Here is a 1,153,433-nt window from a genome sequence, read left to right as displayed (position 1 = left end):
CATCCTTTAGTCTGCCGTTTTATGAAAGGGGCACGCAGGCTGATTCCTGTTTCCAGGTCGCTGGCCCCCCCATGGGACTTGGCAGTGGTCTTGAATGGGCTCTCCGGGGCTCCATTTGAACCACCGGAGGAGGCTCGCCTGAAGCACCTGTCTCTGAAGACAGGGCTGCTGCTGGCCTCTGCCAAGCATGTGAGTGACATTCATGCACTCTCAGTGCACTCCTCGTGCACTCAGTTTGCTCCTGGGCATGCCAGGGTGTCACTGAAGCCCCACCTTGCTTTTGTGCCCAAGGTGGTTGACTCATGCACTCCCATTGTTCTTACAGTATTTTCTACACCGCCATTTTCTTCTCCTGAAGAACAGCGGTTGCACATGCTGTGTCCAGTCCGTGCCTTGCGGATTTATATGGACAGGACAAAGGGTTTTCGGAGGAGTGACCAGCTCTTTGTGTCCTGGGCTAGCCCCTACAGGGGCAGACCCATCACAAAGCAGCGGCTCTCCCACTGGATTGTGGGAGCAATTGCCCTGGCCTACACATCTCAGGGCCTGCAGGCTCCTGTGGGCCTGCGGGCTCATTCTACACGTGGCCTGGCTGCATCCTGGGCCCTTTATAAAGGGGTCTCAATTCAGGAGATTTGTGCAGCAGCAAGCTGGTCTTCACCTCTCACTTTTGTCCACTTTTATAAGCTGGACATCTCTGCTCTGAGCTTGGCTCATGCAGTACTGAGTACTGGACCCGCTTAGAGCAGAGGGCCGTTCCCAGAGTGCTGGTGGTTGACTTGAGATAAGCATGTCTGGCAATACGGGAGTTTCCATATCCCATAGTGAGACATCGAAATGAATGCTAGGAATGAGAACTATAGGTTACTTGCGTAACCCCGGTTCTCAGAGTAGCATGAGTGAGATGTCTCACCAGACAGCCCTTCTTGCTGGGAGAAGCGAGAAGAGGTGCTTATTTTGAGTGATGCTGTGTGGTAGCGCAGACTACTTAAGGGTAGGTGGCTCCACCTGACGCAGGCGTCGCGATCACCAGCCAATCAGGATTGGCGTAATGAGATAAGTGCTTCTGAGGCATACACAGGGGGCGTATCCCATAGTGAGACATCTCACTCATGCTACTCTGAGAACCAGGGTTACGCAAGTAACCTATAGTTCACTGTACTCTTAAAAAGATAAATAAAATAAAAATAATAATATTACTGTCATTCTTATATATTCTATAGATTTTTTTCTACATTACATTTTATAAGCTTATATCTGATTTCACCTTACTTAGTTTCAATTTAATTCCATTTATCCTTCCCTTTATACCCTATTATTCTGCGTTATCTTATTGTTTACCTCTTTATTGAATATAAATGCTGAAATAACAACTTAATTTTCCTCTGGGGATTGATAAAATCATCTGAATCCAAGTCAAAGTCTAGTTTACTAATTGTGGTTACACACCAAAAAGGTCTCAAAATATCCTTGCATATTCTGTCTCTAAAGGCCCTAAAATAGATGAGGCAGATGTTAAAGATAAAAGTAAACCAAATCTGTGTGTAATTGTTGAAACACTTTCCTCCCTTTACTTTTGAGTTTTCTGGGAGTTTGTAATAGATGTATTAGGGAAATACTGACATCAACCTTAAAATTACATCTAAAAATCAATATGAAAGAAATTAACCAAAAGACAAAGTGAGGAAAAAGAAGTCCCATCCAAGACACATAAAAATACATGAACTGCAGGATTATTGCAGAAAATTACATGTGTTTTTGTCACCTTCATCACGTCTGATTTCAGTCTTACCGTTATTGGTTCTGATCATTGATTTGTCCAGTTTGGTGATGACGTTGTCTTTGACACCACACATCTGAAACACACAGTCGTACTTCTTCCAGTCTTTAGGAGCGATTGATGAAATCTTCAGGTCAACACTCATTTGGAAGGTTCCATCATGGTTGGGGAGGATCTCTCCTCTGTCCACGTCCTCATAAAGCTCCTCTCCATCTTTCCTCCAGAACAAGTCGGCTCTGTCGGGGTAGAAACCCGTAGCGTGGCAGGTGACCAGAGAGGAGGAAGTCTTCTGGAGGAGAGATACTGAGGGAAGATCTGGAGAGAGAAGAGAAAGACAACTTGTAGTTTCTGTATTAACTGAATACTAATGTTAACATTTAAATTTAATGTAGTTTAAATGGCACATGTAAGGAAGGAAAAGGAAGAGATGGTACTGAGGAGAAAGACAGATGAAGAGTCATGAAACAGAGGTGAGAGAAGATTAGAAAAGCTGTGAAAAGACAGTAAAAGAGACAGACAGACAAGGAGGCAGACAAAGGAAGACATGAAAGTGATGATAAATATTTAGGAGTGACAAAGATAACAGAAGGAGACAAGGGACACAATGACAGAAATGCTGGAAACTGAGACAATGAGTTGTTTCTTATAATGTGAAACTACATAAGACATTGAGGCAAATGGGCTTGTTTTTAAAGACATTAAATCAGGTCATGTGATTTTACCTTTTCTCATCAGAGAGCTCCTCCCATAGTTCACATACTTCTTCAGCCACTTAGGACAAATCCGGGTGTGGTAGTTCTTCAAGTATACTGTTCGAGCTTTGTTATTGTCCCACTTCTGCTTGGTGATGAAAGCCTGTTGCTTTGGAGCAATCCATGTCTCTGTCTTCAGGTCCAATGATATGAAGTCTTCCCCATCATAAGCATACTGTCTGTAACTATAAACGTCATCCGTGTCATCTTCCCATTCACAGCCGTACATCACCTGGTAAATATGGACACCTGAGAGGCACAAAGATTGCAGCACACTCTTCTGTTAACAGTTTACATCACATATTTACCACAAAGACACAGTGATCAACACATTTCTAACCACTATCTACATCTGCTGTTATGGGCCTCTTACAGATAATCATCATCCAAACTAGGTGAACATCTCAGACTGAGACAGAGAGCAGACTACTGAAGAACAGTCTCCACCACAGACACCACTGCCTCCACTAACGCAGAGTTTATATCCGCTATTAGAATTAAAGTTCCATCTTGAACAGATATTAAGTAAACGCCAGTACACTGATACACTGACATCTCTTACAAAATTAATGCAGGACTTTGTTTTTGACAGTGTTGTTACTGTGATAACAATATTTTATTCAAGAAAATAGTTGACATACTTCTTCTGCCATCAACACCAACACTCAGACAGAGCAAGGTTGAACATAAAGACGGAGTTTGTCTGCCGTCATAAAACCACCAAACCCTGCTGCTCTGTCTTTTGAAAGTGAAGCTGGAGTTCCGGTGACTATGTGGCGAGGACCAGACGCATGCTGAGGAGCTCGAGCCATGCACCAGCCATTCTTTCATTATATTATCGTTGAACAATCCATATTGACTTCATAAAGTGGGTACAGATAGACAGAGCTCATGAATCCCAAAAACACGAGAGCAAAGAAACATCAAGGTCTGAAAATAAACCAGTTATTGTCTCCGTAACTGAGAGCTAACGGAGCTAATAGCATTCAAGCTAGCGGGGCAAACAACGATCAAGCCAGCGGGGCTAATATTATTCAAGCTCGCGGCCAAACTTCCGATATAGCCGACTCCGCCACTTTGGTGAGCAAGATGAGTGACAACGCTGATATTCTGAAAGAAATTAGAAACATCCACCATGACTTGCAGGAGAAAATACAGAAGGTGGGAAACGATGTGACGACAATTAAAGACAATTTGGACTCTCTTTGTTCGGACGTGGTTGGCCTGGGTTCAAGAATCACCGAAGCAGAGGAAAGAGTCTCCCAGCTGGAAGATGAGAGCAGCCGCCTAGCTAACACCATGCAGAAGATGAACAGCAAAGTGGAACAACTCGAGGCTCGCATTGAATATCATGAAAACTACAGCAGGTGAAACAATCTGAGGCTTAAAGGAGTACCAGAGGACATGGAATATGGAGATAGGGTGATGGACTGTGTTAATGATTTATTCCGGTGTTTGTTCACAAACAGCATATTTTCGGACTGTGGGAGGAAGCCGGAGTGCCCGGAGAAAACCCACGCATGCACAGGGAGAACATGCAAACTCCATGCAGAAAGATCCCAGGCCAGGATTTGAACAAGGGATCTTCTTGCTGCAAGGCAAAAGTGCTAACCACCACACCACTGTGCAGCCTGTATGCAGGTCCTTAAATTTTATTTATTTCATTCATTATAATAAGCCGATGGTACATTAAGTGAAACTTAGTTAGATCCAAGTAGTTGATGGACCTGAGGGCTTCTTTCTTTTGATGAATCTTAATTTTTTCGTTTACTTCCTTAGTTCTCATAATAGAGTATAATAGGCCTCTAAAATTAACACTCTTCTTTCCTTTTGGCATTCCTATTAACAGGTTACAATGACGTGGTATTCTCTGGTACCCGACTTTCTACTTTAAGAATGGGGATCAAGATCTGTGTATATTATGGCTGTTGCAGCAAAAAGCAGTTGAAGGCTTCGGTACACGCCATGCGGACGAAGTATTTGGTTTGGGGGGTGGGAAGAGGAATAGACAGTTGGTTCTTTTGTTGGGGAATTGTTCTTGTTCTTTTTTGTAAAGCGATTGATAGCCAGTCGTTCTGTGTTTTGTTGGAGGCACTGGATAGGACTAAAAGAGTCTGAGCCTAAATCGATCAGAAAATACACAACAAATTCCTTGTTGCAGATTAAATATGACAGACACAAGTGTTATTAAGATTTCTTCATGGAATGTCAATGGTCTGAGCTCTTATGTCAAGAGGTGCAAGGTATTGGGTTATCTGAAACATAAGAGCACAGATGTAGTGATGCTTCAGGAAACACACCTCCTAGGGAAGGATACAAACAGAATACATGATAGATGGATTGATAAAGCTTATCACAACACATTCAGCCAAAAAAGGCGTGGAGTGTCTATTCTCCAAAAAGCTAACTGTAGAGGTCCAAAAGGAATATAAAGACAATGAGGGACGTGTTCTCATACTTTTGGTTAACATTTCAGGACTGAAATTAATTTTAGGCAATATATATGCTCCAAACTCGGAGGATCCAGACTTCTTTTTTCATCTTAAAAGGATAATTTTGGACCTAGGTGATTTTCCTGTCATTCTGGGCAGGGACTTCAATGAAGTGTTGGATGGGCTATGAGACAGATCAGGGAATCGCATGTCAAGACCATCCAAGACGCAAGCTTCCATTAAAGTTCTGTGTGAAGATCTCGGATTACAGGATGCCTGGAGACTTTTAAACCCTACTTCTTGTGATTACACCTTCTTTTCAAGTAGACATACAGTATACTCCCGTATAGATTATTTCTTAATTTCACACTCACTTATTGAAAAAATAGGAGCATGTAATATTGGAACAATAGCCTTGACAGATCATGCACCTGTGGACCTTGTTATCTCTGCAGTAACATCTGCAGAAAAAATAAAAGGTTGGTGGATGAATACTAGTTTGTTACGGTACGAAGCCTTTTGTATAAAATTAAAGAATCAAATCATTCAGTATTTTGAAATTAATAACAAGACTGCTAAACAAGGCTTTGTATGGGATGGATTTAAGGGTTATTTAAGGGGAATATGTATACAACAAGCTTCAATGGTTAAAGAACAAGACCAAAATAAGATACACACCTATGAAGCAGAAATAAAACAGTTGGAGAAAGAGTACTGGGAAAATCCAAATGCAGCTTGTTTGGCCAAGCTGGTTAAGATTAACCCTTTAAGCTGCAGTCAATTCCAGCCATTTTCAGTACAAAAAATCGCTAATATTCTATTTGTAAATAAAAATATGACGAGAAATACAGGGAATATTGGACACGCATCGCGAGGTGCATTCCCTTAAAAACGACCTATTCGTGGAGTATATACCGACTTCAAGACATGTTTTGGACAAAATATTTTACTGGCTTGTTTCGTCTGGATGTCCAAGGTTGGATTATGGCCGTTTTTTGTGGAATATTTTCATCTGTGTGTAATAATGAACTCGGAAATGTGAGTCACGCTGTGTACATTGAAGCCGTGTATAGAGAACGGATGGATGGATATTCGTTGTTTGTCGGACAAATGTGTTTATATTACCCGCTGTGGTAATCACATCTGAAAGTGGTTTATACCGGCGGATTCATGAGAATCTAAGCTTTCCATCGGCGTATAGTGTTTGTATAATCGCGTTTGCAGTTTCAGACATTTAGCAAATTGCTTATGCAGATCTCAAAGTGTACCACGGGCGAGACACTGAAGCGCAACTTAAGCGCAACGGGTTAAATATGAGCTCAATACCATTTTCTCTAAAAAAGCAGAATATTCCTTGTACAGATTAAAACAAAAATGGTATGAATCAGGGGACAAGGCTAGTAAACGTCTTGTCATTCAATTAAAAGCACATGAAGCATCTCGTCAGATAAGTGGCATAAGAGACAGAAAAGGTAGGATATTAACTTGCCACAGGAAAATTAACCATGCTTTCAGAGAATTACAGTGAGAGTAAAAAGTATTTGATCCCTTGCTGATTTTGTTGGTTTGCCCACTAATAAAGACATGATCATTCTATACTTTTAATGGTAGATGTATTCTAACATGGAGAGACAGAATATCAAAACGAAAATCCAGAAAATAACTTTAAAGAATTTATTTTAATTCATTTGTTGTTCATTGAGGGAAATAAGTATTTGATCCCCTGATATGCATTCGGAGTTCTGGCCTTCACAGACCAGTTAGACACTCCCAATCAACTTGTTACCTGAATTGAAGACACCTGTTCTAACTAATCACCTGTATGAAAGACACCTGTTCACAGAATCAGACAATCAGACAGATTGCAAACTCTCCAACATGGGTAAGACCAAAGAACTCTCTCAGGACCTCAGACACAGGATTGTTGACCTGCACAAATCTGGAATGGGCTACAAAAACATTAGCAAGATGCTGGGTATTAAAGTAACAACCATTGGTGCAATTGTGAGAAAATTTAAGAAGTATAACATGACCATCAATAGACCTTGGTCTGGTGCTCCACAAAAGATTTCACCTCGTGGGGTGGCAATGATCATGAGGACAGTGAGAAATTGGCCTGCAACCACACAGCGGGAGTTAGTGAATGACCTCAAGGCAGCTGGGACCACAGTCACCAGGAAAACAATTGGCAACACTTTGCACCGCAATGGAATAAAATCCTGCAGTGCCCGAAAGGTACCCCTGCTTAAGAAGGCACATGTGGAGGCTCACCTAAAGTATGCCAATGATCACCTCAAAGATACACAAAGCGATTGGGAGAAGGTTCTGTAGTCAGACGAGACCAAAATTGAACTATTTGGCCTAAACTCTACTCGTCGTGTGGAGGAAGAAAAATGCTGCCTATGATCCCAGGAACACCGTGCCCACTGTCAAGCATGGAAGTGGAAACATTATGTTTTGGGGGTGTTTCTCTGCCAAGGGCACAGGGCTACTTCACCGCATCAGTGGGAAGATGAATGGAGCCATGTACCGTGCAGTCCTGAGGGACAACCTCCTCCCCTCTGCTAGGAAGCTGAAAATGGGCCGTGGCTGGGTCTTCAAACATGACAACGACCCGAAGTATACAGCAAATGCAACAAAGGAGTGGCTCAAAAAGAACCATATTAAGGTCATGGAGTGGCCCAGCCAGTCTCCGGACCTCAATCCAATCGAACATCTATGGAGAGAGCTGAAGGTCCGAGTTGCCAAGCGACACCCCACCAACCTTAATGATTTAGAGAGGATCTGCAAAGAAGAGTGGGCCAAAATTCCCCCGATATGTGCAACACGGTCTCACGGGGATTCGTGAAACTGTTACGTAAATTTTTTGTTTCTTTTTCGTGCGCACCAACACGATTTCGTCATGTTTTTCGTGCCGCTCACCACGAAATGTTTTTCGTGTTGCTCACAACGAAACCCGCTGTGGTAATCACAGCTGAAAGTGGTTTATACCGGCGGATTCATGACGATCTAAGCTGTCCATCGGCGTATACTGCTTGTGTGATCGCGTTTGCGGCCGCCGGCCGCCGGACATTCTTTAAATTCCTATGCAAATTGGTAAGTGTACCACCGGGTTATGGTTAGGTTATGGTTAGGTTATGGTTAGGGTTATGGTTAGGGTTATGGTTAGGGACGATGTCATGCAAAATATAGCGTTGGATTCGCCATGGTTTTACATTAAAAATATAATACACACATTCGTTTGAAATACGTTCTGGGTGGCACGAAAAGTCCGCCGTTTAAAATACATTGGTGCGCATTTCGTGGTGAGCGGCACGAAAAACATGACGAAATCGTGTTGGTGCGCACGAAACCGAAACAAAAATTTACGTAACAGTTTCACGAATCCTCGTGAGATCGGGCTGATATGTGTGCTAACCTTGTGGTGAACTACAACAAATGTCTGACCGCTGTGCTTGCAAACAAAGGCTTTGCCACCAAGTATTAAGTGCTTTTGGATAGAGGGATCAAATACTTATTTCCCTCAATGAACAACAAATGAATTAAAATAAATTCTTTAAAGTTATTTTCTGGATTTTCATTTTGATATTCTGTCTCTCCATGTTGGAATACATCTACCATTAAAAGTATAGAATGATCATGTCTTTATTAGTGGGCAAACCAACAAAATCAGCAAGGGATCAAATACTTTTTACTCTCACTGTATATGAGGATCTTTACAGTCAGGAGGTTCAAATGGATCTAAATAAAATAAATGTCTTTTTCAAACAGCTTAAGCTTCCTAAATTGTCAGCAGATAGGGCCAAGGATTTAGAGGGACCAATTATGCTAGAGGAGTTAAATTAAAAAAACTATAAAATCTCACCTAATGGGAAGACTCCAGGTATTGATGGAATACCCAATGAATTCTTTAAGAAATTTATGGTTAAGCTCGGTCCAGAAATGGTTAAGACTTTTAATGAGTCGGTTGTTGCTAGACAGCTTCCACCATCAATGTCAGAATCTTTAATTACCCTCATATTAAAGAAGGGGAAGGACCTACTGGAATGCAGCAGCTATTGTCCAATCAGCCTTTTATGCTGTGATGTGAAATTGTTTACAAAAATTTTTGCAACGAGAGTAATTTCAAGTATTATCCACTCTGATCAGGTTGGTTTTGTTAAAGGCAGGTGCTCCTCAGATAGTCTTAGGCGCCTTCTGCATCTGATCTGGAAAACCAAGGACTGTAATATTCCTGTTGCTGCTCTCTCCTTAGATGCAGACAAGGCGTTTGATCGCATTAGCTGGGATTACTTAACTTTCTCTCTTAAAGAATTTAGGTTTGGAACCTTATTTCAAGATATTATCCAAATTATCTATAAAAATCTGAAATCTATTTTAACAACCAATGGGTTAAGATCAGATGCCTTCCCCATAGGACGTGGAACAAAACAAGGTGACCCTCTTTCACCACTTCTTTTCAACATTACTCTGGAACCTCTTGCAGAGGCTATAAGACTAAACAATGCAATAAAGGGTATTGAAATGGGAGGGGGGGGGGGCATAAATTATCGATTTTCGCCGATGACATGTTAGTCCTGATGTCAGACCCACACAGATCTGTCCCGCCTCTGCTAGACTTAGTGGATTTATTCTCAGACATATCGGGATATAAAATAAACTGGACCAAATGCGAGGTGATGCCTTTATCTAAGTCTAGTTTTAGGTCCCTTTTTCAAAAGTGGAACTTTAGGTGGGTTTCTTAAAGCCTTTAGTATTTGGGTATACTTTTAATTCCAGGACTGGAGAATATTATCGCAGATAATTTTCACCCTGCCTTGAATAAAATACAACTCCTATTGAAGGGATGGAACAAATTACAAATTTCATTATGGGGGTGAGTTCAGGTAATTAAGATGGTAATAGCACCAAAGTTAAATTATCTTTTTAGTATGTTACCTATCCGTGTCCCAGACACTACCTTTAAAACTTTAGATACAATGATTAGCCAATTTCTCTGGTCAGGAAAAAAGGCTAGGATGAGTCTCAAAAGCAGAGGTGGGTAGTAACGAGTTACACTTACTCCGTTACATTTACTTGAGTAGTTTTTTTGATAAATTGTATTTTTATGAGTAAATTTAAAGCACAATACTTTTTAGTTTTACTTGAGTATGTTTGTGGATATGAAACACAACTCTTACTCCGCTACATTGCACTTCACAGCTCGTTACTTTTCTTGTTATCCAAGTGATAACACATATACTTTTTTTATTTTGCTTGATACACACTTCCGCAAAAAGTTCTACCACATGACTGTATTTCACCAATCAGAGGTCGTCATTCAGTCACATAACTGCACAACTGCGTAGCTGCCGGACTCGTGCCGGGCTCGCATCTGTGGCGCGCACAGACCTAGCTGATGGACAGAGGCGCACACGAAAAATGGCAGAGGCAACAACGGTGTGCGCTGCGGAGGAGGAGGAGGGGGAACACCCGTGGCCTCACATACGGAGCAGCTACACTATGCGGTGTCTTCTGTCTCTCGCTCTGTGTCTGTCTGTCAGCTCTGTCTGTCTCTCTGTCTGTCTTTCTGTCTCTCTCTGTCTGTCTGCTTTCTCTCTGTCTGTGTGTCTGTTTTGTCTGTCTCTCTCTCTCTGTGTCTGTCAGCTCTGTCTCTCAGTCAGTCTGTCTACTCTCTCTCTCATTTGGACACAGACACCTTTTGTATGTAAAGACTGCCTTGTTCTAAATATAATCTACCTGGTTAGCCCTGATGTGCCATTTGGAGTGCAGGTTAAAGGTTAATGTATCTTTTCACTGCAAGTTTGCAGGTTTGTTACCTTTGTTTTGGTTTTATGTTGTGGAAAAACTGCTATTGAAGAAGGTTTAGAAATTGGTAAACCTTAAGTTACATGTTTGGTTACAGTCATTCGGTATGTCTAATATTTTGATGTTAAACCTCAGGGACAGTCTTAAAGAATATTTTAAAAAGAAAATGCATGAAACCTGCAACGCTGGCAAGAGCATGTTTCTTGGAATATATTTTTTTTTCATATTTTTTCATATAAAGATTTAATTTATTATCATTTTAGTTAAAGAGGTTTACCTGAATGTTCACTTTATTGAATTTACATTTATATTGTATGTCTGATTGAATTCATGCACAGAAGACAAATAAATTAGATGTTTCTGTTACTCACTACTTGAGTAGTTTTTTCACCAAGTACTTTTTTACTCTTACTCAAGTAATTTTTTAGATGACTACTTTTTACTTCTACTTGAGTCATATTTTTCTAAAGTAACATTACTCTTACTTGAGTAAAAATTTTGGCTACTCTACCCACCTCTGCTCAAAAGATTACAGGCAGAAGAAGAAAGTGGAGGATTGAGATGACCTAATCTAAGACTTTATCAAGAGGCTTTCATAGGAACCCATATAACCTCTCTTTTCTCCAGCAGGGGGAGCAATCCAGTACATATGGAGGATGACTTAATGAATCCTTTTAAGGCTATTGATTATTTAACTCAGTGTCCTAAAATGGTATTTCAAAATCCAATAATTACATGTACTAAGGATATTTGGCAATCTATACACAAGAGAGAGGGCATATGTCTCTATCTTATAGAATCAGCCTCAGTGTGGAACAATCCAAAATTAAAGATAAGAGGGAAATTTTTTTTTGAAAAGAATGGTATTCAAAAGGAATTGAAAATATAGGAATCCTGTATTTTAATAATAGCTTTAGAACATTTGAAAATCTCCAAGACACATATAACCTAAGTAAAAAAGACTTGAAGGTATTTACAACTGAGGGACTGTCTTGCTAAAGCAACTTCACGTGAGACTATCTCACCTATCCACTCTTCAGCTTATTTAAGATTCAAGGTTCTCAGTGAATTACCTCACAAGGCAGGCCTTATTTATAAATATTTATTAGAAGGTCATAAAGACTCTAACAAAAGCCTAAAGCTGTGTGGAAAAGAGATCTGCAGAGAACTTTTGAAATAGATAAATGGACATCTCTTGTGAGCGATATGTTAAAACCCATGAGAGATGCCAGATCGAAACTTATTCAGTTTAAAATACTCAATAGACTTTATTGGACTCCTTTTTAATTGCACAGAGCTGGTATTAATTCTTCCAAACTTTGTTGGCGATGTAATTTAGAGCAAGGTGACATCATTCATATGTTTTTAAGGTGTCCAAGGTTAACCATCTATTGGCAAAGAGTTATGGAAAAGATTGGGGATTGCCTAGGAAGAGAAGTTTTACTAACACCTGCTTTATGTCTGTTAAACTGTCTTGAAGGTAATGACAGAATTGGCAGGCTCCGAGCCCAGTGGCTGAAGGTAGCCATCACTACAACCAAAAGGGTCATTTTGAGACACCGGTTGGTCAGACTATCCCAGCATATTCTGAGTGGTTTATAGCTTTGTCAGAAACAGCCTCCTATGAAAGGCTGATCTGTAAAATAAATGGAAAATTAGAGGTTTACCTGGAGGTGTGGAGCCCCTTTTTGACACAGGCTGGGTAGGCTCAGAGGAAAGAGATTTAAGTGGATTTAGTTCATAATAGTGCCTAGGGTTCAACTGGCTTAAGGGAAGGGGAAGGGGAGGGAGAAAATTTTTAAAAAATGATTTCCTTCAAGACTTTCACTGTACTCTGCGCTCTACACACTATGGTTCTGCTTTACTGTATTCCCTTTTTTTTAATGTGCACACATATTTATATCCTTTTGATTTTATATCTATGTATGGGTATGTATATATGTACACACGTGGACAAAATTGTTGGTACCCCTCAGTTAAAGAAGGAAAAACCCACAATTCTCACTGAAATCACTTGAAACTCACAAAAGTAACAATAAATAAAAATTTATTGAAAATTAAATAATCAAAATCAGCCATCACTTTTGAATTGTTGATTAACATAATTATTTAAAAAAACAAACTAATGAAACAGGGCTGGACAAAAATGATGGTACCCATAACTTAATATTTTGTTGCACAACCTTTTGAGGCAATCACTGCAATTAAACGATTTCTGTATTTGTCAATGAGCGTTCTGCAGCTGTCAACAGGTATTTTGGCCCACTCCTCATGAGCAAACAGCTCCAGTTGTCTCAGGTTTGATGGGTGTCTTCTCCAAATGGCATGTTTCAGCTCCTTCCACATATGTTCAATGGGATTCAGATCTGGGCTCATAGAAGGCCACTTTAGAATAGTCCAACGCTTTTCTCTCAGCCATTCTTGGGTGCTTTTGGCTGTGTGTTTTGGATCGTTGTCCTGTTGGAAGACCCATGACCTGCGACTGAGACCAAGCTTTCTGACACTAGGCAGCACATTTCTCTCCAGAATGCCTTGATAGTCTTCAGATTTCATCGTACCTTGCACACTTTCAAGACACCCTGTGCCAGATGCAGCAAAGCAGCCCCAAAACATTACTGAGCCTCCTCCATGTTTCACCGTAGGGACAGTGTTCTTTTCTTCGTATGCTTGGTTTTTGAGTCTATGAACATAGAGTTGATGTGCCTTACCAAAAAGCTCCAGTTTGGTCTCATCTGTCCAAAGGACATTCTCCCAGAAGCTTTGTGGCTTGTCAACATGCATTTTTGCAAATTCCAGTCTGGCTTTTTTATGAGTTTTTTTCAGCAGTGGTGTCCTCCTTGGTCGTCTCCCATGAAGTCCACTTTGGCTCAAACAACGACGAATGGTGCGATCTGACACTGATGTACCTTGGCCTTGGAGTTCACCTTTAATTTCTTTGGAGGTTGCTCTGGGCTCTTTGGATACAATTCCAACGATCCGTCTCTTCAATTTGTCATCAATTTTCCTCTTGCGGCCACGTCCAGGGAGGTTGGCTACTGTCCCGTGGGTCTTGAACTTCTGAATAATATGAGCCACTGTTGTCACAGGAACTTCAAGCTGTTTAGAGATGGTCTTATAGCCTTTACCTTTAAGATGTTTGTCTATCATTTTTTTTTCGGATGTCCTGGGACAATTCTCTCCTTCGCTTTCTGTTGTCCATGTTCAGTGTGGTACACACCTTTTCACCAAACAGCAGGGTGACTACTTGTCTCCCTTTAAATAGGCAGACTGACTGATTATGAGTTTGGAAACACCTGTGATGTCAATTAAATGACACACCTGAGTTAATCATGTCACTCTGGTCAAATAGTTTTCAATCTTTTATAGAGGTACCATCATTTTTGTCCAGGCCTGTTTCATTAGTTTGTTTTTTTAAATAATTATGTTAATCAACAATTCAAAAGTAATGGCTGTTTTTGATGATTTAATTTTCAATAAATTTTTATTTACTGTTACTTTTGTGAGTTTCAAGTGATTTCAGTGAGAATTGTGGGTTTTTCCTTCTTTAACTGAGGGGTACCAACAATTTTGTCCACGTGTGTATGTATGCATATTTTATGACGCACTTGTTCTTTGGTCATAGTTTCATTGCTAGCACCTCTATTGCTGTTATGCAACTTTTTTTTGAGCAGGATGTGGGGTCAGGTGTGGGATATACAATACAGAGCTCGCATATACTATCGGTTATTCTGTATTCTGTATTTTGTATTCTGTGTCATCTAGCGTTTTAGCTCTTCAGACCAAACGAGGGGCTTATTGTTCCTAACAGTTTGAAAATGTTTGCTCTGTTGAAGGAACCAATAAAGTGTAAATTGAAAAAAAAGAAAGTGAAGCTGAAATTTTAATCAACTGTACAGATGGTGCTCATAATTTCATACTGAATTTACAAACACAGTCAGTTAAACAAACAGCTTGACAATATTTACTTTTAACCATTAACCCATGTTTGTATCATTTAGTTAACTCAGTGATGTGTATGCTAGCAGATATAACATGTGGATAGTAAGGGATGAACTACGAGCTCAGCAGTCAAACTGAGTGTTTCTCTGCTGATGAGATGAATTTTTGCTGAATGTTTGGACAGATCAACTGTTAAGTTTAATCATACTTTGAACGTTTGAACATTTACTAGTCACCTGTGTGTGCTGTAGGTTAGTGACAGAGCTGCTCCACCACTCACATACAAGGTGTATTTATAGCTAAAGCTCATTGTTGAGTGAGTGAATTGAATTAAATTTCCCTTCGGGGATTAATAAAGGTTTGTATTGTATTGTGTACACTGTTCATGGATTAATCAATTAATTTAAAACAGGGAAATTATCATAAATTTTCTTTAAAAACAGTTTGTATAAAAAACAACAACAACAAGAACCAGCAAATATTTGGAGTTTTGCTTTTGAAGACCTGCATAATCATTTGGTTATCAAAACTGATGTTAATTTTCCATGAATTAACAAATTGATGACCAATTATTACCTCCGCCAGGAGGTTATGTAATCACCGGAGTTTGTTTGTTACCTCCGCCAGGAGGTTATGTAATCACCGGAGTTTGTTTGTCTGTCTGTCCGTCTGTGTGTGTGTGTGTGTGTGTGTGTGTGTGTGCGTGTGCGTGTGCGTGTGTGTGTGTGTGTGTGTGTGTGTGTCTGTTTGTCTGTTAACAGCGTAACTCAAAAAGTCATGGACGGATTTTCACCAAATTTTTACAGGATGTCCGGAAGAGCAAGAGTAAGAATCGATTAGATTTTGGAGGTGATCCGAATCATCGTCTGGATCCAGGAATTTTTTGAAGGTCGAAGGCTAATTGAGAGATGGCCGCCGGACATCTCAGACGGACAGACGGACAAACGGCATGGTGGAGGTATGCGCTCTCCGAGTGCTTTTCTAGTTTCCTAATTATTTCAACATATTTATGAATTCACTGACAGACTGTGGTCAAATGAATTTGATCTAATCCAAATTTTAGGTTGACAGTAGGGCTGGCCCGAATAGTGGTTTCTGGTCTCCGGATATTCAGGCCCTATTAAAGGCGAATATCCGAATATTTGCACACTGCCTTCCTTCGTTTTGTCTTCAGTTAAACTGAAGAATTCCCAAACAGCAGAGATCTTTGGCATCTTGTCTTGTGTTTATGCAACGAAGTGAAGCGTGACGTCAGAGTCGGCAGCAACCTGGCCGGGTTGGGTGAATATTCGGATACCAAAATTAATATCCGGATACCGCCGCGGCGAACGAATATTCAGATATTCGGGATATTCGGGTCCAGCCCTAGTTGACAGTGTGTTTTATTGGGAGTGTGTTAAAATGTTTAAATCTGTCTATCTCCATTTACTTGCACAAAATAAATACATTTGAATGTTTGCAAAACACAACAAAAACATTCACAACATGTACCAGCAAAACATGAAACATGAACAAACCTCCAGTTTGGTTGAAGCGTTGCTTTAGTACGTCAATGTTGTTTTTGGAGTCCTGCTGTTGACCCGTAAAGATCCTGGTGCTCCTCTTGAAGTACTCTGGATCATCATCAATGACTTTCTTCATCCAGTCCTGCTTGGGCACTGCTGTCCTGGTGTTGCTGTCATAGTGAATGATCTGAACATCATCAACCATTCCAACAACCACAAACTCTGGGAAGTTTGAGACTTGAGAGGATGCAGCGTAGAAATACTTCAGAGAGTGAGTTACTGTAAGAAAAAGTTCATGTTGTTTTGAGAATTCCAGTTTTAAAATCAGTATATCTGATAGGTTTATTTGGAAGAAAAAATATACATAATCAAACACAACATTTCATAAATTAATTATTTAAGTTATGGCTGTCATTGTCAGGGCCCCTGTCTGGCCCCCTTTTCCTGCCATTTGCTCCTCTGTGTGTCTTTGCCTCTTGCCTCTTGCTGGTAATCAGTACGGATGGAGAGCAGCTGCTGAACCATAGACTGTATATAAAGATGGACGTAGCGCCTGGTTCCAAAAATGAAGACAAGAAGTGTCAAAAACTTGCAGTATCACACCGTTCACCAGGGGTTGGCTCCAAAAAGCTCTGGCTCCATAGACCCCAATTCGTCACGGGAAAAACTAAAATTCGAAAGACTGCTTTTCTATGACTCAGGATTGTTTTTTCGTTAGTTTTCATGGTCAAAACGAGAGATCAGGTGGCCAATCTCAAAATAAATCAATATTGAATTTTTTTTACAGAAAATGAAAGGTCAGAGGGCAGGGCTACTTGATTGACAGCCTGGTCTGGAATGATTGACCAGTCGTCTGGAAGAGGCAGCCTAGACTCTGCTCTCCTGGTTCGGATTAATTCTCATGTAATGACTGTTGGTTTATTGATGGACTTATTCTACCCGTTGGCTTGTTTTAACCAGTTTTCTTCCTTCGGCTGATTCTACCAGCAGACACTGAAAGGACTTTGATAGTTCGGTAAGTGTTTATTTTCTTATCGGTGCCACTTCTAATGAACTTAATATGCAAAACTTTAGTGTCAGATATAATGTGTGCCATACACTCCAGATGTTGATGGAGTTTATTTCTGTGTGTGTTGACCAGAGAAGTAACCTGGCAATAGCCAGATTAATAATTGTGTAGTACTTGATAGTACTCCACAATATCAATCTGGGACCGCTCCATGTAAATCCGTTCGGAGGAAAGAGGCACGGATTGAATAATGCAACAGTATGTCCCGCCTCTGACAGGTTTGTTTTTAGCCAATCGCGGGATCTTCACAACGAGCGGAGCCAATTGGTAGATTAAACTCTTACCAAAACCCGTAGGTAAAAAAGCACAAACATCTTTACCATCCAGAAATGCGCAAAGCGCCTCTCGTTGTTCTTCCTTCAAAGAAGCGATAGGAGATTCAGCTAAAACTGACTTAATAGCAGCATCTACATGATCGTTGTCCTCCGTTGCCATGTTTGTTTTGATCTACTGGGGCTTGGTGTCGTCTTCACACCCGGATATCCCCACACACGAATACTGCTGCGTGATTGGCCAGTGCCAACTTGGCTCTGTACGAACAGTGAAAGCGGGAGCGGAGCAAGATGCTTTCTTGAGAGATTTGTGAACTCACAAATATCGCGAGAAATCAACTTGGCAAGGTTACCAGAGAAGAGAGTTAGCATCCAATAAATATTAGCTTTAATGTGAATTAGCAATGCTAACCGAGCTAGCTAATCAGTTGTAATCTGATTAAAGCTAAAAAAAAAAAAGCAAAAATACATTTCTGTTTTTCTTGTGTTATCTCAGAGGAAAATCAAACTCCGATTTATATGAAAATTCGAAATTCACTAGAATTTCTTCAAATTCAGTTTTTGGTCACAATATGGGCTCAGTATGTTAAAATTAGAATAAAAACATATAAAGAGGAAAAAATATATCACACTTATGCAATACTTTTGCCATATAACATAAAAATATGCTAAATTTGGTGAAAAACGCTTGCCGAAATGCTTCGAGTTCCGAAAAGCAACGGAATATTTTGCTAAAAATTGTACAAACCAGGGCATGCACAGCATCAACTAACCACTTAAAATCTTTCTAAAGGGGTAGTAGTTCAGAATATATCAGAATTTGTCACAGTAATAGTTTATGTGGGCATATAGTTCGGCAGCATGAAACCATACTCCCAGTTGTGATTTTGTCGAAAACAGATGTTTTCCTCTGTTCCTCTGTCTAACTCATATAATTATATTATATTTGTATCTCTATCATATTTATGTATCATAATATCAGTCACACCAAAAGCATGAGGAATGCACCTGCATATACATGCATATCTATCTCTCCAATTTATATATTTATATCTCCAAGTGCCTATGTACCATATCATAATACAATCACACTAGACAATAAACACACCTAACATCATTCAGTGAAACTACATGTATTATTCGTGTTTACATTGAAATAATCAAAACACACTATTTAATATGTTGGATCTTAAATCATTAGTTCAGAGATCGTATTCTTCATTACTTTCAGATAAATAGTCATCTTCCACTTCCTCGTCCGACTCGACACACTGATTGTCATAGGTGCGGAGTTTGCACATGTCTGTACATTTAAGCCCACTGGTGATGCACACACACAATTTGGCAGTTTGCAGCTCCTGGAACAGTTACAGGCCAATAGATCAAGAAGAGCTTGTGAAGCTGGTTGACCGTCCATCCAGTCTATTGTCAGATTTTCTTCCTCCATTTTCCATCCTTTGCCAATGGGGCTTGGGGTTTCTGGGTCCTGTTTAAGACTTCACCTCCAAATTGCCGCTTGGTAGTTGGCCCGCTGTGTATGTTTCCTGAAACAGTCATTGCATGGGGGCAACTGGTGACTCTCGATCTCTCCTTTTTTCACGCAAAATAGTGTGTATCTGAGAGTATTAAGTTCGCTCGTTCCTGACTTGGGTGCATACAGCAGGCATGTGAAACATTCCAGCTTACACATCAGTTCCTCTGACACATCCCATTCATGCCCAAGCTTGGTGAAGACATCTCGTGCATCTTTGTTGGACTTCAGAAGTTTCAGTGCTCCAAGCTTTCCTTTGCCAGCAAACGTACTGACACTATTGCAACCTGTGAAGGCATGCATCCCAATAAGTCCATGACAAGTGTCTGTGCCAACTGTAGCCGCAACTTTCGTGATGTCAGTGATTCTCTTGTGTTCTTTTGTACCACATTTCTGATACAATTTTGCTACAATTTGATCTGGGAAAGCCTAGCTCAAAATGAACACATCTGTGTCTTCGTAGCTGATTATCACTGACGTGTATCCACTCTGTGCAGCATGAGCAGCGTGAAGCAACAGTCGACCATCCGCTCCTTAATATGTACTCTGTAGCTCTGGAACCTCAGTGTGGCCTTCTGTTGTGAGCTTGTAACATTTCTCTCCAGATGTGACAAACAGCACCTTTCCACTCAGTTGACTTGTACAGTTTGGTTTTTTTCCATTCATTCACGAGGAAAGTGATGAGACTAATTTGGTCTAATTTCAACAGTTTCTACATCCAAACCATCAACATGTCTTTTAGATCCTATCCCAACTAGACTCTTCAAGGAGATTTTACCTTTACCTTTAATTAATTCTTCAATGTTAGATCTGATTAATCTCTCTCTAGTAACAGGCTATGTACCACAGGCTTTTAAGGTTGCTGTCATCAAACCTTTGCTTAAAAAGCCCACTTTAGATCCAGATGTGTTAGCTAACTATAGACCAATATCCAACCTACCATTTCGCTCTAAAATTCTGGAAAGAACAGTTGCAAATCAATTATGTGAACACTTACAAAGGAATAATTTGTTTGAAATGTTTCAGTCAGGCTTCAGAGTGCATCATAGCACAGAAACAGCTCTGGTGAAAGTTACTAATGACCTTCTCATAGCATCAGATAATGGACTAGTCTCTATACTTGTTTTGTTAAATCTTAGTGCAGCGTTTGAGACAGTCGACCACAAAATTTTATTACAGCGTCTAGAACATTCAATTGGCATTAGAGGGACAGCACTGGACTGGTTTAAATCCTACTTATCAGATAGGTTCCAGTTTGTGCATGTCAACAATAACTCTTCTGAGCATATTAAAGTTAATCATGGAGTTCCTCAGGGTTCTGTCTTAGGACCGATACTTTTCATATTATACATGCTTCCTTTAGGCAATATTATTAGGAAGCATTGTATTAACGTCCATTGTTATGCAGATGACACACAATTGTATTTATCTATGAAGCCAGATGAAACTGATCAGTTAGCTAGACTGCAAGATTGTCTTAAGGACATTAAAACCTGGATGACTTTTAACTTCCTACTGCTAAATTCAGACAAAACTGAAGTCATTGTATTTGGCCCCAAGCATCTTAGAAACTCGCTTTCAAAGCAAATAGTTACTCTGGATGGCATCACGTTGGCCTCCAGTACTACTGTGAGGAATCTTGGAGTTATTTTTGACCAGGACATGTCCTTTAACTCACACATAAAGCAAGTCTGTAGGACTTCCTTTTGTCACCTGCGTAATATTGTAAAAATCAGGAACATTCTGTCTCAGAGTGATGCAGAAAAATTAGTTCATGCTTTTGTTACTTCCAGGCTTGACTATTGCAATTCCTTATTATCGGGTTGTCCAAATAGCTCTCTTAAACATCTACAGTTGATCCAAAACGCTGCTGCGAGAGTACTGACAGGAGTTAGCAAAAGAGATCATATTTCTGCTATACTTGCTTCTGTTCACTGGCTTCCTGTTAAATCCAGAATAGAATTTAAAATCCTTCTTCTGACATATAAAGCTCTTAATAACCAATCTCCATCATATCTTAAAGATCTGATAGTACCATATTATCCTAGTAGAACTCTTCGCTCTCAAACTGCAGGCTTACTTGTTGTCCCTAGAATTTCTAAAAGTAGAATGGGAGGCAGAGCCTTCAGTTATCAGGCGCCTCTCCTGTGGAACCTGCTCCCAGTTTGGGTTCGGGAGGCAGACACCCTCTCTATTTTTAAGACCAGGCTTAAAACGTTCCTTTTTGACAAATCTTATAGTTGGGGCTGACTGGGTGACCCACAGGGGTTCGGCTTGTGTCTTCATTGCACAGCTGACTCCCTCTTGGACGTCCCTTCGTTCTGCCCCTAGTCATGCTGCTATAGGCCTGGGCTGCTGGGGGACTTCTCTTGACGCACTGAGCCCTTCTATATCCCAGAGCTGGATGCTTCAGATCTGCGGTCGATGTTCCACCAGCTGGTCCAGTCTCCATCATGTCCACTGTGGGATGCTGCTGCTGACCTTCCTCCAGCCCTCTGCTTCCAACTCCCCTTTTCCACCAGTCAACTCTGCATCGCCCTCACTATACTTGTTATGCTAACTTACATACTGTTTGAATTTTACTGCTAGCTATATATGGAGTATGTTTAATGTCAGAGCCGTACATCATCAGAGTAAACTATGAGTCAGTTTTCAATGTTAACTTATACTTTGTTTGTATCACATATCCTGTCATGCATGTATCCAAATGTGTGTTGTGTTTTCCTTGCTCTCCCACCCTTCCCTCTTCTCCCATCCCTCCTCCTTGCCCTCCTCTGTCCCTCTCAACCCGCCCGGCCAGCAGGCAGATGGGTCCCCCCTATATAGAGCCGGGTTCTGCTCGAGGTTTCTTCCCTGTTAAAAGGGTGTTTTCCTTGCCACTACGATTTGACTGTAATTGACGCTATATAAATAAAATTGAATTGAATTGAATTGAGACTTGTCTTGTTGCCTACATTGGCCAGAAAGATTCTCCATTGTCTTATCACTTGAGATGCTGTGATATCCTGGAACTTTGCCTCAAGGTCTTCTCCCCTGGCAACCTTTCACAGTTCTTAATTGAAGTCTCGTGGTATGTGTCGAAGACAATGTAAATCCTGTAACTTGCACTACCATCCTTTAGTGCCATTGAAAGAACAAACGTGGATATTTCACCAAAGTCTTTATATGTTTTTATTCTAATTTTAACACACTGAGCCCATATTGTGACCAAAAACCGAATTTGAAGAAATTCTAGTGAATTTCGAATTTTCATACAAATCAGAGCGCCCCGCGTATACATTTAGGGTGATAACACAGTGATGGCCGAGAGTTATACAAGACTATCACAATTTTTTCATCTCTAGGGATATATATCTTGCTAAAAATCACAGTGAGGCTTACTCCATCTGAATAGTACCGATAGGTGAAATTTGGGGTTCTGGCTCATAGCCTATATTGAATATTTTTTGTTGCCGACAAACTTCTGCTCCACACTTCAGCCCAGTACACAGTCATGCGCAAATGACCTGGTTCAACCGACATTAACTCCAAAAGAAGAAGAAAGGAGACGAACACCAAAGAAGAAGAAGGCGGGCCAATGTGTGTGAGAGCAAGGGGCGAATGACGGTGAAGCTCCTGATGTTTTACAAAGCCTTTATTTACATTCAGCTTTATTTTGAACACAAATTCACCTTCCTGTCCTTCACTCCTTTCTTGTCCCCATTCCAGCTGCTTTTAAGTTTAGACACATCCTTTGCTAGACAGCAACAGCATGAAACCGTTTTCTTTCGTCTTTATGTGGAATTTCAGACTTTTCTGCAGCATCTTTGCCATGTCAAGAAACCTCTTCTTAGAGTAATTTACACGTGATTCGGTATAAATACATAACGTGCACATGCATAACATATGCCTGTACTCAGCACAAGGTCATTTTTATTAAAGATTTCATCCGTCGGAAATTATACGTCAACTGAGCAGCCTTGGTGGAGTACTGCACTCTGAGTGCTTTTCTTGATATGTTGTGTCAACTGCTGCACAATAAATTGCGAACTGAAAACATAGTTTCTGCATTTATTGTGCAAGTATTTATCAGTAATACAGTGAAAACAAGAGGAAATGTGAATATTTACTTTGCAAGTCGATTTTGGTGTGCGCCCCTAAATTTTCTGCTTGCGCTCCTAAAATTTTAAGTTAGGGGCCACTGTGGCCCAGGAAAAAAAGTTAGTCTGGAGCCCTGGGAGGTCAATGAAATCAGAGTTTCTGACTTTCAGAATGAGACTGATCAACTTCATTTTAGTCAAATTCTCATTGAGACTTGCCTTAAATTGATGATTTCCTCAGGCAAGCTGAGGATGGTGCACCTAAATTAACGAGTGCATTTTGAAACATAGTTTCTACCATTTCTACACATTCTGCTATGACTGCAGCTTGAGTCAAATGATGATGATCCTGCTGTTGACGAAAAGGCATTAAATTATAGCAAAATAGCTCCATTGTATAATGAACAACTGCACATCTTAAAGCAGAATTCAAGAGGACTGGAAAGGCAATGGTGCTCTACAAATTCAGCATTATTTTCCCTAGCCTGAAAAACTGTTTTCTCACATAAAAATAACTATTCACAAGACAAGAAGTGCCTATTATTCATCTTAAATTGAGGATAACAAGAACAACCCCAGGTTTCTTTTCTGGAGCCAGGCTGACAAAGAGTCACAGCTGTGTGGAGCCTTCTGTTCCTTTAACCCTCAGAAGTGATGACTTCATGACCTTCTTTACTAATCAACTTATGAATATTAGACAAAAAAAATCCTGAATTTGTCTTTTGGTGTCATGGTTCTGGAAGCTTCCGTAGAACCAGATTGATACTTGGACTGCTTCTCTGCTGTAAATCTCTCAGAGTTCACATCGACAGTAAATTCTTCCAAACCAGCATTCCCACGACATTGTTCAAAGAAATATTTCCATTAATTAATACTGTCGTATTAAATGTCATCAACTTCTCTTTACTAACAGGCTAGTTGTTGAAAGCTGATTTTGTGATTATCTGCATTGAAATGGTTTGCCCAAAGAGTTTTAGTCAGGATTTAGAATAAATGACAGTACAGAGACAGCACTGGTGAAGATCACCCATGATCTTCTACAGTAGTAGCTTCAGACAGTGGACTTGTGTCTGTACTTGTTCTACTGGATCTCAGTGCTGCATCTGATACAGTTGATGACAGCATGTTATGACAGAGACAGAAACAAGTTATTGGGATTAAAGGAACTGCATTAAATTGTTATAAGTCATATTTATCAGACATATTCCAGTTTGTTCATGTTAAAGCTCGTGTCCGGAGTTTCCGTTTGTTTTGAATTTATGTATCATTGTTTAACAAATCTTAAATGTGTTAGTCTAGTTCGATACTATAATCTTATGTTAGTATGACGCGATATGAAAATTTATTCATGAGCTCCGCTTTCCTCTCATAGACCCCCATGTTATTCCAAAAAGCGCCGGTCGCTGCCGACCAATCAAGTTCGAGCTTCAGCTTTGTCATGCTGTCAATCAACAGTTACGCGCACAGCAAGCAAGCCCATGCAGAGGTGGGCGAGCTACGCACTACGCAACCGCGCGCACATTTGTTTTGCTTGTAGAGGAGAGAGCATTAGGGATCAGCAACTTCCAGAAAAGTTACCAATCCCACGGCTTGTCAGGCCAAGAGACTGCAGGACGTTTTTGGCTCGGGGTGCTCGCGTCGCTCCCCGACCACGGCCTCCATAGCCCGCCTGACGGGTTCTTTTAGATGCCCGACCTCTGGAGGAAGATGTTGGGGTGTCTGAGACATACTCTTCGTCAGAGGAGTCATGCAATTCTGAACTCGAGATAGAAATTAAAGCTGCAAGCAGCGATGGACGGGTCCCATAAAATATCAAATTTTTGGCCAGTCCTGATGTGCACGCCAAATTTCACATGTTTTGGGATATGATAAGGCCACCAAAAAGGCAATTTATTTGCCGGGAGAAAATATTTACAGCAAATCCAAGATGGCCGACTTCCTGTTGGGTTTAGGGCGTCGCTGTAATTGACTTTTTGGTGTGTCCTGATGTTGTGCATATGCCCACCAAATATTGTAGCTGTACATGAAACATTGTGGCAGTTGGCCTAATGACTACTTTTTCAAGTTTATAGGTGGCGCTATAGAGCCATTTTGCCACACACATGTGCAACTCCCATAAAATATCAAATTTTTCGCCAGTCCTGATGTGCACGCCAAATTTCACGCGTTTTGGTTTATGATAAGGCCCCCAAAAAGGCAATTCATTCGCCGGGAGAAATTAATTTTGACAAATTTACAGCAAATTCAAGATGGCCGACTTCCTGTTGGGTTTAGGGCGTGGCTGTGATTGACTGTTTGGTGTGTCCTGATGTTCTGCATATGCCCACCAAATATTGTAGCTGTACATGAAACATTGTGGCAGTTGGCCTAATGACTACTTTTTCAACTTTGCAGGTGGCGCTATAGAGCCATTTTGCCACGCACATGCGCAACTCCCATAAAATATCAAATTTTTCGCCAGTCCTGATGTGTATGCCAAATTTCACGCGTTTTGGAGTATGATAAGGCCGCCAAAAAGCCAATTTACTTTACGGGAGAAAAAAAAAAAAAAAAAAATTAAAGCTGCAAGCAGCGATGGACGGGTCCTCGCATCCACGCTGGTCGGTGAATCCACGCACGTCCACCAGGTGGCGCTGTGACTGAGAGTGTATGTCGGCCTCTGAATCGCATCTGGACCAGAGTCCAATCATACATGTAAAATTTCAGCCAGACTGTAGCATGTTCAGAGCAGTTATCGAGCATTTCCTGTCTATCCACCAGGTGGCGCTGTAACTCAGAGTGTATTTCACACAGTGGATGTGATGAGGGTTGGACTCTGATCACTCATGAAAAGTTTCAGGCTGATTTGATCATGTAGAGGCCAGTTATACAGCATTTACTGTCCCTCCAACAGGTGGCGCTGCGACTGAGAGTGTCTGTTGGCCTGTAGATGTGATCAGGATTGGATTGTGATCACACATGGAAAGTTTGAGGCAGATTGGAGCATGCAGAGGAGAGTTATACAGCAGCTGATGTTTCATGGCGAAGCATCAAAACGCTGATGGTCGCCATGGCCACGCCATTTGGCTTCTGGTTAAACTTTTGATAACTTTTCATCACCAAGTCCTGCTGTGTGGACTGACAAAATTTCAGGTCTCCTGGAATTATCCCCTCGGAGGTATTAACTCTCAAAAATGAGAAAAATCATCAAAAATCTCACAATTAATCCAAGATGGCCGACTTCCTGTTGGGTTTAGGACATGGCTCCAAGAGGCTTTTTTGTGCGTCCTGATGTGCTCTATAAGCCTCCCAAATTTCATGGATGTAGGTGAAACGTGCTGGGGGGGCTGTTTGTTAAAAATACTGTAGGGGGCGCTATAGCATGTGCAGTGCCGAGATGCATACGGTGTTGTTCCTTGGGTCAATGGTGATGTGTGTGGTAATTTTTGTGAGCATTGGAGTATTCCTAACCTGTCAGAAAGGGCTTTGTTTTTCATGGCGATATTTGGTTGCTACGGCAACAGCGTTGCATGAAATGTCACACCCTTCACAGTGTGTGATTGTCAAGAGGTGAAGACTCGACTGACCAATTTCCAGCATGATATCACCACGTTTGGGGCCATTGTACCTGAAAATATAAGGCCTTAAACTTACTATTACCAACAGGTGGCGCTATGACTTTTTCAAAATTTATGAGTGTGGATGTGTTCAGACTGGACCTGGTATCCAGCATGTGAAGTCTGAGGCAGATAGGATGTTGTTCAGCTGAGATATGAATCGTAAAATTTTCATGGCGAAACATCGAAATTGGTTTGGCCGCCACAGACACGCCCTTTGATGACAAGTCACCATTTTCACTGGGATGCATCATCAATGTGTTTAGGCTGTTGTCACCGCATTTGAAGTGAATATGATCAACCGGGTAACAATAGGGCATGAAAGTGTAAAAGATGTCTATTTCCTGAAACCACAAGGTGGCGCTATGACTGTCAATGAATATCCCTATGTGGATGACATCAGGACAGGACTGTCATCATACATGTAAAGTTTCAGGCAGATTGGAGCATGTTGAGAAGAATTAGACACCAATTCCTGTTTCATGGCGAAGGATCAGTTGTTTGAGGCTCCGCCATGGCCACACCTTTTGGCTTCTGGTTGAGTTTTTGATAACTTTTCATCAGAAAGGTCTGGTGCATGTACTGGCCAAATTTCAGTTCTCTCAGACTTATCCACTAGGAGCTATAAATTTTGACAGATGAACAGCAAATTCAAGATGGCCGACTTCCTGTTGGGTTTAGGGTGTGGCTGTGATTGACTTTTTGGTGTGTCCTGATGTGGTGCATATGCCCACCAAATATTGTAGCTGTAAATAAAACATTGTGGAAGTTGGCCTAATGACCACTTTTTCAATTTTGCAGGTGGCGCTATAGAGCCATTTTTCCACACATATGCGCAACTCCCATAAAATATCAAATTTTTCGCCAGTCCTGATGTGCACGCCAAATTTCACGCGTTTTGGTTCATGATAAGGCCGCCAAAAAGGCAATTCATTTCCAGAGGAGCGATTAAGTTTGAAAAATTTACAGCAAATTCAAGATGGCCGACTTCCTGTCGGGTTTAGGGCGTGGCTGTAATTGACTTTTTGGTGTGTCCGGATGTTCTGCATATGCCCACCAAATATTGTAGCTGTACATGAAACATTGTGGCAGTTGGCCTAATGACTACTTTTTCAAGTTTGCAGGTGGCGCTATAGAGCCATTTTGCCACGCACATGCGCAACTCCCATAAAATATCAAATTTTTCGCCAGTCCTGATGTGCATGCCAAATTTCACGCGTTTTGGAGTATGATAAGGCCGCCAAAAAGCCAATTTACTTTACGGGAGAAAAAAAAAAATAATAATAATAATAAACCCTAGGGTTTCAATAGGGTCCTTGGCACCGCTGGTGCCTTGGACAGTCGGTGCCCTGGCACCGCCTGTCCTTCGCACCCTCGGTGCTCGGACCCTAATAATAATAAACCCTAGGGTTTCAATAGGGTCCTTGGCACCGCTGGTGCCTTGGACAGTCGGTGCCCTGGCACCGCCTGTCCTTCGCACCCTCGGTGCTCGGACCCTAATAATAATAATAAACCCTAGGGTTTCAATAGGGTCCTTGGCACCGCTGGTGCCTTGGACAGTCGGTGCCCTGGCACCGCCTGTCCTTCGCACCCTCGGTGCTCGGACCCTAATAATAAACCCTAGGGTTTCAATAGGGTCCTTGGCACCGCTGGTGCCTTGGACAGTCGGTGCCCTGGCACCGCCTGTCCTTCGCACCCTCGGTGCTCGGGCCCTAATAAACCCTAGGGTTTCAATAGGGTCCTTGGCACCGCTGGTGCCTTGGACAGTCGGTGCCCTGGCACCGCCTGTCCTTCGCACCCTCGGTGCTCGGACCCTAATAATAATAAACCCTAGGGTTTCAATAGGGTCCTTGGCACCGCTGGTGCCTTGGACAGTCGGTGCCCTGGCACCGCCTGTCCTTCGCACCCTCGGTGCTCGGACCCTAATAATAATAATAAACCCTAGGGTTTCAATAGGGTCCTTGGCACCGCTGGTGCCTTGGACAGTCGGTGCCCTGGCACCGCCTGTCCTTCGCACCCTCGGTGCTCGGACCCTAATAATAAACCCTAGGGTTTCAATAGGGTCCTTGGCACCGCTGGTGCCTTGGACAGTCGGTGCCCTGGCACCGCCTGTCCTTCGCACCCTCGGTGCTCGGACCCTAATAATAATAAACCCTAGGGTTTCAATAGGGTCCTTGGCACCGCTGGTGCCTTGGACAGTCGGTGCCCTTGCACCGCCTGTCCTCGGCACCCTCGGTGCTCGGACCCTAATAAACCCTAGGGTTTCAATAGGGTCCTTGGCACCGCTGGTGCCTTGGACAGTCGGTGCCCTTGCACCGCCTGTCCTTCGCACCCTCGGTGCTCGGCCCCTAATAATAATAATAATAAACCCTAGGGTTTCAATAGGGTCCTTGGCACCGCTGGTGCCTTGGACAGTCGGTGCCCTGGCACCGCCTGTCCTTCGCACCCTCGGTGCTCGGACCCTAATAATAAACCCTAGGGTTTCAATAGGGTCCTTGGCACCGCTGGTGCCTTGGACAGTCGGTGCCCTGGCACCGCCTGTCCTTCGCACCCTCGGTGCTCGGGCCCTAATAAACCCTAGGGTTTCAATAGGGTCCTTGGCACCGCTGGTGCCTTGGACAGTCGGTGCCCTGGCACCGCCTGTCCTTCGCACCCTCGGTGCTCGGACCCTAATAATAATAAACCCTAGGGTTTCAATAGGGTCCTTGGCACCGCTGGTGCCTTGGACAGTCGGTGCCCTGGCACCGCCTGTCCTTCGCACCCTCGGTGCTCGGACCCTAATAATAATAATAAACCCTAGGGTTTCAATAGGGTCCTTGGCACCGCTGGTGCCTTGGACAGTCGGTGCCCTGGCACCGCCTGTCCTTCGCACCCTCGGTGCTCGGACCCTAATAATAAACCCTAGGGTTTCAATAGGGTCCTTGGCACCGCTGGTGCCTTGGACAGTCGGTGCCCTGGCACCGCCTGTCCTTCGCACCCTCGGTGCTCGGACCCTAATAATAATAAACCCTAGGGTTTCAATAGGGTCCTTGGCACCGCTGGTGCCTTGGACAGTCGGTGCCCTTGCACCGCCTGTCCTCGGCACCCTCGGTGCTCGGACCCTAATAAACCCTAGGGTTTCAATAGGGTCCTTGGCACCGCTGGTGCCTTGGACAGTCGGTGCCCTTGCACCGCCTGTCCTTCGCACCCTCGGTGCTCGGACCCTAATCAACCCTCGGGTTTCAATAGGGTCCTTGGCACCGCTGGTGCCTTGTACAGTCGGTGCCCTTGCACCGCCTGTCCTTCGCACCCTCGGTGCTCGGACCCTAATAAATAAACAATGTAACACATATACACGCGTAAATGCACTAAGTTTGATAAACAACGTCATTGAGAGGGATACACGAGTGTAATCACATATTGAAACTTTACTCGTTCGTCTTAGCAGATTCATGTTATTTTTGTATTAGGACAAGTTAGACTCAATACAGAATTCTAACGTAATTCCTTTATTATTTACTAAATGTACTAAATGTAGAAGAGTGGAAAACAGCAAAAGAGGTAAGATGCTGCAGCACTCCGGGCACTCCTGTCAGGTACTGCGCGCGTGCACAAATAAAGGGGCGAAATCAGAGGGAGGGAGGGTGGGACCAACAGTGTTTTGGGAGACGCTGCGTTTCAAACTCCGGACACGAGCTTTAATGATGACTCTTCTACTCATACCAGAGTTAGTTATGGAGTTCCACAGGGTTCTGTGTTACATTACTTACTTTGTACATGCTCCCCTTAGGCAATATTATTGGGAAGCAATGCATTAATTTCTATTGTTAGGCAGATGACACCCAATTTCATTTGTTTATGAAACATGTCTGAAGGACATAAAAACCCGGATGAGCTATAATTTTCTTCATTTAAAGTCAGACAAACTCAGGTTATCGTATTTGGCCTGAATCACCTCTGAAACATACTATCTAACCAGATAGTTACTCTTAATGGCATTCCCTCAGTCTCCAGTTCTACTGTAAATAACCTGGAAGTTATTTTTGATCATGATATGTCGTTCAACATAAAACAAGTTTGTCGGACAGATTTCTTTCATCTGTGAAAAGTTGTAAAAAAAATCAGGAACATCTTGTCTGATGATGACTGATGATGAAAAACTTTTCCATGCATTTATAACTTCTAGGCTGGACTATTATCAGGATGTCTCAATAATTCTCTTAAAAAATTCCAGCTGATACAAAATGCTGCAGCCAGAGTTCTGACAGGAACCAGTAACAGAGATCATGTTCATCTCGTATCAGCTTCCCTATCTGTAAAATCCAGGATATAATTTAAAATCCTGCTTTTGACATATGAAACTCCAAATGACCAAGCTCCATCGTATCTTAAAAACCTTAATGTACCATATCATCCAAACAGAGACCTTCACTCTCAGGCTGCTAGTTTACTTCAGCTTCAGAGCTTTCAGTTATCAGCTCCTCTGTTGTGAAATTAGCTCCCAGTCTGGGTTCAGGAGACAGACACCGTCTCTACTTTTAACAACAGAATTAAAACTTTCCTATCTGATAAAGTTTATAGTTCGTATCACCTGAGATGTCCCTTAGTTAAGCTGCTATAGGTTGTCAGTTTTGTCACAATGAAATTTTTGTTATTTTGGTCCTGAGTCTATATAAAAATATGAGACTGCACAAAAAAGTTAGAATGCATCAAAATCAGTGTTGGTGCTAAATGAAATGACACATCATAGACTGAGATAATAAAGAAAAAATATTTATTATATTATTATATTGTTTTTTTATCATATTATTTATTATATTACATTTATTATATGAAAAATAAATTACTTGTTTTATTTTTGTTTTCTTTCTCATCAAAAACAGCCTGATGTAAAGAGAAACTGACATTTCAGGGGTACTAATCTCTGGAAGTCGTGACGAGGACTGACATGTTTTAAAAGAGTAAGTGAAAGTGATTATCTTTTTTCTTCAAATCTTTATGGCAGAATGACTTGAACAATTCAGTCTAGACATTAGTTTATCTGCTCCCACGGACAGTAGTGAGTATCTGGCAGACGATCACCAATAAAAAGTGGCTAACACACGGATCACAGTGCAGAAAATCACTTCAGAATCCAACGAGCTCTTGAAATCTGCTAAACTGCTAAACAGCATTGTGACTCCACTCAGTAACTCTGAGAACCTTGTCAGTATAACAACAGAATAAGTGTTTTCTGAAGTTTGATACAGTTTTAGGATTTTTTTTTTGTTGTAAAAGTGAAAGTAAAACTAGGACTAACAGTTTTCTGTTAGTGCCATTAGAGACAGTTTTAAAGACAGAAATTAGATCTTACCTGAAGATGCTACGGGGTAAAACAGAGTAAAAACAATTATAACGAACTGAATCATCTTGTTTTAATTTTAGTCTACAGCTGACTGCTGAGCTCCTTGTGTGTTCTTAGTTCACTGATCTTGCGTAGTGCACTTTAGGGGGAAATTCCCTCTGAACCCGCAGTGATCTGGGCTTAAAGTTTAAAGTTTAAGCATATTTTCTGATGGTACGATTCTCCAAACTGCTTGTTTTTATAATATGGAACAAGATATTCCTTCTTCATGTGAAAATTTTTCCCCAGAAGTAAACGCTTGATGATCCACACCCCCCTCTGGCCAGGAAATATGGTTCATTCCATCACATGTAGGAGACTCCAAATATCAGTGAACATTTTCATGTCCCAGTATTACATTTATGTGTGTTTCCATGCATACATCAATCCATCCATCCATCCATCCATCCTCTATACACCGTTTTATCCTCATTATCAAACTCAATCAAACTTTATTTATAGAGCACTTTTCATACAAAGAATGTAATGCAAAATGCTGTACAACATTTAAAAAAATTAAAAACAAAAGACCCATCCCACCCTCCCTCCATATAGGCACACAACTACAGAAGCACACACACACACACACAGACACACACACACACACACACACGCACACCCACTCTCACCACTGACTGTAGGGAGACATGGCATGACACTGACGATTGTGGAAAACGCCTCCATTGGGCCGTCCACACTGGGAGGACCTCCAGGCCATGCCCGCCGGAGGTGCTGGTACCCAGACCCCCCCGACCCCGACAGACACGGGGACCCCACACCGAGGTGGGGAGCCCCCCAACCAGCCAAGCCAAGGGGACTCGTGGACAACACCCCCAGCAGCAGAGAAGACACAGCCCCCAGTGTGGAGGACCCCCCTGAGGAAACACTGGAGTTAAAACAGATACAATAAAATAAAATAAACAAATAAATAAATAAGTAAAACATGGAAAGTTAAAACAGTAAAATACATAAGATAATAAATAAGTAATGATAAGAACATAGGAAGGCTTAAAAGGTCAGTTAAAAGCCTGATTAAAAAGATGAGTCTTCAACCTTCCTTTAAAAACATCGACAGTCTCTGCAGTCCTGAGGTTCTCCGGCAGGCTGTTCCACAGGCGGGGGCCACAGTGGCTAAATGCCGCCTCACTGTGGGTTTTAGTTCTGGCTTGTGGTATAATAAAAAGGCCGCTGCCAGAGGACCTCAGAGTCCGCGAGGGTCGGTATGTTAAAAGGAGATCGGACAAATAAGCAGGCGCAAGGCCGTTTAGGCATTTAAAAACTAATAAAAGAACGTTAAAATCGATCCTAAAGTGGACAGGGAGCCAATGCAGCGACTTTAAAACTGGTGTAATGTGTTCCTGCCCTCTGGTCCTTGTCAGCACGCATGCGGCTGAGTTTTGCAGTAACTGTAGATTTAAAATACTCTTTTTGGGAAGACCAGAGAGCAGGGTATTACAATAATATAAACGAGAAGAGATAAAAGCTGTCAGAGCTCCCTTCTCACCCCCTGTCTTTCCCATCTGGCATCCCAAATACCTTTTTCCCCATCTCTCTCCCTCTTTTTCCTCTCTCCCTCACTCCTGCTCCTGTGTTTCTTCTTTCTCCTCTCTTTCCTTTTCTCCCTCCATCCAGCAGTAAGCCGAGCCCAGCCAAGCTGTACCTACTCAGGTAATCAGCTGATTCGCGGGAGCCTGGACAGCTGAAGCACACGCCATTAATCATCTGCCTCAGTACAAAAGACCAGCTCACATCTCCACTCTTTGCCAGATCGGCGCACTTGACTACCAGTCAGTACTTTCTAGGTCAAACAAAGGTACGTTGCAAATCTGGAGGTTTTTAACGTTTTTTTGTTTCTCTTCTGCCCAGACTCCTGCTGTCCGGGCTCTCACCAGCTCTGTCACCTCTGAACACCCCCGGAACCCATTCAACTCACTCCTTTCTCTCCTGGACTCCCGGCTCCACTTCCCTTGCATCTGTCTCCCCATCAGCTTCCCTCCTTCATCTGCCGTCAGTTGTCTGGAACTCTCCCAGGGCCGGCCGCTGGCATAAACACTCTATGCCGTTGTTTATAGCCACATCCACTAGAGGGGGCCACACCGCAATAAGTGTGTGATTCGCATTTTGTCCCTGTCTAGGATACATTTTTTTAAAAATAAATATTTGCTGTTAATCATGTGCATGTGTGTTTTAACCCAATTACAAGCTGTGCACGTGATTTGGTAGTTGCCCTGTGCATGTTTTGGGGCCACAAAAAAAATCTTGCTTAGGGCCACTAAAGTCCTAGGGCCGGCCCTGAACTCTCCCTTATCCACAAATCATTCTCCGTACAATAAAAACTGTTTCATTTACCCAGCTCTGGTTGTGTGGCTCTCTGCTCGGGTCCAGACCCCTGAGAGCGTGACAAAAGCATGCATTAGCACCTCCATGCTGGCCTGAGAGAGAAATAGGCGGACTCTGGCTATATTCTTAAGATGATGATGTTATGTTTTTAATATGTGGGATAAAATTCAGCTCAGTCAAAAATGACACCCAGGTTTTTTTTACAGATTGTGCTGGTTTACAATCTTGTAATTTCGATAAAAGTTTCTCTCTCTGGCCTTCAGGACCTATAACTAAAACCTCAGTTTGTCCTGGTTGAGCTGTAGGAAGTTTGCTGCCATCCATGACTTGATGTCTAAAATACACTTTAAAAGGGTATCTATTGGCCCTGTGTCATCAGGAGGGAATGTACAGCTGTGTGTCATCAGCGTAGCTATAGAAACTGATGTCGTGTCTCCTGATGACGTCCTCAAGAGGAAGCATGTAAAGATTAAAAAGAATGGGACCTAAAGTTGACCCTTGGGGAACCCCACACCTAATTTCATGGGTTCCTGAGGAACACGTATCCATACTTGCATAAAAACATCAAAAGCAGTGCTTAGATCCAGTAAAACCAACACTTAGTTTTTTATTATTTAAATTCCACCTGATATCATTTAAAATCTTTAAAAGTGCTGTCTCTGTACTGTGGTTCATCCTGAAACCAGACTGTTTTTCTAAAATGTTAATTCTGTTTAAAATCTTGTTGACTTGGTTAAAAACCATCCATTCTCTAAACACCACTTTATCCTCACTAGGGTCGCAGGGGATGCTGGAGCCTATCCCAGCTGACTCGGGCGAAGGCAGGGGACACCCTGGACAGGTCGCCATTTCTAAAATTTTACTTAAAAATGGAAAGTTGGATATAGGGCGGTAGTTATTAAAAACACTGGGATCGAAATTGCTCTTCACCACCGCCATTTTAAAGGCAGTGGGGAAGACACCTGTCTGAAGAGAGCAGTTCGTTATGTTTAAAAACTGTTTGTCAAAGAATCCATAAAATGATTTTAAGAGTGGTGTGGGAACAGGATCTAAAAGGCAGGTTGTTGGGTTTACTTGGGAAAAAACTCGACCAAGTGTCTTTGCATCAACCAGGGCAAAACTCTCCAGGGTTTCCTCAGGCAAGGACAGCAGATCAGGTGTGTTAACAGATAAAACTTGGTGGGATAAAAGGCTGGATCTGATGTCCTTGATCTTGGTTCTGAAGTGGTCTGCAAAGTTCTCACAAAGAGTGTGGAACCTTAAAATCGATCCTGAAGCACACGGGGAGCCAATGCAGTGATTTTAAAATCGGTGTAATGTGAGCCCGCCCTGTTGTCTTCGTCAGCATACGTGCGGCTGAGTTCTGTAATAACTGCAGATTAGAGATGGTCTTTTTGGGGAGACCAGAGAGCAGGGCATTACAGTAGTCTAAACGACAGGTGATAAAAGCATGCATCAGCACCTCCGTGTTAGCTTGAGAGAGAAATGGGCGGACTCTGGCTATATTCTTAAGATGATAAAAACCTATTTTTGTTACTTTTTTAATATGTGGAATAAAATTCAGCTCAGAGTCAAAAATGACGCCCAGGTTCTTTACACATTGTGTTGGTTTAAAATCTTGTCGTTTTGGTAAAAGTTTCTCTTTCTTGCCTTCAGGACCAATGACTAAGACCTCTGTTTTGTCCTGGTTGAGCTGTAGGAAATTCTCTGCCATCCATGAATTTATATCTAAAATACAGTTAAAAAGAGCATCAATTGGCCCTGTGTCTTCAGGAGACACGGCAATGTACAGCTGTGTACAGACTGTAAGTTTTTGTGAATCTGTGTTATACCTAATGTCATTTAAAATTCTTTAAAAGGGCTGTCTCTGTACTGTGGTTCATCCTAAAACCAGATTGGTATTTCTCTAAAATATTGATACTATTTAAAAAATCATTTACTTGATTAAAAACCAGCTTTTCTAATATTTCACTTAAAAATGGTAAGTTGGACACAGGTCTGTAGTTATTAAAAATGTTGGGGTCTAAGTTACTCTTCTTCAGAAGGGGCTTCACCACTGATGTTTTAAAGGCGGCGGGGAAGACACCTGTCTGAAGAGAGTAATTTACAATATTTAAAATCTATTCCTCAAAGAAGCCATAAAATGTTTTTAAAAGTGATGTGGGAATTGGGTCTAAAAGGCAGGTTGTTGGGTGTACTTGGGAGAAAACTCGACCAAGTGTCCTAGCGTCCACCAGGGCAAAACTCTCCAGTGTTTCCTCAGGTAAAAGTAGTGGTACAGGTATGTTAAAAAATGAATTCTGTTGGGATAGAAGACTGGATCTGATATTATCGATTTTACTTCTGAAGTGGTCTGCAAAGTCCTCACAGAGGGCATCTGATGGGGCTTTGTACGATTTTTTAAAATTACTATTTGTTAAAAGATCGATGGTGGAGAACAGGAATTTGGTGTCATTTTTATGGTCTGTGATGAGTCTTGAGAAATGAGAGATTCCTGCCAATTTGACTGTGTTATCGTAGATTTTCAGTTGTTCACGTAATATTTCATAGTGAATTGTCAGTTTGTTTTTTCTCCACCTCCTCTCTGCACTCCTTCAATTTCTTTTGAGTTTTTTGATTTCGTAATTATTTTTCCACGGTGGTGTAGGTTTTGTTTTTATGGTTTTGGTTAAAAGTGGAGCAACTGAGTCCAGTGTTGTTTTCAGTTTGCTGTTAAAATTGTCAACAATAAAATCACAAGATGCAGGTACAATTTCGGCAGGAGTGCTCTTTAAAGTCTCCATAAAATTTGCAGCCACTTCAGAAGTAATGTAGCGTTTCCTCACCATTCCCACCGGGGCCACCTGGTGGTTAAAACTGGTGATGTTAAAATACACACAGTAGTGGTCAGACACAGCCAGGTCAACGACAGAGGACACACCAGTGGACAGGCCATAGGTTATGACCAGGTCCAGGGTGTGTCCTCCATTGTGAGTCGGCTGTGTGACGTGCTGTTTAAAATCCATGCAACTTAAAAGATTTAAGAATTCATTGGACACTGAGTCAGAGCTATTATCAACATGTAGATTAAAATCACCAGATATTAGAATTCTGTTACAGTTGGTGTGTATGATTGACAATAGTTCAGAAAATTCACTGACAAAAGAGGTGAAATGATGGTGGGGTGGTCTGTAAACTGTGATGCAAAGAATAGGAGGACTGCTAAAAACAAAGGCATGATGCTCAAACAATATGTAACTGTTAAAGGAGACTTCATTTGAGTTCAGTGTGTTTCTTGTGATAGAGGCAGTTCCACCCCCTCTTTTACCACCCCTGGTCGAAAATAAAAAATTTAAATTTGGTGGGCAAGCCTCGGTGAGAGCAACTGGTGCGTCAGTGCCAAGCCATGTCTCTGTTAAGAAGATGCTGTCTAACTTGTTATCTAAAATCAGGTCGTTTATGATAAAAGTTTTATTTAAAAGGGAGCTCACGTTCAGCACGGCCAGCTGGATGTTCGTGGTGAACATGCGCTCTTCATCACAGTGTGAGGAGGTCGAAGCAGGTGTGACAGGAACTAAGTTATTTCGCTTGTTACTGGTCCATGATGAAACTAGTCTGTAAATTCTGTTAGTGATTCTGACTGTGATTCTTGCTTTATGAGATGTACTGTAGGGAGAGGTAGTGGTGCTATGAAGGCTAGTGGAGGGTTTACCTGAGTCACGTGAGCTCGGTAGTCAATCACGTGATGAGGTGGATGGTGATGACAACAATGATGAAGATGATCCAAGTTGGTCAGCGGCATGCCGATTGTCCATGTGGTTTAGGATGGTGAAGTTTATTTTGGAGGAGAGCAGCCGCAATCTCCAAAAATTCAGATGAAGACCATCTGATTTAAAAGAGTCCCTGCGTTCCCATAAAAGATTAAAATTGTCAATAAAAGCACCACCGTGTTCACGGCAAGACGTGAAAAGCCAGGTGTGGAGGCTCAGTAGCCGGGAGAAACACCCCATCCCGCGGCCGAGGGTCGGTACTGGTCCGGAGATGAAAGCTCTCACTCCGGATTGCTTCAGGATGTTAAAAAGTCGAATAAAGTCCTCTTTTAAGATATCCGACTGTTGCCTTTTAATGTCATTAGTTCCCACATGAACCACCACCGTTGGCACTAAGGGGTGTGCCTCCAGTACACCGCGGATTTCAGCAGCCACATCGCTGACAGTGGCGCCGGGGAAACACAGAGTGATGGAGGACTCTGTTTTCACATGCCGGATGATGGAGTCCCCAATGATGATCGTAGTGGGATGAGGCCGATTACCAGGACCAGGACCATGGTCGGGCAGAGGCAGCCGGGCGGCCCGCAAGTCCCCGGTGGTGGCAGCCGCAGAACCAGACCGGGTGGAGGGCTCGCCAGATGGATGTCTTCCACTGGTGGTGGAGGCTGAGGGACCCGACCGAGCAGATGGCCTGCTGGATGGAGGAGACACCCGGGAGCTGGATGAGCCGGCTGGTGGAAGATTTGTCCGTGGTGTAAATGAGAGAGCCACAGCCATACGGAGAGCAGAGGGGGCAGCAGCCGGTGTGGGTCCCACTGTGACGGCGCTGGTGGTTGAGGGCGCGGGCCGCCTGTGTCCGGTGGTGGAGACTGCAGACCACCGGTGTCTGGTGGTGAAGGGTGCAGACCGCCGGTGTCCGGGGTTCCACTGTGTGGATCCTGTAAGTGGAGGGAACTTCTGCTCGTCCAGTACGATGAACTTGTTGGAGAGACAGAGATCCTGGGCGGGAGGTGGGGATGGTGTTTTCCGCAGTTTACCGGCATATTTTTTGTCGTGCTGAACCACAGTCCATGGTGCCGGCTGTCCCGGGGTGGAACACAGGAGAGTCTTGGGTCTGGCTCCCGTTCTGGCCCATTGGTCTTCAGTCAGGGACTGAGCAGGATTGATCCACGGCACTGTAGCGTCCAGGTCTCTGCTAACGGCATCGCCAGTTCTCGCTGCAGTGCTCAGACACTGCGCTAGCATAGTGTCGATTAGCCGCTCGTCCGCTCCGATTTGGTGTAGGAGAGAGACTCTTCCCTCCAGTTCAGCGACCTTCTGGTTGAGCCGAAGGCAGCCCTCACAAGACACAGATGGGGAGGTAAGTGGTGCCATTCCTTTGTTTTGGAATGTGACGAACAGGGCCGTCCATCACGTATGTTTGCACCTTACACACGACACTTTATATATTCACTTAGCGTTTTAATGCACCCAGCACTTTGAGAAAGCTAATTGGTACATAAATAATTTGCACACGATTGTCGGTTTTAAATATTTTATTAAACAAACATTTTTTATTGAGGTTGCCCGCAGGTCCGGTCCGGTGGCGTCACCTCCGGTGATGGCGGCGGCCAGGTCTGCGGAGGCAACATGACAATTGGGATTGGAACTTACAATATTGTGTGATAGTTTTAAATTGGTTGTTCTCTTAGTGTGGTGTGCATGCGGTGAATATGTTGAGTGTCGTGGAGGGAGTGGGTGTGTGTGAGTGGTTTGTGCAGTTTAACCTACCGTTTCCTCTTGTGTCCAGGTGCGTCTGGCCAAAGGAGTCCCTGGGGAGCCAGACGCCCCAAAAGACTGTTCCAGGCTGGACCAAGGGGAGGGATACGGAAGGGGTGGCTGCAATAGTTTTAACTTTATATTTTGTTGTTGGATTAAGTTTGGTGGTTTTAGTTGGGTTAGTTTGTGTTAGTTATTTTTTGTTTACTTTATTTTGGGGTATGGTTTATGTTGGAGGGTTTTTTACTTAGTTTTAACAGCTAAGGTTAAGACGATCCGCCTGCGGAGCTTTATTGGTTGATTCCTGTTGAGCAGACCAGTCATAGAGGTGGCTTTTTCCCTCATTCGGGGTTCTGCTGCTGGAGAAGCCACTGCTCCCGACCTCCAAGGCACCTTAAGGCATTTGCACTTTTGCACTAGCACTTTTGCACTAGCACTTTGATTACTTTGTATTTTTGCACATTTGGCAAATAAAGGAAAAAATAGAAAAGAAGTGGACCACTCAAATGCTGCCTCCGCCTGCTTTTGTACCACTGTTTCTCCACCGCCTGAGCCGCTTGATCACATGGAAGTTTTACTTAAGTGTCTCTTAAGCTCCAACGCTCTGCAACGCTCTGCTGCCATAAACAAGTACTGCCGTAAACCTCAGTATTAGGCAACATAATAGTCCTGATAGCCTAAGGCTTTAGTGTCAAAAGTGCAATGCAATAAAACTGATAAACTGAGGCCATAAACCACAGAAAGAGCGAAGACAGCCCTAGAACAAAAAGAGCCGACACAGCCGTGGGGGAAACAAAGAGAGCCAAAACAGCAGCCAGTCCAGGGAAGCGGTGGCGTCCAACAAACCACATGCTTAGCTGCAACCTAGTAAAGGTAAACAATTAAGCATAATTATCATTAAATAACATCACCTGCGCTTCTTTGATCACTTCCTCTTAGAGCAATACATACCCGATTAGCTGTGGCGCAGCGCAGCAGCAAGCAGGCGAAAGAGATCCCACGCAGCGACCACACAACAAAAATCAGGGACCTGTTAATACACCAGATAACACAAGGCGGACAACGTTGGCTTACCCCGCCGACACAGACGCACCCACGGCACGCTGAGCAGAGCGACCCATCTCCCAGCGTCACTACACAGAGCAAAACAAGCCATCACTAAGTGCACCGCACATTGCAGAAAGATAAATGGAAACGCCATTACTTGTACCAGCGGTATTATGTGCGCCCCGATCTGCCACGCCAGATCCAGCACGGCCGGCTGCAGTCACCGCTACGAGGAGAGCTCAGAGCAGAAAGCATGAGGCTGAGGTAAAGCCACCCATAGATATTGTTGCGTTTTCTTGTAATGAATGCCAACAGACGAGACTTTCAGATAACTTCCTTTACTTTCATGCAGGGTTCAATACATCTACCTTACATGCTTGGTTCCATGTCAAGTTAAGTTCACCTTGCAACTTCCTGTTCTAACCTCCAATGTCCTACAAAATAAAAGCACATATAACCAGGACTCTACCACATCTCCCTTTCTAAAAAAAAATCATGAAAGCACTTGGACCGAGGCAAATTATTTCTGTATCTAACTTCAATAAACTTTTATAAACTCTTATGCCTTCAAGGGATGAACACAAGGAATTTTCAGGAACAAAACTTTTCCCCGCATCACCCACATGTCCAACATCACCCCTTTTTACAAGTTCAGTTTCAGAGGTTTTACCACCACTCTGCCAAACCTAGTTCTGGTAGGAACAGGTGTTAATGTCTTTTGAGTCTGATCGGGAGGCTCTGGGAGACTCAGTGTGTTCGTGACACACTCAGCTGGTGTTAGTGTGCAGGGTGTCTCACTCTGAGAAACAGTCTCTGGCATGGGAATAAGATGATGTCTGTTGCGCCTAGTGGTACCTGTAGGACTGTTCACTACATATGAACGGGGTGTGGAGTGGGTTGAAACTACTGTGACTTGTGTCTTAGAATCAGTGATCCACACTGGCTGTCCAGGAGTGAGCTGTTGTAGGTTTCTCACACGGTGTCTCTTGTTGAATGCTCTTGCATCCTTCCTCTTCTTCTCCCTGTCTTTTTCTGCAAGTGTTGTCTTATCAGGGAGCTCTGGGCTGAGTAGAGAGGGATGCTGGGGTACTGGAGTACGAAGTCTATGGCCCATAAGCAGTTGAGCCGAACTGTAGCCATTAGACAGAGGAGTTGCTCTATATGCTAACAGAGCTAGGTATGGGTCTCGTGCTTTCTTTAGCAGTCTTTTCACAGTCTGTACATGTTGCTCTGCTTCGCCATTGCTTTGAGCAAATTCGGGACAGCTTGTAACATGCCTGAATCCATAGGCTGATGAAAACTCAATGAACTGTTTCCTGGAGAACTGTGGGCCATTGTCAGTGAAAAACAGTTCTGGGATGCCGTGTCTGGAAAAAATAGACTTCAGGTGTACAACCACGTCCTCTGACCGTGTTGGTGTTAGTTTAGCAATCTCCACAAATCTAGAGTAATAATCAACTACTAGCAGGTAATTGCAGTTGTTCAGGATGAATAAGTCTGCTCCCACCTTCTGCCATTTGCCTATCAGGGAGTTCACTTGGCAGCAGCGGCTCCACAGGATTTGCTCGTTCTTTGATGCATATGGTGCAGTTCATCACCAGTTCATTCAGTTGGCTGCTCAGGCCTGGCCACCACACCAAGTCCTTGGCTCGCTCTCTGCTTCTTGTCATCCCTTGGTGTCCCTCATGGAGGGCCTTTAAGACAGAGCTGCGAATAGCTGTGGGAATGACAAGTCTAGAGCCTTTAAGTAACAGTCCATCATGTACAGTAAGTACTGCTCTTTCTAGCCAGTAGGTTTTCAAAGGACCTGTGAGTCTACTGTATACTGGCCAACCTTTCTGACAGAATGACATGACTACTGAGCAAACACTGTCTTCTTTCAATTGCTCTCTCAGCTGTGCCATGTATGTGGTGCTGGCTGGCATGTTGTGGATTAGCTCATCAACATAGATGTTTGTGTCTTCCATCAGTTCATTGTCTGTCAATTTTGAACTTGAGCTAGTGGTAACAGGTGCACGTGAGAGCGTGTCTGCTGTGTGTAGCTCTTTGCCAGGTGTGTGTGTGATAGAGTAACTGTACCTCATTAGCCAAAGTCTAAATCGCTGAATTCTGGGAGGAAGCTCTGTGAGTGTTTGATGACCTAACAGGCTGACAAGTGGCTTATGGTCAGTCTCTAACAGAAAATGTCTTCCAATAAGAAAGTCTCTGAATCTTTCACATCCCCAAGTCAAGCCTAGGGCCTCTTTTTCCACCTGGGCATATCTCTGTTCAGTCTCTGTCATTGAGCGTGATGCGTAGGCCACCAGCCTCCACTGTTCCTCATCTTTCTGCAGAAGGACAGCACCGAGTCCATACGAAGATGCGTCAGCAGACAGTTTTAGCTCTTTGTTGGGGTCATAGAGTGTCAGTACTGGAGGTAAAGTGAGATCACTTCTCAGCTGATTGAATGCATTTTGTTGCACACAACTCCAGATCCAGTAATTTTTCTTCGAGAGAAGGTCTCTCAGTGGCTTGTCTTTCTCTGCCAGTCCTGGGATAAATTTCCCCAGCTGGTTAACCATGGCTAGGAAGCTGCGGTCTTCACCTGTGTTGGTAAGCTCCTTCATGTCTCTAATAGCTTTTGTCTTGTCTGGATCTGGCTGCACACCCTCAGCAGACAGGATGTGGCCAAGGAACTTGACTTCATCTCTGCTCAGCTCACACTTCTCCATGTTTAGTGTGATACCGGTTTCTTGGAGCTTGTGCAGAACTGCATGAAGCCTGGTGTCATGCTCCTCTTGGTCTTTTCCCCACACAAGAACATCATCGATGTGGCAGACTACGCCCTGCAGCCCATCGAGGATCATAGACATCCTCCGCTGGAAAAGTTCTGGGACTGAAGGGCAATCTGTTGAAGTAAAAACGTCCAAAAGGAGTTATGAAGGTTGTGTAACGTGCAGATTCTGGGGACAGTGGAATTTGCCAAAACCCTCTATTGGCATCTAATTTGCTGAAGATTCAAGCTCCTGCAAGAGATCCCTGCTCCACTGAGGGCAGGATATATTTCTCTCTGCAGACTGCTTAATTTAAGCAGGTGAGATCTATGCAGATGCGCACGGAGCCATTTCTCGATGGCACTGGAACCATCCCTGAGCACCATTCTGTTGGTTATTCCACTCTCGAGATGACTCCCAGATTCTTCATTCTCTCCAGCTCCTCTTTTATTTTAACCATTAAAGGAATAGGCATTGTGAGAGAAAAGGGAATGGCATCTGACTTAAGTTTAATTGTGTATGGCTGCTGTAACTTTCCTAAGCCTTGACAAAGTAGTGGATAAGACTCTGCCATCACTTTCTCATCCATGCTAGCTAGCCTGGAGACAAGGTTGAGTTTAACACTCGCTGGCCTGCTTAACAAAGCTATATTCAGGTCATTTATGACATACACATCTTCCTGAACCACCTGCTCACCCTTACATAGTGACTCTGTGTATTTGCCTATGACAGAGAGTGGTGTGCCACTTGGACCAAAAAGTGGTCTGTTAGTTCTCATTAAGTAGGAATCATTATCAGCAATGGCGTCGTATGTGTGGGCTGGCATGGCTGAAACATCAGCTCCTGTGTCTCGCTTAAACCTCACTTTGTGGCTTCTAATAGTCAAATCTGTGTACCAGGGGTCTGTGCCTACATCTACTGTGCCTAGAAACAAAGGTGCAGCACTACAAGCTGTACTAGTCTCCACTACATGTACTGCTTTAGCTGACTTACATACTTTACTGTAGTGTCCCTTTTTCCCACATGTGTGGCACGTAACATCTTTGGCTGGGCACTGCCATTTTCCATGTGCAAGGGCTTTCCCACATCTGTAACATTGCTGACGATCAGTTGGTGCTTCAGATTTTGTTGCTAGGTTTATATGTTGAAAAGGTGTCTTTGGTTCTTCTGCTTTGCCACCACTGCATCAATTTCACCTTTAGCTTGTCCTCTGAGGTCTGTTTGCTGTCTCTTGATCACTTCCGACTGCCGTGCCATGGTTAGCGTGTTTTCCAATGTCAAGTCTCTGTCCAGCTGCATTCTTTCTGCTAGACTTGTATCACTGAGTCCCTCTACAAGGCGGTCTCTTATCATCTTATCGTGAAGTGCACCATAGCTACAGTTTTCAGCTAAGGTATACAAAGCAATGATAAAGGAGTCTTGCTCTTTCATAAATTACATTCTTCTTAGGCACAAAGTATGCTTGAAAGGCATTTTGTACTGCTCTGTACTGTAGTCTCTGTGCGTCAGGCAAAGCTAGGCCTCACATGATATCATCCGCTTCGTCCCCCATGCAGTAGATCAAGGTGTTTACCTGGTTAGCCTGAGAGCTAAGATGCAGGTTGCTAGCCAGTCTGAATCTTTCAAACCTTCGGATCCAGCGTTCCCAGTCTTCAGGTTTTGAAAAGTCGAAAACTTCTGGAGGTTGAATTGTGAACATTGCACTTGGACGTGGGTTAGCAGACAGGTAGCGGACAGGTATCTGCTCCTTTGTGCAAGGAGGAACAGGATGAGTACTGCAATAGCTCTACAAAATGACCTCCAGCAGACCACTGGTGTGAATGTCTCTGATCAAACAATCAGAAAGAGATGTAATGAGAGTGGTCTGAGGGCCCAGCGTCCTCTAGTGCCCGCTGTGCTCACTGACTGGCACCATGGAGCTCGGCTGGCATTTGCCATAGAACACAGGAATTGGCAGGTCCACCACTGGTGCCCTGTGCTTTTCACAAATGAGAGCAGGTTCATCATGAGCGCATGTGACAGGCATGAAAGGGTCAGGAGAAGCCGTGGAGAACGTTATGCTGCCTGTAACATTGTTCAGCATGACTGGTTTGGTGGTGGGTCAGTGATGGTGTGGGGAGGCATATCCATGGAGGGACGCACAGACCTCTACAGGCTGGACAATGGCATTCTGACTGCCATTAGGTATCAGGATGAAATCCTTTGACCCATTGTCAGACCCTACATTGGAGCAGTGGTCCTGGATTCCTTCTGGTGCACGACAATGCCCAGTCTTATGTGGTAAGAGAACTCATGCTGTTCCTGGAAGATGAAGGAACTGATACCATTAGCTGGCCCCCATGCTCACCTGACCTGAATCCAATGGAACACCTTTGGAACATTATGCTTTGTTCCATCTGACACCATCAGGTTGCTCCTCAGACTGTCCAGGAGCTCAGCGATGCCCTGGTCCAGTTCTGGGAGGAGATACCCCAGGACACCATCTGTTGTCTCATTCAGAGCTTCTGCCGGCATCGTCAGTCATGCATACAAGCACATGTAGGCCATACAAACTACTGAATACTATTTTGAGTTGCTGCCAAGGAATTTCAGCAAGATGGACTAGCCTGCCACATCAGTTTTTCACTTTGATTTTGGGGTGTCTTGAATTTAGCCCTCCTGGGGGGTTGATAATTCTCATTCCCATCAAACAATGTGGCACTTTTCATTCCTAATACATTATCCAGTCCATATCAATGCTAATATCCAGTTTGTTTTTCCCCGTATTGAAATATGATGTATTTTCAAAGTGTTCCTTTAATTTTTTTGAGCAGTGTATATACCTACTGTGTGTGTGTGTGTGTGTGTGTATAATATTAATAAATAAATAAATTACACTTGCAATTCAATCTTTTGATCTCACAACATTTTCTACATATCTAAGTATTTACATTTATATATGTAATGGCTGAATTGAAAAGATTCCCTGGCCTCCAGACCTAAATAATAAGATAACTAAAATTGCAGGCTACATTTGTAGGAAGCTTTTTCAGGGTTTTATTTTTTCAGATCAAATATATTCTCTCAATAGCACATGTTTTGATGTTGGCAATAAAGTAGACCACATGAAAATCGGCTGAGAAATGAGCAAATCATGATTTATTTTCAATGTACATGCATTGCTTTGAATGGGAACTTTGCCCCCTCCAAGATGGCCGCCACGTAGGCACGTCGATTAGCCGGCTACTACAGCGTGCTGGCGTATCTACTCTTCATATCTATGAAGCCACCCACCTCTATGTATATAGTGGCGCCGGACGCTGTCCTGCTGTCACAGCGGCGATTGTACTGGCACAGTGCCGCACACAGCGGCCAGGAGAGAGAAACCATCCGGCCACACCTGCAAGACTTGTTAAATCTAAGCATCACTAAATAGAACCTGTCTGGTATTGTGAAGTGCCTTACTTACTTACTTAGGCCTTGATCCCCTAGAGGGGCATAGGCCATTCACAACAGTCTGCCAGCGTCCATGGTCCTGGGCAATTCGCTCCAACTCTCCCCAGGTGCAGCCGGTCTGCTTGGCGTCTGCCTCCAGGTCTTTTCTCCAGGTGTTCTTTGGTTGGCCTCTCTTTCTCTTCCCCTGAGGATTCCAGGTCAAGGCCTGGCGTGTGATGTTTGTTGATGGTTTCCTCAGGGTATGCCCTATCCATCGCCATCTTCTTCTCCTGATTTCTTCTTCTGCTGGCACTTGGTTGGTTCTTTCCCAGAGATCGGCATTACTGATGGCATTTGGCCAGTGGATCTTTAGAATTCTTCGCAGGCACGAATTGATGAAGGTCTGAACTCTCTTGATGGTGGTCTTTGTTGTTCTCCACGTCTCTGCTCCATACAGAAGGACTGATTTGACGGAGTTGAACAGGCGGATTTTGGTGCAAGATGTTATAAGATTGGATCGCCAGATGTTCTTTAAGATTATGAATGCTGCTCTTGCCTTCCCGATGCAGGTCTTAACGTCTGCATCTGTTCCTCCCTGCTGGTTGATAACGCTCCCAAGGTAGGTGAAAGTCTTGACCTCTTCCAGGTTGTTGTCTCCCAACTTCACCGCTTCTCTACTGGAGGCGTTTATTATCAGGATCTTGGTCTTGTTGGGGTGGATCCGTAGGCCGACTTGGGAGGCATGGGAGGCTAGTCTTGTGGTCTTATTCTGCATCTGTTTTTGATTGTGGGAGAGCAGAGCGAGATCATCAGCAAAGTCAAGGTCGTCCAGCTGAGTCTAGAGGGTCCACTGGATGCTGTCCCTCTGTCCATCCGTCGTCTGCCTCATCACCCAGTCAATGGAGAGGAGAAACAGGAACGGTGACAGAAGCCACCCCTGACGAACACCGGTCATCACTTCGAAACGACGCGTCAACTGGCCTCCATGAACAACCTGACACGCCATTCCCTTGTAAGACTCCTTGATGATGCGTGTCAATTTGGCTGGGATCCGATAGTGTCGGAGGAGTTGCCACAGGGTGTCACGATGAAGACTGTCAAGGCCTTGAGGAAATCCACAAAGTTTACGTACAACGAGGAATTCCACTCCAGGGACTGCTCGACTATGATACGTAACGTGGCGATCTGGTCGGTACATGATCTGTCCCGCCTGAAGCCCAACTGATGATCCCGGAGCCTGACATCCACTGCGTCCCTCATCCTCTCCAACAGAATCCGATTGAACACCTTCCCCGGCACTGACATGAGTGTGATGCCTCTGTAGTTCTCACAACTGCTGAGGTCACCTTTCTTGGGCAACTTGATAATGTGTCCATCTTTCAAATCTGTTGGTGTTTCTTCCTGTTCCCAGACCTTCACAAAGAGCGGTAGTAGCATGTCGGCTGTTGTCTCTACATCTGCCTTAAGGGCTTCTGCTGGAATTCCATCTGGGCTGGCTGCCTTGCTGTTCTTCATCTTCTTGATGGCGCGAATTATTTCTTGTGTAGTTGGTGGATCGCAGTCTATGTCGATGTCAATCTCTGCTTCTGCTATGTCTGGAGGGTTCTCAGGAGCTGGTCTGTTGAGAAGTTCCTCAAAATGTTCCGCCCATCTCTCTAATAGTTGTTCAGAGTCTGTGATGTTTTGTCCCTGTTTATCTTTGACTAGTCGCTCTGGTCTGCTGTACTTGCCTGCTAGCTTCTTGGTTGTCATGTACAGGTCTTTCATATTTCCATGATAGGCTGCTTCTTCTGCTTCTTGCGCCAGGCTGTCTATATAGTCTCGCTTATCTTTCTTCACGCTCTTCACTTCTTTGTGGGCTTCTGTATACTCTGCTTGGGCTGCTGCTTTGCTGGCTCTTGTACACCTCACATTGACTGCTTCTTTCTTCAGCCTTCTTGCTTGGATCTTCTGGAGGGTGTCTACTGAGATCCAGTCCTTGTGTTGGTTCTTCTTTGGCCCGAGCACTTCCTGGCATGTTTCTGTGAGTGCTTCTTTTGTTCCTTTCCAAAGGTCGTGGGCATCGGTATCGTTGGTGATAAGCTCCTGCAGTACCTGGAATCTGTTCCTCAGGGTCACGGTGAAAGCTCCCTGTATTGTCTGATTTTTCAGTAGGTTGATGTTGTACTTTGTCCTGCCTGCTCCCTGCCTGTCCATTCTCTTCAATCTCAGCTTGAGTCTCGCAGTCAGAAGATGGTGGTCTGATGCTGCGTCTGCTCCCCTTCTCACTCGTACATCTATGGGAGAACGCCTGAACTTCTTGGTAATACAGAAGTGATATATTTGGTTTTCCGTAATATGGTCAGGCGATACCCAGGTGGCCTTGTGTATTCTCTAGTGTTGTGACGTTCACGAACGAACTGGTTCTTTTGAACGGCTCGTTAACATGAACGATGGGAACCGAGTTGCAGCTGGGAACCGTTCTTTTTTCCCCCCCAGTTACATGGGGAGGAGCGCAGCCCAGCTGCGCGGTGCTTATTACATATGCACATAGCGTCACGCCACGTTGTGCATGCTGCCTTCACGTGAGTGCGCCAGTAAAAAAATAAAACAACAACAACAACACAGAAACAGTGAACGCCCCCTGCCTTGGAGAGCAGCAGCAGCAGCAGCAGCGAGCGGTCTAAATGAGGAGGAGGAGAGTCCATGGGCGTAACGTACGCGGGGTACGCATGGGACATGTCCCCCGCACTTTCCACATCTGTCCCCTCTGTTCCCCGCACTTTTTTCAGCCGTTACAACAGCTAAACCCATTATTAGCATCCAGTAACGTGTTTTCCCGAGCCGTCTTTGAATGCACCATGAGTGCATGCTAACGCAGGTGTTCCAGAGGAGACGTGCTGCTGTGCTGAGCAGTGCTGAACGTGCGTCTGGAGTAATGTTTAGCAAACCAGCCAGAGCCAGCAAAAAGCAAAAAACTTTACAGTTTTTTTCCAAACAAACCGTGTAAGTTGTGTGACCTTGTTGGATGTAAACAATGTTAGACTTGTTAGCTAAATGATGACAAGGTAAAACTTGGCAATATTATCAATATGTTAAGCGAGTTAACAATAATTCAAATGTGGTTGCCTCTGTTACATTACTGCTAATTAGTTTATTCTTGGAATAAACCCAGTCCTCTTTCATTTCTGGGCAGAAGATGTGCTCACAATTGCTGTCCATGTATTTAAGTCTTTTGGTCCCAAAAGAGGAGAGTCGGGGAGGAGAAAAAAGAATAGGCTATCTATAGCATAAATTTACAACTATTTTTTACTCCTTCTCTTTCTAATTCTATCTCAGAATTATGATTTTCAGACTTTTTAATGATTATTTCCATAACAAAGAGCAGAGTCAGGCAGGAGATGGACCAGAGGCGGCGGCCAGCAGTAATGTTGACCATGCAGGGTCTGCAGAGGTGAAAAAAAAAATATGTGGCTGAGAAAAAAAATATGTATCTATGGGTTAAAGTGATTTTGAGGTGAAATTCTACTGCAATTTTTACTCTTCCAAATGCTATTTCAGAATTTTTCTTACTACATTTTTTTATGTTTATTGCCATAACAGAAAGAGCAGAGTCAGGGAAGAGATGGATCAGAGGCCAGCAGCAGGGACAAGGATGTAGGGTCTTTACAGGTAAGGAGAGATTATGACTTCCTGAAAATAAGATATCTATTGCAGGGAGAAACCAGGCAGTACTGATCATTTCATGTTCAGTGTTTGGCACCTTTGGCTACTCGTCCAGTAGATGTTCAAGGGACATTGTTGTCAACTCAACTAGAGTTTGGCCACTAAAACTTTAGAATTTATAGTTTAAAGTTTTATACTTTATAGTTTAAAGAACTAGCCTAGTTGGTCCCCTGGTATTGTACTGTGGCTGTTAGGGATTATGTGGTTCTTTAGCCACTAAGGACGGTGCAATTAAATGTAAAAGAATGATAAATCGCTCTGAAAAATTTGTCCCCCTCACTTCTGAGATGGTGGTTACGCCCATGGGAGAGTCAGTCCGTCGTCGTTGACAAAATGAGCCAGTTAAGGAAACGAAGCAGCATTTGGATGCACTTTTCTCTCGTGGCAGACAGTAAGGGTAAATGCAGTATTTGTCAAAAAAAATATTTCTAAGTCTGGCTCCACAAATAATTTGCACAGACACCTGAAAACTCAACATTCAACAGTAAAAGTGGCAGACTTTAAAATCTAATCCACACGTGTCAAATAAGGTTATAATCAATATTTCAGAATAATTCAAACTCATATTGGTGGGATATCTAAATTCATTCCTCCCAGTGATTATTTCCAAGATTAAATGAGTTAAGGCCAGACTGGCTTTTTAAAATTTAATAAATATAAAAATGAGCCAAATGAGCCAGTTTTTTGAACGGCTCTTTGAAAGGAACGGCTCACCAAGATCCAGCTCCCCTCAAAGAGCCATAAATCCCATCTCTAGTATTCTCTTGTGGGTGAAGAGGCTGCCTCCAATGACAAGGTCGTTCAGTCCACAGAGGTCAGCAAATCTCTCTCCATTCTCTTTCATTTCTCCGAGGGCATGTTGTCCCATCACTTCCTCGTAGCCTCTATTGTCTGATCCAACCTTCGCATTAAAATCCCCCATCAGCATGTTGATGTCCTTGTCCTTCAGCTTGTCCAGAATTGCCTGTAGTCGATTGTAAAACTGATCTTTGTCTTTATCATCATGGTCGTTGGTGGGCGCATAGCATTGAATCAAGTTCATCTTGATGTTCTTCTTCTTGGTCGTGAAGGATGCTGTTATTATCCTTGAACCGTGCTCTTCCCACCCTATCAGAGCTTTCTGTGCTGTTCTTGAAAGCATGATTGCTACGCCTTCCGTGTGCGCTGCGTTCTCTTCTTCGTGTCCTGAGTACAACAAGAGTTTGCCGCTAGCCAGTCTTTTTTGTCCAGCCTGCAGCCACCTCGTTTCACTCAGTCCTAGCAGGGCGATGTTATATTGGCGCATCTCTGCTGACACTTGTGCTGCCTTCCCTGCTTCATACATGGTCCTGACATTCCATGTAGCGATGGTAGTGGTCTTACTGGGGGATAGAAGGGTTGTCGGCACTGAAGCGTCCTTTCGGCTTTGGCCCCTGCGCGTCATACATCCTGCAGGAGCAGGACCTTCCTCTCCTCGAACCGGAGTTCTTTTTTCTTGGGCTGTTGTGAATGCTTCTGTAGCAAAAAGGTTTTTCCGGGGTGAGGGTGCTGACCCCACGCCCAACCTTCCCGGAACGACCGGGTTTCTTATTCGAAGTTGTCCCTCTCCTAGATGAATTGCCTGCCTGAGCTAACGAGTTCCATCTACCCGGGCATCCAGTGCCAGAACCCCTGGTGGGTGACGGGTGAAGTGCTCTTAGTCTAGTCTCTACCCGTCGACCAGTCCGGCATGGGTGGCCCTACCAGGAGACGAATCTCCCGCCGGCATAGCTCTTGGGGTCACTGAGGCACGCAAGCTTCCCAACCACGACAAGGTTGCACTTCCTCTGGTAAGTTGTGAAGTGCCTAATGGGTCTCAAAAAGCAGCACATGGAGCTACAGTGCCTTGTGAAAGTATTCAGCCCCCTTGAACTTTTCAATCTTTCGCCACATTTCAGGCTTCAAACATAAAGATATAAAATTCTAATTTTTTGTCAAGAATCAACAACAGTTGGGACACAGTCGTGAAGTGGAATGAAATTTATTGGATATTTTATACTTTTATAGCAAATAAAAAACTGAAAAGTGGGGCGTGCAATATTATTCGGCTCCTTTACTTTCAGTGCAGCAAACTCACTCCAGAAGTTCAGTGAGGATCTCTGAATGATCCAATGTTGTCCTAAATGACTGATGATGATAAATAGAATCCACCTGTGTGTAATCAAGTCTCCGTATAAATGCACCTGCTCTGTGATAGCCTCAGGGTTCTGTTTAAAGTGCAGAGAGCATCATGAAGACCAAGGAACACACCAGGCAGGTCCAAGATACTGTTGTGGAGAAGTTTAAAGCCGGATTTGGATACAAAAAGATTTCCCAAGCTTTAAACATCTCAAGGAGCACTGTGCAAGCAATCATATAGAAATGGAAGGAGTATCGGACCACTGCAAATCTACCAAGACCCGGCCGTCCCTCTAAACTTTCACCTCGAACAAGGAGAGACTGATCAGAGATGCAGCCAAGAGGCCCATGATCACTCTGGATGAACTGCAGAGATCTACAGCTGAGGTGGGAGAGTCTGTCCATAGAACAACAATCAGTCGTACACTGCACAAATCTGGCCTTTATGGAAGAGTGGCAAGAAGAAAGCCATTTCTCAAAGATATCCATAAAAAGTCTCGTTTAAAGTTTGCCACAAGCCACCTGGGAGACACACCAAACATGTGGAAGAAGGTGCTCTGGTCAGATGAAACCAAAATCCAACTTTTTGGCCACAATGCAAAACGATATGTTTGGCGTAAAAGCAACACAGCTCATCACCCTGAACACACCATCCCCACTGTCAAACATGGTGGTGGCAGCCTCATGGTTTGGGCCTGCTTTTCTTCAGCAGGGACAGGGAAGATGGTTAAAATTGATGGGAAGATGAATGGAGCCAAATACAGGACCATTCTGGAAGAAAACCTGTTGGAGTCTGCAAAAGACCTGAGACCTGGACGGAGATTTATCTTCCAACAGGACAATGATCCAAAACATAAAGCCAAATCTACAATGGAATGGTTCACAAATAAACGTATCCAGGTGTTAGAATGGCCAAGTCAAAGTCCAGAACTGAATCCAATCGAGAATCTGTGGGCAGAGCTGAAGACTGCTGTTCACAAATGCTCTCCATCCAACCTCACTGAGCTCGAGCTGTTTTGCATGGAAGAATGGGCAAGAATTTCAGTCTCTCGATGTGTAAAACTGATAGAGACATACCCCAAGCGACTTGCAGCTGTAATTGCAGCAAAAGGTGGCACTACAAAGTATTAATGCAAGGGGGCCGAATAATATTGCACGTCCCACTTTTCAGATTTTTATTTGTTAAAAAAGTTTAAAATATCCAATAAATTTCGTTCCACTTCACGATTGTGTCCCACTTGTTGTTGATTCTTGACAAAAAATTAAAACTTTATATCTTTATGTTTGAAGCCTGAAATGTGGCGAAAGGTTGAAAAGTTCAAGGGGGCCGAATACTTTCACAAGGCACTGTATGTTCTAAAGCGACTGAAAAACAGATGAGAAATGATGTCACTGACATTTATCATTCTGGAAAAAGTTACAAAGCCATTGCTGAGGCTCTGGGACTCCAGAGAACCACTGTGAGAGTATTTATCAGTCCCTCCAGGAATTCGCAATGTTGCGATCGTGCAAATTCATGCGAAATCATCCAATCTCCGCGAAATTTGTGTGGCTTTGCAATTTTGTCCAATCACCGCAACTTTCCCACAATTTTGGCCCGCCTCCCGTGAGTTCCACCAATCATAGCAGCTCCCAGCGCAAACGTAATGCACGTACGTTACCAAATTCACTTCTCTGTTTATGGTTTGAAGATGCAGACGTGTGCGGTACTAATGTCTCTCATTTACCAACAAAAATTACTGCTGAAGACCGTGATAAACAATTAATTCACCGATGTTCTTCACCAAAGTGGAGCTAAACTGTTTTACAACCGTGCAATATTGTGGTGGAATACAAAAAAAAGAAAAAAAATCATCGATTGATACGCACTTTTTTTAAAAACACGAAACAATGCAAATTTCCCCTCAGCAGGATCAATCAAGGGTTATCATTTTGCATTGTTATCACAATATGCTTTACATTTAATACTATCAAGTAGGAAATGCCTACAGTGTGTCTGTTACACTTCAGAGATACACACTGCATTTTAGTGAGAAACTGTCAGTTAATTAACCCTTTAAGCTTCAGTCAATTCCAGCCATTTTCAGTACAAAAAAATCGCTAATATTCTACTTTTTAATAAAAAAAATGACGAAAAATACAGGGAATATTGTCGTGCATCGCGAGGTGCATTTCCTTGAAAACGACCGATTCGTGGATTTTATACCGACTTCAGGACATGTTTTGGACAAAATAGTTTACTGGCTTGTGTTGTCTGGATGTAAAAGGTTGGATTATGGCCGTTTTTTGTGCAATCTTTTTTTCTGTGTGTAATAATGAACCCGGTGTGGTAATCGCATCTGAAAGTGGTTTATACCGGCGGATTCATGAGAATCTAAGCTTTCCATCGGCGTATAGTGTTTGTATAATCACGTTTGCAGCCGTCGGACATTCTTGAAATTCCTATGCAAATTAGTAGGTGTACCGCCGGCGGTACACTTAAGCGCACTGAAGTGCAAAGGGTTAAATCAATTTAAGAAATTTTTACATCCCCAAGAACTAGGGAACGAAGGGAGTAAGAAAAATAAAGAAAAGTGGGTAAAGAGGCAGGAAAACTGATTGTGAAACCAGCCCGATCTCACGAGGATTCGTGAAACTGTCACGTAAGTTTTAGTTTCGGTTTCGTGCGCACCAACACGATTTCGTCATGTTTTTCGTGCCGCTCACCACGAAATGCGCACCAATGTATTTTAAACGGCGGACTTTTCGTGCCACCCAGAACGTATTTCAAACGAATGTGTGTATTATATTTTTAATGTAAAACCATGGCGAATCCAACGCTATATTTTGCATGACATCGTCCCTAACCATAACCCTAACCATAACCATAACCCGGTGGTACACTTACCTTTTTTTTTTTTTTTTTTTTTTTTTTTTTTTTTTTTCCCAATTTGCATAGGAATTTCAAGAATGTCCGGCGGCCGGCGGCCGCAAACGCGATCACACAAGCAGTATACGCCGATGGACAGCTTAGATCGTCATGAATCCGCTGGTATAAACCACTTTCAGCTGTGATTACCACAGCGGGTTTCGTTGTGAGCAACACGAAAAACATTTCGTGGTGAGCGGCACGAAAAACATGACGAAATCGTGTTGGTGCGCACGAAAAAGAAACAAAAAATTTACGTAACAGTTTCACGAATCACCGTGAGACCGTGTTGGTGAAACAGACAAATCATTCATTTTACAAAAAAAAATATACAAAACCAAAATTCAGTAAAAGGTGGGCTTCTTAACACAAAGCTGCTCCAAAAACAAAACACCACATTTTTGATTCTGTCAGAACGCAAGACACCAACACAGCTCAGTCGCCGCTGATCTGACCCACTGGCAACGATGATTAGCTTGGCTTGGCTTTTAACCATTTCTACTGATTTGAGCTCACTGTAGGTGTACCTGGCCACGCCCACCAGGCATAACCTGAGAAAAAAGGGGAGAGAACAGCAACAAAAACAAAACCTACCCTACCTATACACAAACACATCAAGGAATGTAACAGAGGTATGGGACTATTGCAACCCGCTTGTCATCGGGATCCCTAACAACAGCTTGCAAAAGCTCCAGTATAATCAAAACAGTGCTGCTAGGATCCTGATGAGAGAGCGAAAACAACACCATATCACACTCTGTTCACTCTACTGGCTCCCCATATCCTCTAGAATTAATTACAAAATCGCTCCTCTCACCTATAACTTAATTCATGGCAATGCTCCAGAATAATTTAAAGAACACATCTGTCACCAATCATCAAAAAGAAAACTCCGCACTAATAACTGTCAGCTCCTCCAACTAACCAGAACCTAACTCCTGACCATGGGAGACAGAGCCTTCCATTCAGCCACTCCTCTCATATGGAACTCCCTCCCTGAGCACCTGAGAGCTCCACAGACAGTGAAGGTTTAAAAAAAAAAGCCTAAAGACCTTTATTTTTAACAAAGCTTTTAACTGAACGTGCTCCTGAAGCTTTTATTTTTCAATTGTTATTTTGTGTTATTGTTTTGTTTTTATTCCATGAATGTTTTGTTTTTATACGTTTTATATCTTCAGTGTAGGATTTTGAGGTTTTGCCTAATTGAAAAGTGCATTACAAATAAAATGCATTGTTATTGTTATTATTATTATTATTATTATTATTATTAGGTATTTGCAGTTTAGAATTGCTCGTTGGTTGCTTAACAAACAGGTTATTCTGCAATATTAGTGGAGTGAGTGCATAATTACATTTATGCGCCCTGTAATAGTAACACCTAAAAATATGCAATTTACAAAAATGCAGCCTATAAAGAGACAAATAGTCTGGTACCTTGAACAGGAAAGACCCACTAATAACCAAACAGACAAACAAAGTGACTCCTTAAAACTTAAGAATTTAAGAGCTCTAAGATAAGATGGGGAGACTCAACAGGTCAACTGAAGTTATGAATGCACTAAATAATCCTGTGGAAAGGAGCAGCCCAGCACAATGCTATGGAAGCCCATGGGTGCCCATATGAGGCATTAGACAGGAAGTTCATGTCCTCTCTATGTCAGCGCTCGCGAGTTGAAACTCCAGGCATGCTGAGCTAAGCAGAAAAACATGTCAACCTAGCAGAAGTAAAGGAGAGGATGGGGTTCAAACCCTGGGTATGATTACTTCATGGGCACCTTGATTGGGTCTTGAGACGATGGGTTGTGACTTTCCAGGGCGGAAGAGCTGTGTTTAGAAGGAATTTGCATATGGCGGCTGTGGATCAGGTGGTAGAGCGGGTCGTCCAATGATCGAAGGGTTGGCGGTTCGATTCCTGCTCTTGCCTAGTCATGTGCTGTTGTGTCCTTGGGCAAGACACTTCACCCGCCTTGCCTCCAGTGCTGCTCTCACACTGGTGTGTGAATGTTGGTGGTGGTTGGAGGGGCCGTAGGCACGGACTGGCAGCCACGCTTCCGTCAGTCTGCCCCAGGGCAGCTGTGGCTACAAATATAGTTTACCACCACCAGAGTGAGAATGTGTGAGTGAATGAATAATGGATCCATTGTGAAGTGCTTTGGGTGCCTTGAAAAGCGCTATTTAAATCTAATCCATTATTATTATTATTGTATGTATAAAAGTTGATGCAATGCTTTGTTTCAGCAGTTAAAATCTCGAGATTTTGCTCATGTTAGCCTCTGTATTGAATGAACATTATTCACATCAGACTCTGAAAACTGCTTGAAAACTCTTTCTTGAAAACTTATTTGAAGACTCCAAGTTTTAGAATTGATTTTTGACTATATGTATGTGACAAAGCTGCCTGATCACTGGCCCTTAGCAGGAAGACTGAGTCAGTACAATGTACGACCAATGCATTCATCATTGTTACGATCCAACCTTTAGGGTTGACTGGATGCAACATAATTACCCAGAATATCATCGGTACGGGTAAAGGGACCGAACCATTAACATCTGGTGATTTTGTTGTATCCAGCCAACCCTAGAGGTTACATCGTAACAATTATAAATTACATTTTTTGGAAAATTATTAGCCCTACTGCTTTACCACAGACACACTGATTACTGACACAGAGGATGCTGACAAACTGCAGTTGTTATTGGTCCAATGAAAGCAACTCGCAGACAATCATCATCCTCAAATTGTGAATGGATCAAAGTGAGACGGAAGCATAGAATGATGGGAAACTGAGAGTGAATTCCTAACAATAAATATTGTCACTTTACCACTGAGACCTATTGCAGCATGCAGGGATGTAATCAGGAGGCTGCAACCAACTGCACAGAATATGGGATGGATGACTCTAGACCAGTGGTTCCCAACCCCCAGGCTGTGGACCGGTACCGGTCTGTGGGTCAATTAGTACTGGGCCAAACAGAAAGAATGCATAACTTACATTATTTCCGTATTATTTATTATCTGATTCTGAACGATGTTTTATTTTTTAAAATTAAAATGAATTCTCTCTGCCATGTCTGTCTGTAACTCACTGATGACGCATGTCAGGATGCTTGCCTGGAGTTGTGGGGACAGCGTGTGAACAGAGGTACATTTGACATGTTTCACACATTAGCAGGGATTTTGGAAGGGACTGAGCCGAAGCCTTCCTTCTCCCAGCTGGTGCACAATCACCTGTCTTTGCTTTTAAAAGAGTTCGAACGCTACTTCCCAACCACAAAAGACCCATGAAATAAGCAACACACATAAGCAACACACTTCGGGTGTCATTGTCTTCCATTACCCCTCGATGGGACCATCTCCTTGCAGAGAAACAAGCTCAGGGCTCCCACTGATTAAAACGTTTTAGTGAGCTGTATTTGTCATGCACTTTATATTTGTTCTTGTGGTGCATCTTATGTTGTCTAGAGTCTAGACCAGGGGTCGGCAACCCGCGGCTCTGGAGTCGCATGCGGCTCTTTCATCCCTCTGTTGCGGCTCCCTGTAGCTTTGGAAAATAAATAATCAGCAGGCTATTTAATTAAAATTTCATTTATTTTAGTTTGCGAGTTTTTAAAATGTAATTCTAAATTTGAAGATTATGGTGATCTTGTAACATCAAAATAAAACGTCTTAATTTTTGTCTGTCAAAATAGCCGTCAATCTCCGACACTCGCCGGCCTGCGTGTATTCATTTGGAGTCCTGTTGATCTTCAGATCTCAGTGTTTGCTCTACATTCATTCAGCAGTGGCGGGCCACCATTCCTAAATCCTAGCCGTCGATCCTTCAAAATCACCGCCGCACATCTCCGCCTTTACAGCAGAGTCCTGCATAAGTATTTCATTTATATTTATCTGTCTACTACATTTACAGATTACTGCAAACTCAAAGTTCATTTATCGTGATTATATTCAATATTTTAAAGCTTTTTGTAAACTCAAGCACCTTTAGCTTGAAGTGCTGCGGTGATCAGAAAACTATTTGTTGCACAATTTCCAAATAACCACGTATTTATCCAAGCTGCCATCAGGAAGATTTCAAAAGAAACTTTCTGCCCAACACACTCAGAGTGTTCTCGTCTTCAATTACTGTTCACCAAACTTTGTTGTGCGCTGACAGTGCATCCTGTGAATCTTCTTCATGGCTGGAAAACAGAATTTAAGTTCATTAGCGCTACCTACCTGGCTGGAGTGTTCATCAGTGTTATCGGTGTGCCAGAAATTTGGGAACTGAGAAAGGTGTGGTTAAATACATTATTTTTTTAAATTCATTATTTTTTATTAATTAATTAGTCAAAATTAACAAGGGCATTGAGGTGAAAAAGCGATATATGCAGTGTTGTCTTCATTTTAAATGCCAAAAGGATTTTGCGGTTCCCTGTGTTTTCTTTTCTGTGGGAAACAGGTCAAAATGGCTCTTTGAGTGTTGAAGGTTGCCGACCCCTGCTCTAGACAGGCAGAGCTGCACAATGACTGGGTTGATCACACTGGGAAGGAGCCCATAAAATTAGAGCACCAACATACTTTTAGTCGTGAGTAAACAAAGCAAACCAAAGCAGAGATGCTTGAATTTAAATTCAACTGTCTCACAGCTGCCATGAAAGAGGAAAGCCTGGATTGAAAGCAGACCTCCTCAAATTTGGGATCAGAAGGTTTTGTGAGCTGATAGCAGATGAAAAGGGGCACAAACCTGCAGCCAAACTAAGACACTCCAGGAATTATCAAGAGAATGAAATTAATGTAATCCATAATTTAGCACAGTCTAAATTGTCTTGTATGTGAGGTTGGCAGGATTAGAAAATGTGCAGACAAGACTTACAGGTAATGTTACCTTCAGAGACAAGCAGGTAAATGACAATAAAACAAGATCTGAGAGAACAACTGATGTGGAACAGAAAGAGGCATCAGACTGAAGTACAAAGAGAAGCTTTAAACTGAGAACACATCTGATGTGCAGCTCACAATCTTACAAGAATTTGTCTAAATTAAAAGCAACAGAGAGAAGCCATTACTGGGCTTCAGGCACTTCCATTAACCTGTTGTACTGTCCATGAAACTCTCATATGAAGTGTCAGTAAATACAGACATTGTGAGAAACTGTCAGTCCAGGATTTAATGCTTGCAGGACAATTTTATGGGGAATATCCAAATTGTGTATACAAGGAGAGCAAATGGAGAGCTTGTGAGAGCAAATGCAACAAGAACAATGCTGGCAACCATTAAATCAGTAAAAACTAAATTCCTAGGACATGAGGAGGAATAGTACAGAGAATCTTGCAATAACAGGCAAAATAGAAGGGAAGAAAGTAAAAGGATGCCAGAGAATGACACATATTGACAACATCAAAGACTGGACAAATACACTGAATACCAACACTGTACTACATGTAACGTATGACAGAGAAAAGTGGAAAGGCATAGTCATCATTGCGATTAAGCAAGACACCTAAGAAGAAGTCTACAAGGAAAATTCTAGTAGAAAATTTAATTTATCAGTAAATAATCTCATAAAGCCACCAGCACCAGAGCATCTGCCTGCAGATGTTCTGACTTGGGCAGATGTTAGCTTCACAAACTTAGTACCTGTGACTCCAAATCATTATGCCTTGGTTGGATTATGTTCATTTTGTCGTTTCTTACAAGGAGGCCTCATCCTGTGAGGTCCCCCATGGGCCTACAGGCCGGGATGTGAAGTGGGGATCTTCTTGCTGCAAGGCGAAGGTGCAGCCCTGTGACATATTGAATATAATAAAGAAAAGCAAGTATCCTCAGCCTTTGTGATGGCCTGTGGCAGATGTTCAGCTCACCAAACCACCAGATAATTCATCCAAATGTAAAATGGAGCGCTTCATTTGTGCTCACTACCATCATGCACAGGTACTTCAGCAAGTACTCGGCCTCACTCGGAAACAAGAGGCATAACTCTCATTTTAGGGAGAATTTGTTTACTAGAAAGTCTTATATCACTGTCCACAAAAACTCTGATGCTTTAAGCAATCACAGAAGAACAGAGAGGAAAGCTTCATGCTGGCTGCTGTTGCTTCAGGAAAATGACCCCATCTACACAGGACAGATGGTACAAACAGCCAAATGTGATTTTAAACCGTTAAAAACTCCCCAACCTGCACTGTTTGACTTCTGCTTCCTAAACAGAAATCTTGCATGGTTGACTTTTTCAGAGTGAAAATGACGTCATGCACGCTTCTGAATATCTGGAGGCCCAAGATGTGACCTTCCTCTGCAAAGGGATAGTTCTGCTTTAATATCAGTGAGCCAAGTACATTTAAGGTAAAGGAGACTATGTTGTTACATAATGCAAGAACAATCTTTCTTTTGTGACAGTTTCTGGTGAGGGAGAGAACTTTTTGAAGCACCGTCATTGCAGACTTTGACCTTTCAGCTCTGCGTGTCGCCAAACTGTAATGTACACATGACACACCTGATTTACACGATTCACACTCCCTCTTCTTTATTAAATATTGCACACCTAATGCATATAAAATATATTACATACACATATTATACAAGTTAGAAAAACTACATACTGCTTTGTACTATACTCATACTATATTTAGGCCAAATTCATTTGCTCTGTTATATTATTATTTCTTTGAAATCTATTCTGTCTTATTATTCTCTGTCTTATATTTTACGATATTGGTATGTTTCACTTTCCATTTTCCATTTCATGCAATCCACTATATTGCTTGACTGAACTAAATACAGTTTCTATTTTAAAATATCAAAACGTCTGGTGCCCGTATAGCTCAATGGGTTAAGCGGGTGAACCACGTAGGAGCTGGTCTCCCATGCAGCGACCCGGGTTTGATTCCTGCTCGCAGCCCTTTGCTGCATGTCTCCCCCCCCACTTTTCCCCCGTTTCCTGTCACTCTCTCACTTAGCCTGTCAAATAAAGCCAAAAAAAATTAAGACGTTTGAGCAATATTGTAACAGTACATCTGAGTATTTTACTTCTCTATTTGTGTGTGCTTATTTCTGTCCTTGTGCTGCTGCAACACATGAATTTTTCATCTCGTGATCAGTTGGCTTATTTTGTTTTATTTAACTTTATTTATATGAAAGGAATCAGGCTTACAGAGAAAGTCTTTCACAGACCCTTATCTCCACCTCCACCTCACTGACTGCATCCTTTCCATTACTCTCAGTCATGACAGCTGCAGCAAATGCATGACGTCTTACATCAATTTCACAGCGATATAAAAATAACATCAAAAGTAATCATAAATCAGTCCTGAACAGATACATTTCAGGCTGGATCTGTGCTAATAATATACTTGTAAGCAGTGGCGGCACCAGAGTATTTTTTCTGGTTCAGCTATGGTGGGGATAACCCATATTGTGGTGGGGCTCAAATAAATGCCAGGATTTCAATGTGAATGTCTATTTAATAAAACACTCTCCAACCACAGCTAGGCAGGCACAGTTACAGCACTAGTTACCTTAACAGTACAACAGGTTGTTCAACGGCATAGATAGGAGGCGATGAGACTAATATAAGATCAGAGTGGTCAAAAGGCAAACTTCAACACACAGATCAGCCCATAAACAGAACGCATTTTCTAGTTGACCTAAAACCATTTACAGTATTCCGGAGCAGCCAAGAGTTTTATCACAGCTTCAACAAATTAAGTAGGCTATGCAGCCAAGGAGGGAAACAACGCTTCACAAAGTAAACAAAACAATAACTCACCAGCTGATGTTCATAATCCTTCGGTTTGTGTGACTGGAAGCAAAGTTGTCAAAGATGCGTTGGACATCCAAAGTCTTTGTCCTCTGTTTATTGATTGACAACAGGGCCAAGTTGCTGTTTCAGGTATCACCACTCCTGTCCCGTAGATAGTTCTTAATCCAAAGGAGGCAGGAGAAACTCCGTTCACAGGAAGCAGAGGTCACGGGCAGGGTTAGTGAAATACAGATGAGTTTGTATAAATCCACAAAAGCATCCCGGTAAGGCCATAATAAAGCAAGAAATCCCACAGTGTCATTCACTACATGTCCCTGCGCTCTCTTTCTTTCCAGCAGGCGCTGAACTTGGTGTAGCTCTGCTGTCAGGTTTTGATCAGCCACTCCGTAGAACTGCGTCATAGGCTGCAGATATTTCTTGTCCAGGAAAGACACATGTTTGGGGCTGAGTGCCAAGACTCCAGATAAAACACCTCCAGCCTCGCTGAGAAACGTCTTCTCATTTCACCCACAAGTCTGTCAATTGCTGCGTAATAATGTGTGGGCAGCGCATCTGGAGTTGGAGCAGGTGTGGGCTCAACTGGGGCCTCGACAACAAACTCCTGAAGAATTCGAGGAGGCTGTGTCTGTCTTTTTTTCGCGTGTCCCGTCCTGGCTCACATCTGCTTTGATGCACAGGTCCGCTGCTTTGTCGCGAATGTCAACCCACGACTCTTCTGTACATTTGTCTGATAATGTCGCTATGACTGACTCTGATAAGTCTATTGTGGATGAAAGCTCAAGACCGGGAGACTGGAGCTGGTCAGACATGAATTTTGTGACCCGGAAAAGCTCCTCAAAAACCGTGAGAAGCACGACAAACTGTTGATCAATAAGTCCATTAACAGCCCTGGCCTCAGTTTTCCTCTGCGCATAGGCTGAGACATTGTTAGAGAATTTCTGCGATCTCAGGTGAGGAAACCGGGAGGCGAACTCACAAACACCCAGAAACACTTAGGAGACACAGATGACTGATGTAGAGAAAAATGCTTGACTGAATTCAGGAGAAATGATACAGCAAGGGCCGCATATGCCGACAGAACCAGTATCAAATCTGAGGAGTCTCTCTGTCCTTGGAGGGTTTATACTGTCTGAAAGAGAAAAGAGGCAGGATCTAACCTTGTTATTGTTGCTATATCAGCAAATAGTTGTCTGTCTGAGCAGTTGGTGTGCTTCTGTGTGTCTTCAATTGGGGTCAAAGGGTGACCTTCTGTATGTTGGTACAATTTTTCCTTAACAGACATGATGTCCAGAAGTGTCGCTTGTATTGCAGGCAGGGATTTTTTATTGCCACTAATGCCGCATATTGACATGCCCAGCGTGTGTCGGATAGGCTCTTAAGTTCAACGGGCTGTGTCACTGATCCAATCTCTCTCTGTTTTTTGAAGAACAGATCATGGGCAACAGAGTTGGAGAAAAAATTGTACAACATTTGTACGGTTTCAAAAAACTCTGCCGCTGCTTCAACGTTGCGAACCACGTCGACCAAAACAAGGTTTAATCTGTAGGCATGACAGTGAATGTACAGTGCTTGTGGCACATCCTTCTTGAATTTCTGCTGAACGCCACTTTTGGAGCCCGACATTACTGCAGCACCATCATAACACTGTCCAACACACATGTTTTTGTCAACATTGCATTGTGACAGTGTCTGTTGTATGCTTCTCAGGAGAGAGTCGGCGTCCAGTCCCTCTGCATGCGTGAAGTGCAGGAATTCCTCAAGCACCTTGTCTCCTTTTAAATACCACACAACGGTGGAAATCTGTTCACTTTTACTGACATCTTTGCTTTCGTCAACCATTAGAGCGAAATGTTCTGCTTCTCGAATTTCTGCACTTATTTCATTTCTGACCATGTCAGCCATAATATCAATAATCTCGTTTTGAATGTCTTTATGTGTGTATTTAGCATTTCTGGGATTATCCTTAAGTTTCTTTGCTACTGTCTCATTAAATTCACCAATTACGTTTAGCAGCTCCACAAAGTTGCCCTTATTTTCTGACTGCTCATCCTCTTGATGACCTCTTTGTGTGATGCCTTGGCATGCAGTATAACGTAGGGACAAAATCACAGCCCTCATGTAGTCTCTGTTTTCCTGTATGATTTTTGATCGACCGGCATCCATCATGTTTCCTAACCTCGAGCCATCTGTCGTTGCCAGTTTAAATTCAGCCCATGCCTCCATAGGGAACTTGTGTGCCGCACTTGCATTATGTTTTTTAAAGGCTGCTGTTGCGTGTTTCCAATTTTTATATCCATCATAAAAGGCCAGCTCGGAATGGAACCGGTGCCCCCCACCACCCAAAAAATGTCGGCAGGCAAAGCAGAAACTTGCATCCATCTCAACCGAATATTCAAGCCAGCTGTATGTGTCAAACCAGGCAGCATTAAAATGTCTCTGCTGGTTACCTATTAGCCTTGAAGGGTAACTTTTCCTGATGGGGCGCCGCGGTCCATCCCCAGGGCGTTGGCTAATATCAGTGGTAGCACTAGTCTCATGGCCAGTACTACTGCCTGCAGTGGTTGGCTGTGACTGGTCATGCCAGCCGCTTTCCTCTTCCTCCTGCTCCATCTCCTCTTCGTCTTGCTCATCTTCATCCTCCTGACCATTGAACATGGGAGACCCGGGACCAGAGTGGTCATCTTCCCTTGCAGGTGTCTCCGTAGTTTTATCCAACTCACCCGCCACCGCTGTCTGTTGTTCCGTCTGGCGACATTTAAAAAAATTTATCCATATTTGACCAGCTTTCTAACGTTAACTTTGTCACAAGTGACAATAAGCCGCCAACACAAATTAGAGCCAGGTTAAGTTTAAGCGCACTCACTTGATGGACGTACTACGTAACAGGACCCCATTCATCTCATGAGCCCGATGAGTGACGGCTCAGCTGTCATCGCAGGTGCCTGCCTGAATGTCATTCCTGCAGTGGCGCTTTTATTATTATTTTTTTGCATTTTTATTTCTTTCTTGGTTGGTTTATGGTAGGGCTAATGCAATTCTTGGTGGGGCTTTAAAAAGTGAAGATACACTAAAAGAATTGTGTGTTTTGCAGGCAATAAGAACTGAACCAACAAACAACAGCACCAGGAAGAAGTAACAGTTAACAGTTATGGTACGTGTCCACGAGATCCAGAGAAAAGTATTTCTGAAAGCATTTGAGGCAAGAAATAATCTGTGCAGTAGCTGCATCTGTGCTTGTTTTTGTTGAATGACAGCTTGTTTAGGTGTTTGACCAATGTTTTGTGATGCCTCAGACCTCCACACCCCGCATTGACACGTAAATGCAGATATGAGAGTAGCATAAGACCAGTGATACGCATCTGCACATATGTTGGGATCCATCATGGTCCCTGTAGCCTCTGTCAACATCTGTACGACTTCGTGTTGTGGATGCTGTGGATGTGGACACAATATTCATCAAATTGCTATTGACAATATAGAACTCCTTGAAAAGGTACTGCTGGGATTTGAAACCAGGATCTCCTGTTTACAAGACAGGTGCTTTGACCAACTAAGCCACAGCACCTTCTGTACTGGACCACTATCACCACCCATTAAGCACTAGATTATGCTGGAAAATTGGATGAATCAGCACATTCATTGACTCCCCTACTGCCCATGTGCATACTGGCAAAAGACTATATACTTTCTGCATCCATGAGTAATCACTGTCAGCTACCTCTGCCCAAGAGATCACATGGACCCCTCTATGGATGTCGATTTGCAGCCCAAAATTAGTGCCGGTCAGTGACTACACTGTAGTTGTGGGACTGCTCATACTGAGAATATGTAGATACTAGAGTCTGTGTGACATCATCATCTCTCTATATCCTCCTCAAAAGCTTCTGTAGACATCTGTGTGCTACCTAAAGTTTGTGTCAACATTACTAGGCCACTATGAACTGAACATGTAAATGCTCTTCAGCTGTGCCTTTTCTTCACACTGCTATTGACAATAGCAGTGTGAAGAAGATCACACTGCTGGATCGATATCGAGTTCGATCCAGGCCAAAATGACTGGATTGAGCATCAGAGTTTTTTTATTAGAACTCGTTTGATCCGATCCATAAGCCCAATCTGTCTGATATATACTCAAGTTCAATTTGCGCGACATGCCATAACACAGACAAGCTGTTGCCATGGTTGCCATGTGCTTGTGTTTTCGTCACGTGAGCAGAGGGTGAACAGAAGCCTACAGAGCTGTGGTCATGTCTGCCGTGTGGAATTACTATATGCGAACGGAGGAGAAAAGTAAAATAGCTGAGTGCAACATTTGCAAAATGAGTGTCTCAAGGGGTGGCAACAAAACCGGACATTTTAACACAACGAACTTAATAAAGCATCTGCAGAAGCATCATGGAAAGCGGTACGGGGACTTTTTACAGGCGAGTGCAAATAAAAAAAAGCGAACTGCGGCAACCATCATTGCAGGAAGCACTACAGAAGAGTACAAAACTCGCTCCAACGCCAAAATATAACAGAGAAAATTGTCGAGTTCATTTTGCTGGATGACTAACCACCTTGTGTGGTGGAAAATGTGGGTTGTTGTAGTATTTTTCGATCCCCTGGAAAAATCAGACTCCCTCTTCGCGTGAACGCGTGCGCCTTATGTTTCACTCTGTGGCCACTTGACGGCTTTTCTGTTGTATGTTTACTGTTTTTTGTTGTTGTTTTCTACTGTTTTTCGGGTTAAATGTGATTAAGTAGCGAACTGTGGACATGTTTTCGTGGTAAATATGATTAGGTGACAGGCATCAGGGGAGATCCTACGCTGCTCTCAGCTTCACTTTCATGAGAACGTCAGGACAAGGTTTAATCACCATCAGTGTTGTACACGTGTCAATAACATAATTGTTCACTGAGAAAACTTTATATCTCCCTACTTGAAATTGGACTCCCCCAAGAATGCAAGACGTGGTACCAATATGTGTCTAGTGCTTTATACATAAGTACTATACTTAATTATACTAAACACTTTGTACATAAAGCATTTATTATTGTTATTTTACTGGACCAATTAACAATAGAAAAGAACAGAAATTATTTATCCCACACCTGGGAGACTGCCCTCCTTGGCAGTCACAGCTGCTAAATTACTTTGTGCACCTTCCGCAAGTGTGGAGAGCGAGAGGCTCTTTAGTACAGCCTCCAACATTATTGATGACAAGAGGAGCAGACTGACTGCTGAGAAGACTGAAATGTTAATTTTTCTAAAGAAAAATCTGCCCCTCATGATGCAAGACAAGGCAGCTTAAGTATTTTCAGTTCAAGGTCAGGCAGCTAACATGTTTCATTTTCTGTAAATATTTTATTTAATGTTAGTACTGAAATAATGTTCATTCTACACTAGATTGCACTGTCTATGTTTACCCTTGTTTTTCTGTTTTTGTAATGTGACTTTTCTATTTATACACTTGGATTGTTTAATTTCATTTCAATATTTGCACAAAGTTAAACCTTTATTTTATTTCAAACATTTGAATGGTGCAGCTGGGTCTGCTGAGTTTACAGTGTTGTTGAAAGCAATGTGAGCTTTAAGTTTTAATAAAGCCACAGCAGTTATACATAACTTCAGTTGTTGTCACATATTTTCCTTCTTTCTTTAGGGGACCAGAAAAGTTGTTGTACAGCAAACATGGTGTTTTAAGATGTCAGTATCAAGCAAATTACATCCATGTATTATTAACAACTTTTAGAATGACAAAAAGAATCATATCCGTATCGGCTGATCTTCAAGGCTGCAGTATCGATTTCGGTATCGGATGTGAAAAAGTGGTATCGAGCCATCCCTAATTAAAATTACCTGTTACGCAGGTTTTTAATTACAACGAAGTGAAGACAGAAACTGAGACAGAAGAGAAAGTCTAATGACTAAGAATGTAAAGAAGCTCATTAAATATGTTTGCCTGCAGCTGAAGCACATACAAACAAACAAATAATAGTGAATGTGGAACAGTGAATTTTGTGCTCTATTCTAAACCTACTTTCTCGTGTCTGATTTATCAAAGTCTGTTTTGGACTTTAACAAGTAAAGGCAAGTCAGCAGTTAAAGGCAACACTCTGAAAGTGAAAATGTTCATTTCTGTACATGACAAGGCTTTGACAAATGGGAGTAACTATTGATCTAGATTTAATAGTTTTGAATTCAGGGTTACCCTTTAAAGGAGTCGTTAAGTGATGGACACTGTAGTCAGTGAAGCAGGAAAACACATTGGACCAAAGAATTATAAACATCCGTCACAGATTACAGACTTTTTACTAGACTGACAGCTTGAAGACCAAATGGAAATCAGGCCTTCTCATGTGATTTCAACAGTTGACAGATAAACACTGTTACCTGTAATGTGTCAATGACAAATTTGACATTTTACCAGCCCAAAAAATTTCACTTATTGTTATCACACAATTTCAGCAAATGTAATACAAAATATTTTCCACTCTAAATAAGTAACTAGAAAATGTACGGAGGATGTCAGATGACTTTCTTATATTCAATTTCCAATCTATAAGAAAGAAGGGAAAGCAAACTGTGATTTAAATTGTGTTTATTGTTTGCTAATGTGGAACCTTGAAAAAACTGAGGAATGAGGATACAAATAGGAAGGCAAAGAAGAATCACAGAAATGTCTGGTTGTTAGTTGTGGCTCATAAACAAACTTGTGAACGTTTAGAAAATCAGGCACTTTTTAAAACATTCACTTTAACTGTCAGCAGTTTATGACAGACTCTGCCTGATAGCATTTTGCTAAAATAATAGCACTTTAGGGTAGGTTTAACGTAGCCAGAATTAATTAACCATCACTGTCTTTGTTTTTACTATATTGTTTCTATACGTCCGTAACCCTTTATGTTTTTCTTTCATGTTTGGGACAGCAAATGGAAATTAGCACTAGTGCTAAATCTGGCTTATTTACTGCAACCTTGTGTAAATTTATGAGATTATATGTTCATTAATATGCACTGTCCTGTCCAAATAAATAATGAAATGAAAAGAAAAAAGTTTAGCTAGCTATTCAGCTATTCTGTACAATAAATAAGAATCAGTAATGTACAGTCATGAAAACAATAATAACATCGGTTGGAAACTTCAATTTTTATCACATGTAAGCATTTGATCCTGTTTGAAATAGTGTCTATTGATGAAGATGACAATGACACATGCTGTTTCATACTAATAACTTAACCAAATGTGAAACATTCCAGTCACAGAAAAATAAGTGTGTCTATTACAGTTTCAAATCAACCATCAGGTTCCAGATCAGGTGTCACTGACTCTTTCACAGGTGAACACGCCTCACTCCTTCATTCACATGAAACTTCCTCACCTTATTAAATCAGTAAGTGTGTCTGGATTGAGGAGAAAGTTTCTATCAGCTGCCTCTTGTTTTCACTCCAGTTCTTTTTAAAGATGCATTTATTTATTTCTTCTCTTCTGTCATTTTTCATGTCCAGGTAAGACAGCATTTTGATTTTTTTCTTGTTTGTTATGACCTACAAGATCTTATGCAGCTTTATGTTATGGGGGCTCTGGAGAACCCAACCAATTGAAGGGTTTTAATTAAACAAGAATCCAAATTGCTACGTGTGTGCCAGAAAGCAAATCTCGTTCCGAAATCGCGATTTCGCGATCTCTCGCGCGATTTCGGAACGAGATTTACTTTTCCTGAGATTTGGATACAGACCACAACAAAGAGCGATCGCCAGGTAATGTGGAGGTTTTCGTTCACTTCTCATCTCTAGTATGTTGTGGGACACTCATTGAGACTATCTGAGCCGGTCAGTGTGGGGCAAAAGCACGTTAGGGCGGACTTTGATGCGGGAGGGCCAGCTGCCCCATACTTTTCACTAGCCGAGCTGCTAGCTGAGCTGCTAAGCTGCCTGCCTGGCTAAATACTGGAGCTATGTCGAAAATTCATTTCTCTATCACTCACATGTATGAAATGACATTTGAAAACAGACCCCAGGTTGAAAAAAACCGAAGTTCCCCTTTAAACTGGCTAAGATAAGCAGATTTTACTTTCACTTCCGTTCATAACCTCAGTTGGTGAGTTTCACCTGGATTTAAGTGACGCTGACACCCAGAATAAATTCTCATTGGTTCAGATTGAGAATGACCTTGAAACCGTCCATCATAGTTGCAAATCCGCTTATTATAATTATAAGCGAGTTTGGGCTTGTTTTTCAGTAAAATCGTTTCCAAATGTCATCAGTCGCAAGTTGTATGTTTTGTGGCTTGTTTTCTAAAGTGTAGTCGTTTATTTGGGCTTGCTTTGCTGCCTGTATGAACCCCTCCCGATTGTCTCCCAGTTCTCCACAATAAAGCGAAACACGTCAGTGTGTCCTGTTCCAGGACCTGGACACTCCTCCGTTTTTAGTCGCTGCCCCCACCCATTACTCACTAAAATGCTCAAAAACTATAAACTGTATAATTATTTGCTTTATTTTCCATCCTATGATCAGGACACGGGAGTTTTTTTTTATGGGAACAGAGTCTCGGTTAACCAAAGTGTCAGAAACATAAAAGCAAAAAATGAAAATCCTTATTCTTGTGTTTCTCGTGGGAATATGCCGAGTGACGACAGGTGAGTTATACTAAAGCTTCGAGTCTTTATATAAAAATGAATGTTTTCTTCAATAGCATCTGTTCCGACAGGTGTTCAAGATTAACTGATGCTCCGATCCACTGGTGTTATTCAGTGAGCCAGACAGCTGTTAGGCTGTTACAACAGCAATACATATCATAGGTGACTGTACCGATGTCTGTTCAAAACACACAGACGTCAATAAACTGTTTCGAAATGTTCTTGTCAGCTTTAACATTGTCGTTATTGCTCTGTTCAGTCTACCAATAAAAAACTCGGTTTAATGAGGATTTCCACCTAACGGAGTGGAAATATCGCTTCACTGCGGCAGTGTGACGATCTCCATCAGATTAACTAGTGACAGTCTGTGGCCTCAGTCCGACAAAAACACTAAGAGAAGTTCTAATACCATTTTCAAAGCTTACTGCGATAAACCAGTTGGACCTGAGTTGTTCTACTTTTAAACAGATTTTAAGTAAAACAATGACATCACATAAACCATCTGACCACATTCTAACCAGAGATTTCACATTCCAGCCTTCAGAACGTCGATATGCTTCATCTAATTTTTCCCCGTTATTCAGGATCTATTTATTTTACTGGGGCATTGCAAGTTAATCAACATTGTATTCTATAGAATCAATGCATTGTAAATTAAATGCACTGACTTTACAGAACACAAAATTAAAGTTTTTTTGTTTCTAAAGACGCAGAACAATAAGAGACGATTATATTTATTCTACAAAACCTTAACGAGTCCACCCTTGAACTATATAGCTAGCTGCTGTTTCAAACAAGATCTCACAACTCAAGACACAATAAAATAAGAATGAATAAAACAGACCAAATAAGATCATTTTGCTGAATTGTTCCACGCTAAGTTCCATCTGCAGATTCCCTCTCAGACTAAAAACTGCCTCTTCACTGAACACCTTTACAGTTATATATACTTATGACTACCAATAGCTGTGAATAAATGTTATTTTTTTCCTTTTTATTAGCTCTATTTGACAGGTAAGTAGAGAGACAGACAGAAAAGTAGGGAGAAAACCTTCAGCAGAAAGCCGTGAGCTGGAGTTGAACCGTGGCCGCTGCGTTGGGTTTATCTTCCTGTTTATAGATCTCCTGTTCAGTCAGTGCCCAGTATATGTGATATGCTGAAAGGAATTGGTGTCTTCTCAGTGACATGTCAGTTTAGAGTAGTATGACACAACACAGTTCTGCTGCTGGTTTGAACATGAATATCCTGTGAATTTTGCCAAATTGCTGCATTTCAAATCCAATAAGTTAAATACTGCTGGGCTGTTTCGGTCAAATTTTGACGTTTGTGTTATTTAAATAAGACAGTGTAGCTACAATGTGATCTAAACCTGCCAATACTGCATCAATATATTAACGTTATACTGCAACACTTCGGCATTCTGTTATCGCCCGGCTTGGTGAACGTCTTGTTAAATGACGTGTACACCGTGTGCTGGTCTCCTGTCTGCTGCTTTGACAGGAGTAAACAGTAAACTGCAGTAAACACTGATCGCAGCTCCACTCGTCCAAACCGCGTTTACGTAGTTTTTCTTTCATGTAGCCTGACAGCGCATGACTTTTGAAATGAGAACGCCTTTATTTTCAGTTATTTTGTCAAGACCGAAATGTATAGAACAGCAGAAATCTCGTTTTATAGACGAAGTTGTCCCATTGTTTATTTCCTGGTCAGTAGGTAAGGGGTCCTGAAAAGCCACGCCTACAGAACATCTGTCTCAGAAACCCTGCTATCACAAGTTGATCGGAACAACAGTTAATCTTGAACACCGGGACTCAGGACTGAAAGGACTTGCTTCTTGACAGTTTAGCCCTCAGAGAGAAACTTTACGTTTATATCGAAAAGCCGCTATTCAGAAGTCCAATTTAAAAAAACAAAAAACAAAAAAAACTTGTTTTCAAGTGGATAGGAGTTGGGTGAATTTGGAAAGATATTCACAGATTCGGACTTCCGACATCAATAACTCATGAGATATACGTTGTCAAAACATAAACGATGCCTATTTCAAATCGTTGTAAGCTAGACAAAGTGCTACAAGGCCAGTTATATCAAAAGTCGCTGTCTTTCAAGCTGCAGAAATAACATTGATGTCTATGCGCAGCTGGCGGTGCGACGAGTGAACAGGGACCGTCTGCAAATAGCAAAACCGCTGCAACAGCGAAAAGAGACACTACACAAATATTCAATAACTTCACTCTTATACACTGTAGAGCCACCAAAATCACTGTCGCCATCAATGGGCTCCTGCTGGTCATACTAAAACTTTTTGTTTGCTGCTAAATTGAAAATGTGAATTTTAAGGAATTTTTATTTTTATTTTATGAGTAGTAAAATTCAATAACTTCACACTTACACACTGTACAGTCACCAAAATCACTGGAGCCCTCAATTGTCTCCTGCTGGTAATACTATAACTAGCATAAAAGAGGGATAACACAACAACCAGGATTTCTATGTGTCATACGGCGTCCTGAATAAGACTGAATATCAATATGTTCTGAGGAGGACATGAGTCGGTGTGTAAAGGTCCTGAGAAACTTTATGATGATGAAAAAAGAATTTTGGCTGAGAAAAGAGCAGGTCATATCTCTGTGCTCACCAGCGGTGCAGTATTTTGGCTGACCATATGCTCTAACCCAGTTTCCTAATAAGCTGCAAAAAGACAATTTTCGACAAAGTATCTCTACAAAAAAATATTTAAAAATTTATTTTATTTTTATTAAAACTGCTTCTGAACCTCTATTTTAAATAAACAACCAAGATTCAGGAAGTAAAATCAGTGTAAAGTCATTATTATAGTAATAATAGTGGTAAACCTATTGCAGAAACATTCATTAATTGGAATTAACACATTTAAAAACCTCATCACTACACCTCATTGAAATGTTTAAATGTGACAAAGTATCTTTCAATTTATCTTCAGTGGAGCTACATGTTTGTAATGGTGTTGTTTTTATGTTATTATTACATGCCAAAACTGCCTCCTGCTTTGTTGGGACATGATCTCTTATCATTGCTGATGTGTGTGAATATTTTATCATTTAGGAGCACACACGGAGAATTATAAGCTGCTGGACTTGAATATTAAGTTGTTTGTATACAATATATTTCATAAAACTGAAAAATATGTAAGCCATTTTAAGCTGTTCCTCTGAGACTTCTACAGTTTTTATTCTTTGTTCTATTTACATTATAATTAAAGTTACAGCATTAACTGTAAGTATAATAAAATGCTTTTAGTAAAATCAGATGGAAAAATGATCACCAGTATACTGTATATGCTGATATTAGTTCTGCTTCGATATATTAGTATAAATATGTATGATGACTGATCAGTAATAAGAAATTACAGAACAGAAATATTAAAATAGGTTTGAGTTATTTAAAAAAAACAGCATCCTCATTAGTTTGTCCACTAGAGACAACTCACGAGATGATTGTTAAACTTCTTGCTTAGTTTGTGTTTTAAGTCACAATAAAAGCAAACAAACAAACTATGGAATCTTTACAGAAATATGATCTACCTGCATTTAAACTGTACAGTCTGAAATGGACAATAATTTTAAGAATTTGTTATTAATCGGTTTTCATGAAAAACAGGAAATAAAGATCAGCTCATGGTGGAGGGAATGTTACAATTTAAATTCATAAAATATCTGCCAGTATTTTATCATATGAATCGAAATTTAGACATTACTACATAAAGTTTTCTAAAAAAAAAATGCGGTACACTCGCTGGCCACTTTATTAGGTACACCTGACAAGTAAAAGGTTGGATCCACTTTGCCGTCAGATCTGCTTTAATTCTTCATGTCATACTTTCAATAAGGTGCTGGAAACATTCCTCACAGATTTTGGTTCATATTGACATGATAGCTGCTGCAGATTTGTCAGCTGCACCTGCATGATGCCAATCTCCTGTTCCGCTACATCCCAAAGGTTCTATTGGATTAAGATCTGGTGACTGTAGAGGCCGTTGGAGTACAGTGAACTCATTGTCATGTTCAAGAAATCAGTTTGAGATTATTTGAGCTTTGTAATATGGAGCATTATCCTGCTGAAAGTATCCATCAGAAGATGGTCCACTGTGGTCATGAAGGTATGGAGATGGTTAGCAACAATACTCAGGTAGGCTGTGGAGTTTAAACCGTGCTCAATTAGTACTAAGGGACCCAAAGTGTGCCAAGAAAACATCCCCCACACCACTATACCACCAGCAGCCTGAATCATTGATAAAAGGCGGGGATGGATCCATGTTTTCATGTCATTTACGACAAATTCTGACCGTCTGAATGTTGTAGCTGAAATGGAGACTCATCAGACCAGGCAATGTTTTTCCAATCTTCTATTTTTCTATTGCCGGTGAGTCTGTGTGAATTGTAGCCTCAGTTTTATGTTCTTAGCTGACAGGAGTGGCACCTGGTGTGATCTTCTGCTGCTGCAGACCATCTTCTTAAAGGTTGGACACATTGTGGTTCAGAGATGGTATTCTGCATTCCACGGTTGTAACGAGTGGTTATTTGAGTGAGTGTCACTTTTCTATCATCTCCAACCAGTCTGCCCATTCTCCTCTGACCTCTCACATCAACAAGACATTTTGGTCCACACAACCGCCACTCACTGAACATTTTCTCTTTTTTAGACCATTCTTTGTCACCCCTAGAGATGGTTGAGTGTGAAAATTCCAGTAGATCAGTTTGTGAAATACTCAGATCAGCTCATCTGGCATTAACAACCGTGCTATGTTTAATGCCACTTAAATCCCCTTTCTGATGTTCAGGTTGAACTTAAGCTAGTTGTTTTGACCATGTCTACATGCCTGAATGCATTGAGTTGCTGCCATGTGATTGACTGATCAGCTACTTGTGTTAACATGCAATTATTAAAAATTAATAATTTGGCCATTGAGTGTATTTTTCATGCATAAGAGGTGAAAATTTAAGCTTTTTTTGGTTTACACTACAAGACAGAGAGAACACTTGCCATAATATAAACAGCAATGAGGCAAAAAAAGGTTTGCAGAATTTGTTGAGTATTGAAAGTAAAATGAAAACTCAGAGTCTAACAAATAGTGTCATGAGAACTGTACGCGACAAGTAATGAACAATATAAGTCTCCTTTAACTGAAAACTATACTGGAGTTTGACTTTTCTCTGAGATAACACAAGAAAAAAGAAATGTATTTTGCTTTTTGTTTTTTTTAGCTTTAATCAGGCTACAGCTGATTGACTAGCTCGGTTAGCATCGCTAATTTACATTCAAGCTAATATTTACTGGATGCTAACTCTTTTCTCTGGTCAACACACACAGAAATAAACTCCATCAACATCTGGAGTGCATGGCACACATTATATCTGACACTAAAGTTGCATATAAAGTGCATTAAAAGCGGCAGAGATAAGAAAATAAGCATTTACTTACCGAACTATCAGAGTAAACTGGTTAAAACAAGCCAACAGGCAGAAAAACTGCCTGTGAAAAAGATTCTGCTGCTCCACCGATAAATTAACAGTCATTATATCAGAATTAATCTGAACGAGGAGAGCAGAGTCGAGGCTGCCTCTTCCAGACAACCTGTCAATCATTCCAGACCAGACTGTCAGTCAAGTAACCCCGACCCTGACCTCGCAAAACTTTCACACTCTGTATAAAATTCAATGTTGATTTATTTTCAGATTGGCCACCTGCTCTCTTGTTTTGACCACAAAAACTAACGAAAAAAAATCCTGAGCCATAGAAAAGCAGCCTATTAAATTCTAGTTTTTCCTGTGATGAATTGAGGTCTATGAAGCCAGAGCTTTTTGGAGCCAGCCCATCGCGGATGGTGTGATATTGCAAGTTTGTGACACTTCTGTATTGGTTTCATTTTTGGAGCCAGGTGCTACGTCCATCTTTATATACAGTCTGTGGTCCAGCAGCTGCTCTCCATCCGTGCTGATTACCAGCAAGAGGCGAGAGGCAAAAACACACAGAGGAACAAATGGCAGGAAGAGGGGGCAGACAGGGGCCCTGACAATGACAGCCATAACTTAAATATTTAATTGATGAAATGTTGTGTTTGATTATGTGTATTTTTTCTTCCAAACAAACCTATCAGATATACTGATTGTTCAGTGATTTTAAAACTGTCATTCTCAAAACAACATTAACTTTTTCTTACAGTGACTCACTCTCTGAAGTATTTCTACGTTGCATCCTCTCAAGTCCCAAACTTTCCAGAGGTTGTGGTTGTTGGAATGGTTGATGATGTTCAGATCATTCACTATGACAGCAACACCAGGACAGCAGTGCCCAAGCAGGACTGGATGAAGAAAGTCATTGATGATGATCCAGAGTACTTCAAGAGGAGCAGTAACATATTTATGGGTCAAGAGCAGACCTTCAAAGACAACATTGAAAGACTAAAGCAACGCTTCAACAAATGTGGAGGTTTATGATAATTTCCCTATTTTTAATTGAATTTATTAATCCATGAACAGTGTACACAATACAATACCATGCCTTTATTAATCCCATAGGGAAATTTAATTCAATTCACTCACTCATCAATGAGCTTTAGCGATAAATACACCTTGTATGTGAGTGGTGGAGCAGCTCTGTCACTAACCTGCAGCACACACAGGTGACTAGTAAATGTTCAAACGTATTAATAAACTTAACAACAGTTGATCTGTCCAAACATTCAGCAAAGAATCATCTCATCAGCAGAGAAACACTCAGTTTGACTGCTGAGCTTATAGTTCATCCCTTACTATCCACATGTTACGTCTGCTAGCATACACATCACTGAGTTAACTAAATGATACAAACATGGGTTAATGGTTAAAAGTAGATATTATCAAGCTGTTTGTTTAACTGACTGCGTTCATAATTTAGTACGAAATTATGAGCACCGTCTGTACAGTTGATCAAAATTTCAGCTTCACTTTCAAAGCACAGAGCAGCAGGATTTGGTGGTTTTATGACTGCAGACAAACTCTGTCTTTATGTTCAACCTTGCTCTGTCTGAATGTTGGTGTTGAGGGCAGAAGAAGTATGTCAACTCTTTTCTTGAATAAGATATTGTCACAGTAACAACACTGTCAAAAACAAAGTCCTGCATTAATTTTGTAAGAGATGTCAGTGTATCAGTGTACTGACATTTACTTAATATCTGTTCAAGGTGGAACTTTAATTCTGATAGTGGATATAAACTCTGTGTTCGTGGAGACAGTGGTGTCTGTGGTGGAGACTGTTCTTCAGTAGTCTGCTCTCTGTCTCAGTCTGAGATGTTCACCCAGTTTGGATGATGATTATCTGTAAGAGGCCAATAGCAGCAGATGTAGATTAAGTGGTTAGAAATGTGTTAATCAGTGTGTCTTTGTGGTAAATATGTGATGTAAACTGTTAACAGAAGAGTGTGCTGCGATCTTTGTGCCTCTCAGGTGTCCATATTTACCAGGTGATGTACGGCTGTGAATGGGATGATGAGATGAATGAGGTTAAGGGTTACAGACAGTATGGTTATGATGGAGAAGATTTCATATCATTGGACCTGAATACAGAGACATGGATCGCTCCAAAGCAACAGGCTTTCATCACCAAGCAGAAGTGGGACAATAACAAAGCTCGAACAGCATACTTGAAGGACTACCACACCCGGATTTGTCCTAAGTGGCTGAAGAAGTATGTGAACTATGGGAGGAGGTCTCTGATGAGAAAAGGTAAAATCACATGACCTGATTTAATGTCTTTGAAAAAAAGCCCATTTGCCTCAATGTCTTATGTAGTTTCACATTATAAGAAACAATTCATTGTCTCAGTTTACAGCATTTCTGTCATTGTGTCCCTTTTCTCCCTCTGTTATCTTTGTCACTCCTAAATATTTATCACCACTTTAATGTCTTCTTTTGTCTGCCTCCTTGTCTGTCTGTCTTTTTTACTGTCTTTTCACAGCTTTTCTAATCTTCTGTCACCTCCTCCTCAGGTTTCTTCATCTGTCTTTCTCCTCTTCTGTACCATCTCTTCCTTTTCCTTATTTAAATGTGCCATTTAAACTACATTAAATTTAAATGTTGACATTAGTATTCAGTTAATACAGAAACTATAAGTTTTTTTTTTCTTCTCTCTCCAGATCTTCCCTCAGTGTCTCTCCTCCAGAAGACTCCCTCCTCTCCGGTCACCTGCCACGCTACAGGTTTCTACCCCGACAGAGTCGACTTGTTCTGGAGGAAAGATGGAGAGGAGCTTCATGAGGACGTGGACAAAGGAGAGATCCTCCCCAACCATGATGAAACCTTTCAGATGAGTGTTGACCTTAAGATTTTATCAATCCCTGCTGAAGACTGGAAGAAGTACGACTGTGTGTTTCAGCTGTCTGGTGTCAAAGACGACATCATCACCAAACTGAACAAATCACTGATCAGAACCAATGAAGGTAAAACTGAAATCAGACGTGATGAAGGTGACAAAAACACATTTAGTTTCCTGTAATAATTCTGCACTTCATGTCTTTTTATGTGTCTTGGATGGAACTTCTTTTTCCTCACTTTGTCTTTTGGTTCATTTCTTTCATATTGATTTTTATTTGTAATTTTAAGGTTGATGTCAGTATTTCACTAATACATCTATTACAAACTCCCAGAAACCTCAAAAGTAAAGGGAGGAAAATGTTTCAACAATTACACACAGATTTGGTTTACTTTTATCTTTAACATCTGCCTCATTTATTTTCGGGTTTTTAGAGACACATTGTGCGAGGATCTTTCAGGTCTTTTTCGTGTGTAACCACAGTTAATAAATTAGAATTAGATGATTTTATTCATCCCCAGAGGAAAATTAAGTTGTTTTTTCTGCATTTATATTCAATAAAGAGGTAAACAATAAGATAACACAGAATAATAGGGTATAAAGGGAAATTTAAATTAAATTAAATTGAAACTAAATAAGATGAAATCAGATACAAGAATATAAAATTTAATATAGAAAAAATCAACAGGATATATAAGAGTGATAGTAATATTATTATTTTTATTTTGTTTATCTTTTTAAGAGTATACCGAAATGTGCAAATGAGTGTGAATTTACAGCCACAATATTTATAAAACTATTGGACAGTTGTAGAAGAGAGGTTTATTGAAGGAATTAGACAGTGTATGTTTTCTATCTTAGGCTCTCTTGATGTGTATTTACAGGGCTAATAACATACACACTACCAAAAGTTTGGACACACCTTCTCATTCAATGCTTTTTATTCATTTGCATTATTTTCTACATTTTAAATTAACACTGAAGATTAACATTTTTTTGTTTAAAACATAGTTCCATGTGTATTCTTGTATATTTCAGATGTCTTCAGTATTAGTCTACAATGTGTGAAATAATCAAAACCATAGAATGAGAAGGTGTGTCTAGACTTTTGACTGGTAGTGTATGTGGGACAGAAACAAGCACAGAGACATGCAGCTCAACAAAGACAACAAAGCTGAAAGAAGAAATGAGTACAGAGTCTCTAATTATGTTTGTGTTAGTTGGACACAAAATAGAAATTATCAACAGGAACACAAACATAGAGTATCTGTAAAGTAAACCTTGATTTCACGGGACTGTCAGCTGTCAAATTAGTTTTTCTGTTCTCACCTGTTTCATATGTTTAGGTTGTGATTTGTTTATTGTTGTTTGCTCGACAGTAAATCGTCTCTCCAGGACCATCCGCATCTTTGTTGCTGCTCAGGTTGTTGTTCTTGCTGTCATCACTGTGGTTGGATTCATTGTTTACGAGAAGATAAGGAGTGAGAGAACAAACATGCTTTCTTTCAATGTTTTGACTTTATCTGCTTTGCAAAAATGAAATCAACCTTCAGTCCCAGCACAGTAAAATGCAAAAAATTATCGCTGCAAAGCTCACAGCTACAGCTTTATGAAAATACAATTACTGTATAGTTTCAACACGGTCTCACGGGGATTCGTGAAACTGTCACGTCAGTTTTTGTTTCGGTTTCGTGCGCACCGTGACAGTTTCACGAATCCCCGTGAGACCGGGCTGATAGTTTTAATGTAAGGGAGAAGTGATTGGAAAAGAATCATGTAGAACAACTTTCAACTGCAACAACTGAAATTGTTTTTATTTTGCTGTAATTTCAGTCAGGCGTCCTCCATCTCGTAAGTAAAACCTGTTTGGATTCTGTTTTCTCTGATTCATTCTAGATTTAAATGGATTTCTGTGTTTTGTGCAAAAAAAAATCAGTTTTATTTGTTTGTAAAACACAGTGTTGATTCAGATCACAGAGGGAGTTAATGTGTTTCTCTCTTTACAGCTGTAGAGAACAGAGAGGTCCAGGAGGAAATGCTTCCAAAAGCCTGAATGACAAACAAAACCCTGCACTCAGTGAGTTGGTTCATAAGTTGAACAAAGCTGATTTAAAACATGTTATGTAAAAGTCTAACATTAAAACTTCTGTGACACATTGTAGTTGTAAAAAAACAATACATTTAAGTTCAGTTACTCCTTCAAAGAAAATGTGAAGCTGTTATACATGAAGTTAGATTAGATTATTAAGAGAAATAGATAAGTACAAGTAAAATAATAGAAAATATATAAAAGAAATGTTAACCTTTAGAAAAATTGACAGCATTTTATTAAAATTGTTGAACTGAGTTAGAACAAATGTTTGTAGTGTTTACATATAAAAGGTGTTGTCGGTGAATACTTGACAAAATGTCTGAATCATAAATATTGAAGGTCCAAATGATTCTGTCATTATGTGGTTTAACTATCATTTATTTTTCTTTCTTTAGGTTTATAAACACATTTTGCAGTGAAACAAGGAGCAGTGTCACCACATTCTCCTCCATAAACTGGAAATTCATTGGATGTTCATCATTATTATAAACTGGTAGAAGAAGTGTTGGGGAGTGAGTTAGAAATATTTTCTGATTTAAATTCAAGGAAAAATTAAAGAGTCATCAAACATAGTGATACTCAGTAGTTTTATGCATTTAGTTTTGAATTAAAAAGTGGAATTTCTTCTGATAAAACATGATGACAAATGTCTGCAGAGAATTAAAACATTGAAATGATATAAAATCACTGAAAGCATCTCAGTGTTCTTCATACAAACACAATGAATCAGAGAATTAACACATTTATCATATTTACTGTTAGATATTTCTGGTTTGGGGATTTTTCCCTGTAGATCAATGAATCTAACAATAATCAATATTGATAATACAGATGTAGATATACATTTATAGACACACAGACACATTACATGCATTCTCCTTTTCATAGACGTAAACTCTGAGGGTCTGGTGATATAATGACATAAACATTAAGACAAAATGCTGCAAATCAATCAGCAGCTTCCAGAAACATGTAAACTGCAGAGTTTCAACATCCTGCAGTTGTCAGTGTAACTGGTCTTTGTGTGTTCCTGCTGGAGATAAAGTGAAGCTCGTCTCTGCTGGGACTGACTCCAGTCCTCTCAGTGGACAAACAGGACAGAAAAGTGATGGAGGCAGTTTTTCATCACTGTGGTTATGATCCTGATTTGTCAGTAATCTGTTAGAAACACATTTCCATCTGAAAATCAATGAATGTACAAGAAATATATTTGAAGTAAGAATATAAAATGATGGAGTGTATCTCTGCACACAGACACAGAATACAAACATCAATGCAAATCTTTGTCCTCTTGTTTAAATATTCTATAAAGATCTTGTTTTGATTCCAAGCAGATCTAAGAAAGTTACATTTTATGTTTAAAATTGTTCTTAATTAAGAAACGATGTTATTGTTCTACAAAATCATTTCATGTGTGGCTTAATAGTGGACTGTACAGTTCTTTTGGTATATTTCATTTATCAATACACTGTTAAATGTTCTTGAACATATTTCCTGATGGTAATTCAGGACAATGATCTTTTTATGTTTCAAAACATTTTAAAATTAAATAGTGAAGTTACATTCACTTCTTAGTGGATCATTGTCACTTATGCTGCATATCAGTATTATTCCTTTTGTACTTTTGTTTTGCTTTTCAATAAACTCTCCAATAATCCAGATTTGTGTCTTTATGTGATTCCATCTGCAGTTTCCATCCAGCTACAGTTTCATGAATGCTGCCTGAGTGTCCTCTGTTGTTTTAGTGTTTCTCTGTAGATGTTGAACTGTGATTCTTTACAGATAAGTGAAGGAGAAACTTGACTTTTCATATGACGAGAGAATAACAGGGATGATTTAGTTACAGGCCTTGTCAATCTTGTCAACTTCACAGGTTATGACAGTCAACAGAAGGTTCAAATGTTCATTTTAAACCTCATATTATTGTGTTTTTATCTGTCATTTATTTAGTCTGGTTGAGTTTCTGTATTACTTCTTCCAGCCACCAGAGGTCCTCAGTGTCTCTGTTTAGAACCACTCAGACATTTACCTCATCACTCCTTCAGTGTATGAACCTGCTGATTCTCACCACTAATTTACTAGATCATCTGTGTACTTAGTTCCATTGTTTTCTGCTATCCTCAGCTACTTTTTTCCTCTCTCTTCCAAGTTTGGATTCTCAGTAGTAAGTAAAGCTTGCTTTTAGTTTCCTCTTTGGTTCCTCCCTCTGAACTGAACTGTAACAGATTGTCTTTAAGCTGCAATGCATTCAGCTATTGGACGTTGAGATTGTAATAAATGAACTGCTTTCAACAAATTTCTACCTTTAATCTCTTAAGCAAAAGGAAAAGCAAACTAAAAATAGAAGTTACCTGTTACGCAGGTTTTTAATTACAGCGAAGTGAAGACAGAAACTGAGACAGAAGAGAAAGTCTCATGACTAAGAATGTAAAGAAGCTCATTAAATATGTTTGGCTGCAGCTGAGGCACAGAAAAATAAACAAAAATAATAATAGCGAATGTGTAACTGTGAATTTTGTGCTCCACTCTAAACCTACTTTCTCATGTCTGATTGATCAAAGTCTATTTAAAATGTGTTTTGGACTTTAGCAGGCAAACAAGTAAAGGCAAGTCAGGAGTTAAAGACAACACTCTGAAAGTGAAAATGTTCATCTCAGTACATGACAAGGCTTTGACAAATGGGTTTAACCATTAATCTAGATTTAATAGTTTAAAATTCAGGCTTACATCCTTTAAAGGAGTCATTAAGTGAAGAACACTGTAGATAGTGAAGCAGGAAAACATATTGGACCAGAGAATTACAAACATCCATCACAGACTACAGACTTTTTACTTGACTGACAGCTTGAAGACCAAATGGAAATCAGACCTCCTCAGGGGATTTCAACAGTTGACAAATAAACACTGTTACCTAAAATGCCCAAAGAGTTTCATAACCGGAATATTAGCAATAACCCGGTTGCGTACGGCCATGTAAACACCCGCAAAAACCCGAATATGCTCATATTCGGGTTTTTAAAAATCCGAATAAGACCCCTGGGTTATTCCTTTTCTAACCCGAATATCTCGTAATATAAACGCGCAACGGAATATTCCCATAGAAAGAAACATTAATTTGCGTTCTGCGCATGTTTCATCCGAAAGGAATCTTGGTCTTTTGAGTACGGCAACTGCTTGTATGCCGCGTCTGGCGCGCGACCCACTGGAAATACACATGGAGAGGTAAACAGACATGGCGAAACCCACATGGGTCAGCACAGCGCCACACTTTTGGAGCGAGGAGGAAACGGACTACTTTATTAGCATTGTGAAAGACATGAATATAATGTCTTTCACAATTTGCGTCATGACGTTGTCTGTGCGTCCCGGTTTGGATGGGAATATCCCAATTGATTAGGTTGATCATGTAAACAGGAGTAACTCTGTCTGTTTAGGCATGTAAATGGGTTATTCCAAATGTTTCAGAAACCCGAATATTGACCTTAACCCAAATATTAATGGCATGTAAACGTAGTCATTAAGTGATGAACACTGTAGATAGTGAAGCAGAAAAACATATTGGGCCAAAGAATTACAAACATCCATCACAGATTACAGACTTTTTACTTGACTGAGACTGACAGCTTGAAGACCAAATGAAAATCAGAGCTCCTCAGGGGATTTCAACAGTTGACAAATAAACACTGTTACCTAAGATTCCCAAAAAGTTTCACTGTTGTTATCACACAATTTCAGCAAATGTAATACACAGTATTTGCCACTCTAAATATGTAACTAGGAAATGTACAGAGGATGTCAGATAACTTTCTTATATTTGGTGGAAAGAAGGAAAAGTAAACTGTGAAAACGTATTTGTCAGATTGTTTGCTCATGTGGAATTTTGAAAAAACTGAGCAATGAGGATACAAATAGGAAGAATAAACAGAAACTTGTGGTTGTTAGTTTGATTTTACAACATGTGAAACATGAAAAAAATAAGAACATTGGTTAGAAACTGTTCAGTTTTTATCACATATAAGCATTTGATCCTGTTTGAAACTGTTTATTAATGAAGGTGATACTCACAAACAAATTACATATGCTGTAACTTTCACATTTTATAATAATTAATATTTTTGTACTAATAATTGAACCAGATATGAAACATATCAGTCACAAAGGAAAGCAAGTGTGTTTATTACAGTTTCAAATCAACCGTCAGGTTGCAGATCAGGTGTCAGTGACTCCTTCACATGTGAACACGCCTCATTTCTTCATTCACATGAAACTTCCTCAACTTATTAAACCAGTAAGTGTCTCTGGACTGAAGGGAGAGTTTCTATCAGCTGCCTCTTGTTTTCACTCCAGCTCTTTTTCTATTTTTTTGCTCATTTTTTAATTTAAAGATGCGTTTATTTCTGTTTCTTCTCGTTTGTCATTTTGCATCTCCAGGTAAGACAACATTTTGTTTTTCTTGTTTGTTATAACCTAGAAGCTCGCTCCAGCTTTTTGCTTCAATAACAGATCCTTGTACTTATTTAGTCTCTCAGTGAAATTGTGTGTAGATATTTTGGTTATGATCCCTGCTCCAGGCCCTGTTCCTTTCTCTCTCTTTTCCCCTCTTTTCCTTCTTTCTTCCCCCTTGTCATTGTGCATGTATTTTGACCTGTCTGGCTACCTGTTTCTGTCTATCATCTCTCTCTCCCTGTCTCTCTCTTGTCCTTGTGTCTCTCTCTCTCTTTGCTCCCTGCATCTCCTGCCTGCCTGCGCTCTGACTGACACAATGTGATTAAACTGCGGCAACCAGCCCTTTCAATTCACCTGTTTTCAAGCACGCCTTCAGCTATGTACACACGTGGACAAAATTGTTGGTACCCCTCAGTTAAAGAAGGAAAAACCCACAATTCTCACTGAAATCACTTGAAACTCACAAAAGTAACAATAAATAAAAATTTATTGAAAATTAAATAATCAAAATCAGCCATCACTTTTGAATTGTTGATTAACATAATTATTTAAAAAACAAACTAATGAAACAGGCCTGGACAAAAATGATGGTACCTCTATAAAAGATTGAAAACTATTTGACCAGAGTGACATGATTAACTCAGGTGTGTCATTTAATTGACATCACAGGTGTTTCCAAACTCATAATCAGTCAGTCTGCCTATTTAAAGGGAGACAAGTAGTCACCCTGCTGTTTGGTGAAAAGGTGTGTACCACACTGAACATGGACAACAGAAAGCGAAGGAGAGAATTGTCCCAGGACATCCGAAAAAAAATTATAGACAAACATCTTAAAGGTAAAGGCTATAAGACCATCTCTAAACAGCTTGAAGTTCCTGTGACAACAGTGGCTCATATTATTCAGAAGTTCAAGACCCACGGGACAGTAGCCAACCTCCCTGGACGTGGCCGCAAGAGGAAAATTGATGACAAATTGAAGAGACGGATCGTTGGAATTGTATCCAAAGAGCCCAGAGCAACCTCCAAAGAAATTAAAGGTGAACTCCAAGGCCAAGGTACATCAGTGTCAGATCGCACCATTCGTCGTTGTTTGAGCCAAAGTGGACTTCATGGGAGACGACCAAGGAGGACACCACTGCTGAAAAAAACTCATAAAAAAGCCAGACTGGAATTTGCAAAAATGCATGTTGACAAGCCACAAAGCTTCTGGGAGAATGTCCTTTGGACAGATGAGACCAAACTGGAGCTTTTTGGTAAGGCACATCAACTCTATGTTCATAGACTCAAAAACCAAGCATACGAAGAAAAGAACACTGTCCCTACGGTGAAACATGGAGGAGGCTCAGTAATGTTTTGGGGCTGCTTTGCTGCATCTGGCACAGGGTGTCTTGAAAGTGTGCAAGGTACGATGAAATCTGAAGACTATCAAGGCATTCTGGAGAGAAATGTGCTGCCTAGTGTCAGAAAGCTTGGTCTCAGTCGCAGGTCATGGGTCTTCCAACAGGACAACGATCCAAAACACACAGCCAAAAACACCCAAGAATGGCTGAGAGAAAAGCGTTGGACTATTCTAAAGTGGCCTTCTATGAACCCAGATCTGAATCCCATTGAACATATGTGGAAGGAGCTGAAACATGCCATTTGGAGAAGACACCCATCAAACCTGAGACAACTGGAGCTGTTTGCTCATGAGGAGTGGGCCAAAATACCTGTTGACAGCTGCAGAACGCTCACTGACAAATACAGAAATCGTTTAATTGCAGTGATTGCCTCAAAAGGTTGTGCAACAAAATATTAAGTTATGGGTACCATCATTTTTGTCCAGCCCTATTTCATTAGTTTTTTTTTTTTAAAAATAATTATGCTAATCAACAATTCAAAAGTGATGGCTGATTTTGATTATTTAATTTTCAATAAATTTTATTTATTGTTACTTTTGTGAGTTTCAAGTGATTTCAGTGAGAATTGTGGGTTTTCCTTCTTTAACTGAGAGGTACCAACAATTTTGTCCACGTGTGTAAACCTTGTTCCTTCACTCACTCCCCGCTGGATCATAGATTGCCACCTCCCTGCTTTTCTTCAGAATCTGAACTCCACATGGACTCTGTTTTACTACTGATCATAGCTTGCCTCCAGCCTACCATAACCACACTCCTTGTCACCCCCCATCCCTGGATACTCCCTGGTCCCCTCTGTCTTCCACTTGCTGTCGACCTGTCTTGTTCTCCCAGATTTCTCGAGTCCGCCTGGTTTGCCCGTGTAGTGTAGTTTCCCTGGTTTTCTCAGCACTCTGATTCATTGAATGCTTCATTTCATCCCTGTTTGTTTTTTGGTAGTTTAGCTGTGAGTTTGCGTAGGTTTTGTAGTGACTTTTTTTAGTATAGATTGGGTTTAGTTTCTTCTCGTTCAGTTTCCCTTTTCTATACTGGTTTAGTTTCTCTTTTGTTTAATAAAACCCTTGTTCTTTTACTTTCTGTTTTCTTTGCCTGTGCCTGGGTTCTCCAGCTCCCCTGTAACAATTTCAAAGTATAGAAAACATTTTTTTATGTATGTGAGAAAGTATTAAACTAAAAAAAAATCTTCTTTTTTCAACAGTGAAACACTCTTTTTCTGGTATCTTCACTGCCTCTACCGGAAGTTCAGACTTTCCAGAGGTGGTTGCTGTTGCACTGGTTAATAACATTCAAGCAAGTTACTGTGACAGTAAAACTGAGAAAGCTATACCCAAACAGGACTGGATGGAAAATCTAAGAGATGGAGAGCCAGAGTACTGGAAGGAGTACGCACAGGACTGCGCAGTTAATCGCCTGTTCTTTGAAGAACAATTCTACATATTGAAGCACCGCTTAAATCAAACTTCAAGTATGTTCCCATTTCTACCACCAGATTTTATGCTTACTACTTTCTTGCTTAAGATGGAAGCTTTTCTTTATTCTGGACACTACATGCTGCTATGCTGCACTAATACAGTGTTAGATGAGTTGATGTAGACTGACTTTGAAAACATTTTAGTACACAAACACCAGTCTTTGAGTTATAATAGTTCTGTTTCCTGTTTTATTTTTCACATTCCCTGTCCTAGTGTGTCTCATTTTTACTTCCACTCTTTTCCTCAGTTTTTAAATTCTTTGAATAGTTTTACCTCATGTTCGCCTGTCAGTTGTAGTTGTTTTTTTGTTTCTGTGTTTTTGGAATTCAGTTTTCTGGATTCCCATTTATTTATACATTGGTCCCTGGACTACCAGCCACTTCTTACTCATTCACCTTTATGACTTCTGTGAATTTCTTCATCAAACTGTGCCTGTTTTATGTACAACCTCCCTGCTAAGTGTGTGTGTTTGTGTGTGTGTTTGCATTAAGGTTCCTTTCTGAGCATTATTGACAACACAACCTACAGAACTGCAGTTAGTAAACTAAACATGTTTTTGGCTATTGTAAATGTCTCATTCAGATAACTGGTTTACCAGTCATAGTCAAATACATATTCACACATTACTGTATGCTACATGTAGCAATATAAACGATTCAAATTGAACAGTAGTTGGGTGGTGGAATCAGAAATCCCTTAAGCTTCAATTACTGATGTTTCCTCACAACATTAATATTCTTCAGGAAAATACTTAGAAAGTAAATAATAAGTATTTTGGATTTGTGGTTGTATATTAAAAATCTATCCAATTTTGCTAAACTTTAAAAGCCTCACTCTGTCTGTGCCAGGTGTTCATATTTTACAGAAGGTGATTGGCTGTGAATGGGATGACGAGACTGAACAGTCTCATGGATATCAACATTATGGTTACGATGGAGAGGACTTTTTAGTATTTGACCTGAAGACACTGACATGGATCGCTGCAAAACCACAGGCTGTCATCACCAAACACTACTGGGACAGACAAAAAACTACAAATGATTTATGGAAATACTACCTCACTCAGATTTGTGCTGACTGGTTGAAGAAACATCTGAAGTATGGGAGGAGCTCTCTGATGAGAACAGGTAGAATCACATGACCTGTTCTTGTTCATGTAATAAGAACAAACTGCAATCTTCAGTTGCTAAAATGCACTCACATTACAATAATCTTTGTTGTATCAGTTTATACACAACTGTTTTTGCTCTTTCTAATTTTAACTGTATTAATCTCCCCAGATCTTCCCTCAGTGTCTCTCCTCCAGAAGACTTCCTCCTCTCCGGTCACCTGCCACGCTACAGGTTTCTACCCCGACAGAGCCGACTTGTTCTGGAGGAAAGATGGAGAGGAGCTTTATGAGGATGTGGACAAAGGAGAGATCCTCCCCAACCATGATGGAACCTTCCAGATGAGTGTTGACCTGAAGATTTCATCAATCGCTGCTGAAGACTGGAAGAAGTACGACTGTGTGTTTCAGATGTCTGGTGTCAAAGACGATATCATCACCAAACTGGACAAATCAGTGATCAGAACTAACCAGGGTAAGACTGAAATAGATATATAATGGTATAATGTTGTGTATGATGTGAGAAAGACACACATTTTATTATAGTTATTTGGGAATTTATGCTCCATTTTTTATTTCCTTATTGATGCTGAATGGGACTGTTTGTGTCCTGTGCTGCTGCTTGCACACGATCAAAAGGAAAATACCATCGACTAGCTGCAAAAAAGTCCTTCTCACAGAGCAGTATACAACTAATAGCTTTTGCCCTTTTCAATTCCTCCACTCTGTTCCTTTACAGACCAGTTTGTACACTCAACAAAAATATAAACGGAACACTTTTGTTTTTGCTCCCATTTTTTATGAGATGAACTCAAAGATGTAAAACTTTTTCCACATACACAATATCACCATTTCTCTCAAATATTGTTCACAAATCTGTCTAAATCTGTGACAGTGAGCACTTCTCCTTTGCTGAGATAATCCATCCCACCTCACAGGTGTGTCATATCAAGATGCTGATTAGACACCATGCTTAGTGCACAGGTGTGCCTTAGACTGCCCACAATAAAAGGACACTCTGGAAGGTGCAGTTTCATCACACAGCACAATGCCACAGATGTGGCAAGATTTGAGGGAACGTGCAATTGGCATGCTGACAGCAGGAATGTCAACCAGAGCCTTAACTGGTGTATTGAATGTTCATTTCTCTACCATAAGCCGTCTCCATAGTTGGTCAGCAGATGAACATACATGTGTCAAAGCTGCACACCAAAGTTGAACTCTGTGCAAAATGTGGTTTTGTGTTGTTTGTTTTGTCTTTCACTGTAGTTTGAAATCCTGTTTAAAATTATTTTCAGGCACAGTTTCTTTATGTTTTTCAAAGTCATGCATACTACCTTAAGCAGGACAAAAACACCAGATGAATGTGTGAACAGTAGTTTATATAGTAAAGAGATGGATGGATGTATTTTTGATCTAATCTGCATTATCTTTAAGTTATTGTTCTTGTTTCTGTTTTCAACAGGAAAGCCCTCGGACATGACCATTCCCATCATTTCTGCAACGGCCCTCATCCTCATAGCACTTGGTGGTTTCATTTTTCACAGAAGACAAGGTAAGAAGTGAAGTGGAAAAGTTATCTGCTTTTCAAATGAAAATTTGCAAAAGGAAAAAAGGTTTGGAAATTGTCTGTAAAGATCTTTTTTTTTTTCAATTTGATGCTTACAAAATTATAAAAACCTTTACTTTCAACTATGAAACAACCAACAACAAGCCAGTACCATGACTGTACCTGAGAAATGTACTATACAAAGAGTTCAAGGATAACAGTCATTTCTTTAACATGGGGAGCAGAACAAGTGGAGATCAGATTAAGGTGGAAAAATGCAACAACTAAAATAATATTTTGTCTTCTTTTTTCAGCCAAATGCCCTCCATGCTGTGAGTAGAACCTTTATTTTCTTTACCTGACCTTCTTTACACTAGTATCAGCATGTGTTACTGGAAAATAGAGTCAAGTACAGACATGGAGACTGATAGTAGAAAGATCAGTTTCATCGTCCTGCAGTGACTTGTAAAAAGTAAATGAACATTCAAATGATCTGATGTGTTTAAAGGTTTTTTCACTCGGGAAAGAAAAACTGACAAGACCAGGAATTAGATGGGAGTAAAAAACTGTTGTTTTATAAAAGCAGTTCAGGGCAGATTTAGTGAACTAACAGTTTGTTTCTCCTCACAGCTCTTGACATCACATCGACCAACTTTGAGCAGATAAACTCTGATTAGCCTCTTTCATACGGCTGTTGAAAGTGAAGATTCCATCCATCCGTATTGAAATGCATGATAGCGATTTATGGACGTGAAGCAAAACTGTGGAAATGAGACCTAAATGCAGCCCTGGAGTTTTGAAACTAAGGTCTTGTCCACACTGGTACAGATATTTTGCCAAAGGATATGTTTCTCTTTTCCTCTAATCGACATTCTAAGTCTCCCAAGCCAAGATCTCCTCAAGTGCCTTTTTTTTTTAAGTTATTTTTTGGCCTTTTTGATCCAATTCTGTCTGAATTCACAGATGGAGGTTGCAGCACCATTTTCAATTTGGCTTTGGAAGATAGTGGTGGGAGATCACGATAAAAAAAAAAAAAAACTTTATGTGCAAAATTACAGGCTTGTACTGCCAGTAGTTTTTGAGTTATGGCATTTTCAAATTCAAGTTGGGACTTTGCATGGCTATAGTAAGAGAACAGATGAGTTTCTGTGCAAATTTGCAGATCTCTACCACCTGTGCTACATTGACTTCAGGATCCTTGAAAATTAGGCACTTTTCATGGGGGGCAATGTTCAGCAGTCCATATCTCTCTAAATAATATGCCTAGAGGGCTCGCCCTGTATAAGTTATAAGCCAGTCTGGTCTAGAGCAATACTAAATGGTGCTAAGACATTAATCTGTAAGATTTCTAGTATTTCTAACACCCTTAACCCTACTCGTGAGTGGTTTTTACAAATATTTATACATTTTGGGCTAGCCCCCCTGCTCTGTAGAGACTTCTCCTGAGTGTGTGTGTTGTTTCTAGGACATCACCAACATGTGGGGAGCTTGGAGAAAAACTTTCAAGTCTCTGTGATACCCAGAAGCAGAGATATAAGCATTTTAAAACCTAAAAATTCCAGGCGAGGATTGGGGGAGGGGATTTTGGCCTGAATTATTAAAATTTGAAAATGCCATAACTTAAAAATTATTGGGAGTATAAGCCTGTAATTTTGCACACAAAGCTTTTTTATCACGATCTTCCACCACCAGCACCCACAGTAAAATTGAAGATGGTGCTGCATACCTTCCTGAATATTTGGTGTTTTGGGATGGAATAAGCCATAGGCAAAGTGAAAGATGGACAGGAAACAGTTTAATTTAGTTTAGTTTATTAGTTTATTTGTCAGGGACCATGTACAAATGCATTATTCTTGAAAAGAAGAGATGCTTTGTACCAGATTTAGCTATTGCTATTTTCCATCTGCAGTCTCTGGGCAGGTCACACAAGTAAAATACACATTACAATTAACAGTAGCACTAAATACAATATTATTAATAATACTAATCAAATTACAGTATGTACATTTAAAAAAGCTATGCTACAATTTACATAAAATAAGGCAATGAACAATTTAAGTGGACTGATGCTGACACAGTTGCCTATCAAGGAAGTATTTCTTTATGTTCCTAGAAAAAATGTTCAAATCCACAGACACCTTCAGACTGTCTGGGAGCTGATTCCACTGTTTAATGGTTTTAAATGAAAAGGCTGTCTGTGCAAAGGCAGAGTATCTTTTTGGGATGGCACAGTTTTGGTGAGCAGTGGAGCGAGATGTTCGAGTTGTTTGTTCGGAATAAAAATGTATGAATTTTTTTAATGGAGTGGAGCAGTGTTATTTACAATTTTGAAGAAGAGGGGAGAAGAGTGAGGGAAGACAACAGCGAAGGGCCACGAGCAGGAATTGAATCCACGCTGCTGCAACAGGAACCAGCCCCTGTACATGGTTTGCCCCTGCTTAACCCATTAAGCTATGCGGGCACCCGATGTCTGTGTAGGTTCATTCAATCGCCTTTTAAGGTTTCTAAAAACTCTTCATTTTTGCACAATGGACTAACCATGTTCTTCTCTGGTGCTAGATTATTGTTGTATTGGGGTTTTGTGAATACAGAGATAGTTTAAATGTGAACATGGTATCAGTAAGGTTTCCAAAAGTTTTATATTGTTAAAACTGTAGCGTAGTGTGAGTGTGAAGTAGAACATTGAAAACACGTGTGGATGAAGCCTCAGGAAAGTCAGCATTTCAACATTTTACTCAGATGTATGCGTAGGATTTTAAACTGTAATCCTGAAACTTTGTGAACACTTGTGTGATGTTGTCTAGACACAGTTCACAGTCATTTTGTAAACTTTGCAACAATCCACGTGTCTATAGAGGAAAGGAAGCAACACAGAGGAAAACTGAAATGTAGTCGGTCATTACAGGAGCAGCAGCAAAACCATAGTAACCACATAGACCAGTCAGGCATAACAGTATGACCACCTGTCTAATATTGTGCTGGTTTCCTTTATGCTATTAAAACTCCTCTGATCCCAGGGGACACTGACACAGGATCTCTGGAGATGTGTTGTGGCACCGGGATGGTGGCAGTGAATTCTGTGTGTCCTGTGGGTTGCAGGATGGAACCTACCTAGATCAGGTTTATCCTGGCACATCCCATAGTTGCTCAATAAAATATGGATTTTGGAAGTGTGGAACCTGGGTGAACAGCTTAGCTCTGCTGTGTTCCCCGGGACATTCCTGAGAAGTTTTTGCGGTGTGTCTGGGTGCATTGTCTTGCTAAGGGTGGGAACTGGCATCAAGGACTGCTGTTATCATGGGGGTTGGAGGGATTGCTTGACCTGCAATGTTTAGGTGGGTGGTACATGACAAACATCCACATGAATGTCAAGGTTCCCAGCAGAACGTTGCATTATAACAGGATGATCAATGTAATTCACTTCAGCTGTCAGTGGTCATAATGTTGTGGCTGATCGGTGTAGGTTAGAAGGAAAGAGAAGTCAAAGAAAGAAACATATCAAGAGTCCAAACTAAAAACCTGCCTATAAACACTGAAGGTAATTTACAAGTTATACTGGTTCAACATAACTTGCTTTGTCAGCACAACTGGGTGTTCTTCCAGATCCAAAATCGGATGTCAGATGGATCTCAGCTGCTGAACCAATCACAGACTTCTAGAATCAGAAAGCATCAGGTGACGTTCAAGAAACAGTTTGAGGCCTTGATGTCTTTTCTAAATGACAGTACACGGAAGAGGCAGAAGCTACAGTAAAGAGGTGCTTTGTTCTGTGAAAAGATGAGACACATTGTATTTTTATTTTTTGCTTTCTTCTTTTAAGTTACAACTGTTGGATTAGTAAACATATAGCAGCAGATGAGAGTGAAAATCCTATCAGGTCTTGTGGATTTGTAGTCCACCATTAAAGTTGTTTTACTCTTTGAAAAAATACAGCTGTGATTAAAAAAAATCTGTTTTCGTTTATGCTTTGTTTTTAAAGATTTTCTGATAAATGCTGTGGAGAAAAGATTAGGAGAGATCAGATAAGATGTACAAAGAACATTTATTTACATAACAGAAATCAATGCAAGAAAATAATAAGGAATGTATGCACAAATGCCAAAGATGCCTTATAACTTAATGGTGTAATAAGTTGAGCAGGTTAGATAGATTTAGCACAGCAAAATTGTGTGTAGTTTTCATTTTAAAAAATCATGTTGCTTAATTGAAGATACAGAACATATAAGAAGCTTTTATTAACAAGAAAAAATCCTCTTGGTTTAACATAGGGTAATTGCATGTACTTCTGTTCAATAAAATATTTTAATTTGATGACAGCTCACCTCGGGCCTTCCAGTTGAGGTCATTGATTTTCCTGAACACAAAAAAAAAAAACATGTAAAAACTTCCACCTAAACCGTGGAATCTTGCAAAATCCCACAGCTCTTCTCCAAATACTTTTTAAGTCCTGAATTTTTGATTGAAAGTCAAAAGTAAAAATAACTTTAGCAATTAATTTAAAGCATCTTTAAAGTTTCACCAATTGCTTATTTTTCACAGGATTTGGCTTTTTTTAAGTGAATATCCCACAAACCTCAAGAAAAAGCTGGAAATCGTAATCATGTCAAAAGCTTATTTTGATTTTTTTAAATAATAAAAAACTGTAATTTATCATCAGAATTTCCAATATTCATATCTCCACTAATATTCCCTCAGTACCAACCAAATGTTTTGCTCTAGAAATCTTAGTTTAGTCACAGCAAAATGTTGTCATCATCAAAAAGTGACTGCCACAGATCTTCCTTAAATTTGATTTGGAGCTGAAAAATCCACTTTTTAGGACATTTTAACAGTATTATCGCAGGAAGGATTGTTTTGATCTATTTGAAACTTTCTGAAGGGAAAGTCTCCATATCCATTGAAAACATATTTCAAAATTAAAGATGTTATATTATTATTTTAAAGATGTATGAATGTGACACATTTGTCATAGTTTTCAGTTGCTTTAGAATCACATTTGGTGGCTTTAATTATTAAGTGAATATGTGATTATGTTGATTTCAAGGTTTTATGTGTGTTTATGGTGCCTGTTCAGCTATTTTGTCATTAGTTCAGAAAATAAACAATTCTAGTTCCAGCTTGTAGTGGTTTGTGTAATCAGTGATTCATCTTGCTCCATGTGTCTGAACAAGGCAATATTTTGTAAATTCATCAACTTATAGCATTAATGTAATTATCAAAAAAACACATACTATGAGGTATACAAGAGAGTGCAGCGTTGCCTTTTGTTTAGCTTTTATGACATATGAATTAAAGATATACCAATTATTATTGCAAAAATAGCACAGCTTCATCTTAAACAATATGTGGATGATATTGAACTCAAATTTTAGGTTCGTGATTTTGCTTTTTGCTACATGTGTTCATTTCCATTGATTTTTATCTCCACATTAAATTTTGAAAAGATGCAAGCAGAGGAAACTTTTTTAGGACCTGTCAAAAAAACAAGTGTTTTCTAAAAACACATCAGATAACAATCTTTTTCACACATGGAACAGCGCAGATTCTCTTCCCAAGTTAGTGTTTGACTTTGAATTGTTAACTTGCGTTTATAAAATCAAGTATTTTTGCGTTACAGTTTGCAGTGCAAGTCGTAGACATGTAAGTGTTTAATAACTTACATCAGAAAGGGTTTTGAGTAGGTTTTGTGATGCTGTTGCGCTTTATATGGTGGTTCTTTTTAGTTTAATTTCTTGGATGGATTTGTTCTTTGTCAAATTGCAGCTCAAATCAGATTTTGTTCAAATAATGTTCATATATAATTAATGAATAACAATTTCATACAAAGACACAGACATGTCTAAAGAGTCATTATTACAGTTTCTCATTTTCACCAATGAAGCCTGCTGCTCCTGAAAATACAATAAGATTCAAACTAATCTGTAACTGAAATTATTTTTTGATTTTTAGGCTTTTTATTGTGAAAACTGCAACAAAACTGACAAAACACAGATTTGAGTTTCAGTGACTCTTGTGGCTGAGAGTGTCCTTTTCTCTGTTACCACTAGAGGGCAACCAATCTCTGAAATTTCTAAACCATGAGACAAGTTACCACAGAGCAGTTTCATATCCAGCATTTCAAAGTTGTTGTTTTTTTAAATTTTCTTTTATTGCTTAAGCAAAGTTTTTCTACAAGCTTGTTTTCTGTGGCTGATCTGATCAATCTTTAAATAGTTTGGATTTTTCATCTGTAAGAGGAACAGTTTCATGGAATCACTTCCTCTTGAAGTGCTCAGACACATGATGCGCTGGTCATTTTGAGAACTACAGCAAGTGCATAATCAATATTTAATTCTAGATCGGAAATGATTCTTAAAACCAAATATGTTATCCAAGAACAGGTTAAAGCATATTTACAGATACAAACGTCTCTCAGTCTTAGTCATTGTCATAAAATTTTACAAACAATGAAAACAATGAAAAAGACTGGAAAAAGAGAGTTGTGTGTAACTGCAGTCATGCTGGTAAAACCTTTAATTAGCCTCAAACTAGATAGATAGATAGATAGATAGATAGATAGATAGATAGATAGATAGATAGATAGATAGATAGATAGATAGATAGATAGATGTGTCTGCAATTATACTCTTCAGATTCACACATTGTCTTTCCATGCAGTCTTTATGTAACAGATGTACAGAAGCACTGTACATTTACATGTTTCCAGTGTTTTTTTCCCGCATTATTCCATATCTTAATAATATCATACAAGTAATTTACATCTTCAAATGAAAGTTTCAAGCTAAACAATTCTCTGCTTGTCAAGAGTTTTCTTTTTGACTTCTGCTAATAAATGTGATCACAAAGAGGCTGTATCTTTGGGGATTCTCAGTTTTAGAATGATTCTCTTAACATGAGCTGGTTTCCCTCTGATCAGAAGCCTGTTAGAGTTACATCTGTCTGCTAGAAGTCCTGGTTCACTTTCCTGACGTGGAGCAACTGATTCATGTAGAAGAGAAGTTGAGGTTGCACTGCAAAACGAGACAGACTCCTACCCTGTTTGTCATCATAAGCAATCATTTCTTGGCCATTATTGGGGTTTTTTTCTGCATTAGTATAATTTAGTGACGCTGCATATGTAGCTTTCATGGTTTGGTCTTAAGAAGGATTGCTCCAGGTACTGCTGATGGGAAATGTGTTGGATTTGAAACAAAAAACATTAACCATTAAACCTATGTTGGGTTTGAGCTTCATAGTAGTTTACTGGTGAACTATTCAGCATTTGGTGTATTAATAAAACAGCAACATGGCAGCATTCAGTTTGGATGATGTGACTATCTCCGACTAACTTTTAGTGGTATTCCAGTCTAAAGCAGAGTGCTGGCCAAACACTGAAACACAATAAATGTTTATTCTATTTCATACTTTGAGGAACAACGTCTTCACAGGAAGGACAGATGTCGGACGCACTCCCAGACAGACAGACATTTGAATCAATCAATATCCTTGTCACTGGGTAAAGTCTACTTCAAGTTCACACGTTCTCAGGGGCGTCTGCAGCCGGCTGCTCATTTTGTCCAGGGGAACTCCGCTGACCCCTGAGCCACTGCTTGGGATTGTCCTGATGCAAATCAGGAGGGGGAACCAATTCATCGTCGCACAATTCGATTAGACATCTGCATATTGAGCATCTGCACCCCACGAAAATCTGCCAATACTTTCCCTCCATCCCCCCACTGGCCCCCCCACAGGGGTAGCGCCCCACGACCCCAGGGGCAGCTCATGTCCCTGCTCCTCACTCGCCTCCCCTGGTCTCCCCCTCCTGTCCCCTCCTGACCCTGTCAGGCCCGGCTACAATACCTGACCCGCCCCAGAGACGGGACGATTGGAGTTCAAGGTAAATGTCCCTTTCTGTGTGTCCGTCTGCAGGCTGCCCCTCATGGCCCCTGTCCGATAATCACATGCACCGCTCTTTTTTTTCACACTTTCTCACACAGACAGACACACAGACTCTGGTTTCTCACTACAGACATGACTTGATGGCATGGCCAGAAAGTGAAGGCTTTCCTTTCTCTGGAGCGTTTCCATTATAATTAATTCTGACCGCTGGCTCTTATTCAGACATCTTTACCACTCAGACGATTTCCCTCCTTTTTTTTATTGCTCTTATTGATTCATCAGGCTCTTTTTCAGAGCTGGGAAGAGAGACGGAGCATGTCAAGAAGTTTAAAGCAGCATGTGTTGAGCTTTAGCCCACACAAAGCAAAGTTGAGATGCGTTGCTCACACCATACAATCTACTAGACCTGAAGTCTTAAGCTTAAGTTTTTAACCCACAAAAATCCTCTTATTACATTTAAGTAATAGAGTCAATGGAAAACAAATTATTCTCATAAATAATTGTAGTTTTGACTGCATTTGAATTTATCATTAGTATTTATTTATTTTTGTCATATACAAAAGGTTTGAAAATGTGCAGTAGATTTACGGTATACAAATTCAAAGTCCTTTTATTGTGGGCAGTCTAAGGCACACCTGTGCACTAATCATGGTGTCTAATCAGCATCTTGATATGGAACACCTGTGAGGTGGGATGAATTATCTCAGCAAAGGAGAAGTGCTCACTATCACAGATTTAGACAGATTTGTGAAGAATATTTGAGAGAAATGGTGATATTGTGTATGTGGAAAAAGTTTTAGATCTTTGAGTTCATCTCATAAAAAATGGGAGCAAAAACACAAGTGTTGCGTTTATATTTTTGTTGAGTGTAATTCCAGCCAACAAGCAGCACATAACTGAACAAGTCAAATTTAATTCACTTTCATCAGATCTAACAGTCACATTTTGAAGTCTTTTGTATTTTTGCAACCACTTAGATAAAAAAATTGCAGAATGCCTTCTTGAAAAACTCCTTTAAGTGTTTTATTCATTTGATTTGAACCAATGAATGATTTTCTCCAACAGTAAGTAAATACTGGTGATATCAGTGCTGGTCACATTAAGTAGATAATCTGCCCTCACCTCTGGGTTTTGTAATAACTTTGAATTTGAAACACTGAGGTCAGTGCTGGTCTGGATGTGAAGATTACATTTTAAGACTGAAGATGTGATGTGACAGAGAGAAAATCTTATGAAACCCACCTGAGACAGTCAAAGTTTTGCAGGTGCATCTCGAATCTCCCAGCAACCGCAGCAGTCTGTGTTGGTCTATAAGAGAACTTCTTCTGTGGTTCAATGAAACAACCAGACAACAGAAAGAGACACATAAGAGGGATTATAATGAAGCAAGAGCAGTGATTTAAGATACAAATGCACTGAAGTATGCATCGTATATCTCTAATATATACAGTAAAGCAGAGTTATTTTGGAAGTATGTCTCTTTGCGTTTTCCCAAAATTAGTTTTTATGTGTTCTTGTCATGTCTGAGTTTATTACAGAAATAGATCTTAGTCTTGTTCAATCTTCAGCACACAGAAACCGCCTCCATGCTTCACATTTGCTTAATAAACAGATCAGCAATCTAACATGTATCTAACTAAGCAAAGAGTTTGTTTCAGTGGTATCCACTGTCTTTTATTATGATTTTAATGAGAACAAATGCACGTCTTCACCAGTGAGGATCTCCACAGTTAAAAGGTAATGAATCAATCAGTGCCAGTGGTGATTCATGGTTTTCTTTGTGCGTGTACTTAGCACCTCTAGTCGCACAATTGATTTTATCCATCGCACAGCTTTCAGTAGAAGTGAATGGGAAACAGAACAAACATTTTTATGATAAATTGTAATGGAACCATTTTTTCTGTCCTTATCACAACATTGTTTGATGCTACAGTTTACTTTACTGCCCCAACCTCCTTATATATACACACTAGACTTCATTGTATTGTTGTTTTAACTAAGATATAAGGGTTTTTAAGACATAATTAGTTTTGCTGCTCAACTTCTCTGAAAGCTTACTCAAGGAGCAGAACTTCTTCCACCAACTCTGACTACCATATAAATGGTTAATTCCCCAACATGTGTGCCTCTATTTCAATTGTGGAGCATTTGTAGAAACTGACATGTAAAAAACACACTGAAAGACAAAAATGTGATTGTAAAAGTAGTATTAAAGCTCTTTTTAGCCACAGTTTAAAGCAGAATCTCAGTAAAACACACAACCTCATGAGGTCAGCCAGGTTTGGTGCACTGATTTAACTGAACACTGTTTCTGCTGCAGTGCTAGAAGTTTCCTCTTGTTGATAGCCTTTGTGCTACACAACACAAAAACACATCACAAAAGTATATCTGCACCAGCACAGACACTGAACTATCTCCTCATCTTGCACAAATGTTGCTGTGTCTATTTGTTGGTAAAGTGAGTATTTTGACGTTATCGTCATTTTCATGCACATATTTTTAATTACAAGCTAAATAAACTTGAATGCTAATTAATTTTAAGCATTATCAAGCGATGTGTATTTTTGTAATGAGGGAAGGTGTGGCCTAAAGTGATCAACACCCTATAGTAATGTGTGCATAATTATTAGGCACCTTCTTTACCTAATACAAAATGGACCCAAAAAGAAATTTAACAGACACTGAAAAGTCAAAGATTGTAACATGCCTTTCAGAGGGATGCAGCACTCTTGACGTAGCTAAGCGATTGAGGTGTGATCACGGAACAATCCAATGTTTTGTTGCAAATAGTCAACGAGGTCACAAGAAACATGGAAAAAAGATGCAAATTAACTGCTAAAGACTTCAGAGGAATTAAACATGAAGCTCCCAGGAACCCATTAACCTCCAGCACTGCCATATTCCAGAAATAAAACCTACCTGGAGTGTCCACAAGTAAAACTGAAATGTCAACACTGGGCCAAGTGATTTCTGAAGACAGACTTTTTTGGGGGGTTTATGTACGGATGAACAGCCCGATCTCACGAGGATTCGTGAAACTGTCACGTAAGTTTTAGTTTCGGTTTCGTGCGCACCAACACGATTTCGTCATGTTTTTCGTGCCGCTCACCACGAAATGCACACCAATGTATTTTAAACGGCGGACTTTTCGTGCCACTCAGAACGTATTTCAAAAGAATGTGTATATTATATTTTTAATGTAAAACCGTGGCGAATCCAACGCTATATTTTGCATGACATCGTTCCTAAACATAACCCTAACCATAACCTAACCATAACCTAACCATAAGCCGGTGGTACACTTACCAATTTGCATAGGAATTTCAAGAATGTCCGGCGGCCGGCGGCCGCAAACGCAATCACACAAGCAGTATACGCCGATGGACAGCTTAGATCGTCATGAATCCGCCGGTATAAACCACTTTCAGATGTGATTACCACAGCGAAAAACATTTCGTGGTGAGCGGCACGAAAAACATGACGAAATCGTGTTGGTGCGCACGAAACCGAAACTAAAACTTACGTGACAGTTTCACGAATCCCCGTGAGACCGGGTTGGGATGAAATGAGAGTGACTCTTGATGGACCAGATGAATGGATGGATCACTAATGGGAACAGAGCTCCACAGGTGGAGGTGGGGTTCTGCTATGACCTGCTATTATTAAGGATGAGCTGGTTGGACCTTTTGGGGTTGAAGATAGACTTAAAATCAACTCCCAAACCTATTGCCATTTTTTTTTAACAGATACTTTCTTCAAGCAGTGATACAGAAAAAAGTCATCATTCAAGAAGGCCATGATGTTTAAGCAGGACAATGCTCCATCACATGCATCCAAGTCCTCCACTGTGTGGCTAGCCAGCAAAGACCTTAAAAGTGACAGAATAATGACATCCTCATCAATATAAACCCTACAGAGAACTTTGGGCCCTTCTCAAATGTGAGATTTACAGTGAAGGAAGACAATACACCTCTTTGAACAGCATTTGGGAGGCTGCAGGAAAAGCTGATCATCAACAGATCAAGAAACTATCAGACTCCATGGATGAAGGCTCATTACAATTATTGAAAGGAAGGATGGCTACACTGGTCACTGAATATTTGTTGAAATGTCAGAAGAGATTATTTGTAAATTTGAAATGTATTTGTTCCTCTTACTCTAAAACAAAAATGAAAAAATAATAAATGAAAAAAAAGTGAGATGGGAATTTTTTTGTTTTTCATTTAGTTCCGGCTTCCTCCCATAGTCCAAAAATATGCTGAGGTTAATTGGTTACTCTAAATTGCCCGTGGGTGTGAATGTGAGTGTGATTGTTTGTCTGTATATGTAGCCCTGCGACAGACTGGTGACCAGTCCAGGGTCTTCCCCAACCTGCTTTTCTTCTTTGTTCTCCAGGAAACAGACAGGAATCTGCTATGTCTAAATGTTGACTGTACAACAGTGAAACATCCATTGTAGGAATTATTTAAGATCAGGGACACAAAACTTCATCAGTTCAGGTTGAATCTTGAAGTCTGACGGTGTGACCGAATGCAAAGCTGAACCTTCAAACACATGCAGGTTTTTGCTCCTCATCGCTGGTCCGTTGGTATGTGTGCCTCTGATGACTTTGAACCTCGTCTTTCTTATTCTTGGCAGGAAGTGAGCGTCAGCAGCTCTTGGTCGTAAAACTGCTTTTGGTCGCTCTCCCGGAGTGCTCTGGTTGGGGAGAGGACAGAGAATCTCTGTGTCACCTCGCGATGGCACGGGATGTGAGGAGATCGCCGGGAATGTCAATAATCGCTCAAACCGAGGACGAGCTGCTGCCTGCTCTCAGTGCAACAGGACCAGTAGAATATCAATTTAGGAGAACTTAAAATACAGCTTATGTCTTCTAAAAGTAAAATGCTAACAGCTATAAAGGGGACGAATGCCTTTTTATCTATTTAATGGAAGAAATGACTAGCTTCACTCCAAAATTGTATTCTTAAGTAACTTTACGTGACTGAAAAATGGTTTGAAGAAACATTTTACACCCAAATGTGAAATCTTTGCAAACTGAAAACAATGTGAGAATATTACACTAATCACAACTGACTGTGAGTATCAGAGCAATTACAAATTTTATGATTAAACCAAATGTAAACATCTCTCAACATGCTTTGCAGGCTTTTAAACTACACACAAGAGAAAAGTTGAACATAGAGGCAGATTTGTAGTTCAGATTTGGGTTTTATGGCATCGTTGCGACACTGGATGAATAAATTGTACAGGATCAGACTGCATTGTAGTTTACACTCCATCCATCCATTATCTATACACTGCTTAATCCTTATTAGGGTCACAGAGGGGCTGGAGCCTATCCCAGCTGACTTATGGCGAAGGCAGGGGACACCCTGGACAGGTCACCAGTCTATTGCAGGGCTACACATACAGACAAACAATCACACTCACACTCACACCTACGGACAATTTAGAGTTATCAATCAACCTCAGCATATTTTTGGACTGTGGGAGGAAGCCGGAGTACCCGGAGAAAACCCACGCATGCACAGGGAGAACATGCAAACCTCTTGCAGGTTCACCAGGACGCGTACCACAGATCTTTTAGCTGCAAGGTGAAAATGCTAACCACCAAGCAAATGTGCTCCCTAGTTTATACTCTTCAAATCTTATTTATTGTGTGATACAAAAAGGATTGACAGTGATGCACATATATAAGTTGAAGTTATATTCAGTTAACTGCTATTCCTATAACTTTTTTTGTTTCATTTATTGTGACTTTAAGCTTTGATCACACTCAGGTCGGCACTGGAGACAACTTAAAGAGATGCTTAAACATTCTCCAGCTTCCTGTTGTTTTCACTCTTAACAGTTTCTACAACTTGTATGAGAAAATTCAGGAGGCCAAATCTGACCAGTCACAGTTCTTTTCATCTCTCTGTGGTGTTTCTGTCTTTACTCGACCCCCCACATGCAGACTTAGAGGAGGCTGTGATCCTTCAGCACACAACTATAGATCCAGCATTTTTTGAACATTCAAAGCCATTGTGCATTCAGCAGGTGTTTTTCATTCACATTTGCATTTTGTGTGGTTTATGAAGAAAAACTATGATCATGTTTAGTTTTGCAGGTGGAATTGCACAGTTGCGCCACAACTTACATCCAGTTATCAAATGTAACCGTCATCTGGTTTATGGTGGGTCTTTGCTCTTCCACACAGGACGTGGTGCTTATTAGATTTTTGGCTTGTTTGGAATAAAAAATAGCAAGAAGAGCAAGAGACATTAGACAAGTTAAAGAGATGGAGAAAGGAATGCAAACAGCTGAAAAAGTAAACTATACTCTGTTGTGATCGGATTGTAAAATACCAAATGAAATAGCTTAGTTTTCATGCAATTCCCACAGTGAATGAATCAAGTGGAAAGCTTAAAAGTGCTACTTTATGTTTAATATTCTGAGGAACATCCATAAAATAAAGCTTTGTGGGGATTTTTTTTAATGAAAAGATCAGCTGGATTCTTATTTAGTCCAACTCAAAGGTTTTCTTACTCAAAGTAAAGAGCGCCAAAACTTTTTCAACACTTTTCTTTCAACAAATTTAAAAATAAACACCCTATCAGAGCTCAGCCTTCACTGGTAAAGCCATTTGATTGGTTCACTGGCAGAATAATTGGTTTTCTCTAACACTTGATCCATCTTAAAAATTGATTGAGTTGTCAAAATTGCTGTCTGTTCATTTTATCTGCTGTGGAACTCCAGGCTCAGCGTTCTCCCATCGGGATATATTTGTAGCTACAACACAATGTTCAAAAGCCTTTGTCCCTCATCCTATTGCTGTGATCTGCGTCTCGGGGCTCGTGGACAAAAGGTGTCAAACGGAGCGTTGGACTTGGCCTGCCATGTCCTCCCGAGGCTGCTCCTAATCCTATTAATGTGAGCTCTGGAGGAGTATGGATCCTGCACTGCCTTCATCCCAGCAGCTATTAAAGTGTGAGGGGGCCCTGTGTGTTTACTCTGTGTATGTGTGCGTGCCTGTGTGTGTGTTCTTGTGTGTGTAATTGCATTGTAAGCGTCTTCTTATCCACGTTGTCATAATGTGTTATCCACTGATGCGGCTCGAGGTTTGCCGTCTTTCTGGGTTTGCTACGGAGCAGGTGGACATTTCAATCTTCACTGCTGCCACAGTTGAACACAACTTTAGCTGCTTTGACCAAACTGTGGTGAAGTTTAGCCTCAGATCTTACATTTTGAAAAATATCTGACAGTAATGAGGTAAAAAGCTTTTGATGATCATTTGGAATGTCTCACTGGAAGAGATGTATTCATTTAGTTTTTTAGATTGCTGACGTTTGATCATTCTGCTGGCAGTTTGCTTAGAATTTGCATTTTAAAGTATGATATCACACAAAGTTAATGTCACAGTACACTTTGAACACTAAATAGAAAGTCCAAAATGGCCATTTTTTTAAAAACACCTGCATGAAACCTGTACTATTTTATGTGAACACTTCACTGCTGACACCACTGATCCCCTTTATTGTTTTAAACAAATGCTTTATTATGTTCACCTTTTAATCATGTAGTCAAACTGTATGTGTCTTATTTTGTCATGTACATAAAAGCCAGGTAGTGAAACTCTTAGTGAGGATTTTGAAAGATAAATGGTGAATCAAACTGAAAATGGGAATACATCCCACATTCTCATGCATATATTTGTTGCTTGTTACTATGCATTAAATAGTCAGTTGTTAAACCTCTCTTTATATAAAGATTCTCCATCAAGATAATTAGTTCTATCACTGCACGCAAACCAAATGTTGTGGAGAAAATTCTAACTTTTGTTCATCATTTCTGAAATTGTTGGAGTTAAATGTAAAAGGGAGACCAAACTAACACCTGTGAATTTGGTCTGTAGTTTCCTACAAATCTGAAAAATACTCTCGACTACATCCATTTTACATATTTAATCAGGATTTTTCCATTTTCACGAGTTCAAGTTTCAACACTGGAAATAGAGGTACTGTATAATGATTAAACCCACTACACAACAGATGTATTAGTGGATGATGTATAAAGTCACTGAACGGACACATAAAAGCCATGTTTGCACTCTCTAACATGTTGAAAAGAAATGGCATTTACTGCATTTAAAGCAAAAACTGTGCTTTTAAATCAGTCTCTTTTTTGTGACCTTCCTCATGGATTCACTCATAATAATATTTTGCTAACAGTCTCTTATTTTTTCCCACAAACTGTGCAAATTAAACGTGATTTCTACAGATGTGCATGTAGGTAATGTGGTATCGATCAATTCCATTATTCTACTTTTCAAACTTTTAAAATTGCTTTTTGTGACTTTCCAGGTTTATAGCTACAGTGCCTGGACAGCACATGATGAAATAAGATGTGGAATATATATCTATATGTGATGGAGAGGTTTCAGCTAAAAATATAAGGCAGGAAAAGATTTTGAAAATGTTCTTCCCATGCTGAGCAAAATTGTGATTCATTACCCCCCTTCAGTTTGTCTTATTGTCTGCGAGCATTTTTGAGCTCAAAATGAGCGGAATGAAAAGTCGTGGAAAGGCCTTTTGTTTTCTCTGGGTATCACTGATCTGGGTAAAGTGCACACTGTGGCCACACAGACAGACACACATGCACACGCAGCCGTCCGCATCCTCTCAATGGTTGCATTTGCGTGTACATTGACCAGAGTCAATTGCCTGTCAAATGCTATGCACGATTAGACACCAGTAGGTATCAGGCCTATAGCAGGGGAGCCTCCCAAAGCCTGGACGTTGTGGGGGCCCCAGTCTGTGAACCCCACAGCCCTTCTAACTCCCCCTCTGCAACCCCCTCCTCCCTTTTCCATCTCACCACCCCAGTTCAATGTTAATGTCCAGTGGTGTCCACTCTTCGGACATCTCCCTCCAGAGCAGAAAACCCAGAGAAGAAAGGGTGAAGCAGAGAAAGAAAATCAAGCCTTCCCTCCTTCTTTTCTCACCCTGGCCTCCTCTTGTGTGCTGTCCAGCTGGCTGTGACCCCTGACCCCCTGACCCTCACTCCTGACCCCTGGACCCATTCCCACGCCACGCCTTTTTGTGTCCACCTCGCCATGGCAACACCTTGGTCACCACTGCTGCCACGGTAACAGATGGACAGGGGCCTAGAAATAACTTCATTCAGCTCTACTCAGAGGGGTGAGCACCATGGACAATCTGCCCTAACCCCCTCCTTCCCTTCCCGTCTCAAGCACATACACATACTTGGAAACACAAGCACCCCCAACCCGACTCTGACACCTCCTGGGCCACATTCTAGCACCCCAATCCCCTCAGATCCATTCCCTCAGCAGGGGCCTCCGGGTATCAAGGCCTGATAGAGTCATTACCGCAGAGATCCCAGATTCACCCTGGCATTTAGACAGGACATACATGGGAACAAGAATAAGCTGACACCACTTGCACAGAAAAGCACATAAAAAGACGCCCCAAAGTCACCCACATATCCCATTTTACACACCAGGTATTTATGGTTCGGGCGTAGGAGCGCTAACTTCTTTGCCGCGCTGTAATCATCTCTCTGCTTCTTTTATTAGCCCTATTGTTTTCTCACATCCTCTGATGAGAAAAGGGGCTGGGGAAGAGTTGTAAAGACACAGAGCTGAGCAGCAGGGGACCTGTTTGCCAACTCAGAGACAAACGACAAACTGAATAGAATTGGTGAGGAGCTCAATAAGGTGCAGCAGGAAAATGAACTGCAACAGTTTTGTGCTAATCAGTAACTAACCTCTAAACAAGGTTGTGTGTGTTTTGTCTCCTTTCTTGGGGGGGAACATCTCTCGCACAGAAACAGTGAATAGATTAAAGGGGAATAGTGTAATTACTTGTGCTGAATGGGGTCTGTACGGTGCAAAGTAAGAGAGGGTTTATACTGTCGAAACACACTTGTCTTTGTAAAGAGAGCTCCGATCCTCTGGGTCTCATCTTACACTCCTGCAGAGAGCAAACAAACAAGTAAACAAACAAAATGGCGACTACTGACTCTGAGGTTTCCCATCCATCCATCATTATCTATGATCTAAGATAATTCTGGAAGAAAAAAGTCAAAGTCAAAAAGGAAGTAATTAAATGATAAAAATAATTCAGGTGAAACTTTGATTTCCCTCCAATGAAAAGATCTCTTTATCTTATTGAGGTTTCATTAAAATCTTTACTAGAACTTTCTCAAATGAGTGTCGTTTTTCCAAATTTCTGTGAGGGAAACTGGGCTGACTGGTGAGCAGGTGGGGGGGCACCCCAGGCAACCAGCAAAAGGCTGACCATTGAGGCGAAATCACACAAGCGAAGCCACTTATTCAATTTTTGGGATTTCGTATCCCCCTTCCATCCCTGCATGCATCTGCATCCCACTATCTTTCCCTCTACTTTCACCCCCCCCACTCCGCTCCCTCCCCTCCTGTGTCCAACACCCCCTCATTTTACCCCGTCCACCCTCCCACTCCCAGTTCTCTCCCCCCTCCCCTCTGCCTCTCGCCCAGTTCATTGTACCAAAGGAGATTTTCTCCATTGAGGCCCAGTCTCTTAGGTAACCCCAGCGCTGCATAAAATGAGGAGAGGGAGCGAGCGAGCGAGAGACACTGAACGAGAGAAGAGGAGAGAGAGAGAGAGAGAGAGAGAGAGAGAGAGAGGGCGGGGAAACTAAGAGAGAGAGGGTGAAGGAAATGTAAAGGCAGAGGGAGGGCCGGACAGAAAAGGTTGAAGAAGGAGAGGAAGAAGGATGCAGGATCAGAGGAGCCAGAAGCAGAGAGAGTGGAAGATGGAGAAGTAGGACAAGTGCGGTCAGACGTCGACAGCGATGCAGCTAAAACTCGACCCAGAACTGAGGGAGGAAGATAGAGATGCGAGGATGTCTGTTGCAGATGTAAGGATGAATGCTCTGTGGAGCAGAGGGACTTTACCACAGGCTTTTTACAGTTATTCTCGATCCAGATTTTAGGCCCTAAAGGGTCCAAATATTGGGTACTACTACACTGTTTCATTCTTGTCTTTTATATGTTTTTTTTTTTTGCTTTAAGCAGATAATAAGTGTTGTTTATTTTTGGTTTTACTTCCTTTCTTCACTTTTAAACAGAACAGGTCTTTCTCAGCAGCCTGTGTGGTACTAAAGCCTGAAGAGAAGTGCAAACCTGAAAAGTTTAGGCCTTCAGGCCTCTTTTATAGCAGCATGATCACAGCCTGTCATAGAAATGAGAAGAGATCATCTATTGAGTCTTTGTCAAGGAACTAGAGTTTACTGTTTATGTTTTAAACAGACCATATAAAATACAGATATTTTTATACAGGTCAGTGATAGCAAACTTTATTTCAAAGTAATTGTTACTAAAAAGTTTCAACCATTTAGTCTTTTAGGCCTTCATAACTAAAAGTATTTACTTCTATGTTTTTTACAGTATATTAAGAGGATCAGTGTCAAATGTTTTGTAGTTTACTCACTATTACAATATAAACACATCTGTGTCCTTTAGATGTTCAGATGAAATTCTTTTCGCTTTTTCAACTATGTGATGGATTTTCTGGCTCTATGATTTAACTGTAAACTTTGTTCTGAACAGAGACTGTAAGGAGAGGACTCTGAAATGCTGCCATCCTTTGTGGCCATGCTACTCTGCACCTCAATGGTGGGCACACAGCACATGGGGTTCCCATGAATAGGCCAGGCCTCACCAAAGACCACATCATTTGGATAAAGACGGGGTCCCACAGAAAGAGAAAATGCCTCACGGAGCGAATCAGATAAAGAGAAAATGTTGCGTACGGCAAATCAGATTAAGGCGAGTCAGAGCTTTACTTTTTCGTTTTCAGCCCCCCCCCCACGCCTCAACCCTCCTGCCTCCAACTCGGTGAAATTTACTACCACTGCTGCTCATGTGTCTGATAATAATGCGCTCCACTGCTGTGCTGAGTTATCATCTCAGGCTTTTGTCTTCTTTGATCTGTGTGACCGTTGGGGGACCCACTTCTTCTTTTGTACAAGGTCACATCGGTGGCTCCTTGTGGACGGGCCTGCCCCCGGGTGGTGACCCCTTCGTTCATCATGGTGTCACCGGTACAGAGGACAAGCATGAGTTAGAGCTCTCCCTCGCTCCTTTCTCCTTGCCTTCCCGCCCGTTCTTCGGTTCTCGCCTGACCATTCTTTCGCTTTCGTCCATCCACATGTGCTGACCTGAAGCTCGCGATCAAACACCATTATGGAACTGAGCTTCAGCAAGTGGACGAAGTGATTTTTAGGAAATCATCAGGTCATGAGCCTGATGGTTGAAGTGTGTGAACCTACCAGAGACCAAGAGAACGATGGAGGTCCGGAGCTGATTGTCCAAACGCAATTCTTGCGTCTGCCTTTGTGAAACCAGGAGTTGTGGATGGACATCACGCCCCTGACCTCCAAGAAGCAGCGAGGGACGGACCACCATGGATGGGATAAGACTCGGAGGCTTTGTGGGTGGATGAGCTGGTGACACTGAAAGACAAACAGAGAGAGGCAGAGGGATATTGAAAAGGGGAGAGTGTGTGTTTATGTAAATGTAAAGCCTGGAAGAATCTCTCTTGACATTTTTGGAGGTCAGCTCAACTTTTTTTTTCACCCCCAAAACAAGAGCAGAAGGTTTTAGAATAGCAGACAGATTTGATTAAAACAAAAGAAGCTAAATATGTAGGTCAGTTCAGGTGTTTAGGGAAAGGCTTTGTCTTTTACAGGCCACAGTTTACACGACAAGCTGGTGAAGAATTAATATCATCACTAGTTTTGAAAGCAATGGCACCAAACAGAGACAGCAGGTGGAAAGCAGCTGAATGGGAAGCAAAGACAATTCATTTGTTTGGAGATTTACCCAGCACAAATTAGTCAATGTAGAAAAACAGAACCCAACACACATTTCAAAACAAACCTATTTTTTCCTAAAATGCTTAAGATGTAATCCTTTCTCTGTTATACTGTTGTGAAAATTTAAGTTCTCAGAGGGTTGAAATGAACTTAATGTTTAAATGTGTGTTCATTTCTTTTTTTTTTCTTTTTTTGTGTGTGTATTTTTTCCCATACAGGTGCAAAGTCTAAACGCCCGGCTCTGGAGATCAGGAGTGTCCCATTTTGGAAAAGGAGGTTAGAGTCTGTCTGTGGAGCAGAAAAGGCTGAATGGCTCTCACCGTGTTAAGTACAGTTGAATGTGTCCGGTTCGCACTTCAGCAGCGGAGTCTAGAGAGGGTCTGGCTAAATTTGCACTGGATGGGGTGAGAGTGACAGAAAAGGAGAATGAATGAGGTGGATGGATGGTGTGTGTGTGTGTGTGTGTGTGTGTGTGTGTGTGTGTGTGTGTGTGTGTGTGTGTGTGTGTGTGTGTGTGTGTGTGTGCTCACCCTCTGTGTTTGCCCCTGTGAATTTGCGTCCGTGTGTGTTTTCCTGTGACAAAGTTCAGGGGGCCAGACTTGGAGAAAGAAAAGGGGAAAATGAGAGAAAGTAAAGGATTTGAATGAGGTGCAGGGGGAGAGAGAGGGAGAGGGTGAGCAGAGATCTGACGGAGAGAGCCGGAGGAGGACAAGAGGACATTTTTTTGGAGGGAAAAGAAGACCAGGCACCTTGAAATTTGTGTGGCGAGATCGTCCGCTGCTTCACAGCACGAGTGGCGTAAATTGGTGAGATTTATAGATTGAAGCTGCAGGAAGCAACAACTCAGTCTGGGAAATATGTACAGAGAAAGAGAAAGAGTGAGGGAGAGGCAGAGTGGGAGAGAGAGAGGGTGGGGGGGAGATCAAGAGCGAGGCTGCATTAATATGCTAATGGCCTGAGTGAATGCACAACAGGCCCACTGACCAGGCTAATCACTGGTGGACACACACTGAGGCTAATCCCTCATGCGGCACTCACACACATGCAGTCACACACATGCACACACAGCGCAGGTTAAAATATTTGGACAGTGACATATTTTGCATTGATTAGTCTTTGTGTTCCAGCAGAGGTTTGAAATGCAACACCGAGCATGAGGTTAAAGTTCTGCCTTTCAGAAATAAACTTTTTTTCTTCACTGATTATATGACCTAAGTGACCACAGTGAAACTCAACAGTGGTTTTTCTTGTTGCAGACCAGACTGAAAGGAAGAAATCAGCACGAAAACCAGGCAAGAACTGAAGAGGACTGGAGATAACGTGGCCGTAATGGTAAGTATGATCATCAAAATGTAATTTAATTTCATGCTGTAGCTTTTCATGCTGTAGCTGATACAGGTAAAGTGTTCTATCTACTCTTAAATGTACATCGTTTGGATAAAAGTGTCTGTGAAATAAAACTGTAAATTGTAAGTTTAGTATGAATTCAAACGCCTCTGAATGTATTTCTAGTCCAGAGTTCAGAGCCAGCATAATCAAAAGAAATGTGTCAGTGTCCAAATACTGACACACAAGAAAAGATGAAAAAGATAAATTTAAATGTTAAAGTATTCTCAGCCACCGAATTTACTCCAATGTAGAACTTTATCATTTTCAAGCTGTTGCTTTTAAGTGTCATTTAATCTGATGGTGTTATGTAATGCAGTTAATCTTTATTACTGTTGTAATGCTGGTAAAATGTGTGCAGAATACAAATAATAAAACCAAATTTCCAAAACCAGTTTTGATGTTTTGCTGTGTTTTTTCTGCTGGGGTTGAAAAATGCAAAAAGTTGAATTTTGCTTTATTTCCAGATAACAGTTCATCCACAACTTCTTGACTGAGATAGCAAAAAAGTCACATTTCCACCTGAAGAGTTTTGAGAACAAAAATGTCTTGTGGGTAAAATAGCTAAGTTTAAAAATTAAGGTCATTTTAACCTAGAACATTAAACTTTTACAAACTTTTACATCTTAATCAATTACCTAACCTGTGTGTCAAAATCATAATGTAAAAAAGGAGAAACTGACCAAACTTTGGGAGACATATTAGTAAGAACACTTCATCTAAATCTTAATCAGTCAACTTTCAAAATAACGTAAGTTTGACAAAATAATCATTAAATGTGCAACAATTGCTGTCTGAAACCACTAAAAGTGTTTACAGACATTTAATCTGTAAAACAGTTATCAGGTGTAATGCTGAATGTCGTTAATAAAATAACTGCATGATTATTTAGGTAAAATGAAGGATTTCCACACACACACTAAAAGAAAAAATCTAGAAAGGTGAGGGTCTATACGTTGTTTTGTAATGCCATTTTAATCCCCTTGAGGGTGATAAAGCATCAAAAAATCTCCTGGAAAAAACAAAACTACCAGCCAAATCATGAAAAATGTTATTGCAAAAAGATTTTTTTTGCATTTCTTTTCTTCCTAGTGACCATTGTTGAAACAAGGCTGTGAACTTTGAGTGTATAAATTGACTTTGATAAAACATTGATTTTTTTTTCTTTTATTTAAAGAGAAAGAAGGAAACACAGGATGTAAAATGGAATTCATTGAGAAAACCAAATGTGAAAAACTGTCATCTTGTACTCCACAAAAGCTGTATTTTTTCTGATAATGTATGATTAATAACGTCAAGTCATTCGCAAAATTAACTGATATTTGTTTTGAAATGTCTGATAAGCCACTGAAAACTTGGCAGGAAAATTAAGCCCTGAAAAATACTTCAGTTTGCTTCTTTACCTGTATCAACCAAAAGGACACTCAGACACAAAGTCTATTCCTCCAGACTCTCCTATTAAAGCAAATGATGATAAAGACTTTACTAACAGGAGGGCTAAGTTATTAGTGTGTATATCTGCTTCTGCAATACAAATTTAGGACATTTATATTTGTTGGACTGCGAATATAATCTTCATTTCTGATGTGAAAATTAAATTTGTAACTCTCATATTTCTGTCAAATGGTGAGAGAAACAACAAAATCTTGCTTATAGAGAGTGGTAATAATTATAAAAAATAATTTTGATAGACAACACTGTTCAAAATAACAATCAGAGGGCAATTGATAGAAATCAGGGCAAAATATTTAGTTGATTCTAAAATATACAGTACATCTCAGCTAACTATGCTCATTTGTATATTTGTTTTTGTAAAATGCTTCACAGGCTGTCCATAAATACAGATATCCCTGTCTGAGATTAATACAGAAAATTTCCAAACAGACTTCTGTACACTGTCTGAACACATCCATTTGCAAACATTTGGTGCAAGGTCGTTATTAAGAAACTAGTTTGTTACAAAAAGAAGTCATCTCAAATATAGAGTAGCTGTAAGTTAGCAACCAACCACATTCCTCACATACTACAGGAGGCAAGAATTCCAAAACATCATTCTATATAATGACTATTTTCAATAAAATACAGAAAGTTAGAAAACATTCTGTGGAGTTCCAATCATAAATGTTACCCAGGAATGTCTGCATAAAATGGGTAAAATGCTATGACGTGATCCATAGTATTATGATTGTGGGATACATTTATGCTTCTATAATTGTCAGTCAGTACAATGGTGCTTTGGAATGAATGCTTCCTGTAGAATGTAATTTGTTGTGGAGGTACATCCACTCCAAGAAGTCAACTTGGTAAAGGTCTTGCACTGAAACATTGCAAATAAATGTATTTTTGCGACTTAGTGTGCAGGAGTCTTTTGAATATGTTCATCCTTCTGTGCACCTGTCTCATGAAACAGATGTGCAAAGATTTCCCATGTCTTAATACTGATCAGATTGAGTTAATATATGTCACCACAGCAGCTGTTGACGACATAAATTACTATTAAAGTTTAAATAACGTTCAGAGCACCTCCAGCCATAGACTCAGACCACTGATGTGCACCACAGAATGCCACATGAAGTCGTTTTTAACATCAAACCAGGCAAAACTTTACACATTTAACACTCAACATCAATATCATTTAATTTCTCAATAGTAAATCATGTATCCATTTCAGTATTGTGTGCAGTATTTCACCTTCAGGTGCAATATTTCAATTTTGTGTGCAACATTTCATTATTCTATGCAATATTTAATTATCATATGCAATATTTCATTATCATGTGCAATATGACTTTATTACGTCAGTATCATTGGCAGTATTACTCCTTATTTTTATATTCTACATTTAATTTTAGCTTACTCATTTTTATTGTTTCTAATGTTTTGCACTTGTTGCCACTCCATTTTCATGGTACTTTCTCTTTTATTTTATTTTTTCTGAGCAATGTCTGGCACAAGAATTTCTTGATACAAAGCTACTATATCATAAATTTTAAAAACATGACACGCTGATTTAAGCTGGATATGAGACTAAGCACTGTGCAGCTATGTTTACAGTGAATTGAAGGTAAATATGAGCAAACATGACACTTAAATTGCAGATCCATCGTATTTTTCTATATGTGGCCTTTGCTTGATGTTACCACCAAGAAAAAATTAGGCTCTTACCTTTGCATTTATGAGGGATTCCTTACATCAAGGGTGTCAAACATATGGCCCGTGGGACAAATCTAGCCCATCTGGGACCAATCCAGCCTGCAGGATGAGTTTGCAAAGTGTAAAAAAGATGGCAAATTTCAGGAGCAAATTAAACAGTGTGTAAACCTACTTAATGTAAAATGCTGCTTCAGATACTTTTTCATCCTGAAGAATAAAATCCTGTGAAAATGAATATTTACTGTAGGAATATTTAAAGACATTGATCATTCTGCAATTTAATGTCAGCAAATACAATGCATACAAAGGAGTTTTCTTAGGTGGAACACTATTGTTCATGCACTGCCACAACTTTTTATGTATTTTTTATATATAATCTTAATACATTTACAAGGCAGGGGAGGACAACTAACCTTCCTCCGTAATAGTTCCCACTTTAGTTTGCATGATGTGTCAGTTCAGGTGGTCAGGATTACTACCCATATGTAGAAATGAATGTAAATTTAAAATAATTTCTAGATCTTGACAAGTTTTGATCATAAAGTAAAATACTATATTGTTCAGTTCCAGATACCTGTGACTGAATGTGTTGTGCCTTTGTAGATACTCTGTGAGCTCTAAGTTGTAATGCACAAATGATAAACTGAGGCATAATATTGTTTAAATTGCACATATTTTTCTTAAGACTTTTCAGGTTGTTCATGTTTTGTAAATACGTTTCATCAAATGTGAACATTTTCAGAATGTACTGTTTTGCACTAAAGTAACAGGTAAATTAGTCATTTTTTATAGGTTATTATGGTATGATTTCCACCACTCTGGCCCGCTTGAGGTCAAATTGGGCTGAATGTGGCCCCTGAACTAAAACGAATTTGACACTCCTGCGTTGCATGCTTCCTCCAGACATCCATCTGTACTGTAGCTACATATCTGCCAATCCTGCAGTAACAATAAATATGTGCATGGTCTGAAGCAGCAGGATGCAAATGACGAGCAGATTGATCGCACAGACTTGCTCTCCAGTGCTGCAGCTCCACCAGTGTCCGCCAATAACCTTTAAAGCAACTGACACACTGAGCTGAACTTGTCTTGACCTCCTGACCTCTTGCACTGGAGTCTCCCTCTCCCAGTGGCATGTGAGGCACAACATGACCACACAGCCCGTCTCCTGCCTCCGGGAGACACGCTGCAGCGCTTCTGCGGTGATGCGGGGCCAATGTTCGACTGTAAGAGAGCGCTAAGCCAAATCCTCCACCATCATCATGTTTTCATCCTTGCAGGGGGAGGGAGGGTTGACTACGAGGCAAAGTGGGGGGAGAGACAGACACACACGGGGCCTAGTCGCCACATCTTTTCATGCGAAGAAGCTGTGCCGCTAAACCGTCAGTAATTCACATTTACTTGCACGAAATGTCACTTTGCATGGCGTAGCTCGTCCGCGTACAGTAGCCGGAGATAGAAGCGGAACAGGCAGTGATAGACTGGTTTGTTCTTGTTCTCCAGCTCTCCTCTGATGCAGTCGGGCTAACTAGCTTGCTAGCTTAGTTAGGTGGCTAAGCGTAGTTAGCCGTAGCGCTTAGCTTGTTTTGCCAGCTTAACCCAGATGTAGCATGATTTCCACGAAAGGTGACATTACAGAATTGCTAGCTTTAAATGTTGTGTTGAGATATGTAATTATAGTTTGATTTAAACGCTGAGTACAATCCACCTGGCTTCACGGTAGACAGACATTTTAAGTTAGCTAGGTTAGTTTACGAGCTATGTGATGGCTAACGTTAGCTAGCCTCAGGAACGGTCGTTTGCTGCCATCTGTCTGGGCTCTTTCCACCTAATAATGGCGTAGGACATTTTATTCATTACGCTAAACTAAAATAACGCAGTCAGTGTGTGGTACTAGTATGCTGTTTGTAAAGTAACAACGTGTCTTCCTCCTGCACTGTACCAGGACAAGACAATTCTGGCATCAGCTGAGCAGCTGGCTGCTTTGCAACGTCCTGCTGTAACGCTACATAAAATGTCAAAAAAAATGCATCAAATGCACAAATATTTCGACTGACAAGCAAACCGGTAACTTACAACATTGCAAAGGACTGACAGCTGTTCGTGTTTTACATTTTCATGACTAAACGGGCTCTCTGTGCCTCACCGTTATCTTACACGGTGCTCTTTCTTGTGCTGGAATTTCAGACCCGTTTTTGGTTTCCCTAAACAACTCCGGCCCGGGCCTCAGTCCGCGGTCTAGAGTTTGAGAGCGGGCTGTTAGAGACCGAAGCACGTCGGCTTATAGGTGTCAGCCAGCCCCTGTGCCCCAGCCACCATCATGGGAGACAGCAGAGGTGAGTAAAAAACAAAATCGGCACAGATTTATCAATCAGCAATGCCACGATATGATTGCCTAGAAAACACTGCATCTGGAAGCTAATGTGAGAATAGTAAAAGCTACAGATTTGTTGAAATGGCAGGGTTGAATGAGATATGAGTTATGCTGGAACACAAACCCGTCCAAGACTTGCTGAACAACAGACTGAAGCTGTTTTAAACACATGTAACAGCTGCCACAGTTGTTATTATTCCTCCAGATCGTATACTCATTGAAATAAATCGGTCGAGGTCAGTTGTCCACATTTTCCTCCCACCATTCCTCCAAACCAAAGTGGGTTTTAATATAATTTTTATTATTTGCATGTGTGTTTCCCATTTGCCTCAACAGTGTCTTTTTTTAGCAAGAAAGTAATGCACCATAAAAAACCCAAATTCTACATGTTCTAAAAATACATATATATATATACACAAAGAGGAGCAAAATCTCCATTTTAAATTGAATGCAGTATCGTTATAATAGTGTCTCTGTCTTAATTATGGTTGCTACTAAGCTGCTACTGTGGTCTAAAAAAGGCATATAGTTGACTCTTTGTTCCTGGTGTTTATTAACCTTTATCCAAAACCTCTTAGTATCAGCACTTTGAACCTCTGTTCCTGCATCATGCACATAATGACAAACCATGCCAGTGTTGGTGCTTTACTTAACTTTACTGATGTCAGACACTGACGCACACTGCTAAGGAAGACGCACTTGTCTTGTGAGCAGTGTTCCTCATGACCTGCAATAGATGATTTGTGACAGCACATGACTGGCTGATTTGTTTCGGAGAAAAATAGATCAGATGACAATCAAATGCACAGTGTAGAGAACTGAGAATGCAGCACAACCAGCTGCAGAAAAAATGTCAAATTTTAGGAAAGGTGAGGAAGTATAATACAATTTTTATCTATTGGCATTAAATTAAAGCTTGTTGTTATAGGTTTCAATAAGTTTGACCCAAAAAGGACCAAAAATACCACATGCAGATTACAGAACCAAAAAATGGCTTCTAGAAAAATGTAATAAAATTCCCTCTTTTAAGTGCATGCCAGTCAAATAGAACAAATGCACTTCCAACGTAAGGAAATTGTCACCTCAGCTGCTTGATGAAAACCAATGATAAATACCAAGGAAATAACTGCTGAGCGGGAATTAAATTTAGTTTCCAGTATAGTTTAGTTTATCAACAAATTCAGTGCTAAAGCAAATTTTAATGGCAGCAAGAAATCCCTTTGTGCACTGAGAATGTTTAGCAAGTTTTTGTCCTTTACCTCAGTACAGGTTAGAATAAGAACAGTTTTGCATTGTTAAGTTGTTAGTATTTATCTACTAGGTTGACATTTGTCTTGTTTTTCTCTACAATGCATTAAATTAGTGCAAATCTGAAACATGTGATTGACCCCACTGGAAATAGATCCCATGGTCCTGGATGTGCCTGATAAGTAGATTCTCGTGATGGAATACAGTTATTTTTACAGCCAGTATTCGATTTGTCAATTAACTAGTGTGTTTGTGTTTGAGTATGCCACCTATTGCAACAGAAAAAATAAAATGCTTTCATTCAAACATCACTAGTATCATCTCTGCTGACGGTGTACAAGGGATGTTTTTAAACCATCAAGGATTGGAGCTCAACAGAGAGGTAGAATAGAAGTTGCCACAGTGTCATGATAGCTGAGATAAGAACCGTTTCCGCATTTTGAAATTAAGCTGCTTTGAGGCGTTTTTAACATATGACACGGCAGCTCATAGCAACGAAAATGCTAAATGAGACTATGCACAAAAGTAGCTCCACAGCTAGTTACAAATTGTGTGTCAACAGACAGCACAGGTTAGAAGTATGTAGGTGTGTGTATATATATATATATATATATATATATATATATACACATATACATATATCAGCTTCCTATACTCCTTTATTGCTGCACAATTTAAGACTTACTCATTCTGGTTATTATGATAATATTAGCATAGATGAAAACCTTTCTCCTTCATCAGAATTTACTTCACAATTTTGTACAACAGATTGTTACATTTATGCAAAAACTGAGCCTTCCTCTCATCAGTTGTTGCCAGGTCCTATACTGACACTGTAATGTGTTTTCAATAGACAATCTGACAACTTTTAGCAGTATTAAATAAAGGGATTTAAACACAAATACCGTGAGCTGCTCTTCAACAGGGGTTTATTCCCGTTGTTTCAGTGTAAAACCACCCACAGCCTTCATAAAACCCAGGCTTTTACCAGTTTGCTGTACTTTTACACTCTAAGCTAACTGGGGGTGTAATTCTTGAGATAAGACACATTTTCCACACATTAGTTTAGTGATTTATTCAGTTTTAGGAACAAAACAACTCCACACGTTGCTCTTCTTATAAGCTCTTAATTATTCCAGTTAGTTTTCTTCTGTCACTTATGTCATCACTCTGAAAATCCATCTGTTAGTGAGCTTACCTTTTTACACCATATTATTATTACATCATGCTATTCTGATGCTATTCCTCTGGGTGTCTCTGTCAGATTCTCGCAGTCCAGACAGTTCGTCTGTGTCGTCCCCTCCATCGGGCCAACGCTCGCCTCCGCTGGTTCCCTCAGCTGCAGCTTCCATGACCTCCCTGCCTCCCATCACCACCACTGGAGTCAACAGCCCCATCAGTAGCATCGGCTCTCCCTTTTCCGTTATCAGCTCTTCACTTGGCTCACCCTGCCTACCAGGCACACCGTCAGTGGGTTACGGCCCAATTAGCAGCCCCCAGGTAGTTCAACACAGGTCGCATTTTGCTGTATTTTCCATGTTTTTGTACAGTTTGGAGCCCCAGTCACTGTGCCAAATTTAGCCGAATATTTTTTCATTTTTTATGAAATATATTTTAATGTTGAAGAATATATCCAGCTCCTGGACATCTAGAAATGTCCATTAACATTCTTACATGGAGATATTAAAAGAAATAAACATTTTTTAGATGCTCTGGATAGGAGAAATTAGGCTTAATGATCAGCCAAAAGATGTTAGAGAAGCAATTTCTAAAGATACAAACACATTCCATTTTAAAGTTTTGCTACTGCTTACTACAACCAAAGTGACAGCTAATCTAACTTCTTCAAAATCCTGTTTCTATGCTGAACATTAAAGCATAGTAAGATCAAACAAAAACTTTCTCCGATGTGTTTGTCCTGATATTTACATCTCAGTTCACTCGAAGCATCAGTTGTTTAAAATTTTGTCTACTCTGTTTTTGGTTTGGTTTGTTTGAACTGGATATAAGAGGATAGGACGAGTTTAGAGACATTGAAGAACCGGAAAAACTCTAAAAGCAAAGGAGTCAATGACCGATCCTCACAGCGAGCTTATGTTTATTGTATGTTCTTGGTGTTGAAGTTAACCAAGAGCGTTTGTGTTCAATTTCTCTTCTGTCCTTTTTTCAGATCAACTCGACAGTTTCCATGTCAGGACTCCATGCAGTGAGCAGCTCCGACGACGTGAAACCTCCACTGGGCTTGAAGCAGTTGTCATCTCACAGCCCAGGGCCGATGCTTTCCCAGAAACGGCTTTGTTCCATCTGTGGTGATAGATCCTCTGGTGAGTAGACACCTTTACTGGAGCTATTTCTTGTGTGTTGTCTTTGAATTTGTAAACAATTTAAAAAGTTGGTCCCGTAGATGCTGTAATTCTGAATTCTTTGGCTCTTTGCTTTCCCACACCTACAGGTAAGCACTATGGTGTATACAGCTGTGAGGGCTGCAAAGGTTTCTTCAAGCGAACAGTGCGCAAAGACTTAACCTACACCTGTCGGGACAATAAAGACTGTATGGTGGACAAGAGACAGAGGAATCGCTGCCAGTACTGCCGCTACCAGAAGTGCCTGGCGATGGGCATGAAGAGAGAAGGTGAGCAAGCAGAAAACGGTCCCTGTAGACAGCCTGTCCTCAACCCTTTCTGTTCTCCTATAATAATTAAGCCTCCTGTGACTCCTTTTCATGCAAGCGATTTTAGGATTAAATGCAAGAAGTGGTACATTTTCACACACATAATACTTTACATTTGGTTTGGAAGTGTCACCTAATTTGTAAGCTACTTTCAAAAACGTCACCTCCCTTTACACCTACAAATACACTGATTGTTTACCAGCTCAGAAGCTGCTTCGTTCAGAGTCAGCATTTCAAAGTTTCAGTTCAGGTCATCAAGTGTCTCCTTTTTCAAAGACTCTTTCACACCCTTTTGAAAATCCAGTGCACACCATCTATTTTTAGTACCTAAAAGGTACTCACTGCCCTTAAGCAGTGTTTGCTGTTGATCTATACCAGACTTCTTTATTGTATCCACTGTAATTACACTATTAAAGACATCTCTGTCGTGTTTAAAGTGAAAGGTCAAACTCCAGGTATTGCTTTAGGTAAACACTTGAGAATCCTGTAGTATATCATAAGTGACGGTGCCAATGATCTCATATAGCTGGTTTTATTCATGTCATGCTTTGAGCGCTTTATATTAATAATGAAGTCTGATCTGTATCCTGCACTGTACAAGTGTCTTAGCGCAGAAAATCATGTTAGATCCATTTTAAGCCAGTCCATCTGAGATAATCTGCTGCTAAGTCTCTTAGAGTTGAGCACTCCAAGTAAGAGCTAACTGTATTGTGCACTGTGCTTTCTTATGCCATGTTATTAGGCTGAGACTGAATTCAGTTGTATGTTACAGTGTAAAGTTTACCATAGGTTAGTCATAACTAAATTTTAACTAAGTAGAAAAGATGTGCGGGCAGCATTATTATAATGATCTCAGCAGTCATGGAGTATTAGGTTAAAGATGGACGGTACTTTCAAGACAACTGCAAGTAGCTTAGCCGTAATCTGCAAAGGTTCAACCTGTAAATCCTCAGCCAAACTATTCAATTCCATCTATTTATTTAAAAGATTTATTCTACCTTATGTATAGATAGTATTAAATGCCTCAGCATGCAAGTACAGTAGTAATTTGGGATATTTTTCTTGTGCATTTTAACCAAGAAAGCTTAAGCAAAGCCCCTTTCAGACATGCAACCCTTTCCCTTAATCTGGCAGTAATTTAACATGTCGAGCTCGTGTCAGAATAAGCACCCAGTAAAAGTCAGTACTTCAGTAAAAGTCATGACGACAATCTTACTAGATCTGATTTAATGAGTTTCTGTTTACTTTTCACTCTGCACAAGTCTAAAAGAATGCAGTTGGATAGGCATGCAGAAAAATTACGACCCACTCACAGAGTATGTTTTTACACAAAGTTTGAAACACCAATCACAGCTGCCTGGGAAGTAGTTTTTAAGAAGCCCAGATGTCATTTAGAAGCCACAGGTTTCGCTGCAGAGAGGAACGGTTTTGAATTTTGTGTAAAAATGGCTGGAAATTGGTTTGACACTGAGATCAGACTCGCTGTCACTTTTCGCCAATTATTCCACAGCCTGCCAGCAAAACAGGAGCGCAAAGGTCCTTTACATGAACAAATATGATACCCCCTGTAAAGTCTTGCGTGTTAAATTCCACATATTACATGTGTATGTCCTGGAATGTCTTCATAGAGCCCTTAAGTCATCCCTGTCTGAATGGTACAAAGCAGCAGTGTTACATGTCTGAGAATATTTGTACAGTAGAGGAGAGAAAGAACGAGTAAAGAGTGATGGAGAGGGAGATGGGGGTGGGTAAGCCTTGTAAACACTAACCCCTTTCCCCCTCTCTTCCTCTTTTTGTTTCCTCTCGTTCTCTCTCTCCCCCTCCCTCCTTCTGTAGTGGCCAAGATGAACGACAGATGTAAGGAGAAGAGGGAGGGAGGGGTGTGTCTGTGTCTGTATGAGTGCACAAGAAGCAGAGAGATATGGCATTGGCTATCAATTAGAGGGAGCTAGTTTCAAATGTGTTTCCATAACGTCTTGCCAGTGCTCAGAGGTGGACCAGTGCCAGCATTGAATTACTTCCCCATGTGTATTTAACCTTTATGGATGCAGGGAAAGTTTACTGAGTATGCACACTCCTTTTAATCATCACCCTACTTCATTTAAAAGTTACTTATTGTTTATTCCCATCTGGGTGCTGCCACAGTTACTACAGTCAACCACAGAGCGGCTCCACGTCTGTTCAGAAGCAGAAATGTCCATTTTCAGGAATTCTTTGATGCTTTAGTGCAGAAAGAATATCTGGTAATTGAATTTCTGACTGCCAATTTCTTTTCAAGCCAATCTTGACATCCAAAGTGTCAGCTTTTCTTTTACAAAACCACGTTGCAAAGTTAGTGGCGACTGACACACTTTTTCCTCATGCAGTCAGTTACAGGCAGTGACCAATGTTGGGCACTGGTGATATGAAGCAGAATAGAAACGACTTTCTTTCAAAACTCACGCAGCTTGATATTAAGTATGATAACTTCATGCACCTTCAGTTATCATAAAAAAAATTGACAGAGGCTTCATATCGACAATTTCTACGTGCTGGTTGTCAAGGCCCAAACCAAAAAAAGTTTGACATTTGAATTATATTTACATTAACTAATTATATCACTCACATAGCTGTGCCTCCTCTGATTCTGTTTGTTGTCATTCAGGTAAAGACCAGAATTTCTTTAAAGGAGTAAATCTGATCAGACTGTTGACATTTACATAAAGCAGCCCAGTTTGAGAGACCCAGCAGTGGGATGTTCACGCCTCTCACAGAACCTCATGCTGCGTCTGCTGATGTCTGTTGGTAGTGATACAGACTGTTGGAACTTTGGATTGCACATAATTTGCCACAAAATATTATTTTCATTACTTTTTTGTTTAATTTGTCCACTTTTGGTTTGTCATAAAGGGTTACTGTGTAATAGAATTCCTACACAGCGTATATAGAGTGCATGCAATGCTCTCTTTAGATTTGGTCACATGACAGCTTCTTATTAACCTCAAGAAAAGTTACAATGCAGCATGATTGCATGGAGTTGTATTCGTTGCCTTTACTTAATTGCCTTCTGCAGTCACTTAAGTTCTTGGAAATCATGAGACCCCTTGTTAAGGCAAACTACTCTTGTTTTCTTGACAAAATGAAATTGAAATCTTTTTCTTGAAAATTTTTCTTGAAAAAATCCACTTTAACAAAAGCAGCATTACATTTGATTGAAATTTCTTTTTGAATATACTTTTAAAAATGTTAGTTATGAATGATGATAATTGATGCTTTGTATTTCTGTCTGAAAGAAGTATGAAAGGCAACACTAGCCACTTTTTTTATCATGCACTGCACACGTGTCTCTTTTCTGTCCCACATATTTTATTTATCATTTTTTCCATTATTTTTAATCCCAGTCTTGCCTTTTTCTTTTTGTATCCACCGCTTTCTGCACCAATCTTTCATTCTCGTCTTCACTGTCCACATATTCACTGTTAATTTTCTTTCATTTTGTCTAATCTATTGTTTGTTAGCACATCTTTCCTATTCATCCTGCTGTTCTCCACCTTTACCTGTCCACCTTTTGTTTCCTTATACATTCCTTTGCTTTTGCACTTTATCTGATTCTCTGTACTTTTACATTGGCATCCATTCACCCATTCTAATACCCATGTTATTTTTTGCTCTCTGCTTTTCTTTGTCTTTTTCCCCTTCCTCCTCTTTCTTGTCCTTTGTTGTTTTCCCCCGTGTTCAACTCTTCACTCTCTAATCCCTCGTCCTGCAGCTGTCCAAGAGGAGCGGCAGAGGAACAAGGATCGAGAAGGTGAGGTGGAGTCGACGAGTGCAGTGAACGAGGAGATGCCAGTAGAGAAGATTTTGGAAGCGGAGATGGCTGTAGAGCAAAAGACAGAGCTTCATGCAGATGGAAGTTCAGGAGGCAGCTCTGTGAGTAGTCTGTGTGGTAGAAAGCTAACCTCAAGCTGTGTTCTTTAGAGGTGCTATACTTAAAGTATTACCCAGTGAATTTGCAGATGATTTTAATTTGAATACACAATGCCATACATTATGGCAACAAATACATAATTGTACTTGTTGAGGCAGCAGGTATGAGTAATATGATGAAGTAGTGACGAATTAACAACCCCCAATCTGCTCATTTCAGCCCAACGATCCTGTCACCAACATCTGTCAGGCAGCAGACAAGCAGCTATTCACCCTGGTGGAGTGGGCCAAGAGGATCCCTCACTTCTCTGAGCTGCCACTGGACGACCAGGTCATCCTGCTGCGTGCAGGTGAGTCGGTCTGACGTGAGAAGGTTCAATGAATCACTTGTGATTCTGCCGATAGGTTTTTACTTCCAATTCTTAATGATGGTTACATACTGTACTCTGTTTCATGTTTTGATCTTGCACCCTCTTTGTGCCATGTAAATGTTGTCAGCTAATGCAAGAATACAATCCTAGCCGTTATTTAATGCAGACAAAAATAGTTTTAATGCAAACATTGTGTAATGTTGTGTGTTCCTTCTTGACAGTGACCTCACAGTATAAACTTGCACAGCATTAAAATAAAGGGTCGTACCTTGGGAATATGGTCTGTCAATGCCAAATTAGAATGTTCAGTCCTGACACAGTCTAAACTTTTAATGTTTTCTACATTTGTGTCATATTTGCCTCTCATTGCATCATACAATTTGGAAAACAACATTTGGTCTCTGTAATGTATGTGAAGAAGCGTGGACAGAGGAGACACTGTGAGACATTAAACAGTTAATATAATAAAACCATTTACACCACCAAAACTGTAGCTTTAAATACATTTCTGTCTAACATATTCGTAAAGTTAAACTGATTATTAACATAATTTTTTGCAAGGCCATTTAACTGTCCAGTTTTATCTTGTACAGGGGTAACCCACTGTATGTTGTTACCTTCCATTTTTCATCTGGAACTCGAGTGTAAATCGCTCATCTTTCAGATAGAACTAAATATTATGATCTACAATTTTAAACATCTATATTTTTCTTGACTGTTTCTTTTTAAAAGTCTTGTGTTGTGATATTTGAAATGTTAAAGAATGTTTGATCGATAAATGTAGTTCATGTTTTTATGTTTTTCACTTTAGCCATAGGTGATACATCTTAATAATACATCCCAATAGTGGTAAAATGTTATCAAATGTAGACAGTAGGTGTTTACTGAAAGATCTTTAATTAGTTACAATAGACCAATAACATCAGTAAACCTGAAATAAACACAGCATATGTGTATAATATGTTGACATTTTGATTCGTTAAAGGTGCTGAGGTTCTTACTTTTCAACAGGCTGGAATGAGCTCCTGATTGCATCGTTCTCCCATCGCTCCATCTCGGTGAAGGACGGGATTTTACTGGCCACGGGTCTGCATGTCCACAGGAATAGTGCCCACAGTGCAGGTGTTGGAGCGATCTTTGACAGGTAATACTCAGATAGATGCCCACACAAACAGTACAACACTGACAGGCATTCGACACGTGATTTTCCACCCTTCAAGAGTTTGAGTGGGTGATCCAGTTGGAGAGGATGTGCAGCGATAAAACATTGTGTTCACTCGAGGGTTTAGCATCCTGTTCTTGAAGGGCTTTTTTTAGTGACGTTTTGCTTCGTTTTGAAATACAAACTGTATAGGATCCACATTTACACAGTATGGGGATCACAAGCTGTGAAATAAACTGACCCTGAAAAGCCAAATAAAATCAACGATCCCCTTCTGAATTTTCCTGGTAAATTCACGTCAGTCCTGAACGCTCAATGAAGAACGTGAGAACACTTGTTGCTTTCATTCATCCACATGAATTTTATTCTCTTTCATGGTTTCACACTCGCGGTGTTTTTATTACCTGAATTCAGTATACAGTGTCTTCGCCTTCGGTTGACTGCAGCTGCTGTGTTCTGCATTGGCTGTGATTGGCTAAGAGACTTTGCTTTCTTAGTGCTGCCTGTAGGATGACGGTGCATGCCAGGGAGGCTGGTGGCTAATGCTTACCCATAGAGATGCATGCGCACCCATAGGAGCAATTGATAATGTGGTAATGGCTGACAAATGTACAATACAAGCATGTGGGTATCTAATAAGAATGTCCATTTAAAATACTTGAATTAGAAATAAATGTAATGAATTAAATTAAATGTGTTTATCTATAAATTTACATCCCATTATTGTGCAGAATGTTGTAGAGGCCATGGTATGTTTTTCATTCTTGTTTCGTTATCTCGTCTTGACCTAAGAACCTTCATTTTTGTATTGAAAAATAATTGCAGTTTCATTAATTGTTACATCTAGGCATGCCAATTGTGGGCAGTCATCTGCAGTTGTTATATTGAGCCAATAACTCCCAGTTTTTTATATCTGTCAAAGGCACAATGAATAATTGTAGAGAAATGTTATTATAGACCACTATATGATTGGTGACCACAGGTACACTGTCAGTGCAGAATTATATTAGCCTAGCCGCGCTAGACAACCCACGGCAACGAATTTAATTCTCTGCCAGGGTGGGTCTAGTTACCCTCGGTAAGCCTCGAGGTTGGATGCTTCTAAAACTGGCCGACGAATCACCATGAAGTGTAGAGTCAGAAGGCGGGCGTAACTAAGTGACGACAGAGGCGCGGCGATTCTGACAGAAACAACCGGAAACAACTAGCCTAGCCGTGCTAGACAACCCATGGCAACGAATTTAATTCTCTGCCAGCAAAAACGACAACAGTCGTTGAGCTCCATTAGCACCGACTCTGAATAATCTTTCTGTTAACATGTCTGTAATATACTTGAGCTTCACCCATTGACTGTATAAATAAGGCTTCACCGAACTCCTGCATCCTCTGATTTCCGGCGCTCTAGGAACTCCGTCAGCCTATTCGTTGCGCTGATTGGTTGTATACCTACCCAATTGGTGCAGAGCAATTTGAAAGACAACCTTTTAGCCCGCCTCCTTCCCTGTCGAGAGTTCCTAGACCCTTGTGTCTTCAGACCTGGGTCTAGCACGGCTTGGCTAGAATCATATATAACTATTTGTAAAACAGCCTTAAAATATCTATTAAATAATCAGTTTTCATATAACATAAAAGCATACAGTCATGGCCTCTCTAGCCTTCAGCAGTAATGCATCAACCATCAGTTATTACCTCAGACTACACTTTTTCATATGTTGCTAGAGACCAATAAAGAGTTTTGTTTGGTTGCTTTTTGTTACAAGTTAAGTTTTTTCCTCCTTATTTTGATATTCTATTTAAATGTGATACTTGGATTGTAATAAATGTTGGTTTATGTCATAATGGGATGTTATTTCTTTGTTCAGGGACAAACTCCACCGGCAGGTTTTGAAATATTTCAACTGCTTTGGGTGTTTTACATTTCAGCATCACTTGCCTTGATCAAAAAACATACTACAGTTATCAGTGAGTTTTATATAAAACGCCTACATCATCACAACGTGTTAATTCACTGTTAATTACACAGTAATTGCATTGTTATAAAGGGCTAATTTTGCCTACCAATCAAGTCAGGGTTAAAACAAGCTAACTGGGCTCATGGCAAATGGTTCAATGATCTTCCTCTGATAATCTTCTCGTAGCATCGCTCTCTTCTAGCAGCAGGCTTCTGTTTCAGCTTGGCCTCAGCATCTGTTTGAAGCTACTGAACCTTATTTTATATGGAGGATAATGAATGTAATGTAAGGATATTAAAGTATCAGACTGCCATTTATTTGACTTCTTACTGTAGGCCATGAAGTGCAAAACGCAACAAGCTTTAACAAAGCAACTGAACAAAGCAAAACAATACAACTATTTCTGGCAAACATAAACTGACAAAAATAAGAATGCATATTGTCAGGAAATACTTCACAAACTGGAGAAGGTTGCTGACTTTTACATATCCAAAGGAGGTATAACAACTTGTAACGGGCATACAGAGGAAAAATAGACACACCATGTGTTTTGTTTGTTGTTAATTTCTTGTCTTAAATGTTGTACTTTGCACTTCAAACCTCTGTTTCTCACACAATAGCCACAGTTCAGTGAAATTTACTGAAATTACTTTTCATGATGTATAAATATTTATCTAGGAACATCTATTAAAGTTTAGGGTTTTTGTTTTTTCCTCTTAAACATTTTCTTGTGCACTAATGGTTTCCTGCTGTCATGCATTTGGCTTGTAAGATTTATCATAACCTCCTTTCTGTTCATTTTAATACATGTAAATATAGTGCTGCCTTATGAAAGATTACAGTTTATGATGTTATAAATCTAATTAAATGTTTATCAGAGGTCCATCTAGCCGTATGTAAAAGTGTAGTAACAATGATAGTGTTTGGGTGAAGATGCACGATAAAGCAAACCTAAAGTCCCGACATGAAAAATTCCCGGATTCTTTTTTTTGCAAGAGCTTTAAATGGAGCATAAATTAGATTATAAAACTAGATATTTTAAACATGTTGAAGCCTATGTAAGCATGGATGATCTGTACAGCTGAAAGGCTCAGACATAATACTGTCATAGCAATGTAACTGTGTAATGACATTGTAATAACACATTGTGATTGAATACACAGGGCGCACAATGCCGAGGTTGGGGCCATATTTGACAGGTAATTACGCCACTACACAAACACTTTTCTTAAACCCCTCCTCTTTGAGTCAACCTGGAAAAAACGCAAGGGCGACAACTAAAAGGTTGATGCTTTTAGGCTTTTTCTGCAGCTTTGCAACAGCCATCGAGGTTCCCGCTACAACATATAAGACGGAGCAACGTTCACAGAGAATTGTTTGGCCTGGTCAGTCTGTGGACTTTGTGGGTGTGGTTTGAAACCATATTTTGTTCGTGGCTTTGACTGCATCCAATCGCCTGCAGAATCTCGTGAATTTTCTGACCAAATGAAATGCTTGTTGGGACTTATGTGTGGACAGGCTTTGTGAAGCTAGCTTTCCAGGCCACCAATGATAAGATGCCACTGTATGACAAAGATCCCTAATTTAACATTGAGCCTTTTGGTGGTGGTGTTGGCCCTCGGCAATAATACTCCCTCTGTGATGGGAAATACCCATTTTATAACAGTAACGACATGCTCTGTGGGTGTGTACCAAAATCACTCCTACTTTCCTCCACTTTCTCAACTAAATATGAATAAAACATTTGTCCACTATGCTAGTGTTTATAAACCAAACCTTGATTTGGCAGTGCGCTTTCCTTTGGACTTGGGCGGTGTCTGTTAAAATCCCCATAATTAAGAACAGATGTTGATTTCTGATCATGGATGATGGAGTAGCAAATAAGCAGTCCCTGGTGGTCATCACTTCTTTCACCCCCCTCTCCCTGGCTTGTATTCATCTCTACTTTCGCTCAAGTCTTATTGCAGACACACTAAATGGCTCACACCAAACTGCTTTATGTGTTATTGTGCAACGCGTCTAATAAAGCTTTGAATAAAATGCATCGAAATGATCGTGAGTTGGTAAGACACATCTTTGGTATTTAGTCTGTTATTGCATTGTTTGGTTTCTGTTTTTGTTGGTTGCTTACGTTGTTTTTAAGTGAACACCCGTTGCAGTAGTTTCAGATGATGTGACGGATAAGTGGAGGTTGCTTAAAGTACAAAGAAGAGCATCCAGTTATACAAATACACCCTTATTGTGGCCCTCTTGTCATTCTTGCATCAACATTTTACATTTTAAGCAAACCAACTTGTTGGAAATTTGTGTGAACACAGTGGCATTTTTTTTAAAAGGATCATTTTGATGAAACTAGTTACCAACATTGAAATGAGCCATTTCTGAGTCCTTGAATTATATTAAATATGACAATAAACTTAAAAAAGAATTTGTGTCATTATTGTTTTCTGTGGGTGACAAATATAATAGCATAATTGTGTTAGTGCTGGTAAAATTAAAATATGTATTTACCACCTGAACCCTGACCGATGCTCATACTTCATCGGAATCATCTGCTGAGAACAAAGTTAAAGCCTAAAACAAGAAACGACTCACTTTTTTCTTCTCCAGACAGACCTCTACATTTGGCAGCCATTTTCATGTCTTTTACACATTTAATGACATGACTAATTGTAAATCAAACAAAGACAAGCAAATATTGAATTATTTAGTGTTGAGAAAAAAAAAGAAAAGCAGAATCAGCCACAGCAGGAACCAACAGTTTGCTACTCTGGCCAGTTTTCACATTTTTTTTGTTTGTTTTTTTCCCAGCAGAATGAGCAGTTCAGCCACGTCATAATTATTTGGGGCATAAAATCATATTCAGCAGTAACCATAAAAAGAAATGTGCGATTATGGAGTCTGGTCTCTGTTGTTCTTATTCTTCTTCCTTCCCCTCTTTCTCATTTTTATTGTTTTCCCGCTCTATTCCCGCCTCTATTTTCTTCCCGTGCTTCTTCTGTCTTCCATAATCTGGCATTATTGCGTTTTCAAAATGGAACTTTTCTCTGCGTATCTCCTCTCCTTTATTTAGGGTTTTGACAGAGCTCGTAAGCAAGATGAGAGACATGCAGATGGACAAGACGGAGCTGGGCTGCCTTCGAGCAATCATTCTATTCAACCCAGGTAGGCAGGCAGGCAGAATGTTGAATATCTTTAAATATCAGGAGCACCGAAATAAAAGGGACGAATGAGTATTTGGAAAAATGATTTGAAATTTGAAACGGGAATAATGTTGAAATCTATTTCATTCTTACGTGGCGATACTGTAAATGTTCTGTTTTCTCCTGAAGATGCCAAGGGTTTGTCCAACCCCAGTGAGGTGGAGCTCCTGAGAGAGCGGGTGTACGCATCTCTTGAGTCTTACTGCAAACAGAAATACCCCGACCAGCAGGGCAGGTAGGCCTTTAACACACAGACACGAGGGGAGGAGTCGGTTGTGACAGGTGGCACTGCTGCTGAAACATGTCCACACAGTTTCATAAAAGTCAGCTCAGCAGTTTTAACAGTTACTGCAGCACAGAACAGCTGATGCAGTAGATTCTGCCAAGAGCCTTGATCTGCCTTTGTGAACTGTAATTTAATGGTCACTCAACACACTGGACAATATTCTCTTAATACAGTGTACTTGTTTTTGAGATACTGTTGTAGGTCATAACTGCTGCTGCTGCACACTTGTAGAATTTTCTAACTACAGAAAGTATAAATGGTTGCTGTGCTAGTGCTTGTATTTTATGAAACAAAGCTGGTGACTTACACATTAAAACTATGTGTATCATGGTAAGAAAAAATGCAGACTAAAATGGGAGATACACACGTGGACAAAATTGTTGGTACCCCTCAGTTAAAGAAGGAAAAACCCACAATTCTCACTGAAATCACTTGAAACTCACAAAAGTAACAATAAATAAAAATTTATTGAAAATTAAATAATCAAAATCAGCCATCACTTGAATTGTTGATTAACATAATTATTTAAAAAAACAAACTAATGAAATAGGGCTGGACAAAAATGATGGTACCCATAACTTAATATTTTGTTGCACAACCTTTTGAGGCAATCACTGCAATTAAACGATTTCTGTATTTGTCAATGAGTGTTCTGCAGCTGTCAACAGGTATTTTGGCCCACTCCTCATGAGCAAACAGCTCCAGTTGTCTCAGGTTTGATGGGTGTCTTCTCCAAATGGCATGTTTCAGCTCCTTCCACATATGTTCAATGGGATTCAGATCTGGGCTCATAGAAGGCCACTTTAGAATAGTCCAACGCTTTTCTCTCAGCCATTCTTGGGTGTTTTTGGCTGTGTGTTTTGGATGGTTGTCCTGTTGGAAGACCCATGACCTGCGACTGAGACCAAGCTTTCTGACACTAGGCAGCACATTTCTCTCCAGAATGCCTTGATAGTCTTCAGATTTCATCGTACCTTGCACACTTTCAAGACACCCTGTGCCAGATGCAGCAAAGCAGCCCCAAAACATTACTGAGCCTCCTCCATGTTTCACCGTAGGGACAGTGTTCTTTTCTTCGTATGCTGGTTTTTGAGTCTATGAACATAGAGTTGATGTGCCTTACCAAAAAGCTCCAGTTTGGTCTCATCTGTCCAAAGGACATTCTCCCAGAAGCTTTGTGGCTTGTCAACATGCATTTTTGCAAATTCCAGTCTGGCTTTTTTATGAGTTTTTTTCAGCAGTGGTGTCCTCCTTGGTCGTCTCCCATGAAGTCCACTTTGGCTCAAACAACGACGAATGGTGCGATCTGACACTGATGTACCTTGGCCTTGGAGTTCACCTTTAATTTCTTTGGAGGTTGCTCTGGCCTCTTTGGATACAATTCCAACGATCCGTCTCTTCAATTTGTCATCAATTTTCCTCTTGCGGCCACGTCCAGGGAGGTTGGCTACTGTCCCGTGGGTCTTGAACTTCTGAATAATATGAGCCACTGTTGTCACAGGAACTTCAAGCTGTTTAGAGATGGTCTTATAGCCTTTACCTTTAAGATGTTTGTCTATAATTTTTTTCGGATGTCCTGGGACAATTCTCTCCTTCGCTTTCTGTTGTCCATGTTCAGTGTGGTACACACCTTTTCACCAAACAGCAGGGTGACTACTTGTCTCCCTTTAAATAGGCAGACTGACTGATTATGAGTTTGGAAACACCTGTGATGTCAATTAAATGACACACCTGAGTTAATCATGTCACTCTGGTCAAATAGTTTTCAATCTTTTATAGAGGTACCATCATTTTTGTCCAGGCCTGTTTCATTAGTTTGTTTTTTTAAATAATTATGTTAATCAACAATTCAAAAGTAATGGCTGTTTTTGATTATTTAATGTTCAATAAATTTTTATTTATTGTTACTTTTGTGAGTTTCAAGTGATTTCAGTGAGAATTGTGGGTTTTTCCTTCTTTAACTGAGGGGTACCAACAATTTTGTCCACGTGTGTAACTTCTGTGAGTTGTCTACTGTCATGTGGTATGCTTAGGAATGCATTTTGTAATGTGTCCCAACCCACGTGATTGTCTACTGCGATTACTTTTACATTTCCACAATACTCTCTGCCAGTAATGTGAATAAATATGAATTTCATATGAATTTTCTGTATTTCATTTCACATGATTGTTTGAGCAGAAAGTTTTGGGTCATTTCTCACACTGTTCTCCTTCTTATGCTTCCCTCCGTCATCCAGGTTTGCAAAGCTCCTCCTCAGGCTCCCAGCACTGCGCTCCATTGGCCTGAAGTGCCTGGAGCACCTGTTCTTCTTTAAACTGATTGGTGACACGCCCATTGACACCTTTCTGATGGAGATGCTAGAGGCGCCACACCAGCTCACCTAGAGGAGCCAGGTTCGATCCAGTCAGGATCCGGTGCTCACCAGGATTACCAACACCACCCCCAGTGTTGGTCACTGGCTCTTGTTGGGCCTCAGTTAACTGCAGCACCTGCTGGTTTTATATACCAGCTATCTCACTTAGACACACACACAAAAACATATTTCCCAGCATTGTGGTTAGTCATCTTCACACACACATGCAGATTCTTTAAATTGCATACATGGATTGACAGACAACGCAACTAATACACATATATTATGACTTGGCATGAACAATATGCTAGCGCACACACACACACACACACAAAAATGTACATCTTCATCATCTTTTCCCATACTTGGTTTTTCACCACAGGGGTTATGACTCGAAGAATATATCCCCTTTTATCACACATATACAGTAAATGTCTTAATTTTAAGTTAGCCTTCAGTTTTCACATCTTCATCTCGCAGTGGGTTTTTGCTTCTGCGTAACTGCTATATTTCCCCTGTTTGTACTTGGGTTACTTACAGTTACTGCTAGCTGCACCTCTGTATCTTATATCCATCACTAGCCGGTTAGTTATTCATGTATGATTTTAGCTTGAAATCAGGTGCATAGCATTTCAATCAACTGTCCACCATCAAAGAAATTCACTTTTTATTGTCAGGAGGTGTCCTATAACGGACAGGCAAACACCCTCCCAATGAGTTCATTCAATGTCATAAACATGAAATGTTTTATGCTTTTTGAATATTCATGCTGAAACTTGTTTGAGTTTCTATTTTGAAGTACTGTACTCATGAAATGAGAGCTTTTTCCAAGGCATTGAAATCCAGGAAAAGGGGGCTGGGAGCACTTTGTTGAACAGACAAGCTTAGTCCCTCCCACCCTGATGCGCACAGCGGGCTTTGTAAGACAAGAAGAATGACTTGAATTTTTTTTTTTTTTTTAAGTTTTGATTTTGTCCTTTTCTCTACTTTGGCAGATGGTTGGCATTTTAAACAGCTTGAGGCTCACAGGAAGTAAAGCTTCATGCAAAAAAAAAAAGTATTTGTTTCACTCTTATCTCCTATTTCCCCAAATCCTCCCTTTTCTGGTGGTCATTTATGCACTTTTGTGAGTTGTAACTGTGTAAATGTTCCTGTTTCCTAGAAATGACCATCTGTTCTCAGACACCTAAGATGAACTTGAAGGTACTATGTGTAGGGTTTTCTCATTATTGCATCATTGTCCAATCAGATGTGATGATTTGTGATAGAACATGCTAAAATAATTGGTCACTTCCTGTACAGATGATAACCAGCTTAGCTGGCAATAATTTTATTAGTTTGGCCAAACATCCAGCACAGCTGAAAGTCTCTTATTGTTGATGGTTGCTGTTTAGTCCAGAAATCTTCTTTTTATTAACTTTCTATTGGCCATGAAAGAGCAAAATAATTTTTTGTGCTCTCCAAACAATCCTGCATACAATTGGACAGCCTGTATCTGCGTTGTGCAGCCTATTGTTCAGGGAGACTTAAGTACATAAGTGACGTCTGACTCCTCTACCCAGTAGCTATTGAAGTGTCCTTGCACAGTATACTGGAGAAGTTGAAGAGCCATTGCTCTGCTGTACTCAGTCTGAATGCGAAATTTATGTGCAACACGAATAAAAGCAACAGAAGTGAGACCACATGAAACAGTCTGCTAGTGGCAAAACCTGCAGCATTTCACATGGTAGTCAGCCAGCTTCAAATTTGGCCTATTTGCAGTATTTTTACCGCTCATTGACGGATTGTTGATTGTGGAGTAGATTGTTGAGCAGTTCACCCATGTTCCAAGCAACTGTGTGTCAAGTTGCTGGAATGCAATAATGCAATGAATTAGTGCCACATAATGGAAATCCTACACCTACTACCTGCAGCTTTGGAAACTTTATTCAGTCTGTATTGACTCAGTGCTTGCGACTTTTGTACAGTAGATGTAAATAATACAAAAAAACACAGGAGTCATGCAGAAACAAAGGCCTGTTCACACTTGAGAAAGCGAAATATGTGGCTCCAACAAACAAATATTAAACCTTTATTTTTTGCTGTTGAACCAACATTGGACTTGCCTCCCGTGTAATGACATCACCATGAAACTGTTTTTGAGCCCAGGGCCAAACCACACCTCATTGCTGCTTTTGCACCAACTTCTGCCAATGTTTCCTGTTGTTCTTGGTAATTGATTGGCTGGATTTTGTTGACAATGGCACTTGACATTTACTGTGATTGAAATTTCTGAGTAACTGAATCTTAAGCATTGCAGTGAAAAGTCAAATGCAGCTACCACATGATCAGGAGACACAAAGCAAACTATGAATTTTACCGTCTACACGTGCTCAAAGTTGAACAATACTGGGGTACACCTAAAGTTTTACTACCATTTTTGTTAGTGAAGTATTTAAAAGAGTGTTGACATTCTGAGGTATACTTAGCCTTCTTGTTAGACACCACATTTAATAGAAATCAGAAACATATTTTGCAGTATCATTCTACAGGGAGGAGGTACAGCTGTCCTCTACCAGGTGCTAAATAACTAATATGGTCTTTTAGTTTAAGATTTGCACATTTACATCAATGCAAACACAGTATGCAAGTACACAGACAAATCAGACAGCCTTTCTCCCCTCATTATTTTGTGACCTCTGCCTTTACTGCAGACTCCCAGCTATGGAAAATCAATACCAGTTAAGTGCTTGTATGTTTTGGCTGTGGCACTCTACCAGACACAGCCAGTCTTTAGTAATTTAGAAAGCAGTTAAGCTGGTGGAAGCAATGAAAGTAGCTGTTGGATTTTGGAGTCTGTCAGCTCCTTTGACCAGAATAAGCAATGAGCTTCCTGCCCTACAGATAGTCCAAATATCTCTTCTCAAAGAGGATCCTTGGCCTCCCTCATGTGATGTGGTCATAGAGGCAGGCGGTTGACCTGTAAGACAGGTGCTTTGTTTAACTTGTAAGTAAGTTGGTCTAACCTCAGAGCTTGGTGTTTGAATTTTTCTCCGCCTTCGCATTCGTACGGTCAGCTCAACAAAAGTAGTCTCCAGATGTCCATTAATCTCCTTGTTAGAGAGAAAAGCCAGCCTCTTGTGCACCATTGCTGACTCATTTTGTTGGAAACGGTTGATGGTTGCAAGCTTATGGTTTAGATGAGAAGCACCGACATCTGCCAGAATTCTTGCACTGTATTTGCAGTAGTGCAGTCTCAGTGCTTGAATGGCTTGCTTTTGCTGCACATAAGAAAATAGAGTCTTGGAGCTTGAGTGAGAGTGGTTCTGCAGCCTCTGGGCTTCCTGGTCTATGATCTGGATTACAATCCAGATGTCCGAAAACAGTTGGGCTGTGAAAGTAGGTTCGCGAGTGCAACCCAAAATGAGCTTTTTGTCCGTTAGTCCCTCGGGAAAAAGCCGATTTTAGGATGTGTGCTTGTGTGAATAATCTCTGGTTGGTTGATAACTTGAGAAACTTTCTCTGCAGGATTTAAATTTTTGTAGCTTCCTCTGTTGAATGTTTAAGCCTGCTGCTACTGCACCATTTTTATAACTGGGGATGGGAATAATTACACAGTCAGTCATGTGCTGGAGGGATCACTAGTTGACATTAAATACTAGTCGCACAACTGACTGAGCAGATACCATTCATATTGTGGTAATATGGTTCAACGGTTGTCATGCAATATATGCATTGTGTTTCTGGCATTTGTAAATTTAGCCCAGACTATTACATAAGTTCATATTAATTGGCAGTGAAATCATTTAGCATTCCCATCTCTACATATAACGGCAGTGTATTTAAGTTCATGCCATTTCTGTATTTCTCTGCGTTTTGCTATGAGCTTAGCATTTAGATGATGATGAACGGATACAGTGAAAAAGCGATACATCAGCGCAGGTTTTCTGTGCTACGCCACTTCAGGCTTTGCTCATAAGACTGACTGTTTAGCAAAAGCTGGTTGGTTATTTCAGTTTTTAGCACTTGTTGTTGGGTATATGTGTCTGTTTTTGTGCACATGTATATGGAATCAGTCTGCAGCTGCACCGTTTGACTGGCAGATACTGAAGCTTTGGCTGTGACTTGCTGAGCGCTGTTAAATACATGGGTTGAGCAAAAGAATGAAAGGGTGCAAGAGAAGGAGCCAGGCTAGAGGGGCGATTAACTGGCTTGTTGAGCTGATGCTTTATTAGTAATACAACCCAGCCTCCTTCTTCCCGTTACTTTGCCCCGTTTCCACTGCTTTACTTTAAACCTAACATAGCGTATTCACTCAGCCAAGTGGGCTGAAAATGACTGGGCTTTGCATTGGAATGGACTTGTAAAATGAACCTATGATTCTTGGACTGTTTGAAAAGGATGTGAAGCTTACTATGAGGCAAGTGTTGAAGAGCTGTAGAGAAGGGATTCAGTGCCGTGTGTCCCTCTTTGCTTACTTTACTTGACGGCAGAGCTGCGACGATGTGTGGTCACCATGGGAGACCGCGGAATCGCACCGCCCACAAACTTTTGTCGTTGCAATCGTGTGCACTCAAGGCAGACGCATGCTGTGACCTTTTGACTGTGTAGCAGTATTGTTGGCGCCCTCTTTGTTACATTTTGAAATTACTGGCTTTTTTGAAAATAAAGACATTGATTGAATATGCTTTTTGGATCGCAGGCCATGACTGAAGAATTGATCATCATGTATAGATTAGACATCAGGGCGGCGTTTTAACAGGCCTCCTGGAGCCAAGGCCCATCCTGTTGTGATCAATGAGGCGCAGTGTGTGCTATGCAGCCTTGAAAACACCACCCTCACTGGTTTATTTATCACTGCCAAGCTGTTTGCGGCCGTTTTAAATGCAGGGCCACTCAGTCCCCAGTGCTCGTCTGTCATGTATGTTGTGATTATTGTGCAGCACACTTAAGAGTGTGCACTAACCTTGGCCTGTGTAATGCATACTAAAGAGGGGCCCTAATAGGAATGGAATGACAGCTCGCGTGGAGAGGGCAGGACTGGTCACGGGAGAGAGAAGCAGACCAGTGTGTGGACCCCTCTGGGTGCTCAAGCTGTGCATTGGTGCTTTTTATAGGGTCCCACAGCCTGATGACATCTGCTTTGGTTTCTAAGGTGCAGGTGAATGAGTGACATGATAATAAGGAATGATTTGACAGGGCTTGCCTGGCCTAGTCCTGAACCTGCTCTTCTTCAGTTGGATTTGGTTGGGTACTTTTTGTGACCGGGTGTGAACTGTGTTAGAGTCCTAATGTGGCTGGAGTGGCGCAGTGCAAAGGCCACTAGAAACCACAGGTTAGGAGACAGCTCCCACTAAGACCTGGTTACACTGAATGGACTCGAATGGAGGCGTCAACTGAACATGTTTGCTCTTCTTAAGGAGAAGGTGGTTCTGGTGTTGAAGGTTGGAGAATTTGTGAAGGGTTGGTCAGAGAGATAACTGGAGGAGAAAAGAAGGGCAGGGACTTGAAGAACTCGGATCAGGTGTTCAGTTATTGACCGAGAAGAAAAACAGAAAAACCTATTTTCCAGTAGATCTAGAATCTTCCTTAATTGTTTACTCTTCACTTTAAAAACTTTCACACAGTTTCTTTGTCTTGTTTCTTGTCTCCCTCTTCTCCAACTATGCTATTCATCTTTTGTTTATTACAAAGTATTAAACAAATACAAGAACTGTAAAATCAGAATGGACTCTGTCACTCGTACTTTTAATTTTTCTCTCTTTCTCTTGTGTCTGTTCTTTGTCCTGTTTGTATCCTACTCCATCGTACATGTGGAGCCGATTGAGTATTGTGTGCTTTGGGGATTGAAAGAAGAAAAAAATGAATAATTTTTTCAGTCATTAATTCTGAATCTTGTTTCTGTTTGTTGTATCATGTCCGAGTAAAGGTTTTAATACTGTACATGAAGTGTTTTTCATTTATTATTAAAAAAAACTTGCAAGACGTATATTGAAAAAATATAAATTATACTTATTGCACATTTTAAAACACTGTGTAGATTGAAAATGACCAGGCTACACTTATTTCTTGAGGCTCCGTGTAAACTACCTGCAGACTGTGGATGTTATGGAACAAACCACCTGGGCTCCCACTGTGTCCTGGAGAAGTGCTTTGCTCCTCAGTCCAGCAGGACCCCAGGGCCCTGGCTGACCACTGGCACTGCACTCCTTTCTTTCAACCTCTAGAGGGAGCACTGACCTTTTGTCCTGTCCAATTTTCAACAACCATCATGTGTTGCTCCACCTTCTCTCTCCTCTCTCGGTTAGAGACGCCAGGTGGTGAAATTTCTCTGTATCGCCTCCCTGCCTACTTTATGCACCCCGGCCAATAAGAAAGCAGCAGACCTAAAATTTGAGCCTTTTTTTTTTGCATGTAATTCCTTCTGCCACTCATTTAAATGTTAAGAAAGATAGGAATGTGGATATCTTTTTGGCCATCTAGTTAGAGGACTTTCTTTCACTAACTCTTTTTCCTCCATCTCTCCTCCCACCTCTTTTTCTGTCTCCACCCTTGTATCTGACAGTTTATCCAGCGTAGCTCCTCTTCCTACTAACTTAGATGCTAAAGCTGTCGCACACTTAAGCTCATTATTTAAGGCGTGAAGTGATGCACTAAAGTGAATTTCCCAAAGTATATAACTCTTGGCATTATCTAAGTTCTGTACAATTGAATGTATTTTTAGACTATATTTAAACCTATTTAATATTTCACAGTTTCTTCTAACCAGAAACTGAAACTAAAAACTACCATATTTCACTCTTTGCGGTGCTCCTGCATGTTTTTCCTCCTATGTTGACACTGGCCTTCTTACAGATCCCCCAGAGTCACTCGGCTTCATTTATTCTCGTCTTACTGCAAATCAAGTTTAATTTTAAATTGTTCAAGTGCTGAGATACTCCAGTGAGGTGTAATGTTAAATAAGTTGTAAATCATGAGGTGACCCTGACATAGATAAGTAGACTGAGACAAACTAGAGAGAGGCTAAGTGTCTCTTTCCATGTTTCAGATGTCTGAGCCAAGTGTGCCACTGTGGAAGCTGCCCCTGTAGTACCAGCAGCTGCCAGCAGGAGGATCAGACACAATGAGCTCTCTGTTCAGGACCACGAAGCACATTACAGCCAAGTCAGCAGCATCAATTTAGAGAAGAACCTATAACCCCCTCAGCTTGGAGTGGCAGACAGTAAGTTGCCAATCTTGATTCAGGAAAACAGCTGTTGGTATCAGAGTTAGAATTTATTGCACTCAAATAAGATTTTCTCCAGGAGGCAGAATTATTCGGTTCTATAGCATCACATTCAGCGATTTAAGATAAAAGCAGTTAATTATAGGTGACCTGTTTTATACAACTTGTAGTCTGTTGCTGCTGTTATTTTTTGACTTTGTAACCTTTCTCAGGCCTGATTTTTTTAATCCCCGTTTCTTTCTGCAAAAGCTCATAATTACAATTTTGATTTTGAATTCTTCACCTTTGCGTTCTCATTCTGCCTCCCTACATCATGTCTGCTCTCCCCAATCTCCTCCTGGCTCTGAAGTCTTCATCCCCGTTCCTCCCTTCCTCCTAACTCTCACCCCTCTCCCTCCCTTCCACTATCTGAGCGCTGTAGAAAGACACCTTTATACCAGGGGTCGAATTCCTCTTAATTTCTTCTTCACAAATGCCAGTTTTCACCAGGTGAATGTTGTCGCTGTGGACCAAATGAACGGGTCGTGTTTGAAGCCACTTGCCAGCAATGATTTTGTGGATCCTGTGTGGTAGAAATGCCCCACACATTGCATGCACACACACACACACACAAACACCTGAGGAAGACAGAGCGTTATTGAGCGTCCAGACAGGAAAACAGCAGGACGACATGGCAGGTGTGTTTGCTGTTATTTTCTGTCCTTCCAGGTACACCTACACAGCAAAATAAACACTGTAATCCCTTTCTGAACTTTAGGGTTGGCGTTTTTCACATTATCTGCTGTCTGTATAAAAAGTTCCTTTCCTCCTTGTTTCCTTTTATGCTGCATATGAATTTTTCGCCCATTAATAATAGATCTGTTGGGCTTCATAGAGTTAAATGCATCATAATGAGTTCTGGGACTAATGGATGATGTCAGAATTTGTGGCAAAAACTAAACTGGAAAATGAACTACAATAGCAGGTTCCTTATAAAATGTCAAAACAAAACATCTTCTGCAATGATTTAAGGACTGCATATTGGTGCTTTCTTATGCCAGGTCGCAGCGTCATGCCTGTAAGTTGACACTAATTGGTAGAAAACTGTTATTGGTGTGTAATCTTGCAAAATTCTTGTCATTTTCTTCTACAGCTGCACCTCAAATTGTTTTTCTGTCTTTTTTATGGTGAGAAAAGCAAACCGTGTGCTACATTTTACAGCTTGTTGAATCCGTATGGTTCAGACTGGATGGGAAGAAACCTTGGAATGACTAGTGACAACATTTAGCAAAGCTAAATTACCGGTCAGCCACTGTCCCCATGTTCTTTCAGCTGTAATGATATACTAGGGTTTGGATATGCACAGACCAAATCTGAGCCAGGGTACACTTAGATGACTGAGAACACCTCCTGAACAGAGCTAAATCTGGGTGAAACTGAGAATGGGTCCCACACAAAGTATATAATTCTACATCTGAGAATGGCTGGTCTTACTTTCTAATCAAGGGAACACGGCAGATAAAAATATGTCAGACAGAGAAACGCTGAAAGAAGTGCTTCAGGAAGACATCTTTTGGCGTTGCTTGCAGCTGGGGACGTAATCAGGAATGTTTTCCAAACTTAATATGGAACCTTTAAACAACTTTGCTTGCAATTTGTGGTGGGTTCTGCATCTTACAGTAAATGTAAAGTCCTGACTGTGAGCCAGATTCAAGTATGGTGCTCTGAACACATCTATTTGCCTTGGCTGTTTCAGTGCATGTACTTGCTCATTGTATGTTCATATGAAAATATTTTAGGAATAGTACACCATGGCGATTTGAATGTACATGGTAATGCAAACAAATACCAAAGAAGAATAGACCCAGTGATAAAACCTGTGAATTGTTGCGAACACTTAGCCTAGCCGCGCTAGACAACCCACGGCAACTAATTTAATTCTCTGCCAGGGTGGGTCTAGTTACCTTCCATAAGGCTCGAGGTTGGATTCTCCTAAAACTGGCCGGACGAATCACCATGAAGTGTAGAGTCAGAAAGCGGGCGTAACTAAGTGACGACAGAGGCGCGACGATTCTGACAGAAACAACCGGAAACAACTAGCCTAGTTTGTGCTAGACAACCCACAGCTACGAATTTAATTCTCTGCCAGGGTCGACAACAAAAACGACAACAGTCGTTGAGCTCCATTAGCACCGACTCTGAATAATCTTTCTGTTAACATGTCTGTACTTGAGCTTCACCCATTGACTTTATAAATAAGGCCTCACCGAACTCCCGCATCCTCTGATTTCCGGCGCTCTAGGAGCCTATTCGTTGCGCTGATTGGTTGTATACCTACCCAATTTCTGCAGAGTGATTTGAAAGACAACCTTTTAGCCCGCCTCCCTCCCTGTCCAGCGTGCCTAGACCCTTGTGTCTTCAGAGCATGGGTCTAGTGCGGCTAGGCTAGCGAACATGGGAAATATGAAAGCTTTTAAGAAGCTCTTAGTATGAGCAAACTATTTTTTTCATTGGTCGTCCTACTAGAATTCAGTCATGATGCTGATTGTCAAATGTGCTTCAGCTGTTAGATATAGCATCTTTAAAATGTTATGTTTCAATAAGCTAGAAGTCTGTGGAGCATCAAGGACTGAATTTATTTATGCAACTCATAGAACAACTTCGTGAGTAGAATTTTTTATACTTGAGCAGTGTACATACAAAGCATAAGAACCTTGAAAAGACTGTAAATGTCCTTTTCCTGATTTCTCTGTCATGATTAGAGTCTGTGTGTGGGAGGATTAAAGAGCTCTTGTCTATTTGCCAGCAGTGAACGTGAGAGGGACGAAATGTGTCAGCGAGGGGAAACCAGTAGATGGAGAGGAAGAAGGGAGTGTAGATGGGAAGACAGAAAGAGGAAGAGGGAGGGTAGTATTTTCATTCTGCAGCATCAGTTATTTGTGCCACCGCCTTGCCTCGTGCGTGTTTTGTTCGTACAGTAATGGCCCGGATGGGACTGAACTGCAAGCAGAGATGAAAAGCCCTTTGATGGCTTTGCAGAGGACAGACAGGCTGGAATGAGCTCACGACCATAACAGCTCAGATTGTTTTTATTGCTGGTTTTCCCTGACCTCATTAACTGGCTGCTGTGGCTGTGTACAAATACTCCACGTCTGTATGCTCAGCATCTTGTTTTGAAAATTAATCATTTGTTTTTCTTTTTTTGATCTTGTGCCTCTGTTCCAACTGGGACACTCAAGTCTCACCATCACAAGCAGCATCCTGATTATATTCACATCCTCTTCACTTCTTCAGCTTTCATCTGCTCCTTTGGAATGTATTTAGTATAGTTCTCACTTTTGTAGATCTTTGTTATTAATCTCTATTTTTTCTTTAAATTGCTTTACATTGAATGCACTGTTCACACACAGTTTGACACATTCACAAGCGCTGGGCAGATTTGATTGCCAAAAAACGCCTACACTTGTAGCAGTTGAGATGTACATAAATGCCTTGCTGGAGTTTGTAACGGCATATTCTGCCCTGCTTGTCTGGATATTAACCTGACAACTTCCCTGTAGCAAAACAGACTTCAGTGGGACTCCCTAGTCTTAGATTCACTAACACTGATGTAGCATTGTCACCTTAGTCTTAAAACTATGACGTCATTTATCAGTCCAGGATTTTACGAACATTTTTCTGAGAGTTTTTCCCCTCAGATGTTCAATACCCATCTCCTAATTATTTCATAAAAACTCTACTATACTTTCTGAATTGATTCAAATTTAATACCTAAAACTAAATTGCTTCAAATGACTGAGTTTGTCCAGCAAACACACCGAAGTTCAACCTGAAACTTCACCAACATCATTAATAAATTTAGGCACTAAATGCTCAAGCCTGGTGATTGGATGTTTTTGTTTGTTTGTTTTTTAATTACAGTGCTATACAGACAACTACAAGAATATATAGGGAATGCTTTAATGCCCAATCATGTACAGTGCTAATGGGAGAAATAAATGCCATGTTTGCTTGTGTGCACTATAAACCTTCCCAAGCCATATCTGTGCACATCATCCATCTTGTTCCATCCATGAGCTCTCTCTCTTCTCCCTCCAGGTGTGTTCTCTTACTAATTCTTGCCTTTCTCTCACTGAGCTCTCTTCCTCAGTCGTCTTCGTTCCCTCGGTCACATCTTCCTCCCTCGCCATCTTCCTCACATCCCAGGTTTCTCTCTGCTCCACTACTGTACCCAGGGAGAGGGCCCTGGTCTCAGCAGCTTCCTGTCTCACAAAAGACCCCTCTGTTTCCCCCCTCCATGCTTCCTCCGCTGCCTCCCCACCCCCTTCCTCAACACCCCTGTGGTACATTCCCTCCCTCTCCCCTGGTGCATTCCTTATTGACCTCTGCCGGCTGAGGAGTCCCTCTGTCAGTGGGCTCTGTGAGTGTGGAACTGAGCCTTCACTGATCTGTGGAGGCAGTTTTTAGGCTTTCTGTTCAGGTTAACTCAGACTCGAAAGTGCACCTTAGAATATGATTTCAGTTAATGTAGTTACTTTTACAGCGCAAGTTGTGATTTGTGAGTTCATATTGCAACTAGACAGACAAGAAAACAATCACACAGTATGCTAACAATGAAAGTAAATATTAAATTGCATAATCTACTGTATTTTTCAAGTTCATGGCCAAAAATGTCACAATGAGCATCTTTTATCTTGTCATATCATCAGGCGACATGTACAGTTGTGCTCATAAGTTTACATACCTTGGCAGAATTTGTAAAATACACTAAACAAAAATATAAATGCAACACTTTTGATTTTGCTCCCATTTTTTATGTGATGAACTCAAAAATCTAAAACTTTTTCCACATACAAAATATCACCATTTCTCTCAAATATTGTTCACAAATCTGTCTAAATCTGTGACAGTGAGCACTTCTCCTTTGCTGAGATAATCCATCCCACCTCACAGGTGTGCCATATCAAGATGCTGATTAGACACCATGATTAGTGCACAGGTGTGCCTTAGACTGCCCACAATAAAAGGTCACTCTGAAAGGTGCAGTTTTATCACAGCACAATGCCACAGACGTGGCAAGATTTGAGGGAGCGTGCACTTGGCATGCTGACAGCAGGAATGTCAACCAGAGCTGTTGCTCGTGTATTGAATGTTCATTTCTCTACCTTAAGCCGTCTCCAAAGGCATTTCAGAGAATTTGGCAGTGCATCTAACCACTTTTTGGGAGCAAAAACAAAAGTGTTGCATTTATATTTTTGTTGAGTGTATGTGCCATTCTTTAATGAAAACATGAATAATCAGATTAAATACAGTTGCATGATAATAAACAATTTTGTTTGACCACTAAACCTATATGAAAGGAAAGTTTTTTCCTTTTTCAAACATATTTTCTGAAAAAATTGCCAATTTTTCACAAATTTTCCCAGCATATATAAACTTATGAGCACAACTGTATATCTATAAACCTGTGTCCTGCAGCAGTCAAAGTTTATTTCCAGAAACTAGGGATGACGAAAGTTTTGGTTTTGCACAGCTGTTTAGAAAAGAAAAAATGTCTTGTGTTGTGTGTAAGTTATAGTGGGTAAATCAAAAATGAGAAAGTAATGAGCCGAATCATTTATTTATTTATTGAAGGGGATCCCCATTAGCGCAGCAGCCGAATCATCCTGCATAATAAGTCTAAACCTGATCAAATCCAAACTGGGCATGCTGTTTTAAACCACACATTGCTGCTGTGCTCACAGTAGCAGCATCTCAGTGGCTTTTCAAATAAAGCAATAAGTACTATATGGAGCAAATTGTAGCATAAGTCACTGGACTGATGGTCTTGCATTAGACTGAATGTCAATTGATTAATAACATCTTATAATACAAATGTGCAGCAGAACCATTGTAATCTAATAGTTCTTAGATTTACTCTGTTGTAACCGTTATGCAACACTCTGCTGCACCTGTCACCGGCACAGCCTCCTCCTCATCCTCATCATCCACTATGCTGCAGATATTATTTAACTCTTAACGTAGGTTTTTGTTTTCCCCTGAATAGCTTTGAGGTTGTTAAAATGATCTTATTCCTCACTGACTGATGGCATCAGCTTGTTCCAATGCTTTATTTAACAGTCAGTCTATTGTTATGACTATTTCTCAAAAATAAACTCAATTAAGGAACTACTGCACCAAAAAAGTCCAGTGTCCAAACAAATTTTTTGTGTTTTTTGTTGGTTTATTTATCCAATACAAGCATGCAAACAAATTAGCAAAGAATCACAGCTTCTATTGCTTCTCTTGCTTTGGTTTAGAAAAGCGTAAGTCTTCTGTGGTGCTTTATACAAAATATTTAAAGCAAACAATAATCAGAATAGGTGAAACAAGCAAAGAAATCCAGCTAAATGACAATCGAATAAATGGATCATAGTCAAATAAACAAGTGTCAAAGCCCACCAAACAAACTAATTCTAATGATTAAACAACAAAATAATAAATGGCTACTACGTATATGATTATTACATAGAGAGAAACTCAACAAACTTCGACATATGTTAATAACAGACCCACCATTGCTGCTTATTATGAGGTTGATCATGCTGAGATCTAATGTTTCTGTACTGTTGTGCTAGAAAATAGTTTTTCTTGTAAAAGCAAAACCTGATGGTCACTTCCTTAAAATGTCTCAAGTTTAATTTCTCATGTAGTCTTCCTCATTTCTATTCAACTTAACACTTCCAGTAATGGTGTCATTTGATATTTTGAGATAAAAACAAAGCCCTTTTCCTTCTCTGTAATGTTATAATGTTATTATATGGTGAGTTTTGAACAAATGTCAGACAAATTCAGCACTGAGCCTGCAGATCATCTCAGCCTGAAGGAGTCCAGTTCAGCAGCTGGTGTGAAAAAGCCCTTCAGACTGCTCAGCTCCTCCCCAGTTCTTTGTGATGGTCAGCTGGTCCAGGTACAGCAAGATGTCACTCTGATGCCAAACTGACCCACCTGACCTTCACCACGACCTCTCGGTGTCCAGCTGACCAGTCTGGGTTACAGCCGGACTTCACTGCCCTCTGTCCCTTCATCGTTCAACCAACCAAATACTTTCAATGCTTCACATTCTTGATGCTTCTCCTCGTTCATCCTTTATGATGAAGAAAACCCACAACACGAGCTTGTTTTTTCGTTCCTAATCTTCCCTTTAGAAAAATATTCTCCTGTCCTAGTTGAGTCAATGAGGAACTCTTTCTCAACCTCAACAAGATATTTTTACAGGGAACCTACAGCTTGTAGTCGAGGACGTACTAAACCTCGTCACGTTGTGTTTCTAGTCAAGTCCCACCAGAGTCATACAGTTTCTTCTTACATTGTGGTGCAGCTGGAGATTTGCAAGCTCATGAGATGATGAAAGAATTCATCTTAGCAGACTTTAAGCTAATCACTTGTGGCTGAGCTACAGTTTGCACGATCAATTAGCATCCTATGAGAAGCGCTGGTGGCTATGGGTGTGTTTCAGATGCGAGTTAGTTGTAATAGACTGTGATGGACAGACGGCTCATTCAGGCGTCTAAGACAAAGGAACTCTTCACAACTTATTGATTAGACAGGTGTATAGCAGGGAGACGAGCAAACGTATCAAAAGATTTTAAACTGACTCCTGTGCATTTTAACTTGCAAAAAAAAATATTTTTGCAACTAAGACAGCACACGGGAATCTGAAACTCTTTGATTTGTTTATCCAGTCATCGGTTAAGTATGTTTTTAAAGTGCCTGTCAGTTTCCAGTTTTTAAAGTCATCTTCTGAGATGGTTCCATAAAAAACATGGTGTTTTGGTTGTGTTTCTTTAGATTTACAAGATGGAGTTGTACAATTAAACTGGATCTAGAATTATCCAGGATTAGAGGAGTCTGCTAAGTGTTCTTTGCTTTGTATGACATTTTTTGGGTTTGGCTTGGTTTTCTTTAGAAACTTTGATTTTTCCAGTTTATCTGTTTGGATTGAATGGTTTCTTATTGATGTTCCTCATCCTTCGGCCTAGTGTATGCTGATTAAAGACCTAGTGACTGTGAGTAGAGTATAGATAATTTTTTTTAAAAAAATTCAAAGTTTTAGCTTGACGGTGTTGACTGCTCATATCTTACTGCTCAATCTCTAGTTGGAAGATATATATTCTGAAAAAGTCACATTATCATGCCTGTAATTTTTACTTGAAGGTCCCATAAAATGATGTTTAGGTGGAAATGTTCTTCCTGAGTTTGTTGTTTAAATCTTTTAATAAGGAACATGTTAACAGGATAAAGATATTATCCAGAGCTCTTGAAGATTCTCCATCACCAGTGTCACCATCATTTAATAGTGCACGTGTAGAGGTGAAAGAAAGAATGTCAGGATTATTTTGAACAACCCAACACGTATGATCAAATTCTGGGTTTTAACATTTTTCTATGAAAGTTTCAGATGTCTCATCTAAATTTTTGGTTTTATAAAGGAACAGAAAACTTCCTAAAAATGCACTTTTGGGCAGGTAGTGGCCTCATGGTTAAGGTGGATGCCACCTCACGTCAAATGTCCACAAGTCCTGCCTGGGCGAACCTCTCTGCTGCTTGTTTCTTGTTTACGGCATAGTGAGACACTGTCAGGAAAAAAATGCTCTATTAAAAAATGCAATTGTGTTTATACTGGAGGAGCTTCACCAGGGATGAAAGCTGACGACATGGAAGGTGTTTTTATTTAATGGGACATTCTACTTTTGAACTGAGGTAACCTTCAGTCATTCCAAGGGAAACTCTGCTCTGAACTCTACTGTAGGCTTTGGTCTGACAGCTGTTGAGGTGACTTCATTTGTGGAAAAACCAGCGACTTTGAGGACACAAATATGTTGCTGTGTCAAAGTCACCGAGGTCCCACCCTGCGTTTTAGTCAGTAGGTCAGTTAGGGATGCATCCATCTGTCCATCCATCTACCTTTTCCCTCCACACCTCCGTTTTATTCTGGAATCTCCATGTGTAAATACCTTTTGATCCCTCCTCCCTCCCTCCCCTTACCCTTGTCCGTTCTCCCCTTCTTTATCAATGGCCCTCATTCATTCCCCTTCACCCTCTGCATGCCTGTGTGCCCCCCACCACCAGCTCTCTGCCCACCCGTCCTCTCCCTCTCCTCTCCCGTCTCTCTATTCATTCCTGTGATTTTTCCTGCCTGTACCTTTCCACGGCCCGAACGTCTCCTCCCAGGCAGCAGTTCCCTCAAACCTTCATGTGAGCCCTATCGCTCTCCTCCATCTCTGGCTCTGTTTCATTTCAGGGCTTTTGGTATTTAGATGCAGATCTAAATGTGGGTATTCGAGGCTTAGGCAATATTCACTGAATTTATGAGAAAAAATTGATTGCTATAACTTGTGCACACATTTTTCCAGGTATTTTAGTTGTGGTTAGATATGGATCTTTCATATTTAATGAGACAAATCTTTATACTGTAAATGAAACCTGCTCTTCATACAGGTATATGCACAGATCATTTACCGTGTGACTCAGTCTGGCATTTTTTCCTGTCTCTGGTTCATGTTGTATCACCGGTCCTTCTTATTGCCTTTTATTATTACAGCCATTATGCACCATCTGGGCAAATTACCTTCTAACACAGAGTAATTGTGCTAAATTGAGCAAATCTTGGAGTTCACCTCGCGCTATATTTAACGTCAAAGCCTACCGAGGCTGCCTTTAAACTCCCAAAAAAGAATTACTAAGTGTTGAAAGCCAGTAATAAGGAAGAGAAAGGCTGAGAATGAGAGAGAAGGGAACACACACATTGCACTTTTTACTTAGTTCAGTTTATCAAACATCATCAAAAGCCTTGTATACTTCACCAAATATACAGTGTGCTCATATGTACTCTCTCTCACACACACACACTCTGTTATACATCAGTTGGCACGCAAACTTCAGAGCTCGTGAACACTCACTCCACTCAGAAAACACACCCACTTGTGTGCAGCCTCGTCGTTCCTCCGCCTCCCTCTCTCTGCCCCGTCGTCACCCCTCGTCCTCCCTCCTCCTCCCCTCCTGCCTATTTCGGGGTATGTGGTTAGCTGGGTGTGTTTGGTGTCCCGATTCAACATCACTGACCCATTCTCTGTCTAAATTCCCTTTTCTACCTGGCTCAGCACACCTCCTGCAGCTTCACCAGGCCGAGTGGAGTGTGCGTTCGTCACACGTGGGCACGCACACACTCTGTGACCCCACTGTTAGCGCCGAGCAGCGTATCACTCCACTCCCTTTCTCCGTTTCCTCCCAGGCAAGCCCCTGCTCTGATCTATTTCGGTGTGTTGTGGCTAGCAGGGTGTGTGTGCGTTTGCGGCCCTGCCCAGTAAAATACAGACTTTTCAAGGAAGTCAGCAATATAATATGGCCGCTTTATTGTAATTACAAGGTTCTCCTTTTGGAAATACTGCACAGAGAGAGCTGCCCACAGGCACTTGCTGAGTCCATCTCCAAGAGTCAAAGCCATCTCTTCTGCTCTACTTGTGCAGATGCTCTTGTCTTGGGCTCGTCCATCCTTGAAGTCTCCTTTGCTTTCTTTGACCCAGATTTTGCCACACTAAGCAGCTCCATCGTGTCACCCAATAACATTACAGCCAGCTATGATTCCACAGCAGTCTGAATGGAGGAGCTGTCAGGAATCAGTCCAGTGGGTGGCCACATCTGATAGAGCTTCACTCGGGGTAACTGTGCGGTCTCTGGGTTCTTATAAGCCTCAGGTTGCAGCCCAGCAAATTATAAGCTTTTATTAATTCAAATTCAGCTGACACTGAAGCCTCATTGTGTAATTAAAGGTTCACATCGACCTTCTGCACAGATTTGCTTCTGGACCAGACAAGTGGAAGCACCTGCCTTTTGAAGTCGGGGCATTTTAGCAGCCTCACCTCTCGGTGATGTGGTCGCTGGGATTTGCAAAGTCTGTTTCAAGATGATGAAGTCATGCTGCTGGTGGCGGCATACATGCAATTCTTGTTCTTTGGAATTTGTGGTACTTTAATAACGTGGATGCTCAGCAGATCATGTGGATTATGCTGCTGCCAAACCAGGGTTGCTTTATGTTGCATTTGGTAAAGGGTGTGGGCTCTCTGGATGAAACACGCTGTACACTAAAACTGTACTAGACCAGATTCTAAAGGCGAATTTTTCCACTGAACGTGCTGCTACAGCAGAATAATAATGAGATTTCAGAGACACGTTATTAAACCAAACGATGTAATTTGTGGGAACTTTATTGCAGTGTTTATTTTTGATTACATCAAGTGACAAATCAAACGTCTACTTGTGAATAAATGTATTTTTATACTGTCCACCATCGAGGGATGTCTCGCCCAGTTACACACAGCTACTTTTATTTTACCCTCCAAGTACACTTTTGCAGGTACACAAGATGTGAAACAACAACCTCTTTTATCCAGAAAAGGTAAATAGTAAGACTAAACAACATGTGACGCCACCCAAGTGCCACTTGAAGACTGAATGTCTGGACTTCCACATCTTATTGTAGCTGACGTTACTACTTGGAAGCTCTGTGTTGGTGATAACCTCTGTTTGAAATGTCAGACACTTTCTCTTCCACTGAATTTCTAGGTTCTCACTGTACTGCTGCTCTTAAAATACCGAAACATCTTTAATATGAAATACAAAGGTTTGTTAGAAAGACCACGACTGTTTGTCTTTTTGTTCTCTGCTGTGTTTTTGTTTCTTCCAGTTTGCTCTTCAAATCCAAATATCGAGCACCTGACTGAGTCCACATCAAACTACGTCACCTTCAGGTATGAACAACACATCAAAGGAAACAGAAACGAAGCTGGAACATGTTGTGAATCCGCTCTTAGTTCCATCTACATGCAACTTCTGGTTTTAATTGCAGAAAATAGTAAGAATAAAGTAAAATAAACACTGCACATTCATGAATAGCATGTTTTTGTCATACTTTTTAGCATACATTAGTGTATTAATAGCATACAACAATATATTTTTCAGAGTGTAACAGTTAGCCATTTTCAAATATTCTTTGTTCATTCATTTTTCATTCATCCTTGGTTGAAGCTGTGGAGTCATGATCTCGCATCAGTATCCTATATGAGGTGATTAAGGCGAAAATTTGTGACTTTTAAACTCATATGAAGCTCACTTTAGAGCTGTGTTTACTTACCGGCATTAATTACCCCTCAGATATATAGGTTTCTACTGAGAAAAGATGTCAATACAAATATCAGAAAATTTAAATTTGTATTACAATGACTCAACACAACTGAGGAGAAACTGTGGCTTCACAGCCACTTTAAAAAATGTTGCTTTTAAAAAACACACCATTGAATGCTTGATAAGTTTGAAAAATACCCAAACTTCAACACACTAATACAGATCAACAAGACTTTCTCTGCTGAAAAAGGAAGGATTATGATTCTTAAATGTTGGTTTTTGACTATAAAAAAAAAAACAGACAACACTTTATTTTTTTTTGTAATGTCCTTGATAAAACTGTGGATGCTACAAAAGTCCCTGGCGTGAATGCTCCTTGTGAAGTGACTAAAACTTGAACATACATTTACAAGCAGAAGTCTAGCACAAACACATACCACAGATGTCTCTTGGGGTGTCTCTTTTTACGGCCTGTGGCATCTACTTTCAGAGCACAAGGAGGCCAGAACCAAACAGCCTGTCCCAAAAAACACTCGATCCACTGTGTCCAGGAAGCCAAAATACAAACCCAGAGCCGCCACACTGAGGGAGCGCTTCCTGGACTCTCTGATTTAGTACAAATATCCTTGCAGAGAAAATAGCTTCACTAAAGTGCTACTGTGTAGAATTAGGGAAAAAAATCACACACATTTGGCTTAATGACAAATTCTGGGTGTATGTTGTTTACAGTTTTTTTTTGCATTATATGCACTAATGTTTGGTTTGCAGCTTTTTGCCTTCTGGTCTTTCCAGCTGTTCGGCTCACCCCCTCTGGCCTCCTTTTGGGTTTTTATCATTCCAACAAAGAAAACGTTTCTGGTTTTTCTTCTCTATCCAAAAATGTGAAATTCTATATATTCTTTTTGGCTTTCCTATAGTAATATATAGGTTTAAACTGCCCTAGCCCGTTTCCTTATGATTCCTGATGGATAATTGATGGATAGAGCAGCCTAGTTGATGGTTTCACAGAATGATCACACAGCGACCGCTCCTTCTCATTCTATATACATCAAAGCTCACCCCTGTAGTTTCTTATGAGAGGGCAGTACAGTTTGGTCTTTTGGCAATCTTCTATGCAAACTCAGACGGTACATTACTGCTGAAGAGAGGCTAAGGCAAGGCCAGTTGTACTTTGAGCGTGTCCCTTTTCTCCTCATGTGAAATTTAGAATCTCGTAGACAATCTGGAGAAAAGATGGTAGAATCCATCTTGATAGGAGCTCATGGGTCCAACAATAATCACAACGTATTAAAAGAAAAGTAGTGCTAGCAGAACCAGGGCAGCATAAATGCTGAAGGTTATGATATGTGTTGTGCTGGTGTTCAGGCAATATAATAGGGCTTGCTCTGAGGGTTCAGGCATGTGGGTTCTGTAAAGCGTCTTGAGACAATTTGACCTCTAATTGGCGCTATATAAATATAATTGAATTAAATTGAATACTATGCTGATATACTTCCATTTGCTGTGTTTGCATCCCAAATTTTCAATGTTTATCTCAAAAAGTTCCTTCTAGTCTGGTTAAAAATGTGTAGACACTAAAACTTTCCACTGAGGGTCAGACTAATGAAACTCTTGCACAGTTAGCAGCTTTATAAAGAAAGTCAGGGAATCCTTGGAATATATTACACTTTCAAAGGATGACCTAATTCACCAAAAATACAAATAAAGAATTTCACGAGAATAATTAAAGCAAAATCTTTTTTTTGGCAGATTGTAGATGAAGCATAACCAGCATCCATGTCGGTCTGCATCTTCTTCAGACTGATATAAGGTACTGAATTTAAACCATTTCTTTAATCACTATGTATTTTTATTGTTTGTATTTGACACTTTATGATGCATATTTCAATTTAGTTAGTTTTTTAGTAATAGTATATTTTACATCTTATTGCATATTAAGTTTTTTTCTATTATATTTTTTATTCCTATTTTATATTTCTACTGTGGTGGTTCTCACTTTGTTTTTTGTACTTGCTACTGTACCAGCAGGATTTTTCCTTAGGGATCAACAACCTATTTCTATTCTATTCTATTCATTCTTACCTCTCTACATGTTCTTATCAACCTGTTTTCACTGTGGCAAATTCTCATCACTTTATTTTACGATAATGTGTTTTAGTCTTAAACCTACAAATACATCCTTGCATATGTCTGTCTGATCATATACTCACACTCAGTGTTACGCTCTGAACGCTGCAGCAGTGTCTCTACACTGACATAATTGTTTAGATTTAATGTAAACCTCTAACATGTTGATGTTTAGTCTGCTGTCATCATCTAGCTCTTGACTAGACTGAAAGTGAAGCTCTTTCCTCATTTACCTCTCAGTGTTTTCAATAAAAACAAATAACAGCAAATCATCACTGCGGTGATCAGTTTTGGTCAATGATGCTGCAAATTAAAATGTATTAATATGTAATGTGCTACAGAGAAGAAATTGTAAAATATGTGTTTCTGGAGGCAGTGTGGCACCGTGTAATTGGAGAACCCAACCCAGAACAGAAAATTTTTATTCATATATGAATGCTATTGAGTGCAAAAGTCAATAAAACTGCAAGTCATTACAAATAAGATTACATATCTAATACTTAATGTTACACATTTCTTTTAAATAACTTTATAACCAATCTGACATGTTTAAATGACCATGACGCAAGATTTTACATAATTCTGTCACAAGTCATTTGAACTATGGATGCAACTCTACATCTTCAAAACAGGGATACACGAAAAGGTTTATTACTTCAGTATAACAGAGTGTATTTGTCATATTAAGGTTAATATTACTACTGAAGACAGTTGAAACATTACAGCATTGGAACAGTGTTCACATTTTGTTGTTGCCTTCGCAAAAATATCCCCTAGATAATAAAACATCTAGTTAATGTTTAATGTAAGGTTAACAAAACCAGCTGTGTTATTTTCATTTTTTAATCTTCAGACTTTTCTATTGCTACTACGCTCTTAGAAAGAATAAGAGGAGTTATCTTGGAAATGCCACAGAATGCAAACACGCCCCTCCTATCCCCCCAGAGAATCACACACAAATGAGGAGAAGAAATGAAAGGTAGTGAGAACTGTGAGTGGAGCATCAAGGGATAATTACGGTTGATTACTCCTTTCTGGATGTGAAGTCTGCATTCAAAGAAAGTGACTAACCACGGGCTGTGTGAGCGCTGAAACATTTACAAGGCAGACGGCTGGGCACATGGGATAGCTTTGAAATATACATAGAAGATGCTGTTTACGACAGGTATGGATATGAAAGCCACTTTGAAATTATGAAAGGAATGTCTCTTTAAAATTACTGCTTGAGTTGGTTTAAAGTTTATGTCCCCTGGGTTTGATATCTGCTCCTTAACTGCAGCAGTCAGCGACTTAGAAACTGCCACTGCAAAAAATAAAAAAAAATAAAAAATCTGGTGTCTATCACTTTTTTATTTTTAATATCCAGATAAGACAAGTGCTCTTACAGTTCATACAGTAGGAGAGTTGAATATCACTAATACCTGTTAAATACTGTTCACTGTGATCCAAAACTACAGTTTTGCACTCCTTCTTTATGAACCTATAATGCTGAGTTATAGTTGACTCAACTCTGGTATTTTTAGCGATTGGTGGCCGAGTTCATTATCCTGTCAGGCAGCATTTCTAAGCCATAATGCATGCAGGGTTATTTTCTACTTTTTATGTTTTGTCATTAAGTCCTATAAAAAGACCAAAACTAACAGTTTGTCTGACTCAGTATTGCCTGTGTTGTCAAAACCTCATTTTCTATCATCTTCCTCTATAAAAATACAGATTCACTGTTGTACAGAACTAATAAAAACACACTGATGAGGTGATATATCAATGTATTATTGACAAACTCCACTACAGTTAATTTTTTGCCAGTTCTTAAATTACTCTCCTGCTGCTTACAAATAGGATGATTGCTAATCTGTGGCTGGAAAAGGTTTACTCCTTTGAGCCATGCTGGCAAAAAAAAAAAAAAAAAAAAAAGTCTTCAGTAGTCAGCCATTTTTAGAAATAATTTTTCCTTTTTAAAATTCAAACTGTATACACTGTGTTGCTCATTTTTAAGTATTTTTGTCTTTAGTAAGAGTTAAGCGACTTGATCACACTGGTGGGTGTTGGTCTTCCCTTGTCATTTGTTGACAATGAAAATAACATGAAATACTACCAGCATTATCCTTTATTGCAGGCCGAAAACATTGTGTGATCTAATATATTGCCAAAAATTAAATTATTCTGAAATATATCATAATTTCTAGCAACCTCACCAGGACCAGGAAAAGCAGGTTCTTCTCCTGGAGTCAGATCTTTGAGGAGATCTTGCAAAAGAGTCTGAGGTTCCTGAGCCTGAAGAAGAAACACTGGGCCTCATCATCTGCATGGTGTACAGGACTGCAGGTAAAGGTAATGTCTGGACATGAGGAGGAAAGGCCAGTCTGATAAAAACCTGAGTGATGCTCATTTGACTTTTGTGCCAATAATCAAATGTAAAATTTTTAATGTCCCTTACTTAGGTTGTCTGAAATTATGAAGCATCATTCTTCCACTATATATTGTTTGGTTTTGGCCACAGATTTTGGGACCTAAGTTGTTTTTCAAGTTCAGAAAAGTTGTTGAAACAGAACAATAACATAATATTTTAGCCCATGTGATATTTGTTTTGTCTAGTCGAATAAACTAAACTAATAGTTGAGTTGAAGCGTGTCTCAGTGGGAGCTTTTTCTTTTAATTTTAACATCATGGATCCTTCAGCATATTGTTCTAATGCAATTTATTCCCAAATGTTGAATTCGATGGCCACAATGTGATTCACAAACCATATTCATGTTTCTTTTCTCTCCCTACACCTGAGCTGATGCAGCAAAACAAGGCCACGTGGGACTGACCAATCAGAGCTCCGCTGACTGGGTGAAAGGGGCGTGGCAAGTGGCACGGACAGAAATCTGATTGGCTGGTTCAATCTCACTCAACTCTGTTGCACAGCGTAGTGCGCGGTCCTCATCTGGTGTGTACCTGAGCATTTCTTCTTGAGTTATCAAACCAGCCTTTGCACGTCACAGATAGATACACAGAGAGGACGAAGTAGAAAAGGTAAAGATAAATCCTGAGGCAGCCGCTCAGTAAAAGGCTGCTGAGAGACAGAAAAAGATTCCACTGAGTGATTTGTGTTCACCGACCAACTTTAAACCTCAAGCTCACGGTTGAAAAGAAAGACACCATTGTTGTGAGTGTGAGCAGAAATATTTGTATAGGCCTGTCATTAAAAGCGTTCAGTTCGCACGCTCAGACGCTCCTCCGTACACGTATATCTATGTGCGCCATGCGCGCAATTACGCACGCCCTCTCCCTCCCTCTATCCCTTTACCATTCACTCTCTCTCTCCCTCCACACGCACACAACACACACGCTCTCACTCTTTGTGAGAGAAAGTAAAGAAGGGGAGAGGGAAAGAGAGAGAAGGGAGAGAGAGCGTGATTCCAGGTCTCTCTCTGCTGCTCTCTCCACTTTGGGTACTCGTACCCAGTCTGACTCAATGGGGCTCTAGCACTAAGGGGTTAAACGTTAAAATAAAAGATATTTATTCACCCCAAACCCCTTATAGTGTTTAGGTTTGGTGTATTGACAGGGACATAGGTACCTCATCAAGGAAAGTCTCCGGGAGAGAGGTAGAGACGTCTCCAGAGGCGTGCCTTTTTGTCTGTTGCCTCACAGAAAGTTCAGTCGGATTCCTCTCGTCGGCTGGCTTTCTGTGAGAGGATAACTTCCACCATATCCTACATTTACAGCTCCACCAGGCCGGCAAACTACTGCAACACTATGGATATTGGAGATTGTCCCTTCAGGAAGAAACGGAGACCATGGCGCATGGACTTCTCATCCTTCGCCTTGGTAACGGTGGCGCTCGCCTTGTGCCAAAGCACCGTGGTTCGGGCAGGTAAGACCGTTTCTCTTTCTAATATTGACGTTTATTGTGCTTTTGACACATGTTGTTTAGCTGTGTCTGATGTTTTCTGTCTAAAAATCTTCCTCCTGCTGTTTTTTCTGTGTGAAATAAATGTGCGCCTCATCCATTGTTGGACACTTGCGCACCTGACATCCTTCTTTACATTTTCCCAGAAAATGTGGCCCATGAACAGTAGGCACTATACTGTATCAACGACCGTAAATTTAATTTGCTGTTCCATGAAGACCTGCCTGTTTAGATGTGTGTGGTTTGTGCACTTTAGTCAAATTCTGAAAGTGTCTCTGGTTGTCTTTTCCTGTTGGTCCATGAAGGCCTCATAGACTGTGCCACAAACGATTTGGTGATTTTCACAGAAATGACTTCGAAAATTTGAGAGTGCTGCGGGAAAACCTGAGGGAAACAGTAGATTTTAGTCTCTGCGTCTGTAAAGATCCTTTTTCTGGTTTCATCTTGCATTTATTTCTATCGAAAGTTTATTTTCTTAACGGGAAACTGAAATCTGGCTAGTTTTAACATACTCTGTCCGATAATGGATGTTACGCATAGTACCTATTTACAAAAGGTCACGGAGAATAGACGTTAAAGAGGCCTCGTATTTTACTGATGGAAAACATAAATGACTACCTTTACATTTAAAGATTTAGTGTCTATGGACATTATTTCCTTCGTTGTCTGTCTTTCTGAGCTTGCATGCAGCCCGCTGACAGGTGTCATCCCACCAGATGTTGCGGTTAGCTTGAATTCTTCTGGCACTGAGTTGATTTTTTTCGTCATTTTCAATAGTTTCTCTGCACCTGACTCATGCATTTCACCTTCCAATTAATTCACTTCATTAATAATTACTCTTCCGATCAGTTTTGAGGGGATGGTGCTCATTTTACGCACGTCTGCGCCCCTCCTCATCCGGAGGGGGCCATGGGGTAGGACGGTGCAAAGACTTGCTCAATCCCCTTTGAGGAAGTTTGTTGCATAAACTTTCGGTTTGTAGGATTTGTAGTAGTTTTTTTTATGTGTATTGCAGTTGAATGTATGCCTGTGTGTGTACTTGGCCGTGGACACAAACTGCCAGCTGGGACCGTGTGAGGTTGGCTGCGTGTTTACCAGTTCAGCCTGTGCACCAGTTCATCCATCACTGCCTCTGGTTGTCCGAGGAGGAGGAGGAGGGATTTCAATAAACCGATGCAAAGTTGATTTTGCGTTTTTCCCAGTGTACAACAACAGGCCATGTTTGTTCTAATGGCAACCTAACAGGGACTGTTTAGAAGTAATATTACAGTTTTTTATAGCCAAGAAGATTTTTGGATAATCTTTCAGATCAACCAATGTCAGAACTGTTTAACTTCTAGATGATGCGCTGCGCTTTTGTAAAATTTGTACCCCTCCTCTCTCCTCCTGCCCCACACATATAGATTAGTTGGCCTCAAAGGAATGATCTGTATGTGCTGCAGTTCCTCAATGGGCCGCTAGTTGGCTGGAGTTATTTTTAACACAGAGAATCCATTGATTCACCTGAATCCAGATCAGCTTAGATCTAACTGGACGGTTTTGGTGCGGAATGACACGATATGGAAAGAAGCGAAAGAGAAAGTACAGATTAAAAAAACATCACTTACAGCCGTGGTGCCAGTCTCTGAAATGCTGCGAGGTTTAAATTAACTTTTTTTTTGCTGCACTAGAGTAGATCTTATCTTTCTGGCCATTCATAGTCTTACGAAGATACATTCTGCACATTTTAAGCAGAGTCACCAAAGCAGATAGTTTACATAAAGTTTTTATTTTATTCATATTTGCTTTAGAAGTTTCAATGACAGATGGATCAAAGGCTTTTAATTCTTCGTTTGGATCGCTGCTGGGACAGTCGCTGCTGCTTACCCACCAAGAGGGCTTTTGTAACATAAATTGCCCTCCTCCAGTGTATTCTTTGGCCCCGTTTCCAATTTCAGATTGCGAGAGGCGATTGCACCTTCCCGTCGTCTCCCGTGTGTATTTTGGAGGCGGAAGCCTGAGACATTTTTGCTTTTTATGAATAGGTTGTTATGCGGCGGAGCAGCTCGGTCGCAGGGGTTTGGCAGTGAAAGCGTTTAGTGTCTCCGTGTCTATGTGCGCTTTGTACAGTCGTGTTTGTGTATATGTGTCTATCGGCTATGGATGTGTTTCTTCGCAGGGTGTGGAAATGTGTCCGCTTCTGTTTGAATGTGCTTCTGTGTGCGACACCCGGAAAGTTGCGTTTCTCATCTTAAAGGATACATGTAGTGCTGCTGTTTGCTTGCAGAGAGAAGTTCTTTAATCGCTGATCCTGTGATAATGTCCAAACACTCCTGTTACCTATCAGCGCGTGCCCGGTCTGTAGCGTCACTGTGCGCGCACTCGGGATCAGATGCGCATGTTTGCTCAGAGCGCAGGACCGCTGCGTCCGCGGTGCGTCTGAAGGCGCGCAGTGTGGTGCGACAGCAGATGTGAGTGTAAATTATAACAGCGCCCCACCCAGGCAGTCAAAGACCGATTTAGAGTAAAGAGTGGTCAGAATCTCTCATATTTATTCTTTCGTCGCTGAGAGAATGAAGACTAGAAAAAAGAGGAGGAGGGATGATGAGGCACAGTCACCCAGAGAGCAGCGGCCCTGAAAGGCATGAAAGCAGAGTTCTGTTCAAAGGGGGAGAAAATCAGAGGGCAATATTTTCTTGACATGGATGTTCCTCAACCTCATTTCAAAGCAGTGCGCTCCTCAAAGGCCAGTCTGTCTCCGTTTGGCTAAACAAAACATAACCCTGCTCTCACTCTCCCTGCTGCTGAATAGAGCCACTATATGTGGAGGCAGAGCAGCGTTTTGACAGCTCATTCCTGTGATTGTATGGAGTGTGTGGTATTCCAGGCCTCCGCTGCTCACATGTGACTCAGTTTGGCAGTTTTGTCCTTGTCCCCGTGATTTTCCTCTGCTTTGTCATCACTTTCCCATGAGACACTGTGGTTCTAGTGATCTGTGCCCACCCACTCTCCAGCTTTCCTTTAAATCATTGTACATATTGTATGTACCCATCCCTTGTTGTCCAGGGAAATGACTCCAATTTTATACTTGTGGCCAACTGGACACCTTTCCTCTTCCAATGTCTGCATTGCAGCATTAAATACATTTCATCAAGAACAATATAATAGATGTGATTACTAAGAATAAACTTTGTACATCGTCAGTCAGCTGTGTTCTTTTCAGATTTGTATTCATTTTATATGGAAAGACCTTGTTTAGCGCTAAACTTCCTGCTGGATGTGGAGCTGAGGATTAGCAAACCTCCACCACAGCTCAAATCGAAATGAGTATGAGTGTTCCTTTGTGTCTTCTTTGTACTCTGTGTGTGTGTGTGTGTGTGGGGGGGGGGGGTTGTTGTGGAACGGGTAGAAGGTGAGGCATTGTTTTTAGTCGTTTTTAATCTGTAAAGCACTTTGTATTGCAATTTCTTGTATAAAAAGTGCTATATAAATAAAGTTTGATTTGATTTAACACATCCTCAGAGAACAGAATGCCTGGACTTGTAAGTTCAGGACACTAATGTCAAAAATCTAAACAAAGTAGAACGTGAACAACTAATACTGTGTTTGAGAGAACTGTTATAAATGAATGTGGGGATTCCTTTTCATATTTTACATCTGTCTTTGTAACTTTGTCTTTTCTAGTTAGTTTGACGTCTGTAAAAGTGAAAGCTTTCTTTTCGGAGTCAGTTCTCAGCAAAGTTGACAGTCTTAGTTATCTATTTGGGGAAAAACCTGTGACTATATGCAAGACTCCCTCAGCTTCACTCTCCATTGTTCAGTATCTTCAACAAAGATGTGAGATCACATCATTTGCATGGACAGATAAGGCCCAGACGGTGGTTGTGAGATTAAAGCACTCAGATGTCAAAGCAGAGAAGCATTTAAACACTTCCCAGGCCTCAGTTCTAACCCGTTACATCGCCTCAGACTGTGAACTTGAAAAGGCCTTTCTCAGACAAAACCACATCAGCATTGTTGACTCGAGGGAACAGTGAGTGGAAGATAGTTGTTCCTTTTTCTTTGGTTTTATAGGTGATGATTTAGTGGTTTGTGTGCGCGGAGAGTCATTCCTCGGAGACGTTCTGTTTTAGCAGAAGATGTACAGCGACGGCAGGAGAGTGTGCCAACTTTATAATGACAGACTGTCTGTATAGGATGCTATTCCTAGTCACTGTTATTTTGCTGCTTCTAGGAAGTCGCTGTAGGAGGGTGTGGAGACCAGCTGTGTGCCTTTACATGTAATGTTAATGCACAGTGCATCTCTTTTCCAGACATTAATACGGTCTGTCTATTTGAAAATAGTTTTAAATGTTGGCTTTAACTAGTTGTGTTTTTAGGGCTTCAGTGGAAAATGTGTCTCTGCAAAACGAATGATCGCAGAAAAGCTCATGAAAGTTTGTTTTTTTTAACTTTAAGTATCCCAATGCAGTAACTCTAATTATATGAGGAGGATACAATATTCCTTTATTACTTCTCCAAACCTGCTTGTTTTGATCGAAATCACATTTGTTCTGGAATTTTTCCCAGCATGCATTGGGAAGAAGACAGGAAATCATCCTGCGGTCACAGCACACATAGATACATGGGTTGAAATATCTAAAAATGTAGCTGAATGTGCAAAGGAACCATCCCAAAGTAATGTCAAGCTGGTTGAGCACAGCGACCTCATTAACCTGCAGATATGTCAATTTAACTACCAGACACTTTAAAAATTAAGGTTTGTTTTTGTACAAGAACAGAAAGTGATAGCGAGAGCAACAGGAGTTCTAGTATTTAATACCTGCATTTTTCAAATGAACACACTGTTGTCTTCAGATATTTCATGACATCTCTAACTGTCTGGAAGTGTTTAGGGTATAAACTCTAATTACGTCAATGCCCGAAATGGTTTTCACTCCCTATAGTAAGAGCCACAACACAACACGTCAGAACCAGTCACAGTCCTCCTGCACAGATCCTCACCCACCACCTCTGCACACTTACTTTTGCAGCTAAATTACACCCATAAAGAACCTCAGATTGAATGTAGGCTGTACTTCTGGTGTGGGGATTTCCAAACTGAAAAGGTGTCGCTGTAATCACTGATGATGATGATTATAATAAAACACTGGCCGAATGGTCTTGCGCTTCTTTTTATTTGAAGTCTTATTTGTCACCTCTTTGGTGAGACTCTGTCACTGTTACTGAAGAATATGAGTTTGTTTGTCTCTTAGGATAAGAACAATAAACTGGTGAAACACTGAGAGTATTATTCTGGTCCTCATCTAAAGAATTTATAAACCTGCTTTAAACCTGTTTTGTTTTTCTGTGACATTGCTCTGTAAAACAAGTGCTTTTTATTTAAAAGAGCTCCATGGAGACTGAGACTGTGAACTGAGAGGGTTTGTAAACTCGGTGCAGTCAGAGCTGAGCCATGATTACTTGTCATTCAGCGCAGACACATGACCGGCCTTAAGACTGCTTTCTAATTTGTGCCCTCGCTAACTGTCTGTTCCATGTGATAGCACGTTACAGGGAACCACTGACTGTCTCCTGGTCAGGCCCCTGTGGCCCCGTGTAGGCCCTGTGGTGTCAGCATCCACCCTCAGATCCAAACTGAGACTGTGGCCTCCAGCCCTGAAACCACACGAGACTCTGGCCTGGTACACGTTGGCATCATCAGTGGAGCACACACAGATTGGCACCGACCACATAATGGTACACAGGCAACTGTAGTACAGTAAATGTTGGCACCGCCCTGCTGTGACTTTTAAACCACGCTGACACGAGGACTTATTAGTAGAGCTACTGTATAAAGGCAGGTATTAAAAGCTGAAAACACAGGATAGAGGGCTTAAGTAAAGACATTAATCGTAGCAGGATATTGACATGTTTCCTAATAATTAACCCTACACAACATTCACTGACCTTCTAAAACTCATTAAACATAAAGGACCTTCAAAGCCTAATGGACAAACAGAACTTTCATAACTACTTTAAAGGATGGTACGTACAATGCAGGGACAGACGTGTATCTACATTTAATTTACAAATGGAATTTTAAAACGTCTTTCCCCTTCAGAGTATAACAAAATTATCATTAAAAGTCCAGAACACGCAAATCTTGGTCCTGCTGTCTGCATATTTTACTTTACTCTGATTATTCCATGATCAATTCTTTTGTTTATTAGGAGGTCATTTACAGCACAGTTTGTTTCATTTGCATTATTGAAATATTTGACTGAAATAACAAGCAGCTATAATAAAAATTCACATTGTACTGTCTCTAATGTCACTGATCTGCTGCTGTTTAGTTATCTAGTCATATAGAATTTCCTTTTTTTTCTGACTTTTCATTACTTTTTTCATAACTTCTGACTATTTTTCATAACTTCTTGCTGTTTGCTTGTCTTAACGTTTACGGATTTTATATAAATCCCATTTATATTCAGTGAGTATTTACTAACATCCATGTAGCACACGCTATAGTTCTGCATTAGTCTGTTCTGTCCTTCAGAGCCAGACATCACCACATGGTTCAACGTCTACGTGATATTTAGCAAACCCTCTGTTTGTACCACGTAAATAATGTAAATTCTAATAACCCCCTTTGTACAGCATGGGTATTCATAATGGATTTTCTGTCTGTGTACACAAGGTATTATAAATAAATCGTAACTATAGAGCTCCATGTTGTAAATTATAACCTGCAGCCTCAGTTGTGCTCGTGCTTCTTGCCATCGTGGTCAGCTGGGTGGATGTGACAGCTGGTGAAGGAAGAACAAGTGGAGCTCAACTTACAGTTTTCAACTCTGAAATAATTTGTAGACTTTGTTTTTTAGAGATTTGAAGTTATTGTCCTTTTTCCAGTCAACCTGCAGTCTCGGCTTATTCTGAGAGACTGATGGAGTTATAGTGCAAAGATGAATTTGTGCGTCTATGCTTATGTATGTTGTTTGTATGTTAATCTGTGGTCTATATAGCACCTCCCTCTTGCCCTGACAATGTGGTCGTTGTGTGAAGGTGAGAGGTGAGGGGTCAACGTGTCAGCTGGAGTGTGTGTCTGGTATTCGGCACAGCTGTGCTAGAAAAGAAACAGGCAAACACATACACATATACACACACATGCACGCACAGATACATGCATGTATATGTGCACAAAGATTTTTGCACAGAGCATCTAAGGCAGAAAGATGAAGGGAGGAAATAAACAAGTTTCCTCTGAAGTGATAGCATGACCAGGGCTCTGTGTGCTGACTAGCTGACTGTACATGTGTGCATGCAGTATACACAAGTTTCAACTCAGAAACATGTTTGGAATTTACCTGAATTTATAACCAAAACTTTTCTTTTTGTTTCAGTGTATTTAGATTTACTAGAGCTGTCCAAGTTGTGCATGCTGAGATAAGCTGCAGCCTTGAGAATAAACAGATATGCAAATTTACCTGTGAGGTGGGGCTGCACAGTGGGCTAGTGGTTAGCACTTTTGCCTTGCAGCAAGAAGATCCCCAGTTCAAATCCCGAGGTGGGCCTGGGATCTTTCTGCATGGAGTTTGCATGTTCTCTCTGTGCATGCGTGGGTTTTCTCCGGGTACTCCGGCTTCCTCCCACAGTCCAAAAATATGCTGAGGTTAATTGATTACTCTAAATTGCCCGTGGGTGTGAACGCGAGTGCTATTGTTCGTCTGTATATGTAGCCCTGCAACAGACTGGCGACCTGTCCAGGGTGTCCCCTGCCTTCACCCGAGTCTGCTGGGATAGGCTCCAGCACCCCCCGCGACCCTAGTGAGGATAAAGCGGTGTATAGAGGATGGATGGATGGATGGACCTGTGATGTGGAGTATACTAACATGCAATGCAGCATGGAGTCTTGTTACTATTATTTAATCATTTTAGGGTTGTTTAAGTTCTCATGTTGGCTTTATGAGAATCACAACAAGCAGAATGATTGTCTCTTTGCTGTTATGTGCATAAAAGCTCTAATCTGCATGTGTCCAGACTGACTATACTTACCTGTTAGCTGACAGAACGTACAGACTCTGCCTAATAGTAACTCATTCAATAAGCACTGTTTATCTCTCACACCTGCAAACATGTCTATTTGCATAGTGTGTGTACATGTAAACACGTCTGTGTGTGTGTATAGCATCATGCGGTTGCAGCCCTTTTACAGGCTTTAACTGTGCTCAGTAACAGTGCTGTGTGTCAGTCAATTGAGTCGCTTTCAGCTCCATCTAGTGGTGGCTGTGTTAAACTACAGTAACCCAAACGCTTCTGCAGCATATCGCAAGTTCAGCGGCGCACCTCCTTCTACAGTGTGCTGCCACCATGGGTGTCACACGTGTTTTCTATCAGGTGGGAATAAGCCGGTGGTCTACGTGTTTGGTCAGTTGTGGCTCTTTGGAATGGAGTGGTTTCGATACAACAGCGACATAATTGTTTCTGTCCCGGGCACCTGCTAAAAAAATACATCCAGCCCATAGTACAGTGCTCCATTATACACCAGCAGCAGGCCGTTATTTCAGATCATCTTTAAGCCTGTTTTACTGGTTTGGTTTGTACATAGTTCAATTAAAGGATTTAACACTTGGATGACTTCAGAAATTGCTTGGGGTTCAAATTAAATCTGGATTTTTAACACATAAATTGTGAAATTAGTCAGATTTACTGATTACGGCTTTGGAGCGCTGCAGTGACTTCTGTTTATTATGCGAGATTAATGTAAAATCACCATGTTCACTAGAAACAAAACCTTAATTCGCTGTATATGCATCGCTTAAAATAATATGTAGAGGGTGAAGAAGTACAAGAACAGAGGAATTCCACAAGATTCTCCTCAAAACAATTTAAGGTCCTTTTCAGAGGTATAAAAATCAGCATAAGGTTGACAATTTTTAGACGCTGTATAAATTTGCCGTTGTCTTATATACTAAAGATAATGGTCTTTTTACTGGACTTCGGCCAACGCAGCTGTCAGTAGCTATAGCTGTACAGGCTACTGTAATCTTTACCTACAGCACTGGCTGTAACTGCCCTCTTGTGCCTGGGAGCCCTGTTTCCTGCCTTAATGACAGCAGTATAATTGGCCCACATCAAAAGGCTGCAGCCATCTGTGAGCGCTTATAGTCAGAGAGACGGAGGGAGCTGGAAGAGGAAGAAGAAACAAGGTAAAGAAAGAAAGTTTGTGCCCCTCGGCTGCCTGTTTTCCTGCCTTGTCTAGTTTCATATCTGCCACCTCTTGTCTCGTGAGGTGCATAGGTGCACTTTTCCCTGCCTGGGCTGAGTGTTATTTTTGTGGGTGTGTTTTTGTCCTGATTGTGGTCCTCCAGGCAGGAAGGGCCCCGGCTGCAGATGTGAGCTGGGCAGGGAGCAGGGAACAGAGCAGCACATTGTACTGGGCGTACTGGGGGAGTTCAGGGTGCAATCTGATCCAGTATCCTGCCATCACAGAACCACGCTGTCTACTGTCACTGCCTGACCCCCCCAAAAACACACACAGCACTCCACCTTTGCCTGAACCTCTCTGCCTGCTTCTACGTCTTTCTCTGGCTCAGCAGCATTCCTGTGCAGATCTGCAGAAGTGTTGAAAATAATGAAAAAATCAATGTTGTCTCATGCTGTCCCATCAAAGTCTGACAACTTTGGAGATTCCATGTAAAGTCTGGAAAAGCATCTGTTTATGAGTTTTTCCTCAGTTGATTTACAGCTTAAGCTACCTATGAAAACGTAGTCCAGTTAAGACTTTGATGGCTGAAAAAATGTGTCAAATTTTGTGAAGAGAACTACTTGTTTTCTATCTGCTTTCTTTTTATCCTGCTCTCATGTTTTCATTTCTGTTTTCATCTGTCCCATGTGTCTACTTTCACCAGCTAATCTCCCTTCTGCTCATTTCCATCTTCAAGCGACTGTTTTTAGGGAGCTTTCTGTCTGGGATGTGTAATGTGGCATCGCTCTGTTCACTCTCTCACTTTCTCTCTTCCTTCAATATTATTCCTGCATCCTTATTTTTCTTCTTTCCTTCCTCTCCATCTTTATCACCTCCTCTTCCTCCTGTGGTCTAGACACCCTCAGGCAACATCAACGCACCATTTGCTGTCTGAATAAATATTACCATCTGTGGCTCTATCTGACTAACTGTTAACTCTGACACACTGGGTGTCACCTAAACATGTGCACCTCTGATGGGATCAGTGTGACTTTTGGATAAAAACAAGGGAACTTCACACTAGATGCCAATACAAACATCATAAATGGCTGATAAACACATCAAAATAGCTTCAGAATGCAATGTGTCAGCATTCATAGTACAAGCATACATGACAGTCATAGCATCAGAATTACCACTGTTACTGCTTGAATGTTAAACTAAGAGTGTTTCTCCTTTAGCTCTGGTCTTATATGAGTTCATTCCTCTCTGTACTGCTTTAGATTTTGGGTTCTGTCCAGGCAGAGATGTATCAAGTTCAATAACAAGTTTGCATCCCAATTTTTGTCATAGAATTTGTAGTTGCATCATTTGGTGGCTTCACACTTTATACCACCTTCAAGTCCCACTAAGTCACATATGTTGGCACCACCGGCAATAAAATCCCTCAGTCCTGTTACATGCTTGGCTGTGCTTTTTAAACATGCTCAGTGTGTATAATTACACATTTTCTTCATAAATGTCAGTTAATGAAGGTGGCTTTAGAGTGCAAAAGGAAACGTGCACCATCATAGGCTGCATCACCGCCCCTGCATGTTTATTATGAGAAGTACCACAGTAGCTGTAAATGAATTTAATTGACCGTTAACAGTAAAGTTAGCTCTCTGGTGCACCTCAAACACAGAGGTCTAGCCAAGACTGAAGGCGGATAACTCGGTACAGGAAACTGTGATGTTCTAACTTCATAGCTGCCTCACTTCAAAACCCAGTTTAAGGCAGACTTCATAATTACATTTCATTTGGGTTCTCAGACTGCAAAATATTCTTGAAGTGCCTGAAAGCCTTCTGTTTTTAAGCTTTGGCAGGATTTGTGTCATGCATGTTTGTCATTCCATCTTGAATTGGACAGAAGGGCACACAGCATCCCTGGATCTTTGGACAAGAATAGCATTTCACTAGAAACAGACTGAACAAACTTGTTTTTTTGTGTTGTTTTTTGCTTTTTGCATAAACAGTTATTTCAGTAAGCATAATTTGGATAGGCATCAAATAATATACAACCGGCAGACCACTGCATTTACCGGAATACTCTTCTGTGGCAACACAGTAAAATGAAATCATGTGCATAATTAGAGATCGAACTTTTTTAAGATCCAACACCAACTATGGTGAAAGAAGTGCCAACATGAATGTCGAATTAATGAAACTGAATTATTTTAATAATTGGTGATTGAAGATGTTTGTTTCCAAAACAGTCAAATTTTAGAAAACAGAGAGAAAATATTGATCATTTTTGGGATATACGTAGAATAACAAGAACTAAGATTTTCCTTCTCCCTCTGCAGTATTTCTGAGTTCGAACTGCTGTTCTTACTCTAGGAGTAGTATTGTGGCAGTATTGCATTTATTGTCATGTGGGTGATCACAAAGGGAATCATACCCATAATTCCAGGGGTGATGAGCTAAGATTTTCAGCAGCTAAAGCACACAGACTGACACAGTGCCTTTGAGCAAGGTGAGAAAACCGCTGAGGTGATCCACAGCGCAGACTGAAGGTGGAGAAACTACCTGGTTGACCTGAGCGTGTGAAAGCTGAGCCAGGATGTGAGCTCAGTGTCTGCATCTCAGAGTGTGTATTTGTGTGTGTTTATGTGGAATGTGTATCTGGAGCGAGTGTGTCTGCGTTCCTGCATTCTTGTGTGTTTGTACATGTCAGGTAAAACTGTGAAATGATTGTGGGACATCAAACAAATATCCATTTGGCTCAGCACCATCACACCAACAGCCGCTTGTTTCAGCTGCTTGATAACTGTGAGCAGAACAGAAGTCGCTGCCTCCAATCTGATTTCAACTGAGCCTTACTGTACCTGCCCTGCACTGCTTCATATATGCGGCTTGGACTGTTGCCCATTTGCTTCCTTCCACAGAGCTTCCTTTCTTACATTGTACCTAATGTACAGTGGTAGCCATTGTGGGCATCTCCTGTACCTGATCCTATGTGGCATTCGTGCTGCCAGAACATTTAAGATCACTTTCAAGATTAACTTTTTTTGATCCTCTCAACCAAATCGTTCAGTGCAGCTGCAAAGAAAAATAAAACTGTCATCTATTTTAAATTTAGTGACGCTGCAGACATGAGAAAGCATAAAAAAAATGCAGTAAATTCTACACAGCCTGTAAGCTGGCAGGCTTTGTGAAGATCTGTTGGAGATAACAGCTGAATATACAGTATTCAGGCCTGCTGTGGTGTAAGCACAGTTGTATTTTATGCTCAAAGTCACAAATTAAAGTATGAGATTGAATTGCAATTTGCAGAGACAGCAGAACTCAAAGTTGGATGTTGTGTCTTTGGTTTTCATTTGTTTGAAAGAATCACAGAACAGTTGGGTTTTTATAATGCACAGTAGCATTACAGGATTGCTGGGGATTGATGTTTTAGCTTTGAGATTTTCCCTGTTTTCTTACTGACTAAGCTGCTGTGTCACACACACACAGGGCAGCTATTTTAATGAGTTGTTTGTTAAGAAATGTAGTGACAGCTCCCTTCTTTTGCTTCTTTTCCCCTCTTTCATTAGACCCAGTGGATGTGTTACGGGCTCTGCAGGTTCCCTCTCTCCCTGAGGGTGTGAAGAAAGTCCCAGGCTTCTGCACATCCCGTCGCTCCGGCAGCCCCGATCACGCTTACCGCATCGCCAAGAAGGCCCAGATCTCTGCCCCCACCAAGCAGCTCTTCTCAGGTAGGCTTCAACCGGACTGGACATCAAGTTGTTTGAGTGTTTGTAGCCACTGTTCTGTAAATAGCCATACGATTGCTGATCACTGAGGCTACGCGACCCACATTTAGATGTAAGTTTTGTGTTATTTTTGCTACTCCTGGGGTTTTTTATGCACTTTCAAAATAGTAAATGACCTGTAAGATTTAAAGAAGAAAGTCAAGATATCAACAGATTTTTTTTCCTCAGATTCCAGCACTGCAGAAGAAAACAGTCCACAAATGTAGCAGTTCACCACATAATATGTCATTATAGGAAACGCTCTAATAAATGTGACTTACTCAGTTGTTTTACTGTAAATCCAACTGATTGAATGGCTTTAGATTTTGCTGTATTTGGGTAACATACCAACACAGCAGTCAGTATAAGGTCTACAATATAACAAAGACAGGATTTTTAAAGTATAGAATCTGGAATAGTATCATTAAAGCCAAATAAGCCACTAAAATCAAATCACTGGTTTCACACATTTGAGGATTTCTGTTAAATGTTATTTAAAGTACTTGGTTTTTACCATAAAAGTTCCAACATGTTGATAAAAAAAATGCCAAATGAGAAAGTCAACATCCGTGTGGCGTACATTATCTTAAACCAGTGCAGCATAAAATGGGCTTTGTATTTAATATTTATGATGAATTCCAGTGTGAAACCTATAACTATAATTTGCAAGTTGCCACTTATGTTTGGATGTATTTTAAACGGAGCTCTCGTGGAGGTAAATGAGGCTGTTGTGCCCTCTGCTAGATTGCTCACAGATATAAAGTATAATTATGTGTTGCCGTGCAGAAGCTGTGTGGAAGAAGCCGCAGCAAATTAACTTCAGAATGCCGTCTGACAACCAGGAGTGAGGAAAGAAAAGAGAAAGTGCCACTTATGTGGTTTGTGAAGAAATTCTCATAAGTCGGAGTTGATTTTCAGCTCAATCTCTGAGGTTTAGCGTTCCCTCTCTAGCTGTGCCCACCTGTTATTATGTGTTCACATCATTTATGTCAGCTTCACGAGGATCTAGATTCAGATATTCCATAATCCTGGCAGGTTTCTCAGCTTAAGCGCTCTAAGATCATCTTTAATGGTTTTTTTTTACATTTTGTGTCATCCCTCATTGTGCACTCCTTCTGCACTCTTCCATCCTCCTTCCTCTGCCTCCACTTGTTCATCTGTCACATTTGAAATCTGTTTATTTTGTCTTCTATTGCATCACTTTCACTTCTCTCCTCTTTGCTCTGGAGGAATCTCAGTCTATCCACACACCTTCCTAGGCAAACTTATAATTAAATCCTTGTATTTAAGGTTTGTACTTCTTTCTCCATTACTGACCCTTTCTCTTCAATTTGTATTTTTCTAAAATACCCACAAGCCAGTTCAGATATTCAGATATGGCACATTTTTGCACTTGTCCTGTCTTTCATCGTCTCTCTCCTCCCATCCCTCCTGTCTTTCATCCACAGGTCGTTTCCCGGAGAACTTCTCCATCATGGCTCTGGTTAAGGCCCAGGCCGGGCTCCAGGCCTTCCTCCTCTCCATCTACAGTGAGCAGGGCATCCAGCAGCTGGGCATCGAGCTGGGACGTTCACCCGTTTTCCTGTACGAAGACCAGAACGGCAAGCCAGCCCCCGAGGACTACCCACTTTTCAAAGGCGTCAATCTGGCTGATGGCAAGTCAGTAACCAGCAACGACCAGTTTGTGACTGATTGAGATGACATGATTGGGGTCATGTGGGTGTGAGTGGTTGGGAATAGTATGTTTGAGAGCGTTGGTGGGGAATTATATATGATTTGGTGGTTGGATTGAAATATTTTAGAGCTGTAGTCACATTAAACATTTATTTGCCTGCGGTTCCTCCTCCTTGTCTCTAGGTGGCATCGCATCGCTTTCTCTGTTTCCAAGAAAAACGTGACACTGCTGCTGGACTGCAAAAAGAGCATGACCCGCGCTCTGCCCCGTGGCCACAACGCAGAGGTCGACACCAACGGCATCACAGTGTTTGGAGCTCGTCTGCTCGATGAAGAAGTTTTCCAAGTGAGAAACGTGATGAGCACCATCAGAAAGTGACTGAGTGGAACTTCAAAGTCTGAGCAGACAAATCATGTGTTTGCTGATGCTTCAGTGTGGCTTTTCATGCAGCTACAGTTTTTGGTCAGTGACCAAAATACCAAGCTGTTGCTATATCTGTTTTTTCACCACAGGGAGACATCCAGCAACTGCTGATCGCCTCCAACCCCCAGGCTGCCTATGACTTCTGTGAACACTACAGCCCTGACTGTGACTCCCCTCTGCCCAAGACCCAGGCTCAGGACCCCAACACATACGTGAGTGACACCACAGCACAAGTTCGTGCACAGATGTATGAAATCAACACATGCTCTTTTACACAAATGAAACTCAAATCAAGCAATCGGCTTTCATAGTGAATAATTACCTGGAAACCTTTCTGCAGAGTAGAGTTACTTGAATTCAAAGTACTCTATCACCAGGTATAAAGTTTACTGCAAGAGTTGTTCACAGAAAGTAAACTCACAGCCTTAGTAATTCTAAGATTGCTAAATATCATCAGTTATAGAGTGAATAGCCTCAAACTGTCACTGCCCCTGTATTATCACAACTCATTCATTAAATTAAGGACTCATCTGTAGCTCCAGTAAAATGGACCCAAACAGAATCTGTGGACTTTGTTTTCCTTTCTGGGGCATTTTTAAAAAGATGAAATTAGTTGGAGACAGAAATCAGGTCAACTATTCACTGAATCAGAATAGTATGACAATTTTTGGTTACTGAATTTCTCCCTATCGTTTTTTTTTTTTAACTATATGGGCAATACGGACAAATCATCAGGGAAAGATAAAAGGGAAAATATTATTAATATGAATTTATGTTAAGGCCACAATAATGTCAGAAAGTAAAAGTATCATGGCTGTCACTTACTAGAGGCTTCTGGTTAACTCTGCTTTTCATCTTGTGAACTGGCCCAGTAGTTAGCACTAAATAAAGGTCCTTCAAACTTCTTCTGCATGTTTATATTCTCCTCAAGATTACTTCAAAGTCCTCCCTATGTACCCGGTTTCCTCTCACAAGGAGGCATTAAAATTAACTGATTAGATTTTAAATTTAGTTTGAAAAAGTGTGTTTTTTTTGTTTAGAAAACTAGAATCTTTAAAAATATGGTTTAATAGTAAGAACAACTGTGAAAGTGAAGTCCACAGTTTCAGTTTGGGTCATCTGATAATGTCATCAAAGTGCTGCTCCTCCTTTCTGTCTTCCTCACGCATCCTCGTCATCAGCAACAGTTTGTATCCATCCACTTTCCTCCTCACCTCACCAGTCTGTGTGTCCCTCAGGTAACTAAGGAAGGCATTTTCATATCATACACTTTTGAAACTTATGAAAACTGACACTTTTAAAATCATTTTTTACACTTGAATTGTAACAGCAGTGAATTAGTTGTCACTGTTTTGTCCTCTACTGCAGTGGAACACAGAAAGGTAGGAGAAAGAGGATGATACAAGCAAACGTCAGCGTCTTTCCCCTTTTTTTTTTTCTAATGGATTAGAAGAAAGAGGACTTGTTCAGTACATAAAACATGCAAATGAAGTTCAATTCGGATTGGTTTTCTGGTTAAATTGATGAGAATTGGGTTTGAAGATGGCTTAAGGTGGAGCCTTACTGAGACTGGTTGTGCACATGACATGCATTATAGGCTTTGCTAGCTCTCCCTCATTCTTTTTCTCGAAAGAAACGTACTGATATTTGGGAGCTGGCAGTTCCCTGACACCAGCTGTACCACAGAACTAAAGTAGTAAAAGACTTTCATCTGCATTCATCCATCTAAAGTACATGAGCTTTGTTTTAGAAGCGTGCATGCCTGATTTTAAACAAGTGCAAATTCTAAGTCGCTGGACAAAGCCCCGACACCGTGTGTCCCAAACCCTGTCATGTTGAAGCTGCTGAGATGACTGCTTTTTAAATGAATATAAATCAGTCTGTGGTTTTATTCATTGGTTTCATCATTGCTTTATTTTATTTATTTTTTGCTGTTTTCTTATTCATCACGGTTGTCTGTGCAGGGAAATTTTTAATATCAAGACTTTTAATAAGATGCACAGACTCTGATGAATGGAAAAATGAAAGCTTTGCATTTTGTCATCATCCCCTTTGCTCTCTCCTGCTGCTTACCATTATGCCTTTGTGTCCCCTCTCGCTGCCACATTCACCTCTCATCCTCTTTGCCCTCATGTATCCCTCTCTGGCCTCTGTAACCCCTCTTCATCCATCATCTTTTCATCCATTCTTCCTGCTTTCATGCACCTTCCACCCTGCCTTTAATTTTTCCATCTTTCAATCCATCCATCCCTCCGTCTCTCTCAGTACTTTGATGAGGAGCAGGATGACCATGAATACCCCTATTATTATGAGGAAACAACAGGCATTCCCTCCTCCTCTGCGCCCCCCTCTCCCCAACCTGAGGCCCCCAACCAACAGGTAAAGAGGGAGCAAGAGAGAGGGAAAACACGAGCGGGGTTTGTGGAAGGGAAGGAGGATGAGAGAGAGAGGTATTTAACAAAAACAGTTAAATAATCCATGATTGTTAGCTTGCTGAATATTTGAATGTCCTCTAAATTTACATTCAATGTTTCCTTAAACAGTTGTTTGAAACGTTTCACTTTTAGCACTCCAGATGCCTCTCTCACCCCTCATCACTCCATACCTCCCTCGTTTTATTTACATCTCACCTGACTTCTCACACATCCACCTAATCACCACCTTCTCCATCACACAGGATTAACTTTGCTCCTTGTGTTGTTTTTTTGTCCTCATGTCATTTATGTGTTGTCATGTATATATGTGTGTTCATATGTGGCCAAATTGGGGCACTGGGGCGCTGAAGGTGCAGCTGTGTTGTCGTACACACGTGCAATTTCCTCTCAAATCCTCATCCACTCAGTATTCCAGTATGCACTCCTACTTCATGTTTATGTCCGGTCCTCTTCTACCTTAAACTTAACCAAAATACCTTTTTTCAAAGATCGCGAAAGCCTTTTGAGAATTCAAGGAGGAAAAATTTCGCAAAACTGTCTCATAATAGAAGAAAAAAGCTATAAAATTATCTCAACCGTGTCATAAGAAATAGTAAATACCCTGTCATTTGATAATCACATAAATTGGATGTGAGACAATTTACTTAAAATCATTTGAGGCTTAAATTTGTGGGTCTGTTGACATCACATATCAACACAATGGATTACATGATGACTGGTTGTTTTGTCTTTGATGACAAAGTGACCACATGCAAATACAAGTTAGAGAAAAGAGCAGCCAAGTTTTAATCTGACCTAAATAGTCTTGTAAGACTATAGGTGGGGTTTGTCACACCATGTGTGCTAAGTTGATAATCATAGAGCAGCATAATTATTTGGTTTTTAAATGCTTTCCTGTGGTTGTTTGAAATTTCTCACCCCTATTGCATGTTGTGTTTTTTTTATAACAAACCCCACCCATTTAGTGCCACAGTTGATCACAAAAAACAAAACACTTATTTTCTATTTGACCAGGCTACTTTACCGGGTGTCTTTAGATCCTGTTACTTGCATGATTTCTTAATTGTTTTGAAGGAAGTCACCGCATGCATCTACTGAACTTCTGCATCCCAATTTTTCAGTCAACATGGGAATATCCATGCACATGTTTTTATGTTGGTAAATGCATTCATGGTTGCACATCTGACCTTTGTATGGCATACATGACATACATGTATGCCACAGTCTGTCTCCTTTAAATCTGTTTGTGTATTGCATATCTGAGAAGTGTATATCCCTTTAATAGCCTGTTTTAACTTCACACTATATTAATTGGGTGGTTTTTTTATGTTTATGCAATTTTAATTTGCATGTATTTGTATTTCAGCAGCATGTTTGGTAAGAATTAATAATGTGCAGTACTTTATATTTTGTGGTTCTATGTGACTAACGTGCATTTGCATGCCAGCCTGGAATCTGTGCTTCTTCTTTTGCATGGCTAAGCAGCAGCAATCTTCTCTGTCTTACAGTTGGACTGCTTAGTGTGTTATAGCACAGCAGGTCAGTGCATCAGTGATGTGTTTGTTTTGTGCATGTATGTCTGTAAAATCTGTGTGCGTGTGTTCAGCAGCCAGCTTTACCTGATCAGTCACACCCTCAGTGCCTCTGCCAAACCACGGCCTCCAGTTCTTTTTGCACAATGATGCTGCTTTGTCATTTAATATTGGGAATGGCATTACTGGAGAGATCAGCAAAAGCATTTTTAAAAAAAACTTGAATCAAATACATAGAATTTTTCAAATGCCTGTGCTATGTGAATTCAATGGATTTTTTTTAGTATTGGTTCTTTATTAGATGTGTTTTTAAAACTTGTACTCCATTAATCCTCTGCTGTATCCAGTAATGCCTGTACAGTCTCAGTAAATCATCCGAGCCTTAGCCATCTTTATGTCATTGTTTCTCAAAACAACCACTCTTGTCTTTCTCTCTCCTTCTGTCCATCCCTTGTTTGTGCTTTTCACCCCCCTCCCAACCCCTCCATATATCTTTATCTTCCACTCTCTCTCCCTGTCTTTGTCAATACGCACTTTTACATACCAAACAATATCTAACCAAAACAAAAATCATGGCTATTAGAAGAAGGAACCCAATGGAAAAGCAGTCCCCACTAAATCCACTCCTGTGAAAGCCAAACCCACTCCTGCTAAAGCAGCCAAGACTGGACCATACAAACTTGTAGTCAAGCCGCCTATGCCCACCAAAGCTTCGAAGTCTTCCACAGCTAAGGCACCGAAAGCAAAACCCACTGCTGTAGAGATCCTCTTGTCTAAAATCAAACCAACTGCAGCTGCTAAATCTAAGCCTACAGCTGCCCCGGCTAAGAATGGCAATGGTAAACCAGCTGCTGAAAAGAAAGCAAATGGTGCAACTAAAGCCAATGGAAATGGAAATGGCAATGGAAATGCATCAGCAGCAAAATCTAATGGCAATGGCAAAGCTACAGCTGATGCCAAGCCAACATCTGCGGCCAAAGTGAATGGAAACGGCAAGGTTGTAGCTGAAAAGAAAGTTAATGGTAATGGAAATGCAAAATCCTCTGCAGAAAAGAAAGCCAATGGAAATGGAAAAGCCACTGTTGTGTCGAAAGCAAATGGAAATGGCAAAGCTACAGCAGAGAAGAAAGTCAACGGAAATGGCAAAACTACCATTGAGGTTAAAGAAGTTAAAGTCAAAGTCAATGGCAAAGCTGAGAATAAAGTCAATGGTGAGGCTAAGGCTAATGGCAACACCAAAGTTACTACTGTGGTAGAAAAGAAAGCTGTTGGTAATGGAGCGGCAAATCAGGCAAAAATTGAAACCACTACAAAAACAAAGACTGAGAAAGTTGTTAAAGTAGACAAGACTGTGGTCAGTGCAGCTAACACAGCTGTCAAAGTAGAAGCTACTAAGGCACCTAAACCCACAAAAACTTCAAAACCAGAACCTACAAAAGCAGTAAAGGTTGTGGCTACTAAAGCTCCAGCAGCAAAAACCCAAGGGAAGGCAGAGGTCAAAGAGGTTACCAAAGTTAAAACTGTGGTCACCAAAGTCCCTCTGGTCAAAACAACGGTGAGCAAAACTGCCAAGAGTGTTGTCAACAAGGTTTCCATCCCAAGGAAAGTAGCTCCAACAGCTGCCCCTGTCCGGCCCACACCACCCAGACCCACGAAATCCAAGGTTCTAGTGGATGCTAATGTCAAATCCCACCACAAACCTTTCCCACCGTTTGGCAAGACTGTGCTGAGTGGAACCGCAGTCCCAGCGAAGAGAGTTACCAACGGTTATCAACAGGTACAACAGGAGGGCTCATGTTTGAGTCAGAATGTCCAGAGTTGTATGTTCCATTCTTCTGTTCTCTTCACCAACTCTTTACATCATCCAAGATCTGCAACAAAATTTTTGTGAAATTTGATATTTTTAATGTTGACAGTTTTGGTCGGCCTCTTTTATGAACCTTTTGTTCCAGTAAGTGGCTGGAATTATAAATTTTGATGCAAATCCTTCATGGTGCAACAATCTGGTCTTCAGAATGGAAGCTGGTTCATACCAAGCTGGTCACTTTCTCCTCTGTTCATATATCATATGATCTTCATGATCACCCCAACTTCTCCATATGATATGGTACAGCGGTGCACATTGAAGCATGGCTAACTGTACAGTTTCACTGTTCTTTACTTCACTTGATACTCCTACCTTCAAGCTGCTCAAAACTGGATCTCAGAACCTGAATACGCTCCAGCACTCCGTCTCTGTCTTTCCAGGGAAATTATTAATTACCAGTCAAATGAATGAGCATGGATTTCTATGGGATCTTCAACTGAGAAAACACAAATACTATCACATTTTACACATCTGCAACACAACAAAACTCCCCTGTCACATTCTCTCTCTTTGTTTTTTAAGTACCTGTGTTTTCTCTCTGACATCTGTCTTCCTGTCTCATCATATTTTGTATCAAATATGAATAAAGCAGCTTCACAGAAACTAAAAGCAAGCTTTAAGCATGCTTTTATTAGATGTTCAGTTTCATGATGTAGTCTAAAGTGAAGCCAACATGCTTCAAGGTAAAGGGACATGAGGTTAATAGTCATCTGTGGGTTCTGAAAAATGTATAGCATGGGATAACTGTTACTCTAAAACAACTGAAGCATGTTCTGTGAGGTTGCTGATTGGGGTTGTCTCTCTGTTTTCTAGTCTTGGGTGAAACTAGACATCCCAAAGCATCAAGCTCTGATGTTTTCGTATGAAGGGATGGCTAGAGGGTCCCATTTCTACTTCCAACAAGAGCAGACTTCATCCTCTCATGAATCTTGGCTTATGAGCTTTAAAAAGCTAAAATGGTTCCACAGTAAAATGAAAAGAAATCTCAGCAAAGCAGTCTCAGTGACTCCCTAAATCTTGCATCTGGCAAAATTTATAGTCATGGAGACATTGAAACTGTCTGAAATTTCTTTTCTTAAATGAATCCTTGCAACTTTAAAAATGTGAGTTGCCACAAAAGTTCTATACCTCTGGCAACCACAGTTTTATGATGTGTTCCATTTTCTTCTTTTAACTCGTCGTCACTCGGAAGCAGACTTTGAACTAACCACGCTCTCCCATTCAAATCTGCTTACTTCCTCCCTGCTCCCCACTTCATGTCAACTTGACCAATCAGGATGTAGACACTGAATATTCTGAGGCTGGCCACACCCCTACAGAGACTGATTATCACTATGAGGAGACGGTCCCACTGCCAGACGGTGAGGTGATTGGACAAGACGAGAACTCTGTACAGGTAAAAAGAAAATGACACACTGATCAGTGACGCATATCAAGACATGAAACAGTCAAAGAAGACCAACAGAAAACTTTTTAAATAACATGTAAATTAAATACCACCTACAGATAGAATAATTTGCACATTAAAATATAACAGAAGATAATAATCAACTCTGACAAAAACACAAATAGTCACCTTCATTCAAGAGACTTCCATCACCAAAGGGAGGACATGATGTTATACCTGTGTGGTGGTGAGCCCAGTCTTTGTAGTTTAACCACATAGTTAGAGCTCTGTGTCTTCCTTACACTTTTCTAACCACACATCACTGTTTTGTTGGCACCGATGCCACATGACAAGACATAACAGAAAGCCTTTTTCAAAAGAGAATGCACCACATTCATCTGCTTGTATCATCAAACATTTTTGTGTGGTTCCCCTTTTCCCTAACAGCAAGATTCCTGTTTTGTTCTCATCTCAAGATCCTTTGTTGATCAGGTTGTCATCTTGACATAAGAACAAAAATCTTGTGAAAAAGGGATCCACACAAGAATATTTGATGTGCATTTTTAACTGCAGCAACAAAGGGGGATGAATATAATGCATTCTTGTTTGACAGAATAATCTGACTGAACTCGAGAATACACTAGTTGCTGAGGCTTTCTTCACAGCCCTAAATTGACAGAATTTGAGAATTACTTTCTCACAGTTCTGATCTGTTTCTCACAGTTCATTTGTTTTGACAATAATCCATATTGTCTTCTTCACCATTACATCTACATTTGCTAACTTTGATAACTGTGTTTTGTTTTCCAATTATGATCATCAGAATGTTTATGCTACTGTTCTGGAAAGAAATTTTCAGTTTGGTAAGATGTATTTTAGGAAAAATGTAAACGGTATCGATAATTTGTTATGATGCTGCTTAAGAGGTATTATTCATTATTATATGAGATAACGGTACAGCATATACCACTGGATTCATTTGTTTTTAAAGCATCCATGGTAAGTAAAAAAAGAAAATAACATAGTATTTGCTTTGCACAGCACTGAACATAGCAGCACGATGTTTTCACACAGTGTTTTATATCTGTTCTGTGTGTTCATGGATAGTACAAGCATGACCTTGACATTAAGCGTGTCCCTCTTTTCACCCAAATGTACCTGAACAAATCTGGAGAAATCAGTTGACCATCACACACAAGCTGATAATGATGCTTTGGTGAAAACATACAATTATAATCTAAATCATAGGCGATTAACGTCAGATTTAGGGTTGCAGGATAAACCTGATAATGCATAATTTACCTTAAAAAATCACAAAAGCAGCAGCTTGAAGGACTGACAGAGTCCCCACAGTCTGCCAGATGTCTTTTTGTTGTCTGTCCATGTATCACTGTTTATTTACGAAAGGTAAGACTCATTTCTTTCCATATGCTTCCCTCTTTTACTCCCCAACTGATTCATTCTATGTTTCTCTTTCACTAACCTTTTCCCATCCTGCACATCTCTCCGTTCTTCTCTGACTGTTCTTTCCTCCTCTTGCATCTTTATTTTCCTTTGCTTGAATCATTCTCTCGTGCCCCTCTGTCTGTCCCGTTGCGGCTCTGATAAACCCAAACGCAGCCTCAGGTGGACCCAGCATTGGTGGGAGAGGAGGTAGATGCCACCAAGGCAGGCGGCGTGGGCGAGGAGGTCTTCACTGAGGAGTATGTGACTGGGGACCTGGGCCTTAAGGAATACGACTATTCCTACAGGGACTACAGTGACCCATTACCAGAGACTGGAGAGGTTGATGCCAACATGGGCCCCGCCCTGTCCGCTGTGACAGACGAGGGAGGCGTAAGTAGTTTTGCTTCAGAGGCAAAAAAAAAAAAATCAAAGCCAGGAATACAAAATCACTTTCAACCAACACTGAATTCTAGTCTTTGTTGAACTGTATTCAAAGTCCTCTCGAATGACTTAATTGAGTTTGCCTTGTATCTGATGCCATTGTGCCTGTCTGTGTGAGCGTTTTTGTATTTTTTTTTAATATTTAGACAAGTCGATCTTACCCATGATGAACTATTTTAACACATAGTAGAAAACTGTAACTTAAACTGGCATACAGATAGAATGTACCCATAACTGCCTTTCCTTTAGCACTCAAGTGTGAACTTAGATAAAAGTTATTAATTAATTTAAAAAGCTCAGGAGGACCAGCTATAACTATGACAGTACTTAGTTATTTAGACTTGGCTTCATAAATGAACCTTCAGCCCACCCCTACTCATTTTATCTGTATGATGCCCACCATAGCATCCATAAATTTTATTTTGTATTAGGCAAACTCAATCAGTCACAGAGAATCATATATTTGAATGCATTTCGAGGCCTAGTCTCTGCATCAGTGGTTGAAATGGGTTTTGTTTTATACAGTGTATAAAGGACCCCAGGCAGTAGAGCTATCATTGTGGTAGAAGCTACTGGGGATGCTAATAAGCCCAAGCAGGAACTGAGATCCCACGTACTCTGCATAAATGGAATTTGGAAGTGCAACAGTAATAAACTGCTGCATCTTTTCTCTTAAATGCCATTTATCTCAGTATATGGCTTCATTTAGTGGTGCTAAGCCCAGATGATTAAAAAACAGTCTTCAAGTAGTGGACCAGCACTTTGGAGAACCCCTGAATCAATGGTACTTGGATGAAAATGTCTAAAAGGTTTTCATTTTATCATTCTGCTTTCAACTCGGGTATAATAATGTTTTTGTGTAATGTGGTAAACTAATGTGATTGTATGCAGTCAAAAAAATTGACCTATACTGTTGGTGTGTTTCTGTATTCAGTTTGTGTGTGAGTGCCTCTGTACTGACTGTGCTGTGTTGTTGGCTACATGTGTGTTTTCCTCAGGCCGCCGTTAGAGGACAGAAAGGAGAGAAAGGAGAGCCTGCCGTCTTGGAGCCTGTGAGTTACTAATTGTCTTCAAGCAGCCTTTCCTGAACAGGTGTATTGAGACTGGATGAGTCTATGATGGAAAGAAAAAAAATCGCAGTCATTTCTTTCCAGAAGCTACAGGCATCAGTGACCTTCCAGTTTTGCCTTTTTTTTTTTTTAACTCCAAGGCTGTTGCTTATCATTCATGTGCTATATTCACAGTAATCCAAGATAAGATTGTGATGTAAGTGTAACACATAATTACCTTTTGAAATGCTACTATGGCAGAAGAATTATACCTGTTTTGTAATAAAATTCAAGTGGACAGGAAAGAAGGAAGGTGGAGATACACAATAAATGCACCGAATAACAAAACAATGTTTCCAGGAGATAGGGACAAAACTTTTTATCCATGTCTTTCTCTACTCTGCTCCATGTCACTGACTGTTTGCATGAAAATGTGGCTGAAAGAACTGCATTTATAAGTAGCATTTATATGCAGCATTTATATATGGTTGACTCTGTAAGCAACAGGTGTAACACAACAGCAAATTATCTGTAAGTGCAGCAAGATCCACCTATAAACAGACATTATCAATAATAGTTCACTTTGAGGTTGACACCAAATAGACTCTTCCATCAGTACCTGTTCAGCAGGAGAGAATAAATTATCTGAACCATCAATTAGTCCAAGAGTGTGCACAGTAACCTCAGTGCTTTTTGTAGCTTGTATATGTTTGTGAATAAAGAGAGTTTTAGCGTTATTATTCAACATATTGAAAAGTAAGTAAATGTCTGTTTTATTGTAGGGTTGATGGAGACTCTCTGAGCTTAAATGCTTTACTTGAACAGTAAACTCAAAACATATGTGGTTTTTTTCCTCTTCACCTTTCTTCATTTGTAAGATTAACATTCCATGTTATTGTATCATCATTGGCCACACTGCCATAGTCTACCTTGACATTAATGTTGGTGAATCTCTACTAGAGGATGGTGGTAAATCAGAGTTTCTTTGTAAACCAGCTACGAAACTGAGTATGTTTCTATCTTTTATCAAACAGATTTTTTATTAGGTGCATATTTCACTCTGAAAATGTTGTCTTTGTTACCCCATGTGCAGACCTTGAAAGGGATGAATCTTCCTGAAGGATTCAAACATGTTTTTTGATTAAAAGAAGTCACACTGGTTAAACTTTATCACAAACAAACAAGCAAATGTTATCACTCAAAATCACATGAGTCTGATTAATATACTAATGATTACTGTAATTTACAGGCTTGCATGTCTCTTTTTTCATGTTTTTGGCTTCACAAACAACATTTTTGACTTATTTTGACTTTTGCAGGGTATGCTGATTGAAGGCCCTCCAGGACCTGAGGGACCCGCTGTAAGTTATTGAAGATTATTCTGGATTTCCGGTTTAACGCCGAAATCTACCTGCACTTTACACTGAAAAAACTTTAACTCTCCCTTTTCTCCTCTGTCAGGGGCCTACTGGACCTCCTGGCTCTTCTGGACCTCCTGGCTCTGTTGGTGACCCTGGAGAGAGGGTGAGTGTTTTCTCTTTATCTGAAGAAGTGCAGGTTTGTAGAGACACTGAATTCATGCATTTCTATTTCTGAGACATGGCTGATCATTGCAGAGGCAGAAAAGTACATTTCATTGAAAAAAAATGTTTTGAGAGCTCACATCTCCCTCTCTCCATCCTGCAGGGCCCTCCTGGTAGGCCTGGTCTGCCTGGAGCTGATGGAGTCCCTGGACCTCCTGGAACCTCAGTCATGCTGCCTGTAAGTCACCTTTAACTTTTATTCCTTCATCAGAAATGGGTGCTCTCCAAGTGCTCTCCAACATGAACAAATGGTTTGTGGATACCTTTAAGAAATAACATTTGCCCTTGTTCCATATTAGGATTAATGCCATGTTTTCTGTACATAGGCCTGCTGCAGTTACTTGATAAGTGCTTTTAAATATCTATGTATCCTTAGAGTTCTGACACTTAGTCTAAATGCTGTTTCCTTTTCCTTTTGCAGTTCCGTTTTGGGCAGAGTGGAGGAGATAAGGGTCCTGTTGTTTCTGCACAGGAAGCTCAGGCAGCGGCCATCTTGTCTCAGGCCAGGGTCAGTTATCACTTCTCACAGTTCCACTTGGCAGATATTTTTTCTAAATTATCATATCAGTGGATTCTTGACACTTTGTAGTTGTCCAGTATTGTTACTGTCTTTGAAGGATTTGTGCCCCTAGATGTAGAATTAAATACATGTACATATGATTTGGTGGATCATGATATTAATAGATACACTTATTTACTGTGAATATTACGTGAATATCATTTAAAACAGCTGTTTCAAAATTGTCAAATACACCCAGGTAGCTTACCTACACAACTAATATTATGGTGCAAAATACATAGAATAAAATATGTATACAGCCTGTTAAAATGTTAGTTAAATATTAGTATTAATGCCAGCAATTACCTTCAGTGCATAATAACTGCATTAAAAGTACTAATAAGCAGTATGAACAGATTTATCAATTCATTACTGAACACAAAAAGCACAGTGACTGTTAATAACACCAAATCAGCAGAGAAAACCTCGGGGCTTTGAATCCATAACTTCATAGCAACATCAACAGTTATCTGAGGTTCTCATCCAGGAATATTTACAAGCATGAAAGGAGATTTTCCTTTCTCCCTACATTACCATTCTGAGCAGCTGTATGTCTCTATGATTGCTGATTTTGAGGTGTTGTTGTCTCCAGATGGCTCTGAAAGGACCTCCTGGACCGATGGGATTCACTGGGCGCCCTGGACCCCTGGTATGTTCGTATCATTTGAACCTTTACCAGTTTAGGTCATGATTTTTTATTTAATATGTATTTGTAAAAACAGCTTTTATTTTCTTTCACTTTACATGACATCGCCTTTTAGAGAAATGAAATGTTTGACAGTTTTTGTGATGTTTGTGTCTGCTTCAGGGAAATCCAGGAAGTTCAGGTTTGAAAGGAGAAGGTGGAGACCCCGGTCCTCAGGTAAAACACTGACTGTAACCACGCTTCCTAACCAGAATTTAAGCAATTTGCATGTAAAATATTGCAATATGCTGACTTTTACTGTACTGTATTATTTTTTAATTAGATTATCTTAGATTAGATGTATGAGATCACATTAATCACAGGAATCTAATCTATTTGTCAGGGACCCAGGGGTTCCCCAGGTTTGATGGGACCTCCAGGCAAAGCAGGACGAAGAGTGAGTATGAACAGCTGACGTTTTTTTCGTTAAGCTGTTGTTTGACTATTGATTGCAAGCCCAAAAATTTGGGGGTGGCAAACAATCAGAAGGTCTTGGCACCTCCCAAAGTCCTCCTCTTATAGTCTTATTTAAGTGATCTGTATCAAAGAATGCTCAGTCAAAACTGAAGATGTATGTTTAAGTGGTAAACTTACATGTTCTTCCTAACAGGGTCGTGCTGGAGCTGATGGTGCCAGGGGAATGCCAGGAGAGCCTGGAATTAAGGTACCCTCTCTAGACTGTCACTATGTAATGGACATCATCAAAAGCAATGCTCTCCACTCATAGCTTGTAGTCCTCCTTGTAGTCCTGAAGAATGAAATATTGATGTTGTGTCCTTACCAAGCACAAAGCATTAAATATGTTGCCTTAAATTTAAACATATCATCTCCTCCCAAAATCTAGAATTTAATCAGACACTTTTTATAAGATCCTGAAACCACTGCTGTGTACAAATCAAAAGTCCAAACTCACCATAAAGATGTCAGTTCCTTTTGTGATACCTTCTAAAATACTTGTGGTAACATATTTTGTGTGTGTGTCTCTGTCAGGGCGACCGTGGTTTTGATGGTCTTCCTGGTTTGCCTGGTGACAAAGGGCACAGGGTGAGTCAAATAGCTGTGATATTAAGGAAATAGATTGTTCTTAATTATTTGTGACACATGACTTCTAATACTTGAGTGTCTGCTGTTGTGCTTTCTCACTCCTTCACTCTTTCATCTTATCAGGGTGACACAGGATCAATGGGATCACCTGGACCTCAAGGAGAGGACGGAGAGCGGGTACATGGATAAGAGAAAAGAATCTAAAATTCTGTGTCTTTGCATCACTCCATATCTGTTAATTTGCATCTTTTCATCCTTAACAAGTTGTTTCTGTGTGTTTATAGGGAGATGACGGAGATGTTGGACCCAGGGGTCTCCCAGGTGAACCAGTGAGTGTTTCCATGACAACCCAACGGATTTTGTATCTTTTTGTTTTCTATTTATATGCCATTTGTATGTCCACTGTGTTATAAATAGCTTCCTAAAATACACCTTTGGCCATCCATCTCATACCTTATATTATTGTCTTTGCACCTGTTGCTTCATAGCCATCGTACCTGTGATAGTTCAGAGGATCTTCACTGTAATTATGGGAAGCACAGTGAAAGAAATTTGGAAAGTGCAGTCAAGTGCTGTCAGGATCAAAGGATGTACTATTTTTAAAACAGCAATTACAATACATAAGACGATTAAGTTGTAATTGGATGCAAGAAACTTAAGAATGTCACTTCACCTGTTGGTAGCGTTTTTAAGAGTTGGTGCTGCAACTGTTTATTTTTGCACATCGCTTACCAGTGTGTTCTCATTTTTTTATACACTAATGTTAAAAAGTTTGAGGTCACCCAGACAATTTCCAGACCCAGAATTTCAAGTTTTCCATGAAAACTTACACTTTTATTCATGTGCTAACATAACTGCACAAGGGTTTTCTAACCATCAATGAGCCTTTCAGCACCATTAGCTAACACAATGTAGCATTAGAACACAGGAGTGATGGTTGCTGGAAATGTTCCTCTGTACCCCTATGGAGATATTCCATTAAAGATCAGCCGTTTACAGATAGAAGAGTCATTTAGCACATTAACAATGTCTAGCCTGTGTTCCTGATTAATTTAATATTATCATCATTGAAAAAAATGATTTTCCTTCAAAAATAAGGACATTTTTAAGTGACCCCAATGGTAGTGTATGTATAGCACAGTGATAAAAATTTGGAAAGTGCAGTCAAGTGCTGTCAGGATCAAAGGATGTATTTTTTTAAAACAACAATTACTAGTACTGTACGTAAGACTATGAAATAGTAATTGAATGCAAGAAAGGCAGTTCACCTGTTTGTACTGTTTTTAAGAGTTGGTGCTGCAACTATTTATTTTTTGCATATCATACCAGTGAATTTTCTTTTTTTTATACATTTTTTACATACAGCTCTATTTCCATTAGGACATTTCCACTATAATGCACATTTTTTACTGCCTGATCTTGGCTTCCGTGTGTTTCTGTCGGTCTCTTATGTGTCCTTGTGTGTGTGTTTCTAGGGACCTCGTGGTTTGCTCGGACCCAAAGGTCCTCCTGGAATCTCTGGACCTCCTGTGAGTAAAAAACAATGTCAAACCACACTGTATTTCTATGATTTTAGCAGTATTGTTTTATTTCTCTCTGACCACCAAACACCCACAGCACCTCTTAAAAGAACACCCTGTAGTCACATATAAAAACGGGGATATCCAATCATCTAAAAATGAACATTTAGCGTGACCACAATCTCCTTACCAGGACACTCAGCAGAAACCAGGCTTCAGGTAGCCAAGTCCCAGCTATCCATTTGACACCAACATTATACTTACATGTGCTCTAAGTGGTAGAGCTTGGCTTGTAAAACTCTCCGCTGATTTAGCATTGCATTTTTATATCAATATCAAATTCACAATAGGCAGAAATGATGCAGCAGAACCAAGAATGTTCTCTTTATGCCAAGCATTCTTTTATTTTTGCTTGTGAAAACCTGGCGCCTGCTGACTGTTCACATTTTGTTTGGGGATTGTGTGTTGTGTTGTTGTCAGTCTGTGTAGCTTTGAGCTGCTAACCTCACACAGACGTCTGATAATGTCACTTTTTTTCTCTCCACTCCCCCACATTTATTAATTTTCAAACATGTTGGCTTTGAAACCAACTAATGCTTTCCTTAAGTGATGTTGCTCATTTACAAGACGTTTTGTGCGATTCTTATAAGGACACTAATGACATCATCAGCATCTACAATTTGCTGTCAGTGACACTGAGCAGGACACTAGCAGGGACAATTGTAGTTCCCACTGACAAAGGTATTATGGATAGATGCTGACACTTAAGTGTGCTGTTATTAATATATGAAACTGTGTTTGAGGTGTTTTTATTAAATTTTGTCTGTTCTTTTCTTCTCAGGGTGTACGAGGAAATGATGGACCCCATGGTCCCAAAGGAAACTTGGTCAGTAACAGCTGAAGTCTAAATACTTTTACTTTTGAATCTACAGATAATTGAGAACAATTTAAATCAGAACTCAAAGCTTTTCTTATGGGTCATTCTAGATAGATTCTCTCTTCTTCACTTTGCCATGTTATTTTCTTTGAATGAGTCATCACTTTGTCTTGTTGTGTTTCTGTCTTTCAGGGTCCTCAAGGTGAGCCAGGACCTCCAGGTCAGCAGGGAACCCCAGGAACTCAGGTGAGACTGAGAACAGCCAGTGTCACATGCCTGTCAAAGTAACCTCTTTCATTAAGTCATTTGTGCAAAAGACCATGAACATGCACACAGAGATGATAGGAAACTATAATGTTGAAACTGTATTTATGCCACACATTAAGCAAATTTCACGTGTTGTTTTGTTTTCATTTTCAGGGAATGCCAGGACCTCAGGGAGCCATTGGACCTCCTGGAGAGAAAGTAAGGGACCAGAAATTTACAGTAATATAAAAACAATTAGAAATGTAAGTTACTCTATATTAGGGGAATAGTAAGATACCAAAAAAATAAATTCTCTAGCGACATCTGTTTTACAAGCAGCACTTATGCTGGCCTTTTTTTAATGGGTTTTTTTCTATTTACAAAAATATTGTTTGTTATTGACATAATGTGATGAATGATTTTACAAAAGTGATAGTGATGTGTGTGATTTTTTCTTTATATACTCTTTTTCAAATAAGGCATATATTTCATTGTTTAAACTCTCAAAATAAATGTTCCAGGAATGTTGGATGTTCCAGGAAGAAAAGCTTAAGCAGTCTTAAATGAGTTTTTGAAAATACTTTTTTCAGTTTACATTGATAAATACATGTAAATAAACGTTTACATATTATCAAATAACTCGCAAAGATGGAACATATTGTGATATTTTTATTCAAAGGGTCTGAACGTTATGAGCAGATGCACCTTCATCAAAAATTTTAGTTATTAGATGTAACATAGCATGCTGTGTATAGCATATCTATAATTTTTAATTTAATATATAAATGCTGCTTGCCGATTTTTATTGGTGTCCATCCCTCCTGCAGACCTTAAAACATCTGAAGATGAATGTCACTCCCATACCTGTCAGTTCAATATGAAGCTACAGCTGGATTTGCTTCACACTCTAAAACAAACTTCTCCCAGCACCTGTTGCATTCAACAATCCTAAAAAAGTGCCTGTGGTTTCAGCAGTCATTGCCATTATAGAATGTATATGTGTTTTATGTATCTGGTCTCTGGTCAGTAGGTTTCAGTCATGGCTCAGTTGTGCACGTCATCCATGTGTTACAATCATCAGCTAGAAAGTTCACAAATACAATGTCACCACGTGGACTAAAAATGACAGAGGCCTTCATCCAGCTCAGGAAAAGCAAAACAGTACAGTCAGACTTGTTTTCTGCTTAACTGATGTGACCTCATTTCTAGATCTAGATTTCATGCAGATATGAGATGCTTGATATGAGGAGTGTTTAACTGAAGAGAACCCTTTTTTTCTTCTCCAGGGTCCCACCGGAAAACCAGGTCTGCCAGGAATGCCTGGAGCTGATGGCCCTCCTGTACGTTTGTCTTTGTCTTTTTTATAATAATAAAACTGAACTAAGTTGGATCCACCAACACTGGATATCTTTCCTAAGACTTGAGCTGTCTGTCCTTCCTTGTCAGGGTCACCCAGGAAAAGAGGGACCTACTGGCACCAAAGGAAACCAGGTGGGTGTTAATCATACCAAACATAGTGGTTATCACTCAAAGCAGAGTAAATGTGCTACATCTGAAACAGTTTTAGTCAAATGTTCACTTACATACATTTTTAATGCAGTTATTTTAAGTGTGTCTTTGTGGCTGCAGCTGTTCATTTAAAAGTAACACATATTTTCTTCAAGGTACATATTGTGCTCTAAACTCATCTGTTCTTTGACCTTATCTAGGGTCCCAATGGTCCTCAGGGAGCTATTGGCTATCCTGGCCCTCGTGGCATCAAGGTGAAAACATTTAATTTCTTATTTAGTTAACAGAAATATGTTTCCAATATTTTGTACAGCTTGAACCAGCATTCATTTCTGGGGAGTGGGTTTAGTTTTGCACGTGCAGATAAATTGAACCCACTTCATATTCCTGAGCCTTTCATTGTATTAATTATGTGATAAAATGATTGCAGGGAGCTCAAGGAATCCGTGGATTGAAGGGCCACAAAGGAGAGAAGGTCAGTGATTCATTCCAGTTCAGTGCTTTAACATATACTGACAGCTGTATAATGATGGCATATCAGTATGCATATTTTAAATCAATGCACATTAGAAACATGTTAAATGAAGAGAACACATTCGGGTGCTTGTGTAAAAGAATTTGAGTTTAAATTTTGTTTTTTGTTTTTGTTTGTTTTTGTGTTTAGGGAGAAGATGGTTTCCCTGGAATTAAAGGAGATTTTGGTACCAAGGGAGAGCGGGTAAGACGGAATAATTGGATGGCTGGATGGATGGATGGATGGATGGATGGATGGATGGATGGATGGATGGATGGATGGATGGATGGATGGATGGATGGATGGATGGCTGGCTGGTTGGTTGGTTGGTTGGTTGATTGGTTGGTTGGCTGGTTGGTTGGATGACTGGTTGGTTGGTTGGTTGGTTGGTTGGTTGGTTGGATGGATCGATGACTGGTTGGTTGGTTGGTTGGTTGGTTGGTTGGTTGGTTGGTTGGTTGGTTGGTTGGTTGGTTGGTTGAATGACTGGTTGGTTGGATGACTGGTTGGTTGGTTGGTTAGTTGGTTGGTTGAATGACTGGTTGGTTGGATGACTGGTTGGTTGGTTGGTTAGTTGGTTGGTTGGATGGATGGATGACTGGTTGGTTGGTTGGTTGGTTGGTTGGTTGGTTGAATGGATTCATGACAGATTGGATTGATTAATGCATTTATCTTATTCAACAAACAAATTGATAAGTTTTCTGTATTTCCTGAGTTGTTAGTCAACATATATTTTGCATAGATTTATTCTGAAGAGTTTTATTTTTGCTTCTTGCTGGCAGGGTGAGGTTGGAGTACCAGGACCCAGAGGAGAGGATGGTCCAGAGGGGCCAAAGGGTCGCATTGGACCCCCTGGTGAGATTGGACCACTTGGACTTAGTGGAGAGAAGGTATGACTTGTTCAATCAGAACAAAATTACACTGTTAGCTCCATAATCTTCAGGATATCATTTCCTACTTTATCATTCATTTAAAGTGAAACTCTGACTTTCAAGTTTTTGCTCCACAAAAACTGATAATTTCCTTAAGAAATTTTCCATTTTCTCCAAATTGATAAATAAATGTCATTGTGCTGCCCTCTTGTGGTTATATCTGTACTTCAGTGAAACAGATGTGACAGGACTTACATTATTCACTGTAAAATAAATCCGGTCACATCTGAAATGTAGCTATTTAACTTTCTCATAAGATGTTTTTGGTATGTCAGTTTCTGCCATTTACTTAAAATTTGTGTTTCTACAAGACATTTTGTCGTACATTTTACTGCTAGGTAGTGTTGCTACAACACACCTGAGCATAATATCAAGAGTATGATTCCTGGATTTAAGCAAATTGTGATACAGTTTGTTATGGTTCATGATGTCAAAATGTGTTTCCAGGGTAAACTTGGTGTACATGGACTTCCTGGATATCCTGGAAGACAAGGACCCAAAGTAAGAAACGCCCCTGTACAGGATTTATCATCCACACCGACTCGTTTTTTGATTCAGACTAAGTTCTTTTTCACACTAGTGGTCACCAGGTTTCCACAGGGTGATAGACAGTATTAATGTTGGTTTGTTTTTTAGGGATCTCTTGGTTTCCCCGGATTCCCAGGTTCCAACGGCGAGAAGGGAACAAGGGTAAGATGAGGGTTCTGTGAGAGAGATCACTTCACAAGTCGGCCTGTCACACCCAACAAGCAGTGATCAAAGCAGTGATAACATCGTGACTGACTGAGCAACTAATGTACACTTTACTTCAGCGTAATTGTGTCGCTAACTGTTTTTCTTTTATTCTTCAGGGCCTTACTGGAAAAGCAGGACCAAGAGGACAGAGAGGACCAACGGTATAATTTCACATTTATTCAGTCATTCACTGCTCATCTCAGTCTTTACGTCAGCTCATGGTGATAAAAAGTAACTCGACACCATTCCAGAAAGTCTAAATTTTTAGCCTGTATCACGTCTAACCACATTCAGTATCACTAAAGCTGCTAGTATTATATTTGTATCATCTTGATTATGATTTGTAAGACTTTCTCCTTGTGACCTCCAGGGCCCCAGGGGGCAGAGAGGACCGAGGGGCGCAACTGGGAAACCAGGAGCAAAGGTTTGTCACCACAGTGATATTTTTTTTCCAAATTCTACAAAGAAACTTTGTCCATATGTATGCTTTTCTATTGTTGATGTTCATGCTTTCTTATTGCTGATATCGCTGTCTTCATCATTATTATTCTGTATTTATAGTAAACCAAAATCTCAAAGCTGGATATACTGATTGATGTTTTATTTACTATAATTTTACTACAATGTGACACCAACACTTCAAATAAGGATACAGCCCATTTTTTATATATTAGCTCATTTTTATCCACAGGGAGCTAATATTTTCCATCCCTACCAAAAACACTGGATGACATAACTGTCTTTGATCCATCTGTATATTTCTCTAGATAACTGCCTGACAATAACCTGGCTAATATATATATAGAAAGGCACAATAGTTTGTGGTTTTAAATATATATATTTATTTATTTATTGTGGTACTTTTTTTATTGTTGCTTATTAGGGAACATCTGGAAGTGATGGGCCTTCTGGTCCTCCTGGAGAGAGGGTGAGCACCTTACTTTCATTACAAGAAATCATGTCCTGCTGGTCAGCACTTTGTTAAAGCTTACATTCAAATTTGTGCCCATAAAGATTTTTGTACGACATTGAACTGTTCCTAGCATATCCTTACATGTTCTTATTGTACCACATCTCATGTTACCAGGGATTGCCCGGACCTCAGGGAGCCAATGGATTCCCCGGACCAAAGGGACCTCCTGTAAGAAAATGATTTAATACCACTGTCTTTATATATTAGTTGTAGAGAATGTATACATTGAAAGTGGTGTCACTTGGTTGTTTATTGTAGTTCTTAGTTCCATCATTGTCCTCATATTTAGTGTGATGTTTACTTGTGGTTGTTTGGGAGAAAACTGATAGATTAAATTAACTGTGATTAAAAATTCCTCACAGGGACCACCAGGAAAGGATGGACTGCCTGGACATCCTGGTCAGAGAGGAGAAGTTGTACGTTTGATTGTTTTTTTACTACTCTTAAAAATGGTTCCACTTGTTTAAGTGACAGTTGATAAAAGTTGAACAAACCAAAACACTGTAAATCGATATAGCAGCAGCAAGTGAGAAAGTTCAGGTTATTTTTATCATTTCTATTCATAAATTTCCTTCAAGACTTATAGCAGTAATTTTATACTGTGGAAAACATACTGTTCATGTAGAGACATCATGGTTACACCCTTTGGTGGTGGGTTAGATTCTCCAAGATATCAGTCTTAGTTGGTTATTCTCAATTAAACTCAATTATATATCTGTACAAGCTGTGTTTCAAGATCAAATCAGCCACCTGCATAGCTACACAGTTACAATGAGCCAAAGAAATACTGACCAGTTGCTGAAAATGGGATATGTCAACATAAAGGAGCCACAGCAGTCACTTCTACTTCAAAGATTTGTCATTTTTATGACCAAGTAAATCCAGTAGCAGTGAAGTCATTTATAAAATCATTGATTAAGGCTATGCACATTCTCCCAGTGTGTGTCAGCATGTTTGAATCTGTATTTGAAGAGTTCATTTGCAAAAACAGGTAACTCTGTTTTCAGAAAACTCATTTTTTATTGTTTAATTGAGATAATAATAATTATAACACTAATAATTTATTTTTTCTCTACTTTTCATGTATTTTTCTACCGAGTCAAATCTACTCAACTTCAGTTTAACTGATATTATCTCAAGTCAACAATTAAAAAAAAGTTTTCTGAAAATGTATCAAAACGGAGTTATCTGTTTTTGCAAATGAACTCTTCATTTATACTGTTTTTGGAATAGTTGGCTTCCTGGAGAAGAGCTATAATAATAAAATACCTGTTCAAATTTTGCAGCATATTTTTGTGTTCTGCTATGTTTTGAGAGGACAAATCACTGGTGGGGAAAAACATTCTTTCCTTTACAACCGTTACTAGATTCCTGCTGCACTTCCACTTCCTCCGTTCAGTTAGTGAGACTGTGATTAAGGTTAGGAGAAGAGTTGGTTTAGATATTTTTTAATTGAAGATATGGATCATATGCATTATGTTGTATATTAACAGTAAGGAGGAGGGTCTGTATTAATTAGATTTTCTGTTAACTGAGTGTTTCTCCTTCAGGGTTTCCAAGGTAAAATGGGTCCACCTGGGCCTCCTGGAGTTGTTGGACCTCAGGTAAGTTGCCATGATGCAGAATTTTCCCACCTCTGATACAGTAAGTTCCATCATCTTTCATAACAACACAACTTTTCTTTTTCTCCTTCTGTCACTTTTTGTCCATCTTCATCTCTCACTTCTTTGCCCATCCACTTCATTTCTTCCGACATCTTCTCTCATGTTCTCATGACATGTTCTCTCCGTCTCCATCCTCCCAGGGTCCATCAGGAGAGACCGGTCCAATGGGTGAGCGTGGCCATCCCGGACCCCCAGGTCCACCTGGAGAGCAGGGACTTTCTGGTCCCTCAGGAAAGGAGGGCACCAAGGGAGACCCTGGACCCCCAGGAGGCCCCGGTAAAGACGGACCTCCAGGACTGAGAGGTTTCCCTGGAGAGAGAGGACTGCCTGGAACCCCTGTGAGTATCACCAAGATCAGAGTTACATCACACATGATAAGAAATATTGCACATTAAATTGAGATATTATACATAAAATTTCAATATACTAAGAGAATATTACATTGATCACCAGGTACTTTAATCAAACAATTAGCATCCAGTTACTTTAAGGAACATTTTTTAAACCTTAAAATAAAAAATTTATAAAATTCCTGTGGATAAAATTTTCAGCTGAAGTCAGATGAGAAATTGTTGATTATTCTGGTCTTTTCTTCAGGGCGGTGGTGGACTGAAAGGAAGTGAAGGACCTGCTGGACCTCCTGGACCTGCTGTATGTTCTAAGCCCTATAATTCTGTTCTTTTTCATTCAATTTCCAGCTTGCAAAAATATACCATAATGTACAGAATATTATGCAATATATTATACAGTTATAGTAGCAAATGGTTCAGCCTGCTTTGTGTTTGGTTAGTGCCATCATTACTATTTGTTTGTCACTATAAATCATTTTGTCTTAATTTTTTAAATATTTAAATGCGCAATTTAGGGATATGCACACTGTACCTTATCCAACTTAAGAATGGAGTATTTACCTAATAAAAACCTACTGTAATTGGTACTATCTTCATGTACTTTTCTAGGGGTCTCCTGGTGAAAGGGGGGCCGCTGGTACTGCTGGGCCTGTTGGACCTCCTGGCAGACCAGGACCTCAGGGGCCACCTGGACCTGCTGGAGAGAAGGGAGTTGGTGTGAGTGTTCAGGAGCTTTTCTAACAATGTGCAGCAGCTCGAATTTGACTTGATATCAAGAACAAAATTCCAAAGACACTGTCTGGCCAGCTAAAGAGAAAATATTAACCATTGATTCCTCCTTTTTTCTTTATCTCTTAAGGGTGAGAAAGGCCCCATTGGCCCAGCAGGTCGGGATGGAGTGCAGGGTCCAGTGGGTCTGCCTGGCCCAGCCGGACCACCTGGAGTCCCTGGAGAGGATGGAGACAAGGTCAGTATCTCAAAGTGACCTTTTTAATCTGTTCTGATGCTTAGTAAGTTATGGGCAGAATATTTAGTTTCATAAGGTAATGCATAAATCCCACATGTCATGTTAGAATATCCTTCTCTGTTATCCTCATGTTTGAGAAATGAAAACAAAGAAATAACTTGACACAGAATCATCAGACACAGGCCTGATAAGACTGTTGCCATTAATATTTGTCCATTCACGATATGAATGTTGTTTCAGGGTGAAGTTGGAGAACATGGTCAGAAGGGTGCCAAGGGAGCCAAAGGAGAGCATGTGAGTGACTTCAATTATGCTCTATTATTTATTTCTGATGGTAATGATCCCAGTGTAATGTTCAAAGAAAACAGTATAATGCTGCTCTTTCTTTGTTTATCACATCATGGTTGTTTTGCTGTTTGGTTCATGCTTGTTTGTTGTTTGTCGGTAGGGTCCTCCTGGTCCACCCGGGCCAATGGGTCCCGTCGGTCAGCCTGGTCCTGCTGTAAGTAGAAACTCATAAAAAATGAAAAATCAGTCTGCAATGGGAAGTTTGCTATATGATGCTATTATTCACATTATTACCAAAGCTACCAATATGATACATTTCCTGATCATTACTGAACTATCAGGAGTAGAAGATATTTATATTTTCAGCTAACATTTGCTTATCTCCAGGTTCTTATCTGTGGTTTTCTTCCTCTGTGGTGCAGGGTGCAGATGGAGAGCTTGGACCGAGGGGCCAGCAGGGGCCTTTTGGAGCTAAAGGTGATGAAGGAACTCGAGGATTCCCAGGAGCCCCAGGACCAATCGGCCTACAGGTAAAAACAAAAAGTCACAATATGTAATTCAGAGGCAGGAAAATCTTTGCTAAATCTTTATTTTACACTTTGATGTAAATATTTAGTTTTAAGCTAAGTTGCTAAGCTAAGATGCTAAGCTAAGATGCTAAGCTAGCTTTCACCTTCGTCCTGCAGGGATTGCCAGGACCGTCTGGTGAGAAGGGAGAGACGGGAGATGTTGGGCCTCTGGTGAGTTTCAGAAATACATGATGACTGTAATGACTGCTTTCGTTACTTCTTTTATCACAATAAAATAATAAATTCCGATAAAAGCACAAGCCTCTTTATGTTTCCAGGGTCCTCCAGGCCCTCCAGGACCCCGCGGCCCTGCTGGACCCAACGGAGCTGACGTGAGTGTTTACAAAATCTAATTTATGTGCAAACATCAAGACAGGATAAAACTAGTAAAATTAAACCTTAAAACAAAATAAAATACTAAAACAGGATAGCAACTTGTAAAATAAATTTCGAAAAAATAAACGTCAAGTATTAAGAGCATTAGAAGCAGCCAAAAGCTATTGAAAACATGCATATATTGATCGTTTTTTTTAAATGTCAGTGGTGGAGGAACAATTAATAGAAAGGGGAAGATTGTTCCAAGTCGTTAGAGCTCTTCTATGGGCTACTGTATGGAGAGCCATTAAATAGCTTTTAGTGTACTTTTGCAAAATTGGCAGCATGCTGAATAAATGAAACTGTTCCAAAAACAGAAGTAGTGTTCAGTTTTGTTTTTAAAATGATCGAACTGTCATAGAGTGTTTATGATGAAACAAACTTTTTCATAGTACTACTTTTATTAGTGTAATTTGTGATGTAATAAGTTATTGTCAGGTAGGTAAATAAAAAGAAAATTAGCTGTCATTTTTTGCTCGTAAACTTTTGATGTAAATTATTCTATATGTTTATTTTTTTTGTCTGACATGTTTGTGTGTTTTTTAGGGTCCTCAAGGTGGTCCTGGTGGTATAGGTAATCCTGGACCTCTTGGAGAGAAGGTGCAGCTTTAAAGGAATATTTCTGCATGAGTTTGATGCTCTACTAAGGAAAAAAATATTCTATTTGTCCAAAGAACTAACATGTATACTGTTTGCTGTACAGGGAGAGCCTGGTGAGGCCGGACCACCTGGAATTGTAGGAGAGCCTGGAAAGAAGGTGAGTATCTGAGTGTCTGAACCAACACTCTGTGAGTTGAAATATCAAGAGGCTGTGCATTCACTGATCGGTTAACAGTATCTCAGAGTTAACAGAGTTTTGTGCTTCTGTTGGCAGGGTCCTCGTGGAGAGCGTGGAGAGAAGGGAGAGGCTGGACAACCTGGAACTGCTGGACCTGCTGGAGGACGAGGACGACCTGGAGACGATGGACCCAAAGGAAACCCTGTAAGACGCCCACAGTGAAACACACTCAAACTAACACGTGCATAATTACATTGCTACATAGATCATTGACTTTAGGCATCTTAATCTCTGCCATTTAATCTCAGAGTTTTGTTTTTGTCTCTACCATCAGGGCCCTGTTGGTTTCCCTGGTGATCCTGGTCCCCCTGGTGAGGTTGGACCCAGAGTAAGTACTGTTTTTAAGATTACATAACTGCACCCTAGTTATTTGTCAGATTTCAAAGTTTGATTGTTTCTACAGCTGTAAAGAGTTCAGTTCAGCTTCTTCGGAATACATTTTGTCTTGAGCTTTAGCTAAACTTAACAGCTCGGTTTTACCTGCAGGGTCAAGATGGCGCCAAGGGAGAGAGAGGAGAGGACGGGGAACAAGGAGAGTCTGTAAGTCAGAAGATGCATCAGTGCAGATTTGGGAATCATGCATTATAAAAATGTCTTTTGTCTCTTCAATCTTCTGCTTCTCATTGCAGGGTTCTCCAGGACCTCCTGGTGAGAACGGACCTCCCGGCCCCCCAGGAAAGAGAGTAAGCTACCCCCATTATTTAGCGGCCAACTGCAAGGACTTAGTGTCGTCATTAATACGTTTCTCCATCATGCATTTATTCTGCCACTTTCCTGTAATGGTGCTTGCTTACTTGTTAGAAAAATGGACTGTATTTCATGTGTAGTTCAAAGATATAATTTAGAGATAAAATTTGTGTTTGTGAGTTCATTACATGTTTTCTTTGACAGGGTCCTGCTGGAACAAGAGGACCAGAGGGACGTCAGGGAGAGAAGGGAACCAAGGTCAGTCCAGAACCTTTAAGAACGATTTTTTTTAGCTCCATGATGCTCTGCATAGATTATTATAGCCAATACACATGGCAAACAGTACAAAAAATGTCACAAAGATACCAGATAGACCTCTGATCACTCACTTTATAAAGATAATCATGTCCACAGTGGAGGTCCCTGTATAAACGTCTAACTCTGCTTTTATTCTGCAGAACATTTGAAATCTCAGAATGTGTTTCTCTGTCTTTCAGGTTTTTCTTTATTGGGCAAATATGAAATCTAATTATTGCCCTGTTAGGTCATGTACAGACTGACTTTGCATAATATTTACTCATGTTTCGTACCATTATTTACAGGGAGATTCAGGTGCAGTTGGCCCCCCAGGAAAGACCGGCCCTGTTGGCCCCCAGGGTCCACCAGGAAAACCAGGAACAGAAGGTCTTAGAGGACTCCCAGGATCAGTGGTCAGTGAAGTTTTATTAGCTATTCCCGTGTTTGATAAAACAGCAGCTAAATAATACAATATTCAGCTTCACTGGTGAACTAAATAATCTATTTCAAATCCAAATCACAATTTGGAAAAATGAAATTATCAAACCAAAAAGACTGTAATGTGAATACAGGCTGTGACCCAAGGGTTAAAATAACATGTCACAGTGCTAATGGTATCTCATGGTGATGTCCCAACACACGTTTTAAATCTACACAGTGAATACTGATGTGAAGATTGATATTAAAAATCTAAAATACAAACCAAATCACAGTATTTTTCAGAAAAATTGCATTTTTTCCTTCTAGATCTACCTGACTTGTTCAGTATGTGGATACAGCATGTGTTGTTTAGTGTGTTGAAGGCCTCCTGCTAAATGAGTTTATAACTGTGTTTCAGGGTGAACAAGGATCTCCAGGACCTGCTGGACAGAAAGGACCACCTGGACCTATTGTAAGACCAAAAACCCTACCAGCTTCATTTATACACTTACTCTTAGTTTGGATTAAAACGATCTTACTTCTCTTCTTCTCACCTCTCTTCTTCTAATCCTGCAGGGACCTCCTGGTTTGCTTGGTCTGCGTGGAGACTCCGGAGCCAAGGGAGAGAAGGGACACCCGGGTCTTATCGGACTCATCGGACCCCCAGGAGAGCAGGGAGAGAAGGGAGACCGAGGTCTGCCTGGGCCTCAGGGATCCACTGGACCCAAAGGAGAGAACGTAAGTGTGACCTTTATCAGATGTGTTAGATTGGGGCAGCTCAAACACAGTTATTCTCACTCATTTTGACAATAACGTATGCAAACTATTCTTCCATTTAGACTCGTCCTGTGTTTTGTTACAGGGAATGCCTGGAGGCACCGGACCTCTCGGCCCTGCTGGTCCTCCTGGTCTGCCTGTGAGGGCCTCTACTCTCTTCTCCAACAAATAAACCAGCCTGTTTTCTTCCCCTCTTTGGTTGAATTTCTAAAAAATGTTTTGACTGTCATCACAATCACTATTATAATAGTAAATCTTTTGTCTTTTCCAGGGTCCTCAAGGTATCAAAGGAGCTAAGGGTGCTAGTGTGAGTAATGGTGCTTTTAAAATGATTGTACAACTAAACAGAGTGCGATTGTTCACAAAATATGTGTGAAATTATAAACTGAGATCTAAAACCTCTTAAATCTTTCCTCTTCCTGCTGGATGTAGGGAGGAGCTGGTCCCAAAGGAGAAAAGGGTGTACAAGGACCTCCTGGACCTCCTGTAAGTACCTCACCCCTCTGTGTATAAAGTTCACAAGGAGAAGGACTTATTTAAATAAATTCTGCTCACAGACTGCAGTTAATTTCCATAAACGTAAACTTGTTTCTCAGGGCCCACCAGGCGAGGTCATTCAGCCTCTGCCCATCCAGAGGAGTCCCAAGTCCAAACGCTCCATCGATGCCAGCCAGCTTCTCCCAGAGTTTGACTCTGACATGCCTGCTTCCGACGCCACTGGCACTAAGCTCCTGACGGGCAGTGAAGGCATGGAGGAGATCTTTGGCTCTCTCAACTCACTTCGACAGGAGATCGAGACCATGCGTTTCCCTCTGGGCACCCAGGACAGCCCCGCCCGCACCTGCCAGGACCTGCACCTCAGCCAGCCAGGACTCACAGACGGTACGGGAAGACACATTAAAATTTACCTGCCGTCAAATGCTCGTTAAATAATTAACCTATGAAATCTTAAGACATACTGTTTCCCCATACAGCCAGTAAGAATGAATGAGCGCTACATTCAGAATAACGATTTTTAAACAGAAAAATCACATTTCACTGTCATGTTTTTGAATTGTTCCACCTCTCATTTACTCTGTGTCGCCCTCTGCAGGAGAATACTGGATCGACCCCAACCAGGGCTGCTCCAGAGACTCCTTCAAGGTCTTCTGTAATTTCACAAATGGAGAGACGTGCCTGTACCCCAGCAAGAGCATCAACACGGTCAGTCCACCAAATCTGCAGCGCTCGAAAATCCTCTGCAGATTAAATCCACAAACACTGAAAGTTTATTAAACAGAGAAGTGGCTCTGTTGGTTTCCCCAGTGAAACTCATTTAAGTAAACATGTTAGGGATAAGAATGATACTGCAAATTAGTGTTTCAGTGTTTTTTATTATCTAGAAACAGCTGAATCTGTACAATTTTAGTCGAACATTTGTAATAACACTCAGAAGATGCCAGTGAAGTATTGCCTCAGAACGACGTGAATCAAGTTGCTGTAAAACTTGTCTCACACATTTTTTTTAATTTATTCTTGCACAAACAGAATTATCAAGCTGAACTTGTCTGATTATTATATATGATGTGGACGTTTGTGGTCACAGGTGAAGATGAACTCCTGGGACAAAGAGACTCCAGGATCGTGGTACAGTCAGTTTGCCACTGGTAGTAAGGTTAGTAACCGTCTGGGACATGAAGACTGGCTGTGGAACCTATTAGACCAATAATTTAGTTCTTAACTTTGCTTGAACTCTTTATTTAGTTCTTACCATCCCTTTTCTCTTCCCAACTCTGCTCATCTTCCCCTCTCGATGTGCATTCATTTCTTTTGCTCTTCCACCTTTTCCTCCTCATCCTCTCGTCCCTCCTCTAAATTCCTTCCTCTTACCTGCTCCTCCCAGTTCTCCTACGTCGACTCTAACGGTGAGCCCGTGGGTGTGGTCCAGCTGGGCTTCCTGCGTCTCCTGAGCATCCAGGCCCGCCAGAACCTCACCTACCACTGCCACCGCTCAGTGGCCTGGGCTGACCGAAGTGCCAAGAACAACTACAACAGAGCGCTGCACCTCCAGGGTGCCAACGACGAAGAGCTGAGCTACGAGACCAACCCTTACATCAAAGCTTTGGTCGATGGCTGCTCTGTGAGTTTACACACTCCTTTTTGAAGGCTCCATGTTACTGAGTCATTCTGAAAAACTTCTACATGTTTTGAAGAGTGTGTACCCCTTTTCCTGAACGATCAAATTAAACTGCCTCTCTCAGTTTAAGTGATATCCCATCAGACTGCACTGTACATCCCACTTTAACATCTAGTTTCAGTCACATTATAAACATAAAGACGAGCAATTCATTTCATGGGACCTTTAACATTATAAAATTCAAAGGGCTGTCCACTTTCCTCTATACTCTCTGTGCTACTGATGCTTCGTTTTTTTCACATTTGAAAAAAATTGATAAATGCTGATACATCACCTCTGCGGATCACAGGAAAAATTGTCCGTTAACATGTATAGAATGTAAGGAAACATTTAACTTTGCTGTTTTGACTCACGGTGGTTTGGTTAAATATTGTTTTGAAAAGCTGCCACACAGAAAGACGTTTTTTTTTTGAGTGGGAACAGTGAATGAAAATCTGCATCAGGGAGCACAAGATAACCTGATGTGAAGCTGAATTTCAACCTTCTTTCCAGTCATAAATGGAAATTTACAACCACTCACATTTTTTCCACAATCATGCAAATATGAATATTTTGTACCTTTATCAAGGTTTTTTTTCTACTTGTACAACAATCTGTGCAATATCAGTATTTTTTAATAACTGTATTTTCTATTAATGGAAGAATCTGTGTAATATCAACAGAATCTCTGTAATATCAGTCATTTTATATTAATATTTCCTTTGCATGGAAGAATCTGTGCATTATCAAAGTTTTTCTACAGATGGAACAACCCTTATTTTCTACATTCAGAGACATTGTGCAGTGTTTGAATTTCTACATATGGAAGAATCAGTACACTACTAACAGTATTTATCTGTATTTCCTGTTTATTTTTCTACTGATGTTCCTACATTTTTGCCCTATCTCTTTTGCTGCTGTAACACTGCACTGTGGTGTTAATAAAGGCTGATCTTATGTTACACCTTGGTCTAGATCCATGATAATAACTGACACGTGTCTCTGTCTCTCTGCAGTATCGTAAGGGCTTTGACAGGACAGTCCTGGAGATCAACACGCCTCAGGTGGAGCATCTTCCTCTGTTGGATATCAAGGTGTCAGACTTTGGGGAGAGCAACCAGCAGTTTGGCTTTGAAGTGGGACCTGTCTGTTTCCAAGGCTAAAAACACACACACACACACACACCATGCAGAGAACAACACATGCAAATACTCACACACATGCACTTAGAGACACACTTATATATGATAAACATACATGCCCATTAATTTGTAAATTAACTTGTAAATGATATAAAAAAAATACACACAACACACACAAAACCCACAAACACACACACACACTTTACAAATGCTGTTGTGAGACGAACACGCTCTCACACTCAAGAGGGAAGGCGACATCCTCCCAACAATTAAAGGACGACATAAAAGCAAAGAGGAGAGAAGTGCAAAAACAAACTCGCGGAGAGGAGACCATCGACTGGGTGCACGACCGCGAGGAAGGAAGGCGAAACCAGGAGAGATGTTCTACGGAATAAAACAGTGTTTTCTGTACCAGCAGCGTCAGCGGTCGGCCTGAGAGAGAACGAGCCGACAGCCTGACGCCTGAAGCCCCCGTCTCTGATCCCCCTCTCACTCCTCTCTCCTCCCCGCTGTCTCTCTTCTTTTCCACTCATATCACCTGCTCTACCTCCCCCTTCCTCTTCCCAAAGAAAAAAAGGGTCACACTCAGACAGCGCTCTTTAATCCCACGTTCACGCTGCAAGTAACATGACTGAGTCGCTGTTTTATGATTCATCAGAGCTGCAGGAGGCTCCTGAGTAGCTGTCTTCATCTGAACAGTTAAATCGTGTTTTTGGTTCACAGCTTTGGCTTTTGTTGGGTGTGTATTCCTTCAGCCATAAAAAGTTCTGAATCTACTTTTTTAGATGTTTTGCACTTGCCAGGCAGAGCTTCTACTCATGAACCAGTCAGATCAAAACAGCAGATGGCAAACTCCAGTAAATGACAGCGAGTCCTCACAAATGTTCAGCTGTTACTGATGCAAACCTTTTGGGCATCTTTAGAAGGACTAACTGAGGCAGTCGTCTTGTTGTGTAGGATGTGAACATAAAGTGTCTTGTCGATCATGTTGCTTACAGAGTAGCTCTTATCTGATTACATCAAAAAGAACCAAAGAATTGATGCCACCAGTTTCCACCAGAATACAAACAGGGAACTGACCACATGTTACCGGCACGTTCCTGCTTATTTGATTTATCTGTTTTTTCTTGTTTAAGCTACAACCAAGTGAATTTTTTACTCTTTGTAACGTTCTCTTCACTGCCACCTTCTAGTTTTTATTCAAACTGTCTAAAAATGTGATTCACAGCTTAAACCGTTGATTAAAAATGAGTTCTCGTGTTATTCAGCGAGGTTGATTGAGTCCGGTGTGACGCGGGATTTGTTCGTGTTCGAGCTGGACGAGCAGCAAAAACTCTTTGAATTCTTAATTTAACATTAGACGGTCTGTTTGTGCATGCAGTGAGGCAGGAGAGGAGGTGTGTTCATATCTAGGTCAGTGAAATTAAAGCCATTATTTTTGTAAACTGTGCTAAATGTGATGCTCTTTATTTGCATATTACCTTTGAAAAGAGCTGATTCTCCTTTAAATCACGGATCAGACTACCAGGGTCGCTACCACACTCCACTTCAGTATTTGCTGAGTCACTTTCTGGGTGCTTTGATTATTGTTTTCCATCCAGAACACATTTTTTCTGATTTAGCATCCGAGCACAGGACATCGTCAGGGTTTAAATATGTATACGAGACTCAAAGTTCCCTCCTGTTTTCTGCAGCAGTGAATAAAAACGCCTGCTTTACTGAAAGAAACTGTGTGGCAAGGTGCTAATTACACGAAAGCGTCAAAAAGTTTCAGCATCCACTCTGAGTCTTCCACTCTCTTTAGCCTGTTTTTACAGTTTCCTGAAGCGTTTTACTGGGGAAGATGTGCATTACATTCCATTTGTACAGAAATAGTGATATTCTATTGTATTTATTTAAAACAAACAGGGTGCTTTGAGATTTTAAAAAGAAAAAAAGCAAGAACCAACAAATATTTCAGCCAAATGTGGTGTATTTCATTTGTATTTATTACCTGCAGCTGACACTTGAAGTAAAGCGAGTGACTCATGTTCAGCTCACTGTCAGTCTGACTCATGGTGCTTCTGTTTACGCCCTGTCCAAGCTCCTTTTGTACAACCAAAGAATCTGTGGCCACATTTTATTGTAACATCCCTTTTTAGTGTTTTCATCGCCTGTACTGTGCTGTTAAATTTTGCTTCCACTGTAATGATTAAATGGTGACTCTCCAGTTCTGTCACACCTCCTTGTCGTTGCTGCTGTCTTGGTTTTCAGGCTCGGTTTGAAACGCATCACAGAGATACAGTTTATTATCGGCTCCTGCATTTATCTGAGGTGCTAAAATACTGAATTCAAGGATCTTTTAAATCTCCACCTGAGCTCACAGCGGGGGAGAGAAAGGCTATGAGAGGGAGGAGACGGAAAGAAAACAAGATGATGGGGTGATTTCATTCTAGGGTTTTATTTGTTTGTTTCTTATGTGATTGTCTTTTTATATATATATATATATATATATAGCAGGAAGCTGGGGAGGGATGGCCAAAACCTAAAACCAAAAACATCTGTCTTTCTCCAGAGAGAATGACCTCAACTATTTGTTTGTTTTGATTGTGTTGAAGGCATTTCAACATAAAAAAATATGGTGCTGAAAAGAGAAAAAAGTATGATTTTATAATGTCTGTAAGTAATTTTTTAAAAGTTTTGTTTCTGTAATATATAATCTTTTTAAAAAGAGCTGCTTGACTTTTGTTTTTCTTCCAAACCGTGCTCATCAGTGTGGCCACAAGGTGTCAGTGTTTCCCATTTGATCAGGGGATTTAAACGCACAGATAAGTTCTGTAGTCAGTTTTGTTGGTTTATGCTTCGGTTTTTGTGCTTTATGTTAAGAATAGACAGACAATACACACATCTTTAGTTTTTGTGGTATATGTTGTTTGTGTTTAATCATTTAATTATCCATGTAAATGTAGAACACATGGTTTGCTTTGTGAATCTGCAAGTTTAATTTTTATTACTGTGAAAAGGAACGTGGCGGACTTATGTGATGATCGTTTGTCGGTCTGTTAGACTGTCAGCAACATTACTCCAAAACAGAAAAACAGATTTGGACGAAATTTTCAGGGAAGGTCAGAAACAACACAAGGACCAAGTGATTAGATTTTAGCAGTGATGTGGCTTATAATCTGGATCCACAGATTTGTTAAAGATTTCTGTATCATTGCAAGATAGCAGCACAGTATCACTGTAACTATAACAACAAGTAAACACTACATCAGCTGCCTGCTGGATTACATGATTGTGATCCTACTACAAATTCACCGCTGCAGACTTATTGGGACAAATAATGCAGCTTATACTAAGCTTGACGGTAAGTTTAGATCTTATCATGTATTTCTGGTAGATGTTTTGATCATTTCTGTGGATTGTTTAGCAGTTAGTCCTCGTGCTGTTGTTGTTGTTGGACTAAGAACTGAAGTGAAGGCTGTTGTCACCTTCAGTTCATCTTAATCTCCTCAGGCCTTTGATCAAAGATGGTGCAAAAAGTGGTGTTTTCTCAGATGATAATGAGTCCTGGCCTTTGGTTTTCTCAGGCTCTAAATTTCAACTGCAGTCAGTAAAGAAGACACCAATTCATCATCCTTCGCTGCAGAATGATTGAATCTTTCTCTCACTGCTGTTGTAATTTGTAGAGAGTTACTAGCTCAGGAGGAGCATAAAGTTCTGCTGCATAATCTCTGAAATTATGGGTCTGATTTCCAAACCCTGACTTGCATGTTCAGCACTGTGAGAACCAGCGTCTGCTAACCGTTAACTCACTGTGAAACATTTCTGTGGCTTCTGACTCTGACAACTTACTTTTTTTTTTTCCTTTTTAAAAACATGGGCAGCAGATAAAATAAACTGAGAGGAGTCGACTCTGTGGCTCAGTGAGGTGAGCACCTGCCTGTAACACCTGAATATGCAGATCATTGGTTCAAATTCCATTTAGTTGTTTAATTAATCACTGTTATGGAGCAAACATCCAAATAAACTGCATAACAGCTCTTAGAGAACAAGTGAAGAGGCTCTGGTGGTCACCCTCTGAAATTATCTGGAGTGGTTGGTTCAAATCCTAAAAGTCTGTTAAGGCTTGGTGGACACTTGAGGGGTAAATAACATTTTGAATTTTGAATTTTAGAGATTTAGATTCAATATCTGGGACACAAACACTATATTTAGCTGTTTATTTTGTACAAAATGTGGCTTTACACTGTACAGTACATGTTCACAGCCAGATTGACAAAACACACAGCACACACAGCTATCCTGATTAAAGAGCTGCTACAAGATACAGTCATTTCAGAATTAATTACAAAGAAATTAGCCTCCTGATGACGGCTGGGTTAGCCAATGAAAAGTCCACCTGTCAAAGAAAGACACACAAGTTTTAACCTGATAAAAGTTTAGCTGAGTGGGAAAAAATATGTGTTATGAAGTGTTTGTAGAGGAGCTGGCAGAGAGCTGGATCTTATCGTACCTGTCACCTCGATGCTGGCTCCTGTGACGTATCGAGAATCATCTGAAGCTAGAAAGGCACAAACATCAGCGACCTCTGGAGGACAGAAAGAGAAAGATCAATTCACTGCAGATGACACAAACTGACGAAATGTTTTCAAGTGTGGTTGGTGTATCAGGTGCAGAAAGAAATCTGATACTTGGAGCGTTTATATTCTGAATAACAGACATGCAGTGAAAACAAGCAGTTTAGTTTCATTAATATTCATATTAACTGACCTGCAGGCTCACCCAATCTTCCCAGAGGCACCAAGGACTGCAACTGAAAGACACAAAACACAGCAAGAAATAGATTTTAAGAGGACATAACTGTAATAAAGACAATAATACACGTATTAAAACAAAATGCTAAACGTAGCAAGCACAGATCATCACATAAACAGACCATGGTTAAAGAAAAGTGCTAAATGGAATCAAAATCCTTGAACAGAATCAGGTAAAACCAGGAAAAGCAGTGCGGAAAAGGTAAATGTAAGCTTAGATTTAAAGGAAGACACTGTTACAGGGTTAAAGATCTGCGAGACTGTGAGCAGTCAGCCCCTGGAGCGTCCATGAGTAATTAAAAGGATCTTAAAGATGATTGTAAAACGTAGTGGAAGCAGGTGCAAAAAAGGCTGAAACCAGAGTGAAGAGTTCAAACGTTTTTACTGGTTAAGATTCAGCAGCTGAGTTCTGTACCGTCAGTGTTCAGTCTGCAGTTTTATTATTCTGTCATTAAAAAAAATAAAAGTTCTGCAGGAGAAAGACTGTCTTCAGTTTTCTGGAGATTTTATTAAAGGATCAGTTTAACCAAATCCAAGCAGCCGAACCTTAAAACAGTTTTCTAGTCATCAGCCTTCAGGTACTGAGCCCTGCAGACAGTTCTGGTTTTATTTGTTACTGTGATGTTAAAGAACTCCAACACGTCTGCTGCCAAAATGTCTTGTTTTTTGATAGTTTAGGTAAAACTACCCTTTAATGACGGCTGCTACAAATAGTCCATGAGCCAAGTGGGTAAAATTGGGGTCATCGGTACCACTTTGGGGGGCAAATTCTCAGATGCATTTTTGCTAAGTACAATATACCTAGTAACTATTCCTGTATGATAGACATGCACAAGTGGCAGCTTTATGTGAGATATCCATGGGTTTTTAATAGGTACGTCAATACAAGTTTCTAGCCTCTGATATGGTAAATGCAAGCATATACACTCAACAAAAATCTAAACGCAACACTTTTGTTTTTGCTCCCATTTTTTATGAGATGAACTCAAAGATGTAAAACTTTTTCCACATACACAATATCACCATTTCTCTCAAATATTGTTCACAAATCTGTCTAAATCTGTGACAGTGAGAACTTCTCCTTTGCTGAGATAATTCATCCCACCTCACAGGTGTGCCATATCAAGATGCTGATTAGACACCATGATTAGTGCACAGGTGTGCCTTAGACTGCCCACAATAAAAGGACACTTTGAAAGGTGCAGTTTCATCACACAGCACAATGCCACAGATGTGGCAAGATTTAAGGGAGCGTGCAATTGGCATGCTGACAGCAGGAATGTCAACCAGAGCTGTTGCTCGTGTATTGAATGTTCATTTCTCTACCATAAGCCGTCTCCAAAGGCGTTTCAGAGAATTTGGCAGTACATCCAACCAGCCTCACAACCACAGACCACGTGTAACCACACCAGCCCAGGACCTCCACATCCAGCATGTTCACTAACAGCCACTCGAACAGCTGCTGAAACAATCGGTTTGCATAACCAAAGAATTTCTGCACAAACTGTCAGAAACCGTCTCAGGGAAGCTCATCTCCATGCTCATCGTCCTCATCAGGGTCTCGACCTGACTCCAGTTCATTGTCATAACCGACTTGAGTGGGCAAATGCTCACATTCGATGGCGTCTGGCACGTTGGAGAGGTGTTCTCTTCAGGTTTTAGATCTTTGAGTTCATCTCATAAAAAATGGGAGCAAAAACAAAAGTGTTGCGTTTATGTTTTTGTTGAGTGTACATTGATTTAAATACTGACTACACTCATAATAGACATTCAAAATCATTGAAAACTATAATCAGTTTCTTATTTATATGCTGTGATACAAAGAACTTAAAGGAATGTTTTTATCTATACATTTTAACTGAGAAATTTAAATTAAAGCAGAATGTTTAACACTAATTTTTGTCATTATCCTTCTAGTAGATTGTGACACATTCATCTTTTATGTAATACATCTTTAGTGTGACACAGAGCAGGGGAAAATGTGTCCTTACAACTTTTAACATCCTTTCCACCTCTGTGGTTGGGCTTTGACCTTTACATGGAAATATTAAGGGTCACCATAAGGGTAATCCATGTAAGACAGCCAATAAGATGGCAACTTTCCATTGTGGTTCTGCAGGTGATCAAGATACTCTCTAAAATGGTCAACTAAATGTGGATATGATGGATGGTTCAATGTTTCTTGGAGTGTTTGTTGTCTCACATTCTCACACTGCTCTTCCATAGAAAATGAAATGTTGTCTAGATGGACTTTCTTGTTGCTTCCAGTGTCCTGATTCCAAGAAAGAAAGCCTTTCCATACAAGGCAGAACAAAGCTTCATACAGCAGTTTGTGTAGTTGGATGGCCCTGTTGGAGTTTGTCCTTCCATAAAACCTGCATCTTTTTTGGAATCTTTTGCCAATTACTCCTAACAGCGTACATATGCTGTGAAAGGTTCCCATCCTTGGAATGACATCTGGAAACCTTTCTTTGTGTTTCCACAAAATGTCAGTGGCTTTTGCGTAGAAGGCTTGGTCAAAAACTACCACTATATGCGGCAGTTGCAGCATGTTCCTGATCTTCAGACTTTGTGTCACAATCTTCTGAACTGTTGATAAGTCAGTGGCAAAAAGAAGAAGTGACAAATAAAAGAAAATGTAGCTGTTTTATTGTAGCTGGGTAACTGTACTGAAGCTTGTAAAAAAGGAAATGTAATTTTACATTTTATTTAAATAGTTTTTTTGTAATTTGTGGCTGAAATTCTTTAATTTTTAAATCACCAGCACATTCATTCTGATCCTTTTATGTGTGTGTGTGTGTGTGTGTGTGTGTGTGTGTGTGTGTGTGTGTGTGTGTGTGTGTGTGTGTGTGTGTTCTTGTACTTGCTACATTGTGAGAACCATTTTCTGCATTTAACTATCAAAGTGAGGACATTTTTACAAAGTGAGGACATTTTGGCCGGTCCTCACTTTGAAACAACCATGTTTGAGGGTGAAGACTTGTTTTTAGAGAACAGGTATGAATTGAGGTTTGGTTAGGGTTAGGGTTAGGGTAAGGATTAGGGTTAGGCGATCAGTTGTGATGGTTAAGGTTAGGGTAAGGCTCTAGGAAATGCATTACGCCTATGGATGTCCTCACTAAGATAGAAGTACAAACATGTGTGTGTGTGTGTGTGTGTGTGTGTGTGTGTGTGTGTGTGTGTGTGTGTGTGTGTGTGTGTGTGTGTGTGTGTGTGTGTGTGTGTGTGTGTGTTTTGTACCTTGCTAATAACCTTCTCTGGTACTTTATCCGTCATTGGAGTCGTTATGAAACCCGGCAGCACACAGTTACAGCGAATCCCAAACCTGTAGGGAGAGAAAACGAATAAATACTAAATAAATAGTTTGGATTCAATCAGCTGTGTGTCTCAGTGTTTTCAGGATGCATCATCTTCTTCTCACCTGCTGAGCTCTTTGGCAGCCGTCCTGGTTAAACCCTGCACTCCGGCTTTAGAGGCGGCGTAATTTGCCTGTCCGAGGTTTCCCACCTGCAAACATCACCGACACAGACACAAGGAGGAATCAGATGTTGAATCACTGCAGGTTTTAACCTCACACAGGACTAAAAAGCTTCTTTAACAAGTAGTTTTGTGTTCAATCACAAAAAGACACCCTTGATGAATCTTATACTTTCACTAAAGTTGATCAAAAAACTTTAGTGACATCTGTAACTTCTTCAACTGCTTCTCTCTTTTGTAGAAAAATGATGCAAACAAACTGAACCACACTGACGATGTGGATTTAAATCTGCAAGAGAGAAAAGCCCCAGAAGTGTCTGGTTTTAGTGACAGAAACACTCTAAAGCTTAACAAAGAGTGTTTCAGTAAAAAGAACTGCTTGATGCCGTCTTTAAATGTCAAAATAAAAGCATAAAATTCAATGAAAATATTCCAAAATACTCTTAAGCTGCACACTAAACAATATTCTCAATCAGTAAAATCATTTTCCTTATAATATCCAGTGTACCATTCAGACTAAACCTTTGATGCTTGATGTTTGATGAGTAAAACACTGACTTCCTGCAGCAAAAACCCTGAACTGGTTGAAGCTGATGATGCACCACCTTCTTCCTCTGCTCCAAAGTGAATCATTTATTGTTGTTAATCAGCTACAACTGCATCATCGTGGTTTGGAGGAAACTGACAGAAAAGAGGAGTATTCCTAATAAAAGGAGGACAGAACTCCAGAAGCATCTTGATGGAGATTTAAAACATGAAAGGAAAATAAATTTTTATGTCAGACTTCCTCATGTTTTCACACATCTGTCTGCGGCACGTCTCAGTCAAGCTGAAATGCTTCCACTGTCTTAAAAAGTCATATAAAATAGAATTATTCTAACAAACTGAAGGTGATAACACATGAATAAGTTGCTCACAGGAAAAACTAATAAAAGAAGTCTGGCCACACCTCAGTGAGATTAAAACAAAACCACAAGTCCTGTTTCCAGTCCTGGTTTACTGTGGGTAAAATTATCTTCCACACAATTAAAATATGTTCATATGATTGATTTCTCTAATTTGGTGTCATGCACACAAGCATGCCCAATCCTCATGAGTTTACAGGACATCACTAAACTAGCACTGCAGCATCACATCCACAGCACACATTATTCTGCTGCTCAGTCCCCAAACTAAATGTTTCCTTCTATCTCAGGCCTGGCAAAGAAATCCTGCCACGAAAAAGGTTTCCCTTCTGAAAAATAACTCAAACTTTTCATTGTCATCCAACCAAAAGAGATCAGCATAAACTGAGGATATCGTCCTGAAAAGCATCTCCCTTATATCTACATTTACAGGACAGGAAAACATAAAATGAACCTCATTCTCAAATTCACCTAAATCACACAGAAAACTAAGTCTGTTCTTCTTTGGAGCAGCATCAAACCTCCCAGCCTCTGAGGCTGATGGGAACGTTCCTGAGTGTAACTGTGCACACAAGGATCTCTGTCTTCTGCTGAAATTCTACTTCACACGAGGCTCCACACTTTATGTATTCTTTATAAGACGGTAAGTTTTGGTTTATACCAAATATCAACAAACCATTTCTCTCTAAACCTAAACATATTACTGCTCATCTCCTGAATATCACAGAGGAACCAGTTATGAAAAATAAATGAGTTGTTCAAGTTAAATAAAGATTTCAACCCATTGGAGAAATAAATGCCATGTTTCTAAGCATGATGTCTTATTGATTCAAGAATCATCACGTGTTCATGTTACTGATGGGATGTGGCATGTAGAGGTGAGACAGACAACTGGAAGAAATGTACTGCCGTTCAGAAGTGTGGGGTCTCTTAGAAATGTCCTTATTTTCAAAAGAAAGGCAGTTTTTTTAATGAAGGTAACATTAAATTAATCAGAAATCCAGTCTAGAAGTTGTTAATGTGGTAAATAACTATTGTATCTGTAAACAGATGATTTCTAATGGAATATCTCCATAGGGGTACAGAGGAACATTTCCACCAATCATCACTCCTGTGTTCTAATGCTACATTGTGTTAGCTAATGGTGTTGAAAGGTAGCCTAGCTGCACTAGACAACCCACGGCAACGAATTTAATTCTCTGCCAGGGTCGGTCTAGTTACCCTCCATAAGGCTCGAGGTTGGATGCTCCTAAAACTGGCCGGACCAATCACCATGAAGTGTAGAGTCAGAAGGCGGGCGTAACTAAGTGACGACAGAGGCACGACGATTCTGACAGAAACAACCGGAAACAACTAGCCTAGCCGCGCTAGACAACCCACGGCAACGAATTTAATTCTCTGCCAGGGTCGACAACAAAAACGACAACAGTCGTTGAGCTCCATTAGCACCGACTCTGAATAATCTTTCTGTTAACATGTCTGTAATATACTTGAGCTTCACCCATTGACTGTATAAATAAGGCTTCACCGAACTACCGCATCCTCTGATTTCCGGCGCTCTAGGAACTACGTCAGCCTATTCGTTGTGCTGATTGGTTGTATACCTACCCAATTGCTGCAGCGTGATTTGATAGACAACCTTTTAGCCCGCCTCCCTCCCTGTCGAGCGTGCCTAGACCCTTATGTCTTCAGAGCATGGGTCTAGCGCGGCTAGGCTATTTGAAAGGCTCATTGATGATTAGAAAACCCCTGTGCAGTTATGTTAGCACATGAATAAAAGTGTGAGTTTTCATGGAAAACATGAAATTATCTGGGTGACCCCAAACTTTTGAACAGTAATGTATGCGTCCAAACACAGTTTAAATTTTAAAAACTATTCTCTTGTTTTTCTATCTGCTTTTATCTGCCCTCCTTCTAATTGGTCCATTTGAACTCCAATGCAAAGAAACTCCAAACAGGTTGAGGTTGAAAACTTCAACATTTCTGCACAAATCCTCATAATCTCCAGCTTCATGTTGAAACTGTGGCTCAGACAGAGTGCTATTGAATGTCCTGCTGACTCCTCACCTTCCCCACGATGCTGCCCACGGTGATGATGGATCCTTTGGAGGCTCCACAGGCCACCAGAGCCTGAGAAACAGCCTGAGTGACCAAGAACGAACCCTGAGACAGACACAAGACGGAAGGTGACCAAATAAATCCCTCCACTCTGTTCTGTCACTCAACATTCAGCACTAAATATTTAACAGAAATGGAAGTGAGTGTTAGAATGCAGCAGATAGATTTGATCTCTGAGTGGTTGACTTTTAGTTTGTTGAAGGTTTAAAGGTGTAAAACTGTCTGGATTCAGGATTCAGCTCCAGTTTGGTTTCATTATTAAAGAAAGCAGTTCAGCTGACAGAAAAGGAGGATTTAAAATACAAGCTTCTACTTTACTGTAAAGTGACACATTTAGAACATTTCTTTAAGTTTGTTCCAGAAACCTGTAAAAACATAAAGTGAAGTTTCTCACATCAGCTTTAAAGAAGAACTTCCTTCTTCATGGAGCCTCTCAGCTCATGATGATGTCAAACATTGTGGACACTGACAGCTGTGTTCCAGCAGCTTATCGTTCATTCACTCCTACTTTTTGCTGATTTTTGGTTGACTCTTGACCAACCAATTGTCTCCCAGCAGCAGGTGATAGTTTGTGTTTTCTTCCTGATTGTTACAGCGGCACAACTGTATCAAGAACATTACACTTACAAACATTTACCCAGATGCTGCTTTTAAAAGACTCCAAGTGGCTTTCTGACTTGTTCAAACCAATGATTTCTATTTTGAGATCTTTGCTGAGCTTCTTAGGGTTTACCACTGCAGTGTCTGTGGCTGATCAAACGGGCTCAGAGGAGTCAGCAGCTGTAAATGTAAATCACTCCTGACAAGTTAGGAGGCAATAAAACTAAAAAATATATGAGTAGAACAGCTTTCTACATCAGCAAAACTAATAATTGAAGTTGCTGTAACAAATTTTGTAACAGTGTCAGAAGACCTAAAATAAAACTGTGAAAGAACCAAAATGAAAGAGTGTTTCTTTGTGGCACACTTTCATGTGTTTCAATGAATTGATCTACATAGAAAATAAACAGATGTAAGAGTCATTTTAAACTCTAAACTGCCACGATAAACATGCTCTATACAGGTGTAGAGAAACTTTTGCTCACAGCTGTATGTTTAACCTCTAAGTGATGTGACTTTTAGTTTGTTGCAGATTTAAAGGTGAAAGTTGGTTAAGATTGGACTCCAGTTCGGTTTTATTTTGCTGTTAACATCATTCAGAAACAGTGACGGAGCTGACAGCCGCCTACCTTAAGGTTGACCTGGATGACTCTGTCAAAGTGTTCCTCCTCCATGCTGAGCAGGAACTCGTCCTGAGTGATGCCTGCTGCGTTCACACACACTGAGGGAGGCTGGAAGTAATGAGTCTGGAGATGGAGACGAGAGTTAAAGGAAAACAGGAAAACATGCAGCACTTAAAGCAGGATTCCCTTCTGTGTTTCATACCTGTATACTTGTTACCAGCTTCTTTATGCTCTCCTTTGACGACACGTCCACCACAGCCGCCATGTGAACCTGACCTCTCAGGTCACCTGACAGGCTTCCCATCGTCTCATTGGCCGACTCCTCACTGATGTCAGCGACCACCACAGAGGCGCCCTCAGAGGCAAAACGCTGGCAGACCGCCCGTCCAATCCCACTGCCTCCTCCTGGGTGGAAGAAAGGAGTAAGAAGTCACAGAGGTCGGATGTCAAAGAAAATACAAGAGGCTGATACGTGAATTTATGAGAAATAACATCCTCAGATGACTAACTTAAACTAAAGATATTCTGATTCAGGCCTCCATGTGCAGCTAAAATCCATTTACATTTAAAACACAACCAGCACTCAAACACCACAGCGTTTATCATTTTAACTGCATTAATTCATTTGTGTGACTCAGATCCAAATTTAACTTTGAACCGAAACTCAGCTCAGTGTGTTTGCATCTTGAAAGGCCAAAAAAACAAAAAATGACACCGTTTTATTTTTAGATTACAGCTGAAATGTTTCATCAAAAATAAAATGATGATTAATGATCAAGTGTTTTGATAATCTATTAATTGTTTTAATCATTCACTGAACAAAACTGTATTCACTGGTTGAGGTCTCCACATAATGAGGATTCACTGAATTGGAGTATTTGTTGATTCACTTTTTCACTGCAGAGTTTATTTAAATAGATCACAGTCTGAGGACAGGAGTTTAAGGTTAAATAAGGTTTTTGTAAAGATGAGGGTTGTTCACAGAAAGGAAAGAGGGTAAACAAAAAATAGATTCGAACATAAAATCTGTCTGTTTCCCAGAAAATGTTGTGGATTTTGACAAAGTGTGTTTTTTTTTACACCTGCAGCTTCTTCGTGTTGTTTTCTTTGTTTGTTTGTTTGTTTTGTCAACATGTCCACCACAGCTGCTTTTCATGAGAATTTATGAAGCATTAATGACCTCAAAGTGAAGACAGAGTTGACCCAGGAGCTTTGGATACATTTGATAAGAGGAAGATCATTAAATGAGGACAGACTGACAAACTGGACAGAAGACAATCTTCAACTAGAGATGTTTTCATCACTCCTCTGGTTCAGGCTTTCATTTAAAATGCTTTAAAAGTAAAAGATAAGATTTCCTCAAACACACCTCTTTGTATCAGCCTTGCATTACCACTGAGTTTAAGACATTTATACCTTTACTGATGTATTCTGTGTATTTGTACTGTATCTGTTGTTATTTTGCATTATGAAACTCCAGCAAATGAATAATTAACCATTAAACTGTCATAAACAGTCAAAGATAATGATTGATCGGTATGCATTTTGACAATTATTTACGTATTTATGTGATTCATCCATAGACTGTATGGATTCATCAAGCAAAAAAAAAAGCTGAATATTCACTGCCTGAGGCTTCTACTACATGATGATTTACTGTGACTTACATGACTGTAAAGTGAATATCGTTGGTTTGGACTGCTGGTGAAAGATTAGACTCTAAGAGACACGTTTCACTATTTTCATTATTTCATAGACAAAACAATCACTTCAGAGAATGGCATGGACAAACTGATCGATACAAGTATTTGTGTGGTACAAATCTAATTAGTAGTAGCCTACTAAGAGAAACTTTGAACCTTTGCTAAACTTTCACTCAGAGTTCACATCTGCAGCACTGAGGCAGCAGTTCGCTCGTTTAGCTGCGATAATAAGGAACCACGTTAAAAACAACAATAACGAGAATAAAATAAACAACATCTAGATTGGTTTTCTGTCTACCTATGTAAACATAGTGAAGGATTCGTGGTAAAGCAGAAACTAACCAGTGACCAGCGTCAACCTTGATATGAGCCTTGTGGCCGCCGCCATGATGGATTTCTGTTGTTGTAGTTTCCAGTTTTGTCCGCCAGGAGACGACGATATCAGTTTTTCAGCAGAGGAAGAACGGAAGCTAGAAAAAGAATATTTTACGATTCTGTTTAAACGATGAAGACATTGACTCTGTATAGTTTATATTTTTAATCGTTAGTCATCACTTCTGGGCTTAAGTAGCGCAAATTTAGCTCGTGTTCTCGTTACATTACATCTCATACAGTGAATATTTATATGTATACAGTACATTTCTATACCTTTATTCCACCTGTCAGCAGAATCCCTTTGAAATCCAGTGTAAATTCAAGAGAATTAATTGCAGAAATTGTGTTTAAGTATTTCTGACTTCACAATTTCTAACCTTTAAGTTACAAAACATACTAAAAATCAATATTAAATGGCCAAACAGATTTTAGAGGAGCAGTTGTGTTACTTATTCTGATCTTGTTTATTGTAATTTTGGATCTGCATTTTCCTTACTCTAATCAATGCCCAATGTGTCTCTCATAAATCCAACAACAAATGGAAAGCAGCTTGAGTTGTTTTTTGTATTAATTACAGACAGAATCAGGTAGCTATAAACTCAGGTCCAGATCAGCAGGGAAATAAATGGAGAATTTTGGCAATTTGTTCTTTCCCTGAGATTTTAAATTGTTTGAATAAACAAGATAAAAAGCCGAAACAATCATCATTTAGTCTCTCAGACAAAAAATGAAATGTAAGGTTCAGATAAAAGATAAAAACAAAAACAAATAAGATGAAAAAGTTCATGTTTCATAACAACTGATTTGAGGAAATTAAAAGAATATTTTGCACATTTTTTCATTGTCACGGTAGATAATGCTAAATTTTTGCCATATGAATGATATTGCTGATAATTATTAAATATTTAAAACAACAGAAATTATCACCTCACTGAAAACAGCTTTTATATTTATCTATTAAACTTTTTTTTTAAAGGCTGGAGACTCACTGTCATTTATTTGTGTCTTAAGTTTTTATTTTATTATTTCCAGAATAAGACAGTTGGAATCAAAAAGATACACACGTGGACAAAATTGTTGGTACCCCTCAGTTAAAGAAGGAAAAACCCACAATTCTCACTGAAATCACTTGAAACTCACAAAAGTAACAATAAATAAAAATTTATTGAAAATTAAATTATCAAAATCAGCCATCACTTTTGAATTGTTGATTAACATAATTATTTAAAAAAACAAACTAATGAAATAGGGCTGGACAAAAATGATGGTACCCATAACTTAATATTTTGTTGCACAACCTTTTGAGGCAATCACTGCAATTAAACGATTTCTGTATTTGTCAATGAGCGTTCTGCAGCTGTCAACAGGTATTTTGGCCCACTCCTCATGAGCAAACAGCTCCAGTTGTCTCAGGTTTGATGGGTGTCTTCTCCAAATGGCATGTTTCAGCTCCTTCCACATATGTTCAATGGGATTCAGATCTGGGCTCATAGAAGGCCACTTTAGAATAGTCCAACGCTTTTCTCTCAGCCATTCTTGGGTGTTTTTGGCTGTGTGTTTTGGATCGTTGTCCTGTTGGAAGACCCATGACCTGCGACTGAGACCAAGCTTTCTGACACGAGGCAGCACATTTCTCTCCAGAATGCCTTGATAGTCTTCAGATTTCATCGTACCTTGCACACTTTCAAGACACCCTGTGCCAGATGCAGCAAAGCAGCCCCAAAACATTACTGAGCCTCCTCCATGTTTCACCGTAGGGACAGTGTTCTTTTCTTCGTATGCTTGGTTTTTGAGTCTATGAACATAGAGTTGATGTGCCTTACCAAAAAGCTCCAGTTTGGTCTCATCTGTCCAAAGGACATTCTCCCAGAAGCTTTGTGGCTTGTCAACATGCATTTTTGCAAATTCCAGTCTCGCTTTTTTATGAGTTTTTTTCAGCAGTGGTGTCCTCCTTGGTCGTCTCCCATGAAGTCCACTTTGGCTCAAACAACGACGAATGGTGCGATCTGACACTGATGTACCTTGGCCTTGGAGTTCACCTTTAATTTCTTTGGAGGTTGCTCTGGGCTCTTTGGATACAATTCCAACGATCCGTCTCTTCAATTTGTCATCAATTTTCCTCTTGCGGCCACGTCCAGGGAGGTTGGCTACTGTCCCGTGGGTCTTGAACTTCTGAATAATATGAGCCACTGTTGTCACAGGAACTTCAAGCTGTTTAGAGATGGTCTTATAGCCTTTACCTTTAAGATGTTTGTCTATAATTTTTTTTCGGATGTCCTGGGACAGTTCTCTCCTTCGCTTTCTGTTGTCCATGTTCAGTGTGGTACACACCTTTTCACCAAACAGCAGGGTGACTACTTGTCTCCCTTTAAATAGGCAGACTGACTGATTATGAGTTTGGAAACACCTGTGATGTCAATTAAATGACACACCTGAGTTAATCATGTCACTCTGGTCAAATAGTTTTCAATCTTTTATAGAGGTACCATCATTTTTGTCCAGGCCTGTTTCATTAGTTTGTTTTTTAAATAATTATGTTAATCAACAATTCAAAAGTAATGGCTGTTTTTGATGATTTAATTTTCAATAAATTTTTATTTATTGTTACTTTTGTGAGTTTCAAGTGATTTCAGTGAGAATTGTGGGTTTTTCCTTCTTTAACTGAGGGGTACCAACAATTTTGTCCACGTGTGTACCTGGGTTGCATCTCCCAATATTTCCCTGTAGGATGAGTTAAACCACGGGTGTCAAACATGTGGCCCGCGGGCCAAAACCGGCCCTCCAGAGGGTCCAATCCGGCCCTTAGGATGACTTGAATGTAAAATGTAAAAATCACAGAGAAGACATTAACTGCAGTTTGTAAATTCGTAAAAGTATAAATTTAAAACAATTCCAAGACCATAACAAGTTGTTTTGACCATAAAGTAAAATATTATATTGCTCTTTTGTCATTTGGTGTGTCATTTTCCTAATATTTTGTCTTGTTTTTGTTGTTTCTTGTCTTTTAGGTCTGACTTTTAGCATTTGTCTCATGTTTTTTTCATTGTGTGTTTCCTTTTTGTCTAGCTTGTATTTTTGTTTCATTTTTGGTCATTTTGTGTTTTCCTTTATTCATTGTTTTGGGTATTGTCATTTTGTTTCTCGCTTTTGTCATTTTTTGTCTCGTTTGCGTCCTTTTTTTGTCGTTTTCTAACTTTTTTGTCTGATTTTTTTGTCTCTTATTGTTTCGTGTCATTTGCCCCTTTTTTGTCATTTTGTTTCTCGCTTTTGTCACTGTGTCTCATTTTTGTAATATTTTGTGTTGTTATTGTTTTTTTTTAAAGTAAAACACTGTATTGTTCAGTTCCAGATAGCTGTGACTAAATGCTTTGTACCTTTGTAGACACTCTGTGATCTGGAAGTTGTGATGTGTAAATGATAAACTGAGGCATAATGTTGTTGAAATTGAATTTATTTTTCTTAACAAATTTTAGTTTGTTCATAATGTTTTGTAAAAAATAATTCCTTAAATGTGAACATTTAGGAATGTTGTTTTTTTTTGCACTAAAACAAAGGAAGAAATTTGGAGTTGTTGTTATTTATAGGTTATTATGTTGTGATTTAACTGGTCCAGCCCACTTGAGATCAAATTGGGCTGAATCCCCTGAACTAAAATGAGTTTGACTCCTCTGGGTTAAACTGTATATTTTAGTTCATTTTTGAAACAGTAGATGTCTCTGTTTTCAAACAGTCCTCCTCTCACGTCATGTAATTCATGCTGCACGTTCCTAAAATAACCTGTAAATGAAATACTCCCACAGTCAGTGAAAAGATGAACATGTCTGTTTATTTATGTACAGATGTTCAGATGAAATGACGGAGTACAGAGGCATTTAGATTCCTGACAAACTTCAGAAGAGTAAAACCGACAACTGGAGGATTTTGTCTTAGAAAAATCTTTGCAGGACAAAAAAAATCTAAGTTACCGAAGAAAAAACAAAAACATGCTCAAAGATCGAGACTGTAAAATATGTACACTTCTACAATCCTGACAGTTAGTCTGTGCATATCCCATAAACTTCCACTTAAAACCTTTCAGGATTTCGAGGAAAGCGTCTCCTTTCAGATTCCTCCTGAATAAATAATCAGTTGCAGACATACAATAGTCCACTCTCAAGTCACAGGCGATTTTAAAAAACCAAAAGAAACACACCTTACCTAGAAATCACAAGATTGTTTAGTAGTACCACCAAAACAAACAGTGCATCATTAATACTCACAACATTAAACCATCTTCTGTTCACTGGATCCCAAAGCTCAGTAAGTCACTTCCATGTTTCCACCGATTTTCTTTAAAAACAAACTGTTGAGAGAAAATCTCACCAACAGCATCTGGTAAGAACCTCCCACCCTGGTGTTACTAACATCTCTAATCACACAAATAAGTAAACTTAACAAAACCCAGCTAAAACACAAAATCAAACTTTGAGCTGCCACAGATCTCAAAGGCCAAATAGTTTTAAAGACAAAGCAGTTTTGCTTTGTGACACCAGAAGTGGAGAATTTAACCCAAAATGTTTCCTACGCGAGTCAAATATTGAACATAAACAGCAAAACCTTTCCTTTGTAACTTGGAGTTGAATGTTTTGAGACTGAAGTCAAACAGTAAAAGAAATCCAAAGAACCAGGATGTTATTTGGGCACGGGTGAGTGGACGAGACGCGTCCTCACAATTTATTAGCAGATTGGTCACAAGAAGAAAAAAAAGCAACATGTTTACAGAGAAATGGATGAAAAAGACAGCCGACAACAGAAATATTTACGTACAAACTGCAACTACGTCACATTTCTGTACAGTGGCCGACCCTTTGTGACGGTACATGAGGACACAGGGATGCAGGGAGGTCGTACATGAGTATGCAGATGTCTGTCAGCTCCTCTGTATTGCATGCATTCTGTATTCTACTGAACCAAGGTGCTTCTGTGTGCAGACAGATTTTCAACGCCTGCGTCAAAACAATGAGGAACTTCACAAGGCTGCACTTGTGGTGCCGGATCTCACACTCACACACGTGCATGCAAACACATACGTCACACACACACACACACACACACACACACACACACACACACACACACACACACACACACACACACACACACACACACACACACACACACACACACACACACACACACACACACACACTTCCCCTCTTTATCACTCCAGAAAAAAACTAAACATAAACTAAAACACATCTCTGCCCACACCAGTTCGATGGTTCCCAGAATGAGGGAATAAATTAGCTCCATAAAATGCTTCTTTATAAAAGAAAAATAGATATTTATATAACTGTACACCTTATCTATACAGCATAAAGACAGGGAGCACGCTAAGAAGGGAAATTATCTCCAGAAGTGAGACAGATTCTGGCTCTAGCACCCTTATCCCTCCAACGTATGATCTTCTCCTGCATCTAAAGGAGATGGAGCGTCCCTCGCTCCACCCATCCAGGCCGGTTCTCCAGAGCAGCAGGACTTCACACTGAGTCTCCTCCGTTCACATCCATCCTCAGGTTTTCTGTGTGCAGGTCTGGATGATGAGCTGAGCACAGGGAAAGCCCCATCTCTCTCTTTCTTGGTTTGACAAGTTGAGTCGGCCAGTTTGTGCTGGTCTCGTCTGATCCGCCCTGCAGCCCCGTCGTCAGCAGCTCTACTACAGTTCAGTCCATTCAGTGGGAAGAGAAACTCCCAGGGTTCCTCACATGACCCTTTAGTAAGGAAACAGTCCAACGCTCAGCCAGAGTCTGAGTCGCTTGTGTCTGAGGATGAGGATGATGAGGAGGATGAGGAGGAGTCTGAGGAGGAGCTACTGGCGCTGAGGCGTGACGGCTGGGTGTGGGCTTCAGTCGCAGGTTTCTCTGCTGGAAAAACAAAAAAAACATCAACATGTGCTGCACATCCAGCCTTAGCTTCAAATAATGTACATGAGATAAAAACTATTTACACACTAAATATTGCTTTGAACAGTTCACTACATGATAATAAAGGACATTTGGATCTGTTTGTCCAAATGTTACAGTTTTATATGTGAACAAATCACATCTTTATCTTCCATTGTATTCTTCAACATCCACATATTTTTAAATAGTATTTCTGTTAAATAACACTAAGGCAGAATGGAGGACTCACGTTTGGTCTTGGGAGGCTTCTTTCCAGAGTTGAGTTGCCCGCTGACGTCCATCAGCCTTCTCTCCAGCTCCATCTGTTTCTCCAGAGCGAGTTCTTCCCGGGACTTGCCAGCACTGTTCTTTTTATTTGCTGCAGAAACAAACAAATCATATTATCACTCAGTGGGGTACAGTGTGATATGATCAAAGGCTGCTGAGCTCAGGTGCTCTGTGTAGTTAAAGGCCTCATGAAGATTCAGCATAAAGTCTGTTTCTGATTAAAGACTCGTGAGACATGAGCAACAACATGAACATTTAAATAATAAAGTCAAGCACAAGACTGCCTGATTGTAGAGCTAAAAACAAACATTTCATGGCCGTACTAACCATATGGCTTTCGAGGTTTCTTCCTCAGACACGTCATGACGTATCTCTCCAGCTCCCTCAGCGTCGACGGCTTCAGCGTCTCAAAGTCTATCTCGATCTCCTCGGGGTTGGTGTCTCGTAGCGACGGTTCGCGGGACTGGATGATGTAAACGACGCGGCCCAGCTTCTCACCGGGCAGCTTGTTGATGTCCAGGCTGAGCTGACGCTTCTCATCATAGGACATTGGTGCCGTCTCCTCCTCTTCATCAGAGTCAAAATGACTCACTATGGGCTCGTGGACCGGCTGAGGCACGTTAAACGTCATGCCGCCCTTTTTGGATCTGGTGAAACACAGGAGAAACTGTTAGCAGATGACTGAGAGAAGGTCTGCTCACAAAACAGGATCACGGTCTTTAAAATCTGTAACGTAATCACACAGATACTTATTTTAAATTACAGTAACATCTAAACTTTTCAACATTTTCCTGCATTACTCCTGGTGCATCTTCCAGCTCATGCATCCTAAACCACATACTTTCAGTTCTTATACCATCCAGTAGGTGTCACTACTCACTTGCTCTTGTTGTTCTTCTTGCTCGGAGCTTTCTTTATCGGCATTACCGGACAGCTCACTCCCCGGTTGCTCTTAGGTTTTGGAGTCTTGGTGATTTTGGGGGTCTTGGGCGGCTTAACAGGCAGTAGTTCCTCCTCCACCTTCCGATGCTTCTCTTTTCTACCTTTTTCTTCTTTTTCTTGTCCTTCTTCTCTTTCTTTTTCTTAGGTTTGACAATGGGGCCTTGGGAGAGTGCCGTGAGCTGCTCGTGTACGGCTTTTAGCTGAAGGGAGATAGAAAAAGAGAAAAACCACAGCAAGATTAGCACTTTAGATTAGTGTCAACATCAGATTGGAAGTGAACGTCTTGATTCCTGCTCTGATGTGCGTTAATACAAACCTGTTCCTGCAGCTCTGCCAGACGGTTTGCCCTCTCCTCCTCTGAGTCGGAGCTGGGGCTGCTCTCGCTCTCCTCACTTTCACTGCTCAGCTCGCTCTCAGATGAGGATGAAGAGGAGGAGGAGGAAGATGAGGAGCTGGGTGGTGCTGGAGGCTCATCTGGCATCTTAGCAAAGCAGAACTCAAACACGTCCTAGAAGGAGAAAACAGCATGTGAGTCAAGCAGTTCAAACACTGTAATGATTTAAGGATTAGGGTTTAGGGTGACAAGAGGAATTGGGAATTATAGAATGTAAATGTGATTATTCATACATTACAGTAATTAGGAATCAGATCACTTAAATAAATACCTGGAGTTTTCTGGCCATGGCCACCACATCATGGTCTGGAGGGTTGTACTTATAGCAGTTGGAGAACATCAGTCTAACATCAGCGGAGAACTGCTGGGAGTCACGATACTCTCTGCTGTCCATCTTCCGCTAAAGAAAACAGAACAGATTTTAAACAAATACCAAACCTAAAAAATAAAAAAGGCACCAGCTGCACTGTGAGATGTAACTACAGGTTTTAAGGAAATGGCGCACTCAAATCTGGCCACATCTAAGGATGAAACACTGTTTTCAATCACAGAAATGAATCCAAAAGAAATTAAACAAAGGCTGCATAAGATGTATGAGGTTACTACAAAAACTTCTCTGCCTCCCAGAAAATGTCACAGGAGAAAGACTGTTTATGCATTACTTTGTAACATAGAGAGGTCATGTTAAAAAATAATGCAAAGCACTCCAACAATGTTTGAGCTTTGCTACCCCTTCATGGAGGAAGGGCACAACTTCAGCTTCCAGATACTCAGCAGCATAAATGAATTCATCAACATGACTCTAAAAATGGCCATCACACAAGTGGGATTTTAGTTTAGGAAACAAAGAGAAGTCAGACGGTGCAGGTCGGTGAGTAAGGTTCATGAGGCAACAGTTCTAAATCTCGTTTAGCTGTTTCTGAAACCTGTGAACAGGCTCCTTGTCCTGGAGCACATTGTTTCAAAGTTTTCCAATCCTTTTTTTTCTTTTGTTTGATTGCTTTAAACATTGAGTGCTAGTGGACAGTGATACACAGACTTATAATAAACAGCTTTCCCTAAAAATTGTGGTTACACCTCTTGTTTCTGGAAGAAAGAGAAAACCTTTTGACCGTAACTGATCAACTACAAACATTTTCTATCCAATTTTCACCTTTTAAATAGTTAAACCAAATAAAAAGTGCAGCCTACAGTTTAAAAAGGTAATGCAGACATGAGGTAAAGTAATGAGAAGCCACAGAGTTACACTGCAACTGCAATTCAGTGCAGCAGACTACAAAACTGTCAACATCCTGCTTGTTTTTGCTGAAGAAATTTTAAACATGTCTTAACAAACGCAGACACGTATGTGCATGTATCCATAAGACAAGTACCTTGATAGTACTGAGGTCCATGGGCTGCTTAATGATGTCGTGGTAGTCATGGAGGCCGAGCGTTGTGGCATCCACAGGCTTGTAAAAGGGCCAAGCGTACGCTGCATGCTTCTTTGACAGCAGCTCCTTCAGGACTCCGTTGCAGTAGCGCAGCTGAGGACTCAGTTTGCTGCGGCGCACCGGCGGTGGCAGAATGGAATCTGGTAAATCCTTCTTAGGAGGCTTGATGGGTCGTCCACTCACTCCTCTTCTGCTCGCCGCTGTTGCTTTGGTACCCACAATCATTGCTCCACGGCCCATCCCCATGCTCATACCCATCCCCATCCCCATCCCCATCCCCAAGCCCATACCCTGGCCCAGGGTGAGGCCTGGGTTCATCCCCATACTGGAGCTGTGGTCCACCCCGAGAGACGTGAGGGTGAGCGGGGAGTCGTGCCCACCTCCCATCCCCAGGCTGATGCCACTGACACCCATAGTGCTCATAATGGGCATGGCTACAGTGGTTGGGGTGGTTGTGTCTGCTTTCCGCTTCACACCTTTTTTCTGTAATTGAAGAGAAGAAAAGGGAGGGCAGGTCAGAAAAACGTGCTTCTTCTGAGACAGTTTTTGTCAATATTACGACTCAATGACACAATGATAAATATAGACCAGTACCTTAGCAGTGGGCTGGGTGGGAGGCAGACCCGTAATAGTGGGGATGCTCTGTTCAGGTGTAAGTGTAAGGGGCAGGCTCTTGGTCAAAAGAGTCTGTGGAGGGGTAGAGAGGATGGAGTCTGGTGTCTCTGGGGTAGGAGGAGAGTACACTGACTGGGACACAGCTGGGACTTGATGAGCTGTTGTGATTCCTCCAGAGACTGAGAGAGAAACAACAAACATTTAACAAATGGATGTGCTCATAACAGTATATAAACTTGATTTTAATAAAAATATTCTGCATAAACTGCAGCTATGATGACTGCAGACTTAACGTGTGTTTGCAGGCAGTGCTCACCTGTATTACTTCTGCCTTTTCTGCCAGATTTGACTGTTTTGCTCCGTGGAGGGGGAGGGGGCAGTTCTAACTCATCCTGAGGCATCTGAGCCACTTTCTGCAGGAACGCCTTCTCCAGCGACTGAGCCATCAATACGATGTCATCTGTGGGCTGCAAAGTAGGAAATATGGACAAAAAGGTTACAACAGCTGACAACTGAAGTTAGAACCAGTTGACATAATGAATACACTTCATACAAGCAACAATACAGTAAGTAAGAAGTGCAACTTTAATCTGTACTTCATTTCATTTTACAAAATGATGGATGCAATTTCATAATATTTTTGCATTTGAAATTTTCATGAAAACAACAAGGATTAGCTTCAAGCTGGCATGGGATGTCATCATGTTACGGTAATATTGGACTCACAAAATCCTAAACAAGCACATGCTAAGGCTTACCTTGTTATAAATGTAGCAGTTGGTAAACATGGTGTTGAAGTCCTGCATGCACTCACTGGCACTGCGGTAGTAGTTATTTTCTAATCTCTTTTTGATAGTGCCCATGTCCATGGGGTTTTTGATGATCTTATGGTAGTCCTGTGGAAAAAGGAACACTATCAGGACAAGAAACAATGGCTCACTACATCCCATAAGTACTATTTTTTTTAGCTGGAAAAGACATTCAGAGTCAAACTGAAATCTGTGATCTAAAATAGCTTTTGTTTTACCCTCTAACCATGAGCAGTGACACACAGTGATAAAACCAAGTTAGCCAACATTAGGCTTTGTGGAAGAAAAAAATTCTAGAAAAAAACAATCATTTCTCTCCTCAAATAAAAGATAAGGTCTAATCTCTTGACATTCACACTTACAGGCAGGCTGAGCTTGGCAGCATCTACGGGTTCATGGAAGGGCCAGGCGAAGTGGTGCCTCCACAACGACTTGAGCAGGACTTTCTGCAGGAACTGAAGTTGGTTGGTCATCCTCCCCTGCCGGCTGGGGTCTTTCACTGGGGGCTGTGGGGGTCCCGAAGGAACCAACTGAGTCAGAGGTGGCAACCCAGGACTCTCAAAGCCCTCATACAGCAGTGACGGTTTACGGATGCGTTTTCCAGCCGCGCCAGAGCCGTGGTCCATTGTGACTCCCAACATACCAATGTCAACCCCGACATGGGAGCTGTAGAAAAGACAGGGGAAACCATTTTTAAAAATCAATGCACTAATTTGACACGAGTATCTACTATGATGCAAAGACCAACATTTAAAAAAAAATAACATTTACTCTTCTCCCATTCTGTACATAGTTTGTTCCTTACATCAGCAAAAATAATAAAATTGCTGACTAAACTACCGTTACATCAATTCTTGAAAGTTTAAGACTTGCAACAGCAGAAGCTCAAGAGATCCAAAAATTTCTCTGTTACCAAAGGATGTCATTGTGAAGCAAAGACAAATCTCACTTTATGATTTAAATAGGGTAGATCTGCCCCCTGTATTGCATGTTCCAACTAACTGGACCTTAAATAAAAAGTAGTATTTATCTGCCAGTGTTAACAGAAACAGTTATAATTATTATTCTGACCCATAAATCTTTAAAAGTGAATTCACTGAATACTAATTATGTTGACATAACATTCCCTTGTTGACATACACGTTACTTCATCAAACTCAATTAATCCTGCTCATCATGAGACACATTAATAAGCATACAGTATAGAGTAAATCCCTTCATAAGGCATTTACAGTCAGTCACACAATCTATACATTACTCAGCAAGCATATAGTGTGACTTCAAATATACTCCTGACAAATGAGCCCTCCCACTCGCAGGAAAACAAGCATGACTCCCTCTTCCTCCTCTGTACATCTTACCAATTACACATTCGCTCCACCCCATTGTCATGTGAAAAAAATAAAAACTCTCCCAAAGGATTGTGGGTGGAGTTTCAGCTGCCATGTTACAGTAATGACTGGAATATTCTATTGTTTTATTTTTAACATAAACGTCTGTAACATGCCCAGATATGTACAATATTGTCTGAAACTGCTTTACTGCCAGTCATTCATTAGCTAAGCCGCTGACCTCAGAATTTTTAACATCCAGTGCTTATGGTGTTGTACACACACTAGTTATTAGTAACACTAGAGCGCTGTTAGTTACCACAACTTGTAGTTAGTTTTCAGAGATCAAGACACTTTCTCCTCAGAATGAGATGGGCTTGCTTTGTATACAGAAATGTGGTTTCACTAGTTGAGTCAGCAGACAGACAACCTCTCAGTTACAACTACATTTTAATGCCACAGATTTTTAAAAAAAAACTTTATGGTACCTGGTCTTTCATGAAAGGAGTCCGTTAGAATAAGTAAACACTTCTCTTCACACCTAGGATGATCTGTCTTTAAACAGTGTTGACCTGACTTACCATTGTGCCTCCGTGTATCTTTAATCATGTCCACAGGTGCAAACTGCAAACAATACCCTTACCCCTGTCCAACACAAGAGCTGCATTCTGCCATGTGTGACAGTCACAGTTAATCACATAAATAAAGGTACTAACACTGGAGTTAAGATGCAGCCTGTACAATTTAAACTAGCAAGAGTCCTGTCACTTACCATACCTAACCCCAATTTAAAAAAAAATGTCATGAAACGCACCCCTTAATCCTGGACTGTGAGGTATTCTATGTATTCCTAGATTAGAATCGCTGGAACGCCATAAATGTTGTGATCTCCTACATTGTGCGGCTGCTTTGGGGATAACCAGGTACCTGTTTCTGTAGGCATAAAATCTGTGTCAATGTAAACTAGTGCATTCATCAACTGAAAAAGAATTGCAGCACCATAACCGATTTAATGAGCAATTCGCAGTTTCACTGTACCGGCTGTGTGTACGTAGACTTGCATGGCTTAATCTTTGAGACAAGAATACTCTGATTTGAGTGAATCCAAGTGCCCTCTCTTTCCATCAGCAATTGCATTAATGCACCGTAACCAATCTCCACCTGCTCACATTTTAGGTGCAAAAAAAAAAAACATGTCCTATTGTACAGTTAGGATCGGCATCCACCAATGCTGTACCTCCTTTTCTTTTAATGCAAAACATCAAATAGGTTTGTCTCACATTAAGCATGTATCTCGTCTGTGTGACCTTGAAGCAACTGATGCAAATAGTACTACTTTGTTTGCATCATTACATAGGTGTACAATATATCCTTGAAATATTTTAGCAATGACCCACTCTACATAGACATATAAAACAAAAAAATTTGTTGTGTATTATCAGAGTACCAAAAAGAGATTTTTGTTAATTTAGTCTGACCCGCCAACAAGCTAGTAATGTTGAAAAATACAATGTTTTGTTCATGGTAAAGCAAGCTTTCTTGAATGATACAACTTTTGGAAACACATTTGACAGTTAGTGTACTTTATTATTAAAAAAGGAAAATAATCATGTACATAATATTAACAACACTAAACAAAAATAATGTTAGCTGTAAAATTGGAAGAGAAAATGTGGTATAAGGGACCCAATAAAAGAATAAAAAAATGTAAAAAGATTCTGATTAAGTACAGTGGCAAAAAATAAATACAGCCCCGTGCGTAACTTTTACCGTAATAAAAGCAGCTACCTTGTCTGGGTTGAGTGACACTGCATGTTGTAACCAGGCAACCGACCGCCAACACACAGATAGTCGAACCTTTAACAGGAGTTATGACAATGCCTACTCTGCTCTTAAACTTTAACAGACAACCCAGAGTGTGTCTGGTATACCTGATTTTGTCTTTGATAAAGAACACATTGATGGTACAACTAGCAAAGAAGCGGAGCTAGCCGTTGTGCTACAACGCAAAGTCGTTGTACCGGTGATGATAACAACCCCTGACCGTCACATGGCTACAAAAACAAACCGGCGAAACAAGCACAAACACCGAAGTGGCAGGGGTCCTCTGCCATGTTTACGTATTAACAACAACACCGATCTTACTCAGCTTGTGTTATTCTATGGTGGTGTCACCCTCCCGATACAAGTGAGCCGGTAAGACTAAAAGCTAATAGTGCGGTTCGAGCGTACCTTTTATCATATCAAACCAAAAGACACGCTGATGCATATACGAGGTAAGCCGTTTTCCGTACGAAACAGTGAACGACCGACTACCACGCATGTCTTGAGCAAGGCTCTGGTCTGTGAAGCTAATGCTAGCATTGCTAACACCAACTGCCAGGCAGCGGGAGAGAGCGGCCAACGGCAAAAGCGCTCCGAAGATGGCGCCGGCGTAGCGCGATCAACAGTCGCAGCTTGTTATAAACCACCAAAATATTATTGTTCCACTCAATAAAAGTCGATTCTAATCCCTGTTACGACACGATAGGCTTCTTCCTCTGGCATATTCAGCGTCCATTTCTCTCTTCCAATGGTACTACAGCAAAACACAAGCTACCAGCATTGATATTTAGAAAAAATAAAGACAATTGTTTAAAATATCCCCTCGGATGGATAGCGGAGTCAATTTTACCAATAGATACCTGTCAAGGGGCGGGTTAACAGCCATATCCATCAGGATGGATCCGGATTCTGTTTTTAGCTAGACTCAAACCAGGATCCGTCTCTGTTGGGTCAGATGTCTCCGCTCCCCACCACAGCAAACTCCTTCCACTCTGCTTCGTTGAAATGGCGACGATGCGACTACACCCGGCTTTTTATAGACCAGTCTCTCACCTTATTGGATGGGCGACCTCGGAAAGTCCCCGCCTTTCTAGTTTCTATTGGCTGTTCATGATGTCTGTCAATCTTGCTACACCCCTAGACACAGAAATTCCACCGCCCGTCTTTCGGACCAACCTATTCGCATATTCTTTCTGTCCGTCAAGGAAACTGCAGAATATTATTGGTCCTGCCGCTCCTGTATTATAGATATGCTGCCTGTAACTGGTGCCGCCATATAATTCCCCACAAAAAGCGAGGGCAACGAAGCCACCCAGCTCCTTATCATATTACATTACGTCAACGTGTGCAAGGCGACGACGTCTATTGGTCTAAACCGCTTCAACGCGGGCTTCCAGTGTAAATACCAGGAAGCCGATTGGTTCTTCCACTCAGTCACGCGGACCCCAGAAGAGACAAGAGCCTCTCCCCACGCGCTCTCAGCTTACCAGAATATCCGCATTTCTGCCTTTCACAAGAGGCGTACGATCGCCATCTTTAAGCGACGACAGATAGTCCATTATAACCGAATAATTAACAACAAACAAGCCAAAACATCGAGCACAACATTCACAACGCCTCATATTTCGCTGACAAACCCACAGTGAAATGATTATCCATAAACTGCTGCAGGAAGAGACCACCATTTTGAAAACAAAGGCAGACAAACGAGGCCCTCGTGGCCCACTGCCTGTAAAGTTGTCAAAGGGCACACAAAGCTTCCATTTAACTAAACATAAAACGGTGATGCTGTAGGTCACATTTAGTTTAACGTACAATAACACCCAGCAATAGCCACTTAAAAAGACCACACCTAGAAGAGCCACAGGAGCTGCCAACTATCCACTGAATGACACAGCAGTTTTCTTCAGTAACTTCAGACTACATTTGATCAAAAGCAAAGGTCCAATCTAAATAACTACAAAATTACATTAACAAATATAGCAAAATATAGTAAAATAAAATATTACAATTTAAAATACAAGTACCAACCTGACCTTTGTATGGCTACAAAACAGATTCAATCCAAAATATATCTTTAAAACACAAGCTAGCAACATCACCAACCGAATCAACCTTAACAAAACCTCTTTTAAAACCGAGACCGAAACTCAGCAAGCACACAAAATGATTACCTAACCAATGGCACCCATCCCCCACACCAAGGTTACAAATTCCCTACAATGTCACTCAAATAAACCATGTTTAGTAAAGCTACATCTTCACAACATTAAATATTACTAAAATTTTGAAAGTCTAACCTTGTGAAAAAATGAAAATTAGACAAAAATGTATTATTTTAAGAAAGGGCAATTAAAGTACCCAAAACAAAAATAAATATTTTCAAAGTATGACATCAAAGTCTCGAGCTTAAATGACCACAAATGTCGAATGGTAAATCCAATCAAAGTAATGCGAAACCTTTCTTCAAATAATCTTCTTGTCTTCCACCTCGATACTTTTTAACCAACACATTTCCCTCAAACATGTCCGCCTTCTTCCCCCATGCCCTGCGCTGGGTGGGGGAGGGGAGTCATGTGATGAAATAAGCCTGTTCATCAAACTTGAACACGTGGCATTCCACAAAAAACGCAATAAAATATATCCAAAGCGCGTCCATTCTCATGAAAACACCACCTCCATATCCATATCCTGTGATATATACACAGAAATAGGCTCACATTTGAAGATAAAGTTGATCAAATATCCGAACAAAGGACATACTTTCCGCTGGATTTGGATCGCTCCGATTGGTCAGGCTTGACCACGTGACAAAAAAGCTCGATCGCAGTATTATTTACTGGGCTGTTTCCCGAACTTCCTTAACTGTGATCCGTGTGTGACCGCAATAATCCACAGCTCATATGTCTCAGTTTGTGTCGGATGTGACAGAAATGTCTGTTTTCTCCAGATGACGAATGCAGTCGATCTGTGTCTGTGTTGCGACATGAAGCACGGCGCATGCGCACATCTCCTGAAGACCCACTGCCAACAAGACACTGATCGAAGAGCAGTTTTTCTTTTTTTCTGTCTTTTTTTAAGATAAATGCTGAGTGTTCCCTGGAAAAGGAGGTGGGATTCGGCTGCAGAGGAACCCATGAGTGCAGTTTCCACATTTAAGCAGGAAGAAGTGGATAAACAGAAGCATCAGGATTTTTTTCCTTAGGCTTTTAATTCAAACCAGCTTATCAGACCTGAATTATTTTATTTCAACTTTGACCATTTACAGAAAAAAACAACTTTGATTTATTTTCGTGGATGAAACTATGCCATTCAGATGAACTTATCTTGCCATTTCCTAAAGACATTGCTCTCAGAAAGTTTTTCTGTAAATAATTAAGAATAATGTATCAAGGAGGCAATCAAAAAGTACAAAAATCTGACCATTAAATCACAGCATAAATGTCAAATTAACCAATTTTACACTAAAGAAAATTTTAAATAAAGACCATAAAAACTAAATTTCACTGAATAAATCAGAGTTCAGCGACTCCAAATTCCAAGCTTTTGAATGAAGCTTTATAGTTCCATTAAATATTAGTCTTTATTTGCCTTATCAAACATATGATGTAGAGTACTTAAGTGAATTCACTTAAACAACAAGCTTATTTCTATTCTTAAATGTAAATCTTGTTCACCTTGAAAATTATAAACAGGTTTCATTGATAAACCTGTTCCTGATGAGCTCTGAGTCAGCATTGTCTGTATAATGTTACATTGAAGTTGTCACATGACAGCTTGTTGTTATTTTTTTAAGGCATGTGGAGATGCGTATCAGAATCAGTTATAAAATAATATTCAGTGCTTGGGGATACATTTAAATTGGAGTTCTTCAAAGCCATAAGGTCATGGTACAGTATGGTATTTCACCTGTCTGCTCACTGACACAGAACAGCCTGGAGATCTGCACAGCTGCTACTGAAATATGTAGACTGTGACACAAACTGCACAAATTGTTGAAGTGTTAAATTTGCCATCATGAACATCAGTAATTTTCATTACACTGCTGACAGGGTGGTTAATTTTGCAGGGCTGTCAGTCATATGACCCAGGTCTGTTAGAGAATATTTGTGCATATTAATGTTTGTGTTGTTGGCTTTAGTATTTATGGTAAGGGATCCACAAATACAAAACACAGATTGGACTGTATGCGTGAATATATATCACAGACATATTTATATCTTGATAGATGACACTGATTTATTAATATGTATATTTTTTATATTCAGTGTTCTTTTATTAACAATAAATAAATAAAACAAGCAGTCATATTTCTTATCATTGTTTGAGCAATTTCTGTGTTCTCTTTAAACAGATGATTAAAAATGATATGGGTGAGACAAACATTGGCAGTCATTCACTGATCTGTAAATAGAATAACTTACAGAGGAAAAACTAGTGTCAATAATCTAATTCTTTAGACCACATTTATGCTAAAACTGCTCCCTATTTACTTGTCTGCACACAGCTGGGATATATTTCTCTGCAGTTGCATTCTTGCTAGTTATAATTCTTATTGCAGATATCCAAAATAAATTTTTATCCAGTCACAATAATAATGTATGATATCCCAAATTGCATTTTTACCAGAATGTTCTTGACAAATTATATAATGCATATCTAAAATACACTTTAATTCCGGATATCTGAAAATAAAATTAGGACTAATTACAATGGAATTGTAGACATACGAAACTGGGTAGTTCATTCTGGCTATCAAAATTAAAACAGTGAAAATACAATACACACATATGACAGAAGTGACATCATTTGTCACAATGACACTGTGTACATCTAAAATGATGATGAAATCACCATTGTTGATTTGAGAAATGTTCGGTTTGACTAGACAGAATTCTTTTATTTATAACAGACATCCATTCAAGCTGTTAAATTAGGCACTTATACTTTTAAAATATTTTTAAATATCATTTAATTCTGATTAGTGCAATGGCTGTGGTATTGCAATGCCTACAAATAATGTTAATGTGTATATTGTAAATTGTCATATTGATAAGCAATAATACAAATTTTGAGGAGATATGGCCTAAAATGTAATTACAGATAAAAGCGTGGTTTAGTTACACAAAACAAGTTTCCAACAACATTCCTGTTTTCCTGGGAAGCTGGGATCTGATTTGAACATCCAGAAGTAGCCATGCAGGCAGCAAGCTGGAGGAAGGGAGGGGGAGGCTGGAGGATTACGTCAGAATCAGCCTTCTCTGACTCATCAGCAGTGCTCTCTCTCTCGCTGGTTTTTTTTTCTCTCTCTCTCTCTCTCTCTCTCTCTCTCTCTCTCTCTCTCTCTCACACACACACACACACACACACACACACACACACACACACACACACACACACACACACTCTCTCTGTCTCCCTCCGTCTGTTTTTCTGGCTGCATCATCTTGTCACATGATGACAATCAGTCCAGAAATGGTTGCCAAGGAAGCGCTCCCCTTCACTACGGCCCTGAGTCATAGGGTTTTACCTACAGTAAACTGATTCAGTGACGGTCAAACTCTGGCATCAGAGATTGCTTTTGTGCTGTGTGTGTAAACCTCTAGTCATAAATAGACTGCAACAAATTAAACGTTTTCTTGGTGTTGCGTATTTTGTACAGTTGAAGTGTTTGCACAACTCTGTATATCTAGGACTGTGGATCGGTTTGTTCACTTTCTCTCATTGTGGCCGACAAGTCTTCCTTAGCAACAGCAGTTCCTTTGACGACTGATGTGAACAGCAGTGTTTGGCTATATTAGGACACTGTGCTTTTAAGGTTCCTGTTCAGTAATGCTGATATCGCTTCAACATCACATTCTCTCAGAAAATTTGTCAGTGGCAAACAGACATTCATGTTCCCCACACCCTTACTATGTCAACACTGTGACTCACATTTTCTGTTTTCATAAAATTAAATTGGACATGCTCACAGTATTTTGCTCAAGCATGCTGAGTTTTCTATCCCCAGCTTTTTAATTTGCAGTCTAATGTGTTGTTTTCTTTGAAAAGCCTGTACTGAAAACAAAACAAAAAAAAGGCTTAGAATATTTTTCCTTGTGTCTTGTTATGACTGTATGTCCAGATTTTCTTTTCTACTTTTCAAACAGTATGATTGAGTAATTTCTTTCAGGGGAAAAAAATATTTTACCCAATGTTTTTCTTCCATCTTGTTAATATTTGTAACACATGTTTTAGATCATCGCGTTAATTTTGATATAAGACAAAGATAACCCAAGAGAACACGAAATGCAGTTTTAAAATGAGGATTTGATTTACTAAAAGAAAATGCTGTGCAGCCCTGTCTTGCCCTAAGTGAAAAAGTAATTGCTCCTTTAGCTACCGAGCTACCAAACGACCCATTCATTTGGTAATTGGGTTCAGTTTCACCAGCCACACCTACGTATTCCTGCCAGCCTTGTTGAATCTAATCATCACTTAAATAGAACCCGTCTGGCATTGTGAAGTACCTGACGGGTCTCAAAAAGCAGTACTGATGTCGCGTTCTAAAGAGATTCAGGAACAGATGTGAAATAAAGTCACTGAAATTTATCAGTTTGAAAATACTAGCAAAGCAGTTGCTTAGGCTCTTGGACTCCAGAGAACCACAGTGAGAGACATTATCCACAAATGGAGAAACATGGAACAATGGTAGACCATCCCAGGCCAGCCGACCGACATTTCTCCATGTTGATATTTAATCTAGGAAGTCACTAAAGAACCCAGACAAACATCAAAACAACTGTATCTCGGTACACGGACCTTAACTGAGACCTCACTGGCCTCATTTAAGGTCCATGTACATGATTCCACAGTAAGTAAGACATTTTGCACAAATGACATCCATGGAAGAGTTGCAAAGCGTAAACCACTACTAACCAAAAATAACATAAATGCTCATCCTGCATTTGCAAAAAAAAAAAGAAGAAAAAAAATGTGATGTGCCCCAAGACTTTTGGGATAACATTGATGAGTCAAAGGTGGAACTTTTTTGAAGACATAGGTCCTGGTATAAAGCCAGTACTGCATTCCACAAGAAGAACATGATACCAACAGTGAAACATGGTGGTGGAAGTGTGAAGGTTTGGAGCTGCTTTGCTTCCACAGGACTGGACTTGTCACAACTGATGAAGCCATGAATTCTGCTCTCTATCAGAAAACCCTCCTGGAGAGCATCCACCCATCAGTTCTTGATCTAAAATGCAAGCGCAAATGTATTATGCAGCAAGACAAAGACAGAAAGCACACAAACAAGTCGACCTCTGAGTGGCTCAAAAAGAAGGAAATAAAGGTTTGATGTGACCGAGTCAAAGTCCAGACTTAAATCCAATCAGTTGAGATGCTGTTGTAAGGCCTTATGAGGGCAAAAACCATCTACTGTGGCCAAGATAAGACTATCTTGCAGAGAAGAGTGGGTCAAAATTCCTCCATTTAAAAGACTGATCACACACATTTAACTGCAGTTGTTGCTGCCAAGGAAGGCCCAACCACTTATTAAGTTTAGGGGGGCAATTACTTTTTCCCAGGGGTGATAGATGTTTTAAATAAAATCATCATTTAAAAACTGCATTTTATGTTTTGTGGGTTATCTCTGTTTAGTTTTAAATACATGTAAACATTAGTTTGTTGATCTGGAACATTTCAGTGTGAGAGTTTTTTCATAGCACTATAAATAAAGACCAGGGACACATTTGAGAACAAAGCACATTGGCAGCATAGTTCCAAGTAGGTGACTGTCTCAGTTCAGGAAAACAACAGCTGCTTCATTATGCAGTCATGCAAAATGAATGGAAAATGTGTGAATGTGAGTAGGATCATTTCATTATACTCTCAAAAAAGGGAGCAAAGACTAGGAGGTGAGTGATTTCCATGTCAATGGAGGTGTAGTTTCTCTCCTAGAAGGTTGCTTTAGTGGAGAGAAAGAGAAGCAAAACCGTAAAAAGAAAAGTATCACCAGTGCTGTGAGCAGTGTTTTGTGGATGTAAAATGCATTTTTGAAGCATTACATGATATGCTATAGATAACAAATGTGCACCTCTCAAACAAGCAGGATGGGAAATGCTGAATGCTGGTAAAGACAAAATCAACAAAGATGATCACGAACAAAAAATGAGATTAAGATTATCATGGTTCCTAATCCTATATGAGTAATCTCTTTTATAGCATATGTCACTGAGCCTTTGAAATTTTGTTAGAAGGCTGTATAGTGTGGCTGTTTGCTATTTAATCTCAAATAGAAACACCTATATCACAACAGAAACAGAATAGAGACACAAGACAGTTGAATAGAGTAACAGCAGGGACCGAGTGAACTTCCAGACAAACAGCTTGGTTCAGGTGTGAATCTCTGGCTGACCATCCCATTGTGCATCCTCTGTCATCTACTTTAACTCCAATGCCATGCAAAACAAAGTAGGCAGAAAGTTTTAATAAACTTGCCATTACTGAAAGTTTCTCATCATATAGTTGATAAGACATGATGATTAAATTTATAACGCTTTAATTATTTTTTGTTGGACAAATAGTTCAGCAACTATTACTTCATGGCCAATTACTAAATTCTGTACAATTTTATACCCTGTTTGGGGAAACAATCTAATTACTAGATACAAATCTTTACTTCAGTCTATTCAAAATTCTCTTCTCTTGTATTTTGTGCACAGAACTTCTTAGATAATTTGTCACCTTTATGTCTTTTGAAGTATGAAAAGCCACACATTTGTCAATGAGATATACCTACACTATATTGCCAAAAGTATCCACTCACCCATCCAAATAATCAGAATCAGGTGTTCCAATCACTTCCATGGCCACAGGTGTATAAAATCAAGCACCTGGGCATGCAGACTGCTTTTACAAACATTTGTGAAAGAATGGGTCGCTCTCAGTGAATTCCAGCGTGGAACTGTGATAGGATGCCACATGTACAACAAATCCAGTCATGACATTTCCTCGCTCCTAAATATTCCACAGTCAACTGTCAGCTGTATTATGAAAAAGGGGAAGTGTGTGGGAACGACAGCAACTCAGCCACCAAGTGGTCGGCCACATAAACTGACGGAGCGGGGCCAGTGGTCATAGTGCCAAGAGGCGGCCAACTTTCTGCAGAGTCACTCGCTACAGACCTTCAAACTTCATGTGGCCTTCAGATTAGCTCATGAATAGTGCTTCAGCAGTGAGCTTCATGGAATGGGTTTCCATGGCCGAGCAGCTGCATCCAAGCCATACATCACCAAGTGCAAAGCAAAGTATCTGATGCAGTAGTGTAAAGCACACTGCCACTGGACTCTAGAGCAGTGGAGACATGTTCTCTGGAGTGACCAATTGCGCTTCTCCATCTGGCAATCTGTTGGACCAGTCTGGGTTTGGCGGTTGCCACAAGAATGATACTTGTCGGACTGCACGCTGTCAAGTGTAAAATTTGGTGGAGGATGGATTATGGTGTGGGCTTGTTTTTCAGGAGCTGGGCTTGGCCCCTTAGTTCCAGTGAAAGGAACTCGGAATGCTTCAGCACACCAGGACATTGTGGACATGCTCCCAACTTTGTGGGAACAGTTTGGAGCTGGCCCCTTCCTCTTCCAACGTGACTGTGCACCAGAGCACAAAGCAAGGTCCATAAAGACATGGATGACAGAGTCTGGTGGGGATGAACTTGACTGGTCTGCACACAGTCCTGACCTCAACCCAATAGAACACCTTTGGGATGAATTAGAACAGAGACTGAGAGCAAGGCCATTTGGTTCAAGATCAGTGTGTGACCTCACAAATGCGCTTCTGGAAGAATGGTCAAAAATTCCCATAAAGAGACTCGTAAACCTTGTGGACAGCCTTCCCAGAAGAGTTGAAGCTGTAATAGCTGCAAAGGGTGGACCAACATCATATTGAACCCTATGGATTAGGAATGGGATGTCACTTATGTTCATATGCGAGTCAAGGCAGGTGAGCGAATACTTTTGGCAATATAGTCTATGTGAAACCAATTTCTGGCAAAACATAAAGTGGGATAGTAAACAATGCAATATGTAATTATTTAAAAATAACTTGTACATCTGCCCACTTTCAGGAACAAATTTCAGATTTGAGATCTTGGTATTTTAAGGTCGTCAGGCATCGCCACACAAATGTGCAAACTTTAATTAAAATGTAAGCTTTTCTAGAGCAAAAGGAAACATCAGCTTCCATATTCATGTGGTTTCAAGGCAAGCTTTAAAAAAATTTGAGATAGTGTTTCTGTACTGCCATCATGAAACAGAGGAATTAAATCACTGGCCTTTTTGGTGTAATGACCGGGTTTAAAATGTGTACTAACAAAACATGATGTCATAGCTGTTGATTGGATCAGCATTTAACAGACAGTGTTGAATACTGCTTCCAAGAAAAAAGATTATCTGAAACCTTGTCCTGGAATTAGGATTAGTTTTGATTAAGGATGATCTTGTGATTGAGGATCGGTCCTTTTTCTTAACATGAAAAAAGAACAACTGCTCAGCTGGAAGTGTTCAAGAACACCAACAAAAAGCAAAACTTGAAATTTCTGTGTAAGATCTAGAATTCCGCACTAAATTACCAAACTCTGCTACCATGTTTAAGTGCCATCTGTTGACCCTTTAGGTCACTACAGTTCAAGTTGGGGAAATAGATTGTGTTATGTCGCCATCTGGTGCCCACTGAAACAAAATTTTATAAGAAACATTTTAATCGTTTAGAGCAAATTATGTGTGTACTTTGTTGTATGTTTTTATTTCACATGATGTAAAAAGTAATTTAATTTTTTATTAGTAGATAGGCATAGTTCTTTAGTTGTAGTGTTAGTGTTCTTTGCTGCTTTTGTCCATTTTCACAACATATCATATTCTACTGGTTCCTACTCCATTTCATCTAACTCCCATTTTTCACATATCTGGCCCTCTTTGCACATGGTGTATTTTTTAAATATTGTTTGTATATATGTATATATTTAATTTAATTATTCAATGTGATATTTTATTACTTGCTGCCTGTTGCACCGTCCAGTGGAAGTGGAAGTATTTTCGTCATGCCATGTATGATGACAATAAACCTATTCTATTCTATTCTATTCTATTCTATTCTATTCTATTCTATTCTATTCTGTTCTATTCTATTCATAAAGTACACTGTGAGCACTATAGAATACTGTGATCCAAGGCAAATGAATGAACGGTAGCATATAGTATGATGATAACTTAATTTTTAGACATAGAGATTTTATATTGGCCAACTTATAGTAATGGAAAATGTGGTGCAGTTTTTAACTGATGCTTCATTAGTTCAAGAGGTTCCTCTATCTGAAATTTACATAATTATTTTTGAACACTGGGTTTTTACAAAACTAATGAAAACATGTTTAAGGATGCTGAGTTTCCCACTGCCAGGCAGGAGGCCTAGAGGAAGACCAAACAGGAGGTTTATGGATGTGGTTTAAGAGGACATGAAGGTAGTTGGTGTGGGAGAGGAAGATGCAGAGAACAGGGTTAGATGGAGGCAATTGATTTGCTGTGGCGACCCCTGAAGGGAAAAGCCGAAAGGAAAAGAGGAAGAAAGAAGAATGAAAATATGTTTAAAATTATATAAACTGCCTCACAAAACATAGACATTCAAATAAAAACATTTAGTATCATCTTGACATCTTGTATCAATACACAACATTATCTTTTATTACTAGAAATGTCTCCTTGACTTTCTCAGGGACCTAGGTTGAGCTAGGGATGCACTTTGCAAATAGGGGTACTAGAGATGGATTCTGCCTTTGAAGCTGGACTATATTGCTAAGTACAACCATTAGCTCAACACTTTCTAGTTCTGTAAATGACACAACAATTATTGTCCCCCTCACTTTAGCCTGTCTTCTCTGTGCTCTGCTCTTTGCACAAAATTGTCTGGACCCCTCAATGTGAGGAACTTCACTGTTTGCAAATGGTAACTCATTTAAATCTAGAACTGGCTCTGATTGGTGCTCACTGTGTCTGGACCTGGAAACTGCCACCATAGCCTCACATGGAACACAGGAATCCTTTTATATTAGATGAGATCCTGAAGGACAGATCCTGGGCTTATGTCACTTGGTAAGGACGTTTACTCATTACTCCCATTGACGGTAAATGCTGACCTGTTAACAGGTTTGAAAGCTCAGTTAGGTCATGTGACTCAGCAGATTGCTCACCAGCTCCCCCTGGTGGTTGTACATTCTCTGAAGCCTGCTCCTTTGCCTTGTCCATTGTCAACTGCTGCTTCTTTAGTCTCACTGATTAGGGGCTCGGGCATGAAATGCCAGAGGCCCTATTGCTCTCCCGCCGGGCTTCTTATTATTTTTTTTTTGTTTTGTTTTATTATTCTTCTTCCGCCTAAAACTTTGGCTCGCTACTCCTCCCAGGGCTTTGACAAATCACACACAAATTATATATCAGCTTGTGTGGTTTTATCGGGAATCGATGGCTATCTATTTTCTAAGACATTCATTCATATTTGCCAGAGTTATGAGCAAAAAACTGCATTAATTTTCCACATACACATGAATGGGATTACTGAATCACTCAGAGTGAAGACTCACCTGTTTTCACAACGCCACTGCTTCGCCATACTTTCACCTAGAAACGTCATTTAACCATCAAAACGTAGTGATTTCTCTTGTCTACGCAGGGATGTATTTTATGTCATGCTGACATTTACAGGTTTTGCTCAGTGAGTCCTCAAAAAAGTGAAAATTCTCAAAATCTGCTCTCTCTAGAGTGTGTCACGTGACTTGGGAGAGTGGAGCAGAGATGCAAAATCCGCCTAAAACTTTCACGATTGAATCGCTCTCACGACCAAACCATAAATGCTAGGGAAATGAAATTCGCCCAGATTGTAGACAATTTTCCTGGGATTCAAATGAATCCAAGTTTGAAGACCTTGCTCTTTTTGAAGTGAAATGACAGGCAGCAGTTTACAGCAAAGTCGCACCGTTCTCTCCATAGGCGCCCATGCAAACTGAATCATCTGGCTGATGGAGGGAGAGTGTTTTTCAAATCGCCGCCGCTCGGTCATTTCTCACAATATCTGGAAAATAATTACATTTCTGGTTAGCCACAGGCTTCCTCTCGCTCACGGTCATCTCACTTTTCAGCTGGGATTAACGGTTATTCCGTAATTACCGACAGAACGCGACATCGCGCCGTGCTGAGAACCAGGAAGTAAAACTAACACTTCAAATGGGGCAAGATACGCTTGCCAGTATCAGTCACTGATAGGTGAATGGAGTGGACGCTCGGCTTTGGTGCGAGCGCCCGGGGTTTCAAATCCCGGTTGTGATTTTTTTCCTGCCGATCTTCCATTTTTTCTCTAAGTCATGTTTTATGACGTGCTTCGTCAGAATTTCACCTACACACTTCATTTTAGTCTTAAAAACACCCAAATCTCGTCTTTTCAGGCATGTATATATTGTGATGCTGGGATTTATGCTTTTCCATACATAATTTCACCTACACACTTCATTTAGTCTTAAAAAAAACAAGCTCTTCTTTTCAGCCATGGATATATTGTGATGGTGAGATTTATGGTTTCTCATACAGAAGCATCCAAAAAAACCCTGTCTTCAGCAACAAACAAACAAAAAAAACCCTTTCAGGAGATGTGCTACAGTGCCACAGAGGCGTCACTAGGTTTAAAGGAGAGGGGGGCTTAGCACCCAGGTGATGCATAGGATGTGAACACACATTTCATTTCACAGCTAACAAAAACCTCTCTGGGTGGGATTTATGGTTTCTCATACAGAAGCCTCCAAAAAACCCCTGTCTTCAGCAACAAACAAACAAAAAAAACCCTCTCACGCCATGTGGTAGAGTGTAACAGAGGCGTCACTCGGTTTAAAGGAGAGGGGGGCTTAGCCCCCAGGTGATGCATAGGATGTGAACACACATTTCAGATGGCCCGACGGGTGGACGGCCCGACGGGTGGACGGCCCGAGCCCCTCCCACGATTTCCGTATGCGGGAATTGTCTAGTTTCTGCATTGCTGTCTCCTACTTGCCTGGAGCTGCCACTGCCACTTGTAGAGTAGTTTGCCAAAGAGTCAAGGACAGTGGTGGGCAGGCAGACTCAGCAGGTTTCCTGTGTGTAAAAGAGGTGGAGACTTTATTTTACAGTGCTTCTTCATTCATGTGACACTTAAAATTACAAAACAATACAAAAAATGATTTCAAAATGAATGCATAGCTACTCAAAAAAACAAAAAAAACCCCAAACAAACCATATTTGACACCACAGCCTTAATTCACTCTCAAATTAGTACATTCTCTGCCTTTAATATATCGTGCTCAATTCAAACCTTCATCACCTCAGCCCTTCCATCCAACAGCATGGTAACTTACTCTATTACCTTGATACAAACAAAGCTGCAGACAACTTTATTGTACACAATACAAATTATTTGCATTAAATGTCTCCCTTAGAGCTGAACTTTTGAAGTCACTACTGAATGATGCCTTTTAATACAAAAGAAAAAAATATCAAAAAAGCAGAAACCCTCCACTTGGTTTGGTTCAGTGATGTCACCATAAATTCAGGAAGTGCTAGGTGGTCCCCTACCAAATTTTAGACCTGCATGGAGAGACAAAATAAAGGAACAAAGAAAGGTAAGGATGAACAATGGAACACACAATTAAACCACATTTGACCTGTAACTTAAAAAAAATGATAACTGAAGCTTATTAATGGCTGTATGTTTTGCTTCAATCCCACAGATGATGGATGTAAACTGTAACAAAATATTAACACAAACCCAGAATTTGCATTGTTATACTTGCACGGTTAAATTTAAGCAAAAATACATGTAAGGAAAAACAGTACAGTGTGATGTGTAGGAGGAAAGTATCAAGGGACTAATAATGAAGAAAAAATGAGCTCTCACAAAATGTGCATAGATATAATGATAATGCAGGAATAATCACTTGCCTAATAATTGTGCATACACAGTATACTTGACCAAAATACCTTAAACCAAATTTAATCAGAATATTTTAGGATTTATTGTAAGTTCATGACTTTTAAGCTCATTTTAAATCATTATTCAGCATCCCTTAGGAACACTGATACAGGTTTTGTTTTGCAGCAAACATTTTGTTGTTCATATTGGTTATTAAAAATGAGCTTTCAGTTATCACTATCAAAAGCTGATTTGATGTCTTAGCAGTTAGACTAACAATTAAGTTACGGTTATTTAGTCTTTTTGTGTTTGCCTTCAAATACTTTTTCATAGAAAATCTTTATTGTCCCAATTTGAGCAATTTGATTTACAACAGCAGCTAACAATTAAGTTTATACCACAAAAAAACAAACAAAAAATACAATATATAGAAACATAGATACAAATACTATAATTATGAATGTCATCAGGTAAGTTATAACCATATATGTAGCCTACAGTGCAAGGACACAAGCCTAAAAGTTATTTTAAAACCCTACTGCTGAGGGAACAAATGATCAGAGGTATCTGTTTGATTTGGTCCTTTTAGGGAAGGTATACCGCTTCCCAGATGGCAAAAGTCGAAACTCGGCATACAGAGGGTGATGTGGGTCAGTTAAAATGACCCTTGCCTTGTGAATGGCTCTTGCTTGATAAACATTGTCAAGCTGCTGCAGGCTAGTGCCAGTGATTTTTTTTTTGGCAAAGTCTGACAATGCTTCCCATCCGATTTTTATTAGTGATGCTAAGGTTCCCATACCAGCAAATCACTGCAAAATTAGAACTGACTCAATAAAAGATGAATAAAACATTTTTAAAAGTGAACTGTCAACATTAAAATCTCTCAGCTTCCTTAAAAAGAACAGTCTCTGGTTGGCTTTTTTGGAGATATGGTCCGTGTTGGCCTCAAAAGTCAGTTTGTCATCCAAGATGGTGCCCAAATACTTGTACTGGTTTACAATCTCCACAGCTGTACCATTAATAAAAGTGGACTTTGGGACAGGCGGATTTTTCTGAAAATCGATCAGCATTTCTTTAGTTTTACTGACATTAAGTTGCAAGCATGAATTATTGCACCAATCAATGAATTTGTCCATCACAGGGCCATGTCCTTCCCCCTGGTCCTGCAAGAGGCTGACAATTACCGAATCATCTGCAAATTTAACAATGAACCTTGAACATTTTGTGCTCTGACAGTTGATTGTGTACAGCACAAAAAATAAAGGGGACAAGACACAGCCTTGGGGTGAGCCTGTAGAGCATGTCATGGCATCAGACAGGGTGCCATTGACACGAGTTCTTTGTGACCTCATTGTCAGGAAGTCGACCAGCCAACATATAGTTCCAAAGTCAAAGCCAGGTATTTCAGAGAGCCTATTGGCTAAAATTTGAGGCTGTAGACATTTAAAAGCTGACGAGAAATCAACAAAAAATTAACAAGCATGAGTCCCCGTTCCTTCTAAGTGACCAACCACCAGATTTAGCAAAGTAGCTGTGGCATCCTCCACGCTTTTACGATGCTGATAAGCGAATTGGAGGGGGTCAGTAACACTCTGTGTCATCAACAAAATGTGCTGCTTCATGATACATTCAAATCCTTTCATTACTAAGGAAGTAAGTGCCACTGGTCGATAATCATTCAGTGTTTTTGGCACTGGGACCTTGGCCACGGGGAGAACAATGGATTCTTTCCATAATGTGGGAACTTTTTGTAATGATAAAGACAGTTAGAAAATGAATGTGAATATGTTACTCAAAAATTTTTTTTAAGCAGCCGACCACTAATCCCGTCAGGCATGCAACTTTTCTGCATGTTAGTTTTTCAAACATTTTCATAACCTCAAATTCATCAATAAGGATCTGGCTGCCCTCTGAAGCAACCCTGAATTCAGCCAATTTATCAGAGTGATTATGTGTGTCAAATCTCACATAGAACTGATTCAACTCGTCTGCTCGGACACAGTCAGGCTTATTGGGATTAAAAAGTCCCCCTTTTTTTATCCAGCATTCCCACCATAGATTTAATGCCTCTCCAGGCATTCTGGGAGTTGCCACCCCTGAGTTCATCCTCTACTTTCCCTTTAAATTTAATTTTGGCCAGCTTTATTTGCTTCTTCACCAATCTTTGAACCTCTCTTTGTTGGTGAATGTCTCCTTGGTGGAAAGCTAGCTTTTTCTGATTTAAAATATTCTTAAGGGATTTAGTGACCCAAGGTTTATTGTTGGGGTATATTATCATTGTCTTCCTGGGGATGATCATTTGTTCACAGAAGGAAATGTATCCAGATACAGTGTTTGTCAGCTCATCTAAATCAGTGCAAGTATCTGTGAAAACATCCCAGTTAGTGCTGTTCAAACATCCCTTCAGCTGATGAACTGCGTCCTCTGTCCAAACAGCAACCTCTTTGCATTTGACTTTTCCTCTCTTGAGAGCCGGTTGATAGACCGGTGCTAGAAAGACAGAGTCAGAAGAGCCAAGTGGTGCAAGACCGTATGATTTACACGCCCTGTCAAAAGTTGAAGGACACTTTCTCATTCAAATAAAGTAGAACCTGTCCTACAACTTTTGACAGGGGGTGTATTTCATCATATGGATGTGATCAGGGCAGGACTCTGATCATACATGTAAAGTTTCAGGCAGATTGGAGCATGTTCAGGGCATTTACACAGCATTTGAAATTTCATGGCGAGGGTTCAAAATTCCAGAGGCCACCACGGACACGCCCTTTGACTTTGGAAAAAGATTTTAATAACTTTGGATCATTAAGGCCTCCTGTATGTACCGGCCGAATTTGAGGTGAATTGGAGTTTCCCTCTAGGAGGAGTTCACTCTAGAAAAAAATGAAAAATGGGCAAAATCTGACATTCACCGCAAAATAGCTCACTTCCTGTTGGGTTTGGAATGTGGCTGTCACTGACATTTTTGTTCAGCCTGATGTGCTGCATATGTGTACCAAATTTGGTAGATACACCCGCTGTCAAAAGTTGTAGGACAGGTTCTACTTTACTTGAAAGAGAAAGTGTCCTAAAACTTTTGACAGGGAGTGTATATGCTCCTTTTGTAGTGCCATAGCAGCACAAGTCCAGTACTTTACCATGTCTTGTTGGACAGGTTGCATACTGATAAAGGTGATGAAGGGGCTTTTTGAGACTGCAAGTATTAAAATCACCTTCTGGGCTGCATTGGAGAAAAAGTACCAATAAGAAGGAATGTAGTTGTAAAATGAAAAGCAACTTTAAAAGATCAGATTCAGTGAATATCTTTTCAAGGTCCAAAGGCTGTGTTCAAACAAAAAATCCTGCACTCAAACACAGACCTGGCTCTTTGATTTGGATCAGTTCATACACACTATTCCAGTGTGTCCCAAACATGTATCAACATTCTTTTTCTGGATCACAGACTCCACATTAAGGTGTGATGCTTATTAGGAAGTTCCATTACCTCAGTTAAAACATGCCTAAAGAGAGATTTAATTGACACTGTAAAGTCAAAAATTGTAAAATGATGAATGCACCACTCTTGAAATAGCTGGAATATCGGGGAGTGACCACTGGACACTTTTTATTTTGTTTGGAATAGTCAAAAAAATGCATGGAGGAGAAAAGGAACAAATAAACTGTAAAACAAGCTACCAGAAAGCTTTATCATCCAGAATGTGTCGAGTGTTCAGAGACATGATCAAGGTAAAAGAGGCTGGAACACAATAAGAATAAAACTTTAAATTCCTTTTCAAGCAGTGGTGCAGGGAGAAGTCAACAACATCCAAGAAGGTCATGGTCTTTAAGCGAGTGAAATTCTCTGTCACGTTTCTAAATACTTCACTGTTTGCTTTGTCAGCAAAGGCTTCAAAGATGACGGAATAATGACCTGGCCCCTTCTTCACCTGATTTAATTCTACTGAGAGCTTGTGGAACCTTATCAAACATGACATTAACAGTGAGGGGAAGACAGTATGTCTCTTTACACAGCATGAGAGAGGCTGTACTTGCTGCTTCAGTGACAGTTATTTATTCTTGGCATTTATTTGAAGAGACTGGTGGCTGTATTAGTCACTTAATATTTTTGAAATACCAAAAAATGTTATTTATTTGCAAGGTTGACACAAATTCTAAAAACTGAGAATAAAAAAGGGAGTTTGGAAAATTTCTGTTAGTCATTTAGTTGCCCAAAAACGGTGCACACTTATTTTTCCCCTCAGAAAGACAAAACATGCAAAGTGTGAGTTACAGTTAAAGCTCACCTACTTTTATAAATAATAAACAACCTGAGTGACCCACTTAGTACTGGATTCTTCACAAAAAAGATAAAAATTGTACAAAAAAGCTTTTTTTTTTCTTCATATTTTCAGGTTCAATAGGGTACATTTTAAAGGAGAATCGATGCTCCAAATTCATGAATCTAGTCATTATTTTTTCACACAGTTCAAACTATCACCTACTTGTTTTTCAACTGCTAGCATGTTTTTGAGCATTGTAGTTCCCATGAGCAAAACACCGAACACACACTTGCAGCTTGTGGCCTGTGCCCTTTGACCCCTCTGCTACAAAGCCAAATGCCTACTTTACTGCTAAATGACAGTGAAATACTAACTACAAGGAATTCAGTGCATAAATACAAGCAAACATGTACACAATGCAAAGTGAAATGCATACAGAAGTCACATAAAAATCTATCGAATGACAGTTTGAATAGAAACTTCCTTCATAAAAATGGGTTTACAATGCAGTCTGTTGGTTGGAAGAGGCTGTTATACTGATTATTCCCATATGATTTTGTTCTCTTCTGTTATGTGTGAGAGCCATTATAATGCATTTAATCTGCTGTATTCATTTATTAGTTTACCCCACTTGGGGGCACTCAAGCTCTATCACTAAAGAGTTTTGCCAGAACGTCTTGCAGCCAGCTTGCAGGAAATCATGTGGTTTCCTGGTTTTGATGGTGAAAATTCTGGAAAGTACCAGAGTAGTACTGAGGGCGCTCTTGGTCTTTTTATGATCTTCATCACAACTCTTTTGTTTCTGTTCTTCTCTTTTTTAAGAGAATGACGTCACCTCCCACCCTACCGTTCAACTCCCGCCATGTCCTCATGTGACCTCAAACCTCTGATTCACTGTTGGTCTATTTATAAGACAGTGTGGTAAGATTGTTATGAGAGCAACTGACCTGTCACTGAAATGTAATTGTTTCGGTACCATCAGTCTGCCAGTTTTCCATTAATATGTAAGAGCTTACAAACAACATAAAGAAGTTTCTATATTTTAAATCTTCTGCTATAAATATGCAGATCGTCTGTAGTCTGTCTTTTGACTCGTGGATGAAAACTAAATCAACATGTTGTGTTTTTTTTTACCAGAAGAATTGAGCATTCTGTCAGCTGCTGAAGGTTTCGGTAGGCACTCATGTGGTTTTGTGGGTTCACATGCTGCTGATCTTACATGATCTTGGTTTCTTATGGATCTCCACATGTTACAAGAACTCCCACAACACAAAACCTAAAGCTTCCTGTATGGCGCAGCTTATAACCACTTGTTTTGTTTTTAATGTGTCACCACAGTTTTGTTTTTTTTGGTTCCTCTGTAGCTCTGTTTTACTGCTCTCACTAGATGTCAGGCAAGAGCAATGATTCCAGGCTGTGCTGGTTTGCCTGGGAACCCCCTCACCAATCTGCCAGGCTCACAGCTTCCAAGAAATCACATGACTGCCGGTAAAAGTGCCAAACACACTGACCGTGGCGCTGTTCCTCTGCTTTGAAGGCTGCATGACAAAGCACAATTAAATAGTTATTTAGCTGACCGAAGATCAGTTTCTGTCTATCCTGTCTTGGCTCTCCGACCTCAAAAACAGACATCACATCAGCGTTCTACGTTCTAGTACTACCATTTCCAAAAGGCGGGGGTTCCCTCAGCTCCATGTGACATGTTTGATTGGGAGTTTTTTCATTACCATGAGTTCAGAAACCACAATTCAACTGTAGTTTTATGAACTTGTGCTGCAGTAAATGTTACAACTGTCATCTTCCCCAGGGGAAGTTAGGGGATTTACAAAGAGATAGTGGGTTTTTACCTGTCAATAAAACAATACAAAATGCTGCACAGTGAAGGGAGAAGGTAATTATTACCTCAGATGAGTATTATGTGACTTACCAGAATCACTTTGTTCGATAAGATCAACAATAGCACTAATTTAGAAGATTTTATGCACCATTATGTTGTGCCTGTCTATTCCATTCTATTGAAACTCATGCATCATCATCTTTCCAACAAAATCAGGTGCGGTGTGAAAATCGCACTACATTTGTGTCATCTCTGTTGTGCTTTGTGCTGTATCAGTTCCTTTATTACTTTTGATTCAGAGAGAAGCGAGTATAATGTTACACTGAAGCTAATTTGTCATCCAAATCTGATTCAGCAGGGTCTAGCTATCACTGTGTCACTGCTTGTACCAGGTAACTCTGCTGTTTCAGAGACAGAAAACATAATATAAAATAGATACCAAGCCCAGTTTTAATTAAGTTGCACTCCTGGCCTAATTATGGGAGGCCTTGTTTCATGACTCATTGACTAAAGCTGCTGTGGGAGAAATGACCTGAATAAAAATATTTGCTGGCTTTTGGCTGTGATAAAACCTGAAAGGGCACAACCTTCATTACTGCACAAGCCAGCATCTCTTTTCATTTTAAAGTGTCTCATTGAGGACACAAAATCAAAATTACTGCTGGTCCAGATGAGATGTCAGTCATATGCCTGAAATGTTAATGTAGACATTACAGAGAATCATTCATACAGTCAAAAATTTGTTATATGACAGGTTGTGTGTAGATCATTGTGATAATAACTGAAAAAATCAGCACAAACCGCACACCTAAAGCCTAAAAAAAGAGTCAAAGCCATCATGCTTTCGATCACAAGACACTGGGTGTGTCTGCGGTTGGCTGGGTTAGGCTGCCTGTAAATAAAATACACAGAGAGAAAGTGAAAGGATGAAGTAGGGGACTTTCCAGCTCAGCAGTGAGGTGCAACGGTATGGTGCCGAACTGGTTTGGCAAAAACATCAACACGCATATCCAAAGATCCAAAGACATACACACTTAGACAGCAGATACAAAGACACACACCAAGATCTGATTGTGCACATGCCTCACTGTTATTACACCACCTCAAGAAAGGGCCCCTAGGTCGTTAAATAATTATTTAATACATCATTCCCTAACCCTGTTTGCATGGTGTCGGCCATTTTGTGTATTGGTTTTCACGATATCTACGTAAGATGGCGGTTACCGTGAATTTGTTCCCTCCTATCTTGGCAACACGATTGCTTGTGGGAAGAAGCCAAGTTTAATGATTACTCACTCTGTCTGGCAGAAATATTAAATCTTTACACTGTTGCGTTTTTAACCCGGAGGAATTGCTTAGTTTTGGGTGGACAGCTGCACAGTTTAGTAGGTTTTTTTTTCAGGGAATTTTAATAAGCATCAACTGTAAATAGAAGACCACCCCCAGATGAATAAGTCATCCTTCAAATAATCTGGAATAGAAAAATAACTGAGAGACTGACGATTAATTTACTGATTGGCAATATGATAACATTTTAAGTCATGCAAGAAAACTTACATATAGAACTCTTGAGTTTAACATGTTTGACATTTATTGAAATAAACACCTACTGCTGTTTCTGTGTTACTTCCAAATGTCAAAATGTAGATGACGGTCTTTCATGGTTTGGCTCTTCATATCAGGCTTCTATATCTTTACAGACCACTCTCAGATGTTTGGGTTTGTGTGCTTTCAAAGCAGCTGCACCTGAGAATTTATGTCGCCAGCAGGAGTATAGTTGTGGACTGCTACTCAAATTTGAGAAGGAGAATATATTTGCGTATAAAACTTTGTCATGCCTAAAGTGAGACACGTGACTTCAGGCACCATTTTGTGGATGCACAGAAGTCTTGACAAAATGGCGACAGGTGTTGCCTAAACGGAGCCTGATCTTTGTCAATAGAGGGGGTTGGTGTTTAGACATAATTTATGGCACATACCGTCACACAACTTTTCAAAATACCTCACTGCCAAAACAAAACCAAAGTGTTGATTGTCAGGGACTTTCCAGGTAAGCTCAAACAATAAAACCCAACCCCTATGTGTGGCGTTTTGATGCAGCATAAAAAATGTAGTCAGGTCATGCCCAGAGTCTTGATGAACGTCCTCAGCAGCACGTTGATATTCAGACACCGTTCTTCCCATCAGGGTGGTGTCTTTACTCAATCTAGATGTGATAGCATGTTCAAAAAATATTTTAAAGTTATCTTTTTTCATCATGACCCTTTTTCTTAAAGCCTTGTCTTGGATTTCTATGCCTGTTTTAATGCACTGTTTAGTCATGACATAACTTGAGCTGTCCTTCATGTGCATAACTGGATACCATATTATGAGAGACATACTTGTTGTTATGGTCTCAAAGAATGCAATTTCCTGTTTGGTCAAAGCACCAAACAGCATAACTTTCCAGTTCAGCAGTGAGGTGCAGCGGTATGGTACTGAACTGGTTTGGCAAAAACATCAACACACACATACAGTTGTGGACTGCTACACAAGTCTGACAATCAGAATATATTTGCGTATAAAACTTTGTCATGCCTAAGGTGAGACACGTGACTTCAGGCACCATTTTGTGGATGCACAGAAGTCTTGACAAAATGGTGCCGGGTGTTGCCTAAACGGAGCCTGATCTTCGTCGATAGAGGGGGTTGGTGTTTAGACATAATTTATGACACATACTGTCACACAACTTTTGAAAATATCTCATCGCCAAAACAAAACCAAAAGTGTTGATTGTCAGGGACTTTCCAGGTAAGCTCAAACAATAAAACCAAACCCCTCCGTGTGGCATTTTGATGCAGCAAAAAAATGTAGTCGGGTCGGTTAAAACTAGGATGCAGTAAACACAGAGGTGATTACAGACGCTGTACGATCACAAATAACAAACTTGAAAATAAATGCTCATTGTTACCAAGTTCAGTTGTACTTGAATAATTTCTTTTCTGCCACATTTTTATTTAAGCGATCTATTTATCCTCTTTCCTGTCCACAATCACTCATTGAACTGAAGCTTCACTTTAAAAATATTTTGCATATCTGATCACGATATCTTTCAGTAAACTGGTCCTTATATAGATACATTATAAACCTGTGGAGCCAGTGTCAGTTAATCTTTTGACTTTTGCCTGGTAAAAGATGTTCTGTATGAGGCCAGTGATGGGTGTCTCCAACAGTACAAGGACTGTGAGCTTCCATGAAAGATTCATCGTCAGAGAGATCATGCCCAGAGTCTTGATGAATGTCCTCAGCAGCACGTTGACATTCAGACACCGTTCTTCCCATCAGGGTGGTGTCTTTAGCCAATCTAGATGTGATTTCACGTTCAAAAAATATTTTAAAGTTATCTTTTTTCATCATGACCCTTTTTCTTAAAGCCTTGTCTTGTATTTATATGCCTTCTTTAATGCATTGTTTAGTCATGACATAACTTGAGCTGTCCTTCATGTGCATAACTGGATACCATATTATGAGAGACATACTTGTTGTTATGGTCTCAAAGAATGCAATTTCCTGTTTGGTCAAAGCACCAAACAGCATAACTTTCCAGTTCAGCAGTGAGGTGCAGCGGTATGGTACTGAACTGGTTTGGCAAAAACATCAACACACACATACAGTTGTGGACTGCTACACAAGTCTGACAATCAGAATATATTTGCGTATAAAACTTTGTCATGCCTAAGGTGAGACACGTGACTTCAGGCACCATTTTGTGGATGCACAGAAGTCTTGACAAAATGGTGCCGGGTGTTGCCTAAACGGAGCCTGATCTTCGTCGATAGAGGGGGTTGGTGTTTAGACATAATTTATGACACATACTGTCACACAACTTTTCAAAGTAGCTCACTACCGAAACAAAACCAAAAGTGTTGATTGTCAGGGACTTTCCAGGTCAGCTCAAACAATAAAACCAAACCCCTATGTGTGGCGTTTTGATGCAGCATAAAAAATGTAGTCGAGTCGGTTAAAACTAGGATACAGTAAACACAGAGGTGATTACAGGCGCTGTACGATCACAAATAACAAACTTGAAAATAAATACTCATTATTACCAAGTTCAGTTGTACTTGAATAATGTCATTGCTGACACATTTTTATCTAAGTGACGTATTTATCCTCTTTCCATTCCACAATACAGTGCCTACAGCAATTAATAATTTACTATGGAACAAATCTGCTCATAACTTTGGTAAAGCAGTTGTTCTACATTTTTTTGAGTTTAACTAAGTAATGTGAAGGTGAGGTAAATGCACCTGCTAAAAGGAGTTGATAAATACGGCACACAAGGCAAGAATGATACAATTGAAACTGATACATTCACATAAATGTCTGATGCTGCTGATTCTTCTTTTATTTGAGACATTGAGTCCATAAAGCAACCTTTGACTTGTCTGATCATTAGTCAAGCTTTATAGTGGCAACCATGGCATGTTGTGTCAAACATTTATTCAGCATAATTAAATACCAGGGAACAAACAGAAAAAATTACAACAGTATATCAATATATATCGCTAAGGAAAACATCATTTAAATTTTACTTGTGTGTGAAATAAACAAGAACAACTATTTCTGATAAAAATGATATGCTGTTTAATTTTTATTATTCATACAAAACAAATATTAATTGAATATTTACATAAACTGCAGCTTGTTCTCATATTTTTTACAAGGTTAGCTGCTGCTGGTTCCTGCTACCAAACACATGTAACACAGTCATACAGAACGGTTCTCTCTCAGTACGTCAAGCTGCAGCATCAGCACAGTACAGAGACAGCAGTGTGTCACTGTGGTGAATTTTCCTCAGTGAAATACTCCATTCTCAACTTGTAGTAGCTCCCCTTCATGTCCATCAGTTCCTGGTGAGTGCCTTGCTCCCCAACTTTGCCACCACTGACCACAACGATCTGATCTGCTCTCTCAATGGTCTTCAGCCTGTGAGCGATCACCAGGAGGGTCTGGTTGGGACACTTAGCCAGGGCCTGCTGAACCTGAAGAGAATAATGGACAGAAATAGTTTTAATATTATTATTATTAGGTGTCACATTTGCACTTCCACAGCACCACACACGTTAACACTGTAGCACTGATTAGGGACAGTTTAACAGTGGAAATATGCCGTCACTGAAAATGATTCTTTTTTTCAATGCAAACACATAGCATGCATGAAAAACCAGCTACCAACAATCGCTAGAGAAATAAGAAAAAAATGTTATCAAGCTGCATTTTTCTTATTTCTCTCTTTTTCATTTTTAATCTTATTATTACTTGCTCTACATTTCTACATACACACGTGGACAAAATTGTTGGTACCCCTCAGTTAAAGAAGGAAAAACCCACAATTCTCACTGAAATCACTTGAAACTCACAAAAGTAACAATTAATAAAAATTTATTGAAAATTAAATAATCAAAAACAGCCATCACTTTTGAATTGTTGATTAACATAATTATTTAAAAAAACAAACTAATGAAATAGGCCTGGACAAAAATGATGGTACCTCTATAAAAGATTGAAAACTATTTGACCAGAGTGACATGATTAACTCAGGTGTGTCATTTAATTGACATCACAGGTGTTTCCAAACTCATAATCAGTCAGTCTGCCTATTTAAAGGGAGACAAGTAGTCACCCTGCTGTTTGGTGAAAAGGTGTGTACCACACTGAACATGGACAACAGAAAGCGAAGGAGAGAATTGTCCCAGGACATCCGAAAAAAAATGATAGACAAACATCTTAAAGGTAAAGGCTATAAGACCATCTCTAAACAGCTTGAAGTTCCTGTGACAACAGTGGCTCATATTATTCAGAAGTTCAAGACCCACGGGACAGTAGCCAACCTCCCTGGACGTGGCCGCAAGAGGAAAATTGATGACAAATTGAAGAGACGGATCGTTGGAATTGTATCCAAAGAGCCCAGAGCAACCTCCAAAGAAATTAAAGGTGAACTCCAAGGCCAAGGTACATCAGTGTCAGATCGCACCATTCGTCGTTGTTTGAGCCAAAGTGGACTTCATGGGAGACGACCAAGGAGGACACCACTGCTGAAAAAAACTCATAAAAAAGCCAGACTGGAATTTGCAAAAATGCATGTTGACAAGCCACAAAGCTTCTGGGAGAATGTCCTTTGGACAGATGAGACCAAACTGGAGCTTTTTGGTAAGGCACATCAACTCTATGTTCATAGACTCAAAAACCAAGCATACGAAGAAAAGAACACTGTCCCTACGGTGAAACATGGAGGAGGCTCAGTAATGTTTTGGGGCTGCTTTGCTGCATCTGGCACAGGGTGTCTTGAAAGTGTGCAAGGTACGATGAAATCTGAAGACTATCAAGGCATTCTGAAGAGAAATGTGCTGCCTAGTGTCAGAAAACTTGGTCTCAGTCGCAGGTCATGGGTCTTCCAACAGGACAACGATCCAAAACACACAGCCAAAAACACCCAAGAATGGCTGAGAGAAAAGCGTTGGACTATTCTAAAGTGGCCTTCTATGAGCCCAGATCTGAATCCCATTGAACATATGTGGAAGGAGCTGAAACATGCCATTTGGAGAAGACACCCATCAAACCTGAGACAACTGGAGCTGTTTGCTCATGAGGAGTGGGCCAAAATACCTGTTGACAGCTGCAGAACGCTCATTGACAAATACAGAAATCGTTTAATTGCAGTGATTGCCTCAAAAGGTTGTGCAACAAAATATTAAGTTATGGGTACCATCATTTTTGTCCAGCCCTATTTCATTAGTTTGTTTTTTTAAATAATTATGTTAATCAACAATTCAAAAGTGATGGCTGATTTTGATTATTTAATTTTCAATAAACTTTTATTTATTGTTACTTTTGTGAGTTTCAAGTGATTTCAGTGAGAATTGTGGGTTTTTCCTTCTTTAACTGAGGGGTACCAACAATTTTGTCCACGTGTGTATGTTTATCTCCTATTTCTTATTATGTCATTGTTGCACTGACTGCTCTACGTGCCTTTTCGATTGGCCCCTGGGGACAAATAAAATTTTCTGAATCTGAATCTACTTTTTCTGATTGTAAAAATACATTTTAATAAGTTTTAGTTTCAGTCAGCGGTGAAAGATACACACGTGGACAAAATTGTTGGTACCCCTCAGTTAAAGAAGGAAAAACCCACAATTCTCACTGAAATCACTTGAAACTCACAAAAGTAACAATAAATAAAAATTTATTGAAAATTAAATAATCAAAATCAGCCATCACTTTTGAATTGTTGATTAACATAATTATTTAAAAAAACAAACTAATGAAATAGGGCTGGACAAAAATGATGGTACCCATAACTTAATATTTTGTTGCACAACCTTTTGAGGCAATCACTGCAATTAAACGATTTCTGTATTTGTCAATGAGCGTTCTGCAGCTGTCAACAGGTATTTTGGCCCACTCCTCATGAGCAAACAGCTCCAGTTGTCTCAGGTTTGATGGGTGTCTTCTCCAAATGGCATGTTTCAGCTCCTTCCACATATGTTCAATGGGATTCAGATCTGGGCTCATAGAAGGCCACTTTAGAATAGTCCAACGCTTTTCTCTCAGCCATTCTTGGGTGTTTTTGGCTGTGTGTTTTGGATGGTTGTCCTGTTGGAAGACCCATGACCTGCGACTGAGACCAAGCTTTCTGACACTAGGCAGCACATTTCTCTCCAGAATGCCTTGATAGTCTTCAGATTTCATCGTACCTTGCACACTTTCAAGACACCCTGTGCCAGATGCAGCAAAGCAGCCCCAAAACATTACTGAGCCTCCTCCATGTTTCACCGTAGGGACAGTGTTCTTTTCTTCGTATGCTTGGTTTTTGAGTCTATGAACATAGAGTTGATGTGCCTTACCAAAAAGCTCCAGTTTGGTCTCATCTGTCCAAAGGACATTCTCCCAGAAGCTTTGTGGCTTGTCAACATGCATTTTTGCAAATTCCAGTCTCGCTTTTTTATGAGTTTTTTTCAGCAGTGGTGTCCTTCTTGGTCGTCTCCCATGAAGTCCACTTTGGCTCAAACAACGACGAATGGTGCGATCTGACACTGATGTACCTTGGCCTTGGAGTTCACCTTTAATTTCTTTGGAGGTTGCTCTGGGCTCTTTGGATACAATTCCAACGATCCGTCTCTTCAATTTGTCATCAATTTTCCTCTTGCGGCCACGTCCAGGGAGGTTGGCTACTGTCCCGTGGGTCTTGAACTTCTGAATAATATGAGCCACTGTTGTCACAGGAACTTCAAGCTGTTTAGAGATGGTCTTATAGCCTTTACCTTTAAGATGTTTGTCTATAATTTTTTTCGGATGTCCTGGGACAATTCTCTCCTTCGCTTTCTGTTGTCCATGTTCAGTGTGGTACACACCTTTTCACCAAACAGCAGGGTGACTACTTGTCTCCCTTTAAATAGGCAGACTGACTGATTATGAGTTTGGAAACACCTGTGATGTCAATTAAATGACACACCTGAGTTAATCATGTCACTCTGGTCAAATAGTTTTCAATCTTTTATAGAGGTACCATCATTTTTGTCCAGGCCTGTTTCATTAGTTTGTTTTTTTAAATAATTATGTTAATCAACAATTCAAAAGTAATGGCTGTTTTTGATTATTTAATTTTCAATAAATTTTTATTTATTGTTACTTTTGTGAGTTTCAAGTGATTTCAGTGAGAATTGTGGGTTTTTCCTTCTTTAACTGAGGGGTACCAACAATTTTGTCCACGTGTGTATTTGACCTTATCTGTCACATAAAGACTAATTCCTAACAATCCCACAAGGAGGAATATATTGCTAAATCTTGCATCAACATGTAAATGGCTTAGAAATAGGAAAAGAGACCAAACAGATTTAAGAGAAACACTGCACATGAACTTTCCCAAATATTTTTATGGTCAGTTCCACTTTAGCTTTGTTTGTTTTCAAGCTGAGTACTAGAATAACTGAAGATTTGATATCAATCTATAATATCTTGATTATTCAGTTAGAAATCATACAATGGATATGCTCTTTACATTTATTTGATTTATTTGGGCAATTCTTATCGACTAAGTGACACCTCTGCAACACCTCCTTTACATCAATGGTAAATACTGACTTTATTTTTTCAGTCAGAATTAGTCTTGCTTAACTAGTCCATTCCAACAGCATGGTCTGGCTGCATGTTGTTATCATTTTACAATGGAGGGAAAAAATGCCGGGGCTTGTTTGTATTTCTTCACACAAATCAGTGTACAAAACAGTCGTATTGGGTGGGCCTTTGGTGTTTTCTCAAAATAAGGACTGGTGAATTGTTCAGGTGGAACATTTGCACGCTTAAGACACTATTTAACTGATGATATGTGACCTGTTTCAAATCTAGGGTTGACTCCAGGTGATACAGCAGTCTTAACAGTCGACATGTACCTTATTTTCACTCTCCGTGTCCAGAGAGCTGGTGATTTCATCCAGAATGAGGACCCGTGGCTGTCTGACCAGAGCTCGAGCGATGGCGATCTGCTGCCTCTCACTCTTGGATAACTGGCTGCCACTCTCACCCACCTCTGAAAAATAGACATCATGAAGTTTTTTTTCTGCTTTTTTTGACAGGATAATACAGAACGGGAGACAGGAAAGAGGGCAGAAGAATGGGGGAAGGACCTGCAGCAAAGGGGACTATAGCCCCTTTTTATGGGTCAGTCGTTCAACCTGCTGGAGAACGTCAGGACTGCAGAGACTGTCGATATTTTTAACAGAAGGTTAAAGACGCACCTTTTTAATCAGGCTTTTAACTGACCTTTTAAATTCCTCTTTTGTTCTTATCATTATTTATTTATTTATTTATTTATTATTATCTTATGTATTTTTACTCTTTTAAGTTTTCACCTTTTTATCTTACATCAAACCTTTTTTTCTATCTTGTACTTTAAAGTTTTCAGTTTTTAACTCCAGTGTTTCCTCAGGGGGGTCCTCCTCACTAGGGGCTGTCTGTATCCGGTCTGCTGCTGGGGGTGCTGTCTGCGGGTCCCTTGGGCACAGCTAGTTGGGATAGTTGCACCCCTGGCAGTCATGACCTGTGACTCCTCCCAGTGTGGACGGCCCCAAAAGTGGCATTTCCCACAATTGCCAGTGCAATGCCATGTCTCCCTACGTGTGTGTGTGCATGTGTTGATGTGCATGTGCGTGTGCGTGCATGTGTATTTGTGTCTGTATATATGTATATATATATATATATATATATATGGAGGGAGGGATGGGGTTTCTTGTTTTTCATGGTATTAAATGTTGTAAAGCACTTAATGTTGCATTTTAATTGTATGAAAAGTGCTATATAAATAACATTTGATTGTTTGATCGATTGAGCCTGTTGAGCTACCAGAGCGACCACCAGAATGAAGTTTAAGTTAGAAAATTCAAGAGCCAACCAGAAGCAGAAGGACATGTATGTCACTAACCCTCCAAAATACTGCAAGTGTATATTTATCTCTTCTTATCCACAAACTGAATCTACATGCAGTCCTGCTCTCCAACTGATATTTTATTCACCCACAAACATGCAGGAGGTTTTTCTGTCTGCATGCAGCTGAGTAAACCAGCCTGAGGGGGAGTGAACAGTTTACCTGTATCGTAGCCTTTATCCAGCTGCCTGATGAAATCATGGGCGTTTGCTTTGCGTGCTGCTTCCTGGATCTCATCCAATGAGCAGTCAGGAAGCCCATAGGCAATGTTGTCTTTGATGGAGCCAGAGAAAAGCACAGGTTCCTGGCTCACCACAGCAATCTGTTAAAAACACCATCATCAGTTTGAGGTATACATATACAAGTACACATTAGATCTTCTGACACAATTCAATGTAAATTCAATACAGTAATTTAATTTCGGAACTTTGATTTTTCTCAAAATTCTCAGGTTGATTTTGTTTGCTAGTCAAATCTGAACGTTATATCTGAGCTGGTTCTTGATACCAAACAATAACAAGTTGCAAGGAAATAAGCCCATTTTTTACTTTTTTGATTACTTCTATGGTGCTTTCTGCTGCTTTCACAATAGTTTTATAGGCATAAAACTATAAGACTGTTAAGACAGAAGGCTAAGAATACTTAGCACTAATGATTAATTACCTTCTTGTGCAGGAAACTGTGGTCGTAGGACTCCAGTGGTATGCCGTCCAGGAGGATTTCTCCATCCTGCGGTTCGTAGAATCGCTCCAGCAGACTCACACAGGTGCTTTTTCCTTCTCCAGACGAACCCACCAGTGCTATCATCTGACCTGGCTTCAGCTCCAAGGTGAAGTCCTGAAGCAAATGACAGATAATAGATGATGATGGCTTGAATGACACGGTGTAAGTTCTGTACTTGATACATATAGTAAGAGTGAACAGAAATATTCATCCCTAAGTTAAATTCGTACTTCCTTTTCACTGTCCAAACTAACTCCAAATACTACAAGTATTCTCACCTGTAGCACTGTTTTGTTTGAGTTTGTAGGATAAGCAAAGTTGACGCTGCGGAAGCTGACGTGTCCCGTCATCTGATCTGGTTTGTGTTCGCCGTCTGTGCTGACCTGAGGCTTTCGGTCCAGGTACTCGAACACTTTTCCAGCAGCCCCCACTGAGTTCAGCATATCACCAAAGATGTAGGTGAGAGTCTGGAAGATGACAGTCAGAACACAGGGTTGGTAATCTGGTCATTTCGTGACAACAGTCAGAGCTGCCATATGTCTTATTATTTTTCTTAGGTCACCTGTCACTGGTTTTGTATCTGAGCTGAAGATTAAACTGCAGTGAGGCTGCTTTTCGGCTTTATGTTCCTACAATGAAAGGTCTGCACTAATAATATTAACTAGCCTAATTGCGAATCTTTTAGCTAACTTGGATGCTTTTACTCACAAGTCCTGACTGAAAACAATACACAGAGCATTATGGGATACCCTAATGTTGTCTCCGAGATCTGATTGGTAGAGGATGAAGGACACCAGGTTGCCCGTGGTCATCTGCCCCCTCTGGATGAAAAGTCTTCCATAGTATAACACGATGACCTGCATGCCCAATCCTGTCAACTGTAGACACATACACACCGATTCTGTTACACAAGAAAGTAAATGAGGTGGTAGCTCTACACCACCTAATCTCCAAGAAACGCAGATACAAAACTAACTTCTTACCCTCCGCACAAGCAGGTAAATAGCCCTCACAGTGTCCCGGCGGGTTTTAAGTTTGTGTATGTCCATCAAGCGGTTGTCATAGCGACGGGCCTCATGGGTTTTGGTGTTAAAGCTCTGTACGACACGAATACCGGACACAACCTCATTTGCAGTTTCATTTGCCAGAGCCATTGAGTCCTGCATTGCCAAGTACAGCCTCTGAGGAAGACAAAACAGGAAAGAAACACAGATTTACTGCAAAATTTAGTGCTTCAGCCATGTTTCCATTTGATAATAATTAGCCTCAGATAAACAGTGCAGTTAATAGATTTCAAAATGAAAATATAATTTGAAACATTGCAACTAATGAACGATGCCACTTATGATGCACATTATTCAGCACATCTGATGCTGGGTTTAATCTGCCGTGTAAGTGATTTTACAAATTCATGCTGTCTTTCTTGTGTGGCATTTACACTTGTGTAAGTGATGATGCTCTGTCACATGTTTTAAATCTATTACACAGTGAATACTGAACTGAAACTTCACTTCAACCCATTGACACCCGAATTTATTTACAATGAAATAAAAACTATTTTATTTGGTTTTTGCTTTCCAGCTCATGATAAAATCAGTGGAGATTGTTAATTTATCTATGACATGTAGAACATAGATATATAATGATTAGGTCCTACGAAAAACCAGTGCTTCCAAAAGGTTCCGAGGTATGTATTGAATATGCACAAACCGGCAATGAGGGAATGGATACGCTATCTCAGCTGCAGTGTGAATGAAAGTGGTATGTTGCAAATTTGCGACAATGGGCGTCAGGGAGATAAAATGATTTTGCATATCTGATCACAATATCTTTCAATAATTTGGTCCTTATATAGATACAGTATGTGCCTGTGGATCCAGTGTCAGTTAATCTTTTAACTGACTTTTACCTGGTAGTGTGTGTCATAGATGTTCTGTATGAGGCCAGTGATGGGTGTCTCCATCAGTACAAGGAATGTGAGCTTCCATGAAAGATTCATCATCAGAGAGATCATGCCCAGAGTCTTAATGAACGTCCTCAGCAGCACGTTGACATTCAGACACACCGTTCGTCCCATCAGGGTGGTGTCTTTAGCCAATCTAGATGTGATTTCACCTGCAAAAACAATTTAAAGATATCTTTTTTCATTATGATCTTTTTCTTAAAGCCTTGTCTTGTATTTTTATGCCTATCTTAATGCAATATTTGGTCATGATTTAACTCGATCTGTCCTTCGTGTGCATGGATGCTATATTATGAGAGACATACCTGTCTTTATGGTCTCAAAGAATGCAATTTCTTGTTTGGTCAAAGCCCCAAACAGCATAACTTTCACTCTGCAGGTGTAGACACTGATGGCACAAAGTAAGAGACCCCCTCTGCAGCCGGCACTCACAGAACTAGACAATCAATCAAAGAGCAGGTCGATTACATATCACACAGACACATAACTGGGATGAATGTGGAGGGGAAACATTATCCCATACCTTCCCACAGAGTACAGGCCCATGAAGAGGAGGGCAGATAGGAATTCACTGTTCTGGTAATGACTGCCAAGGATGTCGATGACTCTGCCTGTGTAGAACGGGATGAACATCTCACCTGAGAAGAGACACACACATGTAGACATAATTAACTCACAAACCAGCCAAAGTAGCATCAGATGACAGACTGACAGCTCTTCTAATTCCACACAGTTTCATTATTAAATACATATGTTGATAATTCAATTTAAAGACAGGATCAAAAATCAAGACAAGATAAAACTTGTGATGCAAAACAGGACCTCAAATAGTACGATCAAGTTCTAAATATTAAGACCATTAAGAGCAGCCAAAAATCACTAGCAAAACATCGACATCTTGAGGCATCTTCTAGAAAATATCAGTTTATTTCGCATCACTGTCTTCTCTGCTGCAGACTGAAGATGTCACCAGCTGCTGTGTACTTACAGATGACTGCCAGCGACAGAAACACGAGTCCTCCGAGCAGCAGCAGATAGTGGGGCTTGAACATGTACAGGACCCTCATAAACAGCACTCTGGCCTTCTGTTTCTTCTCTTTCCCGGTGGCTGCTTCGTCGCTATCCGGGGCTGTGATCTCCCAAAACAGCGCAGCAGCCAGAGACGCTCCTGCAGCCATCATCCAGCAGCGCGCATCCGTCACTTGGCCACATTGGCTCTCCTCGGTGTAAAGCGCCTTGGACCCGGTCTCAAACACCGCCGGTAGCAGACTGTGCGCAGTTATAAAACGATTCAGCAACGGTTTGAGCTCCCCGAGTGTGAGCAGCGTTACAGCAGACAGTGCTAACCACCGGAGAGCCGCGGACACCCATAAACGCGCAAGATTCCCAAAGACGCTGTGAGTTACCGCAAATCCTGACGCGTAAAAGAGAGAAAGATCCACACACAGCCCTAAAATAAAAGCAGCCACTTTGTGCATTGTTGTTGTCTTAACTGCCATTTTTCAGCCGACAGCCGTCCTCGTACGACCTGCTCAGCCGTGGGACTAGTATTTTACTTTTCATCCACTTTCAGTTTCGTTTTCTGTGAGAATCAGGGGTTTCCCTGAAACACAGACTGGAAGGCACAACACTGCACTGATGCAGAATAATACAGGACTTTTAACTTTTACTTTTTTCATGACTGTTTTTACAGGTATCATCAGTTTGAATCATCAAACCCTCATCTTTACACTGGGTTGAAACTGCAGTGTCTAGCATCCAGTGTATGAGACTATTTCACATACATCAAACATGACAAAAAAAACTGTAAAGGGATGGTTCACTGAAATAAAGACAATCAAGAAGCAAATCTTTGAACAGAGGGTTTTTATTTCATTATAAATCACACACTGTTGACATAAAGCATGTGTACAGCTCATTGTTAGTGTATCCACTGTGAGAGGTCATGTTCAAATTATTTTAAAACTTCAGGTTTTTAACAATGTCCAGTGTAAACCGTCTAACCATCTTAGTCTTGTGTTAATATCTGGATTTAAAAATACTGTTGGGTGCAGAGAAATGTTGGTGAAATAATCCTGTGTTGGTTCTTTGTGATGATGTTTCTCAGACTGAATAGCTCACACAGACAGATGCTCTAATGCTACAGAAAATACACAAGTGTTTCTGTGTGACTGTACTTATAAAGAGGTTTAAGGCTTTGTCACAAGTAGCTGTATTCACTTCAGTTTACTCTGACACCACAAAACACAGAATGAATGAGTCTTCTAGAAAGTTTACACAAAGAAGTGACCTTGGATGACCTAGACAAACAGTTTATCAGATCGTCACAGCAACAAAATGTTCACCATCATTCCTCTGACATTAAGAACTAATGTCAGCAAATTTTCTTTGACAAGCAAATCAAAGATCACTTATGGTAAGCTTGTTTTTAGTTATATTTCAAACTCATTTAATGGTAATCCACTGCAATTAAACTCACTCAGAGGCTGTCAAATAACACATTAAAAAAACTTTGAGAATTAGTGAGAAATGCAAGAATAAATGGGATACTAATGTACTCTTGTTTTTTTTCCACAAGCTGGATTAGTTGACGGCTCTGCGAAAGAAAAAATAAAACTGAGCCATGGCTGTTGTGAGGGAAACAAACATGTCACTGATCAAAGAAGGTGGGCAGGTCATTTCCTAGAATGACTTTCTCCTCTGTGCTGTGTTCATCGATGGTGACCATGTAGGCCACGCCACCACTGGAGCCGTCACGGTTCATTGCCAAAGCGAGAGCTACAAGAAAAAGAGATGAGTAATGAAGTAATTATGTAGTTCACAGATGCAATATTTACTATATTGTGAAATCATACAAAATAGCTCATTTCAGCTGTTGGTACACGAAGCAGTAAATGTCTGTTTTTTCTTTTGATATCAAATAATTTGACTACCAAAAGCAATACGGGGAAAAAAAAACTTACTGTTGACAACAAACTGCTGGCACTCCTCCTTAGTCATGCCTTTGCGATACTCAGCATCAACAAAGCCATAAACATAAGAGCTGCCAGAGCCTCCAATTGCAAAAGGTTGTCTGGTCAGGAGCCCATTCAGGGTGGCAAACACCTGGAGGTCAGAAGGAAAAAGAGCAGAACAGAGTTATTCTTCATGGACAACTGTAACATCAAGTGTGTGAGCGAGCAAGAAGACATTAACAGATGCTTTGCCTCTTCATCACATCAGCATAAATTGCAGAAACATTCAATTCGATATTATTAAGTGTGACAATACATAAGCATCGGAGAAAACTTAGTGTTGTTGCTCAGGCTTATTCTTATTATAGAGTCTTCTGGCCCGATATTCACCACCTAACTTGTCCTGCAGCTGTAAGAAAACCTATACAAATTGTATCACAAAATGTCGTAGCTCAATTTTAAGAAATCTGCAAAAACTGTTTTACAAATCCCCACTGAAATGAATGGGAAGTCGGCCGGACAACTTCCAAAACCCAGCCATCTTTGGAACCCTGTAGCTCCGGCCTATTTTACAGTAGAAGGAACACTTTGTATACTTCAGCTTTAATGGGTAACAAGGCTTTGAATATTAGTTATCTAAATTTGTGCTTTCATGTCTTTGACTTTTTTCCACAGTAGCAATTAAAGATTTATGAAATTTAGTAAAATTCAGAATTTTCTTTCAGTTAGTGTACTGTTGCCTCCTCTAAATCTTGGATCAGAATTTTTTTTTGAATGAAGTACAGTTAATTTTGTCTCCTTAGCATATTTTTTTTACTGTACATGAACAATTTATGCATAAAATTGTAGGTATTTTTATGGCCTTTCACCCAGTGCCAGTCTCATTGCCATAGGACCTATGATTTTTCATAAATTACCTCAGAGCACCAGAGTGCTCTGACCAAAACTCCAATTCCCTCCCAATATTATTGGAGCTCCAAAATTTCACTCAAAAATCTGAAATGGAGATTCTCTCTAACCTGCCACTAAATCTGTAAAATATACAGTATGTACAATAAAATACATCAAGGTGTTCAAACGAGATTATGCTTCACATGGTGAAAGAATTTTTTCAAAATCATCTGTATGCTTGAGTTCACTTTCAAAATAAGAGTCCACAACCAGTAACAGAGCTTAGTAAGGATCTCTGTTGTAGCCTGGATTTTAAAGTTTTTGATTTTTGTTTGCTTCATAACCCACAAAAACACTGATATTTACAAGAAGTCAGTAGGATTCTGTAAAGTGTGCTACACTTTCAAAGTAAAAGCTCGTGGTTTGTGAAATATGCTGTTTTTTCCAAAATAAAATTTACTTACATAAATTATACCTTATGCATACTAATAGGAGGACATATCAGCTGGCAGAAGCTGCATTGGCACACTTAACATTATTTTTCTTAGTAAGTTTTTAAAGGTTTGATTTCTTCCTTCAATCTGAAGCCAACCATGTGTTTACTGACCTGTCCTCCATCTCTCCTGTCCCAACCGGCTACAATGAGATGTGCTGACAGCTCCTCCTTGTACTTGTATGAGATGTTCTTCACCAGAGTGGCGGCTGAGCGAACCTGAGGGTCCTCACCGATCTCAATACTGATAGAAGAGAACAATATTAGAAACTGTAAGAAACTGTATCACAGCTGGTAATCTTTTGTTCCTGGAAACCCTTTAGGTTGAATGTAAGAAATCCCATCAGGAACAATATACATGAGGCTAAATGAAAATTGAAGCTAACAAGGGTAACAAAAAAATTCACTTGTTTTTGCCTGCAGGTTTCTAAACATAGCATTTTATACTATAAACAGAAGTACTGAATCCATAGTACTATCTTTGGATACTGTATAAATGAATCATGCAGACTAGTTGTAGGATAGAAAACTGCACAGAAAGATTAGAATAATGTAGGTTTTTGTTATTGATATGATTTTATTTTTAAGTTTGTGTACTGAGTTTGAGGATCTTTTTCTGCAAAATATTAATTAGTTACATTTTCCTGGTTAAGATTTAGAGTTGTACATCTAGTTTACATTGGGTGAAACATTACACAAACATATAATAACACCAGTGATGCAATGTGAGGTGTACAGTGTATATGTAATTGTTTTTCAGTCAGTGTTGTATATACCCACTTCTAAATCGTAGCATCATTAAGTTGTGTGCAGTGGCACGGTACTACAGTTAGCACTGCTGCCTCACAGCTACAAGGTTCTGGGTTTGATTCCTGGCCTGTAGTCATTCTGTGTGGAGTTTGCATATTTTTACTGGGTGCTCTGGCTTCCTTCCACAGTCCAAAAACATGCTGAGGTTAAATGGTGATTCTAAATTGTCTGTACTGTAGGTGTGAATATGAGTGTGATTAGTGGCCTGTCTGTCTGTGTAGCCCTGTGGCAGACTGACAACCTGTCCAGAGTGTCCCCTGCCTTCACCCTCAGTCAGCTGAGACAAACTCCAGCTCCCTGCAACTATACAGAGGATTAAGCGGTGTATATGGATGTGTTAAGTGGTGTGCGGCCTGTTAAAGGTTTGTCTCTACAACTGATTGGTTAATACACCTTGCCTCCCCTGGTTGGGTTGGCTAGACAGAGAACTATTCCTAAGTTGAACTGTGCTTTCAGTAATCTGTCAACAGCACCTAGGCAATCTTTGCTGCTTTGTCAAATTCAAGATAGAAATATTATATTCTGTAAATTGGCTGTGATTCTGAAAGTTTGGTAAATTAAACTAATTTCTAACTGAAATACAATTCAAATATATTTACACTTTAGGCCAGGATCAGCAATATTTGCAAACTGTCCCTTGACAAATAATGTTAATGTTTTAAGGATGGCACACTCTGGCCAGCTCTGCTGCAAATCAGTTGTTCAAAGACAGCTGATCTATAAACTTGTATGGTGAGAGAAAAGTTGCTCAGCTATCATGTGTGACTGACTACTGGATGAGAAAGTGAATAGTGATGTATTCTCTCAGCCCGTAGTCTGTGGGTCAGTGTTAATTATAACATTTGCTCCTCTTCCGTAGCTAATGTTAACTAATGATCCTTAGTCCCTGACATGAGCTGTATAGTGAAAATGTCGGCTACTACTGAGTATTTATTAGGTGAAGGAAATTTGCAAGAGTGGTCTTGCAGATTTATATCAAAAATTGAGGGGCCCCAAATTAAGAGTACACCCACTAATTCAGCTACACTACTGAATTAAACTCATTCAGGTGAAAGCAGGTGTGCCAGCTTAGATATAGTTACAGATAATGAAAGGCATCCAAAAGTTTCGGAATTATGTTAATTCCATAATGCTTCATGGGTATTTGGCTGTAGTTTGTCAGAATGTTTTCTGTAAGAGATGAATTCCCAGTCTAGCCATTATATTATTATTATTAATCAAAGGACAACAATGTCTGTCCTTTAACCTCCCTTCTCTGTACATTCACCTGTGGACATCCAGCTGGTAGTTGACTATCTCAGCGATGGTCTGAGCATCTGCTGCAGATCCAGACAGAGCACAGTAGATCCTGTCATGGAGGGGAGACAGCTTGTTCATCACCCTGTTCACCACTGACGCCCTGGATGGAGGCAAGAAGAGACAGAGTGTGATGGTAGAAAAGGAAGTTACAACAGAGAGAAGATAAAGTAAAACACTATAAAGAAACATAGACAGGAAGGATTTCAGATGATTGTTTTAGAACCTATGCAATCCCTGGTGTCATAACAAAGACAGTTTTGTGTAGATAGAATTGGACACATGCACACAAAAGCACAACCTTACCCGGCAGACACTCTGGAATCAGACCCCAGCACGACCCCTCCGGCAAACTCTATGGCAATAATGGTTGTCTACAAACAGAAATAGAAGTAATATTCACAATGAATCCCGTGTCCTCTTAAGTGTAATTTCCGCATGTGGGCCAGCAGCAGCACTGGAGCGCAGTGCATTAACCGACCAGGAGTCTCCAAAACACGTTAAAAATGTCATACTTACTCCTGTTTTCACCTCCTCGGTCGTCCATTCTGGTCCCGTTTCTCCCAACATGGTGATGCACTGCAGAGTCTCCGGTAAAAACACCGACAGAGTGATCCGGTAAAACGTTCAGTCGAGCAGCTCTGGTTTTACTGTGTTTTCTTGTTGTTGAAAACGTAATTTTTTGTTCTAAATTAGTTTTCCACGCGTTTAGTTTAGCAAATATATTCTACAATCAAACATCAGACGGACTCCATGTTTTTTTCTGAAAGAAATCGAAATTGAAAGTTAAATTCTTCCTCCAGTGCACCGAGGTGCAAACTGGTCACAGCTCCAGAACGCAGTCTCTGGTTCTCTTAAAGTGTGCGTTACTCATTTCATATCTGAATTATTTACAAGGGACCAAACCACAGCACTATATATCATAACCCTAACCCCATATCAGTGATTTCTATTCAGTGTTTGAAAATCTCGAATAAACAGTATTTAACTTAAACTCATTCCCCTGATGCAATTATGCCTATTAAATTATATATGTATATATATATATATATATATATATATATATATATATATATATATATATATATATATATATATGCATGTATGTATGTTTAGACAGGTTTTTTTCTACTCAGAATCTGTGCTTCAGATGTAGTTATATCTAGATATAGATATACTAAAGACAAGTGTGTGACCATAAAGCTTAAAGACAGAAAAGAAGAATAATGATCAAGAATAATGAGGCTTTGGAAAATGATAATGTTTTATTAGTTTCTCATACAATCTTACAATTAAAAAACAAAAAATGTGATTTGGACACATAAATGAGTGGAGAACACTAAAACTATTCTGCTTATCATTACATAATAAGACTCAGGTTTTTTTTACTGCACTGTTTCCACATGTTTCTTAAACAGAAAACTAATTTGCTTTTTGTGTGTCTGAATTCGCTTGAGTTTGTCTGATCCCAGTTGTACACAAATTAACAATAAATGTGAGTCTTAGGGATGGTGGTTTGAGGACAGGAGGTGGGACGGCGGTCACTCATCGTGGAACCTGGGTAGTTTGTCACCAGGTACAACCACATGCTCCACCCCCGTTTCCGTGATCACCACCAGGTTGGCCACACCTCCACTGACGTTATCTCTGCCCATCGCCAGAGCAAGAGCTGTGGGAGGACAGACAGAGGGATGGAGCAAAGGGAGGACGGAGGAGGAAAAATATTTAATATACAGGGAAATATAGGTTAAGCTGAGCAGGCAGATACAATTCTGTATGAATTTGCCCTGTCTGTAGTCTGTAAACTAAAAATTCCACTGCAAATTACTGCAACTGTACGCTGCCAAACAAGAGGTCATGTGATAGTATTTGTCCTGCAAATTAGCATTTTCTACTTCTTTCCTACTTAGAATTATGGAGGCTGCATTGGTGATTAGAAATTAAAAGTTTGGAGCATTTTGGGTGCAAATTCAGGAGCCTTGTGTTGCTGCACGGCATACAGATCATGCACAGAAAAAGCAAATCCATCAGAAGAGGGAAATCTCAAAGGTTAATTTGACAGATGACATGTATTACAGGAATGCTTTGCTGTCCTTCAGTAGTCTCAAGGTATTTCACAAGCCTAATAATACTGGGCTTTGCAAAAGTTCTGTTACACGGTTTCATGATCTTTAGAGACGTTTACATGTCGGAGTGAATAATTCCATTAAACAAACTGAAAGTTCTACCTTATAGGCAGGTGTCATTAACACAAATTTGTTCTCCAGTGAAGTTGTATCAAGATGGAAGTCAAAAGAGTTGAGATATCTGCTCTCCTTCATGCTGGCCACAGCAAGTCTGACAGAGCCAAGCAGCTGAACATCAGCCGGATGACCGTCCACAGAGTCGCGGAGAGGCTCAAGAATGGTGAAGATCTGAAAGATCTCTTTTGACTTCCATCTTGATACAACTTCACCGGAGAACAAATTTGTAATAATGACACCCGCCTATAAGGTAGAACTTTCAGTTTGTTTAATGGAATTTTTCACTCCGACATGTAAACGTCTCTAAAGATCATGAAACCGAGTGTAACAGAACTTTTGCAAAGCCCGGTAATGTCAGGAAGTTCAAGTAAAACACAGACCTTTCTAATTCTATAATTCTGTGCATAGATGTGGGTCTAAAACAAACGACGTCTTCATACTAATCCTGTCCAAATGGAGCTGAACACAGCAAATATACTGAGCATGAATCCTTATTTTCCTCAATATAATTTGTCATATTCATTCATTTTCATGGAATCAAAATCAAGTTTAACTTTCTCTTATTGTGACATGAAAATCCTGACAAAGGAAGGACAAGTTATTTGAATTTTTAAGTATACATAAAAAGCATATGAACATAATATATTGTTTTATGTAAATATACATGCTCAGAAAACTTTATGTATATGTACAGTGTTTAACAAATTTTAAAATTTCCTTCAGTTGTCTCCTTATGGTCATTCTGGAGACTTTCTCAGATTCTGATCTAGAAGCATTAATCTCTGTTTGAAGATCAGCAGTGGTCTTCCTTCTGTCTCTAGTACTTAAAATCTTGAGATGCCTGACATCTGTTTCAGTTATCTTTCGTTTTCCACCTCTTCCTTGATGCATTTTGTAAGTGCCAGTCTCTGCAACTGAGTTCAGCGCATACTTGACCAAACTGTGAGAACACTTTATGTCTTGCCCTGTTTGTCTCAAAGACCATTCAGCATCATGAAGTGCTTTAATTCAGACTCTGTCTTTTTCAGTGAGTTCCCTACGCTTCATCATTTTGAACAGGAGTGAGGAATTTCAAACCAAATTCACCTTTATATACTCAAATTTGAGCCAACACACTGGAATGAGAAGTCCGAAATTAATCAAAAGTAAACTACAACAACTAAAACTATTTTTTCTCTCTTCAGGAATGCAAGCAAATAACTGTAATTTCCATCTTAATAAAAATAAGTGCTTTACTAATTTTTTCTCCTTTTTTGTGTAACAGTAAATCTGAAAATTCATGGACAACAACAATAATTCTATTTTAGCAATAAAGATATCATTTTGATTCAGGAGCTTGCACATACTGGTGGATTAACCATTACAGGAACTTAAAAAAATATTTTGGTAATCAGCAATACTGTTAAATTAAGGTCATGGTAGCAAACACCTTTACACTGGGTGGTGGTCTAATAAATTTGCTAAGCACTGTACATATACATAAAACTGCATGTATACATATGTATGAAATATGGAAAAGTAAAGTAACGATTACCATTAGTGGCAAACTGTAGGCATTCCTCTTTGGTCATGTTGGGTTTGTATTTAGCGTCAACGTAGCCGTAGATGAAAGTGCTGCCAGAGCCACCAATGGTAACAGGCTGTCTGACTAACATCCCACCTAAAGCCACCACGTACACCTGGAGAGGAATGGAGAGTATCATTGGTGCTGTTACATGAAGCAGAGTGGACTTAGTGTTAACATCAGTGACTCTGAGGTGTTTGAATGCGACCTACCTGTGGTCCGTTCTTTGTGTCCCAGCCTGCTGTGATGAAACCGGCCTGCAGTTCCTCTTTGTTTTTGTAACACAGTTCCTTCAGCACCGATGCTGCTGCTATCACCAGAGGAGGGCTCTCCATCTGCACACTGTCAGAAATCAAGAAAGACCAGAGACACCTAAGCTTTATTTTGTTATTTTGTACAGCTCAGGGCAGTATGGTGCTGTGATGGTTAGCACTGTTGAGTCACAGCTAGAAGGTCTTAGGTTTGAATCTCGGTCTTTCTATGTGGAGTTCAGTGTTTCCCCTCCTATATGACCGACGAGGCGGGCCGCCTCGCTGGTATAGGCCACCGCCTCATTACAATTTTGCCGACATTGCCGCCTCACTGGTCCGCACCAAAAAAAAAAAAAAAAAAAAAAGTAATGCTAAATATTAGAAAGCATTGACACATAAGTCCGGCATATTCGCCGCTGAAATCAACAAGTCAGAATGGTAGCCTTTTCTCACCGTGGGTGAAGATAGCAAGGCACATCCCCGTTGGTCGGTAACACTCAGTTCTCGTATGACATCCTGCGAGTTTATGTTTCAAATGTCAGTCGTTCCGATTGGCGAACAACGAGCTTGGCGGACAAGAAGTAGCAGCGCTCCATGGTTTCGTTTTTCGGGGCTAAAAGCAGGTGTGTATCACAGACATATGTCAAATTAAGTATCAAAACTATCGCATGTCATCAAAAATAAAGTGAGCAACGCAGTGTAGGCATCGATCTCGCTTCCTTTACTGAGTTTGCTTACTGTTTTGTTGTCCGCGGCGATACGAATTGACAGTGACTACAAAAATGGCTCCAGTTAAAACATTTAGGCACGACAAAACCCGTTCTCACGAACGAGACAAATGATTTCAATGGAATATAAAGTTCCTAATTTCTTTTAATAAAATGATTTATAGAGTGCCCAAAATTATATCATTCAATGGCAAAACAAATTCTGTGTTCAAATTCTAGTTTTGTGTTCAAAAAAGTAACAGTTTTGAAAACAGAACTAACTTCTTCAGAAAACCAGTTGCTAACCCAGAGTTGAAGTTTTCTTTCACATTTTTAAGTAAAATGAAGGTCATGACATAACCTTTTTATTATAAATAAAAATGAAGTGGGAATTTGGTACCTAACATGTAGTTGTTTTTAGAAAAAAAGTAAAAGTCGCCACTTGATTCCAGATTCAAGTCCTTTGTCATCTTTTTCAAATTTGTAATAAGAACTGATGTGGCATTTTGGAATGGCTTGTGGAAATCTGACCAGAATATAATAGACTGGACTAGTTGACATGTTTTGATCGCAAGGACAAGTGGGTTTATATTTGTCATATTTTCTCCCTGTCACTAATTTTTAGAAAAGAAACATGAAAATTTTATTTAATTTAGTTTTTGGAAATGGCTACAAATACAACAAAATGTGCTCCAAATTGTGCCAGAATGCCCCATTTTGCATCTTGATTTTCAAAATTTTTCGGGGGAGGCATGCCCCCGGACCCCCCTACTTCCTTCGCGCCTCCGGCGCAACCCACCACCTCACAGCCATTTCAACCCAGGGGAAACACTGTGAGTTTACTCTCTCTCCCTGTGTGGGTTCTCACTGGGTGCTCCAGCTTCCTCCCATAGTCCAAAAAGCATGCTGAGGTTAATTGATGATTCTAAATTGTCAATAGGTGTGAATGTGAGTGACCTTGTTTGTCTGTCTCTCTCTGTAGCCCTGTTATAGACTGGCAACCTGTCCAGGTGAACCCTGCCTTTGGCCTAAGTCAGCAGGGATAGACTCCAGCTCCTCAGTAATCCTAGAGAGGATTGTGTAGATAATGGACGGACGTATAACTCAAGAGTCAGCAGTACATGTGTGTTTTCTGTATGTCTCTGGAAATATATACTAGAAATATGACTTTACTGTGAAATGTGAGAGAACATGATGTACATGATTAGTCTGTGTGCATGTACATGTCGTGTGTGTACCTGTGGAAGGACAGGTGGAACTTTGCAGCTTTGGTGACGGCCTGAGCGTCTGCGAGAGAACCAGCCATGCAGCAGAAGATCCGGTCGTGAACCTGAATCACCTTGTTGATGGTCTTAGATGAAACATATTCCCTGAACAAAACCACAATACAAACACACCTCTCAGTTATACTTCACATATTAGCAGCAAAGAGATGTTTAATCTTTGGCTAGAAGTGTAACATTGGAACTCATTTTATTATAATGTTACAGTGGTTTTTCTAACAGAAATCACTTTAAAGTTTTGTACTGGTTTGGTTTGTCTGCCCTTTTTAGGATCACAGTTCACTGTTTTCTACCAAAAGTTCAGTGTCGTCCTGCAGGTTTTTCATCCTGACTAACATGTCAAGTTACCACACCCCTATTCCACTTTTAGATAAACAATAGACTTTCATTCAGGTTCAAACTGTTGCATGTGCATGGTGACAATAACAAAAAAAATATGCAGAGTATCCAAGTATTTACTTTCATGATGTCAACAGTGAAAATGAATGCTGGCTTAATCAGTGGTGGAAGATACATTCAGATGTTTCACACATAGATTCCAGTAAAAATAATTGCAGTTGAAATGTTAAATGAATAAAAAGCATGTAACATTAGCAAAGTAAATGTAGTTTAAAATGCTGAAGTATTCACTAAAAAAGTGGCCTTGTGGAAGTGACTATACATGACTGGATATTATTAACAAGGTTGATGCTACAGGGTCCGTATCTGTAGACACTACCTATTAACAATGCATCAATGTTTAATAGCCTTTTTCTGTTGTACATCAAGCAGGAGCTAATTTTAATAGTTTTATATCCCAAGATGTATAACAATGCATTATATTATAAGCTCATACACTATATATGCTGTTTAGAAAATCTTTGCAGTAAAAGTATACAGTAGGAAATCTAAATTGTGTTTAAATAAATTACTTGAGTTGTTAAATTAGATCATAGCGCTAAACACCACAACATACTGAAAGGATTCTAAGTTTATGTAAAATGTAATTTTTCCTGGAGAGGGGAACATGCAAGAAGGTACTGGAGCTGGAGCTTTGAGAACACATTAAAAACACATTAAAACACATTATTATTATTATTATTATTATTGTTTATTCCATGGTGATGACTACTAAAACTATAAATATTTCTTAAACTGCATGTTGTGTTCTGGGTTATTCTGGACAATTTTGTTGCTTCTTTTCCACTTTCAGAGTTTTGTTCTACATACACACGTGGACAAAATTGTTGGTACCCCTCAGTTAAAGAAGGAAAAACCCACAATTCTCACTGAAATCACTTGAAACTCACAAAAGTAACAATAAATAAAAATTTATTGAAAATTAAATAATCAAAATCAGCCATCACTTTTGAATTGTTGATTAACATAATTATTTAAAAAAACAAACTAATGAAATAGGGCTGGACAAAAATGATGGTACCCATAACTTAATATTTTGTTGCACAACCTTTTGAGGCAATCACTGCAATTAAACGATTTCTGTATTTGTCAATGAGCGTTCTGCAGCTGTCAACAGGTATTTTGGCCCACTCCTCATGAGCAAACAGCTCCAGTTGTCTCAGGTTTGATGGGTGTCTTCTCCAAATGGCATGTTTCAGCTCCTTCCACATATGTTCAATGGGATTCAGATCTGGGCTCATAGAAGGCCACTTTAGAATAGTCCAACGCTTTTCTCTCAGCCATTCTTGGGTGTTTTTGGCTGTGTGTTTTGGATGGTTGTCCTGTTGGAAGACCCATGACCTGCGACTGAGACCAAGCTTTCTGACACTAGGCAGCACATTTCTCTCCAGAATGCCTTGATAGTCTTCAGATTTCATCGTACCTTGCACACTTTCAAGACACCCTGTGCCAGATGCAGCAAAGCAGCCCCAAAACATTACTGAGCCTCCTCCATGTTTCACCGTAGGGACAGTGTTCTTTTCTTCGTATGCTTGCTTTTTGAGTCTATGAACATAGAGTTGATGTGCCTTACCAAAAAGCTCCAGTTTGGTCTCATCTGTCCAAAGGACATTCTCCCAGAAGCTTTGTGGCTTGTCAACATGCATTTTTGCAAATTCCAGTCTGGCTTTTTTATGAGTTTTTTTCAGCAGTGGTGTCCTCCTTGGTCGTCTCCCATGAAGTCCACTTTGACTCAAACAACGACGAATGGTGCGATCTGACACTGATGTACCTTGGCCTTGGAGTTCACCTTTAATTTCTTTGGAGGTTGCTCTGGGCTCTTTGGATACAATTCCAACGATCCGTCTCTTCAATTTGTCATCAATTTTCCTCTTGCGGCCACGTCCAGAGAGGTTGGCTACTGTCCCGTGGGTCTTGAACTTCTGAATAATATGAGCCACTGTTGTCACAGGAACTTCAAGCTGTTTAGAGATGGTCTTATAGCCTTTACCTTTAAGATGTTTGTCTATCATTTTTTTTTCGGATGTCCTGGGACAATTCTCTCCTTCGCTTTCTGTTGTCCATGTTCAGTGTGGTACACACCTTTTCACCAAACAGCAGGGTGACTACTTGTCTCCCTTTAAATAGGCAGACTGACTGATTATGAGTTTGGAAACACCTGTGATGTCAATTAAATGACACACCTGAGTTAATCATGTCACTATGGTCAAATAGTTTTCAATCTTTTATAGAGGTACCATCATTTTTGTCCAGGCCTGTTTCATTAGTTTGTTTTTTTAAATAATTATGTTAATCAACAATTCAAAAGTAATGGCTGTTTTTGATTATTTAATTTTCAATAAATTTTTATTTATTGTTACTTTTGTGAGTTTCAAGTGATTTCAGTGAGAATTGTGGGTTTTTCCTTCTTTAACTGAGGGGTACCAACAATTTTGTCCACGTGTGTATTATTTGTGAATTTCATCTTCATCGTAAATGTTATCAAAGAGTCCCTCTGCTGTATGAATGTGTTTAGTAATAAAAGCAGCTTCAGTGTCTCATCACAGCATCCTCACCCTCCAATTGAAGCCCTGGAGTCTGACCCAATCACGACCCCTCCATCAAAAATGGCAGCCAGGATGGTGGTCTGAGGAAGGAGAGAAGGATTACTGCTCTGTTTTATTACTGTGAAGAAACAGTTATATGACCATAAGTTAAGCTGTATCACAGGTAGGCGTGTCTATCACGGCTTCATTCAGGAAGACTACGCCAGGCAGTGAATTCTGGGATTTGGAGTTCTTTGACAGAATGGTTCGTGTGAGATTTTAAACTGAAAATAAAAGTGCAGCCAGTCGTTTTCCTTGTAGAAATATGAAAACTAAATTCATTTACAGTTCACATGCAAACATTCACTCGTAATAAAATGCGCTGAGTATCCAGTCGAAGTGATTTCACACTGTTTAGTTCTCTGTTCAGGTACAGCATCTCTACCTGTTCATTCACAAAATCATCGATCATTTTACGAACAATAATCTTTGTGCTGCATCAGGAGGTATAAATTCTAGTAAGCCGGTCCGGATTTACTCACCCCTGTGCTGACTCCTTTGACTTGTGAGTCTATGCAGTGTTTCTCCATTTTCACTCCAAAATCGAAAGAGAAGGAAGCAGAGCTGACGCTCAGAACAGCGACCTCAGGCGCACCGAGACGCGCAGAGACGCGCAGTTACATCCAGAATGGCGCTATCAAATGTCCTCCAAACTCCGGCAGCTGGGTTTAATTTCGACAACGCGGCGAGGTATGAACTTCTTTTTGTGTCTTCTGAGCAGCACTGTTTATCAGTAATGACTGAAGTAAAATAAAACTGTTGGCTGCATAGAATTTCCACCGGGTCAAAAACGAAAGTAACTTTGTCCTGCTTGTTTATCGGTTTAATCTATGGAAAAATACAGTGATGGTGCGTTCCCATGTATGTTAGTTATGGTATGTTTTATGAATTGTCATTTTCTGCCTCCTGTACGCTGTCTGTAGGAATACTGCATTGGAGGGACTGTTTGACGGAGGAGAAACTCCAAAACCTCTGAAAACAGGCACCACCATAGCAGGAGTGGTGTTCAAGGTGAGTATAAGTGTGGTTTAACGTGCACTGACACAATTTTAATTAATGATCAAACACAGGGAGTTTTCTTGGTGAAGTTCTTGAACTCCACTACTGATACCTTGCACTGACTAGAAAGTTTGCCAAACTTACCTGTAAACTCTAGGCAGCCTTGGTCTTTCTTATTCATTCTTGTATATTATAATTTGTAGACATACTGAAACATAAAACCTCATGAGATGCATTTAATCCTCACAAATTAAAGTTTCTCATCTTGCATGGTGCTGCAGTTGTGTCCTCAGGTTCAATGTGGCACTGTCCAACCTGTAAATCATCCTACAAAAGTGATGCTGTCAGAAAATGAAATTCAGAGGACAAACAAGTCAAAGTCAGCTTTACATAGGACATAGACCGGATTGAAATACCATTTATCTCAGACCCCAGTGCAAACATGCAAGGCACAGTAGAAAACACAAAAAAGACAAAGAAACAAGGACATTAAGAAACAAGCAATGCAATTCAATGGATAGTGCAATAATGTGAGTATATTTACAGATGTACAAAGCAGTGCAATACAGTGTAACTGATGACAAATAAAAAGCAGTAATAAAAAAGTCCAGTCTGATTATTTTCCTCTACAGGATAAGTTGCAGAGCCAGCAGATGTGTTGGCTGTAAAAAGGGAAAATGTCTTGTGCTGTGATTTTAAAACCATACAATATAATAAATAATAACCCAACATGAACTTTATAAAAAAAAATCCTGCGAATGATGTCGTTTCTTGTTTTGAAAATGTGACCATCACTAAACGTAACAACAGCTAAAAGTTGTTGTGGTCAACCTGCATTATCATAGTGCATACCTGTCCATTACTTCTACAAAACCACTCACTAAGTGTAATTAATGTGAAGTCTGAGAGGTTATTTATAATAATCTCATTTAAAATCTAGTTAGCTTCCATGTAGACACTAAAGGCTCCCTGGAGGGTGACATGTATTTTCAGTCACTTATAGATCTTGTGTTCTTTGGAAAATAGAGATAATGTAGAATGACAAGTTAATCAACTATAGTTCCCTATAAAACATTCACACATCATTCATTCATATTTTCACACACATGCTGCATGTAATTCACTGTCATGTAACTGAGAAGCTCCAAGTGAGATTTTGGCACCTTGCACAGGATAACCGCATAAAGCCTTTAATCTATGGAGCTGTAATTGTCATGGTTACTAGACACATAAATATAATCTGTGATAACCTCAGCTACTAGAATCCTGATTTGTCTGTGTTGATACAGGATGGGGTGGTTCTAGGAGCAGACACAAGAGCTACCTCCAGTGAAGTGGTGGCCGACAAGATGTGTGCCAAGATCCATTACATCTCTCCAAATATATAGTAAGTTCTGTCAGTGTTAGAAAGAAACAACAAGAAAATAGAAATATCTTTACATACAGGGTGACCCAAAAGTTTGGAAACAAATGAAAAGTCTATAATCCAAATAATATGTGTTATTTCAATAAACCAGTACCACAGATATATTCAGAAGAGTATCAGATTAGTGTAAAATAAACATATTTCGACATGTTCACGTTTGTTTCTTATGCAAAGTTGTGAACGTTTCCACCACCTGGTTACACTGGTATCTTCTGGAATGTATCTTCATTTATGCTTATGAAGGTTCCTCAAACTGGCCAGTAAATGTTGCCTCATAGTACTTTTTGATGTTTAAAAAAATTAAAACTGTCAGATACTTTACCATCAAGAGTTTTAAAATCTGACACTGATGGCCTGCATTTTGAAGTTATGCTCCAGCATACCTGGACCTTATGGTTCTATTCATTTTCTTCCGAGTTATTGCACTCAGCAAATACTATGCTTTTAAGTTATTTTATTATGCTATAACAAAAATGGGTAAAATAAGAGTGAATTCATGCACCCCCAACTGAAATAGACACTGCAGTTAAACTTTGTTTCCAAACTTTTGGGTCACCCTGTACAGTTATCATTCTGCAAGGTTTAGCGTGGTTCTGCTTGGTTTTCAGTCAGTTATCATTAGTTTAAATTCACTTGAACAGCACATTTTATGATTATGTGCCTCCTTTACTTCCATTTGAGCGATTTCCTACAAACCCTAGAGTGCCCTGTGGTGACGTTGCATTAAGGGTTTAGGTTTAACACATAAGAACAGTAACCGGAGGAAAGAAAAATGACAGACAGTGTATTCTTGTTTAAAGAAAAAATAATTACCATGCTACTGATGAGATAATGCATACATTCTGGGTTATTATAATTACCAAGGGAAAAAAGTCCATCTCTGTGTGATGGATTTCTGAGTGTTGATGCAAAATAGTCATGAAAGAAATCATTGCTCTACTTTTTCTTCTTTCTGCTCTTTTCACCTTTCCTTGTCTGACTTAACAATTACAGTTTCTTATTTTCTGTGCCCCCCATTCTCTCCTAATCTCTTCTTTCTCCCTCTGTCTGCAGTTGTTGTGGAGCAGGTACAGCAGCAGACACAGAGAAAACCACCGAGCTTCTCTCCTCCAACCTCACCATCTTCTCTCTGAACAGCGGGAGGAATCCTCGCGTCGTCATGGCCGTCAACATACTGCAGGACATGCTGTACAGGTGTGTGCTCCTAATGCACATGAACTTGTGTCAAGAGTTGTGGGAATGAGTCAACCATTAGTTAAGATTTTAAAGGTATTTACTTAAAGTTTATGATGTGAATCAGGAAACATGTTCTCTGGCCCTCAGGTATCACGGCCAAATTGGTGCCAATCTTATACTGGGAGGAGTAGATTGTACTGGGAACCACCTGTACACAGTGGGGCCATATGGGAGTGTGAATAAGGTGCCTTACCTTTCAATGGGTACGTGACACACTTCTGTTTTATACCACTGTTAGTGTGTCATGTCGTGTTCTTGGATTCTATACTAATAGAGTTTCTGTGATGTTTATTCTCTGGCTGTTTATACAAACAAATCAAAACATGTTTGACTTTATAGAAAATGGCTCAGATTATGACTTTTTATCTGTTTAATTTGACATTTTATATTTTGATTTGCTGCAGGTATGTATTTGATTCCCTCTCTGACTAGATCTAGTCTGTGTTTCAGAATGACTTTACTTTGTGTTCCTGCAGGATCGGGAGATCTGGCAGCTCTTGCAATTTTGGAGGACGGGTTTAAACCCAACCTAGAGGTACAACACTGGAAAACACTTCTGTTCATAATTTGAAATTTTTGATAATTTAATCTTGATCACAAATTTATTCACTCAGCTTTGTGTTTTTAAATGAACAATTAAAGTGGGACATGACTGCATCTAAAATATTTCTCTAGTTTACACAGGGAGTAGAAGAAATGTTATTAAGCTGTGTCTGTTGAGTTGTAAATTAGATGAATGCCTCTGTCATCTTCATGTTCTGCCTGTTTGCTTCTCTCTGTATCTGATTTGTCTTCACTGTCTCAGCTGGAGACGGCGAAGGAGCTGGTGAGAGCTTCCATCCATGCAGGCATCATGAGCGACCTCGGCTCAGGCAACAACATCGACATCTGTGTCATCACCAGAGAAGGAGTGGATTACATCCGACCCTACCAGGAGTCAGAGTTCAAAGACAACAGGTAGGCCTCAATAAATACAACTGTGGTCAAAATTTTCTCTCTGGACAGAATCTTTCAAGATGTCTGCAAATTAGATTTCCCTCTCAGTGAGTCTGTGCCTCACAGTGTGATCATGCAACTTTTTATGTGCTTATTTGTGACTTAACCGCTAAGGTTTTTCATTGCTGAACTACTTATTCGAAAAACAAAACAAAGATTTTGAATGATGTTGGTAAATTATGACAGTTTGCTCAGCTCTGCTACATATGTTATATTAGTGAAAAGTAGGTGATGCAAAACAAACACATTAACATGATGAGTCAGTTCTTTATCAACTCTGAAGAACATTTAATAATATAAATATGTTTTGTCGTATTTTTCTTACACAGTGTGCGAGTTTTGTTCGTGAAGGAAACAAATGAAAGTCTGATTTTGGCGTCACGTGTTATGTGGATTTTTTTTGTATATTAAGAAACTAAATCAAATAATTTATCCTGTAAAACACCTTAATAGTTTTTAATTAAAAAACAATTTTAATGATGCGTCAAATGTATTACATTATATATTATATATAAATCTATGTGTCTGTCTGTCTATCTATGTTCTAGGAAAATGAAATACAAATATCGTCCGGGCTCGACACCAGTTCTGACAGAGAAAGTAGTTCCCTTAAAGCTGGAGGTTGTTCTGGAGACTGTGCAGCAGATGGACACAGCCTGAACTACAGCACACAACCAACACAAACACCACAGCATTTAGCAGTTTATCTGACTTCCTCTAAGTTCATTCAGTTATAATGAAAGTTTTGAAATGTGAGTAGTTACACATCTCTGACATTTTACAACACTGTCATCCTCATTTCTGCTGCTGTGCTTCAATGTGATGTGAAATAATTCATAAAACTGTAACACTGCAGTGAGTATGGAGGCTGAAACAAAGCCACACTGAGAAGATCTAACATGTTCTTTGTCATATGGAATAATGATAAATAAAATCCTGTTTACAAACTCTTATGTCTCCTGTTTCCTTGTTTATTAGTGGTGTAATCCCCAAACTGCCTCCGTGTGCTTTTAATATCAGACTTTATACAAAACACGTTGATGTCAGACTATATTATTTACATATCACTATCCTGTCTGCAGGATTGAGTGTGTTTTTATGAGTTCCCAAAACCTGGTTTCTGTATTTCCGCTTAGAGACTGATGATGAAATAAACACAGCGTTCTTCTATTGGTTAAGAAGCTTTCGGACCATTTTTCTTATTTAGGCTCAACGTCAGTTTGCTTTAATTTGAACAATTAAAATTGTGAATTTAAAACCCGGTCGCGATTCAGAACAACTATTTGTTCATGCATAGGCTTTTGTTTTATATTTGTGAGTATTTTTACATGCTATTTTAAAGAAAGACATCAGTGAAGCAGTTTTTAAAATCCTTTCACTTTCGAATTCTTTGTCACGTACAAGGAAACAATCCTTGGCGTTGCTGTCATTTCGGAAAACTTCGACACCAACACTAAAGAATAGAGTTTACCAGTTTTCCGCATCATGGCACTTGTAGAAGTAAGTGGTTTTAAGCCTTATTCTGAGCTCCGCGGGCAGATTTTTCCAACAAAACAGACGCATCCCGTCGACCGAACCAGCCACTACGCTTTCGGGACCAAAACTCAAGAATTTGCTGTACCTCTGGGTGTGGAGGTAAGTAATATTTCACCATAGTTTTATAAAAAGTGACTGAATCTTATCCGGTAAACCTGCTTCCAGCATGAAGCGTCAGACGCGGTTTGGTTCACGTTACTTTACGCGTCTCTTGTTTTCAGTGTATGGTGCGTCTTGGCTTCTAATGAAACAATACATTGATCTCAATTATCACGAGTTACAAAGTGTTTTAGGTTACGAAAAATATCACATTATGTAATTTCCCTTTACACAGACATTGCCTTTACCAATCATGCGTCCCACGGTAAGTTTAATTTTGGTTTCATTGCAGCCTTCAGGGTTCCTGAAGTCCTGCAGCAGTGATGGAGGGGTGAATATTGAAATGAACCACGGTACCACCACCCTGGCCTTTAAGTTCAGACATGGAGTCATCGTGGCTGTGGACTCCAGAGCATCAGCTGGACGTTACTTAGGTAAAATATGCAGCTGTGGATAAGTGTCAAAAATATGTTTTCTGTTCCAGACGTACAAAAGGTTGGTAAAGTTGTAGTAAAAGATTAAGCACCCTGTCATTTGGCAAATTTTGACAGCCTATTAGCTTCTGCAACGAAAATGAGTGACAAGGCCTAATAAACATGTTGTCCAACCACTTTAAAGTATTGTACTTCTGAACAAAATCTGGTCATCAGCTCAAGCAACACAGGCTCCAAAAAAGATGTGGAGCTTTCTATGTAGGGACCTACATACTAAAGAGGTAACCAACTACATTTAATTTGCAGTCAACACACAAAAATGTTACTGTAACAGGTTCAATGTTTATAATTTCCCCTATGTCTCATTTGACAAGTCCTGGATTACAGAGATTCTGTTGTCCATCAGGTGTGAAATCCCTCAAGGTGATCTGATTGCAGATGTATTCAAAAAATGTATCCAAAAATGCACCCTTGAAGGTTTAGCTATATTTCAGAGCGTAACATTTAATCAACACATACAGCTAAGGTAGAGTAAGGAATACTAAAATCAAGTCAAGGTATCTTTTCTGAGGGGAGCTACTCTAGATTTTCCCATCACTAACACAACATGAACTCTCCCCAAACTGCTGACAAATCTGAGAGAGCGCAGTGCCATAACTTTGGCATAACTCACTGTAATCACAAACATTATGCAACTGTGTTGTTTTTACCTGGCTACAGTCCTTATTGACACATTAATGAGGTCTTTTAGTCAGTCAACTCGGTCAGCCATTTCTATTTGGTGAGTTTTCTCAGGATTAAAAAATTTCATATTTTTGGCCTGGTTAAGATCTTCAGCTGTGTCTGAAATCATCCACTCATTCCCTACTCCCTGTGTAGAGAATGCTATTATAGTAAACAATGTAGGCAAAAGTAACACTTTGGACGCTACTCGAGTCTTGGTTATTAATTACATCACTGCTGTCGCTCAATCAAAATGTATCGGATTGCCAGCTATGATAGAGAACTAACTGAGATTTTGTGATCAACTCATGTTATACTAATGACAACTACTTTTTAAAAATTGATATATCAGTCCTTCCAGGATTTCGCGGGTGTTTTTCATGATTGTTGCGGCCGAAAATGCCTGAATTTGCGGCAGCTTTTCTAAAAAATTGCGATAAAAGTTGCAATGTTTTAAGCTTATTTGTTGTGATGAAATTGCGGGAGACAGTGACGGTTGCTAAAAAGCTGCATTTTTTCCACCTTGTAGAACACGTTTCAACATTAATTGACAATATTTATTCCGAAATTAATTATTTTGCGTTCCAACCCATTTCCACAAAAGCTGGCACACCACGGTGGGACATTAGCAGCAGCCAGATACTGGTTTAACATGACGTGGTTGGTAGATTTGCGGCACAAAATGCTAATTTACTATTGAATAAATCATATTCAGACATATCTGTCAGTGGCTTAAAATGTTAATTTCACATCCTGGCACACACGTGTTCACACACACACGCTCACGGCTTGTCACGTCAACTAACAAGAACAGCACTGAGAGAGAGCAGTCCTCCACCAAGACAGGTGTGTGTTCTGCATGTGTACATACTGAATCGTGTGACCTAAATATGTAGCCGGCGACGGGAATTGATGGGACTCAGAGACACCCCCACAATTTAATCAGTTGTTCCTTGTATCATTTCCGATACGTCCACAGTGGTAGATTTGTAGTAGAATCACAATGATGTGATCGTCAGCGGGCCGCTGAGGTAGCATTCACTTGTTGCCATGGTTACTGTGCCGCTACCTCAATGGGAAATCCTTAACAAATCCGTGGATCCAAACTTTAAGCCACATCACTGCCGAAGTCTAATCATTTGGTCCTTGTGTCATTTCTGACCGACCCTGAAAGCTTCATTTAAATCCCTGAGTCTGTTTTTGAGTGATGTTGGTAACAGAGGAAGGATTCACACACGCTGATCGTCACATAACCCGTGTTCTTAGGGGGAATAATTAATCTAATTTACCTTCATTCTTTCAGTGCTCTAACGGATCTGGATGCAACAGTTTCCATCATGGTGATTTATGTGTTCTGTTGTCTGATCATTTCAGCCATTCTAATATGTTTCGTGTTTTTTTTAAGTGTATCAATTAATGATTTTTTTTCTTTTTTTGTGTTCCACCACAATATTGCACGGGTGTAAAACAGTTTAGCTCCGCTTTGGTGAAGAACATCAGTGAATTAATTGTTTATCACGGTCTTCAGCAGTAATTTTTGTTGGTAAATGAGAGACATTAGTATTGCACATGTTTGCATCTTCAAACCTTTTTTTTTTCTATTTTTTTATTAACAATACACAATAACATTGTACAATTTAACAAACATGGCTTTGGAAAGAAAAATATGAAAAGCTCTTAAAATGGGAAGTCTGCATCTTCAAACCATAAACAAGGAAGTGAATTCGGTGACTTACGTGCATTAGGTTTGCACTGGGGACTGCTCTGATTGGTGGAACTCACAGGAGGCGGGCCAAAATTGCAAGGCCACGCAAAATTCGCGGAGATTGGTTGATTTTGCATGAATTCGCGCGATCGCAACATCGTGAATTCCTGGAGGGACTGATGAATGAAAATAACATTTTCTTGTGTGCTATATGTCGCTGTGCCTTCATTAGACATATTAATACAAGTTCCTATTTTTAATTCTACTATTTTAGCACTAAATTTGTCTCATACCTGCTTTAATTTCAACCATCTACATGTATAGAAAAAATACATTCTCTAGAAAATATGTCTTAGCACTGTTAATATAGAAATCTGTGGAAACATCATTCTCCTTCGAAACAATGCGTAATTGTACACATTGGTTGCTTAGTGACTATCAGCTGTAAATTACTTTTCATGGTACATTGTGGGATAATTTGAATGCACTATATAGCATGTAACAATTGTAAGCTAACATTGGGACAGTACAACAAAATGGCAAACACACTATATAGTGCACTATGTAGTGGGAAGTGATTGATTTTGACCAGAGCCTTTAAGAATTTATGCTCAAGGTGCTACATAAGGTTTGCATGCTTCGTCATTTAGTCTTTAATCAGTAAATGTCTTTTCCCAAATGTGTCATGTTTGTGCAGCATCCAACGACGTCAACAAGGTCATAGAGATCAACCCGTACCTGCTGGGCACCATGTCAGGCAGCGCTGCAGACTGTCAGTACTGGGAGAGACTCCTGGCAAAAGAATGCAGGTCTGTCCTACAGTGTTATGAATCTTCATTCCACATATTGTCTGTACCATTATATGATTTCTTTTTCTGTCAATTTATGCTCCTCACATACGCTTTGAAAGGGTCATCTCTCATTTTTACTGCCCTCTGGCAATGTGATGTCAAGATGAATATTGTATCCTCATTATTTGTCCAGAAAACTCAGCTCACTAAAACAAAAAGCAGGTAATGTCAGAGGAGATTGTGCCTCTCACAGCTGAGGGGTATTGTGCAGGTTTATTTTACTTGGGTGTTAATTTCAGACTTCTTACTTGTGTTTGGTGGTGAATTGTAGCCTGCTTGTATGCTGAGTAACATGCTGAAACATTTTATCTTGTTCCTGTTTTGACGCCTTTAGAAAAAGACACGAGGAAAAGAAAGAAGTTTTTAAATCGCTATTAAAGAAAGTGTCCCAATTTAGTTTGTCCTGTTTGAGTGGAACAAAGAGCTTGAGTGTTTAGTACCTTCACTGCGCTGCAAGCAATTCCTGAACTCTCACCCCTGTGTGATAAGTTTTGGTATTGTGTGGTACTATCACTCATACTTGTATGAAACATACTTAAGGTGTTCACACCTAAATCCACCAAAAAATAAAACTAATTATACCTGGACTGCTTTTATAGCTGATTATTTTGCCAGCTGATTTTGCTAATGCACTGACTGGTTTACTCTATTTATTACTATTTGTTCCAGGCTGTACAGGCTGAGGAACAACCACCGGATCTCTGTGGCTGCTGCCTCAAAGCTGCTGTCTAACATGATGCTGGGATACAGAGGAATGGGCCTTTCTATGGGGAGCATGATCTGTGGATGGGACAAAGAAGTAAATACTGCTCAGAACTATTATTGTGCTGCTGTGTCACCTAAACTGAAATGGAGTCTAATATTCTGCACTACTTGGCTTTGAACCAGTTCATTCATTGTGGTATTAATAGAATACAGTGTGGTTTGCTATAGAAACTAGAGGGATTTAGTTTTGGGCCAAGACACATTTTCACATGAGATGTTTTCTATTGCAGTTACGGCATACGTTAAAAAAGTTTGTATTCCACTAATTTATATTCAGGAGTTACCTGTTCAGGTTAACATGCCCTTCATGATTGTGAAATATGTAAAAAAAAAAGCTAAATATCATAAAAAACTGCAAACAATGACACAGAAAATGGTGTTATTGTAGATCTGTGTTGGAACATACCGCTGTGTTCTAAGTTTCAAGAATCTAGTGTGTGGAGACTTCTCATGCACTGTGGCTGCTGTATAAAATAGTAAAGTTCTTACAGACCTTATACAATAACTGCGTGTTCTACAGGGCCCTGGTCTGTACTATGTGGATGATAACGGCACACGTCTGTCTGGACGTATGTTTTCCACCGGCTGTGGGAACGGCTACGCCTACGGTGTGGTGGACAGCGGTTACAAGGAGGACATGACAGTGGAGGAGGCGTATGAACTCGGCCGGAGGGGCATCGCTCACGCTACACACAGGGACGCCTACTCTGGTGGAGTGGTGAACAGTGAGTTTTACGTTTATGCTGTGTTTTTATTTATGGTTTTATTTGTAGCCTTTCTGGCAGCACACAGCTCAGGAAACAACAGTGTCAGTCCATCAGTGGGTTGTTCAATGTGCCATAGTCCAGACTGAATCCTCAGATATTGGATAGAAGGCTGTAAAACTTCAGCACAGACATTCGTTTTCTTCAGAGGATAATGCTTTCGGGTTGCAAAGTGGCATAGTAGCTAGCACTTTTGCTTTGCAGCGAGAAGATCCCTGGTTCCATCCCGGCTTTCCCAGGATCTTTCTGCATGGAGTTTGCATGTTCTCCCTGTGCATGCTAGAGTTTTCTCTGGGTACTCCGGCTTCCTCCCACAGTCCAAAAATATGCTGAGGTTAACTGATCACTCTAAATTGTCCATAGGTGTGAATGTGAGTGTGATTGTGTGTCTGTATATGTAGCCCTGTGACAGACTGGTGACCTGTCAAGGGTGTCCCCTGCCTTCGCCCGAGACAGCTGGGATAGACTCCACCACCCCCCGCGACCCTAGTGAGGATAAAGCGGTGTATAGAGAATGGATGGACGGCTAATATTCTCTGGTGGCCTTTGCTGTAATGCTGAGACAATGATCAGTATTTCATTTTATTTATGCAACAAATACAAACAACTAAAATAAAACAGCAAAAAAAAGCATACATGGCTGCTTGAGTTTAAAACAAAAGTTCAAATAATTAGAACTTTTCTTGTTTTGAAATTTTTGACAACTATTAAATGAAGTGTCATCAGGGATTGACTGATTATCATCCTGGTTGATAGTCAGATCCAATATTCAGTATTTTTTCAAGTGTCTATATCATTAATTTATAAACAGATTCTCGGTAAGATAAATTAGTTTCAAAATGCGTTATTCTGGCTCTGATGTTGCCATCTCGTTGTTTGGCATCACCTCTCTGTGATCAATGCAGTGTCCCACCTGTAGTTCATGTCAGATCACATCACTGTCAGTCAACACCAAAGGATGAATGGTGAAAGGATTTTTGAAATAAATAAGTGTACAATATAAATAAACAGGCCAAGGTTATCTATGGAGATATTTCAGGTGCAAAATGTTTGAGCACCTGTAACATTGAATTTATAGTTGTGTACACTGAATTTGTATGTGTATCAGCAAATCTGAATTCCCACACTCTATGACAGTGGTTGGCAACTGGCGGCCCGCGGGCCAAAACTTGCCCATCAGGAATAATATCTGGCCCGCCAGATGATTTTGAAAATTTGATTTGGCACAGAGCCAAGCCAGTCCGTCACCGCAACACGAAACTCGCGTGGTCGGCTGCTGCCGGGCATTTCCGTGTTTGCGCTACTGGTCGGACACGGTTGTAGCCAGATTTCACTGAGAAACAGTGTGTGCAAAACATGTGTGTGTCTCGGGAGTCATTTTTAATACATCTGTGATCAGAACTGAGACGTGTGTCCCAAGCAGCGGCGATCAGCTGTAGAAGCTCCGCTGCTCGCGGTACCTCACCCTCCCCCCGCTCGCGGAATCGGCGCGCAACCCCACCGCAGGTTGGCCCGCTGTTTGATTGTTTACAAACATTTTGGCCCGAAGCCACATCTACTTGCCGACCCCTGGTATAGGCTTTGGTTTCAATATACTAAGAGGAATGGATAAGTTATTTGAGTCATTGGGAAATGCGCATTATAGAGATTAGAGCAGACCAGCCGTGCAAAACAAGAACTCCCTACACTCTCTCCATCGTGAAATTCCACACCCGGAAGTCGGTAAAGCGACCTCGGACGGAATAAAAACCTCTGATTGGCTGGGCGGGCAAAGCGTCTCTCTGACTGGCCGAAAAGCCTGTCAATCTCAGAGCATAGAATTTATACACAGATCGGATTGTTTTGTAGTTTTGCACCAAATATCTCAGCGGGACCGGAAGTACGATTTCTGATTTGCACCTGTAGATTTCTGATTTGCACCTGTAGAAAACAGAGAATGTGTGACTCGTGGGGAGGATTCGAGTGGTTGTAAGTAGCAATTTGTGTTCGTGTGTTAGAGGACACAGCTATTTTCGTGGTAAATTATTTCACATACTTATTGCACAAGTTCACATTCAGATTTGCACATATTCAAATACTCACTTCAACTTCACTTCTTACAATACAGGTGCACAAGTATGTTTTGCACTTAGTGTGCTGCAACAATAGGTGCAAAATGTGAGCGTGTCGGTGTTGAAATATGTGACTTGTAGAGAAGGATTTGTGAACCTGTAAATATGATTTGTGCACCTGTAAATGTGATTTGTGCACCTGTAAATGTGATTTGTGCACCTATAAATGTGATTTGTGCACCTGTAAATGTGAATTGTGCACCTGTAATTACGAGTTTGTGAATGTGTATTTTTGTGTTGTATTTGTGGGAAGAAAAAAAATCGACACACACAAGAAATAATTTTACAAGTACACAACTCATAGAGTGTGGGAATTCAGATTTGCTGATACACATACAAATTCAATGTACACAACTACAAATTCGATGTTACAGGTGCTCAAACATTTTGCACCTGAAATACCTCCATAGTTATCAGTCTCCCTGACTACATAAATTCAGATTCTTCCCTGAAAACTTGCCACAGTCATTTATGTCCCCAGGATGAATTGTAACCAGTAGTTTCCATTCATCTTAGAGGTCCATTTTGTGTAGTATTAATTAGCATATATTATTAAGTAAAGATGAACAATTAATCTGTCTCAACTTGAAATCACAATTTGAAAGAATGCAATTAGGGAATTGCAAAAACATCAATTTAGGATATACGACATGTAGTGCTTCTGACCCAGGACATAAACTTTCATGTTGCTGGTTTTACAAATTCATACGTTTTTAGTACACCTTCTGTGGTATCTCATGTGGTAAAGCTCATCACATTTTATATCTGTTACATAGTACATATTTAATGGCAAGTTAACTTTAAAAACTCTATTGCAAGTTAAATCAAAATATTTTTTCAGAAATATTGCAAAAAGAGATTTTTGTTTTATTATTAAGTTATCATGTAAAATAATGAACATGGTAAGCATTACGACTTTAGAATATCATTGATAGCATTTCGCTCAAAGAATCCATCTCTTCATTCGCTACAGTATATACCGCTTTATCCTCATTAGGGTCGCGGGGGGTGCTGGAGCCTATTCCAGCTGACTCAGCCGAAGGCACGGGACACCCTGGACAGGTCACCAGTCTGTCACTGGCGGCATGGGTCAGTGGGTAGAGTGGCCGTCTTGCAACTGGAAGGTCGTCGTCTCGTGTTGAGGTGTCCCTGAGCAAGACACCGAACCCCTAATTGCTCCTGATGGGTCATGGTTAGCGCCTTGCATGGCAGCTTCCGCCATCAGTGTGTGAATGGGTGAATGTGATGTATCTTGTAAAGTGCTTTGGGTACCTTGCAGGTAGAGTAAAGCGCTATATAAATACAGGGCTACATTTACAGACAATCAATCACATTCACACCTACGGGCAATTTAGAGTAATCAATTAACCTCAGCATATTTTTGGACTGTGGGAGGAGTGCCCGGAGAAAATCCACGCATGCACAGGGAGAACATGCAAACTCCATGCAGAAAGATCCCAGGCCGGGAATCTTCTTGCTGCAAGGCGAAAGTGCTAACCGCTACGCCACTCTGCAGGACTGCTCAAAGAATTACTTTGCTTAGTACAGCCTCATACACTCACCAGTGTTTCTGTAGATTCTAGTCTTGTATGTGTTTGCTCTTTTCACCTCTCTTTTCTTATTTAATGCAAAAGTATGTGTATAATAATGTGAGAATATAAATATGTACACATAACTCGAAATTACTGCCATCCAGGAAAATCTTAAGAACAGTGCCATTAAGGCCAAGGAGCCTACCATTAACTGCATGTTGGATTTCTTTTTCAAATATGTTTTCATTCGTGTTGCTACATTTACATGTGTGGGAATAAGTGAGTGCATATGTGTGTTTTTCATGTGTGTGTTTGTCTAGTGTACCACATGCAGGAGGACGGCTGGATTAAGGTGTGTAAGGAGGACGTGTCAGAGTTGATCCACCGCTACAGGAAGGGAATGTTCTAAGTCTGACCCCAAATCCACTTCAACACTCTGAATATGTTCCTGGTGTCAAAAATGATTATCGTTATTTTTCTTTGTATTACATAATAGAACATGTTGATACTGTACGTGTCTGAGGTGGTTCAGTGACCAGACAAGCTACTGAAATAACCTCACCAATACAACACAGATGAAAATAAAGACTGTTGTTCAACTGACTGCTTTGTTCTGTAATACTTATCCTAAACTGACACATTATGGTGCTTCATGATATGAAGTGCCAAAGTTTAAATGTCGCTACAATAAGATGGTATATCGCTGGCAATGAAAACAATTTTTTTAAAACAAATAATTTTCTGCCACTAGTAAACATGTAAACATGTTAAGAGAGAAATGATCCCTTCATTAGTTACACTTGCTTATCCTGTATTGCATCATGTTTGGCTAGAGCCTATCGCAGCTGATACAGGGTTTGCACGTGTTCATAACAGGGCTGATGGATGATGTGTAAATTATGAATAACACCTCATGTAATGTACCAAGACTTTTTTTAAATGATCTGATTATCACATTTATGGTAAAAGAAATAGACTATGCAATTTGTTGACTGTGGAAAAGATTTTGGATGCATCACCTGATAGTTTCTTTAATCAGCATTTGGTAAAAAAAATAAATAAAAAAATTGAAACATATGAAGTGCCAAAAGTGCCAAACCTTCTTTAGTGTGCTTGAATCTGAAAAAAAAATCGGATATCACAAAATCAATTATATTCCAAGATCAAACTATTTCAGTGATAAAGCTATACCAATTTTTAACAGTAGGCTACACAACTAAATGTAAATGGTAAGTTTGTGTTTAAACAAGGTTTATTATAGAAATTATTGGTCAAGTTTTCGTAGACTGGCAGTAGAACACCATTTTCATTACACAAAAGATAAACTATAAATTCAGTGCCAAACAGCTGTGATGTCATCAGTTTCCATGCAGAACTCGGCTTCATAGGTTTTACCGATTAAGGTACTGACGATTGAGCAAGAACTAACTTGATCCTTACATATCTGTAAAGATCCATACTATTGTTAGCAACTTTGATATGACTCGCATATATAAGCTAAAGGATATATTTTGATCACAGCCTAAAAAATACACAAAACTTTGCAGCAGTGCTATTAAAACTATATGATATATATATACAGTAATAAGTATATCACTTTGATTTACTTTTTGTTGTGGGTATAATGTAAAGCACATAAAATATTTTGGGGAAAAAAATTAAAACCAGTTTTGTAGAAGGAGCCACAAAAACAGAATTTAGTGATCTCTAACGTTATCAGTTGCCAGGCAGATCTAAGTATCACAGGTTTTCTCAGAAGAGAACAAAGGCACCACACTGAGCCTGGATGTACCTAATGTAAAGAAGACCTGAGTGGATCTGCTTACATATGCATTGAAGAGTAAAGAAAAACAAAAAGTCCAAGTCCAAGTTCAGTGGCTTTGAATATGCGTTATTATTCCCTCATTTTTGATAAACCTTCAGTAACCTCCCAACATAAATAAATTAAACAGCTGAGAAAATCCCAAATCAACATCTAGGACAGAGTCCCTTTAATTTACTGTTGTGAACAGATATTCACACACACTTGTAATGATAATACGTATCATGGCAGTCCTGAGTCAAAATTATACAGACATCAATGCTAATATTTGGTTAAATGTCCCTTGGCTATTTCACGTCACTTGGCCTTTTTAGTAGCCATCCACAAGATTCTGGCAGGTTTTGGGTACATCTTTGTACAGTTCAACTAAAGGTGTTGGGTTTTCTGACACAGATTTGTTTCTTCAACACAGTCTACAGATTCTTAGGTTTAGTCTAGGGTCAGTCTAAAATCTCAAGTCCAGCTTGATTTAGCCATACAAAGAAAAAAAATCACTTTTGAAGTGTGTTTGGGTTCATTGTCTTGTTACATCACCCAGCTGCATCCAAGACCAACCTCCTGGCTGATGATTGAAAGTTTTCTGGTAATTGTGGCCAAACAGCAAAATTTTTATTTCATCTGACTATATAACAGAACTTTCCTCCAGAAGGCCTGTTCATGTTATCATAGTTCCTTCTAGAGGAAAGGTTTCCTTCTTACAAGGCAGTCTCTCGGCCCACATCATTGTAAAACATGTTTGACTGTTGACACTGACGCCTGTGTTCCAGAAGCTTCTAATTATTGCACATCCAGTCAATGCTTTTGCGTTACACATTATTGCTGAGCTCCTCAGACATTGAATTGGCTCAGAGGAGTCACTAGCTGTACTTAATAGCAATAACTCCCAAAAGTTGTCATTAAGAAAAAATCATTCTACATCACCAGAGCTGGTAACTGAAGTTTCTGTATGGACATTTTTGACTCATCATATTGTCATATTTCCAGAAGACCTATTAAATCCATAAAAGAACCAAAATACATGCTTACTATTTTTTCAAAGACATGTTTCAGCAACTTCCTTCACAAAAAAAATAAGTTATCTGCATCATTGGATAGTCAAGATTGTCATGATATACATGGCTTTTACAACTGTACAGACAATTTTCTTCCCATCTTTAGTTTGAGACAACAGAGAATACATAAGAATTCATGAAACTGTAGTTGTAGCACAAACTGAATGTGGAATCACAAAATGAGACATTTTGGATTATTTAGGACTTTATTGAAAAGCGAAGGAATGAAACAGCAATGCAACTTAATTATCCAATAAACCCAACACAAGAACTGATTTAAGCATCGCTGTATATTTCTAAATGTTTACAGAAATTACCTTGTCCCTAAGTACTAGCAAGAAATATTTCAAGAATATTTACCAACATGTTTAAACAGAATTTATCACAGTACACTTAAGAATCTTAACTCAAATTAAAATCTAATCTCAAGCATAAGATCAAACAATAGATATAGTCAAAGAAACAAAAACACTCAAGAATAACTTTAAAGACATTAAAACATCTTAAGCCTGCTTGGAATCAAATAAAAATCTTTGCACACGATATATACACAACTGGAAATTAAAATCTGAACTGATGCATGCATTTGTGTGTGTGTGTGTGTCTGTGTGTAGAGGGATGGGAAACACTGGTACTACTCCCTCAAATACGTCAATTTTATTTTACTTATTTATATTATTCTGAAATTGCATGAACACATTTTAATGATGTAGCAGAAACCAGATGGAAATGTGTTTCTCACAGATTACTGACAAATCAGGATGATCACCACAGTGATGAAAAACTGCCTCCATCAGTTTTCTGTCCTGTTTGTCCACTGAGAGGACTGGAGTCAGTCCCAGCAGAGACGAGCTTCACTTTATCTCCAGCAGGAACACAGAAAGACCAGTTACACTGACAACTGCAGGATGTTGAAACTCTGCAGTTTACATGTTTCTGGAAGCTGCTGATTGATTTGCAGCATTTTGTCTTCATGTTTATGTCATTATATCACCAGACCCTCAGAGTTTACGTCTATGAAAAGGAGAATGCATGTAATGTGTCTGTGTGTTTATAAATGTATATCTGCATCTGTATTATCAATATTGATTATTGTTTGATTTATTAACAGAAAACCCCAAAACCAGAAATATTTAACTGCAAATATGATAAATGTGTTTGAGATGAGGAGGCAATTCTCTGATTCATTGTGTTTGTATGAAGAACACTGAGATGCTTTCAGTGATTTTAATATAATCTGAATAGGTTTTATTTCTCTGGAAATATTCATGTCTAATTAGAGGAAATTCCACTTTGTAAAACTAAATGCTCATAACAACTTAATACAATTTTGTTTGATGACTCCTCTTTGTAAATTTTATTTACTTTGAATCAGAAAATATTTCTGACTCAACCCCCAACACTTCTTCTACCAGTTTATAATAATGATGAACATCCAATGAATTTCCAGTTTATGGAGGAGAATGTGGTGACACTGATCCTTGTTTCAGTGCAAAATGTGTCTATAAACCTAAAGAAAGAAAAATAAATGATAGTTAAACCACATAATGACAGAATCATTTGGACCTTCAATATTTATGATTCAGACATTTTGTCAAGTATTTACCTACAATACCCTTTATAGGTAAACAATACAAACATTTGTTCTAACTCAGTTCAACCATTTTAATAAACTGCTGTCGCTGTTTTCTAAAGGTTAATATTACTTTTATATATTTACTATTACTTTACTTTGACTTCTCTTTTTCTCATAATAATGTAATTGAACTTCATGTATAACAGCTTAACATTTTTGAAGAAGGATTAACTGAACTTTGTTTTTTACAGTTACAATGTCTCAGAAGTTTTTACATTAGACTTTACATGTTTTAAATCAGTTTTGTTCAAAATATGAACCAACTCACTGAGTGCAGGGTTTTGTTTGTCATTCAGGCTTGTGGAAGCATTTCCTCCTGGACCTCTCTGTTCTCTACAGCTGTAAAGTGAGAAACACATTAACTCCCATTGTGATCTGAATCAACACTGAGTTTTACAAACAAATATAACAAATAGATTTTTTTTTCACAAAACACAAAAACCATTTAAATCTAGAGTGAATCAGAGAAAACAGAATCCAAACAGGTTTTACTTACGAGATGGAGGACGCTTGTCTGAAATTACAAGAAAATAAAAATGATTTCAGTTGTTGCAGTTGAAAGTTGTTCTACATTATTCTTTTCCAATCACTTCTCCCTTACATTAAAACTACAATGATATTTTCATAAAGCTGTAGCTCTGAGCCTTGCAGCGATTAGTTATGGATTTTACTGTGCTGGGACTGAAGGTTTGTCTAACTTTTACAATCTGGATATAATCTAAAAGTCCAAATGCTGAAAAAAAAGTATTTTGTTCTCTCACCCTTCTTCTTCTTGTAAACAATGAATCCAACCACAGCGATGACAGAAAGAACAACCACAGCAACAACGATGGGGATGATCATGGCGAGAGGATTTACTGTCGAGCAAATAAAAACAAACAAATCACAACCTGAACAAATGAAGCAGGTGAGAACAGAAAAACAAATTTGACAGCTGACAATCCTGTAAATTCAAGATTTAGTTTACAGATACTTTACGTTTGTCTTGTTGTTGTTAATTTCCACTTTCTTACAACTAACACAAACATAATCAGAGAGTCTGTACTCATCTATTCTTTCAGCTTTGTTGTTTGTTGAGCTGCATGTCTCTGAGCTGGTTTCTGTCCCACATATATGTTTGTAGTACCGTAAATACACATAAAGAGAGCTTCTAACAACCATATTTAAATTCTATGTTTCTTTTAATTGGAAGCAACATATCTGGCAAATAAATTTTATTCTGACTGCCTTATTAAGAGACAAAACATACATTCTCGCACTTATTTAATAAACTTCTTTTCTACAACTGTCCAGCAGTTATATAAATATTGTGGCTGTAAATTCTCAATTGCACATTTCAGTAAACTCTAAAACAATAAAAATAATAATATTGTCACTCTTGTACATTTTGTTGACTTTTTTCCATATTCTACTTATATATTTGTATCTTTTTTTTACTTTATTTAGTTCTAATTTAATTAAATTAAATTTGATCTTATTTTATTTACCTTCCCTTTATACCCGAATTGTTGTCTTATTGTTTACTCCTTTACTGAACATTCATGCTGCTGTAACAACTTAATTTCTCTCCAGGGAATAATAAAGTCATCTAAGTCCAAGTCTAATTTATTAACTGTGGTTTCACACTAAAAAGGCCTGAAAAGGTGACAGCAATTTCTGTCTCTAAAAACCCTAAAATAAACGAGACAGACTTGAAATTGCTGACATTGTTAAATTTCAATCAATGTGAAGTAAACTGTGGTGGACATCAAAAACTACTTTAAAACACTTTCCTCCCTTTACTTTTGAGTTTTTTGGGAGTTTGTAATTGATGTATTATTGAAATACTGACATCAACTTTAAAATTACATCTAAAAATCAATATGAAAGAAATGAACCAAAAGACAAAGTGAGGAAAAAGAAGTTCCATCCAAGACTCAAACAAATCTGAGGACTTCAGGATTATTACAGAAAACTAAATGTGTTTTTGTCACCTTCATCACATCTGATTTCAGTTTTACCTTCATTGGATCTGATCACTGATTTGTCCAGTTTGGTGTTGATGTCTTTGACACCAGACAGCTGAAACACACAGTCGTACTTCTTCCAGTCTTCATCAGCGATTGATGAAATCTTCAGGTCAACACTCATCTGGAAGGTTCCATCATGGTTGGGGAGGATCTCTCCTTTATCCACGTCCTCATGAAGCTCCTCTCCATCTTTCCTCCAGAACAAGTCGGCTCTGTCGGGGTAGAAACCTGTAGCGTGGCAGGTGACCGGAGAGGAGGAAGTCTTCTGGAGGAGAGACACTGAGGGAAGATCTGGAGAGAGAAGAGAAAGACAGCTCATAGTTTCTGTATTAGCTGAATACTAATAACATTTAAATTTAATGTACTTTAAATAACAAGTGTAGTTAAGAAAAGAGGGAGATGGTACAGAAGAAGAAAGACAGATGAAGAGACATGAGGTGGGAGAAGGTTAGAAAAGCTGTGAAAAGGCAGTAGAAGAGACAAAGAGAGAAAAAACAGAATTGGAGTGATGATAAATACATAAGAGAGTAACAGAGATAAAAAGAGGGGAAAAGGAGACAGCAGAATACAGTGGGTTGTTCATTATAATGTCTAAGTAAGAAATTGAGGTAAATGAACATTTTATCACAGACATTACATCAGGTCTAGAGATTTTACCTTTTCTCATCAGAGAGCTCCTCCCATAGTTCACATACTTCTTCACCCAATCAGGACACTCCTGGGTGAGGTAGTTCTTAACCTGTGCAATCCAACCTTTGTTATTGTCCCACTTGTGTTTGGTGATGACAGCCTGTTGTGTTGGAGCGGTCCATGTCTCTGTCTTCCGGTCAAATGATACAAAGTCTTCTCCATCATAACCATCTTGATAGTATCCATTAACCTCATCTGTCTCATCATCCCATTCACAGCCGTACATGTTCTGGTAAAGGTGAACACCTGAGAGACACAAAGATCACTGTGAATAAAAGTGAGATCAAACCATCGGTTTTTGTTAACAGTTTATACCACATATTAAACACTGATCAACACATTTCTAAACAGTTAATTCACATCTGCTGTTACTGTCCTCTTCCAGATAATCATCATGTGAACAGTGTGAACATCTCAGACTGAGACAGAATCTGCTGGGAAACATTAAGATCCAAACACTCCATTTCCTGTCTCCACCACAGACACACACTGCCTCCACTAACACACAGTTCATGTCCACTGTTGAAGGAGCTGGAGCTTCATGTGAGCTGCAGGAACAGACTCTCACACTGAGGTGGAGTCCTGAGCAGCAGACACAGATTAAAGCTGATCCTGGATTTAACATCACAGCCTCTGAAACTCTGCAGCCACTCCATCAGTCCAACAACATCCTCATCCTGAGAGAAACTACAGACCAGACTGTCCTCAGGGTTTTCTACAAGCTTCCACTGAAGGACAGTTTCAGTGGCATTAGTCACTAGACTCCACCTGCTCAGCCAGAACAGAGAGTCCAGTTCAACAGAGTTACTGCAACGGGTCACAATGAACCAGAGACCAGCAGGACCAGTATGGAGACTGGAAGACCGTCTGAGAGTCCTGATCTAAGATTTCATCCTACTATATATTTAGGGTTGAAAGTAATTATTCTTTTAATTATCAACCGTGTATTTCTTCTTGATAATTAAATCAATAAATAACAGTTAAATATAAACAAAAAGCAGGAAATTATTGTATTTAACAAAAGGAACCAGAAAATATTTGAGATTTGGTTTGATTAAAAAAAAACTTAAAAGATGATTATTTATTGTCAGAGTTGTGAATTACATTTCTATTGATCAACTGATGAACTGACTTCTCACTTCTACATGGTTTGTGTTCATGATGGCATCAACACACTGTGGTCGAGTAAATCTGCTACATATACACACAATAAACTCACTGTGAATCACAACAGAACAGGTAATCTAATTTAATCTGTATTTTACTACATATTCAGGGCTGCAGCTAATGATTTGTGTCATCCTTGATTATATAATGACAATTGTTTAATGAATCAATTCATTGTTTTCACTGTAAAATGTCAAGAAATCCTCAAAAATGCCCTTTAAGCTCACAGAGTCTGGGGGGAAATCTTTTATTTACTGCTACTGTCTGGGTCTGGCCTGAATAGCAGTTTCTGGGCTCTGGATATTCAGCCCCAATTAATGACAAATATCCAAATATTCGTTCTGCTTCGTAACGTCCGACGGGGAGGAGGTGGGGAGGAGATACAGGATCCAGCAAATGTTTGACATTTCGTTTGATTAAAGATTTAAATGATGATCTGAGTGAAAATGTTTGTCAGTGAATTCTCTCTTGATCAGCAAATTTATTCATGAATCATTTCAGCACTAATCATGTTTATTATGGCACAGACACAGTGTGGTGAAATCAAGTTAATCTCATCCTATCTGTGCTTCAACTTCATTTTTATAACTGATGAACAAACTGTGATCAGCTCAGTTCATGTAATCTGGACTGTAGTTTATAGAGTTAAATTTGTCAGCTGATAAAAATATTTTTAAAATGATTGATCACAAAACATCCAACATGAACTGCAACACAATTTTACTATCATTTAAATAATACGACAAAGAGCTAAAATGTAAAATGCAGAGAAATGTGATTTCCATCTCAGATCACAGCTTGTATTGTCTGTCTGTTATTTTGTGTTTCTGATTTTTGCTTTGTGAGTCTCAGTTTGTCTTTGTGCTGTTAGCATTCAGCCAGCAGCCTCCGGAAAAGTCAGAATTCAAGTGATTTCCACTGTCAGTTTGTCTCTGATGTATTTATGAAACCTCACTGCTGATGACAGATCACTTTCTGTAAAGGTGAAGATTTTCCAACACATTGAAACACATCATTAGAAGAAAAAAGATTTAGCCTCTTCAGTTCAGAATACAAAAAAAAACTTTCTCTAAAATTAAAGTTCAGACATCTACAATTCTCTGGCATTTATCTAGCTAGCTTGTTAGTTCGTTTGTTAGCTACATCCACGCTGAGCCGCTAAATCTAAAAATGCTCTTTAACAGTGTGTGTTTTCATGCTGTACTGGTGCAGATTTTCCAACACACCAAAACACGTAATTAGAAGAAAAAATGTAAAATAATTTTGTTCCTGTTCAGTTCAGAAAACAACCAAACAGTCTGATGTGGTTAAACCTCCCATCAGTCCTCTCCTGCTCTCCATCATCACACAGAACGTTGCTGAATTTTAACAAACACAGTTGAGCTGCTGTCACTCCATTATTTTTCTCTCTCTGTTATCAAACCAATGAGCTTAAACAGTGATTAGATTGTGGCTCATAAAGGTGACCTGCTAACCACACAGACTCTAACTCCTGCGCTGTGGAGCTGAGACGTTTGTTAAATCACTGTTTTATCACCATCAAGTCGCCGCACAAACTCAACACAAACACAGCTTGATGACAACAGCTGCATTGTGGATCACAGAGAGGGTTAGAGGAGGCAGAAAGCTGCTGCACAGACACTGTTACAGGATTTACTGCATGTTTTAATACAATGTGGACGACGTGCAGGAAAAACTCTGCTCTCAGGAGGAGAAAACGCTGCTTTACTGTGGATGTAGTGTTTGTTTGAAGTGCTCAGTTTAACTGTCAGCAGACTCTAATGTAGTTTTACTTTTTGGCAGCGACTGGATCATGTAACTGACATGTTTTCTGCTTTTTACTGTGTTTAGTAACTAGGACTTACTTATGTCACCTGCTGGAGATCCTCCAACTATAACTGATCAATAAACACTAAAATATAAACTAATAATAATCATTGTCCTGTTATATTTGTGTGTCAATAAACAGGTTGATAAGAAACAATGTGGTTTTAATGAATGTACAGAATAACAGCAGTGTCTCAGCACAACAGAACAGGAGGTTTGATTTTCCTGCTTTACTCAGCATTTATGAGCCACAAATCACTGTTTCTGTTCAATCACTTGTCTGACAGCAGAAGCAGAAAAATAATGAAATGAGATCAGTTACACAGTGAATGTGAACATTAAAACATAGAATAGGTGATGATGGAGAGCAGGAGAGGACTGAATGGAGCTTTAACCAGATCAAACTGATCAACACATGCTGGCTGTCATCTAAACTTTAACACATTTATGAACTGAAAAGGAACAAGAAAATATTTTAACATTTATTCCACTGATTAGGTGTTTTAGTTTGGTTTCAGGTCTTTACCAAAACAGCATAAAAACACATAAAGTTAAACAGTGTTCTCAGATTTAGCTGGTTAAATGTGCATGAAAGACTAGTGTTTGCTCACAATTCTGGACACACAGTGACATATTTTCCAGAAGGTTCTCTAATGTCAGCAGTAAAGTTTCATTTAATCAGTGATGAAAACAGATTGTGGAAATAAGTGGAGTTTCTAGCTTTTAGTGGCTGCTGCAGGATGAATGCTAACAGGTCAGAGGTCTATGGAAACTTCAGTTTATCTGACAGTTTATCAGACCAATAGAAGAGCAGCAGAGAGAAACCCCGCCCCTCAAATATCTATTTACTGTTAATAAGCAAACTTAGATAACTGAAAAGTGTAAAAGAAAAACTATAACTCATAATCTAAAGAAAGACAATACAAGGTGCAACTGAAGATACATATAATATCTCTTGCTGTTTCACACAGGAGGTCTTTGCCATATTTCTGAAAGTTCAGTAAATCTGTACAGTTGAGTTACAATTTATGTTTGATGCATACTTTCTTTGTTAGTATTAACATAGAACTTTAACTTCATAGCAGTCTTTCTGTGTGTGTGTGTGTGTGTGTGTGTGTGTGTGTGTGTGTGTGTGTGTGTGTGTGTGTGTGTGTGTGTGTGTGTGTGTGTTTGGATGTCAGAGACGATTACCTGCAGTTTGGTTAAACCGCTGCATTACTATTCCAACACTCGCCGCAAAGGTTTGTTGAGTTCCTCTCCTAATATCTGTGATTCTGTTCTCATCTCGAACTCCCTCCATCCACGTCTGCTTCAGGACATTCTTCTCAGAGACACTGTCATAGTAATCAATTTGGTTCCCATCCACAATACCCACTGCAACAAATGCTGGAAACTGCCCCTCCAGGCCAGTGGATCCAGTGTAGAAATACTGCAGACTGTGAAGTGCTGCAAGAAAAAATAAATTCTCATTAATCCCTTTTCATTACAGCATAGACCTCAAATGAGCTTTGCTGCACATTGCCTTTTGCTAATTTTCTTAGATGGTAATTAATAATTATTCACACTTTTATAGCAGACCTGCCAACCTTGGCGAAATATTTTGCGTATCACTTAATCTCACACACGCACGCGCAAACGCGCACACACGCACACACACAGCTCACGCTCATGTCGATAGGAAAAAAAACTCGGTGCTTATTTCCCTGATATGACATCGTATTTTCAACGTGAAAGTAACATTATTAACAGTACATATTTGCCAAAAGACACACGTACACTCGCGCGCGCGCACACACACACACACACCATTTTAACCGCCAGCTGCTGTGGGTGGGGGCACGGGGAACGGGGAGAGAGGCGGAGGGAGGCAGAGGACAGGAGAGAGCGGGCCAACAAGGGTTCAGCAGACTCATTATTCTCCGCTACTCTATGATGATTGGTTGAAATTGCACCACTACACTGCTGCATCATGTTGTCAGTTGTCACGTTCACATTTCTAACAGCACTCACAGATGTCTGCAGCTTTTGGAGTAGTTTAATGAGGCGGAACATACCAGCGTATTTTGATGTCAAATTGCGTACCTGCTACGCAAAATGCGTACAGGTTGGCAGGTCTGTTATAGCAATGAATTCCAAAATATTTTACTAAAATGTTAGAAATTGGATTTCATGTGTTAATGAACTATTTAAGACTAGTCTATACAGGATTACTACCAAAGATGAGATTCATTCTCTGCTAAATTATTTAAGTTTTGACTATCTGCTCATTTTCGTCTTCTCTTTTTAATATACCTATTGTAAATTTATTTAAATTGTACAAAAATGTTCAGTAGAAGAGGATTTCTGCAGGAGAGATTAAATTTCTTCAATCTTAAAATTCCTGCTTTTTATATTCTGATAAGAAGCCTGTGTAACCAGGCAGAACTGCTCTCAAAGGAGTAAATGAACTCCACCGCTGTCAGCTCAGCAGCTGTTTTAAATGTAGTATCTCAATAACAGTTACTTGACAACAAGGTTAAACTCTCATCGAACCAGGGACTGAACCGCCAACCCTGTGATTAGCAGGAAGCTGTTCATCTCCAGAAGTCCTGTACCTCTTTAAAAAAATAGCGCCATCAAATGACATGACTGAGGCTCTACACAGGAAAAAAAAACACTAAACCAAACTAAATGGTAGACTTTCGACATCTACAAGTTACACATATTAATCAAGTGTAATGACAAGTTATGATACTGTAAAAACATGCTGCCTTCACCTGATGAAAATGAAAAACCTGACTTTTTATTTATTCATTTACACCACCAGTCAACAGTTTGGCCACACCTTCTCGTTCAATGCTTTGTATTTATTTCTATTATTTTCTATGGGAGACGCCAGCGTGTCGTCATTTGCTATGGTCACGTGGTACAAGACTGCTACTGGTTGGCAAGAACCGGCAGTAACATAACGGCTTGCTACGAGAACGGTATCGGGTTTGAAACAAATACGTAAAGTTATCGCTTTTCATGAATGAAATTGCACATGTATTTACCACAATGGTAATAGCGTGTGTAGTTGTTGGTTGTACGAAGCATTTTGAGAAGGGATCAGGCTTGAAATTTCACCAAATACCGATGTCAGGAGAGAGAAGATGGCGGTGGCTTCAGCCATCAACAGGAAAAATTGTACCCCAGTAAGCAGCAGAGATCGTGTTTGTGGCTCCCACTTTTCTTCTGGTAAACTATTCAACAGTTTAGCATGTTTAGTATGTCTAACTTTGAGCGTATTTACCAAAAGATATTGATTTAGTGTCGCATCCTTCGCATGAAGCGATCTCTACACTTTCGGTTTGGTTCAGTGTTGTCATGTGTTACCGATCGCTTTTTAGGCGATGAAAGTATACTGAAGTCGAATGAAGCATATTCAATAACATCTCCTTAAGCCAGCAGCCTCCTATTTGTAACCACATTTGTTTCTGTATGCGTCTAGCGATCGTTTTTTAGAATTGTCCTATTTTCGATCACCAATGCTGTGGGTCTGTTACTGTTACATAGAAGCCATACTGGAGACAAAAAATACAGCAACTTCTTGACGTTTCTTTGACATCTTGTTGAAGATTAACAGAAGATGTGTTATTTTTAATTCATAATTATATATTTTTGGGTGGGTGAACTGCCCCGCGGTGTCAATCAATTAAAAATAAATGTCGGTGAAGGAAATGTCCGGCCACAATGAAGGATCGTCAACCCACCCAGTCTTCAAATTGTAGGGATCTGGCAAGGTTTCACTGTTTCCCTGATATCTCAGCTTACTCACGTATATTTGTCGGGCCTCAGGTGATAAGGACTGAGCATAATCGGACAATTTCACGAAAGGATAGTTCGCATTGCTATCATCAGCCATTGTTCCTCTGGTTCCTCTTGCCAACCAGCGCCGTAATCACGTGACTTCGTGACGTCACTATTTGTAAACACTGGCGTCTCCCATATTGTAGATTAATACTGAAGATGAACACCTTTTGTTTACAATATTCTTTCATAGTTTTGATATCTTAGTATTACTCTACAATGTACAAAATAATTTAATAAAAAAAAATTGAATGAGAAGGTGTGTCCAAACTTTTGACTGGTGGTGTATTTTAATCACAAAATTATCGCCTACGCACTAAACATTTAAGTGACATTTTAAATTTGACGGATGCGTCGTTAAAAAATAACGGAAAGACAGATCGAAAAGGCGAACTGTATAATATGTAGTTTTAGACAAGAAACGTTCTGTTTCAATCATTTTTTGTCATTTTGTTTTTTGTTACTATGTTTTCTTTATTCATGTTGTAGCTACATGTATTTCTGCGTTGCGCATTTATGCTGCCATTTTGGACGGACCTCGCTTAGTCAGCACCAACCTTAATGATTCAGAGAGAATCAATTTTTTTTACCTATTAATGAAAAGAAAAGACAAGTACACTCAAAATAGTCTTAAAATGACGTCAGAGAGCTTATCTCACACACTAACCAAATTGATTAGAGATAAAAGGACAGCATTTACTAACTTTGAACTTAATGGAAATTTGATCCATTCTTTGAAAATTTCCATAATCTGCAAAGATCTATTGGAACTAAACATTCAACTTTAATGAAACAAACCGTGGGATCCTCTGGGGAAAAACGACCCACATACATTTCATATAAGCATAAATAAAGACAAAAAAGTAAAATTGCTAACTCACTTGCTGCCGTGCCGTGTATTCCCACGAGAACCAGAAACATAAAGAGCTCCATTGTGACCGTCAGCTTCGAAACGTTTCACCGTTTCCACCGATCTGCTCCCTAGTCTGGACAAACAGATTATGCACTAAGGATCACAGATGTAGTAGGAGAAATAGAGGGAGGAGGGGAGTGGTTTTAAACGTCACCCTCCATCTGAGCCAATGGGAATTTAATTTTGGCGTCAACGTCAGTAAAAAACGGGTGAAACTCCCCAACTGAGGTTATGAACGAAAGTGAAAGTAGAATTTGTTTATTTTAGCTAGTTGAAAATAATGGAAGAGTGGGGTCTTCATTTGGAGTTTCTTCACTTTGTACTTTATGACAGGAGTGTTTAATCTTCTGCTGCTCAGACTGTTCATCGTGATTTTTATTCTAATGTGACATAATGTGCAGAAATGTATTAATTTTCTGGGAGGTCAGAGTCACTAAACTACATTAATACAGATTCACACTGGGGCTTGAGTGATGACCTGAAATTTTATTCTTTTTGTCCAATTATTTGTGACTTCCTTGAGATTTAAAACATTTCTGATGATAAATATCAAAGTGTGGTTTCACTGCTGTTCAGTGAGTTTCTGTGGTGAGCTGCTCCCTCCAGTGGTTCAAACCTCCAGATCCTCAGAGAGCACTGTGGCGGACAGAAATAGAATAGAATAGAATAGAATAGAATGCCTTTTATTGTCACTATACACAAGTACAATGAGATATAGAGCATCTCCATCAGTGCAAGATACATGTAATAAAGATCACAAAAAAGGATAAGTTAAAACAGTATAAAAGAATAAAAAAAGTGCATGGTCAGTGTGATATTGAACATTAGAATAGTCCGTATTGCACAGTAGACGGTTTCGAGGTAGTCTTGGGGGGGGGTTGGAATGTCAGTGCCATAGACTGTATAGTGGACGTAGCATCTGGCTCCAGAATTGAAGCCAACCCGGAAGTGTCAAAAACTTGCAATATCACTGAGTCCGCTAGGGTTGGCTCCAAAAAGCTTTTTCTCCATAGACCCCAATTTATTTTTGGAAAAAATTAAATTTGATAGACTGATTTTCTACAGCTCAGGATTTTTTTCCCGTTAGTTTTCATGGTCAAAATTAGAGATCAGGTGGCTGATCTTAAAATAAATCAATACTGAATTTTAAATAAATCGTTAAAGTTGGCGGAGCCAGGGGGCGTGGCTATACTTGATAGACAGCAACAGAAGCCTCTGCGGTAAAACGTGGGCGGGATAAAAGAGTCCTCAGCCAATCCTGCCCCTAGTTGCTCTCCGGTCCAGTCTGTTTGATGACGCTTTTTACGTCACTGGCTCCAAAAAATCCAAAACGGCGACCAGGAAGTAGCAAAATGCGGGCTTCATTTTCTCGCCGTTGAAACCAACGGGTGACGTCATGGTTAGTTTACGCCTGGTCAGTGCATGTTTGAATTCAGGGTGGTGATGGCTTTTGGAAAGAAACTGTTTTTGAGTCTGTTTGTTTTGGTTCTGATGCACCTGTAGCGCCTTCCTGAGGGCAACAGGACAAACAGGTCGGAACCAGGGTGGAAGTTGTCCTTGATGATGTTTCCTGCCCTTTTAAGGCAGCGGGAGGTGTATATGTCCATCAGGGAGGGGAGGGGGCAGCCGATGATTTTCTGTGCTGTCTTAACAATCCTCTGAAGCCCCTTCCTATCTGCCATGGTGCAGCTGCCGTACCACACTGTGATGCAGTAAGTCAGCAGGCTCTCAATGGACGAGCGATAGAAGGTCGTCAGCAGGGTGGGGTCCAAGTTGTGTTTTTTGAGAACCCTCAGGAGGTGTAGCCGCTGCTGCGCCTTCTTAATGATCGCCGTGGTGTTGTTCGTCCAGGAGATGTCGGAGGAGATATGGACGCCCAGGAACCGGAAGGTGTGGACCCTCTCCACACACTCACCGTTGATGTAGAGGGGAGCTAGGTCGGTGCCGAGCTTCCTAAAGTTGACAATGATCTCCTTTGTTTTCTTGGTGTTCAGAGCCAGGTTGTTTTCTGAACACCAAGCTGCCAACTTCAGGACCTCTCCTCTGTAGGCTGTCTCGTCTTCTCCTGAGATGAGTCCGACAACTGTTGTATCGTCAGCAAACTTCACGATGAGGTTGCTGTTGTGGGCCGGACGACAGTCATGGGTGTAGAGGCAGTACAGGAGGGGGCTCAGCACACAGCCTTGTGGGGAGCCGGTGCTCAGTGTCCGTGTGGAGGACAGGTGGGGGCCGAGTCTCACAGCCTGGGGCCGGTTGGTGAGGAAGTGTAAAAAAGGCATTTATTTTAAAACATATATGAGTATATAACATTGTAATTAAATGAGATTGTGGGTATCATCTTATATTCTCATATTTGTATCTTGTGTTGATGTTTTAGAATACATTGTTTTCTACCATGTTTATTTAGATTTTGTACTGTTTATATTTCTAAGACTTGAATGGGAGCAACTATAACGTAGGCAATTTTCCCTCAGGGATCAATAAAACATTTCTGATTCATATAAATGTATTTAATTGAGTTCATTACAGCCTTAACATTGCTCCTGGTATGTGTTAGATCTACTAGCAGGACTCACAATATGATCATAAAACATAAGAGTGTCGTCATGCAAAGCAGAAAGAGGCGGAGCTTCTTAAACAGCAGCATCAGATCAGTTCTGTCAGAATAAATGCTGCTGATCTGACTGAATGCTGAAAACTGTCTGACTGAAGAGAAACTCAACACCACAGTTTGTTTGGACACCTGATGCTGTTTTTCATTTTGCTCCTGCTTTGGTTTTTTTCCATCATTTCAATTCTCACTGTTTGAAGCAATTTAGAATTATTTATTTAGAATTTAGGTTTCACTTCTTCAGCTGGAGCAGAATTATTCACAAAGGTTCATCTTTTATTTAGAGAAAGTCATGTCAGCAGTGAGACAGCGCCCCCTACAGACAGCTCGTGCATGTACCTTTGAACTATGAAAAAGACAAAACTTGATTACGTCAAAAACATCCTAATAAAAATGTCACGGGTGGCCAATATTTAGTGCTGACATTTACAATCTTTATATTGCAGATATTCAGAGATTGTCAGGATCTCAGAAAATCATCTGAAACACCTAAATTCTCTGTTTTAACCCGAATTACAAGACTAGCAGTTCTCTCATTTATCTTTTGAATTTATCAGCGTGTACAGCAGATGTGCGATGAAGACACATAGTAAAGTGTTTTTAAGGTCTGTCTTCTTCTACTTTTGTTTTTAATGAAACTGAAGGCAGATGAACCAATAAGTGTGAATCCTCACTAAAGCCAGTTTTATCTGTTATGAAGCACAAACTCTCTACTGGCCACATGCAGACCCTTTAGTGCAGAGAGGTGGGCATGAACAACACACCATCCTGTTTTTCTGTTCATTAAGTTTTACAGCTGCAGCGAATACACAGAAAATTGTTCTTTTTAAAGTCATGTTTTCGTGTCTGATTAAAACAAGCAGCCTGTTAAAAAGACATGAAGTTTACAGAAGTCATCACCTGTCAGTTACTTCCTGACAGAGACCATCTTGTCCTGGAGATTACAGAGGAGTCATTCTTCCAGAGCAGCTGTTTTATAGGTTCACTGAGTGGGTGGGATCTAACGTCTAAGCTCCCTTCCCCATTTATATGAATGTACCCTGAAAGAAACTAGAGAATAATTTGTTTCGAAAGCAGAACAATGCAGCTCTGCTGACTGCTGGATGCAGTTTATGAATGTTTTTTTTTTCTGTTGCTATTTTTTTCTTCCTTTTATTCCACATGCCTCACAGGGCTACTACACCCCTCCTTACAACATTCTGTTTCATCTGCGATCTTTTTCAGCAGCTTCTTATGTATTTATTTTACAACTTGTATCATTTTCTCCCATCTGTGCAGTTTGAGGAGGTTTGTACTCGCAAGCAGTTTAAGTGTTTCTCACATCAGAATAAGGAGTTAATCAGAAAACTTCCAAAGCGCAGGCTGAGTAAGAATCAGGGTTCAGTGGAGTGTAGCTCAGTTAGTCAGTCTGTCCTGCACATTTGTTTTGTTTGTAGATGATTCTTCAACTCCAGCAATGCTCACAAGATGATTGGAAATTTAAATGGAAATAACCTGCTATTTAATTATCTTCTCTGAACATATTAAACTTTTGTACACATCAAGTATCAGTGTCGGTATTGGCACTTGGTGTTACTTTGTAAAGGAAATAAATATTAATATCACACAGCATCAATCACTAGTGTTTCTGTGGACTCTGGTCTTTAATGTGTTTGCTCTTTTCTATATTCCTTCTTTATTGTTAATGGAAAAGTACGTCATACTAAATATTTGCCAGCATCTAATAAAGTCACTTGTCTTTTTTTTCTTTATGTGTACATGTACAGTCCCTGACAAAAGTCTTGTCACTTATCCATTTTGTAGAAACAAAAGCTTATAACCTGACTTCTAATTAATCCATTGGTTTTAGAAATGGCTCATATGAAAGCTAAAACCCTCCCAAATTATGTTTAAAATACTAGAATAAATTTGCTTCACTGAAGAAAGATTCATCATTTAATGAACACAGAAATGTCAGATTTTGGCAAGACAAAAGTTTTGTCGCCTACAGAGAATAATGTGAAAATTGAACATAATTTACTTCAGATACAAAAATATGTTGCATAACATCAGTGAATTAAGTAGTGGTGCTGTGAGATCCATATTTAATATTTTGTATGACTTCCATGAGCTTGAAGGACTGCATCCATGCGGTTCGGCAATGATTCATACAATGTGTTAATGAAGTCATCAGGAATAGCAAAGAAAGCAGTCTTACATGGGTCATTCCAGGTGAAATGACCAGATATTCCTTGGGGGTGTTGCTGCACCATCTTCAAATTAGTCCTAAATTTGTATGCCATTAGATAGTCACAAAAGTACTTTTTATGCAAAATTGTAGGCCTGTAGCTCAAATAGTTTCTGAGTTGTGGGGGTCTGAAATTTTCAGAATTTGGGCTATAAAAAGCCTCGCCAGCGTTTTTTGCATCTTTAAATGGTTATTTCTCAGCCTCTAGACATACCAGAGAGCTGTGAGTTGGTAAACAAGGCCTCTGCATGTAGCTAGTGCCACACAAACATCCCCAGGTGTTTCCCTACACTCTGCAGGCCATGGGGGCTTGCTAAAAATGCTAAAAATTAAGAGATACCTACTCACAAGTGGGGTTTGGGACCTTAAAAGTAGTAGAAATACTGCACAGAAGTGTTCTAACACCCCTGGGTTCCATTCTACACAAACTTGTGTGATAACTTAGCAAACTGGAGCTTTCTGGGTACCTCAGTTTGGAAAATATGAGCTCCCAAAGTTGGACGAGATTTTTAATTGGCTATTTTTGGCAATAATATGTGTCTGCAGCCGGATGCTGTACGAATACGACCCGCACGAATAATCCCCGCATGAATACGGCCCTAGACATACACTTCTCATCAAAACTGAGACTTTCCAAGATGTTTCCTACAGTAAACCAGGACTGTGACTGATGTGGACAGACACCAGCTTCATTAGCACACATGTAGCACACATAACCTGGACAAACAGACTCAGAGACAGTTTTTTCTCTGGAGCCATCAGCGCTCTGAACACAATCACTCATCACTCACTGATTTAAAACAGGGTGACCCAAAAGTTTGGAAACAAAGTTTAACTGCAGTGTCTATTTCAGTTGGGGGTGCATGAATTCACTCTTATTTTATCCATTTTTGTTATAGCATAATAAAATAACTTAAAAGCATAGTATTTGCCGAGTGCAATAACTCGGAAGAAAATGAATAGAACCATAAGGTCCAGGTATGCTGGAGCATAACTTCAAAATGCAGGCCATCAGTGTCAGATTTCAAAACTCTTGATGGTAAAGTATCTGACAGTTTTAATTTTTTAAACATCACAAAGTACTATGAGGCAACATTTACTGGCCAGTTTGAGAAACCTTCATAAGCATAAATGAAGATACATTCCAGAAGATACCAGTGCAACCAGTTGGTGGAAACATTCACAACTTTGTATAAGAAACAAACATGAACATGTTGAAATATGTTTGTTTTACACTAATCTGTTACTCTTCTGAATATATCTGTGGTACTGATTATTGAAATAACATTATATTATTTGGATTATAGACTTTTCATTTGTTTCCAAACTTTTGGGTCACCCTGTATGTGACCTGTTGGGTTTTCAGTTTAGCAAAATCAGTCTTTGTGCAGACAATGTGACAAAACATGTGACATTGTAATGACTATTTTACACATCTGTCATGACAAATTTGACACTGAACGCAACCACAACTGTGTCTGGTTTGATCTGCTTCTGTAAGCAGAACCAGACACAGTTCACTAACAAGGCCTGTAACTCAATCATCACTATTATTCTCTCATCATGTGAAAAGTAAAGTTTCTCCTTCACTTATCTGTAAAGAATCACAGTTCAACATCTACAGAGAAACACTAAGACAACAGAGAACACTCAGGCAGCATCCGTGAAACTGTAGCTCGATGGAAACTGCAGGTGGAATCACAAGAACACACTAAAATCTGGATTATTGGGGAGTTTATTGAAAAGCAACAAAGTACAAAATTACACAGATATGCAGCATAAGTGACAATCATCCACTAATAAGTGAATGTAACGTCACTATTTAATTTTAAAATGTTTTGAAACATAAAAAGGACACTGTCCTGAATTACCAGCAAGAAATATGTTCAAGAACATTTCACAGTGTATTGATAAATGAAATATACCAAAAGAACTGTACAATCTAGTATTGAGCCACACATGAGAAATGATTTTGTAGAACAATAACATCATTTAATAATTAAGAACAACTTTAAGACTAAAATTATAATTTTAAAATTTTAAAAATATAATATTAAAATTTCTAGATCTGCTTGGAATCAAAACAAGATCTTTACAGAATTTACAACAGGACAAATATTTGCATATTTATGTTTTGTGTCTGTGTGCAGAGATACACTCCATCATTTTACATTCTTACTTCAAATATATTTCTTGTACATTAATTGATTTTCAGATGGAAATGTGTTTCTAACAGATCACTGACAAATCAGGATCATCACCACAGTGATGAAAAACTGCCTCCATCACTTTTCTGTCCTGTTTGTCCACTGAGAGGACTGGAGTCAGTCCCAGCAGCAGAGACGAGCTTCACTTTATCTCCAGCAGGAACACAGAAAGACCAGTTACACTGACAACTGCAGGATGTTTAAACTCTGCAGTTTACATGTTTCTGGAAGCTGATGATTGATTTGCAGCATTTTGTCTTAATGTTTATGTCATTATATCACCAGACCTTCAGAGTTTACGTCTATAAAAAGGAGAATGCATGTAATGTGTGTCTGTGTGTCTATAAATGTATATCTACATCTGTATTATCAATATTGATTATTGTTTGATTTATTGATCTACAGGAAAAAGCCCAAAACCAGAAATATGTAACAGTAAATATGATAAATGTGCTAATTCTCTGATTGATTGTGTTTGTATGAAGAACACTGAGATGCTTTCAGTGATTTTATATCGTTTCAATGTTTTAATTCTCTGCAGACATTTGTCATCATGTTTTATCAGAAGAAATTCCACTTTTAAATTCAAAACTAAATGCATAAAACTACTGAGTATCACTTTGTTTGATGACTCTTTAATTTTTCCTTGAATTTGAATCAGAAAATATTTCTAACTCAATCCCCAACACTTCTTCTACCAGTTTATAATAATGATGAACATCCAATGAATTTCCAGTTTATGGAGGAGAATGTGGTGACACTGATCCTTGTTTCAGTGCAAAATGTTTCCATAAACCTAAAGAAAGAAAAATAAATGATAGTTAAACCACATAATGACAGAATCATTTGGACCTTCAATATTTATGATTCAGACATTTTGTCAAGTATTTACCTACAACAACCTTTATAGGTAAACAATACAAACATTTGTTATAACTCAGTTCAACCATTTTAATAAACTGCTGCCACTGTTTTCCAAAAGGTTAATATTACTTCAACTTTATATATTTTCTATTACTTTACTTTGACTTCTCTGTTTCTCTTAATAATGTAATTTAACTTCATGTAAAACAGCTTCACCTTTTTGAAGAAGGATTAACTGAACTTTATTGTTTTTACAGCAACAATGTGCCCCAAAATTTTGCATTAGACTTTACATAACATGTTTTAAATCAGTTTTGTTCAACTTATGAACCAACTCACTGAGTGCAGGGTTTTGATTGTCATTCAGGCTTTTGGAAGCATTTCCTCCTGGACCTCTCTGTTCTCTACAGCTGTAAAGTGAAAAACACATTAACTCCCACTGTGATCTGAATCAACACTGTGTTTTACAAACAAATAACACTGATTTTTTTTTTTTGCACAAAACACAGAAACACATTTCAATCTAGAGTGAATCAGAGAAAACAGAATCCAAACAGGTTTAACTTACGAGATGGAGGACGTTTGTCTGAAATTACAAGAAAATAAAAATGATTTCAGTTGCACATGAAAGTTGTTCTACATTATTTTTTTCCAATCACTTCTCCCTTACATTAATATTATACAGTAGTCGTATTTTCATAAAGCTGTAGCTCTCAGCCTTGCAGCAATTACTTATGGATTTTGGATAACGTTTATTTCATTTTTGCAAAGTAGATAAAGTCAAAACATTGAAAGAAAACATCTGTTTTGTTCTCGCACCATTCTTCTTCTTGTAAACAATGAATCCAACCACAGTGATGACAGAAAGAACAGCCACAGCAACAACGATGGGGATGATCATGGGGAGAGAATTTCCTGTTGAGCAAATAAAAACAAACAAATCACAACTTGAACAAATAAAGCAGGTGAGAACAGAAAAACATAAATTTGACAGTCGATAGTCCTGTGAAAATCAAGGTTTACTTTACAGATACTCTATGTTTGTGTTCCTGTTGGTAATTTATAGTTTGTTTCCAGCTAACACAGACATAATTAGAGAGTTTGTACTCATTTATTCTTTCAGCTTTGTTATCTTTGTTGAGCTGCATGTCTCTGTGCTGGTTTCTGTCCCACATACTCTACCAGTCAAAAGTCTGGACACACCTTCTCATTCAGTGGTTTTTATTAATTATTTCACACATTGTGGATTAGTACTGAAGACATCAAAAATCTAAAAGAATACACATGGAACTATGTTTTAAACAAAAAAGTGTTTTATTTTCAGTTTTAATCTACAATGTGGAAAATAATACAAAGTATAGAATGAAAAGGTGTCCAAACCTTTGACTGGTAGTGTATGTTATTAGCACTGTAAATACATATAAAGAGAGTTTCTAACAATCATATTTAAATTCCATGTGTCTTTTAACTGCAAGCAACATATTTAGCAAATAAATTTTATTTTGACTGTTTTATTAAGATACAAAACAAAAAACCTCTTCTATGACTGTCCAGTATTTTATAAATACTGTGGCTGTAAATTCACATTTTCATTTGCACATTTCTGTGTACTCTTTAAAATAAATAAATAATAACAATACTGTCACCCTTGTATATTTTGTTGATTTTTTTCTATTTTGTATTTTCTATATTTGCATCTTATTTCACTTTGTTTTAATTTAGTTTAATTGAATGTAATTTTATCTCATCTTATTTTACCTTCACTTTATTCCTTAATATTTTGTGTTGTCTTATTGTTTATTGAATATCCAGCTGCTGTAACAACTTAATTTCCCTCCAGGGATTAATGAAGTCATCTAAGTCTAAGTTTAAGTCGAATTCATGAGCTGTGGTTACACACTAAAAAGGCATCAAAGGTCCTTGCAGATTCTGTCTCTAAAAGCCCTAAAATAAATGAGGGACACTTAAATATAAAACTAAACCAAATCTATGTGTAATTGTTGACATTATTCAGTTTTAATCAAAGTGAAGTTAACTGTGATGAACATTAATAATTTCTTTAAAACACTTTCATCCCTTTACTTCAATTTTGAGTTTTTTGGGAGTTTTAATAAATGTTTTAGTGAAACACTGACATGAATCTTAAAATCACATTTAAAAATCAATATGAAAGAACCCAACCAAAAGACAAAGTGAGGAAAAAGAAGTTCCACCCAAAGCACACAGAAATACATGAGCTGCAGAATTATTACAGTAAACTAGATGTGTTTCTGCCACCTTCATCATCTCTCATTTCAGTCTTACCTTCATTGGTCCTGATCACTGATTTGTCCAGTTTGATGATGTCGTCTTTGACATCAGACATCTGAAACACACAGTCATACTTCTTCCAGTCTTCAGCAGCGATTGATGAAATCTTCAGGTCAACACTCATCTGGAAGGTTCCATCATGGTTGGGGAGGATCTCTCCTTTGTCCACGTCCTCATGAAGCTCCTCTCCATCTTTCCTCCAGAACAAGTCGGCTCTGTCGGGGTAGAAACCTGTAGCGTGGCAGGTGACCAGAGAGGAGGGAGTCTTCTGGAGGAGAGACACTGAGGGAAGATCTGGAGAGAGAAGAGAAAGACAGATCATAGTTTCTGGATTACAGTTCATCTCAATTGATAAGACACTGTTCCTGAAAAATAGCACACATTTCCTAAAACAATTCACATTGCACAGTCAGTTGGTGGCTGTGTGCAGTGAATAGAATTGAGTGTCTTATCAATTGAGAAAAACTGTAATTGCACTTAGCATTCAAACTAGATATTGATATTAGTATTCTCTAACATTCTTTTCTCAACTGATAAGACACTAAACTCCATTCACTGCACACAGCCACCAACTGACTGCACACATTTCTCAAAAACAGGACTCTGCTGTCCAAATTTTGGACACTATTTATGGTTTGCACACAGTTTCCAAAACTCTTGCACTCTTTTTGCACAAGACTGAACATGATTGTTGCTCAGTTGAACACACTTTTTCACTCATAGCACACATTTTTCAAAAAGTGAACACTTGGAAGCAGAACTGGGACACTGTTCCAACACCGCTGTCACAATTAAAACACAACAGGTCAAAATTGAAAATACTTTTGCCAATGAACTGCACACTATAAAACCTGCTGGGAAACAGAATTAGCTGTTCAGAATGCAATCTGTTGTTGAGGTCAGCAGATGGATGGATGGTGCATAAAGTAAATAGTTTCAGGTTTATTGTGGCTTACTTTACATGGTATGTAAATGTTGTTTGTCACTTCAGTGACATGTCTATACTGGAACAATACAAGCAGTCAGAAATGTTCTGAGAATACTGTAAAATCTAATGCATAAATCTGGTTCACAAGTGCTAGTAAAATTACAGAAAGTGTACATGACTGACCTTTCCCTCTGTTTTGTGTGTGTTTGTTCCAGAGAGTTCTTCAGTTGGATTCTGATGATACTCATGAATACATCTGGGACAATGTTAGATTTCATAGAGGACTATTGATTTGGGAGTGGTTCAATATGAACCCCCAAATTGTTGTGGTTTTTCTGCTTCCATATTCTCCCTTTCTGAATCTTCTAGAAGAATTCTTCTCTACATGGAGGGTACATGAGCAGCAGCCATACTTTGCTAAAATCTCTTCAATCAGTGGTCTTGGCATGTGATGATGTTTCTGTTGATGCAGGTCAGGGCTGGATCAGACACACTAGGTCTTTCTTTCCAGAGAAAACACAGCTAGTGATGTTGATGAGGTCCTGTGGCCTGACCAGGCTGAAAGAATTGATGCAGATCTGCATACTGTACTGTGTACAATACAGTGCTGTATTTTTGTCTAACATTATTTTTATTTTATAATCTACAGTCAGGCACTGCAATGGCCCCTCTGATTTATTTGTAGGATGCGTTTGTGTTTAAGTTGTCATTTTTGAGGACTTTATAATTTTTTTATATTTCATAACACAGTGAGAGAGAAGTGTTTTGAATTTAGCAGTGGAGTGTCCTGGTTTTGCTTCGTGTGCCTTAATTTTGAAAACAGAGTTCAGATTTTGACAATAAAGTGTGCTTTTGACAGAAGTGTGCAGTGCTTTGTGAATTCCGTTAAAAAAAAATAGTGTGCAGTGTGTTGGGAAATGTGTGCTATTTTTCCAGGAACAGTGTCTTATCAATTGAGAAAAACTGTAAGAAAAAGGGGAGGTGGTACAGAAGAGAAGAAAACAAAAACAGATGAAATGTGAGGAGGTGGTGAGAGAAAGGCTAGAAAAGCTGTGAAAAGACAGTAAGAGACAGAAAGAAACCGAGGCAGAAAATGAAGACAAATAGAATAAAAGTGGTGATAAATATGTAAGAGTGACAGAGATAAAATGGAGAGAAAGGGGAATGTAAACTGAGACAGATCATTATAATGTCAAAATACATCAGAAATCAAGGCAAATGAGCATTTTATCGAAGACATTAAATCAGGTCATGTGATTTTACCTTTTCTCATCAGAGAGCTCCTCCCATAGTTCACATACTTCTTCAGCCACTCAGGACAATACTGGGTGTAGTAGTACTTATTCTGTGCAATATAAGCTTTGTTACTCTCCCAAATGTGTTTCATGATGACAGCCTGTGATTTTGCAGCGATCCATGTCTCTGTCTTCAGGTCCAATGATATGAAGTCTTCTCCATCATAACCATCCTGATCATATCCGTTAACTTCATCTGTCTCATCATCCCATTCACAGCCGTACATGCTGTGGTAAAGGTGAACACCTGACAGACAAAAAGACTTCAGTGAAAAAAAGTGATATCAAACCAGTCTTCTGTTAACCATTTCTATCCCATGCTTACCGCAGACAAACACTGATCAACACATTTCTAACCAGTTAATCTACATCTGCTGTTATTGGTTTCTTCCAGATAATCATCATGTGAACAGTGTGAACATCTCAGACTGAGACAGAATCTGCTGGGAAACAGTAAGATCCAAACACTCCATTTCTTGTCTCCACCACAGACACACACTGCCTCCACTAACACACAGTTCATGTCCATGTTATTTTGTGTTTCTGATTTTTGGTTTGTCTCAGTTTGTCTTTGTGCTGTTAGCATTCAGCCAGGAGCCTCCATAAAAGTAAGAATTCAAGTGATTTCCACTGTCAGTTTGTCTTTGATGTATTTATGAAACCTCATTGCTGATGACAGATCACTTTCTGTAAAGTTAATGTTCAGACGTCTACAGTTCTCTGACATTTATCGTGAGCCAACACTAGCTAGCTTGTAGCTAATTTATTAGTTTGTTAGCTACATCCACACTGAGCCACTAAACTAAAAAAAATGCTCTTTAACACTATGTGTTTTTATTCTGTATGAGTGATGTTTTCCACCTCACTGAAACACATGATTAGAGAGAAAAACATTAACACCAATATTTGCTCCTCTTTCGTTCAGAAAGCAGCAAAACTGTCTGATGTGGTTAAACCTCCCATCAGTCCTCTCCTGCTCTCCATCATCACATAGAATGTTACTGAATTTTAACAAACACAGTTGAGCTGCTGTCACTCCATTATTTTTCTCTCTCTGTTATCAAACCAATGAGCTTAAACAGTGATTAGATTGTGGCTCATAAAGGTGACCTGCTAACCACACAGACTCTAACTCCTGCGCTGTGGAGCTGAGACGTTTGTTAAATCACTGTTTTATCACCATCAAGTCGCTGCACAAACTCAACACAAACACAGCTTGATGACAACAGCTGCATTGTGGATCACAGAGAGGGTTAGAGGAGGCAGAAAGCTGCTGCACAGACACTGTTACTGGATTTACTGCATGTTTTAATACAATGTGGACAACGTGCAGGAAAAACTCTGCTCTCAGGAGGAGAAAACGCTGCTTTACTGTGGATGTAGTGTTTGTTTGAAGTGCTCAGTTAACTAATAATAATCATTGCCCTGTTATATTTGTGTGTCAATAAACAGACTGATAAGAAACAATGTGGTTTTAATGAATGTACAGAATAACAGCAGTGTCTCAGCACAACAGAACAGGAGGTTTGATTTTCCTGCTTTACTCAGCATTTATGAGCCACAAATCACTGTTTCTGTTCAATCACTTGTCTGACGGCACAAAAAGAAAAATAATGAAATGAGATCAGTTACACAGTGAATGTGAACATTAAAACACAGAATAGGTGATGATGGAGAGCAGGAGAGGACTGAACGGAGCTTTAACCAGATCAAACATGTCTTCTAAACTTTTTCACATTTCTGAACTGAAAAGACACAAGAAAATAATTATTCCAGTGATAAGGTGTTTCAGTTTTGTTTCAGGTCTTTACCAAACCAGCACGAAAACACAAAATTAAACAGTGTTCTCAGATTTAACTGGTTAAATGTGCATGAAAGATGAGTGTTTGCCCATAATGAATAGCAGACAGAAACCCTCCACCAGTCCATTTATGGAAAACACACAAAAACTTCACGAAAAACCAAAGAATTATAAAATGTTATTTTGTATAAAAATCGGCTATCTTTTCATTTCACATTGTAGCTCTTTTTCATATTTCAGAATATTAGTTTTTTTCAATTGATAAGACACTGTTCCTGAAAAATAGCACACATTTCCCAACACACTGCACACTATTTTTTTATTTTACACAATTCACAAAGCACTGCACACTTCTGTCAAAAGCGCACTTCATTGTCAAAATCTGAACTCTGTTTTCAAAATTGAGACACACGAAGCAAAACTAGGACACTAAATACAAAACACTCCTCTCTCACTGTGTTATGAAATATAAAAAAATTATACAGTCCTCAAAAATGACAACTTAAACACAAACGCATCCTACAAATAAATCAGAGGGGCCATTGCAGTGCCTGACTGTAGATTATAAAATAAAAATAATGTTAGACAAAAATACAGCACTGTATTGTACACAGTACAGTATGCAGATCTGCATCAATTCTTTCAGCCTGGTCAGGCCACAGGACCTCATCAACATCACTAGCTGTGTTTTCTCTGGAAAGACCTCGTGTGTCTGATCCAGCCCTGATCTGCATCATCAGAAAAATCACCACATGCCAAGACCACTGATTGAAAAGATTTTAGCAAAATATGGTTGTGTCTTAATTGTGACAGCCGTGTTGGAACAGTGTCGCAGTTCTGCTTCCAAGTGTTCACTTTTTGAAAATGTGTGCTATGAGTGAAAAAGTGTGTTCAAATGAGCAACAATCATGTTCAGTCTTTTGCAAAGGAGTGAAAGAGGTTTGGAAACTGTGTGCAAACCATGAATAGTGTCCAAAATTTGGACAGCAGAGTCCTGTTTTTGAGAAATGTGTGCAGTCAGTTGGTGGCTGTGTGCAGTGAATGGAATTTAGTTTCTTATCAATTGAGAAAAATTGTATACTTGATCTGCTGTTTAATTTGAATGATTTGCAAATATCATATTCATTCCTACATCATACAACACAACTGTTTAACTTTACAGTAACCGTACAACATATTTATGGCTCACACAAATTATTCTTCATATTGTGGATCATTTTAAAAGTCATTATTAATCAACTAATTCACTATTTATCATTTAAAATGAAAATGTTCATTGCATTCCCAGAGCTTAGGATGAAATGTTGAAAAGGCTTATTTTGTCCAAACAACTGTCAACAGTATTTAATTTACAATGATATGACACTGAGAAAACCAGCAAATTCTTTAATTTGAAAATTAAGAAAAAAAACTAGAAAAAAATGTCCATTTTGGTCATCTTAATGTAGGTCAACTCATCACATATTTGACAAAGGACTTCTGATCTGATCTGTAATGCTTCTTTTTATTACTGAGTCACATTGTGGTTAATCCAGAGTCATGCTGTTAAAATGTTTAAACTCGTCATCCAAATGACACATTTGTCATGTCATCCTGCGTATAGAGTTTATTAAAACATTTTGCCATTTCTTTCATGAGGGTACAGCAGAACTAACTTGTGTCCCCTTTACAACCCAGGACTGTCTAATTGGTTTAAGAACCCAAGCAGCAAGATTGCTTCACTATTTTTCTGTTGTATTACTATTGTGATAAACCGATTTTCACAATAGTCGTTTGGACCCATGTGCCCACAGTGATTTGGTTTAAACATCTACTCATTCAAAAGTCTGCTATTTCAGTCCCGGTTATTAAATTCAATTTGTTCATTAAAACATTTTTCATGGTGGAGTCATCAACTCACCATGTGTTTTTTATATACTCATATTCAACAAATCAGTGTGAAAATGTTTCATCCTGGTTGGGAAAGTAAAAAGTGAAACAAACAAACCTCCAGTTTGGTTGAAGCGCTGCTTTACCATTTCAATGTTGGCTTTGAAGGTCTGCTGGTCACCCAAATAGACCTGAGTGTTCCTGTCCATGTACTGAGGATCATCTGCTATGACTTTGGTCATCCAGTCCTGCTTGATTTGTGCTCTCCCAGTGTTGCTGTCATAGTGATCAATTGGAAAATTGTCAACCATCCCAACACTTGCAAACTCTGGGAAGTTTGGGATTCCAGAGGAGGCAGTGTAGAAATACTTCAAGGAATGAGACACTGAAAGAAAAGTTCATATCATGATTTCAGAAAAATAAAGCACAGAATAATGTTGTCAAAAAGAACTGCAGTTTGTTCAAAATTCCCTGATAATCTCTGCTGTGCTATCAATAAATACTCATTTACACTGGGATATAATTTTCAACTTCTTTTCAATAAATTGATATTTATTTGGTCAAAGTTTTGAAATCACACAACTAACCAAAAATGTTATTTTCTACATCAAAAAAGAAAATACCTTGGTATTTGACTGTGTTATTTCCTTTAGTGGTTCTACCCCACACATTCCAGGGTTCTCACCAGGATTTTTTTTACAGCGTAACGGCCCGACACTATGCGCACGCGCAATAGCCTTCATGAAATCCGGGCGGCCGGCCCAGATGTCAGCCAATGAGCGTCACGCAGATGCTCCAAATGCTCGTGATTTAGGTCACTATTCACCATACATGGCATCACGGAAACAACCAAGACATGCTAATTGTAACCCCGAGATTGGAAGCGACTCTTAATTTTAGACGGGAACGGGTCAATCGACAGGAAAGTACGGCTGAGGTGGGGAGACATAAATTAACCTAGATAGGCACCCAGTCCATAAAAACAAACGCACATGGCGTTATCTGTCAAAAATAACTCTTTCACAGCGCCAACTGCCCCAATAAAGAAGTTTTCTCACATAAATATGGAAATATTATGCAAGCAAATGTGCTCAAAACACAATACCACAACTTGAAACGCAGCCTAGCGGCCCTAATCACAGCATAATCTTTTAAACTGACAGCGTAACGGGCCGTTACGCTGAAATGCGCTGGCGAAAACCCTGCATTCTGAATTACAAATTTAAGCCCACTTGGAGAAACAGAGTTTTTAACGCAGGATGTGTTGCTGTTTTGCTGTTTACGAAAACACTTAAGCGAAAAGTATTTCTGAAAGCATTTGAGGCGAGAAATAATCTGTGCAGTAGCTGAATCTGTCCTCGTTTTATTTCACCGATGGCTAGTTTAGAAGTTTGAGGACAGTTTCACAATGCGTGAATGAAGTATATCATAAAGTAGACTGGACTTATAGCCTACTTTATGCAAATTCAATGAGGGGGGTGGAGATTCCACGCATCCTGAAACTGTCCTCAAACATTAATAAAACGAGGACAGATTCAGCTGCTGCACAGCTTATTTCTCGCCTCAAATGCTTTCAGAAATACTTTTCACTTAAGCGTTTTTGAAATAAAAGAGAAAGTTTGCGGCTGAGCAGCTGTGTTTATCCAACATGCCTGCCAGACCCTCAAGCTGAAAGCTCAGTCACATCAACGGTTCTCAACCCTGTTCCTCAGGACCCCATGTCCTGCATGTTTTAGATGCTTCCCTGCTCCAACACACCTGACTCAAATGATCAGCTCGTCATCAGGCGCTTGATGACGAGCTGATCATTTGAATCAGGTGTGTTGGAGCAGGGAAGCATCTAAAACATGCAGGACATGGGGTCCTGAGGAACAGGGTTGAGAACCACTGGGTCACGTGACCACGTAGTGGTTGCTGCAGAGCCCTAGAGATAGTAAGAGTTGCGACACTCCCATAGGGTGCTGTTGTACGCTTTCTTTCGGTCTACTTCCGGGTTGTGGAGGCTTGTTTAGTTCCAAGCACCGCTTCGACAGTGACAGACACCGTTCATTTGCACTGCAGGTCGTTGAGTATATGTGGAGGTAAGTTGATGAAATGCCTACCTCTTTTGAATTGTCAACTGCTTATATTTTATCAGAGGCTCTTTATGATGCATATGCTGAGCTTTATTTGTATTTGCGCAGCGTAAATATATATATTTTTTATCTTGGTAGACGACCGAATTTCTGCTACTTTTTTTTAGCTCGACTCTGCTGTTAGCTGTGAAGTTATCTCCAGGGATATATTGACGGATTAATTGTTGATGAGTCGCTACCTCTTTTTAATTTTAACGTCTTTATATTATATCAGAAGCCCTTTGTGGTGCATACATTTATCTGTATTTGTGAATATTGGCAGATGACCGACTTTCAGGCATTGCCATGTGCTTGTTAGCTCTTCTTTGAAAGCTACCTAGCTACATCGCTACCTCTTTTTAATTGTCAAGACTACGTCCTTTATATGAGACCCTTTATAATGCATAAACTTATACTTGTAAGTATTTAACAAATATATTTATTAATATCTATCGTATCTATCTATCCGCCAGTATCCCGAGAGCCCTCACTGAAGACACGAAGACCCTCATTGTTTCTCCCATTGTCAATAAAACATACTATTTCATTCATCAAAGCATAATGAGTTGTTATTCTTGAATATATATATATTTTGTGTATGTCTTAAAATGGTTATAATGAGTCAACTCCTGCCTCATCAGAAGTGGCTGGACACTATCTGCTGAATGGACTGTTGTTACTCTGCTTTTCAATAACCCAGACGACGGGTAAGTGAATCAGAGAAATATAGACATTGTCTGGAAATACAATAATCCAACTGGGCAAAAATTAACATCTTCAATCATCTTACGTTTCTGTGTAAAAGTCGATTTTCCATGCTAACACGAATGTGAAACATTCCCTCCCAAACCCCAAAAGTGTCTTGAATATGTCACCTTACGGCTCAAAATGTAAAACTGACATTTACATACATACTCCAATGAATTAATAATCAAACAAGTACTTGGAGGTGTGATTTTATTCCTTTTTTACCGTGAAATCGCCGCTCTCAGTCCCATAGAAGGAAATGACAGCGCTGCCTGTTTGGAACTATTCAGGCTTACATGAACCACGTGACCGCCCCGCTGCGAGAGCATGAGTGTCGCAACTCTTACTATCTCTAGAGCTCTGGGTTGCTGGAGCGCGATCACGTGACAATGTTGTGGCCCGCTCGCCATCCGTGCGATTTTCAGATGTGGTGCGTTTAATAAAAATTAACTCACTAGCCACAGTATCGGTTATTCCGAGGAAAACCACACACAGAGCAAGAAAAGCCTTCATGGTTTGTTGTTTGATTACAAACTTAACGGAGAATAAAATTTGCTGTGAGGAGACAGACTGGACTTCTTCCGCTGATCTCCAGTGTCCGACTGAAGAGAAACGTCACTATCAGCCAATAGAAATTCAGATCTTTTGTATCTGGGTTGAATTTGTCTACTAAGGTTATGAACGAAAGTTTAAGTTTTCTGATGGGAAATCCGGCTCTTTTTAGCGAGCCGGCTCTTTTGGCTCGGCTCAGTAAAAAGAGCCGGCTCTTTCGGCTCCCAAACGGCTCTTCGGGTTGTTTTGTTGCTTTAATTAATTTATTATCAACAACAATATAAAATTATGCACAAAATGAATTACTAATGTAAAAGATTGTGTTTTTATTAATTTATATATGTTTATTACATATATATATATATATATATATATATATATATATATATATATATATATATATATGCTTTTTTATTCACTCCACAAAAATCCATCCATTCTCTATACACCGCTTTATCCTCACTAGGGTTGCGGGGGGTGCTGGAACCTATCCCAGCTGACTTGGGCTGGGGACATCCTGGACAGGTCGCCAGTCTGTCACAGGGCTACATATACAGACACACAATCACACTCACATTCACACCTACGGACAATGTAGAGTAACCAATTAACCTCAGCATATTTTTGAACTGTGGGAGGAAGCCGGAGTACCCAGAGAAAACCCACGCATGCACAGGGAGAACATGCAAACTCCATGCAGAAAGATCCCAGGCCCACCCCAGGATTCCAACTGGGATCTTCTTGCTGCAAGGCGAAAGTGCTAACCACTACACTACTGTGCAGCCGACTCCACAAAAATGTAAAACAAATAAATTATAAAATAGAAAGAACAACTATTTACAACTCAATTTTCAACTATTTAAATATTCATCTTTTTCCTTTTAAACAAATTTAAAGTGAAACAACACAAAACACAGCAAACCACTTTGTTTTCCCCATCCCACTCTTTTGCCACTTTGAGCAGCTCTTCTGCTAAGTTCTCAGCAGTGTGTCTGTCGCTGAACTCAAAAACAATCCAGAAGACTGGACACCATTTTAAATTTTTCAATAAAGTGACACGTAACTGACAAGAAGGATGTATTGGTTTAGGATGTCCAGCTGTCAGTTATTAGACAGACTGCTGTGGCTTTTTTAACCCTCTCTTGCAGTAATGTATGTTCTGTGTCATACAGGCCTGGGATGATTTTTTGGGAAAGTGTTTTCCTGCTTGGATACATTGGATTTAGTGCACGAACAAACTTCCTGAATCCTTTATCATCCACAACTGAAAATGGTTGAAAATCAAGGGTAATCATTTTTACCAGTTCTTCATCAATTGAGTTCTGTCTTGCTGTGGTCACAGACTTCTGCAAAAACTGTGTCATAGAGCTCTGGATCGGAGGTTTAGGTGGTTGTGGTGGCATAGTACATGATGCTGTAGATACTGCAGCAGCAACAGTAGACACACTGGCACGTTCATTAATACCACATTCAACCCATTGCACTGATGGGTGGACAGTTCTCAGATGCCTGTGGAGGTTGTTTGTGGAGCCGGCTCTGTAGCATATTCTTTTCTTGCAGACTCTACACTCTGCCTTTGTATTATCAACTTGATATCAAATTGAAATGGTTCCAGATTTTACTCCTTTTCCTGGTGTCACTCATTTTCTTTACCTTTCTATCGATGTCTGGTTTTGTTGCCCCTGGCTCTCTTTCTCTCTGTCCCTCCTGCTCTGTTCCTGATCTACCGCTGCTGCGTCTGTGAGTATAACTGCCGCCCCTCCCCCGCTCTGCTCAGCGCAAACACGTATTGACCAATCACGTCTGGCTTGAAGAGAAAAAAAGTGAGAGAGCGTGGGTAAGAGAGAGAGGGTGCGAGAGAGAAAAAAAAACCAACACGGCTCCCAGCACGGCTCCCAATAAGGAGCCGGCTCCCGTCGGTCACTTGAAAGATCCGGCTCTAAGAGCCGTTTCGTTCGCGAACGACACATCACTATAGGATGGGAAGAAAACCACAGTGGAGGAGATATAAAGCCAAACCTAATAAAATGTTTGGTCTGTGATGATTTTCTGATCAGCAGTGGAAGGTGGACGGATTCAGGATTCACAACATTATTATAATATAATATAATATAATATAATATAATATAATATAATATAATATAATATAATATAATATAATGTAGACCTGTCCAGGGTGTCCCCTGCCTTCGCCCGAGTCAGCTGGGATAGACTCCAGCACCCCCGCGACCCTAGTGAGGATAAAGTGGTGTGGAGAATGGATCGATAATATAATATAATATAATATAATGTAAAAGTTGAGATAAATATCAGGATGTGAGTCTGTGTGCCACTACAGTGACTAAATGTGGTCTAGAGCTCCATCTAGCGGTTAAAACCTGCAGTACAGCGAAGTTTAAAAGGCTTTTACTTTGTTTTTGTTTTAATAATAATGTGTGAAAATCTATCTTCTGCATATCAGATGAGGTTTAGGAAAACAGCTCGTTAAGTCCATAAGCAAAAAGGACTTTGTTTTTTAGATTAGATCTCAAAGTATCTGAACTATCAGGAGAAACAATATAACATGTAATTTAGAATAATGAACTTTTTGTTTGGCTTTGAAGTGTAGGCAAAGCTGAGGGAGAGTCAGATAACCAAGTGAAAACTTGTTGAACCAGAATCCTGTTGATGTTTAGACACCTGAGGCTGTTTTTCACTTTGCTGCTGCTGCTGCTGTGGAATAATTACACTGAGATGTGCTGAGGTGGATGAGTGGGGATTTCAACATTGCTTTGGATGGCCTTCAAGATAGGTGGCCTCCACGAGCCAATTATTTTATGGCCTCTAATTTAACACAGTTTATGTACAAATTTAGTATAACTGATATATGGAGACAAAACAATCCTGATGTGAAGTCATATACTTGGAGCAGTAAAGCACACACTAGTTTATCACACATAGACTTTTGGCTGGTTTCCACTTGTTTTGATAGAAGCCTCATCAGTGTCAATATCCGCACTCAGACCACAAAGCAATTTCAATACAAATTTCTCTAAATCCTAATATTCACCAGAGGTTGAAATTGAACAGCTCTATTCTTAAACACGAAGCTGTTTCCAAAACTGTCCTTTTGCTAATTGAGCATTTTTGGAAAATATCTTTATTAGAAAAAAATTCTGTAGTCATTGGGAACTGTTAAAATTCGAACTATCAAAATGCTTTAGAGCATACGGAAGTTCAATCTCTAGAGCGAAAAAAGCTGAAGAAGAAAATCTAATCTCAGAAATAACATCAATAACACAAAAAATACCTGGAAATTTAATTGAAAGTGAACATCAACATTTAATGAGTCTACAAAACAAATTGGCCCACATTTATAGATTGAAGGCCGAAGGAGCCTTTGTGAGAAGCCGGAGAAGATGGCTGGAGGAAGGGGAACAGAACACTGCTTACTTCTTTCGACTTGAAAGAATTCAAGCTAAAAACAACACAATACAAAAACTAAATATTGATGGAGACATGATAGATGACCCTCGAAAAATAGCTAATTATTGTTCAGATTTCTATACCAAATTATATGAATCAAAATATTGTGAAGAATCCACCTCTCATTTTTTGGGGTCTCTTACAGAAACTAAGTTAATCGGCACTGATTTGAAGGAATTCTGTGACAGACCACTAAGACTACAGGAAGTTCTATCTGCTATCGAACACCTCAAGCCTAATAAGTCTCCAGGCACAGATGGGATTACCTCTGAATTCTATAAAACGTTCTCCAAACAGCTTGCACCCTTCCTCCTCAGTCTTTTCTTAGAAGGTATCGGCAATCAAGCCCTTCCTCCTACCTGAACCCAAGGCCTCATAACTAATACCAAAACCAAAGAAAGATCTGCTCCTTATTGATAACTGGCGTCCAATTTGCTTATTTAATAATGATTATAAAATATTTGCATTGATATTTGCTAAAAGAATAAAATCAGTTTTAGATCAAATAATTGATGAGACTCAATCCGGCTTCATGAAAAACAGACATATTTCCAACAATATTAGACTAGTACTTGACTTAATTGATTATTCTGATTTATGCTCTGATGAAAGTCTGATCCATTTTTTAGATTTTTAAAAGGCTTTCAACACAACTGAACATAAATTCATATTCCATGCCTTAGATAAGTTTGGCTTTGGTTCTTATTTCAGCAGTGCTATCAAAACAATGTATATAAATGGAAACTGCTCAATCAGATTGCATGCTGGTACTTCTTGTTTCTTAAACGTGGGGTCAGACAGGGATGCCCCATATCTCCTTATCTCTTTTTGCTTTGCACTGAGCTACTCACTGACTTTATAAAGCTCAGTCCATTAAAAGGTATCTCAATAGCTGGTAACGAAGTTATCAGCCAACTGGCCGATGATACAACATTAGTTTTAAAAGATCTCTCTCAGATACCTTTATCTATTGACTTGATAAATACTTTCTCTGCTGCTTCTGGACTTTGCTTGAACATAAAGAAATGTGAATTGCTTACTCTGAAATATTGTGACATCCCTTCCATTTGTAATACAAAAGACACTATTACTTACCTGGGAATCGTCATTACTAAAGATAAAGAAACCAGGTGCAATCTGAACTTTGACCTAATTATTAACAAAACTCAGAAAAAATTGAACCAGTGGTTACAAAGAGATTTGTCACTGAAAGGCAGAATTTTGCTGACCAAAGCTGAGGGAATATCCCGTCTTACATATGCTGCTTTATCTTTTGATATTAACAAAAGGGTCTTAAAAGATATTGACAGGTTGCTGTAGAACTTTATATGGAGGAACAAAATCCACTATATTATAAAATCAGTAATAATGAACTCATATGATAAGGGTGGACTTAACTTTTAAGACTTCTACACTTTAAACAATACTTTCAAAATAAATTGGCTTAAACAATTCATTAAAAACCCACCCTCAATTTGGAACTTCATACCAAATTTTATTTTCTCTAAATTAGGAGGCCTAAATTTCCATTTATTTTGTAATTACAGTGTTGAAAAATCCCCTCAAAACTATCCAGCTTCCATAAACAGTTGCTTCTCTCTTGGTCATTAATCTATAAACATAATTTCTCCCCACACAGATACTACATATGGAACAATAAAAACATCTTATACAGAAACAAATCCTTGTTTTACCCTTTCTGGTATACTCACAAAATACTCTTGGTTCATCAGTTGTTTAACCCAGATGGGTCACTCATGACATATCAAGAATTTACTGTAAAATATAGTATCATAATCCCTCTTAATGAATTTAATATTGTTATAAATGCAATCCCCAAAGGAGTAATCATGTTATTTGGAAGTACAGCAGGACAGACTCCAACATTATTACCCACTGATCCAACCAAACTTGAAATTGGTCAGATTTGTTTCTCCTCAACAAGCAATAGTAATCGTCGTATACGCTCATTATTTCAGAAAGATGTCGTATCAGTCCCATATGTGGGATCTTATTGGAACACTTTTATTAATAACCTTCACTCGAGACAGACCTGGAACCTGCCAGCTATATATATATATATATATATATATATATATATATATATATATATATATATATATATATATAGAGAGAGAGAGAGAGAGAGAGAGAGAGAGAGAGATATAAAGTAAAAGAAGTACCTTTTAAAATAATTCACAGATTTTACCCATCAAAAGTTTTTTTGCAACAATTTAAAAAAAAGACATAGACATAAATTGCTCTTTCTGTGAAGGACACCCTGAAGATGCATTTCATTTATTTTGGTCTTGCCCCTTCTCCACCAAATTATGGGAAGATATTTGCAAATTGATTTCTACTTGTATTGATTCAGATTTTTCCTTATGCTTTGAACATATTTTTGTTTGGCTTCACTGAGGATCCATCTGCCAAAAGAAAACAATTTTAGATTATTACTCTTATTATATATTTAGCCAAATGGCATATCAACAAATGTCTATACAGTAATCAGAAACCAATTCTTTCCATTTATGATAATGAGGTCAAACAATACATTAAAACTATTAGACATTCCACTAATATGAAGGCCATTAAGACTGTTGATCTGTGTGCTCTTTTTAATATATTTGTATAATGTAATGTTCTGAGGTGCTACACCTGAGTGTTTGTAAGCCCCTGGCGACTTATTTTTTACAGTGTATTGTGGCGCACTGTACTACATTGTTTCTTTAACTAAAGATTTCTATATAAAAAACCTGAGTTGATCAGTTTATAGTAGGCAGAGTGACAGCGCCCCCTCTGGACACATCCTGTATCTTCCTCTGAGGTCATGATGGGAAACCACCTCAGAACCACATAAATTTTTATAGACAAGCCAACTTTATTTAAATGGCTGTGGAATTCTCGAAATTGACAAATTAAAGTACACTCCTCTTAAATGGTTTATTCCTACCTGAAGATGTCAAATTCATTTCTGCTGGTCTCAATCTGTCAGTTTCTCCTCATAAATGACTCACAGCAGACGTATTCAATGAATTAGAAGTTATGGAAAAAAAATCTACAAAAATGTTTTTAGCATCAATGAAGAGTCATGAGCAGTAAAAAAAAAAAAAGAAAGCCGTAATTTCAAGAATTTCTCAATTTAGGATAAATATACATATATACATTTATCCACCTAATCAGCTAAATAAATAAAAAAATCCTTTTACATTTACATTTGGAACAAAAAACACAAAACACACTTAGTTTGTTTTTATTTAAGCATTAAATTCTAATCTGTATCACACTGGGCACAACAATGGCCTCAATAATCCAGACACCACACACCGACCCCAAAGAAAAATGACAAATAAATATAAGCCAATAAACAAAGCTTTGAGAAAAATTTCACATGAAGAAAAAAATCTGAAGGAAAAATTTCTAATTGAGAAAACCTGCTAAACTCTAAAATAAAATTTTGCATGTAGACATATAAATGTTGATCAAACAGCAAAACTTTAATTTCCAAACCCACTAAAACAGCTGCACAGATTAGAGACCATTTACAGACCATCAGAGATCTGAATCTGATCAACATGTCAGATGGCTGAGACTGAAATCCTGCATCAACTGTGTTAAACCAAAATCTGCTCCATTTTGATCATTTGATGAACTCGACTGACAAAAGGATAATCAGTGTTCATCAGTCATTAATTCAAACACAAAGCTCTGTTCAGCTATGTTAACATGAAGAGCAGCTGTTTGTTCTCTCTTCCTGTCTTTGACCTCAGAAAGCTGCTGCAGTGATTCTTCTCCACAAAACATCTGCCGACACATCTGGACAGCAGCATCACCTCTGACGTGTCATTCATTCACTCAGAGGAAGATTCACCTCGACAGTCAAACTTCTGACAGAACATTTACCAAGAAAAGAATAAACACGCTCCGCTTAAAACATCCCCCGTCTTATATAGAGTACCTCTAAGTGCAAGAAATAATAATATATACTGGACGATACACCTACAAAATGATACATCTTCACTACAATAAAAAAAAACAGTCAGGTCAAGGTCATACACCCCAAAAACCACATCTACATTCCCAACAGGCTTAGTGTGCGCAATATGACTGACATCCCTCAACTAGTTTCTGAGCTATGATCCGGAAACAAAAAAATATTTGAAGTGCCTCACTATGACCTTGAAAATCAGGTCAAGGTCATACACCCCAAAAGGCACATCTATACTATATAGAGATGGCCTGGGTGCAATATGAATGAAATCCCTCAAGTAGTTTCAGAGATATGCTCCGGAAACGAAATGCGGACGTACGTATGTACGGACAGACGTGCCCACGCCAATATCCCCCTTCGTGCCTATGGCCGGCAGGGGATAAAAACACAAACTGCATTTAATGGCAGCATGTAGACAGAAATGAACCCTGGATGCTGGTAAACTAGAAAAAAATGATGACTCGAGGCAGAACAATCAGCAAAATGTTTCACAGAGGAAATTCAGACACATTTGAACAATTTGATTTCAACTCAGAAGACTTTGTACTTCGCCTGGTTTTGTAGATTAAAAACCACAGACTGAGATTTGTTGATTCCACATTCATTCATTAGTTTTTTAGCATCTTCTTCTGTTCACCGCTGATGTTCTGTTGAGACAGTTGAACAAAAAGATAAATAATGAAGCTGTTCTTTTTCTTTTTCATAAATCGCATTCTGTCACCTTTCACTCTATACTTTACATCTAGATCTTATTCTGTAGTTACAATGAATCACACAGTGAGAAATCAGTCAGACAAATATTTTAAATATAAAACATCACAGGACAACAGCATGTCTAAATGTTTCTGAATGTCTGGTGAAACCACAGTAATAAATACATGTGTGTTTAGTTCGGTGAGCTGCATTTACGTGATAATGGACTCACCTTCTTAGGGTCTAGATCTTCGGCAGAGGAAGTCGAAGTTTCAGAAGTGCCTAAAAAAACAAAACAATTCATTGTGAAAAAGAGAATTATGTTGTGAGACAAAACTTGATTTTAGTGGTTTAGTGATCAAGTTGCTCCAATGGATGTTTAAAAAAATCTTCATAGAAGGAGTTCAAAAGTAGAAAATAAACTTGAAACATGTAAAATACTTACTGCTGCTACGACTGAAGCCTGAAATACAGAAAACAGCATTACAGAGGTGTTATTTATTCAGAATGTATGAAAGGACAGCAATAAAAGCTCTAGTATAAAACATTTCAACTAACTGTCAAATATCTGATATTTAGACTTTGCAGACATGAAAAATATAAAGAAAAAAAACAAAAAAACTACAAATGTTGATGTACATTGAAACTAACACGGCCTAAAAGATGATTAAAAACATGTACTGTTCCTCACTTTTATATTTTCTTCCCTTGATGACAACATAGATGACAACTGCAGTGATACAGGCTATCAGGACCAACAGTCCTACAACACCTCCAACAACAGCAGCAACAGCAGCAACAGGGAACCCTGAAGAACCTGGAACAAAAACCAGACATTCACCCTGTTTATCTCACTGTTGAACCTCTGGATGGTCAGATTATGTTCATCAATGTAACTTCTGTCATTCGAGCATTTAACGAAGACCACAAACTAGAGAGATTACAAGTGTATTTTAGTGAATATTCAGACCACAAACGTAGTAGTGAAGCTTGTAACTGTTTGATTTTTTTTAAAAATATTGGCCTGCTGAAAAGTGGTTTACAATATTGTACATAATTTTAAAAGGCTGCTGCAAATTGTGATTGTATCTGAATGATGGAAAATCACGAATAAAGAATAAACTGTCACTGAGGTCTGAATGCTTTAACAAATAAATACTCTCCATGTTACAAACACCATGCAAAGGTAAAAATATCAGCATCAAATCTAAGTTGTTCACCGATCCGAATCACTTGTCAGCGGCAGTAATTTCAGCAAGCAAACATGAAAGCACTGATCAAAAACACCCACATTTACATTATGAAGATAAATTCATCCCATCAAAGACAACAGAAAGAATAACATCAGTTTTACAGCAGCTGTGAAGAAGCATTTCATCAGATTTCAGTGATACCTTCATTGGTCCTGATCACTGATTTATCCAATGTGGTGATGATGTCGTCTTTGACCCCAGACATCTGAAACACACAGTCGTACTTCTTCCAGTCTTCAGGAGCGATTGATGAAATCTTCAGGTCAACACTCATCTGGAAGGTTCCATCATGGTTGGGGAGGATCTCTCCTTTGTCCACGTCCTCATGAAGCTCCTCTCCATCTTTCCTCCAGAACAAGTCGGCTCTGTCAGGGTAGAAACCTGTAGCGTGGCAGGTGACCGGAGAGGAGGAAGTCTTCTGGAGGAGAGACACTGAGGGAAGATCTGGAGAGACAAGAGAAAGACACCTCATAGTTTCTACATTAACTGAATACTAATATCTACATTTATGTGTAATGGAGTTCAAATGTCAAGCGTAGTTCAGAGAAGAGGGTGATGGTACAGAAGAGAAGAACGAGATGAAGAGATGGGAACATGAGAGAAAGTTAAAAAAAGCAGAGGAAAGATACGAAAAGAGACAGAAACGAAAAGACAAAAGGGGGAGGAAAGGATGAGGGAGGCAGAGGAGAGAAAAAAGAAAGTGTAAACTTAGACACAGTGGGTTGGTTATTACAATGTCAACGTACATCAGAAATTGAGGCAAATTAACATTTTATCAAAAACATCAAATCAGGTCATGTGATTTTACCTTTTCTCATCAGGGAGCTCCTCCCATAGTTCACATACTTCTTTATCCAATCAGGACATTCCTTGGTGAAGTAGTTCTTCCAGTATGATATTGGAGCTTTGTCTTTCTCCCATTTGAGTTTGGTGATGACAGCCTGTTGTTTTGGAGCGACCCATGTCTCAGTCTTCAGGTCAAATGATAGCCAGTCTTCTCCATCATAACCATACTGATGATATCCATTAACCTCATTTGTCTCATCATCCCATTCACAGCCGTACATGTTCTGAACAAGGTGAACACCTGAGAGACAAACAGACATCAAGACTGCAGTAAATAAATGTGAGATTGCAGCAGTCTTTTGTTCATCATTTAAATCACATATTTTCCCACAAAGACTCACTGATCAACACATTTCTAACCAGTTCATCTACATCTGCTGTTATCTACCTCTAACAGACAATCATCATGTGAACAGTGTGAACATCTCAGACTGAGACAGAATCTGCTGGGAAACATTAAGATCCAAACACTCCATTTCCTGTCTCCACCACAGACACACACTGCCTCCACTAACACACTGAAATTAAAGAAGGAAGAGAAGCAGACATGGTATACTGTTGTGTGTGTGTGTGTGTGTGTGTGTGTGTGTGTGTGTGTGTGTGTGTGTGTGTGTGTGTGTGTGTGTGTGTGTGTGTGTGTGTGTGTGTGTGTGTGTGTGTGTGTGTCACAGAGAGGGAGAGAGCGAGATAAAAAGCGACTGTGTGTGTACATGTTTCTGAACAACTGTTCATTACTCACCTCCAGTCCGATTGAAGCGCTGCTTTGCAACTTCAATGTTAGCTTTGAAGGTCTGCTCATCACCAATGGACTTCTGAGTGTTTCTCTCCCAGTACTCAGGTCCTTCATTCTTGGCCATCCAGTCCTGCTTGGGAATCACTTCCTTGATGTTACTGTCATAATAGTCCAGCTGTACACCATCCAACATTCCCAGATTGACAAACTCTGGGAAGCCGGGTATTCCTGATGATGCCGTGTAGAAGTACTGCAGCGAATGTGTAACTATGGCACAAGAAAACACAGTGTCACTGTTTTAAATAGCATTGAGGGAAGCAGAAAACTCCAAATACAAACATGCAGTACAGCAATCTGGGTAAGGCTGTGGAAAATAAGAGACCAAGATATAATAAAATCAGTAGTTACTAATAAAAATCTATGAAGGGCTTAATATTTAAACACACACACAGAGTTGTATTTAGGTTAAAGAAAAATAATACATTGACTTTATTTTTTCAGTTAATAATATACATGCAGTTTCGACACTATGATATTTCAACAATTTTGTCCTGCCTTATGGCTCTTTTTTCATCTTCTTTTCTATATAGTGGTTTTTACTTGCATAAACTCTGAATATCACTTGGACAAAAAGTAATGAATTTGGATATTTGGACACAGAGAATGCCTACAGGTAAAAATAATAAAAACACAAGGCAATTTTTAGTCACTGTGTGCTGAGAAAAAGATGAGAAAAAAAGCAAAACAGATTTTAAAGTAGAAAAAAACTGAAAATAGAAAGCACAAACAACTCCACCAACAATTTATGTGTAATTGTAGTGATAAATTAACAGAGTTTGAAGTGATTTATTTGCATCCCTGTAATCTGATCATTTAAAGTCTGAAATCAAAAATCCAAAGCTAATGTATTCTTGAGATCTGTAAGATCTTTAGTTTCTTTAATTATTAATTTAATAAAAATAACAGAAAAAAATGAGCAGAATTTAAAGACTAGGGCTGCATTTACTCATCACTCTTCACAATGGCTCCAGCAGGATTCAACAGATGTTGTTCTAAAACTCTGGAAAAGTAGATGCTCTCTATTAAATCCACTGTTACATTTCAATGCCCCAACAGTTTCATATTCATTGATGTATTATCTGAAAATTAAATATTTTAAAGTTGGTTTCAGAGAAAATAAAATGGCTAATTTAGAATTAAGTGACACAGAAGCACCCAAAGAATTCAGTGAAGTTGTACTTCGGTTAAGTTGAAAAGATATTCACAGATTTGGACATCCGGCATCTATAACTCATTAGATATAGCTTGTCAAAACATAAACGATGCCTCTTTCAAATCTTTGTAAGCCAGACAATGTGCTACAAGGCCAGTTTCATCAAAAGTCAGTGTCTTTCAAGCTGCAGAAATAACATTGGTGTCAAAGCGCAACTGCTGCAACAGCGAAGAGAGACACGAAACAAATATTCAGTAACTTCAGTCTTACACACTGTAGTGTAACCAAAATCACTGTAGCCTTCAACTGGCTCCTGATGATCACACTACAACTATTGGTTTGATATTAAATATTTTTTTCATAATTTTAAGTAATTTTTGTTTGTCGTAAAATTCAGTAACGTCACTCTTATGTACTGTAGTGTCAACAAAATCACTGCAGCCTTCAATGGGCTACTGCTGATCATACCACAACTCTTGATTCGAAAATAATAATTTTAAGAATTTTTGATTGGTAATAAAATTCAATAACTTCACTCTTATTCACTGTAGAAACTTCAAATTATTATTATTATTATTTTTTATATCAAACCAAGAGCTGTAGAATGACCAGCAGGATTCAGATCATGGTTAGAGTTTGAGTTATTTTTTCCACAGTACATAAGAATGAAGTTATTGTATTATATTTCAAATAAAAATTCACTAAAATTCTGGGTAAAAAAATATTATATCAAACCAAGAGTTGCAGTATGACCAGCAGGAGCCAGTTGATGGCTGCAGTGATTGTGATGACACTACAACATATAAGAGTTAAGTTATTAAATTTCTTTACTCATAAAAATTCTTGAAATTATGAAAAACTATTGTTATATAACACAAAGTGTTGCAGTATGATCAACAGGAGCCAATTGATGGCTTCAGTAAATATGGTGACACTACAGTAAACAAGAATGAAGTTACTGATTATTTTTCGTTATAATAATTCCTTAAAATTCCGAAAAAAATATCTAATATCAAACCAAGAGTTGTAGTGTGACCAGTGGGAGTCAAGTTGATGGTTACACAGAGTTTAATTTCTCTACAGTACACAAGAATGAAGTTATTGATTTTTTTACCAATAGAAATTCCTTAAAATTATGATTTTTTTTAATCAAGAGTTGTAGTATGATCAGCAGGAGCCAGCTGATGGCTGCAGTGATTTTGGTGACACTACAGTATATAAGAGTTAAGTTGTTGAATATTTGTGTCTCTCTTCACTTTTGCAGCGGTTTTGCAATTTGCAGACAGTCCCTGTTCATTCCTTGCACAGCTGGCTGCTCATAGACACTAATGTTATTTCTGCAGCTTGAAAGACAGCGACTTTTGATGAAACTGTCCGTGTAGCACATTGTCTTGCTTACAACGATGGGAAAGAGGCATCGTTTATGTTTTGACAACGTACATCTAGTGAGTTATAGATGCCGGAAGTCCGAACCTATATCTTTCCAACTTTACCGAACTACCATCAATCCCGTGATTATTAGAAAGCTGTTCAAACCCAGTATTACTGAACCTTTCAAAAAAGCAATGCCATCATATTACATGACTGATGCTCTACACAGGAAAAAAAACACTTCACTACAAAACCAACCAGTAACCTATCGACACCTACGAGCTAGGTTGATCAAGGTTGATGCTAGAGGTATGGACCTGTACCCGTAGCATCTGTACTAGAGGTATGGATATAGGGCATATATGACATATACATTGCCATTGTTTCATGCCGTGATTTTGTTGGTATATATACAGCTGTTACATAACGTTAACCATGACATAGAGCTACTGAAATACATCTTATACTCTATTATAAACCATCGACATGGAAGTCCTGTTTGCCGTGAAAATGGCCACTCGATAGGGGGCGCTGGGGTATTTCAGGCAGCGAGAATTAAAGAAGCAAATGGAAAGTGCCGAATCCGTAGGCCACAGGCTACGGGTACGGGTCCGTATCTGTAGACACTACGTATGATCAAATGTAATGACAAGCTATGATATTGTAAGAACATGTTCCTCTCACCTGATGAAAATGAAAAATCGGACTTTTTATTTATTTTACACGTTATGACTACTGCCACCAAATTATCTCCTACACACTAAATATTTGAAGTGACAAACACTTACGATTTGACGGATGCGTTGTTGACTATTTAAGGATATAAAGATTGAAAAGGCGAAGTTCATAATGTGTAGTTGTTGACAAGAAACGTTCTCTTTCAATCATTTTTGTGCTTCTATGTTTTCTTTATTCATGCAGTGCATGAACTTCTGCGCTGCGCATTTATGCTGCCATTTTGGACGGGCCTGGCTTGGTCAGCACCGACCTTAATCAGTGTTGCCAGATCTCGCGATAGAAACAAGCAGTCAGCTCTATGGAAACAAGCCCAAAACCATCCCAACAGCTGAACTGCCACATCATGTCAATGAGACGCCTCTTGATAACAGTAAAAATATGTATTTGTTTTTGGATGCACTAAATTGACAGTAAATTGTCAATATAACCTTTTAATAACTTAAATTTTTAAACTCTGATGAAAAGAAACTTAGATTCTAAAGCTCTGATTAAAATAAAAGTGTATTATGACTTCTGTGTCAGTCGAGGTAGATCCAATTAATTCTCCAAGATGATCCACAGCACTGATGGATGTGTGCGACAGGCTGTGTACGTGGCGATCTTTAGCTCATTTGTTTGTCTTGTGTGGTTTTGTTTTGAAGTGGTGGAACCAGCGTCTGTAAGCCTTGTGGATGAGAAGGTTTCAGAGGTTTTTTTGTGCTTTTCCGTGCCACCATGTTGTACTAAATGCTAAAACTGCATGGTGAGCCTGTATCTCACATTTGCAAAATCTAGGACTGCTACCTTTCAGAAATGACAATAAAGGACGCCCACCACGGCTCCTCAGGGCCACGACCACCCAAGGAGTGGTTGATTGTATTTTTTAAAAAAGCATTTCAATGCAGATTACTGTACAAATAAATTATTTAAAAAAACCCATTTATTTCTAAATACAAATCTTATCTTAACACAATTAATGTATCAACACATTTATGTGTGTATGCATATATTTATTTCTTTAGTACTCTTAACATATCACAGTTCTGAGTGAGTGTTTCTTGAGATGGGCAAAGTCCAATTATTGATTACATATAGGCAATTCAATAAATGTCTATTAAAAACTTAAAAGCATTAAAAAATATAAACAACTTAGGCATTTATTGAGTCACTAAAATACTGTAGAGTATATGACCACATCAGCATGATTATAAGCATCCTCTGGTAAATTCACAACCAGATACTGTAGGAAATCTAGCTGATCACATCATGGTGTCCCTTACCATATGGACTTCAGGAGATGATTAGATGATGATAAACTGTGACCTGCTCATTGGGTCCGCTCTGTTCACATGTTTCTTACATGTTGGTCTCCTTATGCTGCCTTACTTCAGCTTGTCTATGAGCAACAGAAAACAGTTTGCCTTGTACCTATTGCCACTAATGCTGTCAAGCCAGGAGTTTGAGTCTTCCCACTCACGTCTGTACTTTTGCAAATGTTTTTGCTTCTTTGGACGTGGTGGAGTTTTGGCTGGAGGCATTTTTAAACGCGCGGCTGCAGCAGCGTCTGTAGCAGTGTCTGTCACCAGGCAACCCGCGACAGGACCGGGCAGGTGGGCACACAGAGACGCAGACACGGAGGTCTGCAGCCCGGTCTCACGGGGATTCGTGAAACTGTCACGTAAGTTTTAGTTTCGGTTTCGTGTGCACCAACACGATTTCGTCATGTTTTTCGTGCCGCTCACCACGAAATGCACACCAATGTATTTTAAACGGCGGACTTTTCGTGCCACTCAGAACGTATTTCAAAAGAATGTGTATATTATATTTTTAATGTAAAACCGTGGCGAATCCAACGCTATATTTTGCATGACATCGTCCCTAAACATAACCATAACCATAACCCTAACCATAACCGAAACTAAAACTTACGTGACAGTTTCACGAATCCCCGTGAGACCGGGTTGAGGTCTGAGGTCTATTCGCTGTACCTGGCGTTGGGTCTTCTCTACATCGCTCCTCCAAACATCCACAGGTGTTGCTCTGCATGTGTATGTGGGGGCGGTAACTGAGAAACGAAGGAGTGGACGGATCCTGGAAAAGGACAAACTATCGTGTTTCGCTTTGTTGTGGAGAACTGGGAGATAATCAGGAGCGGTTTATGCAGCCAGCAAAGCAAGCCCAAATAAGCGACTACACTTTAGAAAACAAGCCCAAAAACCCGCAACCGACGAGATTTGCAAGCGACTTTACAAAAAACAAGCCCAAAGTCGCTTATAATAAGCGGACTTGGCAACACTGACCTTAATGATTCTGAGAGAATTAAAATGTTTGACCTAATAATCACAAATAACAAGAAATAAATGACAAGTACACTCATAATAGTCTTAAAATGACGTCAGAGAGTTTCTCGGATAAACTTCAACAGTAACCAAATGAATTAAAATGATGAACAGACAGGATTTACTAACTTTAAAATTAATGGATATTTGTTACATTCTCTGAAAATTTCCATAATCTGCAAAGATATACGAGAACTAAGCATTCAATTGTAATAAAACAAACCGTGGGATTCCTTCGGAAAAACGACCTCACTTGATATGAGCACAAATAAAGGCAAAAAAATAAAATAAAATCCTAGCTCACCTGCTGCCGTGCCGTGTACTCCCAGGAGAAGCAGAAACATAAAGAGCTTCATTGTGACCGTCTGATTCAACACTTTCTACATTTTCGACTGATGTGTTTCCTTGTCTGGACAAAGAGACCCTGCACTTCTCAAACAAGGATCACAGATGAAGTACGGTAGGACTCCTACCGTTGTGGAATAGACCAAAAAGTGAGTATAAAACACCCAAAATATGTTTTTGTACTAGAGGCTAAATGCTGTGGTTTATTTTAGTATGACAGTGAAGAAACATTTTCGTTTATATGGCTCCGTAAGTCTGGATGGGATCTGTAGTGACTTCGCGCATGCGCAATTCATCTATCGTCTGGCCGTGGAGTGATGTGGGTCTCCCCCTCCCCTCACTGAGACTGCTGCGGGGTTACTGGACTGACAGCCTGAGCTTTGGGAGGGGGAGAAGCTCACAGCAGCACCTGCTGCTTGTTGAGGACAGTAACTGCAGAATGAGCCGAGTTTTCCTATCAGTCTCCAAAACGGCAGAAAAAGTCGCTAGATTTGTCGCTAGTCGCTTTTGACAAAAAAAAGTCCCTAGGAGCTTTGAAAAGTCGCTAGATTTAGCGAGAAAGTCGCTAAGTTGGCAACACTGGGTAGGAGAAATAGAGGTATAAGGGGAGTGGTTTCAACATCACCTCCATCTGAGCCAATGAGAATTTAATTTTGGCTTTAACGTCACTAAAAAACGGGTGAAACTCACCAACTGGTTATGAACGAAAGTGAAAGTACAATCTGCCTATTTTAGCTAGTTGAAAATAATGGAAGAGTGGGGTCTTCATTTGGAGTTTCTTCACTTTGTACTTTATGACAGGAGTGTTTAATGTTCTGCTGCTCAGACTGTTCATAGTGATTTTTATTCTAATGTGACATAATGTGCAGAAATGTACTAATTTTCTGGGAGGTCAGAGTCACTAAACTACATTAATACAGATTCACACTGGGGCTTGAGTGATGACCTGAAATCTCATCTTTTTGTCCAATTATTTGTGACTTCCTTGAGATTTAAAACATTTCTGATGATAAATATCAAAGTGTGGTTTCACTGCTGTTCAGTGAGTTTCTGTGGTGAGCTGCTCCCTCCAGTGGTTCAAACCTCCAGATCATCAGAGAGCACTGTGGCGGACAGAAATAGAATAGAATAGAATAGAATAGAATGCCTTTTATTGTCACTATACACAAGTACAATGAGATTTAGAGCATCTCCATCAGTGCAAGATACATGTAATAAAAATCACAAAAAAGGATAAGTTAAAACAGTATAAAAGAATAAAAAAGTGCATGGTCAGTGTGATATTGCACATTAGAATAGTCTGTATTGCACAGTAGACGGTTTTGAGGTAGTCTTGGGAGGGAGGGGGGCGGGGGGGGGTTGGAATGTCAGTGCATGTTTGAATTCAGGGTGGTGATGGCTTTTGGAAAGAAACTGTTTTTGAGTCTGTTTGTTGTGGTTCTGATGCACCTGTAGCGCCTTCCTGAGGGCAACAGGACAAACAGGTCGGAACCAGGGTGGAAGTTGTCCTTGATAATGTTTCCTGCCCTTTTAAGGCAGCGGGAGGTGTAAATGTCCATCAGGGAGGGGAGGGGGCAGCCGATGATTTTCTGTGCTGTCTTAACAATCCTCTGAAGCCCCTTCCTATCTGCCATGGTGCAGCTGCCGTACCACACTGTGATGCAGTAAGTCAGCAGGCTCTCAATGGACGAGCGATAGAAGGTCGTCAGCAGGGTGGGGTCCAAGTTGTGTTTTTTGAGAACCCTCAGGAGGTGTAGCCGCTGCTGCGCCTTCTTAATGATCGCAGTGGTGTTGTCTGTCCAGGAGATGTCGGAGGAGATGTGGACGCCCAGGAACCGGAAGGTGTGGACCCTCTCCACACACTCACCGTTGATGCAGAGGGGAGCTAGGTCGGTGCCGAGCTTCCGAAAGTTGACAATGATCTCCTTTGTTTTCTTGGTGTTCAGAGCCAGGTTGTTTTCTGAACACCAAGCTGCCAACTTCAGGACCTCCCCTCTGTAGGCTGTCTCGTCTTCTCCTGAGATGAGTCCGACAACTGTTGTATCGTCAGCAGACTTCACGATGAGGTTGCTGTTGTGGGCCAGACGACAGTCATGGGTGTAGAGGCAGTACAGGAGGGGGCTCAGCACACAGCCTTGTGGGGAGCCGGTGCTCAGTGTCCGTGTGGAGGACAGGTGGGGGCCGAGTCTCACAGCCTGGGGCCGGTTGGTGAGGAAGTGTAAAAAAGACATTTATTTTAAAACATATGAGTATATAACATTGAAATTAAATGAGATTGTGGGTATCATCTTATATTCTCATATTTGTATCTTGTGTTGATGTTTTAGAATACATTGTTTTCTACCATGTTTATTTAGATTTTGCACTGTTTATATTTCTAAGACTTGAATGGGAGCAACTATAACGTAGGCAATTTTCCCTCAGGGATCAATAAAACATTTCTGATTCATATAAATGTATTTAATTGAGTTCATTACAGCCTTAACATTGCTCCTGGTATGTGTTAGATCTACTAGCAGGACTCACAATATGATAATAAAACATAAGAGTGTTGTCATGCAAAGCAGAAAGAGGCGGAGCTTCTTGAACAGCAGCATCAGATCAGTTCTGTCAGAATAAATGCTGCTGATCTGACTGAATGCTGAAAACTGTCTGACTGAAGAGAAACTCAACACCACAGTTTGTCTGGACACCTGATGCTGTTTTTCATTTTGCTCCTGCTTTGGTTTTTTTCCATCATTTCAATTCTCACAGTTTGAAGCAATTTAGAATTATTTATTTAGAATTTAGGTTTCACTTCTTCAGCTGGAGCAGAATTATTCACAAAGGTTCATCTCTTATTTAGAGAAAGTCATGTCAGCAGTGAGACAGCGCCCCCTACAGACAGCTCGTGCATGTACCTTTGAACTATGAAAAAGACAAAACTTGATTACGTCAAAAACATCCTAATAAAAATGTCACGGGTGGCCAATATTTAGTGCTGACATTTACAATCTTTATATTGCAGATATTCAGAGATTGTCAGGATCTCAGAAAATCATCTGAAACACCTAAATTCTCTGTTTTAACCCGAACTACAAGACTAGCAGTTCTCTCATTTATCTTTTGAATTTATCAGCGTGTACAGCAGATGTGTGATGAAGACACATAGTAAAGTGTTTTTTAAGGTCTGTCTTTTTCTACTTTTGTTTTTCATGAAACTGAAAGCAGATGAACCAGTAAGTGTGAATCCTCACTAAAGCCAGTTTTATTTGTTATGAAGCACAAACTCTCTACTGACCACATGCAGACCCTTTAGTGCAGAGAGGTGGACATGAACAACACACCATCCTGTTTTTCTGTTCATTAAGTTTTACAGCTGCAGCGAATACACAGAAAATTGTTCTTTTTAAAGTCATGTTTTCGTGTCTGATTAAAACAAGCAGCCTGTTAAAAAGACATGAAGTTTACAGAAGTCATCACCTGTCAGTTACTTCCTGACAGAGACCATCTTGTCCTGGAGATTACAGAGGAGTCATTCCTCCAGAGAAGCTCTTTAATAGGTTCACTGAGTGGGTGGATCTAACGTCTAAGCTCCCTTCCCTATTTATATGAATGTACCCTGAAAGAAACGAGAGAATAATTTGTTTAGAAAGCAGAACAATGCAGCTCTGCTGACTGCTGGATGCAGTTTATGAATGTTTTTTTTTTCTGTTGCTATTTTTTTCTTCCTTTTATTCCACATGCCTCACAGGGCTACGACACCCCTCCTTACAACATTCTGTTTCATCTGCGATCTTTTTCAGCACAGCTTCTTATGTATTTATTTTACAACTTGTATCGTTTTCTCCCATCTGTGCAGTTTGAGGAGGTTTGTACTCTACAGCAGTTTCAGTGTTTCTCACATCAGAATAAGGAGTTAATCAGAAAACTTCCAAAGCTCAGGCTGAGTAAGAATCAGGGTTCAGTGGAGTGTAGCTCAGTTAGTCAGTCTGTCCTGCACATTTGTTTTGTTTGTAGATGATTCTTTAAATTCAGCCACACTCACAAGATGATTGGAAATTTAAATGGAAATGACCTGCTATTAAATTATCTTCTCTGAACACATTAAACTTTGTACACATCAAGTATCAGTGTCAGTATTGGCACTTGGTGTTACATTGTAAAGGAAATAAATATTAATATCACACAGCATCAATCACTAGTGTTTCTGTGGACTCTGGTCTTTAATGTGTTTGCTCTTTTCTATATTCCTTCTTTATTGTTAATGGAAAAGTACGTCATACTAAATATTTGCCAGCATCTAATAAAGTCACTTGTCTTTTTATTCTTTATGTGTACATGTACAGTCCCTGACAAAAGTCTTGTCACTTATCCATTTTGTAGAAACAAAAGCTTATAACCTGACTTCTAATTAATCCATTGGTTTTAGAAATGGCTCATATGAAAGCTAGAACCCTCCCAAATTATGTTTAAAATACTAGAATAAATTTGCTTCACTGAAGAAAGATTCATCATTTAATGAACACAGAAATGTCAGATTTTGGCAAGACAAAAGTTTTGTCGCCTACAGAGAATAATGTGAAAATTGAACATAATTTACTTCAGATACAAAAATATGTTGCATAACATCAGTGAATTAAGTAGTGGTGCTGTGAGATCCATATTTAATATTTTGTATGACTTCCATGAGCTTGAAGGACTGCATCCATGCGGTTCGGCAATGATTCATACAATGTGTTAATGAAGTCATCAGGAATAGCAAAGAAAGCAGTCTTACATGGGTCATTCCAGGTGAAATGACCAGATATTCCTTGGGGGTGTTGCTGCACCATTTTCAAATTAGTCCTAAATTTGCATGCCATTAGATAGTCACAAAAGTACTTTTTATGCAAAATTATAGGCCTGTAGCTCAAATAGTTTCTGAGTTGTGGGGGTCTGAAATTTTCAGAATTTGGGCTATAAAAAGCCTCGCCAGCGTTTTTTGCATCTTTAAGTGGTTATTTCTCAGTCTCTAGACATACCAGAGAGCTGTGAGTTGGTAAACAAGGCCTCTGCATGTAGCTAGTGCCACACAAACATCCCCAGGTGTTTCCCTACACTCTGCAGGCCATGGGGGCTTGCTAAAAATGCTAAAAATTAAGAGATACCTACTCACAAGTGGGGTTTGGGACCTTAAAAGTAGTAGAAATACTGCACAGAAGTGTTCTAACACCCCTGGGTTCCATTCTACACAAACTTGTGTGATAACTTAGCAAACTGGAGCTTTCTAGGTACCTCAGTTTGGAAAATATGAGCTCCCAAAGTTGGACGAGATTTTTAATTGACTATTTTTGGCAATAATATGTGTCTGCAGCCGGATGCTGTACGAATACGACCCGCACGAATAATCCCCGCATGAATACGGCCCTAGACATACACTTCTCATCAAAACTGAGACTTTCCAAGATGTTTCCTACAGTAAACCAGGACTGTGACTGATGTGGACAGACACCAGCTTCATTAGCACACATGTAGCACACATAACCTGGACAAAAGGACTCAGAGACAGTTTTTTCTCTGGAGCCATCAGCGCTCTGAACACAATCACTCATCACTCACTGAGTTAAAACAGGGTGACCCAAAAGTTTGGAAACAAAGTTTAACTGCAGTGTCTGTTTCAGTTGGGGGTGCATGAATTCACTCTTATTTTATCCATTTTTGTTATAGCATATGTCAAGTGGGGCCTAGTTATTTGAGATCCCAGGAGCAACCACCACCTAAATAAAAGCTTTAAGCAAACCAATGAAAAGTTAAAATGAGAAACTATATAAGTTAACCACATGATTATGCTTATGCTTGATGCAAGAATGATTTTGATAGGCTGATATATATTCTGGAAATGATGATTGCTATAGAAGAGAATGATTTAAAATAAGTTATTTGATCATGCTAAGAAAAATGATTTAAAGAAGTGATTCAGTGTAACTGAGTGAGTTTTGAATGGAAGTAATCTGTGCTGTTCTGAGCTGTATGCAGACAGGATGGGAAAAGCAGAAGTCTCCTCAGAAATGAGGAACTTGGAGTTTCCACAGGATGACAGGATGGGCTCAGGCCTACATTGTCATGACAACTGAAGTGTGTGTAACAAGTGGATGTGTTAACAGAAAAGATGGAAAGAATGATGTATGCGTGATAGGAAGAAGGTTGTGTCTTAAACCTATGAATTAATTACCTGGGCGTACCTATTAGTTAGAATTGTGTGTGAAAATGTGTATGTGCTAAGCTGAAGTCGAGCTAGGGTATAAAACCCAGAGACAGAGACACTGAATTTGGAGTTCTCCCCTGGAGGGGGGAGATGCTGCTCGCCGGAGCTGCCGGGGAGCATCGCCAGAGTTCTGAAGAATCATCACCGGACCCTTTTGCCCAAGAGACGTGAAGACAACGCAGGACTTAGGCTCCAGAGTTCGCTGAGAACATCGTTGGAGGCAAAGTCTTTGTCTGACTTTGTTCAACAAGCGAAGACCACACTTTGCCAGACAGAGAGTCCTGAGAGGTCTGCAGTTGTCCAAAGAGATGAAGAGAGGCAAGCACCCATGGCATCCAGAGAGGCACAGGAGGCAGCAGCAGAGGGCTGCTCCACTCCAGGGGCTGGAAGACCCAGTGACCCACCACAGCCTGATGAGACGGGGGCTTTCCACCACCACCATCCGACTGAGAAGACAGCTGAGACGCCCGCACTTGTGTTCCAGCTGCTACTAAAGATAACTGCCAGACCAACGATTGGCTATCGGGACCTCTCCACTCCCCCTGCCTATGAAGAACACCCTCTGCCCACAAAGAAGACTTCGTACCGAGTCTGCTGGTCCACGGAGGAGTTCAACTAGACGCAGGTCAAGACCAGGCGTGGCAGCTAAGGCCTGGCTGTCCGCTCTCTCTCCTAAATTTACTAATTAGAGAAGATTCTTAGGTACGCTCAGCTTAGTTTAGTTTAGTTTGAAATAATCAGAAATAATTAAATTGTTTAATCATGAATTGATGCTGTGCCCTTGCTAAAACTTGCTTAATAAAACGCTATATTGCATTTAAAGAGAAGTCTAATGAAATGATTATGATTCACCTATTCTGCAAAGTGGTAAAAAGTTAAGTTGATTGTGTGCATTAAATCTAATGGTTCTTAAAGGTTACTTTAATCCAACTAGTTATTTAAACATTACCCCTGAGGTTAGTTTTCCAAACCTCTAAAACGAACCTAGGAATATCAACAAGTGCCACAGTTTTAAGAGGAAAGCTGTCGTTAACAAACGTGTTCAATAAATCAATTCTACTACTTAGGAGGGCTGCTTAGTAAGAGAGTATTTATTGGAGTAAGAGGGGTAAGACGTTTGGAAGAAGACAGTTAGGACCTAGGCGAGTATTCCTCGACACCAGCTTAATTATTCTGCTGAAACCTGTTAGGTGGAATACTAATAGGCAGATAGAATCTAACCCTTTAAACGGAGAGCTGGTCCTGATTTAACCTGAGGCAAGGGTTAAAGAAGGCTATACTGAACGACATGGCGTCCCTGGGTGGGCAGGGCTCGACTAAGACAGACGCTAAAAAGGGACTCCTGTCAGATGATACTGACCGACATGGCGTCCCTGGGTGGGCTTGACTACGACTAAGAGAGAAGTGCCCAAAAGAAGATTCTGAGGATCCAGACGACACCTAGAATCAACCGCCAGAGCCTTTCAGTGGAAACTGGGGAAGAGAGGGCCAATCTCTTCTGACCGAGGGTCCACGCTGTGGAGATCGGGGAAGAAAAAGACGAGACCTTCTGACCAAGGATCCACAGCACGGGTGATCAGCCGACAGAGAGACTCGGGATCATCACGCCTGACGGGAGGTACAGTGAGAACCGCAGGCTAGAAGAAGCCGCAGTGACCTTTGGCCAGCGCAACCCAGAAAAGAGGCACCGCGGAGCAGCCAGATTGGGTCTGCACTCATCCCTGCTCAACGGTCCTACGAGAGGTTTTGAGGAAGCAGACAACTCGAGACGACAAAGACGATGGCTGAGAGCCAGCCAGAGAAAGATGTACTCGTCCCTGCCAAAGAAAAAGAGCCAGTTCAAGAAGACGCGAAAGTCAGAGGCTCCGATGAATCAGAGGAAGAAGATTCATCCTCCAAAACCCCAGTGCCCGGGGAAACAACGATCAGTGAAGTGGTAAGAGAGTCCGCTTCGAAGAAGCTTCACCCAGGTTCCACTCCGGTGTACCAGAACCAGATTGTACTGGTAGGAGAGGGATGGAGCAACTGTCTGCAAGAGACGCAGATGAGGAAATGAGAGTTACAGGACATGCTGCTTTGCAGGGTGAGAGCTCAGACGCAGATGAGGAAGTAAGGCCAAAAATAGAGTTGGCCACATCAGCGGCAGGCACCCCGGCTGCAGAGGCAGAGAAGCGGCTGTAGAGGATGGCAGCTGTCACTAAGGAAGTGAGTAATTGAAGCACCAGAGAGTCCAGACGAGATTGGGGGGCTCACTGATTGGGAAACGACGAGGTAGATCTTTTCGTCCAGAAGAGAAGAATTGCTGTCGGGATCGAGGAATGGGACCAAACCCCTAAAAGAAAAATTCTCCCAGAGAAGTACGTGGAAGAAGTGGTGCGGGTCGTACATGAAGCGCTTGGCCATGTGAGCACACTTCCTACCCGTAGGGAGCTGGAGAAGCTGCAACTCTGGATTCCAGAGTGCCGTATACGACAAGTGCTGAGGGCCTGTGAAGTATGTGGTCGATACAACGCAGGATGCCGAGGGCGAAGAGTAGACGGGCTCACCATCCAGAGCGCTATTCCCTGGGGTTCTATCTGCATGGACGTAGCAGGCCCAATGGGGGTTGCAGGGAGAAGAGGTGAGAAATACCTTTTAGTGCTGGTGGACTCTATGTCATTCCATATGGTTACTAAACCAGTAAAGAAGGCTAACAGCTACAGTGTGGTTAGCATGCTAAGAAGAGCTAAATACGAGAAGCCTGACATAATAAAGCAAGTTTTAGATAGCAATACAGTTTTGCTTGAAAGAAGAGTAATCCAAGAAGTGGAGCAGCTAGAGCCAGTTCCAGATTAAAGAAAACCAGGAACCAGAAACCATGGCTACGAGCACACAAGGCTTACCACCCTTCGTCGGAGTAGCCAACGTTAAAGGGGTGGTTACTATGCAGAGAAATACAACGAGGCTCTGGGCAGGCAGAGCCCTGAAGAAACTGGATGATGCTGAAAGCAGAATCCTGTCAGATGATGCAGAGATGCAAGTCATCGGCGGCTGTGAGGACACATCTGATCTGTTGCAGATCGTGGGGGAAGTGACCGTCACCACTGAAGACGATGGACGGACGCAGCTGGGTGATGTGGTTAACCTTTCGGCTCCAGAGGATGATGAGTATCTTTTAAAATGACCTGGTGTTAGCTACCTGTGATCTCAAGGAGAGGGTGTCAAGTGGGGCCTAGTTATTTGAGATCCCAGGAGCAACCACCACCTAAATAAAAGCTTTAAGCAAACCAATGAAAAGTTAAAATGAGAAACTATATAAGTTAACCACATGATTATGCTTATGCTTGATGCAAGAATGATTTTGATAGGCTGATATATATTCTGGAAATGATGATTGCTATAGAAGAGAATGATTTAAAATAAGTTATTTGATCATGCTAAGAAAAATGATTTAAAGAAGTGATTCAGTGTAACTGAGTGAGTTTTGAATGGAAGTAATCTGTGCTGTTCTGAGCTGTATGCAGACAGGATGGGAAAAGCAGAAGTCTCCTCAGAAATGAGGAACTTGGAGTTTCCACAGGATGACAGGATGGGCTCAGGCCTACATTGTCATGACAACTGAAGTGTGTGTAACAAGTGGATGTGTTAACAGAAAAGATGGAAAGAATGATGTATGCGTGATAGGAAGAAGGTTGTGTCTTAAACCTATGAATTAATTACCTGGGCGTACCTATTAGTTAGAATTGTGTGTGAAAATGTGTATGTGCTAAGCTGAAGTCGAGCTAGGGTATAAAACCCAGAGACAGAGACACTGAATTTGGAGTTCTCCCCTGGAGGGGGGAGATGCTGCTCGCCGGAGCTGCCGGGGAGCATCGCCAGAGTTCTGAAGAATCATCACCGGACCCTTTTGCCCAAGAGACGTGAAGACAACGCAGGACTTAGGCTCCAGAGTTCGCTGAGAACATCGTTGGAGGCAAAGTCTTTGTCTGACTTTGTTCAACAAGCGAAGACCACACTTTGCCAGACAGAGAGTCCTGAGAGGTCTGCAGTTGTCCAAAGAGATGAAGAGAGGCAAGCACCCATGGCATCCAGAGAGGCACAGGAGGCAGCAGCAGAGGGCTGCTCCACTCCAGGGGCTGGAAGACCCAGTGACCCACCACAGCCTGATGAGACGGGGGCTTTCCACCACCACCATCCGACTGAGAAGACAGCTGAGACGCCCGCACTTGTGTTCCAGCTGCTACTAAAGATAACTGCCAGACCAACGATTGGCTATCGGGACCTCTCCACTCCCCCTGCCTATGAAGAACACCCTCTGCCCACAAAGAAGACTTCGTACCGAGTCTGCTGGTCCACGGAGGAGTTCAACTAGACGCAGGTCAAGACCGGGCGTGGCAGCTAAGGCCTGGCTGTCCGCTCTCTCTCCTAAATTTACTAATTAGAGAAGATTCTTAGGTACGCTCAGCTTAGTTTAGTTTAGTTTGAAATAATCAGAAATAATTAAATTGTTTAATCATGAATTGATGCTGTGCCCTTGCTAAAACTTGCTTAATAAAACGCTATATTGCATTTAAAGAGAAGTCTAATGAAATGATTATGATTCACCTATTCTGCAAAGTGGTAAAAAGTTAAGTTGATTGTGTGCATTAAATCTAATGGTTCTTAAAGGTTACTTTAATCCAACTAGTTATTTAAACATTACCCCTGAGGTTAGTTTTCCAAACCTCTAAAACGAACCTTGGAATATCAACAAGTGCCACAGTTTTAAGAGGAAAGCTGTCGTTAACAAACGTGTTCAATAAATCAATTCTACTACTTAGGAGGGCTGCTTAGTAAGAGAGTATTTATTGGAGTAAGAGGGGTAAGACGTTTGGAAGAAGACAGTTAGGACCTAGGCGAGTATTCCTCGACACCAGCTTAATTATTCTGCTGAAACCTGTTAGGTGGAATACTAATAGGCAGATAGAATCTAACCCTTTAAACGGAGAGCTGGTCCTGATTTAACCTGAGGCAAGGGTTAAAGAAGGCTATACTGAACGACACATAATAAAATAACTTAAAAGCATAGTATTTGCCGAGTGCAATAACTCGGAAGAAAATTAATAGACCCATAAGGTCCAGGTCTGCTGGAGCATAACTTCAAAATGCAGGCCATCAGTGTCAGATTTCAAAACTCTTGATGGTAAAGTATCTGACAGTTTTAATTTTTTAAACATCACAAAGTACTATGAGGCAACATTTACTGGCCAGTTTGAGAAACCTTCATAAGCATAAATGAAGGTACATTCCAGAAGATACCAGTGTAACCAGTTGGTGGAAACATTCACAGCTTTGTATAAGAAACAAACATGAACATGTTGAAATATGTTTGTTTTACACTAATCTGTTACTCTTCTGAATATATCTGTGGTACTGATTATTGAAATAACATTATATTATTTGGATTATAGACTTTTCATTTGTTTCCAAACTTTTGGGTCACCCTGTATGTGACCTGTTGGGTTTTCAGTTTAGCAAAATCAGTCTTTGTGCAGACAATGTGACAAAACATGTGACATTGTAATGACTATTTTACACATCTGTCATGACAAATTTGACACTGAACGCAACCACAACTGTGTCTGGTTTGATCTGCTTCTGTAAGCAGAACCAGACACAGTTCACTAACAAGGCCTGTAACTCAATCATCACTATTATTCTCTCATCATGTGAAAAGTAAAGTTTCTCCTTCACTTATCTGTAAAGAATCACAGTTCAACATCTACAGAGAAACACTAAGACAACAGAGAACACTCAGGCAGCATCCATGAAACTGTAGCTGGATGGAAACTGCAGGTGGAATCACAAGAACACACTAAAATCTGGATTATTGGGGAGTTTATTGAAAAGCAACAAAGTACAAAATTACACAGATATGCAGCATAAGTGACAATCATCCACTAATAAGTGAATGTAACGTCACTATTTAATTTTAAAATGTTTTGAAACATAAAAAGGACACTGTCCTGAATTACCAGCAAGAAATATGTTCAAGAACATTTCACAGTGTATTGATAACTGAAATATACCAAAAGAACTGTACAATCTAGTATTGAGCCACACATGAGAAATGATTTTGTAGAACAATAACATCATTTAATAATTAAGAACAACTTTAAGACTAAAATTATAATTTTAAAATTTTAAAATTTTAAAAATATAATATTAAAATTTCTCGATCTGCTTGGAATCAAAACAAGATATTTACAGAATTTACAACAGGACAAATATTTGCATATTTGTGTTTTGTGTCTGTGTGCAGAAATACACTCCATCATTTTACATTCTTACTTCAAATATATTTCTTGTACATTAATTGATTTTCAGATGGAAATGTGTTTGTAACAGATTACTGACAAATCAGGATCATCACCACAGTGATGAAAAACTGCCTCCATCACTTTTCTGTCCTGTTTGTCCACTGAGAGGACTGGAGTCAGTCCCAGCAGCAGAGACGAGCTTCACTTTATCTCCAGCAGGAACACACAAAGACCAGTTACACTGACAACTGCAGGATGTTGAAACTCTGCAGTTTACATGTTTCTGGAAGCTGCTGATTGATTTGCAGCATTTTGTCTTAATGTTTATGTCATTTTATCACCAGACCCTCAGAGTTTACGTCTATGAAAAGGAGAATGCATGTAATGTGTCTGTGTGTTTATAAATGTATATCTACATCTGTATTATCAATATTGATTATTGTTTATTGATCTACAGGAAAAACCCCAAACCAGAAATATGTAACAGTAAATATGATAAATGTGTTAATTCTCTGATTCATTGTGTTTGTATGAAGAACACTGAGATGCTTTCAGTGATTTTATATCGTTTCAATGTTTTAATTCTCTGCAGACATTTGTCATCATGTTTTATCAGAAGAAATTCCACTTTTAAATTCAAAACTAAATGCATAAAACTACTGAGTATCACTTTGTTTGATGACTCTTTAATTTTTCCTTGAATTTGAATCAGAAAATATTTCTAACTCAACCCCCAACACTTCTTCTACCAGTTTATAATAATGATGAACATCCAATGAATTTCCAGTTTATGGAGGAGAATGTGGTGACACTGATCCTTGTTTCAGTGCAAAATGTGTCTATAAACCTAAAGAAAGAAAAATAAATGATAGTTAAACCACATAATGACAGAATCATTTGGACCTTCAATATTTATGATTCAGACATTTTGTCAAGTATTTACCTACAACAACCTTTATAGGTAAACAATACAAACATTTGTTATAACTCAGTTCAACCATTTTAATAAAGTGCTGCCACTGTTTTCCAAAAGGTTAATATTACTTCTACTTGATATATTTTCTATTACTTTACTTTGACTTCTCTGTTTCTCTTAATAATGTAATTGAACTTCATGTAAAACAGCTTCACCTTTTTGAAGAAGGATTAACTGAACTTTATTGTTTTTACAGCAACAATGTGCCCCAAAATTTTGCATTAGACTTTACATAACATGTTTTAAATCAGTTTTGTTCAACTTATGAACCAACTCACTGAGTGCGGAGTTTTGTTTGTCATTCAGGCTTTTGGAAGCATTTCCTCCTGGACCTCTCTGTTCTCTACAGCTGTAAAGAGAGAAACACATTAACTCCCACTGTGATCTGAATCAACACTGTGTTTTACAAACAAATAACACTGATTTTTTTTTTTTGCACAAAACACAGAAACACATTTCAATCTAGAGTGAATCAGAGAAAACAGAATCCAAACAGGTTTAACTTACGAGATGGAGGACGTTTGTCTGAAATTACAAGAAAATAAAAATGATTTCAGTTGCACATGAAAGTTGTTCTACATTATTTTTTTCCAATCACTTCTCCCTTACATTAATATTATACAGTAGTCGTATTTTCATGAAGCTGTAGCTCTCAGCCTTGCAGCAATTACTTATGGATTTTGGATAACGTTTATTTCATTTTTGCAAAGTAGATAAAGTCAAAACATTGAAAGAAAACATCTGTTTTGTTCTCTCACCATTCTTCTTCTTGTAAACAATGAATCCAACCACAGTGATGACAGAAAGAACAACCACAGCAACAACGATGGGGATGATCATGGGGAGAGAATTTCCTGTTGAGCAAATAAAAACAAACAAATCACAACTTGAACAAATAAAGCAGGTGAGAACAGAAAAACATAAATTTGACAGTCGATAGTCCTGTGAAAATCAAGGTTTACTTTACAGATACTCTATGTTTGTGTTCCTGTTGGTAATTTATATTTTGTTTCCAGCTAACACAGACATAATTAGAGAGTTTGTACTCATTTATTCTTTCAGCTTTGTTATCTTTGTTGAGCTGCATGTCTCTGAGCTGGTTTCTGTCCCACATACTCAACCAGTCAAAAGTCTGGACACACCTTCTCATTCAGTAGTTTTTATTTAATTATTTCACACATTGTAGATTAGTACTGAAGACATCAAAAATCTAAAAGAATACACATGGAACTATGTTTTAAACAAAAAAGTGTTTTATTTTCAGTTTTAATCTACAATGTGGAAAATAATACAAAGTCTGGAATGAAAAGGTGTCCAAACTTTTGACTGGTAGTGTATGTTATTAGCCCTGTAAATACATATAAAGAGAGTTTCTAACAATCATATTTAAATTCCATGTGTCTTTTAACTGCAAGCAACATATTTAGCAAATAAATTTTATTTTGACTGTTTTATTAAGATACAAAACAAAAAACCTCTTCTATGACTGTCCAGTATTTTATAAATACTGTGGCTGTAAATTCACATTTTCATTTGCACATTTCTGTGTACTCTTTAAAATAAATAAATAATAACAATACTGTCACCCTTGTATATTTTGTTGATTTTTTTCTATTTTGTATTTTCTATATTTGCATCTTATTTCACTTTGTTTTAATTTAGTTTAATTGAATGTAATTTTATCTCATCTTATTTTACCTTCACTTTATTCCTTAATATTTTGTGTTGTATTATTGTTAATTGAATATCCAGCTGCTGTAACAACTTAATTTCCCTCCAGGGATTAATGAAGTCATCTAAGTCTAAGTTTAAGTCGAATTCATGAGCTGTGGTTACACACTAAAAAGGCATCAAAGGTCCTTGCAGATTCTGTCTCTAAAAGCCCTAAAATAAATGAGGGACACTTAAATATAAAACTAAACCAAATCTATGTGTAATTGTTTACATTATTCAGTTTTAATCAAAGTGAAGTTAACTGTGATGAACATTAATAATTTCTTTAAAACACTTTCATCCCTTTACTTTAATTTTGAGTTTTTGGGGAGTTTTAATAAATGTTTTAGTGAAACACTGACATGAATCTTAAAATCACATTTAAAAATCAATATGAAAGAACCCAACCAAAAGACAAAGTGAGGAAAAAGAAGTTCCACCCAAAGCACACAGAAATACATGAACTGCAGGATTATTACAGTAAATTAGATGTGTTTCAGCCACGTTCATCTCCTCTCATTTCAGTCTTACCTTCATTGGTCCTGATCACTGATTTGTCCAGTTTGATGATGTCGTCTTTGACACCAGACAGCTGAAACACACAGTCGTACTTCTTCCAGTCTTCAGCAGCGATTGATGAAATCTTCAGGTCAACACTCATCTGGAAGGTTCCATCATGGTTGGGGAGGATCGCTCCTTTGTCCACGTCCTCATGAAGCTCCTCTCCATCTTTCCTCCAGAACAAGTCGGCTCTGTCGGGGTAGAAACCTGTAGCGTGGCAGGTGACCGGAGAGGAGGAAGTCTTCTGGAGGAGAGACACTGAGGGAAGATCTGGAGAGAGAAGAGAAAGACAGCTCATAGTTTCTGGATTACAGTTCATCTCAATTGATAAGACATTGTTCCTGAAAAATAGCACACATTTCCTAAAACAATTCACATTGCACAGTCAGTTGGTGGCTGTGTGCAGTGAATAGAATTGAGTGTCTTATCAGTTGAGAAAAACTGTAATTGCACTTAGCATTCAAACTAGATATTGATATTAGTATTCAGTTACATTCTTTTCTCAATTGATAAGACACTAAACTCCATTCACTGCACACAGCCACCAACTGACTGCACACATTTCTCAAAAACAGGACTCTGCTGTCCAAATTTTGGACACTATTTATGGTTTGCACACAGTTTCCAAAACTCTTGCACTCTTTTTGCACAAGACTGAACATGATTGTTGCTCAGATGAACACATTTTTTCACTCATAGCACACATTTTCAAAAAGTGAACACTTGGAAGCAGAACTGGGACACTGTTCCAACACCGCTGTCACACTTAAGACACAACAGGTCAAAATTGAAAACACTTTAGCCAATGAACTGCACACTATAAAACCTGCTGGGAAACAGCATTAGCTGTTCAGAATGCAATCTGTTGTTGAGGTCAGCAGATGGATGGATGGTGCATAAAGTAAATAGTTTCAGGTTTATTGTGTTTTACTTTACATGGTATGTAAATGTTGTTTGTCACTTCAGTGACATGTCTATACTGGAACAATACAAGCAGTCAGAAATGCTCTGAGAATACTGTAAAAAATCTAATCCATAAATCTGGTTCACAAGTGCTTGTAAAATTACAGAAAGTGTACATGACTGACTTTTTCTGTGTTTTGTGTGTGTTTGTTCCAGAGAGTTCTTCAGTTGGATTCTGATGATACACATGAACACATCTGGAACAATGCTAGTTTTCATAGAGGACTATTGATTTGGGAATGGTTCGATACGAACCCCCAAATTGTTGTGGTTTTTCTGCTTCCATATTCTCCCTTTCTGAATCTTCTAGAAGAATTCTTCTCTACAGGTGGAAGGTACATGAGCGGCAGCCATACTTTGCTAAAACCTCTTCAATCAGTGGTCTTGGCATGTGGTGATGTTTCTGTTGATGCAGATCAGGGCTGGATCAGACTCACTAGGTCTTTCTTTCCAGAGAAAACACAGCTAGTGATGTTGATGAGGTCCTGTGGCCTGACCAGGCTGAAAGAATTGATGCAGATGTGGTGTAGATATCTGCTAACCTGGCCATAGCCAGATTAATAATTGTGTAGTACTTGATAGTACTCCACAATATCAATCTGGGACCGCTCCATGTAAATCCGTTCAGAGGAAAGAGGCACGGATTGGACAATGCAACAGTATGTCCCGCCTCTGACAGGTTTGTTTTTAGCCAATCGCGGGATCTTCACAACGAGCAGAGCCAAATGGTAGATTAAACTCTTACCAAAACCCGTAGGTAAAAAAAGCACAAACATCTTTACCATCCAGAAATGCGCAAAGCACCTCTCGTTGTTCTTCCTTCAAAGAAGCGACAGGAGATTCAGCTAAAACTGACTTAATAGCAGCATCTACACGATCGTTGTCCTCCGTTGCCATGTTTGTTTTGATCTACTGGCGCTTGGTGTCGTCTTCACACCCGGATATCCCGCCCGACACATGAATACTGCTGCGTGATTGGCTCTGCACGAACAGTGAATGCGGGAGCGGAGCAAGATGGTTTCTTGAGAGATTTGTGAACTCACAAATATCGCGAGAAATCAACTTGCTGGCAAGGTTAGATATCTGCATACTATACTGTGTACGATACCGTGCTCTATTTTTGTCTAACATTATTTTTATTTTGTAATGTACACTCAGGCACTGCAATTGCCCCCTCTGATTTATTTGTAGGATGCATTTGTGTTTAAGTTGTCATTTTTGAGGACTGTATAATTTTTTTTATTTCATAACACAGTGAGAGAGAAGTGTTTTGTATTTAGTGCAGTGTCCTAGTTTTGCTTCGTGTGTCTTAATTTTGAAAATAGAGTTCAGATTTTGACAATAAAGTGTGCTTTTGACAGAAGTGTGCAGTGCTTTGTGAATTGCGTGAGAAAAATAGTGTGCAGTGTGTTGGGAAATGTGTGCTATTTTTCCAGGAACAGTGTCTTATCAATTGAGAAAAACTGTAAGAAAAAGAGGAAGTGGTACAGAAGAGAAGAAAACAAAAACAGATGAAATGTGAGGAGGTGGTGAGAGAAAGGCTAGAAAAGCTGTGAAAAGACAGTAAGAGACAAAAAGAAACCGAGGCAGAAAATTAAGACAAATAGAATAAAAGTGGTGATAAATATGTAAGAGTGACAGAGATAAAATGGAGAGAAAGGGGAATGTAAACTGAGACAGATCATTATAATGTCAAAATACATCAGAAATCAAGGTAAATGGGCATTTTATCAAAGACATTATATCAGGTCATGTGATTTTACCTTTTCTCATCAGAGAGCTCCTCCCATAGTTCACATAGTTCTTCAGCCACTCAGGACAATACTGGGTGTAGTAGTACTTATTCTGTGCAATATAAGCTTTGTTACTCTCCCAAATGTGTTTCATGATGACAGCCTGTGATTTTGCAGCGATCCATGTCTCTGTCTTCAGGTCCAATGATAGGAGAAGTGGTGGCACTGCATCAATCATTTCTGGTTTATTCTCAGTTAAAGAAATTTTATTTGATCAGTACACCACTTTCGAATACCATGCCTTTACTTTTAACAATCCCTCAATTTTATGCATTACAATATACAGACCACCAAAACAATGTGCTGCTTTTAACAATGAATTTTTTGAGTTTTTAACAATAATTCACAGCACGTATGACAGGATCATTATTACTGGTGATTTTAACTTACATATAGATAAGCTGTCAGATCCTATGTCTAAAGATTTTATTGATGTTCTTAATTGCTTGGATTTTAGACAACACGTCACACAGCTGACTCACAACAGGGGACACACTCTGGACCTGGTCATTAGTCACGGTCCTCTGTCCATCAGTGTGTCCTCTGTTGTTGACTTGGCTGTGTCCGACCATTTCTGTGTGTTTTTTGGAGTCACTGGTTTTATCCAACAGGAGGCCCCTGTGAGAACTGTGAGGAAGCGCTATTTGACTTCTGAAGTGGCTGCAAATTTTTTCGGCATTTTAGAGAACTATCCTCCTGCTTTTCTACCAGCTCCCTGCGATTTTATTGTTGATTATTTTAACTGTAAACTCAAGTCAAGCCTCGACTCAGCTGCTCCCTTTGTAACAAAACAGATATATATAAAAAACATACCACCATGGAGGACTGAGGAAACAAAAACACTGAAGAGGAAATGCAGAGCAGCGGAGAGAAAATGGAGGAAAAACAAACTGACGGTAAACTATAAAATATTTCGTGATCTCATAAATACATACAACAGTGCACTTAAGCAAGCCCAAAACAACTACTTCTCAAAACTGATTGCCAGCCACAAAAACAATACCAAATTTCTTTTCTCAACCATCGACAAACTACTTAACCCCACTTCCAATAATTATAAGGGCATCATAAGTAACACACTCTGTGAGGAATTTGCAGTCCACTTCGGAAGGAAGACAGAGTCGATTAGATCTAGCATTTTATCAAATCTGAAAACTGCCTCTACTTTTACTGTTTCTGCGACTCTGTCTTTAACTGAGGAAACACTGGACAGTTTTGGCCTGGTTGATGCAAGCACATTTGGTAGAATTTTATCCCAAATGAACCCAACAACCTGTCTTTTAGATCCCATCCCCACTTCATTTTTTAAGACATTTTGTGGGCATCTTGAAGATGAGCTTTAAAACATCATGAATTGCTCCCTTCAGACAGGGGTCTTCCCTGCTGCTTTTAAAACAGCAGTGGTGAGACCCCTTCTGAAGAAGACTAATCTGGATCCTGCTAGTTTTAATAATTACAGACCAGTATCCAACTTACCATTTTTAAGCAAAGTTTTAGAGAAAATTGTTTTTATTCAGCTGAATGCTTTTTTTTAAAAAGACACAATATTTTAGAAAAATTTCAGTCAGGTTTTAGGTCGAACCACAGCACAGAGACGGCTTTGTTAAAAATTGTTAAAGACCTCAAGAGTAATTTAGACTCCCATAAACTTTCTGTTCTGGTGCTACTGGACTTAAGTGCAGCCTTTGACACAGTAGATCACCCAATTCTTTTATCTAGACTTAAACACCTGGTCGGCCTCTCTGGGACTGTTTTAAAATGGTTTTACTCCTATCTCTCTGACAGAAGTTTTCCGTTAAGTTTGGATACATGCTCATCAGATGTCCACAAAATGAAATATGGCGTGCCTCAAGGCTCAATTTTAGGTCCCGTTCTTTTTAACTTATACATGCTCCCACTTGGAGATGTCATCAGGAGACACGGAATCAGTTTTCACAGTTACGCTGATGATACTTAGCTTTACATTGCCGTGTCTCCTGATGACACAGGGCCAGTCGATGCCCTTTTTAACTGTATTTTAGACATCAAATCTTGGATGGCAGAGAATTTCTTGCAGCTCAACCAGGACAAGACTGAGGTTTTAGTTATCGGCCCAGAAGCCAAGAGAGAGAAACTTTTATCAAAACTGTCTTCACTATCTTTTAAACCTGCTGTTTCTGTTAAAAATCTGGGCGTCATTTTTGACTCTGAGCTTAATCTTATACCTCACATTAAACAAGTAACTAAAACAGGGTTTTACCATTTAAAGAATATAGCCAGAGTCCGCCCGTTTCTCTCTCTAGCAAACACAGAGATGTTAATGCATGCTTTTATTTCTAGTAGAATGGACTACTGTAATGCCCTGCTTTCTGGTCTTCCCAAAAAACTATCTCTCACCTCCAATTATTACAGAACTCAGCTGCACGAGTCCTGACGAAGACCAGAAAGCGGGACCACATTACACCAGTTTTAAAATCACTGCATTGGCTCCCTGCGTGCTTCAGGGTAGAGTTTAAAATTATTTTAACAGTTTTTAAATGTATTAATGGTCTTGGGCCTTCATATTTGTCTGATCTACTTTTACCTTATGAACCCTCATGGACCCTCAGGTCCTCTGGCACTGGCATTTTGATAATTCCAAAGGTGAATACAGTGACACATGGTGAGGCAGCTTTTCAACATTATGGCCCTCGACTGTGGAACAGCCTGCCAGAGGACCTGAGGGCTGTAGAGAACGTAGAGACTTTTAAACGCAGGCTCAAGACTCACCTTTTTAAACTGGCTTTTACATCTTAATGCCTTGATTTATACTGTTTATTCCCTGGTCTTGCTTTTATTTATTTATTTTATTATCTTGTATACTATATTATTATTTTACTATTTTAGTATTTATTTTAATCTATTTTACCATTTATTTTACTATTTACTTACTATTTTACTATTCTCCATCTCTTAGTAGCTATTTTATTTTTTAATTTTTAGTTTTACCTGCTATTTTCAACACGTCTATTTTAGATTCCAGTGTTTCCTCAGTGGGGAGCCGTCTGCATCTGGGGCTTTGGCAGGGCCTAGGCCTAATGGCCCTGGAGCTAGTTGGCCTGTTGGGCATGAAGGGGCCTGCTGCTGCCCCGGGTGTGCGCGGCTCTCAATGATGGTGTTTCCTCTTTCTGGTGCTTCTGCTCTCAGCCAACTAACGGTATTATTTCTGTTGTACAAGTGTGTGTGTGCGTGGCTGTGTAACTGTCTGCGTGTGTATGTGTGTGTGTTGATAGGGGGTATGATGAGGGCAGGAGTTGGGAGGGATATGGGACATTGCCTTTTTAATGTTTGTTTTTAACTTGTTAATCACTTTGTGTTACTTGATGTATGAAAAGTGCTACAGAAATAAACTGTGATTGATTGATTGATTGATTGATTGATGTGGTATTAATGTTTTGATAGTGAGGTAGAGGTGTTGTTCTGCAGACATGTAAACTCTGAATGTGTTGCTCCTCTGGTTCAAACTCTCATTGGTTTCAATCTGTGTGATTTTTAAAGACTCTTGTGTTCATGTTGCAGTGTGGGGAAATAAACATTTTCTGCTCTACATGTTTCATCTGAACTTTCTGCTAGAATCTCTGAAACTAAAAATATTTTCAGAGCAGTGAACACAAACATGCACAGATTTGAGTCCTGTTGAACAATAATTGTGTGTTTTTAGAAGGTAATCTTTGTCTTCAGTTACTCAGATAGCATAAAACACCACAGAAACATTTCTCCTCCTATATGATTGATAATACACTAAAAGTGCTGTCATAGATGTTGAAATGAGATCTTCACCTGCAGCCAGTAGCTCAAACTGAGGCTCTGATATCAAACATTCTTCTTTATTGGCTTCTTTATTTTCCCTCCACCTCAGCTAAACTACATTGTGATAATAATCTTTGTCACCTCTGTGTGTCTTTCAGCTCTTCCTACTGCCTCAGTATTGAGTTGATCAGTTTAGGAGTGAGCAGAGTGACAGCGCCCCCTCTGGACACATCCTGTATCTTCCTCTGAGGTCATGATGGGAAACCACCTGAGATTCACACTTTGATTTGAACAGTCAAGCCAATTTTATTTAAATAGCTGTGGAATTCCCCAGTTTGTCAAATTAAATTACACTCCTTTTAAATGGTTTATTCCTACCTGAGGATGTGGTGTTAGTTTCTGTTGGTCTCAATCTGTCAGTTTCTCCTCATAAATGACTCAGCAAATATATTCAATGAATTAGAAGTTATGTATAATGAAATCTAAAAAAATGTTTTTAGCATCAATGAAGAGCACTGAGCAGCAAAAAAGCCCTTAATTTCAAGAATTTGTCAATTTGGGATAAAGTATATACATTTATTCAACTAAAAAGTTCAATTAATAAATATTGTTACGTTTACATTTGGAACAACAAACACACAAAACACTTAACTGGGTTTTGAGAATCACTTTATTGAAGTATTAAATTTTAATCTGCAAATGGAACAACAAAAACTAGGAATGTCACACTTCGTACAACAATGGCCTTAATAATCCCGACACCACACACAGATCCCAAAGAAAAATGTCAAATAAATATAAGCCAATAAACAAAGTTTTGAGAAAAATTCCAAATGAAGAAAAAAGCAGTCCAAAGAACCATTTCTAATTGCGAAAATTCACAAAATTATAAAATTGCATTATTCAATTTAGCATGTAAATCTATAAATGAGGATCAAACAAAACTTTAATTGACAAACCCACTAAAACAGCTGCAGATTAGAGACCATTTACAGACCATCAGAGATCTGAATCTGATCAACATGTCAGAGAGCTGAGACTGAAATCCTGCATCAACTGTGTTAAACCAAAATCTGCTCCATTTTGATCATTTGATGAACTCGACTGACAAAAGGATAATGAGTGTTCATCAGTCATTAATTCAAACACAAAGCTCTGTTCAGCTATGTAAACATGAAGAGCAGCTGTTTGTTCTCTCTTCCTGTCTTTGACCTCAGAAAGCTGCTGCAGTGATTCTTCTCCACAAAACATCTGCTGACACATCTGGACAGCAGCATCACCTCTGACGTGTCATTCATTCACTCAGAGGAAGATTCACCTCAACAGTCAAACTTCTGACGGAACATTTACCAAGAAAAGAAAAACACAAACTGCATTTAATGGCAGCATGTAGACAAAAATGAACCCTGGATGCTGGTAAACTAGAAAAAATGATGACCTGAGGCACAACAATCAGCAAAATGTTTCAGAGATTCAGACACATTTGAACAATTTGATTTCAACTCAGAAGACTTAGTACTTCGTCTGGTTTAGTAGATTAAAACCACAGACTGAGATTTGTTGATTCCACATTCATTCATTAGTTTTTTAGCATCTTCTCCTGTTCGTCACTGATCTTCTGTTGAGACAGTTGAACAAAAAGAAATAATGAAGCTGTTATTTGTCAATAAATCACATTCTGTCACCTTTCACTCTATACTTTACATCTAGATCTTATTCTGTAGTTAAACTGAATCACACAGTGAGAAATCAGTCAAGAGACAAACATTTTTAATATAAAACATCACAGGACGACAGCATGTCTAAATGTTTCTGAATGTCTGGTGAAACCACAGTAATAAATACAAGTGTTCAGTTTAGTGAGCTGCGTTTACGTGACAATCTACTCACTTTCTTAGAGTCTGGATCTTCAGCAGAGGAAGACGAAGTGTCAGAATCTAAAAAAACAAAATTCAATGTGAAAAGGAGAACTATGTGATGAGACAAAACTTGACTTTAGTCATTTCAGTCAAGTTGTTCCAATTGATGTTAAAAAAATCTTAAAAAGTAGTTCAAAAGTATGAAATAAACTTGAAACATGTAAAATACTTACTGCTGGCACCACTGTAGCCTGAAATACAGAAGACAGAATTACAGAGGTGTTATTCATTCAGAATGTATAAAAGGGCAGCAATAAAAGCATCGATCTGCAGCTTTAGTATAAAAGATTTGAACTGTCAAATAAATATCAAGTGTTTAGACTTTGCAGACATGAAAGATATAAAGAGTTTACAGTACTGACACCAAAAAACTCAAAATGTTGATACACATCGAAGCTAAAATGGCCTAAAAGATGATTAAAAACATGCTTTGTTGCTCACCTTTATTTTTTCTTCCATAGAAGACAGCTGCAGTGATACAGGCTATCAGGACCAACAGTCCTACAACACCTAAAGCAGCAGCAGCACCAACAGGGAACCCTGAAGAACCTGGAACAAAAACAAGACATTCACCCTGTTTATCTCACTGTTGAACCTCTGGATGGTCAGATTATGTTCATCAACACAACTTCTGTCATTTGAGCATTTAAAGAAGATCATGAAGTAGAGACATTCTAAATATGTTTGTGAATATTCAGAGTTTGTTTCACCACAAATGCAGTTTGAGCTACTGGCTACAGGTGAAGATCTCATTTCAACATCTATGACAGCACTTTTAGTATATCATCAATCATATAGCAGCAGAAATCTCAGCAAGCAAAAATGAAAGCACTCGACCAAAAACACCCACATTCACATAAAGATAAATTCATCCCAGCAAAGACAACAGAAAGAATAACATCAGTTTTATAGCAGTTGGCAAGAAGCAACACACAAAGTAATGAAGAGTCAGAATGATATATCATGAATGAAGAACATGTTGGTGATAAGTATGAATGACTTTCAACACAAAAGTACAGAGATATGTAGTGGTAAATAAAAAGTTAACTTTAAGAGAATATTGAGGAACTGACAGTAGAACAGTATTTCTATGTAACCTTACTACAGCAGTTTTAGTGTCTTTTTATGGATACTTCCATTAAAAGACAAAACCTGAATACATGACCACATGATTAATGAATAAACTCTGTCATGATCTGGTTATAGGCATCAGTATTTGGAAGTGGACTAAAAATTTAATTTCATCTTATTTCAGTCTTACCTTCATTGGTTCTGATCACTGATTTGTCCAGTTTGGTGTTGACGTCTTTGACACCAGACAGCTGAAACACACAGTCATACTTCTTCCAGTCTTCAGCAGTGATTGATGAGATGTTCAGGTCAACACTCATCTGGAAGGTTCCATCATGGTTGGGGAGGATCTCTCCTTTGTCCACGTCCTCATGAAGCTCCTCTCCATCTTTCCTCCAGAACAAGTCGGCTCTGTCGGGGTAGAAACCTGTAGCGTGGCAGGTGACCGGAGAGGAGGAAGTCTTCTGGAGGAGAGACACTGAGGGAAGATCTGGAGAGAGAAGCGAAAGACAGCTCATAGTTTCTACATTAACTGAATACTAATATCAACATATAGATTTAAAATAATCTGTAATTTACAAGTGTAATTTAGATAAGGGGTAATTGTACAGCAGAGAAGACAGATGCAGAGATGTGAAAAGGAGGCAAGAAAAGATTACAAAAGCAAAGACAGTAGAAGAAATAGAAAAAGGAAGACAAATAGAATTAAAGTGGTGATAAATATGTTAGAGAATGACAGACAAAAGGGAGAGAAAAGGGACAGAGTGTAAACTGAGACGGTTGTTCCTATCATGTCAAACTACATAAAAAAATCAAGGGAAATCAGCATTTCATCAAAGACATTAAATCAGGTCATGCGATTTTACCTTTTCTCATCAGAGAGCTCCTCCCATAGTTCACATACTTCTTCAGCCACTCAGGACAATTCTGGGTGTAGTAGTGGATCTTCTGTGCAATGAAACCTCTGTTACTTTCAAGTTTGTGTTTGGTGATGACAGCCTGTGGTTTTGGAGCAATGAATGTCTCTGTCTTGAAATCAAATGCTAGCCAGTCTTCTCCATCATAACCATCTTGTTCAAAAGCATTAGCCTCGTCTGTATCTTCATCCCATTCACAGCCGTACATATACTGGACAAGGTGAACACCTGAGAGGCACAAAGTAGATTGCAGTACAGTCTTCTGTTAACAGTTTATGTCACATATTTATCACAAAGACACACTGATCAACACATTTCTAACCAGTTAATCAACATCTGCTGTTATCGGCCTCTTCTAGATAATCATCATGTGAACAGTGTGAACATCTCAGACTGAGACAGAGAGACTGAGGTGGAGTCCTGAGCAGCAGACACAGATTAAAGCTGATCCTGGATTTAACATCACAGCCTCTGAAACTCTGCAGCCACTCCATCAGTCCAACAACATCCTCATCCTGAGAGAAACTACAGACCAGACTGTCCTCAGGGTTTTCTACAAGCTTCCACTGAAGGACAGTTTCAGTGGCATTAGTCACTAGACTCCACCTGCTCAGCCAGAACAGAGAGTCCAGTTCAACAGAGTTACTGCAACGGGTCACAATGAACCAGAGACCAGCAGGACCAGTATGGAGACTGGGAGACAGTCTGAGAGTCCTGATCTAATATTAAATCCTACAATATATTTAGGGTTGAAAGTAATTATTCTTTTAATTATTAACTGTGTATTTCTTCTTGATAATTAAATCAATAAATAATATTAAATATAAACAAAGCAGGAAATTATTGTATTTAACAAAAGGAACCAGAAAATAATTGAGGTTTGGTTTGATAAAAAAAAAAAACTTAAAAGATGATTATTTATTGTCAGAGTTGTTGTGAATTACATTTCTATTGATAAACTGATTAACTGACTTCTCACTTCTACATGGTTTGTGTTCATGATGGCATCAACACACTGTGGTCGAGTAAATCTACTACATATACACAATGAACTCACTGTGAATCAGGACAGAACAGGTAATCTAATTTAATCTGTATTTTACTACATATTCAGGGCTGCAGCTAATGATTTGTGTCATTCCAGATTATATAATGACAATTGTTTAATTAATCACTTCATTGTTTTCACTGTAAAATGTCCAGAAATCCTCAAAAATGCACTTTAAGCTCACAGAGTCTGGGGGGAAATCTTTTATTTACTGCTACTGTCTGGGTCTGGCCTGAATAGCAGTTTCTGGGCTCCGGATATTCGGCCCCAATTAATGACAAATATCCAAATATTCGTTCTGCTTCGTAACGTCCAACGAGGAGGAGGTGGGGAGGAGATACAGGATCCAGCAAATGTTTGACATTTCATTTGATTAAAGACTTAAATGATGATCTGAGTGAAAATGTTTGTCTGTGAATTCTCTCTTGATCCGCAAATTTATTCATGAATCATTTCAGCACTAATCATGTTTATTATGGCACAGACACAGTGTGGTGAAATCAAGTTAATCTCATCCTATCTGTGCTTCAACTTCATTTTTATAACTGATGAACAAACTGTGATCAGCTCAGTTCATGTAATCTGGACTGTAGTTTATAGAGTTAAATTTGTCAGTTGATAAAAACATTTTTAAAATGATTGATCACAAAACATCCAACATGAACTGCAACACAATTTTACTATCATTTAAATAATACGACAAAGAGCTAAAATGTAAAATGCAGAGAAATGTGATTTTCATCTCAGATCACAGCTTGTATTGTCTGTCTGTTATTTTGTGTTTCTGATTTTTGCTTTGTGAGTCTCAGTTTGTCTTTGTGCTGTTAGCATTCAGCCAGCAGCCTCCGGAAAAGTAAGAATTCAAGTTATTTCCACCGTCAGTTTGTCTCTGATGCATTTATGAAACCTCACTGCTGATGGCAGATCACTTTCTGTAAAGGTGAAGATTTTCCAACACATTGAAACACATCATTAGAAGAAAAAAGATTTAGCCTCTTCAGGTCAGAATACAAAAAAAAACTTTCTCTAAAATTAAAGTTCAGACATCTACAATTCTCTGGCATTTATCTAGCTAGCTTGTTAGTTCGTTTGCTAGCTACATCCACGCTGAGACGCTAAATCTAAAAATGCTCTTTAACAGTGTGTGTTTTCATGCTGTACTGGTGCAGATTTTCCAACACACCAAAACACGTAATTAGAAGAAAAAAATGTAAAATAATTTTGTTCCTGTTCAGTTCAGAAAACAACCAAACAGTCTGATGTGGTTAAACCTCCCATCAGTCCTCTCCTGCTCTCCATCATCACACAGAACGTTGCTGAATTTTAACAAACACAGTTGAGCTGCTGTCACTCCATTATTTTTCTCTCTCTGTTATCAAACCAATGAGCTTAAACAGTGATTAGATTGTGGCTCATAAAGGTGACCTGCTAACCACACAGACTCTAACTCCTGCGCTGTGGAGCTGAGACGTTTGTTAAATCACTGTTTTATCACCATCCAGTCGCCGCACAAACTCAACACAAACACAGGTTGATGACAACAGCTGCATTGTGGATCACAGAGAGGGTTAGAGGAGGCAGAAAGCTGCTGCACAGACACTGTTACTGGATTTACTGCATGTTTTAATACGATCTGGACGACGTGCAGGAAAAACTCTGCTCTCAGGAGGAGAAAACGCTGCTTTACTGTGGATGTAGTGTTTGTTTGAAGTGCTCAGTTTAACTGTCAGCAGACACTAATGTAGTTTTACTTTTTGGCAGCGACTGGATCATGGAACTGACATGTTTTCTGCTTTTTACTGTGTTTAGTAACTAGGACTTACTTATGTCACCTGCTGGAGATCCTCCAACTATAACTGATCAATACACACTAAAATATAAACTAATAATAATCATTGTCCTGTTATATTTGTGTGTCAATAAACAGGTTGATAAGAAACAATGTGGTTTTAATGAATGTACAGAATAACAGCAGTGTCTCAGCACAACAGAACAGGAGGTTTGATTTTCCTGCTTTACTCAGCATTTATGAGCCACAAATCACTGTTTCTGTTCAATCACTTGTCTGACAGCAGAAACAGAAAAATAATGAAATGAGATCAGTTACACAGTGAATGTGAACATTAAAACACAGAATAGGTGATGATGGAGAGCAGGAGAGAACTGAACGGAGCTTTAACCAGATCAAACTGATCAACACATGCTGGCTGTCATCTAAACTTTAACACATTTATGAACTGAAAAGGAACAAGAAAATATTTTAACATTTATTCCACTGATTAGGTGCTTTAGTTTGGTTTCAGGTCTTTACCAAAACAGCATGAAAACACATAAAGTTAAACAGTGTTCTCAGATTTAGCTGGTTAAATATGCATGAAAGACTAGTGTTTGTTCACAATAAATGTCAGTAACTCAGAGTTCTGGAGACACAGTGACATATTTTCCAGAAGGTTCTCTAATGTCAGCAGTAAGATTTCATTTATCAGTGATGAAAACTGACTGGAAATAAGTAGTTTCTCCTGTTAGTGGCTGATGCAGACTGAATGCTAACAGGTCAGAGGTCTGTGGAAACTTCCAGAGCTGCAGGATGTGACTGACAGTTTATCAGATCAACAGAAGAGCAGCAGAGAGAAAACCTGGCCCTCTAATATCTCTTTACTGTTAATGAGCAAACTGAGAAAACTGAGAAGTGCAAAAGAAAAATTGAGACTCACAAAACAAAAATAAGAAATCAAAAATATTAAACCCCTTTCAAACAGTGACAGTAATTAAACAAACAATGTAGACACTACTTGGACTCCTAGTTTCTTTTCACTGTTAATTACGTATTTTTTTATACAATCTATTGTTTCCATTGTAACACTCTTGAAAATGCCCGCCAATTTCCCAGAATGTAAAATTAAATCTTACTGTCTCTTCTCCAACCAACACAGACTAATATTTAATTTACAACTACACTTAACAGAAAATCTGAAAGTTCTTTCATAGCTGTAATTATAAAAGTTATTGTTTCATCATTTGCTATTGAGCAATTACAGATTTGGTGATGTATTTATTTTTACATCAACACTCTATAGTAAATTTAATTTTACCATATATTGTTTTTGGAAAACACCAGTATTTTAAAATCTGTCATCAAGATTAAACCTGAATAAGACATTTTTCATGTTCAGTCCAGTCGATCGGGTTTATTAGACTATTCAGTAACTTGTGTCACATAACTTATCAGAAGCAGCCTGTTTCATCTGAAGCTTAGGAAACCAGACAGTAGTAATAATCTATGAGTTCTGCTGGAAAACCACATTTGTACTGTGATACCGTGAATAAAAATTAACCACAGACGAGCTAAAATATTAGTAGTCTTTTCATTTATTTGAGATGGACAGTGTCAGTAAAGTATGTGTTTAGTGAAACTGTCAGATGAGTAAATAAACTAAATGTATGGTAAACTGTTGACCCTGTTTGAATAATACAAAGATCACATCATAAATTTTAAGATTCGCCGTGATGGATGTTTTCAGTAGTCATTTTACCACATATTGATTTTTAATCTTTCAAGGACATTGGTCTTCTGTATACAATTCTGAAGATGATGTGTTGCATCTATTGTCTCAGCATATATGTGTGTGTCTATATATATGCATATAAACAAGAAAATGCGTATCTGTGTGTGTGTTACCTTTTGACTGATTAAATCGCTCCATTGCAATCTTTACATTTGCTTTGAAAGATTGTGCGTTGCCCTGTAGAATGTTTGTCTGTCGTTCGTCATACTCCTGGCCCAGGTTCTCCTTCATCCAGCTCTGCCTGCTCTCAAATCTGTTGGTCGTGCTGTCAAAGTAGCCCATCACCTCATCATCCAGGAGATTCAACGCCACAAATTCAGGGAATTCACTCAGACCAGTGCTGCCTGTATAAAAGGCCTTCCAGGAGTGCATGACTGGAAACAGATAGAGAACAATTAAAGTCATCCTCAGTTTAAGTAAATATATCGTATTTCCAAAAGTAAGGCATTTCAAATTAAGTCATTATTGAATTCCTCTAGTACTGGTCTAGACAAGGCTTTACTTTCTCTGCTGTCACCATGGAGAGGCCCACAAAACAGTAATCGCAAGTGTAGGAGGTGAAATTCTGTCTGACAAACCTACAAGACTTTTTTTCCCACATTCTAATATATGAAAATTGTCTTGATAAAATAGAGCCACATTTAACTTGATATTGAAACCATATTTGAGGCACACCTGTTGATTTAGCATGTGTTAGTGAAATAAAGATTTAAAACAGCTAATTACCATTTAGACTTAACAATAATCTTAAAAAGTATAACACACAATAGTTATGTATTTAAAAAAAACATTTGCAAGAGCAATATTCACACTGAGTCACAGATTGTAAAATTATTAATATGATTATACTGAACAATTTTGCTCTGCATTACTGTTAATCTTTTTTTAATATTTTTCTTTTATTAAATTTCCACATCACATGTCCAAAAGGCAGGGCATTTGGACACAAGCCTACAGAAAAAAACAAAAACAAACATACAAAAAACAAGGCTGTCATTGGCAGTAGTATCCGCACAGTTTTAGAAAAGTAGAGCAAAGACTGTAAAGTGGAAATTAAATATTTTAATGTTAAATGAACAAAGATATTGGAGTGATTCACTTTCATCCCTGTACTCTGATCATGGAAAGTGTGAAATAAAAATTGCAAAGTCAATGTATTTTAGTGATTGTTAGTTGCTTCGATTATTAATTTATGGGGGGAAAAATGAAACAGTGTAATAGAAAGACTGCAGCTGCATTCATTCAAGACTCTTCACATTGGCTCCCACTGGCCTCAACACATACTGTTTTAAAGTTTTGAGAAAGTAGATCCTCTCTATTAAATCAAATCCAATGTTACATTTCAACTCCCTAACAGTTTCATGTCTTTAATCTGAAAAATAAATACTGAAAACAAATGATGTTGGTTTTAGATAAAATAAAATGGTTAATTCTGATTTAGTTTGGTAAAGTTGGAAAGATATTCACTGTCATACTTCTGACATCATTAACTCATGAAATATACATAGTGAAAAGACAAACAATGCCTTTATATATAGTAAAATATATATAGTAAAATTCAATATCTTTGCTCTATAACTTAATCAAAAATTATGGGAAAAAAAATTCTTATCAAACCAAGAGTTGTAGTTTGACCAACAGGCGCCAGTTGATGGCTGTTGGTTACACTAAAGTATATAAGAGTGAAGTAATTTAATATTTGTGTCTCTCTTCGCTGTTGCAGCAGTTTTGCAATTTGCCGACAATCTCTGTTCACTTGTTGCACAGCCGGCTGCTCATAGACACCAATGTTATTTCTACAGCTTGACCGCTACTTTTGATAAAATTGGCCTTGTAGCACATTGTCTACCTTACAACGATTTGAAAGAGGCATCGTTTACATTTTTACAACGGATATCTAATGAGTTATTGATGCCGTAAGTCCGATTTTGTGAATATCTTTACAACTTTACCGAACTACCGTCAACCCCGTGATTATTAGAAAGCTGTTCAGCTCCAGTAGTAGTGAACTTCTGAAAAAGACAACGCCATCAAATGACATGACTGAGGCTCTATACAGAAAAAAGTAACACTCAACAACCAAACCAACCACCTTCTGACACCTGCAAGCTACACATTATAATCAAGTGTAATGGCAAGTTATGATACTGTGTGAACATGTTGCCTTCACCCGATGAAAATGAAAAACCTGGTTTTTTACTTATTCATTTCACATAATATTTATTTATTTTACACGTCATGATTACTGCCACCGAATTGTCGCCTACACACTAAACATTTAAAGTGACAGACACTTATTTGACGGATGCGTCGTTGAAAATTTACGGAGAGACTGAAAAAGCGAAGTGCATAATTTACAGTTTTGATAAGAAACGTTATGCTTCAATAAATTCATGTGTTACTATGTTTTCTTTATTCATGTTGTATATGTACTTCTGCGCTGCGCATTTATGCTGCCATTTTGGACGGACCTGGCTTGGTCAGCACCAACCTTAATGATTCTGAGGTAATTACAATGTTTGACTCAATAATGAAAAGAAAGGACAAGTACACTCATGATAGTCTTAAAATGACGTCTGACAGTTTCTCGGATTTTTGTCTAAACTTCAACAGTAACCGAATGGATTAAAGGGATGAACGGACAGGATTTACTAACTTCAAGTTTAATGGACATTTGTTACATTCTTTGAAAAATTTCCATAATCTGAAAAGATGTATTGGAATTAGGCATTCAATTTTAATAAAACAGACCGTGGGATTCTTTCGGGAAAACAACCCATATCTATTTCCTATTTCCTATTAGCATAAATTAAGGCAACAAAAAGAAAAACAACAAAACTCCTAACTCACCTGCTGCCGTGCCATGTACACCCAGGAGAAGCAGAAACATGAAGAGCTTCATTGTGACCGTCGGCTTCGAAACTGTGATCTGTTCCCTAGTCTGGACAAAAACACTCTGCACTTTCCGAATAACGATCACAAATGAAATAGGAGAAATAAAGGGACAAGGGGAGTGGTTACGACATCACCCTCTATCTTAGCCAATGGGAATTTAATTTTGGCGTCAACGTCACTAAAAACCGAGTGAAACTCACCAACTGAGGTTATGAACGAAAGTAAAAGTAGAATCTGCTAAATTCAGCCAGTTTTAGGTGATGGAAGACCTTGGGGCTTCATTTGCTGTTTCTTCACTTTGTACTTGATAACAGGAGTATTTAATCTTAGTCTGCTCAGACTGTTCATAGTAATTTTTATTCTAATGTGACATAATGTCATGTGCAGAAATGTATTAATTTTCTGGAAGGTCACAAAACCACAATAGTACAGATCCACACTGGAGCTTGTGTGATGAACTAATATCTTATTCTTTTGTCTTGATATTTATGAATTTTGTGAGATTTAAAATAATTTTTGATCAGAAATATCAAACTGTGGTTTCACCGCTGTTCAGTGAGTTTCTGTGGTGAGCAGCTCCCTCCAGTGGTTCAGAGTGAACTGTGGAGGATAGAAAGTGTAAAAAAAGACGTTTATTTCAAAACAGATATGAGTGTATAATATTGTCATTAAATGAGATTGTGGGGATCATCTTATATTTTCACATTTGTATTTTGTGTTGATGTTAGACTACATTATTTTCTATTGTGTTTATATGTTTTTACTGTTAATACTTCTTAAATTGAAGACTTGAATGGGAGCAACTATAATCCAGGCAATTTCCCCTCAAGAATCAATAAAACATTTCTGATTCATATAAAGGTATTTAATTTAGTTAATTACAGCTTTAACACTACTTCTGGTATGTGTTAGATCTACTAGCAGGACTCACAATATGCTAACAAAACATAAGAGTGTCGTCATGTAAAGCAGAAAGAGTTGGAGCTTCTTAAACAGCAGCATCAGATCAGTTCTGTCAGAATAAATGCTGCTGAAATGACTGAACGCTGAAAACTGTCTGACTGAAGAGAAACTCAACACCACAGTTTGTTTGGACACCTGATGCTGTTTTTCATTTTGCTCTTGCTTTGGTTTTACTCTCATTTCAGTTCTCACTGTTTGAAGCACTTTAGAATTATTTACAATTTAGGTTTCACTTCTTCAGCTGGAGCAGAATTATTCACAAACTTTCATCTTTTATTTAGAGAAAGTCATGTCTATATTCAGGGACAGCTGGTATAAATGAGCTAACAGGGCTAAGCCCTCCCAAGCCAACACAAAAAAGATGAGAAAATTATTTTTAAAATAACTTACAACAGATTGTTTTAAGTTTTGGTGAAACAAAAGGTAGCAACAGCACCAGTCAGTCAAAAGAAAAACGTAGAATATCTCTAAATGGGCTTATTTTTTACAGCCCCAGCAGATACAGTCCGCTTTCATTCATTTCGTTCTTGTAAGTGATTGACAGGTGTCATGTCCCGCCCCCGTGATTTACTGATCATTTGGGCCAGAGCCCCAGAGATAGTAAGAGTTGCGACCATAGATATATACAAACACTGGATGGCTCATGAGCGCTGTCAGCCTATGGGGAGCAACGTCGCCACATGGCGGCCATCTTGGGACAGGGCTGCTCGATCACTCATAACATTAAAGTCAATGGAGCATGGATTTTAAAATCACTGTAGATAGCTCAATTTTCAACCGATTTTACAACAGCTTGGTTTGTTATAAACGTCAGAGATGTACTTGTTTTACTGCTTACATAAGAATAATTAAAACCATTGAATTCATATAATAATGAACACAGATATCAGCTTTTTTCAGCATAAATGGATGTAAATGTAATTTTAATATTTAGCATTGCACTTTTTTTATTACTATCAGCTTTCTAATGCACAGATAAAAACAAAGCTCAACCAAAATCAATGCACAACAAAAAGAGATGATGTCTTTTCTTTTCATGAACCTGGTGCCTACATTACCCACAATGCATTTCGGCTGCAGGCTAACTAATCCAGGCATAGATGTATACAAACAATAAGTCTAAGGTCTCAATCAAAGTCTCTTAACAAGCAAATAAATACAACCACAACCACAAAGAATGTAATTTCGCCTAAAGATTCGGTTCTCAAAAAACGCTGGTCTCAGGAAAACCTAATAATTGAAAATCAGATTGTGAGTAACACCATCTTCAATGTGAGTAGCCAGGCAGAAAAGACACACAACTATGCCGCATTTTTCAAAACGAAAAGCTGCGATTTCGGAATTGAGCCTGAATCATAGCCACGTTAATAAGGTTTGTAATAAACTAAACCGTTTGTAAATCAATCAAGAACTGAGCGAGTTATGAGTGTTAAAGTGAGGAAATCATCTACCTTACCATTGACTACAGTACAGTGCGCCAGAGCAGTCCCCTGTCCTAAGATGGCCGCCAAGTGACGACGCCGCCGACTCCGTCTCGAGACATGTAGCGTTTGTATATATCTATGGTTGCGACACTCCCATAGGGTGCCGTTGTACGCTTTCTTTCGGTCTACTTCCGGGTTGTGGAGGCTTGTTTAGTTCCAAGCACGGCTTCGACAGTGATAGCCAGCGTTCATTTGCACTGCAGGTCGTTCAGTATATGTGGAGGTAAGTTGATGAAATGCCTACCTCTTTTGAATTGTCAACTGCCTATATTTTATCAGAGGCTCTTTATGATGCATATGCTGAGCTTTATTTGTATTTGCGCAGCGTAATTATATATATATTTTATCTTGGTAGACGACCGAATTTCTGCTACTTTTTTTTAGCTCGACTCTGCTGTTAGCTGTGAAGTTATCTCCAGGGATATATTGACGGATTAATTGTTGATGAGTTGCTACCTCTTTTTAATTTTAACATCTTTATATTATATCAGAAGCCCTTTGTGGTGCATACATTTATCTGTATTTGTGAATATTAGCAGATGACCGAATTTCAGGCATTGCCTTGTGCTTGTTAGCTCTTCTTTGAAAGCTACCGAGCTACATCGCTACCTCTTTTTAATTGTCAAGACTACGTCCTTTATATGAGACCCTTTATAATACATAAACTTATACTTGTAAGTATTTAACAAATATATTTATTAATATCTATCATATCTATCTATCCGCCAGTATCCCGAGAGCCCTCACTGAAGACACGAAGACCCTCATTGTTTCTCCCATTGTCAATAAAACATACTATTTCATTCATCAAAACATAATGAGTTGTTATTCTTGAATATATATTTTGTGTATGTCTTAAAATGGTTATAGTGAGTCAACTCCTGCCTCATCAGAAGTGGTTGGACACTATCTGCTGAATGGACTGTTGTTACTCTGCTTTTCAATAATTGCCAGACTACGGGTAAGTGAATCAGAGAAAGATAGACATTGCCTGGAAATACAATAATCCAGCTGGGCAAAAATTAACATTTTCAATCATCTTACATTTCTGTGTAAAAGTCGATTTTCCATGCTAACACGAATGTGAAACATTCCCTCCAAAACCCCAAAAGTGTCTTTAATATGTCACCTTACGGCTCAAAATGTAAAACTGACATTTACATACATACTCCAATGAATTAATAATCAAACAAGTATTTGGAGGTGTGATTTTATTCCTTTTTTACCGTGAAATCGCCGCTCTCAGTCCCATAGAAGGAAATGACAGCGCTGCCTGTTTGGAACTATTCAGGCTTACATGAACCACGTGACCGCCCCGCTGCGAGAGCATGAGTGTCGCAACTCTTACTATCTCTAGCAGCGAGTTGACACACCGGTGCTGCCATTTGTGACAGAGTTAGGAAGGAGGGAGACAAAGTTAAGCTATGACGGCCGTTAGCATGAACGAGGTGAATTATTTGCTTTCTTGTCCATTTTCCTCAATGTCTTTGGAGGAAAAGCTGGAAGTTAAGAGACTGGGATCACATCGGCCAAACGATGTTCAAATAACTCAATGGGACAAACGGCAAAATCATAAGTTTTGCATTTCTTGGTTTGACAGAAAGGACTGGCTAACGGCAAGTATAGCTATGAATTCACTTTTCTGTTTCTCATGCTTACTTTTTGGAGGAGATACCGCATGGACTCAACAAGGAATTGTGGATTTGTGGCTGTGCAAGCTGATGAGACAACCTGTGTGTGTGTATATGTGAGAGAGAGAGAGTGAGAGTGAGAGATGTAGAGCACTAAAAAAGTATAGTGTACCTGTAATAGATGTAACTGTATCATAGGTGGTGTGTCAACCATTTAATCTGTATTATGCATTTGTTAGCCCACCCAACAAATTTCACCACCAGCCGCCACTGTCTATATTAATGGCACTGAGGCTGAACTGTGGTGGATAAAGTCTCACTGCTGATCAACACCTGAGTTTATCACCTGTACAGAGAAGTCAGCAGTGAGACAGCGCCCCCTACAGACAGATCATGTATTTACCTTTGACCTGTGTAAAAGTAACCTGGCAATAGCCAGATTAATAATTGTGTAGTACTTGATAGTACTCCACAATATCAATCTGGGACCGCTCCATGTAAATCCGTTCGGAGGAAAGAGGCACGGATTGGACAATGCAACGGTATGTCCCTCCTCTGACAGGTTTGTTTTTAGCCAATCGCGGGATCTTCACAACGAGCGGAGCCAATTGGTAGATTAAACTCTTACCAAAACCCGTAGGTAAAAAAGCACAAACATGTTTACCATCCAGAAATGCGCAAAGCGCCTCTCGCTGTTCTTCCTTCAAAGAAACGACAGGAGATTCAGCTAAAACTGACTTAATAGCAGCATCTACACGATCGTTGTCCTCCGTTGCCATGTTTGTTTTGATCTACTGGCGCTTGGTGTCGTCTTCACACCCGGATATCCTGCCCCACACACGAATACTGCTGCGTGATTGGCCCGTGCCAACTTGGCTCTGTACGAACCAATGACGTATATATAGAGCTAGACCGCTCACTGGCCGCTGAGAGGCGGTAAATAGGAGCTGACTTCCGGTAGTGGCAAGACGGGGATTTCACATTGGAACGCCAGCGCGGTATGTGACTTTGTGTTTCGTGATTTACCAAGGTACAGTAAACTTCTGTGTTGGAATCAAGTCACAATGCTTGAAATACGTTGAGAACACCAGACCAGGAGGCCCTAGACCAGCACTGGCTGGGTTTTTCACTGACTGCAGCTGAGCAGACTCTCCTCAGGAGAGTTCCCAGTTCGCTGTCATGCTCATGGCTCGCCATTCCCCCTGTGCCTGTGGTCTCACTCTGACCTGTGACGGGTGACAAGGCTATTTTTGTCATCAGAAAATATGTGTTAATGAACTAGAAATCTGTTTGAGAAGGTGAGCAGCACGGCATGATCATATCTGACACTGACAGTGCATACGTCGCTGCATAGCACTTAGCAGTTAACACTTCTGCTAGCTCCTTCAATGCCACCAGTTTTGTGATTCCTTCTCTGGAATGTAAGTGAAAGGAAACATGCTGACACTCACCTTGCAATCATCACATCATGAACCTGTTAATTTAAGTGTCTCTGTTGTTATGGTTTCAGATGGACGTGGCTAATATCTGACCATGGTGAAGTCGTGTGCTGCCATCTCCTGCACCAGTCGATTTGTAATATTTCCTTTCATAAGTAAGTGGCTCTTTTATTTGGGGCATTCTGCCTCAAATTTGCTCTGCTTCTTTGTTTGCAAACAGAAACTCCTTCTGACCTTGTCTTGAGTGCTGCACTCAGCCAGTTTAGCTGAATCACTAACTGTACAGTGTAAGCTGGTGTGACTATCAGTATTCAATGACAGTCACAGTGCATCATTGTCTATGGATGGATTATAATATGCCACACATTTCAGGTTTCCCAAGCAGTCCAAGGACAGCACACTGAGAGAGCAATGGATACAGGCCATCAGTAGAGAAGCGGTGGGGACCAAGAGGAGATGATCATAATTATGTCTGCAGCAACCATTTCAGGGAGGAGGACTTCATCCTCTCAAAACATGCTCAACACAAGCTTCTCAGGCCAGGGGCTGTACCATCCCTCAATCTGGGGAAACCAGAGAAAAAGGTTATGTTCTTTAATTGTTAATGGTTGCTCATTATTTCAGTTTAGTACTTTTCTTGTCAGTTTGTGTGGCTATGAAAATGATTCAGGATCGGTTTTTGGCTAGTGATTTGCAGCCATTCGTTGTGATAATGTTTTCTTTCAGGTATTGGTGAAACAGAAACAAATCTTTTGGGAATTTGCATGTTAATTTTTTTTGTCAAATGTTTTAGATGGCAGTGAGGACAACCCAAAGCAGCCCGGCAGCAGTGGCATTATACCAGCACATGGACATGGAGCCTGAACAAGAGCCTGAAGAGGGCAGTGCTGCTGTTAGTGAACACCATGCATACCGTACAGACATTGACACCCTGAAGAGGAAATATGACGATCTAAGTGTACAGCATGAAAAGCTGAGGCAGGACTTCAACAATGCCAAACGTAGAGAGAAGCGCTGCAGAGTGACGTTGGAGGCCATGTTAGCTAAAACCAAGGAAATACAAGCCCTGTCTGATGATGCTCATTCCATGCTTGATGCATATAAAGGTATTCCTTGTTTAGAAGTACATATGAGTGACATCCAGCATATGTAAATATAATTATGTAACTGCACATTGCTCACCCACACAGTGCACTAGAACTGAGATCAATGTTTGTTAATGCTTCATGAGATGATGACTGGTTCACAGATAACTGTACTTTTGCCTTCCACAACATTATCTAAACAGTTTTGCGGCTGTGATACCCAACATTCATATGGAAACTATCTAAGCTATTAACTATGTTTGATCACACTTAATTTTCAATTACAGGTAAATTGATGTTGATAGACCCTGTTTCTTTACCAGAATAATGTAATTTGTTTGTAACTCCACAACACCTGAAATTGGGACATATATACAACACGCATTTAGGTTGAATATTTATGAAAATTGCAAATTAAACTCAAAGGGTTGACTGAACTTTGATGGTTCATCATGAAGCATGATGTGCTGTATAAATGCCGTCTACATACTGCAATCTGCCTGAAAGTTTGTGATTGATCACAGTCCTGCAGTGATGACATCCATATGCCAATGTGCACTCAGTCATAGCATCACCTGCTGTAGAGGAAATTACAAGTTTTACACTTTAATGTTGTACGATACTTTTAATAAATTTATCTGCACTTTTTTTCATTTACTTTAAATTAACTTCTTTTCTGTTGGTTGTTGCAATTAGTGTCTGACATGCTTTTATTTTTTTCTATTTCTTGTCTTCTTTTGGCTGTTTTACTCAATCAGTTTTAATTATTCTAGAAATGAGTGTCCATTGTATTCAATGAACCTTTTCTGATTAAAGTGACTTCATTTTTTATTACACTACTTACTTTATTTTTTACATTTTACTCTGAAAAACCTCTGTGTATGTTAAGGTACTACATAAATAATGTTGCTTGATTTCTTGCTCAAGAACTTTTTTGCAAGCTGTTCTTGTTGACGTGTTTGTGGAACTTTCATGAAAGTTCTTTGCCATTTCAGGTGTCAGAGTCATCTGCTTCACATTTAACAGAACAAAAGCAAATTAAGCTTTTCATAGGATCTTAATTCGTTCATTGTTTTGAATTCCACAGCTGACTTACAAATAGAATAGCTGAAGCTTTGTTTTGAGGCAACCAGAAGATTTGTGTGTTCTGACTGCAAGAATTGCTCCTCCAGAAACTTCTTATGGCCATTTTTGTGGGAGGAAAAAAGCAACCATTCCAGGGTATGTGGGTCTGAGCAGCTGTGAAAAACCACCGTGCAGGTTGTTAAGCTGATTAGTTTAGCTTGTAGATGACAACGTGCACGAGTTTTCTGCCCTGTTGATATCCTTGTGAATTTTCCATCCCTCTTTACAATAAAACATAATTTGGAATTTTTTTCTACTGCATGTGCTGCTTTTCAAAGTCCAACTGAATAATTTGAATTGGAGAAAAATTGTTTAAAACACTAATTTTCTTATTTGGCATTGGTTCGAATATTTTTTAGAGCCCAGGTAAGTAAAACACTAATGCTGCAGAAAGTATGACACATTTGTTATTGACACAATCACTGCATCAGCATTCAGCACTCATTATTGTGTGGTGGTCTCTGTCTCTGTCTGTGAGGGCTAAACAACGCTGTGATTGCCGTGAAAACGTGCCTGGGACAGAGATTTTATTGTCTGCTAACAGTAAAAGCCATAACATAACACATATTGTCCCATTACTGATGACAAGCAGGCCTTGAAGTTGGTGTATTTACACAGGATCAAATAGCGTGCCACAGCTTCTTGCCACTACCGGAAGTCAGCGCCGATTTACCATGGCGCTGCTGTTGTCCGCCGAGCAGTGAGCGGTCTAGCTCTATATATACGTCATTGGTACGAACAGTGAATGCGGGAGCGGAGCAAGATGGTTTCTTGAGAGATTTGTGAACTCAAAATATCGCGAGAAATCAACTTGCTGGCAAGGTTAGTGTAAAAGACAAAATTTGATAATGTCAAAAACATCCAAATAAATTCTGGTCATAGTCTTTTAATTAACTTTTTAATTCCTTCTTGTGTTATTATCATTACTCATCCATTATGTATTTTTATTACTTTAACTGTTCATTTTATTCATCTTATTGTACGGCCCCTTTATTTTGTATGTTAATTTTTTTTTCTTTTTTCTTTAACTTCAGTCTTTCCTCAGGGGGGTCCTCCTCACTGGCTGCAGCATATGGACTGCTGCTGGGGGAGCTGTCCGCGGGTCCCTTCGCCCCGGTTGGATGCAGGGCTTCCCACCTTGGTGTGGGGTCCCCTGTCTGTCGGGGTCTAGGGGGTCCACGTGACGGCACCCCCGGCGGTCATGGCCTGTGGCTCCTCCCAGTATGGACGACCCCAGTGGTGACGTTTTCCATTACCCTTGGTGCCATGCCATGTCTCCATACAGTTGTGGTGATTGTGTGCGTGTGTGTGTGTGTGTGTAGATATATATGTATACCCAGAGTGGGAGGGAAAGATTTTCTTGTTTTTATTTCAATGTTTTAATGTTGTGATGCACTTTGTGATGCGATTTCATTGGAGGAAAAGTGCTATACAAATAAAGATTGATTGATTGATTGACTGATTGATTGATCTTGAATTATTAGTGTCAATGAACAGAATCACTGTTTTATGAAACCTAAGACTATTTGAATGCCTGAAATGTTTCATGTTATGAAGAAATTCACCTCCAACAAACACTACATAAAAAAGATCTCTGAAATCTCTTAAGAGATTTTTTAAAGAAATCATAAAAGATAGAAAAACATCACATGAAATGCAATACTTTATATTAAATATTTACATGATTTATCGCATTGTATTATCTTTTTGTCTTTACTGTGGGAAATAAAGTTAGTCACATTTTCTTTATACCTAAAATGTCACAATAAAATGTTAGTGTATATTAAGGAGCAACATTTTGCAGACTTTCCTATTTAAAGATGAATTACTGTATAGAAAGTATCAGTCACGATCAGTGTTGTCTGGAGCTGTAAGGGTCTGAAAAACATAATTTGTGCATTAGTCTACACTGAAATGTCACAGTTTTTTTAGATTAACAACAGAAACTACAAGAAAAAGTCCTGACAAAAGTCCACTATTCGTTTTAAAAGCCTATAATGTGTTTTTATGTTAAATATTATTTGATAAATAAATAAAGTTGTAAAAAAAAAACTTTTCAAAGCAAAAAGGAACAACCAAACAAAAACATTTCTCTTGGAAATTTAGTGAAGTACAGTATTTAAAAATCAAACTGATGAAAATAGATTAAAGTACAAACAGATTAATTTATTGATCTTCAAAGGGAAACTGTGGTGTTGCAGCATCAATCACAACAACATAAATTACATTTAGCTGACATTAGGGAGGTAGGAAAAACTTACGAGATGAAAAAATACTATAAAAAAGATTTAGAATAAGATACGATAAAATACTTTCAGTGCAAAGTAAAGCTGAATGTGCAAAGATTGCTAATGTTTATGTATTTGTTGCTAATAAATGCCGATGCTAGGAAGTATTCAGGACAGACAGTTATACTTGAGTTGACTGAAGGAGTTTCCACTATTTGAAACTTAAATGTCATCTATCAATATTTAGTGCTGATGTTTATAATCTTTATATTGCAGATATTCAGAGATTGTGAGGATTTCAGAAAATCATGTGAAACGCCTAAATTGTCTTTTTAAACCCAAACTAAAAGACGAGTAGTTCTCTTGTTTTTCTTTTGAATTAACAGCTTGGACAGCAGATGTGAGATGGAGACACATAGGAAACAGTTTTTGAAAGATCTGCTTCCTTCCCTCTAATTTTGTTTTTAATTAAACTGAAATCAGATGAACCAATAAATGTGAATCCTCACTAAAACCAGTTTTATCTGTTATGAACCACAAGCTCTCTACTGACCACATGCAGACCATTTAGTGCAGAGAGGTGGACATGAACCACACACCATCCTGTTTTTCTGTTCATGAAGTTTTACAGCTGCAGCGAATACACAGAAAATTGTACTTTTAAAAGTTATGTTTTCTTGTCTGATTAAAACGAGCAGCCTGTTAAAAAGACATTAAGTTTACAGAAGTCATCACCTGTCAGTTACTTCCTGACAGAGACCATCTTGTCCTGGAGGTTACAGAGGAGTCATTCTTCCAGAGCAGCTGTTTTATAGGTTCACTGAATAGGTGGGATGTCAGACATGAATGGATAATAGATGTGTCCTGATTGACTAGTTTAAAGTGGAATGTCAAGCTTCTTCCCTATTTATATGAATGCACCCAGAAAGAAGCTGGAGAATAATTGGTTTAGAAGGCAGATAGCTCTGCTGACTGTTGGAAGCAGTTTGTGAATGTTCTTTTTTCTGTCTCTAGTTTTTTCTTGCTTTTATTCCACATGCCACACAAGGACACTGAATCCCTCCTTCCAACATTCTGTTTCATCTGTGACTTTTTCTTATGTACTTATATTACAGCTTGTGCCATTTTCTCCTGTCTGTGCAGTTTGAGGAGGTTTGTACTCTACAGCAGTTTCAGTGTTTCTCACATCAGAATAAGGAGTTAATCAGAAAACTTCCAAAGCTCAGGCTGAGTAAGAATCAGGGTTCAGTGGAGTGTAGCTCAGTTAGTCAGTCTGTCCTGCACATTTGTTTTGTTTGTAGATGATTCTTCAAATCCAGCAACAATCACAAGATGATTGGAAATTGAAATGGAAATAACCTGCTATTTAATTATCTTCTCTGAACACATTAAACTTTTGTACACATCAAGTATCAGTGTCAGTATTGGCACTTGGTGTTACATTGTAAAGGAAATAAATATTAATATCACACAGCATCAATCATTAGTGTTTCTGTGGACTCTGGTCTGTAATGTGTTTGCTCTTTTCTATATTCCTTCTTTATTGTTAATGGAAAAGTACGTCATACTAAATATTTGCCAGCATCTAATAAAGTCACTTGTCATTTTTGTCTTTATGTGTACATGTATGTGGGAATATGTATATACATGTGTGTTTATCTGTTTTGTGTGTTTGTTTAGGTCACCACATGGACAGCTGGATAAAGTTGATCCATCACTACAGGAAGAGAATCCTCTGAGTTTGACGCCTCAGTCCAGTTCAACCTCATCACTCTGAATCTGTCCCAGTGATGACTGCTGAAAATGATTATTGTTCTTCATGTTCTCTAGTGGAACGTGTTGATTCTGTAGCTCTACATGCTTCAGTGTAGACGTTGATTTAACCAGACAACCTGTTAAAATGATCTTACCAACACAACGCTAGAAATAAAGACTGTCCAACTGACTGATCTGATCTGTAAAAATTAACATGAACTGATATATTATGTTGCTTTAGGATGCACTGTTCATATCCACATATTTAACCTAAGCAACTGTATCTTAAATTCTTGACCTGCTATCACAAATAAACAATCCAACAATGTTAGATCAGCAGCAGAGTCCTGACAGGAGGAACTGAGAGGAGAGATCACAGAGGATCAGTGGAGAAAAGTCCACTTCCATTCCTCTTGTGTTCATTAAAGAGGTAATTTTGCAGTTCATGATCTTACAGAGACTGTCTTTATCAAAACTGAGACTCTCCAAGATGTTTCCTACAGTAAACCAGGACTGTGACTGATGTGGACAGACACCAGCTTCATTAGCACACATGTAGCACACAGAACCTGGACAAACAGACTAAGAGACAGTTTTTTCTCTGGAGCCATCAGCGCTCTGAACACAATCACTCATCATTCACTGAGTTAAAACTATGCATCAAGCTTAATTCATGCAACAACTGGGTACCCACTGTAAATATTTTTCACTACACTTGCATGAAAATTCTTATATCTATCTGTGTTCTGTGTATAGTATATTGCCTGTGTTTATTATGTGTGTTATGTTGTTGTGTACGTGAATTGTATGTACAACATACGCACAGGTGCTCTGGCACAAATGAAGTTCCGAACAGAAAAGTAAAATTCTTTGAGCTTAATATTTAATTGTAATACTATATTTATGTTGATATATTCTCACTTCTGGTTTGTTCATTAAATTATTTTGTGGTGCACCAGATGGAGCAGCATTCCCAATTTTATTGTATGCACTGTCCTACAATGACAAAAAAGGCTTTGATTTGATTTGATTTGATGTTCTGGAACTGAAGCTGAACCTGTTAACCACTGGACTAAAATACTCCAAATTCTGTCTGAGGTCTTACAGAAGCAGATCAAACCAGACACAGTTGTGTTTGCGTTCAGTGTTGAATTTGTCATGACAGATGTGTCAAATAGTCTTTATAATGTGACAGGTTTTGTCACATTGTCTGCACAAAGACTGATTTTGCTCAACTGGAAGCAGAAAAACCCAACAGGTCATGTAATTTTGCTGACAGAAGTGACAAAGCTCTTAAAGTTAAAGAAAATAAATCACTGAGAGGAAAGGTTTTTTAGTTCTATTTGATGTCAACCTTTCATACATTCAGTAAGACAAACACATGACTGGTAGGTTATTGAATAACACAGTGTTGGTAAATATACAGAATATATGTATTGAATATACTGTGTGTAAATGCAGTTATCTGAGTTCAAAAACACCCAAAAACAGAAGCCAAAAAAATGTCGACAGTCTGAAAAAAATCAGACCAACATGGGATTGGTGAAGCTTTTATATTCCAGCATCACAGTATCTTATCATTTGAACACACTGCATGTTTATTATAGAATTCATTGATTAAAATATCATAAAGGTTGGTATCTTTATCACACATTAAACATGAAACTCACCGTAGTGGCACAAACTGTAACGTCAGTTTCCATGAAGCCTCTTAGGTTTCAGAGTTTTGATGTTTTCAACACTGAAGAAACAAAAATCAATTTAAATACCAGTGAATATTTTAACCTTCTGATAACTGTCATAACCTGCCAAGTTGATGAAATGTTAGCATTTAATGGCAGAACTTGAAAAAAACAACAAAAGTTATGTTTGGATTGTAACTTTAAAAAGGTATTGTAATCATAACGTCAATAAAAATGAAATGTGATACAGGCTGGTGTATGTCTTCAGAGGACATTATACTGTAGGTATAAAGTATAGAAAAGTGGAACAACAGTTGTGGCCAGACTTCAGTGCAATCACTAATTTATTTTATTTTTCCAGAAGACAGCAAAAGAACTACAATCTGTGAAATATGAGGAAGAGCTGAATGGACCTGCTTAAATCTTACACACACATCAAATAATAATAATAATGATAACAAGTTAATATTGTCTTAACATGTTTTAATAACCCTACAGTAGCTGTGAACAAATAAAATTAGAGGAATCTCTATTATTGCACAAATGTTCTTTTTAGAGACAGCAGCAAACCAGACATGAGAAAATACACAATTATTCCACTAAAAAGGCCTGTAACTAAATCATCAGTGTTATTCTCTCATCATGTGAAAAAGTCAAGTTTCTCCTTCACTTATGTGTAGAGAAACAGTTCATCATCTACAGAGAAACACTAAGACAACAGAGAACACTCAGGCAGCATTCATGAAAGTGTAGCTGGATGGAAACTGCAGGTGGAATCACAAAAGACACAGATATGCAACATAAGGGACAATCATCCACTAAGATCAACTCAAGAAGTGAATGTAACTTCACTATTTAATTTTTAAATGTTTATCAAACATAAAAAGGTCATTGTGAATCTGAATTACCAGCAGGAAAAATGTTCAAGAACATTTAACAGTGTATTGAAAAATTAAATATACCAAAAGAACCGTACAATCTACTATTAAGCCACACATGAAAAAATGATTTTGTAGAACAATAACACCGTTTCTTAATTAAGAACAACTTTAAGCATAAAATTTAACTGTCTTAGATCTGCTTGGAATCAAAACAAGATCTTTACAGAATATTTACACAACAGGACAAATATTTGAACTGATGTTTGTATTTCGTGCAGCATTTTGTCTGAATATCTAACAGTAAATATGATAAATGTGTTAATTCTCTGATTCATTGTGTTTGTATGAACAACACTGAGATGCTTTCAGTGATTTTATATCGTTTTAATGTTTTAATTCTCTGCAGACATTTGTCATGTTTTATCAGCAGAAATTCCACTTTTAAATTCAGAACTAAATGCATAAAACTATTGAGTATCACTTTGTTTGATGACTCTTCATTTTTTCTTGAATTTGAATCAGAAAATATTTCGAACTCAATCCCCAACACTTCTTCTACCAGTTTATAATAATGATGAACATCCAATGAATTTCCAGTTTATGGAGGAGAATGTGGTGACACTGATCCTTGTTTCAGTGGAAAAAATGTATCTATAAACCTAAAGAAAGAAAAATAAAATATAGTGTCGGTCAGTATAGCCTTCTTTAACCCTTTCCTCAGGTTAATTCAGGACCAGCTCTCCGTTTAAAGGGTTAGATTCTATCTCCCTATTAGTATTCCACCTAACAGGTTTCAGCAGAATAATTAAGCTGGTGTCGAGGAATACTCGCCTTGGTCCTAACTGTCTTCTTCCAAACGTCTTACCCCTCTTACTTCAATAAATACTCTCTTACTAAGCAGCCCACCTAAGTAGTAGAATTGATTTATTGACCACGTTTGTTAACGACAGCTTTCCTCTTAAAACTGTGGCACTTGTTGATATTCCTAGGTTCGTTTTAGAGGTTTGGATAACTAACCTCAGGGGTAATGTTTGAATAACTAGTTGGATTAAAGTAACCTTTAAGAACCATTAGATTTAATGCACACAATCAACTTAACTTTTTACCACTATGCAGAATAGGTGAATCATAATCATTTCATTAGACTTCTCTTTAAATGCAATATAGCGTTTTATTAAGCAATTATTAGCAGGGGCACAGCATTAATTCATGATTAAACAATTTAATTATTTCTGATTATTTCAAACTAAACTAAACTAAGCTGAGCGTACCTGAGAATCTTCTCTAATTAGTAAATTTAGGAGAGAGAGCGGACAACCAGGCCTTAGCTGCCACGCCCGGTCTTGACCTGCGTCTAGTTGAACTCCTCCGTGGACCAGCAGACTCGGTACGAAGTCTTCTTTGTGGGCAGAGGGTGTTCTTCCTAGGCAGGGGGAGTGGAGAGGTCCCAAAAGCCAATCGTTGGTCTGGCAGTTATCTTTAGTAGCAGCTGGAACACAAGTGCGGGCGTCTCAGCTGTCTTCTCAGTCGGGTGGTGGTGGTGGAAAGCCCCCGTCTCATCAGGCTGTGGTGGGTCACTGGGTCCTCCAGCCCCTGGAGTGGAGCAGCCCTCTGCTGCTGCCTCCTGCGCCTCTCTGGACGTCGCAGGTGCTTGCCTCTCTTCATCTCTGTAGAGTAACTGTAGACCTCTCAGGACTCTCCGTCTGGCAGAGTGTGGTCCTCGCTTGTTGAACAAAGTCAGAAAAAGACTTTGCCTCCAACGATGTTCTCAGCGAACTCTGGAGCCTAAGTCCTGCATTGTCTTCACGTCTCTTGGGCAAAAGGGTCTGGTGAAGATTCTTCAGAACTCTGGCGATGCTCCCCGGCAGCTCCGGCGAGCAGCATCTCTTGCAGCTCCGGCGAGCAGCATCTCTCCCCTCCGGGGGAGAACTCCGAATTCAGTGTCTCTGACTCTCTCTTTTTATAGTGTCATCCTCTAATACACACATCTCTGGCTAGGTACGCCCCTGACACCGTCTAACTCATGCATTCAACTTGTTATCACATACATCAGTAATACAGAAGTCATGGTTTTACAGCAAATACACAGCATCCACCTTCCGTTGTTAACACACACACACATTGCTTGAGACATGTTGCCAAGACCATATTTGGCCACAGAACTTCCTCAATGTCCTCCTTTCTGCAGTGTCATGGTGACTTCTGCTTTTTGCCCTGCACACAGCTCAGAACAGCACAGATTACTTCCATTCAAAACTCATTTAGTTACACTGAATCACTTTTTAAATCATTCTTCTTAGCATGATCAAATAACTCATTTTAAATCATTCTCTTCTATAGCAATCATCATTTCCAGAATATATATCAGCCTATTAATATCATTCTTGCATCAAGCATAAGCATAATCATGTGGTTAACTTATATAGTTTCTCATTTTAACTTTTCATTGGTTTGCTTAAAGCTTTTATTTAGGTGGTGGTTGCTCCTGGGATCTCAAATAACTAGGCCCCACTTGACAATAGTTAAACCACATAATAACGGAATCATTTGGACCTTCAATATTTATAATTCAGACATTTTGTCAAGTATTTACCTACAATACCCTTTATAGGTAAACAATACAAACATTTATTCTCACTCAGTTCAACCATTTTAATAAAGTGCTGTCACTGTTTTCTAAAGGTTAATATTACTTCAACTTGATATATTTTCTATTACTTTACTTTGACTTCTCTATTTCTCCTAAAATATAACTGAACTTCATGTATAACAGCTTCACATTTTTGAAGGATTAACTGAACTTTATTGTTTTTACAGCTACAATGTGACAGAAGTTTTAATGTTAAACTTTACATAACATGTTTTAAATCAGTTTTGTTCAACTTATGAACCAACTCACTGAGTGCAGGGTTTAGTTTGTCATTCAGGCTTTTGGAAGCATTTCCTCCTGAACCTCTCTGTTCTCTACAGCTGTAAAGTGAGAAACACATTAACTCCCTCTGTGATCTGAATCAATACTGAGTTTCACAAACAAATAAAACTAAATGATTAATTTTGCACAAAATACAGAAACCATTTAAATCTATACTGAATCAGAGAAAATAGATTCAAAAATGTTTTACTTACGAGATGGAGGACGTTTGCCTGAAATTACAAGAAAATAAAAATGATTTCAGTTGTTGCAGTTGAAAGTTGTTCTACATTATTTTTTTCCAATCACTTCTCCCTTACATTAATATTATACAGTAGTCGTATTTTCATAAAGCTGTAGCTCTCAGCTTTGCAGCAATTACTTATAGATTTTACTGTGCTCGGACTTAAGGTTTATTTCATTTTTGCAATGCAGATAAAGTCAAAACGCTGAAAGAAAACATCTGTTTTGTTCTCGCACCATTCTTCTTTTTGTAAACATAGAATCCAACCACAGCGATGACAGAAAGAACAACCACAGCAACAACGATGGGGATGATCATGGGGAGAGGATTTCCTGTTGAGCAAATAAAAACAAACAAATCACAACCTGAATACATGAAGCAGGTGAGAAAAGAAAAACATAAATTTGACAGTTGACAGTCCTGTAAAAATCAAGGTTTACTTTACAGATACTCTATGTTTGTGTTCCTGTTGGTAATTTTTATTTTGTTTCCAGCTAACAAGGACATAATTAGAGAGTCTGGACTCATTTCTTCTTTCAGCTTTGTTATCTTTGTTCAGCTGCATGTCTCTGAGCTGGTTTCTGTCCCACATACTCTACCAGTCAAAAGTCTGGACACACCTTCTCATTCAGTGGTTTTTATTTAATTATTTCACACATTGTAGACTAATACTGAAGACATAAAAAATATAAAGGAATACATATGGAACTATGTTTTAAACAAAGAAAAGTGTTAATCTTCAGTTTTAATCTACAATGTAGAAAATAATGCAAAGTATAGAATGAAAAGGTGTCCAAACCTTTGACTGGTGTAAATGTTATTAGCCCTGGAAATACACATCAAGAGAGCTTCTAACAAACATATTTAAATTCCATGTTTCTTTTAACTGCAAGCAACATATTTAGCAAATAAATTTTATTTTGACTGTTTTGTTAAGATTCAAACCATACATTATCCCATTTATTAAATAAACCTCTTCTACAACTGTCCAGTAGTTATAGAAATACTGTGGCTGTAAATTCACATTTTCATTTGCACATTTTTGTGTACTCTTTTAAATAAATTAATAAAAAATACTGTCACCCTTGTATATTCCGTTGTATATTCTGATTTTTTTTCTATTTTGTATTTTCTATATTTGCATCTTATTTCACTTTGTTTTAATTTAGTTTAATTGAATGTAATTTCATCTCATCTTATTTTACCTTTACTTTATTCCTTAATATTTTGTGTTTTCTTATTCTTTATTATTTATAATTGAATATCCAGCTGCTGTAACAACTTCATTTCTCTCCAGGGATTAATAAAGTCATCTAAGTTTAAGTTTAAGTTGAACTCATGAGCTGTGGTTACACACTAAAAAGGCATCAAAAGGTCCTTGCAGATTCTGTCTGCACAAGTCCTAAAATAAATGAAGCAGACGGAAAAATAAAAGTGAACTAAATCTATGTGTAATTGTTGACATTATTCAGTTTTAATCAAAGTGAAGTAAACTGTGATGAACATCAATAATTACTTTGAAACACTTTCATCCCTTTAATTTTGAGTTTTTTGGGAGTTTTAATAGACGTATTATTGAAATACTGACATCAACCTTAAAATTACATTTAAAATCAATATGAAAGAAACCAACCAAAAGACAAAGTGAGGAAAAAGAAGTTCCAGCCAAAGCACATACAAATACATGAACTGTAGAATTATTACAGCAAACTAGATGTGTTTCAGCCCCCTTCATCATCTCTCATTCCAGTCTTACTTTCATTGGTCCTGATCACTGATTTGTCCAGTTTGGTGATGATGTCGTCTTTGACACCAGACATCTGAAACACACAGTCGTACTTCTTCCAGTCTTCAGCAGGGATTGATGAAATCTTCAGGTCAACACTCATCTGGAAGGTTCCATCATGGTTGGGGAGGATCTCTCCTTTGTCCACGTCCTCATGAAGCTCCTCTCCATCTTTCCTCTAGAACAAGTCGGCTCTGTCGGGGTAGAAACCTGTAGCGTGGCAGGTGACCGGAGAGGAGGGAGTCTTCTGGAGGAGAGACACTGAGGGAAGAACTGGAGAGAGAAGAGAAAGACAGCTCATAGTTTCTGGATTACAGTTCATCTCAACTGATAAGACACTGTTCCTGAAAAATAGCACACATTTCCTAAAACAATTCACGTTGCACATTATTTTTTTTATTTTACACAATTCACAAAGCACTGCACACTTCTTTCAAAAGTGCACCTTATTGTCAAAATCTGAACTCTGTTTTCAAAATTACAGTTTTTCTCAATTGCTAAAACACTAAACTCTATTGTCTGAACCAAATTCTCAGTTGCCTGAACCCACTTATTGAATCAGTCACTCTTTTTGCAAAACCATAAGCACTTTTCACCTGTTTAGACACATCTTGTCAACACATTGTCATTGTGATGCACCTGTGCTGCAAAATGGTGAGCACTGGTGAGCAAAAGTCAAACACAGTTAAAGCTCAGGCGTCACCGCTTGAACACAACAACTCAAAATTGATCACACTTGTGGCTAATGATGTGAAGGTACATATAAGCCAGAGCACTGGTTTGTGAGGCACTACAATGGATGGAAATCTAAGAAGAGGAGCATGGATACGGCATGTCAGGGGTTTTTCCCCGTTGCCTGGCCAGAGAAAATGTGTCCTGTGATGTAGATGAAGTCCTGTGGCCTGACCCAGTACGGAGAAATGATGCTGTGGCAGAGTAATGCACTTCTTTTCTTTGGACTTCATTTGTCAATTTTTGTGCTTTATTTTTACATACAAGTGCTCCATGTAAATGCACAGGATTTCTGTTTTTTTTGCAAATTCTTTTTTCTATGTACAAGTGTTGCAAATGCCCAGGTATTTTGTTTTGCAACATGCATTTAGCCTAAACAAACATTTATTTCTACCGCTTCATGTCCTGAGCATTGTGTTTTCCTTTTTTCTATGCAGTGTTTAGTGACTGCTCAGTAGAGTATTTAATTTTGATTGACTTGAAGCATGATTTGACAGCAAAGTTCAGTTTTGAGCACAGATTGAACTGTTCTGGGGTGAAAGTTTGGTTTTGCAAGAAGAGTCAGAGGTTTTGTGAATGTAGCTTGAAAATTAGGTTTTGTGTTCACAGTTTAGGGAAAAGGAGAGCAACTTTCCAGGAATGTGTCTTAGCAATCGAGAAAAACTGTAAGACACACGAAGCAAAACTAGGACACTGCACTGCTAAATACAAAACACTCCTCTCTCACTGTGTTTTCACATGAAATATCAAAAAATGATGCAGCCCTCAAAAATGACAACTTAAACACCAACGCATCCTACAAATAAATCAGAGGGGCCATTGCAGTGCCTGACTGTAGATTATAAAATAAAAATAATGTTAGACAAAAAATACAGCACTGTATTGTACACAGTACAGTATGCAGATATTTACACCACATCTGCATCAATTCTTTCAGCCTGGTCAGGCCACAGGACCTCATGTTTTCTCTGGAAAGAAAGACCTAGTGAGTCTGATCCAGCCCTGACCTGCATCAACAGAAACATCACCACATGTCAAGACCTCTGATTGAAAAGATTTTAGCAAAATATGGCTGCTGCTCATATACCTTCCACCTCCATGTAGAGAAGAATTCTTCTATAGGATTCAGAAAGGGAGAATATGGAAGCAGAAAAACTAAAACAACTTGGGGGTTCATACTGAACCATTCCCAAATCAATAGTCCTCTATGACATCTAACATTGTCCCAGACAACAAAAAACGTGTCTTCTTGCCAAATGCCCTGCTGTACCCATGTCAGTCGACCCTCACCAAGTCACTCTAGGAAAGTCAACAAATGCTTGGTGTTGTACAGAACTGCATGACGATCAATTACTCCAGGATTGCTTATTGCAGCACAGAGGGTTACGTTCCCCTACGCTGACCTGGGACACTGACAATAGTCCTTTGTCCAATGATGTTTCTCCCTCTTCTCCTCCTCTTGGCCAGGTTGAAACCAGCCTCATCCACACAGATGTATTCATGAGTATCATCAGTATCCAACTGAAAAACTCTCTGGAACAAACGCACACCAAACAGAGAAAAGTCAGTCATGTACACTTTCTGTAATTTTACTAGCACTTGTGAACCAGATTTATGGATGAGATTTTTTTTACAGTATTCTCAGAGCATTTCAGACTGTTTGTATTGTTCCAGTATTGACGTGTCACTGAAGTGACAAACAACATTTAAAGTGATCATGACCATGTAAAGTGATCCAGGACTCGGAAGGTCCAGGTTATGGTTCTGGCCGTGGTCTGGGTCGTTTATGTCCTCTTCTTCCAACATGACCTCTTGCTCCTCTGACATCCATTCTGAACAGCTAATTCTGTTTCCCAGCAGGTTTTATAGAGTGCAGTTCATTGGCAAAAGTGTTTTCAGTTTTGACCTGTTGTGTTTTAATTGTGACAGCAGTGTTGGAGCAGTGTCCCAGTTCTGCTTCCTACTGTTCACTTTTTAAAAAATGTCTGCTATGAGTGAAAAAATGTGTTCAAATGAGCAAAAAAACGTTTTCAGTCTTGTGCAAAAAGAGTGGAAGAGTTTTGAAAACTGTGTGCAAACCATGAATAGTGTCCAAAATTTGGACAGCAGAGTCCTGTTTTTGAGAAATGTGTGCAGTCAGTTGGTGGCTGTGTGCAGTGAATGGAGTTTAGTGTCTTATCAATTGAGAAAAACTGTAATTGAACTAAGCATTCAAACTACATAATTTAAACTAGATGTTTATATTAGTATTCTCTAACATTCTTTTCTCAGTTGATAAGACACTAAATTCCATTCCATTGAAGTGTAGGCAAAGCTGAGGGAGAGTCAGATAACCAAGTGAAAACTTGTTGAACCAGAATCCTGTTGATGTTTAGACACCTGAGGCTGTTTTTCACTTTGCTGCTGCTGCTGTGGAATAATTACACTGAGATGTGCTGAGGTGGATGAGTGGGGATTTCAACATTGCTTTGGATGGCCTTCAAGATAGGGGGCCTCCACGAGCCAATTATTTTATGGCCTCTAATTAAACACAGTTTATGTACAAATTTAGTATAACTGATATATGGAGACAAAACAATCCTGATGTGAGGTCATATACTTGGAGCAGTAAAGCGCACACTAGTTTATCACACAAAGACTTTTGGCTGGTTTCCACTTGTTTTGATAGCAGCCTCATCAATGTCAATATCCTCACTCCTCCTTTAACAGACCACAAAGCAATTTCAATACAAATCTCTCTAAATCCTAATATTCACCAGAGGTTGAAATTGAACAGCTCTATTCTTAAACACGAAGCTGTTTCCAAAACTGTCCTTTCGCTAATTGACCGTTTTTGGAATAAATCTTTATTAGAAAAAAAATTCTGTAGTAATTGGGAACTGTTAAAATTCGAACTATCAAAATGCTTTAGAGCATACGGAAGTTCAGTCACTAGAGCTAAAAAAGCTGAAGAAGAAAATCTAATCTCAGAAATAACATCAATAACACAAAAAATACCTCGAAATTTAACTGAAAGTGAACATCAACATTTAATGAGTCTACAAAACAAATTGGCCCACATTTATAGATTGAAGGCCGAAGGAGCCTTTGTGAGAAACCGGAGAAGATGGCTGGAGGAAGGGGAACAGAACACTGCTTATTTCTTTCGACTTGAAAGAGTTCAAGCTAAAAACAACACAATACAAAAACTAAATATTGATGGAGACATTATAGATGACCCTCGAAAAAAAGCTAATTGTTCAGATTTCTATACCAAATTATATGAATCAAAATATTGTGAAGAATCCACCTCTCAGTTTTTGGGGTCTCTTGCAGAAACTAAGTTAATCGACACTGATTTGAAGGAATTCTGTGACAGACCACTAAGACTACAGGAAGTTATATCTGCTATCGAACACCTCAAGCCTAATAAGTCTCCAGGCACAGATGGGATTACCTCTGAATTCTATAAAACGTTCTCCAAACAGCTTGCACCCTTCCTCCTCGGTCTTTTCTTAGAAGGTATAGGCAATCAATCCCTTCCTCCTTCCTTAACCCAAGGCCTCATAACTCTAATACCAAAACCAAAGAAAGATCTGCTCCTTATTGATAACTGGCGTCCAATTTGCTTATTTAATAATGATTATAAAATATTTGCACTGATATTTGCTGAAAGAATAAAATCAGTTTTAGATCAAATAATTGACGAGACTCAATCCGGCTTCATGAAAAACAGACATATTTCCAACAATATTAGACTAGTACTTGACTTAATTGATTATTCCGATTTATGCTCTGATAAAAGTCTGATCCATTTTTTAGATTTTTACAAGGCTTTCGACACAACTGAACATAAATTCATATTCCATGCCTTAGAGAAGTTTGGCTTTGGTTCTTATTTCAGCAGTGCTATCAAAACAATGTATACAAATGGAAACTGCTCAATCAGATTGCATGCTGGTACTTCTTGTTTTTTAAACGTGGGGTCAGACAGGGATGCCCCATATCTCCTTATCTCTTTTTGCTTTGCACTGAGCTACTCACTGACTTTATAAAGCTCAGTCCATTAAAAGGTATCTCAACAGCTGGTAACGAAGTTATCAGCCAACTGGCCGATGATACATTAGTTTTAAAAGATCTCTCTCAGATACCTTTATCTATTGACTTGATAAATACTTTCTCTGCTGCTTCTGGACTTTGCTTGAACATAAAGAAATGTGAATTGCTTACTCTGAAATATTGTGACATCCCTTCCATTTGTAATACAAAAGACACTATTACTTACCTGGGAATCGTCATTACTAAAGATAAAGAAACCAGGTGCAATCTGAACTTTGACCTAATTATTAACAAAACCCAGAAAAAATTGAACCAGTGGCTACAAAGAGATTTGTCATTGAAAGGCAGAATTTTGCTGACCAAAGCTGAGGGAATATCCCGTCTTACATATGCTGCTTTATCTTTTGATATGAACAAAAGGGTCTTAAAAGATATTGACAGGTTGCTGTATAACTTTATATGGAGGAACAAAATCCACTATATTATAAAATCAGTAATAATGAACTCATATGATAAGGGTGGACTTAACTTTTAAGACTTCTAAACAATACTTTCAAAATAAATGGGCTTAAACAATTCATTAAAAACCCACTCTCAATTTGGAACTTCATACCAAATTTTATTTTCTCTAAATTAGGAGGCCTAAATTTCCATTTATTTTGTAATTACAGTGTTGAAAAATCCCCTCAAAACTATCCAGCTTCCATAAACAGATGCTTCTCTCTTGGTCATTAATCTATAAACATAATTTCTCCCCACACAGATACTACATGTGGAACAATAAAGACATCTTATACAGAAACAAATCCTTGTTTTAACCTTTCTGGTATACTCACAAAATACTCTTGGTTCATCAGTTGTATAACCCAGATGGGTCACTCATGACATATCAAGAATTTACTCTAAAATATTGTATCATAATCCCTCTTAATGAATTTAATATTGTTATAAATGCAATCCCCAAAGGAGCAATCATGTTATTTGGAAGTACAGCAGGACAGACTCCAACATTATTACCCACTGATGCAACCAAACTTGAAATTGGTCAGATTTGTTTCTCCTCAACAAGCAATAGAAATCGTCGTATACGCTCATTATTTCAGAAAGATGTCGTATCAGTCCCATATGTGGTATCTTATTGGAACACTTTTATTAATAACCTTCACTCGAGAAAGACCTGGAACCTGCCAGCTATATATATATATATATATATATATATATATAGATAGATAGATAGATAGATAGATAGATAGATAGATAGATAGATAGATAGATAGATAGATATAAAGTAAAAGAAGTACCTTTTAAAATAATTCACAGATTTTACCCATCAAAAGTTTTTTTGCAACAATTTAAAAAAAAAGACAGACATAAATTGCTCTTTCTGTGAAGGACACCCTGAAGATGCATTTCATTTATTTTGGTCTTGCCCCTTCTCCACCAAATTATGGGAAGATATTTGCAAATTGATTTCTACTTGTATTGATTCAGATTTTTCCTTATGCTTTGAAAATGTTTTTGTTCGGCTTCACTGACTATCCATCTGCCAAAAGAAAACAATTTTAGATTATTGCTCTTATTATATATTTAGCCAAATGGCATATCCTCAAATGTCTATACAGTAATCAGAAACCAATTCTTTCCATTTTTGATAATGAGGTCAAACAGTACATTAAAACTATTAGACATTCCACTAATATGAAGGCCATTAAGACTGTTGATCTGTGTGCTCTTTTTAATATATTTGTATAATGTAATGTTCTGAGGTGCTACACCTGAGTGTTTGTAAGCCCCTGGCGACTTATTTTTTACAGTGTATCGTGGTGCACTGTACTAACATTGTTTCTTTAACTAAAGATTTCTATATAAAAAACCTGAGTTGATCAAAGTTTAGAGGAGTTGGCAGAGTGACAGCGCCCCCTCTGGACACATCCTGTATCTTCCTCTGAGGTCATGATGGGAAACTACTTCAGAATCACATTAATTTTTACAGTCAAGCCAACTTTATTTAAATGGCTGTGGAATTCCCGAAATTGACAAATTAAAGTACACTCCTTTTAAATGGTTTATTCCTACCTGAGGATGTCAAATTCATTTCTGTTGGTCTCAATCTGTCAGTTTATCCTCATAAATGACTCACAGCAGATGTATTCAATGAATTAGAAGTTATGGAAAAAAAATCTACAAAAATGTTTTTAGCATCAATGAAGAGTCATGAGCAGTAAAAAAAATCCCATAATTTCAAGAATTTCTCCATTTAGGATAAAGCATATACATTTATCCACCCAATCAGCTAAATAAATTTAAAAAAATCCTTTTACATTTACATTTGGAACAACAAACACAAAAAACACTTAGCTTGGTTTTCAGAAATATTTTATTTAAGTATAAAATTCTAATCTGTATCACACTGGGCACAACAATGGCCTCAATAATCCCGACACCACACACCGACCCCAAAGAAAAATGACAAATAAATATAAGCCAATAAACAAAGCTTTGAGAAAAATTCCACATGAAGAAAACAATCTGAAGGAAACATTTCTAATTGAGAAAACCTGCTATACTCTAAAATAAAATTTTGCATGTAGATATATAAATGAGGATCAAACAGCAAAACTTTAATTTCCAAACCCACTAAAACAGCTGCAGATTAGAGACCATTTACAGACCATCAGAGATCTGAATCTGATCAACATGTCAGAGGGATGAGGCTGAAATCCTGCATCAACTGTGTTCAACCAAAATCTGCTCCATTTTGATCATTTGATGAACTCGACTGACAAAAGGATAATCAGTGTTCATCAGTCATGAATTCAAACACAGAGCTCTGTTCAGCTATGTAAACATGAAGAGCAGCTGTTTGTTCTCTCTTCCTGTCTTTGACCTCAGAAAGCTGCTGCAGTGATTCCTCTCCACAAAACATCTGCCGACACATCTGGACAGCAGCATCACCTCTGACATGTCATTCATTCACTCAGAGGAAGATTCAACTTCACTGTCAAACTTCTGATGAAACATTTACCAAGAAAAGAATAAACACAAACTGCATTTAATGGCAGCATGTAGACAGAAATGAACCCTGGATGCTGGTAAACAGGAAAAAATGATGACCTGAGGCAGAACAAGTAAAATGTTTCACAAAGGAGATTTAGACACATTTGAAAAATTGAAGAGTTCATTTGCAAAAACAGGTAACTCCATTTTCAGAAAACTCATTTTTTCATTGTTTGCTTGAGATAATAATAATAATAACACTAATAATTTATTTCTTCTCTATTTTGTCATGTATTTTTCTACTGAGTCAAATCCACTCAACTTCAGTTTGATTGATATTATCTCAAGTAAACAACAAAAAAAAGTTTTCTGAAAATTTATCAAAACGGAGTTATCTGTTCTTGCAAATGAACTCTTCAATTTGATTTCAAGTCAGAAGACTTTGTACTTCGCCTGGTTTTGTAGATTAAAACCACAGACTGAGATTTGTTGACGGCACATTCATTCATTAGTTTTTTAGCATCTTCTTCTGTTCGTCACTGATCTTCTGTTTAGACAGTTGAACAAAAAGAGAAATAATGAAGCCGTTATTTGTCAATATATCACATTCTGTCACCTTTCACTCTATACTTTACATCTAGATCTTATTCTGTAGTTACACTGAATCACACAGTGAGAAATCAATCAAGAGACAAATATTTTCACTATAAAACATCACAGGACGACAGCATGTCTAAATGTTTCTGAATGTCTGGTGAAACCACAGTAATAAATACATGTGTGTTTAGTTTGATGCGCTGTGTTTACGTGATAATGTACTCACCTTCTTAGGGTCTAGATCTTCAGCAGAGGAAGTCGAAGTGTCAGAAGTGCCTAAAAAACAAAACAATTCATTGAGAAAAAGAGAATTATGTTGTGAGACAAAACTTGATTTTAGTGGTTTAGTGATCAAGTTGTTCCAATGGATGTTTAAAAAATCTTCATAGGAGTTCAAAAGTAGAAAATAAACTTGAAACATGTAAAATACTTACTGCTGCTACGACTGACGCCTGAAATACAGAAAACAGCATTACAGAGGTGTTATTCATTCAGAATGTAGGAAAGGACAGCAATAAAAGCATCTATATGCAGCTCTAGTATAAAAGATTTCAACTGTCAAATAAATATCGAATATTTAGACTTTGCAAAGATGAAAGATATAAAGATTTTACAGTGCTGACACCAAAAAACTACAAATGTTGATACACACTGAAACTAACATGGGATAAAAGATGATAAAAAAAAACATGTATTGTTCCTCACTTTTATAGTTTCTTCCACTGATGAGATCATATTTGACAGCTGCAGTGATGCCGGCTATCAGGACCAACAGTCCTCCAACACCTCCAACAACAGCAGCAACAGCAGCAACAGGGAACCCTGACGAACCTGGAACCAAAACCAGACATTCACCCTGTTTATCTCACTGTTGAACCTCTGGATGGTCACATTATGTTCATCAACACGACTTCTGTCTTTTGAGCATTTAAAGAAGATCACAAACTAGAGAGATTGGAAGTCTGTTTTAGTGAATATTCAGTTTGTTTTACCACAAACACAGTAGTGAAGCTTGTAACTGTTTGATTTTTTAAAAAATATTGGCCTGCTGAGAAGTGGTTTACAATATTGTACATAATTTTAAAAGGCTGCTACAAACTGTGATTTTACCTGAATGATGGAAAATCATGAATGAAGAATAAATTGCCACTGAGGTCTTAATGCTTTAACAAATAAATACTCTCTGTGTTACAAACACCATGTAAAGGTAAAATATCAGCATCAAATCTAAGTTGTTCACCGATCCGAATCACTTGTCAGCGGCAGTAATTTCAGCAAGCAAACATGAAAGCACTGATCAGAAACACCCACATTCACATCATAAAGATAAATTCATCCCATCAAAGACAATAGAAAGAATAACATCAGTTTTAAAGCAGCTGAGAAGAAGCAACAAACAAAGTAATGAAGAGTCAGAATCATATATCATGAATGAAGATGTTGGTCATAAATATGTGAGACTTTGAAGACAAAAGTACAGAGATATGTAGTGGTATATAAAAAGTTAATTTTAGAGAGCATTGTGGAACTGGCAAGAGAACAATATCTCTATGTAACCTTGCTACAGTTATCAGGTTATAAGCTGCAGTACATTGGAAGTATTCATCAGATTTCAATTATACCTTTATTGGTTCTGATCACTGATTTGTCCAGTTTGGTGATGATGTCGTCTTTGACACCAGACAGCTGAAACACACAGTCGTACTTCCTCCAGTCTTCAGCAGCGATTGATGAGATGTTCAGGTCAACACTCATCTGGAAGGTTCCATCATGGTTGGGGAGGATCTCTCCTTTGTCCACGTCCTCATGAAGCTCCTCTCCATCTTTCCTCCAGAACAAGTCGGCTCTGTCGGGGTAGAAACCTGTAGCGTGGCAGGAGACCGGAGAGGAGGAAGTCTTCTGGAGGAGAGACACTGAGGGAAGATCTGGAGAGAGAAGAGAAAGACAGCTCATAGTTTCTGTAGTAACTGAATACTAATATCAATAATTAAATTTAATGTAGTTTAAATAACAAGTGTAATTAAGAAAAGGGGGAGATGGTACAGAAGAGAAGAAAGACAGATGAAGAGACACGAGGAGGTGAAAGAAGGTTTGCAAAGCCGTGAAAAGAAAGTAAAATAGAAATAAAGAAATGAAGCAAGAAAATGAAGACAGAACAGAATTAGAGTATTGATAAACATGTAAGAGAATATAAAATATAAAACAAAGAGAAAAGGGAACTAAGTGTGACAGTGGGTTGTTCATTATGTCAAGGTACATAAGAATAAAAGCAAATGAACATTTTATCAGTGACAATAAATCAGGTCATGTGATTTTACCTTTTCTCATCAGAGAGCTCCTCCCATAGTTCACATACTTCTTCAGCCACTCAGGACAAATCTGGGTGTAGTAGTTCTTCAAGTCTGCTGTTTGAGTTTTGTTATGGTCCCACTTGTGTTTGGTGATGACAGCCTGTTGTTTTGGAGAAGTCCATGTCTCTGTCTTCAGGTCAAATGATAGCCAGTCTTCTCCATCATAACCATCTTGATAGTATCCATTAACCTCATTTGTCTCATCATCCCATTCACAGCCGTACATACGCTGGACAAGGTGAACACCTGAGAGATGCAAAGACTGCAGTAAATAAAGTGAGATTACAGCAGTCTTCTGTTAAGTTTTTATCACAGATTGACCACAAAGACACACTGATGAACACATTTCTAACCAGTTAATCTACATCTGCTGTTATTGGTTTCTTCCAGATAATCATCATGTGAACAGTGTGAACATCTCAGACTGAGACAGAATCTGCTGGGAAACATTAAGATCCAAACACTCCATTTCCTGTCTCCACCACAGACACACACTGCCTCCACTAACACACAGTTCATGTCCACTGTTGAAGGAGCTGGAGCTTCATGTGAGCTGCAGGAACAGACTCTCACACTGAGGTGGAGTCCTGAGCAGCAGACACAGATTAAAGCTGATCCTGGATTTAACATCACAGCCTCTGAAACTCTGCAGCCACTCCATCAGTCCAACAAAATCCTCATCCTGAGAGAAACTACAGACCAGACTGTCCTCAGGGTTTTCTACAAGCTTCCACTGAAGGACAGTTTCAGTGGCATTAGTCACTAGACTCCACCTGCTCAGCCAGAACAGAGAGTCCAGTTCAACAGAGTTACTGCAACGGGTCACAATGAACCAGAGACCAGCAGGACCAGTATGGAGACTGGGAGACAGTCTGAGAGTCCTGATCTAATGTTTAATCCTACAATATATTTAGGGTTGAAAGTAATTATTCTTTTAATTATCAACCACGTATTTCTTCTTGATAATTAAATCAATAAATAACAGTTAAATATAAACAAAAAGCAGGAAATTATTGTATTTAACAAAAGGAACCAGAAAATATTTGAGATTTGGTTTGATAAAAAAAAAACTTAAAAGATGATTATTTGTTGTCAGAGTTGTTGTGAATTACATTTCTATTGATAAACTGATTGATTAACTGACTTCTCACTTCTACATGGTTTGTGTTCATGATGGCATCAACACACTGTGGTCGGATAAATCTACTACATATATACACAATAAACTCACTGTGAATCACAACAGAACAGGTAATCTAATTTAATCTGTATTTTACTACATATTCAGGGCTGCAGCTCATGATTTGTGTCATCCCCAATTATATAAGGACAATTGTTTAATTAATCAATTCATTGTTTTCACTGTAAAATGTCAAGAAATCCTCAAAAATGCACTTTAAGCTCACAGAGTCTGGAGGAAAATCTTTTATTTACTGCTACTGTCTGGGTCTGGCCTGAATAGCAGTTTCTGGGCTCTGGATATTCAGCCCCAATTAATGACAAATATCCAAATATTCGTTCTGCTTCGTAACGTCCGACGGGGAGGAGGTGGGGAGGAGATACAGGATCCAGCAAATGTTTGACATTTCGTTTGATTAAAGATTTAAATGATGATCTGAGTGAAAATGTTTGTCTGTGAATTCTCTCTTGATCCGCAAATTTATTCATGAATCATTTCAGCACTAATCATGTTTATTATGGCACAGACACAGTGTGGTGAAATCAAGTTAATCTCATCCTATCTGTGCTTCAACTTCATTTTTATAACTGATGAACAAACTGTGATCAGCTCAGTTCATGTAATCTGGACTGTAGTTTATAGAGTTAAATTTGTCAGTTGATAAAAATATTTTTAAAATGATTGATCACAAAACATCCAACATGAACTGCAACACAATTTTACTATCATTTAAATAATACGACAAAGAGCTAAAATGTAAAATGCAGAGAAATGTGATTTCCATCTCAGATCACAGCTTGTATTGTCTGTCTGTTATTTTGTGTTTCTGATTTTTGCTTTGTGAGTCTCAGTTTGTCTTTGTGCTGTTAGCATTCAGCCAGCAGCCTCCGGAAAAGTAAGAATTCAAGTTATTTCCACTGTCAGTTTGTCTCTGATGTATTTATGAAACCTCACTGCTGATGACAGATCACTTTCTGTAAAGGTGAAGATTTTCCAACACATTGAAACACATCATTAGAAGAAAAAAGATTTAGCCTCTTCAGTTCAGAATACAAAAAAAAACTTTCTCTAAAATTAAAGTTCAGACATCTACAATTCTCTGGCATTTATCTAGCTAGCTTGTTAGTTCGTTTGTTAGCTACATCCACGCTGAACCGCTAAATCTAAAAATGCTCTTTAACAGTGTGTGTTTTCATGCTGTACTGGTGCAGATTTTCCAACACACCAAAACACGTAATTAGAAGAAAAAAATATGAAATAATTTTGTTCCTGTTCAGTTCAGAAAACAACCAAACAGTCTGATGTGGTTAAACCTCCCATCAGTCCTCTCCTGCTCTCCATCATCACATAGAACGTTGCTGAATTTTAACAAACACAGTTGAGCTGCTGTCACTCCATTATTTTTCTCTCTCTGTTATCAAACCAATGAGCTTAAACAGTGATTAGATTGTGGCTCATAAAGGTGACCTGCTAACCACACAGACTCTAACTCATGCGCTGTGGAGCTGAGACGTTTGTTAAATCACTGTTTTATCACCATCAAGTCGCCGCACAAACTCAACACAAACACAGCTTGATGACAACAGCTGCATTGTGGATCACAGAGAGGGTTAGAGGAGGCAGAAAGCTGCTGCACAGACACTGTTACTGGATTTACTGCATGTTTTAATACAATGTGGACAACGTGCAGGAAAAACTCTGCTCTCAGGAGGAGAAAACGCTGCTTTACTGAGGATGTAGTGTTTGTTTGAAGTGCTCAGTTTAACTGTCAGCAGACTCTAATGTAGTTTTACTTTTTGGCAGCGACTGGATCATGTAACTGACATGTTTTCTGCTTTTTACTGTGTTTAGTAACTAGGACTTACTTATGTCACCTGCTGGAGATCCTCCAACTATAACTGATCAATAAACACTAAAATATAAACTAATAATAATCATTGTCCTGTTATATTTGTGTGTCAATAAACAGGTTGATAAGAAACAATGTGGTTTTAATGAATGTACAGAATAACAGCAGTGTCTCAGCACAACAGAACAGGAGGTTTGATTTTCCTGCTTTACTCAGCATTTATGAGCCGCAAATCACTGTTTCTGTTCAATCACTTGTCTGACGGCACAAACAGAAAAATAATGAAATGAGATCAGTTACACAGAGAATGTGAACATTAAGACACAGAATAGGTGATGATGGAGAGCAGGAGAGGACTGAACAGATGTCAGAGCTCTCTCCTCACCCCATTCCTATCTGGCATCCCAAATACCCCATCCTATCTGTCTCCCTCCTTTTCTCTCCGTCTTCCTCTTTTTCTCTCCCTCTCTTGCTCTCCACTCCCTCTCTCTCTGCTCTCTCTCCTCAGCGCTTCACCTGAGTGGAGTGTGGCTTCACAGCTGCCACCACTCAGGTGATTAGCCTCACCACAGGTCCCAGACAGCTGCTGCTCATGTCCATGATTACACCAACTGCAATAAAGACTGGCTGAACCTTCCACACCCTGCCAGATTGTTAAATCAGACTCTGTAGTCAGTTTGCTCTCTCGCCACTCTGATTCTCAGAGATAAGCAATTCTAACATGTATTTCTGCTCTCTTCTCCATTAGAAGACCCAGCTGCCTGGAACCCTGTCAGATCTGCCAGTCTCCCCGAAATCCCTCCAAACCCCTCCTGGACTCCGTCGGCACCAAGCCATCCTCCTTGGGCCCCCTACTCAGCCGTTTCCTGGATCCTCCAGCCTCGGCCCATCTCTGGCCCCCACTGGCCCCTTTTCCCCTCTGGCGTACCCCCCCCCCCACGCGTCCGACGTTACCCACACCGCCCACGCCTGTCTACCCATTGGCTCCCCGCCCTCGTCTGTCTCCAGCTGCCAGGAACCCATTCACCACTACCGCCGCACTCAGGTCTCCTCTCACCTCCCTCCACTATTCACCTGCTGAAGCAATAAAAATCACTTCATTTCACCCAGCCTTGGTGGTGTGCTCTCTGCTTGGGTCTGACCTCCTAGATGCGTGACAACAGAGCTTTAACCAGATCAAACTAATCAACACATGCTGGCTGTCATCTACACTTTAACACATTTCTGAACTGAAAAGAAACAAGAAAATACTTCAACATTTATTCCACTGATTAGGTGTTTAGTTGGATTTCAGGTCTTTACCAAAATGGCATGAAAACACTAAAGTTAAAGTGTTCTCAGATGTAGCTGGTTAAATTTGAATAAAAGTGTCTGCTCATAAATGTCAGTAACTCAGAGTTCTGGAGACACAGTGACATGTTTTCCAGAAGGTTCTGTAATGTCAGCAGAAAGGTTTCATTTATCAGTGATGAAAACCGATTGTGGAAATAAGTGGAGTTTCTCCTGTTAGTGGCTGCTGCAGGATGAATGCTAACAGGTCAGAGGTCTGTGGAAACTTCAGTTTATCAGACCAATAGAAGAGCAGCAGAGAGAAACCCTGCCCCTCAAATATCTATCCTTTTACTGTTGATGACAAAAGTCAGAAAACTAAAAAGTGTAAATGAAAATCTCACAACCCAAAAGAAAGAAAATACAAGATGTGATCATAGATGCAAATGTTATAAAATACTATCTCTTTGTGATTCACACAGTAGGTCTTTGTCATATTTGTGAAAGTTCTGTAAATCTGTAAACTTGATTTGCATTTTAAGTTTGATCAACTGTTTTGTGTTTCTTTTAATGTATAAATATAACATCATAGCAGTTCTTCGAAATATTTAATATTCTAGTCTCTATTTAGGTCCAATTTTCTGATTGTTTACAGTGTAGTATTTTAGAAAACGGAGAAAATCCCAATCAACCTCTTAGAACCCAGAGTAAAATCTTAATTTTTCTTATTTTATCAAATTTTAACAATATTTAATTTAAATTATACAAAAAATAAGAAGAGCAGTAAATTCTTCAGAGGAATTAGTGCAAGGTAATGTTTCATGTTCCATTATCCTCTGTGAGGCACTTTGTGTTACTGTACTGTATGAAAAGTGCCATATAAATAAAGTTGATTTGATTTGATTTCACTGAAAGGCAAATGATAATATTATGGTCAAAATTCTTGTCAAATCGTTGATAAACTGATTCGTTGACTAATTGTCTGAGAATTGTACCTGTTCGTTAGTGCATCAGCTATGGAGTTAGAACAGTCTCATAATTCACAAATGCACACAGAAGAATTCACAAATGTAAACTGCAATCCACAAATGCACACAGAAGAATTCACACATGTGAACTGGGATTCACAAATGTAAACTGCAATCCACAAATAAATTAAGAAAGTTCACAAATGTATTTCTGCATTCACAAACTGCTTTTGTGTGTGAATCTTTTTTGAGACTGCTCTGCCGTCAGCTCGATCCACAAATGCATTTTTTTCAACACGGAAGTTTCTGTAGCCAATCAGATGTCTCCCTCCTTTCAGCCAATCACAAAAACTCACCCCACGTGGGGGTGGGTGTACTGTTCAGCCAATCATATGCACGCGTCCGCAATCAAAAACAATAACCCGTTAAATATGACGAGAAATACAGAGCATATTGGACGCGCATCGCGAGGTGCATTTCCTTGAAAACGACCGATTCGTGGATTATATACCGACTTCAAGACATGTTTTGGACAAAATAGTTTACTGGCTTGTGTCATCTGGATGTCCAAGGTTGGATTATGGCCGTTTTTTGTGGAATATTTTCATCTGTGTGTAATAATGAACCCGGAAATGTGAGTCGCGCTGTGTACGTTGAAGCCGTGTATAGAGAACGGATGGATGAATATTCATTGTTTGTCGGACAAATGTGTTTATATTATCCGCTGTGGTAATCACATCTGAAAGTGGTTTATACCGGCGGATTCATGAGAATCTAAGCTTTCCATCGGCGTATAATGTTTATATAATCGCGTTTGCAGTCTTCGGACATTCTTTAAATTCCTATGCAAATTAGTAAGTGTACCGCCGGCGGTACACTGAAGTTTAACGGGTTAAAAATGCTCGAGTTTGCGCTGCAAACTCCCAGCGCAAACTATATACTCCCAGTCCCGCTTGACTTCTCGCTCAGCTTTTGCCTCCAGCATAAGCCCCGCCCACAAAAAACGTCACAATGTTTGTAAACAAATAAAGGGTCTATTGTCCCCATCAGACGCCATGGTCTCTCCGACGGGCAGCTTCACTCTTCAGCCCAATGACACGGTGAAGTATAACGCTGTGCGGACGCGTTCATATGATTGGCTGAACAGTACACCCACCCCCACGTGGAGTGAGTTTTTGTGATTGGCTGAAAGGAGGGAGACATCTGATTGGCTACAGAAACTTCCGTGTTGAAAAAAATGCATTTGTGGATCGAGCTGACGGCAGAGCAGTCTCAAAAAGATTCACACACAAAAGCAGTTTGTGAATGCAGAAATACATTTGTGAACTTTCTTAATTTATTTGTGGATTGCAGTTTACATTTGTGAATCCCAGTTCACATGTGTGAATTCTTCTGTGTGCATTTGTGGATTGCAGTTTACATTTGTGAATTCTTCTGTGTGCATTTGTGAATTATGAGACTGTTCTAACTCCATAATCAGCAGGCAAGTAAAGTCGATTTAATCCAATCTGTGTATTTGCTTTGAGAGGGTCAAGCTTGTCAGTACAGTTTAATTCTGTGATCTTTAAGATACGTTTTCCAAGTCCTCCTGTCACTGAGGTTAATTAAAACACTGTTTCTACTCTCATATGAAGACCAACAGAAGCAGCACATCTCACATTTACAGTCCTGCTCCACAGTTTAAGAAACCAGAAACTAATGTTATCATTTTTACTCTGTGTTGTAAATCAGTTCAGTAGAGTTATTCTGACCTAATCCAGTGGAGTTTATGAATAAATAACGTCAGTTCTTTACTGAGGGATGAACAGACACACTATCAATGTATTATAGCCACATAAATTAGCCTCTGATTTAGTAATGAGTGTTTTAAAGTGACAGTTACAATACAGTGTGTGTGTGTTTCATACTTTGGAACAAATTAGAATAAAAAAATAAAAAACTATTTAATGAAAGAAGTAGGAATTGTAGACATATGGAGGGAAAATAATCAGACAAGTCGTGAATGCACTCATTACTCGGGAGCACATAATGTTTACTCCAGAATAGACTTGTTCTTGATGTTTAAAAATGATGCGTTTCACCTGGTAAATTGTCACATTGGTACATGTACGCTCTCAGACCATAGTCCTGTATATCTGTCCCTTGATCTTAATGGTAAAGTCAAATCTACTCTTTGGAAATTAAATGCTGGTATACTGAATGACAAAGAAATTAAGAATAAATGACAGTTTGAAATTCAGTCCTGTCTAGAATACAATGATAATCAGGAGGTTTCTTCAGTCATATTACGGGATGCTCTAAAGGCAGTGCTCCGGGGGAAAATTATTGCAATTTCGTCTACGATAAAGAAGCGCAGAAAACAAAAATTATTAGATCTTGAGAATAAACTTAAAAAATTACAAAAAGAACACTGTTTCTTCACAAGAGTCAATAAAATTAGAAATGCTTGCAGTAAAGAAAGCGATAGATGAAACAAACATACAGGATACTCAAAAAAAGTTACTTTTCACCAAACAACAATATTACAATACTGGTGGGAAAGCATTAAAACTATTGTCATACAGATTAAGGAAACAGCAAGCAGAGAGAACAATTTTTAAGATTAAACATCCCGAAACAAACCAAATTGAAACTAAGCCAGGAAAAATACAACAGTGTTTCAAAGAATACTACCAAAAATGATATACTCAACGACAATTAAGAAGTACAAATGAAACTGATACCTTCTGATCTTCATTAAATTTACCTAAAATCTCAAATGATCAGAACAAGAAACTAACATCCAAAATAACTAAGGAAGAAATTGTATCAGCAATTAAGAGATTAAAAAATGGAAAGGCCCCAGGTGCAGACGGATTTAATTCTGAATGGTACAAGATTATGCAGGATAAGTTGGTACCAACATTAGTGAAAACTTTTAACTGTATACTTGAAACTAAAACTATCCCTCCCTCCTGGAGAGAGGCTATTATCTCTATAATTCCCAAAGAGAATAAGGATAAACTTGACTGTGGAAACTATCGACCGGTGAGTGTACTCAATATCGACTATAAATTATTTACTTCCATATTGTGTAAACGTTTAGAGGTCATTTTACCTGAACTTATCAATAAAGACCAGACAGGTTTTATTAGACAAAGACAGGCGCAGGACAATATTAGAAAGGTGCTTTTGATCATGAAACATGTCAGGCAACATAATTTGAAAACTCTTTTAATAGGTTTAGACGCAGAAAAAGCGTTCGATTCAGTACAATGGGAATTCTTATATAAAGTATTGGCCGCATTTGGCTTTCACTCGGACATAATACGGACATTCTCCGCACTGTACAGCAAACCCATTGCGAGGATTAAAATAAACGGGGACCTATCCAAACCAATTTCTTTAGAAAGAGGAACCCGCCAAGGCTGTGGAGCATCAGCTTTACTTTGTTCTTTATTTATCGAGCCCCAAGCTCAATGGTTGAGGCAGAGTACAGAAATTAAGGGTGTTACTTTAAAATCAGGGGAGCAAAGATTGGCTCTATTCGCGGATGACATATTAATATTTCTGACGGACCCCACCCAGTCGCTTCCCAAATTAATGAAAATATTGGATGAATATGGCTCTTTTTCAGGGTATAAAATCAATATCACCAAAACTCAGGTTTTAAAGTTTAATTACAATCCACCTACAAAAATTAAAAGTACATACAAATGGAAATGGGATGCCAATAGTATTAAATATTTGGGAACTGTACTGACAAAAGATCCATGTGAAATGTTTCAGGCCAATTACGGGCCTCTAATTTCAAAAATAAGATCAGATTTACAAAGATGGAATAATGTCCCTTTTTTGGGTCTACATTCTCAGGTAGAATCAATTAGAATGAGTATCCTCCCTTGTTTCCTTTACCTCTTTCAATGCCTCCCAATTCAGATAGTCCAAAAACATTTTGATGAGTGGGACAGACTACTGGCAAAATATATTTGGCAAAATAAAAGAGCAAGGATAAAATATCAGACATTGCAATTGACAAAAGAGAAAGGGGGAATAAGCCTTCCCTGGCTTCGGGAATATTATTACGCTGCACAAATTAGACCTTTAATTGGATTGTGTTCACCCACTTATTTGGCAGGATGGAAAGATGTTGAAGGGACTGTTATAAAGGACATACCAATAATGGCATTGTTAGCTGACAAAAAACTGCAAACTAATGCCAGCTTTACGAATGACCCTATGTATGAATCTCTCTTGAACTCGTGGAATAGAGTTATGCAAATTTGTAACTTGGAAAATCTGTCCTGAATCCTCAGGTGGTGTGTGTATGACTCTGACTTCAAGCCAAATGCACTTGACAAAAGATTTAAAAGTTGGGTCTCAAAGGGACTTACTAACTATTATTCTTTTGTCCACAAGGGGCCGTTTATGAGTTTTGAATTCCTACAAAACAAATTTGGATTAGGCCAGGGTGATTTCTATAGATACTTACAGGTTAGACACTATTTTGATCAGAATATAAAAACATCATGGGATGAAGGTAACTTGAGGTTCTTCCAGACTTTTCTAACATTAATTACAACATTTCCTCAAAAGAAATAATATCTAAAGTATATAAAGCCATTCAACAAGGTAAACAGGCCAATACGGACTACATTAAGAGAAGATGGGAAAAGGAAGGAAACATTGAAATTTCAAGTGAAAGTTGGACGAACTTATGTAGACTGCAATGGGTCACTACAGGTTCCAACACGTGGCGAGAGTTTTGTTGGAAGAACCTTACTAGGTTTTTTACTACACCTATTCAAAAGAGACATCAGGGTTGTGGTGATCTCTGTTGGAGATCCTGTGGGTCCTCAGGGGCTAATCATTTCCATATTTTTTGGGATTGTCCGGTCATAACACTTTATTGGACACAGGTATGTGAGCATATTAATCATGTTTTTGGTAGTAAAATACCCTGTAACTTTGAAAATGTGTATTTGGGCAATGTGAATGTAATAGACTGGAGAAAGAAGGAAGAAATGTTGCTTGGGATACTATTGGCAGCAAGTAAGAAAGCTGTAACAAGGAAATGGTTAAAACCAGACCCGCCGACAATTGAAGACTGGATTAGCACAATTCAAGAAATCTATACCATGGAAAAGCTTTCTTTTACCCTCAGGACTCAAAGGGACAGGTTCTATACTATCTGGTCAAAGTGGACTGAGTATGTGAAGCCCATAAGGTCGGACTTTCAGTAAATATGTAAAGGTGTGGAAATAATATGTAAGTGTGTGGTGACCATATTTTTGTAAAGGTAATCCTCCCATACATGTTCAGTTCAAAAATGTTAAAAATAAAAATAAATAAATAAATAAATAAATAAATCTGTCACAAATATAGTAAAACATAAACAAACCTCCAGTTTGGTTGAAGCGCTGTTTTACTGTTTCAATGTTGGCTTTAAAGGTCTGCTGACGAACCACACATCTTTCAGTGCTGCTCTTCCAGTACTGTGGATCCTCTGCTTTGGCTTCTTTCACCCAGTCCTGCTTCAGTACGTTTCTGTTGGTGTTGCTGTCACAATGAGTAATCTGAACATCGTCAATAAAACCAACAGACACAAACTCTGGGAAGTTGGGGATTCCTGAAGACCCAGTGTAGAAATACTTCATAGAGTGAGTCACTGTAAGAGAAGGATAATGTTTCAGAATTACAACTTTGTAAATCATTGATTATTTTATTTTGCTGAACATGGCACCAAAGAGAACTACAATACTTTACAGACACCATAAGAATGTCATGCAGTCTGTAGATAAACACAAAAACTGATGTCCAGTTTAGAGTATTTAACATTTTTGAATTTTCTGACTCAAATAATATACTTTTCTGAAAACAAATATTAATCATCCAAATACTTGATACTCTAGTATCCAGTTAGGGTGACATTTATTAGTAGTTAATAGTTAACATTCGTCATGATTGCTTGAGAAAGAAATCACCAAACTCGGTCAAAATAATACATGATTTTAATATTCTGTTGTATATTCAACAAGTTATAATCTATGTGATTATATCCTGTCCCATTAAGTGTATGTCTAATACTAAGGTTATGACGACTGGGTTTGCTCTTCCTGAGGTTTTTAACAACAAGGTATGTTTACATAACTTCTAATACAACAGTCATGATTACTACCACTAAAATACCAACTTAACAATGATAATGTGTTTTTCATCTGTTTAGTTTGGAACATTTGCAGTTAACTTCTTTTTTTATACAAGAAACATGGCTGTAAGCGCACCATGTGTGTACAAAAAATTCTTTCAGAGGGTCCATTTTCTCATGTGTATATATATACACACACACACACACACACACACACACATATACACACATATTAGTGCTGCCAAATGATTAAAAAGTTTAATCATACTAATCACACCGTTGCTCTGGATTAATTTCGATTAATCACGATTACATATCATTAATTTTCAATCTGTATTAATCGCATTTTATTATGCATGAGCAAACAGATTCAAGAAAGAACAGAATATATTTGCATTTAGACTTAACATGTTTATTGAACACCTGTGCTTTGGTGAAAAGAAAACTCCTTCCAGTAAATTGTGCATATTACTGTATGTTGGTCGACTGTTCCATCTTTGGGGGTTTGTTTGTGTTCAAAAAGAGGGCCAACATGCTGTTTAGCACAAGGGTATTCAACTGAAAGTCAAAGAAGTCCAGTCAGAGAAAATGTATTAAAGCAAAAGTCCAGAAAATCTTAATGTCTAACTTGAATTAGTGTGATATATGTAGTGCTGGATCCAAATATCGAAATATTCGGTTGTGATGGTGGTATCCGAATATTTATTTTGAGATCTGAATATTTGAATCCCCATTTATTTATCTCCGTTTATTTAGCATCTGCATGTTGTGACAGCTCCAAGGCCTCAGGACCTGTTCCTATTCAACTGGTTGCTAGGAGCTGAGAGAGTGGCTAATTGGCCATAATAGCTGACACCTTGGTAGACTGCTCACCTGATGGCTGACACCTGGGTTGGCTCCTATATAAACTGGTGTTTTAGCTGGCAATGTGGCTCATCTTCCATTTCCTCTTGGTTTCCCTATGATCTGGTTCGGCTGGTTTGTTTTGAGCTGTTTTGTTCTCTCGTACACATGGTCACACATCCATTCACTGCACACACTATTGATGTCCTGACTTCACATGTAACTCAGTTTCTTTAATAAATTTAATTTAACTTTAATTTGTCTTGAGTCATCTCCATCTTTTGTCCTTCCTTTGAACCAATAACTGACTGTCAAATCAAGTAAATTCAGTACGGTTCAAAAACATTTTGACAACATTTATTAAATAACTCTTGATATAACTGTACATCCTAAAATAAAGTGTAGAATTTGAAAAAAAATAATGACTGAAAAACCTGGACCAACTTATATGCATCTTTAACAATACCTAAATCTCAAAAGATTTAAACAGTTGAACATTTTTACATTTTTTTTTCACTTGTATCACTCCCCTTATATCCCTGCTGCTTGATGGGAGAACTGAGCTGCCAGTATTTTGAATCATGGTAAATAGTAAATGGTCTGTATTTATATAGTGCTTTACTATACCTGCAAGGTACCCAAAGCGCTTTTTACAAGATATGTCACATTCACCCATTCACACACACATTCACACACTGAGTGGTGTCAGGGTCGTTCTTAAATACATCTGGAGCATATTGGTGAGTCTGGAACCATATTTAGTTTGGATTATATTCATAGTTAAGAAGCTGGCTTATAGCTGTATATTGATCCAAATATAGTCAACATGTGCAGGATGACTTTCCTCTCAGTGTTGATTTGTTTATTACTCTGCCAAGGAACACAGTGGAGTTATGTGACGATCAGTGTACGTTTGTCTGTGAGTCTGTGAATCTGTCTGTCCTGTGCAACATTACTCTAAAACGGACATATGGATTTTGATGAAATTTTCAGGGAAGGTCAGAAATGAGACAAGGACCACTTCATTAGATTTTGGCAGTGATGCAGCTTACAGTCTGGATCCACGGATTTGTTAAGGATTTTCCATTGCAAGATATAGTGGCCAGCACGGCGTCGCCGTAATCATGACATGTGAATGCTCTTTCAGTTACCTGCATCAATTCACTCGATCCGATGCATATTTAGGTGACGCAATTCGGCATCTGTACTACACAACGTATGCATGCACAACACATGCCTGTGCTCATACAAGGCATGTTTTTTTTTTTATTTAGTTTGTGGGTCGATCTATATTAAATGGCCAGATTCTATGTTGATGTGATTTTTGAATACACAAATTAAGGAAAAAACAGTCTTGGCAGAGCACTGCACTCTCGAGTGCTTTTCTTGCTTTTGTCTGTACTCTCGTCTGTCCCCCACCTGTTTTCTGAACTCAGCTGCGATGTTTAGGCTGGAATGCAGAGACCAATTCATTGACTGAGTATTGTCACATGGGATGGCTGAACTTGTACGTAATTGGTCTGTTGTTTCCTGAGCTGATAAACTAATGCCTTAACCCTCTGGTCTCTATGGTGGCCATTTGTGTCCACTTCGCTTTCCTTTTTTTTGACCATTTCAGTAGGGCTGCAACTAACGACGCGTCGACGAATTGTCTGAGCACGATACGTCATCAAAAGCGGAAGTGAGCGTGCAACGCAACAGAAATCACCGTCTGACCGGAGCGCGGAACACAGATGGGTGCTTATGGCGGAGACGGCCCAAACAATGGAGGTCTTCAGCATGTGTTTATGCAACGAAGAGAAGCGAGATGAGCCGAAGAACACGGCGGGATGAGTCGAAGTGGGCCGAAGGGAAGAGACGAGCTCCGAATATTTTCGTCTGGGGGGGGGGGGGGGGGGGGGGGCTATTCGGATACCAAAATTAATATCCGGATACCGCCGTAGCCAACGAATATTCGAATATTCGGGTCCAACCCTACTGACCACTAGCGCTCTTCTAAAAACTCCTGGATATCTCAGTATACAATGCCTCTGTCCTGTGGAACTCTGTCCATCCTGAGTGGGAGTCCTCTAAAACCTACCAATGCAGAGTGTTCCTGGAAGAGCTGGGGCACATGCTGGTGTCCCCAGAAACTGCAAGATGGCCTTGTCCTCCACGCTCAAAAGCCATTGCTACCATTGTTGCTGAGATACAGCAGTCCGAATCAGATCGTGACCCACAGGCCACCAGCAAAATGAGGAGAAGGTGTGAACTGTGCACCTTCAGAAGAACAGCATCCACTTGCTCCAGCTGTAGAAAATGTGTCTTCAAAGACCACTCTATTGTGGTTTGCACATCCTGCCGCTGTTGAGCATGCACACACACATGCATGCACGTACACACACACACACACACACACACACACACACACACACACTCATTGAAACACACTATTTAACGTTCACACACACACACACACCCTACTTTAGTTCTCTTGTTCTCTATCAAAGTCCATGTTGTTGTTCAAAGTAATCAAGTCCCGTGCTTTATTTCTCAAATCAAATTTAAAGGATTAAAATTCTGAAGCTAAATGAAATTTTGAATTTTACGGTCAGGACTGATTCTAAATTTAAAACTTAACTGTTGAAAGTAGAAAATAATATTAATATGTGGTATTTTTTTTTACAGCATTTTGTAAAAACAGGGGGTGGCCATTTTTGGCCACGAACATGCTGAGTGGGAGTTTTTCTTCGTTTTTTGTCACTGCACAAAAAAATTAATGATCCATAAAAACCATTGATACTCGTAATTATTGACAAACATTTAGCTTCAATTATGATTGGAAAAATAACCAGGCAGCATGTATTATTTTTATTTAAAAAAGTGATTTTGTGCTTTTCTTCCTTTATAAATCATGAGCATTATGTTTAATTACAGGCATTTAAAGGGTTAAAATTCTGAATTTGAATGAAATTTTAGTTTTCATGGACAGAACTGGGGCCTCATTTATAAAACATTGCGTAGGATTCATACTAAAGTTTGCATACGCCGAAAATACGAAACGGGCGTATGCCCTTTGCCCCTGATTTATAAAACTTTGCGTAAGCACAGCTGCATGCAATTTCTTGATAAATCACACACCAGTTGGAAGATTGCACAGGTGGATCCACCTCACATTCCACCCACAACACACCCACATTTTACCATGAATGGTCAATGCAAAGTAACTCATGAATGTATCTGTATATAAATAAGCTGCGGGATCCACGGCATTTCACGCAGCGCCGGCCGGCAGTCTTTTCACTGCTGTGCGTCAGGATGAATGAATCATGTGTAACCCAGGCCACCCTGCCACTAAATTTGTTATGATCATGTCCGATGTACAAATAATTTCTAAACTGATTGAATGTACATTTTTTGGTTCACATAGACAAATTCATCTTCACTCGGGGGTTGTGGTGTGAAGCATGTGTGCCTGCGTGCCTGTACAGGGCTGATTAATGGTTGGACGCTCATACCATTCGGCCGCATATGGATAAATAAACAAAATTCTTTACTTTTTTTTGCCTTTTTACTGTGATAGTTGCAGTGAAGAGTGACAGGAAATGAGGAGAAGAGTAGGGGGAAGACATGCATAAAAGTGCCGCGGGCAGGAATCGAACCCAGATCACTGCGTCGGAGACCACCCCTGCAAATGGGTCTTCTGCTTTCCCCGATGAGCCAAACCGGCACCAGGTGATCAGTAAACAAAATTATTTAATAAAGATCACCGCACCGGCCCCAGATGTGGACCAACCCTTCGGTCAAACGACCGAATGAAATAACGTTCAATCCGCCTCTGTTAATATATGAACATCGTTCTGCAAATACAGTATCAGGCCAAACGGCGCACTATGGGAGATGCCAGTGTTTACAAACAGTGACGTCACGAAGTCACGTGATTACCGCGCTGGTTGGCAAAAGGAACCAGAGGAACAATGGCTGATGCGAACTATCCTTCCGTGAAATTGTCCGATTATGCTCAATCCTTATCACCTGAGGCCCGACAAATATACGTGAGTAAGCTGAGATATCAGGGAAACAGTACAACCTTGCCAGATCCCTACAATTTGAAGACTGGGTGGGTTGACGATCCTTCATTCTGGCCGGACATTTCCTTCACCGACATTTATATTTACTTGATTGACACCGCTGAGCAGTTCACCCACCCAAAAATATATAATTATGAATTAAAAATAATATATCTTCTGTTAATCTTCAACAAGATGTCAAAGAAACGTCAAGAAGTTGCTGTATTTTTTGTCTGCAGTATGGCTTCTATGCAACAGTAACAGACCCACAGCATTGGTGATCGAAAAGAGGACAATTCTAAAAAAAACGATCGCTAGACGCATACAGAAACAAATATGGTTACAAATAGGAGGCTGCTGGCTTAAGGAGATGTTATTGAATATACTTCATTCGACTTTAGTATACTTTCATCGCCTAAAAAGTGATCAGTAACACATGATAACACTGAACCAAACCGAAAGTGTAGAGATCGCTTCACGCGAAGGATGCGACACTAAATCAATATCTTTTGGTAAATAAGCTCAAAGTTGGACATACTAAACATGCTAAACTGTTGAATAGTTTACCTGAAGAAAAGTGGGAGCCACAAACACGATCTCTGCTGCTTACTGGGGTACAATTTTTCCTGTTGATGGCTGAAGCCACTGCCATCTTCTCTCTCCTGAAATCGGTATTCGGTGAAATTCCAAGCCTGATCCCTTCTCAAAATGCTTCGTACAGCCAACAACTACACATGCTATTACCATTGTGGTAAATACATGTGCAATTTCATTCATGAAAAGCGATAACTTTACGTATTTGTTTCAAACCCGATACCGTTCTCGTAGCAAGCCGTTATGTTACTGCCGGTTCTTGCCAACCAGTAGCAGTCTTGTACCACGTGACTATAGCAAATGACGACACGCTGGCATCTCCCATATGAACATCTACAACAATGAGGGTTTATGATTATCCGGCTCTACAAGTCTAATATGTGATAACAATAAAGGTTTGAGATCAATCTAGTTTCAATTCACCACTTCACCCTCCGGCACTGCCGTTCCCTCTGTCTCCAAAATGTGCTTAAGCAAGCGTTAAAGTTGGCGCACCGGTGCGCACATTCTCACGCCAAGTTTGTTTTAGAAATCACAACGTACACAGCGTACGCCACTTTCTACGCAAAGTTTGTGATTTACGCCCTGTTTTATGCGTAAGGAAGCATCAAGAATCAAGGTTGGCGCACTGGTGCGCACATTCTCACGCCAAGTTTGTTTTTATAAATCACAACCTTTGCGTAGAAAGTGGCGTACGCCACTTTCTAGCCCTGTTTTGTGCGTACGCAAGCTTTATAAATGAGTCCCCTGATCTGTCTAGGGTGTCCCCTGCCTTCGCCCGAGTCAGCTGAGATAGGCTCCAGCACCCCCCGCGACATTAGTGAGGATAAAGTGGTGTATAGAGAATGGATGGATGGACAGAACTGATGCAAATTTTAAAAAATCAAGTTGGTGAAAGTGGAAAAATATTTTAATATATAGTAATTTTAAAGCATTTTGAGAATGCAAACAGGGGGTGGCCATTTTTGGCCACGAACAAGCTGAGTGTGAGTTTTTTAGTTTTTTGGTCACTGTACAAAAAATTTATGATGCATAAAAATCATTGACACTGCTCATCAGGTAGCATGTATTGTTTGGTTAAAAAATGTGATTTTATGCCTTTCTCCCCTTTTAGATCATTGGCATTATGTGATCTAAAAGGCATTTAAAGGGTTATAATTCTGAATTTGAATGAAATTTTGGTTTTCATGATAAGAACTGATTCAAATTTGAATAATTAAGCTGATAAAAGTAGACTTTTTTAAAAAAAATTAATTTTTAAGCATTTTGAGAATGCAAACGGGGTGGCCATTTTTGACCACGAACACACTGAGTGTGAGTTTTATGTAATTTGCTCTCTCTGCTCAAAAATAATAATGCATCATAATCAGTGTTGCTGTTAATCAATTACATATCTCAGACTGTGCGATTAATACTAATAAAACACTGGAAAAGCTGCGCTAGTGAAATAGAAGGATCCATCAAATGCGTTGCTAGAGACTTTTCAGGGATATTGAGTCATTCTGCGCTGCAGATGCATTAATTGCATTAAAAATTATAATCTGATTAACCATGACGATGGATTAATCCACGTTAACGTACTAATTTCGTCAGACCTATAAAATATGTACACACACACGTTTTGTTTATGTGCGTGTGTGTGTTGTGAGTTGGACTTTGGTGCTGCATAATTTTTTTTGCACTTTCGCCAGACACTGCTAGGACCATTTCGTTCTTAGAAAGGAGCGAAAAAATACACTATTGTGATATCAATAAATGAAGAACATCCTATAAGTTCCATAAAATAAATATTCACAGACAAGCAAAGAGCCTTAAATTCATATTTCGATAAAGGCACGAAGCTTTTTTTAGTGACCCGATTTAAATAAAAATAAAAACAGAAATAACTTACCTGCCGTCACTCCGCCTATTCCCAAGAGGAACATTAAAACGAGGATCTTCATTTTCTTCTGTTTGAGCTAAATCTTTATATCTATGAGTAACTGAGAGCCTGGCCACATAAAAACCCTGCGTCCTGACTGACTGTCAGAGTTGAAATGAGGAGAAAACATGGAGGGTGTTAACGTTCTCCATCTGAACCAATGAGAATTCATTCTGGGCCTAAGCGTCACTTAAATCCGGGTTAAACTCATCAACTGAAGTTATGAACGAAAGTGAAAGTGGAATCTGCTTATTTTAGCCAATTTGATGGAAGAGCTGTGGATTTCATTTGGAAGTTCTTCATGTTATAGTTGATGACAACAGTATTTAATCTTCTGCTGCTTAGACTGTTCAAAGTGATTTATATTCGAATGTGATATGATGTGCAGAAATTTATGAATTTTCTGGGAGGTCACGAAACTACAGTAGTACAGATTCATGCTGAAGGTTGTGTGATGAACTAATATCTTACTCTTTTGTCCTGTTATTTATGACTTTACTATAATTTAAAACAGTTCTGATACAAAATATCGAAGTGTGGTTTTACGGCTGTGGGCTGCACAGTGCAGTGGTTAGCACTTTGGATTTGCAGCAAGAAGATCCCTGGTTCAAATCCCAGCCTGACCCTGGGATCTTTCTGCATGGAGTTTGCGTGTTCTCCCTGTGCATGCATGGGTTTTCTCCAGGCACTCCGGCTTCCTCCCACAGTCCAAAAATATGCTGAGGTTAATGGAGTACTCTAAATTGCCTGTAGGTGTGAATGTGAGTGTCATTGTTTGTCTGTATATGTAGCCCTGTGACAGACTGGCGACCTGTCCAGGGTGTCCCCTGCCTTCACCCGAGTCAGCTGGGATAGACTCCAGCACCCCCCGCGACCCTAGTGAGGATAAAGCGGTATATAGAGAATGGATGGATGGATGGATTCACTGCTGTTCAGTGAGTTTCTGTGGTGAGCTGCTCCCTCTAGTGGTTCAAACCTCCAGATCCTCAGAGTGAACTATGGAGGACCAAAAGAGTCAATTAGGAGCTTGCTTTAAATGGATCTGAGTGTATAATTTTGTCATTAAATGAGATTTTGGGAATCATTTTATATTCTTACATTTGTATCTTGTGTGGCTGTGTTAGAATACATACGTTTCTACTATACTTAAATATATTTTGTACTGTTCATTTAGTTAATTACAGCCTTAACATTGCTCCTGGTATCAGATCTACTAGCAGGACTCACAATATGATAATAAAACATAAGAGTGTCGTCATGTAAAGCAGAAACAGTTGGAGCTTCTTAAACAGCAGCAGCAGATCAGTTCTGTCAAATAAAATGCTGCTGATCTGACTGAATGCTGAAAACTGTTTGACTGAAGAGAAACTCAACACTATGGGAGGCCCCTTGAGAAATAAATCATACTTGCTTTTACATTCACCATCAAACTCTCACACATATCTTTGTATAGTCTCTTACATTCACTATCTAACCCTCTTACATTTACTATCAAACTCTTGTACTTACTATCATACTCTCGTACTCTCACACATACATTAGTATACTCTCTGACATTTACTATTGTGGTATCTGATCTGTTACATGTATTAACTAATAAGTTAGTAGTATAGAATCTGTTTTGTTTGTTCTAGTATTTGATATGAGTTGCTTGTTATATGTAGTGTCTGCTCAGGTGTCTCTGACCACAGATGGAATCTGCATTACATTCAACCCATGCCATGGGAAAGTGTTCTCCTGTTTACAGAGCCCTGCTGGAGGTGTTTTTATGAGGGTTCTTCGGTCCAAAATACTGATTTAGGGATTCTTCAGCTGTTGTAGACATGGGGGGTTTGTTTGGGGATGCTCTCTGCTTTCCCCATATGGTAGGCAATAAAGAACCATTTGTTTTGACCCCTCCTATATGTTGAAAACCTATAAAAGTGATCGCTGGCTATTGTCCAGCAAGGAGGATTCAATTGGCCGGCTCCTTCCAGGCAGGTTCTGTCTGTACTGATGCTGCTCTTTCTTTTAATAAAATACTTTTAAAGAAGGTCAGTGTCACGGACATTTTCTCCTTCACCTGCACATCATGGACACCAGAGAGAGAAACAACGACAAATTTGGCGTCACGAACAGGATCAGAGGCGGTGTTCTTCGACAGCCGGCAGCCCCTTGGTCGCTTTTCTCCGTCCTGATACGACGTCGGGTGAGCTGGTTCTCACTTTATTTGGGATGCTGATGTGCTCATGGGTGCTGTGGCTGATGCGCTGCACTGTCAAGAATTCAGTGCGCTGGTGTCCTGTGGTGCATGGGTGTTTGGAGCGATGTTCGGTCTAAATTGGGGTTTATTGCGCATAAAAATTGTGGGGAATAGAATAGAGTAGATAGAAAAAGTTGGGATAAGAGAATAAAAGTTGAAGAAAGAGAAATAGATGTTAGAGTGAAATGGTTAAATGTAGAATAGCAGAACAAGTAACAATGGAGCAAGCTAAAAGACCATGCAAGTGTAACAGGACAGGCCTGAATCTTGTTAACGGTAAGACATGAGGGAGTTAGACGCTTTATGTGAACGTTGGCTGAGTGGTCAAAATTGGCGTTTAAAAATAAAAGAGGATAGAGTAGATTTACCTTTGGGGCCCAAAGGTCAATTGGCGAACTAAAAATAGAGAAGAAGGGATGACATGAGAAGAGAATAAGAGGCCTAAAGGAAAATAAAGGAAATAGGATAATATAGAGGAATGGAAAGCCGCAAATCTGGATTAAAAGCCCTCTTAGACGCAGTTTAGTATACTGGCCGAAAACCTATTATATGTGAGCACATGTAGTAGGTCAGTTCCATAAAAAGAGAAAGGGAACTGGGGGTGTAGATTTACTTTAGTCATAGATAAAGCACTTTAAAGTTCCGGCCGTAGACGTATGGTTTCCTAAAGTAGCTTTTGACTGAGTTATTTATGCTCCATGGTAGTGTAGCAAGACTGCAAAGGCCCTGGAATTCCTGAGCTGATCAAAACTCAGATAAGCTGTCTCTCTCTCCAGCACTGACCAACACCCATCTCTATAGGAGGATTGAGACATTTGTATTTCTGTAGGTTTTCATTCACAGAAGGATGGAGCTCCTGTGAACATTTAAACCCCTGGAATAACTTCTTCTTTTTAAAAGACAATGACTTTCAATTATATGCTATGGACGTTTGTTTAATGAACTTTCATGCTAAAATCCCTTTTCAGCTTTAGGAGACCCTCAGTCGGAGACGTCTCTGCATTCCACAGATCAGATAACAAGTCGTAAAACTTTATGGCAGAAGGCTGGAGTCACCCTCTCTCTCTCTTTGACTGAAACAAAGAGACTGGAACTGAACTTAAACAAAAACACTTGCCAAATTAATATTTCTATATGCATTTGGTTTTTCCAGATTTACCACAGTTACTCACAGTGTTTCATCTATGACATATTTGAAGATCATATTTGCATGTCTGATAGAAGTCGATTTATTAATTTGTGATGTTAATCATTTCTTCCCCAGGATACTATGATTTTGGAATGAATTCCAGAATTAACCTCTGAATTTCCTCTCTATTTAGGTTGAATGATGACCATTGTATTTACCTGTTACCAAATCTCTGACTTGTTGTTATATTTTCACTGTGATACATATTTTTAATGTCATAAACATATAGTTATGAATGAAATGATTCACATAATATGAACATATGTAATAATCTACACATTTAGGAACATGCCTGTCTCTTTCACACAACTGAATATGGTGGGATAGACAGATCGTGTTTTGCGCGTTTAATATCATATTTTAATCCATTCTGGACTCCTCTTTCTTCTCTACTTTGTGAGAACAAAGAGATTCCAAATTCCACCAGACTCGCGCCTAAAAGTTCTCTCTCTCCGCCCAGGTCCTCCCCTTAGCTGGACCCACAGATAAAGTCAGCCGTAGCCCACATCACCCTCTCTCTTGCCTCTTACGTACCTTACCCTCTCTTCCTCATCTGGCCCTGAGAGGCCCACCAAAGTCTCTCTCATTTTTCTCTATCTAAAGCGCGTTTTTTTCTATCTTTGAAATTCCCTCACCATCTAAGTTTGTTAACTATTTATCTTTTAACATTTTTGTAACTTAAGGAGACATTTTGCTCGTTATTCGTTTAATCTGAAGAACCGATTCAGAACCAGCATTTATTTTTCTTAATTTTGACCGTTTTTCATCAACACCCATTTTTCTTGGCTAAAGCCTGAGAACCATCATTTTTAAGCCAAGCAACACTCAGCTGAGACCTGTCGAACCAGGTCCATGTGCACAGAACCGATCAACCCGCAGCAGGACATCTAGGCCACCACAACGACGACGCACCGTTCCGAACCCGCAGGTCCAGACCGTGTGCATAATCTGAAGGCCTCACACGTCCCAGCCCCATGACGGTTCACTTCAATAACTCCAGCTGAGTTTGCTCTGATTCCATTCTATGGGTGATGTACTAACCGCTTGGTCATTTAATTCATTTAATCAATTTATTCTTTTACAAATCATTAGAATTCTTAATCCAAATTACCGGTTACCTCGTCAGGTTAGCTCTGGCTAATCCTCACCATATTTCCTTCTCTCTCACACATACTTCCACATCCCTCACACATGCACACATCACACACACACACACACACACACACACACACACACACACACACACACACACACACACACACACACACACACACACACACACACACACACCATATCTACCTTGTACATAGTTCACTTGTCATTATTTTCATAGAATAGTTAATAAATATCTCATTATAGACCAAATTACAGTCTTGTGTTTCTTTGTGTAGAATGTGGTCAATTTAAACGAGGATTCAAGACTTTTTGATATGAGATTGATCAAAATTTTTATGAATATTAATTTTTTTATTAATATTAATGTTTTCCCTAGAGATCTAGGGTGGTGCCCCAATTATTAATAACGAGAGCAATAAATCATAACGTAGTACCGCTACAGTAGCACAAATTTAGGTAGTAAGGAAAAAGATGTGATAAAGAGAAAAGAGAAGAAGAGAAAAGGTGCGGCTGAAAGCATGCATCTTAGGATATGTGTGAATGATTTGACTCTGGAGTCGGATGCTGATTGTGTGTTTGGGTGATGTTGAATAGGCCTATGTGTTTTATTTTGTGGATTTGTTTGGGTTGAATGGTTGCATTTAATTTGAATAATTTTTTGTGCCGGCGGTTGCGTCTGTGTCTCTGCAGCTCTGTCTCAGCTCCGTCTGTCTGCGTCTGTCTGCGTGTGCGTGTGCTGTTGGTATGTGAGAGGCTGATGAGCTGTAATGTATGAATGAAATATGTCAGTTTTTGTTGAAAACATATATATATATAGGTTGAGCTTTCATAATTCAAAGGAGAGACATTTTTGATATCGAAGACGTATAAGCTTTTGTCTGCTAAACTTTATGAGCCCCACTGAGGACTTTTTGCAAATTTGGTAATAAAATGAAATGAATGAGCCTTATAAAGGACTTTTGTAAATTGATAATACATATGAGCCTCATGGTGGACGTTTCTGTACTTGATATGAGCATATGAGCCTTTGCTGAGTCCGAGACCAGCGAGGACATTCTGTTTGCAATAATCATAGATAAAATATCTTAGAGGAAACACACACAGGGAAAGAAAACCTCAATAAAGTTTTCAGGGTTAGATGTTGTGTGTTGATAATGCGGATGGCAGTGGTGGATGGATTGGTTGTTGACTGGTGTGAAATCTTTCATTCTGAATTTGAGTTTAAAAGTTTTAAATGAGGGGAAGCGAGGTTTAGCCTATCTTTAATTGAGTGTTGCTAGTGGTTTTTGTATGTTAAATGTTCTGTGTGTCTGTGTGTGTGTGGTGCTGCAGCTGAGTCCGGAAGGCTGTAGTATGCAACTGATATATATATATATAGAATAGAATTCTTATTAAATAAATATAGAGAGGCTGTGATTGGTTATAGAAGAGTTGTTGACATGTGAGGAGAGTTTGCCACCTCAGTGTTGATACCAATGATCCCTTCTGCAGGGGGACGTTTATGATTTTGTAAGACCTTATGAGCCTTATAAGAGAACTATTTAGTTGATAATATGTTTGAGCCTTATAGAGGATGTATATACATCTGAGAATTATATTTGAGCCTTTGTGGAGTCTGAGGAGGAGGAGAGACCAGTGAGGATATTCTGTGTGCATGTGCATGCATACATACTTGATGATTAATAGTAACAGAGGAAGAAATTTTCGGATGAAGTTTGTTAGAATTGGGGAAAATAGAGTCTGATTTATATAGGGGTTAGTAGATTGGCTGATTGATTGGTGTTCAGTTTCTCTCTGTCTGTTGTTTATTTCTGCATGTGTGTGTGACTGCATTGGAGGAGACTGTGAATAACCAATGTGGAGTCTTATTGAGAATGATGATGCAGAAGAGGGGTTGAAGACTTATTACTCTGGTAATGAGGTGCTTTTTGCATGAGGTTAATTTGATTTTTAGAGGTAGTTGAGGTTGGATGGTCTCACTCTGAGGTCCAGTACAGACTGGAAGTGGTGGAGACTTAAGAGGAGGAGCCATGGTGATAAGTGTCTGAGTGTGTGAGAGAGAAGGAGAAACAGCAGGATGTTATTCAACTATCAATAGATTTACATACATACTCCTTTGATTCTTGATTCACAATGTATTTAATGTAAAATTAAGTATGGTTAATTTAGAATCCATGAGGAATAAGAAATCTGTTTAGTAGTTGTCTTCACAGAGACTCTTAAGAGAAGACATTTGTTGGGAACAATTAAAATGATTTAAATGTTGACAAATATATGCAAATTGCAAGGAGTTGTTTTTGGTTTCATGAAACATTAACCTTGTGTTTGTTTTCTTTGTGTATCGTCTGTCCAACTATGGTGTGAGCATTGAGGAGGAGACTGAGATGATGGAATGCTTCTGAATTCCAATCCCCCAAAGAACTGATGAGAGGACAGCTGATGGTGCTCTACAGCCTGAGGTTGTGGATGACAACAAGTGTGGCTTCAACGTCATCAAGGCTAGTGTGCTTTTATCCACAAACTCTTGCATTTACTCATGTGCACACACCTACTTATTTCTGATACTGGTGACATATGTTTAGTCTGTTTTTACAGAAATACCAGGGGCCTATCATGATGTTTCTTTTACAACCTGACTCAGATAGTTTTTAGTTTGGAGTTAAGAAAACACATGGGTGTACACGTAGAGGGGATGTTTCACTGATTTGGGAAGAAGCTTGACAAGAGACTGAGCATCTGAGGCATTTAATTGATTTAGATGATGATTAAACATTTGTAGAGAGGTTAATTTGGCTTAAATACTGTTGAGAGTTGTGGCTTTGATGCTGTGGAGTGTATAATGGGAAAGATGGATTGCGAAGTTAAGAGAAGGATTGCAGAAAGTGAAGAAAGAGGGTCCAGGAGAGGATGAGAGTGAGGATGGAGACAGTGATGGAGATTGAGGAAGTGAGAGACAGTGGGATTTAAGGGAAGTTGAGAATAGGAAAGGAAGGGCATCAGAGAGGATGTGCCCAGTGACTGTCAGGAGAGAATCTGGAATACAGGTCTTGGCAGAATACAGAGATGTCAGACATTATTGAAAAGTTGCCATCCCTTCAAAATGGAGCATGTCCATGCATTTTGAAGCTGGAGAGGTTTTGGTGGGAATGCAACCTGCCATGAGAGACATCAAGCGGTTTTGGCCAGTCTCCTGGGAGCTTTGGTGCTGGAGGAACTTCTACAGCAAGCGGGTCTGAATAGTTATGTGGCAACTGCTGTGAATGATGCAGAGCTCTTTGCTGTCAGCAAATCTCGGAGGTGGAGAGCGTTGAGGGATACGTTCCCAACAAACATACATCCTGATAAGATGTTGAGTGAGCCACTGGGTCCAGAAGAGAATCTGGGGGCCTATGTGTCTGGGGGCTCATCAGAAATGGAGAAATGTCACAGGAAATGACCCGGATGTGAACCAGAAGGAGAAATTAATTCTGTGGAGTGAAATCCAGAGGGGCTGCCCCTACCAGTGAAGCAGCCAATAGCGACTGATCTTTCAGCAGATTGTTTAGTGTTACACTCAGTGATAGGTTTATGATTACACAAGATTTCCACAAGGATTCAAACATAGTTTTCATTTTATTAATGGGTGCTGGAAGATACTCAGTCTTTTGTGAAGTCTTTTGTTAAGTCTGTTGTTCAGTTTTTGTTCAGAGGGGCCATATGTGGGTGCATTTGGAGAATTGAGTATTAAAATAGCCTTAAGGAGCCATTCACAATCAGCAATGTTGAGGTGTTTGTAAACAACAAATATAAAAATTAACTAAGTAAAAAGAAAGTAATGGTGTGTTGACATACTGCTCTGTTGACATCTGACAATATAGGGGTTCGAATTAGTTGATAGGGTGTCATCCAAATGAGCTGAGTAATTTCCATTTTGAATATCAGAATTTATTATAAGCCTTATGTTTTTGGGTGTCATCTACAATAGAGATGTCCTACTCTCACAGGTGATTTGGTTAATTAAAGGGGGGATTGCAATGTGTCATACGATAATCTGATGATAATCTGATGACAATCTGATGATATTCTCATAACAAAGTGATTTTCAATAAGACATCATGGAGTGTTAGTTGTTTTGCAAGATACTGCTGGGTGCTTTTTATCTTCCCAGGACGCCATCTGGGAGATTGAATAAAGAGTGGCTGTCTGGAGTTCACTGCAGCCAAATGGACTTGAATGTTTGCATATGGACAATGGAGTGGACAATAAAGAGGGATGGAGAACTCTGAGCATGGACAATGTGACGACAACACACCACGACTGGAGCTGTTATTGAGGATTGTTGGTTTGATATGCTCATGTGTTCTTCTGTACGCTTACAGTGTTGGCTTTTGTTTGTCATATATACTCTGTTTTATTATTGGATGTTTGTTCTTACTGACATTTCCCTACGTAGAGGAATATTAGAATTAGCAATACTTTCAGTCTGTTTTATTGTAGCTTTTGAGTTTTTATGTCTCTATGATTAGTATGATGGGGGTTTCATTGATTTGATGTTTTTGATATGAGGTGAGTACATTGGGATCTCAGGTGTTTTTTATTTTGATTGGTTAGGGACAGTGATGTTAGGCAGGTGCAGGTCCATTTGAGGGTCCGATGGGTCGACCAGCCTGATTTTGGACATTTTTGAGTTTTCTTTCTGGGATTCCCACATGTATTTGCTTCCATTCATTTCACATCATCCTTTGGATCTCTCTCTTTTAATTGGTTGGAGTGTAGTATGGTCGCCTAGGCAGAGGGGCCGTGAGAGAATTTCCTGCCTTGATTGTTTGATGGTTGATTTGGAAAGATGGCTGCCTGGCAGGTTTTCGCTCTCACATTAATCTACAAATTTACTATATTGCTAAATTTGGGCTGTAATCAGTATGAACAGAATGGACATGTCATAAGCATTTTGTATGTGACCTTTATGTACTTGATGTTTTTGTAATTTTCGAGGCTCTGTTAGCCTCGAAGGGGGGAATATGTGGTATCTGATCTGTTACATGTATTACCTAATAAGTTAGTAGTATAGAATCTGTTTTGTTTGTTCTAGTATTTGATATGAGTTGCTTGTTATATGTAGTGTCTGCTCTGGTGTCTCTGACCACAGATGGAATCTGCATTATATTCTACCCATGCCATGGGAAAGTGTTCTCCTGTTTACAGAGCCCTGCTGGAGGTGTTTTTATGAGGGTTCTTCGGTCCAAAATACTGATTTAGGGATTCTTCAGCTGTTGTAGACATGGGGGGTTTGTTTGGGGATGCTCTCTGCTTTCCCCATATGGTAGGCAATAAAGAACCATTTGTTTTGACCCCTCCTATATGTTGAAAACCTATAAAAGTGATCGCTGGCTATTGTCCAGCAAGGAGGATTCAATTGGCCGGCTCCTTCCAGGCAGGTTCTGTCTGTACTGATGCTGCTCTTTCTTTTAATAAAATACTTTTAAAGAAGGTCAGTGTCACGGACATTTTCTCCTTCACCTGCACATCATGGACACCAGAGAGAGAAACAACGACACTATCAAACTCTCTGACATTTACTATCAAACTCTCTGACATTTACTATCAAACTCTCTGACATTTACTATCAAACTCTCTCACATTTACTATCAAACTCTGTCACATTTGCTATCAAACTCTCTCACATTTGCTATCAAACTCTCTCACATTTACTATTAAACTGTCTCACATTTACGATCAAACTCTGTCACATTTACTATTAAACTGTCTCACATTTACGATCAAACTCTGTCACATTTGCTATCAAACTCTCTAACATTTGCTATTAAACTCTCACATTTACGATCAAACTCTCACATTTACTATCAAACTCTCTCACATACACCAGTATATTCTTTTATATTTACTATCAAATCAGACAGAATAATAGTATGTGAATGAGAATAATAGTGTGTGAATGAATGAGAGTAGTAGTATGTGAATGAATGAGAATAGTAGTATGTGTGAGAGAGTTTACTTGAAAAGGAAGTGAGTTTGCTTGAAACGGCAGTACCGCTAAATTCTGTGTTTCTGATTGGTTATCATCTTTGATACCTAGCAGAGGCGCAAGTTTACGTACACGAAAATGATAGAAATGACAGTATGGTGGACAGAGAGCAGCTCAATGAAGCCATCGGCCTTCTCAATAACATTTTGAATTCTTCAACCGTCACAGCAGTGTCTAACGTAATACAACAACGGCAACAGCCATCCACAGTCGCATCCAATGCGGCCGTTGAGGAAGAAATGCGGCGGCTTTTCAGAACCGGGAGCCAACGAGGCGCCTCTACTTCGCTTGGAGCTAATGCTAGCGTCAGCGTGAATCAAGTCATGCGACCTCGATATCAGACCCAGCAGTATTTTGGAGGATGGGCTTCGAAGTCTAAAAAGAGGTGAGTTAGCACAGGGTTTCCCCCAAAAAAGTTTTTAAGCCAGGTGGCAAGCAAAGAATTTGGTGAGGGCACAAACACGGGTATTTTGTTATTGGGGACCAGCAGCTAACTGTTTTTATGGAGGCGCTAACGTACATTAATTTAGTGCTAAAAGCAGCAAAATGTGTGAAGCAGAAAAGGTGTTTAGAGTTTTGGAGGCTTGAGAAAAGGTTTTGCTCTCTCTATTTCAGTTTAAGTGTGTGCAATGCATGTCATTTTATTGTTGAGAAAATATATATTCACATACATAAAGTTACTACCATACATCAGAGTAAAAAGAAAATGTGTACAGCTTACTGTAATATAAAACTGTAATATAAACACATACACAAAACAAAGGAAAATTATATGTAGCCTGCAGCACTGCAAATAAAGCTGGTGAATTACAACTAACATAAGAACTACTATGCTCATGATAAATTTTGAAAGTTGGACAGACTGTTCTGCATGTGAAGATGAATACAATGAAATGATGCTGATATGTTTTGGAGAGAGCAACCATTAGACCAGGGGTGTCAAGATCCGTTCCTGGAGGGCGACTATCCTGCATGTTTTAGATGTTTCCCTCTTCCACCACAGCTGATTCAAATGATCAGGCTCGTTATCAGGCTTCTGCTGAGCTTGATGATAAGCTGATCATTTGAATCAGGTGTGTTGGAAGAGGGAAACATCTAGAACATGCAGGATAGTCGCCCTCCAGGAACTGAGTTTGACACCCCTGCATTAGACTGAGAATCAACAATCTGTTTTGATTAAAAAGATCTATTCACTTGGAAATTGTGCTAAATGTAGGCTAACTGTGCTAACAGTGGGATAGTTGTACTTAATCATTTCCAAAGATGTCCTGAGACATTCATACAAGTACTAAGACATTTGCAATTTAACAAAACGAATGAGAAATATAATTCTGTTATGAACAATTGCGAAGTGGTTTGGAGATTTGTCCATGTTCTTTTGAGAATGTAATTTCAGTTTCAAGAAATGAGCCAAACCAATGGAGAAAAAAACGTAAAACCAATTATGAACATTACTCGGTTATGAGAGACCTTAAGTAATCTTTTTTGCATACTTTATCTATGGTAGTAGCTATGCCTTAAGTTCATACTTTCCAGATGTTACATTTCCAAGGGATAGTTTGCTGCTTTTTGTACATTTTATTAATGATGAATTATCATATTAACTGCTGAATATTTTTATTTCAAACTGATACTGTCCAACAGGTCAGTCTAATTTGTTTCTGTGATCATTCAGACTTGTCGCTTTTTTCAGTCAAGTTTATGTTCCTCTCAGTGAAGCTGAGCAGGCCTTTGATTTACAGATGAAAAATATATATAGCTATCACATTATATGTAGAACAGGCTCTTCAGAGTATCTTTCTTTAAATGTTTAATTGTCCTGCCCTGATTTTAAGTCTAATTATAAGTTTGCTAAATGACGAAACTGTAATGATGATGCCTCTTTTTTTAGGCCTACTGTGCCAAATCATCCTACCTTCACCAAGGATGTGATCCTATTGCCTGATCCCACGTGGGACAGAGTATGCAAACATAAAACAAAAAGGAAGCTGCATGAAAGTGGGTATATTTTAAGCGCTTTTGAAATGAGGAAAGCATGGGACAGTGGGACGGTCATTGCAGAGTTAAGAGAGACATTCAGAGACCGAATTCCTGAGGATGTCAGGTATTGTAGGAGTATTAAGATGCTGCACATTGTCGTTCATATGTTAATGGCCGAAAATTGAGTTCTATTCTTTCTTTATTTTTTCAGTATTGAACTTTTAATGTCATGTGGAAACACACTGGTATCACCAAAGTTGCACCAGGGACAGGAACTTAGCGGCTTGATTGTTCACAAGATCTTCAAGTCAAAGGCGATTTATCTGAGGCCATCGAGCAGTCTTCCATTTTCGGTAAGATATTTTGAACTAATGTATATGTCTCATTTGGCCCCTACATTTTCATGGTTTGGCAATAAGCCTATCCCCAATGTTTTCTAAATACAAATTTTTAATGTTTTTAGGTTGACAACTCAGACCCAGAAGACAACTGTGTAGAGGTGGACACTGCACAAACATCTACACACGTGGACAAAATTGTTGGTACCCCTCAGTTAAAGAAGGAAAAACCCACAATTCTCACTGAAATCACTTGAAACTCACAAAAGTAACAATAAATAAAAATGTATTGAAAATTAAATAATCAAAAACAGCCATTACTTTTGAATTGTTGATTAACATAATTATTTAAAAAACAAACTAATGAAACAGGCCTGGACAAAAATGATGGTACCTCTATAAAAGATTGAAAACTATTTGACCAGAGTGACATGATTAACTCAGGTGTGTCATTTAATTGACATCACAGGTGTTTCCAAACTCATAATCAGTCAGTCTGCCTATTTAAAGGGAGACAAGTAGTCACCCTGCTGTTTGGTGAAAAGGTGTGTACCACACTGAACATGGACAACAGAAAGCGAAGGAGAGAATTGTCCCAGGACATCCGAAAAAAAATGATAGACAAACATCTTAAAGGTAAAGGCTATAAGACCATCTCTAAACAGCTTGAAGTTCCTGTGACAACAGTGGCTCATATTATTCAGAAGTTCAAGACCCACGGGACAGTAGCCAACCTCCCTGGACGTGGCCGCAAGAGGAAAATTGATGACAAATTGAAGAGACGGATCGTTGGAATTGTATCCAAAGAGCCCAGAGCAACCTCCAAAGAAATTAAAGGTGAACTCCAAGGCCAAGGTACATCAGTGTCAGATCGCACCATTCGTCGTTGTTTGAGCCAAAGTGGACTTCATGGGAGACGACCAAGGAGGACACCACTGCTGAAAAAAACTCATAAAAAAGCCAGACTGGAATTTGCAAAAATGCATGTTGACAAGCCACAAAGCTTCTGGGAGAATGTCCTTTGGACAGATGAGACCAAACTGGAGCTTTTTGGTAAGGCACATCAACTCTATGTTCATAGACTCAAAAAGCAAGCATACGAAGAAAAGAACACTGTCCCTACGGTGAAACATGGAGGAGGCTCAGTAATGTTTTGGGGCTGCTTTGCTGCATCTGGCACAGGGTGTCTTGAAAGTGTGCAAGGTACGATGAAATCTGAAGACTATCAAGGCATTCTGGAGAGAAATGTGCTGCCTAGTGTCAGAAAGCTTGGTCTCAGTCGCAGGTCATGGGTCTTCCAATTCAATTCAATTCAATTTTATTTATATAGCGTCAGTTACAGTCAACTCGTCTCAAGACGCTTTACAGAACCCAAATGCCTGACCCCCAGAGCAAGCCCAAAGGCGACGGTGGCAAGGAAAAACACCCTTTTAACAGGGAAGAAACCTCGAGCAGAACCCGGCTCTATATAGGGGGGACCCGTCTGCCTGCTGGCCGGGCGGGTTGAGAAGGACAGAAGAGGGCAAGGGGGAGGGATGGGAGAAGAGGGAGGGGTGGGAAAGCAAGGAAAACACAACACACATTTGGATACATGTATGACAGGATATGTGACACAGACAAAGTATAAGCTAACATTGAAAACTGACTCATAATTTACTCTTATCATGTACGGCTCTGACATTAAACATACTCCATATATAGCTAGCAGTAAAATTCAAACAGTATGTAAGTTAGCATAACAGTATAGTGAAGGCAATGCAGAGTTGACTGGTGGAAAAAGGGAGTTGGAAGCAGAGGGCTGGAGGAAGGTCAGCAGCAGCATCCCACAGTGGACATGGTGGAGACTGGACCAGCTGGTGGAACATCAACCGCAGATCTGAAGCATCCAGCTCTGGGACCAGGGACACTCGGAGAAATAGCACAGGGGGAAACAGAGTGAATGTACTGCAATAACGGTATACATATTAAATGTAAAGGTAGATAGAGAAGGGCTCAGTGCGTCAAGAAAAGTCCCCCAGCAGCCTATAGGCCTATAGCAGCATGACTAGGGGCAGAACGAAGGGACGTTCCAACAGGACAACGATCCAAAACACACAGCCAAAAACACCCAAGAATGGCTGAGAGAAAAGCGTTGGACTATTCTAAAGTGGCCTTCTATGAGCCCAGATCTGAATCCCATTGAACATATGTGGAAGGAGCTGAAACATGCCATTTGGAGAAGACACCCATCAAACCTGAGACAACTGGAGCTGTTTGCTCATGAGGAGTGGGCCAAAATACCTGTTGACAGCTGCAGAACGCTCATTGACAAATACAGAAATCGTTTAATTGCAGTGATTGCCTCAAAAGGTTGTGCAACAAAATATTAAGTTATGGGTACCATCATTTTTGTCCAGCCCTATTTCATTAGTTTGTTTTTTTAAATAATTATGTTAATCAACAATTCAAAAGTGATGGCTGATTTTGATTATTTAATTTTCAATAAATTTTTATTTATTGTTACTTTTGTGAGTTTCAAGTGATTTCAGTGAGAATTGTGGGTTTTTCCTTCTTTAACTGAGGGGTACCAACAATTTTGTCCACGTGTGTACCAGTTACGATATGACTACAAGGGCCAGGGGAAACGATACTGCAAAAGCACCGAATATTTCTATTCGTCCTTTTACAAGAGCAAGAGCCGAACAGCCCTCAGCAACACTACAAGTAACTGATGCTCTTGTGACCACACAAACCCAGCCCTCTGCATCACAAGAAGCAGCTGTTGTCATTGACTTGGATAGTGGTGACACAGTCACCCAGACCCCATCAAATAGCAGTGATGACTATGCTGTCTACCTTTCCATCATGGGGATGACATCAGACCTCTCTGATGATGATGAGGAGCTAAACCAGGCCATAATGGCAAGCCTTGAATCGCATGCATAAGTTAGTGGTTCATATGAAAATGATTGCAATTATTTTCGATATAGAGTGGCAAGAAAATGTCAGTGAACTCTGGAATTATCTGGTTTTCTGGATGAATTGATAATAAATGTGATCTGACCTTCATCTAAGTCACAAGTATAGAAAAACACAATGTCTTCAAGCTAACAAGAAGCAAACTCTTACGTTTACTGTGTTTCTTTTTTAAACATAGCCGTTACATTTATATATAAAAAAAATATTTTATGAACTAAATTGTAGTTATCATTGATTGTGGGAATTACGACCGATGTTTATTTGACATACGTAGCTCTGTGATAACACTGTCCTGAAAATGTGATCATTTTCCCTCTCTTAATACTGTTTTTTCTTTTTTCTTTTACAGAGCATCTGAAAACCCAAACACTGAATCAGCACAGGAGGTGCTCCTCAATCTTGCATCCAAAATTGACGGTAGTCGAAGATGCAGGTTCAACATTAATCCAACTTCAGTACTGGATGGTGCTCTGCGGGCTTCAGACGGCCGTCCTATAATCCAGTGTACCAGATGTGCATCAAATTCTCAGATTGACTTGGGAAAGGATGAAGAGGCTGTGGATCTTGGTGGCCCAAGGAGAGAATTTTTGCGGTTGCTTATGGAGGCTCTGGCATTGTCACCAATGTTTGAAGGAAGAGATGGAAAGTTGAACTTGGCTTTGGACAGTTCCGGTATGTACTTTGTTTTACGTTTGAGTGTACTGATTTATATTTATTCCCTCAGTGCTAGCTTTGTCTTAGGTTTTATGACGTACATTTTTTTCCTGTGTTTTGTCTTCCATGTCATGTTTGCTGTAGCTCTAAGAAAAGACCGGTATTTTGTGGCTGGCCAGGCCATTGCTGTAAGTCTTGTCCATGGTGGTCCTCCACCAGGATTCATTGCACCAACACTATATCGTTGTCTTGTTGGTGGCACTTCATCAGCAATGCCAGTTTTGGAAGACATTGCTGATCCTGACCTCTATGAGAAGGTTAAAAAGGTAAATACTCTGTAAATACAATTTTAGTTGCCAGTTACAGGTCTACTTTGGTAAAACAACTGTAGTCTAATCCCACTACTTGCAATAAATCCTAGGCTTTAATGTCCAGGTTTTTGTTTTCTAGGAAGATGTTTATTCACTGTATAATAACTTTGAAGAATGTAGTTTTTGCTGTGAACTGTACTATGTTTTTCAGATTGTTTCTGGTTACTTTTTCTACATCATTTATTTCAATGATAGAAGGCTAACTAAAAATAGCACAATGTAATCCAGTTTAACTGTGCTAAAATGTGCAGACTCCGAAATTGATTACTGAGATAGAATCAAGAACTGCCTAAATTGTCAGAACTTTGTTGTTGTTTTCTAACAGCAAAACACTGGTCAAAAGGAACCTGCAAATTTATCATATTGTTGCTGTTCTCGGTTGCAAAACTATGCTTTAATTTGTTTCTCTCTTTCTATTGTGTGGTGTTTTTAGGTGTCCGAATGTACATCTTTAGATGACCTGATACATGCCACTGAACCGCTGCAAGATTACTTGGCAAACGCTGGGTGTCTTAGGCCATTGAAATGCATTAAAGACAAAGATCAACTGGTTGAAGATATTCTCATGTTTCAGGTGGTTCAGAGTCTGTGGGGCATTTGAAAGGTTTGTTCAGAATCCAAATCAGTGAAATTGTTTTTGGTTGATGAGTGATATTTGGTACCACTTTCCTATGCACAAATACAAGAACAGCAAAACATTTGAAAATGTACTATATATTTTTAATGAAGCCACTGCATAGGCTAATAAACTAGGCTAACAAAATTCATGTAACAGTGCCTCAAAAAAGCAGGTTTCAAGCAGCATGTATAGTGAACAACTCAATACTGTGTGATAAAATAGATTATTTGCACACATTTCAACTATATTTTCACAATTTTTTCAAATTACACATATTTAAACACAACACATTTAATGTATTTTTTTCTCAAGATCTGTGAAATGATTTCTAACTTGTGCATTTAGGACTGAACTGGATTTGAAATTGTGTTGGCAAAATCTGAACAGACTTATTTTGAATTTACAGACATTAAACATACAGCTCTGGAAAAAATTAGGAGACCACTGCAAAATTATCAGTTCTTCTGATTTTGGTATTTATAGGTATATGTTTAAGTAACATGAACATTTTTGTTTAATTCTACAAACTGCTGACAACATAACTCCAAAAGTCCACATAGAAATATTGTCATTTAGAGATTTTATTTGCAGAAAATGAAAAATGGTTATTTCTGAAAAAATTGCAGTGATCTCTTAATTTTTCCTGAGGTGTATTTCACTGTTTGCCATATTGTTCTGATGGTATCATGGATTGTGTGGCTTTTATTCTGCATTAGTAAAGCAAGTCATCTCTTTCATCTTGCTAGTGTAATAACAAATATTAATTAAATTTGAAACTGCCTTTGTCATTTTTATAGATTTAGGGAGGGCCTGAAGACCCTTGGTGTTCTAGATGCAATGAGGATTCAGCCAGACAGTTTCAGACCTTTAATGTGTCATGAACCATCTCCACTCACTGCTGACGCAATGGATCAGCTTTTCCACATCTGCCTGTCTGCTGTGGGAAGCAACAAGAGAATGGCAGAGGAACGTATTGTGGCATTTTGGAGGTATTACCTGCAAGATGTAGAAGGTAAAACTCCTGCTAGATGTTCTTTACTCCTCTGTATTCTTTTTTTTTTTTTGTTCTGTATTTTACTTTTTTTTTCTTTTACAGCCTGTCTCTGTGGAATTGACTGTCCTTACATAATATACCTTTTTGAATTTTTAGATATCTTTCTAGTTAATGTTTCTTTTCTCACTACTGTTTACTTCCTTCCATCTATAATTTTCCTTTCTCTCTTTGTATGATCTATTTCTTTTGCTTTTTGCATTGCACTTTTAACTTAATGGTATAATGTGGAACATTCTTATCTTCTTTTTGGTGTTTGCTTGCTTTTTTTGTGTTAGAGCAAGTAGGTCCCTCAGCACGAGGTAAAATCCTAGCTTTTGCGACGGGTGCAAGTATCATCCCTCCAGTTGGATTCTCCCCACTGCCATCAGTTGATTTCCTGCATGATCAGTCCATCAGCCCTGGACGCCATTTGCCCATAGCAAACACCTGCATTAACTGCCTTAAGTTGCCACTACTGGACACATACAAGGATTTCAGGGAGAGTATGGACTTTGTATTGAGTAACACACAGGGTTTTGGTAGAGAATAACTTTTGAAGAGTGTGTGTTCCTACCACAATGCAGTGCTCAGGATGTTTCAGTTAGAATGTATGAACATATGAACTGCTGTTTTGGTTTTCTTTCCCCTCTTTGATTAGGTGTTTGCAGAGGAAAAACAGTTTTGGGGGAAAAATATTGTTAAGGATGTGATCTTTTACAGGGATTAGCTGAAATTTGTTTTTAAATTTTTGTACCTTTTTTCTGTCACTCATTTTTGATCAACAGTGTTGATTATATATCAGATTTGTGGTTGTGAGGCCAACTGTTTTGTTCTGGCATTTCACATTAAAGCACTGTATAAATGCAGCCATTAACTATTTGTTACAAAACAACCCATGGAGTTTGAGCTGTTAGGCAGCTTTTCTACTGTTCACGAAGAAAATTCAGCAGGCCTAAAAATAATTGTATGCCATGGTTTCCATCATCATTCAGTGGGTCTATGGCTTCGTTAACTCTGTTCATGACAGTTTCATTTACAATAAAGTCATTAACAGGAACAACTACACACGTGGACAAAATTGTTGGTACCCCTCAGTTAAAGAAGGAAAAACCCACAATTCTCACTGAAATCACTTGAAACTCACAAAAGTAACAATAAATAAAAATTTATTGAAAATTAAATAATCAAAAACAGCCATTACTTTTGAATTGTTGATTAACATAATTATTTAAAAAAACAAACTAATGAAACAGGCCTGGACAAAAATGATGGTACCTCTATAAAAGATTGAAAACTATTTGACCAGAGTGACATGATTAACTCAGGTGTGTCATTTAATTGACATCACAGGTGTTTCCAAACTCATAATCAGTCAGTCTGCCTATTTAAAGGGAGACAAGTAGTCACCCTGCTGTTTGGTGAAAAGGTGTGTACCACACTGAACATGGACAACAGAAAGCGAAGGAGAGAATTGTCCCAGGACATCCGAAAAAAAATGATAGACAAACATCTTAAAGGTAAAGGCTATAAGACCATCTCTAAACAGCTTGAAGTTCCTGTGACAACAGTGGCTCATATTATTCAGAAGTTCAAGACCCACGGGACAGTAGCCAACCTCCCTAGACGTGGCCGCAAGAGGAAAATTGATGACAAATTGAAGAGACGGATCGTTGGAATTGTATCCAAAGAGCCCAGAGCAACCTCCAAAGAAATTAAAGGTGAACTCCAAGGCCAAGGTACATCAGTGTCAGATCGCACCATTCGTCGTTGTTTGAGCCAAAGTGGACTTCATGGGAGACGACCAAGGAGGACACCACTGCTGAAAAAAACTCATAAAAAGCCAGACTGGAATTTGCAAAAATGCATGTTGACAAGCCACAAAGCTTCTGGGAGAATGTCCTTTGGACAGATGAGACCAAACTGGAGCTTTTTGGTAAGGCACATCAACTCTATGTTCATAGACTCAAAAACCAAGCATACAAAGAAAAGAACACTGTCCCTACGGTGAAACATGGAGGAGGCTCAGTAATGTTTTGGGGCTGCTTTGCTGCATCTGGCACAGGGTGTCTTGAAAGTGTGCAAGGTACGATGAAATCTGAAGACTATCAAGGCATTCTGGAGAGAAATGTGCTGCCTAGTGTCAGAAAGCTTGGTCTCAGTCGCAGGTCATGGGTCTTCCAACAGGACAACGATCCAAAACACGCAGCCAAAAACACCCAAGAATGGCTGAGAGAAAAGCGTTGGACTATTCTAAAGTGGCCTTCTATGAGCCCAGATCTGAATCCCATTGAACATATGTGGAAGGAGCTGAAACATGCCATTTGGAGAAGACACCCATCAAACCTGAGACAACTGGAGCTGTTTGCTCATGAGGAGTGGGCCAAAATACCTGTTGACAGCTGCAGAACGCTCATTGACAAATACAGAAATCGTTTAATTGCAGTGATTGCCTCAAAAGGTTGTGCAACAAAATATTAAGTTATGGGTACCATCATTTTTGTCCAGCCCTATTTCATTAGTTTGTTTTTTTAAATAATTATGTTAATCAACAATTCAAAAGTGATGGCTGATTTTGATTATTTAATTTTCAAAATTTTTTTATTTATTGTTACTTTTGTGAGTTTCAAGTGATTTCAGTGAGAATTGTGGGTTTTTCCTTCTTTAACTGAGGGGTACCAACAATTTTGTCCACGTGTGTACATTGTTTTCAGTGTCTAACTGTAGAAGGGTGTCTTCACTGATTTCCAAGGTATCATTTCCAGCAAAACTGTCCTGCATTGCACTAGCACCGGCACTGTTAAGAACCCCTCTCTGCCACAGCTGAAGAGGTGTTTGTCCTCCCTGTGTGGATAATCCATGATTGTTCCACTGACTTCTGAATTCTGCAGCTGCCCTCTGAACTCTTGGCAAGTAGATATAGTGTAGACAAAACATATGGAGTTCATCTGTAGAATCCAGTATGCCCTCATTTTCCATGAAGGTGAAGAGATTACTGAAGTGGAAGGAGACAACTCGGTTTAGCTCTGCCCACAGTCGTTCTATCCTGATTGTGGACACTGCGTCCAGTTATGACACTGCCTCTATTTACCCCCCTTCTCTCCAGCATGTATCGGGCAACTCCTGTGTTCTCCATGCCGTGGTCACAGTGTACTCTCAAGGGAAGGCCAAAGCTCTGTACACCAGTGCGGAACAGTTGCAGTACACTTGATGCCCTGTTGTTGTTGAGGCACTGCAAATACATGATGGTTCAACTAAAGCCATCAACGCATCCATGAAAAACCATTCTCCACCTCACCAGTTTATGGTTTCCATCTATATGCCTGTGGGGAGAATAAAAGACAATTACTACTATATTTAGCCAAATGATGCCCTGCAACCTGCCTTCATAACCCTTAAGTTTGGGCCTCCATAGAATGAATACCATTGCATTTAGTGATTTCCTGACCTGTCCATACAAACTCAAGTACTTTGTTAACAATTGTGAGGTACTTTTGCTTTACGCATTTATTACATTTTGTGCTATTTTTCTTGTACCCATTACGTTTTGGAGACAGGTTATGTACTTGTTTCCTCATTTAGTATGCTGACAGTTTTAACTTTTCAGATTCATATTGATACAATTGAAATTCATGGAACACTGCTTAATGTCCTGTAGGCATCATCAGTATTATGAAGTTATGATGAGCTTAGTTCTTTAATTTTGTGGCCTCAAGAACAAAAGGGCAACTGTGCATACTTACGGCTGACTCCATGTCCAATTTTTTAGCTTTGATTTTAGTTGTTTTACATCAATATTATGCAGTACAGGGAAAAAAATTTGAACTTCAGTATAGGTCTTTAGCCTAGAAATCACAGTTCAAGAATAATGGGCACCTGTCACTAAATGATTTTGTACACCTATGTATTGTTTTAATATTGGTCTGCTTCACTGTGCAGAAGTTTGTAACCTTAAAGCTGCTGTCCGGAGTTTGAATCGCAGCGTCTCCCAAAACACTGTTGGTCCCACCCTCCCTCTGATTTCGCCCCTTTATTTGTGCACGCGCGCAGTACATGAGAGAAGTGCCCGGAGTGCTGCAGCATCTTGCCTGTTTTGCTGTTTTCCCCTCTTCTACATTTAGTACATTTAGTAAATAATAAAGGAATTACGTTTGAATTCTGTATTTAGTCTAACTTGTCCTAATACCAAAATCACATGAATCTGCTCGGACGAACGAGTAAAGTTTCAATATGTGATTACACTCGTGTATCCCTCTCGATGACGTTGTTTATCAAACTTAGTGCATTTACACGTGTATATGTGTTACATTGTTTATTTATTTCTATCTAGAGTTCAGAATTGCATGACTCCTCTGACGAAGAGTATGTCCCAGACGCCCCAACATCTTCCTCCAGAGGTCGGGCATCTAAACGAAGCCGTCAGGCGGGCTATGGAGGCCGTGGTCGGGGAGCGACGCGAGCACCCCGAGCCAAAAAACGTCCTGCAGTCTCTTGGCCTGACAAGCCGTGGGATTGGTAACTTTTCTGGAAGTTGCTGATCCCTGATGCTCTCTCCTCCACAAGCAAAACAAATGTGCGCGCGGTTGCGTAGTGCGTAGCTCGCCCACCTCTGCATGGGCTTGCTTGCTGTGTGCGTAACCGTTGATTGACAGCATGACAAAGCTGAAGCTCGAACTTGATTGGTCGGCAGCAACCGGCGCTTTTTGGAATAACATGGGGGTCTATGAGAGGAAGGCGGAGCTCATGAATAAATTTTCATATCGCGTTATACTAACTTTATATTATAGTATCGAACTAGACTAACACATTTAAGCTTTGTTAAAAAATGATACATAAATTGAATTCAAACGGAAACTCCGGACAGCAGCTTTAAGAATTAAAAGATGTGTAGATGTCCACTTAAGATTAAAATCGTATATTATCCTCTGCATTACGTGTATTTTTACTTGAGGCAATTTTGGTATAATTTGATAATACATATGCACTTAAAAAATGAAATTTCAACTTAAACCATTTATTAAGTATTTTTACCCTCTGGTACACAGTAAATACTTGTACTTAAGTAAACCATTTGAGTGTTTCTTCCATGGCTTCTTTAAAGCTTTACTTTAAACATTACTGTAAAGATTGGATTAGATTAGATTAAATTGATTTTATTGATCCTTTAGGAAGACTACTTCAGGTAAATTAATATTCTAGCTGCATTTTACAGTAATACTGTGTTCCTTTACATCTGTAATCAAAGTAAAAATCAATTAGCAATTTAAATATACTGTATGTATATATGTGCATTAATAAATCTACATAATTATGAAATTATAATTATATAGGACATTTAAAATACTAAATATAAAATGGCTACTGACATGAGAACCGCGTCTAATAAAATATTACAAGATAGGCTTACTCACCATAATTGATTGGGAGTGAGAACATTGTAAATTCTTCGGCGGATTGCATGACGATGATGGAAGGCCCGTCCAATGGGGTCAAGGTGTTGCAAGCAACGTCTCACACGCCTGCGCTGTATTCTGATGTTGCGTGACCGAAGGCTTCCCAGCACATACCTTTCTCCTGCATTTGGTGTGGTTTGAAGGATCCTGTTAATGTCGGTCAAGGCCTCCTCAGACATTGCTGTGTAGGCCAGTGGTCCAATTTGAAGCTGCTGTCTATGGCTGTACAGTGTCCTCCTACTGATTCCAAAGCATACAGCTATTCTTTGCCAACTCATTCCAAGAGACAAACAGTGGGTAATCTGTCCATGCAATATATTGTATTGAGGTCAACCAGGATGGCCAGTTCTGATTGTTGGTGGGACTCTTGAAGTAAAAATATCCCTTTGTCTCATTTCAACTGGTCTTGAGTTTTCATATGAATTTAAAATGGAACAAAAACATGCATACAGTGTCTCCAGAACACGTAAATGTCTTTGACTGTCACCTCCTAACTGCTGGCTAATTGAGAGAAAGAAAGAAATTGTCCGTGCATAACCATGAAGCTCACCAAATAGCCTTTCCAAAATCATGCCGTCATGTCCACCGTCAATTTCCTGCACAATTCTCTGAACGCACCTCAGTGTGCCGCTCTACGGGCATCCCGAAGGGCCTGTTTTTCTTCAGGTGTAAGCTTCTTAAACTCCTCCAGTGGCAGAAAAGGAATCCTGTTGTCCGCCCTTGCGGCCTGCTGCTGCAGAGGAGGGCTGTGTGACTCACTCACAGCTCCCCCCTCTCGTCTAGGTTGTGCTGACTGGGCAGGCGGCCTAACCACCACTTCCTTTTGCTGCTGAGGAGACTGGCGTGTAGATTTATACCTTGACTGCTGGGTAGATTCTCTTGCCCTCTTCTCTTTATAGTACTTTCTCGTTAGATCCCACTTCTTTACCACCGTTGTTATCTGGAAAACAGTCGAATCCGCAGGCATGGTGATAAAATCCACCTCTCCTTGTGCACCCCCTGTCACCATCCGGAGTGCACGCACGTAGGCCCTGGGCGAAATTCTCTGTTGAATCTCATGCCAGACCTGTGTCAGAGTCTGACCTCTGCTGAGCCTTTGCCGCGCTCTCTGGAGCCAGGTGTCTTCATCCTGATCATCATCCAAAACCAGCCTGTCATAGACGTTCTGCGCCCTCTCATTGTGGCACACAGGATTCCTGGTCACATGACTCAGCCACAGCTTTTTTGCTCCCTCATTATCTGTAGCACTGCACACCAACGGCCAGCTGTCACGCAAATAATCCACCATCTCCTGCTCCGCCGGCTTGTCTGCAACAATCAGTCTTATCTTTTTAAAGTCTGTTAAATCCAACCCCGGAGCAAGTGCCGTCATATCCACCATGCCCACTTGCCTGTCAGGGCCGCCAGGCGGATGCTCAGCAGGTTGAGGTACTTCTTCTTCCTCCCCACTCTCTGTCAGTCTCTCATCCTCAGCACGTTCCAGACTTTTAGAGTAAGTGTATGCTGCTTTCTTCATCCTGCGAAGCATTACATCATAGCCAATGGCTGTGTAGCCCAGTCTAAAATTAGCTGTGAGTTGTCTGCTAGCCGCCAGCCTGCCATAGGTGGGCATCATCAATATGTTAGCCCACTCAGCCATCTTTGCATTAACTCTCAGTTCTTGCCACTCACCAGGGTCATCACGCCAACGGGCAGGAATGTCATATCCAGTCTGTCCCACCTCAGGTGTATAGGCCCCACGCCCATCCTTAGTGACAATAGGCCCCACACTGAGATCTCGAGCCGTCTTCCTGGAAACATCCAACACTGAAAAAACTTGGATATCCTTCTTCGCCCCTTTCCTGGAACCCACCCTCAGCTGCACCACCCTGCTGGGTGCAGGGTAATCAGCCGAATCAGCGATCTCTTCCTCACTGATTTCACTCCGCTCAGCTGCATTGTCATCCCCCGGCTCCTCTGCCGACGTCTGCTCATCCCCCTGCTCCACATCCCGGGGACTCCTCAGAAACGTTCCCCGCTTTGCCGTGCTGGGCGACGCTGCAGCAACAGCTGACACTCCGCTGGTGGGACCTGAAGGCCCTTGCCGGACACCCTGCAGCTGAAGACTTCCACTGTCAGATTGTAAATCCATCAAATTGTCAGATCTCTGCCAATGCAACTTCTGAACCACTGGAGCAGACGGGGCCCGAGGACCCCATTCAGAGAACCCCGGGCTGGAGGGTGGAGGGGACCTTATGATGACAGAGGGTGCTGCCCTGGGGAGACCAATATCTTGCCCCCCCAGGTAACATTGCCCCCCGCCACTCCTGCATTTGGAGTAGAGGCATGCCTCATCCGCAGCCTGCCATTTTCAACCTCTATCTGTTCAGAACCGCTCCTCCTCACCTCAGCATCCCGCACCTGCTCCGCGCGGCGAAGAGGCCCCTCCAAACGTTTCCGACGCTCCTCTTCCTGCACCTGTGAAGACAGGATAACTATCTCCTGTATGCGATTGCAGTACACATGGGTGTTGATCTGCAAAGTTGCTGCACGTATTGCGGCCTGCTCAGCTATCTCCCAATGGAGGTTATTAGACCGCAATCCGTTATTAGAAATCAGCACCCTTCTGTATCCCAAAAAATTCGCCCGAGCCAGTCCTGCACACAGGGCTTGCACCAACAGATCTCTGTAATTCCCTTTATCCATGTTGTCTGCGTACTCCTCTATCAGCACGTGGACCACCGAATAAAACGAGCTGGATCCCCCTGAGGTCACAGCCACCGGTGCATCTGCTGTCAGCCATTTCTTCTTGTCTCCTCTTAAATCCTTAATTTCTCGCTTGTAATCCTCCCCTGCCTCACTCAGCAGGGCCCTCTGGAATTTAGGATTACGGACTTTAAAGGTTGCAGAAGTAACCACCAAAAGGCCATCAGCATTTATTTCCCAAGGTTCACCTGTCACATGATACAATCCTGCACCAAGTTCATTTGTGACCTTTGTAACTCCCTGAGGGATGGGGTTCAGGACTGGCCAGTCAGGTATAGCCCTCCGTTTCACTTCTTTCTGCACAGCTTTACCACCAAACTGGTGCAGACGCTGCTTATCCCCCGCCTCGCAGGTCCGGGTGAATTCTTTCAGTGCATCAATGATAGTCTTATTAGCAGCTACCATACTCCTTATACGTGCTTCAGTCACTGGAGTATATTGCGCCATTTCTTCTTCCACTTCCTCTTCTGCATCCGAGCTGTTCTCCTGCTCATCTGCATGTTCACTGTCGTCATTGTCAACATCTGACAGCAGTCCCTGGTCTGTACGTACACTGGCTGTCTCATCTCCTTCTTCAAGCCTCTTATTCCGAAATGTATATAATGGTGATAGCAGCTTTCCATGGTCCTTATACACTGACATGGCTTTCACTGTTCCAGACGACACCAAGCCAGGCCGCAGTCCAGACTCTCTGGCCAGCATTTTCACCACAGGATCATATTTCACAGAGGGGCTGACTATCACTTCCAGCCTCCCCTTTGAAGTGTCCTTGGCGAAATCTTCCAAAAAGCTGCCCCACCACTTCAGCCAAGTCGCAGCATTTCGCTTCGACTTTACCTCAGTGGGGCTGACTACCACTATAATCCAGAATCTCAGCACTTGATTATACACAGCGTACTGTGCTTGTTGCTTACAAGCGACAGCCAGAGCCTGCTTCAGCCCACCTCTCTCCTCCTGAGGCAATGCGACCATCAAACTTTGCTGAACTCCTGAATCCCAGAAATTCCACCCGTCTCCGTATAACAGGATATGCACTGGCCGCTCAGGCACCACTCCTGGAGGAATTTCCTGGGATTGGGAAACAGCTGCCCTTTCACTTCCTCCTTTCGCCTCCAGCTCCGCAGCATCTCCAGCCTCAGCAGGCGGCGAAGGGGAAGTACGTCTCGCAGGCGAGACATGCAAATCTTCATCCATTGTTATCCACTTGTTCGTCTTTGTTGAGTTGTCCACCCCTTCAAAGCCGCTCGTAGCGCCTAGAGTCAGGATGAAGGGCAGACTAAGTTCGGCTACTCCGTGACGACGTCTCGGGCTCGGTCCTCCCCGACCCTCACGACTCACGTAACCTCCACACTCCTGCGGTGCTTCCTACACCTCTTCTGCAGATCTGGTGAAACTGAAATCCTTCTACTCAGCCGCTCACCATACTTTTCCTTTCTTGGAAAAAATACAATCCTTCCATCAGATTACAATCCACCGTTATAATCCTGAGAAGGAAACAGAAAACAAAAGCTTTTCCAGTGATTCTGAGTGCAACGTTCTCTGACCTGTCTGAGTCACACTCTCAGACAGGGAGAAGTCTGTTCTATCAGACCTCAGTCTTCACCGCTCTCTCCTGCCAAGGCGGACATCTACAGTCCCCACCTCAGCTTTCCCCTCGGGTCTTAGGGCACACACCTGACGGACCAGGGATTCACCTGTCGGTAAAAAACCTGTTCGGGCGCCAATTGTTGATCCTCAGGGCCAGTGACCCCCTAATTAACTTACTCAGCTGTCAGGGAATCACCGGACCAGCTCTCCATCCTTCGGGTCCGGTCCTACTGCCCCCTGAGATCTTACTCAGAGGGATGCTGCAGAACTGTTAAGCTGGTTGACGAGGAAAATTCGCCTAGCTGTCTCACTGCCTTCATCCAGATGCCTATCCCTACTTCCCCTGATAATTAATTTAACCGAGTAGCCACTTCGGTATAGTTAAATTTAACCACCAGATACACCTGTTAACGGCAGCTTTTCCTCTCATAGATCTGGCACTTGTTAAGTTGCTAGGTTTAATTCAGAGATTATGGACATATAGACAACCTCTAGGATATGTTTATACTGGGCCAACCTGGCCCCTATGACTAGGTAACCTTTCAGAACCTTGCTATTGTTATGCACGCTGTAAGTTAACTTATTACATCCAGAGCTAGATGTATAAGTATTTGTTCAGGGATAATACAAAATAGAAATAGAAATTAAGGAATAATAAAAGAAAATAGCACTTGCAATTTGTTGTCTTTAATTGCAGAATAATGCTTTATTGATATATTTTAGCAGGGCACAAGCATAGCCAATAAATCATCAGACAAATAATCAAACATTAGATAATATTCAAACCACCCTTAATCCATATCCCTACTGGTCTTATGCTTTCTTAAGAAAAAAGGGGAATGCGTGTTACCTAATGTAACGGTAATTTGGAGAGAGTAGAACAGCGGGTGGGGCCCCACCCGGCCGTTCACCTGAGCCCGCCAAGGAACCCAGGGGGAAGCTGGAGAGAGCGTTAGTCCAAATTTCAGGTCTGCATGTAATCCAATTTTGGGGTTTTGGGCCAGGAAAAAACTTTGTTAATCCATTCAGGTGTTATTCCTCTGGAAATAATAGAATCCAGTGATACTCCATCAGTTCATTGTCAAGCCCCGAGCACAATCTTGTAATCCTTAACAACGAATAAGATGCAGTTCCTTTAGTCCATTATTCCATCAGAACAGTCCTTCCTTCAGCAGACCAAGTTATTCCACTCATCCAGAGTTACGTGGTAATCATCCCCTGTGCTCAGACTGATGTCTGGATTGCACCCAGGCAGATACCCGCAACAATCTCCCCCGAACTTCTTCCAATAGGTACAATTTATACATCACAGCTCTCTTTAATTTTGCATACGTGTTGACACCATACTCTAACCCACGCAAACAAATTACAGCCACGTCCACCCCCCTCCGCCAATGTGCACTTCCTCATTCCTCACCCAGTAACCTTTACTTGCCCCAGACATGTTCTTGTCCCTTTTTTCACCTCTCTCTACTGGTTACAGGAACTTGAGAAAAGTGAATGTCAGCAGCTTTTAAAAGTTGCTGACATATGCACCCCACATTTCAGCACGGTGCACACAGACTTACAACACTCCCCTATCCTATTTACAGAGCCAAAAAGTCCCATGACCCTCTAAGGGCATGATCTAAACTAACCTATTTTAACTCTTTTTGAATCACCCTCTAGTACAGTAATTCATTATCTACCCAGGGATCAACCAGTGATCCCCCCTGAAAGCATTTCTATTTATCTAATAGCAGCAAAACCCTGTTTAACCTTCCATCCTATTTTGTTAACAAAAGGCACTCACAGCTCCTGTGAGGTGCTGCCCTCAAGTGGTTACCCCTTAGAACACAGTTACCATTCTCTTTGCTGCACCCTAGTAGACCAGTAACATTTTACTCAATTTCAAACAACATAAAACACTGATATATGTATATATTCAAAGAATTAAAAAAGAGAAATAATAAAAAAAGACATTCCATTATATTAATCAAACCATCACTACTTATAGTGAGACACGCTTCTGATTTCTACACTGTTTCAAAAATTAAAGGAGAAAATAAAAAGACATCCTTCCAATATAATCAAACCATCATTCTTCTGAATAAGGCACTCTTATGATTTCTACATTGTTTCAACACTGTAAATGTAAAGATGTAAAAATGTAAGCATTTGATTAATTCACACACATTCATTTGGTTATAGCGTACTGCATTTTAAATCACAGATTAATATATCATACCGTGCTTCTCTCATTCTGCCGCCGCTCCTTCATAATTCCATCTTTATGGCTGACTAGGGATCCCATATCCATGACCAGGAATGTTGACAAGGCCAGTGGTCCAATTTGAAGCTGCTGTCTATGGCTGTACAGTGTCCTCCTACTGATTCCAAAGCATACAGCTATTCTTTGCCAACTCATTCCAAGAGACAAACAGTGGGTAATCTGTCCATGCAATATATTGTATTGAGGTCAACCAGGATGGCCAGTTCTGATTGTTGGTGGGACTCTTGAAGTAAAAATATCCCTTTGTCTCATTTCAACTGGTCTTGAGTTTTCATATGAATTTAAAATGGAACAAAAACATGCATACAGTGTCTCCAGAACACGTAAATGTCTTTGACTGTCACCTCCTAACTGCTGGCTAATTGAGAGAAAGAAAGAAATTGTCCGTGCATAACCATGAAGCTCACCAAATAGCCTTTCCAAAATCATGCCGTCATGTCCACCGTCAATTTCCTGCACAATTCTCTGAACGCACCTCAGTGTATCCGTGAAAAAAACAGCAATGTCCTCCTCATTGCCATTTACTTCCACAAACAATAACTGACCTTGAAAAAGAAGGTAAATAAGTACAAATATCATGTTCATCTTTCTAGTGTTCTAACAAAGAAAGTGCTCCTTGTAACTAGAATTTAGCCAGCTAGCAGTGCTTTGAGTGGATGCAGGCTTTGTTTTGAGGGTTGCAAACCCATGTGAGAAGGTGAATTCAGACTTCCTGTTTGATCAAACTAACTTCCTTTTCAATTATATTAAAGCGAGCTTGATAGTAAATGTAAGAGAGTATACTAGTGTATGTGTAACAGTATGATAGTAATTGTAAGAGAGTTTGATCATAAATGTGAGAGGGTTTAGATAGTAAATGTAAGAGGGTTAGATAGTGAATGTAAGAGAGTTTGATGGTAAATATGAGAGAGTTTGATAGTGAATGTAAGAGAGTATACTAGTGTATGTGTAACAGTATGATAGTAATTGTAAGAGAGTTTGATAGTAAATGTGAGAGAGTTTGATGGTAAATGTGAGAGAGTTTGATGGTAAATGTGAGAGAGTTTGATGGTAAATGTGAGAGAGTTTGATAGTAAATGTGAGAGAGTTTGATGGTAAATGTGAGAGAGTTTGATGGTAAATGTGAGAGAGTTTGATGGTAAATGTGAGAGAGTTTGATGGTAAATGTGAGAGAGTTTGATGGTAAATGTGAGAGAGTTTGATGGTAAATGTGAGAGAGTTTGATGGTAAATGTGAGAGAGTTTGATAGTAAATGTGAGAGAGTTTGATGGTAAATGTGAGAGAGTTTGATGGTAAATGTGAGAGAGTTTGATGGTAAATGTGAGAGAGTTTGATGGTAAATGTGAGAGAGTTTGATGGTAAATGTGAGAGAGTTTGATGGTAAATGTGAGAGAGTTTGATGGTAAATGTGAGAGAGTTTGATGGTAAATGTGAGAGAGTTTGATGGTAAATGTGAGAGAGTTTGATGGTAAATGTGAGAGAGTTTGATAGTGAATGTGAGAGAGTTTGATGGTAAATGTGAGAGAGTTTGATAGTGAATGTGAGAGAGTTTGATAGTGAATGTGAGAGAGTTTGATAGTGAATGTGAGAGAGTTTGATAGTAAATGTAAGAGGGTTAGATAGTAAATGTAATAGAATATACAAGGGTATGTGTCAGAGTTTGATGGTGAATGTAAAAGCAAATATGATTTATTTCTCAAGGGGCCTCCCATAGGACACAGCCTGAACTACAGCACACAACCAACACAAACACCACAGCATTTAGCAATTTATTTGATTTCCTCAAATGTCTTTAAGTTCATTCAGTTATAATGACAGTTTGGAAATGTGAGTAGTTATTCATCTCTGACATTTAATAAACACTGTCATCCTGATTTCTGCAGCTGTGCTTCACTGTGATGTGGAATAAATCATAAAACTGTAACACAGTAAGCATGGAGGCTGAAACAAAGCCATACTGAGAAGACCTAACATGTTCCTTGTAATATGGAATAATGATAAATAAAATCCTGTTTACAAACTCCTATATCTCCTGTTTCCTTGTTTTTTTTATTAGTGGTGTTTTCTAATTACTTACCAACATTTACATTAATCCCCAAACTGCCTCCGTGTGCTTTTAATATCAGACTTTATACAAAACAGGTTGATGTCATACTATATTATTTACATATCACTATCCTACCTGCAGTATTGAGTGTGTTTTTATGAGTTCCCAAAACCTGGTTTCTGTATTTCCGCTTAGAGACTGATGATGAGATAAACACAGCGTTCTTCTATTGGTTAAGAAGCTTTCGAGCCATTTTTATTTTGGCTCGTTGTCAGTTTGCTTTAATTTGATCAATTAAAGTTGTGAATTTAAAACCCGGTAGCGATTCAGAACAACTATTTGTTCATGCATAAGCTTTTGTTTTATATTTGTGACTGTTTTTACATGCTATTTTAAAGAGAGGAAGGAAACAATCCTTGGCGTTGCTGTCATTTCGGAAAACTTCGACATCAACACTAAAGATTAGAGTTCATCATGGCACTTGTAGAAGTAAGTGGTTTTAAGCCTTATTCTGAGCTCCGCGGGCAGATTTTTCCAACAAAACAGACGCATCTCGTCGACCGAACCAGCCACTACAGTTTTGGGACCAAAACTAAAGAATTTGCTGTACCTCTGGGTGTGGAGGTAAGTAATATTTCACCATAGTTTTATAAAAAGTGACTGAATCTTATCCGATAAACCTTTATCCAGCATGAAGCGTCAGACGCAGCTTGGTTCATGTTACTTTACGCGTCTCTTGTTTTCAGTGTATGGTGCGTCTTGGCTTCTTATGAAATCATACATTGATCTCAACTATCACGAGTTACAATCAAAGTGTTTTAGGTTACGATCAATATCACATTATGTAATTTCCCCTTATGTAGACATTGCCTTTACCAATCATGTGTCCCAGTATAAGTTTCATTTTGGTTTCATTGCAGCCTACAGGGTTCCTGAAGTCCTGCAGCAGTGATGGAGGGGTGAATATTGACATGAATCACGGTACCACCACCCTGGCCTTCAAATTCAAACATGGAGTCATCGTGGCTGTGGACTCCAGAGCATCAGCTGGACGTTACTTAGGTAAAATATGCAGCTGTGGATAAGTGCCAAAAAATATATGTTTTCTGTTCCAGACGTACAAAAGGTTGGTAAAGTTGTAGTAAAAGATTAAGCAGCCTGTCATTTGGCAAATTTTGACAGCCTATTAGCTTCTGCAACGAAAATGAGTGACAAGCCCTAATAAACATGTTGTCCACCCACTTTAAAGTATTGTACTTCTGAACAAAATCTGGTCATCAGCTCAAGCAACACAGGCCCCAAAAAGATGTGCAGCTTTGTATTGAATGTAGGGACCATGAACTAAAGAGGTAACAAACTAAATATAATTTGCAGTCAACACACAAAAATGTTACTGTAACAGGTTCAATGTTTATAATTTCCCCTATGTCTCATTTGAAAAGTCCTGGATTAGAGAGATTCTATTCTATTCTGTCCATCAGGTGTGAAATCCCTCAAGGTGATATGATTGCAGATGTATTCACAAAAATGTATACAAAAATGGACCCTTGAAGGTTTAGCTATATCTCAGAGTGTAACATTTAATCAACACATACAGCTAAGGTAGAATAAGGATTAGTGAACTCAAATCAGGGTATCTAAGGGGAGCTACTCTAGACTTTCCCATCACTAACACAACATGAACTCTCCCCAAACTGCTGACAAATCTGAGAGAGAGCAGTGCCATAACTTTGGCATAACTCACTGGAGTCACAAACATTATGCAACTGTGTTGTTTTTACCTGGACGCAATTCTTATTGACACATTAATGAGGTCTTTTAGTCAGTCAACTCGGTCAGCCATTTCTCTTTGGTGAGTTTTCTCAGGATTAAAAAATTTCATATTTTTGGCCTGGTTAAGATCTTCGGCTGTGTCTGAAATCATCCACCCATTCCCTATTCCCTATGTAGAGAATGCTATTATAGTCAACAATGTAGGCAAAAGTAACACTTTGGACACTACTCAAGTCTTGGTTATTAATTACGTCACTGCTGTCGCTCAATTAAAATGTATCGGATTGATGCCAGCTATGATGGAAAACTAATTGAGATTTTGTGATGAACTCATGTTATACTAATTATAACTTCTTTTTAAAAATTTATAAATGGAAATAACATTTTCTTGTGTATTATGATATGTAAATGTGCCTTCATTAGACATAATAATACAAGTTACTGTTTTTAATTCTAATATTTTAGCACCAGATTTGTTCTGTGCCTGTTGTAATTTCAATAAGCTACACGTATAGAAAAAATGTATTCTGTAGAAAATATGTCTTAGCACTGTAATATAGAAATCTGTGGAAACACCATTCTCCTTTGACACAGTGCATGATTGTAAATATTGCTTGGTTTGTGAATATCAGCTGTAAATTACTTTTCATGATACATTGTGGGATAATTTGAATGCACTATATAGCATGTTACAATCGTAAGCTAACATCAGGACAGTACAATAAAATGGCAAACACACTATATAGTGTATAGTGACTGATTTTGGACACAGCCTTCAAGAATTTATGCTCCAGGTGCTACATAATGTTTGCATGCTTTGTCATGCAGTCTTTGATCAGTAAATCTCTTTTCCCAAATGTGGTATGTTTGTGCAGCATCCAACGACGTCAACAAGGTCATAGAGATCAACCCATACCTGCTGGGCACCATGTCAGGCAGCGCTGCAGACTGTCAGTACTGGGAGAGACTCCTGGCAAAAGAATGCAGGTCTGTCCTACAGTGTTTTGAATCTTCATCCAACATATTGTCTGTACCATTATATGATTTCTTTTTCTGTCAATTTATGCTCCTCACATACGCTTTGAAAGTGTCACCTCTCATTTTTACTGCCCTCTCGCAATGTGATGTCAAGATGGATATGACAACTTTATAATTTGTCCAGAAAACTCAGCTCATTAAAACAAAAAGCAGGTAATGTCAGGGGAGATTGTGCCTCTCACAGCTGAGGGGTATTGTGCAGGTTTATTTTACTTGGGTGCTAATTTCAGACTTCTTACACGTGTTTGGTGGTGAATTGTACCCCGCGTGTATGCTGAGTAACATGGTTAAAACATTTTATCTTTTTCCTGTTTTGACGCCTTGAGAAAAATACACGAGGAAAAGAAAGAGGTTTTTAAATCGCTATTCAAGAAAATGACCAAAGCTCCCCAATTTAATTTGTCCTGTTTGAGTGGAACAAAGAGCTTGAGTGTTCAGTACCTTCATTGCGCTGCAAGCGGTTCCTGAACTCTCAGCCCTGTGTGATAAGTCGTGGTGTTGAGTGGTACTAGCACTCATACTTGTATGAAACACACTTAAGGTGTTTACACCTAAATCCACCAAAAGATAAAACTAATTACACCTGGACTGCTTTTATAGCTGATTAATTTGCTACCTGATTTTGCTAAGGCATTGACTGGTTTATTCTATTTGTTATTATTTCTTCCAGGCTGTACAGGCTGAGGAACAACCATCGGATCTCTGTGGCTGCTGCCTCGAAGCTGCTGTCTAACATGATGCTGGGATACAGAGGAATGGGCCTTTCTATGGGGAGCATGATCTGTGGATGGGACAAGGAGGTAAAAACTGCTCAGAACTATTATTGTGCTGCTGTGTCACTTAAAGTGAAGCAGAGCCTAATATTCTGCACTACTTGGCTTTGAACAAATGCATTCATTGTGGTATTAATAGAATTCAATGTGATTTGTTATAGAAACTAGAGGGATTTAGTGGTGGGCCAAGACACATTTTCACATGAGATGTTTTCTATTGCAGTTACGGCATACGTTAAAAAAGTTTGTGTTCTACTCTATTCCAGAGTTACCTGTTCAGGTTAACATGCCCTTCATGATTCTGAAATATGTTAAAAAATAAAAATAAAAAAAAAAAGCTAAATTTCATAAAAAACGGCTGTTATTGTAGATCTGTGTTGGAACATACTGCTGTATTCTAAGTTTCTAAGCATTAAGAATCTAGTGTGTGGAGAATTCTCATGCACTGTGGCTGCTGTATAAAACAGTAAAGTTCCTGCAGATATTATACAATGACTCTGTTTCCTACAGGGCCCTGGTCTGTACTATGTGGATGATAATGGCACACGTCTGTCTGGACGTATGTTTTCTACCGGCTGTGGGAACGGCTACGCCTACGGTGTGGTGGACAGCGGTTACAAGGAGGACATGACAGTAGAGGAGGCGTATGAACTCGGCCGGCGGGGCATCGCTCACGCTACACACAGGGACGCCTACTCTGGTGGAGTGGTGAACAGTGAGTTTTAAGTTTGTCTTGTGTTTTTTTTCTAAGGCTTTAATTTTTAGCCTCTCTGGCAGCACGGTTCAGGAGATAACAGTGTTGGTCCATCAATGGGTTGATCAGTCTGCCATAGAGTGAAACCTCAGATACTGTTTGATTTACTGTAAAAAATTTAGCATAGACATTCATGTTCAGGGTTTCCTCTACGTGTAATTGATTGTGGCGCACCACCACGGCAAAATAAAAGCCGCCACACCTTCAGAATAATGTTTTTTTTTTTACCTTGTTTTTATGTTGTTTTATGTTTATATTAATGACGATTATTGTATTAAATATGCATGGCAATTTTCCGCGGATCCGCGGGTTTCTGCCTATTTAATTTCAAATTTGAACATTTCTGTGACTCGTCTAAATCCGTTGAGAATAGTGGCGAAATATGCAAAAATATGCGCGATTCATCTGCCGTCTGGCCGCAGAGGGATGTGTCCTCTAATCAGACACTGGGACTGCTGTGGGGTTACTAGACTGACAGCCTGTGCTCTGGGAGAGGGAGAAGCTCACAGCAGCACCTGCTGCTTGTTGAGGACAGTAACTGCAGAATGATCCGAGTTTTCCTGTCAGTGTCTCCAAAACGGCAGAAAAGTTGCTAGATTTGTGGCTAGTCGCTTTTGACAAAAAAAAGTCGCTAGGACGCTTTGGAAAGTCGCTAGATTTAGCGAGAAAGTTGCTAAGTTGGCAACACTGGCGCCACGCTCCGGATCAACTCGTGCTTCTTGTGTGTGTGTGAATGCGCGAACTGATGACATCAGGCCGGGCGTCACATAAAAACTCACTCACAACTCCTTTTATATTGGTTATAGTTTTCTCATTTTATGCGGAAATTGTGAAATCAAGCGGGACCCGCATATTTCTCTTTTTTTCGTGGAAATGTGACATTCTTGCGGGAATCATGTGCTGTTTTGTGGGGATTATGCGGCCTTTTGGGAAATAATTGACCCTCGCATAATCAGCGGCATTTTGGTGATTAATTCGGGAATCCGTGCGATCGCATAATCGTGTTTTTCTGGAGGGTCTAAGAAACACTGAAAGAGAAGGAAATGGCTGCAAGAAAAGCCCACCAGCAGGAGTTGAAAAGGAAGGCTGTCCAGAGACTTACACAGCTTGCTGCAAAGAGAAGAAAATTGGCAAAATAGGAGTGTTACAGTGACCTGACTTGTATATAGTGTACATAGTAGTATAGAACTCTTATAGATTTGTGAAATATTTTGAACTGAAGATCGTGAGAAAAAATTGAAGAACATGTAAGTTAACTTTTCATTATATTTGCTGACTTAAACAAGTCTAGTATTATTATGTTTTTGGTCATTTTTATCAGGCTAAATGACTTCTATTTTACTATAAATCTCTCAGCTTCAGCCCCCCCCAAATAATTTTCAGCTGAAATCAGAATTTCCTGTTGCCATGCATGATTAAAGGGGAACTTCGTTTTTTTTCAACCTGGGGTCTGTTTTCATTTGTCATTTCATACATGTGAGTGATGGAGAAATTAATTTTCGACATAGCTCCACTATTTAGCCAGGCAGGCAGCTTAGCAGCTTAGCAGCTCAGCTAGCAGCTCAGCTAGCAAAAAGTATGGGGCAATTACCCCCCCTGCGTCAAAGTCCGCCCTAACGTGCTTTTGCCCCACACTGACCGGTTTGGATAGTCTCAATGAGTGTCCCACAACATACTAGAGATGAGAAGTGAATGAAAACCTCCACATTACCTGGCAATCGCTCTTTGTTGTGGTCTGTATCCAAATTTCAGGACGCTGTAAAGCAAATCTCGTTCCGAAATCGCGCGATAGCTCGCGGCCAAACCGGTGTTTTGGCGCGAGCTCTCGCGGGATTTTCGCGAGCTATCGCGCGATCACATGTTGGGGACAAGCTGGGCAGGCAGTCATCAAACCACTGGAGTCTCTTTACAAACAGACTTTGAAAATCCTGGACAAAAAATCAACGCAATATCACCATTGCAGGATTTTAGATAAGCATCGTCTACTGAGTTTTGAAAATTTGAAGTTATTTTCAAATATGTGTCTTGTTTTTAAAATTTTAAATGGTTTGGCCCCTCCTCCGCTGCAACAGTTTGTTCAGTATCGCTCGGCAAAGTCTATTAAATCCACAAGGATATCTTCCACTACTGACTGTGCAATACCTTTTCGACGCCCCACCTTTGGACAGTCAGCTTTTTCTGTAAAAGCTACGGCTCAGTGGAATGCCCTGCCTGATGACATTAAGACCTGTAGTTCTATCAGCAGTTTTAAAAACAAACTGAAAAACCTGCTTAAGAGCACTCAGAACTGCAACCATTAATGTCTTTTTAATTGTCATTTATGTGTGACTGTGTGTACATGTCGACTTTTAAGAGTGTGTGTGTGTATGTTTTGATTCACTGTCATGTATTTTAGTCTAGCAGTGTTCTTTTAATTGGTATTTTTGTGTGAGTGTCTGTGCTTTTAAGTGTGTGTGTGTGTGTGTGTGTGTGTGTGTGTGTGTGTGTGTGTGTGTGTGTGTGTGTGTGTGGAATATTTAGCTTCACTGGTCATGTACTTTTTTATAACGTAATGTTGTGATGTTTTTATTGTGACTTGCTGGGGGACTGCAGATGAAAATTAGCTTAAAGCTATCTCTGGTACAATGCATCAAATGGAAACATTTATGTTTAATATTGTACATGGTCCCTTCTTAAATAAACTCATAATAATAATAATAATTTTGTTGTCGACCCGAGTGAGGACGAAGCGGTGTATAGAGGATGGATGGATGGAAGTTGTAAAATTGTTAAAATGTAGTGCTTCTGACCCAGGGCTTAAACTTTCATGTCACTTTATTAGTATACCTTCTGTAGTATCTCGTGGTAAAGCTCCATGACATTTTATGTCTGTTACATAGTATATATTTAATTTTAGGTTAACTTAAAAACAAGATGTTTTTCAGATATATCACAGTAAGAGTTTTTTTTAATCGTTCTGTCCTATTATTATGCTATCATGTTACTCTTAGCCCTCAAGCGACCGAGTGGGGTCAGCCATATAATTATATTTGCCATATTTGTATCTTTTATCCGAAAAATGTTTCCTACCATGAATTTGTCAGTCTACTTGTCCTACAGCTGCTCATAGTTTTTTTGTAGAGATCGGCCAACTGGTGTGACAAGGATAATGGAAACTTGTCTGGGGTCACTTATGACCCCAGAAAGATGTATAGGTTTTTCACTATTGTAGGCCTTAGTTTTATTTATTTATTTCTACCTCTAATTGCTATATTTCAGTGTTTTGCAGTGCACTATAGCTGGCAGACCTACATTTTTAGCCACAGCTGCCCTGGGGCAGAATGACTGGCTGCCAATCCACTCCTACAACCCCTCTGACCACCACCAACATTACACAGCATACACATTCATACACCAGTGTAAGTGGCAGCACTGGAGCTAAGGTGGGTAAAGTGTCTTACATTGGACGAACGGCTCTGCCACCTGAGCCACAGCTGCCCCTAATCTAAATACTTCTCTGCATGTTACATTGCACACATACAGACAATATGTTTGTGTAGATTTTGTTTTTATGTACTTTTGATTTACTGTTGAGGAAACAAAAGGAATAAAGTTTTAAAAGAAGTGGCAGACAAAGCGTGTCTAAATAAATGTTTTTGCGTTCTTACAATGCATCATATTGTTCGTATGGTTTTACTTTAGCTCTGAGTCAAAAATGATTAAAATCCATGAATAATTACAGAAGGTTATTTTAGAATATCCATCTTAAAATGCAGTGGAGTGGAATAGGTAAGAAAGCACAAAAAGAGGACATATTCCTGTGTAAAATATAGTGGGGTCATAAATGACCCCAGTTGGTCATTTTAGTCACTAAAATAGCTTGGCCGCTTGAGGGTTAAGTGATGAACACGGTAAACATTATGACTTTAAAATATCAGCTTTTCATTGATGGTATTTAGCTCAAAGAATCACTTTGCCCAGTACAGCCTGACAGTCACCAGTGTTTCTGCAGATTCTAGTCTTGTATGTTTGCTCTTTGCACCTCTCTTTTCTTGTTTAATGCAAAAGTATGTGTATACATAATGCGAGGATATAAATATGTCACGTAACTTGAAATTACTATCCAGGCAAAATTTCAAAACAGTGACATTAAGGCCAAGAAGCCTACCATGAACTGCATGTTGGATGACTTTTTCAAGTATGTTGCCATTCTTATTGTTACATTTACATTGTCAATTAGTGAGTACATCTGTGTGTTTTCTGTGTGTGTGTTTGTCTAGTGTACCACATGCAGGAGGACGGCTGGATTAAGGTGTGTAAGGAGGACGTGTCACAGTTGATCCACCGCTACAGGAAGGGAATGTTCTGAGTCCAACCCTCAATGCAGTTCAACACTCTGAATATGTTCCTGGTGTCAAAAATGATTATTGATTATTGTTCTTTGTATTACATAATGGAACATGTTGATACTGTAGCTGTACCTGGTGGTTCAGTGACCAGACAACCTATTGAAATAACTTCATCAATACAACACAGATGAAAATAAAGACTGTTATACAACTGACTGCTCTGTTCTGTAGTAATTATCCTGAACTGACACATTATGCTGCTTTATGATTATAAAGTGCCAAAATTTAAATGTCACTAACGATGAAAATTTTTTTTTTAAACAAAGCAACTAATTTTCGATAACTAGTAAACATAAAAACCTGTCTAGAGATAAATGATCCCTTCATTAGTTATACTTGCTTAACTGTATTGCATCATGTTGAACGAGAGCCTATCGCAGCTGATATGGGGTTCACACATGTTCATCACAGGGCTTATGGATGATGTGTAAATTATGAATAACACCACATGTAATCTACCAAAATTTTTTAGAAAATGGTCTTATCACATTTATGGCAAAAAATAAATAGACTGTACAATATGTTGTTTCTGTATTGACTGTAGAAGAGATTTTGGATGCATCACCTGATTGTGACATTTGTTTTAATGAATCAACATTTGATAAAAAACAAAAAAATGCCTACAGACATACAGTAGGGAAAATAAGTATTGAACGCCTCAACTTTTTCTCATCACATCTATTTCCAAAGATGCAATTCAAACAAAATTTTAACTAGACATTGGTATTAACTCAAATAATCCAAACATGAAAAGAAATCACAACGTTCAGGTCCATAAATAATGATTATGTGGAATTAAGTGCGATAACACAGGAAAAAAGTATCGAACATGCTAACTGAGACTCATCTAATACTTAGTGGAGAAGCCTTTCTTTGCAATGACAGCTTCCAGATGCTTCTTGTATGTTTTAACTAATCGCCCACACTCATCGGCGTCAGTTTAGGGGGGGGACGGTGGGGATGTCCCCCCCCACACTTTTTGTCAGGGGTCATTTTGTCTCCAACACATTCAAATTCTTCACATGTAAGCCGTTGTAAACCCAGTTATTTTCAGCAGTATAGAAAATTCCGACGCTCCTGAATACACCATCCGCACTCGGCCGAGAGTTGCACAGACATGCAGCACACCTTCGTGAGGTTAAAAAAAACCGTGCAGATGCTAAATTTGCGCCCGTGCCAAGTGGAAGCTCCGTGCAGGGGCAAAATTTCGGCCCGGGAGAATTAGTATTATAGCGGCCCACAGACCCCTCTACCTGCACGGACCGATAGCTCAACAGGTTGATCCTCTGCGTGTGGTGTGGTGGTTGTGAGTTCAAGCCCAGTTTGTGGCATTTTGCCGCCGTTTTTCAACATTTTCTCAAAGTGCTGTCTTACCAACGACACGGAAGCATATGAGAAAAGCAGGCGTACCGCACCAATGCTAAACTTTGATTTCAAGTAGAGGGCCACAAAATATCGCAGTTGGCCCGCAAGTTTGAGACCCATGATTTAAAGCATTATTATTATTATTATTATTTTTATCATTATTATTATTATTTTATGACTGGAGCGGCCCAACAATAAAGCGGCCCACCGGGGGATATCCCCGGTGTTCCTGATTACCCAGCACGCCACCCAGGGTGTGGATTTCCATCTGACAATGGCTGTGGTCTCCATCCCCCCCACTTTTAAAAACAAACTGACGCCCTTGCCCACACTGCTCAGGTGTGATTTTGGCCCATTCCTCTGCACAGATTGTCTTTAAATCTTGAATATTCTTTGGTGCCCTCTGGTGAACCCTTTTCTTTAGTTCTTTACACAAATGTTCAACTGGATTTAAGTCAGGTGATTGACTAGGTCATTCTAACAGATTGATTTTCTTTTTTTGAAACCATTTGAGAGTCAACTTTGCCGTGTGCTTTGGATCGTTGTCCTGCTGGCAGGTCCAGCCATGTCTCATCTTCATCATCCTGGTGGATGGCAGCAGATTCATATCAAGAATTTCCTGATACATGGCTCCATTCATTGCTCCGTCAATTATATGAAGTTTGCCAATACCATGAGATGTAAAACAACCCCATGCCATGATGCTTCCACCTCCGAACTTCACTGTTGGTATAGTGTTTTTTGGGTGATGTGCAGTGGCATTCTCCTCCAAACATGGTATGTAGTATGACAGCCGAAAAGTTCAATTTTGGTCTCATCTGACCAGACAACATTCTCCCAGTATTCTACAGGCTTGTCATGATGCTGTTTAGCAAACTTTAAACAAGCTTCAACATGTCTTTTCTTGAGGAATGGAGTCTTGCGGGCTGAGCGTCCATAGAGGCCATGGCGGTGGAGTGCATTGCCTATTGTTTTCTCTGTAACAATTGTACGTGCTGCCTCCAAGTCTTTCTGGAGCATTTTCAGGGTGGTCCTTGGCTCGTTGAGTACTCTTCTGACTATCTTTCTGACTCCGTGGTCAGAAATCTTGCAAGGAGCTCCTGTGGGTGGCCTGTTGATGGTAAGGTGGTGCTTCTTCCACTTGCGAATAATGGCCCCAACGGTGCTGACTGGAATATTCAGGTGCTTTGATATAAGTCTGTAACCAGTTCCATTCTGATGCTGAGCAACAATCAGGTTGCGAATGTCGTCAGAGAGCTCTTTGCCTTTCCCCATCATAAGGTGTGTTGTATTTAACTGCTTGGTGAAAAAACGACCTTTTTTTACAGGACCATCAATTTGCTCTAGCCCAGCTGATGTTGGTTTGCACTAATTGGAAGTTCAAGTAATAATTACTGACAGATTTCAGGTGGTATGGTGCATTTCCTTGCCAAAGTATACAGCCTTTCCATGGTGTGTTCAATACTTTTTTCCTGTGTTATTGCACTTAATTCCACATAATCATTATTCATGGACTTGAATGTCATGATTTCTTTTCATGTGTGGATTATTTGAGTTAATATCAATGTCTGGTAGAAATTTTGTTTGAATTGCATCTTTGGAAATAAATGTGATGAGAAAAAAGTTGACGTGTTCAATACTTATTTTTCCCACTGTATATAAGGTGCCAAACCTTGTTTTCAGTGCTTGAATCTGGAAAAAATCTGCCCCAGGTGAGAGCGCAAAATCAGTTATATTTCAAGATCACAGTATCTCAATGACAAATCTATAGAAGTATTTAAAAGGGTAAGCTACGCAACTAAATCAAAAATGGTAAATTTGTTTTTAAACAAGGTTTATTACATAATTTATTGCTCATGTTTTCATAGACTGGTAATAGAACACCATCTTCATTACACAAAAGATGAAATATAAATTCAGTGCCAACAGCTGTGATGTCATCAGTTTCCACGCAGAATTCAGCTTCATAGGTTTTACTGATTAAGATACTGAACTAACTTAACCCTTAAATGTCTATAAAGATCTGCACTATTGTTAGCAATTTTTATATGACTTAAAACACTAAAATAAAAATTAAAGGATATATTTTGATCACTACCCAAAAAAATACAAATTTTTTAGCAGAGCTTTTAAAACTACATGATATATACAGTAATAAATTAGTATGTCACTTTGATTTACTCTATATTGTTGACATAACGGAAAGCACATTAAATGTTTACAAAAAAAATTAAACCAGTTCTGTAGATTTGGAGGAGCCGCAAAAACTGAATTTCTTGATCTCTGCAACATCATCAGTTGCCAGGCAGATCTCAGTGTCACAAGTTTTCTCTGTAGAGAACAAAGACACCACACCAAGACTGGATGTAAGTAGTTTGAAAAAAAGCTGAGTGGGTCTGCTTACCTATGCGTTGAAGAGTAGAAAGATACTCTATCCAGTGGTTTGGAATGTTTTTATTATTCAGTCATTTAAAATAAACCTTCAGTACAAACATCCCAAAATAAATAAATGCAATAGCTGAGAGAATCCCAAATCAAAATGTAGAGGACAGTGTCACTCTCATTTACTGTTGTGAACAGATGTTTATATACGCACGTGTAAAGATAAAATGTATCATGGCAGTCTTGAGTCTGATGTATACATACATCGTGCTAATATTTGGTTAAATGTGTCTTGGCCGTTTTCACCTCACTTGGGCCTTTTTAGTCACCATCCACAAGTTTCTGGCAAGCTTTGGTTGCATCTTTGTACAGTTCAACTAAATTAGTTGATTTTCTGACATTTTTGTTTCTTTAGCACAGTCCACAGGTTCTTGAATAGGTTTAAGTCAGGACTTTGGGAAGGTCAGTCTAAAACTTTAAGCCTTTTTTTAGCCTTACAAAAAAAAACTTTCTGAAGTGTGTTTGGGGTCATTGTCTTGTTAGAGCACCAACTGCATCCAAGACCAACTCTCTGGCTGATTCTCTGTTTTCTGGTCACTGTGATCTATAAGCTCAATTTTTGTTTCATTTGACCACAGAACTTTTCTCCAGAAGGCCTGTTCATGTGATCATGGTTGCTTCTAGAGGAAAGGTTTCCTTCTTGCAAGGCAGCCTCTCGGCCCACATCATTGTAAAACATGTTTGACTGTTGACACTAATGCCTGTGTTCCAGAAGCTTCTAATTAACTGCAGACCTAGTCAATGCTTTTGCTTTACACATCATTGCTGAGCTCCTCAGACTTTAAATGGGCTCAGAGGAGTCACTAGCTGTACTCAACTGTAGCAACTCCCAGAAGTTCTGTCATTAAGAAAAAATTCATTCTACATCACCAGAGCTGATAACTGAAGTTTCTGGAAGGATACTTTTGACCCATCATATTGTCATGCTTAGTATTTTTTCAAAGATATGTTTCAGCGTCTTGTATTACAAAAAAAGGAACTTATCTGCATCATTGGAAAGTCAAGATTGCCATGATATACATGGTTGTTACAACTGTATAGACAATTTTCTTCCCATCTTTAGTTTGAGACAGCAGAGAATACTTAATTCATGAAACTGTAGTTGTGGCACAAACTGAATGTGGAATCACAAGATGAGAGAATTTGGATTATTTAGGACTTTATTGAAAAGCGAAGGAATGACACAGCAATGCAACTTAATCATCCAATAAACCCAACACAAGAACTGATTTAAGCATTGCTGTATAATTTCTAAATGTTTACAGAAATTATCTTTCCCTAAGAACTAGCAAGAAATATTTCAAGAACCTTTACCAGCATGCTGAAACAGAATTTATCACAGTACACTTAAGAATCTTAACTCAAATTAAAATCTACTCTCAAGCTTAAGATCAAACTATAGACATAGTCAAAGAAACAAAAACACTCAAGAATAATTTCAAAGACATATATTAAAACATCTTAAGTCTGGTTGGAATCAAAGAAAAATCTTTGCACACGATATATACACAACTGGAAACTAAAATCTGAACTGATGCCTGTATTTGTGTGTGTGTGTGTGTGTGTGTGTGTGTGTAGAGGGATGGGAAACACTGGTACTGCTCCCTCAAATACGTCAATTTTATTTTACTTATTTATATTATTCTGAAATTGCATGAACACATTTTAATGATGTAGCAGAAACCAGATGGAAATGTGTTTCTAACAGTTTACTGACAAATCAGGATGATCACCACAGTGATGAAAAACTGCCTCCATCACTTTTCTGTCCTGTTTGTCCACTGAGAGGACTGGAGTCAGTCCCAGCAGCAGAGACGAGCTTCACTTTATCTCCAGCAGGAACACACAAAGACCAGTTACACTGACAACTGCAGGATGTTGAAACTCTGCAGTTTACATGTTTCTGGAAGCTGCTGATTGGTTTGCAGCATTTTGTCTTAATGTTTATGTCATTATATCACCAGACCCTCAGAGTTTACGTCTATGAAAAGGAGAAAACATGTAATGTGTGTCTGTGTGTCTATAAATGTATATCTACATCTGTATTATCAATATTGATTATTGTTTGATTTATTGATCTACAGGAAGACCCCAAAACCAGAAATATTTAACTGTAAATGTGATATATGTTTCAGAGGAGGTGGCAATTCTTTGAATCATTGTGTCTCTAAGAAGAACGCTGAGATGCTTTCATTGATTTTTATGTAATCTGGACATGTTTTACTTCCCTGAAGAGTTAATTCCACTTTTTAATTACAAACTAAATGCTCAAAACAACTATCATGTTGTTTGATGACTCCTTTTTGTCAATTTTATTTCCTTTAAATTTGAAACAAAAGGTATTTCTAACTCCATCCCAACACTTCTTCTACCAGTTTATAATAATGATGAACATCCAATGAATTTCCAGTTTATGGAGGAGAATGTGGTGACACTGATCCTTGTTTCAGTGAGAAAATGATCCATGAACCTAAAGGGACAGAAAGAGAAATAATTACAGTTACAGTTAAACCACATAATGACAGAATCATTTGGACCTTCAATATTCATGATTCAGACACTTTGTCAAGTTTTTACCTACAATATCCTTTAGAGGTAAACAATACAAACATTTGTTGTAACTGAGTTCAATCATCTTAATAAAGTGTTGTCACTCGTTTCCAAAGGTTGTTACTTCTACTTTGTACACGACCAGTCAAAAGTTTGGACACATCTTCTCATTCAGTGTTTTTTTTATTTGTATTATTTTCTACATTGTACATTAACACTGAAGATTAACAATTTTTTGTTTACAGCATAATTCCGCATGTACTCTTCTATAGTTTTATGTCTTCGGTATTAATCTACAATATAGAAAATAAATAAAAACAATAGAATGAGACGGTGTGTTCAAACGTTTGACTGTTAGTGTATATTTTCTATTACTTTACATTTACTTATATATTTCTCTTAATAATGTAATTTCACTTCATTTAAAACAGCTTCACCTTTTTGAAGGCGTAACTGAACTTTGTTTTTTTTACAACTACAATGTGTCAGACGTTTTACATTAGACTTTACATGTTTTCAATCAGTTTTGTTCAACATATGAACCAACTCACTGAGTGCAGGGTTTTGTTTGTCATTCAGGCTTTTGGAAGCATTTCCTCCTGGACCTCTCTGTTGTCTACAGCTGTAAAGTGAGAAACACATTAACTCCCACTGTGATCTGAATCAACACTGTGTTTTACAAACAAATAAAACTGTTTTTTTTTTTGCACAAAACACAGAAACACATTTAAATCTAGAGTGAATCAGAGAAAACAGAATCCAAACAGGTTTAACTTACGAGATGGAGGACGCTTGTCTGAAATTACAAGAAAATAAAAATGATTTCAGTTGTTGCAGTTGAAAGTTGTTCTACATTATTCTTTTCCAATCACTTCTCCCTTACATTAATACGATTATTGTATTTTCATAAAGCTGTAGCTCTGAGCCTTCCATCAATTAGATTTTACTGTGCTGGAACTGGAGGTTTGTTTCATTTCTACAATCTGGACTAAATGCAAAAAAAATTGAAAATTGAAAAAAAGTGTTTTATTCTCTCACCTTGCTTCTTCTTGTAAACAAGGAATCCAACCACAGCGATGACAGCAAGAACAACCACAGCAACAATGATGGGGATGATCATGGGGAGAGGATTTCCTGTCAAACAAACAAACAACAAACAAATCACAACCTGAACACATGAAGCAGGAGAGAACAGAAAAACTGAAATTTGACAGTCGACAATCCTGGAAAATCAAGATTCAGTTTACAGATATTCTGTTTGTCTTCCTGTTGTAAATTTCTATTCTCATCTTGACTAATATAAACATGATTATAGAGTCTGTGCTCATTTCTTCTTTTAGCTTTGTTGTTTGTTTGAGCTGCATGTCTCTGTGCTGGTTTCTGTTCCACATATAAGTTATTAGCACCTTAAATACACATAAAGACAGCTTCTAACAACCACATTTAAATTCCATGTTTCTTTTAAATGTAAGCAAAGTATTTAGCAAATAAATTTTACTCTGATTTATTAAGATACAAAACATACATAGTCCCACTTATTCAATAAACCTCTCTTCTACAACTGTCCGGTAGTTTTATAAATACTGTGGCTGTAAATTCTCATTTGCACATTTCTGTATACTCTAAAAAAAATAATATCATTGTCACTCTTGTATATTCTGTTGATTTTTATCCGTATTCTATTTATATATTTGTGTCTTTTTCCATTTTATTTAGCTTTAATTTAATCTAATTTAATTTGACATGTTATCTTGCCTTCACTTTATTCCCTAATATTCTGTATTGTCTTATTGTTTACTGTTTTATTGAATGTCCATGCTGCTGTAACAACTTATCTATCTCAGAGGATTAATAAGTCATATAAGTCTAATTTATTGACTTTGGTTAAAATAGTAAAAAAGCCTAAAAAGATTCTTGTAAATTCTTTCTCTAAAAGCCCTAAAATAAACAAGGTAGACTTTAATATGAAACTAAACCAAATCTGTGTTAAATTGTTGGCATCGTTCAGTTTCATCAGAGTGAAGTAAATTATGGTGGCTATCAATAATTACTGAAAAATGCTTTCCTCCCTTTACTTTAATTTTGAGTTTTTTGGGAGCATTAAGAGATGTATTAGTGAAATACTGACATCAACCTTAAATTTTACAGATAAAAACAGTATGAAATAAACCAACCAAGACAAAGAATGAAGAAGTTCCATCCAAGACACATGAAAATACATGAACTGCAGGAATATTACAGTAAACTAGATGTGTTTTCATCTTACCCTCATTGGTCCTGATCACTGATTTGTCCAGTTTGATGATGCGGTCGTCTTTGACACCAGACATCTGAAACACACAGTCGTACTTCTTCCAGTCTTCAGGAGCAACTGATGAAATCTTCAGGTCAACACTCATCTGGAAGGTTCCATCATGGTTGGGGAGGATCTCTCCTTTGTCCACGTCCTCATGAAGCTCCTGTCCATCTTTCCTCCAGAACAAGTCGGCTCTGTCGGGGTAGAAGCCTGTAGCGTGGCAGGTGACCGGAGAGGAGGAAGTCTTCTGGAGGAGAGACACTGAGGGAAGATCTGAGAGAGAAGAGAAAGACAGCTCATAGTTTCTGTAGTAACTGAATACAAACATAACTTTTTTAAAATGTAGTTTTAATGCCAAGTGTTAGAAAAGAGGGTCACGGTACAGAAGAGAAGAGAAACAGATGCAGAGACATGAGGAAGAGGTGAGAAAAGGGGAAGATCTGAGGAGAGAAGAGACAGACAGCCCATAGTTTCTGTATTAACTGAACACTGATATCAACATTTACGTTTGATGTAGTCTGAATGGCAAGTGTAATTAAGGGGGAGATGGTACTGATGACATGAGGAGGAAGTGAGAGAAAGACTAGAAACGCAGCAGTAAAAAAAGAGACGCAAAGAAACTAAGGCAGACAATGAAGACAGATCAGAATTAGAGTGGTGACAAATATGTAAGAGTGAAAGAGATAGAAGAGGGAGAAAAGTGACAGAGTTTAAACTCTGAGAGTGGATTGTTTTTTTATAATGTCAAACTACATAAGAAATTGACGCAAATCAGCTTTTTATCAAAGACAATACATCAGGTCATGCGTTTTTACCTTTTCTCATCAGGGAGCTCCTCCCATAGTTCACATACTTCTTCAGCCACTCAGGACAAATCTGGGTGTAGTAGTTCTTCAAGTATGCTGTTCGAGCTTTGTTATTGTCCCACTTGTGTTTGGTGATGACAGCCTGATGTTTTGCAGCGATGTATGTCTCTTCCTTCTGATCCAATGATATGAAGTCTTCTCCATCATAACCATACTGTCTGTAACCATTAACCTCGTCTGTCTCATCATCCCATTCACAGCCGTACATGTTCTGGTAAAGGTGAACACCTGGGAGACACAAAGACTGCAGTGAATAAAAGTGAGATCGCAGCACAGTCTTCTGGTAAGTTTTTATCACATATTTACCACAAAAACACACTGATGAACCCATCTCTAACCAGTTAATCTACATCTGCTGTTATCTGCCTCTTCCAGATAATCATCATGTCAACAGTGTGAACATCTCAGACTGAGACAGAATCTGCTGGGAAACAGTAAGATCCAAACACTCCATTTCCTGTCTCCACCACAGACACACACTGCCTCCACTAACACACAGTTCATGTCCACTGTTGAAGGAGCTGGAGCTTCATGTGAGCTGCAGGAACAGACTCTCACACTGAGGTGGAGTCCTGAGCAGCAGACACAGATTAAAGCTGATCCTGGATTTAACATCACAGCCTCTGAAACTCTGCAGCCACTCCATCAGTCCAACAACATCCTCGTCCTGAGAGAAACTACAGACCAGACTGTCCTCAGGGTTTTCTACAAGCTTCACTGAAGGACAGTTTCAGTGGCATTAGTCACTAGACTCCACCTGCTCAGCCAGAACAGAGAGTCCAGTTCAACAGAGTTACTGCAACGGGTCACAATGAACCAGAGACCAGCAGGACCAGTATGGAGACTGGGAGACAGTCTGAGAGTCCTGATCTAAGATTTAATCCTACTATATATTTAGGGTTGAAAGTAATTATTCTTTTAATTATCAACCATGTATTTCTTCTTGATAATTAAATCAATAAATAACAGTTAAATATGAGCAAAAAGCAGGAAATAACTGTATTTAACAAAAGGAACCAGAAAATATGAGATTTGGTTTGATAAAAAAAAACTTAAAAGATGATTATTTGTTGTCAGAGTTGTTGTGAATTACATTTCTATTGATAAACTGATTAACTGACTTCTCACTTCTACATGGTTTGTGTTCATGATGGCATCAACACACTGTGGTCGAGTAAATCTACTACATATATACACAATGAACTCACTGTGAATCACGACAGAACAGGTAATCTAATTTAATCTGTATTTTACTACATATTCAGGGCTGCAGCTCATGATTTGTGTCATCCCCGATTATATAAGGACAATTGTTTAATTAATCAATTCATTGTTTTCACTGTAAAATGTCAAGAAATCCTCAAAAATGGCCTTTAAGCTCACAGAGTCTGGGGGGAAATCTTTTATTTACTGCTACTGTCTGGGTCTGGCCTGAATAGCAGTTTCTGGGCTCCGGATATTCAGCCCCAATTAATGACAAATATCCAAATATTCGTTCTGCTTCGTAACGTCCGACGGGGAGGAGGAGGGGAGGAGATACAGGATCCAGCAAATGTTTGACATTTCATTTGATTAAAGATTTAAATGATGATCTGAGTGAAAATGTTTGTCTGTGAATTCTCTCTTGATCAGCAAATTTATTCATGAATCATTTCAGCACTAATCATGTTTATTATGGCACAGACACAGTGTGGTGAAATCAAGTTAATCTCATCCTATCTGTGCTTCAACTTCATTTTTATAACTGATGAACAAACTGTGATCAGCTCAGTTCATGTAATCTGGACTGTAGTTTATAGAGTTAAATTTGTCAGTTGATAAAAATATTTTTAAAATGATTGATCACAAAACATCCAACACGAACTGCAACACAATTTTACTATCATTTAAATAATACGACAAAGAGCTAAAATGTAAAACGCAGAGAAATGTGATTTCCATCTCAGATCACAGCTTGTATTGTCTGTCTGTTATTTTGTGTTTCTGATTTTTGCTTTGTGAGTCTCAGTTTGTCTTTGTGCTGTTAGCATTCAGCCAGCAGCCTCCGGAAAAGTCAGAATTCAAGTTATTTCTACTGTCAGTTTGTCTCTGATGTATTTATGAAACCTCACTGCTGATGACAGATCACTTTCTGTAAAGGTGAAGATTTTCCAACACATTGAAACACATCATTAGAAGAAAAAAGATTTAGCCTCTTCAGTTCAGAATACAAAAAAAAAACTTTCTCTAAAATTAAAGTTCAGACATCTACAATTCTCTGACATTTATCTAGCTAGCTTGTTAGCTCGTTTGTTAGCTACATCCACGCTGAGCCGCTAAATCTAAAAATGCTCTTTAACAGTGTGTGTTTTCATGCTGTACTGGTGCAGATTTTCCAACACACAAAAACACGTAATTAGAAGAAAAAAATATGAAATAATTTTGTTCCTGTTCAGTTCAGAAAACAACCAAACAGTCTGATGTGGTTAAACCTCCCATCAGTCCTCTCCTGCTCTCCATCATCACACAGAACGTTGCTGAATTTTAACAAACACAGTTGAGCTGCTGTCACTCCATTATTTTTCTCTCTCTGTTATCAAACCAATGAGCTTAAACAGTGATTAGATTGTGGCTCATAAAGGTGACCTGCTAACCACACAGACTCTAACTCCTGCGCTGTGGAGCTGAGACGTTTGTTAAATCACTGTTTTATCGCCATCAAGTCGCCGCACAAACTCAACACAAACACAGCTTGATGACAACAGCTGTATTGTGGATCACAGAGAGGGTTAGAGGAGGCAGAAAGCTGCTGCACAGACACTGTTACTGGATTTACTGCATGTTTTAATACAATGTGGACGACGTGCAGGAAAAACTCTGCTCTCAGGAGGAGAAAACGCTGCTTTACTGAGGATGTAGTGTTTGTTTGAAGTGCTCAGTTTAACTGTCAGCAGACTCTAATGTAGTTTTACTTTTTGGCAGCGACTGGATCATGTAACTGACATGTTTTCTGCTTTTTACTGTGTTTAGTAACTAGGACTTACTTATGTCACCTGCTGGAGATCCTCCAACTATAACTGATCAATAAACACTAAAATATAAACTAATAATAATCATTGTCCTGTTATATTTGTGTGTCAATAAACAGGTTGATAAGAAACAATGTGGTTTTAATGAATGTACAGAATAACAGCAGTGTCTCAGCACAACAGAACAGGAGGTTTGATTTTCCTGCTTTACTCAGCATTTATGAGCCACAAATCACTGTTTCTGTTCAATCACTTGTCTGACAGCAGAAACAGAAAAATAATGAAATGAGATCAGTTACACAGAGAATGTGAACATTAAAACACAGAATAGGTGATGATGGAGAGCAGGAGAGGACTGAACGGAGCTTTAACCAGATCAAACTAATCAACACATGCTGGCTGTCATCTAAACTTTAACACATTTATGAACTGAAAAGGAACAAGAAAATATTTTAACATTTATTCCACTGATTAGGTGTTTTAGTTTGGTTTCAGGTCTTTACCAGAACAGCATAAAAACACAAAGTTAAACAGTGTTCTCAGTTTTAGCTGATTAAATGTGCATGAAAGACTAGTGCTTGCTCACAATAAATGTCAGTAACTCAGAGTTCTGGAGACACAGTTACATATTTTCCAGAAGGCTCTCTAATGTCAGCAGTAAGGTTTCATTTATCAGTGATGAAAACTGACTGGAAATAAGTGGAGTTTCTCCTGTTAGTGGCTGATGCAGGATGAATGCTAACAGGTCAGAGGTCTGTGGAAACTTCAGTTTATCTGACAGTTTATCTGACCAATAGAAGAGCACAGAGAGAAACCCTGTCTCTCAAACATCTGTCCTTTTACTGAAAACTGAGACAAGCAAAGGAACACTTCCCATTGCAAACTAAAAATAAGAAATATTAACTGAAAGACAGGTAATACAAGACGTGTCTTTAAATGCAAATGTTGTTCTGATGACTAGAAGATTCGGGAAAAAAAATCCATTCCTTTGCTTTCACTCTGTCTTTCTTTCAGCGGACTGATTCAAATTAACAGTCGTTCTTGTACACATTTATGGATTAAATTCATTGTTTAGTGAGTATACACTGTTTATGGATGAATTGATTACATGGAAAATAGTAAAAATTGCTCATAAATCTTCCAGAATGTGAACAGCGTATATTTGAAAAAGAGGAACCAGCAAATATTTGAAGTTTTGCTTGAATAGACTTACATACTTGTTTGGCTGTCAAAATTGCAGTTAATTAACTTTTCATTAATAAACAAATTGATGAATTAACTAATTATCCATCCATCCATCCATCCTCTATACACCGCTTTATCCTCATTAGGGTCGCGGGGGGTGCTGGAGTCTATCCCAGCTGACTTGAGCGAAGGCAGGGGACACCCTGGACAGGTCGCTGGTCTGTCACAGGGCTTTAACTAATTATGTCATCGCCATTTAAAAATATGTTTATTCACCCACTGACACACTCTGGTGAGGTGAATTTGATCTAATCTAAATTGTAGGTCGACTATGTTTTACCAGGAATCAAGTTGCTAAAACGTTTAAGTCTGATATCTAAGTGAGACATTTTCAATTTGTGGACATCCATTTACACCTACATAGAACAAATAAATACTCATTTTAACAAAACACAATGAAAACACAAACATGTACCAGTAAAAATTAAACATGTACAAACCTCCAGTTTGGTTGAAGCGTTGCTTTAGTATTTCAATGTTGGCTTTGAAGGTCTGCTGTTCACCCTGAAAGATCCCAGTGTTCCTCTCCCAGTACTGTTTATCTCCATCTGTCGCTTCCGTCATCCAGTCCTGTTTGGGCACTGCTGTCCTGGTGTTGCTGTCGTAGTAATACATCTGAACTTCATCAACCATTCCAACAACCACAAACTCTGGGAAGTTTGGGACTTCAGTGGATGCAGTGCAGAAATACTTCAGAGAGTGAGTGACTGCAAGAGAAAATGAATGTTGCTTCAGAATTACAGTTTTAAACACTGAACAATGTTTACATTTCTGACGTTTTTATTTCATTCATGAAAAGCGGCCTAAAAAACATTTTTTCACACGACAGTTATCTCAGAGTAAAGTCAAACTCCAGTTTAGTTTCCAGTTAGAGTAGACATTTGTTCTTCATCATTTGTTTCTTTATTCTGAGGTTTTGAATTAGATGCTTTTTCAATTTAGTGAAGCCATAAATCACCACTTCCTCCTTTAAAAGTAAATCTTTACTCTTGTGACTTTTGTCCTTTTGCACATTAAATAACATGAACAAAATAAATGCAATTCTTTCCATGTTGCTGCCCAAAGAGTTTTTGGATTTTAAATACATATATTTTCTAACACAAGCAACAATGGCAAAACATTCAACTTCCTTCTGTACCTTCATTTCATTCACAGTTGTTTTTTTTATTTAATTTTTTCCCACAGTTTGATCAGCATTTTTCTCATTTTGCTTTAAATATTTTCAATAAAATCCTCTACATTATTAAAGAACACACCTCTAATTTTCTGAAAGTTCTTGAAAAAATATTTTGAGCTTTACGTCTTATGTAGTAATGTCTGAAGTTTTAATTGTGTGATAAAATACTGAGATATTTGATGAACTTCGATTTTAACAATCCCTCCACCTTGAGCTGGTCTATATTAGTTGTTTGCAATGAAAATTTGATTTATTTTTCTATTTTTTACCAGAAATATCAAAGGAGTAAATTATTCAAATTATTGTCTATTTCAGACTCTGCTGTTTAAATGCATGGAAATCATATTTTTGTGCTTTTAAAGATTCCATAGTTTGTTTGCTTTTATTGCTACTTAAAACATCAACTGAGCAGGAAGTTTAACAGTCAGTTTGTCTCTCATGGGCAAACTGAGGATGCTTCTTCTAAATTACATCAAACCTACTTTAACATTTCTGTGCTGTAATTTCTTGTTACTGATCAGTTACATATTTACACCAATATGTCTACAAGGAGATAATAGTGTTGTATACAGTATATCAGTGAGCAATTTATCAATCTAGTTCCATTAAACAGAATTCTAATGTTAATACTGTACACATTATAATGAATATTATGCAAACGGAGCAAACAAACAAAAAAGGAAAGTATGTTTTAAAATTCCACAGTTCAATACAAACATATTGTGCAGCTGCTTGTAATTCTCTGGGTTTGTGTGCTCCTACATGACTAAATATTCATAAACATCAGTAAATAAAAATTTGGGTTGTCAAAATTATGAAAACACCATCAAAGGACAGGTAGCTTTGAATATTTTAATGAGCTGTTGTGACGAGTTTTGACTATTTTAATTGCAATTAATGAAAAAAGCGAAACATGTAATTTACATAGTTTCTACAATAATTTCACTATAATTTTTACTACACCAATGACTTCGCTGATGTGAATTTAGCGTTTGTTGTTGGTTTGGAACAGTGGATCAATGACAAATGTTGAGCGAACAATTCCTGTATTTACAACAATGTAAAAATGGAAATGGACAAGACCAGAGGTGACTTTTGTAATTGTAAATCAGGGATATATATCAGGTTGTTTTAAACCATCGTTTACTTGTGTCTATATTCTCAGTTTTCTTTGTTTTCATGTTTTCGCGCCGCGTAATGACGCTGCCGCTGTGCCAGAACCTGCCCGAACCGTACCGAGCTTCAGAGAAAATTTTATAAAATGGATTTCTTAAAAAGTTTTTGAAAATCAACGTTGGATTTCATATTTAGGCCAAAACAGCGCCTAAGATAACAAGAATCTCTCGAGCAAGGAAGTCGTGGAAATAATGATGGAACTAAACCGTGGAACCAAACACAGGCTATCAAACTCACATTTATGTTAAAGTTTTTTTTCTCAGTTCGAACAAAAATTGCAACTCACCTGCCGTCACCCCTCCTATTCCCATGAGGAACATGAGAATAAGGATCTTCATTTTGTCCTGTTGGATTAAAACCTTTGAAATCGTGAGTGGCTTGCAGTCTATCCTCATAAAAACTGCGTATCCCGATCGAGGGTCGGAGCTTAACTGAGGAGAAAACATGGAGGGTGTCAACATCCTCCATCTGAACCAATGAGAATTCATTCTGGGCGTCAGCGTCACTTAAATCGGGGTTAGACTCACCAACTGAGGTTATGAACGAAAGTGAAAGTAGAATCTGCTTATTTTAGCCAATTTAAGACATGGAAGAGCTGGGGGCTTCATCTGGAGTTTTTTCACTTTGTACTTTATGGCAGGAGTATTTCATCTTCTGCTGCTCAGACTGTTCATAGTGATTTTTATTCTAATGTGACATAATGTGCAGAAATGTAAAAATTTTCTGGGAGGTCAGAGTCACTAAACTGCATTAATACAGATTCACACTGGAGCTTGACTGATGAACTATTTTCTTATCCTTTTATCCTGTTATTTATGACTTCTGTGAGATTTAAAACAGTTCTGATGATAAATATCAAAGTTTGGTTTCACTGCTGTTCAGTGAGTTTCTGTGGTGAGCTGCTCCCTCCAGTGGTTCAAACCTCCAGATCCTCAGAGTGAACTGTGGAGGACAGAAAGTGTCCAAAAACCGTTTATTTTAAAACAGATCTGATTGTATAATACTGTCATTAAATGAGATTGTGGGAATCGTCTGATATTCTCATATGTGCATCTTGTATTTATGTGTTAGAATACATAATTTTCTACCATGTTTATTTAGATTTTGTACTGTCTATATTTCTAACACTTAAATGGGAGCAACTATAGCATGAGAAATTTCTCCTCAGGGATCAATAAAGCATTTCTGATTCATATAAACATATTTAATTTAGTTAATTACAGCCTTAACATTGCTCCTGGTATAAGTTAGATCTACTAGCAGGACTCACAAAATGGTAATAAAACAGAAGAGTGTTGTCATGCCAAGCAGAAAGAGTCTGAGCTTCTTAAACGGCAGCATCAGATCAGTTTTGTCAGAATAAATGCTGAATCTGACTGAACGCTGCAAACTGTCTGACTGAAGAGAAACTCAACACCAGAGTTGATGTTTGGACACCTGATGCTGTTTTTCATTTTGCTCCCATTTTGGTTTTACTCTTATTTCAATTCTTATAAGATAAGATAAGAGAATCCTTTATTATGTTTGAAGCACTTTAGAATTATTTAGAATTTAGGTTTCTCTTCTTCAGCTGGAGCACAATTATTCACAAACTTTCATCTTTTATTTAGACAAAGTCATATCTATATTATTGACACTGAGGCTGAACTGTGGTGGATAAAGTCTCTTCCTGCTCACTGCTGAAAAACACCTGAGTTCAGCAGAAGTCAGCAGTGAGACAGCGCCCCCTACAGACAGATCATGTATTTACCTTTGAACTGTGAAAAAGAAAAAAACTTGATTGTCGAAAACATCCTCATAAATTCTGGTCATATTGAGTTATTAGTGTCGATGAACAGAATCACTGCTTAATGAAATCCAAGACTATCTGAATTCCTGAAACGTTTCATGAAATTCACCTCCAACAAACAATATATAAAAAAGATCTCTGAAGTCTTTTAAGAGATTTTTTTTTAAGAAATCATAAAAGACAAGGAAAAAAATCACATGAAATGCAATATTTTATGTTAAATATTAACATTATTTATCACATTTTATTATCTTTTTGTCTTTACTGTGGGAAATCAAGTTAGTCACATTTTCTTTATACCTAAAATGTCACAATAAAATGCTAGTGTAAATTAAGAAGCAACATTTTACAGAGTTTACACGATTGACTTTGATATTTGAAGGTGAATTACTGTATAGAAAGTGTCAGTCAGGATCAGTGTTGTCTGGAGCTGTAAGGATCTGAAACACGTTTGTGCATTAGTCTACACTGAAATGTGATGTCATTGGGTTTTTTTTTAAATTAACAACAGAAACTACAAGAAGAAAAAGTCCTGACAAAAGTCCACTATTCATTTTAAAAGCCTATCATGTGTTTTTCATGTTAAATATTATTTGATAAATAAATAAAGTTGTTAAAAAAACTTTTCAAAGCAAAAAGGAACAACCAAACAAAAACATTTCTCTTGGAAATTTACATCTCAGATCAGATACTGCAACAGTATTTAAAAATCAAACTGATGAAAATAGATTTAAGCACAGAGGGATGGATTTATTGATCTTCGAAGGAGAACTGTGATTTTGCAGCATCAATCACAAAACTTACAAACAACATAAATTACATTTAGCTGACATTAGGGAGGTGTGAAAAACGTGTGTAGATACATGTAGGTAAAACTGTATGAGATGAAAAAATACTGTGATCTAAAAAAGATTTAGAATAAGATACGATAAAATGCTTTCAGTGCAAAGTAAAGCTGAATGTGCAAAGATTGCTAATGTTTGTGTATTTGTTGCTAGTAAACGCAGATACTAGGAAGTATTCAGGACAGACAGTTATACTTGAGTTAACTGAAGGAGCTTCCATTGTTTGAAAGTTAAATGTCATCAATCAATATTTAGTGTTGGCATTTATAATCTTTACAGATATTCAGAGATTGCCAGGATCTCAGAAAATCATCTGAAACATCTAAATTCTCTGTTTAAACCCAACTGGCACTTCTCTTGTTTTTCTTTTGAATTTATCAGCTTGTAGCAGATGTGTGATGAAGATACATAGTTAAGTGTTTTTTAAGATCTGCTTCTTTCTACTTTTGTTTTTAATGAAACTGAAGGCAGATGAACCAATAAGTGTGAATCCTCACTAAAACCAGTTTTATCTGTTATGAACCACAAGCTCCCTACTGACCACATGCAGACCCTTTAGTGCAGAAAATTGTACTTTGTGAAGTTAAATTTTCTTGTCTGATTAAAACGAGCAGCCTGTTAAAAAGACATTAAGTTTACAGAAGTCATCACCTGTCAGTTACTTCCTGACAGAGACCATCTTGTCCTGGAGGTTACAGAGGAGTCATTCTTCCAGAGAGTAGGTGGGATGTCCTCTTCTCTTTTAAATGAATTTACCCTTAAAGAAACTGGAGAATAATCTGTTTAGAAGGCAGAACAATGTAGCTCTGCTGACTGTTGGATGCAGTTTGTGAATGTTTTCTCTTTTTTTGTCTGTAATTTTTTCTTCCATATATTCCATGCCTCACAGGGCTACTACACCCCTCCTTACAACATCCTGTTTCATCTGTGACTTTTTCAGAACAGTTTCTTATATGTTTATTTCAGAATTTGCTCCATTTTCTCCTGTCTGTGCAGTTTGAGGAGGTTTGTACTCTACAGCAATTTCAGTGTTTCTCACATCAGAACAAGAAGTTAATCAGAAAACTTCCAAAGCTCAGGCTGAGTAAGAATCAGGGTTCAGTGGAGTGTAGCTCAGTTAGTCAGTCTGTCCTGCACATTTGTTTTGTTTGTAGATGATTCTTCAAATCCAGCAACAATCACAAGATGATTGGAAATTTAAATGGAAATAACCTGCTATTTAATTATCTTCTCTGAACATATTAAACTTTTGTACACATCAAGTATCAGTGTCAGTATTGGTACTTGGTGTTACATTGTAAAGGAAATAAATATTAATATCACACAGCATCAATCACTAGTGTTTCTGTGGACTCTGGTCTTTAATGTGTTTGCTCTTTTCTATATTCCTTCTTTATTGTTTAATGGAAAAGTACGTAATACTAAATAGTTGTGATTTGCCAGCATCAAATAAAGTCACTTGTCTTTTTTGTCTTTATGTGTACATGTATGTGAGAATATGTATGTACGTGCGTGTTTATCTGTTTTGTGTGTTTGTTTAGTGCACCACATGGACAGCTGGATAAAGTTGATCCATCACTACAGGAAGAGAATCCTCCGAGTTTGACGCCTCAGTCCAGTTCAACCTCATCACTCTGAATCTGTCCCAGTGATGACTGCTGAAAATGATTATTGTTCTTCATGTTCTCTAGTGGAACGTGTTGATTCTGTAGCTCTACATGCTTCAGTGTAGACGTTGATTTAACCAGACAACCTGTTAAAATGATCTTACCAACACAACGCTAGAAATAAAGACTGTCCAACTGATTGATCTGATCTGTAATAATTAACATGAACTGATATATTATGTTGCTTTAGGATGCACTGTTCACATCCACATATTTAACCTAAGCAACTGTATCTTAAATTCTTGACATACTATCACAAATGAACAATCCAACAATGTTAGATCAGCAGCAGAGTTCTGACAGGAGGAACTGAGAGGAGAAATCACAGAGGATCAGTGGAGAAAAGTCCACTTCCATTACGCTTGTGTTTATTAAACAGGTAATTTTACAGTTCATGATCTTACACAGACTGTCATTATCAAAACTGAGACTCTCCAAGATGTTTCCTACAGTAAACCAGGACTGTGACTGATGTGGACAGACACCAGCTTCATTAGCACACATGTAGCACACAGAACCTGAACAAACAGATTCAGAGACAGTTTTTTCTCTGGAGCCATCAGCGCTCTAAACACAATCACTCATCACTCACTGAGTTAAAACTATCCATAAAGCTTAAATTATGCAACAACTGGGTACCCACTGTAAATATTTTTCACTACACTTGCATGAAATTTCTTATATCTATCTGTGTTCTGTGTATAGTATATTGCCTGTGTTTATTATGTGTGTTATGTTGTTGTGTACGCGAATTGTATGTACAACATACGCACAGGTGCTCTGGCACAAATGAAGTTCCGAACAGAAAAGTAAAATTCTTTGAGCTTAATATTTAATTGTAATACTATATTTATGTTGATATATTCTTACTTCTGGTTTATTAATTAAATTATTTTGTGGTGCACCAGATGGAGCAGCATTCCCAATTTCATTGTATGCACTGTCCTACAATGACAAAAAAGGCTTTGATTTGATTTAATTTGATGTTCTGGAACTGAAGCTGAATCTGTTAACCACTGGACTAAAATACTCCAAATTCTGTCTGAGGTCTTACAGAAGCAGATCAAACCAGACACAGTTGTGTTTGCGTTCAGTGTCGAATTTGTCATGACAGATGTGTCAAATAGTTTTTATAATGAGACATGTTTTGTCACATTGTCTGCACAAAGACTGATTTTGCTAAACTGGAAGCAGAAAAACCCAACAGGTCATGTAATTTTGCTGAAAGAAGCGACAAAGCTCTTAAAGTTAAAGAAAATAAATCACTGAGAGGAAAGTTTTTTTTTAATTCTATTTGATATGTCAACCTTTCATACATTTCAGTAAGACAAACACATGACTGGTAGGTTATTGAATGACACAGTGTTGGTAAATATACAGAATATATGTATTGAATATACTGTGTGTAAATGCAATTATCCGAGTTCCAAAACACCCAAAAACAGAAGCCAAAAAAATGTCCACAGTCTGGAAAAAAATCAGACCAACATGGGATTGGTGAAGCTTTTATATTCCAGCATCACAGTATCTTATCATTTGAACACACTGCATGTTTATTATAGAATTCATTGATTAAAATATCAGAAAGGTTGGTGAGAAAATACTGAACAGCAACATTTTATCACATATTAAAGAAACTCACCGTAGTGGCACAAACTGTAATGTCTGTTTCCATGAAGCCTCTTAGGTTTCAGAGTTTTGATGTTTTCACCACTGAAGAAACAAAAATCTATTTAAATACCAGTGAATATTTTAACCTTCTGATAACTGTCATAACCTGTGAAGTTGATGAAATGTTAGCAATTAATGGCAGGACTTGAAAAAAAACAACAAAAGTTATGTTTGGATTGTAACTTTAAAAAGGTATTGCAATCATAACGTCAATAAAAATGAAATGTGAAACATGTTGGTGTATGTCTTCAGAGGACATTATATTGTAGGTATAAAGTAAAGAAAAGTGGAACAACAGTTGCGGCCAGACTTCAGTGCAACCACTAATTTATTTTATTTTTCCAGAAGACAACAAAAGAACTACAATCTGTGAAATATGAGGAAGAGCTGAATGGACCTGCTTAAATCTTACACACACATCAAATAATAATAATACGTTAATATTGTCTTAACATGTTTTAATAACCCTACGGTAGCTGTGAACAAATAAACTTAGAGGAATCTATATTATTGCACAAGTGTTCTTTTTAGAGACAGCAGCAAACCAGGCATGAGAAAATACACAATTATTCCACTAAAAAGGCCTGAAACTAAATCATCACTGTTATTCTCTCATCATGTGAAAAGTCAAGTTTCTCCTTCACTTATGTGTAGAGAAACAGTTCGTCATCTACAGAGAAACATTAAGACAACAGAGAACACTCAGGCAGCATTCATGAAAGTGTAGCTGGATGGAAACTGCAGGTAAAATCACAAAAAGACACAGATATGCAACATAAGTGACAATCATCCACTAAGATCAACTCAAGAAGTGAATTTAACTTCACTATTTAATTTTTAAATGTTTATCACATAAAAAGGTCATTGTGAATCTGAATTACCAGCAGGAAAAATGTTCAAGAACATTTAACAGTGTATTGATAAATGAAATATACCAAAAGAACTGTACAATCTACTATTAAGCCACACATAAAAAAATGATTTTGCAGAACAATAACATTGTTTCTTAATTAAAAACAACTTTAAGCATAAAATTTAACTGTCTTAGATCTGCTTGGAATCAAAACAAGATCTTTACAGAATATTTACACAACAGGACAAACATTTGAACTGATGTTTGTATTTCGTGCATCATTTTGTCTTCATGTTTTTGTCATTATATCACCAGACCCTCAGAGTTTACGTCTATGAAAAGGAGAAAACATGTAATGTGTGTCTGTGTCTATAAATGTATATCTACATCTGTATGATCAATATTGATTGTTTGATTTATTGATCTACAGGGAAAATCCAAAACCAGAAATATGTAACAGTAAATATGATAAATGTGTTAATTATCTGATTGATTGTGTTTGTATGAAGAACACTGAGATGCTTTCAGTGATTTTATATCATTTCAATGTTTTAATTCTCTGCAGACATTTGTCATCATGTTTTATCAGAAGAAATTCCACTTTTTAATTCAAAACTAAATGCATAAAACTATTGACTATCACTATGTTTGATGACTTTCATTTTTCCTTGAATTTAAATCAGAAAGTATTTCTAACTCCATCCCAACACTTCTTCTACCAGTTTATAATAATGATGAACATCCAATGAATTTCCAGTTTATGGAGGAGAATGTGGCGACACTGCTCCTTGTTTCAGTGCAAAATGTGTCTATAAACCTAAAGAAAGAAAAATAAATGATAGTTAAACCACATAATGACAGAATCATTTGGACCTTCAATATTCATGATTCAGACATTTTGTCAAGTATTTACCTACAATACCCTTTATATGTAAACAATACAAACATTTTGGGCGGCTGTGGCTCAGGTGGTAGAGCGGATCATCCAATGATCGAAGGGTGGGTGGTTAGGTTCCCGCTCTGTCCTAGTTATGTGCTGTTGTGTCCTTGGGCATGACACTTTATCCACCTCGCCTCCAGTGCTGCTACTCACACTAGAGTATGAATGTTGGTGGTCGGAGGCACAGATTGGCAGCCACGCCTCTATCAGTCTGCCCCAGGGCAGCTGTGGCTACAAATGTAGTTTACCACCAGCAGAGTGAGAATGTGTGAGTGAATAATGGATCCATTGTACGTGCTTTGAGTATGCCTTAATAGAAAAGTGCTATTTAAATCTAATCCATTATTATTATAATTTATTATTATTGTTGCAACTCAGTTCAACCATTTTAATAAAGTGCTGACACTGTTTTCAAAAAGGTTAACATTATTTTGACTTTATATATTTTCTATTACTTTACTGTGACTTCTCTATTTCTCTTAATATTGTAATTAAATTCATGTATAACAGCTTCACCTTTTTGAAGAAGGATTAACTGAACTTTGTTTTTTACAGCTACAATGTGTCAGAAGTTTTACATTAGACTTTACATAACATGTTTTAAATCAGCTTTGTTCAACTTATGAACTCACTCACTGAATGCAGGGTTTTGTTTGTCATTCAGGCTTTTGGAAGCATTTCCTCCTGGACCTCTCTGTTCTCTACAGCTGTAAAGTGAGAAACACATTAACTCCCTCTGTGCTCTGAATCAACACTGTTTCACAAACAAATAAAACAAATTGATTTATTTTTTCACAAAACACAGAAACGCATTTAAATCTAGACTGAATCAGAGAAAACAGAATCCAAACAGGTTTTACTTACAAGGTGGAGGACGTTTGCCTGAAATTACAAGAAAAGCAGTGATTAGTTATGGATTTTATTGTGCTGGGACATAAGGTTGATTTTATTTTTGCAAAGTAGAAAAAGTCAAAATGCTGAAAGAAAGCGTGTTTTGTTGTCTCACAATTCCTCTTCTTGTAAACAATGAATCCAACCACAGCGATGACAGAAAGAACAACCTGAGCAGCAACGATGGGGATGATCATCATGATGAGAGGATTTCCTGTCAAAACAAACAACAACAAACAACCTGAAGAAATGAAGCAGGTGAGATCAAAAAAATAAATTTGACAGCTGACAATCCTGTGGGCAGTCTAAGGCACACCTGTGAGGTGGGATGGATTATCTCAGCAAAGGAGAAGTGCTCACTGTCACAGATTTAGACAGATTTGTGAACAATATTTGAGAGAAATGGTGATATTGTGTATGTGGAAAAAGTTTTACATCTTTGAGTTCATCTCATAAAAAATGGGAGCAAAAACAAAGTGTTGCGTTTATATTTTTATTGAGTGTACAATGTAGAAAATAATGCAAATGAATGAAAAGTATTGAATGAAAAGGTGTCCAAACTTTTAACTAAATTGAATTTATTTATTTGATAGGGACGATGCAGTTTAACATAGTTCCATTACTTAGCATGAATCTGATGTGCTGCACAGAGAGTTTATAGCAAATGCTCGTTTCCAACTCTTGTCCCTAGATGGGCCTTTAAATATAAAAGTCAGGATATATAACATCATAAAATAACAGAAAAGTTTACAAAAGAACAATAAAATACATGTTCACATAAAAACAAATAATTACACAAACCAGTTCAAAATAAGTTAATAAAAAAACATGGCAAACTAAGAATGATTACAGCTCTGATTTGCTTTAAGCCAGCACTTGACCTTTGCAGAGAAGGGTTTTAAATCTGTGATTAATTTGATATCGGTTGGTAATGAATTCCAGAGTTTAGAGCCTCTAAAAGAGAAAGCTGACTGTCCAAATGTTGACTTACATTTTTGTATGCTACAGTTTCCATTCACCTTGCTTCTTGTTACTCTGCTGCTGTTCTGTCTTTGAATAAATTTGGATAAGGGTTCAGGGGCAAGATTATTAATACATTTGAAAACTAATTTAAGGAATGAAAACTGCATGAAACTTTCAAAGCTCAATAGATTGTATTTTTTCAAAATGTGGCAGTGGTGCCAACGGATGGGTTTTTTGTCCATTACTTTAAGGGCTTTATTATACAAGGATGACAGACTTTTGATTGTTGAAGGTGAACCCTGGGCCCAAACTGTCATACAGTATGAGAAATGAGAAAAGATCATAGAGTGCACAAATATCTGAGCTGCCTGAAATGTTATGTACTGCCTTATTAACTTAAAACAGTTCAGATTACTTTTTACTGATTTGGCAATTTTCTTCACATTTATCAAATCTGAGCTGTGGATCTAAAATGACTCCCAAGAATTTGAATTCATTGACTTCTTGTATTTCTAGAGCCTTTATCTTCACACAAAATCTTTCAAGTTGGCACCGTTTCCTTATGGAGAAGCACATTGACACTGTCTTATTTAAGTTTAAAACAAGATGATTGAGCTCCAGCCACTGCTGGACTCCATACATATGGTCAGTCAAGATTTCTGCTGCCTTGTTAGGTGACTTAGCAGGAGCATAAATGACTGCATCATCAGCATAAAGCTGGATGCCATTGTCTGGACTCATTTTGGGCATATCATTTATAAAAAGACTAAAAAGCAAAGGGCCAAGAATTGACCCTTGAGGAATTCCCATTGTGTTTTTTAAAAAGGGTGATGTTTGTCCGTCAACTTTTACACACTGTTCTCTATTTAGGAGGTAAGACTTGAACCAATCAACTGTGTTTTTAGAAAAGTTAAAAGATGAAAGCTTGGAAACTAGAATGTTGTGGTTGACAGTGTCAAATGCCTTTTTTAGGTCAAGAAACACTGCCCCCACAACATTACCACAGTCAAGACACTGTTTTATGTTTTCAACAAAACAAGTATTTGCAGTTTCTGTTGAATACTTTGGTCTAAAACCAAACTGTTTCGGATGAAGAAGTTGATTGGTTTCTACAAACTCTATAACCTGCTCTGCCACAACTTTCTCAAGTACCTTTGACAATACAGGGAGAATAGAGATAGGGCGGTAATTGTCGACCAAATCACAGTCACCCATTTTTAAAATTGGTGTAATGACAGCTTTTTTCCAGTTATTTGGAAACATATTTTCTCTGATTGACAAATTAATAATGTGAGTCAGGGGAGCAACCAATATAGAGCTGTTCTTTTTCATGAATTGTGCATCCAAATTGCAAATATCTTTTGCCTTAGAGTTTGACAACTTTTTTATTATTTCTAAAACTTTTGCTTCGTTTACCTCTTTGATATTAAACAGGTTGCATTGTTTTCTAGCTTCCACAGGGTTTGCTGTCAAACAACCAAAGTTATGTGTTAACTCTTCAACTGATTTGATAAAATACATATTAAATTATCCATAGTGATCTTATCAGTGAGGACTTTTTCATTTGATCTCAGCTCTTTGATTTGTTTTTGACCATGTGTTTAAATGCTTCCAGATAAAAGCACTGTGACCATTGGCATTTTCTATCATTCGAGTGTAATATGATGATTTTGCTTTGCGTAATTCCAGGACAACCTTATTCCTCAAACTTTTGTACAGAAGATGATCTGTGTTAAGTTTAGAAGATAATGATGTTTTTAATGTTAAAAATGGTAGTGCTAACTGGTAGTGTACATGTTATTAGCACTGTAAATACATATAAAGACAGCTTCTAACAAACATATCTTCATCATCATCGTTTCTTTTAACTGCAAGCAACATATTTAGCAAATAAATTTTATTTTGACTGTTTTATTAAGATACAAAGCATACATTGTCCCACTTATTAAACCTCTCTTCTACAACTGTCCAGTAGTTATAGAAATACTGTGAGTGTAAATTCACATTCTCATTTGCACATTTCTGTATACTCTTTAAAATAAAGAAATAAAGAAATATAAATAAATAAATAAATAAAAACAATTTTGTCACTCTTGTATATTCTGTTGATTTTTTCTATTTTGTATCTTATTTCACTTTGTTTTGTTTTAATTTATTACTTAAAATACATTTATTAATTTATTTTACCTTCACTTTCTTCCTGAATATTTTGTGTTGTCTTATTCTTTACTATTTATTATTGAACATCCAGCTGCTGTAACAACTTAATTTCCCTCCAGGGATTAATAAAGTCATCTAAGTCTAAGTTTAAGTTGAATTTATTAATTGTGGTTATGCACTAAAAGGCATCAAAAGGTCCTTGCATATTCTGTCTCTACAAGTCCTAAAATAAATGAAGCAGACGGAAAAATAAAAATGAACTAAATCTATGTGTAACTGTTCACATTATTCAGTTTTAATCAAAGTGAAGTAAACTGTGATGAACATCAATAATTACTTTTGAACACTTTCATCCCTTTACTTTAATTTTGAGGTTTTTGGGAGTTTTAACAGACGTATTATTGAAATACTGACATCAACCTTAAAATTACATTTAAAATCAATATGAAAGAAACCAACCAAAAGACAAAGTGAGGAAAAAGAAGTTCCATCCAAAACACATACAAATACATGAACTGCAGAATTATTACAGCAAACTAGATGTGTTTCAGCCCCCTTCATCATCTCTCATTTCAGTCTTACCTTCATTGGTCCTGATCACTGATTTGTCCAGTTTGGTGATGACATCGTCTTTGACACCAGACATCTGAAACACACAGTCGTACTTCTTCCAGTCTTCAGCAGTGATTGATGAGATGTTCAGGTCAACACTCATCTGGAAGGTTCCATCATGGTTGGGGAGGATCTCTCCTTTGTCCACGTCCTCATGAAGCTCCTCTCCATCTTTCCTCCAGAACAAGTCGGCTCTGTCGGGGTAGAAACCTGTAGCGTGGCAGGTGACCGGAGAGGAGGAAGTCTTCTGGAGGAGAGACACTGAGGGAAGATCTGGAGAGAGAAGAGAAAGACAGCTCATAGTTTCTGGATTACACTTCATCTCAACTGAGAAGACACTGTTCCTGAAAAATAGCACACATTACCTAAAACAATTCACGTTGCACATTATTTTTTTATTTTACACAATTCACAAAGCACTGCACACTTCTTTCAAAAGTGCACCTTATTGTCAAAATCTGAACTCTGTTTTCAAAATTAGAGTTTTTCTCAATTGCTGAAACACTAAACTCTGTTGTCTGAACCAAATTCTCAGTTGCCTGAACCCACTTATTGAATCAATCACTCTTTTGGCAAAACCATAAGCACTTTTCACCTGTTTAGACACATCTTGCCAACACACTGTCATTGTGATGCACCTGTGCTGCAAAATGGTGAGCACTGGTGAGCAAAAGTCAAACACATTTAAAGCTCAGGCATCACCGGTTGAACACAACAACTCAAAATTGATCACACTTGTGGCTAATGATGTGAGGGTACATATAAGCCAGAGCACTGGTTTGTGAGGCACTACAATGGATGGAAATCTAAGAAGAGGAGCATGGATACGGCATGTCAGGGGTTTTTCCCCGTTGCCTGGCCAGAGAAAATGTGTCCTGTGATGTAGATGAAGTCCTGTGGCCTGACCCAGTGCGGAGAAATGATGCTGTGGCAGAGTAATGCACTTCTTTTCTTTGGACTTCATTTGTATATGTTTGTGCTTTATTTTTACATACAAGTGCTACATGAAAATGCACAGGATTTCTGTTTTTTTGCAAATTCTTTTTTCTATGTACAAGTGTTGCAAATGCTCAGGTATTTTGTTTTGCAACATGCATTTAACCTAAATAACGATTTATTTCTACCGCTTCATGTCCTGAGCATTGTGTTTTCCTTTTTCTATGCAGTGTTTAGTGACTGCTCAGTGGAGTATTTAATTAAGATTGACCTGAGGCATGATTTGACAGCATAGTTCAGTTTTGAGCACAGATTGAACTGTTCTGGGGTGAAAGTTTGGTTTTGCAAGAAGTGTCAGAGGTTTTGTGAATGTAGCTTGAAAATTAGGTTTTGTGTTCACAGTTTAGGGAAAAGGAGAGCAGCTTTCCAGGAATGTGTCTTAGCAATCGAGAAAAACTGTAAGACACACGAAGCAAAACTAGGACACTGCACTGCTAAATACAAAACACTCCTCTCTCACTGTGTTTTCACATGAAATATCAAAAAATGATGCAGCCCTCAAAAATGACAACTTAAACACCAACGCATCCTACAAATAAATCAGAGGGGCCATTGCAGTGCCTGACTGTAGATTATAAAATAAAAATAATGTTAGACAAAAAATACAGCACTGTATTGTACACAGTATAGTATGCAGATATTTACACCACATCTGCATCAATTCTTTCAGCCTGGTCAGGCCACAGGACCTCATGTTTTCTCTGGAAAGAAAGACCTCGTGTGTCTGATCCAGCCCTGACCTGCATCAACAGAAACATCACCACATGTCAAGACCTCTGATTGAAAAGATTTTAGCAAAATATGGCTGCCGATCATATACCTTCCACCTCCATGTAGAGAAGAATTCTTCTAGGATTCAGAAAGGGAGAATATGGAAGCAGAAAAACTACAACAACTTGGGGGTTCATACTGAACCATTCCCAAATCAATAGTCCTCTATGAAAACTAACATTGTCCCAGACAACAAAAAAACGTGTCTTCTTGCCAAATGCCCTGCTGTACCCATGTCACTCAGCCCTCACCAAGTCACTCTAGGAAAGTCGACAAATGCTTGGTGTTGTACAGAACTACATGACGATCAATTACTCCAGGATTGCTTATTGCAGCACAGAGGGTTACGTTCCCCTACGCTGACCTGGGACACTGACAACAGTCCTTTGTCCAATGATGTTTCTCCCTCTTCTCCTCCTCTTGGCCAGGTTGAAACCAGCCTCATCCACACAGATGTATTCATGAGTATCATCAGTATCCAACTGAAAAACTCTCTGGAACAAACGCACACCAAACAGAGAAAAGTCAGTCATATACACTTTCTGTAATTTTACTAACACTTGTGAACCAGATTTATGGATGAGATTTTTTTTACAGTATTCTCAGAGCATTTCAGACTGTTTGTATGGTTCCAGTATTGACGTGTCACTGAAGTGACAAACAACATTTAAAGTGATCATGACCATGTAAAGTGATCCAGGACTCGGAAGGTCCAGGTTATGGTTCTGGCCGTGGTCTGGGTCGTTTATGTCCTCTTCTTCCAACATGACCTCTTGCTCCTCTGACATCCATTCTGAACAGCTAATTCTGTTTCCCAGCAGGTTTTATAGAGTGCAGTTCATTGGCAAAAGTGTTTTCAGTTTTGACCTGTTGTGTTTTAATTGTGACAGCAGTGTTGGAGCAGTGTCCCAGTTCTGCTTCCTACTGTTCACTTTTTAAAAAATGTGTGCTATGAGTGAAAAAATGTGTTCAAATGAGCAAAAAAACGTTTTCAGTCTTGTGCAAAAAGAGTGGAAGAGTTTTGAAAACTGTGTGCAAACCATGAATAGTGTCCAAAATTTGGACAGCAGAGTCCTGTTTTTGAGAAATGTGTGCAGTCAGTTGGTGGCTGTGTGCAGTGAATGGAGTTTAGTGTCTTATCAATTGAGAAAAACTGTAATTGAACTAAGCATTCAAACTACATAATTTAAACTAGATGTTTATATTAGTATTCTCTAACATTCTTTTCTCAGTTGATAAGACACTAAATTCCATTCCATTGAAGTGTAGGCAAAGCTGAGGGAGAGTCAGATAACCAAGTGAAAACTTGTTGAACCAGAATCCTGTTGATGTTTAGACACCTGAGGCTGTTTTTCACTTTGCTGCTGCTGCTGCTGTGGAATAATTACACTGAGATGTGCTGAGGTGGATGAGTGGGGATTTCAACATTGCTTTGGATGGCCTTCAAGATAGGTGGCCTCCACGAGCCAATTATTTTATGGCCTCTAATTTAACACAGTTTATGTACAAATTTAGTATAACTGATATATGGAGACAAAACAATCCTGATGTGAGGTCATATACTTGGAGCAGTAAAGCGCACACTAGTTTATTACATCATAGACTTTTGGCTGGTTTCCACTTGTTTTGATAGCAGCCTCATCAGTGTCAATATCCGCACTCCTCCTTTAACAGACCACAAAGCAATTTCAATACAAATCTCTCTAAATCCTAATATTCACCAGAGGTTGAAATTGAACAGTTCTATTCTTAAACACGAAGCTGTTTCCAAAACTGTCCTTTCGCTAATTGAGCATTTTTGGAAAATATCTTTATTAGAAAAAATTCTGTAGTCATTGGGAACTGTTAAAATTCGAACTATCAAAATTCTTTAGAGCATACGGAAGTTCAATCACTAGAGCTAAAAAAGCTGAAGAAGAAAATCTAATCTCAGAAATAACATCAACAACACAAAAAATACCTGGAAATTTAACTGAAAGTGAACATCAACATTTAATGAGTCTACAAAACAAATTGGCCCACATTTATAGATTGAAGGCCGAAGGAGCCTTTGTGAGAAACCGGAGAAGATGGCTGGAGGAAGGGGAACAGAATACTGCTTACTTCTTTCGACTTGAAAGAGTTCAAGCTAAAAACAACACAATACAAAAACTAAATATTGACGGAGACATGATAGGTAAACCCTCGAAAAATAGCTAATTGTTCAGATTTCTATACCAAATTATATGAATCAAAATATTGTGAAGAATCCACCTCTCAGTTTTTGGGGTCTCTTACAGAAACTAAGTTAATCGACACTGATTTGAAGGAATTCTGTGACAGACCACTAAGACTACAGGAAGTTATATCTGCTATCGAACACCTCAAGCCTAATAAGTCTCCAGGCACAGATGGGATTACCTCTGAATTCTATAAAACATTCTCCAAACAGCTTGCATCCTTCCTCCTCGGTCTTTTCTTAGAAGGTATAGGCAATCAATCCCTTCCTCCTACCTTAACCCAAGGCCTCATAACTAATACCAAAACCAAAGAAAGATCTGCTCCTTATTGATAACTGGCGTCCAATTTGCTTATTTAATAATGATTATAAAAATATTTGCATTGATATTTGCTAAAAGAATAAAATCAGTTTTAGATCAAATAATTGACGAGACTCAATCCGGCTTCATGAAAAACAGACATATTTCCAACAATATTAGACGAGTACTTGACTTAATTGATTATTCCGATTTATGCTCTGATAAAAGTCTGATCCATTTTTTAGAGTTTTACAAGGCTTTCGGCACAACTGAACATAAATTCATATTCCATGCCTTAGAGAAGTTTGGCTTTGGTTCTTATTTCAGCAGTGCTATCAAAACAATGTATATAAATGGAAACTGCTCAATCAGATTTGTCAAGTGGGGCCTAGTTATTTGAGATCCCAGGAGCAACCACCACCTAAATAAAAGCTTTAAGCAGACCAATGAAAAGTTAAAATGAGAAACTATATAAGTTAACCACATGATTATGCTTATGTTTGATGCAAGAATGATTTTAATAGGCTGATATATATTCTGGAAATGATGATTGCTATAGAAGAGAATGATTTAAAATAAGTTATTTGATCATGCTAAGAAAAATGATTTAAAGAAGTGATTCAGTGTAACTAAGTGAGTTTTGAATGGAAGTAATCTGTGCTGTTCTGAGCTGTATGCAGACAGGATGGGAAAAGCAGAAGTCTCCTCAGAAATGAGGAACTTGGAGTTTCCACAGGATGACAGGATGGGCTCAGGCCTACATTGTCATGACAACTGAAGTGTGTGTAACAAGTGGATGTGTTAACAGAAAAGATGGAAAGAATGATGTATGCGTGATAGGAAGAAGGTTGTGTCTTAAACCTATGAATTAATTACCTGGGCGTACCTATTAGTTAGAATTGTGTGTGAAAAGGTGTATGTGCTAAGCTGAAGTCGAGCTAGGGTATAAAACCCAGAGACACAGACACTGAATTGGGAGTTCTCCCCTGGAGGGGGGAGATGCTGCTCGCCGGAGCTGCCGGAGAGCATCGCCAAAGTTCTGAAGAGTCGACACCGGACCCTTTTGCCCAAGAGACGTGAAGACAACGCAGGACTTAGGCTCCAGAGTTCGCTGAGAACATCGTTGGAGGCAAAGTCTTTGTCTGACTTTGTTCAACAAGCGAAGACCACACTTTGCCAGACAGAGAGTCCTGAGAGTTCTGCAGTTGTCCAAAGAGATGAAGAGAGGCAAGCACCCATGGCATCCAGAGAGGCACAGGAGGCAGCAGCAGAGGGCTGCTCCACTCCAGGGGCTGGAAGACCCAGTGACCCACCACAGCCTGATGAGACGGGGGCTTTCCACCACCACCATCCGACTGAGAAGACAGCTGAGACGCCCGCACTTGTGTTCCAGCTGCTACTAAAGATAACTGCCAGACCAACGATTGGCTATCGGGACCTCTCCACTCCCCCTGCCTATGAAGAACACCCTCTGCCCACAAAGAAGACTTCGTACCGAGTCTGCTGGTCCACGGAGGAGTTCAACTAGACGCAGGTCAAGACCGGGCGTGGCAGCTAAGGCCTGGCTGTCCGCTCTCTCTCCTAAATTTACTAATTAGAGAAGATTCTCAGGTACGCTCAGCTTAGTTTAATTAAGTTAGAAATAATCAGAAATAATTAAATTGTTCAATCATGAATTAATGCTGTGCCCCTGCTAATAATTGCTTAATAAAACGCTATATTGCATTTAAAGAGAAGTCTAATGAAATGATTATGATTCACCTATTCTGCATAGTGGTAAAAAGTTAAGTTGATTGTGTGCATTAAATCTAATGGTTCTTAAAGGTTACTTTAATCCAACTAGTTATTTAAACATTACCCCTGAGGTTAGTTTTCCAAACCTCTAAAACGAACCTAGGAATATCAACAAGTGCCACAGTTTTAAGAGGAAAGCTGTCGTTAACAAACGTGTTCAATAAATCAATTCTACTACTTAGGTGGGCTGCTTAGTAAGAGAGTATTTATTGGAGTAAGAGGGGTAAGACGTTTGGAAGAAGACAGTTAGGACCTAGGCGAGTATTCCTCGACACCAGCTTAATTATTCTGCTGAAACCTGTTAGGTGGAATACTAATAGGCAGATAGAATCTAACCCTTTAAACGGAGAGCTGGTCCTGATTTAACCTGAGGCAAGGGTTAAAGAAGGCTATACTGAACGACATGGCGTCCCTGGGTGGGCACGGCTCGACTAAGACAGACGCTAAAAAGGGACTCCTGTCAGATGATACTGACCGACATGGCGTCCCTGGCTCGACTACGACTAAAAGAAAAGTGTCCAAAAGAATATTCTGAGGGTCCAGACCGACACCTAGAATCAACCGCCAGAGCCTTTCAGTGGAAACTGGGGAAGAGAGGGCGAATCTCTTCTGACCGAGGGTCCACAGCTGCGGAGATTGGGGAAGGAGAAGGACGAGACCTTCTGACCGAGGATCCACAGCACGGGTGATCAGCCGACAGAGAGACTCGGGATCATCACGCCTGACGGGAGGTACAGTGAGAACCGCAGGCTAGAAGAAGCCGCAGTGACCTTGGGCCAGCGCACCCCAGAAAAGAGGCACCGCGGAGCAGCCAGACAGAGTCTGCACTCATCCCTGCTCAACGGTCCTACGAGAGGTTTTGAGGAAGCAGACAACTCGAGACGACAAAGACGATGGCTGAGAGCCAGCCAGAGAAAGATGTACTCGTCCCTGCCAAAGAAAAAGAGCCAGTTCAAGAAGACGCGAAAGTCGGAGGCTCCGATGAATCAGAGGAAGAAGATTCATCCTCCAAAACCACAGTGCCCGGGGAAACAACGATCAGTTAAGTGGTAAGAGAGTCCGCTTCGAAGAAGCTTCACCCAGGTTCCACTCCGGTACCAGAACCAGATTGTACTGGTAGGAGAGGGATGGAGCAACTGTCTGCAAGAGACACAGATGAGGAAATGAGAGTTACAGGACATGCTGCATCGCAGGGTGAGAGCTCAGACGCAGATGAGGAAGTAAGGCCAAAAATAGAGTTGGCCACATCAGCTGCAGGCACCCCGGCTGCAGAGGCAGAGAAGCGGCTGTAGAGGATGGCAGCTGTCACTAAGGAAGTGAGTAATTGAAGCACCAGAGAGTCCAGACGAGATTGGGGGGCTCACTGATTGGGAAACGACGAGGTAGATCGTTTCGTCCAGAAGAGAAGAATTGCTGTCGGGATCGAGGAATGGGACCAAACCCCTAAAAGAAAAATTGTCCCAGAGAAGTACGTGGAAGAAGTGGTGCGGGTCGTACATGAAGCGCTTGGCCATGTGAGCACACTTCCTACCCGTAGGGAGCTGGAGAAGCTGCAACTCTGGATTCCAGAGCGCCGTGTGTGACAAGTGCTGAGGGCCTGTGAAGTATGTGGTCGATACAACGCAGGATGCCGAGGGCGAAGAGTAGACGGGCTCACCATCCGGAGCACTATTCCCTGGGGTTCTATCTGCATGGACGTAGCAGGCCCAATGGGGGTTGCAGGGAGAAGAGGTGAGAAATACCTTTTAGTGCTGGTGGACTCTATGTCATTCCATATGGTTACTAAACCAGTGAAGAAAGCTAACAGCTACAGTGTGGTTGGCATGCTAAGAAGAGCTAAATACGAGAAGCCTGACATAATAAAGCAAGTTTTAGATAGCAATACAGTTTTGCTTGAAAGAAGAGTAATCCAAGAAGTGGAGCAGCTAGAGCCAGTTCCAGATTAAAGAAAACCAGGAACCAGAAACCATGGCTACGAGCACACAAGGCTTACCACCCTTCGTCGGAGTAGCCAACGTTAAAGGGGTGGTTACTATGTGGAGATCAACGAGGCTCTGGGCAGGCAGAGCCCTGAAGAAACTGGATGATGCTGAAAGCAGAATCCTGTCAGATGATGAAGAGATGCAAGTCATCGGCGGCTGTGAGGACACATCCGAACTGTTGCAGATCGCTGGGGAAGTGACCGTCACCACTGAAGACGATGGACGGACGCAGCTGGGTGGTGTGGTTGACCTGTCTGCTCTAGAGGATGATGAGTATCTTTTAAAATGACCTGGTGTTAGCTACCTGTGATCTCAAGGAGAGGGTGTCAAGTGGGGCCTAGTTATTTGAGATCCCAGGAGCAACCACCACCTAAATAAAAGCTTTAAGCAGACCAATGAAAAGTTAAAATGAGAAACTATATAAGTTAACCACATGATTATGCTTATGTTTGATGCAAGAATGATTTTAATAGGCTGATATATATTCTGGAAATGATGATTGCTATAGAAGAGAATGATTTAAAATAAGTTATTTGATCATGCTAAGAAAATGATTTAAAGAAGTGATTCAGTGTAACTAAGTGAGTTTTGAATGGAAGTAATCTGTGCTGTTCTGAGCTGTATGCAGACAGGATGGGAAAAGCAGAAGTCTCCTCAGAAATGAGGAACTTGGAGTTTCCACAGGATGACAGGATGGGCTCAGGCCTACATTGTCATGACAACTGAAGTGTGTGTAACAAGTGGATGTGTTAACAGAAAAGATGGAAAGAATGATGTATGCGTGATAGGAAGAAGGTTGTGTCTTAAACCTATGAATTAATTACCTGGGCGTACCTATTAGTTAGAATTGTGTGTGAAAAGGTGTATGTGCTAAGCTGAAGTCGAACTAGGGTATAAAACCCAGAGACACAGACACTGAATTGGGAGTTCTCCCCTGGAGGGGGGAGATGCTGCTCGCCGGAGCTGCCGGAGAGCATCGCCAAAGTTCTGAAGAGTCGACACCGGACCCTTTTGCCCAAGAGACGTGAAGACAACGCAGGACTTAGGCTCCAGAGTTCGCTGAGAACATCGTTGGAGGCAAAGTCTTTGTCTGACTTTGTTCAACAAGCGAAGACCACACTTTGCCAGACAGAGAGTCCTGAGAGGTCTGCAGTTGTCCAAAGAGATGAAGAGAGGCAAGCACCCATGGCATCCAGAGAGGCACAGGAGGCAGCAGCAGAGGGCTGCTCCACTCCAGGGGCTGGAAGACCCAGTGACCCACCACAGCCTGATGAGACGGGGGCTTTCCACCACCACCATCCGACTGAGAAGACAGCTGAGACGCCCGCACTTGTGTTCCAGCTGCTACTAAAGATAACTGCCAGACCAACGATTGGCTATCGGGACCTCTCCACTCCCCCTGCCTATGAAGAACACCCTCTGCCCACAAAGAAGACTTCGTACCGAGTCTGCTGGTCCACGGAGGAGTTCAACTAGACGCAGGTCAAGACCGGGCGTGGCAGCTAAGGCCTGGCTGTCCGCTCTCTCTCCTAAATTTACTAATTAGAGAAGATTCTCAGGTACGCTCAGCTTAGTTTAATTAAGTTAGAAATAATCAGAAATAATTAAATTGTTCAATCATGAATTAATGCTGTGCCCCTGCTAATAATTGCTTAATAAAACGCTATATTGCATTTAAAGAGAAGTCTAATGAAATGATTATGATTCACCTATTCTGCATAGTGGTAAAAAGTTAAGTTGATTGTGTGCATTAAATCTAATGGTTCTTAAAGGTTACTTTAATCCAACTAGTTATTTAAACATTACCCCTGAGGTTAGTTTTCCAAACCTCTAAAACGAACCTAGGAATATCAACAAGTGCCACAGTTTTAAGAGGAAAGCTGTCGTTAACAAACGTGTTCAATAAATCAATTCTACTACTTAGGTGGGCTGCTTAGTAAGAGAGTATTTATTGGAGTAAGAGGGGTAAGACGTTTGGAAGAAGACAGTTAGGACCTAGGCGAGTATTCCTCGACACCAGCTTAATTATTCTGCTGAAACCTGTTAGGTGGAATACTAATAGGCAGATAGAATCTAACCCTTTAAACGGAGAGCTGGTCCTGATTTAACCTGAGGCAAGGGTTAAAGAAGGCTATACTGAACGACAGATTGCATGCTGGTACTTCTTGTTTCTTAAACGTGGGGTCAGACAGGGATGCCCCATATCTCCTTATCTCTTTTTGCTTTGCACTCAGCTACTCACTGACTTTATAAAGCTCAGTCCATTAAAAGGTATCTCAACAGCTGGTAACGAAGTTATCAGCCAACTGGCCGATGATACAACATTAGTTTTAAAAGATCTCTCTCAGATACCTTTATCTATTGACTTGATAAATACTTTCTCTGCTGCTTCTGGACTTTGCTTGAACATAAAGAAATGTGAATTGCTTACTCTGAAATATTGTGACATCCCTTCCATTTGTAATACAAAAGACACTATTACTTACCTGGGAATCGTCATTACTAAAGATAAAGAAACCAGGTGCAATCTGAACTTTGACCTAATTATTAACAAAACTCAGAAAAAATTGAACCAGTGGCTACAAAGAGATTTGTCATTGAAAGGCAGAATTTTGCTGACCAAAGCTGAGGGAATATCCCGTCTTACATATGCTGCTTTATCTTTTGATATTAACAAAAGGGTCTTAAAAGATATTGACAGGTTGCTATATAACTTTATATGGAGGAACAAAATCCACTATATTAAAAAATCAGTAATAATGAACTCATATGATAAGGGTGGACTTAACTTTTAAGACTTCTAAACAATACTTTCAAAATAAATTGGCTTAAACAATTAATTAAAAACCCACTCTCAATTTGGAACTTCATACCAAATTTTATTTTCTCTAAATTAGGAGGCCTAAATTTCCATTTATTTTGTAATTAGTGTTGAAAAAATCCCCTCAAAACTATCCAGCTTCCATAAACAGATGCTTCTCTCTTGGTCATTAATCTATAAACAATTTCTCCCCACATAGATACTACATATGGAACAATAAAGACATCTTATACAGAAACAAATCCTTGTTTTAACCTTTCTGGTATACTCACAAAATACTCTTGGTTCATCAGTTGTATAACCCAGATGGGTCACTCATGACATATCAAGAATTTACTCTAAAATATAGTATCATAATCCCTCTTAATGAATTTAATATTGTTATAAATGCAATCCCCAAAGGAGCAATCATGTTATTTAGAAGTACAGCAGGACAGACTCCAACATTATTACCCACTGATCCAACCAAACTTGAAATTGGTCAGATTTGTTTCTCCTCAACAAGCAATAGAAATCGTCGTATACGCTCATTATTTCAGAAAGATGTCGTATCAGTCCCATATGTGGGATCTTATTGGAACACTTTTATTAATAACCTTAACTGGAGAAAGACCTGGAACCTGCCAGCTAGATATATGATAAATAATAAAGTAAAAGAAGTACCTTTTAAAATAATTCACAGATTTTACCCATCAAAAGTTTTTTTTTTTTTTGCAACAATTAAAAAAAGACATAGACATAAATTGCTCTTTCTGTGAAGGACACCCTGAAGATGCATTTCATTTATTTTGGTCTTGCCCCTTCTCCACCAAATTATGGGAAGATATTTGCAAATTGATTTCTACTTGTATTGATTCAGATTTTTCCTTATGCTTTAAATATGTTTTGTTTGGCTTCACTGAGGATCCATCTACCAAAAGAAAACAATTTTAGATTATTACTCTTATTATATATTTAGCCAAATGGCATATCCACAAATGTCTATACAGTAATCAGAAACCAATTCTTTCCATTTTTGATAATGAGGTCAAACAATACATTAAAACTATTAGACATTCCACTAATATGAAGGCATTTAAGACTGTTGATCTGTGTGCTCTTTTTAATATATTTGTATAATGTAATGTTCTGAGGTGCTACACCTGAGTGTTTGTAAGCCCCTGGCGACTTATTTTTTACAGTGTATTGTGGTGCACTGTACTACATTGTTTCTTTAACTAAAGAGTTCTATATAAAAAACCTGAGTTGATCAAAGTTTAGAGGAGTTGGCAGAGTGACAGCGCCCCCTCTGGACACATCCTGTATCTTCCTCTGAGGTCATGATGGGAAACCACCTCAGAATCACATTAATTTTTATAGTCAAGCCAACTTTATTTAAATGGCTGTGGAATTCCCGAAATTGACAAATTAAAGTACACTCCTCTTAAATGGTTTATTCCTACCTGAGGATGTCAAATTAGTTTCTGTTGGTCTCAATCTGTCAGTTTATCCTCATAAATGACTCACAGCAGATGTATTCAATGAATTAGAAGTTATGGAAAATAAAATCTACAAAAATGTTTTTAGCATCAAGGAAGAGCCTTGAGCAGTAAAAAAAAATCCTGTAATTTCAAGAATTTCTCAATTTAGGATAAATATACATATATACATTTATCCACCTAATCAGCTAAATAAATAAAAAAATCCTTTTACATTTACATTTGGAACAACAAACACAAAAAACACTTAGCTTGATTTTCAGAAATATTTTATTTAAGTATAAAATTTTAATCTGTATCACACTGGGCACAACAATGGCCTCAATAATCCCAACACCACACACCGACCCCAAAGAAAAATGACAAATAAATATAAGCCAATAAACAAAGCTTTGAGAAAAATTCCACATGAAGAAAACAATCTGAAGGAAACATTTCTAATTGGGAAAACCTGCTAAACTCCAAAATAAAAATTTGAATGTAGATATATAAATGAGGATCAAACAGCAAAACTTTAATTTCCAAACCCACTAAAACAGTTGCAGATTAGAGACCATTTACAGACCATCAGAGATCTGAATCTGATCAACATGTCAGAGGGCTGAGACTGAAATCCTGCATCAACTGTGTTAAACCAAAATCTGCTCCATTTTAATCATTTGATGAACTCGACTGACAAAAGGATAATCAGTGTTCATCAGTCATTAATTCAAACACAGAGCTCTGTTCAGCTATGTAAACATGAAGAGCAGCTGTTTGTTCTCTCTTCCTGTCTTTGACCTCAGAAAGCTGCTGCAGTGATTCCTGTCCACAAAACATCTGCCGACACATCTGGACAGCAGCATCACCTCTGACAACATGTCATTCATACATTCAGAGAAAGATTCACCTTCACAGTCAAACTTCTGATGAAACATTTAACAAGAAAAGAAAAACACAAACTGCATTTAATGGCAGCATATAGACAAAAATGAACCCTGGATGCTGGTAAACAGGAAAAAATGATGACCTGAGGCACAACAATCAGCAAAATGTTTCAGAGAGGAGATTTAGACACATATGAACAATTGATGAGTTCATTTGCAAAAACAGGTAACTCCATTTTCAGAAAACTCATTTTTTCATTGTTTGCTTGAGATAATAATAATAATAACACTAATAATTTATTTCTTCTCTATTTTGTCATGTATTTTTCTACTGAGTCAAATCCACTCAACTTCAGTTTGATTGATATTATCTCAAGTAAACAACAAAAAAAAGTTTTCTGAAAATTTATCAAAACAGAGTTATCTGTTCTTGCAAATGAACTCTTCAATTTGATTTCAAGTCAGAAGACTTTGTACTTCGCCTGGTTTTGTAGATTAAAACCACAGACTGAGATTTGTTGATTCCACATTCATTCATTAGTTTTTTAGCATCTTCTCCTGTTCACCGCTGATCTTCTGTTTAGACAGTTGAAGAAAAAGAGAAATAATGAAGCCGTTATTTTTCTTTTTCATAAATTGCAGTCGGTCACCTTTCACTCGATACTTTACATCTAGATCTTATTCTGTAGTTACACTGAATCACACAGTGAGAAATCAGTCAAGAGACAAACATTTCTTTTCACGATAAAACATCACAGGACGAAATGTTTCTGAATGTCTGGTGACCCCACAGTAATAAATACACGTGTGTTTAGTTTGGTGAGCTGCATTTACGTGATAATGTACTCACCTTCTTAGGGTCTAGATCTTCAGCAGAGGAAGTCGAAGTGTCAGAAGTGCCTAAAAAACAAAACAATTCATTATGAAAAAGAGAATTATGTTTTGAGACAAAACTTGATTTTAGTGGTTTAGTGATCAAGTTGCTCCAATGGATGTTAAAAAATCTTCATAGAAGGAGTTCAAAAGTAGAAAATAAACTTGAAACATGTAAAATACTTACTGCTCGCAGGACTGACGCCTGAAATACAGAAAACAGCATTACAGAGGTGTTATTCATTCAGAATGTATGAAAGGACACAGCAATAAAAGCATCTATATGCAGCTCTAGTATAAAAGATTTCAACTGTCAAATAAATATCGAATATTTAGACTTTGCAAAGATGAAAGATACAAAGATTTTACAGTGCTGACACCAAAAAACTACAAATGTTGATACACACTGAAACTAACATGGGCTAAAAGATGATAAAAAAAACATGTATTGTTCCTCACTTTTATATTTTCTTCCACTGATGTCAGCATATTTGACAGCTGCGGTGATGCCGGCTATCAGGACCAACAGTCCTACAACAACAGCAGCAACACGGAACCCTGAAGAACCTGGAACCAAAACCAGACATTCACCCTGTTTATCTCACTGTTGAACCTCTGGATGGTCAGATTATGTTCATCAACACGACTTCTGTCATTCAAGCATTTAAAGAAGATCACAAACTAGAGAGATTAGAAGTGTATTTTAGTGAATATTTAGAGTTTGTTTTACCACAAACACAGTAGTGAAGTTTGTAACTATTTGATTTTTTTTAAAATATTAGCCTGCTGAGAAGTGGTTTACAATTTTGTACATAATTTTAAAAGGCTGCTACAAACTGTGATTTTACCTGAATGATGGAAAATCATGAATAAAGAATAAATTGCCACTGAGGTCTTAATGCTTTAACAAATAAATGCTCTTTGTGTTACAAACACCATTTAAAGGTAAAAATATCAACATCAAATCTAAGTTGTTCTCAGATCAGAATCACCTGTCAGCGGCAGTAATTTCAGCAAGCAAACATGAAAGCACTGATCAGAAACACCCACATTCACATCATGAAGATAAATTCATCCCAGCAAAGACAATAGAAAGAAAAACATCAGTTTTAAAGCAGCTGTGAAGAAACAACACACAAAGTAATGAAGAGAGTCAGAATCATATATCATGAATGAAGATGTTGGTCATAAATATGTGAGACTTTGAACACAAAAGTACAGAGATATGTAGTGGTATATAAAAAGTTAATTTTAAGAGAGCATTGTGGAACTGGCAAGAGAACAATATCTCTATGTAACCTTGCTACAGTTATCAGGTTATAAGCTGCAGTACATTGGAAGTATTCATCAGATTTCAGTCTTACCTTCATTGGTCCTGATCACTGATTTGTCCAGTTTGGTGATGATGTCATCTTTGACACCAGACAGCTGAAACACACAGTCGTACTTCTTCCAGTCTTCAGGAGCGATTGATGAAATCTTCAGGTCAACACTCATCTGGAAGGTTCCATCATGGTTGGGGAGGATCTTTCCTCTGTCCACGTCCTCATAAAGCTCCTCTCCATCTTTCCTCCAGAACAAGTCGGCTCTGTCGGGGTAGAAACCTGTAGCGTGGCAGGTGACCGGAGAGGAGGAAGTCTTCTGGAGGAGAGACACTGAGGGAAGATCTGGAGCGAAGAGAAACACAGCTCATAGTTTCTGGATTAACTGAATACTAATATCAATATTTAGATTTAAAGTTATGTAATTTGGATGACAAGTGTATTTAAAAATGGGGTAGATAGTACAGAAGAGAAGAAAATGAAAAGATGTGAACAAGAAGTGAAAGAAAACTTGGAAACGCTGTGAAAAGAGTAGAAGACAGGAAGAAACTGAGGCAGACAAAGGAAGACAAATAGAATAAAAGTGGTGATAATTATGGAGGAGTGACAAAGATAAAAGAGGGAGAAAAGGGACAAAATGACAAGTGTAAATTGAGACACAATGAGTTGTTTCTTATCATATCAAACTACATAAGAAATTGAGGCAAATGGGTTTTTTCCAAACACATTAAATCAGGTCATGTTATTTTACCTTTTCTCATCAGAGAGCTCCTCCCATAGTTCACATACTTCTTCAGCCACTCAGGACAAATCTGGGTGTGGTAGTACTTCAAGTATGCTGTTCGAGCTTTGTCATTGTCCCACTTCTGTTTGGTGAAGACAGCCTGTGGTTCTGCAGCGATCCATGTCTCTGTCTTCAGGTCCAATGCTATGAAGTCTTCTCCATCATAACCATACTGTCTGTAACCATTAACCTTATCTGTCTCATCATCCCACTCACAGCCGTACATCACCTGGTAAATGTGAACATCTGATAGACACAAAGATCGCAGCACATTCTTCTGTTAACAGTTTACATCACATATTTACCACAAAGACACACTGATTAACACATTTCTAACCAGTCAATCTACATCTGCTGTTATTGGCCTCTTACAATCATCATCTGAACAGTATGCACATTTCAGACAGAGACAGAGTCTGCTGGGAAACAGTAAGATCCAAACAGTCTCCACCACAGACATACTCTGCCTCCACTAACACACAGCTCAAGTCCAGTATCAGAATTAAAAGCTCCATCTTGAACAGATATTAAGTAAATGCCAGTACACTGATGCACTAACATTTCATTACAAAATTAATGCAAGACTTTTTCTTTGGCAGTATTGTTACTGTGTGATAATTTTTTATTCAAGAAAAGAGTCCCACCATCAACACCAACAGTTCAGACAGAGCAAGGTTGAACATAAAGACGGAGTTTGTCTGCAGTCATAAAACCACCAAATCCTGCTGCTCTGTGCTTTGAAATTCTGATCAACTGTTCAGATGATGCTCTGAGTTTTGGACTGAATTTAAGAATGCAGCCAGTTAAACAAACAGCTAGACAAAGCTTACTTTTGACCATTAATCCATTTTTGTATCTTTGTTTTGTATTGTCATCTCCATGTTGTGGCAGCTAGCAGACATAACACAGTGAGGGATGAACTACAAGCTCAGCAGTCAAACTGAATGTTTGCCCGCTGATGTAATGAACCTTTGTTGAATGTTTAAACAGATCAACTGTGATGACGTTCAGTCATACATTTGAATGTTTACTTTTCTCCACCATTGTCACCTGTGTGTGCTGCAAGTGGGTGACAGAGCTGCTCCACCACTCACACACAAGTTGCTCTACAGCCATGGCCATAAGTTTGGACACAGCATGACTTATGTCTGTTTTGATGTCTATTACAGAACATAACTAATATTTTTTGACAGCACCAGTTTAATTAGTCAACAAATCAACAAGGGATATAATATTATCAATAAATTCCAACAATTGGAACAACTTTGTTCCCAAAACATAATATTAGAAGAAAATAACAAAAAAATGCAGTATTTTCACAACCGAATTTGGTAAGAATAACAAAATGACACCAAACTCTTTTGATGTTTTTTTTTAAATATGAAACTTAATATAGTTCTCAGGAGTTGTGTACTGTATTGTAAGTGACAATTTTGTGGTATTTTCTAAGATTCACAAGCGTCATGGTACTTGTGTCCAAACTTATGGCCACGGCTGTACAGTACATATTCATAGCTAAAACTCAGTGCTGAGTTAATGGATTAATCAACTAAATGGAAAACAGGGAAATGATCATAAATTGTCATAAAAACATCTTATATCTAAAATAACAAGAACCAGCCAGTATTTGGAGCTATGCTTGTGAATACTTACATAATTATTTGGTTATCAAAATTGATGATAATTAATTTTCCATTAATTAACTAATTATTTCGCCTCTCTCTGAAACATATTTCCGAAGTTGTCGATACACTGTGGTCAAGTGAAGTTTATCCAATAGGCTGGAGTCTATCCCAGCTGACTTTGGGCGAAGACAGAAGACACCGTGGACAGGTCACCAGTTTGTCACAGGGATGCATATAGGGACAATCACACTCACATTCAAACCTACTGACAACTAGCAGCTAATCTCAGCATGTTTTTGAACTGTGGGAGGAAGCTGGACAACCTGGAGAAACCCCCCGCATGCACAGTGAGAACATGCAAACTCCATGCAGAAAGATCCCAGGTCCTGGTCAGGATGCAAACCAGGAATCTTCTAGCTGCAAGGCGAAAGTGCTAACCACTACTCCATTGTGCACCCTGAAAACATGAACATGTACCGGTAAAACATGAAACATGAACAAACCTCCAGTTTGGTTGAAGCGTTGCTTTAGTACTTCAATGTTGTCTTTGAAGGTCTGCTGTTCTTTTATAAAGATGTTAGTGCTCCTCTTGAAGTACTCTGGATCATCATCAATGACTTCCTTCATCCAGTCCTGTTTGGGCACTGCTTCCGTGGTGTTGCCGTCATAGTGAACGATCTGAACATCATCAACCATTCCAACAACCACAAACTCTGGGAAGTCTGGGACTTGAGAGGACTCAGTGACGAAATACTTCAGAGAGTGAGTCTCTGTAAGAAAAAGTTAATATTGCTTCAGAATTACAGTTTTAAATTTACTGAACTATCAGTTTGTCAGTTTGTTTTGAAGAAAAATAATATAATCAAACACAACATTTCATAAATTAAACATTTCAGTCATGCAGCTTTGCACCCGACTGTCATTCATGTAAAGTTGCATGCAAAAATACATTTTTTTCTTCTGTTAGTTATCACAGAATAAAATCAAACTCCAGTTTAGTTTTCAGTTAGTGGAGACATTTATTATTCATTATTTGTGGCTTACAGTTCTCATGACACTATTTGTTAGACTCTGAGTTTTCATTTTACTTTCAATATTCACAAAATTTATATAAAATATATATATATATTTTCTTTTCTTGACTACATATATATTACCAGGAATTATGAATTGTATTATTTTAATTTGAATAACAACAAGTATGTGATTGTATATATCTATATATCTATTGAGTATTGTTGGGTAGAAATAATTGAGGGTTATATGGTATTAAACATATTCATAATAGTTATTGGCATCTCCCTGTCCTACAGAAGGAGTTATGACACACACAGCTGTTATGGCTCGTTCAGTGTAAGGAAGGGATGAACTAGGGAATCTCCTTGACCAGCAGAGGGAGCTTGGACACACACAGTTGTCATGGCTCGTTTTGTATAAGGCAAGGACCTAATAATTATAGAAAAAAGTGTACAAAATTATACATTTCACATTTGGGATGGCTGCAGCATGAGAAGAAGGGGCTCTTGTGTGTTGTAGCTCAGCCGCCGTGTGGTGCTCTCGGACTGCCGATTCGCCGTGGCCCTGGCATGGGGAGATTGTCTGGAGCGGCCATTCTACTGACCTCAATGGTTATCTTATGAATGTAAAACTAGAATAACAATTATTCTATATGTATCATCATTACAATGTATCATCTAAAAGGTATGTATGTATACAGGATATACACATATACCTAGTTATATTATGGGTCTGTCTGTATGTGTAGATATTTATATTTATATTTATATATGTATGTATATATGTATGTATATTGTCAAGTGGGGCCTAGTTATTTGAGATCCCAGGAGCAACCACCACCTAAATAAAAGCTTTAAGCAGACCAATGAAAAGTTAAAATGAGAAACTATATAAGTTAACCACATGATTATGCTTATGTTTGATGCAAGAATGATTTTAATAGGCTGATATATATTCTGGAAATGATGATTGCTATAGAAGAGAATGATTTAAAATAAGTTATTTGATCATGCTAAGAAAAATGATTTAAAGAAGTGATTCAGTGTAACTAAGTGAGTTTTGAATGGAAGTAATCTGTGCTGTTCTGAGCTGTATGCAGACAGGATGGGAAAAGCAGAAGTCTCCTCAGAAATGAGGAACTTGGAGTTTCCACAGGATGACAGGATGGGCTCAGGCCTACATTGTCATGACAACTGAAGTGTGTGTAACAAGTGGATGTGTTAACAGAAAAGATGGAAAGAATGATGTATGCGTGATAGGAAGAAGGTTGTGTCTTAAACCTATGAATTAATTACCTGGGCGTACCTATTAGTTAGAATTGTGTGTGAAAATGTGTATGTGCTAAGCTGAAGTCGAGCTAGGGTATAAAACCCAGAGACACAGACACTGAATTCGGAGTTCTCCCCCGGAGGGGAGAGATGCTGCTCGCCGGAGCTGCCGGGGAGCATCGCCAGAGTTCTGAAGAATCTTCACCGGACCCTTTTGCCCAAGAGACGTGAAGACAACGCGGGACTTAGGCTCCAGAGATCGCTGAGAACATCGTTGGAAGCAAAGTTGTTCTAACTTTGTTCAACAAGCGAAGACCACACTCTGCCAGACGGAGAGTCCTGAGAGGTCTACAGTTGTCCAAAGAGATGAAGAGAGGCAAGCACCCATGGCATCCAGAGAGGCACAGGAGGCAGCAGCAGAGGGCTGCTCCACTCCAGGGGCTGGAAGACCCAGTGACCCACCACAGCCTGATGAGACGGGGGCTTTCCACCACCACCATCCGACTGAGAAGACAGCTGAGACGCCCGCACTTGTGTTCCAGCTGCTACTAAAGATAACTGCCAGATCAACGATTGGCTATCGGGACCTCTCCACTCCCCCTGCCTATGAAGAACACCCTCTGCCCACAAAGAAGACTTCGTACCGAGTCTGCTGGTCCACGGAGGAGTTCAACTAGATGCAGGTCAAGACCGGGCGTGGCAGCTAAGGCCTGGCTGTCCGCTCTCTCTCCTAAATTTACTAATTAGAGAAGATTCTCAGGTACGCTCAGCTTAGTTTAGTTTAGTTTGAAATAATCAGAAATAATTAAATTGTTTAATCATGAATTAATGCTGTGCCCCTGCTAATAATTGCTTAATAAAACGCTATATTGCATTTAAAGAGAAGTCTAATGAAATGATTATGATTCACTTATTCTGCAAAGTGGTAAAAAGTTAAGTTGATTGTGTGCATTAAATCTAATGGTTCTTAAAGGTTACTTTAATCCAACTAGTTATTTAAACATTACCCCTGAGGTTAGTTTTCCAAACCTCTAAAACGAACCTAGGAATATCAACAAGTGCCACAGTTTTAAGAGGAAAGCTGTCGTTAACAAACGTGTTCAATAAATCAATTCTACTACTTAGGTGGGCTGCTTAGTAAGAGAGTATTTATTGGAGTAAGAGGGGTAAGACGTTTGGAAGAAGACAGTTAGGACCTAGGCGAGTATTCCTCGACACCAGCTTAATTATTCTGCTGAAACCTGTTAGGTGGAATACTAATAGGCAGATAGAATCTAACCCTTTAAACGGAGAGCTGGTCCTGATTTAACCTGAGGCAAGGGTTAAAGAAGGCTATACTGAATGACAATATATATATATTTGTATGTGTAAATAGGTGTATAGAAAGAGCTATGAGCGTATGTTGCATAGGTAGACAAGTATATAAGGTTGTATAAATAGATATGTGTAGATGTAAATGTATAATTGTATATTTATATTATTCCAACGCACCGAATGATGATGTATCTGAGAAAAGACATATTGCATGCAGCTTGTAAATATTGGTGTAAAGGGGGTGGGAGCGTAATAAGTTTTACTTCTCCCCACTCCCTTTCAAGCTTTTTGTTTCTCTTTTTTTGTGTGGGGTTTCTTTCTTTATTTATTTTTTCTTTTGTATGACATGTTTGATATGTTTATGAGGTTCAAAGAAATTGTATCAAAACATCTTGACATAGTAGAAAAACTGCCAAAGTACTGTTCACAACATGTATAAACTTTACCTTGTAAAAGCTCGAAATAAACTCAAACCACAAAATTTATGTTTGTGTTTGCTTAGTTTTTACGACATTTCACGCCATGAGAGGTGAAATTAGATGCCTGTACCAAAGGAACGCCTTGTGATCGACTGAACGAGAGTTATATTCACAAACATCAGCAAATGATAACAGAAAATGTATCAACAAAGCAGGAGGCAGTTTTGCTTCAGCAGGTGATAATATCCTAAAAACAACACATAAATGACATGTAGCTCTACTGCAGATAAATTGAAATATTTGAAACTTAAACTTTGTCACATTAAAACATTTCAATCAGCATAATTTCAAGTTTTTAAAATGTGTTCATTCCAATAAATGAATAGAAAAAGGTTATTGATTTATTTTTATATGGTCTCTACTACAACTATTATTACTTTATTAATGACTTCACACTGATTTCATTTGAATCTTTGTTGCTTATTTAGAACAGAGATGTACAGAAAAATTAATCTTTTCTTTTTTAATTTTATTTTATAGATACTTTATCGATCCCATTTGGAAAATTGTCTTTTTGCAGCTTCTTGGAAAACTGGGCCAGAGCACATGGTCAGCCAAACTACTGCACCTCTGGTGAACACAGATATATGGCCTGATCTTTTCTCAGCCAAAATTCTTTATCCATCATCATAAAGTTTCTCAGGACCTTTATATAACGACTCATGTCCTCCTCAGGTCATATTCATATTCAGTCATATTCAGGACACCGTATGACACATAGAAATCCTGGTTGTTGTGTTATCCCTCTTTTAATCTACTTTAGTGGTGGCACAAGTGTCTTTCTGTGATTTCTTACCAGTGTTTGATTACTACTGATGTGATGTTTTGTTTTATCTATTTACAGTCCAAAACCAAAAGACATGAAGTTTACAAAACTGAAACACAGAAAATCTTCACATCTGAGAAGCTGAACAATAGAAAATGACAAAAATGATCATCAAAATCACCATTTCAGAAATACTGAATAAATGCTCTTGTTGAATAGTTATTTTAGCCCTCATTTTCTGTTTATTGTGTTTCATAAATGTTATATTTATAGACGTCAGCTGGGAATTTGAGTGTTTAACTACTCAAAATCCAATGTTGTTTTTTTTTTAAATAAAATACATTTAAGGTATTAAACTGGCTAATTCTACTTTATGAAAGAGCATTGGGTCAGAAAATTAAACTGTTGTTATTATTTTTAGCAACCAATGAGTTCAGTTCAACCACGATACAGTGGCAATATTGCATAAACTTTAAATTTTAAGGTTTTATTTTCGACCTCAAGTGTATTTATTTCTACATATTCCCATTTGTTTTATGTTATGACATGTAATTGCTTACTATCTGTTCTGTGTTATGCAAGTCCTCTGCAGCAAAACACCACTGAACCACCATTAATGTAGACATGCATTTATAACAACATAACATAGAAACGGACAAGAGGACAGTAGCGTCTGCAGTTTTACACAAAGCAGGTTGTTTTTTTTAACGCTTGTTCAGATGCTGTTTGCTTTGTTTTTTAATAGGACATCTGAACAGCCGCTTTCCCATATAAACGTAAAAGTTTTTCTCTCAGGCCTAAAATATTAAAAAGTAAGTCCTGATTCCCGTAACAGACGCTATTGAACCAAACATTCATATTTACATAAAGACACGAAGCTTTATTATAACTCACCTGCCGTCACTTGGTATATTCCCACGAGGAACACGAGAATAAGGATCTTCATTTATTTTGCATTCTTACTTTGGTTAACTGAGGGTATGTTCTGATAAAGAGAAAAAACAACTCTGTGTTCTGTCCTGATCAGTTCGGGAAAGTTGGAAAGACATTCACAGATTCGGACTTCCGCCTTCAATAACAGGGACCGTCCGCAAATGGCAAAACTGCTCTAACAGCGAAGAGAGACATGAAACAAATATTCAATTACTCAACTTTTATACACTGTAGTGTCACCAAATTTACTGCAGCAATCAACTGGCTCCTGCAGGTCATACTACAACTCTTGATTTGATAATAAATATATTTTTTCATAATTTCAAGGAATTTTTATTGAAATAAAATGCAATAATTTAACTCTTATGTACTGTAGACAAAATTAAACACTGTTGAACCATCAGCTGTCTCGTGCTGGTCATATTACAACTCTTGGTTTGATATAAAAAACATTTTTTCATAATTTTAAGGATTTTTTAGAGTAATAAAATTCAATAACTTTACTCTTGTACTGTAGTGTCACCAAAATCCCTGCAGCCATCAACTGGCTCCTGCTGATCATACTACAACTCTTGATTTGAGATTAAATAAAAAATCTGAATTTTTAAAGAATTTTAATTACTTTATTATGAATAAATTTTAATCACTTCACTCTTCTGTACTGTAGTGTCACCAAAATCACCGGAGCCATCAATTGGCTCCTGCTGGTAATACTACAACTCCTGGTTTGACATTAAATTAGTTTTTTTCATAATTTTAAAGATTTTTTTTATTATTCTATTATTATTTTATTAGTAATAAAACTCAATAACTTTACTCTAATACACTGCAGTGTCACCAAAATCACTGGAGTCTTCAGTTGTCTCCTGCTGGTCATACTACCATTCTTGGTTTGTTATAAAAACATTTTTTCATAATTTTAAGGATTTTTTAATTTTATTACTATTTTATTAGTAATAAAATTCAAAAAGTTCACTCTTATGTACTGTAGTGTCACCAAAATCACTGCAGCCATCAATTGACTCCTGCTGGTCGTACTACAACTCTTAGTTTGATACTAAATAAAAAAAATCTGAATTTTAAACAATGTTTCTTTGCAATAAAATTCAAAAATAAACTCCATCCAACCATCAAAAAAGTCCTACTGATCATACTTTCAGGTTTTTTTCCTCCAAGTATTGTCTGTACAGTCCGTAAATTGGAAAATATTAGTACCAGTTTAACATTATTTTTAAATGAATCAGTTAATGCTGCAGCCTTGCCAGAAGGTCTTTTGGTGACAGTCTAAACAGTTTAGTTTGATATATTGTTTGATATATTGGTGTTTTCTGATACTCTGGTTGGTGAGGATTCCTAGTTCCATTACTGTTCAGTATCATGTATTTGGACAAACGGGTGCACTGTGGATCTAAAAATATATTACCACATACATCAAGAAAAGTGTCATCAAAGCTAATTTACTCATAATCCTTCAACTTCACACACAAGCACGCACACTAAATAGTGTGCACACCCTCACATGACAATAAACAACCCAAATAAAATAAAATTCAGTTACTTTTGGTTAATCATGTTCCACAATCTGCCAACAAAAAAATGGATGAGCACTTTTATCTGTTACAACAAAAATGTTTGAGATGTATAACAACAATTTCATTACTAATATAAAATCCCTAAAATCATGAAAAATAGTTAAATATCAAACCAAGAGTTGTAGTATGATCAACAGGAGCCAATTGATGGTTGGACAGAGTGTCATTTTTCTACAGTACATAAGAGTGAAGTTAGTGACTTTTATTATTAATAAAATAATAATACAGATAATAAAATAATAAAAGTTCTGTCAAACCAAGAGTTGTAGTATGATCAGCAGCAGCAAATTGATAGCTCCAATGATTTTGGCGATACTACAGTGTATAAGAGTGGCGTTATTAAATTTTATTAAGAATAAAAAATGCTTAAAATTCAGTGTTTTAATATAATATCATACTAAGAGTTGTAGTATGACCAGCAGGAGCCAGTTGATGGCTCCAGTTATTTTGGTGACACTAGAGTACATAAGAGTGAAGCTATTCAATTTTATGACAAATAAAATAATAATAAAATAAAAATTCCTTAAAATTCAGATTTCTTATTTAATTTCAAATCAACTGTTGTAGTATGACCAACAGGAGACAATTGATGACTCCAGTGATTTTGGTGACACTGCAGTACATAAGAGTGAAGTTACTGATTTTTTCCTAATAAAAATAATAGTAAATTAATAAAATAGCCCTTTAAATTATTTTAAAAAAAGTTTTTATATTAAACCAAGAGTTGTAGTATGACCAGCAGGAGACAACTGATGGTTAGACGGTCTTTATATTTTTCTACAGTACAGAAAAGTTGTTGAATCTCATTACAATAAAAAATTCCTTAAAATTATGACAAACAAATTTAATATCAAACCAAGAGTTGTAGTATGACCAGCAGGAACCAATTGATAGCTGCATTAAATTTGACACTACAGTGTATTTAACTTAGGTAACTGAATATCTGTGTAGTGTCTCTCTTCGCTGTTGCAGCAGTTTTGCAATTTGCAGACGGTCCCTGGCTGCGCATGGACGCCAGTGTTATTTCTACAGCTTCAAAGACATCTACTTTTGATCAAATTGGCCTTGTAGGACATTAGCTTACAACGACTCGAAAGAGGCATTGTTTATGTTTTGACAACGTATATCTCATGAGTTATTGATGGCAGGATTCCGAATCTGTGAATATCTTTCCAACTTCACCGAACTGTCCTGATCAAGTGTCGGATCTGAAATGAGCTGAATTTCTCCATCTTCTCCAATGAGAATTATTCTGGTCGTCAGCGTCACTTAAATCCGGGTTAAACTCAACACCTGAGGTTGTGGATGAAAGTGAAAGTAAACTGCGTATTTTCATATTTGTAGTTTCTTCACTTTGTTGCTTATGACATGAGTATTTTATCTTCTTCTGCTCAGACTGTAATTATTGTTATTCTAATGTGATATAATGTGCAGAAATGTTTTAATTTTCACCAGGGAAAGCACACTTTCTACGAAATTATGAGGAGCCTCCTCTCATTCCAGGCATCTTATCTCCAAGGGTGTGCACCTGTTTGGAGCCTCTTCTGTGGGGATTAGGGAGACCTGGGAGAAGTACGAGGTATTGGCTTGATCTAAGATGTTTGGGACAAGAGTCTGTCTGTAATCCAAACCTGCTCAGTCAACAGCAGACACCAGCTGATTCAATTCAAGGTTGTCCACTGTCTCCACTACTCAAACAACAAATGCAAAAGATTTACCTCTTCGTTTTACCATTGTGCAGCAGGTGCAGAGCATCAGTGGGCACCTTGTCTCACACTTTCTGCAATTGTCCCTCGCTGTCTAGATTCTGGCCCAAGGTATTTGACTGGTACTCCAAGGCCTACAAACAGTCCCTCCCATTGGGCTATACACTCTCCATTTTCTCTCAACTCACCCAGAGACTCCCCACCAACTAAGACGCAGCAGTCACTGGTACTCGGCATGATTGTGGCCAAAACACTCATTCTTATGGGCAGCTGTGGCTTAGGTGGTAAAGTGGGTCATCCAATGATCAAAGGGTCAGCGGTTTGGTTCCCGCTCTGTCCTAGTCATGTGCTGTTGTGTCCTTGGGCAAGAAAATTTACCCACCTCGCCTCCAGTACAGCTACTCATAACGGTGTATGAATGTTGCTGGTGGTGGTAGGAGGGGCTGTAGGTGCGGATTGGCAGCCACACTTCCGTCAGCCTCAGGACAGCTGTGGCTACAAATGTAGTTTGCCACCATCAGAGTGAGAATGTGTGAGTGAAAGAAAGTGTCAATAAGGGATTTATTGTAAATGGATCTGAGTGCAGCTGTACAGCAGTGCCAATAAACCAATGTCATATTTCTACTTCCATTATATACTCTAAAGTTAAAAAATTTGGGGTCACTTAGAAATGTCTTCTTTTTTTTTTTTTTAAAGAAAGACAGTTTTTTTTCCAATGAAGATAACATTAAATTAATCAGAAATACAACCTGGACATTGTTAATGTGGTAAATGACTATTCTAGCTGGAAACAGCTGATTTTTAATGGAATATCTCCATAGGGGTACAGAGGAACATTTCCAGCAACCATCACTCCTGTGTTCTAATGCTACATTGTGTTAGCTAATGGTGTTGAAAGGCTAATTGATGATTAGAAAACCCTAGTGCAGTTATGTTAGCACATGAATAAAAGTGTGAGTTTTCATGTAAAGCATGAAATTGCCTGGGTGACCCCAAAGTTTTGAACGGTAGTGTGTTGCATGCAAATATGTAACAAGGCAGATGCAGTTGCTCCACACTCTTCTTTTTCGGTGCCCAGGTTTAAGTTTATTCGTGCGATTCCCACCTACAGCCAACGCGATCTTCTGATCATCGGTCTACAGTATCATCAGGCTGTCACATAAAAGTGTATTTCTGAAACTGCACAATATATCAGAGGAACCAAAATGAAAGTGAACTTATTTTAGTCTGTTTTAGACAACAGCGACTGAATAATGCTAAATAACTTTGCTTGAGGATTCTACATAAATATTACCACCTTAAGCTTTATCCAAAAGACATAAATTAAAGCTTTTGTGCTTTGGCTCTGTTGGAATTGCTCTCAGATACATTGCTTTTGTCTGTTAGTTAATTGTGGATCATATTATTCCCACATTTGCTTTGTGCTTTGAACATTTGCTGATCTGATCCCAGGACGGTCACACAGTTTACAAAAGCAGCATCTACAGGACAGCATGTTTTGTATAAATCCACCTATTATCACACATGTTTACTGGTAGATTTCTCTTAAATTCATGACATAAAATTACAAAGTTTCTTACAGGGAATAATCAACAGAAAACCAGTAATTTGTCCTTTAAACCTTAAGACAAGTGTGAGTCCTCCCTAAGCTAAATTGAGCCGTTTAATCTCTTACTTTGTCAGCACAGTTTCTTATGTTTACAGTATAACATGAATTCAAATATTGAATTTCTAAACATTAACTGTGTTTCTCGCATCAGAACAAGGAGTTAATCAAAAAAGTTTAACAAACAGAGCTTTGACTACATTGTTTTGTTTTGTCTTTTGTCAGATCCCTTCAATGGGCTGAAAAACACATCAGAGTTCTGCAGAAAATGGAGCTGTGTGATTTATTATGCCCTTAAATTTAGACACACACATTATCACACCCATGCAGATTGATCCTGGTGCACCTGTGAGTCACGCCTCCAACTCTGATCAAACCTTTGCCGCCATTTTGTGTCTTCCTTGTTGTTTTGAAATGTCAGACACACAAACAGCCGTCTGTCTCTCAGTATTTGATCCTTAATACTCAAAAGTAGTGAGAATTTAAAGTATATATACTGATATGCAGTGCTATATGCCTTAATAATTTGTTGACTTGTGATTTTAAATAGTTTTACACACAAAGATAACAACACGTTTTAATGAGCTGATACAGGCAGATGCAATGAGTCACACTGAACCTACTGAGAGTGTAACTAGATTAACTTGTTTTTGGCATCTACAAGCTAAACATACAGCATGAGCTGCAAAATGTAGTTGAGATGATGTTTGTTGTAGTAGTACAGTCTGTAACAGTGTTAGAGCGCCACCACTGGGTCGGAGCAGAACATCCCTCAACGCTTCTTTCTGGGAAATCACATGATGAGTCTGTTAGGTTTCATTTATGGGTATATGACACACAGATCTGGTGTGATCTGAAAATACTGGCACAGACACCAGGAAGAAAGAGTGAGTCATGGTGGATACCTAAGCCTGTTGTTCTGCTTGTTTCAACACATTCTTCCAAAGATGAATCAGAAAAACAATCATAGATGAACAGTCAGTAAAATTATGTGCAGTTGGCTTTCAGTTAAGTAAGAAACAACACCACAAAAAGGCATAAAAATTATGATTAACAGTAATAGCAACTTTTGAAAATCAAATACATAAAACTAAACTTTGCATGTATTGCAGTCTAAATATGAGTTATAAGCTTAACATGCTGCATTTACATTATAAAAACAAGTGCTGTGTGTGTGCATATTTAAGACTTTTTATTGTTTCTGTTTCTCTTGTCCTCGTCTGACCTCTGCTCTCACAAACGGGATAATGTCCACTTACTTAACATATGATTAGATAATACTTTATTGGTCCCCACGCCAGGGAAAATTTCCATTGTTACAGCAGCAACATCTTTCACAGCAGCACTTAACTTGTGTATGGTAAAAATAATGATAATAGTAATAACAATAATATGTGCAATATATACAAGAATGAAGAATGAAAATGAATAAATACAGTATTACTACACTATAAACGACAACAAAGTGGCTTGTATAAGTCCGGTTTATGTTAACATCAGCCAGTGATGCTGATGTTATAAAGTCTTATAGCAGATGGAATGAATGACCTGTGATAGCGCTCCTTGCAAGGTGGGTGTCTCAGTCTGCTGCTGAAGGAGCTGCTTAAAGACTCCACAGTGTCATGCAGTGGGTGAGAGGGATTGTCCCTGATGGATGTGAGCTTTGCCAACATCCTCCTCTCACCCACCTCCTCTATGGAGTCCAGAGAACAGTACAGGACAGAACCAGCCCTCCTTACCAGTCTGTTCAGTCTCTTTCTGTCCCTGTCAGTGCTCCCCGCTCCCCAGCAGGCCACTGCATAGAAAATATCAGACACTACCACAGTGCTGTAAAATGTCCGGAGCAGAGACCTGCACACTCTAAATGACCTCAGTCTGCTCAGCAGGTGGAGACAACTTTGGCCCTTCTTGTACAGGACCTCTGTATTATGTGTCCAGTCCAGTTTGTCGTTGAGGTGAACACCCAGGTACAGGGTGTCTATAAAGTCTCTTTACAATTTTAAGAATTTATCACAAAGGCATTTGATAAGATATCTTAACCAGATTTTTTTTTATCCCAATCAGTGTTTAATAAAGTTTGTAATCACATTGAAATTGTGTGTTTCAGGTATCCTGTTGGTGAAAGAGGTACTGTTAAATGAAACCCTACAAAATGGCTACTCAAGAGAAGGCACAATGTGTATCTGCAGATATCACTCCCTTGGACTTCTTTCTGTGGGGTTTTGTTTAAGATATTGTGTATCCAACAAAGATGCGGGACGTTACTGACTTGAAGCAAAAGATTTCTGATGCCATTGCCACCACTGATGAGGTTATGCTACAGCGAACATGGCAAAAAATCGAGTACCGACTTGATGTGCTTCATGTAACTAATGGTGCTCATATAGAGGTGTATTAAATGAGGTAGAAAGAACTTTAACAACCACTGATCATAATAAAACAAATCTGGTTATGATATCTTATCAACTGCCTTTGTAATAGATTCTTAAGATTGTAAAGAGACTTGATGGACACCCTGTATTTGTATGTGTCCACCACCTCAATATCCAAACCCTGGATATTCACTGGTGCAATCTGGGGTGCCATCTTCCTGTGGAAGTCAAGGACCATCTCCTTTATCTTTTTGATGTTGAGCTGCAGATGGTTTAGCTCACACCAGTCAACGAAGTCAGAAATGATAGTCCTATACTCCCCTTCATCCCTCTCAGATACACACCTGACTATGGCTATATCATTGGAGAACTTCTGGAGGTGACAGCTCTCAGAGTTGGTACTTCTTACTATAATGTATATTTTCAGCATTAAAGGATGCACATAAAGCAGCTGTAGAAACACTCTGACCAACCACAGCTATGGTACAACTCAATTGAACGACAATTTTTAATACACTAAAGGAACAAATGAAGCACGCACGTTTGTGGGGAACTCACCCAAATCAAGAGCTGTAGGGTTATTGTTTGGCAGAGGGCGCCATCTAGCGGTGATATTGGAGAACTACTACAACTCATGTACACTGAAAACTATTCCAAACTGCGTGTTTTTACGTTCTGGTAAAATAGGTTGGCTTTGGAGTCTGCAGTCACCTTTATTTTGCAGATACAAGTGTCAGACAGATGTCTGATAGTGAAATATTTTCTTTTGACCTCATTTTGTCTCATTCCTGAGCAACTGTATGTGAAAGTGAAACCAAACTGAGCCCCGGATTTGCAGGGGAAAACCAGTCACGTAAACCGTCTTTAGTCCGAGCGACAACAGCAGAGGAGAGCAGCTTGACAGCAAATCGGACACGAACAGTCATGACGAACTTTTCTACAATTTATAAACTGTCCGTGGTGGCCCTCACATGCGTTTTCAAAGGTAGGCTTGTTATGCTAATATTCACTCTGCTGCTCCGGTGTAATAGACGGCAATGCATACAGTGTATATAATGTTATCGATGTTAATATGAACTGAGAGCTTTTGCATATACAGAAGAATAGCACATAATTTCACTAAATTCCAAATCTAGCAAAATACGAGGTTTAAGTTTCCAAAACAGAGCTCGTTCTTTAGCATTTTAACTTCGGGCTGTTAAATTGTAGTAATGTCTGTCTACCGGGAGCTACGTCTATGCCGAATTTACCATAAAGTTCAGATATACTGTAAACACTTGTTATTTGACGTTTGAACCGTTTAAAAATGTGTCTGTAACACGGATGACCTTAAAGTGACATTTAGTTAAACAGAGTTTGGTGCGAAGCGTCATCTAGTGGAGAAAACCCGTTACTGCAACCAAGCAGTTTCACCTTCATTTTAGTTTACAGAAAACAATTGAGATGACCAAGATAATGAAATAAGCATATGTAGCATATGCAGGATTTTTTGAGGAAAAAATATTTTACCCAATCAGTAATTTTTTTAAAGAGATGGAAACTGTTAAGAGAAAAGTGAACCATAAAAAGAGAATCACAGTTTTAACATTTATCAGAATCAGACTCGGTAAACAGCATACAAAGAATTTGGATTCAGCTATTGGTGTCACCCTAGGAACAAGGAAAGAGAATAATAAAATAATCATAGAAAGACAAAGAGAAAAAAATAATAGTCATAAAAATAAAATAAAGATAAAGAAGTATAACCAGGTATTTACACATATGAAAAGAATATATAAACACAGTATTGCAGAAAATGATATTTGCTACAGTGATAATGCAGTGCAAAAATCAGAGAATACTGTTCCTAGTGCAAAAATATTTTATATTTAACTGTCAAGATGTAACTCCTGCAGGGCTTTATGTAACATGTTACACTGAATGCTGCATCATAAATGCCTCTATATTTTGCTTTTCCCAGCATATTAACCTCTGCTGCTGCTTTTTTAGAAGAGCATAAGTCAGTTCATCCAGTATTAGACTCTGGAAGGACACTGTACACACGAGCAAAATAAAGATTCTTTGGAAATTTTTGGGAAAATGCTTCACTGGGATGTAATGTCAGAACCTAATGCAATCTTACTGTTTTACTCACGTTTTCCAGTGCTTTTTAAATTAATTGCTGGTTTTTTCTTAGTTCTGCTGGTTGAAGCTTCGACCAGCAGCTGTCCAGTGTTGGAGTGCTGGTTTGTGCAGGAGAAGGCGGGTCGAGGAGGAGGTTTGACTGGAGCTACGACCCAGGAAAAATCCCTGCTTCACATCCAAACAGACGCACAGAGCCACGATGCAGCGTCCCAGAAAACTCCAGCCGACATCAACCCCGACAGAGTCTACTTTGTTACCGGTTTGTTCAAAATGACCCTCTGTGTGCATTGTGCTTTCTGTTTGTGTGAGATTTGTGTTTACACACAACAGGGTGGGTCTATGTTCTTACTGTGTTGTTGTTGTTGTTGTGAGTGAGTATACAATCAGTGTGGAAAAACTGTCAGTATACAAAGTTAGAGGGTTTTAGTAAATGGTAAAAAGGTTTCTTCCCTGTTAAAAGGGTGTTTTTCCTTGCCACTGTCGCCTTTGGGCTTGCTCTGGGGGTCAGGCATATGGGTTCTGTAAAGCGTCTTGAGACGATTTGACTGTAATTGACGCTATATAAATAAAATTGAATTGAATTGAATTAAAATACAATCCTACTTACAAAAAGAAGGGCTGTTTTCAGGTCATTATTATGCATGAAGATGCTTCTCACCTGATCTTAAACAGCTCTTTTGCGGGCGTTAAATTTATGATTATTATTATTGTTATTATTTTAAATCTAAGACATCTGCAAAGGTAAGGCTAGCTGAAGAATAGTCTTCCTTAGTAGGGTAAAATTAATTTCATATAGCTTGTACATTTTTAGCTTTTTCATTATGGACTTCCCACAAAAAAAACAACAGCCATGCGTCGTTTTGCCTGATAGTTAGACTGTATTGACAGTTTGTGTAACTGTTGCTGAATAAATCAGAAATTTCTGGTGTACAAATCTAAACTATGCATTCTGTGCAGATTTTACATTTTCTTTCTGCATTTTTACAGAGTGAATCTTTGACCATAACATCTCTATGTGCATTTTTTTTAATAGTAATTATTCTAGAATATTGTAGAAGCCCTCTATAATATATTATTTTGAAAAACACAAAAAAACATACTGTGATTTCCATTTTCTTCTTAAGGATGTCACATATTTATCTCTACACCTTCCGAACATTACGATGAAGCTAGTGAGCATCTGAGAACTTCTGCTACCATGAAGATGCTTTTGTTTCAAATCTGACTCCTGTTTTCTCAGACCCGGCTGCCACTCTGTGCCACCACTCTCTCAACCCTCCCAGAGGCTCCATCAAGAAGCCCCAGTGTGAGATCAACCCCTTCCTGCCGCAGCCCTCCAGCCTCACATGGGTAGCCTCGCTCACAGACTCTGCCCTCAGCCCCATATACCTGGATGCTGAGTGGTTTTCATCCGCCTTTCAGGGCCTCAATGAACAGCTGGGCATTTCCACTATCACGCGTGCACCCACAGGCAGTAAAGAACACAATGGTAATTATTTATGACAGAGAAGGCCAGCCGCAAGTGTCACTCAACACATTTAGAGTGTTTGCAATTAAAGTACTCACAATCAGAAAGGTTTGCTGTATCTCAGTCATACATCTCTGTCTCCTCAGTGATCCTGAGTGTTACCAGTAAAACACTCTCAGTTAAGTCCAGACTCGGGGAACCTGTGCTGCTGGACTGCGGTTTCTGGGCCGACCCTTCCTCGCCTCTGTCTGGGTCTGGTTTCGCTGTGGAGTGGCGATACCAGTTCAGAGGCAACGGACGAGTTGTTGTGGCTTACGACGGCAAGAGAGACCGTCTGGCTGATACTCAAGAGGAAGGAGCTACGCTGGACTTCGACGGTTTGCACAAGAAAGGAAATGCATCCTTGATACTGCAGGAGGCTAAAGTACATCACTCTGGGACGTATATCTGCTCAGTGTATCTGCCGTACCTCCTGGCTCAGGTGGCGGTGGACCTTGAGATTGTAGGTGAGGGAAAAAAATTCTACGTAAGATGCATTACTTGTGTATCTTCTTTCAAAAAATTGTCATAACTGTAATAAGCTTTTTAACAAACCAGATTTTATTTAGAGGAATAGTTTCATTAATAACTCTCTTTTGTCTTTCCTCTCGTGTTGCTCTTCTACCCAGAACCTCCGTCCCTGTCCATCCACCCCTCCCCTCTGCCTCTCGCTGTTCCAGGTCAGACTTTGAACATCTTGTGTGAAGCGTCTGGCTTCGCCCCGCTCTCCCTGGATTTGAGCTGGGAGTTTAAAGGTGCTGATGGGAAGTCCAGACCCTTGGGATCAGGCAGTGTAACGGGCCACAGGCAGACCTGGGACGGCACCTACAGCCAGAGCACCCGGCTGGAACTGGACACGTCTAAGCTGGACCTGGGCACAGGAGGGGAGATCAGCTGTGTGGCTGTCCATCCAGGAGGCACCCGACGGGCCAGTACAACCCTCAATGTCATCGGTAATGTGAAGCACTCCAGCTGTTTGTTGAAGGCACTTATCAAACCTTTTTGGCACTGATAGAAAAACTGCATTTTAAACATGATTAGGCTATGAAAATTTGAGAAATCTGCATTATTATAGCAGCAAAGGCTATAGTGCAAACATTTACCAATATTAGAGGAAAAATATGAACAGACAAAAAATATACACAAGTACTTGTTCAGTTTGTCCAAAGTCCTCTGGATGTCTAAATAACAGTATTGCAAATACAAGAGGCATTGCACAGATTCTTTCATGAGTAGAAATACTGATAGAGAACTATTAATATAAGTAAATAAAACATGACATTAAAGATGAATTACAGATGAGACACACAGTCATAGAACTGATGCTGTCATACTAAAACAGATATTGTTATTCTGACTCACTGCAGCTTAAAGTTGCAATTTGTCACCATTACTCACTGTTGCACAGAAAGAATCCATTTTTCAGTGAGCCTCACAACTATAAACACCACAGAACACAAACTTACCGACACCACTTCAGAAAATAGAAGAGAAAAAGATGCACTGTGGTTCATTTTAGGCCACGATCAGTGCGGCTTATGTTCGAAAAAGAAGCAACTATAAGAATCCCAATTTGAAATAGAAACTCTAGTGTCAGTGCTGTGATAGTGACAAAGAAAACCTGCCTATATTTATAAGTCAGCAGGTTTTGTTACTTACTGATCAGTTTTATACCCTCCCAAGTTCTTCTTCGCCTCCTCTGACATCAAGGCCCCCTATTTTTTGCCAGTTTGAGTTTTCACAGATACTCATTTTTTGTCTTAACTATAAATCCAGCCTTCGTTTTCTTGTGAGATTTTGTACCTGTTGGCAGACAGACCTGCAAAATTTAAACGACACTTACAGGGAACCAACACGCTAAACGCTGATCTTGTCATTATTCTGTAGCTGTTACAGTGTGCAGTCAGTATTTGCTTCATAATGATAAGTCAAAGCAAAAATCCTCTGTACTGCAACCATAAATATTGGCCTTTAGGTTTGTATTACACCTAAATTAGGAATATTTTTGGATATTTTTGACTGATTAAGTCTCTAGCTGTACCTGGTTGATGGTAATATGCAATTAGGCACTTTCTTTCAGATCATATTGCCCCTAAATTGAACACTTTGCAATTTAATGGTGTTGGCCAATAAAAACCTACACATATTCTGTCTTTTTACAAATTAAATTTTAAATGTGATGACATTATTTTAGAAACACCTGCTGGATGTGAAGGCTCTGGTGAAATATGGAAACCTATGTTTGAATGTTGACCAAAAAGAAATGCCAGAAGTCTGATAAAACAGAAATCAATTAATACTTGATTTTTTATTCTTTTCAGGATTCAGTACTCCCTCCATTGAGGACTCGATGGCGATGGTCGGTGTGGCACTAGTGCTTTATGGGCTGATCAAGTTTGCTTCATGGACCTTCAGCAGCTCAGGTAGCACAAATGGGAAACAAAAAACAGAAAAACATTTATTTTTCTGACACTGATAACAATGATTCTTAATTTGTTTCATCTTTTACAGATATTTAATCATTTGAAGTTGCAAAAAGTACTGTCACCATTTGAATATAATAAACAGAACTCTTACTGAAATACATTTTCAAGTAAAATATTAATTAACTGATTACATTTTTTCATTTTTGTGCCTGACTTTTCTCTTTTATGTCACTCTGTGTAGGCTCAGATGAGACTGGTCAACAAGATAAGGTACATTTACTTTTCTGACTACTAAGACACCAAATTATGAACATCTTTACATACTATCTATTTGATCACACTTAAGCTGTTATGTGGTGTTTCCTCTCTGTAATAACTTTGCCCTTCTTCCCTCACAGAAAGAGAAGTAAAGATGAACGAAGACAACTGACTGGCAGAGGGATAACAACCAACTAAACCTGTTTCAAATCTTGGATATTACTTGTAGAGTGGCTGACCAGATGTTTATGCAAATGATTATATCTCTTTTTTTACAGTTAAAATGGTGGGAAATCTGAATAAACTTTACATTTTTTTCACAGAAGCTAATATTCCGAGTCAGCTTAAAGTCAGCTAAATTCTGGGTCAGCTTGTGTTTTCAGGCTTTTTAAATTTTGCAATAGACATGTTATTGTCAGGAGTTAAGATTTTTTTTCCTGTAAAGGTTTTCTGCTTTGTGTAAATATGTGTGTTGTAATAATTCTTTATTTTTTCTCTTTGAAGTGATCTAGCTTTTTACAATATTGGCCTCCCTCTGTTTACTTGCAATATGTTGTCAGAAACACTGGAAAAAAGCCAGAAACTGAAAAGAAAATATAATATGATGAAGTATCAGCTACAATTTGGAGATAAAATGCTGAACACTGTTTATATTCCAGAAACTTTAACTTTCTGAGGGACCAGAGCTGAGTTCTTATGTGTTGTTTTAATGAGGACGCTAAAATTTATATTCGACTAAAATGTCCAAACCCACACGCTCAATCATATTTTTGTAAACACTGATAATCTAATGTAAGTGCAACACATACATTCTCACGTTGTTGCTACATGTGTGTTCGTCTTTATTGCTCAATGCTCTGAATAATGCCAGCATGAAACTTAACATGTGAAGGAAATGGTACAACCAGAGCAGATTACTGTGCAGCAGGGAATATTCAGCGCTTGCATCTGAAATAACTGAATTCTGCATTTGAAGTGGAATAAAAACATTTGTTGAAACATGCTACCTCCATTTCCTTTTTGTAAATAAATCTTGTACCACATTATATTAGTTGTCTTAGGCTGCTGGATATGAAAGTAGTGACCAATGGCTCTTGTAACAAAGTGATCACAGCTGTAAAAACATGCTTTTATTACAAAGTGTGAACCTTAGTGAACACACAGCTTTGCTTTTGAGTTTAATTAATAGTACTATATACACTTTATGTGGGATTGACAAATAATTATATGAATTAATATATAAATTATTTTAATGATACGTATAGCATAGTCAGACCCAGGCACTGGTCCAATATCAATGAAACCTTTATTGTCATTGCACGCTTTCATATACAATATGCAGTTGTCGGTAGTTGTGCAGTTGTAGGACCATGCTTCTAAGACCCTTTTATTGTCACAGCATCATCTACTGAGCACAGGAAGTGCTAACACATGCAACTTATGGTTTTAAAGGTTTATTCCACACAAAATCGTACTTTCTGTCCAAGTTTTTTTTCAAGATTCAAGACCTTTATTTATCACAAACATAATAATACTTAGGCCTATATATGCTTATAATTTTAAAAGTTTATTCCGCTGAAATTGTATTTTCTGTCCAATTACTTAGAGTTTTAAAGATTTATTCCACACAAAACACTACTTTCTATCCTAGTGCCTAAAGAGCATTTTCTGTTCTGGCAGCTTAAAAGGTTAGTTCCCCTCGAGCAACGCTTTATAATGAACAAATTATGGTTTTAAAGCTTCAGTTCACCCAAAACAGTACTTTCTGCCCATTTAATTAATTCAAATAGTATTTTGTAACTGACAATTTTTGTTTTTGTTTGTGTTTTTTACCAGTGTCTGTGAGCTAGAAAAGCTAGCTTCCCTTTGGACTAAACAAGTGGTTGCCATGTCATCCCACCAGAAAGACTTAATTTAAAAAAAACAAACAAACAAGGGTTATAGAAACGTAGTTATGTCCTCTTCTGCAGACACACCTACTCCATTGGCCTGTTATTTATTGTTTACTTCCATTTATTCCTATACTTTGTCTGGATTAGAGGATTAGAACAAATTTAGATGGAATTTATAACATTATCTCCTTTCGAGGTACCTTCTCATATTTATTTCTGCTGTCGTTTTATTATTTATCTATTTATTTATTTTGCTTATTTTGTTAAGACGTGAACTGGAACTGGCGTTAAATGAATCGGTTCATGCAATTTGCATATGTAGTCCAGTCTTTAAAAAAACGTCTAAAATGCTTCGCAAAACTCGTCAGTAGCAAGTCGACCAATGGTCAACAACGTTACTGATCATGACGCATTTTTCGACCAATCAGAAACAATGATGCTAGACGGACTTTAGCGGGTACATTTAGTAGCTCGTCTACAACGTAGCTAAACCGACGAACGTTGTTTTAGTAAACAGACCGTCTGTGGGGTTAAAAACAAGATCTTACATACTTTCTAGGATTTATTTGCCTGGTTGGCCGCGTAGTAAAAACAGAATGCGGGCTTGTCTTTTGATTTATTGTTTTTCTTACTTAGAAAAGTCACAATGCTAACTAGTTAGCTAATGCTAATGTTGCTAACTTACAGAGAATTCTTATCTTACACCGCGGTGGATCGTCTTCTTGCTTTATTGTCAAGATAAGCAGCTCATAAACAAGAGGTCGGTACATGTGAGTGTATCATATTGTGTTCAAATGTTTCATTTTTAACATTGGATGTAATGTACGATGTCATCAAGCTATGATCATTGTTTAGTTTCACTAACAGTTCAACTATACGGAATTGGGTCTGTCTCTTTGCTTGATTTCTTATGTTACAGTTAGCGTAATATCTATGTGTTCACGAAGCATAAAATTTACTAGAACACGATGTTACTCTGTGTGTGTGGGTTTCTGTAGAACACTAGTTTTGCCTCTACGCTTGTTTTCATAATTGATGACTACTCTGTCAACTGGTTAATGGTGGACAATTCATGAAAATGTTGTTTCCAAAACAACGTAAGCTGGGGAGTTTACATTTCTTTCAAACCCCATAAGATTGAATTGTTGTGCCAAAAAGCCATCGTCTGCCAAAAACGTGCTGTTTATGTAAGTTTCCACCTGATTGTATCTGGTAAAACATTCTTAACATGCAAATACACGGAACTACATATCCATGGTGATAGCAAAGGTGTGTGTTTGTGAAATTCGTAACGTTTGTAACTGAATAATTGTGACCAAAGAAACGTTTGTGTTTTATAATGTTCTCAGGCATGGCAGTTATGATCTTAGACAATATTACGGTATTGTTTCTGATGTTTAGGCTGTATGTGTTTGTCTGATATGTCTAATATCCTTGTTTGTATTTGGAAACTGCATTGTAAATAACATTATTTCTGGATAAATTGTATGTATGAAATGTAGAAATACTCGAGACACATTTTTGTTGCTGGTTCTTCAAGTTTTTGTCAGATGATTTCTAGTCTACAGTCAGTTCAAAGTCCTGTAAATTTCGGCCAAACATCATTTATGAAATGAAAGTATTACATTTTATTTTCATTTTGCAGCCACAGAAGGCATTATGTCATTGTTTACGTCCGTCGAACTTCCTGTGGATTTAAATAATCAGAACTATAGCTCCACCTCAGTACCCTCAAGCTTGCCATCATGTGCTCTCATCAGGCAACAGGAGATAGATTGTATGACATCTTGTACTTTCAGTTTCTCTGATAAATCTGTCTATTTGTCTTTCCTGAAAGCGGACACAAACAACATTTTGGATGGCGGTGGCTCCAGCCTCTTTGGCAGATAAGATCATCATCCTTAATGATGATGATGATGAAGATGAAGAGAGTCCTCAACCCTCCTGTCCTGCCTCCACCTCATCTTCTGGTCGTCACACCAAAAAGGTGTCGCCTCTCAAAGCTTTGCAACCGGTGCCCACACACATTACCCAGTCACCTTTTGCCTCAGCGAAGAAGGATGCTCATGTTCTGCAGGCGGAGAATCACAAGTTGTTCACTGAGGTGAGCTTACGCTGCTTTAAGCTGTCTAGATGAATACACAATCCAAAGTGTATTAGCATTTGATTTGATGCTGTTAATATTCTACTCTAGTGATACTATGTTAAGTGGAAGTTAATGACACATCCCATTTTTGAAGCAGACTTAGAGCAATCTTTAAACACAGTTTCTATCCCCCAAAGTTTCTGTAGATGTACAAAGGACCATTCTAACTTTGGACAGTAGTTGTTAGACCAGCAAAACTGTACTTGCCGTATGTTGAAATCGAATGTAAAATGCTAAAATCACATAATAGGTGGGATATGTGTCCTTGTGGTTTGTTCTACCTCTCTCATCCTTCCTCAGGCTCCTTACCAGTTTCCCTCTGTGCTGATGATTTAAGATAAGATAATCCTTCATTACTCCCCAGGTCAGGGGAAATTTCCAGTGTTACACCTGCAAAAATCTTTCAGAGCAGCACTAACCATATGTACAGTAAAGATAATAATTATAATAACAATAATATATTATAGAATATTTATCAGTCATGCTTTTTCTCAGCCGGGTCTCATCTTTTCTGTTGTTCTTCTTTTCCTTCTGTCCAGTTTGTTGAACACTGCTCAGGTCCAACGAAGGACTGCCCTGAGGTCTTGACGTTTCTCCAAACCAAGCATGCCAAGGCCTGCCCAGACTATCTGTCGTCTGTGGAGTTCAGGAACACGCTGGGCCGATGTTTGACTCGCGCTCAGGCCAACCTCTCTAAAACATTCGTATACATCAATGAACTGTGCACTGTGCTCAGGCAGCATGCCACCAAGAAGAGGCAGACCCTCACCAAGGTTGAGCCTAGTCCCTCTACCTCAGCATCAAGTACTCTGCAGCCTACCTCTCTTATGGCCAAAAGTAAAGACAAGACGAAAGGTAAGATGGGTGAAAAGGCAAAAGGGCAGGAAGTGGCAGCAGAAGAAGAACAACCTTCCACCTCAGGGCTGCAAGAGGACAATAGACAGGATCAAGAAGAAGAGAAAAAAGCAAAGAGAGCATCCAGGAAACAGGTTAGTGTGGATTAGACGTGACAAATATCACTTTTTGCTGACAGTAAACTTTAAATAGTTCTCATGGGGATTCTTGTCATTAATAGTTTTTCGTGTACGGCACTTTTAAAAAGTTGCTTCAGTGTTTTATGAAGTGCTTTTTGTAAAACTCATATTAGAGAGTAAAACAGATAAATGAACATACATAAGGGTTGTCAGTAAATATACATTAATTAAATGGGAAATAGAGGTGTAATCAGTGAATATAGAAGATGTAGAAAGTTGTTGTTTTGTTCTTGTATCCCTCAGATATAACTTGTGTAAATATACGCACAATAAGGCTTATATGCCTCTTGAAACTTAGGCTCAGAAGTCTCTGTAGGACAGCTGCCCTTAACCTTTCTGTCTTTTCTTAATGTCTTCTAGATAGCGTACCTGGAGAACCTGCTGAAGGTGTACAACGATGAGATCTACCGTCTGCAGCAGGCTGAGCTGAGCATAGACGACCTGGCAGCAGAAGATTCTTTATACATTCAGGAGCACAAGCTTAAACGCAAAGTGAGGGCAGAGTTTGATTCTCCACTGGTTATAAATAGGGCTGCAGTTACCGATTAAAGATGGAAAAAAGAAAGTATTCTAACAGACTGTGTGACAGCTAGTCTGACTTCTGCCCCTGTTCTTCTTCTTTTTTCTTTTTCAGATGATGAAAATCTATGAAAAGCTGTGTGAACTAAAGGGCTGCAACACGCTAACAGGCCGAGTCATTGAGCAGAGAATCACCTACAGGAGCACTCGTTATCCTGAGATCAACAAGAAGGTGAGCTGCCTGTTGTGGCTTTAAATGTTTTTAGAAGGGATTTTCAACAACAACGAGCTGTGTAAAACTTATTTTACCTGGAATTTGCTTCAAATCTTGACCTCGGCTGTGTGCAGGTCTGACGGTTTCAAACAGATCACAGTATGCTAATACGATATTTAGAGTGTAAAAACATGTCAGTAAATCTACAGTTGCAGAACTCACTATTATGACTATCAGCAGGACTTGATGTTGCTGGAAATTATTTCTTTTGAAGGTTTTCAAAACCATTTGGAGCACAGTGAAAAAACACAAAATGCCAAAGTGTAAAAGTATTTCAGACAATTAATCGAAGATATAACCCTGTGCTGGGATATAGACTGTTTTTCGTGAAGCTCTTCCATTTGTTAGAACTGCTTTTTTATGTTGGTGAGTTAGGCCTCTGATTCCGTACCCGTCCTCCCTCCTGTCAGATCGAGCGTTTCATCAACAGACCAGAGGCACAGACCAACCCTCCAGACTACCAAGACATCCTCCAGCAGGTGTTGCGTGCCAACGAGCGCCACAATCTGTGCTTAAGCAGAAAACAGTTGACTCAGATCGCCCAGGAGGCCTTCAGAGAAACCGGGAGCCGCATGCAGGAGCGACGGCAACTGGACCTGGCGTACAACTTCGGCTCACACCTCACTGACAAATACAAGGCTGGTAAGACTTTGGACGGGAAAGAAACTCTACTGGCTCATGTGGTGGGCTACGCTTTCCTCAATGCAGTTTCTACTGAAGGTTTCTATCTACCCTAAAATGCCTGATTTCGGGGTGCCCAGATAGCTTGGCTGGCTGAGAAGGCGACACATAAACAGGGGCTGTAGTCCCTGACGCAGCGGTCATGGGTTCTAGTCCAACCCATGGTCATTTACTGCATGTCATTCCCCATGTTTCTTGTCTCTCACGCTCCACTTTCCTATGTAATAAAGGCAAAAAGTCTAAAAAAAAAGCCTGATTTGCTTAAAATTAGTAGTATGAGAAATGAATTATTTTCATATTTGTTTCTGAAATTATTTTCAAACCTAAAGTGTGCTTTTCAGTTTCTCAGTACAGCTCTTACACGTTCCAGAGTCATTTTCTGTCCCTTTTTTAACAAATTCTGAACGTTGTGAGGTAGTACTTTGTGAATGAGTAAAGTATTTATAGGCTTAAGCTCTACCGTGTCTCTTAATTTGATAAAAGTTTCCAGAAGGCACCATTGATCAGAGAAAATTCTGATTTATTTTGTTTTCTTTCTCTCTCTGCCTTCATCCACACCTTATTTAACTCTTAATCATTTCCATCTTCCCGCATGACACTGAGAAAATAATCAGGGATGAGAATTTTCCGCGGATCCGCGGAATTCCGCGGATTTTATCATTGCCAGGGTCATTCTTGTGAATCGTCTAAATTCGAGGAGAAAATTTTTTTGGGGGGTGAGGTATGTTTATGGTCGGCGAGTCGTAATATCGAACGGCTGCTAAAATCCACCGTGCTGAATGCTAGCTGCCACTCAGTGAGAGCAGTCATGTACAGTACTGTAATCGAATCACCATGAAGTGTAGAGTCCAGGGATGGGAATTGTCCGCGGATCCGCCGATTTCATTTCAAGTTTGAACATTTTATTGTCGCTGATACTCCCGCGAGATGGTAACGACGTTAACGATAGCTTGTTAACAACGATTGTAAACGGCCCAGTGATTGGAAGTCGCTGCGCCGCCGCCGCACGCATATTCCCCCGTCCCCCGTCAACAACTTTCCGCTGGAATCAGAACTTGCTGATCCCATCCCTGAATATTTGGCACAACAGTCATTCGTTTTTTTTGCTGTTTTTGCATTTTGCTTTTTCTTTGTGTTCTTACTCCATCAGCTATGCCTTCATTCACCCTCATTGTTCCCACACTTTCTCTTGTCTCTCCTTTTGTCCTTCGCTTCCCTCTACAGCCAGTGACCCGGCTCTGTCCAACCCTTCACTGCAACAGAAGCTGCGGTCCAACAGAGAGATGGCCTTATCCCGCCTGGAGGAGGTCATCACCAAGTACGCTGTCAAACAAGAGGACGCCGAGGAGCAAGAAAGGAGCAAACGACTGGAGAAAGACAAAGAGGTAAAGGTCGCTTCCATGTTCAAAAGATTGAAAGAAGCATTCAAAAGAGATTCTTCTTCTCTTGAATTTTTAACATCTCCTGGAGGTAAAATATCAATAAAGTTGAACACAAAATGTCTCACTTGCTACACATCTGTTTGTCAATACCCTATGATTTACCAGTGTAGCTAAGCGGCTGCACATAGAAGCCTCTGGCAGGTACAACGCTGCAGCAATTCAGAAAGTGTGTGACAATAAAATAGTGAAATAAAGCGTTCTAATGTCAGATTTACTCATGTTGAGGTCATATCATTTTATCTGCATGAGCTGTTTTCTATGAGCAGAGCCTTTTAAATATCAATTTGCCGTTGAGGAAAACAAATTTAGTTTCACTTCATGCAGAAAATTTTGCCTGATTTTATTTTAAATTATAGGACTTCAATATAACTTCTATTTTTCTATTGTGCTTGATTTTTGTAATTGAAGAAATCAGGAAAGGAGCCGGAAACTAAAGAGGAGAATGGAGTGGAAGAAGAAGAAGAAGAGGAGGATGATGATGATGAAGACGAAGATGAATCATCAGACCCAGACATAGAGGAGGAGATCCAGGCCAGCAGTCAGCAGGACGGAGCAGGTTAGAGCACAGATGTTGATTCAGGCAGGTTTGATAGTTTTGCTGTCACTGTGAGCCTTTGTTATGAGGTTACAGCTCAGAAATCTCTCAGTAAATGCTGATATGTTGGTGAAAAGAAGAAAGTATCAGCAGCTCTTTAGCTGAACGGCCCAGCTCTGTCAATCTGAAATGACGTCATGCATTAACCTCCCTGTTTCTGTGGGACTTTCCTCTGAAGCTCTGAAGAGAACAGAACTGGTTTGGGGTAAAGTGCAAGACATTTGTAAGAAAAGCATAGAGGTCCTTTTTCATTTTCACTCACTCAAGAATAAATTAGAAGTGGCAGAGGGTTCTTACTCAAATCGAGATTCCAAAAATCAGAATCTTATTGTGACCATGTGCAGCCATACCATGCTGCAGCACAAAATGGTCTCATTGTCTCATCTCATTATCATCCTGCTTCAGGGGAAACATTCCTCTGACCTGTTTTTACTTCTTTAAATCAGTCGTCCTGGTCAGCTCTGAGCCACAGGTGCAGCAATGGTGTCCTCTCAAAATAGTGACTGAGGTGTTATTTTGGTGAAACATTTCTTGCAGGGTAGCAAACTGTCATTCAAATGTCTGAGTCACAGAAAAGAAAACTTACAGGGTTACATTAATCTGTGATCCAAATCCCTGGCAAAATGTGAACTTTTCAGTGTTTGCAGCCTAGAGATAGTGATTGTTGTTTCTGCAGGTAGCTAATGCTTGAAGCACTCAGCCAGAGACAGACTTACAGCTGCAGCTTACATCTGGTGATTCAGACTAGAAAAGATTGAAGTAAATGAATTCACTTCTTTCTGTAGATGATGATGAGGAAGACAACAGCGTGGAGGCAGAGGGAGCGCGTGAGAACGCCAACAAGGAGGATCAGACCGATGACCAGACGGGAAGCATTTCTGCAGGCGAGGAAGAGCCGGTCACAAGTGGACTCAGTCCTGTTTCTGATGAATCCAAGTCCCAAGCCTCTCCACTGTCTGACATCCCGTCCTCCAGAGACAGTCCCAGCCAATCAGAGCCCACAGTAACTGACAAGCAGAGGCCCTTCCTGTCTAATGGGGACCTCACAGCGTTACAGGAGCCGGTGGATTCCTCCGATCATGTTTTGGGCACGCTGGTGAGCACCAGCAAAGTCTCTGAGGACCCAAAAGACGTCTCGACAGCAACCAATGGGAAGCCTTTACCACCGTCACCAGTAGCTGTAGAAAACTGTGACACCAACGGCGGATCGCCACCGCCGAGCCCCAGAATTACAAGGAGCCGGAAGAGGAAGAGGGAGGAGATCACATCAGGGAACGGCGATAATTCTAAGCACATAATCATCCATGACAGGTAAGGCCGATTAGTGATGGATTCTGACTGCAGGATATGGAGAAAATATCACATACTGTTTATGTGTTAGATACTGGGAGATTAATAGTAACACTAATGAGGACTTAGTGGAAAAAGTTTTCAGACGCCCCATACGTTTGTGAAATGTTGGAGTCTTCAAGTACAGTTTAGTACAATCACAGCCGTAATACTAAACAAATCCTAAAAAAGCCAGTAAAAACATAAAGTTGATCAGTTTTATTAAAGTAAGAAAACTTGAGTGTTGTAAACAATAAAAAAATCATTTATTTTTGTTTGTGTCTGTCTAATGCAGCCACACCTTTTGAAACACAAAAAAATCTTATCCACAAATATTTCATGTTAATATTTGAGATTGTGTCAAATTTTAATTGTATCCAAAACCTTTTTTCCACCACAGTATTTCTGAAAGTGGGTCTGAATATGCTGCAGTACACTTTACAAATGTATAGATTGGTGGATTTTTGCAGCTTTTTCTTGATGAAAATCTGCTTGAAATATTTTTCATTTCATAGGTTTGACAGAAAACAGAAAGCTGGAGCTCATATAGTTTTATAGAGACTTTCAAAATGTGTAGCATTGTCTCATAATAGATGAAGTATGAGCAGCGCTGACAGGAGAACGGAGGAAATGAGGAAACAGGATTTCATGCTGCTTTTACACAATCAGTAAGTTGAGGGGCTTGTTTCTTGATGAGGAGTAAATGTTGAGCTTTTAAACAAGATGAGCTCAAGCTTTTGGAAACATAATTTGAATGAATTCAGGCTTTTGCCTACATTTGAATAAAACAACCAAATTACATGAAGGAAGTCTGGTGTGTGAGGCTTGAATTCAGGCTCAGACTTCCATGGAAATGACTTAAACTTTAGATTAATGCTGTCTGCCAGTGAAGCCACTTCAGTTTATTTTTATTTAGTTGAAAATCACCGAAAGCATTCTGTCTGAACAGCAACCAGCCAGAACACTGTTTATTCACAGGAGAAAAACACTCAAATAACTAGAATGTTTGTTCTTTTCAGCTCTTTTTATTCGATTCTGCCCTCATTAATTCTGAACTTCAAAGTCAAGAAATGGCAAAAGCAAATTGTAAATTCCACCATCGAGCTATTTGAAATGTCTTTGATCCACAGAACTCCAATCAGTTTTCTAGACATTTCCTGCTGCTGTCACATTTTTACTCAGTGTGGCCTCAAAATAAAGTCGTGCACCTCAGTGGAAACAGCATGACAATGGCTAGAAAGGGCGAGAACTTAAAAATGTCACACTTGTAATGTCATAAATCACTTTTAAAAAAAGAACAAGGACAGTAAGTTCTTTGATTATTTATTTGACAAACAATTCTAAATATCTGGAAATGATCATGAACATTTTCCTCAGCACAAAACATGCGTCTCTACATGCTATAGATATTTTACAGCCTTCATTTCAGCTGCAAGTTTCCTTAATTCTTGTCATGTGACTGTTGGTCAGCTGAGGCACTGATGGAGACACATTTGCATCGAGGAGTGCTGGAGTCTGGTTGGAGGAAACGGTTAACTTTTGGGCTCTTAATTTGTTCCCATGCGTGTCTCCTCTCTGCTCTGTATGAACACTGTCTGCAGTTCAGCTCCAAATGTCTTTAATTTTGTCATTGGACTGTTGGTGGCAGCTGAACCAGTAATAAGCTTCACAATGAAGAGCACAGAGTGATAATTTTCTTTGTTTGGTTCAGAGCAAACAGTGTTTTCAAAATCTGAAGGTTTTAACTTTGGTTTGGATCATTTTCCAGCAGAGCAGCACGTCATAGATGTGTAGTTCAACGACAGTTAGAAAGTTAAAAGCTAACACTTCTCTCTTGTTTTCTCAGTTTCTGATTCTGATAATGACAGAATTTCTCAGATTTTTTATGTAATATGTGCCCCACCTTTGAATCTCACTGCAGGTTTTCAGGTTCAGAGGGTTAACACTGTTATTTGTTGCCCTTTAAAATTTGAATTTTTCACAATAAATGGCTAGATTACTTTAATAGGAAAGTTATTGGTGCATTTGTTACATTCCCCGTGTTTTTGTTGATTTGCTTTAATTTCTTTATTCTCTCCCTGATGACTCCTCCTCCATCCCTGCGTCCTCCATCCACAGTGAGGGCGATACTCCTCTGGACATGGCTGTGTTCAGCAGCAGTCCTCTGCAGCAGGCCGAGTCCACCAGAGCTGAAACTCCAACCCTGGACCTGGTCAGCAGCTCCCAGTCGACGCCGCCTCCCAAGAAAAACAAGGTCAGTGAAGAATAGCTGTTAAAGGAGAGCTCAGGATGTAAGTTACTGATCACAGTGAGGATCGTACATACAAGGCTTGGAGTTTAGATGTTTAGATCATGACTTTATAATGACTTCAGATAGAAACAAACCGATACAATGTTGAGGCTTGATCTCGATTTTTTTTATATTTAAGAAACTCAAACAAATGAACTGTTATTCCTGTTTGTCCTCTGTTCCATTTATAAGACAAGGAGCAGACAGTGTATGATAAAAAACATGTAACACAGTAGCTTTAATGACTGAGCTGTTGTGAATCCACTACAGTCAGTTTATTAAAAAACAACCAAGACTGGAGATTCACCAAGACTTTTACCGTAACCTATTTAATTTTTATTATTTTTTTAAAAGTCAAACAAAAAAAAGTCACAGTGAGGTGTTGTAGTTAACCGACAGGACTCAGTTTCATTTCCCTACAGTCCACTGTGACTTCTGTCTTTTCATGACAACGACAAAACCACCAGGACCAACAGTGACACAAGCATGGACAGGAGTCGCCTACATTTCTGGTTCTTCTACATTCTTTAGACACTGGCAGCAGCTCATCAGCAGCACTAATGCAGCAGCAGGTTTGGCCCTCATACAGGTCACATAGACAGCATTAGATTGTGATTTTTCTCAAGTAGACAAGTTTAGAATTTCTCAAGCATTGATTTTCACCAAAACAAAGTCACATCTGGTGTTCCTGTTGATGCCAAAATGATGTTTTCTGCACCAGGTCCTCCTCCTCTACCCCAGTTAAATGACAAAGACAGCTCAGAAATTTATTCCAGAAATATAAAATAGAAAATACTAAACCTCACAGATTTTTTTGCACCTGTTAAACTTTTAGAATAAATTTAAAAATGGCAATGAATCCTGATTGGTGGGCTGCACGATGGATCGGTGGTTAGCACTGCCGCCTCACAGCTAGAAGATCCTCAGTTCACGTCCCAACCTGTGCCTGGGATCTTTCTGCATGGAGTTTGCATGTTCTCCCTGTGCATGTGTGGGTTTTCTGTGGGTTCTTCAGCTTCCTCCCACAGTCCAAAAACATGCTGAGGTTAATTAATGACTCTATGTTGTACGTACGCTACCATTCAAAAGTTTGAGTCACTTAGAAATGTCCTTATTTTTGAAAGAAAAGCATTTTTTTTTAATAAAGATAACATCAAATTAATCAGAAATCCAGTTTAGACATTGTTAATGTGGTAAATGACTACCATATTTTCCGCACCATAAGGCGCATCGGATTGTAAGGCGCAGTCTCGATTACGGGTTTATTTCTGTACTTAAGCCAAATATAAGGTGCACCGTATTATTGGGCGCATGCTAAAACAAGGAAACGGAAGCAAAACAGTGAGTTTGGTTGAACTTTATTCTACTACGTATTTAAAAATACACACATTATTTTTTGATCAATCTTTTGTCACAAATCCATCAAAGTCCTCTTCTTCTGTATCTGAATTGAACAGCTGGGCAATTTCAACATCAAACATGCCGGGTTCCCTCTCGTCATTGTCGGAGTCAGTCTCGTTGCTGGGTGGCTGTTCAGCAATGATGCCGGCTTTCGCGAAAGCTCAGACAGTAGTCAGTACTGTATGTAGCTTTATGTAATTTTCGCTAATAGGTTTATCGCTGCCAGTGTGTGTAGTGTACGTATTACGTCCCTATGTCGACGGGAAATGGTCCGACAGTCAGATTTTGGAACTCAGTGCACACATAAGACGCACCGGGTTAAAAGGCACACCATCGATTTTTGAGAAAATTAAAGGCTTTTAAGTGCGCCTTATTGTGCAGAAAATACAGTATTTTAGCTGGAAATGACTGATTTTTACTGAATATCTCCATAGGGGTACAGAGGAACATTTCCAGCAACCATCACTCCTGTGTTCTAATGCTACATTGTGTTAGCTAATGGTGCTGCAAGCTTAATCAATGATTAGAAAACCCTTGCGCAGTTATGTTAGCACATGAATAAAAGTGTGAAAACAGCATGAAATTGTCTGGGTGACCCCAAACTTTTGAACAGTAGTTTAAGTGTGAATATGATTGTTTGTCTGTATATGTAGCCCTGTGATAAACTGGTGATCTGTCCAGGGTGTTACTGTCTTCACCCTTAGTCAGCTGGGATAGACTCCATCCCCTGCGACCTTACAGAGGATTAAGCGGTGTACAAATAACTGATGGATCCCGGTTGGTTTTGTAACCGTGCTGCTGTTTGTTTCCAGGTCAACGTTGCGACCCAGTGTGACCCTGATGAGATCATCGTCCTGTCAGACTCAGAGTGACCTTTCACCTCTGGATTCTCCCACAAGCACGCATTTCCAAAGAGCACCCTTGTCTACTGGCTCGTGTGTGGAGGACAAAGCTGAATGTTTTTCTGCTTACACTGCCCCTTCAAGTTCTGACGAAATGTTCACAGCTGTGGAAAACCAGGAAGCTGTGAAGTTCATAGCTTTGTTCACTTAATTAAAAAAACACTGAATGATCACCGGACAGCTGCTTTATAACGGACTTCTATAAAATAATAACCTGACAGTTTTTGGAAAGCCAGCTCAAACAGGAAGCTGTTTCTGTTCTTGTCTTGCCTCTGCTGTGTGAATCACAGAATCCAGTTTGCATTTATCTCCATGCAGGGAAACAGTCGGCTGACGTTGACCGCAGCCGTCATTCAACTCTATGGTGCAGTGAGACTCCACTGAGGCACAATCTGTTAGCGCTTCTCACCTCCAGCTGGTAGAAGCACGAAAATGAGTTTTTTGCCTAAAATACTTTGTCCTTTTTCTTTTTGAACCCTGAACTCTCGTCGTGTGTTTTAGGTCAAAATCAGTGCCTGACAGTTAGACCTGAGCAGTGGAGCACAGAGAGCTTTTGTTTCATGGGAACTCGACTGGCGAAGGCTCCGTTAGCTCTGCCAGTCTGTTTACATTTTAATATTTCAATTTAGTTGGGTTTTTTCCCCCACAAAGGGCAGGGAAGGAATAGCCTGAAACACAATTTTGAGGTGACGATGTTTTATCTGCTGTTTTATTTATGATGTTATGAGTGAGTGAGCTGTGCGGTGCTTTGTTAGCGAGATGTCTGGACTTCAGCAGCGATAATGGGAAAACATTGATGATTTAAAATGTTTCCTTTTATGTTTCCTCTCCAAACTTTTCTTCTGTTTAAGATGTAAGTTAAGTAGGTTAGTTTGTGTGGCTGCTGCAGCCTCAGCGAACCGTTTTCTGAGAGCTTTAGGTGCAGATGTTTGAAGGATAAGGCCAGCAGTAGTTTAGATTTTTCTCCTTGACAACAAACCCAACGAAAAGACCAAAGCTGTCAATGAACCAACAAGTGATGCTTGATCTTCTTCCTCGTGACCTTTGAATTCTCCTAGCAGGTTGGACTAATGGCATTAATTAGTTTGCAATGAGCCGGTAGACCAAAAAGCTCACTGGAATTCAGTCATTTTCTCCCCATCAGATGTCTTCTGTTGAGGTCAGCTGTTGTCAGAGAACCATTAAAAACATCAGTGAGCCACGCTTTGGAGCTGACAAACATGTTTCCTTCTGGTCTTGGACACACTGCAGCTACAAACTCCACGAAATGCAAATTAATCTGCTTCTGAAAACAGTCACAAAACAAATGTAATGTTTGCTCTGTTCTGAGTAATGTCTGCTAGAAACCACAGCAGCAGCTGTTGTCAGGAACAGTGGAAGTCCTCATTGGGCTCAGGGCTGAAAACAGAGGAACACACAGGAAGTACAGACGAACATTTTTTGGTTGTCATTGAGAATAATACAGACCAGCTTTATCTTTTAAAGCACGGACATGTTTCCTCACAACAAGCAGCCAACGAAGTGAAGCTAAACATCTCCTTCAACACGTCTGAAAAAGCGTTAACTCTGATAAATCCTACCTGCCCTTCTGCCCAGCCCAGATAAAAACATTATCTGAAAAGTCCTGTGATTTACAGAATAATAAAAGAAGCTAATTCAGCTTCATTCTGACACTAATATTTTTCGGTGTCGGTGCAGCTTTTCAAACAATGTAGCCGTCAGAATTCAAAATTCTCCTTCCTTGTTATATTTAAGATGAAGTTTTTCTTTATTTCTGGTCATAGTTTTATTCCACGTCAGACAGCGTTGCACTGAATATCTCCAGCATTCGATGATGAGGTGTTTTGTGGCTGGTTAGTACGGAGTCCTTCCTTAAAATAGAAGTGTGTAACAGAGCACTGCAGTGGTGATGGGTGTTTTCTATCTGTTACCCTGATTAAAAAAAAAAATCTCAGTTTTCTGCTATTCCTTTCTGAATTCCATTTTTTTTCTTAAATTTTACCTCCCAGGTGAAATGATATTTTGGGGTAAAAGCTCTTTTCAGAGTTGCTAAAACAAAGACTTGGAATGTAGTCGTCTTCGCTACAATCTATTTTATGCAGAGGAGTGATCCATCATTCACTGTGAATTATTTTTGTTTTCTTTTTCATTTTTGATATTGAAATAAAATAAATACATTTTGTTAAATAAAGCCTTCGTGGTGCTCATTTGCATTTTTTCATTGTTCTTGAACTTTATGTTAAATACATTTTTTTAACATGTGAAAGAAATCTGTGTCTGTTCTGCAAAGAGTGCAGGGGAGTTTTTACTCAGTGTAAGTTTTTTCAACAGACTATCCTCAGCTGCTTCATGAACTCACAAATCGCTCCACTCACATACAGCAGATCCGGCTTCATGTACTCTTCTATATGAATGTTCCTGGTTAGCTCTCTGTGGTGACAGTATGAGTTGAGATGTTGGGCCAGAAAAGGTTAATTTGGTGCGTTTGCAGCTGTTTTGCACTGTTACTTTATTAGTGATGAACAGCATTATTGTCACTGCAGCGTCTGAATACTGAGATAATTAAACCACCATTTATAAAAAATTAAATCCAAGCAGGTTATTTGCCACATTCAAGCTAAGATTTATTTCCACACTGAGGTTGGTAAAATATTTCCAGCTACTTCCTAATTCAAATCACATCAGCTAATATTTTCTGAACTTTCCCATAGTTTCCTTAACTTTGGAGGTGAGTTTTAGGGCTATAGGGTTTAATGGTGTCTGAGACGGTAAATAAAACAATATATAACTGTGCAGGGCAGAAACACAGAGCCTATTAGAAGTATTCACCCTACTTGGAAGCTTACTTCTTTTCATTTCTTTTCAACATTGAATCATGGTTAATTTAGTTGGGCTTGTTTTGAACAAGAATTACAAAAAAGACACCAATTTCATGTCAAAGTGAACGTGTTTCAAGTAATGCAGCATAAAGACACCTCTATCTTGTGATTAAATGACTACTTTGTAGAAGTCCGTGCTCTCTTTGACAAGATGGAAGCCTAAACAATGTTCAGAGCTTTATTTGTATTGTTCATTCAGTATATTGAACCTCTGAGCTCTGATCCAGATCATATGTTGTTTGAGTCACACGGTGTGAAGATTTAAGCTGCTGAAGCCAAATGCAGAGTTTAGTAATTAGTGCTGAGCTGGGAGAGAACATTCCTTGTAATTTAATGCTAATATTTGTCTTTTTTTCGCTACTACAGTTCAACTTGCATGTCCTACATTAGTAATAAGTTTAAAAAAAACACAAAAAGCAACAACCTGGAGATAATTTTGTGATACTTTCACTCAGAAGTTCGCGGCTGAAAATATACATTCTTAAACGTCATTTTCATTAACTATACAGAGTTGTAAAAATTATCTTTTCCTTATTTCCCTTTTCTCTGCTGAAAAAGCTATTCAGTATTTCTGTATTTATAATTGCGTGTTTTACTGCCATCTTGTGGACACATTGTGAAACTGCAGCATAAAGGTAGCTATAATAACATCCAGACGTACTTTTGGTAGTAATTTTTAAAAATGAAATGCTTATGCTGAACATACGAAATTACGTTTGTTACTGACGAAGGTCAGCTTTCAGTTTTTATAACATCATGACTGATCAATAACTATTTTTGATGTTTGTCAGAATAATTCTTGAGACTCATAAACAGTGAGAAGCGAAGAAACTTCTCAAATGAGATGTAAAACTTCTTCCAGAACCAAAACCAAGTTCAGCTCTCCTCCACTGAAGCACCTCGGAAAACAACAGAGATTCACAGTAAAAAAAGACAAGCAGAAGTCAGTGATTCTCACCAAATGATTTATTAATCCGTTACTCTGATACATGGCAGGTGAACACTGATGTTAATGACATTATTGGTACCACTCAGGACTTACAGATGTGGTTTTGTGTGATCACTGTTCAACAATCAGCTGGTCAGTCGGACGACATGTAAGAATCTGGAGTGGTGTCATGTACAAAAATAACAAAAATACTCGAGTCTAGTTTTCAGCAGCAACTTTAATCCTTTCACCTTTTTACTTCTCTCGTAAAGGAGCTCTTCTGTCACTGAGACGTGAAGCTGCAGAGCTAAAACTTCAACCACACCTCATCATGTGGAGTCTTACTGAAAGGCATCGACAACTCCAAGACCTGAGGGCCTCGAACAACTGAAAATGTGAACCAGTCAGTTTTGTTTGTTTTAAGAGGGCAAAACTTTAAGAAAAATGATATAGAAGTGATATAGGATCAAACTATGACGGCCTCTTTTTGTAGTTTCCGTATTTGCACTTTTCAGTAACAAGTTTTTTAAGTTTTATTGATTATTTCTGGGATTTTAATCTACATGTCTGTTGCAGTCACATCTCAATACACAACCAGAGATTTCAGGTTGGAAACAAACACCAAAAGATGCTGCTGTATGTTAGCTCATGGGTGCAACGTTCCTCCTGACAGTCTTAAATCTGCAGAGTGTCAAACACAGACATGTGTGATCTGTTCTGAATGTGCACAAAGTCCAGATTCTTAAAGATCATTTCCTTTGAAATGTTGCCACATTCAGAGAGGTTAGAGGAGTAAATCTGGTCTCCATGTGTTCCATCAGCAGGGTTAATATTCAAAGTTCATCTACAGGAAAATAAATATTTAGTAACACAGAAGCTTTACTGCGTCCTATTCCACTATAATTAGATTTAACCCGTAAATGTTGTGTTCCTTTAAACAGATGAAGACGTTTCCTCCATGATTTGATGCAGAAAATTCACCAGAATCCAGGAAATCAAGTGTTTGATGCTCTAAGTTTCTCCGTGCTCGTTGTACCAAAGTTTAACCCCTTGACACCTGAATTTGTTCACAATTATATAAAAAAAATATGTATTTCTGTTTCTGCTTTCCAGGTGATGCTAAATTAAGTGGAGATTGTTAATTTATCTACAGCACATAGAATAGATATATACTAATAATAACAGATACATAATGTAGGCCCTACTACTGAATGGTAATACGAGAAACCAGTGCTTGTAAAAGATTCCTAGGTACGTATTGAATATGTATAAACCGGTATTGGTGGAATGGATACGACATCTCAGCTGCAGTCTGAATACAAGCGGACGACCAGTTTTAAAGGGTTAAACTAAATCTATAATAATCTTTATCAGAGACAAACTGCTGTCATGTCGACTCTCCTGTATACATCTGCATGACGTGGAGAAGTTAATGTTAGTGGATGCAAGAAGGAGAAACTATTCTGTCAGTCAGACTGTGGCTCAAATACACTCAACAAAAATATAAACACAAAAAGAGTGTCCTTTTATGGTGGCCAATCTAAGGCACACCTGTGCACTAATCATGGTGTCTAATCAGCATCTTGATATGGCACACCTGTGAGGTGGGATGGATTATCTCAGCAAACGAGAAGTGCTCACTGTCACACATTTAGACAGATTTGTGAACAACATTTGGGAGAAATGGTGATATTGTGTATGTGGAAAAAGTTTCAGATCTTTGAGTTCATCTCATAAAAAATGGGAGCAAAAACAAAAATGTTTGTTTATATTTTTGTTAAGTGTATTAATCCACACATTTCTGTCTGAATCAAAACATTTCTCTGTTCATGAGTTGTTTTTGAGTCATCTATGATCACGTTAACTTCTTTAGTGTTCACACGTCTCTCACACATTCTGCTCCATGTTTCCTCTGCAGCAGCTCAGAGAACAAACGCTGGAGATCCCACTTCAACACACAACCACCAGCAGACACAGAGCTCCAAACGTGCTTATAAAACATCCACACTGAGCCTTCACAGAAGGTAAGACACTAACTCTGCTTCTCTTCACATAACTGCAGCCATTAAACATCTCTAAAGGCTTGAAAACGTCTATGAGGTCGTGTGTTAACTGCTTTGTGTTGTAGCTACTGTGGCTCTCTGATTTCTGCAGTGTTAAAGTTCACAAGCGGAGGTGAAGGAACACTGAAACAGCTGCAGTCAGTCACAGACCAGGACAAGTCTGGGAAAGAAAAGATGCACCATTTAAAAACACATAAACCCAGCCACATTTGTAGTATGCACAGCACAGTTTGAAAGGAGAAGGCAGATTGTTGTAGCAGAGAGCTCAACTGCTAGATTAGTGGTTAGCAGGTATGTAGAGCTCATGGAGTCTCTCATTTAACCTGCTAGATCTCTATGGTAACTGATGCTGCAGAGCTAACCTGGTCCAGAGCAGGTTCTGAGTTTCTGATTTAAATCGACTCTAAGAAACGTCTCCCTGTAACCAAAGAGTTTCCCTGATGACTTTTTATGAAGCTCAGCTGAAGGAAAAATGTTTTATGTGTAAACTTATATGGTTCCCCAATATGAAGTATTAAAGAGCTGCATGGGACAGAATTAGTTTAAGTTCTAAAACAATGTCTTCTGATATATCCTTTTAAACTAATGTAAGTAGTACTTCAGAAATCTAATCATTACAGAAATGTGCTGAACATCAACTAAATTGGTTTGCAGTTGAGGAAAAGTGAAGATTTAACTGTAAAAACAGAGAACAGCCTGTCAGTGTGTCCTCTCAGCAGTAATAACATGGTCCCTAAATGCATCACACAGAACTGGTATTAGAACAGTGCTAACATTAAATAGTAACTACGGCCTCCCAGTATAGAAGCAGAACTGATGCTGTATTTAAACCACAGTGCAGTAAAGAACAGAACACGGTGTTATGAAGAACTATGAGGTTTATTGTAAACAGACTGACCTGTGTTTAGCGTCATGAATTCTGCTCTACTGTGAGTGAACAAACATGAGCTTCAAGCCCTGAACTCTGACCAGTAACATGGAGCTGATATTTATTCAGCAGCAGGATGGACATAGCTGCAGACTACAGCGAATGGTAATATAATTAAAGAATTTATCTTTCTTAAAATGTATCATTATCAACAATCTACTATCAGCTTAAACGTGGCAAGTGACCGATAATACCGTCCTATTTTTTTCTTTATTTTCTAACATTTAATTTGGACTTAATCAACCGACTTCATGACAAAATGTTCCGTATAAAAACTTTCACTGTGCAATTAATTACATTTATTTTGAGGATAGACAGTATTTATAGTGTTCGACGGGTCAATTTATTTTAATTTTGTATGATAACAGAATAAAAGTTGTTCCAAAAAGTGAAATTGAACTTAATCCGTTAATCTAGTCTTCTCAGCCAACAAGTATTTGCTTTATGTTCCAAACTAGAGCGTCCTTCATCATCACACCACCTTCACTTCAGCACAAAACAAAACTAAAACTGCTGCTGAAGACAGATGGACAAAAACACTACTTTAGTGCCATTACATCTTCTAACATGACGTCCAAACACGTTTGCTCCGAAAAGTTTCCAAAAATCACTAAAACTTCATTAATATGCACATTTATGCAGCAAGGCACATTAAAATCTAATCAGATTGTCTCCTAAATAATAAGAACAATCAGTTTCCTCCTAATTAAGCCAATTAGCTCATAAGAAAACACAATACACCAACACATGTGGCATCGATTTCAACTTTAAGTGAATATTTTTTGGGGAAGTCTCTCATTATTATCTAAATTTATGCAGAAAGGTGCTCCAGAATCTGATCAGATCCTCTGTTCCAGAAGAAATACCTGCTGTTTAAGCTTCTACTATGCTTCATTATTAAAATATCTCATTCACAGATATAATAAATGTACCGGAAGTCCTGCATATAACGTGTCAGAACATAGAAACTCTCTCAACATTTACTAATGTCTGGTAGGTCAGGACCTGTGTGGCTCAAAGTAAAACAAAACACCAGTGGAAACTACAGAAATGTATTCATGTAAAACTGAAAAATCCTGTGACTTCTTCCTGTGCTACTGAAAAATGAGGTTTTCTTTTCATTTGGGTCCAAAACTAAACCCACTCTGTCACCCGTTCAGAGGAGGTATCCTGTAGAGCTCTAATAAGACCACTGTGATGCTTGTCATTGAACTGAACAGATGCAGTGGAGAACCCAGTGGAGAACACGTTCACATATTTCCTCTACAACCCATTAAAAGCAGACCAGCGGCGTTTAAACTCTGCCGCAGGTCTGATGAGTAGATAACATATATTTCTATATATTTACAGTGATGATAAAATACTCCTCCAAGCGCAAAAAACTCTGTGAACATCAAAGTAAGAAAGTGAAAGCAGCAGCAAAACTGTAAATCAGCCTCCTCCTGCTGTAAAAGCTGCAGAGGAGAAGTTATGAGCTTATCAGTTACAGGTCGAGTTTACAGTGATCGGCCACAACATTAAAACCACCGACTGAAACATCTGCTTACAGTCTAAGTTCTGCTGGAGAACATTTGGTCCTGTGGATGTTACAAAGCACACGGCCTTAACACACAAGTTCCATTCCATGCCAACTCACCTCCCAGCTGAAGTTATGGATTTTCTTGAAAAAAATTATGCAAACATTTCTGCCTAAACCACAGAATCTTTCAAAATCCCACAGCTCTACTGCACATACTTTTTGAGGTATGAATTTTTGAAAATAGTTGAAAGAATATGTGATAACTTCAGCGATTCTTATGAAGCATCTTTAAAGCCTCACCAGTGGTTTAGTTTTCATTGAAGTTGGCAGATTTTTTTTTTTACTGAATATCCCAGAAACCTGAAGAAAAAGTTGGAACTTGTAATCATTTTTTAAAAGCAGAAATTAAAATAATAATAACCACCAAACCACAGTGCATCCCAAACCTCATAGCTTCACTGATATTCCTTCAATTCCAATCAAATTTTTGTTGTGGGCTGAAGCATCTTAGTTTTGTCACAACAACATTTCATTTGGCGCTGCATCAAAAATTCACTACCACACCCTAACCCTTCCTAAAATTAGCTTCAGAGCCAGAAAATCCACTTTCTAAGACATTTTAACAGTATATTTTTTCAGGAAGGAGCACAAACACTAAAGCTGCTCCTCCACAGGCGTGTAGATACAGTTAGCCAATCAGCTGCTGTCATCACATCCAGACGACCAATCAACACCTGAGTTAATCCTCAGTTAACCCTCTGAATCCCAAAACCTGCCGCACGTTTGAAAGGTGTGTTATATTCAAAGACAATTACCAAAATGGCTCCATTTAGTAAACACATAAAGAACTGTTGGATTTTTCAACTTTCCAACAGTTCAGTGATGTGTGGTTCAGTCAGAAAATAGAACCAAAGTTCCAACATTTCATCAAAACTTATTTAATCTAAACGTCTCATTTAAAGATGACACATTTTTTGTAGTTTTCAGAGGCTTTACAATCATATTTAGTGGCTTTAATTGTCAGGTAAATATTTGATTATGCTGATTTCAAGGTTTTATATGTGTGTATGGTACCTGTTGAGCTAATTAGTTCAGCAAATAAACAGTTCAAGTTCCAGCTTTAGTGGTTTGGGTCTTTGTGTAACAAAGGATTCATCTTGCTCCATGTGTCTGGAAGAGATAACATTTCTAAAGTTCACCAACTTGTAGCATTAATGTAATTATCAAAACAATACATAATATGAGGTATATAAGAGAGTGCAACGTTGCATTGTTGCAGAAATGTTTTCTCATCCAGACACACAGAGCAATAACTTTAGTAGAAAAAAAAATATACCTAATCCTGTGAATAATAAGCAACTGGTGATGCTTTAAAAGAATCGCTGAAGTTCTAAAATTAAACACACAGGGCCTACTGTACGGTCGAAAATTCAGAATTCAAAAGGTATTTCTAGTAAAACTGTAGGATTTTGCAAAGTTCCATGGTTGAAGTAGAAGTTTTTGCATGATTTTTTTCTCCAAAAAATACATGACATTAACTAGGAAAACCTTTGAAATCTGGGTGAAATGGCGTGGAATGATAACTGCAATACCGGCAGCAGCAGCCTCCTTCAGCAGGACGTTGTGGCCTAACACACCTCAAAAACTGCTCGAGGAACATGACCAAGAGCTCCAGTTTCTGACCCAGCCTCCAAGCTCCCCAAATCCACATCTAACATAGCATCTGGGGGATACGTCGGACTACAGATGGAAATTAGCATGATGCTAAATCTGGTGCAGCCATCTTTTTAATGTAACTGCACACTGTCCTTTTTCAAATAAACTTGAAAGAAAGAAAGAAAGAAAGAACGTAGAGGCTTCACCCTGCAAACTACAAGACCTAAAGGATCCACTAGCGACTCCTCTATGGTTCCTCATTAGGCAGCTGGTTTTAATGTTGTGGCTGATTATGCAGAGCTGAACCATAAAGGTAAAAGGACTAACAGATCTAGCTTTTGCTACAACACCCAAACATCAAGTTTTGAAAACCACGTCTGAATAAGGCTCAAGCTAATTAGCTGTACAGGTTGGTAGAGATGAATAAATAAGCAGCCAAAAGACCAAAGAGTTCCTGTCTGGCAAACGTCCGTCCCTGTGGACGTGACTGAGGTCGGTCAGTGATGAGGATAAATATCTGAGTCTCAACGGTAACGCAGGACGAGCTTCAAAAAAAGCACAACCAGTATCACTGAAAACAACTTGGCAGTGCTGACAGTTAGGTTTGTTACATCTGACACTGAGGCAGGAAAAGATCCATCACTGCTGCTGTGAGGAAATCCAAGAAAACACACAAATCTGCAACTTCTCTGCTTCTTCTTAATTCAGAAGAGTTTAAGTCAGCTGAGCGAGTTTCACCAAATCTAGTAAAGTCCTGTGCCTATTTAGAAAAATAACACCACATGAATTCAGTCTTTTCCTTCATTCCTAATTTGTTTTGCAGATTTGTGTTTTTGATCTGATTACAGAAATATGTCACAATACAATACTGCAGGAAATCACAGCAATTTAGAACAGCCATTTTTCTACTCTACTGATATTATAATGTTGCCACAGAAGTTAACAGTTAGTGAAACACGGTCGTTTGTTGTTTCCTCTCCACAAACACTCTCCCACAAAACCAAAAAATAAACTCTAATAACGTCTCAGATATTTAAAACAATAGCTTACTCAGAGACAAAATGTCCATTTTTATGAGGCCACGTTTCGGAGGCAAGTTTCCTAAAGTCTTTGTGAGAAATGCGGATGACTTATGATGGCATCAGCAAAACCACAAGTCTGTTTCAGAAACTTCACGCCACAACAGTCGACTGGAATCTCAAAGTGTCGTTTTTCTGTAAACATTACAGGTCCTTCAGGTTGTGTGTCCAACGGGAGCCTCGCCTGTTTCTGGACAAAGTACACCGTCTGTTCTAAATGCTGTTATCAGTGAAGCACTGAGCTTACAACAACCTTTTCAAACAGCAGCAGGAACCAGACGTCCGACTGTTTGGAAGGAGGCACCCGTTGGATGGAACGCACACGTTTGGTTTAAGTCACGCTACTTTCATTGGCACTGACTTCACACACGTCTTCATCACAGACATTCCGACCCAAGCCGAGACCACCGAACATCCCAGAACCTGGACCTTGACCCGGACTCGGAGGGACCCCTAGAAGGGCCCCCGCTGCAGAAATGTTGTTGCTCAGAGCAGCACTGTTGCTGTTACTCACGCTGTTGTTGCTGCTGCTTCCTGCAGCCGAGACGCCGGCGTGCTGCGGTGACAGAACAGCAGCAGACAGATGTGGAACAGACGCTCCTCCCCTCGTTCCTCCTCCCAGGATGCCGCTCTGTGCGCCTTCGCCTGCAGACAGGAGGAGGTGAGGGGAGGAGATCAAATCGGGTCCGTCCTCTCCTCCTCCTCCTCTTCGGCCTCCGTCGCTGCTGCTCCCGCCCTCGCCGCCCTCTCCCAGCCCGCTGCGCCTCTCGCAGTGCGACCGATGCCGCATGAAGCTGTCGCGCCACATGAACTTCTTCCCGCAGCTGAGGCAGTCGTACGGCTTCAGGCCCGTGTGCGTCTTCATGTGCTCCGTGAGGTGATGCTTCATTTTGAACTTCTTGGCGCAGACGGGGCAGTGGAAGGGCCTCAGGTCCAGGTGCATGTTAATGTGGCGGTCCCTCATGCTCTTGTGGGTGAAGGTCTTTCCACAGTGGCACATGAACACTTTCCCTGAACCCCCGGAGCTGCTGCTGCCGCCACCGCAGCCACTTCCACCTCCCATCCCCCCGCTGTCCGTACCATCGACCCCCAGACCCCCCTGCACTGACAAGTGGACCGCACCGTGCTCCAGACCGGGTCCTTTAAACGAGGCTCCTCCGATCATACCACCTGCCATCCCCAGGGGAGGCGCGGCGGCGTCCAGGGAGAGTCCGGAGGCCTGGCTGTAGAGGAGGATCTGGTTCCCCTGCATGTCCAGGGGGAAGAGCTGGGCCCGGGCCGTGGCTGCAGACTGAACCTGACCCAGCAGCGCCGACACGGCTCGGTTAGTGTTCTGGTTCTGACCCGCAGCGCTGTCATGAAGGTGCTGAGCTAATGTCTGTTCCATTAAACTGCCTTCAAACTTGAGGTAGTCTTCTGAAGACTGGCAGTAATCCACCTACAGACAGACAGGGGAGATTTTTATGTGATGCACTGACTAAAGAATTATATAATAAATGAAATACATTAAATATAAACATATAATAATACAGAATTTCAGTATACCCTTGCAATGACAATAAAGCTTCTTGTCTTATCTTATCTGACTAAAAAAACTTACCAGTAGAACTTGATTTTGCTGCACTGGGACAATTTTTGCAAAATTTTAAAGCATTAAAGCAACATCATGTTATACAATATTCTCTATAGACCATTGGCTCAGGGTCTACATATTGTGTTTCTTACATGCAAGCATGAACCCAGAGAAACATGTAAATTTTCAAAATAATATTTTATGTTAGTCAGGTAGCTAAATGTTTGTTTTACCTGAAGAAAGATGCTGCTAAGTTGTTAAGTTGCACTTGTTTGTGGCCAACCAGAAACTGCAAATTTTCCATCCTCTTTCAGTCGAATAAAAGCACAAACAGCACCAGTTTCCACCACATTTGTCTCATTTTTTTAACCAACAGAAACAGTTGCCAGGATACCTGTGAGTCCATGTCGCTCTCGGCTCGGCCCCCCAGCTCGGCTGAAAGGCTCCTAACGTTGGAGATGTTGAAGTCGCTTCGGTCCCTCTCTCGTGCCAGCTCCATCTCCCTCTCCTCCTCGTCCTCCTCGTCTTCTCCTCCCTCCTCCCCCGACACCACGATGAGGTCGTCGTCCTCCGTGCGTTCGGTTTTCACCACCACCCACTGTTTGCGGGGCATGATGCTGGGCTGGCTGTAGGTCGGACGCTTCTGCAGAGGCAATGCAGAGTCCTCTCCATCCTGTCATTAAACGCAGCACATCTGTTATTTGCTGTAGGTGAAAACTTTGTGTCTCTGGAGATTCACCATCATCCAGGTCATTGGAATCTGAAGTGCTTCAGTCAAAGGCAACCAGACTTTTCTCTTTGTTTCCTGAAGTTGTTTCACTTCTCATGCAAGAAGTTTCCTCAGTTCTCTTTGAAATGAGGTGAAACATTTTCAAAAAACCAAAAACAAAAGTCCAGTTGCAAGAAAATTTCGTATTTTCAAAAGATTGTTTCAGAACGATTTGGAGCCAATGAAAACATCAATGGAATCATGTGAAATGTACTTATTAAATGTCTTTTCTCTGAAGTTAATCACTGTGTAGAAACTAAGTACTAATGAGAACAACGTATTTAGGATGTTTACAGTACTAAATAATATCAGAAATAAGAGAAGAATCAGTCAGGACTAAATAAACTGACTCCTGTCATATAACATCTGTAAAGTTTTCATATTAGCAATGGGGGAAAAACAGTTGAAGGTTTCTAGTAAGAACCGCTGCAGAAAGTCATCCCAACCCTGTTTCTTGTTTTGAAGAATTTTAATTTGCACTGCAAGAATTCTCAAGTTATTCTAAAACATTTTAAAATTATATTTTATTATTATTATTTTAAATATAGTACATATTTTAAATAGTATTTTTGATGTATGTTCTGTGATAATTTAACTCCTACTATAACACTGTGATTTCCTTTAGGGGGTTAAGTAATAATAATAAGAATAACTTCATTTGTATCACACTTTTCGAGAGAAAAGTTACAACAGGCTTCACAGCAAGGCAAATCTCAGATTATAAAACCAACTTAACAAATCAATAAGATTACAAACATGAAACAAAAACAAGATTAAACAGTTAGGTCATTTCAAGAAAACATTGTTTTGTAGCACAACAAGGATAACGGCAATAACAAAAAGGATTATTAATGGCTTTACAAAAGTAACTTAACAAGCCTAAACATTACAGTTCAGACCCTGTTGTGTTCTTTAGGATGTGGTTATATGAGAGTAATTTACATATTAGGAATTAACTTTACAAAAAGTATATGATATATTACTGTACTTCACTGTAATACATATTGAGGTTACAATGCTATTAATTTTATAGAGTAGCATATCTAATGTGATAATAAAGAAACACAATAAAACATTACAGTATTATAAGTAACGGCACTTCAACTAATATATACACACTACCATTAAAAAGTTTGGGGTCACTTAGACATGTCCTTGTTTTTGAAAGAAAGGCATTTTTTTCAAAGAAGATAACATGAAATGAATGATAAATCCAGTCTAGACATTGTTAATGTGGTAAATGACTATTCTACCTGAAAACAGCTGATTTTTAATGGAATATCTCCATAGGGGTACAGAGGAACATTTCCAGCAACCATCACTCCTGTGTTCTAATGATACATTGTGTTAGCTAATGGCGTTGAAAGGCCAATTGATTACAAGAAAACCCTTGTGCAGTTATGTTAGGACATGAATAAAAGTGTGTTTTCATGGAAAACATTAAATTGTCTGGGTGGCCCCACACTACACTATCGTTTTCAACAGTAGTGTAGATCTTTTGAATAAAACCCTACATTGTTGTTAATTTTGAAGAAAAGTTTTTGGAAATAGAAATGACTTTTAGATTTTGTAATATAGTAAATGTAAATAAAGGTGGTGAAAATACTATAGATTACTGAGAGACACAAACATGAAAACAAAGTTGATTTCTAAAATGACTGTGATGTAAATGAAACTTGTGATGAACTGAAGGTGTGTTACTCACCTGATAGGACGACACACCAAAGCTGTCGCTGACCCCGACTTCCTGCTCCGACACCGAGCTCATTTTCTTCCTCCTCCCGCTGCCTCCTCCTCTCCCCCTCTTCCTTTGGTGGTACAACACCTCCTCCTCTTCCTCCTCCACCTCCTCCTCCTCCTCCTCGATGAGGAAGGCTTCCTCTCCTCCTGAAGGCGTGCAGTAGCTGGGGGTGTTGCTCGCTGCCCCTCCATCCACTGAAGCTCCAGCTGCTGCCGCTCCGCTTCCCCCAAAACTGCTGCCGTCTCTGGGGCTGAAGTAGTTGGTGCTGCTGGGACTCTGGCTCTCGCTCACTGAAGGCCGGCTGGGGGGCTGGGAGGCTCGCTGAGGCTCGTTGGACTCTGCAACCTGGACTCGACCGACACCACTGTTACCTCCGGCTCCATTCTCGCCCCCTGCACCGCTGTCGCCGTTGCTGCTGCTGCACCCGGGGTTGGCAGACCCTCCACCTCCTTCCGCTCCATCCTGCACACCACCGCCTCCTCCTCCTCCTCCGCTTCCTCCTGCCACCGCAGCTCGGCCCTCCTTCAGCAGCTCAGTGCATTTGTCCACGATGTGCCACATCTGCAGGACGCTGCCCACCGTGAGGTAGTTGACGATGTCGTCGCGCAGCATCCGGAGCTGACCGGTGTAGGCGCAGCTCAGCACGCTCTCAAACGCCAGCGGGTCCATCACCGCCGGGATGGTGACCGTGGACATGTTCTTTAGTAGTACCTGGAGGCGGATGGAGATCAATACACCACAGTGACACCTTTGTCAGTTTGTAATGATTTGTTCTGCCCCCCCCCAACCCTCCTATCCGTCTCTTGTTTCACACCATGTTGGGAAATGAAACTCCTGGTCACAATCCAAGTCCAAGTGAATTTCTGGCATCTACAAACACAATCTCTCTGCCAGCCTCTCAGACTCATCACAGGGGTCCGATTCAACCTCCCACCAAGTGTCAGTATGCAGCTCTTTGGCAGATGAGTAAGACTCTCTTGAAATAGAATAATTAAAATATAATAAAATGACTGTATGAGGCTGCTATCACACTGCGGGCCTTTATTCTTTTAATTCCTAATTTGTGCTCTGATATACTCTGTTTTATTCATTTTCTTATCCTGAGCCAAAATGATTTAGCTTGTTGTTATGGAACAGTCACGTTGCATTCCACTGTGACAAATAAAAACTCTTAAACTGTACAAACAGTATTGGTCTCTGGTTTGTGAAGTGAAAACCGGTTTTATCTCTCCGTAAACCGGTGAAGTTACAGTTTACATCCTTGTCTTTCCATGCTCAAACTATATACAGTATGTAGAGAAGAAGTTTAAAGAAATTCATGTGAATCAAATGTGACATACAGTCAAAGTCTTCCATTTCTGTTCCTCAGTTATAGTGCTGAATAACAGCTGGAAAAGTGTTTTTTTTAGAACACTATCATACCACAGTGGCATTGACCTTTTGCACACAAAATGTCATCACTCTGTTTCATCCAATTAGACATTTGTGTGAAATCTGGTCTTAATTAGTGTCTAAATTTCCCTAGTAATAGCTGAAAATGTGTTTTGTGAAATCACGGTGACCTTTTACCTTCAAACTCATCGGTTTATCCTTGAATTTGAGGATGCAGATAATTAGTCTTCTTTTCCTAACTGAGTGAAATGACCCTGAAGGAAGCAAGTAGCAGCCATGCTAGAGTAGGGTAAAATCTTTAAATGCTAATAAAAGGTGCTTGAATGCTTCCCTTTCCTTATCGCCTTCAGAGTAGGATACGCTGCACCATCCTTTACCAAATTTAAGATTATACTGTCCATATATGAAGTAACATCCACTGCCGCATGGTAATGCAGTGTTAGCGCAGCTTAATTGTCTTTTCCAATTTCCTTATGAAACATCTTTCCTTGACATTTTCCATTTAGTTAGGCGGATGAGACCGAAATTTGGGGTCGATAGTTCACTTTTTCAGGAAAGCACCAAATTTGGTACAGACATAGTATATGACCATACAATTGATTTAAGAGGAGGACCCCAAAAATCTAAGCCCTCTGGTGGCCGCCATTTTCAATTCAAATATGGCCGCCTTGCTAAACCTATTTATGTAGTATCTCCCTTATACGGCAGATACAAAGTTACTTTCAAGATCTACCCCCATTGTTTAAGGGTCTGCGGATTCAATAAAGCCATTTATAACAGTGTTATAAATGGCGGCCACCAGGGGGCTTAGATTTTTGGGGTACTCCTCTTAAATCAATTGTATGGTGATATATTATGTCTGTACCAAATTTGGCGCTTTCCTGAAAAAGTGAACTATCATTTGACGTATCCGGCTCACTAATTGACCTCAAGGAAAAGTGTCTAAGAAAAGACATGGAACTGATTTTTTAAAAATATATGCTACAACTCAAGTCAATGTTTATACCACATTTGAAGAAATTTCCTCACACGATATTGCGCATAATGTTGGAGACATAAAAAAACAGTTACAACCTCAGACATTGACATTTTAGTTGTTTTTTTATATGTCAACAAGAAGATTTCTTTTACACAGATGCAGCATTTATATTACATGACATTTATTATAAGACATTTAGTCTTGAGATCATTCACACCTTGATGCATGTTTGTTCCTGGTTCTTAGTGAGTCTTAAGCTGTAAGGGGATGACAATAAACAAAACATCTGACACTCCCCATCAGTTCATTAGGACTGAAGTAAAGAAGCCTCTTGTTTGAGGTAAACCATCATCAGAAACCAAAAACAGAAGACCAATTGTGTTTTACCGATGCTTTTAGGTTAAATCTGACAGTGTAAACAGACAGCGATTGAGGCTCTTTGTTACAGTACGCATCTCTGAGCATAAACTGATATATTTAAAGATATGAGGGACTAAACTCGTCACCTGCCTGTCTTTGCATGAACACTCATTAGTCTGTCCAGGTGTTTTATAGGCTAAAATTCAGTTGTCATTGTTCCTAAAACTGACAGCTGATCTTCTCAACACAAACTCCATGTACAGGAGGTTGAATGCTCACCGAGTAATGTATAAATTAAACTCCATGTTGCTTGTATATTAATTAGTAAATGCCTGATCTCTCTGGGGCTTGCTTTGCTGTGATTCCATTCACAAACCTGATGGTGAAAATCCTAAAATGGATTATCAATCTATTACAATGTCTGGACATTTTGAAATGCTGCTTTCCTTTATTTGGTAGTTTTTTCTAATTCATTTTGACCCAGGTCATGTCTATCACCTCCTTTTTGCCATTGCAGACTTGTTTTATCAGACCGACTATTTTCTGTTATGCAAGGCTTGTAAATGTGAAGAATAGCTATAGATGTCACAGATTTATGATCTAGTTTACCAATAACCTTTTCTTTTTAACTTTAGTTGACTGTAGACTTTAGTTGGGCACATGTGCACTTCTGAATGTAAAGTAATACTTCTCGTATGGATCGAAGATGATGTTTCTGCCATCAGGGTTTATATGGTGCTCATACAGTAAAAGCAATAACAGAGTTTAACAGGTCAAAGAAAAGCACAGTTCATAGTATATTTGTGTAGGTATATAGAGCCTACAGTCGAGGTCAAAAGTTTACATACACTTGTAAAGAACATAATGTCATGGCTCTCGAGTTTCCAGTTATTTCTACAATTCTGATTTTTCTCTGATAGAGTGATTGGAACCGATACTTCTTTGTCACAAAAAAACATTCATGAAGTTTGGTTCTTTTATGACTTTATTATGGGTTAACAGAAAAAGTGACCTAATCTGCTAGGTCAAAAATATACATACAGCAACATGAATTAGCAATTTTGGTGACTTAGAAAGTTGTGTCAATGAAATGAGCTTCATAGCATTGCCTCGTAACTTCTTGTCAGTGATTATGAGTGACTACAGCTGGTTACTTCTCTGAAGCCATTTTAATAGGGCTCAGTGGATACAAATGCCCACAAACGCTACAACGGGAAAGTCAAAGGAGCTCAGCATGGATCTGAAAAAGCGAATCATTGACTTGAACAAGTCAGGAAAGTCACTTGGAGCCATTTCAAAGCAGCTGCAGGTCCCAAGAGCAACAGTGCAAACTATTGTTTGTAAGTATAAAGTGCATGGCACTGTTTTGTCACTGCCACGATCAGGAAGAAAATGCAAGCTATCACCTGCTGCTGAGAGAAAATTGGTCAGGAGGGTTAAGAGTCAACCGAGAACCACCAAAAAGCAGATCTGCCAAGAATTAGAAGCTGCTGGAACACAGGTGTCAGTGTCCATGGTCAAGGGTGTTTTGCATTGCCATGGACTGAGAGGCTGCCGTGCAAGAAGGAAGTTCTTGCTCCAAAAGTGACACCTTAAGGCTCAACTGTAGTTTGCTGCTGATCACATGGACAAAGAGAAGACCTTCTGGAGAAAAGTTCTGTGGTCAGAGGAAACAAAAATCGAGCTGTTTGGCCACAATGCCGAGCAATATGTTTGGAGGAGAAAAGGTGAGGCCTTTGACCCCAAGAACACCATGCCTACCGTCAAGCACGGTGGTGGTAGTATTATGCTGTGGAGTTGTTTTGCTGCCCATGGAACTGGAGCTTTACAGAGAGTAAATGGGATAATGAAGAAGGAGGATTACCTTCAAATTCTTCAAGACAACCTGAAATGATCAGCCCGAATGTTGGATCTTGGCCACAGTTGGGTGTTCCAACAGGACAATGACCCCAAACACACATCAAAAGGGGTAATGGAATGGCTAAATCGGCTCGAATTAAGGTTTTAGAATGGCCTTACCAAAGTCCTGACTTAAACCCCATTGAAAACATGTGGACAATGCTGAAGAAACAAGTCCATGTCAGAAAGCCAACAAATTTAACTGAACTGCACCGATTCTGTCAAGAGAAGCAGTCAAAGATTCAACCAGAAGCTTGCCAGAAGCTTGTGGATGGCTACCAAAAGCGTCTAATTAAAACGAAAATGGCCAAGGGACTTTCATCCATCCATCCCTCCATCCATCCATCCATCCATCCATCCATCCATCCATCCATCCATCCATCCATCCATTCTCTATACACCGCTTTATCCTCACTAGGGTCGCAGGGGGTGCTGGAGCCTATCTCAGCTGACTCGGGTGAAGGCAGGGGACACCCTGGACAGGTCGCCAGTCTGTCGCCAAGGGATGTGTAACCAAATATTAGCATTGCTGTATGTATATTTTTGACCCAGCAGATTTGGTCACTTTTTCTGTCATAAAAGTCATAAAAGAAGCAAACTTCATGAACGTTTTTTGTGACAAAGAAGAATCTGTTCCAATCACTCTATCAGAGAAAAATCAGAGTTGTAGAAATAACTGGAAACTCAAGAGAGCCATGACATTATGTTCTTTACAAGTGTATGTAAACTTTTGACCTCGACTGTATATTGAATACCCTTTAACTGCCTCTTAGTGAGAAAATGTGTTGAAATGGGAAACTGAGTGAAGAACAGGTTTAGTATGATATCTATGCAGCACACCCACCTGGTCATGGAAGTAAGGTGAGGATGCGGCCAGGACGCAGCGGTGGGCCTTGAACACTTGTCCCTGGACGTGGATGGAGAGGTCACAGAGCCTGCCCTCCTCCCTCTGCCGGTTCAGGCTGTCCAGCACCGAGGCCTGAGCGCTGGGGAAGCACACCTGCACCACCGAGCTGCTGCTGCTGCTGCTGCTGCTTCCCACCTCCATGGGCAGAGACTGCATCTGGGTGGGAGAAAAACTTTCATGACTCCGAGCGTTGGCGGTTAAATCGTGTTTTCAGATTAAGTTAGAGTGCTCCCGTAATGGCTTTCTTTCCTGGCTTGTTACTGCTGGTTTTCTGCAGATGGTGCATCCAGGCTGAGTTTGAAAGAAAAATAATTGAACAAAATAACCAGAGAAGCTCTTTCTGAACAAAAATGGTACATTACAAGATCGGTGTAGATTAAAAAAATCACTTGCTTAAGTGCCACATGGCTGCATTTCTCAAGTAGTGTGGCAATAATTCTACTATAAAAGTTATTGCTAAATATTTTATAGGCAAAATCATAAATTCTAAGCTGAATACTCACTACCAACTTTATTAAATAGCGAAAATAAATGCACCTAATGGAACGGCCATGCAACAAAGCCAACATTCAGCATAGTCTAAACATGCAGTTTAGGTTCTAAAATTTCATCATTGCGGTAACAAACAATTATTTCCATTACCCATTCAATCAATCGTTTTTACAATATTTGTTTATTCTACATATAGAAAAGAAGGATGTTCAAATGTCCTCTAGTAACTGATTAATAGTCCAAATTACAAATACACCCAACAAAAATATAAACGCAACACTTTTGTTTTTGCTCCCATTTTTTATGAGATGAACTCAAAGATCTAAAACTTTTTCCACATACACAATATCACCATTTCTCTCAAATGTTGTTCACAAATCTGTCTAAATCTGTGACAGTGAGCACTTCTCCTTTGCTGAGATAATCCATCCCACCTCACAGGTGTGCCATATCAAGATGCTGATTAGACACCATGATTAGTGCACAGGTGTGCCTTAGACTGCCCACAATAAAAGGACACTCTGAAAGGTGCAGTTTTGTTTTATTGAGGGGGGGGGGGGGGGGGGGGGGGTGTTGGTTGACATTCCTGCTGTCAGCATGCCAATTGCACGTTCCCTCAGATCTTGCCACATCTGTGGCATTGTGCTGTGATAAAACTGCACCTTTCAGAGTGGCCTTTTATTGTGGGCAGTCTAAGGCACACCTGTGTACTAATCATGGTGTCTAATCAGCATCTTGATATGGCACACCTCCTCAAAACGCACCATCAAGCAATTATAAAAGCAGATGCTTTGTATTTTTCTGTCAACTGACAAGTCAATTATTGTTGTAAATGTAGTTTTAATCAGGTTTCTGGTCATTTTAGAGGTGAACTGTGTTTGTCTGCCAAAAACTGACCTTTCTACTTCTTATTAAAGTCACCCAGTTTATATGCAGCTGCTTTTGTTTAAATAAATAAATCATATCCTGCATATATACAGAATTTAATGTCTGTAGGTGGTAGTGATGTCTTTGTGAAACTTTTAGTTTTGTCACTGAACAACTGTGAGTGAAACAATGTAAGTATAGTGTTATCAGGCCTGACATTTAGGATAATTATGGGTAGTACTGCAGGATGATTTCTAAAGTTTAGACTGTTTGTGTTTGTTTTGTCTAACATCCATAATTAGAATGTAATTAACATGATTTACGGATGGGTTTTATCTTTACAATTAGTAAATGATCTCTTTTGTGATTGTCTCATATGCTATAATCTTTAAAAATTACATTAGTTTTGAAAAATCCAGTCATTTTGATGTGTGAATAACATTTCAGACACAATATAAGCACTGCAATTACTTTTTGGCACTGGTCCTTTAAAGCTATTTCAACTTCTAAAAACAACACTACACTGATCGGTTTTGCCAATATACATACAATCCACCTTCTAACGTAAATGGGAAGCTACAAAACACTACAAACACCTCTCAGCATAAAATAAAGCAAAAATAATTCAACATCACCCCAAAATGGAGTTATTACACCAAAGTAATTATATTTACCACTAAACATGACTTGTCCAAATGCAAAATTAGATTTATTAATAAGTAAAACATATTCCATAATACCTAAAACAACATTGTTTCTCATCCTGGCTTTTTCTCAAACAGTAATAGATTAACGCTGAGATGAAGTGAAATACGTCTTTTATCTTCATATGTGTGGAAGAAGGAAAACACATAAAGAACAGCAGCCAACCATGGAAACACTGATCTGATGCTGTTTCTCCTAACTTACCCAAAATACACTACAAATGGTTCCTACTTGAGACGGTCAGGAAGTACAACTGAGAAACTTCAGAGTCTGTTTGAAGTCTTTTGTTTGATCACAGCTGGTTCTTGTGTAGCTGCATGACACTCAGAGGGCTGTGACAGCAGCGCAGCACATTTTCTGCAGCTTAAATGCATTTTTCTGATCTGTGTTCAGCACAGATGACATCACATATTTACAGGGAAATGTTCTGACAGCAGAATGATCAGCAGTGTCATCTGGACTTTGTCAGTTCTTAGAAACCGGAGATGCTTCTTAGATGAGACGGGAAACATCTTCTAGACCCTGAAGCTTGTACTGGAGCTCTTATAATTAAGTGAGATGATTTATTGCATAATAACGCTTTCAATCTTCACATCAGAAATGCAGAGAACAGCAGCCAATCAAGAAGATGCTGACTTGATTGATTCCTACTTGAAACAGCCTAGAAGTACAACTGAGAACCCTCAGTGTCTGTGTTAAGTCTTGTTAATGGATCACAGTTACAGCCATAAAGCTGCTGCTGTCACAGCTCTCGGGGCAGCTGCACATGATGCATGATGAATATGTTGCATGTCATGCAGTACATGGATCATATCAGGCTGTTCCTGCACAGATGACACCACATATTTACAGTGAAATGCTCTAACTGACAGCAGAATGATCAACAGTGCCATGTGGACTTTGTCAGTTCTTAGAAACCGAAGATGCTTCTCGGATGAGACGGGAAACATCTTCATGAACTTCCTATAGAAGTTCTGTAGCTTTTACTGGAGCTCTTAAAATTAGGCGAGATCATTTCTTGCATAATAACACTTTTAATCTTCATCTCATATGTATGAGGAGGTGAAAAATGCGGAGAACAGCAGCCAATCAACGAGATGCTGACTTGATTGGTAGTGCTGTTTGTAATTTACCCAAAATACACCACAAATGATTCTTACTTGAGACAGTCTAGAAGCAGACAGTCTTGTACAACTGAAAACCTTAAGTGTCTGTGTCAAGCGTCTTTGTTGGATCACAGTTACAGTCATAATGCTGCTGCTGTCACAGCTCTCAGGCTGACATGCAGCTGCACATGATGCATGATGAATATGTTGCATGTCATGCAGTATATGGATCATATCAGACTGTTTCTGCACAGATGACACCACATAATTACACTGAAATGTTGTAACTGACAGCAGAATGATCAACAGTGTCATCTGGACTTTATTTACAGCTGAAGCAGCTCCTCTCTGCAGAGCCTCCTCCATTTGGAAAGTAATTACCAGAAAATGTCCACATCTCACTGAGGACATGACAGCAGCACTTTGTTGCTGTGTTGTTGAGAAAATCAACAGCTGGCTTGCAAACACACTCTGAGTTGACAAGCTACATAAGCAGCGCTACACAAATCCACCAAGCTGTGTCGTGGAAAGGTTTCTGCGGACGCTCGTCTCCTCCTTGCAGGCGGCAGCAGCAGTTTGTGGAGCTTCACTCTCCGGTCACACCGTTACAGATGTGACGTTAGCCTGCTAGCTAGCTCCCACGGCGGCTACAAAAAGCAGGAGCCGCCGCCGCCGACGGTCAACTCACCGTTTCAGTAGAGAGTGCAGCCCCCGGGAGGACCGTGTGTGGCCGGGCAGAGGGCAGACAGTCCGGCCGGGTTATCCAGGCCCCTAAGTTTGAGCAGCATTTTGTTCAAATGTTCTTCCCATCTGATCTCTGCAGCAGCAGACAGCGACGCGTCGCCTTTAACAGGATTCCAGACAGACGAGCCAGACTTTAGCCGACACAAAATAAATCAAATAAATTATGAAATATTAAATATAGCCTTAATGCTACTAATAATAACAGCTGTGAAAAAAATGAAAGTTGATCAAAAACAGATTGAAATTGTCCCTTTTCAAAAGCTAAACAACTTTATATAAGATTCAACCTCACTAAAATCTTTTTTTTTCTGGTAGGGAATTGTCACAATACACATTATATTTGCATCATTTATCAATCTTCTTTTCTTTAAAATCCTCATATAAATTAAAAACTGGACAATACCATAGAAATAAAATAAATTTCAGGATTTTTTTTCTTGATTTGCATGCACATCGGGTTAAGAATATTGACAATAAGCATCAAGAATTATATAATTTTTAAGAAATTTAAAAGAAAAATATTGAGAGAAATAAAGAAAATAAACAAGATGATCAAAACAACAAGAAAAAACAGTGTTATAACAGTGTTACATGTGTGTTGTGTGTGTCATGTATAAACAACTAAAAACAAAAAATATATGTAAAATCTGAACAAACAAGTAATATGAACGTCATCTGCTATGCTACTTTTCACAATAGTCTATACAATATGAGCTAAGTATTATGTGCAATAGGTCAGTACCTGTGCAACAATTCATTATTATGACTAAGATTTCAATTCAATGTGCAGCATTTAATTTTCTAGGTGCTATAATTCTACCTCATGTGTGTAATTTCATTTTTGTGTTTAATATTTCAACTTTATGTGCAATATTTCATTTTCATGTGTAGTATTACTTTACAGACTAGCTAACAGTGTCTGCCAGCCTGAGAAACTCGTTAAGATCCCAGAATAAATTAGGATTCACTTCTGAAACAATCTATAGACATGCAAGGTGATTTTTAAGTACTGCAAAATGTATCAGAATTAAAAAATCCAGGTCCAGGAAGTCAAGGGGACTTTGAAAGTAAGAGGCCGTTATATCAGTGAGATAGAGACATTAAAAAACCTACACCAACATGTGTCGCCTGCTGTAGGATGTGGAGACACAAAGAAACTAATTAACCACGCCTGACGAACGTCAGCGGGGTTATTGCATTCGGTGCGGTATCTGGCTGGGTAAGTATGTATGTATGTATGTATGTATGTATGTATGTATGTGACTATGTCCGGTCCGATATCTCTCCAACCGCTGAAGTCAGGATGATCAAACTTAGCACTGAAGATCAGTCTAAGGTCCCCTGCGCAGTTGTGGAGTTACAGGTCAGCAGATCAAGTAGGGAGGGAGATACGTACATGATCAAAATTGATACATATTGCATCAGTTGTATAGGGAGGGCGTGGTTCTGCCCTCTACTGAGGGCTCATCTAGTTATAGCTGCAGTCATTACAGGTGTACAGCACTGAAGATCTGTATCAGTTTCTCTCTCTGGCCTCCAGGGGCATCATAATATAAATACAACGCAGAAAATACAAAACTGAGACCCTCCAGCAGCCTGATGATAACACTTTTTAGTTATGGATGGTGTAGACCAGGGGTGTCAAACATGCCGTCTGCGGACCAAAACTGGCCCACCAGAGGGTCCAATCTGGCCCGCGGAATGACTTTGTAAAGTGTCAAAATTACAGAGAAGATATTGATTGAAAACTGAAAATTTGTACAACTGTAAAATATGTAAAATAGTTTCTACATCATGGCGAGTTTTTTTTTTATCATAACGTAAAATACTAGATTTCTCATAGTTCTTTTGTCATTCTGTCTCATTTTTTATCATATTTTGTCTTGCTTTGTCTGACTTTTGTCCTTTGTCTCATGTTTTTGTTGTTTTGTTTTTGTTTCGTGCTGTTTGTCTCAATTTTGTAATGTTTTGTCTTGATTTTGCTGTTTTTTTTGTCTGACTTTTGTCATTTTGATCATAAAGTAAAATACTATATTGTTCAATTCCAGATACCTACGACTAAATGTTTTGCGCCTTTATAGACAATCTGTGTGCTCTGTAAGTTTTAATGTGTAAATGATAAACTGAGGCATGATATTGCTAAAATTTAGCATGTCTTTCTTAAGAAATTATAGGTTGTTCAGAATGTTTTGTAAAAGGATAATTCCTTAAATATGAACATTTTCAGAATGTACTTTTTTTGCACTAAAACAACAGAAAAAAATTGGGGTTGTTGTTATTTATTATATGTTATTAAGCTCTGATTTTACTGGTCCAGCCCACTTGAGATGAAATTGGGCTGAATGGGGCCCCTAAAATGAGTTTGACACATCTGGTGAGGACAAAGGAAGATACCATCCATAATAGGAAGCACACACTTCTGATCAACATTAAAATGAAACCACACTCAAGCAATAGCAGTATATATATATCTATATATATCTATATATATATATTATTGAGGAAACCCGGTTGGCACACTTCAAAATCCTTTGGGGACAAAACAAAACTTTTAGCAATACAGTATTAAATACAGCAGATAATGACTCAAATTTGCAACCCAGGTAGTGACTATACAGAAGAAGACCAGGCTGACTGACAGCCTTAAGAGCATAGATCCAATATGTGTCTCTTGGTTTGAGTCATCTGATTTGTTCCCCCCTCCTCGACACCAAAATAATAACTTGAATAATTGAAAAATGTGGATACATATGGAATTCTTGAAATTCACCCAAAATATTTTACAGAACTTTGTTTCAAATCTTAGAGAACAAACAAGGAAACTCCAAACAAAATGCTCCAACATCCCAAAAAATGAGATGATGAAGCAATCACATGGACTGACCCTGAGATGTTTGACAAGGGAAGCTTCTGTTCTTTCATGTATGACAAAGTAAAGTTTCTTGTTTTGGTTTAGGACTGAGCAGTTTCCTCCTCACAAGTGACAGAACTCTGTTGTGAACCTGTGAGTCTGCTGCACGTCCACAGCCTGAGTTTTGAAATCACATATGGATTTGTCAGTGAGGAAATTATTTAATGAGCTATGGAGGGAAACAAATGTCCAAATCTAATATTGTATTTCAGTCAGTTGTTTTTCTAACAATAGAGGTGTTCATATATCTGTAGGTCCAGAAAGTTCATGGCATGTATGCAACAGCTAATGTAGAAATAAAATGCTTGCTTCAGTATAAAACAATGTAGTGAAGGTAGGAAAACATTCACCAAATTATAAACACGATGTGTGAGCTTTAAGTTCATGGGAAGGCTAGCAGGAGTCTGAAATAAACACAAGGTGACAGAAAAAATAAAGTAGCATAGCTACTGAATGTCTTTATTACAGTGTGGTGGGCCAGAAAATACATAAAAAAGCTTTAAAAGAAATCACTTATTACCAACAACCAAGAAAAACAAAACACTGTATGAGTAACACACTACATGTATTTGCAGTCTCTGCAAGCTCAACATATTTCACACAAAAAAAACGACTTTTATGGGTCCTTTAATCAAAATATGACATGACATGGAGATTAAATGTCTCAACTAGAGAATTACCTCTTTAGTCCAGAAGTTTTGGGAGCCTATATAAGAGTTTAAAAATTATTCTGATTGAAAATATGTACATTCCAAATCCACTTGATTTACACAGATGTGAAGAATTTTTTAAAAGCCTGTATTAGAGATTAGTAATGAAGGCCCTGAGTATAAACAAGAGTTTTTGGTTCTTAGTGACCGGCATCAGAGTGGGTGCCAAACTGCACAATGTGTGAGTTAAAAATATGAAATGGTGACACTGAACCCTTCATTGTGTGACCATAATGCTAAAAATATGAAAACAAAGTGGAGCTGTTCAGGAACTTTGATCTACTTCCTGTTTGCGCTTGCAGTTCCAATTACGCAGTCGTTCACCTGTAAAAAGGAGAAAAACGCAAAACGTTACTTCAAAGAATCCCAGAGTCACACAGTCAGAACCTTTTGCAGTGTTACTCATCAGAGAGGTGCTAAATGTATGTGTAAAAATCACTTTTCTCTCAACAGGATTCAACTTTTGTCACCTCCATTGCAAAGATAATGGGTTTAGTTGTTTGATAACCAGCAGGTTTGTCAACAGATTCCACTGAAATTCTTGCAGAAAAACAATTTGACCAGGCAAGACGGGACATTTTTGAAAAAAGAAATTCATAAATATATTTTTTAAAATCCTCAAGAATTGGCAGCCTTAGATCAAAGGGATTTCCTTGATCAAAGACTTTTCCAGTCAATAAACCAAACAATGTGAGAGAAATTGCATTATAGGTTACCAGAACAAAGCTAATCTATTGTTGAATGAGGTTTGCTGCAACTGTAATTACAATCACACTCTGTGATTCATGTACTCGTGTCATCGTACACCAGCTGCTTCATCAAGGCACCAAATCTAACAGCTGTAGAGGCCACTCACCTTGCTGGCAAACCTCAGTGAGTTGAGGCTTTCTCCAAAGCTGTCCGTTTCTGGGGCGATGTTCACAAACATCAGTCTGCAGCGATAAAAACACAGCAGAAACACAATCAACATGAACCATCTGCCTAGAAGAAAACACTAACTGAATGAGTCTTAATCAGTCTACCCTGATTTAAGAAGTAACATTATCACAGTTCAAATAAACTAGCGTAAGAATGCTGAAATGGGTGCCTTTCTGAAGTGAAGTGAGTTTCTGCTGGAGAAGACCATTGGCCTCTTAAAGAAAAAATAACGAAGAGCTCACGTTTTGCTGTTTCCTCCCAAGCAGCCCTGCAGAAGGTAGGTGAGCTTGGAGTTCCTGTATGGAACGTAGCTCTCCTAGAAAACAAAGACAGCCAGTTTAGGTGACAAACAAAAGAAATGCTGTAAACTAATGAGCATTAGTGAGTGAATAAACTCTTGTAGTGTCTGAGGCTCTTGAGGGTGCAGCTTACGGACCTTGTTGGCCAGTGCGGCGATGACGATCCCCAGGTTGGACAGGGAGCCGTTGATGGCGGTCATCTCTTTGAAGCGCTCACCCTGGGACTGACTCTTCACCATTCGCTCACTGCCAGCCAGGTCCACCAGGCACAGAGTGGCTATACGCATAAAACAAACAAAAACAGCCCTTTAAGGAACAACATTCAGCTTCAACACAACTAAACTTGTGTTCTAAAATCAGACTCACTAAAGAGCTTACAGCAAACAACTTCACAAAGAACCAACAAGAGGGACGACAGAATAAGACAATTCCCAAAGCTGTAGTAGGAGGCATAAGAGTATTAACATTGAGTAATTAGAGCACTGTTTTCTCTTCATTATATACATAACTAAAGCTTAATTAACTACAGAGCTTTGTGATTGTTGACACAAAAGTAAAACCACACTTCCAATACTAGAATGAACAGCAGGAATGTACTCACACTTGCATTTGACATCCCTGCCAGCATTCACTCCCTCAATATCCAGCTGGAAGACTGAGTGGGAGCGAGAGGAGCGGTCATTCTGGGCTGTCTGAGCTGTGGAGCGATTCTGATTGGCCAAGGCAATCAGGCCGAGAACCTGGCAAGAGGAGGGGATCAGAAAGATTTCTGCTTTCAAGTAACAAATGTACATAACCGACAGCTAATCATACTTCTGTACTTGTTCATCAATTCAAAAACACATAGGACCTCGCTGTGCCGTACCTGATCCTCACAGGAGACCTTTTCGTACGTGAGGTTGGTGATCGTTATCTCATTGTTGGCCGACTTTCGGATCTCGTGCTCCGGTCTCTTGCTTGCCTTGCCGGTGTACAGGAGGTCTCGCAGGGTCTCATTGTAAATTTCAACAAAGCTTGCTGTGAAGGTAAACTGCAAAAAACAAAACAAAAAAAACAACAGAAATTGAAGCAATATTAAATAATCATAACACACCTAAAATCTCCTTCAAACAGAAACCTCAGTGTGTCCCACAGTCACTGAGTACACACAGTGAGTATAAATGAATAGTGTGAAACTTAACTACTCCATACTCGTGTAGGCTGCAACTCTGGTGGTGCATTTTTACATAACATTTTCAGTGTAATGTCATACTGATTAGTCTTTTATTTAGAAGTATTAACACTGAATCATGTGACTGAGTATATTCACACAATATGTCAGAAATAGAAAAGCGATTTCTGTAACATTTTTGTTGTGATAACTGGCACCTGCCGTCATCTTATACATAAAGATGTGCAGCATCATTATTCAAGCTTCCACATTTTTTTTTTAATATTTCTAAATAAAAACTGCTGATAATCAAAGCAACTGAACTGTTCTAACAGCAGGAGTCTACAGTTAATAAAAGAGTTGACTCGATAAAAACAAGCCACAACCAAAGCATTAACACATAATAAATATAAATACAATTTCAACATGAAACTAGCCTTAGTTATTAAATTATTTTATACAGTAAAAATCTGAATATAAATATAAATGAAAATACAAAACTAACCTCCCAGCCTTGAGCTCCCAGTTTCTGTGCTGCTTTGAAGATTTGCTGCACGGCTCTGGGAATGACGCCTCTGGTCTCATCAAACTCATCTCCCTCCATAGTGTAGGTTTTCCCACTTCCTGTCTGGCCATAGGCAAAGCAGCAGACGTTGTAGCCGTCCAGCGCAGACTGCACCAACAGGGAGATCTCTTCAAAAACCTGAAAGCAAAGCGAAAAAAATCACCCTAAATGTTCTTCTCTGACAGGAAACAGCAACAGAATACATGCATCCACACAGAAACATTATTTATTCATGACAATTTGAGGATTCGTTGATATATTGTAAAGTGTGATACATGTGTGTATCATTTACCTCCTGTTGTGAAGCTTGGGGGCCAAACACACGGTCAAAACTGAAGTTATAATTCTTCTGAGTTTCTGCAGTTTTACCTGTGTGAGACTGAAAGGCAGAAAAACACAGAATTCATGTGTGTTTGTTACTTCCATTACGTGTCTTTGTGATAGCAGGGTACTGACATGGAGATAGACATGTTTGCTAAGGTGATTTTGACAGCCAACTCTTTTACTATAGTTACACCTCACATACACTTTCTACTATGGCCTGTGGTTTATTTAACTACAGAAATGTATTTGTGGTACACTGACAGGATTCTCACCTCCTCCGTTTTGGCCAGTGTCACCGTCTTGTTGTCACTGGGTGTGAACTGGATGTGCTTACTGAGGCCACCACCCACCAGTGGACGCACTCTGCAAAAGACCCTGATATTGCCCTGCATTAAAAAAGGAGATGGAAAAATTGGTCTTAATAATCAAAGAGAACTCAAAGAGAAAATATTTGTTTAGTTATGGCAAAACTGACATAGAAATGCAACATAAAAGAGCCAAGTGTCCAGAGTTCCCTCCACCCATTGGGTTACCATAGACATAGGGTAAACTTTTAGCCCAGCCCATGGGCAGCTGAAAGGCCTTTGAGGGTGCCGACACCGGGCTGCATTGTGCGGTTACATCCCATGGTAACTTGCCTTTAGTTCCTGGATGCTGTTGTGCAGCCGTCTGCGTTCCATCTCTCCAGCATGAAGGTCGTCCTTCTGCTGGGCCACAGTGTCTTTGAGACAGCGGACCTCCTCCTCTGTGTCTCTGAGAGTTGCCTGCAGACGGGCCAGTGTTGACTCCTGTACTGACAGCTTCATCTGGACGGAAATGACAAGAAGCACAGCTAAAAATTCTGTCTTCTCTGAAACCACATTTTCTGTTCTAAAATACACTATATTCCAATCCAATCCTGATTGGATAGTGGACATAAAGCAGGTTGTTTATTGATTGTTCAATGGCAGTTATTTGTAGAAAGAAATAATCATTGCAACTCATGTCTGCCAAAGAGTATATGTACACACGTGGACAAAATTGTTGGTACCCCTCAGTTAAAGAAGGAAAAACCCACAATTCTCACTGAAATCACTTGAAACTCACAAAAGTAACAATAAATAAAAATTTATTGAAAATTAAATAATCAAAAACAGCCATTACTTTTGAATTGTTGATTAACATAATTATTTAAAAAAACAAACTAATGAAACAGGCCTGGACAAAAATGATGGTACCTCTATAAAAGATTGAAAACTATTTGACCAGAGTGACATGATTAACTCAGGTGTGTCATTTAATTGACATCACAGGTGTTTCCAAACTCATAATCAGTCAGTCTGCCTATTTAAAGGGAGACAAGTAGTCACCCTGCTGTTTGGTGAAAAGGTGTGTACCACACTGAACATGGACAACAGAAAGCGAAGGAGAGAATTGTCCCAGGACATCCGAAAAAAAATGATAGACAAACATCTTAAAGGTAAAGGCTATAAGACCATCTCTAAACAGCTTGAAGTTCCTGTGACAACAGTGGCTCATATTATTCAGAAGTTCAAGACCCACGGGACAGTAGCCAACCTCCCTGGACGTGGCCGCAAGAGGAAAATTGATGACAAATTGAAGAGACGGATCGTTGGAATTGTATCCAAAGAGCCCAGAGCAACCTCCAAAGAAATTAAAGGTGAACTCCAAGGCCAAGGTACATCAGTGTCAGATCGCACCATTCGTCGTTGTTTGAGCCAAAGTGGACTTCATGGGAGACGACCAAGGAGGACACCACTGCTGAAAAAAACTCATAAAAAAGCCAGACTGGAATTTGCAAAAATGCATGTTGACAAGCCACAAAGCTTCTGGGAGAATGTCCTTTGGACAGATGAGACCAAACTGGAGCTTTTTGGTAAGGCACATCAACTCTATGTTCATAGACTCAAAAACCAAGCATACGAAGAAAAGAACACTGTCCCTACGGTGAAACATGGAGGAGGCTCAGTAATGTTTTGGGGCTGCTTTGCTGCATCTGGCACAGGGTGTCTTGAAAGTGTGCAAGGTACGATGAAATCTGAAGACTATCAAGGCATTCTGGAGAGAAATGTGCTGCCTCGTGTCAGAAAACTTGGTCTCAGTCGCAGGTCATGGGTCTTCCAACAGGACAACGATCCAAAACACACAGCCAAAAACACCCAAGAATGGCTGAGAGAAAAGCGTTGGACTATTCTAAAGTGGCCTTCTATGAGCCCAGATCTGAATCCCATTGAACATATGTGGAAGGAGCTGAAACACGCCATTTGGAGAAGACACCCATCAAACCTGAGACAACTGGAGCTGTTTGCTCATGAGGAGTGGGCCAAAATACCTGTTGACAGCTGCAGAACGCTCATTGACAAATACAGAAATCGTTTAATTGCAGTGATTGCCTCAAAAGGTTGTGCAACAAAATATTAAGTTATGGGTACCATCATTTTTGTCCAGCCCTATTTCATTAGTTTGTTTTTTTAAATAATTATGTTAATCAACAATTCAAAAGTGATGGCTGATTTTGATTATTTAATTTTCAATAAATTTTTATTTATTGTTACTTTTGTGAGTTTCAAGTGATTTCAGTGAGAATTGTGGGTTTTTCCTTCTTTAACTGAGGGGTACCAACAATTTTGTCCACGTGTGTATATGAGCAGTTGTCCAGCAGCAGACCTTTTACCTTTAGAGTGTGCAGCTCGGTTTCCTGGCTGTCTCGAAGAGTCTCCATCACCTTGTACTTTGACTCTAAATTGGAAAGCTCCTTCTGAAGACAGTTCCTATCAGTAGACACTTTCTCCAGCTCATCCCGGACTCCTGACAATACCTGAAGCTCGTTCTCATAGTCACTGAAATCACAGAAAAGAAAGGACATTGAAGGGACTCCAAACAAACAGTAACACAACATAGAAAAGCCAATAACATGGTACATTTAATAAATTTTCCAAAAGCAGTGGTCCTTGTACCTGATCTGGCTCCTCTGCCTCACAAGCTCTTGCTCCATTTCAAGGACTTTGCTTTGGCTTTGGGCCATTGTGCCTTTCAGAACCTCATTTTCTTGGTTGACAGATTTGACCCTGGTCTGGTAGTTACGGATCTTATCCTCCATGTCACTGACTTTTCCCTTCAGGTCCCATGCATGCCGTCGGGGGGCACCAGTCCCACCTGTATACAAGAATATCATCAGAGTGTTGCTTACTTTTCCTTTCAGGACATTCCATGAACTTTTCCATGTGCACCCATTTCAAAGAAGACATACCATAGTAGTAAAACACAAGTGTAATAATAAAACCAACAATGGCTGAACTTCATGTCACTGCTTCAGTTTTATTGACTTGATAATGAACAAGAAAGACTTCTCACCTGCTTTTGTGCCTGTGGATGCAACAGGTTGCTTCATATTGCCTCCTTTTGCTGCAGTAGAAGCTACAGATGGTTTTAGGACACCTGATGAAATAAAAATGTGTTTAAGAACAAATGCATATAAAAAATCTGCCATGTTTATTTAACAACAACATCTATTGCCTTGGCGATACACTTTGCTCAGATGGAACCAAGACATCTCTAAATTTGTTACCACCTGATAAACTACAGAACGTGAGAAACACTATTTTATTAACAGATTTTACACATTTTGATGTAATACAATCACAGCTCCGTTTGAGTGTGTGAACATAAGGTCTGGAATCCTGACACTAAAAGAAATAACACGTTACGTCATTCTAACCCATCACCCAGCAGACAGCTCATCTTACCCCTGGAAGGACCCACAGCCACAGTGGCAGCCCCTCCACCTCTGACTGGCTTAGCTGTGGGACAGAGTCAAACAGAGACTTAAATGTTTTGTCCAAAAAATTTAAAAAAAAGACAGAGGAACTATGAATAACATAAAAAAGCGAACAAATGATACAAAAGCTGAATATACACTTGATTGCAGTTTACAACAACTAATCCCTAAAGCCTTGCCTCAAAGTCTTTTAGTCTTGGCGCACTCTGACATGTTGCTAGTATGGTAAATGCCACAAATGTGCCTACCTTGCACAATAATCAGCTGAGCATGCTCATATTAGCAAATTACTTACAAAGAGTTGGCCTGGCTGAGCCAACAGGAGGCCTCTTCACCCCGATGACTGTGGCTGCTGCCTGTGGTTTAACCGGGTCCACGTCCCTCCGGCTTTTCTTCTGCAAACACAAAAGCGCCACTAGCATAAATTAAGAGTAGTGATTTCGGTTTTATAACAAATCTAATATATGGGCTTTGTTAAATTTCTGGCTTTTGAAATATTGACACCACAACCAGAATATCTGACAATATCATGCTTAAAAACTTTACTGTAGGGTACACTTTAAAAACCTCCGTTATATTACTCTGTACCTGTATGTGTAACTGTGCCACTGCCCTACAATTAACAGAGCATGGAATAACTCTCTGCTTCACAGCCACAAGAAAAACTCTTTTTTGGTGTCTAAAACTTATCCTTGAAAGTTAAAGGCCAACTGTATTTATTGAGCTGAATAACTGATTACTTTATAATGCTACTTCTAGAGTAGCTTGAGGTACAGGACCAGAATAAAACCTACACAGACAATGTATGGTAGCACAGAAGGTGATATGCAATAAGTAGATCATTTATAATACAAACCTGAGCGGGTGCACAGTCTTGGGCATTCTCTGAGCTGCTGCTGCTGCTTGTGAGGACCCTTTTGCCTGACATAACTGGCAAACGTGACATGCTCTGCTGAGGATTAAAAGGGAAATTATGGTCAAAACAAACTATCCAGAAAAATGACAAGCACTAAAACATCTCCATCACACTGATTTTGACCAGGCCTGGTTTGAGTCTGTAATACATTAAAATGAAATTACAGTTACAGATGTAATCTGTTACTCTGGAAAACAAATACATGGCAATGTTTAAGAAACCAAGGAGATTCTTTAGCACAATCCACTGACTCTTCAAACCATCTCAATCAAACATATTCTGTCCACCGCATGACAGAGAAAGATTTATTTTTTATTCTGTATCTGAAGTTCCATTCACAATTAAGGTAGCCAGAAATGACATATGCCCCAGACAAATCCATCTCTCATATTACTCATAATTTAGGTCCATATAATACATAATCATGCCAAGCTAAGGTTCATGTCATTCATGAGCACCACATTTGTTTTAATTATGAAACGGTGCCAACTTCGGAAACTGAAGTTCAGCCAAGTTTTTTTTTTCGAAGATCATTTTAGTTCTTCTGTTTAAAATAAAGCTCTATATATTTGGCTTATATATACGACTCGAATGTCGTAGTAATCAATAAATTAGAGGTACAAATAAGGACTGGAACATGATCACCTACACTGGATTGTGGATATAAAACAATCAAGTAAAAAACTCAGATGAAAACATAATTTCTCACTTGGGCCCATTATGGAAAAAAAACAATAACACACAGAACCTTCGATTGGGATATTTCTGCAAGTTCCATATGACTTAGTGTAACTCTGTTTTGGAAATTTCTGGGCGTAAAGGTTCAACACAACCAGGATTCGGGTAGCTCGCTCTTAAACATGTTGTTACAACCAACAGCGCCTAAACACACATTCAACACCGTCTATTAAAACATAAGTTAATCAGATCTAGCGTTATAATAAGGAGAGGCAACAGGAAAGTTTTACACTTCGGCTAGCTATTACTGGATAAACACTAATCATGTAAAAGCAGCTAACACGAACCAACGTTCACGTTATTATGGAAGGGCACTGTCGTTAGCTTAAACATGAAGGCAAACTGCCACGTTAAACTACATGAACGATCATTTTAACGGAGCTTTTGCCAATCATGTAAAATTTGAGATGTGATACAAGATTACTTTCAATATATGGAGAGACTTACCTTAAAAACAAATTACGTATCCCTTAAAAAAAACCCTCTCCAGTCCACCGTCTCCGGCCGTTTGAATTTGAAATTGAACTGTTTTGGTGGGCGCTTCGGAGGTGCTACTGTGATTGGCTGAGACAATGTAAACCCCGCCTCCACATAGATGTGTGCTCATTTTATTTACCGACGTGCTCCCCTTGGGCGGGATACAAGCTGTGTTCACAGTGTACCGCTCTAAAGGCAACTTGAAAGACTGACCAAACGAATCCTATTTTGTATTTGTGGTTACGTCACTAATGAAACATGATTCGCGCATTTTTAAATAATTATTTTATTCAATTCTTAATTTTTATTTTATTTTAAAAACGCAACTTTTTATAATATGTAGTAATTTTAATTAATATTTTTCTGACTTTCATTGTTTCACTGAATGTGCTAGCAGTGATTTGTTTTAAATTGTCTGCATTTAGCACTTTTAATCACTGCTTAATTGGAACGAAACATAAATTATTCAGCCAAGCCCAATAATATTCTGTGGTTATTTGGTTTAGATCAGTCAAATTTTCTTTTAGAATTAATGCAAAAATTTCTGATAAGTAAAACATTATGTCTCCTGGAGTGACATAAACTGTGATATATATATAGTCGCTATGGTTGTCCAAACAGAAACAGTCATAGTGGAAGCAATTGCAGTCAACGCACCCTGACACACTAATTTTACTGATTTCCAAATCATATTAGGGCAACTTCTTTGTGTTTCATGCAAAGAAACAGAAACCACACAGAATCCTAACATTACAAATCAAACTGTCAGTGAAAGTCTTTCATTTCGCTAATTAGATCATGTCAAAGAAAAGTACTCACCTTCTGTGTCAATTCTACTAGACATTTTTGCAGTTCAGTCAGAATCAGACATGCCTTGAGCCTCACATTTTATCCAGTCAGTCACAAAAATCTTACAATCATACATCTTTAACAATAAATCAAACAGTGAAGTTGTTTCATCATGAACAGTTTTTGAACTTTATTCTCCATAAGGGAAGAAACAGCCTGTTCAGATGAGCAAGAGGTGTAACTGTGCATACAGTATGCAAGAGTGTAGCATAAGAGGGCAGTTAATAACTGTATTATCAGGAGCATCGGTAATAACATTAACAAGAATATTGAGAATGGGTTATTTTTCATAAAAAGACACAATGAAATACAAGGAGGAGTATACATGAAGACAATCAGCCTCTAGTTCAGGCTGTCTGAACATTTTGATTGGGTAGAGACGGCTTGTGCAGTGTCCCAGGTCACCTACATCACAGCTTTGTTTAGTATTATTTTATAATTAAGTTATATTGTCAAATCTTCTGTGTGGAAGTGCCAGGGGCGAACAATGTTAAGAGCTCTTTAAAATCACAGTAAGTCACTTTTAGACAGCACAATAGTGCTCACTATCAGCGATTCCTACAAATAAAACCCAACTTTGTCAACTCAGAATGAAAACAGTGTCGTCGCATTTTCCAGATGTGCAGGGAATAATCCCCCCAATCCTGCTCATCAGTTTAACTATAAAACACCTGTGCTGGGGTGGGGTTACATAAAGTTCAGCCTTGATGGTCTTTTTAATAGGTCTAATAAAAGTCCTTGCAAGTGACTTCTACAAATAACAGCAAACTTAACTTAAATGACTCATTTACGGTTGCACCATAAATACAATCAATCAGTAAGCGTGAATAGTGAGTGTGATCAAAAAACAAAAAACGTAGTGTAGTTATACATTGTACAAAGTAAAAAAAAATAAATCCCCATCATTTAACCAATGAGTTGGTCAACTTCCAAACTTGTTAGTCCTGGAATTCCCCATTCATTTGTAGCATGGCAGGTACAAACCCTCAGCTCTTACGGTGACCTGGGACACAACCAATGGTTTGGTACTTGATAATTTGAATTCCTTTAGTTTTCATATATGCTTTACACAAGACATACTTCCCTTTTACAGATGAAAACGTCTTTTCTATCTATTTTATGTACAGCATACTGCAATACCATAATGCCTCAGATTGGTAATAATGTGGATAACATTTGCAATACAGTTATAATGAAAGTAGTAATAATATGTATGAAAAGTTCTTTTAAAAAAAGATTGATAACAGTACCTGTCAGCCGTTTTTATCACACAATCATTATTTCCCCATCAACCATCCTGACAACGACAGGCTGGGTTGCCTTTACTCATTGCAGGATAGTAAACTGTTTTTTTCTTCGAATAGTTACAAAAAAATGGGACACGACGCTCTGTTTGGACTTTCCTCTGTTCCCATCACATTCATGCACTCATTTTGCTATCTCTCTTTTGTTCACACGTTTTCTCTGTTGGTAGAAAAATACATACATGATATATATATATAAAAAAAAGACAAACGATGACAAACATAGGCGTGAAGTACAAGCTTCATCAAGTGCTTTCTGTATGACCCCCCCAACCCTCCAGCCCCTCTTCTCTCTGCTGTTTCCAGCTCGCTCTGCTGCAGATTCCTCACACTGAGTGCATTCCTGAACCACTCGGTCTCTTTTGTTTAACACTTTGTGGGCTCTGACAAAGAAATGGCTCCTCAACTCCTTGCTCCTCTGAGGGCAGGTGGGTGTAAATAAGGACACCACGATTTGTGAAATGAACATCAGAAGTTATCCTTATTCCCCATTACACAGCATCGTTTCCTCAGGCTCCCATTCAGCCCTCCTGATCCATTCTTTGCTGTCCATGGCACCCTGATAGTACCATTCAGTTGCCATTGAAAGATATTTTCTTAGTCATTCCTCAGTCTTCACAGCAACACCACTGCGCTGCTGTTCCAGATGTGATTATGAATCTCTAGTTTTTCCATCAATGACTCCTTGTCTTCTTTCTCTCCCTTGGTTTGGCTTGAACTAAACAGTGGAGAATGTTCAGATTAATGTGATCTGAATGTCATCAAAAACTACACTATCCTATGGACTATAATTGCGCAGAGAATAGTGTAGTTTTTCTTCATTTTACAGATATTTTACAGCTTCATCCTCTGATGACCCCTCAAAGCAGGACTGCTGGTTTAGGATCACTTTGTGACTCAGAGCTAACTAGTGCTGAACTTGGACCAAAGATGCTTATGTGAAATTTGCGTTTGGATTTAATCACCAACCCATTCATAATGATATCAAAGCCAAAACGTTTTGGCAGATTAGATTTAGGAAAGTCTTCATAAAATGGAAGAATGTGGCTCCAGTCTGAATAAAAAAAACTACATCCGCATATCAGTGTCCTTGACCAGCATTTCTGCAGAGACACACAGCAAGAGGACTCAGGAGTCAAATATCTGTGTTCTAACAAGTAATTCAATATTGTACTCAGCTTTAAAGCTTCTTAACGGGGCCAATTAAATTAGACTTCTACCTTTGATTGTATTGCATTACCCGATGAACCCTTTCAAAAATAATATCACTCAAGCTATATAAAAGTGAATCTAAACTGAATCCATTAGTGTCTTTACACTTTGAAATTCAGTGATGTGTCAATAAACCAAAATAATTTCCTCTGTCTAACAGGGTGGACATTTTTCCACCCGATTAGCCATTTTTCATGTTTTAAGAAGACTGTAATACTGAATACATTTAAATTACTTGTTCAATGGACCTTTTTACACTGCAGACACAATTAGTAATCCCTCAAGTAGAGCGGGAAGACGCAGCCTATGAGTTCATGTGCTCCACCTGTATGGCTGACGTGGAGACGGTTAGGCAGAGGTCTTTGTGGGTCACTGGCAGGTCTGCCACAGTGACTGGTTTGTACTGAATCTCGCTGGCCGCCACTGTCTTGTACTGGTGCAGGTCAAACGGGCATGGAACCACAGGTTCTGTGGGTTGCTGGTAGCTGCCTGGAGGTCCGGGGTTAGGGTTCTGGTTGGTGTTGGTAGGGTTAGTCTGGCTTTGGAGCTGGCTTGCTCTGCCTGCACCTCCTCTGCCTCGACCACGGCCTCGACCCCGACCACTTCCTGGTGTGAGGCCCTGGGCCTGCTGAGCAGCTACTGTTGCTGCTACTGTTAATGGGTCGGGGTTGTGCTTCCTCATGTGTTTCATTAGATATGTCTCCTAAAAATAGGGAGAGAGAAGCAGGTTTCATGAGTGCTACCTGACTTATAAAAATTTAGCCATAAAGAAAGATTTTGTGGAATTAATTAGAAAAAATGACAAACTGTTTCCCATTTTAATGATCAGGACTTTGTGGAATTCCACTAATGTAAAACATACTCTCAGTATCAAATTACTAAACAGATCTGTTTTAATTTTGTGCAGAAAGGGAAATCATCTTTTGTGATAAAATAGTAAAATTGCTGGATACTATTTATGGTAAGCATTGTGTTTGACTAACAACAACCAAGGTTAATGGCATAACTGCCAACTTAAGACCATTAGGTGAGAATGCATGACAAGTCAGTAATCAGACCTGAGATTTAAGACACTTTGTACATCAAAACATGCTAGCCAGAATTATAAATACAATGTTTATCTGACTGAGTAAATCATATTTACTGATGAGTTAAATACTACCACGGACAGTAAAACTCACAATAAGTCATTCACAAACTACAAACACAGTTACACACATTTTCCAGCACTATAATTACTGTCAACTTTTGCCTGATGCATCCTCTCTGTCATAATAACATTTGAATCTGTCCATCCTGTATCTGATGATTGACAAGTCTGAGAGCCTACCGAGGTATAGGATCGGTTACAGAGGCCACAAGAGAACAGCTTGGCATGTTTGACGGTGTGTGTGGACAGGTGCACCTCCAGGCTGGCAGCGTCTGTGTAACCACGGTTACAGTTGTGGCACTTATACGGCTTGTCTTTGTTGTGCTGCCGACGGTGAGACTTTGGGGAAAAAGAGATATAAGCCAGGGTAGGGGGGGAAAAATTATCTTTACTATATTTTTTCTTAACTTACATGTGAAGTAAAACATGCAAAGTCTGGACTCTTCCTTTAGGAATTTCTCCAAAAATTCAGAGTTGTATTCATGAAAACACCGTTAGGTCAGTAGCAAGCAATAAATCTGTGAATAAATTTACCTGTAGGTTAGACAACTGTGTGAAAGCTTTTTCACAACCAGGATGGTTACATTTGTACGGTCGGTCACCGGTGTGAATCCTGAAAAATCAGACACCTTTAGTTAATTACACTCCATAAATTACTCTACACTTTACACATGGATGAAAATGAGTGGTGGGTATTATTGTGACCACTTGGTTCTATATGTAGGAAGAGGGGCATGACATAGTCCTACGCATGTCCGTTATCTAAAACATAGTGTACATACAGCAGTGTTAATAAAACTCAGTGTGCTACCACAATACACAAGTAAAAGTAAAGAAATTAGTTGCCTTCAACAGCATTAAGAGTTTTAGCTCAACCCCTTGCTTTCTCATAATTTAGTTTCTTCCACTTCTTCTTTCACTTCCACAAGAAGCAGTTCATTTTTGTACATGGTTTTATGAACTACTGTGTGCAATGATTCGAATTGTAGGACTTTTTAGGAAGTACTTGTTTCCTTAAAAGGTTTTAGGAACACTTCCATGTGCCTTCAGACCATTGTGTGATGAAACACTAAGCTATAGCTTTGGAATTGATCAATAGCAGAAATAACCAACCTCAGGTATTAAGTCATTGAAAAGAAGAAACACCATAAACTAGATTTGAAGGTTTAAAGCCATTCTGTAAGAAGTCTTAGTTTGGAAACTCTAACTTGAATTGTCAGAAAAGGTGCTCTGACTTAAGATTATGCCTCTCAAAACTGACAGATGCTTTAAACACACTAAAACTCTAAAATAAGCAAGCAATCACAACAACATAGTCCTCCACATACCTGCTCCCATTCATGCACATATAAAAGCCACAGCTGGTCATTCAGAACCCACCCAGCCCAGCCCAGCCCCGACCAGTACCGTGTGTGCTGCTGTAGGTGACTGAGCTGCCTGAATGTTTTCTGGCAGTAGGAGCAGGTGTAGGGCTTGGCCCCGGTGTGGATGCGGATGTGCTGGGACAGGTAGCTGGAGTTGGCAAACGACTTGGAGCAGTGGGGACACTTGTGGGGCTTGGCCTCAGTGTGGTTTCTAACACGGGAAACCAGGATTGGAGGGTTGAGGGGGTGGAGAGAGAGAAACAGAGAGAAACAGCGAGAGATTTTTAAGCTACAGCATGACCAAACTTCACGATGAACCGAAGACCAAATCATGCGTTTATATTAAGAGGATCTACAATCAATCGTGTTGATCATAGATCATTAAGTTTGACAGTGTGCTCTTTGTGCTGTGTCTGAGTTGTGAAAACACAGAACAAAACATACAGCAAGCACAGTCACGCTTTTCTCTTTCTCTCTCTCTCTCTCAGTCTCTCTCTCTCCTTTTGGTGTGCCCTGCTTTGAGTGGGTGTGAGTGTGTCTATGAATATCTGACTCTGCTGCAGTCAAACTGAAATGTAAATTCAAGACGAGTGGCAGACCAGTGGAGCGCATCTTCCTCTTTAAAATTAATGGCCTGTAACCCACAAAGAAAACCCAGTGCATGGCAATAAGGGAAATGAAAATATGAAGAAGGTAAATGACAACATAAAATTAAAACATTTATCTGAATCGTGACAACATAAATGGAAAAAATGTGCTTTCATCACTTACATCATCACACATAGTTAAATGGAATAAATTGAAATCATTCTCATTGTCAGATTAGCGCCTTTCATCTCTTTTTTTAAATGGTGTGTAAAACATGCAGAAGAACTCATTACAATTAAAAACAGGAAAGAAAATACTGAGGGTGTATTATTTTAAGAGGGTAAGTTATCATAAACTAACTGTATGCAAAATGTTGGTAGTCTTGTGGGATTTTATTATGAGACTGACTTTCTAGCAGAAAACATTTTCACTATCTGATAATCACTGTTGTCATTTGTGAACATAGTCGGTGATTGGAGACAAAATTCTACATTTTTGCTTGATATGAATGTGAACTAAAAAGGTGATGTTTTAATATAATAGTTAGCTCCACTGAAAGTAAAGTTTTGTTTGAAAATTTGGTGTGAAGACAAAGGTGTAATCGTATATTTTAGTAGTAACTGGTAAATACCTTCTTTACCAAACACTGGAGCACACATCCACTTCGGCTCTTTGGATTTTAGCATGTAAGTGATCAAAACAGCTGTTAAACTGATTAATGAAACTGGTTTGCTCTCCTGATAATTAGTTGTTAGAAATAAATTAATCCTAACAGACAAAAACAACAAACTTGAGATCATTTAAGTTTGGTACAAGTGTTGCACCTTCAAAGGTGGTGCTTCAACTGTGCAAAAAGAGCTTTACACTGTCAACACTCTGCCAAAAGACCTGAGCAAATTCCCAGCTCACTGCCCCATTCCTCCCTTTCTTCATCATCACACAGAGGCCCACATGCACATGCTTCAACAACAGAAATCACAAGCAGAAGCAAGCGCACGCACACACACTCAGGACCTCACAAACCAGTCAGCCCAGTACCGTGTGTGCTGCTGTAGGTGACTGAGCTGCCTGAATGTTTTCTGGCAGTACGTGCAGGTGTAGGGCTTGGCCCCGCTGTGGATGCGAATGTGCTGGGACAGGTAGCTGGAGTTGGCAAACGACTTGGAGCAGTGGGGGCACTTGTGGGGCTTGGCCTCAGTGTGGGACTTGGCGTGGATCTGCATGTCTGACTTGCTGAAGAATGTCACGGCGCACATCCGACACCTTGGCAGGTAAAGGGTGAGATAAAGAGAGAGAAAAAAACCTTTATGGCAAACAAAGAATTACATTGGATTAAAAACAGACAGTGTGAATTGATAAATAATTTTGCTTTTCTCCAATCTAAACGCCTTTCTTCTACCTGTAGGATTTGGGGCCATCCTTGCTGGTATGATCATCCTCATCATTTGACAGATCATATGGGTCAGGAGCGTGGTGCTGTGAACAAGAACAACAAATTTAAGAAGCCAAAGTTGTGGTAACTGACAGCAGTTACAGCTAAAAAAGTCTAAACACTCGACGAGCAAGGAAAAATAACAATTAAAGAAGTGCTTACCTGTCCACCAGCAGCAAGGTGAGCCAAGATTAACGCATCACTTCCTGGAGGTAGAACCCCACCCACTCCAGTCACTCTGCCCATCACCTGTTTGCTCTTTCTGCCTCGCTTCGACGGCGTCGGCATGACAACTGCAGGGGGAACAGCAATGTCATCCTTTTTATCTGTAAACAGGAGAAAAGTAAAAAGGAAAAGAAAAGAGGGAGTTGTGGAGTGTTGAGTGAAGACAGAGTCAGCACTTCTAAGAGTTTGAAATAGTGAGACAGACCTAGCTTCCACATAATATAAGCATGAACTGTTGTGCAGGTGTGTGCTGCTTTGGACAGCAGCAACACCAAACCTTATAAAAGAGACGCACAGCTGTGTGTATGTTTGCATGTGTATGGATGCAACAACTCAAAAGATGCAAGAATAAATACACTTTGGATAGGAAAATGAATGTCTTGAAAATTAAATGAGGTGTGTGTGTGGTGTCTATTTACTGTGGATTAACATCAGCTGAAGAAATGTTAGAAAATGTCAAAATGTGGAGAAAAAAACTACTTCAAAAATGACATCAAACGAATGACATATTTTTATTAATCAACAAGAGATTGTGATTGGAGTGTTTGCAGTGAACACTTTTTAGTTGTGAGTTTTTATTATGTGGACTGTGTTGCAATGAATCACTGAAAAAGCAAAAACATTCCCCTAAAAAATAAAAGGTAAAAATTGCCCTGATGATACTTCTATCAGTATTCAACACGCTGGAGTTTGCATTAACATGATGAAATGACTGAAGTGAAGGTGAACTGCACCTGCGCATTACCTGCATTTGAGGGGTGCACTGCGGACACTATCATGGTGGTGGCAGTGGGGGGTCCAGCTACAAATGACTGCGTGGAGGCAGTGGGGACCAGTGTGCCTTGTGGGGTGGTGATCACTAACCCAGCTAAGGGGAAAAGAAAAACTGTGACCTAGCCGTCCAGATTTTGGCATGTTAAGCTCTCATTCTAACTAAGAGTAATCAAAATGTGAAGCAGTGTCAGCAATGCCGGTATTTAAAGCTATGCTAATACTTTGCATAAAGGTCCAAGCTACAACACTAACACAATGGACTGCTCATAATGCTGATTTTTCTACAAATGATTTTTGATCCTGTCCCCAAATCTGCTTCAAAAAACTGTTAAAACTGACACTACATACAAAGAGACTTTTATGGAGACAGAAAAAACTGTTTAGATCAAGATGAGTAGCAGCTGCAGATGAATATTTATAGTGTTCCTCACTCCCCTGCACCCATCTTAAAGTGATAATCACAAATACAGTAAGACACAAGAGGAATGGCAAATTGAGTGAGGGATGTCATGATTCAGGCAGGAGAAGGGACATAGCTGCACACTCACCTGCAGTCATGATACCCGTGGAGGGAACAGGCACGACGGTGACGTTCTGGGAGGTGTGCGACTGGTGTAGGTGTCCCCCAACCGCACTCAAAGGTGCGCCACTGCTGCCGCTGCCACCGCCGCCTCCTGCAGTACCCCCACCTCCTTCCTGCTTGGGGACCACCCGCACCCCAGCCCCTGCATCCACTGAACCAGGGATGGCGAGCAAAGCCGTGGGGTAGTGGGGAGAGGAGGTGGAAGACGCAGAGGAGTGAGGAAAAGAGTGCGCATTGGCCTTCTCTGGACCTAGCTGCTCCTTAGCCTTGTTCAGGAACATGGCGTTCTCGATCTAGACAGAGGCAGGTGGAGGAAGGAAAGATGTACGGGTGAAGTAATAAAGTGGAGAGAAGTGTGAGGTGGCGGGGTAAAGGTGGGACAGTGAAGCGATGCAGAATCAGACAAAGTGAAAACAGAAGGAAGGTGAAGGAGGAAATGCATAAGGAATCAGGCTTGCGAAGATGAGGAAGAAGGTGGAGGAGAAGCAAGAGAAGCGAGGACCATATGATGATAAACAATGGGGCAAATGAGACAGGTGTAAAAGCAGAGAAGGTGAGACAGATTGAAAGAGGTTAAAGAAACAGAAAAACGTGAGAAGACAGGAGGCAGTCAGGAAGATGGGAAAGGCAATAAAGACAATATATGAGTCATGAAGCATAAGGGATGAAAAGGACAAAGAGACAGGAAGGAGGTGTCAAAACAATAAGGGAAGAACAGTAGGTATAAGTCAGTGATGGGTTAGATTAGTGTAGGGACAGGAGGAAGGAAGAGAAGAAGATAATGGGAGAGAAGAGAGAACGAAGGCATGGTGAGATGTAAAAAGGAAATGAAAAAAAGGAACAAAGAGGTTTGAAGAGATGAGAGAGGAGAGGGACAGGAGTGATCATATGAACCAATCAACTCATACTCAAAGAACTTTTATATGTGGTTAAGTCAACTTCACCAGTTAAGAGAACATTATTTGGTTTTGCGTTATTAACAACATTTTCGGGGTCAAATCACTGTCCGGTATTATGTAATCTTTAAAATATTTTGATAAACAGTCAAAATGAGAGTCGCTTCTGGGTGTCTTTTGCCATAGCACATACCACTATACCATGTGTATTTAAAGACAATTCCAACAATAAGGTTGTCTCTACCTGTCCTTGTACAGTGGGGACGGGAGACCAAAAGTATGATGAGTTGAAATGGGAATCGTCCATTATTTCTGTAATTAAAAAGCAACACACTTAGAAAACACCTGTCCTCCTCCTCTTTTTTGTTCTTACTGTCAGGTAAAACTAGACCAGGAATGGCTGCATTTCAGTCATCTTTGTTTGTTTCCTTTCCTTGTATCCTCTCCTCCACTGGCTGACACACTGAATAATGTCAAGTTTCAGGATCAGTGTGCAATATTTAAATTCTGATGCTGCTAAATTTTGGTCTTCAACATCCAGCTATTTTTTACCTCATTCCAAAAGTGTGGAATGGGTGTGGCTGTAGGGAAACTATTTTGGGCTTATGCCGTTAGGATTATTGTCAAATACTTGATCAGATTTACAGAGAAGAGGATGTGAAAGGAATCAAGCAAAGATGTTCAATCCCAGAAGGAATGAATATCAAAAAATCTACAGGAGAACAGAACAGGCAAGAGCTGAGAAAACATCATCAGTCTTTGAGGATTTACATAATGTTTTCTAACACAGCCCATGCACTTGTCTCTTACACAGTATGTGTTGCCATTAGCAAATTACAAACTTTTTGATTGGCTCCCTTATTAGCAACATATCAGTGAGTTTAGTTCTTTAAAAAACCCAATGCAAGTACACTATATGTCAAACATAACATCCAAGTTTCCATACAAGTACACACGGTTTACTGAAAACATTAAAGACAAATGTCTATATAATAATCACTGCAGCTTTCATTTCTCAGTCATCTTCCTCTCACACATAAGCAACATGTTTTCTGTATCACAAAGAAGGAAGTTTCATAGTTTCATTGCTCTGCTGGCATGCATCTTCACCTTACTTTAAAAAAATATTTTGCTACTATTATACCTCAACAGTAAAATATCTTTCGAGGTTTAGCTTTCTGAATGCCATGCATACTCGAACTGCTCACAATTGAAGAAAAGCATGCATGTAATTACATGTTAGTAAAGCTGAACTGGCAATAAATTAATATATGTTAAGCCCTTTAGGCTTGTATGGGAGGCCCATGAAAAACAAACGTCAACTTAATAAACTCTAAACAACCGAGGTAACGAAATATTTCATGCAATAGATAACTCGGCGCATGTTTTTGCGTCGTTTTTCATAAGCCTCCTCTACCCTCTGCAGCTGCACAGCCTATAAATAAATTAAGGGAGAAGCGTCTAAGGCAAATTAATTAATTTCCCACAGGTTGTAGCTATTCCGCAACTCGGCATCAGACACAAGGGGCCGTTACTAGTGTACTACAAAGTCAATGTTTCAGTGCTCAGAGAGCCATTTTTGACAAGGGGGGCACAGGCTGGCTCCAAAACTGTGGCACTGTTAGCCACGGGCTAACGTTAGCAGTGATTGATGAAATCCTGTAAATACGAATTTGTCAGACATCGTTAAAATCTGGGAACCTTTTGCAATGCACCCAGCATGTGCTACATTGCACATGACCGGCAGTCGAGAGCTTAATGAGATATCTGAGTTATACACAAACATGGCTAACGTTAGCTTGTTAACGCAACAAGACAAGGGGAGCTAGCTAACTTGCCTCCATTAATTTTCTCCTTTTGTTCGCTGGCTTGCTCTAGCTACAAGGAGGCCTGTATATTCATATGCTTAACTAGCTTGCCGCTTGGTAAACACAAACATCCTTGCTCCCTACGCCTCCATTCCTCACTCCCTGCTCATCTCGCTGAGAGAAAATAAAAAAAGAGAAAAAAAAGTCTCGAATAAAAAAAAAAAAGAAGACAGAAAAAAAAACGTCGACGCCGTTGCCTCTGTAGGAGACGCAGCTTCATGCAGACTTCCGGCGGTCGGGACGACGGTGCTCTCAGACACACTGAAAATAACAGTTAATTAACAACCGACTAATAACTCCTGTGTTAATTACCGGTGAACTGGACTCCCCGTCAACCCCCCCGGAGCTTCCTTGGGTCGGGACAGTTGGGAAACTTTGTCCAAATCCGCCCCTCAAACCCCTCAGATGAGCCTTTTTTTTCTTCGGGTTTTTTCCTTTTTTTCCCCTTCCAGCTCTTCTCGCGAGAGTCAAGTCAGACAGCGTGAACAGCCGAGACTCCAGCCACACCGTTCAAAATAATACACACATGACCACAGCTGATGCTTTAACAAAAAAAAACGAAAAAGAAAAAGTGCCAAGCCAAAGGATGTGTTCACAATTTCAGATGGTCGTTTGTATTTTTATGTTTACTTATTTAAAAAAAAGATAAATATGGACAAATATGTAAGAGTAGAAACTGGATTTAAAAAATTCACATTTGAAATTGAATTGCTCAACTTATATAATTGTGATTTAAAAAAGATCAATTTAGATGTCTCAGTTTAAATTAATTCTATTCTATTCTATTCATACTTTGGCATAATTTGAATTTGTTTTGCTCAGCCTAAAAAATGAAATTTGAATTTAATTTGAATTCATAATTTGAATTTTAATTGCTATATTTGAATAATTGTTATCCAGTCATATATAAAAAAATTAATTAGAATTTAGTAATTAAAAGCATACAGCAACAAATTAATTTCTGACACATGAAAATATTTCAGGTATCAGGTTCTAAAAAGCAGTCAAACACAGACCTTTTTTTTTTTTTTGCAATTCCTTTTTTGTTTGGTTTATGATTCAGTTTATGAATATGATGCCTAAAATATATTTTCTTTTGAGTTTTAAAACAAAAAACAGTTTGTGTGTGTGCACGCGTGTGTGTGTGTGTGTGTGTGTGCACGCACGTGTGTGTGTGAGAGAGAAACTGAATGCAGAGTTGAATTTTCAGTGTAGCTCAAATACACTTTGAGTAATTCTGTTTAATTTCAAAATTAATATGTTCAACTTTATGTTTATTAGCATACAATTTAAATCTCAGAAATTAAAATACTGAGATTCACTTCACATTTTATTACATTTATTGTAGGTGAGCAGTTCAAATTCAATAAATTATTAGTGATATACATCTCTGCCCACATATTCACTCACAGAACATTTAATAAAATAATACATTGACTGTTTGTTAGTAGATATATGTTCTATATGTAATGCATTAGTTTTACTGGGTGTTTCAAGTTTTGTTCTCCACATATTAATGCAATTTTTTTCTGGACTGATTCATGTCTTAATTTTGAATTTAAAACCTTCTTGCTTCCTGAACTATCTGTAGTTAACTTGACGCAACTCCCAACATCCTCAGTCTCCTGCTGCATTAATTATCCTGTCAGTGTGCCAAACTGAGCACATCAAAACGTTATCAGTTTCTATGTAAATTCAGGTCTTGAACTGGAAATTAATCATCTGCAACTGTGTACTAGAATTATCATTTTGAATTCAGCTCATGTCCATCATATAAAAGAGCAGGTTTATCTGTCACAGAAACAGGTCCACCTTTTGTTGTCTTAACTTTTATCATAAAGAACTATCTGTGATAGGTGGTTGCTCCTTCAAAGTCCTCCGGCTGCAACTACTAGTACTTCACAGTTGGGAAGAAACATAACCTCAAACAGAGGCAACTCTCAGAGATGCTACAAATCAATAGCAGCATTTATTTTCCACTGGCAAATTAAAAGAAAACTTTAAAAAATGTTTCTGAAAAACTATGTTTATTAGAACACTACTATGCATGTAAGAGCTGTTCTTTATGTGGCGCCTATAAAAACAATCACAATTCAAAAGCAACACAAACCCAGTGAAGAAGAAATGAAATAAAAATTGGAACAAAACAGAACATGCACAAATCAGATGTGTAAACAGAATATAATACACAATCAAAGTAAGACACAGAGCAGATTTGTAATCATTCGGTTTACAGAAACAGTAAAGACATAAGTGGTTTACTTTTTTGCAATTTAATGACAAGTATACTGTGAACAGGATAATAGAATAACATTTTCCAGAAAAACTAATTTCCTGAAGTGCACAGATGGGAGGTAAAATGCAACGAAGAGGTAATTTTGGAAGAACTTCACCAACAAACTACAGCACGAGCTGAAATAACACAGAGAACTCTAATAAACTGACTACAGCTTTATTACATTTGTAATGAAACACTGGAGCTGCTGTTAGTAAATTAGTAGACTTGTTAATGGTGACTTGTGAAGCAAACACTGCTACACTGATACTGTATCAAATATCAAATATATATTGTATAAATACATCTATGTCCATATGTAGTGCCGCTTCAGCATCATTGCACTTCAGAAACACAATGATCACATTTTTGTTTCTATAGTTAACCAACAGGTCATCTACTATTTTGGTAACTTCACAGAGAAGCTGCGCACTATGTCCTGACTGGGAACGTATGCATTTGTAATATTATATTACAGTTTAACTGTGACAGGTACGGATGCATGCATATATAACAGCAGTGTTGAAATTCACCCTCAGAGAGCCATTACAGTACATTTGGCTGTAATTAACAGTGCAGAGACGTCACAATCAGACAAACAGTGATGTGTTCAGGACTGGAGGTGAAAGAAAGAAAGACAAAAAGACAGAAAGAGAAAGAAAGAGAGAAAGTAAGTAAGTAAGTAAGAAAGAAAGAAAGAAAGAAAGAAAGATTTTCGGTTAAATTTACAGTTGTGCTCATAAGTATACATACCCTGGCCAAATTTGTGAAATATTTTCCTTTATTTTTTAGCAAATATGTTTGTTAATGGAAACATTTTCTTTCATTTAGGGCTGTGTTTAGACAAAGCTATTTATTGTCATGCAATTGTATTTGCTCTGATCATTCATGTTGTCATTGAAGAATGGAGTACATTTTACAAATTCTGCCAGGGTATGTAAACTTATGAGCAGAACTGTAGTGCCATCATACAGCTCAATCAAACAAAATCAGATATCCAATTGATTCTCTACACATTAAAAAAAACATCTAATTTTTGTAAGAGTATTGAGTGTTTAAGTACTATGTGATTCATTACAGAGTGTTTTAAATCCCCAGCTTCAGAGGTGATGGTGAAGCAGAGGGTGACAACGTGACAGTGTTATGATATAAGGCAGGTCAGGACACTTCATAGGAACTACAGTAATTCTGCAGAGCCAACTCCTAAACATTTGTCAGCATTTCATTCTGGATGACAGATGCACTGAGTTCTTACATTAGATTGTTTGCTATTTATGTTGAATTACAAATAAAGGAGGGAACAAGTAAAAAAAAACAACACTTACAGCAAAAGAGATGGAGAGTAAACTGAAGAAAAGATGACAACTTCTCACTTTTTTCTATTTCTGACCTTTAATCCATGACTCCTGATTCAGGCTGGAAGATCTTAAAGACGCCTTTCCCTGAAGTTAAAGCTAACGTCATTCAACAACTTGACTGTGTTGCATCTCTTCACATCAGGCTTTACTAGCGTGTATGATACCAACACATACTTCACCTGATAAACACACTGAGTTATTCCCATGGCTACGATATAAGGCTAAAGCTATACTTTACCATACATTTAAATCTAGTTGCACAAGCTACACCTTAATGAGAGCTGCTACATAACTGGCCTTAAAAACAGAAAAGGCACCACTTTACTTAAGGTATACATGAAAATAACACCGATCTGCAGTGTGGTAAAGTCTCAAGGAAACCTGAACCAGAAGATGCAGGTTCAAGCTTCTGTTTAGGCCTAAATCTGATATACGTTAAAACCGCAATGTTGAGGATTGACAAGGAGAACAGCATTCACGCACAGCATCAAATTATGAAGAAACTACTTTTCACACTGCATACAAAATTGTAACCATGAACCTTGAGGTTAATACTATAGTTCATGTCGTCAGAATTTGTGATTTAAGAGCATTCTATTCAGATTAGTTTGTACTAGACGTACAATGCCGGTAAATTGAGCTAAATTTCCTGAGTTACCACCACTGTAAGCATCTACTAGAAAGAGCAGCAGCACGTAAAATGACCATCACAGTGCACTGACAATAAATAAATATAAATAGTTCAGTCAGATAACAATTGTGTATGATACAGAGTGCTCAGTAATGAACATGGAGTTAGTAAAGACTGTAGTGAAGCTGTGTTAAGGTTAGTGAACATGCATCACATAGAGTCATATTAGAAACACAGCGTTTTAATGCATGTACTGGTATGCCTTAAGCAAAGTGTCCTTATGAAATTCTACTCCTAAAATCCAAAAAATCATATATAAAACTGAAAAAGACCACAGATTCAAAAATATAGAATACAGACCAATGTCATAGAGATGTACAGATGGTACCACAGTTTTCAATAGCTGTTAACCTGTAACCATCAATAACAGCTTTAAAGACGTCTGTACGGACAAAATGATTATCTGAAACCCTTCATAGATTAAATATGAATTCAGTCAGAAATAAATTATGAAAAAGAACTGATGGCTAAAACCGCAGGCTGTGGTTTTGGTCTATCAGAGTATGTAATGTTAGTAGCATTAGTGCATGAAGGTTCTGGATGCATGTTTGTATTAGACTTTCATGCTAAGATGCACTTAAGGTTTGGCAGCAAGGCAGTGGACACAGGCAGGAATGAAAGAGACATTAAAGGCAAACAGACAGCGGGAGGAGACAAAACAGGACAGATAAAAATGTTCTTATTATTTTGACAAAAAACACACAACATGTGACAAAGAGAAAAGAAGGGTGAAAATGATACAAAACAGGTTAGAAAAAAGAAATCTCAGACAAAAAGTGACTGCAGTTATATTTGTTGCTTCTTTCAGTGCTCATTAAAACCTGGTGAGGCGAGTGTAAATCACATCACAGTCCACAAATAAAAAAAGAATAAATAGGAAGTACTGTCATTTGGAGGCTTCATGTTGAAATGATTTAGTACCAATGAGCATGAAGTCAGTATAAATGTAACTGCAGCCACAGTAACACAATGCTCAGATAGAACTAGTTGTCAATGAGCAGAAAACAGACAAAAAGTGTTTCACAACACAGCCACATCACAAACCAGCTGGGAGAAACTGCTTTAACAGCGAAGAGGAGCAGAGAAACTAAGCTGTGATGAGAGACTCATGCAGGGAATCCAGGCAGCTGATAACACAGTAGGAGAGGAGATCTGCCCGGTCACTGGTTTGGTTGATTCTCTTCAGCCGGTACGAGAATTCACCTGCAGAACAGAGGGGAAGAGAGCAAGAAAGGGGTTTTTATTAGGGCTGCAGCTATCCACTAGTTTAGTAATCGAGTATTCTATTGATTATTCTGGCAATTCATTGGATTCTGCACTTGGGATGTGCATTACAGCATCAAAAATGGAAGTGAGTGCACTGTGCAACAGAAATAACCGTCCTGGCGGAACACGGGCGAATATCTGTGGTGTATTGTGCATGCATATATAGTACAGTACAGGTGTATTGCACTTATATAGTATAGTACAGATGTATTGTACATATATAGTGTAGTACAGGAGTATTCAATTAAAACTCAAAGCCATGGGAACCCCACACATACAGGGTGACACAAAAAGGGAACTCTTTAACAATCCAATAAAACCAAGAGTGACGGAAGAAAAATATTTTATTCATAGTAATTGAAACCTTAAAACATGCCATTTAAGAAACAATGATGGAATTTTCATTTTTTTTAAAATTACTTCCTGTAGATGGCGTCCTCCTGTACGAATGCATTCTTGAAATTTAACTGGGGCTATCTCAAGAGTAAAGTGTACAGAACTAGACCAAGAACCCTGGATGAGTTAAAACAGAGAATTCAGGATGAAATTCACAGTATCCCAGCTGAGATGTTGCAGCGGTCAATGATGAATCTCAACAGCAGATTTCAAGAATGCATTTGTACAGGAGGACGCCATCTACAGGAAGTCATTTTTAAAGAATGAAAATTCCATCATTGTTTCTTAAATGGCATGTTTTAAAGTTTCAATTACTATGAATAAAATATTTTTCTTCCATCACTCTTGGTTTTATTGGATTGTTAAAAAGTTCCCAGTTTTTTGTGTCACCCTGTATTTAGTTGGTGATACAGAAACTGCATAAAGATGTTTTTATGTTTGGTCTGTTTAAACTGCGGCTACTGCAGCTGATAGAACACAAATAAGAAAACTGAATAGTTTATAAATATCTATTACAGAGAATATTCAATCAGTAACAGTAGTTTCACTTTGACTTGGCCACAAATTGAAGCGATTTCCTTCATTATGAGACAGTGACAGATCTACACACACTTCAGCACAACATCACGTTTGTATATGTTAAGTTTGATAGTTTTAATGTGCAGCTGTCTGTTATCAATAATTAGCTGCATTGATCAGTAAAATAAGTACAATAACATATTTAACAGTTTTCTACCAGCATTTCTGTCTTTAAATTCCAGTCACAACGCTTTTCACCATCATAAATGTTTATATTCCTCATTGTTCTCCATTAAAACAACCTGTTGGCTGAAGCAGCTGAACATTGATTGGTTCATTTTGTGCAGAAGGAGAGTCAAATGGTGTGTTAAACACCCCTTTTTGTGTGGATGAGTTTGAAGCAGTAAGCGTTAGTTAACAAAGAAACTTGATAAAGATCTTCATACCTGTTAACTCTGACTGAGGTTTTGGTTTTTGTCTACTCACACAAAGACAGTCTGACTATGTCAAACTGTCCTTGTAGTTCAGCCTCTGATCTGATAAACACCACAAACACTAGAAAAGATGCACCAGTTAAAACAGAAGTGTCCCATCAAATTTAAAATCCTCCTATAGTTTTTTGATAATAGGTCCAGGTCCGTATAGGATGAAGTCTGGATCCACCAGTTAGTGACCTGGGGTCTGGTACGTAGTTGATTAAACAAAGCCTCGATTCAGAGGAATTTTGCCTTGAGGAACTTTAGTAATCAAATTATTCGATGAATCATTTCAGTGACAGTTTTTATAAAGTATTACAAAGTAATACTGATATTATATAGTTATATATGGTGTCAAAAGGTTTCTTCATGAAACACACTGTTGCTTCCTCTATGTGAGATTTCACATGACACGTTTGATCAGAGTTCAGTGAAACACAGTGTAAGTTATGCAGAAAATGCATACATGAACCTATGTGTGATTTATGCATGAAAGATGTAATGAATGAGTTACCTGAGAGATGTTGACTCCGGTCAGTTTCTCCACCGTGTCAGGCAGGCGGGTCATGATGTCCAGAACCTCTCCAGACAGTTTGGATGCACCGACCTCTCCACCACCGCTGGACACCATGGTAATCTTCTGGGCTTTACACAGAGGCCTGCTGATCTCTTCAGCCATCTGGTGGAAGACAAATATTACAAAATGTTAAAAACCACAATCAAACTGTCGCTCTACTCAACTAGACTCTAAAAAACCCACAGAATGCATGTTCAGCAATGAAATTTGAAACTATTTTAATACGGTAACCATCCAAATCCCAGTTTCTGGTCATTTTTTAAATTTTTTGCTCCTGTCACATTTTTTGTCACCATGGAAAGGTGTTACCAATGTTAGAAAAAAGTGCCTCTACATACTATAGATATGTTACTACTCACATTTTTACTTTGTTTCCATACTTGTCTCCCATCTACTCTATGGAAACACAGCCTGCAGAATTCTTTGCTTTTTACAGATTCTGTTTGAAGGAAATTGTTTACTTATGGCGACTTTTTAAATGAAACATACTGTAGATGAAAGTGATTTGATGAACTGTTACGAGTTTTACATTTCTTAGATGCAGTCTGCCACAGATAAGTAACTTAAGGACCATCGTAAAGTTGAAATTCAGATTATTCTTTTTTTTGTACAGTCTAGCGTTATAATGAACTGTGTCATTTTGATGTTTTTTTTCCAAAATAACGTGCCAGTCAAACCTGCAGCTGGATTTTGGGTCTCAGAGGTTTAAGCAAAAATATTTAAATTAATCCTGACCACTGGCATTTTTTGATTCAGATGTATGTTAATGTGCACAATATCATAACTAATTTGGCTTTTTGTCTATTTGTCATTGTTGGTGCATTTATGTTTAAAACGTTTTCATGATACTTTCTAACACACTCTTTTTAAATCATATATGTCACAATGTACCATTTTGGCCAGGAAACTAAAACACCTAAAAACAGCAGGATGGCTCTAGTCAAGCTAGTCATGGGGTAAAATGGGAAATTAAAACAAAAATATTTTCATTTATTTAGTTCACAGTTTCACTCATGAGTATTATGAAAAAATCTCTATTTATTTTTTTGCTACAAATTTGTCACCAAAATGTTTTTCTTTATGTCCAACAGTCCTAATTGATGATAATTTGGACAATGAGTGGAACCCAGTGTTGAATTTATGACCAAAACACAAAGCACAGACATCTAGTAGTGAGGCATGAACAAACAGTAGAATGTAGAAGTGTTTATCATCGACTGTGCAGGATGGCGTCTCTCACCAGAGGCAGTTTCTCCAGCAGCATGTCCACCATGGCTCCGTCCTTGTACTCCTGGAAAGCTTCAGCCTTCTTCGCCATCTGCTCTGCTTCAGCGCGACCTTTGGCCTCCACTGCAAACGCCTCAGCCTCACCTTTAACCTGAAGGACAAAAGAGGAAGCATCAAAAAACACAAAGCACCTACCATGACAGAGTTAAACACAGGCAAGACAGGAAAGCTTGTGGGCATAAGATCCATAATGTACTAAATCATGGAAGCATAATTTCCATTTAAACATTTGAGCTGAGTTGAGATTCACCTGAAATTAAGTGTGACTCACCCTTATGGACTCAGCTTCCGCCTCCGCCTCCATGATCAACTTAAGACTGACAGAAAGAAATGCACAGTGAGACAGCAGAGAGACGAACGGTTCAGTCGAGTTACTTACAGGTAGATAGAACCACTTTCATACTGCCGTTACATCTCCATCAAACATAAAACATCTGGACTGTATCTGGCTTGTAGCAGTTAATAGAGTAATATGAAAAAATGATAATGCAGACTGTACAGGAACTTACATGAACAAAACCATCACACAAAGCAGAACTAGGGCAGCAGATCTTCACTGTGACATTAGCTTCATTTGATTTCTCTCAAAGGAAGTATTCATCTTTGTTTAAAGAGGCTGTATTATGTCTTTCTTGCCCTTTCCTTTAGTGCATCATAACCTTTTGGTGTATGTGAAAAGCCCAAATCCCACAACAAAACCAGTTATTCTCTCCCACAGAAAGCACTGCTTTTCTACTATCTATCTGTGTCATCATGTAAAGCCACAAGAGGGTCGACATGATGTAATTTTGAGTATCATCAAGGTTTCCCACATTTGTATAGCGATTGCATAGCAGCGAATTTAGCACACCATCAGAAAAAAATTAGCAGTTTCCTCACAGTCCACATTACTTCCTTGCTAGATATCTGTGGTTAACAACATTCACATTTTCAATGGTCCAGCTGACCAATCAGAGCAGACTGGGCTGTTCAAGAAGTGGATCTAATGATACAGGCGCTAAAATGGAACGTTTAAGACACAAGATGAAAAGAGGTGATGCAGTGATGTACAATATGAGAAACAAAATGTGATTTTTAAACATTAAAATGTGCTAATCTATTGTAGGAAACAACAAAATTAAAATTTGAACTGTGTAAATGTGCATAATATAGGATCTTTAACAACTCTACACGTCGCTATGATGCTGTGACTTGTTTTCTATATTATCTTGCAGCAGATGCTACGTGAAAGCAAAAAATACACCTAAAGTCCCATTTGCCATGTTACTCATCTAGAAAGAGACATCCAAACAGACAAATAAAAGCTTGCATACTGACTGCAAAAACTCACAGCTCATCTATACAGCAACAGGAATTGAGTTTAAACTCTGGTACTGAAACTGAAAGACTGCCTACTCACAACACCATCCTGCTGTTCAGGAAAGTAGCTGTGAGAATGAGGCTGCGACTCACCGGTGAGCCTCAGCCAGTTTCTCCAAGCGGTAGCGCTCAGCCTCCGCAGGTTTCTTCACCTTGGCCTCCAGCTCCTTCTCCCTGCGGGTGATCTCCTGCTCCTGCAGCATGATCTGCTGCGTCCGCTCAACCACCTGGACCTGCATCTTCTCCTCCTCAATGCGCTGCTTCGTCTTTGCTACCTGCAAAAGGAAATGCACATAATATTTCCTCATTCGGTATCATAAAATGTCAGATCCAGAACATGTTGCTGAATGTGAGCAACAGAAAAATGCTTCATAACTACATCAGAGCGGTGTAAGGCAAATAACTCTCCTAATATTCACCGTACCTGAAGCTGGTAGGCCATCTCTGACTCAGCCTTCTTCGTGTTTACTTCAATATCATAGGCTGCCTTCTTCAGCTCGTAGTCCCTCTGGGCCTTTGCCATGTCAATCTCATTCTTGTACTGAGCTGATACTTTCACCTGCATTGCATGAGCTTCCTGCAGAGACAGACAGACAGGCAGACAACAGGGATCAATGGGAGCAACTCCTGAAAGTAAACACGTTGAAGATGCTAAAAATGCAGACAGATGTCTGGACAAAAGTGACTGCTGGCTGCACAGAACAGAAGAGAAAGATGGAGAATTCTACAAACAGTTTTCTGGAAACATGACGACTTAAAGACGATCTCTGTTACATGCAAAGGGTAATATTTATCTAAATGTTTCTGAATATGAAGACAGAAGACAGACTGCAAAGACATAATCATATATCTCACCCTGATCACTGCGTCTCTCTTGTTCTGTGCCTCTCCAATGCGAGCGTCTTTCTGCACCTGCGCTGTTCGACCCTTTCCAAGTGAATGTAGATAATCCTGAGCACCAAAAAGGAGATGAAAGAGCAGAAATGAATTAATTTCAGTTTGCTTTTGAAATCTTGGAAATAATCAATATTTTTGAGATCAAAAACATAAAAGTAGAAATGTTTCTCCTCTGAAAAAGCCCCTTGAAAAGCCATTTAACGAAGCATCCGTAATGTGTTTTGTACACGTGACAGCAGAGAGATACCTGGTCGTCATGGACGTCTTTGAGCGTGTAGCTGACCACGCTGATGCCCATGTTGACCAGGTCAGAGGACGCCACCTTGAAAACCTGCTCTGAGAACTTCTTGCGGTCCTTGTAGATCTCCTGTAAAGGGAAGATGCTTACTGAGATGTGGTAGCTGCAGTGGTATATTGCAGGACTACTGACTTTTTCTCCAAAAATACCCGTCACATAATTCTAGAAACCATAAAAGCATGTTTATATGTAGACATGCCCTCCATTCTGTCTGTTTGTCTAATCAGGATTCAAAGGATTTACTGTCATAAGCAGCAATAAGAAGTTATCAGTGCAATGTAATTCTTAGTTAGATTTACAGAATACATTTATCTCTGGCATCTACTCACAAACAGACAAATTGCAAAAAGATTCTGTTCACAAAAAAGCATGTGAAATGTTTATCATGTAGAAAATTTTTAAGCTCTGCTCATATGACAGCAGGTAGATGATGCTAAACATACAAAGTACAGTGGAAAAAACGCCACGTACAGAAGAAACGATGTAAAAAAATAAAAAAAAATACCTGCAATGTCAGTCAGATAATAAAAGAATAACACGTTAACAGCTAAAAATACATCTACAGCTTCAGTATTTCTGTAAAACATTTGTCGAACCCTTCTCAAAGAAGGTAAGCATTCGTTACAGACTAAATCTGTCCTGTAGAAGACTAGAAGTGTTTCAGATGGGGTTATGGATTTTAACTCGTCAGAATCACATAAGTACAACTAGGAATCATTCGTCCCTTACCTCTACAGTCAGGTGGGCGATGATGGCCCTCTGGTGTCCCTCCAGAGTCTCCAAAGCGATCTGAGCGATCTCAGGCTCCGACTTCCCCATGAACATCTGGCAAGCTGCAGCCAGCATCTGTTTATTCTGACCCTGGATCTTCATCTGCACAAAACAGTTCAGTATCAAGTCCACAGTGAAACAAATACATGAGCACTGGGTTTATTCCCTATATGCAAATAAATGTCACAGATGTTAAATTCTGTTGTCAAATGAGTCTGAAGTTACATCTATAAATCCAAAGTGCTCCAGTAGAAGGAAACTGGACTTCAGGTCAAAATCAAGAAAGTCTCTTAGATGAGAGGTGAAACATCTTAAAGACCCAAAAAGAGAACTCCAGTTGCCTTTTTACCGAAACACTGAAACACTGAAGATTAGCACAACCTGAGAATCTACACAGATACATCAAGGAACTATATTTGTATCGGAATACGTAGCTGCTAAGCTGATACTCTTCAAAAACAGATGCAGTGACGTGCACATGCCACATTTATCCGCCTATGCTGACACACTCGGATATGTGTGGAGTAATGGAGGTGCCTTGATGAACAAACGGTCTGAGTGAATGCAAACCTTCCAGCTACATCTGCATTACACAGCTTATCAGCATTTAACCGTGTTTTCCTACTGATGCCTCTCAGAAACTATTCTGAGACCAACCTTCCTCCTGCGGCAGTAACCTGCTGCTCACTGACCTGAGCGATCCCAGTGACAGAGATGGGAACTCCATGGCGGGTGTAGACCTTATCGCTCTTCACATTCAGGGTCAGAGTGTTCAGGGAAATCCTGGAGAGATTCAGGGGAGAAAACATAAAGGAAAGGATGATTAGTGATTGATTATAAACTGCTCTAATGGCACACATTAAAGTGTGGTAACTTCCTCTGACTTGCAGGCTCTGAGTGCAAGATTGTGAATACTCTCCTCTCGTTCACTCTTAATGCAGTTATTTGCCATCGCTGCATTTCATTTACTTTGTGAATTCTCTCTTCTGTAGTTACTGGTCTTACCAACCTGCACAGTGGTTACTGTTATACTATTTCTCTCTTTTTCTCTCTCCTCTCACCCAAACCGCTCGAGGCAGACGGCCACCCACAGTGAGTCTGGTTCTGTTGGAGCTTCCTGCTAAAAGGTAGTTTCTCACTTACACTGTCGCCAAGTGCTTTTTTTAAAGGCAAAACTGTACTTTTTTTTATTTCTCATAATGTCGTATAATCATGACCTTACGATGCAAAGTGCCCGGAGATGACACATGTTGTGATATGTGTATATAAATAAACCTGAATGGAACTGGATACAGGCGTTGGATCGAGGCCAACTACAGCACTCAGGCCATTAAAGCATTTAGTGTGCTATGATTTAAAGTGGACTGAATGTAGCAGGAGCAGCATGTCCACTGGAAAACCCAAATGTGGCCTGTTTGCAGGCCTAATTCTTACATTTCACAGGAAGACAAAAAGAAAAGAGACAACCAGGTCAGCAATGGTTGGCTTTGCTTGAAGTTGGCCATAATTTGAAATAAGGTAAGACAAGTTAAGATAAAATAAAACAAGATAAGATAAACTGATACGTCACTGGATATATTCACAAATCTGTGTCTATAAATCATCCTTATAATAAAATCTCAAATTTGTCATATTTAAACTGGTAATCAAATTTACATGATCAACAAATCATGCATCCCCTTTACTCTATGGCTGTGTTTTCCTTTCCATTCTGGATTGGCATTTTCTGTCATCTCATGTTTTCCATTTGTCGTACATCTGTCAGCTAAACTGCGATCTCCAAGTAATTTCTAGGTGTTTTTGTTGCTCCTGTCACATTTTTTGCTCACAGTGGGATCATTTTTCACAGCAATATACAGTATATAGTCCTCTATATAAACAGCACAGCCACAGCTAGGAGTAGAGAGAACACACATCCTCTGTGCAGCATGACACATTTATAACGCAATAAATCATAATAAAAATCAGAGTAGAATTTCCTGATTATTTATGTTTGTAAAAAATATGAGGCTGCAGTCTTGAATTTGACAGGGAGAAAAAATAGACAGTCAGATAAGCAGGGGGTTAGTTAAAACATAATAGCACATGTTTGTTACATTGTACAGTTAAACTGTTCATCTTATTTACAAAGTCAACAAATCTCGCATTACCCTTCACTGTAAAGATGTTTTCCAATTCTTAAATGGATTTGTATGTTCTGCCATCTCATCGTGTTTTCCATTTGTCATCAGCTAAAATGTGTCTGCCAAGTTAAGGCGATGGACGCAGCAGCATCAGGAACTAAAGCAAAGACAGCAGCAGATAATGGAAGATGTTTGTGTACCTCTGGATCTGCTGAACGCAGGGAACGACGAACACTCGGCCTCCGGCGATCATCAGAGGAGGAGAGCGACAGAAGCCTGGCACAGATTAGAGACCGAGCAGAGCATCAGGGCAAAGTTTACAGCGAAAATATTACAGCACACTTCTACTATAAGCCTACTGTTACAAATTCACATTGCAAATAACTTCAGAATTACTGATTCTGGTTTATTAGCAGGAACAGTAAACCATAAACCTGTGCTGACAAAATTGCAACATTTAGGAAGAATTATCCTCTATCATCCCAACATTAGATATCAGGTACACTTTGAATTTACTGTCAGCATTATATTATTTTTATTATGTTATTGCATTGTTGTACAGTACAGGTTGTCATTTTACCTGAAACCACCATCGCCTCGTTGGGACCACAGGTGTAGAACATGTTTGCTGATCCTCCTTCAGACCGCAGACCAGAGAAAGTAACAGAACAATGAATAACAGCAGCCACACTAATCTGCTTAATGAGGAGCTGTTTGGAATGAGATTAAGGCGCAGTGTTGTGCGGTCTCCTGTTCAAACCTGCACTAAATGTACTCTCATTTCAGTATTCTCTTCTCATAACCAGGGCCTTCAAACATAACTAACAGTTCTGATTCCGAGCTGAAGATCAGGGAGGGGTTGGGATGCAGACCAGCAGGGCTAAAATCTAATTTACGCAAACGATGCGTAGTAAAAACGCCGCAAAAAGAAGAGAAACCCCGCAAATTACTGCCAAGTCGGAGTGAAAACAGCGCTAAAAATGTGTACTACATTACTTAGTGCCGCACATTGCTAGCAGCTAGCAGCAATAACTGTTTATAAATTGAGCAGACGTTGATGTTTACAGTCTGGACTGGAGCAGGAACATCTCACTTACCGGTCGGTGTGTTAAAGACGCGGTTCAGGTGGAGCAGCAGGAAGAGAAACGGGCTGTTCGGGGTGAATTGATGTATTTTTATTCCAGCTGACGCTTTATTCCCGTCAGACACCAGCTGATGCGGACAGAGAATAAAACACACTGCAGTTCAGCGGCTCCTAATGAGCACACCCATCCACGCAGCTGCGGGAGGGCGCCACCCAGCGGCGCGGTGCGGGACTGCCAGCCCTATAATTAGGTTATAATAAGAGGCAGGTTCACTGTCTGCATGAATCTGCAGCACAGAAGGATGCATTTAGAGCATCCATTCTGGGACCTATGTTTTATTAACAAATATGTCTTATTTACAGCAGGACTTTGTAGTTCAGAGACATTGGTAAAAACAGAACTATGTACAGCTTTGAGTGAAAAAAACTTTAAAAACATAACCTATGAGCTAAAAGACAAAGTTGAAACAGCTTTTAAACCATATGTCATTTACGCGAAATGCACATTTTGGGTGAAATAAATCTACTTGGGCAAAAAGGTTGTAATCTACATTTAAAGGTTAAAGTACTTGATCACAAATAGTGGAATAAACTCTTAAATGTAAAAAAACAAACAAAAAAACAAAAACAAAACTGAGACATAAAGTAACGTTTTGGGTGAAATAAACATTCAAAATCGTAAGCCACTCATTTGGTACTGTTTGACTGGAATAAATCTTTTAAACCAAAGTTCATTAATTATAAAACGACCATTTTGGTGAAACAAACTTATAAACGTAAAACTATTTGAATATAAAGTTCTGTTTTTGGTGGAATAAATTTTAAAACATAAAAAATTGGACATTAATAGTGTTTGAGGTGGAATAAACTCTTAAATGTTTTTTTTTTTTAAAAAGAACAACCTGAGACATAAAGCAATATTTTGGGTGAATTAAACCTTTTTAAATCATAGGCCATTCATTAAAAAGTATTATTTGGGTGAAAAAACCTTTTAAACCAAAGTTCATTCTTTAGAAAACTACCATTTTGGTGAGAAAAAAACTTTAAATGTAAAAGTACTTGGACATAAAGTACTGTTTTTGGTGGAATAAACTTAAAAAAAAAAGGGAAGAAAGAAAAAACTAAGACACAAAGTAATGCTTTGGGTAAAATAAACCTCCAAAATCGCAAACCATTCATTAAAAAATAGTATTTTGGTGAAATAATGTTTTTTAAGCCAAAGTTATTCATTAGAAAACTACCATTTTGGTGAAATAATTCTTAAATGTAAAATCTTTTGGACATAAAGTAGTTTTTTATTGAAACCTTGAAAACTGCAAGCCTTTCATTTAAAAAAAAACTGTCCAGAATAAACCTTGAAAAGTAAAAGTTCTTGGACATAAAATTACACTTTGAGCAGAATAAACTTGTAAAACCATAGGTCATTCATTGAAAAAAAATTAAAACTACTGGGATGTGTAATACCATTTTGGGTGGATGAGACCTTTGAAGTCACAAGTCATTCAGTAGAAAAATACTATTTGAGTGGAATAAACCTTTAAATTTTGAAAGTGCATGGCCATAAAGTAATGTTTTTGGTAGAATAAAATTTTAAAACCAAAGGTCACTCATTAGAAAAATAGACTTTATAAAATACTTGAACATAAAAGTGTTGTTTTGGGTATAACAACCCTCTGAAACCATAAGTCCTGCACGCCAGCAATCATCCAATTTGACATGAGGTGCTGTCATGATAAATCAGGATTCCAGATGTGCTGGTCCTGTGGTCCTGAAACTGGAGTCTCTATTCCTGCAGACACATAATACTGGGTTCAGTATTTTCCTAATGTGTTTGCCTCACTGTTAACCAATAAATGCAGGGGAGACAAGCTCAGAGAAAATCTGGATAATGTAAAAGCACATGTACAAACTTTTAAATACAGAAGAATGAAAGGGCAGACTTTTTATGTGGACTACTACTACTACTACTACTACTATTATTATGAGTATTATAATTCTGACTATCGTTATGATCATTATTATCATCATTATATCATATTTTCCACAATTCACAAGTCAACATGCTTTAGTTGCACGAATGATAGGTCAGAAATACTGTCAAAAAGTATTATTATTATTATTATTATTGACATGAATTTTATTTCATTTCATTTCCTTTCATTTAACTATTTCTCCCTGACATTGTTATTATTGTTATTCTATTCTATTCCATTCCATTCTATTCTATTCTATTCTATTCTATTCTATTCTATTCTATTCTATTGTCTCTGGACTTCCAGCGGGGCAGTGATGACAGAACCCGGCACTCCCTCTCCTCTTCCGGTCCTTGCCTTTGAGACGAGGAAACCCCTTTGAAAAAAATCTCCCCTTTCAGCAAATCAGCTCCGGAGCCGTCATGGCATCAACCAATCAGGATCGAGGACAACGTGACGGCGGCGTCCCAACACTGCGCTGCTCCGCTGCGCAGCATCCTGCTGTCAGTCTGTGTTCAGCCAGCAGGTCCACCGCAGCGCCTCTTCTCTGCCACTTTCAGTACCAACTATTATCCATCATGAGGGAAATCGTGCACATCCAGGCCGGCCAGTGCGGGAATCAGATTGGAGCAAAGGTAAAAAGAAATATAAAGAAGAAAAATAAACTTTTTTTGTCGTTAATTAGAAGTGAAGTCCAGTTTTTGCTAGTTATGTTGAGTGTTTAATTCTTAAAACTTTTATTTAGAGGCATTTCTTTTGTTTTGCATATTAACAGGTGCAGAAAAGAATTACATGTAATTATAAATATCATATAAATGTCTTAATTTCTGTACTTTGCTTAACATTTTTTCTGTAATACTAGACTGAATTAGAAAGCATACAGTCCCATTGTTTGCACTCAGCCTTTAAGACAATGTGAAAAGTGAGTCTATTCTTTCTTACTTTCACCAAGTCCCTTTGTTTTCAGTGAAAGCTGCCTTTACACAAAGGAATGTGTGCATATATTGTACTTTATTGTGCTTTGAGATACATTTTACTTAGCCAATGCACAGATTTATTGTTAAAACTGTGGAAAAACATTCATCTTATAGGCGAAATAGGAATGGAAATCTGACTTAATCCTGTTGTAGCAGTTGGTGAAAACGCTGTTCAGCAAGAAGAATAAAACACTGTTTTATGGTCTTAAAAGTATCACAAAGTGCAGGAAGGTGCACACAAATACATCAGTATCCCTACAAGCATTCTGCATAAGGGATTTAAGTATTTTAATAAAGTGAGCGATAAAATGAAGCTACAAGTTTTGTTTGTAATAGCATAGAGATTATATATTTCTAGGCTATGGAATTTCTATTAAACATCACTCTTTGCATACTTCCCTGCATACAATACAGTAACAATTCACACTTTTGAAAGTGTTGACAAAACAGTGAGTCAACCCACTGAGCCGTGATTAATGAAGCTGGCCAGACTGGAGCAGACGCGCAGGGCCAGCTGCTGGCCTGTCTGCCTGGTGAGCCGGAGTCTTTGTCACGGAGAAAGAAACAAGTAAAAGGGGCTGACAAGAAAAGAAAGGAGAAATTTGCTGAGGCAGAGCAGAGGAACGCAGCAGGAGGAGGGTGAAGGGGAGGGGGAAAGATAACAAGTGGCTCAGTGTCTGCTCTGAAAGCACAGATGAGGTCATTTAAATGGCTGCTTTTCCCGTCAGAGTATCACATGCAGACGCCCCCAAAGCAGCTCTCACCCTGATAATCCCTTTAGCACATGGACAATAATAAGTGTTTTTTATTTATCAACATTTTTCCAGCAGCCTTTCTGCAATTGACTTATCAGAAGTGGTGGAAAAAATCTGCACTTAAATAGAATTTTGAGGTACTTTACTGGAGTGTTTCCATTTTATGCCACGTTCTGCCCCCTTCCACTGCACTGCTTTTTAGTGAGAAATATTGTACTTTCTGCTTCCCTGCATTTATCAGACAGCTTTAGCTTCTTGTAAGACAAAGATTCTGCATAACACACTTTTAAAATCCAGCACACAGTGAATGATTAAACCAGCTGTTTCCATCCTATTTTCCTTTTTCCATGAAACAGTCTCAGAGGCTCACATTTCAGATGTCTGTGATTTGTTAGCAGCTCCACCAAACAGTAATGTTTCCCTCTAGACTTCTGACATGATTTCATTTCAATAAATGTTTAAATGGTCCAATTTCTCAGCGTAAATCAACACGGGAGAAAAAGTGAAAACAGATTTTTGCATCAGAACTTAGTTTTTTCATCTTTCCTCTCCCATTAATCATGTTTGAAGGCTTCAGATTTATCTGCTGTAAACTTCATATAAACCTGAATATAAAGTAGTTCAAGCTGCAGCAGCTCCAACAGTGACCTGCTGCTGACACACTGATGATTCACTGTTGGTCATCTAGTGACTGCATTTAATAATATATCAGTCAGAGGGAACAATTCAGGACTTTTACTGCAGTACCACATGTACCTTAAGTATGATTTTTTATTTTTCATTTTGGAATGAATCCAAGTCGAAAGAATCTTTGAAATCATTCTGGCAAACAATGAGTGGTGTCAAGCATTTAAAAAAAAAAAGAAGCTAAACCTTTTCTTGTTTCAGCTTCTTAAATCCAATATTTGATTGATTTGAAAACACTTCAGTTTAAGCTGGACGGATATTTTCACTTATTTGACGTTTTATAGAATAATCAGTGAATAAAGAAAACAATCAATAAGTTGCTGCCCCACAGTAAACAGCCCATCAACTAGATATACAGTATATAAGTATATATATTTTTTACATGAGCCCAACTAGTTTTACTAAACTATATGCAAAGATAATCACATTGTGATTATTTTGACAGATATTATAAGAGTAATATGAGTCGTGATTTTAATGGATATTTTTTCTCCATTTGGTTTCCTAATGTAAATAATTAAAAAATAAAGTACCATTGTTGGTGCAGTCTGTACCAAACAAACCCCTGTTTCTGAAGAATGATTTGTAGGTCGAGTCAACTCTGTCACTCCACAATACTTAATTTAAAATGTTTTTTTGTGGCACCTTATATCTTCTTTAAAATCGTTCTACTGTTTGGATACTGCTTTTGGACGTTGTACTTTCAATTTGTATATTCATATATTGTAAAGATCACCTGTAAAGTTCGCTTGTGTCTCATTTAATGGTAGACTTTCTGTCTGTCCTTAGTTAGACATCAGAAATAGGACTTGAACAGACTGTTTTGTAATCAGATCACTAAAGTCTTGTGATATTAGGAGTCAGAAAAGACATGCAGCTTAATTTTTTGAAGTAACATTCATCTCATCGACCTATTACACAGTCATCCAGCTGAGTTTTACCCGTGGGGGGGCAACAACAGGCGTGGCAGCAGCATATGGGGTGATTCAGCCTCTGCTGCTCAATGGCCCTGATCAGTGAAGACAAGTGTATTTACAGAGGATTTAGTGAGGCTGAGGTCATCCCCACTTCACAGTGGATTAGCTCCGTTTGAATTCGCACACTTACCCAGTCCAGCAACTTATGCTGCCTGTCCCATAGAGATGACTGAAATGAATGATTAGACAGTTTGATTTGAGGATCCTGAAATGTTGGTTTTGTCCCGTATGGTTAGTCAGTCTGCCCTCGAGTAGCATTCTTATTTAACAGTTCAATGTTGTGGGTTTTTGGTCAAAATGACATTTTCTGCTTATACTCATCAGCTTGTTACCATGGTGACCACAGGAACATGAGCCAGAGATGGCGAGGTGACAGTGGTGAAGATTTAAGATTTTCGTGCCTCTCCCACACACACAAACAGCCTCCCTCTGCTTATCTGCGCCTCGTTCCTTTAAACACACATCGGTGCAGATTAGGGTCAGCTGACTGAGCTGGTGTGACAGTCTGGGCTCTCGTCTTAACTGAGTTTGGCGTTAATGTCTCAGCACGTAGAAACGAGGCCGACTGAATCCTCTGAGGAAGCTTTGACCCTCTGACTGCAACTTGAAGGAGGGCTTTTAGTTCTTAGAGTTGCAGAGGTGATGTTATGACCAACGTGTGTGATTCACTGAACCAGTGGGAGGTAAATAAATGTCCTCTCTCATAAAATCTCCATAAAAGACTTTTAAATCTCAACCCACAGCTGAAATCACAAAGTAATGTTGAATATAACAGCACCCAAGTGGATTAGCTCTGTTTGTCCCAAGATATTTTTCATTGGATATGAAGCAGCAAGTTAAAATTTACTGTAAATTACAGCTTTCTGAACAGCAGCCATGGAAACTCATCCAGAGAATGATAACCTTGATTCTTAATCCATCATGTGCACTGGCAATGACACATGGACTAAACTGACATAATGTTATGAGAGGTTGTCAATAGTTTCATTATTTTGAGGTTTTTATGCTGCATAGTTAAAAAGGTCTTCTTTATTCTTTATTTTTAGCTTTGTGTACTCACTCTAGAGCCTTAAGCAATCAGTTTTCCATTTAAAATCCTTCCTCAATTGATTATTTAACCCACATATACTCATATCTGTGCACGAAAGCCACATATTTCAAAGTTCTTCCGTGTAGATGATTCCTTCCTGCATTATTATGGCTTAGATGTAACACTGCTTACTCTAAAATGCCAATATCTATGTAATTCCTGCTCAACCCTCTACACTCATGGCAGCTCGAGCACACCAGCTCCACTACAACGTTGCTCAGACACTGTAAAACCAGTCTACACTGCACAGTAGTCATTCGGCCATACGTACATGTTTGACTGGAAACTGATTCTGAAGAAGGAATGTGATGCAAAAAGTTCCACCCTGCAAGCTGCCAGGATTCATTTCTTCAGTTTATCACATTAAAAAACACCAGAAGTCTGACTGTGTGTTTTTGAGACCAATGTCAGTACATTGCAGTACTACTAATAGGTTCACTACTAAAAACTGGACTAAAAACACGGTATGGACATTTTGGCTCCACTACACTCTGGCTCCCACTTCTATCATGCAAATGTTGGCTGGGTTTCTTAGTCTTCTGTTAAAAGACAAACTGAATGAAGTTATTTGGGTTTGAGACTGTTGGAAGGACTAACAGACATAACAGCTAGATATTGGAAGTTCTCATTCTGTATTTTCATCAAAGAATCACCAGATTAACTCAAACTAGACTTGCAGCTTTGTGGTTGTGTACGTTTGCCAACTAGTCAAAGCGCAATTTGCATCTTATTAGATTTCACCTTTAACCAATTTGATTTAAAATGTCTTGTTTTTAGCATTTTATTCTATTAGATGTAATATTATCATCAATAATAAATTCTTGAGTTGTGACCAAAAACACGTTTTATGAGTTCATAGTGATTTTTAAGCACCAAATTCTTATCAGTTCATAACTGAGTCAAACATTTGGGAAAACGGAATCTCTAAAATGGTCACTAGTGTAGAGGCATAATAATTATTTGTAGTCTCAATACATTATTCTGTGCTTCTTTTGTTGCGTAGTTGTCTCTATTTTTTTAATCATGCTCCTTCTACTTCCTCCTTTTGTTGTCATTCAGGTTAAACCTTTGAAATTCCTTTAGTTTGTGCTTCTTCTTGGATGTTTTCCAAAGAACAGACCAAAAGCATGTCCATGAAACTTGCATTATATTTATTACACATCTACAGTAGAATAAATGTGTTTATTTACTGAAGGATTTACATGAAATGCTCAGTTTGTTTGAACTGTTTTCAGCTGCCTTATCCTCCATACATCAGTCAACAGTCCCTTCTAATTTCAAAACCTTTAAATCAGAAACAACAAATCTGAGTTGTGATAAGATGCTTCTGCATTTCTTTTTTTTTTAACTTTGTTTTTGTATACAGAATTTTACATAATTATAAAGGGACATGACATATAAAATCAAACCATACAGAACATTTAGGTCACCAAAAGCACTTGTGCATTTCATCTCACATGCTCTATAAATTGCAGCTTGTGGTCATCATGATGTTTGGAGAATTCTAACACACTAACTGCTGTTGGTTGTAAGGTGACAGTTTCCTTTCAGAATAACAGCAGTCTTAAGGAACATGTTGCTGTTTTTAGGTGAACTTGTGACCGCTGTAGGTAATCACATGTCCACATGTCCCCAAGAAGCAAAGAGAACAGAACACTGTTTTTTCTCTTAAATTGGCTTGCAGTTATGGCTTAAATAAGCACATAAAGATGCCTCTTTGTGAGGCATGTCTCCTGAACTGGGACTGAAAAACCCTGCTGGAGTACACAGCAAAGTCTCAGTTAAAGCTGCAAATGGATGGTTCAGCCTTCAAAACCAGCAAAACATCACTCATTTTATTGTGTCAAGTCTTGAATATGATCTTAAAAGACCAGATTTTACGTTTTTTAAAAAACATGATGATTTAGTGTTTGTAATGCAAATTGAAGAGACAGTGAGTGAGTGAGTGGGGAACAAATCAACACTTCATTGTGTGTTCAGTACGGAGCTTCTCTCCTGATGCGGTATTGATCTGTGTGTTTGTTTAGTTCTGGGAGGTGATCAGTGACGAGCACGGCATCGACCCGACAGGAACCTACCACGGAGACAGCGACCTGCAGCTGGACCGGATCAGTGTGTACTACAACGAAGCCACTGGTGAGTTCATCCACTCTCCTGTGATCGATCCAATGAAACAAGACGTCCCCCTTGTGGAGAAACCAGCTCACTGCAGCAGCAAAGAACAAAAATAAACAGCATCATCAAACCAAAGATATGACTTAAAATTATTGAAATTAAGGAAGTGAAGTGACCCTTTACACTTTAACATGATGGGATTCATAATGAGGGATTACACTTACAATTAAGACGTTTAGAAAAGCCACATTGGTTGGAAGCCATACAATTTTTACTGCTGTATGTGCAGTGGAATGCATCATGTTGGTACTTTTATAGCAGCACATTTTACCCTCAGTTGTGGTAAAAAAAAAGAAAAAAAACACTATTAGGGCTGCAGTTGGTCAACATGCTTTCATTCCACCAGTTTCTCATTGGTCAGACATTTCCTTGTCTTACTTTCATAAGGAGAAATGCATTACATTAACAGCCATCAGGGATTAAGCATTGCAGAAGCGTTTTCACAGCTTTAAACTCCCCCAGTCTAATGAAGGCTGCTTCAGTCTGTTAAACACCGTGTTAAAGAAGTTGTAGCTTTCTTTTTTTAAATGGCTGGTGAATAAACTGAGTGTGAACTTCTCCAATAATAGTTTGTGTATCAGAGCTCGACATGACAGAACACGTCAGAGCATTTAAAAACAGTAGAATAACTTGTCTGTGTTTTATTCCTCAAGAGTTCTTGTGTTTTAATCACCACCGGATCTGGTTCTATTTTCAGAAATCACATGAATATGTGCAGCTGGTCTGCTCCGAGTCTGTTTTCATCTCAGTAAAAAAGGAGGTTAAAATGATCTGATAAGCTATTAATAGCAGCTTTTTGTGTTTGTGATTCATTCAGGACAATAAATCTATCCAATACAGTCCTCTGTGACCCATTTAGCTCATCTACAGATAACTGGCTAGTGTGTTTTTTTTCTTTACGACCAATCGATTGGTTAAAGAGTTGATTTGAATTTGATCCACTAAGATTTTATCTATTTGACTGCAGCCCTACAAACTGAAGTCTGGGGATTTAGGGAAGCCTAAATACTCAGCAGCTAAAACGAAGATTAAGGAGAATGAGTAGGATGAGCTGATTTGAGTGTATTAAATGATACTTAACAGTTTGGCTGCAATATTATCACAGTATTATGCATATTACAATGTATTTTTAATGTTTCACTCCATCTAGTGGCCATGTGAGGTTTTACATGTGGACACCAGTTATTATACTGTAAACTGTTCATCTGAGTCTTTATCTCTGCTTAGCTGGAGAACATGTGGTCCACCTATTTTTTTACATTCATTCATTAATTCCAACAGAAACCAAATGCGGCTTTGATAGTTTTCATGTCAACGATTTGTCTGGGGCTGTACAGTTGAGTAGTGGTTAGCACTTTTGCCTTGCAGCAAGAAGATCCCCGGTTTGAATCCCAGGGTGTGCCTGGGATCTTTCTGCATGGAGTTTGCATGTTCTCCCTGTGCACGCGTGGGTTTTCTCCGGGTACTCCAGCTTCCTCCCACAGTCCAAAAATATGCTGAGGTTAATTGATTACTCTAAATTGCCCGTAGGTGTGAATGTGAGAGTGACTGCTTGTCTGTATATGTAACCCTGTGACAGACTGGTGACCTGTCCAGGGTGTCCCCTGCCTTCGCCCGAGTCAGCTGGGATAGACTCCAGCACCCCCCACGACCCTAGTGAGGATAAAGTGGTGTATAGAGAATGGATGGATGGATGGATTTGTCTGATGAAGAGAGAAATATTCTTCTAAAACCAAGTTGTAACTAAATGTGTTGATGGATTTAATATGGATGATACAGCTAACATCCATCTAGACTGCCTAAAATGACACCACCTGTGACTTTGCTCGTCTGTTCGTGTTCGTTTTCTTAATTGTTTCCTTTTGTAAGAGTTCTGGTAGATTTGCAGTGACATGTATTGCTAATGAGTGTATCTGTGTGTGTGCAGGTGCGAAATATGTCCCCAGAGCCATTCTGGTCGACCTGGAACCAGGCACCATGGACTCCGTCCGCTCTGGACCCTTCGGCCAAATCTTCAGACCTGACAACTTTGTCTTTGGTAAGAACTTGTGAAGTTGAACATTTTGTCCAGTGAAGCTCGGAGGCTTTCTGTCACTGGAGTTTGGGCTCAAGTTGAAAGATGAACTCTGGGTGTGCCTGTTGCCCTATTTTGTGATTTTCATTCCATTTCACAAATTTAGCTCAACTGACTGTCCTAAATATCACAGACAAGCTGAATCCTGCCATAAATACCCAATGAGAAGCCGCATGAGTCCTCAGCTCTCTGACTGACTTTGACCAGTGGTGACCTTTTTTTTTAAAATGACTCTTTAATTTTGACTTTCATAATGAGTGAGAGAACATGCTGTAAAACAGTTTCAAGTAGGGGGGTATCCCGGTAGCTCAACAGGTTAAGCGAGCGACCCATAAACCGGGGCTGTAGTTCCTAATGCAGTGACCATGGGCACGAATCCAGTCCATGACCTTTTGCTGCAGGTCCTTCCCCCATTCTTCTCCCCACTTTCCTGTCTTCCTCTCTCTACTATCTTGTCTGTGAAGCCAAATGGCAAAAAACAACAACATCTTCAAGTTTTATTTTTGACAAACTCCAAGAAACAGTCATCAGCAGTTCTATTATTTACCAGGTCTAGTCTGAAGTTCTACCATTTTAATGTCATTTTTCCTTTTTATTCCTCAGGTCAGAGTGGAGCAGGAAACAACTGGGCCAAAGGCCACTACACAGAGGGGGCAGAGCTGGTGGACTCAGTCCTGGATGTGGTGAGGAAGGAGGCTGAGAGCTGCGAGTGCCTGCAGGGTTTCCAGCTCACACACTCCCTGGGAGGAGGCACCGGCTCCGGCATGGGAACCCTGCTCATCAGCAAGATCAGGGAGGAGTACCCCGACCGCATCATGAACACCTTCAGTGTGGTGCCATCACCTAAGGTAAAGTAATGTCCCACAGTGTGCAGTAAAATGTGATTTATTCATATATGCGGTGCGATCTTAAAGTTCCGAGGCGATTTGAGCGAGTAACTGTCATGAGTCAGGAGACCACATGACATCGTGCTATTAGCAGCGTTTTAATGACCGCTGGTAGGTACGTATTTGATTTCTCCATGGAGCTTAAACTGGAGCAAACATGACATTCAGCAGCTGCTTGATCCAGCCTTCATGTTTAGGATCATCATGGTGAACAGAGGAGGGTCTGCAGATGTATTAAGAGAAGAAACAGCAGTTTAACAGTGGAAGAGCTGCAGTCAGAGACCAGCAGCATGTTAGGTGTTTTCCTCAACGATCACATGGTTTTGTGCCATGAATTCATCCCCCAGAGTTGGACTTTGAAAGCAGACTTCTACTGTAAGGTTCTGAGGTGTCTGAGGGGGACAATCTGGTGCAAATGATGGATGCTCCCGTTCATACTCGAGTGACTTTTTGGGAGAGAACAACAAAACTGTCGCTTTCCAACCGCCCTGCTCGGTTGATTAGTTTCCCAGCGACTTCCTCCTCATCCGTAAATTTAAGTTCAAGTTGAGGAATCGCTGTTTTTTTGGGGGGATTTAATTTTTATTTTCTTTTAACATTGCAAATGCTAATACAAGAACATCCATATAGTCATCCAAGTTACATGGAAACAAACAGAGAGAGAGAACATACACATACATTCACATACTTTCACTCCTGAAATAACAGGGCATTTACAGGGCTCCATCTCTTAATAAACAGGTCTCGTTGTACTCTCAATGAGAAGGTAATTTCCTCCATCCTATAAATTTCTTTAACTTTGTCAAGCCACATTGAATAGGTGGGCGGGTCCACTTTCAACCACATAATAGTGATGCACTTCAAAGCAGCAGTCAGTAGTATTCGCAGAAGATATTTCCTACTGTTTCCATTAAAGTCCTTTGACATTACACTCAGGATTGCAAGATGAGGGTCCTTTTTGAATGTCCGCTCAAAAACCTTGCCAACGGCGGTAAGAATACTGTCCCAAAACAATTTTAGATTTGGACATGCCCAGAATATGTGGGTATGAGTGCCCTTCTCAGTACCACAGCCTCGCCAGCAGGTGTCTGGAGGAATCGCTGTTTTGACACAGTTCGGGAGATTCAGCTCTGATAGATAGTACTTGGCATGTTTACATAAGAATGCAGGATCAGTGTATCGCTGCCCAAGGAGGCTCTTTAAACAGTGATGGCACCCATATTTAAATCACTTATGTTTTATTACAGCTCAACCATCTCTAATTTACTTGAAATTATTTTTTCATAAACTATGGATATTTAAAGTGGAATCGGGGAATTCTAGATTGCTAAAATGACAATATTTTATTAGATATTAGAGACAAAAGCCTAAAATTTTTACTGTTTATTTCTCATCATGCCGTTGATTCAGCATCTGTAATTTTGCACAAGTAGATCAAATATCCTTGAGGCTAAAATTTCACTAATGTCTTAATAAATATTCAGATTTTATGCTCTTAAATTTCAGTCAGATCGAGTTGGTTGAGCAGAAATTGTTCTAAAAATCTAATGATTTGAGATGAAGTGTTGCTGAAGGATTTTATAGGCAACTTTTCAAACGCACGTTGTTCCACTGGATGTCAGACACGATTCATTTTCCATTTCTCTGCCTGTTTTTATTTTTTATATGTCCTTCCTGTTTATTTGTCATCAAATAAATTACATGTTAATACTTTTCTTTATTGCTGCTTTTATGGAGGCATGATGTAAAGCAGTAGCAGTTTTTATGTCGTTTGGTTGACCGCTGTGGAAAAATTGTGCTGTTATTCATTGTCCTGTCAGCTCTTGCTGTAAATATTGATTTTATTGTGGAAACATCTGCCAGCTTGACTTAAAGCAATTACTTTTGTTGACCTGCAGTGCTCATTGGAGTGAATTCCAACAAGAGCACAGTTACATAAAAAATGTCCTGCTGTACTGTTCTATATTTCTACGCAGGCTAAAATAAAAGTGGAAGCTATAAAACTCCACTCTGAGGTGCAGAAACAACCGCTGCAGACTGTCTGGTCTGTTAGGGAATTATGTGATTCTGAGAGACGAATGAGGAGGCAGACTCAGAGACACTCTGGAGACTCAGATGGCTTATGTTGAGAATAAGGTTTACTGATATCAGGAGAAGTGATACAACGAACAACACTGTGATGTGAGCACTGGCACCATCAATTCTGAGGATTCTCTTCAATCTTGGGTTTATATTGAGTTGGGAGGAAAGCCATATTTAGATTACGGCTAAATATGGAGACATATTTAGCCGTAAATATGGGGACGTTACTCCTCTGTAACGTCAGACTAAACAAGATCTAATCTGAACCAAGTCATGTTCCTGGTGGTCCAGGAGGATCTGGCGGCTCTGGTTTCTTCAGCGGTTTCTTTCCCTTTGGATCTGCAGGATTTGCTCCTCTGATGAACGACCCACAGGGGTTCTCCTACAGTCTGACTGACTTGAGACCAAGGTTTATCTGTCTCCCAGACCCCTCAGTCTGGATCCCTGATAACATTCCCACCCAGCTGTTCCCAGTAGTCGTTCGTGGTCCTACATCCTGCATCGTCCAGTCCAGTCACGGCTACCAGTGAGCCAGAGAACTCCTCTCTCACTCTAAATACTCCCCGGATGACTTCGGCCCTCTTATGTATCTTCTTTTGCAGCATCTGCCTTTCTCAGCATCATATTAGAGACAGAGAGGGCCTGAATGAGCTCCCAGCCTCAGTTTGGGAGAAGAAAATAGGAACAGGGGTCAAAGGTGATAACCTGTAGGATAATTTGAGGTGATCTGTTGGTTCTACAACTTGATTTAAGGTGACTGTAGTTGACAGATGCAACCTGTATGATATCCTGGGATGTATTCAGATAACAGCTGTGATGAAATACCTTAATAAGCGAAAAGAGTCATTTTTCCTTCACATGGTCAAAGTGGAATATAAGGAAAACAGAGTTCAATCAATCAGAGTTTATTTCTATAGCCCTTTACAACAGCCCAAAGGGTGACCAAAGTGCTTCACAGTGAAAATAACTTCAAAACAATACAGTAACTTGAAGCAGGACAAACAAGTTTAGAATAATCAATTATCCTCAGCATATTTTTAGACTGTCAGAGGAAACCCATTCATGTACAGGGAGAACATGCAAACTCCATGCAGAAAGACCCCGGGAAGGGTGGGATGCAAACCAGGGATCTTCTTGCTGCAAGGCCAAAGTGCTATCCACCATTCCACTGTGCAGCCCGTAAACTATACAGTAAGACAATAAAATAAACAGCAGTAAAACAGCACTAAAGTATGCATCTAAAAGAAATAAAAGTCATAAAATGTCACCATGCCACGAGGTCTTAAAAGCCATTTCAAACAGGAAGGTTTTGAGATTTGATTTAAAAAGACCCAGGTCAGTGATGGTGCGCATGTCGGAGGGGAGTTTGTTCTCGAGCCTGGGTGCAGCTCCAGAAAACACCTGGTCACCCTAATATTTGTATTCATACCTGGATACTTCAAGCAGCGGCTGACTGGATGACCTCAGAGCTCTTTTTTGGTCCTGTGAAGTTAAAAGCTCAGATAAATAAAGTGGAGCAAGACCATTTAAAGCTTTAAAAACAAAAATAAAAGTTTAAAAAGAATTCTCGACTGGACTGGAAGCCAGTGGAGAGCGTAAAGGACTGGGGCTATGTGCTCTCGTCTGGGAGTGTTTGTTAAAAGACGCTGCAGCAGTTTGGGCGAGTTGCAGGCGGTGGATAGATGACTGGGTTACCTGCAGAACAATCAGTTACAGATGCACTGATGTTCCTTCGTTCTGTTTTCAGGTGTCGGACACGGTGGTTGAGCCCTACAACGCCACGCTGTCCGTCCACCAGCTGGTAGAAAACACAGACGAGACCTACTGCATTGACAACGAAGCCCTTTACGACATTTGCTTCCGCACTCTGAAGCTCACCACGCCCACCTACGGGGACCTCAACCACCTGGTCTCGGCCACCATGAGCGGCGTGACCACCTGCCTCCGCTTCCCCGGCCAGCTCAACGCCGACCTGAGGAAGCTGGCCGTCAACATGGTGCCCTTCCCTCGCCTGCACTTCTTCATGCCCGGCTTCGCTCCGCTGACCAGCCGGGGCAGCCAGCAGTATCGCGCCCTGACGGTGCCCGAGCTCACCCAGCAGGTGTTCGACGCCAAAAACATGATGGCGGCCTGCGACCCTCGCCACGGACGCTACCTGACCGTGGCGGCCGTGTTCCGAGGCCGCATGTCCATGAAGGAGGTGGACGAGCAGATGCTGAACGTGCAGAACAAGAACAGCAGCTACTTCGTGGAGTGGATCCCCAACAACGTGAAGACGGCCGTGTGCGACATCCCGCCGCGCGGCCTCAAGATGGCCGTCACCTTCATCGGCAACAGCACGGCCATCCAGGAGCTGTTCAAGCGCATCTCCGAGCAGTTCACCGCCATGTTCCGCCGCAAGGCCTTCCTCCACTGGTACACCGGCGAGGGCATGGACGAGATGGAGTTCACCGAGGCGGAGAGCAACATGAACGACCTGGTGTCCGAGTACCAGCAGTACCAGGACGCCACGGCCGAAGAGGAGGGCGAGTTCGAGGAGGAGGTGGAGGAGGACGCCTGAAAGAAGCAACAAGATGTAACAGAAGTCAGAAAAAAACAAAAAAAGGAAAAAAAATCGAAAAAGAATAATGTGATACGAAATGTAGCAGAGCAGATGAGGAGGGCTGATTAGAGAACGGAGGTCCGGATTGGGTGATGGAAGGATGAAATTACAGCAAGAATGAAAATGAATGTAGACGGAGAAAGAAAGTGAAAATTACATGACCAAATTGATGTGCCATGGTTTGCAGTTTCATGTGACGCCATGTGGGCCGATTGTGTTCAGACCCCCAAAATCTTTTTTACACCATGACCTAGTGTTGTAACTTCACTTTTATCATGTAGGTTTATTTTTACAGTTTCCTAGAATGACACAACAAAGTAAACACTGGTTCAAACATGGAATTACGGATTTAAATCAAACGTTCCACATATATTCATTCCCACTAGATGCAAAAAAGCTTAATTACCCCACTGGAGAAACAGTATTTACATTCCAAATCTGGATTTTCTCCTCTGCGGTTAAAGCATTTGAAGGATAACTTCAAGGGGCAGTTTTGTTTGTTTTTGTGACAGTTTCTAAATCCCTTGAAAAGACCAGAACCAACAGTGGACTGATCCTGTGAGCAGGTAGTGTAAGTGAATCTGAAGCCGGACTGAGCTGATTCCACTGTTGTCCAGAAACCATTAAAAGCAAACACTGAGCTGCACCGTGTGACGCGTTTATTCAGGATCAAGACATTGTTGGTTTTGAGCTTTTCTCCTGATTTGTTGACTGTAAGAAGAACAACTATTAAATCACGCTGTCAGAGAAATCAAAGAATATCAAGTGTTAAAAGCTCAGAACCTGTGAAACCTGTAATCTGAATGATGTCGTTATCAGTGTTAATTGCTTTTATCAGTGTTCATTACCATTTTTATCATCAGTGTTCTCTGTGATTGATGTGAATCTGGGTTGTAGATTAGATATTATCAGTATTTTTTTCTTCAGAGGCAGTTGTGTTTGAAGTACTTGAATGTTTTCAACCTTTGTAAGGCTGCAGGTGAGACAAATGTGATTCAGTTTCTTTTTTCTTACTGGTGTAATTCCACATAGGAGAGGTTTCACTGGTTCAAATCTCTCCACTGTTGTTAAAAACAAAACAGTATTTTTCACATTCCAGTGTCATTAGCTTTTAAAAATACTTGATAAAGACACAAAATAGAAAGATGCGGTTTACGGTTGTTTTTTTCTTAGCAGAGCCTGCAGCGTGCTTGAAATCCATTCCAGTAATTCCAGATTCTTCTGAGCAGTCAGTCAAAATAAAGGTCACTTTCATTGATTTTTCTTAGAATTATGAAGATGCATTGAAGCAGCAGCAGCATTTGCAGGATTTTTCTCAGACGCCAGCCAACGTCGTGAGGAGGATCGCAGCCTGCAGACGCTCTGAACTCAGGTCAGGTCATGGAGATCACATTAGCCTTAATCTAATCTGTTTTCCATTCCCAGTGTCTCAGGCTGATAAAAGCCTGAGCTGCTCTTGAAGCATCTCTGCTTTTGTATGTACATACTTGACGTTCCAACACAAGTGCTGCATTCAAGGACAGGACAGAAAACAGTCATCATTCCTGCTAAAATCTAGGCTTTCAATCAATTTCACGAGCCCAGTGGTTTTTAGAACTACTCCAAACATAAAAATGAAAGAAAGAACATTCATCTGCATCTGTTTTTGATTCAGAAATACAATTACTTCATGTGCCCTCACTGAGGATTTCCAGCACTCTTTCTGCATCTTTTTCAGTTCAGCAGCTCAATAATTATAGGTTATTGAAACATTTCAAAATAAAAATGCTCAGCTGCCTGAACTTTTGAAATTTAGTATTTTATCCTGGATATTTTCAATGTTCTGGTAAATGTTTGCACTCTGAGCCTCTGTGTTTAAATCGGCCATGTTTATGTCTGTATGCGTCTCCTTGTACTTTATTGTCTCTTTGTATCTTTTTTTAATTCCTCTGGAAGATTTCATTTGGGATCCAGTTGACTGTGAAACATTTGAGAGAAATAAAAAGGCATTTGTAGGAAATAAACTTGGCTGTACAGTCAGTTATTATTGATGATCGGCTTTTAGTGTGATTGGAAAGAGTCTCACTAAGAGCCTCCAGGAAGTCGGTACACTTCCTATGAGAAGAACGGATGGAGAAGAGTCACAATATGAAGGCAAAAACATCAGAGGTGTTTGATTAATATTTCTGTGGCTGCAACTCAGGTTTGTTTTCAATTTAAAGTATATTTATTGTTCAATCTGTAAAATACTGGTAAAGATATCATCCCAAATTTTCAGTGTGTAGATATATTCAGTTGATAATGATTTAATTTGAAAAATCTTAGTTGATGATTAAATAATGACTTTATCATCAAAGCTTTTCAAAACATTCAGATAATTGATTCATTTAATGGGCATATCATTTCTTCTTGCATGAAATTGTGCAGCTCACTTTGATACTATTTATGCTTGGCATATTCAGTTTAGTTTGTCTTCCATTTTCTGACGTATTATCAAACTACAGACTGTGTAACACTAACATATTTTACTATGCTGTGTAGTCCTGTGCAGATATTTAACAGTTAAAACAAAATGTAGTGAACAAAAAACCCAAAATTAATCATTATTGCCATCTTTGCCTCCTACACCCAAAAACAGAGGAGCTACTTGGGTCCAAGATGGTTCATCACAGTGGTGAAATACAAGAATCTTCTTAGCAAGATGTTAATACTGCAAGAATAAAAAGAAACCTTAAGGCACAGAGGGTGAAACAAAAGCAAATACGTGTTATTAGGAGGGTTCATTGTCTAGCCATTGTTAAATCTGTGAAATTACAGATAACTGGTAGCCAAGCCGTGCTAGACCCATGCTCTGAAGACACAAGGATCTAGGCACGCTCGATAGGGAGGGAGGCGGGCTAAAAGGTTGTCTATCAAATCACTCTGCAGCAATTGGGTAGGTATACAACCAATCAGCGCAACGAATAGGCTCCTAGAGCGCCGGAAATCAGAGGATGCGGGAGTTCGGTGAAGCCTTATTTATACAGTCAATGGGTGAAGCTCAAGTATATTACAGACATGTTAACAGAAAGATTATTCAGAATCGGTGCTAATGGAGCTCAACGACTGTTGTCGTTTTTGTTGTCGAGCCTGGCAGAGAATTAAATTCGTTGCCGTGGGTTGTTTAGCGCGGCTAGGCTAGTTGTTTCCGGTTGTCTCTGTCAGAATTGTCGCGCCTCTGTCCTCACTTAGTTACGCCCGCCTTCTGACTCTACACTTCATGGTGATTCGTCCGGCCAGTTTTAGGAGAATCCAGCCTCGAGCCTTATGGAGGGTAACTAGACCCACCCTGGCAGAGAATTAAATTCGTTGCCGTGGGTTGTCTAGCACGGCTAGGCTAGATAACTGGTAAAATCACAGGAAAAAACATCACTTTCTGTGTTAATTATAAAGAAAAACAGACCTAAAATGACAATAATTTAATATTTGTTTTACAGTTTTGATTGTAAAATTACTCTATTGTTTACTGTATTTAAATCGGAAGAAAATATTGTTATTATACAGATATAATTAGACATTATTTATTAGGGACTAAAAAAATTTAACTGCTTATTTTACAAAATTTCTGTGCTGTGTTAAATTACAGAAGTAGCTTCAGTAAAATCACAGAAGTCTTAAAAAACTGCAAATAACATCCTCATTTTTTGTTCTTTAACAGTGTTTGACAGCCAGATGTCACAATTTTTTGTATATTGTGTAAATTCACTAAAGGATATCACAATTTTAAAGATATTTCATAAGTTTATTTTCCCTCCAAATATTACAGAATTCCATTGGTTTTTAAAGTATGTTTTCTAGCACCCTAACTGTCAGAAAAAAAGTTTTTTATAGTATAATTAAGTGACTACAAGTCATCAGACATTGGTGCCTTAGAATTAAGGTCCTGAACCATATAAATGTAGCTTCCTCATCCTTTATCTTTCATTGTTTCAGGTGCTTTAGTTGTTGCATTTTTAAATGTTAAACAGTTGGTTTATCTCAATTCTGGATCATAAGAACACATTTTGTTGTTCATGGTTTATGATGTTTACGTTGCTATTTTATTGTAATGTTATTTACAGCAGCTAACACTGTATGAATACAGTATATTACTGGAAAATTTTGTGTCTAAGATTGTTTTAAAAGGTAAGTTTTGAGTTTATTTAATAAACAAAGAGGATGTCTGTCTGTTAAGCCCAAATTGGGACCTGATTCCACAGAATAGGAACCACAAGTAACTTTGCATACTGAGAGTAAAGTGACCTGTTCATGTGTGAGTGTTCATGTAATCAGACAGACCCCATGATGCTGCGATCAGGACTCTCTTGTTGTGGCTGAACATAGTTTATGGCTCTGGCTTTGTGTTTGGGGTCCTTATCCTGCTGCAGTGAGAATTTAAGACGGACCACACACCTCCCTGGTGCAGTGATAAATTGGAATTTAAACAACTAAAGTGCATTTCCACAATCCAGGAGTCAAGCATCGGTCATTTGACATCAAATCGATGTAATTTAGGTCTAATAATAACACTCCACAAATAGGTAATAAATAGCTCTGAGACAGGCTCAGCAACTTTAACTGGCTAGAAGTGATTCAGTACATGGAGGAGCAGTGGCGCTGGTGGCTGAAATAAATCAGAACCCTGGACAGCAACAGCACACAAAAAGCAGAACATCAGGACCCTGGACAGCAACAACAACACAAACAATAGGGTCCGAGCTACCACTGGTGCCTTGGACAGTCGGTGCCCTTGCACTGCCTGTCCTCGGCACCCTCGGTGCTCAGACCCTAATTAGAACCCTGGACAGCAACATCTATAATGAGCAGATTTATTATTATTTATTATTTATTTGTTTGCTTTACATGCATAAATTACACTGTAAAATCAATGTTTTCAATTTTAATTTTCTAAACAATTTACTGTTACTTTACAGACTTGCTCTCTTTTTTTTGGTAAATTACAAAAATAACTAGTAAAATCACAGAAAAAAATAATAATTTACATGTTAATCCTAAAACAAACAAACAACCAACCAAACAAAAAATGTCACAACTGCACAACTACACAATTTGTAGTATATTTTATCACCAAAACCCCCCCAATCTATTTCACAGATTTTCACAGATTTATTTTGCCTTTATTTTAAAAGAGTCCTATGTATGTTTAGGATTAAAGATAGTAAATCATTATTAAACATATTTTTTAAACTTTTACTTTGCAGATTTTCCCTTTTTTTGAATTACAGATAGCAACTAGTAAAAATATAGAAAAAAATACTTATTTATAGGTTCACCCCAAAAAAAGACCTTAATAAAATTGCACTATTTTTATTGAGTTGAATTTAGCAAAAAAATCGTATTATTTCGCAGATATTTACTGTTATTTGAAACAAATGCATTTTTAATTTTCCATGTTTTTCTGTAATTACAATAACAAAACCAAAAACAGATCAAATCTACATCCATTTTTGTTTTTTATTTCTTTGTTTTTTTACAATGGCATTTTTAAAAAAAACATTTAATTGTAAAATTATGTTCTTACCTAAATCAGAAAAATACTTTGAATTGATGTTTACTATTATTTGAATAAAAAATATAATATATTAATGACAAAAAAAGTTGAATGTATCATGAAAGTACAGTTAAAAACATTAAAATTGCAGAGGGGAAACCATTAACTTACTTGTTGACTGTTAGAAAAAAGGCCAAATAGGAACTTGTTGTTTCCACAGAATTCCACTGCTCTAGTTTAATAAAATCAGCTAAAAAATGTTTTAATTTCACTGATATTTTTGGGATTTTCACTACTTTATTTATTATTATAGTTTAATGTTATTTTATGTCAGCTGTTTTTTTTTCTTTTCAAGTTTTCACATATTTCTTTCTTTTCTTTTTTCAGTGTTATTGAGTTTTTGCACTCAAACCAAGTGCAAAAACATCCGAGCTGGCAGGAAAAGACACGTTTCCTCCCCCAGCCTCACTAGCATGCTCATAAAGCGTGTATCAGTGCGTCATGCTGCAGCAGGATTCCCTCCAAACCTCCCGACTGACCGGATAATTGCACGTCACGTTTTAGAAATGAGTGTTAGTGGCCTGAGGTTAAACTGCAGAGCGCCTTTCTGGTGGCTCCGAGCCAGAATCGACGCTTTCAGCCGAAGATTGCCGAAAACCGCCGAGCTGGCGTGCTCCACAAACCCGACATCAACCGAAAGTGCTCAGCGACTCCCGATCTGGTCCCATTGAAGTCTGTTGTGAGGTTGGGGTTGATGGGGTGGACGAGATTAATGAAATAAAGAAAAAAGCGGTTTCCATCACTCCTGGGCCCCTCCCTGCCTGCTGCTTTTCGGATTCGGAGCTTGACAAAGGTAATTACCATCATCCATTTATAATTACATCTTAAAACATTTTTTAAGCGTTTCGATCAAGCAGGGAGGTAGTGGGTTAAATTCCGCAGTTTTCCTTCGCTGTTTTGACGGTTTGCTTGTGTTGAGGGATCACACACGGCTGATTTAGGGCGTGTAACCACCAGCAGCAGCAGCAATTACAGGCATATTCACACCAGAATACAGCAATTAGCGCTTTCCAGGCGGAGCAGAGAGGAAACTTTCTGTAATCAAACTGGAAAACGACGCATTTTCTCAGTATTCATTCAGGAATCCTGACGTTAGTGGGCGAGCTGGTGATTCAGATGGTGTCTGTGCAGCGAATGGCCTCCTGTGTTCTGGTTTAATTCTGTAAATTCACTCATCTTAGTGTTGATGCTGCTAAAGTAGAGCTCCGTGTTCACACTGATGCCGATTATCAGAAGAGATTTTGACGCACGACGGTGGTTTCATGTGTGCAGAGCGGGCTCAGTATTCGGGATATACCCGTCTGGATTCAGGGGTATTTTCTGGTCCACCCCAGTGGAAATGGTTACGCAATACACGACGGCACACATTACAGCCGCTGATAAGTATGTGTGGTGCTGAGGAGTCTTCTGCAGGGTGATGAATGGGTGCACCGATGGGTGAGGGGCAAATTAATAGCTAAGGTTTGTGGAAAACCCCCTTAATGAGCCTTTTGTTTTGATACTAATCTCCTCCCAGCAGCTGATTTTTTTTCTCAGTGAAAGCTGCATATCTCACTGATGCCAAGAGTGCAGACCCAGCTGCTGTCTGTGGAGGATTTAAACTGCAGAGACAGAAAGAAAATACCTCTTTTATTCCTGTATATAAGCGAGAACTAGAGACGCCGGACTGTGGAGCTAAATCCAATTACTACTTCTCTCAGTCTTCATTCATGCTCAGTCTTCTCCTCTCGCTTCCTCCATCTTCCATCCGGACATCCCCGGAGCGGGACAGCCTCCTGCCGGTCGTGACACACCCTTGGATGCACCAGCAGCTGCTCCAGGCTTTATGGAGCTTTATGGGCTGCGTAAAGGGTGAGGAGGGGGAGACAGGGGGGGAGACAGAGGGGTACAGTGAAGGGGACAAACAGTTCCAGAGAGGGGAGTCACTTCTGAGCTGCTTCCATTTCAGCATCTTAAAGATTCTTGTACTGAAATGACTTTATCTGTTTATTCATGGTTAAATGGATAATTAAGTTCATGGCATTAGAGCGTTTAACATCAGGACAGTTAATGCTGTAAAACTGAGGATAATGAAATGAGCTGCAGTGGTAAAGAGACCACAAACCACTAGAGAAGATGCACTGTGTAGAAAAAAAAAGAAAAGAAAAAGGCTAAATAAAGGGTGAACATCTGGCAGTAAAAATGCCAGAAAAAAAACAACAAACTACTAGCCTAGCCGCGCTAGACCCATGTTCTGAAGAGGCAAGGGTCTAGGACGGGACAGGGAGGGAGGCGGGCTAAAAGGTTGTCTATCAAATCACTCTGCAGCAATTCAACCAATCAGTGCAATGAATAGGCTGACGTAGTTCCTAGCGCGCAGGAAATCAGAGGATGCCGGAGTTCGGTGAAGCCTTATTTATTCAGTGGATGGGTGAAGCTCAAGTATATTACAGACATGTTAACAGAAAGATTATTCAGAGTCGGTGCTAATGGAGCTCAACGACTGTTGTCGTTTTTGTTGTCGACCCTGGCAGAGAATTAAATTCGTTGCTGTGGGTTGTCTAGCGCGACTAGCCAAGTTGTTTCCGGTTGTTTCTGTCAGAATCGTTGCGCCTCTGTCGTCACTTAGTTACGCCCGCCTTCTGACTCTACACTTCATGGTGATTGGTCCGGCCAGTTTTAGGAGCATCCAACCTGGAGGCTTATGGAGGGTAACAAGACCCACCCTGACAGAGAATTAATTTCGTTGCCGTGGGTTGTCTAGCGCGGCTAGGCTAACAAACTGCCATAAGAAATGGTGGAATAATATAAAAATAAAACTGCAAAGATGCATAAATAAGTCAATAAATAAGACAAATATCTGTAAAATAATGGTATTTATTATTTGTGATTTAATTTAATAAGCAAAATCTGTGACATAAGAGCATTTCAGTCCTTTATATTGGCAAATCTAAATCTTAAAAAATATATTTTTCTTAATGAAGTGTAAAAAATATCTAGTAAAAATTGAAAATGAAACTTTAAAAAAAGTATCTGTGAAATAATTATATTTTTAGTGGATTTAAAAACAGTAAAACTTTCTAACTTATGGACACATGCTGTGAAAGAACAGGAGTTTAAAATTTTATGTTTTTGTCTGTGATTAAAATTGTTCTTACCTGATATTAACATAACAGGAACAATATATAATGTAATAGTTCTTCAGTCCTTAATATCTGTGCGTAACTTATCGCTGCAATAATGACAGTTGTATTTATAAAAATACTGGCAGATATATTAATGAAATTCTACTCATTTCAGTGTAAAAATGTCCCATAAAAACTGTGAAAATTATACTTAAACTGAGTCAAAGCAACTGCAAATATCTGTGAAATAATTAGATGTTTAGTGGATTTAAATACAATTAAAAACTACAATTTTTATGGCCTCACACTGTAAAAAAAACCAAATTATTATTTCAAAAAATTAAATTTTCTGGGATTTTACTGAATTTTATCTGTAATTCAACAAAGTGGGGACAAATTGTAAAATAGGTTTAAACATTTTATTTACCATTTTTCAGTCCTGAAAGTTTGTTTCCTTTCAAATAACAGCTATTACTGTAATTACATATTATTTCTGCTGCTTTACATACGAAAGTATAGTCATTTTATGTTGTAAAAGAACAAATTACTGTTTCTAAAAATACAGATTTTTAATGGTGAACATGTAAATAATTTTATTTCCTGTGTTTATAAAAGATATTATCTGTTATTTAACAGAACTGGGAAAATTATTCATCGTAAAAATAATTAATTTACCATTTTCAGTCTTTAAAGTGCACACTTTTAAAAACAAAAGTAAATGTCTGTGAAATAATTATAATAATTATTGTGTTTTTGCTGATTTAAATATTGTACAATAAGTATGACTTTAAATGTTTTATTAGAACAAACTGCTAGCTGCAAAAAATACTTTTGGTGTGGATGTAATTTACATTTTGGCCTGTTGACAGATAACATTTAAAAACATGCTCTTTTTCTATGATTTTACTAGTTTTCATCTGTAATAATAATAAAATAGTTATTAAAATATAATCTGTAAAATACCAGTAAATAGTTTTTTAAGAATGAAGTTCAGCTCCTTTCATTTTCTACAGTGTGATTTCATGCTTAAATGGATAATTAGGTTAATAGCGTTGGCATTTTGAACATCAGGACAGTAATGTTGTCAAACTGAGGCTAATGAAATCAGCAGCAGTGATAGAGAGAGATCAGTACAAGCCATTAGAGAAGATACAGTATTTTATATCAGGGCAGCAGTACTTCAGTATATCAGCAAAGCAGTGTCTCAGTCTGAGTGACCTTAAAGGAAACAGGAGGATAATTAAGAAGAGAGTAAAGATACAGCTTCACCAACTGAAGTGTTTCAGGAGAAGATAAGGAACAGAGACGGACGGACAGGAAAGCAGAAAGATGAGAGCTCTGATACTGTAACAGGAGGAGGATGGAGGCAGGATGCTGGACTGTGGGAGAACAGGGAGGACGGGGAAAGGCTCTTAAATCCATCAGTCCGGATGGATGTCGGACTGATGAGATCAGCCAGGGAGCTGGAACCTCCACGCCTCGGCCCACGATGAGGCTGCTGGATGTGTCACACTCCCTTCAGTCAGCGCTTCGCCTCGTACAGTTTGACTGATCTAATTGGTCATAACAGGAGACACGAGAGCGATGACCCCGTTTAGAAGCAGACTTTTAAGATGGACATCGTGTCCTCAGCCAAAGGAGAGCGGTTACGTCTGAATCACAGGCTTCTAAGCTCCCCTCTGAGTTATGAGATGATTAGAAACTTAAAAACACACCACATGAATCATCATACCTCCACTTTAAATGATCACTTCCCACAGTCATAGTGAACTCTTTAGAGTTAAGATTCCTGTATTGAAGTCATTGCTTCTGACTAATCTGATGGTTGGATGGATAATTAGATTCATGGCATTAGTATTGTAGATGTTAGTGCAGTAATGTTGTCAAACTGAGGCTAATGGAAATACCAGCATTAGTAGAAAGAGCTCAGGACAAGCCTCTGGAGATAAGATACACTGTAAAAAATAAAAGATAAATGATGAAATACCAAAACATTCCAAAAAAATATGAAAATAACAGCAAAAATCTTTAAATTATTGATGCTTTTGGTGGATTTAGATACAGTAAAACTGTGATTTTACAGTAACACATTGTGACAAGTCTTTGTAAAAATACAGAATAATGGTATGGTTCTTTCTAGGCTCTATTTTTTTACAGTGAAAATGTAGATTATTACCTTTTAATGTGACTTCACTGAATATTATCTGCAGTTTAACAAAACTGAGAAAATCTGTGAAACAATAATTAAAACACTGTTTACAAAATTTAAATCTTTAATATATCTTATTTAAAGATATTTAAAAATATATCTTACTATGAAGTAATGTAAAATATCTGTAAAATCAATATTATTATTATTGTTATTATTTATGCTTTACATACAGAAACAAAAGAAACTGTATAATTTTCCATTCAAATTTTTATAAAAGAACAAACCACCATTTGTAAAGACATTATATTTCTGATGTGAACAATATTTAAAATTTTCACTGCTTTTTTTGTTTTTAAAATATCTGTAAAATTATTATTATTATTACTTCAAATACAGTTTTTAAAAAATGCTGTAGAAGAACAAATTGCCATTTGTAAAAACACAATGGGGACATCATACAGTTTTTCTTGTTTTCTTCATTTATTTTATCTTTGGTTTTTGCAACCAGTACGTAAAAAACTTGATTTTTTTCTAATATTTTACAACATATTATCTGTAATTTAATTAAACAAGGAAAATCTGTAAAATGCTTGTAAATTTTCATAAAATTTCACTTACAAATTGTTTTAAGAAAACATGAAAGCTGCAGAACTAGACTCATAACATTATCATTCTCAACATCAGGATAGTAATTCTGTATTGCAGTTTTGTCCTGTTTTTTCACTCAACAGATAAATAAGTTTTTTTTATTATTTTACTTGAAAATCAATGAATAGTAAATCAATCAACTTTAAACTCAGCACTCCCCTCTGAAGCAGCTCATGTTATGTTTTTAAGCACTAAATCAGAAAATGCATCATTTTCACTCCACTTTTCATTAAATTCAGACTTGAGGGTCATATCTGAGTTTAATTTTGTGCCTCCACATTTGGACAGCAGCTCTGCTCTAATGGAGGCAGACCTGCCCTCGTCCTGATGAAGCCGTCCTGCAGCGCTGTCTTTAAATGCAGCAGCACCACTCTGCTCCTCACTGAGCATTTATGTAATCAGCAGCAACCCCTCATTTCCTCGTCAGACCCACACTTCTCTCCATCGATGAATCAAACCTGTGATTTATGTCTTTGCAGCGTCCAGCTCGAGCACTCACACATGCAATAAGCTAATGGCTCTGTAGAACATTACAGTGAGATGATTCAAACCTGCTTCAGAGGCCAGCGATTAGGAAACACGCTGTGATTGTCGTGTTCCACAGAACGACTAAGAGACTGTTGAACAAATTTTCTGCCCACATTAGTGTTGAGGCGTCACTTCTGAAGGGACTTTACGTCTGTTGATGTGCAGAGGGAGAGTGGATGGGCTTTCTTCCTCTTTTTTTAACTTTAAATAGCACTCTAATCCCTCAGCTGAGGAAGCTGACAGGAATTCAGTGACTTATTTTATTGTTCTCTCTCTCTCTCAGAGCCTGAAGATGCAGTGATTCACTCTGTTCCATAATGCTTCACTGGATGCAAACAGGGAAATGACTTGTGCTTTCCAATTTGCTGCAGAAATGTGAAGCTTTGCTTGACAATGAATCACTTTTTGCTGCCAGGAATCAGTAACACAGGCCATAGAGAACTGATTTAATGAGAGATCAGCAGGACCGGTATGTTCATTATTATTATTATGATGATGATGATGATGAGGATTTGTTCTTTAAAAACAGCAAAAAAAGATGTGTGGACATTATACATTTTAGTCAGTTTTTTATTTTTATTTTTTATAATCAATATGTAAATTAATATATTTGTTTTTGGTATTATTATTATTTTTTATCATCATTTCTGTTTTAAATACAGTAATAAAACTGTGTAACTGTACAATCAAATGCTGTAAAAGAACAAATTACCATTTGCAAAAACACATATTTTTGATGTGGACATTATACAGTTTGGTATGTTTTATTTATTTATTTATTTATTATTTTATTATTTATTTATTCATTAAGATAAGATAAGATAAGATAAGATAAGATAGACTTTATTGATCTCACAAAGGAGAAATTTACTGTTACAGAGCTCTTAGGAACAAAAAACAGAGGAGTGCAAAATATATTTATATTTATATAAATAGTATATAGCAATAAATAGTAGTAGCAGTAGTAGTATCATCTTCATCATCATCATCATCATTTTTATTATATGTTCATCTGTGCTCTGTGTTGTTTAGGTTTATGTAGAAACATTAAAAGAAGATGCTTTTAGCTCGTGACTGCTGCTGCATGTTTTGCTGATCAGTAGCATTGTCTGCTCCATTAGAGAAGCCGTCGAGGTCCAAGTGAACAGATTACTCGTCTAAGTGTCGTCCTAATTGTATGTGCGGTGCTCTGACAGTGGAGTTGGACTGCAGCTTAAAACGAGTCTTTGAAGTGAATCTGTAATTATTTTGACACTCTCACACTGTCAGATTTCTTTCGTCTCTCTTTCATGTACACTTTAGGAGTCATTAGTTCCTGTTATCATTCCTCCTCCACCCACTGGCTGCTTTCTATACTGTAAAGAAAATTAGTATTTATTTACAGATTTATCCCGTTTTGTTAAATTGCAAAAAAAATCTAGTAAAATCACAGAAAAATATATTAATTTACATGCTGACTATGAACAAACAGACCAAAACTGTAAATAACATCCATATCAAATTCATTCTTTTACAACATTTGACTGTATAATTACAGGTTTGCTCTATTTAATCAGCAAAAATCAACATTACTTTAGAGATATTTGTCATTGTGAAATATATGCATATTAAGGACTGAAAAATTAAAGATTTCCTCTGCTTTGTTAAATTACCGATAATATCTCATAAAATTACAATAAAAGCAGGATTTCCGGCGCCCTTGTTGGGAGATTGTCACTATTTAAATAAAAATAAAATGTAATTTCTTCTCACAGATATATAATAGACATTAAAGACTAAAAATAGTAAATTATTATTTTTTATTACAAAACAGATTTTCCTTGTTTTGTTAAATGTTAGATACACACGTGGACAAAATTGTTGGTACCCCTCAGTTAAAGAAGGAAAAACCCACAATTCTCACTGAAATCACTTGAAACTCGCAAAAGTAACAATAAATAAAAATTTATTGAAAATTAAATAATCAAAATCACCCATCACTTTTGAATTGTTGATATGCATATATATTGTTCGGTAAAAACCTAAATAAATGAAAGAAATGTGGACTAACTGTGAAGATTTATTCAACCATAAAATGCTTTTCACATTAAACCAGCTGCTGCCTAAACAACACATCTGTCATGTTGCTCTTGCAGACATTTTATCAACTAAATAACTAAACAAGAAAATAAATGACAATAAATAGCTGCAGCCCTGGATTACACTCAGTATCATAGTATTATTTCTGATGTTTAGGCTGTATGCCTTTGATTTGTCTGAAATCTTTGTTTAGACCAGGGGTGTTCACAGATCACGTTCAGCCCAGTTTGATCTGAAGTGGGCTGGACCAGTAAAATCAGAGCATAATAACTACAAATAACCACAGCTCCATTTTTTTCCCTTTGTTTTCATGCAAAAAAGTACATTCTGAAAATGTTCGCACTTAATGAACTGTCTTTCTGGATAGACAGATACACACGTGGACAAAATTGTTGGTACCCCTCAGTTAAAGAAGGAAAAACCCACAATTCTCACTGAAATCACTTGAAACTCACAAAAGTAACAATAAATAAAAATTTATTGAAAATTAAATAATCAAAATCAGCCATCACTTTTGAATTGTTGATTAACATAATTATTTAAAAAAACAAACTAATGAAATAGGGCTGGACAAAAATGATGGTACCCATAACTTAATATTTTGTTGCACAACCTTTTGAGGCAATCACTGCAATTAAACGATTTCTGTATTTGTCAATGAGCGTTCTGCAGCTGTCAACAGGTATTTTGGCCCACTCCTCATGAGCAAACAGCTCCAGTTGTCTCAGGTTTGATGGGTGTCTTCTCCAAATGGCATGTTTCAGCTCCTTCCACATATGTTCAATGGGATTCAGATCTGGGCTCATAGAAGGCCACTTTAGAATAGTCCAACGCTTTTCTCTCAGCCATTCTTGGGTGTTTTTGGCTGTGTGTTTTGGATGGTTGTCCTGTTGGAAGACCCATGACCTGCGACTGAGACCAAGCTTTCTGACACTAGGCAGCACATTTCTCTCCAGAATGCCTTGATAGTCTTCAGATTTCATCGTACCTTGCACACTTTCAAGACACCCTGTGCCAGATGCAGCAAAGCAGCCCCAAAACATTACTGAGCCTCCTCCATGTTTCACCGTAGGGACAGTGTTCTTTTCTTCGTATGCTTGGTTTTTGAGTCTATGAACATAGAGTTGATGTGCCTTACCAAAAAGCTCCAGTTTGGTCTCATCTGTCCAAAGGACATTCTCCCAGAAGCTTTGTGGCTTGTCAACATGCATTTTTGCAAATTCCAGTCTGGCTTTTTTATGAGTTTTTTTCAGCAGTGGTGTCCTCCTTGGTCGTCTCCCATGAAGTCCACTTTGGCTCAAACAACGACGAATGGTGCGATCTGACACTGATGTACCTTGGCCTTGGAGTTCACCTTTAATTTCTTTGGAGGTTGCTCTGGGCTCTTTGGATACAATTCCAACGATCCGTCTCTTCAATTTGTCATCAATTTTCCTCTTGCGGCCACGTCCAGGGAGGTTGGCTACTGTCCCGTGGGTCTTGAACTTCTGAATAATATGAGCCACTGTTGTCACAGGAACTTCAAGCTGTTTAGAGATGGTCTTATAGCCTTTACCTTTAAGATGTTTGTCTATAATTTTTTTTCGGATGTCCTGGGACAATTCTCTCCTTCGCTTTCTGTTGTCCATGTTCAGTGTGGTACACACCTTTTCACCAAACAGCAGGGTGACTACTTGTCTCCCTTTAAATAGGCAGACTGACTGATTATGAGTTTGGAAACACCCGTGATGTCAATTAAATGACACACCTGAGTTAATCATGTCACTCTGGTCAAATAGTTTTCAGTCTTTTATAGAGGTACCATCATTTTTGTCCAGGCCTGTTTCATTAGTTTGTTTTTTTAAATAATTATGTTAATCAACAATTCAAAAGTAATGGCTGTTTTTGATTATTTAATTTTCAATAAATTTTTATTTATTGTTACTTTTGTGAGTTTCAAGTGATTTCAGTGAGAATTGTGGATTTTTCCTTCTTTAACTGAGGGGTACCAACAATTTTGTCCACGTGTGTAACTTCAGAAAAAATTCACTAGAAAAACTGGTAATTCACATGCTGACAATAAATAATGAGAACAACCTGTATTGTAGAAATGTATTCCTTCAATTAGTGTGACTGTAAAGTTTTATTGTATTACTATTTCAGGTCAAACTATAATTATGTTACAGATATTTTACATTTATTTTTCAACTTTCCAGTCTTCCACTGTTTTTTCATGTAATTTTTCTGACATCTCTGCTGACAGATTATTTTTTTCCCCCCATTACTACAAACTTTCACTGACGAGGACGAAGGTCAAAGCTACAGTTTGTTTCAAAAAATGATGAAAGGCTTCATGTCATTTTATTTGAGCTTCAGTTCAGCAGTCAAATGTAGTTTTATTATTTGTGTTTGGTCTATGGGGCAACATGTTTTTTGTTTTTTCAAGTTATTGTTAATCAAGGACATCGATGTTTGGAATTGACATGCATTTCTAATAAAAAAATAAATCAGACTAACACCAACTCCAACACAAACAACTGTTGAAATACATCTGTGAGTTTACATTTCCCTTATGTTCAATTTGGAGAAAACCTGCTGATTGGCTGTTACTGTGATCTGGAACCAATCAGATTTGCTGCATCAGAGCCAAAGTAGGACATTTAATTCATTAAAAAACAGAAAAATAAGGCCAATAATCAGCTGACTGTAGTTTTATCTTGACAACAAACTTACATGGACGTGTTGCAGCAGTACGCTTCTGAATTTCACACTAAAAGCTCCAACTTTATAAGAAACCGGTTGAGCTGACCAATCTTGGCAAACATCACAACGCTTTGAGAGTTTTTCTTCATATTATTTTCCAACCTTTCACTTTCCAGTTGCTTCTGTGTGTCTCTGCTACTATCTGTCCATCTAATTATTCCACCTCAGTGGCTCTAATACTACTGCTCGGTCTAATCCAGAGCAGTGGTGGTAAAAGGTCAGAGTCTCCTCATGCCAGCTGGCTCCTGTCCATCTCATCGTCCCTGAGGGATGGCCGTGCGCTCTTGCATGTAAATTTCTGCCACAACTTCTCCTCCTTCATCGTTTTTCTCTGTCTTCTTCTCTTACTCCCTGCCTTTGACGTTCTTTCCTTCCTTGCCATTTGTGGTTTTGTGTCGTGAGTGGAAAGCCGATGATATGCTCACACTGCAGGAGACTTAAAGAGCTGCCGTTCTGTTCCCCACACAGCTTCACATCTCTGTTTAACGCCTGCAACTCTACACCCTGACAACACTTTATCTATAAAAGTTTGCAGCGGCGCTATAAATTTTGCTGGCAGCACTCTACTTTAGGTATTTTCAAGGCTAATTTGTGAAATGGTAGCACGATAGCGGTGGGTGGGGGAGCATGCTTTCTTCCTTAAAGAGGTGTTTTTAAATCAAACATCAAACCCAATTAAGCAAAAACACCTCAAACTGAAGGAGGCGAGCAAATACGTCTTGTCAAATAAAATGATCCTGATGTCATTGTGACAGATATTTCTCTTTTTTTAAAGCCTTTTTGGAGCCGTAATGATGCTATAAAAAGCTGCTATTCATTTGCTGTGTATTGTCTGTGGGTTTATTTTTTGCAGACACCGAGTCTTCAAGATGAAAGTAATCAGCGCTGCCGTGCTTAGCGCCCTGTTCTGCACTGGTAAGCACAAACATAATCAGTCACTTGGGAGAGAGTTCAGACAACCGCACGGCTGAAACAGGATTCCTGCAAAGCCAAATTTGTTTCAACCGAATGATTAACATAGATTCTAAGAAAATGACGCCAAAGAAGCTAAAACATGTTTTTGATCTATTTAATTTCCACTTATTTTGCTGTGAAGAGTCAGGTTGTTGTTGTTGTTTTTAACATCCGTCCTATTTTTAGCTGTTGTTATTATATGAGGCATTTACATTTCAAATGTTTTCATACTTTCTGAGGAAGTTTTATGCTTTTTTTAAAAACTTTGAACAAAGGAAGGTTTATTTAAAGATCCATGTACAAATCAGTAGACGACAGATGCACTTTAAAATAAACTCCTCTCTGTCTTTTCTTTCACAGTTGTGTCAGCATCTTTGAAAGGTAAAATCGCACACTTATTTTGATAATGATGCCTGACTAAGAGTGTTTGAAGTGACGAAAGATGCAAAGATAGTGTGATCAGATTAAATCTAAGTAGGGAAAGTGTGAAAATTTGATTAAAACAGTGGCAGTAATAAGTTTCCAGGGACTTTTATAACTGAAACACATGTCTCTGTGACAACCCCCCCTCTCCAAAAAATACATTTTGGTTCTTTCATAGATTTATTATAGGTCTTCTAGGAAATATTATCAAGTCTGCTGGGTCGAAAATAGACATGCAGCAACTTGAATTACCAGTTTGGTGAGAGAGACAGTTGTGTTGATCAAATGATCTTAGTGCCATGGTCTTTAACTTCTTGTGAGTGATTATGATCGACTACAGCTGCTGACTCCTCTGGGCCTATTTGATCCACTCATTAGGCTCAGACACAAACGCTACAGTGGGAAAGTCTGAGGAGCTCAACAAAGATCTGAAACAGCAAATCACTGACTTTAACAAGTCAGGAAAGTCATTTGGAGCCTTTTACGTAACGTAGCTTCTACGTAAAATCAGTGTTTGTAAGTATAAAGTTCATTGGCCGGTTGTGTCACTGCCACGATCAGGAAGAAAACACAAACTATCACCTGCTGCTGAGAGACAGCTGGTCAGGCTGGTCAAGACTCAACCAAGAATCAGCATAAAGCAGATCTGAATGAATGACGAGCTTCTGGAACACAGGTGTCAGTGTCTACAGTGTTTTACATCAACATGAGCTGAGAGGATCCATGAAGGAGGAAGTTCTTCCTCTAGAAGCAGAATCATAAAACTCCACTCAAATTTGTTGCTAATGGACAAAGAAAAGGACTTCTGGAGGAAAATCCTGTGTCAGATAAACAAAAAAAAAAGCTATTTGGCCACAGTGAACAGAAATATGTTTGGAGGAGAGAAGGTGAGGCCTTGAATCCCACTAAGCATGGTGGTGGCAGTATTATGCTCTGGGGGTGTCTTGGTGGCAATGGAATTGGTTCTTTACATTAAGTTCATGGAACAATGCAGAAAGAGGATTATGTCCATATTTTGGCAGGAAAACTGAAAAATCGTCACCCAGGAAATTGGCTCTTGGATGCAGTTGGGTGTTTTAACAAGACAATGACCCCAAACACACATCAAAAATGATAAAGAAATAACAAAATTAGGCTAGATTTAAAAGTTTAAAGTGGTCTCGCTAAAGTCCTGACTTTAAACTCCATCAAGAACCCATGGACTGAGATGAAGAAATAACTCTATATCAGAAAACCAGTAAATTTAGTTGAACTGCACCAATTCTGTCAAGGGGAGTGGTCAAAGATACAACTGGAAGCTTGTCAACGGCAACCAAAAGGATCCTAATCAAATATTACCGTTTCTGTATGTATATTTTTGACCCAGCAGATTTTCATTTTTCCTAGACCTAAAAAATCCATGAAAGAACCTAATGCAATATCGTTTTTTGTAACAAAGACACATGTGTTTCAGTGACTCCATCTGAGAAAATTCAGGGTAATAGAAGTCAAGACTGCCATGATACATGCTGTCTTTACAAGTGCATGTAAACTTCTGTTCACTCTACATTTACTGTAATAAATCACTGTTTCTACCAGTCACAGAGGAGCACAGGAAGGTCTTTTTTGGTGAGGACATTCACATCGATGTCCCGCTTGGCAACTTCGGCGAGGTTGTGTTCAAACCTGCCGCCAACGGCTCCTCAGAAGTGTTTCTGATGAAGGCGGGTCAGGTGATGAATTATACTAAGACCCCCATGAATATCCCGGGTCATCTGGTGCTGCGGGGCGTGCAGGAGGAGGACGAGGGCGTCTACACCATCAGGAACACCAACAAATCCGACTCAGTCAAACGCCTCATCCTCGAGGTCAGGGGTGAGTTTCCTGCTGCCGGCATCATTTAGCTCCCGAAGAATTGCACCTTCACAAGAATACAGAAGCAAACAGTTGAGCCCAAGATTATTCAGACCAAATTTTGATTTATGAGGTGAAGTTTTATTTGAGGGCTGCACAGTGACTCAGTGGTTAGCACTGTCACCTTACAGCTACAAGACCCCAGTTTGTGTCCCGGCCTGGGCTTGGGATCTTTCTGCATGGAGTTTGTATGTTCTCCCTGTGCACGTGTGGGCTTCATCCCACAGTCCAAGAACATGCTGAGGTTCGATGGTGATTCTAATGAACCTTAGCATTCGGCTTTCCCAACTTGTCTTCTTTCTGTTCTGGGTAAAAGTTTAAAAGTTCCTGAAAGTATCTGTTGGTCATATCTAAGTCACTACTGGCAGAACTTCCGTTTTGTTTTTTGTTGTTGTTGTTGTTGTTGTTTTACAGAATCTGTTGATTTCTTGACAAATTTTTCATTAAGAAAAACAAAACAAGATGTGTAGAATTAAGGAATATTGACTAATTATCAAGTTTTGAAGCTTAGATTTAGTTAATTTTCCTGTCTGAACTGCACTTCATGCAGTTGGGAAATTGAAAATCCATTGATTACTTCTGTTTTTTAAAAAGTTTAAAGATAAATTGGTTAATTCTGGTGATTTAAAAAAAAATAAATAACAGGCCCTTTAAACCGTCCAGTGGGGTTATAAAGTATTATCACAAAGCTGGTAACAAAGCTGGTTAAAAACAGCCCAAAGAGCACTTTGCAGTAAAACACTAGAAACTGTGCTCTGATTTCTGAGTACAGGAACTGTAACGTGTTACATTACTGCAGTACAGATGAGAGTTTTAGTAAAAAGCAGCTAAACTTGGTTCTGAAGATGCTTTATCTCTTATCCAAGAGGCTTCTTCAGTTCCTTGGATTCGGTCTGTTGGTGGTCTTTTTGACAACAGACAAACGGAGTGGGACTACAGTGAAGCATGACTCCATAATGCAAAGCTGAATGCAATACAATAACACTTTGTGCACAAAGACTTTCACCACAACATGACGAAGCTGCAGGCAGGTGCTGACAGTTAATCCTCTTGTGTTGATGATCAGACTGCGCTTTGGAGCACAAGGAGAAGTACGGAGGGAACTACGACATCCTTCTCAACCGCATCGAAGGCCCCATCACCCTGGAGTTCAGGTACAGACAGCAAAAGTTACATTACTAAACCATGAAGCTGTGTTTGTTACAGATTGTGTAGATGTTTGGACTTAACTTTAAAAGCTAAACAGGGAAAGGGGCTGCACTGCAAATGAGCTTAAATGCTGCCAACTGTTGGTTCAAACGTCTGATAATCTGTGATCTCACAACAGTCTGTCACATCTGCCTGCTCACTGCGTCAGTTTAAGTTACATCTGTCCTCCCTTATTGTTTTTCTCTCCAATGTTTTAAGGCCCAGTATGATTAAAATCAACCAGACGCAGGTCCAGCACATCGCAGAGCCTCCACTCATGGTGCTGTACAACAAGACGACGGTGTTGGGGGAGGAATATGTTGGACGCCTCAGCGTGTCGGAGAAGCGAGTGACTCTGCACTCGGTCAGGATGACGGATGAAGGCAGCTTCACGGTGCTGGACCGAGATGGGAACATCAAGATCAGGCAATGTCTGAATGTCAAAGGTGAGGACACGTCTGAGCACCGCTGCATCCGCTCAGGCTTTATTGGTTTTTCAGCGTCATGTGCATGCGTCATCCTGTCAGTTTTATGTGCATCTGATTCATTCTGGGTGGCTGAGGAGTGAGATATGCCAGGTTTTTGGAAGACTGCACAGTTTTTGCAAGGGAATTGTTATTAATATACCCACAGTGCTTACTTCAGCATTTTGGGCCTTAATTTGATAGCAGCGGTGCAGAGAGGCAGAAAAAGATTCAAGAGGAATGACATGCAGCAAATGGAGGTTTAGGAAACAACGTCATCATGGTGAAAACTGTCAAAGTGGATGTCAGCTGGTCAAAACTTGGCTGACTTGTTGCTACAATTGCAGCTGCATATGCACTACGTTTAAATAGTTTGCGACAATCATAATTAGCATCTAACAGCAAAAATGTCTGGTTCAAATGTTAGATGATAACAGACTTATGTCAGGAGGTTGTTGCCAGTATGACTCAGAATACCTGCAGAGATGCACAGACTGTTAGGAGACAGGCTTCACAACTTTAAGGAACAACAGTAACAAGCTTAGGAGTTCAGAAACATTTCATTTTGAGGGACTGGAAAACACGGGTCCTTCATGCTGGGGAGACGAACCTGGGATTTGCTGCTCAGGGTCCTAGTAAAAGTGGAACGACATTAAGCAAACAGAGATCTGTTAAATGTGGTGAAAACAAAACCATGTCTGGGGTCTAAAACTGTCCTGTTTCAACAGGTCAAATCTGGTCTGCTTTTAGCTGTATTTGTAACTGCATATGCATTAAAGTTAAATAGTTTTCAACAATCATAATTAGCATTTAACAGCAAGAATGCTTGGCTAAAATGGTACAGAAACAGGCTTATGTTAGGGCCTGCTGTAATCATGACTTAGAATACCTGTAGAGATGCACAGACTGTTAGGAGGCAGGCTTCATGACTTTAAGTGACAATGGTGACAAGTTTAGAAGCTCAAAAATGTTCGATTTAATTTTGAGGAACTTGGTGACCTGGATGTATAGAAATACCCTGATAACTTCCATGCTGGTTAATCGAACCTGGGACTTACTGCTCAGAGTCTGACACATGAATGAGATCCAGCAGTTAGATCATTCAACAGATCAAACTCAGTCTGTTTTGAGCTGCATTTACTCCTGCATATGCATTACATTTAAATAGTTTACACTACATATAATTTGCATTTGACAAGTCTAAAAGCAAAAATGTTTGGTTAAAATGTTACAGATTATAGACTGTTATTTTAAGGCTGTTTGCAAACATGACTGGTGGAAGGAATGACTGGTGTCACTGCAGTCATATTAAATCAGTGTATATGATTGTATACTAATAGAGAGGTGAAGTTTGGTCTAAGGAATAACTGTGAAGCTTAATTCAAAGCAGCAACACATTTGTCACAAGGTTTTGCTCTGATCTCCAGCAGCTGGCATCCCTGTTATTAGACATGATTCACAACTTTAAGGCACAATGGGGAAAAGTTAATGATTACAAAAATGTTACATTTCCTGCAGTTTTGGTTCTTTTTGCAGTTAAGGATGAAGCAACATGGACGTACAGAAACACCTGGATGACCTCTGTCTTCCATGCTTGGACTCACGCTGCTCAAACCCCCGAGCTATCAGATCACCTCTGCGTTTTTGTCTTGTTTTTCCAGCTTTTCTCATCTTGACTGAGTGCCAGTGTCCACATTAGCTCACTCTTGACTGTAAAATCGTATGAAAGGTCTTTATCAAATGTATTTAAAATGAGGTTAAACCTGCCCACAGGGACGCTGGGCTGCTGCAGCTGTGAATAAGAGGATGGAGATAAAATATATCAGGAACACATTTGCTTAATGAAGGTTATGGAACAAAGTAATATAGCTGCAGGCTGAGAGAGAACTCCTGGACCTAAAACTGGAAGTCTGCAGCAAGGTTATGGCCACCACAGGCCATAACAATGTTAAACATCCACATGAATGTCAGGACTCAAGGTTTCCCAGCAGAACATTGATATTATTCATTTCACCTGTCAGTGGTCGTAATGCTGGGGCTGATTCATAAATGTTTGTTTATATTCACTCCACAGAGCACCAGACCTTCTTGCGAGCCTCTTATGGAGAAAACCTAAAGATGAAACTCTACCTGCACTACTCCAACCTGAACATCGTCTACAGGTCCAAATCAGACAACCAGGACCGGCTCATCCTGGACCAGGGGGTTCTGGTGACACCGCTGGACCCTCAGCTGGAGGGCCGGCTGACTGTGGAGCGTTCGGAGCTCATCATTAAGAAAATCCAGATGAGCGACGCGGGTATCTTCAAAGTGACGGACCTGGCTGGGTTTTCAGTGGCTGATATCTACGTAGACATCAATGGTGAGAGCGGAGACGCGTTTAAATGAGCGTTTAGTTGTGACCTCGCATTGCAATGAGCTCGCAGGCACAACAAACTAATTAGAATCAGTTTTCTGCCGAAGAAAAATAAATGATTTCTTACGTAAGGGGCGTCTAATGAGATGTAAATAGTTGACTGAGGGAGCTGCGGTTATTAGCATAATGAGTGCAAGTGTCAAACATGTAATTAAGTATATATGCGAGGAGGCGGACACATCCCGAAGCTAATGAGAACCTGAGCATCCTGAGTGATGAGAAGATGAGTTAACATTGAAATTCTGTCAGATTCCCGGTGAACAGTTCATGCATTAATGCAGAAAATTCAGAGATAAATCGTGTTCTTTTCATCTCACATTTTCTTCTGACTTCATGAAACCTGATGCCTGAATTACCCATCATGCAACTTGACTGCTGTGAGTTTGGTCAGTGATTCGGGTGTGTTTGTAGCAGAGATGAGATCTGAATATGCTCGCACCCTTTCCAACTCCGGATTTAATTTATTTTTTTCCCCATTTTCCATCTTCAGCCCTAACACAAGCTCATCAGACATCATGTAACTGCTTCTAAAGCCACAAAACCCTTCATGCAAGTATGCAGCTGTACCCTCCAAAAGCTGTAAACAGACTTTGGTTACAGGCAATAACTTTACAGAATATACACAAGAAGAAAAAGAAGAAGGCACGGAGCTACATTACATTATATTTGTGCCTGTTTTATGGAGCAATTTGAAGTTTGTAGTTGAGCTTTTTGCATCACAGAGTAAATGTAAATAATGCAGCGGTAACCAGCTGAAGGATGAGCAGCACTGTGAGCTGCTGACGCTAACTGCTGTGTGCTCTGGGTGTATTTCTAGTCTGATGTGGAGTGTAAACAAAGGGAATTTAAAGAACTCAAACCGTATAAATAATACATAAATGATTCTACTCGGAGATGCCTTATTCAGATTTTCCAGGCCAGGCAGTGTTTAAACATTTAATAAATGGGTAAAAGCAAATACAGTATAGATGTAAGCAGATATAAAGACATGGATGAACCCTCTGAACCCCAAGCAGTTTATTGTGCACATTTTTCTCACTGTGGACTCATTTCTCACCACAAAAAACAGTCCTGTACCTCTATGGAAACAGCACAACCATGACTAGACGTAGACAGACCTCAGAACTGTGTACTTGTGAAGCTTAACAAAGTTATAGTGCAGTGAATTTAACAAAAAAACAAAACAAACAAAAAAGGGAATTTCTTTGGTTATTTGCTTTACAGAAATACATGACAAAATGCACTACAAAAACAACAAAGAAAAAAAAATATATCCACGATATGAAGTTCCTGCGACTGTTAACAGTACTAAAGAAAATACTGCTGTACTTATTTTAGTGTACATATTTTGTTAATTACATTTTTAGTTAGTTTTCATTCTTGTCTCTCTGCTCTGTATAAACACAGCCTGCAGTTCAGCCCAGAAGATGCAAATTTTTTGGTCATGTGATGGTTTGTCACAACTAAGACATTAAAGGCATTATGGAGGATGTTTTTGTTGTTTAATTTGTCTGATTCACATAAAATGAATATACTGACCTTTAGTGAACTTGTATGTATGGTTTCTAAAAAAATAAACAATTAAAAAAAATAACTGTGGACATGGCAGGACCTGAAAAACATCAGCCAATCAACGCGCTCGGACCGAGGCGTTTGGTTTGCTCCCTTTCATGTCAATCAAAAATCTTCCGGCTCAGGCCTAGTTACGTAGATTACGTACGCCTAAAGATCCAGGGGGACCCAGCCGTAAAAGACAACTTCACGAGTGCTACGCAAGTTTCTGGAGGGGGGCGTTTCTTCGTAAATGTTAAGAGGGGGAGGTTAGAGGGGGGTGAGGGAGAGGTTGTATGTGCACATGTGCATGCTACGTTCAAAGTCGTAGGAAATTAAATCTCCTCTAATGCCTTTAATACACACGTGGACAAAATTGTTGGTACCCCTCAGTTAAAGAAGGAAAAACCCACAATTCTCACTGAAATCACTTGAAACTCACAAAAGTAACAATAAATAAAAATTTATTGAAAATTAAATAATCAAAATCAGCCATCACTTTTGAATTGTTGATTAACATAATTATTTAAAAAAACAAACTAATGAAATAGGGCTGGACAAAAATGATGGTACCCATAACTTAATATTTTGTTGCACAACCTTTTGAGGCAATCACTGCAATTAAACGATTTCTGTATTTGTCAATGAGCGTTCTGCAGCTGTCAACAGGTATTTTGGCCCACTCCTCATGAGCAAACAGCTCCAGTTGTCTCAGGTTTGATGGGTGTCTTCTCCAAATGGCATGTTTCAGCTCCTTCCACATATGTTCAATGGGATTCAGATCTGGGCTCATAGAAGGCCACTTTAGAATAGTCCAACGCTTTTCTCTCAGCCATTCTTGGGTGTTTTTGGCTGTGTGTTTTGGATGGTTGTCCTGTTGGAAGACCCATGACCTGTGACTGAGACCAAGCTTTCTGACACTCGGCAGCACATTTCTCTCCAGAATGCCTTGATAGTCTTCAGATTTCATCGTACCTTGCACACTTTCAAGACACCCTGTGCCAGATGCAGCAAAGCAGCCCCAAAACATTACTGAGCCTCCTCCATGTTTCACCGTAGGGACAGTGTTCTTTTCTTCGTATGCTTGGTTTTTGAGTCTATGAACATAGAGTTGATGTGCCTTACCAAAAAGCTCCAGTTTGGTCTCATCTGTCCAAAGGACATTCTCCCAGAAGCTTTGTGGCTTGTCAACATGCATTTTTGCAAATTCCAGTCTCGCTTTTTTAAGAGTTTTTTTCAGCAGTGGTGTCCTCCTTGGTCGTCTCCCATGAAGTCCACTTTGGCTCAAACAACGACGAATGGTGCGATCTGACACTGATGTACCTTGGCCTTGGAGTTCACCTTTAATTTCTTTGGAGGTTGCTCTGGGCTCTTTGGATACAATTCCAACGATCCGTCTCTTCAATTTGTCATCAATTTTCCTCTTGCGGCCACGTCCAGGGAGGTTGGCTACTGTCCCGTGGGTCTTGAACTTCTGAATAATATGAGCCACTGTTGTCACAGGAACTTCAAGCTGTTTAGAGATGGTCTTATAGCCTTTACCTTTAAGATGTTTGTCTATAATTTTTTTTCGGATGTCCTGGGACAATTCTCTCCTTCGCTTTCTGTTGTCCATGTTCAGTGTGGTACACACCTTTTCACCAAACAGCAGGGTGACTACTTGTCTCCCTTTAAATAGGCAGACTGACTGATTATGAGTTTGGAAACACCTGTGATGTCAATTAAATGACACACCTGAGTTAATCATGTCACTCTGGTCAAATAGTTTTCAATCTTTTATAGAGGTACCATCATTTTTGTCCAGGCCTGTTTCATTAGTTTGTTTTTTTAAATAATTATGTTAATCAACAATTCAAAAGTAATGGCTGTTTTTGATTATTTAATTTTCAATAAATTTTTATTTATTGTTACTTTTGTGAGTTTCAAGTGATTTCAGTGAGAATTGTGGGTTTTTCCTTCTTTAACTGAGGGGTACCAACAATTTTGTCCACGTGTGTAGCTTCACAGTTGCACAGTGGAGCGCAAAATATTTAGCTTTGAATGGAATCTGTTTGAAGATGCTTTATTTTTGGCAAATTTTTAAATGCGACACATTGAATAAAGTGATTTGGTAAAAAAAACAACTCTGAAAAACAATTTTAGGCTCAGTTTGATTCGTTTTACCAACACTGCTACAGATGAGAAGTTCAAGGACAATAAGAAAGGTGAAAATCCAGCATTTTCTTCTGTCTTTATCCAGCTCTTTCAAATCCAATAATTTTGGCACTTTTTTGAAAGTTAACAAATCTTTCAAACCTGCAGATGGGTTCAGCGGGTTAATCGTCACCATTTGTCAATGCTTATATGAAGGTACAGTACCGTTCAGAAGTTTGGGTCACTCAGAAATGTCCTCATCTTTGAAAGAAAAGCATTTTTTTTTCAATGAAGATAGCATTAAATGAATCAGAAATCCAGCCTAGACATTGTTAATGTGGTAAATGACTATTCTAGCTGGAAACAGCTGATTTTTAATGGAATATCTCCATAGGGGTACAGAGGAACATTTCCAGCAACCATCACTCCTGTGTTCTAATGCTAAATTGTGTTAGCTAATGGTGTTGAAAGGCTCATTGATGATTAGAAAACCCTTGTGCAGTTATGTTAGCACATGAATAAAAATGTGAGTCTTCATGGAAAACATGAATTTGTCTTGATGACCCCAAACTTTTGAACATTAGTGTGTATTTCAGATGATTCCAGTTATGTTTTACTATATTCTAATTCATAACCTGTTTATTGTCCACTGCAGTTATGGCTACCCGCAGCAGAAATTAAAACTAGAAGCAACTACAATATTCAAAATATGCATACAATATATATTATCTTGTGTTGAACTATTTGTCAGATGCTTCACTTATTATAATGCTGAATGATTGATTTTAAATTTTAATTTTTGACCTCAGAAATGCCAAAAATGACTGACTCTACTTCTGCTGAATGTGTTAAATAGTTCTGTTGTTATTAAACACAGAGTATGCATGTAATAACAATGACTTACACAGTAGAAAATGCTATTTGGATAGCCAGTTAACATGCTGAATGAGCTACGACTGAGAAGATGCAGATATCAAAGGTTTATAACAACATTCCTGCCCTCACAGAAAGCTCATTCTCTCTCTGTGGTTGTTTTCTCCTTCTTTTCTTTGTCCATCTCAGCCTATAAACTGCCTCCGCTGACCGTGGCCATCCTCTCCCTGATCGGCCTCATCGCCTTCATGCTGCTCGTCTGTCTGCTGTCCTGCTTGTACAAAGTGCACAAGAGGAACAAGAAGAACAAGAAGCTGACGCTCCTTGCTCAGCAGGCCGGGAAGGGGGACGGCGATGCTTTCAGACAGGTAACACCCGGCTACCACCACACCGCAGAGCATTGTGCGAATAGGCTGCAGCTCTGGTTGTTGAACCTGTTGGCAGAATCAGCAGAGCCTGTTGTGGTGTTAGCGAGCTGTGTGACTGCGTGATGGGATTAAAAGGTAGAGGACGGTTCGGCTCCTGCTGAGGGAGTCAAGATGGTGAGACGGTCAGCTTCCTCCCTGCAGCGCTGCATCTGACAAACACGTTCACGGCCAAACTAACCACCATGACTAAAGATGAGTCAGGAAAATATCATTTCTAGTCCAGCTCTCCTGCTTAATTCCCTCCATCCACTCTTCTCTGTCATACATTGACTCATGATTAACAGAAACTACGGTCAAAGAACTAAACATTTTTGACTCATCCTCAAACAAAATTCAGTGTGAATCTCAAATTACATCGAAAAAGATCTCTAATTAAACATTTAAAAAAATTGTCAAAGCCAGCAAGAGTGCCAGAAAAAAATACATAAAAAAAAGATGGTGGAATACTGTAATGTACAAAAACTGTACAACCTGTGAAAATAACAGTGAATATGTTTAAAATAATTATATTTGTAACTACTTTAAATACAGTAAAATGCTGTAATTTTTCAGTCACACACAGTCATGTGATGTGGGCATTATGTACAGTTTTGGTTATGTTTTTCCTTTTTGATTTCAGCATGTAAATTCATATTTTTTTCAGCGATTCTCTGAATATTATCTGTTATTAAAAAACAGGGAAAACCTATAAAATAGTTAAATAAAATTTAAAAAAATAGTTAAATAAATAAAAAAAATGTCAACAGCAAACATCCACAAAATAATAATTTATTCTGATTTAAATACAGGAAAAACACTGGTTTCAGGTCATTTGTTGAAAAAGGTCAAAGTACCATTTAGAAAATAAGAATACAGATTTTTGGTATCAATATAATTTACAGCTTTGTCCTGTTTTTATATGGTAAACGTGTAAATTAATACTTCCACCCCCCAGTTATTTAACCAAAAATGATCTGTAATTTAAAAAAAAAACAAGATAAATCTGTAATATAGTTTTAAGAATTTAAAAATATCTGTAAAATAATGTTTTTGCTGGTCTATTTACAGTAAAAAAAAAAAAAAAGTCTAATTCTCTGGCTAAATGTTGCAAAAGAGTTTACGCTCAACATATAAATCCATACTTTTTCTGTGATATTACAAGATATTATCTGTAATTTAACAAAACAGGAAACATCAGTAATATAACAGTTTTTTTAAAAAATGATATAACATTATTTTTAAATTCATAATAATTTAATAGCTTTTTAAATCATCAGAATAATTTTAAAGTCAAATGTTGAAAGAGATCAAATGATCATTTATAAAATAAAAATACAGATTTTTTTTGATGTGGACATAATTTACGGTTTTGTCCTTTTTTATATGGTTGATGTGTAAATTCATACTTTTTTTTCCAGTTATTCAGCTAAGATTATCTGCAATTTATATATAAAAAAATTGTAAAATAAGAGTAACTTCTTCTAACAAATACTGTTATACATTTTTGTAGTGATAAATATGAGAGAAGTAAAGAATTAGTTTATATTATATTACAGTAAACTATTATAAATTCCCTTCAAATATTCAGACTACAGAGACAAATGACACTCGATGCTTCATAATTAACTCGGTCTAATATACTGGAGGATTAAGTCTGAAACCACAGGAGCATCTTTGGGCTACAGGAATCTATTTTCACCCATCTTCACATTATAACATGTCACCTTTTCAGTTTTAATGAGGTCTGACAGCAGAGGATCCTGTGAAGACGATAACAAGACTTTGTCACTTGGTATTTTTGCACCTGGAAATGCAGTGTGACTTTTCACAGAGAGCTAATGATTAGTGGAAAAAATAAAATGCCTGTTTTTTTAAAAATCCATACAAATTACTGCTTGATTTTTAGCCAATGGATATCACTCAGATACTTTAAAGAGTCGAGCACCCACACCAAGTAAAAGATCCCATTTTTATCGCAGTTTGCTTAATTATTCATCATTAATTGTAATTTTGTGCCATTAATCAGCTTTTAGAGGGGGTGTTTTTAAAAAATGCTTAATTTACTGCACAAAAGACTTCTGAGGCAGCACCATTACCATGTTTCTCATTCCCAAAATGTCAATTTTGAATAAAAATCAATCCAATTATGCAGTTGAGCCCACAGGGACAAAACACAAACCAGCGCTTGTTTTCCAGCTGGCTTAAATCCTGGTCGTCCTTCTGCTCAATACTGACTGACTAACTAACTGATTGGATGATTTAGGAGGGTCGACAGTTAACCCTGAACATTCGCCCCGTGGCCCCGGGAGGCAGTTAGTTAACCAACTGAATTTATGGATCAGTTAAAAGCCCATTACAAACAGATGAGTCACCTATAGAAAAGGCCTAAACATCAGGCGTGGGGATCGATCTCTCTGCTGAGGGATGGGAGTTCAATACAGTTTTAATTGTATGAGGGATACGTCCAGATCAATGGTGTGAGTGTTTAATAAAGAAAGTGCTGAGTCCCTTAGGTGGTAGATTTTAGAATAAATCAACCCGTCTTGAAGTAATTAATGCTCATTTCAGACGCCTGTAACTTGAAACTAATCCAGACAAATCAAATTGCCTTCGTAAAGTTTCTGCAGAACTAATAGTTTCTGCAGAAGGTTGATGAGATCATCTGGGACATCTGACAGTGAAGCTCAGCAAAGCCGCTAAATGATGCTTTAAACTGATTGAATTTAAGGGCCAATTAAAGCCCTGCTGCAGGCAGACGACCGGCTCACCGCAAAACAAGCCGACAGCTGAGACCGATCGCTGGCCTCAGACGATTAGACGATACAGAGTGTTTACAACAACAGAACGTCATTTTACCAACTGAGATTATGAATGCCCCGGCTGAGATCACAGTTGTTTGGAGTCAGAGGATTATAAATGTTGCAGATTCATCAGATCCGGATCAACTGCATTCTCATCCAGTTAACATCCAACTGTCTTCTGGAATATCTGCAGAGCTGCTTCAGGAGCTGCTCTTTTTTTTTCCTTTACCAATTTGTCAGACTGATTATTCTACTGAGGAATGCTTTGTATTTGTCTGTCATGCCATCTTAATCGTGTTTGTCTCTTCTTTTTTATTTGCCACCTTTAGATCTTCTCTCAGATGTTTGCATTTGACAGCTTGACACAACAATATTCTTTACTGTTATCTTAAAGTTTGCATCACATTTTGGGGAGGAAACTGCAGGAGATGAGCCAAAAACAAAGACAAGCTGGATAAATGTTGGAATAATACATATATTCACACACTTAACTCATTCAGGGCTACCTTGTTGTTCTTTATGTGTCATAAATATGTAAGAATCTGAAATGACAAATGCTCTGATACATGTATCTTGTGCATCTTGGCGGATTGAAGCCTCGCTGTGGCATCGAGGTCTTTCTGCAGTCGGGTTAACGCTGTTGCATGTGCGTTACGTTTCTCCCTTTTTTGTTTTTGTTTTACTTGAAGGAGCCTCAAACGGAGCCTCTTCTTGGTGAGAGAATTGTGTTCTGGCCTCTTTTCCTTCCTGCTCTTCCTTCCTCATTTCTTTTTTTTTTTTTTTTTTGGTGTTTTGAGAAAATGTGCTGCTTTTTCCGGTGGCAAATCAGTTCCTCGATCGACTCGCTTTTGTGCCACGAGGATTCTGGTGACAGTTTCCAGAGTGTGTTTGTGTGTTCAGTGTGTCGAACTGAGATTATAGATGTGTAAAGCCATTAAAGGTATGAAAGACACGTAATGAATTCTGGACACGCAGGAGAAACTGCCATCAATCTGAATGAAGGAGCACAAGTTGATCGACGACCTAATTTGACAAAAAGTCAATAAATTACCTTAAGTGGATCTGGCACCACGACTTGGAACAAACTGCCTCTGTGATCCTTACAGACCTTTCAGTGTTCGTATGACTGAGCTGCTTTCAAGCGTTCCCCTTTTATGAACATTACGTTTTACATCATCCATCATAGAGCTTTAAATTCATTGCAGCAGTGAAGGAAACCAGCGGAGGTTAGAAAACAATGAAATCGATACAAAAAGTAGTCTGAAAAAGACTCTGGCAGTGTTTTCTCTTTGCCAATGAAGGATTAAAACATGCAAAGAAATCCTTTAAAAGAGAAATTTGCTTTTTTACTGAAGCTCTAAAGAAAAGCAAAGATTCGGTGTATAAAGCTTAGATAAGACTCAGAATTTAATCCATGGTTTGATCAGCTCAGTCAAGTGTCCAAACTGTCTGTCAGGATTTTAAATCCAGTTTTGACCCAGGTCGGGGTGCAGACGGAACAAATGTCCATTTTAACAAGCCATTTAATCCAGTGTTTACTCTGAGCAGCTTTCTTAAACCAAGTGAACCCTCAGTGGATAGAGATGTTTCTGTTTGGCTACATTTGACTTTCAAATCAACAGAAACAACTTTACTTGCTTTAAGAAATCAAAAGTGTGATTTTAAAGTTCCCCTCCATTTGAAAATACGAGCTTTGGTTCTTGTTATGTTTTTGGATGTTTGAGCAGAATAATGCGTGTTTACAGTTGGACGATTAGTCTGCAAGTGGAAAAGTCTGTAAAATCTGTGTTTTAAGGCGTGTTTCTGCGAGCAGGATTTGTGACATCACAAAGCAGAGCAGTTCCACAATAAAAACTGTAATAACTCTGTTGATCCACAGCATATAACATATTATTTTCACAAAAATGACAGTAAAATTGTGAGATATTTGAATATTTAGAAGTGATTTTTAGCCCAAACTGTGATATTTTTCTAAACCTAACCAGGTAGTTTGGTAGCGTAAAACAAAAGCGACTAAAAATGAGAGAAAACTTTGATAGAAAACGGAAGTAAACAGTGACTGAAAAGTGCTGGTGTGATCTTTTCCAAGTAGTTTTGGTGTTTAAATGAAGCAGTTTTTTAGTGCAAACAAAACCAAACAATGCCACAAAAAATGGTTCCACACAGGAATGCAAGCTAATAAAAAAAGAATAAACCAACAACACTGAAATATGTGACAGTTTTCCAGGCTTTATTGTGGAGTTAATTCATTTTGGTGCTGTGGTGCAACATAAGTATTTAGCTGTTGCATATTTTATCGTGAAGCTGTGTTCTGCTTCTATGACTTATATGTGAAGAATGAGCTGCAAACACATCGTAAAAAGGCCCTTTGAGTGATGTGGGAGGCGTACTGTATCCAGCATTAAACTTTCAAAACATTTGCATATTTATAGATTTTGCAATAAGGGAGAAGCCGTTTACCTCATTTGAGAATTTCTAAGCATGTAGTTGATCTTTTTTTATGGGAAAGACTCAAAATATTATTTAAAGTTTTGATATAAATCTGCAGGCCTGTCTGGAGGGGATCTTTAAAGTCCAGTATCGAGGCTTAATGACCTGTTGAGATGGCTTACGTCTCCTCAGTGTTTCTGTGCGTAACTTCGGCTGCGAAATCAGACCAGAGAAAGTCCCACTGATGTCGTATGTGGCTCTTTCTTATCCCACATCAGTGAAATATTTGCCCCTCGACTTCCTCTTTCCCCTCACTGCTGATTAAAAACTCTGCAGTTACTCATAAACGGCCCACTTATGATAACTGCTGACATTAAAGCTTCACCGCTACAGATAAGGTGCCGTTGAGCGAGCTAAGCGCGCACACATGCACATATTTCTGACTTCAGTGTGTTCTTTTTATGGTGTGGAGTGAATTACAAGGTAAATATTGTGTGGTTATGTGTTGGTTTTGTGTGTTTGTGTGTGGTTTGTGTGGTGAGAGGAGGGCGGTAGTGATGAAACTCTGCTTAAAGCTTCCTTAACGTGCTCTAAATTTGTTTTATGAGTCGATTTTGTAGAAGATTGTATCCGAACAATCAGCTACTGGCCCAGAGAGTGTGTGCTGTCTGTTCTTTGTGTGTCTGTCTGCATTCAGTGTTGTGTGTTCATGTTTGTAGTCCTCCAGTGAAGCTCTAGATGAATATGTGACATGATGTGAGCCACTGCCCTTGTGGCTGTTTTTACATTTACTCTGAAATGTCACTAATCATGAAAAATCACACGACTACTCTGTTCTTCTACCTGCCAGTTGCTACTTTTACTTTATTCATGAGTGAATGTTTAAAATAAATAGTTTCCTTGAACTTGTTTTACTTGCACTCGGAGCACAAACATCCTTTTTGATGTTACTAAAGGCTTAAACAGCCTGATTTACCAGCCCATCACAGGTCATATTTTATTGATGAATGCTGACCATTAATATGAAACCGCAATGCAGAGAAAACATTAAGCCTCTCCACAGATTGCCTCGTTTATTTTCCAACTGTAAAATCTTCTGCTCAGTAAATGTTGAGTTCCAGATTTTGTAAAAAACTAAAGGATGCAACCGTGTGTTTATTGATTCATATGTTCGATTTTTTTTAACTGCTTTGATGCTGCACGGGCTCATTTATTTTTCTTAAACAATAAAAAGATAACTTTATAGTAGTGCTACAATGCTTTATTAGTTATTCACTTAATCAGAATTTATTTACTCCCTCATTAAACACTAGGGGTGTAACGAAATGGTCAACTCACGAAACAATACGAAACAGGGCTCACGATACGAAATACTCACGATATGAAATAAAGATGAAAGAAAATCCTCAACAGTAGGAAGTTATGCAAAAATCTCATTTTCTTTATTTTCTTCCTTATGCAGACATACAAAAAATAATGCTGCATGAGAACAAAATAAATGCTCTTCGAAAAAAACAAAATTCCTCAACCTCGTCTTCCTCCGTTTTGAAGCGAATGTTTTATTAAAGTAGGCGAGGAGGGTCAAAAATCATCAGTCTCAGTGGTGCGCGGCGCCCCTTCACATTTTTTATTTTTTGCTTGTTTTCGTGCATCTTTGAATTTTATTTTGTCATTTTTCATTCTGCGAAATTTCGTGGCACGGATATTCATCACACCCCTATTAAACACCTTTATTTTCATGTTTTGAATGTCATTTTTTGAATACTATGTCATACAGGGACATTTAAACTAAGATTAAAGCACCATTTTTAGTGTCCGTGCTCTCAAAAAGTGACCGTTAAACCCGTAATTTGGCCACTAAAAAATAAATTGTTGACTCGATATAATCCCTGTTGCTTCTGTATCATGTTAGCTCACTGTTAGCTAATTTTTCACTGCAATATGAAGTCCTGCACCTCAATGGAAACAGATCATTATGGCTAGAAATATAGAGAACTCAGAGATGGCTTCTGTGCAGAATGGCAGTTTAAATGTCATAAATTATTTTAAAAAAAGAGAGAGAAAAAATTAAAGTTGAATTGCTTTGATTTTTTTTTCTTTTTTTTTTTTTTTACAAAAAACTAACAAAAAAACCTGGGATCAATGTGGGGCCTTTTTCAAGTCCCCATATGTGTTAGCAATATTGGGAAAAAATGGTGGCAATATTTTAATGTTTACTTTTTTACATTTATTTCCATACTTGTCTCCTCTCTGCTCTGTGGAAACACTGCCTGCAGTTCAGCCCACTTCTATCAACCTTTTTGTCACATGGCTGTTTAGGTGCAGCTGAGTCATTTATGGCACTACAGTGGACCTGGTTCATGCAAACACTTTATTTTTTTGACAAATTTTTGAACGAGGCATGTAGAATAAAGCGATTTTTATGAAATATCACAATTTTAAGCTCAGATTTGGTTAATTTTCGTAACTGAACTGCACATCACATATGATTAGTTCAGTTACCGTCGGAAAGTTGAAAATCTGATGAATATTTCTATTTTTACAGTTTCTGATCAATTGTTTTTGTGTGTGTGATTTTTTATTTATTTTTTGATAGTATACTTTCCAAATTCAGAGAGTTAGACAAAAAGCATAAAAATGTCAGTAAATAGGACAAATACTGGAAGACCAATCACTTTAGAAACATTGTGTGATTTTTCATGACTTCTGATCTTTATTGGATAAATGTGAAAGCAGCACATTCCTAAATCTCCTTTACTGTAAGTGTTTGTGTGGAGTCTTATTTAGGTGTCATGTTTTTGTCCGTCTTCGTACAATATAAACTGTATTTGTGTTTTTCTGACGTGTTTAAACTGTCATGTGGGAGCTTCAGGTGTGTATTTGTGCATTGATGGTGGAGGCTGAGATGACAGCGGCTGCCCCGATGTCAGTCGCTCTGACATGTTTGAGGATGTCGACGACCTTTCGGGACTCGACGTGAAACTCAGATCAATCACGTTTCCCCTGAGCTGCTTTCTGCCTTCATGCTTTGACGTTTTCCTCATCATTTCCCTCCATCTATCCGACCTTCCATCACTCTCCTCGTCCTCTGTATGTCTTCATCATCTGACTCACTTCTTCTCTCTTCTACTTTTTCTTCCAATTGATCTCTCTTGTGTCACATTTTTCGACATCCATCTTACTCATGCCGTCTCTCAGATGTGTCTCTTCGGTCATTCCTCCTACTTTGTTGTCATCTGTTCTGTCCTCTCTCACAGAGAAATGCCAAAATTGACGGCTCTCTATAACAAGTGAGGCGTTTTCATTCTAAAGACAGTTTTTGCTTTGTGGTTATTAGTCAGTGTATATACCGGATTACTAAAACATGCAAAATGCTGCAGCCAGCTGTGAGGTGTGAGATGGATTTTGAACCTTGTTTTCTCAAAATGTATGGCCACTGAAGATAATTTGGTGAAGTGATATCATTTAACCCTCTGAAGCCAAAGTAGTTTCTGTGCTTTTTTTGATCCTGTATTAACTCACTGTGGGCTCATTTTTCACTGAACATAGTCTATAGCTACAAGCTTCATATTTTAACTCAAACTGTGACTTGTTTCCTAAACTATGTCACCATCAATAACACAATAAGCAGGAGTTGAGTCCCCCAGTATGATTGGAGAGGTGAGATGGGAAACAAACCCAAAACTTTGGAAACAACAACATTCCCCTCATCCAGTCCCTTTTCCAAGAAATTAATTTCAATGTTTGCTAAATGCAATTGTCGAATCGTAAACTTAACCAAATAGTTTTATTGCCTCAACCTAGCCAACCATTGAGTGAAACCAAAACTAAACAGCGAGTGAAAATGAAACTTAAAGATAATCATCCCACATAAGGCACTCCCTGGTGAAAGTCCTGTGTTTGAACTTTGTGGCTCTTTGAAAGTGTAAAAGTGTCCTACTACATCATACTGTTATCTAGGAGAAAATCTTAGTCTTTTGAAGCTTAGACATGATCATTTTCTTGGAGACAGAATCAGGATTTCAGAGGTAACAGATTATAAACAAGTCAAACTGATGTGTCCAGCTTTCATTTTGGACGTGTTTCTGCAGCCACATCACGTGTTATTTCATTTGTTTATCCTTTACACACCACAAATCACACCACTTTATTATTTCACATTACGTTTTCATCAACCTCTCCAGAAAACCGGCACGTTTGACTCTGTATGGTTTGCAAAGAGCTGACAGTTCACCTCTGACAGCTGTGCAGCATTTTCTTGCTTTGAACAGAGTTTCAGTAGTTTGCATCATTGCATGCTAAAGCGTTAGCTCGGATCAGCGGACTGAGTGACGACTCTTAGACAGGATTTGGTGTCTGTGTTCTCATCCCCCTGCTTAAACTGACTAATGTCCAGTTTCTTGAAAATGCAGAAAATCCTTCCTGTCTTCCACCTACTCAACTCTCTGCTTTAGCCTCATTCTCTCAAACTTGTCTCCATTTTTCCTGCGACCTGCTTTACGCTCTTTCAACACATCCATCTCACTCTTTCTTCTCTGCTACTTTTTGAAGAACCTTTCCAACACTCCTTTCCTCCATCTGTCATTTCCCTTCACTCATGCTGTCTTCCCTGTGGTTTGAAAGAAATGGACAGTTTTGAAATATTACAGCCCCCTAGGCTCTGTTTCCTCTCAGCCTCCACCGTGACTGTAAAGACAAATAAAGTCCTCTATAATATCTGTATTTAGCAGCTTTCTGTGTGGTTAAATGTGCTCAGTGTGCGTGTCCATGTCCCTCTAATACTGTAGATGTATATTAGATGACAGCTGCTGGGATGTTGTGGCCACGTTTTAAAGCGTCTCCTGCATGTGTTTGTGGGTCTGCAGGTCGTCCACGAGGCTTACAGCAGGTTCACTGAAGAATCTCTGATGCAGTCTGTGAGTGAAAAACCATCAGAGAGCACAGAGGTCACCATCAAGGTCAGTGGTAGAACCAAGCAGCTGGTCAGATGATAAAATAATAACACACAAAAATGGAAGTTTTTTACTGCTGATATTACTGGTAATATTAAACAAAATTAAGGGGAAATTATAAATTTTAAATGTTAACCATAAAAACAAGAGTCTAAAGCTGTAAATAATGGCCAAAATCTGTATTTGAACAATTAATAATTTCTTCTTTTTCATTTTTTCTACTTTATGTAAATTTACAAAAGTATGTAATTATTTTACAGATATTTTTTGTCGTGTTTACTTTTTTATTTAAATTTTTTAAAATAAATTTGGACTTTATATTACAGCGTTTTTTTAAATTACTAACAAAATGATTCTTATTTACATGTTAACCATAAAAACAAGAGGCCAACCCTGTAAATAATTAAATGTCCAAATCAAAAATCTGTATTTTAACAATTAATAATATATATATATATATATATATATATATATATTATTATTTACATTTTTTTACTGTATGCAAATTGACAAAAATACTTCATTACTTTACAGATATTTGCTGTCATTTTAACGATGTTTAATTTTTTATTTTTAATTTCTTCAGTTAATTTTGTGTGTATATTACAGATTTTCCCTCTTGGTTAAATTACTGGTAATATCCAACAAAATTAAATAAAAAAATATTCATTCACACATTGACCCTAAAAACAAGAGGCAAAACTGTCAATAATGTCCACATCAATAATCTGTATTTGAAAACTTAGTAATATTATTTTTTACTTCCTTTTTTTAACTGTAGGTAAATCAACAATATCTGTATTATTTTACAGATATTTGCTGTCATTTTAACTGTGTTTACTTTTTTTTTTGGCATCATTACAGTATCCTGCCAGATTTTTCATATATTTTGGGGCACCTTTGCTCGCCAAAAACAAACTTCTGCATATTAACTATTGGTAAATCACTGTATTAACTGTTATTTTACAGATTTCCCTTGTTTTGTGAAATATTTGTAGTGGTTACAGTAATAATTATTTGTCCTTTTACAGCACATGACCATAAACTTATTATGTTTTACTGTATTTAAATGATCAAAATCTATATTTTTACAAATGTTTGCCATATTTTCACAGTTTTTCAACATATTTTTCGGCATTCTTGGTGCCAGGATATCTTTTTTTTTCAATGCATTCAAAACATTCAAAAATGACATCTAATCAGAACGTTGTTTTGTTTTACAGCTGCAAAACTTCTATCAATTGTACCTGAAGTTATTATAATCTTTATTTTTTAACATCCACATATCAAACAACAGCCTGTGTTCAAAGAGCTTCAGTCGCAGCGCTGAACACTCAGATCTGCAGCTCCCCCCGGCTTTATGTGAGACATTCAGCTCAGCGTTCGCTCTCAGAGTGTCATTTTCACACCCAGCAGGCAGCTGTTTTCAGCAGCCAATAAAAGACAGAAAAAAACAGCAAAAAACAGGCTGTGCATTACCTGCTCAGCACCAAATGCCAGACAACAGCTTGCTGATGAACATAATGGAGCTTTTAGGAGCTTCACAGCTCAGTTATTTTCATCAAGTACAGATAAAGACCAGAAGCAGAGCAAAAAAAAAAATGTAGAAAAAAAAATTAAAGAAGGCTAAACATCAGATGTGCATTTATTAGGTAAACTGTGAAAAACGAACAGCTTTTAACTGTAATTTACTGTTATTTGACAAATGTTCCATGCTTTGGTAAATTACAGAAAATAATGTTGAATCATTTTTAACAGTTTTACAGATTTCCGTCCTTTTTTGAATATGAAATTACAGATAACATCTAGTAAAATTACTGAAAAAGTAATAATTTACACACATAGTGTAAAAGAAGGCCAAAACTGTACCTGATGTCCACATCAAATAGCAGTATTTTAAAAATTAATGTTAAAATAATGTTTTTTCTGTATTTAAATCAGCAAAAATTAGAATCATTTTACAGAGAATTAAAATATGTGCATTAAATTAGTCTGATTTATTAATATTCAATATATTATTATATAATATTTGTAAATTTAATATATTGATATTATATTTATTTAATATAAATTATAATGTATATTAAGGATTGAAAAGGTTCAAACATTTTTAATTGCAAATAATATCCAGTAAAATCACAAAACAAATATTCATTTTCTGTATTGATGCATTGACTGTAAAATAAGCTGTATTATTATTATTTTTTTTTTTACAAAAAATAATTTGTTCTTTCACAATGTTTGCACCATTTTCCAAGATATTTTTCCTGGTACACTTGTTGCCCTTTTTTAATTATTTTATTTTTACACTTTTTAAAAACTATTTTTTAATGTAAGGAAAAAACATTAAAACACAAAATACATACAGAAAAAAATCTGTTAAATAAAGAAATAACAACAGTGCAGACAAGTTGAATAAAGTGCACACAGATTTTGTAGAATAATTAAAACTTATTGACTAAAATAACTAAAAAAGACAAAGATGAGGAAAAATAAGTAAAAAAAATTAATTTTAAAAAAGTGATATACAATAAAATAGCAAAAAATAAATAAAATGAAGCGAATAAAAGTGCATTAAAGTTTAATAAAAGTACAGACAGTTTCGACCAGACTTTACAGTGACACTGAATAGAATTGCAGGCTGAAGCTGAAATCTCGTCCATGTGTGATGTTGTTTAGTCCTGGAATGGAAATCAGGTTATCAGGTCAACAAAACAAGAGTCTCAGCAGCAGAGTTTTAGGTTAAATGAGTGTTCTGACAAGATATAAGAAGAGAAGAAGCTGCAGCAGACAAACGTCCAGAACCTGATTACTAACAGTCTGTGAGCTTATAGAGAAGTTTTCCTTTAAACCCAGAGTGATCAGTAACCAGAAACTACCTGCAATATAATGTGACCTTAGTGCCAAGTGTAATTAAAAGGCAATCAACCTTACGGGCTGCAGCAGCGCTGGAACAGATTAGACTCAGGTTTATAGGGAGGACGTTTGTCAAACTGAAATAAAGAGGAGTGAAGGAAGTAAAGTGGTCTCGGTTCAGGGAGTTCTTTATATCTTCAAGTCCACCGATTAGAGATTCTGCAGGAGTCGCTGCACTCTGGATCAGAATAAAACTACTGCTGCTTTTCCAGATATCTGTATCACAGTCAGAAGTGAAAAACTGGCAGTAAAGCTTCTGTTGGTTTGCATGTGACTTTTATTGTGTCGCATGTTTCATTTTGGAAGAAGATACTAGAAGATAATGCTTTAAATTATGAGAAACAACAAAAGATTTTTACTTTTTAGTCAACTTTAACCCAGTTTAACCAGATGTCTTGATGTTTTATGAACCAAATAGATTCTTAAAGACAGTTATCAGACTGTCTATTACTGTCATCTATGGCCTTCTTTGGTTTTATCCTCTTGTTTATCAATGAAATCCTGTTTTTCTATATTTTTTATGACCATATTCAGTTGTCTTATTCTTGTACTGTACATTTCCATTGCTCCCATGTAACAAGTAAGTAGCGTTGGCTGCAGGGCAGAGGAAGGTAAATCTATAAATATGGTCCTGGAAACATGTGCATCAATTATTCACGTTGTTTTTTCTCTGACCTAAATTTTCCCACCTCTTTTCCGTCTCCTCCTCCACTCTGCTGGGGAATCCGTTCAGTATTCACCACATCCTGCTGCCTCCCACCTGCTTCCTCCTGCTTTTTCTACTTGACTTGATTCTTTCGTTCTGTCTCCCTTTTTATTTTGCTCATGTCTCCTCTATTTCCCCCCTTTTTCTCTTCTTTACATTTTTTCATCTTGCTTTCTGCTCTAATCTCATCTTTTCTTCTGCCACTTTTTCTCTTTCTGTAGGGTCTTGAAGTGTCCAAACCAGGCCGCTATCAGGCTCTCAACTCGGACAACTTCATGGAGATGAGTGACTCTGGGGTGGAGTTCACCAGCTCTGGCATCCCCCTGGACAGCGACACCGAAGCAGTCATGACCTACGCCTCCCACAAGCCCCTCCTGACCGCCGTCTCGCCCACCGCCATGGCAGCAGAGGTTCCCTCCGACAGCCTGGAGGCCACCGTGGTCCCTGATGGCGACCTCAGCGCCACCAGAACCCCTGACTCTGCCATGAGCGCCAGCCCTGCCTCCAACCCTCGCTCGCTGGCAGCTGGAACTCCTGATGGCAGCCTGCGTGGCGCAGCGTCGCCGGGAACGGCCTCCAGGGGCACCGCCGAGTCGGATTCAGCCCACACAGAAGGAGGAGCTGAAAGCGGAGAAGGTGGGCAGAAGGAGGAATCAGCTCAGAGCACCTGAGAGGAAACACCAGGGTGTGTTTTTTTTTTATATAGCTCCTTAAACATCCACGACCATCTGGCAGGAACATTTTCAAACCCAAACACCACCCAGTCCCTCGTCACTGCACTTGAAACATCACAGACAAAACATTCAAGCTTGGATCCAGATGTCAGTATAGCCTAGAAGAAAATAACAACAAAAAGGCCATTGCACAAAATGCACAACACAGAATTAAATGCACTGAAAAATGAATCGCAGAAGAGTAACCCCAAGCTCTGTCAAAAGAACAGAACAAAGCCGCTCCGTGCGTATGGAAAATGCATGCATTTAAATGAAACATTAATGTAAAAATTGTAGCTCAGACCTACAGGAAAACGCTGACATTAGACTAGACTGCATGCAGGCTTCAACGGGCCGAAGAGGCACAGGCTCCAAAAGAAGTTACTGATGACATGAAAAGGAGAAAAATACTCTCAGCACTTTTAGGAAAACACCAAAATGGGATCAAATGAGTTTAACATCTGCCAAAAGGTTGTCAGAAAAAATTCCAGGAGTTTGACAGTCAGACATTGTTTTCTGAAACCGAGGCTACTAGCAGTAACAGCAGCAGCAGCATCTCTTCTTGGAGGTGACTCTCAGTGTGTTGCCTCTGACAGCTTTTTTGTCTGCTCTCACTTGCATCAGACAAACTCTGCCATGATTGCATTTCAACCCACCCACACACTGACTCTATTATTAACAGTACAAGCATGTCAGAACAGCGTCTCCACAGCTCAGACAGAAGTGCTTGTTTCAGCACTCGCTCGCCGTATCCATGAGGATGATCTACTCGAGGTATTATTTCTCAAAAAAAAAACCACCCTGCAAACTGAAACAAGCTCGACTAGATTGAGTAGCACTGATGCGAGCGCTGCCAGTTGTTTTCCTTTTCTCTTGCGTCTCAGTCGTCAAATCTGCCACATTTGAAGGCGTCACATCGCTGAAAAAACCCTGTCGAAGCGTCCACCTCTCCTCAGCCCCACTAATGATGAACGCCCACCAGACCAACAGCTGACTGTAGAAAGCTTCCTCGTCTGTTTTTATCCCCCCCACTTGTCCTTCTCTCTTGGTGGAGTTGTCACAAGCTCTGTCAGAGGGAAAAATAGAATTCAGAGAATACTGTGCAGCACTTCTGGGACTTTTGGAAGCGCTCCCGAGAACGTAATTGGATTCTGGGTCTCTTTTGCAGACGGACCAATTCACGGACACCGTCGAGTGAGGAGCGGTGATAAAAGAGACGACAGAGATGGAACAGGGTGCTATTCGGGGAGCAGATAAATGACTTGCATGATTTAAAGCCTCCTATTTTCATCTCAGCCCCTCAATCTATCTCACGGAGCTCTGATTATTGTAGCCCAGTTGTTGCCAAAATGAAGTGAGTGGAGAGACGCAGTTGGATCGGCGAGTGATAACGCTGCAGCCTCAACAGAACGAGGCTGAATAAGTGATTGTGAGCGGAGGAGGGTGTTCATACAAACCGAGCAACAATATTAGACATTCAGCACGGAGACATGAGCACATTGAAGTAGGAAATGAAAAAGGAGGACATTCTTGGGGCATAAAAGTTCAGATTTAATGGTTAAATCAATATTAATAACCTGCAAATGGTGAATCTGTACATTTGTCGCCGGTGCTTTATGAGATCTAACCCTCCATAAGTCAGTAAAAGCATTATAAAGGTGTCTCGCTTTATATTTGTTAAACCACTGAAGCAGAGAAGGCCGCTTTAAACATGTTGAGTTGCTCTCTGAAAACCTTTTTATCAATCCAAGGGCATTAAAATATCAGCAAATGATGCTGCTGGTTTGTTTAAGAGCTCCACAGCATGTTGGCAGCACCCAGAGGAAAGTCTTACTGCTCTTCTAGAGCTTGGGAGACAGAATTGTGATTCTCATTTCAGCCTGGTTTTAGTTTGCATTTTGTCTGATGTGCTTCTCATATTATTCTCCGAAAATTCACTAGATAGAGATGAGAAAGGCGAACAACTAGAAACAGGACTCACACTTGCGATAAGCACCAATGAGCCACAACATTATGACCCCTGACAGGTGAAGTCAGTATCATCAATCACATTGGTACCATGTGGTGTTCTGATGGAAAGCCTTGGATGTTGGTGTTGATGAAACTTGGATACCCAAATAGACCTTGTCCCAGAACAAACACACTCCTTCATGCAATAACAATCCTAAATGTCACTGGTCTACCCCTGCAGGAAAACACACCCTACCACATCACAAAAACATCAAACAATCCGGAACATCTCGTGAAACATGACAGTCACTCGAGATGTTGATTTGACCTCCAAACTTTCAAGACCCCGTTCTGATCAAGCATCAACAGAATGCAGTGGAATAAGTTTGATTCCCAGAGGCTCCACTGCACAACCCTGAGCACCCAAAGGATCCAATGCCAACGTCCTGTTTCCAGACTCCGTAGGAGACCCTGAGAGGTCCTCTGGTCCCAACGGTTCAGACATCATCATTGGGACCCACACAATATTAGGCAGGTGGTCTTATTGTTACATCTGATCGGTGTATAGAAAATAGTTCGACTTATGGTTCCATTTCTTCTCAGCTGAGCAACATGTGAGCTATAAATGAGCTTTATTTTATACAAATATAATAATACAACCACTGTATTAAATTATACTCAGCAGTCTTCCTAATATTTTGTCAAGCCTGTTTTACACAAAATGGAGCCATTAGTTGAAGTTGTGAAATATCTCCTGTAGATCTCAAATGTGACACTTGTTTCTTGTTGCTAATTGCTCTCCTTTCTCACCTACATTTTTCTTGTTAATTATTTTAGGAGAAGAATATGAGACAAAAGCTGTGTTAAAACAAGAATCACAATTTTGTTTCCCAAGCTGTGAAAGAACAAGCTTTGAGCGGGAAGATTTCCCTGTGGATTTTTTAGATTTGCTCTTCAAGAATCTCCTTTTTTCATGAAATCAGTGCTCACTTAGCCCCAAAATCAACTGTTTGTAGGAAATGACAGCTGGAAACAGTGGCAGGAGATTATTTAAAAAGAAGCATGAACAGAATCAGATTAAGATCGGTGTCCTAACAACTGTTTAGGACTAATTGGTTCCTCTTCCTCGCCTGAGGGTTGATTCAGGTCACGGGAACCACAGAATGAGACGTCTCACACCGCTGTTCCAAGTGTGACCTCCTCTGAACAATCTGGAATACAAGCAGAGCCGCACCTTTAGGGAATCAGAGAAATATCATCCATTACATGCTTCACCACTGAAAAAAAGCCTTCTCCATCACACCGAGGCTCTGGTTGTCCCACGGATCCCATTTAGACGTCACTGTTGTTGTTGCAGTTGGCAGCTGTTAGCAGTTTGGCTACCTCATGCTGTAACTGAATTGATGTCAAACCGAAAAGTCTGCAAGATTCATGACCCAAACACTCACAGAGACATAGAAGTTTTATGTCTGGAAAGGAAAAGCACAAAATCGTGATCCTTTTTAAAAAGGAAAAAGCTTCACGTTGTAGTTAAAATGGGTAAAAGGAGAAGCAGCTATTGTAAATACAATACAGTAATTAGCAAAAAGACTAAGTTAGCTAGCTCTCTTTCTTATTCAGGTACATGTAGTTTGGATCTTGACCCCGTCCTACATGTGATTGAATTATTGATTTTGTATGAGTGTTTTATAGGGATTGCTCATGCAGGGAATTAAACAGACATTTATTCACAGTAAAAAAAGGCCCTGAAGTGACTCTGCATGTCTTGTAAATATCAGGTTGATGATGACAAACTGATGGTTGGTGGATCTTCAACGAAACCTAAAGCAATATTAATGATAATGTCAGCGAGACGCCCACGGGGCGGAGAGGGGAATCAGGCGTAGCACATCTCCACATCGCTCACTCTCACTCATCCTCTTTTGTCACTGTTGTAAATACAAAGATACGTGATCTGCATGTGTATAGTGTGAAAATACTAACGTTTCTTACTGCAAGGCTTATGCAAGATTTTATACAACGCTGCACCAATCCTTTAACCACACATCCACAGTAGGTAGAAAACGATGCCTTTAGCTGGGAACATGAGCTCATGTCATGTTTACATATTTGCTGTGAAATCCTTTCATTGAAATTTGCATTAGAAGGCGTGATGTTGCCTCTGGGGGGCGCTATTTGACACACAAACAGTGTAGGAGGCAAGGAAATGAACCAAGTTGCCCAGTTTGGTTGATTTAACTGGATACTGTGGCTTATTTTTAGACTGTGCTTCCAAGATTGTGCCAAGAAATACGAGTGAACAGACAGATGACAAATTAAAGGAAAAACTTGAACTCCTGACCCCTTCAGTGAGGCTGTGAGGGATTTTGCTGCCATTGTTCAGATCCACTGTCCTTAGAGGTAAAAGTTACTGAGTCATTTTTATTGTGATGGAAGGAGTCATTCTCTCAGGATTACAATTCCCCCTCAATTAGGGCGTGAGGGTTGATTGAATGGTTTGATGCTAATGATGTTTATCACATGTTAATGCCGTTGCAGTCACCAGATCATGAGATTTTGGACCAACATTTTTGATAAACGTTCTCCACCACCATCATCAAAACACATAAATGAGGGAAGATCCTATGAAATATCCAGTAGATTTCCCAAGACTTGGAGAAACAATACCAAGACACAGTGGAAACCCACCTTGCACCTTACTAAAACACTTTATGTTGGGTTTTCCTTTAATATGTCACCCACCTGTAGAGAGAGTTACAGAAATCCAACATACCAGAAAATGAAGATTACAGCACACTTGTTTGCTGCCCTGTCTGGAAATACAGATGAACAAGTCCAAATGGTTTGGTAAACATGCCAGGAAAAACTTAAAATAGTTCTTCAGAGCGGCACCTGCTGCTGAGTAACCTTTAGTTTAAGGGGATTGTTCTTCGCATATCTAATGTGAAGCTTTAAAGTACTCAATTTTCCTCATTTTAATTGTTTGTCTTTGGTTTAGTGGCAGGTAAAAGCATAAAGCTAGAGCTGATACTAACAGCTATTTGATTTTTTTTTTATGTGCAGACTGTTTTCTCAAAAAAACATCAGAAAACCTTGAAAAATACCCATCAGTTTAACAAATTCCAAGCTGGCATCTAAAAACATGTTGTTTGGTCCGACAAAGAACACAAAATAATACATTTCATCTACAGGGAGGGACCAGAAATGCTGCAAACTCTTGCATTTGACTTTTTTTGCTTGAAATAACTTAAAATTGCTTTAAAATCCTATCATTAAAATAGATCCAGGTGGAATATTGTTCCTTAAATGACCAAGTTTTTGCTAAAGTTCTTTGGAGCAGAACTTAAGGTACATAAAAGAACCCTTTTTGATTACATCTTCTTCTTTATAGAACTTCTTGCTGGTTCATTGTGGATCTAAAAAGTCTTCTACTCTGGCTTTACTGCAGAAAACCACTTTTAGCTCCAGTTGGCATCTTTATTTTCTGAGTATATCTTGTAAATTAGTGTGTGAAGGACGTGCTGCTTGTTAGCACTGAGCCCTGCTGTTGTTGGTCCGTATGCTAAGCTAACAGTGCTTTAGCTTTGGCTTTGCTAGAGGGCACAGGGACAGGAACAGACATGACATTGTGATTTTGTTATTGCCATACTGCACAGACTTTAATTACAAGCTAATGGGGAAACAATGTGTGCAATTAGCTGATGATATTCAAGAATTTCTTCCAGCTTTCTCTCACTTGGTACAAAGAATCAAGAATCTGGCAGAAAGCTGCAAAGTCATTAATGAGAAAGGTTAGATCTGAATAAAATCCTGCCATCTGGTGACTACAAGGCAGCAACCAGCTTGAAATAAAGCATCCCAAGGAGTAGGAATGTGGGTGTTTTCCTTTTCTTTCCCTTCTACAGGCAGAGAAATAGAAATTACCATACTGCCCAAAATGTTAGCCGATCTTAAGCGAGGTAAAGAGATTTAGAGATTCTATAATCTCCATTTCACCACGGATTTATCTGTTTAAATGCACAAGTTGCTAAGAAATTCTATTGACTCTGTCCTCTGTGGAGTGCCAGATATCACTCAAGATAAATAATGATGGCAAACTAGGCTGAAGCCTCAGCTTTAGAAACTGCAGTCCAGAATAATTTAGAAACATTGATTAGTAATTCTATTGAAAAGTAAAGTTCTAACATTTACATACCGATGTTTCAGAAGGCTGGTGGAGCTGCGGCTGGAAAGCTCCATACATTTGCAAATATGTTTTTCCTTTTTAAGTGAGGATGAAATGCTCCATCCAGAGCACACATTATAAAGCCTCTTTTTGAGGACACTTTTGTGCTTTGCAGGGTGAAAGGACTCGAGCCTCCTTTGGGTATCAGCACGCCGGAAGAATAGTTCTGTAGGTTCAGGCAATCACAGCTGACGAAGGCTTTATGAAAGGATTTCACTTCCTGTCATTCATCCTTGGTCTGATGTTTTCTGTTTCATTACACATCTGAGCCGCTACTCACAAAGCCTCTCAGAACAGAAGTGCTGATCCGTGTGTGGGTAGGGGGAGATTTAATAAAATGTTCTTTCAGTTCGGGCAGATTCGCTCTCCTGTTAATCTACTATTCTCTGTAATTCCAAAGAATGTAATGAAAAACCATGAAATGATGTCTGCAGTGTGGCAGTTTGCTCAAACCGCCATCACAACAGAAATCTCACTTCAACGCAAAATATCCAAAGTTACTGTCAACTGCCGCGTCTGACTCCGAGATCAATTAATTTTAATTCACTCCACTTCGGCTCAGTGGCTTTTATGATTAAATCCAGTCTCATCTTTGATTCATGCCAGATAATTGGAGAAACTAATTGGAAACCACTTATCTCTGTCGCTCTGAGCTCGCTGCCAGAGAGCAGTCCTTTACAGGGCGAGCATTCTGAGTAATGAACACACAAATTTCAAATCGAATCAGGCCAGTATTACGGGACAAACTGATCCCAGGTCAGCAGCACTTCTACTCTGAGATGCTCTGTTTTTATTGCACACTCATGTTTGCTTGAAAACTGTTTTGTCTCCACTTAGACACTCCCTGCACCTGAGAATGTTTTTTATACAAGAAAATTTCAAAAAATCATATAATCAGTGAAACAAATGTGCGTCATCCCAAACCAAGTGCATTTGCTGATAAAAAAGAGAGAAAAATGGCACCTCCTTCGGATGACTGAACATTTCATCGTCGGGACTTTTTGTAGCATCATATTTAGCACCACAAACTACTCTAGCTGTTCTTAGTCTTTCTTCCTACTCTGATATTATAGCCTATATCTGCTGTCCTAGTGTAAACCTAAGAGTTAGTGTAACCGCAGCATGCTGACCAGTAGATTGCTTGTGGGACAGCAGCTGTGATGCCAATAGCTAATAATAATAGTAATTATATGAATTACACTTTTCTGTACAGCAGGCCTCCTGAGTCCTTTCTGATCTTGTGGTTTCTCCTGAAAAACACTAAAAACACACATTTGACTGCTGGTATTCAGCCGAGAGTGACAGTTAAAGTTGAATATCAGTGTTTTATAACATCTTGTTGGGTTCAACACATAGTAGAAATAAGAAAACATTCAAGCTTCCATCTGGTTTGGTCTTTGTGTTTTATTTTTTTATCACATCGGAATGAATTTTGTCATTTAATTCATGTTTTTATGTTCAATGTTCACTCTTTGCAGGGATATTTTAACTCTATGTGTCATTTTTTTCATCGTATCGGAGTGAATTTTGTCAATTAATTCATGTTTTTGTGCTCTTTGTCTGTTTTTGCAGGGACATTCTATCTGTATAGTCTTTGTGTTTCATTTTTTCATGGTATCTGAATGAATTTTGTCATTTAATTCATGTTTTTATGCTCTTTGTTTCAACTTTGCTGGGATATTCTAACTCTATCATCTTTTGTTTTAATTTTTTCATCATGTCAGAGTGAATTTAATTCATGTGTGTTTACAGGGATATTCTAACTGTATAATCTTTGTTTTATTTTTTCACTGTATCTGAGGTGATGTTGCCATTTAATCAATATTTTTATGTTCTATGTTTCCGTCTTTGCAGGGATGTTCTAAGTCTGTAGTCTGTGTTTTTTTCATGGTATCTGAAGTAATTTTATCATTTAATTCATGTTTTTATGTTCTTTGTTTCCATCTTTTCAGGGATATTCTAACTATTTAATCTTTGTTTTATACTGGAAGGCCAGATAATATGCATGTATTCTTTTAATGACACTGGTATTCTCCTTTAACGTACAATCTAATGCACATAAACGCTGATTATTAACCTCAAAGCTGATGCTTATTCAAATGTTTCAAAACTAACACATGTAGTTTGATTCTAACTGACAATAAAAATCCATTCCAGAGGTTTATTTTAAGTCATTTAAATATCACACTTGTTGAACTTACTTCATGTAACTTTAAAATCCATAGTTTGACTCTCTTTGTTTGGGGAAACCACAGATTCAGACTTGTTCTTGAGGCCAACTTAGATCCTTTTTTTTCCCCATTTCTGCCCATGACCTAGTCAGGAGAAGTATTGTCATTGTCACTGTAACTGTAGCTGTTTCTGCAAAAAAAAAAAAAATGCAATGCTTTATTTGTATTTTCTGTTTTATTTGGAGCTGTGATTGAGGGTTATTGTATTTGATGTTCTGGAATAATTTCGCTTTAATTTGCGTTATGTTTGAGGTCATGATGAAATAATAACAGTGTGAAGTCTGAGCTTCATAAGGAGAAACTAAAACATGGTCAAAGATAATCATGTGTTGACTGTTTGACGGGGAAATACATGTTTTGTCTTATCGATGGGCTAAAAAAACAAGGAAGTGTTGAAATTTGTGCAAAGTGTAGTTGATGTGGAGCTTTAAGTCCAGAACCAAACACAGATATTGTTCAGGGTTCTTATTCTGCCTGTAAATTGTTGAGTTCTGTTGGACTAATTACAATCCAAATAAATTCAGCTTCATTGTCATTTAACATCGGAACATGGAAGTTTGTGTTTGTCAGGATTGTGTGAGTTTAGATTTATGCAAATAGACATTACATTAAGTTTTTGATACCAAATTCTGTTGTACTCATGGATTTGTCTGCTTTAAAGTTGTTGTTACATGCAGCTGCTTTTATTTTGAAAGAAGTTGTCACGTTCAAACCTTATTTGATGTTTTTCCAAGACTGGATAATCATTGACAATACTTCACTGTACTGCCATGGCCAAGCCCTGTTTGCCTGAATAACAAATCATGAATTATTTCTATACTCTCAGACCTTTCGGCATCCTGCACAAACTTTTGTAAAGCTTCTCCTTTTTCTGTAATGAATAAATAATTCCCAATAAATGAATTTTCAACAGACCAAATTAAAAGGCTTATTTTTTGTGTCACCACTCCCCCCCCTCCCCCACCCACCCCATTTCATTCATTTAAACTCAAGTATTTTCCATTCAAACTTCAGATTAGCAAGCATTTCCAAAACATGCAGCAAAGCCTCATTCAAACAAATAGACCAGATCAGGAGGAGCAAGCATCCGTTTTCCTCACAGAACACATTCTGTCCCAGAATTTCAGCTCTTTGTCTGGATACACCCACAGGTAATAGCTAGTATAAGTTGTGATAAATGAACTTAGGCGCTGCCTATAGGCTGAGTGGGCTCCACAGCTTCTTTGCACGACATTATCTTTTACTTTAGTGTAATAAGACAGCGGCTGTTTGGTCCACAGAGGGGATTTAAGAGATGCTAACAACAGCTAATGACCAACAGGAAGCTTCAGTGTATGATCTTCCCTCCAAATAACCACAAATAATAACCAATAACATGATAATATATTCTTTCTCTGTCTCCTTAGATGCATTCATGCCAAGCTATTATTATTCAGTTTTTTTGTTATTAATTCTCTGCTCATGATTCACTGCCTCAGTCCAGCCCACAAGAAATAACAAAGTAAGAATAGCACAATAGAGTATAAATGTAGTGAAGTGAGTCAGAGAGGAAGAGGTTATTCCACCTTAAATCCTCCTTCTGCTCTGATTTACTTGGAACTTTTGCTGATGGTAAGCTAAGGTTATTTAAATGATATCTGTGGACTTTTTAGACTAATATATCAAGTGCCCTCTGAGATTTAAAAAAAAAAAAATTTTTCAACCCACTTTCAACACACACAGTATCACAATATCTAAGGAATTAGGTAAAAGCCTGAAATTTTAACTGTTATTTTTTCTCTAATGTGAAAATTGCCTGATTTCAGAACTATTTTTTTTAGTTAGAGTTGTAAAGCAATTTTTTTTTTTTTTACAACTTGGCTTAGTCAGTCATGAAAGTGAAACAAAAATAACATGTGACCAAGTATTCCATATCAGAAAACATTCAGCATGTTTTACTTTATATTATTGTGACATGCAGCTACTTATGTTTTAGAAAATATCACTAGTTGATTTCTAAAATTATGCATTTTTAGGTGAGTTTTTTATGTGAGTTCAAAGATGGGCCTTTTTTTTATGATGGCTTGGATTTTCTTTTTCATATTTCAGCTCACCCATAATCAGAGATTATTTGATCCACTTGTCCAGTATTACAGATTCTGAATCAATGATGTGATGACAAATAACAGTGAAAGTTTCAGGCTTTCATCTTTAATAGTTTCTGAGATATTGTCATTCAAACAGCCTAAAATTACAACGTGTGAAAAATTGTGCTGAAAATGGGTGAAGTGGCAACTTTTAAAAATCTCAGAAAGTATTTGTTAGATAAAAAATATATATTAAAAAGGTTGAGCAAATTAAAGTTTAATTGACCGAGAAAAAATGTTTTAAAAATGGGATGACTTGAGATAGAACAAGCCTGTATAATGTGTTGTGATTAAAGTCATCTTCTACTCATCATTGTGCTTCTTCTTCTTCTTCTTCTTCTTCTTCTTCTTGTCCTCTGTTCTGAACACCAGAAAATTATCTGAGCCCAGCAGGCTGTTTTCTGATTCATCTGTGCTCACATTAAGTCTGAATCTAAGACTTGTACTGGAAGCCGACCACTTGTGTAAGTTTTTCAGGGTATTTGGCAGATGGGTTGTTCCAACATTTTGCAGAACTTGTCACAGTTCTTCTGTGGATTCAGGCTGTCTTGTGTCTCTTCATGTAATCCAGAACTCTGAGGGGGCCAAACCATCTGCTGTGCGGCGCCTCATTTTACTTCCTTAAGAACCAACTGTAGGTCTGGGTTTGTTGTCCTGCTGCACAGTGAATCTGGAACTGAGCAGGTGTTGCATGAGGGATAAAAGTTTATATCTATTTAAGGATTACAGTCCAAAGTTGAGAGCTGTATTTAAGTTTCGACTTGGCAAAAAGCAAGTTTGCAGCACTGACTGAAATGTTTTAATGCATCAAAGTGACCTGATTTCATTCATTAGTGTTATATTAAAGACTAAAGCTCACTGGATGATTGTAAGATGGATTTTTAAGACCTTTTACAATCTTGCAATTTATTTTATGTTATATAGAAAAATCTGTCTGTAAGTTATGCTAATGGCAGTCTAAACCAAAGGGTCCAATCTGGCCCTCAGGATGACTTTACAAAGTGTAAAAATTACAGAGGCAAAAATCAATACTTACTGTGAAAATATTTAAAGATATTGAACTTTGTGCAACATAATGTGAGTCAGCAGCTTCAGTATGATAGAGACTGGTTTGGTGGAACCGTATCGTTGATTCACAGCCACGACTTTTAGACATTTTTTTAACGTGTAAATTTTACACATTTAGAAGGCAGGGGAAAAACTTAACCTTCTTTCTTAATAGTTCCCATTTAGTTTGTGTGCTGTGTCAGTTCAGGTGGTCAGGATTACTACACAGATGTGGAAATGAATGTAATTTTTTTTTAAAAATTCTAGACCTTGAGAACTTGTAAAACACTATATTTTTCAATTCCAGATGTGCGACGAAATGTTTTGTGCTTTACACTGTGATCAATAAGTTGTAATGCACAAATGATAAACTGAGGCAAAAATATTGTAAAACTTTCACTTATTTTTCTTTAGAAATTCCAGATTGTTAAAAATTTGCTGCTGTACACTGTAAATGTCCCCGCTGTGGGATTAATAAAGGTTTAATCTATCTATCTGTCTATCCAGAAAGACAGTTCATTAAGTGCGAACATTTTCAGAATGTACTTTTTTGCATGAAAACAAAGGGGAAAAAATGGAGTTGTGGTTATTTGTAGGTTATTATGCTCTGATCTTACTGGTCCAGCCCACTTCAGATCAAACTGGGCTGAATGTGATCTCTGAACACCCCTGGTCTAAACAAAGATTTCAGACAAATCAAAGGTATACAGCCTAAACATCAGAAATAATACTACGCTACTGAGTGTAATCCAGGGCTGCAGCTATTTATTGTCATTTATTTTCTTGTTTAGTTATTTAGTTGATAAAATGTCTGCAAGAGCAACATGACAGATGTGTTGTTTAGGCAGCAGCTGGTTTAATGTGAAAAGCATTTTATGGTTGAATAAATCTTCACAGTTAGTCCACATTTCTTTCATTTATTTAGGTTTTTACCGAACAATATATATGCATATGATGATTTAAAATGACTGCAGTATATTAGATACCGGCCATTCTAGCTGAATCTATGCAGGTGTTCTGTTTTACATTGTTTATTCGTATAATAATTTATTTAGCTAATTCTTGAATGTTACTTCTTGCAAAAACAATTTTTTTTTAAATTTAATAACAGTGAACAAATAGGCTACATTTCAAAAGATGAAATTATGTTTGGGTGATTTATGAGTTACAGAATATTATGATCACTTTAGCACTAAAAAATGACTTGGTACCATACTTTGATTCAGAACCAATAACTCATCTTAGCCATTTTTCATTCTTTGTTGCTTCAGGCTTCTAATAACCATCTTGTTTGTAGATATTTTGTACAGACAAACTCCAGGTTACTGAAATATTAAACTGTAACTGCTGAAATGAGAGGCCAAAGCATGACATAATTACCAACAAAAGACAGTAAATTTGTAGGGGTGAGGTTAATGTTTGGCTGACTGTTTTGTGGCCTTGTTGCAGGTTGCACAGACACGTGAGGTTTTCCTGTTGTTGTGGGGGATTCTTTGCATACAGATCCTCTATCAGAACCTTCTCACAGCTCAGAAATATGATCTTCATTGTGTAAAAAGCTGAACCATCTCCATCATCTGAGCTTTTCTCATCGTCACTTTAGATTTTAAGTATCTACTGCAGCAAAAACGCTTGCTAATCCACATCTGATCGCCACAATTCACTGCAAAACGCTAAAGTATAGTGAATAAAAGTGGACAAAAATATTAAAATCCAAGCTTATATTGTTCAAAAAATATGCAAAATGCTAAAAAATATGCAACTTTGTACTGTTCTTGCCATACAAATATTTAAATTCCTGTTGAATCCTCTGAAATATTGGTGAAGAAGGAGAATTTTTAGACATTTTCTGATTCAAAGTATCAAAGTAGGGTCAGATGATTGACAGCAGGTAATGAACAGCTGTTATCTGGGTCAAACAGCAATAAACATGCAAATACACCAAACAATATGTCTGTTCTTATTGCAAAAATTCAAATTAGCTTGTTTCTTCATAACCAAAGAATTATGTTACTGTTTAATCAGGCATATTCAACATGATTTTAGGTGTAATTGTAGTTTTTTCTCAGGTGTTTAGGCTGTATATGTTTTGTTTGTCTAAATTCCATGTTTAAACTGTAATTAACTTGATTTACAGATGACTTTTATAGATTAAATGTGGAAATAATCTCTTTTTCATGTACTATTTTAGGATTATTCTTTAAATATAACCCTAATAAAGGAAATCAAGTCATTTTGGTGCATTAATAACATTTCAGTCACAACATAGGAGCTGCAGTCACTTTCTAATATTTAAAAAACTGCTTTTTATGTGTTGGATTGGTCCATTAAAGATGTTTCAGCCGATAAAAATAGCAGGATTGGTTACATTTTAGCACACAGAACAGATAAAATAAAGCACAGACGTGTGGATAATGTGGCTGTGGAACAGTTTTTGGCAGGTGGGACCGTAGCCAGAAATACTGATCATGTCCCACAATTATTGACCAAACAATACATAGGGACGGCAAAAATTCACCTTTCTATTCGCACAAGCAAATAATTATGACCATAAAACTGTCTGTAGTTTAATCAGACATGATATTCAACATGATTAATGTAGTTTTGTCTTAGGTGTTTAGGCTGTACGTGTTTTATTTATCTAAAATCCTTCCTTAAACTATAATTAACTTGATTTACAGATGATTTTTAGCGATTAAATGGTGAAATAATCCCCCTTGCATGTATTATAAAAAGATTTATCTTTAAATATAACCCTAATGAAGGAAATCAAGTCATTCTGGTGCATTAATAACATTTCAGTCACAACATAGGAGCTGCAGTCACTTTCTGACATGTAGAGAATTGCTTTTTATGAGTTTGATTGGTCCTTTAAAGATGTTTCAGCAGATAGAAACAGGAGGATGGGTTAGATTTCGGCGCGCAGAGGAGGTAAAATTAAGCACAGACGTGTGAATAATGCTTTCGTGGATCAGATTTTGGCTTATGATCAATATTTTTGGCAAATGATCAGTATTTTTGGCACCGCTCCGTTCTTTCCCCACTTAGCCGCCCTGCAGCTCCTGCGGTCGGGGGCGGAGCCGGACGTGACGCCACTTCTAGCGCAAGGAAGCTGCCGGACTGGCGCGCCAAATTTCAAAGGACTTCCTCCCGGAGAAGAGCCGCAGAGACGCCTGGAGACAACGAGGACTAAATACAGCGAGAAAAGTCTCCTTCAGCTCTGGTGGGTGAGTTAAACCTGCAGGTTGAGAAGTTTTTTTTACACGAGGAGCCAAAGTCTCCAAGTTTGCGCGCAGCTGCGTCTTTGGTGGAAGTTGCAGTTTTGACTTGTTGGAGGAACTAACGACAGCTAGCCGAGACCGACTGGCTAAAACCCTGTCAGGGGATCTCACTGCTCCAATTCTTCTTGTTTCCACCGATAACCAGCCTCTTATTGATTAGAAGTGCAGTTTAAAGGAGGATTTGCGCCGTTTTGGGTGCAGCAGCTGCAGTTTGGACTGACACTTTGCGCTGGTTCTCGTGTCTTTGTGCTGCTGCTGCCATGATTTGTCAGAGCAGCAGCTGATCCGGTCTGCAGCTGCTCAAAGTTCAGAGTGAAACTGACAGTGTTCCTGCAGTAATAGTTACCAGTGTGTGTGTTCCTGCTTCACTGTGACTTCATTTTAATTCACCTGCATCCTGAGATAAAGTCACAAAAAGTGTTTTAATGCTTTGAAGTGTCAAATAAATTGTATTTACAAATTAGATTGTGTTTTCCAGACGATATGCAGAGCAATTAAAGCTTTTTTTTCTGAGTGTTTCAATGATTTTTCTCGTGTTTTCCTGCAGATCAGACAGTCGTCAGCTGCTCCATCCTGTCAGGCCTCCCCACCTGTGAGCCGGCTGATGTCAGGAGGCTGGATTTTAATCTGCCTCGCTCACGCTCCACCTCGGCTGACAGCTGTGCAAACCTGCAAATATTAAATGTCAGAAGTGGAGCTAGAAGTCACGGCTGTCAGGCTTTCCAGCAGCTTTGCTTGTCACAGTTTTAATGTTTGCTGCAGCGGCACACATCCCGTCCACACAGCAGCGCCTCTTTACTCTGCAGCCCTCCGTCTTATTGCCTCCACTCCACGGGGGATTCGCTTTGTTTGAGCCGGGGCTCATAACAGGGTGTGGGAGCTCATTTCCACACTTCAGCAGCTCGTACAGTGCTCTGTGTGCTCATTATTTATTTATGTATGCACAGCAGGACACAATAAGACGTGGGCTCTCCACACTAATGCAGACACCTGTTGCTCAGAGCCGCTGCACCTGTCTGTAACCTTCACACTCGCTGCTTCCAGGCCTGGAATATTTTACCTGGCAGCCTAGCTTTATGTCAAACACCTTCACTTTATTAGCACAGAGTTGTATGTAAAGATGGACCACAGCCTGCTGTGAGCCAGGGCCGGTCACAGATTGGGGGAGGCCTCTGGGTGAGAGGGGGCAGATAATCGGCCCTTTAGTCATGCTGTCCGGGGTGCAGCCGTGCTTCCAGCTGCTCCGGATCGGGTCGTCGTCGGGCGACTCGGCGAGGGACCTGTACACCTTCAGGCCGGCGCTGAGCCACTCGGTGTTCCGTCTGGGCCGGGCAGCGGAGCTCTGCGATGTCACGCTGGACTCCACGTCTGTGTCACGCATCCACGCCGAGCTGCACGCCGAGAGGGAGGCGGGCGAAGGCGACCCGGCACTGCAGGAGGAGGGCTGGACGGTCCACATCAAGGACCGGAGCAGCCACGGTGAGAAAAGACCCCAATCACTCACATCCTGCACCATCACACCGTCAGCATCAGGGAGCATCAAGTTTTGCTCTTTTCTAGTTTCTAGCAGCTCAGGAGGCTGCACATCCAGGACCCATGTTTCTGATTAACTCTTTTTTGGGCTGATAACATGACAGCACCTTGTTTACAACCAGCCTTTCTAACCCACAGACACTGGCTAAATTAGAACTACGTACAGTTTGGGTGGAAAAAAAACTTTAAGTACTAAACTACCAATACTAAGACATACACTGGTATTCTGGGTGGAAATAACCTTTAAAACTGTAAGTCACTGATCAAAGAAGTACTGTTTAGGTGAAATAAACCTTGAAAACTAGAAGTATTTGGACAGAAAATAGTATTTTAGATGGTATAAACCTCAAAAACCCTTCATCATTCAGTAGAGAAGTGCTATTTGGGTGGAATAAGCTTTTGAATGTAAAAGCACATAACGTAGTATTTTTGGTGAAATAAACCTTTAAAACCACACATTTTTAATTGGAAAAGTAGAATTTGTGTGGAATAAACTTTGATGTTAAAATGCGTGGACATAAGCTAGTGTTTTGGGTGGAATAAAACCTCATAAAGCACAAGAAAAGTAATGTTTGTGTGGAATAAACCTTTAAAACTATGACTACTTGGAGAAACAATAGTATTTTAGATGGTATAAATCTCAAAAACCCTTCATCATTCAGAGAAGTGTTATTTGGGTAGAATAAACCTTTAAAACTACTAATACTTGGATGTAAAGTAATATTTTTGGTGGTATAAACCTTTAAAAACCACAATAGAAAAATACAATTCAGGTGAAATAACCCTTTAAATGTGGAAGAATATAAAGTCGTATTTCTGGTGAAGTAAACCTTTAAAACCAAAAGTTATTCATTAGAAAAGTACTATTTGTGTGGAATAGATCTTTAAGTATGCAAAATAATTGGACACAAAATAGTATTTTGGGATTTAATAAACCTCAGAAACCATGATTGTTTTATTTAAAAAAAGCTGTTTTGGTTGAATAAACTTTTAAATGGAAAAGAACTCGGAGGTATAGTATTATTTTTGGTTAAATAAACATTTGGAACCATAAATTGTTCATTAGAAAAGTACTATTTGGGAGGAATAAACCTTTAAATCTACAAATACTTTGACATAAAATAGTATTTTGGGTAATATAAGCCTTTTAAAAACACAAGTTATTCATTAGAAAAGTACTATTTATGTGGAAAAAACCTTTAAAGATAAAAAATAATTGGACATAAAATAGTATTTTGGGATTCAGTAAGCCTCATAAACCATGAGTCTTTTATCAAAAAATAACTTTTTGGGTGAAATAAACTTTTAAATGTAAAACAAATCTTGGGCATATAGTATTATTTTGGGTTAAACATTTAAAACCACAAGTAATTCATTAGGGAAGTACAATTTGGGTGGAATAAACCTTTAAATGCGAAAGTGTTAGGAGATAAAGTAGCATTCCTGAGGAAGTAAACCTTTAAAACCTAGTTATTCATTCAAAAAATGCTATTTGTATGGAATAAACTTTTAAATTTACAAAATAATTACACATAAACATAGAGTTTTGTGATGGAACAAACCTCATAAACCATAAATCTTTTGGTTGAATAAACTCTTAAATATAGAAGCACTTGGATATAAAGTAGTATTCTGGATGGAATGAACATTGAAAATGACAAGTTGTGTATTTTAGCCATCCTTAAAGTAGTCGGATGCCAAACAAAGGTCAAAGCACTGTGGTCCTGCTGACACATACTATTAAACTGCAGTAAAGTGACATTTTCACGGCTGCAGGGGAACTTTTCTCTGAGATTAAAGCGCTTCAAATGATTCACAGTGAGTCATTGTGGAAGAGAACGAGGTAAAAACCACGCCTGCTTCCAGGAACATCAACACATCTACTAGAAACACTCCAATTTTTGATGGTAACGCCTTTATAACTCATTTAAAGGGTCATTAAACACAAATAGTACTTCTCTACTAAATGACTGAGGATTTGTCAACACCATGTTAATAACACCCAAAATGCTTCTTTATGTCCAAGTACTTTTACATTTAAAGGTTTATTCCACCCAAATAGTACTTTTCTAATGACTAGCTTGTGGTTTTAAAGGTTTATTTAACTAAAAATACTAATTTACATCAATGTATTTAACATTCAAAGGTTTATTCCATCCAAACAGTACTTCTCTGCTGAACGACTTATGGTTTTTGAAAATCATACCGTCTAAAATACTATTTTTTTTTCCTCCAAGTACATAAAGTTTCAAAGGTTTATTTCACCCAAATAACAATTCTTTGATGAATGACTTATGGTTTTAAATGTTTAGTCCACCCCGTATACTAGTTTATGTCCAAGTATTTACAGTTTTACAGGTTTATTCCACACAAACATTATTGTTCTTGTGCTTTATGAGGTTTTATTCCACCCAAAACACTAGCTTATGTCCACGCATTTTAACATCAAACCTGTGATTTAAAAGATTTAATCCACTCAAAATACTACCTTATGTCCAATTACTTTTACAATTAAAGGTTTATTCCACTTAAATAGTACTTTTCAAATGAACAACTTGCAGTTTTAAAAGGTTCTGTCACCAAAAATACAACTTTGTGTTCAGGTACTTTTACATTTAAAGTTTTATTCCACCCAAATAGTACTTTTCCTCTGCTTAGCTCTTGATTTTAAAAGTTAATACCATCCAAACTACTACTTGCTGTCCAACTACTTATAGTTTTAAAGGTTTATTCCACACAAACAGTGCTTTTGTAATTGGTCACCTGTGATTTAAAAGGTTTAATCCACTCAAAATACTGCTTTATGTCCAAGGACTTTTACCATTAAAGGTTTATTCCACTCAAATAATACTTTTCTAATGAGCATCTTATGGTTTTAAATGTTTCTTTCACCAAAAATACTACTTTATGTTCGAGTACTTCTACATTCTAAAAGTTTATACTACCTCAATAGTACTTTTTGTAATTACCAGCTCTTGTAAATGAAAGCAAAACTGAACCTGCACACATTTACACTGACAGGAATACAGATGTTTCACTGAATAACTCACAGATAACTCACAGAATCTCATATTTTCTGGTGTGTTGTTCCACAAACTCAAACTGTGACTGAATTGTAATCGGAGCAGCTGTCCTCTGACACACCGGAGCTCCACTAACTGACATATCCAGCCTCACTTTAACCTCCAAGCAGCTGCACCAGCTTCTGCCAAACCTCAGAAACTTCCCACGTTTATCTCCTCCTGCAGAACTGTTTATTTTATCTAAAACGTTCAGAGTTAAACAATCACCTCGGCCCACTGAGAAGCTAGTAATCCACCCAAAAAACAAACTCCGATCAAAGTTTGATAGCGCTGATAAGGAAGTAATTAAAGAGCTCCTCAACTTTTTCTCTGATTTTATGTGGAGGAAGTTGAATCAAAACAGACTCGATAGAAGTTTTAGAGCTGCAACAATCGACTGTTAAATTAATAGTCAACTGTTTTAGACCATTTTGAGGAATTTTTCTAAGAAAAAAAATAGTTGTTTTCTGCTCCATAAAATGAAACCTTTTCAGTTTTGTTTTGTCCTCTCTGACAGTCAGATGTCCTGTGGTTGTGAGGATGTTATTTTTGGGCTTTGGGAAACCCTGATTGACATTTTTCACAGTCTTCTGACATTTTATAGACTAAAAAAAACTGATGGGCTATTTTGATAACTGATTATTTAGTTTGAGTCATTTTTAAAGGGAAAGATCTACATTTAATAATAATGAGCATTTTCATTTTTTCTCTTTGACAGTGAATTGAGTATCTTTGAGTTTTAGACAAAACAAGACATTTAAGGACATTATTTTGGTCTTTGGAGAACAAGTACAAACCAAAAGTGTATTAAAATGGTTATAAATGATGCAGGTGAAGATTATTCAGCGTTTTTTTTACCTTTCAGACTGTTCACTGACTCCCTGCATGATGAATCTGCAGTTATTCAGTTTTTTCTTTTGCTTTATTACCTGCATATGAGATCAAAATGATTACCTTTGTTATTAAAATGTCAGACTATATGAGTGTCTGCTGTGGTGTTATCAGATGATGCCAAGTGGTGTCCTGAACACAACGCTGAGGAAAACATCTTTATGCAGCTGAACAAACTGAGAGACCTGCTGCAGTAAATGTATTTAATGTTCATCAGTAGAGCTGAAGCAATTAGCTGATTAATTACTCAGTTTGTAGACAGAAAATGAAGTGATAAGTATTTATGAGCCAGCTTATTAATCTGTTCAGTCATTTTACAAGCAAAAATGTGGAACTTTTCTTGGTTTTAGTGTGTCAAGTTTGAGGATTTTCTTTGTAAATGAAACGTATTTGGAGTTTGTTCTGCAAAACAAAGGATTTGAAAATGCCACTTTTGGTTTCAGGAAATTAGATGTTTCTTACTCATTTGTTAACTAAATGCTTCACCTGGAAATAGAGATAATAATCAGCAGATTACACAGTAGGGGAAATAATCATAAGAATCAGTTTTAATGTCATTTACAATGTAGAATGAAATCACACATGAATTCTCTTCTTATATACAAATAACTGACTGGGCATAAATATATACAGTACTGTTTGGGGTCACTTAGAAATACCCTTATTTTTGAAAGAAAAGCAGTTTTTCAATGCAGATAACATGAAATGAATGATAAATCCAGTCTAAACATTGTTAATGTGGTAAATGACTATTCTATCTGGAAATGGCTGATTTGTTAATGGAATATCTCCATAGGGGTACAGAGGAACATTTCCAGCAACCATCACTCCTGTGTTCTAATGCTACATTGTGTTAGCTAATGGTGTTGGAAGGCTAATTGATGATTAGAAAACCCTTGTGCAGTTATGATAGGACATGGATAAAAGTGTGAGTTTACATGGAAAACATGAAATTGTCTGAGTGACCCCAAACTTTTGATCAGTAGTTTAAGGAAAAATGTATAAATCATCAGTTGCAGTTAGAAGAAATACAGGTGGTACGATGGATAGTAAATAAAAGTATTGCAACTTGGGTTGAAACATACAAAAGATGCTACATTTATTGCAAATTGTGGTTGAAATATGTCCGTGAAGAAGTTTAATTTATTCAAAGTTTCACTCCAAACTGAGGTTGTGAAATAGATCTGATAAAGTCACTCAGATTCCAGACAATAAACAGGTTAAAGAGGGATATATTTTAATCTATAGAATTCAAATTAAAGCATATTCAGGCCTTGTATCGGTGGATATGATGCGTTAAATCCCATGTAGCTCTGCAACACTACCAGACTGTAGTTTAATCTGAAGAAGACGTTCACAGTGAGGAAGGAGCAGATAGAGAGCTGAAGTTGCATCTTCACTTAGACAGTCTGAGAATCTTAAACCACACCGTCCCTCACTGCCTAATTTTTCAAGTAATTTCACACTCTGTCTCACACATTTTTCATTTTTGCTATTAAACCTCCGTCTTTAGCATTCGTCCTGCATCCCTCATTCCGTGCTGCTCCGTCATGGCCGTTTGATTGCCTTGTAGCCTTCCAGCTCCTCGGCTTCAGGTCCATTTCACAGACTGTTTTACATTTTCCCCTCAACTCCGGAAACTGTAAACACATTGATAGTCGACAAATGACTTCATTTTGGGGCTCTGCTCGCTTGATTTATTCTTCGCTGTTTGTCAGACGGTCGTGTTTTCCAAAAAAAGTCGTGCGATTATCAAGCCCCAGGTGACGTCTCTGCCCTCAACCACAAAATTGCTGCTTGTTTGTGTGACTTTAAAGAGAGTTACTCACCGCTTACCTGCCAGTGTGACCTAATGAGAGTCTTATTTTGAGGGAAGTTCACCGTCAGCGGTTTGTAAAGGAACGTTTGTGTGTTGTCAGGAACGTGGGTGAATGAAGTGCGCCTCCAGCCGGGCCTCCAGTGGGAGCTTTCAGACGGAGACACGCTGAGCTTCGGCGGCCAGTCGGACTCTGGAGGCCCCGAGTTCTACTTCTTCTTCCAGAAGGTCAAAGTTCGGCCGCTGGACTTCGATGCCATCACTATTCCAAAGGTAAAAAGCTGTTCAAGAAGACAGAATCGACTCTTTCGGTCTAATTCATCAACACAGATTCATACTGATGCTTTATCATTCCAGGAATAGAGGATATTTTACATCCCACACATCAAATTTCAAATAGTCCATGTGCAAAATACTCAAACAGGCAGTTGTGTAATTTTTTTTTGTCCTGAGACCAAATCTAAAACAACTGAGTGAAAACAATGTTTGACAATATTTTTCAAAATACCAATTAAGTCAGGAGTTCCTCTTAAAATGCCATTTTTCTCTTGTCCCATCCCTCTAATGACCAAATTGAAACTCAAATAAAACACCTAAAATGAAATTTAAGTCTCCTTTCTTTGGTATTATTTTACTCACTGATGTCTCTTGTAATTGTGGGAAGTTATATTTTAATCAATATAATTTAAATAATTATTATGCATGTGTCCCACAACAGCCCTGTGAGCATAACCTTTTTAGCTGGTTGAAGAAGACAATGGTGAATCACATGATATGCTGGAATTAACTTTATTGAACAGTTTTCCAAAAGAATGTAGAGCAAAGCTATGTCCTCTCTTCTATTTTTCACCTTTTATAATATTGATTGAGAATCTCACTCTACCTCATACTATCAGGATAAGACGAGTTCTTTTTCTGTTTTTCTTGACTGTTTTCCATCAGTCAGTTTGTCCTCTTGGCCAGCAGTAACAGCTAGCTAAATATCTAGCTTCCACTGCTGAGAAAACGCTAACATTAGCATGGATTAGCAACCCTGTTACTGTGATTAGAGTAGGGTTAGCACACAACAAAGAAAACATGGAATAAAAATGGTACCATTGATGTGTAAGCTGAGCCAATCAAGCCTTTGATAGTTTATTACCTATTATTGATGAATATGGGTATAAGTAGCAGGAAATTGAAAAAGAGGCTTATTTTTCAAAAGTTTTTAAGACCAGACATCCTCCAATTCTGGAATGAATCTTAAATACAACACGACTGAAGACGGTAAAGATTTTGAAGATCTGTTAAAGGACCAGTCTGGACTTTTTCTGTCTGTTGAATGAACAGATACCAAATCTAAGACTACTCAGAGCTGCATTATGAAACAAGTTTGACAAAACCAGGCTTTATTTGAATAGGCTGGCTCAAGAAAACCTAAAGATTCCAATCGGAGAGATGAGGTATGATGACAGTGTTCTCAGCTTTTTTTTTATCCGCCCTTAGATGCACCAGTGTTTGTATTATATTTTGGTCTGCACAAAAATAATTTCATGTTTGAAATATGGTTGTTTTTCCACTTTGACAGATTTTCAGCATTTTGATATTTGAAAAATAATAATATTACACTGAACAGCAAAGAATGTCAGCATGCATTTTGTTGACATTTTTCTGCTCTTTTCCTCCAGCTGTTGCTGCTGTCCGCCCTCCACGTTTGTGCATCACCTCTTGTATGATATTATCAGTGATAAAGTGCCTGGGGTTGTAATAAAAATATCACAATTTCTTTAAAAATATTAAAGGTAGCTTAAAAATGAAATGGAATGATATCAAAAACATGGTTTCTGTAGAATAGCTGGAATATGAAATGATAAAAACTTTTCATTACAAAAATATTGCAAGAAAACGACCTTACTTATGCATCATAAGGTTCTTCAAATTCTATGCGCGTTCACATAAAAGCAGGCATTTAACATGTAACTCCTCTTCTGCACAAAATGGACTAATTATGTGCCCCCTACTTGAACCAAAAGGAACAAGTTGATATAAAGGAGAGCTCTGAAAAATATCACACATTTCTTACAGTAATAAAAGCTGCAAATGATGCAAGAAAGTAATGCTGGTAGGAAACTGTTTATCAGCTGCTTATTTCTGATGTGACAGCTGCACATTAGAGCTCTTAATCTTGTGATTTCATACATTTAAACATGATATGGATGACATCATGGAGGAGATCACTTTGCTTTTTAGCCAAATCAGCGTGAAATTTATTATTTTGATTTAATATTCTCTGTGATAAATACCAACAGATTGATCTGATGTTCTGTTAGCTGCAGTGCCAGAAGAGTAAAATGATCTTAGCAGGGAATCAGGACCAGACATAAATCTGATTTATGGATTTTCTGCCTCATCCACTGAATACATGCAGGTTCTAGTGGCAGCTTAACGCATCGGTACAGTTTGTCTGCTGTAGCTGCACGGCTTCATTTAGTGGAATGAAAAACAAACACCTCAACAGGTTTGTAGATAAAACCTCAGCTGAGCATCTGTATTGCTCAGAGAGAAAGAAATGGGAATTTCTCAACAGAGCATCCGTCACCATGGTGATATAGTAGGTTAAAGGACACTATGAACTCTGACTTTAGGGTCCACAAACCCGCCGCACTCACTACTTTTCTTCCTCCACATTGCAGTTTTCTGTACTTTTCACACCTAAACATGATTTTCTAGTGTGTACATGATCACACGGTCTACCTCAGATTGTAGAATAATGTATCTGGTGGCTCTGAGAAGCAGTTGGGATAATAACGCTGAGTTCAGATCCACGTTAACCTCATCGTCCTGCTGCTGTAAATACTCAGCAGGGAGCATAATGTGTATTTATCTCCTGCTGTAAATAGTCCCCAACAAATCCTCTTTACTTTCTTTGTGTTTGAATAGTATTTGCTGCCGTTGACACTGACTTTCGCTCATCTGTTTTTAAAAAAAGATACATTTGTGAGTCTTCATTGGAATCACTGAGGCTGAGACCACAGGCAGGCTGGAGATGTCGGAAAGTAATGAGAGGCGAGGCAACACTTTGTTTGTTTTCATGCAGTTAGTAGACACTAATTAAAATACAGATGCCCTGTTTATCCTTTAATTTCCATCCCTCTCATGCCTCAGCGGCGTGTGCAGACGTTGCTCCGTGCCCATTAGGTGAAATAATGGGATTCAGAATGTCTGCAAAATTGCGACGGCCGGGCTTATGTCACAATGGCTGGAAGACGTAAAAGGGCATTTTACCTGCAAAACATGGAAGCTTTCTCACACCAAGTGCCATTTTCAGATAATACTTGGTGCTATCAGGTTTTTGTGCTGTAATTAAAAACTAGCTGGAGTCTGGGGAGGCAGGAGAACAGCCTCAGAATGGACTCTGAAGGTGGATAATCACACATCAGTGACGATTACTTCATGTATAGTCTTATTCAGCAGAAATGTCAGCATTTTGTTGTTGGTTTTTCACCACTTGATGAGCAAAAATGTCTTTTATGCTCAAATAAATGAAACCCCGACTAACAAAACTGGTTAAAATACACGTTTTTTAGTTCTTGTCATTTTGGAGCTTGTGATTTTCCTTCAGCGGTGGCCTTCAAGATGTCTGTGTAGGTTCTCATTCATCCAGGTCATGGTTATCCAAAGTTGTTTAAATAAATCCACTGGACTTTAAGAAAGTTCCTTGAAGACGTTTCACCTCTCATCCAAGAGGCTTGTGGATGAGAGGTTAAACGTCTTCAAGGAACTTTCTTAAAGTCCAGTGGATTTATTTAAACAACCAATGTTCAGATTTTGGACAGGGAGGACAGATGGTTTGAGAGAGGAGTGAAAGAAGCCATCCATGTCAAAGTAGAGAAGCCATCTCTGAACGGGGGGGTGGTCTGTGACATCATCTTTCGCCGATTTACAATCGGGTCCTTTCAAAACTTCCCAAAAGAACTACTCAGCAGACTCATGCTAATGACCACCATTAGCACACGAGGGCTCAGTGACATCTGTGCATTTCAACGACCCCCACCGATACTCACGACGACCATCGTTGAGTAGTCAGACGAGTCTTGGTATTGGTCTTTGGAATAATAGCCCTGAACACACCTCACAGAGGTTTAAAAGCTGAGGCAACAGCAACCACCACCAGAACTGAAGAAGCCTCTTGGATGAGAGGTGAAACATCTTCAAGGAAATTTCTTAAAGTTTGGGTGGCCTTCAAGAATCCCTCTATGCTGGAAAAACACAGCTTTTGTGAAAACCATGTCAGCAAGAACCTGATTCATTTTGACCCTAACTGCAAACTGGAAATGTAATATCTCTGTCTTGTTTCCTAGGCGGGGACGTTCTCTTCTGACCTACAGAACCGGATCAGGACCAACTCGGACCGTAAAGTTGCCGCCAACCTGGACCTCTCCAAGCTGTCCATCAACCGGGCCACCGTCATCCTCAACTCCATCGGCAGCCTGAGCAAGATGAAGGGCAGCGCCTGGACCTTCAAGAGGAGCCAGAGCCACGAGGGCACCGTGTCCGACCCCGGCACCTCCTCCTCGCCTCCCCTCGCTGTGGGCTTCTCCTCGCTGCTGCCTCCCTCCACGCCACCGTCGTTTTCCTCTGCGGTTTCGGCGCCGTCAACCAAATCCCTCCCGCCGACCTCCAGGAGCAGGAGGAAGTCGGCTCACACGGTGCTGCTGGAGGACGACAGCTCAGACGAACCCAGAAGTCGAGGAGGTAACGCGGTTTAAAAATACCACTGCTGGCTTTTCTAAGCTTTCTGACACCAAAAGAAGCTACAGTTTTGCGAGGGATTTTTGATTTTAGGCAACTTTTAAAGGTCCTGTATAGTGACCATCTATTTTTATTTTGTTTTGTGGTAAAGTTGGAGGCGTAAAATAAAACCTGTAAGATATAAAGACATTTATTTCTGCTTTACAAGTGAGTAAGAATTCGAACCAGGTGCTACATAACATCGAACTAATGAACTGTCCAGTTCTGACTATCACTCATACAAGCAGAGAGAGTTTTCTTCCTGAAGTAGGTGGCAATAGCAGCAGCTCTTTGGTTTTCAGAACAAAACAGCCCTTTTAGAACAGCAAGTGTTCATTCAGTCCAGATGAAATGAGTCGGCATCATTTTTATTTGGCCAAATATGTCAACGCAGACAAGAATTTTGCTCTCAAAGTATACAAAATAAAAGACGCAAGCATTTCAGGAGTACAACAGGTATTAGAAGGTCAATGAGTGTTTAATTACTATGTACAACTACAGATATATTCACAAAATCAGACATTTTTTGTTTTTTTTTGTTTTTTTGTAAAACTACACTAAGAAATGTTCAAATATACAAATCTAGTTGACAAGTAGTATCTGTAAGTGAGTTAGGACAGCTCATTTTGATCTATTGAGACCTCTAAAAATGGAACACTTGTGGATTTTGTACATTGCTGAACACAAGAAAATGTAATGAAAAGTTGTGCTAAAAGTACTTACAAGGTGCAGTTGTATGTAAATATGGAGTTTCAGTGTGCAAATCCAAGGTGCATATGAGAAGAAGGTGCATAAGAGTGTAGATATTTGCGGAATCTCTAAAAGAGCATGTTTAAAGTGAACCAGGGTTAGTGCAAAATTTAGACAAACCAAATTTTAGTGCAAAGATACAGTTAGTAGCTATAAATAGTTATGCACCTTATATATGTGAAGTTGGTGGATAATGGAACGGAGAGCAGTATATCTGGAATAAAATATAAAGAATCGTGATATACAGTATGTACAAACTGTTAACACTGAAAAACTAAAAGACATGTCGTGGGGATGTGTGAAAATTGGATTTATTTGCCAAACAGAGTGACAATATGGGACCTTTCAAATGTTTTTAAACATTGATTGTGGGACAGTTAATGACAGGGCTTGTGAAGTGTTTTTTATTCAGAGAAAATGCACGAAAAAGTAATAAAAGAAATATTTGTCACTGTTTCAACCAATAATACCTAAAAAGAAAATGTTGGAAAAGAGCAAACTGTGCAGAACTGCAGTCAACATGGTGATTTGCTGTTTAGCAGTTCGGGTGAACAGTTTCATTGTACTGAAAATGGCGGGAAAAGGTGATCTCCACTCGTATTAAAGTGTTCTGTCTCGGTTTGTCAGCTCTGGTTGGGGTTGTGGAGGACGGCCAGAGGTCGAGGGGGAAGAAGAGACGGCGGCTCTACAAGTCTGAGTCTGACAGTTTCAGCTTACCTCCTGCTCCTCCGCTGCAGCCCAAGATTCACAGTGACGTCAGGAGGCCGCTGGAGGCCAAACCCTTCCCCGTGGGCATCCGGACCATCGGTAGCTTCCACGGCGCCATGACGAACAGCCGGCTGAACCACCACCTGCTGCAGGCTTCCTTCACCAACGTGACCGCGCACAAGCATGAAGCGGAGGCGACGCACCGGGTCAAGACGGTGGTCCACGGCAACATCGCGGCTTTCCGCCAGCAGAAACCCGCCCACAGTTCACCGGTGGCTCAGAGGGGCAGGCGCAGGGCTCACAGCTCCCCAGTGTTCTCCCCTCTGGTGGTGGGAGGAGAGAACTACAGCCTGGCCTCGCCCTCAGTGAGGATCCGCACAGAGGACCGAGGCCGGATGCAGTTCAACAGGTTCCATCATCCAACAAGGTGAGAGCTTTGGAAGGAAATCTGCTACTAGATCACTGACTGAGCTCAATGTTGACATTATTTCTGCATCTCTGTCATTATTCTCCATCACTGAAGTCAAAATTTGTACTGTATTTTCCGCACTATAAGGCGCACTTAAAAGCCTTTAATTTTCTAAAAAAATCGAAGGTGCGCCTTTTAACCCGGTATGTCTTATATGTGCACTGAGTTCCAAAATCTGACTGTCGGACCATTTCCGGCCAACATAGGTCCGTAATATGTACACTACACACGCTGGCGGTGATAAACCTATTAGAGAACATTACATAACGCTATGTACAGTACTGACTATTGTCTGAGCTTTTGCGGAAGCCGGCATCATTGCTGGCATAGTCCCGCTCAGGCGGCGGTCGACTCTCTGGACGACACGGTCATTTCTCCAAGCCACACCGTCTGTCCGTTCACCCCAGCACAGCCATGCTTCGCGGCCCCGGTCCCGACCAGGCGCCGCCATGCAGCTTTACGCTCAGGCATGCGCCGCACGCTCGTCCCGTCTGGGATACCTGGTTGATCCTGCCAGTAGCATATGCTTGTCTCAAAGATTAAGCCATGCAAGTCTAAGTACACATGGCCGGCACAGTGAAACCGGGAATGGCTCATTCAATCAGTTATGGTTCCTTTGGCATCATTGCCGGCATCGTTGCCGGGTGGACTGACTCCGACAATGACGAGAGGGAACCCGGCATGTTTGATGTCGAAATTGCCCAGCTGTTCAATTCAGATACAGAAGATGAGGACTTTGATGGATTTGTGACAAAAGATTGATCAAAAAATAATGTGAGTGTATTTTTAAATACGTAGTAGAATAAAGTTCAACCAAACTCACTGTTTTGCTTCGTTTCCTTGTTTTAGCATGCGCCCAGTAACACGGTGCGCCTTATATATGGCTTAAGTACAGAAATAAACCTGTAATCGAGACTGCGCCTTACAATCAGATGCGCCGTATGGTGCGGAAAATACAGTAATCTACGCACAGTAGCTGTAACGTTTTATAAAGTTTTGCTTTTTGTTTGCACATCTTTTAAAACCAAGGGTTTAAGTGTAATTATGTCTTGCTGAAAGATTGAACGTCTTGACTTTGTCGATAACTGAGTTTTTTGCACAGTTTCTGCTTCATAGATTGTTTAGGAAATAACATTAAATAATCAGATATATTGTGACTAATTGGCAGGTAAATACAATCAGTTGATTACGATTTTTGTTGAAAACAATCTATTCTGTGGATAAAGTTGAGTAAAATCAAAGACTTTTTGAATTAGAAATGTGTTAAAGCTGGAATGCGTGACTTTTACACAAACATAGATTTCATTCGAGCCAAATGAGTTCACACAGTACTGATTGAGCCTGTCTGTTTCAGGAAAATCTCTGTATTTCAAGGTATGCCAGAGTTCTACGTCTGGTTTCTGTGGTTGTATTTCTGTGCACTTGTAGTGATGCATTCAGCCTGCAATTATTGGTTTGCCAGAGGAGAGAAAGAACTTAGAAGCATCCAAGAAAAGTTCTGGATGCACCAGATGTTCCAACAAAACAAAATTACTTTAACCTAATGGCTACAAAATGCATCGACTGTATGTCTGAACACTCACCTTGGTCAATTATCTGTCATAGTCGCTCTTGTAATCTTACAGATCTGACCCAGTAACGTTTCTGTACTTTCAACACGACAGAAGCGTGAACTGAACCTCATATTAACTGATTGATAGTGATTTGAAGAATTTTTCCGCATTTCATCAGCAATACTTGTCTAAAAACATCATGGAGATGTTTAATACACAGTTTGTATGCCAAAATCAGAACACACCTTTGTAGGAATAGACCAATCACAGTTTGCTTGGCCGATTTATCAGAGCTGATATTTGGTATTTTACAGGTTATCGGTAAATTTCTGACAGATTATTGATAAATTAAACGTGCTACTTCAGGTCTGATCAGCCTCGTCTCTCTGTCTGACGTTACTCTGTGATCTCAGAAATGTCTCTAAAGAAGAAAAACTGGACGAGACACAAACCAGGAAATTAGCTTCTCTCACAGTGGCTAATGCTATGCTAACGGCTAGCAGCTAAGTTAGAAAGCAGCCACAGATTAACCTGAAACAGTCTGGAAAACAGTACTTCATTATGCTTGGTGAAAGTGATGGACCATAATGATGGCAATAAAAATGATAAAACAGTGAAAGATTAAGCAAACAGAACAGCAAGACACAAACTGATCAATGTCAGATGTGAACATCCTAATTTAGTCACCTCTGTTTCTATTTTACGTATTCATTTAAAGTCACCCTTATTAATGGGAAAAATCTTCTTATTAGTGACCGGTTCTCTGCCACTGCCGTTGAAACATAACATTTAATGTATATCTGTTGCAAATATCAGTTTCTTGATTACCAATACTTGGCATCTGCCCTGGAAAACAAATATCGTTCGACCTCTACAACTTTGCTCTATTAATTTCAAATTCATTAGGCGACAAATTTAAACGTCCGTAATAATAAAACCTTACTGCAATGAAAACCAAACCTTAAAGAATAATGAAGCTCACCAATAATGAATTTGAGTGTTTTGAGCACTTTGACACAGTTTGTAATTCCTCTCTTTGCCAGAAGGGGGAGACAAACATTCTACAGTGCAGAATTACAATTTTACAATTTCATTTAGGAGATGCTTTTATCCAAAGGGACGTACATCTGAGAGTGGATACAACACAAGCAAGGATCTAGTCAGGAGAAAACAAGCTGGATAAGCATTACACAACTTTTCCTTGTTTCCTCTTGATCTCACTTCTTTTCTTTTTGCTTCTGTCTTTAATGTTCCGTCATTGAAGCAAGCGACGAGGCCGCCCCAGGAAACACCCTCTCCCTCCCCAGCCCTCCCTGCCCTCTCCATCCTCCTCGTCCTCCTCGTCCACCTCCTCGGCCTCCTCCTCCTCCGGCTCCTCCTCTTCTTCCTCCGAGGATGAGGATGACGACGATGAGGAAGACGAGGAGGCAGCGGCGGTGGGGTCGGTGGAGCCGTGTGCAGCGCCGCGGTGTCGGCTGCCTCAGCAGGACACGGTCCAGTGGATCCAGTGCGACGTGTGCGACGCCTGGTACCACCTGGACTGTCTGCACGTCGACCGCAAGAAGCTCGTGGACCCCAACGAAGACTTCCACTGCGGCTGTCGCTGATGATTACATCAAATGAAACCCCACATTTGAAACTGTGAAGTTGCCACACTCTTCTCCTAGGATGTTTATTTCCTTCAGTCGTAACAGTTGAAAGCATCAGTTTTCATCCAACACACCGCTGCCTCATCTAACGTCCACTAAGCTGCTTCCTGTCGTCTCTTTTCTGTGACTTTTCCACTCTGTTCTTCCCATATTTGAAGACCTAACAGTCAAAGGGCCACTTCCTAAACCTCCGGCTTGCACCATTTTAGAGCTTTGTAGGAAGAACTGTAATGAAACGTCTTGGCTTGGATTTCGTTCTGGCTGGAGGGGTGTGATCAGGGCAGGAACACGTGATGAGAAGTCTGCTCCCACCATGGAGCGATCCGTGTCCAGGAAGGTTAACGAACCGTGTCCGATCAGGCCGCCACCGTTGGGGTGATTAAACGTTCTGAGATGCCTTCCTGCTGCCTCCTACACATTTTCACTGACCGGGGCGGACTTTTCGAGGCAGTAACGGACCTTCAGTGAACGTTTTACCTCTGCGATAATTAAATTTGGGTAAATATTTGCGTGCGGCCCTCCCAGATGGTAGCAGTGAAGTTTCAAAACAGTTAAATGCCAAGAAATGTGATGGCAGACTCGTGCTGCTGCTGATGAGAGCCGCTCTCCTGATGATAATCAGATGTTTCCAGGCACTTCTGCAGGAGCAGCTGCTGGGTATTTTTTGGGAGGAAAGTGTCTGATGGGACTGTTTTCTCCTATAAAGTGCAGGCTGACAGCTCGACTCATTACCAGGGAAATGACATGAAACATCGCCTGCTGATGTAACGGGAAAAACAGGTTTATGAAACGACGTGGCGCCACAGAATCTTCCTGCTTCACCTTTAAAATGACTCTTTACACTACTGAACTATGGGTTGAAAAAGCAGCCAGACCAGAACAGTTCACATATCTGCACTCAGGTGCTGCTTGAGTTTGGAATCAAAGCAAATTCTCCTCTAAAGCACCTTTTTCTTTGAACATTTAATTCCAAATTTCTGCTCAGTATAGCTCACCAGGACAACAATAGTCAAAACAATCTCTTTATTTTTGTTAAACCTGCGCCACTTTTCTCAGCTCTGCCTCTCATCAGTTCACATAATAGCGGTGCTAAAAAGAAAAGTACAGTTCTTCTGTGCAGGGGTTTGTTCATACCACTGTGGCAGATCTGTATGCTTTAAGTGTGTTAACAGTGGGAGAAAAACGTGATTCTTGAGCAATAAAATAATGAAAAAAATGTAAAAAAATCTAATTTTAGCTTGTTTGTGACTAGTGTGGACTACGACATTGAAGAATTAAGATTAATGAATGCTTCGAGTGCAGTCAGATTAGATTTTATGTCATTTCAGCTTCACTGAGGCTCGACTTGTTAAACAGCCGCTACGTAAAAGTCTGAAAGTTCAGATTAGATCAACATCAGATCGCTGGTTTTTCACATCAGTTGATTGATTCAAAAATAACTTAAAAAAATGGCACTAACCAGCCTCCAGTTTCACTTAAAATAATTTGGGTGTATTGTTTGTTTCTGCATTTAACATTATTCACATATCACTCTCCTGCACTTCTGTAAATATTAACACAATGACCTCATACCCGTTTGATTCTGTTTTGCAGTCGTTGCTCAGATTTACACGGAAAAAGTCGGGTTTTCTTTGTGGATCTTCCGTACTTTGGGTCTGAGCGACTTAAAAGATGGAATTTGTTGCAGTTTCTTCCTCCTGTATATTTGCTTGTTTTGCGTTTTTCTAATCGCCTCGTAGTCACCAAATTAGAGCTGCACCTAACGACGCGTCGACGAGTCGTCTGAGCACGATACGTCATCAAAAGCGGAAGTGGGCGCGCAATGCAACAGAAATTACCTTCCGACCGGAGCGCGGAACACGGACGAACGTCGGCGCTGCATCGTGCATGTATTATGTATGCACGATGCAGCGCGGACGTCCGCGTTTACATACAGCTGTATAGTAAATGCTGACATCCATGTTTACCATAGAACGCGGACATCCGCTCTGCAGCATGCATACATAATACATGCACGATGCAGCGCCGACGTTCGTCCGTGTTCCGCGCTCCGGTCGGAAGGTAATTTCTGTTGCATTGCACGCTCACTTCCGCTTTTGATGACGTATCGTGTTCAGACAACTCGTCAACACGTCGTTAGTTGCAGCCCTACACCAAATGCATTTTACGCTTTCCTAGCTTCTTGTGTGTTACCTTCAGCACCTCACTTGTCGTTCTCGCAGCTGTTTACCATTTTCATGTGGCCTGTCAGATAGTTGGAAATGTCTTTGCAAGGATGTTTTCCCAAACTGCAGTGGAAAATGTTGTTAAAACAGGCAGCCAGTTCGAAAATATCAGTTAATAATATGATGAGAAGTTAAAATAGTTGGAGTGATGCAAACTAAAAAAAAGTCTGAGAAGCACTTTTCAGTGGAAATGCCTCCAAATGTAACTCAAAATGCAGCAACAAGGGGAGCAGATTCACCGCGACACGCTGCCGTTTCTACCTTAAAGATTTGTTTGAGGCAGACGAAGTAGACAGATGTTCCTTGTAGGTTGAGTTTAAACTGATTCCAGAACAGTCCTGACAGGTTATTGACCAGTGACTGAAAGTGACGTCTGCTCCGATGATATAAATCTACAGTTCAGTGCAGAAATATATCCGGATGCTACAGAGTAACGGCAATGAAATCCTTATTCCAGCTGCAGTGTGTGATTGTGTGACTTTTGATAAACACACATTGAAGTGTATTGCTACAAGCGGCACAGTGTCTTTCTGCTTTAATAATAGAACACAGACTCCAAACCTTAGAACACGCACGGAAGAGGTGGAATTAATGACTTTGAACATGGTTTTATTGAGCAGATTGCATCCAGTTTAACAGTAAATGTGCTGACCTAATGAATCTGATTGGTCACGTTTGTGTGCAGACTAAATGATTGTTCTAATCAGCTGCATTACATTCAGTGTTTTTTTTGGATGTGTATGTTCATATTGTGATAATAAAAAATGCAATTATCAGCTCTAGCACTAGTTTTACTGCAAAATTCCTTCATTTTGTTTCCCTAAACAGTATATCAAAGTGAATTTTGTACAGAAAACTGAACGTATGTGACATAAACATTTGATTTCACCAACTTTTACTGACTTTTTCTTCCATTTTTTCCATTTGAATATCATTAGGTGGTAATATATCTCTTTATAACCAGTATGCAAGTATGAAGCAGACATTTTAAATTCATAAAAACCGTTCAAAAGGATGCTTAGGCTTGCAGGTGTTACTATAAGACAGACGTGAACTGGTGTGCAACATGTTATTAATGATATCACAGTTGAAATCTTTTGTAAATCCAGCGGTTTCTCCCAACATTTTCCTGTTTCTTTGCGTCTCTTTGAGGCAGTGGAATGCTGGGAAACGAAGCCACAAATTAATTGAACAGTGGTTTGCTTCATTTAATGAAAATAAAACTTGGCTGCTGCGTTTTCTGACTCTGTAATTGTGGTCAGAAAGCATCAGCGAGGTCACCGGGGCGCCGCTTAACTGGCTGTTTAATAAATCAGTCTTTGCATCACGTCTGCAGATCTGCAAGTTTCCCTTTTATTCCGAGACAATAAAAAAACACATTAATTGCACGAACTTGAAGGCTTTGACAGATTAAATTGAGTTTGTGGCCTTCAGACGACCCTTTGATCATCACACTGCTGCTGCCTCATCATGTTCATTATTTTGTTTTGCAACATTTTTAAAAATTCTGTTTACTGTTAAAATCCCAAAATGTGCTGGATTTGTGGGGTGAAAGCAACACAACCGATGAGCTCATAAATGTAGTGAATTAAAGGCGTTGTTTTGTAAATCACAACATATTGCATAAATCAGTTTCTGTCAGCTTTGAATCACAAGTTCACAGCGTTCAGCTCTTTTCACTTCAGTTATCAGCACAGTTTTGTTGGTTTGTCGGGGTTGTACAGAAGAAAACCCATCTGTCATAATTCTCTTAGATGCCATTAGCATCAAAGTTAGAAATAATACCAAAAAAATACACAAAATGTATCTTTGCATTGTCTGTTATTTTTTATTTCATCTTTCTTTCCGTCCCCACAGAAGCGTCACGTTTGGGAGGAAAGAGGCTGAGATCTGAACACGTTTCATTTATTAGAGATTCTTCTGAACGCGGCTCAAGTCGTGATTGATGAAACATTGATAGCAGTGAAATTTACATTTTGTTTTCCTCAGGTCTTTTGTGTTCCATTTAAGAGAAAAACAAGGAGGTTGTGACGGCAGGCGGAGATGTGATAAATCTGCTCATTATTTTCATCGTTGTTTTCTCGGAGACGATCGCTGAGGTTTGTGATTCGACGAGCAAAGAGAACATCCTCATAATTGAAGCCCATTATCGCGCAGTTTTTTTTTCATGCTTCATAATGGATATTGTCTTATCTTCTGCTGTTCACGCTTGAAGCTACAGAATTACTGTTTACAGCCGATGTGAACAGAGTCAAATATTTACATTTTTACCTCTGTAATGTACAGTACTGAGAGTTCTTGTTTCAATAAAGTAATACATTTTTAGATTGAATTAGAAGTAAATAAAAAAAGTCTATTTTTACACTGACTTTAGACCAAATATTTAGAGAAAAAGCGCTGTACTGGATCCCTGTTTATTATTTATTAATGTTATCTTTGATGAAGGCTTTGTGTTGAATTATTTTGCATTTTTCCTTTTTGTCTGCATGCTTTGAATCTCATCTTTGAATGCACTTTATTAGCACTTTATTTAGAACACCTGCACACTAACGTACCTGTCCAATCAGCCAATCATGCTGCAGCAGTGCAATCCATGCAGACTCAGATCAGCAGATTTTTGCTCTACGGTCAAACAAAAACAGAAATCAGAGGCAGCGGTGGACACAAATTCACCAAAAGTTGACATTTTAAGATGGAGAAATTCTGCTAAATGTAAAGATTGTCCATTTATGCTGAGTTTTATTTTTATTTTGAATCCATAGACTCAAATATGGCACGATGATGGTGTCGGAAATGTACTTTTTTTTCTCATTTTGTGCCTCTTTATACCAATGAATCATTATTTGAAGTCTGAGTGTTGTTGCAGAACATCAGTACAACCTCAGTTTACCATCACCCAACAGCAGGAAAATGCATCGGGTCACAAAGGGACAGTCAAGCTGGTTTCATGAAGACTTCAGAAGACTCCGGTGGCCTCCTCGGTCTCCTGATCTGAAACAAGCAGAACACCTGGATTGTGTTTGAAGTCGCAGGATGAATGTGCAGCTGGGAAATCTGCAGAAATGGAGCAGAGTCTCAGAGGAATCCATGACGCAAAGAAGTGAGGCTGCGAAGGGAGATCCTGCACAGCATGAAGGGCTCGGTGAGTTTTAATCTGCTTTGAAGGCTTTATTAATCAGATGGTTTCATGTTTCCATATGGAGGTTTGGGAAATGACGTCATCTCAGCGACAAACTTAACCTGTCTTCTGTCTACATGTAAGTACATTTGACTCCAAAGACTTGATGTATCAGATGCTTGTGTCTTATAATTACATTAACACGCTAGATAATGATTCCAGGAAGTGTTATCAATGCAAAGTGGGTGCTGAAGGTTAAGAAATGTGCTTGAAACGAAATTCAATTATCATGTGAATGCAAGAAAAGCACTCTGAGCACCAAGGCTGCTCTGTCGTATCATTTCCAACAGCTGAAATCTTGAAAAAGTTTGTGGCAGAAATCGCGGCGCCTTCGAATGTGGCCATTTAATATAGATGTACCCACAAACAAAATGACCTTGTGCTGAGTACAGTTATGCATGAGTACATTATGTACAGATACTGAATCGTGTGACCTAAATATGTAGCGGGAGGCAGGAATTGATGTGACTCAGAAACACCCCCACAATTTAATCAATTGTTCCTTGTATCATTTCCGATGCATAAGTCCTCAGTGGTTGATTTGTAGGATCACAATCATGTGATCATCAGCAGACAGCTGACGTAGTGTTCACTTGTTGTCATGGTTACTGACAGTGATGCTGTGCCGCGATCTCACAATGATACAGAAATCTTTAACAAATCCGTGGATCCAGACTATAAGCTGCATCACTGCCAAAATCTAATCACTTGGTCCTTTTGTCATTTCTGACTTTCCCTGCAAATTTCATGCAAATCCATTAGTCTGTGTTTGAGTAATATTACAGACAGACAGACATCAGTTCTCACATAACTCCGCCGCATTCATTTGCAGAGTAATAAAGGTAGATAATATGAAGTCGGCTTTCAGGATTAACTGAAGTTTGATATTCTGGGCTGGGGAAAAACCCCAGCATCACACCTGTTACGAGATGCTTCCTACACAAAATCCAGGTGTTCCCCTGAGCTTCCTGTTCAACACTTCATTGATCTTTTACCTGAGGAAAAACGAAATCTTTTCCTCCTTCATGTTATGAAATGTGCAATATGCTGCTCCTGAACTTCGAGTTACAATGATGAAAAGTACCGGAGTACAAAGCATTCAATTTCCTGCATTTCTCACTGCGGTACAACAGGTTCCCCCTCTGCTCCAACTTTAGAAACTTTTAAATCACTGCTTCAGACTCCCACTTGATTTAAGTAGAGCCTGGAACCTTGACTTTATTGATCGCTGCATTATATTTTTAATGATTCCATTATTTCATCACTTTTATTTAGGTTTTTGTTGTCGTTTTATTTTACCTGAATAGCACTTTTGATTCGACTCCCGTTGCTTTTAAAAGTGCTTTATAAATGACTTTGAGGGACTGAGTCACCAGAATGACCCCAGTCTTCCATTTGTAAATGACCTTTAAAATATAAAATGTGACACGCTCCAGTGCACCTTCGCAAAGTTCAGCCTCACAACAAACGCACAAAAAAGAAACTCGGCAGCAATAAAAACAGATATGAGTCAGTCGGTCCGGCTGCAAAGCTCCTCTGCAAACTGGCAAAAAAAAGTCATAAAGAGTCCTAAAAATCAGCATTTAGTTTCAGTTTTGGAGCCAGAGGTCAACAATCAAATGCAGCTACTGACATTTATTCATTTTGAATTCAAGTTTAACAGTACTTGAGGCCTGAACAAGGACAGTTTGTTTTATCAGTCCGTGCTAATATGTCTGAGCAAAGTTAGCTTTCATAAGGGGCTGTGACTCTTCTTCTGTTTTCCTGTGCAAAACTGCAAACAGTGTGAACAAAAAAGCCAAGTTATGTCATGCTGACCTCTGACCCCACTTAATGAAGTTCAGTATTGTTAAAAAATCCGCTCTGAGCTCACATTTTCTGTGTTTTTATCGGTTCGACGGGCTAATGAGCTGTTCCGTTTGGTGAAGCTAAATTCTTCACATAGAAAGTCAATTCTTCAACGTAAAACTGATTATTTCTTGTTTTTAAAATGGTATTGAGCACTCCGAACATGAAAATACAATCCATCTGAAACTAATAAGAAGCTCTGTTGTGTCAGAAAAAGTGTTGATTTCTATTGTTTTGAATGGATGATGAAACCGTTTTACTTCAAAATGTAAGGAAACTGTTCAAAAAAAGTCAGCCACTTCATTTTTTTCTTGAGCTTTCAGTATCTGGCTGTCAATTTTCTCCAGAGTTGTAAAGATGCAGTATCTCATTGTAGACTCAAATAAGATCCTAACATGCACACAATCATATATAAATATATTCCGACAGGGACTGTGACTCACTCGGAGTATTTGTAACTCCAGGAAACCTATTACACACTGGTGGGCCGGTGGGTCACCAAAGAGGAGATGGAGAGATTATGGAGCTGAAATGCCCACTGCCTCCACCTGCAAAGATGGAGGGAGACAATTACGTTTGTCTGAACTGTTTCCATAGCAACACTCCGCTCTCTCTCTCTTTCTGCCTTTTTTTTTAATTTTTGTACAGAGCAAGAAACCAGTGAGAGCTCCGTCCTGTAATAACGGCCGACACCTTCTCCCCTGATGATGCATGGGCCGAGGCTGGGAGAAGGTGCCGTGCTGATTCATTTCAAACCGAGGTGTGTGTGTGTTTGTGTTTGTGAGATGCACACCGGTAATAATTGAGACCACTTCCATCTTGTCTTGATGCTGGCAAAAGGAGAGGTCACAGCGAGATGAAAGCAGAGGGCTGAAAACTGTAAAGTCCATATTCCTCATCCAGCAGCTCTCTGGCCTGTCTCACACACACACACACACACATGCACGCACACACACATGCACGCACACAGATGCAGCCACAAGCCCTCACTCTTGAATTTCATGTGATGTTGGAGATGCGAGATTGAAAAAAAGCTCCTTTCAAGCTGCTTGTGACATCATTTAAATCTAATAAACTGTAATATTACACACATTCCTGTAGATCAATGATTCAGTCAGATTAATATCAACTTGTAACTTGCATCAACTTCAATTCTTTTTTTTCTTTTTTTACACGGCACATTTTGAAACGACCCGAGTCGACCAAAGTTCTGCACGTTATGTTGTGACAGGCAGCAAAAACTGATGTGCAAAACATCAAGACAGGATAAAACCACTTAAAGATGCATAAAAAATAAATAAAACAGTATAAAATGCTAAGAGAGGAAAATAAATATAAAGAAAGAAAGCAGTCAAAAGCTGCTAAAAACATAAAAACAAATCAAAGAATCTTGAATCCAGAAAAAATAGCTCAGGAAATGTAAAGAAGAAAATGATAAAGGTGTGGTTTTCATGTAAAACCTTAAAAATAACTCACTGTTAGTTCAGAAGCACTGAGTAATACAGTGCATTGCATTAATATTCACTTCTACAGAAGGTTGCCTATTTTTTGACTATTTGTAAAAAAAAACTGTAAATAATGTGCATGTATATGAACACACAGCAGCTTTATTTTAAACACTAAACAGTCATTCTGACCAGAGTTACATTCTCATTATTTTTACTTTATTTTCCTTGTATTTAAAACTGACTTGAGAAAACCCATAAAGAATTCCAATGAACCTGTACTGTAATGTACCTGTGCAAATGACAATAAAATTCTACTCAGAGCTGCAATTATTAATCAATTAGTTGTCAACTGTTAAATTAATCACAACCATTTTTTAAAAAGAAAAATACGTCAAAATCTTCTTTTTCCTATCTTCCTAAATGGAATATTTTTGGTTTTCTTTCCTCCTCTGTCACATTAATCTGAATATATTTGGGTTGTGGACTAAAAACAACACATTTGAGGATGTGATTTTCGAGTTTGGGGAACATTTTCTGACATTTTGTTGACCAAAAACCTTTTTTTAAAAAAAAAAAAAAAAAAAGAAGAAGAAAGAAACCATCAGTGAAAATAATCATAATAGCTGCAGACCGCAGACATATCCTCATCTGTTATGGATTTTATTGTGAAAATCTGTCCCGATCACAAAGGAGAAGAGAGTGATGGAAAAGATAAAAGATTTTTAAGCTTTAAAGTTGAATTTTGTACTATCGTAGAAAGTTGCGTTTCCCTTAAAGCTGCAGAACAGAAGACATTACCCAGCTGTTATCTCTGGTTCAGCTGCAGGAAAACAAACTTAAAGTGTAAAATCAGTTCAGAGCTGGAGGTTCTTTTGGTATTTATACACCACAAAGAATCAATCTCTGTGGAAACACCAATCAAGAGCTGTAAACATCCTAAAACAATCCCTCAGACCAGTGACCAAACTGCTGCTGCGGACTGGATGTGAGCTGTTCCATTTAGTCTGGTTCTGGTCCAGCAGGGGGCAGTGCAGGTCCAGTCCAGTCCAGCTGACAGACTAAGTGTGGAGCCACTCCCTGCACATTAGAGCAGAATGGAGGTCCAAGTTTCCATCACTCCTCTCTGCCTCCATCATACCTGAACAGCTGATAACAGAGCTGTGGCGTCTCTCTCTGAATCTTTTCTTCTTGCAGCTGAAATCTTTCTCTGACGCTTTCAGTCTTTCTGTAGCTTCAGTCCTAACAGGATCTCAGGAGCAGCTGTCGATTTGTCCCAAAAGACTTCGACATTCTGCTCCTCTTTCATCTCCTCTGTTTTTGTTTTTCTTTGTCACTTTTATTACCATTTCCCTCCCTTTTTACTCACCTCTCCTCTGCTTTCATCTCTCCTTGTTTCTTCTCCTTTTCTTTGTCTCTTGATCATAGTTTTCTCTCCTATTTTAAAATCTGCTTCCATTCTGCTTTCATCTTTTCTTTCATCTCATCTCCGCACCTTTGTCATCGATGTTTCCTTGTTTCCTTTCCTTGCTATCTTGTCTCCTTCCTCATTCCTTCTTTCATCTCTTCACACGTTTTCTGTTTTGTCTGTCATCTCTCTCCTTATTTCTGCCTCTGTCTCCATTTCACTTTTCCTCTCTTTGCCTCTACTCTCCTTTAATCTCTTCTTGTCTCCTCTTCCACTGATGCTTCCTCATTCATTTCCTTGTTTTCTTTCCTTTGCTATCTTCTCTCCTCTCATCCCTTCTTTCATCTCTTCATGTGTTTTCTTTGTCATATTATAATCTCATCACCCCTTATTTTGGTCTTTCTCTACTCCACTTTGTTTCCTCTCTTTGCCTTTACTCTCTTATCTCCTCTTCTAGTTGTTTTTTTTCTCCTCTTTCCTCTCCTTGTTTCCTTTATCTTTTCCTCCTTTCATTTTTCTTCATCTTGATTTTCCTTGTCTTCTTATTTCGAATTGTCTCCATGTTTTGTGTCTCATCTCTCATTTTATCTTCATTTCACTTTGCTTCCTCTCTTTGCTTCGACTCTTCTTTCATCTCGTCTTCTTTCCTCTTCGATCGATGCTTCCTCACTCTTCTCCTTGTTTCCTTTCCTTTATCTTCTTTTCTATCCCTCTTTATTCCATCTTTCTTCATGTTTTCTGTTTTTCCCATCATCTCCTTTTCTTATTTCTCTCTTCTTCTCTTCCTTTGTTTCCACTTTACTTTGTTTTCTCTCTTTCCTTCTACTCTCCTCTCATCTCTTCTTCTCTCCTCTTCCATCAATGTTTCCTCTCTTCTCCTTGTTTCCTTTCCTTGCTATATTTTCATTTTTCTCCTCATTCTTCCTTTCATCTCTTCACGTTTTCTGTTTTCTTTCTATCATCTTTCTCATGACATCTGTCTCTTTCACTTTATTTCCTCTTGCATCCACTCTTCTTTCCTATCATAGATGTTTCCTCTTTCTTCTCCTTGTTTCATTTCCTTCATCTTTGTTTTTCTCCTTCTTTCATCTCTCTTCATCTCTATTTTTGTTCTATCATATCCTCTCCTTATTTATTATTTCTCCTCGTTTTCTGTCTCTTCTTATTTTGACTCATTTCACTTTGTTCCCTCTTTACTCTCATCTCTTCTCTTCACTTCCATCAATGTTTCCTCTTTCTTCTCCTTGTTTCCTTTCCTTTATCATCTTCTCTTTTCTCCTCCCTTTTTCTTCTTTCATGTCTCCGTCTGTTTTGTTTGCTTTATATCGCCTCCTCTTGTTTTCTTCCCTCCTTATGTCTTTTCTACTGTCCTTTCATTTTCTTTGCTTCTGTCTCCCCTCCTTTTCCTCCTCATTTCCTCTCTTCACTACTTTTTATTCGTCTTGTCTTTTTCTTCTCTTCTTTCCTCTCCGCTCTTTTCATTGCATCACTTCACCTCTACTTTCCTTTCGTTGTTGCTTCTCCATCTCCCCTTCTTTTTCCTTTTCTCATTTCTTTGTTTCCTCTTGTGTATTTCTTCTCATTTTTCTCCTCTTCTTTCCTCTTTTCATTGTATAATTTCACCTCTGCTTTCCTCATTTTTTCCTCGTCTCTTCTCTCCTGGTTTCCTCCCATTTCTCTTTTATTCCTTCTTCTCTCCTATAATTTCTTTGTCACATTACTACTCCTGTTTCTCATCATTTCTTCCCACCTCTTAGTTTCATTGCATCACCTCTGCTTCCCTCCTCACCTTTTCTCTGTCTGTTCTCTCTCCTCCTTTTCCATACCTGTCATCTTTTTCCTCATCCTCTCTTCTCTCTCTGTGTCCTCTAATATTTCATTTTGTCACATGTCCTTTCTCCTCTTGCCTCTGCTTTTCTCATTGTTACATCTTCTCTTTTCCACTTATTTCTTCTCCTTTTTCTTCCTCCTCTTCTTTCCCCACATCTCTTTTCATTCCATCACTTCACCTCTACTTCCCTCCTCACCTCCTCACCTCCTCTCCTTGTTTCCTCTCTCCTCTCTGCTCCTCCATTGTCCACGTTTTACCGACATTTCATGCTGCAGTTTAAACTGTAATTTTTTCAAGAATTTGCTGTTATTTTGGAGATTTTTCCAACTTTGTTAAATTACAGATGTTTAGTGAAAATAAAAAAGAATCATAAAAAAGTATTAATTTACAGGTTAACCATAAAAGGAAACAGGCAGAAGTGCTCAAATCAAAAATCTGTAATTTTTGTAAACTGTAAAAGTCCTTTACATTTGACTGTAAAATGACACCTTTTTCAAAAAATAAAAATAAATTAAAAATTGATGCTGTTTAATGTATTAAACATTGTTTAACAGGTATTTGTGTTTATATGGAAGATTTTTTAAAACTTCGATTTTACATATTTTCCCTGTTTAATACAATAATATCTAGTAAAACTGCCAAAAGAAATATATATTTACATGTTGCCAGTCAAAAAACAAAAAATGAGCCCAAACTGGACATAATGTCCACATCATAATTTTTTATTTTTTTTACAAATAATTTTATTCTTGTACACTGTAAAATTAGTTTTGCTGTTTTGATACTGTATCAGCCAAAAATATTATTTTATAGATATTTGCATTTCATTAATGAAAAATAGTTTACGAGGAATTTTAATAATTTTACCGTTTTTCCTTGTTTTGTGATATTACATATGTATAACTGTGATGCAGAAATATTGGATGATTTAGTCAAATCACAGAAAGTTTTAATTTACACACCGACAGTAAAAAAAAAACAGGCCAATACTCCAAATAATGTCCACATCTAAAATCTGTGTTTTTACAAATAGTAATTTGTTCTTTTTTAGTGTAACCATAATATTATGCAGTTTTACTGTATTTAAATCAGTTTCGAGTATGATTATTTGACTGATATTTTACATCATTTGCACCATTTTTGTACAGTTTAAATTTTTTTTTTTAAAGTATTCCATTTTTTAAAATGTTTTTCTGGCATCCTTACAGCCACATTTTAATCACTTTTTTTACAGTGTGTTTCTCCGCTCCCTTCGTTATCTCCTCTGGTGTCTCCTTCCCTCATGTTTCCTCCTCTTTCCTTCCTCTCCTCTGCACTTTGTTTCAACTCTCCTGCTTTCTCTCTTTGGTATATTTTCTGCTCGTCTCCTCACTTCTTCTTTTCTTCAGTTCCTTCCTCCCTCCTCAACATCACTGCCTCTTTTTCACTCTGCATCTTTCTTTAAATTCACCGTTTCTCCTCTCCTTCTCCACAGCCAAACTCGATCAATGATATTCTTTTTTCCCCTCCTTTTCCCTCCATCTTTCACTCTTTCTCGGCTCACAGGAAATGAGATTCCAGCTTATTGGCTTATTTCCACCTGTCCCCAGTCTGACCTTTGCGTGTCTTAAACTCTCATACATACCTTCACCGGCTGAAGACACACACTTGGTCTTCTCTGTTCATTCGGACTCTCACATCTGCTCCACCTCATCCCTCCACATTGTTTCACCTCACAAATCACCCTCAATTGGCTGCGGCCAGAAGAACACGCAACCTCTCTAAACTCTTTAATAACGTCATTAATCATCTGGCTTTGACTTTGCGTTGCCACAGTCGCCTCTGTAAGTGGTCTGAAAGTGGGCTACGATAGAAGGGACCCCCAAGCTATGACAGGGGCCCCTAAAAGCTCTGAATGAATCACTTTCATGCTTGTTTCACTATATAAAGGAACACAGAGAGGACCTAGAGGCTCCACGTTTTAAATCTCGCTTTTAAAAATAGTTTTAAAAGTGCAAATGTAGTCGTGAAAAAGATAAACAAAAGAAGAAATGAAATAGAGATATTCTACCATCTGACACTGCTTGAGAAAGTGATTAAAAATAATAGTGATGTGAAAAGAAAAATGGGTCACTTCACATTTACCACCAGTGAGATTTATTCAGTCCAGCTGCTTTAATATATAGTGAGTCTGATATTTGCTGTTTTCAATTCTCCTGTCACTTTTTTCTTCACTGTCAGCTCATTTTTCACTGCAATATGAAGTCCTGCAGCTTTATGGAAACAAACCAACCTTGATGAGAAGTAGGAAGAGCTAAGAAATGTCTTTTGTGTAGTTTGACACAGTTATGAGGCCATAAATCCTAAAAATCAAATATTGAATTTCTTTAAAAAAAATTCAAAAAATTGAAAACACCTGGAGTTAGCGTGTACAACATTCATCCAAATGCCCAGAGGTGCTAAAAGTATTGTAAAAATGGTGAAGATATTCCACTACTTACATTTTGTTTGTTTCCATATTTCTCTCCATACTTTGTGTAAACACTGCCTGCAGTTCAGCGGAAAATTCTCAGATTTTTTGCCATGTGACTGTTTATTGCAGCTGGGTCACTTATGGCTTCATGATTGTGTTAAGGAGAGCAGAATTTTTTGTTTTTACAGAATTCAATGAGAACAAAATGTTAATTTTTTTTTAGCAAATTTATGAATTAGACATGTAGAAGAGTAGAGAAAACTATGAAAAATCGTTTGTGCAGTTTGACAGTTATAAAGCCACAAGTGCTAAATATTATAAAAAACAAATGTTGAATTTCTTTAATTTATTTTCCAAAAAAAATGAAACCCCTGAAATCGACATGTACAACACAATTCAAATCCCCACAGTTGCTGAACTATTTTAAAGATGGTGGAGATATTTCACTGCTTACATTTTAATTTGTTTCCGCACTTGTCTCCTCTCTGCTTTGTGTAAATACTGCCTGCAGTTCTACCTAAAAGTCTCAGATTTTTTTTTGTCATGTGACTGTTTATTGCAGCTGAGTCACTTCTGGCTTCGTGGTTTTGTCACGGAGCGCAGAATTATCTGTTTTTAGAGTCTAGTTTGAACAAAATGAGACATGTAGACTGAAGTGATCTTGATACACTATTATGATTTGAAGCTAGAATTTGGTTGTTTCCTGGCAGAGCTGCATGTCACAGACTATTTGCAAAACAAGGACCTCTGGAAAGTAGATGTGTTCTTTTTTTTTTAAAGTTAGGCGGATAAATGGTGCCATTGGGGCATTTTTTAAAAGACAGAGATAATAAGCTTTTAAATCTGCTGAGGGGCTTTTGTGCTTCCGAGGGTTAACGATGATGTGTGACGTGTCTTTGCAGGACAAAAATCTTCTAGTGAGCAGAAAGACATCGGATGTATCTTGTATTTCTGTCAGTTAAGGGCTCATGTTTTATATAAAGCACATTTCCAAGAAGCAAACCAACAGTATATGGCATTCCCCCCAGTATTAGTAACAGCTGTGTACAAATGGAAAAATGTCGGACCTATTGATTCCATTTTTATTATTTTTCTTGTATCATATATTAGTTTTCCCGTTTCATGATTTATGCCATTCTAACTGTGTTAAACTGCACTGCAGACATTTTCTGAGACATTTTCATAGTTGTTCTGTTTCCATAGAGGTGCAGGACTTTAGATTGTAGTAAAAAATGAGCCCACAGTGAGGAAAAATGTGACTGGAGCAAAAAACACTGACATGGTTATATTCAAACATCTACAATTCTAAGAGAAGTGAGAAAACTCCAGAACGGCTCCAAAGTGGACTTTATGTGACATTATCTGAAGTGCAACCCTCTAGAAACTACATTTATTTTCAACAAACACTGACACTCTTAATAAAAATAAAAAAACTCAGAGCAGCTGTTCTGACTCTACTTTTAGGTTTTTCTTTAAAAGGGGTCAGATTTACATTCATCATTTTGTTCCAAAAATACAGTTTGTCTCTTATACTTCCAGACGAGTTCCCTTTTGGTTTTATTTCTTTCTTTTATCCGAACATCACAAAGAGCCTCTTGTAGTTCAGTTCTGTTTGTGTGTCTTCCAGAGGCATGATAAATTACTTAACAGAAGATGCATGGTGTTTTATTGCTTCTTTGTCCCTAACAAGCTCAGCCATAGCAGCAACTTTAAATATATTTTAAGAGAAATGTAATGCCTCTGGAATTATTTATTGAATGAATGTGAGGAAACCTTTGGATAACAGCAACACATCTGCTGTTGTAATACAAAATTCCACAGAAATAAGCCTTTTATCTGCTGATCTTTTGGCGCTTTTTTTAATGTGAAGGAAGGAAAGGGAAAATCTGCAGTGTGAAGATGAGAAACTGCAATCTTCGTCTTTCTTCAAACAAAACGCTCTTGTTGCCTGAACTTCACCGCATGTGGGACTCTGGATGACATTGAACTTGTCACTCTCAGGCTAATGTGGCACCGTGTGCAATCAATAAAGCAATTGTGTTTCCATACTTTTGCTATTTCACAAAGCAAATTAGTATTCTATGTCTGATTTTGTAGGTCGTCCAAATGAAACACAAATGACTCCAACTGTACAGACGAAATTAAGAAAAGCTGCCTTGAAAGTCATTAAGTCTTCACCGCAAGAATTCCAAGTCTCGAAAGCTATAATTTAATTTCGTCTAATGTGTGTCTGGTTTCCATTCTGTAAATGATTGTTCCACCAATAGGAGATTAAACTGCTTCATGTGTCGGGGTGTTTGGTCGGACTGACAGCTGTGGTCTGGACTCCGTAACGTCAAATTTTCAGGCTCCAAACTACAAGATGCAGCGAGAGGTCAAGAACCAAGCCGAGTTTCAAAACGCGCCATTAGAGGGACATCACACAGGCTGCTGCAGATGTACGGAGCGCTAAATCACTCAGGGAAAACCAAGAAGTAATTAATTTTGCATTACTGGCAGAGCAAACAAACCACACTTCGTTTCCAGTAAACACAGCAGGACTGGTTGTTAGCGGGAGCACTGATGGAACGAAACAAAAAGGACGCTTCACAGCTGAGAGGCTGCGACCTTCAAGTTTCTTTTATACAAATTAGGCAACATAACTTTTGTCTCCTGCAGTTCGTTTGTTATCTACAAGTAGCTCTATGAAAATGGGGAAAAATCTTTTAATTCGTGGAAGTTCCTTTTAAACATGCAGAGCTTGAAGACTAAAAGGCTGTTGGGGTTGTTTTGTTTCACAGTTTGTTGCACATTAATGGAAGTAAAATCTACCCATAACCTGTCACACAGCAAGTTAAAGGTGTGAACTTAGTTAACCCTTAGATGCAAAAGTGGTTAAAAAAATGATCCGGTAAGGTTGTTTTCTTGCAATATCTTTGTAATGAAAGTTTATATGTATCATTTCCTTTTCCAGCTATTCCTCAAAAACATGTTATCATTCCATTTATATTTCTAAGTTACCATCTATACTTTTAAAAACTGTAATATTTATAGTACTACCCCAAGCAATTTATCACTGACAATGTCATACAATAGGTGATGCAAAAGCTTGGAGGGACGGAGGGCAGCAACAGGTAGAGGAAAAGAATGGGGGGGGGGGAATTGTCAATAAAATGGATGCTGACATTCTTCTGTTGCTAATATTCTTCTTTTTCAATTATTAAAATGTTAAAAAATCTGTTATAAAGTGAAAATGAAACGTATTTCAAACATTAAATCATTTTTGTGTGGACAAAAATAGAATTCAAACAATAATACAAATTATCATTCGTAACTAAAATGATAAAAAAAATGACACAAAAACACATTTACGGTTCTTATGAAGGTCATTTTTGACCCACTTATCTAAGGGTTATAAGTTTACACAGTCAACACTGCATATTCTAGCATTCACTAACTGTAAAAACAGTTAAACTAATGGCAAATATCTGTATATTTCAACACTACCACTCTCAGATTGAGAGTAACTTGCTGGGGTGAAAAGGTCGAAGTATTCCATCTTTAACTAGCTGTCTCAGAGAGAATCATGCAGGGCTGTACACATGACCAACTCAGATTTTTTTATAATTTGGCACATGCAGAGGTCCAACCCCTAAACCATCATAGCTGCAATCAGAAATATCATATCTCTTTTATATTTTCTTTTACAGACTTTAGAAGATAGGGTGATTTTTGAGCTGAGATCAGCAAAAAAAGACATGCTTTTTTGGGGCAAAAATTGTACTTTTTCCAACTCCTAGAAAAGCTGTATGTTGTATTTGCAAGCATGATATCTGGCAATATTGTGGAAATTTAGTCCCTCCCCGAGTGAAAAAAGGTAAAGTTTGCTGGGATATACTACTTCACGGAATATTTGGCACCATGCCAACAATATGATATCTCCCAATATTGCAAATCATGGAAAATAGCAACAAATATGAGACAATATATTTCCGATGTGGTCACCTTTATTTCAAATATCTCAGTTCAAACCACTAACAGTACTGATATTGTTCACAGAAAAAGGGTATTTACCCAAGGATGTTGGGACAGAGAAAATTGTTTTGATTTTCTAAATTTAATATTTTCATGGCACATACGTTTGAAAACTTGAGTTTTGAAGTCAATGATATTCCAATGAAACAGCCTAGTTTGAATAAATTCCAATGAAAATCTTATATTTATCAAATTTTGTCAATATCTATATATTTATGTAGAAGTTATTATATGTATTATATATCATATATCATTATATATCCACATGTATATGTCAGGGTAGAGACTGCGATTTGGTAGAGTTGGAGTTTCTACCAGTAGAGATTGCGATCACAACCTCTACCAGTAGAACGGGAGTTTCTACCAGTAGAGATTGCGATTGGAGTCTCTACCAGTAGAGACTGCGATCGCAATCTCTACCAATAGAAACTCCAATCCTACCAGTAGAGATTTGTCAGGGCTAAGGTTAGACTTTTAAGGTTAGGGTCAGGGGTCAGGGCAGGGGTCAGATTTAAAGGTCAGGGTTAGTTAAGGTTAGGGTCAGGGGTCAGGGCAGAGGTCAGATTTAAAGTTCCATCTCTACTGGTAGGATTGGAGTTTCTATTGGTAGAGATTGCAATCACAATCACAATCTCTACTGGTAGAAACTCCGATCGCAATCTCTACTGGTAGAAACTCCAACTCTACCAAATCGCAGTTTCTACCCTGACATATACATACACATGCCATCTACGTCATGGTAGTCCTGTACTATAGCAGCATGAACAAAGAAATTGAGAAGAAAGATATTGCATGTTCTGTAATCACTAAGTGTACATGACAACATGGTTATGTTTTCCATATCCAAGGAAGATGAATTCAGTGCAAAACATATATGTATATATCAAGTAGTGAGAGTTAGACATCCACTAACAAACATTCAGGACATAGCTAGGCGACACTGTAAGGCCCTTCAGAAGAGAGTTTCTCAGTTCTTCATGTTCAACAGCCCTGGCATCAGAGTCATCGTTTTCAGCTGTGGTGCTTGAATCTGGAGCAGACTGTGTGCGATGAGCTGCAGCCAACCGAGAAAAGTAGCTGGCTACTTGGGATGCAGACAGCCAATCATCTGACTTGAAGCGCTTTGCACCTGTAGCCGTTCTTGCTGACTTCAAGTCTCTCGCAACATCCGCTGGATCTGACTTCCTTCCAGTGCAGCGTCCAGTCTCAAACAGTTCCGGTAGGTAGGCTTTTACCTCCTGGCTGTCGTGGCTGGCCTTGACGGTGCCTTTCAGTGCCCATCCCTGGGGAGGAGGAACGGCTCCTGTGAGGGAGTCATCCGTGGTTGAAGGTCTTTTGCTTTATTTCAAATATTTGTCACATTTTGTGCATCAAAAAGTTACTTTCACAATAGTTCTGACACTGTTTTCATTCAGAAGTCCTTACCTGGTGCCCAACTCTTCTCGATGCACAGCACAAATAGAGTTGTTCTTGTCAATCTCCTGACCCAGCAAAGCCCAACCTCTGCTGATTATCAGATCGCACTCAGTCAGTTCTGCATCGGAGATCTTCAAAGTGAACAGGTGTCCGGAGGTGTCAGCATCGCATGAAGAAAATGAAACTGTATGCCCACCACAGTCTTTCCCATAAACCCCTTCAAAAATACAGGCCATCTTCTGATCTTCAACACAAAAAAAAAACGATTAGGAGTTGTCTGCAAATTCGTTGACAGTTGACAGCTGATCTTGAGGTCTGTCTGCAGCTGAAGGAACAGGGCCGCACCAAAATAGCAAACAATAATTTTTTTTCCCCATGCTTATTTACTGCCATCAAGGTAGTATATATTTTTACGATTAAAGACTTTATCACAATTTTGTGCCCAAGCATAGCAGATATTTCGCACCATATGTTATGAATTATGACTTGCAGCCAAGAGTACCTGGCTGCAGACCTCCAACCTCCACAGGTGACTGGAAACACGTCACCTCCATGGGAGACAGGAAGTTGTTCGTGTTTTATGTTTGGTTCTAAAAACGTGCAATTTTAAAAATAAATAAATGTATTTATAAAGCATTCAGTTTTCTGTCTTGTGCTCGTTCTCTCCTTGCAGCTGTCGCCCTCTGGTGAGAAATGGCGACGCTACGCGCATCCAAATCTGTCTGAAAAAAATATCAATTGTTGGTATATTTTACGCCATATCCTTGGGTAAAATTAGCAGAAGGCAACTTCAAACTGTCTTAGTGGTAAGTTCAGCTTAGTTTTAAGAAATAGGAAGCATCCCCATGAGAGATTTTGATTGTCAAAGTGAAAGGATTTTCCCTATTAGTTCAATGTTGAACAGCTTGAACTGACTTCAGAAGGCTCAATTTTCAAAGTGACAAAAGTCAAAGAATAACCAAAACACAACACTCTTTTTTGCATAGAATCTTTTTTTTTTTGGTCAACTGAATATTTGGGGAAGTTTAGAACAAAATTGATGATTGTCATGTGAACAATTTTCTGGGTTCTGCATGATTCTCTCTGAGACAGCGAGTTAAAACATCACATTTTTCCTCACTGTGAGCTCATTTTCACTACAATGTAAAGTCCTGCACCTCTATGGCAACAGAAAAACCATGACTAGAAGTGGGGAAAAATGTCTTTGTGCAGCTTGGCACAGTTATGCCATAAATGTTTAAGATATAAGAAAAAAACAACAGCACATGCTGACTTTATTTCAATCATGTATTTTCTCAAAAACTGAAAACACCTGGAATCGACATGTTCAACATTCAGCCAAATGCCCAAAATACGGTAAAAACGGTAAAGACATTTTACTATTGTTTTGTGTGCCTGTTTGTTGAAGCTGAGTCATTTTTGGCTTGTTGTTGTTGTTTTTTTGTGCCAAATTTACAAATCAGACATGTGAGGTGGTTTTGGTTTTCTGCTCTTAGATGTTTGGTTTTGAATGCTGGATGAGATTAAACCAATAAGAACATGTTAAATCACTCATGTTACAAATATTTGCTCACTAACAAAGTCGTTCTTGCATGTTTCGTCATGGAAAAAGTTTCATTTTTCAGGCATGTTCCACCAAAACAAGTCCTGCTCAAGGTGATTGTAACAGGGTTTCAAAAATAACATACATGTAAAAGTATTCACAACTGAATGCAAAAACACCCACAAAATGACTTACTAAGAGAGAGTTGGTATGAATGAGATGGAGAGAGAAAGCTGATCCTGCTGGAAGCTCCTGCAGAAGCAGATCCTCAGGAGATCCAGCAGCTCTGCTCAGCTCATCCCGAGAGTGTCTGACTACAGGCTCCGATTTAGAAAACTGCTTCCCTGTGAGGCAGAAACATGGCTTCCTGGTGCAGGGGGACATCAGCGAATTAGCAAGACAAAGAAACCCAAGGCTAAAACACGTTAAAGAGAATTAATAATTTAAAGGGCAATTCCTCCCTTGCATATGTGCCGTTATCGTCAATCTGCGGTGATGCTCACTTCCAGCCACTGGTTATTTTGCAATAAAGTGTTGTAATTTTGTTGGACCAGATAGATGGAGAGAGAGAGATGGGGTGGAGATGGAGAGACGAGCAGACAGAGAAATGAAATAGATGGAGACGGTGCAGAAAGGGAGAGCACATAATGGAACAATCCCAGTCAGTGTCCAGTGTTGGCGGCTCTGGTCGGTTAGCGCTGTCTGCTGAGGTGCTGCCTGATAGCTGTGGGGACACACCAGTCTCTGTGGCAATTATCTGTCAGTCTGCTGCAGGACGAGCTGCTGTGGAAGGTTTGCAATGAAGCAGTTTGGAGCTGCAAAAAACTCAGGAGTTGGGAGGGACAATGTGCATTTAGTATGCAGAGCGCCGGCCTCGATGCAGCTCCACTACATCTCCTTCAGAGGGATTTAGATAAAGTTGTTGGGTTACTGCACTGACAGTCTTGTACCGCTAACAGCTTGGGCTAGCAGTTTGTCACATTAAATGTTCTCCACCAGGGAACACAGACATCAGATATTTATCATAAAAAGCTACAGATCATCGGGATCCTTCAGGACATTTGCTTCTAAAAAGGTTTTGCAGATGAGCTGGTTGGGTTTTGCCTGTTTTGCACCTTAAAAAGATAAAATATTTTAACATTTTTATGCTTTCCTTGAACAGTAGCAATAAGGCTGACAGTAGAGAACTAAAGAAGGTCGTGCACGAACTGGGAACACAAATCACCAAAACCTCTACTGTCACACTGTAAAACTTGAATGTTGTTTTAACAGTTTTCAAAAGTATTTTGTCAACTACTTACTGCAATTTTAGAGATTTTCACTGTTTTGTTAATTCAGAGACAAATATTTGTTTACATATTAATCATATTAACCAAATAGCTGTGCACATCGTTGCAAGTAAAGAAAAGCACACTTTACAAACACTTACAGACACATACACATACTTACAGAGCTCATAGACTGTATATATAATGGACGTAGCATCTGGCTCCAGAATTGAAGCCCACCCGGAAGTGTCAAAAACTTGCATTATCACGCCGTCTGCTAGGGTTGGCTCCAAAAAGCTTTTTCTCCATAGACCCCAATTCATTTTTGGAAAAAATAAAATTTGATAGACTGATGTTCTACAGCTCAGGATTTTTCCCCGTTAGTTTTCATGGTCAAAATGAGAGATCAGGTGGCCGATCTTAAAATAAATCAATACTGAATTTTAAATAAATCGTTAAATTTGGCGGAGCCAGGGGGCGTGGCTATACTTGATAGACAGCAACAGAAGCCTCTGCGGTAAAATGTGGGCGGGATAAGAGAGTCCTCAGCCAATCCTGCCCCTAGTTGATCTCCGGTCCAGTCTGTTTGATGACGCTTTTTACGTCACTGGCTCCAAAAAATCTAAAACGGCGACCAGGAAGTAGCAAAATTCGGGCTTCATTTTCTCGGCGTTGAAACCAACGGGTGACGTCACGGTTAGTTTACGCCTGACAGAGCTACAGCCATGGCCATAAGTTTGGACAAAAGTACCATGACGCTTGTGAATCTTAGAAAATACCACAAAATTGTCACTTACAATACAGTACACAACTCCTGAGAACTATATTAAGTTTCATATTTAAAAAAACATCAAAAGAGTTTGGTGTCATTTTGTTATTCTTACCAAATTCGGTTGTGAAAGTACTGCATTTTTTTGTTATTTTCTTCTAATATTATGTTTTGGGAACAAAGCTGTTCCAATTGTTGGAATTTATTGATAATATTATATGCCTTGTTGATTTGTTGACTAATTAAACTGGTGCTGTCAAAAAATATTAGTTATGTTCTGTAATAGACATCAAAACAGACATAGTAAGTCATGCTGTGTCCAAACTTATGGCCATGGCTGTACACAGTCTTGCTGCCACTCACCAGTAAGAAGTGCAGGTCTGGAAGCAACTTTATTCTGACCATTTACAACCTCACCAGTAGTACGACACACTGTCAGATCTAACTCTGGGTTTCATACAGACTTGTAACACACCAAGTCATTTCACACCGTGCAGTCCTGATGTATGTCAGCCTCCCTCTGACTTTAACCTCAAGCTTAACTCTAAAATGACACACAAAAAGCTTAAAAAGCCCAGACATGACATGTGAAATGTGCCTGAAATGTCATGAAATCACCTTGATATCATGTTAACAGACCAAACAGTCGAGGTAGAAGGTGTTCATTATGAGCTTTACTGGCCCCAGGAGGCAGATTTTTGTTCCCCTCTGGCAGAGTCAGACAAGCTGTTCTTCCTGTTTCAAGTTTTTACGCTAAGCTAACCTAGAATCTTGAACAAAGGTTTCACTCTCAACACTAGTAAAGACCATGTTTATTGCGGCGATCTTGAGTTTCCTGTCACTCCTATTACTGAATTTTCTATGATAGAATCACTGAAACACATCGATCTTTGTCACACTGAAAACCAATCATGTGGTTTGGTTGTTTCCTAGATTCATTGAAGGTCTTCTAGAAATGTAACAATCTGCTGGGTCAAAACTACACACTCAGCAACTTGAATTATCAGTTGTGCTAATGCAGAAAATTGTATTAATTAAATTTTCTCAGGGTCACGGCCTCCTAACTTCTCGTGGATGAGTAGGATTGACTACAGCTGCTGACTCCACTGAGCCAGTTTAAATAGGGTCCATTTGATCCAGTCACAGAACCCACTTCTGGAATGTGAGGAACTCAGCAAAGATGTAAAAAAGCAAAGCGTTGACTTAAACAGCGTCAGAAAAGTTACTTGGGGCTATTTCAATAACAATAGCTCCATATCCCACAATCATATGTGCTTCTGTAGCTGCTGGCTCCAATCATTTATCTGTCATTTAGAGAATAACCACATTAAAACTATTCCTTTAATCTACTGCTGCATGTAACTTGGCTACATCACCAGAAAATTTTCATTTTGAGTAACTCCAATAACAGACTCATGGCTGCCCAGAGACCGTATATAGATGCTGTGGATCTTGTAATGATACTTGCATAATATGTTGTCTTAAAAAAAAGGAAATTTAGGTGCCGTTCTGTCATACTTATTGTTTGCAAAGTACAGTTGTGAACAAAAGTTTACATACACTTGTAATGACCATGTGTATCATGGCAGTCTGGAGTTTCCAATGACTCCTGTAACTCTTAATTTTCTTTCATGGAATCATTAAAAAACACACGTCTTTGTCACAAAACAACAACAACAAACAAACGGGCATTTTACTTCTTTCACAGATTTCTACAGTTTTTCTGGAAACATGACAAAATCTGCTGGGTCAAAATTATATATACAGCCATTTGAATGTATCATTATATTTCTGGATCATTTTCTTAGCGGAATGACCTCGTAGCTTCTCAAGAGTGATTACATTTGACTACAGCTGCTGATTCCTCTTACTCAGTTATACAGAGCCCGTTTGATCTACTCATTAGGCAAAGCTGCAAACTCTACAATCAAAGTCTGAGGAGCTCAGCGAAGATCTGAATAAGCAAATCGTTGACTTCAAAACAGCTACAGACCCGACAATCATCTATGCAAACAACTGTTGGACTTCTGTAGCTGCTGGCTATATATCTGTCATTAGGAGAATAACCGCATTAAAACTATTCCTTTCATCTACTGCTGCATGTACCCTGAATGCATCTCCAGAAAGTCTAATACCAGCCTCACAGCTGCTCGGAGATGGTACAAACATGCTGTGGATCTTGTCAAGACACTTGCATAATATGTTGTCTACAAAATGAGGAACTTTAGGTGCCATTCTACCATACGTACTGTGTGAAAAGTACAGTTGTGAACAAAAGTTTACATACACTTAAAGACCATGTATATCATAGCAGTCTTGAGGTTCCAATGACTCCTGCGACTCTTAAGGTGTCTTTTTACCCTTGTTTCAAGGTACATTCATTAATTTAAAGAACAGAAAGTCACTTGGACCTTGGATAAATCTATTAAAGAACCCAAATGGTGGACTGTTTTTTGTGACAAAGACGCATAGGTTTCAATGATTGCATTATGGAAAATTCAAGGTTTTATGAGTCATTGGATATTCAAGGCTGTCAAGTGGGTGGACGCTTTTGTTCATGACTGTAAATATGCTATTCTGCCTCATTGTCCATCTTTCTTTTGACAGTAACAATCATGGTATGGTCCTCACAATATGTTTTTTTGTGTGACTGATATTATCTGGTGTCTTATACAACAACAAAGTCGCCATCAGGGGGCAGAGGTGAAGGTTTTTGCTGAACAAAGATGATCAGTTCAGATTATCAGTGTGTTTGTCGTGTGCACAGGAGCACAGCAGCCTTCTTCCATTTTGCTGACCCTCATGGCACTGGAGATGATTGCAAAGAATACAGAAATCAAACGACCACCAAGCGGACTCTGTGACCCATTCAAAGCCCCATCATTTGATAAAGACCCACATTCTTCAAAGACAAAGTCAGATGATAGCATCTATCGATGAAGGCTGTCATATATCTGACTGATATACTGGGGGAAAGTCTTTTTCTACAGATACGTAATAATAAATGCCACTCAAAACAGTTTTTTTTCCTTTTTGTTATGGAACAGTATACCTGAAACATCTCTGCGCCTCCAGGGATCACGTATGACAGATAAAAGTGAAGCAAACGGTGCCAGAGGCAGTGATAAAAGGCAGGTGATGCTATTTTTAAATAAACAAACCAGACAGGAGTGCGATCGGGTCCTTTCCGGTTAGTGGACGCTCAGTCTGCTGCTCCTCCTCGTCCTCCAGCGTCCCATTAAATCAGCAGAGAGACGTGGAGGACAGAAGCACCGACGGCACAGTGTGGTGCCGGCCGACAATCAGCCGAGCTGCCACTTGGAGACCACTCAGGCATCAGGAAAACAGTGACCTCTCCACAATACTCGGTTGTTTGCTTCAGATTCAGTCTGTTTTCAGCAATTCATGAGGGAAGTTTAAGCACAGAAGCAGCTCTCCCTAACGGTGCAATTGCATGTGGCAAACAAAGGCTGTGCTGTTCCCTGAGTGCCTTTGTGCGGCTGCAGCCTTGTAAGGCATCAATTACTGTCAGAAGCGTTTCAGTGCTACATGACGGCAGCGTGTGATGGATACAACTCTTACCCTGGTGTTTCTGGACTACCTTTCATGCAACAAGAGCTGAAGCATGTTCTGAGAGGGAAGAAAGGAAGCGAGAGGAGAGAGAGAGGGAGGGATGATGGGTTAATTGAATGGATTCAAATTTCCATTTTCACCGAGGAAGTTGGAGGGGACAGATCGCCACGGGAGACGAATGAGCGAGAGAAGAAGAGAGACAATGAAATTGAGAAAATGAGACCGAAGAGACAGAGGGGCCGAGATAAAAACAGAGGAGCGGAAAAAGATGAGCTCGGTAAAAGAGAGAGAGAAAAATACTGTTTCGGGACACAAAGGCTCCTTTCAGACACATAATTCATTCCTGAATACAAAAAGTGACATAATTTTAAATCCCCATTGAAATAATACATGTAGACATGTGGTCCAGTTTCTTTCACTGAGGATTTGTGTTTGTTCTTTTCATTGTCTGCATACATGCATGTTGTGACATGTGACAGCTGTTTTCAGACTCTTTCAATCCCTTCTGGGGTAAACCATTTCATTTTTGTCAAACCCTCAGCAGCTACAAAAACTAAAATGTACTGAAACACCAGATCTGGACGGACGTCATGTGTTTGTAATGAGATCAAAACACACCAGAGTCTCCGTCTTCACTGAGCTCGACAGGCTTTGTCATATTTTGATTTTGACTGACACGTTTGCTCGATGAATCTGTCAGTTTTGGACTTTACGTGATGTTTTTCTGTCAGAATCGCAGACGGCTTTGCTGGAATCAGATCACACGTGTTTTGTTGTCGTCCTCTGATGAATCACACCCATTCAGCTCCACATTCTGCTCTTTGTTTGACCTTCTCCTTGCTGTGGTTCCCTGCATCTCCATTGTGAATAGTCTAGACTCTCTAAAAGACTGTTTTGGCTCAAGAAAAAATAAATATTGCAACAGTTCGCACCAATCTTTTTGAGTTATATAAACATCTTATGAAATCCTACTCAACCAACAACCTCCACTGAGTTCAGCTTTTCTACCCTAATTAAAGGATTGGTTGCATAAACTTGACTTTTTAGGGAGATTATTCATAAAAAAATAGTTTTTCCAACTATTATTTCTACATTATTTTTGAAGAATTTCTTAAAATTGTGTATTTAAATATCAGAATTACCAACACAAATGTTTAAGTTGGGAAATGAATTGTTAAGTAGGTAGGGATGGGGAGTTGATATACTGACCTGAAAGTGAAGAAAAATGTAGTTATCAACCCGATTTAATTAAGTTTCCTCAATTTGACTGTAGTGTTAGGTGAACTGACGCAGAATTTTTTGAAAGTCATTTTTTTGCCTTTATTTGATAGGTGCAGTGGAGACAGACAGGAAACGAGGGAGAAGAGCAGGGGGAAGACATGCGGCAAAGGGCCGCGAGTGGGAATCGAACCCGGGCTGCTGTACATGGGCTTCCCCATCAGGGAACACATGCGTGGCCCACTTAATCGCTGACTTATCAGGGCGCCTTGTAATGCAGAAATTTGAGTTTAAGTTACACACAATATTAATTTGATACAATTAGCAACATTTTTACAACCCATACCATAAAAAAAATGTTTTCATCTTAAAAAGGTTTATCTATCAGCAGACTACAGCCTTTTTTAGCACCACGGACTGGACTCAAGCAAGACAATTTTCTACGGACCGGTCATCGTGCACATAATAAACAAGAAAAGCACTCAGAGGGCAGTACTCCGCCAAGGCTGCTCAATCATTGCATCATGTCTGACTGATGAAATCTGTAATAAAAATTTACCTTGTGCTGAGGACAGGAGTGTGTTCTGCATGTGTACATTATGTACAGATACCGAATTGCGTGACCTGAATATGTAGCAGGTGGCGGGAATTAATGGGACTCGGAAGCACCCCCACAATTTAATCAGTTGTTCCTTGTATCATTTCTGGTGGATAATTCTCGATAAGTCCACAACGGTCGATTTGGAGTAGGATCGCAATCATGTGATTGTCAGTAGTCAGCTGATGTAGTGTTCACTTGTTGTCATGGTTACAGTGATGCAGTGCCACTATCTGGCGATGATATAGAAAAATTTAACAAATCGTGAATCCTGACTATAAGTTGCCTCATTACCCAGATCCAATCAGTTGGTCCTTGTGTCATTTCTGACCTTCCCTCAAAATTTCATTAAATTCCATTAGTCTGTTTTTGAGTAATGTTGCCAACAAACAGACAAACAGATGTGCACTGATCGTCACATCACACCGCTGTGTTAATTGGCAGAGTAATAATGATCTTTTTTTAAAAATAGTCCTTAAAAAATATTAGTTATTGCCAAATATTTACCTACTTTTCTACGTACTCTCCACAGACGTTTCTCTTTTCATTAATTTTGGCAGATTGACAGCTTTGGGAAGACAAGCAGGTCATTTTTCAAAATAAAACACCCTGCAGACTCCGGCAGAAATAAAATATAAAATAACCCATTTTTATTCTGTCCAGTACTAAATGACCCATTGCCTGGAAACAGTCCACGGCCCAGTGTTTGGGGACCACTGGTCTGAATCATTATATTAGATTTCCTTAAAATCATGCAGACATTTAATTAAGTGGTGTAATTCCTCTGAGCGTATGCTTCTGACATTTTGCCTCCATGTACAGTATTTAAAACTGTATTTTAAATTCAATATTTGTACTCTTCCTTATGCAGCACACAAGCATAATTTTCCTTGCAGGCTAAAGAAAACCCACGCAATGCTATTTATGTGCACTGAAGTGTTACCATGACAAACATGTTAATATTTCTTTTAAAACGGTTTTCATGAGTCTGTTCTGGTTATGTTGGCACTGGATGATTTTGTCGCCCCAATTTAATGAAAAAAAATGCCAAAACAAATTAGGAGTTCTTTGTCCCTTTTTCCCCCTCAAATTGAACCAAATCATATTAGCAGCTATCTTCTCCGACCCTTCAGCTTCTATCAGGCCAACTGAAACAGAAAGTCATGAAAGCTGACCTGAATTAAGCTGATCTGAATTGGAACTGAAGTGAATTGAATTGAACCAGTAGAAGTGAGCGACCAAGACGGACGCCGGGTTAGACAGAAATTGAGACAAATAAGTCCATGAACATGGGCTCCATCACCCCCCGCGACCCTAATGAGGATAAAGCGGTGTATAGAGGATGGATGGATGGATGGAAGTCCACGAACAACAAAATGTGATAGAGAGAAGAACAGCGGACTGCACAAAGATGCCGATAAGCCTCATCACCAGAAGAATGACACTGTGCAGATCTCCCTGGAGCCGCTAAAACAGCTTCGAGCTGTCGAGGTTTGGACTCCACAGACCACTCATGGTGTTCTGTGGCGTCAGGCAGCAGGATGTTAGCAGCAAGTCCTTAGAGTCCTACAAGTTTGAAGGTGGAGCCTCCATGGATTGGACTTGGTCTCCAGAACATCCCAGAGAGGCTCAGTCGGACTGAGATTTGGGGATTTTGGATGCAGAGTCAACAGCTTGAACTTTTTGTCAAGTTGTTTAAACCGTTCATGAGTAATGTTTTCAGTGGCAGTGAAAAAGACCATCAGGAAATGCAGCTGCCAAGAAGGAGGATATTTAGGGAATTTTAGATATCTGCTATGTGTCAAAGAGACATCCACATGAATGCAGGATTAAGATGCTCCAGTTAGTAAAGCTGTCAGCACATACATTCTTCTCTTGGTAATCCACAACAAAGAAAATCCACTACATAAAGTTGAATTGTTTACACAAAAATGATTATCCTTTTCCAAATTTTCCTAAATAAATTTAAAAAATGGGGTAAAAATTGCTTGGTTCCCGTTTTTGTTTGCCTGACTGCTGATTAACAAACCACATGTCAATATGAATGACAAACCAATTAAAAGCACCCATTACCAACGTTTTAATTCATTCACATAATTACAATGCAAAAAATAAAATGATGAATTTCCTTTATCTCCCTTAAAAATAACTATATATACATCTAGTGTATTAATATCTCTTTAATATGATCTCATGTTTTAAGCATGACATTGAAATATTGTCAATAGTAAGATATAATTTATTGTAAAAATGTGTATTGAAAATAAAAGAAGAAAATAAAAGAAAATAAAAGAAGAATCTAGAAATCTGTGCAAATGGCTAAATTCCCCTGACTGCTAAATCCCCTTTTATTAACACTGTTTTTCACATCTTGCTGTATTCACGAGAATTTAACCCTTGTTGAATAAATATCATAAAATAAGATTTACTTTAGTGATGTTTTTGTAAAAAGTGATTAAGATATTTCAATTTTCATGTTTAACAAATTTACAAAAATCTCTGTGAAGAAGTTTTACTCTTTGTCATGTTGGGTTGTTGATGACAGACTGATGGAGGAAACTTGTATTCATTCAGCACAAAAACATGTTTGTTTGAACAGTCTGAATACTTTTCAAAGTGACTCCATAATCGCGTTGTTTGTATTTATCACTATTTCACGACAACTCGACTGGTTCATTGTTAAGTCAGATAATTAGAGTGTTTTCTTCACTGATGGTGGATCAACGTGGAGCTTCTTCAACACTGAACCAGACACAGAAGAGGCACATTTGTTTCAACAATGAGCTGCACTGAGATACTTTATAAGAAAAAGCAGTTTGTTTTTAAATGACCTGACATGAACACAGTTAAAAATTGTTCAGAATATGACATACTTTGTGAATGTCTTTCTAAACACTCTTGGAAACAGTTCATATCTGGCATTCCATCAAATTATTTATTGAAACTTAAAAACTAACAGCTTCAGTGGGATTTAAATTAGAGAAGACAAAAAAATAACAATAGAGACGTGTTCAGATCACACAGAACAACGCAATTTGCTGTATAAGGAGCTGCACTCTGAGCTCTTTCAGCACTGAAAGCTCCTGAAACAGGGATGTTAGCGTTAGTGTTTATCTAGAAAGAGAACGCAGCAGGATGCAAATACATTTAAGTTGATGTTTAAACAGTTCAAAAGTTTTTAAAGTGCATCTTTGTTGAAATAGAGTTTTCATATTTTTACAGTGTTTATTTAATAAGATTAGATGTTGTGCTAATAATTATAAATAACATCAAAAATGTTAAAAGCGCATTTACATTTTATTTGCAATAAACATGAACAGTTTTAAATATATTTTAACAATAAACAAAGGAAATATTATATTTTACAATGTTTATCTTACAGGTTCTTATGTTAGAAAAAACAATAACAGTTTTAAAGTTTTTATATTAAACTAAGTAAGTTATTGATGTCAGGGTTTTTTCTTTTATATTTTAATTAACCCTCCTGTTGTCCTTATTTATGGACACCAAAAAATACTGTCCAAAATCCAAAAATTCAGCAAAAAAATTCCCCAAATTTCTGAAAATTTGCAAAATCTTGAGGAAGAAAATTCCATTATTCCTTAAGTGTCCTTTAAAAGTTTTATGTTTACCTCCTAAGTTCTCACGTTACGTGGGATCAGAACAAAGATATTCAAAAGGTTTTTACAATAAACATTAATATAGCTAACTACTTGTAATGTTTCTCTCTAAGCAGTAAACATCTTCTTCTCTGTTTCAGAGCTCAGAGACAAACAGGTGGCAGCTTCCTCTGTCTTCATTTGATGCTTTGTGAGGAGCTTCCTAAACCCACCGGCACAGAACCAGCACATGATAGAAACTAGTTCTGTGCAGGCAGAGTCAGGACGCCCCTCAGCGGCTGGAGACGTTGCTGTTGGAGGCAGGGGCGTCTGAATTGGAGCGCTGACCTGGGAAACAGAAAAACAGGACCCAAAAATCAAACTTTGACTCATTCCTGGCTGCTGAACTGTTGAATTATAATAATCAGCGCTTCTTAACAGACATGGAGCCATAAATAAATGTACAGTAGCTGTGGAACGGTTCTAAGCTCTATCAGTTCACATCAACATACAGAAAGCTTACTTTAGCTCATCACCACTTCATGTCCCTGTTGGTGCTTTTGTCGTCTTTGTGAGGACTCACTTAGTCAGCTGACTGAAAACGCTCCTCCAACCCTCCAGTGGGTTCCTGGTCGTCCATCCTTCTGGTCTGGTCCGTCCGGTCCTCTCTGCCCACCATCCAGGAGTTCCCTGAACGGAACTCCTGGATGATGGATGAAGAAACAAAACATAAAGTTCTACAGTCAGTAAAATGCTTCAATTATAAATTATCATGAACAGATATTAAATCCTGAGAAACTGATGAAGTAATAACTTACCTTTTTCGGATGAAGAAAGGAACAAAGTTAGTATCATGGATAATAGTTAAATATTGAAAAATGTGCAGTTGGAATTTTACTTACTTTTCATAGAGAGAAGAAGAAACACACCTGTATTTGTCAGGTGCTCATACCTACCACCTCCCACATTGTCTGATGACGCTAAGACATGTGAAGGAGGATTTTTACTATTTGCAGGGATCTTGATGTTTTTTGATCCGTGCAGTAAGAAGTGGGAGCTGCCTGTCAGCTGGAACTTCTCCGATCAGAGCTTCCACCAGTTTCAGGACTAATCGGAGTCGCTATCATCTGGACTCTGAAAAGGCCTGAACCAGCTTCCACCCGTCACAGAGAAGCCCGGGCTTGATGTGGAGGGACCCGACGCACTGTGGTCTGTGGATGAAGAGGATGGTCCAGGCTGCGCGTCGTCCTCTTCACTGACCCGCTGCCTCTTCGTACCTACCTGGGCCTCCACATCGCACTCCTCCCGGATCCTCTTGAGGAAGGAGCTGATGTGGGCGGCAAGGTCCTCTGGGGGAGCAGCGGGAGCAGCGATGACCGGAGCACCAGCAGGAGGGGGGAGACGCTGGACAAGGGGGGAGCGGGGTCGGCCGTCCTCTTCTTCGCCGTCCTCCAGGTCTTCTTCGTCTTCGTCCAGGCTGTCGTAGCCGGAGTCTTCGCTGGTGCTCCAGTCGGACCAGTTGACCGCGAAGTCTTCGTCTTCAGAGTCTTCGTCTTCAGAGTCTTCCTCGGGGTCTTCTTCCTCGGGGTCTTCTTCCTCGGGGTCTTCTTCCTCTGGGTCTTCTTCCTCTGGGTCTTCTTCTTCATCATATGGAGCCAGAACGTCGTGGAAGATGGGACGGTCGTCGTCGTCAAAGATCCAGATGGTCTCCGGGAATCCGACGGCAGGGGGATGCTCCACGGCGTAGTCCACAGACCCTGAGAGGAAACAAGGTCATCACATGTTAGTACTTCTAACATCATTAGATATCAGGACTAAATCATCTACAGTCACAACTAAAGTTACTATAACCATCCAACAACGGTGTCAACGCCACAAACACTAAATCAGTAATTCTGCAGTCTGTTCTTTCATGTGAGACTTTATGAAAACAATTATTTACTCTACTTTGGTCACTTGGAAAAACTTAAGTCTTGACAATTCAGATGACGAGTTTGTTCACATTCATAGTGATTTAGTAATTAGAAATTTGTAAATGATGTACTGTAATGCAACACAACACAATGCAACACAACATAGCTGAACACAGCACACCACAATATAGCAGAGACCCACTCAACCCACCATCACACAGTTTACCACAACACAACATGGCACAACACAGCAAAACACAACTCAGAACAACACAACAAAACACGGGATAACACAAATATACACAATATAATTTAATTCTACACAGCAAAATATAACACAACACAACAAAAGACGGCACTTTACCTCTCTGATCATTAATGTTACAACCAAAACATGGCAACAGGCAACAATGAAGTCACATTTTATGACTAATTATTGTGACTGTCGCTGGTTCAGGTCATCATCACACATTTATGAAATCCTAAATAAACTGAATGTTTTCCACTAAGTGAACTTTTCTCCTCAAACACAGCAGCGTCCTTTCTCCTGGACTGTTTTAAGTGTCCTCAGTCAGATAAGCAGCATGTTAACTGCACCTGTATTAGTCTGTGTGCATCAGATAATCAGTCACATCAGCAGTAGAAAGCAAAGTAAATCACTGTGCTCTTTTTTTAACCGACAGAATAAACCTACCAGCAACAGAGATCCTTTACAAATAAAACAACATGAGCAAAAAAATATGAAACTAGCAGATTAGAACAATTTATTCACCAAATCTATGAGCTTAAATCATAGTGACTGAATGGAGACGGTGGTACACCTGCAGCCTCATTCAAGTGGTAAAAGAATCATTTTGTCATTCTTATGAGATTCAACAAATACAAACTGTGTGATGAATAAAATAATAGTTCACGTTAAAGTTTAGGTTGCGCAGAGTGAAAATATGTTGATTTTTAAAACGACTCAGAGCAACACAGAGGCCTGCTGCATTCTGAAGACTCCACCGTTTCCATGGATACCGCAAAAACACATTTCTGGCATTTTATCATTTCTGTCCCAGTCGGTATCGTTTATTTTACTTTTCCGAAAAATTCATGTAAAATTGGATCAATATGATGCCTTTAAATCAGTATAACAGAGTTTCCAAATCACTACACCAATAATTAATAAATTAGATTAACATTCTCCAGAGAAAAGTTATACATTTTATGCATCAAATAATCATTTTAACCTCCGTGCCATCCACATATGTGTTTTTTCCCCCACAAAAGCGTACTAATATTACTACTTCTATACTAATACTACAACTACAAATAATAATAGCAATAACAATAACAATGTAAATCTAGTAAAAAGATAATGTAAATGTAATAAACATAGTAATCAGGTATTAGATATTATCCAGTTATTATACTTCTTGGTTACTTCTTATCCCAAATAACTAGAAAAAAACTAAAATGCAAGCCCAACCCATACTCGGGTCTTAAGAGGTTAAAAATCGTCCAATAACTGTTAATGACTAAATCTGTGTTTTTATCAACAGTTCAAATTTAGAAAATCACACTGACACAGCTGTAAGGATTCCAGACAGATAAATAACATAATTCCATCAATAAAAAGCTACATTATTAATAATCTATTCATAATCTTACCAGTAGCGTCGCGGTGCACCTCCACGGCAACTCCCACGTATCCCTCGACGTCCATCAGTGTGAGGTCCATCTCCAGGTCTTCAGGGATCCAACGGTGATTCAAAGATCCACCAAGAGTCGTTTTTATAAACTCCTTCTTATCTGGACTTCTTTGGCCAAAGGTTTCCTCTTCAAGTCTTCAGTTTTCAAAAGTGTACTCTTCAGGTCTTCTCTTTCAGAGTCTGAGAGTGTCCTCTTCAGGTCTCCAAAAGTGTCTTCTTCTTCAAGTCTTCAAGTTCCAAAAGTGTTGCTTTCCAAGTATAATCTTTCTGGAGCTGATCTGTGAACAGGTCAATCCAAGTCCAAGAGCAGGTGAAAAAGGGAAATTTCAGAATGTTTCAGCCTTTATATAGGCTCCCTGGGTGCATCAAAAAATGCCAGAATTGTTTTTGTTCGGTGCACCATGGAGACGATGGAATCATCCAATACAGAAGTTCTCTGTCACATAAATTCCAGTCACCTGTCTGAATCAAGACTAGAAGTCACTCTTGTCATGAACCTTCTTCAAGCTGACTTCACATTTATTCACATGTTCTCTGTTGCAATTTGACAAAGCAGCTGCTTGAAGACCACTGGATCTCACATCCCAGAACCAAACACCACAGAGCTCCACAGGGACTCATTGTTTGTCAAATCAGTAAAAGTGATAAATCTATCAAAGAGATGTCTGACATATCAGAAGGACTGGTGTAAAGTATCTGAGTAAATGTACCCGATCTTTTAAAAATCTTCCTGATGTCAGCTTGGATAAAATCGCGTTTGTGCGCAAATTGTGCCACAAAGAGTTTTCTGATCACCGCAGCACTTCAAGCCAACGGCATCACCTCAATGTAAAACATGTTGCTGTTAGCAGCAGAGCTAGCTATGACAGTCCAGCTAACAGTGTAGCCATCCCATAATAGACCACTTTAGAAGACAATGAAAGTTCTTTAGTTTACAGAAAGTTGTAAAATGTTAATATTCGCTTTAACTGCATTTTGAGTTTGCAGTAATCTGTGACTGTAGCAGACAGATGAAAAATGCAGATGAATAGAAATGAACAAACATTTTTGTGGTTGAAGTTATTACACCGCCAAAGAGGCTGAGCTTCGGCACTGAAATAACTTAAACAACAAAAATATCTGTCTTTCAATAACTTAATTATACACTTTTAGTTTATGAAAAAATATTTTTGTAAATAAAAATGTATTTTCCTAAAAAAAGAACTATCAAAATGACACAATTTATCAGACCCAGAAATGATGATAACAGAATGAATCTGTGGATTTTCAAGGTGCTTGAACTACTTCTGCTTTTTTGTGCCATACCGTGGGGAAAAACAACTAAATCCAGGCTTTTAATCACTTTTTTCTATTTGTTTCATTTTTAAAATTGTATTAGTTTTTTTTTTGTAAATTCTGTTTATTACATTTTTTGTTGGGGCTGCACAGCGGCGTAGTGGTTAGCACTTTCACCTATCAGCAAGAAGATCCCTGGGGTGGGCCTGGGATCTTTCTGCATGGAGTTTGCATGTTCTCCCTGTGCATGTGTGGGTTTTCTCCGGGCACTCCGGCTTCCTCCCACAGTCCAAAAATATGCTGAGCTTAATTGATCACTCTAAATTGCCCGTAGGTGTGATTGTTTGTCTGTATGTGTAGCCCTGTGACAGACTGGTGACCTGTCCAGGGTGTCCCCTGCCTTCGCCCGAGTCAGCTGGGATAGACTCCAGCACCCCCCGTGACCCTAATGAGGATAAAGCGGCGTATAGAGGATGGATGATGGACATTTTTTGTTTTACAACACAAGACAAATGAACAAACAAAACAGTAAAGATGAAACAAACATTGACATTACGGGAACACTGCTGCGAAACTGGTCCATATAATGGAGAAATTTGTGGCATTAGTAGCACAGAGTGTAGTAGCCTATATTATATGGTAAAGTATAACCTGAAATCAAACCTGCACCCTCTATTCCCTATTCAAAAACATGACAGTTGACCATCATATTACAAGTATCAGTTTTTAAAATAAATTTTAGATTATAAACACGTTTGTCTATTCATTGATTGAACTGTCAACCAAATTTATTTGAATCAAAAATAATTACTTATTGTGTCAATTATTGCTATTTGATAATGTGATTAATTGTGATTAATTAATTATGAACTTGTAATTAATTAGATTAATTTTTTAAATCGCCCACCACTAATTGTAACTGTATGCTTCTTTCTACTTCGACAGCACTATATCTGAATTAGAAATATTCTACTTTCCACTACATTAATCTGATAGCTTTAGTTACTTCATAACATCCAAGATCCTATCAGGATATCATGAGTCATTCAGTGCCTCTAATCACTTTTCATTCCCCTTGGACATTTTTCCCTTTTATTGCTTTAATTTCCCTTTTTTGTTTTGTTTTTTTACATTATATAATACAACATGTGGTTGGTATTTGCCAGGTGAGCACTAGCCCTCCTACAGTGGGGTAGTTTTAAGGAGCGGCTGCTGCTTGTAGAGTCATCAGGTCCATCTGTGATGTGTTCCCCAAAGAAGAACAACTTAGCTGACACACAGTGGAGAATTCCCAAAAATGTCGGCTCAGACAGAGGTGTTTGGCAGTGTTAAGACTTTTAGCAAGTTGTGCTACAGTAGCTCTACTGTGGGATCAGACTTTACTCTTGACATGCATAATGAGCCGTGAGCAGAAATGAACCTTTCTCAGATCCACCGATTGTCCTTCCATGTTTCACTTTAGATAATCATTGCATACCAGAAACACTCCCCAACACCTGCTGTTTAGAAGTTGCTCTGACCCCATACATATATTTTTAGAACTTGCATTGCTAGCCTGCAAATCTTGCTTCATACTACAGCCATTTGTACACCTTCTTCTGTTCTTCCAGGGTCCAGTTCTGATGCTAACATCACTGTTTTAGACATTTTCAAATGTGGAAAGAGCTCAGTGTGCCGCTATGCAGCTCCATACATGGGAAACTGTGATGCTCAATGTGTTTTTACAACTTTTAAATCGCAGAAGCATTGAGGTTTTTAGCAGGCTGTGCTACAGTAGCTCCTCTGTGAGACCAGCTTCACTCCTTACATGCATTATTTTTCCTTGGACCACTTTTAGTAACCTCTGCATACCCAGCATACAATCCTTGCTGTTTTGAAGCTGTTCTGACCTGAACATGTAGCCATCACATCCTCATGCTAGCTGTTTTTCCTGCTTACATCAACTCCAAGAACCGACGGTTCCCTTGCTGCCTGACACGTCCCCCCCACCTCAGCAGCAGCATAATCAACATTCTTCACGTCACATAGCAGCGTTTTTCAGGTTTAATTGTTAATACGCACTCCGGGGTCACTCTGGCTTTGTCTCCCCCACTTTACATGACCGTTAAACCGAGGTTCTGAGGAGGCATTAAAATTTTTATGGTAGCTGCTAGTGAGGGAGAATCACAGCGCATTAACAGATCACCCAACGGCCGCCGGTTTGCTGAATATGGCTGCGTGTGTCAGATAAAGTGGCTCTGTAATTGGGCGAGACAGTTTAATGGCTTCGCTGCAGCCATTGCGGGGTCAGCCGGTGAGACGGGTGAGCTGGAGTTCGCTGCAGGTGGCGAGATTAAAACAGCGGCGGAGCTGAAATGACGTGACCCGCTGTGACATGGCAGGTGAACAGGCCCGATGCACAAATTCAATTTCAGGGCCATAAGCTGCAGAGATTGCGCCGTTATTGTTTTGCTTGCCTATTCGGAGTCTCTTCCTGTCTCCTCCTCCCCCATCTCATCGCTGTGATGAAAGATCTCGGGCGCTCGCCCACGCAGCACACACACCTGCACAAATTAGACACACACCTGAGAAGCTTTTGATGCGCGTTAGAGCTTCTCCCTCATAAACAAGTCGCTTCTGTTGGTGCACACACACTCGGCTTTAAGAGCTAAACTCCCACACACGCTCCGAAACTCTTTCATACATCAAGAAACCGTCTTCCCTTCCGCCCTCGTGCACATACAGTGTGTTCATCGAGCATATTTGGTGCCACACACTCGCTCAGCCATCACTCACTCAGCGGTGCTCCGCAGCAGGAGGTTGGCAATCTTCTCCAGGTTTCAGACCACAGGTGGCAAACCAAACAATCAGCAGTTCCCACCATGATATCACAGCAAACTGTCCTCACGCAGCTCAATTGACTTTCTTGTGACAGTGTAGGAAAGAGTTTTTTTTTTTCTGTCATCCCTTTAGCGAACTCTTGAAAAGTCAATAATAACGACAACAACAGCAGTGGTCAGTTTCATCTGGAGTTTGGGAAATTGAAGCACTTTTCTCTGTGAGGACAAACTCAATAAGAAGTGCAGCGACAGCGAACGAGGCCAAACTGAGCTACTGTCTTCTGTGAAGCGTCGAAATGATTGATGCATGCGGTGGAAAATTAGAAGACAAAAGCTGTTTGAAAAATGTATCAGGGAAAAACATTCAACAGATTCTTGTGTCAAACAGTATTTAAAGAACACTCTTTTAACTGTAACTTTTAAAAGCAATTTACTGTTATTTTACAATTTTACTTTTTTCCTTAAAGACAATAACTAGCAAAGTCACGGAAAAAAGCCCTAATTTACAACATAATCATGAAAAACAGGCCACAACTGTAAATACTGTCCATATATAATCTTAATTATCATATGTTTTATGTAAAAGTTGTCTTAATCTTTGAAACTTGAAACTAGAGATTGTCACCATATAGTAACTGGAAAAATGTTCAGTGACAAATCAAATGAGAAGTAAACATTTTATCAAAGAGTTTTATAAAATTAGACATATTGTTGCTACCAGAGGAGTCGCCCCCTGCTGGCTGTTACAAATAATGCAGGATTCAGTCATTACTGAATTGACTTCACTCTTCTTTTATGTACAATCTGTGTTACCCACTAAATTTTCTTCTGCTAGTTGTAATGCAGAGTTGAAGTTTGACTATGGGACCCTGACAAAATGTGAAGGAAAAAACTTTTGAACTGGAAGTTGTTTTTAGCACTTTTAGTCCAAAACATAACAGTTTCTCCTAACAGATTATTTCAAGTGCACCTGTAACTCGAAAAGCACTCGGAGAGCGCATACCTCCGCCATCCCGTTTGTCTGTCTGTCCGTCTGCGTGTCCGTGTGTGTCTGTCTGTCTGTCTGTCTGTTAACAGCATAACCCAAAAAGTCATGGACGGATTTTCACCAAATTTTTACAGGATGTCCGGAAGAGCATGAGTAAGAATCGATTAGATTTTGGAGGTGATTTTTATATTAAAGACAATAACTTGTAAAGCCACAGAAAAGCCCTAATTTAAACTATAAAAAAACAGGCCAAAGCTGTAAATACTGTCCATATTTTTTTTAAAAATTAACTCTTTTAACCCTCAAGCCACCGAGTGGGGTCATTTATGACCCCAGCTACATAATTATATTTGCCGTTTATATATTTTTTATCTGAAAAATGTTTCCTACCATGAATTTGTCAGTCTACTTGTCCTACAGCTGCTCATAGTTTTTTGTAGAGATCGGCCAACTGGTGTGACAAGGATAATGGAAACTTGCCTGGGGTCACTTATGACCCCAGAAAGATGTATAGGTTTTTCACTATTGTAGACCTTAGTTTTATTTATTTATTTCTACCTCTAATTGCTATATTTCAGTGTTTTGCAGTGCACTATAGCTGGCAGACCTACATTTGTAGCCACAGCTGCCCTGGGGCAGACTGACTGGCTGCCAATCCACTCCGACAACCCCTCTGACCACCACCAACATTACACAGCATACACATTCATACACCAGTGTAAGCGACAGCACTGGAGCTAAGGTGGGTAAAGTGTCTTACATTGGACGAACGGCTCTGCCACCTGAGCCACAGCCGCCCCTAATCTAAATACTTCTCTGCATGTTACATTGCACACATACAGACAAGATGTTTGTGTACATTTCGTTTTTATGTACTTTTGATTTACTATTGAGGATAAAAAGGAATAAAGTTTCAAAAGAAGTGTCAGACAAAGCATATCTAAATAAATGTTATTGCATTCTTACAATGCATCATATTGTTCGTATGGTTTTACTTTAGCTCTGAGTCAAAAATGATTAAAATCCATGAATAATAAAAGGTTATTTTAGAATATCCATCATAAAATGCGGTGGAGTGGAATAGGTAAGAAAGCACAAAAAGAGGCACTAAAGTAGACATATTCCTGTGTAAAATATAGTGGGGTCATAAATGACCCCAGTCGGTCATTTTAGTCGCTAAAATAGCTTGGTCGCTTGAGGGTTAAAGGATTTCACTGCAAAATTACACTCCTGCTTTATTTAATATGAAAAAAATTCCTTGATTTACAAGTCATTGCTTTTTTTTTTTTTTAAAGAGATTATATTAAGGACTAAAAATGGTAAATAATCATCTAACCTTCCATTTTATAGTTTTTCTATGGTTGATTAAATTAAAAATAAGTAGTCAAATAACAGGAAAAAAGAAATTCATTTAAATTTACCTCCAAAAAAATTTCAATAAAATAATTTATAATACATCCCAAAATTGTAAATGACATCCACACCAAAATCTGTATTATTCCAAATGGTAATTTGTTCTTTTACATTGTCTGTAAAATTACATTCTTTCTACTGTATTTAATTAGTAAAACAATTATTTTACAGATATTAGCCATTATTCAAAAATAACTGATGATGAATATTTTCTTCCAGTTATTAAAAATATTATTTTACATATTTTAACAGAAAAAGTAAATATTTACATGTTGACTGTAAAACAAATAAACAAACAAAAATGCTCTTTCAAAGTGAGTGAATATAAAATTGTGGCTTTCCTAAGCCAATTTATTTTACAGATATTTAGATATTACCGTTATTTTCACCATTTTTTAGTTTAACATTACTAACAATTCAATTCAATTCAGTTTTATTTATATAGCGTCAATTACAGTCAAATTGTCTCAAGACGCTTTACAGAACAAAATTCTATTGTTTTTGGTTTTTCATTTTTATAGTGAAGTTTGTACAAACCATGCGTTTCTTTCTTTCTTTCTTTCTTTCTTTCTTTCTTTCTTTCTTTCTGTCTCTCTCTCTGTCTCTCTCTCTTTCTTTCTCGCTCTCTCTCTGTCTCGCTCTCTCTCTGTCTCTCTCTCTTTCTTTCTCTCTCTCTCTCTGTCTCGCTCTCTCTCTCTTTCTCTCTCTTGTTTTCAAAATCAGACTCACATTTATTGACCAAGAATGTGACCACATACAGAAAATTAGAAAATTCCTCTTTCAGCTGTTAATGTCTGTATAAGAGCATGTTTAAAGGAGCTGAGAATGTGTGATATAAATGCTCACTGGCTGCAGCTGCACTCGTCCATGTGGAGGTAGCTGCAGTCTGAGGTGTGTCAGAGGAAACTGTTCCGTGTGTGACAGCAGTGAAAATGTAAGAAGCAGCAAAAATAGACCGAGCCAAGCGCTGGATTTGTCACAGTGGGCAAAGTGAAAACAGGTCTTCTGACAGCCTGGGAAAAAGTGAATTTAGAACTATATATTCAGAGACGCCAACACATTTAAAAACCGCTCTTACACTTATTTAATTTAAACTGAGCTCATTAGGAGGCTCAGAGGAGCTGGGACGACAGCGGTTGACTGACGGCAGGAACGGAACAGATAAAAACAGTTTTCATGTCGGTGCAGCAGGAAGAAATCAGCAGCGTTCTTCTGGAGATGGACTCACTGATTCTATTGATTCTCCCCCGCTATAGAGGACATAAAAGACTCTCAGTGTGGATGGGCTTTCAGAATTTCTCCGCAGTCAGTTCAGAATTTCAGCCAAGGTACTAACTGCTTTGGAAAAAGTCTAATAAAAGAGCTTTTCTTGGTAAACATTTTGACTTTCTATAACAGAAAAAGCACATGGCAAAGTTTAATTAGTGACATTTATTCAGGATTCACCTCCAGCCACCATTAAAGCACGTATGCTTTTCATGCCACAACATGTAAAAGGTGGATCAACTTCTCATTTACTATGAAGTCCGATAACGTCTTACAAACCAACCTCCTGTTGCATGAAGAAAAATAAGAAGAAAAACCTGGTTAATAATAGAAAGAGGACATTTGTTGCGGTCCTTTTATTGTGGATTCCATCTCAAGTCTTTAGATATTTTCAAAAAATGTTGCAAGACAATCTCTGATTTACCTGAAATTTTTATAGCATAAAATGTGTATATTTATGAAGATATTCAGAAGTTTTCAGCTTGATATCAAATACTTTTCAAGATAATTTAAAAAACCTAGTCGACCACTTTCAGCACACTTTGAAGCTTCAGAGCTCCGTTCTACTTGACTCTCTCCACCAATATTTAGTTTTTTCTACAGTATAACTTCTCATATCTGCTCAATCATTTATGAATGGAATAACTTTCTTTTCATTTTAGTATTTCATGTCATAAAATATTCAGTTTTGTTTAATTATTGCAACACACAGCCATGTGTGATTCAGAAAATATCACCAGGTGACTTCTGCATTGTGTTTTTACCCCAAATCGGGCTCAGATATGGGACTATTCATGTCATCTCCCACTCACTCATAATCGGAGGTTATTTGTCCAATATTGCAGATTCCAAATCAAGCACATGATGAGAAAAAATTGTGAACACTTCAGGCTTTTATCTTTTACAGTTCCTGACTTATTGTCGTTCAAGCACTGTCAAATTTTAGTGTGCCAAAAAAAAAAGTGCTGAAAGTGGGTCCACAGTCAATTTTTGAAGTAAATTATTTCATCTTGCCACCATCAAGCATTTCTTCCAATAAATGTGTAAATCCATTGTGCTCAAAGATGGAACTATTTCAACTCACCCATAATCGGGGATTATTTGATCTACTCGTCTAATATTGCAGATTCTAAATCAGCATCAAGACGCAAAATGACAGAGGAAATTTCAGGCTTTTATCTTTAACAGTTCCTGAGATTCTGTTGTTTAAACAACTTCAAATTTTAGTGTACAAAAAAATGAGCTAAAAGTGGGTTGACAGATAATTAAAAAAAAACCTTAAATGATCCTATTGTGCCACCATTGAGCATTTCCTCCAATAAGTGTGGGAATTCTTGGGGAATTAACAATAAAAATATCTGGCTTTTATCTTCAGTAATTTAAAAAATGTGGTGAAAGTGAGCAATTACAAACAAAACCTGTATGTAAAGTGTTTGACATAAGGTAAAACAAAAATCAGAGGTACCACTTTAAAAATCTGTACATTGGGGTGAAAAAGTTTCAAAGAAAACAGAGATTTTTGAGCAGGAGAAACCTGTTGTTTTGCAGTGGACTGACCCATGTTTTTTGTCCCTTCTCGCTCCCTGTATTTGTCTGTGTGACATGTGGCTGACCTACTTTCACAGTCACTGGGCTCACCTGAGCCTCAGTCAGCTTCTTTCTGCATTAACTCAGTGCATTTCTTGTCCTTTTTGGTAAATCTGTGACTCCTCATCTTCTCTTTGCCTTCCTGTAAATCAGCCACCACTCAGCCGGTTAGCTGCAGAGCTCCATGTTCAGCTCCACCTGCTCAGGCCCAGCGTCCTGCATGGTCAAGCCTGTCCAACCAAACACACCTCCCAGGAAACTACACCTGCAGGTTCGATGTTGTGTGGCCTCCCTGGATCCTCTCCAAACCTCCTGACCATCAGCTGCAATAAACCAGCTTTCAGTCTCTCCTCAGTGCATGCTCAGCCATGTGTTTGGATTCGGCTTTTTCTTATACGTGGAAGAACTGCGGAGCTGCTCTTTTTTTCTCAGGTATGAAAACATTTCGCACATTTGGGTTTTGCTACATCGAAGGTCGCACTGTGCTTTACTGGCTGATACATAAAGACTGACATAGAAAGCGTGATGTCTCCCACTGGTTTGTGGACTACAATTGTGTAGAGCTGAGATTGGTCATTGGCCATCACCATCTTTCCTCTGAAAATGGATGGTTTGGATCTAACACTACATTCACCAACATGGTAGCAAACTGCCAATCACACAGTAGCCACACACTGAATTGTAAGCAGCTTCATAATATTAAAAACAACTTTGTTTCAACACATCATTCAAAATTGAAAGTACGAGGTGCATTACAAAACATTCAAATGCTCAAAGCAGCGGAAGGCAACAATAAAACATTAGTGAAGATAGTAAAAGCTTAAAAAGAACATTAACGGAGCATCAGAAATTGATTAAAATGCTCAAATGCTTGTCTGTGCACATAAATTTGAAATAACTTTTTGAACTGAGGCACTGATTGAGCTGCTCTGTCTGTAGCTTTATTGTCTGTTTTTTCTGTAAATGGGACCATAATTTACAGAATGAACATCTTACTGTTTTGAAAGAGACTTGAAACTAGAGATTGAGGCCATAAACTAATTGGAAAAATGCTCTCTTAGGCAACAAATCAAATGAGAAGAAGGCACATTTTATTAAAGAGTTCTATAAAATTGGACATGTTTTTGCAACCAGAAGAGTCGCCCCCTGCTGACTGTTAGAAATACTGCAGGTTTGACTCACTTCGGAATTGGACTCATGTTTTATGTAAAATCTTTCTTGCTTGCTAGATTTTCTTCTGTTAGCTGTAATCTAGAGCTCATGTTTGACTGTGGCACCCTGACAAAATGTGAAGATAAAAACGTTTCTTTTGAACTGGAAGATATATATTTTTGTTTTATTGGTTTTTTTTACACTTTTAATCCAAAACATAGAAGTTTCTCATGAAAGATTATTTCAAGTACACCTCTAATAAACAGTGTAACTGCTTTTCATGTCGGTGCATAAGGATGATGCTATTGTTCAAACTGCTATATTGGCCTGCTTTACTGGGCTTCAATTAAAATAGAATTAACTACTGCTATTGCTTGTGCTTTTCTTGTTTTGACATGTAATCTATTTACTTCATGTGCCGTAATTAAAAGTTTTCATGTCAACACGTCAAACTTTAAACAGGGGAAGATGCATTATTTTATATATAAATATGGTTTATTAAGCTTGAGCACAAGCCTTAAAATAAAACTAAAATTTGATTTAATTTCCATTTTTTCCTTTGTAAAGTTTCTCACATGATCACTTCTATAAACACATCAACTGTCAGTCATTATTATTCAGTGTTATTGTGTTAAATTGCACTTGATGTGAGGAAAATCTTTACCGAGTGTTTATTTCTGATCTTAAACTCCTGCTGAGTGGCAGCAGCAAACTATTATCGACTGTTAAAGTAATTCCTTGTGTAAATATTCTGTGTGTGCTCTACTCTAAGTGCAACCTGCTTTGTAACTATTTCTGACTTGCTAATTAATTTGCTGGTTAATTTGTCTAAAGAGCCACAGAGCTGGCTGCCCCAGACAGATATTAAAACTAAGCCAACACTGTGATGCAGCTGTGGCTCATGCGCTCCAAGTGCATTTTAAAGTGGAGCTATTCTGGTGGAGAGTACAGATTTACATGAATAACAAGTGTGCGTCATGATGTGTTTATTCAGGGCTGTATGGAGCTGGGAGGAGGAGGCGGCATCCATGCAGAAGCTGATGGACTTTTCTTTCTCTCTTCTTAAGGTAGGCTGGACTCCCTCCTCTGAGTATAATGAACTTTGTTGAGGACTCCGCTGGTGAACCCATATGAGGTTAAAGGACTGTTTATTGACGGCCGGGCAATAGAAGCTGGGAAATGAACCGGGCTGTGAGAGGAGCTGGCTCGGTTGCCAGGAAAGTGGGGTCAGGGCTCGGGCAGGTGGCTGGAGAGCTGAGGCTGGGGTCTGATCAGGAAAATGGGTCGGACAGGGCAGAGGGGCATCGCTGAGGGCAGCCAGGCAGAACCAGGACCAGAGAGCTGAGCTGATGAGGGAAAACAGACAAAGTTGGAGGCCTGAGGTTGGGCCACGGTGAGAGAAACAGGTATTAATCCAAATGCTGAAACAATAGAAAAGTTAAAGAGATCGAAATAAAGTGAACAGAGATCTGGTAGTTATGACTGTGAAGCGGTCTGACGGTACAGATGGTTACACCCGTCTGCACTCCTGCAGTTAAACCACACAAAAGCAAACAGGAAACAGAACTGACTCCTCATTTCTCTGTTTTGTGCCTCCTCATCTCCTCGTCCCTCTCTGCACTCCTAAAATACCAATCTGTCCCCTACAACAGATAGTAAAAAGAAATTTTGCCAAGCCAAGGGGATTCTTGGCCCTGAATGTTTGATATTGCTTTTTCAGATGAATATACAGTAATTCAGGGTTTTTCAGAAACATTAAGGCCTAATATTGCTCTGTTTGTTTTTTCCTTTGACTTTAATAAAAGCCTGATGCATCACACAGCAGCAGGAATTTAAATGAAGCTCCTTCAGATGAGGATAGCTGTGCAGCATTAGTTACCATGGTGAAATAGCAGGTTAGGAACCACCTTGGTGACTTTGAAAACTCTTGACTTTAAGCTCAACATACCTCCCTAACCACTGAAATCTCTTTACAGTGTGGCCCTCAGTAAAATTGTCTCCTCTCATCTTCACTCTGGAAATCAGACTTAATTCTCGGAATAAAGAGATCTTGAAGGATTTTTTATTTCTTAAAATGCATCTTAAGGCAGAGGAGACTTATTGGAAGAGCTATAAGGCAAGATGCAGGTGCACAAGCCTTTTTTTATGCTTCTGTGACATATAAAAGAGGCTCGATTCACAGCTTTGTGAGGAGTAATTCTGACTCGTTGCTGTTGAAGGCATTTTGCAGGTTGTGAAAACCTTGACGCTGCTTTAAGGAGCAATTAGAGGGTTAAAACCTGCTTCTAGGGTTAAAGTTTCAACTAGGTTGGCCACTTTGTTCTGATGCTTAAGGTAAAAAAAGAGAAATGCGTACGACACGTCATATTTTCTTAAATACCTGATGACTTTCATTGTGCCTCTTCCTCTTTTCCTCCATTCACATCTCAGTGAAGAGGGACGACGAGGTGAGGAAAGGAAAGAAATGGAGGATGTGCAAATTTAGAAATGAGAGAGGGGGTAGACAAGAAACACAAGGGAGGAGCTGGAAGAACAGCTGTAGTCGTGACAGATTTTGTCCCAGTGCAACAAAATGCAGCAGCCAATTAGACATTGTTCTCTAGGTGAAAAATGCGCTTTTGCTTTAATTTCCCAGAGTTGTACAATTCCTCCTCATATTATTAGAAACAGCTTTGCACTGTTTTAGCATCTAACCATAAAAATCGCAGCTCTATAAGTCAGACTGAGCTTTTTTGGCAACACCTTTTAAACAAGCAGTGATCTTGAATCCTGAGCCAAACCAGAGGAGCAATAACAGATAAAACATGTCTTAAGTACATTTTCCAGACATGAGGAACATGTAAGTTCTCTGTGGTGAACACTGGTACACAAAACCACGAGGCATTAAAGGAGCCTCTGGTTTTCTGTTGAGTTACCTTTATTGCTTTCTTTGTGAACAAGAAAAAACTGCTTCGCTGAATGAAAGGTTCGTGTCTGTCCTCGGGGGGTTTGTCAAATGGCATTTTGTAGGTACAAGCGGCAGTAGATGGAGGCAAGCTGTTTGTGGAGCGGATCGACCAATAGAAACAAGTACAGCAATAAAAGCCTCCTGGATTGTACTGAATGTTCCACAGTAATTATTCTTTACATAACAGTTTTTGAATATCTGAGAAGGGATTTCTTCTTCATCTCCTTTGGGCGTTTAAAAAAAGAAGCTGGTTTCTGTTGTAGCTAAAGTCTTTGTGTTGTCAGTGGTGGATTGCGTTGCCTCTGGAGGGAGTCTTTCTTGTGTTCATGCTGTGATATGTTCCTCTGATTTTTAACTGGCACAAAATGGGAATGTAGTTCTACATATGTGCCCTCTCAGCTCTAAATGGAACATCCACAGAACCTGAAAAACATGATCCTCAGGTGTGTGTTTGCTCGATATGACTGTGATTTTCTGTTCACAGCACTGCAGTGTGTCTCTTAATGCAACAGACGTGCAATTGAGGGAACTTAGGACTCAACTCGACTCATTTTCTAGGTCAGTGGTTCCCAAAGTGGGGAGCTGGGAGAGACTAAGATTCGGTCACAAGATGGTTTCCAGATTTCCATCAATCAGTGAATCCAGATCTTGGCTAAATGTGGAGGAAAATCTGTCAAAATGAAACCCTAAATGATCTTGCTGTAGCCTGAGCTTAGCGCCCACCCGTCTCATTAGCTGAGTTGAACACTGACATGAAAATTAATGAGTGAAAATTCCCAGAATGTGAGTTTGCTGCTCATTATTCACTCATACAGACATCAGCTGTGAGTCTGCTTCTCCTACGTACTGCATCTTGACTCAGTACTACAGTTCATACATGGAGATTACTTAGACTGATGTATTCTACTACTACCAAATATTCAATTTCTACAAAATAACATGTTTTTGGACTTAGATGTGTTTGGATAGACCTGCTGCTGACAGGACACTTTCCGATTTAAACATTTCAGAATGACATGTTTGATGATGACTCTGTTCGAATGATGCTCTGCAGCAATCAAGCTCTGAGGTTTAATTGAGTAGAGTTTGAACGATGAAAACCTTGGTGTCATGATTGAAGACCAGCTAACCTTCAAGACTCATGTGGCCTCTGTTGCTTGGTCGTGTAGATTCTCCCTGTACAACATCAGGAAGATCAGACCCTTCCTGTCTGAACACACTCACAGCTCCTGGTACAGGCTCTTGTAATGTCGACTACTGTAACTCCTTACTTTCAGGCGTCCTCACATACACGGTCAAACCTCTGCAGATCCAGAATGCAGCAGCACGTCTGCTTTTCAAACAGCCTAAAACAGATCGCTTCACTGGCTTCCAGTTGCTGCCTGTATAAAATTTAAAACTCCGACATTTGCATTCAAAACTGCAAAAAAAATATATACAAATTCCTATTACCTCCCACATCTGTGCCTGTAGGCTCCAAGGTCCTATTATCCCACTTGAACTTGTTTTATGACTCTTATCCAGGTTGTTTTCTCCTGATAAGATCCTTGCTCGTGTTGTATGTACTTCCAGATGCGTGTCACGTTGGATAAAAGCCTCTGCTAAATGAAATTGTAGAATTGTAGAAACCAACTTTAAATTGACATTTCACAAGCAAGAAACACATCACAATGTGGAGATTTAATGATGAAAGGTGGCGTCGAATTATGTGGATATGTATTGGATGTAAGGTGGATGTTGAGGTCGCCTGATTGGTTGATGTGGGATGTCGTGATGCTGGAGTTTTGGTGAAGGAGATTCAGGGTGGACGTTCTGCAATGGATTCAAATGGTAACTGACAAGACTGGAGGAGAAGACTAGGAGAAAAGGTGATGAATGTATGTGGAATGGGGGCAGGATGGTGGTTAACCCTGTATAAGTCAGTCTGTTGGGTGGGTAGAGGGGTGGTTGGATTTACAGTTAGGGGAATGTTTCAGTTTTTCATTGTTGCATAGATGCAGTTTAAGTGTTACACCCACTGCAGGCTGCTAGCATAAAGAATGACTGTCACAGGGAGTAAGAAGTAACAAGTTCTTTATTACAAAAAATGTCGTTTCCCACCTCAACCCCACAGTCCATTTCCCAGCTGCTGGTTAAGTCCCACTGGTGCGCCAGCATTCACAACAATTATTAAATGTTGCACTAAAGGGAAGAAAACACTTAAAACTCCTTCACATGCGAGTGACTTCACAGTGAAATATTAACAACCAGCTCTGAGCCTGTTCTGATGGGGATTCACTAAGGTGATGACTGGTGAAAGGAAGCAAAGGGACAAATAGAACAAACGGAAATAAATAAAACAAATCTAGTCCTTCCCAAAGAACAGGACAAGAAAAGAATAATCCACATAAAAAAAAACAACCCAAAAACCTGAATAAACTGTTCCACACAAGAGCAGCAAATGGTCCGGCGATGCTCTGCAGGGAAAGGCATATAAATAATAAAGCCATTTCAGTACAATGAAATTACAAAATGTACTGAGTGAATATTACAAGTGAGTGGTCAGACAAAGTTATTCATTGTCATGCAATTGTTCTTGCTCTGATTATTTTTGTTTTCACTAAAAACTGGTACATATTTTATAAATTTTGCTAGGGTAAACTTATGAGCACAACTCTATATTAAAATAATAACTGGACACACATTCAAACTCATAATCGGCATGTTACACATAAAAAGAAAACTTGTGTGCTCTTTGTCTTTCTTTGCACCAGTATGGAATGAGGTTTGCACCTTGTCAATCCATCTGGTCAGATCTAGTGTCTCCAGCAGCCTTAAATCTACCAGTCTGATCTAATCAATGCATCACCTGCAACATGAGTCCTCTGCGTTCCTACAAAATATGAAAAACAACCATTTCCTCGGTTCTTCTTCCATAGATTAGAAGGTTTGTCTCTGAATGAGCAGTTCAGGTTTACTGCTTAAGTATAGGGTCCTCCTTTGTGCCAGGCTCCGATACCCAAACTACTATACTGTGTAGTACAACAGGAAAAGATTCACTATGTCCCAATACGCAGCACATAAAATGAGGAGACAGTCAAGAAGTCCATGAAAGCTGTGCCTGCTCAAGGCAAAGCCGAGAAATAGAACCCTTTGGGAGCGAGAGTACGAATCAAACATGTCCTGTTTATTTCTCAACATAAAAAAATGCTATTTACTGTTTGTTACTGTCATATACCTGGACATCCCACTATGCACATCCAGTCAGATTTTGAATTACGCAGCCAGCTTCTTTTCTGTACATTCTGACCCACATTCTTCTGCACACTTATGTCATGATGTCTCATGTGAACATAAGCAAGCTTGAGCTGGTGAGCATGGTGGTTAAATTTGTTCTACAGATTGCAACAATATAAGTTTATGGTGCATTATTACGACAAAGACGTCTGTCCCAATTGAAAATGCATGCTGCATGAACAGTACACACATTATGAGAGCAGCTGTTTTTAAAGAAAATGTAGTTTGGAATGAAGTAGATGCAGTGAGGTGTGCAGTCGTTTTCATTAACTTGTAAAGGAGGATGATGTGGAGCTTTCAATGGAGGAGGTTGGGGAGATGATTTTGCACATCTGTAGTGGCTGGTGTGGAGTGGTTGAACGCTGCTTGGTTATAAGTGAGTGGACCAGACTGAAGTTGCAACCGACTGGACAGAAAAAGAGCCTCGTGACTGGCTGACTTCCTGCTTGTGAAGCTCCATTAGTTGGCTGACCCTGCACTCTGACCCCTCTGACATGCAAAAACAACATTTCACAATGCTGTAAAATGTATTGGTGACAAATAAATGCTTCTTCTTCTTCTATAACTGGTTTCCACACACTTCATGATGTGTTAAGAATAATGACAGAGATGTTCAGACTATAGTTTCATCGATCATCAACATTAAAGCCACTGACAGGTGGAGTGTATATCGATCGTATCATTACAATGCAATGTTCTGCTGGCAAACAAAGACCTTCACTAGCATTACGATGCACCAAGTGACACTGCAAAAAAAATAAAAAGAAGCCCAAAGCATTGAAACAACCTCTGAGATTCCAGCCTTTAGAACAAACTCAGATCCATGGAGACTCCACTGAACAACTCACAGCACCCAGAGGATCCACAGCCAGACCCAGCATACCTCTTTTTGACCAAATAGCGCCAGGTGCTAGTTTGGTTCTAGTTCAGTGCAGGTGCTTAGTTGGGTCAAATCTCATGCCTCCTAAGAACTGCTTTTGCGTTTTCTTTTCCACTGGAAGGAGCCAAGTTAAAGCCACGTCATTGTATCACTGTAAAACGTCAGTACATCACTACATGTGTAGCCGTTCAACAACATTCGTGCATCGTAAGCATCATCGGTGGTCTGCACCGTGGACTCGTCGTGCATCAACTTCAGCACTGCTGTGGCAGAATTCAGAGCCCAAGTTGGAATCGCAGAATGCCGCAGGTCAAAACAAGGATTTCTTTGGAGACTGTCACTGCATTCCAGCTCCCTTTTCTAGTCCTTCAAGTCCTTTTTGAGTTTCGTAAGTTAATTGAAGAGTCGGTCAAGGCTCCGCTTGTACCCGGCTACAGCAATCTCCTGCTGGATCTTTTTGAACACCAGCTTGGTGTGAGAGGCTCCCTCTAACTTGGACTGAATTTCATATGAAGACCACAGTGCCAGGAAGCATTGGGTCTCCTAATCAGACCACTGCTGCTTGGATTTGATGTCTATATTTACTGGTTTTCAAAATGCGAAGATTAACACTACTACTACTACTCTTTCGAACGTTTAAAAATGGTGGTTCTGTGTTTCCACCACTGATCGTTGGTCACCGTAACCCCACCCCCAGCCCGTGACGTACTCGGTGCTTAGCTCTGGCCCAGCAAAGAGTTGGTGCTTGCTAAGCACCAATTTTTGGAGCCTGGAGCCAGTGCTTAGTTTGTGGAAACACAAAGAACTGGTGCTAAATTATAGCCTAGCCGCGCTAGACAACCCACGGCAACGAATTTAATTCTCTGCCAGGGTCGGTCTAGTTACCCTCGATAAGCCTCGAGGTTGGATGCTCCTAAAACTGGCCGACGAATCACCATGAAGTGTAGAGTCAGAAGGCGGGCGTAACTAAGTGACGACACAGGCGCGACGATTCTGACAGAAACAACCGGAAACAACCATAGAAACAAAGATAGACAAGATGATGGCTGCGCACAATAAACAGCTTAGCACCGACTCTGAATAATCTTTCTGTTAACATGTCTGTAATATACTTGAGCTTCACCCATTGACTGTATAAATAAGGCTTCACCGAACTACCGCATCCTCTGATTTCCGGCGCTCTAGGAACTAAGTCAGCCTATTCGTTGCACTGATTGGTTGTATACCTACCCAATTGCTGCAGAGTGATTTGAAAGACAACCTTTTAGTCCGCCTCCTTCACTGTCGAGAGTTCCTAGACCCTTGTGTCTTCAGACCTGAGTCTAGCGCGGCTAGGCTAGCTAAATTAGGCTCTGAACTAGCACTGGAACCAGCTTGGTTGAAAAGGGACAGAGATCCTGTGCCCATACCCATGATGCATCAGAGCTGTTTCTGCCACACAAAGGAGCCCTACGCTGTATTAAATGAATGGTTTCAATGTTGTGGAACATCAGTGTTACATGAATGCGTGGTGACAATCATCAGCTCCATTTCTCTTTGTCTTTATTTTTGTCTTTATTTGCCAGCGTTTGAGTGTTTGTGTGTGTTTTGTGTGTGTTCGTGTGTGTGGGCAGCGCCAACAGAAGACAAATATGTTTTGCTGTTACTCCCACGTCAGTGCCAAGACTGCAACAAATCATTATATGATAATGAAATCTGATCACATGAATTACTCAACTTGCTTTCTTTCATTACACTCTGTGGGTTGAGACATTAAATTTTGACTCTGAGTTGAGGCAGACCGCAAACAAAATGCAAAATACCCTGTAAATCAGAGAAACCTGCAAATATCAAGTGAAAAATCCGTTTGGGTAATTAGATGTTTTCTTTTTATTCAAATCTATGCACCAATTAGAAGCTGCTTTCATTATCTAATGCAGGGTGTTAATATTCAGGTCAGCATCTCCTTCAGCTTATTTTTTTCTGTTGCTTTAAAGGGACTTCATGCAACTCTTGCTTATTAACCGACTCAGTGGTGTCAGATGAGATTTCATTCTGCTGTTTTCACAGGTCCACTCGGTTCTGCGAGCGAGACGTGAGGGAGATGCATGTTTTTTGTCGTTGTTAGTCGCCGGTCTGCGTGTCAGCGACTTTCTCTGAGTGCACGGATCACATGTTCTAATCATCAGGAGAAAAATGTGTTCCTTAAGGGTGACGTGGACAGAGTGAACTGTGAAATTCAGCAGAAATGCCGGTTAATTGGTGGCACATCCTGCTGCTGTTCTCCGGTTTGGCCTGTTCCTGTCGACTGCATTTTGGCTCCAGTCTAATTATCTTTTAGTCTTTTTGAGACCTGGTTGGACCGGTTTCTGGGTCCATTTGGAACCACAGCTCAGTTTTTTGTAATTGATTTTCAAACACCTGGACCACAGGAGTAAATGCCTGATGTGTCGAGCAAATGGCTGAGAAGTCGAGACCGTAGCTCCATCAAACACTCAGGAAACGTAGCAGTGTCGTCACCTTCTGTACCGCATGTGTGTAAAAATGTCGAAATCAAAAAGCAAGACCATAACCTTTTAAAATGGATTTTAGTCTGAAAAGCTTTTTGATCATAGTGCCGTGATGTCTATTTTGCTGGCTGTGTTCACTGTTGAATTTTACACATTTTAAAGACGACTATTGTATTTGATAGAATGTAAAACAGTTTCTCCCCTGGAAATTATAATTAAAAAAAAAAAACATGGCCATAATCGGGCTGCACAGTGGCGTAGTGGTTAGGACTTTCGCCTTGCAGCAAGAAGATCCTTGGTTTGAGTCCCGGCCTGAGCCTGGGATCTTTCTGCATGGAGTTTGCATGTTCTCCCTGTGCATGTGTGGGTTTTCTCCAGGGACTCCGCCTTCCTCCCACGATCCAAAAATATGCTGAGGTTAACTGATCGCTTTAAATTGTCCGTAGGTGTGAATGTGAGTGTGATTGTTTGTCTGTATATGTAGCCCTGTGACTGATTGGCGACCTGTCCAGGGTGTCCCCTGCCTTCGCCCAAGTCAGCTGAGATAGGCTCCAGCACCCTCCGTGACCCTAGTGAGGATAAAGTGGTGTATAGAGGATGGATGGATGGATGGCCATAATCTAGACCAGTGGTTCTCAACCCTGTTCCTCAGGACCCCATGTCCTGCATGTTTTAGATGCTTCCCTGCTCCAACACACCTGACTCAAATGATCAGCTCATCATCAGGCTTCTGCAGAGGCTTGATGACGAGCTGATCATTTGAATCAGATGTGTTGGAGCAGGGAAGCATCTAAAACATGCAGGACATGGGGTCCTGAGGAACAGGGTTGAGAACCACTGATCTCGACGAGAAGACTATATGTTGACAACATGCAGTACTTTTGATCCTACAATTTTTAAAAATGTTTAAACTTTATTTATCTGTTATTTTTACTGTACTGTTTACATTGAAGTCAATAATTTATAAAGTCATTCAGAGATTATTAACTTACATGTTAACTATTAAAAGACAGGCTAAAATTGTAAATAACACCTACAACTAATTCCTGTTCCTCAAGTTTCTACAAGTATTTTATGCTAACATTACAACCATTTCTCTACTCAAGGTATTATATCTCATTAAATGACAGATTTTTAAAAAATGTGTCGATCAGGGCGCCCAGATAGCTCCACTGGTTGAGAGGGTGACCCATAAAAAAGGGTTTTAGTCCCCTCGACAGTGGCCTCAGTTCGTTTCCAGCTCATGGCCCTTTGCTGCAGGTCTTCACTCTACTTTCCTGTCTGCCTGTCTATCTAAATAAGGCCAACAAAATATAATAATAATATAAAATTTTTCTATCGTCATTCAGGTGATAATCTGCAATTGTCCATTATATGCCTTTCAGTTAAAGTTGGCTACTATTGTATAAATACTGTTGTATTGGTATTTTGTAATCTTTTATATGTTTATTTATTTTTCATTAAATAAAAATATATTACAATAAATATCACAATAGGGAATAATTCTAACTTGTAAATAAAGAGCAACAATACAGTAACTGCTTAATGTAACGTTATTTATGTATTTTTTTCTTCTGGTGCCCTTAATGCCACTATTTTATTTATTTATTTATTTTTACATATTTTCCACATTTTATTCAAAATATTTGTGACACTGTTGCTTGCGGATCTATTTATCTATTTATGCAACCCTTGTTTTATCATTTTATTGTTTTAATTTTTTCTTTTCATTTTATTTTTACATTTAATTTAATATTTTTGGAATTTTTTGTATTCATTGATGTTTATTCATTTATTTTACCTCTATTTTACCAGGTAAAAATGTTTGAGAAGCAGTTCTCATTTTCAGACAGTTTGTACCTTTATTTCAGGTTAGAGGCTCAGATCTGTTTAAATATGACTAGAGCAGCTGATTCAGTCGCTCTCTGAGCTGCTGCTGAGGCTGATGGAGTTGATCTGCAGCTCTGATCGTGACTCTGACCGCTGCTGCAGCCGGTTCTACTTCAGCTGAGAGATTCTAGCTGTGACACGTTCGTTTAGAATGAGTGTAGCGAAGTGACTGTGAATGTTGGACTGAATGATTCCTGAACTCCTGCAGTGCAACTGTGACATATCTGATAAAAGCACCACAGGTTAAAATTATACGGCTGATTACCGTAGCTTAATGTTAAAATGACCAATAAAGAGTAGCTGCACTGCATTCATCATACACTGTGAAAAATAATTAACAAAAAATGTAGAAAATCTAGCAGGAAGGGCACCAGAATAAATACGAGAATATGTTGTGTTTTTTTTCTGCATATGGACAAATCTGTGCAATATAGATTATAATCTGTGTAATTTGAATACTTCTATTCATATTTCTGCTCATGAAAGAATCTGTGCAACACCATTTACATGTTCAATAATGACTAGAACTAATATTTATGTATATTTTGGTTTATTTTTAATATTCTACTAAATGTTTGCACAGTCCCATTTGCTGCTGTGACTGTGGGATTATTAAAGGCTGATCTTTAAATTTAAAAACTGTAAAAACAACATCCAATACCTGTAAAATAATATATTTTTAAAGAACAAACTGTCTGTGACACATTAATACAATACAAACTTTCAATATATGCTCAATACATTGTATATATACATACTTAATCTTCATTTTTCCTATTTCATGCAAATTCATACTCTTTTTTTCTGTTATTTTACCTGTAGTTTAACAAGTTTAAAAATGACTCATTATATTCCAGTCCTTTATTAACATCATTGTTCTTAAAAAATATCAAATACTTGTAGAATTAAAACTTTTGCTCATTTAAATCCAGTAAAAATTGTTGATGTTTAAATATTCAAAAAGAAACCCCATAAAAATTCAGACTTTTGATGTGGATGTTATTTCTAGTTCTGGCCATTTTCATTTATTTTTCCACATGCAAATTGATGCTTTTCTTTTGAAAATGTAATAGTTATCTGCAATTTTAAGAACCAGCGAAAATCTTGCAATTTAAAACTGAAAAGTTTTTTTTAAAAGTACAGCTAAAGTCACAGTTAGGGCTGCATCAGCGCATTGTGTAAAGCATTGCATTTTATTCTAACTGAACAAGATGACAACTGTTCCTGTGTGTCAGAAGCAAAAATATTGCTTGTGGTTGTAAAACCTGATACGAAATGATGCTAAATGTACCAGAAACATTAAGATGAAGCAGAGAGTTTCATAATCTGACAAAAAAATCGACAGCATCTCCTTTTGGCAGCACTGTGAGAGGGAATTTCTGAAGATTTCCACAGAAAAACTTGTTTATAACCAGTGAAAACTGTTTTTTAAGCATCTGCCAAAGTTTTTTCCCCCAGAAATGAACCAGAGAGAAACTTTGATGAATGAGCTCAGAAAGACAAAGGATAAAAGAAACAACAAACAGACAGATTTTGTCAAAACTGGCAGTAGAGAAGTGGAATGTTTCTGTTCTAATTTGATGCTTTTTACTGTGAAACTGAGGCATCTCTGGAATCCATTACAGCAGGGGAGTCAAAGTCATCTTAGTTAAGGAGCAAAATACATCCTGATTTGATCCCAAGTAGGCCGGACCAGAATAATATCCTACAGTATGAACAACCACAACTCCAAATATTTCCCTTTGTTTTAGTTTAAAAAGGGACATTCTGAAAATGTTTAGACTGAATGAACCATCTTTTTTTATACTAAATATTTACAATCTATTACAAAAACAACCTGAAAATTCTTAATTATGCTTCAGTTTATCATTACAACTTACAGATCACAGAGAATCTACAAAGGCACAAAACATTTAGTGACAGATATTTGGAACTGAACAATTTGGCATTTTAATTCATGATCAAAATGACAAAAGTCAGACAAAAAAGACAAAAAAACAACAAAAACAAGACAAAATATTACAAAAATGAGACAAAAAATGACGAAAGAAAGAAATGGACAAAAAATAGACAAACAACACAAGCAAGACAAAAAAACTATAAAATGATACACAAAACAATAAATAGAGCAAAATGAGAAAAGACAAAGAAACACAAGCAAGACAAGAAGGAAACTAAATGACAAAAAACAGAAAATGACAAAAAGATTAGTCAAATGACAAAAGCAAGACAAAAAAGACAAAAAAAACCTAAACAAAAACAAGACGAAATGTTACAAAAATGAGACACAAATGACAAAAAATGGACACAAAATGACACAAGACCAATGAACAATCTCGTAGTTTACTTTCTGATCAAAACAACTTGTCAAGGTCAAGAAATTGTTTTAAATTTACAGTTTTACAGTTTTTTCTCTGCAATTTTTACATTTTGCTTAGTGGGCCTGACTGGATGCTCTGCAGGCCAGTTTTGGCCCGCGGGACGCATGTTTGACAGCCCTGCATTACAGCTACCATGAATGTTAGCCTTATAGAGTGAAGAAGGAAACTGCTTTTTAGAGTAAAAGGGTTAAAATGAAAGCTAACAAAAGAAATTCCTCGATTTGATAACTTATGTATACAATTATTTTTGTATTATTAGTTTGTTAAGGTCTTACCTGTCTAATCATACGCTGGGCTGGTCTGGTCCAAAAAGTCTTGGGCCGAATTTAACTTCCAATCCGGTCCTGGTGCTGACATACCGAAGTCAAAATTTGTTTGTTTTTTACAGGGGGTATTTCTCTCTTTCTGCCCCTTTGAAAAACAGAAAAATCCATTTGCTCCATTGCACACATGCAGACAGTCAGAATATAGACGGGAATGAAGCTGTAAAGTCTGTGTGTAAGAGATACTAAAGTGGAGATTTCTGACTTAGAGTTAGAGAAAAACCTCATTTGAAGACAATATCCTTTACAGACATGTACTATGATTGAAATGTACAGAAGCAAACAGACAGCGTGCAGTAAAACTAGTAGAAACACCTGAGCGTCTATTTTAGATGTTTTCTTTGCATTCGTGTGAAAGAAAACATGGAACTGAAATGGACTCTCTTCCTGCAGTTTCTCACCTTAAACATTACATTTTAAATCGAGAGAAATGAGTGTTTGCATCAGAAGAGGGAGCGTTGCGTTCTGATTTTGATTTTTTTTTCAGTCTTCCGCTGAGAGAACGCGACTGAAATACCTGAGTGGATAGTTACCGGTGGGTCATTCCAGGTGAAATGACCAGATATTCCTTTGGGGTGTTGCTGCACCATTTTCAAATTAGTCCTAAATTTGTATGCCATTAGATAGTCACAAAAGTACTTTCGATGCAAAATTGTAGGCCTGTAGCTCAAATAGTTTCTGAGTTATGGGGGTCTGAAATTTTCAGAATTTGGGCTATAAAAAGCCTCGCCAGCGTTTTTTGCATCTTTAAGTGGTTATTTCTCAGCCTCTAGACATACCAGAGAGCTGTGAGTTGGTAAACAAGGCCTCTGCATGTAGCTAGTGCCCCACAAACATCCCCAGGTGTTTCCCTACACTCTGCAGGCCGTGGGGGCTTGCTAAAAATGCTAAAAATTAAGAGATAGCTACTCACGAGTGGGGTTTGGGGCCTTAAAAGTACTAGAAATACTGCACAGAAGTGTTCTAACACCCCTGGGTTCCATTCTACACAAACTTGTGTGATAACTTAGCAAACTGGAGCTTTCTAGGTACCTCAGTTTGGAAAATATGAGCTCCCAAAGTTGGACAAGATTTTTAATTGGCTATTTTTGGTGGCAAAAATCTCAGTGTGGGACAGGTACCAGAGACCCCAAATTTTTCTACTAGACAGTTCTATCTGTCTTCTATCACTGTACAAAAAAGCAGCAAGGTTATATTTGTAGTTAGAGATATTCTTACTCAAAATGGCATGGGTAATGTCAAAATGTTTTTTTGCTTTTCAGTACTTTAAATTGGGATACAAGTATTAGTAGTCATTCCAATGGTAGTATTGTGTATGTTTTGTTCTTTTTGAAATGTTAGTTGTGAAAGGTGAATACCTTCAAAAAGTGTAATGGTATAACTTAGGTATACATATACTTTTGTGACTATCTACTGGTATACAAATTTAGGACTAATTTGAAAATGGTGTGGCAACCACCATCTGGTGAAACCACACGGAATGACCCCGGTGTTTTAACTCGCTGAGATGCCCTTCCACCGTCGCCTCCTTGGTCCTGTTAAGCTCAGTTTCTTTCTTTCTTTCTCATTTAATTCGGGTCGCTGCTTTGCTTCCCCAGAGATGCCTCGACTACAAGCATGAATAGGCTCACGTGTTGAGAACGAGCTCTCGATGGGAAGAAGTGGTGATGATCAAATCTCAGTACAGCAGTAGGAGCCCCCGACTTCTTCTAAACAGAAAACAGTGCATTTAGAGACTTTAATTTGTATTCTTACAAAAAATCTCAGACATCTGTTCACTTTACCTCCAGCTCAGGCTGCGAATCATAAACTATAGATGCTGTTTGGACCTGATGAGTTAAAGTTTCTCATCTGTTTGAGCTGGCCAAGTCATCAGACACTGTGAATAAATCTCATTTATCTCTCCTCTGTTTTGTAACATCACATATGGTGGAGATGCAAATCACCCAAACTTCTGCTTTTATAGTTTCTGGACATTAAGTTTACTTGGAGCAGGGCTGTCAAACTTATCTTAGTTCAGGGGAGAAATACATCCCAATTTGATCTCAAGTGGGCCGGACCAGTAAAATCACAGAATAATAATCCATAAATAACCACAACTCCAAACATTTCCCTTCATTTTAATGCAAAAAAATAAATTCTGATAAATGTTCACACTGAATCAACTATCTTTTTAAAAAACCTTATGAACAACCTGAAAATTCTTAAGAAAAATAAGTGAAATTTTAACGACATTATGCTTCAATTTATCATTTACACATGACAACTTACAGATCAGAGTGTCTACAAAGGCACAAAACATTTAGTGACAGGTATCTGGAACTGGACAGCCTAGTATTTTACTTCATGATCAAAAGGATAAAAATCTGACAAAAAAAGACAAAAAAACAACAAAAACAAGACAAAATATTCCAAAAATGTGACAAAAAATGACACAAGTGAAACAAAAAAAAATCACAAAAAGACAAAAATGATACACAAAACAATGATCAAAGCAAAACACAAAATGAAAAAGTACGACAAAAACACAAGCGAAACAAAAAGGACACACAAAATGACAAAAACCTGAAATAAAAAAATGACAAAAAGATTAGATGAATGACAAAAGTAAGACAAAAAACAACAAAAACAAGATAAAATAGACACAAATGACAAAAAGTAGACACAAAATGACAAAAGAACAATGAACAATCTAGTATTTTACTTTATGATCAACTTGTCAAGGTCTAGAAAATGTTTTAAATTTACAGTTTCTTCTCTGTCATTTTTACACTTTGTAAAGTGGACCGGATTGGGTGCTCTAGTGGGCCAGTTTTGGCCCACAGGCCACATGTTTGACACCCCTGACTTAGAGCTTCGCCTGCTGAATGGTAGATCTGCTGTCTGCTTCTCATTTTCTAAGATTTCTATCAGGAAATAAGTGTTTTTTAACCTTAGTTCCTTCAAAAATACTGTCATCTTGCTGCTCAGCTTTTACACAAGTCCTCCGTACAGATTGACAATCATTGTTTGAATAAAATGTAAATAAGGATAGAATTTCCTTTTATCTCAACCAGGTCCTGCTTGAGAAATGAAAGAATGTAAAAAAAAAAAACACGTTTTGTTTATGACTTTTTAATTGACGCCTGTTTGCAGCTGCAGATGACGTGAAATCAATACCTCGACTTTTTGTAATTTCCCTGCACCGGCGCCATCCACTGGTCTTTATTAAGTCTCGACTTAACAATGTAGAACAGATTATGAAGTGTGCTTCTGCACGGCTCTCTCCGGGGAATATTAATTATGGATACTGGTATATTCTGTGTATTACTGTACATGCTTCCGTGCTGCTGTTGTTCCCTGCAGTGTAGAATGTGTTCCCATAAATATGCTGAAATCCGGAAAGGAAACGGAGGGAAAATATAGCAGCAGGTTATTAAAAGGACAAGGAAATCTGCAGCGAGATTCATAACACGACAAATAACAGCACGAGTGGAACAAATGTGCATAAATTATACACAATAGAGGAAGTAAACTGAATAAACATTGAGGTTGAAATCCATAAATGTTGCAGCCTTGTAACCTATCATCACCTGTTTTTGTTGACAGTCAGCTTTTACAATAATCACATGAATAAACACACTCCGAGACACGAGCAGAATTAAAAGGACCAGACTGACGGACTCGCTGCAACAGCAAATTTTACATTCCTCTTGTGCTCCCCCTCAACGAGTCCTGTTTTTTTAAAAGATATAGAAACATTACTGCTATTGTGCCTGTCTAAAAGTCTTCTAAAGCTCCTTTAAAAGACAATTCTAAATCAGCAAATTAATTGATTAATTTTCCACTGATCGACTAGTTAATCACCGTTCAGAAAAGACAAATGCACAACATCCACAGCTTGTGGCTGCTCCAGTTTTGAGTTTCTTGCTTTATCATCATCAGTCAAATACTTTTAGGTTTTGGGTGCCGTCTCAGGCTCATGGGGGCTTTTCCTGGGCATGTTTTTTGAAAGACTATTTAAAGATTAACATTTTTAGCATGTCAACTGTGTAATCCTCTAGTTTTATAGTTGATTAAGAGTTTAAACATCCTAATAAACTTCTGAATGCACAGATTCAAATACAGCTTTAACAGTATTGCAGTAATGAAATGGTACCACTGGTTTCAAAGCAGTGTTAGCGCTACCTTCATCTCATTGAAAATCACTTGTAAATATGGTTGAGCATTGTTTTGGCATTTGTAATTTAATGATTCAGATCCTGCCGAGTTAGATCTACTTCCACTATAAAATCCAGCTTTTACATTGAAGCTCCCATGTGGAGAAAATCCATTTTTATTGTGTTTTCTGCTTGTTATAAACTTAAAGGAGTAAAATAAAAGCTGTTGAGATGTAAAGGCTTTATTCCATCATTCCTAAAAACTCCTTGCTTGCTCCCAGCTTTACAGGCAAGTAAGAATTTGCCCTATTATACAGATGCAGAGAGAGTTTTCTTCCTGAAGGGGGCGGGACCAGCAGCAGCTCATTGGTTATCAGTGCAGAACAGTTTGTTTAAAGCAGTCCTAAAACAAGAGATTAAACCATTGTGGTGAAATGAACTGGGGTTTTTTTTTTAGTATTTTGAGCTGAAAAACTAAACGACAGACTGTAGACACATATAACACTCTGATTAATTTGCTGAAAAGGACAATAATATGGGACCTCTAATGAAAAACTACCAGTAATCCAAACACAATATACTGTATTATAGTCTAGCAGTCACAGGAAACATTTTATTTTTAATTTCATAGACATTTTTCCAATAATAAGTATTTTAAGTGACATATTCATTGGAGGACTTTTACAGTCTGTTTTTCGTACTTTCAATCAAGGTGAAGCACCTCCTACATCAATGACCATCTGTATTAAACAAATGCTTAATATTTATTCCAATTTAATTTTAGATCCTATGGTTTTTAACAAGTGAAGTTGTCCCAGCTACAATCAGGAGGATGGTGACGTAGATTAGTGGGTTAGTTGTGACAGAAACAGTAGTGACAGTAAAGTGTTGGTATCAGGGCTGTAAAGTTACCTCATTCGGCTGCAATGTGTCCAGAGGGTTTCTGAAAGTGTTGTGTTTTGTTCACTGTCGCTGAAGAGAAATGATGAGCTCTTGATCATGAATGGGGCTCCTGTCTCTGGTCTGAGAGAGGATCAGAAGCTGGGAAAATAACTGAACAAGCTGATTTATAACATGCATTAGAGGATAAATTCTAATTGGTGAATGAGATGGTGGGTGGTAATATTTTAGAAACGTTAAGGAGAATAAACCTGTGCTGTTTATTCTATTGTCTTCTTGTATATTTTACGGGCTGCACAGTAGAGTGGTGGTTAGCACTTCTCACCTTGCAGCTAGAAGATCCCTCGTTCGGGTCCCGTCATTCCCGGAAAATTCCTGCGCAAGGATTCTGTTTGCGGACTTCAGCTCGACCTTCAACACGATCATCCCGGATCTCCTCCTGCCCAAACTCACCCAGCTGTCTGTCCCACCCTTCACCTGTCAGTGGATCTCCAGCTTCCTGACAGACAAACAGCAGCTTGAGAGTTTGGGTAACTTCACATCCAGCAACTGCACCATCAGCAGTGGCGCCCCTTAGAGATGTGTGCTCTGCTCTTCTCCCTTTGCACTTATGACTGCACCTCCTCACACCCCTTTGTGAAGCTCCTAAAGTTTGCAAATGATACCACAGTGGTTGGGCTCATCTAAGACAGTGATGAGTCTACCTACAGACAGATGGTGGAGCAGCTGGCTGTCTGATGCAACAATCAAACAGTGTAGATGACCGCAGACTTTGGAAGGAACTCCTCTGCATCCTCCCCCACCTCACCATCCTGAACAGCACTGTGACTGAGATGGAGTTCTTCAGTCCTTCTTTGAGTCTGTCCTGTGCTCATCTCTAACTGTCTGGTTCGGTTCTGCCACCAAATCAGACTGCAACGGACAATCATGACTGCTGACAGAATCATTGGTGTTCCACTGCCCTCCCTTCAGGACCTGTACTTCTCCAGGATGAGGAAAAGGGCAGAAAAAAATCCTCTCAGACCTTACAACCCAGGTCACCACCTGTTTGACCTGCTGCCGTCCGGCCGGAGCACCAGAACATACCGACACCGGAGCAGCTTCTTCCCTCAGGCCATGTCCCTCATGAACAATAAATCAGAAAATCATTAAGGACTCCTGCTTCACTACCAGCGCAATATTCAACACACATACAGAATTTAACCTCATGAGCAGTGCCTTTACACTGCAATACCTTCATAGCAATGTGCAATTCCCGATTTCGTTGTATACCCGTGTGCAATGACAATAAAGGCTTTCTATTCTATTCTATTCTATTCTATTCTATTCTATTCTATTCTATTCTATTCTATTCTAATATTGTCGTTTAAATTGTTTTCTAATTTACTACCCTGGTTAAAGCAAATTTATATCTTTTTTTCCACACAGTACTTTAACACTCACTTTTACACAATACTTCTTATACGTATAGCATTTTTTCTTTAGAATTTCTCAGATTTAGATTTGCATATTTATTCTTTTACTGTCTGTTGTTGTTGTAGGTACTGCAACTCCATACACCAAGTCAAATTCCTTGTGTGTACTCACTTGGCAATAAAGGCTTTTCTGATTCTGATTCTACACATTATAAACATATTCAGTTTTCCACTCTTTGGCGCAATACAAACATCTTAGCTGTGGTATCTCTTCTCCGAGTGATTCTTCTTACACCTAGATGAAGTAACCGTAACACCAAGGGTTTCGTTTCAGGTTTCTTTGGCTATTTTACTGTAACAACACCAGAGCTTAATCCCAATCCTGTCCTTGTAAAGCATTTTGTATCACAGCATTTGCTAAGTGCAAACAATTTGTGCCAGCCACCTTCTGAACAAACAACTCGGCAGCAGCTGAGCAGGTTGGCTGAGAATAATACCGGACTCATGATTTATTAAGACAAATGCATTAAGAAACAGGCAGACATGCAGGAATCCAATTGGTACCACTAATAGTGCAGACAGATAATAGAAAATACATGGCAGGTGTCTGTTTTTCACCACTTGGAAGCTCAGATTTCCTAAACAGAATCCAGACTTTATTACTGATTTCTTTGGAACTCACTTTTGGAACTGATTCTAAGCTCTAACTGGTTCTCACTGCCCAGCACAAGTATTATTTCATCTCAAATCATCAGGGTCCTTCTGTTCGACCATTTCTGATCTGCTTGAAACTTTTATTTTTTATCATAAACTATGGCTACTTAAAATGGCATCTGTGAAATAATAGTAGATATATCAAATATGTAACGAGATAATTTTTTAAAAACTGCCTGACGATCGACTTCCAGCACATTTTCATCTGCACATTGTAGTTTGAGGTCATGTTCGGATTGTAAATAGTTCCTGAGATGTGTCCTTAAATTTCAATGTGCAGAAAGTGGGTTGACGAGTAATTAAAATGAAAATAATTCATCTTAACACCTTCTAGTGTCTCTTCCAATGAGTATATGAATTTTTCGTGCTCGAAGACGGGACTTTTCACAGTGGCTTTAATTTTTTGCATTTTTCTAACTCACCCATAATAATGTAGATTCTTCATCAATGACATGATGAGAAACAAGAAAAGCACTGAGAGAGCATAGTACCGTGGCAAGGCTGCTCAGTCGTGTCATTTCCGAAAGAATAAGTCCTGATAAATCTGCAGCAGTGTATTTTTAGTCAGATCACAATCATGTGATCGTCAGCAGGCAGCTGATGTAGCACTCACTAGTTGTCATAGTTACAGTGACGCTGTTCCACTATTTCGCAATGATACAGAAATCCTTAACCAATCCGTGGATCCAGACTATAAGTTGCATCACTGCCAAAATCTAATCACTTGGCTGTTGTGTCATTTTCTGACTTTCCCTGAAAATTTCATCCAAATCCTTTACTCCGTTTTTGAGTAATGTTGCTAACAGACAGACAGACAGACAGACTAACAGACGGAAGGACAAATGTATGCCGATTGTCACATAACTCCGCTGTGTTCCTTGGTTGAGTAACAGTGACGATTCCAGGTATTCATCTTTAATAGTTCGAGAGAATTTAACGTTAAAACACAGCCTTAAATTTTGATGTTCGAAAAACGTACTAAAAGTGGATCAATGATTTTTTTTTTTTTTATTTTGGAAAAAATGCATCAAGCTTAAATTTCACACATATCTTCATCAATGTCCACATTCCTTGCTTTGGGCAAATCAGATATGGTTGGGCAGAAATTGTTCAAAAAACGTGATGATTTGAGATGGAGCACCCCATAACTGATGCTGTAAATAGATTTAGTTTCAGCCTTTTTTAAAAAAAAAAAAATCCATCATACAGCCTTCATGGTGTCAGGTGGAGCGTCTCTAGAACCTCACCTCCATGCTGTCGTCTCCACTGTGATCTCATTTGCTGATGGTAATTACACCAGGAGTTTGTATTTACTCTGACATTGATGTATTGATGTTTAAAGTGCACCTTTAGCATGATGTTCTCCGGGGACTGTTTTCCAAGGTGCACATGTTTCCCATCATTCACGGCCTGTTTCACATCCACAAAGCTTCGTCGTGTTCATTCACACCTGGACAGTATGCACAGGCTTGCACAGCTGCCTGCTGCGACGCCGAGCCGGTGAAGATGCACCTCGATGGTAGCTGCTGACGAACAGGATGACCTTGATACGTCTCCTTGCATTACTCTTCCACTGCATTAACAACAAAGCGTGCTATAACTCTGTAACAGAATCAGCAGACACCTGTTTACAAGTTCCAGCACCGGCGGAGATAAATGAAATCAATACCCCGGCTCCCATGCAATTTCTCCGCCGCACACACCGTCCACAAATTTATATTATCGCAGATCTTTACAGCGCAGAACTGATTATGAAGCAGAGTGCAGATCTGCTTACTTGAAAAATGGGTAATTATGAGAGTGAGGTATTGTTGGAGTGCAGATACTGTAAGCCGGTAACGTCTTTGGAGAAAGTTACAGTAAGCAGAGAGGAAGCACCGGGCCTCTTAATCTATGCTCATCATAAGAGCTGCTAATGGCAGGGAGCGGCTTCATCTCTGCTTTGTTGAGCCTCGACTCAATAAGACGGCATAAAAGAAGAGAACCACAAGGCTAATACATTATATTATAGTTCTATATTGCTCTTTGTGGCACTCAGACATTATACATATAGGATCAGGTAGAATGCTGTACTACTGGCTTCCACAGAAATGCTGCAAGTTTTGAACGACAAGCAGAAAATTCCAGCAAAACAAGTAAGGCAGGAAAGTTTCAGGACTTTAATGCAAATATTTAGGTCTCATACTCGATCCCAACCTTAACTTTAATAAGCACATTAAAAACATGATAAAAACTCTAAAGTATAGCTCAGCCACCTTCAGAAATATACGGAACTCCCTTTCAATAGAAGCAGCCAAAAGCTTCTTCAATGCTATGATTATGTCTCACCTCTCCTACTGCATCACCAGCTGGTCACAGGCTAATAAAACCAGTTTAAAACCACTGGAATCCATATACAAGAACACGCTCAAAATATTGGATAAAAAAAAGCAAGAGATATCATCACTGTCACATACTAAACAAATATGGAATGCTTAGCTTTGATAATATTGTTTCTCTTTCACATGTCCAACTAGTCTTCAAGATTGTCCACAACTTGGCCCCACCGCCACTCAAAGTTTTTGTCCATTTGATTGCAGACACAGCTAAAAGGGTAACTAGAAGTAATACTAGGGGGGAATGTAGTATCCCAAGTTATCGCTCCGCAATTGCAAAGTCTGCATTTTCTTACATAAGTATAAAGAAATGGAACAAGCTCCCCACAGAAATATTGAGCTTAAGTGAGTATAGAACCTTCACCAAACAAGTGAAAGATTGGTTTATGGAGAACCAGAGATGTGAACATTAAGAGTGTGTGATGTGTAGAAGTGAATGTTACCTTGTACGTGATGAATGAGTTTATTAAGTTTATGAGATTATAAAGGCATTTGCTTGGGATGATGAATGGCTGACATGTTACGGATGTTTTTGAAGAATAATGAGTTTTAATTCTGCAACTCTATGAATGGGACTATTTGAAAATAGTCAAAGGTATTTTATGTGTATTTGCACCTTGGCCCCCGTCCCTTTCCCTAAGGACTACACATGGAAATTAGCTTGAAAAGCTACAGTCTGGTACAAACATCTTTGCTCTTGAGCTTAATGTCATTGTACACTGTCCTGATGAATAAATAAATGAAATGAAATGAAATGCAACCTTCTTATAATGATATTTGATTTTTTAGGAATAAATTTTATTCATGTAGCGTGTTTTTAATCATTTACAGCTGAAAAAAAAGAGAAATGTGGACCAACTTAAATGAGTTGCTTCAATTAATAACACCAAACTGAATTAGGTTCATCCAAATTAAGTTAACAAATAATATTAATGTAACTGATTGAATACATTCTATTCTGGTTCTATATTGCTCTTTGTGGCAAACACTTTACATATAAGATTAGGTGTAACTGTTTGCTGGCTTCCATAGAACTGCTGCAAGTTTTGAAGAAAAATCTGAAAATTCCAGCAAAATAAGTAAAAGAGGAATGTTGCCAGTGTCCTTAAGATGATATTTAAACTGTTATAATTGAGTTGGATTAGTGTATCGTGTTTATTTCTTAGCTGCACTGAAAAATTCTGGGCCAACTTAACCGTACTGCTTCAACTGATAACACCAAATCGAATTGGGCTCATCCAAAGTAAGTTAACAAGTAAAATAATGCCACTGATTTAATAGATGCTATTGTAGTGCTGTATTGCTCTTTGTGGCACTCAAACATTTTACATATAAGATCAGGTTGAATGGTTCACTGGCTTCCAATAAAATGCTACAAATTCTGGACGAAAATCTGAAAAAAATCTCCAACAGCAAAGCAAGAAGAGGATCTTAAGATGATATCTGAATTTTTATGAATGAATTTGATTCATGTATTATGTTTTTTTATCATCTACAACTGAAAAAAGAAAATTGTTGGACCAACTTAAACAAATTGCTTCAGTTGAGAACACCAAGTTAAATAAGGTTTATCCCAATTCAGTTAACAAATAACATTAATGTAATTGATTTATACGGTCTCTTAGAGTTGTATATTGCTCTTCGTGGCACTCAAACACTTTACATATAAGATCAGATGTAATGGTTCACTGGCTTCCAATAAAATGCTACAAATTTTGAACAAAAATCTGAAAATTACTCTAAAACAAGTAAAGCAAGAATGTTACAGGACTTTTTATCGTTTTAAGATGATATTGGAATTTTTATTCAATATCATCTTAAAATGTTCATTCATGTATCGTGTTTTTCATCAACCACAGCTGAAAAAAGAGAATGTAACACCAAAATGAGTTATATTCATCAAAATGAAGTTAATAAATACTATTAATGTCATTGATTTAATACATTCTGTTATAGTTCTATATTGCTCTTTGCAGCACTTCAACACCTAACATAAGATCAGGTTGAATGGTTCACTGGTTTCCAATAAAATGCTGCACGTGTTGAGCATAAATCTGAATAAATCTGCAAAAGTAAAGCAGGAATGTTGCAGGATATTAATGCTCCTTCCTTACGATGATATTTGGATTTTTATGAATGAGTCTGATTCATGTGTTGTGTGTTTTATTTATCATGTCGAGCTGGAAAAAAGAGAATTGTTAGATCATCTTTAATAAACTACTTCGATTAATAACACCAAACTAAATTAAGTTAATCTACATTAAGTTAACAAGTAATATAATGTTAGTTAATTCAGATGTACTTGAAAAAAATCAGCATTGATACAGCCAAACTTTAAGAAAAGTAGTGTCTACAGATACGGACCCGTACCCGCAGCCTGTGGGCTACGGATACGGCACTTTCCATTTGTCAGACAGATATGGACCCGTACGCGAGTCTCGCGAGTCAAGAAGCTGCTAACCACTGCAAACTGTTGAAAGGTAAGCAAAGGTTAAGGTTAGGGTTGGTGTAGGGTCAGGTTTAGGGTCCGTACCTGTAGTACCGATGCTACGGGTCCGTACCGCTAGCGTCTACCGGGAGTCACGTGACCAGATCTCGCATATCTGATTGGCAAATGGCAAGTGCCGTATCCGTAGTCCACAGGCTACGGGTACGGGTCCGTACCTCTAGCAACAACCTTTAAGAAAAGTCAGATTGAAGTTTTTAGATTTTCCCAGTTTTGCTCCAAAATGTCAATGAAAACACGATTAATTTTCATTTCTTTACTCTTTAATCCTACTCAAAGAAAACAGCGATTGAGTTGCAACAGAAAACTCCGAAGCAGTGGATGTAATTTTTGCACTTTTGATTCAATTTGAACACCATTTCATAGGACAAAATGTGATTTCAAGTCGACAGAACCCACCAAACTAACCCGCTGTCGCCAAAGCAGAAAGATAAGAAGATTTGAAACGGTGCTTTACCTCAACTGCAGCTCAAATTCACTTTTTGCAGTGTATTCTGGAGGGGAAATGTCCATCATATTTGAGGTTGAGCTGCTGATATTCTTGTAACATGCAGTGTTTCGGGCTTTCTGGTAATCTTGAGCGAGGTGTACATCTAGAGGTGTTGCAGTGTCAAGGTCTAATTGAAAAATCTGTTTCTGTCAGTCTTTCTCACCTCCTCTGCTTTTCTTTGTGTCAAATTTCCTCCTCAGCCGAGCGTATGTTTCTGTATCATTTAAAGGTTTGCTGCGTTTCCACTCTGGCGTTTAACTGAAAATGTGTTTAAAAAAAAAAAAGCAGGTTGAAGGTGTTTGAACAATACAGTTTGTCTTGTGGCTGCTGAACCTTGTTGAATCTTTCTGTCGGGTACGAGTGTGGGTGTGAATCAGTGTCTGTTCAACTTAAATAGTGCCTTTTAATGATGCAAATCCTTTAGAAAATGGGAGTTTTAAAAGTGTGAAAACCTGGTTTGGTGGTTTAATTGGTCACTGATGATAATCTACCACTACATCAAAGTCCTTCAGTGGCACTAAGGTGTTTTTAAAAAGGGAATAAAGAGCTGGGAAACCTAACAGCACATGCATCTTGATGTGTGTTTTCGTTCGTGCCAAAGCAAAGCTCTGGTTTTGAGAGGGAGACGCACAAGAAGCCGCCTAATGAGACAACAAATGGCAGCTGAACCCCACGAGAACCCTCCTCACGCTGTATATTCCTCTTAGGCTTGTGTCACAGCCGACTGCTCGGAGATGAAAGAGCGGAGCTGAAGTGCCACGGAAACACTGCCTTAAGAGTCTCTTTGTGTTAGAAGTTCGACTGCAACTTTTAAAAGGGGGGGAAATGAAGTCTGCACCTTAACTGAACTCCCGCCGTCCTCTGTTGAGTTTCTTTTCACCTTTCTCTGCGCCGCATGTGAGGTCCTGTTCCTCCTGCACCCTGTCACTGTGAGAATATGTAAATCGTCGAGGCGGCTCTGCACCAGTGCCGCTGCGACAGGTTTTTCCCGTGCATATGTGGATGCAGCATTTGTAAAACGTTTCTCTCGAGAGCTGACACCGGCGCCGACTTGTTGTGACGACGGGAAACAATTAAACTGTCTTGCGGTGGTGTTTTTCAAAATGGTCCTTCAGACGCGCCGCATTCATAACTCTTGTTCTTAAGCTGACTTGGACACACTCGGATGGTAATTTGCTGCTGGATAAAATGCTCTAAATCACTCAGTAGAGCCGCAGACGCTGACAGGTGGCAGCGACTTAAAAGCCTGTGAAGGAATACCTGCTTCTCCTCAGTGCAGGTAAACTGCTGTCAAACTAGCGGCGACATTCATAAATACACATCACTTATGAATATTGTATGATGCGTCTCATGTTCAATTAAGCACCTTCAGCTTGTTCCTCTTCTCCGGTGCGTATCTCCCCCCACCATGTTTTGCTCTTAATCCCTCTCAGGACAGCTTTAGTATTCCTAGAGGACGTCTGCTAAATTTTTCTTACCTCAGGACGGTGAAAATTCGAGCCACTGCAGAACAAAGATATCAGTGACTTTCCCCACCTAATGTGCGGGGAAATTTCCGTCCAACTTACCTTGACTTGAAGCTCAAAGGGAATCAGAATCGGCAGCCGGTGTTTTGTACTATTTCTGACATTTCGGTTATAAAGAGGCACATTGCTGGTGGCGCAGAATGCCTGAATCTGTCTGGAGATGAGATGAAACTTAAAATATCCGAGCAGGGAAATTGTGTTTTTGCTGCAGCAGAAGACAAAGAGTTTCATAAACAGGCGTAAGAAGGAAGCCAGGGGACACAGCCAGTGGTGCAATGTTCATGTAATACAGCAAAAAAAGAAAGTGTGGAGGTAGCTCGGACAGTGGCAATCTGGGTTTATCCTTTTTCACAGCGTTTTACGATAGAGAAAAGCATGATTAGGGCAAACACTTAGCTGGACTTTAACTCTGAACTGGTTTCCCTCAGCAAAATTTAAATCCAGATCAATGGTGGTTCGTTATTCAAAGCTTTAATGCTAATCTTGTTGGATGTCTGAATTGTTATTCTACCAGTTCGTCCTCATCTGAGATGCAAGTTCACACACGACTGCTGTCAAAGAATATGTTATGAAATGTTGCAACATGTCTTGATATGACTGCAATAGTGTTTTGACAGTTGGAGCTATCTCCAGTCTCAAATGAGACTCTGAACGGATGAGAGTAAACTTCACGTTACTTCATTTTTCTGGTGTTTTTGTAAAATTCTATTGACAGGATTAAGTAAGACTACCTTTCTCTTGTCTGAATAAGTCTCACAGTCGTCACATTCTGCAGCTGTGTCAAAACCCTTTCGTGTAATAATTTAAAGTGCTGACTAGCTTCTAGTGACTTTTTTCATTTCACAGAGTTGTCCCAAAGAAATAAAAACCGCAAATCCAAAGCCAGATGTTCTCTGGTGGGGTCGTTATTGTTGCTCCTGTTCAGGTTACGCCAAGTTGTCATTTTGACCCAAACTATGATCTTTTCCCGAAGTTAACTGGCTATTTTTAATGTCTAAACATAACCAGTTAACAAAATAAGACTTGAATCGATAAAATAAATGAAATAATAATGATTCAACACGAGACACAAACATCTATCTCCTGATTGAAAGTACCCCATTCACCCTTGCAACCAAAGTGGAAAAAACAACTCTTAACCCTACATCGGCAGCAAATATTGACACCAGTGATACCAGTGTCAGAGGACATTTTGTGTGTCACTCTGACACTCAAGTGGTTTTGAAAAATATGGCAGAATTTAAGGTCCTGGGAATGAAAACGGTTTTCTGTGTGAGCGTCCATGTGGTAATCAGTGAGTGGAACTGAAGGATATTGAAGGAAAGCTGTCAGGGGATGAACGAAGCAGACAGGTTGAGGCAGCAAAGCTTTAATCAAAACTCACTTAACAAAGGTGACAGTTGGGGGAAAAAAAAACAGACCAGTGGTCCAGAAAAATCCAAGCTAAAAGTCCATGTGGTTTTTAAATGGCTAATTCCGAGTACAGAAAACCTCAAAAAATAAAAATCCAAAAAAAGGAAGTCAGGGAGATAAAACGGGTCATACTAAGAAGATGCAGGATTATGTATAAGCAAAAAACTGATTAGAAAGACAAGACACAAGCAAAACTAATGAGGGCGATCAAAAGAGGAGGGAAATGGACAAACAGCTGGGGATATTTTCAAAATAAAACAGGAAACAAAACTAAACATCAGAAATCATGCCAAAAAGTGATGCAATGAATTCATTGTAGTAGTAATTGTAGCAATTAGTCGGCATGATAGATGTCATATTTTAAACAGACACGTTTTTTATTCATTCTTTCACCAAATTGCTGCTGTTCATTATATTGTATTCCTTTCCATATCAGTATGCGATCGTTGCATCAGCTGATTTTGGCTCCAGTCATTAGTCGCATAGATTCATCGCTACAGACTCAGTTGCATCAGAGTCCGACAGCATAAAATCTCCCAAGACAAAAGGCTTTGAAAGTTGGGATGTACTGCAAATGATCACAGTACAAAAAGGTGGTTTGTACTCTGTGCAGGGTATTGATGTTACATCACAGCGGCACAATACACGAGCACCTGGAGAGAAAACAGTATTCTGGAAAATGCACCGTCAGAAAAGACAATCGCCCTGAGACTGCAGCATGTTCATTAACATGAAGAGCTCCATTAACTGAAATGAAATGGTCAATTAGGTTTTTTTGTCTTGGTGGTGCATTAACAGTTTAGATTAATCGACTTATTGGTAAAATAGTCACTACATTAGCTGAAGAATCATCTTTAAATCCACCTCTCTCTGCCTCCTCTCACCTTTTCTGTCTTATTTACTCCCTCAGTTCTCTCACCACTTCCCCCTAAACTCCACAGTTTCTCCCCCGTCGCCACCTTTTCTGTCAGACTTAATTGTTTCTCTCCTCTTCCCCAGTTTCCCCTTCATGTTGTCTGTTTGATTGAATTGTGAGGACTTCTCACCGCCACTGCTGTGGGGCTAAACACGGAGCGTCGGTGCCAGGGATAAGGATGGCAAGCCAGAGGGTGACTCAGTCTTCCTCGCGCACACGAACACACACAAAAACACGCTGGAGATAACACTGATACAAGCTGTTTGACACATGCCTTTACAGACCCACACACCATGTAAAGTGCATTAGGAAAGAAAGAGAGGAAGTAGTCTCGCTGTTTCATTACTATCTGACCCAAACACCTCTCTTGATGAACGTACACGAGGCGGTACCCAGCTCTACAAAACAATACCACACACACACACGCTTTGTGCGCACACCTCCACCCCACAAACCCCCACTTTAATCTGTTCTCCAAATGTTGTTTCCTCCCTGCGGTGCTGAGCCAGTTTTTCTATTTATGGAGGGGTGTTGAGCTGATGTGAGATGATCGGAAAGTGCCTCGCTCCCATTGTGATTCTCCTTGAGGTGTGTGTGTTTGTGTAGACGGCGGCGTGCTTGTGTGACTCTGTGTGTGTGTGTGTGTGTGCTTGTTTTCAGGTCTGTCAAGGTGTTTGTGCATCCCTCTGTGTGTGTGTGTCCCTGCATTGTGGATGATGGGGGTATAAACAGGAGCCGCTCATAGAGAGCAGATGTGCCTTCGATAATGACTAAATGGAGATGCTAGGAAGTACCAGCAGCCAGACTAATCAACGGCTTCAAGTGCACAACTTTCCTGGCAAAGGGCTGTGTGTGTGTGTGTGTGCAGGACTGGATATATATGTATATATGTGTGTGTGTGTGTGACTCAGTTGGTTGAAGTTTGTGACTGAATGCCCACATCTACTACTAATACACAACCACACAGACTTGAAGGGGATTGCATTCAAGCTGGGTGCGCTGCCGGACACAAACGCACACACAAGAGGAAGCACTTTTACTTCTGCTAAGCTCCACTGGTCCATATAGACGCACTAAAGCTGGCAATACTCTCAGAATGAAATCAAATCTTCTGCATTTCCGCCGACAAAATGGTGGATTTTGGGCCATAGACGAGAACTGTGCTGAGATTGGATTGCTGTTTTGTAGAACTTGCAGTCCCGGCTCGTCCTCAATGGCTGCCACATCCTGATTCACATATAGGCCCAGAACACATTTGCATGGGGTTGTAATTTTTATAAAATCTCTTAGTTCACTTATAGTTTTGAGGAATGTGTCTTTTCAAGTGGATTAACACAATGTAGCACTGCTATTCTTTCAGACATTATATTCTGCACACCATGTGTAACTACAGTGTGGGTAGAAATATCCACCAAATTTGTGCATGTGAAAGGTGCACATAGACATTATTAATATCCTAATTTTCATTTTTATTCTTCTTTTGAATTTCTTGTCTTTTTTTTTTTTTTTACTGTGGTTCTTTTTATGTAGCTGTTTAAATGTTCAAATGTGTGGATTTCCCTGCTGAGGGATCAGTAAACCTTAGCTTAAATGACCTTAATTTATCATAAATTAAGTTATTTGAACTTATCTTAAGTTAGGTTGTCTTAGATTATCTTTGGTTAAACTATCTTAGCTTGTGTTATCTTAACCTATCTTAAATTATCCTATCTTATCTTCTCTTAAGTTATAATTTCTTAACTTATCTTAGTATAAGTTATCTTTACTTGTCTTAAGTGATGTTATCTTAACTTATCATTGGTTAAGTTGCATATCTTATCTTTAAGTTATCTTAATATATCTTAAGTTATGTTTCTTCGCTTATCTTTTGTTATCTTGTCTTAAGTTATCTTATCTTAGGTTAAGTTAGCTTAGCTTGTCTTAAGTTATCTTATCTTAGGTTTAGTTATCTTAACTTGTCTTAAATTATCTTAGCTTGTCTTAAGTTATCTTAGCTTGTCTTAAGTTATTTTAAGTTATCACAGGTTAAGTTATCTGAACTTGTCTTAACATATCTTAACTTGTCTTAGATTAAGTAATACTAACTTATCTTAGGTAAAGGGTTGTTGAGTTTTCTGAACTTATTTTAAGTCCTCTTAACTCATCTTTATGTGGGGTGTTTGTCATCCAACCTCTCTCTCTCTCTCCTGCATTTTCTGATTCTACTACATTAAATAAATAGCAGTAAGTTTAGGCCTTGGGAATGTGTGAATGTGAAGCTGTACTCGTTAGCAGTTCACAGCTAGTTATCCACTGTATATAGCTTTTTTTCCAGCTGTTGACCCAGCTTTACTGCTGAATCAGACCTTGGTTTGAGATACATGATTATATCAGCATGTCATTAGTTTCTGCCGATAAAGGCTTTAAATTAAATATTGATGTCGCTCCAGGATGAATATTAACCGGCAGATGATGCCTAAAAGTTTGCAGTTTTGTTTGAAAATGTTACATAGAAATAAATATTGCCTGTTTTACATGCTAGCTGAATAAGTTTTGCTTTTGAAAAACAGCTTTTTCTGTCTGCACCTGCACTGCAGAGTAGGAATAATATGTTAATTCAACTACATGAGAGACCTGATGTTCTCTGCAATTAGGTTGAAAAAATATGTGCATATATCAGCAATCGGCCACAATGAGTTGAACATCTTGACGATGTTAATTCATCACATTTCGCTGTGGTAATGGTAATATGTGGCAGCAGACAAAGAGGTTAAGTCCAGGAGAGGTTTTGTTTGGTTCAAACTAAGCTGTTTGATTAGATCAGTTTACTGATATAGAGGATAGAAACTACTTGTGCTGCTGCTATTTCCATCCATCCATCCATTCTCTATACACCACTTTATCCTCACCAGGGTCACGGGGGGTGCTGGAGCCTATCCCAGCTGACACAGGCAAAGGCAGGGGACACCCTGGACAGGTTGTGTTGCTATTTCCAAATTTTTAATTTTCTTTTGTCTTGCATTATCAGCTCTGGTTATGAAGTCTAACATTTCCTATTGATCTATAATTTTTTAGTAATGTAGAAGATATAATGCAGCTGAAGCTTTTTCAGAGACCTGATGAAGGTGGCTTTGATGTGGCCAAAATCCATAGACTGTATATAAAGATGGACGTAGCATCTGGCTCCAAAAATGAAGCCCAACCGGAAGTGTCAAAAACTTGCAATATCACGCCGTCCGCCAGGGTTGGCTCCAAAAAGCTTTTGCTCCATAGACCCCAATTCATCACCGGAAAAAATAAAATTTGATAGACTGATTTTCTGCAGCTCAGGATTTTTTTCCTGTTAGTTTTCATGGTCAAAATGAGAGACCAGGTGGTCGATCTTAAAATAAATCAATACTGAATTTGAAATAAAGCGTTAAAGTTGGGGGAGCCAGGGGGCGTGGCTATACTTGATTGACAGTCTTGTCTGGAATGATTGACAGCAACAGAAGCCTCTGCAGTAAAATGTGGGCAGGATAAGAGAGTCTTCAGCTCTCAGTCTGGCCCGCCCATCGACTTTATTAATAATAAAGCAAACAAATATTTTATTGTTGTTGTTTATAATAATACTTAAGTTAGGTTTATTTTTATTGCTACTATTATTATTAATGATAATAATAATAACACTAGTAAATTATTTGTTTAATTTTTTTTTTACAGGTTTCTAAATGTTTCGGTATTCCAGCCTTTTTAAACATATTTTTATCCTGCCAGATTTCCATCCCTTTTTCCCCCACCAGTGTATCTATGTACCGTATCTAAATATAAAATACCAGTACTCACCTTCTGCCAGCAAAAGAGGAACATTAAGACACATGGGTTTCTGCAATCTGACATTAGTCTTATGATCTAAATGAAGCTCACAAGGAAAACACTAATTAATAGGCAAAGTTAGAGGCATCAGAACTAACGAAGATGTTCACAAGTCACTGGGTGCTAAAGAGAAGGAGGAGGGGAATGTACTGACATGAAGGGAGAAAAAAAAGCCTTTATACGAAGAAAATCCAGAGTGGAGAGGTGAGTAAGAGGAAGAAATATACATCAGAAGAAAGTGAAGTGAGAGTAGGTGTAGGAGGAGAAAGACATAGATGGTGATTCAACACGAGAAGAAAGGAATCAAATGAGCAAAGGAAAATGAAGGAGAAGTGACGGAGGGAGAAGTGAGGGAGGTATTTCGGGAGGTGTGAGCAGAGAACACATCATCCCGGGGGCTCTGTGTCTTTCCAGCCCTTTAATGTCTTTAATTAAAGCCAACAGTATTATCGCCGCACTCCCTTGGAGTGCCATTAGCAAAGCAACACTCAAGCAGCTAGCAGAGGAGGGCAAGGGAGTCGGGTAAAGCCCCCTAATGATGGGAGGAATCAGTGTGAGAGGGTTCGGATGGAGGGGTGAGGGGCGATATCAAGGCCGGAGCAACGCTGGAGGTCAAGATGGACGGGGTGAGAGGAGTTATTAAGGGTGAAGGAGCGCTGCAGGCCGGGATGGACAGAGGGACACATGGGAGGAGGATGATGGAGAGGGAAGAGATGGATGAGAAGGAGGAAGGAAGGGGAGGGAGGGGAGGCGGGCCGCAGGGAAGGCTCGACGGTGAGGGAGGGGGAGGGATTTGTGAGATCTCAACTTCAAAAGGCCAAAGCTGGAGAGGAGACAGGCTGCCGTGGAGAAAGAATTACGGAGCTAAACGTGTGGGCCGACTGATACATGATCACATTATGCCGGCAGCTTGTTTAATCAATCTGACTTCCCTGTTGTGGCCACAGGGACGGTCGCTCACATGGCTTCAGAGGGAGGCAGCAGCCAGCAGGGACCGGGCGGAGCACAGGGCTGTCTGGTGACATGTTAGGGGAAGAAATGTGAGAATTTAATGTACATTTCAGAAATTTCATCAAGATTCCTTTAATATGATTTTCCCAAGTATCTGCATATACAGGAAAACAAAAAAATATTCCTCACAAGTGGAAGCTTATCTATCCATCCATCCATGATCTATACACCACTTAATCCTCATGAGGGTCGGAGGGTCGGGGTGGGGGTGGGGCTGGAGTCTATCCCAGCTGACTGGGACAGATCACCAGTCTGTCACAGGGCTACACAGAGAGACAAACAATCACTCTCACATTCACAACTAAGGGCAATTTAGAATGACCAATATACCTCTTAATGTTTTGGACTGTGGGAGGAAGCTGGAGAACCCCGAGAAAACCACGTATGCACAGGAAAAACATGCAAACTCCATGCAGAGAGATCTTCCGGGGATCATCTAGCTGCAAGGCAAAAGGGCTAACCATCAATCCACTGGTGCAAGTACTTAAAGCTAAAAAATAAGAAAAGCATTCAGGTAAATAAAAACAGTGACGACTAATATCATGTAGTGGATATATGACAAGAAAAGCACTAAGAAAGTGCAATACTCTGCCAAGACTGCTCAGTCGTATCATTTCATTTCTCAAGTCCATGGCAGAAATCACGGCACCATAGAATGTGACCATTTAATGGCCACATTCAAAATAAATGGCCTTGCGCTGAGCACAGGTGTGTGTTTTACATGTGTATGTTATGTTCGGATACCACATTGCGTGACTTAAATATCTAGCATGCAGCAGGAATTGATGGGACTTGGAAACACCCCCACAATTTAATCAATTGTTTCTTGCATCATTTCCGATGGATAAGTCCCGAAAAGTCCACAGCGTTGGATTTATAGCAGGATAACAATCATGTGATCATCAGCAGGCAGCTAATAATGTTCAGTTGTTGTCATAGTTACAGTGACGCCGTGACACTATCTCGCAACGATACGGAAATCAAATTAACAAATTCGTGGATCTTGACTATAAGCCACATTGCTGCCAAAATCTAATCAGTTTGTCCTTGTGTCATTTCTGACCTTTCATGAAAATTTCATCCAAATCCGTTAGTCCATTTTTGAGTCATGTTGCTAACAGACAGACAGACAAATGTACGCCAATCGTCACATAACTCCACTGCGTTCCTTGGTGGAGTAAAAATGGCAACAGGTTAAAATGTAACAGGTAAGAAGGATAAAAAAGTGCATGATGGAGATCATTTTAAACAGTAGCGGAGTATTATAGCCATGGTAAAAATTGCAGCAGGTTAAAATGAACCCGTAAGTAGATAAAAAGTCCATCTGAGGGCACCCATATCGCTCAGCTGGTTGAGAGGGTGACTCATAAACGAGGCCTGTACTCCTGATGCAAGGTCAAGGTCGGGGTTCAAATCCAGCTCATGGCCATTCACTGCATGTCATTCCTCCACTCTTCTACTCATGTTTTTGTCTCTCTCTCTCTCTACTTTCCTGTACAATAAAGGCAAAATGTCATGGTCCCTCCCTCTCCTGTTCGGCGCTCAGCCTGATTACCAGCGCCTGTGCTGGCGCATAGCTGACGCAAATCACTAATCAGCCATCAGCGGCGTATAAAGCCTGGCTCTCTCCTCTGCTCCGACGCTGGAACATTGCATGCCGTTCTCCGTCATGTGCACACCGCTTCCTGGATTACTTCGCCTGCTCATCACCCCTGCTCCGCTCTGCACCCCTCCTCCGTCTGCTCCTCAGTCTTCGTCACATCTCCACCACCGGCTCCCTCAGCTCTGCCCCCCACCTCGTCTCCCGAACCCCAGGACACTGTCGTGAGTCACCCCTCCTCTTTTTAGTTTAGCTAATCTCCACCATGGCCGATTGGTCCGTCGCTTTTGTTTAGTTTTCATCCCCATTCTGTTTGTTCCCTGTGCCTCCTCATATGGAGTGTTGAGTTTTTATAATTAAACCCCTTTTGCAATTCACCCGTCTGTCTGTTTGCCTGCTGCATGGGTTCTAAACGCCCAGGTCATGACACAAAAATGCTGAAAGCATTTAAAAAAGTACATGTCCAAGATAGTGTGTTTTAAAAAAAAAAAAAAAAAAAAAGATTAAAAAGTTTCAGTGTGTGCAGAAAGGTGTGACGTCAGCCTCTGGTTTGCATTTGGAAGCAGGACTTTCCAGAGTAAAACAGTGTGAGGTTTTGTTTTCACGCTCTGGTAACACATTACTCATAACCTCAGACCGACATGAGTATGTTTACTGGAAACAGTGACTGGTTTACACTTTGGCAACTGGCTGCTTTAACTTCATCATACTAACAATACAAACATCCCAAAATATTGGTGTAGCTCCTTCAACACACACGTCAGAGCTGCATGTCTGGATACAGGAAAGCCACAGTTTATTGTTTGTTCTCCTCAACACAAAACCGTGCCAGAGGGTTTGAAAGACACGTTGTTCTTTAAAATACCAAAACTCCACCATTTATCAGAGCTAGAAACAGAAAAACATTTTTTTCAACTTCACGACAATCCTTGAACAAATCTTCTGTGGCTTGCAATGTTAAGACTGAACCAAATCTGAACATAAAATCGTGACATTTCATTAAAGTCATGTTTAAGAAAAATTGCCAAAAATGACTTGTATACTCTTACAAGATTATATGAAAAACAAAAAATTCTGCAGTCTTTGGCACAACATTTAAGGCATTATCAACTTAACTGTGAAAAACAGTCATGTGACAAAAATTCAAGGAGTTTTTGGTTGAAATTGCTGACTGTGTTCAGAAGACAAGTGTAAAGTTGACGGATCTTTTTAACTTTGTAAAAGCTGTGGGCACCTGGAAGAATGTTGTACACGCTAAATAAATAAATAATCACAGAAGTTAAACTTTTCTGAGATATAATTTATGGCATTCTAACCGTGTTTTCTCATCTTCCTAGTTATGCTTGTGCTGTTTCTGTATAGATGCAGGATTTTATATTGCAGTGACAAATGAGCCAAACAATGAGTAAAAATGTGACAGGAGCAAAAAAAACAAAGCAAAAAAAACACCTAAATCAAAGCCTTCTATAATACGGCATACAGTATGCCAATAATGGTGCATTTGGTTCTAAAATAACCCCCAGCACACTTGATGGAGGTCTTCAGAGTGCCGATTGAGAGCACAGTTAATTTTTGAAAAAAAAAAAAACCTTGAAATTACTATTTCTAAAGTGAAGCTGAGGTTTTTAAAATGGGATTTTTTTTGAAGCAGCCATTGATGGAGATACTTTCTTAAGTTGAGGTCACACTCTAAGAGTTTCTCACCTTCCAAAAATCTGATTTAAAATTTAGGGTGGCATCTTGGCCAAATGTGAAGAGTTTAGCAGGGGACTTTTTTAACCAACATGAGGTAGAGGCAGCACTAAAGACCTTGCCTAAGGGTCCTCACAGCTGGACAACTGCGCTCTTACCAGGATTTAAACCACCAATTTCCCATGCTAAAGTCAAGGATGATGGTCGCTGAACCATCCAGCTATCCGGTATTTAACTTCCCAAACTGCTTGCACACTCATTAGGGTCGCCCTAAATAACATCAAACATATTTGATATTTACGAATTAAAATCAGGATCATGCTAGCGTCAGGAGTAGCGGACACTGCTTAGCAACACTTGAGGCTAACATTAGCAACACATATTTAAACTGCTAATTACAATCTAATGTCTAGTTCTTGCTAAAGAATAGACATGGATAACGTTGATTTTTATATCAACAAATCAGTAAAAGAACGGATGGTTTAGCCTTGGTAAACCTATCCTTTCTTTACCTTGGTAAAACCATCCTTTCTTTTACTGATTTGTCGGTATAAAAAGCAACGTTATCTTATTATAATAAATGACAAAATGAACATCATTCAACAAACAGACAATGTGTGTCAACCTTCCTGTTCCAATTATTTTGTGGTTTGTTTACTCCCCACTGTAAAGTATCTTTACAGCAGGTTTTTGTGCCATTTTATGTACATCCGTTTCCCCAGAGATGCTCTTCTCTCACCTTAATGTTAATAATATCCTGTAGTGTGAGAGCTTTCATTATTTTGTAATCTTGGAGTGTTTGCATGTTTGAGCTGAGACAGAATAATATCTGTGAGGTTTCTCCCTATATAAATGTGTGAGGCAACTTGTTTTTCAAACCAGTTGGGATTTTACATAAAGGTTCAGTCGACAAGATCACATACATTCTGGCATTTTTATTTTTAAACTGAAATGACATGAGTTTATCTCATCTGCTTAATGTGGATAGATCAGAGTGCTTATTAGCTTGTATGATAATAGAGGCAGGCAACAATTAACAGCGTTCTCATCAGGAATTAAATCATAAAAGTACCCTGATGTGCTGAAGCTACACGAGCTATATTTGAAAAATCCCGCTCCACTGGTCTTTACCGCATCCTCTCTTTTCAAAATCTTCCTCACCAGCCAAGTGAGTTCAAGTTTTGCCAAGGTTCTTCTAGTTTTATTTATTCTGCTCTGGTTTCTGTTCACCACTTATGTCTTTCAGAGAGGCCAGTTCTATCCGCTCTCCTGCTGCATCGCTTGATCTTCTTCACTCCTCTGCTCCCAGCTCCTTACATATACGACCAGTTCTCCATACAGCACCGGCCAGATTGCATTTGAGCTGCATTTTCTTGTATTCTAGGGTTTTCTGTCTGTCTGAATTCTGCTAGTTTCTGACCTCGCACCGACAACCTCGACTCTGTTTTTTTTTGTCAGCTTCTTCTGATTTGTTTGCCTTTCTTTGATTCATTCATCCTCCATTTTCTTCCACTTGTCTGGGCTCAGGTCACAGTGGCAGCAGATCAAGAATGGCCAAAAGTCACTCTCCCAAAGAATTCTGGGGGTGTTTAAGGAAACTTAAACACCTTAACAACTCAAATCAAACACGCAGCTGCTGGAGGAACCTCTAACGAAGTAAAAACAGGTCCTGGAGGATTTTAACTGAAACTTCACACCTGCATTTACACTTTTTTTTAGAAAACATTGCAATGCTTCAACATGTGATCAGTTTCATTCATTTTTAGGAAAAGCAATAGCAACTCAGGAAGTATTACATGGCTTTATATTTGTCTTTCAAGAAGCATTTTTGGGTGTTTGTATCATTAACAATTTAAAAATATACAAAGAAATTGTTGCAGATTTCATATTTCTGGTATTAAATTGTAGCGCTCCCTTCAACAGCACTGGAAATATCATCAAATGCAAGTTTTAGGTTTATTTATTTGTACAAACTTGACTTTTGTCTGACTTTCTCCTGACAGATTTGTGTGTAAATGACTCTTGATGCCCGAGTCCTAGTTTGCCTCTCTTAAGTCTTGATCTTTTATTTAGAAACATCTACAATATTGTCCAAAACTTTACCTTATATTTAAGAGGAAAACACTGTATTGGTGATAATTTTGAGTTCAAAATGGAGCCCCAAACCCCAATAAAGAGTTGTGTGAAGAATCTTTCCGAGGGCTTCCTCAAGGAACTATTTCAAAAAGTTCCTCTACGGCATTAATAGCGAGAAACCCTGAAAGGTTCTTCTATAGGATCTCAAGGTTTTTCCAGACTTATCCAGGTCATTTCCTCCTGACTAGATCCTAGCTTATGTTGGATCCACTGTCAGATGTACATTGCTTTGGATAAAAGCATCTGCTAAATGAAATTGTAGATCAGACATGTAATCCTCCCAGAGAGTTCTTGGTCTTCCAATGGTTTCCTCCCAGATGCTTGAATCCTTTGGATGCAAGGAAGCAGAGACTCTACTCAGAGCTCCTCACTCTAAAGCTGAGATCTTATTCTTTCAGTCACCACCCAGAGCTCACAATCGTACACTCGTACTGGAAGAGTATTAAGTTCAAAACAGTTCCACGGAAGTTTTATTTTTCCACATTTATACAAATGAACACCATAGCAGCAGTATAGTGAGTTATCTGCATGCAAATTTGTAGGCAAAATGTCCAACCAGATCCCAGTTGGCCTAAAAATACAAAACAAGTGTGTAAAACTTGCATCATTTCTCCAATATTTTGTAGAAGAGCTCCAAAACTGAATGCTATGTAGCAAAAAATAATTCCCCAGTGTGTTTCAATTGTTAGTGACTACAGAAAATGAGTGTCACCTGTGATATACTCATGTTTTTGAAAGATCATTCCTGTCACAGCAGCAACACTAATGGTACTTTTCCATTAGCAACCAACTCGACTCAACTCTACTCCATTTTTGAGGTTTTCCTTTAACACACAGTACCTGATACCAGGTACTATTTTTTTGTATCTGCTCTCCTGGAGTTCCAAGCGAGATGAGTCGAGTCGATAATATGACGGCTACAGAGTTCAGGCCACTGATTAGAGAGAGAGTGACGACACACAAGAGTGACTCCTTCATGAAAAACAAACCCAGCATTTAAAAAAAAAAAAAAAACTGATAACAGCAACAGTGCACATTGCTCTTCACAGAACATGGCAAAATTTGAATATGGCAACCAGACCTGTACCGCAGGTGAATGAAGAGGTCAAGACTTTTCTGTCTTTGGTGGCGGACCAAAGAATGCAGAGGGACAATGAAGAAAGTTTATCAGGTGGTCTCTAAGCGGATGGCCGCCCACAGATACAGCGGGACAATGAAGGAGTGTCAGGAGAAGCTGAAAAGCTCAAAAGTCCATCAAGGACCACAACGGTGACTCCACCCGCAATGAGGTGGAACTCAGTTACAATGGAAAATGACCCATACCGAGTAGAGTTGAGTTGAGCCGAGCCAAGTAGGTGCTAATGGAAAAGCGCCTTAAGATGCCAGGCCACCTACAGACTCTGTATAAGATAAAATTTTGAGCATTTTAAACAAATGATTTATATTAGATTAAAATACAGCATCATAGTACTTTCACCATGCTTTATTATTTCATAAATTAATCAAAATGATCATATTACACACAAGTTCAAATATTTTTATATGCACAATTACAATAAATGTTTTAAAAATACAGGAAAAGAAACAAAGTTGTAAAGTGTCAGGACTCTACAGAAACATCCTCCATGAACCACTTTTGAGTCGTGAGAGCTTCCTCTAGCAGTCTCTTCTCTGATTTAAGGTTCCTCTGAGAACACAAGGGTTCCTTTAATATCCCCAGACTTCCTCGAGGCTCCTATAAGTTGTTGTAAATTGTCAATGTAATGTGCAATATTTCATATTTCTAGTGCAATATTTAAATTCCATGTGTGATGCTTTACTATCTCCATCTAATTGCCAGTGCTTTTCCCCCTCTAGTCATATTTGAGCTTATTTATGCTTATTTTCAGTAATCTATTGCACTTATTTCTTATTGTTTCTAATAGGCACTGCATTTCTTGTGTTACGTAATTCTGTTTTCTGAGCAATATCTGGCACAAGAATTTCCTTTGGGATTAATTAAATCTTATCTCATTTCTAAGAGAGTATGTGAGGGTTGGAACACAAACTGACTAATAAATTGAGAGCTTCACCTTTTGGCGTTTTGTTTTCTATTCTGAGTTTGGTATTTTAATCTGAAGTTTAACATTTCTTTTGTGTATGTTCAAATTTTTCTATCCAAACTTTCGAAAAAGTGGATAGAGAAGTTGAAGAAGTATTTTTTTTGACATTTTGTTTTCCATTTTCTTGATGCTGACCTGACAGCTGTTGAAAAATGCACCAGTTATTAATATTTCTCAGACCAATTCCTTGCTTCAGACAGCAAAGCAGCTCCGTTACTACCTACGTTTTCCATGTTTCGCATCGATCTGCTACCGTCTGGATTTAAATTTCTTCATTAAGAAATGAGTCAGATATCAAAACAATTTCTTTCTGTGCTTTGTTGATAAATGGGATTCAAAAAACAACAGAAGAATCAGTTTATCTGCGAGATCTTTTGCTCCTTCACCTCACAGCTAGAAGATCCCTGTTTCTTTCTGTGCGGACTTGTTCTCACCAGGTTCTTCAGCTTCTGTAGTGTAGTATTTTTTGCGTACGATGTGCTACAAGTAAGAGATGATATAATTATGGCATATGCTATTAGACTAAACACCAGAAGTACAACATATGTGCTCAAAACATGATGGTGTCAACTTAAGGAATTATAACTTTTAACATATATTGGAATAATATGCATGAAATCTATCACAAAATAATAAGGGTAAGATGTGGAGCGAAAGGTCTGAACATGTGTGGGCATGTTGTCTGTAAAAGATGACCTAATGATAACTTCAAGCGCATGTCTTCTGTAAAGTGAGATCTAGAGGTAAAATTTGATAACTTGATGTCATGATCCGACCAATAGATTTAGAAAGGTATAACGGTGTCAAAACTGTTCCTGTCATACGCTCTATAGGCGTAGAAAAATGGCCAACGCTCACAGCATAAAAGATCTTCAGTTCTTCTTGGGGTGTTATCACTGCTAAGAATTATTTCTGGATTTTTTTGTCCACAATAAATCCTGCTGCCCTCCCTCCAAATGCTGACTTCTTTTGGTGATTTTTTTTTTTTTGAAGATCTTTCAAGAAACTTTTAGACATTCGAACACGGTCAAGTCATAAACTCTGGCCTTGATTTGTAACTTACTTTACATTTCATCACTTCCTCCCAGTCTAAAAACATGCTGAGGTGAATTGGTGATTCTAAATTGTCGGTTGGTGTGAATGTGCGTGTGCTTTGTTGTGTGTCTCTGTATGTAGCCCTGCGATAGACTGACCTGTCCAGGTGAACCCTGCCTTCACCGTAGCTCAGCTGGGATAGACTCCAGCCCCCCCCATGACCCTACAGAGGATAAAATTGTGTATAGATAATGGATGGATGGATGTGTTTTTAGCTCCTGATTACACTCGCTGCCTGAATGCGAGCTACTCGGAGCAGCTTCACACTTTATCTCAACTTTGGTATTGGTGCTATATATAAACAGCTGCCGTATCAACATCTGTTTGCCGTCAAACTGTTTGCTCGGGGAGATGTAAGGATGTGGAAGTGTTGCAAACAGACTCCTGGGATGCTTCTCGGAGGAGTACAACTTTTAAAATCAAATTCACTTTTTTTTATCATAAAAGACACACGGACGGCAAAATGAAAGAGAAGTAAGAGGAGGCTGAGAGAGCCGGTGGGCGGCTGGTGAAAGGGTTTTTTAAAAGGACTTCCAGTAGGAGCGAGTTAACTGCTGGAGGTGTCCTGGGTCAAATATAAGATGCCGCACGTTGCACAGAGAATAATGCATCGGCCATAACACTGGCACGCTTTAAAAGGCTTGCCTGAGTCAACCTCTGCCATTAGGACTAAAGAAAAAGCTGCGGTAAAGCTTCTAAGCCCAGACCGAGACACTTAAAACCAGCAGGGCCTTGAGAGTTTCAAATGCAAGATGGCAGCTAATGGAGTATTTTGACTGTAAGTTAAAGGCGGCTGCGATGGTGACAGTTTTGTTATTGTAGAAGTACGAGACTTCAGTTCAAAAACTACTGCGGTTTAAGAGGGAAGAACAGTAGTTTAAATTCATGAGAAGCCACACCTCACCTCCAGTGGGACAAACCTGAGCTCTGACAGAGTAAAGCTGCAGCCCGAGGAGGAGACGAAGGGGGTTTAAGTTTGCGCTGCCTTTGTGGTCGAAACAGGTTGTGTATGCGGGATGGAAGCAGATATCCTTTTTGGTTTAGCTCTCTGACTGGAGAGAGGGTGGAAGCTGGATTAGTGCGAGGTTACAGAGGCGGAGAGGAATTACAACGGGGGTGAAAAAGGCTGATTTGTGGCCTCTTTTCATGAGATGACCCCACATGGAGAGCAGAGAATGACTCCGACCCCAGGCTTTAACTGTATAATTGTGTGCTCACATCGCTTTAATCACCAATTGCTCACAGAGGGCCGCGGCGTCAGAAGCTTCTTCTAGGGGGCGAAACTCAAGCGGCGCTTTTGAGCCGGTCAATCACACCTGATTACAGAGGTGGTGTAATTTTCATAGCAGCTTGTTCTACATTACCAAAGGTGATTTTTGCCACTTCAAAATCACTGTGTGGTATTATTCTAATTACGTTGGCCTGATTTGAAAATAATCAGCAGCAGTGTTTTTCCTATCAGGCGGTCGATGTGAGCCTTTGAAACACGGAGCTGGCGGTCACAAGGATCTCTTTTCTTGCTCTTTAAGTAAATTCAGTTGTGAGATTAATTTAATGGATATCACATCCAGTTTTTTGCCACATATGAAGAATCTGACTTGGTTTTTTGATGCAGAACGGTAAACATGAACATGCAGATTCAAAGAGTAAGTGTTAGAAGTCAATACAGCAGCAAGTGCAACAAATGCAAGAGATTATTAGTCATGAAAGATATAATTATCTCCAGTGTGCAGAAATGTGCAAATGATCTGCGGAGAATGTTGCAGGGTTACACGGTATGTGATGTAAAATTGCAAAAGAATACCAATTAAGTGATTGATGACTGTGATTCTATTACTTTAAGATGTTTTGACACCAAAAGAACCAAACTTTGCTGTGTTCTGATGATGGGATTTCTGGCTTAAGGTTGTTGTTGTTTGCAGGTTCTTGTTTGTGTCAGTGCAGCTTTAGGTTGTCAGTTGGATGCCTGGGGTTGGCTTAAAGGGAAAAAGCAACTTGTGCAAGATGCATATTTGTTCTTTTCCATATTTCTGTTTAAATAAGTACATTTTAGAAAGAAAAGTGATGCTTTCAGCTTTCTTTTGATGAACCAACATTCACTTTACTTCCATCCATGTCTAGTGTTTTCTTTAACCCTTCGATGCATAAGTGGGTCAAAATGAGCCAGTAAGGTCGTTTTGTTGCAATATCTCTGTAATGAAAAGTTTTTAGCATTTCATATTCCAGCTATTCCTCAAAAAACATGTTTCTGATTTCATTCCATAAAGCGTTTTAAGTTACCTTTTATGCAGTTCTTGCCCTAAGCTCTATATCACTGATAGTATCATACAAAAGGAGATGCACAAATTTGGAGGGACGGAGAGCAGCAACAGCTGGAGGAAAAGAGTGGAAAAATGTCAACAAAAAGGATGTTGAGATTCTTCTGTTGCTGTTCAGTGTAATATTCTTCTTTTTCAAATATCAAAGTGTTTAAAATGAAAAAGTGAAAAATATACATTTCACACATGAAATCATTTTTGTGTGGACAACAATATAACACAAACAATAATATTATTATTTTTTAACCAAAATGACAAAAATGATTAAAAAAAAAACACATTGGTTTTTATACAAATTAGGTAGTTTCTGACCTGCTTATATAAGAAGAGTGTAGGGTCCAGTCACTCCTGCATCGAAGGGTTTCCCAGCTCCTCCCATTTTATGTTTGCATGTGTTCTCGTACTGCTTCATTTGAATGATTCTTAACTAAACCTTTAACTATGAACCTTAACATGGAATGAAGAGTCTTTAACCACTGGACTTTTTTTTAGACATAAGATTATATTCTATAGAATGACTTGTGACAACAGGAAGACATTTCATGGTGAATTTAATTTACAATGTTTGTCAAATTTTGCAAAAAACATTTGATACTGAAAAGGTTCAGGACTTGTGGCTAACTGTTGACTATATGTGTATTAGCTGGAAGAACCCTCTGCGTTGTCAAACACATGTTTCCTAAAGAGAGCCTTTACTACTCAGTGTGCTCAGCTCCGTCTCTCAGAAATTACGTGATTCCTGCAAACCAGCCGGCAGGTTTGAAAGGCATTTTGTCCTTTAAATATTTACCAAAATGACACCATTTATCAGATCAAGAAACCGTAAAAACAGGAACATTCATCAGATTTGTAATTTCCCCAAAAATCATTGAGCCAAACATCTGTGATCTCAGAAAACTTGACCAAAGCTAAGCTTTAAAGTGTAATATTTCATCAAAAACTCTTCTATATTCTGCGTTTCACATTTTAAAAAAAAAATATCTAAAAATTCTGTCCTCCTCGGTACAACTGTGACACCATGAGTGAGTCAGCTGTGACCAACCATCACATGACTATAATTCACAGACTTTTCAGTTGAACTGCAGGCAGTGTTTATGCAGAGCAGAGATAAGACTAGTGTGGAAACAAAGAAAAATGCAAGTAGCAAGATATATTAAACATTCTCCATTTTTTTTTCTCCAGCATTGGTAACACCTGTGGAAAATGTTGTACTCGTTGATCCCAGTGTTGTTTTTCTGTTCTTGTAAAAGTAAATAATATAATAAATTAAGAAAAAAAAAATTCACATTTTTCCCCCGGGTGTTTTACTGTACACCTCTCTGTACTTCTATTCAGGGTTGTTCTGTTTCAGGATTCTATATTGCAGTAAAAAAAAAAAAAATGAGCCCACGGTGGGTAAAAATGTGAACGGAACAAAAAACAAAGAAGCTGCTTGAGGTTCAGAGGGTTACATAGATGCGATTTAATTTGAGTTATAAATTTTAAAAATTCATCTCCTGGCACTTGTAATAAATGAGAAAATTAGCTGCAGAGACCAAAACTGCTCTTTGCACCAGGCTGTAAACATGAATTTCTGCTGTAAAAGTGGACATTTTCACATGGAGGTCAATGAGATTTACCCTTTTGGAGCCCCAAGCGGACATTTGCAGTTTTTGCAACTTCCCTTTTTTTTTTTTTTTAACACTGGAGGCTTCTGCTTGGGTTCAACAGTCTTCTGGGATTATTTGCATCTCCTACTACAGACTTTTACACTCAGTTTCATCCCATCTTTGACCTGAAGAGTTGAGCAGAAGCTTGTGTTTGTGCGACGCTGGGGAAACCTGCTGGTGCCTCTTTAAAAACTAAATAAAAGGAAGGAAGAATATTTTTCCGATTCCAGCTCAGAATATCCCCAGAGCCACATCTCTGCTCGACAATACAAAGAAATTTGGCTCCTTTCTTTTCTTGAACTTGATTTGGTTGTTTAAACAAACCAGTAAACAGACTTTCCTCACTTACAGTTCTCCTGTTTCCCGGTGTGGCATCTGCCAGTTCTGCTTTTCCGTTCATGTTTTACTACTTTCCTTGCGTCCCTCATTACTGACTGTAAGCGGTGTTTGTAATTCACGGCAGCTTGTGAGGCTGTGATTGGGACTGGCTTGTTTGTTTCTGCTGAGGCTGGCACAAGGCACATATGGTTTAGAAACGAGGGGAAATGGAGTAAGATATCCCTCATTTTAGGGAAGAAAATAAACATCGGCCGAACAGCAGAGCAGCGCATGATGTCAGAGCGAGCAGGTCGGCCGTTTGTCTGAGGCCTGACATTTTGGAACAGGGCCTGCAGGCAGGTAATCACTGCTTTCTGGCGCTCTGCTCACTCACTCGGACTCGCTCCTCCTCCCCCGTCCTCCGAGCGCCGTGACCCTTCCCCAAGGCTCAGGTAAAACATCATTTTAGAACGAATTTCCTTTTAACCCTCATCCCACCGGGTGAGATGCTGCACCGCGATAAGCACGACCTCCACTTCACCCTCTGACGGCAGCTCCGTTCTGTTTTAATCTGGAGATATTTCAGATATCCTTGCGAGCAGCTGGGGACTTACTTTTCAAAGCACCTTTCAAGCTCATTTTAGAGAATTTAAACCGAGTTATTAAGGTTTTAATGAAGCTCCACACCAGCTTACGCACACATAGTTGCTGTTTGTTTGTGTGTTTTTCTGGAATATATTCACTGTCTCCGTGGCGCCTGGTGTTGAGTTTCATTTTACTGTTTCCCCGAGTGACTGAGAAGTTTGTGCTCAACCAACTGCTGCAGAGGTGCAGCTTTTTAATAAACGGGAAGGAAATCCTACAGGGAAGGCGAGAATTTGCCCATTTCGAATGAAGATTGTTTTGGGAAAAGTTTTAGAAGTGAGACGCTTCACTCTCTGCTTTTTATTTACCACAAAGTTTAACCCAACTGTCCTTCATAAGTTTCCACATTCACATCTTTGTTTTGCTTTTGATTTCTAATCCTTTGTCGAAATCATTAACAAGTACGAAGGTATTTAAAAGTGTATTATTGTTTGCGTACCGGCTCCTGTCGCACTTTATGGAAAATATCAGCCACTCAAACCATCAGCCGCCAGTTAAGCAGCATTTATTGCAGACATCAGCTAATACAAACCAAATTACACACTCAGACTTTATGGTCTCATCTAGCCTCAAATGTTTTTCTCCATCATTTAGTGCAACACATTCTGAGCTGTGCTAACTTTTAGTTGCAACAGTTAAATGTGGTAAATTAGTTCTGTTCGATTCACAGGATGTTCTCCAAATGAACCCTCTTAGTTCCTGTGCTGTGGGTTTAAAATGCATGTGTTTGTTTTTAAAAATGCCAAAACCAGACCATTTGTCAAAGCCCAAAACGTTCAACTTTTCAACTTTCTAAAGGTCCTCGAACACATCATGTGTGATGTTTGGTTCTGTCTGGAAAACTAATCAAATCTGAGTGTAAAATTGTGATATTTCATCAAAATCAGTTCATCCTGCAGATCTGATTGAAAGGTTTACAAAAATAAAGGATCCATTTAAGTGATTGAGAGGCACATTTAGAAAGGCCTTTATGTTTAATGCCAACAATAGCAGCAATAACAATGATCAGCAAATGTTCACATTCATCTCAAAATGTCCTTAAAACAAGGAAGCTGATAAATTATACATCAGGTCAGATGTGCTAATATGGAGTATTTAAAATTATATGTTTTTAATCAAAGCTCAGATTCTAAAGCACCAACACAAATGTGAAAACCACAAATTTCACCAACAAAGACACTTTCATTTGTAAAGTAACCGACAAACAACAGATAATGACAGTTTCACACCCATTCTTTTTTTTCATGATGCACATTTCCAATTATTTCTGCCTCTAACTAAAAACAAAGCAGACATGAAGTTCTAAACAACAGTCAGACTCAACTTCAGCACATGAACATAAATGAGGAATTTCATGTTTTCTTTGCTCTCACAGTACTTACACAAAGTAAATCACTGTATCACAGGTTTAAGATGAAACTGAGCGTCCATTTACAGCTGTACTGGTAGATGTGAGCAGAAGAGAATGTAATAGTAAACCAAAATTTAGTACAATTTTCAGTTCACAAAAAATACAGTTACTGACAAACTATACAATATACACAGCGCATACTTTATCTGCAGTATGTACACTATGTATTGTAAGTGTACAATATGTACAGTGTATACAGATATACATGTACAGAGTGTACACTTTATAGTATATGTAGTATGTACAGTATGCAAAATATGTACAGTATATCGGGTATGTGCAGCATACGCATCATAAATAATATGCATTATGCAGAATACAGTATATACAGCATGTATAATGTATACTGTACATATGCAGAATGCACAATTTATAGTAAGTACAGTATGTGCAGTATGCACCGTGTACAAAATATGTACATGATGCAGTATATATAGTATATACAATATGTACAGTATAGGCAGTACATGCAGTATACAGTAGATAAAGTATGCAATATATACAGTTTATACAGTCTTTAAAGTATGTGCAGTATATAGTACATACAATATGCAGTATATATGGTATGTACAGTTTACGCAATATATAAAGTGTATATACTACATATAATCTACAATATATGCAGTGTACAGTGTCTACAATAAACTGTACATACACTATATACCAATTTGGGGGGGTCAGAGCACAGGGTCACCCCTGGAGCAGGAAGGGTGAAAAGGCCTTGCTCAAGGGGCAACAGTGGCCATATTGGGGTTTGAACCTCTGACCTTCTGATTAGTAGTCCAGGTACTTAATCATTGCACCACCACTGCCCCACATTGCAGTGCATACAGAATATAGTATGCACAGTGGCTCAGGGTTGAGATTCAGAATGACTTCTTCCTGAGTTAAATCTTCTTCAGTGATGAATTGTGAGAAAAAAACTGTTCCTGTCTGTGGTTATTTAGGTGTTCAGAGTCCCATAGCGCCTACCAGAGGAGAGGAACTGAAACAAGTTCCCAAACATGGCCCCCTTCTAACACTTTGCATTTATCTGACTTCACATTTACATTCCCGCTTAAATGTTGATACGTTTAAAATTCACTTAACTCATCACTTCTCAGATGTTGGAGCCTCTCGCTCTGCAGAAGAGACTTCCAGGCTGCAGTTTACTAATGCTGTTTGAGAAGCTGTCCTTCAAACTAAATGCACTTGAATGCGTGACACGTCGTATTTACCACTTCAGAAGTCTTGACTAGGGGCTTACCAGGATGAATTGAAGGCAGCATTAAACCAGGGAACATGAAAGAGCTCAACTCTCAGAAATAAAATAAAAAATAAAAAAACGCCACAAAAACTTGGCACAGCAAATTCCACCTACTGAGGGCTGTGGGTTTGAAATAAACCATCTTCCTCATCCTGCACTGTGGTTTACTCTTTATCCGAACATATCAAACTGATACTTAAAAATGTAAAAAAAATGATCATTTAACATAGATTTTCTGTAAATAAAAACAGCTACAAATTCAATAACAGCTCCTTATGTTTGAAGGATGATCAAACACACGAGTAAACCTCCACAGCTTCATGTCAGCTTCCTGCAGAACTGACATGAAGCAGAACTTTTCAGCTCCAAAAACCAGAAAAATGTCCATCAAATTCCTCCATGTTCCTCCGTGTGGAAGTTCTTTGCGCTACCTTTGCTCCGACTTGGCTACAAAACGCTGGAAATATGGTGTACAAGCTGCTCAGAGAGCTGTGATGGATGTTTTCAGTCTGTTTTCTGGAGCCGCAGTGAGGCGGCCAGTTTCTGGAGAACAGCTGAGATGCAGCTTCGGGGGCCAAACTCACGCTGTGTTTTAGTCTTGCAGATTTGTGCAGTTTAACAAGTTTTTCAGGGATCTTTAGTGTACTGGTAGCTACTGCAGCAAAAGACATGAATTCTGTATTCATTTGTGGGAGTTTTATCAACTTTTTTGAAGACAGATTCAAGCACTCACAGACAAAATATATTTAAATCTGATCTATTTTCAGGCCTAAAAACAAACACATAATTGAAAAAAAGCAGATTAGCATTACTTGGAGAACTACATTGATGGGAATTATTTAGCTTTTTAGTAGATGGATATTCTGATGTTTTCACCTAATATTGCCATTCGCCTGGATGTTAAAAGATCACCACAGTTGTTCTAGTTTACAGAAGTTGTTGGTGTATTTCACTTTAATCCACAGATGTTAGCCTCAGTAAGTTGCTACGATTATCATAACCATTACAAAAAAATCAGTACCTTTCACCAGTAATAAAATATGACCATATAAGTGAAATATTCTGACAGTAATATGGAATTATGTTACCAAAACGTAGGTAAAAATGATACTTTCATATGATAGAACTTGTCCAACCAACCACCCACCACACATGTTGATATGAGCCTTGAAAATTCACCCATAATGCCCTTTTTAAAGGCATTATGGAAGATGTTTTTTTTTTGTTTAATTTGTCTGATTCACATAAAATGAATATACTGACCTTTAGTGGACTTGTATGTATAGTCTCTAAAAGAATTAAAAAAATAAAAAAAAATAACTGTGGACATGGCAGGACCTGAAAAACATCAGCCAATCAATGCGCTCGGACCGAGGCGTTTGGTTTGCTCTCTTTCCTGTCAATCAAAAATCTTCCGGCTCAGGCCTAGTTACGTAGATTACGTACGCCTTGGACTTACGTGTTTTCTGTATGTGTTGCTTTGGTAATAGCTTCGTAGTTAGCTGGCGACTTGTTTTGCTCATCTTTTTTTACATAATGGCAGATAAAGATCCAGGGGGACCCAGCCGCAAAAGACAACTTCCCGAGTGCTACGCAAGTTTCTGGAGGGGGGCGTTTCTTCGTAAATGTTAAGAGGAGGGAGATTGGAGGGGGGTGAGGGAGAGGTTGTATGTACGCATGCGCATGCTATGTTCAAAGTCGTAGGAAATTAAATCTCCTCTAATACCTTTAAGACTTTTTTCTGGTGAATTACTAGAATAGAAAAGGTACCAAGGCTTATTTCTATGACTCTTTGTCATGGATAATAAGCTGGTGCAGTTTTGTTATTAAAAAACTTATGTCTAATCTGTGTTTTTTCTTTAAATTGTGACACCCAAAGTGGATTTACAATTGTCTTGGTTGCAGTTTTTACCAGAGTTGAAATGTCCTTTCCAGGAGTAAATAAATCATGTGTTTATGTCTGGTGCTTATGCTGTTATGAGGCTCAAAAATGCAGCACTAATTAACGCACTTTGAGGACCTGTACCTTCAAAAATATACATAATATGAAGTAAAAGGTTTCATGTCTTCATTAAGTTTTTGTAATTTAAAAATCAGCTGATTCTGAGGAGGCTGTTTTGTTGATTTTATATGGAATAACCTGAAAGATAAAGAGTATCACCAAAGTTATTAGAATACATCTCTGAGAGCAAAACTGGTCTGTAGAAAATTCATCCCGCAGATGTTGTTATAGCAACTCTGTCTTCCAAAATTGATGTTTCCTTCCAGCTGCACTTTCAATTATGTTTTCTTGCATTTTCTCCCCAAAAGGTACGACTGTGACATAGTAGGAAAGAGCCTGAAAGAGCCATAAAATCCACATCAGGAGATTAGCGGAGAGGATGGAGGCATGAGTCAGCAGCAGATTTTTCACTCAGAAGGCAGGGATTTGCATCCAATATGGGATCAATACTCTTAGATTTGAGGTCAGTTTTCACTCGTTGCTTACTTTCTTTTTCCATACAGAGTTTGGTTCAGTTTAGTTGCCAATACTACTCAGTTGGGTTCAGGAAAATAGAAAAAACTATATTAAAATATGACGTTTGAAGCTTTTCCTCCATTTTCTGGGTTACTAGGGTTCTGCTCCTTCTAGTAAATGATTGTTTGGCTAAAAAGAGTGACAGTAAACTAATCAAATAAAATGGCAAAATGTGTTAATTGAAATACATTTGTGATAAGCAAAAAACTGTAAAATCTTCTCTCTCTTCACAGTTTCTGTTTATGCTGATATTCCACCAATATAAAAATCTTTATTTTCTACTCTAAGAGTACAATTTTTTTTTATCAATTCTTTGAAGCGTGATGATTCTTCTTTAAGCCCAGTAAGAACATTATACAACTCTTCCAGTTGGCAACACATTCAGAGTGGTTTCACCATCATACCTGCTCAGTGCATGTTCAAATATGACAAATGCAAAACATCTGTCGAATAAAGTAGGCCTCTGACTAGCACCATACTCCACATTTTACATTTTGGTGCCAATCACCAAGAGTGAACAGTACAAGTTTTATGGTTGGTAGAATATTGGAGTCAATAGAAACATTGCCATTTTTTAACCAAATTTGCACCATCATATAACTTGTTTGCATTATTCTATTAAATCAGGGTTGTACGAGTAAAGACCACATGTACACATCCATAAACCTGCAAAATTTCAAGACTCCATCTACATTATTTCTGAAGTTATAATAATTCAAACATTGATTCATAGATTTGCATGAAGAAAATGACGCAAAATCAGTGCCTTCTTTGACAATTTTAAACTCAAGAACTGATGTTACCCATGAGCTCATATTTTACACATGACCAACTCAATCATTATTCACCATTTAAAAAAAATATACTGCTTTTCTTTTAAAAATAAGGACATTTCTAAGTGATCCCAAACTTTTGAACGGTAGTGTACATGCGTAATGCTTCATTTCTTTTCCCTGAAAATCCCACCAGATGACCTCAAGTCTTCTGTTTAGTTGGAACGTAACTCCGACCTTCTGCAGGGTGGAGGTGTCCTTTTGTCGTCCTTTTGTCCTTTAAAGAGCCCCATCACTGGTGAGCTGTTATTGACAGAACCTTCATTTAGGGCTAAGCTTTTCCTCTGAGGAGGAAGTCTCTCCGAGTGTTTTGGTCCCCGCTGACTCTCCTGCTGTAGCTACCCCCTCCCTCAGCAAACCCACCGGCTGGGTTACCTCAGTGGGGACTGCTTACGGTGACTGACAGCCACCTCTAACCCACGATTCCACTGTGTTTAGAGACTGAAAGATTATCTACCGAGCCGCAGCCCCCTTTCCCTGTCTTTTCAGAGCACTCATCCATCCATCCGTCCGTCTCCTCCCCCATCACCTTCTACTTCACTATAAAAACACACCAATCTATATCCACACAAATCAAACATACCGACTGAGTGTGTCTGCAGGCGCTTGTGTACGTACTTTGTGTGGGTGTGTGTGTGTGTGTGTGTGTGTGTGTGTGCAAGCGAGTCCTTGTTGGCTTATAGCTTCAAGAATGAGGTGAGGGTAGGAGAGCGATGGGAGTGCTGCATATAAAATTCATGGGCTGGTTTGTGGAGAACATAATAAGGCAGAAAGCTCTCACAGACCTGCTTCCAGTTTCTCTAATGCAGCTAAACAGATTGTGTGAGTGTGTGTGTGCTCTCAAGTGTGCTGTGCAGATGTGTGCGTGTGTGTGTGTGTGAATATGTAAAGTTGACTTTGTTGGTGTAAATGGAAGTTCATTTGGATCAAACAGTGGATCAGAGGCGTGCTACAGTAAATAACTCAGTAGGTGTGCGGGCCGGCCAGCTGTCACCGAGGCAGAGTTGATTTATTTTGGTCTCTGGAATGACAGAGGGAGGGACGGAGTAGCAAGAAGGATGTGAGGATGGATGGATGGGGGCCTGGAGGGATGGATGAGGGAGAGGTGATTGAAGAGCCAAGGCCAGAGGGACGGCCCAGTCCAATCTGTATACAAGGCAAAAGCATGAATATAGAGAGATGGATGAAAAACATGATTTGTGAGTGTGACATAAAGGAAGCAGTTCGGTAAACCAAACATCTACAGCCACTGGACAGCTGACAGAACAGTTGCTTTAAGCCTTTTTTCTAGATGATGTGCAGTTAAACACACCTGCAGTGCATCTGCAGTCTGACCTGCAGCGAGCAGTTCAGTATAATATGATGAGGAGGTTCGACACACTGTTTAAAGCTTCTAACTGATGAAAGAAAGGAGAGTGATTTCTTTTACCCTGCTGATTTTTCTGTTCAGAAGCCGTTTCTCTCATGTCTAAACTAGTAGGTCCCAACCCTTTCAGCTTGTGTGCACCAACAGTGCAGCATTGAATCATGGTCAGTATATTTTAGAATTTACAAAAAAAGTCTCTTTCATGTTAAAATGAAAACAGATTTACACAGAGTAATGACTGTTAATTTAAAAACATAGCATGTCAGATAAGTGATTGCATAGTACTCACCCCCTTCAAGTCAGTATTTAGTAGATGCATCTTTGGTTGTAGTTACAGCATTGACCCTCTGTGAATAGGTTTCAATCAGCTTTGCACAACTGGACGATGCCATTTTATCCCATTTCTCTTTGCAAGTCAGTCATATTTAAGGGGGTCAATACTTGTGCAATAATTATTACAAAACACAACACCAGAAAATACATCCACACTTCCAAGCATGGTGGAGGCAGCATCATGATGTAAAGCACAGGGGTGGCAGCATCATGATGTGAACTATGGTGGTAGCAGCATCATGATGTAAAGCACGGTGGTGGCAGCATCATGATGTGAAGCACGGTGGTGGCAGCATCATGATGTGAAGCACGGTGGTGGCAGCATCATGATGTGAACTATGGTGGTAGCAGCATCATGATGTGAAGCACGGTGGTGGCAGCATCATGATGTGAAGCACAGTGGTGGCAGCATCATAAATGTGAAGCATGGTGGTGGCAGCATCATAATGTGAAGCACAGTGGTGGCAGCATCATGATGTAAAGCACGGTGGTGGCAGCATCATGATGTGAAGCATGGTGGCAGCATCATGATGTGAAGCATGGTGGTGGCAGCATCATGATGTAAAGCACAGGGGTGGCAGCATCATGATGTGAACTATGGTGGTAGCAGCATCATGATGTGAAGCATGGTGGTGGCAGCATCATGATGTGAAGCACGGTGGTGGCAGCATCATGATGTGAAGCATGGTGGTGGCAGCATCATGATGTGAAGCACAGTGGTGGCAGCATCATGATGTGAAGCATGGTGGCAGCATCATGATGTAAAGCATGGTGGCGGCAGCATCATGATGTGAAGCACGGTGGCGGCAGCATCATGATGTGAAGCACAGTGGTGGCAGCATCATGATGTGAAGCACGGTGGTGGCAGCATCATGATGTAAAGCACGATGGTGGCAGCATCATGATGTGAAGCACGGTGGTGGCAGCATCATGATGTGAAGCACGGTGGTGGCAGCATCATTATGTGAAGCATGGTGGTGGCAGCATCATGATGTGAAGCATGGTGGTGGCAGCATCATGAAGTGAAGCACGGTGGTGGCAGCATCATGATGTGAAGCATGGTGGTGGCAGCATCATGATGTAAAGCACGGTGGTGGCAGCATCATGATGTGAAGCACGGTGGTGGCAGCATCATGATGTGAAGCACGGTGGTGGCAGCATCATGATGTAAAGCACGGTGGTGGCAGCATCATTATGTGAAGCACGGTGGTGGCAGCATCATTATGTGAAGCACGGTGGTGGCAGCATCATTATGTGAAGCACGGTGGTGGCAGCATCATGATGTGAAGCATGGTGGTGGCAGCATCATGATGTGAAGCACGGTGGTGGCAGCATCATGATGTGAAGCACGGTGGTGGCAGCATCATGATGTGAAGCATGGTGGTGGCAGCATCATGATGTAAAGCACGGTGGTGGTGGTATCATGATGTAAAGCATAGTAGTGGTAGCATCATGATGTAAAGCACGGTGGTGGTGGTATCATGATGTAAAGCACGGTGGTAGCAGCATCATTATGTGAAGCACGGTGGTGGTGGTAGCATGATGTAAAGCATAGTAGTGGTAGCATCATTATGTGAAGCACGGTGGTGGTAGCATCATGGCGTGAAGCACGGTGGTGGCAGCATCATGATGTGAAGCACGGTGGTGGCAGCATCATGATGTAAAGCACGGTGGTGGCAGCATCATGATGTGAAGCACGGTGGTGGCAGCATCATGATGTGAAGCATGGTGGTGGCAGCATCATGAAGTAGGGACGTTTATCGGCAGCAGGTCCTGGAAGGCTTGTAAATGTAAAAGGTAAAATGAATGCAGCAATGTATGGGTAAATTCTGAAGTCCAACCTGATGCAGCCTGTAAGAGAAGATTTGATTTCCAGTGAGACGATGAGCCAAAGTATACGGCCAAAACTCACACAAAATGAAGGTGAATGTTCTGGAGGCCAAGTTAGAGCCCAGATCTGGGAACTAACTGGGAATTTGAGGCTGGACTTGAAAACAGCTGTTCACTCATGGCCTCTATGGTACCTGACAGAGTAAGAGCAGTTTTGCAAAGAAGAATGGGGCGAAACTGCAGCATCCACATGTTTCGGCTGATTGAGAGCTGTCCACACAGGCCCAACGCTGTCAGGTGAATCTACTAAATGCTGACTAGAAGGGAGTGAATACTTATGCAGTTACTTATTTTTATATTTTGTTGTAATCTGTTAAATTCCTGTCAAATAAGCAACTTTAAAATGGCTGTTTAGAGGCAATAAAAGGGGAAAACTTTCAAAGTAGGTGAGTATTTTTTTTTACTAAAAAACAAATATGTATTTGTGAACCTCTCATCTGAGAATAGTTCAGCCAAAAAGTGAATTTCCCCTTACTGATTATATCTTTAAAACACATTTTATGAACTTCAGGGGGTGAAACTGCCAAAGATTTTTTGGGGAAAAGAAGAAGCATTAAAGTAATTTTGTGTTTCAGAATATGTTTTCTCCTCTTTCTTTTCCAGTTAATCATTTTGTGGCCCCTAAGATTTATCTTCATCCCGACCCCCAGGTTGTGAATCACTGGGTGAAGCTGCTGCAGCCTCTGGGAGTGAAGAAGTACAAAGCGGTAACAGATGAATTACTGGCTGAATTATTCAAAGTATTCCCAAAACCTGCTGACTTGGGATATTAACGTAAAGGAAAACAATATTTTCTTCTGGCTGGTTTCCTGTAAGCAGGTGGAGAAATGGAGTGTGGTGCGCCCGTGATGTCTTTACTTTCTGTTTTATATTGAAAACAACATTTCTCTTTGCTAAATAGGTCTGTATGCTGTATGTTTATATATCAGTACTGTAATCATAGTGTGTTTAAATAACCAGTCCACGGTGGATCTCTGCATCAACGTGACTGAGACGAATCCCTCCACATATACGGCACTTGGCATATGCGTTGATATAAAGTGATTCTGATTTTGTTTACAACATCATTACAGCAGGAGGAATTAATTTACTCAGTTTCCTCTACAGGGCCAAACAGGCCTGGAGCCAGGGCTTACTCATTATTTATGTCACACAAATTCCCCCCAAATTGCATTTATGTGGCCTTTTTGCATTTCATTGCCAAAACAGATTATCTGCCAGCCGTGTGATGGTTTCAAATATATAAAGTGCTTTTTTTTCTTTGCTCTTTTTTTGAAGGTTGAGCATGTATAATAATAATGTCAGCACAGAGCTGCAGTAAATCATGTGTGCTGGTTGTGTAGCTGGCCTCTGATGTTGCATGAATATCTGACCAAACCGAACCATAGAAAATTACCGAATGTTGAAAAAGAAAAAAAGCATCAGTTCGTGGGAAATGCTTTTTTCTGAGCTACGATAATCGCATGAAGTGTTGGTCATACTCTGAGCAACAGGATTTTGATAATAGAATAATAACGATCAATTTCAGGCTTAAAATTGCAACGTTTCATACAATAGGAATGAGAACAAAATGCCAACCAACCACAAAAAGCATGAAAATGCAACAGCATACAGATTTATGTGACATATATTGATATATTGAGTTTGTCATGAGTGGAAAGCTGAGCAGGACAAAACCCAGCAGTTTCTGAATAATGATTACGTGATACTTTGCTGGTATCAGAACCACAGAAAGCAGTGCAAGCAACTCTGTCATGCTTGAATAAAGTTACAGGGCCTGGAGTGGATTTTAACAGTCGACAACCATGCTAGCTGCTTTTTTGAGGCTAACGGTGTCATGCTAACATGCTCACACTGACAGTGTTGAATCACTGAGGTTTAGCAGGGATAATATTTACCATGTAGCATAGCAGAAGCTGATGCTTAAGTCTTTCAATTTGCAGGTAACTGGTCAGAAACCAAAGCAATGGATGATCTGATTGTACAGCATTGGATGAAACATTAAGTGGGCAATGAAGGTACAGGAAATCATAGTCATACCTACAAAGTTGTTGGAATATTTCACTAAAACACTTGTGAGCTTCATAATTTCTTTGGGTCTGGGTATCATCAGACAATCTATTATTTAATTATTATTCATAAACTTAAAAAAAAATTCTTAAATTGTTTTTGGTGACAGATTCAAAACACAAACCAATCAATGAGCCATTTTTATTTTGCGAAATTTCTCTTTTTCATTATTAGTTTGGAAACCCAAAATGGTAGACAGTTGACATTTTTGTACTTTTACTAATAAAGCAAAGATGAAATTCAGTGTCAGTTTGCATTTTGTTTAAAAATTTAAGTTTTTAAAACTAATTGATGAAAGAGAAGTTGCAGAAGTTGTGGTTTCTACAAATTAAAATTTTCATTTCTCATTTGGAACAGACAACAAATAGCATGAATCCAACAACATTCTACAATCTTGCAGCGTTCTACAATGTGGATGTGTGATGTCATTCTAGAATCCCCCAACATTCCAGAATACTGGCCAGGAACAACTTCTAGAATCGTTCAGCTTTCTAGGAACCAATGACTGAATTTGAAAAAAGACAAGCTGTTGTAATACTGAGGCTAGTTAAAAACTATGTAAATACAAGAGTTCAGGAATCATGTTCCTTTGCACTTGGGTCTTTTATTTTACAGTTAATGTTACTCTGATGAGCATAAACTCATGTGGTACGGTAAACATGCTGAGTTTCACAACAAGCCTGATTTATTAAGTGTCTGGTTATATGTGAGCTAGACTATTCATTGTTCTGATAGGGTAGTTGTTCTTTCATTTGAAAGAAGACTAATATACAGCTTTTATAATAAGTAGTACAAACAAAACAGTAACTGGGAACAAGCTCACTCTAGTTCAGACCAGGTTTATTAAGCAGATAGATAGACAGATAGATCTTGGAAACCAAATCAAATCGACACTTAATTTCGTATTCGGTTATCAAACTAAAACCACTGAAAAGTCATGTGATTTTGGTTTTTGTTTTCCAAAAATTAACTATGTTTGACTGGTTTTCTGTCTTTTATTCTGACACCTGAAACGTTGCTCAAAAATACAACCAACAATCAAATTTCAAATCACAAACTAATTTTGGATTATCTGAACATACCCAGACAGCTCGATGAAAAGTCAGGATCACCAACCTGTGCAGATTTTAGAATGTGGGAAGCACGGATGTCTGCTGTCTGATGATTTAAATAACTTTAGATTTAGTTTCAGCAGCAAAGTAGTTACGTAACATTACTGTGCTGCTATGAAAGGTGTCAGAGAACAGGTCAAGGCGAAGACTTTAACCATCGGACAACCTTTTTGCTTTGCCTTAAAATGAATCCTACCTCAGCTGCATTGATATCAGATGGAAAATATCTTCATGAGCTGATTTTGGAATTCAACAACAACCAGTTTTGTTGTGTAATTCTGAGAACTTGCTGCAATGATGACACACTTCATTCCATCTGTTGTTGAACTGAGGCAAACCTTGAGTTACATAATTCCATCCTTGGATGCAGATGCACAGAAAGGCGGAAGACATCCTGAACTTTGACTGTGCCACTGCAGAGGTATTACTTTTAGCAGTCAACAGATGGCAGGATGTAGCCGGATCATTTGTATGCAGCGTCATGTACACACACACACACACACACACACACACACACACACACACACACACACACACACACACACACACACACACACACACACACACACACACACACACAGCAGGGGCCGGCAGAATACATCGTGAGCCTTCAGAGGACAGAAGGTTTCCCTGCTCTTCTGTGATTAATGGGCTGATTGAGGCTGGAGCCAAAATGGAGGGTGGGCCAGTTTGCAGCCCACTAATGAGGTGATAATGGAGAGGTGGGCGGCCGGGTCCGACACCCAGCAAAAGCGGTGGAAGCATCACGGCGAACTTTTCGGATCCAGTGCAGGGAGACGAGCTTTCCACAGGGCAGTGGTGTGTTATTTCTCACTAAAATGCTTTGGATAGTGGCGGTGCAGGAGGCGTACGGATGCCTGCATTCATTTTCAGCACTAAAATAGGTGCTTGTTTGGTTTGCCTTGAAGCAAAAATCACAGTGCTCAAGCAAAGAGTGCATTACAGTGTAAATGCTGCAGCTGGAGCAGGCAGGTGGGTACTCTGACGAAGAGATGGTTTCACCGTGACAGTGATTGCCAGGTTTGGAATGAGGAGGATTGTTGGCCGACTGCAGTGGAAACATCATTGCATCACGGTAACTCTAGCCACACCAGATCCTTCATTGATATCAGGAGGGAGACAGATGAAGAATATTTTGAGCATGACACTTAAATGTCTGATGCAACGGTGGGACTACATTTCATGACTGGAAAGGTCTGTTTTTGAGTTTATCAGTTTGAAAAATATGACTTTTGTTTTCCTGGTTTGTTTTTTTTTGCTTTTGAAAGCAGCTCAGATGGTGCCAGATGATCTTTATTTGTGAAAGAGGAGGTTTGACCCCTGTATCTTCAGAAAGTGTTATCCAAATATGAATCATGGCTGCTAAAAGCTTTTGCCAAATTATGAAACTATGAAAAGGTTAAGTGTGTCCTCATCACAAAAACACATTTCCTATTCTTGGTGGAGTGTTTTAGTTTTATTCGATGGAGGTATCTGTCTCTACGATCTCTATTGGTTCTCAAGTCCATGGAATATTTTTGGGCACAGACTAGTTTCAAGAAAAACTGTCCACTGTGAGTTCAGCTTCCACACTTCATGTGTCCCATCTTTTCAGCATAAGTGTTGCCGATGTGTACATTTGTGAACAGATTTCATAAACAACATGTAAAGAAGAAACTGGATTTTGTTGTCACATATAGATGGAAACAGACTTCTAATCACTCTTTTACAATACTTGAGACAGAGAGAGAAATCTGATTATTGATCTGCAGCATGTATACAAGTTCGTTTAGTTGTCTGGTCTCAGATTATCTGCATTATTTATAGTATGCACATTAGTCAGCCACAACATTAAAACCCCTGACAGGTGAAGTGAATGACATTTTATTATTGCATAATGTTCTGCTGGGAAACCTTGGCTCCTGGCATTTGTGTGGATGTTACTTTGACTTGTACCACCCACCTAAACATTGTAGACTTACTCTGACTCACTGAGTGTAAGTTGCAGGTGTAAGGTTGCCTTTGTTTATGTATTTCACATGGCTTTCACTTCCACATTCACTTTCTATGTGTTACAGCTTTCAAAATCTCCTTCAGAGTGGAAACAGCAACAATGGTCTCCGGGCAGAAACTTATCGCACTAAAAAAATTTTGCCATGAGTTTTGGCAAACTGTCTGTTTTAGTGACAGGGCTGATCTCCCCTGTCACTATTTTGAAGGGACACCATTTCTGCATCCTCGGCTTAACTACACCCAAGACAACTGTGATTGGCTTAGTGAATTACAAACAAGCCAGAGCTTAAAGCTGCATGTTTGTAAGGCACAGTCAGACCATTCTACACAGCAATACTGAGGTTCAGTCAGATCATTCTACACAGCAATACTGAGGTTCGGTCAGATCATTCTACACAGCAATACTGAGGTTCGGTCAGACCATTCTACACAGCAATACTGAGGTTCGGTCAGACCATTCTACACAGCAATACTGAGGTTCGGTCAGACCATTCTACACAGCAATACTGAGGTTCAATCAGACCATTCTACACAGCAATCATGATGTGCAGTCAGACCATTCTACATAGCACTAGATATTGGTGTGGTGATACAAGACTATTGTAAACCAAAAAAACCTTTCATCATTGGCAACAGTAAGTCTTCCTGAGAAGAGCAACAGACCCGTCACATCACAAAAACTGCTCAGAAAGACTCAAGCACCATAACAAAAAGCCAAAAGTGTTCATTCACACTCCAAACACTTCAGATACTAATCTGATCAGCATCTATTCAATCCATAAAGACCACAACCTTCAGAACCCAGAAGAGTCTACTGAGAATGTTCTGGTACTCGACATCACATGGCACTTCCAGAGTTGAAAGTTTTTCCCTTTCTATTACTTTTCAAGGTTGAATCATAATCAATTTAAGTTGGCGTCTTTGGAAAAAGAATGAGCAAAAACAGATTTTTTTATATCAAAGTGAAAACAGCAATGGCAATTAATTAAAATAGTAAATGTACAGTAAAATAAAAAAGCTCTGAAGAAGTTTTGAATGTGCCAATTCAGCTTCTGTCTGTTGAGCTGCTAGAATTACATAAGGTATAATTTCTATAAGTACATTTTGAAAAAGCCAGCATATTTCACAAACCCTGATCAGTTCCTTCTCACATCTCTGAGCCTTTACTTTGACAGGGTTGTGTAAAAAACATCAAGGATATCACAATGTGGATTTAGAGGACTAATCTTCAAAGCCTTGTGATGTGTTTAAACTTTGAATGAAGTTTCTACTCTAAAACAAACCAGAGGTACATGGTTCCATAGATGGCTAGGTGTTAGCAGTTGTTTGGCTGACCACCAGTTCATTCCAGTGAGGATGCTTGATACAGTTTTTTCACGAATTTCATAAAAACTGTATGACGAAAAAGGCATAGCACACCATTCCTGTTTCAGCTGCACAATTTGGTTAGCATTATAATGTATAGGTTTTCTCAAAGCAGCAGGATGTTAGGTGCTGAAAATCTTGTTGGTAGAATCAATAATAAGAATACTAATAAGTGTTCTTTGGTGTTGATGCATTGACACGTTTAATAAGTGATTGCTTAAGTATTCACAACCTTTAAAGTCTTCTATGTAGTTTAACACATGTGCAGCCAGTTGGTGGTAGAAGTCCAAGATCACCTGAGTGCAGTGGTTCAAAGCTGAAAAGCAATAAAAGGGGAGAACTCACAAACAGGCTGAATACTTTTCATCGACGCTGTAGCTCTGATTGTTATTGATTTTTCTTTTATTGGCATTGTTCTGTGTCTCAAGCACCAAAACTGAAATCCAGCCCATTTGCACTGGGGTGGAGAAGAAATCCATGAGGTGAAGCTTCATTCACGAGAAGTTATAAATGCCAGGGCAGAAACAGCTGAATTAATATCCCCATTAACCCAACTAAATACTTCAGTTTGGGTATAAACAATAACCTCTATTATTTACTAGTATGAATAAAATATCTACTGTAGATGGTGATTCATGTTAAACCGGCACCAAACAATAAAACACAAACAGAATTATTGACTTAATGCGGTGGGTGTGGTGCAGTCAGAGGAAATATTTCTCCCTGTAGTGTTTGTGTTTACAGTCTCGGAGTTATGACTCAATCACACAGTTAATTGAGGTTCGCCTTGCGTTAGCGCCCAACAAAGTTTCCCAGTTGATCTGCAACTTATTTCAACAGAAAACTTAAAAAGTGCTGCGTTCGACTTCAAAGATGGTCTCTTATCGTCCTGAACAGATGCATGACGTCCTCTCTGTGTGGAGGAGAGCAGCTCTGTTTATTTCCCCACAACTTATCCATGTTTGAAACATTTCTGTCTTTCAAAAAAAGAAAAAGAAAAAGAAAAAACTCTCGGCATCAGTGTTTCTGCGGAGGGGACAACAAAGTAAATGACAGCATCCATCTCGCGAGACTTAAACCCCCCTCCGCCCCCACAGCCCCCCAAGGCTTTTTTTCTTATGTTGCTGCAAACCTGGATTTATGTGTGCAATTCTCCTGTAGGCTTCTTTTGTTTTTTGGTGTAAGAGACCAGATACATAAATAAAAAGGGGGAAATGTGGATGTGAAGATATTTAAAAATCCTACAATAAAACAGAAGGAGTTGAGTTATTTCCCGAGTTCTTCTGTTACAGTGGAGGCCAGATTGTCGGTCTGCAGCACTCAAGTTTCTGATTACACCAAAAACAACCACGATTTATTCAGAAAGTAAATTGTTTATGCAATTTAACCAACTTAATACCAACCCTGCTGTACCCTACCTCATTGTGTACCTTTAAACCGTGCATTTCCACGAAAAACAACGGCAAACAATCTGTCACAAATGGTGCGTTTTGAAATCTGCATTAGAAAGTATGTTTAGGCGCCTTTCCTTGATGACTTGCAGTCGTGTTTATGGCGACTCTGATTTTCTCTGTCCTGATGTTTCTGTGGGGATTTGTAATGTTCTTGTTCTGTACAGGATTAGAGGACATTAACCTTTACAAGGCCATGTTTCTGGAGAAGTACATATACTAAAACATATACTAAAATCACCTAATCCATAAAATATCGATCAAGTCTTGCGAGGTCGCGTTGTCGTAGACATTCATCATATTGAATTTCGGCCGGTACACGGCCCCGATAAGAGCTTCGTAATTGCGGCTTCATTATAACGGCTCATACGGCTTTATCGTTTGAAATAAGCAAATTTGGGGCCAATGTTCATATCTTACCATACATACGGGTGTGTGCATATTATATGTTAAGTAGCAATCATAAACAAGTCACACGTGTTGAGCAGACAATGTTCGGTTTTGGCTGTGGGTACAAGTAAGCGTGAACCGATATACTCGGTCCCGGCTTTTTAAAGGTTAAAGGTCACAACATATCAGCTGGACAGTATTTTTGCAGCTTCTGGCACATCATGTCTGCAGCTACTTGACATTTCATTGGACTGCTTCTATATCATTACTCCAATAAGGAAGTCAGTGGAGTTATGTGACGATCGGCGTACGTTTGTTTGTCTGTCTGTTAGCAACATTACTTAAAAATGGACAAACAGATGTGGATGAAATTTTTGGGAACGTCAGAAAAGACACAAGGACCAACTGATTAGATTTTGGCAGTGATGCGGCTTATAGTCAGGATCCACAGATTTGTTAAAGATTTCTGTGTCACTGAAAGATAGCGACACGGCGTCACTGCAACTATGACTACAAATGAACACTACTAGCTGCATGCTGATGATCACATGATTGCGATCCTACTACAAATCCACCAATGTGAACTTAGCGGAACTTATGCGTTAGAAATCATAAAAGGACCAATTGATTAAATTGTGGGGGTGTTTCTGAGTCCCATCGATTCCCGCCATCCACTACACATTTAGGTCATGCGATTCGGTAATTTTAATAAGATCTCATCCGTCGGAAATGATGCTCTCTGAAAGCTTTTCTTGTTGGACCCATTTTATTGGATTTGCACTTAATAATGCTTTTTTTATTTATTTATTTTAACACCTGTTCATTCTGAGTCATTTCAAGCTGGCTAACTGCCTTGTTGCAACCACAGAAGAGTTTATCTCTCTTTGCTTCTAGCTCAGCACCTGTTAAAGGAGTTTTTTCTTCCCGTCTTTGAAACACTTGATGTAGAATGTCTCTCTGTGGACCCAAACAGGAAACACTAAGACCTCTACTTCTTAGATTATAGTTTATTTACATTTCAACTGAGTCGCTCTGACACTCGATTCATCAGTCGACTGACAGAATCAATTGTTATTTTGATTAATGACAAGTTTCAGCTGCTGTCTGCTGTCCCGTCACTTCACTGGTTTCTGCAAATGAAAGGATTTTTGGCTGCTGGTCGAACAAAGTCAACAACTTTAAGACCCTGCGTAGATTCAAACGTTTTTCAATCATTTCAGTGATGTAGTTTTGAATAAAAGATGAATAGCCATGCATAGCGTGTAGTGGTGGAGAAGGGATTAAAACATAAGCAAAAGTACACACAGACTACCAGAAAAACTTACTGTACCTAAAGTGAAAGTTATCAGTCTGCTGTGAAACGACTCCTGGCGTTATTTTATCTAATTATGTCTCTGTACTGGCGGCAATAGCGCCTGAGGAATTGTGTTTTTAGATTGTCTGCTCATCCTATTCTTGTGAATGCAGTATATCTTTTGAAATACTTCATGGAGTTCCTTCAAATTTGGCACAAATGTACACTTGGAGAGATGAACTGATTAGATTTTGGCAATAAAAGTCACAGCGGTTTCACAAAACACATTTTTGGCCATAACTCAGGAATTCATTTGCTAATTATGACAAAATTGCAGTCAAATGTGTAATATGATAAAATGAAATGACGAGGTTTCAGATCCAAAAGGTCAACTTCACTGTGACATCGTAATGCTCTGCAAAAACACTTTCCTGGCTGTTATTTGGTGCTACAACTCAGAAACAGAAAGAAATATGGATGCAAACTATAACTTCACTGGTTGGTGGAAGCATTAAATGCTCTAGCTGGACTTTCAAGGGCGATATCATGCAAAATCTTTTTTTTTTTTTAGTTGTTTTTGAACCCAATTATGTGTCAAAACAAGAGAATAGACCATCTTCTCATTTCTTTCCTTTTTCTTCATTGGGATTATCTCTATAATTAATAACATTGTAGAGCCTCAATATGCTTTAAAATCAGGTGCAGTTGTGTTTTATAGAAACTTCTGTAAAGTTTTGTTAATCACTCAAGTAAAAATCACATCTTAAATAGCACTACTGGGGTCTTAACCTCAATATTTACGCCTCACCAATCATAATCCTCATTACTGGGAGGCACTTTAATGCTGTTGTCTTAAATGTAAAGCATAAAGAAAATGTTGATTTGACTGTTTTGTGTGGCTGTTTTATCTTGTTTCTTATCTTGCTGCTTGCATGTTTTATTTTGCCTGTCTGGGATCTCATTTGTCTGAATTTGTTTTCATTTTTCATCTAATTTGACATTTGTTTTATGTAAAGTACTTTGTAACCTCATTTTCGAAAGGTTGTCTAGAAATAAAGTTATTTTTCTGCTTCTCCGTAGATCAGAAAGTGAAGAATCTATTCAGGTTTGCAGCCTGGAAAGTAGATGCTGGAAGAGGCGTGGTCTTCTTCCTGAAAGGGGCCGGCACTTTTATTGGATTTAAAGGTACAGACGTGACACTGAAACAGCGATTTGAAAAAGGACTAAAACCAGATTTATTGCAGAATGAATAATCTGTGCAGGATTTTGAGCTGAAACTTGTAATATCTATCATGGGGAAATGTGAGACTTAATTTAACTTGTTAAAAACAGTAAAACATGGGACCTTTAATGTTGTAGCTGGTGGACAATTTAATGTGTAACTCTGCATAAACTTTACATTAGAGGTAGAAAGTAACTGAGTTCATGCAAAATTCTGAAAAACATATTTTTTTCCTTCTAATTTATGCTATTTTTGACATTCTGGGAAGGACTGGCTTAAGTTAGGTCACTTTTTTTCTTAATTTGTTAACACAAAATGCAATAAACTAATAAATGATATGTAGTATCTTTATGATTAAGCTTTAATTCAAACCCTAGCAGCATGTAAACTATTGTTCCCATTTTTGCACAGCTGCAACACACACACACACACATTAATGCTTCCACAGTTATAATCTGATACTGAAATGGGATATTCTGCACAATACTTTTGCATTTTTAGTGTATTTTGAAACCACATTTTTTTCTAGATTGCGGTGTTCTTCCTTTTATACTTCAGTATAGATATCACTATCCCCTCCACTACTGCTTATATCACAACTTTGGGGTCACTCAGAAATGCCCTTATTTTTGAAAGAAATGCAATTTTTTGTCAATGAAGACAACATTCAGTTAATCGGAAATCCAGTCGAAACATTGTTAATGTGGTAAATGACTATTCTTGCTGCAAACGGCTGATTTGTTAATGGAATATCTCCATAGAGGTACAGAGGAACATTTCCAGCAACCATCATTCCTGTGTTCTAATGCTACATTGTGTTAGCTAATGGTGTTGAAAGGCTCACTGATGATTAGAAAACCCTTGTGCAGTTATGTTAGCACATGTAAAAGTGTGAGTTTTCATGGAAAACATGAAATACCAGTGACTATAGCAGTAAAATAAATGTGAAAAGTGACATATTGTGCTCTGAAATATGCATTAGAAGAATAAAACGTCAAATTGAAATGGAAAAAGTACCTCAGAAATGTACTTTCGTAAATGCACTGAGGCTACTGCTGCTGGTCGTTAATATCATTATTGGTTTTATGTAACTGAAACATGCTGACAGTCAACTGAAATGATCATTTATTCAGCGTGAATTGTGAAAATAATGAGTGACTTTCTGCTGCAGCTGACAGATTTCCTGCTTTGTTCCCTCCCACAGAGGCGCAGATGAGCGGCAGGTGTCAGCAGAACACGCCCTGAGCTCCGAGCAGGTAACCGGACGCTGCTCGAAGCCTCTCCTGGCCGCTGAAGCTGCTCGCCGGTCGGACTGAGAGTCTCTCTGTGAGCTCCACTATTACGGCTCAAGTCCTCTTGGTGACGCTCTGCTGACATCACTGTGATATTCCCCTGCTCCGCTCTCCGCATCACACACTCGGAGCTCCGCCGACTCTCTCCACACTCTCCGTCCAACACTTTTCTTGGCCGTTTTCGCTCCGCTCGCCGTGGCCAGGACGCACCGTCACGCAGCAGCAGCAGCAGCCGGCGGCTACCTGTGCGCACTGCGGCCGCTCCACGCTGGGAGGGGTTTCACTCTTCCTGCCATTGACACATTTGAAGGAAGAGAAACTAAACGCCGTTCCCACATTGGAGACGAGGGGGGACACGCAGAGAGACACACGCTGCAACTTGGCTGATTTCAAACCCAGGCTGTCTGAACTGAGCTCGAAGTTTCTTTGGCTGATCGGAGAAGGAATAATTTGGAGCCCGGCTGCAGAACACCGCGCTGTTGTGGATATTTACGTCCACCTTGTCTCCTGTTTAGAAGAATGGCGAGAGATTACGCAGCGCGCTGCCCGGTCTCTCCGGTGAGGATCACTTGGCTGGTGGCAGCAGCGATCCTCCTCTCTGCTCAAGGTAAGACGACACGACCCGAGCTGCTGATTAACAAAGAAATCTCCCTCAGTTTTCTGCCTCTTGCCCTCCCGCACCGCCCCGAACGCGGCCACTCTCCAGCCGCGCCGCGCCGCGTACTGAGTGCGCCGCTCGGGTCACGTCTCTCCTCTTCTCTCCGGCTCTCTCTGCTTTGCTCTGCTTGGACTTGAGACCTGTTGTAAAAGTTTTATTGTCCGAGCTTTTTGCCACGGCTGTGTGCGTTGAGTTTCGGTGAGCCAGCGAGGTGTGGCTCTCCTGGTTTGGTGTTTTTTTTTGTCCTCATTCCGCGCTGCTTCAGTCGGCAGGTGACTGTTCAGGAAGCCTAATCCTCCCTGAGCCTCTACAAACCCTTCCCGCACGGCTGACCTGTAATCTCTGTTTACCTGTCGGAAAGTGCCGCAGGGAAATGAGGCGCAATCACCGGGGCTGCTGTGATTACTGCCCATTAGAGTAATAGTGCAAACCGGCGCTGGTAGTGCAGAGCAACAGGGTGGTGATGGGAAAGCGCGGTCTCAGCAGGAAAATGAGCAGCGCACGGCCCCTGCGGTTCAGGTGGCCCTTCAGCAGCGAGCATTCGGTTGTCAAGAGCCCTTAATGAACATCCATTACAGTAATTGTATGATAAAATAGAGAATCTGGTGAATCACGGCAGTGGAGTAATCTCTTTGCTCCACAAGCCTTTTGCATCAGTACAGCATGCATCCTGAAGCAGATAAAACACCATCAACTCTGACTTTGATTCAGTTTGTAGAGTCTGGGACCAAGGATATTGAGCATAGAGGCAAATAATAATAGAAATTGAATGTGGGTGTGCAGTATTTCTGTAAAAATATCACAATTTTGAAGAGATCTGCGCTGTCTCGAGGTGGTCTTACTCAACAGAAAAGCAACATCTACCCAATTTTAAAGCAGCATTTGGAGGAAGAAGGGTCAAAATGACTTTTATCTGACATTGATTCAGGTGAATCCGTGATAGCTCGCTCATAGTGTCAGCCTGCTGATATCAGTTGAATTCTACTGTAAGCTACTGTTAAGTGATGCAAGCACGGTGCAAGATACTGTATGAGTCACGGTACCACCTGAAGAGATGGAAAGCACCACTCTTCACGTCAGAGTTGCTTAATTTCCAGCAGCAGAGAACGCACAGTGAATGGACACGAAATCCCTCATGCAGCTCAGCGGGACGTATGTGGCATCTCTGTGGATGCTTCACAGCGGGGTTCTGATTTATAAGAGTGTGTGCCAAAAGTAAGCTTACTGTGATTACAGAGAAATACTGTAATGGGAAAACCGCTCAATAACCTTGAGTAACGCAGCAGCTCTGTGTCCCTGTATGACCATCCCGCTGACAGATAACCACAATCACAGGCTCCGATAACATCACTAAAATGCACCGTTGAGCAACACAGATGCGCTCTGATTCCCAACAGAAACACTCTTCAGCCTTTTCCCCCCCTCTCTTCTCTCCCCTCAACCAGGACCGGCTACAACATTTCTAACAGCAGGCAGTCGGTCCACAGTGATCGGCATAAAAATCTGTTAGCCCGCTCTATCAGCATGAATCTGTCAGCCTGTTGTTTTCACCTGGGTGTAACTAGTATCATCTGTCAGAGCTGTCCCCAAATTGTCACTAAGGAAACAGAAGATGGGTCATTATGGAGCCGGGAGATATGTCATCCCGTGCGCTGATGCACCTCAGAGACATGCCTCAGACATCAAAGCAAACGGAAGGGCGAGTTATTTAAAGTCTTGAGAGCCACCGAGCTCCTGCTTTGTGTTTCGCCGGAGTTGCATAATAGGCGACAATGTGGAATGTGATTCTTCTCGGTGAGTGTGCGAGGCAGGGGGAAGATTTAAACTTGATTAGAATTAGCTTGGTGATGACAGCCTGCTCCTTCAATGCAGCGGAGGAACTGAGTAACAGGGAAACCTCCCCTCAGTTCACAGGATGACAGACAGTCGGCTGACAGTCGTAGTTAAAATGCTGTCAGATTGTCACGACAGTCCCCACACAGGTTATGAATTAAATCCTACATGCAACAACACAACTGTCTCCACACATAAATGATGCAGCTACTTAACTGGTGACAATTAATGCAAACACTGGAGAAGATTTCTTGGCATGTTTTCTAAGGCTTGTGTTGGGGCAGACAGATTGTCGTGGCCGATATTTGACATTTTACAGATTATTGATACATTTCTGGAAGATTATAGATGAATTAAATGGGCTACTTCAGGTCTGATCAGCCTCCTCTCTCTGTCTTTAAGCACTCTGTGGTCTCAGAAATGTCTCTCAAGCAGAGAAAGCTGAGCAAGAAACACATCCGTCCTTCATCTATACACCACTTAATCCTCATTAGGGTCATGGAGGGGCTGGAGTCTATCCCAGCTGACTTAGTGGAAGGCAGAGAACTCTCTGGACAGGTCACCAGTCTATCACAGGGCTACATATACAGACAAACAATCACACTCACATTCACTCCTATTCACAATTTAGCGTTATCAATTACCCTGAGCATGTTTTTGGACTGATTATTCTAAATTGACCATCGGTGTGAATGCGAGTGTGATTGTTTCTCTGTATATGTAGCCCTGCGACAGACTGGTGACCTGTCCTGGGTGTCCCTGCATTCACCCCAAGTCCGCTGGGATAGACTCCAGCCTGCCCACGACCCCAGTGAGGATTGAGCAGTGTATAGAGAATGAATGGATGTATTTGGAATGCGGGAGGAAGCTGGAGAACCTGGAGAAAACCCACACATGCACAGGGAGAACATGCAAACTCCATATAGAAAGATCCCCGGAAGGCCGGGAAAAATGCTAACCACCAAGCCACTGTGCAGCCCACAAGCAACACAAACCAGGAAATTGGCTTGTCTCACAGCTGCTCAGGGTGCGCTAAGGCAGCCACAGATTAACCTGAAACCAAGTCTGGAAAACAATGATTAATAAAGCTTTGAGATCTGGACTTTGGTGGGCAGCAAAAGTGATACAATAGTGAAAGATTAAGAAAGCAGAAGAACAGCAGGACACAAAACTGATCAGTCGACCCCCCATAAACTGACAAAGCTCCATCTTTGTCAGTTTTAAGTGACAGTTTAAGTCATGGCTGATAAACAGTCAAACTTGTGAACATTGAGAAAATCAGGCACTTTAAAAACATGCACTTTTACTACAAGCACTTTATGACAGGCTCTGCTCAGAAAGCACTTAACTAAAATGATAGCAGTTTAGGGTCGGTGTAACCCAACCAGAATTAATGTTGTCTGTAACCTTGTATGTTTTCCTTTAATATTTGGGACAATGGAAGGAAATTAGTATTTAGCTAAATCCAGCTAATTTTCTGCAACCTTGTGTAACCTTACAAGATGAACGTTCCTTAATATGCACTGTCCCGTCCAAATAAATAAAGAAATGAAATGAAACCAAGGAGATAATTTTGTCACATATTGAGCTATGGTCACCCTTATTAATGAAGAAGCCTCATTCTGAATGACAGGTTCTCTACATGCTGTTAAAGCATGAGAAGGGTTTGAAAGCAGAGTGGTCTAACCCATTTTCTGTAGTTTTGTGTTCTGAAGAATGGTCTAACACTGCCACTGTAATGTTATATTTGACTTGTGGGTTAGACCACTTTGCCACTAAAATCTAGACCATAAAATATTACAGCAGTTATATAAAACTCAGTTCAGATTATTGCTGGGTTAGACCACTCTGTGTCCAACCCTCTCATTACATTTAATGTACACTGGCCCCTAATATCGGCCTTATTTGATTACCAATAATCGGTCCTTGAAAACCCTCATTGGTTGCTCCCTAGTTTGTACATCTCTATGTCTTCACGAATGCAGCAGCCAGACCTTCACCGTATGTCAAAAGACCCTTGTTCACCTTCAGTGAAAGAGGCAAAGTGGAGTTGAGAGGAGATCATTCTGCAGCAATGATAATTAAGTCACTTCAGGTGCCCCCCCCCACGCCGCCCTCCCCTGCTCGTCCCTATAGGCCCGATCCTGTGCTGAAATGTCAATGATGATGAGTCCCCTCGACGGCTCGGTGGAGACGAAGGGCTGATTAGCTTATCACTTGGAGAGCAGGCGGCCGATGATTATCGCCCTCCGAGCGGCGGGGCCTGATTATCGAGAGCTCTTATTAATGACTCATCGTCTGCTTTGCATCGCCACCATGTTGTTGTTTGCTGTTTGCGTATTTGGGTAGCCGGTGCTGCGGCTCCGGAGCAGCCTGCAACTTTTTACACATTTTCTAGCAGCAGGCTCTGTGAGTGTAGCTCCAGCTGCATGTTAAAAGAGAGATTTCTGCTGGATGTGTTCTGTACTGGGTTCAGTATATCGCCTGACCTGCCTGCCGCCGTGACCCGGCTCGGCTCGAGTGTCAGAGAATTGATGGATGGGAAAGCAGCAAAGTTTAACTGCTGTAATTAAAATTCATAAACAACTGATAAACGAGCAAGAGTTCAAGACATTCATCTGTGAGCTGCCCAGTACAGCCAATTGTTCCCCGCTGGCCTTTGGGCTACGAGCGCTTATTTAAATTTTTTCTTTTTGCAGGATATTTCAGCTGATTAACTATCGGAACAAGCCTGGAGGCTGAAACTTTGCCATTATATCCAAATGAAAGGGCAGTTTGAATAAAAAAAATGGCTGCAATTCCGTCGGCTTAGCAAACAGATTGTTCTCACTTTGCATTAAACCTATTTGAACCCGCAGCAGTCCCCTGACCCCAGAGGGTTGAGATGATTTGTAGCCTCCGCGGCGGTGAGAAGCGGCGTGTTGCAGCTCCATTGTGGATGATGGCAGACAGACTAAATGTCAAGGAGCATATCTGGGGAGAAGAGATCTTGTGTGCTTCTGAGAGGGCTGAGGTCGTCATTGTTGCCTTGAGAGCTGATGGCAGGTATCTTTAGCTGGGCTGAAATGTCAACGAGCGCATGAAGCAGCTGGATGCTTCCATTTGGAGGGTTTTAATGATGTTAATGACTTGGTTGTTTGCTTGTTTGTGGGACACTTAATATTCATAGGACAGCTCCTGCAAAACTTAGTGCTATATGGTCATGAAATGAATGAACATAAAACAGGAATAAAAAAAGAGACCCACCACGTTATAAAAACAAACTGCTTTTATGTTTAGATTAAAAGTGAACACACATTGGTCCTGAGGGGAGCAAAATTAATAGGTTAGTGAAATATATTGAGCCAAATCATAATGCTGCACTGCTAAACTGGTCTGGAGAAGGTGCTGGTCAGAGTTTTGGTTGTGATCACAAACTTCTAGCGAGAAGTTTCTTGATGCTGATTTACGTCCAAAACTCTGCCCGGAACCTTCTCCAGACCAGGTTAGCAAACATATTGAGCCAAGTCATAATGCTGGACAGCCAGCTAGGTCTGAAGAAAGGTTCTGTTCAGAGTTTTGGTTGTAAATCAGCTGCAAGAAGTTTCTCCATTTCTTGTCCTGATGACTTTCTATGAGCAATACAGATCATCAGCTGAGTTTTATCTGCAAACCTGTTGAGCTGGTCCTCAGTTGTAGCACTACACAAAGCCGTGTTGTTTCAGTCGCAAACGTTATTTCATTGTGTTCCAATGGGAGCCTACTTGCATTCAAAAGGTGATGTTTAAATGTTTACATATATTTTAACGCTTGGGCCTGATTTGAAGTCATCTGCAGTCAATAGGACACAGATGGTATTAATCACTAAGATTCTTCCATCAGTAACATTCGTTTTCCTCTGATTTTGACAAAAGCTAAAATGATTTCTACATCCTTCATTATAACAGAGTGTCAGACCTGAATTCTTGAGTCGTCTTTAAAGTTTCACCGCTCTAATATGCAGCTGCAGGGGTAAAATCCATATATTAACAGTCTGCTACCAGCCTTCCTCTCTTGCATCATTTTCAGTAACAGTGTTTCTTTATACTTTAAAAAATGTGACTTGAAAGAAGGAGGCGGCATGCTATTGGTCCGTTTTCTGTGGAAGAGCATTTGGAAATGACACTTTAATGTGAGCACGCTCAGAGTGTGACGAAGACAGTCTGGTTAACTAAGAAAGTTGAGAACCCTGTTGTGACACACATTATATCTAATTGTGGTTTTAGGTTTTGTTGAGCTGGTTTACACAAACAAAGCTTGGCCATGTTGAGCTTCGTTTGCAGTAAACTCCTCTGGAGCTGTTTTAAAGACGACTGCTGTTAAAATCGAATATTAATTTCTGATTTTTCAGTTAACTGCACTTTCAGTCTGACTCACTGGGTGTAGGTTGCAGGTAGAAACCGGCTATTGTCTGATGATATCAGTCAGCATTCTTTCTCTCTTCTGCTGTCTAGGGTTAGTTTTCTTTGACTCGAGACACCACAACAACAACAACAACAACAACAACAACAACAACAAGCTCTGGACTGCGACCTGCAGCACAGATAATGAAGGTTAAAGTTTTGCAGAGGGTTTGGATTGCTCTGCTAGTTTTTGGTGGTGAATTAAACGTTTTCGTTCCACAACAACAATTCTAACCGTTACTTCTTTGAGGGAACACTGATCCTTCGCTTGGCTTCGGGCCGACTAAGACTGTGATTGGTTTGGAGAAAAAGAGAGAAATGAGTTTTCAGTTACTCTCAATGTCCTGGATATATAGAGAAATTGATAATAAAAATAATCTATTCTTTTGAAAAAAGCCAGAAGGTTGTCTTTTTTTTTTTTTTTATCCGATAGCATAATGATATATGGTGTAGTCAGACCACTCTATTCTACAGAATAGGCTTCCTAAGTAAGACTACTGCACTTTTAATTAAGTCAGCTGGCACCGACAAACTATTAATTTGGTCAAATTTTGAATGAAAGCACCCTTGTTTTACCTTTACTAACCCTCTCCCACACTTTTCTCACTACTAATCCAGACTAATGCAACAACTGCTCTTCTCTTTGCACTTTTTAGAAACTCTGGTGCATTTATCTGCTTCTTAGATTTTTATATGCATTTGTTTATATGCATTGTTTTTATTATTTTTGTGCACATTACATATGTGATATCTGCTGTGGGAGATTGCTGCCAATAGGAGTTTCATTGTATCTTGCTATGCAGTGACAATAAAGCTTCTAAAGTGTTTAGGAGGTTTAGATTTAGCTGAGCAAGCTAACACAAAGAACGCCCGTCTACGTTGAACTAGCCCCACTGTGTCACCTCCTGACCTGCAGTTGAAAGCACTCCATCCCCAGACTGAGATGTCAGCAGCTCCTCGGGGTGCTGATCTCCAGAACAGACCACTGCTGCTTATCGAGAGCCCACCAGTGACTCACATGGACACAGACTCCACTGTAATGCTGGTGGGCTTTTGGTATTAAGGCCAGTTTGTTTAGTCTCTGCCTGGGCAGTCATGTGTGCTGAAGATTCTCACCCAGAAAAGCACAATATCAAGTCCTGGCGCTACTGTGAAAATAACTTTTCGCCTTAATTCCAGCCTTTTTTTCACTGCTTAATTGACAATCTTGCACTTAGTGTTGCATCACCCTGTGCACTGCGATTTGTTTATCTGCATCTTCAAGTTAAGTTTGTCTCTTTTTAATTTTCGCCTGTGGGTTTTGTTATTGATCGAGGATTTAAAAAGTTAAAGTATTCCCACGTTTCTTAGCGGGCCAATGAGTGACGGACTTCCAACTTTGTGTTGCAGCGTCTTGCATAATGCTGTTTGCTTGTTTTTGTGCAATCAAAGAAGAAGTAGTTTTGATGCTCCTCTTTGGGGAAAAAAAATCCCAGTTGCAGACGGCCAGAGGTGGAGGTTGACTTGGTAGATTTGGAAACAGTTGTCATGGTTACAGCTTTTGTGGCCGAGACAATTTCCCATCCTTTGTTGTGCGACTGTGTGCGCCGTCTGTCCGTCTTTGTTCAAACATTAGAAGAAGCTAGCTGTAATTACGGGCGAGAGGTTGTGCTCGCAGGTCGCCGTAAGAAGCTCCATCAGCCCGACTCAAAGTCCAGGAAGCGGGTTTTAATTCATCATGCTGTCAGCGAGCGAGTGTGAGCCTGCACTTGGTCAGCGATTTTTCTTTCTTCTTCTTCTTCTTCTCTTCTAATTCCACTTCTGAGGAAACGCGTTACTAAGCAAATTCCAGATCGCGTTTCTGGAAATAAACTGTATCATGGCTAACACCTTGGCATTCCTTTGTGATTCTTCAGCAAACAGGTGTCAGTGGGAAGAGGGATTACAGAGTGTAGCAACAGGAACGGAGCCATGAATCACAGTGGAGCCGGTCCAAGGATGGTCAGACGACGACTTTTTTCTCTGCTTTCTGCGCTTCTGTTGCGTCATGAATGCCTTTGCAGATCACTTCCACACGCGCGTGATCAGCGTGCCCTCCCTAGTTTGACTTTTGCCCACATGCTGAGTAGGAAAAAAAAACCTCCCATCCAGCCTTTCATGTCCAGCTCAGTTTCTCATTCCTTTATTCATCCGCTCTCCCTTCCTCATTCTTATCCTCTTGCCCTCATTCTCGAGCTCAGTCTTTTTTGCTCTCGACCCCGTTCTGAGCCGGGCCTGGCTGGCTGCTGCTCCGTGGCGGCTCCCGAGTGGGGGACCTTTTGTTGGAACAGCTTTTGGATGGAATTAAAAAGGGTGCCAGCATTACAACCCCTCCGCTCCGTCCACTCCGCCGCTCTCAGTTCTTCTAGGCCTCATTGTTTCGAAAGGAGGCGAGCTGGAGGGACGGGGGGAGGGGCGGGGGGGGGGGGGGGGGGGATGAAATTCAAAAGTGTCCCGGTCTGTCCTGAGCTCACCGATTCACCGCCGTCCTTCCTCTCCTCCTGCTCGCTCATTGTTTCCTCTCCAGATATAGCTACACCGGTGACAAAATGGAAATGGCTCTCGCTGTCTGTGTGGGAGAGCGGCGGCGGGTCAGGCTGCGATGTGACTCGGTGACATTTCCCGCCGTACCCATGTGGGGGATTAATAACCGCGGTAACGTTGTTTGCTTCACTCGCATCATTACGGAGCCTTTCGCCGAGACTTTCTCCTGCAGAGGGAATTAAAGGTGGCTCAGAGTGAGAGCCGCAAATTACCAAAAAAAAAAAAAAAGTCACCGCGCTGGCATTGATAAAACTTCCATGAGGAGTACCTGTAGAACGATATGCAAGCTAATGAGGGCTGTTTATTTAAATGTCAGTGCCATTACTTTAGGATGCAGCCGTACAAGAAATCCTTTTTTGTGTCTTTGCATTTAAGATAAAGTAAGATAAGATGATCTCAGAGGAAATTCAGATATTGCTCAGATATTACACGAGGAAATGCAATGCCCATAGAGGAGCAAGAAGATGCAAGAGCAATACATTACTGAAAATAAAACGAAGTGAGCTAAAATACAACTAGAATAGACAAGTAATGTTGGCAGTGATTCACTTTTCACAATGAAATATGGCACATGAAGTTGGAATATTGCAAAAAATGCATGTGATTTTGCATAAAAATTGACCAGAAAAACCCTATTAGAATGAAATATTACACATGAAACTAAAACATTCCACAAACATTCTGAATGAATTAATTATATTGTGTGTTATGTAGATTTTTTTTACATCAAAATGAAACTTAACACATGAAATTTAAATATTGTGCCTGAAAATGTAATTATATTACACGTTACATGGATGTTTTGTACATAAAGAGGAAATATTACACCTGAAATTGAAATATTGCACCTGAAAAATTACTTGCATTACACATTACATGATATTTTGTACATGCAACAGAAATATTACACATGAAGTTGAAATATTGCACATCAAAATTTAATTCTGTTGTACATTAGATTGATGTTTTGCATATGAAAATGAAATATTACACATGAAATTGAAATATTTCACATGAAAAATCATTATATTGCACATTTCATTGATGATTTTTACATAAAAATCAAATATTACACATGAAATTGAAATATAGTGCCTGAAAATGTAATTATATTACACATTGCATTGATGTTTTGTACATAAAGATAAAATATTACATATGAAATTTTAATATTACACCTAAAAGATTACTTATTTTGCACTTTACATAGATTTTTTGTATATAAAAATGAAATATTGCACTTGAAATTGAAATATTGCATCTCAAAAATCATTTTATTCCATATTGTTCTGATGGTTTTTACATGAAATTTAAATATTACACATGAAATTGAAGTATTGCACTTGAAAATTGAATTATATTACCCATTACATTGATGTTGTGTACATAAAAAATAAATATTGTTCAAAAATTTGAGATAATGCAACTGCCAAACTAATGATATTCCACATTACATTGATTGTTTGTCCATAAAAATGAAGTATTACACATGAAATTGAAATATTGCACCTAAAATTGTAAAGGTAATGCACATTACATTGATGTTTTGTGCATAAAAATGAAATATTGCACATTAAATTTAAATGTTGCACCTGAAAATTCATTATATTCCACGTTATTCTGATGGTTTTTACATGAAATTATCACCGTTTATTGTAATCAAATATGACAACAGCATGACAGAGTTCAATCAGTTTCTCTTTGCCAACTTCCACAAAAGCTGAACATGATCAATTGTTGTTCTCTTAATGCATTAAACTGTAAACATTGTATTTTACTGTACATTTTAGAGTATTGTGCTCTTTGAAGGACATATAATTGCAATTCTAATACTTATGTTTTATATAGCTTTATAACAAAACTGGTTTCCTATTTAAACAAAAAGATTTTAACATTATTATATTATTTTTTGAGGTATAAGAGCATAGCTGCTGCTTTCTACAGGCGGAATATTGAGGTCAAATACCATTAAGAAAAACAAGTGGAGGTTCAGGAGGTCATGGCAAAGGTTGGGACTGAACAATTAATACATTCAATTTGAAAAGGTGCAATTAGCAGATCACAAAGGCTGCGATTTAGGATACGCAGGTTTGGCTGTTAAATGATGACACTAAAGGTGTGATTCAGTTTTATTAGATGGGTGCAGGTTGAAACTTTTAGGACTTGTTAATGTTTAATGCATTTAAAGTAATTCAGGCTGTGGTTCCACTGACATTAGCCCACTTTCAGTATTCAGTAGTTGTGTTTTCCAGCATGCTTGACCCAGAATTTAAACTGCTGGCTTGGTGGTTTTACAAATTTATACACTTCTGATGGTTTATCATGTGTTGACGCCCACCCTGATGTTTTTAATCTATTACACAGTGACTTTTTAACTGTCTTACATGTAATTAGACTGCAGTTCAAATCAGAACGTTTCCCCAACAGATGCAGGCTATTTGTCTTGGTTGTTAAATTCACGCTTTAGCCTCGTTTCGGTTTCTAGTTTTCGGCCTTTAACAGAAATGCTTTTTGTTCCTATGCGCAGAGTGAAATGTGACTACAGGAACGAGACGATGAAGATTTCGCAAATGTCAGGAATATCATCATTAAATATCAATCTCTACTGTGTTTTCTTCCTGCCGGTTTCAGAACTGGCCGCATCCTGCTGCGTTCAAGTGATTTGGCTTGAAAGTGAAACCGTTTTTCCCAGAGACCAGGGAGGTTAAAAAAAAAACAATTTAATTTCCTCTCCTGGTTCAAGTGCAGCACTAGAAAGGCCACGCTATTGTTAATTGTCTGCAAAATGTGAGCGCACTATTCCGAGAATCTCTTTCTTTCTTACTTCACCAACCTTCAGCAGCGGATATTCATAGTCGTGCAAGAAAATAGGTTATTTATAGAGTCTAATATCCACCATCCTGTTGTGGCAAGCGCCTGAAACTCCTGGTGTGTGTTACAGCTCGTCTAAACCTCATGGAGACTCATGATGTCTCCTCATGAGGACAATGAAGAAACTGAACACCTCACTGAAGTAATGCAAATGCAATGGAACGGAGAAGGCATCGATTCATCCCTGCTCCATAAATAACTGTCCATCCTGGGTAGCAACAAGTGGAGGAGGTCAGCTGCTCTGTCTGCGTTGATGAAACGTTCCAGCCAAAGATGAGTTTGTGCTGCAGCTCTGTCTGACTCTCCTCACCTTCCATCAACGTCCTGAACATCATCACCCTGAATCACGTTGTGCATCGACGCCGATCATCTTGATCGACTGCGCCCGCTCTGACGCCGTCGTTCTTCATTTGCATGTTAACGTCTCTCCTTCTTCACCCCGTTCACAGGCGACCAGTGTTCAGCACATTTCCATGCGAGTCACACGCACATTAAAAGAGAATACCGGTGTCATTTAGAGTTACAGCCCATTTACTGCTGCCTCTCCAGACTGTACGTTTCTCCCCCCAATCACTCCGCAACGCGTGTCGTGTGCAATTAGATCATTTGTTGTCATTTTTCAGTATGCGCCGCTGTGCTTGTTTCAGACCTGGCTGCCAGTGAATGGCTGTCCTGGAAAACAAAGCAGTCGCATTTTTTCAAAAGAGAAGACATGGAAATACAATTAAGTGCGACTGCTCCGTGTTTTTCAGGGATTATTTTCCTGGCAGAGAGTCTTTTCCTGCAGGTGACTGACAGGAAACATTTACATTTCGCTTCAACAATGGGACCGCGGGTTCCTGTCGGCCTTCACAGGGAGACGGTGAAATATTCTCTGCTCCAGTGAGAGGTCAGCGAATGCGCGGACTGACATGAAAACAAAGTAAATGTGCAGGATTGTGTGCTCAAACAGCAGAAACACACAACAACACAGACCTCATCCTTCAGAATCCTGTTCCCTTTCACCCTCTAAACCTCAAGCAATTTCTGTTTTGTATTTTTTTTCTTTGCTCTTGTCACATTTTTACTCCCTGTGGACTCATTTTTCACTGCAATATAAAGTCCATGGAAACAGCACAACCATGACGAGAAGGAAAGAGAATTCAAAAGTGTCTTTCCTGCAGTGTGACACGCTAACAATGCCACGGTAAATAACAATAATAAATAACAAAATCTGAATTTTTTAGAATACCTGTTTTACAACAGAACAAAAATCTGAAATCATCATGTACCACACGTGTCTACAGGTTTCATTAATACTGGAAGAAGCTCTTGTCTCTAAGTACTATAGATATTTAACCCGTTGCGCTTCAGTGTCCCGCCCGTGATACAGTTTGAGATCTGCATAAGCAATTTGCTAAATGTCTGAAACTGCAAACGCGATTATACAAACACTATACGCCGATGGAAAGCTTAGATTCTCATGAATCCGCCGGTATAAACCACTTTCAGATGTGATTACCACAGCGGGTATAAAACACATTTGTCCGACAAACAACGAATATCCATCCATCCGTTCTCTGTACACGGCTTCAACGCACACAGCGCGACTCACATTTCCGGGTTCATTATTACACACAGATGAAAATATTCCACAAAAAACGGCCATAATCCAACCTTTGGACATCCAGACGAAACAAGCCAGTAAAATATTTTGTCCAAAACATGTCTTGAAGTCGGTATAAAATCCCCGAATTGGTCGTTTTCAAGGAAATGCACCTCGCGATGCGCGTCCAATATGCCCTGTATTTCTCGTCATATTTTTATTTACAAATAGAATTTTAGCGATATTTTTTTTGTACTGAAAATGGCTGGAATTGACTGCAGCTTAAAGGGTTAATGACATTTATTGACACACTTGTATCCTATCTGCTTAGTGTCAACACTGCCTGCAGTTCATCCGAGTTCTATATAAAACTCCCTGAATTTTTGTCACGCTACTGCTGGTTGTATGTGAGTCAGTGATGGCTTCACAGTTGCATTGAGGAACACAGAATTTTTTGTTTTTTACAGAATCTGGTTAGAGCAAACGGTTTATTTTTGGTTAATGTTTAAACTGGTCAGTCATGTAGAACAACGCGATTTCAATGAAATACAGATGAGTAGTTCAGAAAACCATCAAAAAAGTTGAAAATTGAACGCTTCTTTCTGCTTTTGCAGTTTCGTACGCTACTAAATGTTGCAATTTGGGCATTTTATTTAAACATAATGGAATCTGATTAAAGCAAACAGTGTATTTTTGGTACATTTTTGAACTGAGTCACGTAAAATAATGCAATGTCGAGAAAATACAGATGAGAAGTTAAAGGACCATTAAAAAGTTGAAAATCTAATGCTTCTTTCTGCTTTTAGTTTTTTACTCTACTAAATATTGTAATTTAGGCATTTTATTTAAAAATAATGGAATCTGATTCAAGCCTATTAGCCTATTTTTGCTACATTTTTGAAGTCATAAGTCATGTAGAATTCAGCGATTTTTGAGGAAATACAGATGATTTGTTCAAGCACTATCAAAAAATTTAAATGTAATGCTTCTTTCTGTTTTTACAGTTTCATGCTTTACTAAATGTTGTGATTTGGACATATCTTTTAAAGCTAACATGCCTGCCAGTGGGTGTTGGTGCTTCGTTTTTGTCCTCTTATTCTCCGCGTAACAGTTTGGTTGTTCTGCTAAAGCTCGATGGGTTTAGAAGAGTGAACAATCTTCTCCACAGAGTCTTTTGGCAGCTTGCTAAACCCCAAATTTCAAGCATGCAGGAAAAGAAAAGAGTTATGTTCGACTGGGGACAGTTAAAACCCACAATGTCACTTTCCTGGATGTACAGTGAATTATTCTTTCCTCCTTTATCCGTAAATAACCCGTCCGTCAGCTCACACGCACAAACACAGATGTACAAACAGGTCGCCCTCCTCCCTTCGCCTCTTCCTGGCCGCAGCCGCTAAACCTGATTAATTGCTTCGTATCTTTCACTAATTCAGGTGTCGATAGAGAGATCCAGAGTGACAGCTGCAGAGCACTGCCTCGTCTTTTATCCACTTCTCGCTGTCCTGACCACACTAACCCCCTAAAATATAAAAAAACACTAAACACAAAGCCTTTCTTAACTCCTGACCTTCCCGGCTCTAATCTAAATCTGCAGGTCGTCTCTCTATTCACACGACTCACTGAGTGGATTTTCTCCCGGGAATTCAAAACCGAGTTTCTTTTTTGGCACTAAAGGTTGATGTCCTTTTGGTATTAAAGTGTTCAGTATTCCAGACGGAACCAGACATCCAGCCCCTCTCTGGCAACGCCAATGAGCGTTTTCATTTGCATGATAGAATTACAGAATCCTTTCAAAGGCAGGATTTTCTATTTTCTTCTTTAATAGTATATCATTGTCAAATGACTGGAGATATTGCCTGGTGCTTTTCTGCAGGCCCAGTGGGCTTTCTTCTCATAATTCATTTCATTATTTCCCCTCCCTGCTGCTTTTGATGCGCACACTTACCTGTCACTCAGCCAGAAGTATCTTTGGCTGTTTCTTTTTTTGTAAAAGAGGATCCAGTCCAAGTCTGCCTCAATTAGACCAAATGAAAGTGCAGAACAGATTAGCGGAGCTGCTGCTTGTAAATAGCTGCTGCTGAACATCTGTCGCCCTCGTAGCCGTCATGAGGTTCAGAGGACATGAGCTGCTCTGATGCTTCTGCACGACTGCTACCAAAACAAAAGTCTGTTTATTGTGCTTTGTGCTCAGTGATTTAAATGAGTCAGACTCTTGGATTGAGCCTCAGTAGTGAAATCATGAGTGATTTTGCAACAATAAGGAGGTCCAGCATCCAGAGTTTCACTGGACGGAGAGGATCAACATCCAGCAGAGTTACTGACACCAACCGCAGGGTTCAGGCTGGATTTACGGTGGGGTTGGAGTTGCACAGAGGAATTTAATAGTAGTGCTTACACTGTGAAGGAAATCTGTTATAAAAAGGTTGAAATGTGACTGGAAAGGTGCCTAGAAAATGTGTTTAAAAAAGGTGAAACATTTAAGAGCCGTAAAAAATAACAGCAGATACACAAAATGTAAAATAATAATCTAAACATAATAGATGTTTTATATGTTTATGTGGATGTGGTTTTTTATAGTCAATATGTAAATTAATTTTGTTATATAATTATAGTAGATTTTAAATCTGTTTTTGGATGTTTCTTTTATATTTGGCTTTCTGCGATTTTTAGCTTCACTTTAATAAAACTATGAAAATCTGTAGTAATCGTTAAAAATTATTTCCATTTTTTTAACCCTTAATGCACTTAAAAATTTCTATTAATTGATAGAAAATCTGTAAAAATTAATGGTGTGTTTTGCTCATTTAAATACAGTAAAAATAGTTTAATTTTCCAGTCAAATGTTGTAAAAAAATGCAACACTGTTTATAAAAATACCAATTTTTGATTTGGACATTATTTAAATTATTGATATAGGTTATTTATTTATTTATTTATTTATTTTTACAATAAACAGGTACATTTCCAAGATTTTGCCAGATATAATCTGTAACGTAATGATGAAAATCTGTAAAACAACTTCAAAAGTATTTGCTATCTTGCAATCCTTAATAGACATAATTTTTCAAATAATGTCAAAATAGTATTTCTACTGACTTAAACACAGTAAATTACTGTAATCTTGTGGTCAAACACTGCAGATGAAGGAATTACCCTTTTGCTTGTTGTAGTTAGCATCTAAATCAATATTTTCAGTGATTTTACTAAATATTTTCTGTAATTTAATCAGGAAAATCTGTTAATAAAAATTAAAAATATATTTTTTTACCTTGCAATCCTTAATAGACCAGATTTTTTCTTTCAAATAATGACAAAAATAACAGTGTTTTTGCGGACTTGATTACCGTAAAATAGTGTAATCTTGTGGTCAAACACTATTTTTTAAAGTAGCATGTCAATTAGTACTTTTCTTTAGTTTTACTAAATATTATCTGTAATTTAACAAAACAGAGCAAATCTGTAAAATAACACTGAATTATTTTAAAAATCATAGTTCAAACATTTTTACAGTGCAGGTTAAGATGCTAATGAATGCGTTTTGGCTGTGAATGTCCTCACAGAGATATCTAAATATGTGTGAGGTGATGGTGATGAGCTCCTTCTGTTTGCTGTGATTGGAGGCAATCTGAGTCATTGTGACAGATGGAAAAAGAGACGAACATCCTGCCATCCTTTTCTCCTGTGTCTGTGACATTTAATCCCTCTATTCTCCTGTCTTTCCTTTCCTTTCCTTCCTTTCCTCTCCTTTCCTCTCCTTTCCTTTCCTTTCCTCTCCTTTCCTCTCCTCTCCTCTCCTTTCCTTTCCTTTCCTCTCCTTTCCTTTCCTTTCCTTTCCTTTCCTTTCCTTTCCTTCCTTCCTTTCCTTTCCTTTCCTTTCCTCTCCTTTCCTTTCCTCTCCTTTCCTCTCCTCTCCTCTCCTTTCCTTTCCTTTCCTCTCCTTTCCTCTCCTTTCCTTTCCTTCCTTTCCTTTCCTTCCTTTCCTTTCCTTTCCTTTCCTCTCCTTTCCTTTCCTTTCCTTTCCTTTCCTTTCCTCTCCTTTCCTTTCCTCTCCTTTCCTCTCCTCTCCTCTCCTTTCCTTCCTTTCCTCTCCTTCCTCTCCTTTCCTCTCCTTTCCTTTCCTTTCCTTTCCTTTCCTTTCCTCTCCTTTCCTTTCCTCTCCTTCCTTTCCTTTCCTTTCCCCTCCTTTCCTCTCCTCTCCTCTCCTTTCCTCTCCTCTCCTTTCCCTCTGCAGTTCTGAAATATTAGAAATGATCAGAGTCGAGTGGCGTGAGGATTAAACGGCTCACATGTCAAAACCCCAGAAATCATTAATGACGTGAAATTCTTCTCAGTGGCTCAAAAATTCATTTGCAGATGACAACCATCAAACTGTCAGACTGGTGAACTGCAGCTGCACTTTCACTCCAGCCTCGGCAGAGAAGATTAAGTTTCACAGGCTTTTCTAGTTATAAATGACAAGAAGCAGTTTGGTTATAAAGCAGAGGACAGCTAGTTCCTGAATGTTTCCTGACAAGACGTTAAATTACCTGCGTTTATTCGTGCAAATCATTGTTAAAAAGCAACAATAACTCACAGCTTCTATTGTCTAAATCTGAAGCTATGGCTGACAAATAATATTAAATTAGGCTGGCAACACTGAGGGAAGCTGCAGCTGCCGAACAAAAGCACTAACTGTGTTATTATGAGCCCGGCAATTATGGCAATAATCTGCTAATCTGCTCGCCACAGTGAAACTGGAATATCCGTCTGTCCGTTTCCTAAACGGCTTATCCTGCTGGAGGCTGCAGAGAGCAGCACAGAAAGCAGGTCTTCCAAGATGAAATGCAAAGTGGAAACCATCAATATTTCAAAATGCTGAAGTGCTGTACTTAAAAAAAGAAACAAAGTGTTAAAGTTCAGGAGCAGAAGCAACACAGTTCAGAGTTCATAAAGGGGTCAATTGTAGATTTGATTTCACGTTTTTCACTTAAACTCAATGCATTTTTAGAAAATACTGTAAAAAAAACATTGATTTTTCAGTAGCTGAGGCATAAAAACAGTACTGTAAAAGTACAGAAAATAACATCTCATAAAAAACTGTAATTTTTAATATTAAAAATGTATTTCCTTTTTAATATTTAATGAAAGATGTTTAAAAACTGGAAGTACCTACAGCAAAACATGTATATAATTATATAAATAGATATTATAAATGGAATGTACACACGTGGACAAAATTGTTGGTACCCCTCAGTTAAAGAAGGAAAAACCCACAATTCTCACTGAAATCACTTGAAACTCACAAAAGTAACAATAAATAAAAATTTATTGAAAATTAAATAATCAAAAACAGCCATTACTTTTGAATTGTTGATTAACATAATTATTTAAAAAAACAAACTAATGAAACAGGCCTGGACAAAAATGATGGTACCTCTATAAAAGATTGAAAACTATTTGACCAGTGACATGATTAACTCAGGTGTGTCATTTAATTGACATCACAGGTGTTTCCAAACTCATAATCAGTCAGTCTGCCTATTTAAAGGGAGACAAGTAGTCACCCTGCTGTTTGGTGAAAAGGTGTGTACCACACTGAACATGGACAACAGAAAGCGAAGGAGAGAATTGTCCCAGGACATCCGAAAAAAAATGATAGACAAACATCTTAAAGGTAAAGGCTATAAGACCATCTCTAAACAGCTTGAAGTTCCTGTGACAACAGTGGCTCATATTATTCAGAAGTTCAAGACCCACGGGACAGTAGCCAACCTCCCTGGACGTGGCCGCAAGAGGAAAATTGATGACAAATTGAAGAGACGGATCGTTGGAATTGTATCCAAAGAGCCCAGAGCAACCTCCAAAGAAATTAAAGGTGAACTCCAAGGCCAAGGTACATCAGTGTCAGATGGCACCATTCGTCGTTGTTTGAGCCAAAGTGGACTTCATGGGAGACGACCAAGGAGGACACCACTGCTGAAAAAAACTCATAAAAAAGCGAGACTGGAATTTGCAAAAATGCATGTTGACAAGCCACAAAGCTTCTGGGAGAATGTCCTTTGGACAGATGAGACCAAACTGGAGCTTTTCGGTAAGGCACATCAACTCTATGTTCATAGACTCAAAAACCAAGCATACGAAGAAAAGAACACTGTCCCTACGGTGAAACATGGAGGAGGCTCAGTAATGTTTTGGGGCTGCTTTGCTGCATCTGGCACAGGGTGTCTTGAAAGTGTGCAAGGTACGATGAAATCTGAAGACTATCAAGGCATTCTGGAGAGAAATGTGCTGCCTAGTGTCAGAAAGCTTGGTCTCAGTCGCAGGTCATGGGTCTTCCAACAGGACAACGATCCAAAACACACAGCCAAAAACACCCAAGAATGGCTGAGAGAAAAGCGTTGGACTATTCTAAAGTGGCCTTCTATGAGCCCAGATCTGAATCCCATTGAACATATGTGGAAGGAGCTGAAACATGCCATTTGGAGAAGACACCCATCAAACCTGAGACAACTGGAGCTGTTTGCTCATGAGGAGTGGGCCAAAATACCTGTTGACAGCTGCAGAACGCTCATTGACAAATACAGACATCGTTTAATTGCAGTGATTGCCTCAAAAGGTTGTGCAACAAAATATTAAGTTATGGGTACCATCATTTTTGTCCAGCCCTATTTCATTAGTTTGCTTTTTTAAATAATTATGTTAATCAACAATTCAAAAGTGATGGATGATTTTGACTATTTAATTTTCAATAAATTTTTATTTATTGTTACTTTTGTGAGTTTCAAGTGATTTCAGTGAGAATTGTGGGTTTTTCCTTCTTTAACTGAGGGGTACCAACAATTTTGTCCACGTGTGTATAATGGTAAAAACTGTATTTTGCAGATTAGCGCTGCTTCTCGATTTTGTATTCATTCAACATTTTTGCTGTAAAAACAGACATTTCTAAAAAATATCAGTCAGTATTTTTCTGTTGACATTGGAAATATATTTACAGTATTTGATCATTCCTTAATAATTAAGATTTAAAAGAAAAAAGTGTGCATGCATTTAATGTTCCATTTGATTTTAGTTTCATTTAAAAATTAAAATTAGAAATTTTATAGCCACGCCCAGTTTCTTTTTAATGTTATTTTGCAATTTTATTTAAATTTTTTGAGGTGTTTTAAAGTTATATATAAATGGTAAATATGAATTAAATTAAATAAATAAATGTAAAAAAATATATGTATATTTATTTAATTTTTTTTTTTGCTGTGCGTTTCACAAAAATCTGGTTTTCCTCCCTCATTGAAAAATGTGCAAAGTTAAATTATGTAAATATTTAATTATTCCGCAATAATTCCATCCCCTGTTGCTCACTAGCGGTCTTTTTCTTATTACCACCAGCACCTTTTCTCCTCTGCTCCTTGTTTTAACCCACTAAATGTCCGATCAGCTCGCCTGCTGAAATGAAAATTCGATAAATATGTTGTTTCCTCACCATCAAATAACTCCTGTAATGTAAACTGTGTGTTTGTAATTTCTGCATGAAGCACACTTGACTTCTCCAACGAGTGTAACGAGCAGCGTTCCAGTGAAACGGTGAACAAACATCAGTGCTGGGCTCCTGTCCAAAACGCCACAACAACCTCCACACATTTTGAATCGGTAATGAGCAGCTCGATGGTTTCATGTTTGTATTAAAAACCACAGAAGCGTTGTGATGAAGCTGGAGCATCGTGATCCACCTGCACATCCACAGAAACATTCTGATTCCTGCTAAACAAACAAAACGAGAACAACAGATGTCTAACAAAGACGTCATTTAGCCTGAAAACTGTGAAGATGTTTTGCAGATTTCTGTTTGTGCTGAAGTTACAGTTTCAGTCTTTAGTCTTACAGCTGTGAAATCGCTGCTCCACTGTGAGGACAGACCGATTGTTGTGGCTGACATTTGGCGTTTATCCGATTATTGATCAATTATATACTTCAGGTGTGATGCAGCCTCCTCTCTGTCTGTTGTCACTATGTGGTCTCAAAAATGTCTCTTAAGTATTGAAAACTGAACACAAACCAGGAAATTAGCTTTCCTCACAGTGGCTAATGCTATGCTAACAGCTGGTGGCTAATTCTGAAAAGCTGTCTGAAAAACAGTATCTTAAAGTCTGGACCTTAATGGACAACAAAAGTGATAAAACAGTGAAATATTCTGAAATTAGAGAAGACCAGTAGGAGACAAATGTGTGGAATCATACAAGACATTTAACAATTTTGACAAAATAGTCTCAGTGCCAATTTACATTTTTTTCCAGTTGTCACAAATTGTATAGAATTTTACCCATTTTTTTTTTACAATACAAAATATTTACATGATTTGACTTTGCAGATTTCAGTCACAGAGGAAATGCCAGATGTAGCAGGAGTATAAGATCAGAAAATCTGAAATTTTGCAGAATTCAAAGTATTTTCAAAATGTTTGGAAATATGAATAAAAGTACCAAAAATTACTCATGTAAAATAACATTTAAAATTGTGATTCAGCCATAAAATTTCATTTTTTTAAAGAAAAAAAAATCCTACTATCACAAAAGACTTAAAATGCATTCCTATTTTTTTTGTAATTTCACAGATATTTACCTTAAATTCAGCTTTAATTCTAAATATAAATATGTTTCTAGAACTCAACACGAAAAAGAAGAATTGATTCTGAGATTTTTTCATGTAAAGGGATGTCTTGTATTCACCAGCTTAAATGTTGTTATATATGTTTTTATCAGTGTTTTACACCTATAGAATAGATAATAAATAACAAAAAGAAAGCTTTGTTTTTCATTGAAATTAATTTTATGGTTGTTGTGGAAGGTCAGCAAGGTCGAGAGAGGATAAGGAGGCAGAAACAGAGACACACTGGACACTCAGATGATTTAGGTTGTGAGTAATTTTTACTGCTATTAGAGCAGCAGTTCATGCAGTCAATGCCAGCATCAGTTCTGAGGATCCTCTCTGATCTTCGGGTTTATATTGTGGTTGGGAGAAGGTTACATTTGGGTTACAGACCAGTATGGAGACAACTCGTCTGCTTAGTCATGTCAGAATAGAAGACATCTAGTTTTGAGCAGAGCAGAGTCCTGGTGTATCTTCCTCCTACAGCTTCTGCCTGCTGGAACATAATTTGGGATGATGTAAGCTAACAGCTGCTGGGAAATACTTTAGAAAGGAGAGTTTTTCCTTGGTTATGTGACCATTAAATGTTTTAGATGTTCATTTAAATTAGACATTTTTGTAATTTTAGATTTATTTTGGCTGTATTTTGAAAATACTGAAAAAATCTGTAAATTTGGATGAAATTTGGCAATTTTCTGATTCTATGTAACTGTATTTTTTTTATTGGCTGGTTATTGATAAATTAAATGCACTATTTCAGGTTTGAAAAGCCCATATCGCTCGATCTCTACTTCTTCCCTCCTCCCTCCCTCGGTGCTTGTGCTCACCTCAGAAAAACCTCCATTAACTAAGAAGCTGCGATTGGAAAATAGAAAATGACTTATGTGGCTGAGGCTCTGACCCGTCCGGCCCTTCATCCCAGAGTCTATTTCCAGGTGGTCGGCTTTACGCTACGTGTGGATGATTTCTTAATCCTCGGGGAAGAATCTGTGCTTGGAGGCTTTAAGGTTCCTCCGAGCTAGCGTCCTGACGACTGGCAGAGTGAACGGCCGTCCTGTTAGCTGGAGGCTGCTAATGAGAAGAGCGGCTCCTCCTGATATTAAAATGGGATTATGATGCGACCCGCAGGCTCCTTAATACGCTGTGAAAATAAGTTATTTAACAGCTTTAAACAACAACTTGTTTTTAACAATTTACTGTTATTTTACAAATTTTAAATATTTTGTCGTATGACAGTTAAGAACTATCTAAAAGTATTAATTTGCATTTTAAATATCAGGAATAACAGGCCCCAGCTGGAATAATGTCCACAACAACAATCTATACATTTCACCTAAAAATTAGACATTTTTTTACTGTATTTGAATCAATAACTCAAAAAATATTTTAAAATTATGTATATTAAGTTTTAAAAAATATGCATAGTTTTAAACTATCTCCCCTTCCAGCTCCTGTATATTTACAAATATTTTAATTTAAAATGCTCAAGTGTGAAAGTACAACATATTTACTGTATTAAAATCTGCTAAAAAATACCATTATTATCATTATTTACAGTTGTTTTTTTCAACATATTTAAAAAATAAAATACACTGTTTATGGTATTTAAATGAGCAAAAATTAGCATGAATTTATTCAATCAATTAATTTTGCTGTATTTATATTAGGGATGAAAAAAAGTAAATAATTTGAAGCTGTTAGAAATATAACAAATAAAAACACAGGACAAAAGGTGTTAGTTAATCATAAAAAACCCATTTGAATACTGAACAAAAAGAAAAAACAGGCACCAAATAGAAATAATGATGGGCATTTATTGTTTTACAAAATAGACTTTTTTTTTTTTAAGCTCTATTGGGATTAACAACAATACAAATATATATATATATATATATATATATATATATATATATATAATTTTTTAAAGTATCTCCTCCTCCAGCTCCTGTATTTTTTTTACAAATATGTTAATTTTAAATATTTGTACATAAAATTACATCTTATTTACTGCATTGAAATCTTCTAAGAAGCACCGTTGTCATTGTTTACTGTTGTCGAACTTGATTTTTTTTTAGTTTTCAACAGATAAACAAAAACATTACACTGTTCACAATATTTAAATGAACTAAAAGTTGTATTATTTTACAGACTTTTGCTGTTATATATTGACAGAAAAATTATGTGTATTAGGGATTACAAATATAGCAAATAATTTTAACTAACTAATAGAAACACAGGACAAAAAGGTATTAATAAAAAAGCAGTATTTTTTTGAACAATTTATTGTTATTTTATGTTTTCTTGAATGACAGGTACTAACTAATAATTAAAAAAAATTGATTAATTAGCATGTGAAATACTGAGAAAATGAGCCCAACTGTAAATAACTTTCTTTTTTTTTAACCCAAATGTAAATGAAAGACATCCTTTTGCCATTAGACTTGCAGTTTCCTCTTTTCTACTTTGTAATCCTACTTTATAAAAAATTGGCTGAATTGCAAGCAGGAAAAAATGTGGATGTCAAAAGGAGCAGTAAACTTAATTTATCCACTTTTTGCTGAAGTTTGAAAACCAATTTAAAGAGACAAAGTGCGTTTCGAGTTGATAGAATCAGCAAAAAGGGAAGAGAAAGTGATTCCAAGCAGGGTTTTACTGTTTTACCTGCATTTGTTTGGTGCAGGGAACCCGTTTCAGAAGGTTGGCGTACATCCCTGATTAGATTTCTGTGAGTCGGCTGAGGATGGATTTGTTGGATATCAGAGGATGTTTGTTGATTTTCAAACCAGGAGGAAGCTGATGATTTATCCTCCAGCTTCACTTTACATTCGTTCTATCAGAGTAAAATCAGTGCGGTTTGAAAGAAGCCAGAGCAGCCTGTGGCCTGGTAGCGAACATTTCATCATCTTCTTCACCTTCTACCTGCAGCAGTAAGCAAAGAGCTGCAGAAAAGCTCCACCTGAGCACCCCAAGCTCCCAATCCCGACGTGACTTCGCTGCCAAGCAACAACCTTCTAAATATCTCCGATTCTAAATGATCATTTTCACAGCTTGCTGTTTGTCCTCTGGGTTTGACTTTTGTTGTTTTTTCCTGTGAATCCGAAGCTTTCCACCGCCGACTGAAGGAGGTTAATTATGTCACACGAGATTCAGCTTTTTCACCGACGGAAAATCATAAAAGGCTTCATCGTAACGCAGAGCACGATTTCAAGTTAACGGCTGAAGCTCCCGGTCCTTCTACAGTTCGGCGTGGGTTTCTTTTCTGCAGACTTCAGGGTGCTTGGCAGTCCAGGCACATTCCCAGCAGGCATCATGGGAGATGTGGTTTACACAGGATTATGTAGCGAGGCCCGAATCCTGCAGCAGTGGGATCGTCCTTGTCTCCTTCCAAAGAAAATGAGGAGGATGATGAACATCATGCATCTGTTTTGTGTAATTACACTGAACACTGTGCCACAGAAGATTTAGTGTCTGACATTAAAATACCGGACAGACAGATTCTTGTAGAAAACACCAGTAAAATGTGATCAGTGGTTAGAGCTGCAAGCCTTCAGAATACATTGTAAAACAGTTTTTAATGGTCATTTTTTGTGAACAACAACAAAAATAGGTATTATTTTGCATATCATCCATAGAAATCATAAACAGTCCCCAACTGTAACAATATCTATAAACAACAATCTTTATTTTTGCAAATGGGTGTTTATTCTTTTCCAACATTTCACTGTAAAGTGATTCTGTTTTTTCTGTATTTAAATAATTTTAAAAATACATTATTTTAAAAATGATGTATGTTAAGGTTTATAAGATTGTTCAAAAATGTCTCAACCACCAGCTGCTGTATTTTCACAATTATGTTCATTTAAAATGCTTCACTGTAGAAGTACACCACATTTACTGCATTAAAATCTGCTAAATATACCATCGCAACATATATACATAAATATAAAAAATATATATAGATCACTTTGTACACTTTTGAATGTTAATGGATTCCACAATTTTTAATGTATTTAAACAAACTTTAATTACTCTGTACTGCTGTATTTAAACCAGCAAAAACTTCATTATTAAAAAACTTTTGATATTATTTCAAAGAAAAATTTTGTATGTTAAAGATGAAAAAAGTAAATAATAATTGCTATTGCTATTATAATTGCTATAATTATTGTCTAATATAATATCAATGTTATCAAGAAAAAATATAATACCAATAATATTAACTAGTACCTCCTTATGTCATTTTGTTATTAATATACATGATACAGTGACATAACAAGGGGTATTAGTTTACTCGTTAATCAGCAGAAAACGGCCAAAACTGTAAATAATATCCACATCAGATATCAGTTTTTTTTAGTGTTGACTGAACATAATTTTTGAAAAATTATATTCAAATCAAAAAAAAATTTAAAAGCAGATATTTTCAGTTATTTGAACAGAAAAAATATGCACATTGAGACTAGAAAAATTGATCACTCATTTCTATGTACTGCATGTTTACAAATGATAAAACAATCTGTTACGCCTGACTGTGACTTACCCTTTTCAATCAGTTAAAAATAGAATTGATTCAAAGATGTTTGCTGTTGATGTTTTATGTTGCACAGATGGGATTGTTTTCTACAGTGTACCAAGCATCATCCTGCATTGAGTCCTGCAGCGGCAAAGTCGTGCCATGATGAACGTAAAAATCTGCCTCTGAAATATAAATGCATCGGATTAAACTTTCCACTTGCTCCGGTTGAACCGACGCGCACAGGAAAGGCAGCACCGAGCTGATCCCTGCTCCAGAACAGCTGAGCCGGTCTGAGATGATAGCAGCATTATGTAATTGCTCGTTAGAACCAAACAGGCGCCGTGCTCGATGGGTTAAACGCCAATTAGCTGAGTGTGTGAGAGGCTCCGGATGCAGCCGAGGGAGAACGTTTGAGGTTCACTCTGTGTTTGACTTGACAGGTCTGGCTGAACCCTCGTCCTGTTGCTTCTTCTTTTTTCTATTACCGATGCTGAGGTTAGTGTGCTGTGACAACTCTCGCACTCTCTGGACCCTTTTCTTTGTGAAATGACAGCAGAGAGCGAGGACAGGAGGACGGTGTGGCGCTGAAGAGAGGGTCCTAACCTTCCTCCTCGCCTTGTTCTCCTTCACTCTCTGCTCTCTCATGTTTTATTCCAGCAGTGAGGCTGCTGGTGCGTTTAGAGTGGCTGATGGAAGGTGGCCGCACACGTGAGTTTTTTCCCTCCGTGCTTGTGCTCAGACATGCGGTGATTCCCTGCTACATACATGAAGTAATTGCTGCACTCGCACAGATTCACACACAGTCGCTCTGTGTCTGCTGGAACCACTCGGCGGCGGCCTCTTGACAGCTATCCAGTCACACTCTGTCCTCGCAGAAAACGGATAAAAGCTGTTTTTAAAGTCTTCCCCCCCCTCCCATGTCATCTCTCTCAACTACCGTCTTCTTTAACTCTGCTGGCAGCGAGGTGTGGGCGTTGGCGGGCCGTGTGTGTGTGCCTCAGTGTTGCCTGAATGTGTATTCTGCTGAATGTGTTTGCATGCATGCTGGGCATCGTCGCTTTATGTTTGTGCAGATGTGTGGATAACAGAATGGGAGCTGAATACTGACTAAACCGTCCCTGCAAATGTCCTGAGCAGCAGCAGTAAGAGAGCTGAATGTCCAACAGCTCTCCACTGAAACACACTCGCATACCTTTTATTTACACATCAAACACTTTAACATTTTCACATAGGACATGCTATATTTTTACTCTGCCAAGGGACGTTTGTCTGTTTGTTTGTTAGCAACATTACTCAAAATCAGGCCTCCAATGAGAAGTGTTAATAACGGAGTTTTTACTGCTGTTTATCTGTTTTAAAGCTTTGTAAAGCACTTTATAACCCCAGTTTTGAAAGATGCTGTAGAAATAGAGTTTAATATTATTACTCCACAAAGGAGTGCGGCGGAGTTCTGTGACGATCGGCGTACATTTGTCCTTCCATCTGTCTGTCTGTCTGTCAGCAACATTACTCAAAAACAGACTAGCGGATTTGGATGAAATTTTCAAGGAAGGTCAGAAATGACACAAAGACCAGTTGATTTGATTTTAGCAGTGATGCGGCTGACAGTCTGGATCCACGGATTTGTTCAAGATTTCCGTATCATTGTGAGATAGCGCCACGAATCCTGCAATAAAACAGAAGGAGTTGAGTTATTTCCCGAGTTCTTCTGTTACAGTGGAGGCCAGATTGTCGGTCTGCAGCACTCAGGTTTCTGATTACACCAAAAACAACCACGATTTATTCAGAAAGTAAATTGTTTATGCAAATTAACCAACTAAATACCAACCCTGCTGTACCCGACCTCATTGTGTACCTTTAAACCGTGCATTTCCATGAAAAACGACAGCAAACAGTCTGTCACAAATAGTGTGTTTTGAAATCTGCATTAGAAAGTATGTTTAGGCGCCTTTCCTTGATGGCTTGCAGTTGTGTTTATGGAGACTCTGATTTTCTCTGTCCTGATGTTTCTGTGGGGATTTGTGGTTTTCTTGTTCTGTACAGGATTAGAGGACATTAAAGGTCACAACATATCAGCTGGACAGTAATTCTTGAAACTTCTGGCACATCATGTCTGCAGCTACTTGACATTTTATTGGACTGCTTCTATGTTATTACCCCACAAAGAATGCAGTGGAATTATGTGACGATCGGCATACATTTGTTTGTTAGCAACATTACTCAAAAATGGACAGACGGATGTGGATGGAATTTTCAGGGAAGGTCAGAAATGACAGAAGGACGAACCGATTAGATAGTGACACGGCCTCACTGTAACTATGACAACAAGTGAACGCTGCATCAGCTGCCTGCTGACGATCACATGATTTTAATCCTACTATAGAACAACCACTGTGGACTTATTGAGACTTATCCATTGGAAATGATACAAGGAGCAAGTGATTAAATTGTGGGAGTGTTTCTGAGTCCCATCAGGTCCCGCTGCCCGCTACATATTTAGGTCACATGATTCGATATCTGTACAAAATGTACACATGCATGAAACACGCCTGTGCTCAGCGCAAGGCCATTTTTTAATTAAAGATTTCATCCACTGGAAATGATACGACTGAGCAGCCTTGGCAGAGCACTGCGCTCTCTGAGTGCTTTTCTTTTTCTTATTGTTTATTTTTATTTGCACATTTGTACCTATTTTACTGTATTCATGGTGATGGGAACTCTACTCACTCTGCTGCTCTTTGCTCTACAACCAAACGAAGCTATTTCCAATATTAATATAAATGTAATAATTATATTTAATAAACTGATACCATAGAATATGACAGCATTTTTAAAAAAAAAGTATTTAAAAAAACTAACTTTCTGAAATTGCAAAATGTTTGATGTAAGATGAAACATATAATTGAGTAAAACCTGGTGATGCATGGAGGATGTCAAGACCATCAAGGGTGTGTTTTTTAGGTGGGGGTTATGGAGGATGTAGGTTTTTGGTGTTTTTAGATTGTGATGCTTAGCTCACAACGTCAACCACCGGTCACAGCTTTATTTTACAGATCTGTGGATGTAAATGAGTAAAATGATCAAACTCAGGCGACTGTGAACTAGCTTGCCTCGGGAGACCTGCACGGAGGCCACACGGGTATTGATGGAGGGCGAAGAGGCTGCATTACCGGGGGGTATTATGGGCCTTAATGAGCCAACTTGGGGTTTGTTGCATGTAAATTGAACATTCTGTCTGACATTTTTCTTGATGCTATTGATCAAGTGTTGATCATCATCATCCTTTTCTGTCACACTACACTACTTTTTAAACCATTTTATGAACCAGATAGTCACTAAAAAAGCAATTAACGCATTAACTGATCGTGAAATTGAAACTACGTCTGCCTTTCCAGCAGCTCCCAGATGTGGCATCCGAGCGGTGCAGCGATTTATGACGCGAACGACCACGATCGCCTTTCATCCTTTATCCTCCATTTTTTTCCTCTTGTTCTGTTCTACAAACTGTCCAATGAAATACAAAAAAAAAAAAAACACCATAAAAATAATCTCTGAAAGCCAGGCGCTGGAGCTCTGCAGCCGCAGCTTTTTCTTGTTGTTGGGCAAAAGGACGATTGAATCCTCCCTCTGTCTGTTTTTGCTTGCTTGTTTGTTGATTGGCAGCAGTGGCACCAGTGGAAGGATTATTGTCACCGGGATGTGTCAGCCCACCCGGCCCTGCTATCATCTGCCTGGTGTAGCACACACAGGCAGGACGGGTTTTTCTAATATGTGACCACAGATGGATTAATTATGAGCTTTAATCAATCTGTTTTCAGCACAATATTACACACTGCGACACGTGCGTCCACGATGGCTGCTAGTAAATGAACAAGATGAGAATGGACGCGCCGGTTTTCTAATATTTGTTTGACCTCTAGGTGACTTTCAGGAACTGTTCAGCCAATCACGAGGCAAACTCGCCTCGATGCCACATGTTTTAGTAGATCAGAATGATTTAAAACATCCGTCTGCGTCACATACCGAGGAGACGGAGTTGCTCCAGGTCGGCGGGAAATCAAAAAGAGGTGACGCTCAGACTGGCATTCAGAGTTAATTAGCCCGGTGCCATATTTGGAACTAGGCGGGACAAAAGGGGAAGAATTAAACAAGAATGGCACAGACAGCAGCTGGTACCTAATCCAATAAATGATTGTGTGTTATTAAAAAGCTCGCACCAGCAGCGAGATTAAAGGCAGTGCCACGAGTCGGGTTTGATTAATGAGAAGCATGATTAATCAAGTCTGTCTCCAAAACACACACACACACACACACACACACACACACACACACACACACACACACACACACACACACACACACACTCAGGGACACACACACGCATGGAGCTCGCGTACGCATTTGGGATGTACAGTAACACAGTTTGATTTGTTCCCATCAAAGAAAAGATTCCCGCTCTAGGTGTTTGTGCGCCTGAGCGGGACGACTGTTGTTTCCTGACTGAAAGTGGGTCATGTGTGGCTCTGTTGACAGGAGGTAATCTGTTCACCACCTGAGATTTGAAATACTTCTTGGCTGGCTCAGTGTTCCACATTCGTCTCCTTTTTATTTTTTCCTCCTGCAGGTGTTGCTTGTAGGTGAGTTATAGGATGAATGTTGGAGAATGTTTCCTCCACAGTTTGACTGAAAGGCTCTTAGGTAGATAAGTGAAATAAAACGGTGTAGGCCGAAGCTGCATCTTATTCTTCCTACTCTTTTTACCGTCTCATGTCAAACAGAGACAAGCAAAACAAAACTCCTGAAGCCTGTCATGCTAGAGCGAGTGTGACCCAACATTCAACTTTGTCTCTGATACTAGTAAACTGCATTTTTGTTTACATTCTGAGATGAATTCAGTTGAGTTTTGAAGGATACTTATTTACAAGGAAAGACTTCCAGGTTAAGGGAGCCACAAATATATCTAAGAACTGCATATTACGTGTCGACAGCATCCGTCATTTCAACGCTTCTCATTCATAGACAACCCAGTTTGATTTGATGGACTGATAATATTTTGTAGTTTCTGCATATTCTTACATGATTCATCTTACTTCTTGTTCTAATTTCTTTTATTTTGAAGGATACTCAATGGGATGTTTGTGGTTGTAACGGAAGGAGCTTTATGTTGTCACAGTATGTCCAGAAAAAAGGAACAAAACAAGAAAAGCACTCCAAGAGCGCAGTACTCCGCCAAGGCTGCTCAGTCGTATCATTTCTGATGGCTGAAATCTGGAAAAAATTTGTGGGAGAAATCACTGCACCATAGAATGTGACCATTTTATGTAGATGTGCCCACAAACAAAATAACCTTGGTATGTTATGCATGTGTATGTTCGGATACCTAATCGTGTGACCTAAATGTGTAGCAGGCTGCAGGAATGGATGGGACTCAGAAATACGGTCACAATTTAATCAGCTGTTGTATCATTTCCGATGGATAAGTCCCGATAAGCCCGCAGCAGTCGATTTGTAGTAGGATCACAGTCATGTGATCCTCAGCAGGCAGCTGACATGGTGTTCGCTTGTCATAGTTACAGTGACGCCATGCCGCTATCTTGCAACGATACGGAACTCTTCAATGAATCCGTAGATCCAGACTATAAGCCGCATCACTACCAAAATCTAATCAGGTCCTTGTGTCATTTCTGACCTTCCGTAAAAATTTCATCCAAATCCATTTGTCCGTTTTTGAGTAATGTTGCTACCAGACAGACAAACATATGCTGATTGTCACACAACTCTGCTGCAGTAGTGAAATTATCTCTAGTCACCACCCTCTGAAGAGGCACAAGGTCAGTATTTGTTTAATATTGTTAAAAAAAGTAGTTTTGTATGTTTAAATTAAATTTACAATGCTGGTATTAGGCTTTTATTGATTGGAAGTTTGTTCATCTATGTGCGAAATGCTAAACATAATGCTAATGTGAAATATATTTATTTTTATTTATTGTATTTTTGTTTCTTACATTGGTTTTGGGTTTGAAACCATTAAAGTCCCAAACCATTGGTTCTAGTTTCTGACCACTTAGTCTATGTAAACAGCTGTGCAATGTGTCCACGTAGTGTTACGATGCGTTTCGAGAGACAGTTCTTTCTTTTCCCATTCCTCATCTGCATAAAGGTGACGTCTGCATGAAATTTTGCGATTTAGAGGTGTCCAACTGCCACTTTTAACTAAAATGAAGACCGATTTTGCAGCTGCATGGCTTATTTATGAGCCTGTTCACAGACTCAGATCCTCAGATGGATCTTTTCTAGTCATTCCGAAGTCAAGGTTTACATCTAAGGGTGACCAAAGTTCCTCCATCAGGGTGCCTCGACTGTGGAACGAGTCGGTAACATCTTTTTAACGCCTCTTAAAACCCACTTTCATAGACTTGCTTTTATGTGAAGTTTATTTTTAGCTTTAATTAGTTTTAGTGTTCTATTCTATATGTATGTACTATTTACCTGCTTGTTTTAAATGATCTCTCTTGTTTTACTGTAGTTTTAGATGCCTAGTTCTTTGGTGTGATGTCATCTTTAAATTCTCTAACTTTAAATCTTCAGTCGTATTCTTCCATTTTTAAATGAAACTGCCCACTTCCTTTGTTTGATATAGGTCCTAATCTAATAAACTGTCCATTTAACACATTATTAGCATTTCTGCTGTTTATTTTATTGTGACTGGTCTGCCTTGTCTCCTTATGTCTTGCTCATTTTTTAGCATGTTTTAACTGTCAAAGCACCTTGTGTCTGCTGTTCTTAAGGATATTATATAAATCAATAAAGGCATTATTTCTCGCTGCAGATGCTTTCAGAAACCCATTGTGATGACCTATTTTCTCCATATGAGAAAACCTCTCTGGACAAGTTGCTCATGAGTGAAGCGTTCGTCCGATCAGGTGCAGCTGATGCTGATAGGAGGGTTGAAGCCGGTATTGATTTTGCTTCGTCTCCACAGCACTGTGTCTTTAGACGTACGGCATCCTGCTGCTTCCTGACATTATACGCTTGACAGGCGTACAGCGAGACAATACCATGATCGACGGGTGCTCTTCTGCAGGAATCCATTACCGCAAGCTGCAGTCTTCTGCGGCAACTCAAGCACTGGCTGCACCTGATTGGACGCAAACTTCACTTAAGAGCCGTCTGCTGCTTTATTTCAAACTGGACCAACATGGCGTCTCTTTGGGAAACTTTTTCTTAAATCACGAAAACAATTCACCAAGAAGTGAACTGTTTTCGTGGTGAGATATTTGCCCTCCAGCTGCTGAATCCGTCTTCATTTTAGACAAGAAACCTTCAGTGTAAAAGTTCCCAGAGGCATTGAGTGGCAGCTGGATGTCTTTGATTTGCACAAAGTAGCAGAAACTTCGAACCTTCTGCAAATGAGGATGAGGAAACACAATGGCCTCTATCTCAAAAATGCATTGCAATGTTATAGAATGCATTGTATGGCTGCTTACACTGACAGTGAATAGAATGAGTGGAAATGACGGTTACTGTGGACACGTTGCATCAGTAGAAGAAAATATAGGAGGCACCCATTGTTGAGAAGTATCCTCACATCCAAAAATGCTCCTGTGGTTGTGAGTTTTGCTTTTATATGAAAGCAAAGATCCCCTCATCCCACCCAATCACATGAGACATGATGGGAAAGGCCAGGACGTCCTCAGCTGAGCACATCAGGATTCAGTAGGGGAGCTCAAATGAGTCAAAAGATATTGATTGCAGCTAAAAGATCCCTGCTTCACATCCCAGCCTGGACCTGGAATCTTTCTGCATGGAGTTTGCATGTTCTCCCTGTGCATGAGTGGGTTTTAGCTTCCTCCCACAGTCCAAAAACAAGCTGAGAATAATTGGCAATTCTAGATTGTCTGTAGGCGTTAATGTGAGAGTGATTGTTTGTTTCTATATGTAGGCCTGTGACAGACTGGTGACCTGTCCATGCTGTCCCCTGCCTTCACCCTAAGTCAGCTGGGATAGGCTTAGATTTAGTAGATATTGTCTGGAATTTAAAAAAAAAAAAAACATGATAAAATGTTTTTTTTTTTTTTTTTTTTTAATGTGAAAATCTTACAGCATGGGAGCCAGAAAAAATATAGAACATATATAACAAATATTATAACATTAATGAACTGTAAAAATACAATTGCAATGGCACAGTACAGAGAACATAGATCAAAGGGCTGGGTCTCAGGAGGAGACGGCAGAAAATATACTTCTCTCTAAATAGGAACGTCGTTTTTGGAAGCTGCTGCGTCATATTTAACCAAACACTTCAGAATCAATTTGAACTCTTCATACCCTCAGCGTGTTCTTGCACTTATTGTCCTACATTTGTTTATTGGTGTCTCGCATCCGTCCTTGATTTCATTGTTTTCGTCCGTCTGTCCGTCCTTGAAGCAGCCACAGGTTAGTGAGTGTGTGTGTGTGTGTGTAGACCAGACCCAGACGCTACAGGCCTGCCGTGTGTTAATGTATGTTTGTTTTGTGTGTTTTCGTGTGCCAACTGCAGCGGTCGGATCTCGGATCAATGCAGGTTACCACAGTAGCTGCGTTCACACATTCCATTACCATGAATGGGAAACAGGCCGGCTTGTTTAGCGGAATCCCTCCTCTCCTCCTCTTTCCTCCCCTCCGACTCGCCCTCTTGTCATTTTGTCATTTCGTTCCGCTCCTTTTTTCCCTCCTTTATGTGCCGCCCGTCACCTCGCCCCTCTGCTTCGTGTCACTCTTCCTCCTCATCGTCATCGTCCTCCTCCCTTCTGCTCGTCTCTCCTCCTCTACTTGGCATGCATCTCTTCTCCCCTCCTTCTCTTTGTTATTCTTCCCCTTCCTCTCACCTTTCCTCCCCATCATTGCCCTTCTCTCCTTTATTTGCCATTCATCACCTCTGCTCTGCTCTTCCCGCTGTTCTCCTCCTCTGTTTGCCAATCATCCTCCTCTCCTCCGTCCTGTTTCTCCTGCTGCTGCTGCTGCTGCTGCTGCTTTTCAAATCCGCTCCTCTCCTCTCCCGACTTCTTCTCCTTCTTCCATTTAATCAATTCATCATATCAGCTTTCCTTGCCGCTCCACTTGAATTTCCCCCTCCTTCTAAATGTTTTCAGATGGCGGCTTGAATCAACAAACACGTCCATTTTTCAGTAAATATGAAAAAGGAACTTTGAGGGGGTGAAGAGAAACCAAACATTTACTCTGCTGCTGGGAGACGAAGCGATTTATCACCTTTAACATGTGCTGTTGACAAAGTGAGTCTGTTAACTGACAGCTAACCAAAGCATCCGGTCAGAGAAGAATTCCTAATCTTGATGAATGTGAGTCCGTTCTGGTGTTGAGCAGCTCCTGAGGGGGAAAAAGCCTGAATGTGCAGCTGCTAAACGCTCTGAAATGTTCCAAAATGTTCACCAAGTGACTGCTAACTTTGGCCTTTAAGTGCTGAGTGATTTGCTAAAGTTTACAGCTTTCTGTTTTGTTTATTTTTCTGTTTTTTTTCTCCAAATGAAGCCAGCTGCCAGCCACATCTGGAGGCTGTGCTGATGAAAGTCAGAATTGTGGGTTTGGAAACAATGAGCTGGATGATGCTCTGCAGAGTCGGAAAAGATTCTCAGACTCCAGCTGATATTTTTGCATTACGCAGACGGTGGATCAACTACCAGTATAAAAATACTGATTGGAGCTGCTTCATGAAGTATCAACAAAATATACGTTTAATGAACATTAACGTCAGCACGACGCAGCACTTCACTCTTGCCACTTTAGATTTTATTTTCTTTGTTTATTTCATGTGTTTCATGGTCAGATCCGTCCTCGTGTTTCTTTTTTTTTTTTATTGTTTTGTTAACAGAATTATTATCTGTGTGCTTCAATAAATAGACTATAGAGCTGGCTGAGTAAGGCTAAGTAAAGTCAACATTTTTCCTGCTGGGATTTATCTCAAATAGGTTATTAAATCAGTATTAATTATTAATATCATCTGAAATTAAGCATTTTATTGTGATTAACCCTACACTATAAAAATGTTTTTTTTAAATTACTGTCATTTTTTCCCCCAATTTGCAATTTTTCCACAGATTATTCCCTGTTTCATTAAATTCCCCAAAAATATGTCTATTTTTTACATGTTTACTTAAAAAACTGGTCACAACTAATTTGTTCTTTTACAATGTTTGACTGTAAAATTACAGATTTTTTTTTCAGTTTTGAAATCAGGAAAAATATCAGGATTTTACAAATATTTGCTGTTTTTTGAAATAAATTGTATGTGGATTTAAAAATAGTAATTTATTAAGATATTTTTTGTCCTTTATATACATATTTCCCTTGTTTTGCTTGAATTCCAGATAATATCTGGCAAAATAATTGGGGAAAAAGTATGAAAATGTCTTATTAGATCTTAACTGAAAAAACATAAAAAAAAAACATAAAACAAATTAAAATACCAAAAAACATACACACAAAAAATAGGTCACAACTGTAAATAAATTAAAAAAAAACTGTCTGTAAAAATTACCATTTTTTCAGCCAGAACAAATATTAGTATTTTAATATTATTTGAAAGATATAATTATATGTGTTAGGTTTTAAAAATAGTAATTTTAATTTTGTTGAAGAATCCATTTCAATTTTTTTTTTAAAATTCTCATATTTTGTTAAATTCCACATATTGTTTACGAACATTGTCGGGAGAAGTATAAATTTTGTTGTTCAAAACTGTAAGAAATGCCCACATCAAAAATCTGTGTTTTTACAAATAGTAACTAGTTATTTTACAGTGTGTGGCAGAAAAATCACACTATTTTAACTGTATTTAAGTCAGCTGAAAGTATTATTTTACAGATAATTGCCATTGCAATTTTATATTTTTTGCAGTTTATGAATGTGATAATATTCCACCGTTTTTGTCGTATTTTTTCTGGCACCCATGCTGCCAGATTGTCACAGTTTTATTATGTTTTTTTCCCTTGTTTTTAACAGTGTAGTTTCATGCTGTTTGCACATCAACTATTAGTGCAGGGAACCTACATAAATGTGCACACTGGAAATAAGCCTTTTATTATGAAAGTTTGATATAGCTTCATATTTATTTCTTGGACCAACAGCTGCAAGAAAGATGCAAGAAATGCCAAAAGCAAGAAAGCAAAATTCCATTTTGGCACCCAGAGTTTTTGTGCAGATTACTTTTTACAGTGTAGATAAAACCACTATCAGACCCCGTAAGAACTGTTTGTCTTTGGGACTGTGGATACATTTCCGTAGTTTATAATTTATCAGAGGCCTGACGTGGAGTCGACGCCCACCTGTTCACACACAAAGACCTGCACACACTTGTTACTCTGTGTGTTTGGCTGCCATTGATCGGCTGCCGTTGATATTCAGCTCCACGCCGGCTGCAGCGGCGGCGGCTTATTGGTGGGGTTGAGGCGGGAGATGTCGAGGCTGACAGAAACATGGCGAGAATGACCCAGACTGAGAGCAAAAGAGAAAAAAAATGAGAGCAATATAAATGGAGGGAGAATGTTTCTGCCGCTCCGCTGTAAGAAAGGCTTAGTGGGGATGATTACCGGTGAAAGCTAAATTGGCAATCTGCCCTTTCTTGTCTTTCTGTGGCTCCGGTTTTTCTTGGCCAATCCTCTTTCTCCTTTACTGTCTCAATCTGCCTCCTTCTGTCGCTCAGCTCCCTTGTTTCCTTTTTCTACTCTCCCCTTGCTGCTTTCATCTTTCACTTTCTCATCTTCCTTTCTTCCTCGCCTGGCCTACTTGTGTTTCCTGTTGTTTCTATCTGCCGTCATCTCTCCTCTCTGACTCCACCCAGAGCTCCAGCTCGGTTAGTGATGTTGCGCACTGGCAACAGATTTTCATGAATTATCTGTAGAGTGGCTAAATTGTTCACAGCAGGAAGCGCTGATGTTATGAACTCGTCTGTCCTCTCAGTTGAAATAGAACATTCTTAATGAAAAATACCTACCCGATCTGTTCTTATTCCAGCAATAGATGGAAAAGAAGCAACTCAGCTGTGTTTCACCAGCTAAAATAAGAAAATTTGTTTTTGTATACACATTTTAGAGTGCAAGGAGTTCTTCAAAACATAACATTTGCACATGGCTGCGGCGTTTCCAGAATACAATTTTGTAGATGTGTCCTTACTGGCTTGAAATCAAGTGAATTTTATGCAAATTAAAATAAAAATGCAAAAAAATTCAAGAAAAGATCAGGCTCCTCTTAAATAACAGCTTTGGAGCAAACAAAATTGGCTGTTTAGCGTCATCAGAAGACAACTTTTGGGTAAAAACCGATAACTGCTAAAATAAAGTACAAATAAAATAAAATAAAAAAAATAACACTTTTTATTACACTGTATACCTATGCTGTATTTTCTTAAGAAATGCACATTTTACTTGTATTTATTATTTTAGACAGTTTCTGCTTAAAATATTTTATAAAACTGATGTTTCTATTTTCAGGTCTTTTTTCAACTTATGAATATTTCATGTTTTCTACTTATGTTTACATTTTTAAACATATTTTTCTACTTATATTTATATTTTAAAGACATATTTTTTTTAAACCTCTTTGTATTTTTAGGTAATTTTTTTAAACTTATGCTGATATTTTTAAGACATATACTTCTGCTGATGTTTTTATTTTTAATACACATTTTTCTACTTATGTTTCTATTAGACATATTTTTTCTAATTAAGTTCATATTTTTAGGTCAATTTTTCCCCTTTTATTCATATTTTAAGAATTTTTTAAAACTTATTTTTATATTTTTACAACATATTTTTCTGCGTATGTTTATATTTAAATTTCAGATTTTTCTACATATGTTTATATTTTTAGGTCATTTAAAAACATCAACTTTTGTTTATATTTTTAGGACATATTTTTTGAGTTAGGTTCATATTTTTCTTCTCCTACCCCTGACTAAATGCAGGATTTCACCAACCACAATGAAACAAATGCATATTTTCTTACACATTTCAGAGTGGAAGACGTTTGTCTTTAACAGAACATTCACGCACATAAACAGAATTTTCAGAATTAAAGCACCGACCTGTTTTGCTAAAGGCTTGTGGTCAGGTGAATTTGAAGCAATTTTAGAAATTTTGCCACAAAGTTTGAAAAAAAAATGTATTTATTTCTATTAACTGATCTGCAGCAAATAAATTTGACTGTTTAGCGTCATCAGAAGGTAACTATTGGCTACGCTATTCAGAATAAAGAGTAGAAGAAACAAAACCATTTTTGCAAACCACTAAAAATAACCTTGAAGAAGTAGAAGAAATGAACAAACTCTGGCCGCCTACGAGATAAAAATGAAAAGTCTTCAGGAATTGTTTTAAATGTGGGGAGGTTTAATTATTTTTTCATGTCTGGAGATGAAAAGCTGATATTTCATGTGACGTAAATGTTAATTTCTTCAGATTTTAATCATAAAAAGATCCCATGAAGCACATTTGAAATACCAAAAACTACCTCTAGCAAGTACAAAAACTTCATATTTTGAAATGTTTTCTTGAAGTGTTTACCTTTAACTTTCCTAAACGTGGTGCTTGCCATACGCTGTGTAAACCGCTCTACAGTCTCATCGTCTTGGTTCTTTTCCTTCATTTTTTTCTTTTGCTCTCTTGCCTCTTCCTGCTCCATCGAGGTTAATCCCATCCCTTTGCCATGGATCTGCTTCTCTCTTCTCACTGTTTCTTACTCCACTCTGTGTTTTTTCCCCTCCTTCTTCATCCTGTTTTCTCTCCACAGTTTCTCGGTGAACTTACTCCATTTCCAGCTGACCTTCCTCCTGCTGCGCGGGGCGGGTTGGGTCGTGTTTATTTTAGTGGCTGTCTGTAGCCGAAACCTTCCACCTCTCACCTCGCACCTCTGTCTCTCCTCATTCCTCTTCCTCCTTCCACTTAAGCCTCTCTTTATCTCTCTCTGCTCCTTTGTACTGTAGCATCTCCTCCTCCTCGTCTCCTTTCTGTAGCTTCACCCTCATATATATAGGTTTGAAATTCATATTTTAAAAGTAGTACGGCTCATTTTACAGCATAAACATATTCATAGGTTGCACATGCTACCAGCAAATGTGCACACAGCATGAAACTACACTGTAGAAAACAATCAAATCTATAAAAATGTGATAATCTAGCAGTGAAACTGGCTGAAAAAATATGTTGAAAAGGTGCAATAATGTAGCACGCATGAATTGTAAAAACAGAAAATAAAAGCAAATATCTGTAAAATAATGGAATGCTCAGCTGACTGAAACACATCAAAATAGCAAAATTTTACTGTCACATCATGTAAAAGAATACATTAGTTTTTGGATGCGGAAGTTTTGTACATTTTTTGCCTTTTTTCCATTTTTTCATCATCATTTCTTCTGTGATTTTACTCAATATTATCTATAATTTAAGAAAATGGGGGGAAATATGAACATTTTTTGGCATTTTTATACAGTCAACATGTAAATTTTATATTTTTTTCCGTGATTTTACTGGATATTATCTGCAATTTAATAAAATATGGGAAAATACATTTTAAAAAAGTACAACAAAACCCAGCATCAATTTAAAAAAAACAAAACAAAAAAGTTCAAATCCTTAATCTGAATATTTTTTCCTTCAAACAACAGCAAATCCCTGAAAAATAATGACATTTTTTTTCTGATTTAAATAAGTGACTTCTTGGTAGATACACATAATTAAACAAAGCGGGGAAAATCTGAAACCGTTTATTATCAAATTTTCTTTTTTCAATGAAATATCAGCATCAGAGCACAAATGAAGACTGACAGGCTAAATGTTTACAGTTTTGAAAATGTTGCATAAATGTAAATATGGCATGCATGTGAATTTAAAAGCGCTGTCTTCTGTGTGTACACCTGCTAGTGGGCTGTCGTGTTGGAATACAGTGGGAAAAAGCATTCAGTCAGCGTTTAGGTGAATCTACAAGAAACTGACTTTAAAGATGTGAATATTTAAGCTATCACTTGTTTTATGTGTTGTATTTTAAATGAATTGACTGTACTTACTTAATCTGTTTTCACTTTGACATGAAATAGTCTTTTTTTTGGTCATTTTTAGTCAAAAATGCCAGCTTGCATGAACAATGCTTCACTGCTGAAAAGCATTTATAGACACTATAGTAATATATTAAGTGGGAAAAAATGTGCTCATATGTTTACATTTAGCTAAAATATTGGCATTTTGATTATATGTAAATCCCTGTAATTTCATGATTAATGGATTTGTCATTTTGTCAGTGAAGTATTGACGACTCCATGATGAAATCTAAGCAATGACAAAGACAGGAAAGCAGCAAATTCTCACGTTTGAGAAGCTTCGTTTGACAAATTCTTTCAGACTTTCTATATTGTCTCTTTTATTCCTTTTTCGAGCCGTCACCGTTGCTCAGAATAATGTTGGTTTTGCCTGTTTTCTCAATTTGCCTTTAAGATGGTTCCTAATGCAGTTAGAGCTTAAAAAAAATCCTCCTACAGGCGTAAATGTGGTTTAATGAAACCTGCAGAAAGCCTGCATGTCTGTAATATGAGGCTGTGTGCCGCCTGCTCTGCGGATATTGCTGCGTTTATTTTTGTTATTGCCGCTGTGTTTGTGTGTGTGGAAGTTTGGAAGAGCCTGAGGTGATTTTTAGTCACATTCTGGTGTTTTTTTTTTTGATGTGCCAAATGCGATGTGTTTCATTAGAGAACATCATAAGCCCAAAGATTCCTCCTCACCGGCTTTAACGTTCCTTCTGCCGTTCTGCTCTCAGCCTCCAACCTCTCTGTCTCTCTTTCTGATTGAGTTCCTGTTCTCGCTCTCATTTCCCCCGAAGTCTGTGATGTCTCTGCTGTCTCGTGCTTCGTAAAGGCTGCTTCTCCATCAGCTTCCCTGCTTTCTTCTCAGTCAGCGAGCCTCCACTTCATACGTGCACAAAGAGATGCAGCCAAAACTAGCTGCTTTTGTGAAGAATGAAACCTGAGCAGAGAAGTTTTTTTGAGACGAATCAAACGGGAACCTGCACGGTGCAGCCATGAAGCCGACACGTAAGCAAACAGAATCGGGCGCCTGATCACAAATTTACGGACAGAGGAGGAGAATGGCTTCACAATCTGCTCCCTTGTCTCATTCTGTCTTTTTCTCTCTCTCTCACTATCCCTCTTGCTCACTCACTCAATTTGCTTCGATTTAGCATCCTGTCAGGCCCACTGATGCCCTCATTTCAGGCTGGCTATGTAAATATTATTGTTGAATCCGAGATGAGATGCCGTTCCCTGGCGAATCTCCTGCTGCCGTTTCTCCCAACTATCTGTCATACGGGCTGACGTATAATCTATCACCCTGACAAGCCTCAGCCCTCCCCTCCAGCCCCGACACCCCCATCTTTTTCCTCCTGATATGAGTGGAAGCAAACACATCGGCATCCAGTTAACGCACTTGTAGGTCCCCCCCAACTCCCAATGCTCCCAAATTGGGATTTTTTTGCTGCGTTTCGTTTCCCTCCTGAGGGCTTCCCTCGATCTGAGGTGTTCCTGTTTCTCTTTACAGAACACTCCAGCAGGCTGTGTGATTGTGGGGGTGTTTCTTAATTTGGCAAAGCTTGATTTCTGTTTCGATGCTGTGCTTGTCTTTAAGGGCTGTAATTTGGAAGTCGGAGTGGTTTTTGTTCGTATACGGGGAAATTTAGTTAGTTGTGCATATGGTTGCCTGCATACAAAGGGGTGCTTCAAGTGAAAAGAATGATGCACAAACATCTGAGTGGAAGCAGTGATTCATGTCTTCACAGCTACTACTACCTGCAGCCTTCTGTGGACAGATTGCATTGTGCATCCACTGACCTGCATCTCCGGACAAATTCCAACTTCACTTTACTTTCGCCTGCATCTGGTGACAGCAGTTGGATGTCTCACCTCAGGTGGATTTTATGGCATCCTCATCCTCCTGGGTGAGCTCGAGTTGGCTCCCAGCTTGTTCAGAGAAAGGAAAGGAACAAAAAAACAGCCAGGAGGATGCTGATTTACCAAGACTGACATTGTTTTTTATTAAAAGTAATTAGCACAAGCTTGAACAAAATGAGAAAGGGAGGTTGGAGGATGCAGCTCAAAGCAAAGAAATTTATATAACAAAAAAATCTTCTCCTAGAAGTACACGTAATAAGAATTAAAGAAGCGCCCCAAATGGTTCTAAAAAAATCAAATGATTCTCAATAAAAACAGAAAAGACACATGGATGAGCTGCACATTAAACTCAGCAGCGGCCACAGAATGACAGATAACCAGAAAGTAAGTATGTGATGACTAAAGTGGCTGGAACTTGTCCAGCTGCAGGTTCTCTTAGATTTAAGATAAACCTCAAGAAACTCTGGAGATATTTAAGGAACCCGGCTCACTTCAAGGAACCTTTATCAGCCTAGGTCAGATGGGAACCTGTATGAACTTCACATGGGTTCATAATGGGTTTTCAGTGGAGTTAGAGCTATCTGACACTTTCCACCTGCATTTATGCCTTTTTCTAATATTACAACTTTGTTTTATTGCGACTGTGTACATGCTAATATTTCAGTATATATAAATAGATATACAATGGTCCATTTTATTATGGACAAATAACTCTGAACACAATAGGTCTCTGTACTCCTTTAGGGCATTTTCAAAAATCACACCAAGAATTGAATCTTATGAGGAATAATTTTAGGTTGGAATTTATTTTGCCATTAAATTATTGAACTCTCATGAACAATTGAATAATATCTTTCGTCAAAACTGGGGCCTTGTCTGTCTTTCAACATCAATTTCAAGCTCCCTAATTACGTGTCAAAAATATAACATTTAACTTTTATTTTCAGGCATCTACAATGTTGTTTGGATTTTGTGTTATGTTTGAAGGTAAAAAAGATCCATAATAATGATAATAATAAGTTTAAAATGGAACCTTAAACCTGAAATGGTTCCTTGAAGCAACTATTTGAGGGGTAACTTCTGCTGCATTGGTTCCTCTAGGAGCCATTTTGAACAAACAAAAGGTTCTCCCACCGTAACGAATGGCGAAGGACCCCAACAGCACCTCACTTTGAAGCTACTCTACTTCTCAGAGTGCAGAGAGACATGTACCGTGATGGGAAATGGTGGTCTGGTTAGCAGCAACCCAACCTCCTAAATAAAGTACTTACATACGGCACTCTTAATAAAGCGATCCGTACAAAGCAGATTATGTGCCAAAGTATAAGTATCAGATCTGCGTGTTTACATACAGATCAGTGGATATTTAGTGTTCAGATAATGTGTCTACTGTTGATCAACCTCCTCTTGGCGTTTTTCTTCTTTTTGCCAATTTTCATGGAATATTATAGAGATTTTCAAAAGAGTACTTTGACATTTTGGCTGAAATTACAGTAGAACTGAGGACTGATGCCACTCTCACGTCTGTATGATGAATCTGAAGCTACAATTAACAGCTAATTATCTTACTTTAGCACAAACAGCTTGCCTGGCCATATCTGCATGTAACAAAACCAGCCTGCCAACCCTCTGAAGCTCACTAATTAATGCTCTGCGTTTCGTTAAATGATTAAATGTGTCTTTGTGTTAAACAAACCAGATATATCGTGTAACTGTGTGGGATTTAGCAGTGCTGGAAGGGACTTTCAGTTGTCTTTTTTTTCTGCTCCTTTAAGGGGAATAGATCAGTTTAACCTGATTTCTGCTTCGAAAAGTCGTGTTTCCTGTCAGTAGAAGATGCTGATCAGGGTAGTTTACGGTAAACAAGGTCCGATGCTGATGTTAACAGCTGCCACTTCTTCCAGTAAAAAGAAAAAAAAGAACAAGAAAAGCACTCGGAGAGCTCAGTACTCCACCAAGGCTGCCAAGTCGTTCCATCATTTCCTATGGATGAAATCTTGAAAAAGTTTGTGGCTGAAATCATGTCAACATGGAGTGTGGCCATTTAATATAGATGTACCCACAAACAAAATGACCTTGCGGTGAGCACAGGCGTGCTATGCATGCATGTGTACGTTTTCTACGGATACCGAATCACGTGACCTAAATATGTAGCAGGCGGCAGGAATTGGTGGGACTTGGAAACACCCCCACAATTTAGTCCACTGTTTCTTGTATCATTTCCTACGGAAAAGTCCCAATAAGTCCGCGGCAGTCAATTTGTAGTAGGATCACGATTATGTGATCATCAGCAGACCGCTAACGTAGTGTTCACTTGTTGTCATGGTTACAGTGACGCCATGCCGCTATCTTGCAACGATACAGAAATTTTCAACAAATATGTGGATCCAGACTATCAACCATATCACTACTAAAGTCTAGTCACTTTGTCTTTGTGTCATTTCTTACTTTCCCTGAAAATTTCATCCAAATTCTTTAATCCGTGTTTGAGCAATGTTGCTAACAGACAGACAGACAGACAAACAGAAGGACAAATGTACGCCGATCGTCACATAACTCTGCCACATTCCTTGGCGGAGCAAAAGGGCTGAAAACACTTAGGAGGTACTCAAAGTAGCAACTTCAGGGCTGAAAATGGAGTTCTTGAAACCCGATTGTTGCTAGTTTTCTGCTGCTTTTTTCACCCAAACTCCCAGATTAACATGCAGTGAACTCACACACAGCATGCACATCTATTTAGCCTCATGCTGGAAATCTGTGTGTGCATTATTGCATACAAATATATCACTCTGTATGTGTGTAGGATGCATGTGTGCTACTAAAGGACAGCACTACATTAAGATAATGCGTCTCTCCTGACCTTAGCTCAGCTCCAGTTGCGATCAATACACCGGCCGTGTGTCTTTGAATACGTCTGCGAGTCGATAAGTGGGTTACGAGAAGCTATGCGAGTCTGAACTTGTTCTCATGCTTGTCACAGATGTGTTGCACCGGCGAGCCCAACTTCCCATTTGTTTTAATGAGAACTGTCTGCTTAGCAGCCGCTCATTCTGTTTGTTTTCTTAGTTTTCAATAACGAGACAACACCTGAGGAAATGCAGTTACACGCACACACACACACTCACACATATATATAATATTGATAAAATGTCTCTTAATTTGAAATAACGGAGCACAAATTGCACCATTTCTTCCCCTCTGTCTATGAATCTATATGCATTGTGAGTGTGTGTGTTGCCGCTGAGTGATTGTGCTCCTGTCTGCTATCAATCAAGGCCAACGCAGCGTCTACTAATTACACTGTTCTATGATGATTTATGAGCAAAACGGCAGCAGCTTAGTCACAAACCCCTGCCGCTGCCATCGCCGAGCCTTTGGTTCACACCGTCTAACACCACACGTGTGTTCCTCATCAGCGTATAGGACGTTTCTTCAACCCCAATAAGTAGATTTGCTGCTGCACGTAGAACAAACGCCAAATTAAAGCAAACAATCGCTTTCCTTTGAGCTCTCGGTTGGCCGCAACTCCCTTCTGCAGAGTGCTTCATGTGCACAAACATCAAATGGATACTGAGCTTTCTCTTATTCATTATTTTGAGCAGCGTCTAATTAACACCTTGAGCTAAAAATTGTGCGATTATACATCACACCCTAGACTAAACAGGTGGAGCTGCTGATGAATTTCTTCCTTCTCGCTAAGAATTGAACTTTTTCGCTACTGTGCTGGGCTGCACAGTGGCTTGGTGGTTAGCGCCTTGCAGCTAGAACACCCCCGGGATCTTTCTGCATGGAGTTTGCATGTTCTCCCTGTGCGTGCATTGGTTTTCTCCAGGTACTCCGTCTTCCTCCCACAGTCCCAAAACATGTTGGAGTTAATTGGTGATTCTAAATTGTCCTAAGGTGTGATTGTGATGGTGTGTCTGTATATGTAGCCCTGTGATAGACTGGTGACCTGTCCAGGGTGTCCCCTGCCTTCACCCTAAGTCAGCTGGGATAGACTCCAGCCCCCTCATGACCACAATGAGGATCAAATTGCGTATAGAGGATGGATGGACCAGTTTTCAGGTGGAAGCAGAGGTTACGTATGTGAAGCAGTTTCAACATAGCCAGGTTTTGATTGCATTCTGGCTACCTTAAACCTAAAATACCAAAGAAAGCGGTATCACCATGGTGATTATCAACTTTTGTTGCTAACCGGATTGCTTAATCAGGCTCTTGAGCAGCATAAAATATGGCATTTTGACTCTTTTTCGGCACAACGGAGTTCATTTTCAAACTGTGCCATGCAGAATATTGAAATTTACTATGGTAAAAAGCAATGCTCTCCTTGTATATGCGTGGCTTTTCTCCAGGTTCTCCGGCTTCCTCCCACAGTCCAAAAACATGCTGAGGTTAATGGATGACTAAATTGTCCGTAGGTGTGAATGTGAGTGTTCTTGTTGGTCTCAATATGTAGTGCTGTGACAGACTGGTGACCTGTCCAGGGTGTCCCCTGCCTTCACAATAAGTCAGCTGGGATAGACTCCAGCCCCCCATGACCCTAATGAGGATCAAGTGACGTATAGCTAATGGATGAACTCATGTGCTGTGCAAGACGTCTTTGATTCTGCCAAATAAATGAAGCCTTTTGATGAGCCCTTTACGGTCAGATCTCATTTAACTGACAGAAAAAGTTCATCCAGTTGCTGCAACAACACTTTGACTTCATGTGCAATAACGGCCTGCAGTTGTTCTCCTCAGAAGCTGTTTTTGCAGTAAAGAACAAAGTCTATGAAACAGAATCATTGATCAAAAACACCAAAACTTGCTCCAACAAAACGGGAAGTTTTGCTTACTTCGGCCTGATGCGCTGACGGTCTTCAGCCAACACCACAGGAGCTGCAGTAATAAGCCTGTCTGCATGGATTCACATTCATCTTTGCACATTCTGTTTCATCGCCGTTGTCCGTAGTCAGCAGTACCGAAGCGCGTCAACGTTATTAAATCTTCCACCGGCTCTTCGGAGTTAATTCCACAGCTATAGGAGCACAGGTTGGACTGGAAAGGAGAGCAAACTCTTGTTTGTTCTATATTTAAATGCTGCGCTACTGAATTGTTAAAACAGGATGTACAACAAAGATGAATTTGGTTTGGGCTTTAATCTTAGATCAGCTGCAGACAGGAGAGAAGGACTGAAGCTGTAGGATGACTAGTGCTGCTGCAGAACACTACATTATTTAGCCTTTAATCATAAATGAACATGAACTCATTTGGACCGAGTTAGACGCAGGACAGTTGGGGTTTAAATCCCGTATCAAACCATTTGGCTTCATTCTATCAAGCGTGTTGGAGTTTTACATCAAGAATCAGGGCTGCTGATGTTACAGGTCTGAGTTCACAAGTAATTTAACTGCCTGAAATCGATGATTAGATGGGAGAGCAGTGCTGCGTGTGGTGTTAGTTTTAGTTTCATATGTGGTTTCTAAAGGTTTCAGCCGCTGACATTCACCTCTCTCTGCAGAGTTCACACAGTTTGCTGCTTTCATGAATTTCTTTGTCTTATTTGTGCAAACTGCAGCATTGTTTCCTCATGAATTGGTGTTCTCTTTGCATTTTTAGTGATTTGCCTAGCGGTGCATCGCTGATCGATATGTAGCATATTGTTTGAATTCACTGGTACATACAGTCAAAAGCACGTCAAAAGGTGGCATCGTTTAAACCCGACAAAGACCCTGAAAGAAGCCAGCACTGCGAGAAAATCTGTGAGTGTTGGCGGAAGCGTGTTGTGTTCGTGTGGGATGTCTGGACCCTGTCGGGGTTCAGTAAAGTTCAGGTACTTATGCAGTGGAGCAGTCGCTGTTTAATTGACTTATTCTGAGCGCCGCTTCCTGCTCCACTGACCGCTCGAAAAGCTCCGAGATGCTACGGCGCTCCTGCCAGGCCGACTGCCGCTCATCCAGAGCTGCTCCATGCTTGTATGTTGAGCTCATCAGACGTCCCCTGATTAGACAAACAACTATTGCAAATGTCAGGCGCGCCAAATAGTCTTAAAAGCCACATTAGCGTAGTTCATAATGTCCAAAGACCAGCTGTTGTTTGACTTGCAAATCAACACATCGCTGCTGGCTGGCTGGAAGTGGTCGCATTTCTGCTCCTCTGACCTTCAGATCTTCAGCAGTATTTATGATTTTTCTCTATAAAACTGCTCTTTTTACCTGATCTCATTACCCACGTTTCAATTTGTCGCCATCTTTATTCCTGGCACAGATGTAATTGCTTGTGCGGGTCTTTAGGTTGGCTCCATATTGTACTCTGCAGGCCCAGTGCACTGGCTGTGTGAATATGAATGACATAATGGGTAATATGCTGTTGACATTGTTGGTATGAAATGAACAAATTAGTTCCTGCTTAGCATTTAGACATGCCATCTGCTTTTCTAAATAGTATCAAGCCATGCTCAATTGATTTCCATAGAGGCGAGACAGGGCCGGCGGTGCTCTAAGTGCGCTGAAGGTTGTGTGTGTTAAGGCAGTGATTCTCATTACTCTGAATGCAGCGGCGTACTTATACCAGCCCAAATCTCACAATAAACCTAATTACGGAGTGCTCGGAAATCGGGAAATGTCACACAAAAGCTTGTTTGTCCATATGAGAGCAGAAGCAAAAATTAAAGAGCCGCCACCCCAAAGAGCAAATTGCAAAAGCTCTGAAGGTGCTGTGCTAATTAAGTGTTGGGGCTTTTTAAATGGACAAATTATCATATAAAATACACGCTGACCTTTATTTAGTCGGCAAAGCTTGATTGAACTTGGGTGGTTTTTCCGATCTTGACTGAAACTACATTTAACACATTCACACCTGCAGCCACCAGCCATCTGTGTTACTGTAGTAATGTGATATTAAGTATTCACAGTGGGAATTAACTTTGTGAAAAGGGACTCAGAACATAAAGAATCGACAGATGCTGTTTATTTCTGATCCAGTAACTGAAGCTGTGTTCAACCGGAAGGTTTTTTGTAGCTCTGACACAAAGATAACGAGATTAACAGCTGTTATAATTTGAACATAACGTGACAGACGTATTGTTTTCATACTGCAGCTCCTAAACACACAGTTTGTTTCCACCACTGAGTAAAAAACAACTCATAAAACACAGTCTGTATCTTCTATAAAGGGTAAATTCTCATAAATGACAAAGAACTCTTTTCTGACTTACCTTCAGTTATATCTGGGCGGTTAATTTCGATTTATTTAACATTTTCTTTCCTTTATTTCGATGCATCGATAGTGAAATAAACTTTAATATCTACAAAATTTAAGAACTGAATTGAAAAATCTCATCAAAATATGACAAACATGAAAGACCAACTACTTTTTTCCAGAAATAATCCCCATTAATATTGTAATAACAATAACAAGAAAAGCACTCAAGAGAGCGCAATACTCCACCAAGGCTGTTCATTCCCTGCATGCCATTGTCAGAAATGCAGCATTTTTAAAAAAATAAAAATGCTGCATTTGTTTATTAGTTATTCACAATCAGAAATTACAGCAAGATAGAATGTGTCCATTCAATGTAGATGTACCCACAAACAAAATGAGCTTATGTTGAGTGCAGGTGTGTGTTATGCATGTGTACGTTATATACGGATACCGAATCATGTGACCTAAATATGTAGCGGGTGGCGTTCTTTCTTTCTTTCTTTTATTTATTTGATCCATGGGACATTGCACAAATAAACATTAACCCCGAAGGGAGAGATGCATTATGCCAGGTTATAGCACAAATGCTAATTTCCACCTGTAGTCCCAGAGCAGGCAAGGACATACATCAACATACATGAGCATAACAAATAAACATTTCCCAACATTAAACACACAGAAACTCATAAAATTAAAGTCCAACGACTCTACAAAAGATATGACCACCAAAGCACTTTCAAAATCATCATTAATGGGTACAAGATTGACCCAAGAGCAACCATCGCTTCAGCAAGCGTGAAAACTCACTGAAATGTGTACATTTCAAAAGCTCCGTGGGTAATTTGTTCCATTGGTTCATTGCAACGTATGAAAATGTTGATCTTCCAAAAGCGGAGTCGAGTTTTCTTATATAACACTCGCATTAATGGATGGAACTCGGAAGCACCCCCACAATTTAATCAAATGTTTCTTTTATGATTTCCGACGGATAAGTCCCGATAAGTCGGCAGCGGTAAAATTGTAGTAGGATCGCAATCATGTGATCGTCAGCAGGCAGCTAAAGTAGTGTTCACTTGTTATCATGGTTACAGAAACCTTTAGCAAATCTGTGGATCTAGACTATAAGCTGCGTCACTACCAAAATCTAATCAGCTTTCTGACTTTCCCTGAAAATTTCATCCATATCCGTTCGTCCGTTTTTGAGTAATGCTGCTAATAGTCAGACAGACAGATGGAAGGACAAACGTACGCGTTCCTTGGGCGAGTAATAATATAAAGTTTATTTCTGTAGGACCTCTCAAAACTTGGGTTACAAAGTCTTTCACAAGGCATTAAAATAGAGAAAATATTAAAACAAAGAAAACATCAGTAAAAAGTCTGCTATTAACACTTCTCATTGGAGGTACTTTCTACCAAAGGAATCAGATATCACTGCTACTGGCACTCAGTCTGAATGTTTTCTGTCGGCACCAGTTCAGGTGTAAGCAGAGCAGAGTTCTATGAAGCAGGTTCAACATAACCAGAATTTCTTTGCATTAACTGGATAAACTAAAACCTAAAATCCCAGTCAAAGAAAATAGGTATCACCATGGTGATTGCCAAGTTTTGTTGCTAACTAGGTTTCTAAATCAGACTCTTGAGCAGCATAAAATGTAGCATAAAGTCTTTTTCGGCACGAAATGGAGTTCATTTTCAAACTGTGCCGTGCAGAATATAAACATTTACTATGGTTTAAAAAAGCACTGTTGCTGCAAATGATGCAAGAGAGGAACGCCAGTAGAAAACTGTCAGCGGTGTGAGTTAATATATTAATTTTTTCCACTCAGTGACTCTCGGCTTGTTTCTAACATGACAGCTGCACATTAGAGCTCTGAAATATTAAAGATCATGCATTTAAACATGACATTGAAGAAGCACATTTAGGTCCCACAATGAAGGAAGCCACTTGTGACCCAATCAATGTTATAGATTGAATACTATCTGATGAATGTCAAAATGCTAATGTGTGTTCTGTTCGGTCTTGACAGAAAATCAGGACCAAGTATAAAAACATCTTTATGCGTTTTCTGTGTTGCCAACTGAATGAATCTAGATGCTGTGATAATGCAACGCTTAAGGTTTCCCCGCTGTAGCTGCACCGCTTCATCCAGTGGAATTACTAATGCTTGGTTCAACAGTTTTGCAGATAAAACCTCAGCGGAGAATCTCTGTCGCTCGGAGAATAGTCGGGTAAATATTCAGTGTAAGAAAGATGCTTTTTACAGCTGGGACAGGTTAGTTGTGCAGCATCAGTTACCATGGTGATCTAGCAGGTTAAAAACCACCTTCCTGGCATTAAAAACTCGTGCTTTAGGCTCAAATTTCCTGCTAACCATTAATCTTCATACTACTCCCCTCTGATATCTAACAGATGGCTGATAAATTCATAATGAAATCCACTGGAACTGACCATTTAAGTGATTTAAAATGATGCAGCAGCCACAGCAGCACTTACACCCCACTGACACGTCCATTTCCCACTTTTTTCCACTTCGGTTTGAATGTGTCAGCTGCCTGTTAGAGTGCGAAACACTATTTGTTATGACTGGCCACAAGGCAGCTGACACCCTGAGGTCCCAAAAAAAATGAAAGTGTTGTGAAATGTGCAGAGTGCTTTCCTTTGCATTAAGCGCCACCGGGCTCTGAGTGTGAATAAACCCGAGGCTTTCCATCCACCTTCCAGCCGATTCTAATTGACTTGAATGTTTAAAAGGCACTGGCAGTTTGACAAAAGCGTGCCCTCGCCAATTACCGTCAAATTACCTTTGAGCAAAGCACTCAACTCTCTGCAGCTGGAGGAAGGAAGCGGTGGGTGAAACGGCAGCGTACAGGTGTGCGAACGGGAGGTCTGATTAAATAAGGAAAGCTTGGCGGAAAATGAACAAAGATGCGCCTCCAGTTCTTTGTGGAGCCATCACGGATAAATAATTCAAGGTAAATAACTAAGACATCAATTTGCTTTTCATTTGAGCAAATCTCCTGCTAGATAAACCCTGGAAGAGACGCCAGAACTCACGGTGGCTCGGAGGCGTGTTGGGACGTAATGGACAGGCGGCGCTGCCCACGATATCACACCCTGCCAGGCCCGGCTGACAGGTGGGCGCATATGTCATTCCTCCGCAGAGCCCCGGCTGTCGCAGGTGCGTTTGTTTTCTGCCAGATGACTGCCCTCTGGGGCGGAGATTTAATTGTCGCCTGGAACCTGAGTCGGCGCCGGTGGAGATAGCGGAGGGTCAGGAGGGTCGGCGACGGACGCACATGGACGAGCGCGGAAACGCTCACGTGGATCTGAACACGCATCTGCAATGAATGAGACGCACAAGACTGCACACACAGACACACACTCAGACACTGGCTGGGAAGTGGTGACAGGTCAAAGAAGAGCCATTCATCATGAGCCGTGATAAGAGAGTGCAGTAATGGGAGAATAAAGAGAACAGGAATGAATAGAAGAAGAGAGGGGTGGGGTGGTGGTGGTGGGGGCAATAAAATGGCTAAAATGAGGACGAAAAGTCCAGAGGAGAAGAAAAATGGAGGTATTCAGCTAGAAATGGGGTGGAGGAGATGGAGAGGTTGGGAGTGGATAGATAACAATAGGAGGTTTTTAACTGCAGGGCCTCGGTGTAACAGTGTTTGCAGGACTTTAACCCTTTGATGCGCAACATAGTTCAAAAGTGACCCACATCCAGTGGAAAATGGGTATCTCCTGACTCACACTGCACATCAAAGGGTTCTTGTATGTATATGAGTCAACTGAAACTCCATTAATTAAGAGTTTTTGTGCTCTCCGATGTGCCTATGAAACTCCTTTCCAAAAAATTTGACTCAGTTGTGTTTATAAATTTCGATTGGGCTACCGCAATCTTGTAAGTCCTCGGTTTACGACGTCCTTCACCTACAACATTTTGTGGTTATGTCGCCATCGCCCATAAACTTATTAAGAAAGTCTTATTCTGTCATTCTGATGTACAGTGTTTGCGACATTGAAACGGATTCCTCACGGGAACTAGAAGGTGAGCGTAGCATCGCAAATGCATCGTTACACGGCACTCTACGAGGAAGATGGCTCTGTTTACATTCGCCAGTTGTGCGTCACATTGGATTATGCTACACTCTTTTTTTTTTTTTTAAATTTATTTTTACCATACAGTGTTTTTATGTCCTATATTATGACTTTACCACAGTGTTAACAAAGGTGAATTCATAGGCATTTATGTACATATGTGAGTTCCGACTTTTGCTGGAAATCGCATTATATTTCACCGTAGGAACGGAATTCCAGCGTAAGTCGAGACTCTCCTGTACTGCAAAAATGATCCCGCTGTTATTCTATTTAGCTGTCTGACAATGTTTACAGTCAAATTGTGTGAATGCGTAATTCCAAAATACACTTGTTTAGCTGGTTTATTGAATGCTAGCTGTGTAACATACAGAGAACACACATGATTTATACGTCCTGGAACTCTCCTATCATTGGGCTGTGAATTGGTACCGGACCAGGGGGCTTTATTTTGAAGAGTTGCTCGATTTTCTTCCTGTCACTTCCATCCCTGCATGTTTCCTGCACTGACTCGTTTAATGAAGCTGTCAGTCTAACTCTTGCCAAAATTAACAAAAGACAAATGTCTCTGAAGAGCTTCTTTGAAAAGAGGGAGAGACAGGATCCTAAAAGAAAAGAAAAAAATACATATTCAGTAATAAGAACAAATGATTATTATTTCTTATGTGCACGGTGACCAGATCATAGAAAACTATCTTGCTTGAAACCGACCCATAAAAGGGTTGTTGACTGCAGCTGTAACTAAATTTTCTACTAAACTGGCTCCACATATGGAAAAATAACCTCCTTGCTTCTTTATATACACTACCGTTCAAAAGTTTGGGGTCACTTAGAAATGTCCTTATTTTTTAAAGAAACACTTTTGTTTTTCAATGAAGATAAGATTAAATGAATTAGAAATCCAGTCTAGACAATTTTAATGTGGTAAATGACTATTCTAGCTGGAAACGGCAGATTTTTAATGGAATATTTGGATTAGAAAAAGCTTGTGCAGTTATGTTAGCACATGCATAAAAATGTGAGTTTTCACAGAAAACATGAAATTGCCTGGTTGACCCCAAACTTTTGAATGGTAGTGTACGTGTATTATTCGTCCTGTTTTAGTGGTAGAAGTGCTTCATGCTCATATCCCACAAAACTGAATGATAAAAACTGACAATCTCAGATTAGCCTCTCTCTCTGTGGCTGCAATAAAATTACCAACCATCTGTAACTGAACTTTAACCTAGAAAACCATATTCTCAGACCTAAGTTTCATTTTCTGTCATTGTTCATGTTCATTTTGTCACTTGTTTTTTGGATGGATTTTGGAAAATATTATAGTTTTACATGTTAGAAGCTTGGTTGGTAGTTGAGGCACCAAAATTACTCATAAAAATGTCACAGTTTGTGTTAAACTGTGACATTTTGACTACATGTTTGAATCTTCTCCCATTTTCTGGGTTGCAAAGGTCACGAGCCCCACCTCGTCCTGTCTAACATGTGATTGGTTGGCTGAGATGCAATAAATATGTTGATATGAAATGATTGTGATACATTACAAACGTAACTCGGCAAAAAAAATCCCTCAAAACCCAATTGAAAATGTAGGTTTACTGATATAGGAATGTTATTTTGTGGAGGCTAAGTTGGAGGAATCGAGTGTTGGTGATATTTGCCTCTATGGGTAATTCATGGTGTTAGTGGGGGTAAGTGGAAAAGTTAGCGCTCAGTGAAGACATGAAAAAGACAGAAAAATGGCGGTTGTTGTCTTTAACTAATCAGCGTTGAACACCACACCTTTTCTGGGTTGCTCAGAAGTAGCTGTCCTGCATTCTGTACTTTTTTCTTCCCCGAATATGGTCCTTAAAGTGGTTCTACTGGGTCAATTCTTGCAGCTGGAGCTTCCTAAAAGGTTCAGACTGCCTTAAAACGGTTCCTGCAGTGGAAAACATACCAATGTGAGAAAGTAAAGAGAAACGCAAATCGAAAAGGAAGGTCAAAGAAGCCAAAAAAAAGGGGAGAAACGTAAAGAAGCTTTAACCAGAAATGGGGTTTGTGCATCATTGCATCCACACACATGCTAATGGCAAAACTGTAACACACACACACACACACACACACACACACACACACACACACACACACACACACACACACACACACACACACACACACACACACACACACACACACACACACACACACACACACACAGCTAAAAAGCTTTGCCGTTTCTCAATTTAGTGTGAGCGACATTTCTGCACTGAGCCGTCAATAGGGGACTTGCTTAATATAGAATCTAGAGTAGCTCACACACCAACACACACACACATCCCCCAGCTTTGCTGCCTGCATGCCATTATTGTTGTTCTGTCGTGTTGTCGGCGACGAGGCAACAGCTATTAACAATGAAATGATGATTCCTTGTAGCGACAAGTTCTACCACAACAGTTCATTGTTCACGCTAAGTCTAGTTCTTTTGGCCAGGAAGCTGAACTACTTTTTTATTCACCGCGGAGCACAGAAAACATCTCAGAACTAAAAAACACGAGGTAATAGTAAGGACAGATAGAAACGGAGACGGAGAAAGACGTGAATGATATTTGAATTGCCTCTGCAATGAATGGAAGTAAGGACAGTAATAATGGCGTGGCTCAACGGTGGCTAGCCAAGGCTAAATGCTTCTCTGAGCTTTGTGTCAGCGAGGAATCCTTCGTTACTCCACTCCGATTGTTTCTGCTTTGCATTTCGAGGCCTCTATGTTTCTGACCTTTTCTTCCCGCCAGCAGATTATAAACACCCAGTAGAGTTGTTCCTGCCGGTGCCACAATGAAGGACAAACATGATTATGAGTCATAACCTTTCTCTTTGTAGAGGAACTGCTGCCACGTCAAGATACTAACTAGGAAACAATCGGCCTCCGAGGCGAATGAATAGCCGGTATTTACCCATTCATGAACAGTTTGTGGTCATGTTCCATTTAGTTTTTGCCTCTTAAGAGTGATGAATTCAGCCTTAGTTTGATTCATCCAAACTGCACCATATTACCAACAGGAATGATTGAAAACGACGATTCATTTTGGCCGTAAACTTCTTAAATTAACTTGGACTGAAAGAGTGCAACTTTGATTTTTTTTTCTTGACAAAATGTTCAGACAAGAACAGCTGAACCCAAAGTATTTTAGTGAACAATATTCTGCATACAAGTAGCATTAAACTCGTCATTGGTAGCTCACATCTGCAAATTCACTCATTATATTTTCTTCCTTAATCATCCAGTGTCGTTATGGAAGAAAGAGCAGGACTCAGCATCTACAAAGTTGGTCATTTAAAATTCTGCATTTGGTTTGGTTACTGGCAAGGCTGTGTCAAACTGTACACTGTAAAAAAAAAAAAAAGATGGAAATCTGACAACAAGGACATCAGAAAAATTACATAAAAAAACAGTGATGTTCAAAAACTGTGAAGCAAGCAGCAAATATCTGTAAAATTTTATTTTTGCATGATTTAAATCCAGTAACACATTGTAAAAGAATGAATTTGTACAAATTCAGATTTTGGATATGGACGTTGTGTACAACTTTGTCCATTCTTGTTTGTTTGTTGTTTTTATTAGAGCAGGCAGTTAAAATACTGAACACTTTTTGGGTGATTTTACCAGACAATCTGTGATCAATAAAACAGCGATCATCTGGAAAATAAAAATTACTTATTATTTATTATATATATATAAATTTTCTTTAAGACACACTTTTTTCCTTTAGATATTTGAGACATATAATACAAAAACTATATTTTTTTCTGATTTAAATACAGTAAAATAAGTGTAAAATGTTATGGTCGTGCACTGTAAAAAAATGAAGTAAGAGTTATAAAAATTCCGAGATAACTTTAAAAGTGCTTTTTTTTACAGTGTAGCCTTAAAATATGACATTGTTCTCTGCAGCAACAATTTGCTTTTTGTCACTAATTCTAACTGAGCATCTTTCTAACTATAAGGACGAGGCATTGAAATGAAAATACGGTAAACAACAGCTGCATACTGTGACTTCACTGTCATCAAATGACGGCGATGCTGCTGTGGAGCTACAACAACATTCTCTGTTGTCTGATCCGTGTGGTCATGCTGCAGAATTCAAAGAACTTCCTGCTGCGTTTTTAGTCTCCTACTGTTGGAAGTTCTTTGTGCAGTTTGGCTCCTCCAACGCTGTTTTAAGCGAAACCCTGCTGGTTTTTATCAATAGAATAAAGGTCAGTGTTTACATGACATTCAGACTTTTAAAAGCTTAATATGATCCCTTCTGTATATATTTTAATCCTCCTTAGAGTACAGTCTGTCTACAGCTGGATTATCTCCATATATATATATATCCTGTATGTATCGCACTATTCATGTGTGATCATAAAGCCTGCGCTGACATTTACAGGCGGCTGATAATGACGTGGATTTAGCATGTTGTAGCATCACGTGCTTAAAGATGTGACCTTCCCTTCCCTTTGGGTTTTAAAGAAGCAGGATGCATCTCGACAAGACGAAATGGAAGCTGGGCCTGTGGTCTTTGTAGTCCAGCTCATACTGCGAGAGTTTCAGGCTAATTTTTCCCGAAAGAAATCTATTCCAAGATCTTGATGTACGCTAATTTACAATTTATATTATTTGGTATTGTGAGGAGTTTACAGATCCAGGTTCAAACCTCACAAATAGCTTTCAGACTCATCAGGGTCACATTGGGGATGTTAAAACTGTTCTCTTTGAAAAATAGACAACTTGTGCTGACCCCATCTAATGCAAAATTGTCTCTTTTTTTTCTGACTGCAGAGTCTTTTTAGTAGCTAGTTGTTGCACCACTGTCTCCAGTCTGTTTCCATCTGTTTCCCTGCTCTGCTCCCACATTGCTCCGTTTGCCACGATAATCTCATAAATATTCTCACATCATGCATAATTATTTTCACGTCTTGTAGTGTGTGCATGTCTGAGATTAGAGACACCTGTGCAGTTTTTCCTCACGTGCAACCCAATTTCAAAATCTGTTAGGAACATAATTCCTGTAAAGTGAGCCTGGTCAAAGAAAAAGCAAAAATGTTTTGTTTTTTTTTTTTTTAAATTTAGCTAGTCAGAATTAGCTACATGTTGACTTTTCCAACTAAAACCTGCTGCAAATAGTTGCTAAAACATGTGAGACACAAGATTTTTCTGTTGTTACGACTCTGTTACAGTTTATATGTTTCTAATTGTCATTTTAATTAAAGTTCAACAAACATGCAACATATTTTATTGTGTGTTTGACATTAGAGACAAGAATATCTGTGCCGTTTTTCCTCATGTGCAACACGATTTCAAAATCTATTAGGATGTAAAAACTCCGGTATGAGAGTCACAAAGTAAAAATATAGGTATTTTTTGAAATTTTGCCAGTCAGATTTAGCTATGTGTTGACTTTTTCAATCAAAAATTTTATCGTATTCTCATTCTTTGTCATTGCAAACTTGCAACAAAAATAGACGATCATCTCTAAATACAGCGTGCAAATAGCAGAAATGCAGACTTTTTCTTCACCAAACCTGCTACAAACAGCGGCTAAATATGTGAGACACAAGATGTTTCTGTCGTTTCAGAGTCAGTAGCAGTTTGTATGTTTCTAATCACCACTGTAACCAAAATTCTGCCAACATTCAACAAACCTTGTATAAGATTAGAGACAGGAATAGATGTGCAACCTAATTCTGAAATTTGGTTTATAACTCCTGGAGTGTGAGTCAAACAGAGCAATGCCGAAAAGCGAAAATTTAGGTATTGTTTTTACATTGGCTAGTAAGCTGTAGTATGGAATAAAATAAGACTTCTTTGTCATTGCAAATTTGCAACAAAAAATCACCAATTATGTCAAAATACGGCATGCATATCGCAAAAATGCAGACTTTTTTCTCCGCCAAACCTGCTACAAACAGCGGCTAAAACATGTGAGACACAAGATGCTTCTGTCATTTCAGACTTGCATGTTTCTAACAGCCATTTTAACCACCAAGTGCCTCTTGAAAAATGCTACCTGGCTGCGTCTGTGGCACCTGAGGCTGCTCCACAATGGTGTTCCTCACTGTTTTAGGGAATGATGGATGAATCCAACCAGCGGCAGGGAGACTGCGTAGGGGTTTCTGTGGCGCTGCACTACATCAAATCACGAGACTTGTCTCGGGCGGAGGGGTCTCGTTGGTGAAAAATGCCTCGTGACACTGTACACTTCTTACCTCGCTCGGCTGCCATTTTCCTCTCGCTTCACCTCGGCGGCGCTGAGCAGCGACGACGCAACTCGCACTTCATCAGCGAGGTCGGTCGTGGGCTGTGATGGAGCTCCGTCTCTCTGTCGCTATTTAGTTGAGCGATTCGGCGTGGGCGACCCCTTCATACACTCTCAAGTAGCAATTCATTGACATTTGGTCCTTTTCAGGGAGGATTTATGGGAGCCGGGTCTGCTTTTCGGAGTCGGTCTGGAAGATTTAAAAGCGCGAGACGACGATATAAAGCAAATAGGGGTCACGGCGGGTCACATGTGGGTCAGGCATGCGCACGGAGTGGATTAGCGAGTGGATGTGGGCGGCAGCTGATGGTAATTCATGTGTGACCGGGTCTCCTGAGCTCGTAGGCAAATGGGAAAAGGAGCTGATGTATCTTTTATGCACATTCTTGGCTGAAATTGAAAATGCTGAGAGACTTTTGAAAAGAACACGATGACGTCGCGGTCAGATCATCAGGGTGCTGAGAGCTCAACCAGAACTCCCATCATGCCTCTGGAGTCGCCGGCGAGCGCCGATCCAGGATCTCCAGAGTGTAGAGGACGGAAGGCCGACGAGAGCAGAGCAGAGAGGGGGAGGATGGTGAGGAGGGGGAGGAGAGCAGTGACTTGCAGAATGAAAACAGCGTGTAAAGATAAACAGATACGTATCGGTGGATGTGTGTGAGTTTGCTCTCTGTGTGTGCAGCTTGTCCATCCCGCCGAGCCGCTTTATCGTGCGGCTGCACATTGCTGCTGTGTGTGGAGAGCATCGGTGCATGTTTTAGAGGGGATTGATATGAGGGGAGGGCGAGGGAGAAGGACCTCACCCGCCCTCCCCCTCAGCCTCTCCATTCACCCTGCACAGGCCTCCATCTTTCTTATTCCCACAGTTTCCTCTGTAGTTTTCTTTCGCCTGCTTGCCTTGCCATGTGCTCGGCATCGCTGTGTTTGTCATGGCTGGATGTGAGCTTGGCAGCGACCGGTGCCAGTGTTGTTTTTCCTTTTTTTGTTGTTTTTCTGGAAGCTGCAGGGGAAAAGGGGGAGGGCTGTGGAAGTGATTGAGGGGGAGAATAAAGACAGGAGACCTGAAGAGTCGATTTGAGTTGGCAACATGACGCGACGACATTCTCAGATTAGTATTGTTTCCTAAACTGTGTGTCTGTTTGGTGGCTGCAGTTGTTAATGTCAGCATGAAGCTGTGCAGCTCGGTGGGTTGATGATCCGCTGGCACCATTAGAGACGTTATTTCCTGTGAATGGCTGAAGCCGTGTAGCAGGGTGCTAATGTGGCATTCAGCAGCTTATTGGATGCACTGTACACTTCATTTTTTTTCAGGTTGTGAAATACATCTGACTTGACATTTCTGTCTTTATTGGTAAGAAATGAAACAGTGAAATGGTGAAGCATTTTATTACAGCAGGGACACAATAAAAAAGACTGCAACTCCTTCTGCTTGCCTATAAACTTTGTCAGGTCTCAGAATTATTATTTTTTTCTTATTTGCATCGATGAAGCTCCAAATTGAAAATGTATTGAATGAGTTTCATACATTATTTTCTAAAAATAGCAACAAAAATATTCATCAGTTGCATGGATCACATATGTTTGCACACTGTAAAAAGATCTGTGAAAAAAACCTGCAAAAAATGTCAAATATACTGCTGTAAAATTAATAATTCAGTTTCAAATTGCAATATCTACACTTAATTTTAGACAGTGATGGAATTCCATAACACTAGTAAATTTTTTGCTGATTTAAACTTATTAAAACTGTGGAACTATTCAGATTTTGGTTGCGGACATTATTAGGGCTGGACCCGAATATCCCGGATATTCGTTCCCTTCACCTTCGGCCCACTTCGGCTCATTCCGCCGTGTTCTTCGGCTCATTTCAGCTCCTCCATTTGGGTTTGTAAACACCACCCGAATGGCCGGGTGGCTGCCGGCTCTGACGTCACGCTTCACTTCATTACATAAACACAAGACAAGATGCTGAAGACGTCCGCTGTTTGGGAATCCCCCCCCACCACCACCACCACCTGTGAACATTTTTTTAAACGTCTTGTCAAAAAAAAATGTCAAAAATACTGCTGTAAAACCAATTACACAGTTTTAAAATGCATGAATCTACTCTTATTTTTTCATAGCATGTAAAATTTGAAATTTGTCAGAAAATAATGTAAAAGATATGCTATTTTATATATATATATATATATATATATATATATATATATATATAATACTATTTTGTTAATGATGAAAAAAGGGCAGATATCTGTTAAAAAAAATTTTAACTTTTATTTTTTGGTCACACATTTTAAGCCAATGAATTACTATTTGTAACTATGCAGATATTAGTTGTGAGCAATATGTGCGGTGTTTGCTGTTTAAAATACAGTTAAAAAACAGTAATTGGTTTGATCAAACATGGGGAAAGAATGAATTATCATTTGTACAACTACAGATTTTTGATGTGGATCTTATTTGGTCTGTTTCTTTTGCAGTTTACATGTATAGTGATGGTTTTTAAAGTATCTGTAATTTACCAAAACAGGGAAAATCTGTGAAATTGCATCAAATTATTCAGTTTACATATACAAAACAACTCCATGGGGTTTTCTGAGTTCATAGTTGAGACGCTGTTTTATTGGAAGTTTAATGTCAACATTTATCTGGGCTTCTAAACTGCGTGTTGGCCGACGTCCTGGCTGAAGCTGGAACACATGGCGTGCATTAATGCCAGTTAAAATACCGATCAGACCGTGGCACAGACGAGTCAGAGAGTAAACAATTATATCAAACACGTCTGAATGTGCTGCTGACCAGGAACACAATTAGAAAATCCGTGGGAGTTGGAGGTCAAGTAAACGGTTGGCCTTTTCACGCCTGGTTAACTTCCAGTTTGTTTCCTGACTTAAAGCTGCTGAGTCACAACTTGGCCCAGAGTCGATGCAGAAGGAGACAGATTAGAAAAAAAGACTGGCAGCGGATGGTGCAATATGTATTTAACCCACCGGCAGAAATGTAGGTCAGTGACGCTGAATTCATGTGCACGATGAAGATGATTATTCTTTGAGATGAGAAGTCTGCAAAGTCTATCGACAGGAGTGAAAATATGATGTTGGATCCTGCCAGCCGTTGGTCACAGATATGAGGATGCAATGTGGGAATTTGATGAAATAATAAAAAGCGATCTCGCTAAGCTGACCTCCTAAAGCCATGCATTTGAATATTTTACCACAAGGCCTTGTTCAGGCTCACATTAGCCCAGGATAAAACATGCCGCCCCCTCCATGCATTCGCTGGAGGCCCTATGATGAAGCAGGCTTTGCTAATGTAGAAAACTCCGGCTGAAAACTCCATTTTTGCCAGAATACAATGCAGGGACATCCAGGAAAGAGCTGCACACAAACCCACAGTCCAGATAAATCACTCAAATGTCGAATTTCTACTTTGAACCTCATGATTGTCAAGATTAAACTCAACTTTTTTCTTGTCGCGGCAGTAAAATCCTCTTTCCCAACAATACAACCCTCAGTGCAGCGTTTGGCGTCTCACACTCGTCCTCATGGGTGTTTTTTTTTGTTTTTAAAGTCCCTCGTATTATTATTCTAACACGTGGCAGCTGCAGTCTGAGCAGCCAGTCCGGCTCATGTTTTGAAACGATCGGGTTGGTAAAAGAGCTCCATTACCCGCTTTGGAAGAAAAATATTGAACTTTTAATGGTTACTACTCAGAGAACTGAAAATTGTTCTGCTCGACTTACTTTTCTTTGAAAACAAAAAGAAGTAGTGATTTAGTTTGAGCAGAACCTCCAGGCCTGGGGGTTTGACTCGAGGTTGTCAGAAATGGCTCCGGCGGCTGACACGACTCCGAAACGTTTAAGACTCAAATCTGTGAGAGGCTCATCTGATGAGACAGTCATCCTACCTGAGAAGTCGCATACAGAACACACCTGACAGCACAGGAATGTACCAGGACATTTTCTCTTTCTTAAACTGAAACTATATGTAAAGATTCAGTTCGCCTTGCAGATTCACGCTATGAAATAGCAGCAAACAGTCATGTACCTGCAGCTGGGGCGCCACAAACCAATGCAAAATGTCCCTTTTATGATAGTCAGTGGGTTTCTTCAAAAATGTAGATGTGATGATAGCGTTGGAGGTGATGGATGGAGGGTAGAAGGTGTAAGGATGAATGGGAGAAGAATGGAGGGTGAAAGGATGGAGAGTGAAAGGATAAAAGGTGGATGGATGGCTGAAGGATGGAGGGGTGGAGGATGGAAGAATGGAGGGGAGATGGATGAGGGGAGAGAAGGATGGAGGATGGAAGGATGGAAGGATGGATGGATGAAGGATGGAGGGAGTCCAGCTGGAGGAAGGAAACTCTTCTTGAGTTTCGACTGTCAGCGTTCAGCCTCACACAGACAATGGCGTCGCCTGGGGCAACGCCTGAACCTTGACTCTGTTCCTCCTCATTGTTGTTGCCATTCTTCTCTTTTTTTCACATCCACTTCCTCTTTTTCTCCATCTCCATCTCTTGCTCCTCCTCCCAGAGAATCTTTCTGCCTTTTGACCCATTTTAGTCCCCTCTTCTCCTCACATTTCTCTCTCCACAGCCTTTGTTTCTCCACCTTTTTGTTCCATCGATTCTCTCACTCTCAGCCCTTTTCTCTTCCTCCACTTCCTCCTCCACATCTTTCTCCCCTCTTCCCTCATTAATTTCCTCTTCCCATGGGTTTTATCTCTCTGTCTTCCGTCTGCCGGCCCTGTGCTCTTCCTTTCCACTTTCATTTTCACCCTTCCTCTCCTTTTTTACCCCCGTCTCCTCCCTGTCATCTCACTCATTAATTTTCTCGTCTTTGGCTCTATCTGTCTTCTCTCTTCTGTCTCCGTCTGTCGGTCGGTCAGTGGTTTTATTAATTCATCACAGTCACCAGTCGGAGACATGCAGAGCGATGACTTTACGTGAATCTTTCCTCCGTGTTCTCTGTCTGGATTCGTCTCTTGGCCTTTATGTGAATTATAATAAGGACGGAAATCCAGCGTTGCAGCACCGAGCTGGTTTCCGTCACTTTCTTGATTTCGTCTCTGAACCTGTCAGTCCAGCTGACGGTTACCAATCCTCTGATTGTTTAGTTGTAGATTTGGGTGGAGCGCCTTGTTTTCAATGCTGACAACTTTTCTTTTATTCCAAACACACCTGGAATTTAAACTCCCCGGACAAGCAGCACGACATGTTGACACAGTGAGACTTTTACGACTAAAAACTGTTAAAAAAAAAAAAAGCCTCTATAAAATCACCATAAAACTCAAAATTGTCGTGTTTTCAAGTGTATTTTTTGTTGTTTTTGCCTGACACAAGGCGTGACACATGCCTAGCATTAGCTGACATTAAAACACAACAACAACCTGTCCAGAGTTTAATTTTCGACACTGAGGAAACTAATATGCGTTTTATTTTTTGCGCCATTTGCAGAGATTGTCCTTAGATTTCCTCTCACCTCCTTCTTCTCTCTTCTGTATTTTTCCCATTTGTCTCCGTTGTTTATCTTAATCCTGGTCCATTGTTCTTGTCTTTCTACTTTTGTTTTTCCCAGACCCTTCAGCCCGCTTGTCTGTGCGATGAAATAGAGAGACAATGAAATAATAAGAGAGAAATCAATGCGAGAGGAAAGACAAGTAATAAAAATCTGTCAGTTTTCACAATTAAACACAGTTTCTAGCTTTAATTCTACATAATGTCTATTTTCATGTTTTTTAATGTTTAATAAAGACTATTTACATGCATAAAAATAATTAAATTACAAATCAATATAGTTATATAATGAGATTGTATTTTATTATATGATCTCATGTAAAAAAAAATCTTATAATTTTCTCAAAAACGTTTTCTTTTGAACTTCACTTAAAAATCTGTTCATCTCCATCGTTTATCTTAATCCTGGCCCATTGTTCTTGTCCTTACTTTTGTTTCTCTTTGGCCCGTTTGTCTGCGTGATGAAATAGAGAGACAATGAAACAATAAGGGAGAAAGCAGTGCGAGAGGAAAGGAGGATGAAAAAGAGGCAGAAATGGGCCAAACTCTGGAGAGGAAGCCAGAATGCTGATTGACTAACGAACCAGTTTAGAGTTTTGGCAACTGACATGAGCCGGCATCAAAATTCTGCCAGGAAATCTGGGAGCAAATTCTCATAATGTGATGCTGCTACAAGCCGTGTATGCAAAACTCTGAAACTGAGAAAGGTCTGGACAGAAAGGAATGTTCTTTACCAACGACTGATGTTCCCGAGGCTGAGAATAAAGTTTCATTGTCTCGTTGGAACGTCCAACGCTGCCCAAGGCCAAATTTCTCTGCACAAATTCTTACATTTTCCTCCAGAATGTTAATGTTTCTCACAGTGGCATTTACTTTAACCAGGTTTCCTGAAAATTGCCTGCAAAGCTTCACATTCCCACCGACGTACTAGACTATGGGGATGATGTTCTTGTTTTTTTCCCCATTTTCATCTTCTTAGACAACAGAAATGATAAACAAACGCTTTCTTCTTTGTCCAGAGGAGCATTTGCAAAAGGCTAAACAAGATTTACTGGTTGTTTCTTGGACTTCTCTTTGGTTTTGGTCCATGGACACCAGACTTGTTCAGTGTCTAATTGAGATGCTGATACCAGAACTGCTCAGAATTTGTGTCTTCTTCTTGGACTCCAGCCAGTCATCCAGTTCAGGGGTCAGTTTTGGGTTAGAGTTGTGTATATATATTCAAATCTTGGATATCTCATTGATCTTTTTGACATGTCTATGTCATAGTCTATTTTTATAAATATATGGATTTTTTTGTTTATTCCAAAAAATAATTAGATTAAATGATTCTTTTTTTGTTTGTTTTTCCAAACAGGATTGTAACTTTTCTAAAGGTAAAACATTTGAAAAATGTCAAAAACTCCCCTCAAAAAAATTCACCTTGAAAGTCAAATTGGGCCTTTTTATTAAAAATGTCAAAAAAAAAGGTGTCATTCAGTACTTTCACACTGTATTCTACCAACGTTTATCGCTTATTTATGTCATTTTCAGTCGGAAATAACCTACTGGTCAAACAAATAATGACTGTCTATGAATAATTTTGGAATTAACAGGACATTTGGATGATACACCTGCTGGGTGGGTGGCACTGGAAGCTTTTATTAAACTTATTAACGTAGGATGTGATGATGCAGTGAGCCAATAGTGTGTTTCTAAATATAGTCAAAGAAAAAACGGAGGGTGTGGCAGCTTTGATGCATCTCTGCTCGCGTGTCATCACACACCCTGACACCAGCAAAGCGATAACTGTGGGTTTTATTTAGATTTTATTGTCTTTCCGTGCGACTTGCAGCCGAACCTGCCGGATCGCTGTTGTTTGCACAGAGTTCAGGAGCCTTTGGAGAGATTTACTGTCACTTTTGAAGCAGCCGCGCGACTCAATAACAAGTTGTGCCACAAAACACACAGCAAACAGAAGACGCCATGTTTAAAAAGGGAATGAGGGGGAAGAAAGGGAGGCGAGAGGCTGAGCATGGTGGCTGCTTTCAGGCTCACAGGAGCAATTTTCTCCCTCAATAGGAGTACTTAAGGCTCTATGGATTATTAATGGCCTCTCTCTGAGGAGCAGCCGCCCCCCGGTCGTCCTCCTTCTCCTCGTGTCGCTGTGTTTTCTCGCTTCCTTCTCCTCCACCCTCCTCTGTGTGTTTTCATCTCCCTCATTGTCTCCCTCCCTCGGCTTCATCTTTGCCTTTTTCTCTCCACTCTATTCCCACCCGTCTCCACTCCCTCCTGACCCTCCAGAGTTCATCTCTTTTTCACTTATCCCATCTTTTCAATCTCCTCTTCCATCTCGTCTTCATCCCCTCTCACCTCGTCCATCCCAGCCACAGTTCATCTTTTCATCTTTTCCCTTTTGTCTCATCCTTTCACTCCTTAACTCCATTTCATCTTCCTGTCTGGATTATGCAGCCCCTTCTGCACTTCATCTTTTTTCTTTCTTCCCCTCCCACCCTGCATTTCATTGCAGACCGACTATACTTCAGACTTCTATTGTGAATTCGTTCATGTGTCACATTCTTGATGGATTTTGAAGAAACTCTTCTCATGAAGTACCTTATAAAGTGAGCCTCTCGCAGTATATCCACACACTCTGGGGAAAAAAAAAAGGTTTTTCAACAGTTCTTTTCAAATAATTTACTGTTATTTTACAGATTGTTCCTGTAAAACTGTTAAAATCGCAGAGAAAAAAATAGGACTTTAAATGTTAACTATAAAAAGAATCTGTTTTTTACAATGTGCGGCTTTAAAATGACAGTTTTAATGTATTTAGATCAGCTCCAAATCCTTATTTTATACATATTTGCAAAGGAAATGTATGTATATTTTGCACTGAAAAATTGTGAATAATTTTTACATTTTTATTTTCAAGAATTTTTCTGTTTTGTTGAATGACAGATACATCCAACAAAAAACAGAAAAAAGACATTCATTTAAATATTAACTGTGTTCTAAAAGGTAGTTTATTCTTTACAACACGTGGCCATAAAATGATACTGCATTACTGTAAAATGACTGTATTTATTCAGCTTAAAATGTATTATTCTCACAAATATTTGCTGTATTTGAAAGAAAATTATGTAAACTAATGATGAATTTGACTTTTCTTAATTTTTTTTTTTTTTACAGATTGCCCCTGTAAACAATGTTAATCATGAAAAAACAAGCTAAACTAAAATACATGTATTATTTTACTGTATATATAAATGGGAATATGTTCTCTTACAACATATAACTGTAAAATTATGCTTTTTTTTACTGTATTTAAGCATATTAAAATATCATTGTTGCAGATATTTGTTGTTATTTATAAGAATATTTAAATAATATCTTGTAAAATCAAAATAAAATGTATTAATTTACCAGAAAAGATGACCAAAACTGGCAATAATGTCCACATCAAATTCTGTATTTTTACGAATGGTAATTCGGCATTTTACTGTATTTAAATCAGCTAAAAAAAAGCTCATTACTTCAAATTTCAGATAGCTTTTTTTTTTTTGTATTTATTATTACTATTTTCTACAGGTTTTAATAGTTAGAGTATTCCACAATTTATAATACCCCAACATTTTTTTCTGGCACTTTTGCTGTCTGATTTTCACCATTTCCGTTTTTTTTTTAACTAGTGCAGTTCACTTTTTAACATCAAGTATTTCAGACCGGCATCACTCACTGCCCGTCTCCAGCTGATTGCATCATCAGGCGGTGACGGGGACGTGTCCTCTGACTTTCCACCGACCCTCCTTGCTTTTCTTTCAGCCTCTGTCTGTAGGAGGACAAAGCTCTTCCTCTCTGAGCTGCACCCAACTCGGCCTCACGGCTTCGTCTGTCTGCTTCCCTGAGTGTGTGTGATGTTTAATAGTGCTCTTTACTGCACTCTTAATGAATTGTTTATGAAAAACTGTTTTAACCTTGACTCTGCTAAAGCACCCGAAAACTACACGCAAGTCATTAGGTCGAAAGCCACTTAACAGCATCTTCCAGCACAGTATGCTCTGTTTGCGTATCGAGTTCTGACCTCTGCTCCTCTTCATCAGTGCAGCTCGGGATTTTCAGCAGCATGTAAAAATGTGTTGTGTTTTTGAGGTGTTTTGCATCAGTTTGGGCTCAGCTGATGGTGGCTTGTGGAGGCGCTGTCACTCCGGTATCACACTACGCGGTATCAGCTCGCTAATGGCCTGATATGGGCTGTGAGGAATAAAAATGAGCTTTGGGACCGACAATTTATTTTGTTATCTGGTGTAGCGTGTTATTGTCGAGACACCCAATTCTGCTTCTGCTGCACCTCACGAGGCCTCGATGGAGCGGCAGCAGCAGGTCAGAATTTCTTGTCGTCTCTCGCTAAGTTTGACAACTTTACGTTGACATTCCTGATCCCAGATGTCTGTCTCCGTCCCCTCCACTTTGTCAAGCAAATTGCTTGGAGCTGTCAGTGGTTCGGTGTGTCGCTGTGCCCCGTGGTGATAATGTGACTCAGTGACCGGCTCAAAAGACATTTTCTGACTCTGTTCCTGTTCACTCGCCTCATGTTGGTTGAGTAACCGACTGCCAGCTTCTCTCTTCATTTGAGCTGCCTCAGATGGATGCTTTGTGTTTGTAATTAGGCCAGGAGCCAATGATTATTCTCATTATAGATTAATCTCTTGATTAATTGTTCGATTGTTGGTTTAAAAATTACAGAAAATGTTGAAATTTGCTCGAGAGCCTTAGGCCTTTCTTCATTTTGTTTGTTTTGTTTTACCAACAGTGCAATAACCAAAAGTATTCAATTTACAAAGATTGAAAACAAAGAAATGCAGCACAATTGAAGCCTAAACCTGCAGCTGTTTGGTGTTGTTGTTTGATAAATTAATGGCAATTAATTTTCTGCCATCTCATGACTTATTGCTTCGGGTCTAATTGTAATGAAGTTATAAGTTAGTTGATGCGCCATTTTTCTCTCTCCATATATGACACAGCAGACAGAGATATTAAAAATGCTAAACTCGAAAATGAATGAAGGTGTGACACCATTCAGGCAGAACAATGTTTGCTTTTATTACTTACAAGAAAAAACACATACATCTTCTCAGAGATGCCTCTTTCGGTTTGGAATTTGGGGAGTTTGGGAAGGCCAGTCAACACCTTGAACTCTTGGTCGTCTTCCTCGAGCTTTTCCTGAACAGTTTTTGCAGAGTTGTGGCTCATTCATTGTCCTGGTTGGGACACCTTGCTTCATCTGCAGTAGGCTGTAAGTGGAAAATATGTGTCAAACATCCACATGAATGCCAAAACCGAAAGTTTCCCAGTAGAACATTGCATTGTAATGAGATGATGAATGTTACTCACGTCGTTGTAATGTTGTGGCTGATCGCTTTATACTAAGAGGTCTCAACCATGTGTTTTCTGTGCTCCTGATGCAATTCAAGTCATTTAATATTTATTATCTGTTGACTCGAAAACAATTCTTCTATTTAATACACACTTAAAGTATTGTAGATTAGGCCTGGTTGTGAAGCTATGAGTAGTGTTGGCGTTTAGCTAGTAAAGGAGCACCATGACAGAAACTTCCATGAGCAAGCGTTAAAATTCAACTCTGATTAACTAAAGGGCCTTTTTGCAGCTTTTTTCACATTCCTAGGTGACAACAGATGTACATATAGAATGTGCAATAGACTGTTCAGTTAAAAATTCTTGTGTTTTTTCCTGAGACATCCCTACTTTGTACTGCTACAACTTTTCTTCTGTATGGCTTGCAGTAGCCTAATGTGTTGCAGAAGGCCAAAACTATTTCCACACGATACGTTTTCACCATTAAACTCCTAATCTCAGCTAGTTTTATACCGAGCGTCCACATTACTGCGGTGTTTTATGATTCTTAAGATGCTGCTGACTCCATTTTAGCCTAAAACTCTGGGGGTTGTTGCTGCTCTTCCTACCATCTTCTACAATGAAGCAACAAATCCTCTGCCTCTTGTTTACTTTGGTGCTCAGAGTACATGAATGGCTGTATTATGGGTTTTCAGGCGTGTTATTATGCTCTAAGATTATTTCTGAAACGGTGCTAAAACACTCGTCTGGATAGGCATTTTAAAATGAGAAAATATTAGCATGGATGTTGCCTCACTCTGCTTCTGACTGGCATGAATGTTTTCTTGTGTGAATGAAAAGAGGAACAAATTATTAGAGCATACTGTGAAACAAAATGTTAAAGGGAATTTGCCAAGTGCCTGCAAAGAATCTCATAGAAGCCACAAGAGCATCTTCCCCAGTCCTTTCAGGCGAAGTGCAGTTTTCTTTAGGTTTTCCTCTAAGTATTTCTGTATTAAAGAATCATCTAGTTTCTCAGTAAAGAGGTGAACTGGGGGTCTCAGTCTCTCTGTTGCTTGGCGGTCCAATTTTTCAGCGTTGCCTCTGTCTCGCTCCAAGCTCGCTCTGTCCATTTTGTCATTTTACCAACACTTTCCCTTCCCCTCGTTCCCCTCGCTCCCTCACCATCCCTCTCAGTGCCTCAGCTTGTCAGTCCATTTTGCTTGTTTTCTCTAAGCCATCGCCTCTTTAGCAGAGATGCTCTTAAGCTCCTTGTTTTCCTCCTCCTCTCTGCCTCGCTCTCCATCTGAGCAAATTGCTTTGGACGATGCATCCAGGTTGGAGTGCCCTAGTTTCTTCTCTCTCTGTCTTTTGTTTTCTTCCTTCCTCTGCCTGTCTCTGCATTTATTTATTCAGATGGGAAGGATAGGATGAGGAGAGAGAGAAAACAAGGGGAGGGTCAAGTGAGAGGATGAGGGTGAGAGTAAAACAAATAAGAGGATAAGAGGAGGGGAAATGGTCTTAAAGGACTAAAACTTGAGTTTCTGTCAATACGCCTCGTCGTCTGCTGAAAGAGGATTTCGTGTCGACGTCCAACAAGCTGCAGCACTGCTGAGCTCCACGGAGTGGGCGTCTGCTGTCCATCTGCTGACTACGAGATGTTTCATATGTCTAATTTCTGGAATATAGAGATGAGTTTAGGGAAAGAAAGTTACATGAATAATTCAGAATTTTGGAAAATATGAACTTGTAGAGAATTCAGAGGATGGTTGATATTGGTGTTAAAGATTCTGCTTTTAGAAATGTAGCCAGAAAATAAAATTAAAGTGAGACAATCAGTACACCGCAACTTTTCAACACTTCAGCTTGAGTCCACGGATTGAACGAACAGGGCTATAATTCATTAAAGGTGGAGTAAGTCATTCTGAACCAAGAAAGTTGGTTGATATTTGAACTTCGCAGCCAAATAAACACACCCCTCCATTCAGTGGAGATTTTAAAGGCTCTGCAACCAAATTCATTGGTGCACATTACCATGACAACAACATGAACAACTGGGGTAGACGGCATGAAAATGGACATCTCTCTCTTGCATCTGAATTAAAACAAAAATGGTATAAATGCCATCAACTGATCAGCATGCAAGTGCACAAGCAGCATCCCAAACTCACAAGAGTTAGTTGTTTCCAACTTGGAGAACCACAGAGAAATTATCGGATGCCGTTTTTTAAAGTCAAAGCCAGCGCCTGCAGCAGCCTTCCACTGTGGTTTCTGTGCAGACAAACCTTCCAGCAAAATCTACTCGTCACACTGGTGTTGGACGGGAGTCTCGGTCTGTGTCCATGAGCAAAGAAGCAGAGCCAGGTGAGGCTTAAACTGGCTTTTTGGTTGACATTTCACCTTGGAAACAGACAGGAAAGAAGTGGCTGCCATTCTCTTTCACACCTGATCTACAACCTGCTGCTGCACAAAAAAACAGCCACTGCAATAAATACGAGGGTGGTGTTTTAAAAATCCTCTGACTCGACGCTGCTCTGTGCACGAGCACGTTGTTTTTGGTTTGCTAGAATAATGTTGTTTGAGCCAACACCAGTAATTTTTACACGTGCAGACAGAATGGATGGCGAGCAGACTTAAAAACAGATATTTATTGAATTTCATAAAAGGTGCATTCGATTAGAATTGCTTACTCTGTCTTTTATTAGCAGTCCTTGTCAGACAAACTATTTCTTCCCGTTTCCAGTCTTTATGCTAAGCTAACTGTTATCCAGCTTTAACTCCATATTTAACTTAGACTTTGATGGCTTAATTAATCCCTGCAGGGAAGTTAAGTTGTTACAGCAGCATGGATATTCAATAAAGGGGCAAACAACAAGACAACACAAGGGTAATCAAGGTAAAATAAAATAACTAGAAAAGCACTCAGAGTGCGCAGTACTCCGCCAAGGCTGCTCATTCCCCCATATGACAATGTCAGAAATGCAGCATTTTCTTTTTCAAAATGCAGTTTATTATTTATTGATTAAAAGAAATCACGGCAACATAGAATATGGCCATTTAACATTGATGTACCCACAAACAAAATGACCTTGTGTTAAGCACAGGCGTGTGTTATGGATGGACACCCAATCCTGTGACCTAAATATGTAGCAGGCGGTGGGAATTGTTGGGACTTGGAAACCCCCCTACAATTTAATCAACTGTTGCTTGTAGCATTTCCAATAGATAAGTCCCGACAAGTCCGCAGCGGTGGATCTGGAATAGGATCAATCATGTGATCGTTACAGGCAGCTGATGTAGTGTTCACTTGTTGTCATAGTTACAGTGACGCTGTGACGCTGTCTCGCAATGATACAGAAACCTTTTACAAATCCGTAGATCCAGACTATAAGCCGCATCACTGCCAACATCTAATCATGTCATTTCTGACCTTCCCTGAAAATTTCATCCAAATCCGTATTTCAGTCCGTCTGTTTTTGAGTAATATGTTGCACACAGACAGACAGACAGACAGACAGACAGACAGACAAAGGTATGACGATTGTCACATAACTCTGCCATTTCTTGGTGGAATAATAATAATAATAATAATAATAATAGAGAATAAAATCTATAGAATATACAACAGTGATGCACAAATGTTCATAAGAAGGTGCAGAGGAGTTTACAGATATAATGAATGACATTTAGGATGTAAAGTGGTTTACTCAGCAGCCAAAGTGATGAAGTCCTTTTGTGATCCAGCATATCAAGCATTTTTGTGCAATCAGTCTTATTATCTTGAGGCAAATTCATGAAAAAAAATCTCAAACTCTGTCGTTCAGTGTATAGAGTCGAAGCTCAGATGGCGCTTTTTGTTTGTGCTGTATAAAAAAACATGAACATGATCCGTCCAACCTCAAAAACAAACGGTGTCGCCCATTTAGTTGGAAAAGAAAGAAATTCATTTAAATGCGAGGGGAAAAAAAACACACAACAGAAGGAAGTGACATGCAGGAAAGCAAATTTAAAGCTTTTTTTGTCCTTTTTTCTTCCAGTTTCATTTGGGTATTTAAAAATAGCAGCAGATAAAACTCCCAGCAAAAGCTCGAAAAGAGATATCAGCCACCGCTACAAAACAAGACCTCACTTATTTCATGGTGCAGTTAACAGCTGTGATTAAATGTACATTTTATTTCATTTTTTTGCGTCCCCCTGTTGAATCTCTGTTTGTGTTGTGTTGGAAGGTTAGCAGAGAAAATGAGGAGACTGGAGAGAAATGAGAGCACTGTAGCTTTGTGTGATTCAGTGATTTGGAGAAATTGGTGTGATTGTGTTTGATTTTAAACCTTTTAAATCAGTCAGTTACTCTGGAGAGAAAACACGGATAGATTCCCATGAATCTGCTTTGTGTAAAATTGGTATTTTTTTTCCATTTCAGTCTGAATACCTTGAACTATTTTGGTTCAGACTGATGTTTTTTAGTTATTTCTTCTTATGTGACTTTTTGTCTTATTGACTCTCTCAATGCGACTAAACTTGAAGTATTTTGGTTCCAAATGATGTTTTTTTCAGTTATTTCCTCTAATGTTAATGTAATGTTTTGTTTTTTGAGTCTCTTTGTGTATTAACACTGCAAAACCTGAAGTATTTTGTTTCAAACAGATGTTTTTTCAGTTATTTCGCCTTACAGTAACATGACCTTTGGCCCCGTTGAGTCTCTTTGTGTGCATTACTACTACAAAACTTGGAGTGTTTTGGTTCAAACTGATGTTTTTTAGTTATTTCTTCTCCTAGGAATGTGGACTTTTGCTTTATTGAGTCTCTTTGTGTGCTTTATTGCTACAAAACTTGAAATATTTTGGTTCAAACTGATGCTTTTTTAGTTAATTCATCTTGTAATAACGTAACCGTTTGTCTTCTTGAGTCTGTGTGCAGTAATGCTGCAAAACCTGAAGTATTTTGGTTCAAACATGCTTTTTTTGCTATTTCTTCTAATAGTAATGTGACCTTTTGTTTTATTGAATATCTGTGTGCATACTATAAAACTTGAAGTAATTTGGTTCAAACTGATGTTTTTTTTAGTTATTTCTTCTAATAGTAATGCGACCTTTTGTTTTATTGAATCTCTTTGTGTGCATTAATACTACAAAACTTGAAATATTTTGGTTCAAACTGATGCTTTTTTTAGTTATTTCTTCTCCTAGGAATGTCGCCTATTGCTTTATTGAGTCTCTTTGTGTGCATTACACTTCAAACTTTAAGTCTTTTGGTTCAAACAGATGTTTTTGAGTCTCTTTGTGTGCATTATTGCTACAAAACCTGAAGTATTTTAGTTCAAACTGATGATTTGTTAGTTATTCTGTGTTATAATAACGTGACCTTTGGTCTTCTTACTCTTACTATTATTATTATCTTTATCTTTTTACTTACTATTCTATTTGTACTTGAACCAAGAGCACCAGAGAAAATCCCTTGTAAGTGTAAAAACCTACTTGGCAATAAAACTGATTCTGATTCTTGAGTCTCTTAGTCTGCATCAATGCTACAAAACTTGAAGTTAAGCAGTTGGAACGGAGCATATGGAGACTGAACCATTTAGTGATCAGTCTATGAACCTTATTTGTGGCACATTAGCAGTAAAGTGAGGTAAAACCGTAACCTTACACAACTGTACAGTATCTGGGGCACCTGTGATTTGAGCGAATTTCATTATCCGGTGAGAACGTGTTTAATGAAACGCAGAGGTTGGAGGGTAATTCATTAACGCCGCGTCAGGCGAGGTTTTTATGTAAAGAAGCATTCTGCTTATCAGTCTAAATCCCAAATTGGGGCCACGACAGAAAGGAGCATCCCATTTCCACTAATTGGGGTGCAGCAGATTCGAAAGCAGACGGACAGACTGGAGCTGAAAATGGAGAGAGGGTTTGAAAGAGAGGATGGAGTGAGTTCATTAGAGAGAGACAGATGAAGGGAAAGTGATTTGGCCGATTGGTAAAGAGGTGGATCTGCTGGGTGAAGCTCCTGGGCGTTTGAGCCCTGAGGCCGGACTAGAAAGAGTTAAACAGATTATTGTAGGTCTTAGCTGCCCAGCGCTACCAAGGCTTGTGTTCGTTCAGCAGTGAAAGTCCTCCTCAGCAGGAGCATGTTTGAGGGAGAGCGACTGATAGCAGCCAGCTCAGAAACAAAAACAGTGGAGAATAATGGAGGTCTGCTGTGTACAATAAGTGCTTTTATCATTACACAACCTGCTGCTAACTGGGAGCAGAACAGCGACACAAAAACAAGAAATTAACCCGACTGCTGCTGCTGTAACCCCACTACCGCTGCTGCACAGTAGAGGGAAAAAATAAAAAATTAAATGGGTGAAAACCCCTGACCAGTGATTTTTTTTTTTTTCCAAATCTGGAAGTACAAAGCTTGCCTCGGCAGATTTCAGCCTGTTTGATCACTTTGAGTAGCAAATATCAGCGTTTCTGTGGAAATGAACCTGGCTTTGAGTCCTGATGATCACTTTTGATTGTGCAACAGATGTGATGGTGTTTGTGTGAAAAGTGCGTTCTCTGCTCACTGATTTACACTGCTGTGAAATCTGTGTTTTTGTCTGAAAGTTTCTCTTGGAGTGGGTTATTCAAACTGTGGAGCAGAATCGGCTGTTGTGAACCATTTCAGCCCCACTAATTGTCTGGGCTCCATTGCAGGGCCAACCGAAGCTTAATTATTAACACTGAGCGGCTCTTGTGTCCAGCCGACCGCTCTGGTTATAGCTGGCATCACCTAAAGAGAAGCAGAAAATATAGGTGCTGCTGTTGCTATGCAACTGTGCAGGAGCTCTCTCAGCTAAAGTTAAAATTTTGTTTTAACTCTGCGGACTCAAAGCCTGCTTAGCCGTGAGGGCCATCCTCGTCCTGTCCTTCGGAAAATAATGAGGAAAATTAAGGCAGCGTTGTAAAGAGGAGTCGCTAAACACACAGCCCTCACTCATTATCGCTCTTGTCCTCTGTAACAACATTCCTGTGGTTATTTTCTGAATCCTATTGCCAGAGAAAATGGCAGGTCAGTGGGGTGATGGTTTAAAAAAACACACACATTGTGCTTTGAACACTTTGCTGTGGCCCAGGCTCCAGCTAATTCCCCTCTGAGCCAGCTGTGGGCTCCAGGCCATTGTGTTATACAGTGTGTGCTGTATTCTGCCCGACTATGAAATACCCCATTTCACAGGCGTGCTCCAAGTCAATCTGTCCTGGCCAGAGGCTGCCACGATGCCATGTTAGTGACCTTGGGGTCCATTTGCATTGGCTTGGATTAAAGGCTGCCTCCAGCCGCCTCATCGGCACATTAATATTTCAAGGCTTCACTCAAAAGTGTCCATTTGTACAAGAGATGTCTGATTATCTGCACCTCTCCTGATTCCTGATAACTGCGACCACAACGGCCCACCACTCTGAGTGCTTTGCATGCAGGGCCTGTCTGAAGCTGTTGAGATTGTTTGTGAGCTGCTGCAGGGCTTAAAGGCAGCTCTGAACCAGTGGCTCCAAACATTTTTCTACCCTCAGGGCCTCACAAACCCAGATCACAAATGATCAGATCTGCATGCCCGAACCGCGGATTACTGTGTGTTTTTATTTCAGGTTTTCGAGGCTTGTTGGTTATTAAATTCCGAAGAAGTCAATGTTCATTCCGCTTAGAAATCTAAACTTTGATCCAAATGTTTTCTTTCCTAATTGAGATCTGAAATTTAAAGATGTAGCGACCAGATGACTGAAAGCCGCTCTGAAAATTTAGTAACTGCCGAAGTCTGGAGGGAAAAAAAAGTCAAATATTTGTAGGTTCCAGTGAGTGAATGTAAGATTTGTTGCCTTTTTGTGTTTGTATCGTTGGAGATCAATACCTCTGGCTGTTGTTGGACTTCCTAGTGTCTCGGTAGATCGAGCTCTTGCAGTTCTCACCAACAATACTTCTCTTGGTCTTCTTTTGACTCCAGAGATATTCAGAGTTTCATAACGACAGCACACACACCAAACTCAGTTAGCCAATTAGCTCGGGTCATTCTGGTCCTCAGGCCACAGTGCTGAACGAGACGCTCTCACTTCTGGCAGAACTTTTCCTGAAACATCGTTTAAGAGGACACGTCAGCATCATTTCCTCCGCTGATGATTAATCCTCCTCTAAATAAGTTGTCAGGATATTTATTTTTGCATCACATCTGTTTAATCAATGTCTATTTTGCCTGTTTACCTTCAGCCGTTCCTCCCAACTTGCTGTGAATTAACAGAGAGCGCCGAGTCGGCTCCCTAATGGGGATGACTCAAGCTCAGCAGCCTGCAAGTGCATTCTGGGATACGGCCTCAAGACCACAAGCATCACATTTAAGTCTGTAAGAGGGACTCTCGCCACCTGCTTCTTCTCCTCTGCATTGCTTATGTCATTTTTCAACTACTGCTGCAAAACTACAGTAATCCTTATTAAAGTTTACCTCAAAATCTCTGCAAACAGACACTCATTCATCAGTCTGTAGGTTTAGTTAAGTGAGTTTTAGCAGCAGTGTTGGTTTTATTAGAACATTGGAACAGGCTCATTAAGTGTGAGGTCTGAGGGGAGACTTTTTGGAACAATTATTGTTAGAATTCAAAGATTTATTGTCATTATAAAGTTGTACAAGACAGCATTACTATTATTTTTTGGTTTTTGTAAGGGCTTTTCTCCAAAGACGACAGAAAATCTATAAAAACACACTCTCTAACAGGTAACACTAGGACATATAAATATGTAGAAGTTATTGCAGGTTTGAGATTATAAACAGATCATTTAGTTATTCTACAGTTTTCTCCAGTTCTGTTAAATTACAGATAATATGTACTGAAATCACAGAAGAAAGTATTGATTACTTGTTTGACTTGGGGGGAAAAAAAACAAAACAGGTCAAACTGTAAATAATCTGTAATTTCATAAGTGGTAATTTGTTGTATTTTTTACTGTAAAATTCTGCAATTTTTATCGTATTGAATTAGCAAAAATATACTTATTTAGCACTTGTTTACTGTTTTTTGAAAGAAAAGAATGTCAATAAATGATTAAAAAAATGGTTGCAGATAGTATCTACTAAAATCACAAAAACAGGAAAAAACTGTGAATAATGTCCACATCAAAAATCATTTAAAAAATAATAATAGTTAATTCTTTTACAATATGTGACCAAAAAATATATTTACTTAAATGAGCTAATAAATAAAATTATTTTCATGAAACCATTTTTACGTTTTTAAATGTCACAGTTTTGCTCTGTTTTTTAAATTTTTTTTCCAGATTTTGAATGTTAAATTCCTTCCTTCCTTCCTTCCTTCCTTCCTTCCTTCCTTCCTTCCTTCCTTCCTTCCTTCCTCAGAGCTTCACTTAAAACTGGACTTCTGTTTTTGGTTCTTTAAGACGTCTCATCCAAGAGGTTTTACTGTTGTCCATCCCTCTCTGTCAACTTTAATAAAAATCCTGATTCACATTCCACAGTCCGATAAAAGATCAGATCAGTTTGTGATGATCAATGATGCTGCTACACGAGGAACACATGAATTACTGCAGCCGCAATAAGAAAAAAATACATCATTTCTCTCAGTTTCTATTTCTGAGACGGAGATGTCCTTGACAGTGATGTTGTCTAAAGCAGCAGGAAACCCAGCAGTGATAAAGAGGAGGGAGGGAGGACTTCTCATTAGAATGCTGCTGTTCCCGTGTCTCCGTCATCCATCTGAATTAGGAGTTTCTACTTGTGACGTGTCCTTGTGCTTCAACCTGCAGCCGTGTGTTGCTGGAAGTAGCATTAGCTGCTAATGCTAGTGCAACTTCTTCTAGCTTTCACATGCTTGTTTAAAGGTACCACAGGTGCGTTTTATGCCACTGCTGACAGCTTGATGTATGAATTCCAGACAGAGCAGGACATGAAAGTGTCACAGTGTTTCATGAATGAACTCAGCATCAAATGCAGCGCCTTAAATTTAATGTGAGGCTGTGAAGAGCTGCTTCTTTCAGCTCTAGAACATCTGCCCGTCCAGCTGCCACCTCTTTTTAATTGGGACCAACGTGGGATTTTTTTCAGTGCAGATTATTGGTAGTCACGAAAGACCAATAACTGATATGTTGAACTGATATTTTAACAGGATTTGATAGATATTCATGCCTAGGCTTCGTCATTACTAAGGCAGCTCCTAGCATTAGCAGTGATGACGTCAGAACATCACATGACCTTCTCTTCTGTTTACTGATCGATCGATTAGTTTCCCGTGGTTCTGTCTGCAGTTCTATCACTTTTATTGCCCACTAAGGTTCATATTTTATTTTATTAATGATTTAGTCTGTGGCTGCCTTCTAACTTAGCCATTAGTGTAGTCTTAGCCTCCAGCTAAGCAGCTAACTTCCTGGTTTGTGGCGATGACTTCTTGTTTCGAGTTTCTTGTTCAGCTTTTGCTGCTTGAGAAACATTTCTGAGACCCACAGACGGAGGGAGGAGCAGCATCAGAGCTGAAGTAGTGCATTTAATTTAGCAGTAATCAGTTATTGGGAATTATGATGCCAATAATACCCACCCTGGTAACAAACTATTTGTGCCTCTGCCCTCAGGAAGGAGGTAGAGGTAAATCAGAACTCGAACCACCAGATTGAGGGACGGCTTCCTCCCCAGAGCTGTAAACTCTGTACAACCTCACACTCACTCACTTTAAAAGCTTGAAACAAGATGAAACTCAAACTGCAGCTTGCACTGCTGCACTTTAATCAGTCTGTTGCATATGTATTTTCTCACTTTTAATGTATTATGCACTGTATGTTTTACTGTCCATGTCTTTTAATGTTGATGTTTAAGCCGGTACTGCCAAAAAAATGTCGTTCTGTGGCTGGTGAAAACTAATGCACGACAATAAAGATTCTTGACCTTGAAAAGTGGAAGAAAAAAAGCCAAATAGCAGCTGAGACAGTCAGTCTATCCCTTTTTAAAGCAGTATATTTAAAACCTAGTAATCCACCTTTTTCTATAACACAACATCTTCTCAGTCTATATTAGAGCCTCTTCCTGTCTTTGCTTCCACATCTTCACTTACATTTAAATAACACTTTTTTTTTAAAAATCAAGGCTGTAGATTTCGTTTTTTGTCTGGCAGGAGTGTGGCTCTGTCTGTTCCACTCAGTAAGCTCTGATGTGAACAAATGTGGGCTAACATGTCGTCTCACCGACTCTGCTCTTGCAGACGGAACAGCCGATGACTCTGACACTCGCTGACGCCTCGGTTCACTCTCACAGTGACAAACGCATCGTGCAGCGGGGTGGAGGTCAAATCCGGTCTTTATGTCGGTTTCACAGGTTCTGAGAGGTTGAACTGAACTAAAGTCAGAGGCTCTTTCCAGACTGCCAGATTTAGTCAAAGTCGCAGAGATACTCACAAGGTGTCCTTAAGTGTCAGTGTTAAGGTTCAACAGTCAGTAGATGTAGAGGAGTTTTTTAGTTTGGCTTCACGGAGAAGGGATTGAGGACTTTCATTCATTCAGGAAAATTTTTCGCTTAGTTTTGTTTTGTGACCTCAGTCTAATGTGTGAGCATCAAACCTACTTGGTTACGTTGAAGAAAGCATCATGGTTTTGGTTAAAATATATCATCTCATAGCTTTACCCCTCCGAAACCTGAGCAGTTTCTTGGCATTTACTTTGTTCCTGTCACATTTTTCCTTTACCGTAGGCTCACTGTTCTCTGCAATATAAAGACCTGCACGTCTACGGAAACAGAACAACCCTGACTACAATTATGGCACTTATCTACTAACACCTACTCGTCTCGACTTGACTTGACTCAACTCTACTCGGCTTGTGAGGTTTTCCATTAGGACGTAGTACCTTGTACACGGCACTATTTTGTGTACCCACTCAGCCGGGGTTCCAAGCGAGCCGAGTCGAACCGATAATGTGATGTCAACAGAGTGCAGGCCACTGATTGGACAGGAAGTGACGACACACGAGAGCGACTCCTTCACAAAAACCAAACCCGCCATTTAAAAAAAAAAAAACGTGACTTGTCAAAATTAGACCAACCATAGACCGAGCAGCAGATATACCATCGCCGTGATGTCCTCCATTGTTGTGCTGCATTTGTGTCACACGCAAATGACATTAAGGGGCTTTAAATGAGACATGTAGAATAAACTGATTGTGACGATATATTGCAACTTTAAGCTTACATTTGCTCTTTTTTTTCCCCCGACAGAGCAGCATCCAAAGTTGAAACTCTGAGGATTCTTACTGTTTTTACAATTTCTAGCGTTAATTAATGTTGTAAATTTGGCGATTTTTATTTTTCTATAAACTCAACAAGCCTTTCTAACCTGCTGGTGGGTTTTAGTGCATGAAGTTATTGATTTATCTTGCTCTTAGCTCGCAATAACTCAGATGAGGCTTTAATTTGATTAAGCTCTTTATCTCAGCCAGCATGATGACCTATAAGTACATTTAGGAGAAAAGCTTGGTAGCTGAAAGAGAACGAGTTTTTTATTTGTCGTTGATCCTCCCTTTATATATATTCTTCTTTTATTATTGAAAAAGAGGAACGTCCCTGAACATGACACAGACGAAGCGAAGCGGTTTGTTTAACAAAAACACTCAAATGCCTCTATACCAGACAATTTTCAGTCTTTTCTTTGTGAAAATGGAGAAAACCTTGAACCATTTCTTTCATTCTGAGTGGAAATGCACCAGTAAAAAGTGGATTTTATCAGTTTTTGTGCTACACAGACGTCAACATGGACTGTTTACTTCAGCAGACGTGTTATTGGTGCGCCTCCGTAACTGTTGGTTCTGACGATTTGTGAGGAAAGAAATCACAAAAAATGCAAATGGTTGTTGAAAATTCCTCACTGAGACCTGTCATATATCACCCATCTGTAAAGTTTGGTGCATTCCAGAGGTTGTTCCGTAATAACAGGATCAGGAGACTTTTATTTCAATGAGAAGGTGCCTAAAGTACATTTCCCAGATATGTGAGGATGTGCCCGAACGTGTTTCCGACGTTCAGCGGTGAGTTCGGCGCTTAAAGGGATAAAGAGGAGACAACAATAAAAACCTGTAGAGAGGGAAAGTTAATCCCATGCAGATTTTCCTCACTGAGCAGACTGGGTTGCTTCTGCAGTGCTGTCTGGTCAACAGGTTTAAGTTGAGCTTCTCTTTTGTGTTGCTGTTCAAAAAAATCTCGTCTTTTCGCATATTTCCGGACACGTGGAGTTTACAGAGGTCAGGAGTAATATTCCCCTGCTGCTGGACCAAACACAGGAGCTGCACTCTGTCATTGTCCATCTCTGCATTCTTCTGTATTCTGGCCGTGATTTCTTTTCCTCACAAATGAATAAATCAAAGAAACTACTCGTTCCATTGGGCCTGACTGACCCTGAGGCTACCAGTGTAAAAAATGCATGCGCCCCGGCTGCACCATATGGCACAGAGTACAATGAGGGCAATTTAAACATTCAAATATCTTCCTGACTTCCCTGCAACAGCATCCTGGTCTCACTCTCAACATTCTGCTGCTTTGTCCAGATCACTTGGTGTCAAATTTAAACACAGTAGGTACCTTTAGCAGTTATTTTTCATTGTGAAAGGTAGTTTGTCTTGTGTTTACCTCTACGAACCCCAAATACCCGCCAGCTGGAGTGAAAACTGTGCAACATTAATCCATTTATCAGAGCCAGAAACTTAAAGAACAGAAGGACTAATCAGATTTCGTACAGTTCTTGAACTACTCCTCTGTACCTTGGTGTTCTGTCAGGGAGAGAAAACAGATCTATGCTTAAAGTCATGAGCTTTCATCATAATCACTTTATTCTACTTGTGTCATTTCAAATAATCCATTTGAACTAATCAGGTTCGGTAAAAAAAAACTAAGAAAAATTCTGCTCTTCTCTGTGCAGCTGAGATGAAATAAGTGACGCAGCTGCTAACAGTCACATGACAAAAATCCAGGGACTTCTCAGCTGAACTGCAGACAGTGTTTGCACATGGTAGACAGTATGCTGGTGTGAAAGGTGGGAAATCACCAAAATGACACAATATTTCAGCACCAGAAACTGTAAAAACATTTTAAAAAATCAGCGCATTTTCAGCTTTCACACAGTTCTTGAACTAAAGGTGTAATACATGCGGTTATTTTGGGAAAATCTGAGCTCTACGTGTGTCATTTCAAAATGTACCTAAAATAAATCATTTGCACAAAGTGGGTGGTAGAAAACACAAAAAATGTTTGTGCTCTTCACTGTAACCATGAAGCTATGAGTCAGTCAGCTGCAGCCGTTAGCCATGATAAAAATTCAGGGACTTTCTGGCTGAACTGTAGGCAGTGTTTGTACAGAGCAGGCAGTATGTTGGTGTGAAAGGTGGGAAATCACCAAAATGACACAATATTTCAGCACCAGAAACTGTAAAAACATTTTAAAAAATCAGCGTATTTTCAGCTTTCACACAGTTCTTGAACTAAAGGTGTAATACATGCGGTTATTTTGGGAAAATCTGAGCTCTACGTGTGTCATTTCAAAATGTACCTAAAATAAATCATTTGCACAAAGTGGGTGGTAGAAAACACAAAAAATGTTTGTGCTCTTCACTGTAACCATGAAGCTATGAGTCAGTCAGCTGCAGCCGTTAGTCATGATAAAAATTCAGGGACTTTCTGGCTGAACTGTAGGCAGTGTTTGTACAGAGCAGGCAGTATGTTGGTGTGAAAGGCAGGATGTTTTTAATAGAAAATCACCAAAATGACACAATGTTTCAGCACCATAATAAAAAAAATTAAAAAAAATTCATCACATTTTCAACTTTCACACAGTTCTTGAAAAAACATGTGTGATGTGTGCTTTGACTTTGAAAATTAACGAAATCTGAGCTTAAAAATCCTGACATTTTTATAAAAATCCCTTTATTTTACATGCGTCATTTAAAAACTGCCAAAAATAAACCACTTTAATTAATCAGATTCTGTACAAAAAACCCCCCAAAAATCCTGAACTGATAATTGTGACGTTTGCATCAAAATCACTTTATTCTATGTGTCTCATTTTCGCCATTTTTCGGCACCAGAAACTATAAAAATATTTAAAAATGTCTTCACATTTTCAACTTTCAGCAGACAGAAATTCAGGGACTTTTCAGTTGAACTGCAGGCAGTGTTTACACAGAAAGCACCAGGAGACACGTATTGACGCAAATTTGAACTTTAAAGAGTAAAATAACCATAGAGTAAGAAGCCAACATTTTTTCTGGTATTGATAACACATTCAGGTGCATGGAAAAATATTGATTCCAGTTTTTTTTTATTTTAAAGAAATATCTCTAGTCTAAGAAAATCGACTTTAGTTTCTGTCTTTTTTTTATGTGATGTCCGACTTTGTAGCTGTGTCATACAGCACAGAAGACATGTCTGAGTTCTCTCTACTTCTCGTCCTTGCTGTTCTGTTTCCATCAAGGTGCAGGACTTCATATTGTAGTGAAAAATGAGCTCACAGTGAGGAAAAATGTGGCAGGAGCATAAACTGCTTGAATGCCGTGCTACCTGTTTCATTTGAGGAGTTTAATTATAAAATGAGCTATTTGCTACGTCCAAACTGCTTCATCGTCTCTACTTAAAAGAAGGAAAATGCAAACATGCTTCTTTTTTGTTTTTTTGAAGAACACTGACTCGTATATTTCTGGGCGGCATAAATTCCATTGAAATATAATTTCAATTTACATACTTTATTTCATTTCACTGACTTCTAAATAGACAGCATTACGTCGGTGTGCCCTGCATTTAGCCAATTGTTCTGGAGAGGGCAAGTTTAAAAACAAAAACAAGCATTTTACTGTTTATTTAGAAGCTGGATTATACTGGTATTGATTTGCTTTCAGCTGCTGACTGTCCACCAGAGAAGCTCACTGCTCGTCATGACGCCTGAACCTCAGACCTGGATCTGGTGACATTCTAAGTGTAAATCTTTACGATCCTGTACCGAGTAAAGTAAAGATCCCGTAAAAAGGAGGTTACAAGAAAAGCAAAGCTGTGATGTAAATGGAGGTACAGCCCCCCTCAGGAGCCCCTTGTTCCGCAGAGGTGGAACATGTGAAGGTTGCAGATTAAAACAACATCAGCTGCAGTTGTTGTTCAGTGTTTGTTGTCTGCAGCAGCTGACTGGAGGTGATTCTTTACATTTTTACCTCCAGTAACCATGACAGCCGCAATAGTGACTGAGGAGACAGTAAGTAGGGAAACTCAGCACCAAGTTGTCAAATTTAATTCACAAACCCTGTTTACTTGTCATCTGTTCAGGCAACAGAGAGGGAAATCAGTTTTGACGTATTTTAAGTTTTTGCTCAGCTGAAGCGCATAGTCGGTTGGTGCTCAGATATGAAACAGAAACCAAAAGTAGTGTTTTCAAATTACTGGGATTTAACCCTCAGAAACCCCCAAACCTGCCAGCAGAGTTGAAAACTCTGCAGTATTAAAGTATTTGCAGAGAAAGAAACTGTAAAAACATAAAGAATAGTCAGACTTCCAACAGTTCTTGAACTACTCATCTGTAACCTGCTGCTCCGCTGAGAAAGATTAAACAAGTCTCATCTTAATTTCAGCAAAATCACTTTGTTTTACATTTAGTGATTGGAAAAAAATGCGAAAAATAAACCTCTTGAGCTGAAATGGATAATCTGCTTTTCTCAGTGCAACGGTAAAGACTAAAAATACAACAATAATGTTGAATTTTACACTGTCAGTGCAGTGGGATTAAACATGTTAAATTTAATTGTACAATGTCATGTTACACGCAAAAGAACCTATACCTAAGTTATAACTTAGGTATACCTAAGTTATACCATTACACTTTTTGAAGGTAGTCACCTTTAACAACTAACATTTCAAAAAGAACAAAACATACATAATACTACCATTGGAATGACTACTAATACTTATATCCCAATTTAAAGTACTGAAAAGCAAAAAACGATTTTGACATCACCCATGCCATTTTGAGTAAGAATATCTCAGTAACTACAAATATAACCCTGCTGCTTTTTTGTACAGTGATAGACGACAGAACTGTCTTGTAGAAAAATTTGGGGTCTCTGGTACCTGTCCCACACTGAGATTATTGCCACCAAAAATAGCCAATTAAAAATCTTGTCCAACCTGGGGATGGTTGTGGGGCACTAGCTACATGCAGAGGCCTTGTTTACCAACTCACAGCTCTCTGGTATGTCTAGAGGCTGAGAAATAACCACTTAAAGATGCAAAAAACGCTGGCGATGCTTTTTATAGCCCAAATTCTGAAAATTTCAAACCCCCACAACTCAGAAACTATTTGAGCTACAGGCCTACAATTTTGCATAGAAAGTACTTTTGTGACTATCTAATGGCATACAAATTTAGGACTAATTTGAAAATGGTGCAGCAACACCCCCAAGGAATATCTGGTCATTTCACCTGGAATGACCCACTAGTGACTTAGCTGTGTCAAAAAAACACATGGCTAAAAGACTGTTCGTCAGAACTGCAGGCAGTGTAAAACATTGATAGCATGATAAATATATTCTAAACTCAATTGGACTTTTCTTCCAATTTATGCTAGAACTTTGCGATTTCATCATGCACTTTCATTCATTTCAAAATTGGCTAAAAATCAATGACGAGAACTAATCAGATTCTGTAAAAAACTAAAAATTCTGCACTTCTCGGTGCAAGTAGGAAGCCACAAGTGACTCGGGTGTGCCAAACAAACACATGGCTAAAATGCTACATCGTTTGTCTGAACTGCTGGCAGTGTAAAATATCGATGGCATGTATGGGCCTCTTTTTTCTCATTGGTAGCATCAGGGGACACTTTGACAAACAGTGTCTATGTGGATTCCATTTTTTTAGTTCGATAAATAATAAATTTTTACTTTTTCTTCTGATTTATCCCATTATAACTTTGACATGTCATCATGCATAGTTATTAATTTGAAACTGGCCAAAAATCAACCACTTGAACTCATTAAGTTCTGTAGAATACAAAAACTTCTGCGCTCCTCAGTGCAACCATAAAGAAGCCATTAATGACTCGGCTGTGACCAACAAACACACAGCAGAAATTTGCAGACTTTTTGATAGCATTTATTATGAGTTTGCTTTTCAATCTGCACAAAACACATTTCTGAGTTCTCTGCTTCTATGGAGGTGCAGGACTTTATTTTGCAGTGACACATTAATGCATAATGAGTAAAAAATACGACAAAATGAAAACAAATTGTCCAGAAGCTGCTTTCAGATGCAGAGAGTTAAGATACAGTCCTTGGTGAATTATCAGTGTTCTGTTTAAATGCTTGAAGCGACCTGTCTGTAGACTTCTTTATTTTGTATTGGGTGTCAGTCTCTTGTCTAAGCAGCAAAAGTAATTTCTTTCTCTGAAAGCCTTTTTAGAGACGGGTCAAGGTGCAAGCTCAAAGCAATGTAACATCAACAAGACTATTGTTTGTGTCACGTCTCGTACCCAGCGTTAATTTATCCTCAACAATGTAGATAATTTCTACTAAAGTCTGCCCGTGATCTTTCCTTTATGTACCCATATTGAGAACAGCAGTGGCGAATTAGAAAAGATTCCTGAGTGGATAGAAAAGTAAGAAAATGATTGTGTGTCTGTACATGTAGCCCTGTGACAAACTGGTGACCTGTCCAGGGTGTCCCCTGCCTTTGCCTGAGTCAGCTGGGATAGGCTCCAGCACCCCCCCACGACCCTAGTAAGGATAAAGCGGTGTATAGAGGATGGATGGATGGATGGTGTTGTTGGATTTACTAACTTCTACGCGTTTCTAAATCCCCACAAAAGAAGTGGACGGAGAGAGGGCCACTGCAATTTGCCAGAAGGGATTAAAACCACGTGTGAATTCGCCGCCTGTCTTCTCCTGATATCTAAGGAGGAAAAGAATATGTGGGCGCAAGATGTACATTTAAATTCAAAGATTTCTGCCATCTCTGTCCGTTCCATGTCTCCCTGCTGTTTCTGCTGGCTGGACAAGTATATTAATTCCAACGTACCAGCTGGGAATCTCTTTGTTTTGAAGGCAGCGAAGCAGGAGGAGCTGCAGCGAAAATGCATCGGCACGTGTTCGTTGTCTGCTGGGCGGCTTTGAGACCCTGCAAAGTGTTTTGTGAGTGAGGAAGCTCAGACAGACCTCAGACGGTGCTGCAATAACACACTGTGACTATTCTATTAGGCCCGCTGACTATGCTGCACCTCATTAGACACACAGCGCACAATGGCCGCATGTTGCTGCGAGTGTTTGTGTGCTTTTATTTCACATGTTGTGGGGACACAATTCTGTTTTTTTACAGGCAGGTTGTTTCCCTTTTTGGCATAAAAGCGAATTATTATCATGCAAATCATTGCATTTTAGTGCTGGAGGCTGGAGTGAGGCTCAGTTTGGATTAAGGTGAGAGTAAGTGGTGGTAAGGAAAGGAATGTAATGTCCTCTGAAGTGATGCAAATGCGGCTGTGTCTACGAGTGACGAAAAAGAAAATGAGAAACTGAAAGGCTTTGTGTGCTTAGAGGATGGAGTTGGTGTATGTGTGTGTGTGCTTTGCTGCTTCTCCCTGTTTTGTATCTGTGCAAATTCAATGCTTTGAGGTTTGGAAAAAAATAATATTCAATTTAAAGACGTCGTGTTGGGCTCTGATAAACTTTTGTGATATTATTTTGCAGCTTTTTCTTACAAGTTGTGGGTCTTATCTGAGCCAAATAATCAACAGATTCATAGTTTATCTCCACAGTGCTGAGTTTGTGCTGCAGAATGGTCTGACTGCCCCTCATTATCATTCTGCAGTCTGTTTTTTTTTTTTTTTGCAGTTGTTCAAGCCAATCACACAAATTACAGGTGGTGTTAAGCCCACAGCCTGTGCTATGAAGCTACAGTTCTACAATTTCATTTAGCAGATGCTTTTTTCCAAAGTGACGACATCTGGGAGCAGATACAACACAAGCAAGGATCTAGTCAGGAGAAAACAACCTGAAAAAGTGCCATAAAACAAGTCTAAATTCAACAAATCCAGGATTTCTTTACATTATCTGGCTTAAATAAACCCAACAGACACAGTCACGTGATGCTAATTTCAACCCAATAAGAAAATAACTTGAATAAGTGCCGTAAAACAAGTCTAAGTTTAACAAATCCACTATGTCTTTACATAATCAGGCTTAAATAAACCCAACAGGCACAAACACTTTAAGCTACTTTCAACCCAAGAAGAAAACAACTCGGATAAGTGCCATAAAACAAATTAAAGTTTGACAAATCCAGGATTTCTTTACATTATCTGGTTTAAATAAACCCAACCTACACAGAAGTCATGAAGCTAATTTCAACCCAGTAAGAAAACAACTAAGATAAGTGCCATAAAAGAAGTTCAAGTTCAACAAATCCAGGATTTCTTTGTGTTTTCTGGCTTAAATGAACTCAGCAGGCACAGAAACATGAAGCTAATTTCAAACCAATAAGAAAACAACCTGGATAAGTGCCATAGAACAAATTTTAATTTAACAGATTTCCGTTATCTGGCATAAATAAACCCAACACCCACAGACACATGAACCAGATTTCAACCTAATAAGCCAACCAGAGTTTTTGATTCTGGCTATGAGCAGTGAAATGGGTAGTTCTGGCACCAAATTACCAATTACTGACAGGTCTAAAGCTGTATATTTTACACAAAAGGACCAAACTATAATCCTAAACCAATATAAAATCTCTCAAAATCTAATCCACCCTAAAAGCAACACAGTAGCTGAAGCCAGCACAGGAAGAAAAGCTACAAAAAACTGCAGCTTATGTGATTAATAGGCTTATTGATGCCATTGTGTATAAGTGAGATGTGAGATTTTTATTCCAGACTTAAGATTCAGTTAAATCATGCATCATAAGATTGCTTAACAAAATTGGAGGTGCAGTCCCTTCACTCTGCTCTTAAAAGACAGGCAAATTATCCAAAGGATAAATAGTCAAGCAATAAAAATAAAGCTGTTTTCGTGGTGAAATGGAGGATGAATTCAGTATTTTCCATCTTACATTGCATGAGGCAGTTTTATTCTTGCTGCAGCCTTGGAGGTTATAAACAGTTTTGGGTGCAAATGAAAAACAAATAGAAAAGGAACATTCAAACCATTGCGTAGATTAACTGCAGATCTCGTGAGGTCAAGAAGCTGGCTGTGAGGCTTTTAATTAGTTTGTTTCAGGATTAGATCGCTCCACAAAAGCACATGGAAGAATGAAGGAATGATAAGGCTTTGAAATTACTGAAATACTCTCCCTATCTGTGCACCGATCTCCCAGGAATTGTGATGCAGTAGGTGGTTGTTTTTCCACATGTTGATCGGTTATCTCAAGCATGACCCGTTTTAGGAGATCAGCATCTGTTATCATGGTGATGAAACACCATGCCAGCCCTGCAAACCCAAAGTTAAAGTTAGCTGGATAGTGTCAAATCCTGCTTCACGGCGCAGAGCTCAGGATCCTCCGAACAAACCGTAATCCGTGCTTTAGTGAAAACATTTGCACAAGAAGAAAGCATTCAGAGACTATTCCGCCAAGGCTGCTCAGTCGTCGTATCATTGAAATCTTGAAAAAATTCATGGCAGAAATCATGAATGTGGACATTTAATATAGATGTACCTTCTCACAAAATGACCTTGCGGTGAGCACACGTGTGTGTTGTGCATATGTACGTTTTTTACGGATACCGAATCACATGACCTAAATATGTAGCGGGCGGCAGGAAGTGATCGGACTCGGAAACACCCCCACAAATTAATCAATTCTTCCTGGCATCATTTCCGACAGATAAGTCCCAATAAGTCCACAACGGTGGATTTGTAGTAGGATCACAATCATGTGATCGTCAGCAAACAACTGATGTAGCGTTCACTTGTTGTCATGGTTACAGTGATGCTGTGCAGCTACCTCGCAATGATACAGAAGTCTTTAACAAATCTGTGAATCCAGACTATAAGCTGCATCACTGCCAAAATCTAATCAGTTGGTTCTTGTGTCATTTCTGACCTTCCCTGAAACTTTCATCCAAATCTGTTATACTGTTTTTGAGTAATGTTGCTAACAGACAGACAAACAGACAAACGTGCACTGATCGTCACATAGCACATACCCCAACGGCCACCATCACATGAAGCTAATTTCATCCCAAAAAGAAAACAACCTGGATAAGTTCCACCATGACTTGGCGGAGTCATAAACGCGATAATTCACTGACAATTTGAGGAAACGGTGTCAAAACTTCCAGTTTCCAGTGTGTAGGTTGTCGCTGACAACGGTAATAACGCAAGAGGAAGGAAAACGCTTCCGTGAAATGTGTGATGTGACACCTGCACTCTACGTTCAGTGAGTCAGGCTGGCGGACTAACAACGCATGCATGCACTCTGATGAAGTTGTGTGCTTGCTTGGAAAGTGTGCCTGTGCGATTGAGCACACGTAAAAATGAAAATGACGTGCGAGTGCGTCCGTTTCTGCAGAATTCGTGTTTGTGTACGACAGCGGTGACAGGGGAGCACACAGGAATGACTGTTGACAAGTAGCTAATTAGCAATCAGAACAAGATGCCTGAGCTGGAAAAGAGATCTTTGTTTCACTGTGACACACACACGCACACACACGCACACGCACACACATACACTCAGTCTGTCTCTATTTTCCCATGTTGCAAAGCGCTTCCTGAGTTCTTTGGGGACCTGCTGTCACTGATGTGGAATCTGTATTTAGAGTGTAACATTGAGCTGTGCCGAAAGGTTAGGGAACACACACACACACACACACACACACACACACACACACACACACACACACACACACACACACACACACACACACACACACACACACACACACACACACACACACACACACAGTGATGATGATTGTGATCATGGCTGGCTGATGCTGGAACGCTTTAAAGAGGCCTGTCATTTGGTTTCAGCCGTAATAATGACACCCAGGTGCTTATTCTAATGAGGTGTGAATTTTAATATTTATTTATTTCCTGTTTTGGTGGAAGGGTGAGCAGGGAGCGCGACATTTTTTTTCAAGCTAAAATTAAACACACAATTAGCCGGAACGTTCACACTTTATTGGAACGTGGCAGCCGGATTGTCTCAGAGACACAGCCTCTTCTGTGTGGCTTTATTTCATCAACAGATCAATATCAGATTAATTAACACACTTAAGAGTAGTAAGAATAAACAAATAACACATCACATTTAGAAACCGTGCTGCGGACGTTTCTGAATTTAGCTCAGATTTCATACAATCAGCTGGTGGTTAATGCATGCAGCCTCTTTTCTAGCTTTTACAATGAACAGAATTCTATTGATTGGATGTGATGCAGCGTAATAAAGAAATCCACACAAATGCATGTAAGCCAAACTGGAGGAGAAAAGCAACATTTGAGGGAGTTGTTTTTTTATTCTGTGAAACATTCCAGCTGGGAGACATGCGGAAAATGCAAACATCTGCCAAACATGAACAGCTCCCACACCTCCAGTTAAAGCAGGAGACACATTACATTCACAAGTCAAGCCTGGCAACAAACATGGCCTTACAGCGTGTTGCTATTTCTGTCTGTACTTAAAGGTTTCAAGACACTTTTCATTGTCAGAATTGAATTTCTGTTCAGGCAGAAGGCTGCTCTGTACACAGAATTAAATGGAACTAGTTGAAGGAGATTAAAAATCTTAGTTGGTATGCTGTTGCAAATGGATGTTTTAACGTCTCTGCCTGTAAAATCCTGTTAAAATACAGTTTCCAGGCAGTAAATTGGAGTCTAGAAGTTAATTTTTATGCTCCATGTGTGACAAAATAATCTAACGTGGACAGTTCAAAGTTTATTATTACTGCCCCTGAAAATCTTAATTCCAGCCTTCATGATAATTCTGCCAATTAAACAAGACAGTCTCTCTTGTTTATATGACTTTATTACATGACTTAACAAAATACAAGTAAAAGACCCACTACAAAGCCTAAAAATGTTCCTTAAAGTTCAGATCATAGTGATACAGATGCTGGCAGTTTGCAGAGTGAATGTGAACATCACAATACGCAATAATATTGAGATTCAACCATCTATTTTTTTATTTATTTTTTGGCCTCTGACATATTTTTAGTCACTGTGGGCTCATTTTTCACTTCAATATAGAGTCCTGCACCGCAGTGGAAACAGCACAACCATGGCTACAAGGAAAGAGAACTGAGAATGGCTTCTAATCAGTATAGCATAGTTAGAATGCCAGAAACCATGAAAAATTATTTCAGCAAATGTTGAATTTTGTTGTTTATGAATTTTTCCAAACATAAAAAATTAATGAAATCTACATGGACAGGGTTTTCCAAGTGCTCATAGATGTAATCAATACTAGTTCCTCTAGATAATATAGATATTTTACTACTTAGATTTTTAATTTTGTCTCTATGCTTGTCTCCTGTGTACTCTGTGTAAACACTGCCTGCAGTTCAGCCTAGAAGTTTCTGAATTTTTGTGGTAGGACTGTTGGTCACAGCTGAGTCATTAATTACTTCACAGTTGTGTTGAAGATTGCAGAATTTTGGGCTTTTGCAGAAGCTGGTTCTAGAAAATTATGTATTTTTAACAATTTTTTGAAATGAAATTTCATAATTTTGAACTTTGATTTGGTTAACCTCTCCAAGAGAACTTTGTGTCACAAATGCACAGTTAAAGGACTGTTTGAAAATTGAACATCTGTCAATTCTGTATGTTTTTATAGTTTCTGGCTGTTAAAAATTCTGTAATTTTGGCAATTATTTTCCTGTTTTTTTCCTACTGTTGCCAGCATTTTGAACCCATTAATGGATTTCATTTGTTCAATGAGAAAAGATCCAGTTTACCAGCATTTGGCTAAAGTTTCTGAGCACGATTCTTAAACTCGACAGTGAAGAAGCTTGAACCCATCAAGCAGCTTCGTCAGTCATGTTTGGACTTCTTGCTTCAGACTTTAGAAACCTTAGAAATCTTCCTGCTTTTAGATCTCGGGTCTGAATGGACAGAGATGTAGGTAGACGCTAACTGTGAGCCTTAAAGGTGTCTTCAAGATCAAGAAAAGATCACAATTGGGAGGATTTCAGTTTGAATGTCCTTCATTCACCCTGAGACTCTCTGGAGCAGCATCAGAACATCACTGCTGCGGCAGGTCGGAGGTAAAAACAGGTTGCAAGCAAACAAGCGTGTCGACAAGCAACAAGAATGCTAAAGCGACGATCAGAAAACCAGGAGCGTCTTTATTACATTCGGTTTAAAGTCTCGGTGCATCAGTCAGGGTCAGTGCAGATGAGATAGATGAATCTGACACAGATGTAGAGAGAAATTACAAGCTAAAGGAAGAACCATAAAAGCATAAGTCACCTTTACAAGGTCAATCAGACGAGAGAAAGTTTCATCTGCGCAACTTTCCGACTTGATCTTCAAAGCAGAGATTCGTCAGTGTCACCGTTTGAAGCAGCATCTGTCAGGAGATGCTTCCTGTCATTTTATATCACAGCCGCGTTCTTATTTCCTACATTCAGGTTTTATTTGTCAACAGATGACGTGTACGATTAGAGATTTCATTCAGTTTCACTCAGGCTTTAAAAGAACACGACATTCAGCGATGTGTCAGCTAATAAAGACACAATCTGAAAGAAGACATGCAGAGGTGACAGGAATGTTTTTAAGGCATTTGCAGTCTGGAGGTGAATGATTTTAGTTTTTTAGTTGTCAGACGACTGTTACCAATCAGTGTGATGCAGTGATATTAAACCACTGAATGTTTAATGTAGGTTTTTACTATGATGCGTGTACATCTGACACTGTGCAGGTGTTTTTTTTTATTCTGCAAAATATAGAAAACAACAGTTGTCTCTTATAATGCTGAATAGTTTATGACAGAAAATTTTGATAGTAGAACTTGGAAAATGGAGGCATAGATTGGGGTTGTGGTTGTTTACTTGTTGATTACGTTCAGTTTTCACTCATGAAAATCAAAAGTAATCAACAGGTAAACTTCCAGATTGGTTAGGTTTAGGAAAATGTCACAATTTGAGTTAGAATCCAACTTTTTTTACTTTATGCTTGAAGCTTTTTCCTGTAATTTCTGGGTTACCAGGTTCACAAGTCCTGCGCCATCTAAGATACAATTTTCTTGCTGAAAAAAACTGTAAAATAAGCAGCAAAATGTTGATTTACGATACGTAATGCAGCAGGAATTTCCGGAAAACTTAATTAAGAATGCGCTTTTATTGTATATAAATGTCATTTTGTTGAAATTGCAATACCACGTTGAAAACAAATGCAATCTCACAGTAAAAAACTATGCATTGTCCGTGATGGTATGGTGCATTAGTTCTGCCATAAAGGCCACAACATTGTGAGATATGTGGAAGTAAAATCACATGTAAGCTCTTGCAGTAGCTTATCATTGATTTGTATGGGGCTATGGCATTCAAAATTAGTTTCTTTTTCAATTTTTCAGAGAAACAAAAATATTTTCGGTTTGGCTGATCAGTGTTAAAGTTGTGTGAAATAGTGACTTCAGGCCTCCTCAGGTTTAAATTTTAGTTGCTTTCCAGTCTTCTTGGACTTTAAACTTTCCATCGGATGTAAAGTTTCTTAAATAGTAATGAAACTGAACCATAACAAGCTATTTAGAAGAAGCCAATGACAAAAAATTGTAGCAATAAGCTTGGACTCTTTGACATTGAACTTGGTTATATTCGCTATTTTAAGCAATTTTCGATCTGCCAACAATACAGCCAAGTGTTTCAAGATCAAAAATTACTGCAATTTCCCACAACAGATGCCTACATTTATTTTGGCCAATTTTTCCCCATTAGTCTGCATCCACATCACTGTAGTAGCAACTTTGATGTTGTTCTGCAAATACAAAGAGCAGGTCAGAGGGTTCGTAGAGTTTGAGTCATTCTTTTATTCTTTTTCTGTATTATTTTCATGCTTTATTGGGTTTTCAGTCACTGTTTACTGCTACAGAACTGCTCAGTCAGGGTAAGACACCAAACCTACTCTGGTAAGTTTAGGAAAAGTTCATGGTTTGGGTATAAACACACCCACACGAACCACAAAGGTCCGGTTGTTTTCTAGGTTGCATGAGTTCTTCTCCAAGAATCACCATGAAAAATGTAAAAATCTGACCATTTTACAGTCTTTTTTTGTAAAAAAAATGGCATGTGTTGCACCGTGAGGCTGGGTTTGTTGAAGTGCTGGATGTTGCAAACCATAAGTTCAATGTGGGAACAGCATCAGTTCTGTGTTCTGAGTCACGCTGGATGACTGTTTAGTTCACTTGTTGTGGTTGTTGCCACTCCCTGTCCTGTCAATGTGAATATCTCAATCATACCAGCAAAACCACCACCGGAGTGGAACTTAAGATGAGAACTAAAAAGAGTTGAGGAAAAAAAGAACGATTGGAACAGGAGAAACGGGTAAGAGGAAAAAGGCCAGCAAGAGGGAGAATAATCCGGCGCTGTGAAGGTTACAACAGATTCAGGAGAGTTCAGTGTTAATGAAGAGACGAGCTGTCGCCGAGATGGATGCGGGGACGGAGGAGGGCAGTGAGGAAGCTGTGAGGATGAGGAGGAATGAGGGAATGTGTGCTGCCTGCAGAGACAGAGTGAGAAAACATGAAGTGACAGAAGGAGGAGGAGAGGCAGAGGCAGAGTCTCAATGAAATGAAAGATGACTGTCCTTTTCACCTTGTTAGGCAGTCCTCCATCTAACAGCCTGCACGCTCTGATACTGTGTCCGTCTGGTAATGGAATACCATTTGATTATTAATCATGAGATACAGATTCTTGTTGGTTATTCATTACCAGACCAGAATGTGTGATTACTGAATAAATGCAGCGTATTTGGACTCACTAGTTGCTTTTTGGAAGCAAGTCCACAGAATGGCATTCCTGCACAACTAAACTGCATTTTCAGTTAGGTTTTAAGAGTATTTTCTGCTGGATTTCTGGTCAGCATATCTTGTGCATGATTTGAAGCTCAATAACCAAAGATTCTTAATGTCTTCTTTCACTCTTTTTGCACGCTTTTCTATTTGTCTTACATCTATTGGTGTATTTCTCCCATTAATGAGCTAGTACAGTTGCAATTACATAATATTAAACTGCATTATGGCAGCTCTCTTTGCAAAAAAATTGCATTTCTATACAACTAAACTCCATTTTGAATTACATTTTGATGGAAACATATTTTGTGGTGTATTACCTCTGTTTAAAATGTATCAAATAAAATTTTAGTCATATCCTGTGCACTTATTAGAGCTCAACAACTCCAGATGTCTATTTTTATCAACTGGACTTACACCTGTATTTGGTATTTTTCCCACTAAAGAGCTGGTACAATTGCAATTACATCATAACAAACTGCATTATGGCTGTTCAGTTTTTAAATTTTTTTTTTTTATACAACTAAACTGCATTTTCAATTCAATTTTCAGTCAAATTTATCTTCTGCAGATTACATTTGTATGCTAAACCCATTTTAAATCAATCTATCTTTGCTATTTTTTTTCATTGGTTTCCGGTCCAACCAGTCATATATTAATTATTTGGATCCTGGTAACCCCAAAAAATAGAGGAAAACCTTCAAACATGTTGTGAAAAAGTTGGATTTTAACCCAAACCGTGATACTTTTTCCAAACCCTAACCAAGTATATTTGATGCTGAACCTTAACCAAGTTTCTAACATGTAAAAGTGTCGAACAGAGTGGGGGGGAAAAAAGGTGTAAAACAAAGTAAACTTTAAATCTTACATCAAAGGTTTCTCCAGCATCTCAGTTCACAAATGCTGGTGTTCTGGATGAAAATCTGGTCTAAGATTTCTGCTTCTCCTGCGATTTCACAAGTGACAAATCATATTTATTTCAAAATTTAATTAGATTTCCTTCAAAATGTAATAGAGAATGTAGTTTAGGTGTAAAGGGATGTAATTTTGTGGTTCCGCATCCCTCTCCAGTCTTGATTTAGCTGCTTTCCAACACTTTTTGTTCAATCTGGTTAGTTCCCACAATGGTGTAGTTATAGTGTAGCTCACACAGCAGCTTGGAGGTTGTTTGTGGCAAAGCAGGACTCTTTTCATTGATTCAACCCTTAAAAAACTCATCTCCAAAGAATCAGAGTAGCCCATTTAGAGGTTGTTTTTCATAAATATAATCCCTTTTTTAAACCTTTATTTTACCAGATGAAAGACCTATTGACATTGAAACCTCTTTCACAAGGGTGACCTGGCCAAGAGAGGCAGCAGTAAATGTCAAAGTCAAGAAAAAGGGGACAGATAGCAAAAACAACAAACATTAAAATATTAAATACAAGCAACTGGATACATAAAATACAGGAGTTATTTTTGCAGTAACAATTTAAGAACACAGCCAATGTTCCAGGGATTTCCGTTGTCAATATCTTAAGAGAGAGTGGAAGGCTTCCAATGAAACAAATTTTGACAATTTAAGTTCAGATTGGAGGGCATTCCAAGCAGAGGGGGCAGACTAACGGAAAGCTTTTTATCCCATTCCAGTTCGAACACGATGAGCAGAAAGATACAAAATATCATGTGATCGTAAGGCACAACAGCTTCCACTTCTCTGAAGAAAAGTTCATAAATAAATAGGACCCAAGCCAAGAAGCACCTTATAAATGAGTCATCCAGTGTGTCTATCACCGTACATTCAAGGATGGCATGCCAGCTTTAGCATACAATTCACAGTTCTTGCCTTCAAACGATTTAGTTGTAATTCTACACTAGAATATGAGGAATAGAAAATATCTGTCAAGTCCCTGCTCAAGCACACCAGCTCACTGCTACACTACAATATAGTCATAATTCAACCATACCTGCTCAAACTGGAAACCAATTCTGAAGAAGAATAGTGATAAAGAAACTCACCACACACTACACGGATTGGTTCCTTAGATTTGTTTTGTGTGAAGCACCAACTCTGTCTTCCAAAAATTGCATCTTTATACAACGAAACTGCGTTCTCAGTTATGTTTTTAAAGAATCCTAATGTAGTTTTTTCTCATCTGTGATCTAGTACGAAGGTTTTCAGTTTGAAAGAGCCACAAAGTCCATTCAAGGAGGTAGGAGTTGAGGATGGAAGTGTAAATCAGAAACGAGGAGACCAAGGTTCATGTTCCAAATTGTACCTTTATTCTTAAAGTTTACTTCCTGTTTTCTCTCGCTGTTTGCTGAGAGTTTAGCACCAAAACCACATGATTGGATTCATAAAAGTCGCACACTTTGGGTTAAAATACATGCCTTTTACTTCCATTTTCTAGGTTACTGGGGTGATGAGTCCCGCCCCATTTGATATATGATTTCTCGTCCGAAAAGCAACAGCAGTAAAGTGATGAAATAAATGACAAAGATAAGTCGATTTGAAATGTATTGGCGATACATCAGAAACAAATGCGATCCAGCGGAAAATCCTTCACACGTAATTGTAGGAAGATTGTGTTGGAAACCGCTGAAGTCTGAATGTGTGCTTTTCAGTCTGTCATCGCTGCACTTTCAAGGTTATTTTGCTCATAATGTGTCTCCCAGCATAAAAAACAGCCAGTTTTTTTTTTAAATACCTGCATTTACTGAGCTCAGAGGTTAATATAGTTACAAAATCTTCAATCTCCTTGCTCTTTTTTCGTGCCTTTCAGGTAGCAGGTTTCTAATTTCTAACTGAAAAACTAGTCAACAGGAACTATTTTGAAAATGGAATAGACATTCACCTCATTTTTTCAGTTCAATTATTTTGGCTCCTTCAGATGTTGACCAAAGTGCCGTCTGAGTGTTGACTAGGTAAAGCACTGAGCTAAGGATTGATTTTTAATGAAAGGAATGCCTCCTTTAACACGACATGCCTTTAAAACTGAAGCCTTGTTTGGTAGTTTTTGGAGAATTAGTCACTTAGAGAATCTCCTATTTCAGCTTTTGTGTACACGACCGTTCAGAAGTTCGGGGTCATCCAGACAATTTCACGTTTTCCATGAAAACTCACACTTTTATTCATGTGCTAATATAACTGCACAAGGGTTTTCTAGTCATCAATTAACCTTTCAACACCATTAGCTAACACAATGTAGCATTAGAACACAGGAGTGATGGTTGCTGGAAATGTTCCTCTGTACCCCTATGGAGATATTCCATAAAAAATCAGCCATTAATTTAATGTTATCTTCATTGAAAATAACTGCTTTTCTTTCACAAACAAGGACATTTCTAAGCAACCCCAAACACTTTGTACATTACGATATAAAAGACAATTCATCAGTGCCATAGTCAAGCTTCCACTTTCAACAAAATAAGCAGAAATGTAGTTAAATGTTCTGTAAATGTGCCAGATATTTGCTCAATATTCTACATCTCTTGCTGCAACTCTGTTTTAAGTCAGTTTGTGATCATTAAATAATCACTTAATAACCAACTAAATCAAATTTCCGATACCAGTACAAACACTACTGTTCAAAAGTTTGGGGTCACTTAGGAACATCCTTATTTTTGGAAATAAAGCAGTTTTTTAAAAAAGAAGATAATATTAAATTGATCAGAAATACAGTCAAGACAGTGTTAATGTGATAAACGACTATTTTACCTGGAAACGACTGATTTTTAATGGAATATCTCCATAGGGGTACAGAGGAACATTTCCAGCAACCATCACTCCTGTGTTCTAATGCTACATTGTGTTAGCTAACGGTGTTGAAAGGCTAACTCATGATTAGAAAACCCTTGTGCAGTTATGTTAGCACATGAATAAGAATGTGGGTTTTCATGGAAAACATAAAATTGCCTGGGTGACCCCAAACTTTTGAGCAGTAGTGTACGTTCAGATCTAGATGAAGCAGATTTTCAGGGTGATTCAGATTTAGTAAAAAGCATCAAACTCTTTTCTATCTCACCAAATGTAGTTTCCTCAAATACCGTACGTTAAATTATCATTTTCCTTTATGGAAGTCACTGAGACGGAGAGCAGAGATCCATGAAGCAACAACATGTAAATAAGCGGTGAAGAGGATGAGAGAAAAGCCGAGAGATTAGCATGAAGCGGTGTGGTGTTGCCTTATTACTGGAGAAGAATGGATCAACAGGGGGACTCAGGTAGAAAGGTCAGCGCAGTAATGTTGGTAATGAGAGGCACGGGGGCGGCGGCCGGGGGTGGCGAGAGAAGAAAATTATGTGAAAGGCTTCAACAACTTTCCCTAATGAGCCAAAGTGATGAAATTCCACAGAAAGAGGCATAAAGGAGAGAGAACATGCATGAAAGGAGGGAGATATGGAGAGGGCAAGGTCGAAACAATAAGTCTCACGTGGGGGAGGCAGGAAATGTAAGACCATAACAGAAAACTGAAAAGACTTCAGAGCGAGAGTTCAACATGGGAATAAAAGGTTCCGAGAAGGTCAGTTGGTGTCAATTCTGACAGAATAAAGGAAATATATTGCTGCACCATGTTAGGTTTTGTTCAGAGTTTAACAAAACTCGGCGCTATATAATGCGATGGGTGAATTTTGTGCATTTTTCTGTGTTTTAACACCTGGGATTTTTCTCTACTTTTTAACTATGAAGCATTTTAAGGGTTCATTATCTCCAGGAATAAAACTCCTGCAGCCATGAAATTTGGTGAGGACACGGATACAATTATGTCTAGTAAGTCCAAAAAGTTAAATTGCACCAGCCTTGATTTTTTTTCCAAGAACATCATCCCCTTGAAAATAGAAAGAAAGTGCAAAATTTTCAAACAAGGCGCCCTCGAAAGTCTCTGTGAGTGTATAGACTGCACATATGGATGGATCCATGCTTGATAATTAATGAAAATTCTGCTGGAGCCATTGATTTGTCAGATTAGTTCAGTTTTATTGTCATTCAGACACGTTAAAAACATGAAAGAACAAAAGTTGTACCCATGTCCAACAGCCTACAGAATAAATAACATTTTGAGATAAATACAATACCATTCAAAAGTTTAGGGTGACTCAGACAACTTCATGTTTTCCATGGAAAGACACACCTTTATTCATGTGCTAACATAACTGCACAAAGGTTTTCTAATCATGGTTATCCTTTCAACACCATTAGCTAACACAATGTAGCATTAGAACACAGGAGTGATGGTTGCTGGAAATGTTCCTCTGTACCCCTATGGAGATATTCCTTTAAAAATCAGTCGTTTCCAGTTAAAGTAGTCTTTTACAACAATAACAATGTCTACACTGGATTTCTGATTAGTTCATCCTTTCATTGAAAAAAAGCTGCTTTTCTTTCAGAAATAAAGACATTTCCAAGTGACCCCAAACATTTGAACAGTAGCGTATATAAATAAATAACTGATTAAATAACTGAAAAGCCTTTAACAAGTAGAACACATCGTTTATAAAAACAATTTTGTGTGTGTGTTCACCAAATTCAGTGTCTGCAAGAGTTATCAGGATTTCCAGAGATATTGAACTTCTAAAATTGCTTCTCAGACTGAAAATACAAAAAAGTCCCAGCTCTGAATACATTTAATATAGTCATTATTCAGCCCAAACATTTTACAGAACTTAGTTTTGGGTCTGAAATAACAATAAAATAAATTATGAACAAAATCAAAGACACATTAAAAAAAAAAAAAACATCTGTCGGAACTGGCACATCTGACCCTTCTTGCCCATGTTTAGCTCTCGCTCTCATGTTTTTTCCTTTCTCAAGCTCAGTTTTCTGTTTTGGTCTTACATTTCCTCTCCCCCTCCAGTGTGAAACTTATTGTTTCGACCTTGCCCTGTCAATATCTCACTCCTCTCATTCACGTTTTCTCTCTTGGCTCCTTCTTTTTCCTTCTTTCTCTGTGGAAAAACCCTTAAAATGGCCTCCCAAGATGAGAATACAAAAATCCCCACATTGGAAAACACATGAATTTCTCAAAATATTCTAGTTTTGGCCCCCAAATACCAAAAATCTACGTCAGTGGAGCTACTCAAAAGTCTAAAAGGACCCAGAAAGAAGAGCTGGCTGTGTTTTAGAGAATTCTTATGCATTTATAGGAGCTTGCGTGCCTTTGTTTTTGTGAACTGTTGAATGGAGTCAGTAAGAAAAGGGAAAAGATGACAATAAAACACCTCAGCTTACCTCTTTGACTGTAAGGAAACAGCATTTCAGGTCTCATGCCACAGCATTGTTATACCTTGCTTTCTGCAGGGAAATCATTCCATAATATTCATCTCTAAATATTTCTGAAGTGCAGGTGAATGTGCGTCCTTGAAAAAATGCGGCTATTTCTGCAGCCAACAGGGCCTGATGATTGCTAATAGCTTCAATTTCAATAATGTAGCCTAACAGGGTTCACTTTCTCGTCAGCAGTCATTTAGTAATAGTCGCCATTATGCTGTCAGCTTGCCTACTTTCACCTTTCTCTACAAAGTGCCATTTGTTCCTCACAGCCTGCACAGGTACAGAAAGTACGAGCACAAAAGTGACCATGTTGCAGGCGCAGCTGGTTTATGCCTCCTAGAAATCACTGATTGGGCCCAGACACATAACAAGGATTGGATTTTGATTGATTTTCTCGACATTGATTTTTGTTTTTCCATTCCATCTATGCTGCAGTCGCACACTTCTTTTCCAAGTTAATGGATTCTTCAAGGATTCGGCAAAACTTGGCAGCGGCTCACATGACGACTCAATCCGCGAGCTCAAAATGTGATCCCTCGTCTAAAATACTCCCTTAATGTGTACTCAAATGTCTGAAACCGTGGATTACGAGCCACAGAAGATGGGTTTGTTTTGTTTATGTGCATAATTGATTTCGGCGCTGAGAGATTTTGCTTCAGCTCTTTACTCTCCTGATATAATCAAATGAAATATGGAGCAAAGTCGAGGAGATGGAACTGCAGAAGTTGCTGAAACCGAAAAAATATGCGCCATTATTGTTTGTTGGTCCAAACATTGTGATACAATATTGTGATTGTATTGTTTGGGGAGGTCTCTGATTAAGTCAGCCAGACTGAGCGGCGCAGACCTGGGACTGGTTTCACTCCCTATCCAGCTGATTCAATCAGTGTGTTCTCACTAAAATCTGAAAATTAAACAAATAAAGCAAAACATATGAGATCAAATCCTCAATTCTGAATGGATGAATAGCAATTTGGTGTCATATTCTGTATGAGCCTCATATAGTTTCCTCCCATTGGTGCGATGTTGTTCACATATTACCCAGGATTAAAGAAATGGAGATGGGTTTTCATTTTCCAGGTCAAGAATGAACTTTCCGGCTCACTTTCAGCACATGAAAAGTCCTTAAAGTGCTTTGAGAAATAGATCTCTGAACAAGTACAATCTCATAAGAGTCCATCTGCTCAGAAAAATCGTGTAATACGATCGATCGCTCCCAAAGAGCAACCAAATGGAGGTTGTGGTGGGATTATAAATATTTAAGCTGTGTAGATGTCTAACACCACACATCAAGCTTATACCAGCTAATACACTTAAAGATCAAGCAGAGTAGTATTACACTTCCATGAATCTGTGGGGCTTTTGAGAAATAATATACTCACTATGACGATGCTAAATAGATCAAATGTTGCCCAAGTTCGTCGTGGTTTAACTGTCAGAAAACAAAGAATTGTATAAATTGAATTAGACATGATAAAGGGAATGATGAAAAATTAAGGGATCAGCAAAGTAATTAAAATTTGCCCTGATGGGTGCTTGTATCACATTTATCTTCAGAGGTATTTTACCGGATTAGTGGAATCGTTGACCTGCTGCTGGTGCTAGACGAAAGGTCAACATATCGCCAAAGTCATTAGGATTTATATTCATGCCAGTCCATTTGATGATTGTTGAAACATTTTTTGCTAAAAGTTGAACAAAAAGAACTTGAGGATCAGAAAAGAGGGTCATGAATATCTGTACCAAATTTGAAGGCAATGTGTTCAGTAGTTGTTAAATAAATTCAGTCTGAACTAAAATGGTGGTTCTAAATATCGACACTGTAAGTATGGCTAAAAAGACCAGTCAAAATTAAATGACTTTTTCAGACATTTTCTCTCTAGTATGAATCCTGCTCACAAAACCATGGGCACTCTTCACAATCATAGAATACCCCCATTCCTAAACAGATAAGCTGCATTTTTATGTATGTTGCAGCAGAAATGTCTGGTGGAATCGATCAACAACAGGACTTGTGTTACCATTATTCTTAGACATACGGCAGGTCTCATTCTTTGATTTGATTAGATTTAGGAACCAGAACGACTTGGTGTCAGATTTAAGAGTTATAATACAAGTCTTTTGCAACATGTTCGAAGCTTCTCCTCCATTTTCTGCGTTACCAGGGTGATGAGTTCCACCATTTCTAATATATAATTGGTTGGCTGTAAATGGGCGACAGTAAAAGTAATAAAAGAAATGGCAATGTTGATTAGAAACCTATTTGGATTGCAAACAAATGTAATTTGCAAAAAATACATTTTCCACGAAACATAATTGAAAATGTAATTTAGTTGTGTTGAAACGTCTTCTCTATTTTCTGGATCACCAGGGTGACGAGTCTCGCCCTATTTGATATACGATTGGTTGGCTCAAAAGAAGCAACAGTACAACAATAATGTATGTTGATTTGAAATGTATGTGGGATGTGTCGCACATGTAATCTGGAAGAAAATATATTTCAATCAAAACATCATTGAGAATGCAGCTTAGTTGTACAAGAACACAATTTTTGGAGGCAGTGCTGTGATTATGCAGTCTATTATTATGTAACTGCAATTTGTATTAATCAAATACATGTTTTGTCAGCTTGTGAATGGTGTAATTAATTAATAAATGTCAGTTTAGTTGATAGAAAAGCATTAATTAGAGCCTTTATGGTTTCAGGGCGCAGAAAGGCATTGAGAGTTTTGGTTATTGAGCTTAAAATAGAGCACACATCAGTACTTCTAACAGAGAGGCGTTAATTCAAAGACTGTGATACAACGAGCTGTCAACAGATTGGTGTTCCTTGTTTTTCATTTACTTACAGAAGAAATGAAGCCTCAAGTACGTTCAGGTCAGGCGTAATTGCTTAAGTGTCCATATGCACCGCTGACAGATGTTTATATGATAAACATCTTTCTCAGCTTTTTCACCGACGCTGTCTTCCCTTATATAGTGTCGAATGAAAGAGTTTCCCCTGAGCTCGTCTGTTCAGCTGCGGACGCTTTTACACTCGGCGAATATTAATAGAATTTCAGCAGAGATACAGATCTAATGCGCTCTGCCAGCACTGTATCAAATTGACAATCGATAAGTTCAAGTTGCACATCACTCTGAGCCCGGGCATATCACAAGGAAAAGGAAATAAGATCCAAAACCATGCTACTTTCTGAGGCTTTCAAATCCTCAATTCATCTTGGAAAACTTCCAGTACAGGGTTTTGCACTGTGGATGTTTATCTCTGGAGCGGTGGTAGGAAGGAGGTCAACAAAGAAGCTGCAGATATCTGGAGGCCTTAACTGAGATGTGCATTAAAATAATCCCCTCGGTTTGTGATGTGAAGTTCAGTTTCTTTGTGGGTGCAGTCCTGTCAACAGATCCTAAAATCTTCATCTTTAAGTTCAGGGATTTTCTCTTCGTACTTTGCGTGAAGTCAAATGTAGGCGTTCAGTTCCCTGATGTTCTGCAGCTGCATGTCCGTCGTCGTCATTCCTTGTACTGACATATGCTGTTATTTATCTGTCGCATGGGTCATTTCACAACACATGAATAATACAAAGCCAAAACAGTTCTATTTTAGACTACTCTCAGCTAATTGGTCTTCCTCACTCCTTAATAGAACCACCTTTTTTTTTTCTTTTTTTTTGGAATTAGCACATTTCTTGTTCAGGTGAAAAAGAAATGTTCCACATTCAGCATCACCTGAGCCCACAAGTAGTCCTTATGGCTTCAAAATAACCAGAATTTATTTAAGCACGAGTGGGTATTTCACAGTTTTTAAAGGCTTTCTTACTGTGCTGTCTATAAAGAGCACCGGTGGCGAAATTTGATTTTGATTTCTTTTAACCTTGTTCACCAGATAGTATCAGCTCTCATGCCAGATGTGGCCTGCAGGCTGTTTCATGCCCACATCACTGCAGAATGCGTTGGCTAAAATATAACTCCGAACATAACACTTCATAGGATGTGATCACAGGGGGATGTGCTTCTCTCCTACTCGAGTGCAAAGCCAAAGTGTGCGAGCAAGAGCTCAAAGGGTGCAAGGAGCATTACATCAGATAATGTTGGGGGAAACTCTGGGGAAACTCCGCCTGCAGCTATTTTCATATTGATGTAATGCACTGTAAAATTTCAGGCATGTTAAACGTGGAGAGCCTGAACTTTGTCCAAAACATGACACGCTCAATTTGGAGGAGATGCGTGCTTTCTGCTGGAAAACAGTGGAATTTGGGTCTTAATTCTGTTGTAACCCTTAGTCATCCAGTAGGTGTTTTGGTGCTGATTGAGCAGTTGAGTTCCTGCCACTTCCTGGTGAAAAGCTGAGATTTTAAAGACAATTTAGAGCATTGTTTGGTTAGCTTTGTGTGTCAGTTGTCAGAGAGCTTAGGAGATTCACGATGACCCAGTGAGATATACACTATAAGGCCATTTATCATTAGCAATGTGGCATCCATAGACATGCTCACCCAACTTTCACTGTTTTATTGGTAGATAAATACTCTTCATATTAGGAAACAAGACATTCTCGTATGAATTTTGGTGAGTTGTTATAAAATTAAAGTATGTCTCTTTGATGAAATACGTGTGAAATGGATGACTGAAATAGTGAAAGTGAATGCAGGAAAACAAGGATGCATGTGGAGCAATGATTATGCTAAAGCTACCAGGAATGTCACTGGTTTGTTAGGAGCTAAACCCTTCAAACCTCAAGGAATTTTTTTTTGTTTTTTTGCTCGTGTCACATTTTCACTCACTATTGGCTCATGTTGACTGTGATATGAAGTCCAGCACCTTTGTGGAAACGGCACAATTGTGACTAGAAGTAGAGAACTCCGGAATGTCAATTGTTAGGTATGACACACTTAAAATTCCATAAATCATAAAAAAACACTGTTAAATTTCTTTTATTTATTTTACTCGATTCAAGTTTTATTAGTGCTGGAAAAATGGTGACTCTCCATATTATGGATGTTCTTCAGCTTACATTTTCAGTTTATTTCCAGACTTATTGACTCTGTGAACACAGCCTGCAGTTCAGTCCAGTTTAGTTGAAAGGTCCTTGAATTTTTGTCATGCGACTATTATTTACAAGTCACAAATACCGTCATAGTTGCACTGAGCAGCACTGAATGATTTCATTTTTATAGAATCGCGTTAGCATAAACAGTTTTTTTTTTTTTTTTTTACAAATTTTAAAATCAAGCGTGTGGAATAAAGTGATTTTGATTTTGTGGTCATTTGAAGCTTATCTTTGGTTACGTTGACCAAAAGAACTGCACATCACAGATCAGTATTTCAAGGCTGTCCAAAAGTTGAAAATCACACAATTCTCTCTGTTTTTTTCACAATTTCTGCCTGATAAATTGTGTCATTTTGGCAATTTTTAAAAAAGATGTTATGCCTTTCACTGGCGGGTTTTGGAATTCAGATAGTTAAATGGATTTTTGAAATCTCTGAAGCGTTCTGATAAAGCTGTAAAAGGGTACTGACATTTAAACCGTTCTGGTATTTTCAGCAGATTCTCATTACTGACATTGGTGGATAGGATTCAAATTATCCAACCTCCTCGCTATCTATCGCAACATGCCAGACCTCAGCCTTAAAACTGATCCGTGCAGATCTGTCGTCTTCTACCAGTGAAATGAATAGGCTGCAGTCACAGTTCCCCTCCATTTGAACAAAGTCACTCCAGGCGATTTAAAAGTCTGCGCGACTGACACTGAGCCCTTTTGAAAATCAAACGTGCTTACACACACGCCGAGCACTTTATTAGCAACACTCGTACACCTGCTTTTTCATGCAATTATCCAATCATCTAATCATGTGGCAGCAGTGCAGAGCAGCAGCTTCAGCTAATGTTCACATCAGATGTCTGAATGGGGGGAAAAATGTGATCTCACTGACTTTTACCGTGGCACCATTGTTGTTGTTGCCAGACAGGCTGGTTTGAGTAATTCTGCAAGTGCTGTAGACTTTACTCAGAATGGTGAGAATAACAAGAACTGGTTGGAGCTGACAGAAAGCCCACGGTAACTTAACCACTTTTTACAACTGTGGTGAGCAGAAAAGCGTCCCAGAATGCACAACAAGTCCAGCCTTGAGGCAGTTGGGTAGAAACAGCAGAAGACCACGTCATGTTCCGCTTCTGTCAGCCAAGAACAGAAATCCGAGGCTGCGGTGGGCACAGGCTCACCAAAGCTGGACAGTTGAAGGCTGGAAAAAACGTAGTTTGGTCTGATCTCAGTTCCTGCTCAGGCAGACAGATGGTAGCTTCAGAATCTGGTCCACTTAATACCAATCATTCACTGTTTAAGTACCATAGCCTAAAGCATCTGCAGCGTTGTTGCTGTCCATAGGGCATGCTTTAAGGGCACACTTTACTATTATCTAATGGCTACTTCTATTTTATACGACTAATGCAAAGCAAACATCAGGTTCCATGTTAATGAATTCAGTAGACCTCAATGGTCTCTTTAGTCTCCAAATCTGTGTCCAGCATGGACCAGAATATTGCAGGAATGTTTCCAGCATTTTGTGAACTCCATGGCACCAGAACCTCAGGTTGTTTTGAATGCAAGGGCAGGTTCTGCCAAGCAATGTCGCTAATAAAGAGCTTGAGTTATTAATGCTTGAGATATGAGGAAAAATCACTGATTTAAATTCTTCTTCTGTGGTTATGGGTGCACCCTCAGCAGCACTGAAGCAAAAAACAATAAACTTTGCGTTCTCCTTGGTTGCCTCACAAGTTGGCATAGCAACTATTAAATCAGACTTACAGAGGGCTCCAGGGTTTTACCGGGTCGGCTTTGACCTATAAGATTGGAACTCCGGTTAAATGAGTCGTCCTCCACCTTGTTAACAGTGACCTTCCTTTGAAAATCTGTTAGACATTGTTGTATGAATATGTGAAAATTTTAAGTTTTTTCTCTTCTCTTCTTACATCAGCCACAGTTGAACTGGGTGTGATATAAAGTGTGTGTGAGAGTTTCCTCCCATTAAAGGTTTTGCCCTCAAGATTTAATTGAATGAGAAGTAAATGCAAAATCAAATCATAAGATGTCAAAGGCCCACAGTGAAATTCTTGCTTCTCTCACTTCCTAGCAATTCAGTAGTGATAGAGCAAAATTTTAAAGTCTCTGTTGTAACATGAAAAACAAAGACATTTTCGTAATATAGCATTAAAAACTGCTGAAAAAAAACTATTGTGCATATATATATTTTAAACCTTTTTTTTTAATATCCTTGACAATTACTTACATGAAATACAGTAGTTATAAAACAATTAAGTGTTTGACATGAGTGCTTGTAGCTAATTCAACCAAGCCAAGTAAGGATTTGTAAGTAAAACTAATTTAAGATTAAAATATGTTTTAAGAAAGGGTGAGATGTTTAAATGTTTAGAACTTTGAAGTTACATTTTTGAAAGACCAATTCACTTTTTGCTTACACATACATTTCCACTGCTGGTTATCGAGGGCCTCCGCTGGCTTGTAAATAAATGAATAATGCATATTTGCAGTCTTATTATGAAAAAATATGATTTAAAAGAGAATATTTTTATTTAATTTTTGTTGCTTCCAAATGACTAGAAACACTGGTCCCCTGTTGGCAGATGTACTTTGACAGGCCACTCTTGGTATAGTAGCCGTGTATGTGTGTGTCTATTTGTGCACATACATCTGTGCATGGGTGTAGAAGTACAAGAGGAAATCCTGCTGCCATCAGGATGGGTGACCTCAGTTGTTTCAGCAGGACAGGAGGTGATGCGAGGCATTAAGCAAACACACCCTCGGACAGAATCACACGCCACAGCGGGTCAGTTGGTCTTGGCTGGTGTGACGGAATTAAAGAGGATGTTGAGGGGAAGAGTTTGGCTCAGGAGTGGCAGCTTTTAAATCGTGCCAGACTTACACTCCCATGTCAGACCTGTGTGTACACACTCTGCTGTAGGCCGGGAACAACTTGTGTGATACAGACCAGGTTAGAATCCACATACACATTCTCTGCCTTACTCAAGCAATGAGTCTGCTTCTGCCTGTCTTTGTTTATCTATTTTGTCTCCGCCACTTTCTTTTATTTTTTTTCCCTCTGTCTTTCTTGTCCACCCTTGTGAATAGACTACAGATGTTACATGCACTTTAGGCCTATGACCCTTTACAGTTACAGTGTAATTGGAGTTACTGTTTTAGTGTGAGGGATTTGAATAGGCTCAAAAATGGAAGCCTCATCGCAAATAACATGCGATGCAGAGCGGTGAAGGGCTGTTGGCCTAAAGCCACATCTCACTGATCTGTGTTGTTAGAGCAACAGACGGAGGACATGGAAAAAAATGAGTAAGATCTTACACATGCTCTTTTGGAAATGTGAAAAGCATATTTGTTGGAAAATATATCCAAACGCGCATCTGAGCCATGAAATCGCTGCGTTTGCTACCGCAACCTTTGAAATGTCAGATGAGGATTGATGTGATGGCTGGATTTAGTCTGCAAACACAAGATATATCCACCTTTCACAGAAATAGAAAAAAGATGTTCTGATGCAAAACTGATTTTGTAACAATGATTTGTCATGCAACAAGAGACGGCTAAGGAATTCACACAAGGACACAAGTTTAGAACTCATTTTACCATGTCCTTAGAATAAAGCAGTGTCTACTTGTGATGGCTTGTCTGAGGTCAAATATGTGGTGGTCAATATAACCAGACAGATTTTTTTTCTTCATTGTTGCTGTGGCTCTGCTCAAAGGTCTCAGTCTGTCCAGCCGCGGTATTTCTTTGTGGACTTTTCATGTTGTGGCTGGCATAGGCTCCAATGCACCGGGGCTTTCTACAGGATTAAGTTGCTATAGCTGATGGATTCTTTTTTCTTCTTGTTGCTATGTTATTACAGTACTTTTTTAGTGACTGGGAGATGTAAAACACCAGTTATTCATGAGAAAAAATATAATTAAATACTGTAAGAAATAAAGATAAATTTTGCATATGAGGTGGCCAATTTAACTAAATCGATATAGGTGTGAGCATACCTATTCTTGATTCTTTGTTTACGTCCTTCAACATGTGAAAAAAGCTGCACAAACAGCCATGAAATATTTTGTTGAGCTACAAAAATGCTATCCTAGTATTGCCCAGCTTAAACTAACGTGTGTGCGAGCTGTAGGTCATAAAGCTTCAGAGAAGTCTTTGTCATGGTGCCCCTTTACTAGCTAAAACCTCTGCAGCACTGCCTTCCTGCCTTGATCGCTACATTAAATAGTAATAGGTTTCACCTAGTGGCACAACTAGGTACTACTGCAACAATACTTAAAATTGGCATTGAAATAAATCTTAAATATAAAAGACATGAAAAATAAAAGTCTGTTCCAAACTGCTTGTACTTTAAGAAAATATGTCTGCACTTTTATTCTCATAATTTTTCTCTTTCATTATTTACTTCATGGTAGGGCTGGGCGATATGGCCAAAAAATAAAATCTTGATTTTTTTTTTTTTAGTCATCTTGGATGATTACGATTTTAATCGATTTTTGTTGTTTCTTTGTGGTCTGTTTGCTATGGCTAGTGATAGCCATGCCGCACTCCTGTAGCTGTGAGCACTCTTCCCATTCTTTAGGATGCCTCTGTCGGAGGTGCTGAAAGAGGTTAGTTATGCTGCTACTCTTCGTTTTCTCAGTACTTTTGCAAACCTTGCACATGACTGTAGTTTGCTCTGTGTCAGTCTTGTCAAAGCCAAGCCACTTCCATATAATCGATGTAACATTTCTCGTGACCAACTCTTCGTCTGCTGTTGTCCGCTATGACGGGGGCTTGGCGGAAGGAGATGAGAGGCGGAAGCAAACGGCAGTACACAAGTCGTGAAAGGCAGAAGAAGAATCTGTATTGTTATATATATCATGGTAGAGACTGCGATTTGGTAGAATTGGAGTTTCTACCAGTAGAGACTGCGATCGCAATCTCTACCAGTAGAAACTCCAATCCTACCAGTAGAGATTTGTCAGGGCTAAGGTTAGACTTTTAAGGTTAGGGTCAGGGGTCAGGGCAGGGGTCAGATTTAAAGTTCCATCTCTACTGGTAGAGATTACAATTGCAAACTCTACTGGTAGAGACTCCAATTGCAATCTCTACTGGTAGAAACTCCAATTCTCCCAAATCGCAGTCTCTACCCTGACATATATTTAAGCTTGCCTCAATTTTACGATTTGGCAAATTTTCAAATCGTCAGGTTTTAAAAAGGCAAATTAATCAAATTAATTCGATTTATTGCCCAGCCCTACTTCATGGATTACATGATTAGGTTTTTCTTACTTTTTTGTCTTTTTGGTGTTTAAGCCAATCAGTGGCACAGACATTTAGTTTACTTCTTTTAATCCTCTGTATTTTGTACGTTTTACTTTTAAGACTTACTTTTATTCTTCATATATATATATATATATATATATATATATAGTTATATTTATTCCCATGTTATTACTTTATTTGTATTTTTTCCCCTCTGCCTGGAGCACACTTTGAATAACCTCTGTGTCTTTCTATTTTCTTCTTCTGTTAATTCTCTTATTTATTTGCGATCCCTCAGGGAGGTCCTGAACTCCATGTGGGAAACCACTGCTGTGCATTTATACTAGCAGATTTATTGAAGTTTCACAAAGCGACGTGGTCATGTTTTACCTGCTGTAACACTGGAAGAATGCCAATAGTAACATCTTTTATTTTATGGAAACCACAGCTGAGGTCGTGACTGTCAACCACAGACATGAATTCCATCGTTGTCCTCTTCATGACTTTAACTCTGGCCATAGATTCAGATAGCTGCAGAATAAAGGAGGCGCTGGTGAAATCTTAATCAGGTTTTATTTGACACAAACAACAACCTGCCAGCAGAAAACTGCACACTGGCCAAGTGTAGGTTGTGATGTGGTTCCAGCGAGTTAGCGCTTTCTCTCTTATTTCGAGCCACCTTCTCTATCATTATGATGCGCAGTTTGAAGAGGATTTCACCCTGAAAGCCATTTATACTCTTATGTTTCACAAAACTATAATGATCAAGTACAGGCATTTACATGTACCCTCTTTCCTTCAACCTGCCATGTATACTTTAGTTATTGAGTTGCTGCACTTTCCAGAATTACTTTTGAGAGGGTGCCAGAACTGAGACGTACAGATAGCTTAATAACACAGTCTTTTCAAAAGTGAATCAAATTGCAAACGAGTTCAAACGATGAAAAGAGTCGTTTCCATCGCTTAAAATGTATCGCCGTTTCCTCTTGTGTTACCGCCTGGTCTATTGAGGCTGCCGTCAGTGGAGAAATTGGTATCTTTCCCTCTTCTCTGATGGAGTTTGCTTTCTCTGTGATTGTTGATTGCTGCTACAAGAAGAGAGTGCTCACTTGCTCTTTGCTTTGGATGGAGCTGACACCGAGAAGTGATGTTTACTGCCAATTCTCAAGATAAGCGAAAAACTCCGACCATTACATTTTATGAGTAGTTCACATTGTGTGTTCTTTGCCATTTATCCACGTGAAGAAGCAACAGAATCGATCCAGAACTGCAATAAAACATCATCAAATGCTGTTTTTTACCCCCTTACTCCTGTACTGTCCAAGTGCTTTAGGATGGATTCTTTTCTTTAAGACAAACAAGTAGCATTTTAAACGAAAGGGGGCAGATGTCACAAGATCAGCTGAGCGTTTATGGTATGTCTTTAAGCCTTTAAATACACCCCGAGCCTTTTAAATCTCCACCGTTCTTCATTGTGAGTGAGTGGATTGGCCTGATATTTGTTCAGTGTGACTGCGTGACCTTGCAGCTCGGTTTGGAAGTTTTCCAGTTTGTGCAGACTCCCATGTTTCTTTCGTGTGCGTTTGGTTGTCTGCTGCTTAGCATGAGTTGAGATAATGCTGTTTGACACTTTAAGCTGATGTTCTGTGCCGCCCCCACAAGCCATCAACTTATGTTATAGGAAAACGTATTGCAAATTACTTTGTCGGTATCGTGTTGCAGTTATTGAGTCCACCATAACTTCAGTTTTTGTACTCCTTTCGAAAAAGATGCACATTTTTAGATAAATCATGCTGTCTTTGTCATTCCATACTGAGCATCTCAGCTTTATTTGTGTCACAAATTGGTCAGCTTAAGAACTTACAAGTCCCGCTATCCTGAAAGTGCTAATTTAATTTGCAATTCATAATTCTGTTTTGATGGGAGGAACCTGAAGCTCGATGGAGATCCCATTTTTGGAAACACTTCTGTTTAATTATCTCTTAAAAGGAGTGATATGCAAATGTGCATGGATGCTGTCTGTCTTTTGTGTTCGAGGAATAGAGTGACATATTGGAGAGATGGAAGGAAAGATGAAAGACGGAAAGATGAGAGACTGAAGCATCAGGGGATGGTGAGAGAGAAAGAGGAGGATGATGATGATGTGGAAGGAAATGGAAGGTGGCAGTAAGCAAGAATTGATGGACTGACAAAAAGCTGGAGAAATGGGAATGATGAGGCGATGTGTTACAAGAGATGATAAAATGCAAAGTAACAGAGGAAGCGGAGAGGATTAAATGTCCCAAGAGGGATAAAAATGTTACACAGATATGAGAGAAAGGAGCGGGTTAGAGGAATCCACGAGAAACACAAGTACACAAAAAGGAAGTCGACTGGGAAAATGTTAAATGTTGTTCGTGAGATGATCGAAAAGCAGGTCGAGATTTATACATGACACATGAATAACCTAAGAAAAGGATAATGAGAAGATGAGAAAGGTATAAGAGAGGAAGCGATGAGGATGGATTATACGAAAATAGGAAGACATGAGAAATTGTCCTTGAGAAATGGGGACAGTTAGTGCTTTTAAAAAATATTCAACCCCTTCAGAAGTTTTATTGCTATTCCACACTAAATTGTGGTCAATTAATTTGTCTTTCTCAACAATAATTTACACAAAAAACACTTACCGTAAAGTAGATACTTGCGTAAGTATTCACCCTCTTCAAAGTGACTCACCTAATTCAACACAGGTGCAGCCAATTTGTGCTGCAAGTCACACAATTATTGAAATAGAAATTGTCTGAGTGCAGTGAATGCATCGTAAGTGATTGTACTGTGAAGAAATTTGTGTTTGTGAATCAGTACTCCTGGTTGTAACAACACCATGAAGACCAAAGAACACCCAAAGAAACTCTGTTAAAAGGTTTTCGTAAATGGGGATGGATGCAAGAACATTTCCAAGTTCCTAAATATCCCTTGGAGTCCAGTTAAATCCATCATTAAGACATGGCAGGAATATATCACAGGAGTAAATCTGCCGTCCTCTAAACCTGGACTGCTGAGGGAGGCCACCAAGACACCTATGACTCCTTTTAAAGGTGCTACTAGCTCCAGCGGCTGAGAGGGAAGAGGCTGTACAAACAACAACTATAGTCAAAACTTATCGGGAGAGCGTCAAACAGAAAGCCACTGTACTGTAGAAAAAGCTCATATTAAATATTGAATAGAGAATGTTTTATTTTAGCAAAGACTGGTCAAAAAATCAGATTAAACTGACCATGATTTAGTTTTGAAAAGCAATTGAAGAGGAAAACTTCCAAGGTTGGCAAATACTTTTAACAGGCACTCTGTGAGATGAGAATGTCGGAGGAATAAAACTGAGCGAAAGGAGAATTTTTTGCAAGAGGATAGGATAATACAATAACAAAAACAAAGGACAAAGTGGTAGAAAATAGACATTTTGGAGGACTTGACGAAAAATGTGAGAGGACACGAGCAAGGACGTGTGAGGGTTTGCGTGAGGAGAAAGCTTGAGATGATGACATTAAATGAGAAAAAGTAAGCAAAAAGAAACTTGAATCCTGAGTGTAGAAATGAGGTCACCTGAAATATTTACATCCACTTTATTGAGTATATGAGAAGCCTTTCGAGTGAACAGGTACTCCTCCCAGGCGTGAGATATTTTGGAGTGCGTGTTGTATTGGAGTGCACCTTGCAGCTGTGGACTATTGATTCTAGTGCTTAAGTCTGGCAGCAGGTCCTCGCACACAGTGTTTGACTAGAGTTGGTTTGCTCAGACACACTTATCTCTCAGCTGCTGCTCTCCGAATGCAAACATGCCTCATCGTTCTCTGGCTTTCTGCAGCGTACCGCCAACCAAGTGTGTAAATGGATGTTTTACATAATTATACTTTTCATCCAGGGTGGGAGGAGGCTGAAACAATACAATGGTGGATATATTTCTGCAAGTGAAATCGATGCACCGTGCTCCCAGTACGGTGAGTGTGACATCGGGTCGGCCTGGATGGCCACATATGTGACTGTCGTCCCGTGTTTTCCCATTTGCACGCCGACTCACACGTACACATGAATGACAGCGCCAACACGCCAATCCCTCCTCCCGAGACCCTCTGTGCTGTCTGCGCTTGTGTGCATGGACTGAGAAGAGATGCTGCCAGATGTGGCTGCAAATGAACAGCTGTTACTCAGCTCTACAGCTGCCTATCTCGCTGCCACGACACCCTTGCTGTTGCCTTGGTGACCAGAACTCTGAGCAGCATACGTTTCACATTTGGGAAATCCTGCCATGTGGAGTCCGGGTTCACATCCCGCCTCCTGAAGTCAGTCCTCGTACCTCGAGGGAGTTGGTGTGATTGGCGAGCGTCGGAATTCTAGATGCCGGTCATGCTGAGCGTTATCTGTGTGTGCATGTGGGAGTGTGTAAACTTGCTGGCGATGTAATTAAGTGCATGTTCTGACAGTGAAAGTGTGAAATTGGAAGCATTATAGATGGATGGAGGGAGAGGCGGCGGCGTCCAGAGGGAGACGCAGGAAGAAATGAAATAATGGGCGTTCTGGCAGGGAGGCAGACTTACTTACGGAGTGAACGACTGGCTGATGAACTGGCAGACACACTACCAGACACACAAGAAGAGACTCCAGACTGCTTCCTTTGGAGTGGCTTGGTGCTCTGCATTAATTGGTCATAAAACTGATCGTTATCAGTCACATTTGTAGACAAACACGACGCAGTTTGCTTAAGCGACACAACCAGGCGACACAATGGAAACAGGCCTTTCTGTGCTTCTTCCAACAGAGCGCAGCCGAAACAGGTTCTTCTCAGAGTACAAAAGGAGCTGGATCACACTGCTCAATTGACAGCCTGTTATTGTGCAAACAGAGTGACATTTCAGCACAACTGTGTCTTCGAGAGAATCGGCGTGGACAAAAACAGGAGGCAGATACAAACATATACCTAAACCAGGTGCACCATTGTTAACAGATAAGTGGTTGAGGAGCTTTCTTGCCTATTGAATGAAGAATCCAAGAGAACATGCTGTGTTCTGAACCATCTGTTATGCTAGCAGCTAGCAGTATGCACTGATTCGGCTAAAGTGTAGTGTGTCGTATGCAAAAAGACAAAACAAAAGCAAAATCTGCAAAATATCAATCTACCCAGATGTTGTTGTGATTCTAAAAGATCTCCAGTATGACTTCTTGCCTAATATATCCCACAATGCAACACACTGGAAGATTCACAGCATCCTTTTTGTACGGTTTCATACCAACTCTACCAACAGACTTTCGGGACCAGAAATGTCTTGCCTGGTGTAAATTGCATGTTCTATTTTTTATTTTGGCAGAGGTATGATTCATTTGTTTTTTTTTACTTTTCTCAGGTTCATGTTATTATGACTCATGCTGCTGGTTGAGTGACCATTTTGATGCATTTTATTGAAATAATAGGGCTACTGAATAGGGGAAAATGTTCACAATGTGATAAAACCAACACGTGTTGCTTTAAAAAACTAAAAATACTGTCAGTTTCATAAAAGTACACCCAGTTTCATTGAAGCAAGGATAATGTTAAGCTTCCACAGCCACAATAATACCAAGAGAACCAGCTTGAACTCACGATACATTAGCGTAACATTGGTGAATGTGGCTGCTTCAATCATCATCACTGGGAAAGCCATTAGCACATGAGCCGTACTATTGTTTACATCCACTTTCCCAAACTGGAAACCAGCCAAGCCTGTTATAGTTTACTGCAAAATACAGCGATTTAACTGTTGCATGCTTATGATTGTCAGTAGTATGTGGTAGGTGGTTTTGAATACAGCATCAGTGTAAAAGGCTCAGAAACGCAAGAACAGAGATGGCAGTATCAGAGGTAGGAACCCAGACGAAACACAACAAATCAGTCAGTTCAGAGGACCAGCATCATGTCAGAAAGTAAATAAACCTTCCTTAAACTCTCAGCGGTTTAAGGTCCATTGGTGCGAGTATAAATATCTGTCAAATCTGACAGCTGAGAGGAAACATAACAAATTCAGTTCTTCATTAAAGCCACTGTGTTCAAAGTGTGGATCCAGTGTGATTCTCTGAGGAGCAGCGAGTGGATGAAGTCAGCACGTTCAGGAAGGTTTTTTCTGTAACATCAGAACATCACTGACGCTGCAGAGTCTGAACATGTTTCAGGCTCTAGTATAATGCATGCTTTGTGTAGATGATGCAGTTTTATGTTCAAGTAGTCAAGGCTTTTTAGATGTCCATATAAGACAACAGAGACATTTCATTTTGTACTCAACATGTGTGCTACTGCAGGCGATGAAGGATTTAATGGCGGATTATTTTTGGTTTCTTGGTGTCAGAATGGACCAGTTTGTCACATTTCAATGGGACCATGGGAGGAATGCAGCTGATGCTTTTGGGACATTTAAATGTTTTAGAGTAACATTTCCTGCTTGCTTGTGTACTCTGGAGATCTGCACAATATTCAGTAGGAATTTTAGATGCTTCTTCGTTACAAAACTTCCTGGTTGCGCCAAGAAATTACAGAATTCTTTTTGTGCAGCATTTGGTTAGAGTAAATGGCTTACTTCTGTTGGATTTTTAAATGTAGAACACTGTAAATTTGATAATATATGACACTTTTAAACTTAGAATTGCTCAACTTTTACGGATGAGAAGTTCAAGGACCTATAGACAGTTTGAAATCTGAGGATTCTTTCTGTTTTTACACTTTTTGGTTATGATAAATAATGTCATTTTTGAGATGCCTCTTTCAAACCCACAGGTGGATTTTGGGGTTGAGAAGTTCAGTCACACTTTCTTGAATTAAAAAAAATTAAGAATATATCAATGTTTGAGAGCAACATTTCCTGCTCCATTTTGTCCGCCCTCATGATGAGAATTTTTAGTTTTTTTACAGCATCTGGCTCGATTACACAGTTTACTTTTGTTGAGTTTCTAAATGTACAATACTGGGAGTTTAATTAAATATGACACTTTTGAGCTTAGAGTTGGTCAAATTTTACAGATGAGTTGTTTAAGGACCAACAGGTGATTCTCTCTCTGTTTTTACACTCTGAATCTGATAAATGATAGAATTTTTGTTGTAATTTTTGAGGATGTGTGATTGATGCTCTCAACTGGTTTTGGGGTTCAGATGATTAATCACACATCCTCGATTTCAAAGAATTTGAGGACATTGTAGGTTTTTGGGCAACATTTCCTGCTTGCTTTGGTAATGTGGAGATCTCACAGTGTTCAGGAGTAATTCTGGACATTTCTTTCTCGCAGCAGCTCATCCATATTCTCAGTGCGTCCGGTCTGAGGTGTTCTCTTCAGGTCATTCCACAGTATCTCTGTTGGCTCTGGGCTCTGACCACGCCGCTCCAAAAGGTGGATTTCCTTTATTTGAAGTTCATTTTGTAATAGATTTACTTTGGTGATTGGGGTCATTATCCCTCCGCCTCCCCAGCTCCTCCAGAGCTTCAGCTGGCAGATGGCCACCCTCATGTTATCCTGTGAGACTCCTCTAAAAACTTAGGAATATATTTTCCTCTCAATGAGGACAACCTGCTCAGGTAAGGAGGCATCAAAGCAGGTTTGAATCAAGCTCACAGGTGTTATCAGTAGTTGGCAAGTACACTGATTTCTTCACGTACTGGAGATATTTTACTATTTACATTTTTTCTTGGCTCTTGTACTGTTTCTGATGTGTCCTATGTAAGCATAGCCTGTAGTTCAGCCAGCTTTAGCTGAAGAGTATCAGAATTTTTGCCACTTTAATGTTGGTTCTAAGTGAGTCACTAATGGCTTCCTGGTTGTGTCAAAAATTACAGAATTTTTAGTTTTTTACAGCATCTGGTTGGTATAAACGGTTTACTTTTGTTGAATTTTTAAATGTAGAATACTACAATTTTGACAAAATATGACAATTTTAGGCCTACATTTAGTCATGTTTCAGAGATGAATAGTTCAAGGACTGGTTGAAAGGTCAAACTCTCTGAATCTTTACTGCTCTATGTTTTTACCGTTTTTGAGTGGTGTCATTTTGGACAGATGTCTTTCACACCTACTGATGGGTTTTGGGATTGAGAGGATCAGTCTCACATCCTTGAATTCAAGCAGTTTGAGGATATTTCAATGTTCGAGGGCAACATTTGCTGCTCCATTTTCTCCACCCTCATGTCGAGTCACTAATGGCTTCCTGGTTGCACCTTAAAAAGCAGAATTAGATTTTTTTTTTTTTTTTACAGCATCTGCTTAGAGTGAGTTTAACTTTTAAATGTAGAATACAGCTATTTTGATGAAATGTGACAATTTTAAGCTTAGATTTGGTCAAGTTTCACAGAGAAGTAGTTGAAGGACAGTTGGAAAGATCAAAATCTGATGTTTCTCTGACAAATGGTGTCATTTTGGTGACATTTTCACCCTCACTGGTGGACTTTGAGGTTCAGAGGATGAATCACACATCGCCGAACTCAGATAATTGAATGCTTTAGGAGAACATTCCCTGCTCCATTTTGCCCACCCTCGTGCTATCCTGTGGACTTCTTGCTTTGGAGAAGCTGCTGAGGTCCGGAGGCATCAAAGCAGCTCTGAATCTTGCTGCTCCCTCCACTGTTTTTCACCTCTGGGATAACGTTTTGATGTTGTGCCGATGCTGTGCCTTTTTATAACTCCGTACGTAATGCAGCGTATTGTTCTCCGCTAATTCCTGCATGCCAACATGCACCGTGATTTGCATATGATAGACTCATGATCTGAGATGTTAACCAGCTCCCATGATTCCTTTGAGCCTTCAGCTATTACTCTGCAGTTTGTTTGTTTGCTGCCTCACTGAGTGTTTAGCTTGGTGCTCACAGTGCTACGTCATCCTTATTTATACACAGCATGTCTAATTGTGATGAATATCCAAATTCTATGAGATTGCTCTGCAACCTTTTCCAGCTTTATGCAAATCACCAGCTCTTAATTGTGTCTATTTTTTGTTTTGTACGTGCTGGCGGATCATGCAAATAGCAAAGTCAAGGTGTTGGAGTGTCTTTTGCATCCCACACCTCTAATCTGGCGTCATTCATTGGACTTCTGACGTCAGCTAGCGTTATTTAATGTCACTACCTCATGCGTCTACTTTCTTTTTCCAACCTGCACTGTGAGTGTTTGCTTGATGTATGGGAGAATATAGTTAAATCAGGGTAGTTACTGCTCAGAATGTGCCTTGACGGGAGACGACACACAACAGCATGATTTGTCCTTGTGCAGTAAAGGCAGTGAGTCTGTTCCACTGATGCATTTTTCTCTTATTTCTGACCATATGAGAGACATAAATGTGTATTATTCTTGAGTAGATGACACCCAAGTTAACAAAAATGATTTTAAATAATGAAGGGCACTTAAAACCTCTTTAGAGGCACCAAGAATTCCACTAAGTGGGAGATTTTGTTTGTAAATAACCAGAACTCAGACGAGAATCTGACCATATTTCAGGAAACGTGTAAATCAAAAATTCCGGAAGGTTTGCTTTCGCTGTTGTTGCCACTGCAGGTCCATACTGAAAACCAGAGAAACAAAGAGAACAGAAGGTCATAGCATTTCTGTGCTATTTCTCACCATATAAGGAACAAAAAATGTGTATTCTGCTCTTGTAAATGACACTTGAACCGCACTTTAAACCTCTTTGCAGGCAGCAAGAATTCCTCTACGCAGGAAAATCCTCGACAGTGACTTGCGCATTATTAGTTAAACTATATTTTATTTGTTCACAGCTGTAAGTTAGACAAGAATCTGACCATAGATGCCAGAAATATATATATTCCAAATAGTTAGCTTCACTCTTGTTGCCACTGCAGGTCTAGAAAATGAAAGCCAAAAATAATTGAAAATCACAGCATTTTCCTGCTATTTCTGGCCATAGACGGAACAAAAAATGCATATTCTGCTTGTGTGATTGACACCTGTACGGCACTTAAAACCTCTTTACGGGCACTAAGAATTCCTCTATGCAAGAAACTAGATTTTGTTTGTCCACACCTGTAGCTTAGATAAGAATCTGATCATATTTCAGAAAAACTGGACAAATAAAACATTCCAGAGGGTTTTCTTTTGCTGTTGTTGCCACTGCAGGTTTTGCATGTACATATTGAAAACCATAGAAACAAAGAAAACCAAAGGTCAGAGCCTTTTCCTGCTATTTCTCACCATATAAGCAACAAAAAAATGCATATTCTGCTCATGTAAATGACACTTGAATGACACTTTAAACCTCAAGAATTCCTTTAGACAAGAAAAATCGCTGACAGTGACTTGTGTATTATTAGTGAAGCTATATTATATTTGTTCATGACTATAATTTAGATGAGAATCTGACCATATTTCTGGATAAATGTGTATGGAAATGCATATATTCCTGAGGGCTTACTTCACTCTTGTTGCCACTGCAGGTGCAGAGATAGAGGAGCAAAAAAATAGAAAGTCAGAGCATTTTCCTGCTATTTCTGACCACATAAGAAACAAAAAATGTATATCTTGCTTAAGTAAATGACACCGGAACTGCGCCTACAACCTCTTTGCAGGCACCAAGAATTCCTCTATGCAAGAAACTATATTTATTTGTTCATAATTGTACCCTAGACAGGAGAATCTGGCCATATTTCAGGAAAACTGGGTTTGTTTCACTGTTGTTGCCACTGCAGGTGTTGCATGTACCTATCGAGAAGCCGAGAAAGAGAAACAAAGGCAGCAGAAGGGCAGAGTAGAGAGATAGAAGCCACGCTGAGGCAGAATGAATGGGGAGGAGATGTGATTGTCTGCTTCGGTTAAATTCCTCAGAAGGACACGCAGCTGCCCAGCAGATCAGCACAATGATGTTGTGATTGAACACTGTCCCGTCTCCCAATACGCATCAAAAACACACACAAAGGATGCGGAGTGTTTGCAACGGGTGCTGCTGGAGGCGCGACGGGAAGCAGAAGCACAAACCCCAGGCGAGCTCGCCCACCTCCACATCTGGGAGCAGGAGGGTTTGCACGTACACAGCAGCAGATTGGGCGCATATTGTTGTGATTGGAGGTGGATGCATTCCTCCACAAGGTGTGTGTGGGATATAGGCCAGGATTAGGCAGACGGAGGCACTGGGCAGAGAGAACAGAGAGCAGAGAATCACACGGCGCAGCACATTGTGTTTCCTCGACAGGACACAGAAACGCTCCAGCACCGCAAATCCACAATCCAGCATCCAGAGGAGACAGCACAGCAAATTAGAAAATGTGCCCGAACAAGAGAGCGAAAACAAGAAAGCGCAGCAAAAGCAGGGATGCATATTTCTGCCGGTGATGAATTGTTTCATTTATTCTCCATTTGGTCGCTCCTTTCAGCGTCAGAAAGTTGGAGAAAGTGGAGATTGCAAGTTCTCCAGATGCAGTTTTGCATGTTTTTTTTTGCTCCTGTCACATTTTTAGTCACTGTAGGCTCATTTTTCACTGCAATATAAAGTCCAGCGCATCTATCGAAACAGCACAACGATGACTAGAAGGAGAGAGAACTGCAAAATGTCAGTTGTGGAATATGACACACTTATCTATCTCTCTATCTATATCTCTACATCTATATATTTGAGGGATTTTTGAAATCCATGGGATATAGCTTCCATACATTTTTATTGAAAATTAGAAGTAAAATGTTTTTATGTTCTTTCCGATCATGTCTGTATAATTTCCATAATTATTTATTATGGAAACAATCATTTACTAATAAAAAATGACACTATATCACTAAAATGTCAACTAAATAACCGTCCGAATTTAATAACAACCACCTTCTAATTAGCTAAACAATAAAAAAAATGAGCTGATTCAAAAAATAGCTTTGATTGTGTTCTTTTTCTTAAGTTGAGATAATTGTGACAGATCTTTTCTTTTAGGCAATATATCACATTTTATATGGAAAATAACAAATTGTATCTGTGTCTGAGAAATCGCTTTCAACTAAGTTGCCCGTTATTAAAAACACCTCTCAAGGAAGTGTGTTATTTCCAGATCACATGACCTGCTCCACATGATGTCATTTCCTTGTGAGGAAAAGACTGGCAAGACTCCATAGCTTTTTTAGTTATTTACCATAAAGTAGTGTGTAAGTATGGATTTATCGTGCGTCAACAGGTTTACTACAATATCTTTATAACTAACATTCAATTTTACTCAGTTGTATAGATAATATTTCAACTTTATATATAATATTCTAAAAATGCCATGTGATGTTTGGTTGTAGGCGGCCATGTTGATTTTAGGCATGAAACAGCAAAAATGTCAACTATGATATCTGTCAACTGTGTTACAAAAAGTCCCACAATTAAACATTGACCCATATGTATATAAACACACACACACACATATTTACACACACTACTATTCATATACACTACTATTCTTGCTTTGTTCACTTAAGAGTGTGTAAGTCTTTGGTGAATGCATATTGTTGCTTCAGGAGGAGCCGGACTGTGTCTAGTCCAAATATCCCTACAGAGGCCTGGTGAGAAACTGCAGAATCCGGACTGCATCAGCTGTATCTAAGATGCATCTTTTCCAAAGCTGTGAGCTGTATTTTAACATCCACAGATACAGTCAGGAAGGGATTGGAATCCAATTTCACTTAATACTCCACCTTTAGGAGTAGTCCTGGGAAATCAGCTTTTTAATCCGCCCCCTGGTTGTGTGTGGCTTAGAGTCCCACAAAGTCTAGATCTAATCTGGAGTTGTCTGTCAGCTTGCCATGGAGCTTCACTACAGGTGTAACTGGAGCCTTCAGTCGCTGCTACTATCACCTGCTTCCAGCTGTGATGTGGACCGATCCACTGTCAGAGGAGTTCTGTTCAACCTGACATCACGGCCACATCTTCATTAGTTGTCCCACACAGTTGGAACTAGAACCTTCACCTCACTGTGTCAAGCAGATTGAACACAATACTGAAGAAACTGGAGGCTCCAGTGTGCCCACAGAGTTTGATGCTCTGCTGATTTTAAGGGCTAATTAATAAATCTGTTGAACAACATACTATTAATTGAAGGATTTAGAAGCAGAGTGGTCAAACCCACTTTCTTTAGTTTTTGAGAAAAATGGGTTCAAAGTTTGGCATTTTCAAGAATGATCTAGCATTGGAAGCACCACTGTAACATTAGATTTGGGTTGTGGGTTCAACCGCTTTGCCACTAAAATCTAGACCATAAAATATTACGGATATTATATAAAACTGTTTATTTTAGGGGTTAAACCATTCCGCTCCTAACCCCCTCAATTATTTGATTTACTTATGAGTCAACTGAGAGACAATTATTTCATCCAACACTGCTTTTGAGTGTGTTTTGTGTGTGTTTCTGTCCAGTATAATGAAGGAAAAATGCTGTAAATCCCCCCCAAAAATAAAAGTTGCATTTCTTTGATGATGTACCCCCCCCCCCCAAAAAAAAAAAAAAAAAAAAATATATATATATATATATATATATATATATATATACACACGTGGACAAAATTGTTGGTACCCCTCAGTTAAAGAAGGAAAAACCCACAATTCTCACTGAAATCACTTGAAACTCACAAAAGTAACAATAAATAAAAAAATTTTGAAAATTAAATAATCAAAATCAGCCATTACTTTTGAATTGTTGATTAACATAATTATTTAAAAAAACAAACTAATGAAATAGGGCTGGACAAAAATGATGGTACCCATAACTTAATATTTTGTTGCACAACCTTTTGAGGCAATCACTGCAATTAAACGATTTCTGTATTTGTCAATGAGCGTTCTGCAGCTGTCAACAGGTATTTTGGCCCACTCCTCATGAGCAAACAGCTCCAGTTGTCTCAGGTTTGATGGGTGTCTTCTCCAAATGGCATGTTTCAGCTCCTTCCACATATGTTCAATGGGATTCAGATCTGGGCTCATAGAAGGCCACTTTAGAATAGTCCAACGCTTTTCTCTCAGCCATTCTTGGGTGTTTTTGGCTGTGTGTTTTGGATCGTTGTCCTGTTGGAAGACCCATGACCTGCGACTGAGACCAAGCTTTCTGACACGAGGCAGCACATTTCTCTCCAGAATGCCTTGATAGTCTTCAGATTTCATCGTACCTTGCACACTTTCAAGACACCCTGTGCCAGATGCAGCAAAGCAGCCCCAAAACATTACTGAGCCTCCTCCATGTTTCACCGTAGGGACAGTGTTCTTTTCTTCGTATGCTTGGTTTTTGAGTCTATGAACATAGAGTTGATGTGCCTTACCAAAAAGCTCCAGTTTGGTCTCATCTGTCCAAAGGACATTCTCCCAGAAGCTTTGTGGCTTGTCAACATGCATTTTTGCAAATTCCAGTCTGGCTTTTTTATGAGTTTTTTTCAGCAGTGGTGTCCTCCTTGGTCATCTCCCATGAAGTCCACTTTGGCTCAAACATCGACGAATGGTGCGATCTGACACTGATGTACCTTGGCCTTGGAGTTCACCTTTAATTTCTTTGGAGGTTGCTCTGGGCTCTTTGGATACAATTCCAACGATCCGTCTCTTCAATTTGTCATCAATTTTCCTCTTGCAGCCACGTCCAGGGAGGTTGGCTACTGTCCCGTGGGTCTTGAACTTCTGAATAATATGAGCCACTGTTGTCACAGGAACTTCAAGCTGTTTAGAGATGGTCTTATAGCCTTTACCTTTAAGATGTTTGTCTATCATTTTTTTTCGGATGTCCTGGGACAATTCTCTCCTTCGCTTTCTGTTGTCCATGTTCAGTGTGGTACACACCTTTTCACCAAACAGCAGGGTGACTACTTGTCTCCCTTTAAATAGGCAGACTGACTGATTATGAGTTTGGAAACACCTGTGATGTCAATTAAATGACACACCTGAGTTAATCATGTCACTCTGGTCAAATAGTTTTCAATCTTTTATAGAGGTACCATCATTTTTGTCCAGGCCTGTTTCATTAGTTTGTTTTTTTAAATAATTATGTTAATCAACAATTCAAAGTAATGGCTGTTTTTGATTATTTAATTTTCAATAAATTTTTATTTATTGTTACTTTTGTGAGTTTCAAGTGATTTCAGTGAGAATTGTGGGTTTTTCCTTCTTTAACTGAGGGGTACCAACAATTTTGTCCACGTGTGTATATATATATATGATGTATGATTCAGCAACAGGAATCATCAACATTTCAATTGACAATAAATTTAAAAAATAATTAAAAACCTGTAAAAATTATCCAGCATTTATCCAAGTGCCAACAGGTTATAGCATTACAAATATTCTACATGCTGTAGATATTTTACTACTTGACACACATGCTTTCATAAACACAGCCGGCAGTTCAACCCAATTTGCCAAAAGTCACTCATGGATTCCCACTTGCGCCGAGGAATGCAGAATTTTATGTTTTTTACAGAATCGGCTGAAGTGGTTGTCTGTTTTTGAAATGCTCCAGCTAGAATAAAGCGATTTTGATGCAATATGACAATTTGAAGCTTAGATTTGGTTGAGTTTCATGGATGAGTAGTTCAAGAACCATTGGAAAGTTGAAAATCTGACCATTCTCTCTGTCTTCACGGGGTCTAGCTCTAATAAATGGTGTCATTTTGATGATTTTGTTCAGACAACAAATCTGCTGGTGGGTTTTGAGGTCCAGAAAGTTAATTATATATCCATTTTCCTTTTAATTGATATATATTAGAAATTAACTCAACCTATTGGGCTTTTGGAACTTGAAAACTGTCCTTTAGCCTCTGAGAACTTTGCGATTGGCATTTTTTTTTCCTTTCTGAAGTGAGGTGGAAGATGCTGGTCTGAATTACAGCCCTTTAATAACGCAGTGGCCCTCTGTTTATGGGTCGTTTGAACACAGTGGCCCTCAGTTTATGGGTCGTTTGAACACACACTCTATTACACACTCTTAGTGCTACACGTAGCCAAACTAAGCTGTCTCTGAAAACTTCCACCTTGTACAAAAAATCAATTTAGATGCATGCAAAGCCATAAGTTACTAGCGTGAGAGCTATTTTATGGTGTTTCCAACTATTAGATTCCACTGTTGTTCTGTGTAAAGCTCTAAACAACACCCCAACACCATTACAAGGAATGCTGTGGAATTATGTGACTGTAGGCATACGTTTGTCTGTCTGTCTGTTAACAACATTACTCAAGAACGGACTGACGGATTTGGATGAAACTTTCAGGGAAAATCAGAAATGACACAAGGACCACCTGATTACATTTTGGCAGCAGTGCGGCTTATAGTCTAGATCCACGGATTTGTTAAAGGTTTCTGTATCATTGTGAGATCGCAGCACAGCGTCACTGTAACTATGACAACAAGTGAACACTAAGTCAGCTGCCTGATGACGATCACATGAGTGCAATCCTACTACAAATCTACCACTGTGGACTTATTGGGACATAACCACTGGAAATGATACATGAAACAATTGATTAAATTGTGGGGGTGTTTCTGAGTCACATCAATTCCCGCCGTCCGCTACATATTTAGGTCACACGATTCGGTATCCGTACATAACGTACGCATGCATAACACACGCCTGTGCTCAGCGCAAAGTCATTTTGTTTGTTGGTAAATCTATATCAAATGGCCACATTTTGTTGCTGTGATTTCTGTTCATCAATAACTAGTAAACTGCATAAATACTGCATTTATGAAAAAAAATACTGCATTTCTGACAATACCAGATGGGAAATGAACAGCCTTGGCGGAGTACTGCGCTCTCTGAGTGCTTTTCTTGTTATGACTTAGCCATTGTCGCTCATTTGTCCCTAAAACCATGCTTCTTCTTATCGCCATCTATTCTAGTTCATATTTACTTTCATTATTTGTGATTTACAGGTTGGGTGAGTAAATTTACTGGGCTATGAAGCATCAACAGAGCAGGATTCTACTCATATTAATACTGTGGAGCCTGAAACCCATCTCTGCTTTAATATTTTGCATTAAAGCATTGCTTTGAACATATATGGTGCATGCTTACAGTTCTGCATGGGTGAAAACAAAGTCACGTTTGACAAACACCGACAATAGGTGACTTATTTCCTATAGCTCCCCATCCTGGAACCACACTGTGGGTTCAGCGACAGCGGCCGGCCGATGATGAATTCAACTGAGATGTAAATTCTAAAGGCGTGTTGGGCCTGTCTCATTTTTTGCTTATTCGCCACCAATGTTCTGTCTCTTTGATGCAGCTAGTGTTCACGGGGGGCGGGGAGCCCCCAGGAACAGTTTGTGGCGCAAAACATCTCTGCAGTAAAAAGATAAGGTCAAATTAGATTTATAGGATAGTTCCAGTCTGCGCGGACATATTTTTTTTTTATCTCAGATGTGCCAGTGTGAGTGTGAATGTGTGCGTGGGATGCAGTATTTTCTGAATCTCCAGCCCCCTGTTGTCGAGTTTCTCACAGAGAATCCTTGGCTTTTATGAAGTGACCAATTGTATTTCACCTTTATGACAGTAGAGGTGACTGCATCGGGATGATCGTCCAATCACACAGTGGTTATCTTTATGGAGGTAAAGGTTGCAGAGGACAGGGATAACCCATCCTTCACTGCATATGTGTAATAACAAGTGGCTGAATGAGTGTCTGTCTGTGTCAAAGAAGCAGCGATGGTGTGTAGAACAGTGTGTGTGTGTGTGTGTGTTTCTTAGCCCAAGGACCTTCTGTTCTGTAATTAGTTTTTCCTGTGGTATGTTTTCCATCCCTGCCTCCTCCTCCTCCACTCTATCCATCCATGCAACAGATTGCAACGGTGATTTTGGAAATCCGGAGGATCAAGCCACACACACACATACACACACACACACACACACACACACACACACACACACACACACACACACACACACACACACACACACACACAGAAAGCCATATGAATGTAATCAAGTCTGCAGTAGCACATGCCAGGAGTGTGGTGAGCCGGGGACAAGAGAAAGAGAAGATTTAGGTGTCTTTATAATCTGTGTCTGCGTCTACATGTGTGTGAGTGTGTTTTTGTGCCATTTCCTCAATAGGGCGCAATAGCGGCAAGCTATCTAATTTTCAGGACTTATAGTCACAAAGCGGGGCTTGATTTCACCAGCCGGCAAATCTCCGAGTGTGTGCGAGTGTGTGTGTGTGACTTATCAGCACATGGTGAGGATAAGCCTGTAGGCGCAGGTTGGCTGTGATTCCGCTATGATTTCACTGTGGCTACGCTAATACGTTTTCATTTTAAAGCACATAACTTTTGCTACGTCTGCATGGATTCTCAGTCAACCAGATCTTGATAATCTGAGGAACTTAAGTAAAAGAAAACAACTGCGTCTACATCTTCAAGAATCCTAAAAGAAAAGTCCAGTTGTTGTTTTTTTTTTGTTTTTTTACCGAAGCTCTGAGGATACGTTTATGCTCATCTTCCTACCTCTCTGCAGTTTTCGGACCTTTGAAATTGAGACTTTTGGAAACGCTGCTGACCCCATTCGAGATTTGGTTCATGTTTCAGTGTGGATAAAACAGAAACTTTTGGAAACAATACTACAAACACCCATGTTAGCTTCCTGATTGGGTCTCATCTCTTCTGACTGACTAGATGCTGACTTTGGGTACAAACCTGCCATTGGTTGCACATTTTATGTCGTGTTCTCTATTTGTTACCATTTTTAAAACCCCGTCCACTTAGCGAAACAACAGCCTCTAGGCAGCATCCTACAACGGAGTATAATCAGGGCTTTAAGGCCATTTTATGCTCTTCACATCTGCTTGTCTACAAGGCTATGAATGATATCACCCACGGATTAGTCTGACTCACCGGATGTAGACTGCGGGTGTAAGCCTGCCATTGGCTCTTTCTACCCTGCCTCTCTCTACTTATTAGCGTGTTAAAAATCCTTTCCTCTATGGGAAACAACAACCTCCAGGCAGCATCCGACATGTTGAAATTTTTTGCTAAAGGTTCAGATCATGCAATGAAGCAGGCCTGTTAGTTATTTCCCATGACTTATCCATTTTAATGTCACTCGTTGCCTACCCGCATGCAAATCTGCCACCAAAACAATATTAAAATAAGTAAATATCGCTAATGCATCCTGCTCTTAGGTCCAGCTAATCCGGCTAATTTGATTGGTTTCATATAAGCATGCCATAGCAGTTGTTCCTGTATGTGTGTATCTGTGGTTGTTTCACATCTCTTTGTGGTAATTTTGTGTCCCTTTGTGGTCATTTTGTGTTTTTTGGTGCTCATTTTGTGTCCCCTTTGTGGTCATTTTGTGTGTCTTTGTGGTCATTTAGCATTGCTTTGTGTCTATTTTTCTTTGTTTTGCATATCTGTGTGGTAATTTTTCCCTTTTTTCTGGTTTTTAGTGTCTTTGGAGTTGTTTTCAGTGTACTTCTAATTGTTTTGTGTCTCTTTGTGCTTGTTTTGCACATCTGTGCCATCATTTTTCTCTTTTTGCTTGTTTGGTGTCTGGTCATTTTGCATCTCTTTGTGGTAATTTTGTGTCTCTGTGGTATTTTTCTGCATCTCTGCAGTTATTTTGAATGTCTTTGTGGTAGTTTTACAAATCTGTGTGGTTATTTTTTTCCTTATTTTATGTCTCTTTGGAGTTGCTTTCTAGTTGTGCCTGAGTGTTCCCCTTTTCTTTATTTTGTGTCTTGTGTCTAGTTTTGGTTGTTTTAAATGTCTGTGTCTCATTGTGGTAGTCATGTGTCTCTAGAATTATTTAGTGTCTCTTTTTGCTCATTTTGTCTCTTTTTTGCTAATTTTGTGTCTCTTTAGAATTATTTGTGTCTCTTTTTGTTCATTTTGTGTCTCTTTGCTCATTTTGTGCCTCGTTAGAATTATTTTGTTTCTCTTTTTGCTCATTTTGTGTCTCTTTGCTCATTTTGTGCCTCTTTAGAATTATTTTGTGTCTCTTTAGAATTATTTTGTGTCTCTCTTTGCTCATTTTGTGCCTCTTTGGAATTATTTTGTGTCTCTTTTTCCTCAATTTGTGCCTCTTTAGAATTATTCTGTGTCTCTTTTTGCTCATTTTGTGCCTCTTTAGAACTATTTTGTGCGTCTTTTTGCTCAGTTTGTGTCTCTCTGTGGTTGTTTTGTAAATCGGTGTGGTCATTATTCTCTTTTGCTTATTTTATGTCTGTGGTCATTTCGGGTCTCTTTGAGGTGCAGTCAGACCATTTTACACACCACATTGCCACAATCAGTCACTGAGTCCTTCCTTGAGTCATCACACCTCTTTCAAGTAGAGCTGGGCGATATATCGAATTAATTCAATTAATTCGATTTTATTTTTTCAATCGATGTGTAAAAAATTAAATCTCAACATCGAGTTTAATGTTAATGTCCCTCCACTATTTTTACCCGACGCTTGTAATACACACAGTTGCCATACCAGGAGGACTGGCGCTGTAGCACAGTCTACAGTCAACATTCTCTTACAATTGAGCAATAGACGAAGAACACAAAGATACGACAGGGATACGCATGAGAGATGGAGGTGGAGAAAGGAGAAGAAAATGAGGACGATATTGTGCAAAAAAGGGTACCGTGACTTCAGTGGTATGGACTTGGTTTGCATATGCGAGGTTGGACACGGAACAGACCGAGGTGTTGTGCAGAGTTTGTAAAAAGACGGTGAAAACGAAGGGAAGTAGCACAACAAATCTCTTTCAGCACCTCAAGCAGAAGCACCCAGCAGAGTGGGAGCAATGTGTCAGGCGTTGCCTTACATGCACCGAGGCCAGCTCCAAGAGCAAAGCTCTAAAAAAACAGCAAAGTGTAGCTGTAGTGTTTAAAAAAAAAATCAATTAAAATCGTTTATCGGATTTCAAGCCCAGCCCTACTTTCAAGTGACATCCCCTTTAACCATTGGTGCATATCTAACATGGATCTCATGAATTACAGACATTGCTGCCCTTGTTGTTGTGTGTGTGTGGTAACAGTTGTTGTGAAGCTACATTCTGCATTTTGTCGCGCTATTACAGCCTCAATGTGTGACAGGGAGGTTAATGTTTTTGTGATTTGCAACAATTCCAGCATCCAGCAGCATTATTACCCCTACAGGCCTGTTTATTCCGGCACAGTCATGAATGATCATGTGTTTTTTAGGCGGTGTTACTTTGGACGGAGCTGATTTCTGAAACTGTGCCATCACGCTTGATTGTTTCCAAGTGAAAATGTAACACTTTGCGGTTTCATGCAAAATGAAAAGTGTGTTTGTAGCCGACGCCCCCGTGTGTGTTTGTGCACATTTTGTACATCTGGACGTGTCTGTATGCACATTTTTCTGTGTATCTGTGTTCGTCCCCAGAGTTTGTTTCGCATTACACATCGCTGCCTCGCAGCACGCTCCGGACTCCCAGCTGTAAGCCTCCACTCCTGCTGCTTGTGAGAGCTTTGTTTGTGCGTCCGACTTTTGTCTGCTGCAGTTTATCGTGGCGGTGTGGAGACCGAGAGACAATCGGTGATAAGTATCATTAATCAGCAGTGCACTCTGCTCATATCTTTCCTTTGTGATTGTTTTTTTCATCTCATCTGCCATTACATATTCATGTCCGCTGTTGGTTTCTAGAGCACTTTGCGATAAACCTTTTTTGTTTAAAGCTCTCGGTGAATAAAGAGTACTTTTCCATCCTCTCCTCACCCCCTCTTTCCTCTTTTGGTCACACAAATGCTCCTCTCCTGCACCTCGACCGGGCTTTCTCGTCGCACTTAGAATTCAAAATTTGTGCCTTCTGATTTCTCAAGGGGATTGACTGCATTAAATTTGATTCCTTTCAATCAGCGTCGTTACGGAAACAATGAATTGGATAAGCCCACACCTAGCAGAGTGCAGAGTTTTCCAGCGGTGCTCCAGAGGCAACAGTTGCAGATTAAAATAAATTCATGGGACCTGTGCAATTATCTGATACGGAAGATTAAAAAGTAGAAATGTATTTCTAGCAGTCGATAAAGGCGAGAATTGGGGCAGCTGAGGATGTTGAACCGCTGAAATTATCTTAATGAAAGTCACACTGAGCACTTGTTGGTAAACCGGCGGTGCTGATTGCCATCGCAGAGATTCTTACACTAAGGTTTTCTTACTAACTGCAATTCAGTTCCAGTTTCAAGGGTGTCCTCTGCATGTTAATGTAGAGCTTTATAATCAGCACTCCTCTGGTCGGAGAAGGGCTCCAATCACAGCTGATGAAATGAGGCTCATGGACGAGGATGCTCCACATGTAGGAGTTAAAGTTTGACCCTCGCCTCTTTGTCCTTCTGGCTCTCGTTCCTCTCCTGTGCTTCTCCTTGGACGCAGAAGGGGAATACAGATGATGAGGCGTAATGTGAAGTCCTCCACTCGTCGCTCAATCATTTAGGCATATCGTGAATATTTTATACCCAAAGCAACCCCGGCGCTGACCGGGCTCTGCTTTTAATCTCTGCGTAATTCCAGCATCACCTTCCTGCATGGCTGTGTTGTGACCACACCCTTCACTATCTGTTGCTCCATCTTTCTCTCATTCAGCGCCGTTACATTATTCTTCCCGACAAGGTCCTTAGTTAAATGTCTGTGCTGTAATTGTGCTAAGGCGCCTGGCTGCTGAAACACTGTCGCCCCACTGGCAGCTGTGCTGTGATTTATTCGACTGAAGACGTTTTATTCACTCTCGGAGTGATTGAGGGAGCCCTTGGGGCCTGGCAGGATTGAATGCTTATGACAGAGAATTTGAAGATTTAGTGTTCATGTACATTTGAGGCTGTAATTGGTTTGTTTACATCAGTAATAAACCTCCAAAACTGGAGCTGGAATCTGAAAGAGTTTACTGTTTGAAAAGGAACTGTCAAACAATGTCCACTTGTAGTATAGTAATAACACTTTAAGCTTGCCTGTCTCCACAAAATGATGTTCATATACAACTGAGCTGCATTTCTAAATACTTTAATTTGTTTAGTCTGGAAATGGATGCAAATAGTGAACTGTGACGTGCTGAGAAAGGCATGCAAAGTCCACATTATGAGGCAGGTGAGAAAGATAGTTTATATCTGATAGTAGAATAGAATTTATTTCACTGTCACTGCAAATTTGCAACGAAATTAATCAAAAATCTCTTAGTGGATGGATGACAGACTATCAGCTTCATAATTAAGTTTAGTTTTGTGTTGTTCTTTTCTTTTTTATTTGCTTTCTGGCGAGGTTTGTTAGGTTCAGGAAAATAGTAGAAGCCTGGTTAAGGTTGGGTACCTGAACTGTTGAAGTTTGAATTTAAATAAAGCAATTTTACAACACATTTAAAGTTTTTCTCCATTATCTGGTTGCCAGGGGCACAAGTTGCGCCTGCTCTTATATGGGATTTGTCAACTAAAAACCAGTGACAGCAAAGAAATGAAACAAGAAAAGCGCTCAGAAAGCACAGTACTCCGCCAAGACTTTACAGTACGGATGAAATCTTTTATAGTACGGATACCAAATGGCTTGACCTAAATATGTAGCAGGGAATTGATGGGACTCGGAAACACCCCCACAACTTAATCACTTGTTCCTTGTATCATTTAAGTCCACAGTAATGGATTTGTAGGAGGATCACAATCATGTGATCGTCAGCAGGCAGCAGCCATAGCGTTCCCTTGTTGTCATGGTTACAGTGACGCCGTGCCACTATCTCGCAATGATACAGAAATCTGTAACTAATCCGTGGATCCAGACTATAAGCTGCATCAGTGCCAAAATCTAATCAGTTTGTCCTTGTGTCATTTCTGACCTTCCCTGAAGATTTCATCCAAATCCGTTAATCCATTTTTGAGTCATGTTGCTAACAGACAAACAGACAGACAAACATATGCCGATCGTCAGATAGCAAACAAACACAAACAAAGGTAATCAAGTAAAAGAATATAAGTTTTTTCCCATAAATGTAGTTGAGGATGCAATTTAGTTGTATAAAAATGTAGTTTTATGCACACTGTTTTGTTTCTAGCCTGATCATTTTCCACTTTTGCATCGTTCTTGCCTTTTATTAAATAGAATCCAACAAAATGTCCCCACATAGATTCAAACTGCATTTCCTAGTTCGATAGGCTTTAAAATAGTGGTTTATTGGACCAGTGGATTTGTTTTTGATGACAGTATTTGGTAAAAAGATGAAGAACTTGCCCATCACTGTACAGAGAAGAATAACTAAGTCCATGTCTGTGTGTCAAAGTTACGTATTTATGAGGTTTTTCCATGAAAGTAGTCCCATACAGGCTTTAAATGGCTCCGATGGTTGTTTATTGTGCTCATGATATGTCTTCTAGCATATAAACACCATATAGATGTGTAAACAAGCCAACAAACTAGATCTACATTGTCGGGGGCCTTTGCCGGTGGGTGGGAAGCCAGTGAGGGATGCTGCTGTTATGGCTTCACTAACAGCACATCAGTCAGGGGGACTTCTTCGTGAGGAAACGTGAACTCGTGTTTGTGTTTCGTTCTCTCGCTGTTATTCCGGTGACTCCGTGTTTTCTCTCTCCCCCGGCCGACAGTGTGAGCGGCATCATTTTTTGATGAAAACTGTTTTATCTGGCCGCACAGTAAAACGGGTAAATAATTCACGCTGACTTCCTGAACCCGAGTCTGTGTTTGCTGCTGCAGGTCTTATTCTTCACTTTCAAGCTCGCCATTTCAGCTGCCTTTTAGTCCTCTAATATCCCACTGCTTATATCTGTCATTTTGGGGTTGTTCTGTGTCTTTGTTTTAGTGTTTTTTTTGTCTCTTTGTGGTTGTTTTGTCTCTCTTTAGAATTATTTTGTGTCTCTTGGTGCTCATTTTGCATCTCTTTGCGGTGTTTTGCAACTCTGTGTTGTCATTTTTATATTTTTGCTTGTTTTGTGTCTCATTTGAGTTGTTTTGTGTCATTTTGTGTCTCTTTGTGCTCATTTTGTGTGTCTGTGGTCACTGTACGTGCGTTTTTGGTCGTTTTGCATATCTGTGTGGTCATTTTTCCCCTTTTCCTTGTTTTGTGTCTCTTTGGAGTTGTTTTGTGTCTATTTGAGTTGTTTTTTTGTGTCTCATTTTGTTGGTTACTGTGGTAGTTTTGCGCCTCTTTAGAGTTGTCTTGTGTCTTAATGGTCACATTATGTCGCTGTGGTTGTTTTCTGTCTCTTTGTGGTTGTTTCTTGTCTGTTTTTGATTGTTTTGCATATCTGTGTTGTCATTTTCGTATTTCTCGTTGTTTTGTGTCTCTTTGTGCTCATTTTGTGTGTATCTTTGTGGTCATTTTGCGTGTCTTTGTGGCATATTTGCCTTGTTGCATATTTGTGTTGTAATTTTTCCCCTGTTCCTTCTTTTGTGTCTCTCTGCAGTTGTTTTTTGTCTATTTTGGCTCTCTTTGTGGTTGTGTCCTGTCTCTATGTCACTGTTTTGTGTTGTTTCGTGGTCATTTTGCAAGCTTGTGCGGTCATTTTTTTCCCTTTGCCTTATTTTATGTGTTTTTGGAGGTGGTTTGTGTCTTTTCATGGTCATTTCATGTCTCTTTGGCATTGTTTTGTGTCTGTTTTGGGTTGTTTTGTGTCTCTTTGTGATTGTTTCCTGTCTCTTTGTAGCTGTTTTGTGTCATTTTGTGGTCATTTTGCCTCTCTTTGTGGTCATTTTACACGTCTGTGTGGTCATTCTTCCCATTTTCCTTGTATGTTTTTGGAATTGGTGTGTGATTCTTTGTAGTTGTTTTGTGTCACTTTGTGCTCATTTTGTGTCTCTTGGCTGTTAAAAAATGCACAGAATCACCTTTTTCTTTGCTTTACTTTGCTCTCAGTGTCCTTGTTGTGCTTCAGTTCATCAGCGTGTCATGTTGAGGCAGCAGCAGAGCGTCCTTGGTGCTCAGGTGACGATGTGACGTCACCGATACTGAACGCCTGCAGCATATTGATATGTGTATGCAAATCAAAGATCCACTGTGTGTGTGTGTGTGTGGTCTGCATCTGTATGTGCATGTCTTGGAGGCGTGTGCATGTCATGGGCTGCTGTCTGGGCTACAGCTGACCTTTTATGGCATTTGAACAAACTGAGGCTGCACACAGAAGCTGACACATGGCCGTCCTGTAATCTGCATAGAACACACACTCGCCCATCCGTATTCATATAACTCAAGGCCGGGTTGGTTTAACTCCAGGTGAGGCCGGCAGGGCGTTGAACTTCTGGTCCTCTGCAGCCGTTTTTTTTTTTCCCCTCCACACTGTGTTTTTAGCTGGCGAGGAAGCCCCGTCCAGATTTGAATGGGCGGGCACCTTTGTGTGTGTCATTGGAGGGTTAACTGGACCAAATGGGGTGGAGGAGTTGTGCGCTGTCTTCTCCGCAGGCCGGCCTTGACACCCCGCTGCATGTGTGCGTCTGCCTGAAGTGATTCACCTGCTGTCTGAATCATTCCCCCACATATGCACGCAAACGTTGCACACAGACACAGTCTTCTCCCACCTACATGACACAGACTGTTCACAACTCCATGTGTGATAAAAGACAGGGAGCTGATGTTATATAATCTGCAGATCAGTTGGCACACTGCCTTTTCGCTGCCTCACTGTAACATAAAATTAGCAGCAGGGATGATGAGCATTCACCGTGTTCTGACTGAGCAGCCTTGGTGGAGTCTTTTTCTTGTTTAGTTCCAGGTCAGTTTCGAGGTCAAGTCCTTTTAACAAGTGCCTTTGGATGAGTTACCCAAGTTTTATAAGTGCAATAATTTGTAATTCACCTTCTTGTTTAATTGCTATCTAACCTGAAATGTGTGTTTAAGTGATCATTCATCACTCTTAACTCCTCATTTTATGCACCCCTCAGTTCCCACCAACAGGTTCAAAAGGCCCGTTATCATTTATGAAAATCACAAAATTAACACCACAGATCAGAATCAGAAGCTGTAAAAGCAGAGTCATCATCAGCAGAAACATCATTTTTATAACTTCCCAACTGTCCTTGAACTAATCATCTGTGATGTGATGAAAATGATCCAAATCGGAACTGAAAATTGTAATATTTCATCAAAATCCCTTTATTCTACCCTTTAAAAAATAAACCAGGTCTATTCATCAAAATCTGTCCAAAAAAATGAAATAAACAAGAAAAAGACTCCACCAAGGCTGCTCAGTCATTTCCTATGTGGCAGAAATCACAGCACCATAGAATATGCCCATTTACTATGCAGCGCCCTCCATAATTATTGACACCCCTGGTTAAGATGTGTTCTTTAGCTTCTAATAAATTCATTTTTTCTAAATAATATAGGACCACAATGACAAAAAGAGGAAATCCAACCTTTAATTCGAGTGCATTTATTCAGTGGGGAAAAAGTCACACGTCAAAAAATTATTCTTTCACATCAAATCATGTGTGCCGCAATTATTAGCACCACTGATGCTAATACTTTGTACAACCCCCCTTTTGCCAATAGAACAGCACCTAATCTCTCCTATAATACATTTTTCAACAATTTTCAGTGTGAGAGTATGCTTCTGGGCTGCACATTGGGGTAGTGGTTAGCACTTTCACCTTGCAGCAAGAAGATCACTGGTTCGTGTCCCAACTTTCCCGGTATCTTTCTGCACGGAGTTTGCATGTTCTCCCTGTGCATGCGTGGATTTTCTTCGGGTACTCCGGCTTCCTCCCACAGTCCAAAAATATGCTGAGGTTAATTGGTTACTCTAAATTGTCTGTAGGTGTGAATGTGAGTGTTATTGTTTGTCTGTTTATGTAGCCCTGTGACAGACTGGTGACCTGTCCAGGGTGTCCCCTGCCTTCACCCGAGTCAGCTGGGATAGGCTCCAGCACCCCCACGACCCTAATGAGGATTAAGCGGTGTATAGAGGATGGATGGATGGATGGAGTATGCTTCTGCAATAAAAATTGAATTTATTTTAAGACTTTCAACACATCATAACCAGGGCTGCCAATAATTATGGAGGGCACCGTATATGTATCCACAAACAAAATTATGTTGTGCTGAGCACAGGCGTGTGTTATGCATGTGTTCATTCTGTATGGCTATTGTATTGCGTGACCTAAATATGATTGATGGGACTGAGTAGCACTCCCACAATTTAATCAATTGTTCCTTGGATTATTTCTGACGGAGAAGTCCTGAAAAGTTCACAGTGGTCGATTTGTAGTAGGATCGCAATCATTCAAAAATCAGCAGGCAGCTGATGTTGTGTTCTCTTGTTGACGCCGTGCTGCTGTCTCTCCATGATACAGAAATCTTCAACAAATCCGCAGATCCAGACTATAAACTGCATCACTGGCAAAATCTAATCACTTGGTCTATGTGTCATTTCTGACCTTCCCTGAAAATTTCATTCAAATCCATTAATCTTTTTTTGAGTAATGTTGGTAACAGACAGAAACAGACGGCAGGACAAACATACATCTATCGTCACACAACTCTGCGGCATTCCTCGGTGGAGAAAAAAATTGTTTCATCTCGGTGCAATTGAGAGGATACAACTGATGGACACATTACAAACATTTTGGGGATTTCATCTGAACCGCAGACTGTGTGTCGCTCAGAGCAGGTCATAAGTATGGAAATGTATCAAACGTGCAAATGGTAAAGATATTTTAATAGTTTGTAGAGTTGCCTTTTCTCAAATGTGTGGGTGCTTGAAAAAAAAATTTCCACATGTTGATTTCTGTGAAACAAATAAAGAAATTCAACTTTTGCTTTTATTGCTCATTGCAGTACAACTTCGTTCTGCTGCACAGAACATATTTTAGCCCGAACTCTGTTTACTGTGTTTCCACAGAGGTTCAGGATTTTCTACCACAGTGAAAAATGAGCCCACAAGATCAAAGAATGGGTTCAGAATGTTAATAACTTCACACTGAATTATCAATCACATCTGTGTTGCTGTTGTTTCCTGTCCGACCCCACGGCAAATATAAACAGTTTTATGTAATCTCTCTCATCAGGAAACAAGTTTGCTCTACAAGACAAAAGAAAATCTTCTGAAATGTTTATGAACTGATAAATTCAGCTGAAAAGTAAAAAAAAAAAATTACTCTTCCAGTTGTTTTCATCAGTGCCGAAGTCACCAATTGACTAAAAGACAGCCTTAAAGCTGCAGCAGGAAAGATTTTAAAGAGCCCTTATGATGCTTTGGAGGTTTTTCCCTTTCATGTAGTGTGTTACAGCTTTTTTTGTGCAAGGAACAGGCTACAAACCACTCCAAAAGAACTTATTCTCTGCCTGAAACACCTCATTTTAAATCCAGATTTTCCTTCTGTTACTTATCTACATCACAGATTAATACATTTGCATAAAGTCTTCCTATTGGCTAGTCTGATGTCTTAAAACAGTTCAAGGGCTCTGGTGAAAATGATGTTGTTTTTGTGCATCAAAACATGTAAAAAATTATGTCGTAGACCCCAAAAATGAAATTGTAAACCTGTAAAAGTGCATAATGTAATCATCTTTTTTGGAATTTGCAGCAACAGAACAGAATCATTTTTCCAAATTAATTTCTGGTGTCAAGCTCGGTTTCCCCTGAGAAAACATTCGTACTCACACAGAAAAATAGCCTAGCCGCGCTAGACAACCCACGGCAACGAATTTAATTCTCTGCCAGGGTCAACAACAAAAACGACAACAGTCGTTGAGCTCCATTAGCACCGACTCTGAATAATCTTTCTGTTAACATGTCTGTAATATACTTGAGCTTCACCCATTGACTGTATAAATAAGGCTTCACCGAACTCCCGCATCCTCTGATTTCCGGCGCTCTAGGAGCCTATTCGTTGCGCTGATTGGTTGTATACCTACCCAATTGCTGCAGAGTGATTTGATAGACAACCTTTTAGCCCGCCTCCCTCCCTGTCGAGCGTGCCTAGACCCTTGCGTCTTCAGAGCATGGGTCTAGCGCGGCGAGGCTAACAGAAAAATGCAGTTATTCCAGAAATATGGACACATCAAAATTAAACATTTTGTCTCTCTGGGGGGGTTTTGTTCCCGTTCGTTGCCTCAGAATGACTGGATTAGCCGACATGAGCCCTGTGTGTTTGCAGTTTACCGACGGCAAGTTCCAGGATGAAACAAATATGTCAGACTGTGACTGAGGAGAGCCGAGGCTTTTTGGAAAAGTCTCTGAACTGTGCGTCCTCTAATCAGCTCCTCTTGACATCTGAAGCTTCGGTGTCAGCTGTCAGAGAAAAAACGCAGCCATGAAAGCAAACAAACATGGAGAACGTGAACGCCAACATGAATTCCAAAGACTGAAGGCGCCACTGTCAGAACTGGGTTTTTAAAGCTGACACATGATGCATTAAGCCAAGGGTGTCAAACTCATCTTAGCTCAGGGGCCACATTCAGCCCAATTTGATCTGAAGTGGGCCGGACCAGTAAAATCAGAACATAGTAAGCTATAAATTAAAAAAAAGTATATTCTGAAAATGTTCATATTTAAGGAATTATCTTTACAAAACGTTATGAACAACCTGAAATTTCTTCAGATAAATAAGTTCAATTTCAACAATATTTTTGCCTCAGTTTACACATTACAACTTACAGATCAGAGTGTAAAAAGGCACAAAACATTTAGTCACAGGTATAAGAAACTGAATAATTTTGTATTTTACTTTATAATCAAAGTGACAAAAATCAGACAAAAGACAAAAAACAATAAAAATGAGACACAAAATGACAAAAAATTTGACAAATGACACGGAACAAAACCAAAAAGAGACAAAAAATTAGATGAAAAAGTTGCAGAGTGGCAATAACGTGGACAAACAACACAAGTGAGACAAAAGTAGAATAACAAAGCAAAACACAAGATGATGAAAATAAGACAAAAAACAAAAGTGAGACAAAAAAACACAAAACGACAAAAACGAGAAACAAATCAACAAAACATGAGACAAACAAGTCAAAAAAAGATTAAAAACAAGACAAAATATTATAAAACTGAGACACAAAGCAACAAAAAATGACACAAATGTTGCAAAACAAAACCAAAAAGAGACAAAAAATTGGACAAAAAAGTTGCAGAGCGTCAATAACATGAACAAACGACACAAGTGAGACAAAAGTAGAACAACAAAGCAAAACACAAGATGATGAAAATAAGACAAAAAACAAAAGTGAGACAAAAAGGAAACACAAAACGACAAAAACGAGAAACAAATCAGCCAAAACACGAGACAAACAAGTCAGACAAAAAGAGATTAAAAATGAGACAAAATATAAAACTGAGACACAAAACAACAAAAGTGAGACCAATGACACAAAACCAATCCAAAAAAGAGACAAAAAATTCGACAAAGAAGTTACAAAGTGGCAACAAAATGGACAAACGACACAACATAGACAAAATAAAAACCCAGAAATCAACAAAAACAGTACACAAAACAACACATAAAGCAAAATACAAGATGACAAAAATGAGACAAAAAACACAAACAAGACAAAAAGGAAGCGTGAAACAAGAAAAACACGAGACAAACAATGAAGTCAGACAAAAAAAGACAAAATATGCAAAATGAGGCACAAAATGACAAAGGAACAATGAGCAATCTAGTATTTTACTTTATGATCAAAACAGCTTGTCAAGGTCTAGAAGTTATTTTAAATTCATAGTTTGTACATTTAACATTTGCAGTTAATGTCTTCTCTGTAAGTTTTACACTTTACAAAGTCGTCCCATGGGCCAGATTGGACCCTCCGGTGGGACGGTTTTGACCCGTCGGCTGCATGTTTGACACCCATGCATTAAGCTCATTAAGCTATAAAAGCACTAATATGGCCTCTTGAAATATTCGAGGGAAGATCCATAAGAGGCAGGATGAGTTGTTGTTGTTGCCAAGGTAACAACTGCGGAAGGGGAGATCCAAATAAACAATAAGCAGCGAAATCCCCATTTTGCAGCCGGGTCCAGGCATGGATTGTTAAATCTGGCAGCGCGGCGTTTGTTTCTGTAATAATTTGGTGGAAATACCATCTATTCTATTGCAGCAGCGAGTGCACAAAGTGGTCCTTTGTGCGGGCGGCTGGAAGTGATGTGGAGCAAGGTGTGAATGTTTGCCAATGAGCGCAACAATATTAACCGCCCGAACTCACAGCGGAGATGCTCATTCGCATATTGGAAAGAATCCGAGCCTCGTCCGTCCATCCAACCGACCCGCCGATGGATTTCCGATGCTCTCTCATCCGTGGCCCCTGGTACTCCGGGCGCTCACCCCCACTATCTCCCCCGTCCATCCATCACTCTTTCACCTGAGCCTAATAATTACGAAAGAGGGACCGGCCTCAAAGAGATAAAAGATGACACTGACATAATGAAACGGCATAAAATAATACTACTTTGGAGCAGATAATGTCATTTCTTTCAGCTGACTGTGTTCCAGGCGGCGGCGGAGGAGGTAATTGAAGCAGGAAGCTCAGCCCTTTCAACCCTCCCCTCAGTGTCTCAAATGCTGATCAGACTCGGTGATAGTGTCCTTGCTGGCTAATTACACTGTGAATCCCCCAGGACCGGGACCAGGCTATCCTCATAATGACACAGCGCCACAGCACACCTTGTCAAAAAGTGTTTGAGTAGATATTGGAGGAAAAAGGAAAATTAAATTGCTCTTTCCCTATCTGCTTCTTTATCTCACTACTTTTATTCCTTGCCACACCGGCTGCTTCTTTTTACCTCAATGATGGCCCTCCATGCATGTTGCCTTAACGTGCATCCTGGATGGATGGATAGATCATAATCGGGCATCACAAATGCTCTGAACTTTTGTCATCTGAATTGGGACAGGGATGTGCTTGATCAGAGCTCAGACATGACAACCTTTGTGCGATCAAACCGCAACACGTATCGACCAGGTGTGACAGAACATGTGTAGTTAGGATGCGGCAGATGAGTCCGAAGATGACCTTTAAACAGGCGGAATCACAGTTTTTGCACGACGGAACTACACCTAACAGAAACAAAATTATCTGTTGAGTGAAAGTCGTCAAGGTTTTCGTTTTTATCTGCCATTTTGGATTTCCTATGAATCTCGATGAGATACCTCCTCATAAATCTGTCATTTTTTTCATATTTATTTAAAAAAAAACAGGTAATTTCTTCATGTGGCTAATTCAGCATCATACTTCCCACTAAAATGATCATCATTACTCCATCAAGGAACGCGGTGGAGCTATGTGACGATCGGCGTACGTTTGTCCGTCTGTCTTTCTGTGCGCAACGTTACTCAAAAATTGATGAGCGGATTTGGATGAATTTTCCAAGAAAGGTCCGAAATGACACAAGGACCAAGTGATTAGATTTTAGAAGTGATGCGACTTATTGTCTAGATCCACGGATTTGTTAAAGATTTCTGGATCATTACAAGTTAGCGGCACGGCGTCACTGTAACTATGACAACAAGTGAACGCTAAGTCAGCTGCCTGTGAAGATCACGATTGCGATCCTACTACAAATCCACCGGGACTTCTCCATTGGAAATGATCGAAGGAACAATTGATTAAATTGTGGGGGTGTTTCTGAGTCCCATTAATTCCCCTCGCCCGCTTCATATGGCTGTACTTAGCGTAAGGTCATTTTGTTTGTATTTACATCTATATCAAATGAACACATTCTATGTTGCCATGGTTTCTGATCATCAATAACTAAATAACAAATGCTGCATTTCTACAAAAAATGTTGCATTTCTGGTGATGACATATAGGTGAATGACCAGCCTTGGTGGAGTACTGCGCTCCCTGAATGCTTTTCTTGTTTAAATCTATTGCCAGCTAATGGAACCCTTTGTTCTTGATGCTTGGTATGTTTAGCAGCTGTTTGTTAGGAAGAAATCTAAGGCTATGTTCTGTAACTTCACTTCTCTGAATAAAACATGTGACCAAAATAAGAACTCCACCCACTCGTAAGACATACTTTCAACCTCTTGTAATGGAAAATCTGTCTGAATCTGAAACCAATGAGAAGTTAAAGGTTGCCAGAGTTCCAGGCCACTGTCTGACCAACACCTTCTCACTGCTAAATACTGTCAAAGCTGCTGGTGTCTCAGACATAAGATGTCCCTGAACGCATCAATATTTCACACAGCCAGATGTGTAGGAGTTTGTCCAGTTTACAAAAGTGACATCAAGATGCTGGAGGGCCGACAGCAGCAGAGAGACTGAGTTTTGTGTCCCGTGTTCGACCCTCTTCACTTTTCATTTTCACTTGCTTGGTTTAGTTTCGTAGCAGATCCACACCTTTCACAAAATCTTAACACGTTCCAAGGCAAACTTCTTGCTGCCTGAAAGGAAGCTACAGTGACAAAAACCGGCTGAGATCATTTGGTGACACAGTCTTGGCATCTGTTTCTGTTACTCGTCGAATTTTTAAGGTCTGTTACTGCTCTCCAAATTGACAAATGACACTAAATAGCGATCAAGGTTCCTGAAAACCTCACATATGTGATGTGTTAGAAGTCCCTGTTAATAGGTTATGCTTCCAATTCAACTGTGAAGTTACATGTGCTTTATAAAATGCTGCTAATTCACTGTTTGGCTCATTTTTCACTGCTATGTAAAGTCCTGCACCTCTATGGTAAAAGCACCACCCATGAAGAAGTAGAGAGAATTTTTAAATGTATTCTTTGCCGTATGGTACCGCTGAATGTCATTAATCAAAAACAAGGGAAAAAATATACATCGTATACAAAAATTTAAAAAAGGTGGAATCAACATGTTTAGCATCTTTCCAAGTACCCACAAGTGTTACCAACACTGAAAAACAAAATACTATCGACATTTTACTACATAAATTTTTAATTTTCTTCAATACCTGTCTCCTCTCTGCTTTGTGTCAACACTGCCTGCAGTGCAACCGAAGTATCCTTGAATTTTTGCCATGTGACTGCTGGTTGCAGCTGAATGCCCAAAGACTTCACCATTGTGAAGAATGCCGAATTTTTAGTCTTTTTTATAGAATCTGCTTGCTATTTTTGGGCAATTTTTTTTTATGATACATGTCGAATAAAGTAAGCTTGATGAAATATCACAGTTTTAAGCCAAAATTCGATACAGTTTCCCAACAGAACAACATGTCAGACGATTACAGAGTTGGAAAGTGAAAAGTTCCTGTTTAGTTTGTAGCTCCGATAAGTGGTGTAATTTTTGTGATTTTAAAATTATTTTTTAAAAATGATTACATGGTTTACCAACCAGCTGGTGGGTTTTGAGGATTTTGAAGGACTAGTGTGAAGGATTTAAGGGATCTAATGGCAGAAATCATGTTTTCATTCGTGTATAATCACCTAAAAGTCACACTTAGGCTGAATCCCAAACCGCCCTCTACACACTCCCCCTCCACTACCGAGTGTCACTCCAAAAGAAGTCACACTCGCAGCTGTGGAGGGCACTTTAATTGAAGGAGGAGGGTATAAATACGATCATCAGGAATGGGACGCCCTGTCGCCTCACCGGAAAACGGAAGACGTCATTGCCATGGTAACACAAAGACGCCTCCTGTGCATTGCTGTAGCGCTGTGGCACAGGTTGCAACTAACAAGGATCACTGCTGCTTCCAGAAGACGAAAGCGTCCCACTTTTTTTCCACTCACATGTTTTCCAATCCTATTATCTGGCATTTCAAATCCAACAAATGAATAAATGAATTCTGTCAGTTGTGTTCAAATTTTAAGGTGTCAGGGGGTGCACAATTAAATCAAACATCAGGGAAGAAGATTTGTTTCTTTTGTTTTATCTTTTTACACCACTCTTTTTGTGATGTTCTGTCAGTGTGAAAAAGGCGTGGGAGAAATAATGGACGCATGTGGAACTCACATCAATATGTTTGTTTCCTCCTCCATTTCGACGTTGCACTTCCTGAAAAAGTTGTCCAGAGTGAGCATCGATGCAGACTCGCTATTTAAGGGCTGAACAGTCCACTCCCCCTCCGCACTACGCGGTTTGGGACGGCCCTTAATATGGAGGACCCTCCGCGGGAACGCGCAAACGGAGGGGTAGTGTGTAGGGATAGTGTGTAGGGGGCGGTTTGGGATTCAGCCTTACTCTGTTTTTGTCACCTTAGAATGAGTTTCTACGGTAGCCCAGAGTGCTCAAACCGAACACCGGCTTTAGAAGAGGCCTTTTTGTAACTGAAGATGTGGTGATTCGGCTGTTTGTAACCTGCAGCTTCACTAAAACCTCCACGCTGGACCTTTAACATGCGCACATTCACTTAGAGCAGGTCAGAGTTGCTGATTAGCTAATGGAGGCTCCTCAGACCTCCTCCTCCTCCTTCTTCTTCGCCTTCTCCGTTCTGTCGGTCGGTGCAACGCTGCGTTCCTGTCCGTCGCCTTGTCGCCCTGCATGTTTACGTCGGCACCCAGCCGTGGCTGTCGGTCTGGAACATTTTCTCCCCGCTTCCTCCTGCATGAATCATCCACAGCACTCTTTTCTCTCCCCCTCTGTTTGCCTTCACGCCCCCTCCTGTTGTACTCCTCCTGTTTTTCTGGTGAGCTATTACCCGTCTCTTTCACACGTAATACGATTAACCTCCTGATTCAGAAAAAGGGGAAATAGCCTTTGCTAAGACCACAACGTTAATCCTATGCGCATAAGATTTGTCTCTCTCTGTGGGAGGATTTTCTCCTCTCTCTCTCACCTGCTCTCTCGCTTTATTATTCTCATTTCCTGTCACATGACAGTCCAGTTGAAGGTGGTAATGAAACACACAAACACACACATATATATAACGCAAATACACACACGTATAATAGACTAGTCACTCGCACAACCCACACAAATGCACACATAAAATTCAGCCTACATGGTACACAAACAAGCCATTCACAAAAGTAATGTACCGCCAGAGGGGACTGTGAGAAAATGAGTTTTTGGATGGATTATTATTGTGCCGTGCAGTCTGGCCCGATGCCCTGCTCTCTGCTCGTCTTGTCCTCTGAAGTGTCCGCGGTCCACAGTACACACTCTAAACCTCCCATGGTGGATGTAAAAACATAGGATTAGTGGAAACACAGGCTTTCATGCCGATCCCAAATGTTTCGAAATCCATGCGGGGATTTGGCGATCTGACTTACTGCGGCCGTGTAATTATGGGCTGTGTTGTGTGCAGCTCAGAGGGGGAATCGCCGGGTTTGCAATTAAGTTGATACCGTATACTGAGCGTGGCGGCGTGCTGGGGCCGGACGCGTCTCCGAGGGCAAATGAAAGTTACGAACGGTTTAATCTGAGAGCGGGAAGAGGAAAGTTCTGTCAGGTGAATAAGTCACAAAAAAAACAGGAGGAATTTGTGTCTGCTTGGGTTTTCCAGCTCCTTTGGGAATCTTGGGAATCTGAATAGAAGAGAAAAGCAGTAATGCGCAGAAATCCTGTCAGTGTGTTCACAAAAATCTCATGTTTTTTAATAGTACAACAAGAAATGTGCAAATATAAAACATAAAAATGCAGGAGAAAAATAGTAGTAATCTATGAATGCAGTTTAAGGGCTTGTTGTTGTAAGAATACTTTATTTGGTGCATTAAGAACACTGTGAAAATGTTGCTGCACGTTGCTGAATATAATACAGTGACTTAAGTAGAGCAAAAAAGTACATACAGAACTAATGCAAAATGGATTTCATTAATATTTTAGTTCACAGCTCTGCAAAAAAATGACCACATTTTCACCAAATATCAAAACACCCAGCAGTTCCCACAACACTGGCAAACATTACCTACAAGTTCTAGTTAGTTTTTTTAAGAAATGACCAAAGAACATTTCAAAAATATCTTTATATACAATAATATTTCTATTAGATTAATACAGTGATCTGTTTGGGTGATATTCAGAGGACATTGTATAACATTCAAAGTGTTCTCCAGATGTTATCGAGGCCTCGGATGATTTTTTTAGGAAAACGTTCTTGTAATGTGATATAAGAACAAAGGTGGAACACTCTTCCAACAATGCTTTAAGGATGATGACATATTATAGAACGTTCTTCAATAAAACCTCCCAGTGATCACAAAGGAAGTTCTTAATGCAGCGTTTAGAAAACAGTAAGACGTCATTGAGACCTGAGCTGACAGAATGCTCTTTACATGGAAATATATTTTTAAAAAATATGGAATAATACAAAAATAAATTCAATCTGTTGCCTTTTAAAGAAACTATTACGATTAAATATTCATAGAATGTTTAAGAAGATTTGAATTCCCAATAATGTTCTTTTAAACTTAATATAATGGTGGAACGGAAATGTTTAGAGGATCTACTCAGGAACACAGATTATGTTCCATAATAACAAAGGAGAAGCGTTCTCAAACCAATGATAAAGTGTTTTCCAGATGTTACTGAGGCTTCATAACTTGTTTATGAGACGTTCTTGTAATGTGATATATATATTATAATGATTTGGAAAAGGTGTGGAGGGAAACCATTATAGAATGTTCTATGAAACCTTTCCCCAATGATGAAAGAGGAAGTTCTTAATGCAACATGCACTAAACATGAAGACGTCATCGAGATCTCAGATGACAGAATGTTCTTTATAAAACATTCCTGTCATGTGATATATGAACAGAAGACCAACGTTACCTACAAGTTCTGGTAATTTTTTAAAGAAAATGTTTCAATCACATAATCAAAGAACATTTTAAAAGATACTTTGATTTCCAATATGATGTAATATAAAGGAAAATGTCAAACCAGCATTAAAATATGCTTTTCCTCTTGTTCTCGAGGCCTCAGATGATTTTTTTTAAAGAATCAAACGGTGTTGGATTGTTTTATATTCACAAAGGTGGAACATTCTTCTACAATGTTCTGCACGTTATTGAGGGACTACATTCTCCATGCAACACTTGGAAAACGTTAAGTCCTCAGGTGACGTCACTTTATGAGACATTCTTGTAGTGTGACATTCTTGTAATGTGACATTAACAAAAGCTGAACATTCTGCTTGTAATGTAAACAGTTTTGGGAGATCCCGCTGATGCAACACATTGTAGAATCTACACAACGTTCAAACCATGTTACGTGATAATAAAGTAGAAACCTCAAACCAACATTCAAAAATGTTTTGCAGATGTTATCGAGGCCTCAGATGATTTTTCAATAAAACATCATTGTGATGTGAAAAGTTAGAAATGGTAAAACATTTTTAAAACATATTTCCAACAATATTTTGAGGATGTTTTAGGGATGTTGTTGAGGGAACACTTTATAGAAAGTTGTATGAAACGTTTCCTTAGTGATAGCAAAGGAAATATGTTGTCATGACGACATGAAGCCGTTATTGAGACCTCAGATGACAGTATGTTTTTACATGTTATTGATAGAACAATTATGGAATCTATACAACGTTACATGATAACCAAGGAAGAACATTCTCGGTGCAGCGTTCTAACATTTTAAGAATGTTGTGGCATGAGGAGTCTAACAATGTTTTTACCAAACATGTCAGTTATTCTGCCTTTAAGAAGAACATTCTAGGAACTGAAACAAAACCTCCTACTAAAAACATTTGTAGAATTAGCAGAACTTTCTCAGAACTCTCAGAAGCATTCATTGGATGAGTAAAAACTACTGTGACTGTAATCCATCTTCCAGCTCATAGTTTGGCCTTTTTCGTCGGAGGATCTTTGTTTTTGCATAAAACGCACCTTGTAAAGCGACTGTCTTGTTCCTGAGTGATGTGCGGCTGCAGCTCTGTGTCTTTTACTGATGTTTGTTGGTCTTTTTGTTGTGTTCGACACCATGCGACGCTCCCCGGCTGCTGGATTGTAATTGTGGTGGTTTGGCTGCTGGTTATGCTGACGTGTAAAAAGAAATAGAGAAAAGAGACCAGGTTTCACTTTCTCCCTGTACAACTGTGCCGTTTTCTTCCGCTTTGTAACCAAACATGTTTCTTCTGTCTCATCTGCCTCCGTGTTGTCGTCTCTTCTTGCACTTGTTGCATTGATGGTGTGAAATCTGTTTTTTTGTCACAGTTGAAAGGCTCAGCTGAGTGCTCTATTATTTTTTACAGTGCTGGCTCTATAATTTGGGTTTTCTCCTGTAAGGAGACATTTACTGAATCACTTCCTTTAAAGCTTCTGGGAGCCAAGTAAAATTATGTTCAATTAAAGACAACTAATTTCTTATTTTCTTTATCCAGATGGTAGATTTGTTTTCAGTGATGAAGTGCCAGATTGGTGTTAAATTATCACCATGACGGAAGTAATACTTTCAAATCCTTTTCCAGTCATTCATTAAACCCCTGAAACACCATCTCTTGATGTCAGAGTTGCATTTTTAGGAGTTTTCTACATGAAAAATGCTTCAGTGCAGTTTTATAATGTTGCTTTGTCTAAAATATCCAGCTCTACGAAGTCCCTGCCTGTATGGACACCCATCGCTGCAGCTCAAGCACACCAGCTCACTGTAAAGCTGCTTTATGCCATAACTGTCGCTTGAGTTATGAAGCAAATATTCGATTGACACCAGTGAAATACGTCGCCAGGTATTGATTTCATGGGATTGTGTTGTATTTATAAAACTGTTAGCAATAACAATTTTAAGAAAGAAAGAAGAAAAAGTTTGAAAGCCAAAGGTGCATTTTTTCAGACTTTCTCACACAAGAATCCACATCTGGAACAAAAACACACATAAAACACATTCATGTGTGGTATATTACTTACTTATAATGTGGGGGTAACCAAGGAAAACATCTGTTCATTAACAATTGATTAACCAATGAAACATGAAAAATGGCACTGCTTTTAAAATAGCTCAATATATAAACTGACTTGTGCATTGGTCTTTCTGAATCTTTTTCAGAATGAGAAGGTGACTTTTTTCCCCACACATTTGCAAGTTATTGTAGTAGTTCTAGCTGCACATGTTCAAACCTGAAACCAATTCTGGAGAATAATGCAACAGAAAGTCCATCCCTGCAAGTTAAGAGGATTGCTTTAGTTTCTTAAATATGAACCCCTGAAGGGATAATTTGTGCTTTTTTAAGACCGTCTTGCTGCTCAGCCATGGCGCCCACTCCTTATTTTGCACATGATCCATCCCCTAGCATATAAAAATACACCGCAGAGACATGTTACCAAGGTACAAAACTTGATAATGAGACCATAAAGAGTAAACAGCCATCAGGTTGCATCAGTTTATCGTGTATTTAAAGACATTATTTATGTATTATGATGAGAAAATGTGGAGATTTTTGCATTTTCTGTCTGAAAAATAACCTGTTGAAAAAGTCTTCTTTGACAGGCTCGCGCTCAAGCCGCCTGCTATCCCTTTTTAAGTGTCACGAGTAGTTTTGGGAACGGTCTCTGATTTTCTTTTTAACTGTGCGCAGCCAGAAGCAAAAGCAGAAAACTTCGTAGAAATGCATAATTCCAGCACAGTATGGAAGGAAGCATTAAAATCCAGCCCCTGACCCTGAAACCATAACTCATCCATTTTGAAGCTTTTTCCCGAGACTTTGATGTAAACAGCAGCTAATTGTGAGTGAAAGGTTCTCTGGGGAGAAAATGCAAATGCAGAAAGTTGCAGCTGAAGCGCTGCAGCGTGGCCAGCGTGGAGACGAGGAGAAATGAGAGAAATAACCCAACGCCTGGTGAAGGACATTGTCACAGATCAGCTTAATACCTTCACAGGCTGCCTGCGAGGTCGACGGATCAATAAAACAAGTGCAACAGCAGTCTTTAGCTTCTGGGAGGATTTGTGTGCAAGCGTGTGTTGGCTATGCATGATAGAACTCCGCTGACTGGTTAAATGGCCTGTTAATACGCTGCAAAAGCTGAACAAACAGAAGAGAAGCAAAGATAATGTCTGTCGTTAAAGGTAATGCAAGTTAGCTCCACAAGATGCGACAAACACGCACAAGAAGAAATGTAGCTGCAGATGTATGCTGGGAAAAACAATATGGAAGTACGTACACTACCGTTTTTCACCAAAAGTTTGGGCTCACCCAGACAATGTCATGTTTTCCATGAAAACTCCCACTTTTGTTCATGTGCTAACATAACTGCAGAAGGGTTTTCTAATCATCAATGAGCATTTCAACACCATTAGCTAACACAATGTAGCATTAGAACACAGGAGTGATGGTTGCTGGAAATGTTCCTCTGTACCCCTATGGAGATATTCCATGGCAGAATAATCATTTTCTACATTAACTATGTCTAGACTGTATTTCTGAATTATTTAATGTTCTCTTCATTGAAAGAAAAAGCTTTCTTTTGAAAACTTTTAAACGATAGTGTACTTTGAGAGATGCTTAAAAAAGTCTGGTTTTGATTTTACGTTGCTCATCTGTGAGTTAGCTCAAAAAAGCTCCAGTTTGTAGCACAAACGTTAAACAAATTCTCTACTTTTTAAAGTTTTTTTTATCAGTTTTTGTACATCTATGGTCAGAAAGGTCCAAATGTTGACTTGTGCCAGATGTGTTTTAGTGATACACCACAGGTCAAAAGTTCATTTTGTTTCATTGGTGTACTCTGCAACAAAATAAACACAATTATTATGTAAAGAGTCACTCATCAGAATACATTTTTACTATACAGGGTGAGACAAAAGTAGTCTTACACTTAGTACATATGCACTGTGCATTTTTTAGAGCATTTTTTAAATCATTATCTTAACATATATGTTGTTCTTGTTTTGCAAATACACGGATGAGATATTCTGACGCCATGCAGTTCTTCGAGCACCTCCTCTTTTTGCATTCTTCATATGGGATGGAAATAAAGTAGTGATGGTTCAACACATCAATCAAAGGTCTATAGATGTAAAGCAGGAAGCCCTCCACAACAAGGATGTGAGTGTCATCCTCCTCCTTGTGGTCCGACTTCGGGACTATCTCTGTGTTCAAAACGTTATTAACGCCATGAAAATTCTGAAACTCCACCCAGTTCTCCAGCCTCACGTCCATGTCCAGAGCAGTGATGACATTGTACTGCTTAAAGCAGTCTTCACCAACTTCAATTTATCTTAGGGCTTGAAGATGTTATCCTGATAGACAACAGTTGGGTAGGATCTTGATCAACTGATTGGTGAGGGTGGTTTTCCCTCCATTGGTTATGCCGACAATGGAGATGATGTGCTTCATGTTCTCAGGCTGGTCAGATCAAGGCTCCTTCCCATGATGTGCACACCTCATCGGCATTTTCACACTTCCAGTTCTGCTTTAGTATCCACTTTCTTTGCTCTTAATTTAATTTGTTTGCCATTGCTTACAATCCCTGTAAAACAGTGTAGCAGAAATTGAAAGAATTAGCTTAATAACATTTCCAAAACGTGAATAAGGGATATGGAATACTGATTTGGAGTTATGTTTTGGATAAATTAGGTCCAAAACGTGAAACAAATAGTGAAACAACGGTACATCTACTGTTGGCCCACCCTGTAATGATCAGAGATTTGTGTCTGATTCCTTGTTTCTTTACTCGACTGTTCCTTTCCAGCCATTTCTGTGGTAGTTTGTCAGCGATATGGACACAGTTGTGATTTATTGGGGTTTTTATATGCAAACTGTCAAAAGCCAAACAGCTTAAATGAATAATGCAAACTGTGATTTGTTTGTTTTAACTTTTGCACTGAAGTTGTGACTCTTGCAAATCTTCTCAACTCTAAAACTAAGCCCTTGTTTTCTTTTGTTAACATTTATTCAGCAATTGACTGGTAACATCAATGTATACCTAAAGGTAAATGGTGCATATCAGTGAAAACAAAGTCTGATCATGCAGTAAATACATCCCAAAACCCATAGAATTCACACTGTTTTCTTAAGAAAAAACGTTGTGAACAGAAACCTGAAGTTGTTTCCAAACTTTTGAACTGTCTTGTATTTTGTTTATGTGGGTTATGTCAGCATAAATTGCATGTAAATTCTAACTGTTTACGTGTCATATTTATGTGCTGTCCTATCATAAATGTAGCACATAAAACAAACACAGCATTCCATATATTTTTATCTAGAGAACATAAAACGCGGATTGCAGCTCACAAAAGAGTTTCTTTGCGCTGCAGCTCGTCTCTTTCTTCTCCGAGTCCTTGTTCTCAGGTGGCAGCTGGACACCGGTGGCAGGTGAAGCAACCGGCTGCCTTCCAGAGCATCTCATCGAGGGAGCGCAGCAGTAATTGCTCTGAAATGAATACTGTGTGAAGCAGCGGCGGCAGCTCTGCAGCCCCTAGCAACAAAGAGAAGCAGGCCGGCTGGTTAAAAAAAAAAAAAAAAAAGCAGAAATCCAGTCCGGAGCTTCTGCTGCTTTTACCTCACTCTGCTCCTGTCTCTCTCGCTTCCATTTAAATTCCAATTTAAAGGCTTTCAGGATTTATTGAGAGTTCATTTTATGTTCTCCGGCTCTCTGATATCATGAACCCGTTGTCTCTTGTTCGACTCTCTCCTACTTTCCTTCCCTCTGCAGCCTTCCTTCCCTCCTCGCATATGTTTCTTGTCCTCCTCCTCCTCCTCCCTCAGGTCAGCAGCACACAGTCGAGATGCTGCTTGTCAATAATTTAATAAGGAGTGAGCCCTCCCCTCTTAACCAGGGCTGTGAATTATTAACCTGCGTGTCCGTGTGAACTGTTGGTGCGCCCACCTCACCTCACCTCGCCTCGCGTCCGACCTTCCGCCCGTCTTTTTGGCCGTTGTGTTTGCGTGCCAATCGTGATATAATAATTGCCTGTCAGAAGATGATGGAGCATGCCAGCCAGCACAAATCGGTACTTTCTGCAGCCCGTGTTTGGATTGTTTTCGCTGTGTATGTGGAGGTAGATAGCCGGGGAATACACGCTATGCATGTTTTATAAGGGCCTGTCTGCGCTGCCTAGTAAACGAGATGCAGTCTTCATTTGTCTTGTCTCGAGTGTGCGAGCGAGAGTGTGTGTGTGTGTGTGTGTGTGTGTGTGCTGTTGCCGGAAGTCACCTGTGCATGTTTTGGTGCAGCTGTGTTCGTGGCTGCAGCAGAGTTTAAGCGAGCATTGGTTATTAATGTTGATGTGTGAACACGCAACTGGGTTTCTCAGTGAGCGTGTCTGTGTGTTAGTGTTGTGCTGCTTACTGTAGCAGAAGCGTGGGAGTGTGTGTAAGTTCCTGCGCTCGAGGCCAGAGGCTACATCTCAATGAAAGGTGCAGCATTCATCACCGGGCAGAGCAGAGCTGAGCTGAGAGACGAGAAGCCTTCGACAGAGCTCAGCCGGCCAGATGGATGTTGTTCGTGGTTGCCAAAAGGGATGCAATGTTTTTATTTATTTATGTGTTTAATTGGGGGTGAGAGTGTTCAGCTACATGTTAATGCTGCAGTTGCACTTGCAGGATGAATGCAAATCCCAACTTGTGCGCATCCGAACCGCTAATTTGTCCACTTGCTTTGGCTGAAGTTAAGCTTTTTTGCTGTTCTGACCAAATCAACACGGGAGGCTTCGCTCGAACACAACAAAGAAACTCGCCCGACGACTCGTTTGTGTCTTGTACCACCGTCTTACGGTGAATTTTAATTGGCTGGATCTATAGGAATTCACCGAGGTGCTGCTGAGAGAAAGAGGCTTATTAGCTCCTCACCTTTCCTACTGAGGCAGGCGTGTGTTTCGGAGTCGACATGATGCAGTGAGCTGATCTCTGCTCGCCTTTGAAGCTTTTACTGATGGTTAATAAGGACGGAAACTCTGTAAACTTCTTAGTTATTAATTGAACACTTGGGTCGCTTCATAATGACCCCCGAAGTTGTGAGATGGCGCTTATGTAGTGTCAGCGGTGAATTAATGTGCATAATGTGCACGCTGTCACTTTAAACAAACACATTAAAAGTCTATACAGAGTTGTCCATTTGCTGAAGAATGAGGTGCCAGCATGCGCGGGGACGTGTTAGCTTGTTAGCTTTTTCTTTGAGGTCCTTAGACTTTGTTGTGGAAGCTAATGAGCACGATGTTTTAGCACTCTGGGAGACGTGACAAGTTGTACGTGGAGGTAGGCAGTGGGCATCCTTCCCTCATTCCTAAATGATTTATCACACGCATCAAAGATGTTAATTCTATATTTTGTGGAGAACTTGAAAGGAACACAGTGATTTGCTTGTCTTGTTAAATGCGGACAAATTGCCCAGAGAGCTCCAACCTGCTCCCCATCCTTTGATGTGCTCGTTGTTATTTTAAAGCTCAGAATATTGCTGTAATCATTGGCTGAGGTTGTAAAGATTGGACGCTATTAGCGTGCTCGGTTTCTCAAGTGAAGCTGCAGCAACTGTGAGAAAAATGGACATGAGACTCTGAGATCCTTCAGTTCTTCAGCAAGACAGTGAACTTTGTTCTTGTCTAAAGTCGGTCGCTTTTAGATGCTTAGTGGATGCATTTATAAATCAAGGGTTGATGCTAAATGGTTAATGGACTCCACTCATGATAGTGCATTAGTGGAGGAGCTGACACTGAGACATGAGGACAGAAGGAGTCGTCGCCACTAACCCGACAGCTACCCCGCATACATCAGACGTTTAAATTCTCCAGCAGAAAATAATTCATCTCAGCCGCAGTCAGAAGGCATGTTATCTTTAAAGGCATGTTATCTTTTTAAAAATAGCCTAAATATCACCATTTATCAGAACCAGAAACAGCAAAAAAAGAAAATATCATCAGATTTTCAACTTGCAGATGATTCGTGAACTACTCATCTGTGGTATCAGTAAACTTATTGATATTTCATCTTCAAAATCACTTGTTTCTACACGTTTCATTCAAAATTTGCTCAAAATTAACCATTTGCTCCAGAGAGATTCTCTAAAAAAACAAAACATTCTGTGTGACTCATCACAACTGTGAAGCCATTATTCAGTCAGCTGTGACCAACATTCAAAAAGACAAAAACAAACGAAAACTTGAGGCCTTTTCAGCTGAACCAGCTGAACTGCAGGCTGTGTACACCGAGCAGACAGGAAGCACCGTAAAAATGAAAGTGACAGTACATGTCAATAATTTTAAGGTTGCAGTATCGCAACAGAATCTGGCAAAAAATAAGAAAAAACTCTAGATTTCACTTTTTCCGCTCACCCTGCAGCTACCCCACAAACATCAGACAAAAGGAAGAAAACATTTAAATTTCCAAGAGAAAATAATTAATTTCAACTGCAGTCAGAAGCTTCTCAAAGTGTTGATTTCCCCTCTGAATCCAAAAACCCTTCGGCAAGTTCTGAAGTTATCTTTTTTTAAAAAAATATCCAAAAATGATAACATTTATCAGAACCAGAAACTGCAAAAAACAGAAAAAATCATCAGATTTTCGACTTGCAGGCGATCCATGAGCGACTCATCTGTGGCATCAGTAAGCATTTTGATGTTTCATCTTCATAATCACGCGATTCTTCACGTTTCATTAAAATTAGCAAGAAATAAACTGTTTGCTCCAATGAGATTATCTAAAAAAAAATCTGTGTGGCTGATGACAACTATGAAGCCATTAGTTCCTCAGCTGTGACCAGCATTCAAAAGAACAACAATAGACTAAAATTTACGACCTTTCGGCTGAACTGCAGGCTGTGTACACAGAGTAGCCAGAAGCCAGGTATGGAAGTGCATTAAAAATGAAAGTAGCAATTAACATCAGTAGTTTTAAGTTTCTAGTTTTGCAACACAAGTTGGCAAAGAAATAAGAAAAAAACTCAACTTTTCACTTTCTCCGCTAACCCTGCAGCTACCCCACAAACATAAGACAAAAGGAAGAACCCATTTAAATTCTCCAGTAGAAAATAATTCATCTCAGCTGCAGTCAGAAGCTTCTCAAAGTGTTGATTTCCCCTCTGAATCCAAAAACCCATCGGCAAGTTTAGAAGTTGTGTTATCTTTTTGAAAAATATCCAAAAATGATAACATTTATCAGAACCAGAAACTGCAAAAACAGAAACAATCATTAGATTTTCACCTTGCAGGAGATCCATGAACTGATCTGTGGCAGCTGTCAAACTCAAAATCCACAAATATTACGCATCCGAATTAAAAATTTGTTCGGTAAAAAAATCAAAATTCTATGCGACTTGGCACAGCTGTGAAATCATTAGTCACGTAGCTGTGACTAACACTCAAAAAACACAAAAAGCAGAGCACATCTGAGCCAAATATAAACGCACATTAAAAATGAAAATATTAAAATATCCATAGTGTGTAGTCTCAATTTTTCCAGTGTTGTAACACCTGAGAGCACTTTTATATAAACATGTTGATCCATTACTTTGACATTTTTGTATAATACATAAGCAAAGTTATTCACCTGTAGTATTGTTCCTTTTTTTTAAGGATTCATTGCATTTTGTCTGTGTCATGTTGCACAGAAGACATTTCTGAATTCTCTATTTCTAGTAATGGTTGTTCTGTTTCCATAGAGGTGCAGGACTTCATATTGCAGTGAAAAATGAGCCCACAGTGAGTAAAAATGTGTCAGAAGCACAGATAGTTCCGTTTATTAAAAAGGGAACTTACAAATTAGACCAGACGTTTTCACTTTTCCATCCTTTTATTTGGTTTTACACCACTGTCAGTAACATTTAACACTTCCAGCTCATCATAAAGGTGTCACTATTTTAGTATTTCTGTTGGAACGAGGCTCTCTTGTGAGTGTGGTGTGATGATTTGGCCGGACTGGTGGAAGTAATGATGTGTAATTATGCCGCATTAATCCATGAGTTAATCATACTACAAGTAATTGTAACCCTCTTCCCACTGTTTTTTTCATTTCACTAAACCGTCCAAGCAAAGATTAGTCAGACGGCAACACTTTGTCCGTCGCCAAAAATCATCATAGTAGCGCCTCAGAAATTCAAATATCGCTCCAGTCAGTGCCTCTCTTACAAATCAGGAAATATTGATCTTATTATTGTGCACAAACAAGCCAAGTATTACTCCTTGCCTGTTTTTTTTAAACAGAGAAGCCACATTTATTCCAGTTCTATAGGTATATTTCCATTTAAATTCTGTTCCTGTCTCAGTGTGTTTTGCATGTTTCCAGTATACACCTGTGATAGCTGCTTCTTCTCTGCAATGGCTGTTTTATTTTGAAATAGCAAAAGGATGACCAATAAAAATCCATAGAACAAACTCTGTTTTTATAGAATGTCCAGCTGGCAGACATTTCATATCCTGGACGGCGGCACAACTTTAATTTCTAAACTATTTTTCTACCATAACAGGATGTCTTTATTGAGTGCTAAAGCAGGGGTCACTCATTGTAAAGATAGGTTTGTTAAAGACCAGCTGTATTTGTTGTTCATTATTTGCAGCTATTATTTAAATACTTGCTTTGGAAATTTACAGCATCGTGCCAAAAAAGAGAAAAAAAAAAGACCTTGGCTGAAATTTCTAACACAAAACAGATTATTACACTTACACTACTGTTTGAAAGTTTGGGACCACTTAGAAATGTCTGTATTTTTGAAAGAAAAACAGTTTTTTTTTTTCAATGAAGATAACATTAAATGAATTGAAAATGCTGTCTAGACATTGTTAATGTGGTAAATGACTATTCTAGCTGGAAACGACTGATTTTTTTATGGAATATCTCCATAGAGGTACAGAGGAACATTTCCAGCAACCATCACTCCTGTGTTCTAATGATACATTGTGTTAGCTAATGGTGTTGAAAGGCTCATTGATGATTAGAAAACCCCTGTGCAGTTATGTTAGCACATGGATAAAAGTGTGAATTTTCATGGAAAACATTAAATTACCCGGGTGACCCCAAACCTTTGAACGGTAGTGTACGTACTTCCATACACTGGAAAAAATGCCCCTCTCAAAACAAGGAAAAAACACTTATTTCCAAGAACTTTTACCTTGAAATGAGTGAAAAAAATCTGCCAATAGAAAAAGTGAAAAATGGCTTGGTAAGATTTCTTGAAATAAAATACGATATTTAGAATATTGAGATCTTAAAAGTAGCTGGGAAAATCTTATTTTAAGCTATATTTTACCATGGCTGTCAAGCTTAGGTATCTTAAAATAAGCCATGCATGCTAAAAAAAAACAATAGCACGTTTTCACTCAAAAATAGATTTTTGCCTTCATGTAACCTTCTAATTTATGATGTATTAAATGTATTTTGCGATTTCCTGTAAATTATGATTCAAAACAACATAATTTCAAGATTTCTAGAAGATGCATTGTCTTACAACAAGTCCTTCCATCTTGCTGAAATGTCACTTGTTAAGCAAATTTATCTTAAATCAAGTGGGATGAGGCATTTTGACTAAAAATAAGACAAATAGACTTGGTAAGATTTTGAATTTTTGTAGTGTATTGTATTTTTGTCAGCATGCATCTGCAGCTACACTCCTTCTTGTGTGTGTTTGTCACGTCTAACAGCTAACAGCACACCCCGTTGTGTTTCTATCACTTTGAACTTCACCAACCTGGACCTACTTTAAAACTGAATGATTTAAGTGTGACCGTGCAAAGAGATGTCGGTTCCTCCTGCGTAAGAAATGCACAAAGCGTATTGTACTGCAACCTACATGCGGCCACACATGTATGTCACATTGATTTGCACACGCGTGCCTGCACTCACGCATGCTTTACGTTTTATCATGCTCAAATCCCGACATGATGGTCTTCCCTCCCTCTCCCTGCTTCCTTCTCTCTTTCTATTACCAGATTTCTGTTTTGCCCTTCCACTGGTCCGCACACACATGCACACGAGAATAATACTCAGAATTTATTTTTACGCACCAACATACACTTCATTTTCCATCTGTCACACAAAAACCCGTTAAGTCTCTTTTTAATTTTCTCAGTATGCTGCTTTTATATAGCTTAGGCACGCAACCAATCACATGCACACACGGACACGAGCGACGCCGCGCCTCAAAGGAGACAAATGATGAGAATGAAGTGGCATAAAGGTAGAGATAAAAAATAAAATAAAACAAAATGGAGAGGGGGAGAAAGAGGGAGACGGAGCTAGACGGCGAGGAAGCAGCTCGGAGTGACACGGAAAAAAAAGAATGACACAATAAAAAGGCATGAAAGACGTGAAACTGAAGGGAGGAAAGAGACAGTGAGGAAGTGCGAAAACAAGAGTGACTAAGAGGGAAAGAAAGTGACAGTTGTGAGAGAGGAAGGATTCAAAGAGACTCGGGGACAGACAGATGAAACGAGAGCGACAGTCGGGAATGAAAGAGCGACTGAGGAAGAGATAGAAATAGTTAAAATGGAATAAAAAGCTGTGGCAGTGACAGATTGTAGAACAGGGTGAAGGAGCCGTGAATGATGGGGGAAAGACAACCGTATTATAAATAAATATACGTTTAAACATCTGACTGTATATAAATAGCAGCGTGATATGAAATAAGACTTTACTTCCTCTGATGGTTTTGCATGTTGCAGCTCATCAACTGCAGATTCTTTACGTTTTGCTGACCACTGTCCAAGTTTTTAGACTTTTTTTTATGAAGGAAACTCAGGATTTTGCTTCTGTTCACTGTCTTTTTTTTTTTTTTGCCCTATTTGATGCTTTCATTTACATATTTATTGCTTATTTCTGTCTATATGTATTCATATGTATGAATTTTTATTTATTTCTTGTGTGTGTTTTTTTTATTCTTTATTATTTCACCAAGGAGGCGCCACGTTAGCAGAGTTACGTGATGATTGTCATTGGTTTGTGTGTCTGTCTGTCTATTTGTCTGTCAGCAACATTACTCAAAAACAGATGAGCAGATTTGGATGAATTTTCCAAGGAAGGTCAGAAATGACACGAGGACCAAGTGATTAGATTGTGGCAGTGATGCAGCTTATAGTCTGGATCCATGGATTTGTTAAAGATTTCTGTATCAGAAATCTAGAAGACAGCAGCATGGCGTCACTGTAACCATGACAAGTGAACGCTACGTCAGCTGACTGACGACAATCACATGATTGCGATTCTACGCTGCAGGCCGCAAATTTTTTAATGATTTCATTCAGTGGAAATGATACGACTGAGCAGCTTTACTGCGCTCTGTGAGTGCTTTTCTTGTTCTTGTTATTCTTATTACTCTTATTGTTTCTGCCTGGAACAGGTGCTCAATGCATTTCACTGTGCATTATACTGTGTATAACTGTGTTTGTGATAAAATGAATCTTGAATCGTGATGATAAATTAAAATATGCTACGAAAAATCAGCTTGCAGAGCATTAAAACTAATATGAAAATCTTACAATTAAAAGGCAGGAGGAGATGATAGAAGCATAAAATCAGGATTGTGTCCAAAATCATCCACTCATTCCCCCCTTCTGATCTGTTTCAGCTCTATAGTTTTTTAAAATTAATTATGTTAATCAACAATTCAAAAGTGATGGCTGATTTTGATTATTTAATTTTCAATAAATTTTTATTTATTGTTATTTTTGTGAGTTTCAAGTGATTTCAGTGAGAATTGTGGGTTTTTCCTTCTTTAACTGAGGGGTACCAACAATTTTTGTCCAGGGAGGTTGGCTACTGTCCCGTGGGTCTTGAACTTCTGAATAATATGAGCCACTGTTGTCACAGGAACTTCAAGCTGTTTAGAGATGGTCTTATAGCCTTTACCTTTAAGATGTTTGTCTATAATTTTTTTTTCGGATGTCCTGGGACAATTCTCTCCTTCGCTTTCTGTTGTCCATGTTCAGTGTGGTACACACCTTTTCACCAAACAGCAGGGTGACTACTTGTCTCCCTTTAAATAGGCAGACTGACTGATTATGAGTTTGGAAACACCTGTGATGTCAATTAAATGACACACCTGAGTTAATCATGTCACTCTGGTCAAATAGTTTTCAATCTTTTATAGAGGTACCATCATTTTTGTCCAGGCCTGTTTCATTAGTTTGTTTTTTTAAATAATTATGTTAATCAACAATTCAAAAGTGATGGCTGTTTTTGATTATTTAATTTTCAATAAATTTTTATTTATTGTTACTTTTGTGAGTTTCAAGTGATTTCAGTGAGAATTGTGGGTTTTTCCTTCTTTAACTGAGGGGTACCAACAATTTTGTCCACGTGTGTACTACAAAAAACACTACAAAATGACAAATATATAATAAATGCTGCACTATATAGTGAGTAGTGACTGATTTTAGACACAACACAGGGTTGTGTTGGTTGATTATTATTAGATTCATTTTTTTATTTTCAATTTAAATAAACCCTCTTGCAACAGTATCTATTTGGTTAAAATTACTTGGCTAGGTTTAGGAAAGTCCTGCCTTACTGAATGCATAATTGGTTTGAAAGAAGCGACAGTTACGCAGTCAAATGAATGGCGATATGTTCATTTGTACCAAACAAATGGAATCTACAATTCTACAATTCTACAATTTCGTTTAGCAGACGCTTTTGTCCAAAGCGACGCACAACACAAGCAAGAATTCAGACATAAGGAAAAACCTGTAGTAAGTGCAAAAAGTGCAAAAAGTGCGATTGGTCAAAGGTGTAGCCATCAAGTTGCAGAAGAATTGCCAACCACCACCACCACCCACCACCCCCCCTTTTTTTTAAATCTTTGTCAGCGCTAAATAAATGCTGGGTTTTGGACCACCTGACTTGTTCTACCCCTAAGGTGGAGTCAGATTAAGTGCCTAGGTGTTCTCTGAACAACTGAGTCTTTAATTGTCTCTTAAAAGTAGAAAGGGGCTCAGCAGAACGCACAGAGTTTGGTAGATTGTTCCACCATTTGAGCAGAAAACTGGCAGAATCTGACAGAAAACATGCTTCCTTTTGACTGAGAATGCCGTTCAGTTGAATAGGAATGTAGTGTTTAGATTTGGCTGTGCTTGGAGGATGTGAAAAGGTCAAAGTAGTTGCTCTTTTAATAAAAAATAAAGTAATAACTTTGGGGAAGATTGAAGTCCGTGAAGTAACTTGCTGTACTTTGCACTGTATTGATATTTTGCATTTGTATTCTTTGGTATCCTTTTCTGCTTGTATTTATATCTTTTCTATGTGTACATTGTGGTATTTGGAGAACCAGCATTCCGATTTTTCAGTATGTTCTGCACATGTAGAGATATTGACAGTAAAGTTAACTTTGACATCTTAGCTCTATCAGACGTTTGGACACAGTGAAACTTTCCAAGAGTGCACATGGGCTACTGTACATCCTACAAGCTGTGTTGAGTCCAACCTGCTGCGGCTATCAGGCTGATAAATGCGCTGCTGAGTGATTCTTACAAACCACTGCTGCCTTTATGCGTCGGTTAAAGTGGTGCCAGTTCGTCAGTCAGACCAAGGTCTCTTTTAGGACGAGGTCGTTACAGTAATAGCCGCGATGCTTGTGCAACATCCGACTCTTGGTGCTCCATCAGCGGTGCCGTGGAAAAACAGTCAATCATAGCGTAATGGCTCCGGGGCGCCGCAGGTTAACGTCCCAGATGTTAAAGAGCTGACCGTGAACTGGAGTACTCCTCATTTCCTGTCATCTCTCTGCTGCAGCTGTCGGATAAAGATGTAAAAATCCTCATGAAATAATTTGTAAAAGGGAAAAAATTAATTCATTATCATGAAAGAGAGTTCTCAGTTTTCCCATGCGCTGCTGCTGCTGCTGCTGTTGAATTTTAACATTTTCTCTTTTCTGCCTGTTGAAGCCCTAATTAAGGGCCACCGTGAGCACGAGGGATGCTCGGCCTCAATCTGCACTGTGAGTCCACTAATACAGCTTCTCATCAATTAACATAATGACACAGAGAATTCTGCAGCTTATTTTACAAAGTCAGTGAGTGCAGTGACAAGACCTTTTCTTTGGGCTTTTCTTTGGTTTTGATGTGTTGATTGGTATGGTATTGTATGCGATGATTTTGATTCATTGATGCATGTGGTATAAATACAAATATTGGTCGGAAAAAAGCTCACTGATTATTATTGTGGTTATACAGCGTTTTTCAAGGATTAAAACTTCTTTTTTTAGGACTGATCTGAGATGATGTCCTCAGAAACTAATTTATTTGCTGGTTTATTAAAGAAAACATCTTTTTTGATGCACGAGTTTAAGTGAGTGTCAGATTAGCTCTTTATAAGGCAGGACAAGACAGCATTGTGATACTTATTACTGCAAGTAACTATTGTTTTCATCACTGAACAAACTGTCAGTTATTTTCCTGGTTAAGTGATGAGTTGTTGGATGTATATAATGTCAGAAAACTGGGATTTCTTTCGTCCAAAACCACAAAGAGGAAAGAAATCAGAAAATGTTCCAAAATAAGAAGCTAAAATCTGAGAATTTTTCATTTTTTACTTGAATAAATCACTTGATAGCTTTTGCTGAGTCTGTTATCCAATCAGTTAAAGCTGTTTTATCGGATTTGAACCTTAAAAATGTGTATTTGGACAGTTATGTATAGTTTTCTTTTGTACGTGTAGGATTCTAGCATTTCTTTAGTTTGAGCTTATTTATTATAGGCTACTTTTTGGGCGGTTTTATGGCTTGTACAGTTGTAGATACACAAGTGGCATGCAACAACATTCAATTGCAGGCGTGTTGCAAAGAATTGGCCAATAGTTTGACGTTGTTTCGGTCTCAGGATACATATTTTACACTGTTAAGCAAAACGCGAAACTAGACGAACACAAAGAATCCGCAGGCAGTGAAGCTACAGTAAAAAAAAAAAACTAGAACAGAATTTCAGTAAAACCAGCAGCGTTTCACAGCTCCAAAAGGAATTTACGGGCCACACAGATCACAACCCACAGGTTTCTTAGACAAGTGCCTCCCTGAAGAAGGCCGTCTGACACTGTTCCTTCTCTCCGTGACACGAGAGCACATGTGGTCGATTGGTCTTCGGAGAAAGCTAAAAACAATGAGAGGCCTGAGAGCGGCGGGATACGAGCGAGGCAGCGGATCAGAGGACGGCTGACTCAAGGCGAGCGACAGATGAAAGCCGGGGAAAAGTGGTGTGGAGGGCAAGAGATGAAGAGGAACACCCAAAATGATGGAGATGAAAGAGAAGGAGGGCGAGGAAGGCAGCAGCTGAGGGACAATGGGTGTCTGAGAGAGGAGCTGAGCGGGAGGCTGACCTTGAGGAAAAATGGGCGAATGAGGGGAAAACGGAGACAAAGGGAGAAAAGAGGGAAAGAAGCAGCAGGGAACTAAAGAGGAGAGGTTGAGTCGAGAGAGTTGGAATAGCCTGAGGGAAGGTGAAAAAGGAGGCACATAGGGACAAGGTGTTTCTTCAGTATTATCAGTTTGGAAAGCATCCAAGATGATATTTTCTGTATTGCTGATCAGTGAATGTCTCTAAAATGAGCTTTCGATGCCTCAGAGATGCTAGAAAAATGGCTGAAAACTTCTTAACTCACAACTCAACTCTCTAAAAAGCATCAAATACAGTTTGTCAGTGTTTTTTATTGTTTATTAATTACAAAACCGTCTGGATCCACTGCTCTGGGAAAGATTTTAACTACGACTTTCGATCCTGGCTGCCGAGATGTGCTTGTTTTTAAGCTGGAAATCCATTTTTATTGTGCTTTGTGGTTGTTTAGATATGAAAACAGTGGTTGCAGAGAGAGCTTTCTTCCTGAAGGGGGCAGGAACAATAGTAGCTCATTGATTTAGGAGCAAAACAGCCCATTTGAAACCAAACTGTCTACATTTACTTGTCTGGGAAAGATTTTAACCAAAGTTTTTCAGTCTGAATGCAGAGATGTGCTTGTATTTAAAGTGGATATCCATTTTTGTTGTTTTATGGCAGTTAAGATATGAAAACACTGGATGCAGAGAGAGTTTCTTCCTAAAGGGGATGGGAGCAGCAGGTTATTGGTTTTCAGAGCAAAACAGTCCACCTAGAACAAAACTGTCGACATCCACTGCTCAGAAATTATTTCAACCATGATTTTCAAACCTGGCTGCAGAGATTTGGTCATATTAAAGGTGAAAATCAATTTTTATAGTTGTTTGTGGTTGATAAGAAATAAACATATGGGTTACAGAGACAGTTTTCTTCCTGAAGGGGTTGCTTCCACTGGTTTGGGAATAATTTCCACCGTGATCTTCAAACAGATGTTAAGATTTGCGGATGTTAAGATACAAACAGTGGATGCAGAAAGAGTTTTCTTCCTGAAGGGGGCGAGAACAGCAGCAGCTTATTGGTTTTCAGAACGAAACAGCCCATTTTGAACTAAATTTATTGCAGCCAGTGCTCAGAAATGATTTCAGGATTGATTTGTCATTTTTCTTGTGTTTTGTGGTTGTTAAGATATAAAAAGTGGATGCAGAGACAGTTTTTTTTCCTGAAGAGGGCGGCAACAACAGCAGCTCACTGATTTCCAGAGCACGACAGTCCAAAAAACAAAATTCAAACAGCTGTGGTGAAATGAACCATCTTTATAGTATTTTGAGTTGAACAACTGAACGACGCACCATGGGGACATGTGAGGTTGTGTTTAACTTTCTGAAAAGGGTCAAAATATGGAACCTTTAAGTCATAAAGCATTGAATTTTCTTGTCATACCATTTTTCATTTAGCAGCACAAATGAAATTCCTACCACCGCTGTTTTTGTTGTGGAGGCAGACGTCTCAGGGGTAAACAGACTCTAAGAATGAACAAAGTTTGGTCCCAAGTAGAAGTACAAAATAATCTGCCCTTTTATTCCTCCCAGTGCGATTCTGGACTGTGCATTTACTGTAAGAGTTGCGAAATAAAGCATTTCTATGTCTAGGCCCATTTCCAAGGAAAGCATAAATGGGGCAGCAGCTTCACCGCCCACTACAGCAGTTTCGCTCGTCTACCCTGAGGCTGATAAGACGGTCAAACTGGAAGCAGAATGTGGCGACATATTGTGGGAGTCAAGAGGCCAGCAGACAGATAATAAAGACAATGTGCGGTGCATTGTGCAAGTGAAGGGGGAGTGTAGTGACAAAAAATAAATGCAGTATAACAGCAAGATGTGGAGAGTTGACCGGGAACATGAGACAGATGACTTGCTGCTTTCTTTTCTGTCTGTATCTTAGTTTTAAGCCTATAGACAGCTTGTTTGTGCTGGAAATGTTGGTTTTTGTTGCCTCTAATAGTTGTTAGTATCCAGTACATGAATGATTAAAGAGTTTCTTTTACTGACAGTTAATTAAAAACAATTTTTCAGGGCTCTTAACATAAAAATGTCTCAGTTGAATCAGTCTTGGGTTTTCAGGTAACCTAAGCTGAGTCTTTTTTGAAGCCACTACTCTGAAGACGCTCTGAAATTTGTTGAAGAAAAATGTCACTTTGCTAGAAGCAGTGTGGCTGTACGGATGGAATTGACTGTGTAGGTTTTCCCTCCAACTGCTGGAATGCTAAGTAACTTTGCATTCATAGCCGTCAGACAATGAATCGAAATGACTTGATCGATTCTCTGACTTTTCCTGTTCTGCCACTAGCAGGACAAAGTTTTCACAGCGTAGACTTTCTTATTAGGCTCAACTTTTTGTTCAGACATTCTTGGTTCCCAGAGGATGAACCCTGATGACTGACTTTTCATCTCGTGCCACCCTGATGTTAGCATTTGCATAATTACATGAAATATCTCAACAATAATGGGGTGGATTGCTATGAAATGTGGCACAGACATTACTCCTGAAGATCGTCCTTCCATCCATTAGCTAAACCTGTTTCATTCTTACCACCTTTCTTGCTGTGAGGTAATAACGCTAACCTCTGTAGCACTGTGATGTCCTGTGAAGACTGTATTTAATAATGTTGACTGTTTGATGATTTTTATGACAACCACCAGGGTGGAATTTAATTTTTCAGTACTTGAGTTTATTTGCAAATAACTGCAAAACCTAAACATTCCTATTAGCCTCATTTGAAGCTATTTTTGCTGATTAACAAATGCTAGCAAGGTGACACAGAACACGAAGAGAAAGCTTCAACATGCTAATTTCAAACCTGTCTCTACAAAATTAAGGTCTTTTACAGCAAAAAACTGCTTTCTCAGTTACGTTTTGATGGGGATTATGTTTTGAAATTAATGTATTTTTTCATTTCTGATGTCATAGGAAAGACTTCCGGTTTCAGTGAAGATGTAGGAGGAAGCAAGAAGTGAGGAAAGAGTTGTTAGTCAGCGATGCTCACTCAGGAGTCCGGTGCTCAAGTCTTAGAATTAAGTTTCGTTTTCACATCTTTAGCCACCTTTTGGTTCACTTTAGATATTGCTTATTTTGTCAGTTTTCTGTATGTTTAAAATGCTGCTGGTTTCTTGAATTTCCCTCAGGATCAGCAAAATGCCTGCCTACCAGTCGTTGTGGCCAAGGCTAAGCGAAAGATGCGGCTTCGATTTTTCTTCAAAATAGCAACGGCTGGGGAGGATTTGGTGGAATGTTTGCATGTTGGGAGACGAGTGCTGCCATTAAAATGGACAATCCACCATAAAAAAAAAAACTAGCAGAGCTGCCTGACTTTTACTTCAAGTTTCGTCTTCAGTGCTCTGAGTTGTAGCCTGGCGCTTGTTGTTCTTGTTTCCCGTGGCAAAGAAAACTCCACAGAGCGAAAGGTGGGGAGAATACAGACTGAGATTATCCGAAAACTACATCCAGTGAGTCAGACTGGGTTCAGATTAGGAATTCACCAACCACACTGATCTATACCGTGCCAGAATCAGAGAGCTTTGTTGTCATTGTGCCACCGTTTCTACACTCTTCCATGCATCTGCACCCCCATTCACTATATTGTGAAGTTTAAAAACACAATTAGAGCAGGAAGTGTGTGAAATATTGCACATAACATCCACAGTTATTGCACCAGGATGACTGCACTTAGAAACATTACAGGTTCGTGGCAGCCTCTCATGCAAATGCTTGAATTTCAATGTGAGAGTAACTGAACGAATGAGAGGCAGCGCGATGTTCTGGAGAGGAGAGACATGTGCAGTATGATGGAGAGAGAAAGAGGAAGGGAGGGAGGGGAAGGCGAGAGTGACACGAAACAGGAGGCAGCAGGGCAGTGGATGACAAGAAAGCGAGATAAAGGGAGTAAAAGAGGGAGGCGGGGGGGAGGGGAGGGAGTCAGTCAAGGGGCAGGAGGGAAGAGGACGGAGGAGGATGGAGGAGGAGGAGGAGGAGGCTGACGGCTCGAGTTGAGGAGATCAGTCTGCTTAGTGTCTGTCAGTAGGACAGGAGAGAGACTGGAAACAGCTGGGGGCTCTCACTGCATGTGTGTGTGTGTGTTACTGCCTACTGCCAACACTGGCTGCGCTGTGTGTGTGTGTTTACACCAGAGAGAGAGGCAGTGATGGGGGGGGTGAGGGGCATAGCAAGGACAGCCAGAGATCAAAGACACACCCACATACATGTGCACCGGCCTGCTACGACGGCCCTGATTGGTCGGCTTCCTGGATCGAAGCTCGATATCTACGGTGATAATAGATTCGGAGAGGTCACACACACGCACACATACATACATATATAGACAGATAGATATATAGGGATAAATAGATATCTATACCACCTGCAGACGCCCAGTCACAGCAGTTCTCGCACTGTTAATAGCAGAGCTGTCAGCACTGCGCCAAGACAGACAGAAGAGGAGGCCGAGTGAGAGCAGACTCTGGGCTGTGAATTCGTTTGTAGCAGCCGGAGACAAATAGGAATCCTGGCTATGAATTGAATCGAGATTGTGTCCTGTGTAATTTCAGCCCATAATGCCCCTGGTACACAGTGTTCTGCCCTCCCTCCCTCCAGGCCCCGCATCCATTTCGTCTCATTTCTCTTCATTTTCCAAACACAAAGAGCGCCGACTCCTCTCTTCCCGCCTCGCTCTCCACGCATTTGCATTTCCAACACCTTCCATACTCTCAGCGTTGCTCCGTTGCACCGCTTCGCTCTCATCTGTCTCGCTCCTGTACTCCCCGTTTTGTTGTCTCGCTCTTGTGTAAAGGTATTTTCCGTCCCGTTCCCTTCGCCTCTGTAGCGTTCGCCTCTGTTCTGCATGCCACTGTACTTTTACACTATGTTCTCCTTGTTCTCTTTTGCACTGAAGCTCACTTTATTCTCTTCTCTGTAAATTTTTCTGTCTGTACTTTGGGTTATTCGAGGTCACCTAATGTTTCCCAAGAGGCTCTGCTGTGGCTCCATCAGCTTGTGCAATATTGAAGCAACAAGTTCCCTTTGCAAAAAAATGCCCATTTTTTCCTTTTTTTGTGACAAACTCAGGATAAAAGCTGAGGAATTCACACAGTCTAACTCGCTGTGTCTTGTAATGAATATATTACACTCGCTTGTGATTTTTCTCTAAATGTCCTTACATCAGGGTCAGAAGATTGCAAGAAGCTTCAGACAGTTAATTAGCCAGAACTGGTTTGGTAAAAGCCATCAATAGGAACAGCAGATTCTTTGTTTTTGCTTCACTTTCAGGAGGGATTTTAAGGACGAAAGCAATAACTTTGAAATGGAAAATAAGTCATTTTGTACTGTAAGACCTTGGCTGTTGATTATTATTGATTGTTATGACACAGGCGGGAACACTCAAGGGAATAAATTGCAAATAGGTTTCTACTAAGCCCATGGTCTGTCAGTCCGAAATTAAAAACACAAAATATATGAGCCTGGTGATAATTGTGTCCTTAAAATCATACACTCTAAACAATGTGTCTTTTTTCAACAGTTTTCAACTATTTTTTGTTATTTTACTGATTTTCCCTGTTGTTTTTTTTTAAAAATTACATTTACAGATATCTAGTCTACTGAAAAAGTATATTAATTTACATGTTGATTGTAAAAAAAAAAAAAAAATCAAAATTGTAAATAATGTCCACGTTTTTTTTTACATATATTCTTTTACTATATTTGGCCAAAAAAAAGGAAACTATTTTTTACTGTGCCAAAATCAGGAAAAATAAATTAAAAAAATTAAAAAATAAATATTAACTTTATTTTACAGATATTTGTCATTATTTGAAAAAAGCATATCAAGGATTGAAAAATGGTAAATATTTTTTAAAACTGTTGTTTTACAGATTTTTTGTATTTCGTTAAATTGTGCTAATATCCAGTAAAATCTTAGGGAGAAAATATATTTAAAAATATTTTAATGTATTTAAATAAAGAAAGAAATATATAAGTGTTTTACAGACATTGTTTAAAAGGAGAATTTGTACATGAAAGATTTTAAAATGATAAATAATATTTAAAAAACAAAGCTACAAATGTATTTTTGCTAATAGTAATAGTTTGCTATAATAATAGTTCAATGTGTGGCAATAAAATTACACAGTTTTACTGCTTTAAAATCCACTAAACTTTTTTTTTTTTTTACAGATGTTTGTCATCATTTGAGGAAAAATACATAAAGGACTGAAAAACTGTGATTTTTTTTAAACTGTTGTTTTGCAGATTTTCCTTATTTCATTAATTTATGGCTGATATCCAGTGAAATCATAGGGGGAAAATATATAAATGTTTCTTTTTTTAAATGTATTTAAATCAATGAAATAATATAATTGTTTTTACAGACATAATTTCAAAGGAAAATTTGTAAATTAAAGACTTGTAAATGGAAAATGATATTTTAAATGCAATTTTTCAGATAACATGTAGTAAAATTACATAAAAAACAAAAAACACAAAGCTGTAAGTAATATGATTATTAAAAATCTGTGTTTTTACTCATAGTAATAGTTTACAATAATAGTTCTTTTACAGTGTGTGGCTACAAAATTACACCGTTTTACTACATTAAAATACACTTAAAAGTCATTATTTTGGGCATTATTTTTGTTATGGCAGTTTTCGAATGTTAGAGTATTCCACCATTTTTTACTAGATTTCCTGTGTCACCATTGCTGCCACAATATTTCATTTTTTCTGCTCCCCCCCCCCACTTCAGGATATTATGTCACATCTGGCCTAACCTCTGCTCCACTGGCTTCTTTATCTATTTGCAATCTCTCCCTCAGTGTTTTGCTGAAATATGATCCTTAGACTCCACAGTGGTTTCTGTCGGGGTTCCAGCTGCAGAACAATTACAGCTCCCATTAAAATGTACTGAAATCATCATGACTTGGTTTCATCCATATTCATAAAAAATACATTTTTCTTTCCCCCCTTTTTGGTTTTTGAAGACCTTGTTTTGCTTCATTTTGCTCGTCTCTTTCCAGCTGTAACTGCTGGTAGCTCCAGCCTTCTCGGCTTGTTCCTGGGCTTTTCTTTATGTTGGGCCGTATTGTGCTATTTCGCCTGAAAAGGACGCAGTCTTCATAAGGCCATAAATCATAATGAACATAATCCTCCTCAGCGGATTAATTCACAGAAATTCCCATCACTTATGGGTAATGGTATTCATTAAAAGCAGCTGAAACATTATTTATTCAACAGTGTTTTCAAGAAAAAAAACCCTCCCATCCTTATCTGGACATTTCAAGAGAGAAATATTGCCGAGACAGAGTCTGTTCCAAAGCTGGATGTTTTGTTATTAGCAATGTCACAGAAAGGAAAAAAAAATCACAGCGAAAAAATAATAAAAACTAGCCATTAAATTCTGAATTGTGGCGGCTGAACTTTACAAATCTCCAATAGCGTTTTGTGTCGGAGAGGCTTAATGCTCTATTTGGGACTCAGAGAATTATTATATGAATAATGAATCCATTAGTTGATAATACCTGTCAGATAATTGCTTCAGTACCTGGGCACAGCTTCAGAGATAGGGAGGCTCTTGCCTGTAGCGTGTGAATTGAAAGCCTTGTGTTTGAGTGTTAGGACAACTGACTGAGTGGGTAATGAGGATTCATGTGAGGAGACGGACCTGTAGGGATGAATGGGACGCATTCACCATGATCAGCTGCTTTATTAGTGATTAGTCTGGTTCCCAGCTCGACACCATTCCTGCCTGTGAGAGAGCTGATCTTTCAATGTGCGTTCATAGGATGGTGGATTTGGGCTAGAAATCCTTTTAACTTCTATCAGTAGATGTATTACTGGACAAGCTTGTATGAAAACAGAATAAAGGTCATAGACTGTGTAGAAAGACAGCAAACAGTCCATTATGTGACCTGGAGTTTAGGTGCTTTGACATAAAACTTTTCATCTTTGATGGATGGATGGATGGATGTTTAAATGATGGATCAAAGGATAAATGGATGAATATATGGAAGGAAGAAAGGAAGGAAGGATAAATGAATGAATATATGGATACATGTATAGATGGAAGGATAAATGGAAGGAACGAAAGAAGGAAGGTAGGATGGATGGATGGAAGGATTAATGGATGAATGTATGGATGGATGGATGAATGGATTAAGGAATTAGCCTGGCTTGTTGTATTACACTAGCCTAGCCGCGCTAGACCCAGATCTGAATATGCAAGGGTCTAGGAACTCTCGACAGGGAGGGAGGCGGGCTAAAAGGTTGTCTTTCAAATCACTCTGCAGCAACTGGGTAGGTATACAACCAATCAGCACAACAAATAGGCCGACGTAGTTCCTAGAGCGCCGGAAATCAGAAGATGCGTGAGTTCGGTGAAGCCTTATTTATACAGTCAATGGGTGAAGCTCAAGTATATTACAGACATGTTAACAGAAAGATTATTCAGAGTCTGTGCTAATGGAGCTCAACGACTGTTGTCGTTTTTGTTGTTGACCCTGGCAGAGAATTAAATTAGTTGCCGTGGGTTGTCTAGCGTGGCTAGGCTAGTTCAGAGCCCTAGAGATAGTAAGAGTTGCGACACTCCCATAGGGTGCCGTTGTACGCTTTCTTCCAGTCTACTTCCGGGTTATGGAGGCTTGTTTAGTTCCAAGCACCACTTCGACAGTGATAGCCACCGTTCATTTGCACTGCAGGTTGTTGAGTATATGTGGAGGTAAGTTGATGAAATGCCTGCCTCTTTTGAATTGTCAACTGCCTATATTTTATCAGAGGCTCTTTATGATGCACATGCTGAGCTTTATTTGTATTTGTGCAGCGTAATTATATATATTTTTTATCTTGGTAGACGACCGAATTTCTGCTACTTTTTTTAGCTCGACTCTGCTGTTAGCTGTGAAGTTATCTCCAGGGATATATTGACGGATTAATTGTTGATGAGTCGCTACCTCTTTTTAATTTTAACGTCTTTATATTATATCAGAAGCCCTTTGTGGTGCATACATTTATCTGTATTTGTGAATATTGGCAGATGACCGACTTTCAGGCATTGCCTTGTGTTTGTTAGCTCTTCTTTGAAAGCTACCTAGCTACATCGCTACCTCTTTTTAATTGTCAAGACTACGTCCTTTATATGAGACCCTTTATAATGCATAAACTTATACTTGTAAGTATTTCACAAATATATTTATTGATATCTATCGTATCTATCTATCCGCCAGTATCCCGAGAGCCCTCACTGAAGACACGAAGACCCTCATTGTTTCTCCCATTGTCAATAAAACATACTATTTCATTCATCAAAGCATAATGAGTTGTTATTCTTGAATATATATTTTGTGTATGTCTTAAAATGGTTATAGTGAGTCAACTCCTGCCTCATCAGAAGTGGCTGGACACTATGTGCTGAATGGACTGTTGTTACTCTGCTTTTCAATAACCCAGACTACGGGTAAGTGAATCAGAGAAATATAGACATTGTCTGGAAATACAATAATCCAACTGGGCAAAAATTAACATCTTCAATCATCTTACATTTCTGTGTAAAAGTCGATTTTCCATGCTAACACGAATGTGAAACATTACCTCCAAAACCCCAGAAGTGTCTTTAATATGTCACCTTATGGCTCAAAATGTAAAACTGACATTTACATACATACTCCAATGAATTAATAATCAAACAAGTACTTGGAGGTGTGATTTTATTCCTTTTTTACCGTGAAATCGCCGCTCTCAGTCCCATAGAAGGAAATGACAGCGCTGCCTGTTTGGAACTATTCAGGCTTACATGAACCACGTGACCGCCCCGCTGCGAGAGCATGAGTGTCGCAACTCTTACTATCTCAAGAGCTCTGGGCTAGTTGTTTCCGGTTGTTTCTGTCAGAATCGTCGCGCCTCTGTCATCACTTAGTTACGCCCGCCTTCTGACTCTACACTTCATGGTGATTCGTCGGCCAGTTTTAGGAGCATCCAACCTCGAGGCTTACCGAGGGTAACTAGACCCACCCTGGCAGAGAATTAAATTCGTTGCCGTGGGTTGTCTAGCGCGGCTAGGCTAATATTACACACAATATCTAGTAAAATCAAAAAAGGAACAGATTTTTTTATGTGTATGTCGACTGCAAAAAAAATAGAAACTAACAAAAAACATGCCAAAAGTTTAGAATAAAGTTCACATCAAGAATCAGTATTTTTTAGAAATAGTAACTTGCTCTTAAACAGTGTGTGATTGTAAAAAATACACTGCTTTACGGCTTTAAAATCACCTTAAAAATCCAATTATTTTATAGATATTCACCTTTTTTTTTCTTCAGTTTTTGAACACTGTAATATTCTGTTGTTTTTAACACATTTTTTTTTTGGCATCCTTGTTGCCTGATTTTCATATTTTATTTTTTCTAATGTAGAGTCTGAGACATGATGCCACATCTGGCCTAACCTCTGCTCCACTAGTTTCTCTATCTCAGTGAAATCTCTCCCTCAGTGTTTTGCTGATAAATGATCCTGTGGTTCACTTTTCAGGCACCACAGTGTTGTTTTCCTTATTTTGGGGTCAATTATGAACACACATATTAATGATAACATGTAAATATTCATTATTATTTTCCATTGTTAGGGATTCCCAAGCCTCATTTTAGTCACTAATTTTATTTTCTGCTTGTTTTCTGCACATCTCGGGGCCGTCCTTCCTCCCTCGCAGCAGATCTGTGTCTCTGTCAGGAGCAGAACTGTGAACGTTGGTATTCGTCTCCTGATCTTCTCCTTATTAATTTGTGTTCAGCTTTGTAATCCGGTTATTTGCCACTCACTTCTCGTTCTGGCAGAAAATATCAGTAATTAGGGCTCAGTGCTTGGCTGGCCACATTACTCTCTTCTTAGTGTTTTACTGAAGAGTGCTTGTTAAAATGGACCCGCGTCGCTTTGAAATGAAATGAGCCAAATCCACCCCCATTGTTGAAATCCAGCCGTCTATCTCGCTGATTCACGGCCTCAGCCAGCCCAGGACTGATGAGTCACGAGTGAAGTTTTTTTTTTCTTTTTTTTTTTTTTGAGAAAAATTAAATTAAAAAAGCAAATCTAATCTGTGAAACCTGATAAAACGTGCTTTAGAGTTTGTGATAAATTTGTTTTGCTTGTAAAATGTTTCCAGCTTCTTGGCTACCTCCTGTAATTGATAATTAAAGTTTCCTCTGCTGCATATTTATGGATTCAGTGGGCAGTCGCATGGATTATTTTGGGATGTTTTCAAGCTGGAAAGCCTGAGATAAATCAATTTTAAAAGCCACCTGTTTTGGTTCTGAATTTCCATTGAAATACATGCTAGTTGGTGGATTATGCTCAGGCCAGACTGACACATGGACTGTTAAGATATGAAGAAGGATTTTAATTACGTCCTGTGAAATATGCAGAGTTGAGATAAGCAGGGGAACATTAAACTCTCTGACATCGTAATGGCAGCTCGTGAATGCGAGACTTGCAGGTGTCACGCACAAAACAAGCCGTGCACATCAATGAGGCCTTTGTGCAATGAAACCTTTTAGTGTGCCAGACAAGAGTTAAAAAGCGGGTCGTGCAACAGAAGTGGAGGCACTTGCATGTATAAGCAATTGCAAATGGGCTGCTAACGGGGATGCTAAGCACACCTGATTATAGTGTAGGTGGACATAATAGCAGAGAGACTGGCACTGCGCGTACCTGGACAGCATCCTCACAGCCGGAGCCTGGCGAGCGGTCAAAGAGAGGGCGAAACAAAAAAAGGGGGCTCAGAAAATGGATCCTGGTGATTGCTGGTTGATAAGTGTGAGGACACCTGTGCTGGGAGAAACCTGGCAAAAAATGAAAAACCACAAATGAGCAGAGCCACATGCCCATATCCATAATCACACTGAACCAATTAGAAGACTAATCCATTTACTTGACTGACAGGAAAAGTAATCCTGATTATTGAATTCATCTATTTAGCTGACAGATCACTCTGTGCCATCGTCGTCTCCATGTAAGGAGTTTTATATCCTTTTAACCTTTTAAATCCCTGCTATCATCATCTATATCATTCTTTGGGTTTTTGTCAAGCAATGAAGTCCACCTGTTGTCATCGCAGGTCATTCCCATACATACAGAGTATAAAAAGTATGCACTTTCCCCCTTTTATTGCTTTTCAACATTATATCACAGTCAATTTAATTAGGCTCCTTTGACAAGAATTTACAAATAAACAAAATTAGGCACGATATTTAGCTGAGAGCAAACACTTCACACTATTACAAACACACCACCCTCACTGTAAACCATAGTGATGGCAGCATCATACTATGAAGCATGTTGGTGGCAGCATCATACTGTGAAGCATTGTGGTGGCAGCATCATGATGTGAAGCACGGTGGTGGCGGCATCATACTGTGAAGCATGGTGGTGGCAGCATCATGATGTGAAGCATGGTGGTGGCAGCATCATGATGTGAAGCATGGTGGTGGCGGCATCATGATGTGAAGCATGGTGGTGGCGGCATCATGATGTGAAGCATGGTGGTGGCGGCATCATACTGTGAAGCATGGTGGTGGCGACATCATACTGTGAAGCATGGTGGTGGCAGCATCATGATGTGAAGCATGGTGGTGGTAGCATCATGATGTGAAGCATGGTGGTGGCAGCATCATGATGTGAAGCATGGTGGTGGCAGCATCATGACATGAAGCATGGTGGTGGCAGCATCATGACGAGAAGCATGGTGGTGGCAGTATCATGATGTGGTGATGCTTCCTTGCTAGCTACAATAAAAATAAAAATAAAAAACACAAAGGGAAAACTTTCAAAAGGGTAAATACTTTTAATTCGCACTGTATGTCCAATAGGGACCTCCTCCACCTTCTAGAAGGCTCAGTAGGTGTGTTGTTAGTGTTATTATCCAGTCCGATCACAGCACAAAGTTACATCAGTAATAAAGGCAACCTCTTGCATGTCTGCAGCGAAGTCGGCAGAATGGAAACATACCGACATGTGGTAACTGTCGAGACAGGATGTATTTAAACTCAAACCATGAATCTTTTCAAATCAAATCAAAGCCTTTATTGTCATTGCATAACAGTGCATACGACAACACTTTAAAAAGTAAAACAGAAGCGAGAATATATCAGCAAAAATATAATAATAAGAAAAAATATAAGCAATTTAGTGGAAGTGTAGTGGAAAATATTTACCGTGGGTACCCAGTTATTGCACGAATAAGTTATTTATTGCACAAATCTATTTATTTGCATAGTTATAACTCAGTCTGTGATGATTGATTGTGTTCACAGCCCTGATGGCTCTCCAGAAAAAGCTGTCTCTGAGTCTGTTTGTCTGGGTTTTGTGAGACCTGTAGCTCTGGCCAGAGGGCAACAGGTTGAACAGGTGGTGGCCATGGTGAAATAAGTCCCTGACAATGTTTGTGGCCCTGCTGAGGTAGCGAGAACTGGCAATGTCATCAAGAGAGAGCAGAGAGCAGCCAGTGATTCTGGGTGGTGTTTATTACTCTCTGCAGAGCTCTCCTGTCTGCTGCTGAGCACCCAGCGTTCCACACTGTGATGCAGTACGTCAGGATGCTCTCCATGGTGGCTTTGTAGAAGGACACAAGCAGCTGCTCCTTCAGGTTGTTTCTCCGGAGCACTTTCAGGAAGTGAAGTCACTTCTGGACCTTCTTCACCACTGCTGTGTGTTAGTAGCCTAGCCATGCTAGATCCCATGTTTCTGACGGCACAAGGGTCTAGGGAAGCTCGACAGGGAGGGAGGCGGGCTAAAAGGTTGTCTATCAAATCCCTCTGCAGCAATTGGGTAGATATGCAACCAATCAACGCAACGAATAGGCTGACGTGGTTCCGAGAGCACCGGCAGATTGTGGCTAAGTCCCATTAGCTTCCCAACCAGCGGAGCCGCGGAGCCAACTGGTATATTAAGGATTTGCCATATCCCGTTGGCATAAGTCCAAATACGTCTTTCTTCTCAATGAAACACTTAAGTGTAATTTTAGCTTCAAATCTTTAAGGGCTGTGGCCAAAGCCGAGTCAAAAGATAACTGTTTATTGTGCGCCAGTTGTTTCTGTCAGAATCGTCACGCCTCTGTCGTCACTTCGTTACGCCCGCCTTCTGACTCTACACTTCATGGTGATTGGTCCAGCCAGTTTTAGGAGAATCCAGCCTCGAGCCTTATGAAGGGTAACTAGACCCACCCTGGCAGAGAATTAAATTCGTTGCCGTGGGTTGTCTAGCGCGGCTAGGCTAGTGTGTTAGCTGTCCAGGAGAGGTTGTTGGTGATGTGGACGCCCAGAAATTTGAAGGACTGGACCCCACTGACGGTCACAGGGGCTGGGTCTGTGCTGCGTTTGCAGAGGTCCAGAATGAGTTCTTTGTTTTAGTGGTAAGTGTGAGGTTGTTCGCCGAACACCACGCTGACAGCTTTTGCACCTCAACCTTCTAAACCTAACCAAGTAGTTTTGGTGCCTAAACTTAACCAACCAGAAATTGAAAATGGAAGTTTACTCTGTATGACAAATGGTGCTTGAAAGTAAACATCTGAACAATACAGAATTTGGCTAATCCTTTTGCTTGACACAGGACTCAAACTCAAGTCTACAGGGTGAAAGTTTGCTGACTTACACCTCCAAATACAGGCTCTTGCTCATCTTTATAATTGAAAACTCACTGCTCTACCGGCATTAGATGAGGTGATAATGGATCTCCATTAAACTCCTCCACTAAGAGGTGGGGAACAGCCCTACTGGCCTAAATGAATGTGAATGATCTGCAGTGATAACAGCCATTTAATGGGCTGACAACATCCAAAACTGGTACACACAGGATATCATCTTGGACAATGGGAAATTGCAGACACTGAAAACGCTGAAAATAGTTGCTTTTTTTTTTTAAGCTAATGATGGCTAAAGATTCCAGAAGTATATTTAGAAATGGGTGATGCATCATTTAATGACTTTGCAGATTATAATGGCAAGTTAAAGGTCATGTTCCCACTGTGCTGCAGTCTATAGTACGAGTGATATTAAAGAACACATGTGTGACTGATGGCATGCAGTCAAGCAAGATGTCTTTCACTGGAGGATTGTCTTGGCACGCCTTCCGGAGTTTCTGGTTTCCCCGACAAGTAGGGAAAAAAAGACAAGTTGTTTGAGGACACAGCAGGATTGACTGGATGTCATTTGTTGGGATAATCATCTGCAGTGCTTCTGAATCAGGCCTTTAGTTTGACTTCTGGTTTCCAATGTCAGTCTGCTTCAAACTTAGGAGGTCAGTTCCTCTTGTTGCTGTCAAATCACATCAATCTGCCATTTCCAGTCATTTCTAGAGCTGTGCAAAGAAGCCAAGGACAGAACATTTGATGGTCTGTGGGCAGTTTAAAGGCAAATATTTCAGTTGTTTCAAAGGTTTCTGGAAGGGTCTGAATATCATGCATTATATAGCTATATGTATTTCTCATCGACTGTGTGCATACTGCTTGATTCAGCAACAAGAACAAATGAAATAAGAACTTTTTCTGAATGCTCCTTTTCCAGTTCTACGCTCATTGTGCCCCTCTGCCTTTGCTTGTCCTTTCCACCAATATTGGATAACCATCTAATTTGTTCAGAGCTACATCTCTTATATCTTGATCCTCTTCTCCTCTTTCTTTTTTTGAATAATTCCTTTTGATGAATCCCTCGCTGGCCTTTGATCTTTGCAGCAGAATGCGAGTGGTTCGAGCAGAGGAAACACATCAGATCGAAGAAGGCAAACTCGTCAATGGAGCTGTGAGGAGAGCCGCTGAGCCTTGATCAACAAGGCAGGGGCATGAAAAGAAACGGCCGCACTTGAAAAGAGGCTCAGAACAAAAGCCGTTGACACGGCTGCTGTCGACTCTTTTGTTTTGTCAAGATATGACAGAGATGTATCCATATGGACTGCATCACACTCTGCTTTCTCCCGACTTCAACCTTTTGTCCTCCCTGAAAAGGAGTACAGTCAATTCCCTTCAAGTGTATTCTCTGGTCAATTGCTGTGCCTATTTTCTCTTGAATATACTGTTTTCATTCACTGCCTTTCAAAGTGCATGGCTGTGTTTATGTTTGTGCATGCTCAGATCACGAGCAGCAAAGGTGGGCTTTGAAAACGGTGACCTGAAATATTGAATCGACCACCACTGTTGGTGCTCTTGTTATTTAATGTGTAAACGTAACCTGCAGTGAAGAGGCTTTGGTCTGTAGATTATACAGTTCGGCTCGTCTCTTGGTACAATATGCTGAAAGAACACCTGAAAAATAAACTTACACAAACACACAGAGTTGAACTTCTTTCTGAGCTCGAGTGTTCAGTTTTTTTTATCCTGCATCTACATTTATACAGTCCCATACTTTCAACACCATCCATAATGGGGGTTGCTTGAGAAACAACATCTCTTGTTGCCAGAAGCTTCAGTAAAAATAACTTGATTTCTCTTTTAGGTTCTTGAAGACGTTTTATCTCCCATCTAAAGAGTTTCTTAACTTCAAAACTAAAGCAGCCTCTTAGGTGAGGGATGAAACCTCTTCAAAAACATAAAAAAGACGTTCAGTTCATTTTTACTGATGCTTCTAGGATTGCCATGACCTGGATGACTGCGAATCTTCGTAAACTTCTCCTGTTCATTTTCCCCAGACATGTCCAGCTTCTTTCTCACAAGACAGGAGTACAAAGTGAGCTGGATTTCTGTCTTAATGTGTAAATGTGATCTGCAATGAAGAGGTTTTGTTCTGTAGATTGCACACTTCAGCTTGTCTCTTAGTGCAATATGCTGAAGCAAACTAATACAAACACACAGAGTTGGTCTTCTGTCTTTGACATCAGTTTATCCAGTTAAGACTCGCTGAACTTGAGTGTTCGGTTTTAGCACCAACCTGCATCCACATTTATAGAGTCCCATACATTCAACACCATCCATAATAAGGGTTGAATGTTTTGTCCAATTGCTGCACTTGTTGAAGAAATAATGTATCTTGTTGCCGCGACATTCAGTAAAAATCAGCTGGATTTCTCTTTTCAGTTCTTGAAGACGTTTCATCTCTTATCCAAGAGGTTTCTTAATGTTCAAACTGAAATAGCCTCTTTGGTGATGAAACATCTTCAAGAACCTACAAGTCCACCTCCTTTTTTTTAACTGAAGCTTCTAGGATTAGCATGAATTTGATGGTGAAGAATTGACACCAACTTGTCTTGTTCACTTTCCCCAGAACTTCTAGGCTGTCCAGAGGCCTCTCTACAAAGTCAGCTGGATTTCTCTGTTAATATGTAACTGTAGCCTGCAGTGAAGAGGCTTTTGTCTGTAGATTATACAATTTGGCTTCACTCTTGGTATAATATGTTGGGGAAAAAAAAACCTGTGCCAACACATGGAGTTAAAATTCTGTCTTTGACATTGGTTTATCCAGGGAAGACTTTCAGAGCTTGAGTATTTGGTTTTAGCACCAACCTGCATCCGCATAAATAGAGTCCCATACATTTACAGTCAGCCACAACACTGGTTGAATGCTTTCATCAAGGACTGCACTTGTTGAAGAAGTAACGTGTTATTGTTAGGAGCTTCAGTGAGAAATAACTAGATTTCTCTTTAAGGTTCTTGAAGATGTTTTAGCTCTCATCCAAGAGGCTTCTTAATGTTTGAACTGAAGCAGCCTCTCAGGTGACCAAGTCCAGCTCCATTTTACTGAAGCTTCTAGTATTAACATAAACTGGATGGTTTAGAATCAGCACAAACATCTCTTCTTCACTTTCCCCAGACACTGTTAGATTGTCTAGAGGTCTCTTTCTTTTGAGACATGACAACAAAGTCAGCTGGATTTCTGTGTTAAGGAGTAAATGTAACCTGCAGTGAAGAAGCTTTGGTCTGTACATTTCAGCTTGTTTCTTGGTACAATGTGCTGGAAGAACACCTGAAAAATAAACGTAAACACAAAGCTGAACTTCTATCTTTGGCATTGGTTTACCCAGGAAAGACTTGCTGAGCTCCAGTGTTTGGTTTTAGCACCATCCTGCATCCGCATTTGTACAGTCTCATGCATTTAACACCAGCCATAATGAGGGTGGAGTGCTTTGTTTAAGGGCTGCACTTGCTGAAGAAAGACAGTATGTTATTGCTAGAAGCTTCAGTAAAAATCAAATGGATTTTTCTTTTAGGTTAAGAATGTTTCGTCTAAAAGAGTTTCTTAACTTCAGAACTAAAGTAGCCTTTTAGGTGAGGGATGAAATGTCTTCAGGAACCTAAAAGAGAAATCCACTTAAATTTCACTGAGGATTGTCATGACCTGGGTGACTGAGAATCTGTTGTTCACCTTTCCCAGACATGTCCAGCTTCTTTCTCACAAGACAAGAGTACTGAGTTATCTGGAGACCATGTAACACCCAGAACAGCTCTTTTCTTTCACTGCAGAACATGTTCCAGCTTTGAAGGTTGTTCTGGGTTTTCAGTTACCTCTGGAGTCCTTAAACCAACAAATATTCCGGCAGAAGCTCGCAGCTTTCCAGTATAGTCAGCCTTAAGACTAAAACAGTGAGGAGGTGTGATGGAACTGTCATCTGTCTTGTTAGGCGTGTCATGAAATATCTCTGGATTATTGCTGTGCTACTGTATAAGGCACAGTGCTGAAATACAAAGCGGCTGGAGCGGAGAGGTGGTTTTATTGCTTGTGAATTTCAGGTTTGATGTTTACAGACTGAGCTTCAAAGGACTTTACTGTAAATCTGTGTATGCTGGGTAGAGCAGAAGACACTGGCAAGCTATGTAATCTATTATTAAAGCAGAAAACTTTTGAAAACTAGAGTGCTTTTGATAAACTACAAAATAACAGCTCTCATGGAAGAGCTTTTTTAGTATTGCTGTATCCTGTTGGCTTATTCTGTAAGGTTTGCTCGTGCAAGTGTTATTATATATAAGTAAGAGTTTCCTAAATGCAGATTTACAGGTTCATTTGAGTGTTGTGTTTCAGTGAGTGAATGGCCCCAGGAAATTTGGGTTCCTTATGCAGCAACTTGGGCCTTTTTTGCATTAATTTATGGTGGAAATGTCTTTATTTATGTGAAAGTAAACACAAAACTGAAGCACCAGGTGAGAATTTAGAGCCTAATGGAATATATATGGATCTAATTATGTTTTCCACAATAGATTCAGTGGTTGTATGAGCTCATAATTCATATTTTGAAAGTAAAAAGGGCCCAGTACTGAAGAAACAAGACAATTGTTTCTTTTCTTATGGAAATTCAAACAATGAATGAGCTACTTGTGTGACGTGACAGAGAGACATAACAGCAGTTTAAACTGTCATTACCTCTTTAATAATTACGTGCATGTGAACATCCAACTTCTGCATTGGGAGCTGATGTAACCCACCATCTCTCCGTTTCAGTGTTTGTAAGACCTTTTTTTTAGTTATTTTTTTTGCAGATTTGCATGCATGACATACGTGGAAGCGATCTAATCTGAGGTGCTCTATAATTTGCACAACTAAATTGCATATCTACCACCTATTTATTATGGTAACAATGGCTTTTATGTGAAAAAAAAAAAAGCTCTGCTACATTCATCATCAAAAGCAATGAAAACCTGATTAAAGATGACAACATACAGCAATCATTTAGTGTCGAATACCAATAGCTGGTGAGTCAGAGCTCATTGTAAGACACACATATTCAAGCACACACACACACACACACATACGCTGCAACTGAAAATCGTATTAATGCTGTAATTGTGGAGGCAAGTTAAAACACCTTGCATCTGTAAAAATACCAACTTTTCAGCAATGAATACCAGCAGACTCCTTGTGAGATAGTCCACAGTGCGTTTTGTGACTAGTGCAGCAGATTTTTGAAAGGGTTTCATAAGCCCACAGGCCATATCATTTTCTCAGCCCACAGAGGATTATGCAGCCCTTCAATTCTGGCTTTAAAAAAAAATCACCATAACTGCAGTTAATAGGTTGTCAGCTGACAACATGGTAACACTGAAAAGCCACCCACAGTGTAAACATGCCAATTATTTGAGCTGTCAGCCGCCCATTAATGTTAAAAAAGTTCGCTTTTTAAAAAATATTTGCCTTTGTGGCTCAGTCTATCACACCACACACCTATCTGACAATTAATGCCAGAAATAATTGAAAATTCTTCTACTTACTGACAATTAAAAATTATTATTTCAAATAGGAAAATCCTAATTGGCAACTTCAATACAGTTTTTTGGAAACCTTTCATTCCTCGCGCATAATTTTACCTTTTCTTCAGTAACTCACATTGAGTTAGATTATACTTTGGAGTAATCCCTTGATGCTTAGGAAGTAAAACACAAAAAACCTCCAAAAGTGAATGTTTTATTGAGACAGAGGCAGTCGAAAAGGTGACTGTTGTGCTCATGAGTACATTTCAGAGACATTACCACTTGCCTGGATGTGCCTGGTTGTGTTTTTTTTTTTTTTTTTATCATTTTACTGTTAAATTTCTCAATCTTTTCTTTGACAAGGCGGAGGTAGTCTGGAAAAAGGCAGTTTGAAGTCACAGTAGGAAACTAATCACACAGATCATTTATCAACAAAGCCACAGTTACACATTTGCAGAGATTGTTGAGGATGCTTCCCGCTGTGGCAACCATTTCCAATTTTCTATTTAAATTCTCATAAACAACCCTGTGCACTTTCACGAAATGTGCTGCAAGAACTACGTCTAATCAGATGAAGACCAGGAGCTGTTTACTGCCAATGAGAGGTAATTCCAGGTCAGTGATGAGCAGCGAGACGATAATCTGAAAACTTTCTTTGCAGCAAATGTGAAGCCTTGTGTTTATATATGGGTAGTATATTACTTTTCATGAGTTAAGTGACTTTGTTATTTTTCAGAAAGTCTTACTCTGCTTAATATTTCATATAAAGACAATCATTTCTCTGAAGTTTTCAAAAGAGAAGACCTAAAAAGCCGTCAAATATCTTTAAAGATTCAAGTTTGGTTGCTTTCATTTGATGTTTTTTTTTTTAACAGAAGGAGTTATTTTTTAAAATTCCAAATATGAATATCTCAGTGCGTGATAAACATCACTGTCAGTTTTGATGTTTAATCGCATCTTATTACCGTTTATTTGTTAAATAAAAGCACATTCCTTTACCACTTAAATTCATCATTCGCAGTCTCTTAATGTAACAGAGCGGTGACAACTAAGGAGCCATCTGCTGTATTTAACTGCTACGATAATTAACTTAAATTTAATTTCAGAAAATACGGACGTTGGTGAATTTGGAGCTGAATCCTCGTAGCGCAGAATTCAAAAGAATAATTCCGCTATTTTCTGCTTTCGTTGACTGGATCCCATTTCTGGAATTAATTCTAGCTGTATTAACATCTTTGTGGTGGAAACGTACAGATGCCAGGGGCTGCCGGCTGCCAGCTAACGGTGACTGTTTGTGTGAAACCAAAGCCGTCCTTGTGACAACTAATCTCCTCTTTCCTTTCCCTCCGACACATTGTTGATCAGTGTCCTGTTACTGAAAAGCCAAAGCAAAATGCCACGATTATGAGCTGTCAAATGCCAATTACCGGTAATTCAGCTCCCCAGTGTGTGGCAGATGAGACAGTCACTCCACACCAACCCTCCTCCTCCTCCCTTCTAATTCATGCCACCTTTGAAGAATTATGTGTGTATGTTTTTTTCTCCGTTTGTGAATGTCATGAGCGTGAGATATTAATGGATGTTGACCGGTTTAACAATGGTACTGTGAGTGAAATAGTGCCCAGTGATTGATATCACATGCTGTAGCCATTTATCACTCCTGATTTCACATGTGATGGATGGCTAAAAGGATTTTCTTGCAAATGCCACAACCTGTAGAAACACAGAACGACCACAGTCAATATTAACGATACAAATGACTGCTGAAGGGCGTCTTAAATAGACTCGAAGAGGACTAGAACAGCGATCGGAGAGGTCAGAGTACCTCGAAAGTCAGTAAAGCCAGGACTAGATCTGAAATTTTAAGAACTTTTTCCTTCGTCCACGTATCAACTCTCCATCCAGTTTCACATCATCCTGATGACAGATACACAAACCAACAAGCAGGGATAAAAACACTGCCCAACTCAACTTTAGCTACTATAGTATTCATCTCTGGTGCCTTACGTTGGGTTTTTGGGGTGATGTTTTTCACCTTCTTAGTTTTTTTTCCAGAAACCATTGGCGTGAACAATAATGAGGAAGAGAATCATGAGGAGGCAGGGGAGGATACAGCTGGGTGAAACGAGTGAATCAATCAGAGGGCAGAAATGTAGGATGGATGTGAACAATAACCAACTGCAGTGCCTTTTTCGGCGGCCTGTAGCGCCAGTCGGGTCTTTGTTTGTCTTGATTCCCAAAGGAATAGAACCACCCATCCATTCACAATTCCAGTTAGGAAAATCAGGATGTTATGCCTGGAAGATGGGGATGCTATTCCAAACACTGTGAGGTTGGAACATATCAGCTTACACTGTGGAAAAGGACACAACTTGTAGGGCGCAAAGGGGAAATATTCTTTATATTATATAGGACTTTGATTTGGAGGTCAGTCTATAGGAGTTAAGGTATCTCAGGTCTTGTTCACAAGTGATGACAAAATAGTGCATAAGATGGACAGACTGACCGGTACAGTAGTCTGGCCATTGTACTGGTGAAGAAGGAGCTGAGCCGGGAAGCCATACTCTGGATTTGCGAATTGGTCTTTGTTTCAATCCTCAAGTGGCCAAAATGGGTTTCCTCCAGGTTAGAGGCTCTGATATCCAGAGGGATCTCACAGCAGAATCAGCTGAGGTGGTTCAAGTATTTGATTAAGATGCCTCCTGGGTACCTTCCTTTGGAGGTTTTCTGGGTACTTCCATCTGTCAAGAGACCCCAGGGTAGACCCAGAACTGGCTGGAGGGATTACATATCTCATCATGCCCTCACAACGCCCCAGAATCCTCCCAGAAGAAGCTGGCAAATGTTGCTGAGGAGAGGGAATGACCTGCTTAGCCTGCTGCCACAATGATTCGACCCTGGATAAGCAGAAGAAAATGGATGGATTTGTCCCGTCCATCCCTCTCCTCCTACTCCCACTTGATCTGCAAATGTATTTGTCCTCCTACTGAAGCTCTTCGCATAAAATTACAACAATGCCACCAGCTACGCCATGCCAAGGAGCTGTGATTAAAAATTTTCACTGCATGAATTGTCAAAATCTTTCCCATCCCTTGTTAGCACCTCAGTTATACCGGTGGCCGGGAGCTCAATTTATGCTTGATCACTTAACACTCTCGACGGATGTCTCTAGAGAAGAGATGCTATGTCTCACCTGGCTGTGCATTTGTACCGGAGTGACAAAAGCTGGAGGAAACAGATATGATTAAGTGAAGTGATGGCACAGTTAACACTCGCTGGTGGATGAAAACCTGCCCAAGTGTGAAGTGTGTGAAGAAGGGGAGTAGACGACATCCTGTAGCACTTATTACACTCTTGCCAGGGCTATTGAAAGCAAAAATGCCCATTTCTTTTGAAAGACAAAGTGAAGCATGACAAAACAGTATTTACAGCACTTATAAAAATGATTCACCCCTTTGGAAGATTTTCCTTTTATTGCTTTTAAATGTTAAAGCTGCTGTCCGGAGTTTGAATCGCAGCGTCTCCCAAAACGCTGTTGGTCCCACCCTCCCTCCCTCTGATTTCGCCCCTTTATTTGTGCACGCACGCAGTACATGAGAGAAGTGCCCGGAGTGCTGCAGCATCTCGCCTGTTTTGCTGTTTTCCCCTCTTCTGCATTTAGTACATTTAGTAAATAATAAAGGAATTACGTTAGAATGCTGTATTGAGTCTAACTTGTCCTAATACCAAAATATCATGAATCTGCTAGGACGAACGAGTAAAGTTTCAATATGTGATTACACTCGTGTATCCCTCTCGATGACGTTGTTTATCAAACTTAGTGCATTTACGCGTGTATATGTGTTAGATTGTTTATTTATTTCTATCTAGAGTTCAGAATTGCATGACTCCTCTGACGAAGAGTATGTCCCAGACGCCCCAACATCTTCCTCCAGAGGTCGGGCATCTAAACGAAGCCGTCAGGCGGGCTATGGAGGCCGTGGTCGGGGAGCGACGCGAGCACCCCGAGCCAAAAAACGTCCTGCAGTCTCTTGGCCTGACAAGCCGTGGGATTGGTAACTTTTCTGGAAGTTGGTGAGCCCTGATGCTCTCTCTTCCACAAGCAAAACAAATGTGCGCGCGGTTGCGTAGTGCGTAGCTCGCCCACCTCTGCATGGGCTTGCTTGCTGTGCGCGTAACCGTTGATTGACAGCATGACAAAGCTGAAGCTCGAACTTGATTGGTCGGCAGCAACCGGCGCTTTTTGGAATAACATGGGGGTCTATGAGAGGAAGGTGGAGCTCAGGAATAAATTTTCATATCGCGTTATACTAACTTTATATTATAGTATCGAACTAGACTAACACATTTAAGCTTTGTTAAAAAATGATACATAAATTGAAAACAAACGGAAACTCCGGACAGCAGCTTTAAGTCATGGTCACTTTAATTGGCTTTTTTGACAATAATTTCTGTGTAGCTTTGAATTTTTGTTTTGGGTCATTGTCTAGCTGGAAAACAAATCTTCTCCTATGTCTCAGCTCACTTCAGACTGCATCAGGTTGTCCTCCAGGATTTCTCTACATTTTGCTGCATTCACTTTACAAACTTTTCACAGCCTGCTGCTTTGAATCATCCCCACATGATGATGATGCCACTGTCATGCTTCACATAATGATGCTGCCACCACCGTGCTTCACATAATGATGCTGCTACCACCATGCTTCACATGATGCTGCCACCACCATGCTTCACATAATGATGCTGCCACCACTGTGCTTCACATCATGATGCTGCCACCACCGTGCTTCACATCATGATGCTGCCACCACCGTGCTTCACATCATGATGCTGCCACCACTGTGCTTCACATCATGATGCTGCCACCAGCATGCTTCACAGTGAAGATGGTGTGTTTGTGATGATGTGCAGTGTTTGGGGTCCAGCAAAGATAGCTTTAAGTATGATGACCAAAAATCTAAATTTTTTAACTCATCAGACAATCACTGAGACACACTCACTGCATTCAGATGATCTCCATTTCACTAATTGTGTGACATTTATCACCGATTTGCTGCACCTGTTTTGCATTAAGTGAGTCACTTTAAAGGGGGTGAATGCAAATGTAATCACTTATTTTGCATTTTATATTTATATAAGTAATTGGCTTGAATTGATTACTTTGTAGAAATCTGTTTTCATTTTGACATAGAAGAGTTATTTTTCTTGTAAATTCTTATCAAAAAAAGAAAGCCGAATTAAATCAAACATTATTCAGTGTCCAAACTACTAATTTTACTTTTATGGAAAACAGTCTCTCATTATTGAGTATCTCATGAAATACCACAGCATTTAAAAAAAACAAGAAAAAAATCTCCATTACCTGGTCCACAAGAAGTACATTTAAATATTGACTTTATTGTTGACTGTTCCGTCAGTAATTTGATAACTTGATAGTGATTTAGTCAAAAGAGGAAGAAAAAAAGTGAAACTAGCTTCATTAGGAATTAGTGATGCAGCAGCTTTAGCTTTTCAAAGGCATTAATTCTCTCCATTTTTTCATTTGACAGCTGCTGGCAATCACCCAGATAAAAGCTGATATAACTGACATCATGACAGGCTGACAAAAAAAAAGCCCAAAACAAAACAGCTGTGGTTCATTGCCTCCTATAAGTATGTGATTTGGATGTTAATGTGGATGAGCGAGCTCCTCATCAGCGCATTGCTCTCGCTCACGCTGCTCGTCTGTCTACATGGGGAAGCTCCGCATAAACAGGCAAATGCCACAAGCCTCTAAATGTCAATTAACTGTGATTCATCTCTGTGGAGCTTCGGGAGGGAAGCGGAGTGTGGCCATTCATACAACCACCTCCCTTCCTCTTTGACTTTCCGTTTACGTTCAGTTGATGCTCCCAATCCCCAGCCACCGCCACCCAGTGAATAAGCTGCAAATTGTGGGATCGTCGGGGTTACGAGTGTATAATGGATTGCACTGTAAAGATAACATTATAGTGGTGCACTGACACCAATTTCCCTGATAGTAGGACATGCACATGTGCGGGATGAAAAAATAACCACAGGCGATGATTGAATGTGATCTCACAGGGCAGAAAGTTTGTCCCTAATAATAGTCTTTAACAATCTAGAAAGTGTGGGCTTCAGTAAATGTGTGAGCTGGACTGTGGATCAACAGGCAGGGCAAACATCCAGGTTTTCATCTGTTCTTTTAACCAAGCTTTGGTTGGATTTGTTGCTATGCAGCTGGAAGGATTTTTTCAAGTAAATCTCTGTGCAAAAGAAGAAAAATAGTACAATAAAGATGAAAAACTCAACTTGCAGAATCTAAAAGTGTGTTCTTTTGGCTATTTGGAGGACGTTTGACCAATCAAAATCAACAGTTATTTTGCACCTTCTCACATTTACATCTTTAAAGATCTATAAATGAAGTGTCATGGTCTTATAGAAGGAAACAGAACATTTTTTTAATGTGCTGGAACAAAAAATCTTAGCAAAAGTCAATGTGAATCGATTGAATCTTGGAAATTTTGACGAAAATAGTTGAAAAAGACATGCCTTGGTTTGAAAATGCTTTCAATAGCCAGGCCACTGGTTCAGTTCCTGATTTGATGAAACTCAGATGCATTTCATTACCCCTGTTTTTTTCTTTCTCCACATTTTTGTCCATCTCCAGTGCAGGTTTAAGGCTAAATGCTCCAAAATAAAGCATCTTTTAAAAAAAAATTACTGTATTTTACAAAGTGGATTTCCTCTAAAGGTCAAATTTATTGATTCTGATGAACCTATGCATACCAAAGCAGTTGCTGGAGTCTTTAAATAGCAGATAAAAATAAAACTTTTTACCCAGATTTCATATTTGTAATGGAGGTGAAACACCAAAACGAGACCACACAGATTTCACTTTAATAATCCCTCGCTGCATCCTTAAAATATGTTTTGTTTGAGTTGAACCAGAAGGTTGATGTTTAAAATGATGATTTGGAACAGTCTGAGTAAAAAAAAGAAATCACCTTTCACCCTCATCCTTCTGTTCCAAAGAATATTTGGCTAACCTGAGGATGTGGTCACTTCTATTGGCCTGAGCTGTGCAAATAGACCCAGCTGTAATAAATCATTGTGTTCTCTTTAGAGTATTTCAGCTGCTAGCTTAATCTATAACGGACTAAAATCATGCTTGAACATTGTTATGGCATTATATCGTCGGTATTTTCAGAAGGACAACTGGAAAACTCACATCAAGTGTAAATTTAAAATATTTTTCTAGACGTGTGATGTTCTGCTATATATTTGTAAAATCAAATGACCTGCAAAGTGTCTAAGAAATTTCTGGGTAGCATTTGTTCCTGTCACGTTTTTTTTTCTTCCCGTGGCCTAATTTTTCCCTGCAAGATAAAGTCCTTCACCTTGATGGAAATTGTACAATCATGGCTAAAAGTAGAAAGAACTCAAAAAGGTCTTTTGTGGAGCTTTAATGCCATAAATCCTAAGAACAAAATTTAGTGGCAGAGTGGTCTAACCCACAACCCAAATATAGTGTTACAGTGGCGCGTTGAATGTTCGACCATTTTCGAAAACACAAAACTTTGAACCAATTTTTGTCAAAAATTACAGAAAGTGAGTCAGACCATTCTGCTTCCAAACCCTTCAAGTCATAGAAAAACAACTAGCTGCACAGCTTAAGTCATTAAAGAAGCAAACAATGTGGCTAAGTCAAAGAGGAAGCTAACTACACAGCTGAAATTACAGAAAGAAGCTATCTACATAGCCAAAGCCAGAGAAAGAAGCTAACATGCAGCTGAAGTCATAAACAGAAGCTAACAGCACAGCTAAAGTAACTGAAAACAAGTAATTACACAGCTGAAGGTATAGAAAGAAGCTAACTACACAACTAAATTAATACAAAACAGCTATAGCACACAGCTATGGCCATAAAAAGATGCGAACTACATATGTAAAGTCATAGAAATCTGCTAACTTAACAGTTAAAAAAAGGTAACTACACACTTAACAATATAAGCAGAAAGTAAGTATACAGCTAAAATCATAGAAAGCAGCTAACAATGCAGCTTAAGTGAAGAGTTTAGAAGCAGAGTGGTCTAACCCACAAAAATCTGACTTTTAAATAATTTCTCTAATATGTTATGGTCTAGGTTTTAGTGGCAAAGTGTTCGAACCCACAACCCAAGTATAGCGTTACAGTGGCAATGTTAGACCTTTATTGAAAACACAAAACTTTGAAACCATTTTTCTCAAAAACTACAGAAAGCAGGTTAGACCACTCTGCTTCCAAAGCTTTCAGTTATTGTCAGTACCGGATTCTGGTTTTAAACATGTCTGCTGGTATGTGAGCATAACCCAGCACAAAAATAAAAACAAGCACCGACTTTTTGCGAGCGAGGTGGTCATGTTGATCTGTGTGTTCATTAAGATTTCAAACTTTCTCATTCGTCTCGTCTCGCTGCAGTCAGCTCCGGCTCCACGGGGCTTTTTGGAGTCGGGCTCTGAGGAAATGAATCACTTCTGATGTGATCTCATGCTCACTGTTCCCATCTTTTTCACTCTTTCAAGGTTTGACTTGCCCTCCCCCAACATCTCTTTTCGACCATTTTACGTCTCTCGCTGGTTCTCTTTCCGACCTCCACCTGTCTCCCCCCGCAGCTCCTCCGCCTCCAGCCTCTCCTTGCTTTATTCATCCCTTTAGTCACATACTTTTACACATCTTTCATTTTTCTTGACTTTTTTTCTTTCTGTTACAGTTATCCTTCCTCCCTAAATGTTTCCACCATCTTTCCTCCCAACTCCTTTCATGCTCTTCCTGACTTTTTTCTATTTCGCATTCCCTTTCACTACTTTAAATCTTCCTCCTTTCTCTTCCTCTTACTCACTGTTTTAATTATTTTTCTCTCATGCGTCATAGAGCACATTTCATTGACCACCATGAATAACCCCTAAAAGTTTGCTTCATGGCTTTGGTGGGACCATCTGGTGTGTGTGTGTGTGTGTTTGTGTGTTTTTGCATTTCAGCTACTTTATGAATAGTGGGAGTTGTGTGTTGATGTGTTTAATTAGAGGAAATTAATTTGTGTGTTTGTGTACGAGACAAGGAGAAAGAAAGAAGAGGAAAAAATGCAATGGAAGGAGAGAAAAATAGTGATAACAAAGGCGGAATCTTGCTTCAGTGCTGCTATTTCTGTGCTTGTTTATGGAAAAACTTTGCCATTAGTTTGAATTTATGGGCTTTTTTTGCATGTCTGTGGAATGGATAACCGGTTTGACAGGCCTTTGTCTTCTTCGGGGTGAAGACCGTGGTTCAGTGACTGAATCAGTCTCATGCGCAGCCACATCACAAAGAGATGCTCTGATTTATTCCCACACAGTAATCACACAAGCATACATATCACTTCACACATAAAATTCATTCTTGCACACATGGATGAGCACATGAGTGCTTGTAAATGCTAAACAGCCCAGTGCAGCAAACACTCCTGGAAGAAATATTTCTTCAGGGCCCGCAGGTGTTACCAATATTGGAAAAATACTATAGCTACTGTAGATATTGTATAATTTACATTTTTAATTAGTTTTCATACACCAACTCTAAATAAACACTGCCTGCGGTTCAGCCCAGTTCAAATTAAGGTAGTGTCTACAGATACGGACCCGTACCCGTCGCCTGTGGCCTACGGATACGGCACTTTCCTTTGCTATAAATATTAATGAGACGTACATGAATATTAATGAGCCGGCTGATGAACGCGCTTTGTGATTGGCTGGTAATCCGACGTACATAAATATTAATGAGCCGGTTTGGTAATCCGAGTGATGAAGGCGCTTCCGTGATTCGAGGTGAATCTGCGTGCCGAGCCTGTCATGTCAGTCATCTGCTGTTCTCTTTTCTATCATGCATAATGTCTTATAAATATCATTATCTGACTTTTTCACGGACAGCGATTTGGGGGTTGAAATCAGCACTACTATTAAAAATAGCAAAACTTTTTATTCACGTGACCCTGTTCTAATAAAGCACAAACAGCAAACAAAACAAATGGCGGAACTAACAGCCAGCAAACTACAAGTATTTTTTTACCTTCAAAAGTAGCGACAGACTATTACATATTAACAACCTAAACAAAACCCTGACGTATTTTCTACGTCTGTCAACACAGACACTATCACAGTCTCTTTAATGTTAGCGGACTCTGTTGAATGGCTAAGTTACATCACCACAAACAAATCTCACAATATCACAGTAAATCGAGTTTGTGGTTTTTTTAAATTCATGCCGAATTAAAGAGCTGCTCCTCACCATTCACGAGTGTTTGTTTCATATTCGACATCCTTAACTTTATCTTGTAAATTAGCGTCTGAAATTAAATGGGAACATTTGCAATGGAGTTCGTCAGCCGTTTCCACCACTGAACGCGGTAAACTAATTAATAGGAGCTGGACTTCAAACAATTTAGACACGGCGTCTAAAAGCGTAAAAACTGCAATGTCTAAAGTGTGAGAGGAGACGGTGTATTTTTGGTTAAATTACACAATGTTCGCCGTCAAAGTCATTCATATAAACTGCCTGTAATGTGCAGCAAATAGTAGTTAACCGGCGCCAGCTCTTCAGTGACCTTAACGGGTCCGTACCTCTAGTACAGATGCTACGGGTACGGGTCCGTACCTGTAGCATCAACCTCAAATGAAACATCCCTGAATTTTTGTCGCATGACTGTTGGTTGCATCAGAGTTACTAATAGCTCAACACTTGCAGGGAGGAGTGCAGATTTTTATTTTTTTTTACAGAATTTTATTAGTGCAAATCTTTCTTTTGTTGGCAATTTTAAGAAAATAAAGTGATTTTTATTAAATATGATGGAATTTTTCAACAGCATGTCACAGATAAGCAGTTCAAGGACCGTCGGAAAGTTGAGAATCTGATGATTTTTTGAGTTTTACAATTTCTGGCAGTGGTAAACGGTTTCGTTTTAGCTTCTGTTTTTTTCCAAAACAACATATTTTTAATCTTGCACCCACATCACAACAATGATTTGTGCACGTACAGTAATCACACATGCACACGTATGACTTCACACATCAAATTCATTCTTGTACATATGGATGGACACATGAACGCTTGTAAATCTTAAACAACCCAGTAGTTCTAAGTAAACACTGAGTGCAGTTCAGCCAGTTCAAATTCCTTGAATTTTTGGTTGCAGCAGAGTCACTAATAGCTCAACATTTGAACTGAAGGGTGCAGATTTCTTTGCCATTTTTTACAGCATCTTATTCATGCAAGTGGTTCATTTTTGTAGATTTTACAAAAATAAAATAATTTTCATTAAATATGATGTGATTTTTCAACAGTACGTCACAGATGAGTAGTTCAAGGACTGTTGGAAAGTTGATAATCTGATGATTCTGCAGTTTCTGGCCGTGGTAAATGCTGTGATTTCAGCTTTGTAAACCTGCACGTACATTACAATGATGATTTATGCACACACAGTAATCACACGTGCACACATATGACTTCACACATCAAATTCAGTCTTGTACACATGGACACTTGTAAATCTTAAACAGCCCAGTAGTTCTAAGTAAACACTGTCTGCAGTTCAGCCCAGTTCAACTGAAAATTCCTTGAATTTTTGTCACGGTTGTTTGTCACAGCAGAGTCACTAATGGCTCAACGTTTGAACTGAAGATTGCAGATTTTCTTTCCTTCTTTTTTTTTTTTTTTTTTTTACAGCATCTTATCAGTGCAAGTGGTTAATTTTTGCAGATTTTATAAAAATAAAATAATTTTGATGAAATATAATAAGGTTATCCCTTTAAGCTGCAGTCAATTCCAGCCATTTTCAGTACAAAAAATCGCTAATATTCTATTTGAGAATTAAAAATATGACGAGAAATACAGGGAATATTGGACGCGCATCACGAGGTGCATTTCCTTGAAAACGACCGATTGGTGGATTATATACCGACTTCAGGACATGTTTTGGACAAAATAGTTTACTGGCTTGTTTCGTCTGGATGTCCAAGGTTGGATTATGGCCGTTTTTTGTGGAATATTTTCATCTGTGTGTAATAATGAACCCGGAAATGTGAGTCGCGCTGTGTACGTTAAAGCTGTGTACAGAGAACGGATGGATGGATATTCGTTGTTTGTCGGACAAATGTGTTTATATTACCCGCTGTGGTAATCACATCTGAAAGTGGTTTATACCGGCGGATTCATGAGAATCTAAGCTTTCCATCGGCGTATAGTGTTTGTATAATCGCGTTTTCAGCCTTCGGACATTCTTGAAATTCCTTTGCAAATTAATAAGTGTACCGCCGGCGGGACACTGAAGTTTAACCGGTTATTCAACAGTAGATCACAGATGAGCAGTTCAAGGACTGTCGGAAAGTTGATAATCTGATGATTTTGCAATTTCTGGCTGTGGTAAATGCTGTGATTTCAGCTTGTTTTTTTTTTCCAAAATAGCATCTTTTTAACTCTGCGCCTACATTACAATGACGATTTATGCACACAATAATCCCACGTGCATACGATTTCACACATAAAATTTATTCCACGCATGGACGAACACGTGGACGCAGCCCAGTGCAGCACACACTCTTCGCCCTTCTTCCGCTGCTTTTGTTAGTGGGACTGTGTTTTACAGCTGATTTGCAGGCTAAATCCCAGCCAGCCTGTTCACCTCCACGCTGCAGCATGTAACATATTGTCCTAATCAATCCCTCACACACTAAGAGGCTTTTCAGTGGAACCACCCGGGGCTAGCCAGCGGTTAGCGAGTGCTTATCCCCCCTTTTCTTGTGGAGAGAGTGAGAGGCCGGCTCCCCACAAGAATTTTATCTTTCCAGGCGCAGAGGCTGGCTGAGAGGCCAGAGAGCGAAGGGAGGTGGAGGAGAAAAGACGTTGGTCGGGTTTTATCTGGGGTCAGCGGGGGGTTCAGCAGGGGTCTGATCACTGAGCCAAGCACAGGCAGTTAAAGGGGCCAGAAAAGACTAAATGAAAGCTTCATTATGAGTCGCTAAATTGAGCATCGAGAGGTTTGATGGCGACGCTCTTTGTGGCGAACTGATTGGAACAATGGGAGAGTCTGTAAAAATGTCACTTCCATCCTCGTATGATGGTTTGTAGAAGCTGCCAAACACATTGAGCTGCTGGACGCGGACCAGATTGCATTAAGAAAAGGATTACAAGTTCTCTGTTTTGCTCCCTCTGATCCTTTCCCTTTTTGTTTTTCTTTTCTTGTTCCATTTGAGTCATTTTCTGCCTTTTCTCTCTCGTGATTACAAGGAATTACAAGTTCATTAAAGTTCATTAATTTGAAGAAAATTACACAGCATCTGTAATTTGTTGGTAATGTATACATATTTATCATTTATTCTTCGAACAAGACTTAACTGCAGCTATTTATCTTGCTAGCTGAGAGACTGTAGGTGACAACTAATGCAAAGAAAAAGACAAACTGCTAAGTTCGTGTCCGTATTTCGTGAACTCATATTTTTTGTCAGCCTGTTGCATTTTCTCTACGTTCTTTATAAAGCTTTGGAAAAGACCCAGAACATATCTGTTTTTAAAGGCTTCTGGTTACTGTAAATGGTTGTAATTTATTTTATTTGACAGACATTTTACAATTTGTGTCACTTGGTTTCCACAAATTTACTCTACAACTGCATCGTTTCTTGCTTTTTTGCACCCAAACTATTCAAATCTTGTCCAATTCTACTCAGAATTTGTCTTCATTATTCAAAATATTTCCATAATGTCTCGCAATTTGTCCAAAATGAATTAAAATTAACCAAATTTTGTCCAAAATGACTCAAACTTCTTCGCCAAAATTTGTTTAAATTGTCCAGAAATGACAGAAGATTTAATCCAATATGACTTGAAATCTTTACATGTTGTAACTTTGCAAAAATGTTTCTTAATTCGATCCGTTTTATTTGTCTGATACATTTGAAATTCTGCGGAAACCTGGATTTCCTGCAGATTGCACAGTCCTGACATTCAATTCCAGTTCTTGTCTGCTAATAAAAGGGCAGCACAGTGACATTTCTAGTACAAAAGGATAAAAAGTAAAGGTTCAAAGGAGGTGTTGCAACTCCTGATTCGTGCCTCCACAGAGGACTGCTGCACACAGCTGATTGCAGAATAAGGGTCGACTGTTAAGAAAGGCACTCGTCCAATTTAAAGTCGGTCGCAGCCTGCAGGTCAACAGGTTGCGGCTCGGTGTCGAGGCTCCGTTTGGCTCCGGCCGGCCTCCTTTCATCTCCTTTTAAGTTTGAATACAGGGATCAGCTTTGCTGACTTGTTTCTTTTTTGTCAAACCTCGGCACGCTCGACCTGTCCTGCTCTCTCGATGCTACTTTTTCGTACTGAATTGCAAACACATGAAAGCAGCGTCCTGGAGCTCCTGGAGGCTCGCCCCCTAGCGATGCCTGCTGGAAGGCAAGCTTTACCCTAATGAGCTGAAGGAAGCCGGCTAAGACTCTGCCCGAGGCTTGTTATCAAAGACGGATGATTTGGAGTTTTCAGTCTCCTTAATGAACTCGTTTCTGGTCTCCTGTCCCCCTCATTGTCGTTGCTCTGGTTTTAAATAGTCTGTCTTACATGAAGGAGATCAATCAAAAACAGAACAAGAGGGAGGGAAGAAATATCAATCACAGCAGCATCATTTAAATACACCTGATTCATAATGAATGCTTTCATCTTCTGTGTTTGTTCCCCTTTTGGATTAAATACAAACAGCGTAGTGTGTGTGTGTGTGTTTTGTGGATGGTTGCATAACCTCCTCTCCTCTTTGTCTCCAGGTATCGGCGCTCAGAAAGTGCGAGTCGCGGAGGAGCTGGAGGCGTATCCCACCGAGTCTGTTGATCTCAGCTGCAAATTCATCGATGGAGGAGGTGCCACCAAGCTCACACAGGTTGGCAGATCAAAGAGCGCTTTCTCAGTGTGTTGTGGGTTTTTTTTTTTTTTAAAGCGCCGAGGCTCAGAATGTGAGAGTAAGACTGACAGTGCTGTGATGCCTAATGGAGGGAATTCATAAGTAACAAATGTGAGGAGCCGATCGGTTGATTCTAGGGGTCAAACGGGTCAGTTTCTTCCCTGCAATCTTTTCATTCTGCAGAAAAAAGGAGGACATGCAGACGCAGAAACTCAAAAAAGAAATTCTCTGTAGATAAAACCAGTGTAGATGTGTGTTCGCTGGGGTTTGTAAGTTGAAATTTGGTGATATTTTTATGAAAACCTTGAAATAATCAGAAGGTTTTGGGGTTTAAAAACATAATACACATGCACATTTGCACACAAATGAAATGAAGTCAGTTTCTTCCAGTCTCTTTTTAAGTATATTTTCAATTTGTACATAAAAAGCCCTGACTACAAAGGCGGGACAAATGGAAAAACAAATCTAAATACTGCAAATTGCCTTTTGTGTGTGACTGAGGTGGAACAGTTTGTCAAAAACATGATGTACAAGAAGCAGGTGTTTGAAGCCAGTGCTCCAATGGAGTGATGCAAAAACAGAGGCACAGATTAACATCAGATCAGTGTTTTAAAACTTCAGATAACAGCTCAACACATGAAACATTTCCATCAAGTTCTGACAGATGCTCTTGTCTTGTTCTGTCGTCTTATTCCACACTGGGTTAATGGATCCTAACTGTCGGGTCCGTGCCACTAACTGTTTGTCTTAATATGCCCAAGTTTTTTTATCCCAAAGAATTTTTATTTTTGTGCCAGATATAGCTCAGAAAACAAACAGAAAGAAAGCAATAAGATTTCAGTTCGATATATGGCTTAAAATACAAATAAATACACTAAAATGAGTCAAAAATAGAAAAAAGCACTAAGTGATTCTGGCAAACACTCAAACAACAATAAAATATTGTGCACTGAGTTAATATTTTGCACATGAATTTGGAATATTGCACGAGAAATATGAAGTATTGCACCGGAAATCACAAAATCGTACCTGAAAATGAAATGTTGCTGAAGTTAACTTTGCACTTCCTGAGAAAAGTAATTTTGAGCACGATATTGATATGATTGTTCGGAAAATAAGAAAAAAAATAGTAAGTAAAATCTTCATGTGGTACATATTTTGTTATTTACATTTTTTACTTTGTTTCCATGCTTGTCTCCTCGGCTCTGTGCAAACACAGCCTGCAGTTCAACCAAAAGCTCAATGAATTTTTGTAATGCTTTTGTGCAGTGTTCATTGCAGCTTAGTCAATAATGATTTCTTGGTTGCACTAAAGAGCTCAGAATTTTTAGTTTTTTGCAGAATCTGGTTTGAGAAAATATTTGGCAAATTTGTAGATTAGACATGTAGAATAAAATGATTCTGATGAAATACCATGATTTAAAGCTTAGGTTTGGCTTTTTTTTGTTGTTGAAACGCTGAAAATCTGACTCTTTTTTTCTACTTTTACATGTTTGAAATCAAATAAATGCAATGTAGTTTTGCAAATTTCTTACAAAAGTAACATCTTATAAACCCCCCTGCAGATTTTAGGGAGAAGAGGGTTAATTTTCAGTTGATTTTTGAAGCGTACCGACCATTTCAGCCTTCTGGAATCCAGATAATCAGCAGAAGGAAGCACCGGCGCTCAGAGGAGAGGATCAATACGGCTGTTTGTTCGTGGAGAATCCTCCTCTGACATGTTTCGTGTCGCTTTACACAAACATGGAAGCAGGAGGAAACAGCCATTCACGATGCATCGCAGGTGTCTGTCACATGTTCATCAGCGGTTTGACACTTTTCCCACCCTGAAGAAACAACACAGGGGGTTGCCGATGTGTTTGAGAGCTGACGGGATTCAACACTTAAACAATGACTCCCTGCTGGAACGCTGACAGTGTCTGTTTCCTCCGGCTTCCCGTGTTTCTTCGAAGATAAACCAAACACATCGTGGGCCACAAAGTCTGCTCAGCATGCAGGAGTGAAGTGTAAATCATCAAATTACCTGCGACGTCAGAGTTTTCCTAAAAACAATGCCGTCTTTTGTACTATTTGCACGGCATTAGTATTACCTGGGGATCTCTGCTAATTGGGCCCAAAAACCACATGGTTAGACTTATGGAAAGCTTGTGGTTCGGGTTAAAATGATCATTTTTAATGTGGTATGTTGCTGTCAGCAGCAATGTTGCTTTGACAGGTTTAGAGAACAGTGGACAGCAATATTGGGAAAATGTTTGTATTAAGCCTGTTGAAAGATAGGCCTCGAAAAATGTTTCTTACCACATGCTGCTACATGTCATCCATCTCAATATCCTCCCAAATTTCCCTCTTCTTGCTGACTTAATTTTGCCGTTTCTGTGAATGCTCCATAGGCCTGTTGTGTGTTGGCCTTAACCCTGCATTTGCTCCAAAAATACTGTCAATAATTTCCACCGCAGCTTCCATATTTTGGCTGGGAAAGAGGTAGAAAAAGGCGCACAATAAAAACCAACAACAACGAAAATACACCCCAATCACTGAGATGAAGATTTGCATGGCAATAGTAATATGTTTGGTGAAATACAGTAGGTGATTTGTGGGGGAATTTTTACTTTACCAATTACCGACGTGGCACATTCACACGGGATTAAGATCACCGACATCCTTTGCAATTATTACAAATCACCGTTGGTTCCAAGGTAATACTAATCCCATGCGAATAGGGATTTTGTCTGTCATTATCAGCGAAAAGCATAATTTCTGGCCAGTGTTTGAACATTTTGTTACAGTTTTTCCCTCAGTTTATCTCTAACTGAATACGCAGAGCTGAGCGCAACACAAAAATGAGATATTTTATTTGCAAGGGAATTTATTTTCCCAGTTGACAATGCGTTTGACAGCACCTCAACTATTTAATACCCAGCAGACTAAAGTGAAACCGCTCTGAGCCGAGAGTTCAGTTTGATCCTGAGCGATCCGTCTGAGGTGTGGGTGGAATCATTAGCTAATTTGTTCACATACAAATTCTGAAACTGCAGACGGACGAAGCTGCCCTCTGATATTTTCTGGAGATTCATCCTCTAATTTGCGATGACATCCATCCCCCTCTCTGCAACCTGCAGCCCTCTCTGCTCTCCCTCTTCCCTTCCCTCCACACGTCTCGCCTTCAGTAGATGTTTGCTAAATGTTTATTGATGAACTTTATTCCCTCTCCGTCCTTCTTTGCAGTTTGTATTGGCTGTCACTTTGAAAATTGCAGGGAAAAAATGAAATCAATCTCGCATAGCATCGCGGCGTTCTCCCTAGCGGTAGAGTCTCATGCATCCGTGGCAAATATCAATAGCTCTCACATATCAGAAATCTAACAAGGAAAAGCCTGCAGGATGGCTCTCTTTCAAATTATGTTCTCTAATGCAGCAACTGGGACCTTGAGAGAGTGTTTGCAAGTTGAACAGACCTCACGTTTAATCTGGAAACAGATTCTTGGCTTCTTCTTCAGACGGCTTTAATTGAGTTTGACATTTCGCGACTCTAAGTTAAAATAATTTCAGTTTGCCGGAGCTGAAGATTTTGATATGCATTCAGGGGAATATCAAGAATTACATCGCTTTTAAATGTATATAATGTCCATTCCAGTTTCATTATTTTGCAAACAAACAGTCAGTGTATCAAACATAAGGTAACAAGACGATGCTGGAAGCACTGGAAGTTCATTATCGTCGTCCGTCCTGCTGATTTTGTCCGTTCACGAACATGGTCAGCAGCTGGAGCTTTAGGAGTCACTGCAACACGCAGCTCATGGAGGCAATTATGCTGTTTAAAAAACTTTTAGTACCCATATTGCTGCAATTTTTGCAAAAAAACTCAACAACAAACCATTCCTCTTTGGTCTGATGTGATATTTTTAGATTCAGTGTGACTTGCACTCCTGTGGAGATCATTACCTCTCCTGCCTGTTGCAATTAAATGCCTATAAATCCTCTTGGAAATGACAGGAAAAAAGCCAGACAATCATTATTTCAGTATCAAACTGATCCAGTGATGGTTATTTGTTCATCCACAGGGAGACTGAAGACAAGAACTGCTAGTAGTTAAGTTGACTCACTTTTAATGGAGTCAATTTCCCCAAATGTAAGTCCTGAATTGGAGTTCATGCTCCAGCCCAGAGTGTAACTTCATCCATGACAGAACTATTAACTTTATGTTTGCACCCTTCCATTCGAAACTTTGTGTTTTTCAGGGGACATAAACTCATCTTTGTGTATCACTTTACAGTTTTAATTTGTTTCCATACTTCTATCCTATATGCTCAGTGGAAACACTGCCTGCAGTTCAGCCAAATTGTCAGTATCCGGAGTAAGAACAGTATAGAATTTTTGTTTGAACAAACTCTTCATTTCTGACAATTTCTTCAACGATACAAGTATAATGCAATGACTTTGATGACATAACGTAATTTTAAGTCTCCTATTTGCTTTGTGTAAACACAGCCAGCAGTTCAACCCAGTTCAGTCAAAAAGTCACTGAAGTTTTGCTGCATGACTGTTGGTTGCAGCAGAGTCTATTATGGCTTTTTAGTTGCACAGATGAGTGCCATTTTTTTTTGTCTTTTGCACAAAATGGTTAGTGCAAAAAGATGTATTGACATCCATCCATCCTCTATACACCGCTTTATCCTCACTAGGGTCGCAGGAGGTGCTGGAGCCTATCCCAGCTGACTCGGGCGAAGGCAGGGGACACCCTGGACAGGTCACCAGTCTGTCACAGGGCTACATATACAGACAAGCAATCACTCTAACATTCACACTTATGGACAATTTAGAGTAATCAATTAACCTCAGCATATTTTTGGACTGTGGGAGGAAGCCGGAGTACCCGGAGAAAACCCACGCATGCACAGGGAGAACATGCAAACTCCATGCAGAAAGATCCCAGGACGGGATTTGAAACGGGGATCTTCTTGCTGCAAGGCGAAAATGCTAACCACTACCAGTGCTTCTTTCTGTTTCTACTGTTTTTGGCTCTGACAAATGGTGTAGTTCTGGTATTTTTTTTTGTGATATCATGAAACCTGTCAGTGGATTTTGGGGCTTCAGAGGGTTAATCCTTGATTTTCCTCTTTTTTTAAAAAAATTGTCGTTCTGCACATCTAGAAAAGTGGATAATCAAATAGTAACCACTGGTTGTTACTAATTCTCTTCTCACCAGGTATCTTGGATATGGGAACCAGTGGATGGCCAGAGGGACAACATTGCTGTTTACCATCCAGTCTACGGACAGAGCTTCCCCAATCCGTCCTTCAAGGATCGAGTTGTTTTCCTCCTCAACAGTCTGGAGAACCCGTCCATAAGAATTTCTGACCTACGAATGTCCGACGCTGGCCGCTACACCTGTGAATATGCCACCTACCCTTCTGGAAATGAACAAGGGACGACCACCCTCGTCATGCTCGGTGAGTAGAGCATCTGAAAACGTCCCATAAACCTCCAACAGGAACCACGAGCGTCTGAATATTTCGGATGTGGCTGAGAACTTTTCGTGTTCACATGTGAAGGGTTAAAGCAGCAAAAGGTCAACAACATTTCCACTTTTCTGCAGAAGCGAGCCGTGCTTGAAACAGACTTTCAAAAGCTGTTCTGCTGCATCAGCCTTGACAAGTGCCTCCCCAGCCATCTGCTTATCACTGCTTTCTATAAAAGATGCTCCCACTGGACCCAAAGTCTAAGAAGAAGCAATTTAAAGCATTTGACGAGTACTCTCAGGGTACATCCCGGTTAGCTGAAAAACAAGAAAGATCGCTCAGAAAGATTCTGATTCAGATTTGGCACTACAAGTAATAGCCTTTATATGTAGATTCACTTCATTTGCATGAGTGTGTTGATCAGGAGGAAGTCTGCACGATGAGATAAAGTGTTGCTGCTCAGGTTGAAGCTTTGAGCATGTTTTGTACACGATAACTTTGATTGTATAAGTCAGTATTATCAGAACGACTAAGAATATTATCAGTATAGCAGCTTGTGGCATTTAGGTGTACAGTTTATTGACAGTATTTTGCATAAGCAGATTAAACTCACTTAAACTACTGGTGTTAACTGTATTTGGAACTAATGTGGGCTCATCTGATAGAGTGATTCAGCGCAGTGAGCACCCCTTTGGCTCCTATGCCTGTTTTCCCTCGTTGCTTTTGTTGACTTGCTCACTCAACATTGTGTTGTGTTTTGTATTAACACGACGAGTGGTTCGGCGTGAGTGGAGTTCAACAGATGCTCTACAGGTGTTAGCCTTCGCCGCTATAACTTGCCAACACATTGTCACGTCTGTAAACAAAATCATTGTCAGAGCCGACCTCTGCTGCGACCTCCGACATGTTTGAACACCGTTGTTTAATCAAAGTCGGGCCTGTTTTGACAAGATGACGGTATTAATTATTTGTCGAGGACTGCGATTGTGGGAATCAGAAAAAGGTTGTTAGCATAATCTAACAGTAGCTTTGTATTCCTGGCTGTCTGGTGTAACAAAAGCAGTCAATAGATGTTGTGTAACAGAGTGGTGATTTATTGAAAGGAGGTTAGGTTTTACCACAGCACATAAACCAGGGAGTTAAAGGCAACACAAGTACTACTTAAATCAAAATATATCCAGAAGCAACCGTCTTCATTAAGGTGAATTACCAATGATATCTAACAACCAGAACCAAAACAAAGAAGAAGAAAAAATTGCAGTTGTGCTCGTGTTTACAGATCCTGGCAAAATTTGTGAAATGTTGTTTTTTGTTTTTTTGTTTTTTTTTAGGTAACACACTACCATTCAAAAATTATGGGTCACTTTAAATTGTCCTTATTTTGAAAGAAAGCAGTTTTTTTTACAATGAAGATAACATTAAATGAATCAGAAATACTGTCTAGACATTGTTGATGTGCTAAATCATGATTCTCTGTAGGAATGGCTGACTTTTAATGGAACATCTACATAGGAGTACAGAGGAACATTTCCAGCAACCATCACTCCTGTGTTCTAATGCTACGCTGTGTTAGCTAATGGTGTTGAAAGGCTAACTAATGACGAGAAAACCCTTGTGCAGTTATGTTAGCACATGAATAAAAATGTGAGTTTTCATGGAAAACATGAAATTGCCTGGGTGACCCCCAAACTTTTAAACGGTAGTGTAGGTCAACTTTAACTCATTTAGAGCAACTTTAACTAATATGAAGCAACTTTAACCTGTAATGTAAACTTTAGCTAATATATAAATGTTTTTATGGAGAACGTGACATTTTTTTGGTGACCTCAAACTTTTGAACGGTAGTGTGAGTTTGATCATGGAAAAACTTTTCTTTCATTTAAAGTTAGTAGTCACACAAAGTCATTTATTATCACACAATTATATTTGCTCTGATCATTCATGTCTTCATTAAAGAATGGTACATATTTTACTAATTCTGCCAGGGCATGTACATTTTGAGGACAACTTTAACATTTCTTGTCCAAAACCAAATTACAAAGTAGCACCCCTAAACTAAAACTAACAATGCTGTACTTATTCAAAATGTTTCCAGAGTTCATATTTAAGTCTTTATCACTTACACATAACAACTTATCTAGATTTTGTCTCAAAATATTCACACCAAAATCACCCTGCTCATGAGAAGAACCACCGCTGAGTGCTGGATGAACAAGCCTTTTAAAAGTCAAAAGAACATCTTGATTGGCTGTGATATGGTCTACTTCAGATTTCTGGCCTCCAAGATAAGGGAGACCAGGCATCTGATTACTCTGACGCACTGTTTGGAACTTTAATTGTGTCTCATTTAGTTAAAAATCCAAATAGTACACTGCTTAGGCTCATAAAGATGTCAGTGTTGCTTTTCAGTGCATGTTTGGATGAGACTTTGGGTCACTGTATGAGTGGAATGAGGAAACAAAGGAGGAAAATTGAACAAATAATGCGCAAAACTGCAATTTAGATGTTTTCAAACTGTGAGAAATGCCTCCCCAGGAGTGCCAGGAGATATAAAGGAGGCAGAGACACGAGGCAAAGATCCCGGAAGAGACAAAGGGCTTTAATACGAAGTGAGATTAATGTGATAGTGAGGTATGTTGAGCCTGAAGCCAGAGCTGTCAGTGTCAGGAAGGTGGCTGTCTTTTGACCTGCTAGATCTCCATGGCAACTGATGCTGCACAGAGAAGGTTCTGCTCAGAGATTGGCGTTTAATGCAGCTCTAAGATTTCACCAATTTGTTTCCGGACGATATTCTCTCTGAATTCGTAGCTGAGGGAACAGTGCAAACCTGCTGAGCTGTATGCTAGTGATGTGATAGTAATGTGTCTCAATTTATAGAAAAGGTGGTCTGTCATCACCAGGTTGCAGGTTTATTACCAGCTACCTTGACATTCTGCAATCACGCCTGCAATTTCTGGAGAAATTGCAGCCATCTAGTCAAGACCCTTAACCATGTCCGGTGAAGGTGGGCTTTAGTGTGGCCGATCCTGAGCTCTGCACCCAAGTTCCTTGAACACATGAAAAGAGAATATACATAATACATAGCTGACAAAGCCATGCAATGACACTAGGCTCTCATGGAAACCTGCATGCATTCAGCTGGTGTTGCAGAAATATGCATGAATATGTTTCTATGTTTGGTCCTGATTTGCAGCCACAACTATTTTCCTCTGCTGATACTGCAGCTAACAGGACTCAGATTAGAAAACATATTAGTCTTTTCATACTTATCACATAGAATATTGAATCAGTAATGTTCATTTCACTTGGGTTTGGCTAAAAATGTAAGTGATCCTCACATATCCTTTTTTAAAGAGTCCATCTTTAAATGTATGAAGTTTTAGGCTTCAATTTTTAATGTGCAGCAGCTGCACTGAGAGTCACTGAGCGGTGAAATAAATGTATTAACTTACAGTATTAACACTTTTCCTCTCTTGTGTCATTTGCATTAACAGCACCTTTTTTTTACAGTAATGATTTTTTACATTACTCATGACACTTCATTATAACAACCTGTCCCTCTTGACTGAAGTAGGTGCCATCGGTGCATTTTGTTCAGAGGTAGAGTCAAATGATGCTTTAAAACCCTCTTTTATTGAAGCCTGCACAGAATCTGATCAAGAAAATCTGGGTCAGCAAAGTGTGCTGAGAACTACTGATGTGATCTTCATTATTACTCTGCCAAGGAACGCAGCAGAGTTATGTGATGATAGTGTACATTTGTCTGTTTGTCTGTTAGCAACATTAATCAAAAATGGACGAATGCATCTGGATGAAATTTTCAGGTCAGAAATGACACAAGGACCATCTGATTAGGTTTCTGCGGTGATTTGGTTTGTAGTCTGGATCCACGGATTTGTTAAAGATTTCTGTATCAATGCGAGATGGCGGCACACTGTCACTGTTACCATGACAACAAGTGAACGCTACGTCAGCTGCCTGCTGACGTACACATGATTGTGGTCCTACTACAAATCAACCACTGCGGACTTATCAGGACTTATCCGTCGGAGATGACACAAGGAACAATTGCTTAAATTGTGGGAGTGTTTCTGAGGCCCATCAATTCCCGCCACTCACTATATATTTAGGTCACGTTATTTGGTATCCGTACATAACGTACACATGCAAAAAAATTAGTTTTTGTCGGCTGCTCAGCTGATTAAGCAGCAGTCACTCTGAATCACAGCTTACAGAGATGGTTTAGGTGTCCTAAAACCCTAAACATCTCATTTCCATGCTGTGCATCAAGTTATAACACAGCCAATATACATGATGCACTTAGGGTTTTTCAATTGAGTTTAACTTATAGTTTCTAGGAGCTTAATTATGTCCAATGTCCATCACAGATTGACATCAATGAGTCTACTTCGAAATCATATAAAATTCTTCCAAATTCAGAGCTTACTTGAGAGTTGTCACATTTTTAGGAGTTCAGTCATGTTTGTGTGAAAACAGGAGCAGCGAAAAAGCAAAAATGCATATATGTAAGAGTTTGAAAGCTGACTTTTTAATTAAAAAAAAAAAACAACCCCAACACCATGAAAGTAAACTGGTGTATGCTAGTTTTTCTTCTCTTTACAGTTTAATTCTTGGTCATATACAAGCCGCACCACTGGAAACCCTTAAAGAAGATGTAGAAATGCTTAAAGGTACCCCGGCATCTTGATTTTTTAAAAACTGAGTGGATGTTTAGTTTCTGTTAGCAGGGGACCCATCCTGTTTGTAATCGGAGACAGCTGGTGTTATTCATCCACCCACATGTCCTTGCGTTTGCTCTCCGCTTACAAAGGAATCAGATGCTGGTGTCTTTTCCCTCACAGTGCCGAGGAGGCTTCGCGAGTAACAACAGTCCCCTTGATTGATTCATGGAAGCCGCATCAAACAAGGCAAATAGAATGAGTTCTTATGCGGTGAGGACCTCGTACATTCAGCCGACCCTTCACCGTGGAAGGAGGAGGAAGGAATGATCTGAGATGATGGACTCTGGATTGAAAGGCCGCATTCACTCACTGAGCTGTTCGACGCTTCCATTCATCATCTGCTGGTCAGATGTGGGAGATATTTCTATCATTTCTTGCACAATTTGGGTGCAATTTCAGAACCTTTATTTATTTAATCCCAGTATAATGAAGTGTAAAACTGAAGGAGCTTGTGGAATTTTGAAAGAATCAAAAGCACGCATGAGCGTCTGCAGTTAATTTGTCGGTGCCTCGAATGTTGGTTATCTGTGCCGCAAAAATAGCACACACTGACTCTCCTGCAGAAGGCAAAAGTTAAAATAAATTCATTATAGCATCCCAGTTGTTGCTGCCATAATAGTACACAGGGAGGAAGTGTTTTACAGTCTCTTTCATGTCGTGTCCCAGCAGGGCCAATAACACTTTCCCCAGTCGTTTTAGAAGTCAACCTTCACACAACAATACACAATCTACTTCTCTGGAAGCTTCTCTGACGGGAAGCAGAGCTCGCAGGAGATGCGGAACTTGGCCGTCTTGCAGAGGAAACATGCAGAGATATTCTGGCTGGCTCGCAGATGGATGTGCGCTAAGCCTCCTAAACTGCTGCTGCTGGCACCGAGCGGAGGTAGACTGGGAAATACCTGCTGGAGAGCTCACTGACTCGCCTTTTGTCTGGAGTTGAGGCCGAGCCAAGACTCTCCGGGACAAAGTGTGGTCCGTGTAAATGCGTTTGGCAAAGTGTCTCAAAGTCACAGGGAAAACGGTCGCGTTTTAACTTATTGGATATATAGAATCCATACGAGCCAATCACATTAGACCTTATTGAATCCGCAACTCCTGGCAGCCAATCATATTACATTTTATTGGATATAGAACCGCCAGCACCCCAATCATATCAAAACTTATTTAAGTGTGAATACATAATCCTGACAGCCAATTGTGTTATAACTTATTGGATGCAGCAGCACGGTGAGCCAATCTTATTACCACTTATTGGGGTGTGAATAAAGAATCACTGGCTTGACAGTGAATGATACCGTATTGTCCTGCATAGGGACCGTACGAAATGAATGGCAGTCAATTACGGTGCATCTTATTGGATGTAGAGCGGCCAACAGGATGGAAATACAACCACAGGTGAAGGGGAGTCGAGTGGATCCTGTTTTCAGTGTTCTTATGACTCGCGATGTGAAGTATTGCCCGCTCTGTTTTTGAATCTGAAGAGGCAGATTGTGAAAGTGCAGCGGTTAAAGGAGCAGACCGCAGACTGGAGGGTCACTGGCCGGAATCCACCGACAACAGAGCGAATAAACGGCCGAGTGGAGCTTCTGAAAACAGTCTCTCAGCCAGACATGATTCAGTGGTGGAGCCGACCCTAATGGACGGAGCTAGCTGCTGCTTTCTGGCCAAGTCTGAGTGAAGCCTGAGTTAAAAGGCAACAAGCAGGCAGTAATATGAAGACCAGCAATTTGGGCAATATATTAAAATGTTATTTAGCCGCTAGCTTTCTTCTTTTAGGCTTTTGCCATCCATCAAGTCTACAGTGCGTATTATCTACGTGAACCGCCGTCCTGTACAAACATTTTAGGCAGTAAAAGCAAAGCAAGGATGCTAATGAATAGTTTTTATTTGTCAGTTGACTTCATCCAAAGTGCAGCAAATGGAAAAATCATAAATCAGTGACCAATGTTTTCCTTTAAAACAGCATCAGAGGAGTTTCCTGCAAAACAGTTTGACAGATTTGAGCTGTTTTTTTGTGTTAACTGGCTCGACAAAACCTAAAATCCCCAACAGAGAGTGAGTGATGGTTATCAGCTTTCATTGTTAACTGGTTTTCGCGATTAGACTCTGAGCGTGTTCACATAAAAGGAGGCGTTTGATGCTTCATTTGACTCCTCTTCTGCACCAAACAGAGCAAACACCGCTTCAGTCAGAGGAACAGGTTGTTATATTAGAGAGCTATGAAGACTATAAAACTTTATTGTGGTAAAATGTGCTGTTACTGCAAATGATGAAAGAGACAAATTGTTAATGTAGAAGCTGTATGTCAGAGCTCGGAAACTTGAAATTTTGTACATTTAACCTGGTACTGAAAAAGTGCATTTAGGCCTGATACTGCCTCGTAAAGAAAGTAGAAGGTTATCGATTGAAAACCAAATACCACAACACTAATCAGCTTCCTAATCTGTGTCCTGTTAGCTGCAGCAGAGTAAGATGAACTTGGCAACAGATCAGAATCAAACATGCACTGCTAACGGTTCCTCATGGGAACATATTGCAGACAGTTTACCTAGTGGAACTGCACAGCTTCATTCAGTTATTTAGATTTTTTTTACATGCTTTCTATATTCTATTTTCGTATATCCCAGGAGGTGAGTTCAGAGCGCAGCATCAGACACACTAAGACACTTTTGAACCAGATAGGGTTGACAGTCTTGATCAAATGCTGAGGCTTTAGAAGCTCAACGCTTCAACCACTGAGCCACTGCTACCGTAATTAGATTGTATTCTGCAATCACATGTGCAATTCCTGGAGAAATTGCAGATGTGAATGCAAAAAGGAAAATTACGATTGTATATATTAGACATTCTACAAAATAATTCAACAAAAAAGTGTTAAGTGTGGATATGAGGGTGTTTTTTTAACTAATGCTGTAAATGCCAGCTACACCAGTCAGTGCAATCACACCTGCAATTCCTGGAGAAATTGCAGATGTGAATGCAGAGCGCTGCAGCTACGAATCAGAACAAAATGTAAAAACGTGTCTGTGTATTTTCTGCAAAACCAACTGAACCTATGCAGATTCTTGTGTAATGTATTCGCACAGTTTGCCTGCTGTAACTGCACGGCTTCTTGATGTGGAATTACTACCACACAGCTCAACAGGTTTGCAGGTAAAGCATATTCCCTCCAGTTAGAATCTGTATCATTCTGGAGAAGAACTGGTGAAAAGGGTGGTGGTCTTACAGCAGATTTAAATTCAAAATTCTGCACAGATCCTCCTCCAGTGCAGGTTGGCTGTGCAGCATCAGTTTCCATGGTGATGTAGCAGGTTAAAAGACCTCCCTGGCACTGAAAACTCAGACTTTAGGCTCAATATTCTTCACTAACCATTAATCTTGCTTGGTAGTTCACCTCGGAGTTCTCTTTAGCACACAGTTTTTTAAGATACATTTCCAAGAATGTTGCGCCGAGTGTCTTGGAGAAGTTTCCTCGGTGCTTCTGTGGACTTGTCGACTGTCCTAATTGCTTCTGTTTCTTCATGTAGTCCCAGACTGGCTGCATGGTGTCAAGATCAGGTTTCTGTTGGGGCCAAACCATCTGCTGCAGCTTGTTGTTGAGGGAAGAAGTGTTATTCCTCACAGATTGCATACTGCTTTTAGAAACAGGAAAATGTTGGTATGGAATTAGGGCAGCAGTGGCTGTTACACTTAGATTGATTTTAAATGAATGCAAGAGGAAATCATCTTGAGTTCTGCAGATTGCATGGAGCAGAAACTGGACTGGACTCCTGATTCAAATCAAGCTGTAGCCATGTTGGTAACCTGATTAGAAAACCTAATTTTTATTGATCTGCAGTTTTGAACAGGAAAAATGTAGGGCTTTATGTGTAATAGATTTTTTTTGCCCAAATTTTATTCTGCATTTACTCAACAAATTAGACGTCCTGCGGGACCTTTTGCTTCTGAAAAATGTTTGCATGTGAACTTCTGTGTTCGGTTTACCAATGCAGGTGATTAACTGATTCCACACAGAGAAAAATAGACTAAAATGCTGCTTTTTAAATGTACAGTCATTGTCTTTTATTCAGGAATTAGTTGGTAGAGCAGATCCAGTTCAGTGTTATTAGTGATATGCAGGTTAAATCAGGGTGAATGATACAGTAAGACATATAATGTGTTGGATGAGAAAACAGATCAACTGAGCAGGATAAAATACGATACGATAATATAACTTAACTGTATCGTATCATATATTATATTGTATGGTATCACATCACAATACAACGTAACTTAACTGTTTCTTATCGTATGGTATTTTATTGTATCGTATCACAACGCAATGTAACTTAACTGTATCGTATCTTATCTTATTGCCTTGCGAAAAGGTATGTTACGATAAGATTAGATACAGTTAAGTTGCGTAAAGTTACATTGTGTCGCAATATGATACGTTACGATACCATACAGTTCAGTTAAGTCATGTTAAGTTATGTTGCATTGTGATATGATACAATACGATACAATAAGATAAGACACAGTTAAGCTACGTTAAGTTACATTCTGTTGCAATATGATATGTTCCAGTACGATACAGTTCAGTTACGTAAAGTTACGTTGCGGTGTGATAAGATAAATATGATATGATAAGATTAGATACAGTTACGTTATGGAAAGTTACATTGTGTTGCGATATGATATATGATACAATGTGAAACAGTAAAGTTAAGTTACGTAAAGTTATATTGCTTTGTCATATGATAAGATCATATGTACGTATCCACAGGGGTGTTTTTCTCGCATGGAGACACCACATTTGAATATCGCCTGCTTGGTAGGCCACTAGGCTGTCACATGATAACCCTTCAGACCTTCAGTCTGGTAGAAGCATCAGACCAACATGGCACCTCAGTCGCAAACTTTCTCTGTTATTATCAAAACAGTTTAGCAGAAAGTATTTCTGACAGCATTTGAGGTGAGAAATTGGTTGTGCAGTTGTTGAATATTCATTATTTTAGTTCAACGACGACTAGTTTAAACATTTCACAAAAGTTTCACAAGGGACCGGAACTCCACTCCCCACACCAGATTTTCATAAAGTAGAAGTCCAGTCCACTTTATGCAAATGAGCTCCAGTGTGGCGTGCTGTAATGCAACTAGCATGCAACGAGGGACATTTCACATAGACAATGAATGGGCTGCAAGAAATTGACAGATCCTGTGGACATTTACACTACCATTCAAAAGTTTGGAGTCACTTACAAATGTCCTTATTTTTGAAAGAAAAGCATCTTTTTTCAATGAAGATAACATTAATTTTATCAGAAATCCAGTCTAGACATTGTTAATGTGGTAAATGACTATTCTTGCTGGAACCTGTTGATTTTTAATGGAATATCTCCATAGGGGTACAGAGGAACATTTCCAGCAACCATCATTCCTGTGTTCTAATGCTACATTGTGTTAGCTAATGGTGTTGAAAGGCTAATTGATGATTAGAAAACCCTTGTGGGATTATATTAGCACATGAATTAAAGTGTGAGGTAATGTACCATAAGATACGATACGATAGACTTCATTGATCCCTCACTGGAGAAATTTACATGTTATAGCTGTTGGATAAAAGTAAGATATAAAATAAGCAGGATAAAAATTACAAAAAACACAATAAAGCTAAAACAAGAATAATAATAAAGAATAATAAAGGTCACGTGAAGACAATATACAAGGCAGGATCATTAAGATACAAGATAAAAATTGAAGTAAAACCAGAATGACATGCAATAAAATAAAAAAGTCACAGATTCATATGATAAACTTGAATAAAAATGAAGGTGCACAGTGAACACTACAGTTTTTCCACATTGGATCCTGGTTCAGCAGTGGCAGTCATGGCTGATTATGGAAGCAGCGAAGTGCAACCAGAGTCAAAACTGTCCTCAGGTCTGGTGCTACATGTGTCCTCGCTGCTGCTTCTTCTGCCACACTGTAACAAGGAGAACAGTGTTCCTGCTGGGTGACTGTCGGCCTTTATGCCGCTGTGTGCTTCCTGCAGGCACTGCTGCTGAAAGATATGCTGAAAGTGACGGCACCGGGCAGGTCCCAGGTGAAAGTCTGTGCAAGAGTGAAAAATAGGGTCTCTCACCGAAGGAGTCATGTGTGCAAAGCGAACCCTCCCTGTATGAATAAAGGTTAAACTGAAATTATGGAAGTTAGCGGGATGGAGCTCGGAGCAGTTTAAGTCCCAGCGCTGACGATGCTCCACATCCAGTGTGTTTATGGGTTTATTCAGATACTGTTTGGCTTTTCTGCCTATGAGACAACACATTTTGGTTATTAGCTAATAATAGTGTGGAACAGGAATATGCAGACGGATCCATTTCTGACATTTAAATGTCTTGCTAGTGTTAATGGCGTCCTTTCTTGCAGGATTTATTAACCCTCTGCACCCCACAACCTGTCGGCAGATTTGATAGACATGTTAACTTTTTACACATTGATGAACTTAGGCTGGTAATCATAACTAGAAATTGTGAAAAATGTAACAAAATCTTTTTAGCATTTTTAACTGGAGCCCTTCAGGAGCTCTGCTGTGATTTGACGCTCAATCAGTAAAATTCTCCAAATCTGAGCTTAAAATTGTGATATTTCACCAGAGTAAATTCTTTCTACATGTCTATTTTACAAATACACTTAAATTGTTTGCAGTAACCAGATCCTGCATAAAACAAAACATCGACAACCATGAAGCCATTAGTCTTTCAACTGCAACAAAAAAGACAATTTATCTGTTAAAAGATCACCAAATTTACACCATGTATCAGAGCTAGCTAGCAACTGTGAAAAACTGCAAAAAGAAAACACATCAATTTCAACTTCAGCGCTGAAGTACTCATCTGTGACATGCAATTTGATGGGGAAAATGATCCAGATCTAAGCCTAAAATCATGATAATTCATCGAAATCCTTTTATTCTGTATCCCTAAACTTAAAATTTCACCAAAAATAAACAGTTGGCATTAAGTGCATTCTATAAAAAACTAAAAATTCTGCCTTTATCAGCATAACCATGAAGCCATTAGACTTTCAACTGCAACCAACAGTGATGTGTCAAAAATTGAGGAACATTTCAGCTGAACTGCAGGTAATGTCTAGACAGAAATGATAGAGACGGGTATGGAATCAAATTAAACATGGAAACAGTGAAATTTTTATAGTGTATAGAACCACCTTTTTTTGTATTATTATTATTAAGTATTGGTAACACATGTGGGCACTTAATGTACATGCAGAGGTGTTTTCTTTCAATTTTTGCATAATAATTAATCACAGAAATCAAACTTTCTTCTTTGGGGGAATTTACGCTACTGTTCAAAAGTTTGGGGTCACCCAGACAATTTCATGTTTTCCATGAGAACTCACACTTTTGTTCATGTGCTAACATAACTGTAAAAGGGTTTTCTAATCATCAATTAGCCTTTCAAGACCAGCTAACACAATGTAGCATTAGAACACAGGAGTGATGGTTGCTGGAAATGTTCCTCTGTACCCCTATGGAGATATTCCTTTAAAAATCAGCCGTTTCCAGCTAGAATAGCTATTTACTACATTAACAATGTCTAGACTGTATATCTGATTAATTTTTTGTTATTTTCATTGGAAAAAAACTGCTTTTATTTAAAAAAATAAAGACGTTTCTAAGTGACCCCAAACTTTTGAACGGTAGTGTTTGTCATTCTAACTTTAATTTAGTGCAAAGAAAAGATGTATTTAGGTTCAGTCTCCTATTAGCCATGGTTCTGCTGTTTCCATTAAGGTGGAGGACTTCATATCGCAGTGAAAAATGAGCCCATGGTGAATAAAAATATGACAGGCGAAAAATATGCCCAGAGGCTAAGAGTGTTAACCTTAAAAAACAAGTAGAGAGCCACTTTCCATTCACAGAAAATACATCAGTCAGCAGACACAACATCAACCAGCAGCCTTGGTGATTTGGAACTGTATCCCCCATCCTGTTTTGGAGTTGTTAAATGACAAAAAAACTGAAAAATGCTGCTGAGTTTACATTTGCCCTCAAGTAGAAGCAATGAATCAGTCAGAATGCTGTTAAATGCAGCAGCACAAGGGGTCCTGAAATGTGAGGCCTTGAGGTGCTTTTTGGTTATGTGCTCAGAAGCAAGTGTAACCGGGGATTAGAAGTCAAAATTGGATATTTTCTTTTTTAGTTTTTGCATAAATCTCTGAAAATTAATACCTATTTAACGAATTTTATGCACTTAGTCACTCTTGAGCTTAAATTAGCTTAATTAGTCTCAAGCTCAAATGAATGCATTTGATCAACATTTCTAGCAGCCAATAATGAGTTGTCAACACATCACACGCAGCAGAATAATCGCAGTATAAAGTATTCCTGTGAATATTCATGCATTGTTAACAGTTGAGGAGCCAAACAGCTGTTTTTCCCCCCAACAATGTCTAGAAATATTCAGCGGCGGCACGTCAAGCCGAGAGAAGATGTTTACAAACCTGGGCAGCTGGTGAGACACGAATTCCCAAAAATTTAACAAGATCCAGAAGCCTTTATTGATTTTTGGCTAATATATGCAGCAGAGTAGAAAATAAAAAAAAATACATCACTTGGCTGCCCTTCATCAGGAAACAGCAGTGAATAAATCCATGTTTAGAGAGGCAGAGCGGGAGGAAACACTGATACGAGCCAGTGCTGCTGAAGCTGCTCTGTGTGGAACCAGACATCAGTTTGTGATGCGGCTTCATATTAAAAACCAAGATGATAACCGGTGATATATTGGACAAAAGCTGCAGCTCCAACGGTCACACCAAGGTCCCGAGAAAGTCGACAGATTTACCAGCCGACGTCCTCGGAGGCTGCTGGTTAAATGTGATCTATTGTAGCTCCATTCAGAAACCTAACAGTGCTGCTTCATCAATCTGTTACAGTGACGCCGTTCTGTCATTGAGACACGGGTCACTTTTACAGTAATGTTACAAAACAACAACGGAGGGAACCACACATGCATATTGATGCGCTAGTATGGAAAAGATTGTCAAAATAACTAACAGCTTAGTTAGACTTCGACAGAGTTATATGATGATTGGCGTTGGTTTGTCTGTCTGTCTCTCTGTTAGCAACATTATTAAAAAAAAGACTAACGGACTTGGATGAAATTTTCAGGGGAAGTTCGAAATGACACAAGGACCAAGTGATTAGATTTTGTTAGTGATGCAGCTTTTCGTCTGGATCCACAGGTTTGTTAAAGATTTCTGTATCATTGTGAGATAGCAGCACAGCGTCACTGTAGCTATGGCAAGTGAACACTACGTCAGCTGCCTGCTGATGATCATATGATTGTGATCCTACTACAAATCCACCACTGCGGACTTGTCTTGACTTATTGTCGAAAATGATACATGGAACAACTGATTAAATTGTGGGGGTGTTTCCAAGTCCCATCAATTCCCGCCGTCTGCTACATATTTAGGTCACGTGATTCGGTATCCGTACATAACGTACACATGCACAACACACACCTGTGCTCAGCACAAGGTCATTTTGTTTGTGGGTGCATCTATGATTAATGGCCACATTCTATGTTGCCGTGATTTCTGACCCAAATTTTTCCTAGATTTCTTCCGTTGGAACTGATATAACTACTGAGCAGCCTTGGCGCTCTCTGAGTGCTTTTCTTGTTTATTTATGATTTCTTAAACATAGCTAAACAACTAAAAATATAGTGCTGTGAGATCCTGATCCATCCTGTCTGCATGTCGGGGATCATTTATAATTAAAAGTAATTAAGAAAGTGTGGTGGCAGTGTCTGTTGGATAAAGCATGAAGCCTTTCTGGAAGCTTAACTCGCCCTCTGCAAATGGCGTCACAAACACAGAAAGCTGAAATGGATGAGCTGAACTGAGTACAGACGAAAGACAAAGGTCAGTTGAGGTGGAGGGTACATATTGTTATTACCTGATTACCAAAATTTCTATAAATTTTGCTTTGATGAACATTTGAATGCTGCTGTTTGACGTTGTAGGTATTCAATTAATTTAGAGGAAAGACTCCCACAAACTACTGGAAGCAACGAACCAGACTTCAGCTCCTGTTAGTCAAAACATGTTTTTTAATTAGCCTTGGTGAGTCACCTTAATATCCGACCTTTTTCCATAAGAGTAAAGTTTAATTTTTTTGGGACATTTTTGCATGCAAGAGATGTTTAAAAAAGTGATCCAGAAGAGCATTTTATTGTGTCTTATGCACTCTGGTATTTATTTATTTTTGACAAACATTGGTGCCAAAATGTGGAAAAAGTCTCCGTTATTGTGTCTGTATACAGTTCATATTTCTGCTGGGTTGAAAGTGGTACAGAAATATTACTGGGTCCATCCTGGTAGGATTGCTGTTGGGACTTTTACGGAAAAGTGAGCAGGGTGTTCATTCAGACATGAAGCAGACATGCTCAGATTAACGGAGAGGAGCTTAATAGACTTCATCAGCCTGTGAAATTTGTACAGATTGTGTCTAACTGCTTCAAGAGGTTCACACAGCAACACAACCCAGACAGTAGAATGCTCTGTGGTCCCTTTAAGGCAGTAAATGAGTCAGTTATGGCCGTGGGGAGGTTAATGTGGCCCCAAAATTGCTCCTTTCTCAACAGTCCCATGTGAACTGTGAGCACCAGGAGCTAAGAGCATCAAACCACTTGTAATCTGGTTTACTGGCTCTGGTCTCACCCAGTTCTGAACAATATCAAGGTTAAGTTGTTTTCGCTGCCAGATGCGTCGTCTTTCTCGTTGCGAAATGTGGGCCAAACGTAAGTGATAATGTAGGGCAGCGCTGGGCTCCACTAATTTCCTTTGTGGGTGCTCGGTTGATTTCAACACAAACTCTGTCACTATGACAGATGTCAGCTGTCTTATGCAAATGCCACCTTAATTCAGTAACAGCCGGCTTCACACTCGGTTACAAATCTTTGCATTTGGCAGATATTCCCAACTTGTTTACGATCGGAACTGGCAGACGTCCAGTGCGAGGCCTCCTTCTGTAACTCCTGCCAAGGTGAAAAGAAAGGCAGTCTTGAGAAGTCCCAGGTTTAAGTTAGGCCAAGTATCTGCCTTGCTGAAGGTTTCTGAGGATCCCTGTTGGTGCAGCGACATTTTCCATGACGAATGTTTCTCCAAAGGACTGCAAGGAACTGGCTTGGACTGGAAATTTGAAGCTTTAAAGTCTAATTGTTTCTGCAGTGCAACTTCTATCCCTCTTTTGTCATCTTTGTGCGTTTCTGGAGAACTTTACAGCTGCAATAATTCTGTTATTACAAACCGCAGTCCTTGGCCCAACAGCCATCAAAATGCAATTTAAAATGAAATCGTGTGGTGAATGCAGCTTCTACAGGAATGCGTTCACCTTTGAAGCTTTCTAAGTGCTCGGTTCCTTAAAGCAAACACACCTCACGCAGTTAAAGGTGTTTGGAAACATAGCTGTGATACATTTTCTCTTTCTCCTCGTCGCCCTCTGACATCCTGCCTGTTGATGTTGCCCCAGGAGGTGGAGATGGGCGTGTGGTGTTTATTCAGCTCTGCTAGTGTGACTTCCCGCTGGCCTTATAATTACTCTGTACTTAGGATGCCTCAGACCGATGTGAGGAGGCGCAACGGGCTCAATTGGATGCAGTGTCACGAAACACATCAGGGACAGATACTCCTGACTTGTTTAAGCTCTAAGATCAATCCAAACCCTTTCCTGCCGCTCTGCTTTCCTCTCTCCTCCTTTCTGCATGGCCTCTCTCTGTTTACGTCTGTTTCCACTCCCCTGTTTGCGTCTCCTCCTGTCGTTTCCTGCTTATCTCCTCCACCTCGCTTTGTCTCGGCTCCATTATTCCCGCTCTTTGTTCCACCTCCCTCCCAGGTTATCTCCAGGTCTCAGAAAGGCAATAAGCAAGATTTTTAATATCTTTTTAATGATGCATAAATGTGGATTTTCAATCAACTTTGAGGCCAATTACAATGACAAAAGCTGACACAATCATCCGCCATCGACAAACAGTTAACGACTGAAGCTATAGAGCGGCGTCATAACAATAAGAACACAATGATAATAAGTGATAGGAGTAATGAAATTCTTAATCAGGAATAAAGTGAGATTGTGTATTTCTAACCTGTGATATAAACTACAAGTCAAAAGTTTGAGCAGACTTTCTCATTAAATGTTATTTCTTTATTTTCAGGTCTATTTACATTGTAGATTCTCACTGAAAGCATCAAACTTATGAATGAACACTTATGGAATTATGTAGTCAACAAGAAAGTGTGAAATAAGTCAAAACATGTTTTATATTTTAGATTCTTCAAAATAGCCACCCGTTGCTTTGTCCACTGCTTTGCACACTCTTGGCATTCTCTCCATGAGCTTCAGGAGGTAGTCATCTGAAATGATTTTGCAAAAGTCTTGAAGGAGTTCCCACAGATGCTGAACACTTGTTGGCCCTTTTACCTTCACTCTGTAGTCCATCTCATCCCAAACCATCTCCATTGGGTTTAGGTCAGGTGACTATGGGGGCCAGGTCATCTGACGCAGCACTCCATCACTCTCCTTCTTGGTCAAATAGTCCTTCCACAGCCTGGAGGTGTGTTTGAGGTCATTGTCCTGTTGGAAAATAAATGATGGTCCAACTACATGCAAACCTCATGTCGCTGCAGGATGCTGTGGTAGCCATGCTGGTTCAGTGTGGCTTCAGTTTGAATAAATCCCCAACAGTGTCACCAGCAAAGCACCGTCACACTATCACACCTCCTCCTCCATGCTTCACGGTGGGAACAATGCATGTAGAGGCCATCCGTTCACCTTTTCTGCATCGCACAATGACACGGCTGGTGGAACCTCTTGGTCCTCCTTTTTGGGACGGTCCTCATGTGAACCAGTTTCGTCGTAGCTCTTGGATGGTTTTTGCACTTTGAGATACATTCAAAGTTTTGGCAATTTTCCGGACTGACTGACCTCCAGTTCTTAAAGTGATTATGGACTGTCGTTTCTCTTTGCTTAGCTGATTGGTTCTTGCCACAATATGGATTCTACAGTTGTCAAATAGAGCTGTCAACTGTGTACCAACCTGACTTCTGCACAACACAACTGATGGTCCCAACCCCATTAAGAAGGCAAGAAATTCCACAAACTAATCTCGATAAGGCACTCCTGTGAAGTGAAAACCATTTCAGGTGACTACTTAATGAAGCTCATCCAGAGCTTCATGAGGAGGCGTGCAAAGCAGTAATCAAAGCAAAGCATGGCTATTTCAAGAATCCAAAATACAGAACATGTTTTGACTTAAATCACACGTTTTGTTTACTATATATTTCCATATGTGTTCATTTATAGTTTTGAGGCCTTCAGTGAGAATCTACAATGTAAATAGTCATGAAAATAAAGAAAAACCATTAAATGAGAAGGTGTCCAAACTTTTGACTGGTAGTACAACAGAATTCCAGAAGACTGAGAACTCTACCTTTGCATGATGAAACATCTGCCAACATGCACAGCTTTGATGCACATTTGATGCCGCTATCAAAGCAGCGATGCATGACGCTCGCCACAAAGCCAGCAGTGAGGTAGTGATCTCAACCTCTGACCAGGATCAGCAGTGATTGGCAAGCTGACATCAGAAAGTGAAATTCATCTTTGCAAAAAAGCCTTGAAGCTGGTGACTACAAGCATGAGCAGGTGATAATTTACGGCAACTGCACATCACACGCAGTCCAGCCTGGAAGGTATTTCTAGTGAGGCAATATCCACCTCAGTTTCTGTCCATTTTATCTGCAAAAAAGCTGTTTTAGTCCTTAGATGCGTAAGTGAATCAAAAATAACCCAGTGAGGTCGTTTTCTTGCAATATCTCTGTAATGAAAAGGTTTTTTTTATCATTTCAGATTCCAGCTATTCCTCGAAAAGCATGTTTTTCATGTCATTGCATTATCATTTTTAAGTAAAATTTTATACTTTTAAAGAACTTGTAATACTCGTATTACTACCCCAAGCTCTTTATCACTGGTAATATCATACAAGAGGTGATGAAGTGTACAAACTTGGAGGAAAAGAGTGGAAAAATGTCAGAAAATGGATGCTGACATTCTTCTATTTCTGTTCTGTGTCATATCCTTCTTTTTTTTAAATGATCAAAATGTTCAAAATCTATTATAAAGTGGAAAATAAACACATTTCATCACAAAATCATTCTTGTGTGTTTAAAAATACAAGAAAAGCAATAATACAAATTTAATACAAAAACACAGTGGTTCTTACACGGGTCATTTTTGATCCACTTATAGAAGAGTGTAGGGTCCAATCACTCGTGCATCTAAGGGTTAAGTGTGAGTAAATAGGAATATGGAAGGGGAAAGAAAATGTTAGCAAGCTGGTATGTTTAGTAGCTATTAGAACCATATCTCCACATTTCATTTAAAATACAGTTCAGGCACCAAATATGCATTTTGTGTTCTTCGGGGTTTGTGGTTCGGTAGATTCAGTTTCCACTTCAGAGCTCAGTACCAGCTTTGATTGTTTCTGTGTCAGTGTTGAAAGATATGTGTAAGAGAAATAGCAATTTTAAGAACATTGTGTGACAGTGCAAAGTATAATCAGTTTTTTTTGATCAAACACCAAAACCAAGAGATCTGGCACATTTTCATTTTTCCATTTTAAACAAAAAATGGGAAAGCGTCCCCATTTTCAAAGCTTCACAATGTCCATTAACTTTGAAAATGAAATGTAACAAAGTGGAAAACAGCTTGTTTGTTGCTTTGGTGTAACTCCAGGCTTGATTTCTTCTTTTTTAAGCAAAGAACAAAGTGGAACAAATTGGGAAAACCAACCCATTTTTTTTCTTTGGTGTAATTTCCATTTGTCAGTTTTTCTTTGCAAAGTGAAGACTACAAATTAGAGTAGAGGGTGAACCGAGACTAGAATTACAGTAAAAGTGAAATGTGTGAGACCTTCACTGTCAGGGGCCACTTGGTGAATGAAACGTTTGCCTGCAGCTTCACATTAAGCTAAAATGAACTTATTAATGTGATATATAGCGAGTTGAGGGAATTAATTAACATTGTGAAATCTGTTAAACCTATTTCATATTTCCTATCCATATAAAACAGAGCATGCCCTCTCATTCATAGCTTTTTTACACATTTTATTTAACACATGAGGCTGATGCTAGGATAAACCAGTTTAGCTGCATTGTTGTCTCCGCTGAGAAGTAATTTATAGCCCAATAAAATGTGTTTTCATTCTGTACCTGCCATTTCCACCCTTCTTCCCCATCACTGTCTGTCTTTTAGCATTGTCAAAATCCTCTTTGTTTTAACAATCTTCAAGTAGCAACCCACATGCAGAAAATTGTATGTTTTAGGGCAGCTCTGCTTGTTTTTTTTCCCAGTTAATTAGTCATTTTTTGGCACTGCTTGACTTCCTTGTGTGCAAAATGTTCCACCCAAACCAATTCTCCAGTAACTATTTTGCAAGGACATCGTTGCTGCATCCTGGGGTTAGCACGGTAAAAGACAAAGACACAAATACAGCACAATGGTAACGAGGTGCAGCCAGACCATTCTACTTTGCTGATGAATGGTCTGGTTGCACCTCAGTGCAGTCAAAGCACAAACGAGTTTATCGATATGAGGAGTAAGGAAGGGACCATGCTTTGAAGAGGAGAATGAGCCTATAAAAAGCAAAACCAGAGAGATAACAAAGCTGGCCGAGTTGCCAAATTCAGCTGGGTTCATTCCAGCATAGCAGGTGTGCACAAGGCAAATTGGAAAATGGCACCCAACCCGACCTGGTATTTACACAGTGAAGAAAATCACATTCATGTCTGTGCAGCATGTCAAGATCGCTCTCCGGGACGTAGCTGCACATGTTTCCTTGTCGAGCATCAAGAGGAGACTTGATGGTCGCAGCCTCAGAGGACTCACCTCAAGATGTGAGAGAAAAAACAAAAAAATAAAACGGCGAGACTCGGAATCAGAGAGGCCAGACTGCTGGGCACAAAAAGAACCCAGTAGAGCACTGGGACAAAGATCTGTGGGCTGTTGAAATGAAGACGAAAGTGTGTAGAGAAAAAAGGAAGCACCCATGACCCAAAGCTTGCGGGTTCATCTGTTAAACATGCAGGTGACGCCGCTGAGCCTTGGGCATGTTTGTGTCAGTGTGACAGGGATGTTAAATCAGCCTCATCACAAGCTGCGCTAAACTATCAGTTTGGAACTTTGATTAATAATTAAATTAGCAACTACAAGCTAAATTTGCATATCAATAGCTAGCAAAAGTTCAGGCGTTTCAGTGTTGTGATTATCGGAGGTTGGCAGCATTCACTCTCCTGCAACGTTAAATAGAGGAGCCTGTTGTAAAGAATGTATTTATAAAGATGATTAAAATAAAAATCACAATATTTAATCTAGTGAGCAAGTGTGCATGTGTGAGTTTGCACCTAGAATCAGTTTTAGGTGCAAACTCACACATGAGTTACCCATAGTTCATAGCAACATTGATAACAAATACACATGGTCATCCTGCCAACCACAAAATGTACACAAACCAATCAAGGATGGAGCTAGAAAGAAATCGACTTGGACGTTTGTCTGTACATTGCAGCATCTGACTGCTCATTGTTGTGGTGATGTATTAAACATATGTAGAGAGGTATTTCCTGTTAAACCTCCATGTAGCATTTAGAGATGTTCATTTCTTTTTTGATTGTTTGTTAAACTGTACAAACCCTGCAACATCTTTATCCATTAGCTGAGCAGCTAATCAAACTATGAAAGGCTTAAATGCTGTCACAATGGTGTGCCCCATTCCTTCTATTTATATCAATCAATCAATCAAAATATATTTGTATAGCACTTTTCATACTATGAAATTGGGCCACAAAGTGCTTTACAGCATTAAAAACATTGAATTAACAACATTGAAATAAAAACAAGAAAAAAAAACTTTCCCTCCTACCCTGGGTATGTACACATATATATATATATACACACATACACACACACATGTGCGCACACTCTCACCATGGACTGTATGGAGACATGACATGGCACTGAGGGTCATGGCAAGCGTCACCACTGGGGCCGTCCACACTGGGAGGAATTGCAGGCCATGACCACCGGGGATGCCGCCACCCAGACCCCCCGGACCCCGGCAGACAGGGGGACCCCACACCAAGGTGGGAAGCCCCCCATCCAACCGAGGCTAGGGGACCCATGGACAGCACCCCCAGAAGCAGTCTGGATTTTGTTTGGTCTGTTAAAAACAACAGTTGGGATATTGTGGGTGATGTTGTCCGGAGTTTCTGTGGGCAGAGGGGAAGTGTGTGGGGTGTGTGGTGAGGGGCGTGGCTTATGGGCAGTCAGTCAGCTGGTGTTGATTGAACCGTGTGGTGAATGTTTGCTGTTAAAACAGAGCTGCCCAGTCCATCCTGTTGATAAAATCTTTGTCCCTCAAATCATCAGAAACCCGGCGAATATCTTCGAGCAGGTCAGCTATCTTTTTATTAGCCTTCCTGAGTTACCAAAAACGTGTCCTAAACACTCATCACAGGCAAATCGTTATATAAGCCGAGGGCAAGGAGATTTTTTGCTTTGTAATGACATATATGGAATAAAGATCCTAAATATTTGTGATATGACAAGACACATTCAATGTTGAGTTCCTTCTTCACTATCATGTCAAGGTCCTCTCACTTTCACGCTTAAGTACATAAGTACTCCAGCTGCATAAATGGGTTACACTGATTTACTGGATGTTGACTGCATCTATTAGTCTGCCATTTAGCTGCACCAAGAACAGAAACCCACATATTAGCAACCTAGCACACTAAAAATGTCAAAAATTGCAGAGGATTTGAATCGTGCATGAAGGCAGGATGCTAGTTTCTTCAGTAGCTTATCCATTTATAGAGTTTTTTCCTCCCTATGTGCCAATGTTCCATCCAAACAACTCTCGTGTCACTATTTTGCAGGGGCACCATCACTACATGCTGGGCTTAGCGCTGAGAAAGGCAGTTGTGATTTGTCAAATGACATACAAAAAAGCCACTACATTTTTTTTCCCCTGATAGTAGAATAATAGTGCAGTCGGACCATTCTGCAGCTAGAGTCTGATGCTTAATTTTGAGATTGGCTCTTTGCTCTGCCTTTATTTGCTGTACAGGCATGAAAAAAAAAATTCCAATAACTGTTTTGGATTAGAATCACTGACTTTCCCTCTAAAAGTGCGGCCTTCACAATGAAACCTTTACTGGATGTATTAAAGTCATTTCAGTGTTTTCAGGCCTTAATTGAAAGCATTAAACACTGCTGAAAAGGTCAACATTTATGGGTTAGTTTTATTGGTTGGTCGTACAGTTTCTTATTATCATGAATATCCGTGCATCGTGGCATTATATTGAATTTTGTTTCCTTCCTATCCAGCTACAGTGTTTCACTGCCATTTAAAAAAAAAAAAAAATAGGGCACGTAAAGTTCGGCGTGTGTCCTTTTAGAATGAAAGAGCAAGGACTTCTCTGTGGGCTCGTTTAATGGAAAGAAATCCACCGAAGAGCACACAGACAAACCAATTTCTGCACTGACAGTAGCTACAATAAACCAGCAGGAAACGCTGTTCCAAAAATAAAGTGTTTTGAGTAATTGCTTCACTTTTTTCTTGATAAATAAAATCTTTCTGTTCCAGTATGTCCATTACTATCTCTGCATGGCCTGCAGCCACACAGATTGAAAGGCATTTAGGGGAAAATTTACTAAATCACATCTTGCAGGACAAGATGATGTGTGTTTGGTGAGACAACAAAAAGTAAATTGCAACGCTTGGCATCGTGAAATTATGGAATTCAGTGACTTTACAGATTTATTGATAGCACAACAGAGGTTGGGTTTTTTGGCACTTTAAAGGAGACTGGTTTGATTCAAGAAAATGGTGAATGAATGTTTTGCATAATTGTTGGTGTGGTTGATGTTTCACGTAAACTTCCGATGGCTGATGTCAAAAATGTTCTAACTGGGGCAAAGAAAAGCAGATTTTTCCATTCAGAAACGATGATGATTGTAGAAATGGAAGGTTTATTTGGTATTAAACTAAGAGAACATGCTTTGTAACGCCTCCCATTAGACGGTTAAGGATCTATCTGTGCTTTCTCTGTCTGACTCTGTGTGATGTTGACCGGCTGAGGGTCGCACCGGTGGGCATCCACCTCCTCCTAGAATTTCATTACAGCCACAGTAGGAAGCCACAGTGTATATGCACAACAAACTGATTGAACCTCCTCTGCTTTTCCCTCCCCTCCCCGATGTTTGATGTCTCTTTCCTTTCACCACCCTCTTTATGTTTTCATCTCCCTCCTCTTTTGCCGCCACTTTGCTTTTTTTCCCCCCTCCTCTTCACCCCTTTTTGTCCTGTCTGAATTTTCCTGTCATCTTTTTCCCTCTTCCTTCCCTCCCTCTGTCTATTGTCCATTCACCTCTCCCTCCTCCTGTGTTTCTCTTATCCTCTGTCTCTGACAGCCAAGCCCAAGAACTCGGCCAACGTTGTGACGGTCCAGGCTGGCACTAAATCGGTGGTGGTGGCCCGGTGCGAGGCGGCCGACGGCAAACCGGCGGCGACCATCAAGTGGCTGGCATCGGTTGGAGGCAATCACTCGACCAGCACCACCAACGGGCCAGATGGCACGGTGACGGTACGCAGCGAGTATCGGCTGGTGCCCACGCCGGCAGACAACGGCAGGGAGGTGACCTGCATGGTTGACCAGAGAACACAGGAGCGGCCGTGGGTTTATGCCGTCAAGCTGTCCGTGGAGTGTAAGGAAGACACACGTGCCCACATTAATTCTGTTTATTTTCCTCCAAATAATGTCGACTTGAACAAAATGATAAATGATGCACAGCCGCAGGGAGACTGTTTTAATGAACCAACTAAGGATATAAATGACTTGTCTGGATCTGAGAGTGCTTACAACTTCAGACACGGATCGGTACCTTGCAGAGATCCTTTAGTCCTTTACTTTACAGTCACCTGCAGCTCCTTCACCACTAATCAAAGCATCCAACACCGTGTGTCTGTAGAGAGTGGTTGTTTAAAGTCTCATGTTCAAACAGCACATCAGAATACATGACAATTTTGTAAAGAGTTTGTAATCATAATGTAAACAAGGAGTCCAGAAGGACTGATGCAGAACAAATTTATATGCTTAGTGTGCACGATTTAAAACAAGTGCCATTGTGCTGTGCAATATCACTCCAATGTCAGGTTTATTTAAAACTCTAACTCTTAATATTCACTTCTGAGTTGAACTGAAGTTATTAACTCTTGTGTAAAATGAAAGCTTTGCAGTCTTGATTTAACATACAGGCTCCACAGTTGGAACTTAATGCAACATTATTCATCATTTTCTATTTTTTAATGAAATGACACACTCAACTCTCCTTGGCATAGATGATACCAGTGTTTTCTGGAGAGAAGTTCTGCAATTTTTCAGACTTTTTTACAGCTTTTCTCTGATGAAGGCATTGTGTTCCTTGACCTTCCTCCTTAAAATATCCCCCAAAATGCATTGCGATCAAGTCACAGCTTTTGCTTTTTACTTAAAGCTCATGTCCGGAGTTTCCGTTTGTTTTCAATTTATTTATCATTGTTTAACAAAGCTTAAATGTGTTAGTCTAGTTCGATACTATAATATAATGTTAGTATAACGCGATATGAAAATTTATTCATGAGCTCCGCCTTCCTCTCATAGACCCCCATGTTATTCCAAAAAGCGCCGGTCGGCAGCGAGCCAATCAAGTTCGAGCTTCTGTTTTGTCATGCTGTCAATCAATGGTTACGCGCACAGCAAGCAAGCCCATGCAGAGGTGGGCGAGCTACGCACTACGCAACCGTACGCACATTTGTTTTGCTTGTGGAGGAGAGAGCATCAGGGCTCAGCAACTTCCAGAAAAGTTGCCAATCCCACGGCTTGTCAGGCCAAGAGACTGCAGGACGTTTTTTGGCTCGGGGTGCTCACGTCGCTCCCCGACCACGGTCTCCATAGCCCGCCTGACGGCTTCGTTTAGATGCCCGACCTCTGGAGGAAGATGTTGGGGCGTCTGGGACATACTCTTCGTCAGAGGAGTCATGCAATTCTGAACTCTAGATAGAAATAAATAAACAATGTAACACATATACACGCGTAAATGCACTAAGTTTGATAAACAACGTCATCGAGAGGGATACACGAGTGTAATCACATATTGAAACTTTACTCGTTCGTCCTAGCAGATTTATGTTATTTTGGTATTAGGACAAGTTAGACTCAATACAGCATTCTAACGTAATTCCTTTATTATTTACTAAATGTACTAAATGTAGAAGAGAGGAAAACAGCAAAACAGGCAAGATGCTGCAGCACTCCGGGCACTCCTGTCATGTACTGCGCGCGTGCACAAATAAAGGGGCGAAATCAGAGGGAGGGAGGGACCAACAGTGTTTTGAGAGACGCTGCGATTCAAACTCCGGACACGAGCTTTAATTTTAAAAACCCCTGTGTGATCAGTGTTAGAATGCTGGAAAATTCCACTTCTGCCAAGTTTCTGCAGTCATCTTGTCAGCCAGAGATTCATGGTGCATCTCTAAATGTTATCTCCAGAACACCTTTTTGACCCATGCAGCCCCGTATCACCACACTCTTACCACCGTGCTTCACTGTCAGGACTATTCATTGCCTGTAGTGGTCCTGGCTGGTGTAACTCCAAACATCCTGGACTTCATCTGAGCTGAGCAGATTTATCTTGCTCCCAACATTCAAAGGCTTCTTTTCATGTGTCTATGCCTTCACTTGTGCCAAGGAGTGATTTTAAAAAAAATATTATTGCTTTTTGCTTAGATATCACCTTAAAAAGTTAATTTTCTATCTGATCCGTCACAACAATGTCCATTAATAACCCCAAGGCCAAGTCTGAAGCAGCTGCTAGACTGTTTTTAACGGCTAGATTGTTAAAGTACTTCACTGTCTGTGGCATAGCTTTAGATGGCGACTACTGCAGCTGTGATCAGTGGTGCTGTGCCTCGTTTTATGACTTTTATTCATTGCTGTGTTTGTACTGAGTTATAGTTGGTCACAGATTCTTCCATATCCCTTCCCAATTCAATCAGATATTTTAATTCCTGTTACAATTATTCAACATGTGCAGCCGTGATGCAAACATGCAGATGGACACAGCCCAGAATGTAGAACGTTCTTTTTTTATTCATGTTAATGCAATTAGGCTAATTGGAAAATACAGCCGTACTCAATTTAGTTGCACTTTTTCGCTTTGAGTTTCTACTTTGGGGCTTGTATTTTCTGTGTAGGCTTTCGTAAGTGTTTGTTTTTGATTGTTTGTAGAAAGAAATACTCTACTGTGAAAGTAGAAATGATCTAATTCTTGAGATGTGATGCAATTGAAAAGCTATTTCACACTTAAATGATTTGGAATACTTTGTTATAGATTAGGCCACCCTACACTCAACTGCTGGAATTCTTAAATAAGGCTTAAACTCATCCTAAAACCAACTGCGTCTTTGCTAAAGTTGATTAAAATAAACGTATGTCTGTCACATGATCCCTTATTTAGCAGTGTGTTCACAAATTCTGCAGCTTATTATTAATATACATTCTACTCAACAAATGGTCTGACAGACTTTCCTGCATTGTTGTCCTACCATTCTGAAATTCTCTCCACATTTTATTTAGTCTTGTAGTCCTTTGTTGATCGGCCACAAAGAAGCAGAATTTTGTGCACTAGTAGTTGTAGCATCCTTAAAGCTCTTTATGTTCACCGCTGTTTCTCTTTAGCTGCTAATTTCTAAGCAGATTGTGACAAATGCATCCACCCAGACTTCTGTAATTGCCTACAATATGAGGACAGATAAAACAGATGCTTTTTCCAAATGTTAAACCCAATCTCTAAACTTTGGAGGCGTTACGTTGCACAAAACAACTTTTCATCTTTTTTTTCTCTGTTCTTTGGGGGCTTTAGGCTCTCAGAGGTATAGAAAAATCCCATGTTTACACACAAATGTGTGCACACACACATTAGATTTTATTTAATCCATTAAACTCCATTCTAATTAGCATGGGATTAAAATATTACACAGGTTCAGTGTGGCTTTAAAGAGATTTAGGGCTGCTGACAGCATCGCCTGACCTTGCTGCCGTTTACTGCAAAGATGGAACAGATTGTCTTTGTTCAGCCTTCTTTTTTGTAATCTCCGGTTTCTAGATGCATACGCGCAAACGTAGATGATATATACACACACCATCAAACTGTCTGGCTGTCAAGCTGTTGAAGAGGAATTCATCTAAGACACAAGGCTCATCACACAATTACGTAGACGAAGAAACGCCTGCATGTCAAGCTGTCAAATTACTGGCTTTTAGGAGACAAACTGTACATGTTAATATGTACGTGGGCAGATTTAGCGTGTATATGTGTGCATTATTTGTGTGTGTGTGTGAATACAGTGTGGACACTCAGACATCCATGAATACACAAACATGTTCTGTAATTGACAAGGCTCTCATTTCTCAGCTCAGAACTGAACTTAAGCCAACTGTTCATGGAATTGAGGGCATATAAGAATGCGCTCATGCTGGAAGCTGGTGCTTACAAAGATAGAAGAACCACAACACGCACAAACACAGAAACACACACACACACTGACACACACTGACTGTGACTCCTGGCTGTGTATGTGTTAGTTTAGTGATGGTGTGAGGGATCGTGTCTCCTGTCTGCTGAGTAACTCAGATCAGCTTTTATAGGTCAATGCTCTCTAGGAGGAACACACACACATCACACACACACACACACATCACACACACATTACACAACACACACTTACCCTCCTGCTTCTTCTTCATCCGCTGGCTGCTTTGACAACTGGCCTCTCCACACACCCAGCGCTCCAACTCGCCTCTTTTTTTCAGTCTCTCTCTGTGTCTTTAGATTTTTTTAATATGGAACACATGAAGGAACTAAAAAGCCACTTCCTGCTTCTTTTAACTTCCTCCACACACTTTACACTTTGGTTAGTTTTAACAAGATTGATATTAACATCTTCTCAACCTGCTGCTATTAGGACACCTTGATTTTTAGGCCAAAACTGCTGAACCCCAAGCGGCTTCTAGGCGTTTATTGTGCAAATTTTTCCTCACTGTGGGCTCATTTTTCAAAGCATCTTACATACGCTGTAAAACCTGATAAGTTCTGAATATTCAAAATGTTTGTGGAAACTGATTACCTCAAAGTTTTTAAATTAACAAATTAAATGTCTTAACTATCCATCCATCCATTATTTATACACTGCTTAGTCCTCATGCTAGTTGTGACGCAGATGACAGGTGTGCTGGTTTTTCCCTAATCGCTCAGGTAAAATGATAGATGTTTGTGTCAAAGGTGTGATTGTTGTATTCTCTATTTTCACACGTCCACATTATGTCCAATAATCTTTACCAACTCCACCTCAGTGTGCCATCAGAAAAGGTTTTTCAGATGATGTGACAAGGACTTTTGTCACAGGCTGGAGACAGCTCACTTAGAGTTAAGGCAGGGGACGCCCTAAACAGATCACCAGTCTATCACAAGGCTCCATTTAGAAACAAACAATCACACTCGCATTGACATTTACGGACAATTTAGAGTTCCCAATTAACCTCAGCATGTTTTTGGACTGTGGGAGGACGCTGGAGTACCTCAGGGAGAACATGAAAATTCCATACAGAAAGATAAAGTAACTAAATTAAAAAAATTATAATTTATTAAAACTTCAACTTTTGCGTTTTGTTTTATTTTTGTTTTTATTATATGTCATGTAAAAATAATTAAAGTTAGTATTAAAAATTCCAATTCATTCATACTGATTTTTTTATTGCTTTTTAAAAAATATTTTATTTATTATATCGTCCTGCACCTGTATGGAAACAAAACAACAATGACTAGGTGTAAGAAGAATTTAAAAATGTCTTCTGTGCAGTATGATACAGTTATATGGTCATAAATTGCTTAGAAATGGGAAAAAATCAGTCAAAGTTTATTTGTATAGCCCTTTGCTAAAGGGTGACCAAAGTGCTTCACAGTAAAAAACAAGAAAATAACTTTAAAACAATACAGTAAATTAAAGCAGTCACACAGTCACACTCGCACTCACACCTACGGGCAAATTTAGAACAATCAATTAACCTCCGCATGTTTTTGGACTGTGGAAGGAAACCCACACATGCAAACTCCATGCAGAAAGATCCTCGGAAGGCCGGGGTGCAAGCCAGGGATCTTCTAGCTGCAAGGTAAAAGTGCTAACCACTACGCCACTGTGCAGAACATAAAATATACAATAAGAAAATAAAATCAACAGCAATAAAACAGCACTAAAATATACATCCATACTGCTAGGTGTTGAAAGCCATTTCAAACAGGAAGGTTGTGAGTTGTGGTTTTAAAAGACCCAGGTCAGTGATGGTGCACATGTCAAAGGGGAGCTCCAGAGAAGGCCCCATCACCCCGGCGTTTGTATTTAGACCTGGGTACTTCAAGTAGTCGCTGATTGGATGACCTTAGAGCTCTTTTTTGGTAGCGAAAAGTTTAAAAGATTAGATAAATAAAATGCAGCAAGACCATTAAGAGCTAAAAAAAACAAAAAACAACATCTTGAATAGACGCGTAAAGGACTGAGGTGATGTGCTCATGTAGAATGTTTTAGAAAGTAGAATCTCTTTAATTATTTATTTTACAAGAATTGAATAAATCTGGAATCAACATGTACAATGCTTTTCCAAGTGAGTATAGTTGTTACTAATACTGGGAGGAAATGGTAGCTCTAGATGGTATAGATGTTTTACTATTTACATTTTTCATTTTTATTTCTAGAATGCCACCATGTATTGTATATATGTTTTATTTATTTTTAAAATGGGATAGTTCATATTAATGAACATTTGCACATAAATATGAGTCCCATTAGCAAATAAAAAAAAATACAAATAAGGTGATACCTTAACTGAACAAAGATATGCAAAAAAGAAAAAGCAATAACACATAGTGCATACAAACGGACAAAAGCTGGGGCACCAAGGCAAGCTACCAAGCAAAAATGAATTAGCATTTACACATGATTATATTGCAAATATCCCTCTATCACTATTGCACATTGTTATGCTAAACTTTACCCCTCTGTCACTGTTATACAAGATTCCACCACATTTATCCTTCATTCTATATAAACACCGCCTGCAATTCAGTTGAAAAGGGCCTGATTTTTTTTTGTCATATTATAGTTTGTTTCAGTCATGCCAGTCATATCCATTTTTTTAATTTTTTAATCGCACTTAGGAATTCTGAACTTTCAGTTTTTTACAGAATCTGATTTAAACCGACAGCTTATTTTAGGCATTTGTTTTTAAATGAGACACATAGAATGCAATGATTTTGCTAAAATATCACAATTTGCATTTAAGATTTGATTAATTTTCCCCCAAAGTCCCCCAAAAGTCACTTCTGATTAGTTCAGGCACCATCAAAATGTTGGAAATGTTATGATTACTGTGCCAAGGAATTATGTGATGATCAGCGTATGTTTGTCCGTCTGTCTGTCTGTTAGCAACATTACTCAAAAACAGAATAACGGATTTGGATGAAATTTTAGGAGAAGGTCAGAAAGGACACAGGGAACAAGTGAGTCGATTTTGGCAGTGAGTCTGGATCAATGGATTTGTTAAAAATTTCCATATCATTGCGAGATAGCCGCATGGCATCACTGTAACCATGACAACAAATGAACACTACTCAGCTGCCTGCTGACGATCACATGATTGCGATCCTGCTACAAATCCACCGCTGCTGATTTCTCAGGACCTATCTGTCTGAAATCATGCAAGGACTAAGCAGTCTTGGCGGAGTACTGTGCTCTCTGAGTGCTTTCTTGTTCTTTCTGTTTTTACAGTTTCAGGCTGTTATAAATGGTGGAGGTTTGACATTTTGTCAGAAAAAATAACTTGCCCTTCAGAAGGTTCAGGTTTTCTTTTCCACATTTTTGGCATCTTTGCTCGATTCAACTGAATCAACCCTCACGGCTGCTAGGCACTTTATTTTATTGTATCTTGTACTGAGGTTCATTCCACTGTAGCTGAGTGATGCAACATGCTGACACCGATGGCAATCAAAAATCTCTAAATGCCAGCCGTCCATCAGGCCGTACAGCAAATTTCCTCTTATCAAGTTTTCAGTTTACCACAGTTTATAGGAGTTACGTTGCACGCCAGTGTGATAAAATACCAAACAACTGGTGCAACTGAGCTCTCGTTGATTGTTCTGGCCTCTTAGCACAACTTCAGAGTTGTAAAGTGGACAGAACTGTTTTTAATTTCCAGTATTTAGAAAGTGAAGTTCTCTGCAGGAATAACGCTGGCTGACCCTTCGGATCGACGGGAAATGAGACACTCTCTAAAAAGTCCTCATAAAAAATCAAATATGGATGATGTGACGACAAAAAAAGCAATTCAGTGAGCCTTTAAATAAAAACCCAACAAGCCTCTGGAAGCTAAACAATGTGCTCTTAAGAAAACTTCTAATCTGCAGCTTAGATTAATCCAGTTTTTGATTCTCTGCCAATTTTTTCAGTGTGGTTTTGAAACTTCAGCATTGAGGAATTTTCTGATTGGAGCCTCTGACCAGCTTCTCTTCTCAATGCAGTGACTGTTGTATTGAGGAATTATCAAGACTCAGCTCAGTGAGGAAAAGGAAGGGAACATATAAACAACCAGACGGACGCAGTCGCACCAAATCTGAATGTATTTTAACCCTCTCAACCCTACAACCCACCGACAGGTTGGAAAGGCATGCTGTCTCTTAAAGAAATGCAAAAGTGACACCATTTTTCAGAGCCAGAAAGTGTAACAACACAAAGAATTGTCAGTTTTCATCTAACAAGTGGTCCTTGAACTATTCATCTGTGAGGAGATTAAGTAAAAATAATCAAAATCACTTTTTTTCTACATGGTTCACCTAAAATACACCATTTGCCCTATAGAAATTCTGTAAAAAAACAGAAGAATATGTGCTTCTTGGAAGAACTGTGAAGCCATTAGTGACTCCACTGGAATCAAGAATTATGGGACAAAAAATTTGGGATTTTTCAGCTGAACTCCAGGCATTGTGTGACAATACAAGTAGTAAAATATCTATAGTAGTGTAGCTTCTACTGTCACTTGGAGAATGTTGCAAATGTTAAATCCAGATTTTTAAAATTTTTAACCAGATTTTCCAAAGAAATTCACTTCAGTGTTTTCTTTTTTAATGATTTATGTCATTATAAGTTTGTTAATTTGCACAGAAGACATTTTTGAGTTCTCTCTACTTCTAGTCATGGTTGCTCTGCTTCCATGGAGGTACAGAATTTCATATTGCAGTGAAAAATGAGCCCACAGTGAGGAAAAATGTACATGTTTTTGGAGAAAAACATAAAATGGCAAATGCCACAAGAGGAAGAATGAAAGGTGGTGGATGTTCCTCCAAAAAATGACATATATAAGCAGAAAGAGGAAGTTTTCAACCTGTTTTCTTGCACTATCTTAACAATAAAATAGCTCAAAGTTAAATCCTGTGCTGACCTGGTGTGTCTAGATAGAGATAATTCAAACTGGCTAAAATGTGTTCCTGAACTTTATAACCTGAACCATCCTCTAGTTACCAAACTAACATCACAAACAGAAGTTTACTAGCAGGACAGTAATCTACTTAAATACCAGAAATGACAGAGACAAAAATGTAAATAAGAAAAAATCACTCTGAGAAACAGTTTGGCTGAGTTTTTAACCAGCAGTGCTGATTGGAGCACCAGTTTCAGGGCACTGGTCCAATCAGAGAGCAGGAGGCAGGGCGGAGGACCAGCAGTCAAAATGACAGGCTGAACCGCGTCCAAGTGTGGGCATGAGTCCAAACAGGGTCCTGAACAATCTGCATAGAAACCAGGAGAAGGTCAATCACACCAAAGAGCAAAAGGATCTCAACAGACCAGAGCCGAAACTGGAAATTTAGGGCAATTTATCTCTCAAAACCGCTCCAAAAATGTGATAGTTTTCATCGAAGCTAAGTTTAAATCCTTAATCGCTGATGGCCGTAATATAAACCCGTATTGTTTTTACATTGTCCAGGAGCTGCCTCAGCTTTTGTGTTGAAGAACATCAGAAAAGATAATTGGATTTGGCAGTGAAAATACTTCTGGAACCAGCATCTTCTGCTGCGCAACAACACTTGGCGAGCTGTTTTAATTTATAAATTTGAAAACAAACCATTTGCATAAATCGACATTCGAATAAATGTATCTATAAAAAATTTTTTATACACCCACATTTGCCGAAAACACTATATTTCATCAGCATGATGTTGTTGGCATCCAGAATTCATAATGCCAGCACAATACTTGATGTACAATAGTGACATTAACCTACATTCTAATCAAAGCACACACAACCCAGATCCCCAGTTCAGTTAGATACAGTATAATGAACCCAAAGACACAGTTATTTAATGAGTATAATCTTGTTAAAGGCGCTAGAAGACAATGTCAATGTTGATATTGTGTTTTCCAATAAGCCATTTCTTCAAATTGTGCTTAAAGGAATAATAGGCTGGAGATTGCAGTATTGAATTCCATTGATGTGATGCTCTGAAGGAAACGGACGCCTGAATAAATGCAGTTTTTTCTATTACTGCATCTCCAACAGCTCTGTTTGCAGTAGATTTAAAATCAGTGAAGTCAACCAGAAGAGAAGGAACTAAACCACGAATCATTTTATCTTATTAACTAGATAAACATATTTGTACTTGATGATGTTTTAGAGCAGCTTATGTCACCCTTACAGTCACTTTTTCTGGATTGACATGACTGAGCGTCGACATTTTCATGGCGGTAACGTGAGGTGATTCCACATATTGTGAGCAAACCAGAGAATTTACAGCATATTAATAAATCTCACTTTACCCAATTTCATTGACTATAATTTTAAAAACAAGAGTTTACTTTGACAGACACAAAGCAGGAAGCCACAATAGCCATAGACAATTAAAATTAAAACAACAAAACCATACAAAATGCAATAGAATTAAAACTGGTGACTGAATTAGGTTTAACCAGTGATAATTCCAGCTGTAGTGTTGCTAAGATATGTTGCTGTACTTTACAACCTGACACACGTCAGATTAATGCCAGTGGTTGAGGTTAAATCATTTGATTCTTTGAAAAAGAGGGTCAATTTTAGGGAATGTCAACTTGAAGCTTCCAATTTTTCAGACTTAACCATTTGCTTTACCCAATTGTAAAAAGTAAAACAAAATATGTCATATTTGCTGTTCTTTTCCTTTATTTAGTCTATAAACTGGTTGAGTTTGGCAGAAAATGTGGATGTTAATTGTGACGATTCAGAGAAAAAAGCTAATTAGATGTCGATAGAATCCATAAAAACAAACCAAAAGATCATCAATTGAAATGTATTTATTTAACCGCCACTACACCTCAATATTATACATTTTTACAGCACCAAGGAATGGGGCGGAGTTATGTGAAGATCGGCATTGGTTTGTCCGTCTGTCTGTCTGTTCGCAACATTACTCAAAAACAGACTAAAAGATTTGGATGAAATTTTCAAGGAAGGTCAGAAATGACTCAAGGACCAAGTGATTAGATTTTGGCAGTGATGTAGCTTCTAGTCTGGATCCACGGATTTGTTAAAGATTTCTGTATCATTGTGAGATAGCGGCACAGTGTCACTGTAACCATGACAACAAGTGAACGCTACGTCAGCTGCCTGCTGATGATCACATGAATGCGATCCTGATACAAATCCACTGCTCTGGACTATGAATTGTTTAAAGATTTCATCTGTCAAAAGTCATTCAATGACTGAGCAGCCTTGGTGGAGTACTACGCTGTAATGTGCCCGTGCAAAAGGCTGTAAAACTCTGTTCTTTTCTCCAGTGTGCGTCAGGATTAACAAATACAAGTAAAATAGTTCAATTGAACCTTAATAGTCGAGTCAAGCCACAGTTATTTATTTAATAGTCTTTGTTTCTGGTTCACAAATTTACCAAACAAGTAAAAATATTAAGATAAAGATCCTCTAGTATTATATAAAATGCAAAACTACCTGACTAATTCAAATATTAAGATGAAAGCACTGCGCATAAAATCCGTACTTACCTATGTTAAATATTAAGACTCTACATTATTATTTATGCAAAGTTACCCGACTAATTAGAATATTAAGGTGAAAGCACTGCGATATTACATAAAATACTTACCTGACTGTTAAATATTAAGACCCTACACTGTTATTCATTATGCAGATTTGCCCGACTAACTTAAGTCTTCAGTCCTGCGCTGTTACCTAGACTACAAATGTACCCGCATAAATGAAACATTGAAGTAGAAAATAAATGATAAAACAAGCAAACAGACTAAAAAATGAACTTCATCGCTGCTGTGTGTGTGTTGCAGACCCCCCCTCGGTGTCCATTGAGGGTTATGATAATAACTGGTACGTGGGCCGCTCTGACGCCGTGCTGCTCTGCCTCTCCAACGCCAACCCAGAGCCGACCACCGTCACCTGGACCGCGTGAGTACCGGCGTCCGTACATAAAGAACTCTCTTCTTCTTCTTTTTCTTCTCTGCTTTGATGATCATTGGAGTGTTTTTTTCTGATGGACAGATGGCGTCCTGTGTGGATGAATCCTGAGACTGAGCGGCTGTTCACATGTCTGGGATTCTTCTCACATTAACGCTGCTTTTAAATATCATTGCCACAAAACTGTCCCTTTTTTTTTCTTCTCGCTCTTCATCTTTCAGTCATGCTATTCTCATCGATTTGCCTTTTTGATTTTTCTTTCGCTTCATGTTATTTTATCAAAACTCTCAAACATATGGCGTCTTTCTTACATCTTTTTTATTGCAACTTGTCTCCCTTCTTTGTCTTTACCAACCAGTTTACCCACCAGGACCCGCTAACCACACCCTCCTATATACTATACTCTGCTGTTATTATTCCTATTGTCACATTGCACCTTTCATACTTTATAATACTCTGTTTTATTGTATTATGTGCTCTTATAATACTATATTTCATTGTATTCTGCACCCTTATAATACTCCTTTGTATTGGAAATACCACCAGTTTGCACCTTATTGTAAATTATAACAATTTTTGTACATTTTTATAAATACCACCTTTTTAGGCATCTTATTGCCCTCATCCATCCATCCGTCCATCCATCCATCTGTCTATTTATTATTTATCCATCCATCGATCCATCCATCTATTTATTATTTATCCATCCATCAATCCATCCATCATTTATCATCAATCATCCATCCATTTATCATCCATCCATCAATTTATCATCCATCCATCCATCCATTTATCATCCATATATCCATCCGTCCATCCATCCATCCATTTATCATCCATCCATCCATCCATCCATCATCCATCCATCCATCTATTTATCATCCATATATCGATCCGTCCATCCATCCATCCATCCATTTATCATCCATCCATCCATCCAACCATTTATCATCCATCCATCAATCCATCCATCCATCCATCCATTTATTTATCATCCATATATCCATTTGTCAGCCATCCGTCATCCATCCATCCATCCATCCATCCATCCATCTATCCATTTATCATGCATCCATCATCCATTTATCATCCATCCATCCATCATCCATTTATCATCCATCCATCATCCATCCATACATCCATCATTTATCATCTATCCATTCATCCATTTATCATCCATCCATCCATTTATCATCCATCCATCCATCCATCATCCATTTATCATCCATCCATCATCCATCCATACATCCATCATTTATCATCCATCCATTTATCATCAATCCATCATCCATTTCTCATCCATCCATCCATTTATCATCAATCCATCCATCCATTTATCATCCATCCATCATCCATTTATCATCCATTTATCCGTTTATCATCACTCCATCATCCATCCATCCATCCATCCATTTCTCATCCATCCATCATCCATCCATTTCTCATCCATCCATCCATTCATTCATCCATCCATCCATTTATCATCCATCCATCTATCTATATTTCTTAATTGTGTCTTTTCTTTTCCTTTGTCATCTCACCAAAACTACTACTTCTTCTCCTTCCCTCTTTCAGGGCGTCCGGTTCTCTTCCTGACACGGTGGTCGTCGACGGCAACAAGCTGATCGTGAGGAAGGTGGACGACGCCGTCAACACGACCTTCATCTGCGAGGTGAAGAACAAACACGGAGCCAGCAGACACCAGATCACCACCGTGGTCATCGGTGAGTCCATGAAAACACATCGATAACACATTCGGATTTCCTCTAGACTGTGCGCGAGTGTGTGCAGACCAACACATTAAACTGTAACAGACACAGAACAGCATGCCATCACTGCCTGCAACACACCAACACACACCTCCACACACACACACACACACACAGACACACACGTCTGCATGCACCTACAGGCAGAAACACCTGCACACATGCATGAACAGAAACATGGATCGCTGACACGCACACATGCTGGGATCAGGGCTGATCTGGGAGCTGCAGCGACGCTCTTCAATCTCCACGGTGGATTTTTATGATTTCTTGGAATGTTTTCCTCCTCACTGAGGCCCGGTGGTGGAGGCTTTTTGCTGAACCTTTCCCCACAGCGGGGTCAAACTGCAGGACGAGGGCCAACTTCAAGTGCTTAGGGTTTCAAATTGAAATCGTTCTCTTGGAAACTGGAGTTTTTATTTAAACGCTGCAGCCAGGAAACTGTATTTAAGTTGAATGTGAGTCGTGAAATTCAGAGTCGGCCCTCGTGGCGGCGTTTTGGCCCTGCTGTGGACGCAACCACGTCGGGATTGTTGGAGGATTTCTAGGGTTCAAGTTGGTGTGAGCCAGTTTGCCCAGGTTTCTTTCTCTTCTTTCTTGTTTTTCCCACCTTTTCCTTTCTTTGCAGATGTTGTTTTTTCCCCACTAACACCTCAGAAAAGTGTTCTTCTTTTTTCCTTTTACCTTTGGATTTCTCCCCTTTCTGTCTGGTCGGACTCTGATGATGGCGTCTGCATGCAGTCTTGATCTTTCTGCTGACTTTTACCAGTCCGGTGATTTGGGCTGCTGTTGCCACGGTCTTTCGGTTCAGGGTTGTTGATTTTTTTTTCTCCTCTTTCATACATCGATCCGACATACACTCACACCTCTGCACTCACGATCGCACACACGAACCCAGGAACATGTCGGCATGTTGAAATGCTTCACTGCACGTCAGCGGGCAGGACTGGACTCGAAACCTATTAGTGTTTTTTTTTCTTTTACATATATATATATATATATATATATATATATATATATATATACATCACCGTGTGTGCGTGTGTGTGTTTCGACAGCTGCCCAACTGGTCAAAATGCACTCTATTGTTGAGGAATTAGTTGGAATAATCACTGTGCTGAGCTTCACAGCAAAGCAAAAACTTCTACTCTTTTGCCAAAAGACAGCGAGGAAGGCTACATTTAGAAAAATCCGTGGGAAATTGGAGCTGGAGATTTGAATTGTCTCCTCTGAGAACAAAGATGCTTTGTAGCCGAGCGGTGTGCTGTGAGTGTGGGAGGTTCACAAGTGGCTGAGCTGCTTACAGTTCTTGCTGGAAGCGCAGCATCGCGACTGACTCAAAGTATCAGGGAGGGTTGGCTCTGCCCTCACAAACACACATTAAATCACACAACACAACTTCGTAAAACCTTCACAAACACATGTAAAAACCTCCACGCACTCGGAGGACTCGCTCACACAGATGTTTTATCTTCCTGAGTACCTGAGATCAAGCCCCGAGTCTGTGATTCATCCTCCTCTCTGTTAAATGTGTCCTTGGTGTTGCACTTTTTTTTCCTTTTTTTTTTTTGCTCGTGTTCTGAAGCGGTGAAACAACTCGATGGCTGTAAAGTGACTTAATCTGTCGGTTTAACGCGTTGCCTTATTGAAGATGAGTGTCGGAGCTCAGGACCAAGCTGCAGCTTCACAGGACGCTTTGCTGAGTGTTCTGTTGGCTGCTTTACTGATCTGTTATCCGGGGATTTCTGGTAAACTCAAGAACACTTTGGTGCAACTTCAAGCGAGACTCATGGCTGGTTTATGGTCTGTTGGACTTGAGTTGCTTTACTCTCCCGCTGTAAGAAAAGGACATTTGAGGGGACTTTGACAGTAAACTACATGAACTGGACAGTCTGAAGAAACGGAAAGACGAAACAAACAGGGAGAAGACAAAATAGAGAAAAAGGGCAACAGATGCAGAGAAATGCTGGAAAATAAGTCACATTGTTGTCAGTAAAGGATCAGGTTTGCTTAAAATACAGTTGCATGGTCTATCCTCCTATGATGCTCTTAGTAGGCCACCAATGCCAGGTTGCTACTTAGCTAATTAGCTAACAGTTAACTTAACATTTCTTTTGAATTACTGTAGCTACACTACCATTCAAGAGTTTGGGGTAACCCAGGCAATTTCATGTTTTCCATGAAAACTCACACTTTAATTCATGTGCTAACATAATTATAAAATGGTTTACTAATCATCAATGAGCCTTTCAGCACCATTAGCTAGCACAATGTAGCATCAGAACACAGGAGTGATGGTTGCTGGAAATGTTCCTCTGTACCCCTATGGAGAGATTCCATTAAAAATCAGCTGTTTCCATCTAGAATAGTCATTTAATACATTTACAATGTCTAGAGTGTATTTATGATTGATTTCTTGTAATCTTCATTGAAAAAAAGCTTTTGTTTCAAAAATAAGGACATTTGTAAGTGAGCCCAAACTTTTGAATGGCAGTGTATGTATTATGCTTCATGAAGTTTAGTTTTGATGTCTAATTTCTCCACCTTTGTGCTGTTTTATTATTTCAATTTTATTTTATTTATATAGCGCAGATTCACAAAAAATCATCTCAATGCCCTTAGCATAGTAAGATACAGACTGTACAAATTATAAACAGAAAACCCAATAATCCAAAGCTTGGATTCCCTATGAGTGACGTTGGGAAAGAACGATAAAATTTTTTTTTAAAAAACCCTGGGATAGGGACGGGAAAAAAGCTCCAAAAGAACCAGGCTCAGGGAAGGCAACCGTCTGCCTGGACTGGTTGGCTGAGGTAAAAAAAACATTTTTATTTGACTGTTGTGGTGCATCATTTTTATCTATCTATCTATCTATCTATCTATCTATCTATCTATCTATCTATCTATCTGTCTGTCTATCTGTCTATCTGTCTGTCTGTCTATCTGTCTATCTGTCTATCTGTCTGTCTGTCTGTCTGTCTATCTGTCTGTCTGTCTGTCTATCTATTAGTGGTGGTTCATTGCCACTCAAAAATATTTTAATATAATATGGAAGAAAATCAATATTTATTTTGTGCTGCAGCAGTAAGCAGGCCTTCACAGTATGTCAGGAGACAAAAACTTTAACCTCTGCTCCACTTTAATGTTTGACATTTATGGATAAATGCTGCAAATTAGAATTCAGGCATCGGTCTGTTCAGTGAATTGTGTATTCTAATGTCAGTGCCCATAAAACGAACAGATTTATTACCACTGCTCTAGAAACTGTTAAGTCCAAGTCGTGTCAAAACAGTGTGATGACATTAACACACATTAACATCGCAAACATTGCATTAAATGAACTGGTAATCATGGTGAAGCAGGGGAATCATGAACAGAGTTGCTGCTCAGGTCCATCATCAGATCCATCAGATCCATCCAATCCACCATGATCCATCAGATCCATCAGATCCACCATGATCTATCAGATCCATCAGATCCACCATGATCCATCAGATCCATCAGATCCATCAGATCCACCATGATCTATCAGATCCACCATGATCTATCAGATCCATCAGATCCACAACCCGTTCCATGTTCCTTTCATTTGCTTTGGCCCAAATATATATAAAAAATAAAAATAAAAATCCCAGTGCTCCAGATGGCCAGTCTGCCACTGGTGTGAATCACAACAGGAACAGCTCATCTGATTCACTTTTGTAAAGAAATGATCACGTGTCCGATGTGTGAGCCGCGGATCAAAGCTCACAGCAGCAGTTAAAGCTGTGAAGACAGTCAACAAAGTAATCATGTTGTAAGTGAAACATGATGGTGTCTGGAATTTTTTAAGTTACACAAAATTAACACTCACTTTCATTCAGCTGGATTCAGCGTTTTTATGTAGGATTCAATAAATAAGTAGCATCAAGCAACAACATTTTCTGATCTACATCCAACCCAGATGGTTTATATTCATTTATAGTTAAAAAAAATGCAACAGTGTGTCATAGTTAAACACATTTACACTGATAATGTACTGAGGTGGTGGTTGTTTTTGAAAGATTTTAACAATTTTTAGGCTTTTTTTTGGAAGAAATTATTGTTATTTTACAGATTTTCCCTGTTTCGGTTATAGATAATATGTAGTTTCAAAAAAGTATTAATTTAGCATTTCATTAGAATGCTATTTGTTTTGTTTTTTGTTTGTTTGTTTTTTACAACATTTCACTATAAAATTAGATCTAAGAAAAATTTCTCTATATTATCCAGCTAAAAACAATTGACTAAAAATAAGCTTTCCTATTTTCTTAAAGGACTTTCAGTAGCATGTAAAACCTGAGAAAAAGTATTAATTTACTTGTTAATCTTATAAAAACAGAACTAAAAAAAATGTTCAACTTTTGCATGACCGTAAAGTTACACTATTTTTTTTACTGTGTATAATCAGCTAAAAATCTAATTATTTTACGTATATCCATCATTATTGGAAACAAGTTGTGTATATTAAAATTTTAAAAAACATATAGATTATTTTCTGTGATTTTGATTTTTTTTTCCTATTTTGGTGGATTATAGAAAATAACTAGTAAAATCACAACGTCTTTTTAACATGTTAATTTTTAAAACAAATTGGATTTCAATTTTTTTGCAGTATTTGACTGTAAAATTGTACTTTTTTTACTATATTAAATCAACTAAAAAGTTATTATTTTACACATTATTTTCTATTACTGGAAATAAATTCTGTCACAGAAAAAATAAATATTGAATTATATGTCGACTGGTAAAAAAATGTTGCAATGCATTTATATTAGATTAAGAAATCATTGTTTTGAATATGATTTATTTTACATATTCCACTTGTTTGTTTTTTTACAGCGCTGCAACAAGTATGAGATTCTTTTCTTATCTAACAAGCTCGTTATGAACCTTTCTACCTGCAATTTTTAAGAATCACCTGTGAACAAAACACCGCTGAAAATGTCAGAACTGCTAGTGAAGATCTAACAATAGAAGCTCTGCAGTCACTGGAGTATTTAATGGAGATATTCAGAGGGAAACCCTCCCAGTGGTTCAACAATGGAAAACACAGAGTACCGACACGCTGACATTTGAAAACGCTGCTTTCTCTGAAGTCACCTGCAGCGACGTGAACGCATCGAGCCAATTAGTTGAGCACAAGAACGGCTCTGATTGAGGAAGGAGATCATTACAAGTGACCCTTCTGCCCAGAAGCCGACACTATGAAAGGTCAGAGCAGTTACTCGCTGCAGCTGATTCTGTCCACCGTGGTGCAGCCAAACTGTGGTATAAAGAAGATTTTAGATTACTTTGTTGGGATTGTTATGTTTTGTAATTATTTTGTGGTGCAGCGAGCATAGAAGCTTTTTTGTTAGAGATTTAATCCTCTGAACCTAGAATATCACCAAATCTGCACCATTTATCAGAGCCAGGAACGGTAAAAAATCTAAATAAATTTTTTTAAAAACAAGAAAAAAACACAAGAAATCATTGGATTTTCAACTTTCTGACAGTCTTTGAACTACTCTCTGTTGGAAACCTGAACAAAATCTAATCTAAGACTTTTTATAGCCAATTTATTCTTCATATCTCTTTTAAAACTTTGCCTACATTGAACTGTAAGCTCTAACTAGATTCTGTAAAAATACTAAAAAATTCTGCACTCCTTGGCACAACCGTGAAGCCATTAATGATTCAGCTGCAACCAACACTCATATGACAAAAACTCAGGGACTTTTCAGTTAAACTGCAGGCAGTGTTGACACAACACGGACAAGACACAGTGCAAGTAATTATATACTTGTACATGTCGATTCCAGGCTTTTGCCATTTTTATAAATGAAATAATCAAAGAACTTCAGCTTTAATTTTTACTTTTTAATGATTTATGATGTTTTAACTGAGTTATCCTGTGCAGAAGACATTTCTGAGTTCTTTCGACTTCTTCGTGGTTGTTTTGTTTCCATAGAGGTACAGGACTTTATATTGCCCACAGTGAGTAAAGAAAACACTCTCACACTGCTTGTGCTTCTGCAGCCTGTTGTCTCATCTCAGCCGAGAGATTCCATCCTCTGAACCTCAAAAGTCACCAAATTTACACCATTTATCAGAGTCAGAAACTGTCCAAAAACACAATTAATCATTGGATTTTGAACTTTCTGACTGTCCTTGAACTACTCACTGTTGGAAAACTCAACCAGCCTAAGCTACTAATTGCACTATTTTCTTCAAAATTGCGTTATTTTATTTGTCTCCTTTAAAAATTTGCCAAAACAAACTGTAAGCTTGAACCAGATTCAGTAAAAAAACAAGAAATTCTACACTACTTGGCGCAACCGTGAAGCCATTCATGACTCAACTGCAACCAACACTCATATGACAAAATCTCAGGGACTTTTCGGCTGAACTGCAGGCAGTGTTCGCACAAAGTGGATAGAAGGCAATGCAAATAACATATTTATAGTTTTTAGAGCCACCTTTTTCCAGTGTTGGTAACACAATGGAAAAGTGTTAGACTTTTGCCATTTTTATAAATTCAACCTTCATTTTTTCTTTTTTTATGATTTATTGCGTTCTAACTCAGTGTTACTGCACAGAAGACATTTCCGAGTTTCCTCTCCTTCTAATTGTGGTTTTCCTGTTTCCGTAGAGGTGCAGGACTTTATACTGCAGTGAAAAATGAGCGCACAGTGAGTAAATAAAACACCCAGAAGCTGCTCGTGGCTCTGCGGCCTGTTGTCTTATCTCAGCCTCCTGATCTCAGTAAATCCAAGACGCCGCAGCGATTCGGCTTTTTGTTGGCGAAACTTCTGCTTCGCCATCACGAGTGGTGCAGCGATAGAAGCCAGTTCCAGCCTCTCAGTGTGAGATGTAAAACTGTCAGGCTCCGGAGGGCCCCGGCTCGAGAATAACAGCTAATACCCTGGCACTTTGTGTACACGGGCCCAACACACCCCGCTAATTTCCCTGCTGAGAGCTGTTAACGGCTGCTCTCTGTTCTGCTAAACGCTAGATGAAAGCGTCGTGCTGTCTGGCTTTTCTGCCGCCGTCAAGCAGCCATCACGATTCCCCCTCGGCCTCCACGACTTAGAGGAGGAGGAGGAGGTGTAAGGGTTGCAGGAGAGAAAGGAGGACGTGCCGACGGTCCATCTGATCTTCACCGGAGCTCTGAGGAGTGAAACCGCTAGCGAGGGATTTTAGCGTGATGAGAGTAAAATGTACACAACATCCTCCCCTATATGCACACAACCCTCAGCCTCATCCATCAACGCGCACGTGGTGCCAGCTATGCATGGCTTGCTCGGTTGCCGCGGCGCCAGCTGGATCTGCCCAGTGCACCGTGCACACAGAAAGAGAGGGATGCTGGCAGAAAGAAGTGATTGGAGTGGAGGGTGGGAGGGGATATAAGGTGGGGTGGGCAGCGGAATAAAGACAGAGAGATTGCAGGAGGCCTGAAAACTGAGATAAAGGGGAGGGCAGGGAGGAGAGGAAGAGGGGGAGCTACGAGCAGAGGTAACAGCAGGAGGAAGAGTGGCAGGAAAGTCCTCTAAAAACTCTGATGACTTCTGGTCCAGTTTGAAAGAGCGAGCTGGCAGGAGGCCGTGACCCCCTCCGTACTCGGCACGCCGTCGCTCCATCCACCCCCCAAATATAAAAGCCCTTTCATGGGGAGTCCAGCTGGCTCTGGGCTAGGGGCTGTTGTTGCCGCTCACACACACACACACACACACACACACACACACACACACACACACACACACACACACACACACACACACCCTCACACACACCCTCACACCCCTACACACATTCAGCCACATCTGAGCGGACCAGTGGAGAAGTATTTCCTGGATCGCCTGCGGCAAGTGAGATAGCTGTCCACTGGAAACACTCTGCACACACACACATGGCTACACACACACAAACACACACAGACAAATTGGACCATAGAGCAGCTCTGTGCATAAAATAATCAGATGATGTAGCCATGAGGGGAAAACGCTGGCACCGACTCTCTCTGACATGAAGCCCACGGTAACCTCTGCACAACCTTAATGCAACGCTCAGACGGTATGCAGATGCAGACGAGGTTGAGGAGTCGGTATAGAAACAGTTGGAACACGGCCGGATGCTCTGGAGGTGAATGAAAGTCATTGTCTTGCTCTATAAAGTATCCTGAAACAATTTGTACAACTGTGGCTAAAGGAAATCTGTTTGAATTTCCACAGTGAATTGTTTCAGACTGTGAAATGTAAGAAAACACTGAACATTTTCCCAGCATCTTAGGTGATGTGCTCAAATTTTGCTCAGTCTAAGCGGCCTACAGCTGCCGTTGCACTGTAAAAACAATACAGTAAAAAAAAATTAATTAAAAAACATAAAAAACACGAACATTCCAGCACACGAGGACCTAAAAAAAATACTGTAAAATAACTCAGTAATGTTAAAAACTATTTATTCCATTCCACCTAGCCTTAATATTACATGAAATTTTATATTTTTTTCATCATGTCAATGTCAATTAATGTCAGTTGTGACAGTGAATTTCTGTTTTTGGAAAAAAGAAAAAAAAACGTCCAATTATTTCTCTATTTTTGACTAATTGATGAAGTAAATTAATGTTCCAGCTTTTTTTTTTTTAAAAAAAGAAAAGACTGAAAATTAATGGATTAATATTTAAATATCCCCCTTCACTGTAAAACTGTTGACATTTCTCCTCAACGATGCAAAGCGTCACAATGACAGCAGAAAAATGCCAAACAAGAAACACTAAACAAGACACAGGAGCCAGTTGACAGTTGAGCTGCTCAGACTTTATTCCGTCGCCTGAATTCTCTCACACACATGTGGACACATAAACTGTTTGCTAACCGCTGCGTCTCTGCAGCCCTGCGGGGTTTTCAGCGTAGCGGATATGTTGCTACGGTAACAGAGCGGAAACAGGCGCCTGTTTAGACTTCCAGTCAGATCTCATCTAATCTCCATGTCGTGATTGAGCTGATTCAGTTTCCTCCAGTTCACTGTAAAACTGTGGTGAAGCTAAAAGCAGGCAAAAAAAAGAGAACAAGAACCCGAGCCCTCTGCTGAACATCTGAGCTGTGGGAGGTGTGGAGCTGAAGTTCAGTCTGATGAGGCTTAATTTGGATCTTATTACTGTTAAAATGACAACACAACACATGTCTTAGCAAAATATTAATAATGAGTCAGGGAGATGACAAAGTGTAGCAGAGCTTCTTCATGGAATACTTTGGTTAGAAACTGCTTTGTTCGCTTTACTGTGTCACGAGTGTGATTTCCCACTGGAACCTATAAGTGATGCTTTATTTGTTTACTCCAATAATCTGTGCAGAATTGGGAGCCTCGCTGCGTCTTTGTCGTTACCTTGTTATTATCACTACCTGAGTTCAGCTCGTCTGTCGGCTGTGATTTGTCGCTGTGGAGGAGGCTGGATTCTGTCAGAAATAAACAGCGCTGTCAGAGCTGCGCCGCAACTCAGCATGCAGTTTCAGTGTGTGATTATTAGCAAATGTCATGTTTTATGTACGACGTGGCTAAAAATAATATCACACTTTACAAATCAGCAGAAAATAAAACTTCAGTGGCGTCTTGTTTTCGTAATTCTGGTTAAAATGAGACGCTGGAGTGAGTGTCAAAATATGTCACGAATAATCGTCAACTTCATAATACTTGGAGGTGTTTTGCATTAGGTTAGTACAGGGCAAAGCAACAGGAAAGAGTAGGATGAATGGGAAGAGTTAGCACAAATAAAGACTCTTTCAAAACAGATTTTGTCAAAGTAATGTCAAATATTTAAGAGTCAAATAATAGCAAGAGTTGAATGAATGGAAATAACAGTGAAAACAAGTCTTTTAAGTCTCATCTGTCTGGTCAGAATCAGCAAAAATCATGTCAAAGTGAAAACAGATTCCATCAAAGCAATTGCAACAAGAAAAACACTCAGAGCGCAGTACTCCAGCAAGACTACTCAGTCGTTGTCATTTCCAACAGCTGAAATCTTGAAAAATTTGTGGTAGAAATCACAGCAACATTGAATGTGTCCATTTAATATAGATGTACCCACAAACGAAATGACCTTGCACTGAGCACAGGCGTGTGTTATGCATGTGTGCATTATGTACGGATACCGAATCACGTGACCTAAATGTGTAGCGGACTGTGGGAATTGATGGAACTTGGAAACACCCCCACAATTTAATCAATTGTTCCATGTATCATTTCCAACAAATAAGTCCTGATAAGTCCACATCAGTCGAGTTGTAATAGGATCACAATCATGTGATCATCAGCAGACACTTGTTGTCATAGTTACAGTGACGCTGTGCTGCTATCTCGCAATGATACATAAATCTTTAACAAATCCGTGGATCCAGACTATAAGCCGCATCACTGCTTAAATCTAATCCTTGTGTCATTTCTGACCTTCCCTGAAAATTTCATCCAAATCCGTCATTCCATTTTTGAGTGTTGTACACAGATGGAATAACAGACAGACAAACCAACGCCAATCGTCACATAACTCCGCCGAACTCCGACTCCTTGTCAGAGTAATAATTGAAACAGTAAAATGGATGGAAATAATAGTGGAAACGAGTCTTTTAAGTGTCCTCTGTCAGGTCATTCCAAAACAAGAGTAATAAAGACTCTTTCATGTCAAAGTAAAAGCTGATTCCATCAAAGCAATGTTAAATAATTTAATATATATTAATATATATTTTACATGATGCATTTGTAATTAATTGACATTATCTTGTAGACATCTGCTTTCACTTTGAAAGAGTCTTTTTTTAGGGGTAATTATTGTCAAAAAAGCGATAATAAATTGAACATGATTCACTCTTTATAGAATCTGTTAAAAGGAGATGTATTATTATGCATGAACACAAATAACTATTATGCTTTTGTTGTTTTGTCAGAAGAAAATGCTGCTTTTTTACTGATTTTACACGATAGGAGTTGGAAGGCTGGATTTTTAGCAATAGTGACTTTTATTTCTTCTTCATCCGCTACGAGGATAGAAAAGGAGCTTTTAATCGAGCAACAAAAAATGAAAATGCAGTTTCTTGGTAACTTTTGCAGTATTTTTAATGCTAACAAATAGAATTTCTGTGAAGCGAAAAGCCTTTTCGGTTTCACTGTGACTCTCAGGTCGCATAATTATCGATCTGCTAGCTGCGTTGTGTTATTCTGGCAACTCGGGTGAATCCGAATCTTGGCAGGAACGCCTGAAATGATTTCATCCAGATGAATTTCATTTCCACACCGAGCTGATTTCCCAGTGAACTCAATCTCCCAGACATGAGGGCAGAAGCTTCTATCTGTGTGTATAAATATATATTTCTCTCTGACAATCAGAAACAAAGCCAACAGAATCAGATTGAAACTTCCAGAAATCGCGTCGAGAGCTCCGGTGCTGCCCCTCGGTGCGACCGCCGGGTCCGTGGCCACGCAGGGGTAACGTCTGTCGGGGAGATAAGAGGCGAGGAGAAGCCTCCAGGGTGCAGCTTATCACACAACCAGGCCTGCGGGGAAACAAACACACACATGAACACACAGAATGCTGGTGTGAAGTCGTCCGCGTGTGAGATTTGAGGTGGGGAAGGTTGGTATCACACCTCGGCACCACCGACAGCGCTAACTTTAGCCTATCCTCTATCTGTCTCGCAGCAGGATGACCTTCAGTCAGCAGATTACCACCAGCGGTGAATGTTTGGGGCTGCAGAGGAAAACCAGGAAGCTGTTTCCACCACACGGTTTATGATTAGAGCTCATTGAGTGACTGACCCGGGGCGACCGAACGCTGCTGCGGTGTTTGTAGTAATGGAGCCGTGGTGTAAAATAATCAGAGCATCTCTACTTGGAGGCCGACGATTAGAATCAGTTAGTTCTGGACCCTCAGGAATGGCAGGATGCTGCTGCTGGAAGGTGCATTATGGGTAGAATATCAGGCGCATTTTGTTGTGTCAGCAGTTTTTTTCAGATGTTGCTCTTGTTTTAATGACCATATGAAGTTGTGACGTAATTCTACATTATTATAAGCAGCAGATGGCAAACTAAATGGACTAAACACTCAGCTCAAGTAACACATTTTTCACAAGTGATTTTTCTTAGATTCAGTTCGTTCTGGACCCTCAGAACTCACAGACAGCACAAAGTGCTTTATGGGTAAAATATCAGGTGTGTTTTGTTGTGTCAACAGTTTTTTCAGGTTTTTTCATCACAATAAGATGCTGTCAGGAAGCAGTGACATAATTCTGCTCTACTATAACCTGCAGATAACAAACTAAACAGACTAAACACTCAGATTAGATAGAAATCTGCCATAGAAGACACCCAAACAACAAATTTTTCTTTGATTTCACTAGCTCTGGACCCTTAGAAATCACAGGATGCTGCTGCTGTAAGGTGCATTATGAGTAAAATATCAGTTGTATTTCATTGCATCAACACTTTTTCAGATGTTGCTCTTTTTTTAATATGAAGCTGTGATCTAATTCTACGCTATTCTAAACTGCAGATAACACAAACTCTGTTTTTTTTCTCATTTTGAACATTTACTAAAGCATATTACACAGGAATCTGTCAGAGAAGACGCCCAAATGACACATTTTTCTTACATTCAGGTCGCTCTGGACCCTTAGAAATCACAGGCTGCTGCTGCAAGATGCATTATGGGTAAAATATTTTGTTGCCTCACGATTTTTTTAAGGTGTTGCTCTGTTTTGAATGACGGTGTGAAACTTCAGATAAGAAACCAGACTAATCACTCTGTATTTCTTTTCTCATTTTGAACATTTATAAACCATGCATATTAGATAGGAATCAGAGTCAGAGAAGATGCCCAAACAACACATTTTTCTATTGTAATTTTTCTTAGATCCAGTTAGTTCTGGATCCTCAGAGCTCACAGGATGCAGCAAGATGCATTATGGGTAAAATATCAGTCATATTTCGTTGTGTCAACAGCTTTTTCAGGCTTTTTTCGTCACAATAAGATGCTATCAGGAAGCCGTGACATAATTCTGCTGTATTATAAGCCGCAGAAAACAAACCAAACATGCATCAGGTGTCGGTTTATCAGAACTAAGCACTTCTTTTTTCCTTTCTTCTCTTTTTGAACATTTAATAATTGCACAGTTTAGATAGAAATCTGTCATAGGAGACGCCCAAAAAACAATGTTTTCTTACACTCAGTTTGCTCTGGACCCTTCGAAATCACAGGATGCTGCTGCAAGGTGCATTCTGGGTAAAGTATTTTGTTGTCAACAGTTTCTTCAGGCTTTTTTCCATCACAATAAGTTGCTATCAGAAAGCAGTGACATAATTCTGCTCTGTTATAAGCTACAGATAACAAACTAAAGAGACTAAACACTCTTTCTTCTTTCTTCTCTTCTTTTGAACATTTATTAATTGTACAGATTAGGTAGAAATCTGTCACAGAAGATGCTGAAATGACTAATTCTTCTGAGATTCAATGAGTTTTGGATCCTCCAAATTCACCAGCTGCTGCAAGTTGCATTTTGTGTAAAATATTTTGTTGTGTCAACGGCTTCTTCAGGCGTTTTTCTCACAATAAGATGCTATCAGGAAGCAGTCACGTATTTAAGCTGCAGATAACAAACCAAACAGACTACACACTCTTTATTCTTTCTTCTCTTTCTGAACATTTAATAATCACACGGATTAGATAGAAATCTGCTAGAGAAGACGCCCAAATAACAAATTCTTCTTCGACTTTGATGCAGCGTAGGACACTTTATATTCCGGGACAACGCTCACAGCTAACTCAAACAGAAAAAAGATGAGAGAAAATTGGCGAGAAAGCTGGTAAATTATAACATTTAAGTGAGCAATTATGTGGCCTGTCCCTGGCAGTTATCAGATAACATGTAATGTAGAGACTAATTACCCTCCCGATGCACCGCAGAGGCTGCTGCTGCTCAGCACGCTGTTTGTACACCGAGTGGGAGTGGACCGTCTGACATGCTAGCAATTAAAATGTGATGTTTGGGTTTCATTTGGAGCTTTAAATGCAAAAAAAATAATTCTTGTTTCAGTTGAAATAGAAATAAGCGCTACTTTACTGTTGCAAAATGACGAGATCACGGCATCAGAAGCAACGATTCTCTGTTGCTGTGGGAGAATCACAAATTCTAGTGATGATGACCAACAAATTTACCGTCAAAGAGCAAATCTGCAGTGTTTTTTTTTGTGGTTGGATGTTCTTTAACATCACCTGTTGGTGTAGCACCTTGTTCCTCGACAAAAACTGCAAGAAAACATGAGACGGACATAAGTAGATGTGAGTTTTGGGCAGCAGAATGGCTCATTATTGAGAGGTTGATAATTTAGTGCTAACATTCTAGCAGCTAAAATGTGATGTTTGTGCTAAGTTTGGGGCTTTACATGCAAAAACGGTTTGCCTGCTTTGTTTAAAATGAAAATATGCATGAGTTTAGTGCAACATAAAGTCAGGAAAGTGAAACAAAGCACTGCATTTAGAGGCAAGAACACTCCGTTGCCTTGTCAGAATCACTAATTATGTTGATGCCGACCAACAATTTTACCTTCAAGGCATAAATCTGCAGTGATTTATTTTGTATTTGGGAGTTATTTTTATTCATCATCTGTTGCTCGAACACCTTGTTCCTCTACATAAACTCCCTGAGAAAGAATATAGTAGAATGCTTTCGTAGTAGTGTAATGGTATCATTCGGGACTTCAAATACAAGTTTGTTTTGCATGTTTTAATTAAAGTGAATATTGGCATTGTTTTGCTGCCGCAAAAACTCAGGAAAGACAAAATCATTATATGAGAGGGAAGAATTCTTTGCTGCTGTGGCAGAGGAGTAAATCTGCAGTGATTTATGTTGTGTTTGGAAGTTTTTTTTAACATCATCTGTTGCTCAAACACCTTGTTCCTCTACATAAACGGCAAAACAACAAGAATAGATGTGAGTTTAAGGTAGCAGATGGGCTCATAATTGAGAGGTTGAAAGTTTAGTGCCAAGATTCTGGCTAATACGGACCTTTAAATGCAAAAAAAAAGCATTTTATTTTCATTAAAATGAAAATTAGCATTAATTTACTGCTGCAAAAAGTCAAGAAAGTGACAAAAAGAAGTCACTGCATCAGAGGCAGGAATGGTAGAATCACTAATCTTGTTATTGCAGACCAACAAAATCCCCTCAAGGAAGAAGCTTGCACTTGTTTTAACATCATCTGTTGCTCAAACACCTTGTTTCTCTACATAAACTGCAAAGCACCTGAATACAAAAATAGTAGATGTGAGTTTTCGGTAACAGGGCGGCTCAGTGGGCAACAAGCGAGTTAATAATTGAGAGGTTGAAAGTTTAATGCCACTGCCGGCCTGTAAATGTGCACCAGCAGCCGTGCGTCTGTACTTGAGAGCTAAAATGTCAAACATCTCCACGGAAGACTCGCTGCTGACTTTGCATATTCTGCTGCTGGGGAGGATGCACAGTTCGCAGCGTTGTGTTCAACAGAACATCACAAATGCGCTGCAGATACGTCAGTTTTCTACCGACGCAGCGAAAAATTCTAACTGCTAAATGTGCAAGAATGCAACGTCTCAAATCCAACAAATGTCATCAGCTGAGTCAAAGTATAATTAACAGGTCAGATTGGAATAAAGCAAAGTAGGTGCATATTTGGGGGGATTTTCCTGCTGCGTAGTGGGTCCAAAATATGACACCTAATTAAGATTAGGCCTATAATTAGCTTAAAATAGAAAATATTTCCGTAGCGGCGTAATCACTGTGAATTTGGAGAAGTGGCTGTGTGGTGCGGGAACAAATTAGCAGAATTAACGGAGGGGATTAGGACTTTGATTAACTGAAAATGAACAAAAATAGGGTTCAAGAGGTGAAAACAGAGGAGCAAGGAGGGTGTCGGCTCCCCCAGAACAAAGTCTGGTTATTTCCACCAAGTCTCATTGCCAGATTATTTTCTGGGAAGAGAGCCAGAGGTTGGTGTTACTTTCTCAGCATCCGGCGGTCCCTCTCTCTCTCTCTCTCTTTTTTTTTTGTCCTTCAAGACAGTCGCAGTATCAGAAACAAAGAATTAAACTGAGATGCAGCAAGAAGCTCCAGAACAGAGGATTTATCTCGCCAGTTAAACTGAAGCAACACCTCTGCCGGTGGAGAATTTACAGGTGGAGTTTTGTGGTTTGTTCATTAAGCAGCAGAGGAGAAAACCCAGCGTCGGCAGCAGCAGCTCAGATTAGGAACAGGTCCAGCTCAGATTAAAGAAAACTGCCTTAAAGAGGTTATTTTTAGTAAATCAGGACCCAGGAATTATCTTTTCACATCATTTCCGACATAAATTTAGCTCTTGTGATGTAATTTGGCACACATATTGCACAAGGGATACTAAAGACCTTACTCAGAGTGCTGTATTTGGCTTTTTTTTATTTATTTATATCGTAGCCTTTTGTCAGATTAAATTGCTATTCAGGGTTTTCCTGCAGTAGGAAAATACATGAAAGCTGATTTTAGTCATTTCCAAATCCAGCTTCTAGACTATTGCTCCTATTTTTATTAAAATATGGAATTTATAAGAATAAATTAGTCACATAAGCAGCCTTTTGCTTGGAGTTTGAAGCAGCCAGGTAGTGCAGTCAAAGCATTTTAAGAGTGTGAGCCAGAGAGACCAAAAAAAGGTTAAAAATAAGGAAAGAAGTGCAGTGTGTGATCGAATCCTCACCTGCAAATTACAACCTGCAAACCAGCTCTGCCTCAAGAGACTGAAAACTGCACCAAATCCTGAGTCCAAATGAATTGATATTTTTGAATTGCTTCTCACAAAATAACTGAAATTGAGCTCGTCTGAACTTTGAGTTAGGCAGTGATGAAGTTATCATAAAAGTGAGCAGACTGTCTTTTCTGTGTAAATAAATCTTTTTTTATATTATTATTCATCCAGGTTTCCATGGACACACTGAAGAAACAAAGCTGTACAAATGCTGTGAAAATTTAATCCTTTAACTTTTTCAAATTTATTTCTGGTTCTTAATTATAAAAGAGACTAAAAATGATCGTTCAAAACAATAAAAGAATTTTATTCAATCAGTATAACAAGAAAAGCACTCAGAGAGCACAGTACTCCACCAAGGCTGTTCCATTCCCCCATATGGCTTTGTCAGGAATGCCATTTAATATAGATGTACCCACAAACAAAATGACTTTGCACTGAGCCCAGGCGTGTGTTATGCATGTGTACGTTATGTCCGGAAACCGAATCGTACGACCTAAATATGTAGCGGGCGGCGGGAATTGATTTGAGTCGGAAACACCCCCATAGTTTAATCAATTGTTCCTTGTCTCATTTCCGATGAATAAGTCCCAATCGGTCCGCAGCAGTTGATTTATAGTAGGGTCATAATCATGTGATTGTCAGCAGGTGGCTGATGTACTGTTCACTTGTTGTCATAGTTACAGTGATGCCGTGCCACTATCTCGCAATGATATGGAAATCTTTAACAAGGCCATGAATCCAGACTATAAGCCACATCACTGCCAACATCGAATCACTTGGTCCTTGAGTCATTTCTGACCTTCCCTGAAAATTTCATCCAAATCCATAAGTCCGTTTTTGAGTAATGTTGCAGCCAGACAGACAGAGAAAATGTACGCCGATCGTCCGCCGTTTCTTGGTGGAGTAATAAAGAAGAATAGTTGGAGTGCAGGTAGAAGCGGATCTATTCTGGCAGAAATGTTGCTGCTCTTCCTTGTTGATGAATCAAACTCATCCGGGTTTTTGGTTTTCATTGTTTTGTATGAGCTACAAACTGCTGCCCATTATTTATATGTAGCCAGAATCCAACAGACATCTAACGGGTTCTCCTATGATGTCAAATATCTTCTTAAAAATCTGTCCAGAAGTCAAGAAGTTTGAGTCTGGAGAAGTGTTAAATTTTGAATTGGAAAGTGTGTAGCGGCTCTGGGTAGTGCATGACCCTGACACTCAAAGTGAGATATTGATAAGAGCTTTTCAGCCATTACAGCGTTTCATTCTCATCACTGAAGTGACCATCGCGAGGCTTTCCTGAGTTGAGACTTCTTGTCATTTTAAAGGACCCACCGACGGTTCACCTGCTGCAAATTCCTGAGTCAAAAAACTACCCCAAACTGATCTGTGTGCTGTAATCGACTTCCCATCAGCAGAACTCGCTCTCTGCTTTGAAATTTATCGAAACACAATCTATTATTGATACCAGCCGAGTTGGAATCGGAGCGGCGGGGCTCAGGGGGCTGAGTGTTGCGTGGTGTATAGTCTAAATATTTTAAAGAGAGGTACTTGTTTCTTGGCATTCCTTGCCTAAATATTTCACGTTTGGGGCCCGTGAGGGTTGATGCAGTCAAGATTTCAAGACTTTCCCCCCCTATTTTTTTTTTCTCCTCCGACCGCTCCAGTCAGAGGAGAAGAGGTGAGCTCATTGATAGAAGCGAGCCAAGCCGGAGCACTGCTGGTTTCAATCAGGGCGAGGCAGCATGTGGGTGACCCTCGAATGCAGCACGCTCTCACACATACGCTCATGATGTACTGTATCCACCTCCCCCGGGCTGCTTTCCATTGCTTCGCTTCTTTCTTTTCAGTAGTTGTGGTTTTTCTGAGTCCGAACTCCTTCAGCTGTCTGGCTCCAGGCAGAATTACATGCAATATTTCACTACACGCACATATAGAGGACTGTGTGCTGCACATTGTGAAAATCACTCTCAGCCTGTTCATGCATCTGCAGCTTTATTATGCTGTGCAAACCTTGCAATTCACATGCACAGACACACTTATGTATTGCTTCTGCATGCAGATACATTTTGACTTTCAACTCAGTCACTTTTTTTCCCTTCTTATTGATGCATTTCATTCCCACGCACAGGTACAGATACACACAAATACCACCCCATAATCCTAGATGCCCGGACCACACCCCCCCTGGTGTAGGTGTTCTATAAGCAAAAAGTGAGGTTTTAAACTTAATTCTGCATTTCCCCACATGTTTGTGCAAATGAAGCAGAAAGAAAGTACTCATGAGCATTTATTATACAATATGCAATGATAGGCTCATGTTTACTAGATTATTTACTGTGTTGTACTTTCTGTGGAGGCCTAGTGTTGTCTGGTTTCTTCACTCGGTTTCTTCCTGATGTGTGGGCATCTAATTTGTACTTTGCTGTTGTGTGTCGTGTATTGTTTTAGTGTATTAATTCATTTATTGTAAAATATAGACAGTGCGAGCATCACTTCCAGCCTGTTCATGCATCTGCACCTTTATTATGCTGCTCAAATCTTGCAGTTAACATGCACAAACACACTTCTGTATTGCTTCTGCATGCAGATACATATTTGAAGTTCAACTCGGTCCCTTTTTTGTCTGCTTATTGATGCATTTCATTCCCACACACAGGTACAGATACACACAAATGCACACGGGCACTTGCGCAAATACGTCCATGGAAGACCCCCACCACCCTATAATCCTGTTTGCTCTGACCACGCTCCTCCTGGTGTAGATGTCCTATAAACAAACAGGGAGGTTTTCAACTTAATTCTGCATTTCCATGCATGTTGATGCAAGTGAAGTAGAAAAGAGCACCATTGAACATTGTTATAAAATATGTGCAATGTATAGACATGCACAGATCAGTCACAACATTAAAACCACCAATATTTAAAACTAAATGCAGAGACGGTAGATGATTTAACCTCCAGTTTCTGATTTGTAGAACTGTGAAAATGCAAAAAAAAATAAAATAAAATTTGAGATTTCACTGTCTTTTTTTCTCAAAAGACTCTTTACAACATCATTTTTGATATGGAAAACCATTAGTTTTTGTGTTAGAATATCATAACATGCTGATTTTAGTGTGTTATTTTGCATCTGGACCACCTTGGACCAGGTCCAGATCCAAAGCCAGTGAGCTTGGGTGGGTTAAATGTGGGTTAATCGCATTTTTGTACCAACATAGTTTGCACCGGTACAAACCTTATCCATGAAGGCCCCATCTAGGAACCCAGTGGACCCAAGGGACCCACTGCTGATGTCCCAGGACCAGACATAACAGGACATAGAGGTCCCATGTTTATGTAACAATGATCAGAGCTGTTTTGGCAGCAGGTGCAGGTAGTATATTTGCTGGATTATTTCCTGTGTTGTACTTTCTGTGGAGGCCTAGTGTTGTCTGGTGACACTCGGTTTCTTCCTGATGTGTGGACAGCTCATTTGTACTTTGCTGTAGTGTTCCACTTGTATTGTATTACTGCATTAATTCATTTGTTGTAATATATAGAGGACCGTATGCTGCACCTTGGGAGCATCACTTCCTGCCTGTTCACTCCTCTGCAGTTTTGTTACACCGCACAGATCTTGCAGTTTCCATGCACATACACACTTCTGTGTTGCTTCTGCATGCAGATACATGTTTGACGTTCAATTCAGTCGCTGTTTTTCTTCTCTTTTTGATGCATTTCATTCCCACACACTCACAAATAATGAGGTTTTAAACTTAATTTCACATTTCCCCGGACATTGGTGCAAATGAAGCAGAAAGAAAGTAGTCTTGAGCATTATTGAACAATATGTGCGTTGTATGAGCATATACTGTGTTATACTTTCTGTGGAGGCCGAATGTTGTCTGGTGACGCTTGGTTTCTTCCTAATGTGTGGACAGTTCATTTGTACTTTGCTGTTGTGTTCCACTTGTATTGTTTTACTGCATTAATTCATTTATTGTGAGCTTCACATTGTGAGCATCACTTCCAGCCTGTTCATGCATCTGCAGCTTCGATACACTGCACAAATATTGCATTAACATGCAGAAACACACTTTTGTATTCCTTCCGTATGCAGATACATAGTTGACGTTCGCAGGACTTTCAGGGTCAGATGTTAGTTGTGTTACCTGCAGCCGGAGCTGGCTTCATGATTGCCTCTGTGCTTCTGCTGCTGCTTTCTATTTCAATGTTAAAGACCCTGGGCCTCAACCCAGTTGCTTTTTTTTTTTTTGTTATTGTTGTTGTTGCTTTTTTTTAATGCATTTCATTCCCACACACAGGTACAGACACACACAAATGCACACGGGCACTTGCACAAATACTTACATAAGCAGATACAGTGCGTGCACGCAAACAATCAACTCCGCGGAGACAAACACACACACATGCACGCGCACAAACACTCACAGAACATCCAATTTGTGTCGAGGGGCTTAGTCACATTTCTCATTTCTCTCAGTGTTGCAACGGCGAGCTATTCCCTTCTGGTATGACACATCCCAAAAAACAAAAACTTCAATAAACCGCCCATCTCGCTCTCAGTGTTTATGTGTGCTTATTTGTGCATGTGTGTAATAATGGGCCAGACTGGGCAGCCTGTAATCCTGCAGACCAGCGGGTCGTCTTTCAATTAGCCAGCAGGGCTTGTTTCAGGGCCAGCCGGGGTCAGACGGCTATCTGGCAATCTGCGGCTAATCCTGCACAAAGTGATCAATGGAGGGAGACGGAGAGGAGGTGGGAGGTTAAGAGGGGAGGGAGGAGGAAGAAAGGTGGGAGGTTCGATGTTGGATGGGGGAGGGGAGGAAGGGTGAGATGCTTTAAGACCTTTAGACAGGTGAGAGCAGAAGAAGGAGGAGATTGAGATAGAATCGACAGGACAGGATCGAAACTGTCCGGGTTCCAGACATCTATATGGCTGCACATCTGCTGTTTGAAGGTTCAGGTTGATGCTTGAATAGAACGTCGCATTAAAAAAACCTCTTTCTTCTTCATCTCCCTGCATAGCTTGCCATCTCTATAACTCCACTCGTGTGAAGTAGCGACAGAAGAATGAGCTCAAACACGGCAGCCGGAGTCGATGTGATTGATGCGCAGGTGGTTTTATGCTCACTTACAGAAGTAAAAACCATTAAACTCGAAACTTTCCGTCACCGTGATGAAAACCCATTCTGCTAACGAATGCTACACGCGGCTTCCTTTTCAACCGAAATGTCAATTGCATACATCACGTAGCTATCAGCTAACAGCAGTGCGTGAATGAAGCGGCACGAAATGGCAATCAGAGGAAGCATTATCAAGAAACTCAAGGCAAGTCGACATTATTTATACAGCGCATTTAGAACTACAGCTGTTAACCAAAGTGCTTTACAGTAGAGAAAAAAACTGCATTTTACCAAATAACTGATTATAAATTAAGAAGCTTCCGTGTTATTTATCATGGGAATTTACTTGAGTGTGTTAAATATTAGGACTATAAATAAAATACAACTTTTATCTGACTAAATCATATTGTGAAGTTAAGCCTGGCCATACTATTATTTATTATGGTGATTCATCTGGCTGATTGAAACATTAGACTCTAATACTCTACACAAAACAAATCTAAAGATCCCCTATGAGCATATAATTGCAAGGAAGAGCTCCCTTTTAGGAAAAGACCTCCAGCAGAACCAGGCTCAGGGAGGGCAGCCATCTGCCTTGACCAGATGGGGTGAAGGTGAAAACAACGTCTTACAGATGACAAACAAGAGAACATGAAAATTGGTGAGGTTGGTGGAAACAGTGGTTCGAGATCGGACCTGTGCAGCTCCAAAACCAGAAATGCCTGAAAAAGACGAAACGTAAACTGTCCTGCAGTTTGCGTTTTGTCTTTGCGTTACAGAAAACACCAAGTTAATAACATCCAGCAGTGCGTACAACAGCATGGAGGGAATGACGAGGATGAACACATGTGAAGGCAGCCGTGTGAACAGGACAGCCGAGCTAAAGCATATGGCAAGATTAAAAGAACAGGTGGAACTATTATGGCAAAAGTGTAGCAGAGAAAACTGGGTGAGACCAGGAAGACGATCAATACGGAACAGCAGGGCGGTAAAAAAGAAAGTAAAGAGTCGACACGACCGGGGTCAGCTTGAAGAAGAACTAAAGACAAGAGGAAAAAGGTGATGCTTTAATTTGGATTTAAAGTTACAAATGGAGGTACAACGTTTAATGTGGAGATTGTTCCAGAGTCATTGTGAGGATCTAAGTGGGCAGAAAACAGAGTTAACATATCAGTAATGTACTGCAGAGCTAAAGCATTAAGGGCTCTGTAAACCGATAGTGAAGCTCTAAACTTAGTTTTGTATCTTACTGGAGTCAGTGCAAATGAAGCAGAAAGAAACTTCTCATATGCAGTAGTAAGACATATGTACAGGGCAGAGGCTTATGTTTACTAGATTAAATACTGTGTTGTGCTTCCTGTGGAGGCCTAATGTTGTCTGGCAACATTTTGTCTCTTCCTGGCATGTGGACAACTAATTTCTACTTTGTTGTTGTATTTCACTTGTGTTATTCTATTGCTTTGCTGTATTAATTTATGTATTAGTACTTATAGGACTGTCTTTTAATACCTCCAACTCATTTAATGTTCAGTATCTGCAGCTACCGGGTCCCAATCTGATATCTTTTCCTAGAAAATACACAAATCAGTCCAATTGAAATGCTTGACCAATAGCTCTGCAATGCATTAAGAAAAAACTGTATATCTGCATCTAACTTGTTCCTTAATGTTGTTTAGACGGTCATGAACATCACTGTAAAGCTCCAGTATTAGAGGAAAGGATGTACTGTGACTCTATGAGCTCCAAAAGGCATCAAAAACTTGTATTCTCCACTTAAATGGCAGAAAATGTATTGTAGATTAGCTGTTGTACCCGGTTGCTTAGCCTCTTACTTTTTGTTACTGCAGCAACCACAAGAGGCATCACTCAGGCTATGATCAGTTCATGCTAGCAGCCAGATAGCATTGTCGGGGGTTAGCTAGCAATGGGGCACCATGACAAAGACTCATGTGAAGTTTTATGACCTCCATCAGAAATCATGTGTTGGACAGTTTTCTTGCTACTTTAGACACCCAGGATCACGTAGTTGACTAAAACAGAGATACAGCACTAATTTCCACTGTGCTGAGTTTTTGTTATCGAATAATTGATTGTGAAGCGATGATGCTGCCATCTGTTGACTGAGAAAGTCAGTCAGGATTTGCATCCCTAGCGTCCTGCCACAAACCGTCCTGTCCTTGCATGCAATCTGTGTGACAGCAGATGTAAACAATGGCTTAGGTTTCGGTTTGTGTCCCAATAAATCCGATACCAGTCAGCTTCTACTGTATTATAAAGAGTGTTTATTGTTCTGTGGTTGTTTTCTTCCAGGAAAACAACAGTTGCATTTAGCTGCTAGCCAACTCTGGTGCAATTACTATTAATTGGGTGCTGTCCCTGAAAAATAAACAGAGATAAATAGATGAGATTTTAATTTGACATCAGATGCAAACATCCCTGTTACTTAACACGAACATAAAGGTCCACAACCCTCCACACACTGGAGAAATGCCACAGCACTACGACTGATTAGTACACACATGACAGACACTTTGACATCTGTGTTTTCCCACTACTGAACATGCAGGAATTAGTCTCCATGTCACTGCCACACACAATCCAGCCATGAAGTCCAATCTGAGGCTTTTACTGCTGCCTCGGTGTTTACTTTTCACTCTCCTGATCATATTCATGCACAGGGCTGGAGGAGGGGTGGCTAAAGAAGCAAAAAGAGCAGTGGCTTTAGAGAGCGGCCTTAATCCCGTTCACACTGCTGGTTTTTTCCTCCCTCACTGACTCCCCCGTCCTCCCTCTTCTCTCCCCTGTCTCTTTTTTTTTTCTGAAAGGATGGAAGCGATCTATCCGAAATGAGCGAAAACATGCGAGCGCACATCCATTTCTGCTGCCTTTTCTCTTTACTCTCTCGGGCCCCTTTAACTCCCCCCACCACTCTGTCCTCCCCCCTCCTTATCTCCCCTCCCCTTGTCTTTCACTCTCCCCTCTGCCGTGGTCCAGATTTGCTTAGAAATGAGTCACCCGACCACAAATCGCCCCATTTAAGAGGGAGGGAGGGAGACGGAGGAGTAGAGGGTGACTTAGGGAGGGAGATGAATTGAGTGAGAGTGGGTGAGAGAGAGCAAGAGAGAGGGAGGGGGAGGCTGATGGCTGTTTTTCACTCAGCTGGTTTTGTTGATCAGTATCAACAGCCAAGGTCTGGATCCAATCAAGTCCCTGCATTCAGCCAAGCAGAATAAGACTAAAAATATATTTGACAGTGCACGACACTGGCACACACACACACACACACACACACACACACGCACACACGCAGCAGCAGCAGCAATGCAAATCCAATGCATAATGCAGCACAGGCGGAGTGTAGAAGCAAGAGCACTTACCAGGGTTTTGGATTATGACATGAGTGTGCATGAGCTCATACATGTCTGTGTCTGTTAGTGTGTATGCGCATGAGTTTGTGTGCGTTTCTCTGTGTGTGCGCGCAAATGTCCATGTATATTAGCAAGAATCTGCGCTGAATTAATGAAGCCACAGACATGTAGGTGTGAGACATCACACTAATTACGCCAGCAGTGCTGTAGCCTCACCATCAATAATGTTCATTAAACTACTGAACCCACTCAAGTTGACAGCTCTGTGTACGAGTGTGTGGCGGCTGAGAGTGTGTGTGTGTGTGTGAGAGTGTGTGTGTGTGTGTGTGTGTGTGTGTGTGTGTGTGTGTGTGAGAATGACACACGAGCAGTGAATAAGTGCCACAGTTGGGTGATGGATCACCGCAGATTTGCATTAAATGCTTCTTTATGTGGACACGGCTGGCTGACAAAGGCTATTTTTTATCATCTCTGCTGGTTTAAAGTTTCAGGCGCTGAAGATGAAAAAAAAACCATCTAAAGCCGAACCCCACTTGTAGTTTGGCATCACGTTATGTACAGGATTGTTTTAGGCAACGAGGTCCTCCTGAATCAGTCTCAGATGGACACTTTGACACCTTAAACCATCAGCTGAGAAGGTGATCGGCTACAGACTCCTGAATCTTTAGGACCCTGATGCATGCTGGGAAGACTGTGAATGACTCCTCACAAACTGTCTGAACTTCATCAGTACCAGAACTTCACACAGATGCCCTCTTCAATAAGCCCAGAATCCTCCAACACAGACATTGGCTTCTCGTGTTGGATTAACATGCAGCTTTTTAAACAGGATTATTACTTTCCTTTTCACGTTTAAAGTTGTTTACACCACATACAATATAACTTTTGCAGATTTTCTCAATTTGCAACACTTGCTTTTTTCCATTTTTATGCTTTTTCTCCTTCCTGACATGTTCTACTTGTCAGTATTTACTTTTATGTATTAAAACTTCATGTAAAATTCTTTGTCTGTGCAAACCTGAACGGCCATTAAACTGATTCTGACACCGACACAGGTGGAGCATTTTACTAAAGACAACAACCGTAAGGGAAAATTAGGAGCCTGTCCTCAAACCAAAAACGACCACATAGGTCGTCTGTACACGCCCGTATTACGACCCAGTGTTACGTTTTGACTATGCGACCTCTGGCGGTTGAGTAAATATCGACACTCTGGAGTCGCAGGTGAAACGTCATCATGAACAAACTTTTAGATAACACTATCCCTGTCCCTATCCCTAACCCTAACCTTAACCATAACCCTAAAAACGTGTTGGGAAAGTGAGAAAAAAGCCGTTTTGCGACGGAAAAGCCGTTTCGCGAATTAAATCCCGTAATGCGTTCGTTTTCCCCGTAGGGGCGCAAACGTTCATACGACCGCATAGGTCGTATTCCGGTGCACGGTGCAAACGACCGATGCGGTCGTATGAATTGGAGGACTTGTTGAAAATTAGGGTTGTATTCCAAATGACAAAAATAACTTTGTGCAAAAAATACGATGTGTTGCATGAGCATTTTCTATTTCAGTCACTACAGCTAGTCTATCCAGATGGGAGTGTTGCATAAATATTGACCGAACCGTCAAAAATGAATAATGTTTAAGGAGGTTTTCCCTCACAATGTGGTTTCATTAGGAGCTCACGTTCTTCCTCGTCTGCACCACAGAAAACCTACCCAGGTATTAGCCAGACTCTTTCTACAACCCGTTCTCATTCCAGATCAGACCACAGACTGCAGCAGCTAACATGAGAACATGGATTAACTCAGTCTGCACGATGCAAGAACACAGAAGAAACAGAAAGGCACATTCAGCAACACTCAGTTTAAAGACTTACTCGTTTTGTTGTCTTTACAGTGACTTTTGCCTAATGAAGCTGTCCACTCACTCAGTGCATTACATTAACTCACAGCTTTTTAAAGGGGATTATTATTCCCCTTTGCACATTTTAAAGTGTTTGTATGACATCTTGCACATTCTCGGGTGAATAATTGGCTCATTCCTGCACATTTTGAATACTTCTGTTACTTTTTATTGCTTGGGTTTGCATCTTATGCGACTTGTATCACTTACCTGCTGTGCTTTTTACATCTCATAAGAATGTAGTCAGTGTTTATTGTTATGCACCAAAGCACCACATCAGATGTCTCACCTGTGGAAAAACCTGATTCTGATTGAGAGCATTTTACTAAATCGACTTTTTACTCATTTTGTTAACTTTTCTGTGACTTTTGGCTCGTGACACCATCCAACATAGACACAGACTCAATGTGTTATGTCATTGCACAGCTTTTAATAAAGGTTTTATGTGATTTCGTTGGCGTGACACAGCATAGTGGCGAATATTTAACAAATTTCTGCACCGTAAATATTTGTATTGCTTTTCAATACCTAATTTTCTTGGCTTTGCTTCTTGTTTGACTTGCATCACTTACTTTTTCCACTTTTATGCTTTTTGTGCTTCTTTCAAATGTTCTACTTGTCAGCTATGCACCAAAACACCCAACTTGGCCATAAAACTGATTCTGATTCTGACACGACTGGAGCATAAAACTAAAACTGCAGCCCGTTTGCTCTTTTATCTTTTATTTTCCAGTTACTTTTGGCTGCTTTAGTGAACACAGAGCCATCAAAGCTTCAACCAAAACCCCCAAAACTAAGACTTTCCATCCTCTTCCAGCAGCCATGTGGTGTGTTTTATTAGGAGAAGATGGTCTGTTCCAAGTCCAAAACCCAGAACATCAAGGATGTAGTGTATTTATAAAATGATGTTGATACCCGATAGCAAGCAGTTTGTCATCTCTGGAAAGCTGAGTGTGAACAAATTGAACCCCAGGGAAACTGCAGCCTGGACTGATCTTCAGCTGTGCAGGACCTCGAATGTAAAAGGAACTGAAATCACTTTTTTTTTTCTTTTTTCCATTAAACCTGGCAGCATGCGAGCTTCCCAGAACTGTCCAGTAAACAAGCCGGTTGTGACTTCTGTTTACAAGCTGTGGTTCTCTAGTAATCAGGCAGTGAGAAAATAAATGAAGCATATAAAAAAAAAATGGAACAAATGGCTCATTGTCAAGAAAACAAACCCAAGGTGTGATCGCGTCCTCGGGCAGAAATCTCGAACCAAAGCGCCGATCTTTACATCATCTCTGTAATGTCAAGCCACCCTGCTGGCCTGGTGGGTAGTAAGTGCTCATTTTGCAAGCAGCAATCTGGGTTTTATTAAATCAGGCTTCAAAAATGCACACACGCCACTTCAGCGCAGTCTTCTGCCTGTGATAAGATTGAAAGGCTAATTGCGGAAACGGTTACAGTGAGCGTGATGGTGTTACAAGACACCCGGTGACCCCCTTTAAGGTCAAAGCACTCGCTGTACTGGAGACACACACTTCCAAGGCAGACCTAATTATCTGCCGCTTCAGGATGTCATGCAACCCTGTATAATCACACAGAGGGAGGGAGAATATGGTAAAGATGTGCTGGCTGAGGAGACATTTCCATTACGTCCTGGGTTCAGCGGCCTGTTGCCATGGTGCTATTGTCAGATGAAAGCAGCGCATGTTCAGGTGTAAAGAGACCCTGCTGAGCACATTTAAAGTTTGATATACACAAAAGTTTGGGGTCACCCAGACAGTTTCATGTTTTCCTTGAAAACTGCCACTTGTATTCATGTGCTAACATAATTGCACAAGGGTTGTCTGTTCATCAGTTAGCCGTTCAGCATCATAACTCAAGCAAGAAAATTGAAATTTTCTGTATGTAATGGTGTAACTTTGTATGATCATTAAAAGACAGTAGAAAAATGTAAAAAAAAATCTGTTGATTTAAGCCCAAATATGCCAAATTACTCTGCTGCTCGGTTTGAAAGACACATCGACAAAATGACACCAACAGTTTCAAATTGCAATTTTCCAGCAGTACTTGAACTACTCATCTGTGACATGTAGGAAATGATCCAAACGGAGGCTCAAAATATCTTTCTCTGCATGTGTCATTTCAAAATTCCCCCCAAAGTACACAATTTTCTCTAAACAAATTGTGTTAAAATTAAAAAAAAATGTGTCTCTTTGACACAACTGAGAGGCTGTGAGTGACTCACATGTCACCAACAGTCAAATAACAAAAGTTTAGGAACTTATCGGCCGATTTAGGCTGAACTGCAGGCAGTGCTCACATATAGTGGACAGGAAAATATATTTTAAATAGTAAAATATCTATTATTATCTATATTGTAGTTGCCTCTTTATTTTCCAGTATTAGTAACATCTGTTGGCACTTGAAAAAAATGGTGTACATGTTGATTCCAGGCTTTTTCAATTTTACGAAGTGATGAAACAAATTCAACGTTTGCCTTTTATTTTCTAAAATGTTTAATGGCGATATAACTCTGTCATGCCACACAGAAGACATTTCTGAGTTGTTTCTCCTTCTAGCCATGGTTGTTCTGTTTCCATAGAGGTGCAGGACTTCATACTGCAGGAACTGAAAATGTGACAAAAAACTAACAAAAAATGTCCAGAAATTGTTACTTTGGGGTTGGGAGGGTTAAAAGCTTGGATAACCTTCACATCTCTGAGATCAAAGTTCACGGCTGAGGAAGTGCACGTTGCCTCGGTCCGGTCAGAGTTGAACACCAGGTTAGAACCTCTGCGTTTGATCGCTGCACAGCTCCGACTCTTAATGAACTCGGTTTCTACAGTGTAATGTACACCGCAGGCGCTTAATATTATGCTCTCAACTCAGCCGACTGGTGTTAGTGGATGTACATGTGCTCAAAATCAATATCCAGTCCTGTTGCTTCCATTTTGTTGCCTTGCAGTGTGTTTTTATGACTGCGTTTTACAACCGCACAGTTAATCTGCGCTCAGTAAAACTGCTGGCTGGAGTTTATTCCCTCCGAGGCCTTACATTCCAGTGGTGTTGAGTCGGACTGGGATATGTGTGTGTGTGTTTTAGTGCTCGTTTGTTTTTTTTTGAGGGGGGAAACAACAGAAAAATGGAAACAGGAGAGTTAAATGGCGACTGGCAATCTGGTTGTGTGCAGATATACGTCCAGTAAACGCTGCCAGGAGCTCGGCTTTTGTACGTTCTTGCTCTCTCGTGTACAAAATGTTTTTGTACAGGGGTAATTCCTGTTCATTTACACTTCAGACTGAGGGTGGTTATTAAGGTGAATGGAGCCAGGAGTGGGGGGAAATTTGTGTGCGCTTTTATGCATAAGTGAGTCATTTATTGAGTGTGTGTGTGCAGCAGCTGGATGCTAAATAAGCTCCAAGAGGAAAGGCACTCGGGGGAACCTCCTGAAGTTCACAACCCCTGCAGGGGGCCGCAGAACGGGAAAAACTTAATTAGACTTAATTTGTGTGTGTACATAAGAATAGATTGTGTGCTCATGCTTGTGGATGCAGCTCTGGTTCAGGCCTTCCGCTCGTTCTTTTTGCAGAAAAAGCGCCAACGCAGATGAGTTTTCAAGGTGAAAAGGGGGTAATGAGCTCGGAATGGATGAAGCCACCCATTTAATTTCACTTGTATCCGTCCATCTGTCCATCATCCGTCCATCCACTCCCTCTCTCCCTCGTCTCTCTCTCCTTCCCGTCTGTTTGTGCTTTTTAGTTTGCAGCCCGTCTGCCTGCTCCGTGTCAGAAAGCATCCATTTAAAATGCTGAGAGTCTCGGAGGAGAGCGAGGCTCAATGGGCCAAGAAAAATGTCAAAAACAAGATGCTTAAAAAAGTCATTTTGACTTTTTTTCCCTCCCTCTTTGTCTCTCTCGCTGTCTCCTTTTGAGTGGTTTACAGTTTAGTTTCTTGCTTTCTTTCTTTCTTTTGACCACTGTCTGATTATTTCCCTGCTGATGAAAAGCGAGGGGTGGGGGAGGGTGGGGGAGAACGGCGGAGATGAAAAGCACCGACTGGAATCCATGATGAAGAGACGGAATTGAAGATGATTCAGGCAGGAAATTTCCTCCCTTCACTGTTGCCGCGGCGTCGGGGCGGTTGCACGAGGAAACGATCGTCATGGAAACACTGGTGGTTGCGTTTGGGTTGTGGGGCAAATAGAGAGTGTGTGTGTGTGATGATGAAGGATAATCAGGGGGTAATTGAATAGACAGTGTGGCTTTTAGCATATGTGTGTGTGTGTGTGTGTGTGTGTGTGTGTGTGTGTGTGTGTGTGTGTGTGTGTGTGTGTGTGTGTGTGTGTGTGTGTGTGTGTGTGTGTGTGTGTGTGTGTGTGTGTGTGTGTGTGTGTGTGTGTCATGGAGGGTAATTAAGCCGAGTGTGTGTGTGATTTACAACCGCTGTGGCCGGGTTAGAGATGTGACACAGATACACATTGAAGGCTTTTAGTTTCTAGTGGCTAATAGCTGCTTTTGAGGCTTGTGTGCATCTCTCTCTGTGTGTGCGGAATTAATAATTTATACAATGTGTGGCTGTGTGAGTTTCCTGCAGTGTGTCTGTTTGTGACTGATGATGCGTTGGTGTTTGTGTGTCTGCAGAGGTTAGAGGATACGAGGGAACCTGCATACTGAGTGTTTTTCATTATAGTGCAATAATTAGTGCACAAACTGTGACATAAAAACTATCTCCGAGCCCCATTAAACACAGCACTATTACCTCCATAATGGGATGTATTTCCCATTGAGACAGTGAGGAATCGTCCTCAACTGTAAAACAATACTCGGCGCCCGCTTGACGTTAAGTACATTTTGTCTTGTTTGTAAAAATAAGTTATGCTTCCGAATGAATATAAAGTCACTGTTAGTGTGTACATTAAAGTTGTTGAGAGCACTGCAGGAAGTTCGGGAGAGTTTCAGCGCTGTTCTTCAACATCCAGGATGCCGAATATTATGTAGTTATCTGTGACAACCCTTAAATAAAAGTGTTTGAATGTTATGTGCTGTTAATTATTGCACACCAATTATTAACTTGGCAGTAGCACTTATTAGTCCATGAATGCACTGTTAACTCCTGAGCACAAATTGTTCCCCATGCAGCCAAGCTAGAAAACTAATTTACCCCTGACACAATTCATGCTCAATGCTAATAGGATCATAGTTAAAAGAGGAGGTTAAAATTCTGGGAAGATTTTATGGCACTTTTCTAACTGGGAAGCAGGTATGGGGCTGCAGGAAAGAGTAACTCAGGGGACCTATTCCCACCACTTCATTAAATGCATGGTTGCAAAATAACAAAGAGTCTAATTTGCTGCTTTAGATAAACCTTTTAAGTTGCAAACATTATTTTAATGGACTGAGTTGACACAGTGATGTTGCTAATTGCATCAATTTAATATTGTTTGTAATTTGAACACAAATTTCTTCATTAGTTGATTTAAAAGTATCCTCAAGTTAATGAAATTGGCTCTGCAACTTCATTTTTATTTATTTGAAGTTCCCTCATCTGTCTGAACATATCTGGACAATTTCATACAATTCAGATTAATAATTAAAAATTCCTTTTATTGGAGCAAAAATGCTGTTTGCACTGACTCAGCATAGTTTGTTGGTAGAACATAGTTTCAATAGAAGTTTTCATTACTCAAAACAAATGCTTTTTTGTTGTTGAGCCTAACAATTGCTTTTTAGAATGTAGTATGTAGTAGAAGTACAGCATAGCATCAGAAGCATTTAGTCTCAAATCACCAGATCTATCCTTAATAGTAATGTAGAATGGTCTGACAACACCTCACCTTCAGTCTGCTATCGAGAGGAATATGCTCTCACTTGTTTGCATTTTTTCTAACCAACTACAGCGGTTTGAGGTGCTACTACACCCAGGATGCAGCTACAGTGCTAATGGGATCATAGTTAAAAGAGGAGGTTAAAATTCTGGGAAGATTTTATGGCGCTTTTCTATCTGGGAAGCAGGTATGGGGCTGCAGAAAAGAGTAACTCAGGGGACCTATTCCCAGCACTTCATTAAATGCATGGTTGCAAAATAACAAAGAGTCTAATTTGCTGCTTTAGATAAACCTTTTAAGTTGCAAACATTATTTTTATGGATTGAGTTGACACAGTGATGTTGCTAATTACTTAATATTGTGTGCAGTTTGAACACACTTCATTAGTTGATTTGAAACTACACTCAAGTTGAGGTAACTTAATGAAATTGGCTCTATAACTTAATTTTTATTAATTTTCTAAGTTCTCTCATCTATCTTAAAGGGGAACTTCAGTTTTTTTCAACCTGGGGTCTGTTTCCATATGTCATTTCATACATGTGAGTGATGGAGAAATGAAATTTCGACATAGCTCCAGTATTTAGCCAGGCAGGCAGTTTCGCAGCTCAGCTAGCAGCTCAGCTAGCGAAAAGTATGGGGAAACTTGCCCCCCCGCATCAAAGTCCGCTCAAACGTGCTTTTTTCCCACACTGACCGGCTCAACGAGTCTCAACGAGTGTCCCACAACATAGTAGAGATGAGAAATGAATGAAAACCTCCACATTACTTGGCGATCGCTATTTGTTGTGGTCTGTATCCAAATCTCAGGACGCTAGAAAGCAAATCTCATTCCGAAATCGCGCGATTTCGGAACGAGATTACATACAGTGAACTAGACTAGGAAGCAGCAAAGCTAGTCTCACCTTGCCAGTTCAATCTGTAAAACATAGTGATCCTGCTACACTTCATTATTAGTCTGCTATAGAGGGAAAAAAACATTCAGGCTTTCTTTGTATGTCTTCAAACTGGTTAAGCGAAGGATGCAACTTCATTGTTTCCTTAAAATAATGTTGGAGGAATTATTTTAGTGGAACCTTTGCACACAGGAAGGCCATAAATATGATTAAAATTGATAATTTACGTAAAAACAATTAAAATCCTTGGAATAACTTGAAATTTCGTTAATAAGGTAGGTCGCTGCCTTTTTTCTATGAAGGTAACATTCAGTGAGTCAGAAATCCAGTGTAGACATTATTAACATGATAATTGACTACTCTAGCTGGAAACGGATGATTTTGATGAGTTTTCATGGAAACCATGAACTGGCCTGGGTGACACCAAACCTTGGACTGATAATGTAGATAGCATAAGAGGAGGAGCAAGTAGCATTAAATGTGTGATTGACAGAGGCTAATTTGACTCTCAAGCTTTCAAGCACTAAAGTTGCCCTTTTAAAATTAACACCACCTGAAGATAGAAAGTATTTTCTGTGGCCTTTCAGTGATCTAACTTGTGATGTAGAAATTTCCCTCAGGGAGTATTACTTTCCTCTGACATCACTGTAATTGAAGCTGCGACACTTCTGACCAACCCAGAGTGTGTTCAGACCTGAAACCTTTAGCCAGAGAAGGAAATTCAACTTCTTTTGAGACAAGTATGAAGTTAAATTAAAGAACAGATTCACTACGGTAATTTACCACAAACTCTGTTCTGAAATCTTCAGGAATGTTGCTGCACATCAGAAAAACTAGTTGCATAAAACCTTTTGTGGTGTTCACCAACCAATGGTTCATTAACTGTTGTTAGCATCATTTCTAAGTCTTTGATGAGACTATCGATGGTCCAGCTGGCTAGTAGGCACCTTCTCAGACGAATAGATTGAAAAAGGTGATATTCTGATTGAATTTGCTTCTTAAAAACTGTCTTTTGTGAATATAGTGACAATAAAAGTGAGTGACTTATTCTCTGAAGGAGAGAAAAAGTTGTTCAGTTTGGTGGAAAGTGACCAACAAAGGTTTTCGATTCAAGGAAAATTATCATTTCCATTTCAAGAAATCCTACAAAAATACATAAATTCTGCACATTTGAATGCAGAAATAACAAGACAAAACCATTATGCAGAAATAATTAAGGGACATCAGAAACACAGGCTTGTTGTGTTGGTACTGGATGCCGCACAGTTTTTATGCATTGAAGAAAATAAGTAGTTAATGGAAGAAGGAAATAAATCTGTGCCTGGTTAATTCTAATGTTTCCAAATTGTACAGAAAAATAAATGTGATTTTCTCCTTCCACAGTCGTAAAAGGGCTTTAATTCAGTCGCCTACTGAGGCAGGTTTGCATTCATAAACATCTTTAATGATCTAAACACACTTTTCCATCGTGTGGTTTGGAGGAACTCTGAGGAGCAGCACAGTGGGTTTGCTTTGTCAGTCATGAATAAATGCTAATCGCATTCATTCAGGTGCTGCATAAGTAGCTCGCCGTGCTGGATGCTATTTTATCTCCCTTCTGATGCAAGTCCTTTATTCCAACCTTGTGTGTCTCTTCCTTCAGCTTTAGTTTCCACCTGTCTGATCAGTCAGAAGGAAATAAGCACAGTTTAAACATTCCAAACCAAATCTAAGAAGCAGTTTATTAAAAAAAGCACCTTGTCAGTCTGAGCAGTGAGACGTTTAGTTCCATCGTGTTATGTCAGCGTGAAGGTCCTCTTCCAGTGATTTCCAGTCTGCACTGCCTCCGGCTCCCATTAACCCTCCATGATAACATTTAGCCTCCGCCTCACCTCCTCCACCTCCGCTTCCAGCCGCCGTCATTACGAGCTGCTGCCTCCCAGACGAGTAAATCACGACTTAATTCTTCGCCCCGTTGTTTGGTCTGCGCAGTTTTGCTGCTCGCTCCGTATGTAAACCGACTAAACCTCGTGTTTATCGGTTCTTCTGCAGCAGAAACACCAGAGGTCAAGTGTGTTTAAGCAGAAAATGTACAACAAATGGCGCCACTTTACATTCAATTATGTAGAAACTGAGGAGTTGCAGACGAGACGCTCGCACTTCAACATAAAAAGTTTATTTATACAGCAGCTCATCGCACACAGAGGTTATTCAGAGTGATTTACAAGGAAAAGTAACAGAAAAAGTGAAGTAAAACATGTAAAAAAATAAAAAATAAAAACAGCAGAAAAATAAAAAAATAAGAGACAAGTTTAGATGCACACAAATTTCATTGACTATGAATGGACTTGCTCTTATATAGCGCTTCACTACTCATCAGAGTACTCAAAGCGCTTATACAACAATTGCTTCCATTCAACCATACGCTCACACATTCTCACTCTGGGGCGGACGGAAGCGTGGCTGCCAATCCTCGCCTACGGCCCCTCCGACCACTACCAACATTCACACACATTCATACACCAGTGAAGAGCACTGGAGGCAAGGTGGGTTAAGTGTCTTCCCCAAGGACACAACAGCACATGACTAGGCGAGAGCGGGAATCGAACCGCCGACCCTTCGATCATTGGACGACCCGCTCTACCACCTGAGCCACAGTGGGAAAAGATAAAAGATGAGAAAAAGGAAAGGTTCAGCAATTTACACAGTAAAAAAATCTGTCAAAAAAAGCTTTTTCTAATGTTATTTGTAGCACCTTTGCTGTCAGAAATGACACATTAAAAATAGGATATTAAAATACACTATAGGCTTGAAACCTGTAAGCAAATAAACTAAAAATGGTGGCAAAAGTCTGTATAGCTATAAGCTGATTGAAATACAGTAAATTGTAATTCCATGGTCACAGATGATAAAAGATAAAAATCACTGTTAAAATATAGATTTGGTTTTCATTTTTTTGTATTTTTTATGGCAGTGAACACATAAATTACTAAAAAATAATAAATTGAAAGCAGAATATTAAAACACACAATAAGCTTGAAAGCTGTAAAAAATAAAATAAAATAAATAAACTGAAAGTTATGGCAAATGCCTGTTTAGCGCTTACGTGATTCAGATACAGTAAATCTGTGATTTTGTTGTCACACATTGTAAAATAATTTAAAAAAACCTCTTAAAATACAGATTTTTGTTTTTATTTTTTGTATTAAATAGTTTTTGCAGTCATTTTAAAAAACTATAGAAAATCTGGTAAATAATGATTATTTACAATCATTTACCATTTATAAAAAAATCCTTAATAGGCATAATTATTCTTTCAAAAAAGAAAAAATAAATATTTGTAAAATATGAGTGTTTTGGGTTGATTTAAATACAGCAAAAAATTATGATAAATTTAGGGTTAAATGTATTAGAAAAACAAATTTCTATTTATAAAAAACATATTTTTAAGTAGACATTATTTACAGTTTTTGACCTGAAGATAACATATAAATCAATACTTATTTTTTGCAATTTTACCAATAATTTTGTGTGAACACAACAAGGAAACTCTGTTTAAAAAAACAGTGTATTATTAAAAAAAAAAATACGATTGATAATTTGTTTTTAAAAAATGCAATATTTTGCAGCGTATGGCTGACAACAATGGAACACTTCTGAACTTTGTTTACAAGATAGGAGAAATATCTAGTGAGCTTCTGAGTGTTGTTTCTTCACTTTTCATGATGGTTGAACTCATTAATGCAGGATCAGCAGCTCTTTACAATCTGATGGTTGGTGAGGGACCGACTTAAAGCTGGGTTTATTGTTATCAGCAAATAGCAGCAGTGATTTCCTCAGCAGCGGCATTTTAAAATCTATTCTTCGATGTAACCTTCCAGTGTGCTCTCTTTGGTTCTTTGGCTGCGTGTACTGTTTCTGAACTCATTTACATTATTTTTGCTTCAGGAGCAGGTCTGGGTTGAACAAGGTTTCTGTAGCCGACGTCCAGGTCGGAGGTTGTCTTACTTATGCAGCAGACGCCTCTTAATATTCAGAATTATCTGAAGCTGGAAGCGTTATTCAAACAGAGCTGCAGACTTTTTATTTTAACGTCATCATTACTTGTGAACAATCCGGTGAAATTAGCATCATTAAGTGTAGGAGTTGCTTGAATTTCCTCGAAACCGATCTTTGTGCTCAAACGAACATTTCAGAGCTATTTTTTTCTGTTTTTTTCTGAAACCCATAGCATAACTGAATTATTCTGGCAACTTTCCAGACACTTTATGCACTCGGCGGTGGGAATCCAGAAGCAGTGGAAGGTGGAAAACAGATAGAAACAGATAAACAGGCGTCCTGTCTCAGGTGACACCGGAGCCCAATGCAGGAAGAAGAATATTTAATTTAACACAAGCTTCTGTCTGTGCTCTTTGTCAAGGAGAACGCTTGTCTCCTTTTGTGTTTTAGGTGTTTTGAGGCGTATTCGTGGTTCATTTCTACATGTCCTTGACCACAAGCTGCTTTTAATGTGAATCAGTCAACCTCTGGCTTATTCCATGAAGCGGCTTCCTGCCTGGGTGTGTTTTCTTGGGAGAGTTTTTCGGGCCTGATTTTGGTTCTGAGAACAAAAACAAGGAGAAAGTGAAGGAGATCCACAAAAGATTATTCAGATTTTGCTGCTTAAACACTCCCCACCCCTGCATCTCTCTCTCTTTCTGTTTTTCGTCCTCGCTCTGCACCTCCAACTCTTTCCACCTTGCCTCCACACAGCCCAAACCTTCTCATTTAGATTATCCCCACTGCACTGAGTAGAAATGGATAGTTTTCACGGGTCTCTCTCTCTCTCTTCCTTCTTTTCTCTCTCCTTCCCTTAATCTCCTCCATGTACATGACACTAATACAGAGACTGATATAAGCCCCCCTGCCTCTCTCTATGACATTTATCACCGGGCTTCTTAATGCAGGCAGCCTGCCTCTGTTGATGAGAAACAAGGATGACAAGCATGGCCTATTTTCTTGCTAACGGTACTCTGTGCTTTTTATTTTTTCCATTTTCACTTTTTTTTTGATCACAGAAAAATGTTTACCAGCACGTCTCATAAGGCTGATGCTGATTATGCATCTGGCACGGTTTTGTCAGAGCTGATCTAGAGTCCATTAGGGCTGTAATAAGTGATGTCGCCCCGCGGAAACTTCGATCCTGACGGAAGGACGGCGAACATAAATGTGCTTTTTGCGTTTTCGTGAGGCGTTAAACATCCGAAGGTATCAGGATGAACTCGTGTGACGTGTGGAGTCCTTTGAGCTACCTGAGGACTTGAACCAGATTGTTCCTGTGATGGATGATGGTAACTAGGAACGACATGACAAACTGAAACTGGCCAAGCTGGAAATGTTTACAAACTGTGGCAAATTTCTCTGTAAAATGATAGTAAAATACTGACAAAAGACTGTCATTTTGCAAGATTACTTCCATAATTTACTTGGTTTATTACAATTATTTCTGCATTCTACTGTGAAATGTGAACTTTACAATAGTAACACTCTATAATAGTAATATTTTACTGTGTTTTTACCATATTCTAGTTAAGATAATTACTCTATAATAAATTACAGTTTACTACACTTCAATATCAAGTTTACTGTTTAATAATGGACTAGACTTTCCAATAAAATACTGTATTCATATAGCCTAGCCGCGCTAGACAACCCACGGCAACGAATTTAATTCTCTGCCAGGGTGGGTCTAGTTACCCTCCATAAGGCTCGAGGTTGGATGCTCCTAAAACTGGCCGGACCAATCACCATGAAGTGTAGAGTCAGAAGGCGGGCGTAACTAAGTGACGACAGAGGCGCGACGATTCTGACAGAAACAACCGGAAACAACTAGCCTAGTCGCGCTAGACAACCCACGGCAACGAATTTAATTCTCTGCCAACGTCGACAACAAAAACGACAACAGTCGTTGAGCTCCATTAGCACCAACTCTGAATAATCTTTCTGTTAACATGTCTGTAATATACTTGAGTTCCACCCATTGACTGTATAAATAAGGCTTCACCGAACTACCGCATCCTCTGATTTCCGGCGCTCTAGGAACTCCGTCAGCCTATTCGTTGCGCTGATTGGTTGTATACCTACCCAATTGCTGCAGAGTGATTTGATAGACAACCTTTTAGCCCGCCTCCCTCCCTGTCGAGCGTGCCTAGACCCTTGCGTCTTCAGAGCATGGGTCTAGCGCGGCTAGGCTAGTATTCATATGGTGTTGCTGCCGTAATCAACATTAATCAGCTGCTGGTAAAAGCTGCCAGTAAATTACAACATTTTCTTCTTTTAACAACTATTAACTATAAATTTCAGACATTCACAAAAAAATAAAGTGTCTTTAACCTTTTACGATCCAGTATTGTGAACTCTGATAAACATTTTAAAACACATTTACCACATAAACACCTAAAACAATAAAAAATAAAGAAATAAATTCATAATACAGTATAAGCCAGTTCAATTTTTATGGATTGGGAACATATATTCAAAGACAGCAACATGTAGCAAACTGTACACCACTAAATATGTTTGAGGAAACAAGGAAAAATAATTTGCCTTAATGTAAAAAAAAAGGGGGGGGGGGGGTGAATCATATTCAGTGTAACGTTCTCAATAATATTCTTATCTGTGGCGGTTTGTTAACGTTTTTCTTTTTTTTTTTTACGCTCAATTTTTACAGTAAGTTGCTGTTTTTCTTATTTTAGGCTCCAAAAAAACTTCATATTTTGCAGTTTTTGAACCATATTTTAGAAAAACTGTACATTAATTAGTATATTGTCTCTGGATTTTTGCAGTAATTCATCACAGTGCATATTACAGGATTGGTTTTTGGAAAATGCCCTTATTTGTAGCAAAGAGTGAGATGGCATGGTGAAGCTGATCTGTTTATTCTGTCCACAACAAACAGCAAGTTGTGCTCGAGCAGGGAGTTTTACATGCTGCAGCTGTTTATCAGTGATCAGTGACCAACACCCGGTGGCATCTGGCGGTTGCCCGGCAACCCCACAGTAATGACACGACTCCAGTGTCGCTGCCTTTTGATCCCAGCGTTTGGACTGAAGGTCGGTCATGTCTTTAAGACCTCCAGCGCTGACAGCATCACAGTTCTATGTTCAGCTTCCTGGTGAATGTTGCATGAAAGTGGAGTTTGTTGTGTTGCTTTTTCCCAAGAACCTTTGTTGCTTGTGTTGTTTGAAAGTGATGCTGATAATTATTGTCAATAAATTCTGAAGTAGTTGGATATTAGCTGGGATAAACTGGGCATCTTCACTTTTCCCACCTTTATTTTGGACTTTCCTTTGCAGACACACGTAGAGAATTTCGCTTCAGGGAACTGGGAAGCTAAGATAAAATGTTTTTGGGAAACAGGTTCATCAAATGAGCCTCTCAGGTCCAGAGTCGCCGTGTTTTATTGACAGCAGCCCATTTTAGCCGCACGTTGAAGCAGTCCTCAAACACAAAGAGGCAGGAGCCAGCTGCGAAGTTTCCAAGATCATTTCTGTGTAAATACCAGCCCTTAGCTTTGGACTTTGAGGGCAAATTGGAAAGAAAATCATGCTGCTCCCGCATGTGACCTCAGATCCGCTGAAAAATGAGCGCGGCTGCTCTAATGGGCTTCTGTAGGAGCATTGTTCTTTATAGCCCATACAGAATAATAGATTTTTAAGCACTTGATTAACAGAAGGACGACAGCCACCAAAGACCTTCCACAAAAGGCCATTATTCAGCTGTCTCTCACTCGGGCACTTGATAAATGCCACTAATGCTTAAAATATAAATGGCACAATAAATATAAATAACACTTTGGCTGGCGTGTTGTGCTCCTATGCCAATCTGTAAGTTCGCAAAAGAGAGAGGAAACTAGGACAGGGAAAGTTGGATTCATCATCCTTAATGCCTTCTGTCACTTCAATTGGATATTAGCAGACACTGTCCCCTAATTTAGACATCATATCCTGTCCCAGGAGCCCCGCCTCATTCGCCGTCTGTCTCACCCTGGCATAACCCGACTGCATCCCCCCCTGTGAGAGTGTTTGAAATCAGACCTTCCCCTCTTAACTCCCACCTCCTCCTCGTTACTTTTCTCTCCTCTTTTATCCCTTTTTTTTTCTCTCCCACACCCTCGGAATGAGCAATTTGTATGAATCACAGCTTCGCTCACGGTGACGATCCCCCCACTGCTTGTGTTAGCTTAGCTCGACATCCAACGCGATTTCACCGCAAGAAAGTGAGAGAGAGAAAAAAACAAAAGTCCTTTCCTCATTTGTGCTGCCCTGGCACGTAACCCCTCGCAACGCTCATTTCGGCCAAACCTCAGATTGTTTGATTGGCGTCCGCCGCTGTGTTTGCCAGGGCTGCTGGCAGGACCGAGCTGCTATTTGCATAAAACCGGAAGGGGTTCAGATTTCCCTGCTGTTCTGCGTCCTACTGCCCTCTCTGCACCCCAAAGAGAAATCAGCATGTAATTCACAGAGAGAAACATTAGCCGGCCGTGTGCAGCGCTTCGCTATAGGCTTCGACACTTCTCCTCGCCTGGTTTGACACTTTCTTTCCTCCTCTCTTTAGCCCAGCGTGAGTCCTCTTGTACAAATCCTACACTATCTGAGCCAGACCCCTTTTTTCCCCTCTTACGCTCCTGCAGAGATTCCTTTTAGAAAACGTCCCGGCGTAAGTCTCGCCCAGCAGTGTGAACCTTTTTTTACCTTTGTGTGATGCTGATCACTGAGATCTGGACTCTCTGCCCTGTGGTTCAGCTAGCGGGCCGATGGAGGGAGGCAGATGATTGGATGGTGAGGATGTAATTAGGAGGAATCAGAGGTTAAAAATGGAAGGGACTGAGGGAACATTGTGGCATTTTCCAGGCATGACTGTGTGCTCATTTCACCCTCTTCAAGTAACCCCTCTTGCTGTGTGTCTGTCTGTCTGTCTGCCGGGCCGAAACCTCTAAACCTGTATGGCAAAGTCGATGCAAAACAAATCCACTTTTTGCTGATGCTGTAAACCCATCTCTCATTTTTGTTTCGGCTGAAACAAGAGTGGAGAGGCAAACTTGGCTCACACCAACATCAAGTATAGAACAAAGGACCAGTACAGTAGTAAAAGGCTTTTCCCCACCTGGCAAAAAAAGGGGGGGAAGGGCAACACAAAGCGAAGCATCTGGAGAGACATGTATATAGAGCACAATGTCTGCAGAAAGCATCGTAACCGAGCCGCTGGGAGACAGTGAATGAGTCCCATTCAGCCTGATCCCAGCAATGACTGACTGCACCCTCACCGAGGGATTACACTGAGAAGAACATTACTACACACTTGTAAGAGGATTGTAACACACGTAGAAGAGCTGCTATCACTACAGCACACTTACAATGCCAGGAGAACTGTGAATACCTCGTCCAAAACAGCCACCAATTCCTTTTTCTCTTCCTCCACCCATGTTTCCATCCCTCCTTCCAACCCCTCCATCCCCTCTGCAGAAGCCTTGGAGGATCCGTCCAGCACCGGCGTGGTGGCGGGCGCCGTCATCGGCTCCCTCCTGGCCCTGCTGCTGGTGGTGGCGCTCGTCGCCGTCCTCCTGACCCGCAGCCGCCGGCAGCAGAGGCGCGGTTACCCCAGCAGTGGGGACTCCATAGCGACGGGCAGCGGCGGCAGCAACGGCGGCGACTACGGCAACAAGGCCCGGCTGCTCTTCGGCAGCTCCGGGAACAACAGCAGCAGCAAGAACGGCACCGGCGCCAACAACAACGGGCCCATCTACACCTACCGGGAGGGCTGCGATGCCACCGGGACCCTAACGGAAAAGGCCAACGACTACCACCACCACCACCTCCACCACGCCTCTACCGGCAACCCCCGACCGCGCACGACATCCTGCTGAGTGGCGACATGGACGCCGAGAGGAGGAAGTTCGAGCTGGACGACAGCATGGAGGAAGAGGAGGAGCGGTACGACAGATTCGGAGGCGGGAACATGCTGCCTCCAGCCTATCATGCCCACAGAGGCCACGGCGGCGAAGAAGAGATGGACGTGTACCTCGACGACGACATGGAGTCTCAAAGGGACGGATCGGTGATTTCCCGGACTGCCATTTATGTCTGAGGGGAAGAAAGGAAGTCTGAACATAGGGAAAGGAGATAAATCAACATCACCTCCATCAGCTAAACACCTACCTGCTTAACATTCAACCTGAATAAAGAGTTGCCATCAGTTCTATCCTCTCTGCTCGACTGTAATTCTATAGGAGGAGGATTAAAAGAAAGTCACGAGGAAGTCGTGAAGGCGAACCTGAGGCGGTACTGTGGCTGAATGTGTCTGTATTTAACTGTACCATGGAGACAGATTTGATTCAGTGTCAGTCAAATGTAAGAAAATGGGGGGAAAAAAAGAAAAAAAAAAAGAAATACTGCCAAGAGCAAACAAAAACTCTGACGCAAACGCCGCTTCTTGCTACGTTCTTGTTTCTTCAGCTTTGCTCTGTGATTATGTGCTGAGTGACTCAAATTGTTTGTATTTTCTACCTTAGCAGAAAATGTAATCTGAAAGCGCCACATAATCACGATTCCAAAAAAAAAAAAAAAAACAACCACCACTGTTCAGAGCTTGCCTTTCTGCTTCAAAATACGAGAAAATGTCCTCATTGCTCGCTGAAGAACTCTGCATAGAAACCGAAAGGCTCCCGTGGATGTTTGCTGCAGACGCTTACGACTCTTCGAAACTTGAAAAAGGCCAAAACTTGTCGCCCTGGAAACAAGAGCTGACTTTACCGGGGTGTTACAGTGACTCGGGGGGGTTTCCCTGCTGCACCCTGCGACACCACCTGGTTTCCTGATGGGGCCAATAAACTGAGTAACATAACAGACTTAACAGTGTGTGCTAATGTGTGGCTGGCTGTGGTGTTAATGATGTGCATCATCTATATATTGGGCGCCGTCTCACTATAGCACAGTTGTTATTGTTGTTGTAGTAGCCGTTGTTGTTGTTGTTGTCGTCGTTGCTGTTGTGTAATGGTGTTGATCTCGCTGAGGAAAAAGACGCACCGGGAGCCTTGGGGGTTTCACACAGTCCCACATCGGGTCGGTAATGACTCATTTAATGGATGAAAAAAAAGCTTTTTCTTTGTTCCCAACTTTGAGTTTCTCTCTCTTTTTTTAATTCCTCCCTTCATTCCCTCTCCATGCCATCTCTCTCTTTCTGTTACACATGAATTCTGAATGATTTGTATGTTTTTTCTTCTGTCCCACACACACATTTCGTCTCTCTGCGCCGGCTTTATTTACATAATGGGCGGCTGAGACGAGTGCCGCAGTGACTGTGTGCAGGGAGAAGAGGATAACTTGTGTTTGTATTCATATCTGGGTCGTATTCAATGAGGCAAAATATTCACCGGCTTTGTCGGAGGCTGCTGCGATTCGTGTATTCATCTTCCGTGTCCTGCAGACTGTTCTTAGGCTACGGGGCGGATTATTCCGTGTTCTGGGCTCTGATTGGACATAACGACATGTTCCGAGACAAATTTCAACAGAGGATATGGAATAATTCTGAATGAAATCCCAAACTCCTGAGCTTCTCTCTCCTGTAGACTGGAATAGAACAGGTGAAAGTATACTTTCTGTTGAAAGCAGTGGCCCACCAGTGACAGAACAAGCTTATTCCACCTGTTCTAAATGAAATCTCTCATCTGGTGGTAAAATATTGGTGCATTTTCCGAGCACATTTGCGAAACATGTAACACTGCATTGGAAAAAGTTGCAGTTTTTACATTTTAGGATACATTTTTGACTTTATAGTTAATGACTGGTTGAAATGGATTACTAGCACTGTTCATGTCCTGTGGACTGTTTATAGGCTATAGAGTAGTTTATTCTGTGTTCTGAGCCCTGATTGGACACAACGACACAGTCTGAGACAAATTTCAACACAGGATATAGAATAATTCTGAATGAAATCCCAAACTTCTGAGGTTCTCTTTCCTGTAGACTGCAAAAGTACAGGTGAAAGTAAACTTTTTGTTTAAAAAATATGGCACATCAGTGAGGGAACACTCTTACTTCACTTATTTTAAATGAAATCCACAAGACTTTGCTAAACATGTTGCACTGCATTGTAAAAAGTTGCAATCTTTATGTTTTCAGATTCATTTTTGACTCTATTCTAAATTCAATTCCTTGTTAGAATGGATTTCTAACATTTTCCATGTCTTAAAAACTATTGCAGGCACAACTCATTCCATGTTAGACACAATCCAGGACAAATTTCGACAAAGGTCACAAAATCTTTCTGAATGCAATCCCAAACTTCTACGCCTTTTTGTCTTGCATGCTGCGAAAGTACAGGTGAAAGTACACTTTTTGGTAAAATGAGTGGTACTCCAGTTGTTTCATTTAGCTTTTATGACATTTTTCATTTGATAATGGTGCATTTCCCAAGAGAATTTTCTAAACATGCAGCGCTGAAAAGGAGAAAGTTATAATGACTTATTTTGGGGGGTTTTTTTCTACATTGGATGTGTTTAAACGGATTTCTAATATTGTTCACACCCTGCAAATTGGACAGAAACAATACAGTCTGAAACAAATTCCAAGAGAGGATACAGAATTATTCTCCTCTGTTTTTCTGTCCTGTACACTTTTTGCTAAAATAATTAGCTAATGGTTAACAGGACAGGGTTGCTTCACATGTTTTCAATGAAATCTCTCACCTAACCTCAAGGTAATGGTGCATTTTCCGTGAGAATTTGCGAAACATGCAGTGTTGCAAAGGAAAACGTTGCAATTTTTAATTTTTAATATTTGTTTCTTACTCTATACGTAATTAAATGACTTTTTAGAATGGATATCCAGCTACTTTCATGTCCTACAGACTGTCGTTGGGCGATGAAGCAGATTATTCCATGTTCTGTGTTGTAATTGGACATGTTTCAAAAGAGGACAGGAAATAGTTCTGAATGAAATCCCAAACTTTTATGCCTTTGTGTCTTGTATGTTGCAGAAGTACAGGTGAAATTGTGCCACATAAGTGACAGGACAGGGTTGTTTTGCTGGTCTTAAATGAGACACTTCACCAAACATAATGATGCATTTTCCAAGAGGATTTGCAAAAAATGCAGCAAAAAAAAAACATGTATTTTTTAACTGTAGGATTTGTTGTTGACTCTATACTTGATGAAATTTCTTGTTAGAATGGATTTGTGACATTTTCCGAGTCCTGCAGACTGTTTTTTAGGCGATGAAGCAGATTGTATCATGTTGAAGACTCAAATTTAAAGAAATGACAAATGAAATCCCAAACTCCAAACCATTTCTGTCTTGTGCAGGTGACGGTAAAATAAGCACAACAGGATTGCTCCACTTGTCTTAAATCAGATCTCTCACCGAAACTTAACATGATGGTGGATTTTCTGAGAGAATTTACTGAGCATGCAAAGCTATGTTGGAAAAAGTTGCATTTTTTTCTTGACTCATAATTAAATGACTTTAATTACACATTTGCATACAGGAGCTGATATGTGAGACCGGGCTCTTATGTTTTTGGAACACTTTTGCCTTATTGATTCCAAGGATTCTCCTGCTCCTGTGTTTTTTTCGTCTTCTCCACAAATGAGCAGTTATTTTTCTTTAATTACTGCTGAATTATATCTCTCGTCTTATTTTTTATAATGCTAGAACAGCTGCGAGGAGACGCTCGGAGTATTGGAGCAGGGGAATCTCTGCAGCGCACCTATGAAGATGTATAGAAAGTCTGGTAAAGCAGAGAGAACAAGGAAACCGTAAAAGCTCGATAGAAGAACAAACCGGAGCGGCGGTGCGTGATTCGGCAGCTCATCCTCTGCTTTTACAAGCTCACTGTGCCACATCACAACCACACGCTGCTGCGTTTCACTGTCGAGGGCGTAAACACAGAGATAAAGCAGTGTTGTAATAAAAGGTGTATTTTAAGGCTGTTGTAACTGTCGACTCACAAAATATTTATGAGAAAGGATCTGAAAAGGGAATCTTTACATTTCTAAGCCGCGTCCCATCTCATTTACTCATGATTCAGTGCATTTCTAAGAACACGTCGTCAGAATAATTAAGATTTTATCGCCAAACGTAAATTTTAACTGCTGTTCTGTGGTTTCAAAAACTGAACACACACTTGTCCAGCTGTGATTTTTCAAATTCAAAACCTTATCGATCGTTTTTTTTTTTTTTTTGACTGTTTCGGCTCCGCTTCCCCCCCAAACCCCTGAGCGGGTCCCTTGTTGTTGGTTGTTGTTGAACATTATGCACTGTGCAATCTGTTGTTCTGTAAAATGCGACAGTTATATCTGCTTTGTTACAAACGCATCTCAGTGGAGAACATTTCATGAAGCCTCACCGCTTGTGGGGGTTTTTTTTGGACAAAGTTGCCAATTTAAATTTCAAAAAGTGAGTGAGAAGCAGCCATTTACTGTACCTTTGGTTATCACACGTAGTCGGACTTTTTACTGTATCACTGCGGTTTTGGAAGTGTTTAGGTGTATTTTCTGCTCTGCCGGGTGCATGCATGATCCAAGATCCAGACTCTGAACCTCTGGAGAACCCAAACAGTCTTATTTAGTTTGATTCTTCATCTGTTACATTCAAAACGCTGTATTCCCCCAAATGAAAACGACCTTATTTTGCATTAAAGTTTAATACGTTAATGATTTTCACCCTAAAAACCTCCCCGTCCAGCACATTTCCTCTCCTATTTGGCCCTCGTACGCATCATCTCCTCTCCGGGGCTCTTTGATATTAAACCGTTGACTGTGATCCCAACTTCGGCGCCTAATTAGTCGCAGAATCTTGTACCATGGATGCACCCCTAGCGAGGAAACTCATCATCAGTCATAACTTTTGTTTTTGCACAACCCATTTTCAATAAAAGAAAACCATTCTGAGACAATCCTCTGTGGAGAAGCTGGTAATTAATTAAGCAGAGCCGAGTTATCGGCCTATAAATACCCGACTCCCACAACTCCTCAGCACATTTCTCTGCAGAGGACAGAAGTGTACACCTGCTCTGGGATATTTAGTCTCTTCAACAGATCTGCCACAGGAGCCGCCTGTGTTTTTTGTTTTTTTTTGCTAACTTGGGGAAAAGTGTGACAACCTTTCCTCGTACACTTGAACACTTGTCTGCTCTCCCCGCAGTACTTTATCCCCTCTGCAGGGAGATTCAAAGCTCCGTTTACACCTGGTGGTAACATGTGATCTGGTTTTTGCTTTTGCACCTCATATTAAGATGTATTCTTGGTATTTTTACCACCTCTGCACTGTGATTCCATCTCAACATGCAAATTCGTCAAACATGAGGTTCTGCATAATGTATTTTTAGGCTTATTTCTACCAAGATTAAGAAAAAAGTTACTGGAAATGCAAAATTTAAAAAAGAAACCCTTAATTTCACTTGCTTGAGGTGGTTTTTGAGTCTTTCGGAAATGAGTTCATGTGCATAATCAGATGTGGAAGCACCTCTTCTGAAGAGGTTTGATTGTGTTTCTGCTTCTTTTGTTGCCTTTGTGTCTGGACGGCATGAAACATTTCTGATACCAGTTACCGGTTATTCTCACATATATACTACAGTTAAAAGGTTTGGGGTCACTCAGACAATTTCACATTTTCCATGAAAACTCACACTTTTATCCATGTCCTAACATAACTGCACAAGGGTTTTCTAATCATCAATGAGCCTTTCAACACCATTAGCTAACACAATGTAGCATTAGAACACAGGAGTGATGGTTGCTGGAAATGTTCCTCTGTACCCCTATGGAGATATTCCATTAAAAATCAGCTGTTTCCAGCTAGAATAGTCATTTACCACATTAACAATGTCTAGACTGGATTTCTGATTCATTTAATGTTATCGTCATTGAAATAAACTGCTTTATTTTCAAAATAAGGATGTTTCTAAGTGACCCCAAACTTTTGAACGGTAGTGTGTAGCCAAGGTTTTGTTTGTTTCTTGTTCTTCTTCAAACAGGTTTATTACAGCCAAGTAGCCTAGCTCACATCCTTTTGTTGATACTACACAACCTAGTTTATTTGCTCCAAAGCACTTAATAGAAAAAAGCTTAATTTGCACTGCATCTCAAAAGTTTCAAACTTCACTGCCATATGGGGCAGTTGGTGTCATTTCAGATTAAAGTGTTGCTCCAACATCTCAGGTTTTATTTAGAGTTGACTTGTTCATTATTTGACAAAACTAAGTTGTCTATAATGTTGTGGCTGAGTTATATTTGCTTTCAGACCTGGGGACTTTTGTATTTTCACACTCTACAAAGACGCCTCATCTGGGTAGCCATTTTGGACGTTCAGTATCTCCAAAATTATACCTCCCACTGCTATGATATTTGGTGAGGACACAGATAGAAGAGCTTACAGTAGATCCAAATCATTCAATGGCTCCAACTGAGGCTAGATTTAAAATTATTGACCCTTGAAAATGGAAATCGGTACAACATTGTCAAACGATTGAAGCCTTAGACAGTTCCTGTAAGTGTTTGTATATGGATGAATCCATATTTCCCAGTAACATAGTCTTTGGTTGACATTTTACCAACTTTTGAGGCATCTAACATGAGTAGAATTTGATGTGTGGCAATATTTTTAATATTTTGACTTTGCCAAACGGGTCACGTGAACCACAAAAACTGGTGTGCTTCGGGGTCTTCATGTTGTCATTATGTGTGCAGAGATATGAGCTGCTTCCATGTTGTGTTCATGTTGAAAAGCAACATATGAGACTCATTGTGCCTCAACAAACGCTTCCATTCATACTGTATGGCGACATGAGTACTGACATATGAAAGTCTCAAAATTCTTCTGTAGAATCTAGTTTTGGGTTCCAAAGAGGTAAACTATGAGCAGAATCTGAGCATTTTTTCTGAATTCTGTCTGAACTGACACATACTGACCCACATTCAAACACAGATATTCCCACTAAAATCACTTTTTGTGAAGACTGCTGCTTTTCCTTTTGATCATTCTGCACACTGGGAGCTCTTCATTATGCCGAACGTCTCCTCCTTCACGCCTCGTGTCTGGATGTCGATATAAGAGGTATAGATGCACCTGAGTTTCCTCCATCTGAGCTCCTCCAGAAGCCTCCTCGAGGTGCATTTAAATGACTGTGAAGATCCTCCGTGATGGTGCAGAGGGACGAATTATGAATTCAGATGCCTCAATGCTTTCACATTTTCATACCAGATGCAAAGATTTTGGTGCTTTTACATTTAAAAAAAAAAACTCTACATCTACCAACAAAAATATTCTTTAACCTCGTGAAGTGTGCCATCAGACAAAAACAGACTGAACTGCGTGAGTGGAATAAGCAACACATTACTTAATAAGATAGAAATCGAGCTTTATGAAACATGTAACCTTAAAGCTAATGGAGTGGTGATAAGCAGCGAAAATAGAAAATTAAGATAAGCAGTTTTGATCTTTTTATTACCTCCACTTAGGTTACTGGGGATAAAAAAGCAAAAGATACGCTCTGCTTCTGTTTCTTTCTGATGATTAACTTCACAAGATGGTAAAAAAAAAAAAACATAAAAAAACAACCACCTTGAAACCTATCTAATGGTACTCGAGGAGATCATTCATCTTTGATTAGAAAACAGAAGGTTTTATCCTCTTAAAAGACCACGTTGCGACCTCGTAGCATTGCCCTTTTTACAGCAGCAGGATGTCCGGTGGGTTGAAAACGGGGTCGTGCTACTTACAAGAGTCCGTCTCTGATCTATTAGCTCCACGTCCTCACATGGTTTGAGCTCTGGGAGGTTTCAGTCCTAAACGCAACCCCTGTAAAGTCCTCTCCTCGCTGCGAGGCTAAGCAGAGGACGAGGTAACGGGTCACTTGGCTCTGTCAGGGGGAACAAGGCTGGAACGGAGGCAGGACGGAGGCTGGTGGAGGTTCAGCGCTCCGTCTGGGGAATACCAAATAGGCCGGGAGAGGAGGCAGAGAAAGCAGGACTTTTTCTTCTCAGATCAGAGAAACTGAGCGACGGAACAGAAAGTAAAACTTCAGCCCCTGCAGAGAGGATGAGAAGACATCACCAGGCTTTTTTTGTCTGTAATCCACCTGAGACCGGGAACGTTTGAAATGCTGTCAATTATTCACCGGCGAGCCTCGGAGTTAGACGATGGGCACATTTGTTACTCGCGGAGCCCAATTGGTTGGCAGCGGCTCAAAAAAAAAAGATGACAGCGTGTGAAAGGAATAAGAGATTGGCAAGACGGGATTTGAAGCTTCGACAATGAAAGCTAGAGGTGGGCAGGAAGCCTCTGAGGAGTGTTTTTCGCCACCGCTCCACTTGGCTATCGGCCGCTTCCGCCCAACAACAACCGACAGTCCTTTCCAACCGGACCAATTAGCAGGAAAAAAGGCCGTCCTGTTGGGCTCTCCTATCTGCGACAGATCTTTTTAATTGTAAAGAAATGTTCAGCAGCACTCCAGAGACCTCTGTGCAGGGGCGGAATTGTATATATCCTGCTTTTTTTCCCTTCATATTCCCTCTCTTCGCCTCAGCTTTAGCACCCAGCACAAGCTGTTCCCTGCATGTTTAATTCAGCAGAAGGCATAAAAGTGTTCCGCATTATCTCTCTGCTTTGCTCTGAAGGAGAAGGAAAGACGGCGAGATGGAAGGAGAAGGAGAAGGAGAGGGGATCGAGGGGAACCGAGTAATGAGAGCGGAGGAAGAAGAGGCCTATTAGTTATTGAGCTCGGCTTTTGTTGTTAATCCAGTTAAAGCCGAGCCTCTGCCAGGCCAGCTGAGACTCCAGCAGATGTGGATGAAGTTTCCTCCTCCCAACGCTGCTGGAAGAGCTCTCATTGTGCTCTGTAACCAATTTAGTTAATGCAGCGGCGTCTGTCCTGCTTTCTGCTACGTCTCCGGATCAGATACCTTCCTCCTTCTCCCACTGTGCTGCTCTTGCAGTGTTCGGAGCTATATTAGGGGTGTAATTCGTCACAGCTTCTTTTTTCCTTCTTTTTGATCCAGGTTATTTCAGGTTTCCTGTATGTATGTTCATATGAATGGCCATTCATTTTTTCCCACTTGTTCTCTAGATGCTGGGAAGGTTCAGTACGCAGGCGTATGAGCAGCTCTTATTTTGTAGATGTGTACATGTGGTGTTTTTCTTAAATGCTTGAAGCAGTCAAGGTTGAGCATTTCCACCTTAAACCTGCAGTTTATCGACAGTATTCCAAACCTGAGAAGCCAAATCTGTCAGTGTGCAGAGCTGAGCTTTCTGTGCCATCATTTTTCTTCCAAATCAGCTGCAGGTTTGAATATAAACGGCTGAATTACTCCAACAGCTTGTCTGGTGAAACACAACTTCACACAGATCACGACCATTCGGAAATTTGGTATTTCAGAAGTTTGCATTTTTGAGTTATTCAAATGTGCAGACAATGAAACGGATATTTTCCGCTTTTTTTTCTTCTTTTCAGATGCAAATTCTCCAGTTTGCAGAGCTGCAAATTTTAAAATTAAGCTGGGAAATTATTTGAAAAACAAATGCTTAGACATTTAAAGTAGCTTCTCATGTTAAATCTGCCTGATGATATAAAAATATTCAACAAGTCAAAATGCGATCAAATTTCTTTATAAATACTTGTATAAATTACATTAATGCGTGTATAACAGCTCCATTTTAATTTGTTGTCTTTTTTAACATTGTATACACTGCATGTTTCATGGTTACAAAGCGTGGGTGATTTTTTCCATAAAAAACAAAATTATTTTATTTTTGCCAGCATTTTTAATCAACAAGCTTTTTTCTCTATTTCTAACATATGTTTGTCATGTTATTACAAGCATATGTTATCTGACAGATATTACATTATAGTGCTTTCTATAAAAAAATGTCAAACAATAGTATCACCGTGAAGCTTGAAGATTTGTCTCCACACAGTTACATATTCTTAGACATAAGTGTCTTTTTTTAGCTAGGTTAGCTTGAAGAAAAAAATCATAGTTTGGGTTATAATACGACCCTTTTACAACATGTTTGACGGTTCTCCTCAGTTTTATAATAGAATAGAAGTACACTCAACAAAAAACAATAAAACAAAACTGCACCTTTCAGAGTGTCCTTTTATTGTGGGCAGTCTAAGGCACACCTGTGCACTAATCATGGTGTCTAATCAGCATCTTGATATGACACACCTGTGAGGTGGGATGGATTATCTCAGCAAAGGAGAAGTGCTCACTGTCACAGATTTAGACAGATTTGTGAACAATATTTGAGAGAAATGATGATATTGTGTATGTGGAAAAAGTTTCAGATCTTTGAGTTCATCTCATAAAAAATGGGAGCAAAAACAAAAGTATTGCGTTTGTATTTTTGTTGAGTATTTATATTAATGTTATCATCTCTACTATTGCTTAGGAATCAATATCTGCTAAATGCTCCACGATGTGGCCTTTTGCTAACTTTTGCTCACACTTCTGGTTCTCGGTTTTGAATTTTCAGAGATTTTGTCTTGAGAAACCCGCCTGCTGCTGCTGAAAGTTCCCTAAAGCTGTAAATGTTTCACTGATGAAGCCGAAACAATGAGCTGACAGATTATCTAAAACTTTGCAGTTGTGTTTTTAGACTCCAGAGTTACTTTTAAGAGGGAAATGCTTCAACAGATTGGCTGGGACTGCTCGAAAAAAAAGTATTTTTCACAAATTCCTGCCTTCGCATGTGTCTGCCTGCTTATTAAAATGAGAGAATTTGGTTTCATCAAAAATTAATTCAGCACTTTAACAGTCAAGGAAACTCTAGAACAGTGTTTTATCCTTGCTGGTCTCCTCCTCGGGCCCTCCACTGCTCTCTGTCTTCAGACTCATCCTCTATTGAATCACTTTAAACCAAAAAAACAATATTTCATTGCTCTCTAGACTTCTGGAGCGTTTGCTTAATGAACTGGATCTAAAAAGTACATGTAGTTCCTCTGTTTCTGACCCTTGAAATGCAAAACACCAGATTGTTTGACACCGTCCAGGCAGCTCCAGATGTTAGACTTTCACTCTGACAGAAAGAGTCACGTCGTCCCGTTGTGAAGTTGTTTCCATTCGCTCGTCTTTCTGGTGGGAGATATCGAGGCTTTTATTTCCCCCTGCCTTCGATGACCTCCACTCTCTATTCTTTACTTTGAATCAAAAGCCTCTTTGAAAAGCAGGAAACAGAAAAAAAAAAAAACACCAAAAAACTCCAACCTGCCACCCGCAGCTCTGACATCACTTCACTGGTTTTAGATGTAACAGAGTTTTTCGCCTCCCGTGAACCTGAGTGTAACTTTAGATCTCTGATTAATCCGGAGTGCGGAATTAGCACCAAAGGATGGATCTCAGTGACCAAGGTTGTTTGTCTATGAAGGCTGCACGTTGGCAAAAACACAAAGCAGAGAGAAGTTGACTTTGAAGCGAAAACTTGCACAGAATTATGAACAAGATGGGCTCCAAGTGAACATAACACACTTAGTTCACTTGTCAACAGCCAGACTTTAATACTAAAGATTACAGAGTTCAGCTTTGTTGTGGCACTTCAATACTTCAATATAGTGGTAGGTTTTCCACAATCAGAATATTATATGCACTAAAGTTTGGGTTGACTTAGGAATGTTGTCCTTTTTGAAAGAAAAGCAGTTGTTTTTTTGCAATGAAGATAACGTTAAATACACAAGAAAAGTACTCAAAGAGCGCTGTACTCCACCAAGACTGATCAGTCGTGTCATTTCCGACGGGTGGAATCTTGTAAAAATTTGTGGCAGAAATCTCGGCAACAGAGAGTGTATCCATTTAATATAGATGTACCCACAAACAAAATGACCTTGCACTGAGCACAGGCATGTGTTATGCATGTGTACGTTGTGTACGGATACCGAATCGTGTGACCTGAATTTATAGCGGGTGGCGGGAATTGATGAGACTCAGAAACTCCCCCACAATTTAATCAATTGTTCCTTGTATCATTTTTGACAAACAAGTCCCAATAAGTCTGCAACGCAACGGTGGGCTTGTAGTAGGACCTTAGTAGGTCCTTGTGTCATTTCTCACCCCCCCTGAAAATTTCATCCAAATGTGGTAGTCCATTTTTGAATAATGTTGCAAACAGACAGACAGACAGACAAACCAACGCCAATTGCCACATAACTCTGCTGAGGCTCCACCTCTTTGGTGGAGTAATCAGAAATACAGTGTAGACATTGTTAATGTGGTAAATGACTATTCTAGATGGAAACAGCTGATTTTTAATGGAATATCTCCATAGAGGTACAAAGGAACATTTCCAGCAACCATCACTCCTGTGTTCTAATGCTACATTGTGTTAGCTAATGGTGTTGAAAGGCTCATTGATGATTAGAAAACCCTTGTGCAGTTATGTTAGCACATGGATAAAAGTGTGAGTTTTCATGGAAAATAACACTTACAAATAGAGGTGACTATGATGATTTAATTTGACTGAACGGCTCAAATTATTAATTTATTACCGGTTAATCTTCTGTCTAGCATATCTTGATTCAGGATCATTTCTTTCTGTTAATTGCTTCGTGTTTTTCTGCTCTTAAAAGGTGCTGATATTTCAGTTTTATTGCAAAATCTAACTTTAGGTATTAAAAATGAACCAAACAAGATGTTAAATAAATACTTTGGGAATTCTGTGGCTCCCTGTTGCCCAAAAAGAATCCATTTGCAGAATTTTTCTTCACTATAATTTGACACTTACTTTACACCTCACACAGCAATATGGAGCCGCTGTGGCCTCAGCATAAGGAAGTGACAGCTAATTAATACGGCGCTGAAGTGAATTAATACGGTCCCTGAATGCACCGAACTTACTTCTAACTGTTTGGTTCAGTTTTAACACATCAGAGTAGAAAAGTTCAGAGTGTCATCGTCCTTTAGCGCCTGGTTAAAAACACTGTAGGAGGTGAAATCAAAGTAAACACACCTGAACTGGCGAAGCCCTCTGAGATGAACCTGAGCTATTTCACCACACAAAGAAAACTGAAAGACGTTTTACTGGAGAATCCTTGACATCAGCTGGTTTTGAAAGGCAGAGCTTTGAGGCTTTGATTTTTCGGTAAACAACATATGTGACCCCGATCGATGGAGCCGTCTCACCTCTGTGGACCCTGATGTGTCCGAGGATCGACACCGACACCTGAGGAAACCTCGTCGTATAGATTTGTTTTTTTAAATAACAGGTTTTTATAAAAAGGGATTTCATGGCTGGAATAAAAATTGGAGGAGAAAACATCACATCTGACCACACAGAGAGAAAGTTTTCAGTTAAAATCTGACAGAACCTCCATTGACCATTATTTTAAAATGCTACAGTGAGGTCCACATTCAAAACGTGTCAGAAAACACATCAGATATTAATATTATTTTTACTTTTTATGGACATCATCAGTCCCAATCCCATCTATCATATTTTCATTCATTTTCAGGATTTTAACCCTTTAAATGCCAGTTTGTTTACATGATGTCATAGTTGTTTTTATGGAAAAAAAATATAATAATACTAGAAAAATTATTCATTTTCAACATAGTAAGAGCTGAATGGAGTTTCTGTGTTGATAATCACAGTCTGCGAGGTGTCGACACTGATTCTGATGCGTAAATACTTTTTATGTCATTTGACATTTGAAGAAGCTTACACTGAGGTGCTTAAGACAAAAATATCCCAAATAAAACCCATTACAACTCCTGTTTTTGATCCGTCTGCCATTACTTACATTAGAATTTCTGTTTCTCCAAACATGCATGCACGCACACACACACACACACACACACACACACACACACACACACACACACACACACACACACACACACACACACACACACACACACACACACACACACACACACGTCTGGTTCTTATACCCCCGTGGGGACTTGCCATTGACTCCCATTCATACCTAACCCGAACCTTAACCAACACCCAAAACAATGCCTAACCCTAAAGAAACTTTATTGCACTTTTACTTTTTCAGTAACAACTGGCCAAGAAAACACTGTTTCCTCCCGTGGGGACCTCATTTTTGGTCCCCACCGTGACGCGAGTCCCCACCGAGATAGCGTGGAGTCAGGTCAAAGTCCCCACCAAGTCCCCACCGGTATAGATAAACACGTACTCACACACACACACACAGCTGAGAATGAGTTTTCCACTGGCCTGCTGTTCTTTTAATACAGCACAGAGCGACAAAAACAAAGAGTAATAATGCCAATTTAGAAGCCAAAGCTCCAGAATGAAAGCTTAAAGGGGAACTTCGTTTTTTTCAATCTGGGGTCTGTTTTCATTTGTCATTTCAGCTGAGCAAGCAGCTCAGCTAGCGAAAAGTATGGGGCAATAGCTCGCGAAATCGCGCCAAAACAATGGTTTTGGCACGATTTCGGAACGAGATTTGCTTTCTAGCGTCCTGAGATTTGGATACAGACCACAACAAACAGCGATCGCCAGGTAATGTGGAGGTTTTCGTTCATTTCTCATCTCTACTATGTTGTGGGACACTCACTGAGACTATCCGAGCCGGTCAGTGTGGGGAAAAAAGCACGTAAGGGCAGACTTTGACGCGGGGGGGCAAGTTGCCCCATACTTTTCGCTAGCTGAACTGCTAGCTGAGCTGCTAAGCTGCCTGCCTGGCTAAATACTGGAACTATGTCGAAATTCATTTCTCCATCACTCACATGTATGAAATGACATATGAAAACAGACCCCAGGTTGAAAAAAAACCGAAGTTCCCCATTAATAACATAGAATGAGTAATTTCATGATATAATGGCAGAGGGATCAACAATAGCAGTTGTAGTGTGTACACAGTGTATTATTAATGTATTATGAAGGGCTAAGGTTTCAAAATTCCCTCCAAGATGCACAGCAAATGCATAAACACAGCCAAAATGATCCAGAAATCAAGGATGAAAATGTCAAAAATGTCCTTGTGAGGGTTGAATTACTCTCTTTTGGCAGCACATACGCTATTCTACACCCTATATATTAATTATGTGTTCTTAATGTTCACACTTTTAATTAATCCTTTTCAAAATCAGCTACAAGAGCGACTACAAAAGACCCCTTATCTGGAGACTTTATAGACAGAGATTTATCTCGGCACGCTTGTTTCTCGCTATTAAATTTTATTACGTGAAAAATTATTAAGAGGTAATGATTTTTTTCTGACAGCAAAGCAGCATTTCTTCCCACAGATTTGTCATCACTCATCATTGTGATAGAAAAAAAAGATGATGCAATATTTCCTCGGTTTAAACAGGGACAATTTGGAAATTCTTTAGAAAAGCAACTGCATGGAAACAAGTGAGCTTATCTCCCCCTCCAACGGCTGAGTTATTTATTTCTCCCTCTGTTCTTCCAATGAGAATCGGGCTTTGTGAGTGAAAAGGAGATTACAACTCTTATAAACACAGATGTTTTTTTATAGTGCAAAGCCCTGCTGTGTTGGACAGCAGCCCAGCTTCCAACTTCGCTGATTCTTCTGGGAGCGAAAAACGAGGAGGAAAAACTTGCCCTGTAACAGATTTAATATCAAATTTGTGATAGAATCCTGCTGCCTCTTTAACAGCACAAACAACAGCAGAACAACATTAAGGCTTTGTGTTATGATCATTCAGTAAAAGGAGGGTCAACTGACAAATTGTCGACCCAAACAGCATCGGACACGCAAAGCAAAAACTCCAACCAGCAGCTTTTGACTCTAAAAACTGGAACCTGTTTCAGAAATACATGAAATTTCTCTTTTCAGCCATGAAAGTGGTGCCATTTTGACTGGCAAACATCCAAATAACCTGCTATTACTTTAAAAAGAAAGAGTTTCCGTGAAAATGGTGTCAAATGACGGTTGTTTCATTTATCCTAAAGTGCTGCCTGACATTCATTTCCTGCAGATAAGTCAGATCTTCATGTAGCCATCAAATTTTGTCACTTTTTTAGCTTCCGTTTTCTCCCTCCTTATGAGGAATGTCCCTGAATGGCGGTGAGAAAACCTCCATCAGGTCAGCGCTGGTGAGCAGAAAGATATTTAGTTGTTTCCGGGGTTTTTTGCAGGGAAAAAATGAGACGGATGGAGGTTTAGCTGCTAAATGAGCAGATCAGTCTTTGTCCAGAGGGAGGAAATATACAGAGTTCATGTGTGTGTTCAGCTTGTGTGGTGACAGCGAGTGCGGTTTTTTGTTTTTTTTTCCAGAGCAACTAAGTCCATAAGCTGTGAGGCTTACAGAGCTGTTGGGCCTTCTGTGCAAATGTCAGCTCAATTACTGTGCCGAAGCACAGAGGACTTATTTATTTATATATTTTTTTCGGTGGGTGGGTCGTTGTCCTCTTTAAATTTCTGTCAGTTTGTCGTGCGACGACACTCTGAGTTCATTATTCACAATGAGATCCGTACTGGTTTGGCAGCTGATCACCGTCATGTGTTGCTTTAAGACGACTAACGAGGAAGTCGACATCTTGATTTGTCATTTGACATTTTGGAAATGCGTCTATTTGCTTCCTTGCTGAGAGCTAATTGAGAAGATTTCCACACACCGGTTGTATTAGCTGAACATTCACATCACCAGATCCAGACGCTATCGGGCTGTTAACTGGCTGCCAACAGATATCACCAGAAGACTCTTACTGCCCAGATGAGTTATTATCCACTGTCATTGATAAACAGAAAGTGATCAGGTTATGAAGGTGAAACAAAATGGAGCTTTGTAACATGTGGATTATCCATTTTCTTCTGCATATCAGCTTCTCTTGCAGGATCCCATGGCGTTCCCAGGCCAGATGAGATACACCGATCAGGCATAACATTATGACCACCTGATTAATCTTGTGTTGGTTTCCCTTATGTGGTCAGAAATGTTCTGAACCATTGGGCCTGGACCAGAGGACCTTTCAGGGTGTCCTATGGGGTCTGGCACCAGGACGTTGGCAGTGGATCCTTTGGGTGCTCTGGGTTGTGCAGTGGGGTCTCTGTGTATCAAGCTTGTTCCACTGCATAGAGTGGGGTCTACAAAGTTTGTGGATCAAATCAGCATCTTAAGTGACTGTCATGTTCTTCCTGATGTTCCTGATTGATTGATGTTGGTGCATTTTCCTGTGGGGTGAGCCAGTGACATTTAGGATAGCCATTTGCATGAAGGAGTGTGCTTGTTCTGGGACAGGGTTTATTAGAGTAAGTTTCATCAACACAGATGCAAAAATCCAAGGTTTTCTGGCAGAACACCACATAGTGTCGTAATGATAAATGTTATTCACTTCATTTATCAGTGGTCATAATGTTGTGGCTGATTCGTGCATATAATCAATCCAGCCAGTTCTGAACGTACCCTAAGGTCTCCTCCTAGTTGCCTGGAAAACTTCCACAGGAAGTCACCAGGAAACATCCTAATCAGATACCTGAACCACTTCAGCTGGATAGCGTCAACCCAAGGGAGCAGTTTAGGGTCCTCCAAATGTCCTAGCTCCCCACCCTAATTCTCAGCCCAGCCACCCTCAGTGGAAGCTCATTCCATCCATGGTCTCATTCTTTAAGTCACTATCCAAAGCTCATGACTGTATTTGAAGGTTTGAACAAAGACCAGCTGTTAAATTGAGAGTTTCGCTTTCTACTTCTTTAGGAAAACTTTACAGTACAACACGAGCATTTCTGCTGATGCTGCCCCAGTCCACCTGTCCATCACACACTCCGTTTTTTACGTCACCAGTTTCCAGGACAGAACCATGACCTCAGACTTATGGTGCGTCTACGCCCTTCACACGTTCAGACCGGTAGAGGCATCGGACCAACATGGCAGCTTGGTGGCAAACTTTCTCTTTTATTACAAAAACAGTTCAGCGAAAACTAGTTCTGAAAGCATTTGAGGCGATTAATAAGCTGTGTAGGTGCTGAATCTGTCCTCATTTTTGTTCAATGACAGCTAGTTTAGATGTTTTACGAAAGTTTCACGAGGCATCGGACCTCCGCTCCCCTCACCGAATTTGCATAAAGTAGACTTGTCTTTTACTTTATGCAAATTCGGTGTGGATAATTGTGGGGTGATGTGCTGCAACATAACTCAAAACACACCACAACACAACCAGAATGCAACGTGGGGCATTTTAGACAATGAATGGAACGCAAGAAATTAACGGATCCGTCAGTTTCTTGTCTAAAGTAGACTTGACTTTGCTTTACGCTAATTCAGTGTGAGGAGCCCTTTTTATGTTTGAAATACCTTTCAAACATGTCTTTTCCATTTATTTTATTGCTTTACCTTCATTCTTTATCTTATAGTAGATGAGTTGGGACTGATCAATCTTGTGGCCGGAAAATGGAGGAGAAACTTTAAACATGTTGTGAAAGAGTTACATTTTAACTGTTCTGTTTCCCCAAAACTACATATTTTCGTTGCCTACACCTATCTCAACAGCAACTAAATGTAAGCAAACAACAAATAAAAATGAAAGTTTAATTGTAATGGTCTCACAAGGGATGCAAACCTCTGTCTTCTTGGTTGAATCTCTTGTTGCTGATGTTTACTCCCATCCGACCTCCTTTCATCGATTTTAAATTGTAAGCTTTTCCTACTATGTCACAGTTTTACCTTTCAGCGAGAAAGAACTTTTCTTTCAAAATGTAAACAAGAGTGCAGTGTAGTTGTACAGAAATATCATTTTTGGACAGGGTTGCTAAACTCAACCAAACAGCAACTGAAAATGCATTTATAAACAAAGCTTAAGTCAAAGAACTATCTGAAAGCAACAGTGCCAGATTAAACTTCAGTCTCTTCAGTGAAAGTCCATCTACCTGTGTAGAATCTCAGTAATTCTAAGAGCTTCAGTGAAAAGCAGCTGCACTTTAGAGTTTGGTCTCTTGAACATGTTTCACCTCTATTCCAAAAGGTTCCAAACCTCAGAAGGCACATCTTGGAGAAAGTCCAGTTATTTTTCACTGAAGGTCTCTGGTGTCCGTCTACTTTCTTCAAAGAATTTTAGATTTATTTAATACAAAAACTGAAGTGAAAACCAGAAGCTGTTTCTCCAAGTTCCCAATCTCAAACTTCAAACTGTTCCTTGAACTTTGCTCAGTAAAAAGGGAGAAAGTTAAGTGTTCTTCTCCTCAGAGTTTCACAGCGGTCAGTTTGTGATTGCAATCAACAGTTTCTCCTGCAGTGTGTTTGTCACAGTGTGCGTTTGTTGTGTGTTTGTGAAGAAAATGTACGTGCTGATGAGCTGCACTGTTTGGGAAACGTCGCATTTTTCTCTTCTGCAGGATTAGAAACGCTTCAGAGAGTCTCACGGTTCAGATTGTGTGTGAACGAGGGAGTGTAAGTGTGTCTGTAAGTGTGTGTGTCCATGTGTGTGTAGCTACGTGGGAGAAGGTGCGACGGTGTTTTGTATAAGAAGCAGGAGAACTTCTGCACTGCAGGGTCTGACAGCTGACTGGTTGTGTGTTTGTGTGTTGGATCTACAGCACAAACTTGCACACTGCTTCACTACCAGGAACAAACTTGACTGCTGAGTGGGTTTTATTGTGAAAAGAATCTGCAGACGTCCTGTCACTTTGTGTGTTCGCGTCTCTCACAGTATTAGCGATGACATCATGCAGCAGCAATTAGCATAATTTCACCACACACACACACACACACACACACACACACACACACACACACACACACACACATATATATATATATATATATATATATATATTAATCATGTTTGCATCTGTTTTTCACACTTGCAGCAATTTTATGCACAATAACCTCCTGATATAAGAGGAGAGACGGAAGAGAAACACAAATTCACACACTTAAACCCAGAAAAATGTCACTGTGACTGCAGGAGACACATTTCAGGTCGTTTCTACTTTTTTCTCACCTGCTCAGATTTCTTATCTTCACTTTTATTAAATAACACAAGATGGGACAAAATGTGAGGCTGCAGGACAAAACTATCGAATTATAGCAGCAGCTGCTATATGTTTCTTCAGGTGTGCAGCTGCTAACCAGGATGAAATTCTGCCTCTTTAAATCTTCAGTCTGCAGTCAGCAGCACTGACCATCACCTCCACAACATGTTTTATGTTTGCTCTGGACTGAAGATTTGCAAACTGATCTAGACTGTCAGAAGCACGAGGAGTAAACCTGCAGAACACTGAATGTTCCTGGAACAATGAACAACACAATGTCACAGTTTCTCTACTCTGCAGCTTTAAAGCTCAGTAAAGACACCATATAAAGTGCAGACACAGCATGACAGTAAAACTCTTTGTCTTGTACATATTATTTCCATTTCACTCCATGTACCAGCTAGTTTTGTGTTTCAGTCAGTGCGAAACCACTTTGAGTGAAAGTAGTTTGTACGAAAGTCTTTCAGGAAGACAAATTGTGTCACTTTATACCTACAGAGAGAATATTTATTAATAGAAGCAGAAGCAGAGCTGGAAGGTTGATTTTTTTTTTTTAAAGTACACTAAATCACAAATACAAAAATACATTTAAATGTATAACGCGAGGCAACATTAAATCCACAAGGAACCATAAAATTAGAATTTTTAAATGTTTTAACATAAAATGACATTTTTATTATTGCAAATTACATTATTTCCTTTTTTATTAGAGACACAAAACTAATAAATTCAAGTTTAAAGCTGTAAATGTATTTCTGAAATTAGACACCAATGACAAAAAAATACAAATTTCACAGTTTTTTTTTGTTAGTTAAATGAGAACTTGACTGTATATGTTTTCACAACAAAATGTTGAAGGACCGTGTTTTCATCAGTATATAAGCATTAAATAATCCATCCAAATACACTTTTTTTTATCATTAAACATAAAAAAGACAAAAAGTTTTGGATGTTTTAATGTAAAGTTTTGCTAGGAAATATGTTTTAAAATGGTAAATTACTGTATGTTTTATTAGATGACTGCTTTTCATCATTTTACAGTATATTTTCGTGCCCCAGTTTCCAATATTAATTTTTTTCCAGGGTAAGTGAGTGATCTGACCCTACTGAACTGGCAGCGATGATAACAGCTGCTTGAATTCTCGAAATGCCGAGCAAAGATGCTTCAACGGTTCCTTTATTATCTCCTTTAGCACAGGTTGCACCGGTTTATCCTTTGCTAAAGGAAAGGCGACAATGGCATCCCATAATTCTTTCTGACATTCAAAGCAACGCAACCTCCACGACAGCCGCACACAGTTGAAGATTCTCGTAACGCTGTTGTCGTCTCCGCCTTCTTCACATCTTTTGTGACGTTTTCCTTCGAGGTCAAGGAAAAGCCCTAAAAAAAGGTCTCAATTTTCATCTGGGGCCTTTTAAAGGTGACTAAACTTCTTCCAGAGATCTACAAAATAGATTCCAGCCCGTACACTTTCTGCTAAACAAGAAAAATCAGAAACACTGGATCGTTTCCGGCACCTGTGACCTTTAAAGCCGTTGCTTTTAGTGGAGAAAGTGCAGACAAACTAACTTTACTGCTCAATCTATAATAATTTTCTTCTGCTGAGTGAAAAAGTCTCTATAATTTAGCTTTAAAGGGTAGTTAAGTCTTCCTTTAGCTTGACCATAATGCGGCTGTGAGTGTTGCCGAAAGAAAACAAGCAGCGAGCACCAGAACATGAACGAAATCTGCGCTGAAACGCTAGCATGCATTGAATTTACATTCGCTCCTTAATGGATAAACAGAAAGTGTGGTGCCCTGATAGTCTAAATGATAGAAATCATTTTAATACGAAAGCAAGAATGCTATTCAGAAAATATTCATTTATTTCAGTTTTTTTTTTTTAAATTCCAAGTGTGTCACAAGATGAAGCCAATTGGCCGACTCTGAAAGAAAAAAGCCCTCGGCCATCTTTCTCCCTCCGTCTTTTTTTTCTTCTCTCTCTTCAGCCGGACAAAAGCGAGCGCTGGAAGATAATTGAAAAAGTTTTCAATTAATAAATTCACCCTCGATTTGCAGCCGCGGCCTTCATCGCTGTCGTGCGGTTACTCACTCTCTCTCCTGAATCCTTTGTTTCAAATTGCACTTTTCATTTCACCGCCAGCTGTTTCATTCTCCTCAGGTCCCTTCTGTATTCTGCGAAGGGAGAGAAAGGGGAAAAAAAACAACAAAGGGAAATGAAGGAATAAAGGGAAAAAAGATGATCTACATTAAACATAATTGCTACCATTTTACATTTCATCAAGTCTTCTCCTGGTGGTTACTGTGGGAGAATACTGTCCTACTTTTCTCATTTCTTTTTTTAACTTTTCTTCTTCGTCTCGCTCCAACTAAACCAAGAAAATAACAGCGTTTGGCCTTCATGGTCTGGAGGGAGGCGACTGCGTGTGCATATTTTGTTATATCAGCTTCTGACATGAGTATATTAATCACTTCTACCTGCAGTTTAACATACTGACCTGCTGGAGTGGAAGTGAAAGCGTTGAACCAGCAGCTCAACTCACTTGTAATAAATTATCCACTTTGCTGAAGATGTACGTCGCTCTGACTACTTCGAGAGGCGCCGGAAAAAGCTTTAATGACAATTATAATTAGTCATATCATATCAAAACACGTTTTATTTATATAACTCTCTAAAGTCAAGATCTTTGTGTGTCCAGGCAGCATGAGACTAGGTGTAATTGCAGAGCTGATTGTGTAATTACATTCAGAATCAGAAGCACTTTGTTCACCAAGCACAATAAACGTACAGAAATTTGTCTTGGTGAAGGTCCTCGGAGGAATAATGCCCTCCATAAAACCTATTCCCTCAATTCATTATGTTAGTCATCATCTCGTACAGTTTTAATTTGCCAGCATGATCAAGTCTCTCGAGGGGCGGGAAGCCGGAGATCTCTGGGCGAAAGCCTTCACAGATAAATCCAGAGCTCCTCTCCCAACAATTACCGACATGAGATGATTTATGAAGAATCCGCGAGACATTCGTTTCATGCTGTTTTTCCTTCAAACGTCGTTCCTTCACTGCAATTCCCAGAAGTCACCTGTCAGTCAGACATTACTGGGCAGCCCCGCGACGGCTCTCACTTTACATTCTCCATCAGAGGAGTTGTGCCGTGTGGAAATGCTGTTTGTTTCCGTCTCTTGGCTGTGAATGACAGATTGCGCCGGCTATTCAAAAATCCATTTCCAAGTTTAAAAATGAAGAGCTTTTCTGCTTAGTCGGCCCAAAATGATGCTCACAAACAGCTACTTTGTGAAAGAGTATGTTTTCAGGAAGAAGTAATGCTGGTTGGGTTGAGTTTTTGTTTTTTTTAGCCAAATAATGAGGAAATATTGTCATTTAATGTATCTGCTACCAAAATCGAAGAAAAAGTGTTATTAAATATTTAATTTCACTCGAAGATGCTGGATCCTGCTTGTAGCAAAAACTGAAATCACTGAAAAAATGGCACCCTCACACATTCTAACCTGAGAAAATCCATTTATTTACACGATGTTTAAGTGCTAGATCTTTGTCGGGTATCATTTAGCTTCAAGATGTTGTGCTAATAAATGCATTTTTGCAAGTTAGACGATGTGCAGCAGTCAGCACCTGGGGAAGGTGGAAGAAAGCTTGAATCATGAGACACAATGTGATCATTAAAGGTTCTGCTGTATAGTTTTGTTTGTTAATAGAGATTTATCGAGCACCAAACGGCTATGTAAAGATAGAGCCGAATAATGGCATTCTCAGCAGAGATTAAAGTTCTTCTGTATGTTGTCATCTGAGTTTTTTTCCTTGTTCTTGTAGCCGATTTAGCGAATTGTGCATGTGAGTCCCTCCCGTTGAAACTGTTGTAATCAGACTGAGAGTGCCCTCCCACTCTGCCTTGTAAAAGTGAAAGCACCACAGGCAGCCAGTCCCACCTAAAAAAAACTAAAAAAACAAAGAACTTTTAAAGTATGTATTTATGTTGTTTACCAGATTTATATGCATGTTTGTCATTTCATGCAAGCAAAGTTTTCACCTAATGTGAAGGTCTCTACTGGTGATTTGTTCACTGTTTTCTGCTGTCTCCATGCAGCAGGAACATGTGGACCAGAGCAGATTATGTCAGCATCTCATTACAGCCATTCAGTGTAATTTACTAAGTTATCTTAATGTAATGGTTGTGGCCGGATTGTGTTTTTTGATGTCGTTTCTGGTTGTTAACGAAATGCGAAGGGATTAGGTCGGTGTGGCTAATGTTTGCTTGTGTCTGAGTAAGTAAGTAAGTAAATTTTATTTATATAGCACCTTTCACAGACAGAGAGCCACAAAGTGCTTCACAGCATGAATAAAAACAACAATTAAATACACATAAATAGTCAACACTAAAAATAAGATCATAACAGCCCCAAAAACTAAGCAAAAGCTTGAGCAAACAAGAAGGTTTTAAGTTGTGTTTTAAAAGCGTCAACAGACGCAACTGAGCGGAGAGAGAGCGGGAGATCATTCCAAAGCCTGGGAGCAACAGCCTGGTATGATCGGGCTCCTCTGGTCTTAAACCGAGTACGTGGCACCTTTAACAGATTCTGATCCGCAGACCTTAAAGCCCTCGCAGGGGAGTAAGGCTGGAGCAGGTCACAAATATAAGAAGGAGCTTGACCATGCAAGGCCCGAAAGGTTAGAACCAGAATCTTAAAGTTGACTCTATAAGAGACTGGCAGCCAGTGAAGCTCCTTTAAAATGGGAGATATGCGAGTCCGCCTGTTTGTGCGGGTCAAAATTCTCGCTGCAGAGTTTTGCACAAGTTGAGATGCTGGTATTCTTGTGGTTCTGAATGTTGTATACATCACCCTTAGCAAAGCTGTGATTTTGTAATGCTAACCATAGTGTTTTATCATTAGCAGCAGCCCAGTCTCTGGTGTTACAGTCCGGCACTTTACAGGCCTTATTACACTGCCATCCAAAAGTTTGAGGTCACCCAGACAATTTCCATGAAAACTCAACCTTTTATTCATGTGCTAACATAATAGCACAAGGGTTTTCTAATCATCAATGAGCCTTTCAACACCATTAGCTAACACAATGTAGCATTAGAACACAGGAGTGATGGTTGCTGGAAATGTTCCTCTGTACCCCTATGGAGATATTCCATTAAAAATCAGCTGTTTTCAGCTGGAATAGTCATTTACCACATTAACAATGTCCACACTGGATTATCCATTTAAGGCTATCTTCATTTTTTTAAAAACTACTTTTCTTTAAAAAAGTAAGGACATTTCTAAGTGACACCAAACTTTTGAATGGTATTGTGTGTGTATATATATTTATTTATTTATCTATTTATTTTATTTGAACTTTATTTAAGGTAAAATGTTTGAGAACCAGTTCTCATTTACAAACATGACCTGGCCAAGAGGCCTCAGTATGAATAAATACATCACAATACATAAAACATATACAGTATATATATAAACTCTACACAGAGCAGAAATACACACAAAAACACAATGTGAGAACTGAGTAAATGACACTAAGTACAAGAGCTGGGAGGATTGTGTATGTTTATGTGTGCATGTGTGCACATGAGAATGCAACTG

General features: G+C 39.4%; 29 protein-coding genes, 5 long non-coding RNA genes and 1 other non-coding gene across 58 annotated transcripts; 18 read left to right on the top strand and 17 right to left on the bottom strand.

The window, feature by feature from the left end:
* Positions 1-1,657: 1,657 nt before the first annotated feature.
* On the bottom strand, positions 1,658-32,843 carry LOC127536083 (major histocompatibility complex class I-related gene protein-like). Its single transcript, XM_051955539.1, has 4 exons — positions 32,789-32,843; positions 16,203-16,549; positions 2,503-2,809; positions 1,658-2,095 (listed from the first exon to the last, which is right to left on the bottom strand). Exons 1-4 carry the CDS (start codon positions 32,841-32,843, stop codon positions 1,734-1,736), a joined length of 1,071 nt encoding a protein of 356 aa, XP_051811499.1. The 3' UTR covers positions 1,658-1,733.
* Positions 32,844-67,165: 34,322 nt separating this feature from the next.
* Positions 67,166-67,239, bottom strand: trnat-ugu (transfer RNA threonine (anticodon UGU)). Its single transcript has one exon. It is a non-coding gene; the product is annotated as a tRNA-Thr (tRNA).
* A 4,705-nt stretch (positions 67,240-71,944) lies between these two features.
* On the top strand, positions 71,945-93,683 carry LOC110969886 (major histocompatibility complex class I-related gene protein-like). 3 transcript variants are annotated; one of them, XM_051956049.1, is made up of 8 exons: positions 71,945-72,295; positions 78,495-78,761; positions 79,757-80,035; positions 80,446-80,508; positions 91,372-91,611; positions 92,602-92,691; positions 93,000-93,017; positions 93,316-93,683. In XM_051956049.1, the coding sequence occupies exons 1-8, from the start codon at positions 72,244-72,246 to the stop codon at positions 93,360-93,362; spliced, it is 1,056 nt and encodes a 351-aa protein (XP_051812009.1). In that variant the 5' UTR covers positions 71,945-72,243; the 3' UTR covers positions 93,363-93,683. The 3 variants fall into 3 exon arrangements, with proteins under 3 accessions (XP_051812009.1, XP_051812007.1, XP_051812008.1); XM_051956047.1 differs by lacking the exons at positions 91,372-91,611; positions 92,602-92,691; positions 93,000-93,017; positions 93,316-93,683 and adding exons at positions 82,001-82,102; positions 82,455-82,472; positions 82,628-82,698; positions 83,109-84,374 and having other exon boundaries at positions 80,446-80,748; XM_051956048.1 differs by lacking the exon at positions 80,446-80,508 and having other exon boundaries at positions 71,949-72,295; positions 91,309-91,611; positions 93,316-93,677.
* Positions 93,684-111,245: 17,562 nt separating this feature from the next.
* On the top strand, positions 111,246-115,207 carry LOC110969885 (uncharacterized). Its single transcript, XR_002597018.2, has 2 exons — positions 111,246-111,468; positions 113,646-115,207. It is a non-coding gene; the product is annotated as an uncharacterized LOC110969885 (long non-coding RNA).
* A 3,848-nt stretch (positions 115,208-119,055) lies between these two features.
* rxrba (retinoid x receptor, beta a) lies at positions 119,056-143,415 on the top strand. 5 transcript variants are annotated; one of them, XM_051956022.1, is made up of 12 exons: positions 119,056-119,192; positions 120,154-120,302; positions 122,853-123,088; positions 123,759-123,912; positions 124,041-124,220; positions 126,096-126,116; positions 128,008-128,168; positions 128,386-128,515; positions 129,548-129,680; positions 134,724-134,815; positions 134,983-135,088; positions 137,377-143,415. In XM_051956022.1, the coding sequence occupies exons 2-12, from the start codon at positions 120,287-120,289 to the stop codon at positions 137,522-137,524; spliced, it is 1,377 nt and encodes a 458-aa protein (XP_051811982.1). In that variant the 5' UTR covers positions 119,056-119,192; positions 120,154-120,286; the 3' UTR covers positions 137,525-143,415. The 5 variants fall into 5 exon arrangements, with proteins under 5 accessions (XP_051811982.1, XP_051811980.1, XP_051811984.1 ...); XM_051956020.1 differs by lacking the exon at positions 119,056-119,192 and adding an exon at positions 119,209-119,348; XM_051956021.1 differs by lacking the exon at positions 119,056-119,192 and adding an exon at positions 119,246-119,450.
* Positions 143,416-162,709: 19,294 nt separating this feature from the next.
* Positions 162,710-211,951, top strand: col11a2 (collagen, type XI, alpha 2). Its single transcript, XM_051955459.1, has 64 exons — positions 162,710-162,827; positions 175,584-175,745; positions 177,230-177,440; positions 177,639-177,801; positions 177,969-178,091; positions 184,990-185,109; positions 186,721-186,936; positions 187,986-188,039; positions 189,356-189,397; positions 189,498-189,560; positions 189,723-189,797; positions 190,041-190,127; positions 190,771-190,827; positions 190,987-191,040; positions 191,207-191,260; positions 191,474-191,527; positions 191,854-191,907; positions 192,031-192,084; positions 192,192-192,236; positions 193,383-193,436; positions 194,269-194,313; positions 194,497-194,550; positions 194,725-194,769; positions 195,837-195,890; positions 195,997-196,041; positions 196,260-196,313; positions 196,490-196,534; positions 196,724-196,777; positions 197,356-197,463; positions 197,953-198,006; positions 198,142-198,195; positions 198,357-198,401; positions 198,611-198,664; positions 199,124-199,168; positions 199,328-199,381; positions 199,576-199,629; positions 200,764-200,817; positions 201,018-201,215; positions 201,475-201,528; positions 201,837-201,944; positions 202,087-202,194; positions 202,435-202,488; positions 202,643-202,696; positions 202,905-203,012; positions 203,169-203,222; positions 203,330-203,383; positions 203,973-204,026; positions 204,130-204,183; positions 204,301-204,408; positions 204,539-204,592; positions 204,751-204,804; positions 204,894-204,947; positions 205,156-205,209; positions 205,554-205,661; positions 206,087-206,140; positions 206,245-206,406; positions 206,531-206,584; positions 206,717-206,752; positions 206,878-206,931; positions 207,042-207,327; positions 207,539-207,648; positions 208,031-208,099; positions 208,328-208,564; positions 209,617-211,951. Exons 1-64 carry the CDS (start codon positions 162,710-162,712, stop codon positions 209,761-209,763), a joined length of 5,319 nt encoding a protein of 1,772 aa, XP_051811419.1. The 3' UTR covers positions 209,764-211,951.
* A 1,978-nt stretch (positions 211,952-213,929) lies between these two features.
* hsd17b8 (hydroxysteroid (17-beta) dehydrogenase 8) lies at positions 213,930-224,395 on the bottom strand. Its single transcript, XM_051956062.1, has 9 exons — positions 224,307-224,395; positions 222,464-222,666; positions 222,268-222,384; positions 220,988-221,083; positions 217,960-218,045; positions 217,779-217,863; positions 214,495-214,537; positions 214,238-214,312; positions 213,930-214,123 (listed from the first exon to the last, which is right to left on the bottom strand). Exons 1-9 carry the CDS (start codon positions 224,350-224,352, stop codon positions 214,104-214,106), a joined length of 771 nt encoding a protein of 256 aa, XP_051812022.1. The 5' UTR covers positions 224,353-224,395; the 3' UTR covers positions 213,930-214,103.
* Positions 224,396-228,146: 3,751 nt separating this feature from the next.
* brd2a (bromodomain containing 2a) lies at positions 228,147-240,935 on the bottom strand. Its single transcript, XM_022213299.2, is given in 13 exon segments — positions 228,147-230,242; positions 230,511-230,639; positions 230,876-231,195; positions 231,429-231,582; positions 231,585-231,690; positions 231,807-231,998; positions 232,156-232,284; positions 233,258-233,800; positions 233,912-234,111; positions 234,249-234,399; positions 234,691-234,828; positions 235,104-235,407; positions 238,757-240,935. Coding segments are annotated over 13 exon segments (2,526 nt in total). The 5' UTR covers positions 238,789-240,935; the 3' UTR covers positions 228,147-230,114.
* Positions 240,936-263,311: 22,376 nt separating this feature from the next.
* Positions 263,312-273,664, bottom strand: tap2a (transporter associated with antigen processing, subunit type a). Its single transcript, XM_051956009.1, has 11 exons — positions 273,084-273,664; positions 272,619-272,733; positions 272,401-272,531; positions 272,042-272,247; positions 271,116-271,313; positions 270,882-271,010; positions 270,411-270,599; positions 270,073-270,246; positions 269,572-269,731; positions 268,379-268,515; positions 263,312-263,971 (listed from the first exon to the last, which is right to left on the bottom strand). Exons 1-11 carry the CDS (start codon positions 273,592-273,594, stop codon positions 263,765-263,767), a joined length of 2,157 nt encoding a protein of 718 aa, XP_051811969.1. The 5' UTR covers positions 273,595-273,664; the 3' UTR covers positions 263,312-263,764.
* Positions 273,665-273,944: 280 nt separating this feature from the next.
* psmb9a (proteasome 20S subunit beta 9a) lies at positions 273,945-279,375 on the bottom strand. The gene is made up of 6 exons (XM_051956067.1): positions 279,059-279,375; positions 278,846-278,913; positions 278,511-278,642; positions 276,548-276,677; positions 275,059-275,200; positions 273,945-274,873 (listed from the first exon to the last, which is right to left on the bottom strand). Exons 1-6 carry the CDS (start codon positions 279,107-279,109, stop codon positions 274,746-274,748), a joined length of 651 nt encoding a protein of 216 aa, XP_051812027.1. The 5' UTR covers positions 279,110-279,375; the 3' UTR covers positions 273,945-274,745.
* Positions 279,376-279,779: 404 nt separating this feature from the next.
* Positions 279,780-288,174, bottom strand: psmb12 (proteasome 20S subunit beta 12). The gene is made up of 6 exons (XM_051956066.1): positions 288,054-288,174; positions 287,542-287,612; positions 284,543-284,674; positions 282,559-282,688; positions 282,317-282,461; positions 279,780-280,208 (listed from the first exon to the last, which is right to left on the bottom strand). Exons 1-6 carry the CDS (start codon positions 288,099-288,101, stop codon positions 280,081-280,083), a joined length of 654 nt encoding a protein of 217 aa, XP_051812026.1. The 5' UTR covers positions 288,102-288,174; the 3' UTR covers positions 279,780-280,080.
* On the top strand, positions 288,089-293,178 carry psmb13a (proteasome 20S subunit beta 13a). The gene is made up of 8 exons (XM_051956059.1): positions 288,089-288,261; positions 288,495-288,582; positions 289,860-289,957; positions 291,050-291,190; positions 291,320-291,435; positions 291,709-291,767; positions 292,038-292,189; positions 292,777-293,178. Exons 1-8 carry the CDS (start codon positions 288,200-288,202, stop codon positions 292,886-292,888), a joined length of 828 nt encoding a protein of 275 aa, XP_051812019.1. The 5' UTR covers positions 288,089-288,199; the 3' UTR covers positions 292,889-293,178.
* A 306-nt stretch (positions 293,179-293,484) lies between these two features.
* On the top strand, positions 293,485-303,351 carry LOC110971674 (proteasome subunit beta type-8-like). Its single transcript, XM_022222068.2, has 6 exons — positions 293,485-293,863; positions 294,156-294,297; positions 297,423-297,534; positions 298,246-298,375; positions 298,862-299,066; positions 303,069-303,351. Exons 1-6 carry the CDS (start codon positions 293,714-293,716, stop codon positions 303,155-303,157), a joined length of 828 nt encoding a protein of 275 aa, XP_022077760.2. The 5' UTR covers positions 293,485-293,713; the 3' UTR covers positions 303,158-303,351.
* Positions 303,352-305,809: 2,458 nt separating this feature from the next.
* LOC127536227 (H-2 class I histocompatibility antigen, Q9 alpha chain-like) lies at positions 305,810-387,978 on the bottom strand. 3 transcript variants are annotated; one of them, XR_007945230.1, is made up of 9 exons: positions 387,833-387,978; positions 385,096-385,356; positions 380,318-380,596; positions 379,642-379,941; positions 378,822-378,929; positions 378,554-378,571; positions 378,352-378,398; positions 377,780-378,079; positions 344,088-344,553 (listed from the first exon to the last, which is right to left on the bottom strand). XR_007945230.1 is itself a non-coding variant. In XM_051956030.1 (8 exons), the coding sequence occupies exons 1-7, from the start codon at positions 387,882-387,884 to the stop codon at positions 307,551-307,553; spliced, it is 1,053 nt and encodes a 350-aa protein (XP_051811990.1). In that variant the 5' UTR covers positions 387,885-387,978; the 3' UTR covers positions 305,810-307,132; positions 307,527-307,550. The 3 variants fall into 3 exon arrangements, 2 of the variants coding, with proteins under 2 accessions (XP_051811990.1, XP_051811991.1); XM_051956030.1 differs by lacking the exons at positions 344,088-344,553; positions 377,780-378,079; positions 378,352-378,398; ... (2 more) ...; positions 379,642-379,941; positions 380,318-380,596 and adding exons at positions 305,810-307,132; positions 307,527-307,597; positions 307,755-307,772; ... (1 more) ...; positions 309,259-309,558; positions 309,925-310,203; XM_051956031.1 differs by lacking the exons at positions 344,088-344,553; positions 377,780-378,079; positions 378,352-378,398; ... (4 more) ...; positions 385,096-385,356; positions 387,833-387,978 and adding exons at positions 305,810-307,132; positions 307,527-307,597; positions 307,755-307,772; ... (3 more) ...; positions 314,143-314,397; positions 317,661-317,810.
* Positions 309,255-347,066, top strand: LOC127536250 (uncharacterized). The gene is made up of 3 exons (XR_007945241.1): positions 309,255-309,395; positions 328,043-328,156; positions 347,015-347,066. It is a non-coding gene; the product is annotated as an uncharacterized LOC127536250 (long non-coding RNA).
* On the bottom strand, positions 324,248-337,272 carry LOC110972042 (major histocompatibility complex class I-related gene protein-like). Its single transcript, XM_051956050.1, has 8 exons — positions 337,121-337,272; positions 333,923-334,189; positions 330,103-330,381; positions 327,906-328,205; positions 326,421-326,516; positions 326,170-326,187; positions 325,941-326,011; positions 324,248-325,533 (listed from the first exon to the last, which is right to left on the bottom strand). Exons 1-7 carry the CDS (start codon positions 337,176-337,178, stop codon positions 325,965-325,967), a joined length of 1,065 nt encoding a protein of 354 aa, XP_051812010.1. The 5' UTR covers positions 337,179-337,272; the 3' UTR covers positions 324,248-325,533; positions 325,941-325,964.
* On the bottom strand, positions 344,786-354,256 carry LOC127536226 (class I histocompatibility antigen, F10 alpha chain-like). Its single transcript, XM_051956027.1, has 8 exons — positions 354,143-354,256; positions 348,205-348,465; positions 347,428-347,706; positions 346,761-347,063; positions 346,058-346,183; positions 345,812-345,829; positions 345,599-345,648; positions 344,786-345,320 (listed from the first exon to the last, which is right to left on the bottom strand). The coding sequence occupies exons 1-8, from the start codon at positions 354,192-354,194 to the stop codon at positions 345,282-345,284; spliced, it is 1,128 nt and encodes a 375-aa protein (XP_051811987.1). The 5' UTR covers positions 354,195-354,256; the 3' UTR covers positions 344,786-345,281.
* Positions 366,249-436,702, bottom strand: LOC110964532 (class I histocompatibility antigen, F10 alpha chain-like). Its single transcript, XM_051956072.1, has 8 exons — positions 436,577-436,702; positions 428,453-428,719; positions 417,774-418,052; positions 417,078-417,380; positions 405,542-405,637; positions 405,277-405,294; positions 405,050-405,120; positions 366,249-367,534 (listed from the first exon to the last, which is right to left on the bottom strand). The coding sequence occupies exons 1-7, from the start codon at positions 436,626-436,628 to the stop codon at positions 405,074-405,076; spliced, it is 1,062 nt and encodes a 353-aa protein (XP_051812032.1). The 5' UTR covers positions 436,629-436,702; the 3' UTR covers positions 366,249-367,534; positions 405,050-405,073.
* LOC110971776 (major histocompatibility complex class I-related gene protein-like) lies at positions 377,114-530,209 on the bottom strand. 5 transcript variants are annotated; one of them, XR_007945229.1, is made up of 9 exons: positions 530,044-530,209; positions 524,809-525,075; positions 522,648-522,926; positions 521,939-522,241; positions 521,034-521,141; positions 520,762-520,779; positions 520,552-520,601; positions 519,616-520,277; positions 377,114-377,673 (listed from the first exon to the last, which is right to left on the bottom strand). XR_007945229.1 is itself a non-coding variant. In XM_051956029.1 (8 exons), the coding sequence occupies exons 1-7, from the start codon at positions 530,093-530,095 to the stop codon at positions 502,509-502,511; spliced, it is 1,065 nt and encodes a 354-aa protein (XP_051811989.1). In that variant the 5' UTR covers positions 530,096-530,208; the 3' UTR covers positions 500,366-501,725; positions 502,485-502,508. The 5 variants fall into 5 exon arrangements, 2 of the variants coding, with proteins under 2 accessions (XP_051811989.1, XP_051811988.1); XR_007945227.1 differs by having other exon boundaries at positions 377,114-377,741; positions 519,684-520,277; XR_007945228.1 differs by having other exon boundaries at positions 377,114-377,779; positions 519,725-520,277.
* Positions 390,392-395,393, top strand: LOC127536252 (uncharacterized). The gene is made up of 4 exons (XR_007945243.1): positions 390,392-390,547; positions 391,054-393,549; positions 393,767-393,978; positions 394,188-395,393. It is a non-coding gene; the product is annotated as an uncharacterized LOC127536252 (long non-coding RNA).
* On the top strand, positions 452,098-458,339 carry LOC127536082 (G2/M phase-specific E3 ubiquitin-protein ligase-like). The gene is given in 8 exon segments (XM_051955538.1): positions 452,098-452,411; positions 452,804-453,126; positions 453,253-453,434; positions 453,913-454,058; positions 454,060-454,083; positions 454,896-455,110; positions 455,428-455,670; positions 458,278-458,339. Coding segments are annotated over 8 exon segments (1,509 nt in total).
* LOC127536231 (proteasome subunit beta type-8-like) lies at positions 469,707-478,113 on the top strand. Its single transcript, XM_051956061.1, has 6 exons — positions 469,707-469,856; positions 470,153-470,294; positions 471,881-471,992; positions 472,714-472,843; positions 473,327-473,531; positions 477,830-478,113. Exons 1-6 carry the CDS (start codon positions 469,707-469,709, stop codon positions 477,916-477,918), a joined length of 828 nt encoding a protein of 275 aa, XP_051812021.1. The 3' UTR covers positions 477,919-478,113.
* Positions 481,763-494,528, bottom strand: LOC110971676 (class I histocompatibility antigen, F10 alpha chain-like). The gene is made up of 8 exons (XM_051956025.1): positions 494,370-494,528; positions 492,171-492,437; positions 487,427-487,705; positions 486,582-486,884; positions 485,354-485,449; positions 485,094-485,111; positions 484,867-484,937; positions 481,763-484,235 (listed from the first exon to the last, which is right to left on the bottom strand). The coding sequence occupies exons 1-7, from the start codon at positions 494,476-494,478 to the stop codon at positions 484,891-484,893; spliced, it is 1,119 nt and encodes a 372-aa protein (XP_051811985.1). The 5' UTR covers positions 494,479-494,528; the 3' UTR covers positions 481,763-484,235; positions 484,867-484,890.
* Positions 530,210-537,973: 7,764 nt separating the features above from the next.
* Positions 537,974-544,679, top strand: tapbp.1 (TAP binding protein (tapasin), tandem duplicate 1). The gene is made up of 8 exons (XM_022222178.2): positions 537,974-538,343; positions 539,535-539,741; positions 540,723-540,971; positions 541,097-541,456; positions 541,619-541,942; positions 543,311-543,412; positions 543,657-543,685; positions 543,814-544,679. Exons 1-8 carry the CDS (start codon positions 538,283-538,285, stop codon positions 543,823-543,825), a joined length of 1,344 nt encoding a protein of 447 aa, XP_022077870.2. The 5' UTR covers positions 537,974-538,282; the 3' UTR covers positions 543,826-544,679.
* Positions 544,680-545,995: 1,316 nt separating this feature from the next.
* daxx (death-domain associated protein) lies at positions 545,996-560,369 on the top strand. 2 transcript variants are annotated; one of them, XM_022222530.2, is made up of 11 exons: positions 545,996-546,325; positions 547,403-547,669; positions 548,251-548,700; positions 549,106-549,237; positions 549,380-549,496; positions 549,949-550,180; positions 551,444-551,604; positions 552,070-552,217; positions 553,042-553,567; positions 555,704-555,839; positions 558,089-560,369. In XM_022222530.2, exons 2-11 carry the CDS (start codon positions 547,424-547,426, stop codon positions 558,146-558,148), a joined length of 2,208 nt encoding a protein of 735 aa, XP_022078222.2. In that variant the 5' UTR covers positions 545,996-546,325; positions 547,403-547,423; the 3' UTR covers positions 558,149-560,369. The 2 variants fall into 2 exon arrangements, with proteins under 2 accessions (XP_022078222.2, XP_022078223.2); XM_022222531.2 differs by having other exon boundaries at positions 545,996-546,335.
* Positions 560,370-562,008: 1,639 nt separating this feature from the next.
* Positions 562,009-582,888, bottom strand: zbtb22b (zinc finger and BTB domain containing 22b). Its single transcript, XM_022221999.2, has 5 exons — positions 582,709-582,888; positions 578,788-579,006; positions 573,278-574,024; positions 571,198-571,476; positions 562,009-570,668 (listed from the first exon to the last, which is right to left on the bottom strand). Exons 2-5 carry the CDS (start codon positions 579,004-579,006, stop codon positions 569,562-569,564), a joined length of 2,352 nt encoding a protein of 783 aa, XP_022077691.2. The 5' UTR covers positions 582,709-582,888; the 3' UTR covers positions 562,009-569,561.
* On the top strand, positions 563,465-1,141,635 carry LOC127536272 (uncharacterized). The gene is made up of 2 exons (XR_007945270.1): positions 563,465-563,589; positions 1,138,108-1,141,635. It is a non-coding gene; the product is annotated as an uncharacterized LOC127536272 (long non-coding RNA).
* kifc1 (kinesin family member C1) lies at positions 586,109-595,629 on the bottom strand. 2 transcript variants are annotated; one of them, XM_022221997.2, is made up of 17 exons: positions 595,521-595,629; positions 594,276-594,371; positions 593,715-593,814; positions 593,388-593,441; positions 592,996-593,079; positions 592,599-592,797; positions 592,316-592,481; positions 590,280-590,447; positions 589,914-590,027; positions 589,610-589,696; positions 589,258-589,455; positions 588,468-588,632; positions 588,204-588,342; positions 587,740-587,879; positions 587,546-587,619; positions 587,242-587,317; positions 586,109-586,709 (listed from the first exon to the last, which is right to left on the bottom strand). In XM_022221997.2, exons 2-17 carry the CDS (start codon positions 594,363-594,365, stop codon positions 586,665-586,667), a joined length of 1,899 nt encoding a protein of 632 aa, XP_022077689.2. In that variant the 5' UTR covers positions 594,366-594,371; positions 595,521-595,629; the 3' UTR covers positions 586,109-586,664. The 2 variants fall into 2 exon arrangements, with proteins under 2 accessions (XP_022077689.2, XP_051812102.1); XM_051956142.1 differs by having other exon boundaries at positions 594,276-594,368; positions 595,521-595,614.
* znf384a (zinc finger protein 384 a) lies at positions 596,502-608,261 on the bottom strand. 7 transcript variants are annotated; one of them, XM_022201814.2, is made up of 11 exons: positions 608,108-608,261; positions 606,172-606,239; positions 604,997-605,324; positions 604,420-604,542; positions 603,612-603,775; positions 603,417-603,493; positions 603,056-603,280; positions 601,473-601,640; positions 600,600-600,678; positions 600,246-600,404; positions 596,502-599,618 (listed from the first exon to the last, which is right to left on the bottom strand). In XM_022201814.2, exons 2-11 carry the CDS (start codon positions 606,232-606,234, stop codon positions 599,220-599,222), a joined length of 1,785 nt encoding a protein of 594 aa, XP_022057506.2. In that variant the 5' UTR covers positions 606,235-606,239; positions 608,108-608,261; the 3' UTR covers positions 596,502-599,219. The 7 variants fall into 7 exon arrangements, with proteins under 7 accessions (XP_022057506.2, XP_022057508.2, XP_022057507.2 ...); XM_022201816.2 differs by having other exon boundaries at positions 603,612-603,742; XM_022201815.2 differs by lacking the exon at positions 608,108-608,261 and adding an exon at positions 607,766-608,034.
* On the bottom strand, positions 609,804-623,370 carry flot1a (flotillin 1a). 3 transcript variants are annotated; one of them, XR_002596045.2, is made up of 14 exons: positions 623,186-623,369; positions 622,669-622,725; positions 622,289-622,364; positions 620,658-620,748; positions 619,924-620,067; positions 619,144-619,263; positions 618,855-618,950; positions 618,424-618,576; positions 618,093-618,274; positions 616,912-616,957; positions 616,594-616,731; positions 615,291-615,455; positions 613,164-613,322; positions 609,804-610,686 (listed from the first exon to the last, which is right to left on the bottom strand). XR_002596045.2 is itself a non-coding variant. In XM_022201813.2 (13 exons), exons 2-13 carry the CDS (start codon positions 622,709-622,711, stop codon positions 610,681-610,683), a joined length of 1,260 nt encoding a protein of 419 aa, XP_022057505.1. In that variant the 5' UTR covers positions 622,712-622,725; positions 623,186-623,370; the 3' UTR covers positions 609,804-610,680. The 3 variants fall into 3 exon arrangements, 2 of the variants coding, with proteins under 2 accessions (XP_022057505.1, XP_022057504.1); XM_022201813.2 differs by lacking the exon at positions 613,164-613,322 and having other exon boundaries at positions 623,186-623,370; XM_022201812.2 differs by having other exon boundaries at positions 609,804-613,322.
* On the top strand, positions 625,633-641,454 carry LOC110956397 (tubulin beta chain-like). The gene is made up of 5 exons (XM_051956147.1): positions 625,633-625,780; positions 631,659-631,767; positions 633,734-633,844; positions 634,484-634,728; positions 638,597-641,454. Exons 1-5 carry the CDS (start codon positions 625,724-625,726, stop codon positions 639,407-639,409), a joined length of 1,335 nt encoding a protein of 444 aa, XP_051812107.1. The 5' UTR covers positions 625,633-625,723; the 3' UTR covers positions 639,410-641,454.
* Positions 645,461-692,411, top strand: LOC110956396 (uncharacterized). Of its 2 annotated transcripts, none has more exons than XM_051956144.1 (10): positions 645,461-645,813; positions 657,127-657,188; positions 657,588-657,608; positions 659,235-659,504; positions 660,610-660,697; positions 660,951-661,177; positions 663,270-663,557; positions 668,358-668,536; positions 678,672-678,764; positions 682,602-692,411. In XM_051956144.1, exons 2-10 carry the CDS (start codon positions 657,143-657,145, stop codon positions 683,049-683,051), a joined length of 1,662 nt encoding a protein of 553 aa, XP_051812104.1. In that variant the 5' UTR covers positions 645,461-645,813; positions 657,127-657,142; the 3' UTR covers positions 683,052-692,411. The 2 variants fall into 2 exon arrangements, with proteins under 2 accessions (XP_051812104.1, XP_022057502.2); XM_022201810.2 differs by having other exon boundaries at positions 645,462-645,813; positions 659,229-659,504.
* On the top strand, positions 697,532-716,962 carry tcf19l (transcription factor 19 (SC1), like). The gene is made up of 6 exons (XM_022201804.2): positions 697,532-697,899; positions 698,501-699,432; positions 705,359-705,528; positions 709,596-709,989; positions 711,403-711,910; positions 714,770-716,962. The coding sequence occupies exons 2-6, from the start codon at positions 699,162-699,164 to the stop codon at positions 715,110-715,112; spliced, it is 1,686 nt and encodes a 561-aa protein (XP_022057496.2). The 5' UTR covers positions 697,532-697,899; positions 698,501-699,161; the 3' UTR covers positions 715,113-716,962.
* On the top strand, positions 832,336-1,132,828 carry pvrl2l (PVR cell adhesion molecule related 2 like). Its single transcript, XM_051956145.1, is given in 8 exon segments — positions 832,336-833,039; positions 1,040,264-1,040,376; positions 1,045,603-1,045,846; positions 1,070,135-1,070,428; positions 1,082,133-1,082,250; positions 1,083,835-1,083,983; positions 1,127,401-1,127,742; positions 1,127,745-1,132,828. Coding segments are annotated over 8 exon segments (1,626 nt in total). The 5' UTR covers positions 832,336-832,951; the 3' UTR covers positions 1,128,023-1,132,828.
* On the top strand, positions 1,013,922-1,014,607 carry LOC127536274 (uncharacterized). The gene is made up of 2 exons (XR_007945273.1): positions 1,013,922-1,014,019; positions 1,014,525-1,014,607. It is a non-coding gene; the product is annotated as an uncharacterized LOC127536274 (long non-coding RNA).
* Positions 1,141,636-1,153,433: the final 11,798 nt, after the last annotated feature.

The sequence above is a fragment of the Acanthochromis polyacanthus genome, chromosome 11 (genome assembly GCF_021347895.1).
Source record: "Acanthochromis polyacanthus isolate Apoly-LR-REF ecotype Palm Island chromosome 11, KAUST_Apoly_ChrSc, whole genome shotgun sequence".
Lineage (NCBI taxonomy): Eukaryota > Metazoa > Chordata > Actinopteri > Pomacentridae > Acanthochromis > Acanthochromis polyacanthus.
This window is presented reverse-complemented; position numbering and strand designations above follow the sequence as displayed.

What these genes read in the sequence shown, in the direction of transcription:
- LOC127536083 (XM_051955539.1), bottom strand. Translation starts at nt 32,843, where the DNA reads ATGGCCTGGAGGTCCTCCCAGTGTGGACGGCCCAATGGAGGCGTTTTC. An exon ending in TCATGTTTCATGTTTTGCTG is followed by an intron (nt 2,810 to 16,202) that starts GTACATGTTGTG and finishes TGTTAACAGAAG; the next exon opens with AGTGTGCTGCAATCTTTGTG. An exon ending in GAGCTCTCTGATGAGAAAAG is followed by an intron (nt 2,096 to 2,502) that starts GTAAAATCACAT and finishes TTCTCTCTCCAG; the next exon opens with ATCTTCCCTCAGTATCTCTC.
- LOC110969886 (XM_051956047.1), top strand. Translation starts at nt 72,244, where the DNA reads ATGAAAATCCTTATTCTTGTGTTTCTCGTGGGAATATGCCGAGTGACG. An exon ending in AATATGCCGAGTGACGACAG is followed by an intron (nt 72,296 to 78,494) that starts GTGAGTTATACT and finishes TTTTTCTTACAG; the next exon opens with TGACTCACTCTCTGAAGTAT. An exon ending in ACTGATCAGAACCAATGAAG is followed by an intron (nt 80,749 to 82,000) that starts GTAAAACTGAAA and finishes TTTGCTCGACAG; the next exon opens with TAAATCGTCTCTCCAGGACC.
- rxrba (XM_051956022.1), top strand. An exon ending in CTGTGGTGATAGATCCTCTG is followed by an intron (nt 123,913 to 124,040) that starts GTGAGTAGACAC and finishes CCACACCTACAG; the next exon opens with GTAAGCACTATGGTGTATAC. An exon ending in GTTGGAGCGATCTTTGACAG is followed by an intron (nt 129,681 to 134,723) that starts GTAATACTCAGA and finishes TCCTTTATTTAG; the next exon opens with GGTTTTGACAGAGCTCGTAA.
- col11a2 (XM_051955459.1), top strand. Translation starts at nt 162,710, where the DNA reads ATGGATATTGGAGATTGTCCCTTCAGGAAGAAACGGAGACCATGGCGC. An exon ending in TTGGACCTCCTGGAGAGAAA is followed by an intron (nt 194,770 to 195,836) that starts GTAAGGGACCAG and finishes TTTCTTCTCCAG; the next exon opens with GGTCCCACCGGAAAACCAGG. An exon ending in CTTTGGTCGATGGCTGCTCT is followed by an intron (nt 208,565 to 209,616) that starts GTGAGTTTACAC and finishes GTCTCTCTGCAG; the next exon opens with TATCGTAAGGGCTTTGACAG.
- hsd17b8 (XM_051956062.1), bottom strand. Translation starts at nt 224,352, where the DNA reads ATGGCGGCGGCCACAAGGCTCATATCAAGGTTGACGCTGGTCACTG. An exon ending in TGGGCAGCATCGTGGGGAAG is followed by an intron (nt 218,046 to 220,987) that starts GTGAGGAGTCAG and finishes TGATGTTTGCAG; the next exon opens with GTGGGAAACCTCGGACAGGC. An exon ending in AGCCAGCATCGAGGTGACAG is followed by an intron (nt 214,124 to 214,237) that starts GTACGATAAGAT and finishes TTTCTTTGACAG; the next exon opens with GTGGACTTTTCATTGGCTAA.
- tap2a (XM_051956009.1), bottom strand. Translation starts at nt 273,594, where the DNA reads ATGGCAGTTAAGACAACAACAATGCACAAAGTGGCTGCTTTTATTTTA. An exon ending in CAAACAAAACAGTGCTACAG is followed by an intron (nt 270,247 to 270,410) that starts GTGAGAATACTT and finishes CATTTGCTTCAG; the next exon opens with GACTTCACCTTGGAGCTGAA. An exon ending in ACACGGAGAGTGAAAATAAG is followed by an intron (nt 263,972 to 268,378) that starts GTACATGTCGAC and finishes TATTCTCTTCAG; the next exon opens with GTTCAGCAGGCCCTGGCTAA.
- psmb9a (XM_051956067.1), bottom strand. Translation starts at nt 279,109, where the DNA reads ATGTTGGGAGAAACGGGACCAGAATGGACGACCGAGGAGGTGAAAACA. An exon ending in CCGAGGAGGTGAAAACAGGA is followed by an intron (nt 278,914 to 279,058) that starts GTAAGTATGACA and finishes TTCTGTTTGTAG; the next exon opens with ACAACCATTATTGCCATAGA. An exon ending in CCAGCAGTTTGTTGTCAACA is followed by an intron (nt 274,874 to 275,058) that starts GTAAGTTTTTTT and finishes TTTTTCTTGTAG; the next exon opens with CTCTCGCTTTGGCAATGAAC.
- psmb12 (XM_051956066.1), bottom strand. Translation starts at nt 288,101, where the DNA reads ATGGAGAAACACTGCATAGACTCACAAGTCAAAGGAGTCAGCACAGGG. An exon ending in TTCCACCTGTCCTTCCACAG is followed by an intron (nt 282,689 to 284,542) that starts GTACACACACGA and finishes GATTTCTGACAG; the next exon opens with TGTGCAGATGGAGAGCCCTC. An exon ending in CCTACAGTTTGCCACTAATG is followed by an intron (nt 280,209 to 282,316) that starts GTAATCGTTACT and finishes GTCCTCCCACAG; the next exon opens with CTCTTGCTCTGGCGATGGGC.
- psmb13a (XM_051956059.1), top strand. Translation starts at nt 288,200, where the DNA reads ATGGCGCTATCAAATGTCCTCCAAACTCCGGCAGCTGGGTTTAATTTC. An exon ending in TAGCAGGAGTGGTGTTCAAG is followed by an intron (nt 288,583 to 289,859) that starts GTGAGTATAAGT and finishes GTGTTGATACAG; the next exon opens with GATGGGGTGGTTCTAGGAGC. An exon ending in CTGCAGGACATGCTGTACAG is followed by an intron (nt 291,191 to 291,319) that starts GTGTGTGCTCCT and finishes TCTGGCCCTCAG; the next exon opens with GTATCACGGCCAAATTGGTG.
- LOC110971674 (XM_022222068.2), top strand. Translation starts at nt 293,714, where the DNA reads ATGGCACTTGTAGAAGTAAGTGGTTTTAAGCCTTATTCTGAGCTCCGC. An exon ending in CTGTACCTCTGGGTGTGGAG is followed by an intron (nt 293,864 to 294,155) that starts GTAAGTAATATT and finishes GTTTCATTGCAG; the next exon opens with CCTTCAGGGTTCCTGAAGTC. An exon ending in CTCCTGGCAAAAGAATGCAG is followed by an intron (nt 297,535 to 298,245) that starts GTCTGTCCTACA and finishes TATTTGTTCCAG; the next exon opens with GCTGTACAGGCTGAGGAACA.
- LOC110972042 (XM_051956050.1), bottom strand. Translation starts at nt 337,178, where the DNA reads ATGAAGGCTTTTCTTGCTCTGTGTGTGGTTTTCCTCGGAATAACCGAT. An exon ending in GAGCTCTCTGATGAGAAAAG is followed by an intron (nt 328,206 to 330,102) that starts GTAAAATCACAT and finishes TTCTCTCTCCAG; the next exon opens with ATCTTCCCTCAGTGTCTCTC. An exon ending in AGTGATCAGGACCAATGAAG is followed by an intron (nt 326,517 to 327,905) that starts GTAAGACTGAAA and finishes TTTGCTCAACAG; the next exon opens with GAAATTCTCTCCCCATGATC.
- LOC127536226 (XM_051956027.1), bottom strand. Translation starts at nt 354,194, where the DNA reads ATGAAGCTCTTTATGTTTCTGCTTCTCCTGGGAGTACACGGCACGGCA. An exon ending in AGTGATCAGGACCAATGAAG is followed by an intron (nt 346,184 to 346,760) that starts GTATCACTGAAA and finishes TTTTTGTTCCAG; the next exon opens with GTTCTTCAGGGTTCCCTGTT. An exon ending in AAGATCTAGACCCTAAGAAG is followed by an intron (nt 345,321 to 345,598) that starts GTGAGTCCATTA and finishes CTGTCTCAACAG; the next exon opens with AACATCAGCGGTGAACAGAA.
- LOC127536227 (XM_051956030.1), bottom strand. Translation starts at nt 387,884, where the DNA reads ATGAAGCTCTTCATGTTTCTGCTTCTCCTGGGTGTACATGGCACGGCA. An exon ending in TGTACATGGCACGGCAGCAG is followed by an intron (nt 385,357 to 387,832) that starts GTGAGTTAGGAG and finishes ATCTGTTTCCAG; the next exon opens with TCATGCACTCCTGGAAGGCC. An exon ending in GAGCTCTCTGATGAGAAAAG is followed by an intron (nt 309,559 to 309,924) that starts GTAAAATCTCTA and finishes TTCTCTCTCCAG; the next exon opens with ATCTTCCCTCAGTGTCTCTC.
- LOC110964532 (XM_051956072.1), bottom strand. Translation starts at nt 436,628, where the DNA reads ATGAAGATCCTCGTTTTAATGTTCCTCTTGGGAATAGGCGGAGTGACG. An exon ending in GAGCTCTCTGATGAGAAAAG is followed by an intron (nt 417,381 to 417,773) that starts GTAAAATCACAT and finishes TTCTCTCTCCAG; the next exon opens with ATCTTCCCTCAGTGTCTCTC. An exon ending in AGTGATCAGAACCAATAAAG is followed by an intron (nt 405,638 to 417,077) that starts GTATAATTGAAA and finishes TTTGCTCAACAG; the next exon opens with GAAATCCTCTCCCCATGATC.
- LOC127536231 (XM_051956061.1), top strand. Translation starts at nt 469,707, where the DNA reads ATGGCACTTGTAGAAGTAAGTGGTTTTAAGCCTTATTCTGAGCTCCGC. An exon ending in CTCCTGGCAAAAGAATGCAG is followed by an intron (nt 471,993 to 472,713) that starts GTCTGTCCTACA and finishes TATTTCTTCCAG; the next exon opens with GCTGTACAGGCTGAGGAACA. An exon ending in CTCTGGTGGAGTGGTGAACA is followed by an intron (nt 473,532 to 477,829) that starts GTGAGTTTTAAG and finishes GTGTTTGTCTAG; the next exon opens with TGTACCACATGCAGGAGGAC.
- LOC110971676 (XM_051956025.1), bottom strand. Translation starts at nt 494,478, where the DNA reads ATGAGGATAGACTGCAAGCCACTCACGATTTCAAAGGTTTTAATCCAA. An exon ending in ACGCTTCAACCAAACTGGAG is followed by an intron (nt 487,706 to 492,170) that starts GTTTGTACATGT and finishes TGTGTCTCCCAG; the next exon opens with GTGTTCACCTTTACCAGAAC. An exon ending in AGTGATCAGGACCAATGAGG is followed by an intron (nt 485,450 to 486,581) that starts GTAAGATGAAAA and finishes TTTGTTTGACAG; the next exon opens with GAAATCCTCTCCCCATGATC.
- LOC110971776 (XM_051956028.1), bottom strand. Translation starts at nt 530,095, where the DNA reads ATGAAGATCCTTATTCTCGTGTTCCTCGTGGGAATATACCAAGTGACG. An exon ending in GAGCTCTCTGATGAGAAAAG is followed by an intron (nt 522,242 to 522,647) that starts GTAAAATAACAT and finishes TCTTCGCTCCAG; the next exon opens with ATCTTCCCTCAGTGTCTCTC. An exon ending in AGTGATCAGGACCAATGAAG is followed by an intron (nt 521,142 to 521,938) that starts GTAAGACTGAAA and finishes TTTTGGTTCCAG; the next exon opens with GTTCTTCAGGGTTCCGTGTT.
- tapbp.1 (XM_022222178.2), top strand. Translation starts at nt 538,283, where the DNA reads ATGACGAACTTTTCTACAATTTATAAACTGTCCGTGGTGGCCCTCACA. An exon ending in AGGCAGTAAAGAACACAATG is followed by an intron (nt 540,972 to 541,096) that starts GTAATTATTTAT and finishes CTGTCTCCTCAG; the next exon opens with TGATCCTGAGTGTTACCAGT. An exon ending in ATGGACCTTCAGCAGCTCAG is followed by an intron (nt 543,413 to 543,656) that starts GTAGCACAAATG and finishes CACTCTGTGTAG; the next exon opens with GCTCAGATGAGACTGGTCAA.
- daxx (XM_022222530.2), top strand. Translation starts at nt 547,424, where the DNA reads ATGGCGGTGGCTCCAGCCTCTTTGGCAGATAAGATCATCATCCTTAAT. An exon ending in ATCACAAGTTGTTCACTGAG is followed by an intron (nt 547,670 to 548,250) that starts GTGAGCTTACGC and finishes CCTTCTGTCCAG; the next exon opens with TTTGTTGAACACTGCTCAGG. An exon ending in CGCCTCCCAAGAAAAACAAG is followed by an intron (nt 555,840 to 558,088) that starts GTCAGTGAAGAA and finishes GTTTGTTTCCAG; the next exon opens with GTCAACGTTGCGACCCAGTG.
- zbtb22b (XM_022221999.2), bottom strand. Translation starts at nt 579,006, where the DNA reads ATGCAGTCTCTGCCCATGGAGGTGGGAAGCAGCAGCAGCAGCAGCAGC. An exon ending in CACCTTACTTCCATGACCAG is followed by an intron (nt 574,025 to 578,787) that starts GTGGGTGTGCTG and finishes ATCCGCCTCCAG; the next exon opens with GTACTACTAAAGAACATGTC. An exon ending in TTGGTGTGTCGTCCTATCAG is followed by an intron (nt 571,477 to 573,277) that starts GTGAGTAACACA and finishes GTTTAATGACAG; the next exon opens with GATGGAGAGGACTCTGCATT.
- kifc1 (XM_022221997.2), bottom strand. Translation starts at nt 594,365, where the DNA reads ATGTCACGTTTGCCAGTTATGTCAGGCAAAAGGGTCCTCACAAGCAGC. An exon ending in TTGGGAGGAAACAGCAAAAC is followed by an intron (nt 587,318 to 587,545) that starts GTGAGCTCTTCG and finishes TTATCGCTGCAG; the next exon opens with ACTGATGTTTGTGAACATCG. An exon ending in CACTGAGGTTTGCCAGCAAG is followed by an intron (nt 586,710 to 587,241) that starts GTGAGTGGCCTC and finishes TCCTTTTTACAG; the next exon opens with GTGAACGACTGCGTAATTGG.
- znf384a (XM_022201814.2), bottom strand. Translation starts at nt 606,234, where the DNA reads ATGGACGATTCCCATTTCAACTCATCATACTTTTGGTCTCCCGTCCCC. An exon ending in GATGGCCCCAAATCCTACAG is followed by an intron (nt 603,281 to 603,416) that starts GTAGAAGAAAGG and finishes TTACCTGCCAAG; the next exon opens with GTGTCGGATGTGCGCCGTGA. An exon ending in CACAGTTGTCTAACCTACAG is followed by an intron (nt 600,405 to 600,599) that starts GTAAATTTATTC and finishes TTTTCCCCAAAG; the next exon opens with TCTCACCGTCGGCAGCACAA.
- flot1a (XM_022201812.2), bottom strand. Translation starts at nt 622,711, where the DNA reads ATGTTCTACACCTGTGGTCCCAACGAGGCGATGGTGGTTTCAG. An exon ending in CTGTCACTGGGATCGCTCAG is followed by an intron (nt 620,068 to 620,657) that starts GTCAGTGAGCAG and finishes TGTTTTGTGCAG; the next exon opens with ATGAAGATCCAGGGTCAGAA. An exon ending in AGAGAGACGCAGTGATCAGG is followed by an intron (nt 618,577 to 618,854) that starts GTGAGATATATG and finishes CTGTCTCTGCAG; the next exon opens with GAAGCTCATGCAATGCAGGT.
- LOC110956397 (XM_051956147.1), top strand. Translation starts at nt 625,724, where the DNA reads ATGAGGGAAATCGTGCACATCCAGGCCGGCCAGTGCGGGAATCAGATT. An exon ending in GTACTACAACGAAGCCACTG is followed by an intron (nt 631,768 to 633,733) that starts GTGAGTTCATCC and finishes GTGTGTGTGCAG; the next exon opens with GTGCGAAATATGTCCCCAGA. An exon ending in ACCTGACAACTTTGTCTTTG is followed by an intron (nt 633,845 to 634,483) that starts GTAAGAACTTGT and finishes TTTATTCCTCAG; the next exon opens with GTCAGAGTGGAGCAGGAAAC.
- LOC110956396 (XM_022201810.2), top strand. Translation starts at nt 657,143, where the DNA reads ATGAAAGTAATCAGCGCTGCCGTGCTTAGCGCCCTGTTCTGCACTG. An exon ending in TAGCGCCCTGTTCTGCACTG is followed by an intron (nt 657,189 to 657,587) that starts GTAAGCACAAAC and finishes TTTCTTTCACAG; the next exon opens with TTGTGTCAGCATCTTTGAAA. An exon ending in TATCTACGTAGACATCAATG is followed by an intron (nt 663,558 to 668,357) that starts GTGAGAGCGGAG and finishes TGTCCATCTCAG; the next exon opens with CCTATAAACTGCCTCCGCTG.
- tcf19l (XM_022201804.2), top strand. Translation starts at nt 699,162, where the DNA reads ATGCTGTCCGGGGTGCAGCCGTGCTTCCAGCTGCTCCGGATCGGGTCG. An exon ending in ATGCCATCACTATTCCAAAG is followed by an intron (nt 705,529 to 709,595) that starts GTAAAAAGCTGT and finishes CTTGTTTCCTAG; the next exon opens with GCGGGGACGTTCTCTTCTGA. An exon ending in AGGTTCCATCATCCAACAAG is followed by an intron (nt 711,911 to 714,769) that starts GTGAGAGCTTTG and finishes CCGTCATTGAAG; the next exon opens with CAAGCGACGAGGCCGCCCCA.